Below are 1153433 nucleotides of genomic sequence, written 5' to 3'. Positions count from 1 at the left end.
TTCGGTCAAAGACTCCCAGGTGTAATTAACGCATTCTCATTTTAAGCTCTGCCGCCTCACGTGTTCCCTTAACCTAAAGTCTAATCCTCCCACTCATCGTTCCCCAATCTCATACATTTACCTCTCCTTATATAACAAACCTCGTTTATATCCCTGCTTTTTCTTCCCTTCATACATTTTTCCGCCCACTTCCTTTCTTCTTAGTTCCCTATTCTTTCCCTCCCTACCCCTCCTGCGTTACATCTCCTTTCTACAAACTTGCTCCTTTCCCCTCTATCTGCTCTCGAAATCAACCCTCTCTAATTTACACCCAAGCTGCAGAAAAACGCCACACTTCTTGTTTAAAACCCACTCATACCTGCTGTTAAATACTCGTCCTCCTCACATCATGCGCCGGAAGATTAACCAGGCGTTTTCCCCACCTCGATTTAAACTGGATCTCTACCCCTCTCCTTTCTACACAATGTTGCTTTATGTACACTGTGAAGGATTCACAATAAATTTAAATTTCTCCTACATAGGTATACATATTTTTGTCAACATTTCGACCCTGTTTTAATTCAAAGGTTTCTTCAGGACTAAGGGCGTGATTTAGATCTCCGTGGATGGGTTTTTACGCCACAACTGTGACGGATTACCCGTCCCGTGATATATAAATCCCACAGGATATACTGGGATTTATATTTCGGGGGATGAGTTACCCGTCACCGTTGTGATGGAGTAACCCGTCTGCTGAAATCTAAATTAGGCCCTAAGTCATCTGACCTTTCAACCATCTGGTAGGTTAAGTTGAGCTTCACAAGTACTTCCCAGTCATTTTCGTTGTCTCTAACAGTCTTGACCGTTCCATTCGAACCAGAAATACTCCCTAGATGAGTGGGCTGATGTCCGAACCCAAACAATCCACGAGCACTACAAACCATCTGCTGGGTTTCTTACTGAAACGTTTATTCACCATTCGGAAGGACAGCCATCACAAGAATGGTGGCCTGCTGGGGTCATTAGACCAATATGTCTGTTATTACTTTTTAATAAAGCAATATTATATTTTAAATCTCATTTTCCTTGAAGGAAAACGGGCTGCATTTTAAAAAAAGATAATGCAATACTTAAGTGTACTTTTTTAAGAGTAGACAGTGCAACTACTGCCTACAGAACAAAAATTACATTCTCAAAGGTGAGTGGGTCCCACGAGGACCCCTTCCCATGTGTTAATGGGTTACCACTACTTTTGAATTGGTAACAAAATATTTGTTTTGCGACCGGAATTCTGTTGCAAAACATTAATGCATACTACTGCGAATCAGTGATTGGAAGTAGCCAAATAATAATTTGCCTTTTGTACATTAAAATAAGCTTGTTTGCTGTCATAAATGGCCCGATTCTGTGAATCAGGCTATTTACAACCTCAAAAAAACCTTTGTACATATCACACATGGTCTTTCACTGGTAGTGCAACATTCTCCCATAGAAAATAATGGAGATAGAGTCTTACACAAAAGTGTAGGTTACTAAAATAGTGTAAGTTACTACAAAAGTGCAGTTTATGAATAGCACTTTGCAGTAGATTTTGTACAACTGTAGTACTGCAAAATGTACAGCAAAGTGCAGTTTGTGAATCCGGTCTCCTCGGTTAGAGTAAAGCACACATGATATTGTTTGTCACAAAATATTGTATATGTCCCCAAACTTAATGGCCATATGAATACTGTTTATCTAGGATCATTTTTGCAAGAGACCTGAAATGGAAAGATGTTGTGCACACTGAACAAGTCACAAAATGGTTAAAAAAGCTACATCCCTAAGCAGACCTTCAACATGTTCCAAAACACCAAAATGCTTTACTCAGGGGTCACCAAGCCATTTCCATGTGAAAGTCTGAATATAGATTGATCTATAAACATGTTATTTTATATGTTGACCTTTCAGTCATAAATCTGTTTATTCGCCCACAATTTTGCCCCACGATGTAAAATATTGCATGTGAGTGCATCCTACTTCATGGGTTAGGAGTGGGCTTTCAGTGGAGGAATTCCCTGGGATGTTTGGTATGTGAGGGTATTGGGAAAGTTCTTCCCACCCCCTTCCCACCATGAAAATGGTTGGAGATTTCCTGATACAAAGGCAGGAAATCCGTTTTCAGGATGAGAAGAGGAAGTCAGCATGTAGATGGGCCGGTTTCTCCACAGGGACAAATATTTTCAGCTTGGAGAAACAACAAAGAAAATATGCCATAACAAAAACAATGGCATTTCAGCATGCATAACTATACGACACATAGGGGCCGACATTTATTTTCTGAAAGTAATACTCCTGTAGTATTACTTCTTGTATATCTAAATGCCCCAGAAACATATAAAATGGGAATCACATTGGCATTTTCATATACCATTATTACAAATAGAAAGGATTGTAACCTCTTTGCACTTTTAGTAATAGGGAGTTGGACATTTCCAGGTTGATTCACAAAGGCATTTATGTTTGAGTGAAGTAGTATTTTGTACTACTACTACTGTAATGTTACTTTACATACTTATAATTGCCCTATAGTATCCACTTTTGTAGAATCCCCTCCACACCACCAAAAAGGGAATTCACCAGGAAACTTGCAACAGTCTCAGCATTCCAGGCTTATGGCCTGATTACGAGTTTTGCAGTCTGACCGCCCGCAGACCACGGCCGCGGCCCCAGAACACCGCAGTACCAATAGTCTTCCGACCGTAGTATTATGAGTTGACCGCATTGTCTGCAGTGCTGCTGCGACGGTCTTGCGGTGGTAGTGAGTACTTTTCCATATGTATCGATGCATGTGGGAGTATTTTGACTGCATATGTGTCGAATGCACAGATATGCATGATACATGTAGAAATATACCACCTACCCATTGCCAGAGTCTGACCCATATGTGGGCAGTCCTGGCAATGGGATTATGGTACAAACAGGAATTATCAGTAGATCACCACAGACGGGGTCCTATTCCTCGAGGTGAAGATGCTGCTGTGAAGGGAGGGATGTGGAGAAAGGGATCCATGTTGACTGCTGCTGGAAAGACAGGAAAGGGGTCAGTGTGCACCCAAAATCCTTAGTTTCCGCTGACCTTTAGACGGCATTCCCACCGCCACCATCAGCTCATGGAAAAGCTAACTGGTAATATGGACAGCGGTGTAGCTCCTCTGTACCGCTCTATGGCAGCTGCTTTCCCACAACCAAGCGCCTGGCGGTTAGCGGTGTGCTGGCAGAGTCAGCGGTTCAGCTGCGACTTTTGCACAGGCAATCAGACCATCTTGTAATATGGCTTCGGACCGCCGAGCTCATGGCGGTTGGACTACGACCACAGGTATTGCTGTCTTCAGACCACCAAACTCCTAATAAGGCCCATTTACTGCTGGAAAGTTTTGTAAATTCCAGGAAGTTGAAAGTCAATACTTATTCAAGGTATTTGTGTATGACACTTCTACAAGATAGTACATTGGTTTTCAACAGTTGCAAGTTCTGTGAACTTAATGCCTATGTTTAAGATTAAAAAATAAAAGATTTACCATCTAAGACAGGATCTAGGGTGGGCACCTACAAACCTTTGATACATGGGAATACACATGACTCGGAACATAGAAGACAGACAAAAGTTGAATATGGGATGATTATGACTGCCTTGACAGCGTTGACCGTTGTCGGTGATAGGCAGTGCATCCATAACAAAAATGATGTTCTTGCCATGGTGCCTGTATAGAATTCTGGGGTTCCTCTCCGATTCTACACAGTGTATACATAGCACGTGACCGGTTGTTAATCACGCTGACATGGGCTGAGGGGTGTGGCCTTGTCAAATTGGAAACCTTGAAACTGGCAGGTGGTAGTGGGCACTTAAAGATCCCAGATATGGAGATTTATTACATGGCAATACAGCTGCGACATACAGTGCATTGATTGGGCGATGAGAGAAACTGAGATTCAGTGCTGCTCAGGGGGACACACAATGATGTATCACTGGTAAAACTTCTCCTGATGGGTGCATCCATGCCAAGGCACTTCCCATATGTAATTACAGAAATCTGTCGGATCTGGGAGAGAGATTTCAATGCCAAAATGCCCACCCTGACACACTAGATATGTCCCTGTGGAGTATCAAACTATTTAAAGTTTGCAACAAAATGTTGATAATGAGGTAGAAACATGGACCATTTATTACATATGTGGAAGCAAAGGAACACTTTGGAATAACACAGACACTGTTCACAGTTCATACAGTGTGCACCACCATCCCAGACAGCAAGACAAACAAGGCTCACTTTTCCAGATGCTCCAGAGAGCACACAGACTATGATAACCTTTTTATCAAGAAAACCAATGCAAGAGACCAGTGCAAGAGACCAATGGCTGATGTATAGAGCTCTCAGGCAAGACAGAGAAGGAGGCTCCTCTGCAGCCTATGAGAGAGGGTCAACAGCCATGGATGAATGGATCACTCACTGAAAAGGCATGGAACAAAAACATCTCAAGAGGCTAAGAGTACATGCAGCAATGCCCACTTGTAGCTAGTGCAGTCAAACTACCTCCATATGATCTCACACAGGGCCGGCTCTAGGGCGGTGCGACCAGTGTCACCGCACCGGGTGCTGACTTCGCATGGGGGCACCTGTTTGCTAGTTTATATTTTGCTTAAAAGCACCTGGGGCCGCGTTCCTGGGCTCCAGCAATTTTCAGGCAACAAATATTATGTAAATAAAACTCCGGTGATTAATGTTCTTTCAGGCAAGATTAGAGTTTTGTCTAGTATAATTTTTGATTGAGGAAGTTTTGATTCATGGTAAGGTTGCACAGATGGTTAATATTCCTGCTGCAAAGAACATGTACCATGCAGATCACAAAGTGAATGTAATGTAAATAGGTAAGCGGATTACAGCTTTTGTCAGCTATTCCTTTTGTTAGTTGCAGTTTGCAGGGTGCTATTAACTGTCATCAAAGAACTGTGTGCAGACTTTAAGGTATTAATGAAAGCGTATGGATTTTTCCCCAGGCTTTCATTATTCTAATGTTGCAAAAAGGGTTCATTTAGGTACAAATCTGTTCTTGTTATTAAAGAGAGCCCCAATCCATAGTGTTGCATTTTAAATTCTGAGTTTGTGCTTCTCCAGACCAAGTACTCTTCAAATAAACTGCCTACCGGTCTGGATAATATGTGAATCAACTCCTTGTTGTCCTCTGTCTTATGTACCATTTCCTATACACTGATTTACACACCTATGATTGATAGCCTCTGTGTAATGTGTGTGTTGTATAAAGTTTCCTGATACCCATCACCTGTATGAGTGACGGTATAAAATTAAATGCATCTGAGAGAGAGTGGTTATGGAGACTGTTGAGGGATGGTAGGGAGATAATCTGTGGCGGTTTTGTTCATTGGGGGGGCGCCAAAAAACATTGTCGCACTTCCTTTTGTTAGTTGCAGTTTGCACGGTGCTATTAACTGTCATCAAAGAACTGCGTACAGACTTTAAGGTATAAATGAAAGCGTATGGATTTTTTCCCCAGGCTTTCATTATTCTAATGTTGCAAAAAGGGTTCATTTGGGTACAAATCTTTTCTTGTTATTAAAGAGAGCCCCAATCTATAGTGTTGCATTTTAATTTCAGAGTTTGTGCTTCTCCAGACCAAGTACTCTTCAAATATACTGCCTACCGGTCTGGATAATATGTGAATCAACTCCTTGTTGTCCTATGTCTTCTGTAACAGTTCCTATACACTGATTTACACACCTATGATTGATAGCCCCTGTGTAATGTGTGTGTTGTATAAAGTTCTCTGATACCCATCACTTGTATGAGTGACGCTATAAAATTAAATGCATCTGAGAGAGAGTGGTTATGGAGACTGTTGAGGGGTGGTAGGGAGATAATCTGTGGGGGAGGGGGTCATTGGGGGGGGCGCCAAAAAATATTGTCGCACTGGGCACCACCAGTGCTAAAGCTGATCTCACACCTCTCAAGCTCAGTCAGCGGGAATGCGGGAAGCCTCAGCGGACTTCTTGCACATGACTTGGCAATGCCCAGCTGTACAAAGCTTTTGGATACAAGTAGTTCACACACTTAAGAAGTGTGTGAAGGGTTCTATGAAAATAATGAAAAAGGAATGCCTGTTAGGCCTGTTTCCCAAAAAAAGAAGCAGCAGAAGAGAAATCTGTAGCCCAGGGCACAGCGCTAGCCAAGAGGCCTATCTCCATTCACGAGTTAAGTACATACTCACCCAGGGACAATTAAAGGGTAAGAGATGCGGTGGAATGGTCCTAGCGACATTCATGGGTTAAGTCTATGCCCACCCAGGCAAGATTAAAGGGTAAAGAACATGGAAGGGGGGAGTTGTGCCCCGGCATAAGGACTGGGCGAAGGACATGGACTGATGCATGCAGGCCCAAAGGGTGGTATACGAGATGATTTAATGTCAATGTGTGACCGAACTATTATTTGTGACGTTTCTTTTTATTTTGTTGATTACACATATAAGGTGTTTAGTTTATTTGATTTGCTCATTTTGACAACTGCTCTTCTTCTTGCGTTGGTGTTTTCTTATTGTATTATTGTTTATTGTTTCTTTAGATAAAAAGATTTTTTTTAAAACAAAAGATTAAAGGGTAAGATATGTGGTGAAATGGTCCTATCGCCATTCACGGGTCAAATCCAAGCCCACCCAGGCACGATAAAAGGGTATTGGTGGCAGCAGTGGAGAGACAAATCAGAAAAGTAAGAAGAGACAGAGAACTTGCAGAAGAGATGGTGGACTGGGCAGATATGCGCCACAGAACCACTGACCCAATAGACCACAGTGACTATAAACTGAACCCCGATGAAAATATAGGTTAACAGAAATTTAAAGCGGGATGGTGAGAGTCTACTGGAAAGAACACATCATGGAGAAGAACTTGGCTTAAAATGAGGATTCAACAAAAACAAAATACAAAAAGTACTGATAAAGACACTGAACAATGCACAATGGCCAACACTTCCAAGGGACAGGTAAATGTAAATATAACAAAACATACCATTGAACCCCGTGCACAGAACCCCTCAAAGGCACGTCATTGGCCACAAAAAGACAAAGCATTCTAGACAGCAACACCACAGAAAGTATCATTTGAACTAACTGGACCCATTTCTATAAAAAAGGAATCGTGCAAAAGACAAGGTTGTAATTGTTAACATTGGGATAAGATGTATAAAGAATGAAGCAAAAACCAAATAAAAAGATATGCTAAAAATGCAACTTTCTTCGTGAATTAGCCTATTTATTCGTCAGTTGTGTATAATTTGTGTCCCTCGTCAATTCAGTCGCACTTTATGTTATGAGCATTTAACACACGTTGAGCATGATAAACTTTATGAATTAGAAGACGTGTCTTTTTTGTACATCATGTAGTGGGAGCTCCTCCTCCCTCCTGACATCTTAGGGGGTACTTACAGTTTAGTGGATGCAGACAAACTGCTACAAGTTTGTGGATGTCCAATCTACTGCCATCATTTCCTATCTGTCTTAGTTAGAGTGCATACCCTTGGCGGCCCAGCCACTAAGGTGCATCTGCTGGGTCCACCATGCTGGGTCCGCCATACGTGAACACCTTCACCGATTGAGAGAGTGTGTGTTGGAAGATGGACAGCAACAAACATTGAAACCTGTCCATCCTGTTCAGAGATTAATGCCCACTAGCTGTTACAAGGCAGAAAAGCTAATCTGTCACAACAACAATTGAGGATAAATGCATCATTTGGAAATCTGGGCCCACACACAGCAACTATTACAGACTACAACCAAATGTGCCCCACAAATTTAAAAGCCTGTCCCCATCCAACTTGCCCATCCACAAGCATGTCTTTCCCACTATTGTGCACGTGTGGTGTGTCAATCTGATTTTGTAAAATGTGTGTACACTACCCGTGTAGGTAGGCCAGTGACCCAAAAATCTTTGAAACAATAATGGACAAATCTCAATACTGTCATGGAAATAATTCTCTCAATGATGGAAGTCGCCTAACTGACAATCACTTCACATACAATAACATCCCTTCACAGAAGTGACACAAATGTCCATAGTACTCCGCCCTCTGCATACCAGGTACTTAAGGTTACCACATGACCATCTCAGCACTGACAGATGCCAATCCCCGGCTTTCCTCTAATAAACTACTATTTCAGGTGTGTCAATACAAGTGGTTCACCATGTGGATGTACCACTGTTTTTTCAATGGTTGGTGGTTCAAACAAGCAATCCAACAATCAGGCATTGGGAAGACCACTACAGTGCCAACAGTGTAGCTGCACGCTGAGGACAACAATAATCTGTTATTCTTTCCCAATGCGTGTGTTTACAGACTCATCATGCTTGACATTGCTGCCCAGCATGGGCACATCAATGGTGTTATATAGTCATTACTTTGTCTAAGTGTATCAGCACTGTGTTGTGGTGAACCATAGGTGGGCGCTCAAACAAATCATGTGTAACGCCTATTTTGATCCTATGGAAACATGATTGATGTGAAGCCCTGTGTTTGTTTTGCAGTATTTGCACTATGCAATAGGGTAGGCTTTCCACAAAATTTCAGCATGACATCCCTTTATGATGCTCACTACGATGTTGGTTGGGACACCGCTGCGGAATGAAACTGCCTGAACATAGTTCGGAGTTTCCGACCAGGCGGAAAAGGCCCATCGCACAAGCTGCCTGCTGAAAAAATGGATGTCTGTAAACATCTCTGCACCATGTGGCCATGCAGGGCCGTTCTGGGAACCAAAATCGGCCCTGCAAAGTGCTCGGCCGCCCCCCCCCCGGAGAGTTGGGGGTGCAGCCGAGGTCTTTGCCAGGGCCGGTTTTCGGCCGATTTTGTTACAGGGCCGATTTTGCAGCTATGCTGCAAAAACGGCCTTGTAACAAAATGGCCCCCAGGGGCACAAAACCGGCCCCCACCCGTGCGGCCCACCGGGTGATTGCCTGGTGCCCACTATGGCCAGTCCGGCCCTATGGCCACGGTGCTGGGATGTTTAGGGGCCACCGTAGGTACCCCCCAGGCCCCATGCCAGAGGGCATGGGGGTAGGGGGCCCCCAAAATCACTCTCCAACAGCCTTTCAATGTCTGAAAGGCCAACATGGAAAGGCTGTGGGAAAGTGGCATCAGAATCCCGACGACAGAGCCGAGGCTAGTTCCACCGTCATTATGGGATTAGTGTAATTTTTAATCTCCGACGGGCTCCTTTCATTGTAATAAGGCGGTTGGAAGGAAACCATCAATGTCGGGAGGAAAGCCTCTATCTAGCTGTTGGATGGCTTTGCACCCAACATCATAATTGGGCCCTATATTCTGATGTTGTCACCTGAGATATAGTGAGACATCAATTGACAGTCATCAATTGCACAATCTGCATTTTTCAGATTTTTTGAATGGGTAATAGATGACAAAAGTCCATGTAGCACTTTATATCTTGACTGTTATCTATTGTGTCCTTTGCCATTGATCCTATGGTGACCAGCAAGGTGTACATCATTCAGTGAAAGGGTGTTGTGATCTCTGAGTGCTTGTTGTTCATGTGGAAAGTGGTTCTGGGTTATTTGTTTTTGGTGTATTGTGGTATTTGTCCACATTACATGGGTTGCATTTGCTTGCGTATGTCTATTGGGTCTCATTAGTGGTTTGATATGGTATGGCCAAATTATTTGCTACAATAAGGATTCTCTGTGAAGTTAGACCACTATTGACTGGCAACAATGTTATGTCTGCTCTCCTTGTTCCACACTGTTGCCACTGTGTGCTTAGTGGTGTTCACACTGCCTTGAGGGCCAACAATGGCTTCGGTGTGCACAATCAAAATCACCTTCTTCTCCCACGCCTGAAGAGAGTGGAGCCTGGGAGAGCCACTGCCAGTCCCCATCATATGTTAACACTGTGCAGAGAGAGAGAGGACATTCTCCTTTTGCAAGTTGTTCCATTTCCTGCAGATATAATCCTGTGTGTGTCACACTGTGGGCACAGCATTCACCTCATTCACAGTTCTGTTCCACATTCCACAACAGTGACTGAGGATAGCTATCTGCACCTGAACTCCAAATAACTATGGCTCTACCCTTACTTTTTCATCCACCATTACCACTAGATCATTGTGCGAGAACATGGGTAAACTTCTGGTCACCTTGGTAGTATTCTGTGAGATGTGAGGCCCTGTTCCGTTCACAGCGAGTCAAATGGTTTGATTCCGTGGTTTGGTCTCCTTTGTAGGTGTTGCACAAGATGCTACTTATTGCTCTATGTTCTGTAGGTATGCCATGGTGGATTTTCAATCATTTAACTTTTGTTGAGCAGTCAGACACAATATTTTTTCCTGTCCGCCATTGACATCCGCTCCTTAGGTGGCTCTTCCATCACTCCATGATGGCAGTTGGCTTTAGTAGAGAACAACGTGGATGAACCCACAGATAAGTATTACCACTTATGTTGACTCAGTATGATGTTGGAGAGTACAAACATCCAATGGATTTGTAAGAAGACCGCACACCCACCAACCTAGTTGGTGGCATGCTTCATCATTGAGGTCCCAGCTGGGTTGCGGAATGCAACCCAGCTGTGCTACAATGCCTGATTACAGCAGAGTGGGTTTGGTAATTCAGTGAGGTGGGTGCTCAGAGAGTGGTGAGGTTAAAAATGCCTCTAAGAAATGCCCAGAAAAACCTTAATTAAAGGGTCTTAGGACATGGTTAAAACTGAAGTTGGGATATAGTGAAGATAAAAAATGTTAATTTGATATCCCTTAGGTGTAGGTCAACATGTTTCAGCCTTTTACTGTAGTCGTAAGGCTTTCTTCAGGACCAAAGTGTTAAAAAATAGGGGAGGTGGCTACGAAAGTGGAGGTAGCCACGTGAGTGAAATCTCAGCACACATGCTAAGGTGTGCTGTGTATGTAGTGGAAGCCCCATACTTACGGACCCATTTAATGGTTGAAATCTGTAAGAGAAAACACACAACATAAAGGACATACGAACATATAAAACAAATGCATTGAACGCGTGGATGTCCTTATTTGCATGCTGGGCACTTTGTCGTGCTTTGATGCATCTGGTGAGTCAAAACTTGTTGTGGTAATAATCTTGTCAAGGGTGTTGCATGCGATGAATATGGGTATACCTTTGTAGAGAACGTCAAGCATGCAAATGGCTTTAGCATGCATGTGTAATGCACATGCGAATACCATACATGGTCACAAGTATGCGCAAGACAATGCGTGGTCACAAGTATGCACAAAACAATAGGCCATTAGTAATGATTTTACTGGTCATTTGGCTTTAAACTTGCCAGTAGCATGCCCGCTACATCAACCGTGATGGATGGCTTATGCCCATAGCATACAGTCTTTCAGCTGGTTGACACCTGCCAGAATGCTAACAGCCCCTGTGCTGGCTTTAAAGATGGAGGACCAGCATGGAGGAATCATAATGTACCCACCCAAGCAGACCATAACTAGGCTCACAAACAGCCAAAACCCTGGTCCATACGCTGACCTATCAGACCAGCCCTCCAGGCACTGCCCGATTGACCAGCAGGGTAGTCTGACCCTGGGTGTCATTTGCTTTTCTAAACAATGCCTAATTCAACCTCCGAAGGCTTTCTCCAGCCAGCACAGTGTGTTGATTGAGTCTGCTGTACACTGCAGTTGAAGTGTGCCCTTGTATAGAGAAGTTTTATAAGGACCACTGACGGAATATCGGAAAACAAAAATTTCATGTGGACAGAATATTGTGTCAAAAATATCGAGGCCCAAAACATTGAGAAGGTAAGTACAGATTGGGAACTGTAGATATACTATTCTTAACTTCACATCTACATACCTTGAAGATATATATATTGTCTAGGTACATATATGTGGAATTATATATAGTAAAACGTTCCTTACCTATAGAAACGTACCTTCTCCACATATCTTGTCCTCGATATTCTTGTCCAGGGCCGGACTGAGAACGGAAACCAGCCCTTGCAATTGAGTCGGACCGATGCCGGGGGTGGTGGGATGTTGTTTGCTGGTGGGAAACACTGTTGCTTCTTTTGTTACTGAGGGCCAATATAGCAGCACTGTGGCAAAACTGGCCCGAGTGACAAACACGGCCCCCACTGGTCCAAAATCGGCCCTCACCCTTCCGGCCCACCGGGAAAACGCCCAGTGCCCGCTACCGCCAGTCGGGCCCTGTTGTTGACACAATATTTTGCCCCACGTTATTTTTGTTTGCGATATTCTTCCTAAATACCGTTTCATGTCTCGCTTCATATCCCATTGTTGGGTGCTGAAGGACATTTCCCAATGGGTGTAGAGGCCCTTAAAGCAACATTCACATTCAAGTGGTGGCCATGAAGGAGACGCTATCCGCCCCCGACCCACTTTTAGAGCCAAATTGCTGGTATTTTTCTCATATGGACCCCTGATCCACGAGGCAACAAAACATAGTCAATATAGCCTTAGAAAGCAAATAGTGACCATTGCCACACTGCCGGTGCGCAGATCGTTTAATTAGACCCTACAGCAAGGGAAAACTTCCAGAAATCTCCGCCAAATACATAGACCATACCATTTAAAGTCAAAGTTGAAAATCTGAATATAAAAAAAACAAAGTCGAGTTATTTTAGGAGCAAAAAAACACAGAATGAGACATTATTTCCAGCCAGAAATTACTTTAATTGGGCGGCGGTGTATCACAGTTTGCGTGTTCCTGCTGTTTTTCATTGGAACATTCCTGGCCCCGGTTGCAGGCACGCGGTGCCGTTCACAGGGCGCGAGGCGATTTATGGCCTCATTGAAAGGACCAGGGCAGTGCTGCTGACATTTCACAGCGTTTCGTCACTTCTCGGCTACGGTATCCGGCCTCTGCGTCACTCCCTACTCCACTCATTGTTAAATACACACACCAATATAAAACACTTCGCAGAATTTGCCATTTGTTTCTTGTTTCCTGAAACCATAGTGAGGACTTTACTAGGTAAACTTACCGCTCCTTGGCCTGGGATACTTGTCCACCACCAGATCAAGGGCGGTTAAGAGCTGTTAATTCAAGGCCCAGGTTCATCAAGGTAAAATCCGCTCGCAAAGGGGCAGATTCTCAGAAACTGCCCATTTGCGACCAGTATTTTTGCATTTGGGATGCATCATCCCAAATGCAAAAATCGCAAATTAAGGAATCGCAAAATTGCGATTACTTGCATTTAATGAATCTCAAATTGAGATTCCTTAAATGCAATGCATTAAAGTTTAAAAAATACAGATTTCGCTAATAGGGGGAGCAAATTACCATGAAGTTGAACTTCATGGTAATTTGCAAAAACTTTGAAAAATGCACTAAAGTGCATTTTTCAAAGTTTCATGTTGCGCACACAACATATGTGCACAGATCAATTTCAGGAGTGCAACAGGGCGTCCTTTGGACACCCCTGCACCCTTGAAATCGCATTCTCAATTTGCGATTCGCTAATTGCGATTCGCAAATTGAGAATGTCTTCCCATTCATTCCTATGGGCCTCTAGGCCCATAGGAATGAATAGGGAGGTATTCCTTAATTGCGACTCGCAATTTGCGATTCGCAATTAAGGAAATTTAAGAAATCGCTATTTTTTAGTGATTTCTTTATGCATTGCATTTTGCTATTCCTTAATAGCGAATCGTTATTTTTCGCTATTAAGGAATAGCAAAATGGGTTCTTGATGCATCTGGGGGTTAGTCTCTCACTGGGCATTCCTTGTTTGTAGTCTGAATTAATTATCACAAGTCATTGCCTTTGCTCAACTTTTCACTCAATTAATCAATCAATCAATCAATCAATCAGTAGATTTGAAGAGCGCTACATGTCACCCGTGAGGGTATCCAGGCGCTGAAATGGAAGCCCTCCTTGCCAGGCAGACCTGAATCCCTTCCAATTATGATTGGTGGAACAAATGATCAATAAGTTCCTCAGCTTTCCTGTAGCTTTTTGTATGTATGTAGGAGGTACTCGTACATCTATAACATAGCCGAGACAAAGTAACAGAAAACTGATCAAGAAGTCGCGTGGCGATGAAGCAGATGGAGAAGTGTAGAAAATTATGTAAGAAGAGGTGTCCTTCTGCTTTGCACAAGGGTGGGAGTAGTTCTGATGTCAGTGGGGGTGTTACCCCGATCCTTGACACATAGACTAAAAATGCTTTCCTACTGTTTTTTTCCAGCAGCTCTTCATTCCCATTCTGGTAAAGTTGTGTCTCCTATCGTGGCTTTGTCCTAGACATGTAAGTTTCTTATCATATTCTGGGTTTTCTTTCTGATGGCCTTTTAGCTGGTGCAACTGATGCACCTGTCCTTGAAAATGCTGAAAGACTAGAGAGGGGAGACACTGAAGGTGTAATGCGGGTGCAGTTCTTCAAACCTTAATAAGACAAGCGACAACTAATAGGACAACATTTGAGAGGGCTAGTGTAGGGTTGATAAGACCACTGAGCAGAACATTGCATATATCTAGATGGGAGATGTTCGATTCCGGCACTATAAATCTGACGTTGGCTCAGGTACCAAGGGGCATATTACCAAGGGTGGCGATAGGCAATTATCACCGGTTTAGCGGCCGTTTTCCGCCGCTATGCGGCGATAATTCTATCGCTCTATTAGCAAGCTGTCGCTAACTGATGTTAGCGACAGCTTTTAGGCGATAGCGAGCGGTTTGGGGCCCGCTTTGAATGTTAGCGATATTTATCGCTAATGACATCTGCAAAGTGGGTGTACCCAACCTGTTAGCGACTAAACGTCGCTATCGCCTATTAGCAAGGCAGGCGTAGCGATGGAAATATTCCCGCTATCGCCAAAAACCAACGCCTGCTCAGACCAGTTCTTAGCCATGTTATCCAATGGGAGGTGGATAACATGGCTAAGAGCATTTCGTTGCTAATGCGTGAATATCGCTGTATTCTCAGCGATATTCACGCATTTCGCCGCTATCGCTAGATATTTTAGCACAATGGAGAAAAACTTTGCTAATAGCATGTTTTCTCCGCTAACATATACAGCGATAGGCAGCGATAAAAAAATCGGCGCTAAGCCTATTTAGCGATAATTATTGCTACTTGTTGGTAATATGCCCCCAAGTGTTTCACTTTTTTCAGGAAGGATAACTAGTACCATGATGTCTTGGTTTTCTTGGTGATGCTCTCCATGAGGGAGCAGTCTGTGTTGAGAGTGAATCCAGGAGATTTTGCATGCCCTTTCAGCCGATGGGAAGCATTGAGGTTTATGTATGGTAACAAAGCTTGACTCACAGGTTGTTTGTCGCCACTGGAGATCAGTAGCTATTTAATTAAATTTGAGTTAAGTTGTAATCAATTTCTTGACATCCAGTTCTAGATTCGCTCGGGGCACACTCTAAATCATTGGGTGTGTCCATGGAGAAGTTTCTTGGGTAAAGCTGTGTGTCTTCAGCAAATTGGTGGAGTCTGATATTAAAGTTGGATAGCAGTGTAGAGGTACTACGCTGAAGAGCTGGTGCAGTTGATGCCGTAGGCGGTGAACCGTTGCAGGACTGTGTCGGTGAATCCCATGCTGCTCAGTAAATCGTCGTTGGCAGTGTCCAAGGCAGCTGAAATGTTGAGCAAGATCAAGAGGCAGGATTCAGTTTTACCTTCTTTAATTATCATCTGTATAAATGTACACATTAAGCACCCCGTAAATATTCACTGGTACATTCTTATAAACAAATTAGAAAATGCAACATTATTGACCATTTTGAAGGACTTGCAGTAACACTCAGCTGGTTTTCAAGGACTGTTCTCCTTTGTCTGTATTTGCTCTTACTTAGAAGTGTGAGGATACACTGAGTAAGGTATGCTTTTTCTAACACCTTACTGCCATTTATTATCAACTTCAGACGAGCAGTAGCCACCACTAACTGGCTCCATTGCAGTGTTCTTGTTTCAGATCATACAATATATGTTGACCAATCAATCGACACACACTAATCATACCACAATGCATCTTCCTCTTTAATCTAACTAAGTAAATCCCTCAAGTTAAATGTGAAACATTGCTAAATAAAATACATTGAGGTACAGAGATAGCTGATAAATACAAAATCCGGAAATAAAGCCTTTTAAAACACATTTCACAAGCCTCAATAGAATAGTCACTGGAAATTGCAACATCTTTGCACAGCCCTGCATCACAGCATCACACAATCTCGAAGATACCATGGTGATTATTGCACCTTTCCTCATACCTTCCCCCCTCCATCAATCAAGTGTCCTCTCATACCACACACATCATTTCTCCAATGGGTTTTCCTGGAAGTATAAGCCAATTCTAGAGACCCATCACTCTTCTCACGACCCATCCAAACTCCACACCTCGCAAGCTCACATACCACGCATCCACTACCCACCCTGTCAATCATCCCTTTTCTCAGAATTTCTTAAAGTTACATATCTGATACCAATTTTCATATAACTTGGGCATGTAGAAATACTGTCAGCCTCTTGATTATAAGTTTAGGGGTTTTGAGACATAGCGCATACCTTACTCAGTCACAATACCTCACCATCCCATCCATGACAGATTACGTTTGAAACCTGACATCTGGCCACACTTTGCCAACATAGGCATTTGTCTACTCACTCTCTGTAGGGTGAAGTGAACTATTGGCCTTCAACCTGAGTTTCATCAATGTGCTCTATGGACAAAATATTGGAAACCCAAATATCGTGAGACAGAACATCGTGTCAAAAATATTGAGGACAAGAATCTTGTGAAAGTAATTTTCTATGGGTAAGCAAATTTTTACTATATATAACTCCACATTTATGTGCCTTGATGATATATATATATATCGGACATTGGTTTGAATACCCGCCCCGGAAATCATGCGGGAGTGTCTCTACCAATCGGAGTGAGGCGCTTCAAAAAGTGAACAGTGACTCACCATTTGATCAAAGGCATCTGAGGAAGGCTATTAGGCTGAAATGCATCATGCCGATCGTTTCTTTGCACTGCAATAAAAGGAGGAACTTTCACTTACCTGTTTGGGCTCACATCCTTTCTAGAAGGGGGAAGGATGTGTTGTCTCGATGTTTGGAGCTAGCCACAAGCTCTTTAAAGCCCAGAAGAGTTCCGGGGTCAGTGGCAAATGTGTGGGAAATCTCAAGGCACTTGGGAACCGCCGAACCGCCACAGTCCACAGTGAGTTGCTAAGCCAGGATTTGCTGGGCCATGACTGCGTGGCTACGTTCATGCTCACTAAAGCGGTGGATGTCTTGGCTCGCTGTGGTGACTTGCGGCTGGATGAAGGAATGAAAGTCCCGTTCCCTTCACTACCAGATCCAGGATTCAGTGGTGTAGCTGCAGACACCGTCCTCTTGGGCTAGTACTTACGCAGGTGTTAATGCAGCTGTGGAAGTTTGGACATTGGTTTGAATACCCACCCTGAAATCATGTGGGAGTGTCTCTACCAATCAGAGTGAGGCGCTTCAAAAGTGAACAGTGAATCACCATTCGATCAAAGGCATCTGAGGAAGGCTATTAGGCTGAAATGCATCATGCCGATCATTTCTTTGCACTGCAATAAAAGGAGGAACTTTCACTTACCTGTGTGGGCTGACATCCTTTCTAGAAGGGGAAGGACGAATTGTCTCTCTCTCTCTATATATATATATATATATATATATTTATATATTATTCCTGATTCCCAAGGGAAATAAAACGCACTCACTCGTCTTGAGTTGAAATTAGAGCGGTTTAATGCAACCGTAGCCCCAATGCGTTTCGCCTCTCACGAAGCTTGCGCAAGCTTCATGAGAGGCGAAACGTGTTGGGGCTAAGGTTGCATTAAAACCACTATAATTTCAACTCAAGACGAGTGAGTGCGTTTTATTTCCCTTGGGAACCAGGAATAATGTTAAAACGGCAGACCCGGCCGTAGAAAACGCACCATGCCACAGCAAGAGCGCCGGTACCACAAAAGGGTCAAAACTGCTATTGATATACTATTGATATATATATATACCAGCTTGGACCGGTGTAATCCTCCCGGATTGCAGATACTCCTTGCCGAGGCACGGAGAAAGGCTTCTGTTACCGGTCACCACAAAAGGTTTAGGGGTTCGTGTGATACTGATCGAAGCTTCACCAGTTATGTATCCGAATAACTGCTCAGGAAAACCGCTTCCCACATGGAACTCCAGCAAGCAGCAAACAAGCAGACACGGACCCAGACTGTGTGCAAAATCTTCTGCGTTTATTAGTCGGCCATAACGCGTTTCACCACCGGAGTGGCTTGATCACATGACAACGCTAACATTTCAACGGACCATTTAAGAAGCTGCACCTATAGCACGTGACTGTGAAGTAAGTGATAGACATAAAAGAAATCTTTGTCGTTCCCAAACTGCAGGTAAAGTGCACAATGTGTCCAAGCTAAAACAAATGCATTTGTTTCCAGTAACTGTATGAAGGTGGTCACAAAATAGAAAAAGCTTTCAGAATTACATATTATATATATTTCATCAACCCTTTCAAATAAACACATTCTCGGAGTCAAATTCTGCAAGTAGGTAGCTTTTATTGCTTGCTCGCTATGCGTTTCGACAAATATATATATATATATATAGAGAGAGAGAGAGATAGAGAGAGAGAGGGGGAGAGAGAGAGAGAGAGAGAGAGAGAGAGAGAGAGAGAGAGTGTGAGCCTTAAGGTACGTAGATCTGGAGTTAACAATAGTACATTTATACTTGCCTATTTGCACTTACCTTCTCGATGTTCTTGTCCTCAGTATTTTTGACATGATATTCTGTCCACACTATGTTTGTGTTTCCGATATTCTGCCACTGATTCCTCAACTGCAACCCACTTTTGAGCTGCACACTGGACTTTGCTAATCTCTTAACCCGATTGAACAATCAATTCTTCCTTGGCTTGTACTTTTGCCTTTGCTGAAAAATACTTAAAGATCTCCCCTGAGCACCGCTGATTCCCTTTAGGTATCGCTAACCTTTCTACAACAAGCATTGAGCCGATTAAAGCAATGATCTACTAACACTATTGCACGCCTAGAAGTATGACACAAACTACAGAAAGGACCCATTTTATATATCAGTTCCTTTTCCCAGACTTGGTCACATGTCTCAGCAGTTTGCATGGGATGCACCCTATCCCCCTATATCACAAAGTCAGAAGAACTACTTGCTTCCCGGCTCATGCCCCTAAACCATCAATCTTTTTATAATAGGAATGGCTTGCACTAACCATTAATAGGCGAATGAATAGCTTCTCTTTAGATCTAGTGGCGGCAAAACCCGCAAGTATGTAGGAAAACACATTGATGGCCAGCATCAGACCGTCTCCTCCTTGTCAAATATGGAAGTACTTTATTACTGCACCTCACGGAGCTAGGGATGCAAGTGCTTTAGGAGCTTCTTTACCTTCCTGAAAGTAACACCACACAGACCAATGCTGTGATCAGGGTTTATTTTTATGCACCTTAGACAAATTAACTTAGAAAATCTATATTGATATTGCCTCCAAAAAACCACCCAACTGACTTCTATATTAATGGTGCCCACGCCCTCTCCTTCAGGCATTCACTTGAGGTCTTTGCCCTGCTGACTACTGAATGACAGTCGTATAATAATTTCAGCCCCTAGATTCCTTGCCAGATAGGTGCATGGAAGCACTCACCCTTTAGACAATGTCTGAAGCCACAGTATTGCATTCGTCAAACTTACGCTTAATTGGTACGATGGGAGGATTGGTTTACCAGATATAAGGAAGTATTACTGGGCGTCTCAGTTGGCAGCGATCAATCACGGGGTCTATGGGCGACCAGACGATCCCGGATACGCAATGGCTAGATGTATACTCCCTGGGGGGATTACATTAGAGCGTGTATGCAAAACCACTAAGATTCCCTCTGACTGGCCCCACGGCGCATGAGGTGCATGTGTGGCACACAGTGACCAGACACCTGCAGTGGGAGCGCAAATTGACGCAGGCTACTCTGCTGTGGAATTCTGAGAGGTTAGGCAACCTTTGGAAAACTAAGGGGTTCGACAAAAGGGACATCATAGGGATTTCTAGGATCAAAGACATATGGGGTGAGCGCAGGATACATTCTTTGCTGAACTAAAACCACAGTAAACATTAGCCGACACCGAACTTTTTCGCTACCTAAAAATCCGACAGACGATGTCAACCCAGGTGCCGGAGGGCACGTCTCTCCCTGACGCCTCCCCCATCGAAGATAGGGTGCTTGACGGGCATTTACCAGAAAAAAACATCTCTCTCATTTATAAGAAGCTGGTGAACAATATGGAAGGCCCGTTACAGGGATTGAGGGGGAAATGGACTAGCAAAGGGCTGTAGGTAGATGATGAGGATTGGCAGGTGGCGATTTTCTCCCCACGGTTGGTGGCCATTCCGGCCAGACACCGGATGGTACAGCTCAAAATCCTGCACAGAGTTTATGTCACGGGTCCGGGCCTGGTGGGCATGGGACGGGTGGAGAGTGCCCAGTGCAGACGGGGCTGCGGGAAAGTCGGGACATTCATGCACATACTTTGGAGCTGTGGACAGATACAACAGTATTGGGCAGATATTCATGAAGAATTACGGTCTGTACTGGGGGTAAATCTGAGACCGGAGGCTCGCAGATGTATACTGAATGTTTGGGAACCCACAGATCTTAACACGTACACCCCGCAGTGGGCGACACTTGCTTTTATGATAGCGAAGCAGAACATTGCACAATTGTCGGGAGCCAGTCAGCCACCCCGGGTGGGGAAGTGGAAAGAAGATCCAGACTGGTGCATGTTCAGAGAGAAGTCGGTCTTCATAGCAAGGGGATGCCCAGGGAAATGGAGTAAGATCTGGGGAGCATGGAACGAGTATAGTGGCGACATCTGTCCCCCACCAAGTAGGCAGGGCAAAATGGAGGCTCCTGAAATCCCCTGATCAGTTGAATGTAATATTGGCTATTTAATTTGCTAAAGTGAGTTTGCCTCTGTATTGGAAGTGCCAGCCTATATGTGCTAATATTATTGTAATTGGTCGAATTTTTAATAAAAAGAAATATTTTAAAATAAATGTCTGAAGCCACATAGACCAAGGATATCCCACCATCCCACCACTGCTTAAACCTGATTCAGTGTTTGTCACAGTTGATCATTCTGACTTGATCACCCACAGCCTACAATTGTTGTCAAATCCTTAGATTGGTGCCAATTCTCTCTGACTTTGTGTACTTCGGAAATCTGCATACCACCATACAGATCTACCATTTTCCCTTCCATATGTTTAGTGCCACAAGGTTCCATACACCCTGTTCTGGATCTTCTTCTGATGACTTCACCTATTGATTCCTTTCAATCTTACTCTAATTTTTCTATCTACGCTGCTTTTACTGTGCTTCTCTTGCTTCTGTTCCACATCGGCTACCAATTCTAACTTGTTTAACTCATGCATGTTCACCATTAATTACTAGATGTGTGGTAACATCGCTGATTTAACCATTCCAAAATAGACATCTTATTAAAGGCTTTAACCTTTCTCTGCAAACACAAATAAGATGTGCCATTATGCACCAAGAACACTCCTTTGATGCCACAAATCCCTGTAATCAGAGAGACTGGGGGGGCATATTACCAACAACTAGCGATATTTATCGCTAAATGCGCTTAGCGACTTTTTTTATCGCTCCCTATCGCTGGATATTTTACCGGAGAAAACATGCTATTAGCAACGTTTTTCTACATAGCGCTTGTTGGAACCGGAGGTCTCTGGTTGGCACAGGTATGCACTTGTGACAAGCAGGGACCCTCACTTCCAGTCAGGGCAAGAGAACTACTCCTTCGAATAACCCCTGCTCACCCACTAGGTAGTGTGGCGCGAGCAGACAAGGCTAATCCTCAGGGCGATAGTAAGTTAAGCATTTATGATCACACACAGTAAACCCACTGACCCACCACAAATGGACACCAGTCGTATGGTTGTATCAAAAATACGTTGTGACGGGGCGGGACGCCAATGTGAGGAATACGGTGAGGAACATGATGCTTGTCGAGACTGGTGGTCAGCTGTTCCCTTATCGCCCCTTTCTGTTCCCATTCAACAGCTTACCTCCCCTTATCCGGAGGAGTGGCCACTTGCAGACACTGAGCACCGTTGGGGATACGAGGACACAAGAGGACAAGGTGCCTTTAATTCCGCCTGTGAGGAAGACGAGACTCCGCCCATCTGGAGCATCACCGAGCCAAAAGGAGGAGGACCCCGGCAGACATCGGACGGCGTTTCCCCAGAGAGAGAAGGCGTTACGGAGTGGAGAGTGAGAGCTGAATCGAAGAGTTACGGAGAAGACGAAGAAGAAGCCCCGACGAGCCCAGCTGTGGACATCAAGCCAGGAGGCCAACGTCTCGGTGAATCGCCCCACCACGTTCCCGCGGGAGGAGCGTGGCTTACAAAGGTACGGGGCAGAGTGGCGGGTTGGGTAGGTCGAAGTGGCCAGCCTATCGACTGACAGCCAGTGTATATAAGTGTACAGTCTCCTTGTTCTTTTCCTCTCACAAGCACGAAAGGCACAGTACCGTTCGTTGTAAATACACTCCACACTTGGTTTCACTCACTCCCGGCCCCCAAACGTTCTACACGGGACATCCCAGTGATTGCCTTTCTTTCTCCTTTCTTTTCGGTCCCGGCCCATACGGAGGACACCGCCTGTGGACATTGCTGAAACCTCCGGTCTGGCGGAAACTCCTCCCCGACGTGGTCGAACCACCCTGGAACTTCCAGCTTTCCCCAAAAGGGCGTAAGAACGGAGCCGGACGAGTTTGCAAGAATAAGACTCTCTAGCAGGAGAAGAAAAGCGTACATAAAAATAAAACCCTCCTTAAAATCATTACTACAAGTTTCAGACTCAGTTCCTTCTACACCTCCTGCTCCCGCCCCGGTACAACTGGTGTCAGAAGTGGGATTACCATCTCAGTCCATCTGTGATTCCGAGATGGACGCCCTCATACAACATCTCGTAAAGGGGCAGGAGAAACTAGAATGGTCGGTGGAGCGGCAGCTCTCCTCGGCGCAAGCAGACTGGGACTTATTTAAAAACACCATCACTGCCCAGCTGGAAAGCATGCAGAAAAACATAACGCCTCCAACCGGCTCTGTTCCTGTAGAGAGTAGGACACATGTTCCCAACACCTCGGGGATCGCCCTGCAGAAATACGTACAGGGAGAAGACCCTTACGCCTTCCTCATGAATTTTGAACGGGCAGCAAGAGCGCTGGGATGGCTGGAGGAGAAGTGGCCCTTTTTTCTAGTCCCCTTGTTGACTGGCGAGGCGCAGTTTGCATATCAGGTGGCCAACCCTATAGGCAATGCTCCATACCACCTGATCAAGAACGTGATACTGGATCACTTGGGGTTAGACCCCGAAGCGTATCGAGTACGGTTCAGAAAGGAAAAGGGGTCAACTGGTGAGAATCCGAAAACCCTTTTCTTTAGACTCAAAATGATGTCCGACAAGTGGCTGAAGCCCGAGTCCAGCACCAAAGAAGACGTCTTGGCCAAAATCTACCTTGAGCAGTTCGTGGAGGCCCTTCCGTACGGGTCTCAAAGATGGTTGAGACAACACTCAGGTCTCACGGTAGAACAGGCCATCGAAATGGCAGCCAACTATGCCCGAGCTCAACCTCGTGGTTCAGGATGGGAACAAGAGAGACATACCAAAAGTATGCCATCAGCCAAACCAGAGAAGAAAACGAAAACGATAATGGAACAGTTAAGACCCAGACCATCTAGGATGGAATCCCCTATGTTACGTGGGCCCCAATGTTTCGAGTGTGGTGAGTGGAGCCACATCGCCCGCTTATGTCCTAGAAAACATCCAACAGAAGAGCCAATGGAAGTGGGCTATCAACCCAAAACGGTTCTTTACTCCGCAGAGAGGGGGACCTCATTCTACGTGAGTATGAGGGTAAATGACCATGTAGTAAAAGCCCTTTTAGATTCAGGGTGCAGACAGTCAGTGGTCCAAGAACGTCTTGTCCACCCCAGTCAGTATGTTCCTGATACCCTGGTTCACATCTGCTGTGTCCATGGGGACGTCAAGCCCTATCCCCTAGCCCATGTTGCTATACGCCCAAAAGACAAAGCAGTATGTATCGTAAAAGTAGGAGTAGTGGACTCCCTTCCAGAGGACATGATTCTAGGGGTAGACAACCCTGAGTTCCTAGCCCTGTTCCAGAAGACCCTATTTGAATGCCCCCTGACTGTAGAGGGTCCAAAGTCAGCACTCATAACCCCTGAACCGTGGATATTGGATCGCAGCTTTAGATTCGCCCAAGCAGAGGACAGAACTCTATACAATACCTGGGAATCCGCTCATGCTGCACAAGACGCACCAAACCCAACCTTTCCCAGATTTGTCATACAAAAGGATCTTCTATATAGGGAGGCGGAAGCGGGACAAAGCCTGCAGCTCCTGGTGCCCTTATTCTTCCGTGAGCAAGTCCTGTTCTTTGCTCATGCTCATCTGACAATCGGAAATGCAGGCAAAGAAAAAACCACTGAAAGTATTGTGCGGCATTTTTATTGGCCAGGTATCTACAGGGATGTGCAGGAGTTCTGTAAGAAGTGCGAAATCTGCCAACAAAAGAACACACACAGACTCCCAGCTGTGCCATTACACCCAATGCCCATCATCGGTGTACCCTTCGAAAGGGTAGGGATGGACTTAATCGGACCCCTACCAAAGTCGTCTAAGGGACATCAATATGCTCTCGTTATTGTAGACTACGCAACGAGATTCATAGAGGCATTTCCATTAAGGGCTCCCACCACCGCAAACGTGGCAGAGAAGTTTGTGGAACTGTTCGCCCGTGTGGGGTTTCCAAAAGAGGTCTTAACAGACCAGGGGACTCCCTTTACGTCACGCATGATGAGGGAGGTCTGCAAGTCCCTGAACATTCGACACCTGAAGAAATCGGTCTACCATCCACAGACCGATGGTCTTGTCGAGAGGTACAACCAGACGTTAAAATCCACACTAAAGAAAATGCTGTCCTCAGAAGGGCCTGCTTGGGACCGCTTGCTTCCGCTAGCATTATACGTGCTCAGGACTCAAAAGCAGAGCAGCCTTGGCTGCTCAGCTTTTGAACTCCTGTACGGCCGTGTCCCAAGGTCGTTGTTGGAGATGACTAAAGACGCCTGGGAAACACAAGAGGCGCAAGAACAGAAGTCCCTCCTGGAATATACGCTGCAATTAAAATCAAAACTGGGAAAGCTGCGAAACCTTGCATACACCAACCTGGAACAACAAAGACAAAAACAGAAAAAGTATTATGACCAAGGAACCAAACTGAGAAGACTCAAAATCGGGGAATGGGCCCTGGTGCTCCTGCCATCTATATCCAGCAAAAACTAATGGGTGGGACCCTATGAAGTGATTGAGGCTATAGGGAACACCACGTACAGACTTCGGCTTTCCCCTTCTAAAACCCAAAGCTACCACATCAACTTATTGAAGAAGTGGATTGGTCCGGTTCAGCGCAGTACCAACCTGGTGGTCCCTACGATGCCAGAGAAGGCGTCAACGATAGAACACCTCATCATAAACCAAGACCTTACTGACCAGATGAAGAAGGAGCTACATGATGTCATGCAACCCTTTTCCGGCATCTTTTCTGACCTCCCAGGGAAGACAACCTTGGTGGAACACAGTATTGAAACGATCCCAGGAAAGATGGTGAAGCAACGGCCATATAGAATCCCGGCGTCTAGACGAGAAGCCGTGAGAAAGGAGGTATTGGACATGCTAAAACTAGGCGTGATCCGGCCGTCCAGAAGCAGTTGGGCCTCCCCGATTGTGATGGTCCCTAAACCCAATGGATCCAAGAGATTTTGTATGGATTTTAGAGCCCTTAATGCCATCTCTACCTTTGATGCGTACCCCATACCTCGGGTCGACGAGTTGGTGGAGAAACTAGGGGACGCTGTCTTCATCACTACCCTTGATGTCACAAAAGGGTATTGGCAGGTGCCCCTCCGTGAAGAAGATCGAAAGAAGACCGCCTTCGTCACCGATGACGTACTATACGAGTTCACGGTTCTTCCTTTTGGTTTACACAGGGCACCTGCCACCTTTCAGCGCCTTATGAATCATGTGTTGAAACCCTATCCCTCGTTTAGTTCGGCCTACTTGGACGACATCGTGATTTACAGCAAAACGTGGGAGGAGCACTTGAGGCACCTACGCATCATTTTGTCAGCACTACAACAAGTAGGGTTACATGTCAACTCAAAGAAATCCCGTGCAGCCTTCACCAGGGTCAACTACTTGGGGTATATCCTGGGGGAAGGTACCATTGCACCACAAGCAGAGAAGGTGAAAGCCATTAGGAACACATGTTTTCCGAGCAACAAAAGAGAGCTAAGAGCCTTCCTGGGGCTGGTTGGCTATTACAGGCGGTTCATTCCTAAATTTTGCTGAGGTCGCCGCTCCCCTCACGGACCTCCTACGGAAAGACGTCAAACCCAAGGAGATACAGAACCCCTCTAGGGAAGCCCAAGATGCCTTTGAAGGGCTGAAACACATCATAACAACCGCCCCAGTCTTGGAGTCTCCCAACTTTCCTAAAACCTTCATACTGGCCACTGACGCTTCAGACTTAGGTGGGGCTGTGCTGTCACAGGTGGGCGACGATGGTGTAGAGCATCCCATTTTATATACCAGCCGTAAGTTGTTCCCCAGGGAGTGCAGATATTCCGCTGTGGAACGTGAGTGCCTGGCCATCAAATGGGCCATTGATAAGTTACAATATTATTTGGAAGGGAAGGCATTCATACTACAAACTGATCATGCTCCATTGAAGTGGATGTACCAGAACCGAACATTGAATACAAGAGTACTCAGGTGGTTCCTAGCCCTCCAGCCCTACTCCTTTTCTGTGCAACATAAAAAGGGCACGTAAAAAGGGAATGCGGACTATCTCTCAAGGGTCTTTCCTCTCCCCGATCGGGAGATTCCAGGGGAGGAGGTGTGTGACGGGGCGGGACGCCAATGTGAGGAATGCGGTGAGGAACATGATGCTTTACGAGACTGGTGGTCAGCTGTTCCCTTATCGCCCCTTTCTGTTCCCATTCAACTGCCTACCTCCCCTTATCCGGAGGAGTGGCCACTTGCAGACACTGAGCACCGTTGGGGATACGAGGACACAAGAGGACAAGGCGCCTTTAATTCCGCTTGTGAGGAAGACGAGACTCCGCTCATCTGGAACGTCACGGAGCCAAAAGGAGGAGGACCCCGGAAGACTTCGGACGGCGTTTCCCCGGAGAGAGAAGACGTTACGGAGTGGAGAGTGAGAGCTGAATCGAAGAGTTGCGGAGAAGACGAAGAAGAAGCCCTGAAGAGCCCAGCTGTGGACATCAAGCCAGGAGGCCAACGTCTCAGTGAATCGCCCCGCCACGTTCCCGCGGCAGGAGCGTGGCTTACAAAGGTACGGGACAGAGTGGCGGGTTGGGTAGGTCGAAGTGGCCAGCCTATCGACTGACAGCCAGTGTATATAAGTGTGCAGTCTTCTTGTTCCTTTCCCCTCACAAGCACGAAAGGCACAGTACCGTCCGTTGTAAATACACTCCGCACTTGGTTTCCCTCACTCCCGGCCCCCGAACGTTCTACGCTGGACATCCCAGTAATTGCTTTTCTTTCTCCTTTCTTTTCGGTCCCGGCCCATAAGGAGGACACCGCCTGTGGACATTGCTGAAACCTCCGGTCCGGCGGAAACTCCTCCCCGACGTGGTCGAACCACCCTGGAACTTCCAGCTTTCCCCAAGGGCGTAAGAACGGTGCCGGCCAAGTTTGCAAGAATAAGACTCTCTAGCAGGAGAAGAAAAGCGTACATAAAAATAAAACCCTCCTTAAAATCATTACTACAAGTTTCAGACTCAGTTCCTTCTACACCTCCTGCTCCCGCCCCGGTACATACGTATACCTTATATAAAAGATAGATTCAAGCAGGATTATCACAAGACCATATAACGTTTAGCGATTTGAGGCCACCAGATTACAATAGGCAATTAGTCTTTAAATGTTCGTTGTTCAGCAAGGTACGATGACAGGGAAATAAGAACGTTGCGGACCCTGGATCCGATATGAACTTGAGACGGAGTTCAAGTGTACCTTGCTTGTGGAAGTCCGAGGCGTTTCAGGCGTGGCTACTGGTGAGGGCCGACCCGGGACGAGGCCGACGGTTCTCCAGAGGATCTCTCCGGCTCGGTCCCCCTCGAGGAGCGAGGCGGGGGAGCAGGACTGTGGAGGGTTGTGGCGATATGGGGTAGATGCAGCTCACGGGGCGTGGCGCCGTTCAGGCCTGCGGGACGTACTACTTCTTAGCACGCCGGGTCGTACTCGTGGATCTGTGAGGGGCGTCACGTTCTCGGGCAGACGGGTGCAGCACCAAGCTTCCGGTACCACTGTACGGGGAGGCCTTTCTTGAGGTGCGGCACGAGCCTTTGTATGCAGGAGGCAAAGCGAGACAGTCGGGTACGTTACGATGTACGGACCGTCCGAGGCTATGGAATGCGCTCCGTGCAGATTCCGGCTGGAGAAGATGAGAGGCGCACAACGCGCTCCGTTAGCGGCGAGGTGACAGGAGAGCAGGCGGCCCAGCACTGAAGCGGAGAACGACTCCGGGATGAGCGGGGCTCTCTGCGGCGGGGCGACCAGGCTCCGAGCTGTCATGACCTGGGAGGGGGCGAAGGCACCCGAGTCACAACTCTGGCGAGGGAATAAGAACTAAGGTCCAGCAGCAGACGGGCACAAGCAGAATAGAACCCAATGGTCCTGGGGTTCCGTTCAGGAGGCAAGCTCTCGATCAAGCCTTTGGAGATCGTTTCATGCACAAGTCTACAAAGTCCTCTCTGGTCCTTTCCTCTCCGTTCTCAGCAAGGCACCACTGCAGGCCAGTCTTACAGGATACAGACTGGTTTCTGTCCTTCAGCTTCTCTTGGTCCTTCTAGTCAGGCAGAGGTTCGTCGTGGTCAAAACTGGATCTGATTTGTAAGGAGCGGAGCTCCTATCTTTATACTGCGTTTCTTTTGTCTTTGCAGGCCAGGGGGCCTGAGCCTAGTTCAACCCGGTTTTGGAGTACTCTGTTGACAGGACGCTGCCGTCTTCTTTCAGGGCGCAGGGCCGAGACATCAGACGCTCCGCAGGAGGTGGAGCCAGCATTGTGGTGGTGGAGCACAACCCTATTCAGAGTCAAGGACTACTCCGCCCACCCATCCTGGAGTAAGCATCCTATTCACCACCTAGAGCCCCAGACTGTCCCGGGAATCTCCCAACCCTGTCACTCACACAAACCCAGACAGCAGATACACATCCTGGCAGAGGCGGGCTGAAACAGTTAGGCCAGCAAAGGCTAACTTTCTAAAAGTAGCATTTGCAAACACAGGATATTAAAATAAACAATACTAAAGGAAGTATTTTATTATTCTGAGTTCAGGCATACTAAACTCGACGTGCTACCGTGTTCCCTGAGCCTGCCGGGACTATAGCATGTAATAGTTCCGGCAGCTCATCTTGGCCTAAGAGAACAAGTAGCCCTTCAATAGTGAAGAACGAAAAGGGCGGTAATTCACTACTAGGACATGCCACACTCTCGGCTTGTCCTACCTTACGCTTACAATGCACCCTGCCCGTAGGCCTACCATAGGGGAGACTGATATGAAGGTTAGGGATGGTTCAGGGAATGGCGAGTGTGGGCACTTGCGCAGTCAGTGTGAGAGTACGAGACTGTACGCGGGGTCTGCAATGGCGGACCTGAGACACATCTTACGAGGCCGCTTCTGTGGGTGGCGCAACCAGCGCTGCAGGCCCACTAGCAGCATTTGTATCTACAAGCTCCGACACTCCTCGTGCACTCTACTGGGGACTGACAGTAAACCAAATAAGCCAATCGTGGAAATCAATTACATATACACTTTACATTGGGAGCACGTGCACTGCGGCTATGGATTGGCCGTGGCGCAGTACCCTGAGCATCGAATACCAGCAAAACATCTGAGGCACATCAGCAAAAAAGTGGAAGGGAGACTCACGCCAAGGTGCCAGGTCTAACAGCGCTAAAATATCCAGCGATAGCGGCGTAATGTGAGAATATCGATGATAATATAGCGATATTCTCGCATTAGCGACGAAATGCTCTTAGCCATGTTATCCACCTCCCATTGGATAACATGGCTAAGAACTGGTCAGAGCAGGCGTCAGTTTTTGGCGATAGCGGGAATATTTCCATTGCTACGCCAGCCTTGTGAATAGGCGATAGCCACGTTATCGACTGCTTTCAGTCGCTAGCGGGTTGGGTACGCCCACTTTGCATGACATTAGCGATAAATATCGCTGACATGCAAAGTGGGCCCCAAACCTCTCGCTATCGCCTTCAAGCTGTCGCTAACTGCTGTTAGCGACAGCTTGATAATAGGGCGATAGAATTTTCGCCGCTTAGCACCCGAAAACAGCCGCTAAACCGGCGAAAAGTGCCTATCGCCCCCCTTGATAATATGCCCCTGGGTTCTTCTACTTCAGATACTGAGGAAATTGTTTCCCAGCTTAGCTTAAATGCAAAGTCAATGCAGTGGAGGATGATGCAGATTAAGGGTGTAGTGAAAAGTGCGTACTTTGTAAAAAAAGAAGTGCCGAGCCCTCATCAGGACGAATCTGCAGTTTGTACCACCCATTGCCCCTGACAGCGCTGCCATGACAGTACCAACACACCTAATCATCCCACTCTTACAAGTGTGACAATTCAGACTTTTGATATGCATTAAAAATTACTAATACCTGCCGCCCAAGCTATTCCTATAGCTTTAGGTGGCAGATATTAGTTATTTTAATGTATATTTAAATATTAAGAAACTGTTGTTATGCTCATGACAAAATTAGAGAAAAAGCGCCACCATGTGTTAGGCTGTCAAAAGTGTCAGTGTTGACAGTAAAGTGCCGGTACTGAGCACTGGAAACCACCCGCTCAAATTAAGCACTGATAGTGAAACACCCACTCATATCAGCTTCAGCAGGGTTTCCACCTGGGCAGATCAAATTGATTTTATGGATGGTCGTACCTTGATCTGTGGCTGTAAGATCACAAGACAGGAGTAAAAGCTGATAAACACTGCAAGAAGGCAAGATGCTGTGTCACATCTGTTTGGTGGGGCAAAGGGGTTGCGTGCAAAGATGCCCAACATGATGGCAAAAAAGACGTGAATTTAATCGCAAAAATATCAGTGGCAAATGGAATAAGAGAATGCAAAGAAGGAAGGAAAGAAGCATGCAAATAGGAAAGACTGAAAGAAAGAAAGCCGGATAATAAGAAGGCCTGAAAGGAAATTGAAAAGAAGGAAAGAAATCAAAAAAAGCAAAGAAGAAAGGAAGGGCTTCTACTTGCTATCTAGCTAGTTGTATAGAGGGTGTTCTCAGCACAGTCAGATTTTGAGATACTTCATTATACTAAGTGGCAAATGATTTTGTGTATCTCCTCATAAAGCTTGTACCACAATGTTGCAGCATCATGTTCCTCAACAACATTGTTCGTTTGAAGTTGGCAATTCAGTCTGATTTTAAGGTAGCCTGGGACAATTCCAAACAAAGTCTTATGAGTCGGGGTGCACTGGCTCGCCTCTGTAGCCAAGCGCACAGTGCAATCCTAGCAGCTGAATGTTGCAAGATTGTTTGTGAATAAGCTGTTGTGACATAGCTGCAAGGAACTACTTACAATATTTCAACTTAGCCGCCCAAAAATGTGTAGCTGTGGTGGACATGGTGGTTTCTGACAGAAAAGGTCACGTGTTAAAAAATATTAAAAGGTGTGTGGCTAACCGCTACATGTACCTGGGCATGCTGCAGAAACTGGCTTCCTATTAGTCTCTCCAAAGTCATCAGGAGAAAGGAAATAGTGAAAATTGCATAATAGTTATTAAAAACAGCTGGGTGTAGATTGGCATACTTTAATACTTTAGTACCAGGAGCTCTCATCATAATGGAATCTGCTCCCTCTGTCAGAAATGATGAGGTTTATTATTATTATTATTATTAAATTTTTATAAAGCGCGTACTCACCCGTGAGTATCCCAGCGCTAGGATCCATACATCTGAAGGACAGAGGGGCAAGGGGAAGGGAGTCAAATTAGGGAAAAAGATGCGTTTTCAGCCGCTTCCTGAATCGGAGATAGTCTGGATCTGTTCTAAGGTCGCGGGGTAACGAGTTCCAGAGACGGGCAGTGTGGACAGAGAAGCGCCTTCCACCCGTACGTGCCTTCTTGACTCTAGGGATGGTGATAAGATGTTCCTGATCGGATCGTAAGGATCTTGGGGCTTTGTAGGGTCTGATGAATTTTCTTAAAATGGGGGGACCTTTGTCTTGTAGAAGTCTGTGAGCCAGACTGAGGGCCTTGAACTTCACTCGCTCTCTCACTGGGAGCCAGTGGAGGAGCTTCAGAGCTGGTTTGGCCGAAGCTCTGGCATGGGTATTGGTGAGGATCCGAGCCGCGGAATTCTGGATCCTTTGTAATTTGTCCAAGGTTGCCTCAGGAGCGCCTAGGTAGATGGTATTACTGTAATCCAACCTTGATAAAATAAGGCCTTGGATTAGCAGTTTTTGGGAGGTCGGCGGAAGTAAAGGCAGAATCTTCCTGATCGACTTAAGGAGTCCAAAGCACGTCCCGGCAACTTTTTTGGCTTGTGTCTTAAAAGACATCTTTTTCGAGCCAAATACCCAGGCTTTTAATCTCGGACTTCTTTGATGATCATAGGGGAAGAGAACGTTATTTTCTGTCCCTTGTGCCTCTGTAGGTTGCTGCTGCACCGGAATTTGCTAATCTCCCCAATACAGGTCGAAACTCCAAAGTCTACTATAGTTCCACAGGGCTAGACCTAATCACAATATAATAGATGCTCTAACTTATCAGACAGACCATATATTTTCCTTGGACAAAAATTCTTACAACGAGAGCTGTTTTTAAGGTGACTACAATATTTTGTAAAACTTATGGAGCAGAAATAAAAGGAAAAATAGGAAAAAAAATAGGAAAAAAGAATTGAAAAGGATGATCTCACCAAACGATAAAGAATTTTGTGAAAATTTGGCGAGTTTCCTCAAAATGAGACACATGAACCAAGCATAGCTTGAATAGACTACAAATGTACTTTCTGTTCTTCCCATTTTGTCATTTGAAATACACACTGTAGTATCCTGTATATGTATTTAGCCTTCTCTCCTGTTGCTTTCTCCCTCGCTGCTCAGCCAGTGTGAGTGTTCTGCATGGAATGTTGATGTGGTGATGATGAATGGAATGTTTGGGTGCCTGCGAGGTGAGGCAGGCGGCTCCTGGTGGGGCTGCTCTACATGAATGTATAAAGCTACAACTAAGACTACATAAACCTTCTTAAACTACACCTCGGCTAATGGAAATTCATTTTTACATTTTGACTATGATTTAAAGAAAAAAAGAAACCCTGCGTGGTAAGATTGTACAGAAGGAACTACTGACGAAACTACAGAAAAAGTAACTTTAAAGAATAATTTGAGATCAATGTACAGAGATCAAGAGTGCCCTACAGCCGCATCAGTGTCCAGTTGGATGTACGTTGTTACAACGCATGCTTTCACAACGCATGCCTTTACCACGCAGGTTTTACAACGCAAGTCGTTACAACGACTTGCGTTGGGGGGGGCTGGATAGTGGAAAAGTTTAATTTACTATTCCAACTCCAGTCTCCGTGAATAGTAGGGAAGGTTTTAGATAGTAAATTAAACTATTCCCTATCCTACAGCGCCCCCCAGCGCAAGTCGTTGTAACGACTTGCGTTGTAATACCTGCGTGGTAAAGGTACTGCGTTGAAAAAGTTGCGTGGTAAAGGATGTTCCCCGTCCAGTTCATCGGATGGCCGAAATGTAGGGTCTATTTCCACTAAGTACATGTCATATTGCATGATTAGAGTCACCTTACAGTGCTCAGAGCATGTCTACCAGCGTGAAGTACTGAAGGATCTGTCAGCGTTCACTTGGAAGTAACCGGCTTGGTCTTCTTTCTTAACCTGGTAAATCTGACTGAGTCTGACTGATCTTTGCGGTGAGCTGTGTTGGTGCAGTGACAGTGTCCTGTCCTCGACACCGGAAAGCCCAGCCAGGGCATGTTTTTGTTGTGTAACATGAACAGGAGTTCATGTGTATAATTCCAATTGCTGATCTGCTGAATATTTCCAACAACCCTCTCCCTTCAATGAACTATAGTGTTTGGTTAGTAGTAACCAGCTGATTTTCTTCACGGAGCACCAGCAGCATTGGTGGCAATGTGGGTTAAATGATTTTATGTTTTACTTTGGACACTTGGGTGGGTGCAGCACCATATGGATATCAGTATACTTTTGACTGGCACCCATAGGGAGCAAAATTCGCAAAAAGGTGAATATGTTTTCCCGTGGACTTAGCAGCAGTTGGGTAATTTTTTTTGGGTCAGCCACTGTTGAGCTATAGCGCGTGCTTACACTTACCCTTTCCTGTGGCTTTTTCACTAGCTACTCAGCCAGTGTGAATGCGCTCCTTGGAATGTTCGTGTGGTGATGATGAATGGAATGTTTGGGTGCCTGTGTGGTCACGTGTGACAGTTGGAGTATGGTCGTAGCAGCAGGCAGGCCACTCCCGGTGGGGTTGCTCTACATGAATTAACTAAGCTACAATTTAGACTAAATAAACCTTCTTAAACTACACTTCGCCCACTGGATCTTCACTACTATACATACCTATGGGCCAATATTTCTAAAAAATAGAAGTTGAAGTGTCAAAAATGTAGACAATTCGTGATGATATTATTGACACCTTAAATTCATGGTGGAGCAAAGTCATTGTTACTGGTGAGGGTTACATGGGTCTGACACACTAGTACACGACGACAGTAACATTTGGCGCAGATTTACTGACACTTTGCTCAGCATTTTCATTACTTTTGTAACACAAACCCAACTGAAAGAGTTATACTGGAATTTGTTATCCAACACAAATCAGGATTTGCGTTGGATGTCTTCACACAAGTTGTGCTATGGACTGCTTTGTTTTACTTTACGTCAAAGGGGCATTCCATGGGTGGTTCATAGGTGTTCCCATGCCACCAACCATTGCTTTTGACATAAATCCCTATCTACAAACTCTTTCCTTTTCACTTACATTTTCACTGGATTTTTGCACTGAACACAAACATTCTGCACAAAGCATGAACACTGAAACAGCAACATTCAGTTGTGTATCTGAAAAACAGTCTGATTCGATAAACAATTTTAGCTAAACATACGAACAAAATGAACAACAAACATAAAAATCAAAACATAGTAAATAAGATTAATATTTACTTCCCACACTCAATGAATACAAATCAAGGTAGTGCTCCTAAATCGCGTTGTTTGTATTGTTTTAGTAACTGAAACAATTGTGATGACACATAGAAGTTGTACAGATCAATGTGCATCTGAAATTTACTTTAGGCTTTATGAATTCATGACCCAGATCCACTAGGAACGAACTCCATTGGCAGCATTTAAGCATATTTAGCACATATGAAAGCTGTGGATCTATGCCATCTTTGTGTTACATATGACACGTGCCCAACTTAGAAATAGAACAAGAAGCAGTAGAGTAATCTGTCATCATTGAAATGGCAGAAGACCCTCCCTATGGTCTCTACAATCGTAGTAGCTCCAAAACTCAACACAGCCACACAACATCCATCTCTGCATAGACATGCATCTCCCAAGCACTGCCATTAAGCTTGTATGCCATCAGACTCCTACAATTGATGACTTGGTTGCCGAGGTGAACCGCGCTTGGTCATTCTTGGAAATGGACCACCGCCTAACTCCTGATCCCAAGTCAAGATACTTCACCAATGTCTCAACAAAGATGGGGCTTCAAATATGCAATAGGTGAACCTTAGTTATCCCCATTTTCCTTGAAGTCTTTCAGAATTGCATCCATGAGGTCCAGTCAAGGTGAAGGGGTGTGGTCAGTGACAACATTCTGGTCCAAGTGAGAGCACTCTCACTCGAAAGCTGTTCTGCAGTGGCTGCAAGACTTCTGCATCACACACAGCAAAAAAGAAGGGCAAGTTTCTCAGACCTAGCACAGATCTATTTGGTTACAGAGTCTCAGCAGTAAGGGCCACTCCTGACCTGCCCTCAGTATAATTAAGTCGGTGTAGGATGAGCAAAGCTTCCAAGGCATGGTCGCATTCTATTTTGATCCATGCAGAATCCCATGCCTCTTACAGAACCAAAGAGAGAGTTCCTGACATCAATGTCTGTCTGTGAATAAATAAGTGTAATTCAACAAGCTTTTTAAGTCGCCAAAGATGCTCTCTCAGTGGGCACCATGCTCTGGTATATAAATACCACCAAAGACACTGAATTATCTGCAGATGCTGATCCTAAACTTCTGAATGTAATGTTCTGTCCCAATCAATGAGAAGGTCAACGTGTGCCCTTGTCCTTGCCCGGGTGAAGATAGTCACTCTTCAGGCCAGTTGGAACTGATCAATTTGGTGATTTATATATGCTCCAGACTGAGCGAAGGGGAAGGCCTCCATTTCTGGGAGAATGCTACCACCACCACAGGAAAATGGAGATGGGTGAGTTTCATTGAGGAAGGGGAAACCTATTCTAAACAATGGAAGGGATGATTTTCTCAACTCTCACCCAACATGTAAAGCATTTTTTGGAGCCAATACTCAACCACAGAGAGGCCACCATCTTGTAAAGCGCTGTAGTTGGTGTTCAGTGGCACAACCACCATGTACACGAGCATAGTGAAACCCGTGCATACAATATACAAACGATAGCCACACACGTATGAGAAGAGGGTGGTCCCTGGTTATGGATACTGGGCAGACCTTTAACAGAGTGAACTAGTAGTGGGCAGGATTCACACAAAGGTGGAGGTGAAAGGCCCTTTACCTGTACTCTGTGAATTCAACTGGCACTAATGCAATTCACCCCTTAGCCTGGGAGGATTTGGAAGTAGCAACTCTCACAAGGGGTGAGGTGGGTGACTTTCGGGCATACCCAGTAATCAGTAGAGTTTGGCTGATGAATGACAAAGTTAAAATATGATGCAACTCCAGCGGATTAAACATTGTCCATTTCACTAAAGTAAAATCAATTGGCAGCTCATATAAAAATCACATCGCACAGTAGTACTGATTTTCCAAGTGTTGCAGGGGACTTTTGTTCCAAGAACTCCCTCCTCTATTTTGCTCTCATGTCAATCACTCAATTAATCAGGATTTATAAAGAGCGACAAATCACCCATGAGGGTTTCAAGGCGCTGGAGTTGCTAGCTGCTGCATGGAGAAAGCAGTGAAAAACAAGGCAAAAGCAGGAGAAAGCACTCAGAAAAATGTGGGTAACAGAATGAGGAAGCAGCATTCCTCACAGTCTTGATAGAATCTAGTACCTACTACAAGAACAGAGCAATTTATCTGTCTCATCAATAGAAATGCTGTGGTCTCCAACAGGCATCTATATCCTGTCCCCCAAAGGGTAATCACTGTATTAGACTCAACCATATGCTGGGATCAGGAGAATATACAGGTTGTGCACACACATCAGGTACTTCTCTCCACTGCACCTATATGTAAAGTTGGCCACCTCTGCCAAAGTACACCCCATTTCAAATACAAGGAAGCCCACTCTACTCAGATCAATGCAGAGCTGCACCAATTATCAGAAATATGACCTTTGTGCCACTTGAAGTTGTAACTGTTCATTTGGTGATGGAACAAAATAAATATTCATCTATAGTCGTGTAGGTTGGATAAATGAACAGCAATACTCATCAAATACAAGCAGAAGGATAATAGTATGGACTGGTGTGAGCAGCTCAAATATTTCAACCCATTTAGGAGCATATTACTCTAAGTAAAAAAAAAACTGATTTGCACAACTTCTGGATTCCCACATTAAATTGCATCCAGAGGTTCTTGTAATATTTTTTCTGATCACGTGGCTGACAAGTTCCATTCATTCCTTGGTCGTGGAGAGCTCTCAGGTTAGACTGACAGCTAAGCCCATGAGACTGAAGATACCTAGCCGCCCACAGTGAGTCAGAGGCTCTGCAGTTCAAAGTTCACTTGTTATGACCAGCAGGTATTGAAAATATGTTGACCTGGTAGCCATGAATCACTGCCGTGTGAGTAATTGCTGATTAGCACAGCTTTACCTCAAGGTCCAAATGTCAATATCGAATTGCTGTCGCACAATCGATGTTGGAAGTGGGTCAAGGTCACATGGAACATTTTCTGAAAATAGATGTAAATTTCATGCGGATAAGAAAAAGGGCAGCAGTTAATAAATTCACTTACACATATATTTATCAAGTTGTTTATGTTGTACCATTTTGATAAAACACTTAAGTAAAACTATATTTAAAATGGAAGAATTAATTTTGGAAAATGCATTTAACGGTGTTGTGCTAACTCAAACGTCACCAAAATATATTCACAATGTCCAATGGGAGATCCTCTTTCATTTTCACAATTGTGCTTCGTTAGAACAACTCATTAAAGAATTGTAGTTTGTACTATTTCATAGGTCTTCTGAAAGAAAAAGAGACAACGTGTATTAGGCTACTTTGGGGTACAAAATGTCAAAACATTCGCTACGTGAAAACTCCTCAAATAATGCGATTATGAATTGTACTTGTAGTAACTATGACTGATCCATCATAGAGGGTTTTTATAGGCACATGCGAGGAAAGGTTCATATTGTTGTTTTTTTCACTTTCTCCTGTTATTCTTGTCTTCAGGTTCTTTCTTTTCAATGCCATGACCTCAGTGAGTCTTTTCCAGTACAGATTCATGCCTGCCATAGTCAGAGGCATAGCTAGAGCTTGTGGCGCCCGGGGCTTTCCTTCAGATTGCCGCCCCCCTGGGGGGGTGCTAGGGAAAAAGGACGGCGAGCACCTGACAGACGTCCGAGAGACACGTAGTATCGCTGCTAATAGTTACTTCGATCATGCAAGTTACATGCACATACCTGACATGGTCCAGGGATAGACAGCCCCGTCCCCCAAATAGTGCCGCCTGGGGCGGACGGCTCCCACCTAGCTACACCACTGAAGGAAAAGCAGAAGGAAATCCAACACTTACATCAGTTCTACCTACCCTGTTTGTGACATCTCAGTCATAACATCACAGCTTGTGCAGGACCCTTGCCCCCTGTCCCCTATCTGCCCCGTCCATGACCTCAGCAATGTCAGCAGACCGGTCCACCACACTGGGCTTGACCACGATTCCCCTGGCAGCACCGTCAGGATACTACAGGTGAGTCCAATGAACCTGATCACTAGACTAACTTGAGTTTTGCAGTTGGGGCAGTACCAGCCCTGCAGTGGAAGCCTTCTCACTCCACCCAAGCCCCCCATGAGAGCTCAGTAGAAGCCATTCCACTACCCACCACCCCGCCTGCGGCAAAGTAGGACACTTCAAGGAAATGGGTCCTTTCCGGGGGTGTCAGGCACCATAGCTGATTCACCCACCGTCATTGGGGAGTGGTGGTAGGGGTGCCAACAATCCATGCATTTTCATCACATTCTGCAGCATGCCAACCAAGTGCATGTAGAGACAGACACATAACTACATACCTTACAGCTGGCTATCACATTACGTCATACTTGTCAACAAAAGACAACACATAAAGTACATTACAGAGAGCATCCCTCATAAAGTTACACTGTGTAGTTAGCTATGAAGGGTGACTAAACCAATATGAACCAAAGCATGTTACATAAAACATCCCAAATCATACATTAGAGTTGCTGGCATGCATCCAAGAGAACTGAGATGTGCCATATACTATCACTACTGACAATGCCATCATGCCATCTAGATAATTTTACCATGTTCAGTCCACTGCGAAATTTAGTGTCAAGGACATATTTAAGACCATGCAATCAGTCATAGGCACTCAACCACATTTTCACCAGCATACTAACACCCAGAGTTCAATTCATTCAAATCCGCACCAAATTGTCCAGCTGGCCCACTCACGATCCTTTACATATCGATCCAACGGTCAACCTTACATCAAGTAAGTCACACCATGCAGACATCAACATCAACAGTTTAAAACCTTTGAACAAGCTGAAGTAAAATGTGTGGCTGGTAGAGTATCCCTTAAATCTTTAACCCCTTGGCCGCAGCCGTAATTCCGCCACGGCGCTGGAGGAGTTGGGGGTCACGAAGCGCCGCCATGCTTGTGACGGAACCACTCCGTCATGAGCCACGGGCGCACTGTGCTTATGACGGAGTGGTTCTGTCATGGCTCTGCCCACTCACTAATTCGCCCGCAAAGGCGGGGAATCAGTGACGCGTGGGTGGAGCTGCAGCGGCATGACGGAACCACTCGGTCATGAGCACAGCGCGCCCATGGCATGTGACGGAGTGGTTCCGTCACAAGCATGGAACGGGTTAATTTATTCCTTGTACGATTTGCCTCCGCACTCCTTTAATTATCCATTCTATTACCATGTTTAATTCGAACCATCTCCAACCTGAGTTGTTTTCCCTTGACTTTGTAGGTCTCTTGTTTTTTCAATTAAATACCCCTTTCATTTCTTTTCCCAATAATTTTTAGTAAAGCTTTTTAACTTTTACTTTATCAATACAATAAGTAAACAGGGAGAGAGGGTGCACATTCAGCAAGAATGGAATTATAATCAGTAAGTAATCAATTTTCAAACAGCACACAAAAGACTCACTAAGCAAAAATAGAACTACAAAAAGCATCTGAGCGAAATTGATACAGTATTAAAAAACTGTAGGGGCCACTAGAACTCATTTATCAAAGCATGGACTTTTGAGACTACATACATGAATAAAATATGTAAAAAAACATCAGCACAATCCCCGATAGAGTCTAATATATACCTCTGCAAAGGATTCAAGCAGCCTGTCCGTATAATATAACCAATATCAAAATGAATCTGATCATTCAGTGCTGTACGTGTGTAAGCAGAAAAATTCAGACAGTGCAAAAACTGTGCCTGCATTTAGGCTCAAAAGCAGGTCACCCTACCCAATGATCTGGGGCCAGCCAGAGAGCATAAACCCAATGCGATAGGGGCCCCCTTATTCTTTTTACCTTCTGCATGGACCTTCTTCCTTTGTGCTCATACAATGCAATTCCTAAATTCAGGATAGACAAAACCAGCCCCCTGCCATTGCTGAAACTTGTGAGGCTGTGGATCGCTGAAGCGATGCACATACGAAAACAGCCAGGGCCAAATATATTAAGGAATCACTCCCTTTAGCCCTTCCTGCCTCCTGTATCCCGAGGAGCTTAGTTTGAGAGGTCAGAGCAATATTGGTGTCAAGAATTCTCTCCCCCCGCCGCCCACCCCAAAGTTTTTAGCGACCCTGGATCTCAGTACATCCAACTGAGAGCATGAGCAAAACATATGGATCAAATTCGGAGGAACTTCATCATCAACATTAATGAGGACCAGTTAAGGATACATTCATTTACCAGGAGATTACTTGCCTTGTCCAGATTCACAGGATGTTGGCCTGACCCAGAGACTCGAACCGGGTTCCCCAGCGCTCAAGTCGGCAGCTTTGGTGATTACGCATCATCCTCTCCCCTCTTTCCATGTAGTAGTTTGTTCTGTTTTCGGCGGTGCTAACAGGCTAAATGGGGTGGTGCAAGCTGCCTCTTGATGAAGTCCCCAGCACTTACTTTTGACCAAAATCCAAATTAACAACTGGTGTGGCCTGCACGCCCTCTCCCTGGCTGCACCGGTAGTAGTGGGCTGCTCAGCCGTCACGCACTGGAGCGTTTTGCAAGCAGGTCACGTGCGCAGCACTTGCACTTCAAACGGCAGCCGCGCAGCACTGGCCTGTTACGGTGGTCTTAATAATGTATTCGGGTATACTGACTGACAGTAGAGTCAGTGAGTGTCCCCAAATAGATTATAAAGTCCACCGTAACAGGCCAGTGCAGCGCGGCTGCCGCCCTCAAAGTAGTGCCACCTGGGGCAGACCGGCCCCACCGCCCCCCCCTAGCTACGCCGCTGGCCATAGTTATCAGGATGGAACAAGAAACAATTGTATTCTAACTACCACCAGTAGATGAATAATAGAGAAATTTGACCACATGAAAAGCAACCACCTCTTCCTGCATAGTATGTCAGGACTCGCTCAGGATGTCACAGTATGCAGAGCCCACCTCTTTGTCTTGCTATGGTCCTAGGATCGGGACTGCCATTCCAGTCCAATCCGCTGGACTCCATACTTTCTAACTATCTGCAGGAACTAAAAACACAGCTCTTGAACCAGCACCTCATCCATTAAAAGGTAAACATCTGGATTCCACAGCCTCCCAGAAGAGTGGTGGATCCACTTCCAACCCTTGCTACCTGCATTACAAATGTTCCCAGAAGAGTTCCCACTCCTGCACTACCAGCCCTAACCATCTGCATTCCATATGTTTTCAGAAGAGTTCCCTATCCACCACTTCCAACCCCAACCACCTGCATTCCACAGCTTCCCAGAAGAGTTCCTTATCCACTGCTTCCAATCCTAACCACCTGCATTCCACAACTTTCCAGAAGAGTTCCCTATCCACTCCTTCCAATCCTAACCACCCGCATTCCACAGCCTACCCGGAAGAGTTTCCTATCCACTCCTTCCAATCCTAACCACGTGCATTCCACAGCTTCCCAGAAGAGTTCCCTAGAGACTACTTCCCAACGTACAGTGTCTCCCATCTTCACCCTTGTCCCTCTCCTTGCTACCTGTATGCGCCTCTAGCCTTATCCCAAGTACTCTTGGCCTCTCCACTGTAAACCCCAGCCCTTGATGGTGTATCGAAGCTCCCACCATCACTGCCATGCTTATTGTTGATGCTGGGGGGGCTGCAGAACAAAGCCCTCCAGGGCATTATGAGAAGCTCCTTGAAGGAGTAGTTAATAATATATGAGGGGCGATGGCCACTCATTTATTATTCACCTTTTGTTTTTCTTCATTTTTTTGGGGGGTGTACCCGACACCCACTGCTTTCATTTTTTTTAGGAGACCGTACAGTGACTCCCAGGTCCCCCGCATCTCCCTGCAAGTAACCCTATGGGGCCGCACAGGAGCCAGTGTTTTTTTTATTTGTTTTTTGATTAAAGTAGGGTGCCCCCGTGCCCTGGGGGCTGCGGGGTGGAGGCTCAGGGCCCCCTCAGCCCAGCCGGCTCCTCTGCTTGCACTCATCGTGAGTGCAGCGGGAGCCAGCATTGCTACAACCCTGCTGGAGCACAGCCAGGGAAAGGTTTTCTTCTCTCACTGGCAGGGCCGGACTGGCCACAGCGGGCACTGGGCATTTCCCTGGTGGGCCGCCAGGGCTGGGACCAGTTTTGGCGCCCTGGAGGGCCAATTTTTGTTATAGGGCCATTTTTGCAGCACAGCTGCAAAACCAGCCGCTGTAACGAAATCACCCTGGTAAACTGCTCAGCCTCACCCCTAAACCCCCTAGGGGGCCGGCCGAGCACTTTGCCAGGTTCCCAGTCCGGCCCTGCTCTCTGGGCAGGTTAAGCTTCGAGCTCTGGCCCTGTGGGAGAACAGTAGCACTTTCCCTGCCCATACTTGCGAGCTGTGAAATAGACGGTGTTCTTGGGGCTGGGGACCCCAGGACACTGTCACTGAGCTGGCCCCAGGGGATGGGGCTCCTCTGGGCCATTGTATGGCTCAGTGAGGCATGCTGTGCGGCCCCTCCCTCCCCTTTACTTAAAACAGCCCCAGGAATGGGATATGAGATATTGTTAGAGAGATACCTACATATACACACTTACCTCAATACACTTAGTGTGCGTGGTAAAGGATTAGGTGGTAAAAGGATATGTGTGGTAAAAGTATGCGTGGTAAAGGCATTGTATGGTAAACACATTGCATGGTAAAGGATTCGTGGAAAAGGCACTGCGTGGAAATAACAGAGCTGTAAAGGCTCTTTCTTTCCCATCAGAAAATACCAATACTGTGCCACTCGTTAAGTGAGACTTCTCTCCAGAGAATGCAAACACCATGAAATCTTAGACCCTGGATGAAATATTTTATAAAATAAATGTTTTGCACGCATAATGACATTAATCTACAGCACACAAATGTATTTACAGTGCACTATTCACATATTACTTGTCAGCAGTTAACATAGGCCACATATCAGAAAGGCCAGCGTTTTCATGTTTTCTTTGTCGTGTATTTTCTTTTTCATTTCAGTTGATAAGCTGTGTCTGCAATTCCAACGATGTATCAACTGTGCTTATTTCTGAGAATGTTTACTTTGCACAGCACCAGAAGCAGCAGTAATTGAACACCTGGGAGAGAACAGATTGGGACAACTGTATCTTCTTTGTTGCAGAGAGGAAAGCTGAGGGGCGCTGAGACAAGATTCCATTGTTCTTTAGCTTGTGAAAATACTGAGTACACTTTATCTTTTTGTTCCTTAAACCTGATTGGTTCTCTTCATGGGAACAGTGTGTAGGTGTAGCAAAGTGATGAAAGTGATCTTCAAACCAATGCAATGCAGACTTGCACTCAGAAGATGCCTTTCCATCTCCCTTTAGAGATGATGTCTTTGTTTCCCTCCTGAAGGAGTTAAACTCCTGGGAAGACATCTTCCCCACTTGTTAGACCAGTCTCTATTTGCTTTACTGCTTCTGCCTTTCAGAGGCTTTTCATGCTGACACCTTCCCTGGCTTAGCTGAGTAGGGCTTTCCCTTCATGAGACTTTGAGTTTGCGTCTTGATATTAGAAACGACTTTATTATAAAATTCCATCTTTGGATTTTTTATTTTATGTTGCTTTGAAATATATTAACTAATGCCTGAATGTATTGACTAGTGATTTTCAACGATTTTGATGACTTGAACTTGTAACTTTGCTAATCTTGTAATAAACGTTCATGGTTTGCAAATCTATCACTCTGGGGGATATTTACAATGAAATGGCACAGTGCGGCACCACAATTTCCCAGCGCCAAGCTGCGTTATTTTAAGAAACAGTGATGCCCTGTATTTACAGGAATACGGCGCACTCCTATGCTCCCCCTGTGCAGGCGCTAAAACAGCAGCCAACGCAGGTGTGCCTGCGTTGCAGGGATGATTGTGTCTGTGCAGGAAAGCACTCCTTCCTGCAGAAAAACATGCATTAATTAATGGCCTATTGCTCCTCGTTGCGCCACTTTGACTCCTACCCTTGAAAGACGTTTTTGGCATTGCCTCAGACTTAACAATCCTTGTAAATTTGGGGCAGTGTCAAAAAGCCATACGTGTTGCGTGGGAACACCCACAGCAACACCTATGACACGCCCCTTTCACGCTGAATACTTTGTGAAAGTGTTCCATATTTACAAGACTGTGTAAAGCCACGCAAAGTGGCTTTGTGTGGCCTTGTAAATATGGGCCAGCATAAAGCACTACCGGAGCATAAAAAAAGTGATGCTCTGATGGCGCTAGGAGCTTTTAAATATGCCCCTCTGGGTCACCTTTGCGGGCCCATGCGCATCACAGTATTAAAATGTATTGATTGCTGTGCCGGCCTCAGTCGCAGCTAAAGGTGCAGCTTGTACTTGAGTTTGCACCAGAAATGTGAACTGTGAAAGTGCTGCATCAACACCGCCATCAAGCATTCTGCTAGTCTGCACAGTGACTTGCCTCTTCAACAACCAGGCTGTGCCAGTGTGCCACTCACCTATAGGTGAAGCCTGCAACGCACAGTGGCCTGTTTATGGGGCACTACCATCAGGCAATGGCGAGGAGGCATCAAGTATGCCAGCACATCTGTAGTTGAGTTTGTAGTTAGAAGACCAAGAAGAACAAGCATAGGGACACTGAGTCTAAGCCAACACGGCAGCCCATTGAACAACACACCAGGCAAAAAAAGAAAAACACAGGAACAAACTTGGATTACATGCAATATGTGTTTATTAATGGTTAGACAAGTTGCCTAAAAATATTTACCTTTTCCAATTCACAAGATTTGAAGATAGTCATTTTCTTGTCTTCAAGTGCTGACGTTACTTTTCACCTTTCAGCAACGTCGTGATTGGCTAGGGGAGTCTGAAAGCCTGTGTGCTTCCTGTTTCTGAGAGGAGAGGCGGCGGCTGGCGTTGGCGGTCAGCAAGTACGTTTTTTTAATGTATTTCCTAACCCCCGTGCCACTGTCCCCTACCAGCCGCCTCTGCATTGTCTCCTACTCTCTATCTGAGGCAAGGAGGTGGAGGAAACCTAAGACCTATTTATGAGTGGGTGTGACATACTTGTGCTGAGTTTGCCTGCCCAGTGTGGGCTCTTGTTTTTTTATTCAACAACCTGTAATAACCAGTCTACTTACAAAAAATTTATTTATTAGGTCTAATATTGAACATAATACAGAAGCTGCAAGTGAACAGGAAGAAAAGAAAGGCTGTCAAGCAAATACATACAAATTCAAAATTGAACTTTCAGTGATACACATAATAGATGATACATAATAATCTAAAAATTCAGCTTTGAAATTGACAGGTACATAAATACAAGTAATAGTTTTAAAATCTATCAAGCAAATACATACAATAAAATAGTAATAAATAATATTTATAAAATCAGCTTTCAAATAATACATGTAATAGGTAATACATGATCATTTAAAAAACTTTGTTTTAAAATTGAGAAGTACATAAATACAAAGAATAAATGGTTTTAAAAGCTAGTACATACAATAAATACAATTAGACATATTGCAACATCTCTTTAAACAATTCCAACTTCCAACTATCAGTCAATAAAAACTAATAACCCTACCTATAGCTATCCCCTGGCAAGCTGCCAAATATAGAATGCCCTAATGGCCAGTATTTCAAAGTTCACAGCAGTGGTCCCCCCCCACTGATAACTCATGCAGGATAAGTTATTACCACCCTCTAAATCCTCCTGAGATATCAGATAGTTATTAGGTGTGATTACTACAGGAACTTTTCTTTGTATATACCTTATCACCTCATTGCTCAAATTGCACACCCTAAAAACGAGATCCTTTCTCCTTCGTACCCCCTATTGTGCAGACAGGATCCAAATTCTCCTGACCAGAGCACATATTGCTGCCATTGCAAAAGCAGGAAATATTTTGGGGCCCCTCTTATATTTTGCACCTGGATAGCACCAGCTTCCAATTTTGCTCTTGCAATTCCCATTTTTGTTTCTATGTGCAATTTGCGACTGTTTAATACATTCAAATTGTAATTCACACAAATTAATGAATCGATATTTGCTCACAATAGTGCGCAATTGTTAGAAATACTTTTTGTGGCTTTTTTTTTAACTCCCTCTCCTCTCTGCGCAGATATTGGTCTGGTGATCGTGAATGGCAGCTTGCATAGTCATTTTAATGAAAATCTACTTTTTGTACCTTTTTTTAAATTATAAATAAATACACACTGGTACACATATTGATTTCCACTTTTATTTTTGTGTGAAAATCATTAAAACCGAAACTGTGATTCTTAATCATGATTTAGCGTGTCCTCATACCACACTGGACTAGCATCATAAGTGTATCACCTTCTCTTTCTTGTTCATTGACCTGTTGTCATTTGCTCCATCCGCGACTCCGGTCAGGTGATCTCACAAGAGCATAAAATGGCAAGGAAGGAAATAGCTCCAGCAGTTTGTGGAAAGTATGGAAGGAAATGAGCGCGCAGGGTAAAAATAGAAGATTTATCGTTAGACTACAAAATGATGACAGCGAAAATGGCAGGAAGCTTTCACATATATCCAGGCTATGCTTGCATTAGAAATATACTTTTAAAAACACGAGAATACAAATTGCAGGTATTGAAGAACCCTTTGTACATAGCCCTGAAAAAAGGCTGCTCTGATTCTTATTTTTAAAGTGCCCACCCCAACCATATAATCAGTTGAGCGGAGCACTTTTCAACAAATGAGGAAAGAAGAAAAGGGGGCCAGAGGGCCGGAGAGAATGAGAAATGTGGAAAAAATCAAGAAAAACACAGCTAACATTCACTGCCTGGAAGGATATATCCTAGTTCCTATGAGAAGTGTGGCTAACATTCATGGCTTGGAAGTATATGTTTTAGTTCCTGTTAGAAGTGTAGCTAACATTCACCATTCACTGCCTGTAAGGCTATGTTCTAGTTCCTGTTAGAAGTGTGGCTAACATTCACTGCCTGAAAATGATTTGTTCTAGTTCCTATTAGAAGTGTGGCTAACATTACTGCCTGGAAGGATATATTCTAGTTCCGGTTAGAAGTGTAGCTAACATTCACCATTCACTGCCTGGAAGGATATGTTCTAGTTTATGTTAGAAGTGGGGCTAACATTCACTGCCTGGAAGGAAATGTTCTAGTTCCTGTTGGAAGTGTGGCTAACATTCACTGCCTGGAAGGATATGTTCTAGTTCCTGTTAGAAGTGTGGCTAACATTCACTGCATGGAAGGATATATTCTGGTTCCTATGAGACGTGTGGCTAACCTTCACTGCATGGAAGGATATATTCTAGTTCCTGTTAGAAGTGTGGCTAACATTCACTGCCTGGAAGGATATTTTCTAGTTCCTGTTAGAAGTGAGGCTAACAATCACTGCCTGGAAGGATATGTTCTAGTTCCTGTTAGAAGTGTTGCTAACAATCACTGCCTGGAAGGATATGTTCTAGTTCCTGTTAGAAGTGGGGCTAACATTCACTGCCTGAAAATGATTTGTTCCTGTTCCTATTAGAAGTGTGGCTAACATTACTGCCTGGAAGGATATATTCTAGTTCCTGTTAGAAGTGTAGCTAACATTCACCATTCACTGCCTGGAAGGATATGTTCTAGTTTATGTTAGAAGTGGGGCTAACATTCACTGCCTGGAAGGAAATGTTCTAGTTCCTGTTGGAAGTGTGGCTAACATTCACTGCCTTGAAGGATATGTTCTAGTTCCTGTTAGAAGTGTGGCTAACATTCACTGCATGGAAGGATATATTCTGGTTCCTATGAGACGTGTGGCTAACCTTCACTGCATGGGAGGATATATTCTAGTTCCTGTTAGAAGTGTGGCTAACATTCACTGCCTGGAAGGATATTTTCTAGTTCCTGTTAGAAGTGAGGCTAACAATCACTGCCTGGAAGGATATGTTCTAGTTCCTGTTAGAAGTGTTGCTAACAATCACTGCCTGGAAGGATATGTTCTAGTTCCTGTTAGAAGTGGGGCTAACATTCCCTGCCTGGAAGGATATGTTCTAGTTCCTGTAGAAGTGTGGCTAACATTCACTGCATGAAAGGATATATTCTGGTTCTATGAGACGTGTGGCTAACCTTCACTGCATGGAAGGATATATTCTAGTTCCTGTGAGAAGTGTGGCTAACAATCACTGCCTGGAAGGATATGTTCTAGTTCCTGTTAGAAGCGTGGCTAACATTCACTGTATGAAAGGATATATTCTGGTTCCTATGAGACAAGTGGCTAACATTCACTGCATGAAAGGATATATTCTAGTTCCTGTGAGAAGTGTGGCTAACAATCACTGCCTGGAGGGATATGTTCTTGCTCCTGTTAGAAGTGTGGCTAACAATCACTGCCTGGATGGATATGTTCTAGTTCCTGTTAGAAGTGTAGCTAACAATCACTGCCTGGAAGGATATTTTCTAGTTCCTGTTAAAAGTGTGGCTAACATTCACTGCCTGGAACAATATGTTCTAGTTCCAGTAAGAAGTGTGGCTAACATTCACTGCCTGGAAGGATATGTTCTAGTTCCTGTTTGAAGTGTGGCTAACAATCACTGCCTCAAAGGATATGTTCTAGTTCCTGTTAGAAGTGTGGCTAACAATCACTGCCTGGAAGGATATGTTCTAGTTCCTGTTAGAAGTGTTGCTAACAATCACTGCCTGGAAGGATATGTTCTAGTTCCTGTTAGAAGTGGGGCTAACATTCACTGCCTGGAAGGAAATGTTCTAGTTCCTGTTGGAAGTGTGGCTAACATTCACTGCCTGGAAGGATATGTTCTAGTTCCTGTTAGAAGTGTGGCTAACATTCACTGCATGGAAGGATATATTCTGGTTCCTATGAGACGTGTGGCTAACATTCACTGCATGGAAGGATATATTCTAGTTCCTGTGAGAAGTGTGGCTAACAATCACTGCCTGGAAGGATATGTTATAGTTCCTGTTAGAAGTGTGGCTAACATTCACTGTATGGAAGGATATATTCTGGTCCCTATGAGACAAGTGGCTAACATTCACTGCATGGAAGGATATATTCTAGTTCCTGTGAGAAGTGAGGCTAACAATCACTGCCTGAAGGGATATGTTCTTGTTCCTGTTAGAAGTGTGGCTAACAATCACTGCCTGGAAGGATATGTTCTAGTTCCTGTTAGAAGTGTGGCTAACAATCACTGCCTCGAAGGATATGTTCTAGTTCCTGTTAGAAGTGTGGCTAACATTCACTGCCTGGAAGGATATGTTCTAGTTCCTGTTAGAAGTGTGGCTAACATTCACTGTATGGAAGGATATATTCTGGTTCCTATGAGACAAGTGGCTAACATTCACTGCATGGAAGGATATATTCTAGTTCCTGTGAGAAGTGTGGCTAACAATCACTGCCTGGAAGGATATGTTCTAGGTCCTGTTAGAAGTGTGGCTAAAAATCACTGCCTCGAAGGATATGGTCTAGTTCCTGTTAGAAGTGTGGCTAACATTCACACTGCCTGGAAATCTGGTAGTTACTGAATAGCATGGATAGACATAATGGACCCCAAAATCAGTGTGCACAAAGCAAAGCATATTGAAAGGTTTCTCATTAGTCATGGGGAGATTAAGGGCCTTATTATGAGACTGGCTGCCCTCGGACCGCCAGACTCGTGGTGGGCGGCGGCCTTCTGACTACCATATTACGACCTTGCCGGTCATGCCACCCTGGGACCGCCAAATCCGCCAGTGAACTGCCGTTCATCAATGTGGTTGGTGAGACTGCCGCGGTCCCGCCAAGCATATTGCGACTTTCCTCACAACCACTGATTTCATGTAGGTCTTTCCTCCATGAAAACATTGGCGGTGAGGAAAGAAAGGAGGTACTACAGGACCTCCTTGTGCCATACTTAATGTGGATGTGCCTGGGGGGGCACAGCATGTGGTTCCCTATGTGCATGCACCCCTAGTTCCAGCATGGCATGGACTTTACAGTCCATGCCGTCCTGGAATTTCCTTTGAAGTTCCCGTTGCAGTGCCTATTTTATAGGCACCACCATGGGAATGGCAAAGGAAACACCTGCCAATGACTAAAAAAGCCATGACAAGCAGTTCTCACCTGGGTTTGGTGGTGTGGCGGTCCCGCCAACGCACCATCAAACTCATAATTGGACCCTAAGTGATTTGCCCAGAATCATAGGACGTTGAGCGTCTCTACTGAGACTCAAACCTAGTTCCCAAGCTTCGAGGTTAGCCGCTCCAGCTGTTAGGCTGTTTTATAGGCAAGTGTAAAGTTCAAAGAGCCAGAGCTCTGCCGCTGGTCACGAGATGAGGATGAGGCGATGCAGCGGCTCCAGCAACAAGCCGGACCGGATACACAAATCACAGGGTGGGATGTAATACTGCTGGTACTGGAACTCGACTCTGACTTGCACGCACCATGAGGGCTGGATGACTGGCCATACCTTCAGAGCTTCCCTCGAGCAGACTTGGCGGGTTCCGTGAATTCTAAACGAAGGTTCTCAGACTTTAGCGCTTGCTATGGTTGGTGCCTCCTCCTGCTGCCACATTCCTCGCTATGGGCGGCGCTGTTTCTGTGCATTTCTGTTTCCTAACCTGTCACTACCAGCAACACACAATGTCCTCTGTATGGCACCTATGCCACAAATTCAACAGTATGTCTCTCTAGCTCTTTTAATAGGATTGGGCTATTCTCCTGTCCACATGGTTCTTGTAGACTGTGCTTCCTATGACCCAAATTACTGTGTTCTCGGGCTTGATCTATTGGGTCCTGTGCTTGATATTGAAATGATTCTTATTACTGTCTTTCTTGCTATGTAATTTTTTTTAATAAAGAGCAATTTAGAAAAAAGCATAATATTCAAAAGGCAGGTGTGAAATGCTCCATATTTGTCACTCCCAGTACGAGTCCAGCTGCTTGGCTTTACACCAGTTGCAGCTGATGTAGGCTCTTTTTCATGAGCCCTATATACATGCTGCCACCAAGCAGTGCCCACAACCGCTTCAGGGTACTCCATCTTCCCCTTGCTGAACACTCAATATAATCACGATTCTAGATAATCAGTTATTTCCAAAACTAATACAGGTTCTTGACCATACTCTCTCAGCCCCAAATGCCATTGGCCGTAACTTCTGAAACAAGATCCAGTTCCACCGCCCAAATGCTAAGGCAGTGTACGATGCCAAAGTATTACCCTGAATGGCAATGCGCATTTTCTGCTACTGCCACCCAAAATATCTCTATTTTTATTATTTCTGCCCCGGCCTAGGAATTTGCAACTCAATTGGAAGGTGATACGTGAACCTCAAGAGTATAACTTTCCAAAAGCACCTAACACATCTGTATGGTGGTGATGACGAACAACATGTTAAATAATGGTTTGCGCATCCACAAGTGGGAATGTATACCTGTTACAGCCACACATCATCACACCTATTAAGCACACCAGCAGTAGGACACATTGTACTGAGGAATGGCGGAGCGCTAGAAATAAACTGACATTACAATATTTCTGACTTTGGATTCCCCAAAACAAGAATACAAATGCAGGATATTAGATGTGGAAATTTGAAAGATAATGATAATATTGATAGACTTAAGCTACCCATCTCACATGTAATTAAAATAATATTAGCCCTGATATTACTGCTGAAACTCTAAGAGAGTCCTTGAAAGTAATCATTAGAAGCATATTGACAAGCATAAGATCTAACAAGAATTAATAGCAATCTAAATAACCTCAAAAAGGAAATAAAATTGCTGGAAATACATCATAGGCAGCCCAAACAAAAATAATTTGCCAGAAATATTAATTATTCAGAAACATGACTATAACAAAATTCTAAATCCAGGGTGAGCTTCTGGATTAACAAACAAATTCACTGAAATTAAATAGGGACACCCATTCAGGAAACATGTTAGACTCATTTCTAAAATTCAAACCCAATATGGTGTCATAGCAATAAGAGATAGGTCAGATAAAATACAGACCTATTCAGCCAAAATAGGGGAAGCCTTTAAAATTTTATATATGGACTTATATGCAGAAAGCAAAATCAAAACAACGGAAATTGTGTCGATTTCCTAGAATCACTTAACTCCCATCACTCAAAGACTCAGATAGAAAAATACTTAACACCCCTATCAAAAAGGATGAAGTAGGGAGAGCAATCAGCAATCTGAAACTTGAAAAAGCACTTGGCCCAGTTAGATGCCATCAATCACGGGCTCTAGGGCTAAGGAATCAATAGCAATTGTCCCCAAAGAAGGCAATTACCTAACACACAAAGAATTAAAGGCCCATATTGCTGCTATATCCTCATGCTGGGCATCACCTGAGAAGCGGTCAATCAGGTGCCCCCTTGCTATGGCGCATGCGCTATTCGAGGGAAGTGCTCTCCATGCCGTCAGCCAGTTTCTTGCGAAGCAGCTTTTGAATCCTTGTGTGGCTGCAGCATCTACGTCAGAGAAGTGTTCCTGCAGTTTATGTGAGCGCCATTCAGGCGTGATTTAGTGGAATTAACAGAGCTGTGGTAAAGGGAGTATCAGTTGTGTTTTCCTACTGTGGAAGCATCAAGGTACTGTGCAAGTTATCCTAGCTTTCATTTTTTTATGTGAGCAACGCTGACAGGCACACCTATTTTTGCGGCCTTCTACCAGCTATTTCTTTTAGACAGTATGTAAAAAATTGATGTTATTTAAGAACTTGGTCATCGGTAATTAGCACATATTTTTTCTGGATATCTGGGGCCTCATTTATGAGGCCATGCGTCACTTTTACGCCGCTGGTGCGTCACTTTTTGTGACGCACCAGCAGCGTAAAAAATGTGCCTTGTTGCACCATATTTACAAAGTGACGCATCTACCTAGATGCGTCACTTTGTAAACCCCTGCGCTACATTATACCTATGCCAGGTATAATGTATGCAGGGGGGGGCGTTCTGACGCAAGACAGGCTCATTGAAGTGACGCAGTGAAATCTATAAGATTTCACTGCGCCACTTCTAAGACACAAATGCATCAATTTCTTACGCCTGCCTCACAGCAGGCGTAAGACTGACGCAGGCCCATTTCACAGGGGGCTTGCCCCATGTGAAAGGACACATTGCTAGAGTTGCGTCACTTTTGTGACACACTCCAGCAATGCGTCACTTTTGCGCCATAGAGATACGTCAGAAATACTGACGTATCTGTAACTCCTTGCGCCATGATGCGTCATCCTGTAAATATGACGCATCATTGGTCTCGCAAGGAGGGCGCAGTGAAAAGTGACGCATCACTGTTTTCACGCAGCGATGCGTCACTTTTCATAAATGAGGCCCCTGATATTTGTATCAAAGGAACATTTATGTGCTGATTTGAGATCATTTGCACACCATTATATTAGTCTAATTTCCTGCTTATGTTGTAGCAAAATAATATAGCTTTGTATATTGAGGTGATTGTATAAATATTTTTTTCTTTCTTTTTCTCTTCTTCTCTTTGTCTTTCTTTATATTAATTTTTTGGATAGGCTTTAATAATTAGTAAGTGTACTAGATTGCTAGCATTCAGCATCCCATTTGTTTAGCAGAACCTGGAGAACTACCTATACTGTGGGATTTATTGATAGATGTGTTTGACGCATATGTGGAGGTTCTAGAAGAGGAGGAGTGTTCAGAGGATAGGCGTTTATCGTTGTTGAAACATAGATTAGGTGCAATAGAGTTGAGCGAATTTAAAACGTTACCGCTATTAGAGAATGCTGGAAATATAGGTGTTTATGAGTATACAATTAAGCAAATGCAGGAAAGGTTTGGTAGGAAAATAAATGTGGTCATGGGATGATTTACATTTTATTCTAGGGTACATAAGAAAGATGAGACCATTGATCAGTTTTTATCTTCTCTTAGGGGTTTAGCTGTGATGTGTGATTTTGAGCACATCTTATGACCAAGTATTAAGGGACCAGATTCTCATGAAGACTAAATCTAAGAAAATACAGGAGAAGTTATGGTCATCTGGAGAAATATGGCTAAAGGCAGGTGTGGACAGTGCTAGGAGTATTGAAGTGTCAGAGAAGTGCATTAAAACCGTAAGAAGTGAGGGTAGTGTGGGTAATCAGGTTAGTGTGGTAAGTTCAGGGAAGGATGCAAGACCTAAATATAAAACTGGTGATGCTAAATCCTATGAAGGTGGACAGTCGGGGGTAAAGGTTTTTTGTGTTTTCGTTGAATCTCTAGTAACCATTTGGCGAATTTTACAATGTGACCAGCATTGAACAAAATTTGTAGTACGTGCAAGCAGAAAGGTTATTGAAGTAGCATGTGTAAGAACATGGGTAAGAAAGGAAATCAAACTGTTCAAAATGTCTCTGATGAGGAAGGGAGTTTAAACGGTGTGGTATTAAGTGGGCAGGTTGAACATGTGTGTGAGGGGAAAGCTAGAAGTCTACCTACTTGTGTAGTATGCTTCACAAGGTGGCCGGCTCAACTGCCCACTTTGGAATTATCTTACAACCTACCATGGACCTCCCCCCAACATGGAACACATGCAAATGAAATGGAACATATGATAATGTACTAACATCAAAGTACATCCCCCTCCCTTCTCTTCTGTCATATGCACCAAAAAAAATTAAAAAAACGAGATGAAGCAAGAAAAAAAAACACAAAGAAGAAAAGCAAATAAGTTAACCTTGGATCCGTCATAATCTTCAAGATAAGTAGGCGGTCTCCGAACCCTTGAATCTCTCACCAATAAGCACGGAACTTCCTTCCCTTCCTCCGACAGAATCTAAACCGGAACTGGCCCTGAAACCCCTGCTGACTGCCTCATCCCTCATCAACATCACAACCGAACATCCTTCATCCTCCTTCCTCAAACAACCACCGCCTTTCTGATATAATGTTCCATTCCTGAAATTCCACTTCTCTCCATTATCCCAAAAATAATTTTCTCACTTTGTCAATGAGAAAAGGACCCCTGTACTTAGAAAGTCCCTTCACAACTCTCCCCGACTTTACTTTGACCTAATCTCCAAAGTCAATTCTGTTTTTACTTTTTCCTAGGGAACCACTAAATTCACATCCTTCTTTCTTGACCCAATCCTTCAACCAAGCAGGTACTAACTAGGTTCAAGGCATTCGCCCTTGCATCTCCTGAAAGGGAATTCTCTGGGTAACATTGTGAGCAGTGGTGCGATATACCCCCAACATATCAGTTCACATTTTTCTCACACCACAGTGGTTAGTAATGGTCAGTTGTATGGTCAATTAATCAACCAGGGCTTTGTTAAGTGCACTACTCGCCTGTGAGGGTCTCAAGGCACTGGGGGGAGGGTAGAGGGGGTTGGAGCAGTTCTGTATCATCCAAAGAGCTAGGTCTTGAGGCTCTTCCTGAATGTTTGCAGTGTGGGAGTTCGTCTGATGCTGAGTGGGAGTTCAATCCAGGTTGTGGTTGCGATGTAGGAGAAGTATCACCCCCGCTCTGGCTCAGAGATGCATGGGATTTTGGCCAGGGTAGGGATTTGTAGGCGTGACTGAGGAGCTTGAAGGTCACTCTCTTTTTCATGGGGAGCCAGTGGAGTTCTTGTAGGTGCTGGGTGATGTGGTGTTGCCATGGGATGCCGAGGACCAGTCTAGCTGCGGCCTTCTGGATTTTCTGGAGTTTGAGGAAAAGGGTTTTGTTTATTTCAGCGTGGAGGACATTCCTGTAGTCCAGTCTGCTGGTTATGAGTGCGTCGGTGACGATCTTTCTGTATCCGGGGGGGATCCATCTGAAGGTCTTGCAGAGGATATGGAGGGTGTTAAAGCACGCAGAAGATACAGCGTTGAACTGTTGGTTCATGGTGAGGGAGGAGTCGAGTATGATGATGAGGTTGAAAGCATGGTCTGTGGGTGTGGGAGCGTTGCCGAGGGCGGTGGGCCACCAGGTGTTGACCTAAGCGGAGTGGATGGATCCGAGGACAAGGAATTCCGTTTTCTCTGAGTTGAGCTTTAGGCAGCTGTTGCTCATTCAGGAGACAATGTCTTTCATGCCTTCCTGAAAGCTGTGTCTGGTGCTGTTGGGTTCGTTGGTGAGGGAGAGGATGAGCTGGGTGTCGTAGGCATAAGATACTATGCTGAGTCCATGTTTTTCTGACGAGGGGTGGCGAGAGGGGCCATGTAGATAGTGAAGAGGGTGGGGCTGAGTGAGGATCCTTGGGGTGCCCCACAGCTGATCTCTGTGGGTTCGGAGAGGAAGGGCAGGAGTCTGATTCTTTGGGTTTAACCAGTGAGGAAGGAGCAGATCCAGTCCAGGACGGTTCCACGGATGCCGGCGTCATGGAAACTGGTGGTTAGTGTGCTGTGGGAGATGCTGTTGAAACCTGCTGAGATGGATGAGGGCAGCTGTATGGCCCTCATCGAGGAGGGTGCGGATGTCGTCCGTGGTGGCTAGGAGGTCAGTCTTGGTGCTGTGGTTGATGCGGAATCCAGATTGGGAAGAGCTGAGGATCGAGTTGGCTTCTATAAAGTTAGTGAGCTGGTTGTTGACGATCTTCTCAGTGACTTTGGCTGTGAAGGGGAGAAGAGAGATGGGACAGTAGTTCTTGAGGTCCTTCCGGTCTGCGGTGGGCTTCTTGAAAAGGGGCTTGATTTCTGCGCAATTCCTTTCATCTGGGAATGTGCCTGTTTCAAGGGAGCAGTTGATGGTAGGTCATAGTTTGAGTGCTGTGGTGGAGGCGGCTCTGTGGAAGTTGTGGGGCGGGCAGGCGTCAGTGGGGGCTGCAGAGTGTATACTGCTCGTTGTTAGACCTGGCATCTTTGGCGTGGTTTCCCCCTATCTTTTTGCCTCTACCTCCTGTATTTTTGATGCTGTGCTGGATTTCGTTTTTGCTGGTTTAGATGCTTTGGACACTCTGCCACTGCTGATCAGTGCCAGAGTGTAAGTGCTCCCTAGGTAAACTGTTATTCTGATTGGATATACATGTTTGGCATATTTGTATCACCATGAAGTCCCTAGTAAAGTGCACTGAGTGTGCCAGGGCTGGTGATGACAAATGCTACTAGTGGGCCTGCAGCACTGATTGTGCCACCCACAGGAGTAGCTCTAAAATGGTGTCTCAGGCCTGCCACTGCAGTGCCTATGGGCAGTTTAGAACTGCCATGTCCTCCTGGTCAGTGTCCCCACTGACCAGGCCTAACCCTTCCCTTTTTGTACACATCAGTCACCCCTATGGAAGGCCCATGGTACCCCCCTGGGGAGGGTGCAGCTTATGTGAAAGGTAGAGCATGTACCGGTGCAGGTAACATGTTCTGGTAGTGAATTACAGCCATTTTCGTTTTTCACTATAGTAAGGCTATCTTGCTCCATAGATTAACATGGGGGATGCTGGCTACAGTGGTTAACAGCATTTCTTCCCATAGGAACAAGATAGGACATAAGTATCTAGTATCCCTGAACTCAGAATTTAATAACACATCTTTTAGGAAAGGTTGTTTTTAAATCCTGTGTTTGAGAACAGCACTTTTAGAAAGTTGCTGTTCTCTTGTCTGACCCTTCTGTGTGCCTGGGCCTGTTTGTGTATTGACTGTCTGGTTTGAGAGTGACAGGGGCTGGGGAATTCCCCAGGAGGCTGGATGAGTCAGCACTAGGCTGAATGACTGCATTTGCAACTGGAGTGGTGGGAGGAGTTAGCACCTGGGCTGAATAGGGCTGTGCCTGCCTTCCACAATGCTGGCTCCACCCCCCTGCTGGGCGGCTGAGGACCCTGCCCCTCACTCTGAAAAGAAAGAAGCAGCCAGCAAAACAAAGTACTCAGGAACCACCCAGAACTGGTTCAGACCGGGCTCAGGGCCCACATGCACCAAGAGAACAAAGACTTTAGGGGTATAAGTACAGGACCCCTGACAACAGAAAATTAGATCATCCTGGAAATCAAGAAGGAACCTCTGCCAAGGAGAAAGCTGAAACTGAAGAAGGAAGATTGTCCTGCTGTTGCTCTGCTGGACTGACCTGTTGCTTTGCTGCCAAGGAGAGGGGAAGGACTTTGCTGTGTGCTGTGTCCCCTGTCTTGAAGGAATCTCCAAGGGCCTGAGAAGAGCTGGCTCCCTGTTTTGAAGTCCCAGGAACAAAAGGACTTCACCCCCAGCTTCCCTGAACTCTGCTGAGAGAGTTCTGTCCCTCCTAGAGTGCTTGATCCAGTTGTGGGGCCTCTGGAGGTTGTACCTGTGCTGGGAAGCTTGAGACTAAAGCTTGAGAGACTTTTTGAAACTGAAAAATGTCGCATCGCTCGGTTGCGGAGCGCATCCCCGACAGTGCGAGAAGTTTCCCGCCGCTACGAAGGCCGAGATCGTCGCAGCGCCTGACGCCGCTGCCAGAGACGTCGCATCCTTCGTTTGCGGGGCGCACCAGACCGGTGCGGGAAAATCGAACATCGATGCGAGTGTCGTCGCAGAGCCTGTCGTCGCTGGGTGAGATCGCCGCACCGCTTGCTTGCGGACCGCATCACGTCGCTGCGAGTGTCGTCGCAGAAACCATCGCATCGAGGAGCTGCGAGAGAGAGGATCACCGCTGGACCGCGCATCGTCGCCCCGGAGATCGTCGCAGCCCCTTCGAGATCGTCGCATCGTGCCTTTGCGAGAACAGACTTCCCACGGAACCTACGCACCGGAATCCATACAAGTGGCCTTCCTCCCCATACAGACCGGATTTGTCGCTGCTGCAGCGGGGTTGTCGCATCGCCTCCCCAGGGTCTCAGGAGCAACGCATCGCTTGTTTTCCACCGCACCAGCTTCTGCTTTTGGAACTTTGTTGCAACTAAAAGGTACTGTGAGTAAAATTGACGCAACTGTGAACTTTTCACGTATCTGTAGAGAATTCTATCGCAACGTAGAGAATTCTGTCGCAACCTAAAGAATTTTAACGCAACCTTAAGAACTCTTTTGAAACCATATTCTTGAACTGTCTATGTTGGATTTTTGTCGTTTTGGTCTTGTGTAGTTTTAGATTAAATACCTTTATTTTTCTAAACTGTTGTGGAGTCAGTTTGTGGTGTTTTCACTGTGTTACTGTGAGTGTTGGTACAAATACTTTACGCATTGCCTCTGGTTAGCCTAGACTGCTCGTGCCAAGCTACCTAGAGGGTGAGCAGGGGTTATCTCAGAGGGTTATCTCCTTGCCCTGACTAGAAGCAAGGGTCCCTATTTGGACAGTGGTACCTACCTCTGCTAACTAGAGACCCCCAGTTCTAACACTCGTGGTCTTGGAGGTGTCTTCTATGGTGACAGGGGTCCAGGCGGTGATGGTAGGCTGGTTTGCGTTGTCGGCTGAAGGAGTACGGTCTGTGTCTAGGTTCTAGTTATCGAAGTTGCTGTAGAGAGTCCTGATCTTGAGATGGAAGTAGGAGCCGAGTTTGTTGCAGAGGTCCTCGGAGTGAGGGACTTCCCATTCACTAATATGTTGACTCTTTCTACCAAACGTTTCCCTGTGGATTGTACAATGAGGTGCATGGATGTCAGATACCAGATAGTTTAGGAAACGTCATCACCACATGTGAAGTTAACTGAGTCCCATTACCAGTTATTAAAACCGAAGGAACACCCTCTTCCTCAAAAGATCTTCTCCGGTATCAAAATAGTGTGTGGTGACAACCGTCATGAACTTCACAATTATCCATCCAGAAAACACATCCACAATAACAACTGCAAACCTTAACTCTACAGGCAAAGATACTCTCAGCGGAACACGATGCATTATCCGTGAAAAAGCTATCACATGACAACTGGGCATCAAAACTTTATGATCTAAAAACTCTACCACACTATCTGTCATCCTCCATAAACCCATTAGTGAAACACCAGTTAATGAGATTACGCTTTAGACTAATCCCGCTAGTGGCATACAAATGTGGACGGAGGTACAAGGCAGATACGTCCTCTCAGTGCCTCTTTTGTTATAACGGGGAAGAAAACTTAACACATGTCTTGTGCATCTGTAGAACTTTACTCCCCCTTCGAACTTTTTAGTTGCGCCCCATCTGGAGAATTCTTAACATGCAGACATGCAAAGAAGCCTTAGAGGAATGTATGAAGCGGGACTCAGCTCAGATGGCCGCCCGATTCGTAACATTTATGATCTTTCCTTTTCTTTTAAACTGAGAGCAGAAAATGCTTTTTATGTTCTTTTTTATGTATGAATTGCAATGATTTTAATTAATTGTGCAAATCAATATTTATCTATCTATCTATCGACAGGCAAAGCCACCATGGGTCCAATGAAGACCAAACAATTCGTATGCCAGGGCTTTCCATGATCGTTAATATGTCCACCTTAACCTCTGCATCCTACCCTTAATGTTTTCTCATTCTCCTTAGAAATACAATAAGATTCCACCCATTGTTTGACTTGATCATCAACACAAAAATTCCCCTTTGAGCGTCTTACAGGTCAATCCTTGACCTAAGTAGCCCTCATGCGGCAAATCAAATAACCTGCGTCGCAAACCTACAAGAAGAACAAAGCGATCTCCTCTCCTTATGATATTCCGGCCATACAACAATAACTCATCTATAACTGTAAACTATGCCCGCACAGACTGAGATAACGTACTGTCTCTTATGGCACCTCCCAGAATGGATTGCTAACGTCTCTGAGAACACCATCCAACACCATTTCCTCCTCCCATTCCACTAAGGTGAATGCTCCTAGAGCACACTTTACTGCTCTAGGAGCATTAACTTACCTGCCACGCCACACGCCGACAGCTACAGGGGCAGCCAGGAATTCAAGCCGCCACCGCCGAGAGTCATCTTGCCACATAGCTTCGCGCCGCCGCTCCGGGAACCACAACACCCGGCAGGCTTCGCGGCGGCGCGTAATTGACGCGGCAGGAGAGCGCCGCCGGCCCATAAAGCCCCTGACACCCCGGCAGAGCGGGGGAAACTGCATTAACTTACCTGCCACGCCACACGCCGACAGCTACAGGGGCAGCCAGGAATTCAAGCCGCCACCGCCGAGAGTCATCTTGCCACATAGCTTCGCGCCGCCGCTCCGGGAACCACAACACCCGGCAGGCTTCGCGGCGGCGCGTAATTGACGCGGCAGGAGAGCACCGCCGGCCCATAAAGCCCCTGAAATCCCCGCCTCGCGGGACGCCCGGGGCTAAGCCCGGGCAAAGGGCAGGCCCTCAGCGGCAGGAAGCGACAGGACCAGGGCCAGAAACCCTGCTTGAAGCATGAGAGACGTTTCACTATTCAAGTAAGACATTGTTGCTTCTAAATCATACTCAATCGTGAGTTCGAGGATTTAGTTTCTTGTTTGTATTGTCAGGATGTCAAAAAAAGGTACTGCGCCCATAGTAAATACGATGGAAAATTATATGGTTCAAACAGTGAAAAAAATTAACTCACAGAGGAGAGAATCTTTAGGGCTGAGCCAATCACCTGATTTACGTTGTCTGACTCCTACCTTACATCCTCCATCTGATGACATTGTATCCTTACAGACTCAACCTGAAGCTTGTTCTAATTGTTCTATTAACCAGGATATTGGTACTTTCAATGAAAACACTCTGTCTGGACCAGAGGTACTTATCGTGGATTCTGTGAATAACATAGCTAGTGACTTGGATCAGGACATACATGTTGATCCTTCAGAAGATGATCATTCTATTTCAGACCAAGCTTCTCGGTCAGATTTTTCTAAGGCGAAATTTCCACCAAAACGGGGAGGTTTAAGGTCAGGGACAAGAAGGAAGAGGGCAAATACCCCAAAGGCTAATTTGAAGGAAAACGGAGAGGGAAGAGCTAAGTCGAATGTAATTGTTGATGATGAACTGTTTGTTAGAATTGCCGAGCTAATTGAAAGTAAAATGAAAGTTTTTGTTAAACCTTTAATTACTAAAATAGACAAATTACAAACTGAGGTTAAAAAGTTAGGTGGCCAGCTGAACAAAATAATGGAGGGTGTTGATAATGTTACTACGCTGGTAGCAAACTTGGACAATAATATTGTAGAGCATGATGATCTGGAGGGTGGGGATATAGACGGTTCATTACTTAATAATCCCCCAACCCAGATACCGGTTTTGACAGCCAATGAAACAAACGGTAGAGGGGATAGTCCTCTAACAGTTGAAATTCCCCCTGCACAAGTTCAGCGAATTGACCCTCTACAATTCATAGTCGAAGCGTCACCGGTTGTCCTAGTACTAGCTAATGTACCGCCCCTAGAAGCTGGCATAGTAGAATCTCCTTCCTCTTTGACTAATAAGGCGTTACAATGGCTCACAAATAACATTAACTTAGCCCCGGGGGGGGGTCAACAGTTGGCCCATGAGATCAAGACAGCTAAAAGGGTTTCCTGGCTAGGAAATCGCCCCAAAAAATTTAAAGGGGATTGTGTGGCAGTAAGTTTTTCACATACTGGTGTTTTGCCAAACATCCTCACAAATTTATTCCCACCCCAACGTAGGCAGGGTTCTGTTGTCCCATTAACTTTTAAAAAAAATGTATGGAGAACAGCAGAATGTCACCTACCCTAAGACCCCAGCCTTTGGATGGGATAATAATTGGGATCTAAATAAAAGACGGGCTGGGATCAACATCAAAACAATGTAAACCATCTAGCTCCTCCAGTTCATCAGAATCCTTTTGCGCAACCTCTTTTGTTGTCCAACAGATATGCCCCCTTATCCTCTTTGGATCAAAATGACTGACTTTTTCCTGAACATATTTCGTCTGAACATATAAGTCGAGAAGAGAACAATGTGCCAGTACTCAGTATGCTTACTTGGAATATTGCGGGTATTAGGACTAAAGTAGGTAATGTGACATGGACAGATTTTATGATTAAGTTCGATATTATTGAATTTCAGGAAACCTGGGATACAAATAATAGTTTTTCTTTAGATGGCTATAGTTACTTTTGTATTCCCGCAGTGTCCAGGGCAGCGGGAAGAGCCAAGGGAGGATTGTTAACCCTCTTTAAACTAGACATCAAAGGTAGCCTGAAGAAATGTGGCTCAGGATTAGAGCAATGTTTAATTGTTGAACTATCTTCAGCAGAATTTCCCAATATTTTATTCATAAATTTTTATAATTCCAATGCATCAGACTGTACATCATTTAGCCTAGATAAATTGGATCACTTTTTGTCAGTCTATAGTGAAGATGTTAACTCTTTTGAAATTATATTTCTGGGTGATTTCAATATACACCCTTGTTCACTAATGTGTGTCTGCGATGACTCAGAATCCCCTCCTAATTGTGCACCTGTCCATCTTGAACATAACAAACAGGGGGGTTGTTTAGAGAACTTTCTAGCAAGATGGAATTTATATGAATCTAGTTGTGGGGAGGGGGGAAAGGGTCCCTACTTTTAAGGGAACAGACAATGGCTCTATTATTGATTACATTTTTATTTCAGCATGTTTTTTAGCTAAAGTTTTAATGTATAAAACTGTGGTCTCTGCTTTCAGTGATCATAACCCTGTCTCCCTGGACCTAGTAATTCATGATTCTATAGGGCGTAATCATGGTCCCCGTAATGACAAATTAACACTTAAAGTTAAGGACCAGGGACGCAGACTGAAATGGGAAAGCATAATCCCGGAACCCTTCGTACAAGAGGTACTCTTTGAGGCTGAGGACGAGGTCGGTGTGTGTCTATCCAGTGAGTCCAATGATAGGGAGGTGATACTTGCATTTGGTACCATATGCAGCAAGATAAACTGTAGGCTTTCTGTGACCTCTAAACCTAAGATGATGCCTACTAAAAGATGGTTTGATCGCAGATGCTCAAAAGCACATTCTGCACTGCTCAATGCCTTAAAAACTGTGCCCAAGAATCGTGAACTCATCACCACTAGTAGAGCCCTGTATAAAAAGGCCATCTCAGATAGGAAAAAACAGATTAAAGACAGACGAAGCCTGGACGCAACTTTCAGATCCAGCAATAATAAAAAATAGTGGAGAATTTTGGAAGATTGTCAACCAACCCCTATTTACAGGGGAGGAAAATTCCCCCCTTGAAACTAACATCCCCGATGAAGGTTGGATTAAACACTTTAGTGACATCTATTCGGGCTATAATAATGAAAAACCCAGGGAGCAGGAGGTTGATGTCAATACTATAGGGAACCAACTGCACATTGAAGTAAAGGAAGTATTACATGCTATAGACTGTACCCTGAAGAAAAAGGCGCCAGGACCCGATGGTGTTCCTGCTGACGCCTTCAAATGCTTCCCTAGCTTTTGGTCAAGATTACTTTGCAGGGTCTTTAACGCCTTAAACCATGATAATATTCCCGAAACATGGAAAACATCTATAATTATCCCTGTCTTCAAAAAGGGAAATAGGCAGGATCCTGCATGTTACCGACCAATTTCACTGATTGATTCTTCAGTCAAGATATTAGGGAGAGTTATATTAGCAAAACTGAATGAGTGGGTTACAGAGAATAGTATTTTGACAAATGTGCAATACGGTTTTAGACCTAAAAGAAGCACCCTGGACCAATGTCTCAATCTCCACTTGCTGATCGAAAAATATACTAGGGCTAAGGAGGGGTCCATGTACCTAGGTTTCATGGACCTCTCCTCTGCCTTTGATTTGGTTAACAGATCGAAGTTATGGTTAAAATTACTTGAAATGGGCCTGGATAGGACTATAGTTAATTTATTGGCTGACCTCCATTCTGGCCTCACTGCAAAAATTAGAGTTTCCTCGAGTGGAAGGTGTACCGACGCTTTTGTTTCGGAAAAAGGAGTCAGACAGGGGTGCATATTGGCACCCCTGTTGTTCACATTATATGTGAACGCGCTGGAGCCTGCTCTCAGGGGCGTGACCCGCGACATTCCGCGTGCGGGGGAACAGGGGGTTCCTGTTCTCCTGTAAGCGGATGACGCGGTTCTTCTGGCGCGCACCGGGGTGGGGCTTCAACGTCTCCTGGATGCTTTTAACTCTTTCATGGGTTCACTTGACCTGAAAATAAACGCTAAAAAATCTCAGGTCATGCTTATGGGCAGGGCTGCTAGGAGACCTTTTCACAAAATCTTTCTTTGCGGACAGGAAAAGCTTGTTCGCGTAACCTCCTTTCCCTATTTAGGGATTACCTTTAATGAAAAGGGTAACTGCGGTCCCCATGTTAATAATAGAGTAACCATGTTGGCTAGGACATCTGCAGCCCTTCGGGGGTTCTCTAAAAAACTTGGGGGAAGGCCAATTGCAGCTGTTATTAAAATCTATAAGGCCAAATGTATCTCAGTGGCATCATATGGTGGTTCATTATGGGGATATAGGGGAGTGGAACCTTTACAGATAATAGAAAATAAATTTTTTAGATCCGTTTTTGGCGTCCCACAGTCAACCCCGTCTTATACTGTCCATTTGGAATTGGGGGAAAGCTACATCACAGACCTGATAAAAATAGCACCTTTAGTTGCTTGGTTAAGGTTGTGGCTCAATAAAGAAATTCCCCTAAGCCATATCATATTGAGAGACTGTTTGTCTTTGGACAAAGCTAATAACATTAGGTGGTTGACTTACATTAAGGAAACTTTTTTGAGGTTGGGAAGGCCCGAGCTTTATACTGTAACTGATTCTATAACACCCAAAGATATTGTGTTTATAAAACATGCAATGAAGGAGCTCCTATCCCTGGAGAGGGAAGAATCTGAATTGAAAAAACCCAGTGTCAGGGCCAGTTTAATACTGTCCATACCTAACGGCCCAGAAAGTTACCTGAACGTTGTTACTCATCCATACCACAGGATTATTTTAACTCGCTTTCGTTTTAATTTGATACATTTTAATCTTGGTTTTTATCCCGTATGGAGTACCCCAGAAAAGGCGCCACCATGTTCTTGTGACCATTTCTCTGAACAAAATACTATGCATTTTGTAATGTTTTGCAGTCATTATACTGATGTTCGGAGAATGTTCCTTGTGCCTATACTCAAGGAAGCTGGATTTATTCTAGTTAAACCTGCTCTTATCTTTTTACAATTGTTACAGACTCCCAGGATTATGTTCCACGTGGCTAGTTTTCTGGTGAGAGCTATTAGGAGCAGGAACATTAGATTAAAGAATGTGTCTACCTCCCTCTGTAGCACGGATTGTGCACTCTGATTAGGCTATTTGTAATTATATTGGGACTGCAATTATAAAAACCACGGTATCAGGGACATTGGTGTTGGTAATGATTATTATCTGGGGTTTTTATTCGTATTTTGTTCCTTTTTAAGTCTGTTGCACATTAGCACTTTGCACTTTATACTTCATACCTGATATGAACTGTATTATGGTCTATGATGATTCTTATCTTGTTGTATTTTTAACTGTTTTTAATGTACGAATTTTTTGTATTTGTCTCAATGTAACATGTATTTTGCCATTGTCTTTGTATGATATTAAGTTATCGCAATAAAGTATTTTGACTGACTGACACACTTTACTGCGACCTGCACAAAAGCTGCGGCACCCTCCCCTTTGTCACTGCCACACCGTCAACACTTTCCCAGTCCAAAAGTAGCCCAGACACCCTTGCGCAAATTCTACCACATAAGAATATTACTGAAGTCTTCCTGCCAGTCTGGCCAACCTAGCAAATCATTTGCTTGCTCCACCAGACAACAATATCTCATTCAAGGTTTGTGATCAGTGCGTATGATAAAAATGGCACCCCACAAATACAGATGAAAATATTCAGCACCCCAACCAGCAGATAATGCCTCCCTCTCGCTGACTGAATAATTTCTTTCAGCAATGTGCGCAAAGCAAATGCAACTGGTCTTTTCTTTTTTCCATTCATTTGAGATAACACAACCCCCAAACCAGTTGCACTAGCATCCACAGTCAAAATGGACCTTTATTTGTTATCGTACAAAGATACAATTCCAGTATCACCATTTTTTTAGGTTTCGTAACCTGGCGAGGGGCGAAGCCCCTCCCAGATCGAAATCTGTTGTTTTTAATAGTGAGGTTAGGACAGCCTCTGTTTCCAATTGGCTAGCTCCATAAATGGAGGCTAGCCATTGGGAGGCAGAGGCTGTCAATCGCGTTTTCTCTCGAAAACGCGATTCGGGGGCGTTTCTGGTGCTTTTTTTAAGCCCCGCCCCTTTGTCCCGGGCCGCGCTGCCATTGGCTGCCGGCCCGGGACACCCCCGTGACGTCATTCCCGGGCCGCGCTGTGATTGGCTGCCGGCCCGGGACACCCCCGTGACGTCAGCCAATCACAGCGCGGCCCGGGACCTGACTTGTTTTTTATTTTTTATCAATGAGCTTTGAAACGACTAGTTGTCCTTTATTTTTAAATCCGCCAAAACACCTTGTAAGAGAAAGATTGTTACCCTTTCCTTGCTTACTAATTGACAAGGAGCATGAAGGTGCCCACGATTTGCCTGAAAAAACACACACTTTGTAACTTTTAGTTCAGGTGCGGTGGAACCCATCACGTTTGTGTAGTTAAGTTAGTGGCGAGAGAGCGAGGATCTCAAAGTCAGAAGCAAGGCATGGTTTCTGCCAGCAAACCTGCTACTGTACTAGTAAGGCGAGCGCAGCGAGATCTGAGTGAGCGCCCTGCGTGCGCTGCTGACGGGGAGGTTCCCCGGCCCCCGCACTGACACACGGGCTGGGCGAGGAGCCGGTGTGCGCCGCTCTCGCATCCTCTCCTCCCAGCGCTTATCAGGAAGCCTGTCTATTAAGTGACGTCACTGAATCATGTCGACTCGCAATGTGCGCCATTTTGAAAAAAAATCACGAACAGCCTGAGCGGCTCTGATTGCCCGGGAGTCCCTGCGAGCGAGCGGCCGCGCCCGGGGATCCGGCGGGAGAGGGGCTGCTGCAAGGGCCCAGGAGCCGCCGCGAAGCCTGCCGCAGCACGCCCAGCGCCATGGCAGGTGAGCAGCCGGGAAACACATGGTCGGTGAGCCGCCTGGAAGTCCCCTCTGTCGACCTGGGTAGGGAGGGTGCAGGGAAGCCGGCTAGGGCATGTGTACATTAGGCGCTCACCCTAACCTCTCCTCTGCCCCCGCACAGGCATCGGCGGAGCCAACGACTTCCAGTGGTGCTTCTCGCAGGTGAAAGGGGCGATCGATGAGGACGTGGCGGAAGGTAAGACTGTGGGGGTGACGGGTCCCCTCCTGCATGGGGCGTGCAGGCCCCCGCCTATTTCTGCAATAACATGCCAGCGGGCCCAGCCTCAGAAGCGTGTGCCGGGTGTGTGACGTCTAATGCTCTGCGTCTGCTGCTCTGCACAGGGCATGACTAAGCTGCAGTCAGAGCAGTCGTGTTGAGTGGGGTTGTGGGGAATCGCCCGGGGACTGGAGAGCGGCTGCGGGGGGGTGCTGCTTTGTTGCTGCATGCGGGAAGTGGCACGCTGTTGAATGGCTGTGGGGTGTTTCTTTAGGCATCTGTATATGTTGTGATGGATTATGGGGAATAACAACCATATTCTGGGATGGTGCTACACCAGTGGTGGCAACAGAGTCGATACACAGTCTGTGCCCATGACCTGTTGTAGTGTTGCGTTAAAGCCGGTTATTAGCACCATAATGGTAGTCGCAATTCTGCCTAAAGAAGGAAACTCTTTATTCATCGTTAGCTGTTCTTCCGGGTCAAATGTGCCCATGCACCGTAACTTTTTATATAGGCAATGAGGGTGTTTACATAGCGATTCAAGAAAGATTGGACCTGTCCACAAGCATGATGGTCTTTCACAACACTCGCTCTCCTCTTTCATTTGAACTTAACAAGTCTCCGGAATTCGTTTTTCTCGTGCCAGGTTTTACTTATTCTTTTGATGTGGCTGTTCATAATTGTCTTCTGTTTCCACGACAACTGCATAACATGCAAAGTCCTCTAATATCGATTAAAAACATGAGTGGCTGAATGATTGTATCAAATATCTTTTATCCTGTCAGTGTTGTTTTAAGGGGCTCGTAGGAAGCCGGATGTTTGTCCATCCTGAAGTTTTGTTGAGCCACTGTACTTGACTATTTTGATGGCTAAAACTGTTAAACTATGCGCAACACTGCTCATCTGCATATTTGGTATATGCCATACTTTTCTTTCATGTGCTTTAGTTACTCACTATTGTAGCCCTACTCGGAGCAGAACCTGATTATATAGGCCCATACTGTGAAGCAGTGCTAAACTACTGTATCACGTAAATGTTGGTAAAGGAAATTAATTGACCTTTGCTCTCTAGTAATGTTTGTGGGGGCCTTGGAATTTAATAAAATATCTACTTGGGACAGGTTGTTAAATAAATCTTCTCGTTCTGTATATAAAAAAATGCACTTGTTTCCTTGGTGCCATGTAATGCGGTGACAAATTATGGCAACAATCTCATTTTGTAAGATTTTTGACAGTAGCCTCTCTGATTATGCCAGGACTCATACTGTAGTAGGGATTGACTTGTAGCAATTCCCTTAAGTGATTGGAAGAAAAATGGTCTTGTTTCTTGTTTCTTCAGCTGAGGGGGGTGTATTTAGAAGCACAGGAGAGGAAGACTTGAGATGGCGGATTCTTTGTCAGATGGAAAACGCCCGCCCTGCGAGGTGTCTCGGGCGGCATGGGAAGACTCTCCCGTCGCACTCAACTCCCCTGCCTTTGGATTTCGAGCGCTCAAAAGATTAGGGCAAATTTACCCTCCTTCGTCCGATAAACAAATGCTGAGTCGACGAATAAAGCGACGCAAAAACGTTTTTTATTAATTGACCAGTTTGTGTTCCTTGGTTTATAGCTCGTTAATTGTATTGCTTGCGCCTGTTTTTGCCATTGTAAAACTGTCTTAAAAATGTGAACCATCGATTCTAGACTGTATGTTTCTTTGATGTTTAATGCTGAACGTTTGTGCGCAATCTTCGCGAAAGAAACGGAATTCTTGCATTTGTAATCCTGTTTAGCGCACTTAAAAAAATGGCACCGATACGTCTCAATGTGCATGCGCGTTTGTGGATTAAGTTGCGAATACCAGCTTGGTGGGCATCATAAAAGGCAAGCTGTGTATTACCAACCTTTCATCAGACATCCCTTAACGTATTCAACCTGGGGTTTTCGCTATGGCGTTTGACAGTAAAATCACAAACTTCAAAACGGGGTTTTTTGTATGAGAAGATAAGAATCGGAGTTGCTAATTTCCTTTACTCTGGGGCTTATTTTGTTGGGGTCGTCTACGACATTAAAAATGCATATCATTTAACTGTCAATGTTATCCTTGTTCTTAAGCCGACGATCCGCCCTAGAGCGGGTGTGCTCGGTTCCGACCAGGGGCAAGATGGCGCTGGGCTCTTAGGTCGCCGTTGAATGGCGCAGCTCCCTTCTCTTTTGCCTATCGGTCGCCATTTTAACAATTTCGCCTGCTATGTTTGGATGTCTGGCGGTATTATGTGGTTTTAACGCGGTGTTCTTAGCAGGACGTGATTTGCTGATATTTTCTTCATTGGTTACTTAATTAAAAAAAAAAAAATTGTATATCTGGTATCTTTTGGATTGTAATGGGTATTACATCATTATAGCAACATATTTTAATAATATAAGAAGTTATAAACATGCACCTCGTCCTGTCCCAGAAAGGTCAAATTGATTATTTTTCAGAGCTGAGATGGCTGAAGAGTAATTTTTCCTTTAAAACGTACTTGGCTGTTTTCGGTTTGTAGCACATAAAGGGACATAAAAACGCAAATAACATCCTGCCTGTGTATAACTGGTTCTTGTATGTATTGGATGTACAAGGGCTGGTAGCGTGATGTCTACACCCTGCATAGAATCCCTTTCCCCTTTGCGCTGGTGAGGGTTTTTTAATTCTTTAAAAGCCACGGAGCGAGGGGCTTGCTTTTTTTTATCATCGGATGAACGTAATTAATTTCGATTTTTGGAAGTGTTTAGGCGAAACCGAAATTTGGCTAAGTTTGTTTCTTATGTCCGGAATGGAACGGTGCTGGTAGCACTAAAACTCCAACGTTGGCAAAAGACCAATTGGTGACTCTGTAATGCTAATACTTTGGCACTGGGGAACCGTGGCTATTAGGTAATCCTTCCAACAGATGTCGCCTGTTCAATTTGGTACCTCAGGCAACACGTACTACAAATTGACTTAATATATAGAGACTGGAGGGCGAGCAGTAGAGATGGACAAGTTAGAGGATTCATGTGAATCAAAGAGCCAAAACGATAGCCAACTCAAAAAAATCATCATGTGAATTCTCTCCCTTCTGTCATTACTCCTCTGTTGCATTTTTGTTTCATCTGTTTCTTCCTCTCTCGTGCCGAGTCCTTTGTTGCTTTCTGACCTCATTTTTTTTTCTCCACCATCCCTGTCTTTCTCTTTCACTTATTTCTCCTTATCCCCTGCTAGATGTCTCTTAACCTCTGCCAACCCTCCGCCTATTTCTCCAACCTGCCCTTTGGTTTCTGTTTCAATGGGAATGCACCCAACCAACATCCTCCAGCTCTGCAGGTGCCAAAGTAATTCTTTACTGCCTTGCCCACATCCTTCTTACGCACTATGACCTAATTTTCCAAGCACTCCTGGGTGAAGCAGGAGATGCGGGCTGCAGGGTTTGTTAATTTTGATTGTGTAAATGCAAATACAGAGCAGTTCAGACCAGCCCCCTTGCTGCTGCTGCTCAGCGAGCTTGGGGAATGATGTGATTTTAATTGCATTTATATAGCGCTTACTACCCCATACAAGGTGTCTAAGTGCTTTTTCAGAATCTTGATCATAAGTAAAATGGTTTGACAAATTGTTGACACGTAGGTATTAAAGCTGAACAGCCGACACGTGTTTTGTGGCTTCAAGCGACTTTTTCAAGGCTGTTAACAGAAACCATACAAAAATCAAGTTTAGATACAATAGCAGGGGAGAATTGTCTCAATGATAATAATGTGACTCGAAGAGTTAATTAAAAAAAATTGTGAATAGGAAAAAAGTTGTGATTATGAGAGAAAGTCCAAAAGAAAAGTTAGTATTCAGTGAGAGAGAACATCACTTGTGACTGTCTTGTGTAGTAGTAAAATGTAGCAATAATTGGGGTTTAGTGGGGTCCCTAGAGCTTTTGGCCCTAGTGCCACTGCACCTGCTACACCATTCAAATCATACCTGATTGTCTGCAAGGAAACTGCACTTGTGACTGCATGTTTATTAGTAGAATATAGCAATTTTAGGTGTTTATTGTGGGTGCCTAGAGCTTTTGGTCCTGGTGTCACTGCACCTGCTGCACCATTGAAATCATGACCCTGTTGTCTGCAAGGTAACTGCACTTGTGGCTACCTGTTTAGTAGTAAATTATAGCATAGCTCTTGTATAATAACTTTATTTTTAATATGCAATGTTTGTTACAGCATTTAGAATTTGATCATACTGACCAAATCGATACGTTGAAAAAATCAATCCGATAAAGCCTACAAAGTGCAAACAAGCATTTATAATGCAACGGTTTCGCCTTTGGAAAAGTATGAGCTATTGGCATTGTAAATGACAACATTTGTATTTATGTGTTGGTTTTGAAAACAGATAAATAAATGGCATTGTCCTTTACATTGCCAATAGCTCTAACTTTTCCAAAGGCGAAACCGTTGCATTGTAAATGCTTGTTTTATATTGTCAAAACATATACACTGCTCCTATTCCCAAATAAATGTCTCTACTTTGTAGCCATTTGAAAGGGAGGCTGATTGCACATTATCAGTAGATGCGAGTGGGTATGGCATTGGGGATGTTTTTTTCGCAGAAATATAACAGCGCCTTATGGATTGTGGCGTATGCCTCCCTCACCGTATCACTATCTGAACAGACTTTTTCGGTCATAGAAAATGAGTTACGGCAGCTGCGTGGGCAGCCGAATGATTCTGCATGTAAGTGTGGGGAAGGAAAACTAAAATTTACACTGATCACAAACCGTTGGTGAATATTTTTAAATCAGAAGGGGGAAGAATTTGACACCAAGACTGGCGAGGTTGGCATCAAAATTGCAAATGTTTCATTATAATATTTATTTTATTTATTTATTTTAAAGGTTTTATATAGCGCTGGCTGGCCCCAAGGGTATCAGAGGCTTTACAAGGATCACAGGAGTAGATATAAAAATAGCACAAAAAAAATAGAATGAGGTAGCATACAAGTCCAATTAAAACAATAGATAACAGCTCAATTTATACGATCTGGTTAAAACAAATTGCAAAATTCAACAGCAAGTCAAGAGAAGAGAGGTTGTCGTGGAGAAAGGGGGGATAGAGAAGAGGGGGGCAGGATGTAAGAATGGTGAGAGGCTGTGAGGGGTGTAAGGGAAAATCAAGTGTATCAGGAAGGGCCTATGAAAGGGATTAGTGAGATAGAGGGAGAAGAAAAGAAGGAGGTGAAAAAGGGGGTGGAGAAATGTCACCGGGAGATCAGAAGGGGGGATCATAAACAGTAGGAAACCGGGTTGGGATATGACCCCAGAGAAGGGCTTAAGGACCCCAGAATTGGCCTCAAAGGTGTAGTTTGAGGTCATCTTTGAAGCTGAAGTAGGAGGGGTTGCAATGAAGTTCTTTAGGGAGTGCATTCCAGATGGTAGGCGCATTTCCGGAGAAGGAGCGTGATTAAGTAGATTTCTTGTTTAACATAGGAGGGACAAGTTCGAGTGTGTTTGAGCTCCTTAGTCTTCAAGAGCAGCCCTATTTGATGAGTTTATCTGTGAGGTACAGCGGGGTGTGTTGATGCAGGGCTTTGTGCGTAATGTAGGCGGTCTTATAGGTAGATCTGCCTTCGATGGGAAGCTAATTGAGGGCTTTAAGGGTAGGCGAGATGTGATCGCACCGTTTGAGGTCAGTAATGAGCCTAGCAGCGAGGTTAAGAACAGATTTGATTGGGGCTATGTGGAATTTAGGTATTCCAGATAGAATGGCATTACCATAGTCAATTTTAGACAGGACCAGTGATAGGACAGCTGATCTAAAGTCATCAGCAGGAATGAAGGGTTTTAGTTTCTTGAGGTGATAGAGAGTGAAGAGAACGCTTTTTCTCCGAGTTTTTTATGTGGCAGATAGGACAGCTGATCTAAAGTCATCAGCAGGAATGAAGGGTTTTAGTTTCTTGAGGTGATAGAGAGTGAAGAGGGCGCTTTTGGCGAGTTTTTTATGTGGGAGATAAGAGAAAGGTTTTGGTCAATGGTAATTCCGAGGGATTTAATTGAATTTGATAAGGTGAGAGAGCAGTTAAGAGCTGTAAGGTACGATATCCAGGATTGGATAGGGAGCGAGCTGTTTTTAGGGGAGAAAAGATTGATTTCAGTTTTTCTGGAGTTGAGTTTGAGGAGGTTGTAGTGGAACCAGGATTGAATCTTAGTCAAGGCGTCATTGAGGTGTAGCACGTCAGAGCGGGATTGAATCTTATGATAAAGTTGAGAGTCATCAACGTAGAGGTGATGCTTGATTCCCGCATGCTTAAGAATAAGGGTGAGGGATTCCATAAAGAGGTTGAAAAGAGAGGGAGAGAGAATAGAGCCCTGGGGGACACTCAGCGAGACAGGCACTGGTTTAGAAAGGCAGTCATGAATTTTAATTTGCTGGGTTCTGTGTTGGAAAAAGGAGGAGAACCCTTTGAGAACTGAACCGTTGAGGCCAAAATGATCTTTCAGAGTGTTAAGTAAAGTAGAGTGGTTCACGGTGTCGAAAGCAGAAGAGAGATCAAGCAGAATGAGAAGGGAGGACTCGCCCTTGTCGAGGGAGTGATGGATGTCATCAATTATATTGAGCATGGCCGTTTCCGTACTACAGCCCTTTCTGAAACCTGATTGCAAAGAGTCCAACAGATTGGATGTGTTGATGTGTGTGTCTAATTGGTGCAGGGCACATTTTTCACGGGCTTTAGAGAGAAGAGGCAGGTTAGAGATAGGCCGAAGATTATTTAGGTCATTAGGGTCAGCAGCAGGATTTGTAAGGATGGGAGTGATTTGTCCAAGTTGGAGGGAAACAGGGACCCATCCTGTGCAAAGGAGGAGTTGATGATAGAGGTCCAGAAAGGGGCAATGATGTGTTTTAAATCTTGGACAAGGTTGGCAGGGAGAGGTTCTCTGGAGTGAGAGGATGGTTTAAGTTTGGCAATAACGTTGTGGACTTCAAGCTCAGTAACTGGATGGAAGTGATGCCAGGAAGCATTGATTTTTTTTTTCAAGTTTGGTGGGGTCGGATTCAGGAAGAGAAATGACTAGAGACAGAGATGAAGGGTTGTGAGGAAGAGTTAAGAGGGCCGGAGAGTTGGAGGAAAACTCTAGTGGGGGTAGAGAGCAGTGTGGAAGGGGAGTTAAGACGAAGGAGTGATCGATTTTGGAGATTTTTTCTGAGAAGTAGTTAGAAATATCTTCACATCTCTCAATAGTGGCCATAACCTTGGGGGGCAGAGGTGGTTTGGTTTTTATTAATGCTGAATAGTTCCCTGGGTCTATTTTTAGCCCGGTCCAGTTGTGTGCGAAAGAAGGCAGCTTTAGTATTAAGGATATGCTTTTTGTACTTGAACCTGGCGGATCTGAGGAGAGCGAGATGTGGGGGAATGGGTTTTGTCTACAAATGCGTTCAGTTGACCTAAGGGCGCGCCTCTTGTTGTTGAGATCTGTATTAAACCAGGATTTGGAGGAGGTGTTTTTCTGAAGTTTAAGTTTGGCTGGAGCAATTTGGACAAAGACAACCGTGACGGATTTATTAAAGTGCTCAGTGAGGTCTTTAGCATTTAGGGAAAGAGGAGGAAGTCGAAGTTTCGCTGTGACTTTAGACTCAAGTTCGCCCGGTAGAATAAATTGGTAATTTCTAGTCAATTTCTTCTGTTTGATGATTTTAGGGAGAGGGGGTAGCATCATGTTAGAGATCGTGAAAAGGATGAGGTGATGGTCAGACCAGTCGATGGGTACGATGGAGGAAAGAGAGGCCAAATCAGTGCTTGGAATGATAGCCTCCAGAGGGGCTCCTTTTGTGTGAGTAGGCGAATGGCAGAGTTGTTTCAGGTGATTAATATCAAGTAGATCCGTAAGGAGGTTAACCATAGGATCTTCCTTTTAGTTCCAATGGAGGTTAACGTCCCCGAGGAAGAGGTTTTTTAGAATTGGAAAGAGAGTATTGAGAAAGAAGGTATGACAATTCTTCTACAAAGGGACGTGAGTCACTAGGGGGGTAGTAGGTATTGTGAAGGCGAATTGTGGGGAACCATGCACTCAAAGTTCCACTCCGAGGTATTCAAAAATAGAATGATCGGAGCTCGGCACAAGTGAGAGTTGGAGTTCATTTTTATAGAATATGGCAAGACCACCTCCAATTCTGTCAGGTCTATCTTTTCTGGGGATGGAGTAGCCAGGGGGAGAGAGCAGGTCAGGAATGGTAGTATAGTGATCATTGAGCCAAGTTTCCGTTAGAAAGGCGATGTCAATGGTTTCACTAAGGATAGTTTCCGATATTTCAATCGCATGACAAGCAGCAGAGCGACAGTTAACCAGCATGCAGTAAAGAGTTTTAAGATTGGATTTGGGAGGGGGGATAGAATGGATGAGGAACATCCTTTACAACGCAACTTTCACTCCGCACTACCATTACGACGCAGCTATTACAATGCAAGTCGTTACAACGACTTGCGCTGGAGGGCGCTGTAGGATAGGGAATAGTTTAATTTTCTATCCAACACCTTCCCTACTATCCACGGGGACTGGAGTTGGAATAGAAAATTAAACTATTCCACTATCCAGTGCCCGCCAACGCAAGTCGTTGTAACGACTTGCGTTGTAAAAACTGTGTTGTAATGGCATGCGGAGTAAAAGCATGCGGTGTGATGTCATACATCCGAATGGATAGTGGTAAGTTGCAGAGGCAGCTTGGGAGAAGCTGGGGAGGTTGGCATTCTGTTAGTTCCAAGGATCACAGGGATGGATTTGTGGGGGACAGGAGGATCTGTAATCAGAGAGTTATGGGGGAAAGAGTGCCCGAGGACACAGAGATCCGGAGAGGGGAGATGGCACGAGGCGTGGGATGTACTATTGGTATCATTACAGAGGGGGGGTAGATTTCTGTTGTTGGTGGAATGAGGTGTTAGTTTGGACAGAGCCCAAGGAAATAGAGTGGTTGGGGCCGTTAAGTGCGGAGAGGGAATTGACGTCATTCCTGAGAGATGTAAGTTCAAATGACAGGTTAGCAAGATGGAGTTCTATGTTAAAGAGTTTCTGTGTTATAAAAGAGATAGGGACGAGGTTAGGGAGGTCGGGGAACAGGAGAGTGTTCCGAGATAGTCTGGATGGGAGGTCTGGGGGGGCGGGGTGGGAGCCTAGGTGGGGGATGGAGAGGGGTGTTCCGGTAGATGGACGAAGGGAGGGGAGGGAGGAGAGAAAGGAGATTCACTGGAGCCCGTTGAGAGTCAAGGGGAGGAAAGGGTGCATGGGGAGAGTGAGTAGGGCAGACATCCTGGTTTAGTGGGGGAGGGTAGTTAGAAGAGGGAGGAATTAGAGTCAGTAGTTGGGCCGAAGTGAGATCGAATTTAGGGAGTTGGGAGGAAGGAGAAGATAAAAGAGGGTAATTAGAGTAAGGAGGTAACAAATCAAGAGAAGAAGGTAAAGTTTGAGTGGCAGGGGGCTGTAGGGGAAGGAGGGACGGTAATTGACGTGTGAGGGAAATGGTGCATGTGGTCTTCGGAGACATCTAAGTTATTTGAAGTGTCAGTGAGAGGAGGGATGGAATTAGGAGAGGGAGAGGGAGGGAGGTCCACCTGTGAAAGGGAGGCTGGAGGGTGGGAGGGAGATTTCGATAGAAGGTAAGATAAGGTGCTGTAATGGTTTTCAAAGATGTGAGGTGTTTTTCAGAGGCTTGAATGAGGATGTTGCCAGATTTGAAAATAGAGATGTCAATTTCGCCTTGAAAAGCAGGGGAAGGGGAGGTAGACAATTTCAGACCGTATGGAATTTTGCATGATTTCGAGATGGAGAGGTGGTTGAGGAAGATACTTTTCCATTTGGAGGGGCGTTTGGAGTAGAAGATGTAGTTGGTTTTTATCGTGGAGGTGAGACTGAGGTAGTTATCCACTAATAATGTTTCTTGGTGACGTATTAATAATTTGTTCTTAAAATTCTTCTTAGCTATTTTAGAGAGGTTTATGGGGTAAAGGATGGTCCAAGAATTGGGGCCATGTCTGGTTATGGGTGAATCCGGTGTCGCGAGGACGTGATTGCCGGGAGGCATGTTAATCCTCTAGAAAGGTCAAGGGGGGAGGGAACAATAGTGAGGGAGGGAAAGAGGAATGGGGCGTAGAGAGGAGGGGGAGTGAACCAAGGGAGAACAGGGGGAAAGCCAGAAGCTCGAGTAAGCCCCCGGAGAGGGCCGAGTTATGAGGGTGCACGGTGGGAGAGGCGTTCCAACAGAATATAAAGGGGGGAGATAGGGGAGGATCAAGAATGGTGATTAGTAGGCTAAGAAGAACCATACAGCATGTGTGAATGAGGGGGCGACAAGCCAGGACGAAAGAGTGAGATGAGATAAGGAGGCAAAAGAAAGGTTAGAAAAAGACATAGGAATTAACAGTTCAGTAGGGCACAGAGAGGTGAAGGTGTTCTGTGAAGTTGCATGTGTTGTCAAGCTACAGGTAGTGTATTGTACTGGATTGTCAAGTCACATATACATTCCAGGAAAAAGCAATACCATTGCTGATGGGTTAATGAGGTTGCCAAAGGATTGTATGTCCGGGCCAGGGATGATGGAGGATGAGTGTGAAGTGGCATTTACATATGAGTATGTTGTAAGGGGCGTAGATGAGAGTAATGAAGGTGAACAGACATTGACTGAAAGTTTGTGGTTACAGGAATTGAAGAAAGATGTGGTTCTGGAGGCTGTGGGAAGGTATGTGGTGAGTGGTTGGCCATGGGAGGGACAATTGCAAGGAGAGTGTAGTGCGTTTTGGAAGATGAAGGATGAGGTATCTGTGTCCAATGGGGTGATATTGAGAGGGGACAGAATTGTACCTCCAATTGGAATACGGTAATGTATTGTGGGCATTGGTCCCAAGGGGCATGCTGGCATGTCACGCACGAAAAGAAGATTCACAGAGAACTTTCGTGGCTTGGATTGGATGCCATGGTGGACCACTCGGTTAGGAATTGCAAGCCGTACAGTTCAAGTGACAAGGTGGTTAAACCAACAACATACCACTGACGAGAGTAGAGCTACTTGAGGGGTGATGCCAGAAACTGGTGGTTGATTTTATGGGTCCTTTTCTACCTTGTCATCTAAGGAAAATCATGCCTTTGTATTAGTAGATTATTATTCTAAGTGGCCTGAGGTTAAAATGGTAAGTAATGTGATGACGGATTTTGTGATTGAGTTCTTGAAGGATGTATTTGCGCAGGAAGGTGTCCTGGAAATGCTAGTGTCAGATAATGGAGTGCAACTTACGTCCATTAAAATATAGAGATTCTCAGCGGAGTCTGGAGTCAAACATGTGAAGACTGCGTTATTTCATCCAGAAAGTAATAGACAAGTTGAGCGCTTTAATAGAGTGATAAAGGAGGCCATCCAGTTGGCTCTGGTGGCTAGATTACCATATGGAAAAGGGTTTTACAGGATATATTGTTATCCTATAGAGTTACCATTAGCATTTGGTGACTGGGGTACTGCCATTTGAATTGTTGAGAGGAAGGAAACCATCTCCAAAATCAGTACTGTGGTGGTTACCAAGGAGGAATGGCAAGATAAGGAGTGGGGTTCATGACCAAAATATGGGGATGAGGGTAGAGACGTTACAAGATCATACCGTACTGAAGCAGACTTCCAAAATCAGGGGGCCTGAGGTTAAGGCGGGTCAGTTGGTACGAGTGAGAAACCCTAGATCTGTTGTGAAGGGTGCAGCAAGTTGGCCAGAACCATTGAGGGTGAGGAGAGTGTCAGGAAGTGCAGTGGAGTTGGAGGATGGTAGACAGTGGAATCTACGCCAGGTGAGTTTGTGGTCTGCTAAGGGTAGTGATGTCATGATGAGACAGTGTCTGGATGGTGATTTGGATGAGGGAAAAGGATATATGTTGGGTAAAGATGTTGTGGTGGACTCATCGTATAGGAATGAGGTAGAAGGTGGTAATTGTTATGAGAGGTCAAGTGGTGTGGAGTCTAGGAGTACGACAACGGAGGGCGAGGATGAGGAAACTTCTTGTTCGCTTTGGTAATTACCAGTTAGGATAATCCGCTCCTGTGAATTTTTGCATTCTGTTGCCGTCTGGGGAACAGTGACATTTTTATGTATTGTAGTGTTAACCAGTATTGTATTTAATAATTTTGTTATTGTTGTAAGAGGCAAGATGTGTGGTATTGTGATGGAATGTGGGGGTAGAACATAGAATGTGGGTTAGCGTGGGAGTTTCTAGGAGGGCGGTTGAGAGAGCCAGTTGGAGATTGGATATTCATGGTACATGTTGGTGTCGCTCTTATTGTGGAAGTAGTTTTCTCAACTAAACTGATCCTCATACTGGATGTGTGGATTCATACCCTTCAATAAAATGTCTCCAGCAATTTGTAGAAAAGAAGGAAGGAAATGAGCAACTGTGGTAAATATACCAGACTAGGCAGCTTATTTACAAGCCCCTTGCGCCGAAAGACACGTCCCGTTTTATATCGGAAAAAGTGATTCACCGGCGGCGCAAGGGGCTTGTAAATAGGTCCTTATGTGTTGAAAAGCAAAAAGGTGACAGCCGAAAATGGCAGAAAGCTTTCACACGCTCAGGCTATGTGACACACGCTCTCGCTAAAAATATGCTTTAAAAGAAAATGAGAATAAAAATTGCAGGTTTCGGAGACCCCAATTTCAGAGCTCTAAAAATGCTAAAAAAAATGGAAATGTGGAAATTGTATTTCTAAATTGTCCCCTTCCCTTGTGGACAGGACAGTGGAGCACTTTTATAATAAATGAATAAGTAGATATTAACACAAACAGGAGACTTATTTTGCGAGTAAAATTAAAGAGATGTAAGTGAGAAAGAAGGGGGGTTAATGTCTCATTTAAGTATGGTCAAAAACAGTAACCTCACTGATAATCCCTACCCTTCCTTTTAAAGATGATCCTTAAATTTGCAACATCTTCTTGGATCCTGTATTCCTAAAGGATGCCCACAAGGGAGAAGCCAGAAAAAAAAGCCCGCACTTTCAACCATGTCCGAAATAGCAATAATTAAGTGAGCCCATCAGTCACTTGTAAGATTGTTCTCCCTGAAGGAATTCAGAAATGTTCTTCCTTCTCTCCACTTTTCTTTTAGGGCCTGATTACGATGGTGTTGGTCGGAACGCCAAAAACCCATCGTTGGCAGTCCAACTGCCGGCAGCCTTTCAGTGTGACAGTCATATTATGATACTGGCGGTCGAACCCACAGCTGTTGGATGCAACACCGATGCCTCAGAAAGGTGCGGAGGTCAGAGGAGAATCCAGGAATAGAGGCAGGGTTGAGGCAGGCACCGCCATTGGGATTACGATATCGCTTTCCAACAGCCTTTTCATGGCGGGAGCCGTGCCATGAAAAGGTTTTCGGAAAGGGATGGGAGGGCCCCAAACAGAGTCCCTGGCCGTTGTAGCCCCTGGAAAAATGGCCTTGGGGGCACACTTAAAACACGGTGCATGGCACACAGTGCACGGATGTGCAGGAGCTGATGTATGACTGCTGCATGTGCTGTGGCCCTTGTCCATGGCCTTGGCATGCCCCTGCCGTGGTGAAACCGAAGTCCGACTGCCAGCCCGGCGGTCTGATCGAAATGCGATGGTCCGACTACCCGCATGCTTGTCGATGGTCTACTGACCGCCTCAATAGTGGCCGTCAGTCTGACCACCCAGTATCGTAATCTGTCCCTTTGTCTTTTGTCATTCATTCTCCTGTTTTTACTTTCCTGCTATCTGTGTTCCATCTTTCTTTTTTCTTCTAGTCATTTTTTATCCATTCATATTTTTTATTCAGCTCTCCTTCTCCATTTTGGTGTGTCGTGCCTGCGTATGTCTCCGTCATGCCTTCTGTTCTCAGCGTCTTAGGGTCTTGTGGCGTAATTCTGTCCATCCTGGTCCTTGGCTCCTGCATTACTATAGTTCGGAGAGGCCTCAGGTCTACCACAAAGCAATAACAGAAAACAAAGAAAGAAGAAAAGAGAAACAGCATTAATCTACTCCGCGGTACCAGCACTGTTTGTGCTGCCCATGCATATAATGTATATGCCTGCCTAATATTTCTCTGATTGGGATCCTAGGTCCATGGAGATTTGATTTTTCCTGTCTTTTTCTTTTATTTTCATAAAGTTATTCCTGAAAGCCACAAGGAATATCTTGTTAGTTCTCCCTGATTTTTAAAGTGAAATTAGCATAGATCAATCGCTCATTTACACAAACACTATGTTAGATAGTTGTTTTGGATTTAGTGATTTAAGAGGTAGTCCTGTCTTTGTGGGTCATTACTGTTAGTCCATAGGTGGGTCTCAGTGTGCTTTTCTTTCACAACTTCACTGTATTCCTTAGTTACGCCCTCCCTTCCGCTTTCTACAGACAAAAGACTACATCCCACTCGAACAACATGTCAGTACTCAGTGGAAGAAGGGAATTATTCAGGTACTTTAGAGTCACGCATAGTTTCCTGTATTAGCTTTTAGATGTGGCATTTTAGTACATACTCACACTTTCTGTCTTTGTTTGACAAAGATTTCTCCTGGCTGTCTGGTCTTGCCCAAGAGTGGGGAACATCACGGGACACTTCTTTTCCCTTCCCTGTTCTCCCTTCTTCCCCTGGTCTACTGTTGTTGCTTAGACTCAGTTTGGCATGATACTTGGCCAGGGGAGGTTGGGACTTTTCATATTTTGCATGGTGTTCCTGCGGAAACGTAAGTAAGAATTTGACAATTACTGCCTGCATGGAGAACATGCCCACCCCTCAACCCCCTGGCTGAGCGCATTGTCACGGCGCTCAGACCAAACACACGCTGCATTGCAGCATTGTGAAAGCCTATGGGGAGGGAGCCTAGCTGCCTGCTTCCTGTTCCTGTCAGAGGCAGGATAGCAGGAGAGCAAGATCAGAGAAGACACAGGACCTGGCCTCGAGGTAAGTTTTTTATTTATTTTTATTTCCGATCTCCTGATGCTGAAGTGCGGGACTGATGACAGCCCTGCATCCGCATCCCAGGTACCTCCAAAACCCCTAACAAGTTAAGTATGACAGTCAGCTTAAAATCAGACATGCACTTTAGAACCTCAAGCTTCTCAAGATCCCAATAATTATATAAGTCTTCACTGGAAAAAATGTGTTTATAGCACTTGCTCACAATGTGTATGTCCTGAGTAAGAAAATGAGTAAATTAATATTACTTTGTTTGTTTCATCCTAGGTGTTTCACTGTTCATAGTATCACTCCAAGTAGAAGCAGAGATCTTTACAGACTTCCTTTTTACTGCGCCAAGATTATCTCAAACACGAGCTCTACGTCGAACAGTATGTATAAGACATGTGAGGTCCAGAAAAGATGTGAGGAGACAGATGAAAAGCTGTAGGTGGGACAAAAGCAGACAGGACACAGTACATTTTATATTCGAATGGTTTGTTCAAAATACTAATCTCATAAAGTAGAGGACTTACCTGATGATCTCCAGCTGCAATCCTCTTCTTGCGACGTCTGTTGCCTTGGGGAAAGAAAAAAGAGAGTTAAAACAGTAGAAGGATCATAAAAGCAAAAAGAAACAAGAAGACAGTGAAGAAAGACTTCTGTTTCCCATTTCTCAATTTAAGAGCTCCTGGCTCATGCCAAGCTCCTGGAGGGTTGTGGCTCTGACAGGGGGGTACATGGTTCAGAAACAGGATGCTTGGAGCTTGAGGAAAAAAAAAACACAACTCAGAATAAAACTCAGGTGCTGGAGAGGTCAGAACTGGGGTAAGAAAATAGAAACGACAAGGATAGAACACATAAACTTTTTTTTCACAATACATTTATGTTATTTTTTACTTCTCCAGTTAACACTACTGAAAAGCCAGAATGTGGCAATGTTTTAGTTTTCATGGGGTTTTTTCCTTTGCAAAGACTTGCGCTGATATCTATGAGGGAAACCTGAGATAGAACTGAAGGAAGGGAAAAGGAAAATGTGAAGTAAAAGAGAGCTCAACTCAACTTTCCATCATGGCCAAAGAATGAAACCCAGACCTTGCGGCCTGCCGTGACCACGGTCAAAGTTGCTGCAGCCATTAAGACCATCTACCCTGGCGTCCCATCTGACACTTGCCACCACCACACCTTCACCAAAGGGCTCCTACCAATCAGTATATCACAAATACTCATCCTCAATGCCTCCACTAACTCAACCATATCCCCGAAACCTGGAAAAATGCTACAGTCATGCCTCAGCTCACAAAACCATCCGCTGATCCAGTTAAGCTTTCCAACTACAGACCCATTTCCCTCCTACCATACCTGCAAAAGCCTTAGAGAAACGAATCAACTAATGCCTCACCAACCACCTCAACAACCACCATCTCCGCAGCAGCTCCCACTCCATATTCATGCTCAACCATAATACAGGACCAGCACTCATAGCCTCCACAGACGACATCCACATGATCCTTCACAGAGGAGACACAGCAGCCCTCATTCTCCTAGATCTCTGTGCAGCATTTGACACGGTCTCACATGCCATCTTCTGCAGGTGCCTACATGAGATTAGCATCCAAGAACCAACTTTCTGCAGGATCGGCCCTTTCTTAACAGATGGAACCCAAGCAGTCATCCTGGCAACGTACTCCTCAGAAGCCCACAAACTCATCAGAGTAGTGCCTCAAGGTTAATCGTTTAGCCCTATCCTCTTCACATCATAGTGTGCCTCTGTCCAATGTCATCTCTGCATACATCAACATCCTCTTCTATGTCGACAACACACAACTCATACTCTCCGTCACGTATAAAAACCCCAACACAAGTAATAAGTTCACCACCTGCATGACCAAAGTCACTAAATGAATTTAAGCTCTTTGGCAAGAACACTTCACCATGGGAGTCCAACTGGTGACCGGCCCTACTCAGACACACACCAACATACAGCACCCAGTCAGTCAGTCAAAATCACTTTATTCGGTTAATTAAATCCATAAAAGCATACTACAGAATAAAAAGCTTTTAAAACAGTAATATGACATAGGCTTACACCAAGAATAGTACACAAACTTCCTAATCAAGGTAAACAAACAATTCGTCAAGTACATCTTTAAAATTGATTATAAAAACAAATAATTGCTATATTGGAGATCATGGGTGTCACTCTCTCTTTCTTTTTCCTTACTCTGACTACAGCTGTTAAAAAACTTGCAATGTTAAAAGTTTCCCAGACATTAGTCAGCATCTGTAAATATATTAGCGCTGGTTTCGCCAGTAAAAATCCTTTGCCCTTTGAAATTGGAAAAATAAAGCATTTCCACTGTGCAAAAAATGCTCGCAAAAAAAGACAAAGTGCAATGTGTCTGTTATATCCTGGCTTTGATGATATTCATGTATCTCTTTCTCTGCCAGTGGAATGTTCATCCAATGATGTGTTTCAGAATGTTGGGAGCCAGAGATGTCAGGTGAGAAGGGTTGAGCAGCATCCTGGCTGCTCCTGGTGGGGTTTTTGTATTGGTCTTGTATTGGATTTAATTGGATGACATGTAACAACTACAAATAAACAGTGTCCTGGATGGAGAAAGTGTCCCATGTACAGACACCCAAGTCCTCCTCCCTTCTCCATCCCTGAGGTTCTGTAAGTAAAAAATGTAACTGATTCAGTCTAAATCTTACTAAAAGGAAACAATGATTTGGGTTGGTTACACATTTAAATAGGGTTCAATTGCACAGGAGATTTTTAATATTTGATGGACACGTACCGTTGGTTTTACCAGGTCCCTGGTCTCTCTTTCCATAAGTGCCATATATTGGTAAGATTTCTTAACCCACAACATATCTCCCTTCATTAGATTATCTGGGGAGTTAAATAATTTAGGCCGTCCTATTTGCACTGCAAGCCTTTTCACATAACTCAACCAGGGGATACTACTTGTTTGGTCTAAAGCTACCCATGAAAGGCACCTCAGAATCATCATCAGCAACAAACTGGACATGACCACACAAGTCAATGCCATCATGGCATCCTGCTGCCATACCCTGAAGATGCTGAGGAAGATTTACAAATGGGTCCCAAGCAACACTAGAAAAGCTGTCACTCGTGCCCTAGTCATTAGCAAGTTGGACAACGAAAACTCCCTCTACTCCAAGATCACTAAGCAACTCACTAAAACACTACAAACTATACAGCCTTCAGCAGCCACACTCATACTCAATCTCCCAAACTGAGCTGACATCACGCCACACTTCAGCAACAGACACTGGTTCCCCATACACAACACGCTTATTTCAAACTCCTCAAAACACATTCAAGGCACTACACAAGTTAGGCCCCACCTACAGTAACAGTCGCATTTCCTTCCACCGACCACTGAGACACCTCCTCTCCGCAGGACTCATACTCACACACATCCAACGCATACACAGAACCAAATATGGTGGGCGGTTGTTCTCATACATCGCTCCTAAAGCGTGGAACGGCCTCCCACTCCAGATCACAGCCTCCTCCTTTCTTCTTGAATGTCGCAAGAAGCAGAAAACTCAGCTTTTCAATTAACCAATTTTCCATTCACAGGGCTAAAGACACACACCTGCTCAGTGCACTTTACAAAATCAGAAACATAATACGGCAAGCAGACAACAGAAAGGGTGATGGGTTTGGAAAGGAGCTGAAAAACAAACATAGTTATTCACCTGTGTTTATTTCTCTCCTGTCCTGTGATGACGACCTGAAGGGGAAGGAAAACCAGTGTGAAAGAGTCTTCTACCTCCAAGTAATCCAAATTGAGGGACAAAACTATTGAACTGTATGAATTAAATTCTCCTGTTTCTGCAGGACTACTTTCAAGGGTTCTCAAGATAAACCCCCTACAATAAATACAATCCAGTGTCTGAGTCTGAGGGATAGTTTACCCAAAACCGCAAAATTGAGAAAATAAAGGACCCAGGGGCATATTATCAAGAACGACGTTAAAGATTATCGCCGGTTCAATGCAGCTATAATGGGCTTGATAATATGCCCTTGAGAATTCCAATAGAAGTCCATGTTCTGGTGTGAGCCTGGGCTTCAATTGGAATTCTCCAAGGCATATTATTAAGCCCATTATCGCCACTTTGGCGGAGGTTTTCTGCAGCTAAACCGGCAATAATTTTAACGCCGTTCTTGATAATATGCCCCCCCAGTTGTCTAACACCCATGAACAAGCACAAACGGCGGTATTTCCAAGCATGATCTATTCAATAACAACATACAAAAAAGATGCATCCAAAGCAGCAGTTACTAGGTGCAGAGCCAGATGGCAGCCGGAATGCCCTGTCCATCTCAAGACAAGTCTAGGAAGCCTGAAAGTAGCAACACTGAACATAAAAGCATCACGTGGCCAATGGTTGCGATACAACCAAATTGTCACTGTCTCAAATAAAACAAGCAATGGCAACGCCAATAAGTTGCACCTTTGGAAGAAGTTACTCAACTTTTTGGTTTTGCCAGTGCTTGTCAGCAGTGCTAAACAGCATCGGAAACAAGAAAAAAATGCTTATTGGCCAGCCTCAGCATCATGATGTATGCACGCATGTGTCACCACGCATGGTCACATATACATCATGACACTGTGGCAGACACTTTGGTTATTTTAATTTACTGTCCCAAAATGTTAAACGCTTATCTTGGAGCAATAAATTAAAACACAAAATTGCACAAAAGAGAAAGAAACGGCCCAGCAGAACATTGCAGTTGCTGAGCTATCTGAAACAGGAACATAAAATAAGGAAGCAAGCAATGGAGGAGTGGGGAGGAAGGAAAGAGTTGATATTGCCAAGCAGCGGGGAGTGATAAATTAGCATGGAGGGCTGAAGGGAGAAAAACATAAGCTGAACCAGCCAGAGTTTTAATGGGGTAAGAAGTAAACAATGTGGTGGAGAAAAAAAAGGAGGGGGGCAAGGATGTGATGGGGAAGCAGCAACCAGGAAGAGATCAAGAAAATATATCCATTTACATCGACTGCTGGAACAAAAAGAAACAAGCATTGGTAATACATCGGTTTCGCCTATCTGATGAATAATAAGCTGTGTTTATCCATCACCGTCTTGGACCAAGGAAAGAGCTCCCTGACAAGTAAATATCATGGAAGTGGCGACGCGGCCAGAGCTGCTGACTCGAAAGTTGGGGATCCCAGTTCGAGGCTCGGCGCTACAACATCCTGGGATTCTGGGCAAATCACTTAATCTTTCCAGGTGACAAATTGCGCTATTTAAATCTGCTGCAAGAGGAACAAGCATTGGCATAGCCAATAGGTCTCGCTTTTGGGACCTTATAAGTGTTTACCCATGCAACAGTTGATGTTGTTGCACCAAAGATATTGTGCTGCATAAGTAAATACTTATAAGGTCCCAAAAGCGAGACCAATTGGCTATGCCAATGCTTGTTTAAACCTATTGCGGTGGCCATGCGACTAAGGTGTAAATTGTATGTTACAGGTGGATCACTGAAATAATATCGAGGGACAGAATATCGACCAACAAAAATATAGTTGACAAAATATCGAGAGACAAAATATCGAGTTTCTATCTACAAACAGGTAAGTACAAAAATATCGAGTTAAAAATATTGTTTACAAAAATATAGTTGTAAAAAATATGGACTTTAATAAAAACAATGTTTAATTACATTAATATAAAAAATTAATTACTAAAATATACTTAACAATACTTAAAATAACTTTTAATAATTAAATAATTAATGAAAGTAAAAAAATAATATTTTTTTAATCATATTTCTTAAAACATATATATATATATAGTAACAAAATTTAATTAAATAATAGCCAATATTATTAACGTACAAATACAAAAGAGTAAAAATTACTATTCCCACTCCAGTGGGTGCAACAGTAGGGAAAGCGTTGGATAGCGTAGGGGTTAAAATTACTATTCCCACTCCAAAGAGTGCAACAGTGGATATATGACGTTACAACGCAACTTTTACAACGCACTACCATTACAACGTAAGTATTGGTAAGTATATAATAATTTTTTTAATTTAAATTATTTAAAATTAATTTAATATAATTTAATTTAATTTCATTAAATTAATTTAATGTAAATTTAATTTTACTTTATTTTTACACTGTACCCCTGTACCCCAAAAACCCAAAACTGACCCTAAACCCTAAAAATACCCCTTTACCCAAAAACTAAAAACTGACCCTGAACCCTAAAAATACCCCTTTACCCACAAACTAAAAACTGACCCTGAACCCTAAAAATACCCCTTTACCCAAAAACTAAAAACTGACCCTGAACCCTAAAAATACCCCTTTACCCAAAAACTAAAAACTGACCCTGAACCCTAAAAATACCCCTTTACCCAAAAACTAAAAACTGACCCTGAACCCTAAAAATACCCCTTTACCCAAAAACTAAAAACTGTCCCTGAACCCTAAAAATACCCCTTTACCCAAAAACTAAAAACTGACCCTGAGCCCTAAAAATACCCCTTTACCCAAAAACTAAAAACTGACCCTGAACCCTAAAAATACCCCTTTAATTTAACATAATTAGCAATTAATCAATTAAATTAAATTAATTACCAATTACATTTTAAATAATTAACAAATATTATTTAATTACCAATTAATTAAATATTACTACCAATTAATACATTTACATATTTAATTAATTATAATTAAATTACTTCCCACCCTATTCCCCTATAAACCCGCAACCCGCTACAGGAAATAAATTATTTAAATTTACACAATTAGCAATTGATCAATTAAATTAAATTAATTACCAATTACATTTTTAATAATTAACAAATATTATTTAATTACCAATTAATTAATTATTACTACCAATTAATAAATTTACATATTTAATTAATTATAATTAAATTACTTCCCACCCTATTCCCCTATAAACCCACAACCCGCTACAGAATAAAATTACACAATAATTAAAAAAAAATCATTAATTAAAAATAATTATAACATAAAATGACACTTTTCACACATATTATAACATAAAAAACACTATAAATAATTAAATATTATTTAAAAAACGATATTTTTTACTATCTAGATTATATACTTGGATATTTTCACTTTCTATATTATTTACAGTCGATATTATTTCACTTACCTTAAAAACGATATTTTGACTATATTCTGTCCTGTCGATATTTTGTCCAAACGATATTTCAAACTCGATATTCTGTCCAAACGATATTTTGGAGTCGATATTATGTCTGTGCACCGTTACAGGTGTCAGCTTCTGCCGCATAATATAGGTATTTTTTCTTTGTAGGATTTTTGTATGCTCTTTGTCAACAATCTGTTGGTCTTTGTGCCTTGTGGTAGGATTACTGAAAGTCGTAGAGTTTACAGGGTGTCCTGAAGGGTCCCCACAATACTTTCCAACTCTTCAGGGTATGCACGGATTGATCAGCTGTGACGTCATTGACTCTGCTTTGTTTTAATCACTGTAAATGTCTGTGCTAAATTGTTATGGTTTGAAATAACTAGAAACATCAAAAGTGTACTTATTTCAGGGTCTGCTGCCCGTAGCTTGCACGGATTGGGGAGGCAGGTGTGTGTGTTGTGTGCATGTGTTGTGTTTTGTATGTGGGTGTGTTTGCGTGTGTGGTATGTGTTGTGTATGTGTGTGTGTGCATGCATGTGTGTGTGCCTGCATGTGTGTGTGCGTTTGCGTGCATGTGTGTTGTGCATGCATGTGTGTGTGTGGTGTCGGTGGTGTGTATGTGTGTGGTTAGTTGTCTGCAGTTATCTCTGGGATCGATCATCGGTCCTCCCAATCCTCAAAGAATCCCCGTAGAAGCATCACACATTTTCTAAAGTGCACTTACACAATTCTTGCACACACTTCTCAGATAGTAAAATATTGGAATTTTTCACAAGTTTGCCTGCAAAACTCCATTTGAAAGCCAAGGATTTTTAGCAATGACATTTAAAACCAGCATTTGCAAATCTAATCAGCCTTGCCTTTGGGAACTATTGGCTTTGACATTTGTTTTAGTGATACTTTGCTGCGTGACCAAAGAGAAAACAAAACAAAACTGGTTGTATTGCAGCTGCAGTGGGTGTGTTATTTTGTAGACGTGTGTATCAGACATATATTCGTCTAAAAATATGTGCAGGGTTTTGTCCATTTATTTACTAATTCAAGTTGGTAAATAAAAAGAGGTAACGCCAAAGCATTAGAAAAAGCAACTTGGATGTTTTTTTTTTGTTTGTGATCACTTTCACGGCCGCTTTGATGTTCTCAGTGGCCGCGCGGCTCACCGAGAACATCAAAGTGGCCGCGAAAGTGATCACGCAGGCTGACAAATGTTGCACGCGCCCGGCGCCCATGCACTGAACCCGATCTGCATGCAGCCTTTGGGAGCACTTTCAAAAGCCCCTCACTAAATATCTCGCAGATCATCGCTTCGCGATAGCTAGGCGAGACCTAAAAAGCAGAAAGCGCAAAAAATACCTCCACCTAAGCGAATGCTAACAGTATGTCAGCTAATGGGAAACTAATAAGAGAAGCAGAGGAGGAACAACTATTGGAAAATGCAGGAAAATATGCTACAGCTAATAGAAATGGAGGAAAAGTAAGTGGCAAGCACAGTAACCTATGAAAAGCCAGGAGTCGCTTTTAATATTTATTTCAAAAAAATAGATTTCACAAGTACAGGTCAAGGTCTGTGCAGGAGAAACCTAAAAAGTAATTGTTGAGCTATGGAATGATATAGTCACACAGTCAAAAGGATGGTAAAGAAGTTACATTCCAGGGGAGAGACAAATACAAATAGAGGAGGGAAAGCCATTGAATATGGGGCAAGCAAAAGAGATTGAAATAAAGCCAACCAATGATAAGCATTGAGCTCACTTAGATTTTAAACTATGTAAATTTCTGGCTGTGAACATCAGATCAACTAAATAGCAGTAGCCTGCTTCTTCGAGCTGAGAGTCTTAAGGTAATTTCTTCACTTTATTCCTTCAATTCATAATGTCGCACTCATTAATGCAATCCTCTGCGCAACGCTTGACGATGGTAATAATGCCTTCTGCTGCGCGAATAACAAAGGCTACAATTAATTCAGGATTCAGCAGTTATTGTGGTGTGTGGTTTGAGGAAATTCATGAAGATAACACAGGTACAGTGGAATATGAACTCATGTCAGGTCAACTGCGCATCAACATAAGAGTGTTGGGTACTGCTCAAAGAGCTTTCTACAGACTGATGTCCCTTTTCTAAGAAATAAACTAAAGCTGTACTCAATCAGACAAACGAGTAGGAAACCATTCTATCTCACTTCTAGTTCTTATCATGTGGATTTATTTTGTTTATTTGATTAAGGGCACTTTCCAATGTTCTTGCCTCCAAAAAGGTACTATTTGTTTATTTGGCCAGGAAGAAAAGATGGGCAGAGGGCAGGAAAGGGTAAAGTGGACAAAACCAAGATAAGCACAGCCAACATTCACAGTGGCCGTAAGGATGTGTTGTAGTTCCTATTCGAAGTGATAAAAACACAATTTGTTATCAGTAGTTCATGCTAGCCATCAAGAGCCCTGAGGAAAAGTTTGACAGAAAAGGATAATCTTCATATCCCTTCTGAACTTGAGATGATCTGGATGTTGTCTAAGAGCTGGGGCCAGGCTGTTGGACCACGCTCTTCCCCCTATTTGTATTTGTATTTTATTTGTAAAGCGCAATATTCATCCGGGAAGGATATCACAGCGCTGTGCTAGGGCTCCGGTAGATAGCTGAGTGGTTGATGAGTTTTTGCCGGTGTTAAATTTTAACGAACAGGTGGGTACTAAGTTTTTTCCTGAAAACAAGGTAGTCCTCGGAAAGGCGGAGGTCTTGTGGTAGTTAATTCCAATGCTTTGCTGCCAAGTATTAGAAACTACAACACCCTGCCCTTGCTTTATTAATGCGTTTTGTTCTGGCTTGAGCTAGAGACCGTGATCTTAGGCACCTGGTGGGGACATAAAATTCAACTTTGGTCTGTAGGATAGGAGACCCTCGTTTGTGCAGCGCCTTGTGCGCGTAACTGAGCAGCTTAAATTTCACTCTTTGGCACATTGGCAGCCAGCGAAGTAGTTTCAGGCACTCAGACGCTGAGCTTAGTCTGTCTTTGTTACATACCAATTTGGCGGCTGCATTTTGCACCACTTGTAGGCATGTGAAGAGGTAGTCTGCCATGCCTACGAGCAGTGCATTACCATAGTCCAACCTACTAGTAAGTAATGCTTGATGGTTCTCCTACAATCTAGCGGGATCCAAGGGACTAGCCTTTTTAGGAGCTTCAACGTTGCAAAGCTTCTTCCACATATAACCCGCACATGGTCCTGCATAGATAGGGTATTATTCATGAGGATCCCCAGATTATTTGCGCATTGCTTTGGAGCAGGCGCGTCACCCAACGTCTGGGGCCACCAGGTGGTATTCCAGATAAGTTTAGCTCCTCTGAAAAGTAACATTTCAGATTTTCTTGCATTTGGTTTAAGGTAGTGATCTGCCATCCAGGTTGCCATTTCCGAGAGGCAGTTATTCAGTTTTAATCTAGTGTTCTCGTGCCTTTCTTCAATGGTTATCAGCAGTTGGGTGTCGTCCGCGTAGGAGCAAATACCAAAGCCCCACTTCTCGCTGATTTTTGTCAAAGATGACACATATACATTAAAAAGTGTGGGGCTTAGAGATGCCCCTGTGGAACACTATATCCAATGGGTTTTGGTTTTGATGAAAATTCCCCCATTTGTACTCTCTGTGTTCTCTTGTTTAAGAAAGAGCTCCGCCATTGAAGGGCTTTGGCATAAACTCCTTTTCCATGAAGAATCTCCAGTAGGCGATTGTGTGAGACGGTGTCAAATGCTGCCGATAGGTCTAATAAAATCAGAGCGGTGGCTTTCCCATGGTCAACCAAAGATCTTATGTTGTCTGACACGACTAGGAGGGTTGCTTCCGTGCTGTTAGTGGCTCTGAAGCCAGTTTGGGAGGGATGCAGTAGGTCATTTGACTCAAGGTAATTCAACAGCCATCTGTTAACCAGTTTTTCAATAACTTTTGAAAGGTACGGGAGTTGGGAAATGGGTCTGTAGTTTGCTGGGTTGCGCACATCGGTGCCTGCTTTCTTCAAGACGGCGGTCACTATGGCCCGTTTCCATGTTACTGGGAATGCTTCAGTATCTAGCAGGCTGTTAAATAGCTGGGTAACATATGGACAGATTATGGGTATAAGCCTGGAAAAGACAAAATGAGGGCAGAGATCAAGGGGAGATCCTGACTTGACTTCCCGCATTGTTTTAGCTACCTCTTCCTCTGTGAATGGGGAGAAGCTGCCTATGCAGGCAGATGCATTGGGGGCAGTGTTGGAGTTTCACAGTTAAATGCTGGCAGAGGGGTGTTGGTGTTTAAAGTGGGGTATATTTTACTAATTTTGTCTGAGAAAAACTCACAGATTTCTTTGCAGCATTCTTCTGAAGGTGGCAAAGTTTGGGATAGGCTCACTGGGTTGCATAGCTCCCTAACTATTTTATACAACTCTTTAGTTGAACTACAATTCTCATTGATTCTTCTGGCAAAGTAGGTCTTCTTAGCTTTCTTAATGGCATTATTGTAATTCCTCAACTCTGTCGTGTATGTCTGTCTGTCTGTTTGTGATTTAGATAGTCTCCAGTGGTGCTCTGTTGTTTTGCACTTTCTTTTAAGTGCCTTGAGTTCATGTGTATACCACTTTCCTGGTTGAGATTTGTTTGACTCATTATTGACAGTTTAGGTACATATGAATCTAAGGTGTTGGTGATTTCTTTTTCAAGATTCGTTATTTCCCTATTGGCCTGAAGAATGCTTAGGACCTCTGGATTCCTGGTGCGGAAGTGGGACCGAAAAGGATCTTCGGTAACCAGCCTCCATGCTCTTCTTATCCCCTCTGACCGCCTCGAGGGCTTAGTTGCATTTACTGGGAGCTTAAGTACAACATATATAGGTGAGTGATCTGTCCAGGGAAGGGGTTTAATCTCCTGTATAGAAATTAAATCAAAGTTTGAGAATATGAAGTCCAAAGTGTGCCCTGCAATGTGTGTGGGCCCTGTAACCTACTGCTTTAATTGAACAATCTGCATGTCATTCTCCAAGTGCAAGGCTGAAGAGTTGTTGGCTTTCTCCCTATGCCCTTCTTGTTGAAAGACACAAGGGTAATCCTGTTGCCTGCTTCTGATTTCAGGTTGTGGGAAGACTTGTAGTTGCTGAGTAGTGTTTTTCAGGCTCTGAGACCAATATATGCCCCAGTATACTATGAGGGCAATGCAACGTGTTTTGGAAGTTATCCTCTGATTTGTAGGTAGCAAATGTAATGTTGAAATGCTGGCGGGTGTGTTCCAACTTTTTTCACTCATAGTGCTATTGTATCTGCATGGCTTTGCTCCAGTTGAAGTAGATATAGGCACCTCTTCAAGTGACCTGTATTCACATTGGTACAAAACAGTGTCTACAACCACACCAGGATATTCCTCATCCTCTTGCCGAACACAATGTAATGCTCAATTATTTCCAAGGCTACTCCGGGTTCTGACCTGACCCACTCACCACTTTCAGCCTCAAATGCCTCTAGCCATAACTTCTGAATCAGGGTCCACTTCCAAATGTTACGGTGGTGTGTGACGCCAATGTATCGCCCTGACTGGCAATGCACACCGTCTGCTACTGCCACCCACAACGTCTCTATTTTCAGAATTTCTGCCACAGTCTAGGATTTTGCAGCTGAATTGCAAGGTGATAAATTAACCTTAGAAGTGCAACTTTCCTATAGCACCCAAACATCTGTCGGTGGGTGGGTGATGACTAACAGCAATTTACATTTTTTTTGCACATCCACAAGTAAGAATGTGTACTTTTTACAGGCGTACATCATCACACCCACCTTGCATGCCAGTACCAGAACACAGGTGCACTGCATTTAGGAAGGAAGCAGCATTATTGATATTCTGAGACACAAAGCTCAGACTCATTGGAAAGGAGAGGTTGTGAGATTCTATTTCTCTGCCAGCTCTTATTCCATCCAAGTGCATAGGAAGAGACTTACAGATTTACTTAGACAAATAAATGCACAATTAGACTGGAAACGAATCAAAAAAGCCATCCCCAGTCCTCTAGGTGCAGGACAAACTCTCATTCTAAAGACACCAGTATTTTTGGTACTGATGTACTAAGTTGTTGTTTATAAGATACAATTAGGGGGTTGTAAGTAGAATTGCTTTGCAGTTGGGTGAGATAAAGGAATGCAAACAATATGGGCCAGAAATTGTGTTTATCTTTCTTCCATGCTAAGATAGTTTAGCTGTTTTAATTTGTGGATACTGGCACTGGTAGAAGCAAAATGCAGTTAGTTGAAATACCACATTTGTGATAGGGTGTAGATCCAGAATATAGAGGATGGAATATCGAGTGGCCCCCAATACAATGACACAAATATCGAGAACCAAAATATCGACAGGTAAGCGTGTACTGATTTTCTATGTCTAACTTCATATAGATGTACCTTGATGATATATATCTGTATATCTTCAAGGTATGTAGATGTGGAGTTAAGCTTAGTAAAACTATACTTACCTATATGCACTTACCTCCTCAATAATTTTGTTTTCGATATTTTGTTCACGATATTGTGGTCACTCAATATTCCGACCGACAATCATGTTATAGCTGTGGCAATCAAACCAATGACTGACTAATGGTAACACTGTCATTCGTAACGCAGGGTTCTGTGAGTTACACCCTTTATCACACCAGTGTAATTTACTGTGGAGAAGTGAGGCTCAGTGGTTAGAGGCAGCAGACCCGGAAGCTGAGATCAGCCGTGGACCAGGGTTCGTTTCCCCGCCTCGGCAGGTCTCGGGCTCAAAGAAATTCCACGGACTCGCCAATTCTCGCTCTGGTGCCTACTTGACTCACGGGGTCACACTCTGTGACTCTGGGCAATAGCTTGCTTAATCTCCACTATGGCCCCTCGCGGCGGGATGCCTGGCTTTCACCTTGTGGATACCCTGCTGGGGTATCTCACAGGGGAATACCAGGACGGGTTCCCTAAGCAAGCGCTTAGATACCGTGTCGGTGATTTGCGCTATATAAATACATTTACATTTACTATATTAAAGTAATTGTCATCAGTTTTAGACAGCCAAGCATTAGAAAAGAAATGGAAAGAATGTTTCTAGTGTTTACTGTTTTTTCCCATCTTGTATTAAATGGGAAAAACATTCAATTTATTTGAAAGAAGGAACACTTGCAGGATATCATAAACACCAAATGTAAGTTTTACTCCAATAAAACACCCAATTGGATGTGTGCAGCGTTTTCTTTTTTAATCCTGTGAAATGCCAAGGCTCATTTAGGGGCCGATTAGGATGGCGGACGGAAATGGGTACTGTCCGCCATGGTGGGGGAAATTTTACTCCCGGCAGCGCCGCGGAGAAACCGCGGTTGGGATTAGGATATTCATGTCACGAAACTCCGACCGCGGCGGACGGAACACAACCAACACCGTCCGCGGTGGACGGAACACAACCAAGTCCGTCCGCGGCGGACGGAGTCCAATGAACAACCACTGCCGCGGACGGAAATGACCGCGGAAAATAAAACATGTACCGCCATCCCTGAGAATACTCCGTGGCCGCAATTAGGATAAATCCGCCCGTACAACGGAACTCACAGCCATCCACGTCCGCGGCGGAAACAATGCAACGAGAACCACAGCATCAGGGCGGAAGGCCAACACGCACAACATCCCTAGCGCCTAACAAATGTATGAAAGTGCACCGCAAGTCCTAAGCAAACATACGAACATTGACAAGGCCCCCCCCCCCAGCACAAGCCACCATGACACGTCCCAATTATCCAATAATGCACACAAGTCAACACGCCCACCTACCACCTGCCAACAACCATCGAGACACGACTATAAAAAGACACCCCCACACAACCACAATCCCTTGCACCACAGCATTGCTGCCAGCAAGAGGGCCATTCGAGACACTGCGAACTCACATAAAATCACATAGAAGACACCCACCCACCACCCTACCACACAAACACCCACCACACAAATCCTACACATCACACACCACACACCTGCACCTCCCAACTCACTCAACTCACACACTGAGCACCACACACCATGGCACCCAAAAAAAACCCCAAATTCACGGAGACAGAGTTGCGGGTAATGGTAGATGAAATTATCCGTGTGGAGCCCAACATCTTCGGGGCCCAAGTCCAGCAGACGACCGTGGCGCAAAAGAACCACATGTGGGACAGGATCGTCACTCGTGTGAATGCGTCGGGGACTGTGCCGAGGACCAAGCACGACATTCAGAGGCGGTGGCATGACCTTAAGACCAGGGTCAAGGGCATCCGAGCGAAAAACCACGCCAGAGCCAATCTTACTGGCGGTGGCACACCCCCGGAGCCCATACCCTACACCGATTGGGAGGAGAAGGTGCTGGTGATACTACACCCAGAGAGCCTAGACGGCCTTGACGAAGGAGAAGAGACTGGTGAGTACAAACCAAGCACCACGATCAGCACGACATGGTCAGGCTCACACAACTGAGAAGAAACATCCCCCACGCCCCAACCCATGCACGTCGGACACCAACACACTAACATGTCCATGGCTCCCAACAGGCCCCCATGTTCACGGGGAGGGTGGCGGTGGTGGTGGAGGGTGGGGTGTGTGAGAGGCCCAAACTACAACTCCCAACAGGCCCCCATGTGCACGGGGAGGGTGGCGGTGGTGGAGGGTGGGGTGTGTGAGAGGCCCAAACTACAACTCCCAACAGGCCCCCATGTGCACGGGGAGGGTGGCGGTGGTGGAGGGTGGGGTGTGTGAGAGGCCCAAACTACAACTCCCAACAGGCCCCCATGTGCACGGGGAGGGTGGCGGTGGTGGAGGGTGGGGTGTGTGAGAGGCCCAAACTACAACTCCCAACAGGCCCCCATGTGCACGGGGAGGGTGGCGGTGGTGGTGGAGGGTGGGGTGTGTGAGAGGCCCAAACTACAACTCCCAACAGGCCCCCATGTGCACGGGGAGGGTGGCGGTGGTGGTGGAGGGTGGGGTGTGTGAGAGGCCCAAACTACAACTCCCAACAGGCCCCCATGTGCACGGGGAGGGTGGCGGTGGTGGAGGGTGGGGTGTGTGAGAGGCCCAAACTACAACTCCCAACAGGCCCCCATGTGCACGGGGAGGGTGGCGGTGGTGGAGGGTGGGGTGTGTGAGAGGCCCAAACTACAACTCCCAACAGGCCCCCATGTGCACGGGGAGGGTGGCGGTGGTGGAGGGTGGGGTGTGTGAGAGGCCCAAACTACAACTCCCAACAGGCCCCCATGTGCACGGGGAGGGTGGCGGTGGTGGTGGAGGGTGGGGTGTGTGCGACAGGAAACAGAAATGTCTACAAATCAATGTAACCATGTACTGTCCACATTACTGACCTGCTCGATCTTGTCCCTCAGGTGATCGTCAACTGACTGGGGAAAGCAGTACCCGGCCGCCAGCCTCGCCTCCCACACCTACAGGACTCTCTGCCGACGACGACACAGGCAGCTCCGGGGCGGAGGATGGAGCGGGACCAAGCACGCAGCCAGGGCCATCTGGCTCACAGGGACTCCCGGGACCGACCAACGTCGCATGTGTGACTCCCGCGGCACCCGTCTCTGTGATCTGCACAGTCCCCACCACCACCAGTACCACCAGTACCACCAGTACCACCACTACCACCACTACCACGAGCACCACGACTCCTGCCGGTGCCACCCAGCATGACCCAGCGCGCAACGCTGGTCCAACGGCCCCACACACAAGCAGGGTGAGTGGGCCACAAACACAGGCAACGGGACAACTGCCAATCAGGCGACCCACACACCGCCGGTCAGAGGAGGGACAGCTACCCGAGCCAGTGGCACAGTCCCTACAAGCTCTTGCCAGGTGCCAGGCCTCATACGACCGGTCCCAGGCAAACGCTGATCGTGTTCACGAGGACTCAGTGGACAACACCAACAGCCTGCGCGAGATCTCTGGCATCCTTGGCCAGATGTTGGTGATCATGGGCCAGCAGGCAACGATGTGGAGGGAATGGGTTGCCCGGAACAACCCCCCCCCTCCTCCACCATGTGTGTCAGCGCCACCGCCACCGTCACCTCCGCCTCCCCCGTCGCCTCCGCCTCCGCCTCCACCGCCGCCACCACCACCTGAGCCCCTGGCGACGGATGTGGCCCATCACCAACCTGCCCTCCCAGCTGCCTCTGTACCACCTCCGAGACGGAGGGGGCGTCCGAGGCAGGAAGTTGCTGAGAGCAGTGTTGGAGCGCCAGGCACACGCTCCAAGAGGGGACGACCTTGACAATGCCACTGCCTGTGCCAGACATTCACCCTGCAAACCATCCTGTCCCACATAGACAATCATTGCCACTGGTCTGCTGGACTAGCCTGACACCCCCCAATGTGGTGTCAGCACGGACATTTCATCTGCCATTACCTACAACTCCAACTCCCTCCCTCCCACTTACTTGTATATATTCACCAGCACAAAAGCACAACCTGTCAATAAATTGCATTTACTCACACAATGATGTTTTGCCTCCATGTTTATTCACATGATTGCCATCAGATACAGACGTAAACAGGTACAGGGATCATAGTCGCACATGATCATGGCGCTGCGGGAGTGACCTAGAGAAAACCAGAGACAGCAAACACACGTCAGTAAAGAGATTCACACACATCACAACACAATGCACAGCAACATTACACAAACGACAACCATCACACAAGCATGGGATGGGAGCACACACATCATGGACACTCCTATGTCCAAAGACATGAAGACACACATGTGCAACCATCACAAACCACACCCAGCTGAATAACCCCATATCCACACAACACCAGATAACATACATGAGGCATTGTCAACCGCCACTAGAGGTAGATACTCACATTCAAGGGAAGTAGCGATCAATGAGCTGGCGCCTCTGGTCCACACCTTCCTCCTCACCACTATCCTCATCAGTCGACATGGGTGGGATGGGAGGCCGAGGAACTCCTTCGTCTTCAGGGTCCAACAGCAGTTCAATGTCATTGCGTACTGCCAGGTTGTGGAGCATGCAGCAGGCAATCACGATCTTGCATACTTTTCCTGGTGAGTAAGGCAGTGCCCCTCCGGTCTTATCGAGGCACCGAAACCTAGACTTCAGCAGTCCAAAGGTACGTTCGATGACTCTCCGTGTCCTTCCATGTGCCTCATTGTACCGCATTTCACCCGCCGTCCTCGGATTACGTAGGGGACTGAGGAGCCAGGGCCGGTTTGGGTAAGCCGAGTCGCCTATGTAGGGGGATGACAGAGACAAACATCAGAACAAGATATGGTGGGTACCCCATGCAACACAGAGATCACAAGAGTCCCCACTGCACACTCACCAACAAGCCACGCTTGACCGGGTGGCAGATTTGCCATGAGTCGTGGGACATTGCTGGTTCGCATGATGTGGGCGTCATGTGCGGATCCAGGAAATCTTGCACACACATGGGAGATGATGTTGCTCGCCAGGCACACCACCTGCACGTTCAGCGAATGAAAGTGTTTCCGATTCCTGAACACTTGTTCGCGTGCCCGTGGTGGAATGAGCGCGATGTGCGTGCCATCAATTGAGCCCACAACGTGAGGTATGTGGCCCAGTGCATAGAAACCAGCTTTGACAGCTGGCAACTCTTCCGGACGTGGGAAATGTATGTACTCATCCTTGTACAGCATCATAGCTGTTAACACATCCCGAAGAACCGTGCTGAACATTGCCTGTGACATACCCCCGGCACCTCCAACTGTATACTGAAATGTGCCAGTAGCGAAGAAATGTAGTACCGCCATGACCTTTGCAGTGGGTGTAAACGAGCCAGGATACGTTCTACGTGGCTGCAGATGAGGAGCCAATTGAGCCACAAGCTCCAGCAACCGACGTCGATCCAGCCTGAATTTCCGAATCACCTCCTCGTCTACCATATCCTCCAGCTGAGTGTATGGGCGATGCACATTTGGAGCCCTCCTGTGTGGGAGAGAGATGTAACTTAGGTCAACGTACAAACGACGCATACGTGTACAACTCCATCACATGTGTACCTTACTGACATAACTCCAGTCGTCACCCTAATGTATCGTAGACACATCACAGACACTCATGCAACTGCATGCACACAAACGATAAGTTTACACACGCCATGTCATCAAGCACAAATGCCACCACCAATGATGATGTGCATACGGTAATGACATGCATGGTGACAGAACGTATAAATCACATACACGGAATGCATGTGTACCACCACCACTGTAGTCACCTCGACACAACAATAAACCGACAACAGATGCATGAATTGGCCACACAGCCGTGATGTACTGTGTAGTTGTGAAGATGTAACAACGTCTGTAGGGTCAAACCCGACGTCAACACGTACGAATGCACATCTGTTGGCCATTGTGTGCCGACCGATGTCCATTGTATGGACACACATGCTATATTGTATGACATATGACCTTTCACAATCACGCTCACATCCCTCATGACGCAACTGCACACAACACATCACGGTGCAGCGTCTGACAAGATCACATATTTGGCGCCGCCATGGCGGTGCTCAACTTCCGCTACTTCCCAAAGGCAGAATGCGGCCTGCGTCCCTCTTCCCATTGGCTGCATGTGCAGGGACCGTGACGGGCACACATCGGCAACCGCACGTGCAAGCTTCAGGCACGGATGCTTCAGTTGCAACAATGTACTATCACTGGCGCCTCCATGGCGGGGCACGTACACAGCGGGGGAGGTGCAGGCCTATACACCCTGCAGATGTACTCAATGGACATGCCAGTTCATGACCCCCCTTACAGTCACCTTGCATCATCCACCGTACACCGGCCGGAGCGGCCGGCCCATGAACAACCGCCGTGCCCGGCCATGAACACAACCGCCATGGCCGTGCCCGGCCATGAACAACCGCCGTGCCCGGCCATGAACACAACCGCCATGGCCGTGCCCGGCCATGAACAACCGCCGTGCCCGGCCATGAACACAACCGCCATGGCCGTGCCCGGCCATGAACAACCGCCGTGCCCGGCCATGAACACAACCGCCATGGCCGTGCCCGGCCATGAACAACCGCCGTGCCCGGCCATGAACACAACCGCCATGGCCGTGCCCGGCCATGAACAACCGCCGTGCCCGGCCATGAACACAACCGCCATGGCCGTGCCCGGCCATGAACAACCGCCGGTCCCGGCCATGGCGGTTGTGTTCATGGCCGGGCACGGCGGATGTTCATGGGCCGGCCGCTCCGGCCGGTGTACGGTGGATGATGCAAGGTGACTGTAAGGGGGGTCATGAACTGGCATGTCCATTGAGTACATCTGCAGGGTGTATAGGCCTGCACCTCCCCCGCTGTGTACGTGCCCCGCCATGGAGGCGCCAGTGATAGTACATTGTTGCAACTGAAGCATCCGTGCCTGAAGCTTGCACGTGCGGTTGCCGATGTGTGCCCGTCACGGTCCCTGCACATGCAGCCAATGGGAAGAGGGACGCTGGCCGCATACGGCCAATCGCAAGTAGCGGAAGCTGTGCACCGCAACAACAGGGCCAGTCATTGGCCCATTTCACGATCACGCTCCCAGGGCTGACCAATTGCTGGCGACGTATGCCACTGACACGTGCTGAGGGCCCTATATATGTGTCTTGGCCAACATGAAACTTCCTACCCTGGGGACCAGTGCTGCCTGTGACCATCACCTCGACCTGCTGCTGCTGCTGAGCTGACCACCGACTGCTGCCTGTGACCATCACCTCGACCTGCTGCTGCTGCTGAGCTGACCACCGACTGCTGCTCTAGTGCCATACTCCGTGATCTTGCCATGTCGAGAGGCAAAGAGATCCGGTCTCGACCCTTCACCGCCGCGGAGCTTGATGTCCTCGTGGACGGTGTACTCCGCAACTATGGACGCCTCTACGGCGCACCGGGACGGGTGGTAAGTGCAGTGTGGGACATGTTGGTGTGCATGAGGGGGCCAAATGATCAGGCCTATTTATATCTTAGCTGTGTAGTGTGGGCTAGACATATGTTCCTGATTGTGCATGGCTGCTGACAGTAACGTCTTGCCCCTATGTGTGTGACAGGCCACCTGTCCACTGACTTAAACCCTTTTGTCTCCCATCATGGTAGGTCAAGCTGCACCTTCGCAAGGACCTGTGGAGGACCATAGCACGGGAAGTACGGGCATTGGGGGTGTGCAACAGACGACATACACACTGCCACAAACGCTGGGACGACATTTCCAGGCTGAGCAAGAATGTAGCGGAAGTAACACTGGGCCTGATTCCAAGGACGCCCCGTCTGGCCCGACGCTCCATGACCCCTCTCATGCACCGTATCATTGCAGTGACGCATCCTGAACTGGCCGAACGTCTGAGTGCCGATCAACAGCAAACTAGCGGTGAGCATACTGTCTGTGTAGGAAACTTGTGAGTGCTATGCATGTATTGGTGCACAGACACACCATTGAGTTCCGTGTTGCGTATGTATGCCTGTGATGGCATTTTGGTCCCATTGGGTGGTACTCATTTGACATCCAGGTCCGCCATGTTGACACGCCACTTGCTTAGTAGTTGAGTGTTAAAGCACATCCCCTAGTGGTCCATGTCCCCATGGCAGAAAATGTGAGGATGACTGGTAGGGGTGGGCCATGTGCAGGCTGAGGGCTCATGAACCTTTGTCTGCTATGTGATTTGGCTATCCTGTTCCTTCTGTACGTGAGTGTGCCCATGACTCACACATCTTTTCTGTGCATTTCAGCTTTGACAGAGGACACTCAGCCACAGACGGTGGAGAGTAGCCGAGGAAATGAGTCCGGCTCAGACTTCGCACACACGCAGACTGACACGGAGGAGGCCAGCGCCGGAGAGGGGGACAGGACCGTCCCTGAGGACTCGCATGTGGAGACACCATCGTCCTCCTCGTCGGACACTCTTGGTGAGCCTGCACTGTTGTCACAGACTGGGAGTGGGCACTCATCACCTTCTGTCGGAAGACAGCACACAGGGCCCACACTTCCGCCAACTGCACCATGTATTGTTCGTGGCCGAAGGAGTAGGGGGAGCAGAGTGGCGTTCGGTGCAGGCACCGCTGCCCCTGCCACGGTGAGCCAAAATGCACTGTGTGCTGAGGCCGTTGATCTGCTGCGACAGCTGTGTGTGGGTCAGACCAATATGACAAATGCTTTCCAGGATCATGATAGGAAGTTGGGGCAGGTGGTGGCATTCATGGAAGGGATGCATGGCGATCTTGCAGGTCTACACAGGACAGTGCAGTCATTGGCAAGCAGTGTGTCGTCTGCAATAGTACAGTCGAATGAACAGGGTGCTACTTCTGTTTCCCCATCTACACCGCTGGATGTCTCAGGGGGTAGTGATTATTCAGAGCAGGACTCAAATACAGGTTATTGCACTAGAAGCAGCGTCAGACAGCACGTCAGGGCACGCAGGGCACAGACCCCATCCCCTAGATCAGCTAAATCTGTTCACGTAGACGACGTCAGATGCACTGGAGTACACACACAGGATCCACAAGTGTTGTTGGGGGACATGCCTTCCGGAGCTACACAGGCATTCAACACGAAAGGTACTCCGAAGGCAAGGGATACTCACATGTCCATGGACTGTTCCTTGGACAAGGCCAGTCAGAAGACAAAGGCACCTACTGAGAGCAGGGAGACTCCCAAGAGCAGGCCCACAGCAGTGGATAGGAACACTCCCAAGGGCAGCGACACACACAGGGAGCAGGTGTCTGCTGGAGGCAGGTGCACCACAGACGACAAGTCTGCTGGCAGGAACAGGGCGGCGAGCAGGGCACAGGCTACATCCAGAGACAACACTCCACCTAAGGATAAGGCACATCCTACGGACAAGGCATCTAGCATGGACAATGGCGCAATCAAGGACAGGCATACTTCACCCCTGGCTGCACTGAGGCTGATGTTTTCTACTAAACGCCAAACTGATGTCTCCGCGGCGGAGTCCCCCCATACCTCCACTCCCATCCAGGCCAGTCAGAAGCAGAGGAGGGTGTCCCCTGTTGTTGCATCCCCCATTACACATCATTCCGAGTCCAGGCGGCAGGCACAGAGCAAACGACAAGCAGGCTCCAGCACGTCCCCCGAAACCAGATCCCCGGCAGCAGTTGCTCCACCTATACTGGGTGGTGATTCTTTGGAGTCCCCACCACTTGGCAGTCCTGTCCTGTCCAGGGTGCACTCACACCTCCCTAAGAAACGCAGACACACACCATTGACACCTGCAAACCCCGATTTGGCTCTAGGTGAGCTATCCCCAGCTCCCAGGCCCACCCTGCCTCCTGGCCCATACAGCCCTGTGGCTCATCATTTCAGTTGTCCCAGTGGCGCCGGTGCAGTTGACTCTCATGTATCAGATGGTGGCACAGTGTCAGTTGTGCCCTCTCCTGTTGCAGGTCCTGCCAGTGTATCTGGGTCTATGGCTCACGTGTCAGTTAGAAGATCTGTGGCTGTGTTGCACACTCCTGTTTCTGGTGCTGGCAGTCTGTCTGGGTCAGTGGCTCACGTGTCAGTGACTACATCTGTGGCTGTGTCTCACACTCCTGTTGCTGGTGCTGCCAGTGTGTCTGGGTCCGTGGCCCATGTGTGTGTCACTCGGGCTGTGGCTGTGTCTCACACTCCTGTTGCTGGTGCTGCCAGTGTGTCTGGGTCCGTGGCCCATGTGTGTGTCACTCGGGCTGTGGCTGTGTCTCACACTCCTGTTGCTGGTGCTGCCAGTGTGTCTGGGTCCGTGGCCCATGTATGTGTCACTCGGGCTGTGGCTGTGTCTCACACTCCTGTTGCTGGTGCTGCCAGTGTGTCTGGGTCCGTGGCCCATGTGTGTGTCACTCGGGCTGTGGCTGTGTCTCACACTCCTGTTGCTGGTGCTGCCAGTGTGTCCGAGGCAGGTAGTTCACGCAGTCCCCCCTGATTCTGTGATGTGACGTGCTGTACACTTCACTCAAATGTTAATTCACATGGTGTGTCCATTGAGAACTGCGTGGCACTCTTGTGGTCCCTGTGACGGGTTGGTAGGGACACGTAGTTGTGCTGCCTCTGATGTACCTGCTCTGTAATGCACAATGCCCTGTTGATGCTCTGATACTGCATACTGGCCTCTCGTTACCTGCCTCTGATGTACCTGCTCTGTAATGCACAATGCCCTGTTGATGCTCTGATACTGGCCTCTCGTTACCTGCCTCTGATGTACCTGCTCTGTTGGCCACACTGCCCTGTTGCTGTTCTGATACTGCATTCTGCCCTCTCATGTGCTGCCAGTGATGTGACTGTTCTGTGCAATGGACTGTTGATGCACTTGGCCCCTCTCACGTGCTGCCTCTGATGGAGCTGTTCTGTGCAATGGACTGTTGATGCACTTGGCCCCTCTCACGTGCTGCCTCTGATGGAGCTGTTCTGTGCAATGGACTGTTGATGCACTTGGCCCCTCTCACGTGCTGCCTCTGATGGAGCTGTTCTGTGCAATGGACTGTTGATGCACTTGGCCCCTCTCACGTGCTGCCTCTGATGGAGCTGTTCTGTGCAATGGACTGTTGATGCACTTGGCCCCTCTCACGTGCTGCCTCTGATGGAGCTGTTCTGTGCAATGGACTGTTGATGCACTTGGCCCCTCTCACGTGCTGCCTCTGATGGAGCTGTTCTGTGCAATGGACTGTTGATGCACTTGGCCCCTCTCACGTGCTGCCTCTGATGGAGCTGTTCTGTGCAATGGACTGTTGATGCACTTGGCCCCTCTCACGTGCTGCCTCTGATGGAGCTGTTCTGTGCAATGGACTGTTGATGCACTTGGCCCCTCTCACGTGCTGCCTCTGATGGAGCTGTTCTGTGCAATGGACTGTTGATGCACTTAGCCCCTCTCACGTGCTGCCTCTGATGTACCTGCTCTGTTGGCCACACTGCCCTGTTGCTGTTCTGATACTGCATTCTGCCCTCTCATGTGCTGCCAGTGATGTGACTGTTCTGTGCAATGGACTGTTGATGCACTTGGCCCCTCTCACGTGCTGCCTCTGATGGAGCTGTTCTGTGCAATGGACTGTTGATGCACTTGGCCCCTCTCACGTGCTGCCTCTGATGTACCTGCTCTGTACTCTACAATGCCCTGTTGATGCTCTGATACTGCATACTGCCCTCTCGTTACCTGCCTCTGATGTACCTGCTCTGTACTCTACAATGCCCTGTTGATGCTCTGATACTGCATACTGGCCTCTCGTTACCTGCCTATGATGTACCTGCTCTGTAATGCACAATGCCCTGTTGATGCTCTGATACTGCATACTGCCCTCTCGTTACCTGCCTCTGATGTACCTGCTCTGTAATGCACAATGCCCTGTTGATGCTCTGATACTGCATACTGCCCTCTCGTTACCTGCCTATGATGTACCTGCTCTGTACTCTACAATGCCCTGTTGATGCTCTGATACTGCATACTGGCCTCTCGTTACCTGCCTATGATGTACCTGCTCTGTAATGCACAATGCCCTGTTGATGCTCTGATACTGCATACTGCCCTCTCGTTACCTGCCTCTGATGTACCTGCTCTGTAATGCACAATGCCCTGTTGATGCTCTGATACTGCATACTGCCCTCTCGTTACCTGCCTATGATGTACCTGCTCTGTACTCTACAATGCCCTGTTGATGCTCTGATACTGCATGCTGCCCTCTCGTTACCTGCTATGTTGTACCTGCTCTGGTGCCCACTTTGCCCATGTTCACGCATACACTGTGATTTGACCCCTATTATTTGACAATAAAGGTAGTCTATCAAGTCTCGTGGTCTGTCGTTGTCATTCCTGCTTGCGTCCTGCTAATGTGTATTCGTATATGCTTCTCATCAGTGGTTTCGGTAACATGACACTCCCCCTCCCTACGTCACGTCCCTTGCTGGTATTCCCCTCCAGACAGCCAATGGTTTGTACCTTACCTGCGTCGTCGTCCATAGTAGGCCATGACTAGGACGTGGTGGATCGCGAAGAGCATCGGGAAAGCGTGTAGCGCCGGGTCCATGGTGGTGGTCAGCTTGCGGTGGGTATCTCGGCTGTGTCACCTATGTTCGCTGTGGGGATTCCGCCGTGTTAAGACAGGTTGTTTTTCCGCAGCGGTTTTATGTGTGTTTTCCGCCATCTTGATTTGGGGGACGGTCTTCGACGTCAGTGCGTACGGCGGAGCGTTTGGATGTGTTCCGTCCGCCGCGTGGTCGTGTGTAGTTGGCCGGCGGAGCGTGTTTTTCCGTCGCGGACGGAAATTTGACACGTTTTCCTATCCTGATATGGCGGACGGAGTATCCGCGGCAGGCGGACACGGAAAAGGCTTTTTCCGCCTACTCCAGGGCCGCGGTGGCTCTTCCGTCCGCCATCCTGATCGACCCCTTAATCTGTTTGAAAGAAGGAGCATGAAAATAGGTAAATAAAGGGTTTTTGCATTTTTAGATTCTCTTATTCAATAAAACAGTTTGCTTGCTCTAAACCCCTTTTTCTAAAGTACTAAACCCATACATCGTAAAGGGTTTGGGAAAGCATTAGGAATTGCTATTTTGAAGGTATATGTTAAGGGCGACCGTTGCAAAATACAGATTTCTTATAGTATGCATTAATGTTTTGTAACCAAAAACTGATCACAAAACATTAATATTTAACCACCAATCCAAGGAAGATGTTAAGGCATTTGCAAACACCAAGTGATCAGTAAGGGACTCTTTCCACTTTGTGAATGTTGGAAAAATGTTCCTAGGAGTAGGTAGTGGTCCACAGCAACAGTTTTATGTCACTTTTTGTGACGCATCGGCGGCACAAAGCATGTCTCCTGTTGCGACATATTTACAAAGTGGCGCATTTAAGCAGGCGCGTCACTTTGTCAACCCCTGCGCTACATTATATCTGTGTCAGTTATAATGTATGCAGAGGGGGGCGTTCCCATGCCACTTCTAGGATGCAAATGCGTCAAAACCTTACGTCTGCCTCATGGCAGGCATAAGGGTGACGCAGTGCTATATTCATAGCCATCCCCCTGCATTGCTGGAGTTGCGTCACATTTCCAAAACAACTCCAGCCGTGCATCATTTTTGGGGTGACAGATACGTCAGTAAAACAGACGTATCTGTCATTCCTTGCGACATGATGTGTCATACAGTAAATACGAAGAATCCATCATGTTGTAAGGAGCGCGCAATGAAAAATTATGCATTGTTGTTATCACGCAGCCATGCGTCACTTTTCTTAAAATAATGCCCGGTATGTGTAACTTTACGCGTCCTGTTTTCCCTTAAGGAATAGAGATAATTTTATGTAAAATAGATTACTTTATATAAAAGCAATCCCAGACATGGTAGTCTGCTGAACCCAGCATGCCAGCTTCCCTGTCATTGTGGTCAACTATTGTGTGTCGCAATCGTGACCTACCTCGTGAATATTGTTGAGATACGTCAAATTGTGCCCAGTATGAATCTATATTTTTCAAACTTGACCTATTTGTATATTGGTTGGTTTGCAAGATACCAATGCATCTGCTAGACGTTAGTGTGCGAATTGCAACCACCTTTACCTAATCCATTTTATAATATTACACATTAAAAAATTGCAAATTGGGAATAGTTATTAGTCACATTTTAAAATTTCTTATTTGGAATCTATGTACATGACCCCTCATGTTTTTGCTCTGCGGTTTCACATAACATATTGGGCCATTCTGTAAGTAGTATCCTTCACTTGAATCTATTAATCAGTGTATTTGATATCAATGATTTTTAAATGAAATGTCCACAGGGGATACAGTGTATAAGGTGCCTATGGAGTGCTCTGGCAAGCTTCGTTATTTCATGGAAATAATAAAGAAATTAACGCCTAAAAATGCTGTGCTACTTATGAATGAAAGTAGCAAATAATGAAAGATCAAATGAGAATTCAAAGAAAGCATTGTTTAGTAACGAGAGGAGATCACTCCAAAGAGAGTATGCCATCAGCCAGCATCAGTGAATTATCCAAGGAGACGTACTAAATTGATTAGGCATTGACACTGGTGTTTACTCTAACTGAAACTTGTTTTGTTAGGCCTTGGTCAAACTCTGGTTGGACATAAACATTACATTTGTACATATGTTCATCACACTTTTTTTCCATTCCCCAGTACATCTATGTGTGCTTCATATGTGTAGTTTGACTGCATCTGTTTAGTCTGGGACAGGGCTTTATAGGGGCTGGTGTTTGCTCATCACTGACACTTAGGGGCTGATTTAATCAATCAATCAATCAATCATACCATTTGTATAGCGCGCTACTCACCCGGAAGGCGCTTTGGGGAGGGTTTCGCTACTGCTCGAACAGCCAGGTCTTGAGTTGTTTCCTGAAGGCGATATGGTCCTGTGTCAGCCGGAGGTGGATGGGGAGGGAGTTCCATGTCTTGGCTGCCAGGTAGGAGAAGGATCTTCCTCCAGCGGTGGCTCTTCGGATGCGTGGTACGGCGGCGAGAGCGAGGCTTGTAGAACGTAGCTGGCGGGTGGGCGTGTAGAAGGTCAGGCGGTCGTTGAGGTACTTGGGGCCCAGGTCGTGGAGAGACTTGTGTGCATGGGTAAGGAGCCTGAACGTGATCCTTTTGCTGACGGGGAGCCAGTGCAGGTCCCTCAGGTGGCCGGAGATGTGGCTGCGTCGGGGAATGTCCAGGATGAGTCGGGCGGAGGCGTTCTATATGCGCTGGAGTCTTTTCTGTAGCTTGGCTGTGGTTCCCGCGTAGAGGGTGTTCCCGTAGTCCAGTCAGCTGGTGACGAGTGCCTGGGTGACCGTCTTCCTGGTTTCGGTCGGGATCCATCGGAAGATTTTTCGGAGCATACGCAGGGTGTTGAAGCACGATGAGGAGACGTCGTTGACTTGTCTGGTCATCGAGAGGGAAGAGTTCAGGATGAAGCCCAGGTTGCATGCGTGGTCGGTTGGCTTGGTTGCGGTGCCCAGGGCAGGGGGCCACCAGGAGTCGTCCCAGGCGGAGGGCGATGGTCCCAGGATGAGGACTTCCGTCTTGTCTGAGTTCAGTTTCAGGCGGCTGTTCTTCATCCACTCGGTGACGTCTTTCATCCCTTCATGCAGGTTTGCTCTGGTGGTGGCGGGGTCTCTGGTGAGGGAGAGGATCAGTTGGGTGTCATCGGCGTAGGAGATGATGTTGAGGTTGTGCTGGCGTGCGATGGCAAGAGGTCTCATGTAGACTTGGACGGAGTGTACTTCATCAGGGCAACGGAGTAGATTACTCCATTGCCTTGACAGAGTACTGGAGCATACTGATATTATGTGCTTTGCGACCCTCATGGTTCTGGGCGGACTCTGGAGAGGAAACATGTGATATGCAGGGAGGTGTTAGGGTGTAGTTCATGTTGAGTTTGAGATAAGGTGCAGTGTGTGAGTGTATGCTGAGGAATAAAGAAGAATTTGACTGCAGCTCCTGTGTGACATATTTCATTTGCATGCCATGTGCTGAAGAAGACTTGCGCGGAGGGTGGGATACGTGCCCCGGAGAAAACAGGCTGCTCTCCCTGGCAAAATACGGCAAACTGCTTGTGGGTGCCACAAGTGCCTCAAATCTGTGCAATGCGGCCTGTGGGTGATACATGTGGAGTTAAAGCTCTACTCCCACCCATACAGGGCCAAAGAAGAAAGTGATGGCCCTACAGAGGAGTACTTTAAAAACGCCTGTCAAAACCGCTGGTGAAGCGGCCTACGGAATTGCTGCGCTATGCCCCAAATATAGAGAAATTACTCACATGAAGCAGAAAGATTATGCCAGTGACAACCAGGTATGAGAAACAAAGAGTATACTCACCGTCAAAGACAAGTAAAGCATTCTACAACCTCAGAAAAGGCATGGTGACCCAAGTTCAAGCACAAGTGCTCTGTTTGTGGAAGCTGCAGAGGGTGAGGTACAGAGAAAGCTGTTTGAACGGTATACAGACATAATATCGAGTAAAAAATATAGAATTGCACAAATATCGAATGGACAGAATATAGTGGTGAAAAATATTGTTTTGAAGGTAAGTAATGTAATATCGATTTTTAAAATAAAGAAAGATAAAATATCGAAGTATATAATATAGTTATTAAGAAATATAGAATTTTTTAAAGTGTTTTTTATGTTATGTTATTACATTTTTGCGTAATTTAATTCTGTAGCGCTGTGGTTCCCAAACTGTGCGCCGCGGCGCCCTGGTGCGCCGTTATCAGTAGCCAGGGGCGCCGCGCACACGATGTAGGAAAGATAGAGTCTGGTCGTGTGTAGGCAATAAATATTTTGCATCTATTTGAGGCCCTACCAGGGCCTGAATGCAGGATGAATGTATTGCAGCATGGCACGTCACCTGGTCTCTTTGGTCAGACAGAGGAAGGCTAGCGTAGAGGAATGAACACACATATTATTAGACTTTTTTTTCCCTCTGTCTTGACCGCACATACCTGTTTGTAACTTCTGAAGTGGGTCCCACGAGGCACAGCAATAACAGGGCGGGCGAGCTGCGTCTGCCAGTAATGGCGCAGAGGCTACATCTGCGAAAACACGTGCAGCGATGTCAGTTTGAAAGGCATTTGCGAAAGACTAATTCTCGATGGCCAGATATTATATTTTCACAGTAGTCTTTATATCCCGAAGTGCCCATGATATGATTGAACTGTAACTTTTGTTGCTAGAAACATAATTTAAACGATGTTTTTTTCGGAGGCAAAACATGGCACGTCACCTAATTTTTTTTCAGATGTAGAAAGTGGGTATACATTCTCTCAGAGTTAATGTGTTCTCAGGCCTGGTGTCCTGCAAACAGGGGGCGGCGGCGGGCTAGAGGTCTCTTCCAGAGCTGCAGCCCAAAGACATGTTGGGAGGGTGGACAAGTGCCGCCTGCCGAGTGGGGGGAGGAGGGAGACGGGACGAGCAGCGGGACACGGGCTTTGATTTTCATCCGTGACTATTAATATGAACTTCAGGGTGCCAGGCAGCTCTCATCCCATTCACAAAGGCTACGGCTCCAACTCCAAATTACAATTAGTTCAAAAGTAAATTAATTCCGTTTTCAGCAGGGAGGTACAGCTTTTTGCACGAATTGGATTGACCTTTGAACAGTCTTCCTGGGATGAGGTTCAAAACTTGGTCCCCACTGGGCCTTGTGTCACTACTGCTAGCTGCAGAACCCTTGTGCCGTCATCAAACCTTTCCTTCCCAGCAGTGCAATGCACAAGCAGTGCATCCAGAAATAGCACACAACGCATTGGTAGCATCCACTGCAGTATTCAAAAGAAGAACATCTTTTTCAAGTTCATCTGTTTCTTGTCATAAAAATGGAGCAAGGGGTGCTGGTAGCTTCATTTTGCGATCTACCATGAATACTGCAGTCTTTGTCTGCCTTGCTCAATACGAGATAAATGCTAGAAGTACAGGTGGAAAGCTCTCGTTCCTCCCAGAGCCTGTCACATAAAGATGGTTCTTTCCTTGTTATTTCCCAGTTGCAAGACGCATCCTTCCCGGGAGTTCAACTCCTCTTCTCTGACAGTCTTAGGACCATGATGATTGCTTACAAATGCCCGTTCATTACTTCATAGAGAGTATCTCTCATGCACACCTGCAGTATTTCTTATTTTTGAGATTTGTGCTGCAGCTCCCGCTCCTCTTCTTGCAACATCTTTTGCTAACACCCCATGTGTAGTTCTTGGCACTACACACCCAGCTGCAGCTCTGCCTCTCGCTGCATCTACTACTGCTCCTTCTTCAATGTACTGCATCTTCTGCTTCAGTTCCTGTTACACTCATTGCTGAAACCCCACTATAGTTTATTTTAGTTGAGTTCCTCCAGCTGCATGGTCTATTGCTGCATCCCTGCTGCATCTCTTGCTTCAGCTCGCCTGCTAGCAGTTCTGTAATTCTTGACTCAGCTTCTCCAGCTGCAGTCAATAACTTGCCTTCTAATGGATTTAAAGCTGTACCGTTGGCATGTTTGCTCCAGTCCTCTTCCAGCAATTCCTGGCCCTACTGTCTGTTCATCTTGCTTGTGACCACTCCTGCTGCACACCTTCTTTATTTCTTGTATTCCTCCCTTCATACCCCCACATCTGTAGCATCCACTGATGCCCCTTGGCTATTGCATTTATTTGTTACAACTAACAGCCAGACTCGCCTTTCATGTATGAAAGTTTGAAAAATGATTAGACCAGTGGGCTCTGCCGTCCCAATTAATTTAGGAAGCCAACAGGAAGTATTCCCGAGGTCGTGCATACATCCCCCCTACCCGTCCACCGGTAGAAAAATGGTGGAGAGCCACGGTCAACTGCCAATTAGGTTAAGGGAGCCACGGGTTACAAAAGTTTGGGAACCACTGCTGTAGCGGGTTGTGGGTTTATAGGGGAATAGGGTGGGAAGTAATTTAATTGTAATTAATTAAATATGTTAATTTATTTATTGGTATTTATTTTGAATTAATTGTTTATTAATTATTACATTGTAATTTAATAATTTTTCATTGGTAATTACTTTTTAATTGGTAATAAAAAAAATTTAATTGATGAATTGATAATTATGTTAATTTTATTAATTTATTTTTGGTAGTGGATTGTGTGTTTATTTGGGAATAGGGTGGGAGGTAATTTAATTGTAATTAAATAAATCATTTTATTTATTTATTGGTATTGATTTATTGTTAATTAATTGTTAATTGGTAATTAATTTGTATTAATATGAAATTAATTTTGATAACGAATATTTATTTGTATTTTTATTTGATTAATTATTACATAATGTTTAATTTGTAATTTATTTTAATACATTTTTTATTGGTATTGATATTTAATTTATTTGTATTCATATATTAAATCTTTACTTTCCCTACTGTTAAACTCACTAGAGTGGGAATAGTAATTTTTACCCCTACACTATCCAACGCTTCCCCTACTGTTGCACTCTCTGGAGTGGGAATAGTAATTTTTACCCCTACGCTATCCAACGCTTTCCCTACTGTTGCAACCTCTGGAGTGAGAATAGTAATTTTTACCCCTACGCTATCCAACGCTTTCCCTACTGTTGCACTCTCTGGAGTGGGAATAGTAATTTTTACCCCTACGCTATCGAACGCTTTCCCTACTGTTGCACTCTCTGGAGTGGGAATAGTCATTTTTACCCTCCCGTTATCCAACGTTTTCCCTACTGTTGCACTCTCTGGAGTGGGAATAGTAATTTTTACCCTTACGCTATCCAACGCTTTCCCTACTGTTGCACTCACTGGAGTGGGAATAGTAATTTTTACCCCTACGCTATCCAACAGTAAAAATATTGTATATTATTAATTAATATTAAGTTAATATATATATATATGTGTTAAAAAATTCAATTGTATGTTTTTTTAACTTAAATTATTTATTTAATAATTATAAAATTATTTAAGTATTTTTAAGTATGTTTTAGTTAATTATAGTTATTATTTCATTAATTTTAAATTACTTTTAAGACATTTACAAAAAATCGATATTTTGACTAACTATATTTTTTAAAACTATATTTTTGATTCTATATTTTTGTACTTACCTGTTTGTAGATAGGAATTTGATATTTTTGTATTCGATATTTTAAGTTCGATTTTTGTGTAAGTCTATATTAGTGTAATCAATATTATGTCAATGATCCGTTTGAACAACACGTTCTCTCAATGGCGGAATAAGAGAGCACAAAATACAATGCAGCCATGTTCCTGTAGACACCACCACTCTCTGACACTTCTAAGATCAATAAGGGATTCTTTAAGCGCGCTACTCACCCGTGAGGGTCTCAAGGCGCTGGGGGATTGTAGGGGAGCAGCTCCGGTCAGTCTAAGAGCAAGGCCATAAGGGTCTTCCTGAAGATGTGCAGGGTGAGGGCGGGTCTGATTTTGATCGGGAGAAGAACATTGGTGCCAGGTGGGCTGCGTGGATCGAAACATTTGATGTCTTCATAGATGCACTTGAAGAAGAAGATGAAAAGAGGATCATCAAATACTTAAAAAACAAAGCAGGCAATGGAGTGAAAGAAGTGCTAAAGCAGTAGCGGCCCATCCCCTGCTAAAGTGGTGATGCGGGCGGGGAGGTGGGGATTGGAGACAAAAAATTTTTAAAAATATAACTTACCTGTTCGCCGTCGCCGCCCGCCGCATCGCCCTTTTCCAGTCATCGTCTTCTTATGGGCACAGTCTCACATACTGCACTGTGGCAAATCCTGATGCTGCATGAAAGTTGTGGAAAAAAAGAATCATTTCATGACTGTGTGTCAAGCAAAATAAAATCAAGTGCATCACGAAGGAAAGAAAAGATAGACGTGAAAACATTCCAGAGGTACTCTCGCCTCGCCCACAAATCCAAAACGCAACATCAGCTATGATAAGTAGAAACTGGACAAGATCATTTGTCATTAACCTCATCGTACAAAGGCTCTACGACGCCGCTATCGAGTAACATTGAAGAAGATGGGTGTGCGCTAATGAAGTTTACCAAAGAATGACATGCACATGTGGGGTTAGTCGCCTGTATGGTAAACCACAATTAAAAGACAGCTTATCAAATAAAGAAATAAACTTAATTTGTACACTGTTCCAAAATCACATTGAAAGTGAATGATCACTCAATATTTTTTATCACAGACAGTGCTGTTTATATATAAACATGATACCAGTGAAAAAATCTAACAGCCCACCCGTGCCTCATTTCACTCCATCAGTCACAAAGGTATAAACTTGGGCCGCTTCTGAGCCACTACAAAAACAAGGATCATTCACAGTGACTATTAAACACAAGAAAACATTGATGCGAGCCACCATTTATGCTTTACAATGGACTTTGCTGAGTGCCTGCTTGCTCAGCTTTGCCACCACTTCTGACATGTGTTGAAATCACTCAACTACAACCTTTGTGCTCAGTCTCTGATCATGAGCCAGTTCCCATCATTGTTCCATGACCTGAGAAAACTCAGGACAATGAAAGTACAGCCTCACATCAATGAAGACATTCGCCTGTTGCTTAGCGACACTGTAGAGTTCCTTCCATTTATAAGAGGCTGTAGAGAAAGAGCTGGAAGCGCTGTTAAAGCATGACATCATTGAACATTCCACAGGTCCCACATCATGGGTTTTGCTCATAGTAGTAGTACCAAAAAAGCACAGTAGCAGAGGTGTGCGCATTTGCGTTGGCAAACAAAGCCATTGAGAGGGAGAGACACCTTGGTCCTCACATTGGGGAAACAATCATGCTTTTGAACAGATCCAAAGTGTTTTCCTGTCTTCACCTAAACAAAGGATACCATCAATTTGAGTCAGAGGAGAACTGCAGGCAAATTACTACCGTTTCAACTCATTTTGGTTTGTTCAGATATAAATGACTGAGTTTCGGAGTATCTTCAGCTGTGAAGATATTTCAGGATGTTATTCACAGAGTAATCAAACCTATTACTCATGCTTGCAATTACAGTGATGACATACTGTTTTTTGGGAGAACACAAGAAGAACATGACAAAGCCCTTAACCAAGTGTGGCAGTTACTTACTGATGCAGGTCTCACTCTGAATGCTGCGATGTGTGAGTTTCACAAAACCAAACCCAGGTATTTAGGGTACATATTCTCTGATGGGGATATGACTCCAGACCCAGACTAGGTGCAAGCACTGTCAGCCACTTGGCCCCCTCAAGAGGTTATCATGCTGTGATCCTTTCTAGGCATAGCCAGTTACTGCTCAATATACCTTTGCAACATTGCCATAGTGAGTGCCCAATTGAGAGACTTGACAAATCGAAATGTACCATTTCAGTGGTGTCTGGAACATGTCCAGATTTTCGAAGACATCAGGCAAATGATTGAGCATGCAACTGAAATGGTCTGCTTTGACCCCAAGTTACTTACCGAAGCAACAGTTGATGCAAGCGCAGAAGGGCTAGAGGGAATCCTTGCTCAACAACATTTCCATCTGAATGCTCAGAGACACATTGTGGCAGATTACATTTCACAAGTGCCTCTACAGCATCACAGTTCGACATCCAAGACAGCTGAAGCCTATCTCAACTTTGTTGTGAGATCCAGCTAACCAGCAGCTCTGTTTGTGGAATAAATCATTGATGCCACCAATGCAGATAAAGGCCTGACCATAATCAAAGAACTTATCACCACGCAATCATGGAGGAGAAGTACCCAGCCCCTTGCGGATGATGTTGAATTCCAAAAGTTAAAAATTTAACAGGATTTGTAAGTATTCACCCAAGAAGGTGTAATACTGCGAGGCTCAAGAATCATCGTACCTGGAAACCTAAGACACTGCGTCATCAGTTCTGGTCCATGAAGGACACCGTGGTATTGTGGCCAACAATAGAGCCTTAAGAGATCGAGTTTGGTTCCCCCGCCTAGATGAGCAAGTTGAGAAGGAACTGAAGGCATGCCACATTTGCAATTGTTTGTCTCTCAAGGTGACACAGAACCCAGTAACTTTTTCTTACCTTCCCGTCCATGCTTAGCAGAGGGTTGCAGCTGACTTTTATGTGCCTTTAGTAAATAGACATCACCTCATGGTTGTCATAGATGAATATTCAGGTTTCCCTTTGGTGGAAGACCTATCTTCGACAATACATGACAAAGTCGTAAGATGGCTTGATGACATCTTTGCAAAGTGCGGCATCCACAAAATGCTAAAATCTGATAATGGCCCACCCTTTAACAGCAAAGAGTTCAAAGAATTTCTTGTTTGACTCAACGTCAAACATCAGTAGAGTGCACCCCTCTTGCCCTGGCCAATGGTGTAGTTGAACGATTCATCGGCACCCTCAAGAGGGTCATTAAACAAGCATCCATGGAGGGAATCAATCTAAGCCAAGCCCTCTGCCAAGCCATCCGGGCCCATTGATTAACCCCTCACTCCACAAGTGGTGAGAGCCCAGCCACCTTGCTATTTGGGAGAGTCATCAGAACAAAAGTATCCCAATGGACCTCGGATCGATTAGTGAATGACGACAAGGTTCGAGACACCAACGCAACTCCGAAAAGAAATTTTTTAACGTATGCAGATCAGTGTCGCAATGCTCAAGAGACAGCCTTTGATAAAGGAGACTAGGGAATGGTTAGCAGAGATGAAAACAAAAAACAGACACTCCTTTAGCCATTGATCCTTTACAATTGTAGCGTGCAAGGGAAATATGGAGACAGCATATCGTCTTGGACATTCCAACACTCGGGACACATCACAATTTAAACAGCTACCACAACATTTGTCCAGTCCTGAAACCATGCACTAGGTGACCCACCAGCAGGTCTGGCTCAAATGCCTGAGCCTAGGCTGCTGTTCCCTGACCAGGGTGGACCTTGATCATCTCGGATCACCCCAGTCAATAGACAAGTGGGGGGCCTTGCTGACTAATCGAGGAAATGTGATTTTAGTGATGTCTGCCATTTTTTATTTAACAAAGGGGAAGATGTAGCATATTGAGGTTCTGTGCTCTAGGACCCTTGTGGTTCTGGGTGGAACCTGGAGAGAAAACACATGATGTGCAGAGAGGTGTTGGGGTGTGGTTAATGTTGAGTATGAGATAATATGCAGTGAGTGAGTGTGTGCTGAGGAATGAAGAAGAATTTGACTGCAGCTCCTGTGTGACATATTTCATTTGCATGCTCCAGGGCTGTGGAAGACGCTACAGAGTACCTGAATGCCACATTTTGAAATGGTCATAAGCCTGATGGACATTTCACCCATTGACAAGAACCGCTGTCAACGCGGATCCTCCCAGTGTATCGAAACTCTGCCATACTGCTCCATCAAACATGACGGAGACGTACCCCAAAGTGGGATTTTGTTTTGGAATATAAACAAAAACAATGCACCCCTTGCCATGAGAGGGGGGCATTTTTTGTTTTTTTTCTGCCCCTTACTGCCAGGGTTTGTCAGCCAGTGATGGGCAGTACAACAAATGGTTACATATCCAGTCACCTAAATTAGACAGGGTGACATATAGCCAAGTCTCCCACAGCCTTACAATGTCAGGCCATCGCAGAAGAATGGCCACAGCGAAGATAGAGTAGTGTCCACGGTTGCTAAATTATGGTCTGCCTGCATCTAAATTCGGCAGGCACACCATTATATTGCCGCTAAGGATACTTAATTGCCTTTGCAACGGCGTATGCTTACCACCAATGAGAGTCTACCCCATTGTGGCACTGTGTGCTTATTTTTCAAGTGAGTACATGAGCAGAGTCTTTCATAATTCAATATACATTAAAATGAATGATACCAGTCTTTTAACCTGTTTTTAAGCTTTGGTGGCCCTGAAATATCCGAATTGTCAACTGTGACAGTTAGTATTTGTGTTGGTACTAGCACTGGCAGGGCAATGAGTGGCACACGCCAAACTTTTTTTTAAATAAATGTAGCACTAGGTAGGACTATAAATGTACCTCTGTGTCTTTTACTGGTATGCCTCAGTCTATGTGTATTGATTTGTGGAGCTTTCCCAACATTTCTATAATGGTGTATGTTGGACTTGGCCCTCTGGTCAGGGTCACCTTCAGATTTGTACATTCTGACCCCATTTTTGTTGGCATTAGAACTGTGCATTTTATCATGGCTAAACAGTGCTAAGGTGCTTGTCTTTTCTCTATAAAACTTAATAAAATTGGCCTAGACTTGATTGGCACATGCAATATCCTTGTAGGTCCCTAGTAAATAGTACCACAGACACCCAACGCCTGTAGATGAAATGCTACTAGTGGACCTGCAGCACTCATTGTGAAAATCCCTAAAGTAACACCTTAAAACTTTTCTAATTACTACAGTGCACTTTTAAACTGCCATTTCTACCTGGCAAAAAAACCTGTGCCAAGCCAAAACCTTCCTTTGTAATATTTATAAGACAACCCTACGGTAGGCACTAATTGCGCCTAGGGCAGGGTGCAAGGTATTTAAAGAGTAGAACACGTGTTGATATGTTTTACATGTCCTGCCAGTGGAAACCCACTAAACTTGATTTTCATTATTGCAAGGCCTATCTCTCCCATTGACTGACACTGTGTTACCGTATTTTGTTAATAAGTGATAACTTTGGACTGGTGGCAGATAGAGATATCCTTTTTACACTCAAATGAATTGCAATTTAAACCCCTCTTTAATGGTGAAGTGTGATTTTAAGTTACAGTTTTGAAACTGCCACTTTTAGAAAGTTGGCATTATCTTGTCCTAACTAACTGTGCCTTCTGCCAGTATCCTGGTTCACCTGATTGAGAATGGTTCTGCTTTTTGGTTTTGTGGATTGCTTGCAGACAGTAACACAAGTGGAGTTTAGGTGTGGAGCAGGAGGACTTGGAGGTGCTGTACCCAACCCCACTTGCACTTCAATGGACTTTGCCTCACACCGACACAAAGGAATCTGACATCAGACATACCTGACTTAGTCATCCCTAGACAGTTTGGAGTATTGTCAGAGGAAGGGGAGAACTTTCTAGAACCAGATGTGGGGGTAGGACAGGGTGTCCCCCTACACACAAAGGCTGGCACCATGTATAAATATTGAAACTCCTGAGCATCTCATCAGAATACTCCTGAACCTGTGAACATTACAGAAGAAAGATGGTCCTGCTGTGGAGGACTGCCTAGCCGCGTGAGAAAAAAAACTAGACCTGTTGGCCTTCATCCCAGGTTAACATGGGTGACTCTAGGGGCCATTTGGCTGACCGTCTGTCTGGGTTACCTGCAACTGGACCTGCCTGAGCCCTGCGGGCCTCTTCTGGAGTGAGCTCCTGATTCCCTAGAAGCAACTCCCCAGCTCCTGGACTCTTGGCTGGCATTAGTTTGAGTTCCTACAAAGAAGAAAAGGTGCACAATCGCACCTAGACTCTGACTCCCGCACCAGCCTCCAATGTGGAGATGTGGTGAACCCGACTCTTCGCGACACAGCAACTACCAGCGTTGACTGGCAAAGCAAGATGTGCACTATGTGCTGGAGCAACAGCAGCCAGCGGTGACCGCCAATGCAAAGCTCCAGCAACTCCTGACGGAGCTCTTCATGCTATAGCAAAGACAGCCTGCACCCCCGGAACTCCTCCTCCCGCTACAGTGACAACCATCCGCTGATCTCTACTTGCTCCTCATGTTCTCCCCTAACACAAGTGGAATACTTTGCGCTGGATTTTTAGAAGGTAACTTTTTCAGCTCGACTAATCCAGTCCCTGTATATTATCCACACTCCATTATGTTTGGCCTGAACCTGTGACTTTCCACCAGTCTAGGACAACTAGATTGTCCATGAATTGTGCTTTGTGCTTCTTGGAGCTATTTTTACCTAAAAATTTTAAATTGCATATCTTCAATTCAAGTGATGGAATTTTTGTCGTTCTGGAATCGTTTTAATCATTAAAATGTACTGTGTTGTGTTTTCACTTTATCACTGTTAGCATGCTGCACAAATACTTTGGAATTTGCCTCTAAGTTAAGCCTGACTGCTTTTCGCCAAGCTACTAGTGGGTTAAGCACAGGTTAATTTAGTGACTTTTGTGTTTTCACCCTGATAAGGATTGTAGTTGTTGCCTGAGTGTGGGGTCACCACCATCAACCAATAACCCAATTTCTTACAGTGTACCTTTCCTAGCTCTCCGAACTTTAATACATCACACATGAGAAGCCCCATTCTCCCCTTCTCTCTCCTTGCCTCGCCTGCAGCTTATTTTCTTCACTTATTTTCTCCTTGTTGAGGCCTGTGGTTGGCAAAACACTATCGCTCCATTGTACGAATGGTCATTCCAGTCAAAGGCCCCGTCCTCATTCCCTCTCCATCCACGCCTTTCTGTTTCCTTCTCACATGCAACAAGTGCCAACATAACATAAAGCATGTCTCTTGGTTTTTGTGTATGGCGACTGCACGAAAGGTGGTCTATGGTTATGGGCAACAGTGAGATTTTGTGCGTGGGTGTCTGTGTATGCTCGTCTGTGCATGTAGGCTGCAGTATGTCAATTTGGTGTGGGTGTTTGCGTGTGTCTATAATGGCATGTGTGTGTGGTGTGTATCGAGTTGGGTGTATGTGTGTCTGTGTGTCTGTGTGGAGATATCTATAGGAATACAGCTGTGTCGGCATATTTACCTTATGTGTTAACCATGTCATAATGTAAATGTATAAAGTGTGTCTGTGTGGGAGCACTATACAAAGGTCATACCTAGTGGCTTTGTCAATGCTCATTTAACAGTAAATAATTTCAAAAAGGGGGTGGTGATGGACAGAGTATCTGAGTTAATCAGAACACTCCTACCCAGTCAACAGATCAGGGCTTGATCCATCACCGTTTTTTAGCTCACTGCACCATCCCAGTTCAGAACCTGGCTATATGCAAATTAGTCTCTCCCTGGCCCAGTGCATCATGGGAACAGGGCAGACCAAACTACCAAGCCAATTCTTCACTGGAAAGGAAAATAGCTTCCGGGGACCGGTTTCTGGCATTACAGCCGTCTTCGGCCCGGCTTGCTTGAATCCTGATGGTGCAGTGAGCAAGGGACTCATGTCTGAGCATACCCTTCCACACTCGTGGTGGCCAAAATAATTTCAAAAAGGGGGTGGTGATGGACAGAGTATCTGAGTTAATCAGAACACTCCTACCCAGTCAACAGATCAGGGCTTGATCCATCACCGTGTTTTAGCTCACTGCACCATCCCAGTTCAGAACCTGGCTATATGCAAATTAGTCTGTCCCTGGCCCAGTGCATCATGGGAACAGGGCAGACCAAACTACCAAGCCAATTCTTCACTGGAAAGGAAACAAGCTTCCGGGGACCGGTTTCTGGCATTACAGCCGTCTTCGGCCCGGCCATTTAACAGTAAAGGCACCCAAAGTCCACAATAAGTTACTTTCTACCCAAAGTAACCAGATTCCTATTGGAACATAGGGGCGGATTAGGATGGCGGACGGACAAAGTCTGTCCGCCATGTCCGTCTGCCATCCTGTCCTGGCAAGGGACAGTCCGCCATAGCGGCGGAGGTCCCATGCGTCGAATTAGGATGCACCCGCCACCGTGGCAGGTGCATCCCGCATTTTTTAAATTGCGGCGGGCGGTACTGAAAGCACCGCTCGCCGCAATGCTAAGAATGCATGTTGTGCGTTTCAAAGCACGGAAAAGCATTCCCCAAAGCCCATCCTAATATGGCTGGCGGTGTCTGATAGACACTGCCACCATATTAGACCTTTTCCGCCACGGTCGCAAGGTGACCGCGGCGGAAAAGTGGCCATCATAATGTGGCGGGGGGTCATTTGAGTGAGGATGGCGGACGGATTGCCCTCGCCGGGCCGGCGGTGGCTACCGCCAGCCCGGCGGGGACAATCCGTCCGCCATCTTAATCGGCCCCTAAATTTGGAAAATTAAAGTCATCCAATCACCCAACCCTTTATAGGTCTAGCTACCGATAAGCATAGCTTGTATCAGAGCTAATGTTATCAACACACACAAATACACAACTCTTAGACAAAGGATCCCCCTCCATCAGCCATTGCTAGTGAACATCTTTCACATTTGGCATTAGTTGATGGGAGTATTGTGTAGTTGTACATTTTGCAATGATGATATTGCAATGGTGATTGAACAAAAAGGAGCCCATTTAATTTGAGGTTTGCCAGTTGTGAGGGGAATGTCCTCATCTGACACTGTGTTTACTTATTAATGATGAGGCAGCTCTAGATGGCACCAGATGCTGTAGATGCTGTCTCTTCTCTTCCATTTCAGGACTGTTTATCCTTAGAACCAGATGCTCGTGGCACCTCTCATAAACTGAAGAAGAAAGTCAAGCATGTGGTTTTTGACCCAAGCCCCCCATAAACCTCTGACAGACGTGCTGTCAGTGACTGAGAGCCCATGCCATGAGGGCACACAATGTCAACATAGATAGGTGTAGGTGTTGGCAGAAGGGCACTTTAGTCAAAAAATGTACCCTTAGAACACAACACTATTTTCAAGTAAGACGACAACTGCAGAACCACAGAAAGTGAATTTGCAATGTTTTATGTGGGCTTTTACACTCACTCTAGCAGCATATACATGTTGACCTTGCAAGAAACAACTACAAACCATACTAGTGCAATAGTTCCCCATGTTCCTATCAAGCTGATCATTGCTGCCAAGTACATGTGCAAACATTCACCCTGGCCTGGTGCATTGAACTAGTGCCAGCTGAACACTCAAAGGTCAAGCTGACATTGATGACTGCTGGGTCTGGCAGCAGATCATGGTCAGGTCAGGGGGTGGCGCTTCGTGACATCACCAGTGGTGTGCCAGGATACACAAGATCTATTATTTTGGTTGTACATCTACTGATGAAGCTCTGTCGGTTGCAACATGTGCCTCCATTACACTGGCAGTTCTGTTGGGTGTCTCAAAGGTACCCCCATGTGGGGTGTGTGCTTGGTGGCCTACTGCCAAAGCAAGTGGTGTGTCCGCCTCCAGTACTCCTTGACTGTTTCCATCAAGAGATGATGCTTCCGTTGTCAACAGGAAATGGTCATGGCCCATTGACAGTCTTACCATCCCCTGCTAACTAGGTAGAGATGCTAGCCATACCACCTAGTATTGCTACACCTACTCCTTGGAGGATGGTAGAAAAAAATAGAATTCATTACAATAATACCATGCATGAGACACAATAAATGACACTGCAACTTATGCTCCTACTGACAACTCTGGAATACACTGACCTGCCACAGTGCTCCCCACTGTCAATAACGCTGACCACAAAGTGGCTCAACCGGGGCTTTAAGTGGATGAAAAAACTGTGGGGTCTCTCAAAGGGGGCGTGTGGTACGGCCATCACATCGAGGGCTGGGGGCGTGACAAACGCTGGGGGCGTGTGTCCACCCTTCATGCCATGTGAGTCGTACATAGAAGCGTCAATTACGTTGCTGCGCAGCATCAAGGGGCACGCTGGGGGCATGAGAAACGCTGGGGGCGTGTGTCCGGCCTTCATGCCATGTGAACGCAATTGCGCCACATCAAGGGGCACGCTGGGGGCGTGAGAAAGTCTGGGGGCGTCTGCTATGTTCCGCCCTTCATGCCATGTGGGTCGTACATTAATCAGAAGATCGTCTGCTGTGGCCGTGTGCAGGGGGCATGACAAACGCGTTCAGCTGGAGGCCTGGTAAGTAACATTACTGCAGCCTCTCCTGCACGCTGTTATTGAATTCTCTCACTAAACTAAATAAGACGTGCCTGCTACCATCAACCAGGGCTCTAGCCGGACTCAGACGGCGGATCAGTACACTAATTACACGCGTCTGATAACATGAACCAGGGCTGCAGCTGGGCCTCAAGCGGGGGAACACGCGTCTGCTAACATCAAACAGGCCTGCATCTGGGCCTCAAGCGGGGGAACACGCAAAAGAGCGTGTCTGCGGGGACAATTACTGCAGCCTCTCCTACTCGCTGTCACTGAACTCTCTCATTAAACGGATTTACCCGCGGCTGATAACTCTCTCATTCAACGACATTACACGCGCCTGCTAACATCAACCAGGGCTGTAGCCGGGCTCAGGCGGCGGATCACTACACCAATTACACGCGCCTGCTAACATCAACCAGGGCTGCAGCTGGCCCTTCTCCGTCCCCATTCTAATGAAACAAAAAATGTTGTATACCGCGAGATTTTAATATAAATTGCCCTTGCCAAATACACACATTACACACATTCTATTTCATACCCGGACAACGTCGGGATGGGCTTGAGAGAGCGCAAGTCAAGAAAAATATAGAAGTGCACCATATTTACAAGCACGTTGTATTAGTTTAGTAAACATTTTATAAGAGTGTCGAATTCATAGAGAGAAAATATATAAGAGTGTTTAATTGAAAATAGAATACTTATATCAAGTGTGAAGAACTAATGTAGATGTTTGTAGAGATGTTAGAAGATGTTGAAATCCCACGTTATGTGGCTGTTGTAGGGGAAAATGTAATTCTGCTAAACGTAGAAATGTGTAGGCCACATGGCAGTTCACATAGAGTACGAGATGCTGTTACACTCTTACACGATGATGGATTTTGATGTTGTTATAATTCAAAGTATTATTGATCATAGAACTGAAAAATATGTTTTATAGAAGTGTTTCATATAATCATTGTGTGTAATAAGTTAGAATACTGTTTAAACTAAGAAATTAAAGGTTTGCAGAGTGCACAGGCCCGTTCATGTAATTCTAATAGGCCTGAATAGACAAAGTCGTTTCTTTTGATCTGTATGTGCTCGTTAGAGAAAGGTCGTGCTAGGCACAATTTGTGAAGCTTGTTCGATGGTTTACGACTTGGAAGATACGGTGGAGGCCGGAATTTGGGGCCCACAGTACAAGTGTCTGTTTGCAGGTGCGAGGAGGTTCTAATCAAGAGAGTGATGAATAGACTTTTGTTCAAGAGAGCCAGGCACAGGCCTGGAGGAGGCTTCAGGAATTTCCTGGGGGGTACCGTCCTGCCGGAGAGGAGCCTGGGAAGCAAGGTCAACGCTAACGATGGGCCCAGAGGAGTATCAGCATGGAAAATGCCAGAACCAACACCACGTGAGGGGCGTCTCTAAAGGGCGTTTCTATTGTAAATGTGATTTTGTATTAGGGACAGCACCCCTGGGTGGAGTTAAGGCAGATGGTCTGAGGAACCTAAGAGAGAGGATGGGTAGGCAGATAGGGAACTGCGAGACATCGTTTTTGCAACAAAGACTAAGGGAAGTGTGTGATCTTCTTTGGAAGACGCCACTGCTGACACCTTTTTAGGTTAAGATCTTGCTAAGTAGGGATGTCACTTAGTCTAGTATAGGGACAGTTTAACCTGATTTTCTTCCTTTCTGTAAATGACTCATAAGCTACAGCTTGTGTCTATTCTTGTAACTTTGATGATTTTTGAATTGGTTTTGGTAATATTCTTCTGCCGACTAAGAGCATTTAGAAAATGTATGTTTGTATTGATACCCGTATATCTTTTGAACCTTATATTGAGATGTTTGTATCTTCAGTTAAGTTTGGCTTTGTAATAAACTTTTAAACTTTTTAAGCTTAAGTGGTTCTTTAGAGTGGTGTAAGTCATTAACTGAGAACCTAGTAGTGGATTGCCTTTTACTCTATGACAGGTACCAACGGTTCAGTCGACCTGAGTTGGGATCTAGATCTATAACAATAGACCAGAAATCCCGCAGTTGGTAGCAGAGTGAGGATGGTTACCTTCTTGAGGAAGGTGATCTAGACTAGGTTAAGTTTACCCCAAGGTCCCTAGAGATCGAGAGGTGGCCTGCCGAAGAGGGTGCTGACGGCGCGAGAGAAAAGCAGCAGAATCGGACGAGAGTGAGTATAACAAGGGTCATGCGTGGACAGATTGCGGTGTTTTGTGTTGTATCTGTATTGTAATGTCATGCGGAGTTGAATGCCTGTAGTGTGAATGAGAGAGGGTTGTGAGCGCGCGCAACCTGGCAGACTGGTAAACTGGTAACCTGGGAAACGGGGGAACCGGTGAACTTGTGAAAATCTTAAGTTCGGGGAAGAGCTTAAGTGGTTCGGGTGTATCGAACATCCAGAGTAGTTGTCGACCAGAGAAAAGGGGGTCATGAGGTACCATTGATCGCCCGCAGGACCGAGATAGGGGGAATGCAAGAGTGAGTGTGTGGGTAACGGACGCAGGTCGAAAGTTACCGTGTGCAAGTAACCTATCAGAGAAGGCGATTGTCTGGACCAACGGAAAGACATTTCGTCAGTTAAGGTCACAATTACAGTTAGACTGTGGACGTACAGTCAAGGAAAGTGATCGCTTGGTCGGAAGTAATAATTTTTCAGAGTATGAATGGGACGCATGCATGACCGGGAGACGAGCGGAGAAAGGAGGGGAACTGCTGCGAAAGGGGGACGAGTGACGTCAGCGAGAGCCGCGCTGAGATAGGCCGGTCGGTGTGAAGCCGCGCTGAGACGAGTGACGTCAGCGAGAGTCGCGCTGAGATAGGCCGGTTGGTGTGAAGCCGCGCTGTGATAGGGCGGTTGGTGTGACGTCAGCAAAGAGCCGCGCAGTGATAGGCCAGTTAGCGAAAACCGCGCTGAGATTGGTGGATTGTCATCAGGAAGTAAACGAACGCGGAGAAAATAGAAATTCGTAAAATTTGAACATGAAGTGTTTTAAATGTTTGAGAGGGATTTTTAAGAGAAAAAGAAGAGAATCTTATTACGGGGAAGAGGCACCGCCGGAGGGTACACCAGCTCATATATGGCAACGAATGTTGGGTTACATACTATACTGTGGCTGGATGCTTGGAGTAAGATTACAGAGGGGAATGAGGAACTGACTTTTCCGAAATACGGAACATTTAGACTAGAAGTGTTGCATCAACGGAAAGCAGTTATGTCCTCATTGAGACCTTTGCCTAGACCAACACAGTTTGAGGCCCTTAATGCATGGATTAGGGCGGCGCACGACAGGAGTCAGAACAGACGCCAAGAAAGGGTACGGCGATCAGTAAGGGCAGTGCTAGATGCCAAATGGGATGCGGAGGCTAAGAGATGGAGGGTACAGACGATTGAAGTGGATAAGTTGTACCCAGTGAGAGAGGTTACAGGAGAAAAGAGACCAATAGAAGAAGATGATGAGAGCGAGTCGGAGGATAACCTAATAAATAGGTTGTTGATAGATAAACCGCCTCCGGACTATAGGGAGACAGAAGGTACGGAGCACCCAAAGGAAGACAGGGTTGACATGGAAGGAAATAGGCCACTCCCTATCTCGGATTGGGTACCTACCAAAGGTGAGGAAACACCTCAACATAGCCCTGTACAGGGAGTAGTCGGAAGGTTTGTGGTGCAGAAGATGCCAGCAACAGAGAGGGTTGAGTCTTATGGATTGTCAGATGCTCTTCAAGTACCCGTTACCATAGGTCCAATAGTGTCGGTTTATCACCCGGAGAAAGGGAGAGAGGAAGAACAGGTACGGCTAGACAGAGAAAGAGTTGAGATGGAAAGGAGGAATAACACGACAAATGCCTGGAGGAAATTGCCAGGACCCATAACGTGGAGCACCCCATTGGATTCAGCAGTGGATCCCGTAACAGAGCAGGGGGGTCAGAGAGGACCGATGGACCTGAGGGGACCACGGCCGAAATCCTACAAAGAGTTGAGGGCTGACTTGAGAGAATGGGATAGGTCCACAGAAGCACCGAGCAACAGGTCAAGAGCAGAAGCAGAATGGGGAAGTCGAGGCAATGGAATATTATCTCACTGCGGGGCTAGCGAAAGCAGTCAGGAGTGGGAAGGTAAAAGTCAGGATAGTAGAGGAGTTACACGTCATACTGACAGAGGAAATGGGCAGGAGCAAAAAAGCAGAAGTACGGAGTGTGGAGAGACATCTCGTCTCATTCAAAGTGAGGGAGACCAAAGGACCCAAGAATACAGAGATAGGTTTAGGTGCACTCACCATGCACCTAATGATAACGTACAGCACTGGAATCGTGGGAACACGGGGAACAGTGAAGGATCTTGCCATGCGTCGAGTGATCAGAGGTCACAGGCGAATTGTGAAGACATGGGGAATAATGGAATGTCTTACCATGCACCTAGAGAAACCATGCAGAATGAGAAATGTGGGATTATGGGAAATAGAGGAGTGTTTCATCATACACCCAGAGAGGATGGAACTGCATGGGACCTGGAGAGATGGGATCATGGGAGGACTCCCCATAACTCGCCTGAGCCTAGACGTAGGACTCAGAGCTGTGATGGGAGAGATGTAAATATTTATTTATTTATTTATTTAAACACTTATAAAGCGCAGCGAAGGCCCGTGGGCATCTCGGCGCTAGTATCTGCTAAATTCAGCCCTTCAGGAGGGTGTGATTATTGGTCAAATAGCCACGTTTTAAGGTGCTTTCGAAAAGACCATAGAGAGGGGCTGTTCTTTATGAATAGTGGCAAAGTGTTCCAGAGCTTGGGTGCTGAGACGAGGAATCTTCTGTCGCCCCATGAAACCAGTTTGGTACGGGGTACTTCCAACTGGAAGTGATCAGAGGACCGCAGGGACCTGGTGGGCCGGTAGGGAACAAGTTGTTGAGTGAGAAAGGCTGGTCCCTGGTTGTGCAACGCCTTATAGACAATGCACAGAGCCTTAAACTTAATTCTGTTCCTGATGGAAAGCCAGTGAAATTCTCTGATGGTTCCTGAGACTGATTGAAATTTGGGGATATCACCCAGCAGTCTGGCAGCAGCATTTTGAATGGTTTGCAGCTTGTTGAGGACTTTTTCTTGGGAGTTCAAGAATAGGGCATTACAGTAGTCCAAGGTGGACAAGACCAAGGACGTGATCAGGGTTTTACCAGCTGAGGCAGGAAGGAAAGGGAGGATTTTTTTAATGATTCGTAGTTTATAGAAAGCGGAGGAGGCAATCTGATTTGCGTGAGGGAGAAAAGTGAGACGGTCGTCAAACATGACACCTAGGTTCCTCACTTTGCTGACGGGAATGGGGGGAGGACCCATGGACTGTGGCCACCAGCGGGAAGACCATTCAGGGGTTAGGTTTCCAAAGATGACCACCTCGGACTTATCCGAGTTCAATTTAAGGCAATTGGAGGCCATCCAATTCCCTATGGCCTGCATACCCAGGTTAAAATTATCGGCGATTTTTTGGCCGTCATTTCTGATGGCTAGGACCAACTGGGTGTCGTCAGCGTAGGATGTGAGGCTCATCCCATGAGCTCGAATGGTATTGGCAAGGTCCGACACGTATATATTAAAGAGTGTCGGACTCAGGGATGAGCCTTGGGGTACTCCACACGGCAGGGACAGGGTGGTGGACTGAAAAGGCCCTATGGTGACCACCTGAGTCCTTTCGGCAAGAAAGGACGCCAGGAGAGTCCTAGCCTTGTGCCTAATCCCCAGGTTTTCGACACGGTCGATCAAAATTGCATGATCGACCGTGTCGAACGCCGCTGACAGGTCCAGCAGTATCAGGACTGCTGTGCCACCCGCGTCGCGAATGATTCTGATGTCCTCTGTAGCCTTGATCAGGGCCGTCTCCGTCCCATGATGTTGGCAAAAACCAAACTGGGAATCATCCAGTAGATGGTGGGATTCTATAAAGGCTGACAGTTGGACATTTAGAGCCTTCTCGACCACTTTAGCCAAAATGGGCAGATTGGCAATAGGTCGGTAATTTTTGAGCTCGTGCCTATCTAGATTTGGTTTTTTCAGCAGTGGCTTTAATAGTGTCTTTTTTAGATCGGAGGGGTAAACTCATGTGGTGATCAAGGTGTTACAGATAGTAGTGATGGTTGGGAGCAGCACTTCCGAAACTGGAAGTAATACTTTAAAAGGGCAGGGATCAAGGGCAGAGCCTGACTTGATGGATGACAAACAATCCCTGACCTGAGGGATAGAGACCTCCTTAAACTGAGAAAGAGAAGGGCCAGCCATGGAGGAACTCGCCATCTCAGGGGCCGTGTTTGGTGGCATTTTTACGCAGTTGGCAAAGACAGCATAAATGTCATTGACTTTGTTGTAAAAATAGTTAGCCAATGCATCACAAAATGATTGGGACGAGGGGGGTTGTAGATTAGGCAAGCAGCCGGCCAACTGTTTAGTGGTCTCAAACAAAGCCTTGTTTGAATTTTTGGAGAGTTCAATTTTCTCAGAGAAGAACTTCTTCTTAGCATCTAGGATCATGTTTTTGTATATGATGACCGAGTGCTTGTATGTTATTTTGGCCTCTTCAGAATAGTGTCTGCGCCAGTTCCTTTCATTCCTCCGACACAGCTGCTTTTGTGTCCTTAGAGTTTCCGAGTACTATGGGGCAGACGGGGATGATCTGTTTCGGGAACTTTGTTTTAACTGGACCAGGCGAGTGGTCGCGGATGCAACCCATTCATTGTATTGAGTAATTGCAAAATTGGGATCATATGATAGAGGTGGACTAGTTTTGATCAAAAGTGATTGTAAGCTGTTGCTGTCAATATTTTTCCAATCCAGGAAAGTCTGACGATGATTACCATTTTCCATAGCTGTTCCTGGGGCATGGTTGATTAGAGTGGCCGTTATAACAAAGTGATCTGACCAAATGGTGGGGAAAATGGCAGAGACCTGAAGGTCATTTAGATTAGAAAAAATGCCATCCAGCGTATGGCCTCCTTCATGGGTAGGGGCTTTCACTAACTGGGAAAGTCCGAAAGTTGTTAGGCATGCCTGAAGGGCGACTGTATCATTATCTTCAATTTTGTCGAAATGAAAATTGAAGTTGCCTAATATGGTAAATGAACCATCCAGGGCAGATACTTCCAGAATATGACTAATGTCGGAAATAAATGCCGACCTTTGCCCTGGAGGACGGTAAAGAAGGATACCTTTAAAGTTTACCGAAGGAGTAAGTTTAATGGAAAATTGGAGAGCCTCACACGAGAGGAGCGGTATCTCGTTAATTCTGACCGTATAGGTGTCCCGAGCAATTATGGCTATCCCTCCCCCTCTCTTGCGTTGTCTATCCAGTCTATGGATTGAAAACCCATGGGGGACAGCAATAACCAAATCCGGATCGGAAGCATTGTCCAGCCAGGTCTCTGTTAAAAATAATAAGTCTAATTGTTTATCTTCCATGAGCTCTGCTATTTCATGTCGATGTTTACCTAATGAGCGAACATTGATAAGGGCCATAGAATGGTCACCGGGGGTTTTATTGGGCTTCCGGCGAGGGAGGTCGTGGCAGTTTGATATTATGGCGGCACAATTCGGACAACATTGGCGAGCATTTCCCACAAGATAATGCGGGTCAAATATGGAGCATAGAGGATCTCGTGGAGGACGACAGTTCCTGAGCTGGCTGGAAGTGTACGTCCCTCGTGGAGGTAGCGGGAAAAGGCCAGGGGTCATGGCCCTGGGCCCGGATCCGGCGCGGACGGGCGCAGACGGGCTTGCCTTTGGCGCGCCTTTGGCGCGCCGCCGGCGCGCCCGCCCGCTGCGCCGACGGGAGGAACCTTGGCTTAAGTACATCCTGGTGGATGGGAGGAGGGTGGGAGGGGCTGCGAGCTCCAGCGCGAGCCTTCCCCGGCCCAAGATGGCGGCTCCAGTTACTAGGTGAAGTGACCAGCGCCTAGCAACAGCGGCGCTGTGTCACCCAAGGAGAAAAGTCCTAGCGATGTTAATCTCGCTACAGGTAGGGGCTCCAGTTAAAAACTCCACCTATTAAAATATCTACAGTTTTTAAAATTAGTTATTCGTTGTCAATAACTCACAGAAATCACTCCGCGTTTAGCGTCTCACAATAGCGCGTAAGGGAGCGCAAGGTACCCCCGGCTTTCCGCCTCAAGGGTGAATTAAGCAAATCTCCCGAAAGGCAAAGTAAACGCCCTTAAGTACCTGGGAGGGCGGGAGGGGCTGCGAGCTCCAGCGCGAGCCTTCCCCGGCCCAAAATGGCGGCTCCAGTTACTAGGGGAAGTGACCAGCGCCTAGCAACAGCGGCGCTGTGTCACCCAAGGAGAAAAGTCCTAGCGATGTTAATCTCGCTACAGGTAGGGGCTCCAGTTAAAAACTCCACCTATTAAAATATCTACAGTTTTTAAAATTAGTTATTCGTTGTCAATAACTCACAGAAATCACTCCGCGTTTAGCGTCTCACAATAGCGCGCAAGGGAGCGCAAGGTACCCCCGGCTTTCCGCCTCAAGGGTGAATTAAGCAAATAGACTCTAGAGATGGCATACTGAAAGCTGTGATAAAAGCCAAAAGACTCGATGTGACCAGCTTAAGATCTGATCTGGACGATATAATAGATGGTACATTGTCTTTAGAAAGGATCGACATGTACGAACAAGATGAGCTACTGTTTATAGCAAAGGATATTACTCGGAAGGCAAGAGCAACTCATGAGAAACTGTCTGAATTGGCGGGCAAGTATATGGTAGATTTGTCCAGAACCAAGGCATTACAGGGTAACCACAGGTTGCATTATTCAGATAAGGACTTAGATGAGAGGAGGACAACTGGATTAAAAACACACATAAGGGAACTGATCACAGGAATAAGAGCATGGAGAGATCTGGACAAATGGGAAGAGAGGTGGTCCAAAAAGGGAACTGTTAGGCGGAGTACGAATGTGATGTCTCCAGAGGGAAGGCTAATGCAGATGGAGGCATTCCCTTTGCGAGAAATAGCGAATGGGAATTATGTACACGTGCCCTGGAGTAGGGGAGATTTGGCTGCATTTACAAACTCATTTCCGAAGTTAAGGGAGAATCCTGTAGAGTGGTATAAGCAGGTAGAGAGGTTTGTCAAGATTTCAAAAGTATTGTGGATTGATTTGAACACCTTGTTTGATATTGTGGTCCCAGGAGACTTGTGGATAGCATGCAAGGTTAGTGTCGAGTGGCCAACTGCAGAACCAAAAAGGGATACTCGTACTAATGGACCGTCAGAAAGTGTAATGGTAAAATATGAAAGGGTGATGACATGGCTGAAGGAGAAGGTGCCACCACAAGACATAGATTGGGTAAAAATAGACCGAACAAGACAGGAACCCAAGGAGACAGTTCATGAGTATTATGAACGATTGCTGAAAACGTTCAAACAATACAGTGGATTAGATGTAATGGATCCCAAGGATATAGGACAGTTTGTATCAAAGTTTGTTTTGGGGTTGAGACCTGATATTTGTCTGATGATTCAGCAACATTTAATTTGTTGGCAAAACAAACCATTGGATGAGATTTTGAGATACGCAAGATATTGCAGTGATGAAATAGAGTCCAAAGCAAAGAAACTAAAGGAGAAACTGATGATGGTGCAAATGCAGTCAGCTGGAAAGGGAGGACAGCAGCAGCAGGGAACAGGGACAATGGGACGGAAATCAAACAGTCAGAATAAGGACAACGAGGAAAATCCGAGACCTAGAATAGACTTTGCTACATTGAAAAAAACGACAAAGTGTCACCAGTGTCACCAGGTGGGACATTGGAGACGCGAGTGTCCCTATAACCCTGAAAACGGAGAACTGGAAGTTCTAGAGGAGGAAGTTCAGGAAGTTCCAGTCCAAAGGGTGACAGTGACAAAGGGTAAGGTGGCCAAAGGGGGGACTTCGGCTCCACGAGCTCAGTTCCCGCAGCCACCAAAGATTACGACAGGGGGAAAGGTCTATAGACAAATGCCTTTTTTCACAGGTAAAGAAGAGTGTTACTACGTTGATCCATTGACGGGACGACGTGTAAGTAGAGAGGAGGACTGTACCCTCGGGGCAGTTCTAGAGGTGGATCAAAGAGGACCGTTTGATGAGGCTGAAGTGGCAGGGTGTCCTACAACATTCTTAGTAGATACCGGAGCTACTCGATCAACTTTGAGATCGGCGGTGGTTCCAGATCTACCAATGTCGGGGGAGACAATTCAGGTGGTAGGGGTTGCAAATAGAAGGATGAATAGCCCTTTGACGGAACCAGTATCAGTGAAAATAGGAAAGTACACGGATGAACATCAGTTTGTGGTATGTGATTCTAGTCCTGTGTGTCTGTTAGGAAGGGACTTATTGTGCAAACTGAACTACACAATATACTGCACACCTCAGGGAGTGGAGGTACAGACTACAGACGATGATGCTACCTTCAAAGTCGCAAATTCGAGAACATGCATAGAACTGTATCCTACCCTGACAGTGGAGGAGCTCCCATAGGATTTACGAGATGCAGTGTCATCAGAGGTATGGGATTTTACTGGAGAAGAGATAAGACTGATCAAAGGAGTAGAACCAGTGAAGATTATGGTTAAACCAAATGCTGAATATCCAAGAACGCCCCAATACAAACTGACCCCGGAGACGATTGCAGGAATAAAACCTGTAATCGACTCTATGATAAAACAGGGAATACTGAAGGAAATCGTGGGAAGTCCATGCAACTCCCCGATTATGGGTTTGCAGAAACCTAGTGGGAAATTCAGAATAGTACAAGATCTTCGAAAGATTAATAATATAGTTGTTTCATGTTGTCCAGTGATACCGAATCCATCAGTGATATTGTTTCAGATACCATTCCAAGCTGAGTGGTTCACAGTGATAGACCTTTGTCAGGCGTTCTTTTCAATTCCATTAGATGAGGAGAGCCAGTACCTTTTTGCTTTTAAGCTGGAAAAACGCGTTTTAACATGGTGTCGTATCCCACAGGGGTATACAGAAAGCCCATCAATTTTCAACCAGCTGTTGAAGAAAAATCTTGAAAGTCTGGTACTGCCGCAGAACTCGGTTCTGGTCCAGTACATAGACGACCTACTTGTTGCATCAGAAACGGAAGAGGCTTGTAAGATAGATACCATTGCCTTGCTGAATCATTTAGCTGAAAATGGACACAAGGTATCTCCGAACAAATTGCAGTACTGTTTGACAGAAGTACAATACTTGGGTCACCGGATAGAAAAAGGAAAGCGCAAAGTGTCACCAGATAGGATAGAGGCGATAATGAAGATGAACGCGCCTACGACACAGAGAGAAGTCAGGATGTTCCTAGGAATGGTTGGTTATTGCCGACAGTGGATAGCTAACTTTTCACTGAAAGCAAAGCCTTTACAAAAACTGACGCACAAGGAGGTGAGTGATCCGGTACCATGGGACAAGGACTGTTTGATGGCGTTTCTACAGCTGAGAGAGGACTTGTGTCGCGCTCCGGCTTTGGGGATGCCTGACTATGAAAAAACATTTTCACTTTTCTGCTGTGAGAGAGAGGGTTGTGCTTTGTCAGTTTTGGTACAGATTCATGGAAATGCCCGTAGACCAGTTGCATACTTTTCGGCTACCTTAGATCCAGTAGCCGCAACAGGTGTCAGCATTGAACAGTGTGAAAATATTGTCATGGGACACCAGTTAGTGGTGTATGTACCTCATTCTGTAGAACTGTTAATGACCAGGACCAAGACACAGCACTTGACCAGTAGTAGGCTCACGCGCTACGAGCAAGTTATACTTGCTGCGGAGAACGTGACCCTTAAGAGGTGCTCTGTTTTGAATCCTGCTACATTGATGCCACTTCCTAATGATATAGAAGAAGAGGAATGTGAAGATCACGACTGCCTTGATGTGACTGAACTATGCACGAAGCCAAGACCAGATATTGTGGATGAGCCGTTGATCGACCCTGATGAAATTTTCTTTGTTGATGGCTCATGTTTAGGAGACGATACTGGTCGGTTGAGAGCAGCTTATGCTGTTTGCACCATTACTGGAGTTGTGGAAGCTGCTTGCCTGAAAGGAGTACACTCCGCTCAGGTGGCAGAAATCATTGCATTGACACGTGCTTGTTTAGCAGGAAATAAAATTAGAGTCACCATTTATACCGATAGCCAATATGGTTTCGGTGTAGTTCATGATTTTGGGCAGTTGTGGTCTCAGAGAGGTTACATGACCTCCTCTGGTTCGCCTATTCGGAATGGGGAATTTGTGCGACTGTTGTTAGAAGCATTACAAGGTCCAGCAGCAATTGCAATTGTTAAATGCGTAGCCCACACCAAAAATACAGATTTTGTGTCACAAGGTAATAGATATGCAGACGAAGTTGCCCGCTATAGTGCGGAGCAAGGATATTCTTTCACGGAGGTGGAAGTAGGTGGGGCTCAGGAAAGGACCGAGTTAAACATGATGTTAGAAACGGTTGATACTTGGGAAGATTTAAAAAACCTGAAAGAGAACGCACCTGATTCTGAGAAAAAGGCATGGGAAACAGCAGGTTGCGTGAAAAGTGAAATGGATTTTTGGCTTTCAGCAGATGGAAGGGCAGTGTTACCCGAGGAATTGGTGAGTCCAATGGCACGACAGATACATGGTCCAGTACATTTAGGAAGAGATGCTATGCTGAGGGTATTCAGGCAGACCTGGCATTGTCCTAAATTCAGGATTGCAGCAGAAGCAGTGTGTAAGAGATGTGTTACAAGACAGCAATTGAATGTAGGGAAAAGAACACCAGTTACAATGAGTCACATTGGGAGGTCTGGGGGGCCTTTCAACAGAATGCAATTAGATTTTATCGAAATGCCAAAAAGCAACCGCCTCAGGTATGTTCTGGTGGTTGTATGCATATTTTCCAGATGGGTCGAAGCCTACCCTACACGCAGGTGCGATACACTCACAGTAGCAAAGTTGTTGCTTAGAGAGTTGATCCCGCGCTTCGGGGTGCCGACCTCCCTGGAATCAGATCGAGGAACTCATTTCAACAGTGAAGTTGTGAAGATGCTTTGCTCTGCATTGAACATTGATCAGAAGTTGCACTGTAGCTATCGACCAGAGGCTTCAGGTATTGTGGAGCAAATAAATGGCACACTCAAGTCCCAAATAGCCAAAGTATGTTCATCGACGTCCTTAAGCTGGCCTGATGCTCTGCCCTTGGTACTCATGAGTATGCGTAGTACACCAGACAGGAGGACAGGTCTCTCTCCACATGAAATTTTAATGGGGAGGGCAATGAGACTTCCGTCTGTACCAACTACAGCTTTGTTGAATATTACAGATGACCTGATCCTGGATTACTGCAAGGGTCTGTCTGACGCCATTCATTCTGTGTCTCTTCAGGTGCAGGCTGCTGAAGTTCCATCTTCAAGAGATCTATGTCACGACTTGTGCCCAGGTGACTGGATTCTGCTGAAGAAGCACGTCTGGAAGAACTGCCTAGACGTGCGTTGGAAGGGCCCCTATCAAGTTATCTTGACAACGAATACCGCTGTGAAGTGTGGAGGGCTGCCAAACTGGATTCACGCTTCCCATACTCGAAGAGTTCCAGCACCCCTGGAAGAAACAGCTCCTCTCGCAGATGAAAATCCAGCTGTAGACGGTGAACCACTAGAGGGGATCAGTCAAGCTGTGGGGGTGTCGGAAGAAGTTGGGAGCGCTACAGAACAAGAAGAAGAAGGACAGGACGGCAGTGAAACTGAAGTTGCCACAGAAGGAGAAAGTTGCTGTGAATACGGCTCAGACACAGATCAAGCCCAGAGTGATCAAGAACCGAGTGTGAGGACAAGATATAGGAGAGAGAGGCGTGGAGAAGCTAGTTGGCCAAGTGAAAGAAGAAAGAGGCCGAGCTTGAAGCCAGCTCCAGAGAAAACTTTTGCCCCTATATCTGAAGACTCGGATTTGGACGAAAGTGCACAAGGACAGGAACAGGAAGGTCTGAGAAGATCGAGGAGGGTGCGAGTGCCTTGCAGAAGATACGCTACTCCTGAGTGGACCTACCTCGCTGCAGATGTCCAGTGTACAGAGATCCGGGAGGGTGAGGGAAGTGACCCTGACCAGTACTGACCCCATCATAACAGTGGAAATAGTGTTTCTGATACCGGGAGTGGAGGTCGAAGGGTTGCTGACACTCAATATCCCCTATCCTCCTTATCTGAGCGGAATAAGAGACCTGGTTTTAAACAGAATAGAATTTCCGATTTGTTGTTCAAGAAGGTCAATACTTGAGGAGGTCCTTCTTCGTTTGGAAATATTAGAAGCCGTGATTAGAGTCGCTGGAACACGTATAATTTCGGATTGCTAAAAGACTGTGTGAAAGACTTTGTAAATAAACAAATTGAGAGATAACCTAGCGCCAAGTGGAAGAAGAAGAAACTAGGGACTTCCATTTAGTGGATGGAGAAGGGCTAGGGTTGTCTGTTGCTATAGAACACAAAGACTGATGTTGCGGAAAAGATTATCAGCTTCCAGGTGTGGTTCGAAAAGAGACATTGTGCTGTGAAAGAAAACCAGAGCTATACTGACTTGAGATCATGGAGGCTGGCGACCCGAACCGCAGGACCAAATGTATAGTAGGCACACTTTTAGCGGGAGTGATTTTTCTTATAGTTTTAGTAGTTACTATATCTTATATAGTGGGACATGAAAATGAAGAAAAGGCTGCAAAGGAAGCAAAAATTGTATTGACACAGAAACCCACTATTGCTGGTAAAAAGGGGGACAATACAGAGAAAGATAAAGCTTTACTAGCAGCTGAGACTCGTAGGTTACATGTAGATGAATCACAGGGAAATTTTAAATCAAATGCATATGCTAAATTGCTTTATGAATACATTGATGCTATGGAGGCCAAGAATTGTTATGTTTGCATGAAATTGCCAGCCTCTGTAGACGAAGGTATCAGATATCATCGTCTTCCATTGACTTATGGAATCACATGTAGTTTGTTGCTTAGTATATTCTATGAACGTGATGGGTTTGAATACTATTTTTCAAACTTCGATGCTGTTTTACCAGAAGTGCCGAACTACAAGCATTTAAATAAGTAGGATTATTATAAGAGTGAAGACAGATTACAGAAATGTTTCCTTCCCTGGAAAACATTAGATACTTCACACGCCCGAAGAAATAATTTGACTTGTAAAGTGTCAGACATTGAGAAAAAGTTTGTAGGACAAGTGGATGATCGATACCGGAGACAGAAGATCTTAAAAGCTTCAGGTCAATGGAAAACAGATTGGACCGAGGAAGAAAGGGCACACCAAAGAAAGGGTAGCAATGGTCCAATAGCTTTAGACCGAGAGAAAAAGGGGAAACTGTGTATACATAGGGGTGAAACCTATTATGAGAATGTGTTTGTGGGAAAAGTAAGTTGTGAACATGCTTTCCAATTAGAATATTATTCGAAAGACTTCTTGAAGGAAATGCAGGTGATCCCAAATGTATATTTTGTCTGTGGAAGAAATGCATACGTGAAACTACCAGATAATTGGTATGGATCATGTTATTTGGCAATTGTCTTCCCCAAAATATATCATGCTAAGGATTTGGAACTTATAGAGGGAGGAACTCAAGCTAGAGGAAGAAGGGATGTAAGCGCTGAGGAGGTAGTTGGAGACGTATTTGGTGCTATGTTTCCTATTTTAGGGATAGCACTAAATGATGTCAAGATTAGAAGATTGGCAACAGTTGTAGATAGGTTGTCCGCCAGTACTGCTAGATCACTAATGCTGGTGGAGGGAGAAATGCAATCAATAAGGGCAATGGTTCTTCAGAACCGACTTGCTCTAGATGTTCTGTTAGCCAAAGAGGGAGGAGTCTGTAAGGCTTTGAAGGTCCAGGAATGTTGCACTTACATTCCAGACAATTTAAAACCTTTAGAAAAGTACATTCGGAACATTACTGAAATACATCATGAGATTGAGGATTTGACAAAGGTAACAGTGTGGGAGAAAGTAGGTCAAGGAATGGGTAAAGTTGGAGGTTGATTTGCCAACTTAGGAAAGAGTATCATTTGGTACATACTGAAACCTATCATCATAATAGTGATTTGTATAATCACCTTGTGGGGATTGGTGCGTCTGTACCAATGGTATAGATCAAACAGGTTGCAAAGATCCATGAGAGAGCAGGAAAGGAGATTGACTGCGATGCAGGATAATCAGTACAGGAGTCTGAAGGCTCTAGAGATGATGAAACGAGGGGGTACTGCAACGACTTCAGTTTGACTCAGTCCATACCTCAGGGATGGTGTTGTGATGGTGATGACTACTAAAAGTCATCAAAGGGGGGATTGAGAGAGCGCAAGTCAAAAAAATATAGAAGTGCACCATATTTACAAGCACGTTGTATTAGTTTAGTAAACATTTTATAAGAGTGTCGAATTTATAGAGAGAAAATATATAAGAGTGTTTAATTGAAAATAGAATACTTATATCAAGTGTGAAGAACTAATGTAGATGTTTGTAGAGATGTTAGAAGATGTTGAAATCCCACGTTATGTGGCTGTTGTAGGGGAAAATGTAATTCTGCTAAACGTAGAAATGTGTAGGCCACATGGCAGTTCACATAGAGTACGAGATGCTGTTACACTCTTACACGATGATGGATTTTGATGTTGTTATAATTCAAAGTATTATTGATCATAGAACTGAAAAATATGTTTTATAGAAGTGTTTCATATAATCATTGTGTGTAATAAGTTAGAATACTGTTTAAACTAAGAAATTAAAGGTTTGCAGAGTGCACAGGCCCGTTCATGTAATTCTAATAGGCCTGAATAGAAAAAGTTGTTTCTTTTGATCTGTATGTGCTCGTTAGAGAAAGGTCGTGCTAGGCACAATTTGTGAAGCTTGTTCGATGGTTTACGACTTGGAAGATACGGTGGAGGCCGGAATTTGGGGCCCACAGTACAAGTGTCTGTTTGCAGGTGCGAGGAGGTTCTAATCAAGAGAGTGATGGATAGACTTTTGTTCAAGAGAGCCAGGCACAGGCCTGGAGGAGGCTTCAGGAATTTCCTGGGGGGTACCGTCCTGCCGGAGAGGAGCCTGGGAAGCAAGGTCAACGCTAACGATGGGCCCAGAGGAGTATCAGCATGGAAAATGCCAGAACCAACACCACGTGAGGGGCGTCTCTATTGTAAATGTGATTTTGTATTAGGGACAGCACCCCTGGGTGGAGTTAAGGCAGATGGCCTGAGGAACCTAAGAGAGCGGATGGATAGGCAGATAGGGAACTGCGAGACATCGTTTTTGCAACAAAGACTAAGGGAAGTGTGTGATCTTCTTTGGAAGACGCCACTGCTGACAACATTTTAGGTTAAGATCTTGCTAAGTAGGGATGTCACTTAGTCTAGTGTAGGGACAGTTTAACCTGATTTTCTTCCTTTCTGTAAATGACTCATAAGCTACAGCTTGTGTCTATTCTTGTAACTTTGATGATTTTTGAATTGGTTTTGGTAATATTCTTCTGCCGACTAAGAGCATTTAGAAAATTTATGTTTGTATTGATACCCGTATATCTTTTGAACCTTATATTGAGATGTTTGTATCTTCAGTTAAGTTTGGCTTTGTAATAAACTTTTAAACTTTTTAGGCTTAAGTGGTTCTTTAGAGTGGTGTAAGTCATTAACTGAGAACCTAGTAGTGGATTGCCTTTTACTCTATGACAGGTACCAACGGTTCAGTCGACCTGAGTTGGGATCTAGATCTATAACAATAGACCAGAAATCCCGCGTTAACAGGCTGCTAGTATAATATAACTAGTAACATTACACCTACATCTAAAACAAGCCACGACTATTGGCTTTGCCAATGGTTGTTAGTTGCATAAGATAAACAGACCTGCCAATTTGAAGAACAATCTCATCGTGTGAGGAGGGGTCATGGCTTTGAAGAGGCAGGGCCTCATGCCGAGAAGTACCTATGAGGAACTTTTGAACCCCACCCCGCCCCCAAGTCTCCGCCTCCCAAAAAAAGCACAGGTTGGTGAGGCTGGTGCTGGTGTGCTGGGGGGTTTTCACACCCCTTAATGGATGTCGGCAGTTCAAAGCATCAGAAAACGAGCTGGAAAACCACTATTTACAATGGTTTTCAGCTCGTTTTCCCTGCCACCATGTGATATCGGCTCCTCACCGGGAGAATGTGTGATGGGAGCTGATATAATGTTTCACACAGTGACACCGTGTGAGATGGCGGGTATGGATAAATAAGGAACAACTATGGCTTCGTTGTATAGAATATTGAAAATACTTCAATTCTGAAATGGTGAGACTGTGAAAGAACTATAATGAGTCTCTTTGAAGTTACATCAAAGGCAGTGAAGGGTGGTACTGCTAGAGATAAAATAATTTTTTCATCCCAAGGGTGAGGGCAAAAATGGAGAACGCAATAGGGACCTGTCTCAGCCCCTTCTTTTTAGACCTGCCAGTGCTGAGCCCACTTAACGCTCATTGCACAAAGCTGACATTCTATCTAGCAGGGGAGTAAAACTAGGATGTCGTCACCTCTATGTCGCCCTGCGGGCAACTTGTCCAGCTGCGTTTTCGCTGCCATTTATTTATTTATTTACTTAATGCAGTTTTATATAGCGCAAATTTTAACCAAAAGAACCAGGTAAGTTACAAAAGGTACACAAGAGAGGCTAAACTCACAAACAAGTTACATATATATAGTTACCAAGGTCACAAGACACGCTGAGCACGCTAACAAGTTACATACAACGAACTGGAGGCAGATCTGACAGTAGAGGAGCTGCAGGTGGTAATTGGGGCACTGCAGTCCGGTAAAGCTGTGGGGCCCAATGGTATATCTGTAGAAATCTATAAGAAAACAGCTGGCACCATCGCCCCGCATTTGCTTAACATGTTCACGGACAGTCTAGTTGTGGGCGAACTTCCACTGGACCAGTGCGTGGCAACTATAGTGGCTATCCCAAAACCGGGGAAACCAGCTGATAAATGCACTTTCCTATCGCCCTATATCATTACTAAACGCGGAGGCTAAGATCCTCGCAAAACTATTAGCAACCAGACTAACGCCCCACTTAACGACAATTATACATCCAGACCAGTCTGGTTTCATGCCGGGCAGGAGTACGGCTCTTAATCTGAGACGACTAAACGGAGTCCTAGCTCGCGCAGTTTATTTACAAGAACCAGCAGTGGTGCTGTCTTTGGACGCACAGATGGCGTTCGACATGGTTGAATGGCCCTTCATGTTTGCAGTATTTCGCCATTTAGGCTTTGGGCCAAAGTTTTGTGCGTGAATAGGACTTTTATACTCCAAACCCATGGCTCATGTTACTGCTACTGGCCACATGTCCGAGGACTTTCTCCTGTCATGAGGCACGCAACAGGGTTGTCCCCTATCGCCGCTACTCTTCGCTCTAGTATTGGAGCCGCTAGCGGTGTGGATTTGGTGGGAGCCCATGATAAAAGGACTCAAGTGGACTCACAACTGGGAGGACCGCATCTCCTTGTATGCGGATGATGTGTTGCTCTATCTGACCAATCCAAGGCTCTCCATTCTTACCCTTCTTAACATTTGTGAACTCTTTGGGAGTGCATCGGGATACACCATTAACTGGTCCAAATCTGTACTCTACGTGTTGCAGGGACCTCCGCCGCAACTCCCGAGGGACTGCCCACTTTTGGTAACGGATGATACATTCAAATATCTAGGCATATTTATCACTCCTGACGCGGCACAATTCCTAAAACCGAACATGCAGCCACCGCTAGATTGCCTAAAAAGAGATGTGCGCCACTGGGGTACTCTGCCGCTGACCTTGCTAGGGAAAGCGGCACTTTTTAAAATGATGTCCCTACCTCGCTTTCTTTACGTGTTGGAAAATACACCGTTCCAGGTGCCCCCCTCTTTCTTCCGCACCATTACGGCGCAAGTCTCCAGCCTCCTATGGGGCAATAAGCCTGCACGTATCGCGCAGTCAAAGTTGACGAGAGGCTGGTATGATGGAGGGATAGCACTCCCCAATGTTCAGCTTTACAACTGGGCTGCGCAATTGAAAGTAATTAACCAGTGGCTTCATGCCCCGCAGTCAGACCCCGCGTTTAAGGCGGACAGGGAACAGCTAGGCACGAGAGGCATACTCTCCCCCCTCTACGATAAAAAGTTGGCAGGTGCACTTTTTGGACCGTTAAAACACACCGTGAGCATATGGCACACCGCCCAAGCCAAACTAGGTTGGCGCGGGACTCTGACCCACCTTACACCGCTCTGGGATATAAAACGTCTAGGTCGGCTCAGGAATAGTAAGGGCTTCAACAGATGGGACGACATCTGAATATCTACAGTGGGGGACATGTGGCACAAGGGGGACATAGTCACATTTGCACACCTTCAGTAGCAATACTCACTGGCTCCCACAGAGCTCTTCAGGTACACGCAGATCAGACACGCGTTGATGTCAACGCTCCCACCTGGCACAGAAGTCCTTGAGGCATCCCCCATGGAGGACAGGTTATTGACAGAATATATGCCAAAAAAAGCCACGTCACTAACATACCGCAAGCTGGTTAACAATTTACCTGACCCGACGGGACCCCTACGGGGCAAATGGTCTCATGAGCTAGGCGAATTCGAGGTTTCGAAATGGCAAGAGGCGACAGCCTCCCCAAGAGAGGTGGGTATACCCTCCAACTCCGACTGGTGCAGCTTCGTATCCTACACAGATCATATTACACTAGGCACACACTGCACAGGATAGGCAGGGCAACACACCCCTTCTGCCTGCGTGAATGCGGGGACGTGGGTACGTTTCTACACGCACTATGGGAGTGTCCCAAAATCAGGGAATATTGGAGTCGAGCGATGAGAACTATGTCCCAATCGACTAGGGTATCCAGAACCCAAACGATGTCTGCTTAATATGTGGGAACCGAATGATCTAACACGACATGCACAGGGCTGGGCCGCATTGGGGATCATGGTAGCTAAGCGGAATGTGGCTCAGAAGTGGGGGGCTATAGAGGTGACTACGCTTGCTGCGTGGGGGAGAGACATGGATGAAATGAAATGAAATGAAATGAAAAATTGCATTTGTATAGCGCATAACTGCCCTAGGGCCTCGCAGCGCTTGAAGATAAAATGGTTTAGCGCAGGCTCGGGGCAGATCAGCAGGATTTAGCAAACAAATGCGTTTTCAAGGCCTTTCTGAATGAGAGGAGGTTGCTATTTCCTCGGATGGCAAAGGGGAGGGCATTCCAAAGTCTGGTCGCCGAATGGGAAAAAGAGCGGCCACCCCAACGGGCTTTGTTAATTTTAGAGGAGGTGGCCAGCTGCAAGGTACCAGACCGAAGGGGGCGTGCTGGGACATAAGGCGTGACCAAAGGGTGCAGAATCGCTGGGCCTACACGGTGAAAGGATTTGTGCATAATGCACAAAGCTTTAAACTGCACTCTGGCAGCCATTGGGAGCCAGTGGAGGTCATTCAGAGCCTTCCTCGCCGACTGCCGACGGGAGAGATTGAACAGTAGGCGGGCCGCACTGTTTTGTGTGACCTGAAGCCTCTGCAGTACCGAAGCCGGTGCTCCTAGGTAGAGAGCATTCCCATAATCCAGGCGAGAGAGAATCAGGGCCTGGACCATGGTCCTCCTCGCCTGGAAAGGGAGCAAAGGGAGCACCCGCCGGAGCATCCTCATTAGTCCAAAGCAAGTGGCGGCAGTCTTAGTAGCCTGGACCGAGAAATCAAGGGCGGTGTCAAGCCAGATCCCGAGGCTCTTTATCTGGGACTTGGGGGCAGGAGGAGCGCCAAGACATGGTGGCCAGACGGGTGCAAGAGCAGACGGGGAGGGATTTCCGAGTAGAATGATGTCTGTCTTCTCCCCGTTAAGCTTCAAACAGGAGGCTTGCATCCATCTGGCAACAGCCTCTAGACAGGGGCCTAAGGTGTCGGATGATCCATCTGCGTGGTCTAACGAGACCACAAGCTGCGTGTCATCCGCGTAGGTGACTATACGCACACCAAAGGGATGGACTATCCTGTCCAGAGGTTCCATGTAGGCGTTAAAGAGGGTCGGGCTCAGGGAGGAGCCCTGAGGGACCCCACACCTGAGAGGGTGTTTGGGAGAGACTATCTCACCCTCGAAGACCTGGAAAAAGCGCTCACTCAGAAAGGAGGTAAGCCAGTCTAGAGCCGCGCCCGACACGCCCATGCCCGCCAGTCGGTGTAATAGCGTGGCATGGTTCACCGTGTCGAACGCGGCGCTAAGGTCTAACAGGATAATGGCCACCTTTCCTCCCCGATCCAAAGTCGTTCTTGCTTCCTCTGTAACCGCTAACATAGCGGTTTCTGTGCCATGTTGAGGGCGAAAACCTGTCTGGGAGGCACGCAACAGACAGTTGGACTCCAAATAGTCTGTTAAGATATTGTTGGCGTGCCTCTCCAGCAGTTTACTCAGCCAGGGGAGCAACGAAATGGATGCAGGTATGTTTGCTGCACGAGCGGTCTTCGTCAATAGGGGATGCCCTTAAAAATGGAGTAAAATCTGGGGGGCATGGAATACCTTCAGAGGGAATATATGCGAACCTCCACCAGTGCAAGATGATGAAAATTTGGATTTGGAAGAATAGTACTGTGTCTGTAAACTGCAGGGGCGATTTTGGTTGCAACAATGTTATGGTGAAAAGACATGGATTGACCCTCCCTGGCTGTGCTAATAAGTACTGTGATAATATATTTTCTTGAACATACAACTTATGAGTTACCATTGCATTGTTACTGAAAACAATAACAATTTAAACCAAAACAAGTTACATACATGCAGTTGGATCACTGACATAACCTCGACAGACCGAATATCGACTGGACAAAATATCGATGACAAATTATCGACTACAAAATTATCGATTGCCTATACTTAAACAACAAACCACAAAAATATCGAATCCACAATATCGACTAAAAAAAACAACGACTACAACAATATCGACTAACAACATTATCGATTTCTAAAACATCGATTATCACATACATAAATGAAAAACAGTCAAAATATCGAATACAAAAATATAGATACCAAATTGATCGATTTTTTAAAAATCGAAATTACTACATCCTTGAATAAATCACTTTATTATCTTAAAATTTAGTCATACGAATCATAATTATTCAGAAATTGTTTATATAAATAGATAAAATATACTATATATTTTCCTAACATTTATAACACAAAATAAATACAAACATACATTTTATAATACATAAACAATGTATCGAACAACTAAACATTTCTTACTGCAAATTATATATATTCCTCCACTTTACAAATATAGAGATAACATTACCTATACTAAATAAGGCCTTACACATTCAATAAACGTTAATTGGCGTCACCCATATAAGGAAAGTAATTAGCATAACAGGTAAAAAAATTCAAAGCCACAAATAAAAACAGACTATCAATTTAAACAACCAATCCTATTTCTGAAACAATTAGACTAATACTATATAAACAAGATTAGAGCAAACTAAAAATGCAGCCTAAATCTCCTAACTAAAGGAAGACGAAACTCTGCAGGATTTCTGAAAGAAAACTTATTTACTTCAACATAAAGACAGCTACACCTATCTAAAGTAAGTACTACTACATTATTAGCCATCGAAAATGTAACTCTCAAACCTCACACCTATATTTAAAAGCCAAATACCTAAAATATATGTGTTTTTTTTTTTACTATTTATCCTACAGACAAAAAGAAAATACAGAAGACCTACACAACACCTGGACATCAAAAGTTAAATATAAATAAGTAAGTATATAATTGAAATGTAAATTCGACATTTAATAGATAGGTAACTAAATAGAAACTAGCTAAAAACCTCTATCTAAATATCATAAATAGTAATAAAATATTTGTACACATTTTCTCAACTTCCACAGGCACAAAAATATATACACAGAAAATAACAGTTTGAAGAACATCAACACCTGAAAAGAACTACTTGAAATCATCAAAAGAATTACAGGTAAATCAAAAATGTATTAAACTGTATTATTAGAATACAACATTATTTTATCAAAAAATGTAATGACATTCTCTTTTAATTACCTCCTAGCACTACAATACAATCATGACTGGAGGAGCTAAATTCATTTATTCACAAAAAGGGAAAATGCTTCTTTGTTACATGGGATATGTCTACACTCAAGAGAAACAAAAAGATTTGAAAGTGTTTTGGAAGTGTACGAAATATTATGCCAACAAATGTTATGGTAGAGCTATAACTCAGGAAACTACTGTTACTTATACTAAAGAACATCATCACCCACCCAATGTAACAGAAATAGAGATTAGACAAATGCTAGATTCCCTTAAAGAAGCTAGTACTAGAACTGATCAACCAACAACTGCTATTCTGAAACATCATTTAAGTGTACTTCCCCAACATGCTTCTAGCCAATTACCATCTATTGAATCCCTTAAAAGAACTGTATCTAGACAAAAAAGAGCAACATGCACTACTCCTCCCACACCAAAAACTTTTGAAGAAGTGCAAATTCCCCCTGAACTCTCTGTAACTCACAATAAAGATAATTTTCTACTCTATGACAACAAATCTAAAGATAAAAGAATTATACTGTTTGCCACAGCAAACAACATAACTAAACCTACCCAATGCCAAACTTGGATGATGGACGGTACTTTTTCTGTATACCCAAAACCTTTTTATCAATTATACACTATCCATGGTCATTTCCAAAATGCAAATATTCCATTCCTTTATGCCCTTCTACCAAACAAACAGCAAGCTACCTATCAAGAAATACTAACTGAAGTCAATCAACATACTAACAACTATTTTCCACAAAAAATTATCATTGACTTTGAAAAAGCAATGATAAACAGCATCCTTAAAACTTACCCACACACAGCAATACAAGGTTGCTATTATCATTTTAATCAATGTATCTGGCGACATCTACAAAAATCTACCTTGAGTATCCAATACGCCACTGATAGCACATTTGCTTATCAAATAAAAAAACTCATCGCCCTAGCCTATGTTCCACTGACAGATGTAACTGAGCACTATAACTTATTAATAGACAGCCCCTACTATAAAAGAAACGAAGAAAGACTAAGCCCTATGCTTGACTACTTCGAAGACACATGGGTAGGAAGGCTACACAGATCAGGCCATAGAAGACAACCCACAAATAGCTTAGTGGAATGTCTACCTTAGCACACTAAATAAGGAAGCAAAAACAAACAATGCAGTTGAAGGATGGCAGAATGCCTTCCAAGCAACTACAGGCCGAGGAACGCCTACCCTTCACAAATTAATACAATCCTTACAAAAAGAACAGAGTTACCAGGAGCTCCGAATGGAGCAATCAGTAACTTTGATCGGACCTAAACTCACCAAAGAAACTAAAAAAATGTATAGCACACTCCAAAGTCAAGTTACCCTCTATCCAACTAGCAAAGGACTAGAATATCTATCAATGATTGCAAAAACTCTTCTTTAAAACATAACATAACTATACACATTACAGTAAGCATTTTTTTTCTAAATTCCTTGATTTTTACATGTAACAATTTGCAATTAAATTATCAAATACATAATATTAACATATATCAAATGTATTTAGATAATGTATTTACAAAATGTTACATAGAACGTAAGTAAAGCAAAAATTAAAACAGTTTCCCCACCCATAAATTTTTTTGTAAATACTTACATTTCTGTTGCAGCTTCAAACGTAATCCAATTCCAAGCAATCCATACGACACCATTGCAAAAACCCATACAATCCATGTAAGCCCAAAAAAAAATTCAAAAATACAAGAAAATCCATAGCGACTCCTCTCCAATATAATAGAGACGATATACGATAGAAATCCCGAAAATAGTAATGCTGAAAAAAAAACGCTCCTGGAAAACTTGAAAACCAAAATATTTGTGTGCAAAAATAAGAGTATATAATACTCGTCACACAACTCTGATCGACAAAAAAGGACCTCCCAAAAACAGTAAAACGCGACGATAACCTGGAAAAAATAAAATACATACCCACCCACACAAAAACACCCATACATATATAAAAACACATATTTATACAGCAAACATATTATCTTAGTAACATTTAAACATATTACCTCACGTCACACACCTACAACTAAAACGCGGTAAAAATCAAATATCGTACACTCTACCTAACACCGAACACACAATCTTCTCTTAATAACCCTATCTACATAAACCTAAACACACCACACATACACTAACAATAACTTCATTAACTTCTAAAATACAATTAAAACAAACTTACCCTCTCTAACGCGAAGCAGCATCCAACCGCGATCTGTTGAAGCACCAAATAAGCCTAAGTAACATTACGCGGTTAAAAAGTAGTCCCTGTATACAGCAAAATCCTCTTTAATTTCTATATTCCAACACTTTAAAAAAATACACTGAGTATTATATTAAGTGTAAATAATTATTTAAATTGTAGAAAATTATTTCTTAAATATTCATTACTTTCAAATAATTATTCAACTGTTATGTGATACTTAAAATAATATTTTATGATTTATATATACATTTTGAAAATAATCTATATGTTAAACAAATTTGCATATATAACTTTGTTACAAATAATTTGTTTATAAAAATAGCAAATATTAGTTTAAACATTATGTATGTATATAAAAATGTATTTCTGTGTTTACCTATGTAAAAATTAATATTATAAATATGTTCAATATTCATAATATTAATTTAAAAAAAATATATGATTACTTTGTAAGAAACCAAAATGTTACTGTTACAAAAGAAATGTACATATTTATGAATGACAATATATTCAATGTCTATGTGAATAAAATAATTGTTATTAAATGAAAAGTACATATTACCAATTTGTTTCTTTAACTATTTAAATTACAATATATGTGAATAAACATAAAATTATGTTAATATCATTTATGTGTTAAAAACATATATATGCACTTCATATATTTTTTGGGATAATAAAAACTGTTTAGTTACAATTTTCAATTGAAATAAAAAATACATCTCTACTTACAATTTTTTTTTATATGTTAATAAACTGTTTTTCATTTATTGCATTTAACCCTGTGTATGTTTCCTTCTTTATTATTCTATATAAATATTAATTACATATGAAATATTCTATATAAAAATGCATTATAAATTTTAATAATTTTAAAAATGTATTAATCTTTTAAGTAGTACAATAACAATAATTATAATTAATAAAAAATATTTCTATGTAATGTGAAAACTTTATTATAGTATCCTACCAATAATAATGATTTCTATAAAAAATGTCTTCTTATTTCCACTGCACCAATTATAAACTCACAAAACCATACTGCACATTAAAACCATACAAATTACAATTCCCATTTCACCAATTGTAAACTCATGGAAGGTGCTGGACACTGAACCCATACTAAATACTATTCCCACTCCAGTGGGTGCAACAGTAGGGAAAGTAAATACTTCATATATTAATAAATAAATCAAAAAATAATATAAATATAATTTTTTTTACAAATGATTAACTATTTAATTTAACATAATAATTAATATATTAAAATTACTAATTAACTATCATTATTTCTATTACTTACCTATTAATACTAATTTACAACTAATTACCAAATAATTTTTTGATAATTATAAATTAATTTACAATTATTTTCTATTAAATACAATTAAATAAAAGATGTATGACGTTTGAACGCATACTTTTACAACGCACACCTTTACAACGAAACGATAACAACACAAATACCATTACACCGCATTTATTTACAACAAATGTTTTTACAAAGCAAATACCTTTACAACGCATAGCATTACAACGTAAGTATTCATAATTATATAATATTTTATTTAATGTAAATTATTACAAAATAATTAAATTAAATGTATTTAAATTTAATTAATTTAATGTAAATCAAAATTTACCTTATTTTTACCCTGTACCCCTCTACCCAAAAACTCCAAACTGACCCTGAACCCTAAAAATACCCCTTTACCCACAAACTGAAAACTGACCCTGAACCCTAAAAATACCCCTTTACCCACAAACTGAAAACTGACCCTGAACCCTAAAAATACCCCTTTACCCACAAACTGAAAACTGACCCTGAACCCTAAAAATACCCCTTTACCCACAAACTGAAAACTGACCCTGAACTCTAAAAATACCCCTTTACCCACAAACTGAAAACTGACCCTGAACCTTAAAAATACCCCTTTACCCACAAACTGAAAACTGACCCTGAACACTAAAAATACCCCTTTACCCAAAAACTGAAAACTGACCCTGAACCCTAAAAATGCCCCTTTACCCAAACACTGAAAACTGACCCTGAACACTAAATATACCCCTTAATCCACAAACTGAAAACTGTCTTGAACCCTAAAACTACCCCTTTACCCAAATACTGAAAACTTACCCAGAACACTAAAAATACCCCTTTACCCAAATACTGAAAACTTACCCAGAACACTAAAATACCCCTTTACCCAAATACTGAAAACTGACCCTGAACCCTAAAAATACCCCTTTACCCACAAACTGAAAACTGACCCTGAACCCAAAAAATACCCCTTTAACCAACAATCCAAACCTATAACATTTTACATATAATTATATACTTACCAACACTTAAGTTGTAATGGTATGCGTTGTAAAAATACCTGCATAGTAAAAACATTTGATCTAAATACATGCATTGCTATGGTATTTGCGTTGTAAAAGTTTCATTGTAAAGGTAGTGCATTGTAAACGTTGTGTGCTAAACGTTGTATACCTTAAATAAATATTATTATTTCATTATTTATTATTAAATTACAGTCTATTCCCCTATAAACAGACAACCCACTACAGAAAAGTAAAAATTTAAAGTTACATAATTAGCAATTAATAAATTAAATTAAATTATTTAACAATTATATTTGAAATAATCAACATTAATTTTTTAATGAACAATTAATGAAATATTACTACCAATTAATAAATTTACATATTTAAATGATTATAATTAAATTACTTCCAACCCTATTCCCCTATAAACCCACAACCCCCTACATGACATCAATTATTTAAATTAACATAATTAGCAATTAAACAATTAAATTAAATTAATTACCAATTAAATTTTATATTATGTAAATACATTATTTAATTAACAATTATTAAAATATTACTACCAATTATTAAATTTACCTTTTTAATTAATTATAATAAAATTACTTCCCACCCTATACCCCTATAAACCCACAACCCGCTACATGACAACATTTTTATAAATTTACATAATTAGCAATTCTTCAATTAAATTAAATTAATTACCAATTAAATTTTATATAATTAAAATATATGATTTAATTAACAATTATATAAATATTACTACCAATTAATAAATGTACATATTTAATTATTTATAATTAAATTACTTCCCACCCTATTCCCCTATAAACCCACAACCCGCTACATGACATAAATTATTTAAATTTACATTATTAGCAATTATTCAATTAAATTAAAATAATTACCAATTAAATTTTATATAATTAATTTTTTTTATATAATTAACAATTAATTAAATATTAATACCAATTAATAAATTTACATATTTAATTATTTATAATTAATTTACTTCCCACCCTATTCCCCTATAAACACACAACCCGCTACATGACATAAATGATTTTAATGAGCATAATTAGCAATTAATGTATTACATTTAATTAATTACCAATTAAATATCTTATATTAAAAAATTAATTTTCAATTAACAATTAATTAAAAATTAATACCAATTAATACATTTACATATTTAATTAATTATATTTAAATTACTTCCCACCCTATTCCCCTAAAAACCCACTACCCGCTCCTAGAAATTATTATAGTATTTGAATAATTTTTTTAAATTATTATTTATTTTTAAAATTATTTCAATATAAATAAATACAAAATTAACATATATTTTAACAATAAATGTAGTAATAAAACATTAAAATAGTGTACATTTAACTATTAGATAATATTTATATAGATATTAATAGTCGATATCATGACAGTCGATATCATGACTGTCGATAACACAACTTTCGATATTTTTAAACTACTAGAAAAATCGATATTTTTTTCTAACGATATTACTTACTCGATATTTTTTCAATCGATATTTTTTAACATACATAAAAATCGATAAAAAAGACATCGATATTACTTACCTCGATATTAATGCCATCTCGATATTCTGGAGTCGATATTATGTCCATTCGAAATAAATGACTCGATATTTAGACTGCACACCCATGCAGTTACAAAGCTAACAAGTTGCATATTTATATATTTAAAAAAAAAAGGTGTAAGCGTTAGGTTAAAACACATATTTACAAAGTTGACCTCATGTGAGTGCTAGATGGCCATAAGGGACAAGAAATGGGTTGAATTATTCCAGGAAGTGCCTTTGGAGTAAGAGAGTTTTAAGATCTTTCTCGAAGTTCACAGAAAGAGGTGGTGGTTCGGAGTGATAGAGAAAGTGAGTTCCAGATTCTGGCTGCATAACCAGAGAAGGAATGAGCCATAAATATTTCCCTTTTGAAGGTAGGAGGTTCGAGTAGCAAGTTTTCCGCATTGCGTGATGGCCTAGACTAGAGCCTCCTGAGATTTTGAGTTTATTAGCCAGATAGCGTGGGGTGGAGGTATGCAAGGCTTTGTAGGTGACACGGGCAGTCTTGTAAATTGACATTGCTTCAATAGGAAGCCAGCGAAGAGACAACAGTATGGGTGTGATGTGATCATTTCTTTTAGCCCCATATACGAAGCGAGTTGCTGAGTGGAGGATGTATTTTAGTGGGGAAAGGTGGGATTTGGGGAGGCCCGCAACAAGAGAGTTGCAGTAGTGCAATCTGGAAAGAACCAATGATTGGGCCAAGGTCTTTAGGCCTTGCTCAAGAAAGAAGCACCAACCGCCCCCCCCCCCTCAGAGAAGGCGCAGTAGGTAGTGTGCATTTTTGGCGATAAGTTGAGCCTTTTGTCTAGGATGACGCCAGAGATTAAACCGTGGTTTAGCCATGGTTAAACCGTGCTGAGAGTGCTCAAGGGCAACAGTTGTGGCGACAGGCGTGTACCATACAGATTTCTCACATTCAAGGAGCTATATTCAGGGAAGAGTGAGGACTGCCTATTCAAAGGCACATTCAATCTATGTGAAACCAGAATTGAACCTCTGTGTTAACCGCCCCTATCTATAATATGACCATTGACCGACAATCCACTAATAAAGGTGCACCGAGCTTCCAGGGGGTAGTTTTTACACCCTCAGCTCCCTTCTATCAGATAACCAACCTATCATCATTTTCTCCCAGGTATCCCGCTGGGTCAAGTACCCGGCAAAGAGACAACACTTCAACAGAGGATGGACAAGCGGCTCCAGGCTGCCGCAGCCATCTTGGCCCAGTGAAGTAGGATTTATTGGTAGTATTTTTTTTATTCTTTGTAGGTTTACATAGCACGAACTCGGCCTGAAGGTATTAGAGCGCTGTACACGAGTATCAGTTACATACGCTTGAAAACAAAGGGTCACTTTCCTTTTATTTTTAGGCACGGGGAGATTTGCCTAATATCACACGACTTTGTGTCGACGCTGAGACTTAAACGTGGTTTCCCAGTTCCAAACTAAAGGTGGCAGTTCTGGCCGTAGCGCCACTCCCTCTTCTCATACAAATGTCAAATGTAAGCCCTCTCTTGACTTCCAGATTTGCGGCTGCCCGAGGCCACACAGTGGCCATTAGGAGGGCGGCCTCCTAGGCACAATGGGCTACCCCCGCACCTTCTGCTCCCTCTCCTCCCCGGGGCAGGAGGAGTCCCGAAAGGAGCGGAGGAGGAGCATGTGGTAACGTCCGGTGCGGCAGGCAGGGCGAGGGGTACTTAAGTCTCCTTCACCATTTTTCATGCCTCTTTGCCGCACCGGACGCGTCATGGTGACCTCGCCAGCGGGGACACACATTTTCCCTCCCGACCTCTCACCATGTGTGCCTAGGCATTTGTTGCAGCCCTGTGCAGGATAGGAACGTTTTCTTTTGTACAGCAATTGGGGCGCAAGTAAGGGGCTCTGATTCAAGGGAGGTAGGATGGCTGGAGATCGTGCTACGCAGGGTGCCTAATCATTTGAAGCGGTAGAGTGGTCATGGTGACGACTCGACAGTGCCTCTGGCAAGTTCACCGAGCGGAGGGCTCCGGAACTCGCAGGCTTGGGCTGATTCAGGAACAGATCTATGGCTACCACGAGGTGGCGGGGTCCACCTCTCACCAGTAGGGATGGCCCTTTTTCTCCTAGACTGGCAGGTAGCACTCTAGCTAAGAGGTCGCAGGTAGGAAGGAAGCTAAGTAGTGGGGGGCCCGGGCGGCGACGGTGGCCGCCGGCCGGGCTGTGGCGGAGTTACAGGGCGATCCGGAAGCAGAGAGGTGCAGCACTGTACCTCAGCGGGCACATAGGGGTGCCAGAGCCTAATACCTGGGGCCTCAGGGGAGGTTCCGGGAAACCGTGTCGGCGCCCCAGTAGTCCTTCGGGCGGTTGTGGGCCTGTGCAACCGGGGATTTGCCTAGCTACGCCCCGCAAGGGGCGTGAGTATAATCATTACCATAAGAGGCAGCACATAGGTGGTTTGCCACGGTGCTGCCGGGCTCAGCAGGCGGGCAGGTGGCGAGAATGCGGCCTGCCCTTGGATCGTCCGTAAGATAACCCACTATGATTACATAACGTTGTATGTAATAAACCTGCAGCAACTTTTTTCCCAAACTAACACTGGAGTCTAGTGTGTTATTTGCGGGATGCATGTTTATGTTGAGGGGTGGGGGTCCTGTTGCCATGATGTGGTGACTATGAATAATGTGCGGGGGGGGTGGGGGTTGCTACATTGCTACAACAATACCTTTCTTATGCACTAGACAGGAGTACCTAGAGGCCATCCGCCTCGTTAAGAGTGACATGCCGTTTGTGAACCAGTTCAGCACGTTCATTCTTGTGTTATTCTAATGTATTATTAATCTCTTTGCTTGCCTTGACATGAATAATCATTACTGCATTCGAAATATTTACATAAGGCAAATACAAATGGGAGGAAATGCAAAGCAGATTGCAATACAAACATCAACACTCACAGGCCCCTGGCTGTTGAAAGCATTACACATTAGCTGAATATTTAAGTTAATAGCTTAAAAGCAGGCTCTGCGCTCTCCACAGACTGCACTTTGGTTTCATTTTATTGCCAGAGCGCTGAACAGGGGCGCAGTCTACAATATTTAAGCATCATTCAATTACCGCCTGGCATCTCACAGCCTGCAGAGAAGCCCACACTGGGAAATTCACACTTTCAGCCAATGCGCTGCATGCGTTCACAGATTAAAGCATGTGACAGAAGCAACCGGGGAGTTTCATGATCGATAAACAGTTTTGGCAAGCAGAAATCAGGAAAATTATCCTTCAGGCGTTTCTTAGAAACGGACCAGAGAAGATGATAAACAAACGTGTAGCAAAAGTTCGCTCCCAAGTTTTTGGATGTAAGAGAGTGGAATATAAAAGCGAGATGTTGACAGTAAGAGACACAAAATAGAAAAAAAAGAAAGTGATGCTAAAGATCATAAAAATATCAATGGGGAGGGGTTCTTGAAAAACGGCGTCCCACTCGGCTTCCTAAAATCTACCAACAAAAATCAAAAGGAGTGAGAAAACACAATATCTCATCTGAGGCCTCAACACGTGTTTTTGTTGGACCCTCAACAGTTATGTTTGGTCAGTGATATGTTATCTCACTGACTTAGTTCTAACTCTTCGCTTCCTCATGCGGTCTGTCCTCGACCAGGAGGATTAATCCCTCACACTTGAGACACTTTGGGATCCATGGCATCAAAAAATGTGTTTAAAATTGCCTACTACCTCTTAAGAATAAGAATTTATTAAACATTAAAAATTGAGGAAGTGGTAAGGTTAAAAGAAGGAGAGATGAGTGTGGGCAAGAGTTAGATAATCCGCACATCTACAAAAAAATATGGTCACGTGGTCAACATGTTTCAGCCTACTTGCGCCAACTAGGGTCAGTGGCTTTCATCAGGACTGTGAGTTTGTTTTTTGATCCCTTTCACGGAACCAGATGGACACTTCTCCTTGACAATGTTGTGTTCTTCTAATAAAACAATGGTATTTGGATACAATAGAAGTGAATTAGCTGAAAATGGGACACTGATGTGTTGGGATGTAATCAGTACATTTTCAGACACTCACAAGCTGAAATTAGGGTGCAAGTGAGTTTATGTGCTAAAAACAAAAGAATGTTATCTGAATAAATTAATAACTGTAGGTAGTAAAAATGCATGCTGGTGTTTGGTGGCAAAAGTCGTTTGTGGCTAAAATAAAAGGATGACTTGGGGGGACACTTGGCTTATTTTCAGGAAACGAGAAACTAATGTTAGGGGCGAAAGCCTGATATTGTAAGAACTGTAAAATTGGAGTTTCCCACTTTGCCCCTCCAAAGTAGATTTTCAGTATTAGTACATTAAACATATACATTCAATACCAGTTGTAAAAATATATTTAAGGGAACTGGTAGAGCGCAAAATTCGCTAGAGAGTAACATATTGTTGAACATTGATGGGGCCCCTGTGTTACAAATCTATATGACGAGACAGGGCCCAGCCATCTTTCCGAAAGTGGCCCTGGGTTACAAATAAAATAATAGAGCAATGGTTCCCACGGAATTGTTTAGAAAATATCTAATGGCCATTCAGTATATGGGACCCTATATCCAGTATTCTTTAGTCATGAATGGAAACAAAGCGATTCTACTCATTCATATCTGTCATCTATCAGCATATGAGAACACAAAATAGGGACATATGTTAAGAAATTGTGGGGCATATTACCAACAAGTAGCGATATTTATCGCTAAATAGGCTTACAGACGTTTTTTTTTTTTATTTCAATAATTTTATTGAAAATTTCAGTACAACAAAATTATACATTGAGAAACATTATATGTGCTGTTGGAGTCGCTGCCAATCGCTGGATATGTTAGCGGAGAAAACATGCTATTAGCAACGTTTTTCTCCATTGTGCTAAAATATCCAGAGATAGCGATGAAATGCGTGAATATTGCTGCGAATACAGCGATATTCACTCATTAGCGACGAAATGCTCTTAGCCATGTTATCCACCTCCCATTGGATAACATGGCTAAGAACTGGTCTGAGCAGGCGTTGGTTTTTGGCGATAACAGGAATATTTCCATCGCTACCCCTGCCTTGCTAATAGGCGATAGCGACGTTAGCGACTGCTTTCAGTCGCTAACAGGTTGGGTACACCCACTTTGCATGTCATTAGCGGTAAATATCGCTGCCATGCAAAGCGGGCCCCAAACCGCTCGCTATCGCCTAAAAGCTGTCGCTAACATCAGTTAGCGACAGCTTGCCAATAGAGCGATAGAATTATCGCCGCTTAGTGGCCGAAAACAGCCGCTAAACCGGCGATAATTGCCTATCACCACCCTTGGTAATATGCCCCTCTATTACTAATTTTAACGATTTTCATCCCCTGCTTTTTTGCAGTGCACCCGTATCTAATTTACTATATGCAAATGTAGCAATCATATTTGTCTACATAACCATTTCAAAACATCAGTTAATTAGTAGATAAATGGGATGATGGCATAGTGCACAAAAGGTCGGTATGGAAAGTGAAAGCGGTCAAGAGATGGTGTTAGATGTGCTAAACTGCTTATAGTTGCGATAGACTAACTAACTCTATGTGGAGGAGTTTGGCTCACTTATTAGAGCGGCAGACCCAGATGCAGACGTCTGGCCTGGGACCAGGGTTCAATTCCCATCGCGGCAGGGTCTTGAGCTCAAATGTCCGCAGACCTGATAATTCTCGGCATGGTGCCTACTCTAATCATGGGGTCCCACTCTGGGCAATAGCTTGCTTAGTCTCCACACCGGCCCTAATTGCTAAGGATGCCTGGCTTCACCAGGGGGGTGCCCAGGAGTTGGGCGCCTCACAGGAACCGGCCAGGACGGGTTCCTCAGCGGTTTATTCAGTGCAGGGACACACTGGTAAGTGTAACCATGCGCTTTATAAGCTTCAGAATTACAATTATATGTCTGCTATCAAAAGTCCATTGAAGTTAAGCCCATCTGAATACTGTCAAGTGGAGTAACTAGATCAACGTTTCGACCCATGCAACCAGTGCTACATGGACCTCATCAGGAAAAGGAAGTGTAAGCTCCTCACACTATAGCCAGTGGGCAGCTGATCTGTGATGGAGTGGCAATCTCTTTTTATTTGTAGGGGTGCATTATAAATATCTGTAGGGCGCACCCGCATATAATCATCTACTGTATTAATGTGAATTGTTAAAATTAAGAAATGTATTAACATTGATGAGAATCAACATAAAGAATAAATGTAACTAGCAGAAAACATTTACATGAAGCACTTGTGTTCTGCAACTGACAATAATATCAGTATTAAATGTCATTTAATGTCATTTCATATGTAGGTAAATGTGTTAGCTGAAATTGCATTAATGTTATCTGGATTTGTAAAGCTTCATGGTGCATTCTTATGTTAGATGAAATTTGTAGGCCTGAAATGCAAGTCCCTGAAAATTCTTGCTTTAGAATTAACAGTTAAATTTCATGTGTGCTGTAGAATCTGTTCTTTCTCACGTTTTGTGTTGCAGGTGAAGAAGCGCTCTTGCTAGATTGAATACTGTCTTTGTTTTATTAGCTAGGTAAGGAGAGAAGAAGTTGCAATCTTGTGGCTTGAAACGATAAAGGAAGGTCGTTGTGTTTTACACAAGAGAAGGCCTGAGAACCAAGGACAAATTGTAGTGAGGAAGGTACACCGTCAACACCATGAAAAAATACCTTCAGGACAGTACCCAGAGCGGATGACGTTATTCGAAGTGCACCATGGGAGTGCTACCTGTGGACAACTTATTGTTGAAATTAGAAACAGTGCCCACTTCTTTCTTGCCTTCAGTGAGAGAGTATCTTAGAACAAACTCTGTCTTGGTAGCTTTCTGCTGCTTGACCCATTGATCGTGGAGAGACTTCTTAAGAAGACTCCACGTACTGACACCTTTTATTCCCTCTGAAAATGCTTAAGTAGGGATGTCATCTTAGTGTTAGAGTAAGGACAGATTAATGCTTTTTACTCACCAACCCTCGATGCAAGGAAATTTGGACTCATGCTTCTTGATTTTCTGTATTTTACTTCTTGATTTAATTGTGTTGTTTATGCTGCACTGTCTAAATAGGATGTGCAGATTTGGTTTCATGCCAATACCTCTGTATTTCTGTACCCTCGTCTTGAGGTATCTTTATGTCCAGGTATTCTTGGCCTTGTAACTATTAACTAACTTGAAGTAGTTGCCTGTGAATTATGTATCTAAAAGGATTATTGGCTAATTGATCGTTTTCATAACAACCTTTCTCCCCTTTACTCTTTCATGCTGCAAAAAAGAATCATCGGAGTGTGGCTCTAGAACAGGTCTAGCACTTATGGGCCCGGCCCTTTCAGGAGACTCATCCAGAATAAAAAAAAAGGTAAATTTAGATATCATAGTGGCAGAAGTACTCCTGGCACCTAGGTTGTATGAGCAGCAATATATATGATGTATGATTGTGTGTATTGTGGCACGACTGATTTGCAGGTTTCTTCAAGAGCAAAGTTTCTCTTTTCAAACGCAGATAGATGGCAAAAGTGATAGTGTGAAATTAATGTATTTGTGTTCTTGTTTTACCTATACTGGATAGAGGTTACAACTAGACTGAATGACCATTGGTTATTTTCTGAAATAATTCTGTGGGAAATATAGTTCTGAAACATGAAGAATCACCATTTAGAATGAGGCACAACGTTCAAGCGTTTGATTCCTACTTAGTACAGATGTAGTGTTCTCAGAAGAGATAAAGAGTGTGCTGTTCATTTCTCTTTTGCAGAAGGGTTGGGGCAGTTCTGATGCTGGTGAGCATGTTGTGTCAAATCATGGTAGCACAGATGGAAAAGGCCTTGCTCCTGGTTTTCTCTTTCTTGGATTTTTTTTTCAAGTCTGGCCTAATGGGCAGAGCAATAGGAGTGAACTTTTCTAGGCCTTTTATTACTCTTGTTTTAGCATGTTGGTGGGGTGATTATGATGTTGGGGAGACCACAGAGCAAGTCATTGTTTCCAAATGGAGGACTAAGGCTTTTCACTGTTCTAAAGTTATCATATGACAGGAATGCTACACAAAAGGCATGTAATGGCAAAAGCAAACAATATAAGTAGAAGAGGAAGCACTTGCTTAATACTATATATTTGTTGGTAAATTATCACAACGGACCTGCTTAACTACTGTCTTTTTGTTGTAAAATGCATTTTTTGTTTCCAATTTTCAACGTATTCATGGGGTGAACCTCTCCAAACCCACCGAACAAAGGGTAACATGTATGAACCTATTTTCCACTCGCAAACAGACCAATTTGCAAAATTGGCCCATTTGAGAATGCAAAAAAAAGGCTTTTCCTATGTGTCAAATCCTATTTTGCGATTTGGTAACCTGTTACTGAATCGCAAAAGTGGTTTGCGATTCGGTATTTGGAAGCGGCATGTTTAGGGCGACCCTTCCAAATACCGAATCGCAGCATAATGTATGAATGTTTTGTGACCGTGAATGCAATCACAAAACATTCGCATTTTAGCACCAACTTCGAGTTGGTGATAACCCATTTGCAAATGGGAAGGGGTCCCTGGGCGACTCCTTCCCCTTTGGGAATGGTGGCAAAACATTTTTTTGAGAGCAGGCAGTAGTCCCACGGACCAATGCCTGCTCTTTAAAAATGGAAAGTAAACTTTTCTGTTTTTACTTTTAAACGCAACCCATTTTCCTTTAAGGAAATTGGGTTGCATTTTTAAAAAAAGGATTTCTTTATTAAAAAGCAATCACAGATACAGTGGTGTGCTGACACTAGCAGGCCACCATCCCCATGATTTTAGCGTTTCCTGGGGGTCGCAAATTGCAACCTACCATAATAATATTAATGAGGTAGGCCGATTTACGAACCCCTAGGAATTGCTACATTACATTAGGAATAGCAATTGCCTAATTTGCTGGAAATCACACTTAGGTAATTGCTATTACTAATGTAGGTACATGTGGCCCAAAGGTCCAACTTACTGAACAGATCAACTTATGAAACCTTCTGAACTTCTCCATTTGCTTCCCATATATTTAAAAGAATTTCCTTGGGAGAAAACGTCAAAAGGTTTTGTTTTGAAGCTGGACTAGGGATGCTTACTTTGTTTACCCCTGCTGCATAGGCAACTCACGTCTCACCTGTTTGAAAGTCCACCAGCCACCATTGGGTCTGTCTGACATTCGCCGGCCAATGAAAAGCCTAGGTAATGTGCACAGGATGGAACGGTCTAGATGTTTCCAAATTCTGCAAGTGCAGTCAACCAGTTTTTTCATAGGGAAGTGAAAGGGTGACGATGACAGAAGCAGGAACTTGTTTTCTGAGAAAAGGTACTTTTGTAACTTCAAATTGTAAATTCTTCCTCTCAATTTTGTAAGGGAGGGCATGTCACTTTTGTATGGATCAATATCACTATATTGGTCGATGGTAATTGTATTTACACAACTGATATTTAAAGAGGTGTGACCACAAGCACTTCCTGTTTTCAGTGCATTATAAGCGAAAAATCAAAACTACTCAAAAGGATAAGTGTATGTGTATTTTTTTGAGGATTTCAGCTAAGGTGATCGAGGACTACAAAAAGACACATTCTGGGGCACATTTACGAGGAAGTGGCGGAGCGCGGCGTTAACCTCCTTGGCTCAACTCCGGGCTCTGCCACTTCTGAAACGAAGGGCTGCACTGTATTTACAAGGATACGGTGCAGCCTTGGGTTTCCCTCTGCGCTGTTGCTAAAGTAACTGCCTAGGACCAACGCAGGCACCCTTGCACTATTGTGCAAGGGTGCCTGCGTTGAGGGGAATGATTGTTTATGTGCAGGAAGGTGTCCCTTCCTGCACATAAACAATCTGAAATGACATTTTGAAACTTCTTTGTGTGCTGCTTAATGCAGCACACATCGAAGTTGCAAAACGTCATTTTTCTTTAATGATTGTTTATGTGCAGGAAGGGGCGTTGCTGTTTCTATGTGTGCTGCACAACGCAGCAAACATGGAAACAGCAAAAACGAGTAGAAATTAAACATTTCTCCTCCTTGCACCAGAGTAAGACCAGGTTTTTCCTGGTCTTAATTTTGGAGCTGCCCCATATTTACACCATCCTTGCAACAAAATCAATGGGTGTTGTTACAGAAGAACGCCCAGTGCAACACCAATTGCCCTCCCCTTTCACGCTAAGTATAGAGTGAAAGGGTGCCTTCCTTACAAGGCAACGTTAAGTGGCTTAACACTGCCTAATAAATAAGGCGAAGCCCGTATCGCCACCACAAAGTGACTAAAAGTGACATTCTGGTGGTGATAGGTGCTTGTAAATGTGACCCTCTGTTTGATTAGACTTTCAGACCACTTCTAGCAATTTTATCAAACAAAGTTAGAACAAACTATTAAATTACAGATTACAGAGTCCGTGGCAATCAGGTGAGGGAGGAGGCAGTGCCTTAAACCTCTAGACCATTCGTTACTATGGTAAACAGCTAATCCCACGTGAAATTTGAAACACAAGAACTTATATAACAAAAAATGTAAAAACAAATTCAACAGCAAGCTAACAAAATCATGCAACATTTGCAAAATATCGAAATAAATAAGGAAACGCGTTAACAATAGGGTGGCCAGATTTTGAAAAGCGAAAACCGGGACAGGCCCGACATAGAAGTAGGACTAAAGGATGACAAAAATATATATTCATATATATATATATATATAAAAATATTTTTATATATAATTCTGCTCAGCAGTGTTTGCGATAGTGCTTCTTAAAGAAGTCAATGAAAAATGCAAGGAGATTTTGCAGTTTTGCAGTTTGGGAGCCCACTTTTTTCTCGGTCCCCTTTTGACAGATCACTCCAAAACCTTCCAAGCACAAACTAGTCAAAAAGTGCACCTTTTTGAAAGTTCCACGAAGATTTGTCAAATGGGGAAAAAGTTATTAGCATATATGTGTGTGTGTGTATGTGTGTGTGCGGCCCCCACCCAAGACATTCGGTTGCCCTGGAGACCCCATTCCCTGGTGCCCAATGAAATCCCCCCTATCTGAGCCTTAAAAAGACCTGGGACCCATCATTTTAAAGAAAAGGTCGGTAGGGGGCATCATGCCCTCTCATGAGCCTACAATGGGCCTGGGGACCCCATCCCCTGAGCAGGCTCACTTACTTTCCCTGTTTCCCTGCGCCTGATGGGAACATTTTTAGATCTCCCGCCAAACGGAAGCAAACACAAAGTCTGCTCCCAGCAGACAGAAGCTTTGAAAAAGATGCTTCTGGCTAAGAGTGCACTAGAGATTTGATTCTTTGCCCACACTGATGCAGGCAGGGAAACAGATCAACAGATTGCTGCCGCCTGGAGGGAGGGAGCAGCATAAATAGCTGCACCCTGTGGGCAGGAGTTTTGTCAGCTCCTGGAGAAGGCGGGGAGACGGCTGGGGCAACGGGGCCCTGGGGCTCCCTCATCAGCACCCAACGTGTGCATGGTGAGTGCCCTGGGTGGGCACCAGGACACCCACCTATCGGGTCCCCAGGGCCTAATGAGACTCAGGGAGTGGGGCCATGCGGCTCCCCTCCTCTTTAAAATACTTAAGGCCCTGGGGGATGGGGTCCCCAAGGCCTTAGTAGCTCGGGTAGGGGGGCCACCGGGCTCTCTCCCCTTTAAAAAAAATATGACTTTACATATGGTGATACAATATTACTTTCCGATAAAATAAAACTAGAAATTCACAAAAAAAATGAAAATTTACAGTTAGGTGAATATATCACAGACAACATTAACGTTTTGTACTAAACCAACCACAGAAATTCAAGCTGAGCTAGCTATAACTTGCACCCCTGCCATGCACTGCTTGCGACCTCACATATTACATCACTCATTACATGTTCTATGACATCATCTATGACATCACTGATAACATCTCAAATTACATCACTGATGGTAATATCCAAGCTTCTTTTGTACACATTACTCTATAAACTAGTATGGCATTAGAAATTGGTTTGTATAGAAACAATAAATAAAGTTATATTAATTTGAAAGTGATGCATCAATTATAAATTTAAGGTATAACTACAAATTTAGAATTTCTACTGATTGTGCAGTTTAGGCTTGGTTTGTATAGAAAGAAAAAATAAATTTTTTCTAACCATAACTAAGCTTTAACCGTTCGTTTTTTCATTGAACTTGAATGTTTTTTTAAGTTTGTTGGCTATCGGAAAGTACATCCATGACTGTTTTTCTTTTTATACAGTTACTTGAAGTAACGTAGAGTGGCATACAGTAGAGTGGGGTAGAATAAAGTGGTGCAGAGTACAGTGGCTTAGAGTACAGTAGCGTACAGTACAGTGACGTACAGTAGTGTGGCTTAGAGTGAAGTGAGCTAGAGTGAAGTGGCATAGAGTGAAATAGTATGGAGTGGAATGGCACAGAGTAGAGTGGCATAGATTGGAATAAAGTACACTGGAATGGCATATAGTGGCGTAGAGTCAAGTGGTATACAATGGAAAAGTGTAGAATGGTGTGGCAAAAGGTAGATTGGCATAGAGCGGCATAGTGTGGCGAACTATAGAGTGGCATTGAGTTGAGTAGAGTCGAATAGCGGGGAGGAGAGTGGCATAGAGTGGAATAGAGTACAATGTCATGGGATAGAGAGGAATGGCTGAAATTGTAGTGTTGTAGAGTGGAACAGCGTAGGCTGGAGCGGTGTAGGGTGGAGTGGCATAGAGTGGAGAGGCATACAGTAGAGTGGCGTAGACTGGAGTGGTGTAGACTGGAGTAGCATACAGTGGAGTGAGGTACAGTGGAGTGGCATAAAGTGAAATGGTGTAGAGTGGAGTGGAATAGCATTGAGTAGAGTGGTGTACAGTGCACTGACATAAAGTGGACTGATGTAGACTGGAATGCTATATAGTTTAGTGCAATACACTGAAATAGCATAGAGAAGAGTGGCATAGAGTGTAATAGAATAGAGTGGAGTGGTGTAGAGTGGAGTGGCATAGAGTCCAACAGCGCAGAGTGGTGTGGAGTTGAGAGGAGTGGAGTAGCATAAAGGGGATTGGAATAGAATGGAGTGATGCAGACTGGAGTGGCATAGAGTGGAGTGCCATAGACTGAGTGCAATATGGTGGAGTGGCATAGAGTTTAATAGCGTACAGTGTTGTGGCCTACAGAGGAGTGACATAGAGTGGAGTGGCATGGAGTAGATTAGTGTATCATGGAGTGGTGTAGAAAGGAGTGGCGTACAGTAGAGTCGCATGTAGTGGAATAGCGTACAGTGGAGTGGCGTAAAATGGAGTGGCGAAGAGTGGAGCGGCATAGAATGGAGTGACATACAATGGAGTGCTGCAAAGTGTAGTGGTGTAGAGTGGAATAGTGTGCAGTGCCTGGTGGTACAGTGGGGTGGCGTATAGTAGAATAGCAGAGCATGGATTTGCATAGAATGGAATGGTGTAGAGTGGAGTGGCATAGAGTGTAGTAGAGTAGAGCGGAAAAGCATAGAGTGGAATGGCATCAATTCGAATAGCACTGAGTAGAGTGGCGTACAGTTCAGTGGCATAGGGTGGAGTGGCATGCAGTGGTGTAGAGTGGAGTGAAGTAGGCTGGAGAGCCATTGAGTAGAGTGTCGTATATTGGAATAGCATAGAGAGGAGTGCTGTACAGTGGAGTGGCATACAGTGGAATAGTGTAGAGTGGAGTGGTGGTCGAGTGGTGTAGAGTTGAATAGTGTAGAGTGGAGTGACATAGAGTAGAGTGATCTACAGTAGAGTGGTGTGGAGTAGAGTTGAATAGCGTAGAGTAGAGTGGCATAGAGGGGAGTGGTGTAGAGTGGATTTGTATGGAGTGGAGTGGTGTAGAGTGAAATAGTGTAGAGTGGAGTGGCATAATATAGATTGGAATGAAGTGGAGTGCGTAGCGTGGAGTGGCACAGGGTGGAGTGGTGCAAAGTGGAATAGCATTGACTGGAGTGGCACATAGTTGAGTGGAGTAGAGTGTAATAGCATATAGTGAGGTGGGGTAAAGTGTAGTGGTGTAAAGTGTCATGGCATGAAGTGGAGTAGCTTGCAGTGAATTGGCATATAGTAAATTGTAAATTGATACTTGTATAGCGCACTACTCACCCGCAAGGGTCTCAAGGCGCTTGTACGAATACCGCTGTGGAACCCATCCTGGCTTTCCCTGTGAGGTGTCCACTCCTGGGCACCCCCAAGGTGGAGGCCAGGCATCCTTAGCGTTGTGGGGGCCGTTGTGGAGATTAGAGTGGAACTCCATGATTGGAATAGGCACCGAGGCGAGAATTATCAGGTCCGTGGAATTTTGAGCCCAAGACCCACCGAGGCGGGGAATTGAACCCTGGTCCCGGGCTAGACCTCTGCATCAGGGTCTGCCGCTCTAACCATTGAGCCACACTTCTCCATATAGTGAAGTGGCATAGAGAGGATTGGTCTAGAGTAAAGTGGCATCGAGTGGAACATTGTGGAGTCAAGTGGCGTACAGTGGGGTAACATAGACTGGAGTGGCATTGAGTAGAGTCACAAAACACTAAGTTATATATTAGACCATGGTATACCAAGGTGACATGGTGGTATACCACAGTACATGCCAATCACTAGGCAGTATATCATTGGCTAATGGGTGCCTTTACAGAAGTAAATGGCAGCAATGCACTTTTCACAACACTTTCACTGTGTTCTGGGTCTTATCTTATCTTATCTTAAGGGGGTTTTATATAGCGCTCTGACACCATAAGTTTCCTGGTGCTGATTGGGTGCTGAGAGATGTGATGGAGGGGATCTAGCCAGATATTGTAAAAAGAGTAGTCTTCAAGAGTTTTCTAAATTCAAGAAGGGAGTTGGAAGATTTAAGCTGGAGGGACAACGGGTTCTAACATTTGGGGGCCAGGTAAGCAAATCTACGACCGCCAAATTTTTTGAGCTTGATTGAGGGAATAACTAAGAGCTGCTGGTAAGAGGACCGAAGGTTGCGTACCGGGCAATAGAGGGAGACCAGGGATTTAAGAAAGGCGGGAGAGGTCCCAGACACAGCTTTGAATGTTAGGCAACCGATCTTAAACACCGCCCTCTGTTCAACCGGTAACCAGTGGAGTTTGTGAAGTAATGGTTTCGCAGACTGCCACTTACGGATTTTAAAGGCCAGTCTAGCCGCCTGGTTCTGCACAATTTGGAGCCTATAGAGAAGGGATTTGGGTAGGCCGTGGTACAGAGAGTTTGAAAAATCCAGGCGGGAGAGCACCAGGGCAATCAGGACTTGTATCAGAGCCTCAGGTGTAAGGAGATGGGAAACTTTCCTGATTTTCCTTAGCTGGAACATGCATGATGACACCATAGCACCCACCTGAGGCTTAAGGGAGAGCTCAGTGTCGATGATAACCCCAAGACTCTTTACTGACTTAGCCGGAGCCGGCGGGACGCCAAGCTCCGCCGACCAAAACTGTGGGCCCCAGTAAGTGGGGCTGTTACCCGGGAGAATCAGCTCTGTTTTCCCCGGGTTCAATTTGAGCTGGTTACAGTTCATCCATTGCTGGATGTGTAACATAACCGCTTGACAGTCAGAGGCTGCATTGGAAGTGTTGAAGGGGAAGATAATTTGCAGATCGTCTGCATAATTAAAGATGGTAATGTCCCACCTCTTCAAGGACTGGATAAGCGGTTGGAGATAAAGAATGAAGAACAGAGGGGACAGGGATGATCCCTGGGGCATTCCGCAGATGGATAGTTCTTTGGCGGCCGTGAACGGGCCTAAACGGACCGCCTGGGTTCTGCCCGACAAGAAAGATTTGATCCAGGCAGAATCCAGGCCCCGGATGCCGGCCTGCTCTGGTTTGGACCCTTATATATATAGAATTAGTAGGTTGTATTATTGTTCCGTACCTATTTCTACTTTATAAAAGTGGTGTAAGGTAGAGAGATGTATTCATATTTTTCTGTATATTTTTCTGAAAGTTTACAGAGTACTGCGCTACAAAGTACGGCAGTAGTTATAAGAAAGAAACATAAATGAGGGGGCAGGGTTGGTGGAATGGAACAGAACAGAATGCAAACAAAAGAGGGGATAGAGAAATGGGCATGCACACCCAGTTGTGCAAAAAATAATATACATATTTATACGAATATTTACGTTTACTAAGTGGTTTTTAGAATGCAATACCATTACAACACGGTAGTTACATTGCCCACGTTGTTACCATGCAGTGCCTTTACAATGCAAGTCGTTACAACGACTTGCGCTGGATGGTGCGCTGGACTTAGGAATAGTATGATTTACTATTCCAACTCCGGTGTGTGCAGCACTAGGGAAGGTGTTGGAATAGTAAATAATACTATTCCTTAGTCTAGAGCGCCATCTAGCGCAAGTCGTTGTAACGACTTGCGTTGTAAAGGCACTGCGTGGTAACAACACGGTCGATGTAACATCCGCGCTGTGATGGTATTGCGGTGTAAAAACCGCGTAGTAAAGGTTGTTTCCCTATTTATACGCATGGTTACACTCTACATGTCAGGGGAAAGGAACAGTGCCCCTCCCTGATGTCTACAGAAAAATACATAGGCATTAAAACAGATGAAGAACAATGCTAACTGATACACACACAAGGGGTGACATATCCTTCTGGAAATGGCAGTGGATAAAGTGGGTCAACTGAATGGGAGAATGCAAACAGAAGCAAGGCCTGTGGTAGCTCCACCGCTAAGGCGGAGGAGCGTCACCCCACAGCCAGGAGCAGCAAACAAAGGAAAAAATAAAACAATAATAACAGAATGTTATTATCATTTTACTTTTTCCTCCTGCTGCTGCACTGAATGAGGAGCGGGCGGGGCTGCAGGGGAGGAGTGGTGGAAAACTCCTGTACACAGGGACTGTTTGGTCTTCCTTCGTGGGCCACCCAAAACTGTCATGCGCACTCCCCTGTTCTCCATGCAGGCTACATGACAGCCAGCATGGAGAACATTCCCACCCCTCCTGCCCCTGGGCGGTCGGACCAATCACAACGCTCCATTGGAGCATCGTGAATGGCATAGGGGTGGGAGCCTGGCTGCTAGCTTCCTGTTCAGGCCTGGAGTCAGACACCGGCGAGCAGGAGAGAAGACATGGGGCCCGGCAGTGGCAAGGTACGTTTTATATTGTATTTATATCTTTTTTTAACAAATCAGCTCGCACCCGTCCCCATCCTCTATCCCCCCATTCCCCCGTGCCCGCCTCCCCCACCCACGAGCCGTGTTGGCTGCTCCTGAGCACGGCTCTGACTTCTAGGTATCAAAATAAGAGAAGGTACTCTAATTCAACTCAATCGTAGTAATTTTATTGACCTTGGAAAGATGGAAACCTGCCAGCTTTACAAGAATCCCTATTAAAAGATTTAAAGACAGGAGAAACTTCATTGGTAATAAAGGAGCAAAAGGTTTGAACTGGGAATCTTCACTCTCAAAGGGGTGGTGACTGGTTTGTTGGCTTTAATGACTAGAGAGTGCTTATTAAATGTTAGCTTATGGACGACAACAGAAGCATCATCAGGAAATTGTTGCACATTCAGATGTTTTAACAAGGGATATCGACTCACAGTATAAAAATCATAAATAGACCAAGCAAAAAAGTTTGTTGAAAAGTTGGCTTTTGCTTAATGTTGCTTCTAATTTCTTGTTCACCTTCAGATCCCCCTATTATGCATCGCTTCAGAAATTCCCAATCACAAAACAGAAGTAGCGTATCATCTGCTGAGGCGGAGGAGCATCACCCCACTGCTTTTCGCAGTAAAAAAAGGAAAAATAAAATTATAACAACTTGCGTTATTATCATCTTATTTGTTCCTTCTGTGGCATCTCGGCGGGGCAGATCTGCTCTGCTCTCAGAGCTGTGGGAGGACTGGTGGGCACTATGTAAGTGCGCATGAATGTTTGAATGGCTCTCTCGGGCCGGCCAAACATTCATGTGCACTTTGCATGTTCTCCATGCATGCTGCATTATGGACTGCGTGGAGAAAATGCCCAGGCTCCCATTCCCTAGCTGAGCGCCAAACCACGGTGCTTAGACCAATCACAACGCTGCATTGCAGCGTTATGATTGGCTATGGGAAGCCTGTGAGCCCGGTTGCTTCCTGTTTCCACAGAAGAAGCCAGGAAGAGGACAAAGGAGAGGCGGCATAGGCCGGCAGCCAGCCGGCCGGCAGGTAAGTGATTTTTTTTAAACCCTCCTGATCCTTTCCCCCCTTCCCCGCACCACTGTAGCTTCCTGGGAGCAGCCACCACTGCAAAACATTAAACCAGTTCATTGTTACAAAGGATTAAAGAAATATACTGCTGCTTTAAATGTGGATCCCGGGCTCACTGTGCCACTGGATTCAACCTATCCTGGCTGATGAGGGGTGAAACCCCGCAGCAGGTCCTAGGATGCTTGTTTCTGGTCCAGGGAGGACCTGGCATGGCAGTTCGGGCTGGACTGTTCCCATGAGGCACAGGGTCAAGACTGATTTGCATATGGCCAGGTCTAAACTGGGGTGGCAGGTGAGCAAAAGCATGATGGATTTAACCCAGACCTCTTAACTGGGCGTGAATGTTTTGATTTGTTCTGCATTCCGTCAATCAATGTGTTGAAGTGTACTGGGTAACATCTCAAATTCATACCCCAAATTCAAAGGACACTGCAAGAACCTCTCACATTTACTCAATTACATATTAATTTTGAAGGTGAATGGTTTGAGATTAAAAAACCTGTGTTGTCAAGCGTGACCTTACAACGTTCTAAACATCGAGGAAAGCGCTATGGGCAGCAAAGAATGGACCAGATCATTTGCTTGGGAAGTTCCTTGAATGTTTTCATAATTTATGATGCTGAAGTTAGCCTCTTATTCAGGCAACATTTTATTTGCAGTATGTAATTAGCATCTTCTTTGGTTGTCAACTTATTTGCAGTATGAAGTCAGCATTTTATTCAGCCAGCATCTTATTCACAGGCTAAAGTAAGCATCTTCTTCAACCGGCATTTATTCACACGCTAAGGTTAGCATCTTATTCGACCAGCATCTTATTTGCAGGCAACATTTAATGTAAAATACATTCCATTTACTGAAAATTAAATATTTCTACCAACTCCATTTTATCAGACTTTACATTGCCCTACTATAAGTATGTTGCTTTTCGATCACTGCTCACGCCACTATTTCATCTATTACTTTTAAGTCTGAGCCAAGAAAGGTTTCCACCAAATCATGGGACAACTGTACCACCGTCAACAAATAAGCTTAATAAATGAACCACCCCTTTACACTACCTACAAATTTTCAGAGCTGATCAAAATTTGTCACAACAGGTTGCACCAAACGTGTTGCCCTCACCTCAGTGTATTCCGAGGGAGGGATCACTGGCAGAATATCAGAAACCGAAATATTGTGTGGACATAATATCATGTAAAAAATATCGAAGACCAAAATATCGAGAAGGTAAGTGCAAACAGGTAAGTATAGATTTACTATTCTTCACTCCACATCTATATACCTTGAAGATGTATGTAATGTCTTTTTTTTCAGGAAATCAAATATACAGAATAAATATATGCAAAAGAAATCAAACATACATTTTATAATTACATAATTAATCCAAAAACAGATTTAAACTGATGCATAAATAGAAAAGAAGATGGCAGACCCCAATAAGCATGTAAGAAACAAATCTCAGGAAACAGATACAGGGGGAAGAGGGAAAAAAAAGAGAGAGAGACAGAGTCCCCCTAGGAGAATTGATGTTACACTTGTGTCTGGAGCTCCAACAATGGTCCCCAGATTTGTTGGGCTTTTTTCCTTGCTCTGCTCCCTTTGCATTTATACAGAGTAATCTCCAAATTGAATATATGGAAAAAAAAGAAGATATATGTATTGTCAAGGAACATAGATGTGGAGTTATGTATAGTAAAACTCTGCTTTCCTATAGAAACTTACCTTCACAATATTTGTGTCCTTGATATTCTTGACACAATATATTGGTCCACAATATTTCTGTTTCCAATATTCTGTCTAAATACCCCAAGTCAGTTATATCCGAATAAGGAATCATACTTGTCCTATTGGAAAATCACATTGGCTCACAAATGTTTGGGTTGTTTTTTAAACACAACACATTCCTCTAGAAGGACCATGAGAATTTTACCTGAGCCAGGCAACGTTTCTATCAAAACGTGAGCCCACAGAGATACTCAACAGCCGGTGCATTCTTATGGAGTTATGGGTGATTAAGAAACCATCCAATCTCTCTTGAAGATCAACTTGGCTAACAAATACTTATATTGATCATAATATGGTATTTTTTTTCCATCTGTATTTATCCATATTTATTTTTTGGCCTTTTTATTAGTATGTATCCATATATAGTTTGTGGCTTGCAAATAAGTAGAGTTAAAATTGGAATTCGACATTTATTTAACTGATAAACATGCGCACATTCTTTGATGCCGGTCACATTTAGCAAATTCAGAAGTCAAATATAGCAAAATATTACACCCACAGGTAAATATTAGCAATTTACTACAAATATATTTTAACATATACTGACTCAGTTGAGGGTTTAGATTAAAGACAGGAAGAATGGCGCTCAAGCAAGTACGCAATGGAGTTTAAAGATGTGAAAAATAAGTACGGTGCTGCCAGGTCAGGGGAAACAAACCCAAACAAAACAAACCCAAACAAAACAAACCCAAAGAAAACAACCCCTGCGAGTGTGTGCGTCAGGACCCACACTGTAGATTTAGAACCAAGTCCTTGCGAAGATTTTTATATATCAATCCAGAACAATACAGACAGAAAAACCAGCCGACATGAGTTTGGCACAAACATTCCTTTGCTAACTGTTCTCAGGGAGGAAGGCAGGAAAGATACTTTCATGTGTGTCCTTTAAGCCTCTTGCTTTTGGAATTCTCCAGTTACAACTCAGGGAGGCTCATGGATGTTCCAGTGTGACTGGATCAGCGTCCCTCTTTCAATCACCCATAAATCCACTTCGATCTCCGCTAGAGTCCTGACACTCCTTCCTTTACCTTTTTCGCACTGTTCCTCAGCCACATCCTCTATTCTGTGGATTGCATTCACACTTCTACCTTTTCATATCTTGGACCTCACGCCCCAGTGCCTACTCAAAGTGGGATACCTTGCTCTAACCTACCCAGATGACAATTCTTTAGTTCCTTCAAAAAGACCTACAGCAAATAAACAACATAAGGTTTCACAATTCATTGAATTTTACACGCTCTAATGCTGTCAGACCTGATTGATTGGCTAAGCATTTAGGAATTCTCCACCCCCTTTCCTCAGGACAAATCTCTTTTTAGCTTTTGGCACCCGGGGTCATTGGGCCATATGTATCAAGGTACCAATTAGCGATTCTGTAATAGCGGTTTTTAAGAAATCGCTATTTCAGAATCGTTAATTGGTATGTATCAAGGAAATCGAATTTTGTTTTGCGATTTCTTGATATTCCTTAATTGCGAATTCACAAATTGCGAATTCGCAATTAAGGAATACTTTCCCATTCATTTCTATGGGCCAGGAGGCCCATACGAAGAAATGGGAATTTATTCTCAATTTGCGATTCGCAATTTGCTGATCGCAAATTGAGAATAATTTTAAGGGTGCAGGGGTGTCCAAAGCACACCCTGTTGCACCCCTGAAATAAGCATGGGTGCACATGTGGTGCACATGCATGCCCTAAGGGCATGTATGTGCGTCACATGGCACTTTGAAAAATGCAAAAATGGGCATTTTTCAAGAAATTCGCAAATTACCACCAACTTGAAGTTGGTGGTAATTTGCGATTCCTTAGGGACAATTAGCACATTTTTTTAGCTTCATACATTGCATTTAAGGAATCGCAAATTTGCGATTCCTTAAATGCAATTGCAAAATAAGGAATCGCAAATTTTGCGATTCCTTATTTTGCACCGGATTTTCATTTATACATCCCATTTAGCAAATTCGCATTCGCAAAGGCCGAAATTCTGCGAATTTCGGCCTTTGTGAATGCGAATTTGTATGATACATATGGCCCATTGTGTGCAGTGTGGTTGAGCCCTTGTTTCTGGACTTTATCTGACTTTCGGCATTCCCGGTTGAGACACTACTTGAAGTCTGAACAAGTTTATTAAAAACACAAGTCAATAGTCTGTGAATCACAGAATCTGGCGACAAGAGATCCTCCTGCACCAAATATGTATAAATGCTAAAGCACACAAGTACATGGAACAAATTGATAGGTTTTTACACACAAGCGCCAACAAAGTTTACATGGCTGAAGCAGAAACAAGGAGAACACTGCCGGTGCAGACAGAAATCACAGAGACAGAGCACATTTGTCCTTCAAGATTCAAAAATGGGAACTAGTAAGCTACTTGAGCATTATCATGTGCTATTGCTAAGCATGAGAGTGGGTCTATATATGTCAGAAGCGGCACAGCTTTGTACTATCTTAAAATGAGTACGTAAAATGGCAGCAGTGATTATAATCATATTAGGGCAAATCGGACAATCCTACAATCTGACAGGAATTTTTACTAAATTCTCTCTCCACTCTAATGGAGTTCTTTCTCCTTCCTTCGCCTACCATGAACCACCTCCTGTGATACTCTCTACAGACTACCAGTGTCGAAGTATATTCTATTAGTTCAGTTTGAATTCTATCTCAGCTTTTCAGCGTTGACATACTTATTGTGTCTGGCGGCAAGTGTGTATGCTTGGTGGTATTTCACTTTGGTGTGCCCAGGGCACTGTCCTTCTCAAATCTGGTCTGTTTGGTGCCCCTAAATCCTCTAGATTGGTGCAAGATCTTATAACTGGTGGGCCCTAATGGGCACAGATCAAAACATTGGGGTGCTAAAATGATCCAGTTAAAAGCAAACTGTAAGAAATGTGGTTATTGGTTGAGAGGGATGGAAGCCCCACTCAGGCAACAACGACAATCCATCTCAAGGTGATCCACAACAAGTAACTACAGTAACCTTCACTTAAACCTCTGGTAGCTTGGCACAAAGGAGTCAGGGTTGACTTAGAGGCAAAATGTAAAGTATTTATGCATCCGACAACCAATCATAAAGTGAAATCACAACCCAGAAAAATCCCAAAACAATTTGGAAAAATTGAGTATATTTTAATACATAAAATGATACCAGAACAACAGAAAAAGTAGAATTGGGGATACTGAATTAAGAATTTTTAGCATAAGGAAGCAGAAAGTGCCACTTGTGGTTATCTGGCCATGCTAGACCAGGGAAAAGTCAGGCTTGCCTAGACTGAGCACAGGTTGGATACAGTGACCAGGTTAGGTTTCCTAAAGAGATACCTTCTCAAGTCCGATGTGAAGTGTTCCACTCCTGGGGGGAGGGCATGAGGAGGAGGCTTTCCACCCGGAGAGCATGCCGAGTTTCACAAACTGTTTTAGCGCAAACAGCCAGTCATCGCTGATGCTTTGCATTGGTTGATCATGATGGACATGAAATGTAGGTCTCGGGTTGCCGGTCATCACGGACGGTCACTGTCGGTGAGAAGAGCAAGTCCCACCGGAACTTCGTGACAGCAGAATGTTGTCGCAAACAGGCACATTTGCAGTCGTGAGCAGTCTAAACTTCAGGATTTTCTCCTTTCACTTCAGGAGTAGCTCTCAGCGATGCCAGCCATGGGTCCATGACTTGGGGGCACTTCTTGAGGATCTGGGTTCACTACTGCAGATGGTGATGGTCAGCTGGGCAGTTGCTGGGAGGTCTCTGGAAGTGCCCCTGTACCTCACACAGGAGGTTAGCCTTCTGACTCTTGGAATCACTTTGGGTAGCATGGTATCAAGGCAAGCAGGTCCAGTCTTCCATCTTCAGACAGCAAGGAAGTCCTTCGGGCAACCGAGCAGTCCTCTGGCAGCAGGGCAGTCCTTCTTCTGAATCTTCCACAGGTTTAGGAGTGTTCTGATGGGTGTTTCTGAAGGTCCAATTGTTAGACCTGGTGGCAGCTTACGGGTGTTGGAATTCCCTGATATACCCCCAACATGGGTTCTGATCAGTTCTTTCGTCCCCTGGGTTTGGCTTCTAGTTGTATAGGGTGACAAAATGCAGGGCAGGCCTGGTGTCAAGGTCCTTTGTTTGTGCTGTGTGCAAGGTCCTTTAAATTGTAATCAAGGCAGGGTACAGCTCCTCCCCAGCCATCCTGCCAGGAAGAGCCAGCTACACCCAGGTCACATTGTTCACTCTCTGAGCCCAATACACATTCTTGAAGCGGGACCATTAACAGGCCCAGGCAGCTGGAAACTCCTAGAAAGGCCTCAGAAACTTTCTGCAGGAAAATGCCAGCTTTCTTAAAGTGTCATTTCAAAATTATAATCTAAAATAAGGCTTTACCAGTAACGAGGATTTTAAATGACAATTAATTTGAGTTTAAACAACATATCTCTTCTTGCTCCCTTTCTGACGTTAGCACTTATTGAGTATAATAAGCAGTGCTTAATTTGAGCTAGTGGTTTCCAGTGCTCAGCACCAGCAAGTAATTGGTTTCCGGTGCTAGGCACATGCACTTAATTGTCAACACTGCACTTAGGGCAGTCAGCAGCATGGTGGCACTACTCATCTCATCTAATTTACAGATGAGCAGAACAGCAATTGTTTATGAATACAATATACATAAAAAATTACTAATAGATGCCTTGCAAGCCATCCTTTTAGCTTTGGGGACTTGGAATAATCTGAACTGTCGCACTTGCAGGCAAGGGAGATGGTTAGTAGCTGTTTTAGCAGCAATGGCAAGGATGATGGGCGGTCATGGCCATGGCACTTATTATTTTACAAATTAAGCACTGATAATAAGGTGACCCAGTGTTAGCCTATGGGGGAGATAGCCTTACAACAGTGAAAAACAACTTGAGGAGTTTTTCACTACCGGGCCATGTAAAACTTAAACCCACATGCCCTACTATTTAAATACCATGCACTCTGCCCTGCGAGCCTCTAAGACATACCTTAGGGTGACTTTTAAATATTAAAAAGGATTGTTTAGGCGTGTCAAAGGGTTTATTTTGCCAGGTTGAAATGTCAGTTCAAAACTGCAGTACAGGCAGCAGTGGCAGTCCTCAGACATGTTTTAAAAGGATATGTCAGTGAGTGGCACAAGGAGTACGGCTGCCCTCTGGTAGCATTTAATTTAGAGGGCCTGGGTTTATTTAGTACCATATACTAGGAACTTAAAGATAGAATAAATGCACAAATCAGGTGTAGTTCAATTTTATCATGTTTTCAAGGGAGAGCACAAGCACTTTAGCACTGAAAGCAAGGGTAAAGGGCACACAGTCCTAAAAGAAAACAAACACGGGCTCACAAAGTACGGCAGAGGAAGGAAAAATCTGGGATGCCCCTGCAGAAGGGGCCAGGTCTAAAACAATCACACCAGAGACTGTCCTTTTTTAAGTCTACCTACGGATTGGATTTTGCTTTGCAAAACAAAAAAATCTGCACCACACGCAAATTAAAAAGAGAGGCGTATTTCACACTAGGACACAAGGAAATACTCATACTCAGGCTTAACATGCCTCCTTACAGCAAAACAGTTGACGGAAACAAAATACTGCCCAAAGCTAGTCTAATTGGCTGCTCAAAAGTGTGATTTCTTCGAAGGTGCGCAGTCAGCAATCCTGAAACAACAGATTATTTCCGCAAGTCGAATTGGTCACCTTTCAGCCATACAAAATTAGTCTCTCAGTTTAGACCATCCTGATTGACAGAAGGTCAGCAAATTTAAATGGCTCTGGTACAGCTCAAGCACAAAGTATCTGCCATGGTGTGGTTTAGCCAGTGATCTCATAGCATTTATTAAAGAAATGTGATGACTTTATAGGAATGGTGGTATTTTTCACCTGTCTATGTATTTTTTGTTGCTGCAGATGAGATACTTGGTCACTGACCTCCTTGCAGTTTCTATACTGACTGACGAACACCGTACCCTGTCATTGGCACCCACTGCTTGCTCAGCTGCACGTGACTTTATCCATGCCATGATCACAATAACCGCGGATCCTGGCCTTCCTTATTTCATCACCTGTCACACTTATGCAGGGACTAAACTCTCTGCATTATTTTCACTTGTCACACTGGTGTAAAAGTGCCTGCAGTATTGCTAGGCAGCCTCAAGTGCACCAGAGCAAGGAGGAAACTAAAGAGTGCCATATCTTAGTGGATATGGTGCTTTTCGGCTCTCTCCATTTCACGCGATGCAGCGTAACTACTTGTTTTGGGGCCCATCAGGAGAGGGGGGCGGAGACAGCACAACCCGGACACAGATATGATGTGATAAAGGCCGCTTTATTGGAAGTAGGTGCACCTTACAAAAAACACCAACCTTGGCCTGCGCTGTACAAAACTACCCCTCACTAAATATGAACTACCTAACAGCCCCCCACCCCTAAAATGGTTCCCCCCAAAAACCAGGGGTGGTGGGTGACATTTGAAAGTGGTGGGGCACAAAGTGATTTGCATACAGTACCGTAGCGAGCGAGCGCAGCGAGCGAGTCCGAACCCCAAAAGGGGGGTTTGGCGGGGTTACCCCCCCCAAAGAAAATTTTGGAAGAAAAATCGTGCATTTTCAAGAAAATTTGAGAAAGCAGGAAGGTTAATAAAGCAATTGTGAAAGTGCAGTTATTACATTAATAGATGGCATAACATAGGTAGCTGCTTATTCAGTATAACCACAGAGCTTCATACATTCCGTCCTATTATGCTCAGGTGCTGAATTCAGACTATAAGACCTTCATGGAAATCTCAGCTCTAAGAGTAGAAGAAGTTGCACAGTAGTTGGGAAACAGCCTTCACAAAGCATTGGGAACCACGCCTTACCTTTACCATTAGAACGCATTCGACTATCAGGCATGTGTTTCCACACAGATGATAGTGTTAAGGTGAAAAAAAAATTACTTAATATGCCATTTGATCAGTAAAATCTGTGTAGTCTCCAAATAGAACAAACACTACAAAACATTTAAAAACAGAGATAACAATGCATTTCTGAGTACCTCAATCAGTATTTTTTTTATTCAACAAACAAGTAGCAGCATTCACTTTTTGTAAACTAAATCAGAACGTTTGTCTTTCAGTGTAGCAAACTTGTCAATTACTTTCATGTTGAAGTCCGGTATTTTTTGGACTAGCTTGCTCTCTACAGAGAGCATCGCCAAAGCACTGAGTCTTTCCTCTAGCATGGTGTTCCTGAGGAATGTCTTTATGCGCTTTAAGGCTGAAAAACATCGTTCAGCTTCTACTGCTGTCATTGGAGTCGTATTCACAATTTTTAGTAAAGTCACTGTCTCTGTAAGTGAGTTTTCCATATGCAGTTTATGAATTAAACTCAGCAAAGTCAAGGCGCTTGTGGCCTTCCGGTACACAGGCATTCCGTTGAGTACAGTCAACTCAGTTCTCAGCTGCTCTTTTTTGAGCATAGGATATGCTTCCACAGCCTGATTCAGAGCACGCTCAGGGAAGGATTCATCATATTGTGCAAACTCTTTACTTTGCAATAATGTGGCACTCACCAAATGTTTTGTGAATGAAAAACGTTCTTGTGCCTGCACAATTACAATGTCACATATCTCCTTTCCAATTCGAAACAGAGAGGTGATGTTTTGCCTGCGGTTTGCAAAAGTAGAATGCTCCGGCAGTTTGCTCTCTAAATCGTCAAACCATCTCTCACTTTCTTTATCTTTTGTACAAATGTAGATGTAGCGGTTTTCACAGAGACAGTATCTATGTCTTTTCGTTGTAACTGATTGTATAACGCATCAACATCAAGCATCATTTCATGAAATAAAAACAGTAAGAACTGAAACTCTTTGTCTTGTAGTGTTCTAATAAAGCCATGGGCTTCATTCTGACTTGTGTGATCAAAGTCTTCTCTGGCTCCTATGACGACAAAACATTTCTCAAGGCCCTCCCTATGTTCAAAGATTAAGTTGACTGTACGAATGTGAAAGTTCCAACGAGTTGAGGATCCCCTTGGTATGCTTTTGTCCACAATCTCATGAAGGGTTTCTGTTCTTTTGGGGGAACGTGTGAAGAATGCTGCTATGCCTCCGATATCCTGAAAGAAAACTCGTGTCTCTCTGATCTTTGATACTGCCTGTTGCATAATAAGATTGAGTTGGTGGGCGTAACAGTGCACAAAATGAGCATTAGGGTACACATCTCGAATTCGCATCTGTACTCCACCAAGGCTTCCACTCATTACGGACGCACCATCATAGCTTTGTGCGATTAGTTTTTGTTTTTGAGGCAGGTCCGGGAAAATTAAGTTCAGTTGACACAGTATAGCTTCAGTGATGGTTGCTGCACTAGAGCCTCTTAAATGTGTGAAACCATAGAACCTCTCCACAACGTTTCTGTCACTGTCAAGGTACCGAAACACTAACTGTGTTTTAGTGGCCACATCAGTGGTGTCATCAGCCTGAATAGCCACAAAGTCTGTGTTTCACAACTCTTGCACAATATGGCTTCTTATAATTTCGAGCATACAGTCAAGGAGTTCATTTTGTATTGTATTAGAGGTGCCCTTAAAGACTGTAGCACGTGCAAAATGTGTTTCCAAATCCTTGTCTATGGTTGCCATTAAATCCACTAGGCCTCGGAAGATCCCAGATTTTGAGGAAGTTTCTGATTCGTCATGGCCTCGCAATGCCAGTTCGAAAGCACCACAGAAACAAATGCAATCAATGATCTTGGATAGAATTTGTCTGTTCTTATCAACGGCTTCATTGTGTTTTTGAATGGATTTGCGATATGCATCATTTATCTGCTGCTCAATTGGTGCGTCTTCCCCCAACATTCCCAGTCTTGTCAGGTTTTCCATATGATTTCTGGTGAGCGCATGCTTCTTTATTTTCTCAGCTATATGCTTCAATTCAACCATTCCTTGTCGTGTCCAAGAAAAGTCACCACCAAACAGCAAGCAGGGGAAGCAGAACAGAGAATTTTTTATAGGGCACCCTGTAAGCCAATCAGCTTTTGTGTACCAGGCATTTGAGAATGTACGTTTTGACATTTTTCCTTTGTCCTGGGTAGTTTGCTGTAGGTTTATTTCAGGCTGATGAGGTCCTAATTGCTTTATCTGTAGTTTTTGTTCAAATGGCCGTGCCTGGAATGACCTTGCAATCAGCTCTTGTACTGTATTCATGATGGTGTGTTGCTGGCCTTACCAATGTATATATTAAAGAAACCTGTTAATAATCAAAATACAACGTATAAGGTGCAGTGCTATAATATAAAATTTCAGTATAAATACATATATCTTGTGCATTATCGTAATACATCTCCAACAGCTCCCCTTTCCACAAAATGACTGCTAAAAATACAGCCTTACTGCCTCCTGCCTCACTGTGCGATAGTGGTTGCTGGAGGCACAGAAAGAGACACTGCTTGAGGGCCTGGAGAGTGACCACATACATACATAGCCCTAACTCCCATGTAAAAAAATATAGCATCAGTTTCCTTACTTTTAACACGGGTGTTTGCTGGGTCGTAGAAAGAGCAGCAAAGGAGGTTGGGGGCCTCTTGTTGTTTGCTGAAAAATTGCCCCAAAATGCGGTAATGTTTCACGTTGTCAGGTGCTGAAAATGAAAAGATAACAATTTATTTTTGAAACAGTAGACCAGTAGGGTAATCAAACAAAGACTGTAGGGAAAAAACATAACGCTCCAATTTTTTCCTTGCAGTTTGCATCCAGCTCTTAGATGACAGTTAATAGCTTGCTGTTGTATGTTAAGATTTTTACTTAGAAACTGCAAGTAACAAAAGGATCTCTCTGACAAAAGCAGTCACTCACCGACCTATTTACATCATTTGCTCCAACCGGGGGTCAAAATAAATTCTCCCAGAGGATGTTTGGCAGCCAGAAAGCTGTGCTCATTTCATTTTTGAAACCCACTAGATACATAGAGTATGTGGCGGGCTGACTAAATTATGCTGCAAGAAGAGGCAAATTATGCTGTGTGATGCACCAGTTTGTGATAGTATCTGTTTCATTTTGTTTGCTCATTGGTTTCACCTCATTAGCACTACCTTAACATCCACATGTCACAATAAACAACAACAAGCATTGCCATAGCCAATAGGTCTTGCTCTTTGGGACCTTATAAGAGTTCAGCCAAAGCTATCGCCTTTGCCAATGTTTTTAAGCTATGTTGTAGAGAATTTTACATTTAAAGGACAACAAATGGGACAACAAATGTGGGGATATACGAGATGAACGGCTGCTGCATGTCTTAGTTATAGGTGTTTATTTATTTATGCTTTACACATATTTGAAAGGGAGCGTGCCTTATGTTTCTTAGGGTTTAATGGTTTATGTAGCTTGGAAAGGGAGTGTGTCAGCATATTGTTTTGTTTTGTTAAAATTGTTTTTTGGTCGCGAAAAGAGACACGGTGCCAGCATCCAAGGTGATTTTAATGCCTCACAGCGTGTTTACTTTTTGGAAGTGAGCGGATGCGAAAAGGAGGGAGGGATAGCGGGATTGGAGTGAATAGTTTTGAGCAGACCCATTTGGCATTAGTAGTTCATTTTGTCCCCCAGAACTTGTCGTAATGCTAAAAAAAAAGGCGAACAGGTTTACAGAAGAACACATCTAAAATGAGCAAGGCCTGCAAATTTATTTAAAGGGTACAAAGTTGTCAGCAAGTTCGATGTCTTATCGTGAGAACAGAATCAACCCACTTGTGAAGTCGCCCAAAGGTCCCCTGAAAGAAAACCTCTCTTCAGCACCCTGCAACAAATGGAAGGGAGACCAGACCATCTTCCACCATGAAGCACCGCTGTGAAACATGACATGTACGCATCACTGATTCGTGAGCCAGCTGCCTGCTGCTCTGTCCTTACTGCTCAACCCAGAAAGGGTTCAAACCTGTCAACCACCCACATGGAAATACATACATGCTAATGGCACCCACAGACTGCACTGCGCAGCCCCAAACATCTCTCAAGTCCTGTGCCCTTACCCCAGATAACAGAGCAAGAATGACACTCAAGAGCGAAAAAGGTTTCCATGTGCATCGACTGTCAGCATGTCCACATGCGCGGAGAAAAGAGTCCCTCGGCCCGAGTCTCCCAAGGGAAGCCCTGTGCGCTCACGAGGTCCTCGGGCCATCTCACAGCATGTCACCACGGATACTGTGAGCTGTGCTGCCCTTCTGAGGGACAGACTCCAAGCAGGGCGGTGAGGTCTTAAAGCTGCTTGCTTCCATTCACTGATGCAGCCATTGGACTAGCCGGCAGTGACAGTCAGGAGAAAACACAATCTCACCAAAACAGCTCTCCACCCTCCTTCAGCACTGCTCCCTGAGCACCCTCTCTGCTTCAAACCTACACCCTGAGAGCAGCGTTTAACCTACCCTTGTCCCCAGGAGCACAGAAAAAGAGGTGTTTGTGCTGCGGTGCAGAGCAGGCAGCAGGAGGCACTGAGGGGACGTGAGGCCTGGGACAGAGTTCCTACAGAGGGAACATACCTGGGGTGGAAGAGTGGAGCAAAAAGGCTATCACTGGGTTGTGTCGCAATAGCATGTATATAGCGCCTATTACCATGCCTTAGAAAGCATTGGAGCGCTTTATCCGGGCAGCACACTCTAGGTAACAAAGGGTCACTGTATATTTTTTAGGGGTTATAGTTGTTTTTTGGGATTCATCTTGTGCTCTCAAGGAAGCCATTCCATGTATTTGCTCCAGCTTTTATGTGGTAGATAAATTCTTAGGATTTAGGTGAGATCTTTGGTGGGAGGGGGTGAATTCACATGAATGATTATTGGTATTCATAGATGAGCTACGAGGGATTAGATATTGTTAGGTTGCACTTTTAAAGGCTGCATTGCCACTTGGTGATGACGCGTAGGATCTGTTTCAAAACACATTAACATTAACAATAACTAAGACGAACATGACGCATCCACCCGCAATGCCTCACGCTCCTCTAGGCTCTAACTTGCACTAGTCCAGTCCCACCCGCTCACATACGACCAGCAGTGCCTGGAAGATACTCCTACCGGCGCCAGCAGCGCCCAGAAGCCCCTCGCTTCGCTTACCTTCCCAGTCCACCACTCAGTCCCACTTGTTCAGAGTCTACCCCAAAGCCTCGAGTTCACCTTACCGTTACCTGCACCAGTCCCGTCCCGTTCCTCCCCCGCTCACCCACCAACACCTGCCTGCAGTAATCACTGGAGGACGCTCCCCCGCATCCGCACCCCACCGCCCACCCACAGTCACTCGCTGATGATGAAGCCTAAGCGTGTAGCCAGCAAGCCAGGGCCTGCCAGTGCCTAGGCCTCACTCAGGCAGGCCCTGGGCCCTGGCTACACGCTACAGACAGTCAAGACAAGAATGTTCAAAGCGGCCTCCCCGCTGCTTCTTCACTCAGACTCTGCTTGCTGTCCTGTCCGGCCCTGGCCTCACATCATGTCATCATAATCATATATATATGCCTGCCCTGCCCCCAAGCGCAACCTGCACCTACTTTTATAGTATTCGAAATCGATCGATTCTTCATTCGATGAGTCGATTGACGATTCTCTCTCTCTCAATCACTCTAGACTCTAATGAATCTCTGATGACAGTGAGACTACAGTACTAATTTGAGTGACGGTCAACAACGAACTCAGTCAGAGTCAAGTTAAGTGACGGTCTGCTGCCTGGCCTGCGCGTACGAGACAGAGAGGGAGCCCCCGCCCCCTACAGAAACTTAAGTACACAGCAAGCAACTAGGAAACGTCACAGCGCGCACGTCCCCGAATCATGGCCAATCACTGAAAGGCTTCACATGCTGAAGTCACAGTGATTGGCCCATGATTGATAAAGTGCTGAGCCTGAGCCCAGTGTGCCACCCACCCACGCGCGGCATCCAATAATGGATTGCCTGTCCTTCGGCGCGGTGGACCAGCCAATCCTGGCGCTGCATAAGCGCCAGGATTGGCTAGGGGGGCACACAGACTACTCGCCCTGGCGCCTTTCAAACGACGGGGCCCGGCTAAAGCAGCACCCCCTGGCCCCTTCGGTGACTCTCAGCCTCTATAATGGGAACAACACGCTAACGCGCATGCTCGGGCTAGTTTCAGCCCGAAGTTCCTCATGCGCAGAATCGACTCGCAGTCGATGCAGACTCTGTCTCTGACTGTCACTCAAGCTTAGCCACCAGCCAGCCAGCCCCACCCCCTGCGCACTCCCTATTCCATCTGGTGTGTCCCGGGCAGGAACCCGGATTGAAGCGCTGCGCTTTATTTTATTTCTCTCTTGTTGTCAGTGTCACGCAGGTGCGTCCACCAGGCTTAGTGGGGCTACGCCCCTACGCCCCAATGGACGCACAGCGGCTGCCCAAAACACAATAAAGATCACCAAAACCAACTGCACCCTGCCTCACTAACTAAAATGACTTGTCATCTGCAAGATCCCCCCCTCCTTCAAACACAGCCCAGGCCTCCTACCATGGGCCCCCCTAAACTAGGCAAAACACGCCCTCCAGCTTCCTCGCACACCAGCACCTGTTCCAGCGACATGAACGACCCTCACAATAAACAACCCCCTGATGCACCAGCTCCCAACAAAGATCAATCCAAAACAATACCTCCCAGGGAAAAGCTCTGGCCAGCTGACCTGCCCAAAGGACCCACCGCAACCACAAGGACCCCCCTGAACAACAATGGGACGGAAAAAATGCTCGATCACCAATCCGCCCGGCTGCAGTGTCACCGCACCAAAATGGCGACTGGTGTCCTGAAATGGACGGTTTTCTACTCCCCCCAGCCCAAGCCAGCTCAAAAACTGCCCAAAGCAAGCTCCCAGCCCAAATATAGCCCAAGGAAAAAGGCGCCCAATCCAGCGCTGTTTCTGTCACCTCCCCCCCCCCCCCCTCCCGAGCCACAAAAACCCCCGGGGGCCGCAGGCCTCCCGCTGGTCGGCCGCTCCCCCACAAAGCCCCATTGGTTACTTGATCCATGTTCCTTTCTACTTTAGTCCAGAGTTATCAGTTATGAAGTGAATTCAGAGTATATCCTGGCTAATTCATGCAAAGTAACCAGGGTTTTAATAGGGGTACCTGAAACCAGATGGCCCAGTCCCACCCATGTGTCCTTGGGTCATGATTTTGAGGTCTAGCGCTAGCCAAGACCTTTTGATTTCACCAAAGTTATAGGAATAGTATACTTCTAGGGGCTTTAAACCAACCCTCTTCATCCATTGGTCCGCTATTATTGCATGAATTCTTAATTAATCTGCCTCTGTGTGTGTGCCTGCATATGTGTGAGTGTGTGTTTATGTGTGTATATTTATGTGGATGTTCGCTTAGAATGTTTAAATATGACTTTGTCTAAATGTGTATATAAATCATGATAGGTAGATAGACAGACAGACAGACAGACAGACAGACAGACAGACAGATAGACAGATAGATAGATAGATAGATAGATAGATAGATAGATAGATAGATAGATAGATAGATAGATAGATAGATAGATAGATAGATAGATAGATAGATAGATAGATAGATAGATAGATAGATAGATAGATAGATAGATAGATAGATAGATAGATAGATAGATAGATAGATAGATAGATAGATAGATAGATAGATAGATAGATAGATAGATAGTTAGTTCTGGTGGCTAAGTGGACTAATGCGTCCAATACAGGGGCTTGTTTTCGACCTCATGGTCACAGATTCACATCCTGGCAACTCAGTCTCTCACCATTTCTGAGGTCGATAAAATGAGTTGAGAAAGTGGTTATTTGGAGATCATAGCAGCAGGAAGAGGTTTGGGATGAGTAGAGGGGAGGGGAAAGAGTCAGAGGAAAGGGTTTATTTGGGAGATCTGTATAGTAAAAGAGGCTTGAGATGATGCACGGAGAGGTAGAGGAGGGAAGAGTCCAGAAAGGGTTATTTTAGCCATCATAGTAGTAGAATGGGTTTTGGGATGAGTTAGAGAGTGGATGTAGAAGATATATTGAGAGAGCTATAGGGTGAAATATAGGGTAGTGCGTTGAAGATGCTGAATGAGGAGTAAAGTAATAAATAAAAAGATACATAAGTACATGGATGAGTTTCAAGGGAAAGCAAATGGTCCAGAGATCCTGGTTTTGGATATGAATTCCTATGGTACTGGACCTAAGCTCTGGACCTTTCCAGTCTCATATTAACAATCCCTTCCAAGCAATCTGTTTTAGCAAGTAGGGTAATTCCTTTTCCATCCACTTCACCTTCCAGAAACCAACCACACACCACCGCACCCAACAGATCCCCCGCCGACGCTGGAGCAAAATCACCGAAGACCAACTACATGCAAACCTCGCTCTCAGCCCACCCACCAAACCCTCCAACACTGACGTCACTGCCCACAACCTAAGGCGCTGGATTGAGGACTGGGCCAACACCCTCGCCGAGCTGAAGAAACCCCCCCACAGAGACACCAGCAAGAGGACCAGCTGGTTCACCCCAGAACTCCTAGATTCCAAGCAAGCCTGCCGGAAACTAGAGAAGAAATGGCACAGTGAACAAACTCCGGACAGCCAAGCAGCACACAAGGACGCCGTCCGCAACCACCACCACCTCATCAGGGCTGCCAAAAAAACCTTCTTCAAGGACCGCCTCGACAACAACGCACACGACCGCAAGGAGCTCTTCAACATCGTGAAGGAACTCTCGAAACTCAGCTCCAACACCAACGACATCCCGCCATCGCAAGCCCTGTGCGACTCCCTCGCCACCATCTTCCACCGCAAGATAGCAGACATCCACGACAGCTTCAACACCCAGACAGCCCTAACAGACAGCAACACAACAGACCTTTCGCACACCATCGTCCACGTCCCCTTGCTAGCCTGGACCAGCGTGAGTGTCGATGACACCATCAAGACCATGAGCACAATTCACCCCGGCTCTCCATCAGACCCATTCCCGCACCACATCTTCAACAAAGCAAGCAGCTCCATCGCACCCCACCTATACAACATCATCAATCTCTCCCTTGAGACCGCGACCTTCCGAGAGAGCTGGAAACACGCCGAGATCAACGCCATTCTCAAAAAACCCAAGGCAGACCCAAGAGACCTCAAGAACTTCCGAGCCATCTCTCTGCTCCCCTTCCCGGCCAAGGTCATCGAGAAAATCGTTAACAGACAGCTAACCCGATATCTCGAAGAGAACAGAATCCTGGACCCTTCCCAGTCAGGGTTCCGCAGCAACCACAGCACTGAGACCGCCCTCATCGCCGCCACCAACGACATCAGGACCCTGCTAGACAACGGGGAGACTGCAGCACTCATCCTCCAAGACCTCTCCGCCGCCTTCGACACCCTCTGCCACCGCACCCTACGCGCACCCCTCCACGCCGCAGGCATCCGAGACAAGGCTCTGGAATGGACCACCTCCTTCCTCTCCGGCAGAACCCAGAACGTCCGTCTCCCCCCGTTCCATTCTGAAGCCTCCGAGATCATCTGCGGCGTACCCCAAGGATCCTCCCTCAGCCCAACACCGTTCAACATTTACATGGCCCCGCTCGCACACGTCGCCCGACAGCACGACCTCAACATAATCTCCTACGCCGACGACACTCAACTGATCCTTTCCCTCACCAAGGACCCCATCACCGCCAAAGCCAACCTCCATGAAGGAATTAAGGCCGTCGCCGACTAGATAAAGATCAGCTGTTTTAAGCTGAACTCGGACAAGACGGAGGTCTTCTTCCTCGGCACCAACCCATCAGCCTGGGACGACTCCTGGTGGCCAACGGCACTGGAGGCAGCCCCGATCCCCACCGACCACGCACGCAACCTGTGAATCATCCTCGACTCATCGCTCTCAATGACCAAGCAAGTCAACGCCTTCTCTTCCTCCTGCTTCAACACCCTCCGCAAGATCTACAGATGGATCCCGACAGATACAAGAAAGACAGTCACCAAGACCCTCCTCAGCAGCAAACTCGACTACGGAAACGCCCTCTACGCGGGTGCCCCGACCAAGCTCATTAATCGACTACAACGCATCCAAAACGCCTCGGCACGACTGATCCTCGATGTACCACAAAACGGCCCTATCACCCCCACCTGAGAAACCTTCACTGGCTTCCTGTCAACAAGAGGATATCCTTCAAGCTCCTCATCCATACACACAAGGTACTCCACAAGACCGGCCCAGCCTACCTCAACAGACGGCTCTCCTTCTATACCCCCAACCGCCAGCTACGCTCCGCCGACCTCTCACTCGCCACCGTCCCACGCATCCCAAGAACAACCACCGGCGGGAGATCCTTCTCCCACCTTGCCGCCAAGACATGGAACACACTCCCACTGAGCCTACGTCAGACCCAAGTCCTGCTGACCTTCACGAGGTTACTCAAGACCTGGCTGTTCGATCAGTAGCGGCCCCCCCTCCCCCCCCAGCGCCTTGAGTTCCTCGTGGGTATGTAGTGCGCTTAACAAATGACTGATTGATTGATCCGTGGTTGAGGCTAATGGCGTAATAGTGTTTAGACAGAACAAAGGGAGAGGACGTGGCCTTATGGCCAGAGCTGCCGGCTATGGAGCTGGGGAACCAAGTTCGAACCTTGGCGTCGGCTCAGCATCCTGTGATTTTGGGCAAATTACAGTCTCCCTGTGCCTACCAAAACAGTATTTGCCCTTGTGTAAAGTAACTGGTGCTCATGTAAAGCGCTCCAATACCTTTGGGGTTGAGTTATCGCTGTATGAATATGCAACAAAAACAAGAGAGATAGTAGCCTGGACCTTGCATGGGAATCCTTAGTGGGGCAAGATGCTGTCAAGTTTTTATAGTAATGAAGCTTGAACCCTGTATTTTACTACGCTAACGTTAATCAAATGGGCAATTTTCCTTCCTTGCACGAGGGAGGAAAGTATCCCTGATACACCACTGGTTGTCGGAAAAACACAAAGCAAAAGATGTGCTCGGCGAAAGCTGCTTAAGCACGAGCACGCGAGCCTGCTGTTGTAGGAGGCGTTGCTATGTAAGTAGTAGGCGCGGCCGATCCGAGCAGGGCTTTCCCTGAGCATGGCCAGCAGGCGAACACCGCCCGGGGACTAGGTAATTATGCTAAAGAGAATGGGCGTGGCCGGTTGTTACCACGCCTACATTGGCGCAAGGTCAGGATTATGGGTGTGGCCATGCTGATTGTTCGAGTTTAGCCATGCTGCGCAGGAGTCTCATTGGTCAGATCCAGATGAGAGGCGTGGTCTTTGAGAAGCGAGCCCTAAAGCGTCCAGCGTAGGGCGGGGCCAGGCGAGCTCTCTGTGAATGGAGCGGCGTCGGTGGGCGGGGCTTCCCGGAACCTCGCGGAGCGGGGCGCGCGCGCGCCCGCCCCCTGAGCCTCACGAGCGCCGCCCGGGGAGGAGCCGCCGCTCCAGCAGCAGAGCCACAGCTCCAGCCCGTCTGCCGCCGCCGGGAGCACCACACCCCCGGGGCCGCTGCTGCTGCGGGAGCCGCTGACACCCGAGAGCCCGCGGCCACCGCCTTCCCGCCCGCCCCTGGCTTCAGCCTGACCCGTGGATGCACCGCACCTGACCCTGGGGGCGCAGCCGGAGGTCCTGCCTGCCCGTCCGCATTAAGGGACCGTTATCTGCTGCACTTTGGCTTCGCCATCCGTGTCCCGGGCGTTAACTGGAGTTGCTGGATCAGGGGAGCTGCACTCACTGGAAGGATTATTGTTACTTGTTTGGTTGTCACTCCGGGTGGACAGACAGACAGACAGACAGGAGGCTGCTGGGGAGGGCTCTGCTGAAGGTGAGTGTCTGACGTGTCTGCCATGCATGTGCTGTCACCCACGTTACACCCGATGGTGGCGAGACCGGGGCTCCTATAGCGCCTAGAGCACAGTGCTCCTATAGCGCCTAGAGCACAGTGCTCCTATAGCGCCTAGAGCACAGTGCTCCTATAGCGCCTAGAGCACAGTGCTCCTGCTGCCCTCTTGTCTTCCTGGACTGAGTGACTACCTGTCCCATGCATGACCGAGGTCTGCAGAAGCCAAGTTCACGGACAGCTAGGGTTTCTTGGCACTAATTGGGTGCATGCTGTATCGTTCTTTGTATGGCTGCCCTGCGCAGGTTCGTGCATCAGGGCTACTTACTGTTTCACTGTGCACGAGCACTTTTCGGATTAGTGCATGAAGTGCACCTGCTGGTGACTACGTACAGAATACTCGGCAGTGGACGTGTACGGGCACCTGCTCCCGGTGCATTCTGTTCACCCACTCTACCTGGCGGTTAGTCGATGCACTGTGCCGACTGCCTGATCCTGTCTGCACGCCTGAGCACGGGAATGCATACATGGTCTCTGCCAGGGAGTGCAAATAAATCACCCTATGTTTCATCGTAGTCGCGCTGAGTTTAATGCACACATGGCACCAGCTTCTTTATACAGTCGCGCTGAGTTTAATGCACACATGGCACCAGCTTCTTTATACAGTCGCGCTGAGTTTAATGCACACATGGCACCAGCTTCTTTATACAGTCGCGCTGAGTTTAATGCACACATGGCACCAGCTTCTTTATACAGTCGCGCTGAGTTTAATGCACACATGGCACCAGCTTCTTTATACAGTCGCGCTGAGTTTAATGCACACATGGCACCGGCTTCTTTATACATTCATTGTCCTTGACCTCTGTTTATAATGATGCAATGAGCGGGTCAGTTCATGCAGAGTACCTGGGGTCGGTGCACACAGGATACCGCATAGTGCATGCATGTTACCTGATGGTTCGCTCTTAAGATGTTGTACGTGTGTGATACCTGGTGGGGAGTGTACACGGGTTACTTGATCCATGTTCCTTTCTTCTTTAGTCCAGAGTTATCAGTTATGAAGTGTATTCAGAGTATATCCTGGCTAATTCATGCAAAGTAACCAGGGTTTTATTAGGGGTACCTGAAACCAGATGGCCCAGTCCCACCCATGTGTCCTTAGGTCGTGATGTAGAGGTCTAGCGCTAGCCAAGACCTTTTGATTTCACTAAAGTTATAGGAATAGTATACTTCTAGGGGCTTTAAACCAGCCGTCTTCATCCATTGGTCCGTTATTATGTCAGTCACGTTTTCTGCTGTCCACTACAGAATAGGGCAATGAGTCTGTCCGCTCCAGCCGGTGGCTGACTTCACTGAGTGGCAGCGTTCTCCCCTTTCATAACCACCTGCAAAGTATTCCCCTTCAGTGCCAGGGACTACTATGACAATGTGTGCTTTTTTTGCTTTTAGCCAATTGTATTTTTCTTTAACATTGACGAGGGCCTGGCAGCTCCCACAACGATACAGTTTTGCAGCAAGCATTGATAGAGCCCAAAGTCTGTATCCCATGGCAGACTTATTTACTTTATTACAAAGACAGGAGAAAAGGGTCTTAGGGGAGTTTAACGACCAAGCCTAGGTTGAACCAAACAAAAGGATACAGGGGGAGGCCTCCCCCTGTCTCAGCGTTTTGCTTGGGGCAACGACGGAGAGAGCGTGGCCTCCCCTTTATTCCTGAGTCAGAGTCCAGGTGAGGTGAGGTCTACTCCCCGGCAGAATAGGATCACTGTTTGGAACCTTCTGCACGGCGGAGTTTTGAACCCAAACGCTGTATCCTTTTGTTTGGTTACTACACTGATATCTGTAATATTTGAAGATATATTATTTGTTTTTCACTACGCAGTAGCAACGTTGTGAACAGGGCCCTGACGAAAACCTTGGGTCCTTCCCTTTGAGGTTGAAACATGTTGGCCTGATATGCAGTAATTTGCTCCCATACTGCATCCTTGCACTGTTCATGCTGTTTTTATTTAGGAAGAGGATAGCGTCCTAATCTATTTTTCTGTCCTCTATTCTATTTTAAATTCACCACTTTTTAGTTTTGCACTGCACCTATACCCATCTTCAGTCTATCACTGGTCACTGAGTGTTTGTGGGCACTGACCCCGCTACACTACAGGGGATATTTGGGTCTCAATGATCTAGAGACACCAGACCCCTGAGGATGACCAAATGATAGAATTTGATCATACAAGTGTTTGATGGGAATCCTCAAAACCGAGCGGGTTTCTTTGTCACAATCACTTACACCTCTTCATTTCAGTTGCATCTGTTTTCCACCCCTACTAGAGTTTTCCAGCAAGCTGGTGCTGCGGTTTAAGTGTACGAAAGGTACCATACTTTAGACCCCTAGGTTTTCTTGTGTTTAAGACTTATTTACTTTGCCAAAGCTTGTTGTGAAAGGTAGCCATTCTATGTGAACTAGGAGGCACCCCTCCATATTTTGAAGGAGAGGAATACTTGTTTGGTGCTTCACTGCGGATACCTGCAGTTTAGTGCACATTCAGGGTGCCTGCTGGTTAGCACATAGAGCTGGGGAGTTGGATGGGACATCTGGTAAATTGCTGGGTTACTGCATACAGGTAGTGTTAAGCGCATAGAGTAGAAGATAGCTGCAGGTTAGTGTACACAGGTCACCTTTGGCAGCATTCCAGCATTGGCGAGTCGGCCAACATGGGACTACAGCGGATCCACCGAATGCAGACTTTGTAAAGTGAAATCGAAGGAATTTATTCACCTAGTGTGTGCTTGTCCTAACTTGCTTACCTTTAGATCACTTTTATTAAAAAGGGTTCTTAATGATAAGAGGTATTCTACCATGCAGAGAAGCTATAATAGAGACATAACGACCCACAATTAAACTGGAAACTGGTTACATTCTTGACAGTGGCTCCCATCTGATACATCTTTAAGTAATTGTTTGCCATAGTGGAGATGGAGGGGTTAATGGCAGTGATTTGGATGATTGATTGGGGCAGCCTCATTTAACTGGATGTGACTCTCTTTCAGCTTTCTCAACAATTATTTCTAAAAGAAGTGTAAAACCTGCATGTTATTACGCTCAGTCGCACTTTCATTTTTCTTATTTTAGATTGCATTTGTAATACAAATATTGTTATGGTTTTAATTAACTAAAACAACAAATCTTGAAATTTAGTCCATTAAGGGGAGCTGCAGGTCACTCCATCCATGACATGAAGAGGCGAGGTGCAGGCCAGTGCATGTTCCTTGCTTCTTAGTGCCTTCAGGTTAGTGCTGCAGGACAGCTGGTGCTTAGAAGGCCGCTGCAGGTGGGTGTATGGAGGGCACATGGTGGCTCACATATGCAGGGTGGCTTTGGATCAGCACATACGGGTCACCGTTGTTAGAGTACACCGGGGCCCTGCAGGTAGTGCAAGCAGGACAGCTGGTGGTTCCTGCATGCAAGGCAGCTGTAGGGTAGTGCACCTAAGTTCCCAGGTTAGTGCATACAGGGCACTTTGTTGTGTTGGTGCACACAGCTGTAGGGTAGTGTGTCTAAGATTGCAGGTTAGTCCACGGAAGGGAACTACAAGTAGTGCAAGTAGGACAGCTGGTTGTTCCTGCATGCAAGGCAGCTGTAGGGTAGTGCACCTAAGTTCCCAGGTTAGTGCATACAGGGCACTTTGTTGTGTTGGTGCACACAGCTGTAGGGTGGTGTGTCTAAGGTCGCAGGTTAGTGCATACAGGGCACCTTGTTGTTGGTGCACAGAAGTGACATGCAGGTAGTGCCTGCAGGGCAGATGGTGGTTACTGCATAAGGTCCCAGGTTAGTGCATACAAAGGCACCTTGTTGTTGGTGTACACAGGACCTTCAGGTTACTGTAATAAGGACATTTGGAGCGTAGCATAGGTGTAACGGCACATTACAGCATACATGGTCTTGCAGGTTATACAAGGCATCTGCATGTTTGTCTTATTGAACACTGAAGCATTTTGACATCACATGAGGGTCTGGGCTGTTCTTCAGTATTTAATAGTATCCTTTACACTTGCTTTAATGGAATCATTCAGAATGTAGGGATTCAGCGCGTGCCTCTGGTTCTGGGTGCTCACCCCTCTGCCCACCACGTCTCATTGGATAACACATAGACTGATGACCGCTTTATACTTTAACACTGTTCCTGCAGCACCCCCGCCCTCATTCACAGGCGTAGCCCGGCAATCCTTGAGTTGACTGGCATGTACCTTCTTCTTGAAGGTGACCCTCCTTTCAGAGAGAGAGGTTGGTGATGCCGTTATAGGTAGGCACTTGAGTGGACTCATTGGTTCCCAGTAATATTTCTCGACAGTTGTGCCACTTGTGTGAGAGTTTCTCGATTGGCAGTATCAAAAATGGTACCAGGCTGTTCCTAATAAAAGAGAGTATTGGGTCCGCTGGGGGTCGCGTAACTAGTTAGCATGGAGGAGTCTCGTTCGTTATCTGAATTAACCAGACAAATCGCTCCACCAACTAAGAACGGCCATGCACCACCACCCACAGAATCGAGAAAGAGCTATCAATCTGTCAATCCTTTCCGTGTCCGGGCCGGGTGAGGTTTCCCGTGTTTCTGGATTGCCAGTAATAGTCACGCCGCTGTTGTTCTGAAGTATCGTGGTGGTTTAGTAAAGCGGGACTTGATGTGTGAGGGATCACTGCGCTTCTGAGCACGTTCTGACACGATGAACACATGATGAATCTCATGAAAGAACTTTGATGCTGTTTCTCTGAGTTTGTTACAACTTACTTACACTAAAATGGGTGATCCATGCCATTTTTCTGGATATCATCTGAAAATAAATTCACATGGAATTAGTCTAAATAGAACTTCCTTAGACAGTCATTTATCCTAAAAAAGGTGGTGTGGATCCAGCTTTCCCTTTACTCATGTTGGACGACCCCGGACTGATAGACTGTAATCTGGTGTTCACAATGAGTGCCAAATTTTTAAGAAATGCTCACGGGAGAAATGTACATTATTTGGATTTGCATTTTGCAGTGCCATTTATTTCGCATTTTATATCACTGACAAGCCTTCAAAGAGCTTTCTGTCCAAGGCTAGCCTAATACTTCATATATGTTTTGGACCATGAACGAGCGCTCACTGTGGCAATCTAAATGGTAATTTTGTACATGTGTCATTAATAGGAACCCATTAAATTATTAGTAGACATGTGGGAACGTTCTGATTAATTTCATCAGGCCCTACAAAGGTTTTTGAATGTGGCTGCATGGAAGTTTTGATTTTGTGGTGTTAGGGGGCGGCTACTCCTCTCCGTTGCCACAATCTGTAGAAGGGGCAAATGAGATGTGGCAGAATATAAGATCAGGGTCTAACCTGGGCAAGAACTTGTTTGTAATTTTTTGAGTTTTTGTTGGTACTCAGTCCAGTTGGCAATACTTATAGCTGTTTCCCTTTTGACGTTGCACAACCAGCTGTTGTTTGTCAATAAGTTTTGCACATTTGCTTGCATGTACAGCACTTCAGCACAAACAGTGAATCTTGGGTTTCTTCCTCAACCCATGCCCGGCGCCTTCAGGAAACCACCCGCGAACCATTGGGACAGCCTAGTCCCTGGCAGCGGGGCTTTTTCTTGCAAAACTTGAGGAAGGAAGTTGCTTCATAGACACTTTTTGTTTCGTTTACACGTGCCATTGTTTCCCAAGTTTGATGTCACATTATTGTTACAAATCGCACTCTACTCTGCCTTGGGGGTGGTGGGAGACTATCCTGGTCAGGACCAAGGTTTTTCCCTTCTGTTTGCACGATTTTTCCAAGACTGGCCATTTTAAGGACTTTTCAGTGAGTGGGCGCCCTGGAGGACCCCATGCCCTATTCTACATGCCCATATGTGTTTGATTGTGTAGACCACGTGTGGAAGTTGACTCATGAGATTGCCCAGCTTGCCATGTGACTGTCTGCGGAAAGCCTTTCCAGGAGTCCGTGAGCCAGTGGTACGTCACCTGAATCCTTGGTGTCGCCTGAAAGATCGAGAGGCTAAGCCAGTTAACCACTGGTGTTGTAAGAGACGGATCAGTCGTGTTTTTGTTTTGCTCTAGTGTATGCGATTAGGCAAGATGCTTGTTCGTAGTCGAATTACACCGTGGAAGGGAATGGATGAATTGCAGTATTTGCAATGTTTTGTACATCTCCTTACTAAGTAAATTTGAACCATTGTTTGATTATTTTTTTTGTGTGCATATTTTGAAGTCTCGGAAAGCAGTGAGCCCTTCCAGGGTTTTCATTTTTATTTATTTATTTGATTTTACATAGAATAAACTAGCGTCGGAGATTTATTCGCAAATGTGAGGCCAACAACAGAATATAGATAAAATGGTTTCCGCAGCAAAAGTATCATAAAAATAGATATGATAATATAGGTCGTGAGTCACAAAGAATATTGAGCACCTAAATTTAATTAAGAAAAGCACAATCAGTATTTTACTCCGTCCTAATCAGAATTTGTGGCTTTTTATGTTAATAAGCATTTTTGTACATTTAGGCTGTGGGTGGGATTCTAGATATTCCTGGGGAGGTGGACTAAAAAAAGGAGAACAAACTCAAACTTGTACATTTGCGGATTGTCATACCTTTTGCAGACCGCTTTCCATCCTGAAAACCCACAAATTTACTTTTGTCATAAGCTGGAGAAAGGGTGCTTCCAGGGAGAAAATGGGTGGAATCATCCCCCTGGTTAATAGTGGTGAAAGCAGGGGTGTGGAATTTTATATATGTACTTGTCCAAGGGACTGAATACTGCAGAAATCTACCGTCCCTGTAAAAAAAAAATCCACTTGTTCCTTTTTGTGGTATTCAGTAAACCAAAGTATTGAGGCAGCCTTCTTATTATGCCAGGACTCCAACAGCTGCCTCTCGAATTATGTTTAGTCTCTTATCAGGGTTTTGATTTTGCTTAAGTCAGCGGTTCTCAACTTGCGAATCCCTGGGGATCTGCGAGGTCTACTCAGGGGGTCTGTGACTGTTTATAAAATTAAATAATATTAGCAATTTAGTGGATATATATACAAAAAAGCAAAATCGAAAATGTAAAGTTTTAAAATGCTCTGTAAATGCGAAGGAATTTGAAACTGGAAGCTGCAAATTAAGTTGGTTTTCTTCTCTTGATTTGTGAGACCAGCACAAGTACAGCAAATGGAATATGGTATAGACGATTGGTGGCTTCATTGAAGCAACACTGGTATGTACCAACAAAAAGAGAGCATGCATTTGGAGCAAAAAGACCGAGTGATACGCTCGAGTACAACGTATTGCTTCGTCTTTTAGAAATATTGCAACATTTTGAAAAGTTCCAACCTCCAAAGGTATTTTCTCAACTCTAACTCCAAAAGAGTATTCCACTTCCAAAGTATTGGAATATCCGGTGAGTCGGTGCCCACACCCACAAACAAACATTTTTAAGGATATTAAAAACTCCTCTCCTATCTCTTACCACACTGGAAAAGGTTGGAGATTTACTCCTGCCTGAGAAGATCAGGAGCAAACCTCTTTTTCAGATTGTGAAAAAAGGGCTTGTTGGGAATGTGGATTTGTAATCTCTCTGCAACCTTCGCAGGAACAAATATAGGCCTGTATATTTGCCCATTTCAAAATGGAATTCCGACTACGGTTTCCAGGCCTGCTTCTGTAATCTCTTGTGAATTCCGGAAATTGTAAATCTGCACCAGTGCAATTACAAGCACCTGCAAATGCACTTTTGTAACTGTTTCATAGAATGGGTTTACACTGATTCTCCATTAGTCATCGTTTTTTATTTTGGTATGCGTCACACAAGTTTTACTTAAAGGTGCCTCCGAGAAATTGCATAGGAAGTTGCCTAATAATTTAGAGAAACGTTTCTTTCAAGTTTTTACATTTTTTTTGTATATTTTTCTAATGCAATCAATTACCAATATTAATTTTATGCTTATATCAGTAAATGCGTAAAATTAGGGAGTATTCTGTGAGATTTTTGAGTACCGTCAAATTGTTACGTTTTGCAAATATGCACCGGAACCACCCTCCCTAATGCAAACTGAGCTCACAGCTGATTTCATTTTCTTTGCTAATAGACAACAGCTGTAGAATTAATTAATCCTATATACAGGTTAGAACTACTTTTACATAGGGATTCAAATCTTGCCTTTAGTGGTAGTCACTTCTGCTTCACAGATCCATACTGTGGATATGGAACTGGCAGATAAAGTGGTTGTGCTGCAGTGGGTTGGGACTATTTGCCCAGTAAACAAAGCAAACATAAACAAATGTAAACTTGTTGTCCTTGTTGTCCTTGCCCCCTAATCATTATGCCCTTGGTGTCAGGCTATAACAGTTCCACACCCCTGTGGAAGTCCTTTATTCATGGAGTGTCAGCTTGTGTAATTCTTCTGCACTGGATTCCTCTAAGAAATGTACCTGGGATTCTTTGTAAATCCCAGAAAAGTCCTCTATTTTATTCAAAATGTATGGGAGGAAATGTCAAACTTTTACATATTGCACTGTATGAATCATGTCGAGCGACAATTACAGCTATTCTAGGATCTACATTGACTTCAGGAGTAGTCGCTTCTCTGCTACTTCAACGTGTTGCATACTCAATGTTCCTGCCTGCTCTGTTGGCAGCAGTGAGTGACTATTGAAAATCCACTTTCTGCTCCCATTCCCAAGCACTCTTCTCTTGAATCCCTTCAAATTCTCTGTGAACCCCTATCACAACCCTTTTAGATGAAAAGATGTGTGAACCTAGAGAAACTCGTCCTTTGCATTTTACCGTTGAAGTCTTTCATCTTTTTCCCACTGATTTGGATTGGAAGATACCAAAAGTGTTGTTTTATTGTTTGTACTGATATATGTGTGTGTGTGTGTGTTGTATAGTGTATCCCCAATTTAACTGAAATAAAAGATGTACAAAAATAACACCTAATATACCTATGTTGATCTGTGACCACTAATACTGATGATGTAATATAACTTTATTTTGGCGAGATCTGTTAAGCATACAGAAATATTTATCATCTGCTCAGAGCAAGTATTAAGTATCAGCAGAACACTCGCCAAACTGGGAATAACCTACTTAATTTCACCAGCTATTTCTAGGTCTGTATCGTCGTAATTCACAAGGCTGATGGATTTAGGTGTGGGGATATCTCCAGAGATCGAAGAATCTGGGCCACCAATGCCCTGCAGATATATCTGGCCAACTCATATTTAAGCTTTGGGTGGAATTTTGATGACACCGTTGGAATTTGTGAATTTCATGATATGCAGCACCTCTAAACCTGTGTATTAACCGTCAACAAATGCTTCCTCTCCAATCCCTCATTTGATTTTATGCTGGTCTTCCACCCGACATAGCTCTCTGCTGCCTTTAGGGTACTATCGCCTAATACATATACCACATGCACATAGTAGGTAAAACCCAGGAATGGCAGTTTCAGTTGTATCCAATTCCATGTCTTGCATAGAGCTTTCTTACCCCCCGCCCCCTTAGATTACACCTTATGTATCTAACTGCGGCAGATATATGCCCCCTGATGTCTTGCACCCAAAGCTGATTGCGTCACATGTTCTGGGCATGTAGGGAGTTACGCACCTTCTGGGGGACAGTAATATTTGACTTCACTCAGGTCACTGAATGGATAGATGTCTCTAATACGGTTTATACAAAATATCCTCTTCGATATAGATTTCCCAACCAATATGGGCTCTCTTCAAAATAGCCCATATTGCGGAACAAGAAATCCGTCGGGACATATCCAAATAACAAACTGTAAGGCCTGTCTTAGTTACATGTTTTATAAATGGATGTTTTTCTGAATACGCAGTCATACAATGTAATTATAGGTGTTGTTGATGTGTAAAAAATACCAATAAAACTATTTTTTTTAAAAATACAGTAGGTAAAAACACCCAAGGAAAAATGGTGCTGAACCACGCAGTTTTTTCCCCCTGGGCAGTGTTATAGGTGGCAATTAGGGGTGGCCAGAAGTCATGGAGTTTTACTCTGCAGAGTTGCATTAAAACTCTGAGCGATTCCGCAGAGTTCTGTGAGCGGAGGAAGTTCAGCATGTCATGCTGCTGGCACTGATTTTTAACACTGGGAATTTGTTTCTGCCGCCTGAGTAGATTTTCTACTCGAGTGGCAGCTTTCTCAACGCAAAAGGAAGCGACCTGCCGCGACCGCATGCACTGAGTAATTGCTGGCAAAATTCTGCTGGGAGAGTGGAGTGTACCGTCCACCCTTAGTAGAAATGAAGGATAATGTTGTTTTTTCCCCCGTCGGCAGCCTGTCATTAAGTACGGAGGGGGCCTGCCCCTCCATCCTTTTGGAAAGCCTGAAGAGTGTCTGTCAGACTCAGCAAAGGTAAGGCTGACGGACACTCTTAATGGTCGGGTCAGGCAGCCAGGTGCTGTAGATGCGCAGACACCTGGTAGCCAGAGCCAAACTATGCTGGGCTGATGATTTCACTTCCCTGAAGGTGTGAACTCTTCTGGCCCCCATCTCCCCTTGAGGTCCTCCTCTTTGTGACAAGTGGACGCTCCACTGTAGACTCGGACCTGGGTGCTTCAGTTTAAAGCCCAGAAATGCCCTGTGCTGAGTGTCAATCAGTGACACCTTGTCACAGAGTAGACCTTGTGAACAACTCTCCCTGACCATCCCACTCGGTGAAGAGGTAGGGAAGGTCCTCCTCCCGTTGGCTGACCCATGACAAGATCAGCCAATGAGAGGAGGCGGTGAGATCTTCCTGCAGTCCTTTCCTTCCTCAAAGCCGCCTCCAGGCACCACAGAGGCTTCTGCTTTTCTCTCTCACCCCAACCCCCACCCCCCAAATTGTCACCACACCCGCAGATGCATCCTTTAGAATGTTGGATGCATGGATGTATGTGCGTGTGCATGCTGTGAATGTGTGTGTACGTGAATGTGAACGGTGGGTGTCTGTGTTCGTTTGTGAACGTGTATGTGCGCGCGCCTGGGCTGCCGCCACTGCACAGTATGAAGTGTTGCTGTGGTTATTTTTTTCTCCATGTACTAAAGCCCATTCTTTCCCTCATCTTGAGCTGCAGAACTCAGAATCATCACCTTCTAACTCTGAAACCTTCTCCATAAACAACTTGGTCAAATTTGCATGGGAGAAAATCATAGGCTGAGTCACAATTTGCTTGGACCTATTTGTGCTTGTTTTAGCATGGGGGCCAAGTATGGTGGGCATTTCTTAACCTTGGCTTCTCCTGTTTAGGCTGTGATGTGATGGAGATGTACCAGAATATACCGGCTGGACACCAGAAGAAATTCTTTTTAGCTGGCAGATGCCGGTGAAGTTGATGGCTTGTGTTGGTTTCATGTTTTAGCATGTGCTGCAGTTATCGATGCTGAAACCTCTGGGAACATCAGCAGGCTGACGTTCATTATTAATCAATCTGGCCGCATGAGCCCTTTTAGAATAGGAGGGCGGGATTTGTGGTTCAGGAAGATGGTACTTTTCCATGAAGCATTCGTATTATATTATATTATTGATTTTCCTTAAAAGCACATATACTTGTTTAACAACGATCTTGAGTATTATAAACTGAAATTAATCCCTGTTGTCTTCTCTTCCTGCGTCTTGTGCTCTACGCGCAGCCTTTCTTATCCTTTTGACTTCTGGGCACTCCCAATGAATGGCTACTGGACACCAGGGACCCCTGCTTGAGCAATTTCTGCGTTTTGAACCTCAAAACAACACACAAAACTACAGAAAAAAGTATTCATTAAACAAATAAAGAAATTATGAAATATGTCGTTTAATAAACATGTAAGATGTACAAATATCGAATTCTAAATTTAGTGGGAGGCTTGGAGCATTTCAAAATTTGGATTGATTTCTGAATTGCAAAGCAGTATGAAAGGCTCTAGCATAGTTCTTTGTCTTATTTTGCTCCAATTTTATGCTTTTTGTTGGTGCATATTAGTACTTCAATTGAGGTCACCAATAGTCCATACTACTGTTCACTTTACTTTAGCTGCTCCTACAAATCAAAGTAAGGATACCAACTTAATTTTTATCTTAGAATTTCAAATTACTTCATATTTACAGAACGTTTTACATTTTCCAGTTTTACCTTAATGGTTTTTATGTAGATACGTTTTATTAATCTAGTAATATTTAATTGTTAAACAGATGTGGAGCTCACAGGGGTGCTTTGAGTGATGACTGTAGACCCAGCAGGCACATGGTGCACGCACAGGACATTAGGATTAATGTGTGGCGGGCTGGGTAAAATCCATACAAATCCACCTGAGCGGTATGACGCAGGTTTCCAAAGTCTGCTTGTTTTTTCCTTTCCTACTGGCTTCTTGTGAGGTGGTAATTAGTGATGCAGACGCTTAAAATAATTGTAGGTTTCCATCATCTTTGTGTAGCTATTTCAGTGGTTTTCTCAGAAAGCGTTTACTTATCTTAAAATTACAGGGCTTTCTGGGGACCTTTTGAGGCTAGTGAGGGGCAGGATTATAGAGTCACCCACTCCAATGACGAGACACCTACTGGGGATGGTTAAAAGCATGACCAACCTGAAACTGAAGCTACGCTTCTGTGTACGAATAGAGCTTAATTTTTGGCAGTTGCTGCAGGTTGTGGTCATTTACGTCGATTCACCAACAATGTCAGGGGTAGCAGAAGTTACATCACATGTTTTGTCTCCAATTACACATCAGGAAGTGATGTCATATGTCTTTTGCCACGCTGTCACCCACCCTCGGCTGTTTGTGAATATCTAATTTTTTACAGTCACATGTCTTTCTCACCTGTTGTTGACTCTTTCTCAGGTGTCGCAGGAGGCAAATCAGGGGTTGCAGCTGCGACCCCTGGCAACCGCTAAATGACGTCAATGGTTGTGGGCTCTCAAGAGTACTTTCTGGGGGGACCAAGACTTAATTGTTTACTATCAGATCTTGACCTAGTTCAAAAGAGAGTAAGGCAGAAAAGCAAGAAAGGAGGTGAAAGGGAAAGATAGTAGAAAGTGACAAATGGAGAAACTAAAGATGAAAAAGAAACCAAGAAAGGAAGATACAGTCTGAAAGTGTAGGGTGTTGAAAGAAAGGTATGAGGCGGAAAACTTTAAACTTCAAAACTTTACAGCTTAGCAAACCCAGCATTCTGCAACCCCTAAGAAAAACTCCTGGCCCTGTACTTATTTTATTATTATTATTTTCTTAAATTACCCACTGGTGTCAGTACAAGACCCATCTACACAAATCCTGGCTGTAGGCTTAAAGCCACAAGTGTATCTTTGGGTCACTTGACAACCTATTGATCTCGGTTTCACAAGTTTGGACACACTAATCACACAGGGTTGTGCCAGAAAACTTGGTGTCGGTGAGAAACTTTCCTGAGATAATTCTGCGGAACCTAATACGACAACAATCCTAAATCATATCCCCCGGGCCGGTGTATTTCCTCCGCCTCCACTCTTGTTTTAGGTCCAGAGGAGCAGAAAGACTCCCAAGAAAAATTCAATTGGTGCAAATATGGGGAAAACGATTATTGTGCAAAGTAGTTACCTTGGAAATGTACCCTTCCTCAAAGCACTGCTGAGGTACCCGAGGAGAACTAAAAATCGTTTCTTTTCTGTCTGCCTTTCCTGTATCATTCTGAATCCATTGGATCACTCTTCCTCTTTTCTGAAGATGGACGAAACCCCTCTCGATAGGTCACCGTGCCACCTTGTTTCCATATAAGAATTGATCCCAACGTTAAAGAGCCATTTCGGTCACACGTTGTTCACAGTTTCCCAGCTGATGGCATCCTGGCCTGATCTGTATCCCGCAACTTTAACGAAGCTTTATTATGTCTGTTTGACCGTCAAGTTTTCACAGCAAAGCGAGGAATCGACAGGGTATCCTCTCCATCCCTGAAGTCTGGGACAGAAGACTTGTTCAGCTCTAAGATGCTGTTGTAGGAATAGCGTGCTGTAGTAAATGTTATCACTTACTCACTGATTTTTTTTGTGGTTCCTAAGTTGCAGAGCAGGTAAACTTATACCAGTCTCCAAAACGTCGCCAGAGGATATATTCTTGGTGCGTGGTTCCGTAGGGAGGCACCATCCACAGATCAACCCCGGCCTCCTCTCCACCTCTGAATTTTCAACATGGTGACATTTTTAGTTGCCCAGGGATTCATGCAGGCAATAATCATTTGGACTTGACATGGACAACTTACTATTGTATATTAGCATAGAGCGCATCATAGTCCGGTTTTAAAAAACATTTAAGACGGACCACAGTCCTTGATTGTGCCTTTTTGTCTGAAATAACTAAGCCGCCCGAGTTTGAAAGTGGTATTTTATTTTTAATATCAAGCACAAAAAAATCATCTCTTATGCGCTTGATAAAGGGTTCCAGCCCAATACAGAAGTTATCTGTGGGTCATTTCCGTTGGCTGGTCAAAAAACAGCATCTTCCTACATAATCTGTAGCCGGTATAAGTGAGCCTGCCACACATCTGATTACAATAGATTTCACTGGCCAGTATACAGCTTTAATTCGGTTGAACTTTACTGACATCAAAAGGTTTAATAGTATTGCCAAACTTTATAGATTCAGTTCAGCTTATGAAAAACATAGGAGGATCGGGGCATTGCTCCTTTAATGTTTATATACAAAGGTATAGGGTTGACATGCATGAGTTTACTTTTCATGCCTAATCTCAGATGGATGTGACTTCTTCGATAGCCATTTTTGCTGCCTCTGCCATCACACAGAACGATGCCTTGTTTCTTATTGATTTTTGTTTTTAATGTGAACTCGTTTTCCTTCTCGTATCACTAAAAGGAGGTATGTTCCTGTGATATCCATTTCCACTGTACAGTACCGCACAAAATTTGTCTCTACGGTCACACTATGTGCAAGCCTGGTCTCCAGGGTGTCCACTTCTGTATTTCCACCTCCAACTTTGGGTCATGCGGCGAGCATCTGTGGTTGTCCTCCATTTCTCAAGGAGATGAGGTGGTCTTTGCAGTGGGCGATGTATTGGCTTTCTGTTTGCCACAGTACAGTGTTTTTTAGGTCGAGCCTGGGCAGCGCATGCGCTGGTCTGCGAGGCATGTTATAGTCAGGTTGGGACTTGAAGCCCCGCCCATATTTTTCATTGGCTTGTGTCAATGACCACTGTCAACTCTGGCTGTTCATTGGTCAATAGGCTTAGTAGTCCCTCCTTAGTACTGATTGTTTCTTTTTGTAACCTCCCATTGCGACACCCCCTGCTACGAGTGTTGTTACTTGGTAGGCTTTAATTACAGCCTCCGAGCACTATTTTCTCAAATGTGCAGGCAGGACACGCTCTCTCCTAGCGTTTTATTATCATAGCACTGGAGCCTAATCCATTTGCGAGAGTTTAAGCTATTGGCATTGTAAATTACAATGCCTTTTATTTTTTTTAAAAACCACACAAAAATAAAAGGCATTGAAATTTACAATGCCATTAGCTCAATCTCTCGTAAATGCGAGACTTATTGCATTGTAAATGCTTGTTTAGAGTCTAACAGTTTCTTGAGCTGTGGTGCTGATGAAACCGGCTACGCTGGTGATTATTTCTATGTACAGCACATGCTATTTTTGTGTGGTGCCTTTTTTTGTCTTCCTTGGGTGCCTCGTGGTCTATCTAGTTTTGTTACTTTTTATTATTCAAATGCAGCCACAAAGCGAACTTGTCTTGATGCTCAACAAACAGAAGGAACCATCCTAGTTTAGCTCTCTATCCATTGTTCAGGTATGAAGTGGTTCCTTTTGTCAGTTTTATGTGGTCCATCATGTTGTTGCACATACATAGTCTGATTTTGGCAGTCCTGCCAATGTAGAGTTTTCAGGTGCTTTGCTCAAATATGAGTGCTTTTGTGGGAGATTTAACTCCCGCTTGACATGATTGTTATTATTTTACGCCCACCCGCTTTTTCAGTAGTTTTTATTGAATGATAATTTTCGCAGTCTGCTCTTTCTAGAGTACAAGCTGTGTTATTTCCAGTAGTGATTTCGCATCTTGTTTACAGCTGTCAAGCAGCGGTAGCTGATGTTCGCTTTGCTGCTACCGTCATTCATCCCTGAAAAATAAGAGCGTTTTTCACAGTTTTTCATCTGAAGAGACAATGCTCTGCTGCCATCAAAGGGTCCATAACTGAGAAGAAGAAACACAACCTACTTCACTTGACGATCAATTTTTGGAAGTTTGACTGGTTCTCTTTTATCGTATCACACCCGTCACTTAAGTCTAGGATGGACACAATTGTTGCCGTAGTTCTGTATTCTCCTTTTTGATTTTTTTGCACTCCCACAGATAATTGCCAGAACCTTTTTACTTTTACTGGAAGCCAGTGCAGCTTGATGCCTATAGGTGACTGCCCTAAAGCCTTGTAGGGTTACATTTTCAGTCTGGTAGCCATGTCAGAGATTACCTGCAATAGATACGCCGTAGCTGAGGGGTAACGAGTAATCAAATTATGAAGGAGGGATAAAACCATTGATAGCTCTGAAAACGCTGTTATGTAGACACAGGAAGGTACATTTGACGGATGACCAAGGCATGTCTATATGCTTATGGTCTTACTCTGAGTCCTGCAGTAATGTTGATAAGGGGGCACAAACGGTGTTTGCACCCCGCTTCACATTCTCAGTTGAACCAAAGTCATTTTCCTCCCTTTCTTTGTTTTTGTACACAGTATTCCAGCTCACTCGGAACAAGGGGGCTAAGTAGAAGAAGTGGTGTTGTAGAAGGGGAGAGCAGAGATTAGCCGAGTGGTTCTCATCAGCTTTCGGTATCCAGTATCCATATATCTAGCTTGAAATGTCAGCTGATCTGATTTTTCTTGCCTGGATCATCAGCCACTGCTTTCTTACCCTCACTCTCGGATTTTAGCTCATTCCTTTAATTTTGAGTACGAATTGATTTTTTTTTTTGTGATCATTCTGTAGAATGAAAAAAATATGTATATGTCAAATTAGTTCCATTTAGATCCAGATTCTCTACTAATTGATTCAGTTGTGCATCTGGGTCAAATGTGGCTATAAAATATAAAGACCCCTGTAAGACTGGATCCCTTTAAAAATTATGATTCATCGATCGTTGATGTGGTCATCTATATCAATGGACTAAGACCTTATCCATGCACCTTTTGATTATTTCTGAGATTTTGAATAAAAGTGTGAGCGTTAGGTGCACGTTTCAAGCTCACGTAAGCGATTTTGGTAGATATACATCTTGCACTCACTAAAATCTGACAATCATGGTGCGCACCTGTTTGCTCTAACCTACTCCTACTGATTTTCTGTAGGCTGGCAGTCTGCTCTTTTAGGCTCCCAGAAGGTGAGCAATTTGACAGAATGTTTGTTTCATTTTTATCTCTTCATGAAAGACACTTTTTGATCTGGAGAAATGCCTTCTGATCGCCTCCCTGGAAAAAATAGCATGATTTGGTCACTATTCCCCTTTAAATGCACATGAGTTAAATTTAGTTGGAACGGCATTACTACGTGCATTTAGGGTAGGAAAATCTATTGAGAATGTTTGTGAATGCCTACAAAGTTCTGACTGCCGCCCCCTTGCCTTACTGTGCACTTGAAATAGATATACAAACAAATTGAGACCCTGTTCAGCTTCTTACATTTTCCACAGACCTCTTCAATAGTCCTTTTGTTTTCTTGGAATGGCCCCTTCCATTAATAATGGATTCACAATCCATAAAGTGTTGCACACAAGATATCCCATAGCCCTCATTTAAAGCATGGCTAAGTCTACATCTCTACGACCGGGAAATTGAATGAACAGTTTTGTGGTATTGGGTGTAAGTTTCCAGAGTAATGTGAAAAAGTCATATCCACATTTTGTCTTTGGAGAGAGTGTTGTGAATGAAGATGAACACTCAAATTTAGCATTTATTTGGAGGAATAAAAAGTTTGCAAAACAACATAAACTCAGCCGTATTGCTTTACAACTTAAAATTGCCAACAAATTGTTCTAACGCATAGACCGATCTAGCTACATCACGTAAATGCTGTAGAGTATCTCTGTTGGCATCAGTGGCTGTCGCCATCATGCATTCATCTTCAAATGCCCTCAGACCTTTTCAGTCTCATTTGGCCTTTTCAAAGACCACACAGCTCTAATTTTGGCCTTTCAGCCACCTTCTATTTTGAATGACCTCATGGTCCTGTCCTTTTCAAATGCCCTCCCCTAGTGCAACCTAATAGTGGGGAGCACCTCTTCGCACTGATCCTCTCTGTCACAGTTTATAGGTCCCCCCAGCTAACTTCCTCTGTGATAATGTTTCCGGTGGCAGCAAGAACACTCGCCAAACGGTACTCTTGTTCTTGGCATCTGTACCCCCCTCGGCTATTGCAAAATTGGTCCCACGGCTGTTTGTGTATTGTCTAAGTAGACAATGCTAAAAACCTTTCGTCTAGCTGTAGACCCTTCAATTTCCCGGCATTGACCATTCCTCTGGCACCTCTGGCAGGACTACAGATGTGTGAGCACTGTGAAAGAGGAAGTACATCCTTGGTCTTAAGCCAAGATTATACTTTGATGTGATCTAGACATGCATCATTTAAAAAGCAGCAGAAGAAGCAACCACAAGCCAGCAATCCTTCATTGTCCATCTGTTGACAAAGAGCACCACTGCCTGATTGCGTCAGTGCCCCAACGTCTGGGTCTGAAACCTGCACATGGGAATTTGAGGCAAAAGTGAAGATCCCGTACACCAGGGATTTTAAAACCGTTGGGGCGGGCCCCCCTAGAGGGGCCTCAAGCGGGGCGCCAGGTTCTGACCAAAAGAAGTAGTATATGCTGATAACAGTGCTTTGTTTTCAGCGGAAAAAAATAAGTGGAAGAAGTACACTCTGCAAATGGCCATCACTAATATATTTTGTCGTTTATATCCTGGATGGGTAAGGTTTCAAAAGAATCGCTACTCCAAATCCCCCCCTTCCTCATTTCTAATACTCACACTGTGGATACTTTTACACTTTAATTAGTAAGGCCTGCCAGACCAGAATAGAATGTTTGGCAATCATGCATTTTAAAATAGTAATATAATTTAACTGTAATTTTTAAATGAGTCAGGAACTACTTAACCATTGCCAATTTAATAGAATAATTGAGAAGTCTTTTTGGGGGGGCTCAGGGTTTTCTTTTTGTCACCTGGGGTTGGGGGGCATTAAAAAGTTTGAAGACCACTGCCCTACACTGACAGATTCCCTTCCTCGGTAGAGAAGGTGGGTGGACAGTGATGACAAGGGAGAGGTGTCGGAATGAGTCTCTTTGTGCGTTAGGTAATACCGATAAATGTTTAACTAAGCTGAGCATTCGGAATGTCACTGGGCCTGTATCTTTATGATGATCCAGTGTCGAAGACCCTGGTAGTTGATCATCTGAGCATCATTCGTCATTGGTAATGCATCAGCTTACTATATACATTAATGACCGATTCCAGTGAAGGGTAATGGGTGGTATTTGTCGTACTTTGTGCTTGAAGTTTTGAATAAGTGAGACTGTTCTGGGGCAGAAACCAATCAGTAGATTAATTTTTCCCCAGAGCAACTCCTTGATGAACACAAGTGATTCTGTTGGGAGTTTTCGATTGATTCATTATCCAGTTGCGCTCCCCAGACCTACATAGCAAACGCAAGATTGGATAATCAGTAAAAAATATTATAGACATTATCCTTGTCGTCCTTGACTATCAGCAGAGCCCCCAGAGGGATAATAGAATCAGCTTTGCGATGAAGCTTATTCCTTATCCATGAAGCAGTGCTTGTTATATCACCGAGTATTTGTGTCGAACGGCTGTCGGCAAATACTTGGCATTTCTTATGCGGAAATTATCAGCATTCTGCTCCCACAGCTTGGAGAATCACAAAGAATCCTAGAAGCATTACTCGAAATTTACTGCAGTTTTAGATTTTCGAGAGTACTGCAATCTTCACATTTACTCATACAAATGTAACACCAGGTGGATACTCTACATGAGTAAATCATAAGGAAATGCGCCTTTATTTATCAATGGAGTAAGCCCTCCTCCCTTCACCGCGTTAAATTTGTTTTGATGGTGCTCCCTTCACTTTCCACCCTGAAAGACATATACTCCTGTCTTTAAGAGACTTATTTTTGTGTTGGAAGATTAAAAAAACCTAGGAATTAGTAATAGATGCTTCTAGTTTACAGGGCCATCCAGCCCACCATAATGCCGCCTTGTTCCGCTGCTAATCTTAAATTTACAACTGTGGAATATCCATCAATCTAGCAGATTTCTCGCCTCCAAAAGGACCCTTTTCAAATTCCACCAACACATTTATACTTATGTGCACAAAACCTTCGATAATCAGACCCTCTGTTAAGGACAACCTCAATTTAATGCACCAACATCCTGCTTTAGGTTGGGGTGTTTACGTGTTTTATTATCTAAGGGCAAGACTATAAAATACAGAAGGGTGAGAAAACTGCAAGAAACTGCTACTTTATTTCCAGGTAATCAATGTGTGCTGGTGGCGTGTGTGGTTAAAAATAATAATATCCCCGTCTGCAACAAAGGTGTCCTTTCCGAAGCTTTTTCCTAGACCAGCATCTTTTCTTCTTTTTTGTGTGCTGAAATTCACAATCTTGAGGGAAAATACTGCATCACTCAGCAGCTTCGTTTAAGAGTCGCTAATGAGAAGCGAGACCAGGATGTTTAATTAATTTGAATAGATTTTTTTAAGTGGTTGGTTATCAGATTTATGAGACTATGTGTGCACGGAGAGCGATCATAGAAGGGGTAAGTGTCCCGGGAGGATCAGTGGAATGAAGAGGTGACTACATTTGGATATTGTAAATGGGGTGTCCAATGTTGGGCATGATCCATTCCAGAGTTTTAGGATGACCATATTTGATGAATTATCATATAATGGTTTGGAATGAAACTAGTCCACATAGTCGGTGGTTTTGGTGAAATATGGCATGGATCCAGCACCGCTGGACCTATGGTAGATACCCCAGTTCTAAAGGCTGATTCCCAACTCTTGATCAGCATTGTGACTAAATATTATCCACCTCTGTATCGTTCCTTTTTATGATTACCTTTTATGGTGATATTCGCATTCTTGCAGTGCCTTTGGTCATTAACCATTTTTTGCAGCATGTTTGACATTTGCTTTGAACAGTTTTTACCCATTCTTTTATTAAAGCCTGTGGCGAGGTGGGCAGTGGTATGCCAAAAGTGCAGCAACTATGATTCTTTGCGCTCCTTTCTGGGTGGACGGTGTATGTATGCTGTACCAGGTTTCTGAAATGTGAGGTTTCCTCCGTCGTCTTGTTGGTTCTGCAGGGGCAGTGCTTTGGTCTCACCCCTGCTAGTGGCACAGGAGTTGGTATTCTTAAGGAATAGGCGGTGGTAGCTGGTGACTGGGTAGAATTAATGTCCGGATTCAAGATGAATGTCTCTGAAATTTAAATGAAGGGGCGGAATTCCGGATATTTGTCTTCTTGAGAGTGAGTGAGTCCGTCTGCTTTCGAGTTATGTTGGAGCAGGAACCTGAAGCTGGCAAGACATCAATGAGTGCATTTCACCTGGATGGTTCCAATAAAAAGTATGATCCTCCCTCAGTCCTCTTCCCCACAAACCCTTCTCCAAATGAGCAAATTTGCAGTAGCACCCAAAAGTGTCGCCTAAAATTTGCACCAAAAACACTTGTTTTTCCCTGAGATAATGGTTAACCGTCAGGTTAGGTAGTTTCTGCTCAGTGTAACTCCGATTTGGCTGTAGTTGACCTGGATGCCATCCTGAGAGCACAGTGTAGGAGAAAGCCAGAGCAGTGCGTGTGGATAACGTGGTGGGGTTGATTGTCACATAGGCCGAGTGATTGTGTGAGTGGGCATGGAAACCCACTGGGGCCATCACCCTATGACCTCAATGGGTCCGCATGGCCTAAAGGCAAGTAAACGCAGGGCCTACATGTCTGGTCTGATGATACTGCCAACCTGTTGGTAGGACACCCCCACTTTGGAATGAGAGGACTTTTCCAGAGTGCTCACAGGCCTGTCCAGAGTTTATGAAATCATATTAGAGTAGCCTACCTGTGTCAGACCGGGCTATATCCTGAATCTCAGTGGCTGTTTAGTGCTCAGTCCCTGCCTCTCTGTTGTGGTGTGATGTGAGAGCCTCTCCGTATGCATCACAGCGCCCAGGGAACAAATGTTTGAATGATCTCCAAAGTATGTATTTTAGAGTTGTAAATTTGAACTTTTTCTAGCGAGTCACAGAGAACAGATCTTCCTGAAGTGAATCCCTTAAAGTACCTTATCGATGTGAGTAATGTTCACTGAGCTCTTGCAGGAGAATTTCTTTGCATTTAAGGTGAAGAGTCTTGTAGTTTTTGAGTAAAAGGGTTTCTTGGATCTCTATAGATAAAGTGGAATCCTACTGCACTGGATCTGATGGGGAGGGCATGCATAAAGATCATCGCCAACTTAAGTTTCAGGTAGCTACCTGTCTCTCAACTATGGTCAGAGCTCAATCTTTACTGTATCAATTTACCCAAGACCTGCCGCTTCTACTCTGCTCTAAAAATCAACCCTCGTCATACCCATAGCTTCTGAAAATTCTCGTAACTTTCCACTTCCAGGTCCTCAAGTGCCTTACCATGGTTTTGTATTTCTCACCCATGTTACGCCTTCATTGTTATGGCCATGACATAAAAGAACTCCTGCTTCACTTGAACATCTACTTTAGAGCCAAGATTTCCATCAGCATCTTTAATCCGGCTCTGGTAAATACTGCCTCTAGACTAAAGGATCTCTCAGCCATCACTTGCCATTGTTTCAGAACTCTAGCTTTAACATGTTCTCCAAGGAACTTCTACCCTGTTACAGTCTTTTATTCTATGTACAGATGTGTGCCTAACTTAACACTCTTAATCTACACCGTTGGTTGTTTTAACCATGTTCGCCTCCCACCCTACCTATTTTGAGGTCCCCCCCACTCCATTTATTTAGAGTAAGGTTCAGTGGTGGTCTTTCTAAGGCAGGAACCTGTCTTCCACTGGGTCTTTCATGCACCGGAGGGTCTGATGGATGCTTATTTCCCTTTTCAGGCCCACAATGCGAAGCACTGTGGTCCCCAGCATGGAGAACGCCATTTGGCCCATATTTCCCAGGAGAAAACTTCCACGACGTCAGGACCATTAATTATTATTTCTGTGTTTCAGAAATAAACCCCTGGCTTTGTAAGTTTGTTTCAGAAAAGCCAAAATAAATACTAGGCGGGCCACATCAACAGAGTGGCCCATTTAAAAAAAAAATCTTTTTTTACGAAGTTTTATATAGCGCGAACTTGACCCGAAGGTATCGAGTATCAGAGCGCTTTACATAGCACCAGTTGCGTTACATGAGGACACATTCATTTTTGTTGGGCACGGGGAGATTAAGTAATTTGCTCAGAATCATAGGATTTTCAGCGTCGTTGCTGAGACTCTAACCCCGTTCTCCAGATTCGAGGTCGACCGCCCTAGCCGTTAGGCCAACTCCTCTCCCCATTAGGTTTTCAACGGTGACGGAAGTGCATCCCTCTCACTGGTGGATTAAACTTTGTCACTGATATATCCAGCCACCCGCAGGCAGGTGGTGGTCTCTAAATAGAGCATTGGACCTTCTGCTGAGTAGGGTGCCAGGTGTAGAGAAGAGCAATAGCATTCAAAGAAGTGAATTGTAAGTAGGCCACACATATGTACACATGTATACCTACACAGGTTAGCTTAAAATGTTTAAATCTGACTTTGTGTGTATATATCTGTATATGTGTAGTTTTATACACATAGACATACAAAATCAGATTTAAACATTTTAAGCAAGCACTGATTTGCAGTGAAAGGTACATAGCTGAGGTGGAGTGGTCGGAGGGGACAAGGCAAGGAATTATAAAGCTGGGGCATAGGCCTCATCCGCCCCCTTCTAGAGACTATAGCGGAGGGAGGGCTTCTGTCGACCCTGTGGGCTGACGGGCACAGGAACAAATTAATTTGTTAATATTTAAGTTAGATCCTGACATGGTGAGTGTTCAGGTTTTTGTGGAAAGAGCAGGTTGGTGTTGAGCCGTAGATCTCACAGTTATCCATTTGAACACTACATAGGAATTCTCACAATGTAGAGAAAACAGTTGTTCTGCTATGTCTGATGGCAAGAGAGGGAAGACTTAATGTGGCAGCATTGAGGCTTTTAAGGTTTCCTATGAAGTTCCTGCATGCAGAGGCCGCCTTCGCTTTAAATCAAGAAGGATAAAGTGTATTTTATAATACTGTCTGTTCTAGCAGAACTGCTCAACCAACTTTTCAACGAGGCAAAAAAGGACCTGTAACAAAATTCAGTGAAGCATTGAAAAAATGTATTATTTTTAGATTGTATGTAGGGCAGGCATCGTCTTTGATGCTAACCGGAATCTCAGTGGTGATCTTGTTAAGTTCGGGACCTCAGGCGGAAATTGAAGGGAGCCAAGGAAAAGAAGGTTCATCCCAGGTGAAGCATTTTTTGTGTCTTAGACATGGAGGTGGTCTTTTGAAGCGGTAATTTCAAAGTTATGTAATTGGACAGAATTTGAAAGAGCGGGAACATTCGGAACAGTCTGGACTGAGATTTTAAGGGTAGGAAATTTGGAGCCAGAGCATTTGTTCAGTGGAGTTTAGGTAGTAGTATGTCCCCTTTGTATGGTACCAGGTTATTGTGGATCTAATATTATTGTGCAAAAATGTTGTAGTCAGAATATCGATTACTCTCATATTGTCAAGCTAAGTGTATATATAGGTAGGTATCAGTTTACTATACTTAGCTCGACATAGAAGTACCATCACGAAATACGTAAAAGCAGAGGCGTTCCGAATAGCAAATCAATACCAATTTATTCTTAGCTTCATGATATTCTGGTAACGATATTCTTGTAAAGTATATGAATGTTCATGATATGATAAACCCCTCTGGCATTTAACAACCCTTTTATTTACCCTCTGAATTGGCTGTCCGACAGAACAATGCATGCCTTTACCACGCCTGCCTTTACAAAATGTTAAGTATATAATTTAATTTTAATTAATTAATTGCGGGTTTATATAGCGCAGGAATCGACTCCCGGAGGAGTATCTCCACGCTTCGACCGCTGGGGAACCCGTCCTGGCTCACCCTGAGAGATGGTCCCTGATGGGTATCTCTAAGGTGTGACCAAGCATCCCCGGCGGTCTGGGGGGCCGTTGTGAAGATGAGGCAAGCTGATGCCCAGAGTTGCCGAGTGTGGTTTCTGACTAGAGTAGGCACCGAGGCGAGAATTATCGAGTCCGCTGACCCTGGTCCACGACCCTGCCGCGTCGGGAATCGAACCCTGGTCCCGGGCCGTTCTCTGCTTACGGGTCTGCCGCCTCTAACCAGTGAGCCACACTTCTCCACATATATCTGGTAGGTGAAACTCCTAATTATAATATATATATTATATATATATATATATATATATATATATATATATATATATACAAACATAGAAATATATATATATAATTATTTTTACTTGGGGCCCTATTTCCTTTACTTTGCTACCCTATTCCTTTATCAACCCCTAAAACCTAAACGCACCCACCCATAAACCCTTAAGACACCCTTCCCATCACCACCCTATAACCTTTCCCAGCATAAAAATCACCCTTGACCACCCCGAAACTCTACCCACCCCTAAACCACCTTTACCACCCAAAACCCTTACCCATCTTTAAGCCATACCCACCCCTAAAAACACCCGTACAACCCACCCAATACCCTTACCCACCCTGAAAAACACCTGTACTACCCTATACCCTTACCCACCCTTAACACTAAAAACACCCTATACCCTTACCCACCCCTTCACCCTACCCACCCCTAAACCCTAAAAACTCCCTTCCCCCCCTATTCCCACCGCTAAACCGTACCCACATCTAAACTCTAAAAATGCCATACCCTAATATAAATATATATATATATATATATATATATATATATATATATATATATATATATATATATATTATTCACTCCTCCGAATCAACGAAAGTAATGGGCGCACACGCGCTGCCTTTCCACAATTGAATTTATTATTAATTATTCAGCATGAAAACAAACAAACGATCAACGCGTTTCAGTGCTCCTGGCACCTTGCTCACAATCACTTTTTTTACATTTTTTCAAGACTTTTAAAGTAACCAATAACATTGGATGTTACCTCACATCCTGTTTTACTCTAGGCATTGTGGTATTTGTGGTTTTTATTAAAAAGAGTCTGTTTTGTGAAGTTGAACCAGCTGGTTGAATGCTTGTGCAAGAGTCATAGTTTTTTATTTATTCATTGCATCATGAATAATTATTATTTTTGATTGTTTATATCCCTCCAGTGGGATTCATTGTTTGTCAACCAGTTTGCTAGAGATCCATTTTTATACCTTTATGTCTTTACCTATCCCTCCAGTGGGATTCGTCATTTTTTGATTTACTTGCTGATTGTTATTTTATTGGGTGGTATCGCTCATCTCTCTCTGTCCTTCACCAGCTCATTTCGGTCTCTTATACGAGGTGGATGTACAACTCCTCCGATTGGTTCAGGCCATGTGGTTGTAGAGTTCTGAAGTTTAGGATGTGGCGCGATTCTTTTTTGCGCATGATTTTCTCACGATCTCCTCCACGTATGTTCTTAGGTATCGTTTCTATGCCGAAGAATTTTAGTTTTTGCCAATCCGCATTGTGCTTCTGCTCCATATGTTTTGCCACCGCATTCGCTCTGTCCTTATGCGTCGTTGCTCTGGCATGTTCCATTATTCGTTTTTTCAGCTCTCCCTTGGTGCTTCCCACATACATTAGGGGGCATGGACATACAATGCCATAGATTGTAAATTCTGTCGTGCTGGAGATTAGTTGTTTTATCTGCCATTTTTTGTTGTGAGGTAGCGGTATCTCTTTGATAGGTTTGGCAATTTGACACATTTTGCAGTTATAGCATTTTACGAAGCCTGTGGTTTTTAGCCAGTCTTTCTTTTTACTTGTATTGCAATGGCTGTGGATCAGTTGATCTCTCAAATTATATATTATTATTATTATATATTATTAATAATGAGAAAAAATTGGAAAATACTCCATTTGGATGACACAGTAGGGAAGATAGTGGGCTCACATCCGGTGGTAACCTACAGAAGAGCACCAAATTTGAGAGATCAACTGATCCACAGCCATTGCAATACAAGTAAAAAGAAAGACTGGCTAAAAACCACAGGCTTCGTAAAATGCTATAACTGCAAAATGTGTCAAATTGCCAAACCTATCAAAGAGATACCGCTACCTCACAACAAAAAATGGCAGATAAAACAACTAATCTCCTGCACGACAGAATTTACAATCTATGGCATTGTATGTCCATGCCCCCTAATGTATGAGGGAAGCACCAAGGGAGAGCTGAAAAAACGAATAATGGAACATGCCAGAGCAACGACGCATAAGGACAGAGCGAATGCGGTGGCAAAACATATGGAGCAGAAGCACAATGCGGATTGGCAAAAACTAAAATTCTTCGGCATAGAAACGATACCTAAGAACATACGTGGAGGAGATCGTGAGAAAATCATGCGCAAAAAAGAATCGCGCCACATCCTAAACTTCAGAACTCTACATCCACATGGCCTGAACCAATCGGAGGAGTTGTACATCCACCTCGTATAAGAGACCGAAATGAGCTGGTGAAGGACAGAGAGAGATGAGCGATACCACCCAATAAAATAACTGAATCAGCAAGTAAATCAAAAAATGACGAATCCCACTGGAGGGATAGATAAAGACATAAAGGTATAAAAATGGATCTCTAGCAAACTGGTTGACAAACAATGAATCCCACTGGAGGGATATAAACAATCTAAAATAATAATTATTCATGATGCAATGAATAAATAAAAAACTATGACTCTTGCACAAGCATTCAACCAGCTGGTTCAACTTCACAAAACAGACTCTTTTTAATAAAAACCACAAATACCACAATGCCTAGAGTAAAACAGGATGTGAGGTAACATCCAATGTTATTGGTTACTTTAAAAGTCTTGAAAAAATGTAAAAAAAGTGATCGTGAGCAAGGTGCCAGGAGCACTGAAACGCGTTGATCGTTTGTTTGTTTTCATGCTGAATAATTAATAATAAATTCAATTGTGGAAAGGCAGCGCGTGTGCGCCCATTACTTTCGTTGATTCGGAGGAGTGAATAATATTGAACGGCGAGGTTCCGCCGTAGGGAACGCACCCACATCGAGCGCTCGCAGGGCTGGGAAACCTGGAACCGGCGTGTGAAGATATATATATATATATATATATATATATATATATATATATATATATATATATATATATATATATATATATATATATATATATATATATATATATATATATATATATATATATATATATATATATATATATATATATATATAGATTTATATACACACATGCACACTTAAACACTTACCATTTAGTTCTAGAGGCGTATTCATGGTAAAGGCATCATGTGGTAATGCCTGTAGAGGCTGTTTCGCCCCTCAATTGTTGCCTTGCTCTTTCTTTCTTTCTCCCTCTCCCTTTTTCGTCATCTTCTCTTCCATTTCAGTTGCCCTCTTTGTCTGCACTTTCCGTTTTTCCACATTTCCCCCCCCCCACTATCAGTGTTTATCCCTTACTGTTTGCCTTTTCTGTCCCCTCTTTCATATGTTTCTCCTCTATCAGACACTTCAAAGAGAACTATTGTGTTTGTTCTAGTGGTTAGACATAGGGCTGTTTTTAATGTCACGGTTTCCATCAAAGCATTTAGGGGTTACATTTCTACATTCCTTGGTGCTGCCTGACCATTTCTGAACCCCTGGGCATGTGGTCTTGGGACTGGTCTGAATGCATTTAAAAACACTACTTTTCTCTCACCCGGACTAATTTCTTTTCTGTTCATTCAGCACGCAACAGTCTGTAGCGCTAGGACGCCTCAGGGTAACTATCGCGCTTTATAAATCCTCTTTCCATTCCATTCCATTCCAATGTGTATGTGATGGTCAATGATTTATCAACTCATTCAGTCCCTGCTATTAGTCCGACTGTGTGATCTGATTATGTGTATCTTCTGCTGGTGTGGTTACTGTCTGCATCCATCAACCTTGACCAGTTTTGTGATGGCTGACCATGTCTTTTCCCATCTCCTTTTCTATTATTGTTGTAGTATAAGCTTTATTTCGACGGCTCATGTCATAAAAGCTATAAAAACACCATCTTGTTTTCTATATTACAACAGCACCTGGAGTGAAAGGCTGGGAGCTGGCCAATCAAACAGAATCCCCCTTTGCTGTGTATATCTAACGGTGCAAGCCTGCTAAGGGCGCTTTCTCTGGCTGCCCGCTCCCAGCGTGCCTCCTGTGTAGCGCGGGCCCTAGGCGCGCTGCGGGAACCGCCTCTCACCCGAATAATTGGTGGGGGGAAAAGAAGGCTATGTTCTCCCACTGGATTCCCTCACTGGCCTCAGAAGCATCCTGTTCACACATGGTTGTCTGTGTTCCTCCCCTTGCTTTTTCTGAGACATCAGTCCAATCAACGAAAAAAGTAGAAAAAAATTGTTGCTACTTTACTTTGGCGGATTGACCTTGTAACAGCAGGGGGAGCTTCCTGGACAGCCGTGTGTGTAGTGGCAGAGGCTGAGAGAGCTCTGCTGGAAAAAGGAACTAATTTTTGTACCCAGTCATTCAGGTAAGAGACGGCGCCTCCCTGTTTTGGGTGGGGATGAAGTGGGTCGCAATACCCTATTGCCCTTTCTTTTGGGTAGTAATGACTGGTGTAGCCCTTCTGCTCCAACATTCCATTGTTTGTCACTTTGTTTCTTTCTGTTTCATTAAAAACATTCTACTTTCAGGGGATGGAATGTTCTAATAGCGTTATAGCTCTTCTGCCTTGGCCTATATCACTCGTTAATAGCCCTCTTCTCACTATTGGCCTGCGGCTCGAACATATAGTTCAGCAGATGACCTTTAACGACTGGTGGAGTCCTTTGCTACGTTCTATATTGCCTCTATGTAGATTATTATAACTGACCTGGCAAATTCGTCCAAAAGTTTTTTGAGAAATGCTTATAAAGGGGGTCTTTTGTCATCACTTAGATAAGAACCCCTTGACGTAATGGTATTGGTAGCTCAGGTCTAGCATTCAAAACCTCCACCATTTGGCTTTTCCCATAAGAACAGATTCTAGGGCGCTTTCCAGTATACATTTTAGACAACACCAGTATTACGAGTTCAAGGAACCTGGGCTGGTTTTGTTGTATTAGAACTTGGAATGTTGGGAGCTCCATTAAAAACAATGGAGTGCTCCTGGATTCTAATGCCCGGTAGCAGCGCCAACATTCCATTGTTTGCTCATAGCTGTTGCTGTGAACAAACTGCTTCACGGAGCCCGAAGCGATTTCAAAGCCCTCAGGCTGCAGAAGGACTATTTTTTACAAATTAGAACATTCTGACATCTAGGGGCGGAATATTCTAATAGCCTTAGAGCCCTCCATAGCGGGCTCTACTGGCCATTAAAGGCTTGCTTCCTTGTTATAGTCCCTTGCCTTCCTCTTGGGCCTTTAACTCAGGAGTCGGCCTTTGATAGCCTAAGGCTGTAATGGAACAGCAGTGGTGTCAATGATAGAAGTGGACCCTTTTAAGCTCATCAGGTGTATTGAGGGGCCTCCCTGGTACTGTGACCTTCATGGCAGACGTCTTTATCTCATTCGGGAGGCTTGATTTTAAAACTGGCCCAAATTATAAAGTTTCTAAGCATGCTTATGTATGTTTCAATATGACCTGAGGAAAATGTGAATATATTAACCACTTGTGTGCTCAGGACGGCCCCTACGTCACGCTGGGTGTGTGCGCAGGACGCCGGGGGCTGTCCGAACGCCACCTATTCCCCATTGTACCGTTATTCCCCATGGCGGCACAAATTCCGCGCCTGCGCTGGAGAATTGGGCGGAGTTCGGACGGCCCTTGGGCATCCTGCGCACACGCCCAGCGTGACATAGGACAGCCGGGGGCCGTCCTGAGCATGCAAGTGGTTACCCCCCCTAATTAAATCCCCGCACCGCTGCGAAATTTTCGCTGCAGGGAAGGGGTTAAAGGAATGCGGACTCCGAGTTCGTGTGGCTTATTATTTTAATTAAGCTGTGGCTACATTTGAATTCGACTGGCACACAATTCCATCTGTGGCAAACGCCTGGCGCACTGGCTAAGGCCTGGTGTGTGAACCACTTTTCATGCACTTTCCAGGAAATTTGCTACATTTCTACAAAATTATTATTATTGGCACTTGAATTGCTGTTCCCTTTCCTCCTCCAACGCAGTTTTTACAACCTGATGCCCTTATATTTTCCGTCCTTGGATCTGCCTGAAAATGTGAACATTTTAGCTGTAGTGAGAGGCGTTCATCTCGGGGATTCACTGCCAGGGAACCGTGGGGGGTCGGATATCTTGCATTTCTTCAAAGGATTCGGCTGGCGGAATCTGCGGCTTTCAATAATTACACGGGTCTGATCTTATTTAATGATCTGTGGTGAAAAGCGTAAAGAAAGGCATTATCAGGAAAAGTGCTGTGCTCGAATGTTGCTTATGGAAATGATGTGCCTCGTGCAGTTAAATTTTCTTGAATATCTGATTATCCTTCTGTGAATGTTGTTTTATTTAGCTTGTGAAAAGAGCCCTTAATCCAACTGATAACCGCGCAGTATTCGGAGCGCGGCCTTTCTCTCACAGATAAAATATATGGGTCAAACTTCTTTCCTTAAGATGAAGAGCTTTTTTTTTTTAGCTAAATTAAACTACTTTACAGATTATTTTCTCTTTCAGCTACTAAATTGTCTTTTTTGTAACCAAGTTTTCTGCTTTTTGCAGCTGCCTTTGTCTTTTTAGGGCTCGGACTCCTCCCCACTGTAAGTGGGGGAGGAGTTTCGAGATCCTAATGTTAAAGGAGAAAAAGAAGAAGTATCTCCTAGGGCTTTGGCCGAGAGAAATTCCACACATTCCTTAGCGTGTTCTGTCATCTGGCCAGTGATTCGTCTTCGTTGTGTTGTCGTTTTAATAGGCTTGAAGTGATAGGGTAAATGTAGTTTTGTTCCGCCATTTTGGGCATATTTCGTTCGTGCTCGCGCAAAGAAGTACATTAATTATAATTAGGAGCTGTCAGGGTGCCTCCGTAAGTGAATCCAGATGGCCGGGCGCGTTCACCATTCAGCAGCGCTCAGCGCGCAGCTGCTCCATGCCAGGCCGTGAAAGGGCTTCATTAGTTCAAGAACAAGAAAGAGTACTGCAAGGGAGCTCGAGATGGCCAGGGAGTTAGGCGGAGGCAGCCCGGCACAGACAGGAGACACGCACAGGATCACAGGTACGGAGCGGGAGCCGGAGCGCACAAGCAGCAGCCCCACCACACCTCAAAGCCAACCCTCGCGTCCTCTATATAAAGCCCATAGAGCCGTTCCTTTCAGTCTCGGTGACTGTGTCCTCTCTCTCTCTCAGTCTGCGTGTGGGCACCCTCCTTCCTTCTCAGCCGCGGAAACCCTCGGAGCCATCTCTTGACACATCAAGGTAGAGAACAGGACTGTCTTGTTTCCCGTTTTATTGGCTGCTGCATGTAATCTGCTACTGGTAAGGGCACGGAGGCCACACACATATCTACATATAACGACCGCCTCTCTCCCGAGCTCCCCCTGCGTCTCCCCTCTGCTGCACGCTGCCCCCCTCTGTTTACCCCTGTCTCTGAGGCATTGTCTCCCGCCCACTTGGAGTGTGGCAGAACACGACACGTTGTTGTAAGCTATGATGGGATATTCCACGCCCCAAACATAGCTGTCTGGGTAGGAAGCGTACTGTGAGAGCAATGGGAAATCAGGAGTAATTTCATTATAAATGTACGACTAAGACATTCACTGCACTTACGCGGGAGTTTTTAGAATGTGGTCTTAACCGGCCATATTTTTACATCTGTATATAATATATTTAAGTATACGTTAGGTGTGATTGTTTTGGGAAAAAGGTCTGTAAATAAGAATTTAGCATTGCAGTTGCTTTTAATGTGGCGCTCCAAAGCCCGCCGAAGCGCGCTGTCATTACCCTACTCTGCGGGATGCTGAGAAACCTAACGCGGGGCACTAGAATTTCGAGAATCTTGGTGGTCATTTAACGCTTTAAGGGACAGGTATGGAAAGTCTTCAAAGTGCCGTTTTAATTGCAGCTTTGTACACATCATGGCTCGTCTGCCCAGCCCCCTCCTCCAGCACACAATGTTATCATGTTTAAAAGTGTTAAGGCCTCCAGAGGTCACTTTGGAATCAGATGTATTCAGGTTGTTTACGGTAGGGCGCGTGCGGTTACGTTTCTCTTCGAACAGCCTCAGGCGCGCGACACCTTGGCCTCACAAGAGATCTGAAAACGTGCGTCATGTGACTGTCTCTCTTGACATTTTACTGTACCTTGTGTTTCTTCGCCGGTGTTGGCTCAGGCGATATGGCTCTGAAGTTACTTGTGTTTTATTATACTGTGTCCCGTTGGCCTTCCAACGACTAGTTTGTAGTGAGCACTCCACAAGTTACAGTTCCCAACGTGTACATTTCCAAATGCGAATACCATTACATTTGGTAAGTTACAGCAGAAGTGCCATCTAAAACATGTATGTATGTATACAAGTTTAAGTGTAGGCGCAGTATTCAACAGTAAACCTAACTGAAAAAGAAAAAAATGCCCCCCCCTCCCCCCCCCCAAACCTTGCACCGCGGGGCATGGGTTAAGAGGGAGTACAGCCTCTTGTGTTGTAGATGAATAGTCTTACACTGAAAGGTTTAAAATATTTCAATAACACTTCCCTTCACTGCAGGTACTAAAGCGGCTATAATACGAATGCTCCCTTTTGTAAGTGATTTGTAGATCCTGACCCCTCCTCCAAAGTCCCTAGTGAAGAATACCGTTCAAGTCAATAGTTTAGAGTTCTGTCATGCAAATGAAGCGAAACTATACGCAGCTGCATATCGCAGATAACAAAAGGATAATCCAGTTGACTTTCATAAATCAAATTGAAGACAGACTAATGGTTAAGAATCCCCTGTTCTCACTCACTCTGCAGGCACCAGCATAACACCGTCACACAGCCAGAAGAAATGTACCTTTGCGACCTGCACCTAAAGTATTAACGCTTTCTTCATCTAAAAATATTGTAAACTAACAAAACCCAAGCTTGAAGAACTTAGTGCAAATTTATCTTCAGTAAAAGAAGTTGAGAACTTAATGAGCACTCCCTTTTTGGCCTCGCAATCTGCTTTCTGTAAGGAACGTGTCCCCGGGGCCATCATGCTAGGCTGCAGGTTTCCCAGATATTAAACATAATATAAATATATATATATATATTTTTTTTTAACTAGGTCTCGAGTAGGCGAGCTTCAGTTGCATTTTTTTCCCTACGAGTTTACAAGTTAATTTACTGTAAACGCTTGAACCGCATCTGCACTTTTACCTGTTTACTACATTGTGGCTTTTATTCAATTTTGTACAAACTTGCGGCACGTTTCGCTTTATTACTTATAGACTATGCAGGTCTAGAGCGATTAACGGACTGAATAGAGGCAGTGTTGAAAAATAAAATTCTGCAGTTGCCCTATGCTCAACTTTCGGCAAGGAACAACTGCCTTCACAAGTGCACATTCGCAAACGAAGTAGTTCCCTTCATGGCCACGGACTATCATGACAATGCACACTTCGAAGCCAAAAATATATTTCTTGCTTTTAGCTGCGCCCCATAAAAAAATTGAGAATACAAAACATTGTTTCAGTGAGTGCCTCATGTATTTCTGGTAACAGTAGTTATTTTTAACAATTCATCAGCCGCAGATCTCTAGTTCTTGCGTCTGTGCTCTAGTCTGACTGGCTTCTAGGGATAGGGTTTCTATTGGGCCTAGGGTTAGAGTTCTGATTGGCTCATAGCGCTAGGGTTCTGATTTGTTTCTAGGGATGGAGTTTCTACTGGACCTTAGGGTTAGCGTTCTGATTGACTTTTAGGGCTAGGGTTTAGATTGCTTCTTAGAGCTAAGGTGTCTATTGAAGTTAGGTTTTGATTGGCTAATAGGGCAGTGACTGGTTGAAAGGCCCAGGTCTACCATTGGTGCTAGGGTTATGATTTGTTTGGCCTAGGTTTCCCATTGTCCAAAGGTCACTTAACCTAGGGCTATTTAACCTTCGGGCTCAGGGCGTCTCAGCTAAGGGTGGAGAGGACAAGGGTAGGTGCCTGTCTGGGCCAAGTCACATCTAGGGCTAGAAATGCTGCCCTTTTTAGGTCTCGGGACCTATAAGCTGTGCAAAGCACAGCTTCCGGTCCGGAGAAATTATGTTTTGGAGTAGGTAGCTATTGGCAATGTAAATGACTATGCCATTTATTCATGATTTAAAAAAAACCAAAAAAAAGTCATGAGCAATGCCAATAGCTCTACCTTTAATAATGCCGAGACCATTGCATTGTAAATGCTTGTATTTAAAAGGATTCACAACTTGTACTTTAATACTGTATACATTGCCAACACACACAACAACACACCCCCAGCCGTCAATGAATGCTTTCACCATGCACAAACACCAACACCACACACTTGTCACCACTCAACACAACACACTCACCACCACACTCACTCCCCAGGCTCACCCCCACAGACTCACCACCACACACTCACCAGCACACAGAAAACAACACACACAACAACACACCCCCAGCCGTCAATGAATGCTTTCACCATGCACAAACACCAACAACCATCATCCATCTGTGCACGCTTTTACCAAGCACACACCCACCAGCCGTCAGTGCACCCTTCCACCAGGCACACACACCTCCAGCCGGCAGTGCACTTTTCCACCAAGCAATCGCAGTATGGTACACTTTACTTTTAAACATATTCATATAAAGCACAGCATGCCACCATTGGTAAAATTACAATTCAACCAAGATACTTCGACTACACACCACATGCACACACTCCATAACACATGGCAAAAAGACATTGGCATTTACAATGCCATTAGCTCAAACTCAAATAAATCCGAGCCCGATTGCATTTCTAATGCTTGTTTTTTTTTTAGCCGTGATTTCCCATTTTAGGTCTCGCCTATGCAGCGCGCATGCACTTATAAGGTCCCAAAGGCGAGACCTATTGGCTATGCCAATGCTTGTTAGATCTGGAGCAACCAACTTGCAGTGGCAGCTCCTCAGTTATGGCGGAGGAGCGGTGCCCCACCTGCTGTGAGCGCACAAGGCACACACATTAATAGAATGGCAAAAAGTACCATTTTATTAACGTGTCCCACGCTCGACCTGATAAAGCTCACGGGCAGTGGGCGGGGCTGATTAGTGCAGTTGCACTAACACTTCAGCCCCTGCCAGTCTGCATGTGAGATTGGCCGGCTATTTACAGCTGGCCAATCTCACATGCGTACTGCAGAGCCTGCAACTCCAAGGCTGAAAAACAGCCGGGGATTGCAGTCGCAGGCCCCCAGCTTCAAAATGAGCACTGGGTTAGCCAGCTCGTGCAGCTCCAGGATTGCCTGGTTTAATGCTGTACAAGAGAGGAAGTCCTTCCTCTTCCTCCCTAGTCACCGCTGACGAAGGAGAGCGCTAGGAGGAGAAAGTGGCAGCAGAACCCTCCAGCAAAGGCAACATGCATATGGTGAGCCAAAACCTTTTAATTTTACTTAAATTGTGTATTATACTTACAGGGGCTTTCAGCTTGCCCTCTTCATTCATTGGTCTGTTGTTGGATCATTCAAATTATTCTTCCACTCACTAAAAAATACAGCAAGGGCAGTGGGTCAACCCACTTCATCCATTGGCTAACTTCACTGCAAGTGACAGCATTCTACTCATTCACAAAGAACACATATGCTCACAAAGTAGTTACCTAGAGTGCCAGAGACTTTTTTGGAAATGTGTTTTTTTGAGACGAAAAAAATCGTTTTTAGGTCTCGCCTGCACTGTGCTTGCGAGGGGCATTTTCTACAGTGAAGGGCTTGGAGCCGGCCCATTGTTCCCCATTCGTTTACTTCATTGTCAATCTTCTGTGTGGCCTACTAATAGGCCACTGCATGCTGGGCGCCACTTCCTTTTCTTTCTATGCACCATGGATGAATTCAGGTTAATTCGTTTCTGTTCACTGATGACGCTGTGATTCAGGTACTATTTCTATCACTGCCGCCACCTGCCTCCATCTCCTTTATTCCCAACCCATACAATATAATTTTCTCCCCCTCCCGCTAGCCCCTCCTGGTCTAAAATGATTTTATTTGTAAACTGGTTGTTCTAGAATCATTGTACCGGATCAAAGGCATCAGATGTTTACATAGATGTAGGTCTAGATAATTGGTAACCTATTGTATTATAATTACATTTATATGGCACTTACTTGCCCTGACCAGGCTGTGAAGTGCTAGAAGGCAATTCAGTGGCAACTCAGACAACTTTCTATACCACAAAATAGCACTTCACTCCATACAATGCCACTCTACTCCATGCTCAACTGTGCCACTGCACCCCACACAATGCACCACTCCACACCACACAGTGCCACTCCACGCCATTCCCTTCTTTGCCTCGCCAGTATATGCCCCTCCAGTCTACCCTGTGCCACTCCACTCTGTGCCACTCTACTGTCTGCCACCCCACTTTGTGCTACTCAATACCGCTCTACCCCTAGGAAAAGATTTGCAAAATCCATAATAAAACAAGCATGAACAACAAAGCATAGAAGCCGGCCCCCAATGCCAGGCCTACTGGTTTTGGGAATGCTTGTTGCAGCTGACTTTTACCTATTTGCAGCCACCTTTGCTGTTTTGGTATCCATGTTTCCCTATTTTCACAGTAAAATAGCCCCTTTTACGAACACATGTACCATGTCCTTGAAGACCTCAAGTTATTTCTTTTATCTGGACAGTGTCCTTCCTATGCAGCGGGCGTCCAGGCCTCGGATAGTTATTTCTTCCGCACGACCCTTTTTGAAACCCACGTTCTGAATTATATTGACCTTTAAAAATCACTGTTGCCCCATATGTAACATACATCTAAACCACCCCAAGGTGCCTAGGCATGATACATGCTAAAGAAGTCTGAAAGCTGCATACTTGTATTATGGGTGTGCAAATTCCTGTGCATGCCTGGGTGGAATTATTTTACCAGAAGTGGAAAAAATTGACCAATGCTTTTGTTTTTCGATTCTGCAAATCTTCACAGGTTGGTGGTGGCGGGGAGAATGAAGACGCTCCAATGTTTTAAAAACCAAAAATACTGCAAAAAGAGGCAAGGTTTGGCTTGCGGAAGAAATTTGCAATAACGTGTTGAACGCGTTCCACAAGCCTACGGTTTCACGTGTTCTTCTTTTCGCTGGAATGTTTTGCCCTCTGCTATTCCTGTAGTCATTTGCAGTAGGCGGTCTAGTTGTCCTTGAATGTATCTTATGTGCATTTTTGTATCCCTGTGTGTGCAACAAATATCGCTTATTTAAGTCTAGAATGGATTCTTACCAGTCCTCGGTGGCTGAGTGAGCAAATGTTCGTTGTTGACATGTGCATGGAGCTGCAGCGCCCTCTGTCCCCTCTCCTTGAGTGCTAAGACGCCTCCGGGTAATTGTTTGTGCTTTATAAAATCAAATCAAAAAAAGAAATCCTGGCAAGGCACATTCAGCCTTCTATCCTTCTGATGTCGATGGGTGGATTGAGTACCAGTGACGTAGTTAGCCCTCTAGCCGCCCATAGCGTTGGCCTTACTGTTGCCTTCGGAGACGGCATGCAATAGCGTGGGGGAGGTCGCCCCCCCCCCCCCCCCCAAAAAAACCTCATGCTGCCTAGGGCGGAGCACCCCACCACCCCCTAATTACACCACTGTTGAGTACCATTAACTTGGCCAATACTAACTCTTGTGTGTTTTGGCATTATACTCGTTGCACTAAAGTTGGGCTGTTTATCACCTTTTCATGTCTCCTGTCCCACTGTTTCTATATTTAGTTATAGCCTGTTTCTTTGTTGCTGTCTTGGAGTGGGGTTGCCAGCACTCCTATAGAGTGAATTTTGGTCTGTGAATGCCTGTTTGCAGGCACGGAACCTGTACCCTGCGTGTTGTGATCCCCAGAGTAGGGCTGGCATCTTTTCCCACAGTAACTATCCTCCTCTGTTGGCATGTGTAAAGCTGGGATAACCACCATGGCAACAACAGAGGCTTACGCTAAGAGACTGGGGGGATTTCAGGAGATATGCAGGCCTCGTTGGATTTTAATGACTGTTTTCGCGGAATAAACACGTATTTATTCATTGATGTATATGTTTACAGTTTTATATAGTGCTGCTTCGACCCTATGGGTGTCAGAGCTCTGTATTTACATGAACACTGTTTTAATACATAAGCACGTTTGTTTCCTTGTATTGCGTTTTGTTTCAGACCTTTCTGAAGTTTCAAGTACAAGGGATAATCGAGGGAGTACAGTTACTCAAGCCGTTTGAGTGTGAGGGCGCCACTCCCGACAATGTTGCCGAGCACAAACAAGGGTCGAGCAGCTTTGCATTCTACAATCCCAAAGGTACCATGGTTTGCCCGTTGTACTGTAGCAAATACAAAGAAAATATACATTTAAATAAAGGAATCAAAGATTTAGTACGTTGGTTCTCTGATAGTAAAAATATACTTCCAATTTTCCAAATCTTTCTTTGCCTAACAGTGGAACTTTGTAAGGCCCACTCAACATGGCCGCCATGTGGACCTGGTTATGTGTCCGTCGGGTGCCCGCTCTAGGGTTGCTGCAACAAACCTAGTTGCCTCACGGGGAACGCTCACTGTTTGTTCCTCTCCTTTGGTGCTGGCTCCAGAGCTGTTCTTGATTTCTCTGTCTTCTAGTAGTCTTCATGGGGAGGAGGGTGCGAGGGAGTTGCAGGGGTGTCACCATCAACACCAGTGTTGTTTTGTTTTTTGGCTAATTTATCTTGACTTTTAATATTTTCATACCATTTACATTTCACTCACCCTACTCATAAAAATGCATCTAAGGAATTGAGGCAGCATGTAGAAGGTAAATGTTAATAGATTGTTATGTTTCTTAGAACAGTTGGAGCTGTACACAGTTGTGTGCAGGATTATGTGACCTAGACGCTTCACATGAACAGTGTGACTTTCAGAAGCTTGTTTTTATATTTCTTGACTTTTGGCGACATTGGTTACCTTTATCGACACATAGGCATCTTAGTTGCCAGTGGAAGGCTTTTTAAGGTGTCTCAGAGCTGTGGATACCTCGTTAGTGTGTTTGAATCCACAAACTGGGTCCATAGTCCCCATCACCTTGTCATGTATGCTACAATCAGGATTCTGGTGGTCGCCTTAACTACGTGTCCACATATTCTAGATTCTGGACTTTGGAGATGGCTTTCAGCACCTTGTCGTTTATTCTAGATTTTGGACTCTGTAGATGGTCTTTAGAATCTGATTATTTATGCTAGATTCAGGGCTCTTCGATCTGGTATACCTTCATTACATGGATAAGTGTGATAGGTTGAGGACTCCTTAACTGCGGCGGCAATTCCAGCGCGGTGCGGCGGTTTAGAGGAGTGGGCGAGGCCGCGTCGGACAACGGACGTGCGCAACACTACGGAGGTAGTGCTTGTGACCGCCGTTGGCCATCGAACGCCGCGAAGGGGCTAGATGGCATTCATATCTGGTTTGGGTTCTAAGGTTGGCATTGAGTACATGATCTTCTATGCCAAATTCAGGAATCGGGAGATGACCTTAATTACCTGGTCACGCATGATGGATTCAGGACTTGGAGATGGCCTTCAGCATCGTGTCATGTATGTTAGATTTAGGACTCTGCAGATGGTGGTAAGTAGCCGATCCCGTATGCCGGTTCAGCGTTTCTCAAAGAGTGGGTTTAAAAAGTCCAAGTTATAAATAAGAATGCCTTTAACTTCTGTATTTATCTTGTCCCATGTGATGCGCATTAAAGAGAGAGATCAAACGTCAAGCAATGTCTTTTGAAAAACTGTTGTTTATTTTTTAACATGGGGATTGGTGTTTACAAACTCCTTTCACTTTGTAGTCGGAGAAAGAAAAATAAAGTGGATTATGTGACAATCATGCTGGGCAACAGGAATTGTGAAAGGAAAGGTTGTTGAAGGTAATTTTTTTGTAATGCACAATAAAATGTAAATACCTAAAAAATAAACTGTACAAATTCAGCAGTTAGGAAAGTAAACATGACACACATTCTTTAGTAATTATGAAGTGTGACAGAAACAAGAATGTTATTAGGAGCATAACAAATCAAGACACTTTATTTGGCGCTGCACATATGATAAATATTCACTGAAACCAGATTTCCAGATTTCCACAGTTTCATATGTTTATAATATAGCTTTGCCAGTAAAACTGTGTGCCTGTGCAAATTTAGTGGCCATTTAAATGGAAATCCTGCTGTCTGTAAACGGCAGTGCGCTACCACACGTTGCTTTAGTTACATTAAAATAGCATCCACTTCATGTCCATTAGAGCTAGGCAGGTCGCAGAAGTTTGTCGTTCTAAAAATTGGGTTGTGGTTCTAAAAGGTTTGTGAAGCTCTGTGCTAGATAAAAGACTCTGAAGATGACCTCCAGTAATTGGCCATGGTATACTTTTCACGCCTTGCTTCTGACAAAGACCACACATTTAAGAAGGCGCCATTAGCTCAGCTCACAGGTATACATATTGTAAAAGGTTCAGTTGTTTGATGTGAATCTAACAACAGAAGCTCAGTAACACTTCAGCTTTACTGTTTTACCTCCATAATAGAAAATGAGTGAGCACCTACTGCAGTATTCTTCAATGCACCACTTATGTTCTGATCACAACTAACTCATTATCTCCCTTTGCGACTAATGTGATCTTCTAGAGCTAACATTTCCCAAATGCAGCACATATAGACTTGGCCAGACTGGTTTGGATCCCCCTAGGCCTCAGCAGTGTAGAAAAGCTCTTGTGCAAAGTGTGTCAGTGCATTGAATTGTGTTGCTGCATAGAGCTGTATCATAGTGGCTCTTCAGGTTTTCTATTGACCCTTCCTTTACCTGGAACGTAAACGTGATGAATCCGATGCCTCCAAAGGTGGGTAGAGCTCCTAACAATTTAGTGTTAAAGATTGTGGTGTTCAGAATTATCAAGCAGAGCATTGGCCTTCAGCCATTTCTCTCCACAGGGTAATCGGGATGCCCTAAGGTACCTGAATTACCGTAATCCAATTGTGAAGATCCCGTGCTCTGCCTGAATTCTGGGAGAAGGACTTTCAGACTACAGTTCTGCAATCTGAGGCTTGATCGAGTGATCTAAACTGAAGTGACTACGCTTATAACATGCATACTGCCACAGGAATGCAGTCTATTGGACTGAGCGTTAATAGTCATCCATTTGGCCTAGGAGAGGACCATTTCCCAGAGCCTTTGGAAACTTAAATTGAGTGGGAGTGATATAGTTTAATTGGGAGTGAGGCCCAGAAGGCAGGATCCCCTTGATAGGAGAACTCTCTGCCATCTTTGGAAGAAAGTTTGAAATGAGGAATCGTGTGGAGGTCCCGATCACTGCTAGGTCTCTACGGAAATATAGCGATTAATGTTATTTCTGCTTCGGGGTATGTTTGTTAAGATACCTGTAAGTATTGCAGAGCTCTTTGTTCCTGGGATAATTGGTGGACATTGACCCTACGTTTCAGATCTAATGAAAGCAGCTTGTGACCAATGCTCCAGTCTCTGTGTTAAGTGATCGGTCAACTTTGACTTTCTTTGCGGCAGCAAACTTTCTAAACCTATTTGGCATAGAGAGAGAACAAATGGGTTCTTTCATTGCAGTCAGAGGTTGTGAGCTCTGTTTTCAGACTGTTCAGGGCTGTTTTTGGCTAGCCACTTCACAGTTCTCTTGAGGACAATTAGAGGGTGTCCCCAGTATACTATTACACTTAGAAACTGGGATGTACACCCAAGTGTCATCAGAGCAGGATTGCACACGGGCAGATTGGTGAGCGAAGATGTCAAAAGTTGAGGCAGTTGAAAGGTATTGGAAAGAATAGGCACCACTTGTGCCCCAGATGTAACAGAAACTGCCCAATAGATGTGCTGCCCCAGTATGCATGCTTAGGATTGATGCTTCAAGAAAAAGAGCACAACCTGTTTAAGGCCGCCTAGACAACAAAGGCCACCATGGATGGTTTATCTAAAAGCATGGTACACGATGTTGCATGTTAGAGTGGTCTAGGGACAGTCTGTTGGATTAGACCTTCTACCATTCTCAGGGTATCATCGCAAAGACGACAAGGCAGTTTCAGTCGCAGGATTAGACATGAACCCCGGCTGAATAGGTGGAAGACTGGAGTTTTTGTCTGAAGAGAATTCAACCCTTGCTCGGTTTGTGTCCTACGTCAGATCTGGACTGATACTTTGCACTGTGAGCATGATTTAGAATATTTGTTTTTGCATTTGCATACGTAGAGCGCTGGTTTAGACAAATATATTCTAAAGGAAACTGAGAACACAGCCCAGACACCACATGCAATGTTTATGTTTATGGTTATATGCTTGTAAAGCGCTCGATTGCCGAGGCGTCTTGACGCTGTGACGTGTGGATGAAGAGGGGACGTTACAGTGAGGCCTAAATGGCTGTAAACAGACAGGTTTTGAGACTCCTCCTGAAGAGCTGAAGGTTAGGTTGGAGCTTCATGGGGAGCGGCAGACTGTTCCAGAGCTTCGCCGCACAGTGTGTTATTGCTTTACCCCCCATCTCGCCCTCCTGATCTTTGTAGCTTTAATATAACCAAGACTGGCTGACCTAAGATTGCGGGGAGGAACATATAAAGATTTTGTAGGTCCTCGGCTCCCCCGCCATGAATTGCCTTATGTATGAGGCTTAGGCTTTTGAATACAATGTGTTGTTTGATAGGTAACCAATGCACTGATCTAATACCGGCCGAGGTTGGCTGTCCTCTAGGGATACCCAGTAGAATTCTCGCTGCAGCATTTTGCTGAGACTGCAATTTTTGCAGGTGGCGTTTATCAATTCCCAGGAATAGAGCATTCTATTCCTGCAAGTCCTCGCCTAGCATTGGCAGCGAGGAATTCCAGCACCAATTTGTAAAACATTACTGCTTGGACTCACAACAACTACACAATGAGAGGCATTTGAAATATAGGATTGCAAGTTTAAAGTCCCTGTCTGAACGAAAGACCTCCCTTTATGGCCAGTGGGGGAATTTGACGGATGGGGAATTTGACGGATGGAGAATTTGACGGATGGACAGGGCCACGATTGAAAAGTGCAAGTGGAGAGAATGCTGCAGGACACCTGGGAGCAAGTGGAGAGCTGGAGAACTTCATCTGACTTCAGAAGCACAGTTCTCTTAGAGCAAACTGGGAGATAATGAGATAATTAATAGTGTTGACCTTGTGTGATAGTAAGTTAAATGACTCAGCCGGCACAGTTGATGGAAGCAAATGGTGGAGACCGCATGAATCTCTGTTCCTGCAGTGGAACCTTCGTCTGCCATCATGGCCAGATTGATGATGGCCTTTGTAAATATTGAGCAAAAATACTAGCTAGCCAAAGCTGACATCCCAAAGAGTGATATTTGATGGAAGAGAAGAATTTCTGATCCGGTGGAATTTCGTGCTAAAATGTTTGAGACCATAAACTAAGTGACTGTAGGACCTCAACGCACAGGGTCAACTTTTAGGCCGAGGATAAGTGCAACATCAGCGTACGTATAAACTCTCACCATATAGCCATGTAAAAGAGCTGCCATTGGTTGGAGGATTAATGGATAAGAAGGTTGGAAAGGACCATGGGCCTTGTGTACTAAAGTTTTGAGTCACAAAGTCTTTGAATTAGTGACCCATTTGTGAATTGTGGTGGCATGCATGGGGGGGAGCGTGAAGGCGTGAAGTGGAAGCATTGCAGAGGACCACTGCATGCTCCTTCCGAAGTATTCAGAAATTAAAACAAAAAAAAAGAAAAATTGCCAGCATCTATCTCTTTAATGGACACAAGCTTCCGTAAAAAAAAAAGTGTTTATAGTTTAGAAAAGTAAACACAGGGATGGTGGTCAGCAGACCACCATCCCTACATTTTTCGAAGCTCCCGCAGGGTTGCAAAATGCAACCTCCCTAATTAATATTTGTTAGACTGGTCGTTTTACAGCCCACCCCTGTGAATGGACAGTTTACAATGTGACGTATTATTTGATAGGTTGCATCGCATTTTACAGTCCTGTTTGCAAACCAATCGGTGTGCCTATTGCATATTCCTGGTTTGTGAATAGGCTATTACACCCAGCTCTACACTCAACAGCATACCACATCCTGCGGTCTATTGGGATATTCTGTCCAGTTCAAAGCAGTGTCCTGCATGTCCTCATTTGCCACATATTGGATACGTAGAGAGTAGTTATTGGGTGTCAAGTCCACTGAAAGAGCTATTCACTTCTTGCCTGAGGTCACAAATAATTAACACCTTCACTGCGGTGGCAATTGTGTTCCATTGTGTGGGTGGGGACGCGTGGGCTAACGGATGTGCGCAGCACTACGGAGGTAGTGCTCGCGACGGGCGCAAGAAAGGGTTACCAACTGTGGTTTCTTTGCTGTTTTCACCCTAACCCATGTTTGAGAAAAGACATTTTCTGAATGGGTCTGGGATGGGATCTTCCGGTCTGTCGAGCAATTTAGCAAAAAGTGCGTGCTATGAGAATGGCTTGAGGTTGGAAAGTTCTTTTAAATCTTCTTATGGCAAGGGGATACCATTTCAAATTTAGTTCAAGGGACATCTGCCCGCGGATCAAGCATCTGTTTAATTTACTGGATTTTGACCAAGATCTTTAGTTAGAAAAAGCTTAAATTCTTAAATAGGGGCAGTGAGTGTCACATAAGATCTTAGATCTGCAAGACGTGCATGACGGCCTTTACTAATTCCTGAAGTATCTATGGATACAACTTTCCCACTTGCTTCCATAGGTTTTGAGCTTGTATGATGCTGCAGGAGAGGCATTATAAGTTGCTGGCAACTTGAGTTTAAGTTTATTTTCATTTGCATACTTACTGAAAACCATTGCAATACAATAAAACATCCTCTAAAACCGTAAGTACACACAATAAAATGCAGACAGGCACCTCAAGTAAATTGATTACCTAGTAGCATCTGTAGATACATTAAGGGCAGCACAGATCTGTTCTTTATAATCTACTCCCTTAGAATGGACTGCCCTGTATTTGTAGGAGCAGAGTCGAAGGCGCACGGCTGGACTTCCATGTCCTCTGCAATTGGCGTCTATTTATTGGCTGCTGCCAGCTTGGAAGGGAAGCAGCTATTGGTGATGATACACAGGGGCGGCTCTAGGCTCATGGCGGCCCTGGGCAGGGAGCGTAGGTAGGGGGCCCCGGAAGAGGGGATCTGGGCGGGGTGGAGCACGGAGGCCAGTGAAGAGGGGGGGGGGGGGGCAGGGTGTTTGGAAGTGGAACAGAGCCGGAGACCCCAAATCCCTGCATCGGCCGCCACACAAATATGTATCCATCCTCAGAGGATTATTATATTAAGGATATAGATTGGCGTGGTGGCCCTGTGCAGGTGCACAGCTTGCACATGCCTAAGGCCGCCCCTGTGATACAGGAGGCACAAATCATAGTAGGCAAAACAGTAACTGCATCAAGAACTACTAGAAGAAAGAAGGCTGAAGATGCTAACACGCTTTGGCTCTTTTTGGCATCAACAGGATGGCTAAGTAATTTCCGTAAGGCAGAACTTAAAGATTCATGTACTGTTCTTTTTTGAGGGCGAGAGGATGCAGGGCAGTCTTTCGGCAGTTAGAATTATTACAGTACAGAAATGAACATTGCTAACAATCCTAAACTCAACATCCCTATAAGGCCTGCAAAATAAGACCCTGGAAGCTGAGGATACCAGATGGCCCCATTTCGCCAAGATGTCCCTGCCCTCAATTTTTGTTTAACACTTCTTGCATTCTGGGAGTTGAAGTCCTAGTCTACTGTAGCTAATCCAGTTGAACTGGTATACCATAATAAAATGAATTGTAAAAGAAAAACCTTGCTGTGGAGCTCTGCATTTTTGGTTACATGGATTCCTCTGGTAGCAGTACATGAAACATTTCTCCCTACCTTACATTTAAAAATGTACTTTTGTGACTTTCAGACAAGCATTTATACAGCAAAAGGTAATACACGTTGGGTTTTACACCCCACACAACATTTAATACAGCTATTACATTATAAACATCCGCAATGTTGTACATCAGTGATCTCACGCCATCTATGCCACAATTCATAAAATCTCCATCATTGTATTTCCTTGGTACTGAATTAATTTGACGGTCTACCTCCTTAAACAAGCATTGACAAAGCCAACAGTCGGTCTTAATATATTTTTTCGCAAATATATGCAGTAGGCAAAATAAACAAAAAAATGTTAATAGAAAAATAAAGTTTTGGCCCAGCAGCTCAGGCATACCAACCCAGTCACCGAAGTGGGCTCCTTTACTGGCAGCAGTGCACATGTGGCCAGGAAAAACACCTTTATTCACAGCACAAGACAGCCAAAGGATGAACTAGGCTTACACGCTGCCTCGGGCTGTATGTTGAGGTGGATGGACCCAAAATGTGAATGACACTTTAACAGACCAATGAAAGAAGAGGGCTGATGGAAAGATCCGATGTATGTATATGCATAAGCATTTTTACTAGGATTTTTTTCAAAATATATGGCTGGCGAGACGAAGAAAGCTCTCTATGTGCAGACCTAAAAATAGATACAACTTGAAACAGAGTCTCCCAGTAAGCGTCAGGCATATGGTATTTCGCATCTTCGAATTCAATTTCCTAAACAGGATTAAAAAGTCTCCTCAACATTCTTTCATGGTAGGAGAAACAAAAATCGAGGGTTTTAGGTCAGGGATGTCCAGCATTGATCCAGGTGAGTGGTATGCGTGGAAGAGTTTCAGGATAGACACCGAGTGTGTCAATGTTTCAGTTTAGATCAATTGTAATCAGATCTATTTAATTTAATTTTTTATTTTATGATGATATCACAGAAATCTGGCACATATCGTACCTTCCTGGACCCACCTTGGATTCCCCGCATGGTAGTGATTGACTCTCTTGGTAGTCCATTTTAGCATATTTTACATTTGGTGTTGAACATTGGATTAGAAACCAAAGGGCGTACAGGCGGAAGCAATGCTAGGAGCCGCAAACCACTTGTAGTCCATCTCCATTTTGAGTGCATATATTTTAAAATTAAATGCCACTTTTCTCATACATCTTTGTGAAAATTAGAAATTATTTCCGAAGCACACCACTACAACCCCCAGCTAAAGGTGTTAACAAACATTATATACCACATCAACAATAATTCTGGCTCGTCTTGTGTGTTCAAAGCAAAAGTTAAAAATAAATAAATTATATAAAAGTAACTTTATGCAGGTATGCATACCAAAGCTATAATGTCGTACACATTTTTTACCAACTTTGTTAATTGATTGTCCGAACTTCTGGTTCCTCTTGGCAGAAGACTGATGGCAGGTTTCTCTATAGCCTTATAGGTTTTTATGAATTCTTAGAAGGAGTGGAGTGAATACACCTATTTTAGAATATCTCAGCCTGCCCTCAGGACCTTCCAGGACATAAAAGAACGGTGCTAGTGTAGATGAAAGAACACCCCGCCTCTTCCTGCAATTATTGCAGCAGATTGCTCGAGGAGTGATTTTAAATATTATTTGCATTTCCTAAAATGTGCATTATTAAAAAAAAAACCACTTTATTTTTTATAAAATTATGTTTAGCTTCTTGATTATTGCGATATTTGGTTGCAAGGCATGCACGCAGCAGACATCTTTAGCAACCTACATGCAGGTTAAGAAAAGCCTCACATTGTAGCTTGTCAGAATTTCCAGCTCTTGTATTTGGTTTGGAAGAAAAAGGGAGTTTGATTTCATGCATTCCCCCTGGGGTAAGCTGATCACATCTTTCTGATGTGCTATTGATTTGGGGAATTGTAACAGTTTTTTCCAGAACTGAGTGATGGATTCGGTGCTCCGAGATGTATTGATTTCTGCTGATAAGATATCATGGGGGAGGGAAGGGGGTAAGGGGGAGGCGAAGGCAGGGTAACTGGAACCTACATGAGATGCGACCTTGTGAGGACAGCATCAGTGATGTACTAGGAGTGTACAGTAGGTGTTTATCTCTGAATGTTTAACATGGCGGCCAGTGTCAACCCAGGCGACTGGCAACAGTCAATGGACCGGCTCTCATCAAGGGAATCTTTGATTGACTCATCGGAGTCAACTGTGTACAGAACCGACAGGGCTTGTGAATTGGCAGAGGATGGCGAGTTGACCAAGTCTGTAATGGGCATTGCAAAAGCTCATAGTAATTCATGAATAATGCAGTCTGGACTGGCAGCAAGGGCAGCATTCTTAAAGAGTAGTCCTGGGATGTGACATGGTAATCCATAACCCCCATCCTTTCCTCGCCAACACTAGCGGGGGCCTCTGGCCCCGTCTTCTGCTGACCGTGTTCACCAGTGTCCATGCCTTGGCTTCACTGGGGAGGCCCCAGCCTGGGCATCGTTGAAGGATGTGGATTTTGATGACGAGTGTAACATCGCCGTAGGAGTTGCTGCCCTTGCTTGGCACCAACCCCCAGTGTCATTGCTGCAGTACATTGCCTGCCACCGTGACCTAATGTCCTTCCTACTGCCTATGTAGTTGCTCTGCCACCCTGCGTCTTCTCAACCGCTTCACTCCTACATCCCTTTCTTCAACGGCTCCACTCACCCAGAACCGTCATCTCTAAGTCATGCCTCTTTTCTGTCCAACGCACACCTCTTGGTTAAGCTTTTCTTTATCACCCTCTTCCAATATTATGTTGTATGTAATCCAAACAACATGTTTCATTGCAGTGTTTTGGTCTATTTTTCTTATATCGCGTGCACTGCAGAACTCCGTTGCTTCTAGGCACTCAAGCACAGGATCAGTAGACCTAGCCAAAAGAACAAAAGAAGTCCTACTTGGTTAGTGCCAGGCTGTTCGGGTTTGGTTACATAGACTGTGTGGGGTTGGCATTGACATGGAAAGGCGTCTTTACAGATGGGTCAAGTATGACGTCGGTGGTCGGACTCTGTTCGTTTAAAGTTATGCATTAGTAGTCATGGTTACGGTGACAACTTTTTTCTTTTTGCAGTTCAAGATGGATATAGTCCACTACACCCATCCAAAAATGTGAATGCCAGTGATGAGGCATCTGTTTTATCCCTAATGGTTCGCTGTAGGCCGACATTAAGAGAGCGACTGGTCGCCAATATCGTTGTATGTGAACTACGTCCTAATAGGTCGCATCGCAAAATCTCCAATCACAGCGAGTAACAGAATGACCTACCTAATGGATAATAATGAGGTGGGAGGGCCCCTCTTATGTCTTGTCTTACTTGCGATTCCGAACCAGTCGGTAAACCCATTTTATGATCCAGTATCGCTTTACCGAATCACAAAATAGGCATAGCAAATAGCAAAATGAACTTAGCAAAAAATCATTTTCCTGTCCCAAACCCTGTGATTTTGCGAATTGCAGGGTTTGCGGCTGCAAAATGGTTTGCACATAAGGCCCGCCTTCTTTTACGACTTCAGTTTAATTACACAGCGTGGGAAAATGGGAACCAGTCTGCAGTCTGATTTGTGTTTAATCTCATTATAAGAAAACAATATGACTATTTCCTATTTGATTTCTACTTGTCATTACCACACGTGGTGGCGAGTCGTGCATGTGCCCATCACACCTCTCTTCTGTCCTGATTGGAAGATGCAGAACTCAGCTGTGTAGCACAAGGGAAGGTGAAGGTTTTGACAAGAAAGGACACCATATAAATACCAGATCATATTTTTCCTCACAACCGCATAAGATCACACAGGTGTCAGCTCGGTCTAATCACTTTCAGTATGCACCGGTCCAGTGGTCACTCCCATCGCATGCTGTGTCCAGCGCCAAGAAGCCACCGGTTGAAGTACTTATCACTAAATAAAGATTCCCAACATAGCATAAATTGACCTGGATGCAAAAATTCCTTATACTTGTTGCAAGAATGAATTCCTTTAAGAAGAAACATCAAATCTCTGTAACACATTTCTTTTAAGTCGGACATAAAAAAAAAAAAATCAGAAATGTCCTCATAATTCAGTCATCCAAATGGCAACTGGCTCCCTGGCGTTAAAAAGAACTACTCACTGGAGCTCTGCTGTCTTCCAGAACATTTTCATCCTACGAAAATTGAATGACAGAGAAAGTAAGATGCCTTGGTTTCGAGACGGGGCCATTAGCGCAGACATTATACAGACTTTCTGCCTGTGTGTGTCGTGTCGAGCGGGCTCGAGGAGCGCTTTCCAGGAATTGTCAGGTTTGTGTGTTGAACAACGTGCTAATAAGGTAAACCATTAGCGCGCGCGGGTGAGTGGCCCGTGCGTCGAGGCGACGGTGAAGTGTGCATTCTCTCGGCTCCGAGGCGGGAAGAACGCCGGAAGTGAGAGAATGTGGGTGAAGAGCATGGGAGGATTCTTGGGAATCGGGGCCTTATCTGATTAATTTTTTTGAAATGTATTCGAGTGATTATTACATTCTAAAGTGATATGTATGTATGCATGCATCGTTGCATGTTTGCCAGTTTATTTGTCAGACGATCACGCCTATACAAGTTCAAGTTTTTATTAATATAGACCTTTTCTGAGATCCACAATATGATATTACAATATATACTAGTTAATCGAATACATAGTGCCACAGTGTAACATACAATATATACAGATCAAATTGTTATTCACAGTAACAACATCTCTAAAACAATGGAAGAAACGATTTTTTAAAAATTTAAACTTTATAGCATACAAATTCATCTGGGGCAGGTCTTATTAACTCAATCAGTTCCATTGTTCTAGAGATCTTATATTTAAAGCAAGAGCAGTACGACAAATGTAATCTATGCAAGTTACGTCTATACTTGCCACTTCCTTCCATGTTGACAAACCACCATAGGTACATGCCTAATACGGCACTTTAAAGCCTAATGCATCCTGGGAGTTGCAGTTTTGTTTTGATTCTGGTGGCCCAATTTACGTAACCTATCTGATATTAATGATTATTGCAATGAAACCCTGGGACCTCCAGCACAGCATTCAGAGACAGAGGTCAAATGTCAGGCTCTCTCTTCCGGGGAGCTTGGTGTTTTCTCCAACTTCAATGTGAGAGAATTTATGTGATGACGAAAATAGATGTTCTTTTTTTCCTAGCACACAACAAAATAGTATGAACTGGGCTCATGTTTCAGAATATATCAGAATTAGTACAAATGCAACACATTTTCTTTGTAATTCTGAAATATGGTGGAAACAAATATTTGCATACGCTCAAAATACTTCAATACACTAGGTGATGACAATTGCACACATTATTGTTTATGTGCAGTAAAAACGTATTTCAATGTAAAAGTAATGGTCATTTCAACTGAAATGTGTTTCTGTAATTGCAGTGCACTACCACAACATGCATACACAACACTACTCCACTCCACTCAATCCAACCAAATCAAACCCACCCACTCCAATCCACCCTACTCCACTGCAATTTACTGCACTCCACTCAAATCTATCCCATTTTGCTCCTATCTCCCCTTGTCTACCCCACTCCACTCCAATCCACCCCACTCCAATGCACCTTCGCCCATCCAATCCACTCCAATCTATCCCACTCCAATTTACCCCCCTCCACTCCAAGATCTACTGCAATCTATCCCACTCCTCTCCACTCTATTCTACCCCACTTCAATCTACCCCACTCCCCACAATCTACCCCACTCTACCCAAATCTACCCCATTCCACTTTACTCCAATCTACCCCACTCCAAACTACTGCACTCTTTCCAAATCTACTCCATTCCAGTCTAATCCATTCTACCCCTATCCACCCTACTCCAATATACCTCTCCCAAAAAAAACATATCTACTCCACTCCAATCTACCTCATCACCCACTCCAATCATCCCTCTTCATTCTACCATGCTTCAATCTACCCCACTCTATTTCAATTTACCCTACTCTAATCCCCAATCTACCCTTCTGTACCCCACTCACTCTACCCCACCCCACTCTTCCCCAATCTTTATCTCCCTCCACCCCACTCTCTCCAGCACCGCTCTGCCCCACTCCAATCTAACCACTCCAATCTACCCCATTACACTCTATCCCACTTGACTCTACCCCAATCTACCACACTCCATTCCACTCTGCCCGCTCCACTTCTCTCTAAACTACCACATGCCACTCAAATATATCTCACTCCAGTCCATTCTAACCCTCTCCACCCAACTCCAATGTACCCTACCCCACCCCACCCCACCCCAATCTATCCCACTCTAATCCACTCGCTTTAATGTTGTCCACTCCAATCTACCCTTCTCCAACCTATCCCACTCCTGTCTAACTCCAATCTACACCACTCCACCCCATTTCACCATAATCTACCCCACTATAATCCACCCAATCTATCCCACTTCAGTATACCCACTCCTCCCTAATCTACCCCACTCTGCCCTAATCTACCACACTCACTCTACTGCTCTCTACTCCAATCTATTCCACTCCAGTCTACTCTCCACTCAAATTTACCCCACTGCACTCTTCCACAGTCCCCTGCTCTCTTCCCCAATCTACCCCACTGTGCTCCAGTCTACCCCAGTATATCTCACTCAACTTTACCCCACACCATTGCAATCTACCTTCTCCCCATGTCTATCCCACTCCACTCTACCACACACTACTCTACCCAAATCTAACCCACGCCACTTCACTCCAATCTGCTCCACTCTTCTCCAATCTAACCCAGTCCACCCCACACCAATCGCCCCAATCTCCTCCACCCCACTTCACCCCACTCCAATCCACTGCAATCTACCCCACTCCAATCTACCCTACTCCATTCCAATCTACCCTACTCTAATCCACCCAATCTACCCTACTCCACCCTAATCTACCCCAATACACTACACTCTGTCCCAATCTGTCTCACTTCAATCACGATTCCACTCCAATCTATCCCACTCCAGTCCAATCTAACCCACTTCACCCAAATCTACCCCACTCCAGTCTACCCCATTCCACTCAAAACTGCCACACTCCAATTTACCACCTCCAGTCCACCCCACTCCAATCTACTCCAGTCTACTCCACTCCAGTCTACTTCACTCCGCTCCAGTCTACTCCAACCCATCCACCCCACCCCACCCCACACCACTAACCAACTCCATTCTAATCCATCCCACTCCACTCTACAGCAATAAATCCCAAGCCCATCTCCCTCCAATCTACCCCACTCCACTCCAATCTACTCCGCTCTAGTCTACCCCACTCCAATCTACCCCAGTTCACTGCACACCACTCTTCCCCAATCTACCCAATCCACCCTAAGCTACCTCACTCCACCCCAATCTACCATGCTAATCTACCCAACTCCTGCACTCCAATCTACCCCAATCCACTGTGCCCACTCTTCCCCAGTCTACCCCACTACACCTCAATCTACCCCACTCAACCCTATTCTACTCTACCCCAGTCTACCCCACTACAATCTACCCCACCCCACACCAGTCTACTCCACTTCACTCTACCTTATTCCACTCTACCCCAGTCTACCCCACTTCAACCTACCGCACCCCACCCAGCTAATTTTTAGCCATACTGAACAGCAGCCACACTGGTCTACAACATGGCTAAAACACAATTGCATAGGCGAGACCTATTGGCTTTGCCAGTGCTTGTTTCTTTTTGCTTACACACTTCACAAGAATGCATGTGTTTTCCAGGTGCCTACCTCGTGTGTTTCTCACCCTCCACCTGTGCTCAGGTCGTTCTCTTGTCCCCCTACGTTGCTCTCTCTTGCCCTTGTGCTTCCACCCCATCCTCACTTCTCCCCCGTCCCCCCCCACCCCACTTCATGCCACCTTTACTTCGCACCCTAATGCATTCTGGGAGTTAAAACCTCAGACCCCTGCAATGCAGCCTAATGGTCTAAACTCTCACCTTGAATGTTTTTGTGCCTGGTGACATTTTGTCCACTGGTAGGTGGTCTCATTAACATCACGGTCTTTAACTTCTGTAAGCGCCGTGAAAAACTGCTTTTACCAACTTGAGAAGGATGAAAGTCTCGCTTGTCCTCCCGGGATATCAAGTCATGACCTGTAGTTCTCAGCGTATATCCGCCCAGTACCTAACTCACTGAGCCATCCTGCTCCTCCGAGGAGAGGGCCTTGGCCACTCCTGAACTGTGGTCCCAAATGCACAGAACTGACCTTCGTTTGTCCTACAGATAAATGAATGTGAGGCCAAGATAGATGAACTACAGTTTAGCGGTCTAGTGTGCTTGTTTTCAGAATGAAACTCTTTCGAGGCTAGTGGTTCCGTTTATATGGAACTGGCAAAGCAGTGTTTCCTATGTGGTCACAATGCAAGCAGTGTCCTCACATACATAACATCCCTCGAGGCATGTTTTGCTTCATTCCCTCGTCATGAATCCTCGCTCGTGTTTGATCTCTTCTCCAGGGAGGAGCAAATATTCGGTCTTTGCATCACTGCAGGCGCACCGAGGCCCAAGGGGAGGTCCCGCCTGCATCCTCTGATTGACAGCTGACCCTTGACAATCCTGGAAGGACAGGATGGGGCGAAACCGACCAGGCTGTGATGTAGATATCTGACAAGGCTTCGGATGCTTGCAAGAGCCAGTTTGTTGTGTTTGCACACAGGAATCCCTCTGCCCACGTGCAGTAAAACCACACAACCTTTGCATTTTTTGTGCTGATTTGTGGCTTCTACGCTGTGCTGAGTTGGCCGTCTCCGGCTGTCAGGATTTCCCTAAAGAACTGTGGGCTGATCTCGGTGCTGTTGTTTGTCTTCAAAAATATAGAACTCTTGTAAAAAGGTAAATTCGCCACATACTTAATGCTTGATTTGCCAATAGGTCTGGCGCTGGCTTTTTCAATGCTTGTTTTGTGTTGAGATGATTTTTGTAAAACTTTATTGTGAGGGTAACTGCCAGACCTATCATTTATATGTCTATCTGCATCCAAAAGCAAAAATACGTTTTAGTCTTAAAAAGCGCACAGTGCCATAGGAGTCCCTGCACTGAAAAAACTACTTTGTTTGTGGATGTGCTCATTGTGAAAGGGAGAATGAATGAACGAAAATATTTATTTATTTAATCAAATCAAATGGTTTCGGGTAACGTCAGACCTTAAAAAAAAAGAAGTCAAAATGCATAAAAAATGCTAAATATCATATCATTTGAAGAAATGGGCGAGCTAGGGTGAGGTCACACTTCCAAAGAAGAGCAGCAAGATTTAGTGGCAGGGTTTGTGGCCACCAGTTGCTAGAACCAAATGCTTTCATAGCTTTTACGCGGAAAACTGCAATAGCAAAACATGAAATGGCATTTTAGGGAAAGATTTAGATAGGAAAAATCGTGCATCTCGGCTGTTCTCAGAAACTTCCAGGCCTGTCCAATTTCTCTGGCGTTTCTATAGTCATCCCATCAGTTATCATGGAGGCACGGCAGAGGGGTGCAGTGTTTCTAGTTGGCTCAGATAAAGCTGCCATGTGTTCTTTCTCAGCATATGTGTGTGTGTGTGCGTGCGCAAGGGAGGACAACTCAGCAGGTTTGACGCAAGCAGCTGATAATCTGCCAAAAAATGTCATGAAGGACACCTGTTTTATGCAAAAAGAACTATTGATGGACAGAATGCAGAACAATGTCATACATTCACCCCAGTACAGAGATCTGGGCCTAAATCCATCGTTTTTTTGCTCACCATGCCATTCCAGTTTGGACCCAGCCATATGCAAATCAGTCTTTACCCTGTGCCCAATGGGAACAGTCCAGACCGAACTGCCAGGCCAGGTCCTCCCTGGACTGGAAACGAGCATCCCAGGACCGGTTTCAGGCTTTCAGACCTCATCAGCCAGGATAGCTTGACTCCATTGGCATGGAGAGCGCGGGACCCACATCTGGGCATACCCTTCGGACTAGGGGTGACAAATGCAACAAGCATTGGAAATGCAATAGGTCTCGCAGCATTAGAGTTAGTGCATTTAGAATTGTTTATGGGTTTTTTGTTGTAAATCTTTTGCATTTTTTTTTTTTTTTGCCAATGCTAAAGAATTACAAATCAAAAAAGCAATAAACAATTGTAAAAGCTGTAACTAAAAATCCTACGAGACCTATTGCACTGTGTGAGGGTGAGGTGTTGAGGGTGAGTGAGGGTGGGGATGAGTGAGGAGTTGAGTGTGAGTGAGGTGTTGAGGGTGAGTGAGGTGTTGAGGGTGAGTGAGAGTGAGTGAGGGTGAGGGTGAGGGAGGGTTATTGCGAGTTAGGATGAGGGGTTGAGGGTGGGTGATGGTGAGGGTGAGGTGTTGAGGGTGAGTGAGGATGAGTGAGGGTGAGTGAGGAGTTGAGGGTGAGTGAGGGTGAGTGAGGGTGAGTGAGAGTGAGTGAGGGTGAGGTGTTGAGGGTGAGTTGTTGAGGTTGAGGTTTTGAAGGTGAGGTGTTGAGGGTGAGGTGTTGAGGGTGAGGTGTTGAGGGTGAGGTGTTGAGGGTGATTGAGTGTGAGTTAGTGAGGGTGAGGTGTTGAGTGTTAGTGATGGTGAGGTGTTGAGGGTGAGTGAGGGTGAGGGTGAGTGAGGGGGAGGGGGAGGCGTTGAGGATGAGTGACGTGTTTAGGGTGAAGTGTTGAGGGTGTGGGTGAGGAATTGAGGGTGAGGGAGGGTGAGTGTGGGTGAATTGTTGAGGGTGAGTGATTGAGGGTGAGGTGTTGAGGCTGATGTTTTGTGGGTGAGTGAGGGTGAGATGTTGATGGTGAGTGAAGGTGAGGTGTTGGGTGAGGCGTTGAGGGTCATTGAAGTTGAGGGTGGTTGAGTGAGGATGAGTGAGAATGAGGGTGAGTGAGGAGTTGAGGGTGAGTGAGGGTGAGGTGTTGAGGGTGAGTGAGGGTGAGTGAGTGTGTGATGTTGAGGGTGATTGAGGATGAGTGAGAGTGAGGGTGAGTGAGGATTTGAGGGTGAGGCGTTGAGGGTGAGGTGTTGCTGGTGAGTGAGGGTGAGAGTGATTGAGTGTGAGTGAGTGTCAGTGAGGGTGAGGTAGCGTCTTACTGATTGCCCGTGAAAAGCCCAATTATCTTCTTATATGTGAAAAAGAATGAAATGCGATAGGTACATTTTACAAAAAAAATTGTGAGCTTATGTGTTGTATTTATTGTTATAAAATAGCACTCGCTCGGTAGGGAGGCTACTTCAGAGCTGATAAAAACAGAATTATACATTTAATAAACTGTCATTTTTTGTCCTGTGTGTTTAAGCGTAGTTGAGACATTGACAGCACGAGTCTGAAATATAAATGAAAACAACGCAGCAGGACCCGGCGCCTTTTCATCCCTAAAAGTATTTACCATTTGAGGAAGGACAAGGCGCGAACCCGAAATGCATCGAGGGGTGTGATGTACAAGTTGCCTATCTAGAATGTGAACGATTGTCCGATAAAGTATTTCAATCAATCATGCAATAGAAGTATAGAAAATTATTTTCAGCAAAGAAAAGACAAATGCACCAGTTTACGTTGGGATGACTGAATGCCAGCCACGGATACAAGAAAATTTATCAGGGATTCCAGGCTGCAATCGCGTAGAGTGTTAGGGGGTGTGAGGGGGGGAGGATGAGTGAAGTTATTTGCGTAAGAGAGTGTGTGAGTGTGTTAGTGTGAGGGTGAGTAAGTGTGTGTGAGGCTGAAGGTGTGTGATGGTGTATGAGGGAGATGTTGTTTTAGCGTTACTGAGCGTGTGTGAAAGAGTGTGATAGTTTTGTTGTGTGAGGGTGATGTTAAGAGTGTGTGTATATGTTAATAATAATTAAGTAATGTGTTGTTTGTAACTAAAGGTGTCCCCTTTGTATTACTTCAGTCTTATGTGTATATTAGTATGTAATTTTAAATGTGTATGTATTGTACTAACTATGTGTATGTTTTGTAACATGTTTGTGTAGTCTCGTTTTTTTTTTTTTTTTTAAATGGCCGACGTATAGCGTCACGTCGACGTCTGCTATGTTTAGCGGTCTAGTTTATTTTTGAGTTGTGTGTGTTTTTTGTTTACGTATTTTTCTAGCCAATCGGAGCGCGACGTTTTTGACGTAGCGTTCCGATTTGCATACGTCAACCGTTGAATTCCCCATTGATCGAGAATGTTGGTGTGCGGAAGGCGTGTTCTTGTCCCGGTGGTGTTGCTGCGTCGTTTGACAGGTAAGAATGTATTCCTAAGTTTATTTTAATGTAATGTAATGTAGTATATATACTATGTAAAATTTAAATACTTGCTAAATTTATTTAATTCACTCGTAATATTTGTAAATGTTTGTAATGTAACATAAAGTAGTGTTTTTTATTGGCGATGTGTAATGCATATGTTTTGTTAAACTGTAATGTAATGTATTAATGTCCTTTTTTTGGTAATTTGACATACAAAAGGGGTTTGTTTCATTTCGAAGTGGTAAATGTGTTGTAATATATTGATGTAAGTTGTTTTTTTATTATTTTTTTGTGTGATGCTGAAGTAGTCGGATAATTTGTTATTGACGTACTTGAAGTATGAAATGAAACTTTGTGTCTTTGCTGACTGTAGTATTTTTAGCAATGTATGAACGACATGTACAGTGAACTAATGTATTTTTCGTTAGATTTTTGTGACTGACTCTTTCTATGTTCGTAATATGTTTTATTGTATTTGAACTAATTCCGTCTGGATAAATGCTATTGTGTTAAGCGTTTCTTTTTTTGTGTAAATCTCGACTATTGTATTCAATGCGTCCCATTTTCCGGATGAATCGTTCTTGTTTATTTCCCTCTGAAAAATGTGATTGTTTCTGAATTTTTGTTTATTTCGTCATATTTGCTTTATATTAGACGGAATTCCGTGAGAAGAAGTGCTATTGTTGTATGCGTCCGGTTTTTTGTGTAACTGTTGACTACTGTCTTTAAACCGTCCCATTCTCCGGATGAATAGTGCTTGTTTATTGCCCGGCGAAAAAGTTGCCTGTTTCACTTGTGTCTTTGTATCTCCTCGTCCTCGCTTCCTGCCACATATTTGTATTTGTTTCCTTTGTGTAATATTGTTGTAATATCGTACGAATTAAATTTACTTTTTGGCCCGAAGACTGATTAACATCCTTGCATCCTTTTAGGTCAATGATGTTAAGTTTTTTTTGTGTCTAACGTATCTGATGCTATACTCCGTCGACCCCCTTGTTTTCCGTCCTGAAATTTCTTTATGTGTAAGAAAATGGCCTAACATTCCTCAAATTGCAGAGTGGGTGAATGCTGCAGAGTGGGTGAATGCTGCAGAGTGGGTGAATGCTGCAGAGTGGGTGAATGCTGCAGAGTGGGTGAATGCTGCAGAGTGGGTGAATGCTGCAGAGTGGGTGTATGCTGCAGAGTGGGTGAATGCTGCAGAGTGGGTGAATGCTGCAGAGTGGGTGAATGCTGCAGAGTGGGTGAATGCTGCAGAGTGGGTGAATGCTGCAGAGTGGGTGAATGCTGCAGAGTGGGTGAATGCTGCAGAGTGGGTGAATGCTGCAGAGTGGGTGAATGCTGCAGAGTGGGTGAATGCTGCAGAGTGGGTGAATGCTGCAGAGTGGGTGAATGCTGCAGAGTGGGTGAATGCTGCAGAGTGGGTGAATGCTGCAGATTGGGTGAATGCTGCAGATTGGGTGAATGCTGCAGATTGGGTGAATGCTGCAGATTGGGTGAATGCTGCAGATTGGGTGAATGCTGCAGATTGGGTGAATGCTGTCTATTGGGTGAATGCTGTCTATTGGGTGAATGCTGTAGATTGGGTGAATGCTGTAGATTGGGTGAATGATGGAGATTGGGTGAATGATGGAGATTGGGTGAATGATGGAGATTGGGTGAATGATGGTGAGTGGGTGAATGATGCAGAGTTTCTGAAAGATGGATAGTGTGTGAATGATGGATAGAGTGTGAATGATGGAGAGGCAGAGTGCTGTTGCGTTTTTGAGTGTTAGTGTGTGTAACTGAGGGTGAGTCGTTGAGGGTGAGTGAGGGTGATGTTGAGTGAAGGTGAGGGTGAGGTGTTGAATGGTATTGAGGGTGAGGGTGAGGTGTTAAGGGTGAGTGAGTGTGACTTGTTGAGGATGAGTGAGGGTGAGTGAGGTGTTAAGAGTGAGGTGTTAAGGATGAGATGTTGAGGGTGAGTGATGGTGATGTTGAGTGTAGATGAGGGTGATGTGTTGAGTGTGAGTGAGGGTGAGTGATGGTGAGGGTGAGTGAGGGTGTGGAATTGTGGGTGAGGTGATAAGGGTGAAGTTAGTGAGGGTGAGGTGTTGAGGGTGAGGGTCTGAGGGTATGCTGTGCTGTACCTGCTCCGTGTGTGAGGGAAGCTTGCACTGTTGCCGCCTGTGCTGTACCTGATGTATGTGTGATGAAAGCTTGCACTGCTGCTGTCGGTGCTGTACCTGTTCCATGTGTAAGGGAAGCTTGCACTGCTGTTGGCTGTGCTGTACCTGCTCCGTGTTTGAGTGAAGCTTGCATTGCCGTTGCCTGTGCAGTACCTGCTCCGTGTGTGATGGAAGCTTGCACTGCAGCTGCCTGTGCTGTACCTGATGTATGTGTGAGGGAAGCTTGCACTGCTGCTGTCGGTGCTGTACCTGTTCCATGTGTAAGGGAAGCTTGCACTGCTGTTGCCTGTGCTGTACCTGCTCCGTGTTTGAGTGAAGCTTGCATTGCCGTTGCCTGTGCTATACCTGCTCCGTGTGTGATGGAAGCTTGCACTGCAGCTGCCTGTGCTGTACCTGATGTATGTGTGAGGGAAGCTTGCACTGCTGCTGTCGGTGCTGTACCTGTTCCATGTGTAAGGGAAGCTTGCACTGCTGTTGCCTGTGCTGTACCTGCTCCGTGTTTGAGTGAAGCTTGCATTGCCGTTGCCTGTGCTATACCTGCTCCGTGTGTGATGGAAGCTTGCACTGCTGCTGTCGGTGCTGTACCTGTTGCATGTGTAAGGGAAGCTTGCACTGCTGCCGCCTGTGCTGTACCTGATCTATGTGTGAGGGAAGCTTGCACTGCTGCTGCCTGTGCTGTACCTGCTCTGTGTGTGAGGGAAGCTTGTACTGCTGCCGCCTGTGCTGTACCTGATCTATGTGTGAGGGAAGCTTGCACTGCTGCTGTCGGTGCTGTACCTGTTCCATGTGTAAGGGAAGTTTGCACTGCTGTTGCCTGTGCTGTACCTGCTCCTTGTTTTCGAGTGAAGCTTGCACTGCTGCCGCCTGTGCTGTACCTGATCTATGTGTGAGGGAAGCTTGCACTGCTGCTGTCGGTGCTGTACCTGTTCCATGTGTAAGGGAAGCTTGCACTGCTGTTGGCTGTGCTGTACCTGCTCCGTGTTTGAGTGAAGCTTGCATTGCCGTTGCCTGTGCTATACCTGCTCCGTGTGTGATGGAAGCTTGCACTGCTGCTGTCAGTGCTGTACCTGTTGCATGTGTAAGAGAAGCTTGCACTGCTGCCGCCTGTGCTGTACCTGATCTATGTGTGAGGGAAGCTTGCACTGCTGCTGCCTGTGCTGTACCTGCTCTGTGTGTGAGGGAAGCTTGCACTGCTGCCGGCTGTGCTGTACCTGATGTATGTGTGAGGGAAGATTGCACTGCAGCTCTCGGTGCTGTACCTGTTCCATGTGTAAGGGAATGCTGTTGCCTGTGCTGTACCTGCTCCGTGTTTGAGTGAAGCTTGCATTGCCGTTGCCTGTGCTGGAGCAGCTCCGTGTGTGATGGAAGATTGTGAGATCTGGCATAACGGAAGGATTGGTAGTGCGTGCACAGTTTTTTTTTTTGTTTGTTTATTGTTGTAGTGAAAAGTTTTATGTATGCACTGTGTATGTTCTCTTTGTGTGTTTTCTTTTTTATATTTTCTTTATTTCAGGGAATGAGCTGCTACGATGGACAGGTAATGACAAATTAATTTGCATAATATTAAAGCGTGTCTTTGTGACTTTTATACTTTTGTTTATTGATTTGCTTATTGTAAAGCTAATGTAATTATTTTATTAGGTCTCTCTGCTCGCATGTACTTTCTGCCTGGCTTCTTGCATTTGATTTTTATTTTATCAATGGCTGCTATTTCGGTGTATTTGTTGCCATGGATTGTGTTCCGTTTTGCCGTACGTGTTTTTTGGTCGCACTTGGCTTGTGTATACGTTTCTAAAATTATGTAGTGTATGTAAATAAAAGTTTTTGTTTTTCTGTTCTAGTAAAGGGTATTACGCAATGTATTCCCTTTACGTTTGTTACGTAAGGGATGTTAGCGTTCTATTTTTTAATTGATGGCGTTGCGTGGGTGAGTGGCGTTGCGTGGGTGAGTGGCGTTGCGTGGGTGAGTGGCGTTGCGTGGGTGAGTGGCGTTGCGTGGGTGAGTGGCGTTGCGTGGGTGAGTGGCGTTGCATGGGTGAGTGGCGTTGCGTGGCTGAGTGGCGTTGCGTGGCTGAGTGGCGTTGCGTGGCTGAGTGGCGTTGCGTGGCTGAGTGGCGTTGCGTGGGTGAGTGGCGTTGCGTGGGGGAGTGGCGTTGCGTGGGGGAGTGGCGTTGCGTGGGTGAGTGGCGTTGCGTGGGTGAGTGGCGTTGCGTGCCAGAGTGGCGTTGCGTGCCAGAGTGGCGTTGCGTGCCAGAGTGGCGTTGCGTGCCAGAGTGGCGTTGCGTGCCAGAGTGGCGTTGCGTGGGTGAGTGGCGTTGCGTGGGTGAGTGGCGTTGCGTGGGTGAGTGGCGTTGCGTGGGTGAGTGGCGTTGCGTGGGTGAGTGGCGTTGCGTGGCTGAGTGGCGTTGCGTGGCTGAGTGGCGTTGCGTGGCTGAGTGGCGTTGCGTGGGTGAGTGGCGTTGCGTGCCAGAGTGGCGTTGCGTGCCAGAGTGGCGTTGCGTGCCAGAGTGGCGTTGCGTGCCAGAGTGGCGTTGCGTGCCAGAGTGGCGTTGCGTGGGTGAGTGGCGTTGCGTGGGTGAGTGGCGTTGCGTGGGTGAGTGGCGTTGCGTGGGTGAGTGGCGTTGCATGGGTGAGTGGCGTTGCGTGGGTGAGTGGCGTTGCGTGGGTGAGTGGCGTTGCGTGGGTGAGTGGCGTTGCGTGGGTGAGTGGCGTTGCGTGGGTGAGTGGCGTTGCGTGGGTGAGTGGCGTTGCGTGGGTGAGTGGCGTTGCGTGGGTGAGTGGCGTTGCGTGGGTGAGTGGCGTTGCGTGGCTGAGTGGCGTTGCGTGGCTGAGTGGCGTTGCGTGGCTGAGTGGCGTTGCGTGGCTGAGTGGCGTTGCGTGGCTGAGTGGCGTTGCGTGGCTGAGTGGCGTTGCGTGGCAGAGTGGCGTTGCGTGGCAGAGTGGCAGTGAGTGGCTGAGTGGCGTTGCATGTGTGCGTGGCGTTGCGTGTGTGAGTGGCGTGCATGAGTGGCGTTGCGTGGGTGAGTGGCGTTGCGTGGGTGAGTGGCGTTGCGTGGGTGAGTGGCGTTGCGTGGCTGAGTGGCGTTGCGTGGCAGAGTGGCAGTGAGTGGCTGAGTGGCGTTGCATGTGTGCGTGGCGTTGTGTGTGTGAGTGGCGTGCATGAGTGGCGTTGCGTGGGTGAGTGGCGTTGCGTGGGTGAGTGGCGTTGCGTGGCTGAGTGGCGTTGCGTGGGTGAGTGGCGTTGCGTGGCTGAGTGGCGTTGCGTGCGTGAGTGGCGTTGCGTGCCTGAGTGGCGTTGCGTGGCTGAGTGAAACAGGCAGAAACGTAAATGGAGAGGGGGGTGAGAGTTAAAAGAGAGAGTGAAACAGGCAGAAACGTGGAGAGTTAAAAAAAAAAAGCAAATGAATCTAAGCTGCGAGATGTGGCATAACAGAAGGATTGGTACTGCGTGCACCGCTGCTTGGGGTATCTGCGAGATTTGTGTAAGTAAATGGAGAGGGGGGTGAGAGTTGGAAGAGAGAGTGAAACAGGCAGAAACGTGGGGAGTTAAAAGAAAGAGGGAATGAATCTAAGCTGCGAGATGTGGCATAACAGAAGGATTGGTACTGCGTGCACCGCTGCTTGGGGTATCTGCGAGATATGTGTAAGTAAATGGAGAGGGGGGTGAGAGTTAAAAGAGAGAGTGAAACAGGAAGAAACGTGGAGAGTTAAAAGAAAGAGCGAATGAATCTAAGCTGCGAGATGTGGCATAACAGAAGGATTGGTACTGCGTGCACCGCTGCTTGGGGTATCTGCGAGATTTGTGTAAGTAAATGGAGAGGGGGGTGAGAGTTAAAAGAGAGAGTGAAACAGGCAGAAACGTGGAGAGTTAAAAGAAAGAGCGAAAGAATCTAAGCTGCGAGATGTGGCATAACAGAAGGATTGGTACTGCGTGCACCGCTGCTTGGGGTATCTGCGAGATTTGTGTAAGTAAATGGAGAGGGGGGTGAGAGTTGGAAGAGAGAGTGAAACAGGCAGAAACGTGAATCTAAGCTGCGAGACGGAGAGGGAGGGAGAGAGGAGGAAAAAGAGAGGGGGAGTGAGACAGAGGGAGGAACACAGTTAGAGTGAGACAGAGGAAGACAGGAGAGAGGGAGGGGGAGCTATAGATGTAGGGAGAGCGCGAGAGAAAGAGAGCGATAAAATTATGTGTATGCCGGGAGGGCTCAGTGCACGAAGCCTTCGGCTGCAGGGTCCTGTGATTAACTTCATGGTCAGTTTTATGTTGTTGCTGTCCCTCCAAGCGCAATGCCGCTGCCAGCAATACCAGCATCAAAGAAAACAAGACGGAGGGAAGAGAGGGGAGAGGGGAGAGGGGAGGGGGGAGGAGAAATGCGACACGGCGGGAAGGGGCAGGCAGGATGACTCAGGGGAGGGGGCGGAGCGGGGCAGAGCGGCATGTGGGTGTGAACAAGCCGGGCCTTTGAAGTGAAGCTAAGTTTCACTTCAAAGGTGTCGGAGGAATGCGGGCGGCTGTGCACGCGCTTTTAAGCTCAATGCACATGCGCATTGAGCTTAAAAGTCACGGGCACTGCAAGGAATCGCCACGATTCCTTGAAAGTTAGATAAAGTCTGGATGAGCCCCTATAGTCTCGCTTGCTCGATGCGCATGCGCATCGACAGGCGAGACCTAAAAAGAACAATTGATGGACAGAATGTAGAACAATGTCATGCATTCACACCTGTTTTAAGCACAAGAAATTACAACCATAATGATAATCAAAATTAGGAGTTCCCATTCATAAGAAAGGCATGGTTTTAGGATGATTGCGGGGACCGGTCAGAAGTCCAAGTGTCACTGTTTAGTTAATGACCCTACCAGAGAGTTGAGGGTTGGACAAGTGCCCACTGGGTAGTGAGCGCCCAGAGACCCGTTACTATTTTAACCCGTCTCCAAACTCAGAGTGCAAGCACACGCTGCAAATGGGGTACACACTCCCAGTGGAGATAGCCCTGGGGTCTGCCTCTAGATGCCTTTGTCTCAAACCCTTCCTTGCCGTGACAGGTTTTGGGTGGTATGGTCACAGATGGATTCTGGGGTAACTACTGGACACACTGGTTCCCACCTGCAACTGGGAACTGGCTATGTGTTAGTCTGATCGCACCTAATAACAGTGATAACTCTATTGTACATGGTTCATGCATTTGCAGAACCCATGCAACAAGCCTTAGCCAACGCAGTGCTGCGTCAAGCTCCAGGATGAAAAAGAGAAACCCATGAGTTTCTCTGGCAGTGGGACAGCACAGGCACGGACGTCTGTAATGTCAAACGACGAGTGCAGCGTAACCACAGGGGTAAACCTTGAAAGTCTTCTCCATGTGATTGACCCGCTGGATATTCAGATGTCCTTCCGTTGGCCATTGCCAGCCGAGCTGGAAGGTCTTGCTGCCTCCCATGTGGCTTCCTTCCTTCTAGTGTCCTCCATGTAGATCTTCAGTCTGCAGGGTCTTGATTTTTGTCTTCCTGGTCATGGTTTCTCCTCTCCACCCTGCACGGTCCAGAGACTTTTAACCAGGACACGACACACCAACAGGGCTGCTCCAATGTCCCAGCTTGGCCTTCGCCTTGGGTGTGTACTGCAACGGGGGCTGGGGTGCCTTGGTCTTGATCAGACGTCTTGTCTGAGATGAGGTTCAGAGCGCCTTCAGTGTCCAAGGTAATTACAAGAGATTGAGTCCCTAGGGCCGGTTCCTGTACAGTTCGTAGGGTGATACCGGCAGAATGCCAGGGACAAACAAAACGCGTGCCATCGCCAGAAATTATAAATTGCACCAGTCCAGTGGAGAGCTCATCGTCAGGAAATTTCTACAAAGGGGAGTGGGTCTGCACAAACTGGGTTGCCCAAGGTGGGGGGGGATTACTTTTATTTCCAGGCCCAGACCTGATGTCGAAAGGGGGAGGCGCTCCTATTTTCCGAGATAGACTGACTCCAAAAAATGTGTCTCTCTTCTGTGGCCAGAAACAGACCTGATTCCGAGAGGGGAATCACTTCTGTAGCCAGTTACAAAGTTGAGTCCTCAAAGGGTAGGCGAGGCTCTTTTCCATTTCCAGAGAGAAACCAGAGTCCCAAAAGAGGTCTCCCTCATATTTACAGACATGAATTTGACTCCCCAGGAGTTCTCGTCCATTTTCTGAGAACTCTCAGTTGAATTCAGCCAGTTTTGGTCGCTCTTTTGTGTCCAGGCCATGCACTGGCCTGGGTATAGGCTCCTTACTGAAACCAGGCAAAGTTGAAACTGCCGGGGGGTCTCTGTGGTCCTGTCTCATTGGGTGTTCAGTGACATGGCAAGTACCCAAGAAAATACGCCGAGATACCCCTTCGGGGGTCGAATCCTGCGCTATATAGGAATATAAATAAATAAAAGGGAGAGGGACCCACTGCCTGGTACACCAGCACACCAATCCCCCAGATGCATTTTGGTAAATTCAGTACATGCTAAAAAAATCAGAATAGTTGAAAATCTTTTTTTATAAGCAAATCTTATTGTTTTGGAATGGCACATATAAAAGCATTATTAACCCTTCACAATTTTCCGAGCAAGGTCCTCAATTTGGGTAAACAAGTACCAAAGATGTCCCATCAACATTGGAAGCTTCATAACGCAGTCTGGCGTAGGCCCACATCGACCCCATATCGAGGCATTTTACGCAGGCATCCTCTGGCCCGGTAGATTGGTTCCTCCAATGTGGAGCACCAGTCCATCAGCAAGTACCAGTTTGCAATCCTGGGTGAGTGCGTGGCGCTCCAATGAACTGCTATGTCTTGTTTAGCAAGTAACGCACCTGTGCCCACCGATGTGCGTTCTCCTCGAAGTCCACCGAGATCCTCAAGGATGCCAAGTAGCATCAATTTAGGAGAGGATTCCACTGGCCCCGCCAGTACCTCCATCAGTACCTTGCCACTTGCCGACCAATTCTTGAGTAAAGTGCAACACCCTAAAATTGCCAGCACCCCCAAATTTAAATGAGCAGCTTTCAGTTCAAGGCAGTGGGCCTGGTCCCCAGAGCCCCTGGTCAAGGGCCTAATATAATGTTTAAATGTATAAAGAAGGCAGCTTCATCGTAAACAATTCTGCTTCCCAGTCGTGTGCTTAGATTAAATCAAGTTAAGTTAGGTGGTACAACCCCATAGCTATGACAAGAAACAGACCACCTGGCAGGGGCACCACGAGACAGTAGTGAGCTGGTTTGGGCATCTTTTCTAGTAGAACTATTCTTACACCAGTGGGAGATATTTACTGAATATAGGTAATGGACCAGCATAACTCGGCTGAAAATATGGGGTTGCTGCATTTGATTCAACCAGAACCAAAATGTTGGACGTGGTAAGCACTTTACCACTGAGTTTACTCTGTGACATCCCCTCTGTCACCTTATAATATACATACTGGAGATATCTGTGCCTAAAACATCAGAGATACCGAATCAGAAGAGCAGGAGAAGCAAATATGGTTCTGGAGCTGAGCCCAGGACCCTGAGCAGTCAGTCACTTTCAGAGACAACACTGACAGATGTGAGTGTGTCATACAACATAACCGAAAAATACAAAGATGATACCGGTTAGCAGTCAAGCGATGCAAGTATCCAGGAATACAAAAACATCAAACACAGCAACTGAAGGGAAACCATGCAGCAAACAGTAGAGGAACTGGACCTGAGGAACTAAGGGGGGTGACTTACAGGATTCTTCTGGGAATGTTGAGTGCTTACTAAACACAGCTGTAGTTAACCTTGAGTTAAAAAAAACACACATTGGAGCTCATGTCAGCAGCTATAGAACGCTACCAGGGCTTGCTTGCATTTCCCAAGGCATCACACCATTCTGACTCAAATATACAGATATTATAACAAAAATATCGGCCGCTACGGTCTACAGGTGGAAACAAATAGCATTTTACACCCTCGTCCAGAGTTGCAAGAAATACAGAATAATAATTCATGAAAAGTTAGAGGCGACAGAAACCCAGTAGTCATGGCAAGGGAAGACTCAAGTCTTGTGATATACTAATGGGATTTTGCAAACATTACCACTTAAGTAAACTTACTTCTCTAGATGGCCTGTAAACCCAAGGAGGAAGTGAGAAAATGAAAGGAGCAAAACAGGAAACATATCTATTCAAGAAACTGGAACTAAAGAAGAAGGGTAAACTGGAGAGGATACCAATGTTAACAAGAGTGTATTGAACTCTTACAGCTACCCTATGTTTACCAGGAATAGGCAAGGAAGTAGCTAGACAGGACAGAACTGAATCCTATAGATTAGAGGTCTTTAATGGGTGCCTGGGGTACCAAGATGTCCTTCCATTAAAACACAAAATATTAGACGTTTCTGCGTTTTGATAGGTCTGTTATTTGTTTGCATTGTCCAGTCATCTGTCAACATACACACTGTACTTCCTTGTTCTAAATTGTGTTACTAGTTGGGGAGGCGTGAAATCCTACTCCAGCAGCAACCATAATTCTTGTCAGGGTGAGACACAAGCAAACCCCAAATTAACCTATGTTCAACGCTCTGGTAGCTTGGCACAAAAGCAGTCCGGCTTAGCTTAGAGGCAATGTGTAAAATATTTTATGCAGCACTTCACACATTAATGAAGTGAAAACAACACAAAAAAAGTCACACCAATTTAGGAAAATGTAGTAAAAAGTAATACATTATTTGAAACCGAACAACAAAAATCCAATCAGTAGAACCTGAGATATGGAATTTCCAAAGATTTAACGAGGCGTAGTGCTTGAAAGCATGAAGCACCACTCACTGTCATCTGGTCATGCTAGACTGTGGAAAAGTCACAAGTTCAGGCCGAATGCGATAGAGGACAGGCCTGGATTGAGGGAGTAGGTCAGTCCCTCTGATAGAGTGACCATCAAATGTCCTGCGCGAAAAGTTCCGTTCGCGATAGAGGGAACCATAAAGAATATAGCTGTGGTGTGAAGAGCAGGCCGGGCGTCATGCACAGTTGTCGCTGTAGCACAAAAATCCTGTCAGGTGCCGCGGACAGTTGTTGCTGGAGGTTCGCGTTGTTGGTCTCAGTGGGCTTTCGATGCTTTAGTACGTAGTGCAGTTCTCAGGTTGCTGGTGGTTGCTGTTGCACAAAGAGTCTGCTTGACCGGAGTTTTCAGTTAGCTGTTGGCAAGATCTTGGTGCAAACAGACCCATTCACTGTCATTTTTCTTTGTGATGAAGCTCAACTGATGCTAGGATGCTACATCAAGGGTCCAGGACCTGCGGGGCACAACTTGGTGACCAGAAACTAACTCCAGCAGAGGCCAGCAGGGCTCAAGCTGGTCCAGTTCTAGGTCCTGGCAGCAGGACAGATGCAGGTAGGCCTCTGAAGCTTATTATGTTGCCGTACTCAGAATGGGTGGTCTGTCCGCTGACACTTGGAGTCACTTCAGCCAGGTACAGTCTTCCTTCTCAGCAGGTAGACAGCAGGGCAGCAGAGCAGATGTCCTTCTGGCAGCATAGCAGCACTAAAGTCCTTCTTCTGCAGTACCCAAAGGTGTACTGAAGTGTTGGGTCTGAGTGTCCAATATTTATACGTGGCACCAGCTTTGAAGTAGGAGAAGGTCTGGAGGTTTCCACCCCTAGGGATGTTTGAAATTTCTTGCCTTGCTGCCCTGGCAACGGCTTGTGTGGGGATACAAAAGACTATTGACAAACCTCTTTGTGAGTGTTCTCAGGCAGATGCTTTGTGATGTGCAAGTGTGGTAGGTGAGAGCTCCACTACCTTGTAAAGTCAGAGATGGCCCATCATGCCAATACCTAGTCCTAATTTGTCTAATTGTCTGGGTGCAATACGCAATCGCCAACTGCCAGCTACCTCTAGTCATGTGACCCAGGAAACAGGCTTCAGGCACTAAATGGTTAGAATAAGAAAATGCCAACTTCCTGAAAGTGGCATTTTCAGAATTGTGACTAAAATCTAACTTACCATTAAAGAGGGTTTTAAATTACAATTCTTTAGACAACAAACGCAACTCGACATTCCTATCTGCTTCCAATTGAACATTATCAATTGTTAACTGTAATAAGGTAACCCAATGTTAACCCAATGCTATCCTTGCAGTAGGGAAGAGTACATGACCAACTTTTTAAGCACATTGCACCCCGCTCTGTGGACTTTTTAGGATCTACCCCAGGGGTGACTTATAAGTAATAAGAAGGTGTGAGCCTCACAAAAGGCACATTTTCCCAGGCAGAAATGGCATTTTAAAATTGCACACATTGGGGGGCGGGGGAGTTCGGTGGCATGACCAGAGTGGCAAGTTGGTGGTCGCGTACTTGTACTGCTCCTGGCCGTCGCTGACAATCGTCCCTAATCCTGCCGTATTCAGGTTCCTGGCCCTAGCCGTACTAATCCTGGTGGTGCAGCTTGTCCCGGGCATCTGCTGCTAGAGGAGAGGACCACGCAGTGCTGAGGCGGGGCGAAGTGGCTTGCTCATCCTGTGTGTCCCAGAGCGAGGAAGGCATTGGTGGCCTCGCCAGTGTTGCAGTGAAGTGTGGGTCTGCTTCTCCTCTGTCGGCCTGACGCAGAGACATGGAGGTCTGGGCCGTTCTTGCGGGCCAGCCAGGGGATTGTCGGTGGGTGACGGGGCCCTGAGATAGTGGCGCAGTGTTGCACCTCCCCATGCGGGCAGGCCCGGAGGTCGTGGGCCTAAGCGTGCCGCACCATGGAAGGGCCTTTACCTGGTTCTAGCTACAGTTGTGCCTTCAGAGTGGCCGTCTTGACCGGAGCCTGGTGACTGCGGTCCCATGACCATCTGGGTTCCTTAGGTCGACCTGACACCTTCCTCCCCGCCTCCCCAACCCCGTTGCCTCTGGTTCCACACCCAAGTGAGAATTTCTTCAGCCTGGCCCTGCAAAATTCAGTGGGCTTGTCCTGGTTCAAGATTTTGGGCCCAACTGCGCCACCACTAAATACTGCCGCGGTGGGGGGACTGAGTGGCCCACTTAGGTGAACCGGTCCCATGGGAGAGCCAGTGACTGCTATTGGGGGGGGCGGGGGCATTTGTCTCCTGCCTGCTCCCTCTGCAGTTCGGCACTGCTCCTTGTGCCTCAGTTGATGGGTCTGGTGGGCCCAGTCACATCAACAGAAGACCTAAGAACACTGTCGGGACTGATGCTGCTCTTGTTTGGGGTGGCACAGCTTGTGCTACCCCTATGACGGAGATCTGGTGGTCCCAAGCTCACAATTATGGCTAAGGACATACTGAGGTCCCGCCAAAGTAATCTCAACAAATAAGCCATGCCGCTGCGGATGCTTCACTGGCAGAGATGGTGGGCCAGAGCCCGGTGGTTGACATTGACACTCTCCTCCTTGCCACCAAAGAACCGAGATCGGCTTTCAAGTCTAAAATATGGTAGGTCGGTATGGATGTCATCCTTCTTCAACAGGACCTCAGCAACAGCACAGGGGACAGAAGTGGAGAAACGTATCTCGGCTCTAGAGGACACTGTGACAGCCATGTAATAAATGGTCCGCAAAGTACAAGTAGCAAGCTACGAGATGGTTGGGCACCTGAAGGATGCAGAGGGGCACTCCCATTGGTACAATCCGAGGTTTGTGTGCTTCCCAGAGGGAGCAGAGGGCGAGAACCCAGAGAAATTGCTTGAGTGGTAATTGTGTGTCTTCCTGCCGCAGGATAAAGTCTCCCCCTGCTTCATCATTGAACACGCCCATCAGGTGCTTGCCTGGCTTCCGCCTCCCGATGCCACAGCCAGGGCGCTAATTGCACAATTCCTGAACTACCAAGACAGAGTCTTGTTCCTCCGTGTGGCTAGAAGGAAAGGCAAGACTTTCTATGAGTTCTCAAATCTTTATTTTTTTTACACCATGACTGCCCAAACATAAAGGAAATCCTTCAATCAAGTGAAACCGAAGTTACAAGCTCTGTACTTAAAACACATGTTCCACTTTCCAGCCAAATTGAAGGTTCAGGGACAACCATTATTCATTGATTACCCAGACTGAGCCTGGGAATGGCTGGAGGATCGCCACACCCTGGGCGGGAGTGGGAGCCATGTGTACCCGGATGGGTGTGACCCCCGAGAGGGAGATGGAATGGCACCTGCTACGCATGAAGCCACTCCGGCACTGGAGACCAAGGAGTGATTTTAGGAGAGGATGGTCCAGGTCGCTTAGTAGTCGCCGCATGACACTGCTGGTGCAGCATCTGGTAGTCTCTGACGAAAGCAGGGGCCCCTCCCTGGTGGGGTGGGGCTGCAATGCAGTGGCCAAGTCTCACACTGTATGTTTGAAGGGTGAGAGATGCTTCCGGGGGAGGGGGGGGGATTGTAGGGTGCGGGGTTGTTGTGGGGTTGGGGGTTTTCTGGCGAGATTATATGTCTGGCTTCTTTGATATTGACTATGTTTTTGTAGAAGTTTATTGCAAGGCACTCCTCCGGTATATTGAACGATGTGCCCCTGCGGTTCTCCTTCTACAGGAGACCCATTTGCTAGGCTCTAACTACACTGTACTTGCCCAGCATGACTACACCAGTGTTTTTCCTGCTGAGTACACAAGAGGCATAGAGCAGTCTCAATCTTGCTGCATCACACATGCCTGTTGCGCATCATGAACACCCCTTCTGACCCCCTTGGTAGATCCATCCTCCTTGAGGGCATGTTGGAGGGTTTACCATGGACAGTGGGAAGTTACATCTCCCTGGCTCTCATTACTTCCACACTGCACAATGTTTTGAAGGTCCTTTTACACGCCCAACCGGGCATGCTTATACTGTGGGGCAGCTTCAATGTCATTATGGATAGATTCAGAGACACAACCTCACTAACCCCTTCACCCTGTACATTATCCCTCAGTAAGTGGGCACACTCCTTGGGTTTATAAATGTTTGGCGTAGGTGACACCCCTTAGATTCCAAATTTACACACTGCTCACCTCCCCATAAAACCCACTCAAGGTTCAATTACTTCTTCATTCTGATAGATTCACTGCCACTAGTGCAGAATATCTACATCCTTCCGTGAGATCTCTTGGACCATGTCCCAGTGGAATTGCTCCTGGGGACGACACCCGGCAAGGTGGAATTACGCCTGGTGACTCTGGGATGACACATTTGTAGATCTTCTTATGGAGGTCATCGAAGACTACTTTGATCAGAACTGGGGTTCTGAGACCTCCTCGCCGTCTCTGTGGGAGGATTTTAAGATGGTGGTTTGGGGGCGGGCTGATAATGGCGGTTTGCTGGTGCAAACGCCTGAATGAACAGGAGCTCACACTCCTGGGATCCCAAATTCTTGCTTTAGAACAATCGATCATCATCCCCTGTGCCCCTGAGTGCTGTCCGCAATTACAGGACCTCCGCGGGACTGTATAACAGAATGTCCTCTACTCTGCACGTGCGGTGGCCTCCCCTGCCTAGTAATGTCTCTATGAGCATGGCCACAAAAGATGGTAAATTCCTTTACTGGATTTCCCAAAATCGAGAGGGCCCTCGTATTGTCCTTAGATACTTACCTTGGTCGGCAGACTTACACTTAACTTAACTACGACATAGTGGAGGAATTTTCAGCATACCACCTCACCATATACGAATATAAAGCCCCTCCGCGGCTCAAGCAGCCCCACCCAGTAGCGTCGGCCCTTCCTATTTGTTCCTCCTCCCAGTCTCCACGTATTGCACCAGAGGAACTTTTTATCCTGACTGAAGTGCAGTCGGCGATCACAGCTGGCCCCTTGGGTAAAGCACCTGGCCCAAATGTCCTGCCAATTGAATTCGTTTAAAAGTTCTTCTCTTTTTTAGCACCTCATTTGTTACTCATTTTCAAATAGGTGAGTCAAACTTGACTTCTGCCCCCATGACCTTAGACTTGTCATCATCATCACTATCCCCAGGAAAGCCCCCTACTATGTGCTTCTCATACAGGCCGATTTCCCTCTTAAATTTGAAAGCAAAGCTTATTGGCCAAAATGAGGGCGTTGAGTCTAGTCACAGTCATTACAGCACTGGTACAAGAAGACCAGAATGGATTAATGCCCGGTAGGAGCAGCCGTCACTTCCTCACGAAGGCTCCAAACTGCTCTATCTCGCCTGGAGAAGTTACAAGGCCCAACAGCGCTGTTATCAGTTGATTACAAAAGTCCTTTGACACTATGCACATGCTCTTTTTTTTTTTTATTTCCGATACTCACACCGATGAACTTTGGCCCTAAGTTTCTTACACTGATCATGGCACTTTACGACTGTTCCAGTGCGATAGTCCGTATTAATGGGACACTTTCCTCATCATTCCCTATCCAGGGAGGTACAGCGCGGGGCTGTCCCCTGTCCCCCCTTCCGCCTTGCCCTGGTCATTGAGCCTCTTGCCTGCTGGATTAGAGTGGATACCCGGGGTCAAGGCTTCACCTGGTCTTCCACTTGTGAGGGCAGAGTTTCCCTTTACGCAGACGACATGCTTCTCTATATGCAATCCCCCACAGACGACACTTCGATGTCGCATCCGCATGTTAGACATCTACAGAGATGCAGCCGGGCTCCGGGTAAAATGTCAAGAAAGATAATATATTCACCTTACAGGTGTGTGTCCCCCCCCCACCCCCCTTAATGTTCCGTGACACTAGACTGCGCATTACATCCGGCGATTTAAATACCTTGGGATACACATTAACTGCGACCCACAAGTGGTGTGGGATGTCAATATTGCTCCAGTCCTATCACGTACCCGGTCGGAGCTCGACTCTTGGCCCTCCCTCCGAATCTCCCGGACCGGATAGCCCTCTGCAAGGTGCTAGTCCTCCATAGATTTTTAAACGTTCTACAGAATCGCCCTATCAAGCTCCCGTCCACATTTTCCCCTGGTGTCCAGTCCATGTCCACTAGATTTTATTGGGTGGCTAATCCCCCTGAGGGTCTCCAGTGCCAAGTGTACCGCACCGCCATACGAAGGGGGCTTGGTGGTGCCTGGCCTCCCTCTCTACTATTGGGTGTTGCACCTTATACCTATGAACAATTGGGTCTTTGGAGATCGCCCAGATTCCTTTAGGCGCCTGAAACTCCAAATTCTTGAATATTGGGATGTACACAATCTCCTTTATGGGTCCACCTGCCTGCCACCGTACCCCAGATTTCCTTCCTCCCATTCCTGTGTTGGCGGGCAGTGCTTTCCCATATTAAATGTCTAGGGAAGATGGGAAATCCTTTGGATAGGAATGTAAAGTCTCCTCTGAGCACCTTAGAAGTGAGTTTCACTTACACAACTCGCAGTTCTGTAAGTACCTGCAGGTGCGCCATGCCCCTAGAGCTGTATGGAGAACTACTCAATGAGGTCCACAAAATAATACCGTGGAAATAAAGCTTACTATGGGCCCAATCAGCCGGCAGCGGATCCTCCATTTGCATAATCTCTTCTCCTTAACACACTAGATCTGTTGCTTAAACTTAGAGCTGATTGTTTGGCAGATTTCAGGGCACTGGAGGATGACTATTGGTATAAGGCCAGCATGGTCCGCATGTCTGGGCTATTCCCTCCAATTTGCAATTGAATGCATTTTCCTACTCTCACCGTGTATATTACTGCCCGGAGCTGCTGTGGAGGATGGAGCATGTGAGATTGCAGTGCTGTATGTGGTGCGGTGATCCTGAGGGGTTCTTCTATCGCATAATTTAGATATATCCCCTCATTGATCCTTATTGGTCCTCTATACGTGCTCAAATTGAACAAGTTTTAAAATTCACAGTTGTGCTGTGCCCTTGCGTGACACTCCTGGGATAATGGATGACTGGGCCACTAATGGACATCAACGGATATTTGACGGCTCGGGATATTTAATAGCCAAACGGGACATAGCCCAGTGCTGGAAGTCCCAACACCCCCTCAACCTTATCCAGCTAGAACAGGGGTGCAAACTTCTTTTGCACGGCAGAACAAGAAATATATAAATGTTGGGGATGTGCCAAAAAAACTTGAAGATCTGGGATGTTTGGACCTCTGTTTTTCTGTAAACCATGATATAATATATTTTCTTATATGTTTGTACTATGCTGTTTACTTTGGAGCTTAGCAGGCACCAATGGCGTGGTGGCCCTCCGCAGGGCCTGCTGACGAGTATATGTATGTACCCTTGCTCTGTGACTATATTGGAAAGCTATTGAAAAGTCATTATTAAAAAAAAATACTGTGCACGTGAGCTGCAATGGCAGACCTGGGACATGTTCGAAGGGCTACTTAAATGGGTGGTCTAATAGGTGCTGCAGGCCCAGTAGTAGCATTTCATTCACAGACCCCTTGGTACACGTAGTTCCACTGTACTAGGGACTTGCTAGTAAATTAAATGTGCCAATTGAGTGTCAACCAATGTCACCATGTGTTAGGGAGTGATCACGTGCACTTAAGCACTGGTTAGCAGTGGTAAAGTGCTCCAAGTGGAAAGGCAACAAAAACGAGATCAGCAAAATCGGAGGAGTAAGGCAAAACTTTTGGGGTAAGACCACTCCAAGGTTGACCAGTCTAACACTCCTCATATATGGTTTTGTGCTGTTTGCAAGATACAGTTGCATAGCATACTTTTTAGTTTATTAGTATGCTGTATGATGATAGTTTGTGTAACATTCGTTTTTTTATAGAAAATAATGGGTGCAGACTAACTCCCCACCATCACTTTATAAGTGAGTCAAAAGTTGAATGTTTGGCTTTTTCCTTTACGAATATAGTTAGTAGGGACATTTAGGTGATCATATATTCCAAGAAAGTTCTGATAAACATATTTATTTATGGACAAATTTACAGTCATCGCTGAGACAGCGACTTAATCCATCAAAGAGGCTTTGGCACTTGCAAGCATCCTTCTTCCACCGTAGGAGCCCTTTGAATTTCTGCACTAATTAAGCATATCTTGCCTGCCTCTTCGAGGTAATTCATAAAGTGTAGCAATTACACTCGCTTATATTGCTGGCGCTGAATTATGTAAGCAAACACATCCAGGTAGCAAACCAGGCACTGCCTGAGCACAAAGTGGAAGAAAACCGTAATGCCTTCTGGGGGGTCTTCTGTCACCTGGCCTAAAGAAAACTTATTTTCTTTTTTTTAAATACTGTTTTTGTGTAAACCCCAAATAATTTGTTTCTAAAACATATCACTTGGTTTCGTGAAAAGGAATATTGTCTTGCTGTTTCAGTATAGATTAAGCACATCTTTGTTTGGAAGTTGTTCTGTTTAACATTTGGATGAAACTGAGCTCACCACTTCCACAGTTTTGCATGAAATTCTCGATTCTTGAATTATGGGCTCTCCATGCTTTCTGCCTAATCCGGGTGGCGGTAGCGTATCCTTGTGTTATGTGGGTGCTGGCTAGTATCTCCTGGACAGGACAGTCTGTGGCTGCCTATTACTGGGCCAATTTGGTGGTGGGTACTCTTCCTTGGTGCAAGAGTTTAATTCTCCTATTTATTGTTAGTTCCTTCTGGCCTTCTATCCTTGTGTAGGATTTTCAGGCTGTCTTGCGCTTTACAAATACCCCATATACTCACTAATTTTTATTTTTTCTATTTTCGCAGTGTACGCGGTGAATACCTAAACATGGTGGTTACTTATCCTTTGGACGTGTTCATGGTGGCGTCTTAGAGAATTATATTTAGTAATTTATGCTTTCGGCGCATGTTCCATGGCTATTTATTGTTGGGTATACATATAATTGCTGCTTGTTCATGGGAAGTACATATGGTTGCTACATGTTCCAGAGCATCAGGCATGACGGTATCTTACGTGTATGGAATGGATGCCTGGTGGATCCTTATTCTCAAGGCAGATGCATGCTGGCTGTTTATTCGTTGCCTACGCATGTGTTGACTGCTTATCTTGGGTCACGAGGATGATGGCTGCTTCGTCTTGGACATCTTACTAGTGGTTGAGTGACAGTCCCATCAGAAATGTTCTTACCGGAGCCAAAATCCTTAAAAAAATTATAGTTCTAGCTACTGATGCGAAACTGTGTTTGACGCATGTTTCATATAGGTACATATGTAACCACCCTTCCCTGGGGCAGGGCAGAGACATACTACTGCTCATAGCCAGAAAACCCTCCTGGGTGATAGTGTGCTTTACAAATACACATAACATGATATAACATAACATGCACAGGTGTGTTCTAGAGCCATCTCTTCAGTCCAATAGCTACCTCTCTTAAGTGGGTTAATTTGTATGCAGTGGTGATGGAACACCTTAAGGTTTTCCACAGTGCTGCATGTTCCAAGTGCAGATTGGGTATTCATGTTTTGTCAGATACTGTATCTCAATAAGTCCTTGCTTTACGCCCAAGCTGCAATAGCGTGTATAGTATTTTCTAGCCTAGACTTCTCGAAAAATTAGTTCTCCAGCTACCTGTAAGTACCTCTACTGTGGCAATTCCAGCATAATAAACCAGAAGTTTTTGCTTAGATCAAATCTTTAATGGATATCAAAATTGAAAAGAGTGGATTTGTTTTCAGAACTCATAAGCTGATGTTAGACGAAAAATTATTAAATTTCTATATTATAAATCTGATATTGATAGAAAAATCATGTGGTGTTGGAGAGAGGTATTACTAACATTGTAACCTTGGTGGGTGTCGGGGCACTGCACCTATGGCTGTTATGGATTTCCCTTGAAAAGACATTCCAAATGGGCCAAACCTTTTTTACATTACTGCCGGCAACCTGGATGTGTTTACTGCTGGTGAACTTGTATAGGGTGGTCACTAATGTCCTCTTGTTTGATGTGGTCACCAGACTAATAATAATAGTTGCTCGGGATGATTTTTATTGAATGTAAATAGCTCTCATTGCAGAGTAAGTTGGAGACTTCTCTTCTAGCAATTATTCAGTCTCTTGGGGTATAATATGAACTTGGGCAAAGCTTCATAGGAACCTCACCATATTGACTCCACAAAGGTGGGGGAAAGTTTCCTAACACTATCCTTTGGCCCTCCTCTTCATAGCACATTTAGACTCTGTGTTTACTCCTTCCAAGATTTATTGCAATAGCAAGACATTTAGCAAAACAGATTCAATCCTTTGCAATACAAATGCCTCATGAGAGCATTAAATACTTGCATTACACCCCAGATTTCTGTTTTTGCCCCCCTGCCCTAGAGGCAATATGGTTCTGGTGGATTTTTGGAACATGTTGTGGCTTGCATTAAAGTTGCTGGCTTTTGGGGTGATGTCGGTCTTACTTAGAGTACTTCCGAGGCTTGAGACTAAATATAAACAAGCATTAGAAATGCAATCGGGCTCGGATTTATTTGAGTTTGAGCTAATGGCATTGTAAATGCCAATGTCTTTTTGCCATGTGTTATGGAGTGTGTGCATGTGGTGTCTAGTGGAAGTATGTTGGTTGAATTGTAATTTTACCAATGGTGGCATGCTGTGCTTTATATGAATATGTTTAAAAGTAAAGTGTACCATACTGCAATTGCTTGGTGGAAAAGTGCACTGCCGGCTGGAGGTGTGTGTGCCTGGTGGAAGGGTGCACTGACGGCTGGTGGGTGTGTGCTTGGTAAAAGCGTGCACAGATGGATGATGGTTGTTGGTGTTTGTGCATGGTGAAAGCATTCATTGACGGCTGGGGGTGTGTTGTTGTGTGTGTTGTTTTCTGTGTACTGGTGAGTGTGTGGTGGTGAGTCTGTGGGGGTGAGCCTGGGGAGTGAGTGTGGTGGTGAGTGTGTTGTGTTGAGTGGTGACAAGTGTGTGGTGTTGAGAGACTGAGGTGTGTGGTTTGTGTGTGCGTTATGTGTGTGTGGTGTATGTGTGTGTCTGCACCGCCACTCTGCACCGCCACTCTGCACCGCCAATCTGCACCGCCACTCTGCACCGCCGCACTGCCACTCTGCACCTCCACTCTGCACCGCCGCACTGCCACTCTGCACCGCCACTCTGCGCCGCCGCACTGCCACTCTGCACATCCTCTGGCAAACTAAAAAGGTGAATTGGAGCCTTCGGGTACGGGGGGGGGGCAAGTAATAGGACCTCGGTGGATTTTTGCAGTCATTCGTGGAGTAAACTGGCATTACCCCTTTTCCGGATATCTTAAATACCATGGAAATTGTAGGGTGGAACTCCCCCCCAAAAACGAAGGAACGATGGTCCACGTAAACAGGGTGGGAAACAAGGAAAAAAAACAGCAAAATGTAGATGATGGTGTGTACTTCAAGTGCTTCTCTGGAAGTAAGGAAAACAAGCTCGCTCTCGCCCCTGCAGACCAAGGCAAAGGCCAGACCCCTTCACCTTAGCAACTGAGCAGCATACACTTGAACTTGTTCATGGGGAGGAGCATAGACACCCCTACGGGGACGTGGGTAAAAAGATGGGTAGCTGTGCTGTCTGGGCCCGTGTCCAATCGCCACAGGCGAAGAGCACAACCCCTCGTGGTTTAGGGGCTTACTGTCAAACCAGCTGGCTCAAATGCAATCCCGAGGTGCCTACCTTGGGCACAAGGCTGTTCAAATCACTAGGCCCATGTGCCGCCATTCCTCGGGCAGACATGTGCAATGCTTTGAAACTGGCAACATGGCAATGCGAGTCACTACAATCAGCAGCAGTATTCTCAGGCTTGGTGCTAGATCGGGCACATTCTGCTGGGCTTCCACTCAGCCGAAGAGAAATCACGCTGACGCTTGCAGGGTCGGAGAATCGTCATAATCACGATAAGACTGTTCAAAACACTTCCATCAAATTTGACAGTTTATCATATTCAAAAATAGTGGTGAGGGGCGGGGTGAACGACACTAGTCACACTACCATACATTTGATGAGTTACTTATGCAGCTGTTTTTAGGCCCTCCTTCCCAATACATTGTCTAAGTAATGAACTGCCATATTGTAACCCACGCACCCCCCATCCACCCCAAGAGTCCTTATGGCACGTTGGTGTGTGCATATACCAATAATAAAGGCAAAGGCAAAGACACTTGAGGGAATATTTGAGAGTCCGATACACAAGCCGATCGGGTTGAACGGACATGAACTTCCATTGTATAGCAGCGTGCTCGGGCAGGTTGTACCTCGCTTCACAGTGCTTTGCTAAATAAAAGGCTTACACATTTAGTTGGACAGGCACTTATTACAATATAAGGGGGCATTTCAAAAATGGTTTCTACGGGGAAGCCGCGTGGGCAAATAGCCTAATGTTAATGGGTTGTGCACCCGCTAATCTAACTTTTGAAACAGGACGGATAAAGGAGCTGCATCAGATCTCCCGAGCGGCAGGATCCCCTCTGTACCCGGGATGGTTAGCGCTTCCCACGCAGACAATGTTTTAAGAAGCCCTGGAGGAGCCTCGAAGAGGAGGAGGAGGGGGGGGGGCAGACCTCGAGGCTCATATCCCTCTATGGAGAGAGGGTCAGTGAAGTGCAAAGGTTCCTCATGAATACTTGCCGTGCATAAAAATAGACAAATCCATCTGCTAGAGGGTGGAGACCGCAACAGCCAATAAGCATAGGGGGAGGTTGCCAGGTGACCGACATTTTTTTTTTATCTCGCCGATTCAAGGTGATTTTACCAAGGATCCCAATCCCGTGGGCACAGAAGGGGGTTGTACTGGAACAATAGGGACGGGTATATTAATCCCCGAAACTCATTAGGGGGGCCGTGTCGAGAAGCGAAAGGTATCACTGGAGATTATGAAACATCGCCACTCATCATTTTACGAAGGGCAATTCACACCCCCTGCCAAAAATATTGACAAGTAAATATGCAGAGTTCGAATACAAAAATTACACAGGTTTCTCAACACTTGCAATACGGGACCGAGGGTGCAATGCGAACATGGACAAAACGTCGAGAAGCCGAGATTAGAACCCAGAGCAGACACTCGCCGGCGGTCCGAGACCCACACAGACTTATTCCGTGAATAGGTGGTACAGCTTAACTGGCAGCACCCATGCGGCGACGGGCCTTTGAAGTCCAACCCGGATACAAGCGGACATTGCAAACTTGACGGAACTGACAAGATCTGTGTATGGCCTGACAAAAATAACGCAAAAAGTAACCTGGATTGTCGGATGTGAAATAAAAAATAAAAAAAGCATTCGGGCACTTCGATTAAATGAACGCAAGTCTCCAAGCACTCAAATATCACACCTTGGCTGCCGCATCCCTAGCTACCAACTGTGCGAAACCTTCCTTTGCACGTCACGGTGTGTTTACCATATTGTCACCAGGGTCTCCTCGGAAAATAAATAGCGTTCTACTTTGAGACACGTCCTTTCTGTTGCGGTGAGTGTACACGCGTACTTTGACGATTTCATCGAATACTACATTCAACCGCAAATGCATGCGGGTTTATGCAAGCCGCTCCGAATGAATGGCAACCAAATCTGTAGGCTGGCGTACCTACGAGACACTCTTGTTCTTTAACTAATGAAGCCCTTTCCCGGCCTGGCATGGAGCAGCTGCGCGCTGAGCGCTGCTGAATGGTGAACGCGCCCGGCCATCTGGATTCACTTAAGGAGGCACCCTGACAGCTCCTAATTATAATTAATGTACTTCTTTGCGCGAGCACGAACGAAATATGCCCAAAATGGCGGAACAAAACTACATTTAACCTATCACTTCAAGCCTATTAAAACGAAAACACAAGGAAGACGAATCACTGGCCAGATGACAGAAAACGCTAAGGAATGTGTGGAATTCCTCTCGCCAAGGCCCTAAGGATACTTCTTCTTTTTTTTCTTATAACATTAGGATCTCGAAACTCCTCCCCCACTTACAGTGGGGAGGAGTCCGAGCCTTAAAAATGTGAAACTGTGCTTGCTTTTAGTGAAGAAAAGGGTTCACCAACAACTTAACTTTTGGTTCAGGGACTATTTATGGCCAAATGTTGATTGCCATGGTCTAGATGGGGCCAAGGCCACACGCAATGAAAGTATAGGTCTTGGATATGCGAAAAAGGGTTACAGTCGAAAGGATGGCCATTCAGGAGGTGGGTCCTGTCGATCAGATGGTGTACGGTTCAGATGCTAGATTGATATTTGGAGACTCGAGATCAAAGAAATGGTGAAGCTGACTGGAGACCACCTTAGGTGATTAGGGTTTGTAAAATAAAATGCAACACGTCGGGAGGCCAAAGTCTAGCTTGCGTTTAATGCAAAAATAGTACTAGATCATCCACTCAAAATCCATCTAGAGCATATAATTGTAGCTTCTATGCAAATTACACAGGTTTTCATACACTTTATTCCCTATACAAGTCTATTGGAACATAAACATATAATAGAAACTGTTCCTTTATCTTAACTAACTAATGAGCAGAGACCGCCTCTCAAGACAAGAATGTGAGGAGTCCTTGAAACAGATAGTGACAGAAAGATACTGCTGGAGGTTTTTCCAGATTCGATGTAGTTGAATAGCGAGCATTACATTCTGTTTATAATAAATGTATTGTTATTTTGTATTCTACAGTACTAATGCCTCTTTAACATTCACATATATGGTTCTTTGTTCTTGTTAAGGTCTTCCACTGTTTTGTTTATTTGTTTGTATAAAACATAACAGGAATCTTGATGTATTGGATTAATTGCTCTCCTGCTTTCTTTGCACTATTTTGCACTAGCATTAGCACTTTAAGATTGGTTTACTAAGTCGTAGTAATGTATACTCTTGGATTGTCTCTTGTATATTGTATGGAAATCTTGTCTAATGTCGAAGAATTAATGTACCAATGTCTTTCTGCTGTCTTGTTCAATAAAAAAAAAAAGGTCTTCCACTGTGTAAAACATTGTACTGTGTAAAACGGACTTGGCAGCATTTAAAACCGCTCAGCGCATGCTGTTTGATAAAGAACATGCCGAAGATGTTTTTTAAAAATACATTGTATTAATTGTATTGTATTGAATGCGATTTTATATAGCGCAAACATTACCCGAAGGTGTCAGAGCGCTTTACAAAAGAACCAGTTGCGATACATAAGGACTTTGGATTACATGAGTTACATAAGAGATACAAACAGAAAAAATTGCAAATGTACAAGGTTTAAAGTCACTCAAAGAAGAGATATAAACAGGAAAAAAATTCACATGTACAAGTTGTAAAGTCACTCAAGGAAAGATACAAACAGATAAACTCTAAAATCACACAGGAATGGTAGTAAGTACAAAGATCTACTACATATACTAGTGGTTAAATATAAGAGCTTTAAAAAAAATGTGAAACGGATAAAAAATGCAGCCACAGTTTTTAAATATAAACTGCACGCATTTCTTAACTAGATGCCACTGAAATTCAAACAGAAAAAATATAGATCGGTAGATTAAAAAATAAGTTAAAGTATTGCTTTTAAAAAGTCAAATGAACTAACCATTAAACTTGAAGTCAATATTGCCAATGTTAGCTCATGCGGATTCTAGGACTTTTCACCAAAGGGCAGTCGCCGATGCCCACTGAGCGCGCCGTTGACTGTACCGTGAGGTAATATCTGCCAAACTCATTAGTATTTACTCTCCTGGTTTGCTAATACCTGTTCTTCCCCCTCCTTCTTAAACCAGCGGTCCGTTTTTAAGTGTTTGTGTCGCTCTTTCACTAAATCTTTCCATTTTTCAAGGATGAACGCCAACCTTTGTTATTTTTAATTGGATGGTCAACGACCCAAATGTAAATCAGTGTTGACTTCTGTGGTCTTCAACTCCATTTTTTCCATTTAGAGGGAGTACCACTTTTCCCCAACCTACTTTTTCCCCACCTGCACCTGCCTCTTGGTGAAATCCTGAGTGTAGCGCTGGTGGGAAATTGTCCATTTCCATCGAGTATGAAGCTTCAAGTCCGCATACAGCCTAAGTGAAAAGGTAAAACCCCAGAAAACCTACCCTGTATCCTCAGGGACGATTAGTGGGACCAAGGACCCAGGAGGCACAGTGCCTTGGGTGAAGTCAGGTGGGCTTGGCAAAAGATGACCACTCTGGCATGGAGCAAACACTGGTCCAAAAGGGTGAGGCCGCAACGACTAAACTTACCTCAGCAGATACTCTCTGTGGGAGTCTTCAATGAGGAAGACAGTTTGAAGATGTTTAAAGCTATGGAGGGAAAATGTATCCTTCAAGCTCATCTTATGGCCTTGCATCAAGAGCTGGAGTGTTGTTGCACCTCGTTTTTCCTAGAATACTTACTTCAGTTTGGACAGACACGGTAAACACTGGCGATGGGGTGAAGCGGAAGCACATTCCATAGTCGCGTTTGTAGGAGCTCACACTACTAGGTTATGTAGGATTCCATTTTTGGGGTAGAGGGATGAACTTCATCAATTTAGGGGGTCGAATCTTTACTAGATGGAAGAAGATTACTTTTCTCCACACTTGTAATTTTGGGGCGCACGTGCTGCACAATCTGGGCTACATAAACAAAGTTTTTGAAATCTTAGTGATTGGGTGCACAAACTTAGGTCCTGTGGTAAGTACTTTGGGCAACAACCAGACACTGTTTGGGCGGGCCCAGACCTGCTTGGTACCCAGAACAGGGTCACGGTTTGGTACTAGCAGCTTTGAGCGCCAAAAACTTTTGCAGACTTGTAGGCCCTCTGCTTCGAGGACCGCACACCTCTGCCAGGCAGCTTCAAAGGATTACTGGCCCAAGCCCGGTCCATGCTGGCTGACCGGTCTGTTGCATGTATGCCACCATGGATGACTGGATAAATAAGTGGGGGGGTTTTCATACAAGACCTGTTGGCAGGCGGCATAGCCCACCACTTATGTACTCCCCACGGAAAATGAATGCAATTTTCACTTTGTGAGTTTTTGAAAGAAGCAATAAACCTACATATCAGAAAGCCATTTAAAATGTGAGCTTCTTCTCGCACTTATGCCCCCACGTGTAGTTCGACAAGACTGGCTGGCACGGGGTCACGTGCAGTGTACACCAGTGCGCGCGCTGTCCCTCACAAGCGCATCATACAGCTTTATAGGAAGTCACTTCCCTGCACTGCACTCCGAGCGAGCAGTCATCAGGCCACATTATTGCGACATTTGAAACCCAAGCTGAAGTTATCTTGGCCGCTGGGAGTCTCGAACATCTGATTCGGAAGCCACATGGCTCTGTGGGAAAGGCGGGCTTAGGACTGGAGCCGTGCCCTCCTGGAGAGGGGTGCCAGGGCTGTTTATTGGAGGCTTGTACCCCTGCCAGAGGCCGAGCGAGCAGGACGTGCAGACGAAACTCGTCGGCTTGTTTTCATATCTTCTCCTCACAGCCTCGGTTTCTGTAAATCCTTAGCTTCGGTAAAGTTGAATAACACACTCGTGGCTGTGTGAACGGCTCCGTGTTTGCTCACTCTTTTGGCGGACGATAAGGAAGTTACGTGCCAAACAAAATGCTGGGTCAGCGTCTGAGTGCCAAAGTGCGTCTGCAGTGTGTGTTTAATTAAGTGTCTCTGACTGCAGTGAACTAACGTCTGGGCCAGTGTTGGCTGATGGCTTAAGTTTGTATGACACAACCACGCTTTCCTTACGTGTTTCTTAACCACTTCCCTGCTTATGACGGAACCACGCCGTGGTTCTGTCATGCTGCGGCCGCTCCGCCCACGCGGCACTGATTCCCCGCCTGTGCGGGCGAATTAGTGAGTGGGCGGAGTTGTGACAGAACCACGCCGTCATGAGCTGCACCTCATGTAACTCATGACGGCGTGGAGCCGTCACAAGCATGGCGGCGCATGCGCTCACCCCCCACGCACCCAGCGCCGCAGTGGAATTACCGCCACGGCCAAGGGGTTAACAACACAGGTGTAACAACGAATATGTCTGAACCACGCATTCCATTTACAACGCAAGTCGTTACTACAACCTGCCTGAGGGGGGCGCTGGACTTTGGAATAGTATAATTTACTATTCCAACTACAGTCCCCGCAACAGTAGGGAAAGCGTTGGACTTTAATGTCCAACGCCACTCTAACGCATGTTGTTGTAACAATTTGCATTGTAAATGGAATGCGTGGTTCAGACGCATTCGTTCCGCCCGCACCGCAAAGGCAACGCTTTGTTCGGCGGTCGTGGTATTTGCTGTTTACCCATGGCTTAAACCTGCAGGCAGCGTAATAATCATCGTTACATTTTATATAAAGCTCCCAATACCACTTTTCTGCTTGTTGTAAGAGCTATAAATGACAGGTGGAACAGTTATGCCATTTAATGTTACTCATTTTACTGTTCTATGAGATACACATAACCATCTATATGCTGCTCCGGTCTCGGGATTAATGCGTACTGCCCAGTGGGCGGTGCATAGAGCTCCAACACCGCTTTCATTGGATCTTTAGCTCCTATAAAAAAGTCCCCCAGGTCAAAGGTGACTTTAACATATGAGCAGCCTACATTGACCACCAGGATGTCCAGTCCCTTTGGATTTCTGTGACATCTTAGGCCTGAGGCAGTAGGTTTCATGGCTCACTCAGATCGGTTGAACGCTCTAGTGGTCCTCTTGAGATTGACAGTTGCGGTCGCATTCCATGGTCAGTCCACTGCACCATTTTGTTTTCTTTCACAATTTCTAAAATCACCACGAAACCTCATGGAAAAATTAGGCTTTCCAATTAAGTTTCCCCAAGTGACTTTGATACCACCGCAGTCATTTCAGTTATGCAGTCTTTTCTGACCCACAATTTGCCTTGAAGTAGCTTTATTTGTTGATGCTGTTAAATGCTATCACCTCCCATTTGAGTATTTGCTGATGAAATATCCTTTCAGTGTGTTATACCTGATTATGTCAACTTTCTGTTTCTGACTGTCAAAGTGTTTAATTAACTTCTAAATATTTTTTGAAGTGTTGTAATAATGTATATACTATGGTATTAAATTGTAACTAGTGTGATTTTCAGTGTGTTTGTAATTTTGTAAATTTCAGCCCTGATGAATTGACGGAACAATAAAGAATTGATTATAAGAACACCAGCCTGGACATCTGGAGCTTTATTGTTCAAATTTATGGAAACAATTTGTGTAACTTAGCACCGGTTACAAGGCAGCTATGCACTTTATAAACTGTTAACATAACATAATATCTCTTATGTAATTGATTGCAGGACATTGCCTTTGACTTTTTGTAACATAATGTTTTTAAATGCTTATACCTCAACAACCACTCCGCGGATTTACACCAAACCATCAAAAATATGCCTTCTGGTTGAAGTTTTATTTAATGTCATGTTTGGTGTAAATGTGTGTCGGCATTTTAGGCTGCAGTAAAGAGCAACATTTTGTGGCACAGTTAAAATGGGAAAAACATCCATCTTCCCCCTTATCCCCAATCCCCAATCCCCAGCTGAGGGCGATGAACTTTTTTCATTTTTTATTTAATACATTTTTTGGGGAGGGAAAGGTGAGTGCAAATGGTGCCAAAATTATTCGCAAACCAAAACATGCTCTTCCTGTGCAAACTCTGACCTAACTAGAACTACACAGTGGTACCCACTACTGTGCAAGATATATATACATATATTTTTTTTTTACATACACACGTGCATGCATTATACCTGTACATGGCTTTGCCAATCCTAGAATCCTACACAATAGCACCAATTTAAGACTCACACTTGGATGGCTTGATGCCATGCACAGGTATATATTATCTTGGGTCCCTGACAAAGAGTGGGCACAATTAGGCTGTCTCACTGGTTGTGTGGAAATCCATATACAAAAACAGGACCTACCAAGACCATCCAGATACATGTCTGAGGTGAGAAGTTCCTTGAGCATGGCCATTTACTGAAGAATGTTTATCTCTAAAACCAGCTACACTCACCAAACATTTGCAAGAACCACTAGAGTAAGAGTTATCCTCTATGTTGGACTGGCCTGTCGGACCCTTTGGCACTGCCAGACGGTCAGCTTGAAAGGGCCACACTGGATATCCTGGGCATGGTGTCGAGGTCTAGAACACGCTGCCGAGTGATCACCAGCTTCAGTTCCCTCTAAGCTGGAGGTAGATGCTAACCCCAATGATCTTGGTGCAGCTCTCACCCAAAATCACGCCGTGCATTTTAGGAAGTATCCCCAGATTATCGAGACTCCGGGTCTTGTGGCTCGGACCATGCCCGGTCTTAAAACCTGAAGTATTCGGCCAATCGCTTCTGCCTGTCTTATGAATCGCTATGTTTAAACCGTCCCAGCCAGCCACACCTTTGAGGCTGTGCTGCAGTAAACTGATGTAGGAAAGTCGCAGACATTCTCATGAGCCCAAAAACTGATGTACGCTGAAGCATGGACCACGTAACCAGACCTAAAGCTGTACTATTTCAGGTGTAATCACTGGGCTAGGAAGAAGGCTTCCCTTTAAATGGGAATATTCACAGCAGTGTTTAATTTGAGCTGGTGGTTTCCGGTGCACGGCACCAGCACATAAATGTCAGCACTAGCGCTTTTGACAGCCTGTCACAAGGTGGCGCTGTCTGGCTGTTTTAGAGATGACCACAACTGCAGGTAATTATGAATGCAATATACATTAAAAATCAATATTACCTGCCGCCCAAACCATATTTGTAGCTTTGGGGGCCTGAAATAGTCCACTTTGTCACACTTTTAGGAGTGTGAGTGTTAGTAGTTGTGTTGCTACTATTGGCAGCATAGCAGAGGCAGTATGTGGTGCAAGCTGCAGTGGCCTCCCAAAGAGAGCCCTGGCACTTATGTTTTTTTACAAATTAAGCACTGGTCCAAACCTTTAAGAATGGCTTGGATGGCAGGCAATAGTCACTTTTAAATGTATATTGAATCAATAATGAACTGTTGTTGTGGTCTTCTCTAAATTAGCCAGACAGCGCCACCTTGTGGCAGACTTTCCCAAGCGCCAGTGTTGACATTAAGTGCGTGTGCCGCGTACTGAAAACCGCCGGCTCAAATTAACCACTGCCCTACATGCAGACATTCTTAGAAACGTTCCCTGGATTCTTTCTCCAATCTCCTCTGCTAAATTTGCACTATATAAGTTCCCCGCCGACCTAAAAATATACATAACGAAAACATGCATATGTGGAACTCAAAAGGTGGGGTAAAACTCATCATCTGCAAACACACAAGTTCTATGTAACCGCTATTTAAACTTTTATATGTTTAAATAGGTGGTACAGAGAGTATGGCTCCTATTCCCATAAAATCACCAAGTTTATGCACAGTCTAGAAGACGGTGTTTGTTTTATAATGTTACAAGATGTAGCCTAATGTTTTAAAAAGCCTTTAATAGGCTGGATTAATCCTCTGATATTTAGCAGACACATTTCCTCACTTTTGGGTCCTGTTATTCCTCCTTTTGTAGGTCATTGCAAAAGTCTGCTGTCCCGCTGCATTCCTGTGCATTCGTTTGGCTGCTCTCCCAACCAGATTATGGATTCCAGGTTCCATAGAAGGGATCTTTGTGCCCTTCAATCATTGAACAATGCCTTTCTTAGGCACTAATTGAAGGGCCCATCTCATCAACTCTCTTTTTTTTATTAAACTGCAATAGTTTCCAGATATCCCAGGAAATAAGTGCTGTGGACGATAGGCATCAGAATGGCTGTTTTATAGAAAATACTGCTTGAACTCCAATCTGTTGTTTGTTCCTCATGTCATCAATGTGGCAAATAAAGTCTCCTTTTACCTGTGTTGCCTTCAAGTGAGGCCTTTTGAACTACCCATATCTAGTAACCAGAGGTCGAAGTGGGCAGTATTCATTTGGGAATTATGTTCACAAGCTTTTTTTAATGTTACTAAACAAGTTCCCAAACTTTTTGATAGTAAACAACATTTCTTGAACAGCTAATGTTCTGCCCTTGCCTTGAGTTGCTGTAAGATGAAAAGGAAGGGGAGTGTCTCCTGTACTGTGAAGAGAGAGATGTGACAACCAGCTAAAGAAGAAACAAGCCTCCTCTCCAGGGTGCCTACTACCAGGAAACATATACATGTGTGCAGTTGGTTAAACAGCAAATCTAAAGGCTGTGCAGTTCCCCCTTCAGGCTTTAAATGAAAGAGCCATTTGAAGCTTCATGGTGACACAGAGTCTTTTGACCAAATGTGTTATTTTAATGGAACCCTATTGAGAAAAAAAAGGTTTGCAGAAGCTAGTCTGTTAATGTGTTACAAAAATATAACTCTATGCACTGTAAGCACTTACACACTGAATTGTTTACACTTTTTGTGTCAACACATGGCATAACAACACGGTGGCCATCTTACAAGTATAGAAATTGACTTTGTACTTTTAAGAAGGCTGTAGCGTTTCGTCATGTTACAATACGCAATGTTGCAACCATCTTGAAAGTATGAAAACATTAATTTCGATAGCTTCAGCATGGCAACCGTGTTGTCACTACGCATATATGCATATAAGAAATAAACTTTTAAGATGGCCAGTTGCCGCTCCTGGCTTCAAAAAAGCATCTGGCATTGGCAAAGCCAATTGCGACTGTCACCATGAAGCAGAAGAGAGGGGCTGGGGGTGGTGTGAAGACTGAGGAGGTAAAGTGCCTAAAGGTGCAGAAAATTGCTGGAGGATAAAATTTAGGTCATCATCAATCCTGCCATCAACTGACTGGGGTGCAGCAGAGGAGTCAAGCGAATCTCTGCCCTCTGTAAGAGACAAATGAAACCACTGTAGGACAACATTCAGAGCATCGCCAAGGCAAAACATCTGGCACTTGGCATGTCATTGAGGTGTCCAGCACATCTGCGGCCTTAAACCTTGGAGAGAGATTAGGAGGGTGGAGACCGAGCGAAGGGAGTCTGGGAAGTAAGTGAAAGAGCGCGAGTGTGTGGTAACTACACACAAAGTGAGCGAAAGAGCACGTGTTCTCTCTAAGAGCACAGAACAGATAAGATCAAGGCACTCAGTAACCTGGAGGGCTAAATAGGAAATGAAATTAAAATAAACTAAGGAAAATAGTTCCATGACATCATCAGTGGAAGGATACCGCTCGGCCAGCTAAATGTCTGGGTAAGCGAGAATGTTCATGGGGAAGGCAAAAACACTAGAAGATCAGGGAGAGAAGACACCCAGTCAAGAGCATGGAACCGAGAAAGACAGATTCACTGAGACAGGAGAAAGAGGTTGATCCAAGCCCATTCTAGGGAGCATTGAAAGCAAAAGTCTCTAATTTGTAAAATATGAAGTCCAGGTGCTCAAATGTTTTTGGGAGGCCACACCCACTTTCATCGACTCCGCCCACTTCCTCCACTGGCTCCACCCACTTCCTATATTGCCTCCAACAACATCCTCAACTGGTACTGCTGAAGACAGATGTAGTGCCCGATCTGAATTTCAGCAAGGGAGCCTTCATCCAAATAAGGTTTTGATAGGAGGTTCCCTTACCCTGTAAAAATGTTGAAAAAGTAAATCAAAAGTCCATTTAAAGCTTAATTTTGGAATAAAATAGCTGAAATGACCAATGCATTGAAAAGGGACATGTAAAATCTTCCAGTGCTCTATGTGCTAATTTGGGGAAAGGACAATACTGGGTTATGACGTTTTTAAGAGAGTCTCATTGTGTGTCATGAGTTCAAAGATACAACTTTTACGTATCACTAAAGTCTGAGGATTTTGAAAAATCTAAACTTAACACCTAAGAACAAGAACAACCTCTCTATGGCCAAAAGACCTGTCCACAATGCAAGGATCACAATGAAAGGACACCAGACACAATTTATTTACCAAGTACTTTCCATAAAACATCTTGGTCTGTGATGTTTGATGAGTTGTCTGAATAAAGCAGAGACATGCAAACAAAGACAAACAAAAGGACAACTGTACATATGCATTCACATGCGCATACACAGATATATTACATTTGGGGATAGTACAGGACGCACGCAGAGTGCAAAAACATAACAATACAAAGGTGTTGCACATACTCAGTGGCAAATACCGAGGATAGAAATGAAAATGAACCATAGCAACTGAGACTTACAGAGAATCAAAATACGTGCCCTTTACATACAAACACACAAAAACCTAAACCATTCCATACTGAGCATTACCCGTCCTCCACCCTCCCTGTCCCAAATACACACACACAGAAACACACTCTATGCTATGGGCAGAGAGAACGAATTAGACATTAATATATGTAAAATATGCCAACAACAGTTGAAGCAACCAGTACCAAGATTCCAAAAAAAGGGTTTAAATTCACAACTTCATGAATTAAAAGTATTTTTGCTATTATTACTATTATATTTCTTGGTAATTTCCACGCTGCATTTTTTTTTTTAAATGTATACGAACGGTTCATATATTCTTCACTCTGAAAACGAAATATCACCTTGTCGTAGGGGGGGGGGGAATAACTGCCCAGGTCTGATAGCTCTTGAAGGGCACATGTCATTCCCTTGCACACCGTATCATGCTGATCCTGCAGCTATGGACGTGGTCTATTTCTGAGCTCTTGGTGGGCAGGATGTCCTTTCACCTCCTCCCAACGCCCCCCTCTACCACAGTTCCCATGACACACATATGTGCACTGCACCTGCTTGGCGTGCAGATGGCACAGTGTGGATTCCAAGGGCAAGGTTGTTAATCACCAGCTTGTGAGCTCCTTGAAGAATGCACGTGAGATGCACCCGAGCCCCTTGCAGAATGCACGCGAGCCCCTTGCAGAATGCACGCGAGCCCCTTGCAGAATGCACGCGAGCTCCTTGAAGAATGCTTGTGTCTGCATCGGTGCCTGGAGGTTTGATGTGAAATGGGGGGGCCCCATTTGTACATTGTTACATCCAAGCACAGTGCCTTGTATGGGATGTAGAGCACCTAAAAGGTAATTCTGCACTGGAAAACATGTGTTAGTAGGGTAGATGAGGAGGTGTGTTTGCTACACATTGGGTTTAGCAAGCTGGAAGAGGGGCGCTTTGCTTCTACTCTCAGGGGTGAGGGGGTGACTTGACTTTTACACTGGTGTGTAAAACACTCATTGTAGTAACCGCGACCCTTTAAGAGGCAGGTTTGAATCCTTTGTTCATCATTGCAAGGGAAAGAGAAGAGTACACATAGTTCGACTGACAGTACCTGTACTTGACTTATTGTAAAGCTCCTAGATGCACTTAAAGGGAGAAACGCATGAGTAAATTATTCATGTTCCTAATACATAGCGAGGATCTTACGCATGAGTAAATTATTAGTCTTCTTAATACAAGATCTTCACTCTACTTCAGGATAATCCTGATGAATTTAGGTCGTTAAATGATCAAAGTTATTGATTTTTTTCCACCCAGTGGAAATTGGATAGCGAAAAAATACAGGTGCAGAATCTTCCCGGAAGCCCTCCTTTCTCTTTATTGCCTCAGGGCGCCTTCAGTGTATCTACACGCAAGACTTTTTTTTATTGGTGTTAACGCGGGATTTCTGGTCTATGGTTATAATTCCAGATCCCAAATCAAGTCGAATAAATCGTTGGTACCTGTCATTGAGTAAAAGGTAATCCACTACTAGGTCAATCAATTAAGAACTTTCACCACTCTAAAGAACCACTGACTACAAATAAGTTTTTAAAGATTTATTGTAAAGCCAAAAATAACTGAAGATACAAACATCTCAGAATAAGGTTCAAAAGATATACGGGTATCAAAATAAACAGAAACTCTCTAAATGCTCTTAGTCTGCAAAAGAAAATTATCAGGAGCAGTTCGAACACCATAAGAGTTGCAAGAATAGCTACAAGTTGCAACCTGAGAGTCATTTACAGAAAGGAAAAGTACAGATTAGTCTGTCCCTACACTAGACTAAGTGACATCCCTACTTAACAAGATCTTTACCTAAAAAGGTGTCAGCCGTGGTGACTTCCAAAGAAGATCACACACTTCTCTTAGTCTCCTTTGTGAATCGATCTCTTGCAGTCAATCTATCTGCCTACCCATCCGCTCTCTTAGGCTCCTCAGACCCTCTGCTCTGTCTCCTCCCCGGGGTGCTGTCCCTAATACAAAATCACATTTCCAATAGGAACGCCCCTGGAGACGCCCCTCACGTGGTATCAGTTCTGGCGGCAAATTCCATGCTGGTACTCCTCTGGACCCTTGTTAGCGTTGACCTTGCTTCCCAGGCTTCTCTCCGATGGACGATACCCCCAGGAAATTCCTGTTACCTCCTACAGGCCTGCGCCTGGCTCCACTGAACAAAAGCCCATTCATCACCATACTGATTAGGGCTCCTCGCACCTGCAAATAGACACTTCTACTATGGGCCCCAAATTCCGACCTCCACCATATCTTAAAGTCGTAAACCATGTAACAGTCTCTGCGCTCTGTGCATCCTGACCTCTCTCTAACGAGCACATGCAGATCAAAGAAATGACTTTATCTGTTCAGGCCTACTTGAATTACATGGAACGGGTCTCTGCACTCTGAAAACATTTAATTTCTTTGTTTAAACAGTATTCTAACTAATACACCTTTAAATAAGTAAAACACTTCTATAAAATATATATTTCAGTTCTAGGATCAGTAATATCAACATTAAAATCCCTGCTAAGTAAAAGTGTAACAGCATCTTTCATTTCTTGTGAAGTGCCATGTGGCCTACACATTTCCACGTTTAGCAGAATTAAATTTTCCCTTACAGCAGCCACATAACATAGGATTTCAACATCGTTCTAACATCACTACACAATTCTATATTAGTTTTTCACACAAATGTATGCATCCTTAACCTAATTAAACACTCTTATATATTTCCACTCTATATATGTGACACTCTTATATATGATTTACTAAGCTAATGCAACGTGCTTGTAAATATGATGCACTTCTACATTTTTTCTTGATTTGCGCTCTCTCAGTCCCCCCTTTGATGACTTTCAGTAGTCATCATCCTCACAACACCATCTCTAAAAATGTAGGAACTGTCAGACTGAAGTCGTTGCAGTACTCCCTCGTTTCATCATCTCTAGAGCCCTCAGACTCTTGTACTGAGTATCCTGCATCGCAGTCAATCTCCTTTCCTGCTCTCTCATGGATCTCTGCAACCTGTTTGCTCTATACCATTGGTACAGTCGCACCAATCCCCACAAAGCGATTACACAAATCACTATTATGATGATGGGTTTCAATATGTACCAAATGATACCCTTTCCTAGGTTGGCAAACCAACCTCCAACTTTACCCATTCCTTGACCTACTTTTTCCCACACATTTATCTTTGTCAAATCCTCAATTTCATGGTGAATTTCAGTAATGTTCCGTATGTACTTCTCTAGAGGTTTTGAATTGTCTGGAATGTAAGTGCAACATTCCTGGACCTTCAAAGCCTTACAGACTCCTCCCTCTTTTGCCAACAGAACGTCTAGAGCAAGTCTGTTCTGAAGAACCATTGCTCTTATCGATTGCATCTCTCCCTCCACCAACATTAAGGACCTAGCAGTACTGGCAGATAACCTATCTACAACTGTTGCCAATCTTCTAATTTTGATGTCATTCAGTACTAACCCCAAAAGAGGGAATGCAGCGCTGAATACATCTCCAACTACCTCTTCACTGCTTAGATCTCTTCTCCCTCTAGCTGGAGTTCCTCCCTTTTTAGTTTCTAAATCCTCAGCATGGTATATTTTGGGGAAGACAATTGCCAAATAGCATGATCCGTACCAATTATCTGGTAGTTTCACATATGCATTTCTTCCACAGACAAAATATACATTTGGGATTACCTGCATTTCCTTTAAGAAGTCCTTGGAGTAATACTCCAATTGGAAAGCATGTTCACAACTTACTTGTCCCACAAACACATTTTCATAATAGGTTTCACTCCTGTGTATGCACAGTTTCCCCCTTTTCTCTCTGTCTAAAGCTATTGGACCACTGCTACCCTTTCTTTGGTGTGCCCTTTCTTCCTCGGTCCAATCTGTTTTCCATTGTCCCGAAGCTTTTAGGATCTTTTGTCTTCTATATCGATCATCCACCTGCCCTATAAACTTTTTAGGGCGAGCTGATGTTGCATTCATGCGAAGCATGAATGCATCAGCTCGCCAACTTATGCTGCCCGTATTTAGGAGAGTGGACAGCTACCAGACGCGCGCTTTGACGAGGTCGGATTTCACCTCGGGAGCGAGCGTCTGATAGCTGCGCATGCGTGGTGCAAGCCCTGGCTCTCACACAGACACAGACAGCCCCCACCCCTCTGCATGCACGCACGCACACACACACACACACACACACACACACAGGCGCGCGCATGCACACGCAGGCATACGGCACACATACAGGCACACATACAGGCACACTATCCCTTACCTCGCATTCTCTCTCAATCACATACAGTCACGCATGCGCACACACTTTCCTTCGCGCACACACGCGCGCACACACTCCCACCTCCCCACCCCCCCAGGCATACACACAGGCACGCACGCACTTCACATCAGCCCTGGGCCCCACTCACCGACTACGCTCTTCCGGCGGGGCTCCGCGCGGCGCGTCTCATCCTCTAAATCGGGGCTCCCTCAGGTCAGAGGAGCCCCGCAACAGGCGCCACACTCCTCCTTTTCCCCCGGCCCCCTCTTGGGGACCCGGGCTACCCCGGACGTCAGGGCGCTCCATGCGCCGGTAGCTCGCAGCTCGCGGACCTCGGGAGGCGGGACTTCCGGTCGGCCGCGAGCGGATTGGCCGGCCGGGCAAGAGCTTCCGGGTAAGCAAGGTCGTGGAAACCCTCTCCCCCAGTGTTCTCTCCCACCCCTTCGCCCATTGCAACCTTCTTCCTTCCTTCATTTTCAGGCTTTTATGTTTTTGGTTGTTTGTGTAAAGGGGGTTGGTTTTCAATTTTTGGGGATTATACTGGTTTACCCAGTTGCTAACTGCACATTCGCCTCAAAACTATACGCCCCTCCTCCAACACTCTCCCCTCCTATAGTTGGGCTTTCTTCCTCTTCAGAACCCCTCCGCCCTCCTTCCTTACTTCCGGGATAGCCGCCGGTCACGGCAACAGCGGCTGAAGACAATACCAAGATCTCCATGTTCAGACTACAACTTTAGTTGAATCTCCGGAGTTTGGCAGGGACTCGTACTCGTCCCATTCGCATGCTAATAAGGGTGGCAGATTTCTTTCCCCTTGTAAACCCGGGGCAGTAAATGTAATCCCTTACAGAGCTGCACACCGCAGTAGTAGTAACTAAAAAACTAGTCACAACTCCGGTAGCCTCTAGCCGCCATGACAGCCCCCTGCCGGGTTCAGTACCTCGATGACCTAGACTCATTTGTCTGCACCAATTTCCCGGAGCCGCGGCGGCCGCTGGTGCACAACCTGCTGCTGAGCGCCGCACTGAGTGAGCAAATCCCAGGACTGCACCGGCTTCTACAAGCTCCACTAAAGGTATTTTGGGCTGTAGACGGATGGGGAACTGCTATTGGGAACCACACTAATCGGCCCAAAAACACTGGGGTCAGGGAGTATCCTATTGTATCCCTGGGACGTCCTGTGATATGAGCCGTAGCCTGGGGCTAAGAGGGAAGGTTTCTGGAGGGAGGTGGTAGAGAGGGTATTTTATCTATTTATTTTTTTATTTTATGCGTTTTTATATAGCGCGGAATTCACCCGAAGGTGTTAGAAGTAACGCTTCACAATAGGAACAGTAGTGCAACATGAGGAAAAATTACAAGTCCGCATGTTACAAGAGCAAACGTTATGTTAAATAAGGCAATAGTGCATGTATCAAGAGCAAACAAAATACAAGAGGTGGCAAACGATATGTTACAAGAGGAAAAAGTGACATGTGTATGTTACATAAGTGTACAAATGGAGGGATAATACTGCACTAAATGACAGATACTCAAAACACTGGCTAAAGGCAGAGGCGCAACTAGAGTCCAATTTCGCAGGGTGGGGGGCTAATATAAATTTCAGGGGGGGCTAATTCTTCCAGCAATATGCAAAGTGAAGATGCGGCTGCGGTAAGACGGCGACAGACCCCAACAGCTCAACAAACAAGCATTTGCCAAGCAATAGGTCTCGCAGTTACGCGAGTTTAAGCTATTGGCATTATAAATACCAATGCCCTTTACTTATGTCTTAAAAACAAAAATAAAAGGCATTGTTGCTTGCAATGTTAATAGTCAATAGTAAATGCCTTTTATGTTTTACAGAAGAAAAACAAAATAAATAAACAATGTAATTTACAATGTCAATAGCTCAAAATAATGTCATTGCGAGGCCTATTGCATTGTAAATGCTTGTTCTCAATTTCAGACACTTTACAAGTCAAATTATTTCTTCGGGCATGTGAAGTATCTAATGTTTTCCATGGAAGGAAAAATTTCTGTAACCTGTCCTCACTCTTGTAATAATCCCATTTATTTAGGTGTTTATAATTTGGCACCTCTGGCAATATCGAGTCAAAATTCGAGAAATAGTACTCGAACCCATCACGTTCATAAAATATGCTCAGCAACAAACTACATGTTATTCCATAAGTCAATGGAAGATGATGGTACCTTATGCCCTCATCTACAGAAGCTGGCAATTGCATGCAGACGTAGCAATTCTTCGCCTCCATGACATCAATGTATTCATAAAGCAATTTGGCATAAGCATTTGATTTAAAGTTCCCCTGGGATTCATCTACATGTAATCTCTTAATTTCAGCATCTAGCAAAGCTTTGTCTTTCTCTGTATTATCTCTCCTTTGAACAGCAGTAGTAGGTCTCAGAGTTGACACACCTTTTGCTTCTTTTATTGCCTTTGCTTCATTTTCATGTCCCACTATGTATGATATAGTGACCACCAAAACTATAAGAGAAATCACTCCCACTAAAAGTATGCCTATTATGCATTTTGTCCTGCGGTTCGGGTTGCCAGTCTCCATGATCTCTAAACAGTGTAGCTCTGGTTTTTGTTCACAGCCAAAGTCTCTTTCTGAACTCCAATGTCTCTTTTCTTTGCACAAAGTCTCTCTTTGAACCACACCTGGAAACTGATAACTCCTTCCACAAGAACAGTCTTTGAGCTTTATAGCAACACACAGTCTTGGCCCTTCTCCATCCTCTAAATGAAAAGTTCAAATTTTTTTTTTTTTTTCACTTTGGAATTGGGTTATCTTTCGACCTGTTTATTTACAAAGTCTTTTACAAAGTCTTTAGCAATCCGGAATTATACGTGTTCCAACAACTCTCATCACTTGCTCTAATATTTCCAAACGAAGAAGGAATCCCTCAAGTATTGGACACCTTGAACAGCAAACTGGAAATTCAACTGTGTTTAGAATCAAGTCTCTTATTCCACTCAGGAGAGGAGGATAGACGATGTTGAGTGTCAGCAACCCTTCAACCTCTATTCCTGGTATCAGCAACTCTCCTTCCACTGTTATAATGGGGTCAGTTCTGGACAGGGTCACTTTCCTCACCCTCCCAGTTCTGCGTGTCTCCTACATCTGCAGCGAGGTAGGTCCGCTCAGGAGTAGAGTATCTTCTGCAAGGCACTCGCACCCTCCTTGATCTCCTCGGACCTTCCTGTTCCTGCTCTTGTGCACCTTCGTCCAGATCCGAGTCTTCGGATATAGGCGCGAGAGTTCTTTCTGGAGTCGGCTTTAAGGTTGACCTTTGTTTTCTCTCAGGCCAACTAGCTTCTCCGCACTTTGTTCTCCTATTTCTTGTTCTCACACTCGGTACTTGATCACTCTGGTACTGCTCTGTGTCTGAGCCGTTTTCATAGCAGCTTTCTCCTTCTGTGGCAACTTCGGTTTCACTGCCTTCCTGCCCCTCTGCTTCTGGATCTGTAGCGCTCCCAACTTCTTCAGACACCCCCACAGCTTGACTGATCCCCTCTAGTGGCTCACTGTCCACAACTGCATTTTCATCTGCGAGAGGAGCTGTTTCTTCCAGGGGTGCTGGAACTCTTCGAGTATGGGAAGCATGAATCCAATTTGGCAGTCCTCCGCACTTCACGGCAGTGTTTGTCGTCAAGATAATCTGGTATGGCCCCTTCCAGCGCACGTCTAAGCAATTCTTCCGGACGTGCTTCTTCACCACAATCCAGTCGCCTGGACACAGGTCGTGGCATGAATCTCTTGAAGACGGAACTTCTGCAGCCTGTACCTGAAGAGACACAGAATGAATGGCGTCAGACAACCCTTTGCAATAATCCAGGATCAGGTCATCTGTAATGTTCAACAATGCAGCAGTTGGGACAGTTGGAAGTCTCATTGCCCTCCCCATCAGCACCTCGTGTGGAGAGAGACCTGTCCTCCTGTCGGGTGTGCTACGCATACTCATAAGTACCATAGGAAGAGCATCAGGCCAGCTTAAGGATGTTGATGAACATACTTTGGCTAATCGGGACTTCAACGTGCCGTTGATCTGCTCCACAATACCTGAAGCTTCTGGTCGATAGCTACAGTGCAATTTCTGATCAATGTTCAATGCAGAGCAAAGCATCTTCACAACTTCGCTGTTAAAATGTGTTCCTCTGTCCGATTCCAGAGAGGCAGGCACCCCGAAGCGCGGTATCAACTCCCTAAGCAACAATTTTGCTACTGTGAGTGTATCGCATCTGCGTGTGGGGTATGCTTCAACCCATCTGGAAAATATGCATACAATCACCAGAACATACCTAAGGCGGTTGACTTTCGGCATTTCAATAAAATCTAATTGCATTCTGTTGAAAGGCCCCCCAGACCTCCCAATGTGACTCAGTGTAACTGGTGTTCTTTTCCCTATGTTCAATTGCTGACAGGTAACACATCTCTTGCATACTGCTTCTGCTGCAATCCTAAATTTAGGACAATACCAAGTTTGCCTGAATACCCTCAGCATGGCATCCCTTCCCAAGTGTACTGGACCATGTATCTGTCGTGCCATTGGACTCGCTAACTCCTCAGGTAACACTGCCCTTCCATCTGCTGAAACCCAAAAATCCATTTCACTTATCACACAACCTGCTGTTTCCCATGCCTTTTTCTCAGATTCCGGTGCATTGTCTTGCATTACCCTTAAGTCCTCCCAAGTGTCGACAGTTTCTAGCATCATGTTTAGCTCTGTCTTTTCCTGAGCCCCACCTATTTCCACCTCCGTGAAAGAATATCCGTGCTCAGCACAGTAACGGGCAACTTCATCTGCATATCTATTTCCTTGTGACACAAAATCTGTATTCTTTGTATGGGCTACGCATTTTACGATTGCGATTTCAGCTGGGCCTTGTAATGCTTCTAACAACAGCCGCACAAATTCTCCATTTCGAATAGGCGAACCAGAGGAGGTCATGTAACCTCTCTGAGACCACAATTGCCCGAAATCATGAACCACACCGAAACCATATTGGCTATCGGTATAGATGGTGACTCTAACTTTGTTACCTGCTATACAGGCACGTGTCAATGCAATGATTTCTGCTACCTGTGCGGAGTGTACTCCTTCCAGGCAAGCGGCTCCCACCACTCCAGTAATGGTGCAAACAGCATAAGCTGCTCTCAACCGACCAGTATCGTCTCTTAAGCATGAGCCATTAACAAAGTAAATTTCATCGGGGTCAATCAATGGCTCATCCACAATATCTGGTCTTGGCTTCGTGCATAGTTCAGTCACATCAAGGCAATCGTGATCTTCACATTCTTCGCCTTCTATAACATTGGGAAGTGGCATCAATGTAGCAGGATTCAAGACCGAGCACCTCCTTAAGAGTCACGTTCTCCGCAGCAAGAATAACTTGCTCGTAGCGCGTGAGCCTACTGTTGGTCAAGTGCTGTGTCTTGGTCCTGGTCATTAACAGTTCTACAGAATGCGGTACATACACCACTAATTGGTGTCCCATCACAATATTCTCACAACGCTCAATGCTGACACCTGTTGCAGCAACGGATTTGAGACATCCGGGCAACGCTGCGGCTACCGGATCTAATGTAGCCAAAAAGTATGCAACTGGTCTACGGGCATTTCCATGGACCTGTACCAATACTGACAAGGCACAGCCTTCTCTTTCGCAGCAGTAAAGTGAAAATGGTTTTTCATAGTCTGGCATCCCTAGAGCCGGAGCACGACACAAGTCATCTCTCAGCTGCAGGAATGACATCAAACACTCATTGTCCCATGGTACTGGATCACTCACCTCCTTGTGCGTCAGTTTTTGTAATGGCTTTGCTTTCAGTGAAAAGTTAGCTATCCACTGTGGGCAATAACCAACCATTCCTAGGAACATCCTAACTTCTCTCTGTGTCGTAGGCGCATTCATTTTCATTATCGCCTCTATCCTGTCTGGTGACACCTTGCGCTTTCCTTTTTCTAACCTGTGACCCAAGTACTGTACTTCTGTCAGACAGTACTGCAATTTGCTCGGAGATACCTTATGCCCATTTTCAGCTAAATGATTCAGTAAGGCGATGGAATCTGTCTTACACGCTTCCTCTGTTTCTGACGCAACAAGTAGGTCGTCTATGTACTGGACCAGAACCGAGTTCTGTGGCAGTACTAGACTTTCAAGGTTTTTCCTCAACAGCTGGTTGAAGATTGAAGGGCTATCTGTGAACCCTTGTGGAATTCGACACCATGTTAAGACGCGATCTTCCATTTTAAAAGCGAAAAGATACTGGCTTTCTTCATCTAATGGAATTGAAAAGAAGGCCTGACAAAGGTCTATCACTGTGAACCACTCAGCTTGGAATGGTATCTGGAACAGTATTACTGATGGATTCGGTACCACTGGACAACATGAAACAACTATGTTGTTAATCTTTCGAAGATCCTGTACTATTCTGAACTTCCCACTAGGTTTCTGCAAACCCATAATCGGGGAGTTACATGGGCTACCCACGATTTCCTTCAGTATTCCCTGTTGAATCATGGAATCAATCACAGGTTTTATTCCTGCAATCGTCTCCTGGGACAATTTGTATTGAGGCGTTCTTGGATAATCGACATTTGGTTTCACCATGATCTTCACTGGTTCTACCCCTTTAATCAATCCTATTTCTTCCCCTGTAAAGTCCCATACCTCTGATGACACTGCATCTCGTAAGTCCCAAGGAAGGTCCTCCACAGTCAGGGTAGGATACAGTTCTACACATGTTTTCGAATTAGCAACTTTAAAGGTAGCATCATCGTCAGTAGTCTGTACCTCCACTCCCTGAGGTGTGCAGTATATTGTGCAGTTCAATTTGCACAATAAGTCCCTTCCTAACAGACACACAGGACTTGAATCACATACTACAAACTGATGTTCATTCATGTAGTTTCCTATTTTCACTGACACTGGTTCCGTCAAAGGGCTAGTCATTCTCCTGTTTGCGACTCCTACCACCTGAATTGTTTCCCCCGACATTGGTAGATCTGGAACCACTGCTGATCTCAGAGTTGATCGAGTAGCTCCAGTATCCACCAAGAATGTTGTGGGACACCCTGCTACTTCAGCCTCCACAAACGGTCCCCTTTGATCCACCTCTAGAACTGCCCCGAGGGTACAGTCCTCTTCTTTGCTCACACGTTGTCCTGTCAATGGATCGATGTAGTAACACTTTTCTTCATCTATAAAAAGAGGCATTTGTCTGTAGACCTTACCCCCTGTCGCAATCTTTGGTGGCTGTGGAAACTGAGCTCGTGGAGCCGAAGTCCCCCCTTTGGCCACCTTGCATTTTGAAACTGTCACCCCTTGAACAGGAACCTCTTGAACTTCCTCCTCTATTTCTAATTCTCCGTTTTCAGGGTTATAGGGGCACTCGCGTCTCCAATGTCCCACCTGGTGACACTGGTGGCATTTTGTCGATTTCTTCAACGTAGCAAAGTCTATTCTAGGTCTCGGGCTTTCCTCATTGTCCTTATTCTGACTATTTGACTTTCGTCCCATTGTCCCCATTCCCTGTTTCTGCTGTTCGCCCTTTCCAGCTGACTGCATCTGTACCACCATCAGCTTTTCCTTCAATTTCTTTGTCTTGGAGTCTATCTCATCACTACAGTATCTTGCATACCTCAAAATCTCATCTAATGGTCTGTTCTGCCAACAAATTAAATGGTGCTGAATCATCAAACAAATTTCAGGTCTCAATCCCAACACGAACTTCGACACAAACTGTCCCATATCCTTGGGATCCATTACATCGAGTCCACTGTATTGCTTGAATGTTTTCAGCAATCTCTCATAAACCTCATGAACTGTCTCCTTGGGTTCCTGTCTGGTTCGGTCTATTTTTACCCAATCTACATCTTGTGGTGGCACCTTATCTTTTAGCCAAGTTATTACCCTTTCATATTTCAACATTACACTTTCTGACGGTCCATTAGTCTGCACATTCCTTTCTGGTTCTGCAGTTGGCCACTCGACACTAGTCTTGCATGCTGTCCACAAGTCTCCTGGGACCACAATGTCAAACAAGGTGTTCAAATCAATCCACAATACCTTTGAGATCTTAACAAACCTCTCTACCTGCTTGTACCACTCTACGGGATTATCCTTTAATTTTGGAAATGAGTTGGTAAATGCGGCCAAATCTCCTCTACTCCAGGGCACATGTACATAATTCCCATTCGATATTTCTCGCAAAGGGAATGCCTCCATCTGCATTACCCTTCCCTCCGGAGACATCACACTCGTGCTCCGTCTGACAGTACCCCTTTTGGACCACCTCTCTTCCCATTTGTCCAGATCTCTCCACGCTCTTATTCCTGTTATCAGTTCCCTTATGTGTGTTTTTAATCCTGTAGTTCTCTTCTCTTCTAAGTCCTGGTCTGAATACTGCAACCTATGGTTTCCCTGTAATGTCTTTGTTCTGGACAAATCTACCATATACCTGTCTGCCAGTTCAGACAGATTCTCATGAGTTGCTCTTGCCTTTCGTGTAACATCCTTTGCTATAAACAGCAGCTCATCTTGTTCGTATAAGTCAATCCTTTCTAGAGGCAGCGTACCATCTATGATCTCATCCAAATCAGATTTTAAGCTGGTGACATCAAGTCTTTTGGCCTTTATTGCAGCTTTCAGTACACTAGCTCTAGGGGGTCCGTTCACATCTCTTCCATCCCAGCTCCTAGTCCTACGTCTAGGCTCAGGCGAGTTATGGGGAGTCCTCCCATGCTCCCACCTCTCTAGATCCCATGCAGTTCCGTCCTCTCTAGGTGGATGATGAAACACTCCATTGTATCTCATAGTCCTACATTCCCCATCCTGCCTGGTTTCTCTGGGTGCATGGTAAGACATTCCATTACTCCCCCTTTCCTCACAATTTGTCTGTGATCTCTGATCACTCGATGTGTGGCGAGATCTTTCACTGTTCCCTCTATTCCAGTGTTGTACCTCCTCACCAGGTGCGTGATAAGTGCACCTGACCCTATCTCTATACTCTAGTACCATTTGGTCTCCACCCTTTTCAAAGAGACGAGACATCTCTCCGCACTCCATACTTCCTCCATTTCGCTCCTGCCCATCCCTGCCGTCAATATGACGCATAACTCCTCTATTCTCCTGACTTTGACCCTCACGTTCCTGACTGCTTTCGCTAGCCCCGCAGTGAGATACTGTCCTGTTGCCTCGACTTCCCCATTCAGCTTCTGCTCTTGATCTGTTGCTCGGTGTTTCTGCGGACCCATCCCATTCCCTCAAGTCAGCTCTTAACTCTTTAAAGGATTTCGGCCGTGGTCCCCTTAGGTCCATCGGTCCTCTTTGACCCCCTGTTCTGTTGTGGGACCCACTGCTGAATCTAATGGGGTGTTCCACGTTACTGGTCCGGGCAATTGCCTCCAGGCATTTGTCGTGTTATTCCTCCTTTCCATCTCAACCCTTTCTCTGTCTAGCCGTACCTGCTCTTCTTCTCTCCCATTCTCTGGGTTGTAAATCGATACTATAGGTCCTATGGTAACAGGCACTTGAAGAGCATCTGGCAATCCATAAGGTTCAGCCTTCTCTATTGTTGGCATCTTCTGAACCACAAACCTTCCGACTACACTCTGTACCGTACTAGGTTGAGGTGTCTCTTCACCTTTATTAGGTACCCAATCCGCGATAGGGAGCGGTCTATACCCTTCTATGCCACCCCTATCCCCCCTTGGGAGTTCCTTACTTTCTGTCTCCCCAACGTCCGGAGGTGGTCTATCTATCAGCAATCTATTTATCAAATTGTCCTCCGACTCGCTCTCCTCATCCTCTTCCATGAGCCTCTTTTCTCCTGCAACCTCTCTCACTGTGTACAACTTATCCACCTCAATTGCCTGTACCCTCCATCTCTTGGTGTCCTCATCCAATTGGGCATCTCGCACTGCTCTTACCGATCGCTTCAGCCTTTCTTGGCGCCTATTCAGATTCCTGTTGTGCGCCGCCCTAATCCATGCGTTAAGGGCCTCAAACTGTGTTGGTCTAGGCGAAGGTTTCAATGAGGACATAATTGCTTTCAGCCGATGTAACACTTCTAACCTAAACGTTCCATACTTTGGAAACGTCAGTTCCTCATTCCCTTCCGTAATCTTACTCCAATCCCCAATCCACAGTATCGTGTGCAAGCCAACATTCGTTGCCATATAGTAAGCTGGTGTACCCTCTGGCGGGGCCTCTTCCCCGTAATAAGATTCTCTTCTCTTACTCTTAAAAATCCCTCTCAAACATTTAAAACACTTCATGTTCAAAACCTACAAATTTCTATTTTTCTCCGCGTTTGTTTACTTCCTGATGACAATCCACCAATCTCAGCGCGGTTCTCGCTAACTGTCCTATCACAGCGCGGCTCTAGCCGACGTCACACCAACCGCCCTATCACAGCGCGGCTCTAGCCGACGTCACACCAACCGCCCTATCACAGCGCGGCTCTAGCTGACGTCACTCGTCCCCCTTTGCAGCAGTTCCCCTCCTTTCTCAGCTCGTCTCCGCGGTCATGCATGCGTCCCATTCATACTTTGAAAAATGATTACTTCCGTCCAAGCGATCACTTTCCTTGGCTGTACGTCCACAGGGTAACTGTAGTTGTCACCTTTAACCGACGAAATGTCTTTCCGTTTACGTCCAGACAATCGCCTTCTCTGATAGGTTACTTACACACAGTAACTTTCGACCTGCGTCCGTTACTCACACACTCACTCTTGCACTCCCCCTATCTCGGTTCTGCGGCGGTCAATGGTACCTCCTGACCTCCTTACTCTGGTCGACAACTACTCTGGATGTTCGATACACCCGAACCACTTAAGCTCTACCCTGAACTTAAGATTTTTCACCAGTTCACCCGTTTACCAGGTTTACCAGTACCAGGTTGCGCGCGCTCACAACCTTCACTCAATCACACTACAGGCATTCAACTCCGCATGACATCACAATACAATACAACACAAAACACCGCAATCTGTTCACGCATGACCCTTGTTATACTCACTCTCTTCCAACACTGCTGCTTGTCTCGCACCGTCAGCACCTTCTTCGGCACGCGATTCTTCCGATGCTCATCTCTCGATCTCTAGGGGCCTTGGGGTAAGCTACCCTAGTATAGATCACCTTCCTCAAGAAGGTAACCATCCTACCTGCTACCAACTGTTAACGCGGGATTTCTGGTCTATGGTTATAATTCCAGATCCCAAATCAAGTCGAATAAATCGTTGGTACCTGTCATTGAGTAAAAGGTAATCCACTACTAGGGCAATCAATTAAGAACTTTCACCACTCTAAAGAACCACTGACTACAAATAAGTTTTAAGATTTATTGTAAAGCCAAAAATAACTGAAGATACAAACATCTCAGAATAAGGTTCAAAAGATATACGGGTATCAAAATAAACAGAAACTCTCTAAATGCTCATAGTCTGCAAAAGAAAATTATCAGGAGCAGTTCGAATACCATAAGAGTTGCAAGAATAGCTACAAGTTGCAACCTGAGAGTCATTTACAGAAAGGAAAAGTACAGATTAGTCTGTCCCTAAACTAGACTAAGTGACATCCCTACTTAACAAGATCTTTACCTAAAAAGGTGTCAGCCGTGGTGACTTCCAAAGAAGATCCCACACTTCTCTTAGTCTCCTTTGTGAATCGATCTCTTGCAGTCAATCTATCTGCCTACCCATCCGCTCTCTTAGGATCCTCAGACCCTCTGCTCTGTCTCCTCCCCGGGGTGCTGTCCCTAATACAAAATCACATTTCCAATAGGAACGCCCCTGGAGACGCCCCTCACGTGGTATCGGTTCTGGCGGCAAATTCCATGCTGGTACTCCTCTGGACCCTTGTTAGCGTTGACCTTGCTTCCCAGGCTTCTCTCCGATGGACGATACCCCCAGGAAATTCCTGTTACCTCCTACAGGCCTGCGCCTGGCTCCACTGAACAAAAGCCCATTCATCACCATACTGATTAGGGCTCCTCGCACCTGCAAATAGACACTTCTACTATGGGCCCCAAATTCCGACCTCCACCATATCTTAAAGTCGTAAACCATGTAACAGTCTCTGCGCTCTGTGCATCCTGACCTCTCTTTAACGAGCACATGCAGATCAAAGAAATGACTTGATCTGTTCAGGCCTACTTGAATTACATGGAACGGGTCTCTGCACTCTGAAAACATTTAATTTCTTTGTTTAAACAGTATTCTAACTAATACACCTTTAAATAAGTAAAACACTTCTATAAAATATATATATATTTCAGTTCTAGGATCAGTAATATCAACATTAAAATCCCTGCTAAGTAAAAGTGTAACAGCATCTTTCATTTCTTGTGAAGGGCCATGTGGCCTACACATTTCCACGTTTAGCAGAATTACATTTTCCCTTACAGCAGCCACATAACTTAGGATTTCAACATCGTTCTAACATCACTACACAATTCTATATTAGTTTTTCACACAAATGTATGCATCCTTAACCTAATTAAACACTCTTATATATTTCCACTCTATATATGTGACACTCTTATATATGATTTACTAAGCTAATGCAACGTGCTTGTAAATATGATGCACTTCTACATTTTTTCTTGATTTGCGCTCTCTCATTGGTAAGGGTGATCGACCTATCGGGGTCTGTACTTTGGTTTCCAATACGCAATGCTAAAGGTGTTGCTATGTTATGTGTGTCCTTTCTGTCCGTAGGCAGGTGTGTGATATGTGGATGTGCCGCGTAAGCTGTGTATGTAGAAGAAGTCCTGCTGAGTGATAGCATATATATGAGTGTCTGCAGCAGTTGCGGCTTTCACCTGGAGACCGCTGCAGGTTTCAGGAGGAGACGGATCCACCTAGGACCAGTGTTTGCACCTGGTGGGGGTTGGAGGTTGGCTGTAAAAATATTTAACATGAGACTTACTAGCCCACACATAGTTAAATAACCTGCTTACATGTATCTGGAAGCTTACACATGTTTTAAACTTATATTCCAGAATATCAAACCATTTCTTTATTGTTTGAAGTGTTGTTTTAGATATTTCAGTTCCCCGATTACTGTAGAGGAGTATACCTTTATCTCTGTTTAGTTGAATATCAGTCGGGATATTAACAAAAGCATTTTGCAGAATGTAAATTAATAGGCCTATATACTGGTTTGTGTACCCTTACATGCCTTTGTGAATTGACCCAAAACATCTAAAATGGGAATGAACTGGCAATACTTCAATAATATTTATACACAATAGGTACAAATAGGAATGTGCCCTCTCTGCACTTCTACCAATAGGTATTTAGGCATTTCGAAGTTGATTCATCAAAGCATTTAATGTAAAACAGACTTGTAGAGCGCACTGTTGCCAGAAATAATGTCTGTGCGCTAGATCGTAAGTACAACTAGAGTGGGTTCACATGACTTGGTGGAGCAAAGACCAGTTTTTAGAGCTTAATCCAAATGTCTTAATAAGACAAAGATGCAAGCACAGACCATTCCAGGTCCTTGTTGCTACAACTGAGAAAGCTCTGCCTCCCCTGCGGCTGCAATGAACTCTAGGATGGCCAATAGACGTCATTACATGATCTAAGCTTCCCAAGGATGTATGGGTACGGAAGTTTGTTCTTCTGTAGTACTGCTTCCTGTACTCATAAATGCTTTTGTGAATCAGCTTCAGGACTTTAGTCTATTGCTTTCGTTCCTATATAAATGACTTTCATGGTCAAGCCATTCATTGAACCATTGTTTTGTTTGTCCTTGATTTGGGGCCTAGCATTGAATGTACCTCACAGGACACACTCTACCAACCTTGCTCATACATGCCAAGAGGAAGAGGAAAGTAGGAGATTAAAAAAAAAACAATGGGGGAGAATGTATTTCTCCCATTGACTTCTATCACGCCCTGCATCGGGTCTATTGGCGTGTATGGGGCTTGCAACTGTGCTGCTGCAGGATCGGAAATCAGAAATTCAAATACATGTTTTTTCCATACCCGTCAGGAGCAAAGAGAAATCGCTATGGCAGGCGTGCCAAAAATGTTGTGCACCAGCTTGCAGGGGCAAATTACTGGCAGTGCATAATCTGAACTGCACAAGATCAGCCCCTGTTATTTGAAGCCTGCAGAGGAATCTGGTTTTCGAATGCAGGAATAAGGAGGCTGGAGACTAGCCTTGAAATTGGTAGTCTCCCGCCTGAATTGGGAGGGTTGGCATGTATGCATGCACAACTTATCTGACTATCCAGGCATGTGCTTCAAGGCCACAACCAGTGCTTAATTTGAGCCGGTGTTTGCCAGTGCTCAGCACTGGCACTTTATCATCAACACGGACACTTTCCATTAATTTACGGGGAGATGAAGTCATTTGCCCAGAATCACAGGATGTTGAGCCCATGCTGAAAGTAGAACCTGGTTCCCCAGCTCCGAAGTCGGCAGCTATGGCCATTATGCCACATCCTCTCCCCATTTTTCTATGGTTAGCATAGTAAGTTCTGTTCGAGGCGGCGCTAACAGAGTAAATGGGCTGGTGCAAGCTGCCTCCTGAGCAGATCCCCAGCACTTATTTTTTACAAATTAACCACTGGCCACAACAGTGACTTGAAGCACTATGCAAATGACATTTAGCACTATGTGCAAGAATCGAGAACAAACAGTCCGGGCCCCTTTTTCTTGGCAACGAGTTAAGGGAAGGTCTCTGTAGAAATTCGCAGATTAAAAAGGCTGCCAATGAACAACAGGAAGGGCACGAGCGCCTGTACTTCCGGGAGCGCACTAATCCTCTATTTAGTGTTACTGTTGGGCTAATGGCCTTGTTTCCCCCTCAGAGGTGCATAGGATAACTGCGCAATTAATTTAAGCTTGACGGCGGGCGCGCTTCCACGCATTTATCGAGTTTATGTCGAAAGGGGACTTTTTTTTCTGTGAAACCAGGCGAGCGGAGGGGATTACTTCACAGAGCTCGGATTCCCAGTCCATTTTCATCCAGTGTGCCGTGTTAACTGGAAGTTTATTTAGTTAGAAATGAGCACGCCCAGACTAATCACTGGCGTAACGAAAAGTGAGGGGGCCTCCCTGCACGGTACTTACGGGGGGGGGGGGGGCCCTCCGGGCTCAATCAGGAGCTCTCCCAGCCAGAGTTCAGTGCCAAGGGGGCCCCTTGGAGCTAGGGGCCCCCCCCCGCACCGCGTGGGCTGCAGGGGCCTGTGTTACGCCCCTTTGGAGCTGCTGCTCGTAAAGCATGTAGGCAAACTCTACAGCCACAACATACGGGTCTTTCACTTCAAGACTTCGCCTTCATCTAAGTAAATAGAACAGATTAACCGCATGCGCGCTGCGGTCATTTTTGCGCTGTGCGACTTTTTCAAAAGCCGCGTTACATGACGAGCTGAGCTCGCCATGAGCATGGAAGGGGTTAACCTTCTTTGTGGCTGCCATCTCGCATCCCCCGCTCAAAGGCATTATTTTATTATGAGGCTGTATGTCCATCTGTCTATACGTTGAAGCCAGGGAGCTCGTATGAGGTATAACACCCTCAGTACATTTTTTTTTTTTAAATAGACAAAAAACTTGTATTTTAGGACGGACGAGCCCTCACTCCCAGTGCTAAATGCAGAACTAATAGTCCAAGAATGCAGCATGCTTTTGGCTAAAAAAAACAGGACTGGCTGAAGGTGTGGCGTGTCACCCAGGACCAAGTGACGGCTATGCAGGCTGCCACTTCCTTTGTTGTAGTCTTGTCAAGAATTTGCTCTTGAATGAAGCGTGCATTGACATTGTTAATTGTACTTGCAAAAATAACTTAATTTTTTGTGTAGCGCTTCTTACTTAGTGTTGCTCTTTCAAAGCACTGTGAAGAAGAGATACATACTGCTGTTGTCATATTTAATCATACTCATTTTATTTTCCTTGAAAGGATAAAATGCTGAGTTGGTTCTGCCAGGATTTAAACGTGTGGCCTCCAGATGAGGCCATGTGTCAACTGGAAGCTCTTAACTCACTGAGTTGGCTTGCCCTCTAAAACTTATTGAATAAATGACTTGCAAAGTGCTGGCTGTAGATGTTCTCTGTGGTGTGGGGTACACTCCCTGCAGCTTCCCTCCTTGCACTTGGTGACTAGGTACTGTGTGGGAAATGTGATGGGTCTTTGGGGTCCATCAAACGTCAAGTGGATACATTCAGATCCCATAAATACTAAATTCTGGATGGATTTGTTTTTAGAACACACCCGTCTCTCAATAACATTTTGTGCATGTACCGGTGGACTTTGAGTTGTAGCCATTGCAGAGCTGGACTGTGAATCCTTCGAAGAAAGGAACAATAAATAAAGCTGGAAACCCTATGTGTCTAGGGGGCATATGTATGAAAATCCATGTTTGCGATTCTCAAATAGCGATTTTTTGAGAATCGCTATTTGAAAATTGCAAAACGGGATTATGTTAAAAATCGTAATTTTTTGTGATTTCTTACTATTCTTTAATTGCGATTAGCAAATTGCGAAATCGCAATTAAGGAATACTTTCCCATTCATTTCTACGGGCCAGGAGGCTCTAAGGGCATGTATGTGCGCCATATGGCACCTTCACGAATGCCAAAAGTGTTTTTGTGAAAGAAAACGCAAATTACCACCAACTTGAAGTTGGTGGTAATTTGCGATTTCCTAAGGATAAATCGCAAAACTTGAGTGCTTGTTGCATAGCATTTAAGGAATCGCAATTTGCGATTCCTTAATTTTGCGATGCGATTTTCCTAATACATCCCATTTTCCGAATTTTTAGTCGCAAACGCTGCTTTTTTGCGATTCGCAGCGTTTGTGACTTAAAAATTCCATTCATACATATGCCCCACGACTTTCCCCCAAACCCTTCCTGCTCCTTGATGTTCCTTCTCCTTCCCTCCTGGCTCTTCGACTCATCTGCAACAAGGACAGTCCGAAGATTCACCTTATCTTGCCACTTATACATTTATAAATATACCCTGCAGTTGATTCAAGCTTTTGCATGTGTGTTGCTTTGGTTTCAATGCTTGTAGAAGATGTTTTATTTCAAAGTAGGTGCCACCCTCACAACATGCCTCGCTCCTGGTGATGTCCATCGAGGGGGCATTAGTTTCCTTGTCCAAGTGCCTTCAGAAGGTGGCTCATGGCTCTCTTGTTAGTGCTTTGGGCAAGTGTATTCAGGAGGTGCCTTGGCAGAGTGTATTCAGGAGGTGCCTTGGCCGAGTATAGTCATGATGTGCCTTGGCCGAGTATAGTCACGATGTACTTTGAACAAGTGGGTTCAGGATGTGCCTTGGCCGTTTATAGTCAGGATATGCTTTGGCCAAGTATAGTCAGGATGTGCCTTTGCCGAGTATAGTCAGGATGTGCCTTGGCCAAGGATAGTCAGGATGTGCCATGGCCAAGTATAGTGGCGATGTACCTTGGCCGAGTATAGTCAGGATGTGCCTTGGCCGAGTATAGTCAGGATGTGCCTTGGGCGAGTATAGTCAGGATGTGCCTTGGCCGAGTATAGTCAGGATGTGCCTTGGCTGAGTATAGTCAGGATGTGCCTTGGCCGAGTATAGTCGGGATGTGCTTTGGCCGAGTATAGTCGGAATGTGCCTTGGCCGAGTATAGTCGGGATGTGCCTTGGCCGAGTATAGTCGGGATGTGCCTTGGCCGAGTATAGTCAGGATGTGCCTTGGCCGAGTATAGTCGGGATGTGCCTTGGCCGAGTATAGTCGGGATGTGCCTTGGGCGAGTATAGTCAGGATGTGCCTTGGCCGAGTATAGTCAGGATGTGCCTTGGCTGAGTATAGTCGGGATGTGCCTTGGCCGAGTATAGTCGGGATGTGCTTTGGCCGAGTATAGTCGGAATGTGCCTTGGCCGAGTATAGTCGGGATGTGCCTTGGCCGAGTATAGTCGGGATGTGCCTTGGCCGAGTATAGTCAGGATGTGCTTTGGGTGAGTAAAGTCAGGATGTGCCTTGGCCAAGTGGGTTCAGGATGTGCCTTGACCGAGTGCCTTCAGGATGTGCCTTGACCGAGTGCATTCAGGATGTGCCTTGACCGAGTGCATTCAGGATGTGCCTTGACCGAGTGCATTCAGGATGTGCCTTGGCCGAGTATAGTCAGGATGTGTCTTAGCCGAGTGTTCAGGATGTGCCTTGGCCGAGTATAGTCAGGATGTGCCTTGGCCAAGTGGGTTCAGGATGTGCCTTGACCGAGTGCCTTCAGGATGTGCCTTGACCGAGTGCATTCAGGATGTGCCTTGACCGAGTGCATTCAGGATGTGCCTTGGCAGAGTATTGTCAGGATGTGTCTGAGCCGAGTGTTCAGGATGTGCCTTGGCCGAGTATAGTCAGGATGTGCCTTGGCCAAGTGGGTTCAGGATGTGCCTTGACCGAGTGCCTTCAGGATGTGCCTTGACCGAGTGCATTCAGGATGTGCCTTGACCGAGTGCATTCAGGATGTGCCTTGGCCGAGTATAGTCAGGATGTGTCTTAGCCGAGTGTTCAGGATGTGCCTTGGCCGAGTATAGTCAGGATGTGCCTTGGCCAAGTGGGTTCAGGATGTGCCTTGACCGAGTGCCTTCAGGATGTGCCTTGACCGAGTGCATTCAGGATGTGCCTTGACCGAGTGCATTCAGGATGTGCCTTGGCAGAGTATTCTCAGGATGTGTCTGAGCCGAGTGTTCAGGATGTGCCTTGGCCGAGTATAGTCAGGATGTGCCTTGGCCAAGTGGGTTCAGGATGTGCCTTGGCCGAGTGCATTCAGGATGTGCCTTGGCTGAGTGCATTCAGGATGTGCCTTGGCCGAGTGCATTCAGGATGTGCCTTGGCCGAGTATAGTCAGGATGTGTATTAGCCGAGTGTGTTCAGGATGTGCCTTGGCCGAGTATAGTCAGGATGTGCCTTGACCAAGTGGGTTCAGGATGTGCCTTGGCCGAGTATAGTCAGGATGTGCCTTGGCCGAGTATAGTCAGGATGTGCCTTGGCCGAGTATAGTCAGGATGTGCCTTGGCCGAGCATAGTCAGGATGTGCCTTGGCCGAGTATAGTCAGGATGTGCCTTGACCATGTGGGTTCAGGATGTGCCTTGGCCGAGTTTATTCAGGATGTGCCTTGGCCGAGTTTATTCAGGATGTGCCTTGGCCAAGTGTATTCAGAGTGTGCGTTGGCAGAGTATAGTCAGGATGTGCCTTGGCCGAGTATAGTCAGGATGTGCCTTGACCATGTGGGTTCAGGATGTGCCTTGGCCGAGTTTATTCAGGATGTGCCTTGGCCAAGTGCATTCAGGATGTGCCTTGGCCGAGTATAGTCAGGATGTGCCTTGGCCGAGTATAGTCAGGATGTGCCTTGGCCGAGTTTATTCAGGATGTGCCTTGGCCAAGTGCATTCAGGATGTGCCTTGGCAGAGTATAGTCAGGATGTGCCTTGGCCGAGTATAGTCAGGATGTGCCTTGACCATGTGGGTTCAGGATGTGCCTTGGCCGAGTTTATTCAGGATGTGCCTTGGCCAAGTTTATTCAGGATGTGCATTGGCCGAGTGCATTCAGGATGTGCCTTGGCCGAGTGCTTTCAGGATGTGCCTTGGCCGAGTGCTTTCAGGATGTGCCTTGGCCGAGTGCTTTCAGGATGTGCCTTGGCCGAGTGCTTTCAGGATGTGCCTTGGTAGAGTATAGTCAGGATGTGCCTTGGCCGAGTATAGTCAGGATGTGTCTTGGCAGAGTATAGTCAGGATGTGCGTTGGCCAAGCATATTCTATAGGTACTTGTTTAAACATATTGGGGCGGTGCCTTTGCCAATCCATTTGAGGGTGTGCCTTAACTAAGCCATTCAGGAGTTGTCTTGTCCAGTTGCACCCAGAGGTGCCCTTGCCAAGCACTTTGGCAAACTGCCTTTGCCAAGCCATTCACAGCCCCCGCTAATGGGCTATAGTGGGTTATTGTACTTTTTTCAAATCATCCTGTAGCACGATAACTACTTTGCTTGTCTATAGTATTCAGCATGCAAACCATCCTCCACAGTGCTTCACACATGTTGGTAAGATAGCTCCATGTGTTCATGCACCAACTGCGGAGGTCAGTGCGTGGCCCAAATGGCACAGGTTCAAATTCTGAAGGCTTCTCTCCACTCCAAAGTCGGTCTTCCTTCTGGGTTTTAAGAGAACACCAGCACCTAGAAACAATAGTTGTGTGTTAAGAGCATTAGATAAGTGAGGTGATTACTGAAAACTGTGGGTGTGTGAACATAATTTTTCACCATTTCCCACTCCACTACTTTATCTTTTGGTGAGGAATCAGCTCAAGGTCCGCTCGCTACTTAAGGACACGTTGTATTTCCTGCTGCCAGCTCTTGATATAAACAGACTATTAACTTAACAAATGCAACTAACATAACACAACATGTGTATTTGTAAGGCACGCGTTCACCCGTAGGTATCTTGGATCTGAATTACAGATGTTTATTGCTGCCCAACTCAATGGTTCTCATTTTATCAACCTCAGATGGATGAAAGGCTGAGTGGACCCGCTGGGATTTGAACCTGTGACCATGAGGTTGAACACAGACCCCTACAGTGGACTCATTAGTCCACTGAGCCACCACAACCGGATTCAATGGTCAGCTGAAAGGGATTCAGCCAACCATCTGGCCATTCTAGTTCTGCGCATGATGTACCCACCCTCAGGCCATCCTGGAGTCTGGGCTTCCTGTGAGCATTACCTCTATGTAGGAAAGTCTTAAAATTGAAGTTCAGCCTCATCTACAGCATGGGCGGAGGTGCATACCGGTGAGCACCCCCAGAGTTTAATAATAATGTAAGTACCCCAGAGGGAACTCTTTGGGTATGAAATGTATCACTTGTCATGGACTGTCCTGCGGTTTGTGAAGGCGAAAGGGCTTCTTGGGCTGGGAAGACTACTTTGTGTAGTAATGAAGTGGATGCTCATTTCATACCCACATCCAGAAACCTACTTCCCCCTGCTCCCTTATCATGAAAATACTAATGAAAATCTTGCCGCTAATTCCTCCAGCCTTTAGGCAGCCAATCGCTCATTATAAGTAAGGCGCCCTCTTTTCTGTTTGTACTGATTTTTACAGATAAAAACAGACAAATGTATTTCCTTGTCTGGTTATTTTTTTGAAAAATGTGGACAAAATTTGAAATTAGTTTTTTTTGTGTAACTCGAAATGCCATCAGTCATGACTGACAGGCCAATAGCTATGAGGATTGACAGGTAAGGGGGGGGGTTTAAAAAATGCATTTTCGTAAAGAGCCTTATAGAGCAGTAGATATGCACAACCTTGATACTAGAAATTGAATGTTTTCTTATAAGTGCATATTTTGTCATCTGAGTGTGTTTATATCACTCAAAACGGACTGTGGGTCAGGCATATGGCAATTTTTTTCAGATAAATCAATGTAAACATTTATTGTTCCAGCTTCGTTTTCTTACAAAACCCAAAATAAATATGGATAAATACAGATAAAATTAGCAAAAAAATAAATATGGATAAAAACAGACGAAAATGTAAAAAAAAATTAAATACACCAAAACCGGTAGCCCTTATCATAAGCAGATGGATTTACTGCAACACCTTGTTTGTGGGACTTCCTCTCTGCCTGATTCGTGGTCTACAACTTATCCAGAATGCGGCAGGTAGATTAGCACGGAACATCCCTAAGCGGTCTTGCATCTCTGCACATTGCAACATACTGCGTTGGCTCCCTATCCCAAAGATATGTTAAGGCGCTCTACCATGAGGTGGTCCACGCATAAAAACTACTTGGTTTTGCTTTTTACCAGGAGTCGTACCCCAGACGTCTGCGTTGTTCTGTCTCTCACCTGGGGGTAGATGTATCAAGCCTGCAAATTTCGGCCTTTGCGAATAGCAAAAGGCTTTTTTGCATTTTTTGAATTGTATCACAAAATCGCAAATTAAGGAATCGCAAAAATTTGCAATTCCATATTTTGCTTAAGCATTTAAGGAATCGGAAATGTTGCGATTCCTTAAATGCGATGTATGTGGGTTTTAGAAATTGCAAATTTGTGTTAAGAAATCACAAATTACCACCAACTTGTAGTTGGTGGTAATTTGCGATTTCATTTAAAAATGCCCTGTTTGGCATTTGAGAAGGTGGTATGTGACGCACATACATGCCCATAGGGCATGTATGTGCGCCATATGCACACACATGTACATTTCAGGGGTGCAGCAGGGTGTCTTTGAGACACCTCTGCATCCTTGAAATTATTCTCAATTTGCGAATTCGCAAATTGCGATTCGCAAATTTAGAACATTTTCACAATCATTCCTATGGGCCTCATGACCCATAGGAATGCATGGGAAATTATTCCTTAATTGCGAATTAAGGAAGACTCAGAAATCGCTAAAAAATAGCGATTTTCTACATACATTCCATTTTGCGATTTCTAAATAGTGATTCCTTAAAAATCGCTATTTAGAAATTGCAAAATGGAATCTTGATACATCTACCCCCTGGTCTCTGTTTTGCGGTTTCGCAGAGCGAGACTTGGAGGACTAGCGCGCTCTTAGGTTCCTGCTCAGGCCTGGAATGGCCTCCCTCTTGCCATGCACAACCAACTCTTCTTGGGCTCTGCACAGCCTTGAAACTCACTTCCTTCATTAATCTCCATAGATCACCAGTTTTCAGTCTCCTGTGGCAGGTCACCCCAGAGTATTAGCGCACTCCACAAAACTAACAATCCAGTCAAATTAACATTAAACTAATAATATTCCCACAGATGTAAAGGTCTCTGTCATCCATTGGACCATGTCTGTGGTATATAAAACTGCTAATAAATAAATAAATAAGTTAATACTTAAATGTTATTTGCACCCATTCATGAGAGCTGCTAAATGGCTAGTCCCTGCATGACCGTGGTGTCCTTTGAAAATATCTGATACTTGTAATTCTTCAGTGAGAAGGTGCAGCTCACATCTGATTTATTTCAGGGCACCTTCCTAGCTGAGAGTCAAAGGGGCCTTGTAAATATTAAACAAGGACACCATGAACTAGAAGTCAGTTATTGATTCTCTGTCTGGAGAACATGTCCACCTTTTGTGGCACACTTCCCCCTTTACACCCTTGAAAAACAAGTACTGCTTGCAGGGGAAAATTGCAAGCATTCGGAGGGTGGTAAATTACCTCTAAAAGGTAAGTGACCCCTCAAATGTATTAGTTTGACGGTGTTCGGCTTTTGCAGGTTGGCACATGTGGGACCACGCACAAACCTACACCTCACTCTAGGTTAGCAAATTTGGAAATCCCACCAGGCTAGTGTTATTCCTCATTCACAAATGCCCTTTTCAAGGGTAAAATTCCACCGATCACGATTCTGTGAATTCGGATTAGGGATGACCCCTTGTAGCAAAAGGCTGCTTTTCTGGGCATCTAATTGCAATTTAGATGTTCAAAACCACCATGCTGAGACAAGTGTATGCGGGACAAATGTGTGGGTGGGGTGGTTATTGTCAGTGCTTAATTTGAACCAGTGGTTTCCGTTGCTCAGTACCGGCACTTAATTGTCAACACCGGTGCTTGTGGCAGTCTGCCTCAGGGTGGTGCTGTCTAATTTAGAGATGACCACAACAATAGTTAATTATTAATTCAGTATACATTGAAATGACTATTGCTTCTCGCCCAAGCCATCCCTATAGCAGTGGGGGCCTGAAAAAAATCAGAATTTTCTCATTTGTGGGAGTGTGATGGCTAGTATTTGTTTGTTACGATCATTGGCAACATGGCAGGAACAATGTTTGGTGGAAACTGCAGTGACCTCCTGCCGAGAGCCTTGTCACTTATTTTTTTTAACAATTTACGCACCAATTATTGTGCACACTTGCGTAAACCAAGCTACTCTTTAGCTGTAGTAGGTATTTCTGCTTCAAGTGTGGCTATATTGACATGCTGTGTGTCAATCAGTGACAATGCAAGCTGTGTGTGCATTGTTATACATGAGGATGCGAGATGTGTATGTTTAATAAATGATGCATGTATAAGGCTATAAATGATGCAAGATGTATCTATAAACAATACATGATATTTGTGTTGCCACAAATGATGTATGTGCATTGCTGTAACTTAAGATGTATGTCTGCTGCTGTGAATCATGCCTACTGAGCACGAGTGTGCGGCTACAAAAGATGCTGTATGTATGTGTGCTGCATCGGTATGTGTATTATAAATGATGAGTGATATATGTGTGCTGCAATAAATTATGCACGGTGTATGTGAGCTGCTATAAGTGACGCACGTTCAATGTATGCTGCTATAAAGAAGTAAAACTTTATTTAGGAGAATTGATTCAATACAACTTACAGACAAAATTATCATTAAAACACAATATTTTGAAATTGTTAAGACCAATGAAAATCTTTTTGGACTATCATAAAAAAAGCTTAAAAAATTATAAAACAATCCTCCTAACACAGCAAGGAGTAGAAACGCGTATGTGTGCAAAGAAGGCAACTAGTGCATACAACCAATGTCTCCTGGTCTAAAATGTAAGACCACTGGCTTTTTTCTATAAGCAAAGCCATGAATAGAAACTTGCTTACAGCAAAAACAGTGTAAAAGAATGTGTCACCCTTCTGTAATACCAGAAATCGGTCCTCAGAAGCTTGTTTCCAGTCCAGGGAAGGCATGGCTTGGCAGTTCGGGCTGGACTGTTCCCATGAGGCACAGGGTCAGACTGATTTGCATATAGCCATGTCGGAACTGGGGTGGCAGAGTGGGCTAAAGAACGGTGATGGATCAAACCCAGATCTTTTGACTGGGTGTGAGTGTTTGATTGGTTCAGATGCTCCGTCCATCACCACCCCCTTTTGTACCGCTTTGGCCGCCATAAGTGTGGCAGGGTATGCTCAGACGTGAGTCCCTTGCTCACTTTGCCACTGGATTCAAGCAAGCCAGGCTGAAGACGGCTGTAATGCCAGAAACTGGTCCTCGGAAGCTTGTTTCCGGTCCAGGGAAGGCATGGCTTGGCAGTTCGGGCTGGACTGTTCCCATGAGGCACAGGGTCAGACTGATTTGCATATGGCCATGTCTGAACTGAGGTGGCAGAGTGGGCTAAAGAACGGTGATGGATCAAACCCAGATCTTTTGACTGGGTGTGAGTGTTTGATTGGTTCAGATGCTCCGTCCATCACCACCCCCTTTTGTATCACCCTTCAAGATTCTCATTGCCTCCAGATATCTCCGAAAACCATAATACTTGCACAGTGGATGCATCCATGTCCCTCTATCAATCAATCAATCAATCAATCATGACATTTGTATAGCGCGCTACTCACCCGGAAGGGTCTCAAGGCGCTTGGGGGAAAGGGTCCACTACTGCTCGAACAGCCAGGTCTTGAGTTGTCTCCTGAAGGCGAGATGGTCCTGGGTCAGTCGAAGGTGGATGGGGAGGGAGTTCCAAGTTTTGGCCGCCAGGTAGGAGAAGGATCTGCCTCCGGCGGTGGCTCTTCGGATGCGTGGGACGGCGGCGAGGGCGTGGTTGGTCGATCGTAGCTTAGCTAGGCTTTGGATATGCCGGACAGAAAAATAGCACATGGTGTATAGTTTCGTTTGCAGATAGTGGATACAAAGTGCACGCAGATGAATGACCTGCAGGCCCATTAGTGCTCCATAGAGCCGTGAATGTTCCTAATTCCAGTGTATCATAGTGACATTTCAGATATAAAGTTTTTTATGTGTGCTGCTATAAATGATGCACGGTTTATGTGTTATTAAATAAGTGACCCTTGATGTATATGTGCTGCTATAGATGATGCCTTGTGTATTTATTACGATATAAATGATGCTGGATGTATATGTGCTACATCTGTACGTGCATTGCTGGATAGAATAAGTGATGTGTGTGCTGCACTAAAGGGCGCGGGGCGCCTGTGTGATGCAGAAAAGGACGCAGGGTGCCTGTGTACTGCAGTAAAGGACGCAGGGTGTGTGTGCTGCACTTAAGGACACAGGGTTCCTATGTGCTGCAGTAAAGGGAGCAGGGTGTCTGTGTGATGCAGAAAAGGACGCAGGCTGTGTGTGTGCTGCAGTAAAGGGCGCACGGTGTCTGTGTGCTGCACTAAAGGGCGCGGGGTGCCTGTGTGATGCAGAAAAGGACGCAGGGTGTGTGTGCTGCACTAAAGGACACAGGGTTCCTAGGGCGAATGGCGCTGGAATCTGGGGATCACGGTTCGATCCCCGACTCCGGCGGCAGATTAGCCCAGCACCATGTGACTCTGGGCAATAGCTCGCTTAATCTTCCCGACGGCCCCCCAGCGCCTAGAGACCCTTACGGGTGATATGTGGACTTTACTTTATGTGCTGGACTAAACGGCGCAGGGTGTCTGTGTGCTGCAGTAAAGGACGCAGGCTGTGTGTGTGCTGCAGTATAGGGCGCACAGTGCCTGTGTGCTGCAGTAAAGGACGCAGGGTGCCTGTGTGCTGCAGTAAAGGATGCAGGGTGCCTGTGTGCTGCAGTAAAGGATGCAGGGTGCCTGTGTGCTGCAGTAAAGGGCGCAGGGTGCCTGTGGGCTGCAGTAAAGGGCGCAGGGTGCCTGTGGGCTGCAGTAAAGGGCGCAGGGTGCCTGTGTGCTGCAGTAAAGGATGCAGGGTGCCTGTGTGCTGCAGTAAAGGGCGCAGGGTGCCTGTGGGCTGCAGTAAAGGGCGCAGGGTGCCTGTGGGCTGCAGTAAAGGGCGCAGGGTGCCTGTGTGCTGCAGTAAAGGACGCAGGGTGCCTGTGTGCTGCAGTAAAGGACGCAGGGTGCCTGTGTGCTGCAGTAAAGGGCGCAGGGTGCCTGTGTGCTGCAGTAAAGGGCGCAGGGTGCCTGTGTGCTGCAGTAAAGGATGCAGGGTGCCTGTGTGCTGCAGTAAACGGCGCAGGGTGTCTGTGTGCTGCAATAAAGGACGCAGGCTGTGTGTGTGCTGCAGTAAAGGGCGCACGGTGTCTGTGTGCTGCAGTATAGGGCGCACAGTGCCTGTATGCTGCAGTAAAGGACGCAGGGTGCCTGTGGGCTGCAGTAAAGGGCGCAGGGTGCCTGTGGGCTGCAGTAAAGGACGCTGGGTGCCTGTGTGCTGCAGTAAAGGATGCAGGGTGCCTGTGTGCTGCAGTAAAGGATGCAGGGTGCCTGTGTGCTGCAGTAAAGGGCGCAGGGTGCCTGTGGGCTGCAGTAAAGGACGCTGGGTGCCTGTGTGCTGCAGTAAAGGATGCAGGGTGCCTGTGTGCTGCAGTAAAGGATGCAGGGTGCCTGTGTGCTGCAGTAAAGGGCGCAGGGTGCCTGTGGGCTGCAGTAAAGGATGCATGGTGCCTGTGTGCTGCAGTAAAGGATGCAGGGTGCCTGTGTGCTGAAGTTAAGGACGCTAGGTGCCTGTGTGCTGCTACAAATTATGTTAGCTGTCTTGGCACAAATCTAATCAACAAGCTAGCCCAATGCTCCCAGCACATCCCCTCGGAGGCCTCCAGGAGCAGCGGGCTGGCGCAGATCTCGGTGTGAACCTGTGTGAGCCGGGCCAGCCTTGCGATAAGATTACAGCGTCGTCCAGGGCTTGGATAACAGAAAACAGGAAGTGTGTCCTCCAAAAATAGAAGGCTTTCTTGGGAGCGTGCGGCCGACGCATTCTGATCGGGAGTCTGTTAATTTGGGCCGGAGCCAGATCTAGAAATGTGCAGTGATTGTTTCTTTGAAGACAATGGAGTCATGGCGCCCTTCTTCGCTGAGCACGTGTTGAAGCTGAAAGAGGCTCGTTGCCAAGATGCTGTGACATTTTCATAAATATTGTGAGCAAACAGTTAGGCTTTTGGGAGGGGGCAGAGTGAAGGGTTGGGAAGAGAAGAACCACTCACGTTTCTCAGCATGGCAAGTTCAATGCATTTCTGATCAGCAGCTAATCTTTGACTCCTGCATAAGATCTGCTGCAGCCAAGATATTTGGCTGGATCAACTCCGTCTCGTCCTCCTGCTTCAACACCCTCCGCCTCCTACGTAAGACCTTCAAATGCATCCCCCTCGAACTCAGAAAGACGTCACTCAAGCACTGGTCACCAGCACGCCCAACTACAGCAACGCACTCTATGCCGGAAAAAACAAAAACCTCACCCGCAAGCTACAGAACATACAAAACGCCACCGCAAGACTGTTCCTCAACCCGCCAAGCCTCTGCCACATCTCCCAGCACCTGCGCACACTCCATTGGCTCCCCATCGAAGCTAGAGTCACCTTCAAGATGCTAACCCATGCTCAGAAGGCCCTCCAATCAATCAATCAATCATGCCATTTGTATAGCGCACTACTCACCCGGGAGGGTCTCAAGGCGCTTGGGGGGAGGGGTATGCTACTGCTCGAACAGCCAGGTCTTGAGTTGTTTCCTGAAGGCGAGATGGTCCTGGGTCAGCCGAAGGTGGATGGGGAGGGAGTTCCAAGTCTTGGCAGCCAGGTAAGAGAAGGATCTTCCTCCGGCGGTGGCTCTTCGGATGCGTGGTACGGCTGCGAGGGCGAGGCTGGTGGACCGTAGCTGGCGGGTGGGTGTGTAGAAGGTCAGGCGGTCGTTGAGGTACTTGGGGCCCAGGTCGTGGAGAGACTTGTGTGCGTGGGTGAGGAGCCGGAACGTGATCCTCTTGTCGACGGGGAGCCAGTGCAGGTTCCTCAGGTGGCTGGAGATGTGGCTGCGTCGGGGGACATCCAGGATGAGTCGGGCGGAGGCGTTCTGGATGCGCTGGAGTCTTTTCTGTAGCTTGGCTGTGGTTCCGGCGTAGAGGGCGTTTCAGTAGTCCAGTCGGCTGGTGACGAGTGCCTGGGTGACAGTCTTCCTGGTCTCGGTCGGGATCCAGCGGAAGATCTTGCGAAGCATACGCAGGGTGTTGAAGCACGATGAGGAGACGGCGTTGACTTGTCTGGTCATCGAGAGGGAGGGGTCCAGGATGAAGCCCAGGTTGCGTGCGTGGTCGGTTGGCTTGGGTGCGGTGCCCAGGGCTGGGGGCCACCAGGAGTCGTCCCAGGCGGAGGGCGAAGATCCCAGGATGAGGACTTCCGTCTTGTCCGAGTTCAGTTTCAGGCGGCTGTCCTTCATCCACTCGGCGACGTCTTTCATCCCTTCGTGTAGGCAGGTTCTGGCGGTGTCGGGGTCTCTGGTGAGGGAGAGGATCAGCTGGGTGTCGTCGGCGTAAGAGATGATGTTGAGGTTGTGCTGGCGTGCGATGGCTGCGAGAGGTTTCATGTAGATGTTGAAGAGGGTGGGGCTGAGTGAAGATCCTTGCGGGACGCCGCAGATGACTTCGGTGGCCTCGGAGCGAAACGGGGGGAGACGGACTCTTTGTGTTCTTCCGGCGAGGAACGAGATGATCCACTCCAGTGCCTTCTCTTGGATACCGATGTTGCTGAGGCGCTGGACTAGGGTGCGGTGGCAGACCGTGTCGAACGCAGCGGAGAGGTCCAGGAGGATGAGGGCCACTGTTTCCCCCTTGTCGAGCAGGGTCCGGATGTCGTCGGTGGCTGGGATGAGGGCGGTCTCGGTGCTGTGGTTGGCTCTGAAGCCGGACTGCGAGGGGTCGAGGGATCCGTTCGTCTCGAGGAAGGCGGTCAGCTGTCTGTTGACGATCTTCTCGATGACTTTAGCAGGAAAAGGGAGGAGCGAGATGGGGTGGAAGTTTTTGAGATCGGTGGGGTCCGCTGTAGGTTTTTTCAGGAGGGCGCTGATCTCGGCGTGCTTCCAGCTCTCCGGGAAGGTGGCGGTGTTGGAGGCGTTGATGATGTTCCGGAGTTGGGGTGCGATGGTGGAGTCGGCCTTGTTGAAGACGTGGTGTGGGCAGGGGTCGGTCGGTGATCCGGAGTGGATGGTGTTCATCGTGCAGGCTGTGTCTTCGGTGGTCACCGTGGTCCAGGTGCGAAGGGTGGCGGTGGGGGGCGTTGGTTTGACGGTTGGGTGCGTGGGTGGGGCGCCGAAGCTGTTGTGGATGTCGGCGATCTTGTGGTGGAAGAACGAGGCGAGGGAGTCGCAGAGGTCTTGTGACGGAGTGATGTCGTTGGTGTCGGTGCTGGGGTTGGAGAACTCCTTGACGATAGTGAAGAGCTCTTTGCTGTCGTGGGCGTTGTTGTCCAGTCATTCCTTCAGGGATTTCTTCTTGGTGGTGCGGATGAGCTGGTGGTGCTTGTGGGTAGCGTGTTTGAGGGCGGTCATGTTGTCGGTGGTCCGGTCGAGAAGCCAGGCTTTCTCGAGGGTGCGGCAGGTCTTCTTGGAGTCCTTGAGGTCGTCGGTGAACCAGGATGCCTTCTTGCTTCTGGGTCTGTGGGAGGGTTCTTTAGTGGCGCGAGGTCGTCGGCGCAGGCAGTCAGCCACTGTGTGAAGTTGCGGGCTGCTTCATTGGGGTCCGTTGTGTTGGCGGGTGGGCTCTGGCTGAGGGAGGTGGTGAGCTGGTCTGCGGTGATCTTGCTCGAATTCCTGTGAGGTACCTGTTGCGGGTGGTGGTGGGTCGTGGATCTTTTGAAGCTGAAGTGGACGCAGCTGTGGTCGGTCCAGTGGAGTCCGGTGGCGTGGCTGAAGGTGATGTACTTGCTGGAAGAGAAGACGGGATCAAGCGTGTGGCCGGCGTAGTGGGTAAGGGTGTTGACCAGTTGCTTGAGTCCGAGGTTGGCGAGGTTTTCCAGCAGGGCGGTGGTGTTGCGGTCCTTGTTGTTCTCCAGGTGTAAGTTGAGGTCCCCGAGGAGGATGTAGTCAGTGAAGGGGAGGGCGTGCGGGCTGATGAAGTCTGTGATGTCCTCGCTGAATTGTGTGCGTGGTCCCGGGGGTCTGTAGACGAGGGTGCCTCTGAGGGTCGTCTTAGGGTCGGTGTGAATCTGGAAGTGGAGATGTTCGGCTGTGGCGAAGGAGTCGTTGGCGTCGGTCGTGATGCGGATGGTGTTCCTGTGGACGATGGCGATGCCACCTCCGGTCTGGTTGATGCGGTCCCTCCTGATGATCTTGTACCCGTCCGGGATGGCGATGTCGGGGGCAGAGGAGGCATTCATCCAGGTTTCCGTGAGGAAGGCGACGTCCGATGATGTAGCGTCGAGGAGGTTCCAGAGTTCCACGGCGTGTCTGTGGACGGAGCGGGTGTTGATCAGGATGCACTTGAGGTGGTTGCTGCTGGTGTTTGTCTTGGCGGGTGCGGGGCAGGTTTGGAGGCAGGTGAACTTGCAGGTGCAGCAGCTGAAGGGTCCGTGGGTGCGTCTCGGGGTGGCTCGGCAGCAGGCGTGGGTCCGGCCGGCATTGAGTGCATTGAGAGTGGCGGCGTCGTAGGTCAGTCGGGTCGTCTTGCCTCGGCGGGGAGGGCCAGGGGTCCTGGCGCTGGGCGCGGTCCAGACGCGGACGGGCGCAGACCTGCTTACCTTTGGCGCACCTTCGGCGCTCAATCGGCGCTCCCGCTGCGCGCGTCCGCTGCGCGCGTCCGCTGCGCGGTCGCTCTGGGGGCGTCATAAGTAAGGAGCCGGGAGGGAGGAGCAGCTGGGTGGCGGGAGCGGGGCGGCGAATGGAATCACAGGCGGGCGGGGCCGCAGGGAGGCAGCGGCGGGAAATTCCAAGAAACAGCGGGCAGCGTGAAATTCCCAGGAGCAGCGGGAAATTCCCAGGAGCAGCGGGCAGCGAGCGAAGGAATCTGCAGGCAGGAGGCGGCAAAGGCAGGCAGGAGCGGCAGCAGTAAGTGGGGCGACCAAGCCCTGTGGAGGGCTGAGCGGTCACACGACGCCGGACCAGCATATCTGAACAGCCGACTCAAATTCCACGCACCCCAAAGGACCCTACGATCAGCCCAGCTCTCCTACTCTGTGTTCCCCCGCACCAGAAAGACCAGATCGGGAGGCCGCTCCTTCTCCTTCTGCGCGGCCAGTGCCTGGAACAACCTTCTGCTCCACCTCAGACAGATAACATCGCTCCCCATCTTCACAAGAAACCTCAAAACCTGGCTCTTTGACCGACCCCCTTCTTGATGGACTGAAACCTGCGATTTACTCCTTGTTGTAATATGTACTTGTATTACCCTATCGCTTCCTCCTTTTCCACCCTTCTCACCCCCCACTATTCTACTCCTGTTGGTACTTACCCCTCCATGGAATCTTCATGCAAAGCTCACAGTAGAATGGTGAGATCTGTACGGTCAGCTGGTGTCTGAGGAACTGGTCGAAAAAACACTGTTTTACCTTACCTGGAGTATTAATACTTACACTCCTGACTCTTCCAAGGGCGTCTGGTGGCTCATGGGAGGTGCAGAGGGAGCTCCCCCAGGCCTCGGGCCGGGATCCAAGCAGACTTCTGAAAAAAGATTGCCCCAAAGTTGTACAATTGGGGACAAACTATGATCTAGCGCTCCCCAAATCTTTAGGCTGAGCTATTAACCCCTTGCACGCGGCGCACATTTTCACGCTCTGCGGCCGTTTTAAAGAGTGGGCGGGTTCAAGACGGCCCCCAGCCGTCATCAGCACATGCCCACCGTGATGCATGACGGCCAGGGGCCGTCATCAGCATGGAAGGGGTTAAACAGCACAGAGTTCTCGGCGGATCTCGGTTCTACCTTCTCACTTTTGGTGTGTTTAATGTAATGCCATAAGTGGGACGGGTTTGGTGTCCCTTGCTATCCGTGCCACATGTACCAGGCTACACACGACTGAAGAGGCCCAGTAAGGCCAACACCAGTCTTTCCAGTTCGTGCTGGACTATTCCTATTGGCAGTGCCTAATTTGTAAGTTAAAAAAAAAAAAAAAAAAAAAAAAAAAAGAAGTGTCAGGGCCCTCGTCAGGAAGCCGCTGCAGCTTGCTCCACCCATTGCCACTCCCAGCACTGCCAATGACAATTCAGACTATTCCTGGCCCCCAAAGATATAAGAATGGCCCGGGAGGCTTCTATTTGTTATTTTTTATATATATTATACTAATAATAAACTGTTGGTCTGCTCATCTCTAATTTAGACAGACAGAGGCAGCATGTGGCAGCAATCACAAGTGCCGGTGTTGAGAATTAAGTGCTGGTACAACGCACTGGAAACCACCGGACCAAATTAAGCACTGCCTATTGGAGCAGGAGCAAGACTGATTTCCATATGCCTGGGTCTAATCTTAGGTGGCACGGTGGGCAAAAGTATGATTAAAAAAAGTATGATAAAAAAATTAAAACGTACCTGCAGCCTGATGTCCGCCGTCTCTTCAGACTATGCTCACACATGCTCCCAGAGTCCTCTGCATCCAGACTCTACTCTCATGCTGGTATTACCCAGCATGAGAGAAGTGTAGGGACTGGGAGCCTGTGCTCCTGAGCTCTGCCCATATCTCCAAGAAACTCCATGGAGATATCAAAGTGCGCATGGCGGTTTGGCTGTTCTAAGACGGCCGGCACTGGCAGTGCCCTGAGCACACCACTCCTCCTGATGGGCCCACCCGCAAGACTCTGCAGCGGCTCTGGAGTAAAATAAAATGATAATAAAGCAGTTTAAATTAACTGCTTTATTATGATTTTCTTTTTCATGCGTCTGCTGGTTCCACCAGTGGGGCTACGCTCCTCCGCCATAACAGAGGAGCCGCCCCTGCCCTTCTTACTCTTTACCACAAGCTGACAAACCTTCAGAACAAAGCCCAGCTCTGTTCTTCAGTAATACATTCTCAAAAGCAACGCTTAATTTGTGCTGGTGGTTACCGGCACCGGCTCTAGTGACGGTTCATCAACATGGTGGCGCTGTCTTTTTAATTTTGAGATGAGCACAACAACCATGTGCGCAAGTCAATTGAGATTACAAAAGAGATTACAGTATGTTCAGAACCAGGCAGCCAGGCTTATTTGTAAGCAACCTAAATGGCAATCCATTAGGCCAGGATTAGAAAATCTTCACTGGCTGCCGGTAGCCCAGAGGGTTGCATTCAAAGCCGGCTGCATTATTTTTAAAGCCTTGCAGGGCAAGGGACCCAAATTCATAAGGAATTTGGTATGGAAATATACCCCTTTACGTAACCTTCGCTCGGCCCACCAAGAACTGTTAATGGTCCACTTATTTAAGAAAAAATGTCAGGGCGGCAGCGGTGTCCATTTCCTTGCCGCCTCCTTATGGAACTCCTTGCCACTGTCTTTAAGACGGAGCGACACTCTTTTTATCTTCAGACAGTCCTTTAAAAGATGGCTTTTTAGACAGGCCTATCCTTAAATAAGTGTGAAATGTACCCTTGCTAAATGTACCTTAAGTGTTATGCTGTGCCCTCAAAAAACTTCGATAGCGCCATGAAGCCCACGGGCGTACGTGCGCTGAATAAATAAAATTTAACATATATACATTGACAATGAATAATACCAGCCTCTCGTGCCCTTATTATTGCTGGGTGTGGACTGAAATAGTCTGAATTGTCACACTTGTAGGAGTGAGATGTTTAGGTGTTATGTTTGTACTGCCACTGGCAGGGTATCGGTGGTGCAGGCTGCAGTGGCCTTCGAGGAGGGCCCTGGCACTTATTTTATTTTAGTTTTTTTACAAATTAAGCACTGCTCAATAGGCTGGCAAGGCCCCCTTTACCGCGCTGTCTCATTACACCCATCTGTTAGAAGAGAAGCAAATTTAACCTAGAAAGGCTGAGAGGGAGGGAGGTTGTCTTTTGAAGGAGAGTAACCTCGGAAATTGGTGTCGGCTTACTGATCAATGCATGTTTCCCGCCATTTTCCACCATTATGAGCAATTTGACCCATATACACACTGCCAGCTCTTCACAGGCAAAATGCATCAAAGGGATACAAAATCCTAATTTTGCTGGTAACTCCTTTTACAACTTAAATTTTGGTTCAGTCACAGCTCATAATAAGGGCAGAATATGTGCTACAGGGCTTATGGAGTGTATGTTACGTGTGTCTAACTGCCAAGAAATCGTGCATCATTCATAGTAGTGAAAATGACAAAATGCCCCTCATTTGCAGAGAGATCCTGAGCTCGAGGCTCTTTAACCCTTTCCTTGCGCCCGTCGGCCAACAGCAGTCGCGAGCACTACCTCCGTAGTGCTGCGCACGTCCGTTGGCTGACACGGCCCTGCCCACTCAATGGAACGCCCCGCACCCCAGAGGAATTGCCGCCGCGGTTAAGGAGTTAATGATGTCAGAGGAATTATTCCGTCAAGAGATGCTCGTCAAGCTCCTCTCTACACCCGCGTGGGGAGGGAGCGAGCCTCATCTGAGGACGGTTGTTGTTCCGTTCAGGGGTGGCTCCTCCATTAGGGCGTTGGAGCGCCGCCCCACTGATTTCTCGCAGTGCGAGAAGCAGAAAATAAAATGGTATTTTAAATACCATTATTTTTTCTAGTGCTCGCAATGCGAGTAAGCAGAAGGCATGGGTATGCCTGGTTGGGAGCGGGCGGGAGGATATGCCTGGTTGGGGGCGGGCGGTGCGGGGAAGAGTGGCTTGCACCACTCTGAGTACCCTGACTGTTTGGTCCTCCCGCTGGGGCTGACCAAAGCAGTCCTTCGCACTCTACATTTTTTCTATGTAGGCTGCATGCAGCCTACATGGAGAAAATAGCCTCCCTACAGGTGTCCGGGTGGGCGCTGTCCGGGACTCTGGTGCCATTGTAGCGTTTTGAGCATGCCTGCTCCTGTTCAGGAGTAGGAAAAAGCAGGACCCGGCCCAGGAGCAGAGGTGGCGTGGGACCGGTCAGGTACGTTTTATTTTTATTTTACCCCCCCACCCGCGGTAATCCCTGTGCGATTACCCGCGAGAATTGCGAGCCACAACTGGTTCCGTTGCTTTGGGGTGTAACTCGAGAAGGATTGATTATGTAATCGAATAAAGACTATATGACTGACTGACTGACTTGCGGTGTGCACTTTGCAAACCATAACGAACTGCAAGGGAAGACGAAGACGGTGTGCAAAGATCCCCACTCCATCAAGCCACTGGTTCATGACTGCAATTGCAAAGCACTGCTGAAATAACTCCCTAAAAGGGATGGTATCTGTTTGGAAAGTGGAAGGTGCACCTGTCTCAGGGACAGTGGTTGCTTTTTGTGTCCCATCCCATGAAGGGGGAGATGTTGCTAAAAAAAAAAAAGTAGTATTCAGTGAGTGTGGATGTCAGGTTGGAGGTATACTGTCCTTCGCAGGCCTTCATCCATGCAATTGCCGGTATTCTCAGGACCTCGATCTGTTACTTATCGATGTGAATGGAGTTTTTTGCACCTTCCTGCAAATTGTGGTTTTACGCTGCAGCGGATTTGTTGGTCAGTTCCCGTGCAATACTTTGGGTCGGTACACAAACCGCTGGTGAGAAAAAAACACAGGGACTGGTTTGTGACATTTTGCTGGCCTTGCGTGAAGGACTTGCGTGAAGGACTGATCAGAGGAAAACACTGATTCAGTGTTGTGGTTGGGGGATATTTTGACACCACCTCAACTACTGCTCCACACATTCATGAGGAGCCAATCATTTGGATGGCACTTCTCGTGAAACCATTGATGGAGGGGGATCTTCATCTTACATTTAGCGATAAGCCCTGATGAAGTTTAGTTTGTTGAACGAAACGTGTAGGCTGAAACCTTGGCTGTTTTTTTGAAAAGACATCAACATTTCAATAAAGGACATAATTAACATAAAAAAAGAACTGATTACTTATCGTTGTTGGGTGCACCATTCTATGTTTCTCATTAGTTTGCGACACGACCTTCAGCCATCATACTCTAAACGTATAAGTCAGATACATTTTGGGTAAAAGGGCTAGTACACGCAGCATCTAGGAGGCCCAAGAATATACCATGGATGCAGAAGTTGCCAGGGCTCAAGCTTACCTTTGGTTTCTGGGTACCATTGCTCTCCTGTGACTGTTCTGCACTTTGTTTGAGTTTGGGCGAGGCACCAGAAACAGAAGAGATAGGGAGGGATGGTAGAGCTGAGAGCCCCCACTCCTCCTAAATAATCTTTTTAATATGGCACCTGGGACGTCTTATGGTATGTACACCTGGTAGTCTGCAGCTGTGGGCACCTTAGTTCACACACCACATGTCCTCTTGATGTAGCTAAGTAGACAGGCAGTGCATGTAGTGCAGGTTGGTTGCACCATCTGTTGGTTCTGTTGTATCAATTTTTGAGGGTGGTGAGATCTTGGCACCTCGAGTGGCCCCTGCGTAGAACAGCCGCCATCTTAGTTCTGGACAGACCAGAGTTGGAGGAATGCCCTTTGTCGATTAAACGGCTCTCCAACTTGGACTTTGATTTCCTAAATACAGTGAACTGTCTGGATATTTTCACTGCAAAAAGAGTGTCCATGGCTTATTGTCAATGAAGATAAATTCGGAATTTGACCCTTAGATTTCGGTCTTTTGAGATTTATGAGTTGGGTAAGAAGACGGATGTACCCCTAAATCATGATATTTCTTGGCAGATGGTGTGGCCGGAATAATCATTGGCAGTAGCTGCCCCAGACTAGGTGAAACAGGCCATCAACAACCCCACCACTTTATTTTCCTTTTTTTCTCGAATTTGGCACCCCACTAAACCTGGCGACCTATACATGCGCCTACTTTACCTTTAGGGACGGACCGCTCTTGCCTGGTCAGTGGCATGTAAGTCACTGCCTGACCTGTGACTGATTCCCCACAGCCTCACCAGCCTTCAAGGGGTACCAGCCTGCTGCAGTTAGTTATGCCCTGGAATGTGTTTATGTGCCAGAGGTTTGAAGCGATCTATAATGTTTCCTTTCCTCCCCTTAAGCCGGCACGTAGTGTGGTACTTTTTTTTCTATTTCATTTACCATGATTGATTTTGAAATTTAAAGTGCGTCATACATGTCGCCGCGTGCGAGTATGCCCTGTAGCGGCAATCGAAAACAAATTATTTTCAAGATCAAGGGAAGTAATATTGCTGGTGATATTTCGTTCCACTAATAGCAGAAACGGAGACCGTGAATGGTTTACGGGTTTTTAAATTAATTCCTGTTCAACCCCTGGAAGACGGATAGGGTCAGTGTATGTATGGATGGGGTCCGTGCGTCGTGTGGCTAAAGCCCACACACATGTGGGCACGTATTTGTTTTACAGTGCCGAGAGAAAAGTTTCGGTTTTACTCGAGACTTATTTTCTCGGGGACCTCCTTTCACGCCATCAGTCAGCATGGCGACTGAGGGCCATATGTATCAAGAAGTCATTTTGCGATTCTAAAATAGCCATTTTTTGCGAATCGCTATTTGAGAATTGCAATATGCTATGTAAGTAGGATTTGCAATAAATTTTGCCACTCCTACATATTCCTTAATTGCGAATTGCAAATTGCGACCAACCTGAAGTTGGTGGTAATTTGCGATTCCTTAAGGCCAAATTGCACTTTTTTGGTGCTTCTTAAATTGCATTTAAGGAATCGCAAATTTTGCGATTCCTTATTTTGCCTTAATACATACCATTTGGCAAAATTGCATTTGCAAACACCGAAATTCTGCGAATTTTCAGCGTTTGCAAATGCAATTTTGCTTGTTACATATGTGCGTTAACACTCGCCACTGACATCTGCTGTGATATTAAGGTAGTAAGTTCGAATTCCCATTCAACAGTTTTATAGTAACAAATGTTATTTAAAGCTCGTAGACATTCAGGAACTGCAGTCTGAAGCGTATAAATACAAGTTATTTTCGAGTACAGAAAGAAGTCTGCACAGGAGATGCAAACGCTACAGTACACAGTGTGCGGCGTTATGCAACCGATGTCCCATGCCGGCCACGTGGAAGCCATCTTGGGCAGACCTGTGTAAGCCGACATTTAGCTAATTTAATGCGTTACTTTCATCCATACCAGATGATTTTTTGACCTTTATTCCTAGAAGTGCACTTTGATATTAAACTCTGTTTTGTGCTGGTGCGTAATTGTCAATCGAATCATTATCTCGTCGACAGGTCTAAGTTTACAATGGGAATACTCCATTGTGAATCTAAACCATCCGTACATCAGATGACAGCATTTAGTACTTCTCCCTTGGCATACTTCATATGGCCGGGATGCCGCCACCCCCTCCCAACACATATCCCCAAGGATGGGAAGTCGGACAATAGTTGAACTTTTGGAAGACGGGAGGGAGTCACCTTCCCGGCCGTATTTATTAAAATATGAAACAAAATTTAAAACATTAAATAAAAGTTTCATCATTATGCATTATGTACAATTTGTCATTTATTACATTTCGATGCAGTCATGTACTTTTGGCTAACATCCTGAAAATGCATACACTCTAATTCAAATTGTACATCCTAGCATTAAGGGCCAACGGCAAGGTCTTAACCGGTGTCAGATCCCTACTACCAAACCCCGCCCTCACTGTGTGAGCGGCGCATGCGCAGAGGGCTCTACCCTCATTGCCAACTGTAACTTCCCTTGTCATGGTGGGGGCGCCCTTTCTACTCGACGCCATCTTAAGGGTCGTCCGAGTTCCCGTATGAGGTCTCTGTAGGAAGGACAGCGTGGACTCTCCCCCCCCAATCCCACACTCTCTATCCGCCGTCGCGGATCTCCGGCCCTCGGGAAAATAGTAAGGAGGGGCATATAACCGCCTCCCCCCCTGGGAGGGGCCCATGGCCATCTCCCCCTAGGCGCACCATCCTTAGTGGGTGCCGCCTCCCCGTGGAAGGGGCCAATGGCCGTCTTCCCCCGGACGCTCCCATCCATTGTGGGTGGCGCCCCACTCTAGGGACCTTTAAATTACTGCTCACCGATCATGACCTTACCGCCCGACAAATAAATACGACAGTTGTTTACTTACTAAAAAAGAAAATTTTTTCATCATCTTACTGTTATCACTGATCTTTCCTGCAAGAAGAAATTTCTCCAATGCAAACCAAATCTTTATTCTCAAATTTCCTTCATTCATTCTACCAAGGAAAAAAGGCCTATACTTTCATCACTCAGAAAAACCTTTATTTTCCTCCAAACTTTTGCTATCAGGGGCTGGTGGGTGGGTCAAAATTGCTGCTTGTTCCGTCGAGGGCTCACGAGCAACGAGTGGGTGCCGCCTTCCAATCCGAGGAACAAGAGGACGATCTTCTGGATTCCCGCTCTTTTATCCTTCTGCGGGAGGGCGTGTACCCGTCCCCGATACGCCTACTGGGCGTGGTCTTCCATCGAGGTGTCTAGGACAACCCCTCTCGGGCGGGGGAAGGCGCGCCCCGGCTACGCCGCTTTGGGCATACCAGCCGGGCTACGCCCACCTCACCCAAAATAGTTTCCCGGGAGGTTCGGGCACCCATCCATACGTTCGGGGGGACCGAGCGGTCGCCCCTTTCCATATGGCCGGGATGCCGCCACCCCCTCCCAACACATATCCCCAAGGATGGGAAGTCGGACAATAGTTGAACTTTTGGAAGACGGGAGGGAGTCACCCTCCCGGCCGTATTTATTAAAATATGAAACAAAATTTAAAACATTAAATAAAAGTTTCATCATTATGCATTATGTACAATTTGTCATTTATTACATTTCGATGCAGTCATGTACTTTTGGCTAACATCCTGAAAATGCATACACTCTAATTCAAATTGTACATCCTAGCATTAAGGGCCAACGGCAAGGTCTTAACCGGTGTCAGATCCCTACTACCAAACCCCGCCCTCACTGTATGAGCGGCGCATGCGCAGAGGGCTCTACCCTCATTGCCAACTGTAACTTCCCTTGTCGTGGTGGAGGCCCCCTTTCTACTCAACGCCATCTTAAGGGTCGTCCGAGTTCCCGTATGAGGTCTCTGTAGGAAGGACAGCGTGGACTCTCCCCCCCAACCCCACACTCTCTATCCGCCGTCGCGGATCTCCGGCCCCCGGGAAATTAGTAAGGATAGGCATATAACCGCCTCCCCCCCTGGGAGGGGCCCATGGCCATCTCCCCCTAGGCACCCCATCGTTAGTGGGTGCCGCCTCCCCGTGGAAGGGGCCAATGGCCATCTTCCCCCGGGCGCTCCCATCCATTGTGGGTGGCGCCCCACTCTAGGGACCTTTAAATTACTGCTCACCGATCATGACCTTACCGCCACAGACCGGATGGTTGACCGACCATCCGGTCCCCCCCAACTCCTCCTATAGGTTATGCTTCCTCAAACCTCTCAGCCATGCCACCAAGTCTCCTATGAGTAAATCATTCCCCTCCCTGGACAGGTGAACCCCATCGTTCAGATACATCTGGTCACCCCGGATACACCCATGTGGAATGACATGCAACTGTGCAGAACGGAACAGTCTACCAATCTTATTATTGACCCGTTTAACTGAATGGTTCAGAGCTGACACCGAAAGGCCCCCCTGACACCTCCTTCTAGGAATCATGTGGGACCAGGCAATCGTGCACCCCGGGACTCTTTTAGCCAACCAGCTAACAGCCGACAAGATTCGTTCAAGTAACACTCGTCTACCCAGTGTCACCAAATTGTTGCCTCCCAGGTGTACTATGACTACAGATGGCGGTGACCTATGCCGCCCTAAAAGTCCCTCGAAAAATGGCTCAAATTTGTCAAAAACGAGCCCTCCTTTCCCATGGAAAGCCACTCTGAACCCGTATTCCCCAGGTGCGTGAATCGCGTCACCTTCCTTGAATACGTCACCGGCACGCCTCACATATGAGTGGCCCACGACCCATGCCATCCTCTCTCCAGTCGGTGATCTCTGACCGCTGGTCCCTTGATGCAGGGTCGACCTCCCATTCCGCCCTGCATGGCAGGCCCGCGAAACTGCAAAGTAAACAAAAGACAGAAAACGTGAGTGCATGTCAATTGATCACTTACAACATGTGCAAGCGCACATACCTCTTGAAGCAATTCGAGGACCAACGGCCCAATTGTTTCACTTCCTCGGCACTCTGACCCCTGGCTGTGGCCTCAGTAGCAGCCCCTATCCTGAAAGAGTGGGTCCCAAAATCGCACGGGTCCATGCCCGCGTCAGCGATTGCCAGTGCCAGCACCCTCTGAAACTGAAATCTCGTCAGTGGGGTGCCATCCTTGTGTCGGAGCAAGCTCCCCCCCCAAGCGGCTGCTCTTAGCGCCAAATAGTCTTCCACACACTTCAAAGGACAGACGGGGGACCCACGCTTGCGCTGTACGACCACACTATCTCCCATAGCCCCCTGGTCAGTCTTGGACATGGCTATCATGATTACCATCGAATCACCCCTTATCTGGATGTGATCCCTGCACAAACCTCCCTCCGTATCTCTCTTGTTCCTTGCGACAAGCTCGCTCACCCTCATGGCCAAATGGAATGCCAATGTGAACGCTGCCCGGAACAGAACTGCTTCGTAATGGGAGGAGCACGTCTCATCCAGCTTTGCTAAAAGCAGAGACAGTCTGTCTAAGCCAATCGGGTGCCTCGTATCTTTCTTGCAACCCTCAAGGCGCTGCCAGCCGCGAAGGGCTTTCTTCACCAAAAAAGAACCTGTAGGGTCTCTTATGCCGTGTACCTGGGCCATGAAGGAAATGGCCGCCCTATGCCTACCGGCCGCTGCCACTGATCGGCCCTCCCTGTGTAGTGCAACCAGGTACCCCAGGAAGGATTCCTCCTGACCCCAATTCTGACTCCCCGTGGGACCTAAATATGTGCAATAGGAACGAAACGCTCCTTCGTATGCTTTCCTTGTCCTGGGGGCTAGACTCGCAGCCACGAGGTCTTGTAATCCGAGGCACCGATTAGCCACATTGCTTCTGGGAATGGTGCTGCCTCTAGGTCTGCTGTGGGCAGATAACCCCTGAATGCCTGTATATGTGAACGAGAGAGTGTATCAGCCGCATGATTCAGTACACCTGGCACATGTTTTGCCCTGAACAGTACATTCAATCTCATGCAAAGCAGTACAATCTCTTTCAACAATCTCAAGATCATTTTGCAGCGTGCTGCCTGTTGGTTAATGCAATCGACAACAGTCATATTGTCGGACCAAAACACCACTGAGCGGCCCCTGAAGTCGTCAGCCCATGTCATCAGAGCAACCCAGATGGGGAATAACTCGAGGAACCCAATGTTACCTGTGAGACCGTTGGAGTGCCACCATGTTGGCCATGTTTGTGCCGACCATCGATCACCTAAGATGGCGCCAAAACCCACGCTCCCTGCCGAGTCGGTCCATAGACCTAATTCCTCCGAAGACTCTGGCGGGGAGTTCCAGACGACTCGACCGTTGAAGTCCGCCAGAAATGCCAACCAAATACGCATATCCTGGCGAACCTCTCCAGACAGTCTCGTACGGTGGTGAGCCTCTTTGAGACCACCCATAGCTTGCGCGATAGAGCGCGAAAACGGGCGGGCCATAGGAATCACCCTCAAGGCAAAATTAAGCTGACCCACTGTTTGTTGTAACTGGTGCAGGGTCACTTTCTCCCCACCCAGGCATTGCATCAAGGAAGCCTGGAACTTGATCACTTTGTCTACTGGTAGTCGGAAACACCCCTCCACAGAATCTAGCTCAATTCCCAGAAACTCCAGTGAAGTAGATGGTCCGACCGTCTTACCTGGTGCCAATGGGACACCAAATTCATTCATGAGGATGCAGAAATCATACAGCGCCTGTGCGCAGTTCGTATTACCGGCTGCCCCCAAAAACAGAAAGTCATCCAGATAATGCATAACATGTCTATGCCCTGTAGCCTCGGTAAATGCCCATTCCAAAAAACAGCTAAACATCTCAAAGTATGCACATGAAATGGAGCAACCCATGGGCATGCATTTATCCATGTAATAACTTCCCTGAAATGCAAAACCTAGCAGGCGCTGATCCTGCGGGTGCATCGGAAGCAACCGGAATGCTGATTCGATATCACATTTCGCCATCAGCGCCCCAGGGCCTAGGTGGTTCAATATGGCCACGGCATCGTCGAACGATGCGTATCGTACCGAACAAACTTCTGGGTCAATGGCATCATTCACCGAGGAACCCCTAGGAGCAGAAAGGTTATGTATGAGTCTAAACTCCCCCGGATCTTTCTTCGGGACAACCCCTAACGGGGAACAGATGAACTCGGCAACTGGCGGGCGGGAAAAGGGGCCAGCCACTCGTCCTAAACTGACCTCTTTTGCTATTCTCTTTTTTGCCACGCCTGGGTTGTGCCGTACCGATAACTGGTTTCTACAAAAGGATTTCCCCCGAACTTCCCCCGCCGGGATGTGGAAGCCATATAAGAATCCCTTCCTCAACACCCCAGCGGATACATGATCAGGGTATTTGTTTAACCACGGAATCATAACCATGAGATCAACGGGTGTAGGCAATCTGTTACAAAGATCCACCTCACTCCTGCTTAGGTCCACCTTTTCCTCCCGTCCCGCCATTTTTCGATCTACATGCACTTTCCGGGTGTGAGGAATTCCCACAGCCGGCACACACATGCTTAAACTTGCATGTCCCCTGCGGTCTGTTACAATTGCCTCGATTGAAGCCCCAACAGACCCCTCCTTTTCCGCCATTCCCGCCAACTCTAGGCTGATAGCCCCCACCTGTGCCTGTTCGAAAGGGCACCCCAGGCTTTTGGCGGACCACTCCGGACCCGCTCCCGCCTGGCGAGGACGTACCTGTCGCCCCTGGCAGGAGTTGCTTGTGCCATGACACCGAGTCCAAACAATCCCAAGACAAAGAAGCATCATATTCTTTTGCCTAACGGAACTTCATGTCATAGCCTTTCCATTCTTCCCCCTCATACATTGAATAAAAATCCATAATGCGATTCTGATAGCAAACCAACTCAGTCATAACCTCAGGTTTCCGTTCACCCATAACTGCGGTAAATATAGAGAAGGCCTTAACCCAATTTGTCACAGTCTCTTCCACCCTGAACTCGGCCATCTTGGCGCGCCAGACACTAGGGTGCCACAAATCTTTCTGCGTTTTAGTATACTCCATTTCACGATGGTCTGTTAACAATGAAAACATGTTGACATACTTGTCTCCCCATATTAACTCTTTCGTGGCCAAGAAAATGTGCTGTGCAACCTTTTCCCGCCTTGAGGGTATCGAGCCCTCCCCCACCATCGGCAATGCGAGCTTACCCGGATCGGCTGTTGTTGCCGCCGTCTTTTCTTGACCAGCTGCTGGTACTCCCGGCGCCACCTGTGGGGGAACAAGAGGAACACTCGCCTTCGCGACATCTCTCGATTGCCGCAACTGCTTCATTAACACTCTGGCTTCTTCGGCCGGATCTCCCGGGGTCACTGTGGCCCCCACCTTTGTTTTGAGCCAAGCCGTCAACTGTGCGGCCAATTCTGGGGGTATTTCATCGTCCTCGACAGAGGTGATCACCACCGGGATAGGCTGGCCTACATCTAGGTTCTGAACCGGGTTATCGACCGGTACGAGGGGGGCGATGAGAGGTACCTCTGGAACTGGGACCCCCCCCGAAACCGCCCTTTCCTTGACCCGCTTCCCTCTTCCCCCGGGGACTATCCCGGGCAAAGCCGGGCCTATAACCTTTTTAGGCTGACCTGGGTCGTTCAAAGCGGCCAATTGTTTCTTTACCTCCGCTAAACCTCTCCCGAGCGATTGGACTTGTCCAAGCTTTCGGTCCATACACGCCATCCGATTCGACAACAGGCGTAACATCCTCTCTGTCTCGGAACCCTTTCCTGCTTTCTTGCTAGGCATGGTTTCGAGTCTTCCGCCCTTGGTCGATCCACGAGGTCCTGAAATCTGTGGGCCCTCGAAACTGAAAGAGAAAAAACAAGATTACCACATTCAAAATTGCTGCTTGTTCCGTCGAGGGCTCACGAGCAACGAGTGGGTGCAGCCTTCCGATCCGAGGAACAAGAGGACGATCTTCTGGATTCCCGCTCTTTTATCCTTCTGCGGGAGGGCGTGTACCCGTCCCCGATATGCCTACTGGGCGTGGTCTTCCATCGAGGTGTCTAGGACAACCCCTCTCGGGCGGGGGAAGGCGCGCCCCGGCTACGCCGCTTTGGGCATACCAGCCGGGCTACGCCCACCCCGCCCAAAATGGTTTCCCGGGAGGTTCGGGCACCCATCCATACGTTCGGGGGGACCGAGCGGTCGCCCCTTTCCATTCTACTTACTGTAAGTCACCAAGATAACACCTTGAAATCGTGTATACAAAAAGATATTCACTTTTTTTAATTTGCATTTGTTGTAAAAGTAAATATGTGCAAAAACCATGTCATACAAATCTTAAAAGACCCAACGGTGACATAATAAATATGAAAGAGATGTGACTGTTGGGTCTTTTAAGATTTGTATGTCCTTGAGTCACAGCAATTGGATTAAACGATTTCAAGGTGTTATCTTGGTAATATTTGTTTGATATTTGAATAGATGAATAGTGCAAGTTGTGAATCAGTGTTGGAGTGTGAATGAACCCAAAGGGAAACTTCTTATTTGACTTGCAGTCACTTTGGTGCCCTGTACCTTGGTGTGACAAGGGCCCCTCTCTTCTTTTTCTGGATGCCTCAGTCTAACATTGGGACTGCCTCCTATCTTTGAAGCCGAGAGCATTGCTCAAGAATTGAATTTAAAAATTGACTTTAGTTCTGCATGATAGATCCAAGGCTGGATTTGACAACTATAATTGTATTTAGTTTAATCGTCGGGGATATAGCTTGTCCCAACATTCTGAGCACCATGCTTCTGAGCACAAGCTACCTACCACCTCTGGAAAAAAATGATTCAAGAACAGAGCCTGAAATCCCCTCAGACGGTACATGTTGTTGTGATTTCCAGTTTAAATGCTCTAGTCTTTTGTGATATGAGACAAGAAATTGACTTGCTTAGTGGTGTGTCTCATCCGCAACTTATCAAGCATCCAACGTCTGGACAGACCAAAAAAGGTGAAGCAAAGACATTAAAGGCATATTCTAGAATCCGCTCGAACATTCTAAAATGCCATGGTAGTTCAAGTTTCTTTTCAGTGTGGGTTTCTTTTTGGCAGACCTATGGTACTTAGACATCTAGACTCGTACCCAATACAAAAAGCCGAACAAAGAGACGACACAGAAGATATACTGACTGACGACAGCCTCAAGATCCACCAATACGCTGACGGCACACAGCTCCACCCGAAACTCTCTTCCGTGGACGGCATTCAGCGATCTAAGAAAGACAGAATGCCTCCTCTTCTCCAGATCTGCCAAGCATCTAATTCAAGCCTGGTGAATGCACCTGAGACTAGATGGCTTCAACTCCCAGCTGAGAACAAGTGGAAAATCACTTGTATTCCCCCTTGACACCAACATCTCCATCCAGGAAAACACCACGAAGAAAATCAAGACAACGGGGACTGTTGTCACTCCTTCAAAAAGTGAATCCCTGCCTGCCCACTGCAGGATGAGAGTGCAGTCCCTGGTCCTCTCCGACATGGACCAAGACAGTGCTCTGATCAAAAGCCTCACTCTGCTACGACTCCCCCACTCGGCATACTGCACGCTGCAGCTTGTCTCATCAAGGGTGTGAAGGAATTCAGGCAACATTGAAGGAACTTCGTTGACTTCCCCTCACGCATGCATCATCTACAAGACAAGCTGCACCGCCTACAAGGCTTGAGAAACCACACCTCTGCATACCTGGACAAGATACGATCTCAGGCGGACTACAGCATTAAGGACCAAGGACAGTTCCAGCCTTTAAACCTAATGCATGGAAGAAAAGACAAGTAGACCTCATTCTCAGTGTGGACACCTAAATCCTGGAACAATATCCCATGGACTACAGTGGTGCTCCTCACCTCTTCACAGGATACTTATGCCTCATCCGTTAGGTACCCACCTGTTATTGGCATTATGCTAAACGTATGCCTTGGACTCACCTCTGTTTAGTGCTCCTTTGCATTAAAGTTTGTTTGGGGAGAGGATGTAGCCTTACAGCTAGAGCGTCGACCTCGATGCTGGGGAACCGGGTTCAAGTCTCGGCAACGACGCTCAACATCCTGTTATTCTAGGCAAATCACTTAAGCTCCCCGTGCCTAAAAAAAAATTAATGTGTCCATCTGTAACGCAACTGGTGCTCATGTAAAGCGCTCTGATACCCGATATCTCGGGTCTAGTAAAATTCTATAACAAAAAAAAGAAAAGCTGTTTGCATTACATACGTTCCTCTTCATATAGATACCAGAAGTCGAATATGAGGACATTTGTAGTAAAACCCCTGAGCTCAAGTAAAGCCTTCTGTAGTTAGTGTCGCGGACTGCTACACTTGCTCAACACGGAGGGTTTGGAAAGAAACTCGATAAAGTCCAACATGAAGAGAAAACTGTACTCGGTGGTAAAAAAGCTCAATACTGAAAATCAGACCCCATATGGCAGATTTGGCACAGGACTTTACCATCACAAGAAATTGGTGATCTGTATCATAATTGTCTTATGTGTCTTTAGATTCAATAGTAAAACCTGAGCTGAAGAGGTATCCGTTTTTGTTACTATGAATAAGCTTTGACACATCCAACAGAGCTGAATTCTAAAACAAAATTAAATTAGGGTGTGTAAATTGTGGCAGACATCCTCCTACAGTCAAAGATCGCCAAATGTGAAGCATTTGACAAATGTGCAGTTTTTAGATGAATGTTTCCATAATTGTGAATTTTGAAGTGATGAAAGAGTGGTTCACCCACCTTTACTGTTATTTAGGGTACGCAATATGTATGCATTTTAGTGGGTGGAGTTTAAATTCTTCTTTGGTTCTATTGGCTCACATGCACATTTGTAATGTGTTCATTGATAGGAACCCATCCTCAGGGCTGGAGCCGCTCTCCACAGTGAGAAAGAAAGTTTCTCAGAATATGTGTCTATCATGGGTGACTGGGCCAGTTTTAATGTGGTTAAGATTCGGTTCCCATTGAAAAAGCTCTATTTTTATGATGGTTTCACATACTTAACCCCTTCCAGGCTGATGACGAGCTCAGCTCGTCATGAGCGTTACCTGCCGTCCGCTCATGACGAGCTGAGCTCGTCATGAACCGCGGGTTTTTTAAAACCGCCGCGCACAGCGGGAAAAGCCGCCGCAGCGATGCGGTTAACTGGAAAAATCAATCTGTTCAAGATAATACAATTACAACAATTTAAGACAATAAAAGGGCAATAAAAATACATGGAAGAGATGGTGTCCCTTTTCCTACCTATTAATCAAAGGTCCTGTATTCATAAATTAGCTTTAAGGTTACAAGCTAAAATATTTAAACTATAAAACATTTCACTTGGTGGGGAAACTGCAAAGAAATGAGACACATGGTTCAATGATTATCATATAAAGTGGACTTCCTTTCTGGATTACGGAAATATTTGTGGGGACATAAATTAAAGCAGTATTTATTTGACCTAAATACAACTTTTCACAAGTCCAAGAACACAAATGTAAATCCTAGGAAAACCTCAATTTATCACTTCACGTTGATCTTGAGAATCAAAAAACATGTATTTTTCATAAAGGTGTACGAAACTGGTGAAGTTAAGAAAGAAAATGTCCTGACTCTATCTTGCGCACTAGAAATAAATCACTCCATGTCTATCTAAGTCTGGGTTTACAACAAAAAAATACAGTTCCTTCATATTAGTCCAGAGGCCACTTGAACACACGCCCCTTTGTTGATGCCTCTATTGCATCCTGCCTTTCTTCAGCTTTTGTACTGCATGTAAATGCAAAGGCTGGGCCTAAGGCTGTGATTCACTCTGCTCTTTGAAAACAATAGGATCACCTCTTGCTAAAAGAGATTAGAACGAATGTAGAGCGCTCCATTGAAGACAATGGAGTACTCTGGGCTTCTAATGGTCGGTGGAAGCCCAGAGCATCAATATTGCAATGTTTGTTCACAGATTGTGCTGTGATCAAAGGCCTCCCTGAGCCCGAGGGGATTTCAACCCCCTCGGACTCCGTGAGGTCGTTGTTTTACAAATTAGAACAATTTTGCCCTCAAGAGGCAGAATGTTCTAATAGCCTTAGAACCCTCCGTAGCGGGCTCTAACTGCCATTAAAGGCCCGCTCCCTTGTTAAACGCTAGAGTGGGCCTATAACGAACGCTAGAGTAGGCCTTTAATGGCCGGTAGAGCCCGCTCTTGCAGGCTCTAAGGCCATAGTATCTACGTCCTAATCAACCCAGGGAATCTCAGTACACTTGGAATATTTACCTGACAAGCAGATTGCCTCTGAAGAATAGCTCTTTGGAATGTAAGTACCAGATTGGCTCTCACCTGCATCCTGACCCATGCAACGTCTCAAGCACAAGTTACATGGGAACCAGAAAAGTGGATGTTATGTGTAAAATAAATAAATACTTTTACTCTTACTCTTTGGATCATCATGTAGATTTACAATAACTCACACAGGTCCCACCTCTCTCTATTCACACCTGTTTTATGTTAACCCCTATCTGTTCTAGTCCTTATGTACTGCTTTCTTTAATCTACATATGGTTTCTCTTGGTAAGATCTCTTTGGAGCTCGATACGAATACAAGATGCAGCCATATTGAATCCAGCCTACATGGGCGATGAGTGACCAGTCTTCTTTTCTTTCTTTCTGTCTTTCTATTCTGGTACTCTCTGCTTTTCTGTTTCTCATTTTCAATTCAGGACTACATGTGCCAAAATGTAGAAAAGAAATTAGGGTTGAATGGGTTACTAAAACTCGCACCTCGCTTCGGACACTTTCAGGTAACCCCCAATATTCTGTCTAATCTGTGCAGAAGAGGTCCTTGGGGCAAGAGGAGTTGAAAAACCAATACATGCACTAACTATGCACAACAGCAGCTTTTAAAAAAATTTTTTTAAATTTTTTATGTATTATCTTTATACAATCCTGTTATCATTTATATTTTTAATTGAGGTTCCAGGTTGAAGAAAATGACATTGATGTTTGCCAAGCAGTCGATTCCTCCATTTGGAGGGGCCTTGTGTCGCGAGTGGCTGACATCACCCTGAAGTCGATGGCTCCTTGATGCCATATTGAGTGCGTGAGTAGGACTTGTTTGGTGACTACAGCAGAAGAATCCTGTTAGTCCACAGAGGCAACTGTTTCAGAGATAGTGTGTGTGCATTGTGTGGCAATGTGCCTAAAACAACTAATAGGGCACAGATCGATCCTTCCTCTTGTGCAGCCATCTCACATGAGCTGCAGCACCTTCACCTGGCGCAGCTTCCCGTATGCCCGTCCATGGGGCCATGGTGGGTTCTTCTTCGCTAGACCTTGCACATCATGCATTATCGTAATCACCTAGCACTGATGTTGAAATTGCAGATTCAGAAAAAAGTTAGCCTTCCACTGTATAGTAGGGGTGGGCGGAATTTGGGTAATCGCGTTACGCTGACACGCTGAAATTCCGCGAACACGCGGAATTGCTTGTTCGCGATGCTTTTTTACTGTTCGCAATCGCTGTTTGCGTGTTCGGGGGTAAATATCTCGCAAACACCCATTTGCGTACGCGAACAAGCAAAACATTTCGCGGAATGCAGCATTTTGGGCAATTTCGCGTTCTCTGCGGAACTCGAAATTACCCAAATTCCGCAAATTCCGCGAGCGGAATGGAATTTGTCACCCAGGCCTACTGTATAGGTGTGGTTGAACAGAGGAGGCTAATTTGTTATAGGTGGGAGTAGACCAATGTCTCGTCTTCTCTTCCCAAATGGCTGCTTTGCTCTTTCCTTGCATCCCCTTGCAGTCTCTGGGTCGGATTTCTTGGACCCTGACTGCCTGTCATCTCCATGCTATGGCCGCTATCCAGTATAACAATACCGCACTGTCGGATAGTACCTCCATCCTTCCCTGATGGTAAAAGGCTGGAGCTGATTTCATCACTTTACTTCAGGACCCTGTTATACTGTTGTGTTCTGTGGCATTTAGTTTCAATCTCAGTGAAAAAGTCTAGATGCTGGGGTGAGCTGGCTCCTTCTAGTGGTTGGACAAATGTTCTGCGCATGTGTGAATCCATGGGAGATTCCATTCGCCCTCCCTCTGAGTGAATTGCTCCACATTCAGAGTGGTGCGGGACCCAGTCACAGGTATACCTTTTTTCGAATGGTTTACAGTTCGGTCAAAGTGATTGGCCAATGTCTAAACCATCTGCGGACCTTTTACCCAATAATTGCACATGTTTTGGCAATGCTCATGAGTTTCTCCATCATTCCTCGCAATGTTCTGTCTCCAGTCTAGCAATAAATTTGTAACAAAGAAGGGGTACCCCTAATAACGTTTCCTATATCAGGGTAAACAAAATACATGTAAATAAACTTCTAGGAAACATTTCAACAGGTGGACCAAAATTATGTAAAGCAAAAAAGTACTAACCCAAATGGACACAAAAATATCAATTCAAAATTTATAAATACTAAAAAATATGTATATTTTCTATTTCATGTTTATTTTTTATATATATCTGAATATAGAAATGTGATACAGTGACACCAAATAAAAATAGATATATCTGTACATTCAGTAGACTGCAGTTAATATCCTAGTTATTACATCAGTTTCTATTTGGCATCCTAATTCATTAGGTTCATGGTTTGCCAGGTGTACAATGGTGCACTAACACATTTCAAAAGTTCATTCGGTTATAAAAAGAGACTAAAAGACATTCCTCATACAATCAATTGACACAAAACATATAACTCATCACAAAATTGTCATGGCTAAACATATACTATCTACGCGCGTTTCGGCAGAGCCTTCATCAGGTAGCCATGTATTTTTGGTGTCTTTGGATTTGAAAAACACTGAACCAGGATGGAGGGCGCCCTTCTGTATACTTTGGATAAGTGGGCGTTTGTGGCATCCCCGTGTACAGAAGCTGAAGAATATTGGGAGAGTCAACCGCTAGAAAACTTAAAAGGCACATATCCTTAAAAGTCGGTGGATGGCGAATGCGATACTGGCTGCAGTGTGCGCCGCTAAGAAAGGCGGCGTCTGCAACCTTGTTTATGACGGCGTAGGCGCCTTCGAGCCCTTACTAGGAAAACCGGCCTGGACAGCGAGGACGTCCAAAGACGCTCGCTGCCCGTGCTAGACGACCTGGTTAAGAGCAAGGCGGCTCGCGTGTTGAAAAAGGGCCTTTACAAGGTGCTGGGAAAACTGGAAACGTCCGTGAACGCCGAGTCTCTCTATGGAGGCAAAATAATCCAGTCTAGCAATATCCAGCTTCCTGGTCTGGCATTGTCCCCCAGGCATGGCTAATGAGGTATAAAGTCTGATAGGTTTAAGTTAGAGAGCTAGTCTTGTACAGGGGGTGTTTGGTGCTGTTGTCAAAGAGGAGGAATCAAGTCTTTGTGGGGTTTAGCTTCAGGAAGATAGTTAACATCATAGATTAGAAGAGTTTGAGGTAGAATTCTAGTCTCTATATGTCGCTGTGTGAAGATATTTTTTGCTACAGTTGGATACCATCTGTGTAATGATGGACCGTGATGCTGCTGTCTGCAAGAAATGATCCAATGGGTTTCTTGTAAAGTTAAAGATGTTCAGATTGAAGATGAAGCCCTGGGGGACTCCATATGAAATGCAGAGTGTCTATGACTGTGTGAAACTTATTTGAATGAGTTACCACAGGTAGAATGTGAACCATTTCAAAATCGCACCTCAAAAATCGCGTGCATGTTTTTAGAGTTGTTGATCGGAGATGGAGGGTTGACTGTATTGAAGGCTGCAGAGAGATCAAGCAGGACCAGGAGTCGAGGGTTATTCCTGTTGTTAAATAGAAGGATGTTGTCTTACTTGGAGTGCAGCAGTATAATCTTGCAGAATATTCTTGCGAATGTGCTCCTGCAACTAAGTGGCTACTGATTTCTCTTACAATTTTCCCAATTAATGGAAGTTGGGTAATAGGGCGGAACTCTATGGGGGCTGCTGGTTCCTCAGATGGTTTCTTAAGCAGGTGAAGGATCTGACCTGCTTTAATGGTATCTAGACATGTTTCTTGGCTTAGGGAGTTTTTGAAAATGTGGCAGATAGGTGCAAGGGACTCTCCTTGGAGCGATTTGAAGATGGAAGAAGAAAGGATGTCATCTTCATACGAGGGCACCTTGGGAGAGCTCAACATATTGGAGAGACCCATGTGTATAACTGAATTGAGGGAGGCCCATTTGGTGGTGAGGGAATAGGGACGGCTGCAATTGAGAGACCTTAGTAATGTTGTTGGTTCTGATTTTATCAATCTTCTCAGTGAAGAAGTGGTTAATGGTATTGCAGGGACTGTGACTTCTCAGGAACAACTGGTGCAGTGTTTGGCAGCCTTGAAGAGGGCTGTGCTTCAGTTGGTTGCTTGATTGTGGTCTTGTAGTTAAAGGCTCAAGCTGTGCTGACGAGGGAGCAGCAATTAAAGCCGAGTGCTTGAGTCAAGTGTAGTCTTCTGGGAGTTTTGATCTTCACCAGTCTTTCCCTATTTTGTGTGATATGTTTATTTTTTTTAAGCTCTGGAATGCACCAGGGTGCTAATAGCAGTAGCTTGTTGGATTAGGATTTGACTGGAGCATATTGTTCCATATGAGTTGTCATTGTAATACTGTAGTAGAATAAAGCAAGTCTGGTTCTATGTTGTTTGGTTAAGTGGATTTATTAAGTAAGATGGTAAGAAGAGAAGCCCCACCACGAACATCCTTCCTGCTGCTCAGCCCATACTCCAACTGACAATCCACATCAAGGCATCCTCTCATTCCAAAACATCACCATGCACGCCAACATTCCACAATACATTCACCCTGGATGAGCAGCAGGTAAAAGAAATACTGTAGATGTCGAGGAGAGTATTGACATCAGTGACTGGCTGGAAGTGTTGTAGCCGTTTGTTAAACTCTTCTTGTTTTTTTCCCAGAGGGATGTCTTTAATCAAGTGGAAGGTTATTTTTCTTCATTTCAGTTGAAGTCCTGATGATGAGGTGAAGTTTATGCGATGGTGAAGGGGTAGTGAAGTTGTCCCTCTAGTCCATTGCCGTCGGTGTCTGGCAGTGGGTGTTGGGGAATGCTGATAGTATGTTGTTCAGTGTATTGCCTCTGCATTAGATTAGGTTATTGAGGAGTTGTTTTGTTCCCAGTATGTTGATAAATGTTTAGAAGGGATCTTTCATTCCTGTTATCTCCTGAGGAATGTGGGGTGGGCGTGTTGGATGGGGCAGTGCTGATGAGGCCTGGGATTTCGTTCTGCACGTGTGACCTTCAGAGCAGAGGAAAAGAGGCAGTTTTCAGATTGAGACCAGCGAGGAGCTTGAAAGACTTAACCTCTTGCGTGCTCATGACGAGCTGAGCTCGTCATGAGGCACAGTGGCGCTGTGCTCATGACAACTTGAGTTCGTCATGACCTCCGCGGAACGCCCACGTGGGGATAATTCACCTGCTGTGCTGGGTGTTCCATTGAGCGGGCGTGGTGTGGTAAATAAAATATTACCCTGGCAGAATTTCTAGGCATTAACAAAGTATCATGCATCAAATGAGAGACAGGATCCGTGGTGTCCAAGTTAAAATGGGCTTTATTCCAATAACTCGAGTCAAAGGGAGAATATGTTCCATCACCTCTGAGGTTCAGGAAGAGTAATCTAACATTTCATAACAATGAACAGAATATATACATTTTGCTCCTTGTACATAGGGAGGAGCGCTCCAGGCAGAGCAAAAAAGAAAGAGATAAGAGCATGTGGGCGTGTATGAGGGTGCATGAGGGTGTACACTTGATGAGTCATAGGTAGGTGATAGGTAGGTGTCATAGGTGGGTGGGTACTTGGAGGAGGAGTTTGCATGACCAGCAGGAACTCTGCCCTAGTTGTGCAACTTGAGTATGACGTGTAAATGGGAGGAGAGCTGACTTTCGGCCTAGCAGAGCAATCTCTTGTGTCAGGGTGACTTGAGCACGTCTGGTACAACTGATGTCTAGAGTCAGGGGATGTTTTATCTGAAGCAAAGGTTCATCACTAGAAATAAAGAAAAAGCATATATTTCTCCGTTCATTGCATGGGGGCTGAGACAGAGAGCTAGGCCTTATCTGTCGCGGACGGGTTCTGTTTACATTTCCTCACCGGGCAGGGATGCCACTCTGTACAGCAAAACAGATAACTGTTATTCATAACACTGTCTTGGCAGGCTTCTTGCTGACGTGACTGCAGTTTTCAGTGTGCCAGGAGTCATGAAAACAATATTTCAGAAAGTGGTTTCAGGCTCAACCACAAAAAAAGGGCTCAGTACGATATTTATTTAAAAGTGCACAATGCAAAATGCAAAATACATGGGCCTTCATTTTAGCTTAACGTTTGGGAGACTTTGATGACTTGACTTGCAGAACATGTTTGCAGAGGCCTAGTGATTCAGGCCACTACGAGAAATATGCATGGGTGACATGCACATATATGTAACATAGGGTGTATGTAGTGGACATTTTTGGTCAGGCAAAATATCATTTTCCTCATTCCCTCCTTGTCTCCTACATAACCCTTTAGGATACATCTATATTCATGAGACCGTATAGCTGATCATACAGAATCATTTCTGCATCTTTTCCCCTTTTCACATGTGGATGGGGAACACAGGCAGTGGCACAAAGGCCGCAAATCGCCAGGCCACACTGCAGACAGAGATAGTATCATGGCAAAGTGCTCCTGGATCAAGTCGCCAGGGCAGATGCAGTCACATTCACTACTGCTTCAAGGGTTCTTGTTAATTTGCGTATCAGTTTACTATTTTGGACGGGGCCAACAAAGAAAAAGAAACCTTTGTTGAAATCTGTATATTGCTCCCACGCTGTTTCTGTCTGCTATATAACAAGTCCCACCCCAGTCTAAGGGCAGATGTACATAGGCTGTCTGACCGCAAATGAAATAGGTATGGCGTGATGTTTTGAAAGAAGAAAGACCTTCTGAGAGTGAAGTTCCTTGTAAATATGGTTTATGAAGAGCATGTCATTATTATAACTTGTTGAGTTTCTTGTAAATATGGCTTGTGAATAGCGCCATGTGGATATGGTTTGTGCAGAGTATGTTGTCATTACGTTAGGCAGGAGAGAGCTGGATCTCTTTCAAGTGCCAAAGAGTTAATATCTTGTATTGAGAAGGCAGTATTTGTTTTAACATGCTGTATAACAAGGTGTTGAGGGATTTTGGCGTTGTTTGGCGTTTGCGGGGGGCGTGTTTTTGAGCGGAAATTCGTACCCGTTCCAGTGGAGGGATTCGGTTGCTTTTTGGTGAGGATGTAGGGCATCGCTTGGACTACTGTGATGCCAAATTTGAAAAGGATCTGAGCTGTGGAAGTGGTGGAAAAAGCATGCTTTGTGCGGAGGTGCGATTTGCCATGTTATCCAATGGGCGTTTTTTCCGGAATTTTTTTTAGAATCTATTTCGGCAGAACTCCCTTTGTTTTCTGATAAGGGAGTAGTTGGCCACATACCCAGCAATCAGTTGCATTGCTGGTCTGGCTGGTCACTGAATGTATGCATACTGGATGAATGTATATGTGAGAAAACATGTAGCAATAAACTGACACAGATTATAACAATGCACAGAATAAAATGAATGATCAAGGTAACAATACATCTACTGCGTAATGTCTTGCAGTATTTTTCCTTTTATCTCTCTTCTTGCTATTCTCATATGTGATCTTATACATGTCAGAAACTAGTCTAACCGATTCACCACCGGGTGGGCTTAAACAATTAAACTACGTCTGACTTACTAGATCTTAGTTTGGACCTATACTCTGGCTGAGGGGTCTTTTCAAGCAAAGGCGGCACAAAGTCTGTATTGTCATTAAAGTCAATGTTCTTTGCAAATGTGTCACATTGTCCAAAATACTGCTTAACGTGATGGGCATGGATCCAGCCCTTGGGTCCCTCCACTTTCAGCGCGGTCCTCGTGGTAAGAAGCACCAATTTCGGGGTCATCCAGCGCGGCTCGAGGGGGCTGGAACGATCAAAATTCCGGATGCACACAAAGTCCCCTGGGACTATGGCGTGTTCCTTGACCTGGGTGTTGTCAGGGAAGGCGGCAGCAACCTGTGAACGACAAGAGAGTAGTGCAGACATCAAGGAAGCCAGGTAATCTGTCAGCATGTTACTGTCAACATCAGTTATCTTTTTAGGCATAGGCGTACCCCACATATTTGGCGGTCTACCGAAAACCACTTCATACGGAGATAGGCCTGTTCTGGAATGAGCTACCATACGCATGTAAAAGAGGGCAACCGGCAAGGCCACCATCCAATCCACGCCTTTTTCTGCACAGACCTTTGCTAATTTTGTCTTGAGGGTCTGATTATGTCTTTCTACAAGGCCTGCTGCTTCTGGGTGTCTGACACAATGGAACTTCCATGTATAACCTAACAGAAGAGACACTTGTTTCATTAATTCAGAAGAGAATGGCTGGCCGTTGTCTGAATAGATCACCCGAGGTAATCCATACCTGGGGAAGTACTCGCGCACTAACTGTCTGGCTGTTGTTACAGCAGTATAATCTGGAACTGGATAAGCTTCTGTCCATCTAGATAGTGCACATACAACTACCAAGACGTACTTGTAACCTCTACATCTGTCCATTTGGATATAATCCATCTGGAGAACCTCAAAAGGGTGGTCAGGAGGATGAAATCCGCCTTGTTCCACCGGGATGCCTTTACCTGGATTGAACTGACAACAGATCATACATGTTCGTACTTTCTGCTTCGCTGCTGCACGCATGTGCTTGTTAAACCAGATGTTCTGTAAGCTGTCTAACATTGCTTTTTCTCCTAAGTGTGCTGGACTATGGGCTGTATTTATGATTACTTGTACCATAGAATCTGGGAGAAACCATGAGCTTTTTCCCTTAGTCATCCAGCCTTGGTCAGTCTGGACCCCTCCTTGTTCAGTCCATTTCTTTATCTCATCTGCAGTGGCATGTGTCTGTATGTAGAGTACGTCTTGAGTGGGATCCCTGACTGTCATACATGTTGACAGTAATGGTACCTCTGTCTTTGTCGTGTCTGTTGGTGTCTGGGCTGTCTGGGCTGTAAGTTTGGCTGTTCGATCTGCCAGGTCATTACCCTGGGAAATGGTGTCTGTAACTTTGGTGTGAGCTTTGCACTTCAGGATAGCAATGGCTGTAGGTAAATGTATTGCTTCTAACAGGGCTTGAATAAGCGTACCATGCTGGATCTTGGTCCCATGGGAGGTCAAGAAGCCTCTCTCCCTCCATAGTACCCCGAAATCATGAACAACGCCAAAGGCATATTGTGAATCAGTATAAATGTTTACTTTCAAGTGCTTAGCTCTTATGCAGGCTTGTGTCAGAGCGATGAGCTCTGCTGCTTGTGCTGGCAATGTGTCCATTTTCTGTGTCTCGATGACCTCTGTAGCAGTGGTCACAGCATAGGCTGCTACTAACTCTCCTGCACTTGTTCTCATGCATGAACCATCTACATAAAGCGTTAGGTCTGGGTCTAGAAGTGCAATATCTGTCAGGTCTTGTCTTGGCTTTGTCACTATATTCATTACTTCCACACAGTCATGTGGTGGTGCATTTACTGTACTTGAGGGCAAAAGTGTTGCAGGATTCAGAATATTACAACGTCTGATCTCTATGTGTGGTTGAAATAATGTCAGTTCATATCCTGTCAGTCTTGCTACAGTCAAGTGTTGTGTCTGAGTTCTGTTTAAGAGAACTTCCACTGCATGTGGAACCTGTACTGTCAGAGGGTGGCCCAATACTATTGAATCACTTTGTCTTATGGCTAGGGCTGTTGCTGCAACTGACTTCAGGCAGGCAGGCAGAGCCTGGGCCACTGGATCTAGGGTACTAGAAAAATAAGCGCAAGGCTTGTGTTTTCCTGCTTGATCTTGTGTGAGAACAGATAACGCTGTTCCTTCTCTTTCAGTTACAAAAAGCATAAAAGGTTTGCTGTAACATGGAGTCGCTAAAACTGGCGCTTGACATAAAGCTCTTTTTAATTCCTCAAATGCCAAGGTGTGTTCTTGTGTCCAAGGGAGGACAGTCCCCCCTGCCTCCTGTGTAGTTAACTGTATGAGTGGTTTGGCTAGAAAGGCATACTGGGGAATCCATTGCCTACAGTATGAAGTGAGGCCAATAAAGGCACATACTTCTTTCTGTGTCTTGGGCTGTGAAAGGTTAGAAATTAACTGTATGCGTTCTCGTGTTAGTTGTCTACCCTCATTGGAAAGTAAGTGTCCAAGGTACACCACTTGCTTTTCACAGAATTGCAGCTTGGAAGGTGACACCTTGTGCCCCTTGTCTGCCAGAAAGTTCAAAACTGTCAGTGAAGCATATTCGCATTCTTTTTCTGAGCGTGCTGTAATCAGGATATCGTCCACATACTGTAGTAACGCAGTGTTGGTAGGCATGTGAATGCTGTCTAGCTGTCTTTTCAATGCCTGACTGTAAATACTAGGGCTTTCTGTAACACCTTGAGGAGCTCTTGTAAAGACAAAGCTACGACCTTTTAATGAAAATCCGAACAGGTACTGGCTGTCTGGGTGAATGGGAACACTAAAGAAAGCGTTCTTCAAGTCGATAACAGTAAAGTAAGTAGCCTCTGAATCAATAGCAGTCAACAATGAAGAAATGTCTGGCACCACTGGATATTGCGGTACTACACATTTGTTCAATTCTCGCAGGTCAATAATCAATCGGTACACTGGCAGTACACTAGGATCAGATCTTTTAAGGATAGGAATGACAGGCGAGTTACATACATTTGAGACTGTCTCTACCACTACCCCCCGTGCAATAAATTCGTCAACTATTTTCAGTAATGCTGTTTCGGCGTCAGGTGGTAACTTGTATTGTCTAATACGTGGAAGTACTACTCCTGCTTTGAGTGTGACATGGTGTGGCGTTATGTCCATGTAACCTACGTCAGTCGGTCCTTGTGCCCACAGGATCTGTGGCACGTTCTTGAGTCTGTGGTCAAAATCAGTCAGTACATAATGTCCCTTAAAATCACGTAAGAACAGTCGTACTCCTTCTGGAGAACAGCAGATAACTGCTCCTAGATCTTTTAATGTCTTCATACCAAGTAAGTTTTCTGGACATGACTTAGTAAGTAACAGGTCAGTGGTACGTGACAGTGGACCAACCCCTAGGGAAACTGGTTTTGACACTTCATTAACAATAGGCTTTCCTGAAAATCCCAGGGAAACATTTTGTGAGCCCGAGAGAGGTGCCCCTGGAACCTCGTCATGACTGATGGTAGTTCTGCTCGCCCCTGTGTCAATCAGAAACTTTCGATCCTGACCTAGAACACGACTATGTACATATGGACCCTCTTGATCTACAGGAACCTCAATAAGGGGCAAGCCTACTTCCCTCCCGAGGCTGTTTCATGAGAACTGTTGATATTCTGGATAGTCAGACTGTGTGTACTGATACATTTGTGGTGTGGCATTAACAGGCGGTGGTGGAGGATAATTTGCTACTGTCTGTTGCATGTTCTGTTGCGTGTTATTCTGTCTAGGAGTGTACTGTCGCTCTTTTGTCTTGCCTGTAGCTATATTGTGTTTCAGAACAGTGCAGTCCTTTACAAAGTGACCTGGCTGTTTGCAATAATTACAGTTCCCTTTGACAGGTGTCGTGTTATGTTTGTTTGAAGTCGCCGGTACCGTCTGGGCAACCAGCACCTTCATTTTTGTCTCTTTCATGCGTCTCTTTTCATGATCCTGCTCTTCCCTAATTCTGTTCTGGTGATACTGTAGCATCTGTAACATTTGTGAAGGACTGTTTGCTTGCCAAGTACTCTCAACCTTCAGTACTCTATTCTTGATCTGGGGTAAGGAATTCTCAACCAATTTGCTCACAAAAAGATGTGGAAATGACTCGCTACCTGGCTTAAGGCCACTATTAATAGTAAAGCATTTCTCAAATCTAGAATAGAAATCACTAGTGTCCTCGTCTTGCTTTTGTTTACAGGCTGAAATAGCATCCCAATCTTCCTTTTTAGTAATCAATAATCTTGGCAAAACTTGTATCAGGAATTCAGGTAGTTCTCTAGCTCTATCTCCAAGACCAACTCCTGGGAGCCTACCCTTCTCTTCTGTTTCCAATGCATCCCAACTTAACTTTTTCTCACCCACTTCCCAGTCTTTTTCCTTAAGCTTTTCATAAATCCCTGCAGGTAACAGTACTTTTAATAGCTTCAGAATGTCAGCGTATGTATAATCTTCTATGCGGAGGATGTCTTTTAATTCACGGTGAAATCCCCCTGGGTCTTTATCATGACAAGGCAACATCTTTTTCATTTCAAGAATCTCTAATTTCGTTAAGGGGGTGTAAACATACACCCGTTGTAACTCATTGGCCGCATTCTTAACGGGATGAACCTCTCGTAGGGGGTTCTGTCTGTCTATGTGTACGTTATGTCTGTCATGGTGTAAGACTGGAGGCATGTATGTAGTCAGAGAATCTATGTACTTATGTCGTTGATCCAGGATTACATTAATTAATTCAGTACCTAAACCTGTCCATCTATCTAGTAAAATGTCGTCAAGTATTTTATGCAAGTGACCAGGATCAGAATGCTGACTTTTATACAACGTTATCAAGTGTTGAACCATGTAAATACCAGCCAAACGCTGTTCGTTCGGTGGAAGGCTTAAGAAAGTCTGAGCCACTATATCACTGCTATATATATTGGCATTGGACACCCACTGGGTGGCTGACCGGGCCAAATCTATTTCGTGTTGTGTGGGAGGTCTCTCATTCCCTATCCATTGTTTCAGTGCTTTCTCAGTAGCTTGGAATAGAGCTTCAAGGGAATACCTTTCTTTTATAGCTGGCCCTTGTTTACGGTAATCAAGGCACTTGGGTCTGTCAAACTGTCGCGCTTTTCCTACGTAATTAATCTTGTCTTTTGGTTCATCTACTTCTTCTGTTGATAACTCACCATTCTCCTCAGACTCTTTTCTGTGCCTTTCTATTATTTCCTTTCGTATTTTCTTGTACATGGCATCTATCTGTCCCTGTTTCTCATGTCTACCGGCATCTATGTGATCACTCCATTCTATCAAACCTGGCTTTACATCTCCGTCTCCTTCGTCTTGTTCCCTGATCAGGCAGTTAATAATAAAACGTAAGATATGATTCTTAACCCCTACCTTTCTTTGTGCCATGGCTTGTGCTATACTATCTGGTCCCTCCCCCGTTCTAATAAAACGATACATGCTATCTAGGTGATCTTTCATGTCTGGCAATGTCTCTAGATATGCAACAGCTTGTCTTAGTCTACGTGAAATCACGACCATTGAACCCTTTCCTGGTTCTGGATCATATACACAAAATGGAATGGCTGCATCTACAGTAGGCACCCCTCCCACTGCCCCGGGACCTACGTCATCTTTTACTAGCTGCTGCTGGAGTTGCTGGAGCTGATCTGCTGGTGGGGGTGGAGGAAAACCTGCATTAACGTAGTCCGGGAGGGAATCGTCTAGATACGAGGAAATGAATGCTTCAGATGCTGTCGGCTTTATTCTATGTACTCTATATGGTACAGGTGGTGGCGTTCGCGACCTACTGGGTCTCTCTGAGGTGTTCACTTTAGCTAGTTCTTCTGACAGAACGGGATAAATACCATTAATGACGGCGTTTCTTTCCCTATCAGTCTGGTCTGTTTTGACACGTTCCCCCTCCTCCCGCAGTTCCTTTTCTCTGGCTTTTTCCCCAGCTTGTCTAGTTCTATCTGCTTTATTCAATTCTTTCTCTGTTCTCCTATGTGACTCTTTGCGCCACAATTCGATGGCATCTTTCTGAGAGGGTCTTGACTTCTTTTTCCATAGCGCTTCCTCTACTCTCATAATGCATTCAGAATCCCATGTACCCGAGATTGGCCATCTATACTTTTCCTCCAGGTCCTTTGTATAGTTTACCCATAAATCTAAAAACAAAATGGCGTCTAATCCATGCTTATTATACATATAATGACCAGGTGTGTCTCTAGGCGGGATGTTAACTGATTCTTCTAGTATACCTTTTCTGGTCCCTATCTGACGTAACTTTGAAAACAGTGGCATGTTTGAAACCAATATTCACAAAAATAGACTGAAACAATCAACAATCATTCACACACAAACAAATATTAAACACTAAAACAGTTACAACCTAAACTGATACAGAGAGCTAAACATGTACTTGAAAAACTTTATGCACTGAAATACAGTACAACCATACCGGTCTCAAAAATGAGACACGTCTTTACCGTTCCCACGTTTACCATGGGCCCGTCTTGAAACTTGATGCATTCCCCATAGTGGTACTCACCGGGAAGCAGAATCTTGAAACTTGAAGGCCTCGGACTTCTACGCCTGCGCCTTGGAACAGGTGGACCTCTGGAGACCTCGGACCTTGCTCTCTCACGGGCTGGGCTCTGGTTTGAGACGATCCGCGTTCCTCACCGCCTCACATGGATGCCTGGTCGCAGTCCGTCCTCCTCCTGGGCCTGAGGGAGTAGCGGGAAATCCCAATGGTGTGTACACTTTAAAGTCCGTCACGGCTGTGGAAGGGGGCAAAGACTAGACCAACAACTCTGGCGAGTGGGGAAAGGGACATGTCCCTGTTCAAGGGCGCCAATTAATGTGGTAAATAAAATATTACCCTGGCAGAATTTCTAGGCATTAACAAAGTATCATGCATCAAATGAGAGACAGGATCCGTGGTGTCCAAGTTAAAATGGGCTTTATTCCAATAACTCGAGTCAAAGGGAGAATATGTTCCATCACCTCTGAGGTTCAGGAATAGTAATCTAACATTTCATAACAATGAACAGAATATATACATTTTGCTCCTTGTACATAGGGAGGAGCGCTCCAGGCAGAGCAAAAAAGAAAGAGATAAGAGCATGTGGGCGTGTATGAGGGTGCATGAGGGTGTACACTTGATGAGTCATAGGTAGGTGATAGGTAGGTGTCATAGGTGGGTGGGTACTTGGAGGAGGAGTTTGCATGACCAGCAGGAACTCTGCCCTAGTTGTGCAACTTGAGTATGACGTGTAAATGGGAGGAGAGCTGACTTTCGGCCTAGCAGAGCAATCTCTTGTGTCAGGGCGACTTGAGCACGTCTGGTACAACTGATGTCTAGAGTCAGGGGATGTTTTATCTGAAGCAAAGGTTCATCACTAGAAATAAAGAAAAAGCATATATTTCTCCGTTCATTGCATGGGGGCTGAGACAGAGAGCTAGGCCTTATCTGTCGCGGACGGGTTCTGTTTACATTTCCTCACCGGGCAGGGATGCCACTCTGTACAGCAAAACAGATAACTGTTATTCATAACACTGTCTTGGCAGGCTTCTTGCTGACGTGACTGCAGTTTTCAGTGTGCCAGGAGTCATGAAAACAATATTTCAGAAAGTGGTTTCAGGCTCAACCACAAAAAAAGGGCTCAGTACGATATTTATTTAAAAGTGCACAATGCAAAATGCAAAATACATGGGCCTTCATTTTAGCTTAACGTTTGGGAGACTTTGATGACTTGACTTGCAGAACATGTTTGCAGAGGCCTAGTGATTCAGGCCACTACGAGAAATATGCATGGGTGACATGCACATATATGTAACATAGGGTGTATGTAGTGGACATTTTTGGTCAGGCAAAATATCATTTTCCTCAGTGGTCCTCGTCATGAGCACAGCGCCACCGTGCTGCATGACGAGCAGAGCTCGTCACGAGCACCGCGGTGCCGCGCGCGGCCCCCTTCCACCCAGCACCGCGGGGGAATTAGCCCCGCGGTGAAGGGGTGAAGGTGTGGTAAAGTTGCTAAGAATGCATGACCAGGATATTCTGTGTATAACTGCAAGGCTCCTTAACTGTTTTGAGTGTGCTGACTGTGTGTTGGATGATATAACCATTGGGGATGAGGAGGTCCAGGATGTGTATAGGAGGGTGTGTGAACAAGGTTTAATTGATCAAGAGTGCATCTAGTGTGTGTTGACTGATGATGTCAGTGTTGCTTGAAGTGTGTATGACTACAGAGTGTGGAAGTGGATTATTGAAAACCCACTGGTTCAGGGTCACCCTTAGTCCACGGGTTCTTAACAAGTAAGGATGAATCGACACTGGAGTGAAGTACAAACCAAGGGTCATTTATTAGCATTCATGAATGGAGGCTCATCCGACAAGCACCATAGAGATACTCTAGGAGGAAGCACACTGAACAATGGTTACATGGGTTTTTATAGCAAAAGATCACAAACAAGGGATGCTCAGAGGTAAATAGAGCTTTGGGAAGCACCCACAAATAAGGTAACGGTAAGAATCGACAGCCTCAGTGTCATGTGCAATTGTCGCGTCCTAAGGCTACTCAACAAGCTATGCTATCTGAGTAAACTTTACTTGAGGCTTTACCATTGTCTGAAACCACCCCAAGCAGACGCAAGCTGTTCTTTTGCACTGACTCTGCATGTATACACAGCCTACAATGCCCCAATCTAGATTCTTTACTCATGTTTATACAGATGCACTGTCAAGGAGAGAGCCGGGCTGGAAGTAGGACAGGCGAGAAAAATGGATGAGGCATAGCTTAATCAAAAAACAAGAGAATCAGATTTGACATTTTAACAAGAGTGCGTGGATGAGCATCAGTTAAATGCGTTGTAATCTGGGAGATGTTTGTGTCCTTGTGAGTAGTATGTGAATGAGAATAGAGGCATTAGATGTTTGAGTGGGATGAATGTGTTTGCGTGGTGTGGATCCAAGTGTGAGAATGATGTGAAATGTGATGTTTACGAGGCACATGATGAAGCTAGTTTATCTGGACCAGGGATCCTGGCCCTTGGTCCTTGCAGTTCCAAACAGCTGATGCCCTTGTCTGCCCTTAGCTATGGATGTCCAGGGCAATGGGAGGTTTTGAAAAGTTGAATAAAGTAGCGAAGAGGCAGGAAATAACATATTGAAAGCAGTGGCACCACTTCGTGCAGAGACGAATGCTGGTAAATCCAGAGAGGGCTTCCAGTTGAGATGGACTCTACGCAGTGTGGTCTGCTTACCTTGCTTCTTCTTTAAACAAGCATTTGCCAAGCAATAGGTCTCACATTTACGAAACTCCCATAAATGCAACACCTATTGCATTGCAAATGCTTGTTTGTAAAAGCATTCAATAATCAAGGAGAGAGAGAGGACTAGATAGCTAGTCCATAGCCCCTGGTCTATTATGTATAATCAAGAGAGGACTAGCCTAATTTTATGTGGTACAGGACTCAGGACTGTATGGGGAAGGAACCGTTTGGTTTCTTTACGAAACCCTCACCCACCAACCTAGTTGGTGGCATGCTTCATCATCTGGCCCACCCAGTGACACCGAATGTGTCCCGGGTGTGCTTCAACGCCTGTATTACAGCGGAGCAGGTATGTTACTGAGTGTGCAGTGAAGGTGATGAGACAGGTTAAAAGCTATTCAGTGGTCCCTGTACCAAGAGGGTTGTCTTTAAAATCTGGTCCTCTGACAGCAGCAAAAGCAAGGCAATGGATGTAGGTGGAGTAACAGTTAGGGACTCCTGCATCCGGTGGGTGGCAGCAGCGCAGGTTCCGTAGGAGTTCCGCTGCAGCAGGACAGGTTTCTAGAGGGTCCTGATCAACCAAGTCGGTCAGCACCGCTGCCGGATACATCTAAAGGGGCATTAGCTACAAATCGTAAACTAATGCTTCGTGAGGGAATCCCCCTCCCACACGTATGGCACCTTAGCGCGTGCAACACATTATAGATCACACACTCACTGTAAGTGTAGATCTCACATTCACATAGTTACGGTCCTGAGGAAAGCCAGTCTTACAGAAAGGCCTGGCTGAAACATGTAGACCACCCACAGTTGCAGGAGTCCCTAACAGTTTCTCCACCTAGATCCATTGCCTTGCTTTTATTGCTATCAGGGGCCCAGATATTAAAGACAACCCTCTGGGTACTGGGACCACTGAATAGCTTTTAACCTTTCACTTTCACATCACCTTCACTGCACACTCAGTAACATACCTGCTCCACTGTAATACAGGCGTTGAAGCACTTTAGTGGTGGCCGTGTCCCTTTCCTTAGATGCAGCTTGTCTGAGGAACGGGGTGCGGCTGCCATTGAAGTGAAAGTGCGGCATGGGGCAGTTTGAAAAAAAAAATGAAAAAGTTAATAAGTAAAAAATAACAAAAAACCATGTGGCTGCAATCAGTGCCACAAATAAACCAAAGGCAAGGCCGCCACTGTATGATTTAATTTAAATAAATCAATGCGGGAGAGCATGTCCTGCCTACAACAGCAGGCAGAGAAAACCATTTAAGCAAATAGTGCTCAGAGGCTGTAATTAAAGCCTACCGAGTAACAACACCTGTAACAGGGGGTGTCTTCATGGGAGGTTACAAAATAAGACAAAGCAATACCAAGAAGGGACTACTAAGCCTACTGACCAATGAAAAGCTACAGTTTCCAAAGGACAGTGACACAAGCCAATGAAAAATATGGTCGGAGAGTGGGAGGAGTTTCAAGTCCATACCTGAATACAGCATGCCTCGCAGGGCAGCGCATGCGCTGCCCAGGCTCGACCTAAAAATGGTTGACAGGAAACTACTGATGTTACTTCTTGTAGACATGGATGCTGATGAAGTAGTGTGTAGCAGCTGGGAGGCGATTGGGAGGATTTGTGACCTCTAACCTCCGCAACATAATGTTTATGGCCATAATAACAGCTGTCCAGTTTTTGTAAAAGGGCCTGTAGTGTTAAAAGTATTGGAATAATAGATTTGTGACTATCCTCAGTTTTGCTCTTCATAGGTGGCTAAATTCATTGTTAAAAGGAAGCAGCTTCCTGGTTATTGCAGCCAGGCTACCTGATGCAAGTATATATGTGGTTTCGGCTGGCGTTTATTCCAGAACAGGATGGATGAGAGACACTGCTGAGGCCTATCATATTTAGTCAGCTTCCTTTTATTTGCTCTTGTATGATCTGCAAAGGTAGTACAGAAAGTAAAAAGAAAGCAGATGTAGAGCTTTAAAGAAAATCAGCAAAAAGAATTAACATCCTCCACACTTTCTGCAAAGGGAAGTGGAGCCTTAGAGAATCTTTGAACTTCAATTCCTGCAGAGTTCTGACAGCGGTTAAAGTTTATTTTATTTCCCTTCTAGTTCCATGTCTGCCAAAATGGTGGCTGCATTGCTGTGGAGAGATTATCGAAATTCTTAACATTCTTAACATGTTACAAAAACATGTAGCTGCGAATTTATTTGCCCGAGTGATTTATTCTAAGTTAAGGTTGGAAGAATAATTTTGTTTTTAACTAAGGTTTTGAGAAATAAAAGACTCTGCAAAGTGGGGTGTCACAAAATACCTGTAGAAGGACCGTCTCCATACCAAATGTTCAGGAGAACGACTTACTATACGAATAAGTCACATGTAGGCTAACCATATTCGTATATACTGAAATTCCTAAAGCATCAGAAGCAGCAGGAACTCGTTTGTTCTGTGCAGCTTGTCGGCTACAATTAAAGCCTTATATGGTTTCATTTTTCGGTTATTTTCTGGGTGTCATACACCACTAATTGGCTGAATTAGGTCACCAGTCGCCGAACACACCAGGCACATTATTTATTTAACCTCCGACTGTAGACTGCGAAATGGAGCTGGGCAGTGGAAATGTGCTTACTTAAAATGTGTTGGATTGGAATTATAATAAATTATTGTTACGTAGCTGTTCATACAACACTTCTCCAGTTTCTTAACGCAATAAATAAGTGTTACTGTAACAATACAAACCAAAAAACCTAACATGAAGACGTGTGTATACTGGCTTGTTATTTTTTTAGAAAAGTAATTTAGTATAGCCTTGGGCTCTAACAACCATTAAAGGCCCGCTCCAGTGTTAAAAGCCTGAGCAAAGACTCGGGCCTTTAACAAGGGAGTGGGCCTTTAATGGCTGATACAGCCCACTACGGAGGGCTCTAATGCTATTAGATCATTCCGCCCCTAGGGGCAGAATATTCTAATTTGTAAAACAAAGGACCCACAGAGCTGAGGGGGTTGAAATCCGCACGGCCGGGAGGCCTTTTTTCACAGCTGTTGCTGTGAACAACCATTGGAATGTTCATGCTCCTTGCTTCCACCAGCCATTAGAAGCCCAGACCACTTCATTGTCTTCAATGGAGTGCTCAACATTCCAATGTTCTAATATAGCCTTATAGCCCGCCGTAGCCTGCTATACAAACTATTAAAAGCCCGCTCCAGTGTTATCGGCTCGGTCCTTTAACAAGGGAGCGCAACTTTAATAGCTGGAATAGCCCAGCTACGAAGGGCTATAAGGCTATTAGAATGTTCTGCTACTAGAGGGCAGAATGTTCTAACAATTTAAACAAAGGCCTCTCGGAGCCAGAGGGGATTGAAATCCCCTCTGGCTCTGAAAGGCCTTTGTTTAAACAACATTGGAATGTTGCTCTGCCGGCCTTTACCGGCCCGTGGAAGCATGGAGCACTCCATTGTCTGCAATGGAGTGCTCCACAGTCCAATGTTCTAATTTGTTTCAACATTTTTAGATTTGGTTAAGAGACTGCCTCGCTGGCTTCTTGTTTCCCCCAAAACAATATGTATGTAACATAAAGGGACTTTCAGTGAATAGTTTTTATCCACTGGTCTGTTCAAGTGTAGTATCTCACTTTTTCTTCCGCTTACCACAGTCTGCAGCATGTGGCAGTGGCTCAGCCAACTTCAGCCATTGGCTCTCTTCATTTTGCTCTTGCACATGTACACATCCACCTAATGTTAGTCCACTTTAGTGCCAGGGACCGAAGTCAACCTCTGCAGTACTAAAACCATGTAATAAAAGCAAAGTTGATTTATTTTTTGCCAAACATATGCATACTACCTGTGAATGGTGGCATTTTGACTCTCCGTGGCATAGTTAGCCCTATGGGCACCCGTGGCGGAATCTGCATTTGCCACCCTGCAGGAAACGCATTGAGGAGCGGAGGGGTTGCTGTTGCCGCCCCGAGAGGGCAGGTGATAGGGTGGGTGGCCGCCACCCCAAAACTTGTGCCGCCTAGGGCGGGCCACCCCACCGTAGCTACGGCGCTGTTGACTTTTCCTTACTTTTTATACTTTTATTGAGTATTGCATATCCTTGCAATAAAAAGAAAAAAAGATGCATGTTTGAAAAGCCAGACCTCTAGATTTGCCTAAGCTTGTTAATTATTTAATAATATTTAATCTGTTTCACATATTCTAAAGTCAATCCATCAACTAACTTGTGAGTTATTGTTAGTAGTTAGAATGAAACTCTTGCTTTAGTAGTTAGCCGTTGTATTTTCCTGAGTGAATGGGTGTTGCGGTTTCTTCCATTATCCCTCTGACTGCAGCTTTGTGATTGAAGCTTTTTAGGTCACCATTGGTTGTTCCTCCCCAACAAAATATTGCAATAATTTCTGGTAAATCTTCATCTCTGCCCTTCATTAAGTAAGTTATGATGGCCTTGCTCCAAAGCATTGTTTGGTGGGAACCAAAGGTCGGGGGTTGGATCTTTGATTTCATGGGGCGTAGAGAGTGTCACAAGACAACCTGGTAGTTTATTGAACGTAGGTGAAGTTCTTAGGAGAGCTAGCCACACCTAATCTTAAAATGACTTCTCTTGGCAAGATTGGTTGTAGATATTGAGCAGTCGAATGAGGCAGTAAGTGCGAAGAAGCCCGCCACTAAGGAGAGCCTGCTGTGATTGGTGAATGGCCACCCTCCGACTGGCTCTTCAATTTGCTAACTGGACTTTGCTTGGAAGTCCAATAATCATACATTATAGTTTACTACTTTGAATTAGTTATGTTCTCTTATTGGAATATATGTAAATCTGACCCGAGTTTATGACTGACATTAAGGGGGGGGTCTTGGTAGTTGCACCGCCTTTGTGAAACGCTAATGGAAATGTATTCATTTGGATTTTGTGCAACGGTTAAGCAGATGTATTGCTAACCATATACTCAGAGCGAGCGTTGGGGTTCACCCTTTTAAACAATTGTCATTCTCGGTCCTGCCTCTTTAAGGCTTTGGCTTGCGACTTTGTCAATCACATCTCTCAAGGAATATTACTGGCTGGTGGGTCTATCTTTCCATCTCCGCACAAGTGCCTGCATTGAACTGCATGAGTACCGCTATGGCCTTCTGTGTTCTCTCATGCTGGTTCCCTCCCATATTTTGCTCCATAATGTGCTAATGCTGCATGTGGTGTTACCACATTAAACCTTGACCTAATGATAAAGTTATAATAAAAATAAAAAAAAACCTTGACCTAATGGTTTTGCCAATGCTTGTTTACACTGCCCTAGAAAAGCAGCAGGATCTGCTTGCACGCACTCTCTCATCTGTCTGTTTGCCTAATGACTATCCCTGCTGGGCACGCTTACCCCCTAGAGCCAAAAATCAATCTCCTTCTCACAATGCGCAGTATTCTGTTGCCCAGGGGATCTTGGTGGTATGTGGTGTGGTGCTGCTCCCCTTAGGTTAACATAAAGGTTAACTGACACCCCTGCAGTGTGATGGACCAGAGTTTTACTCACAGTAATTCGAATACTTTTTAGGCCAGCAGTCATTAATATTCTGTGGCCTTTTGTGAATGCAGGCTGCATCCAGAACTTGCTGTGTTTCCTTGTGGGAGCTGCCTATAAAGAGATTGAATCAATTTATGGAAGTCCTTCTTCTTACCTGTTTTATTGACATTGATCAACACTAAGGACTTGTCACTCGCGACTCAATTATGAGTCGGTCGAAGCGGAACTCCTGTATTCGATTCCGTTCACCCAGATCACAAATGGCCTGGTGTTTTCGCACACTGTTTTCGCATTTACTGGAAAACTGGACCCAATGTTAACAGCAGAATTTCCAGGCGGTAAACTTGCAGTCGCAGCCAAGCCGTTTTTTTTTCCAGTTCAAGCTCACCCTTTTCTGTGCGATGCATGCCATGCTCCCCCTGCCTTGACTCTGTTTCCCTTCCTTCCCTACACTGTCATCCCTCTCCATCGTCAATTCAGACCCTCCAGCACTGATTAGAGCAGGTGCTAAATTAGTGTGTTAAACTCAGTGGAACAGGGTATAGTGGGCAAAATTCTGCACTGTAACTATGGGCCAGATGTAGGTGGCCAATTACCGGTCGGTAACGGCCGAATTCGGCCGTTACCGACCGGTAATTGGAATTTGAGATGTAGGAGCATGCTTTACAGAATCGGTATTTTACCGATTCTGTATTTACAGATTCGGTAAAATTACCGAATCGGTAAATACAGACTCGGTAAAAATACAGAGTCTGTAAAAGCATATGTAGGTAGCACATCTTTGAGTGCCGCAGGCCTTTCAGATTCGGTATTTTACCACCCAATCCAATTGGGTGGTAAAATACCGAATCCAGGTGTGCATGCACATGTGTGCATGCACACCTGTGCCATGTGACACACAGACATGCCCTTAGGGCATGTCTGTGTGCCACATGGCGCACATGCCTATTTTTGGGGTGCCAGAGGGTGTCAAAGTGACACCCCCTGCACCCTTGCAAAAATCGGTATTTACCGATTCTGTAATTACAGAATCGGTATTGCCCATTGATTCCTATGGGCTGCAAGGCCCATAGGAATCAATGTGCAATACCGATTCGGTATTTACAGAATCGGTAAATACCGAATCTTAACGATTCGGTATTTACCGACCCTGAAATACCTACATCTCCCCCCCTCTATTTTACCACCTCTTAAATACCGATTCGGTATGAATCGGTATTTAAGAGGTGGTACATTAAAATTACCTACATCTGGCCCTAAGTGTCTTGGTATGAGCCCCAGTGTAGCCAATATAGACCTAAGTAGATACACGACCTTTTACCTACATTTGTCCTACCTTGCTCTACATAACGGCTCTGACACTGACCTTTTACCTAGTTATGTGCCAAATAAAAGTTTTGTGGCTTTCTTCAAAAACTAGCCTAATGTATTATGCATGAGGATTCTTAGTATCACACAGCAGGATTACCATCTTCTGTATAATAACTCTGTACAAAAGTCACCGCTATGGTCATCCTTGAACGACAGACCCACAGTACCAGGACACATGTAGGTAGACCTCCTGATGGTACCTTTTGGGTATATAAGCACCACATATTCGCTGGGCAAACCAGGGAGAAGCTTTCACGTTGACACAAGACGCTAGAGTCCCTACACTAAGAACCTCCAGCTCGCAGTTGTCTGACATCCCTTGTGGGGTGTCCAACCCGAGACCAAGACGGGGTCCTTCGTTCTTTCCCATCAGGTAATGGGGTTGGCTCTTTCCTAGGGGGGGATTCTTGGCTTCACACCTACATACATGCTAGGTACACTTGGCTAGGGTTGAAATCTTAGGAGTACGCTTGAATATTGCCATGTATCTATATGCCTGCATATATTCACTGTTTAGGCACCATGGTAGAATTCTATCTTTTATTTTCTCTGTCGGTTCTTGAAATCATATATATCTGTTTCTGTCTAATGGTTGGCGCAACACACGTATTTTATACTTGACTGACGCTGGTTCAATAAATGCTTATTGACAACAGCTCTTATCGTTTATTCTGTAGATCTCGCTGAGAAAAAGTGAGCATGAGTGACTGAACAATAAGTAGTGTACTGTTTCCACGATCCCTGAAGGATCAAGGATTGTATTCTTCGACAGTTGCCAGAAACCATTCGTTCCTTGGTAAGGTTAGGAGGTTAATAGTGGCGCTGTGAGCTAGCTGGTCTAAAGGCTAACATATCCTTTTGGGGTGTCTGTAATCAGTCTGGACACCAATCCCTTAGTTTATGTTGTCCAAATGCACAGATCCTATGTATTATGAGGAACTACACGACAGTCTGCACAGTGATTCCCCATTCTAAGGAGCTTAACTTGTAATTCCATTGTGCTGACAGGGTATTACTGCATGGTAAGAGTAATTACTGTAATTACCTGTGCAGGGTTTGCACCCCACCATTACAATGCAACTCTTAATTGGGGCCTTAGCATCCTACGTATTATTAGAAAAACAGTCAGTAGCCCCAACCAAACTTGGTAGAAAAGTTATACTGTAATCTACATACCCTCTCCTCATCAATGCTTCTCCAGTGCTGTCCTCCCACCGCACACCAGAAAAAAATCACTTCATCCTAAGTCCTTATGCCACCTTTCATCCTTCTTCACTGCTTCATGTAAAAAAAAACTTTTAAAGTGAGTTCTATTTCATTTCACAGCTAAACTACTTTTTTGTGCAGTTGGTTGTATTTGGTGTCCAGATGGGCATGTTCTGATAATTGTGGCTGACATTGTCTGGTTTAATTTTGTGACTTTGGGCCTGAATTAATTTTAGGCAGACCGCCGGCCATTCACCATAGGGATGAAGTAAATTACTCAGTCCTCATGATGGACTAGTCCGCGTATTTTATAAATGACCGCCAAGAAAATGGTAATTTATAAAAAAAAAGCATTGGCAGGAACCGCCATCATGCCGGTTCCTGTCCATGCATTTTACTGTTAGCTGCCCTGAAAAGAGTATTCTTTTTATTTACAAAAATAGTCCTGAAATAGGATTTTCTTTTAGTAAAGAAAGAAATGAATGCTCCCCTCGCCATGGGAGCATTATTTAGTTTTTACTGTCCCTCACCGCCCGGGTTTGCCTGGCAGTGGTAGACCGTAAAAAATGGCTATATGTCCTCCCATCCTAATTGGGCAGGCGAACATGGAGCTGTTTCTCTGTCAGCAATTACTCCACAGGGCTGTCGAAGACGTGCGGCCACAGCAGAGATGGAGTAGTCTCCACTGTGGTCAAACTTAAGGTCTGCCCTCATATAGATTGGGTGGACGGATGACTATGTTGGCAGGGAGGCAACTGCATCACCGCGGGACGGAGTTCCCTGCCCGCCAACATAGAAATCAGGCCCTTAGTCTTACCACTGTGTTCAACACACTTGTTTGGGTTCATTCATTGGTGGAGTTGTGCTTATTCTCTTGTTGTACAATACCCTATTTCTCTGTTCCAGAGTGTTCATTCTTTGTATTACTGTGCATTATTCTCTGGCAAATTATGTCTTATTCTCTGTAATAAAATAATAATAATAATCCTGAGCTTATAAATCGCCTGGTTACACTTAGCCAGTGTGTCCCCACGCTGTGCCGCTGAGGAACCTGTCCTGGCCTGTTCCTGTGAGGTGTCCACTCCTGGGCACCCCAAGGTGAAGCCAGGCATCCTAGCGTTAGGGCCGGTGTGGAGATTAAGCAAGCTATTGCCCAGAGTTTCAGAGTGGGACCCATGATTAGAATAGGCACCGAGGCGAGAGAATTATCGGGTCCGAGGACATTGAGCCCAAGACCCTGCCGCGACGGGAATTGAACCCTGGTCCCGGGCCAGATCTCTGCATCAGAATCTGCCGCTCTAACCAGTGAGCCACACTCTGTGTGATGATACTTTGCCCTCTGTCCCAGTGCATATTCTCTGGCACTTTGTGCCTTGTTTACCAGTGATGTTGGCCTTATTCTTTCGCAAATTGTGCCCAATTTTCAGTCTGATGGTGAATAATTTTCTGTCTCAGTGTAAATTATTTTGTGAAACTGTGACTTATTCTCAGTCCCAATGTTCCGTATTTTATTATGCTTTATTCTTTAACCCGTTGTGCTTTATTCTCTGTCCTGTGTGCATTCTTATCTGACTATGTATGCCTTATTCTCTAGTATGGTTGCTCATCTTCCCTGGCATTTTGCCTTATCCTCCATCTGATATGATCAGGTTTGATATTTGTCCCCATCCTGTTATTAGCCAAGCACAATAAAGAGAGAGTGCAAACCTGGCTCAATGACATGAACCTTTGGCTTCGAACCCCAACTTTCACCAAATGCCATGTCACTTGAATTCCCCCTGGACACCAACATCACCCTCAAGAAGCATAAACACAAAAGAGGGTTAACAGATGATATAGGCCTTGCGATGCTCAACCTTGTAGGCCATTAACCCTTCTGTTATACTCTTGACAAAATCTAATGGGTTTTCGCAGGGAGCTAAGAACATTACATAAAGATAGTTAAAACTTAGATGTTCTTAATTCTTAATTTGTACTAAAATAAATCATTTTTTTATACGACACACAACGCATGATTCTCTTGAAGTCCAATCATAAAATCATCTTATTATGATGCTGTCCACATGAAGAAGGTGTCTCCTACATGTCATCAATCACACTCTCCATTTACTTCATAGAGGCTACCGATGGACAATTATTCCACAGTATAGCTGATTCTCACAGGGTACAGCCGACACGTGGCTCAGGCCTCAGGGCTTTTTTTAAAGTATATTTCTATCACTTTTCATTTTTCTTGTAACTTCTTTAGAAAACTGTGTTTGATATGTTTTTATCCTCATTCTGAAATGCCATCTTTTCAAATTCTTCAGGAAGATTCAAATGATGATCAAAATTATTTCTTAATAACTATTCTCACTTATAGTCTTTGCAGCTATCTCTTATCCTCCAAATATTTGCATACAAACTGTCCCACCGGGCACTCGATTCAAGCTCTTTTTTTTTTTTTTAAAACCTTTATTGAACAATGAAAGCTCACAAATACTGGCCTACAACCCCACGGGCTGGCCAGAACAGAATGGTCGAATAACCAGCATACAAAAAGAAGATCTGCACAGGATATAACATCAGGAGCACTGGTGAAGCAATAAAAACCATCGAGCGTTCAGCAAGAGCAGGATAATAAAGGTTAATTTTCTAGCACGGGGAGGGAACCAAAGGAATAACGGGCCGTCTATGAGAATACAAGGGAGGGACCGCGGCAAGCCGCCATTTTATAAACACAACGTAAGAAAATGACTACATATAATCAAATCTAGCAAAGGACAGAAACAGAATCAGACCATCAAATAGCGACAGTGGCAACAGTCAATCGCGCTCACTCACCTCCGCCCCTACCCGAACAAAGAAGACGCGATCAAAAAGCCCATCACAAAAACTATGCAATACGCACCCCAACGGAAAAGGGGGACCTCCATAAAGGAGGAAGGGAAAGAGGGAGAAAATGACAACAAAAGGAACACCCGCCAGACCATGCACCCCCAGGGGGAAAAACAGGACAATAAAACCGGCATGCGATGTAACAGAAACACGATACCAGAATAGGCAGCGAACCACAATCAGCCACGCACCGGAAGAAGGACAGAAAACCCCCGGGGGAGACACGAGGTGACAGAGTCCCGAAAAAGTGAATACACAAGAGCCATAGAACAAAAAAGGGGGAAAATAAGGGGGGGAAAAGACCCCCCGACACAAACAGACCCCCCCCCACCCACCCTGCACCCCTGCAGAAGGCTACGGCCTATCCCCCCCGCAGCGTGCCTGTCGCCCTAAATAGAACCCGAAATATAGTGGAGCAAGAAAAGTTGGAATTAAAAGACAAAAAAAAAAAAAAAAAAAAAGGGGGGGGGGGGGGAAGGAAGGGAAGGAAAGAAGGGAGTAAAGACATACAAACATACACACGGGGGAGGGCCAAAGACAGGAGTAAACGCACCCATCCACCCGCCCGGGTTAAAGGTCCAAGTCCTCGGGAAGCCAAAGAGTATCAGGCCAAAGTCCAGGAACACTAACCAATTACACAGAACCATATCAGGACACAGAGATCTTCCAAACCGTTCATGAGCTACCGCATATAAGAGTCAGTTTTCATCAGCCCTGACCCTTTTTATCCAAAGCAGTAAGGGTCCGATCCAACGAGGACCCTGCCAGAAAGAACAGAAGGCAGGCAGCAGGAGAGTCCAACGGGAGTCCAAAAAAGTCACAGGAAGAAAAGCACGGAAGATCCAGGAAAAGCACAGAATGTAGCAAACGATGCAGGCACAGTTCCAAGGATATATCCATAAAAACCGACCCATCCGGGCCGGCACAGGAGACGTCATCGGGCAGTGGTGATTGAGAGGGACCAGGAGAATCATGAAAGTCCGGCAAAACAAAATCCAGCTCCCGGGCCAAGGGCAGAGGAGGCAGCACAGGAGGAGAAGGCGCCATCAGGTTGCGCACCTCCGGGGCGGCAGCCGGGGCCGAGTCCGCCAGGAGAGTACCAGCCACACCCCGCGATATCAATGCCTCATCCGGTCGTGGGGGCCCGGGAGGCCCGCAGTGAGGGACCGTCTCCAGAGCCAGGAGTGGCGCGGCCACCGAGAGCCGCCAGGACAGCAGGATGTTCAAGATCCCCTTAAGTGCAGGAAAACCTTCACAGTATCCGACACCCGGGCCTTGCGGCGGGCCCCCAGTGCTCGTCCGGGCCCGGCCCAAACAAATGGGGTTGGTCGCCATCTTGAGAGCCCGAACAGGCCGCGCGGCCAACAACCTCCGCCGGGGCGGCAGTCAAGCAGATGAAGTCCCGCCGACAGGCAGAAGAACACCCCGGACAGGAAGGGGGGCCACCAGAAGAAGGGGATTCACCGGCCCCCCAATGTCGCCAGTCCCGTTTTCCGAGTCCGGCGGCAAAGAACAAAATGGCCGGACCGGAGAACAAAGGGGGAGGAAGCTGAACACACGAGGAACCCCAATAAGGAAGGGCAGCGTCACCATCCAAGGCTGCCGCCACACAGGAGTCTCTCAGCCAGGAACCTCCGGCTCACACGAACAGCGGCCCTCCAATCACCTCCAGCGCGCCCCGAAGGGCAAGCCCGCAGGCTGCATCCGGCCCAGGAGCCGGGACGAAGAACCAGGCCAGTCCGCTCTCGAGTCCCGGGAATGGTCGGGGGCACTGCACCGGACCCACAGCAGCCAGGACAACCGGAACAAGTGGTAAGTGCCTGCAGTGCGTCGTAGTAGTACCACACAGCAAGGAGGGCTTCCCGGGGCAGGATAAATGCAGGATAAATGTGAAAAACACAGGCGGGCGAACGGAGCCGAGCTAAAGCGCGGCCATCTCGGTCGCGAGCTAGGCTCCTCCCCCGATTCAAGCTCTTTAACCCCTTCCATGCGGCCGTGATTCTGCGCCTGTGCGGCAGAATCGCGAACGGGCGGGGTTATGACGGCCCCCAGCCGTCATCAGCATGCGAGCCCCGTAATGCATGACGGCTGGGGGCCATCATCAGCATGGAAGGGGTTAAGCTCCAATGTAGATCCTGTCAATGATTGCGCCCTCAAGAACACATTGCCAACAAAACAAAGATGGCTCGGTACCAGGCGTCTCTTCTAAAGACAGTGAAGCTGTTCCTTCCAGAAATCAAACTGCTGTTCAAGCCCTTATATTGTTGCATATGGATGGTGGTAGGTCCTTGTTCTTGTCCTTCCAGACTTCCCATTGGCACTCCTTAGGGCATCCTACACGCTGCAGCATGACTCATCCAGAGACTGAAGAAATAGGATCACGTCGCCCCTATTGTGATGGATCTCCATTGTCTCCTCTTGCTAGCCTGCACCAAAACCAGATGCACTATTTACAAAGCCATTGCAACCAGCACCTTTGCTTATTTTGCAGACAAGCTCACCACGTCTGGTGGTTCTCTGCACACCCACAGGTAGGACAACATAAGACTGCAAAACTAAAAAGTGTTAAAAAAAAAAAACACACCTTGCAGCATGCCTTTCCCATCTATGCACCCAGGATCTGGAACAACATTGCTGTATCCATCAGAGTTCATGATGCAAATCTTTAACACACATTAGATCACAATGCATTAACAGTCCATAACCTAGCTGTCTCTCCTATCACCGGTTGGCTTTACGTTTGTCTTTGACCTTCAACACCACTCCTTTGGCCCTTGTTAGGTTTGAGCTACTATAAAAAATACTATATGCTTACATACATATGTACATACACCCTAATCTTGGAATAGCAGACGAGGGGAGGTGGGCATTCTTTTTCCGCTGCAGGCGAACAAAGGGACTTCACTTTTTTACTTTGGTTTTTGCCACAGCTGGTTGACCATCCCAATTGGTCCTCTTTACTCTCTGTTGTAGTTAGCCATATTCTCTTTCCTAGTGTCCAATCTTCTATATATATACATACATACACACACACACTAGTTCGTCTCCGCATCAGAACACGACAGGGCACTCCAACTGAAGTTTTTCAGGTGAAAAATGTATTCAAAGCGTGAGGGAAACCAGCGTGTTTAGGTAGCCAACCGCTACCTTGGTCACGATTATACACGCCATTTTGTTTGCACAACATAAATTCAGTAAATCAATTCCACAAAGCATTATGTTGTTACAAAACATTTCCTCAACTCAATGGAAACAGTATGCGCCATATTGTAACATCAAACATATTATACCAAGATTTAAGACTCAATTGTCTTTCTCTTTCGTACAATCTTGCGCGTTACTATTAGGAGATAAAATATGCTTTTATTTGAATATATGAGTATTGGGAAGTTGATATCTTGTGGAAGCCCCATAGCTCACAACTCATTAACCTTTACTTATAAAAACCTCAGAAAATCTTGAAACAACACTGATAAGAACATGCCCAAGAATAATAAATAAGTATCCCCTTTTAACCTACATAGGGTGGAACTGACACGACACAACTTAACAAAGAACTATTCAATAATGAACAGGCGCACAGTTCGACCAGCAGGCAGCACTAGCCTTGAACATTTGCAACATTACGAAAACATTGCGAAAACATCTCCGGCAGGCTTCCTTCGAAGCACATTAACTGATACAATTAAAAAAACACCACCAAGAAAAACATCAAATTTTCGTCAATTTTATGAAAATGGAAAAAACGCAGAAGAGTGAAAATCATGTATTCAGTGCAACTTTTTAAAGCCACTTTCTTAGCAATCTGTGCAGCCAGACCAAGAGCCCAGCAATCAATATTGCGGCCTACTCATGCTAACTTAAACTCATAAAAAATAACATTGATGTTTATTAATCAATCTGCTCTAACAAATGAAAAGATAACACTACATAACACCATCCCCTGTTAGATGGACAAATGTCCATCTTGCCTGCAGCCTCTTCAATATATGAAATTAATTGAACATGGGGTGTTTTTTATTTTAGGCTTAATCCATGTGAGACATTCTGCAATCCTCTGCAAAGTAGTATGTCTGATTGGATGTCCTAGAGCCATCTTCTTTATTTAGGAGATGCAGCCCACAGGAATAGGAAATTAAATAGAGGTCGGCTCAGCTTACTCGCCCCTTTAAATGCAGCATCAATACAACCTGAACAAGGTACAATATATAACAATCTACATCAATGTCCTACATTTGACCCTAAGTTTATCCACCTGCAATCGATATAACGAGATCAGGTCCACCACCATGTGCAGTCAGTGCTTACTTTGTACACAAAAGAAGTCCATGGACCAAACGTTTTTCTTAGGAAAGCACCACCAGTGCTGTCGAATTGCGGGGTTGCAAAGTACTAAGGCTGCCTACTCTTAAATCCACCTTATGCCTCTCTCTTTCACTAGTCCACACTCCTGTCTCTATGTCACTGTTGCAGGTTCTCCTGCATCCCTGTGTCGAGTTTTTTAACCATGATCGGAAGGATTGGACTATGTATATTGGCATAAATTCAAAAGAAACCCACAGAGCCCACATAGGAAAGTCCACACAGGCAGTCCACACTTGCGAAGGTTCAAGTACAAACCAGGAAGATTTATTTAAAATTTAGAAATCGTTGCAGAGGGGAAAGGCAATGGGTTGTCATTTAAATTCAAAATACTCCTAATGCAAGTAAATGTGAATCAATATAGGCACTCTAAGCCGAGACTATTTCTAGTTATTAGCCAGAAGCAAATACAGCCTAGCACAAGGCAAATAATAAATCAAAGTGCAAATAGACATAGGGACTGCTTAGTTTAAGGCAGGAGGTAATCCTGAACCTATTCCTGTATTGGTTCAGTAAGAAGACTGACATGAGGTCTGCAGCGTAAAACAAGCTCCCTGTAGAAACCCTCCCAAACGTAATCAACAATCAGCACCTATAGCCTATATACAAGTGCATTTGACATTGCAATGCTAATCAATCCCTGCTTGAAAATTAGAATAGGGCACAGTTCTACTAGTGAAGGCCTCAACCGTGAATGTTGAAACATATCATGGGTGTTCCTCCAGCAGCAGGCAGTGAGCTTGTAAATTGTTAAAGCTAAACTAAACATCTCTACAGAACAGAGCACATTTCGTCTATTAAATGAAGAAACGGAAAAGAATTATATAAATGAAATCTTGAACGTGGTGCACAGTGCAACTTTTCAAAGTCACTTTTCAAATACAATCAGGCTAGGCCCATGATTAGTTTTGCATTTTACGTATGCTAACTGAATCACAATTCATTAACTACTGAAGAACATTGTAATTCTCAGTGCACAATCAGAGAAACGAGAAAGCACGTTTAAAATGTGTATGACACTGCGAATAAATCTGAGGCCTTGTTATGTCAGCTTTAAAATGCTTCATATGAAAATACTGCAGCAACACATGATGGACAGATTTCTGAATAAATCATTCACCACAGTCAAGAGATCTGGGTTAAATCCATTGTTCTTTTGCTCACTACGCCACCCGAGTATGGACCCAGCCGTATGCAAATCAATCTTGACCCTGCTCCTTATGGGAACAGTCCAGCCCGAACTGCCAAGTCGGGTCCTCCCTGGTCCGGAAACAAGCATCCTAGGACCGGTTTCGGGGTATCACCGCTCATCAGCCAGGCTAGCTTGAAATCAGTGGCACGGAACACTTATATTATTTGCTCCTCATCCATATTAATTTATCACATGATTTTATTAATTCTAATTTCGCACTCTCACACCTGCTTTCTCCCCTTTTCACCGTTTTCCCATCTTTCCCCTTCCTTTTGTACAATTATCTGTCTTGCTCTGAGTCAAAGTCTGATAATGAAAAATAAACCTGGGTCGCCAAAAATGTGCAGATGTGTCCAGCACATGCACAAATGAAACACTGCCTTCAGTGCTTCACCCACTGGTTTCTGGTAAACTACCTACTCTCCCTCAGCTGTGACCTATGGACTACTCCTAATTCAAGGTATCTATTCGTGGTCGCATGCTCTATCCGGGTCTGTTTCCTCAGTCATACTGCAGTGAATCTCGGACTGTTCTTTAACCATAATTCTGTGGGCACATAAGACTTCCGACTTGGTCCGAAAAAAGCATATACTACAGTCTTATATTTCCCAATCACATTAACATTCCTAATACAACCTTCTGAAAATCTTGCAAAGTGTCTGTAAACATGTACATTTTGCAGGGGCGGCACCTCTGTGTGAGCTGAGGAGCGTAGCCCCACAAACAAAAGCCCCAGGCCAGCGCTTGAAAAATTAAATGGTAATAAAGTTAATTTATTCACCATTTTTATTTTTCAGCAACTGACCGTCCTGAACTAAGCGTCAGGATGAGGTGGGGCTATTGCTGCTGAGTGGCAACAGGGAGCTTTGTGCTCGTGTGTTTAAAATGCACGTCTCTTTGGCCGCCCATCCTGCGACGGCAGGCCAGGCATGCGCATTATAAACCTCTCTAACCCAGCTGTCTTAAGGCAGCTGGGTTAGAGAACGCAAAGGTCTCCAATGCTCTTGTGAGCGCTGATAGAGGCTGCCCTCACCAATCGTTGCACTGCTCTCATGCTGCATGAGAGCAACGCCATGATTGGTTTGGGAGTTGGAAGACTGCCAGCATTGAGGTGAGAAGGATCGAAGAGTGCGTTGTACTCGTGGAAAAGGTAAATGCCTTTAATATTTTATTTTGTTACGTTCACCCCACCCGCCCTCCCCCACAGCCTCACTACCCTTGGGACAGACCAGTCGCCACTTACATTTTGCTTGATTTGTATTTCATTTATCCCAGTTTCCACATTTCTTGCAGTCTAGCACTGTTTTGTCTCATTGATATGCTTGCTGTAACTCTGGGATGATCCGCGAGCGTGATCTTGGCTGCCAGACCCAGGGGAACACTTTGATAGCAAAGGAAAGTGACAAGTTGTCTTACGCAGCAGCCAGGTCTCGGAAAACTGTCCAACGCTGTGACCCTCCTCTCAATCTAGCAGACTTTGTAGATTTTACTGCATCTAACCACTCTTGTGCTCTATGCGCCTCTCTTTTTCTAGGACATTTCTCTTAGCTTTCAACCGTGTGAATTTCACTCCTGCACTAATCCTTCCAGCGCTGATGTTCTCTATTCTGCCCTTTCATGCTCCACGACATGATCCTCAAATCTTGTCATAGCAAAAGGAACATTGCACAGCAGTGGGGAGCAAGCCAGCCACCCCACTTGAGGAGGTGGGAAGAGGACCTAGACTGGTGCATGTATAGAGAAAAGTCAGTCTACGTGGCCAGAGGGTGCCATGGGAAATGGAGAAAGGTGTGGGGAGCGTGGAATCACTACAGAGGTGTCATCTGTCTCCCACCTTGCCGACAGATCAACACTGAAACTCTTGAAACCCCTTGATTTTACCAGTATAATAACTGTGACCTATATTGAAATGTTAATGATGGTAATAAGAAACTATTAAGTCTCTTGCTTGTAATCAATTGATGTGATTTTTGTCCAACCTGTTTAATAAAAAGAAATATTTTAAAAAAAATGTTGTCATAGCAGATGCATAGCTACAGCTGCTCATCTATTCCTATGCAGGGTATCCCTTCCTTATTTTGCTCTTCAGACTATTCGCTCAAAGTCCACCTCCGCCCTTGCATCTCCTGTCCCTTTCTCGTAGTGAGCGGCCATGTTCTTAGACGTTTTGGTCTGTTGTGTGTTCTTTTCCATGGGATGCTCAAGTGTAATTTAGGATAATGGGGAGCCTTGATTACCTTTCACCTCCTCAGTGCCATACCCAGTTTTGATGCTGTCTTCCATCACTCACCACCCTCATCTAGTGAAACAGAATGAATCCTGCATGACACTAATTTCAGATGTCCAGTTGTGTGACCTGGGGCATTGCACACACAGTTATTTTCCTGTCAGAGTCTTACACTAGCCGAAATTACACTTCACCCATGAGTGGAATGCTTGAATGTATCTCAGCCACTGGCTACTGCTCTGGCTGCCTTCCAGCATATCATTTTTCGCCCGCCATACCACTCTAGACAGAGGCCCACCTTATGCAAATCAGTACTCATCCTGCTCCTCAGTGGAGCAGTCCGCCAGAACTGCCAGGCGAGGCCCCCTCCAGAAGGAAACATAAGACGCCCCAGACCGGTTTCTGCCTATTTGAGCCTCGTCAGTAGAGTGTAGCTTGAGTCCTATGGCACAGTGAGCACAGGAATCACAACTATGCATACCTGTCGCCAATTGCATGAATTGATGGATGGATGGAATGCATGACATAATCTATACCACTAGAAATTCCTCAAGCTGCATTCCAGTCCACAATGTTTCACCCACAATGCCACTCTAGACAAAGGTCCATCTTAAACCGTTCCGTACTGAACCTGCTCCTCACGGGAACAGGACATCACAAACTGGCATACGAGGAACCTGATAGAAGGGAACACAAGTAAACCCCAGAACGGTTTTGAACTATTTGTGCCTCCTTAGCCCATGTTTGAGATCCTTTGCCCAGTAAAACACTCCATAGTCCCATCGTGGCCCTTGTAGTCCGATGCTTCACGCTGTTCACGGAACACTCCTCTGGGTGACAACAACAGAGGAAGCTTTAGTGCTGGTCAGGTTGTGAGAGTGCCCAGCCAAGCGGTGAGTGCAGCCTCCCACAACATGCTGCCTGACTGCATGGTATGTGCATCCATTGGTCTAACGAAAGTGGGATGGGGAAGGAGGCCTGCCAGGTACATGGAGGGGCCCCCCCCACTCCGGATTTAATCAGCTCTCAGGCCAGGGTACTGTGCTGAGGGGGCCCCATTCAGCTCGGGCCGGGGGTCACACCACAGGGGATGCAAGAGCTTGTGTTATGCCACTGTGTGCATCAACTTATTGGTAATTACAAATTCTGTTAAGGCCTCGACATAGATGTAAGACATTAAGGGGCGCCGGTGCGCCCAGCACCTTATCTACTAAATTGGTTAAAAAAAGCTTTTAATGAATTACATTCATCTTCAATCTATCCCATAATAAGTCTTTAATGGCCCCCTAATCTACTGGTCTGTGCAGTGTCACCTGTCACCATGCCAGTGCTGCTCCTTTACCTCTGCTGCTTCCCTACTCACTTCCAGTGTGCCTCAAGCACTGTTGGGAGGGCTTAGTAGGCGAAGATCGGTGGGGACTCCGCTTCTCTTTCTACCTCCGTGAAGAAGCTGGGCACGACTTGCTGACCTAGACTAGCTAAATGACTATACCAAAGTTACACAGGATGACAGTGCTGGCTGTAAAATTGCCTCCCCTCCTGGAATCTGTATGTTGTGACTCCAAGTGCATGATCCTAAAGTATGCTTTCAGGAGATTATTTGAGGTGGACGAGGAGTAACAGGAAGTGTGCGTTGTTCCCCAGGTTAACTACAACTCTGCTTTCCCCTAACCCTCCATCAGAGGAAGGGTGTGGTCAATAATTCATACACTTTGATTGGATGACCAGCTAGTTCTAGATTGACGAAATCATGGATGTGGTCTGTTGGGATTTTAGTAGAACCTTGGATACTGTTCCACAGAGAGGACTAATAAATAAAGCCTACCCAGGCAAGTAAGGATGCTTTTGTGGTTAAGGATTTAGTTCTGATAGATGTTATAGTACTGCCACTTGGTCAGTTTTTTCATGGCAAGTCATTGGGGTTTCCCAATGTATGTGGTTCTGAAAGGGTTACTATCAAGACCAGGTTTTTTTCCAGAATGCCCTGTTCCATAAATGGCCAGGATTTGATAAGCAGAATCATTTTGTTTCGTTTTAGTAATTGTAAGTCGTTTTTTAAGCGTTTAATCAGCTTTTTATAGGATGTACTACTGAAAATATATTTCTGCATTGTGTAGCGCAGACCAACATTAAAGTAGGGGAACCAATAACAACAATAAAGAAACACAAAGTAAAAATGAAAGGGGAAGGGGTTGATAGAATCCAGGATAAAGAATGGTTATGCATTAAAATGTGAATTATGCTAGTGTTGTATTTTACCACAGATTTTATATAGCACATTGAAAGACGTTTTTGTACTTTCTAAGTATTTTCAGATAAATAAGCATGTGAAGAGGGTACCAGGATTTTTCAGATCTGTGAAATTTGTCATGAGAATGTGAATTGTTTTCCAGACTGTCTTATATAGTGGATTCCACCAGTTTTCAGGGACGGTCATATAGTCTTTTGAATTATATATTAACGCACCCAGAGCAATCATGTTTTCAAAAAGTTAGCTTTTCTTCTTGGCAAAGGCGGAATAATAACCCCTTTTATGCCACTCAGCCCGGATTTTATATTGAAAAATCAAGAAAGTACTGAAATCGACAACAAAACACAGAATCCAGATCCCCTGAGACCCTTGGACATTTATTTCTGGGATAAAGTGATAGAGTTTTGTGTAAAAGTCGCCATCACTAAGATGGTGACTAAAATCCTCATGCGTGGTCTTCATAGCCCCCTGAACAGTTGCCACGTGACAATGTCTTTCACCTACAGACATCCTGGCTAGTCCACACCCTGTAGTGAATAAAGCTTCAATGCTCTTTGACATGGTAAAAGGACTTGGAGCCATCAAGTCTTTTTCCTGTTTTTCTTCCTGTTTGATAAAGGCAGAGTTTGCAGTTTCCGGCCGCGTGGAGCTTCAGCACAAACAGAACTGTGTGTCCAGCCAGGCACTGCAGGGGGCTGGAGAGGGAAACCAAGGAATGCTGGCACGGAAATCCACTGACCCTGATGGACATAAGAGCCATTCGTGTCAGCCACAGAAACAAAGGGAATGCGAACGTGGACTCGGCAGGAGCCGCCCCGTGATGGGATCTGTGACTATGGATATAATGTAAATATTTACCGTTCTGCCCATTTTGCATTTCAACCGTTGTACTAAAATTTGCATAAAAGCACAGAACCATTTTTTATCGCTTTTCTTTAAAATCTACCCATTTTGGGTTCTAGAAAACAAGAAGTTTGAGAACGTGTTGCAGTTTTTCCGAAAATAGCATTTGAGAACAATGACTTTTCTTGCCTTCGAGAGGAAACCTTTTCCCTTTAGCCTTTAAGCGCACCCATTCCAGAAAGATGCCAGCATCCTTGCAAGAACCCATCTCCAGGGTGGAATCAACCCTTCATCTGCTTCCAAGCCTCTCGCCTGCCCGTGGTGCTTTCTCACCAGTCTCCCAGCTCCCACCTGCTGCGAGTGGCTGGTTGTGACTTTCTATCCTGACAGTCTGGGCACACGTCCCAGCCATGTTTGGGAGTGGGGCTCTTTTCTAATATTGTTAAATCAGATATTAGTGGAGTTTTCGAAAGAGGGGCACTGATTTTAAGTCGTTTTAAAGTTTTATAAAATGAAAAATTTTCTTCTTAAACTTTTAGAGATTTAGAGATTTCTGTAAAAATAGGGCGTATTGTATGTTGTGTTCTGAGGGCGTCACCCTCTTTTAATTTTCTTTTAACAAGTACTGAATTTTACCTATTTAAGATGTAGTAGAATTTTGTCTGTCCGTACTTTTTGATCCTAATTGCGTGTGTTCTGTACTGTTTAAAAGACCAAGGTCTAAATAAACAAGTTTCTCTCTAGTGGAGTTTTCGCTGTGATGTTTTAGCAGATGTTGGAGGAGAAGAGGCGCAGGTAGGAAGAGGTATTTGGGGACTTACCACTGTGACAATAAAGGAGATCATATATTAGGAGTAAGTTGCAGTCCCGAGTTGGAGCTCACGCTTACACTTTGTCAGCTGACCCTTCTTTTACTTTAGCTTTTGAGTATTGTTTGGAGGAGAAATGTGACTCGTTTTCTCGGCAAGACATTTTGCAATAGTCTTTTGCTTGTCTACTGCGTCTAAGTGAGCGCTCTCTTCTGTTTTCTTTTTGTTTTTTCTCGTGTGGTATTTGATCAGAACAGAAAGTATGCTGCACTTTTTCAGTGTCTCATAGGAGGAGTTTCCCAGATGTAGTAGCGATGACCTGTGTAGAAAGTTGGATGTGCCTTCTTGAGTGAATTGTAGTATTCTTTCTCCCACGAGAGAGTGGATAGCTATGTTGAGGGCGTTCATAGTGGGGGTGTTGTCCTGTGCGATGGTACATGATTTGTGAAATTTGCTGTGGACTTCGTACGAGGTATGTTTTTCTGTGTGGTTATAAGGACCAGATCAGCAGATGAGTTAGACCGTGTTGAGTGGCTAATTGGAACTCTGTTGTAGAAACAGCTTGAGTTGGATGTGAAGTCAACAAGGTTGATTGCTGGATGGTCATGAAGGTCATGTAAGGGAGAGTGATGTGGACAGGTATCCTCCTGAGAGTTGTGTTGCCCTGCGTGGTACCGAGGACTAGAACAAGTCAAGGTTGAGTGCAAATTAGATGTGGATGCAGTAAAGGTCTTTATGGGAGTGATGTACACTTTGCTGAATGCCTCAATGGGAGTGCATTGTTCATTGTGGTGCAGTGCACAAAAACAGGAACGGGGAGCAGCCAGCATATCATCTTCCGCTACATAGAAACAACAAAATGGGGCTAACCGTATGTCATTCTGGGTGCCCACCTATCTTAAGATTAACAAGCAAGAGCTTCTTGAGGGAGTTTTTTTCAAAAAATATTTTGGATTTTTTATGCCTCTTGATTTTAGTACAATTTTCTTTAATACAGGAAGAGGAAAATTTGACATGTGGCCCTGCTAGTTATTTTGGAAATTGATGTAATTTAGATTTTTTTTTAAGGGTACTTTATTTTATATAGAGCACAAATGGCCATAATACACCAGAATGGCCATTTGTGCTCTATATAAACGAACTAGCCGAGTCCTTGGGACATTCCTCCGTTATCCTTTCTCCCCTCCCCTAGCCTTTCTCCCCTCCCCACACCCCACTCATTTGTTTGTGGATGGTTACTCTGCTGTTTTTCCCCCACCTCCTTTAACCATCCATCCTTTTTATCACTTTGCCCTGATCTCCCTTATCTCCTGCCCTCCACTTATTTATTTTTTAGTCCTTTTACGTAGTTCAAAGCCTCCTCTTCTTCTCTTCATCATCAACTATTACGCCCTCTCTAAATGGAGTCAGATACGCGCACAAGCAAGGAGGGAGTCGTTGCAGCCTTCACGTGGACACTTGGGTATGTTGACAGCTAGATTATTCCACTAAACTAGTGAAAGTTGATGAACCATGTATAGGGGTAGATTTGCTTAAAATCTGCTAAACTCAAAAGCAATAAAACATTAAAAATTGTATTTCAAATTAAATGACCTTGGGGCCTTTTCTACGAATATCTACTCTTGTTCTGGTCCTCTCTCTCTCTCTCTCTCTCTAGAGAGAGAGAGATCGAGAGAGAGAGAGAGATCGAGAGAGAGAGAGAGAGAGAGAGGGAGAGAGAGAGAGAGAGAAGGAGAGAGAGAGAGATCGAGAGAGAGAGAGAGAGAGATCGAGTGAGAGAGAGAGAGAGATCGAGTGAGAGAGAGAGATCGAGAGAGAGAGAGATCGAGAGAGAGAGAGAGAAGGAGAGAGAGATCGAGAGAGAGCGAGAGAGAGATCGAGAGAGATCGAGAGAGAGAGAGAGAGATATATATAGATATAGATATCTCAAGTTGAGGTCAGGTAACCTGGCCAGGGTCCCTGTGCAATCGGGGTAACCCCACGTCTGGTCCAGCGGAGTGAGTAATGTGCTTGGAGGAGGTTGTTGACATATGTATGATCTATTACTGTGTGGTTCTTAACATTTTACCTTATCTTCACCCCAGGGAATCGCTGCTGGAAGCGGCGGAACCCGCCTTAGAAATTCTAAAAGACGTAGCAATATGCTGGCGCTTTGCCCTTTTTGCTCCTAATGCACGCCGCCTTTGTTTTGGTGCGTATCACTACTTCATTCGAACCTTCAGTTTCAAAGTCCTTCATATTTACAGTGTTTCACAAAAATGAGTCTTCAAGTTAGCTTTTTTATAAATGTATGCTTTACAAATCTGCTAAGATTGTTTAATTTTCTAAACAGTCGCAAACCCCCTGAGAAAGCATCACAGGTCCCATGTTAAGACCCACTGATCTATGTGGTGCTTTCTGAATTTATGTTGTTGCTCCCTTTGAATTGCTGTTTTATACGAGTTGTTTTGCAGTGTTTCTGGTCACTCTTTTTGTAGGCCCTGTTTGAGGTTATATTGTTGTTCTCTGTGCTGTGAAATTGCTGACAGGTGGTAGTTGGGGCTGTAAAGAAACTGTGTCTTGAATGATAAGAGTGAAGAAGGTTTTTATATTCTTGTCTTGGCAATATACATCATTACAACTTCCAAACTGTTATCTACAACATGCACGCAATAATAAAAAAAACGAACGGTACCACCCTAAAACAGTGAATGAGGTCTTATGGGGACAAATGGGATGCTCACATGACATGTACACTGCAGTTAATGAGAACTCTGGAGTTTATTAATAATTATACTGTGGGTGCTTGTATAGGAACAGCAGTGGCCTTTTGTGTTATTGTCATGAATTAAATATAATTTGGTTTAATGTACAGTGGTTTAGCACCCATAAAAAGTAATTTTATCTCTCATAACAGAGTAAGAGTTCAGCACAACTTCTTCAAATAAATTATACACATAATCAATGTTTGAACAACATATAATGTCCATTAGGCATGGTCAATCAAATAACATTTCTTTATTCATTATCTTCTTTTGACAATCCATTCAGGAACATAGCCAACTCGTTTCGTCCTTACGGACTTCTTCAGGGCGCTAATCAAAACTCTTGTAGACAAGTGAGTAGAATATTCTGTTACATGTATCTTCCTGTACAAGATTTATTTAAAAGCTGATGCCTTCCAGTGTGATTCTTACTCTAAATCACACTTTGGGACACCATGTGAGCTGACGTACCGAAACATGTCCTTCAGCATTAGGACATTGCTTCATAAACTGGATTGGATTTACTAATTGAAGTATTGAATGTCCTGAGACTACTTAGAATATCTTTGACCTATTGAATCAAAACAGTAATCCCTGTGCCGCACTCCAATTTTAGAGGATGGCATCAGCAGACTTTACAAATAAGTCTTGTACAGGACGATAAATGTAACAGAATATTCTAGTCACTTTTTTACAAGAGTTTTGATTAGAGCCCTGAAGTGTGTGAGGACGAAACGCGTTGGCTACATTTCTGAATGGATTGTCAAAATGAATAAAGATTTTTTTTTTGAATGAACATGCCTAATGGACATTATATATTGTTAAAACATTATGTTTATAAATTATTTGAAAAGGTTGTGCTGAATTCTTACTCTGTTATGAGAAATAAAATTAAATTTCATGGATGCCGAACCACTGTAGATTAAACTAGGATTGGGAGATTCTCCCTTTTTGGAAGTTGAGGGGGTTTGAACTTCTGGTTCTGTGCACCATAAATAATTATCTAACGATCCCTACAATTAGGGTAGGTGCAGTCTTTTGTTGCCTCAAACTCCCTTGTAGTCAGTTGGTCTCTAAATATAATTTGGTATTGTTTAGTAATACTTTTGCCGGTCTCTTTGTAGGCAGAAGCCATTTTTTTGTAGTGTCGGTTTTGCTGGACAATTCTTTCTTACAGGCTTCAAACTCTTTTTCTTGGTAATACTCTTAGTTTCCTCTGCAATTCCTCTAGTTTCTCCTTAGTTTCTTGTTCTGCACGCATGGTTTCTTTCCTTGATCATCACCAGTGTTTTAAACAAAGTGAAGTGATTGTCGTTGGGTAATCCAATAGCCAGTAGTGTAAGTTATAAGAAGAGGTTTAGGAGTCTGTTACAGTCAGGTCCAGGTAACTGTTAAGATGGTAAGTAAGCTGTTAAGTGTGCCCCACCAGGAGTAGCATCCCTGATACTTATCCCACTCACTCCAATTGTTCAATCATCCCGGCACAAACACTCTTAACCTTCTAATCACCTCGCACACTGCCTGAGCAGCTAAGAACAGAGCACTGGGGAAGAATGCATTGCAGAATACACAGGATACAACAGGCTTCAGAAGGATGGATGGCTGACCTTGACCTTGTCTTTCCTGCCAATGACCTCCATGCTGCAGGATGTACTGACAGAGGAGTGTCGCCCAACTGCTTTTTTTGTAGAGAAACAGAGAAAATAAAATTGTAACTTGTGTTGTTATCATTTTATTTTCTCCTACTTCCACCCACAGCATTGTGTGAGGGGGGAGGGGGCAGGGTAGGAGTGGTTGCACGCTCCTAAAGTGGGCAATGACTGCTTGGACTGCCCTCTCGGGCCACCCAAACCAGTCTTGCGCACTTCGCACGTTCTCCATGAAGGCTGCATTTGAGCCTACATGGAGGACATGCCCAGGCTCCCAGTCCGCGCCTGAACGCCAAAACACGGCGCTCAGACCAATCACAACGCTGCAAAGGCAGCATTGTGATTACATAAACTTTTTTGTCAGCAGTATTCGAATTTGTCTGTGGTAAATTCTGTGTAAATTGCTTGATGTTACCACTAAATTGCGACACATCGTATATTATGCCTCGTCGGTGGTATTGCATTAAATAGTTTTGCACAGTTGTAAGCTGCAGACCCTAATTCAGTGAAATATGTATTTCTCACCCACAAACATGACCTTAGCAAATAGTAAAATAAGCAAACTTGGTACATTGATCCACCCAGTAATATTTCTACAATCTCCAAAGGGCGCGGTGCATTCCACTTCCATTTAACAAACAACTGAAGTTCATCTCACAACTAAAACTTTATAAAATAAAAAATAAAATAACAGCATTACCAAACGTTCTCACATTGTCACAACACCAAGGGCAAACAGAAGACTAAAATAAACCAAAAAAAAGAGGGAGTTCACTAGTTACCTGTTTTTGAAGCTATGGTTAAGGTTCCTCTAAAATAGAGAAGTTGTTTGTTTCAGCAGAGTGCTGATTTCGGGCTTTAGGAAGGAATGTGCCAGGTTGACCTAATAAAGCAACTCAGAGTGCCAGCTCCTTACTAGGGCTTCAAGGTGCAGTCCTGCCTTCTGTGAGGTGTCCCTTACTGCCCCCTGTGAGGTGTCCCTTACTGCCCCGTGCCTCTGCCCTCAACCGCTGGGTATTTAACTGAGCAGGGTTCTTGAAAACGTGACTTTGGTGTTTTTCATGAACACTGACCATGAACAGGTCAGCCCTCTCTGCATCACCTCTCGGGTCCAGCTAGAGAGTGCTAAATACAAACAGGGCACTCTGTAAAGAGATGTTTGGATTATGCATGTGAGAGGCATAGTTCAACTACAGCCCATCTCCACATTTTATATAGGTGACACACTGCGCATGTCGCATGCAGCACAGTGTATCTGCTAAAATGCATCCCTGAGACCAACTAGGAGGGTTGTATGGCAGAACTACTCATGCAATTATGTTGTATGCCTTAACAACGCGGTCTTACCATGACCGCGTCTTTACCTTGCATGCCTTTACCACGCATTCCTTTTCAACGAATTTCGTTCTAAAGGCATGAATGGTAATGTCATACGCTTGGTAAAGATTACACCCCAGGCCCCTGTCCTGAGGCCTAAAACCTGGCACCCAGCCCTGAAAATGATCCCGCCAACCCCAAAAAACGCCCAGCCCCCGCCCTGAGCCCTAAAAACTACTCCAACCGCCCCCCACCAACCTGACCCCTAAAACCAGGCTCCCAGCCCTCAATATTACCCTGACCCCAGCCATAAAAACATCCCAGCCTCCTGGCTGAGCCCTAAAACCGGCCCGTCCTAAAAACAACCCAACCGCCTCCCTACCCTGAGCCCTAAAACCCACCCCCAGGCAAAACAACGACCCCAACTCCAGCCTTAGTCAAAAAGCAGTGTCCCTATTCTTCCTGTTCCTTCCATTCACCCCGCACATCCGCACTGAATCTAGAGTGCTGACTGCCTTTATTACACATATTTGCGTGGTAAAGGGATATGCATGGTAAAGGCATATGCATCGTAACGCTTGCATGGTAACAGAACGCATGGTTCCATCCACGTTGTGAATGCCGTTTCCCATTAGAAGCCACACAGAGCGGCAGGGGCCGGATCCCCAGTACTGTCCCGGCTCTTATAGGGCTGCACTTCCAGGCCTGTCAAGAAGCCGGGAGATGGATTGAGGTGTGTCTTCCACTTTTCAAACCTGACCCCGATGCTCTGCCCGGCACCCTGCAGGGAATCATGGCTTGCTGGTTCCAATGTACAGCACCAGATTCCTCCTCTGTTGCCACAGAGTCTCCAATTTGCCAGAAAATGAAGCAAGGTAAGTTAAAAAAAAAAGTGTGTGTTTGTCTATGTGTGTGTGTGTGTGTGTGTGTCTGTGAGTGTGTGTTTAGAGTGCCAGTGAGTATGAAAGTAAGTGAGAATCAGTTAGCCTGAGAACGTGTGAGCACGTATCGGTGAAACTGAGTGCAAGGGAGCTTATAAGAGAGTGGAAGTGAGCCAGGGTCAGAGCTATCTGTAGTGCAGCAGGCGCTGTTTGCTAGGGCCCATAGTCCAGAGGGACCCACTGATAAATACTTATTAAAGCAGAGTGTCTGTACAGCAGGAGTTGTGAATGGGAGTCAGTGAGTTTGAAAGGGTTAGCGTAAGTGTGTTTATAAAGAATGAGTCTGAGTAGGCTTGTATGTGAGTGATAGTGAGTGGGAGTGAGTTAGTGGGAGTGAAGGGGAAACAGTGAATATGAGCGAGAGAGAGAGAGGGAGGGAGTGAGTGAGAGTCAATCAATGACATTTATAGAGCGCACTACATACCCGTAGGGTCTCAAGGCGCTGGGGAAGGGGGGGTGCCGCTACTGCTCGAACAGCCAGGTCTTCAGCTTCTTCCTGAAGGAGAGATGGTCTTGGGTCAGGCGCAGGTCGGTCGGGAGGGAGTTCCAGGTCTTGGCGGCCAGGTAGGAGAAGGACCTTCCTCCTGTAGTCGCTCTTCGGATGCGGGGGACGGCGGCGAGGGCGTGGTTGGCTGATCGGAGGTGGCGTTTGGGAGCGTAGAAGTTGATTCGGCTGTTGAGGTAGCTTGGGCCTTGGTCGTGTAGGGCTTTGTGTGCGTGGGTGAGGAGGCGGAAGGTGATTCTTTTGTTGACGGGGAGCCAGTGAAGGTCTCTCAGATGTCCGGAAATGTGGCTGGTTCGTGGGATGTCGAGGATGAGTCTGGCTGAGGCGTTCTGGATCCGCTGGAGTCTCTTCTGGAGCTTGGCGGTGGTACCGGCGTAGAGGGCGTTGCCGTAGTCCAGTCGGCTAGTGACGAGGGCCTGGGTGACGGTCTTCCTGGTCTCGGTGGGGATCCACCAGAAGATCTTCAGTAGCATGCGTAGGATGTTGAAGCACGCCGAGGAGACGTTGTTGACTTGCCTGGTCATGGAGAGGGAGGAGTCCAGGATGAAGCCCAGGTGGCTGCATGGTCTGTCGGTTTGGGTGCGGTGCCCAGGGTGGGGGGCCACCAGGAGTCGTCCCAGGCGGAGGGTGAAGAGCCCAGGATGAGGACCTCCGTCTTGTCCGAGTTCAGTTTCAGGCGGCTGGTCGTCATCCACTCGGCTACCTCTTTCATCGCTTCGTGCAGGTTGGCTCTGGCGGCGGCGGGGTCGTTGGTCAGGGAGAGGATCAGCTGGGTGCAAGAGAATAAGTGTATTTGCGTGTTTTATGCTTGCAAGTCGGCATTTGGCCATGGCATAGTCAATATAATGTTGTCCTTATGGCAGAACCCAAGGTAACATTCTGCTGCTGGTGAATTCGAGGTAATTGAAATTCTTGGCAAAGTGAGGGCACCCATGGCAAAATACTGGCGCTGATATACTAGAAGTGGTTCGTGGCATGGGGTATCCATGGAAAAATGCAGGCGCTGGCGTACTGGAGGGAATTCTTGGCCTCCGAGAGAGCAGCCGTGGCATATATTGGATGAATGGCTGGGTGAAGCAAACCCTTATAAAATGTCCACTCAGAAATACTGGCGGTAATTTTTGACTTACCTATCGCCCATAGTAGATGGGCAGTGTCAATGGGAAAATTCGGGTCCTGGCATATTGTATGTAAATCTTAGCATAAAGGGTACCCATGACAATATACTTTAATTGGCACACAGGAGGTCAGTATATGGGGAACGATGGAGGCAAATTTTGGAGGGAAAAAAGTGGGTGAACTCCTGTCAAGTATTTTGCCTCAAAACTTTTGATGATCACCAGCCGCCACTGGAATCTCTAGTTTGACACTGAAAGGAGTCCACTAAATTTTGAAATAATTCAGATCAGCAGAGTGCACTTTTGAAATACACATTGTGGAAGTAAATGTCTTTTCAATGCAGACTGACATCAAGACAGACTGCCAACCTGATTATGCCATTCCACTCCATGGTAGAAACATCAACAAAGCAAGAAGCAGTAACATAACTCCAGTTAATAACAAGCATTTACAATGCAATGGTCTCGGCATTGTTAAAGTTAGAGCTATTGGCATTGCTCATGACATTATTTTTATTTGTGTTTTGTTTTTTAAAACCTATAAATAAATGGCATTGTCATTTACAATGCCAATAGCTTAATCGCTCGCAAATGCGAGACCTATTGCATTTGCACCCACACCCACACCCACACACAGAGCCACCCACACACACACACACAGAGCCACCCACACAGAGTCATTCACATAGAGCCACCCACACACACACAGAGCCACCCACACAGAGCCACCTACACACACACAGAGCCACCCTCACACAGACAGAGCCACCCACACATAGAGCCACCTACAAAAAAAGCTACCCACACAGAGCCACACACACACAGACAGAGCCACACTCACAGACAGACAGAGCCACACACACAGAGCCCAACACACACAGAGCCACACACACAGACAGACAGAGCCACACACACAGACAGACAGAGCCACACACACAGACAGACAGAGCCACACACACACACAGACAGACAGAGCCACACACACAGACAGACAGAGACACACACACAAACAGACAGAGCCACACACACACAGAGCCCAACACACACAGAGCCCAACACACACAGGGCCCAACACACACAGGGCCCAACACACACAGGGCCCAACACACACAGAGCCCAACACACACACAGCCCAACACACACACAGAGCCACACACACACAGAGCCACACACACACAGAGCCCAACACACACACACACACACACAGCCACACACACACACAGCCACACACACACACACACACACAGCCACACACACACACACACAGCCACACACACACACACACACACACACACAGAGACACACACACACAGAGCCACACACAGGGAACAGAGGCCAGAAAAAACGATCACAACGAGGGAACAGAGGCCAGAAAAAATGATCACAACGAGGTAACAGAGCATTGGTCCAGATATAGAGGATATTTATTAATAACCTGGCCAAGGAGCCCCAAGGAATTAATGCCATGCAAATCGTATTGAAAACGTCACGACTCCCTTCACGCTTCACCCCAGAAGACAACGGTACAGATGCCCTCCTTCAAAAAACGCACAGTCTTGAGGGATTCCGGGATGACGTCTTGAGGAGGGATGGTAAAATGCCATGCCTGGTGATAAATAATAACGTCCTCCAAAAAGAGAAGAATATTATCGCCTCAAATCCTTCCCCTTTTTTCTTTCCTCTCTCCATCAAGACTTCTGACCAATTGTTATGGGAAATCACTACCCGGGTCTTATAAGACACAATTTACCCACATCCCAGGCCCCTCACTCACTGTTTGCCGGGAGCTTCCATCTTTCCGCTCCAGTACCATAAACATAGAGGAAGGACAAACACAATAACTGTCGTAGAAAGCCTTTACAGAGTGCGGTGGCCATCGTAGATCGGGCATAGTTTCTTACTAATGAAGTTTGTGTATTACCAAAGGTTTTAGATGCGCGTAACGCAGAACCAATATTTTAGGACTGGAGTAACGATTGTTCCGAAAAATCGATGTTAGCGAGTAAAGCGTGATAATATTGCCTTCGTCAAAGCGACGTGTACCGCAATTAAGCGACAGGGACGCCATTTTTTAGTAGTCGTTAAGTCTAAACTACTATGTAGTAGCACGCCCGATAACAACTTGTTCAGAAAAATCGATGTTAGCGAGTGAAGCGTTATAATATTGCCTTGGTCAAAGCGACGTGTACGGCAAGTAAACGTCAGGGTGCCCATTTTTGAGTAGTCCCCCCCGATAACAACATTATTTTAACTACGTTAAAATCAACACTCTGATTTCCAATCTCCCCCAAGTCCCTGTCCCTCGCCCCCCTCACCATCACAGCAGCCTCCTGAGTGACCCCCTCCAAATCATTCACCACGAAGCCCGAAGAAGCTGCACCCCGTGCCAGAGGAGCAGGAATAAGTGTCGCCGAGTTCCGCAGGCTCAAAGTATTTGACGACTGTGATTACTGGTGCACTTTTTTGGATGATTTATCACTTCAGCGTCCTACTGAGCAAATGGTTCCAAGCGAGCCTCGGAGAAAGCTGCGTCATTTTCGGATTTGAGGGCGTGGTTTTCTTTCTGTCCTCTTCCCATTGGCTGGAATGTAAAATTCCAGCCAATGGGAAGAGGAGAGAAAGAAAAGAGAAAGAAAGTAAACCCCCCCCCCCCCGAATCCCGTATTAAACGGAGTGATGCCCCTCTCCTCCAATGGCTGGCCTCCTTTTAGGAAGCCAGCCAATGGAGAAGAGGGGCGGGTTCAAGCCCCACACTCTAATACATAAGATCTCCCCGGCGAGACTGCGCAAGCGCAGCCTACGCAGCCCGAGACCTAAAAAGAGGCCCGCAGTAACACTCTAAAACAGTGATTATTGCAAGCCATAAAATAACATAAACTGAGTGCCATTCATGTCATCGGGTGTTCTATCTCTTTAAGCTCCCTGTCCTTCAGTGCCTCTTGGTTCCTGGGACTCACCTGTGAGCTTTTCACGCATGCGCCCTGACTGTCATATATATTAATGTCCCCGTTTGCCGAAAATAGGGCAGCGCTCAAAAGCGGAGACTTTGCAGATATAACATCAACACCACGCCTCCCACTGCACGTTGCGTCGTAGTTTACCATCCTATAGTATTTGCCAGTAAGTAATGTGTGCTGGTATTGGGCACCTGCACTCATTTTTGAAACCACAACGTTTTTTCTACATCAGACGTTGTCCTAGAGCGAGAGAGAGAAGGGCAGAGAAGGGAAAAGGATGTTGGTAAAAATAGGAAAACCTTGACAAGGGGAAAAAGTAGGGGTGAAAATGAACATGCAAGAGTGAGAGAAAGACATGAAGCGTAGAGTGGTTCAAACGAGGCATTTTTGGTGAGGCCTTTAAGTGAGCCGGGCCCCAGGGTGTCAGACCTGGCAGTAATTAAAACCTGACTTTAAACGGGTCCCTATTGGGCCCTATATTGATGTCCTTTACAGGGGAAAACACTGATTGGTTTCTCAACAATATCTGAACAATGACGTAAAACCCATGAATGTAATCCATGTGAGTAAGGTGGCTCCTGTTTACCGTCATGTTTTCGTTTTTGGCTCTGGAAGTATCTCTGTTTTTCCAGGTTGCTGTTTTTCCGTATTTTTTTCATGCCACATATTAATATTGTTTTGTACATACTGTGAACTGGGTCATCTCTCAGTGTCTGTCTATGCAAGCTGAGGTTGTGGGTGGATGAAAAACAGGCCACAATTGACAGCTCTGGAGCTGAGGCTCAGGCACTGCGTGAAGCTCACTGCAATGTCAGTGGGTCGAAAAGGTGCTCCAAATAAATGCCCATCCCATCCCATCATTGGCCCCTCTGCAGAGCGGAGTGCACAGAGCACTAGTAAAATGCGCCACTTGTTATTGTGAGAATTTGCAAAAGTGTGTAAAGGAGGTGCAGAGTTGGTGAAATATTTATACGGCCACAGCAAAAGAAAGAAATTGGTTGCAGGAGAGTGTGTGTGTGTGTGTGTGTGTGTGTGTGGTTGGGGGGGGGGCGGGGGGAGGAGGGCTGAAGTGAAGGAGGTGCAATAAGGTGGGTGCAGTAGGAGACCGTGAAAGAGGAAATAGATGAGTGAGATATGCAGATGGAGGAATGTTTAATTCAGTCTTATATTTTTCCAATTGAAAAAATGTCACTCCTCATTTTTTACACCCATATCATTGCTACTCGTTTTATTTGATACTGCTAACAAGCATTGGCAAATCCGCCAGTTCTGGATTGTTTTAGGCTCTTGTGTGACATGTGGATGCAGTAACGGAAAGTTCACAGAAAGGAACTGCACTTATTTGTTATTTTCATTTTATCCTTTTATTTGCAAAGTAAACACTCCCTGGAGTATTCCCCCTGAAGATGTGCATGCTGTTGCGGTTACTGGAGAGCAGGACGGTTTTGATGGCTTCTGCGGTCTCGCGGGCGCTGCGCTGACAGGCCCCGAGGCGCTGTAATCGGCTCGCTGATCCGCCCTGCATTACCGCTCTGAAGGCCGTGCTGACGGCACAGCTAAGAATAGAAGTCTTTGGGGGCTTAGATGCCAGACTCCCGTGAACTGGATACAGCCAGGGTGAGCCCCGGGCTCTGAAGGTGTTTACGTGTGAAAGTGCGGGACAAAATGACGAGCTCTGTTTTCACGGGAGTATCTCTGCTCTATGCCTAGATTAAAGCTCCTGTGCTGGCTGATGAAGATCCCTAGATTTTAACTCTGCGCCAGAGATTATCGGTACAGCTAGCACGACCTACTATGATGCCACACACAGTGGTCTGTGAGCAATCAAAACAGCAGTGCTTAATTTGTGCTGGTGCGCGCAGATCTGGAGTGGCACCAAGCCTTATTTTACACAATCAGACTTTGACTAAGAGAAAGAATGAGGAAGCGAAAGATAGGAAAACAGTGACAAACGCAGAAAGCAAGGATGAAAATGAACCTGTGGTGTGAGATGAAGAGACAATAAGTGTTGGTTGGTGCAACAAATAAGACTGGGGTTGAATCCATACTAGGCAGCCTTGGTGTTAAGTGACCCCAGCATTAGGGAGCACCGATCGTAGACTCCTGAGGAAAAACTTTAGGGCTTTTGCTTTTTTTAGTTTTTTTTATTTCATCTTATTTTTACAAACTAAGGCCTGCAGACCAGCCTCTTTGATGCGAGTTTCCGATATTGCTTCCTCTTGAAATTGTCATATCCTGAAGAAATTAAATGTACAGATTTGTAACCCAGTCCTCTAAGCTCCAGCTCTCCAAACATTTTTGCCTCCGATTAGACTCGGAGTCAAATGATGGCTGATCCTAGTCACTGTCCCTGAATATCCTAAAACTGCTTGAGTCACCATTGTAAGTGCATTCCTAGAATACTGATGTGGGCTTTCTTCGGATCAGGGTCTTTGGCTGGGTGCAAACCTGGACACATTTCCGACCAATGTGTAAGCAAAGGGCGCCTCTCAGGACTTTTCACAGGCGACCACTTTCTGGTGAAGATGTGCGAGGGACCCTCAAGGGGCCCCCCATGGTGGGCCCTTTGCAGCGGTGGCTCGAGCTGGGCGCCTGCTCATTGGTTTCTCTGCTGAGGTTCCTAGAAGGTCAAGGTATGACCCACTGTTAACCAGAGAGCAGATTTTCTCAAGGCCTTCGTGTGGGGGTTGGGGGGCTTACCACAGGGGATGTCACACATGTAGGGGGTATGAGAGGAAGAAAGATGGTCAAGGTTTTGAACATCTATCAGTCAATCAATCAGAGGTTTGTAAAGCGCGCTACTCACCCGTGAGAGTCTCAAGGCACTATATAGCTACATTCCTGCTTGGCACAGTGCTTGGGAATCCAGTGGTAGTTGCCACCAAGTATTGTGGGGGTGGAGGAGGGGGGGGGGGAGGGGGTGGCTCTGGGATAGGAAAATAAATGTAAAAAATGACTTGCCTTGTTCTCGGACCGCGGCTTCGTATCGCGTCGTCCTCTTCTGTTCCTGCTTGAAGCAGGAAGCAAAAACTGGCTCCCCCAGTCAATCACAGCTCTGAAATGCATCGATTTGATTGGTCTGCGTGCCGTGGTTCGGCGCTCAGACAGGCAGTGGGAGCCTGTGTATGTCCCTCACCAGGTTGTGCAGTACAGCCTGTTGGGAAACATGCAAAGTGCGCATGACTGTTTGGCCGGGACAAGACAGCTGGCCAAGTAGTCATGGCCAATTAAGTGCCCACCACTCCCTCCCTTACTGGTTGTGACACAGCCAAGCCCCGCCCTGTAACCTAGATCCCCGCCAACACCAGAAAAACAGTCACCCAGGCCCTTGTCACCAGCACACTGGACTACGGGAACGCCCTCTACGCCGGAACCACAGCCAAACTACAGAAAAGACTCCAACGCATACAGAACGCTTCTGCACGACTCATCCTGGACATCCCCAGACACAGCCACATCTCTGCCCACCTGAGAGACCTGCACTGGCTCCCCGTCAGCAAAAGAATCACGTTCAGGCTCCTCACCCACGCACACAAAGCCCTCCACGACACTGGCCCCAAATACCTCAACAACCGCCTCACATTCTACACACCCACCAAACAGCTCCGCTCCGCCAGCCTCGCCCTTGCTCCCGTCCCATGGATTCGCAGAACCACCACCGGAGGAAGATTCCTCTCCTACCTGGCTGCCAAGACGTGGAACTCCCTCCCCACCCACCTACGACTGACCCAAGACCATCTCTCCTTCAAGAAGCAACTCAAGACCTGGCTCTTCGAGCAGTAGCAGCCCCCCCCCCCCTCCCAGCGCCTTGAGACCCTTGCGGGTGAGTCGCGCGCTTTATAAATGTCCTGAATGATTGATTGATAGTATTATTATCATTTTATTTTCATTTTGTCCACTGCTCGAAATGTAGTGAGGCAACGCTCCTCCGCCTTAGTGGAGGAGCCGCCACGGTGGCAATTATCACATACTGGAGGTGCAGGGAGTGGGGCACATGGCCCGAGCAACAGCCTTTTTCTGTGACACCAGTAAGAGCCTTCGGAAGGAAGAATGAGCGGCAGAGTGCAGCATATTCCTACACACGTGTCTTGGAGGCAGCCTTGTAGTTTCACGTGTGGCCTGTTCTGGAACACCTCCATCCAGGCAGTCTCTCCTCCATGCTGAGGAGAAGCTGCTCAGATGGTGGCCTTGGACAAGCTGCTTGCTTCAATGCAGAATGTGGGGGGGGGGGTGGAAGGACAGAGGGCTTTGTCATCATCTACTCATTTATTGCACATATTTCTGTTCAAGTGTTTTCCCTACACTTCTCTTGCTTGGCTTTTTTCTCAAGAGGGTTGATGCACAGAGTGCTAGGAGCAGGCACTTTTATTTCCAGCCCATGGAAAGCAGAAGCTGGTTTCTAGGCCAGTTTGCACTCACCGGGCTTAGCTTCCACTCCGGCGGTCAGAGAAAAGTTCTGGTCAGGGCCGGCCTTTGCTAAAATGGTGTCCTGGTTGTGGGCAGAAAGAAGTTTGGCACCCTTGCTGATGGTAGTGTATTAAATGAGGCAGCAGGGGGTCCCTTTTGTGTTCACTGGTCAGTACCTGGATGGGCAGGGACTGGCCCCTTAACACAAACATTCCCAGAATGGAGCTAAATGGGTGTTAAAAACATTGCCTGTATTATGATAATGAAGGACTAAAACCACTTTAAACTGGCATATCGGACAGAAACGAACAGGCAGCGACAAGGACAAGGCTGGAGGAAAATAAGAAGGGTGCTGCACTTGGCATAACACAGCTCCATGTGCCCTCAGAAAATTGGCGCACTGGGCCTAGGCCCAGCTCTCTCACGCTAAAGGCCGTCCCTGGTGGTAGGTATCTTGCATCAAGCCACAAGTCACTGCAAAATAACCTACCCACTCATCCATCTTGTCACGGACAGTCTGTGCCCGAAAATGTAGCCTAGGACCAGGCTGGCTTTTAGCAAAGCGTATTATTGGCCACCTGCCCCATGATTGGTCCAAGGACAATGCTGATGCTAGAGAAAAAATCGGACTCATCTGAACACAGGAGCCAATCAGATCAGCCAAAACCCACTGTGTTGCGAACCAGTGCCATTGGCTGCCTTGCAACCAACCCAGATAGACTTTGAGATGTGAGACTAATCCTATTGCAGCCCTCACTTTGGCTGAGGTTCTAGTTGTCTTACAGGAGAGGAGGGATAGTCCACAGAGGCTGCGAAGGAACGGGGTGACTGGGATGTCTGTAGGGCTAAAATCAAGGATTCAATCGTTTCATCTCTGTGCCAGCTGACGGAAAGGCAAAATTGGCTAAAACACTTCTTTTGCCTTTAACCTGTTAAGTGCTGCAGTCGGCCGTTGGACGTCGCTAGCACTACCTTCGAGGTGCTGCGCATGTCCAATGTCCGACGCGGCCCTGCCCGTTTTGCCGAAGTGCCGCACTTCCGCAAAATCGTGGCTGCGGCAAAAGGGTTAACCTAAAATATGTGCCCATTTATACTGGGTAATATTGATGCTCCCTTCGCCAGCCTCCCCAAGATAATGTACCCTCCCCAAGACTGAAACTAAGTGCATAATGCCTGTTTCACCTAACCTAACCTCTCTGCTACTACCTACGCTACCTACCTCCTATAAGGTAAGTCTCTGTAAGTCAGTGCCTTCGTAATAATCCGAACATGCAAATATCCCTATGTGGCGACCCGTTAGTTTTACTCTACAGTTTCTCTACTTTACTGTTTACTCTTGTAATGGTCAAAACTAGCAACTATTTGTTACTTTGTATCTCTTATATTGAAACCTGTTTTATTGTAAAGTGCTCCATCGCCTTTGGGTAATGTCTGCGCTATATAAAAATGCACAAATAAATAAACTTATTTACACATCTCTAGTGAGATGGTCTTCGAAATGCTTCATTCCCCTTTTCTTCAAGGGCTGAGGAGGGCGATCAAACACCTGGAGAGAATTACACCAAAGAATGTGGATTAGGGGGTCATTGACCTTTTCCGAGTAAGTAATACATGTGTAATTTCTCTATCACTTTCATAGTACGTTTGCATCAGTTGCTTAGATAAATATTCCTGTGGTTTAAAATGAGCACCAGCCATAGCCTGCCTGGCCTGATGAAGGAACGTTGTTCTTTGAAAGGTTGACACCAGGGATGTTTGCAACATATGGAAATATTTGGGGATGTCAACTGCAATGTACATTGTTAGTGTAATAATCTCACCTAATAGATGGACAGAATTTTTGTTTTGAAGGAGCCATCAAGAGTAGAAACAAAATGGTTCTCTTTACCCAGTCTTACATCCCTAACAATCACCCAAAAAAAAAGCATTCTAGAATATCGTTTTTGTTATACGACGTCTGCTTGGGTTTTGAGATGTATTGTAACACCGTTCAGTGTGTGGACGCCTGCTTGGGTTTTGAGATGTATTGTGACATCATTTACTGTGAGGACGCCTGCTTGGGTTTTGAGATGTATTGTGAAACCGTTCAGTGTGTGGACGCCTGCTTGGGTTTTGAGATGTATTGTGACATCGGTCACTGTGTGGACGCCTGCTTGGGTTTTGAGATGTATTGTGACATCATTTACTGTGTGGACGCCTGCTTGGGTTTTGAGATGTATTGTGACATCATTTACTGTGTGGACGCCTGCTTGGGTTTTGAGATGTATTGTGACATCATTTACTGTGAGGACGCCTGCTTGGGTTTTGAGATGTAGTGTGACATTGTTCACTGGGTGGACCCCTGATTGGGGTTTTGAGATGTATTGTGACATCGTTCACTGTGTGGACGCCTGCTTGGGTTTTGAGATGTATTGTGACATCGTTCACTCTGTGGATGCCTTCTTGGTTTTTGAGATGTATTGTGACATCCGTCAGTGTGTGGACGCCTGCTTGGGTTTTGAGATGTTTTGTGACATCGTTCACTGTCTAGAAACCTGCTTGGGTTTTGAGATGTATTGTGACGTCGTTCACTGTGTGGACACGCCTGCTTGGGTTTAAAGATGTATTGTGACACCATTCACTGTGTGGACGCCTGCTTGGGTTTTGAGATGTATTGTGACATCATAGAGGCCTGCTTGGGTTGTGAGATGTATTGTGACATCGTTCACTGTGTGGACGCCTGCTTGGGTTTTGAGATGTATTGTGACGTTGTTCACTGTGTGGACACGCCTGCTTGGGTTTTAAGATGTATTGTGACATCGTTCACTGTGTGCACGCCTGCTTGGGTTTTGAGATGTATTGTGACGTCGTTCACTGTGTGGACACGCCTGCTTGGGTTTAAAGATGTATTGTGACACCATTCACTGTGTGGACGCCTGCTTGGGTTTTGAGATGTATTGTGACATCATTTACTGTGTGGACGCCTGCTTGGGTTTTGAGATGTATTGTGACATCATTTACTGTGAGGACGCCTGCTTGGGTTTTGAGATGTATTGTGACATTGTTCACTGTGTGGACCCCTGATTGGGGTTTTGAGATGTATTGTGACATCGTTCACTGTGTGGACGCCTGCTTGGGTTTTGAGATGTATTGTGACATCGTTCACTCTGTGGATGCCTTCTTGGTTTTTGAGATGTATTGTGACATCGTCAGTGTGTGGACGCCTGCTTGGGTTTTGAGATGTTTTGTGACATTGTTCATTGTCTAGAAACCTGCTTGGGTTTTGAGATGTATTGTGACGTCGTTCACTGTGTGGACACGCCTGCTTGGGTTTAAAGATGTATTGTGACACCATTCACTGTGTGGACGCCTGCTTGGGTTTTGAGATGTATTGTGACATCATAGAGGCCTGCTTGGGTTTTGAGATGTATTGTGACATAGTTCACTGTGTGGACGCCTGCTTGGGTTTTGAGATGTATTGTGACGTAGTTCACTGTGTGGACACGCCTGCTTGGGTTTTAAGATGTATTGTGACATCGTTCACTGTGTGCACGCCTGCTTGGGTTTTGAGATGTATTGTGACGTCGTTCACTGTGTGGACACGCCTGCTTGGGTTTAAAGATGTATTGTGACACCATTCACTGTGTGGACGCCTGCTTGGGTTTTGAGATGTATTGTGACATCATAGAGGCCTGCTTGGGTTTTGAGATGTATTGTGACATCGTACACTGTGTGGACGCCTGCTTGGGTTTTGAGATGTATTGTGACATCGTTCATTGTCTAGAAACCTGCTTGGGTTTTGAGATGTATTGTGACGTCGTTCACTGTGTGGACACGCCTGCTTGGGTTTAAAGATGTATTGTGACACCATTCACTGTGTGGACGCCTGCTTGGGTTTTGAGATGTATTGTGACATCATAGAGGCCTTCTTGGGTTTTGAGATGTATTGTGACATCGTTCACTGTGTGGACGCCTGCTTGGGTTTTGAGATGTATTGTGACGTCGTTCACTGTGTGGACACGCCTGCTTGGGTTTTAAGATGTATTGTGACATCGTTCACTGTGTGCACGCCTGCTTGGGTTTTGAGATGTATTGTGATGTCGTTCACTGTGTGGACACGCCTGCTTGGGTTTAAAGATGTATTGTGACACCATTCACTGTGTGGGCGCCTGCTTGGGTTTTGAGATGTATTGTGACACCATTCACTGTGTGGACGCCTGCTTGGGTTTTGAGATGTATTGTGACATCATTTACTGTGTGGACGCCTGCTTGGGTTTTGAGATGTATTGTGACATCATAGAGGCCTTCTTGGGTTTTGAGATGTATTGTGACGTCGTTCACTGTGTGGACACGCCTGCTTGGGTTTTAAGATGTATTGTGACATCGTTCACTGTGTGCACGCCTGCTTGGGTTTTGAGATGTATTGTGATGTCGTTCACTGTGTGGACACGCCTGCTTGGGTTTAAAGATGTATTGTGACACCATTCACTGTGTGGGCGCCTGCTTGGGTTTTGAGATGTATTGTGACACCATTCACTGTGTGGACGCCTGCTTGGGTTTTGAGATGTATTGTGACATCATTTACTGTGTGGACGCCTGCTTGGGTTTTGAGATGTATTGTGACATCATAGAGGCCTTCTTGGGTTTGAGATGTATTGTGACATCCTTCACTGTGTGGACGCCAGCTTGGGTTTTGAGATATATTGTGACATCATGGATGCCTGCTTGGGTTCTGAGATGTATTGTGACATCATAGACGCCTTTTTGGGTTCTGAGATGTATTGTGACATCATAGACGCCTTTTTGGGTTTTGAGATGCATTGTGACATCATTCACTGTGTGGCCTCTTAAAACTGCTTCTGTAGTTTTTTTTTTTTTATAACCAACTTTATTGAAAGTTTTGCATCACAATGCATATCTTCACAATAGGGAAACATTGTGCGTACACAGCCCTGCCAAGTATCACGCATCAGGCGTGATACTAACGCATTTTTGTGCAGTGATCCGCATCACCGCACGAAAATGCAAAGTCACGCATTTGTATTGCCTCCTTGACACCACCGGCGGTGCAAAGGAAATCGTTATCCTGGCCAAACAGTGCACTCCCGATGAGCATGCGTATACTGCTCTGGCAGAGTGTGTGATTGTAGTAGTGTGAAAGTCTGCTCAGGTCAGGAGCATCGCGCCGAACTGGTGGCTCATTGCTGCCCTGTCTGCAGCAATGAGCATTCATAATTAGCCCAGCTGCTGCCGCCGGCCGGTTACCACGACAATCACGTGACATGGTGAGGTCACGTGATTGCAACAGACACTGTATTCGTAACTCTCGGAGAGCGCGGCAGGGTGAGTGTAGTAGTATTTGTCTTTCATTTGCCACTGCCCGCCACTCTGCATTCATTATTTTGTCAATGGTGCCCCCTCACCGGCGTTCACTGGACAGGTCACTCATGACAAGAGGCAGGAGCAGATTATTATTATAAAGATCATCCTGGGCAGCTGAGGAGAGGAGCACGCCAGCGCTCGCACCACCACCAGCCTGCCTTTGCCTCTCTGAAGCTCACCGACCCCCCTACGTTGGCTGCTGCTGACTAAGCATGGGCGTAAAATCCGTTCCGCTCGCGGATTTTGCGGATTTTCGGTAAATTCGCAATCCGCGAACTCTCGCGAACTTACCGAAAATTCGTAAATCCGTGCGAAGCGGATTTTTTTGCTTGGTCGCACTTGCCAACTAGCATACTATACAATTTCGCGGGAGTAAACACTTGCGAAAACGTAGATGCGGCGGGCAGCGACAATCTCGCAATTGCGAGATTGCAAAATTTGCAATTTCGCACAAGAAATCCACCAGCAGGCAGCATAAACCTTGAAAATTATGATTTTTATCAGAATAACTCCTCAGGTTGACATTTGCCTGCACTTTTGTTTTGCAAGGAGTCCATTTTGGGGGCGGGGGGTGGGAGGAAGGAAGTGCCCCACAGTCTCCAACTTCCTGTTCCTGTCCAGCAGGCTCCTCTCAGTGCTTTCTTCATGTGCTGGTCACTTTGATTTGGATCTTGACCTGGAAGCACTCAGCAGGTGCAAAAGTTCAATCTTATCATTAGTAACCATTCCCTGTAGTGCCTGAAAGGATTACTTTTTGTGGATGCTGCTGGATATTTGGATTTTTGCAAAACTGAAAGCACTCAGCAGGTGCAAAAGTTCAATCTTATCATTAGTAACCATTCCCTGTAGTGCTTCCTGAGGGGCCCCTTCAGAGTTCAGTTGCCTACTTGCAACTATTCTATGACCCTGCTCTGACCCTCACAGCAGGCTCAGAAAAAGCAATTACAGATAAGGAAGCAGGTTCCAGCCAGGAAGTTCAAATTCAGAATCAGCCCCTAATTAATTTATGTCAGTTGAGGCAGGGCAGGTGTGCTTTTCTACCCATAATCTACAGTGATGAACTAGAGGGTGGCATGGGTGAGCCAGAGGGTGGCAGTGGTGAAACAGAGGGTGCTGTGATGAACCAGATGTAGAAACAACATGTTCGCGACCGTTGCTACCCGAAAAGTAAGTTTGCGTTTGCGAACTGGTACAAAATCCTCGCGAACTGGCAGAAATCCTTGCGAACACAAAAAAAATTAAAAATCCGCAAATTCGCGAGAGTTCGCGGATTTTGCGGATTGCAAATCCGTAAATACGCAATTTCGCGGATTGCCAATTCGCAAAATCCGCCCATGCTTACTGCTGACCCGCTGTTGTGAGCCTGCTGCCGCCCTTAATCACTGCAGAGAATACTGTTCACCAGTGCACTTTCGGCCTGCTGCTCGGTGCACAATGCGTAGTGTGGTATATATTCATGATCCTGCCGTATTAGGGGTCAGTGACTCGGGCCGAGCTGCTGCCTGCAACTGTGAGATCATGTACCAGCCTGCCTCAAATCCAAGTAAGCAAGTGCAACATTAAACATTACTTATAACGTGAACTCGTAAAACGATCAGTTCAGTGCTCTTAATAAAATGTAACGTTTGTCAGAGCTAAAGAAATTAAGAGGAACACCTGCTCAAAATTTCGGTAGTGGAGTCTGCGCCTCGGATACATTCAGTACCCCAGCGACCGATGATGTATGATTTCAAGTGATGAGACCCAATCTGGAAAACAGTCTTCATCGCCTTCTTTTCTCCCCCCCTCCTCCTCCCCCCTTATAGCAGTAATTTTGTTATTCTGCACATGAGGTGAGCAAGTGGCACATTGCGCCGGTTTTGCAACACATAATCTGGCCCTACTACAATAACTCCTGTTGCTAAAATTTAGAGAAACCTTCTTTTGTTTGCAATGGTGCGGCGCGCCCTGCCAATGAGTGGTGCATATCTGAGTCCTCGTTTTGTTTAACAGTATGGTCAGCTTAGAAGGGCACTTGGTGCTTCAGTTTCTGATTATTTCCAACAGTTTAAACATCTTCTTAGAGAGTTTTGTTGCTCAAATGGGTGCAATTGGTGTTATTTATATGTTTTCCTAGTCTTCCTTGCTTGATTTTGTTTGCGATAAAGTGTCACACATAGTCATTGAAATGTCACTCATAATTTCACTGGAATTATGAAAATGTCACACATAGCAATCTGAAACCTTGGCAGCTATGCGTACATCAATACAAGGAGACGTTATCAACCTGGCATAGAAGCCTAGTTCACATTGACCGGCTATAGCAGTTTTTAGAGACAAGCAGACACCGGAAGCGGGCACAGGCAGACCACAGAAGGCGCCCTCGTGTTCTCTTTCTATGAATGCCGAAGAGGCCGCGAGCAGCTGTCTGTTCGGCTGCAAATTGAGCCATCTTTGTCTTCGAGATTAGTTTTGTCAGCTTGAACAAGTATTCAGATCTCATTTTTTCCTTGAGATATATTGGCTGCCAGTTCCAGCAGGCCTCTTTATCCAAGGCTTCTCGCTTTTATTAGCACAGATTTTTCTTGGATGCCTAGATTCGCCGCAGGATTTTCTCTTATTGGTTAAAGGAAAAGCTAATAATGATGTGTTTTGCGAGCTCTTTTTAAAAGGCATGCATTCTTTTTTTTTATCTCAGGGGTGTTTTGCCACTGCTTCATCTTCGGAAACCCTATTAGACCTGCCAGCATTCCTATTTGTTTACCAACCTGCTGTTTATGTGCACTAGGTTCTAGATTAAAAAAAAAAGTATTACATACCTAGAGTTTTCGTGTATTGTAGCATGATGAAAAAGACCAAAATAAGTTTAACTAGTGAATATTCCCAAATATTGTCTTTTTTTAGTTTTATTTACAGAAAAAGTCTTCGCACTGATTTTGCTGACTAACAATCCATCGATTTTTTTCCCCTACAATATTCTGGTAAAAAAAGAATAAAGTGAGGAACATTTTGCCAGTGGTCTACTGCGACACAAAAAAAAAATACGACCAATTTCCAGTTTCACTAAGTGTACGCTTCTAAATTTCAAACATTTTCGTCTCTAGAATGAAACTTTGTGCACATTTAGAATAGAATAGTTTGTGTTTTAGATTTGTGATTCAACATAAACAAATCCATTCCATTTACATCCTTTCATATTTGCATATCTTTAGTCTTGTATCTCAAAGCAGTACACTCATTATCGATACAGAATGGATTATGCTAACACTTTACATGAAGTCTCTCTCCAAACCACTCATAACATTTCTGAAGTATCTACAACCCTCTATAGAGAGCATTTGTTGAGCTTTGATTCCCAGCACAGGTTGGCAATAAGCTGTACGTGGTAGCATTGATCGAGAAGTCTTCATACATTTTGCAAAACCATTAAATCATTACTCTTCTCTTTCATCTTTTTCTTGAGAGGGTCTCTAGTGCTTCGATGCCCTGTGAATGGTTTCAGCCCAACATACCAATTCAGAATAGAACAAACTTTAGGGCCTGATTTAGAGCTTGGTGGACTGGATATTCTGCCACTACTTGATGGCTATCCGTCCGCCTCTCCACGAGTGCCATAGGATATAATGCACTTGTAATAAATCGAACGGGATAATGTACTTGTAATAAGGCAGGTGGGATATCCATCAAATCGGTGACCGAGTAATGCATCGACCAAACTTCAAATCAGACCTTCGTCTCTGTGTATTCAATCGGAGTTGTGTAGCGTGTGTAGTGAAAGCTTTGCATGGATGCCAATGAAGATCTGTGCATCTAGCACTATCTACGGTTTTAATGTAGGCTCAAAGGAAGAACGGGTTAGATGGGTCTTTTGTACCTTTGTCTGTTTCCAAAATCTTAGGAGCTACTTCTGTTAATGCTCTGCAGCTCACAGCTTTTCAAAACTCAAGAAAGCATTGATCTGATGTAACTGGGTATGTTGGGCTACCTTTGGTGTGTACCACTTGCAGGGGCGTTGTGAAATCCCCCGCCTTAGCAGCTTCAGCAGGGGTGTGGTTGTTTATGAGCCTCTTGTGTCTGCAACTGGGCGGACCAAAGCTGCTCATTGACCTGGAAAACAGTTTCAATAGAAGAGCAAGCAGGAGCTAGGACAAAGGACAGTTGGGTAAATGGAACAGCGAAAGAAAGAAGGAATATTGGAAGAAAGAATGAAAAGAGGAAAGCATGGATGAATCAATGGGTGGATGCATGAGTATGCAGATGAATGAGTGGGTGAAAGGGTGAGTGAATGATGGGTGGATGGGCAGGTGAAAGGATGGTACAGTACAGGGATGGGTGGATGAGTGAGTAAATGAATGGGTGAGTGGACAGATGAATGGATGGCAGAGTAAAGGGATGGAGAGGTGAGTGGGTGAAAATATGAGTGAACGGATAGCAGAGTGGATGGATGGATGCATGGCAGGGTGGATGGATGGGCGGATAGACGGATGACAGAGTGGATGGATGGATGAATGAATGGCAGAGTGGATGAATAGATGGATGGATGGCCGGATTGATGGCTGGATGGACAGGCGAATGATGGCAGTGTAAAGGCATGGATGGATAGGTGAAAGGATGGCAGAGTAAAAGGATGGATGGATGATTGGGTGAAAACGTGAGTGGATGGGAGGATGGCAGCGTAGATGGATGGCAGAGTGGATGAATGGAAGGACTGATGGATGGATGGCAGAGTGGATGCAATGATGGATGAATGGCAGAGTGGATGGGTGGCAGAGTGGATGGATGGATGGATTGCAGGGTGGATGGATGGCAGAGTGTAGGGATAGACGGACAGATTGATGGATGGCAGGTTGGAGGATGAATGGATTAGGGAAAGATAGAATGATGGATGAAAGAATGAACGAATGGCAGAATGTAAAGGTGAGGTATTGAACATCAGCAGGTGGATCAAAATGTGAAAGAATGAATAGATAGATACATGGTTGGAAGAGACCAGGAAGCTGTTCTAGGAAGGATTTGGCTCACTTGCTTGGTGGCATCAACGCATTTCTTCAAAGTGGGGGTGATTTTAATTTTCTGGCTACTCCCTTCTTCAGTACCTAAAACGGTATGAGAAAAGCTGAAAATTAGATGTGAAATATTCCCAAATTACTTCCTAAGTCTCTTAAGCCATCTAGACGCTTTTGTTTGCATTGGAGATGGGTTCTTAATACGCAATATCCTTGCTCATCCTACATTAGGAGGTCTTAGCTAAGTCCCTGGTGATGAGAATATTGTGAAAGTTAATCCACTCCGATTAATCAGGCTTTGTACATGTCAGAAACATCTCGAAAAATATCCCAACATTGCTCCATATACTAAATAACCCATTGTTTTGTTATAAGAGTGTGTAGAGCGCGCTCATCGACCAACGGGTTTCCAGGTGCTGGAGTAGATGAGTAGGCCGATCGGGCTCCTAGTTGAATAGCCAGGTCTTCAGTTTCTTGTGGAATTCGAGAAGGGATGGGGAGGTCCTGATGTGGAGTGGGAGGTCGCTCCAGGATTTGGAGTGATGTAGGGAGGGATTCAAATAGTTGTAGCTGATATGATCATGGAAAAGTGTTGATACTTTTATCTGGGACTACTTATTTGTAGTACTGGACAAGCGGGGCTTCAAAAGGGAAATTGAAGCCGGGTAAAATTAATCCATGCAGGCTTAGAGGCATGAGTCCAGTGCGGTATGGAAATATCTGAGCCCTAGTCTGTACGATGCAAGATGGGGGTGCCCACTCTCACCACTGTCCGCAATGCCTACAGTGCCCTTGGCTGCTATAGTTAAAACAAGAGGAACCATCGAGAATTATAGCACTATATGGACACACTCAGTTCATGTCTTTATATGCAGCTGACATGCATCTTTACCTCAAAAATGCAATGTCAACGTAAACCTACTCCACAGCCAATTGGAAATTGTGAGTCACATTTGGGCATAAAAATGAAGAGGGAAAAATCATGGCTGCTCCCTTAAAATCCCACTGGAGATCGCAGAACCTCCTATAATGTCTCTCAAATGGCCCTCAAATTCTTTAAGATACCTGGGGATCCAGGGGTTTCATGAAGCTGCAGACGCAATAGAGGGAAACCTTGGCAGAGCACTGACATCCCCAGAAGAATCAATTTAGTTCTGGAAGAAGCTCTCACAGTCCAAATTGAGTAGGCTCGCACTCTTAAAAATGATCCTGGCCTTATCTCCCGTATTTCTTGCAAGCGTACATATGGAAATTCCCACTGAACGTGATGCTTTTGTACCTGCATAGGGAGGGACAGAAACACATTTGTGGTATGTAAACTGCAATTGAACCACTTAAGGAGGCAGACTCTCCTGCTGTAAAACTGACGTGGCCTACTCCTGTGGCTCTCCATGGAGCCTTGACCCCAAATTCTATAAACTAGAATCCATAACCAACACAGCAAACTGGCTGTTATATCTAGCTGTCATATCTAGACTGGTCAACACCTTTGAGGGAAATAAACTACAAAAATGTGACTAATTATTACAAAGTAGTACGCGTCCAATGGTAAGGTAAGGTAAGGTAATATTTTATTTGTATATGATTAATTAAAATCTTTACAAAAGTATAAAACGCCATATAATAGTACAAATGATTTAAAATGCAGCAGTTACTATTGTCAATTCAAGGTTGTTATTAAGTCCCGATGAGTCTTTCAAGTTTACTTAAATCTTTCCTTCATTAAATCAAAGAACTTCACAACCTGACAATTCAGTTTAGCATTGCTGGAGGAAAAACACAGTTTAACTGCCTGCCTACAGGTCCGAACGACATGTGATATAAAAAAAGGTAGCAACAGCTTGTGCCTCAGGTCCATTAGTCTTGGGCAAATGCATATGACATGAATGATGGCATCCTTGCCAGACCAATGGGGCAGTTCTTATCCTATGGAACCCTGCCTCATCAAATTAAACTAATAAGGAAAATGGTGATTCGGAACCAATTAACCATAAAAAGCAACAAGAGACGGTACCAACAAACAGCAGTGCTCGCAAGCAATCACTGCACTCTACTGCAGACCTGAGCAACCAAAAGTTGCCCTAACAAAACTAAAGGAAAAGTGGGAAGGAGATATGAATAGACAGCTGATGGATTCAGAGTGTGCACCTCGAATAGTGTTTCCGCCTCCAGGATTGCGAAACTTAAGCAGATATAATTTAGTATACTTTAGAGAGTTTATCTGACACCACCAAGATAATACAAAATATAAACTCCCTAGACCAAGGTAAAAAATTCTCAATCAGACAAGTTGACTTGATGCAAATGTTCTTGTCCACTCCAGCATTAAACAAGCACTGTAAGGCGGTTATGGATTTAGTTTGCGAGTGCACTGGCTAGACCATCCTACATAAAGGCTAAAGCCTGCATCCTCTGAGTATATGAAACCCAAAAAAGGTGAAATAAGGAAACAGGTTTGTAGACCTAACACTCTTACTGGCCAAGCGACAGATTGCTCTGTCCTGGATTTCAGCACCACAAACAGAAATATGGTAAAAATAATTAATTGAATGGGCTGAAGCTGAGAGCGAATCACTGACAGCAACTGAGACAAACATTAGGCCCACTGACGTAACTGCCTGGAAAGAAACACTGTTTGCAATAAAGGGCAAAAGTGACGACAGACGTCCTTAGATCGAGGATTCTACTTGGTGGTTAGAAGGTCGTCAATTGTTACTCTAAGCCACTCTCCTCAAAATGTCCTACCTTCAACTTTCTGTCGCCACTGAAAATAACAGACATTTAAGAACCTAAATGGACAATCTGACACACTTCTAATGCTCACACACTGAGCAAAAACAACAAAACAAGACAATACATCCACATCAGCACTCTGGCTGATGAGATGCAACACACAGATTTATTCCCCTGGGACTTCGAAGAGTGCACATTGTGTTTATGAAAACAACCAAGTTACTCATGTTTCATCAGTGCTTGTGTTTCCACAGTGCATTGGAAAGAGAAAACACCTACAGCTGTCTGGTTAGAACAAATGTACATGTTTATGTAAAAATCAATACATTTTTTTTTTAAAGATCCCTCTGGACTTGTGGGGTTCAGGATCCACTCCAGTGCCTTAATCAGCGATCTCTTCTAATTTGGCCCATCTTCGTCCAGACCACTCACGTGAACAGGGTCTAGGCCTGGAACAAACAGCTGGGGTGTGCTACTCCTCACCTGGATCAGTGGCAAAATAGGACCGACCACCAGACACCCTCTAGTGGATCTCTGCTGCCAGAAGGTGATCAGGATAGAGGGTCTCCTTGGTGTGGATTTCTGCTGCATTCGGGGCTCTCGCTAGGTGCTTCATCAGGCGTGCTGCCGACCTCCAACCCCACAGCGGCCTTGCGGGCTCTGGCCACAACCGTAATGTGGGACCGAAAGAAGATCTGCCATGCCTCAAGCATATGTCCATCAGGGATCAGTCCACTGATCCAGAATATCAATGCAGTTCGTTGTCAGTCGGCAGGCAGTTTATTTTGATTTACAGGAATAATATGAAGGATTCTGAGGGTACTGGCTCGGGAGGGTGGCGGGGTGGGGTGGTCTATTGAAGTGCAACTGCATCTTGGTGGCAAGACTCCTCTCCGTCTATTAATATTTTTTTTAATGCATGACTGCAGAACCAGGATTTCAAAATAAGAATTTATGTTAAATTTAACCCAGATCTATTAATTTATGAAGCCCTAAATAATATTAAAATGGTCTGCCCAGACCATCCTATAATGTTAAAGGAAGTTCTCATGGTGGCTGCAGTGTTTGATCACGTATTAGACGAACGCGATAGTAATGATAACGTATGTGTGATTCATTGACGTGCATTGGAGGAGAAGCAATTTCACATCAGTTGTGTTACAGGGGATCGGCAAAACCTGAGCCGCCATGGTGATACCTGATGTCATGGAGGCACAACGTCATAGGAAGCGTGGTGACCGTGCTCATGACTGAGGAGGGAAGTACTGTGAAGGTGCATGTTATACCAGAGCTCTCATGTTCTGATGGTCTTTTTGTGAGCGGCTCATACAGTCCTATGCATTCTGGGGCTTGTAGTCCTCTTTACCCCATTATAAAATCAAGGCTGCGAGATGCAGAATGCAAATCAATACCTGGGCGGATTGAACTACTCACTCATGGACCTGGTAAACAAGAGAGTTCTAGTTGTGCACCACCAGAACTAATTATAAAGGTAAAGTATAGCCTGGGTGAAATTGTGTGAACACACATTTTATTTTTTTCCTCACTACATTGAATGGCTCTGATTACAATTGTGATCTGTTTTACATTTGATTTCACATGCATTTCGAGAAGTGTATACTCAAGGTTTTTGGCAGAGTTTTTGCTAACAAAAAACATTGCCACTGTTCTGTGACCCTTGAAATACACCCTAAAAAGTTCACTTGATGGATAGAGCTTATGTATTCAGCCTTAATCTAGAAGTAGTTAGCTTGTTAGGAAAGGTCGTTAAATTTGAGTGACCCCCAAGGCAAGTTAAAATAAAAAGAAAGTAGCCCCTGCAAAAGCAATCTTGCCTGCACCCTACCAGAGAAAGGGTTAAAAACAAAAATGAGCTGCATTTGCCCTTTAAGGGCATTGGGGAGTGGTTTCCTAACAATGCACTCAAAAGTCAAATGTTTTTCAATGAAAATTAAAGTAAGACTATGTGACAGCAGAGAAGAAGCTATTGGGAAATTGTGTTAAGATATGTAAAATGATTTCTTACCATGTGGGGTCTGGTTGCGCATACAACAGTGTCATTGTAATATCTTTCAGGAAAAGGATGTTTGAAAGTTGATGCCGCCATGCGAGCAGTGTAACCTTGTACATGGAAGAGAGCGTTTCAGATGATTAGGTGAGGTTGAGGAGAAATTCAAGCTCGCGTACCGGTATATCCCGCAGTTTCCCATGGGACATTACAGGTGTACTTTAATGATCTTAAAATAGCGGATGTTGTAATTCCCAGATCTGCCATCATGGTTGTTTTCTCTCAGTCTAAGATTAGCGCGGCCTTCGTTCCCTGAGCCGTGTCTCGACGGCCTCTGGATTAAAAATAAGGAACGCTTTGTCACTGCTTGTTTTTCTCAATGTGGAAATTACCCGGCATGTCTCACCTCCTTGCTGCTTTTGTTTTTAACTGTGGTAGTGAAATTCTAGAGGTTCCCAAACAAATTTGTTGCTGCACGAGCGGAGGGTCGCCTTGTGGTATTGTGACATACATTTTTCTCAGTTCCAGGCAGCTTAAACTGCCAGTAGGCTATTGTTTCCAATACATTACATATACTTAGATTGAACTTTGGGTCAGCCCCTTGCTCATTATTGGGTCGGTTTACTGTCTGTCTCAGTTAATTATTCTTGATTTCATGGCTTTCCTCCATATTCTTGTGTTTGTCCCGCCCTGGAGCATTTTGACCTCACATTTCTCTAATTGAATGAGTTGTATCCTTCTATTGCATACCTCAGGGGACTCTTTTAGGTCTCGCCTCGGCAGCGTGCATGTGCTGCTCTAGTAGAGGGCATTTAGGAGTCGGTCTTCACTTTTTTTTTTTGCATCCAGCCCTCGTGCTTGTGGCGGCATCGACCTTGCGGGAGCGAGCAGCGGCGCGGCCATGTTAATTACAAACATATGGCACCTGCGTGCGCTGCTCGCTCCCGCAAGGTGGATGCCGCCACAAGCACGAGTGCTTGAAAAGTGTAGATCGCTTGTTTTGTATGGACCCCTGCCCACCGCACATATTCCACAGGGCCGCCATCGCACCTGAACTAGGAAGATCCATCAACTCCTCCCTCAGGTCAGGCATCTGCCCAGATGACTGGAAACTGGCAGAGGTAAAGCCCCTCCTCAAGAAACCTACGGCTGACCCCACAGACCTGAAAAACTGCCGACCCATCTCTCTCCTCCCCTTCACGGCCAAAGTCACAGAGAGAATTGTAAACACCCAGCTGACCGCCTTCATAGAAGAGAACTCCATCCTGGACACCTTCCAATCTGGATTCCACAGCACCAAAACCGCCCTCCTCACCACCACCATCCGCATGCTACTGGATCAAGGACACACCGCAGCCCTCATCCTTCTAGACCTCTCCGCAGCTTTCGACACTGTCTCACATCGCACACTTTCAGCCAGACTACACGACGCGGGAATACAAGGAGCCGCCCTCGACTGGATCCAATCCTTCCTCTCCGACAGAACCCAGAGGATCCGACTCCCTCCCTTACTCTCCAAACCCACGGAAATCAACCGCGGAGTACCCCAGGGATCATCACTCAGACCACCGCTCTTCAACGTCTACATGGCCCCCCTATCTGCTCGCTCACGGAGAATCCTGAAGACGCCAGACTCTGCTTCCAGGAAGTAATGAAGGATGTGGCAGCCTGGATGAAGGACAGCTGCCTGAAGCTTAACTTCGAGAAAACCGAGGTCCTCATCCTCGTACGCTGCACCACCGCCTGGGACAACACCTGGTGGCCTTCCGCCCTCGAGAGCCCACCCACCCCTACAGACCAAGCTCGGAATCTTGGCATCATCCTGGACTCCTCCCTCTCCATGAACTGCGAGATCAACGCCGTCGCATCCACCAATTTCAGCTGCCTTTGCATCAACCGTAAGACCTTGAAATGGATCCCCTGACTGCAGAAAGACCGTCACCCACGCACTCATCACCAGTAGACTGGACTACGGCAACACCCTCTACGCCGGAATCAACAAAACTCTTCTACACAAACTCCAAATCATCCAGAACACCACAGCCAGACTCGTCCTCGGGACACTGTGCCACAAGCACATGACCCAACACCTACGAGGCCTCCACTGGCTCCCCGTCGAAAAGAGGTTCACCTTCAAACTTCTCTCCCACGCCTACAAATCCCTCAATAACATCGGACCCAAATATCTCAACGATAGACTATCCTTCCACGTACCCAAGAGGAACCTCCGCTCTGCCGACATTGCCCAGGCAGAGGTCCCCCGCATCCGCAGAAACAGAACCGACGGGAGGAATTTCTCCTACATCGCAACGAAAACCTGGAATGAGCTCCCTGTGAACATCAGTCACTCCCCAACTCTGCACACGTTCAGAAAGAATCTCAATAACCTGGAGCTTCCGCTCCCCCCTCCCCCAGTGCCTTGAGACCCCCACGGGTGAGTAGCGTGCTTTATAAACCCTTGATTGATTGATTGTAGGCCTCAGGCTCTCAAGCTGTCACAGAACATCCAAACAAAAGAAACTCCTGTTTTTGTTCATTAAACGTTTTAAGTAGTGGCATAAGAAAGCTTTAGTCATTCTCCTCAACCTTCCTTTCCTTTCAAATATCTATTTGTGTATTTAGCTTGTCTGCTCGTATTGCTGTGCCTGCGTACACAGCTGTCAAATACTACATGCTATGTCACGAGCAAAACATCTTAGGGGTTAATTTAAATACTAAATGCATAGTAACGAGCTAGCCTCTTCAGTAGCTGCATATTACACAATTCCAAAATAGCTGTTGCAATATACAGACTCTCAACTTTAAACCCCACACACGGCAGCCTTTCTGGTGTCTGCTGGGTAGCTATACCAAACTAGACAGTACTCTGGTCTGTCAGTATAGCGATTCGAATTTTTTTCGTACACGCTCATGGGACACCACAATTATTGGCAATAATTTAACAAAGGACGATGATTTCCCATAAAATTCCAGCTGTATGTAGTCATTGATTTAGCGTTAACGTCCAGTAGAATGTGTGAGAATACTTTTATTTTACTGTGATGAGGTGGGGGTGTAGGCTCTCTTCTCGGATGTTTCCTATCCAGTTGACTGTCTCCTCGATGTGTGGATAATGGACCCCACTGGTGCTCCTGCCTCGCACAGAAAGCCTAAAATAGCTCTGTGTTTAGGCTATTAAGACACTGAATCCGGATCTGAGTGTGAGTTTATCTACTGGTCAGTGCATTTCTGGAGTTTTGGGGTGATTGCCTTGATGGAAAGTAAGACTCTGAGGTTAGCGATTGGACTGTGACGGGCCGTACTAGAGGCATCCACAATGCACAGGTCAATAGATTGGTCAAGAACTGTTCTTGTTTTTTTGTTTTTTTTATTTCTGTTTTTTAGATTGGTTCGATCTCGCCGATATCCTGATTTTGGACTGGTGTGAATGAGATGGTGTGCTTTCCATGGCACTTTACCTTTTATGGTTGTTAGGGTTGCTTGTATGATGTGCCATAATTGTTTGTTGCAGGGTACAATGGGTACAACTCTAGCATTATAAACTTGCAGTGCCAATCCCTTGCAAATTCTGACTAATTTGCTTGTTTCTTTTGCTGCATTAAATTTGAAAATGAGCTCCCCTGGTGCATGTATGCGAGTAGCGTCGGTGCACGTCAACGGCAGGATTCACCATCCTTAAGTGACTGAGACTTGTGCCAGTGGTTTTCAAGAATCAAGCCCTGCATTTTCAGTTGATGAAGCTTTCTGGTGAGCATGTAATTATCTTTCCTTTTGCTTGTTCATAGTGACCTTTGGGACTAGAGGTTGAGGCAGAGAGTGGGAGACGCCAGATGATTAAGAGCTAGTGTGACCTTGATTTCCAGGCCTACTAGAGATTCGGCGGGAAGGTGGCAGGTGTGGTTCTCTCGGGTTGAAAGGGCATGCACAAGGGTGTTGATGGGCAGTTTTTGTGCCAATCATGGTCTAGTCAAATTGATCTGGATTGGTATCCCAACTTACCTTGAACGGTGATAGGCGTGGTTGTCAGTGGCGGCTGGTGACATTTGAAAGTGGTGAGGCAGAAACTGCTAATCATACTGCACCGTAGCGAGCGAGCGCAGCGAGCTGGCCCGAACCCCCTAAGGAGGGTTCGGGGGGAATTCCCCCCGAGAAAATTTTGAAAAAATAGTGAAAAAATTGTGCATTTTCAAGCAAATTTGAGAAAGCAGGAAGGTTAATAAGGCAATTGTGAAAGTGCAGGTATTACATTATCAAAGAGCTGTCATATAACATAGGTAGCTCAACCACAGAGCTTTATAACAGCAATCAAAAATACCCTAAGTCCTTGCAGTTAGTAGAAGTTCATAAAGAAGCCATAGCCACTGTGGCTACCTTGAACAATCAACTGCGAATTTTCAACAGCCACAGAGTCCAAATCTGAAACATTGAAGGAATAATCACTCAAAGTCCTCAACTCGATGAGGGCACCATCTCATCTGGCAGTTACCCCACAAATTACTTGATAATGATAAAACAAATGCGATAGGAGACGCTTTGGTTGCTGTAGGTCCTGGACTCAAGTCACAACTTAAATGGTTCTTGGGAGCGTTGTTTATTGGGAATATAGTGGCTAATGTACAAACATTAGACTATCTATTGCATATCGATACCTACCAAATATCATTACTGCCTCCCCCAGCCCAAATGTAATGGTATAGTAAATATGAAAAGGGCTGTTAAAGTTCACACGAGAGGAAACATCAAGCTCTAGTACCTCAAGCTTAGTACTGGTGAGATCTGGTATGAATTTTGTTATCACCTTAAACAGTTTGTTGAATGGAAGAATAGTTGCGTTTGTCCTTGGGTATGTAGTTGGGAATTTAAGTTGAAGCCAGTAGAGAGAGTGCAAGAGAGAGAGAGAGTCCCACAGCAGCAACAAAACACGAAGCAATAGGGCCGCTTACTAGGTTGTGGGGTCGGGCACTCCAACACAGGAAGGTCTCCACAGCCAATGACTAAACACTTTTCATAATCCGTTCCAATTCACAGCACATTTTAGGATAATAACATGAAATGTCAGGGGGATACGCACAGTAGGGAGGGATAAAGATACAACCACTTGGATTAAGTGAGCCGCAGAGAGGTACAGTATGCATAAGGTGAAACTGGGATATTTCTTGCATAGCAGTCTGTCAAGAGTCCGATAATGGAGGAGAGCACACGAGCAGCACAGACCAGCAGGGCTCAATACTATGGGTCCCTGCCCCAAGACAGCTTGACAAAGAGTTAATCAGAAGCAGTTGCTTCACCATACTATCCATAAGGTGGGGGTAATTCACTGCTTCAGAACTGGAATGGAACTAAGGTAAATAAATGAGCCTCTCAAACCTAATGCCTAATTGGTAAAGGATGCCTGGCTCTTCTGACAACAGCTAAAAGACAGACCTGATGTTGCAACTCACCATTTCTACGCCTATACTCCATTGATTCTCAAGGCTGATTGCCATAGCCACATTAGTATATGCCACAGAACACATCGATAGCTCAGCATAATCATGAACTGTTACACCTCCTGGCAATTATAAGTGGCCTTTAGGCCTCTACTGTATGATAATCCCACTCCCAATCAACACAGCTTTATGTCACAACAGCCCCAAAGCTAAACTCACAGTTTCAAAACAAAACACCTCTATGTTCCAGATCAAACCATCTAAACATTTGCCTTAATCAGAGCATCATCAGGTGCACTCATATCTCATGCTCTCATTCAGTGTCACAATTCTTATACAAAACAAAGTTATCAAATTCTAGGGATTAACATTGTTTACAGAAGTACCTAGTTTATGGAGCTGTCGTTCATTCCTGCTTGTCACTGAACTCCAGCACTTGTTTTATTCCTGTCTGGTGTTGCCTCAAAACCCTGTAACTCCAAAAGCTGAATTTGAAGGTACTCTTGAAGAGGCTGCCCTCTAAGGCTGCCACCCCACCATTCCCAAAGAGCTTCGCTCTGCTTCTGTCTGCCTGTGGTGCCACCTTACAGGGCCCCAAAACCACCTTATTTCTCCAAGGCCCACGGGGTCTACATGTGGGAGACAGAGACAGAGAGAGCGAGAGAAAGAAAGGGAGAGAGTAAAAGTGTGAAGTAGAGCTTCAAACAGGAACAATGGTGAAAGTGAGCAAGAGAGAGAGAGAGAAAGCAAAGGAAAGAGCGGGAGTAGGAGAAAGTGAGTGAGCAAGAGTTGGGGAAGCAGAGTTGAAGAGAGGTTCAGAGAGAGAGAGAGACTGATGGAGAAAGATTCAGATGAGAAAAAAATAGAGTTGCCAAGATACGGTGAACGAGCCCCCAAAAAAGATTGAGTTAGCCTCAGATGTAGAAGAAGAGAGTAAAATGGAAACAGACAGTGAGACGTGCACATCCATATCAGGAATAGGAATAACGCATAGTGTACCAGGCGTGGATAATGCATTCTTAAAAATAAAAGCTCAGAGGGGAAGAAAATGTATTATGTCTGGGAGAGAACACACAAACAATTAAACAGTGAAAAACAAAAATTTTGAAGAAAAGAGTGGCCAAATGTTGCATTTTCAAGCAAATTTGGTAAAGCAAGAAGGTAATAAAGCAATTGTGAAAGTGCAGTTATTACATTAAACAGGACTAAACACCTTTTTTCTGCAAAATGTCTGTAATAGACTAGTCTCCCACATGAAAAAGAAATGTCTAGAAAACGATATTCAAAAAATTCTGTTTATGGAGGTCATCGGGGCAAGACTGCAGAATAGAGCTGGCAAACTCTCTGTGCACCTCTCTTTGAAAAACATACACTCTGCGTGCCAGCAGGGCCTCGATTCAGAAACATTTCTATCTACAAATGTTCAGTCTCTGAAGCTAGGCACTGCTGGCATGCAGTGTGTACGATTTTCAGAGGTACGTGGCAGGGGCTAGCTTCAGAAACTTAACATTTCTTATACACCATGCAGGCTGCAAATGCGAGTTTGCTAAAGTCTCGTGCTCGGCCAGCATTCATCCTCCATGAGGGCTCCTTAAACAGACACACTCCACTTATCACTGCAATTAGGTCTTTCTTTTCCACTTGAACTAAAGGCACATCCACTTTTTTCCATAATCAGCTTTTGCCTCGACCTTACTATTGCCGCTTGTCAGATGGTCGTGTTTAATCCATCTTTATCTACTGCCCATTCCAGCTCATGGCATGCTCCTTCAGCCCTACCTTCCACGCGTGGTGCTCCTGTTTTTCCATGAGACAACTTTACTGCTGATAGGCAATGGCGCAGCTTTTATACTGCCTGGAAAAAGAATCTGTAGTAACACACAGGAAGCATGGTATAATCCACCCATTATGTACACTATTAAAACAAAGCCTCCCAGCAAAAAAAAAGCCTTTTAAAAAACAATTTTACTCCTTCAGGATGCACAGTGTAGCACTTGAATTTTCGTGCCTGGAGAAAGTGACAGCTCTATAACTGATACAATCATTCTGTCCGACAGAAAGCATTTGCTGCTTGGATCCCGTGCTTAGCTATGATCCATATATTTATACAGTTTCCTCCTCAACCTGCAGTCACGTCAAAAATAACTAGCCCATGCAGAACTACATTTTTATACATATTTTTCAAAGCACTGCTTTCCTCGCAGAACATTTCACTACCAGTGACATCACACAGCTGGGTCCTTACCAAGGCTGCACATCCCACCCCTTAAAGTACAATAATCTGCATAAACTAAAATCATTGAGGGAAAACAAACCATGTGACAACACCATGTTAATTTTTAAATAATTCTCTCTGTGGTATTTTAGAACAAGTCATTGCGTGCAGGTTTGTGTAACTGTGCAGTGCTATTTACATTCCACTCGCACAAGAAACGGAACTAATAAGCTCTCTGATTTGTACAATTAACTTCCTCACACCTGTGGCATCCATACCGTTCAGACAGCAGCCGCCGTCAGCGGATGTCTACTTCTCTAACTATTCCTAAGCCCGGCAGAATCACGGTTCTTTCCGTCTTCTGCGGGTTACCTCTCACCAGTTTGCCTCATATCTGGAAACCTCTGAAAAGGTCAGATTTTCAGACTCGCTTGCAATTAGAGTCGCATAACTTGAAGCAACAACTATGTACATACATATACACCTTGATATGATCAGCGTGGATTCCCGTAGCACTATGGGCTGGAAGCGCCTTGCAAACTTAGGCGACAAACTCTGTGCTGGACGTGTCTCCATTAAAACAGAGAGCGTCCCGTGTGCCATTTGAACAATTAGCCCAGGCCGGTCTGGCTCCCAACAACCACTGTGGTCTCATGGATCATCGCCTGTGCCCATCTGTTTATGTGAGGCTTGAGCGAGCCTCTGGTGTTGTCAGGCCCACTCCCATTACATTACCGGCGCACGCAGACTGGGGCCTTCATATTATTCTACTCAATCTGCAGCATATAGCACATTTTTGAGTCAGCCTAAGCACGTGACGGTCGTGAGCTGTGAAATCAATGTGTATGTGTTGTTTGTTTATTATTGTGATTTTCACACTGCGCACGCAGACTGGGGCCTTCATGTTATATTCTCCGCATAATGCATATTGCACATTTGTTTGAGTTAGCGGCAGCCAGACTCTGCATTTGCACACTGAAGGTTCACGTGACCTGTGAACTGACTGGTGTTTATTGTGATTTTCAGACTTTATCAGTTAATCTCATGAGGCCATCCATGCCACCCCCACCCCCACCCACACACGCACCGCGCACACGCACTCTACTGAAGTTCAGTACTGCTGTACACAGTCACTGTTTAAAAAAAAAACTTACGTTTTAGGAAGAGAGTCAGTGTCACACTCTCATCATCACTGTGAGTCCGTCACGACTCACTCGAGAAGACAAGATAGAAGAACTCAGAAGACCCTCACTGCAGCAGGCAAGAGTCACGAGGTCTCTACCGCGCTCAGTCACTCTCCTCGTGACTGACGTAGTTGATGTTGTGTTATATGGGCTGCACGCCAGGCGCAGTGACGTGCCCACAGCGCCCAATCACCACTACATGGCTTCACATGTGATTGGCCATCATCCTGATGTGTGCGTGGTAACTCAGCCAATCCTGGCGCAGCATCAACAGTGCCACTGCGTCAGGATTGGCTTACGAGCAGGGCTAATATTGCCCATAATGAGACCCGGGGGAGCCGGGTCCCTGCCTATCTTACTGCTAGTGGGGGAGGAGGAGGGAAGGTACTGCAGCGTGTGTGCGCATGCGTGGGCAAGTCTTAAAAATGACTAGTCCAAAATGCGCACACTGCTGCTGCCCTGGCTGCCATCCTTCTGCTCAGCGCACACGCTCGCAGCCACGCAGCCTGTCATCACTCACTGCACACTGCCGCAGGCCCGCCCCCACCCTTCTGCGATGATGAGGTCAGCCAGGTCCGATCCGATCAGATTCAGTCATGATTCTGTCGTGCTGCTACATGGACTGGACCGATAATTAAATAGATTGAATGCCTGCACAGGGACGGCCGTCCTGGCTAGTGGGGCAACGCCCCAACGCCCCCAATGGACGCACCGCCACTGGTGGTTGTGTAGGCGCAACAGGAGTGCATGATGACTTGAAGTGTTTCTGTCGTGTGGTGGTGTTCAGTGGGCTGTCTCTTGCACCCTACTGTGCTGTAGGTTACCAGTATGTCTGGATTTTCCGCTGGTGTTTTGGCTTTTTTATTGTCATGGATTTTGCAAAACCTTATTGTTTGGGAAACCGATGGGCCACATCAATATTAAACAAGCATTGGCATAGACAATATGTCTCGCTTTTGGGACCTTATAAGTATTTAGTTATGCAGCACAATATCCTTGGTGCAACAACATTAACTGTTGCATGGTTAAACACTTATATGGTGCCAAAGGCGAGACCTATTGGCTATGACAATGCTTGTTTAAGTTTAGTATTCAGCCCCCCATGGGAGTTCATCTATTTCCTTGCTCTCTCCCTCAGCCCAAACCTCCCCCTAGCACAGTCTAAAAACATTATCAAAGCCAACGGCCAGGGCTCGAGTTGGGGTACCACGCAGGTGGACGGCGTCCCCCCACTTATTTTACAGGGCGCTCGATAATGGAGCCACACATTCACTCTTTGGCCTCTCTGGGGCGAGATCGGAGCCCATTCAGAACGCTGCTCATGCGCTGGCTTCTCTGATGCAATCGCATCTAAGGGGCGAGCGACGGGAGGCAATGAGTCAGATGGTGCAAGCCACCTTTTGTGACGTCACTTCCTGTCGTGACGTCAGCGTCCCCCCCACTTATTTTTTTGGACTTGTGCCCTGCCAACAGCTCAACCTCTTAAAGTTGAGACCAATTGGCATTACCAGTGCTTGTTTTGTTTCCCAAGGAGTTTTATTAGCGTATACTGCTGAGATCAGCACTTTATAGCAATGCAGTTGCCACATGACAGGAGCATAATTTTTAGTAGTTTGAATCGTAACATCCATTGGAAGTAGGTTCCGCAAGAATCCATGCTATCGGATTAAGTTATGCAAGGAATGTCTGGGGGAAGGGAACCTGTGGCACTGAATAACTTTATATTTCACACGAATAAAATGAAAAGACACAACTTTATGCACCCCTTAGGCTTGGCCAAGATGTATGCAACCCATGGCCTGGCGTGTCCCCACAGACATCTGTTAGTGATAGATCCCTTGGCTGGAACTCTCACTGGAGACAAATTGTGATTTTCTGAGCTTTCAGTGTAATGGAAATTGAAATTTTTATAAAAGACATGTTGGCACAAATTATGTACAGTCCCCTTTTAATGTCTCTCCAAGAAGCAGCAACAGTATCATAGCAACAGAACAAAGGCTCCAGTAACATTCTTATCCTTCTGGAAAACAGCCTCTTTAATGCTGTCTTCTTAAAATTAATATGTCACTTTCAAACTCCAAATTGAAGCACTTGATGCAGCGAAACTGTATATAAACTGTTCCTCGTAAACGTCTGCCATGTCGAGCCTCCCTGAAACAAGAGATTTTCAAAGATTTACATCTTAACCTGTGAAAAAATAAACACTTTAAACTTTCCCTAAGAAAACATTTTTCTTATTAAAACGAAAATCTACAGCAAGATGCAAATTAAATCATTAAACATGTACCTCAGTTCTCCTATATCTAACTAAATTAACTTCCATCAGGATGGGGAAAAGGGTGGTATAATCTGAGCCTCTGGCTCTTTAAAAAAAATCTCGATTTTCATTACACTAAAACCGTAGGCAAATCGCAATTTTATGTGAAAACTGCAGGCTCCGGTTCTGTACAGGTTCAAAGCCCTTGCACCATACACTTTAAAACATGCATAATTTAAATTAAACGTAGCAAATATAGACACTTTCCACTCTAATGCCCATTACAAATGCTTTTGATGGAATTGCACCCCTCGATGAATGAGCAACAAACATATCCACATTGATACCTGCTTCCTTCATCACACACCTGACCAATCTCACAGTTGTCACGATATTCAAAGGTTGATCTGTTTGTCTTGGGCTCGCCTCTCTTGACTTGACTCATACTCCTTGATGTCTCTCCTCACACACAGTTAAGAATGCTCCTCAAAATATGGATGTTCAGTAACTCTAGATAAAGTTGGGGCGTGGCCACGGAGCCGCCGAGCATGGACGCCTGAGCCCTGAGCTCCGGGTCGGTCTCGGGGATTATCCTGTAGAAAGACCTCCCCCGGCGGCACCGACACCCGGGCTCGACTGCTGAGAGCCGCGGGTCGCCCTAGTGCCGAACGGGAGTGCGCTGGGTCCCAAGGTAGTGGAGGATCGCGCCCCTTGGTGGGAACTGCGGAGGCGACTGCCGGCCATCTTGCCTGGGCCTGTACATTGCGGCCGATCCCCGGCCTAGATTTCTGGAGGGCCGTCGGAGTTTGCTCCGTCGTGGGAGGCTGGAAGACGGCGCTGGCGGGCGCCCTGACCCTGAGGGCGGGTGGCCGCCCCCTGGGAGCCTGACGACCAGGACCTGCCGAGCCGTGCACCGGAGTTGAGGACTCCTAGATGCCGGTACGGTGAGGAGGTTTGGAGTGGACGCTGTGTGCGGAGGTGCCCGGCGACGGTGGGCGGCGCTGCGGCCGATTGGCGCCTTGATCCTGTGGTGGCGTTGGCGAGGCACCGCCGGCCTGGTGCCTGGGGGCGCCGACCTGGAGGCGGAACTGTTGGGCTCTGGCGGTGTTACAACGGGCCTGGTAGCCGCAATCACTGGGAGGGGCCTAGGATTGCCTGGAGGAGCCCCTCGTGGCCTGCAGCGGCCATTGGCGGCAGCGCCCTGTCACTGCGGATTTCTCGGGACGACCATCTGGCGCTGAGGAGGGCCTGGGTCCGTTCTGCCCCCTTCACGGACCTTGGCGTTGAGAACTGCCAGCGGAGACGGCCTGGGCACAGCGTGGGATTGCTGGTGGCCTTAGCTGTGGGCTGCAGGGGCCCGAGGCGGAGGGAGTCGCATTGGAGGTAGCGAGTGCCGAGATCTGGCTGTGCCGGCTGGTTGCCCTCCCTTCTTTCTTTTCTCATCACCGTGCTGGACCCTGCTACCCTGACAGGCTTATCGACGGGCTAACGAATTTGGCCCTTGCTGAAGAACAAGTTGGGGCGGCCTTGCGGTGTTTGGTGTTGACGCAATCACCGGCTGGCCTCCATGGGAAAGCCGCGGAAGGGAGTGGGCGCAACGCCGCCGGACCAGGTGGAGGATTCTCTGGACCCCCTTGACCAGCAGCAGACAGCGGGTGATCGGACGGCGGGGCTGCAGCAGCAACAGCTGGACCAGATTCTTAAGGCTATTGGGGACACGAGGGAGGCGCTGCGCCAGGACATCGCCCAGGTATCTACGAGCCTTGGCCTTTTGAAGGCGGACCATGGCAAGCTCGCGGACCGTGTCAAAGCCACGGAACTGGCGATAGTGACACTGGAACCAGCTCAGAAGGCGTCGGACGTCGCCCTGGAGGACCTAACCCGTAGGGTACAGCAGTTGGAACGGAGGGCAGCTGACGCAGAAGGGCGCAACAGACGCAACAATATCCGCGTGGTGGGCCTACCCGAAAATATCGAGGGGGACGACATGGTTACGTACCTGGAGAACTGGCTGCGGGACGTGGTGGTCCCAGAGGGCTTGACGCACTTCTACACTTTGGAGAGGGCTCACAGGGTCCCGGCTCATCCCCTGGCCCCGGGTCGTCCCCCACGGCCGGTGATAGCTCGGCTGCTCCACTTCAGGGACCGGGACCTTATACTGCGGCAGGCCAGACTGGCTGGCCCCTACAAGGTGGACAACGCCTCTGTGTCGATCTTCCCAGACTACTCCCAGGAGGTCCAACGCAGCCGCTTTTCCTTTGTCGCCGTCAAGAGAGCTCTCCGCGATGAAGGGGTTCAATATTCTCTGTTTCCCGCCCGCCTGAAGGTGCTGGTGGACGGAGTGGCGACGTTCTGTGATTCCCCGGACGACGCCTGGCAGTGGTTGGAGCGCTACAGAGCGGGCAAGGATGGCTCGGGTACCTGGACGGGGGACGCTGAGGCCCGGCCGAGACCGCGCAGGAGCAGGCGCAATCGGAGGAGAGAGCAGGGCAGGAGGTCCCCTTCGGCTTCTCAGACTGCGCAGGAGAGGAGAGATGCCCTACGAGCGGTGTCGGACATTTCTGGAGTGGTGCCTGAGACTCAGGTGGTAGAATCGGGCTCGAGATTGGGCTCGGATGAGGCGGAACCAGGAGGATCAGATGAGGCTTCGGACAAGGAAACAGGGGGGCGGCTTCGGATCACGCCGCAGACAGCGGATGGCCTACTGGATGAGTGACTACGAGACGCTGTGTAATTGACAGTAAGGGGGTCCGCTGGCCCAGTGGGGTGGACATATTAAGGGCCGATGGGGCCCTGCACTTTGGGCGGATGGAAGGGCAGCTGTGCTCTACGCCCTATGGGGGGTGCGGGGCCCTGGGCCTGGTTGCTGAGGGGTGGTGCTGCCGGGGCGGGGGGTGGGGGAGGATTGCTCATAGCCGGGATCGACCTTTCTGGTGGGACGGGTTTTGGCTGTCTGGTGGGTGGTCACCTCCTCGACCTCACGTAATTTGTGAGTCTCTGGTATTTACCAGAGTTTCCCTCGTATTCGGGGGCAGGGTTTGGATGGGTGACAACTGTTTGATGCCTGTTCTGGGGGTGGGTGGGAGGGGAGTTGGTTGGGGATGTTTTGGGACTGTTGAGTTTCTGGGTGTTGTCAGTGTGCCGGTGAGACCGTGGGGGCTTGGACTCTGCTATGTGCCCATTGATGGCGGCTAGATTAGAACTGAAGTGCATTACCTGGAATGTGCGGGGGCTCAACTCCATGAGGAAGAGGTATAAAGTACATGCATATTTAGTCCGGAGGGGGGTCCAGGTGGCTTTCTTACAGGAGACGCATTTAACTTTGGCAGAAGGTCAGGCGCTGCAGAGGCGTTGGAGAGGGCAACTCTTCTATACTACTTACTCTGCGCATGCTAGGGGGGTACTTATTTGGGTGCGGGCGGGGGTCCCCTTTCAGCCATTGATCACTAGAGTGGATCAGGACGGGAGATTTGTGGCAGTGATGGGGAGGCTAGATGGCCGGGATGTGGCGTTTTGTAGCGTGTACGCCCCCAACTTTGATCAGGCTGCGTTTTTCTCCGTCTTGTCGAGCCGACTATCGGATGTGCTCTTGAACACGGTGTACATGGGAGGGGATTTTAACTCGGTGGCGGATGTTGAGATGGACCGTTCCCATCCGCCGCTGGCTGGGTCGGTGGTGCGTAGAGTGGCCACGGCCCGGAGGGACTGGCAGGACCGCTGGAGACTCCAGGACGCGTGGCGGACGTGCCACCCCACTGATAGGGATTATTCGTTCTACTCGGTACTGCATGATTTACATGTGCGTCTCGACACTTTCCTCTGCTCCAGTGGGGCCCAGGAGCTTACGCATGATTGCGAGTACCTAGCGCGGACCATATCGGACCATAACCCTTGCCTGCTTACGGTCCTCTGGACCAGGCAGCGGCAGCCGGTTCCTACATGGCGGCTGAACCCGCTGATGCTGGAGGACCCAGTTTTTCACGCTGAAATGCAGAACTGCATTGAGCGTTACTTCCTTGAGAACTCGGGGACTGCGTCCACTCGAGCAATTGAGTGGGACGCCTTCAAGGTGGTGGTGCGGGGCGCGTGCCTCTCGTCCACGTCGGGGGTTCGCCGGACGTTGTTGGCCGATGTCACGCGGGAGGAGAATGCACTGCGGCTGGCGGAGAGGAACAGTCACGAAGCGGGCGGCAATAGAGATGAAGTGCTAGAGGCTCGGGAACGGGTGGCAGCCCAGGTGGAGAGACTCCGCTGTCATGACTACCGGGAATACATGGTCCGAGCGCATGCGGAGCGGGATCGGGTCGGCTCGCTGCTGGCATGGTTGGCGGCCCCCAATATTAGGGGCACGCCGATTTTGTCGCTAGCTACATCGACTGGGGGCGTGGTCCATTCGCAGCTGGAGATTAACACTCAGTTCCGGGAGTATTATGCGGAACTCTATCGGAGTCGGATGGCGGCGTGCCCTGCGGAACTAGATGCCTTCCTTGAAGAGGCTCAGTTGCCGCGGCTAGATCCAGAGCAGGGAGCCTCGCTTGGGGTGGCTATTACACAGGGGGAGATTAGGGCGGCGATTAAGCATATGGCCAGGAAGAAAACTCCAGGGGGGATGGCTTCCCCGTGGAGTTTTACGCGGCGTATGTGGATTTGCTGGCACCTCGCCTCCACCAGGTCTATGGGGAGGCCTGGGAGCAGGGTAGACTACCGGCGTCGGCGCGTGAGGCGATTGTAATCCCGCTGTTGAAAAAGGGCGGCATCCCCACAGCTAGAACGGCGTACCGTCCGCTGTCGATGCTCACGGTGGACTACAAGGTGTTGAGCAGGATCTTAGCGACGAGGCTATCTGCCCATATGTGCTCGTTGGTTCACCTGGACCAGTCGGGCTTTATCCCCACTAGGAACATCTCGACGTGCATACGACATCTGATAAGAGTCATGGATGTTGAAGGGGAGGGCCCCGCGGGGGCAGCCGTGCTGTCGGTGGACATTGAAAAGGCCTTCGACAGTGTGGAATGGCCTTATTTGTTCTGCGTCCTCCTTCGGTTCGGGTTGGGAGATGGCTTTGTCCGTTGGACGAGGTTGCTCTATGAGTCGGCCACTGCTAGGGTCCGAACGGGCCGCTCTATATCAGCGGCATGCGTGGTCGGTCGGGGCACCAGACAGGGTTGCTCCTTGTCTCCGCTCCTTTTCGCTCTGGCAATTGAGCCGCTGGCGGCTCGGGCCCGACAGGGTCGATCCTTTGACGGGGTACTGTCCCGAGGCGACATGCATTATATCTCCCTGTATGCCGACGACCTCTTGTTGTTCCTGGCAGATGTAGATACGTCTGTGACGGGGGCACGTGCCTTGCTTCGGGAATTCGGGAACCTTTCGGGCCTTCGGGTTAATTGGTCTAAGACCTGCCTCTTCCCCTTAACCGGTGCTGGACGGTCTGCGCTGGGAACCGGATTGTCTGCAGTACCTCAGAGTTCATATATATCACACCCATTCGCTCCTGTACGAGGGGAATGTGGGAAGGGTCATGAGGGGCATTAGAGGTAGCATGAGGTTTTGGCGCGTCCTCCGGTTATCTGTAGCAGGGCGGATAGCTTTGTTAAAGATGGTGGTCCTACCGAGATTACTTTATTTTTTCCGCACGCTACCGGTGTGGATCCCATCCTCTTTCTTCCGCACTCTGCGGTCCATGGTGATCAGCTTTATCTGGGGTACTGGCAGGCGCCGCGTAGCCCTGAATACTTTGCTTAGGTCCCGGGAGGAGGGCGGTCTGGCCGTGCCAGACTTTGAATGGTATTACTTGGCCGCTCAACTTCAGTGGCTCACGCAAGCGGTGGCGCGGGAATTCAGAGGACCGGACGGCCCGCAGGGTCGGCTTGTACAGCGCCATGTTCTGTCCTTTATTGAGCGTACCCTTCGCAAGTGTTGGTTGCGCAGCCACAGACGGGGGGGGGGGGGTGTCGTGCACCATACGCACCGGAGATACCCCTGGGTATGTGTACTGCCATCCCGCATGGCGGGGATTGGTTGGCGCTTGCCGGCTGGGAGGAACTCGGGGTTCACATGCTAGGAGACTTATATCGGGACGGTGCTTTGATGCCGTTCGGCGCCCTACAGGAGGCCTTCGGGCTGCCGAAGGGTGGCTTCCTGTTACATGCGGCTTTGGTTACCGGGATTCAGAGGCGCTGGAGGATGGGGACTCGTGGAACCACCCACGTCACTGGGCTGCCAGTATGTAGTGATGGCAGCTGGCACCTATAAGGCCATCACATGCCTGTATAGGAGGCTGGCGCTGGCTGAACCCCCTCCCCTTGATGGGCTGCGGGAGCGCTGGGAGGCTGACCTTGGTCGGCAGATACCGGAGACGACCTGGCCCCAGCTTGTACGCAGGGCCTGGAAGGGCACCCGTAATGTTCGGTTCCAACTGGTTCAGTATTATACACTCCATAGGGCGTACTGGACACCTGCCAGGATCCACCGAATCTTTGGAGGTGCGCAATCGCTCTGTCCGCGCTGTGCTGCGGAGGACGCTGACTTTAAGCATATGTTCTGGTCGTGTACAGGGCTTGGCACGTACTGGATGGATGTTTTCGCTTGCCTGAACGCGGTCACGGGTCGGCAGATTGATGCAGACGCGGGTGCATGCCTGCTACTCTGGTTTCCCCATACTCCTGCCACTAAGATCACTAGTAAATTTTATGATTTGGGGTTCATAATGGCCAAAAGGGAACTTACCCTACACTGGAAATCTAGAGGGGGACCTAACTTCCTGAGGTGGCGGAGGTGTTTCCTGCAATGGGCCTCGTCTGAAGGTTCTCTCCGATTACAATTAGCTAAGCGCGCAGTAAATGATAAAGCGCTAGAGACTGCTAGGGCATGGAGCGCACTTGTGATAGATTTGCAATCGCTTGTGGAGGCTGATGATGGTGGGGAAACTGGCGAGCCGGCGAATAGGGAGGGGGATACGGGGCGGGGAGAGGTGGAGGCTGAAGGGGTGGAGGAAGGGAGTTAAACTAAGAGCCCGGAGGCAGGGAGGGGGCGGATTGTGTGGGACACCGGACCCTGGGGTTGGAATGGAGGACTTGGGCAATGCTGGACTATACCTGGACTTTTATGTGGGCGGTGAACGAAGGGGAGTGATACCTGCTGCTGAAATGATGGATCAGACAAGCCGTAACAAGGGCGATGAGGCACACTGACAAGGGGGGGGTGGGGGTAGAGAGGGAGGTGGGATGTCATGATTAGGATTTGTTGATGGGGTATGTGCGGCAGAGACAGGGGGAAACGGAATATGAGCGAATTGAAATGAGAACTGAGAGTGTATGTTATGTGCACAAAATTAATAAAAACAGTTTAAAAAAAAAAAAACTCTAGATAAAGTTTTTGTCCTCCTAGTTATATTAAATTCTACCCTTTGACGTGCATACAATCTGTAAGACAAATCCAAAGCCTTGGAAGACTTAACCTCACAATAGCAAGGAAAGGGTGTCACCTGCCTTCTGATGGGAGTAGAGCGTGGAAACGTCTCAGAGATGATAAGACACACAAACTATCTATGACCCAAGAGAGAGTGTGATACAGAATATACAGAGAGAAAACAAGATACACAAAACGGCAACATTTATTAAAGATACAGTCAATATGCTCGAATACACAAATACATTGTATCAACAGATCAAGAGAGAATACGGATCCAAGTCATATATTGTGCTGAAAAGAAGAAATCAAAAAGGAACAAAATAATTTTTGGATAATTTTTTTGACATAAACAAATCAAGATATTTAATCCCCACTACAGAGATATCAGCAAAAAGGAAAACAAATTTCAGACGCATACAAGCAAAAACTCACATTCAAAGATACTCACTCAATCAAACCAACTTGCGTCCAGCATTTATACAGATCCAAAGCCTTAACATCAGAAATCTTCCTAAAGCAAGCTAAACATAACAAATTGCTAACTTCAAAGTTATTTGCTTTATGGTCAAATCAGAATGATCTAGCCAGTTCTTTAGCAAGCACAGCCCCGAACTAACATCCCACAAAACGGAATACTTGGGTACGGAAGGCTTTGGTGGCCTCTTAAAACTAGTACTTATCTGTGAGTGTCTGTGACAATGGGTTCTTCTGTTGTGTCAAAAATATGACCAACCAAACCAGCCATATCCAGTAACTTATCTTGACATTAAGTGATTTTTCAAGTCGTTTTTGGCCTTGTTTCCCATTTATAACATATATCTGGCCATTTTTTTTAGACAGTTTAGGAGTTTGACAAATCTTGTGACCTACAACCAGTCTTGAACGCTTAGACCACTTAATATTCCTTTCCTCTGCCTCCAGGGCTTTACTTAGTTTTTAATATAAATATCTGTCCACGTGATCGATCATCCACCAGTCTCCCAATGTAGAATGGAGTATTCACCCAAAGCTCAAACATTTCTCCTCCTTGGAGATCTCTCATCATATCCTTCTCTTTCCTCACCTGAGATATCATTTGAATAGATAACATAACGTGTATTTTTAAAGCGCACGCTATGCCAGAAGGGTATTTTGGCGCTGAATAACAGATGTTCATTGTTATCCAACTCAATGGCGCTCATTTTATTGAACTCAGATGGATGAAAGGCTGAGTGGACCTGCCGGGATTTGAACCTGTGACCATGAGGTCGCACACAGGCCCCTACAGTGGACACAGTAGTCCACTAAGCCACCAGACCTGGCATATCCAAACTATGCATATCCTGTAAAAGTAAGACATCCTGTAAATAATCATTAGTATCCACCAAAGGGACCTCTGGTAAATTATTTTTTTTCCCCCCAGAGGGTGGCTCGCTGGGTTTCAGGGTGGAGGGCGTGTTAGCGTGTGGTCCAACAGGTAGGGCGCTATGATGCAACCAGTACCAACTGCGTCATAGCACATTTTTTTGCTTATTGTACTGGAGGCAATTCAGAGGTAGGTGTGAAATGTGCTTCATTTTGCACAAATTCTGAAAGTCTTTGCATACAGAGCACACTCCAGGTTGGCCTGAGCTTTATTAAAGTACAAGGGGGAATGATTGCAATGACTGGCTGGCAGTTATCCTCCTGAAATGATGGCTAACCAACTACATACCAACTGTGCCAACCTGTTACAAATAAACCGATTCCAGAGTATTTATTCTTTCAAGGAGCCAAGCATAGAGGAAAATATTTGGCTGCATCGTAGAGCTTTATTTAATTGCTGGGGGAGGGGAGGCAAGACGAAGGGAGGGCTTAGGTGCGGCAACAGGGATGGATTGTGTGAAAAAAAGGCGCTATGAGACAGGTAGCATTGGCCGCGTCATAGAGCTTTATTTTGTTCATTTTAGCGCGCAGGAGGTGAGGCAACATGGGGGAAGGATGGGTTATGAGGAAAGAGAGCAACAGCACAAACAGTAGGTGGGGAACGCAATACCATGGATTGTGAGTCGGTGCAAGACACAATAGGATGGGGCAGGCAAAAGTCTGGGGTTCATTAGGGGGCAGGCAACAACATTGGTAGGGGCAAAACCACCAGGGGATGGGAGAGAAGCACATGAGGGAGACAGCTTGCAAGCACGTGCACTCTTACAGAGTGCTTCAACAAAGAGAACATAATTGCTCTGAAAGCAAGACCAGTGGAAGGACACAAGTACTTGGTCCATGCTCCAGGGGAGGACCATAACCAAGAAGAAGAAGTCAAGGCAGCATATGCTGGCCAAAGACAAGCAAGCAATTGGGAGGGACTATGAAGCCAACCATTGCTAAGCAGTGGGCGGGCTGTAAATCCACCGTTTTGCAAGTGGCAGTGCATTTGTTGCCTCAGTCGCGACCTAAAATGTGGACAGTGAAGCAAGAACTACGTTTAACTAGTTTGAAGCATTACGCAAGGCAGAGTAACAAAACGGAGCATAAGTACAGTGGAGGCAGACAGTTTAGGCAGAGCAAATAACTATGAATTAGGGGGGGTTTGGGAAAAGAGGTAGAGATCACAGGTAATCAAGAAGAACCACACCAGGAAAGATGACGGGAGGGGACAGACGGGAGGATGAAAAAGGTGGGATGAGCAGAAAAGAACTGGGGATATTGAGAATAGAGGCCAAGAATAAGTTTCGAGGTAATGTAGAGCAGGTGACTAGATTACTGAAGAGAGAAAGTGCAAAGAAAAGAGAGTGGAAGGCTAGTTGATTGTAGAGAGTTAAGCAGAGGTCGAAGATGAACAATCAGCTTAATACATAATTGTGCCCTCTCGTGTGGTTGCGAACAAGTTACAGAACTAATTTTCCAGAATCACTGTGTATTTGTCCTCCTTCATCCCCTTGAATGACTGCATTTCCCCCCACTCCAGCCCCTTGAGTGACTGTCTTTTACCCTTCTCCATCACCTTGAATGACTGTTTTTTGACCCTCCTCCATCCCCTTGAGTGAGTATCTTTGTTCCTCCTCCATCCCCTTGAGTGAGTGTCTTTGTCCCTCCTCCATCCCCTGCTGGACCTTTTGAGCTTCTTTCAGAGTGGACCATCGGTCAATCACCGGAGTTGATTTAGGAATAAAAGCACTATCCCTCTGGGTCAGAAGCACACATCCCAGGATGCCTCTCCTCTGTTCTATGCTTTGGCATTTTCATCCCTTTTCCTGGAAAGGATAGTGTTTGGAAGGATAGTGCGCCTCAAAAATTCCTAGAAGGCAGATCATCTTTGAGAATGCCTCTGTAGGATGAAAGAACACATAGATGTAAGCGTTAATTGCCATTTCATAATTCAGAGTGTGACCCACCACGTACAGCTTCATTTTTGGGTTTCATAGCAAGGTGGGTGAATGTTGCACTGAAGTCCACCATCATGGTAGACATTCATTTCCCAGCATCCAGTTTTTAGTCCTCTTCCTGGAAGAAGTGTTGAATATGTTGTGTCCAAGTTGGCGTTGTCTGCATGTCAAGAGGAAGAGGCTTTAAAGATACTTGGCTCTTTTTCTATCCAGTCTACTGAAACGTGTAGCCACAAACCCAGATGTGCTTACGTGTAAAAGGCCCGGTAATTTTACATTGGATCTAACCAATAGTCTTGGAGGAATTTAACTTTTGTCGCTGTCAGACAATATAAATTGTAAATGGTTCTGTGTTAGTACTATTAAAACTGTTCGATGGACGGTCACACTACTTGAGGCACTACTTGGCAACAAAGCAAATGCAACATCATGCACACAAGATCCCCATGGTTTTGTGGACGTGCTGTGTTACTGTTGTAATCTTCCAATATGTAGAGGTCGTGCTGAACAAAGTGCCTTGTTAAGAGTACAGGGGAGTCGCACATTTTCCTCCTTTCAGTTTCCCACCTCCTGTCTATTCCTTCATCGCTATCTTCTCTTTGTTGCCAAGACATCAGCATTGGTACTCAAGTCTGATTTCCTATTACGGGCAATTGATTTGGTTCCACATCAGCGTAATCGAGTTTCCAGATACCTTTAGTACTTCGCTGTACTTTAGTATGGATGGTATTTACCACAACACCTATCAGTAATTACTGGAAATGTACTAGAAGCAAAAACCTAGTAAAAAAAAAAGTAAAAAGGCAGTGGTAGCCTCCTTCGCATTGTCTGTTTCTCATCTTTCAGTGCAAACTGCTGGATCCACCGGCGTTGCCTTGTGGTGGTGGTGGTGGTGGTGGTGGTATTATGGTCACTGAGACTGTATTTATTGGGAACATCCAGATGCTCACGTTACCAGTGTGTGCGGCAGAAATACTGAATCACCGATTAATTCTGTGTGTGGGTCATTGGTTCAGCTTACTCAAAATATTTAGGAGCATTAATTTCATAATGAAAGCCCAATCCTCAATTTGAGAGTAGTGGATGAGTTTGGATTTCCTGACTGCTGAGTTGGAGAGAGCCTGCTGATCACAATTCCCACCCGCAGCACCTACTTCCACCCGCATCTATGCTGACATTCCTGTTTGCACCGAGGGGGCATTTCAGGTTTAAACCCACCATGGTTGCTGGCGAGAATGGGCTTCCAGACCTGCAATGCTGATGTCCCTATTCTACACAGCAACCCTCCAGGATCCTTTTAGTGCACACTCTGAATTTTAGAGTGTGTCATGGGGCGCACTGGTCCAACGCGGTTGAGTCAACCCAGACTTACATAGTAGTTCAAAATTAAACTACGTTTAACATGCTTCACCCAATAGGACTGAAGTTGATCATTCGTAAGTATGGATTTTTTATGAAAACATCATGAAAATGTGAGTGGTTTCATCTTCATTATTCCAAGGTGTGTGTACTGTCACATCTTCAGGGGGCAAAATTCCTTTCTTTCTCTAGGATCACCCAGCAGAAGGCATGGTTGGTGGCCAATGTTAAAGGGACACAGCCATCCATAAGGAGCAGTAAATTCACCAGGTTTGTCCTCTATGCACTGCATTATTTGTACATATCTGAGGATTACCCCTCTTAGGATGCCATAATCCCCTTAACAAAAAGATAATCCTGATGCGTCCCTCGTTGCTGTCATGTGCATGTTTGGTTCTACCGAGAACATCCATGGGATTCCTCTTTTGTCCTGGATGGTTATACAAACTGAGGAGGATACTTTGAGGCATTACTGAGGCATCCAGGGTGCAACAGTGCGGTACACACATCCACCTCCCCATGGTTCAGGTAGTCTGCAAAATACCCTCCCCCAGAATGCGGCCATTGTGCACATTGGCTTTGGAGGGATTATCCATAAGGACTTGTGTAGTAAAGAAGCTGGAGACCACGAAGGAAGTACAGCTGGTTTATTGCAGGAAAGTAACAGGAAGCAACTACGACACAAGCTGGCCAGGCATAAACTGTCGCCACCTAGAACACTAGGAGGGAACAGAGCCAACTACATTCTGGAATGGAGAACACAGGTATGGATCGTGGTACAGCATAGAAACAGAAGAAAGATAAATATACAACACATCTCCTTCCGTAGAATAGAAAAGAAAACATGTCACAAAAGGAAACTTAACGCATAAAGTAAACATGTCATGGAAAGGAAACTTAGCAAAAAACTTAGCCAAAACTAAAGAGAGTTAGCTGAACTAAAGAAAGCTAGAGATGTCAGCAATGTAAATTGAGTAATCAAACAAGAAAGGATCACCAGTGAAACTAAGCATTGAAATGGACACACGCCACCCCTCTAAAAAAAAAAACTAATCACAACAGAAATCATTCAGGTGTGCAGGTGGTCTACGGCACCTCTGAGGCCTGGAGGCAGACAACGGAGGGTTGGAATCAGGAACGGGGCTGGAAGAAGAGAGAACGGGATCAGGAGCATCCCCACCCCCATCGCCCCGCACCAAAACATCCACAGGAGTAGACGCAACAGGAGCTGGATCCTGAGAGGGAATGAACATGAACCCAGAGGATGGGGAATCCTGGGCAGGAACAGAGGAGGAAGGTGAAACAGAAACAGGACCAGTGCCAGCTTTCTGATAGAGAGCGACCCTCCTTAAATTCCATTTTTCTCCCTTAGAGAGAACTACATAATGAGGATAGACCATCTTTACAAGAAAGGGACCACGGAATTTGGACAAACCATCCGAAAGGCGACCGGACTTTATTTTGACGAGATCACCTTTGGCAAGTTTGCTTGAAGAAGGTCCAGGAGGGAGGCACCCAGAATTCTTACCAGAAGGCAGACACACAGAACCCTTACCAGAAGGCTTAGGAACACCTTGGGCCCGTATAGGACGACTACCAGAAACACCCTTAGTAGCAGGTAGGTTCACAGAACTCTCACCAGGAGAACGCTTAGTTGGCAGACCCACGGAACTCTTACCAGGAGGCCTTGGAACACCAGGCACCTTACCCAAAACTGACTGACAAACCATGTCCTTGAGCCAAGAGGGAATAAGCTTGGTGCTGGGAATTCTACCCCTCATTATTTCAAAAGGGGATTTGGACTGAGGGGCATGAAGAGTGGTACAATACGCATACACCATCTCACGAACAAGGGAAGAGACAGAAGAACTGCTGGAGAGAGCCATCTGAACAGTGCCCTTCACCAATCTGTTAAGGCGCTCACAAAGGCCATTGCCTTGGGGATTGTAGAGAGAAGTCCTATGGTGAGAAATACCGCAACCAGCCAAAAAGGCCTGCATGGCATGCGAGACTAACTGAGTACCGTTGTCAGTTATAAGAACACTTGGAAAACCCTCCATAAAGAATAAGGACTTCAGGTGTTTGATGGTAGTTTCCGTAGTAATATCCTTCATGAACTCCACGGATAACCATTTTGAATGGCAGTCCACAATGACAGCGGCAAACCTCTGTGAAAGAGGTAACGCGGCCATAGGACCTATGAAATCCAAACAGATGGTATGCCACGGGATCTCTGGAAACTGCAACGTACCCATTTGGGACCCCACAGCAACCTTCAGTCTCTTTTCACCCACCTTGCAAGTATGACAGTCCTCAACCCAAGAAGACACCATAGAGTCCATACCGGGCCACCAGAAGTTTAACTTGAGACGTTGTTGTGTCAGGGTTTGGCCAAGATGACCCTCATGGGCTAAAGAAATGAGTTTGGATCTCAAATCAACAGGAGGCACAAACTTATCACCACGCATCACAACATTGTCACTGCATACAGACAAATCATCAATGACTTTTAGGAAGGGCCGAACCGAAACGTGGACACAACTCTCCCTGCGGGAACCAAGTTTAATCAGCTGGATGACTTCCTGTAAGACACTATCCCGAGACATGGCATCCACCCACTCAGAACGAGAGAAGGAGCTCTCAGTCAGTAGAAGAACATCATCAATCCAGGCAACATTCTCATCAAAACCCTCCAGACTAAAGCCAACATCGGCACCAGACGGAACAGCCAACCTAGACAGACAGTCAGCCTGGAAATTCCTCCAACCAGAGATGTGGGAAATGTCAAAGTGGTACTCCTGGAGTTTGGAAGCCAATCTCGCCAACCTTGGAGAACCAAAAGCCCCCCCGCCAGGAGAAAGGATGCGGATAAGGGGTTCGTGATCCGTCTTAAGATTGAAACGAATGCCCCATAAGTAGGGTCGAAAATGGTGAACACCCCACGCAGCAGCCAGAGCCTCCTTCTCAATAACAGAATAATTCTGTTCACACTTGGAAAGAGTGCGTGAAGCGAAAGCAACCGGCCTGTCACCATCCCTGTGAGACTGCAGCAAAACAGCGCCAAGACCATGAGCACTGGCATCCACCAAGATAGTGGAAGTCTTGGAAGTATCAAAGGGTGCCAGCACCTTCGCACTGCAAATAGCTTCCTTGATTTCTTTGAAACACATTTCTAGTTCTGGGCCCCAAGTAAATTTGCAACCCTTCTTTAACAAAGCCCTCAGAGGCAAGGTCTTCTCCGAGAACCTCTCCACAAATTTGGAGTAGTATTCGATTAAGCCCATGAACGACCGTAACTGGTCCTTGTCAGACGGGCAAGGGGCTAGGCGTATTGCGTCAAGAAGATTCTTCTTTGGTTTGACTCCGTTGACTGAGATCTCATGTCCCAAGTACTCAATGTTCTGGACGAGAAAAGAGCACTTCTCCTTACGCAAAGTAAGGCCAGTGTCCCAAATTCTGTGCAAAACATTTCTTAGTACAAGGTTGTGGTCCGCCACAGAGTCTCCAAAAACCAAGATGTCATCTTGAAAGAACACCACGTTCTTCAGCCCCTTGAATATTTCACTGACAAGTCTTTGGAAGACACTCGCTGCCGATATCAACCCGAAGGGAAGGCGAGTAAATTGGAAAATCCCATCAGGGGTGATGAAGGCAGTAAGGTGTTTCGAAGATTCATGGAGTTTGACCTGATGGTAGGCACTCTTCAGGTCGAGCTTGGAAAAATATCTGGCCCCTTGAAGAGTGGACACCATCTCTGCAATGTTGGGTAAAGGGAAGGTGTCTGCAACGACACACTTGTTCAGGGACCTGAGGTCCACACAGAATCTCAATTTTCCGTCTGATTTTTTAGAAATCACGACGGGCGAAACCCATGCTGATGCTTCTGTAGGCTCTATCACACCGGATTGAAGCATCTCCTCAATCAGGAGTCTCACCTCATCACGGATAGAGATGGGAATCCTCCTTACACGATGCTGCACAGGCAAACCACCCTTCTTTAGTTTAATAAGATGGGCATACCCCCGAAGCTCACCCAACTCCTCCCTGAACACAGACTCAAATTCAGAGAGGATAAATTCGATAGAGTCATCATCTACAACCATAATTTGATTCTTTGCCCTTGGGTTGATAACTATATATAGGTCATATTGATGTACCCAACCCAGAATGGGGGGACCATCAATCGAAACATAAACCTTCCCAAATATAGACCTTTTCTCAAAGACAATCTCAGATTCGAAGAACCCAAGGATTTCAATCTTCTGACCATTGAAACCCTTAGGGGAAATATCACTGTCATGTAAATTCACCCCCTCCCAAAAAGCGTCAAAGGTAGACTTTGGTATGATGGTATGGCGAGAACCAGTGTCAACCATCAACAGCACCTCATGGGAATCCATTTTAAAAATGGCTTTGGGTCTGTTTTGTCTTGGATCATCACAGATAACATCGACATCGTCAATGACCAGGAGTCTATCAGGTTCAGTTACAGAGTCATCGACGTAGTCATCAACGATAGCAACTCTCTGCCTAGCTTTTGCCTTGCACATTTTGGAGAAATGTCCAACCTTGCCGCACTTCAAACATTCCTTGTTTGTGGCAAAGCAAAACCTAGCGTCAGAAGAGTGGCTACTACTGCCACACCTATTGCAGAATCTACTTGTTGGTTGTTTCTTCGCAGGAGGTTTGGGTCTGTTTTTCACTACAGCAACATTGTCTCCACAGCAATGTTCACACTCCGCCACAGTACCTTTGTCAGAAACAACAGAGACCTCTTGATGAGGAGAAGACTTATGTGAGTCTAGGACCTTCATGCATTTGCTGGACTCTTCGATAACTTTAGCCAAGTCAATTGCATCTTTCAAGGTCGGGTTCTTAGCAGCCCATAATCTCTCTTGAATCTTTCTGCTTGAGCACTGGACTACTAGTTGGTCTCTAATAAGTTCGTCGTTCATAGCACCGAACTTGCACTTTATGGATAACTCTCTAAGTCTAGCCACAAAGTCATCTATTGTCTCTGAGTCTTTTTGGCGTTGTGTGTAAAATTTATAGCGGTTCATAATCAGGTTCTCCTCCTTGGCAAATCTGATCTCGAGACGATCAACCGCTTCCTTAAACTCATCAATATCTTGTGGATTAGCTCCTAGTGTGATCGGTAAGAATCTAAAAATTCTTTGCCCTTCCTTGCCCAGAGTACTCAAAAGGATAGCCTTTTTCCTTTTGGGCGAAAATTCCTGTCCGTCTAGCGCTTCAAGATAATTGTCAAACATTATATACCAGTCTTCCCATGGTATCTCAGGAACCCCAGGCTCGGGTAAAAACTGAGGAGGTAAGGTAACCACAAACTGTTGTGCCATTTAAAAGGTATAATAAAGTCAAAATAAGGTAAAACGAATGAAATTAGCACAACCAGTTTAGAGATGTGATTATAGTATAAGCATACCTTTGTTGCATGGAGATTGACAAAAGTCCGCAAAACGATGCCTTAGCGCTGTGACAGGTGTGACAGGAATGAGGAAGGAAGGGTTTCAGCGATGAAAAATCGCGTTCAAACAAGCTAAGATGGCCGCCACCGCAACTTGATCGAAATCGAGGCTTGGCAGACAAACAAAAGGAGCTAAGATGGCCGCCGCTAGGCAACAGCGAAAACGAGGCTTGAAATCCGCCTATCGAGGCTTGAAACGCAAGCTTGAGCGTTGACGGAGCTTGCCGATGAAGGGTCTCCTAGGCAACAAGCGCCAACAACAGGGAGACGATGACGTCGGAGCCACTGCCGTTGTTGGGGCTAACGCTGCACTCGAGCTTCAAGAAGTACTCACAAGTACGCCACAGGAGCACCATCAGCCGGATTTGAGGGGCACTACGTGGAAATAGGCGGAGTCCACACGCAGCAGGTTCGTTTCTTGTCGAGGATGTTCCGCTGTGTACTGCTAACTGGAACGATGTCTTCAACACATCAAGTATCAGCTGGAGGTCTACAAAGCTTGCTGGCCAGCGTTCAAGACGTCGCCAAAAATTGTAGTAAAGAAGCTGGAGACCACGAAGGAAGTACAGCTGGTTTATTGCAGGAAAGTAACAGGAAGCAACTACGACACAAGCTGGCCAGGCATAAACTGTCGCCACCTAGAACACTAGGAGGGAACAGAGCCAACTACATTCTGGAATGGAGAACACAGGTATGGATCGTGGTACAGCATAGAAACAGAAGAAAGATAAATATACAACAACTTGCTCACCCAATAGACAGTGATACTAGGGTACACCTCAGCTACAACAAACTCCTGGCTGGCTGGCTGTGCTGCCACATCAGCTCTTGCAGTCTCACCAGCCCGCCATCTTGAATTTGGGTGGCAACTTGATGTGGTGTTGATGTTTCCATATCTACTTGGTAGACTCGTCACCTCCACTATTATCATGTAATATGTTGTCCACAGCAGAAGGAGGGACGATTGGAGAGAATTGCTTCTGCCGGCCTCCATCAATGTCTTAATCCTGTGCCTTAGTGTCTTCTTCCCTCCTACTCTGACGTCCTAAAGAGCCGTATGTCGGAGGATGGGGCTCTCAGTAGTTATAGTTTTCCTTTGTCCTTTCTACGTCCTTTTTGCATCTTACAAATTATGAAAATTCTAACAGAATTGCTATTCTCAATGGAAGGTCCATCACTAATTTATTTAATCTATATCGACTATGATAAGCACTTTTTAGACAGAATTTTTCCACTTACATTAATGGACAAGTTGTACCGATATATGATAATTTATCTTTGCACTAGATCGCCAAAAAGAACTGATCCATTATTTATGCTTTTTGTAGAACAATGGTTGAGGACTGTTCCTTTTAAATCGTATCCATTTTTGCTTTCTGTTCTGGAGTTTTCGTTTTTGCTTGTTGTGCATTTTTGACAGAATGTACATTGACCTGTATTTTGTATGTTTTTTTTCTGTACTTGCTTATGGATTTCTTAATCAATCCCAAACAGGTGGTTAGCAAGTCCATCAGCATTCAAACTTTGTTTTATTCTGGAATGTAAATTATTTTTTCATTCATACCTATGTTATTTATTCCCATTCTCTGAAGTGACTTGGATGCGGACAGCAGAAATTTAAACTGAATTACATTTTTTATAAATATGCACATTATTCAAGAGCCTCAGATCGATTATTAATTGATGAGGAGAAATCATTTTCGTTTTGAGTTGGAGACGAATATGTGTCCGAACCTAAAAGATTAATTTAAAAGGTTATGAAAATGTTTTACAAGTGCCTCGAGAGATTTCCAATTCCAGCCCTAGCTCTTTAATAGAAAATGGAATATGGATGACGTTTTGCATGTTCTCTATTAAGGAAATGCATTTATATTAAAAAGCTCTCAATTACTTTTTGACCTCATGCTGAGAGCTAGGACAGCATTGGTATTCACTACATTCTACAGTCTGAAGGGAAATGGATGATTCTCAGCACAAAGCCCTCAGAGGTTCGTTGACTTAAAATAAATGTGTACATAATCGATTAAAACTTGCTATATTTCCAAAGCCAGAGTTTGAGTGGGGACGTAAGGTGGGGGATGAGGGGCGATGATATTACATTTTTAAGCATTTAGTTATGTTATACAGCCAGCTATAACACAGCTCACTACAACACATTAACTCACTTCAGAACACATTGGACAGACACCAGATATGGTATACCACAGAGTATATGCCATATCATTGGCTGTAACTCCTCTATCTGGTCCGTCGCATAATGGCCTAACTTTCTTGGCCCTTTACTAAGGCATTTGGTTTGACGAGAAGCTCACTTTCGACTATCAAGTATTGGCTCTGGCATGGGGAATGTTTTTGTATTTTAAAGACCCTTAAAAAAATGTTATGCTTCCTGCTAGAGTCTGCAAAAAATACAGTAGTCCAGGCACTGGTGATGTCCAGGCTGGACTACTGTAACGTCCTGTACCTAGCGGTGTCTAAAACCCGGTGGAAGAGACTTCAGCGGGTGTAGAATGCGGCGGCCCACCATCTACTGGATCTTCCAGACGAGCTCCTATAAAGGCTGCACTCTCCAAGCTTGCCTCTGAATCGGAGGCTGTCCTTCAAAACCCTGTGCAATTGCTCCTAGGCTTTTGCAAACAAGGGTTCTCACTATCTGTACTCCTTCATCAAGCGTACCCCCTGCCAGGAATCTTAGGCCCATATGTACGAGGCTATTTAGCATTTCTTAACGGACCAAATCACAATTTCAGGCTATTAGGAAATGCTAAATAGCCTTTTCTAATGCGTATATGCGGTCCCAAATTGTGAATTCTACCCCGTAGCAATTGCATTTTGCGATTAACGAAATAGGAAATCGCAATAATGGACTTTCTATTTGCGATTTCCTAACCACATGTACAAAGCATTTTCTAAATACGAAATAGGCATTTAGGAAATGCTATTACCATCAAATCAAATCCATGCTGGGGCCGGTTTCCTGCATTTTATTTGTGAGTTTTCCAAAAGGTAATACCCTTTGTTTAGGGTCTTTACAGCCCATGCCGGTGTGCATGTGCGCTACAGGAAATATCTTTGATGGATGGTGGTATAACTGGCGTTGCAGCTGGGTAACGATCCACCCCCTTTTGAGGGCCGGCGAAGGAGCACTCACAACACAACACTCCCTCGATCAGGGCTTCTGGACGATGTGCCCACAGCGATCAGCAGTGTAATGATTATGGGGGAGCAACTATTGATTTAGTTGCCAGACTCAACATTTACTGGTCTTAGTCCTTGCCTGGGGGCTCTGCGTTGTTAGTCTCTGTTTTCCACACTCTAGGTAGAGATGAGGGCAGCGGATCCCTGCTGTGCCAGTGAAATCTCCACACGGTCACCAGTGTCGTCAATATGGCGGCCAGTCACTGCACTGCAAAAGGAGGTGCAGGGTGCACCACTACAGCCCGCTACAGTCCCGCTCTCATGCCGCCTATGATGCTGGTAATATTCGGCTGCTGGGAGCAAGGGGCAGATCTTCAGTTGTCTTACCCCCCATACCCACCCGAGCTCGTGCCCACAGTCTGTGACTGTCTCCCAGGCTCACCCGCGGTCCCTGTCACCGCGGAGCCTCAGGGAGTGGCACTAATCACACGCGCTCACTCCAACTCGAACGAGGAGGAGCGCACAGTAGCAGTTCTAACTGGAGGGGGGGGCTCGCTCCCAGCGCTCTCATCTCATCCGCGTCACCGACTGGGCCCAGGTGTTTCTCGCTTCTGCGGTCCTGAGGATCTTGTGCAGGCTCGGGTGTGTCCGGGCGAGTTTCCAGGCTGCGCTGCGTTGCTGCTATTGGCTCCACCTTCCCGCTGAATGGAGGCACACTTCAGACAGCTAGCAGTGATCTCGGATGTCATCGACGGCGACACCGTGCATTCTCCTCCGCTCAAGGGGTGTGTAAATCTGGTTCCAGCTGCATTAACTGAAGGTTATCTGCAGGGCTTTAAGTGGGGGGAAAAAACCTGGTGGTGCTCTAAAAGGGGCGTGGCAAATTTCTTAAAGGAGTGTGGCCTATCCAAGTAGGGGGGTGGTCTAAATCAAGATAACTAGCATTGTGTACTTAAGAAAATCATAAAGTCGCATCCAGCAAAGGATAATAAAAAAGGCAAATGGTCTAAATCAAGATAACTAGCATTGTGTACTTAAGAAAATCATAAAGTCGCATCCAGCAAAGGAAAATAAAATAGGCAAAAAGGTATATTTATTGAGTATAAGCCATAAAATACCAAACACTTTACCAGAGTGGTAGGAGGAGTAGTACTTGGGTCTCAATAGGGCTGTGCCTGCCTGCCACAATGCTGGCTCCACCTCCTGCGGTGCGTCTGATGGCCATGGCCCACACTCACAAAGGAAGAAGAGGTGCACTGGCAGAGTGCACCCATCTGCATGTAGAGTACATACAGATGGGTCTATTCAGCCTTGTGCTGACTCAGCCAGCCTCCTGGAGCCGCCCCTAGCCCCTGTCCCTCACAAACCAGACAGTCAATACACAACCAGGCAGAGGCACACAGAAAGGTTGAACAGGAAAATAGCCACTTTCTAAAAGTGCTATTTCCAAACTTAGAATTTAACAACCATCTTCACTAAAGGATGTGTTTTTAAATTCTGAGTTCAGGGATACCAGATTCCATAAGTCTATCTTGCCGTTAAGGGAAGATATGCAGGTAAACATGTTACACAGCATTCCCCATGTTATCCTATGGGCAAGATAGCCTTTCAACAGTGAAAAACGAAATTGGCAGTATTTCACTACCCACACTAGTAACACCAAACAAAAACCGGGACATCTGGTCACCCTACCTTTGACCTTTGAGCAGGGCCGGACTGGGAACCAAAACTGGCCTTGGCAAAGAGCTCGGCCAGCACCCCCCCCCCCTCCAACCCCTGGGAGCGGCCGAGCTGTTTTCCAGGGCCAGTTTCGGACGATTTTGTAACAGGTGCCGATTTTGTAACAGGTGCCGATTTTGCAGCTATGCTGCAAAAACGGCAATGTAACAAAAACGGCTCCCAGGGGCCCAAAATCGGCCCCACCCTAGCGGCCCACCGGGGAAATGCCCGGTGCCCGCTAAGGCCAATCCGGCCCTGCCTTTGATGCGCAAAAATAGAGCCCCCTTTTGAGGCCCCCCCCCAAAGAAATCTGGGGGGCTCAGAACCCCCCACTTAAAGCCCTGGTTATCTGGAGATAGAAGGTATTTACTGGGGACGCCAGGCGGAACTTCAGTGCTGCGCGGCCATCTTGGTCGGCAGCCTGGCCCCGCCCCCCTTTGAACTAAAGCTTTGATGGCACCAATCAAGCAAATCAAGTTGGCTCAAAAATCTCTAGACAAGCTTCCTTGCCTCTTCCATTCAAGCATCTATCCATTATTCCTTTTAACCCTCCACCCCACCTGTTGACAGCCAGCATTTCATATTTACGTGCTGCCGTCAGTTTGTTCTATCATCCATCATTCACATCTCCGAAGAGAAGGATTTCCAGGGGACAGGGTGGCTAGACAAGAATTACTAACAGACAAGTTTCGAAAGATGTTTAAATCAGCAGGTCAGCCCTCTGACAGACTCGCCTGCACTCAGTAAGCTTTTATTTTCTGTTCGCTGTTTACCCATATTTCTAGCACCACACAGCTGCATCGCTTGACAGCTTCTCTGGAAAATTCATCATCCACGAACGGTAACTCCTCTGCAGAAACGCAGTCAATCACTTGGCAAACACTGCATTGCTTCATTTGTAAAAGACAGGCACAGAGCTTTGCTCAGAAGCCCCAAAACCAGGGTGCCGAATACCATGGCAGTGTTTCATGATTCCACCTGCTGTCTCTTTAATCCACCACCAGACACTCCCTGCCCCTTTACCCCCTTCTCTCCGGTACTTTCATCCCTGCTTCATCACCTTTGCCAATATTTTTCTCTTTCTCCTTATTTCCCCCTTTTGTTTATTTCTCTTTCTTTCTCTGGATCAAAGTCTGCTGAGGAAAAATAAGCGCTGGTCCCCAAAAATGAGAGCTGTTGTGCCCCACCTGCACCCACCGGCTGAAATTAAGCACTGAAGCCCTATCAATCACAAACACATTGAGCTCATGCACTCTGCAGTTTCATCTTCCTGCTGCTTATATAGATGAAGAATATGTTCCTTGCATACAAGATGTGCCATACCCTGGAAACCACCCATAACAATCACACACCTCCCGCATCTGCACACAAAAATCAGATCTAATCTCCAGAGCCGCGCCCACTTCCTCCCATGAAGCATTGCTCACTAGATCTGTCTTTGGGGGTTCTTCATTTTTGTTACTTCATAAAGAATGAAGCTACTATCTAATATTCACTATCATTTTGTTTTGCTGTGTTTGTGGTTCCCAATGGGTTTCTGTGCGTGCTTCTAAACTTTTGACGTGAAGTGATGCCCTCCACGTCCTAGGATTTGCTGTCTCATTTTGTATAGTTTTAGTGCTTAGAACTGAAGAAATACAAAATTCTGAGGTATGTTGTTCACTTGTCAAGTGGCAGTAGACATCATTCTTTTGTGCTCTAGAGAGGTGCTGTTGGGCACAATCCTGTCGGTCTTCTGTACTTGCCTACAGAACAACAGTTGGACAACAGAGTCATGCTTTCTGTTGACCTAGGGTCCCACTTCATGTTATCTTCCTAGTTTCCTTGGAGTGTTCAAGCACTTGAGTTTTGTCTTTGGCACAGAAGCCACAGATGACCTTCTAAGCATTTCATCACTTAGGTCAATCTTCCTGAAGTTCTGAGTCTAATTCCCAAGTGTATTTGTTTGTGTTTTTGGTGCATTCCCTCTTGGCCGGTGTTCACTTATGAGTTTTTCTGGAATATCATGATTTTTTTTAAAACAAATTTTATTTGTCTAGTTTCACACACTTTGCAGGGCTCTGCACTCCAGAGGCGACTGCACACATCAAATACACAGTAATTTTGACATTTACTTTTATGGATAATAGACAAAAACCATCGCATAACAAACCCCCCCTCAACTCCCCCCACCCCCCAGATTGCACCCATATCACATAAGTCCATCCACTTAGCAACTGCACACCCGGGAATCACAGTCCCTCCGGGTCGTCCCGCCCCGCCACAATTACACAAAAAACTGCACATGAATCAGTCCAGCAAGCGTGCCCCCGCCTCTCTTGGCGGGTCCAGTTCCAGACCCCCGTAGTCCGCCTACCTCTTCCATATCTTGTAATGTTTGCGCAGGCACCCCCTGGCCAGTAAAATGGGTTGTTCAAGCCCCATACAGAAATCCAGCCCAGTTTCCCACACTGCTACTGACGGAGCCCTGGGCGCCTTCCAGGCCTTGGCGATATCCCTTTTTGCTAGTGTGAGACCTAATAGCAGGAGATGCCGTTTATAAAGATTGCCCCCCACTCCCTCCATAACATGCAGCAGAGCCAGACGTGGTGTGTAGGGAAGTTCCCATTCCAATACCTCCGATAGGCAAGAGTAGATCCCCCTCCAGAATCTATGTAGTGAAAGGCAGCTTCAGACTGTATGTAAGAGCGTACCCTCCTACGTTTTTTTTTTTTCTTTTCGTGTTCAGGCTCCATAGATTGCAGACATTTTGTAGTGTGCAAAGGGTCTTTTGAAGTTTTGTTGAGGATTCCATTACTATCCAAGTCTCATCCCACTGTGTCATCGCCAGTTCTTGAATACTGGGGTTCAACGGGGAGACCACACTGATGCTCAGCAGAACGTGTTTTAAGTCCCTTTGTGCTTTCTCGAATCCTGTGACCAGTAGACATGCAGTCAGGCAGAGTCACTATTGTCCTTCCTTGGTGCCTAGTGAGAAGTCCGAGATAATCAAGGCGCAGACATCAAAATAATCGTCACAATGTGAGCAGAGGCCGACAATAATGATGACCAGAGTCCAAATCTGCTGAAATGCTTTTTTGATCGCCTCAGAATGTGTTTAAAGCTCCTCAGAGTGCCAGTTTCAGAGCCTGGCATGCGCTGTGGTTCTCCTCTGCTTAGAAAATGAGGAGAGGTAATGTTTCTTGGAGTGGGGCCTTTTATATAAAAAAAAAAAATTAATGAAAGAAAAAAAAAGTCTATTCAGTCTGACTTGTGAGACACAATTCTGCATCTGGCGCGTGCGGGGAATGATTTCCAGCCGCACATTTGATTTAATGGGAAGCCTTCCCTGCGGCATTGCTAGCTCGAGCTGTAATTGACGAGAGGCAGTCATCTTTGTCCTACATCTAAGGCACTTTTGAAGTTGGACCAGGCTGAGATCAAAGAGCCGCTTCCCTGGCCCCGTAATTTGTGCTCTGGTCTCCCTGTCACCTGCATGAGAAAACATGGTTGACAAGGATCACTCGCCTTGCATTGTTGGGTAACCTGTTGTGTAGTCCACCAGGGACTCATTGGTGACCGGTTTTACAAGTCCTGGCGTGTAATGGTGCTTCCCGGGCCTCGTTGCACAGTGGACTACAGTATCCCCTCCAGAAACCTGTGCTAGAGATCATGGCCACAGGTTGCCAGGTCTGGTGGCTTAGTGGACTAATGCATCCACTGCAGGGGCCTGTGTTCCACCTCATGGTCACAGGTTCAAATCCAAGTGGGTCCACTCAGCCTTTCATCCATTTGAGGTCGATAAATTGAATACCATTGAGTTGGGTAACAATATACATCTGTTATTTCAGCGCCAAGATGCCACGTTGCTGGGGTGAACGTGCCCTTTACAAATACACATGTTATGGTATGTTCAATTATTGGTAGCCCCATAAAGCCTTTCAGCCTTCCGAGGTTGATAAAATGAGTACCGAGTTGGGTAAGAAATAAACACCTGTTATTCAGCGCCAAAAAGCCCCAAGGGATGAAGTACACTTCATAAATGCATGCATTATGTTATCTGATATTGCTCTCTATACATACTCTAAAGGGCATTGGTGCAGTCTCTTTCAGTCACTGGCTTCTTGGGCCCAGGCACCTTCAGGGTTTGCCCAATTGCATGCTGGATTAGGCCACAGGAGTATTTCGCTTCACCTTCTTACTGATGGCTGTTCCAGTGTATCCTTCCACCACATTAGAATAGATGGGGGATTATTTTAAATCCCAGACGTACACTTCGTCATCACTGGTATAAATATTTGCTCAATCGATGCATTATATGTAGAGAAAGCAAAGTTTATTTGTATTATTGTTTTGCAGTGCTGAAGACATGTTAGTTGCTTCTGTTCGAGTGCTTGGCTATGCTTGTTGGGTGAACTAGGGAGCAGCCATAACATTTTCCGGATCACATATTAAGAATTTCTCCTCAGGCAGTCTCGGTTACAGGCTGAATTCCTTTTAGGGTCAATCAAACATTGTCTCAATTGTTCAAACAAATCTTGTTCCTTTAGGTGAACAAAGCCCATGTGTTACAGCACAAATCACAGTGTGATGCTGAGCCTAGATGAACAAAACTGCATGACGTGCCAAGAGACATAAGGTAGCCGCCACACTTTCGGCTTTGTTCAAGATCATGTGAGAACCATATTGTTATGGAAGTTTAGTAGATGGGGGTTTCACAATGATCCCACATCCAGAAGAAAAGTTCTTTGTCCAGTCCTCGTTGTTTGATAGACACTAACCACCACTGACCTCTCTTTCAAAGATTTTAGATTTTTAGTTGTAACTTATGACTTAAATTTGCCAATCTGAAACAATGATGTCTGGGATATATCAACAGATATAAGTGATTCAGTTGTACACATCTTTTGACTGAGAGTTAAGTGTAGGTACCTTTAAGATGGGGCAATTGCTTGATCACTTTAATAAGCGTTTTTCGGTCACCGAGTCACTTCCTTGTTTTTTGCGTGGGAGGACAGTTTTAGCGAGGTCAATTTAGGTTTGGCGTAGGAGGAGCTCTATCCTAAACCATTGGGGCTCACATAGTGTCAAACCTGCAGTTCCCATCCCTGATTTAGAGGTGGTGGAACTGTTGGGCTTCTCACATCACTCTTGGAAATCTATGATCCGGTGGTCCATCCACCGTAATAGTACTGGGTATGTACCTCAGAAGCAAACACAAGGATATGATGGACGGAGCGCTGAAACCTTTCAATCACTCACTCCTGTTACAGATCTAGGTTGAATCCATCATCATTTTTAGCTCAATTCGCCACCTCAGTTCAGACCCAGCTATATGCAAATCATTCTTGACCCTGTGCCTCATGGGAACAGTCCAGCCTGAACTGCCAAGCCAGGTCTTCCCTGAACTGGAAACAAGCATCCTGGCACCAGTTTATGGGTAACACCCTTCATCAGGCAGGCTAGCTTGAATCCAGTGGCAAAGTGAGCAAGGGACTCACGTCTGGGCATACCAGGCCAACTTAGGGCAAACAAAGCAAACGCAAGGAGATGATGGACGGAGTGCTGAAACTTTTCAGACACTCACCCCCAGTCACAGATCTGGGTTGAATCCATCATCATTCTGTACCTCAGAAGGCCTGTTCCATTAAGAATTGTCCTTCCGAAATACATTTTCACCAGCAATTACTCCATGCAAGTCATGGTCATCTCAGGCCTGATAATTAACCCCTTCGACGCTCATGACGAGCTGGGCTCGTCATGAGGTAGCCTCCTCGCACGCTCATGACGAGCCCAGCTCGTCATGTAAAGTGCGAATCCCTAAAACCCAGCGTACGGGCGGAAATCCTACCGCACGCATGCGGTTAAACAATGGCCTTCCCCACTTGCAGGAAAAATAATCCTGTGCATCAGGATAATTTTTTTGTTGTAAATTTTTTCACAAATCAAATCAAATCAGGAGTTTGTTAAGCATGACTACTCACCCGTAAGGGTCTGAAAGCGCTGGGCGTGAGGGGGAGGGGTTCGCAGGTTCCAGTTCATCAAGGAGGGGTCTGTCGATGAGCCAGGTTTTGAGGTTTCTTGCGAAGATGGGGAGCGATGTTATCTGTCTGAGGTGGAGCGGAAGGTCATTCCAGGCTCTGGCCACGCGGAAGGAAAAAAGAGCAGCCTCCCGATCTGGTCTTTCTGGTGTGCGGGACCACGGCGTAGGAGAGCTGGGCTGATCGTAGGGTCCTTTGGGGTGCGTGGAATTTGAGTCGGCTGTTCATGTATGCTGGTTCGGTGTCGTGGAGGGCCTTGTGAGCATGGGTTAGTGGAGTGTGCGCAGGTGCTGGGAGATGTGGCAGTGGCTTGTCAGGGTGAGGACCAGTCTTGCGGCGGCGTTTTGGATGTTCTGTAGCTTGCGGGTGAAGTTTTTGTTTATTCCATAGAGTGCGTTGCTGTAGTAGAGCCTGTGAGTGACGGTCTTTCTGTGTTCGAGGGGAATCCATTTGAAGGTCTTACGTAGGAGGCGGAGGGTGTGGAAGCTGGAGGACGAGACTGAGTTGATCTGGCGGTCCATTTTGAGCTCTGAGTCTAGGATGATTCCCAGGTTGCCTGCGTGGTCCATGGGGGGAGGGGTGGGGTGGGGGTGCGGGCTTCAGAGGGCGGGGCCACCAGGTGTCGTTCCAGGTGTCTGGGTTTGGGCCCATGATGAGTACTTCCGTTTTGTTGGTGTTTAGTTGTAGGCAGCTGTTTTTCATCCATTTGGCGACGGCTTCCATGCCTTCTCGAAAGTTGTGTCTGGCGGTGTTGGGTTAGTTGGATAGGGAGAGGATGAGTTGGGTGTCGTCTGCGTATGACACAATGTTGAGTCCGTAGGTTCTGATGATGGGGGCAAACGGAGCCATGTAGACGTTGAAGAGCGTAGGGCTGAGGGAGGGCCCCTGGGGGACTCCGCAGGTAGTAGGTGTAGGGTCTGAGAGGAAAGGGGGGAGTCTGACCCACTGCGCTCTGCCAGAGAGGAAGGAGCGGATCCAGTCAAGGGCCTTGTCTTGGATCCCTGGGTTGTGAAGTCTGGGTATTAGGGTGTGGTGAGAGACTGTGTCGAACGCCGCTGAGAGTTCGAGGAGGATGGGGGCTGCTGTTTCTCCTTTGTCCAGTAAGGTACGGATGTCATCTGTTGCGGCAAGGAGGGCGGTTTACGTACTGTGTTTTTTTCTGAAGCCGGATTGGGAGGTATCGAGGATGTTGTGCTCTTTGATGAATGTGGCGAGTTGGCTGTTGATGGCTTTCTCAATGACTTTTACTGGGAACGGGAGCAGGGAGATGGGTCTGTAGTTTATGAGGTCGGTGGGATCTGCAGAGGGTTTCTTCAGGAGGGGGTTGATCTCAGCGTGTTTCCAGTCATCAGGGAACGAGGCCGTAGCCAGGGAGCGGTTGATGGTGTGGCAGAGCATGGGTGCGATGGTGTCTGTGGCTCTGTTGAAAATGTGGCAGGGGTCCGTGGGGGCCCCGGAGTGGATTGACTTCATTGTCTTCAGTGGTCTTCAGTGTCTTCAGTGGTGATGGCTGTCCAGTTATCGATCGCTGGCTTCAGGGTGTCGGGGGTGGTTGGTGAGGGTTCAGTGTGTTGGTTGTCTTTGATGAAGTTGTCATAGATGCTCTTGATTTTGTGGTGGAAAAAGGTGCTGAGTTTGTCGCAGAAGTCTTGTGAGGAAGGGATGTCGGTGGACTCGCTGGTGGGTTGGGCGAACTCCTTGATGATGTTGAAGAGTTCTTTGCTGTTGTGTGCATGACTGGAGAATCTGTCTTCAATCGCTTTTTTCCTCATTTTTCTGATGAGTTGGTGGTGGGCATGGTGGGGAAACAATGCTCCACTCTGGTGAAAGAAAAGGCGTTGCTATCAGGGCAGCCACGACACATTGACCTTCCCTGCAAGTAGTAATTTTTCATCAGAAGTGTTGCCACGGTGCTGCAGGGAGCACTTTTGGCCACACCAGAGGGCCACCGTAAACAAGGCGGGTAGTGACCTGCTGCTGCACCCTCCTCTTTCTCTCTCCATTGTGTTGAGAACCACCTGCATTTGTCTACATGACCCCACTAGTTTGTCTGACAACTCCACTGCTATCTCTGAGATAAACAAAGGTTGTCAATTCCCTGAACTCTCGCTTCTGTGAATGGAGCACTGAGCCTGATGAAGTTGAAAGACGCACAACTCACAGGCACGCAGATTCTGCAAGCCTACTTATGTCTGCCACAAACTTCATGATAAAATAGTTTCCTTGTTGCTTCAAACATCGAGAGGGAGCAACTGTGACCTTTCACTTTGTGATTATCAATGAACCGCACTTACTGGGTGTGTTTCTGTTGAGTTGTAGAAGGATTTTCCCTGTGAGCATTTGCCCATTTTGTTTCGAATATTGAAAGTTGTATAAATTGTTTTCATTTAAGCAGATGTGTGTGACATCTGTGGCTGCCATCCTCATTGTAGTAACATCCTGGAAGAAAGGATAGGTGAGTTGCGTTCTCCCTCCAAAGGCAAAAGTTTGGATTATCTGATAGGCATCAAATTCCGCTTGTATAATAAAAATGCATCCAGATTGTCTCTTACGAAAGCCCTAATAAGGCAAACAGGCGTTGAGTACTTGGCTCGCACACTCGAGGCTAACCCATAGCCAGTAACTTTTGTGTAACACATTTAAATTGACTGCACTGCATAAGGTTGGTTTGGCCACTCAACAAATTAAGTGGAGTCACTTAACTTCGTTTAGAGATATTTTTGCCAGATCTAGATCTTCGATGATGAATTTTTGCTCGATCACGATTTCTGCGTACTTTGAAATCTTCATATGCTTCTTTTTGGAAAACGGTGTTGTAAGAGTAAGTAGATGCTGTGTTTTCTCTCCTACATTCTTACCTCATGTTCAAATATTTTTTACCACATGGGATCCACAGGCATTTGCTGATCCCTTGTTTTGTGTAATAGCTGCAACAAAAATCTTCAGTTAACAACCAGATTGCAACGATCCACAATTCCTCGAGGATTCGTGCACCCACCACCCACTGGATCAAGGGAAAAATGTTAATTTTGCACATTTTATTCATTTCTTTTTCACATTTGATTGACTGATTTAGTACGTTGAATATGGCGCCTCTTTCAGTATCTTAATTATTTTATGCCTTGACCAGTTCTCCGTTGGCCTTTTTTCCTAAAACCACCAAATGGCTTTCCATCAAAGGATAAAAGGATTGCAAGTTAAAACGAAAAGCTTCTCCGTATCCAAGTTTGGTCCAATGTACCCAGAGACATTTGTTGTAAGTGAGACAGTTTTCACTGGGGGAATTAATATTGCTTTTCCATTTTTGGGTAAATCTTTAGTCAACCTTGATGGACCTACACAAATCTTTCCAGGATTCAGCGTGGCTAAATCAAAATTAGGACAGTTTTAAGCAGTTTTGTGAAAAAAGCACCAATTGTATTTATGATTGTAAAAATTAATTTCCTAAAAAGTGTGTGATGTAAGCAAAACGATTGATTCACTATTAGCAACTCCGTTTTATATTTCAGGTTATAGAGTACCGTTCCCTTCTGTAACAAACATTTAAAAAACATGCATAGTAAAAGTTACATAAAAGTTAGTATAGTACTACATATTTATTAGTACATTAAGAGTCTTGAAAGAGATCAAGAAAATATGTTTCAAAAGGAGTCACATTCAGCCCATGAAGCATTATACACTATATGTTTTCTATTTGCTGACTGAAAAGTATGTGGTCATCCTGTTTAAGGATATTAATACTGATTTTTCTCTGGCCATTTGCACTTACTCTTGGTGCAGTAGTTAGTTGCACAACGTGCTTAAGAAGAAGTTCAGAGGATATGGTTGCTGATACTTTGCATAACAACTACTGATGCACATTATTTCTTGAACTATTGAAGGTTAGAGTGTCTAATCTTTGATGTTCTCCATTTCAGGTGACAAGCAGGTCCCAAAACCTGTAGATAGCACACAAATGAGTTGGTTCTTTAACTTTAAGACCTGCACATTTGTGTCTGAAATCTCAGGTTTCATTTAAACCTCTAGACCCAAGCAGCAATTTTGTCTAATTTACATGAAGTCACTGTTGGCTCCTTGAAAGGGCTTACAACTCAGAGGCTGTAAATACAGGTATTCAAAATTTGATATCAGGAGTATTGAACCAATAGACATGAACATTGTTGAAAACGTGGATTATTATTGAAGTTAATCTGATCTGAAAAATGTTGAAACTTGAAAATTTTAATCAATAGGCTAGGGTGGAGTACGGCAAAGCTATTTTTTATGGATTCCTTTTACCCTAGTGTAAAATTCAGAACCATATTGATATTTTACTCTCTAATCGTATCCCTTGATGGTATGTCCCACTGTAGGGTGAATCTTTGCACTGATCTTAATTCCTGTAACATTTTTTATTTATTTTTAAAAATTTGGGGGTTAAGACAATGTCGTCCAGCATTCCAGGTTTTACAATCCTTAGAAAATTAGATGTTTACGCCACCAGTGGTTACTTACTTGAAATGTGTTATTAATGCAAGGAAAACCATGTGGAACTCGAGTCCTGGCTTTTAATATAGTAGTAATTATTTTTAACTGCATTTCTCCCGTATGGTCATTTGTGTGTAATCCTATGTGTTTTTAACTGACGAATTGTGCTTTTATGATTTCTATTTTAAATCGAATAAAGGTATTTTTGATTGATTGATATTTCATTTGTGCATTAATGGTCCTGTTTATTATAGTGACTGTAATAGTATGTCAATGGCCATACTCTTTGTTTTTACTTCTTAATACCATTCCATCAAATGTGACGGGAAAGCATAAATGATAGATGCAAATCTAAAAACACTATTGCTGGCTTCAATCTTCTTCGTCATCAATGTTTTATTTATTTAATTGCTAGTTCTTCTTAATCCTATATAGCCTTATTGGTATGCCTGCATGTGTATCCCATCTAAGGCAATAATCAGAACTCACTCACATTTTTTTATTTGTGTGGTACATTTATTCTAAATGTTATCTTAAATTTCAGATTTTCTTATTTGCCCTTGTTTCTGTTTCATAAAAATCAATAAATTGTGGACAATGAAACTAGATACTTAGAAACTATTTAATGTCATTGTGGGGTGCTCTCCACGATCTCCCTGCAGTCACCAAAACGAGCAAAGTCAGATGACAAAGAGAAGTGGTATGAGTCAAACTTGCACAAATAATTTGTAAGCAAAAATAATTGTGGAAAATAAAATGTTTGGCCTGCGTGGCAGAGTATATTGGCAGATAGAGTTGTTGTGCCATATGCTAGCTTCGGGTTGGCAGAACAATGGATTACTGCTTACTTAGGCTGGAGATTTGCCCGTTGGAAGAAGTATTTTGGCTTGTGAACTGAAGATGATGATTGCAATTGACAAAGTGAATTTATAATTAAAAAATAATGTATGTTTAGTTAACATGAAGTGTAATATAAATAATATAACTGAACTGTATTTTACACAACAAAGCTTTTTAAGTTGATATTTGTTATACTTTACGCATTTTAAAACAAACACGGGTTCTCGTTTCCATATCTGTACAGCACTAGTTAAAATTGGGCCTTCACCATTTTATAAAATATGCAAAATGAATAGGCAGCAAAGTCCAAAACCAAGGAAGTCCAGAATTCTTTTTAATATATATTCTTTATTTTTCTTCTGGTAAACGGCATAAAACTCAGTAACACAGCCAACACATTCCCTCATAAATCACGAGCTTCATCAGGCCTTATATGATGTAAATTAAATCCAAAGGATGGATACTGTCTCTGGATAGCCAATAGATACATTGATGTGGACACAATGTTTGACTAGCAGAACTTAGATGTTTTGGGAACATCCGAAAGACGAACACGAGGCCAATATGTAATGATCCATGCAGCTTCCAATTGAATGTTTATTTTTTAAACTCTACTTATGTTGTTGTTGCCTCTTCATTTATGCATGATTTTTAGAAGTGTGGGTTTGGGACAGCTGATCCAGGGATATGGGCAACACTCTTACCTAATAAAGGATTTAGGGGAACTAACTGGTAGATATGGTGAAAAGCCTTTAGCTGTCCTCAGTTATTGGAAGCATGTTTTAAAATACCCTTTATTCATGTAGGAGTAGTTGATGGTCTTGTTTTGTTGTATCTTTAAAATGTATTTTTGGTGTTTTTGATGTCCTGGAGGAAGGAGCAGAGCTTGGTTATCTTTACAAGGCACCACATCTGGCTAGCAGAGGCCTTGTAATGTGTGGCATAATTCAGGATTATTCATTAATATTGCATTCAAAGTAATTTTCCATTTGCATTCTGTTTTATTAATGGATATTATGAGGTATCATTTGTTTTCCACCCTGTTGACAGTATGATTTGTCTGTCTGAAGTTTTTGGGATGATTGCAGTATTTCCTTTGCTTCATAGTGAGCTGTCTGTCAGACTGTTATTTATTTTTGTACTTAAAATAATAGAGAGGCGCTGCTCCCTTTACTTAGATGAGCAGTCTGCTCTTAAATGCAATACTTTGAAATTTTGGGGGACTCTTCCTTGTCCTCTTCAGAGACCGACATTACCTCTGAAGAGAACAATGCTAATGCATTATTTTGACTTGTGCTAAACGGTATCTGGTTCTGGCTATTTAACATGACTATAGACTGAGCCCTGTGCTAATTCCCATTATTTTGCATTTTGATGTGAATTGAGTAACTATTTTTGCCTTCTGTAACGATAACTATTTTGAATTTAAAGAAACCTGCCTAGTTTGACTTTGAACCTTGTCGGGTGTAAGTTGAATTTTGACTTGGTTTATCTCTATTCCAGGGCCAAGCCCTTTGGCACTCACACAAGGCCCCTCAAACCTGAGAATGGACGTTTAAGAATAATACCTTAGTGGATTCAGTTTTTTTGGGTTCCGGAGTAGCGTGTTACTCGCCAAAAACACCCTTCAACACCCCATCTGGGGTAACAAGCGCTATATAAATGCAAACCTTTTTCCCTCATCTATCCCTCCGCTAACCTTCTGAATCCAAATAACTGGCTAACCTATCCACCACTCAAATTACTTTCATATTTCACTATACTAATTCAACACTAATCCTTGATGGGTTCCGGAGTAGCGTGCTGCTTCCCAAAAAAGCCCTTCGACACCTCCTCAGGGGTAGTAAGCGCTATATAAATGCAATTACAATACAAGTCATTCAATGGGAGCCTTGTACCTCAAATGGAAGAAATTAAAATGAAAGGCAAAGCACTGGGAGCCGGGCTGGGACTGCCCCACAGGAAAATGAAGGGCTCTTCCTTCTGTCCAATCTTGCAGGTGGCACAAGCCAGCCAGAATACTCCCAATGTTAGCTTAAGGGAGTGAGGCCCTGAAGGGTTGGGATAGTGAATCGCTCGAAGCTGCAGTCTCAAAAACATACAAAGCAACCTTCCACTTCCCGGCCTATGCATCTCCAACACAAACCAGGCTGGACTTTGGATTGGCAAAACAAACGTTGGGCAGACAGTCAGCTTTCTTCAGTTGCTGCTAAAGCCTTAACCCCTTTGCTGCGGGGTGTTTTCCCCCCGCTGTGCGGGGGGGAGAGGGGCCGCGTGCGGCGCTGCTGTGCTTGTGACAAGCTCGGCTCGTCATGAGGCACAGTGCAGCTGCACTCATGACGAGCGGAGCTCATCACAGCCACACCCCTTTTGGAACGTTCAGCACAGCGGGGAAATTATCCCCGCGTGTGAACGTTCCAACGGTCATGACGAGCCCAGCTCGTCATGAGTGCCGCTCAACCGTGCCTCATGACGAGCTGAGCTCGTCATGAGCATGGAAGAGGTTAAACTTGCGAAGGAGGGCTCCTTGGGTCACCATCTCTGGCTGGAAATACAGTGGAGGGAAAGATCACCCATGAGAGCTTTATTACAAAGGTCACTCGACACTTTGGACCGTTCATCCGCCTGGGCTCAAAATCTGAGCCACAGCGAGCTGAAAAAAATAGTAAAATCGAACACTAAAGTCAAGTCACTACTGGAGGACTAGCAGATTTTGGCAAGACCGAGCCATGGATGGCTAACTCAAGGCTACCTACCAATACCATATAGTATCCACACCAAGAACAGTTCTTAAGACTTTGGTCAGGGATAATGCTAGTATTGGTGCCCTACCTGTCCTGGAAAAGAAAGGACTATGGGAATAAATGCAGACTCTGCAACAAGGCACCAGAGGATATCATACAAGTGCAGTGCCTTTGCAACGACACCTTAGCTGAACTGCTACCACGCAGGGAGTTTATCAAGAGCGGGATCGGGTCATGCAGAGAGGCTGCGGTTGATTGTATAAACTGTGCGGATCTTACACTTAACTGTGTACCGGTAAAATTCCTCAAGATTGTGGAGAAAAAGGTGATGGTCATAGAGGTCAGGGGGTAGCGGAGAGGGGTCAGAAATTCACTGACAAGATGTTTTTAGATGCAATAAAGCACTTTGGTAAACCTCCCGTCCTTAATAGGTTCCCATAGAGATATAGTATGGCAAATCCTATTTTTTTACAGGAACAAACTTATTAAGACAGGACTCACTTTTGGGCATATGGTCAGATCATATTTTATAATTATGAGAGCTGAAATTTTTATTGGAAACAAGCTGATTTGTTTTACGCTGGTTTTATGAAGAATGAGTTTTAATGATTGCAAACCAACTCTATTGCAGTGGTGAATTAATTATATTGCAATGGTTTTTATTAACCAAGCGAATACAATTAAACTTGAAACTTAAACCAGTGCTCTATAAAAGAAAAAACTTCTGTTTTAACTACTTTATATTCTTTTATTTATTTTCGTTTGTCTCCGAGTAAGAAACTCTTGTAAACTTGGTTTTTAAAGAAGACTATATCTAATGTTATGATTTTGTATGACTTTCCTGTTATGGCAATTGTTCAGAACATTTTTAAACTATGTACTGTAAGAATAAGGAACTTGAATATTCATATTTAATGTTTAGTAAATCTTAACAACAATAACCTGTGGGCTGGTGCAAATAAAACCTGACATGAAGCTTTGTTTGGTGTCACTTTGGTTAGGCGTGTAGGGGCTGCCTTTTCAGGGATTTATTCTGTTTAGGATGTGTAATGTGTGATTTTGTGCGGGTCTGGGAGATGAACTGTCCATTCTGTTTCAGTAGAGAAAAAGTTGTAAGATTATTTGCCCACCTACACAGAGAGTCAAACAGACAAGAACCGTAGAAGTTAGAACATGAAGCCATTCTTTTTGTAGTTAAAGACAGGCATATCTGGGCAGTGTGTGATCTTGTCCTGATGGCAGTGGAATCCAAGATGGAGAAGGTAACTGATGTTTCTTCAAGACTCTATAATTTTAATAAGATTAAGTAAAACCATGTTCTAAACATCAGTTTTGAAATTAAGTTATAAAATAAGTTCAAGATTGTACCTTGTTTGTGAAAGCGCTATATCGATAGTCAAAGAAGTGTGTGCTGTCTTGTTGCGCAATTTATTCAGTGAGTTGTCGCTGTTAAGAGGGTCTTCTGGAAATGGTACCACTTGATCTTCAGAAATTGACTAACCTTTGAAATATCTTCTGTTACCACAGGGGTACCAGGAGGTTTTATAATGAAATTTGCATCATAGAGAATCTCCAGCTTTTTCTAGTAAGGATTAGAAGAACAACTTGAAGTAACATTCTTAACAAAGGATTGACCGGAGCCAAGCAGAAGAAACATTCAATTTGCCTGAATTTCTGTTGACATTGCTTGTCCATCCAGCCTCAGACCTGAAATTTGTTATGGTGTTGGCATTCGCCGACAAGACATACCCTATGTCCCCATGTAGTATAAAGCCAAGGGCACAATGTCATTTGTATGAACGTCGGGGTCACTATGTAAAGATAATATAATTACATGGGTCATGCACACATAAGTGCTTTTTGAGTGAGGACCATTTAATGTTTTTTTCTTTCAATGCATGGGAGTATTTTGTTTGTCTGTTACTATATGTAGGACAATTGTTTGTAGCTTTGAAAGTTCCTGTAGATATTAGACGGAGCCTGATTGCCAATGTGATGTTCCACTCTATTGAAAAAGATCCATCCCCAACCTCAGTCTCTGCATGTGGTAGACACACATATGTGTGTGTGTAAGCACACACAGAGATGTAGATGGATATATGTAATGGATTACTTACATTTTAATTAAAATAGACTTACGTACAAAGGAAATGGCCATGACGTAAACCTAAAAAAACCTACCAGCGATGTAATCACTCGTAATGTAAGGACTTCCAATGTTACACTAGTGAAATAAAGGTTGCACGGCCTTAAGAATGCAGCTCCAAGAGGAATCACACACACTGATTGCTATGATCACTTAGCTCTGGTGTTTGCTCGACGTCACTGGATGTGTTTAAATCAGTGTAATAAGCTTACACATTTGTGTGTTGTGTGCTTCATGTGAACCAAAATATTCTCAAATATCCAAGAACGTTCCACTTCCTCTCCCCTACCTATCCCCTGGACAGATCACCACCTTATCCTCCTCAGTATCCCTATCACCTGTCAAACCAGTCCTAGCCTTCCACCCCAAGCGCCTTCGCGCCCGTGGAATAAACTAAACACGGATGCCTGGATCCACCGGCTCACAGCCTCCACCCCTACCTTGAACCAAGATCCCTCTCTAGCAGACATCCAATTCCGCGACTGGATAGAATCGTCGCTGGACGTAGTTCTCCCAGTTAAACAGCTCCCTAGTAAGAGGAACTCATACAAATCCCCCTGGTTCACCTCGGAGCTACGAGATCTCCGTAAAAAATGCTAAAAACTAGAACGTATCTGGAGAAAAGATTGGACCTCTAATAACAAAGAAATCTATAAATCGGCTATGAAACAATACAAAACTCTTATCAAAAAGACACAAGCCTCCTACTACGAAGAGAAAATCATGGCTGCCTCCAACTCCTCCAGGGAGACCTACCGCGTAGTAAAAAGTCTCATGAAAGTCCCTGAACCGCAGCCTGCCGCCGATCCCATTGGTGCCAGGTGCACTCAACTCGCTGAGTTTTTCTCAGCCAAAATTTTAAAAATCATAATGACTTTCCCCAATACCTATCCCTCAATTGACCTCACATCTGGGCCCATCGACCCAGACGTACCAACACTGAGAGCCTTCCTTCCCGTCTCTATCGAGAGGCTGCTTGACAATCTCAACCGGGTGAAGAGTGGATCCCCAGATGACCCAGCCCCCATGAGCAAACTCAAATTAGTAGCCCCCACTATAGCTCCCCATCTCACGAGCCTGATAAATGCCTCTCTCTCCCGCGGCACAGTTCCCGCCAGCTGGAAAAGAGCGGTAGTTCGCGCACTCATAAAAAAAACCTCACCTAGATCCATTGGACCCTTCTAATTTCAGACCCATCTCCCTCCTCCCAGGCATTAGCAAAGTGGCTGAGAGAATCGTAAATGAACAACTTTCAACATTCCTAGAGTCTTACAACCTCCTTCGCCACTCAGACAGGGTTCAGACCTGGACAGGGGACTGATACCGCCCTTCTGGCAGTGACTGAGGAATCAAGGTCCATCCTAGACGCAGGAGGATCAGTGGCAGTGATCCTCCTGGACTTGAGTGCAGCCTTCGACACGGTGGAGCACACCATTCTTCTCCACCACCTCCGAAAAACGGGCATTTCGGAGACCGCTTTGGCATGGTTAAAATCCTACTTAGAACACAGGACCTTCCAAGTGGCCGATAGCTACGGCCATTCTAAATCTCTCCCCTTGAACTGTGGAGTCCCTCAGGGCTCCTCCCTGAGTCCCACTCTTTTTAATGTTTACATGGCCCCTCTGGATGAAATCGTCTGTCCATTCGGCATAAAAGTGGTCATGTACGCCGACGACACACAATTAGTCGTCTCCAACAACCAGGCCGATCAATGAATGGATAATCTAGTCTCCTGCCTGCATAACATATCTGTATGGATGGGCGACTCCAGGCTCAAACTCATCGGAGAAAAATCTGAAATCTTGCTCCTGGGCAACCCAAACAAACTCCCAAAACCCTTGCCTGGCCAGCTAGCATGGGCACCCCCCCTATACCAAAACAAGAAATCAAAAGCCTGGGCTTCTGGCTAGACCAGGACCTCAGCTTCAGAGCCCAAGCAAGAAAGACAGCCGGCACCTGCTTTGGGCTCCTGCGAGCTGCCCGGAAGATCCTTCCGCTCATTCCCCCCCCAGTCTAGGAAAATTCTGATTCAAGGCCTCATCATATCAAGACTAGACTACGGAGACGCCCTATACCTAGGGGCACCTGTAGCTATCATAAATAAACTGCAGCATACTCAGAACGCCGCAGCAAGACTTCTGAAGGGAACAAAATCTAGATGCTCAGCCAGACCCTCCCTCAAGGCTCTTCACTGGCTTCCCGTCCAAGAACGCATTTCCTTTAAAGCCTTGTGCTTTTCCCATAAAATCCTACAGGGCAAGGGCCCTCCAATATTGAGACCCCTCATCAAACCACACAAATCAGCCCGTCAGCTCAGGTCGGACACCCTGTTTCTAGCAAGCGTCCCCAGAATAAGGAAAGCTCGCGCTGGCGGTCGCCGCTTTTCTTATAACGCTTCCAAGCTCTGGAACAGCCTTCCCCTTAACATCCGCAAAGAAAACAATCTTCTCTCATTCCGCAGATTGTTGAAAACCTGGTTGTTCCCCCAATAATCCATCTCCAGAAGTATTGTCAAGCTTTCTCGATAGCGCTGGGACGCCCGAGGGTAGCTACGCGCTCTAGAAATCCTAAATCAAATCAAATCAATCAAGGAATAGGCCCGGATTTTCTGACTTACAAATTTGAGAATTGCTCACCAGCCCCAAATCTCTGCTCCACATCAGTTGCGTGCTCTGTGTTTACCTGCTCTGTGCCTTTAGTAATATTCTGACTGGTGGATATGCTTTAAGTGTCCAAACAGATAAACCATGGAAGTTGCTATCTCCTTTACCTCTATGTTCAGAATGGCCATCTCACTTTCTGAAAATTTTAGGACCTGGCTGTTCACAATCTAATTTGCTAGTTGTCCTAGAGATTTCTGTATTTTCTGGGGCCAACTAGCCTTCAGGTATGTGTGTTAAATAAATAAAATGAACATTAAATAAATGTGACTTTTTGATACAAACATTTAGGGCGGGCAGCTAAAGTGAATCACCGTTGCATGCATCATCACTGGTTAGGGAGCGATGAATGGCGGTAGTAGCTTGCTTCTCGCTCATAAAGTACTTGAACCAATGGACAAATCTTTCGAACAATTGATTGAATGAATGGTTTATCTTGTGCATTGAATATCATCCAGGTACTCACAATTTTGCCAGAGACTAGAAACCAGCAACAGCTAGAAGGTAAAAAGAATTCCCTGGAATGACACATCTTAGTTATGTGGTGGAGCTGGGACTGACCCAAGCTGTCCTGGTTTGTAGGTTTGCAACTTAGCCATTGGACGAGGCCTGCAGCCAGAAGTATATTGTAAGGGGGCGTGGCCCCCAGTAATGGCACAGCATAAAATAAGGGCCCTTGGAGTGCATTTGTTCACTGATATTTGTAGTGAAATTCTGCAGAATGCAAGGTGGTTTGAGTTTGCTTCTGAAAGACTGGTACAGGAATGTATGATGTTACTACGTGATCACGTTGATCGCTGTATGTTACAACGCAGGCTTTACAACGAAAGCCGTTTCAACGACTTGCTCTGGACTTAGGATAGTACGATTTACTATTCCAACACTAGTCTACGTACAGTAGGGAAGGGGTTGGAATAGTAAATACTATTCCTTAGCTTACAGCGCCATCCAGCGCAAGTCGTTGTAATGACTTTCGTTGTAAAGCCCGCGTTGTAAACCTACCGCTGTGCAACGCCCGCGTTGTAAAGGCCGTCTCCCCTGGTACAGTTTTGGTTGAGACTGCCATTAATGTATCAGGAATGGGATAGGTCATGATGCTTCTAGCTGAAAAACAACATGACTCAGTGTGCACAGTTGTGCAATATTTTCTCACTGCTAATCCTTGTTTTGCATAACTGATTGGGAGGTGAGAGGGAAGCTCAAAATATGTCCATTCAATTCTTGACCTCTCAGCTGCGCTGCTAACTAGTGCTGGTACTGTGTAATTAAGTAGAGCTGCCTTTTTGAGAATTAGCATACAGGTATTGCAGGCCTGCGTAGAAAAGGTGTTCCTTACTGCTAAGTACACATTCTATTCCATTAAAACTGTATCTGTCAGGGTGAGAAGTACTGGTAATGCATCTATAATTTTACCAGCCCAACTCAGAAGTACTGGTAATTTTCCCTTAAAACATAACAGCAGCACTGCTGTTAGCATTCCCCTCTGGCCATCAGCGTGATTGTACCTATTCAGTGGCATAAATTGTTGCCACGAGAAGTAGTAGCTATGTAATCTTTGGCTTCTCTTTCACTGCCTAAAAATAAGAGAAATGTTCAGTTATCCATGGAGCGTTTTATACTTGTGTTTTTTTATCGCTCCATCAGCCCAATCTGCAAAGTTGTTGGTGCATATAAGGTCAAAGTACATGTGCAATGGCTTGATTTATGTGTGCAGGCTGTTCACAAATGGTGAATCCATTTACTGATGCAGAAGATCACGCCAGGATGGTGTAATATTGTGCATGAGTAAATCCTACAACACGGGCAGGTATTGGGCGTTTCAGGGCTGGGATGTTCTGGAATGTTTTGATCTAATTTGTTTTTGAATATTTGCAAACTTTTTCGCCAACTTATTTGCATTCTGGAAAGGGTTGGAGATTTACTCCTAAAAAGAGCAGTAAAGATCCCTTTTGAATGTGTGTATGGGTCTGGAGCACGCCCAAAACTGGAGTCCCATAGGGGAAGGAGTTACTTCACACAGAAAAATATTTTCCGCGTGAAGAAAAAAACAAAATAAAAAATCACATGCATATAGAAGTTGTTAATCAGTTTTTTTTTTTAAAAAGGCAGACTGTTTTTTCTGACAATTCGCGAATCTTTTAATTGAATATTGTTTTCATAAAAATATGCCAAATACAGAATCATTTGTGAAGAGCAGGTGTTGTATTTTTGGGGGACTTACATTGCATGTATTTAAGATGAATACAGTTTTTTTAAAATAAATATATTTTGTTAAGAAATTCTACCAGCTGCCTGGGCCATTTGTTAGGGGTAAGGGAGTAGGGAAACATTATTATTGTCTGACCGGGTCCTTAAATGCTCCTGTGGCCAATGGCCCTGTAACTAGACCACAACTGGGGTGGTCACCTTTCTTAGAACAAAATACTGTCCATGTGTTTACATTTTGCTATTATAGAACAGCGATGGGCAGGTAGGTGAAAAAGAATACTTGTAAAACAGGATTCCTTTGAAACATAGCAATTATCACTCTGTTTGCTCTCACAATCATTCTGAAACGGTTTGGACAGCTCTCAAATACTTTTTAACCAATTTCTTTATGTTTGCTATTTTAGGTTTAAGTTTTAGAAGGGAACAAAATACCATATTCGTTTCAAAATAAAGGGCAGACCAGCAAAAAACCGACCAGAGCCAACATTCTATATAGGGTGGAATGGGCCCGTTTGCACCATGGCACACCTTTCAAAAGGTACTCCTGGTGCAAAACGAGATGGTACAGCATATTATCATGAATGCGCTTCTTCAAGGGCAGACGCGAGCTGGGGGCAGTCATTTATTTAAAGACGCAGCGGCTGCTTACGAGCTGTTCCATGTTTCATGGTGCAGACTGCAGCTGCCTGCACTTTAAATAGAGGACAGAGATCCAGAGCCGGACTGGCCATAGCGGGCACTGGGCATTTCCCCAGTGGGCCGCTAGGGTGGGGGCCGGATTTGGGCCCCTGGGGGGCTGTTTTTGTTACCGGGGTCGGCAATATCGGCCCTCTGTAACAAAATCGTCCAAAACCTGCCCTCACAAATTGCTTGGCTGCACTCCCCCTCATCCCACGGGGGGCCGGCCGAGCAGTTTGCCAGGGCCGGTTTCTGTACCCAGTCCGGCCCTGCAGATATCCCCCAGCAGACAGGTGCCTAAAGGTCTGTTTTCCTCTGTGCCTATGTTTGTAATAGAATGCGGGTGCAGAGGCAAAGTGATTACATTATTTGCATGGGGCCACGCCTCCAAGCAAATGAGGGAACACTGTCTCAAGATAGCACTGGCACAACATGCACACAAGCGCAATCACTATTACATATGTGGCCTCACAAGTTTCTGTGGCCCCTCCTGTAATACTACCGTAACCTGAGGGAGCAAAAAATTTGCACAAATGCCTGTTGCACCCCTGGGGCCCTGTATGTAATACACCCATAAGTTATACGCAGTGCTTAATTTGAGCCGGTGCTTTCCGGTGCTCAGCACCAGCACTTAATTGGTTTCCGGTGCTCGGCACGGCACCTTATTGTCAACACCATACTTAGAACAGTGTACCACATGGGGTGCTGCTCATCTAATTTAGAGATGAGCAGAACAAGGGTTGTTTAGGGATACAATATACATTAAATTTGCTAACACCTGCCTCCCTAATCATTCCTTTAGCTTTTGGGATCTGGTATAATCTGAACTGTCACATTTACATGCAAGAAAGATGGTTAGTAGTTGTTTTGGCAGCGATGACTAGGGCGATGGCGGTGCACGCTGCAGTGGCCTCCTTGTCAGAGCCCTGGCACCTAATATTTTACTAATTAAGTCCTTCATCCTTCAGTTGACAGAAATAGGGGCTTTTCACTTCATGCAGCAGTAAGATCCAAGTGTGGAAAGGAGCTTTGATTACATTCACTTGCAGGCTAGGATGGAAAAGGGCTGTTTTGGTACTTAAATGTGCAAAGAAAGTGACTTTAGACACAGTCCCGCCATGCTCGCAGGCCCCACCCCTTCGAATCCAGCTATGTCATCAACACAGGAAGTGGAACCCGAGATGCACAAACAGCATGAGCGCGCGCGCCGCCAGCAGCAGATGTTACAACTCCAGCCGCCGCCACGCCGAGGGCCTGCCCTTGCTTTGCTTGGCACGTGGCTGCAATGACATCACTTGTGCGGCCTTCCTGGGGCATTGCACCGCCTGCTGCTCACGTCCCCGTATTTTCCTTTTCCGTCACGTGGGGAGGGGGAGGGAAGCGGCAGGTGCCCCGGGACTCGAGCCCTGCGTGGCCTGATTCCCACAGCCGAGCCCGATGTTTGTGATTGCGGAGGAAGTGTTAGCGGAGTGCTGACAGACGGCCTCACCACCACCACACAGCCCCATTGAACTGGGCAAGGAAAGAAAAGCAGACATATTTTTCAGTTTTCTTCCACTTGATGTATGAACGCTGCTCTGGTTATATGCTTTATTATTAATGTGCAAAATGTTAAAAAAGAAGATTTAAACAAAAAAGGAAAGAAAAGCAGACATGTAACTTAAAGAAAAACACTGCCACTATAAAATACTAAAATGACAACGATGTAACACAATAAAATGGAATGTTATTGCTCCCTTCATTGTTGGCATTCCTCAATTGAATAATGAAAGAGCACCTATAAAGCGCTTTGAGGGTGAACCGTTTGAAAGTGCTACTTAAATATACTCTTAGCTGAACAGAGTTTCCCCCTGCAAACCACAGGACCGGAGGCACCCAGCCCATCCATGGACTTCCAGTAGCTGCAGGGAAATGGAGATTTAGGGTTAGGTCTAAACGTATTTACAACATAAATTCCCCAGGGCTGCAAATGGGTCTAGCGTTTGGGGTACAGCCTCATCCAAGGAGACAGAACTCTAAGACCTATGGTGAAAGGGAAAAACACTTGTGCACTCCGAATCTTTAAGGGGTGGCTTCTATCGTATTCTAGTGGATAGAAAGTTTGTAGTTCTTTGAGCCTGTGATTGCATACACAGATGTAATACTTTTAAGTAACAAGAACAGAATTTAGAAAAAAACAATGTTAGCAGTTTTACTTCACTCATTCTCAGTCACAGTCATAACTTCTCAAGTGTAAATGGTACTTTCCTCTGTGGCAAATGGGTCTGCCCTACAGAGGCTTCACACTTCCCTAGTTGTAAAGGGATCTGAAAGACCGAGTATATACCTAAAGTTATTCTAGGTGATTTTTATGTTATTATTAGACTTCAGCATCTTAAGAGCACAGATGTACAGGTGTAGTGCAGATAATTCTTAAAACAATTCGCGCTGCCTCTTTCCTGAGGAATGAAATGCAGGCTGTCTCCAGGGTTGTACCAATAGGAATACTTAAACATTACAGGCAACCCTTTAAATAAGGTTCCCTTGAAACATCTTATTTTTCCCTGACATGCTTTAAACTTTGATGCATGGAACTTTGGAACATAAATTCAGCTGTCAAAGAAATGACACTTCAAACTGGAAGTGGATGTTCCCCAGTGAGCATCTTTGCACAGTGATCTTCACTTTCACATTTTAACAATCTAGAAAAATTACAAGTGTTTGCAATATATCTGGAATGGATGCTTCTAATGCGGACCTCTGTACTGGCTGAACATTTTTGAGAGGAGTCACCGAGGGAACCCTTTTCTCAATGGTCAACTTGGGCAAATAGATTTTGGTTGCACATGATCATAGTTTAAACCCTTTTCTGAGGTGTCACTTAGAGGGCACGTAGGCATTGGCCCCATGTGGTCTTAGACTGACTCTTTTTACGTCTCGTCCACAGATATTTTCTAGCTGTCTTTTGTTGAAGATCTATTGTGGAAAGTACCAGTACTTACAGTGAGCTTTTGGCCAAGCCATTACCTACCAATGGTTGCCTTTCTTGTCAGTCTCATTTGCTTTATTCTTAATGGCTTTCCTTCCCCCTTATTCTGTTTGTTCCTCACTTGGAGTATAACTTTTTTTGGCATTTATTTGAATAGATGATTTATATCATTTGACTGCTCACATTTCGGGGAACTACTTTTTTCGTTTATCTTCCAATATTCTATAGGTGTACATCCATTTCTTTGCTTTTACCTTGGTGTGCTACTTCCTCCCCTCAACTACATGCACCCACTGCATGCTCTATGGTGTTCCTGCCCCCCCCCACTAGCTCTCCCTTTTCTTCTGCCACCCCTCACTTCCTGTCATTTGTTTGCTTAAAAAAATAAATTCTCTTGCCTCCCTGCCTCAAGCTCTTCTTTTGCGCCTGTACCATCATTCCACTACTCACTGCTGACCCGCAACCTGCATTAACCTCTCAACCCCCTACCCCCCATCAACACCTCCATTGCGCCCTGCCTGTCTTGTTAGGATCTTCATATTCTTAAAAAAAATCCTTTAAAATGTTTAGTGAAATCAGCAGTTGAAATTTGCTGCTAATCTGCTTCTTTTTCAAAACACACTTTTGTTATTCGTTTTTTTTGTTTACCTCTTTAAGGTTGATGTCTGCCATATTAGTACGTTAAAAAAACCACAATGGCATTTCCAACATTTCATATGTGCACACATGACTAGTGCCACATGCATGCATATACGTCATCACGCTGGGCCGCAGTAGTATCATGATACATACATAAATGTATGCATCCTCACACTTTCAAAAAAATATATTTTGCTGATGTTGAACATCAGCATAAAGCATTGGTAAATAAAATAGGTCTGCATTTCAACCAAAAGGCAAAACCTATAGGCTTTGCCAGTGTATGTTTTAGAAAGGTCACTTATGGCACTTGTCCAAGTAGGGACTACAATCCTAGTCAGGATAAGCAAGATAGACACACTCAAATATAACCTGTGCTCACCCTCTGGTAGCTTGGCACAGAGCAGTCAGGCTTATCTAAAGAGGCAATGTGTAAAGTATGTGTGCAACACACACACACCGTAAGACAATGAAACACCACAAAAATACTCCACACAGGTTCAGAAAAATAGAAAATATTTATATGAGAAAATCAAGCTTAAAACAAAAAAATCCAATAAGAACCGGAGTTATGAATTTCTAAATAATAAACCAAAAATAGTGCTTAGAAGTCAATAGCGCTAAATGGTTACTTGAGGTCAGGCTAGACTGGGGTAAAGCCAAAGTTCAGGCGACCATGATGGAGGGCAGGCCGGTACAGGACTCAGGCGTGTCCCTCTGACAAAGTACCTTGGATTGAGTGAGCGTCGACATCGCAAAGCAAGTTGTTGAGAATGCGCTGCGTCATTGTCAATCCCGTGGATGGAGCTAAAGCAACGTTGCCAATCAGGCATCGGCGTCGATCTCCTTTATGATACAGGTGCTGCACCTTCGTTGAGCCACGCTGTTTGTCTTCGTCGAGCTGCGCAGTCTGTTGAAGCAATGCCGATCGGCGTCAAAGGGCAATTTGGCCCACGACTGGATTGGCACCGTTTGGGTGGGTAGGACTCACAGATGGCAGAGTGCCAGTGGTGTTGAAGAAAGTTTTTGATGGTCCTGGGCCTTCAGAACACGGGGCAAGCTAGCAAGCTGTTAGTCACTCTGGGTTCAAGTGAGATAGGTCCAGTCTTTGCTTTAGCAGGGCAGAGATCAGCAGGCAGCAGGGCAGCTCAGCAAAGGAGAAAGAAGTTCCTTAAGAGCAGCAGTCAGGCAAAGAGGCAATCCTCGTAGCACAAGTCTTTACTCCGGGCACAGTTCTTCACAGGTCCAGTAGTGTACTGTGTTGGTAGGGTCAGGGTCCCAATACTTCTACCCAAATGTGTCTTTGAAGTGGGGGTGACTCCAAAGCAGGCCTTTGGAGTGCTCATGTGCCCTTTCAACCCAGCCCTGTCTGCCAGAATATCTGTGAGGGCTATTCAGCACTTTGTGTGGGACACAGGACGAGGTATCAGAATGTAGATGAATGCAGATGAGTTCTTCATCACTCCCACCCTTCCTGTGTTTGGTGTTGTCAGATGGCATGCACAAAGTGTTGCTATCACTCACCCTGGCCTGTAGTGAAGACAGGCTGCATGGCACATCGACCAGTAAGAGCAGAGAAAAGATTTTCTATTCCAACACCTTCCCTACTGTTACATGGGCTGGAGTTGGAATAGAAAATCATATTCATCCTCAATCCATCGCCCTCCAACGCTAGTCGTTGTGAAAACCGCAATGTAAAGTACCTCGATCAAAATGATCGCGTTGCCCTTAGGGCTACCTAGGGCCTACCTTAGGAGTGACTTATGAGTAACTAAAGTGGAGTTTAAGGCTTGGCAAGTAGTTTTAAAGGCCAAGACGAAGTGGCAGTAAACTGCACACACAGGCCTTGCAATGGCAGGCCTGAGACAGATTTGAAATGCTACTTCTGTGGGTTCAGAAAAAGGGAGTGGTGATGAACAGAGTGTCTGAATTAAGCAGACCACTCTTACCCAGTCCAAAGATCAGGGCTTGATCCATCACCGTTATTTAGCTCACTGCCCCATCCCAGCTCAGAACCTGGCTATATGCAAATTAGTCTGTCCCTGGCCCAGTGCATCATGGGAACAGGGCAGACCAAACTACCAAGCCAATTCTTCACCAGAAAGGAGACAAGCTTCCGGGGACCGGTTTCTGCCATTTCAGGCGTCGTCGGCCCGGCTTGCTTGAATCCTGATGGAGCAGTGAGCAAGGGACTCATGTCTGAGTATACCCTTCCACGCTTATGGTGGACAAAATGATTCAGAAAAAGGGGGTGGTGATGAACAGAGTGTCTGAATTAAGCAGACCACTCTTACCCAGTCCAAAGATCAGGGCTTGTGGGTGGCGCAAGCAGTGCTGCAGGCTCACTCACTGGTAGCATTTAGATTACATACCCTGGGTATATGCTATACCACTTTACAAGGTCTTATAAGTGAACAAAATATGCCAATCCTGTATACACTGATACCACCTTGTTTAGGGGGGAAGCACATGCATGTTAGCATTGGTAAGCACTGTTAAAGTGCTCAGTGTCCTACAGCCAACAAAAAGATACAGCAAAAAGTGGAAGTAAGCAGGCAAAATGTTGGAGGGAAGACCACACTATGGATGACAGGTCTTACAGTTTGCCATTGCTTGGATGCACTGTTCACCAAGACCACAGACTTCTTGGATGGTTACATTGTCCCATTTATGTTCCCATGAAGTTTTCTGAAGGGACTCAATCAACTGTTTTTCTCATATAGTAGAAAAAAATGACCCATAACTTGTAATTCGGACTCGGTGTGCTCTTTGATCTATTTACTTTACAAAAATGATTCCATATTAAATTGTTGATTTATGACTTTTTTCATTTGGAAAGTGAGTCGTCTTTGTCTTGATGACAGGCTAGGCACATTGTTGCATGTATAGTATTTTTTATTTCGTAAAGAAAAGAATCATAACATTCTCTGGATTTCTTACAGATGCACCAAAAATACTAGTCTATTTGTATCTACTATGTAATATGTGGCTGCTTACTCTTTTAACCCATTCGGTCCTCGGGACGGCCCCCTGCCGTCATGCGTATCGGTGGGCGTGTGCGCGCGACGGCTGGGGGCCTTCCGAATCTCGCCCACTGTTTAAAACTCCCACACAGTGCGGAAATTCGCGCAGCATGCAAGGGGTTAAACTTAAAATAGGTACTCAAACCTCATCTTCTGACTCCTTTTTAGAATAGTTTTCTTTGAGGAAGTGGTTGCTTCATAATGGCATTTTCTTTCTATGACAGCTAGACGCAACACATCCAATGTCGCCCAACTCTTACCAAACACTTTCCCTAACTGAAAGGCAGACCTATTGGCTGTTCCATTGCATATATATAAAAGAAAACAAGACTTACTGGCATTGCCAATGTTTGTTTTGAGGGATCACCGAGGGCATGTGGGACTTAATTTCAAGTAGTCCTAAGGTGAGCCCTTTTCAGATCGGTTACTGAGGCACATGGGGCCTGGTTGAATGTGGTAATTTGTACCAGGTTAGCATGTGGATATTGTGACTCCAAATACCTCTGAGAGAAATGGAAGACTTGTTCTGCAGTGTGTAGGAAGGTGGATATCTGACTATGGTTACCCCCAACGTTTTGCCTAGTGTTTTGCTGGTTTTTGACTTAGTTGACCTGGGATCTTGCTATTCAGGACCCCATGCTTCCTGCTCTCTCTGTTAAAATGGACTCCATGTACCTTAGGTACCTATTTAATTGGATACTGGGTCAGTCCCTGTACAGAGTACCTTAGGTACCCAGGGCATAGGTGTACCCAGGGCCTACCAGGGGCTGCAGCATGTATTATGCCATCCAAAACTGACACAACTGGCTGCAAGACAGCTGGGTCAAGGTGGTGTAATCACCCTTTGCTATAGATATAGTATACCTATATCTAACCCTAAAATGGACACATATATTCCTATCAGTCACTCCTATGGCAGGCCTTATCAATCCTGAAGGCAGAGTGCTTGGAATTATGTGAGATGGTGCTCTGGCATGAGCTGAGCCCGTCTGCAGCTTGCGGAACCAAGTCCTAATAACTGTTCCATGATAACGCTATACCATATACTCTTAAGTGCATTATATTCCTCGCGGTTGAATGCTAACTTTGGTATAGCATTATCAAAACATGTCGAGTAAGGTGTCATACGAATTGGAATACTACCCCCTCGCCAATTCTGGCGATGGGGGTAGCATTCCACCCTTCTAGTGGGACACGACATGTATGTAACTGTGAACCCCGATAAAAAGTTAAACGAAGCCTCAGCATCACAAAATGGATGCTGCCACCACAGACACAAGTCTGACCTCCTGCTGCTGGGAGTCCTTCCAGCAAGGGAGGCCTGGACAAAGGGTTTCCTGCCTTGGGAGGTGCTAGCACCACCCCAGACAGGATTTTGTGTATTGAGGTAGGGAGGCCTGAAAGGAATGAGACATGCCTGGGGCACACAAGGTGCCCAGTACATACACCGGTTCAAACCAGTTGCTGGGGCACTCCAGCCCCAGCTCTGGTGCGAAACCGGACAAAGGATAGGGGGTGTAACCACCTCCCTTCCTGGTCCCACCCAGGGGAGGAACCTAGTCAGTAGTGCAGCCCCCTTTAGCAGAAAAAAGGTAGGAGCTGGTCCCATTCCAATTTAGATTATCCTGAACAATTCTACAAGAAGAAACTCTGGACTTCGATGTTCTGCTCCACAGAAGACTGAAGAATCTCCCTTGTGGACAAGGAGTGTCCACCCTGCAACTGCAGGCACCATCAAGTGTCCAGCGGCTTCCCTTTGTCTTCTTCCCTCGAGGATCCAGACTTCAGAGCCCGACGAGACCCGGATTCCCAGACCTCTCCGACCTCAACTCACATCTGCAGCAAAGCTGAGATCCGTGGGTGCGACGAGACACGTGGGACCGACCATCTTGAAAGAACCTGCACTTCGCTTCCAGCACGACTCCCGAGGTAAACTCGACCAAGTGCTATGGGGATTGAGAAGCCCCAGCCCGAGCAGCTCCTGCACCGAAGATCAGCCCTCCAGCTTCCACGAGATCTGCGTGGGGCCCTTCTGCTTGTTTGCTGCTCAACGCGTTGTCTGGTCACTTGCCGGCTGGCTAGTGGCCTCCTAGACGACGAACCTTTGAATCTTCACTGCTGGTCTGGTTGCTCCAGACTGGCCCTTGCTCCCTTCCAAAAGAGGGGCACCCCGAACTCTACTAGTCCGCACCAGACATCTTTACCACTCACCGCGTGGGTTGCCTTTGCCAAGGCCTGTTGACTCCGATTCCGGATCCGACACCGCCGACAGCGAGAGCCTGCGTGGGACAGCTCGTGCCTCCATCCTGGTCGAAGAAGACACCTCCTGGTCCACGTGGCTGCAGAGTCAAGCGTCCACTCTTCACCTGATCGCGACAACAGCACCTGGTTCCTTCCTGGTTCCACACCGGTCACTGGCTAGTGACTTTGAACACTGTCCCCTCTGCTTTCAGGTCCTCTTCTTCACCGATCCACCCTTGGATCGCACCGGACATCTTCCTCCTGGTCGCCTGCAGCATCTTTTCTTCCAGGCTCCATTGACTTCAACGCGAGAACCCGACACACTTTGACACCTATGCACCCGCAGCCCGTGGGTGAGGTAACGAGAGTATTTCGGTGCTCAAGGGTAGTTTAACTGTCCTAGTGTCCAGTTCCACAGTCGTTGTAGTCCTAGCTAGTCAGGATTGTCCTTACTCACCTTTAACTTGAACTGTACTGTCCATAGACGTTGTTACGCATCTCGCGTGTGAGTTCACACTCTGCACAAGCGTCCCGTGGGCCTCCTATTACTTACCTAAGGTGAAGATAGCGTAGTCCTAGCGAACCTCCAGCCTCTGGACAGCTCCATTCCGTTTATCGACTTTCACATTCCACTTACTTAGTATATGGTTTGTCGTGCCCCTAGGGCACCATTGTAATTTTGTGCAACTTGTCGTATTTTTCTTAAGAGATTGTCATGTGCTTAGCCCTCTGACCTCATAAAGAGTTCAGAGGTGTTGTTATTAATAAATATAGTGTTTATTTTCATAACAACCTGTGTGGTGTCCTTTCATCTGGTATTCAAGGGGTTATATTGTGGTAAAGCAGCTGGCTTCACATGCCAAAAGAGTTTAGCCTAAGACTGCTTTGTCCATGCTACCATTAGGATAGCTGGTCTATAAGGTTGACTTACAACCAATCACCATAAGGGTTGTTTGGACTGATACAAGGTGATCACTAGAACTAGTGAGCATCATATATCAGGCCAACTTCTCACATAGTGCACAAGCGAACAACGCATAATGTGTAAAAGAGTATGTGCCAAAGCCCAACGTTTTGTTCAGAAGGCTGCTTTGATTTAAATGCACCTATCAAAGGTTGTGGTGCCGAATACCAAGTCTGTGCAGTCTTGATAACTCTTCATACCTCTTTAACCCCTTGCGCACTCGTGACGGAACCATTCCGTCACGAGTCACGGTGGGGCTGTGCTGGTGACGGAATGGTTCCGTCACTGCCCGGCCTCCGCGGCGCTGATTTCGCGCCTGCGCGGCGCGTTCTATTGAGCGGGCGGGGCCGTGACGGAACCATTCCGTCACAAGCACAGCGCCACCGTGGCTGGTGACGGAGTGGTTCCCTCACGAGCATGGTGGCGCTGCACGGCCCCCCGGCCCCCTAGCGCCGTGGCGGAATTACCGCCGCGGCCAAGGGCTTAATCCACAACCAGAAGCTCTCTGCCTCTTTAGCTCATTCTTAAAGGATTTTCATCCCTGCGTTTTTCCTTTGTCTGTCTTTCTCTTCCTACTTATTTCCCCTTTTGTGTTTTTCTGTAACTTGCCATGAATCAAAGTTAATTGATGGAAAATAAATGCTGGTCTCAAAAATAAATGCTGGTTCCTGTGGGACCCCCCAATCTCCAGCTCAGATTAAGCTGTGCAAGAGCATACATTCACTAATGAATGTTGATGCTGCAAGTCTGTGCAGGTCATACTTGACTGTGGCCTCAGGAAGTGTGACATAATGGGAGGGTCTGCAAATAAGACCTCTTTAGTCAGCAAAATTTCACCTGCTGATAGTGACTCTGACGCACGTTTTTGCTGGCTGTGAAGAAGGGAGATTATTAATGAGTAGTAATAAGATGTTTCGTTATGCCTGAATAGATGATGTTCAAACAAAAAAATGTGCATTGTCGAGATGGCCATAATTGGCATTTGTTATATTATGTTGGTTTTGCAGTGCAATGCAATGAATATTTTTCAGTTTATATCTCCACTTCAGAAGGTGACTCATTCAGTTTTAAAAGTATATATTTACAGACCCACTTTTACTTATCTATTAATAATAGTCTAATATTCCTAGCAGGTTTCCTGATGCCTTATTTAGTTTGCTGTTTGTTGTTTACTGTATCATGCTGTGTCTGTCCTAATCTCTTCCACCTCCTGGACTAAATCTTGACTCGATGTCTTCACTACCCCTGTAGAGTCAGGTTTCCTTACAGCATGGGTACTCACAAACATTTTCCATGGGGCTGCAAAGTTTGGTCTATGGTGTGACCGGGGGCCGCACTGATGCGGGGGGGGGGGGGGTGTAAAGTGGGAGTAAGGGAAGCCAAACATGTATATCTAGCAGCTATCTTTAAAATGAAGGTGTTTCTAAAGTTAAGGGCCTAGTTACTTCTCTTTAAATTACTCTTTGCTGTATATTTAACAGTTTTTTCCATGTTAGTGCGGAGTCGAGTCAACAGCAGTCCAATGCTGCTCCTTCCCAAGGGTGCCGCATGTAAAGGTCAGGAGGACCGCATGCGACCCCCAGGCCTTACTTTGAGTATTCCTGCCTTAGAGTGCCCTAGGGCCTGATTTGGAGGTTAGCGGACAGGTTACTCCATCACAAACAACCTGTGGCTCTTGTATGGAGGTGGATGGGAAATCTGACACATTTGTAATGTGGTAACCTTCCGCCAAAATCTAAATCAGGACCGTAGTCAATAAATTGGACTGCACTACTATTTCGATCCTTGGAGACCAGAGAAGTAATTTATATGTTGTACAAATACCTGAGAAGACAAAATTATAAAACGCAACATGGCGAAGTTGTTGAGATGCAAGTTAAATAATGGGTTAGGTGTTTTTGCACACAGTATGTTTATAGGGAGACAGTCTGTGGCTGGGGTTGAATTGCAGGTGGGTTGACGGAGAAAGCGTGTGAACAGGTTTGTCTCGGATCCCTTCTAAATTGCTGGATCGATGGAGAAAGTTAAATTTAACCTCGAAAGTTACATTCAGGGTGGTTTCTAAGTATGGGTGTGTAGATAGAGCTTGTTTGGAAATGATGCAGTGTGTAGTTAACTTGCTTCTTGATGGGCGGGGAGCCTACAAATTAAATTAGGTGAAGTGGTTGTATTTCTTTTGGCGAGTGATTGGATGAGCAACTCCATAAGGACAAGCATGATGGGGATCAAGAATAGAGAGAGACCAGTTAGTAGATCGTTTAGGTTAGTGAGAGTGCTATAGCCTGTTTCATTGTTGTAATGAATGGCTGAGGTTAGTTGTGGTTGATTTAACCCCTTCGGTGCTCGTGACGAGACCAGCTCGTCATGAGTCACGGTGGAGCTGTGCTCATGACGACCTGGTCTCGTTATAACGGCGCCGATCCGCCCATGCGCAGTTAATTCCCCGCCTGCGCGGGCGAATTAATCAGTGGGCGGGGTCGTGACGAGACCAGGCCGTCATGAGCACAGCTCCACCGTGACTCATGACGACCTGGTCTCGTCACGAGCACCGCGGTGCCGCGCTCACCCCCTCCCCCTCACCGTGGCGGGATTACCCCCGCAGGGAAGGGGTTATCAGCAGTAACCAGGCTGTGTAATAATTTTTGCTTACACTGCCCTTGAAGGAAAGGATAGAATGCTTGAGTATTGCTACAGCTTTAATGGGGTTTAGGATCACATAAATAGGGAACACAGTGAAAAACCTATCTCTTTTTTTAGTTTTGAAGCTGTTTTTTGGACTTGATCTCTGAGTAAGTCTGCTTTATGGGGCTTCACCCACAGTAAGCGTCTGTTTAAAATTGTTTTGAGCTGTAACCCTCAGAGTCCACCTTTAAAATTAGGTCAATAGCTGGGCGAAGAGGCCCTGGAATGTTTACACATAAACATGTGAAATTTCCTAATAAACTGAAATGCTGACTGCTCCACTAGACCGCAGTGTGGGCAGTACCGCCCCCTCTCTTCTTAGGTGCCACGATACCCTCACCCAGGGTGATATGCACACCATGCAAATCATCATAACATAATGTGTGCACAGGTGTACAGGCTGTAGGTAGCTTTGTGGCAGATCAGGAAGATTATTGGTGCTGTTATACTTCTTTCACTATTCGCCACATTAAAGGCGGAAGCGCTAACAAAGGATCACTCGTCTGGGGAGTCCTTGGCTTGAGAGCCTTGGTCCTGTGAAGAGAGGAGCTTCTTGGTCTACTTGAGTGCCAGTAGTTTCTGTCGCCGCTCTTGTGTGTGGTGACAGCAGGAGGCAGCCAGCGTCCTCACCCGCAGCAGCAGGTGTGCGGAGTGAGAAAGCAGATCGCCTCCCTTCCTGCAGCAAGTGTGCTGGGCAGCTAACCCAGCCGGTCACTCTGTACACAGTGCCCCTACGAGGAAGCAGTGCCCCAACTCAGGTGTATCAAACGCCTGCAGTGGCTGGATCAAAGCTTTAGCCGTGGTAAAAGCCATTGAATGGGTGTTTCAAATTAGAAGGGTAGGGGCACCACCAGGAGACATAACTGGTATTTGTTGGCTGTCAGGAGTGTGGCAGTCCCCAGAGAGGTCCCTCACATCAGTTTCAAGCGGCTCATGATCCCAGGAAATGTCTTTCTATGTTGTGCACACTCCTGAGGCTGACCATGTAGTGTGCTATCCAAGTACATTCACTCATTGAGTTTTGGGGTCTTCTGTGGTAGTTAAGCAATCTGGTTTAAAAGAAGAAATGAATATGACCTGCATTCAAATATTCACTTTTTCGTAGTTTTTGCTATTCCAACTATGTCAAAGTCTGTAGACATGGCTTCTTAATATGTAAGGACAAAATAGGTTTATAGTTGTGGTAACTTCCTGCAGTTAATAATGGTGACATGTGTTTTTCTTACTATTAAATGTATTGTGACCCTCTGTAACAAAACCAGCAGGCCTGACATTTTAATAATTGTATACCACATGTGTATTATAGACATGTTTGGGGGTGTTGTGGTTTTAGGAGTAGGGTCAACTGCCACAAACTGTCATGTGCCTCAGACTTAAGAGGTCTGGTTGACATTCACAGGGTTATTTTGGTACTATGATCTTTCCTTAATGTTCACCACCTGTATTTTGTAATGCCTTTTGAGGCTGTTCCAATACGTGTTTCTACTTGGTATCTTGAATAGATTTTTATATTTTGTGGAACCCCTAATTTTGTGGTTATTCAAGTACTCTTCTTTTTTAAAGACAAAAAAATTACTGGACATTGATATTTTTTTTTTACTATCATTTATTGCGTTTCCAGTTCTGAGTTTTTAACGAACCATGCAGTCTAACTAATCAGTGGAATACTCTGACCTGCTATCCTGAGAGTCAAGAGCTCAAATGAGTTCTCGCCCTCCGCCCAATCGACCCACTCCTTTGGAGTGGCCACAGTACGGTGCCCTAGGACACCACAAGCAAAAAAATCTCAGTTGTTAGAATTGGGCTCATGTAACCTCAGATCCAACCCAGATTTCTCACAATGCACACTCAGTGAGACATAAAGTCAAGCCACATCCTTAGCTGAAAACACTTTGAAATAAAATGTATTTTGAGTTAAGTACTGAGTACTCATTACGTGACTGTTGTGGAATGCCCCCATCATATTTTTCAATCTCAATGCTTAGTGATCATGGGCAAATCCTCTAGAATTTACTGGCTTAAAACACACCTGATTGTCTATGCTGAATGTTGAACTTCTTAATTCACTGCATAAATATTTTACCTCATTTCAGATAGGTGATTGGATTATGTTATTATTTATTTTAATGTGCGAATTTTATGTCAAAGGTGAAAAAGCTAATTGAACGAGTGTGCTTACGAACAACTGTTTTCTGTAATTGTTCAACTGGACTACCTTCACCACTTCCTGCTTGTGTGCCTGACTGTCCCCAGGTTTCTAGTAAAGCCCAGTAAATCTTTCCCAGTCTGCAGAATGTCAGCTATTTGATTAGGACTGGGTCTTCTGGTAGCTTATCATGGTGTTTTGTTTAAAAGACTCACACAAGTATTCGCTAATTCATAGATTGAGTGATATGGTGACAACCACACTCAACTTGTGCATGTATGCATTTTTTAATCCATCGATGTATAATTTTGGCTACCGGTGCACCCCCCACTAATGGACCGCCTCTTTGCTTTCAGGGTGCCGCTGGGCCTGATGGGGTTTTGATAGCCGAGCGCTGAAGGGCTGGGGAGAGTATGGTCAAGCACCAGAAGCTCCAGTACTACGAGCCGCAGTTATGTTTGTCGTGTCTAACCGGGATCTATGGCTGCCGTTGGAAGCGGTACCAGCGGTCGCAGGACGATACCACCAAGGTAGGTGCTCAGATCTTTCTTTACTCTGTAGGATTCACAGGCGCCCGAGACGGGGAATCATGCTACGGATATCTACTGTTTGATTGGACTATATTGGTGTAGATAATATTGTGCAGACTGATAGTGGTGAAGAGTGGAAATCGATAAAATATGATTTTTAAATGTTTTAGAGGTGAAAATGGACTGTATATATAGAGTTATCCTTCTTCAGACCATTAGAAGCATGGCATCCTCTCTCACCTTCCTTTTATTGTTTGATATGGGAGATGCTACAGTCTTGATGTCATTGTGGGGTTTGGGGTCTGGATGGTATTGCGTGTTCTGTTTGTTAGGGACATGTTGCCCTCAGCAATTGGATGCATTTTGGCCAATCTTTCCAAAGGCCTAGGATTCCATGTTGATCTTCAAGCGTTGTACACTTCTGGGTTATGCTGATGCTGTGTGTTCGGCCGCGAGCCTCAGATTTATATCTTCATAGACTGTATTTTCCCAAAAACAGGGTGGAGCACTCAAAGGTTTGCAAAGGCGCGAGACTTGTCTTCTACAAGAGTATGGCTTTTCTTTCTGGAACGTAAAGCTTGAGAAGTAAAACAGTGAAAACATACCAAAAAAGTACATTTGACTGGACTTGGACGCTATAAAGTTTACGTCATAGCTTGAGAATTTCCCCACAAACATGTTATTGAAACTTTTTCTAGAAAACCTCCAAAGTTAACTGTATTTTACTCAGTTTACAAAGTGCAAAGGTTGTCTGCTTGGTCAGTGGGGTTTTGGAGTTTGAATTCACACATAACTATACGCAGCAAGTCCTATATAGACTTTCTTACATGAACCTCCAGTGGGCTTACCTCTGAGCATTGCGTGTATATCTATCTCGCAGTCCTACTGTCTTTCTGCAAGGCTTTCCTTTCCCACAATTGCTTTTTTTTAAAATATCATGTAAGGTGTACTGATGACCTCTCATTAAAGGGGAGCCAAGGTGTATTATTAATCATTGCTTTGGATCTGTTGGCTTTTGGGGTGCAGGAACAGTGGCCCTCGGAGGAGTTGCTAAACTCCATGCACTTCAATGGCTGGGGGGGGCAGGCCGATGAGGACAAGGTGGGAGTGGGTGGCAACACTTTGTTGATTATCACAGAGGGGCAGGCTGTAGGAGGGGTGCAGGGACCTGCTCTCCTGGCAGTAACATGTGTATGGAACTGCATTTGGTTTCACTTTGGAAAAAAACAACCGGGCTCTAGAGAACATGTTCTCTTCACCTGGGGAATGCCTGGGGTGGGTCAACAGTCAAAGTTATGCTCAATTGAACTCTAACAGTTGCAACTTCCATAGCCTTGACTACCTTAACTAGAAGTATGTCAGCTGCTGTACACCTTGGTGGAGATAGATCTGGTAAATTGTCAATATTTTACTATACACACTCTTACAGCAAGCACAATAATTCCTATGAAGTGCTGTAAGTTGTTCCAGAGATAATGAGTTATTTGTCCTATATTAATTTCATATGTACCTCAACTATGCTGAACTATGTGTTCTACAAAGTTAGTGTATACATATGTTAAACTTTGAGCCCCTCAGACAACTTTTTCTACTCAATGCATTTTTGTGCCTTGACAAGTTCATCCAGAGTAGATGTACATACAAAGAAGTATCATTAAACCTGATGATTGTTAAAGGGAGAAATGCATTGAGTTTAAAGGGTTCTACAAAGAAGGGCTTGGATTTTAACATATGGATACATTGAAATAAATGCAATTTTGGAGGGCACAACACAGAGTTCATCAGTACCTATTGAAGTACATATTGGAATACTGTAAAAATAATAGAGCACTGTATAGTGCACGCAACAGGCAGTGTCGTAAAATTAAATGACGGGGCCCCATGCAGAATGTAGTGGCCTACCCACCGAGGCCCCAGTATCTTACAGATACTTATAGCCCTTAGAATGACTGAGTGGGGGTCTCTAATGGGTGGAACCCGTGCGTGGAGGGCTGCACGACCCTATGTTATGCCCCTCATAGCAGGGCCAGATACTGCTGACAGCGGATAGAATTGACCTGCAGCGCACTCACCAGCAGTTTGCTGTACTAATGGGATTCCTCCAGAACCCTTTTTAAAAGTTCAGTCTATGGAACCAGTCGTATAGTCCACACAATATGTTGTGACGCAGAGCCCTTTATATTGGGCCCATGAGTCTCGAACAGTCTTGCGACCAGCAATGCTGTGCCACAATGTAGGCGATCTCCGGACATCTTGACGCTACTCTCAATCTGCAGTATTCCTGTAACCCACACAGCAGTGGATGCAATGTTCTTTACTAACTGCACTTTTTAATTACTTGTCCATTCATTTAAAAAAGTTCAGGAAGAGGGACCGTCCGCTGAAGAAAATAATGCAGGCAATCTTTGTAGCACTGTATTGTTGTTGAGTTATTCCTTTGCACTGATTGCCCCGCGTGACGCTCCTCAGCAAAGTGACAGAAGTTTGCTGTAGGTTAAAGGGAATGTTTCATCATAATGATAACACCATTGATGAGGAGAAAAGGAGGAGGAGAAAGAGGAAAATTACAATTATTATACAGTGTCTTGTGCACACATTGCTACTTCTGGGGTCTGGTTCAGCAAGACGATGGAGATCAGACGGCCCAGTTGGCGGCTTGCCAAAGAGGTGTGCCTCCAGAATTGTTTCCGAAAAGGCAAGGAGTTCATTGGTTCATTGGTCTAATAGTGTGGAGGATGTTCCAGAATTTGAAGTTTTGATCTGAGAAGCATTTCACTCAGGATTTTTGTTGTTGTAAATTTGTTGTTTAAATTGTGGTGGGAAAGAGAAGGATGACTGGTTAAGAAGGATAATAGCTGATGATGTTGTCTTGTAGGTGGGATGGTGGGCCTGATGTGCAGACTGGACAATGAACCAAAGGACGAATTGCAAATTAAAGTTTGTTTCTCAAATTTTCTAACTGTCTGCAGTGTGTTGTGGAGGGAGTGAGGAATGCAAAGCTAGAGAGAGTTGCAATGACTGTGATGGAAGCTTATCAAAGAAACACTAACTGCTTTACCTACTATGCTAATAAACAGATTTAAAAAAAAAAAAAAAAAAAAAAAAAAAAAAGAAACACTAACAAAGGGGATGGGATGGACCGGTATCTCAGGTGGAGACGAGAGTATCTGGGCATGGTCTCAACCGTTTCCCATTAACTCAATTCCTGTCTGGTTGATGCAGTAACCGGTGGTCATTTACTAGTAACATCTGCTGATTGCACTGTTGGAAAAAGCATGCCACACTTGTGATCTATTTGAATATCCTGTCCCAATGGTCTTGATAATCTACCCTTGAGTGAATGGCCGAGCAAATGGGAAGAAAAAGGACACATTTACAGAAACGAAATACCAGAAAAGCATTTTGTTGAATTAAGTGTTGAGATTAATTTAAACAAATCTACACAATTTCTTTTACGAACAAACTGATGGGGATGGAATTTTGATGGTTACATTAAAAGTTGGAAATTGAGAACATGTGATTCAGCATTTCTCGTGCAGCATGTCCTTGCAGGTCCCAACCATCTCAAGGTCCAGCAAACATATCAAGGGTCTTGCTCTGCTTACCTCTATTGTGGTACTTCTTGCTCCCATGCATGCAAGGAGTGATTCTGGAGCCCTACATGAGTTGCTGTTCTGTCAGAGCAATGTCCCCGTTGCTGTGTGGATAACCAGCAGCCTGCACATCATGTTCCTTATCTGCTGTGCCATTTGAATGAAGAGTGCCTCTGCCTCGGTTACCGATTTACTCTAGTGCCTGAGGACAAAGGCAATCATTGTCTTCTGCTTGCTGATGCTCGCATGCTGCATTATTACCTTTGTATGACCTTGTATCATCGAGTACCATTGACGACTTGCATGTGCTACAAAACTATCATACGCAGAATATCAAGGGTCAGCATATTGTGAAGGATAGTACACTGGCATCTCCAAAGAAGGGCCAGATGAGCACCGTACCACAGCTCTGTTTGTCCTTGCCTCCTCGTGGGCCCACTACTACAGAAGTTGAATGTGCCAGGACTCGACACAGTAAATTAGATCGACTCTGCAGCTTGCCACACAGATTAATTTGTCCAGATGTCTTTTACTGCGAAGAAGTGTTGTTTTGCCTAAAATGTCTACATTTAACTGTGTGTGTATATGTATATATATGTATATGTGTATGTATATATATATATATATATATATATATATAACATTTTGTGTCTGTGTGTTCGTAAATGTGTATGTGAATATTTGTATACACATACATATAGATGTGTGTATAGCTAGATACTAGATAGACATCTACACACTTAAATACAAAGCCAGATTTCGACATTGAGGAAATATTTATAAAGATATATATATATATATTACCTACTGGCAATAGTCAGTAAGTAGTATAGTTGGGTCCAACTTTTCCAATAGACAAAGCATTTTTTTTTGTTTTGCTAATAACTTTGTAGCTGTTAAACAAATCTTCGCTAAATGTTCAAAACTAGTACGCAAGTAAGTTGAGCTGCTGTCTGGAACGTTTCAGGGTGATTCATGAACCGCGGAACGAGAAAAAGATCCTAAAACACCTTTCCCCCTTGCAATGTCTATGGAGATTTTGCAGTTTGTAGACGCGAATACAGCCCGAACTGCTAAATGAAATCACACCACGTTTTGCAGGAAGGTAGACCTTGGTCTGGAAAGATTCCTTTTTGTAATTTTGTGTACATCTTTTCAGTAGTTTGGGAGTTATTAAAGAAAGAAACTTATAGATATCTTGGGACGCGGATCCTCCGCGGATCCATCGGTACCCACATATCGATAGCCCAATTGGGAAAGAAAACCCTCACCCACTATTACTTTGCGTTAAAAGAAAAAACTGTAGAAATTTGCCGAATAAACCAAAGGTTACAGGGACGTTATAGTTAGGTTGAAATTTTACCCACACAAAACCATAGAGCTTCAGTGGTTATAGTTTTACTTCTAGTTATACTTATGTTAAGAAACTATGGCTCATTGCCCTAAATTACTTAATGGCACAAGTTATAGTTTCTTCAGATAAGTATAACTGCTGAATTTCTTGGTTTTGTGTGTGTAAAACGTCAACCTAACTGTAACGTCCCTATAACCTTTGCTTTTTCTGTGAATATATATATTACCTACTGGCGGTCGCCAGTAGGTATATATAGTTAGGATTTTTTCTCTATGGGATTTTTGAAAATTCTATGTCTAATAACTTTGGCGTTTGTGGACGGAATTGGCTTAAATTTTCAGGAAAATGGAACATTTTGTTTCTGAGCAGCCCCTGAAAATTTGGGGGGGGTTCGTCAAGGGGGGGCCGAGAAAAAAGGGGGGTCCCAAAACGCGTTTTTCCCATGTTAATTTCCATAGGGCGGTTGGCCTCACTTTTAGCCCGAACGGCTAAATGGATTTGCACGAAACTTGGCAAAATTGTAGGGACTGTTAGCCCGATGTGCCTTTGCTAGGTCTCAATATATGTGCTCCAGTGGATTTTGAGAAATTAACGTTCAAAAAAAGATATATATCTGTAACAGCGCTCCGGGCAGCGATCCGGTTCGCGTACTTTTCGCGTTACGGAGCTTTGCGAAACGAAGCTGATTGGCTCTCCGGTGTCTGTAAACATTCCAAACAGTCCGTAGCGGCCGCCATCTTGTCTCTCGGTAGGATCGAGAGACAAGAGGAGGCCAAAGCGAAGGGGCAAATGACCATAAGGGGGCATAGTAGATCCTCCCTGACCCCCTAGGTTTGATGTGGAGGCTTTAAAAGGGCCCCGCGGGGCAAAAAAAAAAAATTTCGTTTTTTATCGTGGGGTGCGCCCTGTACGCGTAACGGAAAGCGGACTGGGGAGCGTACTACAAGGAAACAAGAATGATTGACTTTTAACTTATTGTATGTTTATAGACTTTTTTTTTTGCTGAGTGACGTCTCGGCCTATCTCCACGGGATGCAGTCCCTACCATCTCGGCGTTTAAGCCCAGGGGGACCGGTAGTGTGGGAGAGATAACGTCTGTTAACGTTCGATTCGAAGGAAATCAGGAAGTGTTGATAAACATTGTCTGCGCCATCTTGCCTTTTTTCAAATGCCACACTTTTGTCGTGCACGGCAGCCATTTTAGATGCCTTGACCAGACCCACTCTCTGCACGCTGTCGATCCTTAGCATGGGTCCCCACCCTCGCAAGCATCTCCCCCAGGCACTGGTCACCCCCGCTCTCTGTCTTATGCATGGGCAATAAACCTCCCCCCATCTGCGCTGCTCTTCCTTGAGAATCACACCCTGTGCCCACCCGACACCTCCCTTTCGCCCTATTCACTAGCGCACCCTCTGACACTCCTCTTCCTCTGTGTCCGATTGTCCAGGCCGGTCCCAGGCTATCACCTAGCCATGCAGATGTAGTTTATGGCCCCAGCTGTAAAGAATCACCCCTCTTCAAAGGAGTTACAGTAGATCAAGGCCCCCACCCGATGAGATCCGTCACACCACACGCGTTCCTACTATCTGAAAACCATCCTGTATTGTGATTGGGGAGGGGACCGAGCCTGAAGCGGAAGATTCCAGGGATGCCTCTTTGTACATCAAAGTTTTTACAATTATGTGTCACATTAAAAATATATAGCACTCCAACAAAGTAGTAGGATTATAAAACTTTAATAACTTATACATATATACAACGCAACAAAAACAGTAAATACATTTAAACATTTTTTTAAAAAAAGAAGCAACAATGGTCAGTAGCTGTGTTTTGTGCGAATAGTCCCAAGGCAGCACAACGTGCTGAGTTCTGGACGGCACCCAGGTGATGTTACCTGGGTGCCGCACTGGTTTTTGGTATCCTCCGAAAAACGGCGTGGGGCGTCCCGGGTGGTGCGGGGGGAGGCCTCGTCAGTAGCGGTCTGTTGTGCGAATAGTCCCAAGGCAGCAGATCGCGCTGAGATGTGGATGGCACCCAGGTGATGTCCAGTAAGTTGCCGCACTGGTTTTGGTATCCTACAATGCTGCTCCGAATAACGGCGTGGGGCGCCCCGGGGGGGGGGGGGTGAGGCGGCGTGAACGGGCCTCCCAGGTGGAGGCTTGTCTGCTGTAGTGGGGCGCCCCTTTACCGTTTCAGTTGCCATTCCGTGGGGCGTCCCGGGGGGTGCGGGGGGAGGCCTCGTCAGTAGCGGTCTGTTGTGCGAATAGTCCCAAGGCAGCAGAACGCGCTGAGATGTGGATGGCACCCAGGTGATGTCCAGTAAGTTGCCGCATTGGTTTTGGTATCCTACAATGCTGCTCCGAATAACGGCGTGGGGCGCCCAGGGGGGGGGGGTGAGGCGGCGTAAACGGGCCTCCCCAGGTGGAGGCTCGTCTGCTGTAGTGGGGCGCCCCTTTACCGTTTCAGTTGCCATTCCGCCCGCTTTTGGTACACTGTGCCAAAATCCGCCATTCAGCTGAGTTGCGCCCACTCTTGCGGTGCAGCGATAGGCGACTGCCACAGGACTCTCAAAATGGCGGCAGGCTCTTTCCTTTTTGGGCCTGGTCCACTGAAATGGCCCTGGGACACTTTGGAACTCGGACACTTGTCTACTAGGTCTTGGACCCCATTCTCGAAAGCGTCCCCTCAGCCTTGAAGATTCTACAAAAGTCATGGGGGCCACCGACTCCTGCAGGCTTCCGGTGGGGAGCGGCTGCCATGATTGCTCGCGGAATGACCACGACGGAGCCACGAGATGGTGGTGCTTTCATGCTGACGCCAGCTTCAGTCTGAAACATCCAGAAACAAGGTGGGGCTTTCATCGTTTGGGAAAAAAAAATGTTTTAATCCAATGAAAAGTGTATTTTTAGGTCATATGATCAAGCCTTCCATCATTAGGAAACCAAAAGTAAAATGAACCAATGAAAAGTTTTATAAACAAGTCACATGACCTGTTATGCGGCATAGGGCTATAAAAAGCGTAGAAAATCCGTTGGCACGTGAGGCGGCGTCAGTAGCGGACCGATGTGCGAATAGGCCGAAGGCAGCACAACGCGCCAAGATCCGGATGGCACCGAGGTGGTTTCCAGCAAGTTGCCGCACTGGTGTGGCCATCCTACAATGCTGCGCCGAAAGTCGGCGTGGGGCGCCCCGTTGGCCTGTGAGTTCGCGTCAGTCAGTGGGGGCTGTTTGAGGATCTGACTGCATTGGAAAGCAATGTGATGCTGTGCGTCGCCCCCAAGATGAGGCGGCGTCAGTAGCGGACCGATGTGCGAATAGGCCGAAGGCAGCACAACGCGCCAAGATCCGGATGGCACCGAGGTGGTGTCCAGCAAGTTGCCGCACTGGTGTGGCCATCCTACAATGCTGCGCCGAAAGTCGGCGTGGGGCGCCCCGTTGGCCTGTGAGTTTGCGTCAGTCAGTGGGGGCTGTTTGAGGATCTGACTGCATTGGAAAGCAATGTGATGCTGTGCGTCGCCCCCAAGATGAGGCGGCGTCAGTAGCGGACCGATGTGCGAATAGGCCGAAGGCAGCACAATGCGCCAAGATCCGGATGGCACCGAGGTGGTGTCCAGCAAGTTGCCGCACTGGTGTGGCCATCCTACAATGCTGCGCCGAAGGTCGGCGTGGGGCGCCCCGTTGGCCTGTGAGTTCGCGTCAGTCAGTGGGGGCTGTTTGAGGATCTGACTGCATTGGAAAGCAATGTGATGCTGTGCGTCGCCCCCAAGATGAGGCGGCGTCAGTAGCGGACCGATGTGCGAATAGGCCGAAGGCAGCACAACGCGCCAAGATCCGGATGGCACCGAGGTGGTGTCCAGCAAGTTGCCGCACTGGTGTGGCCATCCTACAATGCTGCGCCGAAAGTCGGCGTGGGGCGCCCCGTTGGCCTGTGAGGTGGCGTCAGTAGCGGACCGATGTGTGAATAGGCCGGAACCAGCACAAGGCGCCAAGATCCGGATGGCACAGAGGTGGTGTCATAGTTGAGAGTTCTGAGAAGCGGGGGGGGAGGCGGCGCAAACGAGTCTCTCCCTCCACTTCATCTGCAGTGGGGCGCCGAGATCAGGATGGCACCGAGGTGGTGTCTAGCAAGTTGCCGCACTGGTGTGTGTTGAAAAGATGAAAGATCCTCAGCAAGTCTATGTTACTTCAATGGAGCGCCGTCTAGCTGAGTTTAGCCCGCTCTTGCTGCTACAGCGACAGGTGGCTGCAACAGGACTCTCAAAATGGCGGCCTGTTCTTTGGATTTGGGCCTGGTCCACTAAAATGGCCCTGGGACACCTTAGAACTCGGACGCTCGAATTTTTTTTCCTTTCCTCTACATGCAAAAAAGGTAAATGCCCGGTACGTTACCTGCCTCATCTGCCACGATGTACTCTCCAAAGGAACTGAAAAAAAATATAGTTATGGTAATTGTGGCAAATAAATTTCATGTGGACAGATGAGTGTTACTCTAATAAATACAGCATATGAACATCATCATAGTCGATGGTTGGTGGAGACATTTTGACTATATCCTGGACCTGCCCGTCCTCGCCCAAAATGGCGCCGGAATAAATGGGACTCGTAACTCCTTGTTGTGTACTGGTTGCACAACCTTGATATCACGAGATACGTATGCAGTTTTGAAGCACATGGCGGGCGGGGACGAGAATTGATTGAATATTTCGACATCCCTATTGATATTAAGTTCTGATGTGTTATTGATTACTGTACTATTGAAAGTTCGAATTAACGTCACCCATGGTACTTGCCCGCAAATGTATATCTAGATAATTTTATTGTAACTGGCCCTGTCGTTTTTTAATTATAAAATGTACGTTCACCGATTCCGCAACTGTTAGACACCTTAGTTCTTGCAACCTAATGGCCCGCCCGTTACGTTCCTCTACAGTGTAAATGTCTCCTCATCATATACGATTACAGTTTGCTCCGTGGCCGGCCCACGTGCTTATAGGCCCGTATTTGTATACTGACATTTTCACAATAAAGGTTTTTAAAAGAAAACATGGTAGTAGTATTTACATTGGTAAAGTTTTTAATAATAGTCACTGTTTTCGAATCAGTAAAAGGCAAGTGAAATAAAGCAGTCCAATTACATGAACGGTAAAAGGTATAATACGCAGGTACGCAGTAAAGATAAATGGTCAAGGGCTGTTGTGTTTTCTACTCCTGCAACATAAAGTGATCGATAAGAATCTGATATTCAGGCGTATCGGCGACTAAGACAGCAGGCCGAGCCTCTTTTGCTCAACGGCTCCGTCATGGGACGAAGAAACGCCCTATTTCTCGAAAAAGGAATATATTTTACTTGCAGGACAGTTGTAAATTTTCTGGGAAAGTACATTAGCCTGGAACATTATAACATATATGTTTAAGAAAAAATAATGTTCGAAAGTAATAAAAAGTGTAATTTTTAGGTCATATGACCAAGCCTTTCATCATTAGAATAAGAAAAGTAAAATGAACCAATGAAAAGTTTTATTAACAAGTCACATGACCTGTTATGCTTACGTTACGCGCTGCGCGCCGCGCCCCGGATCGCTTCCGGGAAGCTGCGCTTCGCGCATCGGAGCACTTCCGGATGCGCTAACGCGGCGCGTCATATGACGCATTACGCGACAACGCAGGTCCAGAATATAGTCAAAATGTCTCCACCAACCAGCGGTCGGAACACAACCCCTTTCAGCAGGCTAAATAGTTCTGTTAAATGACAACAGAAGGGACAGGCAACAAGAACCATCAGTCAAAAAGGGGAGGGCAAGTTCTTCTCTACCGGGTCACGTTGGGGCGCTACCGGAACTGATCGAATTGGTAGTCTACAGTGTTTCTGGATGTTTCAGACTGAAGCTGGCGTCAGCATGAGAGCACCACCATCTCGTAGCTCCGTCGTGGCCATTCCACGAGCAATCATGGCAGCCGCTCCCCACCAGAAGCCTGCGGGAGTCGGGGGCCCCCAAGACTTTTGTAAAATCTTCAAGGCTGAGGGGACGCTTTCGAGAATGGAGCCCAAGCCCTAGCAGACAAGCGTCCGAGTTCCAAGGTGTCGCAGGGCCATTTTAGTGGACCACGCCCAAATCTGAAGAGCCGGCCGCCATTTTGAGAGTCCTGTGGCAGCCGCCTATCGCTGCACCGCAAGAGCGGGAGCAACTCAACTACATGGTGAGCGAAACGCTGTAGTCGCAAGAGCGGGCGGTAAACAGCTGAATAGCGGAAGAGGCACAGTGTAGCAAAAGCGGGCGGAATGGCAACTGAAACGGTAAAGGGGCGCCCCACTACAGCGTGTCTTCAGGTCAAACGGATTGTGGGACAAGGTCCAGAATGGAAGAGTCACCAAAAGCCAAAAAGTTCCGCTTAACCCCGGGAGCCGGCCACCTATGTCGGGGGCGATCTCAGGCCACACCAGGGCAACACGACTTGGGGAGGGGGCCGGAGCCAAGCGCCCCCTCCGAGTCCGCGCCATCACACCGTCCCTCGGGGGCCTCCGTCAAGCGTTTCAGGGAGGCACCGCATCACATTGTTTTCAAATGCAGTCACGTCCTCAAACAGCCCCCACTTACATTGAGAATAGTGAAGCTGTAGCAGGTGCAAATAAGCTTCAGACAGTCTAACAAGCACTCCTCAAAACTTTGAACTATCAGAGTGCATGAGTTTCATGCTCGATCGATTGAGCTAGCCGGATCGGGCAACAAAAAGTATAAAATAGTTATGTAAATAGTTATTTAATAAAATGTTTTACCCTGTTACTTTGCTGGTGTGTTGTATATATTTGTAATATTTGCATAGAGTTTATCGTTATTTTGGGCGGGGTGGGTGGCGGAGCCGAGCTGTCTTGCAGCCATCATGGTGTGGAGTTCAGTTCATCTCACTAGTTTCGTATTTCTCATGAGGGGTTGTTCCTAATGTTTCTATTTTAGCGAGGTCAAAAAGAAATCCCATTAGTGGCCTACTGATTTTGCTCGATCCCTTTTGTTTTTTTACACAATTTTTCACTATCTGCAAAGACTAAACAGAATATTGCGACTCTGTGCTTGTTTGTAAATAGAGAATGAACCAAAGAGAACCAATTCTAAAACAGTAAATGCTTGGATAACAATCAATCAAATGGAGAGAGAAGCAGGCACGACGGATTACAACGGGGGCAAAGGCCTGCGTTAACTACCCTTCACTATCTGCAAAGAGAGAGTACTCCTAATAGAAATGAGGGGGGGCAGCATTCAAAGCAGATCAGTGTGCATAAACACGAAAATGTTTTTACTTACCACGTACTTGACATTCGACAGCTTATGATATTTGCTATTAAAAAACCATTGAAATTCACTGAAAAAACCATAGGTTGTAGACCATATATAGTTAGGAATTAGCATTTAAAAAAACTTATTTTACTCACACAAAACAATTGAAATTCCATATATAGTTAGTTGCACTAACTATATATCGCGCACCCGCAATCCACTGCTGATGATGTCACATATTACATCATTCATGACATGGTCAGTGACATCACTGATGACATCACTGATGACATCTCAAATGACATCACTGATGACATCTCATTTGACATTACTGATCACATCACTGATGACATCATTCATGTGATGATACGATGAACCTCTTCAGACTCTAATATAACCTTAGATACACCCAGTGTAAACAGACATTCACAGACTGTCACTCATCCATGGAGTTACTCACACACCTAGTCAGTCTTGCAAAGAATCAATCACACCTCCATTTCCTCAACTATATAGTTATACACACCCTACTTATTAAAACATATACTAACAAATATTTACTCTGTTATACAATCCCTGATACAAGGTCACAATGATCCATACAGCCACTCACACATTCACTGGCTCTTATGCACAGTTATTTATATATGTCAACTCTCACATGTACTGTGTTTTACATATGTACTTACTTTGACATGTAGCACTGAGATATCCATTCACTCACCAATACACTCATGCACACAGTCAACCGCCCATACAGCTGTTTCCATATGCACTTTTGAACCCATACATCTAGTGAATCAACTGCTCACACATCTATGCACAGAGTCATACACCTCCCAGACACACACACTCAGTCTCCCATACAAATACTTGGGCAACCAATCAATAACCCATAGAGTTAGTCATATAGCTAATGATCAACACATGCATCAGATTACAGAACAACAGACACAATGATGCACAATTTAAAACAGTTTAGTCACTAACCCATGCACTCAGTGAGACACATTTAATCACTCACTTATACAGTCAGTCATGCACCTACTAAATCCTTCATCCAGACACTTATACATCCACTCATTCTTCAATATGTAAGACATATTTTAACTTAACAGAAACATACAGTCGCTGGATGTTGTCATCAGTGATGTCATTTGAGATGTCATCAGTGATGTCATCAGTGATGTCACTGACCATGTCATGAATGATGTAATATGTGACATCATCAGCAGTGGATTGCGGGTGCGCGATATATAGTTAGTGCAACTAACTATATATGGAATTTCAATGGTTTTGTGTGAGTAAAATAAGGTTTTTTAAATGCTAATTCCTAACTATATATGGTCTATAACCTATGTTTTTTTCAGTGAATATATATATATATATATAATATATGCACATAGTCTTTTTGTGCAGTACCTGATACTTAGGGGAACCACTCCTGTTCTACATTTGTTACTATGGAAGGCGGTACTTTGGGTTATATATCTTGTATAGGTGCTGCAAACAAACACACACAACCTGCTTTGACCATTTCTATTGCGCAGTGTTCTGGAATTTGTAGTTGTTACCCAATCTACCCTTCAAAGCCTGGTTTATCCTATTTAACAAAAAAAACAATTGAGTAATCAAAGAAAGCTGAATGATTATTAGTTCATACCTCTTCACTTTTTATTTTTTAATCCTTACATTTTGCCACAATATTGCAACTCATTACATCGAGTGTATTGTTATACCAACAGATAAGTAAGATCCTATCACACTGCTGTTTATTGGGGTGAAATACATTATATATTATGTCTCATCAGTGGGATAAGAATCATTGCATTACATTTTTACCTCAATTTTTCACCTCACTATCGAATATATTACTGTATCTTCAGATACTCTGATGACTTCCTACCGTGCTGCCCTATAGTGGGCAAATTAAACCGTGGAAATCGTTGTGGTCAACTTCCTTATTTATAGGGATCTTTATTGATGACCTATATGTGATCAACATAAGGAAAAAATGGAAATCAATGAAAGAATATTGAACATAACAGAAAACTAACAGAGAAACAAAACACGTAATTACATCATGCAACATCTTTATCTCCAAGCAATATAAGCTCATCAAAACATATTAAGGATGCAATTGTATTCAATATGAACTATACAAATGAAAAACACACATATTTGCAACATTGTAGGTGGCCCCTCTAATTTGATCTGTGGCTAATGTGTGCCCCCCTAAAATTTACTTATAAAGACACCACTCAGTAAGTATGTACAGTGAAGAACAGATTTACTATTTTTAACTCCACATATATTAGCAATATAAGTATCTTCGAGGTATGTAGATGTGGAGTTCATCATCTCTATTTACCTATTTATATTTTGCTATACGCTATTTTGATAATCTATATTCTCTCGATGATATTTTTATATTACAGTATTTATGTGCTTGCTATTCTGACGAACAGCCACCAGTGCTTAATTTGAGCTGGTGGTTTCCCGTGCTCAGCACTGGTACTTGATCATCAACATCGGAGCTTGAGCACCAGTAAAGGACACATTCATTTTTGGCAGGCACCGAGAGATTAAGTGATTTGCCCAGAATCACAATGATGTTGACCCGACGCCGAGACTCCAACCTGGTTCTCCAGCTCTGAAGTCAATAAGCCACATCCTGTTCCCATTGGGCGCAGGGTCAAGACTGATTTGCATATGGCTGGGTCCAAACTGGAATGGTGAGCAAAAAAACAATGGATTTAGTCCCAGATCTCTATACTGAGGTGAATGTATGACATTGTTCTGCATTCTGTCCATCAATTATTCTTTTTGCATTTGTCACCCCGAGAGGGACGGGTATGCCCAGACGTGGGTCCCTTGCTCTCCATGCCACTGGAGTCAAGCTATCCATGCTGATGAGGGCTGAAAGCCCGAAACCGGTCCTAGGATGCTTGTTTCCAGTCCAGGGAGGACTTGGCCTAGCAGTCTCGGCTGGACTGTTCTCATTGGGCACAGGGTCAAGACTGATTTGCCAATGGCTGGGTCCAAACTGGAATGGCATGGTGAGCAAAAAAACTATGGATTTAGGCCCAGATCTCTGTACTGGGGAGAATGTATGACATTGTTCTACATTCTGTCCATCAATTGTTCTTTTTGCATCCTGACAAGAGCCTGTGCACTTATTTTTTTTTTACAACAGGAGCGTGAAGGTCTTCTTTAATCTCCCATCTGTGTTGATTATTTTTTGTTCGCATTCTTGTCTCTATCTACGCACCTTGTATGCAGAAAGGAGGCTGTTTCCAGGATCGCGTATTCAGTGTCCTCCTTAGATCTTCAACTATGGTCTCATGTTTGGTGACCCTTTGAATATTCCTGACCATGTAATGAACCCAGAATAAGCCACATTTTGTTTCAGTTGAGGTTTGGCTTCCTTGTGTAGCAGTCCTCTACCTTTTGTTAGCTTGCTGCTTCTGTGGATAGGGGATTTTACAACTGCTTAACAAGATCCTTCAGAATTCCATCCTCGTCTGCTTCCATCTTGGGGTTTGCCTGAGCTCTGGATTCTTGGGCTATAGTGACTGGTTCTATCCATTCAATTTGTTTAGGATGATACAACTTTTGAGGCTGCAATTCAAATAGCCCTTTCCGGCTGCTGGTTCTAGAGGACATTTGCAGTAGTCCTCCTGTGTACATGCACCCAGGAATCATTGGGGAAGGTGTAAGATCTTCCTCCAGCATGTGTCATTTGTGATTTTTCAGTCTCCTTGGCTCTCTGGAGCACCCCACTGTTCTATTCCATAAAGGAGAATGCTTGCAATGTTTGTCTTGAAGATCCTTTCTACTTAGGATGATGCGTCGAGGCCAGGTTTGTTCACAAATCATTGCAGACCCCTTTGCCTCTTCCTCTCGGCTTGTTCCACAGGTTACCCTATGTAAGGTTCTAGGTCATATGGGATCTGAAAGATATTCACCGAAAGTTGATACTGCTTACCTTCTTCAGTTCATTACCAGCAAAGAAGAACCCTTTTGCCTAGAATTGGGACACCGAGGTGCGATTTGCTATTTGGTATGATTGGTGTGGGTGTTGTTGAGTTTCCTGTATGCAGCCATGTTGTTCAGTCATGAACTCTTCTAACTTACCCAAAAGAAAGCAAGTTGCGCAGAACAAAAACATTACTGAACCCCGATGGCCTAACAATCATACATACTTCATCGAGTACAGAATAGGATGGAGGCAAATTGCAAAGTTTGCAAACACTGTGTTTTGTTGAATTTCTGATGAGGTTGAAAGTCTGCCAGACTTAAGACAGTGCTTGGGATCCCACCCAAGCTGGCTGGCTGCTTTTGCCTTGCTTTTAAGTTCCTCACCACTGTCCCTCTCATCCATGGTCCTGCTACATGGCCCGCAGTCTCTCCGCAGCTCTCCGGAACCAAAGCATTGATTCTTCCGCCACCTATGAGTCCATGGGACATTAACTGCCCAGTGCCATATTATGCCCTACTACACTGTTCAGTGCCAGGCTCTAGAGGTCCTACCCAGTTGTCCCCAACACTGCTCCACAGGAACCACCAATGCCACATCCTGAACCATGTCTCCTTACACGCATGGGCATATTTTGCATGCAGACCACATTATATGGGCTAGTTCCCATGTCCTGTATCGATCGCCATAGGTAGGTTTCCTTGTGTATGCCTGGGGCGGGCACGTGTCACACAATATTATCCATGAATGTTGTTGACACCGCATACTTCAGGGATCCATCACATATCCACCTTGATACTGTGCACATTGACGACAGTTCCATCATCAATTTGCTGCAGAGGCGAAAGTACATAAAGCAGGTTCCACACACTCATTTACTACACTCATGGTGAACTAAGTCACTGAATCTTGGGCATCTGAGAGCAGTGTAGCCATGCACAACTAAACAAACCGATTACTTCCTAGCCTATATTCATGAATATCAAGACCAGTATTGGTAAAGCCAGTAGGCTTGTCTGTAATGTGGCAAGGCATATAAACACAGGAATTCATGAATGCTGTTTTTCACATTAAAGACAGCCCTATTGACTTTGCTGGAAAATCGGTAGCAAAAAAGGATTGATTTCTGTATAGAATGCAAATAGAAGACAAATAATTGAATGCCACAATGTTTGTTATGATTGAGATGTAAATGAGTCCCCGATGCACTTCAATGATTGCTTTTCCAGGAAAGCGGAATTATACACCAATCCACCAATGGCGTAAGGTGAGAGATTATTAATCCTTTCAATGGAGCCCACAAGTTCCATCAGGGACAGATTATTTAAAACAAATCCTATGTATTATCATTATATGTAATATTGCTCTTGTAACCTGATCTATTGTAAAACGCTGTGTAATAAATTGGGTGTATGCTTGACTGTACATAGAGCTACCCCTTAATCAATATTGTTAAGCGTGAATTGGCATTTAAACCTATGGCCTCTGACCCCAGTCCCGTATGTTTAAGCACAAGATTCTACTTCCGCTCCTCTATTATCTATTTTCTGTGCTTATTCACAGCATACACCAATATTAATTATGCTCTGCCTTGGGCGTGACATTGCTTCCACTGACTGACTTCATGCCAAGGTGCAGAAAGAGGCGATGCGGGGAGTGAGTGCACGAGGACTCCACACCTTCCTGCACCCAGCTGGGAAGTTCTAGCCTGCAGCTGAGCGTTTGTACTCATCTATTTGTGTGTATCTGGTAGTTGTATCCGCGGCCGTCGTTGTGAAGAGAGAGATCTGCACGTGCAGCGCTCGCAGTGTAAAAGCAGTAGTGTGCATAACCCAGATCAGAGCAGCCCCCTCCCAGCAGCTGTTGGGTTACTTCTTCGGTTTCTTGATTTGTTCAGCTCCAACATGACCGCTTCGCAGCGCTGCATGTCTTTCATTGTGTCCAGTTCCAGTGCCTGGAAGCGCAGGAGTGTGCCTGTCGAAGCACATTGGCTTTAGTCCTTCATGCTTGCTTCTCAGGTCGTATAAAGCAACAATATCTCAATCGGATTCACCTGACCAAAAAACATTTGCATGTACAAGACATTACAAAGGATCTGGACATAAAGGAAGTGAGACTCAGAATTTTCGTTTTTCAAAAGTGCATATAGCATCATATATTAAAGGGTAATTTTTTCAAAACAGACAAAAACAGTTTGGAGAAACAGCACTTGAAGCATATAATGCGGTGGCAACCCAAGGGGTTTTGTGCACTACGTGATAGTGAGACAAACCTGGTCTACGGGTAATACTCCTGTTGTTTTTTCCCTATACCATGGCTTCTCAGGTTGGCATGGTGATACCGGTCCCACTTTAGAGGCGGTGCCAGCTGGGCATCAGGTCGCTTTGGATGGCTCCCTCTTCAGGCTCTCATCAGGAGTCTGGCAGGGCGGTCCCCATGGAGGGTACCGCTTCAATTAGTTGTCCAGTGTTTCTAGACCCTGGAATATCAGGCCCGAAAACACCATAGTATTTATACAAGGTGCACATCCTCACCCAGTAAAACTGGTGGTTCTCCAGGTGAGAGCTGTGGGCACAGACACATAGCCCTGCCTTCACTGCCCAAAACCCTCCAGAACTACAGGGGGAAGACAGCACTTTTTCTGGCATTGAAGGGCCTGCCCTGCCCCAAACTCACTCCTGACCCCGCCGCCCGTATTCCCCTTGCGCCTCAGATTTACCTTCTCCTTTGAGCACCAGTAGCCCCTGACACTGAAGGGGACTACTTATTTGGCGGATGTGCATATTGTGCAAGAACAGAATACAATCACAGTAAGATCAGCCAATGGCTGCACTGGGCTGACCCTGTGCTGTATGCTGTGTGGGTAGAAAGCAACACGTGTACACCAGTGCAGCAGGTCAATGGATGAGGCAAGCAGACTAAAGGTTCCTGTATTTAAGTATTTATTGTGTTTACTTTTTTATTAAAAGTTAATGATCTTTGCTCAAATTAACCATAAAAACCTGAAAACAAGTATTTTCCTTCTGTGCACCCATGCTTTGAAACAAGCTTCTCACAGATATGGAGGGTTTGAGATGCAGTCCAGTTCTCTCATGATTTACATATATTTAATTACATGTTTTTATTCATCTTGAGAAATAAACAAATATGAAACTTTCACACTTGAAATTATGAGTAAGAAAAAATGCAATCAAGTCTGAGAAACCGTTCGATTGCTTTTATGTACTCGCGCCCAGCACTCCCAGCGGGCCATTCTTCCGGAAATCAACTGCTTACATTTACTCGAACCAGTGCTTCTTAATTCATCTTCTGCAAACTTAAAGTAGCCAGCTCTCTTCCCATGTCCCTTCCTCAAACCTCTTTCGTTTTCCTCCATTGGTTTGCTTCTACTATGTTCGCTGTTGTTTCACGATGTATTTGTGAAGAGCATTATCCTCTCCATGGTAGTAACTCTGCACAGAGACCTATCTCCGGTGGCAGCTGCTAACTTCGGCGAGTGGAGGGGCGGGCAAGTGGGTGGGTGGGTGGGTAGGTGGTTTGACCAAATCAAAACAATTAAGTAAATAAAATAAAAAATGTACTTACCATGGTTGCTGCTGCTTCGTCCTCGCTCTGGTCTTCCCTCGTAACTCCAGGGCCCCAGCTAACTCTCTTAACCAATCCTGGTGCTGCTGTCTAGGGGTGGGTGGAATTTGCGTAGTCACGCTATGCAAAGCTCTGCAAAATGGTAAAAAATCTCCACGAGCACTCAGAGTTCCACGAACACGTGGAATTGCTAGTTCCGCCCGTTCGCGATGTTTTTTTCCTGTTCACGAACGCTGTTTGCATGCAAGCGCGAACAAGCAAAAAAATTCTGCCAATTTTTGGCAATTCCGCGTTCTCCGCGGAACTCAAAATTACACAAAGTCTACTTAAGTCTTAAGACAGCTGGGTTAGAGAGTTTTAAAGTGCGCTTCTGTGGCAGGCCGTCATAATACGGCCAACCCATGAGACATGGGCACTCTAAACAAAGGCAGCCCTTCCTCCTCCCAGCCCCATCCTGACACTCCGTTCCGGAATGGGTGACAAAAAAATAAAATGGTAATGGACTTCATTAACCTTTTATTTTTCATATGTGGGGGCATTTCAGCGGGTCAACGCTCCTACGCTATAACGGAGGAGCCGCCCTTGACAATCTCCCATCTTGACTCCGACAGCTCTGTATAAAACTGTTAAATAAACACATTTACTTACATTCAGTGATGCTGTTTTGTTTTGTATTTTGACTTTTGAGACATGGAATATTATGTGCATAATCCAACAACAGCGGCCTAATAAAATGATTACTTTAGCAAGGAATATGGAAGTCAAGATGACTAGAGAGCCGCGCCTGGTCGTGTACGGCTGAACATGGTAGGTCACACTTGGTCCTGTTAGAGAGAGGGGCTTGCCAGTGTTTGGAAGTAAACTAGAGGGTCCCTTATAAATCTATATACAAATGGTGAAGGAGGCAGGTAAAACCATACGATACATAAAATACCATCTCCAAGCAATTAATTAAGATACAGCAGTGTCCATACTACATACAGGATTGTCCAACAGTCCAATGATTTCAAGGAATTTATTCTTCAATAATATATAACAATTGATAAATCTTTTTTTTTTTTACATAAATAATCTCATTGTGTATACATACTGGCAAGTAAAAACATATATAGAAAAATTAATTAGCACATAATCTAGAAAAACATATGAACATAAGACAAGTTAACAAAAAAATGTGGACTTAACACAGTACACAAATGAACAATAGATGATCGTGACAAAGAGGAAAAGAAAACAAGACAATACTCAATATGATCAAATTCACTCAGTTAATCATGAATATATATTTCAGCAGAAAAGCGCTGATGGGCGTTTCAGTAGTAACTGGAGAGTGAAAGATTGCTTCATCAGGGCGCTGTATAAGTAGATTGTTCAGTGGCAGGAGGCAATCTGAGGGAAGTGGTATGCTTGATGCACAACCAGTACAACCAATGGTTTGATATACTTCAATGGTAACTACAGATAGGAATGCTGGGTGGTGCTTCTGGCTGGGATGAACCCGGGATTGGGCATCAGTACCATGTCGCGTATAGATTCGAGAAGGTAAAGCAAGGCGGTATATAGTGGCAAAATGATACACGAGGTCCCTAGTGGCAATGGTGTAAGGCCAAAAAGCACAACCGCTTGTCTCAAAGGAGACGCAGTCTACAAGGGCTACTAATAGGCAGTTTTACTCTCGGGGTCCGTACTCTAGGGGCCACACAAATGCTGCCAAACCAGAAAGATAATTATTTTAGTGGACGAATACACAAAATCTAGATCCACGGGATGAGCCCATCCACCATTAAACGGTCGGTCAGAGCTTTCTTAGTAATACATACATGAAGCATACAAATAACAAAACTAGGCCTAATTGTATGCCAACATGAAGGTCACTAACTCTTAAAAGTGCATAAGTTCAGGGATTCGTGTCTAGAAGGTTGATATTCTGAATGATGATGCTGGTCATCACGTGTGTGCGAGAGAGCCATATTATTTTAACTGAATGTTAACATTAGTCATGCTAACAAAAATAACAGAAACACCCAGCAGAAAGGATATTCCATACGACAGTACTGAGGAATGTATGAAGTGATTAGCAATGCAAGGCCATCCGGATCAGAGCGAAGTGTTGACCACAAAGAACTCTGAACCAAGTGGGCTAGGGCTGTGAACCCAGTCCAAAAAACCTGTGAGATTGGATCTGAAAAGTCTATGAAGTTACTCAGTGACCCGCTGTCCCGCAGGCATATCCGACTGATCGTGGCCAGCTAGAAAGTTCAGGGCAGACCTAACTAAGCTTGGTTTTCGCCTTTAGTTTCTCGATGTCTTTACAGCTATTTTGTGTGGTTGTGCTGTTACTCCTCAAACAGGTCTTCTAAAGGTTGTATTGTCAACTTGGACCTTGGTGCCAGATGTGACATAGAATAGAAGAATAGGCTGGTCCTCATAGCCTTAAAACTACATTTGAATATTGGCAGCTATGTGTGTATGGTTTACAGAGTAATGTTACAACCACATGCGGGCGTGCGAGATGAAGCGTCTCGTGGCCTCAATGAATCTGGAATCAGAGTTAGACACCTTCTTACTACGTAAAATAAATGTTTGCATTTCTTCCTGTCAAGCTATATTTTTAATATCTTTAAGGTCATGCATTTTAAGCCTGTGTTAACCGTGCTTTGTAAGCCAACACTTTGGTCCTTCATCGTCTTAAGCACTGGATGGGATAATTCACCGTGATCTGCTGAGGCCTTACTCTTCACGTTGAACTACAAATGCAACAGGACTCTCTGGACACATATTTTATGGGATGAATGAAAGGCCTGTGCTGCCTAAATACCTGTTGTCCATATGATGGGAAATAGAGAAAAACACACTCATCTTCTTCTGACTATATACTTTGGAAGACATCCTCGTGTATTCTAATATTCCAAAAGGGCCAAAAATAAAGCCTTAGGCAGGTCCAAATGCATTCTTTCCCAAAGTACTGAAAACTATAAGAGAGCAAATACAGAACTATGGGCCAGATGTAGGTAGCTAAATACCGGTCGGTAACTGCAGAAAATAGGTGAATTTCCCGTTACCGACTGGTATTTAGCCCTTTCCAATGTAGGAGGCTGTAAATAAGGATTCAGTCATTTGCAGATTCCTTATTTTAACCCCTTCCATGCTGATGACGAGCTGAGCTCGTCATCAGCGTTACCTACCGTGTGCTGATGACGAGCTGAGCTCGTCATGTAACGCGGTAATTAAAAAAATGCCGCACACAGCGGGGAAAAACGGCCGCACACATGCGGTTAAGGAATGGTAAAATCCCGATTCCTTATTTTAAGGAATCAGTAAAATACTGATTCCTTATTTTAAGGAATTGGTAAATTACCGAATCCTTAAAACCTATGTAGGTATCACTTAAGTGAGTGCATTTTTGCTTTAAGGATTCGTTATTTACCACCAACTACATGTTGGTGGTAAATACCAAATACCTTTAAAAAAGCAATTATTTGTTTTTTTTCAAAGTGCCATCTGGCAGACATACATGCCCTATATGTGCGCCACATGGGCACACATGCACGATTCAGGGGTGCAACAGGGTGTCAATATGACACCCTGCCACCCTTGAAAATACTCCTGCTATTACCGATTCGGTATTTACCAAATCCGTAATAGTGAATGGCTTCCCATTCATTCCTATGGGCCTTCAGGCCCATAGGAATGGATGGGAAGGTATTCCTAAGGAATATTACAGAATCTGTAAATTTTACCGATTTTTTATTTATTTATTTTTTTTATTTTTTTTTTTTTTATTTTTTTTTTTTACCTACATCTTATTTACCGATTCCTAAATACCGAATCGGTATAATTTAGTATTTAAGAATCGGTAAATTGAGATTACCTTCTTCGGGCCCTTTCTTCCAAACACCCTTAAGATGTCAGTGTCTGCCTTCCAGCCCCATGGCAACCCCAAACACATTTATACTGGAATCCTCGCATTTATACTGGATCCCTCCGGTCATACTTTACTCATGACTTTATGGTAATCCGCACAATGCATTCTGGGACTTGAAGTTACACTTTTAACACTGTTGGTGTGGGCTTAATCTCAGCATGCACCAGACTGGTTTGAAGCTGTTCTGCACGAAATTGGGACATTTGACACTTCTGGGAGCAAAAGATCACGGGTTCCCAGGACAATAATGTGTTATTGGCGTGATTTATGGGTTTACTAGAAGTTGCTAAATCTTTACCAGTTTGTACATGTTGCAGCATGGTTGCATAATAGTTTTGTGTCCTGATGGTTGCAGACACACAGGTATTTTGTTAATTTTTCAACCATCTCTTGGATTTCCCCCAGAAGCATGCAGCCCTCACGCTGCTGTTCAAACAACATGAGGTCAGTGATCCTGCAGGCAAATTCCCGGCAATGTTCTGTTTGCTCATCTGGGGTAAAGTATGAGGAAGTTTATCTTGTTTACCCAAAGGCCCTGGTCACTCTGTTGACTAATTCCAGATGCACTTTGTGAAGAGGAACAGCAACAACATTCAGTTCCATTGTCCTTCCAGCTCAGTGAAATGACACAACAAACAACACCCTTGGAAGACCCCCCCCCCCCCACACTAGCACACTACCCATGAAAACAAAATAAATTCAGAGTCACACAACTGAAACACCTAACTAATGCTGTTAAACTGACATAAACATCCTACCAAGAAATCCAACCAAACAAAAACCTGAAATGTTACATATTTGAAAGAAGAAGCAGTAAAACCAAAACCCTAACCATGGTACAGGAATCACAACAAAGGTTCATATCACCAAGTGCAAGGTTAGTGATCACAAACCAAAGATAACAAGCATTGGAAATGCAATAGGTCTCGCACCATTAGAGTTAGTGCTTTTAGAATTGTTTATGGGGTTTTTTTGTCAATGTTTAGCATTTTTGTTTCCTGTAGCCAATGCTAAAGTATTACAAATAAAAAAAGCCATAAACATTTCTAAAAGCTCTAACTGAAATGGTCTGAGAACTATTGCACTGTGTGAGGGTGAGTGAGGGTGAGTGAGGGTGGGTGAGGGGTTGAGGGTGAGTGAGAGTGAGGGTGAGTGAGGGGGAGTGAGGGTGAGTGAGGGTGAGGGGTTGAGGTTGAGGGTGAGGTGTTGAGGGTGAGTGAGGGTGAGGGTGGGTGAGGGTGAGTGAGGTGTTGAGGGTGAGTGAGGGTGAGGGGTTTTGGGTGAGTGAGGGGGAGTAGTTGAGGCTGAGTGAGGGTGAGTGAGAGTGAGGGTGAGTGAGGGGGTGAGGGGTTGAGGGTGAGTGAGTGAGGGTGAGGGGTTGAGGGTGAGTGAGGGTGAGGGGTTGAGGGTGAGTGAGGGTTTGAGGGTGAGGGGTTGAGGGTGAGTGAGGGTGAGGGGTTTTGGGTGAGTGAGGGGGAGTAGTTGAGGCTGAGTGAGGGTGAGTGAGAGTGAGGGTGAGTGAGGGGTTGAGGGTGAGGGGTTGAGGGTGAGTGAGGATGAGTGAGAGTGAGGGTGAGTGAGGGGTTGAGGGTGAGGGGTTGAGGGTGAGTGAGGGTTTGAGGGTGAGGGGTTGAGGGTGAGTGAGGGTGAGTGAGGGTGAGGGTGAGGGGTTGAGGGGGAGGGGTCGAGGGGGAGGGTGAGTGAGGGTGAGGGGTTGAGGGTGAGTGAGGGTGAGGGTGAGGCTGAGGGGTTGAGGGTGAGTGAGAGTGAGTGTTGTGAGAGAGGGGTGATGAGGCCTGGTTGTTGTGAGAGAGGGGTGATGAGTCCTGGTTGTTTTGAGGTACAGCTGATGAGGCCTGGTTGTTGTGCGCTCTGTGTATTTTCACATGGCGTTCTACATTCTTAATGGAGTGCCTGTAACTGTATATTCCACTCAGTTATCTCCAGTTGCATCTGGAGATCAACCTGGGCGGACGCCTTAGCTGTGCTGCAATAAACCTGCTTGTCTTCTTATCGTGGATTTGGCATCATTGTAATAAAGTCGTTCACTAAAAGAATTACATGAAATTACATTGGGAGATGAGGGTTGGAGGCGAGCTAGTGAGAGAAAGAAGAGGGCCGGCTTTCTGTGTGGAAATGAACACAGAACTGCAGCGGCTCCACTGTGGCGTCTGATAACAAATATTAAACATTATTTATCAGCATTGGGAGCCATTGAGAATGTAACCAGTGATTAGTGCTTATCTACTTCCATCGGATTTCCATTGTCTGCTGCGCAGCGCTCCTAGAGCAATGTTTTGTGCAGCAGGCGCTTAACAACCCCCTTCCCCATGTGTAAATGCACACGCACTATAACTCACTGCAAAGCGTTAAATGTCGCTTCGCCCAACAAATATTCATGACTTGCTGATTGTAGCGAATAAAGCAGATATAAGGCTGGAGACATTGTAGGCGGTGTGAAAAAGCTATGCTGCTTTCTGCCACGCCTATTCCTAATGCTGACATGACATTTTTCGATTACGGCCCCAGGAACGTTTTGGAACTTTGTTTCCTGTGACCGCAAAAACGCAACAGGCTGTTGAACAGCGGCCACCACTGACAGCTTCTGAATGACAGCAAAGTAAATAAAGAGATGGGCGAGCCGCGCAGAACAAAAGAAAGGCATGCTACCGCCATTATTAAAGATGAATAAAGGCACGCGCCGCCATTGTTAATGATGAAGCTACCCAACAAAAAAAAAAATGCAGTAAAACTTTCATTGAATAATTAAAATGTATCAACACATAAAAATGATCATCACTCCCCTAATTGTGCTACTAGATTGCATTAACCAGTTTCGCTGTCGGTGCCCCTCAGCTGAGATTTCAGGGAGAGTGTGTACCCACTGAAAGAACCTCCAGTAACCTCTTTCTTGTTCGTTCTCTGAGGTTCACGGCACAGGAGGACGTTAGTTACGAAGAAGCTGTGGCATGCAGTTACTGTGATTGGAACCTCTGTGCGGAGGAGCATGCGTGGGCTGCTAAAGGGGGCTGGTGGTGTGAAGGTGGCTTAATAGTCTGAAGCAGTAAGGTTAGGAACACGGATGTAAAGGGTACAGCTACAGGAACCTGAAAGCCAGCAGCATGCTTGCCTGAGCCAGAGAAACACTCACAAAGGGAGGAGAGCAAGCATCTGTATACATTAAAGTAAGGCACCCATGAATTGGGTGCCGCTCTAAGCCAGGGAAACGCTCATTCAAATAAACAAGCGAAAGGATCGGAGACACGGCGGGTAAAATAAACAAAAAAAAAAACGAAGCCGGAGGGAAGAGAGGGGCGGGGGGAGGAGAAATGCGACACGGTGGGAAGGGGAGGGGGGCGGAGCGGGTCAAATCAACAAACAAGCCGAAGGGAAGAGAGGGGAGGGGGGAGGAGAAATGCGACACGGTAAACAAAGACGGACATGCACGCGCCCGTGACTTTTAAGGTCAATGCGCATGCGCATAAGCTTAATGCGCATGCGCATTGACCTTAAAAGTCACGGGCACTGCAAGGAATCGCCACGATTCCTTGCAGTGTGGATAAAGAGTGGATAACTCGCAATACTCTCGCCTTGCTCGATGCGCATGCGCATCGACAGGCGAGACCTAAAAAGGTTGAAAGAGGGCATCACAGACTAACAAGGAAGCAGCACCAGACTGGAGTTTGCAGTCCTTTTTTCTCTGTCGCATTGGAGTGGATGTGGGCCTGGTTCTTCTGGTCAGGTGTCAATAGTGTCTTTCTAGGGGAGCTTCAGTGCCTGTTTACAGAGTATGATGTGCATAATTTCTATTTGGCCTCTGTCCCACTCTATGCAGTCTTTGGTAGGGTTCCCCAGAAATCCCAGCATTAGAGACTTAGGGCCCTATTACGATGGCGGGCTGACAAAGTCCGCCCCCCACCATAACGGTGAACGAGACCGTCCGCCAGAGGTGCGACGGTCCCGCTGTGACCATTAGGACGCCACCGCCACAGTGGCATCCTGCATATATTGCATTGTGGCAGGCGGTGCTGTAAGCAGCACGTGCCACAATGCAATATATACATGTTGTGCATTTGTATGCACAATGTGGCAGGTACTGCCCTGTGCCTGCCACATGGTGCATGCAAATGGGTGCACCCCAACCCCCCCAAACCCTGGGGAACCGCAACGGGCCCCCAAAAGTCAACTCCGCCTGCCTTTCCATGGCCGGGTCTCTGCCATGGAAAGCCCTGCACCGCTGCCCATCCTAATATGGATGGCGGTGTCTTGTAGACACCGTCACCATATTGAAGCCCTTTCCGCCCGGTCGCCTGTCCAACCGGTGGAAAACCGTTGGATGGTCTTTCCATCCGCCGGGGTCCCTACCGCCTTCGTAATATGGCAGGGGGAAACGGTAGGCGGGCGGTGGAATATGGCGACCCGCCCACCATCCTAATGGCCTCCTTAGCTTTGATAGTTTACCCAACAGTTGTAACCAAACAGGGGTTGGTATGTTGTAGTTCTGGTAAAGCACGCTTCTCATCAGCACACGGAAGAGTGCACTTCAAGGACACCTTCCATATTACCGCAGATGTTCGCCCGCGGTACGAAGATGGCTGTGAGTGAGATGGAAAATGCTGAGGCATACAGTCAGGGGAATATACTGAAAGAGCTCTCAAGGACAGTGGTGCCTGACATTTTGACTTCTGTCCCAGAATCATTACTGGAATCTGGGCACCCCCTCTGAATCAGTACTGTATTTTAGGGGTAACCCCTGATTGGAAGCTGGGACCCTGATCCAAGCAATTTCTATGATGTGAACCTCAAATTAATATACAAAACACTGAAAAAAGCATACATCAAGAACATTCACAAATTAATAATTGTTCTATTAAAATTACAAACAAAATATTTAAATAATCGACATTTAAATAGCTGATCAGAGCGGTTCTAAATTAGTTTTTAATTCTTAAAGAGATATGCTAGACTCTAGGATACCACTTTATTTTTTTTGGTACTAATATATACACTCTTTTGTAGGTGCTTCATTTGAGGCCATGCATCGTCCATACATATTCTGTTTGCTGTACTTGTGCTACTCCCACAAATCCTGCTAAGGATTCCAATTGTATTTTTAGCCTCTAATTTCAAATTCCTTCACATTTATAGCAGTGTTTTATATTTTAAAATGTGCTTTATTATTTCCATATGGTTTATAATCTGCTAATATTTAATTTTATACATTTTGGTAGTCCCCCCTGAGTTGGCAGCACCTCCCCGGCCTCCACGAACCACAAATTAAGAACCACTGCTCTCGGACGATTTTGTTGTTCACTTTCCTTGTGTGTTGGGTTTATGTCCATTCCTGATTGCATCAGCCTACTGAAAATGTTCACTGATATTCCACATGGGAAGAGGGTTGTAAGCAGTGGTGCTGGAACAGTTTCAGAGCGGGGGTGCTGCCATCAAGGTTACATCACTTTACTCTTAAGGACTGTGAAAAACTCAAGCGTCACACAAAGAACGAGTGTAGCAAATGAGCCACGCGTTCAGCAAGAGAATGGTGTGGGTGTCGTATGTAGTTTGTGGTGAATTTTGTAGCACACTGTTGCAAATACATTACTAAAGCATGATGTGGTAGCGCCCTCTCATTTCAGTCTGCACATTTTTCATTTAAATGTTCATTCATTTGGCACAGCCATAGTTTTACTTATACAACTATACAGCGCACAAATGATAATGGGTGGAAATAAAATATTGTTGTGTTGACATCTTGCAGCCTTTCCTTTCGCACCAGCAAGATTGCCACATCATTCACTTTACAAAAGCCTCTCGCGCTGCTGTCAGAGAAAGAAAAGTAAAGACCAATCTCCATGTTAAAAGAACAAGAAGCAATTTGTTGGAAGACATAGCCTGACATTTGACTTCTGTTTTTGGACGCACAGCCAATGTTAAAAGATAAAAACTAAATGTACATACATCTTTATTGCTTATTCACCTTTGGAACTCTGGCAAGGTTATTCTGGGGGTGCTGCAACACCCCAAGCACCCCTACTTCCAGCGCTTATAGTTGGAAGTCTTCAGATGACATTTGTGGCAGGGCCACAGGAGGGGACAAGCCAAGCTGTGAGGGTGACTGACGAAGCTGGTAGCTCACTAGATCCTGTTCATTGCCTTAAGGTCAATTCTATTTTCTGTTGATTTTGGGGAGGGGGTGAAGTGTTAAGGATATGCTTGTCTCCTGTTTCTGTCCTTGATATAGTGAATGTGAGCGATCTGCCTAGTCATCTTTATATCGCTGGCCACAGTTGGACAACATGTCTGTTAGACCCTGGGGAAAATGCACCACTAAATGTGTGGCAGGCATTGAGTACACATAATCAACAAAAATGAGCAAGTGTGATGAAGGCTTCCCCTTCACGCGCCCAGCTGTTCGCGCGTCCCAGCAGGAGGGATCAGGAAGTTGAATGTCGCGCATGCCTCTGCTGCGCACAGGATCCTTGGAGACGCGGGTTTGGTTTGTGACCGTGCCGCGTCATTGGCACCTGGCCAAGTGCACGTTCGCTGAGCGAAGACATCCAACATACTCAGGGCTGATTGGTCATTGTGAACACAAGGAGCATCCCCACTGGAGAACAGGAGGCTGTTTCATGCAAGCAGGACTCATTTTTCATGCAGATCCACACAGGATTTGCTGTTGCAGCAAAATAATACTCCTGGGTACTGTGGCAGAGGCTGAATCCATTGATGATTTAAGAGCCACATTTCAAAACCTCAGCCTTTTTGGCCAATTTATTTAAGAATCGGTGTTGTAAAATTAATTGATTGAACACAGAAAAAAAATCAATGGATGTGCCTGGGTGTGCTGAAACATTTTCCATATCCAAATTTGGCCTAATTTAGATCAGATCAGAGTCTGACATAGATTCACAATTTGAGGTGTGGCTGAAGCAGAGGTTGGATGGTTCTCTGGCTACCATATTGTCACTAACAGAATTGTGGCTTTATTTTTAGTCTCTGTCATCATTCTTGACAGGGCACAAGTCGTAAAATAATAAGTGGGGGGACGCTGTCACCGGAAGTGACGTCACGCGTGGTACCCTGACTCGAGCCCTGATTCTTGAGGGCATAGTGCAGCACAGTCCCATGACTGTTTAGCAGCAGCAGGGGCGTAACGCAAGCCCCTGCAAACCCTGCTGTGCATGGTAGAGTCCAACCTTTCATGGGTCCGAGCCCTTCAGGGGACCTCATTCAGCCTAATTTCAATGAATTTCTGTGAGATATAGAAGACCAAGAACCCCGCCTCACATTCTGTAGCGGGGGGCCCCATCATTTTCCATTAAGCCACTGGGCGGCAATATACAGCCCTCATGCTAAGCCCCCTTATATTTATGCATCCTTCTTTCAGGATGCTCTGCAAGGCCAGAGGGCAAAAATACATTTTTGTGGTAAAATCCCAAAAGTAATTGATAAGAAATTGATATGAAATTGAATACATCGGTTCTGTATAGAAAATAGGCTTTTCCATTTACATTCCACTCAGCTTCTACTGTTGAAGTTAAACCTGTTCATAAGCTTACATTTAATTTGAGGTGGACCAGTGAAAAAAGTTCATAACAGGCCCGGACTGGCCATTGCGGGCACCAGGAAATCCCCCGGTGCGCCGCACGGGTGGGGCTGGTTTTGGGCCCTGGGGGCCGTTTTTGTTACAGGGCCGTTTTTGCAGCTGCAAAATCGGCCCTGTAACAAAATCGGCCAAAAACCGGCCCGGGCAAAGAGCTCAGTCGCACCCCCCGGAGGGCGGCCGAGCACTTTGCCAGGGCTGGTTTTGGTTCTCAGTCCTGCCCTGGTTTCTCACACTTTAGCTGAGTAGCATGGCAGGGATTAGAAGTCAGGCCTCCACGTTCCAAATATAACAAATTAGCTATTAGCCCTTACGTCGGTCCTAGCATTAGCATTTACGTCATTACGTCAGCATTTGCTTTCAAGTAATGGAACAATGCATTTTAGGCTAAAGTGTGGGACATGATGAAGAGCAATGGAACACAGGATGTTAGTTATCTGAGAAATTTGGAACATTTTATTCCCTCCATGAGAGGATTATTAATGAATTTCCTTCATCCACCTGTGCAAAATACCTGCACTTTGGAACACACTTCCAAGGAGCCGGTGCCCTCTTCTCATCGACTTCACTCTAGAAGCTCCAGATCCAATCTCTCAGATTGTTGAAGAGGCACATTACACTTTTACACATTTAGCAACTGCTCTGAGCAGTGGAATTGAGCCCTTCTCCCAGGGGGACTTGATGTTTGAAAGCTAGCGCCTTGAGACCGTCATGGTTGCGTAGCCGCGCTTTACAAACCCCTGATTGATTGAGGGGCTGTATTATGCTGATTGATTGGTTGTATTATGCATCGGGTTCACTGCTCACGTTTGGGCCACGGTACACCTTTACATAGGTGCTCCGCATGCAAACATGAACAGTGCGCCCGCCTACAATTAATGCGCTGCCCTCAGGGCAGATGCAAACTCTGACTTGCCGTGGAGGCAGAGCATTCAGTGAAATATAGAGCTGTCGCTTCCGTCAGCAGCTTTGTGTGTCACTGTGCTGGTGGCATCCTTCTTCACTTAAGTAGGGGGACAGAAATCCCTCTGCAGATGGGGGCAGTGATTGCACCTGCTTGCAGGGGGATATCTGGGTGGGTCCATAAGACCCACTTTGTCCCCTCCAGTAGACTGCCCTCATTGAGCACACTGACAATTTTGACTGCTTCTTTATCTTTGTGCCCACGTCCATAAAATGGCTCGGGTGCAGAGGCAAAGAGGTTCCCAAATTTTAATGTGACTACGCACCCATGCAAATGAGGAAATGCCCTCTGGAGATGGCACTGTCGCTGAATGTGCACCAGCTATATAGATTACAGAAGGGCAGCGCAAGCATCTGCAGCCAATTCTGTAATACCAAAGTGCCCTGGGGGCGCAGAAAGTAGATGCACATGCCTGTCGAGCCCTAGGGCACTTTGTGTAATACGGCCCCAGGTGTCTGTGTTGTTCAGTTCCCAACCTTGCTTTTAAACTGTGAGGAGATTCTCAAATTTGTCTGCAGTCTGTTAATTTTACATGCTCTGAAAAGTTTGCAGAAATGCTCTTGTTATTTCTGCTTTCTCACCAGGAGAGGAAAATGCCAAACGATGGGCATCAAGCTGTGTTTTCTCCAGGAAAAAGTCTAGTTGAAAGAAAGTCAGAACATGTGTTGGTATTTTGGTTCCTTTTCGTGTACAGCGCTAAGTGATATGGGTAGTATGACCAGACGTCGGTCCTGTGCAGACTTTTGTCACTGGAACCCAGCAGTAGCGGGCTGATGAGCCCGTAACTAGGGCGAAACCGGTCCTGGGTTGCTTGTGTTCCAGTTCAGGGAGGACCTGGCTTGGCAGTTCAGCCTGGACAGTTCTGATTGGAGCAGGGTCAAGACTGATTTGCTTGTAGCTGGGTCCAAACTGAGGTGGCACGGTGTGCACAATAATGATGAATTGGGATGTGGCCTGAGTAATTACCAGTGGCTGAGATTAATTCAAGCATTTCATCCATCACATTTTTTATACTTTAGTGTGCATTATAGTAGGCCTCGGATGGTCATGGTGACAAGCCAATGATCAAGGCAACATTCCTGATTGGTGCATTGGGTAAGGTTATGCCAGATGCCATAGGTATAACCTGATTGTTAAAGAGAGTTACAACAAAGGCAGTAGGCCTGACTTGGTTATTGTGAAAACATTTTTTGAAAGGTAATAGACCTTCAAATGTGGATTATTACACTGTGTTAAACCTTGTAGACAGGCCCGGACTGGCCGTTGCGGGCACCGGGCAATCCCCCGGTGGGCCGCACGTGTGGGGGCCGGTTTGGGAACCCTGGGGTCCGTTTTTGTTACAGGGCTGTTTTTGCTGCATAGCTGCAAAAACGGCCCTGTAACAAAATCGGCTGAAAACCGGCCCTGGCATAGAATGGCTAAAGCTTAGGTGTACTTGTCTGGATTAAGAACACTTCATTTAGAGGCACTTGGGTGGAGTTTACAAGTGAATGTTCATGACGCCATACCGTGCCCATGGCTTTTACTATAGGTGGTAGGCGAGTAGTATGAAATTCTGCCCCTCCCTGCCCCCCCCCCTTCCATTCAGGAATCTGATGCAGACTACCATTGCAGGCATGTAGGCCATGCATTAAAGCTATCGAATACACCACAGCTGGCACTTAAAAAGTGGTGGCTACACTGCCAGCTATACCGGAGATGGCCCGAACCTGGTCTTCTTCCTCTGAGATGGTTGGACAAAGTTGTTTTAAAGTCACCGGCGACCGCTATTATTTCTATTATTTTACTATTATAGTGTTAATAATATATTATTTTATATTGTAATATTATACTATTATTCTTATTCTCATATTGTCACTATTACTTCACTACTATAATCTCTTTCTCTAAGTTTCATATATTTCTGCAGCTCACGTACTGGAGTTGGGGGCGCTAAGTGTAGGTGGCTCTACTATATGCTTTGTATCTCTAATGTAAACATTAAAAATCACCAATCGCTTTCCAGTCTTAAAGGTTAGTACCGCTGTCGGTTATCTTGGTGGTCACAGTTGGTATCAGTACCTGCAGTTCAAATCAATGTGGACTCAGGTTGATAACCCCTTGGACGTCCACCTCAAGGTCCTTTTACTGCCCGGATGCTAAAAGCTGTATGCCCTCCATCGTGACCTGAGCTTACCTCCCACGCTTTCCTGTAAATGCAGATTGAATATTTGGCAACAAAATCAGACCACCCAGAAGCGTACACATATCAGCAATGTTACAAATTACTAGTTTTAAGAAGTAGCAACACAGGCAAAAAAAAAATAAGAATGTGAGTGACACTTAAAGAGACCAATGGCTGAAGAAGGCTGACCCAAAGCGCAAGTATGTATGCATATTTAAGTATGTTTTATGGGTTTTTTTGCAAATTATTTGTTTACAAGAGCCTGACAAATACTTAGAGATGCCAGGCCAGACCCAATGCACACCCAGCTAAATAATATGCAGATAATTACAACATACGCATTTGTAACTGACAAATAATATGCAACCTCTCTTAAGTGGGTCTAGCAAGGATAATTTTTTTCTTTTTTTAAGAGTTTTGTTATAGCGCGAACTAGACAAGAGACATCGGGTACCAGAGCGCTTTACATGAACACCAGTTTTGTTACAGAAGGACACATTAATTTTTGTTAGACAAGGGGAGATCAAGTGATTTTCCCAGAATCACCGGATGTTGAGCCTCGTTGCCGAGATTCAAACCCGATTCCCCAGCTTCGAGGTCGACTGCTCTAGCCACAAGGCTACATCCTCTCATTTTGGAACTTAGCTGTGTAGAGAGTTGATACCTGAGTTGGAAACCTACTCTGCGTAAGAGTTTCTAGCTCGGATGTATGACATTACAACGCATGGTTTTACCACGCATGCCTTTACATCGCAGTTTTTACAATGCATGCTGTTACAACGCATAGCGTTAAGGGGTGTTGGATAGTGAATAGTTTAATTTACTATTCCAACTCCAGTCCCCGTGGATAGTAGGGAAGGTGTTGGATAGTAAATTAAATCTATTCCCTATACTAGAGCGCCCCCCAGCGCTATGCGTTGTAATAACATGCGTTGTAATAGTTGCGTCGTAAAGGCACTGCGTGGTAAAAGTTGCGTTGAAAAGGATGTTCCCCTTCTAGCTCACCTGCGTACCCTGTAGTTGCGTGATGAAGCATGAACATGGCGGCACCGTGTGAGTTCCTGGTTCCATTAGTGTGACTCCAGTTGAGTACGTTCGCCCAGACCTCTGTGTCACAACAGAAGCCGAGTGGGTGATGTGCTAGCGTAAAATTAGCAGCAGCTTGAAGTGAGAGGCGTGAGAGTAACAGGGCAGCTTGTTCCTAGAGTAAGGGAGGCGTCGTCACACAGCCGCGGGGACCGAAGCAGCCTTAGCACTGAAGATGTGTTACAGTAGGAATCCACTGTCTTATAATTACTGCTCCCCAGTGATTGACACATCCATTGTCCCCAGAAGTGATCATTAACTGGATCCATGCCATTGTGTAGACGTTGTGACACATGCATAGAGCTAGGAGCGCCATCAGCTCAGCAACAGCACAATGTGAACACTGGCAAAACCAGTAGTTTTTGACTTCTGTGTAATGACATGGGTTTTGTCTGCACTAGCTGTGTCTTGGTTTGAGGTCTTCAAAGCTTTACAGTTAGTGGGAGGGTTGAGGGGGCATTCACTTTTAAATTCTCAATATTGTGAATTGTTGAAAGCAAGATGAATGCACTCTTCTCTTGAAATGTGCAGTACATTGTGCTACAATGTGCATGAGAGGATGCATTATTTTGCAAAGGGATAAAGTGAAAATAGTTTGCTAAAGCGCCTCAAACTGAAACTATAAAAGATCTGCACTCAAGAGGATATCTGTTTTCACGTGTGTGGTCACATTTGGTCAGGCAAAGTTAGGAAGAAAGTAAGCCACTATTGACGATGCGTAGAAGAGATCTCACGGCTGCAGTGACGTATAACTAGTATTGTTGGGGAGCAACACCCCTCCAGAGAGGATCTGTCATTGTACCTGGGGTGAGTCCGGAACCTAACAGGAGATGCCCATTATTGGTATCTACACTCTTCGGGCAAAGAACTGGACATTTTGACTTAGTGGGATAAGAGTGAGATAAAATGAGGCAAGACATAATAGAAACACGCCAAATAACAAATAACCGGAGGCACCTAATTTTAGTAAGGACATTAGACCTCATCAAGAGATGACCTCACAATCTCATATTGTACATTAGCAAGCTGAGAGTTTTGGCAGGTCCCATTGTCATCCCTGCCTCTCCTGGCCTCTGTCATCAGCATCTTCTGGAACAGATAGCATGTGTGCCCTGATGCTGCCCAGCTGCTCCAAGTCCAAGCTGAATTATGCCTAGAAACACTGGTATCCTGTATCCAGATAATTTACACCTGATCTAGAAAGCATAACCTAGATATTCATGCACGCGGCTTACAATGGTGTCAAATCTAGTCTCCCGTGCAAAGGCTCCTTAGTCATCCATTTAACATAGCTTTCCCTGGTGGGTATCTCCGAGGTTGTGTCAGAAGTGTTCAGAGAAATCCCATGTGGACACCCACGCAGTCTGAGCTTAAGGGTGATTCACAAATATTTTCAAAAGCATTTCACTCATTTTCCAGCAATCTCAGTGCATCAGTAACTGTATTAACTCCATATGCAACATAGTGGGCTCCAGTAAGGGAAGACAAACACTCACAAGTCAAAACTGCAGTCCTTCAGGTGTTCTCACCCTAGAAACGAATACTCTGCGATGTGATCTACTCACATATAATGTATATCTTTTTTTTTTAAATACCATTCACTCGATTCCATTCCCTCCAACATGTGAAATTGTATATGAATGGGCAGATGTTGTTGTGAATTAGGTAGTCATCTGTAGAGTACGATCTTGAGTACATACCTTGCACATTCCATATGTAATATCTATTTTTTGTAAAATGTGGCCATCAATTTTAGACTTTTTGCATGGCTCTCAAAGGCTAATCTCATTTTCTGGAAGTTTGGAAGAGCAGTGGAAGCCTGCCACTTCCGCTCTGTTTGTGGGCCCTGCACGGCTGAACTTCCTACCTGACTTGCAGTTGCCCCCTTTCTCTTGCTCCCCGTACAATATAAACCTAAAAGTCTGAAATATAAACAGTGGACTCAAGGCTCCGGATTCTCAAACAATAGATGGAAATGAACTATTGCAGATTTTACTTTCTGTTTGGAGTACATTTATGACTCTCTCAAATTCACCAAGGTGCCCAGGGGTACACCTGCTAACCTACAGCAGTACTCCTGGAAATTCTGTGATGATTTGCATTTTCTTTCGAGCGCACACTTCTTTATTTTTCCTCCTTCTAGGGCGCCCTTGTTACTTCTAACATCTACTCTATGAAGTCAGTCTACTCCCTTATTTCCTGTCCCACTAAAATTATATGTATGGCCCTTACTTGAGTTTCCCCTAGTCCTCCCAAACTTTGTATTTCATCTCCAGCAGAGGCCATAGTCCCTAAAGTCTGGAATTGTACCCTTTTTGATGTCGCTTGGTGTATATCAAGGGTCAGCCTTCTCCTTGACCTACTGGGACTCCCCCATTTATTAACGGATCCTCTTTAGATGTTTGACCATGTGCCATCTCCCATCCACCGTGTAGAATTTACCTTTAATCTGCGTTGTTCTTGACCGCTGCTCTCCTACTGAAGCTTCCCAAGATTTGTAAGATTGGTTGTGGGGGTTGAGCCTTTACCTTTCACATTACAGAGTTCGCATCTTTTTTCCTTTCAATTTCAGCTGTCAATCCAACATTGTTGCTTTCAGGAATCAACTAGAAACTTGGCTGTTTCGTTCTTTTATTCAGGACTAGCTGCCCATCCCGACGTTGTCCGGGGATGAAATGGAATGTGTGCAATGGTTGTAATAGGCAAGGTAATTTTATTTTAGGATTTCACGGTATACAATGGTTGTCCGCTTGTGCATGCACTGTTAGGAAGAGCCCTTGTGATATGTGCCTCCTCAGCGCTAACGTTTGCAGGTTGTGGGTGGTGTGTAGTCCGTTGGTTATAGAATCCTGAACAGCGTTTTGTTCGACTTTGTGTGGCTGTTGTAAATCCGCTGCGAGTGCAGTGCGTGAGAGCGTGCAAAATATCAGTTTGTGTAAGTTTTGTAATGGGCAGTGGTACGATGATTCGCCTTAAGCATCGCCTGAGCCTCTGAGGAATTTGTGAAAGCGTGTGGCGTCTCTATCTGCGAGCGTCTTTGTTCGCTGTACTTGAGGGCAGTGTTAAATGCGGTGTGTGTTATCCCCGCTGGTAGGCTGAGTGGCTTGAGCCCCCGCTTGAGCAGCGGAGGAAGAAGTTAATCTGTGAGCGTGTGTTTCCGCTGTAGTTCTGGGCCGTTAAATCGGTAAGTGGTGAGGCTGCCTCGCTTCGGTAAGTGGTGAGGCTTCATCGCTTTAACCCCCTCCTTGCTTTCTTGGAAGTATTTCCGCGCAACATTTAGCAGTAATGCCGCGTGAATGCCGCGCCCCGTGAATGCCTCGCCCATTGCCACGCCCCTCTCTCAACGCCCACTGTTTTGGCTTTTATCAGTAATGCCGCATGAATGCTGCGCATCGTGAATGCCGCGCCCATTGCTGTTTGGTCACGCCCCTCTCACAACGCCCACGCCCACATGGGAGTACTGTATTGCTGCGCCCATCGCTGACAGCACAGCGCACACGCCCAGAAGGGACTACTTTACCCCTAAGGTTATTTTACTTTGTAATGTATATGGTGGGCAGCTGTATAGCCTATGTCCATCTGCTGCAACTGTCCTTTCCAATGCTATATTGGGTGTTGTGATTGGTGCTGTACTTCTTGGGCTTACCCGCCTCAAAGGTTTGGGCTCTCTCTTTATAATAGTAGTATGGACTACTAGCTTCCATTACTTAATGGTTTTCTCTACGCTGACTTTGGGTCCAATACCTTTCAAGGTTGCAGTGTGCTCTTTAAGTTACCTTTGATTCATTCATTCACATATACAGGTGTATATTAGCTCTCATGAAAATTTCTGATCAAGTTGTTTTTTTATCTTTTTGCTGGTCTTCTGTTGTTTTAGGTTTGTGGGTGTGTAAAAACTTTTCTGGGCATTCTCTGCCCGGAATACCTACTAATTGCCCCATGGACCATATTATTCCCCTCCCCCCACCCCCAATATATTATCCCATATTGATGGAGTGTTACGTGTAAGAGAATCTATGCAGGAGTGTAAATTCACCTTTGTGAATATAAAATGTGAGTTTGTACTCATAATTCAAGCTATAAGCGTGTATACGTTTATTTCATGCACAAATGGCTTTTTGAAGTACGCAAAAGGCACTCCTATGAGACTTTCACTAAAACCTTCCTTACTTGAGCCTATTTTATTCTGTCTTTGGTTATTCTCCCAGATGATGCCAGTAACTTAAAGGTAGATCCTACACTGTGGATGGGAGCAGGCACATGGCCAAACTCTAAAGAGGATCCTCTGATAAACAGGGAGTCCCTGTAGGCCAAGGAGAAGAATGTCCTTAGATTCACACCGAGCGACATCGACAACGAGTCGAGCCATAGATACCAGCGACTCCAAGTGAAGAGGAACCTAAAATAACCCCATTTAACTTCCAGACTGGATCCGCCTGCGACACAGAATCTGCAGGGGCAAGTTAACCATTATTGACTCCAATCTAATAACTCCTTTAAACAAGCATTTGCAAAGCAATAGGTCACGCATTTACACAAGTTTGAGCTATTGGCATTGTAAATGACAATGCCTCCTATTTATGTGTTGGTTTTTAAAACATAAATAAAAGGCATTGTCATTTACAATGCCAATACCTCATCTCTGGCAAATGCGAGACCTATTGCATTCCAAATCCTTGTTTGTGAAAGTGCCCCATGCTGCATTTTCACTTTAATAGTGGCCACCCCCTTTTCTTTAGACGACCCGTGTCTAAAGAAAGGTCGCGGCCTCCATTAAAATAAAAGCGCGGTATGGGTGCTTATACAAAAAAAAAATGTGTTTGTCAAGTTGACAAACACATATATATTTTTTTGTAAAAGCGCCCCATATCGCGCTTCCACTTTAATGTCGGCTGTGCCCCTTTCCTTAAGAGGCGGCTCGTGTAAAGAAAGGTAAAAGCGCGGTATGGGGCGCTTTTAAAAATAAAAATCATTTGAAAAGCAGCATAGCGGGTACAGAAGTGTCACTTCGTGCAGGAAGCATTTTTGAAAGATAAAGTGCAGCGTCCATGATTGGGCGCCACGTTGTTATGAAAACAGGGTGGGTTAGTAAGAGCCTGCTGTGGCTGCAAAAGCCGCTGCATGAAAGACATTAAAGCAAATAGTGCTCACAGACTGTAGATACAACACAAGTAAAAAAGTCCGGACCTCATGGGAAATTATAATTGCAGACATGGCGTTAGTAAGGAGGGACTAACATGCCTATTAACTAATCAGAAACAACCAAGAAAGGACATTAACAGGAGCCAATTGAAAAGGTGGGCGGAGCGCCACCTCCATACCTCAATACAGCGTGACTCACAGAGCAGTTTATGCGCTGCCCAGTCTCTACCTAATCCTTACCCGTACTGCTTCTGTAGTACAAAGTGCATGAATCTTAACCTCCGCCATCCCATTTTCCTGAATCTGAGTTGCCGCCTCACTAATAACATTTGATTATTTTCCTGCGCTCTGGTCCTTTTACCATTTCACCTCACTCTTCTAGACGTATGACCTATAAAACACTTGCATTAAGTATTTCATGCCCACAAACCTCATCCAAAAGAACATATGTACACCAGGTAATGATTCCCCTGCAAAGTTTGTCCCCTCTATTTACCGAATAAAGATGTGATGAGTGGGACAGAGCAGCAACAGGAGCAAAGGAGGCCAAGCGTCTGAACCTCAGTTATGGCTCTTCCACAGCCCCCCATGTTCCAGAATCCAAAGAAGCCCAGCTGTCTCATCTTTGATACCCACCTCCAGAATAAAAAGAGACAGAGCTAGAAAATGTCCGTACCAACTCCGCCCACCCCAGCGTCATCTCTAGGAGTGAAAGCGGCTGGGTTACCAGGCCTGGACTGGCCGTCGCGGGCATGGGGGGTTTCCCCGGTGGGCCGCCAGGTTGGGGGCTGAATTTAGGCCTCTTGGGGCCGTTTTTGTTACCGGGGGCCGGCAATATTGGCGAACTGTAACAAATTCGGCCGAAAGCATCCCCAGCAAACAACTCGGCTGCACATCCCTCCTGGGAGTCAGCCGAGCAGTTTGCCAGGGCCGGTTTTGGTTCCCAGTCCGGCCCTGTGGGTTACTGCTCGTTTGCTAAGGTCCTTCCCAAACCCACTCCAGATTTAAGAGAGTACAAGCTACAGCACCTCTTTTAGGACACTTTTCACACCCAACCCAAATTACAGGAGTGAAAGAAACCGAGCTGCTGTATCTTTCACGCCCCTCACACTGCGAGCTCCAGAAGACAAATAGGTAGAGTGACCACACCTCTTCAGTGCTCCCTTCCACACCCACTTCCAGTCCCATTACTGCTCTATGTAATGGCGCTAACTCAACCACCTCTACACCAAAAGAGGCCGAGCTCCTCCTTTGGGATGCCAGGCCAGTCAGAAGGGAGATTGAAGGACTGTGGGCTCGTTATTCCCCAGATCCTGTGCTTCTTGAGGGCCCTGCACTAGTGCTACAACATATATTTTGATAGACTTCAAAATCAAAGCTGCTCTCTACCTAGTACAGTTAATTCCACTATATGGCACTGCATGCTGATCTGCTGTGCTTTCTGTTTCCATGCGGACATATTTTAAACTTCGAAATAGGTTATCCTCCTACAAAGGGACCCACTTCCAATTAATGGCGCACGCGCTGCAAGAACTTCAGACATGCATGCATGAGCTCTACCACTGCCTCATGTAGAAAAAAAAGTTACATAAACGCACCTCTTTTATGGCTCTTTCCACACTTAACTTCCACTAACTCCAACTGGAAGCGTTACCATACATGACTTAAAGCTGTTTCCCACTTCCACCTTCTGGAGCAAAAGATGCCAAACCTTTGCATGTCTTTTAACACGCTTTCTACAACCACCTCCAGCAGAAAAAGAGGCTGATGCGTGAACCTCTTTTTGTGGCTCACCACTCTGCCCGCCACTTTTCAGCCAACTTGATACAATCTTTTCCTCTTCCTGTCCTCTGCTGACCTTCCTAATCGCCCTGCTAAGAGTAACTCAACCATCTCTAGCAGAGCAGCAGCACAGCAGGTCCATGTTATTTGCTGGTGAGCGTGTCCCTCCAAAGCCCTACGCGCGGGCTCATGCGCTACTAAATTCAGCCCTGTTGATGTGTGACAATTATCTGAGGTCTTGTATTCCTCCCTGGGTGATCTATTTCTGGCTCAAGCCTGCTGAAACTCAAGTAGATTAATTTCCTCCCAGGATATCCTCAGGGAGATCAGTTTCTGTGACTGGGAGTTGTTTGTGCTTCACTGGTTCTTACCGAAAGCCATTTTGTTGTACGGGCTAGAAATTGGGTCAGGACGGCGGTGTCTCTGATTTCTTACACAAGGCGCTGAAACTTGTACTTTTCCATTCGAGTGCTCCGTGTTCAGACTCTGTGAATTCGGACAGAGAGTTTTATCGCCCTCCAGCCAAGAGGAGAGTAAGTCGATCCGTTGGGACTAAGCAATGGATCTTTGTACAAGAAAGAACAAGGACACCGCCTTATCAAACGGTCTTCTAAGGATGCTGAGTAAAGGCCTGCGAGTGATAAATGAAGGAATCTATTGCTTCCCTATAGGGGTGGAGGAAGGTGGGAAGGCTGGTTTTAGTCACAAACCATCAGTAAACATGCTTGTAGATGCAGAGATAAGACAACAAACATTGTATGTTTACCTTGGGTGTACAGCAGTACACTATTAATGCAATTTACAGCCGTGCACGAGTGCTAAAGACAAATTAGGTCGATGGATTCTTACACAATTTGCATAAAAGTAAGTGATGTCACGCCTATAATAATTATGACTAATGAGAATTGGTGGTTTTGCAAATCTATATAAATAAGTAGAAGGGAGGTCTCCTCTCAGATCCAATCAGGGACGAGGAGAAAACAACAGAGGAAAACAAAGGAATGGTCCCTAGTAGTAGGCCTAGAGTTTAGGCCGAGAAAAGGAATATTTTTCTTTTTAGGAGGATGTAGAGGGGGAATGAAGGGGAGTGAGCCGGCAATTAGCCTATAGATGCCATAACCACATGAAAAATAAATCACAATGATCTGAAAATCAGAAACAAATAAGGGAACTCTAATATAAAATATAATAATAACAAATATTAAAAAATGTATATAGTGGGTGGGATAGAGAAAGTTGATCCCAACTCGCAGTTTCTATGATATGTTTATTACCACCTTGCTACGCCACATGGGTGTTTTGTGATAGTTGTTATACTCTTATTAATACTAAGAGGCTTTCAGAAAAAATATATGTTATCTTCAAAGGAGACTGTGGCGATAGATGTCTATGGTAACCAATTATACCAGGATTCGTTCCATGTTTAATAGAATGTTTCTTCTTTTAGAACCCTGTCCTGATTAAGGTTACATCTTAGATACCGAAACGCTGCGTCGACAACTTGTGTTCATGCTTTTTAATATACTTGTGTATCCATGTACATTTCAAGTACATTTTTAATATTGCATTTTACTGGCACTAGATATTTATTTTTTGTATTTTGTGAATTAAAAATTGTACAATTTTCTAAATCTTGTGTTATGAATTATTTTTTGTACCTTTTCCCTCAATCATTGTGATTTATTTTTCATGTGGTTATGGCATCTATAGGCTAATTGCCGGCTCACTCCCCTTCATTCCCCCTCTACATCCTCCTAAAAAGAAAAATATTCCTTTTCTCTGCCTAAACTCTAGGCCTACTACTAGGGACCATTCCTTTGTTTTCCTTTGCAAATCTATAACTCTAACATGCTGTGTTTTCACTGAGGCAGAATCCTGTCAGGTCCCCAACAGCAATGTATTTGTGTCTCATAAACTCTTATATATTATATACTCTCAACACTCTATCCTTACATATGTCTTTTTTTTAATTACCAGCCTAATGAAATTGAACTATCCTTTTTCCTTATGCCAGTTGTTTATCCTTTCCAAGCTCAGTTCCCACTTGCTTTTTCTCTTCTCTCTGCCATGTTATTCTTTTGTTTTCTTTCCCTCACAGTGCTCTGCAGTGGCCTTTAGGTGACCTGTAAGCTGCTTATAAAGCTGCTTAAATAAATATTAAGTACATCATCTATTTGAAGTGCAGGAAGTTAAACATTTACTTCTGAGCTCTGTGGGGCCTCGAGGCTATGATGTTGAGGTCATGACAAGATAATCACAGCTCTTCATTCTTCCAAGGTCTCTGTAGAGAGTGCTAGGTTAGATTGGACTATTGAATAAATGACGGCCATGTCACTTTGCAAACAGTTGATACTACCAAAGGGGGTTAAAAGGCACCGGTGAGGCCATGTTTAATAGGTTTTTGAGAGCACACAGGGATTATACTGGTTAGCAGCCATGATGGAGGGCCAAAAGCTTTGCTCACAATACATTGGACACTGCTTCTTTCTCCCTCAGCCAATAGGGGGCGATGTTCATTCCCTGAAAACAGTGCAACAATGCTGTCCATTTGCAGCCACCCTTCTTTCTGCTTAATTTTGCAATGAAACTGTGTTTTTCCAACTCTCGGGAGACATTCACTTGTTTTTGAAAAATTGAGACACACAGTCCTTAATGTTTGCAGGTGGTGAGCACTGGCACTCATTTTTGGGGACCAGGGCACATTTGTCAAGATCCACATATCTGTATTGGGTGAACTGAGACTGTGCATGAGTGCAGTGCATCCCCCAGTGCTGAAGATTTAATTTAGAGACAACTGCTAGCTAAGAACTGCTGTGAACCAGCTCTGGCGTCCCAGTGAACCAGCTCACAATGGTCTGTTGGTCTTTTGAGTTCAATGTACCTTTTTTTGAGATACCCTGGACCACACTGTTGTCCTGTTAACCTTCCCGTGCCACCCTACTGCTCTGTGTCTGTCCCCTATACATTGTTGCTGATCTGTTATGTCCCCTGTACCAAGTTATTCATTTGGTTAGGCTCTTGCATCTCACTGTTGATCCGCCCAAGCCGCTGAACCACGCTGTTCATCAGTGCAGTCCCCTTTACCATGTTGTTGATCAGTCTATTGATTCTTTAAATCACGTTCAGTGACGCATCAGTCTCTCCGGACTCCTGCATCTACTACTAGCCTGGTCATTCCCTTGTTTCACGCTGTTGATTGAACCACACTGTTGATTCTTCAAGACCCATGTACCACACAACTGAGCTATCGAATGCACAGCGAGATCTGATGGAGCTGTTTGGATTCCTGTACCGCACCAGTGAAGGACTGCCCTGCCCCTATCCTCTCACTATCAATCTGTCCTGATCCTGCCCCATATTACTGATTAGGACACTGCCCAGACCAAGCTATTGAACTGTCCCAATATTGTGTGTATTGTGGATTGTTACAAAGATCTCTCCTGATACCTGGAGGTCCTAGGGAGTTACTCTGGAATCCTACATGTCATTCCATTAAGGCCTCCAGCTAATATCCACCTTGTTCATATGTAGCACAAAAATACACCACCAACTGAAGTGATTCAAAGAGGAAAAGTTTGATGCGTGAATTAGTGACGTGCCACCACAAACAACACAATGTATGCTCGTTCCAACAGGATCATATAGCAGCTAAGTCTCTTCTTCTCAGTTCATTGGGGAGTCTGGTCTTTTCATTAAATGTTGTTTTTGTTCAGCATGGCACAGTGGTAGAGTGACTGTCGTCGCCTCGGCCCCGCAGGCAGCGGAGTATTTTGCTTGATTGGCTCCTACTGCCGTGGAAGAAAGGCATTCAAAGGCTAAAACCAGACATGGAGGGGCTCATATTCAATGTTATCCAAGTCATAGGACCAGTGGTTTGGAACTGCTTTCCCATACACACATTCAATGTGCAGTTTACACCACCAGTATGGAATAGTCATTCAAAACCCTACAACTTAGACAAAATCCTTTGCTATGGGTTGTAGATTTTGCTAATGTCGTTTGTCCCGAAGAAGGCTATGTTTTAAGGCATTACACGAGGCAGAAACGTCATAGGAATACTTTTTTTAATGGATGCCCCTTAGTGTAACGTTGAAAAAAATACATTTATTGGGACTAAGAGGATTAATGAATTACGCTAAGGAACTATTCAAGTCTCAGTTATATCCAACAAGCTGAGAGATGTTTTGTGAGACAGTTTGTTCCATATATAAAAGTTGGTGCACCATTGTTGATGCACCTGCGCAGATTTGCACTCAACACTTCTCAGATCCTAAATTTTTTGTGTAGTTTTAGAATGCCCAGTTCTACTGTGCACCTTAGCAAATTTGTGTGGATAGTTGTGGTATAAATAAACAATGTAATACTGACGGGAGAGGTTCATGACTTTCAACACAAATCTGGACCCTATTGTTAATTCCCTTGGACTCTTAATCCACAGTGAACCTCTTTTGGGCACTTGTATGTTGTAAGATATATGTAATTGTGGTCTTCCTGATTATGGGTCACTTGTACTGTTGAAAGTTTTTGCTAAAAAACTACGTGATGTATAAAAGCAAATTACACGATCTCCCCATCCATGCAGCGCTCTTGTGCCACGTTGTGTACTGCATGGTTTTTTTTACTTTTAAGTATTTGTGTTGCAATTGGTGCCTCTGTGCTCCAACTCCCACTCTGTGCCACAGTTCACTCAACCACCATTAAATGTTAATAGCAGGCTCCGCATCTTGCAGGACAGGAACCGTGCTACATACAGTGTTAATGTATATTATTTTCCAGCACGGTATGGATTTAAGGCATTATTTCTATTATAGTAATTGGGCTATAATCTGATGATTAATTCCTCTGTGTAATTTCACCAGTTTGTAAGAAGTACTTGGAGGACTTCATCCACCAAAGACAGAGAACTGAAGGCATCAGCAAGTAATGAGATTTTTACCTAGGCTGACTGACACCCGTAAAGTTCTCCAGCATCCCATTGCCGCCTTGATACACAGACCTCTCAGTGTATGAGTTTGCGATACTCTTTTTTTTTTTTAAAGAATTTTATTTTATTTTCACCTGGTATGAGACTACAAAACATACAAAAAAAAAAATAGATTCATTTCATCAGGTAAATACACAATCAAGCATAAATAGATCATTTTTCACGTTGTTAAGTAAAATTACTAGACAAAAATCAGAATACTCAGATACACAGATAGTAATCTTGCATATGTCAGTTTAGTTCTAAGTTCCCCCAAATTTTCTCAAATTTCTTTAACGATCGGACACCCCTAAGTTCTGCCAACATACACTCCATAGTTTTAATTTCATTGACCAAATACCACCATTCTAGTGCGTTAGGTGGATTAGGGTTAATCCAGGCCCTAGCTAGAGTTAGTTTGGCACAGGAAAATAAAATTGATAAAAGTATACAATGTGATTGATTTGTCAAATGTGGGCCTAGTATTACCATAGGGGCTGTTATTGGTGAGCTGAGTATGTTTTTTGCGGCTAAAATTTTTCCCACTTCATCCCAGAATTTCCCAAGTTTTGGACATGAAAACAGCATATGAGCGAGATCTGCCGCATGCTCATCACATTTCGGACATTTGGTTTTCTCTCCCATGATGTTGTTTGAGGACCATTTAGAAAAAATTTCTGGGGTATAGTATAACATGTATGTAGTTCTATATTGTTGTAGTCGTAAGCTAGATGATCTTACATAATAATGAATATTAGTGTAAGATTTACTTATTTGTTTTCCTGTTAAATTAGTTCCAAGTTTTAAATTCCATTTATTAGCTAGTACATCATTGTCATCAGATCTTAAACCTGTAAAGAATTTATATGCCGAGCTGATTATTGATTTCTCTTTTTTAGAGTTTAAGAGGTCCCAAATACCCCCACTTGACAGGGTGTTAATTCTATTCTTCTGCACGAGAAAGTCGTATATTTGCATGTATTTAAACTTGTGTATATCAGATAATCCATATAGTTGTTTTAAAGTAAGAAAATCCATTATGCCTTGGGAGTTATATAAGTCACCCAGAACCATAATTCCTTTCAGTTGCCACCTACGAGATTCCCCATCGCTGAATATACTAGGGAGCCCAGGATTGTCCCACAAAGTTAATTGAGAATGAAATATAGTAGTTTTACAGTGGGTAAGTATATCCTTCCATATTCTTACTATGTCCCGTGCGGTGAGCTTACGATACTCAATAGCTACTCTTCATTGTTTGCCTCCTGGCTATTGGGTGCCTTCTGACTGCCACGCAATCTGTTTACATACTTATTTGTAAAAGCTTTGATGCTCAAAACCCTGGCCCCACCTTCATGTGGGGTGCGGCATCCCAGTACTGAAACAGATTACCATGTCTTGTTGACCATGATTGTGCTCAAGCTAATGCATATGGGCTTCTATCCAATCACAGCACCTAAGCACCAGATCAGGCCTTGCTTCTTTACTCTCTGTAAGAAATGGCTGAGGTTGAGGTCTCTTGGAGGTTTTGATGCTTAGAACTTCTCTTGTAACGTTGCTGGAATTTTTTGTTCCTATGGATGCACGCAAAACTATTATATATGCATCTTTTACATCAAGACTGGACTCTGCAAATGCTCTCTACTCGAGCTTGCCTTCTTACCTTCTCAAGCGTCTGCAAATAGTTCAAAATGCAATGACTAGGCTGATACCTGGGTTGCCTAAATGTCAATCTGTTACTACTTCGTATTTGAAAGAACTTAATTGGCTATCAATAAAAAAGCTTATTACCTTTAAAGCTCTGGTAATCACTTTTCATGCGTTACTTAAGACCGCCCCCTTGTATCCTTGTAAGAGGCTTTGTCACTATCAGTCAGGTCGTCCTATCAGATTGGAACTCACTCCTAAAATGCCGGCAGTTGCATTTTCTAGACCAGGGGAGGCTGATCATTTACCTATCTGGCCACCAAGGCTTGCAATTTGCTACCCCGGTCTCTCTGGCTAATTGATAGTGAAAGCCATTTTAAGAACCAGCATAATACCTGGCTTTTCAGCCAGTGATTCGTTTCTGCATGGTTCCCTTTCTTCCTTTAGCGCTGGGACGCATTGTTGGCAGCTTTTGCGTTCTATAAATTTCACGATTGGTTGATTATGGTGGTTCAAATTTATTCTGAACTATGCTGCTATCACTGCGACTTGTTGAACCTGATGTTCCCAATGCTTTATTTGGTCACAGTGTCTGCTAGGTGACATATCTACGATGTTTGTGATGCGTGTAGATCCTCAGAAATGTTGTGTGTGCTGTTTTACAGGTGTTTTGTTTTCAAACCTATAAGCAACACTTTCTGTTGCATCCTCAGAATTAGAGATAGTTGTTCTGTGGAACCTTTTGTGTGTAGCTTTTAACAACATAATTTCTTACCTTTTGAGCCACATGTCTTTACCAGCCCCTGATCATTCCATTGTGAACAATTTATGTTAGAGATGTGTGTTGCAGGTGTGTTTGATGAAGGAATGGAGGGCATTACATAGATGACTGGGAGAAGCGAATGAGTATTGATACATGTCTTCCACAAGTCTCCAAGCAAGTCAGTGAGGGTTTGCCGGAGAAAAAGAATTTAAGCAAGGATGTGTGGGTGTATTGGGAAGTTTGTTATTAATTGAGTGAGGAGAGAGATACTTTGCTAAGATGTAGTAAGGTTGTGTCACTGTCTGGGGTACAGAAAAGAATTTTAAAAATTTGTTATGATGGATATTTGGGTATCTTAAAAACGAAACATAGAATGAAAAGTGTGTACTGGTGGCTGGGAGTGTATCTTGAAATTGAAAGACTGGTTAGAGTATGTGTGGAATTTAACAGTTCAGATAAGAGGCTTAGAACTTTTTGTCCATTGTTGTTTCCCATATCCTGTCCCAATATTCTTTGGTAGAAGATTGTTATATACATCATGGGTCCTGTAGAAAATGCCTGCTTTTACCCCCACTCCCTGGAATATCTCCCCTTGCCAGCTTTTTCTCCTACCTATATGTTCCTATTCAACCTTCCTTGTAACTAAAATTGCCATGCTCTAATAACTGTGTAACCTTTGTAAAGCTGTAACCTGCAATTTATTGTCTGATACCCATGTAAAGCGCTCTGATACCTCCAGGTCTAGCCAGTGCTATATGAAACCCTTCAAATAAATAAATAAATAAATTATTGTGGTCATGGACCATTTTTCAAAATGGCCGTAAATTGACATACTCTAGAAAGCAGATTCTGAACGTATATGTTTTTTTAAACAAGGTATTTGTATAAGAATGTTTACCTACAATGTAATTTCAAATATTAGCCAACAATTGGTGTCCGACGTGTTTGAAAATTTTGTGAAGAGAAATGGAATATCACATCGGACTACATCCCTGTATCATGCAGTTGGTAATGGCCTTGTGGAGTGCTTTAATATAGTTATTAAGGGCTCTATACAAATAGCAATCAGCAATAAACTTAACTGGGAGTCCGAAGTATATAAAATACTATGTGCTTACAGAATTACTCTCAACCGGAGTACAAATAAGAGTCCTTTTGTTCTTATGAGAGGGCGTGAATCTATAAGGAAGGACACAGAGTGGGTGTCAATGAGCACGTGGGCAGAGTGCTCTCCTGAAAATGTAAAGTAAAAAAAAAAGTTGATTCTTGCCAAACAAACTTACAAGGAGTAAGTACCATGACAAACCGGGAGTAAAGCTAGTCCCAGTAGGAATTAGTGATTGGGTCAAAGTACAAAAAAAAAAGAAAAGTGCAAAAGAGTGATAGTAGATTGACCAAACCCCTGAAAGTGGAGGAATTGTTTAGTAATTCTGCTTTACTTAGTGATGGGAAAGTGTGGCATCTGAGCAGATTGTAAGAATTGCAACAATTTGGAAAAGGAAATGGTGAAAGGCAAGGAGAGTATGAGCAAGAAACATAAATAAGATTGAAAGGATGAGGTCGAGGATTTGAAGGATATGGTGGAAAGGAATGGTGGTGCTTTGGATAGAAGAGTTTAAACCTGGGAGATGGAAGGTGGAAGCTGCTCTAATGTCCAACAAGATTAATGCAGAGTTTAATAATCTAAATGCAAGATGTAAAAGAAGGATTTGTAAACCCAAGAAATATGAGGATTTCATTTGTATTTGATGTTATGGTTGCAATAAGCAGTAGGACAAGTTTTATGGTAGGACATATTGCTACTTGTGTTATGTAAATGTAGATATTTTGTTTGTTTCATTTATAAATGGGTGATGTAAGTAATGCATTAGGTTCATAGATTTAGAATGTGGGGCACTTGGGGTGAGAACAGTGGTTGAGAGTGAATGCAAAGTGGTCTGCGCAATGGGCAGAAAGTGGCATTTTAACCTGCTGTACTATAAATGCTGGGGTTGGATAAGCAAGCTAAACTACAAAGGCTACGACACTATCCTTACATTGATGGCCTGAACTTTCTCCCCAAAAACGCGACATTTATTTTCAATTATCAATCGTCGGGACTCCGCGACAGTCGCCTGAAAACCGGGAAAGTCCTGGGAAATCCTGGATGTCTGGTCACTCTAACACTGGTGAATGTGGCGGGCAGCTGAAGCTCGACTTCTAGCTTTGCTTCTAGCTTTGCTGTGGGGCAGGGCATTGAGTCCAATTATCTGACTTCCACACTGCAGGTCTCTGTGTTGTGCTCCAGTGTTGAATGGCCTTTGTCTGCACTGATTTTATCTGTTGCATCGCTGACAGCCAGGTTAGACTAGAGCACCACAACACGGGCTGGTTGATGCACAATGGCCACACCATCACTGCACCCAGCAACCCCTGAGACACAATTAGGGTGCCAGTACAAGATTGCATTGAAATACAATCCATTTTGATGTCCTTCTGGCATGATAAAAAAAAGTGTTACTCTTCACAAATTAGTGTGACTGGTGCATGCGTGGAGACATCTTAGTGTTGGGATGGGAAACATACACCCAGTTATGGAGTCTTCGGCTCCACTTAACCCCATACCTACCACATTGAGGGGAGGTGTGTCCATCTATTCAAGCCTACAAGTCCCAGCATGCAAAGTGGTGATGGCTGAAGAGCATGGACAGGAAAAAATACTCCTGATGACATGGGGCTAGTTGCGGTGTGTGACCATATAGGCCTATCTCCATGGATCATAGTGTGCCAATGATGTGCTTTCATTTAACAAATCATTGTAAAAGTTAAGTGTATTCGTAAATTAACACCCAGGACAGGATACTGGGTGCTCCCCTAACATGGAGTCATATGGGCGTCCTCGTCAGCTCTGTAAATTTGATGTACATAGCGCTTACCACCCCTGACGAGGCGTTAAAGTCTACATTCTCTTAAAAGTGACCGCTTCGCTCTTTTTATAATCCCTGAACATGCATTCTGCGTTTGCCGTGTTCGCCTGATGTTCTTTTAATCTGATGCTTTATTTTTCATCTGCTCAGTTAATTGTGTTTGAACTGCATGGACGCCCTGGTCCGATTAGTACACCCTCGTCATTGAATGTCCTTGCCAGTATCCAGGGCCATGCTGACGTAACTTCCATGATACAGAATTAGAATGGAAACCCCGCTGGCGCCGCGCCCATCTGTGCTGTTTCATAATCCCGCAGGCCTCCCCGGGTTGCGTCTCCAGGCGTCCTGGGGATAGGGTTTTAGATGCAGCACCGAGCAGGAGAAGCCTTCCGGGCCCTGTGGCGGATGTCCCGCCCCCCTCCGGGTGCGCCCTTCCTTCAAGGGCCGCCTGCGGAAATATCACCCCCAGGAAAACTGAATGAAATTCTGATCTGCACGGATTTAGGTTCATAAACACTTTAATATCTAAAAATAGCGCTTTCCCTATCCACTGGGAGTGGCTGTTTTCTAGGCTAGTTTTCTCAACGCCCGAACATGTTTCTTTGCTCGGTTATGTGCTCAAAACATTCAAGATGCGCGTTTGGTTTCCATGTTTGTTTCGTATTTTATCTGTTGTGTGACACTAGACACTGACAGACCCCTGGGCACTCTCTGACGTCATCGATGTGCCACTTTCTCTGTGGCAATCCATCGCAACGAGGAGCTACCAGGTTTTTAAAATGTAGTCTCTCCAATTAGTTTGTGAACTTGTAATCAAGCAGGCAGAAGGCCTGTTCAACTTTAAATTATTAGGGGCCAGATGTAGGTAAATTCAATGTAGCGAGTCCTTAACCTCTACCGCGCTAGCGGGTTTTCCCGCTGTGCGCTGAAATTTCGAACATTGCGCGTTACGTGACAAAGCCAGCTCGTCATGCGCGTAGCGCAGGTAACGCCCATGACGAGCTGGCTTTGTCATCAGCGCTGAAGGGGTTAATAGCGATTTTTACCGAATTTTTCCCGCTAAATTGAATGTAGGTAGGAATCGCTAAAATATTAGCGATTCCTAAATATTCCTTAATAACGAATCGCTAATTGAGATTTGTTAATAAGGAATACCTAGCCAATCATTGCTATGGGCTAGGAGGCCCATAGGAATGAATAGGAAGATATTCCCTATTTGCGATTCGGTGTTAAAGAATCGCAAATAGCTGGAGCTATTTCAAGGGTGCCAGGGTGTCAAAAGGACACCATATTGCACCCCTGAAATGTGCATGTGTGCACATGTAGCGCACATCCATGCCCTAATGGCGTGGATGTGTGCCACATGGCACTTTTACAAAAGCAAAAAAGTGCTTTTTTTAAAGGAAATCGCTAATTACCACCAACTTGAAGTTGGTGGTAATTAGCGATTCCTTAAGACTGAAGTGCACTTTTTTTGTGCTACTTACATTGCATTTAAGGAATTGCAATTTCCGATTCCTTAAATGCAAGAGCAAAATAACGAATAGCAATTTTGCGATTCCTTATTTTGCAAGTCGGTTGAAACTCACCTACATTGCTCTCAGCCAAATACCAGTCGGTAACTTAGAAATTCTGTGAATTTCTGTGTTGCCGCTCGGTATTTGGCCACCTACATCTGGCCCTAAATGCGGTCTGCGCCTAGCCAGAGTCTTTAAAAAACAAGTCACACCCTGTTTAAGCGAGTGAGCGATGTATCTCGGTTTTGACACTTTATACATTACACACTCCAAACTGACTGCTGTCTTTCCCCAGCTCACTCAGACATTCACCCAAGTGAATTATTATTATTATTATTTTTTTCTAAAAAGCATGAAGGACTCGGGTAACCCTGCTCGAGTCTGAATCCGTGGCCTGTTTGTAACTCGCCTACATCAGCAGTGAGGGCATTAACCCTCTGAGATATGGTATTGTGTAAGGGATATTATCAGCAGGTGCTCTGCAGCTTTTCTCGGTCAGTCAGGGGAATGAAGGCGGGAGAGTGACAGCTGGCGCGTCCTTGCTTTAATCTCTGCTAGTTCAGGCGAGTTGACCCCTGCCAATGTTTACATCTTTCTCTGTGAGACCGCCATGTTAGTCCAAGTGCATTATTGAGCGGGGCCTTAAGGGAAGACCACATATTCTAGATATATTCCTATCTTGGGAGCACAGAACCCCATTCAGAGAGTCCCTAATAAACCTTCCTAATCCCCACTCTGTCTGAACGTCTCATAACAGCCTCTTTGGGCAGGAGCCAGAACAGTAGCCAGAGATCCGAGGGTAGCCATGATTCACCGATGGAAACGAGGCTCCAGGAAGGACGCGTGCGTGGCTTCTACGTCACCAGAACAGTGACACCTGTTTTACCACCAAGCCTCCATCTCAGCGCATTTCAGAGTTCCCAGCAGTTGGTGAAAGCTGATATTTGACACAGAAATCTAAGAAAAGGGGTCTTTACCATGCTTAATTTGGGGCGATGGTTACAGGTGAGGGCAGGGCTTTAACTGGAATGAAAAAACTGGGGGGCTTTCAAAGGGGCGTAGACAGTGTAATTATGGGCGTGGCTTTAAACACTTATGCTAAAAATCTGTGTTTAGCATAGTGTGCCGCCCATCTTGTATTTTGCTGTTTCTGTCATTGCATCCAGATATATGAAACAACAAGTCACATCATACCTACAACAAGTAAGGACTATTGGCTTTGTCAATGGTTATTAGTTGCATAAGATAAATAAGCTGCAACTATGGCTTGTTACATATAATATTGCAAAAAGCTTCCAATTAAAGCCCTGGTGACCCTACCACAATGTTGCTGCTCTTGCGTTTCAGAAAGAGAAGGGAAATCCAGAAAGAAAATGACTCTTTAAAGGATTTCCCTTCCCCCACAACGCTCACCTGACGTGACGCCATGCCGTTACTTCACCACTAGTGAGAAGTGTGGGCAGTGCACATCGATGTGCCTGCTGTCTCGAAACAGGTCTCTGTCGGGCTGTTTTTTGCCATGGTTTTTTTTTTCCGGACTACAGTGACTGCAAACTGCTGTCACTGCAGTCCGGAAAAAAACGGTTCGTCTGTGCCAGGGCTCAAAACAGAGTCGATAGAGACCCGTTTCGAGGCCCCCCTTAACCGCTTCAGCGCGGCGCGAATTTTCGCGCTGTGCTGAGCGTTCTAAGAAACGGGTGTGGTCGTGACGGAACGGTTCCGTCATGAGCACAGCTCAACCGTCGCTCATGATGGAACCGTTCCGTCATGAGCATCGAAGGGGTTAAAAAACTGCCGGTGCGCAGACCCCTTGAGACCCGGCCCACTTAAAGCCCTGGGTGAAGGTCCACTGGCACTCAATTTTGGGGAGCCGGCACTTATTTCCCCCATATGAGACTTTCACCCAGAGCACGAGAGAGAAAAACACAAAAAACGGGCCAGAGAGTTGGAGAAACTGTAACAATGGCAGAAAACAGGGATTAAAAAAAGAATAAAGGGGCCGAGAGTGCCTAGAGATATATGAAAGATGCATGAGCTGGAATCAGGGCTCAAATCCTAAAAAAAAATAGAAGCGGGGGGACTTACCAAGTTAGGCAGAATGGTTGTGACATCACCGCATGTGACATCAGAGGAAGTGGCATCACAGAAAGTAACGTCATGGCACGTGGCCGCATGTGGCATCACAGGAAGTGGCATTACAGCCCATAACTTCACAGGAAGTGACATCAGATCGTAAGACCTCGCATATGTTTAGCAGGTCTATCATGAGTACATTTGAGCGCATTACAATATTTAACAAATTAGATTTTGCATTGGGGTTGTGCCAAAATATTGAAGCAACCCAGACGCAAAATCTGGGCCTCAACGTGTACATTAAGGTTTTTTAAAACCTGCCTCAAAGAAATTGGCAACAAGAGGAAATGTGGTAATAAATCTGTTATGCTTAATTGACTGCAGTGTCAATATTTTAAAATATTTTATGGGGTTTAGGCACCTGCTGCAGGAATCTTTGTGTGCCAGCTAAATCTCAGGGAATAATAATACTGGTAAAATAACTCTGGAGGATAGCATATGTGCTGGGAAGATCTGTGTTTTGCCAAATCCTAATTCTGAATCATAGTAGGGGTAATAGGTCTCCTGAAAAGCACATTATGTAACACGTAGATGACAGATTTTTATTTTATGTAAAAGGATAAGTGGGCTACTGCTTTTTAAAGCCGAGATCCTTTTGTTACTTGCTGGTCATAAATTGTAATCCTTCTAATAGAGCACAGTGAGGTATGAAGGACCTGTAACTCCCACACCTTGTAACCCTCGCTGTCTTTAATACACCCTTTATATTGATGTACACACATTTGATTTATTGTCAATGTAAAATCTGCACTTGTGATGTAAAGCGCTCTGACATCCTTCATTTGGATAAGTAGTGTCACTACTCATCCCAATGCAGTGTGTCAGAGCACTTTACATCACACGCACATAAATAACAATTTGAAAACCACTATTTTGTTTTATTTCTTTTATAGCGCTTTAACACTACTGTAGTGCTAAAGTGCTATCAAAGAAATAAAGCAAAAGAGTGATCTTTAAATTATTTGTGTAAAGACAGGGAAGGTGAACACATCTGACATTATTACTATATATATATATATATATATTACCTACTGGCGGTCGCCAGTAGGTATATATAGTTAGGATTTTTTCTCTATGGGTTTTTTGAAAATTCTATGTCTAATAACTTTGGCGTTTGTGGACGGAATTGGCTGAAATTTTCTGGAAAATGGCACATTTTGTTTCTGAGCAGCCCCTGAAAATTGGGGGGGGGGTTCGTCCAGGGGGGGTCGAGAAAAAAGGGGGGTCCCAAAACGTGTTTTTAACATTGAGTTTTCCATAGGGCGGTTGGCCTCACTTTTAGCCCGAACGGCTGAATGGATTTGCACGAAACTTGGCAAAATTGTAGGGACTGGTAGCCCGATGTGCCTTTTGTAGGTCTCAATATATGTGCTACAGTGGATTTTGAGAAATTAACGTTTAAAAAAAGATATATATCTGTAACAGCGGACCAGGCAGCGCTCCAGGACGCGTACTTTTCGCGCAACGGAGCTTTGTGAAGCGAAGCTGATTGGTTCTCCGGCGTCTGTCAACATTCCAAACAGTCCGTAGCGGCCGCCATCTTGTCTCTCGGTAGGATCGAGAGACAAGAGGAGGCCAAAGCGAAGGGGCAAATGACCATAAGGGGGAATAGTAGATCCTCGCTGACCCCCTAGGTTTGATGTGGAGGTTTTAAAAGGGCCCCGCGGGGCAAAAAAAAATAATAATAATAATAATCGAACGGCTGAATGGATTTGCACGAAACTTGGCAAAATTGTAGGGACTGGTAGCCCGATGTGCCTTTGCTAGGTCTCAATATATGTGCTTCAGTGGATTTTGAGAAATTAACGTTCAAAAAAAGATATATATCTGTAACAGCGCACCGCTTCGCGTACTTTTCGCGTTACGGAGCTTTGCGAAGCGAAGCTGATTGGCTCTCCGGTGTCTGTAAACATTCCAAACAGTACGTAGCGGCCGCCATCTTGTCTCTCGGTAGGATCGAGAGACAAGAGGAGGCCAAAGCGAAGGGGCAAATGACCATAAGGGGGCATAGTAGATCCTCGCTGACCCCCTAGGTTTGATGTGGAGGTTTTAAAAGGGCCCCGCGGGGCAAAAAAAAAAAAAAATAATAATAATCGAACGGCTGAATGGATTTGCATGAAACTTGGTAAAATATTAGGGACTGGTAGCCCGATGTGCCTTTGCTAGGTCTCAATATATGTGCTTCAGTGCATTTTGAGAAATTAACGTTCAAAAACAAGATATATATCTGTAACAGCGCTCCGCTTCGCGGAGATAAAATTATATCTGTATTACCTAGCTGTTGCTAACACCAGTTAGCGACGGCTAGTAGGAGATAGCGACCATCTTGGGCCCCACTTTGCATGTGAGTGATATTTATCACTAATGACATGCAAAGTGGGCATGCCAAGATGTTAGCGACTGGAAACAGTCGCTAAAATCGCTATCTCCTATTATCAACTTTTGGAAATATTCGAGATAAGCGCGAATATCTCCAAAAAGTAACAGCTGCCCTGAGCAGTTCTTAGCCATGTTATCCAATGGGAGGTGGATAACATGGCTAAGAGCATTAGCTCGGTAATGCATGAATATCGCTGAGTTTTCAGCGATATTAATGCATTGCGGTCGTTTTTTATCGTATTTGCGATAAACCTTGATAATAGCAAGGTTTATCTGCGATAATTTCTGACGGTAAAAAAATCTTTGCAATGCATCGTTAGGGATAAATATCGCTTAACTTTGGTAATATGCCCCAACGTCTGTTAACGTTTGATTCGAAGGAAATCAGGAAGTGTTGAAAAACATTGTCTGCGCCATCTTGTCTTTTTTCAAATGCCACACTTTTGTCGTGCACGGCAGCCATTTTAGATGCCTTGACCAGACCCACTCTGTGCACGCTGTCGATCCTTAGCATGGCTCCCCACCCTCGCAAGCATCTCACCCAGGCAGTGGTCACCCCCGCTCTCTGTCTTATGCATGGGTAATAAACCTCCCCCCATCTGCGCTGCTCTTCCCTGAGAATCACACCCTGTGCCCGCCCGACACCTCCCTTTCGCCCTATTCACTACCGCACCCTCTGACACTTCTTTTCCTCTGTGTCCGATTGTCCAGGCCGGTCCTAGGCTATCAGCTAGCCCTGCAGATGTAGTTTATGGCCACAGCTGTAAAGAATCACCCCTCTTCAAAGGAGTTATAGTAGATCAAGGCCCACACTCGATGAGATCCGACACAGCAGAAGCGTTGCTATTATCTGAAAACCATCCTGTATTGTGATTGGGGAGGGGACCGAGCGTGAAGCGGAAGATTCCAGGGATGACTCTTTGTACATCAAAGTTTTTACAATTATGTGTCACATTAAAAATATATAGCACTCCGACAAAGTAGTAAGATTATAAAACTTTAATAATTTATAAATATATACAAGAAAACAAAAATAGTAATAACATATAAACATTTTTAGGGAAAAACAACGAAGTAGCGGTCGGCTGTGCGAATAGTCCCAACGCAGCACAACGTCCAGATTTCCGGCGTGGGGCGTCGCGGGGGGTGGGTCATCAGTAGCAAACTGTTGTGCGAATAGTTCCAAGGCAGCAGAACGCGCCGAAATCTAGATGACACGAAAGTGATGTCTAGTAAGTTGCCACCCAGCAAATAACGGCGTGGGGCGTCGCGGGGGTGGGTCATCAGTAGCAAACTGTTGTGCGAATAGTTCCACGGCAGCAGAACGATGGCACCAAGGTGATGTCCAGTAAGTTGCCGCACTGGTTTTGGTATCCTACAATGCTGCTCCGAATAACGGCGTGGGGCGCCCCGGGGGAGGCGGCGTGAACGGGCCTCTCCAGGTGGAGTGTCATCTGTTGTAGTGGGGCGCCCCTTTACCGTTTCAGTTGCCATTCCGTCCGGTTTTGGTCCACTGTGTCAAAAGCCGCAATTCAGCTGAGTTGCGCCCACTCTTGCGGTGCAGCGATAGGCGGCTGTCACAGGACTCTCAAAATGGCGGCAGGCTCTTTCCTTTTTGGGCCTGGTCCACTGAAATGGCCCTGGGACACCTTGGAAATCGGACGCTTGTCTGCTAGGTCTTGGACCCCATTCTCGAAAGCGTCCCCTCCGCCTTGAGAATTCATCAAAAGTTTTGGGGGCCCCGACTCCTGCAGGCTTCTGGTGGGGAGCGGCTGCCATGATTGCTCGCGGAATGACCACGACGGAGCTACGAGATGGTGGTGCTCTCATGCTGACGCCAGTTTAGTCTGAAACATCCAGAAACAAGGTGGGGCTTTCATCGTTTGGGAAAAAAAAAAAAGTTTTCATCCAATGAAAAGTGTTGTTTTTAGGTCATATGATCAAGCCTTCCATCATTAGGAAACCAAAAGTAAAATGAACCAATGAAAAGTTTTATAAACAAGTCACATGACCTGTTATGCGGCATAGGGTATAAAATGCGTAGAAAATACGTTGGCACGTGAGGCGGCGTCAGTAGCGGACCGATGTGCGAATAGGCCGAAGGCAATACAACGCGCCAAGATCCGGATGGCACCGAGGTGGTGTCCAGCAAGTTGCAGCACTGGTGTGGCCATCCTACAATGCTGAAAGTCGGCGTGGGGCGCCCCGTTGGCCTGTGAGTTTGCGTCAGTAGCGGACCGATGTGCGAATAGGCCGAAGGCAGCACAACGCGCCAAGATCCGGATGGCACCGAGGTGGTGTCTAGTAAGTTGCCGCACTGGTGTGGCCATCCAACAATGCTGAAAGTCGGCGTGGGGCGCCCCGTTGGCCTGTGAGATGGCGTCAGTAGCGGACCGATGTGCGAATAGGCCGAAGGCAGCACAACGCGCCAAGATCCGGATGGCACCGAGGTGGTGTCTAGTAAGTTGTCGCACTTCTGTGGCCATCCTACAATGTTGAAAGTCGGCGTGGGGCGCCCCGTTGGCCTGTGAGATGGCGTTAGTAGCGGACCGATGTGCGAATGGGGCCAAAGGCAGCGCAACAATATTTTCTGACTGACACCACAAGGCGCTGAGATGCCAAGATCCGGATGGCACCGAGGTGATGTCTAAGTTGCGGACTGATGTGCGAATGGGGCCAAAGGCAGCGTAACAATATTTTTTGTATGGAAGATACCACTAGGCGTTGAGATGCCAAGATTCGGATGGCACCGAGGTGATGTCTAGCAAGTTGCTGTACTGGTGTGGTCATCCTACAATGCTGAAACTCAGCGTGGGTCGCCCCATTAGCCTGTGAGATGGCGTCAGTAGCGGACCGATGTGCGAATAGGCCGAAGGCAGCACAACGCGCCAAGATCCGGATGTCACCGTGGTGGTTTCATAGTTGAGAGGCACTTCATCTGCAGTGGGGCGCCGAGATCCGGATGGCACCGAGGTGATGTCTAGCAAGTTGCTGTACTGGTGTGGTCATTCTACAATGCTGAAAGTCGGCGTGGGGCGCCCCATTAGCCTGTGAGATGGTGTCAGTAGCGGACTGATGTGCGAATGAGGCCAAAGGCAGCGCAACAATATTTTCTGAAGAGAAGACACCAAAAGGTGCTGACATTCCAAGATCCGGATGGCACCGAGGTGGTGTCTAGCAAGCTATGCAGTTGAGTTGTGTGCGCACTTGCGGCGAATAGGTCGAAGGCAGCATAACAATGTTTTTTGAATAGAAGACACCACAAGGCGTTGAGATTCGGTTACCACCGAGGTGATGTCTAGCAAGTTGCCGCACTGGTGTGGCCATCCTACAATACTGCTCCGAATAACGGCGTGGGGTGCCCGAAGGGGGGGGGTGCCGGCGTGAATGGGCCTTCCTAGGTGGAGGCTCGTCTGCTGTAGTGGGGCGCCCCTTTACCGTTTCAGTTGCCATTCAGCTGAGTTTCGGCTGCTCTTGATGCTACAGCGACAGGCGGCTGCAAGAGGACTCTCAAAATGGCGGCCTGTTCTTTGGATTTGGGCCTGGTCCACTAAAATGGCCCTGGGACACCTTAGAACTCGGACGCTCGATTTTTTTTTCCTTTCCTGTACATGCAAAAAAAGGTAAATGCCCGGTACGTTACACGCTTCATCTGCCACGATGAACTCTCCAGAGGAACCGAAAAAAAATATAGTTGTGGTAACTATACCATGCATCGTCATATGGAGAGGTGGCACCAATTAATTATAGTGCTGCATAAAAGAGAGATTTGGAGGAGAACCCCTGACCTGCTAGTACATTCATCAAAGAAGTGGCACTGAGAGCTTCAGAGGCAAGGGAAACGGTCCCAAATATTTAGAAGAACTTTGGAAAGATTAAAATGACATGTTTAGATTGTGGCAAATTAATTTCATGTGGACAGATGAGTGTTACTCTAATAAATACAGCATATGAACATCATCATAGTCGATGGTTGGTAGAGACATTTTGACTATATCCTGGACCTGCCCGTCCTCTCCCAAAATGGCGCCGGAATAAATGGGACTCGTAACTCCTTGTTGTGTACTGGTTGCAGAACCTTGAAATCACGAGATACGTATGCAGTTTTGAAGTACATGGCGGGCGGGGACGAGAATTGATTGACTATTTCGACATCCCTATTGATATTAAGTTCTGATGTGTTATTGATTACTGTACTGTTGAAAGTTCGAATTAACGTCACCCATGGTACTTGCCCGCAAATGTATATCTAGATAATTTTATTGTAACTGGCCCTGTCGTATTTTAATTATAAAATGTACGTCCACCGATTCCGTAACTGTTAGACACCTTAGTTCTTGCAACCTAATGGCCCGCCCGTTACGTTCCTCTACAGTGTAAATGTCTATTCATCATATACGATTACAGTTTGCTCTGTGGCAGGCCCACGTGGTTATAGGCTCGTATTTGTATAATGACATTTTCACAATAAAGGTTTTTAAAAGAAAACATGGTAGTAGTATATACATTGGTAAAGTTTTTAATAATAGTGACTGTTTTAGAATCATTAAAAGGCAAGTGAAATAAAGCAGACCAATTACATGAAGGGTAAAAGGTATAATACGAAGGAACGCAGTAAAGATAAATGGTCAAGGGCTGTTGTGTTTTCTATTCCTGCAACATAAAGTGATCGATAAGAATCTCATATTCAGGCGTATCGGCGACTAAGACAGCAGGTCGACCCTCTTTTGCTCAACGGCTCCGTCATGGGACGAAGAAACGCTCTTTTTCTCGAAAAAAGAATATATTTTACTTGCAGGACAGTTGTAAAATTTCCGGGAAAGTACATTAGCCTGGAACATTATAACATATATTTAAGAAAAAATAATGTTCGGAAGTAATGAAAAGCGTAATTTTTAGGTCATATGACCAAGCCTTTCATCATTACAATAAGAAAAGTAAAATGAACCAATGAAAAGTTTTATTAACAAGTCACATGACTTGTTATGCTTACGTTACGCGCTGCGCGCCCCGGATGACTTCCGGATGCGCTAACGCGGCGCGTCATATGACGCATTATGCGACAACGCAGGTACAGAATATAGTCAAAATGTCTCCACCAACCAGCGGTCGGAACACAACCCCTTTCAGCAGGCTAAATAGTTCTGTTAAATGGCAACAGAAGGGACAGGCAACAAGAACCATCAGTCAAAGAGGGGAGGGCTAGTTCTTCTCTACCGGGTTACATTGGGGCGCTACCGGAACTGATCGAATTGGTAGTCTACAGTGTTTCTGGATGTTTCAGACTGAAGCTGGGGTTAGCATGAGAGCAGCACCATTTCGTAGCTCCGTCGTGGTCATTCCGCAACCAATCATGGCAGCCGTTCTTTATCGTTATTTTGGGCGGGGTGGGTGGCGGAGCCGAGCTGTTTTGCAGCCATCATTGTGTGGAGTTCAGTTCATCTCACTAGTTTTGTATTTGTCATGAGGGGTTGTTCCTAATGTTTCTATTTTAGCGAGGTCAAAAAGAGATCCCATTAGTGGCCTACTGATTTTGCTCGATTCCTTTTCTTTTTTTTTACACGATTTTTCGTTATCTGCAAAGACTAAACAGAGTATTGCGACTCTGTGTTTGTTTGTAAATAGAGAATGAACCAAAGAGAACTAATTCTAAAACAGTAAATACTTGGATAACAATCAATCAAATGGAGAGAGAAGCAGGCACGACGGATTACAACGGGGGCAAACGCCTGCGTTAACTACCTTTCACTATCTGCAAAGAGAGAGTACTCCTAATAGAAATGAGGGGGGGGGGGCACCATTCAAAGCAGATCAGTGTGCATAAACACGAAAATGTTTTCACTTACCACGTACTTGACATTCGACAGCTTATGATATTTGCTATTAAAAAACCATTGAAATTCACTGAAAAAACCATAGGTTATAGACCATATATAGTTAGGAATTAGCATTTACAAAACCTTGAAAATTCACTGAAAAAACCATAGGTTATAGACCATATATAGTTAGGAATTAGCATTTAAAAAACCTTATTTTACTCACACAAAACCATTGAAATTCCATATATAGTTAGTTGCACTAACTATATATCGCGCACCCGCAATCCACTGCTGATCATGTCACATATTACATCATTCATGACATGGTCAGTGACATCACTGATGACATCACTGATGACATCTCAAATGACATCACTGATGACATCACTGATGACATCTCATTTGACATCATTCTTGTGCTAATACGATAAACCTCTTCAGACTCTAATATAACCTTAGATACACTCAGTGTATTCAGACACTCACACACTGCCACTCATCCATGGAGTTACTCACACACCCAGTCAGTCATGCAAAGAAACAATCTCACCTCCATTTCTTCAACTATACAGTTAAACACACCTTACTTATTGAAACATATACTAACACATATTTACTCTCTTATACAATCCCTGATACAAGTTCACAATGATCGATACAACCACTCACTCATTTAGTGGCTCTCATGCACAGTTATTTATATATGCCAACTCTCACATGTACTGTGTTTTACATATGTACTTACTATGACATGTAGCATTGAGATATCCATTCACTCATCAATACACTCATGCACACAGTCAACTGCCCATGTAGCTGTTTCCACATGCACTCTTGAACTCATACACCTAGTGAATAAACTGCTCACACATCTATGCATAGAGTCACACACCTTCCAGCCACCCCCACACAAACTCAATCTCCCATAGAAATACTTGGGCAACCAATTAATAACACATATAGCCTCTCGTATAGCTAATGATCAACACATGCAGCAGTTTACAGAACAACAGACATAATGATGCACAAATTAAGACAGTTTAGTCACTAACCCGTGCATTCAGTGAGACACATTTAATCACTCACTCATACAGTCAGTCATGCACCTACTAAATCCTTCATCCAGACACTTATACATCCACTCAAGACATATTTTAACTTTACAGAAAAATACAGTCACTGGATGTTGTCATCAGTGATGTCATCAGTGATGTCATTTGAGATGTCATCAGTGATGTCATCAGTGATGTCACTGACCATGTCATGAATGATGTAATATGTGACATGATCAGCAGTGGATTGCGGGTGCGCGATATATAGTTAGTGCAAATAACTATATATGGAATTTCAATGGTTTTGTGTGAGTAAAATAAGGTTTTTTAAATGCTAATTCCTAACTATATATGGTCTATAACCTATGGTTTTTTCAGTGAATTTTCAAGGTTTTGTAAATGCTAATTCCTAACTATATATGGTCTATAACCTATGGTTTTTTCAGTGAATATATATATATATATATATATATATACTCACACAGGTTGCCCTCGATGAAAACGCCACAAACTGGAGAGTTTAACTCCGTTTATTCACAGGTTACAAGCACATCAGCCTTCATATCCCCAAAACAGGTTCGTTGCCATACGCGTTTCAGAAGACTCCGCTTCCTTGTTCACTGGCTCAAAAGTGAAGTCCCGGCTGCTGTTTGGGAAGCACCTGATAATTAATTGCCACAGTCCCGCCTCCATAGGCGTATGCCTGAAAGCATCTTGGTATTTGTAGTTCCCATATTAAAACTGCAGTGAGTGCAGCCGAATTTACACAGTCTCTTACCCATGTGGGTTGCTTGGGAATTGAAAGCCTGCCATGCCTGTAATCCTTCAGTCCTGCGATAATGGACTCTCCGTCCTACACAGCTCCGGACATCCAGCGCTGCAGGGCTGCACACAAGCAGCAGGGCGCTTTCGCGGCTAGGCACGCCGCTCAAAACATACTCACACAGGTTGCCCTCGATGAAAACGCCACAAACTGGAGAGTTTAACTCCGTTTATTCACAGGTTACAAGCACATCAGCCTTCATATCCCCAAAACAGGTTCGTTGCCATACGCGTTTCAGAAGACTCCGCTTCCTTGTTCACTGGCTCAAAAGTGAAGTCCCGGCTGCTGTTTGGGAAGCACCTGATAATTAATTGCCACAGTCCCGCCTCCATAGGCGTATGCCTGAAAGCATCTTGGTATTTGTAGTTCCCATATTAAAACTGCAGTGAGTGCAGCCGAATTTACACAGTCTCTTACCCATGTGGGTTGCTTGGGAATTGAAAGCCTGCCATGCCTGTAATCCTTCAGTCCTGCGATAATGGACTCTCCGTCCTACACAGCTCCGGACATCCAGCGCTGCAGGGCTGCACACAAGCAGCAGGGCGCTTTCGCGGCTAGGCACGCCGCTCAAAACATACTCACACAGGTTGCCCTCGATGAAAACGCCACAAACTGGAGAGTTTAACTCCGTTTATTCACAGGTTACAAGCACATCAGCCTTCATATCCCCAAAACAGGTTCGTTGCCATACGCGTTTCAGAAGACTCCGCTTCCTTGTTCACTGGCTCAAAAGTGAAGTCCCGGCTGCTGTTTGGGAAGCACCTGATAATTAATTGCCACAGTCCCGCCTCCATAGGCGTATGCCTGAAAGCATCTTGGTATTTGTAGTTCCCATATTAAAACTGCAGTGAGTGCAGCCGAATTTACACAGTCTCTTACCCATGTGGGTTGCTTGGGAATTGAAAGCCTGCCATGCCTGTAATCCTTCAGTCCTGCGATAATGGACTCTCCGTCCTACACAGCTCCGGACATCCAGCGCTGCAGGGCTGCACACAAGCAGCAGGGCGCTTTCGCGGCTAGGCACGCCGCTCAAAACATACTCACACAGGTTGCCCTCGATGAAAACGCCACAAACTGGAGAGTTTAACTCCGTTTATTCACAGGTTACAAGCACATCAGCCTTCATATCCCCAAAACAGGTTCGTTGCCATACGCGTTTCAGAAGACTCCGCTTCCTTGTTCACTGGCTCAAAAGTGAAGTCCCGGCTGCTGTTTGGGAAGCACCTGATAATTAATTGCCACAGTCCCGCCTCCATAGGCGTATGCCTGAAAGCATCTTGGTATTTGTAGTTCCCATATTAAAACTGCAGTGAGTGCAGCCGAATTTACACAGTCTCTTACCCATGTGGGTTGCTTGGGAATTGAAAGCCTGCCATGCCTGTAATCCTTCAGTCCTGCGATAATGGACTCTCCGTCCTACACAGCTCCGGACATCCAGCGCTGCAGGGCTGCACACAAGCAGCAGGGCGCTTTCGCGGCTAGGCACGCCGCTCAAAACATACTCACACAGGTTGCCCTCGATGAAAACGCCACAAACTGGAGAGTTTAACTCCGTTTATTCACAGGTTACAAGCACATCAGCCTTCATATCCCCAAAACAGGTTCGTTGCCATACGCGTTTCAGAAGACTCCGCTTCCTTGTTCACTGGCTCAAAAGTGAAGTCCCGGCTGCTGTTTGGGAAGCACCTGATAATTAATTGCCACAGTCCCGCCTCCATAGGCGTATGCCTGAAAGCATCTTGGTATTTGTAGTTCCCATATTAAAACTGCAGTGAGTGCAGCCGAATTTACACAGTCTCTTACCCATGTGGGTTGCTTGGGAATTGAAAGCCTGCCATGCCTGTAATCCTTCAGTCCTGCGATAATGGACTCTCCGTCCTACACAGCTCCGGACATCCAGCGCTGCAGGGCTGCACACAAGCAGCAGGGCGCTTTCGCGGCTAGGCACGCCGCTCAAAACATACTCACACAGGTTGCCCTCGATGAAAACGCCACACGCTCAAAAGTGAAGTCCCGGCTGCTGTTTGGGAAGCACCTGATAATTAATTGCCACAGTCCCGCCTCCAGTTTGTGGCGTTTTCATCGAGGGCAACCTGTGTGAGTATGTTTTGAGCGGCGTGCCTAGCCGCGAAAGCGCCCTGCTGCTTGTGTGCAGCCCTGCAGCGCTGGATGTCCGGAGCTGTGTAGGACGGAGAGTCCATTATCGCAGGACTGAAGGATTACAGGCATGGCAGGCTTTCAATTCCCAAGCAACCCACATGGGTAAGAGACTGTGTAAATTCGGCTGCACTCACTGCAGTTTTAATATGGGAACTACAAATACCAAGATGCTTTCAGGCATACGCCTATGGAGGCGGGACTGTGGCAATTAATTATCAGGTGCTTCCCAAACAGCAGCCGGGACTTCACTTTTGAGCCAGTGAACAAGGAAGCGGAGTCTTCTGAAACGCGTATGGCAACGAACCTGTTTTGGGGATATGAAGGCTGATGTGCTTGTAACCTGTGAATAAACGGAGTTAAACTCTCCAGTTTGTGGCGTTTTCATCGAGGGCAACCTGTGTGAGTATATATATATATATATATATATATATATATATATATCGTTTTTATTCTTTTTAAAGTTTTTAGATTTCAGCAAAATGGGAATAAAGACCAACACGTTTCGGCCTGGGCCTTTATCGGGGTGATATATTTCTCTTATTTACAGGGGCTGAACAAATTCAAAAGCATTTCTCTCTTAAGTAGCTGTGAAGTGATATGCTGTGCGCCTTTGTTTCCCCTCCATTGCATCTAGGTGTGAGGCACCCGATGGCTCCCCGCCAGGATACTCCAATAAAGGGAGACCTAATGGCCCCTTAACTTCGACCTCTGTTATGGGCCCAGCTTGCATCTTAAATGCCACTTCCCTGCCTGCACCTTGCTGCTCAGAACAAAAGCAGACTACGTGCGGGTGCTGCTGAAAGTGGCCCAGTGTCCGAAAATTACACTGGGACAAGTTCAGCATATTTCTGTAAATTCGGGAGAAGCAGGAAAGGAACGCTCCTCTGAATGCAGCCAGCTTTGCAGCAGGGTAGACAGTGTCTACCCTCTGAAAATAGTGGATAGACGGTGTCTCAAACCCTGGCTGGAATCAAGGTTACTCAGGCTTAGAAGTAGTTGATCCCACATATTTCGTAGCGCCAGCATAGGCTTCAGCGCAAAGCTTTGGGCCCCAGCACTTATTGTTTTACAAATTAAGCACAGGGTCTTTATAAAGCTCTGGGGCTACTACAAGATGTTGTACTACAAACTACTGTTGATGCTTGCTTAGGAAATCCATGACTGTTTTATAAAATGAAATAATATTAGCAGATTATTAGAGTACATAAACATAAAAAGCAAAAATAAAAAAAATTAGTTTTAAAAGGCTCAGTGAAAATTAAGGATTTTGAAGCTGGGAGCCAAAAATTAAATTGGCATTCTTAACTTGATTTGTGGGTGCATCGCAAGTACAGCAAATAGAATCAATTGTGGACAATTGGTGGCTTAATTAATTAATTGAAACATCACTGTTAGGCACTGAATAAAAGAGAGCTTGAATAAGGAGCAAGAAAGACAAAGTGATATGTTAGATTCTAGCATAGCTCTTCATCTTGAAGAAAAAACTAGATTTTATAAAGTGGCAACTTTCCCATGAACATTTTAATTTATATTTCGCATATTTTTTGTTTGTGAATTAATTAAAATAATCCATAATTAGTGTATTTGTTTGAGGTATGCTTCTTTATTTGTAGGTATTGTTTAAAGGTTAAAGTCCTAGAAATTTTTTAGGGGTCTGTGCCCAGCTTCTAGTAGTGATTCTGTGGGGGCACATAAGTCCAAAGGTTAAAAGCCTCTGATCCAAAAGTTTTATGATTATGTTTTTAGGGGTGCCCTCAAAAGGCCTTCTCAATGACGGACAACACTTTAAAAAAAATAAGCTAGATATTATTCCAAATGGAAGTGATTCCAAATGTATGTAAATTGCATGCATATTTTCATTGTATTGAGGAGCTGACCTAATGTAATTTGAAAACAAGGGATAGGCATGTCTGGTGCATATAAAAAGGACAGTTTGTCAACACTTAAAGTGGATATTATGCCTTGAAGGTTATAACTTTTCGGTGCTGGCGGTTATAAGAAATGTTAGATGGCTTTAATTGCATCCATGTCTCTGGCACCCCACCGCAGTCCGCTATTGGACTGCTGACTCTTTCACACCTTGTGACTTGTCTTTCTGAAAGCAAGCGCCTGGCAGTACACGGGCCTTGCACACATTCACCCTGTAAGCAATGTGGCAGGTCCTGGCCCAACCCACTGGCACTCTACATAAATTATTGGTGGAGTACAAAACTATGGTTTATCTGGAGCTTGAATCCACCATAATATTAACCCGTTCCGTGCTCACTACCTCCCTGGTGCTGCGCACGACCGTTGGCCGGCGCAGCCCCGCCCACTGAATTAAACGCCCGCACTGCGGCAGAATTTGCGCTGCGGTTAACGGGTTAAAGGTCTTCCTAAAATAATGACTTTGCAGAGCAGTAGTTTCTTAGAATTGTTCATTACTGAAGACTTTCCTAGTCGAAGAGCTAGTGCAAAACCAGACCATTCCATCATCAAATGTTTCGCCCTCATTCTGAACCCTATTGTAGAACTTGTGCCTATCCCAAACTACACTAGAACATTTCTTGTACCTACCCTCTAGGCGCAATAATGCGTCATCGTATTCATTAATTTCTTCTTGGTTAGTGGCTCGTGGCAGTGTCCTCAAAACCACTTGTCCTTCGGACCACAAACAATGTAACATAATGTGTTTGCAACATTCAACAGAGATTTTGTCCTCTTCATTTGCTTTCATATATGTAAAAAATAACCTCTTGTTACATTGTATCCATGGAGTAGTGGGTACCCCTGTATCTTGTAGAAACCTAGGTGATGGATCTAACTGCATGGTAATTTAACTATTAGTAGGCAACCATTAAAGGTGCAAATTCTTCTTCAGTAATAGTTTGAAGAAATATATATGCACAGATTATTTATTACACTATCTTAAAATAGTCTGTGCTATGTAGAAGTGATTAATATGGGCACATATTACAGATGAGCACTTTAGGGATCTCGGTTACACTATAGTGTACAGAACATAGTACTGTTGAAGCGTAAGCTTGGTACTGAATAAGTACCAGTTCCTTAATTTTGGCAGTAGATTTTGATGATTTCTTTGACATGCAGAATTTTATTTTATTTTATTTAATTTCTGTGCGTATCATTGATATCTAGTGTGCTGAACAATAAAATGAAAGGTAGCACTTCCTCATATCCCTGCTACAAATTTCTGGAACCAGGTATATGGGCAATTTCTGGAGAAGACTCGCACAGCCAATGCAGAGTATCGCAGCATCTTGTCCTGGGCATGCGCATGTGTTTCGTCGTCTGAGTGGTGCACAGGTGTTTTTCGGTACAGAGGCAGTGCTGGGTAATGGAAACACTGCACAACACTGCGTCCTGTGCAATCACATAGATGAATACTGTAGTCAAACACAGGATAGCCCACTCGAGGATTGAAGGTCACACTTATACCTGTGCCAAGTAGGATAAAGTGCGCTGAAACTGGTTGACATTTGGTTGTTTGAAGAAAATCTCCTCATGTAAGGATGAGCTCTACATTCAACGAGGGCCCTCATTCCAAGCACGAACACCCCCCCCACCCCCTCCTCCCCCACTCACCAAGTTGGATAGTAAAATTCAGCCATGACCTATATCATGATGGACCGCTTTTGTCCTTTTCAAGGACTAATGGAACACTTTATCATTCACAAGGGTCATATCCTAGCATGAAGGTCGCAGCTATTCCCAATTACAATTCCCTTCACACCTGGGCCATGTGCTCTGTTTACTTTTCCTTAGAATTGTCTTTCTAGGCTTATGACGTTTCCACTGGTGATAGGAGCCCTACCTTTGCTTGCTCTCCAGGGTTTTGTCAATTTCACAGTTAGCAGAGTCATAACTCATGCTCCCCAGTGCATCCTTTATATGCTAGAATTGATTTCCTCTTTCTTAGTCGCGCGGTGCTGTACCCCTCACCCATTACGTACAAGATTGATGGTTAAAAGTCTGTTTTCACAGGTATGCTGCTGCTTTGAGCACAGTGTGAGTTTAGTTGACGGCTCTAAATGTTGTCATGTATTCTATATTAGAGAACGGTCTAGACGGAGGGTGCCTATAATTATTGGAAAGGTAATTTGTTGACTACGTCATCACATTCACTGTACCCTGTATTACGAACTGTTTATATTGAAAAAACAATCAAACAGGGTTTATTGGGTCCCTATAACCCCGGTGGCACCGAACCTGCTGTACTATTAATAGCTATATCCCTGAGCCCCGCCCCTTTTGCCCGTTCTTGGCATGACCTGCAGTTGTGGCAGCTGCGCGCGCCTCCACCCCGGCAGAAGGCTGCGCGCGGAGCCCTTGCACGTGCGCTCCTATTAATCAGAAGCCGTCTGCTTTGTTCTTAGATTCGCGTAAAATTAAAGCATTCCGTCCTCTTCCCGATTTAGATGATTCTCAGAATCCGGCGAGCGAATAACTGAGCAGCGTGACTAATCAGCCCGGATTGAATCATCACTTACAGCAGGAGGGGGAGGGGTGTTTGGCAACTATTGCAATGAACCTTGGTGTCTAATAGAGACTGCACGGGAAGGGATGCACCGCTTGCTTTGAAACCATAAGGACCACCTAACTCTGCCTGCAGGTTACTCACTCCCTCTGGGGTCAGGAATTCCCATTTCTCCTTAAAATTAGTATATAAATCTGCACTTCCTGCTTCGGATAGGACTCTCCCAGCAGCACCTTAGAACAGCAGTTCTTAACCTTTTGACTTCTGTGGGCCCCACTTCATCATTACTGGAACCTGGGGACCCCCGCTGAATCATTGGAATCCAGGGGACCGCCCTTGAATCATTATTGGAATCCGGGAAACCCCCACTGAGTCATTACTGGATGCTGGGGGACCCTGTCAATAGCAATTTTGATGATTTGAACTGAAAAACAATACACAAAATGCAGAAACAATCATCCATCAAACAAATACACAAAAGATGAAATATTTTATTGAATTCACTAACATGTTAATGACCTTTTTAAGGGTGGAGGTTTTCTAAATTCAACTGAGGCACCCCATTGTTCATACAGTATTCCGTTTGATGCACTTGCAGGGCTCCCACAACTCAATTTGAGAATAAAAGCTTAATTTTTAGCCACCAGTTTTAATTACTTCATCTTTTTAGAACGTTTTCAAATGTTTACGTTTTGCTTATTTATGCACTTTATTGTGTTATTTAATTTTCTAAGCAGTTGTGGACCCCCTAAGTAGGTATTGCAGACTCCACGGGGTCCCCTGACCACTGGTTAGGAACCGCTACCGTAGATGATATGCATAACTACAGGGTCCATTATGCTCTTGCTGACGACAGGAAGGAGAGCTGTAAAAGCTGTAAAAGCTACCAATACAAGCTGGGTGGCCATAATATTGGAGAGCCCTCGCATTGTGCTTAGTACACAAGATGATCGAATACTTTGCCAGGCCGTATGTGGCCACCTTACTAATGAGACACAACATTTTGGACCTCCACCTGAGAGTCTACAACTTAAAAGCATGCTTGTCATGTTAGGATTTTAGCATTTTTAGTGCACTTCTGCCATTCGCGTACCCTCGCAGCTCTCACAAAAGTCTGGGGGTTCCTTTGCTCCTGGTTCTGAGCTTTCTTACTTAACACCCCCCCCCCAGTATTCTCACATCATTTTGTTTGGGTCTCTGAAACAATGGGTCTATTCGATGTAGTCATATTATTTTAGGGGGTTTTATATAATGTACATCTGCCAATTACTTGGTCTCTTAGTGCTTTTCTTTGCAGCTGTATACATGTGCGATTGATGGTATGTCTAAACACACAATTAGAGAGGTGGAGGAATTAAGCCAGCGCACATCCTGCCTATAATCTAGAAAAACACAAACAAGTGTGGTGGCTAAAAATGGGCTTAACCCATATGATTTCTGCTTTGACAACTACCATAGTTGGGTATTAGGAAATTCCCTAGCAAGATACCAATCTTATTGGAAGAGGAAGCCTCATCCACCTATGTGGCATGCTTCATTATGGGCAACCTCAAGGGCGAACACAACCTCAGAAAGAAATGGGGAGGGAGTTCTTCAATAAAGTACCACTAGACAGTGAGGGATCCATAACGTTAAGATAAGGCACCCTGCCTCCTGGGCCCAGGAGGCCTATCTTAGGGATGACTGACATACATTAAACATAGTGCTGTGACCTTGCCACTCATGGTGACGGCAAAGCCAGTTTGCACTGCTCATGCAGTCTGCAATGGCAGGACTGCTGTCATCTGTGTACTTGGGTCACTCAGGGTGGCACAATCCGTGCTTCAGGCCCTGGTGACCACTTAAAACTCCCATGTCCTGGGTACCACTGGTATCACTTACCAGGCACTCACACGTGGGTTAAGGTCCTTGCCAATTGGGGTTACCAATTCACATACATCATGTTTAGGGAGAGAGCACTGCCACCAGGGCCTTGTTAGCAGGTTCCAGTACACTTGCAGAGTTGTATCCATCAGCGTTGGTGAAAAAAGTGTGGGGGTGACCGTACAAAAAAGGCACTTTTCTGTCTGCCATATGATGGCAGAATATCTTCTATGCGGAAAAGAAGCAGTCTCCGGGAAAACGCAGAGGGTTTACAACTTGCACCTCCTAAGCTATAGTTCCTTTCATGGTTCTTGCTGTGCCTGTTTCTATAGTTGCTATGATGCACACACAGCAAGAGCTGTGAAAGTGAGCATCAGTCCGCCCCGATTTTGGTTTTCCTTGTTTGACAGTGCTGAGTTGAGCAGAATTTTTCCCCTCCAGAGTCCCTAGTGACCCTGAGAGCAACAGCAGAAGAGACTGGGATACGGCTCGCTGTGTGCCCTTGTCAACAACCTCTTGCTCTTTCACTCCACTGTGCAATCCACATATCCTGTGGAGAGGGAGAATTATAGGGTGTGAATTAGGGCATTGGAAGATTGACAGAAGCAGGTGCATTCCAGTGTTCATAGCCTGCTGCTGCTCCATTGTCTTCAAGAGATCTGTGACCATTACAGTGCTCTAATAATGATCTCAGTGCCCTTTGTTACACCTTTAGAATACCATGCAAACGTCCTCTAGTATATAGTATAGACTAGAGGCTGTATAGATCGTGTATGCGATTTATATATCTGTTTCAAATCTATATCCTCAAAGATTTTGCAACAATTCTTTCGTTGAAAATAAATCTTTAATTCAATTCATGAATCTGTCCATTTGTATAATACTTTATTTCAATCTTCTCATCTTGACATTTCAATCCCATTTGAAAGATATTCCCAATGGATTTCGTGCACTCATGTGCACTTCTTCAGGGGAAGTTTAAATGAAAACCAAAAATGGACTAAATGAGGGTCCACTCCCTAAAAGTTCTTATGACTAATTCATTTGCTGAGCATATTTAAGAAAATAGGGGCCAGATGTAGGAGGCCATTTACCGACCTGTAACGGCCGATTTCGGCCGTTACCGACCGGTAAATGGGTATTTGGTATGTAGGGGGCCATTTTTACAGATTCGGTAAATTTACCGAATCGGTAAATTTACCGATTCTGTAAAATACCGAATCGGTATTTTTACCGATTCGGTAACGGCCAGATGTAGGTGGGACTCTTCAGAGTCCCTAAGGCCTTACAGATTCGGTATTTTACCACCCAATTCAATTGGGTGGTAAAATACCGAATCCAGGTGTGCATGCACATGTGTGCATGCACACCTAGCCATTTGACAGACAGACATGCCCTTAGGGCATGTCTGTGTGCCACATGGTACACATGCCCGTCTTTGGGGTGCTAGAGGGTGTCAAAGTGACACCCCCTGCACCCTTGCTGGAATCGGTATTTACCGATCGGTAAATACCGATTCGGTATTGCCCATTGATTCCTATGGGCTTCAAGGCCCATAGGAATCAATGGGCATTACCGAATCGGTATTTACAGAATCGGTAAATACCGAATCTTAACGATTCGGTATTTACCGATTCTGAAATACCTACATCCCCTCGCCTCTATTTTACAACTTCTTAAATACCGAATCGGTAAAAATTGGTATTTAAGAAGTGGTAAATAAGAATTACCTACATCTAGCCCTAGGTGTATTGGTTTATGAGAGATGCTTTGCTTGAAATGGCAGGTATTCGATAGGTAACTCTTATCTTGCCATGTCGTTCAGAAGATTGCCAAAAATAAAACGTGAAGACAACGTGCCGCACTAAAAACTATCGTGTGCTCTCAAAATTGCTCACGGTGCGTGCATACAATATATTATGCCATTCTGGGTGAGAAAAATACGGTGATGTTATCATGAGAAGCCTGGTCAAGTGAACATTAGCAGTTTGCCGAACGGTACGTTAAATAGTGCGATGGTTATAACATTAGAACGTGAGGGTGCAATCTGTTGTAAGTACTGCATCACATTGTGCCGGTGACTCGAAATAACATTACATTTAAGGTTGTGACTCCAAGTGACGGCATCTTACCTTTCGTTGAATGTAACCGCATTTAGGACATTGTGTTCCAAAACGCCGTACATATTGGGCGTCTACTATAAATTTAAAAAGCGGACTTGCGGTCATGTGACATAGTTCCATGCAACAGAATGGCTGCCATCTTGTAGTGTTAGTTGAATTTGTTAAACGGATCGTTAGTTACTTGTAATAAAAATAGAATGACATGTTCTCAAAAGAAGTGAACAACAGTTATTTTGCTCAGATTTAAAAAAAGGTGTGATATGTTAGTGCTATTAAGATCAAACGAAGAAATAAAGAGATAAAACAATGATGAGTGCCACGTAGGTTAGGGTTCGTGTAAAACAATAGCTGATGTCTAAGGGAGGCATTTTCAATGTGATGTGTGATCTATAAATGTGTGCGACCAAGTGAGTGAAGATCAAATGATAAAAAACATTATCCACGATCATGTATACTTAAGTGGACAAAATTATAAAATAAACTTCAGTGTTACAATAGCAAATTCAGAGTTCAAGTGATAAATCACAGGTAACAAGCGAATTCCAAGTGATCGTTGAATCCCTTCGGTTTCATGGAATCCAACATGTATATCCAATTATTCTCCCTCTGTAAAAGGACTTTGTTATTGTCTTTTTTTTCAACTTTCTCCACGATTTCTAGAATGGTAAACTTCAGTTCTGCAGTGTTGTGTAGTCTCTCATTGAAGTGGGTGGCTACAGTAGATTTGATATTCTTCGTCCTGATGTTGCTCTTATGTTCCAGTATGCAAGTCTTTATTTTTTTTTCTATTGGTTTTGCTGACGTAAACTAAGCCACAAGGGCATTTTAAGAGGTAAATTACATTCGAGGTATCGCAGGTGGCTGTAACATGTAATTTTATTGGTGTGCCTCTCATTGGGTGCATGATGGTGTTGCCTTTGATTATATTGTGGCAGTTGCTGCAGTTATGGTAGGGAATAGTCCCTTTATGTTGAACTGCTTCTGATTTAGCAGTTGGTTTAGGAAGTTCCTGGATGTTTCTACTTCTTGTGTGGGCAAACATTGGTTCTTTGCTGAAGATGCCTTTAAAGTCCGGTTCACCTGCCAGGAGTGGCCAGTGTGTACTAATAATTCGTTTGTATTGGTGGCTCAAGGTGGAGTACCTTGAAATAAAGACTTGCATACTGGAACATAAGAGCAACATCAGGACAAAGAATATCAAATCTACTTCAATGAGAGACTACACAACATCGCACAACTAAAGTTTACCATTCTGGAAATCGTGGAGAAAGTTGAAGGAAAAGACAATAACAAAGTCCTTTTACAGAGGGAGACAACTGGATATACAGGTTGGATTTCATGAAACCGAAGGGACTCAACGATCGCTTAGAATTTGCTTTTTGCCTGTGATTTATCACTTGAACTCTGAATTTGCCATTGTAACACTGAAGTTTATTCTTTTATAATTTTGTCCACTTAAGTATACATGATCGTGGATAATGTTTTTTATAATTTGATCTTCACTCACTTGGTCGCACCCATTATAGATCACACATCACATTGAAAATGCCTCCCTTAACACAATAGACATCAGCTATCATTTTACACGAACCCTAACCTACATGGCACTCATCATTGTTTTATCTCTTTATTTCTTCGTTTAATCTTAATAGCACTAATTTATCTCACACATTGTTTTAAATCTGCCCAAAATAACTGCTGTTCACTTATTTTGTGAACATGTCATTCTGTTTTTATTACAAGTAACTAACAATCCGTTTAACGAATTCAACTAACACACTACAAGATAGCACCCATTTGGTTGCACGGAACTAGGTCACATGACCGCTTTTTATATTTATAGTAGACGCCCAATATGTACGGCATTTTTCACGAACTTTCACATTAGGAGATTTGGAACTCTCTGCCTAAACGCGGTTACATTCAACAAAAGGTAAGACCCCGTCACTTGGGGTCACGACCTTAAATGAAATGTTATTTTGAGTCACCAGCAAAATGTGATGCAGCACTTACAACCGATTGCACCCTCACGTTTTTATGTTATAACCATCGCACTATTTAATGTACCGTTCGGCAAACTGCTAATGTTCACTTAACCAGGTTTCTCATGATGACACCACCGTATTTTTCTGACCCAGAATGGCATAATATATTGTATGCACGTACCGTGAGCAATTTTGAGAGCACCCGATAGTTTTTAGTGCGGCACGTTGTCTTCACGTTTTATTTTTGACAATCTTCTGAACGACATGGCAAGATAAGAGTTACTTATCGAATGCCTGCCATTTCAAGCACAGCATCTCTCATAAACCGATACACCTATTTTCTTAAATATGCTCAGCAAATGAATTAGTCAAAAGAACTTTTAGGGAGTGGACCCTCATTTAGTCAATTTTTGGTTTTCATTTAGACTTCCCCTGAAGAAGTGCACATGAGTGCACGAAATGCATTGGGAATATCTTTCAAATGGTATTGAAATTTCAAGATGAGAAGATTGAAATAATGTATTATACAAATGGACAGATTCATGAATTGAATGAAAGATTTATTTTCAACGAAAGAATTGTTGCAAAATCTTTGAGGATATAGATTTAAAACAGATATATAAATCGCATACACGATCTATACCGCTGCGCCCAGAGGGTTGTCGCCCCCTAAGACTAGAGGACGTTTGCATGGTCTTATATGGAACACTCCAGGAGTCAGAGAGTGATACCCCCGTGGCACGTGACAGAATCTCAAACTGAACACACATAAAAGTAGCTTTTTGCAGCAAACCCCAATTGAACACCTTTAGAATACCCCATAGATCATTTCAAGCATGTCTTAGCTTGAAAGTTGGAAGTAAAATGGAGAAGGTGTCCCACGTTGCCGTCCTGACGCTTGCCACTCTGACCCCAGGGTTTACCTGGAGAAGAATACACAGAAGTTCACACCAGGGCATAACCCTGGGGTGTGTACCTGGGTGGTGTCATATAAACTGGAGCCGCCTACAACACAGTTTGGAAGAGTCCCAAATGTGCAACATGCAGTAGATCAAAGGACATATCACAGTATTTAATTGGACTTCTGGCAAGGGTTATTTTTAGATTAGGTACTTGAGTTTGTTTCAACATCACTGTGGTGGAGATCTTGCATTGGCACATTCTGAGGTTTTATATATGTGATCTGCAGAGAGCTGAAATCTAAAATAACAAGGCAAATTATTGGATGGTAAATACATTTCACCTCCTATCCTTGCACCGCTGGAAATACCCGCAGTCTGTCCGTGTAAGAGACACTGTTTTGTACACCCCGTGGCTAGGATGGAAAACAACCAAGATAGGATTTCTGCACTCAGTACACGAGTCACAACTGAGTTCCGTCTCGGGATTTTGCATGGTCATTTCCTCATAAGAATCCTATTATGAAAGTGTTGCTCTACTTAAACTTGCGCGCACACACAATTTCCCCTTACACTTGATTTGATGAAACAAATAGTTTTGTAAAATTCCATTGTACAAGAATGTACAAGGAGCAAATATAAAGATGTAGGTGGACTTCGCTATTTAGCACTCTTTGGCATGGACTTTTACTTAATGGCACACATAGGTAAAGGCACTTTATGATTCTGAATCCCACCAATGACCAGATAAAGTCTACCAGTGGGGAGGGATCATGGACATTCGCAGAGGAGCGGAGCAGGGGAGTGACTATTAAGAATGTTGTCAGCTACCAACATTTTTGTTTCGTGTGTGTTAACTAACGTTCCAAATGAGAGTTTACACACAGTTAGATACCCAATTTAGTGTGTACAAATCCTTGTATTAGTCTGCAAATTGGTTGTATGATGTTACAACGCGATCTTTTAGATCGCGGTACATCACAACGCTTCTTTTACAACGCAAGTCGTTACCACGACTTGCGCTGTAGGATGCTGGACTTAGGAAAAGATTTACTATTCCAACTCCAGCCTACGTACAGTAGGGAAGGTGTTGGAATAGTAAATCTACTATTTCTTAGTCTAGAGCGCCCTCCAGCGCAAGTCGTGGTAACGACTTGCGTTGTAAAAGACGCGTGGAAAATGGCAGCGCAATGTTTTGACCGCATTGTCATAGATGTTCCCCTTCAAGGATAACAGCTGTCTCCAAATGGAAAAAATGTTCTCATGTACACAAAAAGTTAGTTTGTTTGCAATTAAAGACTAACAGCAAACTAATGACTATTCCACCGGCATAAATGACACCAGGTTAGGATTAGGTTTATGCACAGATAGCTACGGCTTTCATAGATTTTCATGCATAAGGAAAGGGATTTTTATGAATCACGATTTGGCTCAGAACAATTTTTTGCCTATTCTTGCCTAGTCTTATAACTATTGTCTTATGCCAAAATCGCTATACATGTAGAATGGCAGTCGCCACCTACTGCTAACATTATGTAATGTCACAAACTCCCCTGTTTTACGCATTTCCTAACTAAAGCCACATTTCATATCGCCATTAGTCTTATTCAACCTACAGTAAACATGGTGCCTCCTTTTTCTTGGACTAGTGACCAGCTGCGGCCGGTGCAGGTAAGCTCGGTAATGAAATAAATAAATAACTCCTATTACGTCATCTGTCGACGCGCCCCTGCAGCACCCCACCACCCTTACCTGCACCGGCCGCTGCTGCTACTGACTAGGTCAGTGACCCCTCCCTTGTGAGCTTCCTCCTATTGCTACAAAGCAAGATGATACAGGTTTACTTAAACTGGTTTATTCTACCAGGGAAAGCAACAAGACATATACTTAGTCCCTTTTACAAAATATTCTAAAAAAATGAAATATAACGATATGTTTACTTACCCTATTTGCATAGCTTTCCCTCTTTCCAACTTTTTGGGACACACATAAATCATAAAAGTATATTAAAGTAGTACATTTCCATGAAAACTTCTCTTACACTAAATGTACTCCTGTAGATTGTTTACAATGCGGGCAATCCACAGACGTCTTGAGGATATGTACTCTGGCATTCAACTTTTACCCTTTTTTCCTTATACTTTTCTGATGGAGGAATTCCTTCTCATTACACTCCCTGAAATAGTGGAGTTTTTAGTGAGGTTTCTTTAGAATGTGTGCTCTGTTTCCAACAGTGTGGAGTAAATCTACATGGCAAGTTTTGACCCTGGGATGAGCAAACTGAAGATCAAAACATTGTGGTCTTGTCTTCTGCCTTCCAAATTACTACCACCCTAATCCTTCCTTGTTCTGCTCCTTGCACAGAAAAGCTTTGGTATTGAGTGCTTTTCCATGGTGCTATATTACATCTGCCTCTGCTGGTGTAAGTGTCCACTGAAGATGATTTCTTGAATAGGGTCTTGGATTTGATTTAGCAGAAAAATATATTTCTGGACGCCTTTAAGTTAAAAAAAAAAAAGGGATGCAAAAATGGTTTTGCATCAGGCTAACAGTCTTTGTCAACCGGGTACTGATATTTGAGGTATCATCACAAACTATCTAATGTTGTACCTTTCCCTTGGAAATAGAAGCTGTGACCTGTCTGAAGCAGAATTTTAAGTTAGACTGGGTGGTATTTACAGAATATATGAATTACGATGCTTTGTATTGGATATATATGTCCGTCAGTCATATCTGATGTTACTTGGCAAAAATATTGGTACTCTAATGGGAAAACAATATCCCATATTTTACAAAAGTAGATTGTTCTGTGTCAAAAGTCTGCATTTGTTAGCTTTTCTTGCCCTTTGACTACATTGTTTGAATACATCAGACGTCTTTCTGGCATATTTGATAGAGCGGAAATCAAAGATTCAGTATCGTCACGTGGTCCAGCGCGATGCTTTGCGTATATGTTTGAAGGTCAGTGCAGTCTGTACTGCAGGCGAGCTCCTGCCATCTTCCAGCTATTATTAGGCACCTTGATGCATGAGCCAACATCTGCGAGGGACTGTAGATTTATTTCAGAAATTAACAGAAAAGTTGTCTGGTGGATCCACTCTACCTGCTCTGGTGGAGAAATGTCATCCATTAGGTGAGTTGGAAGAAGATAGTAAATACAGTGGAGCAACGGAAGGCTGAATTTTGTAAGGTTGAATGTACTTAGTTCTTTGGTTTATGTGGAAAGTCTCTGCTATGATACTTGCGACAATATTTGCCCTGCTTCTCTTTCCTTACTTGCTACTGCCCTATTCTTTCCTTCATCCTCATGTGCTCATTAGATATTAGGGTTTTAGCACAACTATGTAATATTTGATGATGTAGTCTACTTATACCACCGAACAGCCTTGAGAACCCTTTATGCTTCCCTGGTTATTTTTTCCTGTCTTCAGTCTTTTCGTGTATTGCCCATTCTTATTTTCATACTCTGCATGTCCAGTGCTCTGAAGTCATCAATTGTAGTAGTAGAATTTATTTGTCGATTAATTAAAATGATTACCAACAAGAATAAAGGACCAGCAAAAAAAACAAGCAAACAGATATATACAAAACTATTAACATCTTAAAATGATACACCAGTAATGAGATGATAAATGACATTTCATAAAAATATTAAAACATTAAAAAAATAATTAAAATGCATTATACTTCCAAAAGGCCTAATACTAGCAGCAAAAACTGTTAAAGCAGCATTTAACTAAAGTGACATGTGTTAGCAGTGGGAATTATAAATACAAATATCTAGCTGTTTTCCACTTACAAGCGATAATAAAGTGTAATGTGCAACACTAGATTAGCTTGTACTAATAGTCCCTTAAGCTGGAATAGCACCTTGCTTCAAACAATTCTTCAGTTATATTTCTTAGGTATTTTATCTCGCAATACTTTTAATTACTCCATCAACTCTTTTAAATTTCTTTTCTGCAATAATGATGAACTTAACAAAAAGATAAATAAGTTTAATGTTGCCCCCACTCAAACATGTAATAATTGCTTGCCTACATGTTCTAACTCCTAGTTCATTAAAAATCGGTTTTAGGATAGACTTCCGAGCGTCTGCCAAAGCTGGGCATAAAGTTACTATATGCATTATTGTTTCCTCCTGCTCTGAAGTCATCAATTGGTTTCGTTTACTCACTAAAGAAAACACCTAACTAAATAAATAAATGAATATATACCATGCAGTTTTAGATCCTTGTCTAAACTGAAAACTACGTGTATCGGTGCATGTCCTGGTATGGTGATATTTAAAAGGAGTCTCATGAGGATAGGGCTTTTTTTCAGAAATAACTTTTGAGTGCAAGTGACTTGTAGACCAATGGTGGGGGAAAAAATAAAAAATAAACATTCTTCTTGCCAGATTACTGGCTAGAATGGTGTTATTTATGGCCGACTTGCATGTGTGCGCATGGAGGGAGACCATTTTGTAATGGTTTTTATCATGCTTTATGAAAAAACATTGTCATCAACGCCAGATTAAAGGTAAAATCAAAATACAAATAGTTGAATACATATCATCCGGCCAAATATTATCTCCCAACAACACCTCCCTGGGTAACTTCAATATTGATTGGTGAAATGAGAAATGCAAATGATTCTATTAGGTGAACTCTCTGATATAACTGCACAATCTACACCAGCTCGCTTCCTGACCAACTCGCAACAAAGGTTGCATCCTTAACCTCGTCATTGCTTACCTATCATTAATTGTATGTAGTGCATCGATAGATGTGGGTTGATTCAATGACTGTCATAGTTCACTTTCAGCTCCCCCTCCTACAACATCACTCCAAACCTAAAACACAATCTTTAAAAATGTGGAAACACTCCTTCAATAACCTGACACCGAAAGCATTGAACACCACATTACTCAGAAATGTCGCCATTGCTTACATAATGCCAATATAAACGACATGATTAAAAGTTATGAGAATTTCATAGCACTAGTGGTAGACACTATTGCACAACTGAAATCAGAATAACAAATCACTGGCTAACCATGTTTTCAACTAACAAAATAAATTTACAATTTAGAAGCTGCTTGGAGATCACCAATTTTCCTCACAAAACTGAAATTACAAAGGACAGGCAGTCAATGGTGATGGGCACAGATAACTTTCTACAAACACAACCAGACTGATCTTCAAATCAACCTAGAACTCTTTCATTTTGTTCACACCAGCATATCACCAACTTGTAAAGTGCACCCCAACCACACAGCATTAAAAAAAGGCTGTGCATCAGTGTGCCGAGGACCCATAAATTGACTTCCTAAGATCTACTGACCAAGGCATTCTCACTCTTGAGTCTGTGCGCTTAAAAATACAGTAGTTGATGGTTGAAATTTTCCTCAGATGCAACGCACAAAAGAAAAAAGTTTTCTCCTTTCTTCCAACATAAAAATTGAACCTGATTGAATTATTCTCGTCATTTTCACCCACTGCTACATCTATTGGGGTTGGTTGCCCTGTACTCATCTCTCTCCATCTCTAAGACACTACACATGAATGACAATTCTGGAATGGCAGACTTCTACCTGAGAGCACTCCAGAAACTCATATTATTTATGACTTCTAATCTCTGATCCTGTCACAATTAGAATTTGGAAACACCAGACTAGTTGGGCTTTTGCACCCTTCACCAACCCCACTTGGAGTAATTCTGCTTTCCAGAGCTAGGTTTCCTTCATCCACAAAAAAGTCACCACATCCCCCCGATTTCCATCGACCTACTTTGGCTTTCCATTGAGGCCAGTATGAAGTTCAAGTTAGGATGCTTGACCTACAGCGCTTTGCATCTCGGCTTACCTCCCCGGTCTCCTCCAGATGTTAGGTGGCAAAAGAAGACTTGGAGGCAAAGGCAAACTACTGCTGGAAAGCCCAGGCTTCAAGATGACTGACGCTCAGCATGAATCCTTCTTCGGAGCAGCCACTCTGCTATGGAACTCATTCTTGTCGACCTAAGAGTCAGGCCCTCTCTACTGCCTTTCCAGCAGCAGTTAAAGACTCACTTCTTCAGACTCTATCCAAGCACAAATCCTAGACTCGCAAAGTTAGCTTTGCCCACATATCGATCACATGCTCTTATTTAGCACTGTTACTGTACCTGACTCAGATGCAGTGGTTCCCCCTTGGTTTTATTTTTTCTGCATGCATTTTTTTGCTTCCACCTATTGAGGCCATCTCTTAGTCTGGCCCTAGCATTTTCTCTACACCAAACCTACTCTTTCTGATCCTACTCCGCCTCCCCTTACTTTTTCTCTGCTCACGTCTTACTTGTCTCTTGAATTTTCTTTAGTAGAATTACACAATAATGTTCTCTATAAGTTCAAAGTTCTGTGCCTACAATATTAAATGTGTCTGCTGTTGTTACATGAAGACCACCCTAATGGTGCTGATCGCTATATAAAACAGTTCGATAAATGAAATAAAAAAGTCAGACCAGTTGATTTTGCCAATGTTTGTGCAACTGACCACAGGCAAGGGTCAATATCCGCAGCAATATGACTAGGCAGTGATTGCCCCAGAACTTAATTGGGGCACTCCCATCAAGGGCTGGCAGATGCAGGAATAGTGACAACCACACGGTACCTGCGTTAAGATCAGTGAGCAAAATGACAAGCACCTCAGATGGCTCAGTGGGGTAACATGCTTGCTGCTGTGATCTGTGTTTGACCTGCAGACAGCAATTAAAACCTAGGCTTTCCATGTCACCCTCCCAGGCCGCACTACCTTGTTGTTTTCATGCATTTTTAATTAATTAATTTTTATTCTTACAATTAGTATTAAGAACCGCACAGCCCCTTTATTATATTACTATATATCAAGCCATGAACTTGTGGTGTAAATTTGTGCTAAAAGTAGTGGTACTAAATTGAGGCCCTACGTTGATTTCGTAAATAGGTGTTTTCCTTGCGTCTGCAAACAAAAGTCGCTCGCGCAATGTACCTTGGAGCTATGGAATGGCAGCAATCTGAAAAATAAAAAGAAAGCTCTTATGTTAGCTTAATGCCCTAATTAAAGGATTCCCGGAGAGCCCAGGGCAGTGCACTCAGTAGAATTCGCCCTCGTTGTATAAACAGAAACCGACACAATTGACAATAAAGCAGCCTGTGTCAGGTCAAGAGAACGGGCGCCGGTGGCACCGGGGTGGGCACGGCTTCAGAGGGCGCATCCGGCGCGCAGGGAACAGGTTTAACTTGTACATGCAGCTGCGGGCACTGACGAGTTAACCCGATCCAAGCCGCAGCCTGTCTAAGACTCCCAAGAGATTAATTGCAGGTCAGAGTTCAAGGCCACGGTGCGTGACGCCGAGACCGGAAATGAACGGTGGTGAAGCGCGCTCATGCCACACACGCTTTCCGGTGGGCTCGAGGACACTTGATGCTCACAGCGTGAGCTTAGCTCGTGCTGAAAGTTTTTATTTTATTATATTTTTTTATTTAATGCGATTTTATATAGCGCAAACTTTACCCGAAGTGTTGAAAAGTCAGCCCATATCGCACCAGATGCCCAGGCTGCTGGTGCAGGGCGACTCTTAGTTCCCATCTTGAATAATTACCAAACAAAGAGACGGGCACTGGAGGCAGGAAAACAAGAACAGAGTTTATTACTCATGAGGAGAACATGTCATTTCGGACACTCGCATAGTGTCTTCGGGAGGTGCTCTAACAAGTTTCTCTGAGGCTTCGTCTTTTATACACAGGTTTATGGCACACACATCCTTCATTACAATCAAGACATTGTGAAGTGTGAAGATCTTCCAACACGTGGCTACAGTAGGGGCCCTCATCCTCCATACAATAGGAGGGGGCTGTCACGCAGCTGAGTGTTCTGCTGATTCCTTTGGAATGTGTGCGCCTGATCGAATCTCATGGGGTGGGGTGGTCATGATCAATAATGGCTCCTTTCAAGAGAGGCGAGTGCATACAGTAGTGGGCAATGAACTGTATCCTCAGGTAAGGGATGACCAGCGGTCCATGTAGACAATTAGGTTCAGAGGAAGAGGTCATCAAAGGAGGGGTATTCATGGAGGGAAAGGAGGTGTTGGTTAGGCGCGGGGTGTGATTCTCAGAGACAGAGTCATGCGGGAGGGGAGGGCTCATGACTTGTGCATGTGAGAGCGGGGGCAGTCAGGGTGCATGGGGGAAGCTTGCAGGGTCAGGGAAGGGTGCCGATGATCGATCGTGAACAAGGAGACCATGATACCTAAAATGGCTGTCGTGTACGTGCGTGCATGGGTCTATGCTAGCGGGATAACACAGTCAGTGTTTTAGCGATATCCGTTCTGCTTATAACAAGGGGTACAGTGCACACAAATGAACGTCGCTTATGTACATACACATTGCTATTTTCAACAGTCGCCGCTTTTTTTACATAAGCAAGTTCAATTTCTACATAGTCGATGCAATAGGCAGAATGCACTACATGTTAATTTACATTTGTTGGGTTCTTCATACAAGCCTAGAGATCGGCATAATATTTAGTCGGAGTCAAAAAGAGGTTCCGAAACATTACAGAATCAAGTTCAGGCTTTCTCTCCGATGACATCAACATACAGTAAAAAGTGCTATATGAGACTTTTGGACTTGAGTGACCGATGAAACATTTTAAAAGGCAATACAAAATGGTTGAGGGAGGGATTCAATTCGATACAAGCAATTAGTCAAGGGGTGAGTAGAAAGTTCTGGAAAGGGGGAGGGTCTTTGTCGCAATGTCTTTTAACAGAGTCCGTCTTCTTTTGTTGGCGCTGCTGAGCACCGGCGGTGGAGCTATAGGTCCAGCTCGGATTCATCCTTACACGTTGCAGGGTGCGATCAGTCCTCTGCTGTTAGATCACAGTCCTGTTTTCCAACTTATTTTCTTAGGGGTGCCTCAAGCTGGGCACCTGCGTGTCTTTTCTTTTTCCGTGGCAAAACCTTATTCTATAGTCAAAAGTTTATGCGAAAAGGGTGAGTTTGTTGGATAATCGAGGGAAGAGAGGGCGGAGTGGGGCCAGATCTTTGAACACACCAAGGAACCAAGGGAGCAAAGGACAACGAGCAGGCGAGCCCAACAGTCGGACTCAAAAGGGGACGGGGGACTTCAGGCACGTGTGGGTCAGCGAGTCGAGGGCTTCAAGGTAGCCCTTCATTCCTTCATCTGCTGAGTTTGAAAGTTATGCCTCGTCCCGCGTCTCGTTGCTCTGCGGCTCCACCCTTGGTCGTCACACGTGCTCCATGATCTGTGGCCAGGCTGTGCGTTACGTCCAGCTCCTCTCCTCCGGTGATTGTATCTTTGAATGGGTAGAAAACAAGTTTTAGAAAAACTGGCAGGAGAAGACATTTATACATTTCAATTCCGTCCCCAATCCTATGTAGGTGGGGAAAAAATTCATCGGTCACAGTCAGAAGTCGTCACTTATGGAGTCTGTAGAAGGGCATTGCTTATTGAATTCATAGACCTGCTTAGCGTTCATTTGCGACATATGATGAGAGAAGTTGGACTTTTATACACCGTGTATTACGTCAAATTCAAAATCGAGTCCTTATGTAGAGACTCGTCCTTCCCTTTAACCCAAGTATTGACAATCTTACATCTCCCTTCGGGGTCGGCTAACTCTTGTAAGTGGGGCGTTATCGTCATGAAGAAGGGGGAAGGGGGCAGATGTAAAACATGGCTTTCCTGGGAAATGACCGTTAATCAAGGTCATCAATTACGTTTCGTGGGTAGCTGATATGAGGCTAGGGTTGATCGGGGGCGCGTGGGTGCTTTGGACAGAGAGCTGGGGTCGATCGGGGAGAAGTGGGGTACTCTGGACATCCGCACTTAGGTGCAGGGGGGTTGGGCAATCGGGGCATTGGGGATCGCATTTCTAACGAGCTGAGAAACAGAAGACCATTGACGTTATAGTTCCCTTATGAAAGGCCAGATTAGGGGACATCCGTCGTCTTACCTGTCCTTTCCTTCATTACCAACTCGGGTTCTATCGTTTTGCAGAAAGGAGAGGTAGTAATATGGCAAGCCACAATCGTTTTGGTCAATTTTTGCTGAACACCTTTGCGTTCGAGGAAACCCAATAATGTTTTGAGCCGGAGGGGCACAACGTCACCATACACGAAAAGAGGAAACAGGGGGGGGGGGGGGGGGGAAGAGGGGGAGAGGGAGAGAGGGGGAGAGAGGGGGAGAGGGAGAGAGAGGGAGAGAGGGGGAGAGAGAGAGAGAGAGAGAGAGAGATATATACAATAATGGGCCAATCCAAGACAAAACATAGAACAGTTATTGGCCAAAAATGATCTCCTCCTGTACGCTGCGCATTCTCAGTATCTTATTTATTTATTTATTTATTTTTTACACTTATAGAGCGCGCTGATACCAGTCGGCGTCCTGGCGCTGAAGTGATAGTTCCAGAGAAGCGAAAGTCTAGGTACTTATTGAGAGAAAAGCCATGTTTTTAGATCCTTCCTGAATGCCAGGAGATTTGTATTGAGTTTGAGGGAGAGAGGGAGGGAGTTCCACGCCATCGCAGCTCCCCTGACAAAGCTCCTTCCACCCCAGCGTGCCCTCTTGATTCGGGTGGTTTTAACTAGCCCCAGACTGGCCGACCTCAGTTGTCTACCTGGTCTATACCACTGAAAAAGATCTTGAAGGAACACTGGGCCAAGGCCATGCAGTGCCTTAAAGACAATACAAAGGGCCTTGAACCTAATTCGTTTCCGTACCGGAAGCCAGTGCAGTTTATCCAACTCCTTAGAGACTGAGGAAAACTTGGGCAAACCCCCAATCAAGCGGGCAGCCGCATTTTGTAAAACTTGAAGCTTGTTGAGCACTCCCTGTTGTGCCTCGAGAAAAAGACTATTACAATAGTCAATGCGTGATAGGACGAGGGCTGTCACCACCGTCTTTCTACAGCCCTCAGGAAGGTACGGTAGAACCTTTCTGATAATTCTCAGAATGTAATGTACTGAGGAACTCAGCGCATTGACTTGGGGTTTGAAGGTGAGAAGGTTATCAATAACGACCCCCAAATTCTTCACCTTTGTAACAGGGATAGGAGGGGCCCCCATATCAGTGGGCCACCAGTTAGGGCTCCAAAGATTGGTACTTGGGCCAAAAATGATCACCTCAGTCTTTGATGAGTTCAGTTTTAAACAGCTTTTTGCCATCCAAGAGCTGACTGCCGACATGCAATCCTGAAACCTGCCTGCCACCTCCCTCTCAGTCCCCGGGAGCACCGAGACCACAATCTGGGTGTCATCGGCGTATGATGTTAACTCGAACCCGAAGGATCTGATTACAGGGGCAAGAGCGGCTACGTAGATGTTGAATAAAGTGGGGCTTAGGGAGGATCCCTGCGGGACCCCCCCCCGGGAGCTCGAAAGGTCTTGATTCATACTCCCCCATGGCCACCACTTGTACCCGCTCAGTTAAAAAGGCCTCCAGGAGCTTGAGTGCTTGGCCGCGAACCCCGCAGCCCTCCAACCGATCTAGTAGCAATGCATGGTGGACGGTATCGAAGGCTGCTGATAGGTCTAAAAGAACCTTAAGCTCTCTTTACTTTTTCTTCTCTTTTTATTGTCGGCTGCCTTTACTGGAGGTTGTGGTTGCGCACACTTACGTCTCTGCCACTTGGTCATGAACTAACCTGGTCGGGCTAATGCTCACGGTGGTATTTTCGAGTCATTTTAGCAAATGTGTTTCCAGGCTGAGACAATAGTCGGTGTCAGTTGGAGAACAATGGGGCGGCTTTGAGTTACATGTCTATGAGGATGCGAAAAAGGAGGTAGTAGGTTTTCAAATATTGGCAATATCCCTAGTCCTCTCGGCGGAGGATACTTGTGTAAACCTTACCTCGAAATATACCCTGAACTTTTCCCTATTTAGTTAAGTGTGGAGTGCTTAATCATGTGTGCACATTATTTTATTTTTTTGGGGGGTATTATTCGGAATGCGTGGGCACCATAATCGAACGCCTTTTTCCCGTCTTCTTCGTCCGTTAGATCACCATTTTCCTTTTTTGTATTCTTAATCGATGTTCCAAAAGTGACCTGCAGAAAGAGGGAAAAAGAAGGGGGGGCGGGGGCAGCATTTAAGAACACATCAGCGCGCATAAACCCGAAAAGGCTTTTACTTACTACATACTCGGTCTATCTCCACGGAACGCAGTTCTTGCCAACTCGGCATTTAAGCCCAGATGAACCCTTTAGTGTGTGAGAGATGATCATCGGAAGCCAGTGTGTGGTATTATGGACCGTATGTAGGGAGGCCAGGTGGCACTCCTTCGGGGCGACTTAGGGGCATTTCAGCACAATTTTCTTGATACAGGTGGCATATAAAGTATAGACTGAATTCCAGGGTCTTTTAGCGGTTGCTTTAGGCTGTACAAAAATGTGCAAAGTACATACAACACAAACCTGGACCGTTCATGTTTGCAGTATTTCTGCGTACTATACCCTTATCTAATCGAGCGGAGTCATTTCACCTATATTTTATTTATATCGAAAATAGTGATCATACATTCGAGACTCATCAATTTACGCGGACAACTATATTTGCTTTCTCCAAAAATCTTTAATAAGAATGTCGGTGCACAAATACGAGCCTACAACCCCGTGGGCCGGCCACGGAGCAGGCTGGAACTGTAGATGTGGGGATACTTTATTAGTGGAAAACTTAATGAAGTCGGTGGTCGTTAATTTCATAAAAAGTGCGCCAAGTGCAATAAAAATCATATTGAATCTTTAGTGTGAGCGAATATCATAAGCATCGGAATTTCGAACTTTCAATAATCATGATGCGCCAAACTTCAACAACAATTCATTGTCCGAATGTTCAATCGGTACCCATCTCATGCCAATTCATTGTCCTTCATTGTCCGAACACATAATCAGTACCCATCTCATATCAATTCATTGTCCGAGCTGACAGTATACAGCCTATATCAATCCATTGTCCGAACTCATAATCAGTACACATCCTATATCAATCTTATATGTTTAAAAAAACTTCATACATATCCTATGACACCAAGGCTGAGCAATCGGGGTACAATAAGGAGTTGAGAGTTTCATTTGCATCGGCGCCATTTTGGGTGCAGTCAGGCAGAACCAGGCATAGTCTAAATCTCTACTAACTCGTGGTTGGCCCAGAGCTTCCTTTGGCAGTCCAAAAGTTCCGTTAAAGGGCAAATGAAAGGATCGGTGGTCTGAACCATCAGTCAAAAAGGGGAGGGAGGCAACAATTTTCCTACCGGGTCATACTGTGTTTTCACCGGAACTGATCCGAACTGTAGTCTGCAGGATTCTAGTCATTCAAACTGAGGCTGGCGACAGCATGGGAGCGCCGACGTCCTGCGGCTACATTTCCATCGTTCCGAGGGCACTCATGGCAGTCATTCCCCATCGGGGGTATCTGCGGGGGTCGGGGACTCCCGCGGCTCCTCTAGAATCTTCAAGGTCGTGGAGAGCTATGATGGTGGAGTCAACAGGTGACCGGGCCATTCCTTCATGCTGGGCCCGCTCTTGCAAGGTCGACCGCCATTTTGAGATTTTGGCAGCCACCGGCGATCGCGGGGTCAAATGAGCAGACGGGCTCCCACCTGCCGGGCGAGGTGTTGCAGCATCGCCACAGTGGATGAACCCTTTTCCGGGTGCGTGGAGCGTCACTGCACCGTAAGAGTGGACGAACCCTTTGCCGGGTGCGAGGTGCGTTGAGGGCGCAGCTGGGGATCCTCCACCTGAGGAGGTGGGAGAGGCTCGTTCGCGCCGCCTCTCCCTCCCGGTGCACCCCACGGCGCCTCGCTTGACATTTGTTATGGCCGGACCAGGCGATGAGGACGGGGGGGGGTCGGAGGCATGTGCAAGACATCCCCCCCCAGGGTTGTTGCAGCCATTATGGAAGAAAAAAGAAACGTCCCGTCCGTCTTTGGGCCGGGCCTCTGGTTGATGGTGGCCGGACGCTCTTTGCCCTGGCCCCATGAACGGGTTCCTTGGCTCATCCGGTGGGGCAGGCCTTGGCGTGTGGCGCCTCTCCTGGGCCTTTCGTGCAGTGGCCTCTCCACTCCCAGGCCCTCCATGGATGCTGGTCCAGACTGGGAGAGAGAGGGGAGGGTCGAGGACATAGACATTCCCCCCCCTGCAACTCTCCAGGGTGGTCGTAGCAGTCCCCTTGGCCGGGTCCCTTCGGCCTCGGCCTCTCCTCCGGCTACACCCTATGTGATGATCTCCGACCGACGGTTCGGCAGCAGGACCCGCCCTATATGTGCTGCTTCCGGCTGGGCGTAGCCGTAAACCTGTTGCATTTTGGAAGTTTCCAGAATGGGGCGGATGTCTGCTGTTTTGTATCTTTCTCAGGTTGCCGTTATTGGGGCGTGGCAGGCGGTGGGACAGACATGTTTGGGGCAGTGAGGAGCGATGAAGCCTTGTTGCCTTGTGGCCGTTGCAATGCCACGCTTGGTTTCTCTTACTGTTTTCAGGTTTCTTATTACGGGCTTATTTCTAACGTTTCTTGTTTCTAGGACAATAATAGGTTTTATCATTACGTATTGTTATCGTTTCCTTGTTCGTTATTTAATAAAAAGTTCATCAGTGGCCTACTGATTTCATTTTCCTATTCCTTTCTTTCCAGGTTGTTTCATGCTAAAGTTTCTGTTAACAGGATACAGTGATCACTTCGTTATTATTGTATATGTCCTTTTCACTAGGGGTGCTCTCTGGTCGGGCCAGATGACCTACCTTCAGTGAATGGTCCGGGTGAGACTGGCGTATCAATCAGTGGGGAGTAGATAGGCATGACAGATTACAACGGGGGACAAAGGTCCGCATTACCTACCCTTTCACTACTTGCAAAGATTTTCCTACGTTCATTTGCAAACAGGGAATACCTCCAAAAAGAACCAATTCCCAAACAGTCAATGTTCGGGCAAACAATCAATCAATGAGGAACGAAATAGGCACGACGTGTTAAAGGTTTGCGTTACCTACCCTTCACTATCTGCAAAGGGAGAGAGAATATTCCTATTCTTCCCCGTTTGCAGGCAGAGAAGATCCTTAAGAGAACCAACTTCGAACAATTCAATGCTCGATTCAAACAATCAATCAATGGGGAGAAAAATAGGTATGACGGATTACAATCGGGACAAAAGTCTGCATTACCTATCCTTCACTATCTGCAAAGACTAAACAGAGTATGGCGACTCTGTGCTTGTTTGCAAATAGAGAATCTCTCAGAGACAATCAATAAGTAATACTAGTATTTTCAAACAATCAATCAATCAATTTCGCAATTTGTCGTGTGTCACGACCTTACCCGGACCGGACCGGACCATGTGGACAGTTCTTCGCCTTCCTTTTTCCAGCGCCCGATCGTTCTCTTTTCTCCATGTTTTTACCGCAGCAGTCCTGTGGGATTCCAGTCAGGACAATAGGTCACTTTGAGAGAGGTCCGTTCGGAATCGGTGAAGTTCATTCAATCGGCAGCCGGACGAGGGCCCTCTCAAGGCAGGTATACTCCAATCATTTAGATGTTCACCCCATCGTCTGGACCTCTCTTACCGGACCTTATGTCGCTGATGGACCCCGCGTTGGGACGCCAATTGTTGAAAAGTCAGCCCATATCGCACCCGATGCCCAGGCTGCTGGTGCAGGGCGACTCTTAGTTCCCATCTTGAATAATTACCAAACAAAGAGACGGGCACTGGAAGCAGGAAAACAAGAACAGAGTTTATTACTCATGAGGAGAACATGTCATTTCGGACACTCGCATAGTGTCTTCGGGAGGTGCTCTAACAAGTTTCTCTGAGGCTTCGTCTTTTATACACAGGTTTATGGCACACACATCCTTCATTACAATCAAGACATTGTGAAGTGTGAAGATATTCCAACACGTGGCTACAGTAGGGGCCCTCATCCTCCATACAATAGGAGGGGGCTGTCACGCAGCTGAGTGTTCTGCTGATTCCTTTGGAATGTGTGCGCCTGATCGAATCTCATGGGGTGGGGTGGTCATGATCAATAATGGCTCCTTTCAAGAGAGGCGAGTGCATACAGTAGTGGGCAATGAACTGTATCCTCAGGCTAAGGGATGACCAGCGGTCCATGTAGACAATTAGGTTCAGAGGAAGAGGTCATCAAAGGAGGGGTATTCATGGAGGGATAGGAGGTGTTGGTTAGGCGCGGGGTGTGATTCTCAGAGACAGAGTCATGCGGGAGGGGAGGGCTCATGACTTGTGCATGTGAGAGCGGGGGCAGTCAGGGTGCATGGGGGAAGCTTGCAGGGTCAGGGAAGGGTGCCGATGATCGATCGTGAACAAGGAGACCATGATACCTAAAATGGCTGTCGTGTACGTGCGTGCATGGGTCTATGCTAGCGGGATAACACAGTCAGTGTTTTAGCGATATCCGTTCTGCTTATAACAAGGGGTACAGTGCACACAAATGAACGTCGCTTATGTACATACACATTGCTATTTTCAACAGAAGGTGTCAGAGCGCTTTAAGAACCCGTTGCAAAACATAAGGATTTAGGATTATATGCGTTACATAAAAGATACGCACAGAAACAAATTGCAAATGTACAAGATGTAAAGTCACACAAAGAAGAGACTGGTAATTATAGTTATTTCTATTTACATAGGGAAGGGATATGAATGGATATACTCTAAGCGTCACATAGGAATAGTAGAGAGTACAAAGGTCTACTGCATATACTAGTGATTAGAGTTATCTCTATATACATAGGGAAGGGATACAAATGGATATACTCTGAGTCACATAGGAATGGTAGAGAGTACAAAGGTCTACTGCATATACTACTGATTAGAGTTAAAAAAGTGAAAAAAAAGTGAAAAACTATTGATGCTGGTCATGTTATAACCCAAGTACAGAATGAAAAAAATTGTTTTTCAAGTGTTCTGATTTGCTAGTCCCACATTTACCAAGCTACGGGCCCTCAATCCAGTTTTCTGCATCCTGACCACTTCTGCGACCCTCCTGGTTTCTTGTCCTTCTTTTTGACCGTGATAGTAAGAGGTCTATCCCCAATTAATGTTCGAATTGAGCGTTCTCCCCGTTATATAATTTTCTAAACTACTTGGGTCTAATTTATAAGGTGGTTGGTAAATTCTAATCCCCCCACCCCGCAGGCAGCAGTTTGTGTGTCTGCACTCCAATTAATGTGGTAATTACTGCAGAAATACCCTTTGAAATTTTCCCCATGCAAATTTCGGCAAGCCAAACTGACGAAAATTACTTAGGGGAAAAAGTAAATAAATTCCTGTTCATGCAAAATTTGGTACTGAATACGCACGTAATTCCCCATTTTCTGTAGGGAGAACTCTGAATACTGTATCCAGTAAATACATCACACTAAGGTGTATATATACCGGGCCGCACACATACTTGCCACTTAACCAACCCAATTGTAGTTAGGGGGCCTAAGTCTTTGCCCACTACCCTGTTTCCATCAGGAATTACAAATACTCGTTGATCAATAATGCTATAAAGGAATGTCATTAAGGTCAACCACATAACATTACAGAGACATTTCAAAGAAAATAAGTAACCATTAACATTGAAAAGCATTACAAAACATTCACAGGGTGAAGGGCTAGCAATCAATGCCCGATGTGCTGAGACGGAGCGCAAGGGCCGGACTATTGAAAGCCTGAGGGTCACAGAGTCAGGCACCCAGGCAGGACCCCATGTTGATTTTCAGGAGAGGCTTGGCAAGTGGAATTGCAAGACAATGAACACGTACCAGAGGAGTGCAAAGTCAGCCCAGTGACCATGTTTAAAAAAAAAAGTGTTTTACAACTAGTTGCTGAATAATTTGCTTTGTTACTTGTGGTTCTCCTTTTACAGTTTTAGGCAACAATACGGATTGGCGACCTAACTATTGAAGAGTTATTGCCCAGATCAAAAAATTAGAATTAAAGCTGCAAAATTGTAATAGCCTGTTATCCAGCTTTGCTCCTTTTCAGAACAAATAAAACACCCGTAAAAAGTATCACAGAAGAACCCTTTTCCTCTCAGAATTTATTTGAAATCCCCTATTTTTGGAAATAATTTTATGGTGCAACAATTTTCTTGACCTGACCCTTGGAAAACCAACGCCTGATCTTAATTACCTCATTAGTATTTATTTATTGGAGGAGCCCTGGGTTCATCATTTATAGCTAGGCTATCCTGGTTTAGGTTTAAACCTATAATAACTGATAAAACTCAATCACAAGGGAAATAGCCCTCACTAGTGTAAACATATAAACACCGATAAACACCTGCACAGCCACAAGCTAAATGTCATTCAAAGAAAGGAAAAGGAGAGTGAAAGTCATTTTTATGTCTTCCTGAAGGGGTCAATACAACAATATTTTGTTATGCAAGGTAGCAGCAAGAAAGATTGGGCTAACATTATTCTGGTTGAGTTTTGTTGTTTAGGGATGTCACTAAAATGTTGTTTCTTCTTCCTTCTGCTTTTTTTCAGTTTTGTGGTCTTTGTTCTAAAGATGCAGGGTTTAGAAGCATGTTTTAGGTTTCATTTAATTATGTTATAAACTGTTTGTTAATTTGGCAACGTTTTATTCTTTCACTGATGAGTAAAATGGCTGGTTTCATGAGAATCTTTCCTGATATGTACCATCACATTTACCCACAGACAGAGAATGGGTGAAACCCTCTGATACATCAGCCCCCTTTTCTATTGAGACAGTATTGATAGTAGGCCAAACACCCCTGGATTTAAACATTAAATGCAAGGTGCAGTGGCTGGTATATATGAAAAGAGTGCTGATGCCACGCATCAGGGACAGCGGTGAAAACATGACACCAGATGTTTGGGAAACATGGAATGCAGTTTCATTCGAAATGCTGCTGCAAAAAGTTATTATCAAGTTCAACAAAGATTGGAGTGATATTTTTTGTATTTGTAATGATTCAGCGAGTTATATTTAAAAAGTTGTGTGATGACCTGTCAAAATCAGTCCCTGAGCTGAAGTGCTTTCCTGTAAGACGTCTTTGCCACTTGCTAGATGAACTGCTGAAGGCATCTTTACAATCTTCAGAGTTAATGAAGAATGCTTTTGCCTTTGTAGTCCATTATGGTGCACTGTTTTGTTATGCGCAGTAACTAAAACGCAGATATTTCTCATTTTTTACTTTGTGTGGCATCAAAGAAAGAGTAATCCCAACTGTGTCTTTTGGCCGATGGTTCCCAGTCCTAAAGGCCCTGGATGCTATATTATCCATGTGGCGGCCGTGTGCAAAAGTTTTGCTTAGCGATGGTGCCAAAGGCAAGTAATGTGAGGATCTTTGGTCGCAAATTGATAGTGATATGAAAAAAAAGTATACTGTACTGCATTCTTAGATTTTTACAGGAAAACATAACTGCTGTACCGGACATAAACAACTAGAGTCTGAACACATCCTTGTCTATCAAGTGTTCAGCGTAATTGGTGTAGATGTAAAATATCTCCTTGACAGTAGGCTGGGTGACGCTTTTAGTGACTGGCACTGCAACATGTTCCATGTTAGTTAGAATGCTTGCCACTTGGTAAGCAAAGAAATGTTGAGGAGCAGTTCAGGAAATTTTATTATACAATGCGGCTTTCAATGATGCATAGAAATGTCCCTTCGCCAACCATGGCATTTGTAGACCCTCCAGTCTATCCTAGGGGGTACCTTGGACTTACCGGGGGGTGGGGGGGGGTGCCTTACATGTAAGAAAAGGGAAAGTTGGGGCCTGGCAAGTGGGTGCACTTGCCAGATCGACATGGCAGTTTGCAACTGTGTGCACAGACACTGCAGTTCAAGTTCAAGTTCAAGTTCAGGAATTTGTATAGCGCACTACTCACCCAGAGGGTCTCAAGGCGCTTGAGGGAGGGAGGGTGCTTTACTTATCGAATATCCAGGTTTTTAGCTGCTTTCTGAAGGAGAGGCAGGTCAGGTCTAAGACACATTTACAAGGCTACTCCTTGTAGGTGGCACAACCAGTGCTGCAGGCCACTATTAGCATTTGATTTACAGACCTTGGCACACTCAGTGCACTTTACTAGGGACTGGCCAGTAAATCAAATATGCCAATCAAGCATAACAAATCAGTATCATAATTTACCCAGAGAGCCTATGCACTTTAGCGCTGATTAGCAGTGGTAAAGTGCCCAGAGACCTAAAGCCGACAAAAACATGTCGGGAAAAATAAGAGGAAGAAGCAAAAATGCTGTAAAAAGAGCCAATTCCAACACAATAGGTACAGAACTTTCTCCATCTCACTCGCGAATCAGAACTGTGATGCACAACTTAAGCTCGCAGCAGTGACCTCCCTTCTTGCTACCCTGTAATGAGCCATAATCTTGCTTCCTAATGGTCACCCTGCCAAACTAAGGAGGCGGAAAAAAGTATAAGAATATTCAGTATTTGTAGACATATTTTTAAATCCTTTTTAGTGCAAAGTTGTGATTTGGTGCACTGCTTAGAGAATGGAAAAGCGCATGTTCAATAATTGTGACCACATCGATGCAGATGTAAGTGGAAGTTGTCTTGGAGGAAATTTGTGGAAAGGACTGGAGAACGCCGCCTCACTTCCGCATCAAACTAGAAAGAAAAAGGGTCTCTGGGAAAAGAAAAAGTGTTGGGCCCAAAAGGGTGGTGAATGCGGAAGGGTAATACAGGACGAGCTGCACGGGCGGCTCCTCCGCTAAGGCGGAGGAGTGTCGGGCCACAGGAAAACAAAATGATAACACGATGTTATTATCATTTCATTTTTCAGTACTTTTCTGTTGGAGCAGGGCGGGCTGGAATGCCCACAGAGCACGGTGTGGGGTGGTAGGCACTTCCTAAGTGTGCATGATGGTTTGGCCGGCTGTCATGGGTCGGACAAACCGCCATGCACACTTGGTATGTTCTCCACTGGGCTGTGTTGCACCGCCTGGGTGGAAAACATGCCCAGGCTCCCAGTCCCCATCTGAGCGCCGAACCACAGTGCTTAGACCAATCCCGACGCTGCAGCGTTTTGATTGGCTAGGGGAGTCTTAGAAGCCTGGGTGCGTCCTGTTCCTGCCCCTGGAGTCCTGGAAGTTGGTGAAGAGGACCGAGAGGCGACGGGTGGCAGACAGGTAAGTGATTTTTAAAAATGTTGTTTTTTTTCCAATCCCTCCGCGACTCACCCACCACCGTTGTTGAGTAGCAGCCGCCACTGACGAGCAGATGCAGTCTTGTGCAGAAACCTGTAAGTACTTTGTGTCTCACCCTGGCTTGTGCACTTGCCAGAGTGGCTATGGCCTGAGCCATAACCAAATAGGGCTTGCTGGACTGGTGCTCATCTACCGTTGGAAGCCATTGGAAGCCATTGGAAGCGTGCAATGATCTTGATTCACAAACCCCTGTCCACAATTATGGCCTCTTTGGCCTAGCAGGAGTGGACGGAATCTGAGTCTCCTAGAGTTTGTGAAATTTCTGATGAGAATACTGATTTACCTTTCCTCTTCTCTCTTAGTCCAGATGCTGTATTCATACAGCAGAAGACAGTGTCCAACCTTTAACAGAGGTGCACAGCTACTGCTCAAGTCACCAACTCCCATTCATTTGACTCATTAAACCGCATTACGCAGGTGAGATCATCTGAATTTAGGTAGCAGTTGCATTTGTTTGGCACATGGATTGCTGGGCCATCTCTGATTATCCCCCTTTTGGTGTATGGTACACAGCATCCCTCTGTCCCTCTGGCTGAATTGATGTGGTGTAGTGGTCTGCATGTTTTAGCCCCCCTGTCATTTTGTGCAACTGGCCCTCCTATAACAGAGACTTTCGATGTACATTTCTGCTTCTAGTGTAATAAAAAGTATGAAACATAACACAGGACCCGCAGTGTAAATTGTTACCGCCAGCGAACTATAATTTTATCTTGTGCCCTTACCTCTCACTCCTCCTCTTCTTCCTCCATCACACTTCCAGGGGCTGCTCCCTAGGACAAAATAGGAGCACTTCTTTGGCCACACAAATGTATAACACTAAAACACTTCCCCAGAATCACAACACATATAAACTCTTCCAACCAAGCATTCCTCTACTGTGTGGAGTGCTTCCCACATTAAAATGCACTTCAGCATCCTGCAATGGGGTTTGAAGCATTTTATAAATGCTACAGCACAATACATGAAGAATGCCTTTGAGATCTCCTTGGCCCAGTTCTGGCACTGCATCCAGCTGATTGCCTGTCCTGCACTATCCTTTCCTTCCATTCCCTTCTGTTCCCTTCCCATTCCCCTCCCCAACTTTCTTTGGAGCTTTCTAGATGTTTTCAGATGGTTCCCTCTTTTCTAATACTTACCAGTTTGTCTTTGTGCGTTTTGTTTGTGTTTCAAGGTGATTGCCTGCCTCTTCTCACGCTCGCCAATAGGCTATGGTGATTTATAAAAGCTTTTCTTCGGATTCTCCCATCTTTTTTTTGCTTTCAACAGCTGCTCCGAGCAAAAACTGGAATACAGATTAGAATATTTAAAAAAAACAATACTGCTGAGCACAGACAATGAGATGCACATATTTTAACCCCTTGTCTGCTAGCCACATTCCCCCGCTGTGCTGGGTAGGGCGCGCGCAGCACCCAGGTGCTCATGACGAGCTCAGCTGGTCATGAGCCACGGTGGTCGGGTGCTCATGATGAGCTGAGCTCGTCATGACCACACCCGTTTCTTTAGAACGCTCGCACAGCAGGGGAATTTTCCCAGTGTGCGAGCGTTCTAAAGGTCATGACGAGCTGAGGTCGTCATGAGCACATGGGAACCGTGACTCATGACGAGCTGAGGTCGTAATGACCACACCCGTTTCTTTCGAGCGCTCGCACAGCAGGGGAATTTGCCCAGCGTGCGAGCGTTCTAAAGGCTCGTCATGAGCACACGGGAACCGAGCTGAGCTCGTCATGAGCATGGGAGGGGTTTCAGTGATGTAGGATGCTGTTACCCACATTTACCCATATTTCCTCTCCAAGCCAAACTTTTTAACTAGCCCTCACTTAAAATGTAGAATGTTTTCTGTTCTTTCTGAACCTTCATTTGCCTGCCACTTTTCCCACCTTCATGATTGTAACTTATACTGAGAGAATTCTACTTTTTGCCGCCATGAATTACGCCTACGGTCAGAAAAAAGAGTTGAGAATCAAACTCTGTATTCCCAGAATCCCATGCTTGGACAACTCACCCCCCTGTTTGTGGCTACCGAGCAGACCACTAATGCTGAGCTCATTATGTCTGTAAAGCCAGCCAGGCAACTATATTCATAAAACATGAACCTTTTTCTTGATTTTATTGCGTACCTGTGGCCTCCACCCGCCAAGGATTTTATTTTTTATGACATCCAGTTGAAGCAGACGGCCTGTTTATGTACTGGCTGTTCTTTCCACTCCACGGTTTCACTTCTGGGGCTGGAATTACTGTAGAAAAACCTTTCTTGATACATAATTTATGATGCGCAGTGGAGGTATGTCCACTTCTCTGCACCATCTAATCCATATTTATAAATTTCCCAAATGCTGTAAAACCAGGTGATTTAAAGCACGCTGGAGCAGAGCGTAAGCCGCAGAGTTCTGATATCTACGCCTTCCCTTGCTTGATGGATTCCATTTCAGTCTCTGGAGCTAGGATGAGTGTTGTCTATTAATGATGTGGCTTAGACAATTTCCAGGAAAGAAGACAAAACTCTGAATTATCTCTTGTGAAGACTGTTTAAATGGACAGTAGATGAAGGTCAGGTAATGTGAATGCAATTATTATTACTGCCAGGATACTCAACCGCAGATATTACTGTGCGGTACTGGAGAAGGTGTGTTGGTAGATAAAGAAATTTGTATTAGTTCAGAGAGTCTGTTCGGAGAGATAAACAAGGGCAAATACTTACCGTAAACCAGACAAATGACGCTACTTGAGTGTCCGACAAAGAGTCCGCTAATGTGTGTAGCCGCTCCTTATGGGAACAAAGCACATATTTGGAAATACGTGGTGGTCACGTGGTGTAGATGGTGAGGAAGGAAGATAGAAATTGTGCAGCCATCTTATTACCATTGACCCAGATATCTCGAAGCTGCTGCGGGCTTTGTAGTGAACATCTAAAGCCTCGGGCTACCTGGAACCCCGTGCAGTGACCGTCCAGCTCTCCAGCGAGGTTTGCTTTATTTCCAAACTCTGCTCTTGAATCACCTTAGTTACTGAGGGGTTGTACCTTGAAAAAAGCTTGCTACTTAAAGAAGCAGTCAATCTCCGCCAAAGGGCTATGCATGAATTTTGACAAACCATGGGCTCCAACCGTGTCATGCTGTGCGATTGCAACTTTTGAATGACGCCATTTTCAGTAGCCAGAGACGAACATTCCAAAAGGGAGAAATTGGTTTTTCGTAACCTGAAATACTTTCTGTAAATGTCAATGAAACTCGGTATTGGATGGCTTGTTTTACAGACCGGTTCTTGTTCTATTCAAAATAGGTGCACTCCACGCATATATGGAATTCAGAATCCAAAGAACAGGCCACCAAAAAAGGTCTTATCCTCAATCGCCATCAGACAATGGAATCCCAACTTCTGCTCAAAGTAACATTGAGTTTCTTTCTTTGGTTCATAAAGCTCCGAACTGTAGTACTCAATCCGATCTGGAGTAAAACATGCTCACCCACCCATGTAACTCATATAAAAAAAGTAAGCTCTTAAAGCTGGGGTGGCTTCTCATGAACCCTAGGTTATGCCGAGCTCTTATGGTCAGATTATCCTTCTTAGCCGTCTTACAATAGAACCCCAAGTGATTGTGGTTGTGTTGTGTGGGGCTTTACTTTCTGAAGCTTGAAAAGGGTTCAGAGCCTTTTAAGCTAGACATGTAGACACTACATCAATGACTGCTCTCAGCACAGCTGTATGCTCGTAGTTGTTCACGAGAGGGACACAGTGCTTAATTTGAACCGGTGCTGAACGGCACTTAATTGGTTTCCGGGGCTCGGCACCAGCACCTAATTGTCAACGCTTCACTTAGGGCAGTCTGCCACATGGTGGCACTGCTCATGTAATTTAGAGATGAGCAGTATAACAGTTGTTTAGGAAAACAATATACATTAAAAAAAATTGCTTCCACCTGCCTCCCCAGCCATTCCTTTAGCTTAGGGACATGAAATAATCTGGACTGTCGCATTTACACGCAAGAGAGCTGGTTAGTAGTTGTTTTTGCAGCAATTACAACAGTGATGGGTGGTGCAAGCTGCAGTCGCCTCCTGGTCAGAGCCCTATCCCTTTATATTTTACAAATTAAGCACAGGGGACACATAACAGCATGTTGTTCAAACTTCAGATGTTTTGTAGATGGTGACAAGCTTGGTGTTGGGAATGTCAACTTGCGATTAACTTCCTTTGTACCAATTAAATTGAGCTGCCGCCTAATATCTCCCAAAGATAATTTTAAGGTTTCAGGTCCTAGATTATTAAATAACTATATGTGATGTATAGGATGATTTACATGCTGCTTTTATTGAATGCCCTTGATTAAACAGTAGTATCATGTCCACCATATGTTAGGTCGGTGGGGCGAAGCAAGTGGAGTAGTTAATCGCTGCACACAAAGCAGCGGAGGTATAACCCTAGATTTAGGGCAGTCTTCATGGGTTTGGCAAGTTCAGTGCCACAGGAGGGAAACAAATGGGCACCCCTCTGTGCCATACCGTTCCATAGAAACCCATCTGATAGTCACTTGGATCTATTTAGGTAGTTTCTTTTTATATGCCATACTATTCTCTGTAACACCTTTACCATGAACTGGTGGTGCTTCACTGTTCTCTAGGCTCATTAAGTCTGATGAGTGTAGCAGGAGCACAGGTACTCTGGTGCACATATTGGCTTTCACCATAATTGTGACAGTCTTTATAGCTGCTAATACTGGATGGTTGGATGAATGAATGGATTATTGCATGCATGTTATATGAGTTATGACAAGCAAACATTGTGCTGTGGCATAGTTTTTCATAGGAACTTGATTCCTCTAGTCTCAAAATCTTTTGGTTGAACTCCTATGTTGTTTATATTGCTTGTCCTGAGCAGAGAGGGCAGGGTTTGGCAGCCCACTCCAGATAAAATATCAGAAAATGATGAGGCATAATTTGTCTTTCCATGATGTTAATTAAAAAATTTATATTTGTTTTTTTCTGGTACCGGTACCAGCACACTAGTCCTGCCTGTTTTACAGTGAGCAAAAGACACATTTGCTGGTTCTCTTAAGAAGTCTCTAAACTTGTAAATCCACTTTAAACATTGGAAAGGATGCATGGACAATATGACTGAGACACATCTCAAGATTTGTCAGTTCTCTCTTCCAAAGCAAAAGTGCCCTCCAGAGCTAGAGCTTACATTCCCCTACTGTGGTGAAGCAAGAGGTGGCTTAGGACTAACCGATACATAACATGTTATAGAAAAGGTTTTCAGTGCAGGGCAGAGCCTCCCAGAGAAGCACTTGAGATGCGAACTGCAGAGCAGCGGCCCATCATTAAGGGCGGAGGGGCCCTGCCTCTCCACCTTTTTCTGGTGACTAAAGTCTGCCTGTCCAGCTGAGCAAAGGTCAGCCTGACGGACACTCTTTATGTTCAGGTCAGGCATCCAGGCACTGTATATGTGCCAAATGTGGAGGCGCTAGTTGCTGAGCTTACATTTGCCAGGGTAAAGCTTTCACAACCTGGTGGTCTTGACCTCCTAAGCCCAGCAATGTCTTCTATGAGGCTCCCGCTCCTGATGGAGGGGAGTGTCACATGTAGACTCGGACCTGGGCACTTTATTTTTAAGCTGTGAAGTGCCTCGACACTGTCTCCATGAGTGATGCTCGTCACAGAGTGTGGTGGTGATGAAACGAGGTAGCAGTCCCAAACCTCCAGGAACCACCGAGGCTTCCCTCCTGCCACCCAAGATGTGGCCTGATAAGTGTTTTTTTTGTGTAATGTTGGATAGGTGTGCATGTGCATGTATGTGTGTGTATATATGAATTTTGTGTGTGCATGCTCTGAATGGGTGTGTATGTGTTTATGCTGGGTGTGAGTATGGGTGTGAGAGTGTGCATGTGTCTGCCCCTGCTGCTCATTGCCAGCATCCACTGAAACTGCACACAAAATACAATTACAAACATTGGCAATGCCAATTTCTTTAAAATAATGTTGTATGGTAATGCGAAGTATTACAAAGAAATAGCATTGGAATCGATATATTTGCGTGGAAGCAATAAACTGTAGAATAACATTGTTGTAGGTTAAAAGGGTAAGCAGCAGTTGCACTGTCAAGCCAGACCTGAAAATCCATTTAGGTTAATGACTGCCCTCCTCCCATCTATGCTGCCACCAGAGAAAAACAACATAAATGATCTATTTGCCATACACACTTTACAAGAATTCAAGTGATGTCTGTGCTCCTGAAAGTTCAGGCTTAGGCAGCGGAATAAAAAAAAAATGATCACAGCTGCAAGGAAAGCATGCACTTTTTTTGTGAAAGCACACAACGTCTGCCAAATCAAAACATGAACTCCTGGCTCCCAATATGGGGGCGGAGCCAAAGCCCATCTCTAGTGATGCTCACATAATTGTCTGGTGACAGCTGCATTATTACCCCAGACCATAAAAAAGGACTTGGGGGACAACAGTCAAGGTGCTGAGGAAGCATGGGGAAAGCTGGAGGCCATTTTGGGTTGGAGCCTTAACCCCTTGCATGCTAATGACGGCCCCCATCCGTCATGCACTACGGCGCTCGTGAGCTGATGACGGCCCCCATCCGTCATGCACTACGGCGCTCGTGTGCTGATGACGACTGGGGGCCGTCATGAACACGCCCACTCGCGATTTTGCCGCACAGGGTCAGAATCGCGGCAGCAATCAAGGGGTTAATCATCCGCTTAAATTCTGTGTGCGCATGCGCAAGCTCAGTAGTCCTTTACTGACTCTATCCCCGAATATTCTTCCTCAAGGCATCATAATGATGTTAAACATATTTTAAAATGGGTTACAGTGGTTAAAATGTTTGCACGCGTGACGTATCATAGGTAGGCTGTTGATTGTGGAATATTTTAAGTCCCTTTTGCAGGCCGAACATTTAAAATGTACTGTACGGCAGGCTGTATTTGCACAACAAAATGTTTTCATTATTTGCAAGAATATTGCCCAACCTCCCATTTCACAATAACTTTGGCTGATTTCCCGTGACTGTTATCCGCAGCCCTGAGACTGGTGAGCAGCCAGAGACATGCTGAAAGGTTAAGCAAATAAAAAGTTACATTGGCACCGCTCTCTTTTTGCTGCTGTGCCAGTGATAAATGAGACTGCTGGTCAGGTCCAGAGTTTGATACTGCGAGGCTAACAATGTCCCCCTTCTTGTCCTAAATTTCAAATACAAAGGCCTCCATTCAAATGGCCCCTTCATCAGAAATGGAGTGTGATTACCTATGAGGTCAGCGGTGACGATGCGTATGTGGATTGGCGCCTACCTTGGTTAAAGTATCGGTATCTACTTGGATTTGATAAGCTCCCTTTCGGTTCTCACAATTTATTTTTGTAAAATGTTATAGCGCGAAGAAGACCCAAATGGGTGTCGGAGCACTTTACATAAGAACAGTTACTATTGCATACAAGCAGATTATGGGCGAACACTTGTATAGGCCACATTACAAACAAACTGAATATACAATTACAAAGCAAAATAAAACCTATCACAGGGATCCAGATTGTGCTAAGGAGATATATAATGGCAAATACAATCGAGCAGCCATTTTTGCTGGCCGGGGAATTGTGCTCGCCATTCTGTTATGTTATGTGTATTTGTAAAGCGCGCTGTCACCCGCGAGGGTATTCTTGCACGCCTTTGGGATACATTTAAAAACCAACATGGCTGCTGCCCAGGCAGGCGCCACAAGTTGGCAGTTTACTCATTGAGATTCAGTGCTCAAAACATGGCAGACTCCATGTATTACCCAACAAAGAGCAACAGTGCCTTGATTGCTTAATAGACTGCAATATTGCACTCATTTTGTCTGGTGCTGATCAACAAAGGTTGTGTTAGTAGTGGACCCCAAACTTCAAACAGTTTATAGCTTTGTGTCTGTACTGCCTGCAAGGAGGAACATGTTCTGACCCAATCTGAGGTACTTTTCACAAGTTTTCGTAGGGAGCATTGTCTCAACTTTGACACTTGTGCCCTATAATTACTTTCTTCTGGTCACTATTGTATCTTTTGGAATAATTTGAGTCAGTTCTCAAACAAATCTGAATGTTGCAGAAAGTGGTAGTCCAGAAAGAGATTGCACCCTGCAAGTGTAGACGCACATGTGCTATCAGAATATTTTTGACTGATAACTAGTAGATTTGATTATTATGAGCCACCTCTGTTAGAGTATCTCTGTGATGTAGTGTGTCTGGTGCGTGAGAGTAAGATCTCCAGCACAGACGCAAAGCAGTTGGAGGGTTCTTATGATACAGGCGACCCTGGCCACCTTCTCATTTAGAGTGCGTCTGGGAAGATCAAAGTTTCTGATCTGCTAAGAGAACTTTGTTCAGCGACCATAATTAAAGACCACATCAACATTTGGGCTCCAGACATGTTTGAATCTTTCTCTTCAAGGAAGGACCAGTCACAAAGCACACCAGTTTCACAATAATACCTTTACTACTGAAAAAGTAAATTGGAGACCTCGAAGGATTAGGAAAATACTGACCAGTGATAAACCCCTTTCATCCCACGCAGACCCATGAAAGGAAAGGCCACGTACCAGTTACAAGACCACATGAAACATACCCTCTATAACTTCCAGATGGGCTTTATCCCACTCGGAGACAGTAAATTGGCTCTAGCGAGATTTAGAGTAGACATCCTCTCGTCAAAGTCAAACAGACAATTAGAATTTTGGATCTTCATCAAACTTCCAGCAGTGGACGAAGGAAGCCTTTTAAAGTGACCCAGCCCTCCAGTTTTTTTGCTTTCTGTCAAACCACCACAAACAAATTACAATTGGTGATATTATGTCATCACATGAACAACTCACCTATAGTGTTCATGCTAACACTCCAAGTATCCACTATCTGTACGTGGCCTTTTGCCGATATAATCTTACCATACCACCAGCAGTCACTAATGTAATACATTAAATCCTTTGTTAAGTGGTAATAGCTTCAACCATTAACCTTCTAGGAAAGCACGGTCTGTAGACCATTCCACCACCACATGTACTACCTCTTCTTCATTCAATCATGCGGGCAACGATTAACACAGAATGGTGGACACAAACCACAGAAGTGGTACCAATCAAGACCAGGCTCAACAGACCTCCGAAGATATCACCTGCCACCCGTAGTCAACCATGTACTCTGCATATTCAGATTCTCTGTCCCTGTATCTTATCTGAAAAGCGACTTACTAGCGCAGTACTTAAAAATCAAATAAATAACCTTTTTTTGTTCATTAATGATAAACGCCACCCTATCCCACTGAGAACAGTGGCTAGAGGTGGGGCAGCTCTGCGGTGCTGCTGGAAGAAGCACTAATCAGATGCTCTGGGATGCGAGTAATCCAAGCACACGGCGGATGGGGACCTCCAGTAGGAGCCAGAGGTTATGACTTGGACCAACTCTAATCACAGCCAGTGAAAGTTGTTTGCTCACTTATGGGCGATCTATTTTTGCAGTCTTGTTGGATGGAAGGATACATTTCTGCTGGAGGTTTAAGTGCTGTAATGTTCAAGTAATTCAAGCAAATGTCTGCAGAGGCTCTGTCCTAATAATGCCTGAGATTAAGGTGAGTGGCAAGCTTATCCTTATTACAAAATGCATGGCGCTTAAAAGTGTTGACCCCACAAATACCTGTGACCATGGAAGACCGCATTTAAATTAATTTCCATGTTTTGTGCTTTCGTCTTGAAGAGGGAGGATCGCGTATTTGGGCAGCACCGCGGAACCACGCATCTTTGCTTCAAGCATTTTGGAGACAAAACCTGTTCTTTTTTTGTTCCAAATTTAGAACCTGATTTGACCTGTTAAGGAACTACTGGCCAACCGGTTGCCACTTTCTTCAAGGATTCGTTGTTCTTGGCGTCTTAATTAAGATGTTTGTAAAAACGTCAGTAAAAACGGATCTAATATAAGCCTTAATTTGATTTAGGACTTGTCTTAGAATCCCCATTCTGCATCCCTATCTTACTATATATACATGTGTCTACAGACTGCCACACCACAATGCTCAAACCCCCACACACCACCGTGCCCATCCCTCCACACACCACCATGCCCGTTCCTCCACACACCACTATGCCCATTCCCCCACACACTGCCACACCACCAGTCCCATTCTCCCACACGCGACCACACCACCATGCCTGTTTCCACACACACCGCCACACCACTAAGCCCATACCCCCACACACCTCCACACACATCTCCACACCACCATGCCCATGATTCTTGGCTCTGTGTTTTAAGTAACTCAGTTTGGAGCCCCCTGTTTGCTGCTTTCCACATTCACAGTGTATATTATTGAAGAAGAACAACTCTGAGTACAAGTTACTCTGTTTACTTTCAAACAGATTTGTTTTGGTTATGTTTTCAAATGCTATGTTTCAGGAACTGTTTAGTTGAGCGGCTGTAGGTAGTGATTAGGCTGCAATACATTTTGGATTTTATTTTAGTTGCCGTTTGCTATTGTAGAGTGTAGTGACCGCTTTTAGGTGTAACTCGGTTGCTGCAAGGTGTAGTTCTACTGCAAAGTATTGTAGTTCGGCTGCTGTAGGTTATGGATGGGCTCCTGTAGGCTATGGTTAGACTGCTGTGGAATATGACTAGGTGTGGGTGTGAAATTCCGTTCCCCTTGCGGTGTTTTAAGTTGGCGAGCGAGGAAAATCTTACTCCAGACAACCTCCCGGCGAGAACGGGGATGGACATGGATGACCGCTAACGCTCGCCATGAGAAACCTTCCGTCTCGTTGAGGAAGCTACCGCTCGAATAGAACATCTACCCGAGTGGCAGAAAGAAGCAGCGCCCTCTTTTACGGCGCATGGTGCCGTTCCCGCTGATTTTCCAGCGTGGGACAAACACAAGGTGCTAAAGATCTGCGTGAATGGCATGACCTAACGCACTCCGCCGCTTGTGGAACTCCTCATAGCGCGTGGAGTATTTTTATCACTTCATGGAATTTCGCAAACTCCGCCCAAGCTTAAATATGACGCATATAGGATATGTTTTTGCTGCTGCATGGTGTATTTGTTGTGTTGTAAAGTCTGCTAGGATGCTTAATATTACGGTTGGGTGTTGAAAGGTATGAGTTTCCAAGTGAAATGTTTGTTGTGATTTTGCATGTAATTGCTTTAGGTTGTGGTTGGGCTGGTAAAGTGAGTGGTTTGTTTTCTGTGTGGTGGGCTATGGCTTCTGTAGGGTGTGGGCGATGGGGGCGTGGGTTGCTCTAGGATCTGGTTCTGCTGCGAGTGGGCTTGAAGGTGTGTGTGGTGTACCAGTTTGTGTGCTTGGTGTAGTTTTTCCAGCCTGATGATGTCGGTATTGTTGGCTTCGAGGTTGTATTGCATTTGGTGAAGTTTCTCTGATCCCATTGTCTTGCTGAAGAAAGAATATCTTTCCTGCGATGAGGGGCAGTGCCCAGAGCCTCATTTGACAGTGAGTTTCTCGTCAATGCCTTCTGCTGTCTAAAGGGGTTCTTTATAGTAATTATCTTGTTCCCTGGGGATGCTGCGGTTTCATGAGAATCTAATGACATGGTACAGTACGAACAGGCGCCTGCTCCAGTGCCCCTGTCATTGCAATGCGAGATGGCAATTGCATGAGACACAAAGGGGATGAATTATATGTGGTGTAAAACATATTAACGCTATTGTATTACTCCCAGGAGTGTGATCATAGTCAAATGTAGCATCCCTGCTAATGACAGTTCTTCAGATATTCCAAGAAATGTGAAATACATTAGTGGCATTCTGAGACATTCTTTTATCAAGTTCTAAAGAAAGGTGTAATTTTTCTCTGTATAGCAAGGACATTTTGGTCTCATGAATAAATCATATGCATACTCTTATGCCCATGTTTGCTCGTTTGAAGTTTATAGCAGTGATGCCACTTCGTAGCTGGCATGAGAAATGTCAAGACTACCTGGGTGCCCTTTCATTCAACATCTGCAAACCTTGTGCCCAAGTTCCAGTCTCTTCTTTCTCGGTTTTGAGGCTCTATACTTTCACTTACAAAGTTAGTTTAGTCCAATAAAGGGTTAGACCTTGCTGGTGCCGCTAATTGTCAAGGTCTGGATGTAGTGAAGTTCTCTCTAGTTTCTTTCTTGAATGCCCAAAGAAAGACAACTGCTCCTAGTTACCACAGTGACATTATTCTATTCTATCCTATTCTATTCTATTCATGGCACTTCTAGAGCGCATTGTTACCCCAACCGATCTCCCAGCACTAAAAGTTCATACCAGTGTCAGAGTCCTTATGCCTTAAGTGAAAAGTAGGGTATCAAAAGGGGTTTACCCAAAAAAGGTAATTGGGACCTGGGTAGGATAAGTACTGAGAAAAGGGGGGTCCCAGCAACACGTATCGGTTAAGATAATAAAGTAAAAATAAAAATTCAAGAAAAATTAATTAGCCTACAATGTTGTTTATTCACAATGTAGGTCAGTTCAAGTTGTCATTGATTAGATTACAAAATCACAGATACTTGGTAGTACCCCAGGGAAGGACAGGGAGTGATATGGTGCAAGGGAGTGTAGGTAATGGATAGTGCAAATATAAAACCAGCCAAACGGCCTTACTGTGTTGCGTATCAAGGTCAAAATTAAAGACACAAGCAAAACGACTAAACGTTCAATACATCATTTCATACAAATCATGCTTCACATAATACAATAAATGTTCAGATCATGGGGTGAAGCTGAAACAGAATATAAGTTGTCGACGTTTCGACCCTCTATTGATGGCAGGTATTAGTGATAACCTTGCGTGGGGGTCTTCATCAGGACGGGGGTAGGGGCAGGCAACCAAGGGTTGCTTGTCTCCACGATGGATGAGTAGGAGGACCCTCTCAATGGGGAAGTATAGTTGAAGTCAAAAATTGTCGATGCGTGGCGTCTTTTAGATAGTTGTTAAAATGATGTTGATATCTCAATCATGCCATGAGTCCGATCATTCACGATAGTCCCGCTGAATGTGCACGAGTGATTGAAAGAATTCACCGTCGTGAGATGAATGAATCAAAGCCCGCGCGGCTTTGATTCATTCACGTCGGAAGTGCCGGAGGGACTCGGCAGCAGTGACTCACATCGAGGAGTCCCCAAGACGGATTCGTGATCTTTTGACACGCCGTCCTTCTGATGCTCGACGGTATATCCAGTATTTGCGAGCATAAGGTTCCCATATGAACAAGCATTTGCAATGCAATAGGTCTCGCAGTTGGGAGAGTTTGAGCTATTGGCATTGTAACTGGCAATGCCTTTTATTTATGTGTTGGTTTTTAAAACCTAAATAAAAGGCATTGTTGTTTACAATGCCAATAGTTTAAACTCTCGCAAATGCGAGACCTATTGCATTGCAAATGCTTGTTACATATTGCTTGGGACTGCCCACGGCTGCTTGATTTCTGGCAAGAAATCTTTAGCGCGATTAATCAGATTGTTGGCAGAATAGATGCTCCCTCCCCGGCGTTAGGTCTTTTAGGTTATGTGAAGGATACACCGGCAAAGCAGCGCAAATTGCATGCACTTATTTTACTATATGCAAGAAGGCAGGTTGCTATCAGGTGGGGGGAGGAAAAAGATACCTGGGTTCAGGGATTGGCTGTAGGATGTGACTCATGGTCACACTCAGCTTGGTGTATTCTGGGAACTAATGCCCCTGACCTCGGGACATATGGGAACCATTCTTAAATTGGGCGCAAGAGAGATCTGACTCCCCTGTTCCCAGCCCCAGTGTGACTGCATAGGGATACATAGCCTCTAGTTACTGGGTTAATTTGGATTGTACTTGTAGAATCCCCACATATGTGTATCTCTGATGTAACGTGTTAGGCTGTTTCCTGCTGTTTGATCACCACCAGCACTGTACATGCTGTTTGATCCTGTGATGGATTATACTACAGATTGTGGTTCTGTATATGGGCATATTGCTGCCTCGACTGTGCATGCCATGCCTCTATATGTGACATTCCGAAATATTGTACTATTATGCTTATTGTACCTATGTGATGATGTGCTGGCTGGAACTCTGGTTCCTCTTGTTTGTACTGGTATCTTGAATAAATTCTCCTCCAAAAAAAAACATTGATGGAACTTCTGACTGGTGTGGCTCAAAAGACTTGCCCGAATCCTTATCTGTCACAGTTGACCTGATATTGTAGAAAGGACCCAGACAACCACGAACATGGTCTTTAACCGGTGCTTTATGCTTTCTTGGCCTCAAAAATAATCCTTGGTTCCTTTAATCTAATGTGTACCATTTATTATTCGCTTTTTTTTAATTCTAGGTTGATTTGTGAATTTTATTGTGTTGCTGCTGGACTTTAATACTGTTTGAACATATCCAGCTTTTCTTGCGCCATAGTTAGAAAGAGACAAGTAGAGTTTTCTCAGTTAAGTGGGATTTGACCCAACAAGATACTTTAAGACTTTAGATTGGTGGCATAGCCTTGCTTCCAAATTAATAATTCTGTTTCGCATAGCTAAAACTCAAATGTACTTTTTTTTTTAAAGCACAACAATTAAAATTGCTGTAGTTATAATGTTGTCCGTTTCCTAAATTGGATTTCTTAAAAACAAATCTGCAGATACGTAGGCATTCTTAAGAAAAAAAAATGTATTCTCTTTAAAAGCAGCTGCAAATGTAGAATGCGCTGCTCGTGGAAAGAAGATAAAGCTCATGGCACCAGAATGATCTTTGCTGGACTTTGCCATTGAAGACCACGTCAGCACCACTGAGGGCAAGGCAAGCTTTCAAAGGCTGAAGTCAACATCTAACTACAGACCTTTGAAGCGTGATACTTGTGCAACTTAAATAAGTAAACAGTATACTGTACAAAGTGAAGCCTGACAGAGATTCCCACATCACTCAGATAGGCATAGTACAAGGATACCGAAATTCGGAGATTATATATATATATATATATATATATATATATATATATATATATATATATATATATATATAGCGTTCTTAACCTCCCTGCCCTCTTCCCAGCCCATGTTACCTGACGATGCTCACAGACATGTCGTCCTCTTTCTCTAGGAGTCGCCAGGCTCCAGACAAGTATTCCCGGCACCAGTCGAAGGCTCTGCGCCTCATGTCCTTGCTCACTTCCTCCCGGCATCCGTGCGGATACAGTTCACCCTCAGAATCCACATCCGAAAGACCCACTGAAGACACTGCGTCATGACCGCCTCCGGGGCCTGCAGCCTGGATACGGGTGACAGGTCTGTTGTCCAGCACGGGCGCCACCGGCTGCCCATCCGGGAGCTCTGTGCTATTCATCCTCAGGGCAAACGTCCTAAAGCACGCCGCACTTTCGGCCGTCTGTCAGTGAAGGTTTCTTTAATGAACGACATTTGTCCGTAATCTTACATGCGGTTGGGTGACAGCCAATCATGTGTCTTTCTATCATCAACCTAGCTCCAATCTTTGCTATGGAGTACAAACAAGTAAACAAATAAATAAGTGCAGGTGTTCAACGTTTTTCCCTGGGGTCCGCCTTCGGGGCTGCCGAATGTCATGACGCCTTGTCTGGATTTCACGTCACGCCTCTTCCTTTCACCGCACTACACACCTCTGCACACCTTACTGCCACTGCATTGTGTCGGGTGACTTCACAGTGGCGTTATTTAAGTGCCCGCACTCACTTGCATCACTGGGGAAAATGTATACTTAATATTTTAATTGATTTCTGTTTAAAAAAAGAAAAAAATGGTAGCGGACCAGAGAGGGAGCATCTCTAAAAGGAGTTCTGCCTCCTGATTGGCTGTAGAGGAGCCGGCGCGGGAATCGAAACTAGTGGTGCGCGCGCACCAGAGGAGCGGGGGCAAGGGAGCGCGAAGACGCCGAGACGAGGTAGGGGATGTGCGTGTAAGCGCCGGGGGTTCTCTGTGTATGTGTGTGCGTGCGTGTGTGTGTGTGTGTGTATGGGGGGGTTCTGTATGTATGTATGTGTGTGTGTATGCGGGGGGGGGGGCTGTATGTGTGTTGTGCATGTGTTGTGAAGAGCTTGTTGATGCGCGCGACCTGATCCCGGCAGGCTGCTGCTGCTGCTGCTGCGTGCGCGTGACAGTCTGTTGTCCTCTCCGGCTCCCTTTCAGTCCTTGAAAGCCGGAATGATAACAATAGTCTCGCTCTGCGACAGCAGGCCTTTGGCCTGCAATCGCAGGGCGAGACCTAAAAATGGAGGATTAAGAATAGAGACCCAACCATTTGCCCTGACGAAATTGCCAATGACAAGGCAATGAAACATGTCGGTCCAGTCATAACAATGAATGGTATCAATTTAACCATTTTTTAGAAGGTGAAGCTTGGCAGCACCAGAATAAAATTGATTCAGCCAGCTAAACCTCACCATTTTATATTTTATGTTTGTCGGTGTTGGGTGTAGGTACTTGTTAACCTTTTCTTGAACACTTTTCTCTGTCCTACCAGGTAGTGTATTTGTACACTCCCTCTCTGTCTCTCTATTCTGTTTTGTGCACATTCTTCTTGCACTTTTTTCATCCTCCCAGCAAGGAAAGTAACCGATGATGAGAAGTGGGTAGACCGGTCATTTGTAGACCGGGAACCCGCTCGGGTGTCACGTCCGTGAGGTACTTTCCTTGCTCTCACACATATTTTCTTTATGTGCTGTATCCTGTACACAATTCTTTTTGTATATCTTAAGGCGTGTCCGGACCTGTAACACAGCACTGGCTTAATCTAGCCGCTTGGTGAGCCAATATGAGGTATGGCCCCGTGAGTTACGTAGTCTGAGATTTATAGCATGCAGGCTGAATAGGGCTTTTTGTTTCAGATGATTGAGATATCAACATAATTTTAACAACTATCTAAAAGACGCCACGCATCGACAATTTTTGACTTCAACTATACTTCCCCATTGAGAGGGTCCTCCTACTCATCCATCGTGGAGACAAGCAACCCTTGGTTGCCTGCCCCTACCCCCGTCCTGATGAAGACCCCCACGCAAGGTTACCACTAATACCTGCCATCAATAGAGGGTCGAAACGTCGACAACTTATATTCTGTTTCAGCTTCACCCCATGATCTGAACATTTATTGTATTATGTGAAGCATGATTTGTATGAAATGATGTATTGAACGTTTAGTCGTTTTGCTTGTGTCTTTAATTTTGACCTTGATACGCGACACAGTAAGGCCGTTTGGCCGGTTTTATATTTGCACTATCCATTACCTACACTCCCTTGCACCATATCAATCCCTGTCCTTCCCTGGGGCACTACCAAGTATCTGTGATTTTGTAATCTAATCAATGACAACTTGAACTGACCTACATTGTGAATAAACAACATTGTAGGCTAATCAATTTTTCTTGAATTTTTATTTTTACTTTATTATCTTAACCGATACGTGTTGCTGGGACCCCCCCCTTATTTAAGTGAAAAGTAGTCTCTAGTTGTTTCCTGAAGCTTAATTCCTTCTTATTCTTTCTCAGTCCAGCAGGTACAGCCTTCGATAGTTTGGGCGCTAAGGAAACAAAATAGCCGCATCCACTCCTGGCTTTCTTGATCTTAGGGCTGTAAGTAACCCTAGATCAGTGGGCCGTTATGATCTTCTTGGACTAGAAGAACAAACCAGATGATATAAAAGCTGGGGGTCCTTCTAATGCAGTGGGCCTTGAACCATATCCTGTTGGATACAGGCAACCAGTGTAGAGAAGCCAGTGCACGTGAAAGAGATTGATGTGTAGGTATTTTCAACGGAATCCGTGCCGCTGCATTTTGTATCACTTGTAGTCTTTTGGTCAAATTGAGTCCTCCCCAGGTAAAGTGAATTACCGTAGTCCAATTGTGATAGCACTAATCCTTGTGTTACCTCTCTCCGCAATGAGCTGGGTAGCCAGTCCAGCAATTTTATGTGAGTCCTCATTAGACCAAAGCAGCTTGCGGCTAGTTTTCTGGCCTGAACCTTCAAGGGGCTTATTATCAATCCAAAATCCCAGACTTTTTATCTCTGATTTTGGGATTGGGATGGTCCCAAGGGTGTCCCCGTTGTTTACAACCACAAACCCTTAAGGTATTTCACGGTTTCACTTTAAGTAGCTGGCAGACATCAATTCTGCTACCTCCTTTAAACACACATTTAATTGATTGGAAACTGCTACTTCGTCAGGAGTAAGTGAAATAATAATCTGCGTGATTTCTGTGTATGGCACCATTGAGAAACTATGTGCACATATAATCTCTGCAAGCAGTTGAACATAGAGATTAAATAGCGTAGGGCTTAAAGACGATCCTTTTGTTACCCCACACTTTAAAGGATATGATTTTGAATAAAAAGGCTCCTCAGAGACTTGAAAGCTTCTGTTGTCCAAAAAAGAGCCAAGCCATCTAAGGTCTTAGCCAGTAATTCCAGCCTCTTCTAGCCTCTGAAGGAGGTTCAGGTGGGACACATTGTTGAAGTCTGCGCTCAGATCCAGTAATGTAGCTGATCCGCCTTGATATAGGATTTTTTCAGCTCTTCTGCAACAGCCAAAAGTGGTGTTTCTGTACTGCTTCCAGGACGGAATCCTGCTTGGGTAGGATGTAATATTTTATAGTTCTCCAAAAATGAGAAGAAGTTTTTCTTGGCAAATTTCTCTAGGATTTTATTGACGCCCAGGAATAAGGATATTGGCTAAAATGTTCTGCAAGAGTGAGATCTAGTGGGGGTTTCTTTAACGGAGGAGTCACAATTGCATATTTTCAAGCAGCCTGAATAAGGCTGCTCTTGAGTGACAGTCTCAAACACAAGAAAAAGCCAAGTGTCTCGCTAAATTGCCATTGTTATGTGAAAAAAGCCTCAAAGGGTAGGAAAAACAATGTTTTAATATTTGAATGACGGTAATGCATAAATACTGGAGTTGATAATCAAGGCACCAAAACTATCCTGAATCAGGCATGAGAAAGAGCCCAGTGTAGGTTTTCCAAAAAGGAGAAGATACTGAAGCGATCCTGCTTAAGAAAATTTAGAGCAAATATCAGGGGCAAAAATACTTTGGAGTGGGCGATGTGCGCAATAAAAAATTGTGAAACTAATGTGTTCTGATGCATCCATCTCAAGGCAATGCCTCTTTATGCGTTATCCGAGCAGAAAATGGCACCCCTTATGGGCATCCTATGCACTACAGCATGTCTCATCCTCGGCCTAAAGAAGTACAATCACCTTCATCCTGACAGAACTCAATTGACTTCCCTTCCCAGCATGAACCATCTACAAAACCAGCTGCATCATTTAAAAGGCCATCACAGCCAGCCCCTCCACTTATCTTACAGACAAGCTCACCATCTCTGGTGGTTCTCGGCACACCCACAGCAAGGTCACTATCAGACTGCAAACTAAGAAGTGTAAAAAAAATAAAAAAATCAAGGCAGCAGGCCCTTTCCATCAATGCACCCAGGATCTGGAACATCATCCCTGTACGCTTCAGGCGCACCCCAACGCTGCTCCAATCGAGGAAAGAGTTGGAGATGCACGTCTTTAAAGAACACTGCATCACAATGCATTTACAGTCCACAAACCATATACCCACTCCATTTGCTTATTGACTTTAGTTGTGTTTGACCTTATACTGCGCTTCACTGCTGTTTGGCTAGACTAGGTTTGTGTTTTAGGAATAGAACATACATACATACATACATGTCATACTTTAGTTTCTTCATCCCTCTACTGAACGCCATGATTTTCAGTAGTGACCAAGCCATATAACTAGCCCTCTCCTCAATGGTGAGAGGCCCCCAGAATATTAATAGAGATCCCCAATCCAAGCTGGGACAGTGTCCTTTCCTGTGATGCCAGTTCCCATTAGTTCCTTAAATAAGGACACATTTCCAAATACTGGGTGTATCTCAGTGGATTTGTTCCTATTTTTGCCACATTTACTGCTGTTTTTGCTACTATCTTTTGTTCCTGATCTTTGCTTCTAGCTGTTTTGCCCTTATTCTGGATTTCTGTGCCTGAATTTTGAGAAGCCCTTTTCTTCATCATGAGGAGTTTTGTACCTTGCGGGTTTCTCCGGTATTAATTTCCATCATCCTTCAGTCGAGAGCTGCTAGATTGTTTTGGCGACTTTTCCCCTTTATGGGATTTTCTCTCAGCTGAGACTGCTTAAGAAGATACTTTACACCTTTAACTTATACTGTTCTGTGCAATGTGGCTCCACAGCTCCAAGGAGTCCCCTTTTCTTGGGCATTCACGAAGGTGATTTAAGAGACCTTCTCTGGGCCAAATTCTTGACAAGTTATCTTCCTTTTATTTGTATTTGACTGTTTAGATTCCTAAAAGATTGGTCAGTGCTTTGAAATTAAACATTTACATTGCTTAATCTTCTCAGTTTCCTTCTGTTTTGTGTTTGAGAAGAACCTCAAACAGAGCATTTATTACTGCATATGCCACTGGTTATTTTTATTATCTATTTAGTTCTATTGTCATGACTCTGGATAAGTAAAAAATAACAGATACACTCTATATTCCTTGGAACCTGGTATGAATTCAACAAAAGTCCAAAACACAAATGTTTGATCGTACATCTAATTTGTTTTATTCATTACCATCATTTTAGACATGAATAAACGGTCGTAAAAAATAAATTTTGATAATGTTTGGAGAGACTGCAACAAAGCTTTAAAGTTGAAATTAATTAGAAAAATATATATAAAGTGTTTTAATTACTTGCAAAGAATACACACATTTTCTGTAGTGTACTATGTAGAAAGTGACAAGGGGACAGCACAGTGATCAAAATGTTTACAGCAATATAAATCACATATACAGAAACATATAAAAACTATGGTTGCATGCCAATTATGTTTAAACACTGTAATTCAACGTCAGTAGCAAATTCATTACCTGCAAGAAGTTACTATGGGTAGCACAGTCCAGTTGCATTAATAGTCAATGATGTTTCAACACCCAGTGTGAAACATCTGGGGGCACTTATCGTATGGGACCACCTAGTCAGATGAATAAAATGATTAGTCTGCATCTAAATAGTGTAATTGCCACTCAGGGATGGTGCTTTGCATGCACTCTGATCTTTGGCTTCTTTTCTGAAGTCCTTCATTTCCATTTGTGAAAATTCTAAGTGACATTAAAAAAATAACAGATGATCACACATGGACTCACCTTACATGAACGTTGTTACCAATTATATCCCTAGAAGCAACATCACAAAATAGTTGGCCTAAATGACATCAAGTGAAGGGCCATTATGAAACTGCATTAAAAAATCTAGAAGTTTGTAAAAGAAAAGAAATAATATTAAAATCTAACTAAGCATATATCAGTACTCCAGATATTAATATCTATGTCCCAAATCCCACATTCAGTGGCAAGATCAATCTTCCCACATACATAGATAGCATTAATATCCCTCCCAAGAATGATGAATGTTAAACATGGGTAAACACAGTCTATACACTAGCTTGCACTTGTTCACACCCTCATATTATTTAGTCTTCTCAGTGGCCAGTGACAGAGCTCAAATAGATACATTTGTATGTATGAAAATATAACATTTGGATCCCTTTTTAAAAAAATTTAAAACAAATAAGCCCAACTACACTTTCAGTTAGCATGCTGCCACTGTATGACAGCAATTTAGGAATATAATACTATTATTATTGGTGTTATTATTCTGTGGCCCCACTGTCAGGCGCTGACCGACAGTTGCAGTGGCCAGCACCATGTCTGCATTTTAATGGAGGGCTCCATGCACTGGCAACAAGTCGGAGCAACAGCCAGTTCTGATCCTAATGACACTGAGGCCTCAGACTCTGACTGCAGGTAAAGTTCTGCTCGCAATAAAACTGAGCTCTCGGACACGATAGATTGAATAAAGCCAGAGTCTGCTTTTAGTACGATTCACCACTCACAGCGGCCGCACCTAGAACTCTACTCACAATAACACTGATATCTCAGGCTCTAGTAGTATGCTCTTAATAAAACAAGCGTTGGCAAAGCCAGTGGGTTTCACCTATGGGAGAACTATTGGCTTTGACAATGTACTTAAGCCATTATGTACACCAGTGTTACTGCTGTTCAGCATGATTAAAAGTTAATAGTGTGGATTGGCGTGGAGTGGGGTAGAATGGATGGGGGATTGGGGTAGATTAGAGTTGGGAAGATTATTGTGGTAGGGTGGAGTGGGGCAAATTGAATTAAGGGTTGGATTGTTGTGGAGTGGGGTTGATTGGAGTGGAGTAGATTTGAATCGTTTAGATTTGGATGAGGTAAATAGGAGCAGGTTAGATCAGGGTAGAGAGAAAGGGGATATATTGAGTAGAGAGTATTGGAGTGGGGTAGTCTGGAGTGGAGTGCGGTAAATTGGAGTGGGGTAGAGTGGGTGGATTATAGTAGGGTAAAATGGAATGGAGTGGGTGTACTTTGGAGTACTTTGGTGCAGGGTAGATTGGTATAGAGTAGGGTAGATTGGAGGTAGGGTACATTATATTGATGTGGGGTAGATTGGGATAGAGTGGAGTAGATTGGAGTGGAGTAAATTGGGGTAGATTGGAGTGTGGGAGTCGGGTAGATTGATTTGGGGTAGCGTAGGGTGAAGTGGAGTAGATTGCAGTGGAGTAGGTTGGACTGTAGTGGAGTGGAGTGGAGTGGGGTGGATTGGAGTGAGCGAGGAGAATGGGGTAGTTTAGAGTGGGGTCGATTGGTGTGGGGTAGATTGGAGTGGAGTTGGATAGAGTGCCGTGGGATAGATTGGGTTAAGGTGGGGTGGGGTATTTGATTGGATGGGTTATATTGGACTAGGGTAGTTCGTGATAGAGGGGGGTGAATTGGGGGAGTGGGTGAGATTGGAGTGGGGACGATTTGTCTGGCATGGGGTAGATTGGAGTGAAGTGGAGTGGGGTAGCTTGGGTGGAATGGCAAAGAGTGTGGTGGATTAGAGTGGGTAGGCTGGAGTAGGTGTGGAGTGGAGTTAGATAGATTAGAATTGAGTGATATGGATTGGGGTGGAGTGGAACGGGGTAGATTGGGTGGATTAGAGTAGGGTAGATCAAAGAGGGATGATTGGAGTGGGGTAGATTGGAGTGGGTGGTACTGGAGTGGGGCAGGTGTAGTGGAGTAGATTGGAGTGGTGTAGATGTGTTAATTGGGGTGAGATAGATTGGGGAGGGTTAGATTGGAGTAGGGTAGATTGGAGTGGAATAGGGTTGATTTGGGTGGAGTGTGGTAGTTTGTCTGGATTGGAGTGATAGATCAGAGTGGAGTTGGGATGATTATGATAGATTGTAATGCGGTAGATTGGAGTGGGGTCGTTTGTAGTGGGGTAGGTTAGAGTGGAAATTAGTTGGATAGTTTGCAGCGGAGTTTAGAGTAGAGTGGGATAAACTGGAGTGGAGTTGGGTAGAATGGAGGGGGTTGGATTGAGGTGCATTGGAGTAGAATGGATTGGGATGGAGTGGGGTATACTGGGGTACATTAGAGCAGAGTGGGGTAGATTTGAGTGGAGTGCGGTAGTTTGGGATGGAGTGGGATGAATTGCAGTGGGGTGTGGTTGATTTGTTTAGATTGAGTGGAGTTGGGTACATTGTGTGCGGTAGATTGTAGTGGGATGGGGTAGATTGGGGTGGAGTGGGTAAATTGAGATCAGGAGATTGAATTGGAGTGGAGTAGACTGGAGTGGAGTATATGGGATAGATTGTAGATAAGTGGAGTGGTGTGGGGTAGATTGCCATATATCGGAGTGAAGTGGGATAGATGGGATTGGAGTGGGGTAGATTGGAGCCGGGTAGGGTGGAATGAGTGGTGTAGAGTGAGTAGTGTAGATTGGAGTGGAAACTAGTGGTGTGGCGCAGAGTATCTGAGTGGAGCAGCATGTCATAAAGGGGAGTGTCTTATCGTAGAATGAAGTGAAAAGGCGTGGAGTGGCATAGTGTGGAGTATGCATGGTGTGGTAGCGCACCACCATTATAGACCACACATTTTAAAATGAATTTACCATTACATTTGCACTGAAACATGGTTTTACTGCACACAAACAATAATGTCTGCAAATGTCATCACATAGCGTATTAATGTGTTTTTTGATCGTATTCAGATGTTTTCACGACACTTCAGAATTACAAAAAAATGTGCTTTATTTGTACTAATTCTGATATATTCTGAAACATCGGCACAGTTCTTTTTTTTTTTTTTGCATGCGCTAGAGAAAAAAGCATCCTACCCCCTCTCCTCTGACATCACTGTGATGTCAGAGAAAAAAAGTAAACACCAAGCTCCCTCGGGAAGATAGAGCATGGCAATTGACTTCTGTCTTTGAATGCAAAGCAAATGTGACGAGATTATAATAATGTATCCTGTTTACAGAGAGCGAGTTAGTGGGAGAATACAGTAAACAAGATTTGCGCAATGGGAGGGATAAACTCATGCTGGACAGCCTCAAGCAAATAAAGCCAACAAATAAAAAGCCAGAAAAAGTGAGTTACAAACCACAATGCCAATAGTAAGCAACGGATCAAATGCATTCTAGGTCAGCTTTCTGAATGTCCCCCAGCTGTCTTTAGCAAACCAGACAGATGTGCTATCGAGTCCCCAGGCACTGGCAGCAGGTTTCAGTCCAGCCGTCATAAAACGATGTGCCCCGAATTCTGGCAGCAGGCCACAGTCCCATAGCAATAAAACTGTGTTTTTGGGTGGTTTGGGAAGGGTCATGTCCTCATTGCCTTTTTTTTTCTTTCAAGCACATGTCCTCTGTCTGTATACAGGCAGAGGGGGTAAAACTGTTCGAATATCATTGCAGGAAGCCTTTACAAAACCTCTGCAACAGGGATTTTGAACCACTCCAGCATTCACGTGCTTAAAGAAGGAAAACAATTAAAATAAACTAGTTTGCAGTGTGTGTGCGATGTAAATGTAATAAATAACACAAATCATCATTCATGCATTCTTTATTTAACAGTTTTGTATAGCACTGAACACCGAGAGTGATTCGAATGTTATGCAATAAACATCGACCAGATGGCAAAAAATTGAAGCTGAACAATTTGATATCATTTCTTATTTTTAAATATTTTTTAACATCTTTACTTGTTAAATCACTCTGAACCGATATGTTTCACAGTTATTTGCTGGCAATGTGATGTTATGTCTTTTGAGTGGAGTCAGGTAATAATGTGAGTTTGCTTCAGGTATTATCAGAGTTAATTATTCATAAACCAGGGCTTGTTCTGTACATGACTGAGCCTGCCCAGGCCTTCCCATGCTGTCTCTGTGGAGGCAGGCATCTGTGAAGATACACATTCTTGTTCTTACTGCCTTACACACATGTATGAATTCACTCATTGCCTCTTGATGTATTACTCAATGGCTAATAAATATTTAAACCTAAGCAGAAGGGTTAAATTCGGGTAGCGATACAAATTCTTGGCGCACAAAGGCGCCCGAAGGCAAGTAAAACAGGCTCTGTTAACATGGCTGAACTTGAACAGGAAATCTATCGCAGTCGCTATATTGCCGGCAGCCCTTCTAGCTAAGACTGGCTCCAACTCAGAAATCAATAGTGACAAGCCTACATTGAACAAGACCAAAGGATCACATTGGCTCTGTACTGAAATCTCAACTGGATTCTAACCAAAGCTGAATTAACTTGCCCAGATCATCTTCACGATGCTGCAATTTTTTTTAAACGATGCTTCAATTTAAATTCAATTATGCAATTCAATATTTACCATACCTCATCCTTGATGATCATGGCAGGAAAGAGTGAGAAGTCCAAATAATCTTAGATTTAAACTCAGCAAACTCAATTTTCACCTGGCTTACATGGGTGAAGCCAATGCTGTGGGATTGTCTCCCTGAAAACCTCTGGTGGCAATCAAATCTTGAGTTTATTTGAAAACTAAAATGCTATCAGCATAACAGATCATAAGCCTACCTCTCTGTTTCATGTGCACTCAGCCTTCTCCTTTCAAAACACAGTAGACGCTGCACTCAATTCACCAGTGCAAACTCTCTCTTCTCACTCCCTCCTCCCACTGAAATAAGTTTTTCTTCCCTTCTTTCCTCCGGTTTAATTGAATTTTGCATTGGAATGTAGAGAGAAATAGTTTTCTCTATGGTGGCATTATGGGAAGTGCACGAACACCTGTTTAACAGGTAGAGCTGTGCTATAATTTTTTTTTTAAATAAGTAAGTATGGATCTCTCTTGTGCTTTCTGAATAATTAAGGATTTGCTGCCCTCCCGACGTTTTCCACCATCTGCTACATGAGCTTTTGCTTCCAACAAAAAAATGAAAGCTGCAGCGCATCAGAATTTTACTAAAATGCTGCAAGTTCTTCTACCATCGAGCACCAAGCATCTTTTGAAATGGGCCCTGAATTGTGCTTCTTTAGAAGCCGGAATCTACTGCCACACCTTATATACTGATCTTAAAGGTCAGCAAATGTGAATCTTGATCCTGGACTTTGGATCAAATATTCCACCATGATGATCAATTTAAAAAATGAAAGATAAATCCTGACAATAAATTTGAGCTTCAAATGCGACCCAATAAACCAGTCTCAACCCAAAATGTATTTAAAAAAAAAAATTCTGCAGGTGGCCCCAATGTTTTTTTAATCCAACAAAAACAGTGCCACATTATTCGGGTCTTGAGCCAACTGTTGGTTGGTGTGAGTTTCATCTGTGACACTATATTTTATGACCTATCACCCTTGCTTCCTGGTAGAGTAACATGACATTGTTTATGTCCATTGCTGCTTTAAAATATGAATGGTTTTTGTCAGTTCATGATGTTTTGTATGTCTGAATGTAAGACGTGTGAATTATTATAACTAATGCTTTTAGTGAGCAATAATTTACATATGTAAAAAGAACAATTGAAGGACGGAATGCTGAACAATGTCAAACATTCACCCCCAGTACAGAGATCTGGGCCTAAATCCATTTGTTTTGCCCACCATGCCTTTCCACTTTAAACCCCCGCCATATGCAAATCAATCTTGACCCAGCCCGAACTGCTAGGCCCTAAGATCTGTTGACTGGGGGTGAATGTTTGCATTCTTCAGCACTGCATCCATCATCTGTTCATTTTGCTTTTGTTTGCCCTAAGTTGGTAGGATATGCCCAGACGTGGGTCCTGTGCTCACTGTGCCACTGGATTCAATCTAGCCTGGCTGATGAGGGGTGACACCCCGCAACCGGTCCTTGGATGCTTGTTTCTGGCCCAGGAGTACCTGACTTGCAGTTTGGGTTGAACTGTTCCCATGAGGCACAGGGTCAAGACTGATTGGCATATGGCTGGGTATAAACTGGGATGGCCTGGTGGGCAAAAAAGTGATGAATTAAACCCAGATCTGTTGACTCGGGGTGAATGTTTGCATTGTTCAGAATTCCGTCCATCATTTGTTTTTCCCCCAATAATATACATAGGCTTGCATTGTGCCCTATAACATGTACAGTTCACACACCATGTTTCCTCATACATTTTGGTCGCACCACTTTCCTATACATAGCTTGGGAAGCAAGAAAACTCTTCACGTGTTTTTATTCACTGAACGACTGCATGAACATCTTACGTTCTCATTGCTAGTTTTAGAGGCTGTCTCTCTGCCAGAAGGCGCTCTGAAGGACAGACACGCGACATGCCAATGGACTTTGAAGACCTGACACCAGAAGGGCGGCTTTGCTTCCCCTCAAGCTAGAGGAAGGGCATGCTGGTATTTGGTCTAAATTTATCTTGATAAATTACCTACAGAAGTGGAGGTGCCAAGATGATCTCATAGACCTTATGATGGGAAGTCGTAAAGATGTCCTGAGTCATTATCTGGGGTGGGAGTCTGTGCTGTAATAAGGTTTGTTTCTTCATGTCTCTTCTTAACATCGCACAAGCTGTTCTGCGATTCCCTCTTCAACTGGTTCCTTCATGACGGACACATGACTCTTTCAGTCTCCTATTCTGTCCCCGATGCTATTCCTCAATGCGTCCTTGTGTTACACTTGTGTGACTTTATAGCCACTTAAGGCTGTATTGTTCAACCATGACTCTTATGAATCCCCTCATGTACATCTTGTAAACGTTTATCATATAACATGTAAAGCGCTCTGATAACCTTCGGGTCTAGCTTGCGCGCTCTAAAACTCAAAATAATAATAATAACATATTTTTTTAACTCCTGCCCCTATAATTAAACCACCTATAAATTCAAACAGGAATTAAACAAGGACATGGTCACTCAATGGAAAGACATCACCGCTTATGTTTTTTAGAATGGCGATTTTAGACTTTAAAATCTGGTTGAGTGTGTGGCCTTTATCATGTGCTGGAACTTTAAATCATTATGTGACTCCCAGACCACTAAGAAAAGATGCTACTTACAGATTTTGTTTTTTTTATTCAAGTTATCCAACAAATCTTTGGCTCCTTGCACTTCATCACAGAGTGCAACATCTCTCCAAGATCATCTTCAAGTGCAAGTTGTTGGCCATGGGTCTGTGAATGGAGAGGGGAACAACATATAGTTGTAGAGGATATTGACCGTTTTAGAGGCCTTCGCGTCTAGAAAGAGGACAATTTATCTTGCCGGTTGTTAGGATTTTAACCTGTTGTCCACTATCAGGGCTCCACCTTCACAAGTCCTCCCACCTGTAAATTTACAAAGTCTACATCATATTATATTACGTACATTTGTGTAGCACATTTCTACAATTTGTATGGTTGCCTAGCACAGTCTGAGTGTTGGGCACACTTTACAATTCCTATATTCTCGTTGCTCAGAATCAAAATGGTCAGCTGACATTTTATTTGGTCTTGAGTGTGAGAAAGGTTTTGCAACTGTTGGATGTTCAAACCCACTGCATGACCACCTCCCATGATATTCCCCCTTGGACATTAAATTCCCCGTTCCTCGTTGTGACTTATAGAAGAGTTTGTGCGCTTTCCACCTTGTTATGCCCATTCTATGCATTACGTATGAGGGATTTGGCGTTATGCAACGTATTGGCATTTGCCGCAGGGCATGAATAAACTTTCCACAGCAAAAAAATCTGCATTCATGTCATAGGCTATAACAAAAGGAGATGTGTCACAGAGCTAGAGCTCTGGCAACCCAGGCCCTAGAATTAGAGCTCTGGGAGCCCTGGTTCGAATCCCAGCTTTGGCACTTCTCTGAACATGGTGTGATTCTGGGCGAATCCCTTCATCTCCCTAAAAATGTATGAAATGTAATGTGTGTAAGTGTGTAATCCTCCGTGGATGTACACGATCTTGTAGGTCGTCTCCCAACACTTCATGTAATTTACAGCACTCGATTGCTTCACAGCTGGGCTCGCTCTTTTTAAATACCAATGCACACACACAATTGCACTCCAAGTTTGTTATCGAGTATCGTGTCCTCCAAACTCTAAGTAAGGCCCTAAATCTCCAACTTATCTACCACTCATGCCTACTTCTTTGCATGTGGGCATGTTTATAATTTGGGACAATCTGCCTCATGGAAGAAGTTCCTGATGTTTGTGACAATTTTCCCACATGGGATAAGTTCCTGATGTTTGGGACAATCTTCCTACGTGGGAGAAGTTCCTGATGTTTGGGACAATCTTCCTACCTGATGTTTGGAACAATCTTCCCACGTGGGAGAAGTTCCTGATGTTTCAGACAATTTTCCCACGTGGGAAAAGTTCCTGATGTTCTTCCTACGTGGGAGAAGTTCCTGAGTTGCAGAAGACATCCGAGTAGTTAGGAATCTGCAGATCTTGATTTTCTGAATTGAGATGCAGAGTTTCTGTGCAGGTCTCAGAAATTTACAGCAGTAGTTCTTGCTAGGAAAAGAAGAATTCTTTTAGCCATAACTTTTATGGGCATCTGACTTTTGGTTTGGATTTTGACACACATTGCGTGGTTCCTGGTGGTACTGCTAGCGCCTGTCAGGTTACCACACACCATCACTACTTCCCCTTATTAGGTGTACACGTTGTTTGCTACAAGTGCATAACTTGAGCCTCATTCGTGCTTTCTGCATTATTCAGCTCTACGGCTCAGAGAGCACTGTATCCTCGTGGGTGTATCCTTTCCAGAGCCCCTTAGGTTTCCTCTCAGGTTTCTGCTAAACTAGGTGTTATTCTGCCGAGGAGCGCCATCGCCATTGGACCAGCAAAGCACACCCTTTGACTCGGAAAGACAACACCTTGGCAATGGACTGAGCTTTAGAACCAAAAATTGGCTCTGAACTTCCCTGAGCTGCACAATGCCACTTAAAAATAAAGGCTGTGCATAGTGGCACTTTATAGGCACAGGACTGCTTGCTGCTCAAAGCACTCTAGGTATGATAAGAGAAAAAAATGATTCCCAGTGCAGTAAAACTAAAATCCAATTATAAATTTGCTACTAACGTTTGTGCACAGAAGCCAAACTAGGAAGTGACCTGCAGGGGTATTGGCTGAGGAAGTGTTTTCTGCGAGCTGTCAATTTGCCCTGCTTTAAAATATTTTCATGTTTGCAAACTCTTTGATTCCTTGTGCAGGGAGAAAGATTGGCCTAGATTGCACGAAATGTATACATTTACATGCATATGCCTAATCCTAAATTGATGGAATTTTCGCTGATAGAAAATCTGCTGCTTCCAGCGAAGCTTAACGTGTACATGTCACCAGGGATGTTGCACATAGGAGCAGAGTAACGATGCATGATCGTAGGAATAGAATGGACGTACTAGGGTAAATAATATTTAGCACGGTTCAGGCAAGATGCCAGCTTAAAGTAATGTTTAAAATACTAAAATGCTAGCTTAAAGTGGTGTTTAAAAAAAACCAAATGTCAGCTTAAAGTGGTGTTTAAAAAAACCCAAATGTCAGCTTAAAGTGGTGTTTAAAAAAAACCAAATGTCAGCTTAAAGTGGTGTTAAAAAAAACCCAAATGTCAGCTTAAAGTGGTGTTGAAAAAACTCAAATGTCAGCTTAAAGTGGTGTTGAAAAAACTCAAATGTCCGCTTAAAGTGGTGTTTAAAAAACCTCAAATGTCAGCTTAAAGTGGTGTTGAAAAAACTCAAATGTCAGCTTAAAGTGGTGTTGAAAAAAACTCCTTTAATGTTATTCATCCTTCCCTGAGGTTGCCTCGTCAGTCTCTGAGTCAGAGGGACTGGAGGTCAGTGTAAATTGCATTCTGCACTTTCTAAGCCTCTCTTTGTGCCTCTGACGTCAATTAGAAGGATGAGGCATTCCTACTACCACGAGGAAGGATCCTACATCCCTTGGAAGCTGCAACAGTCCAGATTTCCATGAGAAGTTGTGGAACTTTGCCTGAAGTTTTACAGGGATTTTTAGTTTTTTTATATACTCTAACCCTTAGTATTAAACGCAGCTGTGCATCGCCTTTTGCGCATGTGGAGTGACTCCGGTGCACAGGGCTTGCACTAGACCGTGGCCCACTCAAACTTAGCAGGCCCCTGTGCACAGCCCATGTATGAGAGATCCCTAAGGTCTAGCTATGCACTCAGGCCAGTCCCACCCAAGCAGGCTGTGCATGACCTTTGACCCTGCACAGCAGGTAGTAATTCAGGTCTTGCTACTCACCAGTTATGGGTAGGTAAACTAACAATAATTTGCGCCCCCATTATGCACAGTAACTTTACATAATGAAGAACAATTTATAAAGCTGTTCCCAAGGAAGCACTAAGCTACCTGAAGTAAATGACTCTCGACTACATTTCTCTGGAAAGGAAGTCTTCAGGCCAGACGGAAATACGTATTCCACTTTGATCTCCCGTTGATGCCTTGGCATGGAAGTCCACAGTCTAGCCGCCCAGACGGAGAAGGATCTTTCCCCTGCTCGAGTGGGACGGGTATGCTCAGACGTGAGTCCCATGCTCTCCACACCACTGGAGTCAAGCTATCCTGCCTGAACACGGCTGATAGCCAGAAACCGGTCCTAGGATGCTTGATTCCGGTCCAGGAAAGGCTTGGCAGTTCGGGCTGGACTGGTCCCATGAGGCACAGGGTCATGGCTGATTTGCATATGGCCATGTCTGAACTGGGGTGGTGTGGAGTGCAAAAAAACGATGGATTTAGGCCCAGATCTCTGTACTGGGGTGAATGTATGACATTGTTCTGCATTCTGTCCATCAACTGTTGTTTTTGCATCTTTCCCCTGCTCTAGCCATGAGGGCCATACGAATACATTAAAGGTCCCGGTTAGCGGTTCAAAGGGCCCTTCGAGGTTTCCTGTAGGTAGATGGGGTCTTTTTTATGCAGTGTTCTGAGTAACTGTTTGGGATTTAAATGTGGCTCTTTGTCTGATAGGCGAACAATGCAGTATCTTCAAACCCCTGCGGACTTACTGCCTTTTAGGGGTATTCAGGTTTAAGCATTCTGCTGTATTCTGGACCAGTTGGTGCTTATTTAGACGTTCCGCTGGTGCCCCCCAGATACAGGGCATTGTCATAATCTAATCTGGCTGTGATAAGTCCCCAAACAATGTCTTTCCGCGTGTGCACAGAGAGAAATTTGATGGTCTTTTCTAACGATTTGAGTATTGAAAAGCAAGTGGCCGTCAAAGCCCAAACTTGAAGCTTAAAAGAGAAGTCCTTGTCAAATTTGATCACTAAGTTTTTGGCTACTGATGCCTAATTTGGAGGCTCTCCAAGTCCAACGGGCCCTAGACTGCTAACGTCCAACAAAGGCCAAAATCTCAGATTTATCCGAGTTCAGCTTAAGACCACTAATGCGCATCTAGTTAGCAACAGCACTGAGTGAGCGCTGAAAGTTTGCTACTTCGTTGTCATACAATTTTCACCCTGGTACAATCTGGAATCCCTCCCGATCTTCTCCTTCTCGATCTTCTCCTTCTCAAAATTCTAATAGATTTTTTCCACCTTTTTTGGAAAAAATAGAGAGAGGTGGTCTCAAAGAGTTTGGGAAGCTGGAATGGTTTGTTAGTCAGCTTCAGGGTATAAAAAAAGATGTAACTATCTAAAACATTGCTCTGGGGCACTATCAGCAGCTGCAATGTTCTTATCAAAGGCATCCACTTTTGCTTTTTTAATGTTTTAGATCACTCAAGACATGTTAAATTATGTAATTGATGACATCATTCATGACAGCGTTCAGAGGTACCAATAATCTGCCTTTCGCCACGTGGAGCCGGGGATTAGCCACTGGATAAGACTCTAAGCAGGATTTGGTCGTAGGACCTGGTCTTCTATGGACGACCCGCCTCAGGTTGTTGACTTCTGGTGTTCATGGCTTGCAGTTGTTCACAGCAAGGGCTGGCTGCATGGCCGGACCAACACCCAAGACCTGAACCCAACCCGGTGTTGGTTGTCAACCTCTGCTGCACATGGCCTTTAGCTATTCAGAGCAAGGAAAGGCAGCACGGTCTGGCCTTGGACCAAGTCCGGGATCCAAGACTCCATGAGTGACAAGCCATCACCACACAAGGCCTTTGGCTTTGGCTATGCAGAGTGGCAGCTGGCTCCAGAGCCTGAACTGTGGCCAGTACACACTGCGCGCATCCTTCGTCTGGGTCCAGCAGTAGTTTGCAGCAGAGCCTGGCCTTCACTGAGGTCCGATATCAAAACTTTTGTGGACAGCCAACCACAATGGTGCACGGCTTCAGCCATGCTTAGAGGAGGTGGATAGCAGCTGGGCCTGGCCACCAGGATCTGCACCCAACCCTTTGCGTACATCTAAACCCCTACTGTCTATGGCGTTGGACAGTAGCCATACGCAGTTTGGGTTGGCTACAGGGCGCTGACCATAGAGCAGACCCTGCGCCCGTTCCTTTCCAGAGTCACTCCCTGCTGCAGTTGGATGTACACCTCTTTTTCTCGTATTTTTTTCCAGTTCCGAGTCTAAAGTCAACAGAACTGTCTTAGATGATGTCATCAATGGTGTCATTTGAGATATCATCAGTGATCTCTTTTATCTTTCCATGAGTGAAGTAAGCTTAGAAAGAGCATGTGAGGAGGGCGGGAGTAAAGTTCGTTTACTGACAAACCTGCGAATTTCAGTGTTTTTTATTTTGTAATCATAACTGTACTTTAGATGCTTATTAACCCCTTCGGTGCATCGGACGGCCAGAAGCCGTCCGACGCCCTAGTGCTCATGTGCGCGGCTGTCCGCGCACAGGGCACAGGAACTCCCTCACACCAGAACTTTCCATCACAGAAATGTGAAGGAAATGTTTTTTTTTTTTTTTTTTACAAAGTTTGAGGCTTGCAAGGGATTCTGGGTAACAGAACCTGGAGAGAGAGTCACACAAGTCATATGCCCATCTTGCGTTTCAGGTTGTTTCCTGTTGCAGGCACTAGGTTTACCCACACAAGGGAGGTACCATTTTTATCGGGAGACTTGGGGGAGCACAGAATTGTAGAACAACTGTTATTTCGTATTGACTTTTTATACATTTCTGCCTCCCAAATGTAACACAATGTGTAAAAAATAAGTCACTTTGAAAAATGCCTATAATTCACATGCTAGTATGGGTACACACAATTTTGGAGATGTGCATATAACTTTTGCTTCTAAAGTCTATATTTTGTTTCTATTTCAGAAATACATAGGTGTACTTGATACCTATTTTTCACTCTTTATATTTTACCAAATTAATTGCCATATACCGGATTCACAATGAAATACCATTGCAAGATGCAGCCAGGTTATTGGTTCTGAGTTCCCCGGGTTCTTGGGGAACCTATAAGTCCTATATATCCCCACAACCAGAAGGGTCCAGCAGATGTAACGGTATATTGCTTTAAAACATCTGTCATACTCAGAAGAAGTTACAGGTGTAAACGTTGGCACAAATGGCTGTTTTTGTCAACTAATTTTCAATATTTCTTTTTTTCAACTGTTAGTTTCTATAACAAAAACCTGTAGGGTCTACACAATTGACCCCTTGCTGAATTCAGAATTGTGTGTACTTCTCAGAATTGTATGGCTTCCATTATTGTTTTCACACCCATTTCTACCACTAACTGGAAGGATGTTCAAAGCACAAAAAGTAGCAAAAATAGGCTTTGTCCCAGTAAAATACCAAAACTGTGCACAAAATGTTGGCTTTCTGACAAAAATATGCATGTCCCTGAAAGCTGGGAAGATTGCGATTTCGGCACCACAAACCTTTTGTTGATACCATTTGCAGGGGGAAAAACAGACGCTTTCTTCTGCAGCACCTTTTCCCCATTTTTAAAAACAAAAAACAAAATGTAGCCGTATTTTGGCAAATTTCTGGGTCCCCTTGAGGGGAATCCACAAACCCTGGGTACCTTTAAAATCCCCATGATGTTGGAAGAAAAGGACGCAAATTTAGCATGGATACCTTATGTGGACAAAGAGTTACAGGCTCCTAAGCTCGCAGTACTCCTAAAAGCCAAAAAAAGTCTTAGCGGGGGAGAGGGGGGGCCTAGTAGGAAAATGGTTAAAGTGGGTTACCATTTTCTCTTTACATACCTCATTGCCTTATAGCCAAAGCTAACCATCGCTTCATTTTAACCTTAGTATGAGTTTCTGGGGTTTATGATCATATACCATATCATATTGGTTCTTGTGCTTAAACTATTTACTGCCAACCCCTCAGAGAACAGTCTTTAGCCATATACTGAACCCACCACAGACGAACTTTGGGTCTAATTCACAAAACTGTTGCAGTTGCATTTTTGAATTACACAAAAACACAGTTTATGATTTTAATAGCTTATACTAATTTGCAGATTCATCGTTTTTTTTTTTTTTTATTTACTCAAATTAATGAAACATTTTAACTTTCCCTTACAATTTGACATAAGGAGACACCACAGTTGTGATCTACCCATGGTAAAGAATAGGGGAAAGTAAAACATTATTATTAAACTTTATAATAAATTAATAAATGTATTTTTATGTCAAATATTAATGTAAATTAATTGTAACCATTTACTTCAAATGTAGAACAAAAAAAAGTTTAAGTACTAATAATTAATTTTTTTAATTAACTCTTCAATTAATTTAAAAATGTTAAATTAAATACACTTTTTTTTTTAAAGTTTACATTAAAAGAATAAATTCCTACTTAAAGGAAAAGAATTACACACAAATATTATGCCTTAATTATTAAAAGTGATTTATAGAATTAAAAAATAAGTTAATTATTTTAATAAAAGTACATTTTACATTAATTTATCAATTTCATTATAAATATTTGTAACTATTTTAAATAATGTAATTATTGCCTATTAGAGGGTCTTGCAGTAGATGGTGTGTTGTGCTGGACTTACTACTAGTTCTTTTTGTCAGTGGGAATTTGCACTTGTAAATCTGTCTCCGCCTCCTTTTTCAGAGGGTGGAGACGTGCAAGTCTACACTTTTTAGTAACTTTACATTCTGATTTTGTGAATAGCTAAAAACATTACAGTTACGCAAAAGTCTGAGAGTGAATTCCACATGTAAATTACTCACTAGTGCAAGTTACCTTTGTGAATAGCCCCAATAAATTTGGTGAGACAGGAAATGATGCAACGGCACACACAAAAATTATGCCTATTATTCATAGCACACAGACACAAAGTGTAACTATTTCTGAATGGTGCATCCTCGCATTACCGTCCAAAAAAGTTCTAAAGAAAACTTTTCAGTGGCATCAATCCGTTTTTCGAGGCCTTTAAGTAAAAGCTCTGGCGGAACTTGATCAGTGAAGTTAGAAATAATTAATTGTTTTTCCGTGTAGCGTCTGTTATGTGATATTCAGCTTGACAGGATGTGTTATCGGTTCTTCTCTAATTAGTCAGTGCCGAGGCTCACAGCACGACAGACTTGTACTGTTCAAATGTGCTCAGGCGCTCTGTTTTTTTCTTTTTTTTCATTTTTAATGTTCAGTGCCTCACCCTTTCTGGAAACGTACTTGGAGCCTGATTTATACATCCTGGATTTTAATCGGTGGTACGATGTAGGTTAGGTTTTGCCAAGTAGAGTGCACTTGTGCCAACCTTTTTCCTGTCTTTCTAGGCGTTTGGGCCATTTAAAACAAGCATTGTCAATGCCAATAGGTCTGGCTTATGAATGAAACTGTCTTTTGCATCATTGATGGTTGTAGGCATTAAGTCATCATAAATGCACGCTACCACACATATTTGCAATCATGCATCCATTCATTTATCCAGTGAGTCATTCTGGCTTTCGCACTCTGACGCATCCACAGTAAAACGCACACAAACTAAGCAGCATATGCCAAGTAAATGAAAAGAATACAAGTAGGAATAAAACCATTCTGCTTTCTAAACACAGCAGGCCTATACTTACAATACCAACTCTAAACGTAGGAATGGATGTCCATCTTGGTGTTTTTGTGCATAGTCTATTGTTGTTTTAAATTACCAGCATGGATGCCACGTTTAGAGCCAAAGCGATGGCCATCTTGAAAGGGTAAAACAATGATACACTATGAACAACAGCATTCCATAAAGGTGACCTTGATTAGAGGACGTGGCCACCTGAGATGATGTATTGCAGATCAAATGAGTGGCAAGCAAGCACCCTGCTGGCACTGTCTGGGGAGTGGTAATATCTTCTTAAGAAAAATGAAAATATAAAGGCAAAGTAATGAAGGGGGATTTTTTGTGATATGTCATTGAAAACTGAAAGGTCTGACCAACCCACTCAGATACTGCAGGGTACTCATTTTAGCTGGATGTGCACATCTGCTTCCTTGCGTGCACAGAACTGCATCTTTCGTCACCTGTGTGAATGCACAGTTCCAGCTTTCCCATTCATGGACAGTCAAGGGGCATTCTCCACCCATGAATGTACAGATCTACAGCTTCTAACTGCATGCACAGATCTTTATTTAGCCTTACACCTATACATAAACAGTCATGGAGCCTCACTGCTATAGAAACACCTGCAGCATCCGAATTAATGCCAGGTCAGCAGCCTTTCACATCCTTCCATGCAAACATCTGTATCCTTTTCCCCATGTAGGCTCAGTTATACAGCTTTCTCCACTTGCACAGATCAGTATGTTCTAAAACATGCACAGATGCACCTTACCACACATCCCTGCCCTTTCCTCACACATCCCTGCACCTTCCTCACACATCCCTGCCTCTTCCTCACACATCCCTGCACCTTCCCTAGACATGCACTGATCTTCAGCCTCACACAAACTTCTGTACTCTCTTAGTGATAAATGCACAGATCATATATGTACCAATCCCTAGTATTCGCTGCCCATAAATGCACACACCAACATCCACCACATGCAATCTGGGATCTGCAGACCTCTTGACCATCTCTGCACATACGGTCACATCTGTCCCTTTCCCCATACATGCACAGGTCTGTAGCCTCCTCTGCCATACCACACTAATCTGCACCCCTTTGCCTCTGTACTTGTAAATGTATACTTGTAAAGCGCACTGTTACTCCATCACGCAGTGTCCTGGCGCTGTATACCGCTGGGGAACCCGTCCTGGCTTTCCCTGTGAGATGGTCCCTCCTGGGCACCCCCAAGGTGAAGCCAGGCATCCCCGGCGCTGATAGGGCCATTGTGGAGATTAAGCAAGCTATAGCCCAGAGTTGCAGAGTGGGACCCATGGTTAGCTTATGGAAAGACGGGAAGGGGTCCCGAGACCAGAAAGAAATTACAAATTTAAGGCATCTGTATTCATAAATTCCAAAACAACGTTTTTTGATGCAAAAAAGATTTTACTTCAAGATTGCATACATCCTAATCAATAGGTACAGTGTTCATTATACATTTACTCTATGTTACAGTGTACACGCCCACATTCACAACGGGGAGGGGGTGACGTGAGGGAAAGTGTAGGGGGTAGGATATGTGTGAACTGATTCATTCAGTGACAGGTCTTATTCAATCCACTAAGACAGTATACATGTGGTCCCTTGGCATCAGGGCCACACTTGTAGGCTCTACAAGAGTCCAGAATTATAAATGTCCAAAAAGGCCTAACTCCGTTATAGCCGTGAGTGTCTGAATGGGGACCGGAGCTGGTCTTTGGTTACGTAGTGGTCTACGTTTCGACCCAAAATCTGTAGGAGTCTTTTCCTTACGGAAGGGTCTTCATCAGGACAAGCATTGTTGTGGGTGGGCAATATCCTTTCACAAGGGGCGATAGGGGTAGATTTCAAAAGGTAGATAATCTTAGTCCGAGTTGATGGTTGGTAACTCTGTGATAAAGAGTATGTTATCACAAGAAAAACGTGGAGTTCCAAAAGGGGAAACAATAGACACTCATGTAGTTATCACCTCTCAGCCTATATCGGTTGATGTATCGGTACGAGACTGTAGTGTTCCTCGAAGGTTGATCAAGGTTTTTCAACCACTATCAACAGATTCTTAGAAATTAAATAAGATGGATCCTGTGTGCAGCGCGCAGGCAAATTTATTCAGGCGTGCTTATTCCATTGCGGACAACTAAGGTAATCTTGGGTACCGGTAGAGGCAGCAGGAGATTATCTATAAATCACTAGACTTGTTAGTCTCACCACTTCTTAGAAAAACATATGGGGAAATTCACCATTACCGGGATTGGTATCTTCCTCACCACTTCTCACGGGAGGGTGCCATCTCACCTCAACCGCCGAATCATCAAAAGTGAGTAAGGGAAGATTTCTCCCAATCCGTTCAACTGTGTCCTCGTTGTCTTGTACAACATATGAATTCCGCGTTCCTCCTCACTCGAACGGGGTGTCTCATTAAGGCTGCCTCGCCTCGCGTTTTTGTATTTCCTGGACCAGGAAATACAAAAACGCGAGGAGTTACCGGCAAGGCACACGGAGCGTGGCAGCCTTAATGAGACACCCCGTTCGAGTGAGGAGGAACGCGGAATTCATATGTTGTACAAGACAACGAGGACACAGTTGAACGGATTCGGAGAAATCTTCCCTTACTCACTTTTGATGATTCGGCGGTTGAGGTGAGATGGCACCCTCCCGTGAGAAGTGGTGAGGAAGATACCAATCCCGGTAATGGTGAATTTCCCCATATGTTTTTCTAAGAAGTGGTGAGACTAACAAGTCTAGTGATTTATAGATAATCTCCTGCTGCCTCTACCGGTACCCAAGATTACCTTAGTTGTCCGCAATGGAATAAGCACGCCTGAATAAATTTGCCTGCGCGCTGCACACAGGATCCATCTTATTTAATTTCTAAGAATCTGTTGATAGTGGTTGAAAAACCTTGATCAACCTTCGAGGAACACTACAGTCTCGTACCGATACATCAACCGATATAGGCTGAGAGGTGATAACTACATGAGTGTCTATTGTTTCCCCTTTTGGAACTCCACGTTTTTCTTGTGATAACATACTCTTTATCACAGAGTTACCAACCATCAACTCGGACTAAGATTATCTACCTTTTGAAATCTACCCCTATCGCCCCTTGTGAAAGGATATTGCCCACCCACAACAATGCTTGTCCTGATGAAGACCCTTCCGTAAGGAAAAGACTCCTACAGATTTTGGGTCGAAACGTAGACCACTACGTAACCAAAGACCAGCTCCGGTCCCCATTCAGACACTCACGGCTATAACGGAGTTAGGCCTTTTTGGACATTTATAATTCTGGACTCTTGTAGAGCCTACAAGTGTGGCCCTGATGCCAAGGGACCACATGTATACTGTCTTAGTGGATTGAATAAGACCTGTCACTGAATGAATCAGTTCACACATATCCTACCCCCTACACTTTCCCTCACGTCACCCCCTCCCCGTTGTGAATGTGGGCGTGTACACTGTAACATAGAGTAAATGTATAATGAACACTGTACCTATTGATTAGGATGTATGCAATCTTGAAGTAAAATCTTTTTTGCATCAAAAAACGTTGTTTTGGAATTTATGAATACAGATGCCTTAAATTTGTAATTTCTTTCTGGTCTCGGGACCCCTTCCCGTCTTTCCATTAGTTACCCAGGTCCCCATTGACTGCATTGGGTATAACCCTGTTTTTTATAACATGGTTAGCTTAGGCACCTCGGTGAGAATTATCGAGTCCGCGGACATTGACCCAAGACCCTGCTGCGACGGGAATTGAGCCCTGGTCCCGGCCCGACCTCTGCTTCAGGGTCTGCCGCTTCTAACCAGTGAGCCACACTTCTCCACATTGCCTGCATTCCCCCACACAAGCTATAGCCACAGAGCCTTGAGGTACACTGATGTACCCTCAACATTCCCACCCATACATGCACAGACCTACAGCCTTCCCACTGCTGTATACACAGACATACAATCGTCCCACACGTAAAGGTGCACGTACCTGTGGAATACAAATCATACATGCAGATTCATAAATTTATGTTACACCCTTCAGCTCTGTATTCATAGTTTATCCCATAATGGGGATTCATATGTAAAATAATCTCATATTCCTCCCTGCAGAACTGCGTGGAGGATTTATCCCATAATGGTCTTTCATGTGTGTAGTAAATACCACACTACTCCCTGCTGCTGTGCATCTATGGATTATGCCATGATGGTTTTTAAGCGTGTAATGAATAGCATATTACTTACTCCCTGCAGGTGGACATGATGGTTTATGCCATGATGTTATTACATGTGTGCAATAAACTCATGTTACCCCTTCAGCTCTGCATGCACAGTTTATGCCAAAATGGGATTTCATATGTAAAGTAATCTCATATTACTCCCTGCAGATCTGCACGGACGATTTATGCCTTAATGGTTTCCCTGTGCGTAATAATTAGCATATTACTCCATGCACATCTTCACGCCTGGTTTATGCCGTGATGCGTTTTCATGTGTATAATAAACTCACATTAATCACTGCAGATCAGCACGCATGGTTTATGCATGATCGTTTTTCATGTGAGTAGCTAGTTAATATTACTTCCTGCGGATCTGCAGTGTGGCTTTATGCCACAATGGTTGTTCATGTCTATAATCAAAAGCACATTACCCATTGTAGAGTTGCAATCATGCCTTATGCCACAAATGGTTTTTCATGTTTAGAAGATATAAACAAAGGCATCCAACCAAAGCACTGGTTTAAATCCATGCAGTGAATTAAATGGCATTGTAGATGCTGTGTGCGGCTAGGTTCACTTGTTTTTCCCTGTAAAGTAATTCATTTTAACATGAAATCTGCATGTCTATAAGCAGTGATTTCGGAAGTTCTATGATGCTGTGGCAATAACATGGAATTTTATCTTTGCACTGTTGTAAATGTGGGAATGTGTGTGTATCGGTATTCGTATTGGCTCACGTTTACTTTCACTGACATACATGTAGAATTACTCACTCACACATGCATCCACCTGCTTCAAGCTCCCAGTTGTGCCTCCTCACACAAAGTGTAAACAAGGGTTCAGGATTCAACACTCCCTCTTGTATATTGGTTTTCACTTTGGTTTATGGTTTCGGAGCAGTAGGACCATTAGAAGGTTGAGTGCTATTGCATACATATTAACAATACAAAACGCTTGTGCGGTCAGTTAGCGCCAATACTGCTCTTTTTTGGAATTACTTGAAGGGTGCAGGGCTCCACGTATTTCCAGTTGAGTAGTAATATACAGTCCTAATTGGGCCTGCATGTGCCCCGGTGCCACTGCACCTGCTGCACTGTTAATAGCTGTGCCCCTGTCCCCACCCACCGCGACCACTCGCAGAATGAGGCGCACAATGAGGTTCATCTCGTTTCTCATTTCATAGAATGGCTGAACCCATGGCGCGAACACGTGTCGGGTCATCTCCTTCATGAATAGCTGTGGGTTGATGGCCTTCCTCAGGGGGTCGTCCATCACAAGGGCTCTGTTGGTTCTGTTTCTCTTCTAGTTTGTCAACATTTCCAGCTCCCAGTACCGGCTTGATGTGGGGTATATATAAATAGCTGTGCTGGGGAACATGATTAAGTTGCCCTGAAATCAGATTTGACAGCAGCCTGCTGCCGGAGTTCCATCTTTCTTTGAGATGTGTTTGTAATTACCTTTGCAGCAGCAGGGGAACGCAGTATTATTTCCCTGTGTGCCTGGTCTGGACGTACATTTGTGTAACAATTTCTAACCCTTTCACAGCTCATTTTCTTTGCTTTTGTTGAACAGGTAGCCTGCCTTTAGCCTTAAACGTTCAGAATCTTTTCTCCAACGAGGACGCTTTTTTGCAGTTATTTGCATTGCAGATTGCTTGTCCTTTTGGTCATTTTTGTGCCCATCAGTCACTGTATCCTTTATTCATCAACAGGGGTGAATGTGGTCCTGTGCCATCCAAGGGAGGGCAGATGCTATGGCAAAGCCATACCAGGCAGCAGTGATGATACAAGGGTGTCATCAGCCTTAACGCAAGGAAGTAAACTGCCCCAACCCCCCTGGTTTGGTAGTAAAGGAAAAAAATAAAGGCAACAAACTGGTGTAAAGTAGGCCACTGTCACCCTTGGCCATAAGCACTACTGGTAATGACGTCTTTGCCAGGTATTCACCTAGGGTACCACCCAGGCGGCTCCTAAAAGCATAAAATACGCCTTTTGCCGGGGATGAAGGGGGTAAGATGTCACTCCACCTAGGATGCCACAATTCTTGTGCTTGGAATGGAGTAAAAATGGGTCTTATAAAGCACGGGAGGAACCTCGCCAGGGTACCCCTACACTAGAGACCTTGGTAGAAGCACAACAGAAATCCAGGCGCTCCATTCATGTGCCGGCATGGTTGAAACACACTTACAGCGAGTGTGGAGGTGTGGTCACCTGACTTGCGCAGGAGTACGGTGTACTGCCCTAGCCAGGCTGGCCCCAGTCGCCTGTTGGAGAACGTGTCAATCACTTGATGACCGCTTTGGGACAAGGGATTGCCATAGGCTGTGAGCCTGTGTGAAAGTCATTGCTAAATTATGGTGCCTTTTATTCTACGCTTTATTCTACCCAAACTAGTTTGTGCATTAATTGCACTGCTCTCATTAATGTAGAACTTGGGCCAAGGAAGCACAGTATTTTCCCCGGCTCAGTCTTGGTACAAGTGGTGGATGGGCCCAACCCAATTGTTTCTGTCTTTGTAACCACTGTCGTGAGGTTACCCGTGTAAACTTATTTTAGTGGACTGAATGGCTCAGTGATTGCTTGCTGATGACCTCGTTTGGGAAGTGAAAATCACAAGTTTGTAGTCCAGCAGGGCAAATTCATCCTTTCATGCTTCTGGTGTTGGTGATTTGAGTAACAATTGCATATCTTATGCCTTTAGAAACTGCAGGAGTGCAATATGAAGTACAGAACAACTTACAAGATGTTGATTCTAAAGACCAATAACCCAGATGAGTGAGAGGTCAAGCTCCCATCACAAGCAAGAGAAGGGCCCTCCAGTTATTTGGCAGTGCACTCTGTCAGTCTCCCATGTGGATGGAAATGCATACCTTTTGGTTCTGTCCCCCAGTCCTGCAGTGTCGCCTCGCACCCCACAACTATTGGAGATTTCTGAGTAAGAGGCAAGGTATGTAGGCTTCAAGCAGGGCCAACGACAGAGTCCAGTGGATGTTGAGAAGTACTATCTGGTACATCCCTCTCTCCCACTGTAAAGCCCTTATCACTCTCCTCTGCTGCTAGGTTTGCACTTTGTAAGTTACATATGTACATATTGACTCTGACCATCACACTCTAGCAAGATTCAAAGTTTCATATAGCCTGGTCAGGTGAGCTTTACAACTCTACAACCAATGCCTTATGGGAACATATGCTTCTCATAAACTTTGCACTTTCCACCATGTACCAAGCCTTAGGGCCCTATTACAATGGCGGCACCCTAACGGTGAACGGGACCGTCCGCCAGAGGTGCAGCAGTCCCACTGTGGCCATTAGGATGCCACCAACACCGTGGCGGTGGCAGCCCCCATTCACAACATTTTGGTGGCACCACAATGCTGTGAAAGCACGTTGTGCATTGGCATGCACAAGGTGACGGGCACCGCGCGGTGCCTGCCACCTTGTCCATACCAATGCCCCTGAGTGCACCCCCTAACACCCTGGTGGCCCGCAACGGGTCCCCTAAGGCAGAAACAGCATTCATTCTAATATGGATGGCGGTGTCTTGCATACACCGCCACCATAATGGAGCCCTTTTCCGCCCGGTCGCCTGTCCGAACGACGGAAGACCGGCGGACGGTCTTCAGTCCGCCGGGGTCCCCCCGCCGTCGTAATATGGCAGGGGGAAATTTTGGTGGGTGGTGTGAAATGGCGGGCGGATCGCCACCGCCATACGGGCGGTGAAGATCCGCCCGCTACATTAATGACCCCCTTAATGTTTATAAACCTAAACCTGATATTTGGAAAGTACTAGTATTGTAATGTATTGTATCCCATTCAGAAATGTCATTTTGGTCTGATATCTGCTACCAATTATAGGTACCATGGCGAAGATTAGCTTTATTGTCACTAGATAATGGATTTAGCATGTGCTTAAAGATTCCATGCCAGGTTTGTAGTATATTCATTTTAGTACTATTTTAGTATAGTTTCACCTCCCAATTTGTCCTATATTTACTTCCCCCTTATAAAAGATTACTTTATTTTACATTGTATGGATGGGGTATGTTTGTTGTAATTTATTGTTTTGAAATGAACAATTATCGGAGGCGGTACAGCAGGAACAGCATATTTTGCAGTACTGTCTTGAAGGTTTCAAAAACCGAGGTTGTCATGATGGCTAGCAGAGTCCCAAACTTTGGGTGCATTCCCATTGACAGATTGCTTATTTTTTCTTTCTTCAGAGCTGGTGTTTCTAGCAGATGGGTGCTCACACTCCACGCATGGCATTGGCCGTCCAAGATGGGCAATTTGTGGGTGTGATAGCATGGATGTCTTGCTTTGAGGGCTCTGTGTTTGAGATAGATTTTTTGTGCCGACGGGAAGCCATTTCAGGGTGATCAAAACAAGGTGTGGGTGATGTGGTTGAGTTTCCTCACTCTCGTGGCCAGCCTACCTATGATTGTCCTTTCTTGCTCTTGTGGCTTGCTCTAGTCTAAATCAAGTCATATATATTTTTTTGAAAACACGTTTAATCAAAATGCTTATTGGCATTGGTACCAGTACTCTAAAACTCTTTTGGGAATGTGGGAGTATTTAGAATCTCACTAGTTTTTGTATTTCTCAAGATGTATGTCTTGAATAAATCTATCATTTGCGGTTTGCGGTTTGCGACTTGCTCATAAAGATTGAGGGGGTGAAGATATCCAGCGATATTTGACGATATTAGATGACATTAACTTCACTACGAGCTTTCCTAAGACTGGCATTCAAAGTTTGGGCATAAAGGCTCATCTATGCACCCCACCTCGCTGGACACGCAACTGATAATTGTTGTCACAAGTTCCTCCAGGAGAAACATGAAACAATTGCTTTCTTTCTTTTTAGACTGAACATGTTGACATCTCAGAGGAGAAGCTTTTGCAAAGTTTTTTTTTTTTTGATAGATGTGAAAAATGTGTAAAAAAACATGTTTTGGAAGATGAAAGTGTACAACAAATATTTTCTGCTTGAGAATTTCGCTCTCGGGCACATTTTTAGTAGAATAGAGATTTCAACTTTTTGTGAAATTGTGATGTTTGTCACTTTTGCAGAACTTTGCAGCACCTTTATAATTTCTCACACACCCCTAGTCTCAATATCATCCCCCTTATGGCATAATTTCAAGTGCCCTGTATTTTGGCATTATAAAACTGTCTGGGAATTTGCTAATACTGCAGGGTGTAGTATTTTCCTGGTCGGGATTGTCAGGCGAATCTGAACTAGGGAGAGTGGAATAAAGCATATTGGGTGTGCACACCAAATTACTACATGTTTTGTTTCTTTCCAGTGAATTTTTTTCTATACAAGTATTACCATTTTTTTCTGGTCAAATTTGCACACAGAAACTAGCCAAAGCGTTTAACATTACAGCACTATTTGCAATTCAGATTTGGGCGCAAACTCCCATTTGTACCCAAACTGGAATTGCTGGGCCACCCATAATGATACCCTCCTCCACAGCGCTGCAGTGCGTAGAGTAGACGAAATGCGCCCTATTCACGAAGACATATTAGAGTACATAAACTAGTACTCCTGTAATACTCTTTTACATACTTTTACATACCTTTGTGAATTGCCCCAATACATATAAAGTGGGAATAAAATGGGATTATTCAGGGAATGTACAAACAAGCAGTGGCAAAGCCAATAGGTCTCGCCTATGCAAAAGCTACTGGCTTTGCCAATATGTTTTAGCCATGTTGTACACAGGCGTGGCTGCTGTTCAACATGGTTAAAAGTTAGTGGGGTCAAGGAGAGTGAAGTAGAATGTTGTGAAGTGGTGTAAACTGGAGTGTTATGGAGCGGAGTAGAGAGTCCTAGAGTGGCATAGAGGGATGTAGAGTTCAGTTGAATAGCGTCGAGTATCGTGAAGTGGCATAGAGGAGAGTGGTGTAAAAGGATGTGGTGTAGAGTGTTGTAGAGTGGAGTGGCCTCGAGTGTTGTGGAGTCGTGTAGAGCAGAGTGGAGTGGTATAGAGGGTGGTGCGCAGAGTGGAGTGGTATAGAGGGTGTTGCGTGGAGTGTTGTAGAGCAGAGTAGATTATAGTAGAGTGGAGTGGCATAGATTAGAGCAGTGTAGGAGAGTGAAATGGCAGAGAGTGGAGTAGAGTGTTGCTGAGTGGAGTGGCATAGAGTACAGTGAAGTGGTATAGAGTGGATCAGTAGAGTAGTGTGTCGTAGAATAGAGTAGAGCAAATTGACGGAGTGGCTAAGAGGGAGTAGTGTCACTGAGTGTCACTGAGTGGAGTAAAGTTTAATGGAGTAGAGCATCATAGAGTGGAGTATTGTGGGATGTATTGTCAAAGAGTGGAATAGTGTGGACTAGAGTGACATGGCGTAAAGTACAGAGGTGCAGAGTAGATTGGCATACAGTGCATTGCTTTTGAGTAAAGTGGTGTAGAGTGCAGTGACACAGAGTAGGTTGGTGCAGAGTAGATTGCAGTGACACAGAGTGCAATAATGTAGAATGGAGTGACGCAGAATGGAGTGTTGCAGAGTACAGTAGAGTAGCGTAGAATGCAGTGGCTTATAGTGCAGTGGTGAAGAGTGAAGTGGCGTAGAGTGGAGTCATGCAGGGTACAGTGGAATCTTGCAGTGTAGAGTGCAGAGATGTAGAGTGGTGTAGAATAGATTAGTGTGGCGTACAGTAGAGTGATGCAGAGTAGAGTGGATTGGCATAGAGTGCAGTAGCATAGAGTGCATTGGCCTATAGTCGAGTGGTGTACTGGCATTGAGTAGAGTGGTGCAGAGTAGAGAGGCGTAGAGTGAAGTATCATAGTGCACAGTGGATTAGAGTGGCGTAGATTGGATTGGCAAGTGGAGTGTCGTGGTGTAGAGTGCAGTAGAGTGGAGTAGAGTGAAGCAGTGGCACCTGTTAAAGTGGCAGAGAGTGCAGTATTGCAGAGTACAGTGCCGTAGAGTGCATCAGTGTAGATTGCAGTGGCACAGAGTGGTGCAGAGTAAAATGGCGTAGAATGCAGTGGTGTAGTGTGCTGCAGAGTAAAGTACAGTGGCGTAGAGTGCATCAGTGTAGATTGCAGTGGCACAGAGTGGTGCAGAGTAAAATGGTGTAGAATGCAGTGGTGTAGTGTGTTGCAGAGTAAAGTACAGTGGCGTACAGTGCAGTGGTGCAGAGTAGATTGGAGTATAGTGTATTGGTTTTGAGTAAAGTGGTATAGAGTGCATTGGCGTAGAGTGCGGCAGCGTAGAGTGCAGTGGCGTAGAAAAGAGTAGCATAGAGTGTAGTGGCATAGAGTAGATTGTTTCAGAGTAGAGTTAAGTGTTGTAGAGTACAGTGGTGCAGCGTAGATTAGAGTGGCTTAGAGTTGATTGGCATAGAGTGAATTGGCAAAGTGCAGTGGCGTATAGTAGAGTTGTGTGGGGTAGAGTGCATTGGTATGAGTAGAGTGGTGTAGAATGGAGAGGCGTCGAGTGAAGTGGTGAAGAGCAGAGTGCAGTGACGCAGTGTGGAGTGCTGCAGGGTAGAGTGTAGAGTGCAGTGGCATGGAGTTGGGTAAATTGAGTATGCATGGTGTTGTAGCTCACTGCCATTTTAGACAATACATCATCAATTGAAATGACTTGTCAAATTTGTGGATCACTGAATTCCTGGCCCTGAGCACTCCACCCACTAGACCATTTCCCCCTATGATCTGAAAAATCAATAACACATTTATAAAGGTGTGGGGCGTAGTATGGTATTTAACATAACCAACAAGGTAATACCTCTTAACCTGAATTAACGTTTGTCTTCTTGTTTGGTAAAAGAGAATCTTAACACAAATTACATTAGATCATATTGCAAAAAAATCCTAATATACAATTTGTCACTAAGGTACACAAAATCTCAGGCTCCATGTTGCCTTTAAGGAGGATACATCCTTGTCATTCATAGTTCATAAGAAAGCAGCACATGTCCAGCCAACACGTTTCGCAGTAAAAAGACTGCTTCTTCAGGACTCTAAAATTTCCTTTGATAGTACAATTGTTCATTATTAATAAACAACAATTGGAAGGTCAATTGTGTCACCCCCAGTAAAATTTCTGATGATATTTGCAAATCACTGGCTACAGTTCACCTCACACAAACCTTGTAACATTTGGTCTTATCCACATCTATTCACTCAACACCATTTCGTTACGAACGTGCTCACAATTACTCCAAATTCTAAATACCCCAGTGAGGATTTTAGGTATCCCAAGTCTTCAAAAATAATCATCCCCGGTTCCTGAACTTCCAAAGCGCAGCTGAAATGAAGATGCAGAGATCAGTTAACATGACCATTTATTTATTTTAGGTTTTTATAAAGCGCTAACAATCATCCTGGGAGGGATATCACGGCGCTATGCTTGCTAATGTGAGAGTAGCATGGGTGGAAGCCAAGAAGGGGATTACTCGGGAAGAGGAAAGAGGAAGGTTTTTAGCTGCTTCCTAAATGTCAGGTGGTCTTCTGTGAGTCGGAGCGCTGTAGGTAGCTCGTTCCATTTGGCGGCCGCAATATGAGAGAACGCGCGTTCGCCCATCCTGGCTTTCTTTACCCTGCAGGGTTTTGCGCGTGCCAGGGATTGAGAGCGGAGGTTCCGAGTGGGCGCATAGAACTGTATCCTATTTCTGAGGATGAGGGGGCCCGTCTTGTGAAGTGCTCTGTGAGTGATGCACATCATTTTAAAAGAGGCTCTTTGCCTCATTGGAAGCCAGTGGAGGTGGCGCAGACAACTCTTGGCCGAGTCGTATTTCTTTTTCATGCAAATGGCTTTGGCTGCTGCGTTCTGCAACATTTGGAGCTTGGAAAAAAGGTACTCGGCCATGCCTACGAACAAGGAGTTACCGTAGTCCAGCCTACTCATCAAGAGTGACTGGACCAGGATCTTTCTGCACTCCAGTGGGATCCAGGGGAAGACTCTCTTGAGCATTTTCAGGATTCCGAAGCCTTTGCCACAGATGGCAGCTACATGAGTCTTCATGGATAGTGCAGTATCTATGGTTATTCCGAGGTTTTTCGCAGTTTGTGCCGGGATTGGAGGAGTGCCCAGCGCTTTTGGCCACCAGCTGTCGTTCCACAGCTCAGTATGGCTGCCGAACAGAAGGATCTCGGATTTGTCAGCATTGAGTTTCAAGCAATGTTGATGCATCCATTCAGCCAGCTCAGTAAGACAGTTGAGGAGCCTTTCTTTGGGGTTGTTTTGTTCGTCCAGGATGACCGTAAGTTGGGTGTCGTCGGCATAGGAACAGATTTCCACGCCCCACTTTCTACCTATTCCTGCCAGGGATGATACAAAGATATTGAATAGAGTTGGTCTTAATGAGGCCCCCTGTGGGACCCCGTATTTGATGTTCCGGCATGGGGATGAGAAGTTACCCATGTGCACTGACTGCGATCTGTCCGACAGGAAAGACCGCAGCCAGCCCAAAGCTTTGTCCCTGATACCTTTGGATGCTAAGGTTTCCAGAAGCAGTTGGTGGGGGACGGTGTCGAACGCCGCCGAGAGGTCCAACAGTATCAAGGCCACTGTCTTCCCCTGATCAACATGCATCCTGATAGTGTCCAGCACTGCTAGGAGAGTAGTCTCAGTGCTGTTATTAGCCCTGAAGCCCGTCTGTGTGATGTCCAGCAGATTGTTTGCTTCGAGAAAACTGGCCAGTTGTCTGTTGACCAGTTTCTCCAGGACTTTCGACAGATAGGGAAGTTGGGATATAGGCCTGTAGTTGGCCGGGTTGTTGATATCTAATCCAGCTTTTTTTATCAGGGGGGTGACTGTGGCGGTCTTCCAGCATGATGGGAATTTTGCAGTTTCTAGTGAGTGATTTAATATCTGGGTTACAGCGGGGCAGATCAAGGGAGTGAGCTGCCGAAAGATATGATGAGGGCAAGGGTCGAGGGGAGAGCCAGATTTGATTTCGAGCATAGCTTTGCCTACTTCCTCTTCGGAGTAAGGGCCAAAGCTAGAGCAGTAGGTTTTAGAGGGGGGGACTCATGGTCCAGCAGGCAGTCGTTGTTAAGTTTAGGGAAGGATGAATAGATCTTGTCTATTTTTTCGTAAAAGAAAGTGTTCATTTTGTCGCAGCCTGTTAGGGAGGGAGTTAGGTTGGCCGAGAGATTGGCAGGGCTGCAGAGCTCTTTAACAATTTTAAAAAGCTCTTTGGAGGAGTCCTTATTGTCTAAGATTCTACTTGAAAAGTAGTCTTTTTTCGCCTTTCTGATGGCTTTGGTGTATTTTGATAGTTCATTTTTGTAGGTGGCCCTCGTTTCTTGAGTTTTTGTTAGTCTCCACTTGCGCTCGAGCACAGTGCATTTCCTTTTTTGAGCCTTCAGGTCTGGCCCGTACCAGTTTTCGGAAACGGTGCGTCTAGGATTTACATTGCAACGGCGTTTTGAGCAATGCTCCAAGGCAGCCGCTATGTGGCTCTGAAGTCTGTTTGTTGCTTCATCAGCATCTAATTCACCGCTTAGGGGGTGGATGAAATGCTCCTGAAAGGTTTCAACTTTAAAGTTGGCATAGCTTCTCCTATGGTTTGTTATGAAGTTGGAGGACCTGGGGTTTTTTGTGGGTAGGTGAAAGTTGAACTCGACCAGAGAATGGTCTGTCCACACTAGCGGTTTAATAGCAGAGATTGAAATGGAGTTGATATTAGAGAACAGTAGGTCAAGGGTGTGTCCTGCCTTGTGCGTTGGCTGATTGATTTTTTGATACAGCTGTAGAATCTCCATGTTCTCAGTCAGTTGTCTGGTGAGGGGGTTGTTGCTGTCATCGAAGTGGATGTTGAAGTCTCCTATGAGCAATATATTTTTGTTCTGAAGGCATATAGGCATGACTTGTGACAGGAGCTGGGCGTTAAAATCGGAGGTGCAGCCTGGGGGGTTGTAGATAATGGCACCGCCGAATATGATGGTGGTGGTGATGGATACTGAGAAGGCCATCGCTTCATGGCTGGTAGTCTGAGTGATTACCTCCTGTCTGCAGGTAAGGGAGTCCTTAAATATTAGGGCAACCCCGCCTCCCTTCTTTCTTTCCCTGTTCAGGTTAAGTATTTTGTAGTTATCAGGTAGAGCCATAGCGATGTCCGGGGTATTATGGTTGCCCAGCCACGTCTCTGTAAAGAAGGCAAGGTCTGGCTGGTCACCTTTGAGGATGTCCCAGATTTCCATGGCATGTTTGGGGAGGGACCTTACATTTAGCAGAATACATTTTAGGGTCACGTTAGGGGTAGTTTGTTTACTGGGACTGTGCCCGGCATTGCTCAGCCAGTGGCAATTCCGACAGCTAACTGGTCCCATGGTGTTCGAAGGTCCCAGCTGTGCGCACCTGTCCTCGTGCGGTGTGCCAGTGGTATTCAGTAGTTTCAGTTCACTGCCTGAGTATGTCGTGGCGCCATTCCTCTGTGGGTTAGGGTGGCCAGAGGGGGGACCAGGGGTCTTGGCCCCGTGCCCCGGACTGTCACGGACGGGCACAGACGGGCTTGCCTTTGGCGCGCCTTCGGCGCGCTGACGGCGCGCCCGCTGCGCTTCCGGGGCAGTGGCTTCATTTGTACAGGATTTGGCGGGAGGGTGGGAGGGGCCGAGCAGTCGTCTGCTCGCCCTTCTTGTGCCCTCACCAAAGATGGCGGCGGCCCCAGCAGCAATCACTCGGCTGTGGGAAGGAGAGTGGGGGAGCGCAAAGACACCAGCACACCTGGGGATCTGGGCGGCGGTAGCAGTGGATCACACAGGTATTTACTACCCAATACACAATTTAGCAGACTCTTAAAATCAGTCAGCTGCAATTTTTAAAAAGCGCTCTAGGTATTGCGTTTTTAATTAACAGGTTATTTAGACACAGTAAAATTAGCTGACTCTTAAAATCAGTCAACTACAATTTTTAAAATGCGCTCCAAGTCTAGCGTATTTAGTTAAAAAACAGCAGTCCCGGCTATTTTGCCTCAGGACAGAACTCACCACACCCACACACACTAGAAGTCAGTGGGGGAGTGTGGAATGGCCTTTTGTACAGGATTTGGCGGGAGGGTGGGAGGGGCCGAGCAGTCGTCTGCTCGCCCTTCTTGTGCCCTCACCAAAGATGGCGGCGGCCCCAGCAGCAATCACTCGGCTGTGGGAAGGAAAGTGGGGGAGCCCAAAGACACCAGCACACCTGGGGATCTGGGCGGCGGTAGCAGTGGATCACACAGGTATTTACTACCCAATACACAATTTAGCAGACTCTTAAAATCAGTCAGCTGCAATTTTTAAAAAGCGCTCTAGGTATTGCGTTTTTAATTAACAGGTTATTTAGACACAGTAAAATTAGCTGACTCTTAAAATCAGTCAACTACAATTTTTAAAATGCGCTCCAAGTCTAGCGTATTTAGTTAAAAAACAGAAGTCCCGGCTATTTTGCCTCAGGACAGAACTCACCACACCCACACACACTAGAATTGACATACAGTTTTACCGATACAAGTATATATTGCACGCACAATAATATGTGGAAATGTCATGAAATGAAATGAAATGAAATGAAATGAAGGTAGGCCATTGCTGCTGAACTCCTGAGGCGGAAAGCCGGGAGCCACGGTCATTCTTTTTTAAAAAATTGTAAAATTGTTCTTGTGTTTTTACACTGTGTTATTACCTGCTGGAAAGCCCTGACTCACTCGATCACCTCTCCCCGCGCAGCCCAGTTAGACGCTGCAGCGGGTTGTAGAGGGATCCCCGCCATCCCCGAGGAACCCCTGAGCCCAGGACACGCCCACTGCCTCAGGCCACGCCCCCTTCCCCTCTCTCTCCTATTTTAAGGCGCGCCAAAGGCAAGCCCGTCTGCGCCCGTCGGCGCCCGAGCGGGACCCAGGGCCATACCCCCTGCATCTCACTTCCCACACACAATGATATATAGCTCAGACACCCTTCATAGTCTGAGAATCATGGAGACGCGTGACTGTTTACACACTTTTATGGCCACCGAACTGCCATCAACCTGTCCAGGGTGCAGACACACATTCAATGAAAGTCAGTCGCGGGTCATGAAACAGGACTACCATATGCTATTGTTGAATTGCAGGTCTCTACCTAAACACAGAACGGAAATTGCTCTCATGTTAGAAGAACACATGCCAGACGCAGTTTTCCTGACAGAAACTTGGCTGACATCAGACTCCGAGCCAGATATTGTAACAGCCCTGCCCTTAGGCTTCCAAATCACCCGCCTAGATCGGGTTGAAGGGAGAGGAGGAGGCCTAGCTATTATATGTAAAGAGCAGTATCGCTGTCGTACTACCCCCGAATCTATCCCAGACTGCGAGAGTCTTGCTTTCAGTATTGATTTTTCCCCCAACAACTGTTTCTCCGGCATCGTAGCCTATCGTCCTCCGGGCCCGCCCAAACAATTTCATAAATCGCTCCCAGCCATTCTAGCTGAACAGGTCACTACTAGCTCCAACTTTACATTGCTAGGTGACCTCAATCTACATTTTGACTCCCTTTGCGATCATACAGCTATGTAACTGATGGACGATCTAGCGGCCCTTCAATTAGATCAACGGGTTGATGTACCCACACATATCAAAGGGCACCTTTTAGACCCAATCTTCAGCAATTGCACTGAACTAGTGGTCGGTTAATCAATTTGTCTACCCTGGACAGACCACTCCCTCATTCCTTTTACATGGACAACGTGCAAATCATTACCCCCCCATTCCCCTGATCAGGAACTCTAGAAATTGGGCCAGATTACAAGTTGACCTCTGGCTCCATAACCTGATGCACACCTGTCCATCGCGCAATGAGGACCCGAGCATAGCCAATCAAGAATATGAGGATTGGATATCAACATCTCTTGAAGCTACCCTTCCTATCCGTAAAGTTACATCAAAACGTTTGCATAAAACTGCCCCCTGGTTTTCAAAATCCCTCAGAGATAAAAAACACCTCTGCAGGAGATTAGAAAGAAGGTGGCGTCTGGACTACGCACCGGATGCTAAAACCCAATACAGAGAGGCAATTAAATCCTACAAAAGTGATGTAAAATCCTCCCAGTCTGCCTATTTTTCAGGAAAGATCATGGAATCTAAATCCAAACCCAGGGAAATCTTTCATATAGTAAAAAGCCTCACAAAAATCTCTACTTCACTCAAGCCCTCTGTCAAAACTACAGCTCACTGTAATGACCTGGCAGAATTCTTTCACCAGAAGGTAAATCTAATCTATTCCTCCTTCCCGGTCGCAGTAACTAACCCTAGTGCAATGGGACAGGGGAATCTGGAGGTGGCGCCCCTTCGATCTCCAGTGTCATTGGATCACTTTCCTTTGCTAGATTCCGAATCCCTGGACCAATTAGCTCACCAAGTAAAATCAGGATCACCATGCGATCCAGCCCCGCCAGAGATAATGCTGTTGGCTAGACAAGTTGTGTTTCCCACTATAATGAATCTCTTAAATGCCTCCATCACCTCCTGCACTGTCCCGCCTGCATGGAAAAAGGCCAAGGTCCGGGCCCTGCTGAAAAAACCTAACCTCAATCCTGAGGATCCTGGCAGGTATCGTCCCATTTCCCTTCTCCCATGGGTCAGCAAAATTCTCGAGAAACATGTCAAAATCCACTTAATGGATTTTCTCGAGAATAATCAGCTGCTAGATGCCACTCAAACAGGCTTCCGACCTAAGCACGGAACAGAAACCGCCCTGATAGCAGTTACTGAGGAAAATCGAAAGATCTTGGATCAAGGGGGATCAGTGACAGTGGTCCTCCTTGACCTAAGTGCTGCTTTCGACACGGTCAGCCGCGCCACCTTGCTGAACCGTTTATCCGACGTAGGAATAGCAGGCGGGGCACTGCAGTGGCTCGAATCATTCTTGAGCTCTCGGTCTTTCCAGATCTTTGATGGAGATGCTGTCTCAACAAGCAGACCATTGAACTGCGGAGTCCCGCAGGGCTCCTCCCTAAGCCCTGCGCTTTTTAACATCTATATGAGACCACTAGCTGAGGTTGTTCGTCCGTTTGGCATTAAAATCATTTCATATGCGGATGACACTCAGCTAGTGGTTTCTCTGGCGCAGGAGGATGGCCAACCAGCCTCATCGGGACTATTGAAATGCTTGGAGGCAGTTAAGGGATGGATGACATCATCCTCCCTTAAACTCAACGGGGATAAAACGGAGCTGATGCTCCTGGGATCCACATCTCCGGAACATTTCAACTCTCTCTGGCCCCCCTGCCTAGGCAACCCTCCAGCCCCCAAGGACAACATTAAGAGCTTAGGAGTCTGGTTGAATAAGGCTCTTTCCTTCAACACTCAGGCCACTAAACTGTCTGCAACCTGTTTTGGCCTTCTCCGGATGTTGAGGAAAGTTCTCCCTCTCCTGCCTATGGAGGCCAAACAGGCAGCCGTCCAGGGCCTTATTCAATCTCGGCTGGACTGCAGCAATGCTCTGTATCTCGGCGCTCCGGAATACACATTACGAAAGCTGCAGATAGTGCAGAACTGCAGCGCCCGAACTTTGCTCCAGCTGCCTCGTAGACAATCAGCCAAACCAGGGCTGAACAAGTTACACTGGTTACCTGTACGACAGAGAATCGCCTTCAAGGCGATGTGCATCTCTCACCAGGCCTTTTGGGGCACAGGTCCAGCATTTGGCCGCCAACTTATAACCCAGTACCATCCCACCAGAAATCTTAGATCAAGCCAGTCTTTTCTGGCCTCAGTTCCGAGATTAAAAAGAGCAAGAGCTGGGGGTAGGATGTTCTCCCTTAATGCTGCCAAACAATGGAACTCCCTTCCCCTCAAACTCAGATCCAACCCCAATCTCCTCTCATTCCGGAAACAGTTGAAAACTCTTCTGTTTCATGCCCACCATTAATCCTCCTAGTCAACCCTCTTTTGTTCAGTAAACATACCTTTTATCAGCGCTTGGACGCCCTTGGGCAGCAATCGCACTTTACAAATACCCATTTCATTTCATTTCATTTCATTTCAGACCCCAGCAGGCCACCATCCCTGGGAGTGTCAGCCATTCCCAATGGGGTCGCAAATTGCAACAGCCTCATTAATATGCACGAGGCATGCAATTTGCGACCCCATTGGGAATCACAAACAGTGTCTCAGACACTCTTGTACATTGGCAATTGCGACCCGCAAATTGCGACTCGCAATTCGGCGCAATTTGCGAGTCGCAATTGCAAATGGTCGTTCATCTGGCCCAGAATACCCTACATGTGGTATATTGCACAAGCTCTGTTCTATAAGCGCAATAAAGTCATGAAATATAAATCCAATTACAAATACAAGAAAGTATTTTTTTCACTTTGCTCATTGGACAAAGAGTGATTCAAAGAAATGTATGTGCTGGAAACAAGTGGCGTACATTTGATTGCTAAGAAAGTCTTTATCCAAGCAGTGTGTTGAGCACAGTCCTCAGCTTTCAAAGAATGATGTAAATTTCCATACACACTTTGTCTGAACTTGCAGATGAAATACAATTTTTCCATTTTCCTATTATAGTCGATGCACAATTCTCCCTGAAATGAGTTTCAACACGTTCTTAGAGCGCCTGGAAACTTAATTCCGCTTCAAAGCACAGCCATCTTACCTACACTGTGGGTTGATGCCGTGTTACTGAAAACTGCATTACCTCTCTCCAGCCCCACTATGTACTTATGCAGCCTTTTCCTGCATCGGTGCTTCTGGAAATGTTGGCATTTGGTTCTACAAAATTGGATTCTGATATTTTTCTTTCAGTGCAACTCATTCATGAGTAAAAATCTACTACTGTGCCGGTCTCATCCTAGCGCCACTCAATGGGGAAGATCCACAAAAGCATTTGAGTAGAAGTCTCTTTTATGTATTCTTACTCGCCTTAAATGGATCGTCTCCAAAGTGCTCATATCTCCATTAGTAAAAGCGCAAAAAGAGCAAAGTCCTTTTTATTAGGTCGACGCCTACGTAACAATATCTTGGGGACATTCGGAAAGGTACCCTGGGAATGCATTCCGCCTATTGGTTACCATTGGCTTTGTGGTTTGTAACTCGCGTTTGCTTGCTTTCTATTTGCTGGCTTAATTTGTTTTAGGCTGTCCAACCGGAGTTCGTCCCTTCCCCAAAATCCTATTTACTGTATTCTTCCACCAGTACTGAATTTCTGTAAACATGTTTGCAGTGCATTCAAAAATGAGGGTCAAATGTCCGGCTCTGTAGACCACGGAGCTTAGTGTTTACTTTTCTTTCTCGGATTTCAAAGTGAGAGGATTTATCTGACAATCATGCTGGCTACTTGGGGTGTGCTGTATCATATTTTGTTTTCTAGCACAAACAAAATGTAAATGCCTGTAAAGGAACTGTGCATATATTTCAGAATATGGAAAGCACAAATGAAGCACATTTTTGGGTAATTCGTAAGTGTGGTGGTAAAAAATATTTGAATACGATCAAAACAAATAAATACACTAAGTGATGACATTTCTAGGTCTGGGACTGCTCTCAAATAAATCATTTTTTTTTAATGCAGCTGTTTTCCTTCTAGGAAAACGGGATGCATTTAAAATTAAAAAAAAGAAACATTTTATTAAGGGCAGGTAATGGTCCCTGGGACCACTGCCTGCTCTGAAAAGTTGTTTGCGCACCCATTCAAAAAGGGGAATGGGTCCCCTAGGGACCCCTTCCCGTTTGCAAATTGTTTACCACCCTCTTGAAGAGAAACTGCAAGTGTTTTGCGACTGCAATCGCGGTTGCAAAACACTTGAACATAGGGTTCAGACTTGCTATTAGGAAGGGACGCCCTTGAAACACCCCTTACTAATAGCGAGTCCCTTACCCTATTTTGCGAGTCGCTGTTTAATTAGCGGCTCGGAAAATAGGATTAGTGCATAGGCCATGGGTTTTTTCCATGCGCAAACGGGTCTAAAACCTATTTGCGCATGCAAAAATCCATCGTACATCTGGCCCTCTGTTGCATAAAGCTGTGAACCTTGTTTGAAGACAGATTTGAAGATGAATATGCCTGTTTTTTTTGGTTTCGTTTTTGCAATAGAAACAAACCAAATTGTATTTTGGCTTTTGAACAACAGATGTGCTGCTACCGAATTCAGTGCTAATTACTTTCTCAACTGTGAAAGGCTGAATGCTACATTTTTTTTTTTTCGGATTATTCGCAGGATTTTTTTCGTACTTGTATTTTTTTAATAAAAGTATTTGTGATTTCATCATTGAGCCCTGCGTATAAGGAGTGCACTTGGTTTAGGCCAGATGCGATCTCATGCTTGTGTGATGTCCCAGTCCCAGCAGTGGGCATGTTGAGGAGCAGCTTTTGAAAGTTGTCAGCAGAGGTTGACTCTGTTGACAGTGTGTGGTGTGCTGATGTTGATCTGTGTGGTATAAGGTGGTCGTTTTTTATGTTCCTTGATGCTCCAGTAGCCTAAATCCTGCTGATGAGGAGGTCTGCTGATGGTGTTCTGTGTGATATCAAAGTGCTCGTTTGTTGTGTTTCTTGATGCCTCAATAGCCTAAACTCTGCTGACTGGAAGCTTTGTGGAAGTTGCTGTGGATGATATTAAAGTAGTAGTGTTTTTAGGTCTCACCTACGCAGCGCACAAGCGCTGCTTGGGAGAGACCTCTGTGGTAAATAAATAAATAATACCTCTATTTTTGAATGAATAAATGAATAACAGATAGCTCAATAAATAAGAGTCAAGATTCGAGGTAGTAGGAGTTTTGCAGGTTTAATACAGCATAAGGACAGGAACAGGACAACCTGCACAGGAATAAGATGGCAGCGCTGCCGGGGGCAGGGTCGGAATCGGCGTAACATTAAATAACAAGACATGATCATATATACTAAAACAGTTGCATTACAATACATACGATAGGCGGAGCAGTGGGTGTGGTCAATAGCAGTCGCGAAAGATAAGGGTGAAAGTAGGTGTAACAGAGGCGTATACATAGACATGTGATGCAAACGTAACAGAATATGTCATGAATGGGGCGGAAACATGGAGGGGGCTACCTAAGGAGCCGGGACCTCTGACCTAATGGTGCGCGCAAACTGGTAATGACGTGTTACTAGGAGAAGCTGGGGGCTACGAACTCTGTGCTAGGAGCAGAGACTGAAGTCTGGAGAGTCAGGGCGACATGTACCTAAGCAGTATCTAGTATCTGATGTTTAGAGAACATGTTGATAGAATCCAAAAGTTATCAGGGTAAAGGCGAACAGACTCTAAGACTGGAGCATGCATTATTCTACATGTAGTGCGTGATGAAGAATATTAAATGACCATTAAATGCAGTATTTCTCCTACATGGAGACGTAAAGGCTAGACAATGACGGAAACTATTGATGCAGTTCAGTAGCTTTAGGAATGCAGAGAAGGAGGACTGAACGGATAACTGGAATCATAACATACTCTTGGCAGACTCAGAGGCAGAGCCAGGCTGAACCGGGCACTGCGAGGCAGGAAGTAAGTGAAGGGTCGAGGATACAGGTGGGGGCTGTATCGCTCCTCAGCGAGGCTTCAGGAGACAGGAGCTGAATCTGGTGTCCGGGCCCTTTTGAGGCCTAGAAACGGGGACTTTACAATGGAATAACGTGCACACTGAGAAACGTGGCAACGTAACTTTACATAGGCCTGATATTCGTAGTATTCACGAGAACTGGAAACTGACATACTAGAGGTGGACACAACTGTAATTGCGTCTTTAATCGAACATGGGGAATACATATGCATATTAATCATGCACAGATAACATATGATGGAGGACGCGTAGGGACACAGAACATGGCAAAATTTACTTTTCCACATTCCCTCCTTGTCACTACGTTTCCATCAGGAAACATCAATATTCATGATACCATCTATCATTTCATACAGTATCATTTGCTCGTCTCGAATTTTCTTGGAACGGGTTTTAGAACGGGGCTTGGGACTAGGAATACAAGAGGTAGCACAAATGCCGCAAATCGCAGGGCCACATTGTATACAGAGGCAGCAGCTGAATATGATCGCTACTGCAATACCTAGAAAGGACAAGACTTTCCATCCCCAAGCGGAAATTATATTCCAGAACCAACCGGACCATGTCCAGGTGCCTGGATCTTGGTGTAACAGATGGGCAATTTTATGGAGTCTGGTTATAGCTGAATAAACAGACGGCGCGTTATTTGGAATGAAAATGCAGCAACTAGATCCGATGACTCTACAGGCCCCGCCCCTATCGGCCAGTATGACGTCAAGGACGAGACGATTCTGTAAAACGACAAATCTCATAGCAGATTGCTCTTCAGTTAAGTTACCTAGAGCAGAGGCAGTCTCATTAACTACTGCTTCAAGGGTTCTTGTTAACCTACGGATTAGCTTACTATTCTGGATAGGTCCTATAAAGAAGAAGAAACCTCTATTGAAATCTGTATACTGTTCTAGAGCAGTTTCAGTATAATCGACAATTGGGGACTCGATCTCCCTTCTATGTCTAATGTGTACTAGATGTGTATTTCTGTGATAATCAGATGGGGCTAGGAAAACTGGTGGCAGTAGGAAGGCAATGTAACAGGTTCCCTCCCAATCGAGGGGCAGACGAACATATGCGGTCTGACCACAAATAAAATAAGAATGACGTGAAGCTTTGAAAATAGATTTCCCACTGTCACTATATTTGACAATAGTAGTACAATCACTATGGCCTACATGTACGGAACCATTACTTCGGACACATAATTCGCCTTTGACTGGTAATACTGAAATAGCAGGTAAGTCTGGAGTGGAATCAGACTGAACATTCAGGACCATGAAATTCGAAGAATAATTACCTAAGTTGTAAACTTCGTTTTCTAGATCTAACCCTGTTCTGTGGGGAAGACCTTGCTTGTCTGGGAAACATGTACTGTTAAGGAAAGACATATCTGTTGAGGATGACGTTAACGTGGACCATGCTCCACACGAACCATTATGTGAAAATGGATAAGGAAAGAGTGGCAGAACTCCCTTCGGTGTCTGGAAAGGGGGGAGTCGACCACACACCCAACAATTAGTGGCATTGCTGGTCTGGTGTGAATAATGTAACATGCGGATGAAGGAATTGTTACGCATAGCGAGGCGGTAAGAGAGTTCATGAGGAGGCAGATCACTAAACGTGTGCTCTACTGTAGCATTGGCAGACTTATTTACATGAGAAACTGGAAAATACAAGTAAAACGCATAACTGGTGCAGGAAATCATAATACTGAGAAATAATATGAAACATAGAAAAACGATACATCGGATTGAGTTTTGACTAACTCTCTCACTATGGGGGTCTATTTTATACATGTCAGAAACCGGTCTAACCGTTTCACCTAGGGGAGGACTTAGACAATCAAACTGGCTGACTTATTTTACTAGACCTTAACTTGAGTTTATACTCCTGTTGCGGAGTTTTCTCTAACAGGGAGGGTGCAGTATCATTGTCTTTTGCGGGACAGTCCTTAAGAATAGTACTTTGGCAGTCCTTTAAATCCTGGGAAATGTTCTTTGAGACTGGTTTCAATCCATAAAACCTTTTAATATGCGAAAGATGCACCCAGCCTTTGCGTCCCTCCAACTTCACGGCTGTGCGGGTGGCCAGGAGGACCTGTCGGGGCTCCTTCCAGCGAGGCTCCAGCGGACTTGAGCGATCGAAATTTCGCACTAGGACCATGGATCCGGGAACGATTTCATGCGGTGCCACCTCGGTATTGTCTGGAAATGCGGCGGCAACCTGTGAACGACAAGAGTTGAGGGCAGACATCAAGGAAGCTAGGTAATCTGTCAGCATATTACTTGAAACATCGGTAATACTTCGGGGTCTAGGAGTACCCCACATGTTAGGGGGGCGGCCGAAAACGACCTCATACGGGGACAGACCTGATCTGGAATGTGCGACCATGCGCATATAGAACAGGGCGACTGGCAGAGCTATGAGCCAGTCCACACCTTTCTCTTGACAAACCTTTGCAATTCGGATTTTCAGGGTCTGATTATGTCTCTCTACGAGACCGGCTGCTTCAGGATGGCGTACACAATGGAACTTCCACTGGTACCCTAACAAAAGGGAAACGTGCTTCATGAGTTCAGATGAGAATGGCTGGCCGTTGTCAGAATATACGACCCTAGGGAGTCCGTAACGGGGGAAGAACTCACGAACCAACTGCTTGGCAGTGGTCGTGGCTGTGTAATCTGGAACTGGATATGCCTCCGTCCACCTGGACAAAGCGCATACAACTACAAGGACATACTTGAAACCTCGACATCGCTCCATCTGAATATAATCCATCTGGAGGACTTCAAAAGGGTGGTCAGGGGGCTGGAATCCACCTTGTTCCACCGGGACACTTTTACCTGGATTAAACTGGCAACATATCATACAGGTACGGACTTTCTGCTTGGCTGCAGCTCGTAAATGCTTGTTGAACCAAATATTCTGGATACTGCCTAACATAGCTTTTTCTCCTAAATGTGCTGGACTATGTGCGGTATTAATAATGACTTGAACCATAGAGTCGGGGAGAAACCATGTGGCTCTACCCTTCGTTAACCATCCTTGATCTGTCTGGACCCCTCCTTGTTCGGACCATTTCTTGATTTCATCGGGAGTAGCATGTAACTGGATATCTATGATATCTTGAGTAGGGTCTTTAACTGTCATACATGTAGTCGGATCTGGAGTGTGTGTCGGTGTTGGATTAACTGAAATGTCTGGAGTCTGAGCTGTAAGCTTGGCTGTGCGATCTGCTAGATCATTACCCTGGGAAATAATGTCAGTAACTTTCGTATGTGCTTTGCATTTCATAATAGCGATGGATGTCGGTAAGTGTATGGCATCTAACAGAGCCTGAATGAGGAGACCATGCTGAATCTTGGTTCCATGAGAAGTCATGAAACCTCTCTCTTGCCAGAGCACTCCGAAGTCGTGTACAACTCCAAATGCGTAACGTGAATCCGTGTAAACATTAACTTTCAGGTTCTTGGCGTGTATGCAGGCTTGTGTCAGAGCAACTAGCTCTGCTGCTTGAGCAGACAGGGTGTCAATACGGTGTGTTTCAATAACTTCAGTGTCAGTAGTCACTGCATACGCGGCTACTAGTTCTCCTGTACTTGTTCTCATACATGAACCATCCACATAAAGTGTCAGGTCTGGATCTGGTAATGGAATATCTGTCAGATCTTGTCTTGGCTTTGTCATGATGTTAACTACTTCCACACAGTCGTGTGTGGCAGAATTCGAAGTAACTGATGGTAACAATGTAGCAGGATTTAAAACGTTGCAGCGTCTGATTTCTATGTGTGGCTGGAACAGTGTCAATTCATAACCTGTTAAACGTGCAATTGTCAAGTGCTGAGTTTGTGTTCGGTTTAAAAGAACTTCCACGGAGTGTGGAACTTGTACTGTCAAGGAATGTCCTAAGACTATGGAATCACTTTGTCTGATAGCTAGTGCTGTGGCTGCAACTGACTTGAGGCACGCAGGCAGAGCCTGGGCTACAGGATCTAATGTGCTCGAAAAATAAGCACAAGGCTTGTATTGTCCTGCTTGATCTTGTGTGAGAACAGATAATGCTGTACCTTCACGTTCTGTGACGAAAAGTGTAAAAGGCTTACTGTAGTTCGGTGTTGCTAGAACTGGAGCTTGACATAGGGCTTTCTTTAACTCATTGAAACTAAGTGTATGTTCAGATGTCCAAGGGAGGACAGTCGATACGGCTGCCTCCTGTGTCGTTAACTGTATCAGTGGTTTAGCTAGAAATGCATACTGAGGAATCCATTGTCTGCAATAAGAAGTAAGGCCAATAAAAGCACGTACCTCCTTCTGGGTCTTGGGCTGAGGAAGACTCGCTATTAACTGGATTCGGTCTGGTGTCAACTGCCTACCCCTCTTGGACAGTAAGTGTCCTAAGTAGACCACTTGCTGGACACAGAATTGAAGCTTCGAAGGGGACACCTTGTGTCCCATCTCGGCTAGAAAATACAAGACTATAAGGGATGCTCGCTCGCAAGCACATTCAGAACGGGCTGTGATCAGGAGATCATCGACATACTGGAGCAGGGCAGTGTCAGTTGGCATGTGAATGTTGTCTAGTTGTCTCTTGAGTGCTTGACTGTAAATACTAGGACTTTCTGTGAAACCTTGAGGAGCGCGTGTGAACATATAGCTCCTTCCATTTAAACAAAATCCGAAAAGGAACTGGCTGTCTGGATGAATGGGGACACTGAAAAACGCGTTCTTGAGGTCTATGACTGAAAAAAATGAGGCTTCGGAATCAATGGCTGTCAACAGGGAAGAGATATCTGGGACAACTGGATACTGGGGAATAATACATTTATTAAGTTCTCGGAGATCAATCACTAAACGATATACTGGAGGTGCATTTGGATCAGTACGTTGCATAACAGGAATGATCGGAGAATTGCATACATTGGAGTCAGTTTCTACAACTACTCCTTGAGCCATGAGCTCGTCAATAATTTTGGATAAGGCTGCTACAGCCTCAGGTGGCAATCTGTACTGTCTGATTCGTGGCAGGACTACACCTGGCTTGAGAGTCACACGATGGGGTGTGATTTGCATAAAGCCAACATCAGTTGGACTTTGCGCCCATAGATGCTGCGGAACATTGGACAATCTCGGATCAAAATCTCGTAATACATAGTGACCCTTGAAGTCACGTAGGAACAATCGTATTCCCTCTGGGGAACAGCATATAACTGCACCTAACTCTTTCAGTGTTTTAATGCCTAATAGATTTTCTGGACATGACTTAGTAAGTAACAGATCAGTAGTGCGGGACAATGGACCTACTTCTAGAGTAACTGGCTTTGATATTTCATTTACAATAGGTTTTCCTGAAAATCCAAGGGAAACATTTCTAGAGCCTGAGAGCGGAGCCCCTGGAACTTCGGCGTGACTGATGGTGGTCCTACTTGCCCCTGTATCAATCAGAAACTTTCTGTCTTTCCCTAATACTTGACTATGAACATAGGGACCTTCTTGATCTACAGGTATCTCGATGAGAGGCAAGCCTACCTCCCTCTCTAGGCTGTTTCATGAATATGGCTGATACTCTGGATACTCAGACTGTGCATACTGGTACATCTGCTGTGTAACATGCTGTGTTGCAGCGATAGGCTGCGGTGCTATAACTGTCTGTGGTGCATTCTGTGACTGAGGAGTCTGTGTAACTTGTTCTTGTCTAGGCGGACGTGGTCTTTCTTTAGTCTTACCGGTAGCTATGTTGTGTTTCAGAACTGCACACTCGTTTATAAAATGACCTGGCTGTTTACAATAATTGCAGTTCCCTTTAACGGGAGCTGCAGGATGACTGGCTTGATTTGGACCCCTTTTCTGACTGTCTTGAGGAACAGATTGTGCAACTAGTACTTTCATTTTCGTGTCTTTCATACGTTTTCTCTCGTGATCTTGCTCTTCTCTGATTCTATTCTGGTGATATTGAAGCATCTGTAACATCTGGGACGGGGTATTAGCTTGCCAGGTACTTTCGACTTTCAAAACTCGTTTTTTAATTTGTGGACTTGAATTCTCGACTAATTTAGTAACAAAAAGATGAGGGTATGATTCGCTACTCGTCTTGAGCCCACTGTTTATGGTAAAACATTTCTCAAATCTGGAATAATAATCACTAATATCTTCGTCTTGTTTCTGTTTACAGGCTGAGATTGCATCCCAGTCTTCTTTTCTAGTTGTCAATAACCTAGGCAAAACTTGTATTAATAATTCTGGTAATTCTTTACATTTATCTCCAAGACCGGTACCTGGTACTCGTGCCTTGTCTTCAGCTTCTAGGACTGCCCAATCGATCTTTTTCTCTCCCACCTCCCATTCTTTTTCTTTGAGTTTCTCATATACCCCTGCGGGCAACAAGACTTTTAACATTTTAATAATATCTGGATATGTGTATTCTCCCATACGGAGCATGTCTTTTAATTCTCGGTGGAACCCTGCTGGATCTTTATCATGACAGGGAATTAACTTTTTCATCTCTAAGAGTTCCATCTTTGTGATCGGGGTGTAAACAAACACTCGTTGCATTTCACCACCCTCTGTCTTAACTGGATGCACTTCTCGTAACGGATTCTGTCTGTCTATGTAAAAGGGTTTACTTTCTGGAGGTGAGGCATGAACAAAATGTGGGTTCAGAAACGTTCTGTATTTGTGGCGCTGTTCTAGAATGACACTAATCAAATCGGTACCTAAACCTTTCCATTTATACTGGAGTAACTCGTTCAGGACATCGTGTAACGGACCTGGATCAGAATGTTGACCCTCATACAATGTAATGAGGTGCTGAATCATATACATACCCGCCAGTCGCTGCTCGGCTGGGGCCAATTTCAGAAACATTTGTGCCACTATTTCGTCTGGAAAAGTGGTAGAATCAGTAATCCATCGGACTGCTGATCGGACTAGTTCTTGTTCATGCATAGTACTTAACTCGTTATAACCGATTCGTGATTTCAGAATGTGATCGGTAGCTTGAAATACTTGTTCTAGAGAACCTTGTTCTGGTGCTGGATGATGAAAAGTTGACTTGTGTTCTAGGCGCAAATGGCGATCTAGAAATCTAGATTTTCCTACATACGCTATTCTGTCGGGATTCTCGTCCTCTACCTCTTCTGTAGAAGAGTCATTTTCTTTCTCGCTTACTTGTGCTTCTTTACGTTGTTCGTGTACCCTTATTATTTCTTTACGAATCTTCTTGTACATACTCTCTATACTACTGATAGTCTTGTGTTTACCCTCGGCTATATTATCACTCCACCTTGTCAGGACTTTCATTTCGGCTCGATCTTTGGTCGGATAATCTTGTTCCCTTATTAGACAATTAATCAGAAACTTTAATATCATGAGCTGGACTTCAACTTTTCTTTGGCACATGACGTCACTAATACTTTCTGGATCATTCCCTGTACGGATAAAACGATATATTCTGTCTAGATCTTCTTTCATATCTGGTAGGGTAACTAGATACTCGGTCACCTTTCTCACGCGTAATGAATATAAAACCATACTATCCTCGCCTGGGACTGGATCATAGCCACATTCGGTAAGGGCTTTTCTTATTTCTGCAACAGACTGATACCTGGGCGTACGCTGTGACGCTTGTGCATGTAATTCGGCTAACGTTAAACGCTTGTGTGGCGGCGGGGTTTGAGGAGGACCTCCCCCTGCGGCCCCTAAACTAGAGTCGTCTACTGATGCTCTTCGTCCTGGCAGAGTGGGAAATGGAAATGTAGGCTGGACTTGTATGGCGGGCTGGACCGGGGGTACCGTAACAGGTACTCCGGTGTCTGGAGGAGTGGGAAGTGCCTGATTTACAGGGACTGGCGGAGTAGGAACAGGATTTGCATATTCTGGGACTGTGTCGTCCAAATAGGACGAAATGAAAATATCAGCTGCGGTCGGTTTGTGACGTAGCTTGGTCGGGACTAATGGTGGCGGAAAATTACTGGATGCCTCCGGGGTCGCTTTTGGCAAACCCTCGGCAAGAAGAGGATACATACCCTTAATAAGAGCATGCCTCTGTCTGTCTGACTGTTCGGTTTTAACTCGTTCACCAATCTCGATTAATTCCCTTTCTTGGGCTCGTTCCAAGGATTCTCTACTTAATTCTGACTTTCTGATTTCTTTTTCGGTTCTTTTATGAGATTCTTTGCGCCATAACTCGATGGCATCTTTCTGTGACTGTCTGGCTTTCTTTTTCCATAATGCTTCTTCTACTCTCATGATGCACTCGGCATCCCATGTACCCGATACGGGCCATCTATACTTTTCCTCTAACTGTTTGGTATACTCTACCCATAAATCTAGATACAATATGGCGCTTATGCCATGTTTCTGATACATGAAATGACCTGGACTGTCCCTAGGCGGGACAGGAACTGCTGCTTCTAGCAGACCTTTTCTGGTTTTTAACTGACGCAGTTTTGAAAAGAGTGGCATGACTGAACTATAATCTGGACACAATACAATACACAATAAACACGAGAATCACTTCGCACTCATACCACGACATTAAAATACATGAAGAACATTATGAATAACAGTTCGAACAGAATACCACCTGGAATACGGAAAACAGAATACATGAATTTTCTCGAGAACAGAACTGACTAGAACAGGAACTAGATGCACTGCTGAAACAGTACAAAACTTACCGGTCTCATACAGAGACACGTCAGGACCCGCATCCACCGAAGTGGACACTTCGTTTGTGGGTCTGTGTACCACCAACCCACGGACCAGAGTCAATTAGATCGACCCTGTCTAGATACTACCCCAGCAACGGTACTCACCGGGCAGCAAGAACGGAAGGCCTCGGACTGGACTGGACTGCTTCGACGCCGGACGGACGGACTTCGGACTTCTGTTACGGGTGGACCTCCGGATACCTCGGACCTTGGACTCTCGGCTTGGGCTCTGGTCGGGACTCGCCGCGTTCCTCCACCGTCTCGTCTGGATGCTGGACCGTCTCCTCCGTGGGCCTGAGGGATACTTAAAACAGAAATATCTGCCGGTGCGCAGAAGAGTTCCGTCACGACTGCAGAGGGTCAGGGGGTCGGCGTGGCTTCACCGACGCGTGGGGAAAGGGCAAGTCCCTATTCGGGCGCCATTATGTGGTAAATAAATAAATAATACCTCTATTTTTGAATGAATAAATGAATAACAGATAGCTCAATAAATAAGAGTCAAGATTCGAGGTAGTAGGAGTTTTGCAGGTTTAATACAGCATAAGGACAGGAACAGGACAACCTGCACAGGAATAGGATGGCAGCGCTGCCGGGGGCAGGGTCGGAATCGGCGTAACATTAAATAACAAGACATGATCATATATACTAAAACAGTTGCATTACAATACATACGATAGGCGGAGCAGTGGGTGTGGTCAATAGCAGTCGCGACAGATAAGGGTGAAAGTAGGTGTAACAGAGGCGTATACATAGACATGTGATGCAAACGTAACAGAATATGTCATGAATGGGGCGGAAACATGGAGGGGGCTACCTAAGGAGCCGGGACCTCTGACCTAATGGTGCGCGCAAACTGGTAATGACGTGTTACTAGGAGAAGCTGGGGGCTACGAACTCTGTGCTAGGAGCAGAGACTGAAGTCTGGAGAGTCAGGGCGACATGTACCTAAGCAGTATCTAGTATCTGATGTTTAGAGAACATGTTGATAGAATCCAAAAGTTATCAGGGTAAAGGCGAACAGACTCTAAGACTGGAGCATGCATTATTCTACATGTAGTGCGTGATGAAGAATATTAAATGACCATTAAATGCAGTATTTCTCCTACATGGAGACGTAAAGGCTAGACAATGACGGAAACTATTGATGCAGTTCAGTAGCTTTAGGAATGCAGAGAAGGAGGACTGAACGGATAACTGGAATCATAACATACTCTTGGCAGACTCAGAGGCAGAGCCAGGCTGAACCGGGCACTGCGAGGCAGGAAGTAAGTGAAGGGTCGAGGATGCAGGTGGGGGCTGTATCGCTCCTCAGCGAGGCTTCAGGAGACAGGAGCTGAATCTGGTGTCCGGGCCCTTTTGAGGCCTAGAAACGGGGACTTTACAATGGAATAACGTGCACACTGAGAAACGTGGCAACGTAACTTTACATAGGCCTGATATTCGTAGTATTCACGAGAACTGGAAACTGACATACTAGAGGTGGACACAACTGTAATTGCGTCTTTAATCGAACATGGGGAATACATATGCATATTAATCATGCACAGATAACATATGATGGAGGACGCGTAGGGACACAGAACATGGCAAAATTTACTTTTCCACACCTCTTAGCATCGCTCTGTACTTTGTTGGAAACTCGTGCATGTTTTGCACTGTTTCCAATGAGTACTCATGCATGCAGAGCGTTTGCCTTGCGGGAGCAAGCAGCGGGGCCATGTGTTTGTAATTATCGCGCTCGCTCCCGCAAGGCAAATACTCTAACTTTCGCGGCCGCTGGGCCGCGCTTGTGTTTCAGCGCTTGTTTACTTTGTTTGGAGGAGGATTGTACGGGTGTTAGATAGAAGATTGGTGCCGTGAGAGGAGAGGGGGTTGCAAGAAGTAAATTGTGGGATGAGCACTAGTTCTCACTAAAGCACAATTCAGCCATCTGTACAACCAGAGCAGGATGTAGTGCGTTTAATTTTGCAAAACAAATTAAATGGTTCCAGCTTTTCAGTCCCACAGTATATGTCTCAAAGTATAGCAATAGGCTGAGTACTACAATACTATCTCCATATACTCATCCCTGCTTCCACATGAAGGGTGCCACACTGCAGTGTTATCACACTCCCATGTTTGTACCGAGACGTCCTCTGAAATGAAATATATAACACGTTCTTTATTGTAAAAAGACTGCCTACTAGCTGACGCATGTATGCCCACGGCAGTGTCTTTTTGTTACAATTCGGACATAGTCTCAGAATTAAGCATGCTTACTCTCGCTGAGAGTATACACTTCCTTTACATTTCTTTTGGACGCCTGGAAGCAGCAGTCGGGGAGCAGCGTTGAAATCAATACTCTCTCACAGAGACTCCACTTCAGAAACTCCATTCCATTTCCTAGCGTGTCTCCATAGGACCCCTACGATAAAAATTCCTTCTTGGCAGACAAAATTGCATGCAGCATTCTTTTTGCAGCCTGATCTTCATGCAGCCCTGGAAAGCCTAGGTTTCTTTTTTCCTTATGAAGATAAAACATTACATGGAGCTCGTGTTGGGAAAGCTCAGTGCAGGGAGGGCTTCGTGCTCTCCTATAGATGCCCGTCCCGAAGCCCAGAAAAGAAAGGGGATCGAGGCAGAAGGGGCCGGAGTCGACTGAGAGATGTGGTCTACAGGTCATTTAAGACACAGGAAGCGGTGGGCTCACTTTAACCGACATGTCGGTGCCTCCGTCGTGTGTCCAGTGATCGCCGGACCTTCACACACAGGAAGCAGCAGGGAACCTCTGCCGTCGTAGGACCCGGACCCGGTTAATAAGTCTGTTATCCACATTTCTTATTTTTTTTGTTCGAAGTTTTGTCCTCTCACGATGTTTCTTTCTGATTTCAATTTTTTTTATTAAAATATAAATTTGCATGTCAGAAGATACAAACAGTACAGAGCAATGCAGGGGGGTGTATACATTCGGGGTTCGGGGGTAGGTTGGGCTTTTTGTGCGCTGTATAAATTGTTCCTGGCTTGTCCTTGATTGTACAACATTACCCCCCCTGGAAAGAGATATAGAGCAGAAGGGGAGGTAGTGGGTGGGGGGGAGTGGGGGTGTTTAGGTCCGGCGTGTTTGGCGTGTTTCTTAGGTCCGGCGTGTATCCAAGTGTGCGTCGAGGGCTACCCACATGTCGTTTTTGGCGTTGTGTTCCTTCGAGAGTTTGCCAGTGATGTTATCTGCACCTCTGAGGAAGGTGACCCAGTTTATCCAGTTTTTGAAAGTGGCTTTGGCCGTATCCTTCCAATTTGTTAGTATGGTTTTCACAGCCGCAGTTAGGAGGATGTCTACTAGGTCTCTTTCCTCCCTGTTTCCTAGGCAGTCCGTCATGAAACCTGTGACGAGGCCGACGAAGGTAATTGGTATCGCTTTGCCTGTGACTGCGTTGATGAAGTTGTGCACTTTTCTCCAGAAGGCCCTGACTTTGTGGCACTCAAAAATCAGGTGCTCCAGGCTACCATTCTCTTTGTTGCAGTTCCAACATGTTCCAGTGTCCCTTATGCCTGCTTTGTGTAGTCTCGCTGGTTTCCACGGTGTTTCTTTCTAATGCAAAACGGGGAGGCTCAGCATAGGAACGTCTCCCGGACTCCTACATATAGGTGCATGAGTTCCATCAGACGATAATCATCCCTCTGCCCTGGGGGGATCGAGGCAGAGGGCGCTGGAGTCGACTGAGAGGCGATCTGCAGGTCATTTAAGACACAGGGAGGCAGTGAGCTCACCTTAACAGCAGGGTCGATGCCTCCGTCTCGGGTGCAGTGGTCTCTGGCCCTCCAGGTTTAGGGAGCATTGGGGGGCACAGCAGGTGTTGTGGTCCAATCTGGACCCTCTGTCGTCATGGGGTCAGGGCCGGAATCTGGTCAGTAACGCTCAGATAGCCACATTTCTTAATTTGTTTGTTCTTTTTCTGTGTTTCTTTCTAATTCTTAAAAGGGGAGGCTCGATGCACTGAGCTGACCCTGGGAGCTTCAACAGGTTGCTCCTTCTTAGTCGGCAGCCGTCTTTGTGTGAAAAATCCAGAGAACAATCTTGCAGTTGTCATTACAGCCAGGGCACAAGTCCTAAAAAAAGAAGTGGGGGGACTCTCCAAGTTAGGAAGTATCACAGGAAGTGACATCACGGCGTGTGGCATTGCAGGAAGTGACATAACAGCACAGACAGCAAACAAGCATTGGCATTGCCAATAGGTCTCACTTTTGGGACCTTATAAGTATTTAGTTATGCAGCACAATATCCTTGGTGCAACAACATCAACTGTTGCATGGCTAAACACTTATAAGGTCCCAAAGGCGAGACCGATTGGCTATGCCAACGCTTGTTGTGTTTCTTGATGCTTCAATAGCTTAAACTCTGCTGTCTGAGAGCTTTGTGGTTGTTGCGGTTTGTGACATTAAAGTGGTAGTTGTTTGTGTTTTTTAATGCTTCAATAGCCTAAACTCTGCTGTCTGAGAGCTTTGTGGATGTTACTGTGGGTGATATTAAAGTGGTAGTGTTTTTGTGTTTTTTGGTGTTTCAATAGCCTAAACCCTGTTGTCTGGGAGCTTTGTGGATGTTGCTGTGGGTGATATTAAAGTGGTAGTTTTTTTGTATTCCTTGTTGCTTTAATAGCCTAAACCCCTTTACTTTTGTCGCCTTCATGCTCACATGGTGTAATGTGTATTGATGTAGTATAGCTCCAATCCATAGTAACAATGATAACCATTATTATGATTACTATAATTTATTGGTGTTGTTTTTGTTATCATCATTATTGCTGCCTGTGTAATTATTACTGTCAGAAGAAGTTGCAGCTTTTAGTATCATTGCTGTTCGTATTATTGCTGTCATTAGCATTATTAATACTATTATTGCTGGTGATGTTCTTTATATTGCTATTTTGTTGTTAATATTTTATGGTATTATGTACAAGTAAAGATCTGTAATCTACACTAAGTTTGTATTGCCCCTCCACACAATTTCTTAGGGTTTTATCTCTCCCACTTCTCACTTCTTTGGATGTATTTTGTTGTTGTCCTGATGCTGACCTTTTGTTGCGTTTTTTGCATGTTTGAAAGAAATACCAATAGAATCATGGTGGTTAAATCTAGCGGAAGCCGGAAATTCCAGCGTCAACCAGCAACGCTGGTGGCGGCGGCACGTGATGATTACTCGCTTCACCGCAGTATCCATGGCGCCTTTAAGCATCCCAGTCCTGGCAGGGCCCTAATTTAATTACTCAGTCGTCAGACTGCTAATTAACCTCAATCCCTGGTTTAGCTAACTTTATTGTTGAGGCAAGCGTTTGATACTTCTCAGCTGGGTGAGCGCTCTTTCTCTCAGCGCTATTGCTTAAGTCTTGTGACACAGGATTTACTGTCCAGTGCACCCCTTGGATGCATCATGATATTTCTGTTATTTGAGTTCTAATTGATGTTTGTCTGATTGTGGTATAAAAATGCAAAATATCACCCCCAGCATGCTGAGTTTTAGGGTTTCTGATGTTAAAGAATGTGAGTTATAAAACACTTAAAAGTTAAATTGATGAGTACTGAATATATTGCAGTATTGTGTCATAGATTTTATATTAAAAAACCAGCAATCAATAAAGAATATATAATGAGAGTGGGTCACGAATACAAACAGGCCACTTAAAATGTCCTGGTATTCACTGTGTGAGTAATCATCTCTTTTTGCCTCATTACGAGGTCCCTCTTATTTGCAATGCAGCAGTAACACCGGTTCCGCGCGAGAACACCTTGTATCAGTTTCGTTTCAACTGGAGATTTTAGATGCTAAGATTTTGGCAGGTGGAATTCTGGGACTAAATGAGTAATTGCTCTGGGAATTGAACCCAGAATTACCTATTTCCCCCAGTTATATTCAATTTGTAAGATCCACCTGGTAACCCCCATTAGTTCTTCTTCTAAGCTTACCGCTGTCCGTGGTATTGGTAATTCTGAGGGGTAGATTTATCATACTTCCCAAGAGACCTTGGTGTGAGATCCTTAAGGTGTGCTTAGGACATTGTTTTAGGGGAAAACAATGTAAGGAGTTCAGGTGTTAATCCTTGTTAAAAGAATCCATGTAGAGCTGTGCCGTACTGGGCCGATTTTGGAGGGGTGTTATTCATTGTTTATCTGAAGTATTAGGTTGGGACATAATTCTCTCTCCTAAGCTTGTTCTTCTGCTTATCACTGACGAAATTGGGGGTAACATCTACAAAAGACATTTACTGTTCCTGGGTTTTACCCTAGTTAAAAGGGATATTGCCAGGGCATGGAAAGGTCAGTCTTCACCTAAATTGAGCGCTTGGTGGGCGGGCATTGACTGGTGTATGGGTCAGGAGCAGCCCATCTTTAAATCAGAAGGGTGCCCTCGGAAACACTTTAAACTAGGGAAACGATGGGCGGATTTTAGGGGTCTCTTATTGGAACCGCCTCCGCCACAACCTGTAGAAGTTGAAACCATATAGAGATACATCACAGGGTAGTTAGACTGTTACATTAGCTATGATGTACAGAGATGAGGTTTGATGGGCACGACCGGGGTTTTGTTATGCGGTATACGACACAGATGTGAAGAATGTTTGGGGCTGTCGTTTACGGACCCGAATGGTTTACTTCCTTATTTTACAAATGTTATGTAATAGTATATTGGTTTCTAAGCAGTTGACTGACTACTGTATACTATCACTACTTTGTAATGCTTGAAATTACTATATCTGCTTACTCAATAAAAAGAATTTTGGAAAAAAAAATGATCAGTGAAACCAAACCTCTTTGAGATCTGTCATCAACATCTTACTAGGGTATAGTTCGGACCTTTAATCTTACGCTTATGGCCTTCCATGCCCACCTAACCTGTGGTATTATCATTACTTTAATTTTCAACCTGTTGCGTGTGATTTAATAAAAAAGACAGTTATTGTATACAGTAAGCTGTGTAATTGTTTGTTATAAGTCATCTACCATATGTTCAGATCAGAGACTAATGTTTCTCTGTTCTGGTAATTCATGTAGTAGCAGAGTGTGAGAAATGGCTGTTGGTATTGTTTCAGCTCTGGAACCTTTTTCCCTGCATGACCTAATAAATGTCGACGGTTGACCTCTGAGGACTCTTTTGTCAATTTACACTATTGGGACTGATATGGTGGGTCTCCTTTGAAAACCCTGAAATCACAATATTGAGAATCTTGTCATTTTCTTCTTTTCTAAAAATAAATGACCAGCTCAGTGAGCTCACCAACACGAGTATAAGAAATTGTGTAATTGCTTTGTGATATTTTGTAAATGTACATTAATATCTCAGGAACAAAACACTTGAAGTTATGTTTTCAGATCTTGCTTGTTTTTTTTAAGTGAGTTTGCAGTTTCTGTAACAAAAAAAAAGGTCTTACAGGATTCAGGCAGGAGACTAGTTTGAGCAGAAATTGTCTCTCGCCAGAAGTTTTCTGTGCGAACCACAGACCTCTTTATGAGTGCTGTGTCCTCCCTTATAAAAGTTATGTGAAATTGTATAATGTGAAATTTAGAGAAATTTCGCCTACGACGAAATTCAGGAGTCCCATCAATGTTGCCATTATATTACATTTTCACCCAGCACTAATATGCATCTGTTACAAAAATCTAAGATATAGATCTAACATATATGTTTTAGGCTTCAATTCCAGCTCAGCTTTACATTCTTCTGAGGTTACAAAAGTGAGCGCAGGCGCGAGGGGCTTCGAGTAGCTTCTGTTGTCACAGTGCCTGGAAACAGACGTGATTTCATATCAGGTGGCATAAAAATATTTTACAATTTGCATATGATGACACCTAGGTATGTCGAAAGACCTGATCTGCAAGCAGTGGCTGAAAAGCAGGCACTGTGTGTTAAGCTTGGTAGTTTTGTGTAAAGCAGACATTTCAACTTTAGCATGAAATGGATATTAAAAACAGTGTTGTGTGACTTATTAGTCAGTTGTTTTTCATTTTTACAATATAATGAAATAACCAAATATTGTACTGTACTATGATAACATCCAAAACTTGCTTGCATCTGATGCCCAATTTCAAAGTGTTTCATGCTGTCCACTAGCTCTTGCAGAAACTTCACAGGATCATTGAACTGCCAGCACACATCCTGCTGTGCCTTGAAAGAAAGTTGGAACACTAAATTAGAGAGTGTCTTATTATCTTATCTGTCAGGATGTCATTAAGGAGCCTTGTTAATCTGAGCCTTGAAACTGTTAATTACTTTATCACATTCTGATGATAGACGACTATCAGGGTTGTAGGAATTTGCCACCCTGTCGCCTCCTCTGCCTGTAATTAAGCCAGAGTACTTGTTGTTGATGCTTGGCATCGGTTTGGTACAGGCCTCATCTGCAGAAGAGAGGAAGATGATGGACCCTTCCTCCCAGAGTAGGAAGTCCAGTTAATGACCAATCCTAGCTGTTTGAAATGAAGCATCTTTTGCTCATTGGCTTTGGTGGTTTGCCGGATGTTGCTAAAAACAAACCTTACTTTCTGATGTTTGAGCGCTCATATCAGGTGTTCTAAAACAGGTGTGGGGGCGTGGACATTGTGGCTGTGCTAGTATATGCGTCAGAGCCACACCTATACACCTGTCACTAACAGAGCTGCTTTTCACTTCTGACTGCCAGTTTGTGCTGTGTATGCCCCAGTGCTGCTGACTGTTAGTATACATTTGGCAGATTAGGGGTTGTTGTTTTATTGGGAGCAACAGGGTGGTTAACTTTATAAGAAGATGCCTGGTTACTATAACTGGGGGTCGGTAAAGACTAATTCTAATTGTTCAAACAGAATCTCTACAGTTGCAGCTGACTATAAGGGGTGAGATGTCAGCAACCAACTGCAACCCATGCTTCAGAAACATACGCTTCACCCAATCAAAACACTACCTAATATTTTCCTCCTCCCTACATTTTGAATAAATTTCCTTCACCACAGTCAAGGCAACAGTATCTATCACCCAGACTGCAGAACAGCTGTGATGCTAAGCCTAAGTCACTTTTCTCCAGCCAATGGGAACACAACTACATTTGCCTGCCTCCCCTAATTCTCTCAAACACTTAAGACCTCATTATGAGTCATCAGGAGTGGTGTCCCTGGGGGAATAGGGGCTCTAGATGATTCTGTTTGGTACAGTGAACTGGACTCACTGAAATCGCAGACTCGAATTGTGGGCCAAATGACAACCTGGCCCCACTGGACCCCAGCAGCACCGCAGAGGGTAGTAGACGTCCGATTCCAGATTACCAAATAGGCTTTGTAGGCACCGGCCTATGGGCCCCACTCCTTTTAGGAGCCCCACAGCAACGGATCAAAGTAATATTGATTTGATCTTGAAAGAAAATTACAATCCAGCTTTCTTAAATTTCTTCCAAAAGATAGAAAACAATTAATCAACTCAAAGAAACAGAAACTTTACATTAAAGACTCTTTAAATGGTGGGTAAAATGTAAAACTTATTAGGAGATAATTTGCGAGGGGGCCCCCCGAAACGGTGCCTGCCTAGGGGCCTCCACAGGGATAATCCAGCACTGTAGACATCCCCCCCCCTCTCCGCAGCACTGCCCTACCATGCCCTTCTGGTACCTAACCTATAACATTTCCCTCCCCTCATTCACCACCTCTTGAAAGACGGTGGCGATTGGCAATAGAAAAGTGCCCGTATTTTTTGTCCTGGAATGGGCTGATTAATGTGGGGACCAAAAAATGGTATTCCTGGATCTGCGTGTTATTCACCATTCCAACAATACCATTCATTCATAATGGGGGATTACGACCCCCTGTAACTTGCACCAAATACCAGCATCTTGTAATGAGCCCCTAGGGTGTTCCTTGGCATAGAGCACATGAAGACAAGGCCACCCCACCGCCTGCTTGCACCTGGTAGAGCGTTGGGCTGAAACCCTTATTCCATTGCAGGAACAACAAGCTACTGCAAGGTAATACTACATCATTTGCTTCATCTGCACAATTGCACCAGACATAGGCCAAAGAAATACTCATGTCACACCCATAGAAAACCCATCCAACCTCGTGCACATCCCATGAACCATTATGTAGACACACCAAAGACAACTCCAACTCAAGCACTCTGCTCTACTACACGCCATCAATTTTCAATCTTCATCACAGGATCAACCATGTACCCTGCTTCACACCAACCAACATATTGCAGTGAGTCCAGTAGATAACAACATCCCTCAGATCCATGAAAAACTCCTCCATAGAAGGTTAGAGATAGAACACAAACTGCTCTCTCTCACCCAAAGAAAACCCCTCAACACCAGCCTCCAACATCATTAACAATTTTATCTTCTGTTAATTCCTGGAAAACTATGTAAAAATTCAAGCATCAAAGAGCAAATGCAAAAGAAACCATCAGCAACCTGCTGAAGATCTTACAGACGACAAACACCCCATTCTTAGACATTCAAGAAAATGTAAGAAAACTAGATCCCCTAATGACTTTGCTGCTTAATTCCCTCTGTCAACATGGCGACAACACATCACAACAGCCACAGCCAATACTACGCTAATGCCATCAATGAAGCAGGCAACTGGACCAAAGCAATTTTTGAGAAATCAAGCACTGCATCAGCTCCCCTCAAAATCAACCTATATCTTATATATTAAAAAACCATCAACCTCGTCTTCGGTGAAAAAATTCAGAAGGCCTAACAGCACATCAACAGCACCATGTGTGCTAACCCCTGCTACCCAAATCTGGTCTTCCATGCTATATTCATAGTGGTCATTCTTCAACCTAATCTTTCTCACAGATCTCACCAACACTCCTGAAGAAACCCACCCTAAACCCTGACCACCTCCCAAGCTCCTGACCCATCACCCGTCTACCCGTTATTGGCAAATTCACAGCAGTCAATGCACAACTCCAATATCACATTAACACCCGCCATCCCTTTAACAACTACCTATTGGGCTACAAATCAAGCTGCAGCACTGAAAAGCCACCTTACAAATAGTAGACAACATCCTCATCAGCAGAAAGATGACCTCTTCAAAATGATAATGTTGTACCTCTTAGCATCCGTCAACACGGTTGACCATCCTCTCCTCATCTATGCCCTGGGAACTTGAGTGGACTAGGTTGCCAGGGCCCTCCTGTGGTTTTTGTCCTATTGATTTGATGCTGGTCCATAGCGACCACCTCCCTCCGGTCGCTACGAACTTTGTTTCAATTCTAGGATTTATGTGCCATAACCCAATGAGTTCAGGGTGTTGCATTTATGGTTTGTTTTCTTTGTACTAATTAGACTAATACACCTAAAAACAATGAATTGTAGGTGAAAAGTTCAGGACTGGAAATAGTGCCTATAATGGCCTGGAGTGGGGAGGTCCGCCCACAAGGGCCCTGTCTTGTGGGGCCAGCCCAACTAAGCATTTTGAGTGTATACTTAAGCCAAGCGTGCTGGATGAACACCAACAAACTGAAATTAAACGCGGGCAAAACGGAGGTGATCTTTTTTGGCACAGGCGCCCACCCCCCGCCGAGTTTTGGTGGCCGGACGAGATGGGTCCCGCACCAACTCCCAGCATAAAGGCAAAAAATTTGGGGGTAACATGGGATGATGGCCTGTCTTTTGCCCCCCAGATACAGCAGGTCGTTGGAGGTTGCATATGTAAACTGAGGAGCCTACGCAGATTTCTTCGACTGCTCCCGGTGGGCTGCCGTAAAACGGTTATTCATGCCATGATCACCTCAAGGCTTGATTATGCCAACGGCCTTTATTTAGGCCTCCCGAAATTTCTGCTGCAAAGGATGCAAACCGTTCAGAATTCGGCGGCAAGGCTACTAAGGCATGTCCCTTTTAGACACCATATTTCTCCTCACTTGCGTATGTTACACTGGCTACCTGTGGTCAGTCGAATCAAATTTAAGGCGCTCACCCTGGCCTACAGAGCCTTGTATGGGACTTGCCCAAACTACTTAATAAAAGGTCTGCCAAGATATTCTCAGGCCAGACTCTTAAGGTCTAACTATAAGGTCCATCTTCACGTCCCTCGAGTGAAAAGGGCGCGCTTGGGTGGCAGAACTTTCTCCGCAAGTACGGCACTGCTTTGGAACACCTTGCCGCAGGAAATCCAACAAGCACCCTCTGAACCCTGTTTTAGGAGCTTACTGAAAACATGGCTTTTCACGCAATAATTCTAACTTCTTCGCACTATGACTTTCACTGCTCACCCTAGCGCCGGGACACTTCCTCCGGAGGTGGCCGTTTGCGCTTTATAAAATACAGTATTATTATTATTATTATTATGGTAAGTTATTAGTTTGGGCCTATTGCTTTTCTAGAATTGCATAGTGATGCTGAGAAACCCTTAGCAGCAAGCTGGCTATCATTTGCACTGAGGCATACCACTTCCTTCAAATGTACATTCTTTCCACTGAACTCGCTGGTGTACCTACCCGGCCTATATACTGCGCTTATTGAAGGTCCTGGTGTGACGTCATCGACCTTGCAAACACTAGACTGCACACCTCTTCTAAACCGAGTGCACATTTCCACTGGTTTACGTTTAAAGCACTGCGGCAGTTTTGGTAAAGTGTTGGGAGTTGAGTTTACTCGGATTTGCTTCATAAATTGACATAGCTGTCGTAAAGCAGGCAAAGAAAAGAGATTTTGTGCGACAGAGAGATGCAGGCTGTCTCGTAAAACGCCCGCGTGTGCTTTTCCAAGGCCTATTTGTGGTGTTTAATTCTTCAGCGCTTTGCGGATTTAATTTCTAAGTGTTTAGGCCTCTCTGGGGATTTGCCCGGGCGCTCCTTTTCGTGTCTGGTTTTAATTCAGAAACCCATCGCTGCTTGGCCTTAATCCAGTCGCCGGTGCCAGTTGTTCGAGCCTCGGCGGTGAATTTCTGATGACAAATGCAAAGGGAGGGAGTGACAGCCCTTGTGGCCAGATTCCTGCTGTTAAACCCACCTCCACCCCTGCAGTTAACAACATTTGTAGTGGGTTGATCATAAAACCATGTTTGTGATGTTATTGCAGAAGAGTTTTTTTTTAAGATATATGTGGTAATGGCGGCAGCTTCTGAACTTTGCACTTGAAATGCCTGCCGGTGCGACCAGAACCCAGCATGACACAGGCAACCCTTACATACCCTCCCTGCTGGAGAACCTGGGTTTGAGAGGGCGAGAGGGTTCAAGGATGTGACAGACCCCCTAGGGCGCCTGCTGTGCCTTTCTCAGCCCGAAGACTGCTCGTTTGGACCCCGCCCGCCTCGTGCGACCCGGCCTCCGTAGTCCGCCCCGCCGGCGGCTCTTGTGGGAGTGGGTGACACTGATTTACTCCGAATGTGGTGCTCATAAGTACAGAGATGTAGGAAAAGCCCCACACTCGAGCTAGACTGTTTTTTAAATATTTTTTTATTTTGCTGGGTGAAATTTGTATTACACAATCTAATCTCTCTTTAGCTTACTTATTTATCTTTTTTTATTTTTTTACACTTTCTTTTGTAATTTTTCTTTTGCTGGTGACTAGTTTGAGTAGAAAACGTCTTGTCAGAACTGTTTAACTAATATGTGATATGGCTACTTCACATTTTCTCTTCGACCAAGCTTTCCGCCACATCTTGTCACTTACTATCTATTATTTTTTCACAAGCTATGCCCTTGCATTCATTTTTCACGGAAGATATAGGCCAAGCGCTTTTTCTGTAATACACATTATTTTTTGCAAAACATATATAAGTATCAAACAAGGGAACTAAAAAAATACAAATTTACCTGCCCCTTCCTCACAGTGCTTTGTTCCTCTGTTATATTTAAAACACTTTTTACGAGCTACATGTGCCGACTAGTCCTGAAGTATAAAACAGAAAGAGCAAAAAGATACTCGCGCTACAACCCCACTAGAGTTCTGAGATCAGCAGGTTGTAACTTAATCAACACTCCCACTTTTCATAATAAGACCAAAGGGGGGAAACCCCTTAGTGTCCTGGCTTCCAGGGCATGGAATGCTATGCCAAAGGAGCTAAGACTATTAGATCGAGAAGCCCCTTTTCGTAAACAACTTTAAACCTGCCTATTTAACTTGTCAGATGCATATGTATTGGCTGCCATCTAGTTCTCACTTCTGTTGACTCTCTCGCTCCTTAGCGCCAGGATGCTCCTTTCGGAGCGGCAGTTCGCGCTCTATAAATTCCGAATAACATAACATAACGCAGTGACTTATCCATTCGGAAAAAGTGCTATCCCAGGGCCTGAGCAACAACGCATGTGCAGGGTGCAGTTTGGACCAAGCACTCTATGGGATGCATTATAGGCTATAGGTCCTCAAACTAAAACATTGGCGGCCACAGCAAGCTTTTGGGGCCGAAGTGATGTATGGACATGATCAGATAGTAAAGGAATATTACCTGTGAAATGTCTAGAAACCACAAAAGATCACTATCCGTAGCCATTGAACGGTAATCACTGCTAGTGATGTGGATTTAAAAAATAAAAAAAACGTGTCTGGCCAAACTTTTCCATTAAAGAATAAGTCGAAGGGATATGTTATCCAAATGTCAGAATTGATTTAGTAATTTTTCATAGCGAGCTCCGCGCTCTATATATTTAAGCTTATTGATTTGGCCGCAGGCAGCGATGCAGAGAATTTTCTCACCATGGAGAAATCACTCCCTCTAAACCACTCTCATTTTCTGCATTTTCCTTCTCAATTAATACATTGAAAAATGTTCAAAGCGGTACATTTTGTAACTTTCTAGTGTGCAGACTACCTGCACATACTTAGTTATGAGTTAATGGATGTTGTCACAGTTTTACAGGCGGACTTGAATAGAAATGATCAAAGCCTGACTATATTACTAGAGTTTCTATAACGATAGTTCAGTGCTTAATTTGTAACAAAATAAACGCCAGTGCCCTGTTCAGGAAGCCACTACAGCTTGCAACACCTATTGCCCAGGTGAGCTCGGCCAGTGACAGTACCTACACAACTACTAACTATCATAGTCCCACAAGTGTGACAGTTCAGACTATTCCAGGCCCCCAAAGCTATAAGAATGGTTTGGGAGACCGGTAGTTTTTTCATAGATTTTGAAGTAATAGGCAGCTGCTGTAATGCTCATCTCTAAACTGGAAAAACAGCGCCGCCATGTGGCAGACAATCATAAGTGCGGATATTGAAAATTAAATGTCGGTGCTGAGCACCATAAGCCACCAGCTCAAATTAAGCACTTTGATAGTTCTACCTGTTAGTTGTATTTTCCTTTGTGTGGATCCTATTTAAAATGTTAAATCCCTCTATTATTATTCAGTGAACCAGAAATGGAATTTAATATTCGCAAATGGTTTTTGTGCACCTGAGGTAACAAAGGAACTTTAAAATCAAATTAGATTTCTACTCAGTAGCTAATGTATTGACCTTTTCTTAGACCACCGTTAAAGTGTGCATTTAATTAATTCTCCTACTATGGCTTACTGATCTTGATTACAGTTCAGAAAGTAAACTTTTGAAATTTTTCAATGCGCCCAGCTTGGATCCAGCCACGAGAAAACCTGCAATTCCCAAAGTTCCTTCTTACTGTACGATTACCCTTGTGGCCAGTTAGCTTACAATGATGTTTGCAGATTTTTATCTGCATTTTTTGTATCGTGGTTAAACAGCGGTCTAAGTGCATAATGAAAAGTATGGTGACTATGATCCTGAGTACAGTGGGGGTGGGGGTCAGTGAGTGGGGGTGGGGTGGGAGACATGGCTAAAAAGAACCAAATATTAAGTATTTTGTTGGCCTTTCACCTACTGTTGTAGTGTAGTTCCTATAGTCCCAATAGGCTCTGCGCATTGGAATAATATCTTCAGTAGTGTAGACGTAGGACTGAGGTTATCTAGGTCTCTACTGACTATATTAGACTTAAGTGTTTGCCAGCTAGCTCAGAGTTCACTAGAAACTTTCTCGAATAAGCGAGGAGGAGTTTAACCTCCCTGGATAGACAAGAAGGGATTTAGTTTCTGACAACCATAAAACATGACAACTTTGCTCTCCCTGAATAAGAGTATATCTCTAGAGCCGTGTGAAAACAAAAGACCGCTATTTCACTCAGTCAAAGGTGCGTACTTAGTTTCACCAGATTGCAGAGAAAAAGAGAGACGGGCGTTTTCAATAAAATATGTTATTTATTGAGCAGTCTCTTTCCTCATACAAGAGAAATGAATTGCTACAATTGCAATACTTATAGTTAAGTAAAGTGCATACAGTAAAAGCAGGATTATGAAATAATACTGTAAAAGCATAGATATGGTTTCTTAGCCATATGATACTTAAAATGGATAAAATAGATACATACATATATACATTGACTAATCGTACTCAACTGGTGCTTCTAACTACGCCTACCCCGGTGTACCTGACCTAAGCCTAATATGTGGGAAGGAGTAAGTAAGTAGCAGTTTAAGTTAAGTTTGTTTTGCTAAGAATCTGACTCAAGAATTCTCTGTAAGGGTTTAGTCAGTTCAGTACCTGGGTAATAGAAGGCAGGAGGGCTGATATCTCTCTCTCAGGACTCGGTATCCCAGTCACCCGCAAGGGTAGGCTGGAAACGCCGGAGGCTGGATTTCTCGGCAAGAGAAAAGACAGCGTCTTTCTCAGCGCGTCAAAAGGGAGGGGCAGCGTCCGTGGGCTCTCGCATCAGCTGGGCTCTTCGGAAGTAGTAGCTTCTCTGCTCCAGGATTACCACCGTGTGTTTGCTTAAGGCAGCGTTGGTATATTTATACCTGAAAGGTGCCGGGCTTGACGCAAGGATGGACATAAGTCGTCAATAAAGATGTCACTAAGAACTGGTCGTTCTTACAGTGCTTTACATGAGTTCTTGGACGAAATCAAAACAAAAGCAGCGGGGATTTCCCAGGTTGCTGGAGGCTTGGATTTGTTTAAGAACTCGGTGTGCTTTCTAGGGGGCTGGAGGAGTAGGCTTGCTTAATGTGACAGCATGCGCTATGACCGAATTATGAAAGGGTTTCTATGCCGTTGTAGGGATATTATTGATTTATAACCAGACAAAGGCAAAGAATAGGAATATTGATTCAGGTACCTAGATAAACACACTACACTGTAATGTAATGCACACACCTTAAATGAAAAATAAATGCAGCTTAAATTTAACTGTGTGGTAGTACCTTTTTTTCTGGTAGGGAAGCTTGGTTGGTTAATGCAATTACTTCAGATTCCTGTGGGTGTAACAGGACGGTCACTAATTTGAATCCTGGTCAGTGCACTAGAAAAGTAGTGATGTGTATTTATAGTACTAAGAGATCTAAGCCTTTGGCTGAAAGCACTGTGAATGTGCCATTAGTTAAAAAAAAATATTGCCCACAATATAAGGTTGCACACAGCATAAATAGGTTGTAGTAAAATGTGTAAAAGGATTGTTTAAATGTTTACAGGGCTTTCAAATGTTATGTTTCAGTAAGACATTAATTGTACCTATTCTAACTCTTATTTATAGGTTTATCATAAAAGGACCAATTCCAGTTTCTTTCATTTAAAGCCTGTATTGCCTCCCATCTAGCCTTTAGATTTGCTGATTAGCCAATTGCACACATTTACATTTCTTTCAGGGAGCAGGCATCCTGGAGAGAAGCTGCCTTTCCCTTTCTCTCACTTCCCAACAGAGTGGACACTTCTTCTCCCATTTCGACCCGAGAAAAACTCAACCACTCAGGGACAGTTGTTTTGTAAATAAAAAGTATGGAAACTGTTATGATCACATGGATAAAGCTTGGGTACACAGTTCTGCCGTCCCCCTACCCACTTCGACCTCTGAGGTTAAAGAGCTTTTAAGGGCCTGATGTATAACTGCACGGGAGAGGTTGGTATTGATTAGTATGGTGATGCTCATTTTAAGGGCTCTTAGGTCAGGGTTGATGAATTTGGCATCTCCAATATCCCAAAGAGGTGTAGGATGGCGCGGAAAGGCCCCAGCCCCCGTGGAGTGGTGGTGGTAACGCAAGCCTTTTGGATGTCAGTTTTCTTGCTAAATCATTAGAGAAGTTTGTTGCAGAAGTCTGATGAGGGTGCCAGCATGCTAAGAGGTGAGCTAGGGTACCCCGTCTCCTTACAGAGCTAGAACAGTTCCCTGTTGGTGTTCAGAGGGTCCTCAATGTGAACCTGTAAGGGCTCTTTCTTTGCCTCTGCACATTCAGAATATGGCCTCTGGACTGGAGCATGCATGCAGGATGATTGGACAGTAGTTTGGTCTTCAACCTGCTTCTTTCTGATGTTGAACATTAACATTTCATGTTTTCATTGGCCCAGGCGGCCAGTGGCCACCTATTAGTTCTCAAGGAGCTCTGTTGCCCAGTGGAGGTTGCAGCAGAGTCCCTAGAAGTGCGGTTAGGCTGAGTTCCAGGTAAATTAGGGCGTCCGCAGCAGTCAACATTGGAGAGTCGAACACTTCAAGGGCAGGTTGGTTAAACCCATAGACTTTGTATCAGTACAGAATGGAAGCTTTCTGGACCGGGGCCTATATGTAAGATGGTTACTATTTTAAAGCTCTTTTATCTCTCCTTTCAACGTTTTGGGAACACACTCCTTGGCATGGATGCTATTTTGGCGTCACTTTCGCTCAGCATCTCTGTTGGTTCCTAGCCTAGAGCTCTCTGAAAATATCTATTTGCGTGATTTTGTGCAGAGGTCAGGATTAGTTTAGTGAAGATGCTGTCCTGGATGAATTGTAACTTGAAGAATCTGAAGAGAACAGCTTTTGTGGCAAAGGAAAAGATAAGAGGATACAAAAAGACCCAGATGGAGATAGAAGTGCAGCAGCAGAGAGAAGGCTTTTGGAGTCCATGTGTGGTGTACAGTTTTGGTTAAGTGGAGAGGTGGTTCACATTATCCCAGGACGGCTCTGTCTATACCAGGTTTTCAAGATATACACAAATGTACATGCAATTAATCTAATCAGGTTTTACTTTTAGTGGAAAATCCTTACATTCCTTTTCGATCTACGAACAATAACACAAAATACTTTCTTTCGTTCGCTATCGCGAGCCCATCCAGCATTGATGCCATCATCAATATGCAGTTTTCGTCTGTTAGATTTTTGATGCGTGATTTTACAAGGTAAATAGTTTCTTACAGTATTAAAATATGGAAAGAAGAGCAAAGTCTAAAGGTAGGGAAAGGTGTTTAATGCGACCAACGACACCAAGCTCCTAGGTGGGTTCAGATATCATCCTCGTCGCCAGATAGATAGAACACCAAAGGTAGGTAGGTAAAGGAGTTTAATGTGGCCAACGACACCAAGCTCCTAGGTGGGTTCAGATCCCATCCTCGTCGCCAGATAGATAGAACACCAAAGGAAGGTAAAGGTGTTTCATGCGACCAGCGACATCAGGCTGCAGCTGCTGTAATCGAACCTCCTAATCCCCACATTCCAATCCCTCACTAGGTTCCCCAAGAACATTCTATCATTCCACTATTACGTAATTTTATACTACTGAAACCCATCACAAAGTCACATTAATGTAATGGTTCTTAGTACGTGACAATTACCGCTTGTGTACATGGGTGGTAAATGGTCTACACAGGATGGTAATTTCTGGGCAGAGATGAACAAAATAATCCTTCACTGGGCTGGAGAGCAAACGTGCTGAGGGTCAAATTTCCATTCTCGCGATATCTGTACATTGCTTCACAAGAGCTCTGGGTCCGACAGACGCAGGAATGGCTTTGTTGTACACCCCATGGAGGGTACCGTCTTTACCCCCATTCGTGGGAGGCAGTGGTTTGGCTCAGTGTCTCTAATATGCAAGTGGATAAGAGATCCAGGTGGGGCCCTGCACCAGGTCTACTGGGCAGCTCCATTGAGGGAAGGTGTAGACCTTGGCCAACTGGGAACCATGACCCATTTGCCCAGTGCCCAGTGGTACAAAAGAAGGAACTGGGAATGAGTATGCACTCCAGACCCATGAATGAGTCACTCATACATTATTGTTATGGTTTTAATTAACTAAACAATAAATGATTCTGGTTCACTCACCTATTAGTTTTATATAGCACCAGCCAACTGGCGCGAGACTCCCAAACACACCCTGAAAAGACTTTTAGCTAATTAGCATATGCAATAATGTCACTTACTGGAAAGAGGGGCGACCACAACCTAATTCAATCATAATAACAATTCTATAAACTACAAACTAAAAAATTTGAGTGTTGCGTTAAGAAGCTATGCTGACTATTATCCTTTATATTTGGACCTCATCAATTTGTTATCAATGATGCCGCATCGTGTATGTGGAATTGTAAAAAAGAAAGTGGGCCTTGGACTAATATGTAATTAAAGAAAAAGGGGTAACCCTGTGTCCCTCAGAACCTGGGTAGTTAATGGTTAAACAAAGATTGGTTCTGTCAGGTAGGACAAAAGTGATTTGGCAATGCTCTTAAAATGCAATTCGAGAAGAAAAGAAAGCTCTCTAACAATCATAATTCTAGGACCTAGCACTGAATGAATAGGATGTGAGAACAAATGATTGTACTGTGTATTTATCAGAATTAATTCATTAAAATGATACATACATTGCGTAGACAGACTGTCGGGGTCAATTTAAAGTGCAATTGAGTGACATTAGTGCATGGTGATCAAGTGGTAAAGAATATATACAGTGAAAACATTTTCATATATACACATATATACAAGTGTTTCAATTGGCCAGATACTGATTTGTATCCAAAGATTCCTATTCTTCCTATTATGGAATCCTGGAGGTACTGGACCTATGACAAGCGTCGACGTTTCGACCCTTTGGCGCCCCAGTGGGTGGTCACGGCGGGTCTTCCTCAAGAGAGAAGTGTGGGACAGGTGTAATTGATTTGGTCGCAGGACAGTCTTGTTAGAAGAGCTGAAACCCCTAAATTAATCTCCCTCATCTCCCTTTTGTATTCCGGTCCTAGAGCTTCTATCTTTGCTAATGGGAACATTTCCGATTATTTCTCCCTTTCCAGGGGTGTCCGGCAAGGTTGTCCCTTATCCCCCTTATTGTTTATTGTAGCATTGGAACCTTTTCTCACTAAACTACGACTGGATGCCCAAATCACTGGTTTTAACCCCGGCCCTAATCAAGTTAAATTATCTGTTTATGCAGATGACATCCTTTTCTATTGCTCTAATCCTGAGTCCACTCTTCCTGCCTTTTTACTCCAAGTTGACGCCTTCTCACAGGTTTCGGGATATCGTCTCAATCGTGACAAATGTGAAGTTTTACCCCTTAATGTCTTATGTCAGCGTCATTACTTTGATCATACTGGTTTCTCTTGGCAGTCGACTAAGGTAAAATATTTAGGATTGTGGTTTTCCCCTTCTATACCAGACACTTTGAAGGCTAATTTTGAATACATTACAAAGAAATTAACTGACTCTATTACTAGATGGCATCCCCTCTTTCTTTCATGGTGGGGTCGCTTGGACTCCATCAAAATGATGTTAGCTCCTATCGTCCTATACTCACTATCCATGATTCCTGTTTGCATACCCTGTTATTATTTTAAACGGTTAGACTCACTCTTGGTGAAATTTCTTTGGAGAAATAAGCCTCCACGGATCGCCTTGTCTTCTCTTAAAAAAGATAAACAGTCTGGTGGTCTTAAATTTCCAGACTTTAAATCATACCATTATTCTTTTATCCTCAAACAAGCTTCTCGTTGGCTTTCCACAGAAACTCCCACTTATCCTCCAGTTTGGCTATCTCTGGAGAAATCTCTCCTTTTTCCGTTTGATTTTTTGGATACCCTTGCCTTTTCGGCCAACGTTTCTCTCTTGAAATCCCCTGTCATTGCTCATACCCATCACCTCTTATCTCCCCTTTTACCTTCTTCTTACCCTTCTCTTACTTCTTTGTCCCACCAACCTATTTGGCATAATAAGTTACTTCGCATCAAGAACCGTTCTTTTTATTGGAAATCTTGGAAATCCAAAGGTCTATCTTGGATCTCCCAACTCTTATTTCATAACGTTCCTCTTTCTTTTACAGATCTTCAAGCTCAATTTATTCTCCCTGCTTCCTTTAGAAAACAATACGACCTATTGCTTCCTGCTCTTCTTCAATACCTTCAATCTCTTCCTTCTTCCTCTGAGACACCCTCCTCTTATTCTATCATTAGCCCGCTTTTGAATTCCTCTCCGTCCGCTTCTCACATTTACAAATGTCTTCTAACTTCACCTGACCGACTCAAATCGAAGACTGAATTGGCCTGGGAACGGGATTTGTCAATATCCTGGCCTGTCTCTCTATGGGATAAGCTGTGGTTAAAAATACACAAAACGTCCAGAGCTGCTAATACTACCCAAACTCTTTACTTTTTATATCACCGTTTACTATTAACTCCACAGAAATTGGCCACATTCTCCCAGGACATTTCGCCTAAGTGTTGGTCCTGTCCTTGCCAATCTGCTGATTTACTTCATATGTTGTTCCACTGCCCCAACATTGCTTCCTTTTGGCAATTGATTTGGTCCCGCTTGCACAAAATTATTGGTTTCACACTCCCTTTCTCCCTTTCCATTGCCTTTTGGGTTCTTTGTCTCCTGATTTACCACTCTCCCCTTCTCACTATAAGTTGCTTGACTTATTTTTGGCCATAGCCTTTCATCTGATTACCTCCAATTGGAAAGATTCTACCAAAGTCAGTTATTCAGCTTGGTGGAATGCTATTTGTTTTCACCATAGGCTTGATACCAATTATGTTACCCCCGTTTCCTTAGCTGTTAAACGAGACCTATTATGGATTCCTCTTACTACCTACCTCTCCAAAACCTCTCCCTCTCCTCACAATACTATTGTTACCCACCAAAATCCATCTGATGATGTTCATAAGCCGCCATGATTTTGCTTATTTATCTTTTTCCTTCGATTTATAAAGTTTTATGCTTATTTATTACTCGCTGTCAATTGTATACATTTTATTTAAGTTTTAATATCTGCATACAATGTTATATTTTATGAAATGTTTATACTTCACTTCCCTTTTTGTTTTGTTTCCTTTCCCCCCCTTGTTTTCCTTTTCCATGACTTAGATATAGGTGTTTATTGATTCCGTTTTATTATGCCTTCTCAATTTTATTTTTGTATCTCATATACCTTTGATTGATTGAGTGTATTACATTCTGTATTCTATGCTATGTTTTGGTTTCAATAAACTTGAACTTAAAAAAAAAAAAAAAAAGAAGAGCTGAAAACCTCAGCCCAAGTCTGTAGGGCACGATGGCCAAATTATCCGTGAGTATGGATTTATCTGGAAATCAGCAAGTGGAGGATGGTGAGGAGTCCCATCGGTCAGCAGCAATCAGTCGGCGAGCTGACTCGGGCTGAGGCTGGCCCTAGCAATTCTAGAGCAGCTTTGTGATTTCTTAGACATAATTAATCTGTTGAACTTTTTCTTGATAATTTTTGCCCATCAAAGGTACCAGATCTCTTTGTCCCCACCATTGATGATATAAAGATAGCGAAAGGCAGGACCCATCTCAAGTCACAGACATTATTTGATTTGTTAGCAGCAATCAGCCCTTTGACTGCCAGATAGACTGAGAGGCCTCTTCCTGACATGGACCCGTTGATGTCTTTTTGCACCAACACATATTTCACATGGTCACTTTCTGCCTTTACACCACAGATTCATTCTCTAATCTTCTGCGCCCGTCATGCCCCCTGTGAGTACTTTGTAGGTTGAGCCTAGAGTCAGCGCACATGCGCTGCTCTGCGAGGCATGCTGTAATTCTCTCTATGACGTTTGAACATGCCCACACACACGTCCACTACTTTTTCAGTGGTTGCTTGATCTGCCTTTACAAATTGCTATGCTTTCTTTGGTGAATAGTGTACCTTTGTCCCACCTTGTGGCTGTTTTGCTGCCGCCCCGGCTACTGCCCCTGCTACATGGATCCTTTCACTAGTGACCGTATGTTTTGTTTCAATTCACTACATTGTCTTTTGCCTTCTCCTCGCAGATTGCTTGTATTAGTTTCCTGCTCTCATCTTCGGCACCCGTTGCTGCTCGTTTTTATTCTCCAGCTGTGTTGGTGCTGTTTCCTTGTCCACCTTGTTCTATTTACGGTCCTGTGTGCACTCGTTTCTTGCTTGCCTCTGCTGTGTAGAAGCCCGGCGCCCGCTTCAAGGCCGCCAAACTTTGTTACAGATGTGTAATTATATTGTCTTACTTGATTCAGACACACCGCATGGCCACACACCTTTCTTTTTTACGGACGCTGCTTTCAATTTCACTGTTGATCCTCTATCTAGTTCTCGCTTGAAGTGAGCTGCCGGCATCAAACCCTGCTTCCCGGGCCTTTCCTACTCGTCTCCATTGTGACACTCTCACCTATCCATTCAAACCAAGCTGCAGCTTCCTGATGAATGTAAATCAAACTTCGATTCCCTTGTGCTTTTAATTCATCTAATGTTTGTACAGATGTATGCTATGTTGAAAGTAAGCGTGCTTGAGCCATTTCTTTCTGGGTTTTGAAGATGATAGTGGGAGACATGTTTCAGGGAATGTAATTGAAAACTATATGTTTACTGGTGCTTACTGTTTTTTCACAGAAAATATGTGAACTTTAAGGCTTTGCGAGAGTACGATTGAGAGGAGCAGGTTCAACCCTTCTACAGCAAATCGGTGACATTTTGAAATTACTTATAAAAAAAAATTATGATCCGTGAATTACCTTTTCTTTAACACGTAAACATCGCAGTATTGAGGAATTCATTTCAAATGCACGTTTTGCCAAATTCCTTTCCAAAACTCTGATGGTTTTCAGAGACTCATGAGTCGTGTCTGACGTGGGCTTATACTAGCTCCCAGAGGCGGTTTATTCAGTTTGAAGTGTTACATGAATGAAGGAGAGTGCAGTTCAGATGCCCTACTCATCCAGTTATTGGCCTCTCAGCAGAGAAGCCTGTGTTTGGGACATTGCAGTTTAGCCGGATAGCTGCCAGCCACTCAGGGCAGTACCACAGACCTGTTTCACTGCTATCCAAGCTGACAGATGATGACGTTTGCTTATTTCTGATTTGATTCCAGTCAGAAATAAGACAACAATTATTGGGATGCATTTAGTTCCACCTTAGAAAAATTGAGCACTATCTTGGTGCGTAAATAATAGGTGCTTTAACTGTCCCGCTAAAAGGCACTTGTGCTATCAACCTGCAGTTTGTGCTGTATAAATCTTCAGATTTATTATTATTATCGTCATCATTATTATTATAATTCCATTAATTGGTACAGATGTTACAGGAAGCCATGTTGGACAACACAAAAGTGAATCGAAAAGAGTGAGGAGTTGACTTAGCCTGGATATCCTTTAAGGTACTTTATTAAAAGTTGCAAGGGGGGGCATGGTATGAACTGGGTCACCTACCGTGACAATGTTCAAGCTGTGTGAATACATTTTCTTCCAAGGCAAGTATGCTAGTAAAATGAAATCCTGTGTAGTGTTTATCTAGCTTGCCTAGGATGTGAGAATGTGGCTTGTGGACACAGGGCCATTCACTTAATTTACACCACATTGTTGCAGTATCCATGATTTTAATAAAAAATGCATGCCCCGGGTGTGTGCAGCATATTTAGTGCAGAGGCAGACCTGAGCTAAAGTATAATGTGATGTACTTTTTCTGGCATAGGAGGTGGAGCCCAGAACTAACAGTTTTGCCATCATACGGAGATATGAAATTTGCAGTTCAAATCCTTGACTCCTTAGAATACGAACACAGGTCTGAAGGAATTCTGCTTTTTTGGGCTCTTTTATACAACCAGGCATTCCTTTAGAACTCTTACTTCTCACTCTCATTATCTCTCTGTTGAGAAACCAGTAATACAGTTTTAGTAGAATAATATATTAATACGATTTCCCATATTACTTCTTTCTAATGTACTAAAATTTTCAATTCTCGTTGACTGGTCCTTTTATTTTATGTTTTTGAATTTATTTTGTGTTTTATATAGCAAAAACGTGACCCGTTAGGGTATCGGAGCGCTTCACTGTTATACAGTAATCCCATTGTATTGGTTCGGGAGCAATCATTCATACCTAACTCTCGAGCGTAACATTACATTCAATGAGCAAGATAAGACATGCTATTGCAACAGATCTTGAGCCAAAAGGATATGTCGTATTACAATTTTTGTTTTTACAGTCGACTGAACACCATAAAATACTATATTTTACAGTTAAAATTGAGCATCAGCCTCTTTGAGTTGCGTGTTTAGACTCTCTGATGAGGTTTGTGTAGTTCCCAATGAGCTTCATTTTTTAAGTCTTGTGGGGCTAGTGGATTATATACCCGTTTGGGACAGGTGATAACTACTAAGCAAATATTCAGTGCTTGATCTTAATAGAGTTATGGTAGGAATTAGCCATTATAAAGACCTTAGATTCCTTCTCGCATCATGACATGGTCGGGACACTTATGATGTTTGGAGGTAGCGAATTCCAGATTCTAGGTGCAGTACCTGAGAATGCTCTTTTGTATGCTTTCATCTTCTGGAAGAACAGCGATTTCTGTATAAACTTCCCAGGCCTCTGGGAATATCTGCCTCCTCCAGATATCTAAATTTTCTGAGCTAGATAAGACTGTGTTTTTAAGTGTAATACTTTGTGTGTAATACAACATAGTTTGAGTTGGATTCTGGCTTCATATGGTACCCAATTCAAAGCCTTTAAGTGCGGAGAGATGTTTTCGAATTTTTAAAACCTGTTAGGAGTCAATTTAAAGTTCAAAATTCTTTATTCGGCCAAATAAAAATAGACCATAAAAGCACATAGTAACAAATACAGTCCACGATATTACAATAATATAAATCCAAGTTTACATTATTTTAAAACAAATGAAAAATATGATAACTGCAGTGCTTTTTAGGTCTCTGAGTTCATCATATGACCGGGATAAAAACTCATGATATAGACAAGAAACACGTACACAAAAACACAGTTATCAAGCAAAGTAGGAGGACAAGTAGGAGGTTCAGTGCAAGCTAGTTGGTCATCCATAGTTTTTCTGGCCCGAATGGCTAATTTCAGAAAAGCACACACGTGATAAGAAATTTAGTGTGAGCTTAAAACTGGATATGGAGCAGGGCTACTCTACACTGTCGAAAGCCTAACTCAGGTAACAAAGGCTGAATAAAGTGCTTGCGTGCTAGTCTATAAAATTTGCAGAAAAACATGAAATGCAAAAGCGATTGTGCAGATTGAGTCTTGCGGCTCTATTGAGACAGGCTTTTAGAGGAGCTGTTGAGATCGTGGGAAGTTCTGATAGAGTTGTACATCCGTATTCGCTCCTCGAGATGACTAATGCTTGTACTGCCATTTTGAGATATGACGTTTTCAATGAATAATTCCAGTTTTCTAAGACAGCTCAGGTGAAACAAGGTGCTTTTAGCCAACAAGTTGATGTGGGTTCACATTTTCAGGTTCTTATCCACCATGATTCCTTTTTCAATACCCTCTTGGATCTCTAAGACAAAACGTACCTTCAGGGTATTACAAAGAGGTAAATGTGCATTCTCGGTCATGGCTTTGCATGTATTGACTTGCTTTGAAGTAGGTTTGACATGATTATTGTGCATCAAACCCTTCCAAACCCCTTCTTGTCTAAAACGATGAAACACATAGCTTTACACTCTCTCCATGTTCTCCTGTTCTTTAACTTCCTCTTCTGCCTACTTGATGAAATTACCAAAAGAATATATATGCTTTGTTCCCCTCATAACTGAAAAGGACTAACTACAGCAAACACAACTTTCTCCTAAAAAATGTCAAGGCATGCCAAAGGCACGAATGATGGGCATAGTTTTGTGACACTTGAGGTGGACCTACATCCTCGTACTGGGTACAGCTCTACCTCACACCTCCCCCCCACCCAAATCACCCTCCCTCAACTCTCTCTCTATCTCGTCCTCTCTCTCACACCACTGTCTCACTCTCTCACACGCTAATCCAACATTTTTGGTCACTTTATATCTTTCTACGCATTTTCAATACCATAACTTTCAAAATATTAACAACAAACACACACTCTCCTCTTCTTCTTTCACGATCTTCTACATACACAACTGCAGGCTCTTTATACATCTATAGCATTCCCTCCCCTTCTAGCTCTAATTTTTCAAACACTATACTACTTTATCTACAATTTGTTCACCACTTCAAACACAAATTACCTATCCCTCTGATTCTTACTTGCTCTCCATTTTATACAGCTCTCACTCCTATCTATTCACCATACAACATATTTACAATACACACATACACTACAGACCACACAATTCAACCCCACTCAATTCCACAACTAGCAATTCCAATTCAAACCACATAATTCCACTACAAACATACATTCGCTCCACTATAAGCAACTAAACATAAATAAAAGACAATTTCATTTACAATGCCAATAACTTAAATTTTCACAAATTCAAGACCGATTGCATTGCAAATGCTTGTTAACATTTTCATGTGTCATTTGGCGAGCTCACACCCTTATTCGATCCCACCTTTTTTGTATATAATGTTAATACTTAGAAATTTCTATAACTGGATGGGAGCCTGAATTCATCAGTATCTTCAATGCATTGTTCGCTCCTTTCAAACATAGACAATTGTGTATAAAAAAATGGTTGATGCATTAAAGTGTGATGTAGTGGCACCTAGCCAAAAGTATTAAACATATCTCCAACTTTAGTATCTTCTGTTAATGAAAATGTATTTGTTATGGCTACCTTGCTGCTTTTTCCATTCCATAGTGCTGGAAGGAATACTCTGTTTCTTGGCACTCATCCACCGTCGTGATCAGGCTTGCATTGACAGTAGCCAGTGCATTGACCTTCAAACTACCCTTCAGGGCACACTTCATGGAGCACAGAAAGATGCAGCTACTCTGCTGTTAACACCCACAGAAGAGGACACAGAACCCCAGCCCTGGCCATTTTGCATTGGGTTACTGTGACATTCATTGTGAATTTGTAGTTATGGTGCACCACCCTTAGTGCCAGCATGCTTCTCCTTTATTTTGATTTTAATCACTACGAGTTTTCTCTGTCACCTACTCCATACCTTGACCTGCTCTGAGCAGTGGTGGTCACGCCTTCTCGGTGTTGGCTTTGACAATCTGGGGCTGATCCAGGATTCTCTGCAAGACATCAAAGACCACCCAAAATCCATGTGAGCATCTACAAATCAATATCTGAAGCGCTGAGTGGTTTGTCATTTGTGTCTCAACGTTTGGCTGCTTCTTGGCACTAGATGATAAACAGTGTGCTATGTAGAAGTTAGTGAATTAGCAATAGTTCCTGCGCTGCACCAGATCTAAACATAATAACCTTAGCTTCTAGCACGAAATATCAAAAAACAAATGAATTATATCAAAATAAGTAGTATAAAATCCAATTTTAAAATCTATTCCGAGGCTGCCATATACCACACAATCGACAAACTTTAGACCGAATTGCTTTTTTCCTTCTCTTTGCTTCAGGAAGCTTCAGGGCTGATTTTCCTTTATTTAACATTTAACTTGGTAGGAGCTAATGCCCCGGGAGTACTTTATAACATCATTATCCGAGTTGTTCGTAATCTATTTGCAGAACAGCAGCGGGTTTGAGGTTTAAAGATTAATGTGCTTAGCTGGCCATTAAATTCAATCATCTCCAAAAACATTTTTATGAGCTTCAAGGAGAAGTCATTTGATGCTGAGAATAGGGGTTGGAGCTACAGGGCTTAATGGCTGCGAGAGGGATTGTACACAAACAACTCTTTCCAAAGTTACTGTATGCAGGAATGTTAAAATATAGATGCACAGTTACAAACTCTTCACAGGTGGTGTGTAGCTGTTCTAACATTGTCTCTTAACCACTTGGATGCTAAGGCTATTTTAGATCTTTAATGCAATTTCCATTGAAATAAATGGGCACTCCATGACGAGTTACCCTTGTCATTAGCATCCAAGTGGAATAAATGCATATTTTAGGGGGATTTTTGGCTCAAGTGTTTGAGGTGTGAGTAGCAGTGCCCAATAAAACGACTTCACATATCACATTTGATATTTGCCTTACATTTAAATATATATGCGTTTTATCAGGCTCCTGAACCCAATGTTCAACTTTTTTTGCGTGAAGGAAACAATTTTTTTATTAAAAAAAAGACATTTGGATGAAGCTTAAAAATTCCGAAAACTCTCTCCAGCCAACATCAGACGGCATCATATTCTTCAGCATGTACAACGCACCTCTGAAAAACCAATCAGAATTCAATATTCCCTGAAAACATGATACCCAAACCGAAACCACCAGCAATGCGAACACCCAAAAACTCCTCTAGAACAAACATGCCATATGCAGACAAGAAGAAATGGTGACACACCAATCTCTCAGACAATCTAACTGTAGGAACTGACCATCTTTTGAGAGGGGTACCCCCAGACTCTGCCTTTTATTTTTGCTGGCTTTAGAACGCTGTGCACTTTACGTCTGCTTAACTTGTAGTAAAGACTCTATGTGCCTCTCTGAGCATGGTTGAATTGGCATACTCTCAATTGGTATATTTAACTTGAATTTGAATACAAGCCCTTAGTGTATAGTGCAAAATGTATCCCGGGCCAGAAAGTTAAATGCCTCAACTGGATTGCATTACCTATTGTGCCGTACACTGCAGTCGCAGTGCAAATATGGCTGCAGTCCTACCATTTCAACCTTATAGTAGGAATGTAAAAACTGTTCCACCTGTCAAAATAATCCCCTTTGACAGTTAAAAACCTCCTTTTAATTAATAGGTCGCCGCTTTGTAGGCCTTGTATCCCACAAGGCGGGTGCATGGAATTTAAAAGTAGGACATGTAGAAATTTAATGTTAATATGTCCTATTGTAACTCTGTCAGTCCTGGCTGTTCTATGTAGAATACTATAGTACAGATTAAAACACTAATACTGCATCTTAGGGAAGGGACCAGGTAGAAAAATAAGCCACAATTCTTAACAGTTATTAAAAATCCAATGCAATAGTGAAGTTGTATTATTAATGAATATTAAGGGAAATTAACGTTTAGAAAATTAACTTCCCCTGTCTGAAGTTCTGAGCTTTATTAACATAATCCCCTGCTTGCTACCATCCAGTGAATAGCCTTGAATAGGTGTGAAATACCTACCTCCCAGGAACAAACAATAGACTGACCTGAATGGACAGATATGTCTCCTCTGAACTCCATAGACTATGCAGGGAGTGGCTGTGGGTTTCTTTTTAAAAGCACAGTGCCAAATCCTGCTTGACTAGTCTGCGAAACTGCATGTAACACTTCACAGAAAGGGAACAGGATGGCAAGACAGTTTTTGTTTATCTACTTACTGCTGCTTTTTTTCCTACCAGAAATAAGTCTCTGGGTTTTATTGTGGGCCCAGTGCCCTCCTTAAACTGGATTTTAGTGTTAGTTGTGGGAGGACACTAGGATTAACATAAAACAGTCTCCACGCCCACCCTCAGCCCACAGAGCCCACTTTTATTGTGTCTGAAGTTTTTCCCCAATCTTGAAAATGCCCATCAGTTATGGTGTGCCTAGGAGTCATTTCTATCCACTATCAAATGCCAGGCTTAAATGTTGCAACTCCCGGCACTCACTTTCGAACAAATTCTGAACCTGAAGAAGAACCAAAGAGGACTGGATCTGCTATTTGTCACCTGAGATGAGCCCTGACAGACTGGACCTGCTCCCTCTAGTACCCAGGACTGCAAGGGTCAGAAGGCTGACCTCCTGTTCAAGCTACACGGATACCGCAAGATAGAAATGGCCCATGCTGCAGGTTCCCAGCTGACTGGTGGCATCTTGGCCTGGACTTGAACCTGCTTTTGGCCTCTGTTTGACACCATGTGAGTCTCCTAGTGCCTCCCTTGAGGACCTGGGGTGCTTAAGAAGTGTACCCCTGTGGCGAGCTGGGACTTAAATCACTAGGTCAGAAGGTAGAATTTTTAACGAGGATGTACTATGTTGGTGTATCCGAACCTCACTCCATCGTGGTCAGCCTCAAATTTTTCCTAGGTCCCGGTCTACCTGGCAATTGACTATCATATGTGCTTTGTGCTTTTTCAGCATTATTTCTCCTTACAAGTTTTAAAAATTCATATCTCCAGTTTCCCATATTGGATTTCTTGTCATTGTGTTTATTAAACTTGACTCTAGTCTTCTAATTTTGTATGGGAATTTTATTGTTTTGCATTTTGACTTTATTACAATTTTGTTACTTCATAAATACTTTACACATTGTCTAAGTTAACCCTGTTTGATCTGTGGCATAGCTACCAGGTGGTTGAACTCAGGTTAATTTAGTGGCTTTGAGCGTTCACTCTGACAAGGGCTGGGACTGTTACTTAAGCTGGGTAGTCACCCATCACAATTATTAACCCAGTTTCTTACACTAACCAACAGAAAAGCACAGCACTGTGACCACACATCCCTTAATCTCTGCCACTGGCAGTTGGTAAGTGCTCCATTCCAGACCATCATATTTGCCACTCTAGACAGAGACCCACCTTGTGCAAACTATTCTAGGTCCTGCCAGGCCAGGTCCCTTCAAGATGGGGCCACAAGAAACCCCAGTTCCTGTGTGAGGGAGTATGGTGGTGAAAAGAACGATGACTGGGATGTGGCCCAGACTAATTACCAGTGGCTGAGATTAAATCAAGCATTCCATCCATCACTAGTTTGTGTACTTCAGCTGAGAGACAACCACTGTTTCGAGGCCTGTACGAATCGTACAGTTAAGCGTGCTAAACCTTCGGCAGAATGGTTTAATCAGGAGCTTTCTGCACAGAAAAGCTCTGTAAGCCCTTAGAGCATCTTTGGCAGCGAAATTATTGTGGCATGGACAAGGTAAACTATTGTAAGGCGCTGAAGGACTATCCTAGACAGATTAGAACAATGCGCAGTTACTTTTATGCTAATAAAAGCTCACTCGCTCGCAATTTTCCAGAGAGATTTTCTTTATAGTGAAATCCCTATCTTCTCCAAATCGCGTTTCCACCTCAATTGCTCCATCAGTGGAGGGTTGTTATCTGATTGCCCATTTTTTTTCTGGTAACGTTTCTAATACATATATGCAACTTTTCCGGAGGCAGTCAGAAATGCTCCATGCCTTGAAACATGGTTTAAGCCATTGTATTCTAATGAAGATTCAATATTCTGACTTCAGAAGAGATACGCGCTCTGCTGCCTAAGGTGAAATCAGTTTCACCAGGTGAACCGACCTCACCCATGATTTGGGAACGTTGGATCAAGGCCATCTTACCTATACTTTGATATTTGCTCAAACATTCTTTTGGATGTTGTAAGGTTCCCTTAAGGTGGAAACATGCTACTGTTGTGCCACTCTTACAAAAAAAACCTGCATTGGACCCTGCAAAGCCAGAAAAGTTTAGGACCATCTCCCTCCTCCCATTCTTTTCCAAAATTGCTGAGAAGCACGTTAATACTCCGTTGATCCGTTTCATTGAGGTGGAGGATTTGCTACACGAGACCCAATCAGGTTTCTGTCCACAGTACAGCACGTAATCAGCATTTCTGTTAGCCTCTGAGTCTCTCAGACAGATAGTGGACTGGGACAAAACTGCTGCATTGATAATGTTGGACTTGAGTGCAGATTTAGATACTGTGTCCCATGGCCTTCTACTTCAATGGCTATGGAAATGCGGTGCAGGTGATTTGGCCTTGCGGTGCTAGCCTCGTTCCTCCAGAACCGACCTTTCACGTGGTCCAGCAACCTTTCTCATCTGAGGTCTTTCCACTAAGGCAGGGGGTGCCACAGGGCTTTGCATTAAGCACCACACTGTTCAATCTTTATATGCCCCCCCTAGCAGATGTCATTGAGCATCATGGCTTTAGGATTGTGCCATACGCTGATTACTCGCAGCTGATCCTTACTTTATCTCGGGATGAGGGAGCCAGTGTGGCTCGGCTCAGGTCCTGCCCGGTTCAGCTGACGGATTGGATAAATAATAAAATGAGGTACTGGTCCTAGGAAAACAACCATCTATCTGATCCACTACGTGGTGACCAGATGTACTCGGACTAGTGCCAATTCCTAAGCCAAAAGGGAAAACACTTGGATTTTGGTTTGACACTAACCTATCGTTTGACAGCCAAGTCTCCAGCTTAGGAGGTAGAAGTTTCGGAATTCTAAAAACCTTAAACAAGATATTGGGCCTTCTCCCTGAAATGGCTAGGAAATCATTTTTCTAGGCACTAGTTGTTTCTGGGCTGGAGTATCGTTATATGTTATTATCTTGGAACCTCCCAGAGCAGATTGAGAAAGCTTCAGAGGGTGCAGAATGCAGCAGCCCATCTGCTGCTCAATCTTCATCGGCACTCACCCACAGGACCTGTAAACTCTATCGGCTTCCCGTGAGCAAGAGAGTGGCTTTTAAAGCTTTGTGTTTCTGTCTCAAAATCTTGAACAGGAAAGGACCTCAATATTTAGCGTCATAAGCGAAGCCGTATTATCCCAGAAGAAATCTCAGGTCCACAAGGGCCTCGCCTACTGCGAATCCCATTGTTAAAAAAGCACGGATAGGAGGGTGCTCCTTCAGCTTTTTTGACATCCAAAATATGGAATACCTTGTCACTAGCTCTGAGACAGAAGTGCTCAGAACCAGCTTTCCGCAAAAAACTCAAAACCTGTTTTGTTTTTTTGGGACAAACCTGGTGCCTGCTCAGAATGTATATTCAGGCCTCTGTAGCTAGAGAAAGAATCTTTAGCGTGGGAACACTCAGGTTGGAGTAACCATACGCTTTAAAAATCATCTATTATTATTCCTCTTCATGAAGTCTGCAAAGCCACCTTGACAAAAATGACCTGTTACTTCTGATCCTGATTGACCTTTCTGCAGGCTTCATTGCTTCCAACCATCAAGCATTGATGCGAGCATACATGGTCTTTTTGGACACAGATCTGCAATAAATGACCTTCTTAGTTGCTGACCACCGATTCTTACACATAATAAACACAAAATTCCAGAAAGGCCCCATCTCCTGCGGAGTCACAGGTTTCCATCCAATCCCCGTCATCTTCAGCCTCTAAGTACAAAATTAGGAATCAAAATGCCCGACATCTGCAAAATCCATTGTTACGCACCAGATCCAGAAGCGATTTTTCATAACAAAAGGACAAGCCTTGGTTCTCTTGCACAATATCCTCACAGACACGAACTTGGAGAAACATCCTTTACAAAGCAGTCACTACCACGAATGTGACATTACCACGCGTTCCTTTACCTTGCAAGTCATTACAAGGACTTAATTTAGGGAACGCTGTGTTGGATATTAAATCCAGCACCTTCCCTTCTGGAACGCCCAATGGAGTTGAAATAGTAATTTATACTATTCCAATGTCCAGCCCCCCTGTACTGCAAATCATTGTGTGGACTTGCATGGTAAAGGAGCGCATGGTAATGTCGCAATCGGGGTAGTGACTGTGTTGAAAAGGCATGCGTGGTAAATGCATTTGTGGTTCCATCATCAACTTGGTATGACTCAAAGGCACCCAACACACTTTGATCTATGTCATCAGAGGTCTGAAGTAGCCCAACAATCAATGCAAGACTTTCTTAAACTTCAAGATCAGCTGTATCAACAATAAGTCAGCCCATCAGAAACAATACTGGGCTAAGAAACTAACCATCTCTCGTAGACACTGTCGGGAAAGCACCAGTTAGGATATCACCAGACTGCAGCCTGAGAGGTGGAAGAAGAAAAAACAGAAGATAAGACTTCTCTGCCTATGCTGCATATAGCATCGAGAACAATATCCACAGTAAGATCACAAATGCTCAATCCCTTCTACTGTTCAGGAAAACACGCTGAAGATACATGACTTCAATGAACATTATCCCCCAACACACTAGAACTTTGAAACCATTGCCTACCATTGTTCAAGCTATGTACTGCAGGACCACCTATGATGGTATGCAAGTCTCAGCTATCAATTTATATCTGTGTTTACTATCTGTGAACAATTTACTATCTGTGATTGTTTACAAGTTTCAGTTGGCAATCTCAATCTGTCTTCATTTCTGTGACCAAAATCTACAAAATGTCCCAGATTCATTAAGAAAAGAAGGCACTGTTAGGATTAGGGAACAACCAGGTGCCTTAATAGGTCTCCCTTTCCCTTCTATATCCGAAGTTAGTGCTATCTTTTCATCCATTAATTCGGGCTCCCCCCTCGACCCAGCCCCCACCCAGAACCCTGCAGTTGGGGATTACTACGATAAGCCCCCTCCTACAAGAACTTCTGAGACTATCCATCCTGTCTGGCACTGTACCCAAATCTTGGAAACATGCTATGGAAATTCCTATTAGGAAAAATCATTCCATTGACCCTTCCATACTAGTAAACATGAGACCTATTTCCCTCCTTCCGTTTGGGCAAAAATACTAGAGAAGCACGTTAATAACTGTCTTACTAGTTTCTTAGAGTCCAAAGAGTTACTAGACCCCACACAATCTGGTTTTAGCGCAATGTACTCTACAGAGTCTGTGCTCCTCCTATCAGAGGAAACACTGAGACAGAAAGCAGACATGGGCCATACCTCGCCCTGATTTTAGTCGACCTGAGCGCAGCCTTTGACACGGTTTCGCATGACATATTTATCCAAAGGCTTCAGGATTTTGGAATCCGAGGTAAGGCCCTGGAATGGTTTAGTTCCTTCTTGTGTCGTTGACCATTCCGCGCCTAGAGACCCTTACGGGTGATTGTGCGCTTTACAAATGTGGACTTTTTACTTTACCATTCCAAGTTACACATAAATCTTGTGTTTCTGACCTGTTCCACTCCACTAAAGGAGTCCCCCAGGGCTCTATCTTGATCCCTCCTTTATTTAATGTGTATATGAAACCCCTGGCAGATATCATTAAAAGTCATAATGTTCAAGTGGTATTGTATGCTGACGACACACAATTAATAGTGAATCTGTCTGATTCCATCGCTATATCGGCCGATAGGTTTAAAGCCTGCTTATCGGACGTAGCCTCTTGGATGACTAACAGCTGTCTAAAATTAAATGGAGATTCTGTTGGTTGGTAGAACTAACTCAATATGGACATCTGCTTGGTGGCCAGTGTCTCTGGGGTAACCCTGGCCCCCTAAACAAAAGGTTAAGAATCTGGGAGTAGTTTTCGATTCAAAACTCTCCTTTGAAGACCAAATAAGGAAAACTGCCGGAAAATGTTGGGGCACACTAAAGATAGAGAGGAAAATCCTTGACCTAATTCCTACCAAACCTAAAAAAAACATAGTCCATGCACTTATTACTTCTCAACTAGACTATGGGAATGTTCTTTACCTGGGCGCTTCTAAACGGAATCTCAGATTGCTGTATCGAGTTCAAAATGTGGCAGCTAGATTGATTCTAAATCTTCCCAAAAGATCCTCCGCATTTGCTGCCCTAGGCCAGCTACACTGGCTTCCAGTCTCTAAAAGAATCAGCTTCAAAGCTCTATGTATATGCCGTTGCATACTAAATAAACAAGGCCCCAGCTATCTTCATACATTGGTCCAAACTTATATACCCAGAACCGTAGATCTTCTAATGCAAATCTGGCAACTATCCCCAAGATCAGAAAAGCGAGGATGGGAGCAAAATCATTTGCCTATATAGCGGCTAAATTATGGAAATCTCTTCCCAATGTCCTCGGAGATTCCCCCTCTGAAATAGATTTTAGGAAGAAACTGACAACATGGCTGTTTAGCAACCATATTCAATTGAATCAGGTCTGATGTCTTTTGCAATTTGTTTCTCTCTCCTTGACCTTGATCTCTGGTCCGAAAAGGTGTAACCATGCGCTATACAAAGGATATTATTATTATTATCACTTCTACCTTCCACCTTTTTCCATCCAAGTGGATTTTGTAGTGTATTGTATGATTGACAATCGGCTTGACTGGCACAGATCTCATAATTTCACTCAGAAGAGAGGGGGTTCTGCTTTATATTCAATGTCCACAGATTACAGACATCTTGCAAGTAGAGAGAGCAGATATATATGGATGGTAAACCAGGCTTACTGGCTCTACCTGAACAAACAGTGGTAATGAAAATGACAAAGTGCTTTCAATAAAGATACTTATTTTAACGCAAGACAAGGAGGCAGGTTAATATGCTAACCCATTTATTCTGGCTCCCATAGGCAGCAAACAAGAGGTGAAAAGTAAACAAGAGGTATCCACACTGAGACATCTCTTTTATTGCTGCTCCTGGCAACAGATAAGTTCAGTGCTTGACATTCTTCTGAAAACACAGTATTTACTGTTTGCTGTTTTTCTTCCTTAACATGATTTTCTTCTATTCTATTTATTCCCTTACTCAAGTATTCAAAGTGTGCTTCTTAGTGGAATCTAATCAATTATTTTGCAATCACTTCCTAATGTATAACGATTTTCACTTTAAAGGCTTTTTGCTATGACCAATCTCCAAATAAAATCGAAAACTTTGTAAGTCTTTGTGTACTGAAGAAGCCAAGTTTTTCTGAGTCATAATTGGAGGATTTTCTTTTTGTACTTTTCAGTTTTTTTAGGCCAAAGCCTACCTGACAGCACAGTTGTCTGGTTTGCTAACGACATCTTGGGGGATATTCGGAAAGTTTCCTTGGGAATGTATTCGCCCATTCCTTACCATTGGCTCTGTGGTTTGTAACTCACATTTGCTTGCTTTCTATTTGCGGGATCTATTTGTTTTAGGCTATCCAGCTTGACTTCGTCCCTGCTCAGGCCAGGGAGTCTGTGGGGGTTTCTCCAGCTCAATGCAGCTGGGCTGGAGAAAACTTAAGTGCGCATGTGTGTTTTGGTCAGCCTGAGACGGCCGGCCAAACACGCATGAGCACTTAGGGAGTGGAGTGCACTAGCACTCCTCCTCCCATGCCTAGGCCCAGTCCTTACCTACAGCGCTAGCTAAGAGCCAGCAAATGTAAAATAAAACCATGCTAGAACATCGTTTTATTTTACATTTGCTGGCTCTGAGCCAGGCAGTGGGGCGAAGCTCCTCCGCCATTGCGGAGGAGCCACCACGGTATTTACTGTTTGCTTCCACAGTACTGAATTTCTGTAAACATGCCTTTAATTCCAGTGTCGACTGCCACAAACAAACAATGGTGGGGAAGGGGTTGGGGTGGAAGCAGGGGAGGTGGGATGGAGGGGGAGGGGACGAGGGACTGTATTAATAATATTTTGTTTTTTCAAAGTTAAACTTCTCTGCTGCCGGATGCCTCCCGTGTCGCTCCTCAGTGCTGGGTCTTCCTTGCCCCAGCAGATACTGTTACTACGTCACAGACTCCCTGTCCGATCCCCGCGCTGCTCTGGCCTCAGCGAGCAGGAAAGACCCTCCGCTCAGGTCAGAGAGTCCGTAGGGTTTCTCTAACCTGACTGTTCAATACAGTCGGGTTAGAGAAACCAAAGTGCGCATGGGTGTTTTGGTCGACCTGAGACAGCTGGCCAAACTCATATAAGCACTTAGGAAGTGCACAAAGCACTCCTCCTCCACTCTCCCATGCCCCAGCCATGCCCATCCCTGCACATGCTGGCTGAGCCAGCAGCTTAAAGATAAAACAATAATGAAATATCGTTTTATTTTTTTGCAGCTGGCTTTGGGCCAGTAGGGCAATGCTCCTCCGCCATTGCGGAGGGCCGCCACTGTTTAAATCTTGTTCTTTTTTTTATCACATTTTCTGTACATTCAAAGAAGAGCAAATGTCAAGCACTTTCTTCCAGAGAGCTTGGGCCCACAAGCATTTTTGGAGTCGCAAACGGTGCGATTCCTTAAAATCGGCCGTTTGCGAATGCAAAAGTGCTGTTTGGGATGCATCATGCTATTTTAGAAATTGCAATTTTTTTGCAAATTCTAAAATTGCGATAGCACATAAGAAATCGCAATTGTGCAATTTCTAAAATGCTATGCATCATTTCATAAAAATGTGCGATTTTTCAAATTGGAAGTGCACATTACCACGAAGTTCAACCTCGTGGTAATTTGCGAAATTGTTCAAAAATGCACAAAAATGCATTTTTTAAACTGTTAAGTTACAGACACACATGTCGTTAGGACATGTGTGTATGTAACTTATACTGAAAAGTACATTTCATGGGTGCAGGGGGGGGTCATTTGCACCCCCCTCTCCACCCTTGAAATGCATTGATGAATTTCGACTTCAAATTGCGAATTCGCAATTCCCATTCATTCCTATGGGCATTTTGGCCCATAGGAATGAATGGGAATTGTGAATTTGCAATTGAAAATTTGCATTTTTTATGCAATTCGGTAAAAATAGCGATTTTTACCGAATTGCAAAAAAAAAGCTAAAATATTCATGCATAGGCTTTTGCGATTTCCAAATTGCAAATCGCTATTTTTCGCAATTTAGAAAACGCAAAAGCCGATATTGATGCATGTGGGCCTTGGTGTTTACTTTTCTTTCTTCGACTTCAAAGTGAGAGACTTTGTGTGACAATCATGCTGGCTACTAGGGGTGTGCTTGAGGAAGGCTGTAAGGTGTTCTATTTTTTATAGCACACAACAAAATGTAAATGTCTGTAAAGGAACTGTGCAGCGATATCAGAATTGGAAAAAGCACAAATGAAGTACATTTTGGGTAAATTACGAAATGTGGTGTGAACAAATATTTTAATACGATCAAAACATATCAATATACTATGTGATGACATATTCACACGTTATCGTTGGTGCGCTATATACTTTTATCAGTAAAATTATACGTCGGTGCAAATGTAATTGCCATTTCAATTGAAGATGTGTTGTCTGTAATGGCAGTATGCTACCACCCCATTCGTACTTCATTTAACCCCACAAGACTCTACTCTGCACAACTCCATGCCACTCCACATTGTGTCACTGCATCTGGGCCTCTCTACTCTACACCACTCTACTCTTTGCCTATGCACTCTACCCCACACTACTCTGCACCACTGAACCCTCCGGCACTTCACTCTACACCACCCTACTTTGCAACTTTGCGTACTCTATTCCTCTACACACCAGTACAGTTTGTGCCACACTCTACTCTATGCCAGTGCACTCTACCCCACACTACTCTATGCACCACTGCACACTTCGCCAGTGCACTCTACACCAATCACTCTGGGCCACTCCACTCTATGCCGATCTACTCTGTAACACTGCACATTATGCCATAACATGCTCTGCCAATACACTCTACTCTGTGCCCCTCCATACCAGTGCACTCTGTGCCACACTCTACTCCATGCCAGTGCACACTAACCCACATTACTCTACACCACTGCACCCTTTGCCACTGCACTCTACACCCCTCCACTCTTTGCTGCTCTACTCTGCAACACTGCACTTTATGCCATTCACCAATGCACTCTACTCTGTACCACTCCATTCTATGCCAGTGCATTCTATGCCAATCCCCTCTACACCACTGTAATCTACTCTGCACTCTTTTCAACTCTAATATTCCACTTACTGTACCTTGCACTACTCCACTCTAATCTGAAACAATCTACTCTGCGCCACTGAACTCGGCAACAGTGCACTTACCGCCATCCACTCTGCTCCTCTGCACTCTACTCTGCACCACTGCACTGTACTGTGCACCACTGCACTGTACTGTGCACCACTGCAGTCTACATTGAATCACTGCACCCTATGCCAATACACACTGTACCACTTTACAAAAAAAATTGCACTCTACGCCACTGCACTCCATGCCAATCAACTCTGCACTCTGTGCCAATATACTCCTCTCTACAACATTTTACGCCACTCCACTCTACACCACTCTACTCTATCCCACTCTACCACAATGCACTCTACACCACTCTAATGTACACTACTGCACTTTAAGACAATATTCTGTGCAACACTGTGCTCCCTCCACTCTATACATCACTGCACTCTACCCTACACCACTCCATCCTTCTCTGGACCACTCCACTCTTAAGCCACTTCACTCTACGGTATTCTGTTCTGCAAAGCTGCACTCTCCGCTAATGAACTTTCCGCCACTCTTCTCTGCACACTGGACTATATGGCATTACACTCTACTTTGCATCACTCTACTCTGCAACACTCTACTGCACTATATGCCAATGATCTTTACCCCACTATACTGGATGCCACACTACTCTGCATCTCTCCACTCTAAGCCATTGCACTCTACTCCAATACATTATATGCCACTCTAATCTACTCTGTACTACTGTACTTTACGCCACTGCACTCACTCTGTTCCATGCTGAGCCATTCCACTCTATGCCTCTACAATCTACCCTGCACCACTCAAGTCTATGCAGCTGCACTGTACATCACTGCAGTCCATGCTAATGCACGCTATACCACTTTACTCAAGACCAATACACTCCATGCCACTGCACTCTACGCTAATTTACTCTGCACCACTGCATTGTACTCCACTATGCTTTACTCTGCAACACTATAAGGCATTGCACCCTATGCCACTCTATTCTACCCCACTGCTCTCTAAGTTACTTAACTCAGCACCACTCTGTGCCACTGCACTAAACACCAATGCACTCTACGCCACTCTACTGTACACCACTGGACTCTACAACACTCTACTCTGCACTCTCTTCCACTGAACTCTACACCACTCTATTTTGCACCACTACACTCTGCTCTGCACCGCTCGACTCTACGCCATTCTACTGCTCTCTATGGCAATGCACTACACAACAATGCACTATGCACTTTACACCACTACACTCTGTCACTCTAATCTACAGTGTAGCATTACACTCTATAGCACTGCACTCTCCGTCATTTCACGCTATACCTCTCTACTCTACACTACTCTATACCAGTGCACTCTACCCAACTCTACTATGCGCCACTGCACTCTTTGCCACTGCACTCTACACTACTCAAGTCTAGGCTCCTGCTCTCTACTCTGCACCATTTGATTCTATGTCACTCCACCCTATGCCACTCTACTCTGTAACACTTTGCTCTATTCCACTGCCCTCTACGCCAATGCAGTCTACATCACTACTCTGTGCCACTGCACTCTGCCTGCACCACTCCACTCTATGCCACTTCACTCTACTCTGATACAATCTACTGTACACCACAGCACTCTATACCGCTGCGCTTTACACTGCGCAACTGTACGCCACTCTGCTCTGCACCAGTCTACTCTACACCACTGCGCTCTGTCACTCTAGTCAAAACCACTGCACTCTACGCCAATGCACTCAACACCACTTATCAAAACCAATGCATTGTAATTGTACACCATCTACTCTGACCCACAGCTCTCTACACCACTATATTCTACTATACTCTACAACACTATATGCCACTTCACTCTGTGCCACTACATTCTACACCACTGCTATGCCACTGTACACAATTGCACTCTACATCCCTGCACTGTACACCCCTCTGTTCTACTCTGCACCACTCTACTTTGCACCACTCTACTTTGCACCATTCTACTCTGCGCCACTCTACTCTGCGCCACTCCACTGCACTGGTTTAAACAATGCTCTCTACGCCACTACACTCTGCATCACTCCACAGCACTCTAATCTATTCTGCACCAATGTACTCCACACTACTCTATTCTATGACACTTACTCTACACCTCTGCACTCTACCCTGCACCACTTTACCCTATGCCACCTCATTCTACTTTGAAAAAATCTACTCTTTGCCACTGCACTCTATGCCACTGTCATCTACGCACCTACATACCTCTCTACTCTACGTCACTGCACTGTACGTCAATGGACTCTACAACACTTTACTCAAAACCAATGCACTCTATGCCAATCTACTCTGCTCCACTGTACTTTATGCATTTCACTCTAGGCCACTCTACAACATTCCACCCTACGATACTCAATTCTGACGCTTTACTCCATTAAACTCTACTCTACTCCATTCTATTCCATTCTGTGCCACTCTACAACACTACTCCACTCTAAAACGCTCTATGCAACTCCCTCTATACCACTCCATGCCACTTTATTCCACTCTATTGTATGACACACTACTCCACTACTTCACTTTAAGCCACTCCACTCTATACCACTCCACAACATTCTACTCCACTCTATGAAATTCCTCTCTGGCACACTACTCCACTCTGACAATCTACTCCGCTCTATGCCACTCTACAACACTCTACTCCATGTGATGCAACACCCTCTATGCTCTACATCCCTCCATGACACTCTATGCTGTTCCACTCTAGGGCACTCTGCTCCACTCTAGGACACTCTGCTCCATGCATAGGACACTCTGCTCCACTCAACTACACTCCAGTAGGACACTTTGCTCTACTCTTGACAGTCTACCCCACACTACGCTACTCGGCCCTACTCTACTCTATTACCTTCCACTGTACGACACTCTACTCCGTCCACGACACTCCACAACGCTCTACACCACTCCATCCCACTCCACTCAACTCTACTCTACACCATGCTATGCCACTCCATAAAACTCAACTCTACTCAACTTTATGATGCTCCACTCCCCTCTCCTTTACCCCTCTAACTTTTAGCCATGCTGGTGTACAACATGACTAAAACATATTGGCAAAGCCAGTGGCTCTTGCAAAGGCAAGACCTATTGGCAAAGCCAATATTTGTCCTTTCTTGCTTAGTAAAGGCTTGCTTTCCTAGTCCCACCCAGGCAGTAATTTTGCAGCTCCTTTCTATTTCAAATGATGTGCACTTTAAATTCTTTTTATTTAAAGAAGATTGACCAAACGTTTATTATTTTGTATTCTTCTAGAAAACTTTGTAAATGTACATTCTGTGTGTATATTTTGGATATAGTAAACTATCTTAATTACCATTTTCTTGCTGTTTACTCCGTGTTGCCTGAGGTTATTGGAACCCTATGGCCTCTCATTTTTTTTCCTTGTTTCCTCCTATTTTTTTGTTTTCTATGCCTCGGTCTAATTATTACGTTGCTTGCATGATGTCATACCCCTTCTCATATTTCCTGGCCTTTTTTCAGCCCTATTGGTTTGCCCGGTAAGTGTCCTTTTCTTTTCCTGCCCTATCGTTGCCTGTCTGAATCACTATTCTGTTGATCTTGCCCAATACTGTGCGTTGTATCGAGAACTTGAATACGCTTACCAGGATCTACCGTCTGCAAGATCCCATCCTCGTCGCCAAATCATGTTTTATCAATACAGATCGAAGCAGCGGCAAATCCAAGTTCATTTTAAGAAGTCTTTATTCCTGGATCTATGCGGACAGCACAGTGATGCCTGTTGACTGTTCCAGACCTCCGCAGCCACTACCGAGATCTGAAACACTCACCACGGATCATTCGACAATCTACAACATAGCACATCACTATGTGAGCATTCAACTAATAAATATACAGTATAAATCATAACAACATTACACTGTGTTGACATGGAATGCTTTACAGTATTGCTTCTGTTCCACCACATTAGCAGATCTAAGAAGCAAGCACTTCTAGTAATTTGGCTTGCTGGCGAAAGTAAGCTCTATCACCAATTTCTGTACCTTTGCTGTTGCCGCACTCGCACATTTCCATGGCTACCTCAATTGCTTCTTAATGGTACTATTGCATCACACTTTTGTTCATCCGGTGATCATATATTAACCCACATTTGCTGGCCCCACCTAGTTTGGTTTCATTACTTACTTACAGAAGAAGCTCTTGAACGTCAATCTGCTTAAACCAGTGAACTAACAGTATGTAAATTAGGCGGTCACTGTACTCTGGAAGTCAAGTCAAAATATATGTGTGTATTATTAGTTGTTTAACACGATTCACATGTGTATTAATATAGCGTTATTGCACTTGCAACAATATTATTATTGTGTGAATTAGTGTGTTTTTCTTGTTTAGACTAACTAGGCCTTAGATAGGCCTGAACTCCATCTTTATAAAATGGCCTCTGTATCACGATGTTCACTGTGTGTTTATATTTTCTCATTTGACACCACTTGAAGCAAGATGTGCACTGTTTATTTTGTATGATAAATTGTTCCTGAACAACTTGGTGGAGAAAGCATTTTGCTACTTTCCAAGGCTCTTCCTGCTAACATTCTGCATCACATTCATGCACAGTTGATTTCTGTTGCTTATGTAACTAGTTTCTTTTGATACCTCCCGATGACATTAGGTCGAAAAGGGCGAATCATTTCATGTACCGGCTTAGTGCTAACATGGTAGGGTTATATGATGCTTTATAACATTACAAAGTAATTTGTTGAAATTATGAAACATTCGCCCACACCATCCCAATAGTGCAGTTTCCATCATTTTCTATGCTGAAATTGGCTATATAAAACCCTGGAACTGTGGGTGAGCAAGAGATTATTGGGTCTCTACAAGGGAGGCTGTCCACTTCTCTATTGAGTTGCTTCACATTTCAGACTTACTTTATATTTCTGGTTTTGCTTATTATTTCCCCTCTTCCTGTAACTGATGGCATTCATGTCAATTGTTTTATAAGTATCTTCACTGAATTGAGAGTGCTGCTGCTTTTGTATTTTTCCTCATTTCTGTATTGCAGTTTAAAATGTAATAAACTTTCAAGATTTCCAAATTTCTGATCTAAACCCCCCTTTTTGAGTAAATCCTTGACCCATATTCCTTGAGCTCAACACTGTCCCAAATCCTGCAAATTAGGCGCCACTATTATAAGATTATCTAAGTGATAGCGCGCCCACCGTTCTACATTCAGTGAGAACAGTATGTTGAAGACCACATCCTCCTAGAGGAGGAGCAGTTCGGTTTTAGACCAGGACGCAGGACTGAATCTGCCGCAATCCTGGCCATGGGTGAAATTAGGATGCTCGTAATTTAATGCTCGCATTAAATTAAGTCGAATGGGCGGCCGCTCATTTAGATACCTAGCGGCCAAGCTCTGGAATGGACTCCCAGCCCAAATTCGTGAGATGAAGGATCTTTTATCCTTCAGAAAAGCCATTAAAACTCACCTCTTCGGCTAGCCATGTTGTGTTCACCTACAGTCTACATCTTCTGCAATCTCCTTTGGATAAAGGCAGCTAGCGCCGGGACGCCCCTTGGCTGGGGCAGCCGTGCGCTATACAAACACCTATAACATAACAAACAAACACCTATAACATAACGTAGACGGCGGCCAGTCAGCGGTCCTGATCTTATTAGACCTCTCCGCCTCATTTGATACTGTTAACCACAATACGCTCCTGGATCGACTTGCCTCATTCGGAGTATGTGGCACCGTATTTAACTGCAATGGCTCCTACTTGTCGGAGGAGTTGCTCTTCCACCTTAACGCTCTGACTTTAAGATTGTGAAACATGGAGTTCTGCAAGGATTGGCACTTAGCCTAATTCTCTTCAACATATATATGAGGCCACTGTTTACTCTCATCAAAACCCATAATATTAGATTAGTCAACTATGCTGATGATACTCAACTCATTCTGTCATTCAACAGAACCCAGCAGACTGCTGTCAACACTTTTCATAATTGCATGAATGACACAATCAGCTGGCTGAACTGTAACTCTATCAAATATAACGGGGGCAAAACTGAGTTTTATGCTGTTCAACAAATAAAGTCCCTGTTGTACTTCCATCGAACTTCTGGCCAGTGACAACAGATGAAGAGCTGACACAATCCGAATCGGTCCGCAATTTGGGGGGTCACTTTTGACTGCAAGCTGTCCATGGAATGTCATTTTAATTAAGTTGCTGGTACATGCTTTTCGCTACTCCAGAAGCTCCTCCCTTTGTTGCCTACCACTGCCAAAACTTTAATTGTTCACAGTGTTATATTAAGCTGGTTTGATTATTGCAATGCCCTCCTGCTAGAAGCGCTGGAATTCTTGTTAAATAGACTATAGCGTCCAAGTCTCCGCTGCCAAACTGGCGTTGAGCAGACCCAGGAGATCGTCAACATCTAATGCACCGAAGGATCTTCATTGGTTACCGCTGCGACAGGGAATGTTTTTTAAATCACAATGTATATTTTTTAAAGCACTCCAGGGCCATTGCCCAGTGCCCCTGCAAAACAGAATAAAAAGATACTCCCCAATTCCACAATAGCCAATTTTGTCTGTATTTCTAAATTCAGGAAAACAAGACAAGGTGGGCGAGCTTTTATGGTCAGAGCAGCCTGGCTTTGGAATCAGTTTCCTGCCTTCCTTAGATCCCTGTCTGATCTTCTGCACTTCAGTAAAGCACATAAAACCTGCCTCTTCTCTAACTAATCCCCTTTTCACATTTTCGCACTGTCTAAGCTGCAGCAGGCTTTCTTTTTAGTCCCGGTTGAGGTTTTAGCACCAGGATACCAATTCAATTCAATTCAATAGAGACTTTATTTCGGTTATATTTCACACCATAAAAGTACACATATATACAATACAATTAAAAACATTACTCATAGTATTACAATAATTCATAGTCACATAAGAAAGTCATATTACACGTGTCCCAGTGCCAGATAAGTAAACCGGGTAGATAGTAAAGTGCAAATAGTGCCGGGTATGATACCTAAAAAAATATCTTTGAACAGGTAGGCTGGACGGTCATTGGAAAATACAGTATCACTTGTCCAAGCAGTTTCTCAGTTTGACAGTTAGTTTTAAGAATTCTATTACCTGGAGAACACTGTCACTGTACAAAAGCTGTAAATATATAAATGCTGGGCTGATTTGGTTAAAATTAAGTTTTCTTAGGAGGGCAACAAGATAACGTCTGCGAGGGTATTCATAAAACCTACATAAAAACATAAAATGCAGCATGTCCTGTGGAGACTTCGCGTCGCAGCCACAGGGAGCTGCAACCTTGTTAAAAATGTCTGACTTTGGTCTAATTAAAAGATGATGGAAAATATTGATTCTAAACCTTGACAACAAGATTTTTTCATGAGAAGTAAAAGTACCCATTAAATATGGCTCCATAATGTCACAGGTTTTTAACATAACATATTTCCTGATACTTGGTTTCATGAGCTCCTCACTTTCTCTTTGGGCCAACCTATCCTTATAAAATGCGTGTTTGTTTGCTGCTACATCCCCCTTTACAATCCCGCTTGGGTTTTCAAACAAGTTCAAACGGCCCAGCCTGGAAAAGCCAGATTTCAAGTATTTTAATCAGGGGATGTACATTGAATTATCCTGAGACACAACGTCTCTTACAATCAAATGGGTAAGAGGTATATCTTGGTTTATCCACAATTTTACCCAACAGGTCAGAGGCCTTAGAGCAAAGATATCACATAGATACTGTGTCCCTAGTTCTTCGTGTACTACCAGATTGGGTGTACTGGCGGGGACACAGAGAAGACGTTTTAGGAAATTCTTTTCAGCAACCTGTAACTGTTCTCCAGTTACATAACCCCATAGTTAGCTGCCATATGCAGCTGTTGCAACCGATGTAGCATTATAGAGTTTAATCATTGCGTTAATTGGCTTCTTCCCCAATTTCGTTGCAAAGTTAAAAATAGAGGCATTGACCCTCGCCAATTCCCCTCTCTTTTTAGCCAGATGAGGGCCCCAGCTAAGCTTGGTATCAAATAAGACACCAAGATATGAGAATGTTGGCGTGACAGGGATTGGCACATCATCCAGTTTAAAAACAAAGTTCTTTTTAGGTTGACGGCCAACATGCATAATGTATGATTTAGAGTTGTTGACCAGTAGGTTTCTATCAGTCATAAAGATGTTAAAAGCATTTAAAAGCGCCTGGAGTCCCTTCTCAGTTCTAGAAATTAAAACCGCATCATCTGCGTATAAAAGGACTGGAATACCCCGCCTACCAACTCTAGGGCAGTCTGCCTGTACCTTCTGTAAAACAGCATCTAACTCATTAATATACAAGTTAAAAAGGAATGGGGCAAGAATGCAACCCTGACGCACTCCCTTCTTAATGTCAAAGTTGCCAGTGGTGTCCCCATTTGCAGAATACCTGACATTAGCACTGGTATTACTGTGCATATCCACTAAAAGATCAACAATCCCTGTGTCCACACCTTTCTCCCTCATGGACTGCCACAGCCCTCCCCTGTTGACACAGTCGAAGGCTGATAAGTCCATGAAGGCGAGGTGGACAGTTCCCTTCTGCACAACAGTGTATTTGCTCAGTACAAGAAAGAGGTTAAGGCACTGGGTTATGGTGGAGCGCCCACTGCAGAAACCATACTGGGAGATTGACATGATGTTATTCTCGGACGCCCAGCATGTTATTCTCTGCAGCAGAATTCTCCCCATAATTTTGACCATAGAATCAATTAGTGAAATTGGCCGATAACAATGGGGACTACCCTTGTCTCCTTTTTTAAACACGGGAACAATCGTTGATAGTCCCCAGGACATGGGACAGCCCACTTTGGCAGCTGCATTAAAAACTGCAGCCAAGATGGGCGCCCAAAAGCTCGGGTTAGACTTACACAAGTCTGGAGGTATCCCATCAGGTCCTGGGGCTTTTCTAGCAGTAAGTCCTTCTATGGCCTCCATGACCTCACTGCTATCAAACCTGATAGTGCCTCCCCTAACGCCAGGGAGTGACTCCGCTTTTTCGGGGGCCACTGAAAAATACAGTTGTTTAAAGTGTAATTCCCACTCCTCCTTGGTTATGCAGCAATCCAGACCGTCACCCGGCTCTTCAACCAAGAATGGTTTTTTAACTATTGCCCAGAATCTGGAGCTACATTTTAAGGTGGAGGGGTCAAGTATCTCGCTCCAAGCCTCTTCTCTTAAAAACTCCTTATGGGATTTGAGAACAGACTTATATTCTTTACGGCGCAATTTGACATTCTCCTGGACTCTCGGGGTAGCTGCCAGGGCTAACCTAAGGTTACGAGCAGCTTTGGAACAATCGTGATTAAACCACCTTGGCCCACATTTCTCCATGCTCCTCTTTACTGGGACCAACATCAGGTCTGACACCTTCTCCGACAGATTTGTATAAGCAATAAGTATCCGCCGTGGCTCTGCCCCCTCCCGAGTACAGTTCACAATATCCTCAGTGCATGTATCTACAATATTTTTATACAGTAGATCTGGGGTAACCATTGACCATTTAAGTCGCCGCCTCCCGTCTGTTGTACCCAACCTCCCTGATCTACATATCTGTTTTTCCTTGTTAGTCCAAGGTCCCTTCAGGCAAATTGTTAAAGGATTGTGGTCACTGAATTTGCTTTGGACAATATCAAACGAATCCAGAAAAGGCAGCATTGTCAGTGATAATAACATATGATCAATGAAGGTTCCCCTCCCGTGCCCCTTAAAAGTAGGAGTTTCAAAACATTTTAAAGGATCCCTGAGTGTCATGGCCAGTGAGAGGTCCAGATTGTCCAGTAAAGCATTACAGAGTTCCCCATCCAGTGTATGTTCCAGATGTAAACCATCCATGCGCTCACAACGTAAATCTGCTAGATATTTCTTCAGTGGATCTCCACACGGGTGCTCATTAAGATCATCCATGATCATGAGGTTATGACTGAAATCCTTCATAGAGGAAGTAATAAAAGCATGCAAAACAGATACAAGATTAGGTGCTGGAATAGCATTGGTAGCATTATAAAAATTCACCAGACCGACTCGACAATTTTCTCCAATTAGAGCTAAGCCCATCATACCAGAATGGTATGCATCAATTCTGCGAATTTTAAAGGTGACAAGAATAGAAACAAAAATCACCAGTCCTCCCTTTGGTCTGCCTCTAATTGATGGTATAGCAGGTACATAAAAGGCCTTGTACCCTTCTAAAAAGAGGTCACACTCAACCAGCCATGTCTCTTGTAGGCAGATAACCTTAAATTGCTTAATATAATTGACCCAGTTTACATCTGCCATTTTTGCAGCCAGCCCCGCAATGTTCCACGAGACAACATTACTACCACAAATTTTGTCCTGTGAGTTCACAATAGGTACTAGTTCATCTAGAATTATAGAGCCCTGACCCGCAGGTACCTCATGTCAATCATACATATCCAGGCCAGATAGAAGCTCTTACCTATTCTGTGTATTAACATTAAACCTGTGCTGAGGATGACTGTAACAACCTGGGGTTGCCCCAAACGTTGGTATATGGTCAAGCTACGAAGACAAAAAGGACAAACTCTACCTCTAACCCATTGCACCCTCTGCAGAATATCGACACAAACATAGACTTTCAATCAGAACACTGGCCCTTTAATGAGGATTGGGAATACCAATGGGAGGAGTCACGTCAGGACACGGAGACGTCTTATGCCACGGAGAACGAATCAGGAGTGTGTTTGTTCACCCAGGAGGAGGAGACGGAGAAACGGAGCGGAGTGGGAGAGAGCGTCGAAGCCAAGCGGAGTGCGGAGACCCGGGACGAGACGAGAGCAGGAGTCGTGGAAGTGAAGAGTGAGGACGAGAAGCCAGGAGGCCACCGATACTACGAGCCGCCCAGCCATACACCCGCGGGAGGTGTATGGCTCAGCCAGGTACGTGACAAACTCCGGGGCTGGGTCAAAGGCAAAACTACGAGTACCGACGTACCCTGAGGCACCCCCACCCGGTCTTGGTGTACCCCTTCCTGAGCACTAATTCCCCCTCACTGCGGCATTAAAATTAGGCGTGTTGCACCGTTATGGTGGTCCTCACCCCCTTTCCCCTGTGAACAAGTAGAACGTTGGGGACAGAACACTGATACCTGCTATCTTTCTCTCCCTGTGCACTCAACCGAGCGGCAAGACGGAGATTGACGAGCCTGTCCCGCGAAGAAGACTCGACAGGGAACACCGAGCCTCGGCAGCGGAATCTGGGATCAGAAAGGCCGCGAGAAGTCGTTCTCCAAGGGGGAAGACAACATCTAAGAAGAAAAGTTCAGACTCGTATTTGAAAATAAACCCTACGAAAACTAAGATCAGCGTCTTGCCTATTCCTCCCGCACCCGTAACAGTGGTGGAGAATGCGGGCATAGGCACCATCTGTGGAGTGAAGATGGAAACAGTAGTGCAACAGTTAGTGAAAGGACAAGAGCGGATCGAGTGGGTACTAGAACAGCACTTAGTATCTGCACAAGCGGATAGGGAAGTTATAAAAAAAGCCTTTGAGGAAAAACATGAACAACCATGGGTCGACACCGCAAACCGAGGAGGAACCACGGAGAGAACGATAACCCATGGAACACCATCAGTTTCCCTGCAAAAATATCGGCCAGGAGAAGATCCGGATGCCTTCTTATTAAATTTTGAAAGGGCCGCCAGAGCTTCTGGGTGGCCAGTGGCAAAATGGCCGTTTTTTTTGGCGCCGCTATTAGGAGGAGAAGCACAGGCCGCCTACCAAGTGGCCAATCCGAATGGGAATACGCCATACACCGACATAAAGAGAATAAATCTTGACCATCTGGGACTAGATCCAGAGGCATATCGGATAAGGTTTTGGAAGGAAAGGGGCTGAGTAGGGGAAAACCCCAAAACTTTGTTTGTAAGACTTAAGATGGCCGCAGATAAATGGCTTACCCCCGCTACGAGTAGCAAAGAAGAAATACTCGACCGCATTTACCTGGAACAGTTTCTAGAGGCGCTCCCATATGCCACCCAAAAGTGGCTAAGGCAGCATCATAGTTTAACCACTGCTCAAGCGGTCGAAATGGCTGCCTCCTTTTCTCGGGCTCAGCCAAAAGGTTTTCCCTTTGAGCAAGATCGGGAGCGAAAAATAATGGTAAAACCTGAAAAAATTGTTTCACGAGGCAGAGAAGTGACACGCCCTCGAACATGGAGAACAGAAAACACCATCCCTTCAGGTCCACAATGCTTTGACTGTGGACAGTGGGGACACATTGCAAGGATGTGTCCAAGAAAGCGAAACGAAGAGGAACCGATGGAGGTTGGTTACCTCCCCAAGGCCGTACTGTTTTCAGCGGAAATGGGTGGATCATTTAGAGTAAGTGTCACTGCAAATGGATACCCCCTGTTGGCATTGCTAGATTCAGGCTGTCGCCAGTCAGTAATAAGATCATCTTATGTAAATCCAAAACAATACATCTTGAACGGGGTTGTTAACATAAAGTGCATCCATGGGGATGTCAAACCTTATCCAATTGCCGACATTGTTATAGTGTCCAACGTAGGGACAACTCCTGAAGTCCGAGTGGGGGTCATGGACAGTTTGCCAGCAGATCTTATTATAGGAACTGATAACCCAGGGTTCTTGAATATGTCAAATATAAGACAAACTGGCAGCAACAAAGGGACACCCCTATAACAGAAATACGGAACAAGGGAAACGGCCCCCTGTACCTTACCTCAGTTTTGTAAAACTAACCCAAAATGCAAGTTCTCCCACAAAAGGTTCGGCTTTGGCAGCTGGTTATGACTTATATAGCGCATACGACTATATAATACCGAGTGGAGAAAAAGCTTTAATTAAAACGGACTTACAAATTGCAGTTCCCCCAGGGTCCTACGGCAGAATCGCTCCTCGGTCAGGTTTAGCCGCCAAATATTTTATTGATGTGGGAGCGGGGGTTATTGATGAGGATTACAGAGGTAATGTGGCTGTCCTCCTCTTCAATTTTGGAACTGAAACCTTTAGGGTCACCAAAGGAGACCGTGTGGCCCAACTAATTTGCGAGAGCATAGCCTCTACGGCATTGAAAGAAGTGGACAGGTTAAATGTCACTGAAAGGGGGTCTGGCTCTTTCGGATCCACCGGGGTACACAGTGAACCTATACATGCAAAACTCCCTCACGACCCCTGGGTGTTGGATAAAAGCTTTAAATTTGCTCAAATTAGTGACCCAACCCTGCTGAATGCGTGGGAACAGGCACACCAGAGAGAAGTAGGTTCAAAAAAAAATTCCCGGCTTCATCATACAAGATGACCTATTATACAGAGTTGGGAAGGAGGGGGCCTCTGCTCAGCTTCTTGTTCCGGTATCGTTCAGGGAGCAGGTTCTTTTTTTTGCACATAGCCACCTTGTGGCCGGACATTCCGGTGCTGAAAAGACGACCCAGAATGTGCTCCGACAATTTTTTTGGCCCGGGATCTATAAAGATACTGAATCTTATTGTCGTAAATGTGACATATGCCAGCGGATGAACATGGTCAGGCCCCCTGCCGTGCCATTGCAACCCTTACCAATTATTGGTAAACCTTTTGAAAGGGTCGCATGGACCTTATAGGTCCGTTGCCCAAAACTAAAAATGGGTTTCAGCACAATTTGGTCGTGGTCGACTACGCCACTAGGTTTCCGGAGGCTTTTCCCTTGTCAGCTGCGAACTCTAAACAAGTGGGTGATAAAATGGTCGAGCTGTTTAGCAGGGTGGGGTTCCCGAAGGAAATTCTGACCGACCAGGGTACTCCATTCGTGTCTAAGCTGATGGGGGAAATTTGTAGCACATTGAACATCCACCAGAGTCGTACCTCTGTTTACCATCCTCAGACGGACGGTCTGATGGAACGTTACAACCGTACCCTCAAGTCGACTCTCCGTAAGATGATGGAAGTCAGCGGGTCTGATTGGGACAAAATGCTGCCTTTGGCATTGTACGCCATTAGGGCCCAGAAACAAAGTAGTATGGGAATGTCAGCTTTTGAACTTCTCTACGGCCGTCAACCCCGCTCATTGTTAGAAATGACCAGGGATGCTTGGGTCAATGAACAGACGGAGGAGGTCACTGCTACGCTTGATTACGCCACGGCTTTAAAGTCCAAGCTAGGTAAATTGAGAGAACTGGCGTTTGACCATCTTGCGGCCAGCCAAACTGTACAGAAACGGGCTTATGATAGGGGAAAAAAGTGGAGACAACTTAAGGTGGATGACTGGGCCTTGGTTCTGCTGCCTTCCTCCTCCAATAAATTCAAGGCCGAGTGGATGGGCCCATTTAAGGTTGTCGCGGTAATAGGGCGCACTAGCTATAAACTGCAGATTGCCCCAAATAAACGACAGTCCTATCATATCAACCTTTTAAAAAAATGGCTGGGGCCGCCCCCTGCCGACGTTCACTTGGCTGACTGTGCAGGATCGGAAAGCTCGACCATTGACATGCTGGTACAGAATGAAGAATTGCAGGGTCAACAACAAATTGAACTGAAAGCTACTCTGAGTACTTTTGAGGACGTATTTTCCAACCGCCCAGGGCAAACGTCTGTGGCTGTACACTGTATCGATACCCCACCCGACAAAAAGGTTAGGATTAAACCATACAGAGTCCCCGAAGCCAGAAGAGCGGCTATTAAATCTGAAGTGGAGGAGATGCTTCGGCTAGGAGTTATCAGGCCGTCCAAAAGTGATTGGTCTAGCCCCATCATCATGGTCCCTAAACCGGACGGCAGTCGTAGATTTTGTATGGACTTTCGGGCTCTGAATGACATCTCGCTGTTCGATGAATACCCCATTCCCAGAGTGGACGAATTAATTGAGAAGTTGGGCAACGCTAAATACATTTCGACACTCGATTTAACTAAGGGGTATTGGCAAGTGCCCCTACGACAAGAGGATATGAAAAAAACGGCATTCTCGACTGAGGAGGGTCATTTTGAATTCACTGTCTTGCCGTTTGGCCTCCATGGCGCACCAGCTACGTTTCAACGTTTGATGAACAAAGTGCTGGCTGGGTTGAACGGTTTTACGTCTGCCTATTTGGATGACATTGTCATCTACAGTCCAGATTGGCAGTCGCATCTGGAACATCTGTCCACAGTTTTGGATACTCTACGGACTGCTGGCCTAACGGTGAACGCTAAAAAGTGTAAATTGGCCTTCCAGAAAGTCAAATACCTTGGCTATGTGTTAGGACATGGAATGATTGAGCCGCAAATTGAGAAGGTGAGAGCAATTGCTGACACCCCTTTTCCGTCAACTAGGAGGGAAATGAGATCTTTTTTGGGCCTCGTCGGCTATTATCGGAGGTTTATTCCACAGTTTGCTGACATAGCCGCACCCCTTACCGATGCATTGAAAGATAAGGGTAAGGCGTCCACTCCGATACATCCTACTGAACTAATGCAGGAGGCTTTTAGCACATTGAAGTCCATCATTACGTCAACCCCAGTGTTGTCTTCCCCCGATTTCTCTCGCCCTTTTTCGTTGCACACGGTTGCATCGGATTACGGGATTGGTGCAGTACTTTCACAAATAGGGCCTGATGGGCTTGACCACCCGATCTTGTACGTCAGCAGGAAACTCTTCCCCAGGGAATTAAAGTACGCTACAATTGGGAAAGAATGCCTTGCAATAAAATGGGCCATTGAGAAACTTGCATACTACCTGGAGGGGAGGCATTTTGATCTCTTTACGGATCATGCTCCACTTCTCTGGATGGCCCGCAATAAATCAAACAACGCGAGGGTCCTTCGATGGTTTTTGTCACTACAACCATATTCATTTTCTGTTCACCATCGTAAGGGTATTGAAAATGTGGGGGCAGATTTTTTGTCACGCCACCCACTCACCGATCGTGAGTGTCCGGAGGGGGAGGTATGTAACAACCTGGGGTTGCCCCAAACGTTGGTATATGGTCAAGCTACGAAGACAAAAAGGACAAACTATACCTCTAACCCATTGTACCCTCTGCAGAATATCGACACGAACATAGACTTTCAATCAGAACACTGGCCCTTTAATGAGGATTGGGAATACCAATGGGAGGAGTCACGTCAGGACACGGAGACGTCTTATGCCACGGAGAACGAATCAGGAGTGTGTTTGTTCACCCAGGAGGAGGAGACGGAGAAACGGAGCGGAGTGGGAGAGAGCGTCGAAGCCAAGCGGAGTGCGGAGACCCGGGACGAGATGAGGGCAGGAGTCGTGGAAGTGAAGAGTGAGGACGAGAAGCCAGGAGGCCACCGATACTACGAGCCGCCCAGCCATACACCCGCGGGAGGTGTATGGCTCAGCCAGGTACGTGACAAACTCCGGGGCTGGGTCAAAGGCAAAACTACGAGTACCGACGTACCCTGAGGCACCCCCACCCGGTCTTGGTGTACCCCTTCCTGAGCACTAATTCCCCCTCACTGCGGCATTAAAATTAGGCGTGTTGCACCGTTATGGTGGTCCTCACCCCCTTTCCCCTGTGAACAAGTAGAACGTTGGGGACAAAACACTGATACCTGCTATCTTTCTCTCCCTGTGCACTCAACCGAGCGGCAAGACGGAGATTGACGAGCCTGTCTCGCGAAGAAGACTCGACAGGGAACACCGAGCCTCGGCAGCGGAATCTGGGATCAGAAAGGCCGCGAGAAGTCGTTCTCCAAGGGGGAAGACAACATCTAAGAAGAAAAGTTCAGACTCGTTGTATTTGAAAATAAACCCTACGAAAACTAAGATCAGCGTCTTGCCTATTCCTCCCGCACCCGTAACAATGACCCATGAAATTAATTTTATTCTGAATGTTGAGAACATTTCCAGGTCCGCGCGTGTTAACAATATTATATAAGAAGCGGTTGTCCATAACCGGGGCCTGGGTTGCAACCACTGGGCTGATTAGCCTTTGTTGAGGAGGGTTATTGCAGAGATGTGCATAGAAGTACCCCAACGGGCGCACACATATACTGCTCTCATTATATATCAGTGAAGATGCTCTTAAGAGAACAGTGGCCACATGTTGGGGATATTTAAAGTTCACAACAATGCAATCTCCACTTCCTATTTTTTTCGACGGGCCCACCCAGTTCACCCTCCTTACTGCCATTATCTGGTCAAGATACGCAATTGGGAAGCCACAGTTTTTGTTAACACAACAATACAAAAGCCAATGCTGAGGAGTAATTTAAACCATTTTGGCTGGGAGTGTTGAATTTAAACAATCACCACCTGCTAATATTAGCATGAAGAACAAATTTATTTTTATATTTAGAACAATTTTTGTTTCAAATTTAGACAAAAGTCTTAGTGCAAGGAGAAACAGTTAAATTCTATATATACAATATATACAACAGTGTCAAGAAAAGAAAAGCATTTTCATACTTCCAACATACATGGCCGTCCAGTCATACAAAGACACATTCACACAAGCAGTTATATAACAACCAATAAACAAAAAAACAGGTAAATCCACGTTTGGGTCATGAGTTAATATGGAAACAATTATTCTCGAATGTGCAATTTTAAAGTCTTTTTTGAAAACTCAACAGTCAACATGTATTATTCTGATATTGGTGGAAAGACTTTGTTATTGTCACAAAGCATGTAGACCCAAAAACGGGGATGAGGTGGTCGACGCGTTTCAAACCCCACTCGTTACTGGGGTTCTCCTCAGGACCAATAGATTCTAAAACAAGACAATGAAAGTGTGCTATCAGCAAGGTTCCATACCAAGTAAAACAAGAGACACAGTCCCCGTGAACACACCAGCCTACCTTAACCTGCAAACCACAGCGTATTGAATATTGTTAGAGCTGCCCTCCCAAAAGCAAAAGCACCCACTCTGCAAAGCCTGTTTGGACTTCCCCCTACCAAAGGTCACCATAAGTGCGGAACTTGTACATGCTGTAACGACACAATTGAGGACTCTGTGTTCAGTAAGGATAACATCCATTGGAAGCATGACACCTTTACTAACTGTAAAAGTAGAAACGTCGTTTATGCCATCATTTGCCCGTGCCCATTGGTATACATAGGGAAAACTACGCAAGAGGTTAGAAGCAGGATCATCCAGCATAAATCTAGAATTAAAAGAGGAGTGGAAAATGCACCACTAGTCAATCACTGGACTAGAATGAAACATGAACAGAATGCGTTTAAATGGACTGTTCTTTCGAAAATTGAAAAAGACCCAAGGGGAGGAGATGTGGACGCTAAATTGTCTCAACGCGAGGCGCTACTTATCATGAAATTCAACACAGCCGGTAAAGGATTAAACGAGATCTCTGAGATCTATAAGAATTAAGCTGTAGGCACCAATCAATTCCCCAAAACTCCGGTTTTGGCAGCGGAACTACAAGTCCCAGAATTCCCTCTGGGTTCATAAACCAGGAAGTGGAATCCCAGGAATCCCAGTTTTCCAAAATTACTCTCAAACGACTTGTGGAAACCAGGAGGGATGCCATCTGTTTGACAGGTATGCTGAAATCATTCGCAACCGCTAGCAGAATCGAGGTTCAGCATGCGTATGAACCGCTCACGTGTCTCCTTCGTTTTACAGTAACGGCAACTACCCCACGGGAGAAGGAGAAGGATGGACCCGACGGCAAGTCGTTAGCCGGTTGCAGTCCAGGTAAGAGCCCCACCTAGCATTAGGTTAGGATAGAGCGTATGAGTGGGAGCGAGTTCGTGTAATTGAAACCATCACGGTTTTTCTGTCTAGATCACAGTCGCCACGCGTCCTTGCTGCGCAATCAAATCAGCCGCCGGTTTTGAAAATTGAATATTCAATACGCTGTGGTTTGCAGGTTAAGGTAGGCTGGTGTGTTCACGGGGACTGTGTCTCTTGTTTTACTTGGTATGGAACCTTGCTGATAGCACACTTTCATTGTCTTGTTTTAGAATCTATTGGTCCTGAGGAGAACCCCAGTAACGAGTGGGGTTTGAAACGCGTCGACCACCTCATCCCCGTTTTTGGGTCTACATGCTTTGTGACAATAACAAAGTCTTTCCACCAATATCAGAATAATACATGTTGACTGTTGAGTTTTCAAAAAAGACTTTAAAATTGCACATTCGAGAATAATTGTTTCCATATTAACTCATGACCCAAACGTGGATTTACCTGTTTTTTTGTTTATTGGTTGTTATATAACTGCTTGTGTGAATGTGTCTTTGTATGACTGGACGGCCATGTATGTTGGAAGTATGAAAATGCTTTTCTTTTCTTGACACTGTTGTATATATTGTATATATAGAATTTAACTGTTTCTCCTTGCACTAAGACTTTTGTCTAAATTTGAAACAAAAATTGTTCTAAATATAAAAATAAATTTGTTCTTCATGCTAATATTAGCAGGTGGTGATTGTTTAAATTCAACACTCCCAGCCAAAATGGTTTAAATTACTCCTCAGCATTGGCTTTTGTATTGTTGTGTTAGTTTACTGGCTCAGCCTAGCTGAGTAAAGAGTCAAGACCCAGTTGTGTTTTTTGACTTTGTAGCGGGCAGGTGCCCGCGAGGTCCTGATAGGCAGGGAAAATCCTGCCACAGGGTGTTTAGCTTTTTGTGTGATCTGGTGTCGTCTGCCCAGTTGTGGGGCATTTGTGCTTGGTCTTAATCACTGTTAATTACACTTGGTGTTGGTGTTTTTCCCTCTTTTTTCACTTTAATTTATTTATTTTTGGTATGGCTGAAAAAGATACGCTTGCTTTTAGCGAAGATCACATACGGAATCTAATAAGAGACCCCCCAGTGTTTGCCTCGGCATCCTTGAGCCTCACCGCCAGCACTCAGAACGAGTCGGACAAATTAACTCGTCTACGAAAAAAACAGATTCGCACAGACCTTCACGGTCATTTTTTACTCCAACATCTCCGTTCAGGTACTATACCTGCAGGATTAGTCATTCGAAACATCCCCGTCGTGTTCACAGACGACCCGGAGTACAAAAAGGGATTCAGCGGAATTGAAACGAAATGCAGCAGGGACCTCATGGTCCTAACCATCGAGACTGCACATAGAATCTCCCAGAAAGAATTGGAAGAAATTGCAACTCTACGGAGTGAAATTGAAAACAATCAGCTTATTTCTGATTCTAAAGCACTGCTGGAGAAAATCGAAAAGGATATTCTTGAGTTCAAGGATTATACAGTGACCCAAAAAAACAACAAATTTGAAGCCGATAAAAAGAACTTTTCGCTGGAATATATTTATCCATATTTGAGTAAGGATTTTTATACACGACCGGACTCACGTCGTTACTTACAGGACAATCAGGGAAGATCACGTCAAAAATATTTGACCTTCTCTGATACATCTTCATCATCTGGGAGTGAACAAGACAATACCAACCGACAATTCCAAAATAGGCCAGAGAATCGCCCAGGTCAATACCAACAACAACAGCAAAACCAACAGCCTTTTTTAGGACGAGGCCAACCGAAACCTCGAGGCCGTATTCGAACTCCCCAACCATGGGAAATGCGAACCCGTCAGAAATTCTACAAGAGCTAACCGTGTCCCCGATCTTTAACCTTTCTGACAGAACCTTGTCACCGGCTGAAACGTCTATACTTACAAAAGGCCTTAACTTTGTGCCATCACGACCTACTGATTATGTGAAAATGAAATTAGAGACGCTTGAATTTTGTCGGAAAATCCGCCTGAAAACATTTTTCCAAGACTCAGTTGAAGAACATCAAGAGGAGGTAACAGGTTTAACAAGGAAATCGACATTCTGTCCCAAAGGTCCTAAAATTCCCAAAGAAGTTGTGACTTTCGAGAATACCATTTTATCTGGAATCTCAGCGTTGGAAAAAACCAAAACCTTTGTTAAATACAATGTGTCTAAAACTGAGAGAGATGCCCTCCTGGCCATAAAAAACGATGATACCATTGTGGTCAAGCAGGCCGATAAAGGCGGAGCCATAGTTATTTGGGACGTAAACAAATATAAACATGAGGTCCACCGCCAACTAGACAATCAGGAATGCTACAGACGCATTGGTAAGGACCCCACTGTAGAAATAAAAAATCAACTATTTGACGTCATTCAAAAAGGGTTTGATCAAGGTATAATTGGACCGAAGGAATTGTCATTTTTGCAAAATAAGAACCCTAGAACCCCAGTTTTTTATGTGCTACCGAAAATGCACAAAGATGAGATGAACCCCCCGGGTCGCCCTATAATTTCTGGGTGTGACTCCCTATTTGAGCCAGTCGCTAAATACATCGACTTCTTTTTGAAGCCATTTATTGATAACATTCCAGCCCACTTGCGAGACACCACTGCTTTTCTGAATCGCTTGGCTAACGTCACTTTTGACAGTAGTACACAACTACTGGTGACCCTTGACGTCGTGTCTTTGTACACGCAAATCCCCCAAGAACAAGCTTTGGAAACACTAGCTTGGTTTTTGGACAGGCGGGAGAGACCAGTTCGAGTCCCCACCGAGTTCATCCTTGAACTATCCCGGTTTGCATTACAGAAGAATTTCTTTATTTTTGATTCTGAGTTCTTTTTTTAAATAAAAGGGGTAGCGATGGGTTGCCCCTTTGCTCCAGAGCTGGCCATAATGTTTATGGGACTATATGAAGGGAAATTCATTGCTAATGACAACCCATATAGCTCTCACATTTCACATTACATGCGTTATATCGATGACGTGTTCCTGATTTGGACAGGGAACCAGGAGGAACTAAACCAATTCGTGGCATGGCTTAATTCTAGAACCATTGATATTCAATTTTCCATCACATCATCTAACGAATCCATCACGTTCTTGGACGTGAAAATAGAATCCACCACACAGGGACTAATGACGACCTTGCACCGTAAACCATCTGATAGGAACAAGGCATTACACTTCACGAGTAACCATCCTCGCAACTTGAAGCAAAACCTTCCTTACGGCCAATTTCTAAGGATACGCCGAAATTGCTCAATAAAGGAGGAATACTTTAAACATGCTGACTACCTTAAAGAGCGTCTTATACAAAGGGGTTACCCTAAAAAGTTGTTGAAGAATTCCATCAAAAGAGCCTGGTGGACCCCGAGGGAAACTCTTTTGGAAAAGAGAGTTAAACAAGATCTGAAAAGATTGGTTTGTGTGACCACATTTTGCCCAGCAGCTAATCCATACAAGAAATTGATCTTGTCGAACTGGCATTTGTTGAAAGACCTTCATGAAGACTTTTTGTCACCTCCACTATTCGCGTACAAAAAAGAAAAAAGTGTAGCCAACCATATTGTTAGAGCTGCCCTCCCAAAAGCAAAAGCACCCACTCTGCAAAGCCTGTTTGGACTTCCCCCTACCAAAGGTCACCATAAGTGCGGAACTTGTACATGCTGTAACGACACAATTGAGGACTCTGTGTTCAGTAAGGATAACATCCATTGGAAGCATGACACCTTTACTAACTGTAAAAGTAGAAACGTCGTTTATGCCATCATTTGCCCGTGCCCATTGGTATACATAGGGAAAACTACGCAAGAGGTTAGAAGCAGGATCATCCAGCATAAATCTAGAATTAAAAGAGGAGTGGAAAATGCACCACTAGTCAATCACTGGACTAGAATGAAACATGAACAGAATGCGTTTAAATGGACTGTTCTTTCGAAAATTGAAAAAGACCCAAGGGGAGGAGATGTGGACGCTAAATTGTCTCAACGCGAGGCGCTACTTATCATGAAATTCAACACAGCCGGTAAAGGATTAAACGAGATCTCTGAGATCTATAAGAATTAAGCTGTAGGCACCAATCAATTCCCCAAAACTCCGGTTTTGGCAGCGGAACTACAAGTCCCAGAATTCCCTCTGGGTTCATAAACCAGGAAGTGGAATCCCAGGAATCCCAGTTTTCCAAAATTACTCTCAAACGACTTGTGGAAACCAGGAGGGATGCCATCTGTTTGACAGGTATGCTGAAATCATTCGCAACCGCTAGCAGAATCGAGGTTCAGCATGCGTATGAACCGCTCACGTGTCTCCTTCGTTTTACAGTAACGGCAACTACCCCACGGGAGAAGGAGAAGGATGGACCCGACGGCAAGTCGTTAGCCGGTTGCAGTCCAGGTAAGAGCCCCACCTAGCATTAGGTTAGGATAGAGCGTATGAGTGGGAGCGAGTTCGTGTAATTGAAACCATCACGGTTTTTCTGTCTAGATCACAGTCGCCACGCGTCCTTGCTGCGCAATCAAATCAGCCGCCGGTTTTGAAAATTGAATATTCAATACGCTGTGGTTTGCAGGTTAAGGTAGGCTGGTGTGTTCACGGGGACTGTGTCTCTTGTTTTACTTGGTATGGAACCTTGCTGATAGCACACTTTCATTGTCTTGTTTTAGAATCTATTGGTCCTGAGGAGAACCCCAGTAACGAGTGGGGTTTGAAACGCGTCGACCACCTCATCCCCGTTTTTGGGTCTACATGCTTTGTGACAATAACAAAGTCTTTCCACCAATATCAGAATAATACATGTTGACTGTTGAGTTTTCAAAAAAGACTTTAAAATTGCACATTCGAGAATAATTGTTTCCATATTAACTCATGACCCAAACGTGGATTTACCTGTTTTTTTGTTTATTGGTTGTTATATAACTGCTTGTGTGAATGTGTCTTTGTATGACTGGACGGCCATGTATGTTGGAAGTATGAAAATGCTTTTCTTTTCTTGACACTGTTGTATATATTGTATATATAGAATTTAACTGTTTCTCCTTGCACTAAGACTTTTGTCTAAATTTGAAACAAAAATTGTTCTAAATATAAAAATAAATTTGTTCTTCATGCTAATATTAGCAGGTGGTGATTGTTTAAATTCAACACTCCCAGCCAAAATGGTTTAAATTACTCCTCAGCATTGGCTTTTGTATTGTTGTGTTAGTTTACTGGCTCAGCCTAGCTGAGTAAAGAGTCAAGACCCAGTTGTGTTTTTTGACAGTTTTTGTTAAGCCATGACACTGTTTTATTTTTAAGTGAGGCGTGCGATTCATCATGGGGTGAGGCAGGGTGGGTACCGCAGGGTGGGACATTAGTCAAGACCACCACAAACGGTGCACAGTCAGGTGGTAGATTAAGATAGCGGTTGCTCCTATGGGGCCTAGTATCTACTCCATGCCCTGGGACTGGATAGGGCTGCGTCTGCCGGTCAGCTGTTACTGGAGTGGCCGGTGTAATTACTGTTGTTGATGCCCTACTCACAGTGATAGGTGCTACTGCAGTATTACCGGTGTTCAACTGAGTTTTACCACGCGCCACCACTACCTGCTTTCCTTCCCCAGGATTGACCCTTATACCGGTGGCTGCAGCCTGATAAGAAGATACCAGGCCACCAAGCCTAGCCACCTCCGTGGTCAGGGTGTCTATCTTAGTGGTTAATGGTCTAATCGCATCCTCTAACTTAGCTTCTAATTTAGCCTCTAGGTTTTTTATGAGAGTAGTAAATTGTTCAATGTTTAGGTTCGGACTGTCTTCCTTATTTCCAGTGAATACAAAGGGGTTGATCAGTGAGGCATTGTTGATTGGGGGTTCTAAGTCGGGTCTTTTTTTGTTCTGTTTCCCTCGCCTTTTTGTCTGCGCTTTCCTGCAGGTACGCACCGGCCTTAAGGCAAGTGGAACTTCCTCCAGTTCCTCACTTGATGTGTCATGATGATCTAGGTGGACCTCAGCCCTCACCGCAATCAGTGTTATCAGATCTTCTCTAACTGTACCATTGGTACTTGCCTCACCCTCAGCGTCCACCGCTACCGAAGGCGGCTCAACCAGAACCGGTGCTAGGCTCCCCTTCCCTAGAGATGCCCGACGTTCACTATTAATCTGACTAACTTTTTTTACCATGTAATTTTCAATAGTGCTGTGGCCAGTGGCAGGTTTGTCATTTTTAGATTTAGACATCCTATAATAAAATGTAAACAGTACGTATTTAGGTAATAACGCGACTTATACACAAATATTAAAATAAATAAATTGTCACTTGATGAAATAATAATATGGGGTCAGTTCAAAAAGAGCAGGGTCTCTGGTCCAGTTAAGTCTCTTCAGGCCTCTGAGGGCCACAGAGGGCCCGCCCTTTGCCCGGGCTTAGCCCGGCGAAGCCCCGCGCGCTCCCGCGACGCGGGCACAGCTGGTGATTTTTAAATGCGCCTCCGGGGGCTCCGCCTTCACTTCCTGGTCCTGGGGCACCTGGGAAACGTAGTCTCCCTCCGCTCGGCGGCCGCGTTGGTGGTTGCGGCGGCGGGAGGGAGACAGGACAGCAGCAGGACCTCTGGTGGCTCCGGTCGAGGTAAGGGCAAGCTCTCCCCTCGCAAAACACAACCCCCACCAGGATACCAATATGGTGACAGTGCGCTCTATAAATGTTTTAAATAAATAAGAAAATAATTGAGTTGTTTCTTTTACTGTCCTATTAAAACGATAGAGAGATCAAGGAATGTGGAAAGAAGAAGAGGTGTAATTGATTTCTTAATGTTACAAAAAACAGAGCCAAATTGGTTTAAATAGTTGAAGCAAAGCAGGTATGCCACAATTGAATCTAAGCCAGAGTTTGGCTGTATCCCCTCAAATGTAGTTATCTGATGTTCTATATTTATCATATTTGATGTAGCTGGTGTAATGTCTGCCTTTGTTTCTCCATGTGAAGCTGTAACTTAGGCACTAACCTCTGCCTCCCTCAGCATCCCTCCCTCTTGGATATTTTTCTCCTCTTCTGTCCCCTAGCAGGTCAACTGATCTAAAAAAGAGAATTGTTATAAATAAATAAAATGACAGTAGAAAAAGGGGTGCTGGGCATTGTTAAAGGCCTTCAAAAATGCCTGGAGATGCCTCTTAATGAATGTTTGAGGAGATTCCCCAACCACACTCCAAGACCTGTATGAAGAAGCATCATATAAATGAGCAACCCATTTATTGAGACTCCACTTTCGAGCAATGACAATACTGGATATGCCATTTTTCCAAGAACCATTGACATGCTGCTTTATTCTAGTTTTGCCTCTTTTGCCTGGTCCTCTTCCTACTTCCTAGCTCCCCCTAGGCCAACTGATGCTCGACCTGCCAGGCTGAGACATCCTAACTCCCATGGCTGCAAAGCTTCCCTGACATCACCGCCACGTTATTCTTGACTTGGAGTATTCTCGCCTTCTTTCTTTGGAGAAATCTGCTTTAATCAACCTTTTCTCTTCTGCCCTTTTGACAGCGTTCAGTCGTGTGTTTGCTAAGCCATTGATTGTGATTTAAGTTTGTCCTCCAAATCTAGTTTTCTGTTTTTAGTAGATTAATAAGTTTAGTCTCCAAGTACCAGTTTGCCATTTTGATCATGTACTCACATGTAATACTGCAAATCATGTGCCTCAATTGCAGTGTATTAAAATCAGATGCAAGGGATATTTCTATAAATCTAGTGGTACCCACCAAATGTATGGGTACACCATTTTTAGCAGACTGCCCATGTGAAACAATGGGTGGCCACCATAATCCCGTAGAAGCAGTGCGCCTTAGATAACCACCACTGTACCTGAAATAGTCAAAATGTTTGGGGCGTTAAATGACATGGCCCCCATTCTGGCTACAATTCCCACTATATTTTGGGGGTACCATGTACCAGTGCCAGCATAATGTCTAGAATTGTGCATCACATCCCATAAAGGGCCTCTTTATCCAAGGGACACTATAATGGCTACAATATTTAAGGGAAGGTCAATTTATGCCAGAGCGACCATGATACCTAGAACATATACAATATTCCTTATGGAGCCATCCAGCTCATGAAAAGATCTCCATCCGTGAGAGAATGAAGGCGTGCATGAGCTCAAGGATGAATACCTGAGTGCATGGACAATGGGGGGACAGGTGGATGAGTGAACACATGGGAAGTGGCATCCATTTATCCACATGTTGACCCATTCTTGTGATCAAACACTCACGCATGCACAATACCACCAACAACAGCACCAATCAGTGACGCGACCCTTTATGTTATAGGCCACATCTGTCTAATTTGTCCATAAGGCTTTGCTGTCTCCTCAATGGTACTCACTGCAATTACCCCTGCAAAAAGCTGAAAAAAGTCATCAAGCATCAGCCAACTCTCTCTGCGCAATCAAAGCCTGTATTGGCAGGATATATTTTCAGAATCAATTAAATGTGTACTGAAAACATGCACTGCCACGTGTCACTGTTGTCGACGTTTATCTTCTGTCTATACCTATGATCTTTTAGAGCACTGAAGCCAACCTCATCAATTAACTGAGAAAGGAAGAACATATCTCTGTCCTGAAATGCTCTTGCTGGGTCCTTTAATTTCTGAGCCCATGAAGAAAAGGCCATTCCGTCTAAGCATAAGCATTTAAAGAATAGCATCCAGGCCAATCCAGTGGGCCACACATAAGCGATGATCAACCACTGTTTGACGAGTCCCTTGGATCTCGACTCTGAAATTCCCCTTCTTTTAAGCTCCTCCATGAAAAAGAAGCTAGAACAAAAGAGATGGTAATTTAATGGCACAGCATTATCCCACTCAAGGGTGTAGCCAGCAAATGAAAATACCCCCCACTTTGATCTATACCTCGAATGCTATTAGGTGAGAGGAGTGAGTGAGTGAGCTCTACCAACTCTAGATAAGGACCCATTTTAATCCCTTATGTTCATCTTTAAGCCTTTCATGTATACATTCATCTTTTCATATTTGTATCCATCCTTGCACCATTTCATCCATCCTTCCTTTCATTAAATTACCACTGTCTTTTAAAAATTACCCACATACCCGCACATAAAAAGAAATGTACACCCCCCTGTTAGAGCGGGATTTACTGCTTGTCTAGGTGCTCCAGCGCCATCTTGGGTGAGGAGGTGCCACTCAAGGGCGCCATCTTGGAGAGCACACTAGTGGCTGGGGTCGACACGCTTGCTGCCTATATAATCTTGGCAATCAGGCGCGCAGTGGGCGCGCCAATGGCGCGCCAGAGGCAAGCCCGTCCGCGCCCCGGGCGTGCCTAGTGCCAGCCACGCTGCCCATTTGGGAAGCGAGGGACATCGCATTGTGTATACGAGGACCCTACTAATGGAAATAGGTAGGAGGGTCGACCCTGATACCATTAACCAGGATCCTGTCAAGATAGAGGCAAGTGAGGTTAAGAACATTAGATTGAGCTGTGGGCTGATCAACTGCAGGTCGCTGGTCAAGCATCACATGGAAATCTCTATCTGGACGCATTATTCCTAACCGAAACCTGGATTCGAGCAGAATCTGCGCTTGAAATAGGACTTGCCTGCCCAAAGGGCTTTAACATCTTACATAACCCAAGGCTTAAGGGCAGAGGAGGAGGGGGTGGAGTGATCTATAGAGAAGAACTGAATTTTGCCTCGATAAAAGTGGATGAGGTTAATCGGGTTAGAGCTCATGGGATTCTCGCCGCAGGAACCCAAAAGTAGCCAACTCACGGGCCTGGTCTGTTATAGACCTCCAGGGAGCGTCACCCACTACCAAGACGCTCTAGATACCATTACCAATCTCTCCCTCGCACACTCCAGAATGATCATCCTTGGTGATTTTAACCTGTGGGAGAATGCCTCTCTGGCTATTCACCTGGGAGAATTGATGCGCACTTGTGCTAATTTGAATCTTCAACAGCTAGTCAAACTCCCGACCCACCAAGGAGGTCATATACTTGACCAGCTTTTTGCCAATGCCCTGGAGACTGAGGTACTGGGTGTTACACCCCAAAACTGGACGGATCATCACTTAGTTTCTTTTCAAATCCTACTCTTAGAACAGATGGGACAAGCTAAGATACCGGTGCCGTATCGGATCGGAAGGGAATGGGCAAAGTTTGGTAGGTCAGGGGCCACATTAACTCCACCTCCAGATAGCCTCTTCTGTGCCTCCCCCTCGGTTGAGGCTAATTACAACACCTATCAGAACTATATCGTGGGTGCGCTGGATCAAATAAACCCAATAAAAAAAATCAGAATAAGAAATAAAATCTCAGCTCCATGGTATGATGATAAATTGAGACATCTACGCCTGCTGTGTAAAAAGGCGGAAAGGAAATGGAGGAAGGGTTACTCGGAGGGGGACAGGCTTGAGCTGAGGGCAGCACAGATTGCGTATAAACAACGGATCCTAGACTGTAAGGCCCTTTTCTACGCCAACTCTATTTTGCACACCTCTAATGGGACTAGAGAACTTTTTAGGATAGTCAGAGACTTATCAGCTCCAACATGTCTGAGCAATAAAGTGGTGGCCTCCCAGGAATTATGTAATGATATAGCCTCGCATTTCCTGGATAAAGTGGGAAAGATTGTTACTCACTCAGGATGCATAATACCGACACCCAGCCCCACATCTCACCGGAGATGGAGGGGGTCCCGAGTCAGCTACACACCCTTGACAGCTTTCAGGCTCTCTCTGACTCCGTCTTTAATGAGGTGGTGCAAAGTATATCATCTGGATCTCCCTCTGACCCTTTGCCACAGAAAATATGGAAAACCTATGGCCACGCAACTCTCCCCTGGCTTAGACAGATATGCAATCAGTCATTGGAAAAAGGCACCGTCCCGGGGGAATAGAAGCAGGCGGTGGTGACACCAATGATTAAAAACCCTCATTGGACCCCACAAACCCAGTCAATTTCCGCCCAAATTCGCTGCTCCCTTTTCCTATTAAAATCCTGGAGAGGGCCGTAGCAGGTCCTTGTCAAACTTTTTTGAGGAACATCACTTGTTGGACAAGGATCAGTTCGGGTTTCGGCCGGGGCACGGGACGGAGTCTGCCCTCTTGACTATGCTGGACAACCTACGAATGCGGGCCAACAACGGGAATGGTGCAATATTGGTACTTCTCGATATGTCGGCCGCGTTCGATACGGTAACCCACCCAATCCTCTTGGACAGATTGGAAAGGATGGGGGTTAGGGGTAAGGCCTTGCAATGGCTCTGTTCCTATCTGACAGAAAGAGAACAGACAGTCTCCATGGCACCTTTTACCTCCTGCAAGACATCGGTCACCCATGGGGTGCCCCAGGGCTCTGCTATTAGCTCTATTCTCTTTAATGCTTACTTGCAGCCACCGTTTTCTATTATCAAATCGTTCGGGGTTGACTTGGTCAACTATGCGGACGATACGCAGTTGGCATTCTCCCTGGAAGGAGAACGGGCAGTGTCCTTGGAGCACTTCCAAGAATGTATGCGCCAGACCGCGGATTGGCTGCATAGGAACTCTCTGCAGTTCAATGACGGAAAAACTGAGGTGCTCTACTGCTCTCCTGCAAGGCCGTCCACATACTCCCCGTTGGAGTTTAGACTTACTCTGGAGGAAGATCCACTGATCCCGGCCAACACGGTGCGGAATCTAGGGGTCCTAATAGACCAGAACCTCCAGATGGAGTCGCAGGCAACTAAGACAGCTAATGTCTGCTTTGGCTTGTTGTGCCTGCTACGTCGAATTCTTCCCATCTTACCAAGAGATTTGCGCGCTCTGGTAGTAAGCAGCACAGTGTTGAGCAGGCTGGACTATTGTAATTCCCTATATTTAGAAGCCCCCCAGTACATCTTTCAGGGGCTGCCAAGAGTCCAGTCTGCAGCGGCAAAACTGGTGCTGAGTCTGCGGCGTGATTCATCCTCCACCTCCGCATTGAGGAAGCTTCATTGGCTACCAATCAGGGAAAGAGTTCTTTTCAAGTCACTCTGCCAGGTGTTTGGAGCCTCACATGAGATGGGCCCAGTTCCATTACAGGAAAGATTCTCCTGGTACCTCCCCCAGAGACCGCTCCGGTCCTCGGGTACCGGTTTGCTGGCAGTTGGGAAATTTAAACGTTCTCGGATGGGGGGAGGACTTTCAGTGTGGTAGGGACACAACTATGGAACAAGCTGCCACAAATGATCAGACAGAGTGTCTCACTAACTGAATTTAGGAAAGGCCTGAAAGCTTGGCTATTGCCAAAACTCTGATTCACGTTCCATCCATTCTCTTCACCATTCAGCTGACCAAGTGTTCGATATCTGAAGCGCCAGGATACCCGTAGGGTGGCAGTAGCGCTATACAAGCACAGATACAAAACAATACAATACAATTATTAGTTTTCCATCTATCCGTCTTTCCACTCACACTTCCAAACATTCATACATCTTTTTACCCATCCATTCTTCTTCTTCCATCCACCAATTCACCCTCCTTTTATCAAGCCAGCCTTCCACAGCTCCATTAAGGGGACCATTCATCCATTTACCCATTCATCCAGACTTTTATCATTCCAGCCACTTTATTTCTTTCTCTCACTCATGCAAATATTGTTTTATTCTTACATCCATCAGTCCAATCGCCCTTGCATCCATCCTTTCATCCGTTTTACCCTTCCTTCTCGTCAGTTTCTTCCTTATTTGCCCTTCATTTTATTCTTCCTTCCAGACCACTGTCTCTCTCCTTCTCTCATTATTTCTTTCCCTCTCTTTTCCTCTTAATTCCTTTGTTGTAATTAACTTTGCTTGCTTAACCTCTCCCGTATTTTTGTACTTTTAAGTGTTTTTGTCTGCAGAGCTGCATACAGGAAAGGCTCATAAATAATTGTGAGTGTCAACGCCACCCCCATATAAGCTGCAAAAGCGGGGTGTTCACAACGCCACTCATCCCGCTGACTGCCCTTGTAGACGATAACATAAAATGTGTGTTTGTAAAGCACATGTTGTAAATGTAAATGTATTTATATAGCGCAAATCACCGACACGGTATCTAAGCGCTTGCTTAGGGAACCCGTCCTGGTATTCCCCTGTGAGATACCCCGGCAGGGTATCCACAAGGTGAAAGCCAGGCATCCCGCCGCGAGGGGCCGTAGTGGAGATTAAGCAAGCTATTGCCCAGAGTCGCAGAGTGTGACCCCGTGAGTCAAGTAGGCACCAGAGCGAGAATTGTCTAGTCCGTGGAATTTTTGAGCCCGAGACCCGCCGAGGCGGGGAATCAAACCCTGGTCCACGGCCGATCTCAGCTTCCGGGTCTGCCGCCTCTAACCACTGAGCCACGCTTCTCCAGAAGGGTATCTTGGCACTGAATAACAGATGTTAATGTTACCCAACTTGTTGGTACTCATTTTATTGACCGTAGAAGGATGAAAGGCTGAGTGGACCTGCCGGGATTTGAACCTGTGACCATGAGGTCGAACACAGGCCCCTACAGTGGACGCATTAGTCTACTAAGTCACCAGATAGATCCTGACTTGATGCCCTAGTTTTCAGGGTTGTGGATAACTGTATTATTTCACTAAAGTATATGAGAGTTGAGCATTTCATTTGGATGAGGCCAAGTCATAGTTGTATGGAATCCAGTCTTGCATCGGTGAACTTTGCTGGTCCTTCCTGTCATGTCCACTTTGGATACTCCAATATAGAGGCTACTGCTTGAAGTAGTGAGGCAGAGACTCGAAGTATGATGGATGTAGTTGGAGAAGATGGCAGTAGATGTGTGGGGAGAGAGCGGAGAAGGGGACTTAAAACATGCGTGTTTGGAAAGGGGGCACTGAATAATATGTGAAAGGATTTTGAAGTTGCCTGGAGTGTTTTCTAAAGCAGCACTAAATTAAGATCATTATAAAGACTGAGTGTAAGAAGCATCCCTTAGAAGAAAGAACACAGTGGACATAGAAGCACCTGTTAAGAAGCCAGGGTATCTGCTTACCTTCCTCAAAGTTCTGGTCACCTTTGTTTTATTGGCCATTTTCTGACCCAGAGCTAACCAGTCCTGCAGGTTGTGCAAGACCAGACATTGAAACTCGAATTCACTGCGGTGTGCGAATTTTATATCAAGCGATTTAATTTTACTGTATGTAGTAGCTTGATGCTCAAGCTGGTGCGTTGTTCTGTTTCGATTCTCTTCCCTTGTGTAGCATTGATTTTGTGATTTGATCATTCAGCATGCCATGCAGTCACTGACACTGTGAATCCAATCTGCAATGCACAGATTTAACTGAGTGATGAACATGTTAAAACATCTGTTTCTCTACCAGTTCAGCCATAGTGTAAGAATTGAAGAAACCAGTGCGCCCAGATGAACTTAAAACAGTTACAGATTCACCTCTCTTGTCCCTCTGCACTATGTAGGACCTGTAGAGAAAGGAGACTTCAAACCTTCCACCAAACCCTTCTTAAGTACCAAATAGTTAGATGGGCAATGCAACTTGCCCTGTGCAAACTTCCATGCTGGAGATTATGCCCGAGCAAAATATTCCACTTCAAAACAATCTTGCAATATTTTGCCTGAAAATTTTAAATGAGGGCTTACCTCATATTCAGGAGTCATTTGAGATAACAAAGGAACATGTCTGACTAGAGTAGGTTTCAGACAACATATTTTCTGCTTGATCCAGTTTCTCATGAAACAAAGTTGTGGGAAACTCCGCTAAATCTAAATTTCGCACAGGCCTAGTCTGAGTATGCTTTGCAATGCTCATAAGAATGCTGTCTGCCAGCCTTCAGTTCCTTCCTACATGACAACGGATCTTTGCAGGCATTTGAACACCAAGTTACAAGGTAAATCACAATATATACTGCAAGACACACAAGTGAATATGAACGATGCCGTTGATCCCTATTCGCAAATCGGCCAGGTAGATGGATGTCTTTACAACGGTGAACTTGATCAGTCTTGCCTTTGAAATAGAAGCAGGCTTATCTGCAGCATTGTGCTGTAGCTGTAAGATTGGAATGTCACTCAGATGCTCCTCATTCACCACCCCCTAGGCTTCCTACATAGTTCATTCAAAAACTATGCACTCTTGCAACCATACACTCTTCCAACTCTTCTAGCCTTATACTCTTCTAACCGCACACTCTTCCAACTCTTCAAACCATGCACTCTTCCAACTCTTCAAACCATGCACTCTTCTAACTCTTCAAACATGCACCCTTCGAACTCTTCAAACCATGCACCCTTCTAACTCTTCAACCCATGCACTCTTCTAACTGTGCGCTCTTCCAACTCTTCAAACCATGCACTCTTCTAACTGTGCGCTCTTCCAACTCTTCAAACCATGCACTCTTCTAACTCTTCAAACCATGCACTCTTCTAACCATGCACTCTTCCAACTCTTCAAACCATGCACCCTTCCAACTCTTCAAACCATGCACTCTTCCAACCATGCACTCTTCCAACTCTTCTAGCCTTATACTCTTCTAACCGCACACTCTTCCAACTCTTCAAACCATGCACTCTTCCAACTCTTCAAACCATGCACTCTTCTAACTCTTCAAACATGCACCCTTCGAACTCTTCAAACCATGCACCCTTCTAACTCTTCAACCCATGCACTCTTCTAACTGTGCGCTCTTCCAACTCTTCAAACCATGCACTCTTCTAACTCTTCAAACCATGCACTCTTCTAACTGTGCGCTCTTCCAACTCTTCAAACCATGCACTCTTCTAACTCTTCAAACCATGCACTCTTCTAACCATGCACTCTTCCAACTCTTCAAACCATGCACCCTTCCAACTCTTCAAACCATGCACTCTTCCAACCATGCACTCTTCCAACTCTTCAAACCATGCTCTCTTCCAACTCTTCAAACCAGGCACTCTTCCAACCATGCACTCTTCCAACTCTTCAAACCATGCACTCTTCCAACCATGCACTCTTCCAACTCTTCAAACCATGCACTCTTCCAACCATGCACTCTTCCAACTCTTCAAACCATGCTCTCTTCCAACTCTTCAAACCAGGCACTCTTCCAACCATGCACTCTTCCAACTCTTCAAACCATGCACTCTTCCAACCATGCACTCTTCCAACTCTTCAAACCAGGCACTCTTCCAACCATGCACTCTTCCAACTCTTCAAACCATGCACTCTTCCAACCATGCACTCTTCCAACTCTTCAAACCATGCACTCTTCCAACCATGCACTCTTCCAACTCTTCCAACCATGCACTCTTCCAACTCTTCAAACCATGCACTCTTCCAACCATGCACTCTTCCAACTCTTCAAACCATGCACTCTTCCAACCATGCACTCTTCCAACTCTTCAAACCATGCTCTCTTCCAACTCTTCAAACCATGCACTCGTCAAACCACACACTCATCAAACCACACACTCTTCCAACTCTTCTAACTATGCACTCTTCTAATCATCCCCGCTAGTCCTGGCTAACTACAAACCAGTCAAGGTCTAATCGGTTATATAAAGCTACAGAAGTGATAGCACCGCACAATACAAGTGAAAAATACAACACCTTCAACTATTGCATGTGCAGAGTGACTGAGTTCCATGCCCAATATGCATGGGCAATCACCCACTGAGTTTCCTGGATTGCCTCTGGGTTACCGACACTTTTAAAGTTACCATTAATGCACCATTTGCACATGGGCAGTAATGATTTAGATCTACTATATAACCGTATGTGCACGCTTAGAATACTAGCCTTTCACAGTGGTTTCAATACACACCAGCAGCATCTGTTTCCTTTCACTTAAAATACTTTGAGTCAGGTGAAGTTATTAAAATGTTAGCAATAAATCCCCCATTGGCTTAGCGGGCAGTCTACCACCTGCCCCCCCTCATGACTCTTTCTCTTTGAGTAGCGGCTGTGCAGAATGACGTAACTCTTCCTGTTATTTCTGCCTCTGAGGTTTGTTTTATGGCTGCTCCCTCTGACGTGTCTAGGTTGCCTGTTCTGCGTCACTGGAGCTGTTACTATGATCTCCGAGGCGAGCTTTCAGCCCCATAATTCACAAATGAAAAATACTCGAGTAAAGACGCTGAGGCAGGTGTAGACCGCGGCTGGGCGGGATGTGCGCGCGCTCTCAGTGATTTGTGAATGAGCCGGCTGCTGACTGAACCCTCATCTGTGGGGGGCAGAGCTCAGACAATAGGGACGTCACTTGTGACTTCTGAGACTAACCCCCAGATTCATCAGTCATGTTTTGCGAGTCCTTAATAGCGAATTTTAAGGATTCGCTATTAAAGACTCGCAAAACGGGATGCATGTAGGAATGGCAATATTATTTGCGATTCCTACTGATTCCTAATTTGCGATTAGCTAATTGCTAATCGCAAATAAGGAATGGCTTTCCCATTCATTCCTTATTTGCGATTAGCAATTAGCTAATCGCAAATTTGCTGCAATTTCAAGGGTGCCCCCATTGCACCCCTGAAATTGATATGTGCACATATGTTGCGCACACACATGCCCTTAGGGCATGTGTGTGCGCAACATGGAACTTTGAAAAATGCACTTTAGTGCATTCTTCAAAGTTTTTGCAAATTACCACGAAGTTGTACTTCATGGTAATTTGCGTGCCCTATTTGCGAATTCGCAATTTTAAACACTTTCATGCATTGCATTTAAGGAATCTCAAATTGAGATTCCTTAAATGCAAATAATCGCAATTTAGCGATTTCAAGTACTGGGATTTTTGCATTTGGGATGATGCATCCCAAATGCAAAAATACCGCTCGCAAAGGGCCAGATTCTCAGAATCTGGCCCTTTGCGAGCGGTTTATTGTTTGATGAATCTGGCTGTATATTCTCAAGAAATGGAACCTCTACATTCAAAATATAGGGGAACATCTTCGCAGGTTTTGTTAAACTCCTGTGGTATGCCTTCATATTTTTGTAACCCTCGTTTGAATTTTTTGTTTATAATAAATAAATTCACTGGTTTAAAGGCCTTGTGTCCAACTCCCTGCAGGCAGCCAACCCCACGCTGCGCACAAGCTTTGGCTGTCCCCAGCAGGGGGTTGGCCACAGGGCCAGGCCTGCTGCCAGGCTCTGTGGCCAGAACTCCAAAAGGGTGTCATTCCTACACCGCGTACAGCCTTTGGCGTGCGCATATAGGGTTGGCCTCTGGGTCCCATGGACACCATCCCCTGGGGCTAAAACATAAATAGTAAGGGGAGGAGGGGCGTGCACCCCCCTCCCCATCCCTTAGTTGGCCATGAGGACCCATTCTCTTGGGCTAGTTTCCATAAGATGTAGCCCCTATTCCCATAAAAAGATTTAGCCTTCCTTCCCAAGCCTTACAACAGGCTGCACAGGGCTGCCAAACCCCAGGGGCCGCCACGCCAATATATATCCTTTAATATAATAATCCTCTGAGGATGAATACATATTTGCGTGACGGCCCCAGTGGCAGGGATTTGGCGGCCTCCATCTCTGTTCCACTTCCAAACACCCTGACCCCCCCCTCTTCACTGGCCTCCGTGCCTCTTCCAGGGCCTCCTCTTCCGGGGCCCCCTACCTACGCTCCCTGCCCAGGGCCGCCATGAGCCTAGAGCCGCCCCTGCTTACAAGGCCCCAAGAACCCTATCTCCTGGGGCCGAATACAATAAACAGGAGAGGAGGGCGTGTAGCCCCTCCCCAGGCCTTCTTGGTCCCCAGGAACCACAATTCCTTGGGCCAAAATCTAAGGGGAGGGGTATGCAGCCCCACCCCCACCCCCTGAGCCTTAAAAGGCCCGGGGAACCCAGCCCTATCAATACTTAAAAGGGGAGGTGGCAGAGTGCTCCCCCCTCACCAGCCTTATTAGGCACGGGTACGCCCATCCCTGGGACAAACCCAATCAAAAAGGGGGATGGGTCCTTCATAGGCTCCAGGGACCATATTCTCTGTAGCTGGTTTTTGTTTACAAGGGGAGTGGGGCTGCACTGCCCCCCTCCCTGACCTCATCAGGCCCTAGTAATAAACCTCAGTACGCTCTCTGTAATACAAAACAAGCTTGCTGACATTAGACACCCTGGAGGGGATTTTTTTAATAAGCTTTAAGGATACTTTTCCCCAGGATAAAACAAGACACAAACTAATAATGGCTGACTATAATGGCTTTGTGAATGTGTTTGTAATATTGCATTCCTTTTACAGAGCCATGTTTTATGTGTGTTAATACACTTTGTGAAGTGACTACCAGTTGTTCTGTGAGTGATGCTGCTTATTAAAAACTAAAGCAGAATATGAGGAAACAGGCATGGCTATATCATGAAACACAAACAAGGTAATTTAATTCTGTAAAATAACTTCTCTGCTAACTAACAAACCAGCATTTTTTCCTTTGTAAACTTACGTCGTCTTTTATGCACATTTTAAAAAGCAGTGTACTTTTTAAAAGATGTTTCTTTAACTTTCTTAGAAGGGTGGCAAGGAACACTACTTATATTTGGAACGCGAAAAGTGAAAACATTCGCAGAGAACGTAAGCCACACCTCAGCATCTCAGATGATGTTTAAAGGCACCTTCTGATACAGCTGCCAAAGGAGTAGTAGCAATATACATAGAATTGGACATGGACATGTATCAGCAAGATGAATGTTTTCTACCAAGGGTTTATGAATGACATCACAGGGAAAGTGTGCATGACTGCATAAACAATTAGAGCTAACAGTGGAGCCTTCTTGCTGCCAGCACCTAACCTATTGTCGCTCCAACAGTATTATCCCTTCTGTACTTGCAAGGGTCCGCGTGCACACCGAATAGCACCCACTGTCACAGTGCTTGTTCCCTCAGGAACCCAACAGTTTAAACCAAAAGCACAGGTGCACCACATAACAAAATTTGATCAGTAAGAACAATTGAAGTCCATATCCAAAAATGCGAGAAAATCCTTAAATTTTTTCTTTTTATTCCTTTTTCATTTTACGTAGAAATAACAGAGTCCAGTTCTAGTGACTCAACACACAGTTCAGCCGACACGTTTCGTCCTAGTGCAGGACTTCTTCAGGGCACTAAATAATGGTGGAGTCAAATACCTCCATGGACTGAAAGGTCATAGAGAATTCTGATCATAGGCTGTTTCCCGTCAGGTAAAATATTATATTGAGACTTTGAAACCGTCTGTATAAAAGCCACAACACGTCAATAACTACAATTCATGACCCACAATGCAGGGATCCAGGCCTGCCTGGTTAAATTAGCGATGATGTTCAGATTGAATCCTGAAGGGGTTTATTTTCAGAATGTCACATAAAGGTCCAAGGATACGAGAAATGACACCAATTGTTAAGAAGTAAACTTGTAAAGTAGAAAAACACTGCTGAACCTATAATATATCCAAGCAAAGGGGACATCCCATCATCAAGCAACTCTTTGATGATAACCAAATAAGGCAGGAGAACAAAAGCCGCAATACAATAGTTGCGGTCAGCGGAGAACACTGGGACAAGTCGCAGCCAAGGAAAAGACCCGAGCATAATTCTCTATGATCTTTCAGTCCATCATCTATTGCCCTGAAGAAGTCCTGCACTAGGACGAAACGTGTCGGCTGTAAAGTGTGCATGACTGGTTTGGGCGGCTCGAGAGGGCCATCAAAAAGTCTTGTGAACTTAGGAGTGAGCAAACCACTCCTCCCCTGCTCCAACAGCAGAGCAGCCCCGTCCGCCCGAATCAGCACAAGCATAAAATGATAATAACTCAAAGTTATTATCACTTTATGTTTCTACATCGCACTGCTTAAAAGTAGTGGGGGAGACGCTCCTTCGCCATAGCGGAGGAGCCGCTACTGTGTTGGGGTTGTGATTACTTCCAGTGATATCTATGTGCTGGCAACCTATGAGGTTATTTCCGGATCCTGCTGCAGTCCCACCACTAGTCCTTCAGGATCTGTTTGTTTTCAGTATATGTTGAGTGTGCTTTTGCAGCCTACGCTGTAGCAATCTGTGCTTTCACATTTAACCTTCCAAACTTTGATTTTTTTCTCTCAACCCAAGCTGTTTAAAGAAGGCTTGTAGGTGACTCAACAGGCCAGGTGCTTTATTTTGCATTGGGTTATACTGTGAAGTTTGTAAGGGTGCTAGTCTATTGGATAGGTATTTTATTTATTCATGTTTAGGTTTCTTAGAGTTAAAAAGTGCTTTTATTAGATTCTGGTGCATGGTGCACATTGATTCATGGCTGTGTGATCTCACTAAATGCCCACTTAGAAGTGTTGCTAGGGAGGTGAATGCTGACTTTGTTCAGTCGAGTCTATTTTCATTCAAAGGTGTTTTTATTTCGAAGAATAAGTGTTACTTTTTTTTTTTGGCTTAGTGACCATATTTTACTGAAAAAAGCGTTTTCTTAAGTGGGTGTGAATGGCTCTGCAGCAAAAAAAAAGCTTGCTGAATGCTACAATCTAGACATCAGGACTTACAGGGTGATTTCATTTCACGTGTATTTTTTACATATTCATATTATTTTTAGCAATTAAATATATTTTATAACGTGGTATAATCCTGGATGTCAATTCACCAGATGTTGCGAAAGTGACTTCACATGCCCTTTGACTTTGTGTAAGCATGTGTAGGTGTGAGTGAAAATCCGACACACGCTGACACATACACACGTATTCATACATACACATACTCTACCTACACATGCACACACATATGCACGTTGTCTCTTACATGAACACACTCAAAACTTCAAGCACGCACAGAACATACATACATTTAAAAGCATGTTTTTTTATTACTTACCTCAGCTGCCAGGGAAAGTCATATTCCAGCTATTTGTACTTCATTTTTTACTAAACAAATAGCGAATAATGTAATATTTTCCATCAGTATAATTAAACACTTGACAAAAACAAGGATAATGAAGCCCCCACCTACGTCCATAAGGACGAGCTGCTTCTGTTCCTGGTGCTGATTGTGCCACTGCTGAGGCTAGGGGTCGCAAAGACAGTGCCAGGGGTCACAAGGGGCATAACAGGGGGCGCAGCAGCGACCCCTGGTGACTCTTAAAGGACGCCCATGGGTCTAATGTGAATAGCAGTTTTGAAATCTTTCTTGTCACTTTTGTTGAGTTGTATACTGTCACATAGATTCAAGGTGATGCAAACAGTCTGTGTAGATGTCCCTGCAGTACTGAAAATACTGATGTTATATGCATTTTACGTTTTTTTGCCCTACAGCTATGATTAAGATGATTACACATTTGTCTTTTTTTGGGGGGGGAAGGAGTGGAACAAGAGGGGCAAGCAATATGGGACGGGGTGGTTATAGGGGGCAAGTAATAATGCTGCATGGCACCACAGGTTAAGTAAGCCGAATAACAAAAGGAAGTTAAGAGAAAACAGTGAGGTGACACGAAAAGCACTGTTTTGTTATGCCGGTGGGGCGAGCCGACACAGACCGACAGTGTGAGGGGGCAAGCAACATGAGAGACAGCAGGAGTAGGCGGAAGGTGTCCTGAAGGTGGTTGGACAGTGAGGGAGGGGGCAGCAAGACGACGAACAGGGAGGGAGGTGGGCGGAAGAAGTAATCAAAACCATGGGCAGCAGGAGGGGCAGCACAGACAGCGGGAGGGACGGGAGAAGCAACACAGGGCGTAGGGGTTGGTGAAAGCAACAATGACAGGCAAGCAACAGGGCAAGCAATGACAACAGGGTAAACAGTTAAAATTAAAATTACCTCAGAAAGCGTGAGCAGTGTGTAGAGTGGTAAGGTAAGGCCTACCACGTGGGTGTACACTTAGCTATAGATGATACGGACACTCATGTATGGTTAGCCGGAAAGACCACGAGCGGTCTTCCGCTTGTTTATTTATACCCAGGGGCGAGCCCGCCCCAAGGCTGCGTGTGCGTGCGTGCTTGTAAGAGATACATTGTAGGTGAGAGCCCGGATGGCTCTCTACATCCCTCCTTTATTTTAGTTCTTTTCGGCAGGCACCTTTGGATATTCCTGCTCAGGGAGACGAACAGGCAAAGTCCATCAACCGTTGACTCGGTCTTGGATTGGGCCGCAAGTTGTATCTGCGATCCTGGGTCCGAGGTAGTTCGACAACCCCAGCCGGGGTTGTCCTCGGACCTTCTCTCACATCCTCGACCCTTGGCTGACTCCGCCCGATCTCGGGGCCTGGTGACGCTGGCCTTGGCGGAGTGACTAGTCTTGGCGGAGTAGGTGCAGGACTAGGATAGTCGTCGGAGTCCATGTTTTCCTGGTCCAAGTTTTCTTGGTCTCCCAGTTCCGTTCTCCCAGTTCTCTGCCGTCCGTCGACGTTGTCCATTATCTTCCTGAAACATGAGACATTTCTTGTCACGGTCTGGCCATTTCTTCTGGCTGTAATCATAGTCCCTTGCACTCGCTCCACTATCCATACTTCGGGCTCAAATGGAGTTCGAAACTTCCACCCAGGATGGCGATCCTTGACAACGACAGCATCTCCCTGCCGGAGGGCTGGATCTTTGGCATGCCGGTGTACACTCGCTTTGATGTTGGTGGCCTGTCGCCGGGCTTGTATGGCCGCAGCATCCCTTTCTCCCGGCACCCATGCTCTTGTAGTGGGGATGCCATCCCGTGGAGCTCGCTTGAACAGTACATGTGAGGGAGCGCACTTTGTTGTTGAGTGAGGTGTCTGCCGATAGGCTCCAAGGAAGTCGTCCAGGGCGGCCTCCGGGTCTACACCGTTATCAACCGCAATCCGGAGCGCTCTGTTTAATGTCCGCATCAGCCTCTCGACTTCCCCGTTGGCTTGGGGCCACAGGGGTGTGATTTTCCGATGTTTGATCCGGAGAGCCTCCAGGTAGGCCTGAAACTCTCTCCCTTGAAAGGGGGGCCCATTATCGGACTTGATTTCTTCAGGGAGCCCCATCGTAGCAAACACTCGGTTTAGGACTTTCTTTACTTGTGGGAATGCAGTGGATGCGATGACTTCCACAACAGGGAATTTGGAAAAAGAATCTACCAGCACCAGCATGTGCCGACCGTCCGGAAAGCTGCCAAAGTCAATGCTGAGTTGAGCCCACGGGGCCTGGGGTGCGTCTTCCGTGAGCACGGGCGCTGGGGCAGGGTCTCCGCCCGTGATCGTGCATGCGTGGCAGGCCTGTATCATGGCTTCCACCTGGCTGTCCATCGCGGGAAACCATACCTTACTCCTCAAGCGGGCCTTGGTTTTTGCAATACCTTGGTGTCCCACGTGGGCCAGGCTCAGGGCTCGTTGCTGGAGGCCTTCGGGCATGACGATGAGGTGCCCGCGCAGCACCACCCCTTCATCTCCGACGCTAAGTTCACTCCGTATTTGCCACAGCTGCCGCCTGGCATGACTCACCTCCGGCCGGAGGCACGAAGCGCCATCAAGAAAATGGGCCCAGCGATTTCCTTCGAGTGCCTCTCTGACTTTCACCAGGGTCTCGTCCGTCGCAGTGGCGTCGCTAATTTCCTGGAGCGACATGTTCTCGGGGCACGCCGCTTGGGTGATCATGTGCACTATCTCTTCCACTTCTTCCCCTTCGTCAGCGAGGGCCGGTGGGGGGGTGACATCCGGATGACGCGACAAGTAGTCGGCGGGGTTGTGTGCTCCTGGCCTGAACACCACCTTGAACCGGTAACCCTGTAGCTGGACAGCCCACCGCTCGATGCGTGGGGGAGCAAGCCGGGACGTTCCCGCAAAAAGGGGCAACAGGGGTTTGTGGTCTGTGACCACCGTGAAGTCCTGCCCACAGAGGTAGAGGTGAAAATGCTGGCATGCCCATTTGATGGCCAGCGCTTCTCTTTCAATTTGGGCATACCTGGTCTCCGTGTCGGACAGGGCCTTGCTGGCATAGGCGACAGGCTTCCACTCATCCGGCCCGTACTCCTGCAGCAAAACGGCTCCCAACCCCACTGGGCTGGCATCGACAATCAATTCGGTCCGTCTCCGGGGCTGGAAGTAGGCCATGGTGGTGTTGTCGAGTAGACTGGCCTTGATGGCCTGGAACGCCTTGTGTGCAGCAGCAGTCCAGTCCCATTTCTGATCAGCACGGGTGAGGGCACGGAGGGGCTCCGCTATGTCAGCTAGGTTCGGGATGAACCGGCCACAGTATGTGGCCATGCCCAGAAAACTGCGGACTTCGGTTTGACTCCGAGGCGTGCTGGCTGCTTTGATGGCTTCGGCCTTCTTAGGATCAACTTTAAGGCCTTCCCTCGTAAAGATATATCCAAAGAAGTCCACTGACTCCTGATAGAAGGCACATTTGGCGCGGTGGAGGGTGAGGCCGCTGTCGGCGAGTCTCTGCAGGGTCGCCCTCAAGTTGGCGTGGTGCTCCTCGAGGGTCGTTGAGTATACTAGGATGTCATCACTCAGGTTGATTACCCCCTTTAGTCCGGAGAGCACCTCGCGAATGGCGTTCTGGAAGACCTCGGCCGCCGACGAGACCCCAAAACTGAGCCGAGTGTAGCGACGCAGCCCCACGTGCGTCGAAAACGTGGTGATGTACCTGCTAGCCGGCTCTAGCTCCAGCTGGTGATATCCGGAGTTGAGGTCTAGTTTTGAAAACCATTTCGCCCCGTTGAGGTCAGCTATGATATCATCCATAGTGGGGGTGATGTGCCGTTCGCGCTTGACAGCGGTGTTGGGGAGCCTCATGTCCACACACAGACGTATGGCCCCCGGCTGCTTCGGTTTGGGGGCAACTACCAGGGGCGAGACCCAGGGTGTCGGGCCCGACACTTTCTCGATCACTCCCAACTCCTCAAGCTTGCGAAGCTCTTCCTCAACTTGGGGCCTGAGGTTGAAAGGCACTCGCCGGTGTCTGAGAGCGACAGGTTTCACAGTCGCATCAATGTGTAGCTTAAACTTTTTACCCTTGAGCTTGCCGAGGCCCTTGAACAGTTCTGGGAAGTCCTTTAACATGAAGTCCGCGTGAGCCTGGTGTACTTGGTTGGCGAAAAACACCAGTCCCAGATCCTCTGCTGTGTGGCAGCTCAGGAGGGTGCCTTTCTTGCCCTCAGTGATGTGGAATCTGGTCACAGTTGAATATTCTCCGTTGATCACGGTGGTTTGAATCACTCCACGAAGAGGCATGGGCTCCGTCCCGCCATAGGTGTAGATGCGTGCCGCGGACGGTGCCAGCGTCGGTTTTGGGGACATGCGCTCATACTGGTCCGAGTCCATGACGTTCACGGACGCCCCTGTGTCTATCAGCGCATTGACACTCGTCCCATCCACTGAGACGGAACACATTGGAGGCGGTCGTCTTTTCGTGGATGCCCGGCTCACGTAGGAGATGACATACACCTCATCGTCTTCGTCGTCCTCGTATCTGGGCCGGCGGTCTTGAGCCTCCGTGTCGGGAGGGGGTCTCTCCTGGTCGAGAGACAGTTGTCGGACCCGCTGGGTCACAGTTCTGGCGCGCGGGCCTGCTGCCCTGAACTTCCCTCCCCGGCAGACAGCAGCGAAGTGATTCATGCGCCCACACTTGAGGCACGTCTTGCCTTTGGCACCACACGTGGCCGTGGAAGGGTGGTCCACACCACAGTACCCGCATTGGCTGTCCCGTGGCGGGCCGCCTCGCGGCCTTGAGGGCGGGAATCTTCTTTGGATCGCCTCCACCCGTTCTTCTTTGATGGCCGGGGCCCTTGCCCCAGACGGGGCGATCACCGGGGTGCGCAGCGCAACCTCCATCTCTTCCGCCCGGGCATCAGACAATTCGTGTGACCTCGCCAGGATGAGGATCTCGTCTAGAGTGATCCCTGGCTGTCGGAGAATCAGCTTCCTCAATAGCTTTGATTTGCAGCCGACGATGATCTGGTCCCTGATTTCGTCACGGGGGTTGGTGAAAGGACACGTGCTCGCGAGCCGTCGGAGTCGAGCGTAGTACATGTCGACCGACTCGGAGTCCAACTGCCATGCGCGTTTGAATTTAAATTTTTCGAAATCATTGTTCAACTGAGGGTCAAAGTGCGCGTTGAGGGCCGCGACCGCGGCGTCGTAATTATCCTCAGCTCCGGTGTTAGGGAGTGATTCGAATAAGTCATAGATCTCCTGTCCCCCATAGAGAATGAGGAGCGACCTTTTCACCATACCATCGGTCTCCCTTGTGCCCTTGAAGTACAGATTGAGGCGTCCGACCCATGCCTTCCAGCGGATGGCCGCCGTTGCCGGGTCTGCGGATTCGCTGAACGGCGGAATGGGTGCTGCGCCGGCGTGCTGATGCGCGTGGGGCGCGGGTGCGGGGGGTCCTGCTGGGGCACCCGCTCCAGCTTGGGCTTGAGCCTGTGGTTGAGCGGCGGGCGCAACTGGTTGTTGCTGGAGAGCTTGCTGGGGGGGCTGGCCAGCCCCGTCTTGGGCCGCTCCTGGTGCGACTAGGCTCATGGCGAGGCGTCACTCCGGCCTTGCTGGTGCTTTCCGGGACGGCGGCGGCGTGAGGCGCAGGGCAGGGGCGCGGGCCGCGCCGCATGTTGAGGCGCTGTAGGGCGTGACGCAGGAAGAGGCAGCAGTGGCGAGGGTAAGGACCTCAGGGACCCGCAGCGGTGACAGGGTTTCTGATGCAAAGCCTTGTATGTGCCAATGCTTGTTGAGCTGCTTTCACTGTTGTGTGAGTGCTTGTTTTTCTTCTTTTGACTACTTCACCCCCTCGCAGTGGTGGCAGGGTTTATGAAGCAAGGCCTTGTAGGTGCCAATGCCCGTGGAGCCGCTTCCTTGTAGGTGCCAATGCTTGATTCCTTGATCACTTTTCCCCCGCGTTGGACGCGAGAGCAGGAGGGGCCTGGCGCTGTGCACAGCGCGCGCCGCAGCACGGGCGCCTCAAGCGCGTCCTTCTCCTGGAGCGAGGGCGGGCCCAGGGCGGGCCGTCACGTGATGTTTGCGGGGCCTCCCCGGGGCCTGCAGCCGGCAGGCGCACCTCCTCCGCGGTGGCAGGCGGAAGGCGGCAGGGCAGGGGCCGCGCAGGCGGGGCAGACGATCACTCACCCGCAGGAATCTTCAACGCACGTCGGCTCCCGCCAGACCCGAGTCCCGCCGGCTGAAGGCGCTCCCTCACGGGAGACGCGTGGGCGGGTCTCAGGCGCACTGGGAGCCGGGACACCACGGCGGGCAGGCACCGCAGCGTGAGGCAGGCGGCAGAGCGACCCGGGGCACCAGGCACACGTGGACACAAACACCGGCCTCGTCGCCAATGTAGAGTGGTAAGGTAAGGCCTACCACGTGGGTGTACACTTAGCTATAGATGATACGGACACTCATGTATGGTTAGCCGGAAAGACCACGAGCGGTCTTCCGCTTGTTTATTTATACCCAGGGGCGAGCCCGCCCCAAGGCTGCGTGTGCGTGCGTGCTTGTAAGAGATACATTGTAGGTGAGAGCCCGGATGGCTCTCTACACAGTGGAAGGACACACATTTAAACAAGAAAGCAGTACTTTGGCGAAGCTCCAAGTGAGGGACAAACGCATGAAATGGAAGTGAAGCCGACAGACGCTGACCAAGGAGAAACAAAGAAATGAGAGTGACAATGAAGCCAACCAATGGTAAGCAATGGGTGGGCTTCAAGTCCCCCCCTCTGTAAGCTAGCAAAATGTCTTGGTTCACAAGTGACAGAGCATGCACGGTCTCAAGCGAGACCTAAACAGAACCACAGAGCGTAAATTCACAAAGAAAAATAGAGGAGTCCCTCAAGCTTTAACACTGCCCCAGCCTGTCAATTACACCATACTGTTGGGCTCCAAAGAGGGCAAAGTGTGTTTATGATTCTTGGATTTCTGTGACAGATGTCGCTTGTTGACTACCCGTTGTTTTTAAAGCTGCTCTTCCTGTAAGTTTTGCTAGCCTTCTAAGATTAGAAAAAGAACTGACAGTAAAAACTAGAAAAAGAAAAAAAGGCATTACTTGGTGAACACGTTCACGTCGATAGCTGATGCTTTTGGCATGGTTCTGGGATAAAGTCTACTGCCAGGGGACATATCGCGTAACCAGTTTTGTTTTGTGGGATTTGAATTTGCTGTTTTTTGTGTATCCCATTAACCGATGTGTACCAGCAGTTTTTGACTTTGATGGGGATAAAAGCTTGTAGTTCTATTTTAACTTGTTGTCAAATGGTATTTAGTGAAATACCTCTGATAAAAAATGCAGAAGTGCCTTGCATGTTGCAGATAGTGCTAAGAGCAGTCACTACATATTTCATTGCTGATGGACGACCTCTGGCAGATTCAAATACCAGTGACACAAGTCTGTGTGCTGCGGCCCCATGGGTTCACACCACAGCAGCAGTGGCTGTGATATGATGCAATAAAGATATTCAGATGAAAGGATGTTTTGACTTTTTCAAAGAGCAGAACGTTCTGCGACACCTTGTTCTCTGTGCGAGAAAATGGGAAAATAGATGCCTTCATCAAAGTAAAATGCCGACTGTCAGTGTGAGAATGCTGTCTCCCCTTCGCCTCCGCGATCTACCCTCCCTCCCCTCTACTGTGCAGAACCTGTCATATATGAGAAAGAAAGGTTTTAGAGTGACAGTCTGGACATTTTAGAAGAGAGACATATACCTGACCCTGTTCTAAATTCCCTTCTTCATGCCCCTCTACTGGTCTATCCTACTGACCCAGAGGCCAATTGCAGATAATATCCACTGGTGATAAATACAAATATATTTACCTAGTAGCAGTGGTTCTCGCACGATACCTGTTTCCTGACGATCCAGTGCTTAATTTGAGCCGGGGGTTTCCAGTGCTTGGCACCAGCACTTAATTGTCAGCACCGACACTTATAATAGTCTGCTACAAGGTGGCGCGGTTTATCCAATTTTGAGGCAAGCACAACAACAGTTAATTATTAATTTAATATACATTAAAAATGACTAATACCTGCCTCCCAAGCCATTCGTATAGCTTTGGGGCTTGGACTAGTCTGAATTGTCACACTTGGAGGAGTGTGATGCATAGTAGTTGTGTTGATGCTTCCTCTCGCAGCTCTGAGAGATGTAATGGGTGATGCAAGGTGGATTGTCCTCCTGAGAAGGGCCGGCACTTATTTTTTCACAATTTAAGCACTGTGAGGAACATTCCTATTCCGCTCCCTCTGTGGGCAGGATACCGGACCCTATGAAAATGTCAATTCAAACAAACAGCGGTGACACACCTCTACCCACACGCCTAAGCACAGCCCCATCTTTCCCCTGCCATGTGCCACTCTTCAATTCATTTTAGGTCTGGCCTTCTAGACAGCTTTAGCTGCGTCGCTAGACTATTGTTTTTGCAAAGCATTCATACATATTATACATACACAGAGGGGCTGTTGGCCAGCCTGCTGTATTCATTGGTCTGTTAAATTCTTGTTCATTGTTTGCTTCTGCCTACCACTGCATACAGCAAAGGGCAGTGGCCCACCTAGTTTACCAGTTAGCTCCCCTTGCTGTGAGGTACTGCACAAAGCCTCTGCAAATTGTTCACATCCATCTAAAAAGATCAATTTCTCTTTGTTGACAAATCTGGTTCTAAAAATACTATATTTATTATTTTGTATACTAATTTAAAATACTTGCTATTTGTTTTGCCAGCATTTCAGGTGCCTGTTAAGATGGTGATTTATTTTCTTCTTGCTTTTTAGGGCTGGCTTGACAGTGCAGCTGTCACCAGTTGTAAATTGATCAACTTAATAAAGAGCTTGTAGGAATACGACAGAGCCATGTGGGTGGCTTTGGCTTCACCCACATGTGATAGCCAGGAATACATATTTTGATTGGGCAGAAGTTGTCAGCTTCCACTGAAAAAGTGCTTCCTAACCAAGCAACTGTGATTATTTTGTATGTTCTGTTTCCAGGTGATCGAGACAGCAGCAGTATGACTGCCTGAGCTTGATCTTTTAGGAGCACAAACAAAACTGTAATGCTGTTAAAGTGTTTTAGATAACTAGATAATTTAGTGTTTGTTTTTGTATGGGAGCAGCACAGATGGGAGGAGGGCAGGCTTGATGAATGTATTGCAGTCCTAGCACCCTCCCCTTCCATCATTCCCTTTAGCCTTCAGAGTGCAGTTTTGTGTTTGAGAGCAGTATGGGATGTATATGGCTTAACTGATCTACATGGATTTTTAGGTCTGGCTTCACGGTGCAGCTATCGTAAAACCTTATGTGATTAACAAAAAAAGAGCTTTCAGAGTCAGATGGTGAGATCTGCTTAGTCTCCACCCACATGTTGGTTCCTATGAGTAGAGAATTTGATTGACCTGAATTTGTGTATTCCACTAAAGACTGCTTGTTTTGCACTTTTTTGGCTTAAGGCAACTTTACTTGATACCTCAGGACTGAGTTTATGGCAGCAAGCCAATGATCAGGCCTATAGGTCTGAACTACTTTTTATGCAATGTTATGATAAAGACAGTAGGCCTGACATATTTATTGTGAAAAGCATATGTTAAAGTCAATAGGCATTTAAGTGGGGATTTGTATTACTCTGTTAAAGCCTACAGATAGATTCCATGTAACAAACTACTTAACAGATTACTGTATTTGGCAATGGATTTGGGGTTGGTTCCCCGTGTGACAACCCGTAGATTTAGAGGGTTTTCTATGTGAGAATCCTTGTCAGGTACTCATGGGATAGATAGTGTTTTGCATAGCCAAATGTCATTATGAATACCTTTCTAATTTTATGAATGTGTCTGTGTGTTGCCTAGTGGAAAAGGCAGTTGGTATAGCTTATTAATTGTGAAAAACATTTATTAAAGTCACTAAACCTTTAACAGTTGGTTGTTATTACATTTTGTTATAGGCTATAGACCGGTATTTTTATACATATAATCTCACAGACAAGGTTTTGTCATTAGCTATCCGCTGGGGGTCACTGTGATGACTCTTGTTAGGCTCTGTGAGAGGGGTTTCATATTGTTTTGCAAGCCGTATTTTTATACATATTTGTATTTCTATACCTGTATGCATTTTGAATGCCAGTTTATGTGCTCTTGAATAGGCTGGTGCAGGGAATGGTGTAAAGGCAATGGTAACGGGTGAAGACTTCATCGGTTTATTGGAAAAAGTTGTGCCAGTTTTTATGGGGTTGATGCTTTTGAGGATGGATTTCTTTAACGTGTGCTAAACCCTGTAGGCAGGCATTTTGTTACACTGAATATCACAATTATTGTAGTAGGCAAGGGTTTTGGTGTTGATTACCCGCTGACAAACTATGGGTACAGAAGATTTGAACTGTGAGAATCCTTGTTAAGTAAGCCATATTGGGAAGGACAGTATTGTCCTTTTCCAATTGTAATTTTGTATACATTTGCATTTTATGACTGTATGCCTAATGGTCGCCTTGTGGGAAAGCTTACTATCAGCACAGTAGGCCAAAGTTGGGAAACAACCTTTACAACGCAACTTTTACAACGCATTACCATTACAACGAAACTTTTACAACGCAAAAACTATTACAACGCATGTATTTACAATGCATGTTTTTACAACGCAAGTACCTTTACAACGCATACCATTACAACGTAAGTATTGGTAAGTATATTATTATATTTAAAATGTTATATGTTTGGGTTTTTAAGGGGTATTTTTAGGGTTCAGGGTCAGTTTCAGTTTTTGGGTAAAGGGGTATTTTTAGGGTTCAGTGTCAGTTTTTGGGTAAAGGGGTATTTTTAGGGTTCAGGGTCAGTTTTCAGTTTTTGGGTAAAGGGGTATTTTTAGGGTTCAGGGTCAGTTTTCAGTTTTTGGGTAAAGGGGTATTTTTAGGGTTCAGGGTCAGTTTTCAGTTTTTGGGTAAAGGGTTTTTTTTAGGGTTCAGGGTCAGTTTTTGGGTAAAGGGGTATTTTTAGGGTTCAGGGTCAGTTTTCAGTTTTTGGGTAAAGGGTTTTTTTTAGGGTTCAGGGACAGTTTTCAGTTTTTGGGTAAAGGGGTATTTTTAGGGTTCAGGGTCAGTTTTGGGTTTTTGGGTGAAGGGGTATTTTTAGGGTTCAGGGTCAGTTTGGGGTTTTTGGGTAAAGGGGTATTTTTAGGGTTTAGGGTCAGTTTGGGGTTTTTGGGTAAAAGGGTATTTTTAGGGTTCAGGGTCAGTTTTGGGTTTTTGGGTAAAGGGGTATTTTTAGGGTTCAGGGTCAGTTTTGGGTTTTTGGGGTACAGGGGTATTTTTAGGGTTAAGGGTCGGTTTTGGGTTTTTGGGGTACAGGGGTACAGGGTAAAAATAGAATAAAATTAAATGTAAATTAAATTATTTAAATTAAATTTATTTAAATGGGTTTTTGGGGTACAGGGGTATTTTTAGGGTTAAGGGTCAGTTTTGGGTTTTTGGGGTACAGGGGTACAGGGTAAAAATAAAATAAAATTAAATTTAAATTAAATTATTTAAATTAAATTTAAATTAAATTAATTAAATTAAATTAAATTAACTTAAATTAAATTAAATTATATTAATTTCAAATAATTTAAAATAAAAAAATTAATATATACTTACCAATACTTACGTTGTAATGGTATGTGTTGTAAAGGTACCTGCGTTGTAAAAACATGCGTTGTAAATACATGCGTTGTAATACTTTTTGCGTTGTAAAAATTTCGTTGTAATGGTATGCGTTGTAAAAGTATGTGTTGTAACGTCATACATCCGCCCAAGTTGGGTCTGGTGACAAACCAATGATCACAGCAACAGGCTGTGTGAGAAAGTGTAATTCCAGATGCCACAGGTCTGGCCTGTTTATTATGAAAAGTTAAAACAAAGGCAGTTAGCCTGGCTTATTTATTGTGAAAGGCATATGGTAAAGACAATAGGTATCTAACGGTGTATTGTTATAACATTAAGTTATAGGCCATAGAAGGGTACTTTATACATAACTGTAGTTTTGTAAATGTGTTTGATGGTTGCCGGTTTACACGCACTTCAATAGACTTCTGTTGTTTAAAGTGTCGAGCCATTGGTGTAGGCCAAAGGACTGATGTTTGACTTGCGGGAGGCTTATGAACAGGGCAACTGGAATCATAAGGCATGGGAAAACCAAATTATGTGGCAATCTTTACTAAATTATGCTGTAAGAAAAGCAAATTATGCAATTTAATGTGGTACATTTTGTGATCGTATTACTTCATCTTTTGTTATTTGTTACACATTTTTACACTGGGCAAAGGTTTAACCTCATTAGTGCTTGTTTAACATCCAAATACTGTAGTAAGCAAAAGAAAAGTCACCATCCAACCTTTGCGTAGGGCCCTTCTACTGCACTTCAAGACGTGACGCTGTGATTTTAGTCACTTTTTTTATCTGTTTGAGCTAGAAACAGCATTTTTTCTCAAACTCTGTATATTATGCAGCAGTGAAGGATTATGTGGCAAATCCATGATTATGTGGAAAATGCAGCAGTAGCAGAATTGCACAATTCCAGTGGCCCTTCTTATGACCAACTCAGTTGGTCTGAATTGTTTTTTGCGAGAAGTCCGTGATAAAAGTTATAGGTCTGATTGTATATAATGAAAAGTTGCAGTAATAATCCATATTTGTATAGCGCGAACAATCACCCGTAAGGTTCTCTAGGCGCTGGGGGCCGTCGGGGAAGATTAAGCAAGCTATTGCCCAGAGTCACATGGTGCTGGGCTAACCTGCCGCCGGAGCCGGGGATCGGACCGTGATCCCCAGATTCCAGCGTCAGTCGCCCTAGCCGCGGCGCCATACCTCTCCCTAGGCAGTAGGCCTGACATATTGATTGTGAAAAACTTATGTTAAAGTCAATAGGCATTTACGGGTGGATTGGTATTTGTATGTATTAAAGCTTATAGGGCCAGATGTAGGTAGGCATTTACCGGTCGGTAACGGCCGAATTCGTCCGTTACCGACCAGTAAATGCAATTTGAGATGTAGGGCCCTGTATTTTACAGAATCGGTAAATTTACCGATCGGTAAATTTACCGATTCTGTAAAATACCGAGTCGGTATTTATACCGAATCGGGAAAATTGATATGTAGGTGGGACTCTTCTGAGTCCCACAAGCATTAAAAAATCGGTATTTTACCATCAAATACTATTTGATGGTAAAATACCGATTCTGGTGTGCATGCACATGTGTGCATGCACACCTATGCCATATGACAGGCAGACCTGCCCTTAGGGCAGGTATGCCTGCCATATGGCACCCGAGCCTCTTTTGGGGGTCCCAGAGGGTGTCAAAGTGACACCCCCTGCACCCATGTGACATTCGGTATTTACCGATTCGGTAAATACCGACCGGTTAATGCCCAATCATTCCTATGGGCTTCAAAGCCCATAGGAATGAATGGGCATTTACCGGTCGGTATTTACCGAATCGGTAAATACCGAATATTTCCGATTCGGTAAATGCACATCTGTATTTACCTACATCTCGGTACTTATATTTTACCACTTCTTAAATACCGAATCGGTATGATTCGGTATTTAAGAGGTGGTAAAATAAAATTACCTACATCTGGCCCATAGAGAGGTATTTTGTTACATGAAATTTCACAGATTACCTCTGCACGAAAGGATTTTGGTGTTGGACTTCCGACAAACCCTAGGGGGAACATTTGCACTGTAATAATTCTTGCCAGAATCGCTTAGCTGTCTGACAGGAACATTACAAGATCCCTGCATTCATATGTATAAATATATATATTCATTATTTATCCATATAGATGCATAGAGGGCCTTTGGGTCAGCTCCATTCTGACATTGGTCTGCCGGAGTGTCATTTATTCTCTGCTTCTATCCATGACACTGTACTTCATGGGAAAATTGTTCCTTTTGACATCAGCGATTGGCTCTCTTTCTCCGATCACATGCTTACATCTTACAGAAAATTAGTGCGAGGTTGGGTTGGCAATGCCTTTAGTTTTAATTTTTCTCTTTTTATAGTTTTGCTTTCATGTTTTTGTTTCTTGTCTTTTTATTTTAATGTTTTTTAGAGGATACAACAGCTCTCCAGGCAGTGTTAATGGGTCGCTTGCTTGCCGCTCATTTCATCTTCAGAGATCCACATCTCACTTGGCCACTTCTTAGTTATTTTTTTATTTTTTTATTTATTTTTTATTTTTTATTTTTTTTGGTTATAAACTTTTATTCACTTCCAGGTCACACACACAGCTCTACGCCTACAACCCTGAGGCCGGCAGCAATGTAGAGGAACATCAATATCCATCACTTTAGGACCAAATCATCAAGCAGTTTATCATCTCCCCAATGTTGGGTAGCCTCAGTACTCCTACACTACTACTTTCTTATCATTTCACTAGTTTGTAACCACGCTGCCCCGTCCCCACCTCCACCGTTGGGGCATACTCCACGCCACTATGTGGACGCGGGTGTGTCAGTGTAGTGTGCCTGTCTGTCAACTAAACCAGTTTTGTGACCCCTTATACAAACACCCCTCCTATCCCCGCCCCTCCCCCCTTAACTACCCTTGTGCTCGCCTTTTCCTCTCAACCCATTACCATTGCTCCTCAGCTCCCCGCTCACCCCATGAATGCCCCCTCCACCGCCCGCCTCCCTCCACTATTTCCCTCCCTCTCTCAATCTCCCCGCTCTGCGTGTGGCCCTTTTGTAAGAGTTCCCGCGTGTCGCGTGTCTACCAGTCCCCTCCAGGCCCCTGAAGACTCGCCTCACATCCCTCCCAGGCCCTCACGAGTCACCCAGTCCATCTATATCGTACCCTCGATCCTCAGTGTCCTCCGCCCCTTCCTGCCTCTCCTCTGTCTCCTCCTGTTCCGGCTCCGTGGTGTCTTTATTGGCAACGTAAGTCAGATACAGATCCCAGAAATGTTTTGGTCTACTAACCGGGGTTAGGAGCTCACTATAGAGCTGTGACTGTGTGCAGCCATACAGCATATCTCTGGCCCAACCACCTTTTGTCGGGAGCGGTCCCCGCATCCAGCACCGCGCCACTGCACGTCGGGCCATGATCAGTCCCATATCTGCCAGGCGACGCATCGCCAGGGGGAGAATCTTGGAATATCCCAGCAACGCCAGCGCAGGATCAACTGGGAGCTCTGTCTCCAGTATGCGACCTATCTCCTCAAAAACATCCGCCCAGAATTTATTGATGCCCGGGCAAGACCACGCGAGATGCATGAAGTCTGCCACCGGGGCGTGACAGCGTTCACATTCTGATGATTGTCGGAGGCCGTACCTATGTAGGCGTTCTGGAGTGTAATACACTCTTTGCAAAAATTTAAAGTGAATGAGTCGGTGCCGAGCGTTAAGTGACACTTTTTTAGTGTTGCGACAGCAGTATTCCCACATCGAATCGCTTATTTCCGCCTGCAGATCTCGTTGCCATGCCGACCGGGCTTTGGAAGGAGGCTGTTCCCCGCCGAGTTGGCCTATCCTGTACAATCGCCGCTCGCACCCTGTGAAAGTGGAATCGCTGCATCAGCGAGGTTGGAGTCTGAGAAGGGACTAACTGTATCCAGGTGATCACAGTCCCGTCCTTAAACAGATCCCCCAGCTTTGATATGCCTAATTGTTGAAGCACGCGTGTGACCCCCTTCTCTCTCAGTGGCGATATCCAGACAGCCCATCCTATCGGGACGAGCGGGGAGTACAGTATTTCGTATCCACGTCTCCTGGCCAGAGAGTGCCAGGCATGACTTGTCGCGGCGATGGAGTCCAATGTGCCTATTCGTCGTGGGGCCGGTTCAAACACCGTAGCCGGCGGAGGGAGGGGGTCCGTAAACAGAGTCTCCAGAATCACATGAGGGATGTTGTGATCCCCGTGTATCCAAGTATGCAAATGCGATGCCTGGGCGATCCTATAGTATCTCTCCAGATCTGGGGCCCCTAAACCCCCTTGTTCATACGGGAGCATTAAAACTTGCCACTGCACTCTCGGTTGCCTGCCCCCCCACGCCAGTCGCATGAGAACCTGCATCAATGACTTGAAGAAGGCCCTCGAGAGGGTCACCGGGATGTTATTAAACAGGAATAAAAACCGCGGGAGGACAATCATTTTTATCAGTGCGATGCGACCCGACAGGGACAGCGGCAATTTGCACCATCTGTCCACGTCGTCGGACAATCTGGTATATGCCACCCCATAATTTTCCCTCACCAGAATATCCGGGTCCGGATGCAATTGTATACCCAAGTATCTGACCGGGTCGTCCGACCACTGGAGCGGATATTCCATCCCAAACTTGATCGTCACTGGGGTCAGCGGGAATGCCACTGATTTATTCCAGTTCACTTTTAGTCCCGTCAGTGCTCCAAACTGTACTACTTCTCTGAGTACCGGGGAAAGGTTGAGCTCCGGGTCTCTGACGTATAAGAGGGTGTCGTCCGCATACGTGGATATGCAGATCTTGTAAGTAGGGAAGCTGATACCCTCATGGCTATGGTATTCTCTCAGAGCACACGCCAGGGGTTCTGCCACTAGTGCATACAGCAATGGGGAGAGGGGACAGCCCTGTCTGGTGCCTCTACTTATTGCAAACGCCTCCGTTACTCTGTTACCCAGTCGAATTCTGGCCGAAGGTTTATAGTACAATGCCCCTATCATTTGCAAAAAGGGTTCTCCCAGGCCCAGCTTCCGTAGTACTCTCGACATGAATGGCCACTCGACAGAATCGAACGCCTTCTCCATGTCTAAAAACACCGCCAACGCCTTGTTCTCCGGCTTCACATGCTGCATTGCACCTAGCACCGTACGTATGTTATATGTGAGATTCCTAGCAGTAATGAAGCCGGCTTGTTCCGGTGCAACCAGTTCCGGGGCCAAGAGAGCGAGGCGCGTCGCCAGCACCTTCGCATATAGTTTCGCGTCGACATTTATCAGTGAGAGGGGTCTGTACGACCCCCTTTCATTCGTGGGTTTCCCTGGTTTAACCCCATGGATGCTCAGCATATTCCCCTCCTGTGCTGAGATTTGATGATTCCCATTATTCATGACGAGCTGGGCTCGTCATGAGCGTGCGAGGAGGCTACTTCATGACGAGCCCAGCTCGTCATGAGCGTGGAAGGGGTTAAGAAGAGTGACAATGAGTGCCTCCCGCATGGATGGGGGCATACTGCCTTCCAGGCATATGTCGTCAAACAGTGTCGAGAGGTAGGGTAGCAACTGGTCTTTGAAGGCCTTGTAGAAGCCTACCGTCAACCCGTCAGCCCCCGGCGCGCTTCCAGATCTCATGCTGTCTAGTGCGTCCACAATTTCTTCCTTCTGAATGGGCATCATCAGGAATTCTCTCTGTGCGTCTGACAGCTGTGGCATTTTGATAAATCCTAAATACTCGTCAATCGCCCCCTCCATCCCGGTAGATTTGGACTCGTAAAGAGTGGAGTAGTATTGTCGAAACTCCTCGATTATCAGCTCCTCGTCGGTAAGGACCTCTCCCGCGCTCGATATTAATTCGCCAACAATGAGCTGCCGTCGTTCGCTGCGAACCAAATTAGCCAGTAAGGAGCTAGGCCTCTCACCCTCACCATAAGTGCGTGCCGTGGCGTATTTACCCAAGTGTCGGACCTCACTGTCAGCCTCCGTATTATATTCTGACACCAGTTGTTTAATCCGTTCTAGTGCATCCCCCGTGGGGTCATCCTGCTGTAACTGCTCTAGCTCTGTTAGTTGTGTTTCTAGGTGCCGAAGCCTCTGTCTGATAGATTTGAGGACACCGGAGTGTTTAGCCATTGCCACACCGCGCACATATACCTTAAACGCCTCCCACAATGTTTGGAAGCTTTCCACGGAGCCCACGTTGGTGTCAAAGAAAGTTTGAATCTCATCTGCGAGTTCACCCCTGAACGCCTCGTCTAACAAGGAATACGGGGGGGGGAAGTGCCACGTGAAGGGGGGGAGCCTTGGCGTCGGCAGCTCAAGAATTAGGAGGAGAGGAGAGTGATCAGAGAGCGTGCGAGGCAGGATTCGGCAATCCCTCACCTTATGTGCTAGGAGCTGTGTCGTGAGCCAATAATCTATTCTTGTGTGTATCTCATGATAAGCGGAATAGTGCGTGTACCCCCCTCTAGTGTGGTGTCTGCTGCGCCAAACGTCTATCAAATCTAAGCGCACCATTTCAGTCTGTAGCGCCGTTGCAGCCGCCGACGGGCTTCTGTGGGGTCCCGCTGATCTATCCAGAGTCGGGTCAAGCACCAGATTGAAATCCCCACCCCAGAGCATTCCAGAACATTCATACAACCTGCACTTCTGGGCTAGTGTCTCATAAAATTCCGGGGAATCAAAGTTGGAGCCATACACATTGACTACCATGAAATCGAGCCCCCGACCCCTGCACCTGCTGAGTACGTATCTACCCTCAGGATCGGTCTCCAAGGACTTCAACGTGAGTTTGGAGCCAGGACTAACCCAGGTGAGTGTCCCCCGTGAGTGTGTGGTGAAGCCCGACGCTACACTGCAATCCAGCAAGCCTTTGTGAGTGAGCATCTTGCTAGTCAGCGGGAGGTGAGTTTCCTGCAAAAGAGCGAGGTCTATGTGATGTCTACGCAAATAACTAAGGACCTTACGTAGCTTCCTGAAGTCGTTTAAGCCTCTCACATTCCACGACAGAGCTCTCAATTGGGCCGGTTCCGACCTCTGCAATGATGCAAGTGCCTCAGTCTCATTCCTATCCGCCATGCTGAGTCGTGAGTACAGTTTGTAACATGCTCAGGCGAACCGTGAGGGCACACTCAAGCAATCGGTTCTGTGAGGCAGCAACAGCAACATGCACAATAGGATCTCTCCATAAAACTCGGCAAAGCACATTGTCAATCAACCTTAAGAACAATTCGAACACCTCAAACCCCAACATTCCCCCCCACCACCCACAGCAGACCCACCCCAATTTGGCCTTGCAGAAACCCATCCCACCCAGCCCTCCCCAGCAACACGTAAATCATTCCCATGTGCGTAACGCTCAGAGGCGAAGGTAGCCAGCCGGCTCGACCCAAGCGACCAATGTCCGACCCTGTCGCCCGGCCTCCTTCCCTCCGCCCTGCACCATCAGGAAAGTGTAAATGCACCAAACCTCAGGTCGAGGGGTGTAACCCCCTTGCAATCCTTGTTTCGGGCCCCCTGCCCTCTCATTACCAGAAGTGGCCCCCTCCCCCGCCCGCACCACACCCGGCTCAGACCTCCACTTCTTCGTTATTGCAAGTATATGCCCCTGTGTTTAGATGGCAGCATGTTTTTTTTGTACTTTTATTCTTTTAAGTAATCTTGCGTAAGTTGTTGAGTTTGTATGCATTTTATTGTGGTTGTGTCAGAGGGTGAATGCTAGAAGGATTAAGTGGATGGATGCATGAATGCAAAGATAACTGAGAGAGTGCATGTTTGATGAATTATATGTTGCTGCCTAAACCTATTAATGATGCAAAAGGCATTTGCATTCATAAACCAGACCTATTGGCATTGCCAGTGCTTGTTAACATTGTTATAAAGTCTTTAAGTGACATTGTAACGTAGCTGCCTGCAATCTGAGCACTAGGTGATATTTTATTATTTTCTTATTCACAAATAATAATAGTAAAATGAATGGCACAACTGAAATGCCATTTATGTAAAAAGAAAAAAAGTAACTAGCAAAACGACTGCCTCAATACGTTTTTAATTATTTAAATATTTATTGCAAGTATGTAGAGCCCATGTTTAAGTAGTTGCATGTTTCTTTTATTGTGTTTGCTTGCAGTTAAAAAAAAAATAACTATCGCACGAGCTTGACGAGGTCAGAACTATTGGCTTTGTCAGTGCTTATTCGATTCCTAAGTGAGCCAGAGGCTCATTGTCCTCTCTTATCTACCGTTGTCAGGCTTAAATATTGTGTTAAATGCTGGCAGTTTCGAATATTTATATTTTACCTCCAGAGAGGGATTCAAGAAGTTTAAGAAGAATTCTCCTGATAACTAGACAGACTATCAAAATAGGCCATTGTCCTTCTAAGTCACAACTGCCCAGTCAAATGTGTGGTCAAAACCACAGTTAACCTATAGCCATCTGTGATTAGTTGTGTAAGTACACCACATGTAACCACTTGAGAATATCTATCATGTTTAGTTGGTATAAAGTCTCCTATGTCATAGCAGGGCGAATTGCTAATGGTGATCAGACTTCCTCTTTCTTGTGCAATGTTCCCTTAATGTTTTCTTTGCTATTTGTCCCTTCCAAGCTTTTTTATTCCTCGCATTTTCCAGATTGTGCTTTAATAAAGCAGACATTACCCATCTAACCCACTGCTATTGGTTGAAGAACTGGCACAGGCCAGAGGCGTAACAAAGGCCCCCGCATCCCCGCGGTCCGGGCCCCCCAGGCTTACACATACTAGAGGGCACCCCTCAGCCCCTACTTGTGAGTATGAGGGGGGGGCCCTTCAGCATATCTTGCAGAGGGGCCTCCTCACGTTTTGTTATGACACTGGCATAGGCTTGAGGCCTTTGCCCGCACCCTGTCCCACTGCTGCCCTTGTTTCCCCTTGTATCTGGTGTTCACTGTTGCCTTCTTCCTCTTTCCCCCAATGCCTGTAGATGTTGACATTCTCCAGTGCCAGAAACCTACTTAAGCGCAACCAATATTGCACAGGACTATTCCAGTCCTATATTGAAAATCCCCATGTGGTTTGCCACGAGCTTTGCAATATCCCCCTTCATAAATATCCTACATTATTTGAACTTTGTCGGCCTGCTGTTAGCTATTCTTATGTTGACGGGGCTCCTACGCATCTTCCCTGATAAATATTTTATTGAATGAAAAATAGAGTGCATTTGTCTGCTATGGATTTTCATTTCCGTGCACCCTGCAGCTATTCTTTCCAACTGCGACCGGTATGCATGGTCCAAGAAGCAGGGGAGGTAGTGGTACCTCCCATAGGCATTTGTAATTCCAGAGAGAAGGCGGGAGGGGTCCATTAATGAGAGGGTATTCTTTCCATAGCGGTGGGAGGCAAGCGTCCTTGCTGTTCTGTTTCATTCTTTGTGTCTTTAGTATGAAACGCATTGCACAGTAATAATCTCCCGCGTGTTGCGTGACATCCATGCACAATACTTTGCGGTATTAGTCTGAGACCCTTGAAGTCTCCTTGCTGAGTGTCAATTATAGTTAGTTCATAATGAACGCAATATTATGCTGTTTACAAATGGCGTCCCCGTTGAGCTTTACAAGTGGACGTGCCCGGAGCCCGTGAAACTGGGGGCTGAATACACACACAGACTTTATTGAAAACCACATTCAAGACATTCCGAGAGTGATGAAGAGGAGGACGGTGGGAATGCGCAGCAGGAATTGCGAAGTAATTGGACAGCTCGGCCATGCTTTCTCTGGCAGTGGTGCTGGGGCGTGCTACCGTGAAGGCTGCCAGCAGCTCCGGGAACAGCGCGCGCGTTCCAAGAGCCGGGCCCAGGCGTCGTAGAAGGGCGCGCGCCACTGCCAAGTCATGGCGCTGAGGTGTGAGCAACGTGCTGGCTCGCATGGAAGAGAGGGGACTGAGGAAGACGGAAAAGGCTGGCCCCGTGGAGCCCTGGCTAACAGTGCCCCGAAGAGTTAAGGCGCCTTGTGGTGAAACTGGGGTGGTCTTCGGTCTGCAATGTTTGGAATAACTTTGACTAAATTGAAGAACCGAAGCTAGGACCATTTCCCACTTTTACCCCGAGTGTTTTACTTACGCTTACATTTCAACAATTTCATTTAACTTTCATTGGCCTTTCACTTTTTTTTTTTACATTTTTCTTTGTTTTATTTTAGTTCATTCGCGAAGCGTGTTTTTTTTTGTTCTACTGTACTGTTGCTCGATTCACGATCCCTCTATTTGCACAGCATCTTCGATGTCAGGAATTGCACTTTCCAGGATATAGTTCTTATGGTGCTTCTTTGGAGTGCATCATAGAGTGTGTTCCAGCGGGCAGAATTTTACGGCACCTCCCAGGGTACGCATGCATCCGGTGCCACTTTGCATAATAAACTTTGCACAACATTTTCCAGGGCAGGTATTGTATAGTGCCTCTCATCAGGAGCCCACAGAATAAGAGGCCCATGCACCCACCACCTGCACCTCCTCTCCAAGAAGGAGAGTCTCCAAAAAGGACCTACGAGATATTTGTCATTAGGAGTCTTCTAGAAGGAGTCTTTGGGCTTCTATCCAGAGAAGGGGTTAAAGGGCACCTGTAATGTAAAGGGACCACGAGGCCCCTGAAAAACAGCAGGGGCCATGGGCACCTGCAAGATGAAGAGACAGCCTGATACCTGGAAGGAGAGAAGATCCCATTGCTAATGTCAGAAGCGATTGAATGGTGTCTACAACAAGAGGATTGTGTGATTCTTTTCCAAAACCAGCATTGACAAAGCCAATAGGACTTGCCTATGTGACAGCTGTTGGCTTTGCCAATATGTTTTAGCCAGGTTGTACACCAGAGAGGCTACTGTTCAGCATCGCTAAAAGTTAGTAGGGTAAAGGGGAGTGGCATGGAGCGTAGTGTCTTAAAGTGGAGTTGAGTGGAGTGTTGAGTGTTGTGGAATGGCGCAGAGTCGAGTTGAGTGGTGTGGAGAGGAATGCAGTGGAGTGTCATGGAGTAGCATACAGTGTTGTGGAGGGAGTAGAGTCCTAGAGTGGAAGGCTGTGGAGTTGAGTGGCGTAGAGTGGAGCACAGTGTCAGAGTTGAGTAGATTGGAGTGGCACAGAGCGTTGTGGAGTGGTGTAGAGCAGCGTGGAGTAGTGTTGAGGGTGCTGCATAGAGTGGAGTAGCATGTTGTAGAGTAGCGTATAGCGGAGTAGATTGACATTGATGAGGTGGCATAAAGTGGAGTAGCGTGTCATAAAATAGAGTGGAGTAAACTGGCATAGAGAGAGATGCGTAGGGTAGAGTAGTGTCATAGAATGGCATGGAGTGGAGTAGAGTGTCAGTGGAGAAGAGCATCATAAAGTGGAGCGTCGTGGAGTGTATTGGAGTGGAGTCGATTGGCCTAGAGTGAAGTGGCGTAAAGTAAAGTGGTGCAGAGTAGATTGGCATAGAGTGGTGTCGTAGAGTGCATTTGTTTTGAGGAAACTGGTGTAAAGTGCATTGGCATAGAGTGCAGTGGCATAGAGTAGAGTGGTGCAGAGTAGATTTCAGTGGCGTGGATTGGAGTAGAGTGGCACAAAGTAGAGTGAAGTGGCATAGATTGGAGTAGTGCAGAGTAGAGTGCAGTGGTGTAGAGGGCAGTGGCATAGAGTGCAGTGTCAGGGAGTGTAGAGTGCAGTAGAGTGGCATAGAGTTGAGTGGTGCAGAGTAGAGTGCAGTGGAATAGAGTAACTAGAGTGTCAGACTGCAGGGTCGTGGAGAGATTCAGAGAGCAGTGACTTAGAGTACAGTGGTGCATAGTTGAAAAGAATGACGAAGAATGCAGTGGTGTAGAGTGACGTAGTGTGAGGTAGCATAGAGTAGAATGTTGTAGAGTATAGTGGCGCACGGTAGAGTATGGTAGTGCAGGGTAAAGTGCAGTGGCATAGAGTAAAGTTGTGTAGAGTAGAGGGGCACAGCATTGATTGCAGTGGCATAGGGTGGAGTGTGACAGAATGGAGGAGAGTGCAGTGGCATAGAGTATACTGTATCAGAGTAGAGGGAAATGTAGAGTGGAGCAGTGCAGGATAAAGTGAACTGGTGCAGGGTAGAGTAGAGTGGTGTAGAGTAGTGTCGTACAGTGCATTGGCGTAGAGTACAGTGTTGCAAAGTGGAGTGGTGCAGAGTAAAGTGACAGTGTAATGGTGTACAGCAGTGTTGTAGAGTATCGTGGCATACAGTGCAGTGGTGCAACGTAGATATAGAGCGAGTGCAGTGGCTTAGAGTGTACTGATTTTGCGTAAAAAGTGGAGTAGGGAGCATTGGTGTAGAGTGCCTTGGTTTAGAGTGCAGTGGCATAGAGTGCAGCAGTGTAACATTGAGCGGCATCAAGTGGATTGGTGCAGAGTGGAATAGAGTGGTGTAAACTGCAGTGGCATAGAGTAGATTATTTCAGAGTAGTGTCGTGCAGTGGTATAGAGTAGAGTGCCGTAGAGTGCAGTGGGGCAGAGTAGATTAGAGTGGATTGGCGTAGAGAGCAGTGGCAATAGAGTGGGGCGATGCAGAGTAGAGCGGCATAGAGTTCAGTGACAGAGAGAGCAGTGTTGCAGAGTAGAGTGATGTAGAGTGAAGTGGCATAGAGTGTAGTGGTTAAGAGTGTAGTGGTGCAGGGTAGAGTGCCGTGGAGTGATGTAGAGTGGTGTAGAGTGCACTGGCATAGAGTAGAGTGGTGCAATGGTGTAGAGTGGCCTAGAGTATAGTATACTGGTTTTGAATGCAGTGGTGTAGAGTGCAGTCATGCAGAGTAGAGTGACGGGGAGTGCAGTAGCATAGAATGCAGTGGCGTAGAGTGGTGCAGAGTTGAATAGTGACATAGAGTGTAGTGACGTATAGCGCAGTGTTGTAGAGAGACGTAGCTTGCATTGCTGTGCAGTGGCATAGAGAGCAGTGTTGCAAAGTATGGGGTTGTAGAGTGGAATGGGGTGGCGCCGAGTGGTGTAGAGTGCAGTGGTGGATCGTAAAGTAGGGTGGGGTAGACTGCATTGGTATAGAGTAGAGTGTAGTGGTGTAAAGTAGAGATGCTTAGAGTGGAGTGGTACAGAGGAGAGTACAGTGATGCTGCATGGAGCTAAGTGGGGTAGTGCAGAGTAGAGTGCAGTGGCGTGGAGTGGTGCAGAGTAGAGTGGAATGGGGTAACGTGGAGTATGCATGGTGTGGTAGAGCACTGCCATTGCAGACATCACATCTTCAATAGAAATTAACATTACAGTTACACTCACACACAGTTTTGCTGATAAAAGTATACAGGGCACAAACAATAATGTGTGGAAATGGCCGCACCCAATGTATTGATTTGATGATCAGCACACTTCATTTACAGACATTAAAATGTTGCTGTGTGCTAGAAACAAAGTAGCAAATGTACAACCATCCTCAAGCAGACCCCCACTTGCCAACATGATTGTCACAAAAATCCTCTCAGTCTGAAGCAGTGGTTAATTTGTAAAAAAAAAAGTAAGTGCCAGGGGCTCTCATCAGGAGGTAGCTTGCACCTGCCCATGTCCCCTTTTAGCATTTCCTAAAAAAAGAACTAACAACCATGAAGTGGGGAGAGGGTGTGGCATTATCGCCAGAGCTGCCGACTTTGGATCTAGAGAACCAGGTTTGAGTCTCTGCATCAGCTCAACATCCTGTGGTTCTGGGCAAATCACCTTATCTCCCTATAAATTAATGTGTCCTTACTGGTGCTCATAAAAAGTGCCGGTGTTGATCTTTAAGTGCCAGTGTTGATCATTAAGTGCCGGTGCTGAGCATCGGAAACCACAAGCTCAAATTAAGCACTGCTTTGAAGTCAGAGAAGGAAAGATTAACACCAAGCTCCCTGGAAGACACAGCCTGACATTTGACCTATGTCTTTTGAATGCATGGCAAATGTGACAAGAAAATAAGAAGATTTAAAGGCCTGTTTTCAGAAAGTGAGTTTGTGGCAGAATACGGTAAACAAGGTTTGGGCAACGGGAGGGACGAACACGAGCCGGACAGCCTAAAACAAATAAAGCCAGCAAATAGAAAGCTAGAAAATGTGAGTTACAAACAAAGTCAATGGTAAACAACGGGTGGAATGCATTCCTAGGTCAACTTTCTGAATATCCCCGAGATGTATTCATCAAACCAGACAGCTGCACTGGACCTCTGTAGATGTGATATAAATACTTGCATCTGTGTGTATCTAATACAGCAGTATAATAAATACTTTGAACCATTGTTACAGTTTATGTATGCAAATCATTTTACACCATACAAACTACGCACATAAACCGGTTATGTAAACACTCACCGACTTAATATATGACAAGGCAGTTGATAGGGGCCCTCCTTTTCATTTGCAAGACACCGACAAGGGATGGAAAAGGCAAAACACCTCTCCAGGAATCCACAAATTTAGCGCTAGTGGGCGTCGTACATGAGGTGTAGTCAGATGGAGGCAGAGTCAGTAAAAGCCATCCTATTGTAAACATGGATACTTTTTGTTGAGTTTTGAAATAAGATGTTATAGGCTTAAAATCGTGAATACAAAATGGCATTTGGACTATTTTCATATTCTATGCCCCAGTGACAGTGTTACCAACCAGAAATGCTGTGAAGCTATTTTTTATCATTATTTGCATAGGTCTGGGTGTTAAGGACCCTGTTCCAGAGATGGGTGTGTAAACATTAAGACTCAAGGAAATTTAGTGGCTGTTAAGAAACTTGCAGCGATTAATGTACCTGCTGCAGAGCTCTGCATGCTATTGTTATATTGGCCTGCATCACCACAAAATTCTTTACAGCAGTGCTTTAAATGGGCAGGTGCAGGCTGGTACTGGTGCATAAAGTTAGCTCAGTAGGTTAATGGGGTTACTGTGGCAACCCGTGTGTACTCTGCTGGTCACGAGTTTCCATACAGGTATTATAGGTGGGTGGATGTTATGTTTAATGAAAACACCTACATTTAATTTGCAGGGCCACTCTGTTTGATGTTTGAACCTTTACTGCTTTAACTCAATCGTTCTTTCCTGCAAGGTTGATAAATTGCTTACCATTAGGTAGAATAGTAATTAACACCTATTACTCTGTAGCAAAAATAATTCGGATTAAATGTTGTGCTTGGTAGGTGGTTATTAGCAGTGAAATTAACCACTTTGACCTACATTCCATGCATAGACCTAAATTCCTTGCATACATTGTGCTTACTCTGCTCATATACAGCAGCTTAGTGAGTTACATATTTTGAAGATGATGGGGGACAGTCTAGACTCTAGACCATTGGGAGACTGTAAGCCAGATCTGATATATACCAGAAAGATTTAACAATTACTTGTTGAGCATGACCAGAGAGGAAAGAGGAGCTACCCCACTCTACACCACTGCGCTCTACATCACTGCACTCTGCCACTCTTTTATACTCTGCACCACTATACTGTACGCCACTGCTCCCTGCAACACTCTACTCTATGCCACTCTATTCTACGCAACTGCACTCTACCTCACTCTGCAAGATTGCACTCTCTGCTATTGCACACTACGCCGCTGTAGGCTACTCTGCTCCACTCAAATCTACACCACTCTAACCTACACAACTCTATTGCACTCTAAGCCAGTGCATTCTTCACCACTCCACTCTATTGCCTTACACTCTGCACCACGCCACACTTTGCCACTGCACTGTTTTCTATACCACATAACTCTACAACCCTCTACTTCACTGTATGCCATTCCACTCTCCCACATTACTCCACTCTACGACAATCTACTCTGCTCAACGCCACTCTACTCTGCTACAATCTACTCCACTCAAAGCAACATCTGCTCTACACCACTCCACAACACTCTATGCTACTCCACTATACTCCACTATACTCCACTTTGGCACTTTAATCCACTCTACACCCTTCTACTCTACTACACTTTACTCCCTCCATGACACTCCACAACACCAGTCGTAGCTGGTACTGAACGAGGGTGGCGGGACAGCAAGGGGGGGGGGGGGTGTGTGTGTTAAAAAATAAACTTCATTTACCTTTAAAGGCCGTCGACTCTACTCCATTACTGTCTCTCGTCTGCTTGGTCTGACTGGAACAGGAAGCACAAACAGGCTCCCCTGATCAATAACAATGCTGCAGTGCAGCGTTGTGATTGGTCTGAGCGCCGTGGTTCGGCGCTCAGTCAGGCAGTGGGAGCCTATGCAGGTTTCCCACCATGATGTGCTTTACAGCCTGATAGGGAACATTCTAAGTGCACATGATGGTTTGACAGGCCCAAGAGAGCCCAAACTGTCATGCGCACTTTAGTGCACATATTTCCTCCTCCCCCAGCTCGCTGCAAGGACTGCCAAGCACCACCCCACCCCAAAACCTGCTTCAGCACAGAAAAATAAAATGATAGCAACATTGTGTTATTTTATTTCTTCTTCTATGCACTGCTAAAAGCAGTGGGGTGACGCTCCTCTGCCTTAGCGGAGGAGCCGTCACTCCACAACACTCTACCTCACTGCAGTTCACTCCACTCTATGGCACTCAACTCTACTTTATGCAACTCCATAACAGTCCACTCAACTCCACTTTATAAAACTCCTCGCTACTTCTTTACTCCACTAATCTTTAGCCATACTGAACAACACCCACACTGGTGTACAGCATGGCTAAAACATATTGGCAAAGAAAATAGCTCTTGTGTAGATGAGACCAATTGGCTTTGCCAATGCTTTTTTTTCTCAACAGGGAAATATTTTTCTCCATGGAAGAAGCTCTTCCTCTCCTGCCCTAGCAAATTCAGGTGTGATCCATTCCCCTTTCTGCCTGAAAAGGGGAGTAAATTTAAGACCCTTTCTAGGGTGGAAATGGGAGGGAGAGGAGTTTGCGAATGGACACAAACGAACGAAGATACTTCCAAGGCAAATGCTATCACCCCTTGAGCGGGATTTACACAGTGCTTAATTTGAGCCGGTGGTTTCTGGTGCTCCGCACCGGCACTTAATTGTCAACACCAGTGTTTGTGACAGTCTGCCACAAGGTGGCGCTCTCTGGCCAATTTGGAGATGACCACAACAACAGTTAATTAATAAATTAAAAATGGCTGTTACCTGCAACCCAAGACAATCTTTGGGTGCCTGGATTATTCTGAATTGTCACGCTTGTGTGATGGTTAGTAGTTGTGTTGTTACTATCATTGTCATCATGTCTGTGGCAATATGTGGGGCAAAGCTGCAGTGGCCTCCTGACGAGAACCCTGGCACTTATTTGTTTGCAAATTATGCACTGGATTTACAGATCTCCAAATCCTTAAATCTAGTTCGGCCTGCCAGAATCCCCTTTGTGGATTCCTTTTAAGAGTACAAAAGATAACTTGGATCATAAACAGAGCCAGACACAGTTTTAGACAGTTTGGCTTAATTAATGAACCTGTTTCCAAGAACATAGAACAAACCTGTATCTGATTTTGTTTATCCTGTACACAACTGTTTCCTGACCAAATAAAAATATGTGCCTTATATATTAGTACCCTTATTAGTGCAATCAATATTGAATTTTTTTAAACCAGATTTTATTTCTCTGTGTCACAGGGAGGGCCGAGCTCGCATTTCCGTTCACCTCTGACTTTGCTCTTATCTTCGAGACTGTGGTTTCCTGCCGCCCAGGGTTGTCCTTCATAATAATTGCTGCTCGGGGCTGTCTGTAGATTGAAACAGCAAAAAATCTATCAACAGGAAGCCCCCACCCGCGAGCTGCACAGCCATGCATGATGTTTATTAATAAGCCAGCAATGGGTCTATTCATCAACGCAGAAACTCCCATCTGCCTCCCAGCCGAGGAGCCCACCAGGAATACAGAAACAATTTGGAAGCCTTCTGTTCAATTAGAAAGGTCAACTGGAGCCCAGGAGTTTAATATCATTAGTTTCTATAGTTATGATTTTAAAGGGGAAGAGTCTCCCTGCTGAATGCTCTAAAATTGACCCAAAAACAGAATCCACTGTATTTTACCCTATCCATGCTGATGACGGAACCGCTCCGTCATCAGCTGCGGTGGCGCTGTGCTGATGACGGAGCGGTTCCGTCATTGCCCGCCTGACGCGCCTGCGCGCGCTGATTTCTCGCCTGCGCGGCGTGTTCTATTAAGCGGGCGGGGCCATGACGGAACCGCTCCGTCATGAGCACAGCTCAACCGCGGCTGGTGACTGAGCGGTTCCGTCACCAGGATGCACCCGCCGCGCGCCCCCCCCGCCCCCTTAGTGTTGCGGCAGAATAGCCGCCGCAGCGATGTGGTTAAACAGGTTCTACTTTGTTTGGTGCAGTCAGTGCTTTACATGTTTCTCCCACTTCCCTGCTTATGTGTTAGTATTTGCATTTATATAGTGCTTATTATCCCTGATGAGGCATTGAAGCGCTTCACCCCGGGCAGTATGCTGCTCCGGAACCCAAGGTTAGTGGTTAGTCCAGTGTTATTGAAATGGGATTTGTCTTCTGTGCTCAAGCAAACCATCCCATGCATTCCTTCCAAGTTTCTTTGTGCTAGATCATAGTAAAAGGAAGTAGGTGGGGTCATGGGTGGGGAATTGAGGACAGGTGAATTCATGCTGATGTTTGGCAGGGGTCAACAGAGGGGGATATTGCGTTACATTCACTCACTGTAAATGTCCAGCTGTTACCTGCAGCTTGAAGGCTGGATGTTTCCTCACAGGTTCCGCTTCCTTTCTTTCTGCTTTCCCTGGCATGCTTTGGTGGTTGCAGGTTTTGTTATAAAGCAGCAATTACTGTAGGGCCAATTAGGTTCTGGGAAAGAGGCCACCTCTGGGTTTCTGGGTCAAACATTAATATGTGCCCTGGATTGGGGTGACCAGGGTCATATGGGGTCTGCACTTGGCAAGCCGAGAGGGCTCAGCGAGAGGTCATCAAAACCACCACCTTTATTAAAAGATTGAAGGGTTACATCTAGTGGGGGTAAGTTCAGTTGTTTGGAGCAAACTCTTGAAAGCAGTAGGAAAGGTGGTACATTGTGTAGCTGAGCTAAATTTAGGGTTTGTTGACACAAATCAAGATAGGTACCCCAAGAATTTTGACCATTTCCAAAGGCGGCGATTTGTTGGTTTTAAAATGCTTGGTTTTAAGGCTGAATATGTTCAAGAGCACAAGCATGGCAGCGGAGGTGCCATGGGCCCCTTTAGACTTGGAAGAACAAGAAGCAGGGCAACACACTCAAAAAGACAGAAAGTGGACTAGGCAAGATTTTCAACCATATAGCCTTATAGCCCGCTGTAGAGGGCTATACCGGCTATTAAAGGCCCTCTCCAGCGTTAAAGGCCCGAGCCGAAGGCGAGGGCCTTTAACAAGGGAGAGGGACTTTTTAATAGCAGGTATAGCCCTCTATGGTGGGCTATAAGGCTATTGGAACATTCTGCCACTAGAGGGCAGAATGTTCTAACAAAAAAGAACAAAGCCTTATTGGAGCGTGAGGAGATTGGAATCCCCTCACGGTCCCTGAAGCCTTTGTTCACAGCCAGAGCTTCGAACAAAGAAACATTGGAATGTTGGGGCTCCAGGCTTATACCATCCATTATAAGCCCGGAGTACTCCATTGTTTTCAATGGAGATTTCAACATTCCAATGTTCTAATTCCTATTATACAGACATACATAGGGTAAAACTTCCTTAAGGTATTCATCCCATCCTCCACTGAATAAGTGTTCATGGCATTCCAGAATAGGGAACAATATCAAAGGGGGCGTAGGAACATCCCACGCTGAATCTTGAGGAGCACCAGTGGGCCAAGGCCCACTGGTGCTCCTCAAGATTCAGCGTGGGATGTTCCTACGCCCCCTTTGATATTGTTTCCAAGCCATTCTCTTACCGGCCGGGAGAGAAACATTCTTGAGGCGCCCTGAAAAGTCAAGAAAAAGCTTTTTGCATTTCACCATTGGATTACATTATAAACTCTACGGTGTGCCACACCACCATTTCGTTTATTCCAGAATAGGGACCATCTCCAGAGAGGGAAGTGGCCTCATGAATATCTTCTCTTGAATTCTGATAACAATTCTCTCTAGATAGAAACGTCAGTAGTGAGAGTGTTGTAGAGATGCTGGGTCCCTAGCCCTTGATCCAGCGCTCCTAATGAAAAACTGTCTCACCAACGCTCTCCTACACCATTAATCATAAATCATTAACACAGGCCCATAAACCAACGAGACAATTTTTGAGCGACTGAATCATGTGACCTAATTAATCAGAACTATTCACAAACTATTTACAAGTTTATATACAACTGCAGTTTATCTTTTCTTACTATGGTTTTCAAACATATATCATTTAATTAAGTCACTAAGGCGAATGGATCAACTGATGGTAACTAGACCATGAATAAACAAGACCAGCTTGTCTTTTCAAATCTAATTTAATTGACTTTTTTATTCAAAGAAAGAGCATTTTCAAAAGTGAATCTTTATTTTTTTAGCAAAAAGGAAGCAGCATTTTAATAGGAATGATCATTCAGACTGACATTTTAAAGGCATAATCAGAAAGCATGAATATTAGTTAATAGCAGTTTCCATTCCCTAAATCTATTTCCCTGACTAAAACTCGCTCCACCTAAAAAGATTAATCATCAAAGTCTGTTATCCTTAAGTGCGCCCAAGAGTCCAACAGCACGTCACGCCCTTCAGGAATCGGAAAGCGAGAAGCGCCCTCCTGCCCATGGGGCCAGGTTTTATACCTTTCTAACTAGCTAATCTTCTTGAAAATTGTACAGTTTCTTTGCCATCCTGCATTCCCATTGGCTGTTTTATGTCAGTCCACATAGTGTCATCACCGTTTCCAAACCAAAATCAGGCTTTTCTTAAGCCCTATTGTCCTTTGCTTTTGTGACATTTAGCTTCACTCGAGTAACAGTTCACAACTTCCTTGTCTTGGCAAACTTGCCGCTTCCTGTCCTTGAGCCTTCTTCTCCATGAGCACGTTTAGCACAACTTATTAAACTACATTCTTTGACAAAATTCTCAACGTGATAAAAGTTTCCACTTCTGTGCAAGGCTACTCTCCGGACAAGATTCGAAACACCATCTTTTTGCAGGCCTTAGGCCTCTCTCAGAAACTATTATTTAAACAAACGCAAGACATCAATTAATTAAAGAATTGAGACCCATTCTGTTACCCACCCCCTTTGCTAATTAAAAACCCGTTAATTTATGTTACCTAGCTTTAGCACACAAAGCAGCGTTTAGATCTACCTTCTTCTTCAGGAATTGCTGGAACTCTTTTATGCGTTTTTTTCACAGAAGACCTAACATAAGCACATAAATAAGCACATGCCATTAGTTATTCAGCCGCATTTAATACTGACAAAGACAATAGACAAGGTTAGTTTATTATTCTCTACACACTTGCAACATAGAACACATATGTTAGTCCCACGTGTATTTCAATAGGTGCATTTTAAAAACTAAGTTGATTAATAATTTCATCACATGCTTATTAATACGGTTACAGTTTTATGGAAGTTTAACTTTGCGAGTCTGAACAAAATGTCATTCAGCACCTCGCTCCATCACCCTCATTCCCTCCAAGTCAACAGAGTGGTGGGAAATGCCTTTCAACAATTAATCCTAATGAAGGATGTCCAACTTCTTAGCCTGAAATGTTATTCACTCTGATCTACCGGAAGATCTCATCAGTAAGTGATAAAGGAATCACAACTAAGCTATCGGGCTTATCAAAAATGTGCAGAGCTCTAATTCCCTTTCCCTGTGATCCATTCTCTTCTGTGGCTAGCAGAACAACATCACGCATTCCGTAATCAGACTGTATCCGCGGTTGGTCTCCAAATCACCAAACCAAGCTCTTCCAAAAGTACCAGCTGACCAGAGTCCTGAGATCGGCATCCTTCGCGCTGCTTACTCCTCAGTTCACCAAATGTAAGAGGATCTATGGGAGATGTCTACATCGGGAAGGGTCCAGATTCTAGAACTTCCATCTTCTGTAACACTAATTTAAACAGAAATTCAGAAAAGGTTTGAAAACCTACATGTCCATGAAATCTTTTTATATCAGCACACCCAACAGTTTTGGACATTGTCAGACAGCTCTGGACAGGACACCAAACTCATCCCTGTCAAAAATAATCAAAGCAGACACACTCTGAATGAGTCTGCCACTAGAATGAGGCCATGTTTGGGTCATGGCTGCCCACCCTGATCGGACAGCAGCCGCTTAACCTGCAACCCACTTGGAAATGCCAGGGTGGCAGAAACGCAACTTAGCATTCAGACCTATAGTTTAACTTTTGCTGTGGTCATGCTCATACATGTTGCTCCCTCACACTCCCACTTGCACTATTAGTGATAAAGAAGTCGTTTCCACCACTATAAAAAACAACTAAATAAATAAAAATAAGTGAATACTCATCGGGTAAAAAATGGCTTTTAAATTTCCTTCTCAAAATGTTACCCCTCTGCATTAGTATATTTGCTGGGTCCAAAAACCTGAGAATCAAAGAAGTTAGTTATTCATCTGGATTTTTGCTTTCCTGCTGGAATTTTTGTGTGTGCAGTTTTCATATAGCACAAACTTGGCCAAGAGGCATTAGAGCGCTTTACGTAAGCACCAGATTACATTTCACAAGGTCAGATTTTGATTTTTGAAGGCACAGGGAGATTAAGTGGTTTGCCCAGAATCACATAGTGTTGTGCAGACACCAGAAGTCAAACCCAGGTCCTCGGCATTGAGCGTTGGTGCCTGCTTCTGTTGGGGGTTTTGATCGGGCTCGCGCCAGGAGACCTTTCAGGTCACAGTTGTGCTTTATACATATGTTTTCTTTTCCAGTTCCAAAGTTTGCAACTTTGATCGTTAGCCATATCTCCGCCCTCCTATTCCCTTCCCCGACCAACAATTACATCTCACTTGGCTGAGTTCAACTATTTTTCTGGGTCTACTCATTGTGGAATACATTACCTTAGGAGTATTCTGAAAAAACAAACTAATAGGAAACTAATATTCAGCTCTCACTCCAAAGATTAGTTTTGTTTTCTACTCAGCTAGAGATAAAAGGACTGTTTTTCCTTCTAGCCTCAGATACTGTACTTCACAATCTCATATCTCCTCTGAGACTGTCAGTAGTCTCCCTTTCCTGCAAATATAAGCTTGAAGTTTTGTCTCTACTGCTGTTTACGTCGTTTAAGTGTCAAGTGGAGGCTCAGGCCACACATTATTTTTTAAATGCAAAGCACAAGTACAGTTTCTGGGGGTAAGAGTAGAGCCATATACAAACCATAAATACATAAACCATCAGTCTATCCAAGCTGGTCCCGGCTGAATAGAATTAACTTTGGTTACATATGGGATATTTTGCAAATACCTGTAGGTAACAAGTGGATTCTTGGTTGAAAAATGTGACCACTTAGCTCAGAATTGCTCCCTATTCAAGGTGTGGAATTGCCATCTCCATCTTGTATGTGTTGGCGAGTGTTTTTTCAAGAACCTAGTTGACGACCTGATGTTCCTGGGAGTGAAGAGTGCAGATAAGGGCCTGGAGGGGGAGGATACTGATGTTAAAGCATGTGACAAACGTTTCGGCCTCTTAGGCACATACCCTTCTTCAGGTTACCAGCACCAGTGTAAACATATCTATGAATCAAATCTCCTTCAGATCATGAAAGCATTTATAGCACGTTTGTGCCTTAGCCTGAAATGTAATGTACAGCCATGTGTGTGTTGAATTTCAGTTGTGGCATCAATGTGCCCATCATTCTGTTACGCTTCCTCTCATTTTCCTTGTTCCATTCTTGATTTATAAGACATGTTTCTTGATGCTGTTCTGTGATTGTTTTCATAGCCTATGCAGTTGCTGCAGTCACTGTAGGCCTTACAGTTTAGTACTGGATGTGCTGTGGTTTTCCATATTATGAAAGGTATGTGGCATGGTTACTAGAAATAGCTTATGCTACTATTTAGAGATACCTCCATACCTTCATTTATGTTAAATGTTTGTTTGCAAATAAGTATTTGGAGCCATTTCTAGTTAGCTGAACGCACCCAAATATAACACAATGTATTGAAAAGCGCACATTCGCCCGAAAGGGTCCTAGTGATGCTGAAGAACATTTGTTTATAGTTAGTTAACTAAGTTGTACTCCTATTATCGCCTGCAGACGGATGAAATGCTGGGTGGGCCTTCAGCTTCAAACCTATGACCAGGAATTCCAACAAAGATTCCTGCAGCGTGTGCATTAGTCTACTGAGCTGTGAAAATTATTGTTTCAATTGACAAATACTGCAGACTTGCTATAATGTTGTAATTAAGTATGTGCTAATGATCGCAATTAAAAGTGAAAGTGGGCAGCCTCTGGTTTTTTACTGAACTCTATAGTACTTGTGCCCTGCCCTCTTCAAATCATATAGTTAACTTACTAAACTGTAGATAGTACTACTCGCATAGAGGCCTCAAATTGTGCGGCATTTTAGACTAAACTGTATCTTGACCATTAATGTTTATCCCACGGTCATGAATTCGCTCCCCCCACCCCCCACGTGAAAAATACTATTTGACTGTACTTAAATTGAGCATAGACCCTATTCCATTCCTGGCTGTGTTTTTCTATATGTTGGTGTTGTGTTGAATGTGTGTGCCGCTAGTCCTACCGGCTTGTGCCAGTGCCTCGCTTGCAGAGGCAGTCCACAGTTAAACCATGGTGCCCCACTAGCCTGTAGTTCTGAATAGCTCACTGTTTGGTGACACCCACTAGATCAGAGGAGTCCAAAGTTGGTCCAGAGGGGTTGGATCTATGCCACATTTTCAGCCTAACCATTGATTACGTAAATTATGTTCCTTAGATTTATCGTATATGATTTTATGTGGATCAGTATAAAACAACATTGATTTATTGAAAAACCCAATAAAAACTATTCGAAATGATGTTATGTGGTTAGCCTGAAAATCTTGCATGGGTCGAGCCCTTTGGCACCAGCGCTGTATGTCCCTGAGACAGATGGTCATCGACAGAGGCCTGACTGAAATTCTCGTGGGTTTACCTGCACATTGCTCTTTCTTCCAGCAGAAGACAAACTGGATGTCTGGTGACTGGAGAGCTAATGCATCCACTGGAGGGGTCTTTGAATGCACCCACTGCAGGGGTCTTTGAATGTGTCCACTGCAGGGGTCTTTGAATGCATCCACTGGAGGGGTCTTTGAATGCACCCACTGCAGGGGTCTTTGAATGTGTCCACTGCAGAGGTCTTTGAATGTGTCCACTGCAGGGGTCTTTGAATGCGTCCACTGCAGGGGTCTTTGAATGCGTCCACTGCAGCTGTCTTTGAATGCGTCCACTGCAGGGGTCTTTGAATGCATCCACTGGAGGGGTCTTTGAATGCACCCACTGCAGGGGTCTTTGAATGTGTCCACTGCAGGGGTCTTTGAATGCACCCACTGCAGGGGTCTTTGAATGCACCCACTGCAGGGGTCTTTGAATGCACCCACTGCAGGGGTCTTTGAATGTGTCCACTGCAGAGGTCTTTGAATGCGTCCACTGCAGGGGTCTTTGGATGCGTCCGCTGCAAGGGTCTTTGAATGCGTCCACTGCAGGGGTCTTTGAATGTGTCCACTGCAGAGGTCTTTGAATGCGTCCACTGCAGAGGTCTTTGAATGCACCCACTGCAGAGGTCTTTGAATGCACCCACTGCAGGGGTCTTTGAATGTGTCCACTGCAGGGGTCTTTGAATGCACCCACTGCAGGGGTCTTTGAATGTGTCCACTGCAGAGGTCTTTGAATGCGTCCACTGCAGGGGTCTTTGGATGCGTCCGCTGCAAGGGTCTTTGAATGCGTCCACTGCAGGGGTCTTTGAATGTGTCCACTGCAGAGGTCTTTGAATGCGTCCACTGCAGAGGTCTTTGAATGCGTCCACTGCAGGGGTCTTTGAATGCGTCCACTGCAGAGGTCTTTGAATGAATCCACTGCGTCCACTGCAGGGGTCTTTGAATGCGTCCACTGCAGGGGCCTTTGAATGCGTCCACTGCAGGGGCCTTTGAATGCGTCCACTGCAGGGGTCTTTGAATGCGTCCACCGCAGGGGTCTTTGTATGCGTCCACTGCAGGGGTCTTTGAATGCACCCACTGCAGGGGTCTTTGAATGCGTCCACTGCAGAGGTCTTTGAATGCGTCCACTGCAGGGGTCTTTGAATGCGTCCACTGCAGGGGTCTTTGAATGCGTCCACTGCAGCGGTCTTTGAATGCGTCCACTGCAGAGGTCTTTGAATGAATCCACTGCACGGGTCTTTGAATGCGTCCACTGCAGCGGTCTTTGAATGCGTCCACTGCAGCAGTCTTTGAATGCGTCCACCGCAGGGGTCTTTGTATGCGTCCACTGCAGGGGTCTTTGTATGCGTCCACTGCAGGGGTCTTTGTATGCGTCCACTGCAGCGGTCTTTGAATGCGTCCACTGCAGCGGTCTTTGAATGCGTCCACCGCAGGGGTCTTTGTATGTGTCCACTGCAGGGGTCTTTGTATGCGTCCACTGCAGGGGTCTTTGAATGCGTCCACTGCAGGGGTCTTTGAATGCGTCCACCGCAGGGGTCTTTGTATGCGTCCACTGCAGGGGTCTTTGAATGCACCCACTGCAGGGGTCTTTGAATGCGTCCACTGCAGAGGTCTTTGAATGCGTCCACTGCAGGGGTCTTTGAATGCGTCCACTGCAGCGGTCTTTGAATGCGTCCACCGCAGGGGTCTTTGTATGCGTCCACTGCAGGGGTCTTTGTATGCGTCCACTGCAGGGGTCTTTGTATGCGTCCACTGCAGCGGTCTTTGAATGCGTCCACTGCAGCGGTCTTTGAATGCGTCCACCGCAGGGGTCTTTGTATGCGTCCACTGCAGGGGTCTTTGTATGCGTCCACTGCAGGGGTCTTTGAATGCGTCCACTGCAGGGGTCTTTGAATGCGTCCACTGCAGGGGTCTTTGAATGCATCCACTGCAGGGGTCTTAGAATGCCTCCACTGCAGGGATCTTTGAATGCGTCCACTGCAGGGGTCTTTGAATGCGTCCACTGCAGGGGTCTTTGAATGCGTCCACTGCAGGGGTCTTTGAATGCATCCACTGCAGGGGTCTTTGAATGCGTCCACTGCAGGGGTCTTTGAATGCGTCCACTGCAGGGGTCTTTGAATGCGTCCACTGCAGGGGTCTTTGAATGCGTCCACTGCAGGGGTCTTTGAATGCGTCCACTGCAGAGGTCTTTGAATGCGTCCACTGCAGGGGTCTTTGAATGCGTCCACTGCAGAGGTCTTTGAATGAATCCACTGCGTCCACTGCAGGGGTCTTTGAATGCGTCCACTGCAGGGGCCTTTGAATGCGTCCACTGCAGGGGTCTTTGAATGCGTCCACTGCAGGGGTCTTTGAATGCGTCCACCGCAGGGGTCTTTGTATGCGTCCACTGCAGGGGTCTTTGAATGCACCCACTGCAGGGGTCTTTGAATGCGTCCACTGCAGAGGTCTTTGAATGCGTCCACTGCAGGGGTCTTTGAATGCGTCCACTGCAGGGGTCTTTGAATGCGTCCACTGCAGCGGTCTTTGAATGCGTCCACTGCAGAGGTCTTTGAATGAATCCACTGCACGGGTCTTTGAATGCGTCCACTGCAGCGGTCTTTGAATGCGTCCACTGCAGCAGTCTTTGAATGCGTCCACCGCAGGGGTCTTTGTATGCGTCCACTGCAGGGGTCTTTGTATGCGTCCACTGCAGGGGTCTTTGAATGCGTCCACTGCAGGGGTCTTTGAATGCGTCCACTGCAGGGGTCTTTGAATGCGTCCACTGCAGCGGTCTTTGAATGCGTCCACTGCAGAGGTCTTTGAATGAATCCACTGCAAGGGTCTTTGAATGCATCCACTGCAGGGGTCTTTGAATGCGTCCACTGCAGGGGTCTTTGAATGCGTCCACTGCAGGGGTCTTTGAATGCGTCCACTGCAGGGGTCTTTGAATGCGTCCACTGCAGGGATCTTTGAATGCGTCCACTGCAGGGGTCTTTGAATGCGTCCACTGCAGGGATCATGGAATGCGTCCACTGCAGGGGTCTTTGAATGCACCCACTGCAGGGGTCTTTGAATGCACCCACTGCAGGGGTCTTTGAATGCACCTACTGCAGGGGTCTTTGAATGCACCCACTGCAGGGGTTTTTGAATGCACCCACTGCAGGCGTCTTTTCATGCGTCGACTGCAGGGAATCTTTGAATGCACCCACTGCAGGTGTCTTTTAATGTGTCGACTGCAAGGATCTTTGAATACGTCCACTGCAGGGATCATGGAATGCGTCCCCTGCAGGGGTCTTTGAATGCACCCATTGCAGGGATCTTTGTAGGCTTCCACGGCAGGGGTCTTTGGATGCGCCCACTGCAGGGATCTTTGAATGTGCCACCGCAGGGGTCTTTGAATGCGTCCACTGCAGGGGTCTTTGAATGCTTCCGCTGCAGGGGTCTTTGGATGCGTCCACTGCAAGGGTCTTTGAATGCTTCCGCTGCAAGGGTCTTTGAATGCTTCCGCTGCAGGGGTCTTTGAATGCGTCCACTGCAGGGGTCTTTGAATGCGTCCACTGCAGGGGCCTTTGGATGCTTCCACTGCAGGGGTCTTTGGATGCGTGCACGGCAGTGGTCTTTGGAAGCTTCCACTGCAGGGGTCTTTGGATGCATGCACGGCAGGGGTCTTTGGATGCGCCCACTGCAGGGTTCTTTGAATGCGCCACCGCAGGGGTCTTTGAATGCGTCCACTGCAGGGGTCTTTGAATGCGTCCAATGCCGGGGCCTTTGAATGCGTCCACTGCAGGGGTCTTTGAATGCGTCCACTGCAAGGACTTTGGAATGCGTCCACTGCAGGGGTATTTAAATGCGTCCACTGCAGGGTCCTTGGAATGCGTCCACTGCAGGAATCTTGGAATGCATCCACAGCAGGGGTCTTTGAATGCGTCCACTGCAGGGGTCTTTGAATGCATCCAATGTCGGGGCCTTTGAATGCGTCCACTGCAGGGGCCTTTGAATGCGTCCACTGCAGGGGCCTTTGAATGCTTCCACTCCAGGGGTCTTTGGATGCGTCCACTGCAGGGATCTTGGAACGCATCCACAGCAGGGGTATTGTAATGCGTCCACTGCAGGGTCCTTGGAATGCGTCCACTGCAAGGACTTTGGAATGCGTCCACTGCAGGGATCTTGGAACGCATCCACAGCAGGGGTCTTTGAATGCGTCCACTGCAGGGGTCTTTGAATGCGTCCACTGCAGGGGTCTTTGAATGCTTCCACTGCAGGGGTCTTTGGAGGCGTCCACTGCAGGGGTCTTTGGAAGCGTCCACTGCAGGGGTCTCTGGACATGTCCACTGCAGGGGTCTCTGGACACGTCCACTGCAGGGGTCTTTGGACATGTCCACTGCAGGGGCCTTTGAATACTTCCACTGCAGGGGTCTTTGGATGCGTCCACTGCAGGGGTCTTTGGATGCGTCCACGGCAGGGGTCTTTGGATGCGTCCACGGCAGGGGTCTTTGGATGCGTCCACTGCAGGGTCCTTGGAATGCATCCACTGCAGGAATCTTGGAATGCATCCACAGCAGGGGTCTTTGAATGCGTCCACTGCAGGGGTCTTTGGAGGCGTCCACTGCAGGGGTCTCTGGACACGTCAACTGCAGGGGTCTTTGGACACGTCCACTGCAGGGGTCTTTGGATGCGTCCACTGCAGGGGTCTTTGGATGCGTCCACGGCAGGGGTCTTTGGATGCGTCCACGGCATGGGTCTTTGGATGCGTCCACTGCAGGGACCTTGGAATGCATCCACTGCAGGGGTCTTTGAATGCGTCCACTGCAGGGGTCTTTGGATCCGTCCACGGCAGGGGTCTTTGAATGCGTCCACTGCAGAGGTCTTTGGATACGCCCACTGCAGGGGTCTTTGAAGGCGTCCACTGCCGGGGTCTTTGGAGGCGTCCACTGCAGGGGTCTTTGGAGGCGTCCACTACAGGGGTCTTTGGAGGCGTCCACTGCAGGGGTCTTTGGAGGCATCCACTGCAGGGGTCTTTGGAGGCGTCCACTGCAGGGGTCTTTGGAGGCGTCCACTGCAGGGGTCTTTGGAATCGTCCACTGTAGGGGCCTTTGAATGCTTCCACTGCAGGGGTCTTTGGATGCGTCTACTGCAGGGGTCCTTGGATGCGTCCACGGCAGGGGTCTTTGGATGCGTCCACAGTAGGGGTCTTCAAATGCGTCCACTGCAGGGGTCTTTGAATGCTTCCGCTGCAAGGGTCTTTGAATGCGTCCACTGCAGGGGCCTTTGGATGCTTCCACTGCAGGGGCCTTTGAATGCATCTACTGCAGGGGTCTTTGAATGCGTCAACTGCAGGGGTCTTTGAATGCGTCCACTGCAGGGGTCTTTGAATGTGTCCACTGCAGGGGTCTTTGAATGCATTCACTGCAGGGGTCTTTGAATGCGTCCACTGTAGGGGTCTTTGAATGCGTCCACTGCAGGGGTCTTTGAATGTGTCCACTGCAGGGGTCTTTGAATGCGTCCACTGCAGGGGTGTTTGAATGCATCCACTGCAGGGGTCTTTGAATGCGTCCACTGCAGGGGTCTTTGAATGCGTCCACTGTAGGGGTCTTTGAATGTGTCCACTGCAGGGGTCTTTGAATGCATCTACTGCAGAGATCTTCAAATGCATCCACTGCAGGGATCTTTTTTTATCTCACGGTTACAGGTTAGAATCTCGATGGGTCCTCTCAGCCTTTAAGCTTCTGACGTCAATAAAATGAGTACCATTGAGGACCATTGAGCTGGTTAAAAAGAAACCTCTATAATTTCAGCTTCAAGATACCTTTCTCGGTGAATGTGTACTTTACAAATATATGTTGTTCTGTGTTGGTTTCTCAGATGCTTTCATCTGCGAGAGACAGTGATAGTTCTAATATTAACCTAATTTTAGCTAGTTATACACATACTTACCTGAAGGGAAAAGGAAAACCGTTTCTTGCTTGTCGTTTACTGTGATTTGCTCTCTTTCACTTTTTGTGTTTTTCCTTGTGGAAAGGAAAGTCTTTCTGCACCTCACCAATTTTGAGGGTATTCTATTTTCTTTTCCTTCCTTGAAAATTGATTTACTCTGCCCTTGACACAATAATTTTTTCTTGAAGGAAATCTATAAACAATCATTTTGTAGATGCCCACAAATATTTGGGATTGTTGATGTTTACAAAGTTTCTGTTGGTGCCCCCACCCTGGAACTCTCACCACCAAGCTCCTGTGAGTAGTTTAATCCCATTGTAGGAGTAATTCAATTTAAAAGAAAAATAATTCTATCTGATACTGGATGTTTCCCTCTTTACTAGGGTATTTGCACACTGCAGTTAAGCTTAAATATGCAAATAGTTTGGTGAATCGAACTCCTGTGTTACATAGCGCTTCACACAGTTCCATAACAGGATCTGGTTAGGCACTACCTATTGTAATCCATCACTAAACAATGAACTGGTGTATTCTTACCCTGCCGTCACTATCCAATGCAATTCACGTCTAAACTATAGGAAGCGTAACAAAACACAATGTTGACAAATCGTTTTGACGCTGTTGAACCAGTTCCACAAACCCCATTGTAGCACATACATAGTAGTAAGCGCTACACAACTGAGACCATCAGGGCACGAGTCCTAAAAAGAGAAGTGGGGTGACGCTGTCACCAGAAGTGACGCCACACAGGAAGTGACGTCACAAAAGGTGCGCTTCAATCTCGTCTCAGAGAGGCCAAAGAGTAAAGTCCAGCTGTTTGGCAGGGGGGACGGCGTCCACCCGATAAAATAAGTTGGGGGACGCCATCCACCCACGTGGTACCCCGACTCGAGCCCTGGAGACCATACTAATGGTAAAGCGGCCTTAAGATAACACAACAATCTGCAACTCCTCAGCCCCTTGAAGAATGCTTAGATGCAAACTGCATTCCTCATGACGAGCGCAGTACACTGGTCGTGTGCTTATGACGAGCTGACCTTGTCATGAACAATGGTAAATATGGGGATCCAGCACAGGAGGAAAATCTCCATAGCATTGAAGGTGTTAAGCTATAAAGTGAGACATGCATATGAAAATCCTGCCCCAGTTAGAGCAAGCTATTTCTGATTTATGTGTCTCAAACATTTTGTTCTAAACCATCCATTCCTGTCAGACGTTGACAAGGGCGCGTTTTGTGTTTTTTTTTCTTTAATTCAGTGAGCAAAACAACAGGCTGCCAAGGTTCTCTGCAAATAAACAACTTAGGCTGCACACAAAAGAGGGCTCAAGTAATAGCAGCTGGGGAACAATTTGTCATATTTCCCTGCGGTGTGTTATCAGCGGTTGAAAGGGCTCAAGCGCATCCGACTCTTCTGTGGCAGGTCATGGCTACCTCTCTTGTCACATACGGTGACATCAGTCGCTGTGGGTGCCTCAAACGAGAGTCGTTGAGCCTGCTGCGATGCGCATTGCAATCATAGCTGACAAGTGGCCAACGTCGTGTGTGACACTGTCACTCAGCCCTGCAGTGTAGGCCGAAGGTGCTTTGCATGCTGGGTAATGACGTCTATAGCGGGTAATAAGAACTATCAGCTGCTGCTTCCGGATTGCCCTTTTGTATCTTTGTATCGTACATTTCTATCCCTTCTCTCAGGGGCCATGAAAGCAGTTGCAGTCAAAGAAAGTAAACTAGAAACAGTTCACCTTGCTTCTGAAATTACCAGCGACCAATTAGTGGTCGTTTTTAAGGAGGTCATTAGCTCAGGCTTCTTTCCAGATGTTTGGAAATTCGCCTTGGTACTTCCACAAAAAAAAAAAAAAATTATAATTTAGATCCCTCCGATCCCAGTAGTTATAGACCAATCTCTAGACTACCCTTGCCGGCTAAGGTATTAGAAAAGGCATTAAATATGCAACTCATTTCTTTAATCTTTTCCAATGGTCTACTAGATCCTTCTCAATACGGATTCCGGGAAGGTCAAATCACTGAGACTGCTCTGGTCCTGACCTCTGAAGAACCGGGAGCTATTTTGGATGAAAGGGGTTGCGCTGCCCTGATTCCATTGGATCTATCGGCAGCCTTCGGCACGGTGAACCCAGAAATCGTGGTTAATCGGCTATCAGACTTAGGGATAAAAGGTACAGCGCTGAAGCTGCTTAAGTCATTTCTCTCTAAATGTGTTCAATCTGTAGAGATGGGAGCCTTTTCGTCCGACCAATTCAGACTACCATGTGGGGTAATACCGGGCTCGTCCTTAAGCCCTACACTTTTGAACCTTTATGTTACCTTTCTGGCTAAAATCATTAAGGATTTCAGCTTCTCAGTTGTCTCTTACGCTGATGATACTTGGCTAGTGGTCTCAGTCTCTAGAAATCTTGAAGAAACCGCACACTGATTAAACAAATGTTTGACACAGGTAAATCAGTGGATGAGTTCCAACTGTTTAAAACTTAACAGCAGAAAAACAGAGGTTCTTCTCCTGGGTATAGACATCTCCTTCCGGTCACCCAAATGGTGGCCATCAACACTGGGCAATCTTCCAAACTGTTACAGATTTGACAGTGCACACTGGGGAGGAAGAAGTTTCATTCTAGGAACTGTCAAAATATGGAACTCGCTCCCAGCAGATATAAAGAACAGTCCAAATGTATTATCTTTCAGAAAATCCTTAAAAACCTGGCTTTTTACTAACTAAAGCACTTACCAAGTCTCATCTGTAGCCTTTTGGTCCTTGCTGGCAACAGCACCAAGACACCTTCGGGCATTCGAGCGCTATACAAATCCAATCTCGAATCAAATCAGGACTTGTTGACCCTCCCCTTGGTCCTTCTGCAGCAAATAGGAGCCAAGGATGGGAGTGGTTTAATTAAATGATGTCATCAGCTGCCAAACCCTGCATGGCATCACTTCCGGTACTCCTGGCATTTTGGTGAATTGACATCCATGATTTTGGGATTTTTAAGCTCATTCGTCTAATGTTAATATCAGCAGCTTATTCTCCAGAGTTCTTTATTTACTTCTTCCAAGATGGCACCCATCAGGGTTGCACAGGTGTAGAGGTTTTAGAGCTTCCTTTCCTATGCACCAGCCAGATCCAGAGAGTCCTTAGGCAAAGTGCATCGACCCATATGCTCACCTGCTAGATCTGCCAGATGTGCCCTTCGGCGAAGCGCATTCTGTGAGTGCCCTGCTTTTGCCTGCCTATCCTTCCATCTGTTGTAATCACAAGGCTGCCCCTTTCAAGCGTACCCAGCCTCATAGGACTCATGCTCCCTAACCTTAGAGGTGGACCTCAAAGTCCTGTGCCAGCTTAATAGGTTTTTTTTCCAAACAAAGGTTCACAGTGTACACAGAATTATCATAGAACAAACATATATAGATTACAAATGCTTATATCAAACAACCCTATACACCAAATCGTGAAAAAAAGAGAGAAAATAGAAAGCACGACCCATGAAAGGCAAAACTATTTTTTAAGAAAAACATATAAATAATTATTTATTTAATGAAAAAGTAGTAGTGTCGTGAGGCTCAGACAAGTAAGCTGGTACATATAACAATTAATAAACATTCACAACCAGATAGGTGACATACAAAAAGAGAGGTTACATAAAAGTTGGAGTTCCAAAAAGATATACTGGGACTACAATACACAAAACAATGTGTCCTCCATAAATTGGGGCCACAGTTGCGTCGACGACTTTTCGACTTTTGTCATAAGTGCACGGTCATCTTCAGGGCAAATAAATAACTGAGCGTCCCACCAGACAATTGAGTTTGCAGGGAGAAGAGCAAGCACAATGCTACCTAGTGCTTACAAAGGAGATTTTTGCATGTATGTGTAGAATAAAAGATTACATTGGCGCTTAATAGTTGGCAGTGGGCTGCTAATGAGTATGGCAAAGTGAGACAGACAGCTGGGTATGGCGAGTGTTATAAGGCAGTGTATTTATTGCATTTGTATAAAGAGGTCTTCTTTGAAGGTTCAGGCATGTGGTGATAGCTGGAGCGTGTCGGTATGGAATATGGAGTGCGGGAGTATGTGCTGTGTGAGGTAGAGAGGTTCGATAGGTGGATGGTTGAGAGCTGGGATAAGTGATCGGAGCACCAGCGTCTCCGATATTTTCAGTGCAGTTTACCTACCTTTCAAGTGATCCAACATTGTGTGCTACCTGCGAATTTACACCACAAGGTACAACATAGAGTGAGTTTATTTGCAGTTCGAGGTCACTTACTTGGTTAAACTACTTGGGTAACACTAAACCCCACCAGGAGCTATTATGTTTCCAACTCCGACTCCAGAATCCTCTGTAACCCTTGTAGCAGGCATGAGTGAAATCAGGAAAAGGGAACATTGCTACAGACAGACAACATTCCTTGCTCCAGAACACTCAGCCGTGGCAAAGGACACCGGGATACTGCTTAGTGGAGGCATTCGTGCAGCTCTTTGGTTAAACATTTTCAAGACACTTAATTCCCCCGCAATAAAGAACCATCTCCACATAAGGATATCTTTTTAGCTGCCTTCCTTCAGCCTATTTGTTACAATACTGATCATGGTTTGGAGGTCAACCTCCTCGGATGGGCTAGGACTTTGCCAAAATAATAGTTGGGACACACATCAGCAGTTCTTTGATGGAACATTTGGTGGGAACATGTATCTTTTTGGTAAGAACGGCCCCTTATTCGTCTTTTGCGCCACATTCTCTAGCAGCCCTCAGGACTGATTCACCAAGGGTTGCCAGCGGCGGCTCCTTTGCTAAGGCGGAGGAGCATCGCCCCACTGCTTCTGAGAAGTGCAACAAAGGAAAATGATAATAACACAGTGTTATTATTATTTTATTTTTCTCTATGGACCCAGGTTGGGTGGGGCGGAGCTGGGCTTCTGTCACAGTGCAGGAGGGGGAGTGCTATATGCACCTTAAGTGTGCATGCCGGTTTGGCTGGCCGTTTGGGCCGGCCCAACAGTCATGCACGCTTAGAATGTTTTCCACCAGGCTGTAATGCACAGCCTGGGTGGAGATGATGCGCTGGTTCGCAGTTCCCGTCTGAGCACCGAACCAGGACGCTAAGACCAATTGCGTCGCTGCTGTCATGGTGCAAGCAGCGACGTGATTGGCTTAGGGGAGCCTTGGTGTTTCCTGCTTCTGGGAGCGAGGAAGAGCAGAGGACAATGAGAAGCGTGTGGCGTTAACAGGTAAGTCATCTTTATTTTAATTTTCCACCCCCCACCTAGCTCGCCACCCCCGTTCAGCTGAGGGTTGCTCTAGAGACTGTCAACCCTTCCTCTGAAGTTATAAATGTTCTACCGATTTGTGACCCTTGAAAAGTGTATTGAATGAGAAAGCCTTGCTAGGGTGCTTACTTCAGTATGGTATGGAGGCACCTATCTGTTTATCTCGGAGCTGTGTGCTCTGAATAGTGAAAGCAAGACATTTCTAGTCCTGAAACCCTGTTTTTCACCCTGAGGTCCGACCTTAAATTTTTCAAAAGTAAAGTAGTTGTGATGTGCATCAAAGACGCCTGCTATTGATGAAGCATGTTTTTTTGCGAAATAATGTCCTGCTTGATTAATCACTATTGTCTATGTGAAGTAAAGGGTACCTATTCCTACCTTATCTGTGACTGACTATGTCTGTGTGTTAATGCAGATCTCCCACAGATGTCTTCTGGCCTGACAGACGGTAGGCGGCCGGGTCCGGATCAAATAATTCAGTGATCTGTTAACCTTAGTCACATAAGAATGAGTGGTGGAGAAGTAGCCATGAAGACACAGCTCCAGATACATGTGGAAATATGAAATAGGCATGTGGACAAAGTTGCCACCAAAAACACACACAACAATGTTCAGAACCTATTGCGTAAAGTCAGTGTGTTGTGTAATCAAAGGAAAGCATGCATCAGTAATCTAACAATAAAATATATATAGGACAAGGTTTAGTTACCCTCACTTTAATACTAACCGGAATTGTAGTAGACACCAAAATGAAGTATATAGGTTTTGTGGATCATGAAATATTACATCATCACTGCAACACATCTGCCATTTAAAAAAAATGGCTTCCAGAAAAATTCGGCCCAGATCAGCAATGTCTACCCAAACTAAATCATTTATCTAAGGATCCAAAAACCCAAATCAAAAATGAAAATCTTCGGACTGCAATTTTTTACAGAGGTATATAAGGGGGCCGGTATTAAAGAGGGACAGTCTGAATGACGTTTGATATTATATATTTTCATGTCTATTTTATGTTCTAAGGAGATTTTGTTTCTTCTGAAGAATAGAAGAACTTTTGGCTAATATTCATCTCACAGCAGGCAGGTGATGGTTTTGTATCCGAAAAAAATTAGCTTTTCCCCTCTGAAGAAGGCGTTTTGTTTTCTAATACCTCAACAGAGGAGCCTGTCTTCTTGTATGTTGCATGGGATGCATATTGTCTCTTATAAATAATTCCAGGTGAACTACAGTTTGTTTTTGTGTTCTGGAGGGAAGATTTTTTTTTTCTATAATAAAATTGACTTTTGTAGCACAACACATGCTGTTGTCACAACCTCTCTAGTATAAAATCACAGCCCACCGGAATGCCTAGTGTTCCATTTTCTATTTTGTTAACAAGTTGAGTGGTGTGGAGCACAGGAAAAAAATGAATATTTAATGAGTGAGCCATTTATCTCACCTGCCATCCCCTGACTCTCGGTTTAAACATCACCCCTCTGATTTGCAGCTCCCCACCTTGTTCGACCTATTTGAGATGCTGCTCCCGAGGCTTGAAATGGCAGAGGGGGTTTAATTCACCCCGCGATCGCATAAACAGCGGCTCGTGAAATGTCTTGTCAGGGGAAAAGACATGAAATGCCATTAATATTGCGCTGTGAATTGTAATGAGTCCCGGTGCGTTTCCCACACAGCTCTTCGCGGTTCTTGCTGCCAGGCCTTTCAAGCAGGGTTGTGAAAAGGGTGAAGCTGGCACTTTGCTGCTGTAGACAAAGTGGCATTTTGGGTGCCCTGTTCTCTGGCAATGGGGTGATTTTGAATTCTTCTAGATGCGACCTAGTGCCTCCCTGCTGGTTGCACCCTAGGCGGCTGCCTAGTATGGCCTTTACGTCGCACCAGCATTGGCTGCACTGTCGACGTGAATTATTTCACCCACTCTGCAAAGTTTTTTTAGTTTTACGTGGTAAAGAGGTGCCCACACTAGAGAGAGGCTAGTCCCAGTGCCAACCATGCACACATCTTGGCTACCTTTCAAACTGATGAGATCTCATTATCCTTATGCACTTTGAAGCTGGAATTTTCTCTGCCATGCATGCGCTATATAAATAAATAAACAAAACGAAACCTTGAAATTGGCATACCACCTTTTTGGCCTGTGTGCTTTCTTCGCCTTCGTTTGCTCTTCTGTAACCTCCCGTGCTTTCTTCGTCTTCGTTTGCTCTTCTGTAACCTCCTGTGCTTTCTTCTCATTCCTTTGCTCTTCTGTAACCTCCCGTGCTTTCTTCTCATTCTTTGCTCTTGCTCCCAGTTTTGTGACTCAGGTGATCTCGGACCTGGCTTTTCAGTCCTGTGGGCTGGGTCCAGTGGAGTCAGCAGTACACCACAGTGGGTGTGGCCAGGTCAGTCTCTTGTTAGCCACTGTCTGCTGTGTAATGTCAGTATCAGATTGGCCACGTGATACACTAGGGCAGGGGTCTCCAACTAGTAGCTTGGGAGCTACTGGTAGCTCACCAGCACCCTCAAAATAGCTCTCAGAGGTGAAGCCAAACCAAGCCAATCTCAGAGATTCTGTGTATATTAAAGAAGGCAGCACTGCTCATTTCACTACCCTTAAGATTTACTGACAGCCAAACCAATGGAAGGCCCTAATGATAACACTCAAACACACACTGTGGTGGCCTATCCATCAATTAATCGGAGATTTATAGAGCGCACTACGCACCTGTGAGGGTCTCCAGGCACTGGGGGAGTGTGTGTGTGTGTGAGGGGGGATTTGAGCAGCTCAGGTCATTCGAAAAGCCAGGTCTCGAGGCTCTTCCTGAATGCTTTCAGTGTGGGGCTTCATCTGATGCTGAGGGGGGTTCATTCCAGGTCTTGGCTATGATGTAGGAGAAGGGTGTGCCTCCTGTTCTGGTTCTGTGGATGCAGGGGATCTCGGCCAAGGCCTGGTCAGCGGAGTGGAGGTTTCTTTTGGGGGTGTAGAAGGAGATTCTTTCATTGAGTGATTGGGGTCCAGTGTTGTGTTGGGCTTTATAGGTGTGTGTGAGCAGCTTGAAGGTCACTCTTTTTTTGATGGGGAGCCAGTGGAGTGCTCTTATAAGCTGGTAATGTGGTCTTGTCGTGGGATGCGGAGGACGAGTCTGGCTGCGGCGTTCTGGACAGTCTGAAGTTTGTGGAGTAGAGATTTGTTGATTCCGGCATAGAGGGCGTTCCCTGAGTCCAGCCTGCTGGTGATGAGTGCATAGGTGACGGTCTTCCTTGATTCGGGTGGTGGGTCCATTTGAAGGTCTTGCAGAGTATGGGGAGGGTGTTGAAGCATGTGGAAGCTGCAGTGTGGCCTATGGGTCTGCCACATAAACCATGTTTATCCACTTTAAATCTATCTAAGAAGGAGATTGGCCATGTTATCCACTCTGCTCATTCAGTCGCACTCTGTGTAACATCAAAGAATAGTAGCAGCAGTAACCAGGGCTGACACACCAAAGGGTGTGACTGCAAGAACTAGAGTGAAAATGTGCTAGTTGGGAGCATGGTCAACCAAAGAGCTGAGGAGAAGAGAGTATGCATCCAGGGCAGAAAAATTAAAAGCATCACATTCATTTTTGTGTGGGTGTGTGACATTGTGTCCTTCCCAAACAAACAGTGTTGATTCCTGAAAGCTCTCCTAGCTTCAAGGACTGCCAAATATGTATGCTGGCCTTCATCATAAGAGTATTATCTCTGACGCAATTGTGCCCATTCACGGTATAATTCTGCCATAGCCATAATATTTTGGTCCTTGACTATTTTGGACATACAAGTCTAGTAATTACATAATTGCTGCCATCACTGACATGTTAAGAGCATGACTGGCCTGCTTTTAGCCATTCCTGACAGAGTGGCAACCACTTCTCCCATAACAATGGCCATAACTGATGTATGTTGGGCATCCTGCTGTGGCACAGTGGTAGCCCTGGTTTAATGGTTGGCATTATTGGCATAACCGATGCATTCTTGGTGTTATGGTGAAGAAGCATGGCCTATGATTCCAATACCTGGGTATTTGAAGCATAATTTGTCCATGAGAGGCTTTTTTACATGGCGGTACTCAATGAAAACAAAAAGCTGATGTTTAGGGACTGTGTATTTTCTAACAATGAAAACTGATTTGATTTTTAAAGGAAAAAATGCTTTTTCAGAAAAGGTTTTTCTACTGGAAAATTGAGTTTGATTGCTCAAAGTGGAAAGGGATTTTGATTGAAAAATATGTGTATTTTCAAAAACTAATGATGACAAAATATTGCAATTCTAAAACACATTTACAGTTGTTAGCTGAATGATAATTCAATTTGAGTTGGGGAGACTTTCTTCTGTGGTAATACCCTTTGTGGCACACAGCATGTGATGATTTGAATTTTACTTGATTACAAGCATTTAATACTGATACACGTTTTCCTAGCATTCTGCTGATAACTTCACCTGGAATTTTTGGGTGGTTACTACTGATAATTGTGCTTAGGGTGGTCATAGTGTAATGTTAATACATATCATCAGCATTTGACAGTGATAAAATATGCTAGTAGGTCAGCAGGACATTCCTTGAGCAGAATTAGCCCTCACTACAGAGAAGGTAGGAGACCCTGCACTAGGGAAACCACAGATAGAAAGAAGCCTGGTTGCCCCCTTTCGGGCCAGTGGGCTGAGCTCAGAGAGCAGCATCACTCCCTTCTTATGGCCACACCTGTCCAGCTGTTCTTTTGATGGTTTGCCAGATCAGCAGAGCCACTCAGGTGTGCCATATTCTGGCTTAACGTGGATATATATATATATATTTATAACCAGTCCACCACTGCTGCTTTCTTTACAGGCATTTCCACACCTGTGATGTGAAAGTAGCTAGCTTCGTATAAAGAGGTGGCATTGAAAGGTATGAATGGACAAACATACAGTTGCAAAGCATTATGGATATTGTGGTCCCGGAACTATTGATAACAAGGGAATATGATCAGTGAAAGTGGCTCGTTTATGTTCAACATTATTACTTTTATGTGTCAACATTAGAGTATTCAATTGCTAAAAGTGTTAATTTATACCCAGTATTTTAGAACAACATGTTATTCCAATGTGATTATTGTTTGGTCTAACTCATTTCCACTGTAAGGCCTTCTTCGCTGTATTTATATGAGATTTAAGGAGGAGAGCAATTGACCACTTTCTGATTGCATATGATTAAGACCCGAGAGGAGTTGAAACGCGTTATGCTGGTCTCTCTGCCGAAGTTAAATGACTTTTATTCGTTACCGGCTGGTCGGCTTGTTTTCACATCACGGAAAGTGAAGAGAGTGTTTTTCTTGGAATATATAGGAATATTTTAGCTGAAAAAAACAAAGGTGTAAGTGACATTATAGTTAGGTTAAAACTTCTGTGATAACATAACTTTTTAAAGTTAAATAAAAAAAGACTGAAATTCACCAGTTATAGTTATCTCTAGTAAATTTAACTTGTGCGCTAGGGTCACTATAACTCACACGCCTGCCATGCACAGTCTTGTCATCAGATGTTCCAGTGATGTTATCAATGATGTCATAAAAGATATCATGAATGATATCGTATTTTGTAACCCATTTTACGATCCAGTAACCAATTACCGAATCTCAAAATGGGTTTAGTATATGACGAACAGCCATTCTGCAGTTGTATACCCTGTGATTTTGTGAATCACACACTTTGGGACCACAAAATTGCTTTGTACATCCGACACTAGAATTAAAAATAGCTCATGCCAGGAGGATGTGGCTATATTTGTTTTTTTTGCATCTATGATGTGCTAACCTTACCACAAAAGTCAGCGGAGCTTCGGTTTATCGTACATGCTAGACTTTTCCTAGCCACAACAAGGAAAATCTAAGCCATGGTAGCACGCTTGCTGGTCTTTCTTCATCAGTTTGCGTCTTTAAAAGATTAATTAAAGTTCATTTAGAGGAGAACGGCCTTGCATGATGTGAAGCTTGCATTGCCAGGCATCTGGAGGGGGCACTTGCATAAAAGTGGGCTTCTGCAGAGGTGAAAATGTTTCACTTGTTGGAAAAATATTTGGTGAATTGGCCCAACGTTTTTTGTAGGAGCATGCCGCTAATGCTGCCATGTGCCAGGGTGCTGAACTCCAACGCCGCCTATTCCCGATTCCACTTTGTGCCGCTTTCTTTCACCACCCTACACTTCCTATCTCTATATGTCCCCTTCGTGCAAGTTCTTCTACATCCCTGCCTTCTTTCTCTCTTTGTCACTGTGTCTTTTGCCCAACCTACTCCTTTCTCCCTCTTTCTTTGGGTCAAGGTCTGGTGACGAAAAATACGTCCCTGCCCCCAAAAATAAGTTCTGGTGCACGCCACCGGCACAAATTAAGCACTGTCGGGGAAGGAGGCAGAACTTGGCAGAACAGAAAACGAGGTGGGAGCTTGTACTTTTGTTCCCATTTCTGCAAGAACTGGGTCACATAGAATCATAACATCTGCCAGGATGAAGCTTTATATAGAAACTGGACATTTAAATCCTAGTGCCCTACCACTGCTCCTCTATATATCAATATATGTGCGTGGACTGTGTACAGCTCCAGCCCTCGTGCTGTTGTGTAAAGGGATTTTCGCAATCTCAGCTGAGACCAGAGAGCTAAAATACATCTTCAATGAAAACTGCACGAGAAAAACAAGGCAGGCTCTGAAAAAGAAAGATGTCCTTCGACTGACCGCCCGGCCCGAGCCATAAAGGGCGTTTAACTAATCACCCAGTGTTGAAAGGCGGGAGATTAGAAATATTACCAATTTGCCCAGGGAGACAGCTGTTATTACACTACACCAGTCGAAACAGAAAGGCTCTGTTATTACTGTAATACTTTCTAAAATGTCCAATGACATTAAGTATGTAATGGAGCCAAACAGGTTAATGTACCTGCTCGAGGGGTCGAACGACCATAAGTTTCAAATTATGGCTTTTTGACTCAACATTTCATCTTCCTTTGGAGTAAAATGAGGCTCCTTTTTCGATAATAGTAGCATGCATTGCTTGCATATTTTTTTGACAACTCTGGTAGTAGGAAGCGTTACAAAAACGTGAAACATTACTGCTGTCCCAGCCATCTTGAAGAATGTTATTTCCTACAATAACTGTTGGAATAATCTTGCATTCGCCTTATTTCAATCACTCCACATTCTCAGTTCTTGCAAAACAGAGCATGTAAACCACCAATAAATTAGCTATTCTTCCCACTGCCAGCACGTGTGCCTCTGACGTCACCCCTCGGGGTGCTGGTCCCTCAAGTATGATTCATAAAGGGGGTGGTGATGGACAGAGTATCTGAATTAAGCAGAACACTCCTACCCAGTCAAAAGATCAGGGCTTGATCCATCACCGTTTTTTAGCTCACTGCACCATCCCAGCTCAGAACCTGGCTACATGCAAATTAGTCTAACCCTGGCCCAGTGCATCATGGGAACAGGGCAGACCAAACTACCAAGCCAATTCTTTACTGGAAAGGAAACAAGCTTCCGGGGACCGGTTTCTGGCATTACAGCCGTCTTCGGCCCGGCTTGCTTGAATCCTGATGGTGCAGTGAGCAAGGGACTCACATCTGAGTGTACCCTTCCACACTTGTGGTGGCCAAAACGATTCATAAAGGGGGTGGTGATGGACAGAGTATCTGAATTAAGCAGAACACTCCTACCCAGTCAAAAGATCAGGGCTTGATCCATCACCGTTTTTTTAGCTCACTGCACCATCCCAGCTCAGAACCTGGCTACATGCAAATTAGTCTAACCCTGGCCCAGTGCATCATGGGAACAGGGCAGACCAAAATACCAAGCCAATTCTTTACTGGAAAGGAAACAAGCTTCCGGGGACCGGTTTCTGGCATTACAGCCGTCTTCGGCCCGGCTTGCTTGAATCCTGATGGTGCAGTGAGCAAGGGACTCACATCTGAGTATACCCTTCCACACTTGTGGTGGCCAAAACGATTCATAAAGGGGGTGGTGATGGACAGAGTATCTGAATTAAGCAGAACACTCCTACCCAGTCAAAAGATCAGGGCTTGATCCATCACCGTTTTTTAGCTCACTGCACCATCCCAGCTCAGAACCTGGCTACATGCAAATTAGTCTAACCCTGGCCCAGTGCATCATGGGAACAGGGCAGACCAAACTACCAAGCCAATTCTTTACTGGAAAGGAAACAAGCTTCCGGGGACCGGTTTCTGGCATTACAGCCGTCTTCGGCCCGGCTTGCTTGAATCCTGATGGTGCAGTGAGCAAGGGACTCACATCTGAGTGTACCCTTCCACACTTGTGGTGGCCAAAACGATTCATAAAGGGGGTGGTGATGGACAGAGTATCTGAATTAAGCAGAACACTCCTACCCAGTCAAAAGATCAGGGCTTCTGAGCCTGTTTTATCATTTTGCTGCTTATGGAACTGCTATATTGATATTGTTGTGGTGATCTTCGGGTGTGGAGACGCCACATTCTTGGTGCTCATTTGCTCAATAAAATTGGTTGTGGAAAAAAAAAAAAAAAAGATCAGGGCTTGATCCATCACCGTTTTTTAGCTCACTGCACCATCCCAGCTCAGAACCTGGCAACATGCAAATTAGTCTAACCCTGGCCCAGTGCATCATGGGAACAGGGCAGACCAAACTACCAAGCCAATTCTTTACTGGAAAGGAAACAAGCTTCCGGGGACCGGTTTCTGGCATTACAGCCGTCTTCGGCCCGGCTTGCTTGAATCCTGATGGTGCAGTGAGCAAGGGACTCACATCTGAGTATACCCTTACACACTTGTGGTGGTTAAAACGATTCATAAAGGGGGTGGTGATGGACAGAGTATCTGAATTAAGCAGAACACTCCTACCCAGTCAAAAGATCAGGGCTTGATCCATCACCGTTTTTTTTAGCTCACTGCACCATCCCAGCTCAGAACCTGGCTACATGCAAATTAGTCTAACCCTGGCCCAGTGCATCATGGGAACAGGGCAGACCAAAATACCAAGCCATTCTTTACTGGAAAGGAAACAAGCTTCCGGGGACCGGTTTCTGGCATTACAGCCGTCTTCGGCCCGGCTTGCTTGAATCCTGATGGTGCAGTGAGCAAGGGACTCACATCTGAGTATACCCTTCCACACTTGTGGTGGCCAAAACGATTCATAAAGGGGGTGGTGATGGACAGAGTATCTGAATTAAGCAGAACACTCCTACCCAGTCAAAAGATCAGGGCTTGATCCATCACCGTTTTTTAGCTCACTGCACCATCCCAGCTCAGAACCTGGCTACATGCAAATTAGTCTAACCCTGTCCCAGTGCATCATGGGAACAGGGCAGACCAAACTACCAAGCCAATTCTTTACTGGAAAGGAAACAAGCTTCCGGGGACCGGTTTCTGGCATTACAGCCGTCTTCGGCCCAGCTTGCTTGAATCCTGATGGTGCAGTGAGCAAGGGACTCACATCTGAGTATACCCTTCCACACTTGTGGTGGCCAAAACGATTCATAAAGGGGGTGGTGATGGACAGAGTATCTGAATTAAGCAGAACACTCCTACCCAGTCAAAAGATCAGGGTCCCTCAAGTAGGCTGGTGTAAAGGCAGAATTATAAGGAGGGGAATGTACTAGGGTATAAGCAGAGGATGTGGGGTTCAAAGCATAGTTGAGGGACAAGGGTGGGCTGACGTAGGGCTAGGCATAGGGATGAAGAGAGACAAAGAGGGGATAGAAAGCAAAGAGGCTGTAAAGTTGCAGTCTTCACTCACCCACAGAAGACAGGATGCCAAGTGTGAGGGGTAACTATTATTTATTTGTATTCACTTGCAGGAGAGCGCCGGGACCTCCGGTGCTCTCGGGGTATTCAGCCGACTCGCGCTCGTTCAGCGCGATCCAAGATGGCCGCCTCGTGCGCTACGTTATTACTTAGCGCGCAACCACTAGAGCGCAACTTTACAGTGGCCATTCTGTCGTTTGTAATAGGTAAACAAAGGATTTAAGACAACCAGGAGAATAATTGTACACATTTTCTCAAAATTAAATGTATTTTCAAGGATGTGTGGAATAGGGACATGGTCAATGCTTAGTGGGGTAAGGTATAAGGTTATGCCTCGGGAAGCCTGCCCTCCACCTATAATACAGCTCTACCTCACCGCTCTCTTGGGTGTATGCGTGGAAAGTGGGAGCAGAAATCCTACATTCTGAGGTTACTATGTATGTGTGTTGACCGAAGACTCTGAAGTAGCTACTAGAAGGCACACTGTGCTCAAGATAAACACATGACTAAAGTAATATATTTGCATTTCTCTAGAGAACTGTCTATAATTTTTAGGCGAGGGGTTCGAATCTAGGTAGGCCTGACCAAAAGTTTAATTCTTTCAAGGTTTAAGGTGAGCACGTGCTGTAGCGTGACCTGTTTGTGGTCTCTTCTTCCAAAATACTATGACATGTTTGTGCTCTGCTAAGATACTGAGTTGAGATTCTTGGAAACTGAAGTTATAACCCTGCATTAGTTAAAACCTATGCATAGAGGAGTGTAAATCATCAAATGAACAAGTAGAGACAAGCCAAGGGGCTGGCTTGGCTGTAGCAGCCTATGCATGAGCCAAGCCATGACCATCTTTGGCATGAAAATCATGCAACAAGCACCATATAAAAATGTGATATAGTCTCCTCAAAATAAAAAAAAGTGTATTTCTGTAACATGTACTTGCTCACCTTAGTACATCAAATAATATCATCACTTTGAGAAGCATTTACTAAAAGTGATAGTTTATAAACTTGATTTAGAAACATTCCTGTCACCTACCCCAGTGCCATTCACAAACTTAGAGGCTGTCACTTTTAAAGTGTACTCTGTATGTGGCTTAAGTTCTTATTAAAGTAGGAACAAAATTGTTGTCTATTCAGCACAAGAGGATTTGTGCAGCACACCTATTGGACTCTCCTATTGTAAGGGGCTTTCATATGTAAGAAAAAGGAAGGATTCCAGGTTCCTGGTTTTGAATTTATGCAATTCAGCCACTAGATGGTTATGTCTTTCTCTCTCTTTTTTTACATGAAAGTTTCGTCATTTGTCTCCAATTCTTGGTGCATAAGGGTAGAGCGCGGGTGGCGGGCAGAAGCCACAGTAAAGCCCGTTTCGTTTGAGTCTCGAGGTTCCCAGGGGATCTCGAGCTGAGCCAGGACCAGGCCTACCCACCTCTCCTTTTCTTTTTAAATTTTTTTTATTTCAAAGTATTTTATTACATTTTTACAGACAGGTAAGGGCACTTTACCATTACAGGGTAACAGACGAAATTGGCTGTTTTTGTCATGGTTACAGATATATGGTATACATGTTTTCCAATGTCTTGCTGGGAGATAAGGGTAGCTGAAAGGAAAAAGTAAAGACAATAGAAAAGAGAAGTGAGGAGATAGTATACAAGAGGAGTACTTTAGTCGTGGGGCTTTTCTGGGCCTGTGGGGGTTTGTTTTGTGGGCAGTCGCCCCTCTCAAGTGAGCTCACGGGGGTTCATAGTGGTCCAGGTAGTCGTCCAGTGATGTCAACATTCCCCTAGTTGCTGTCTGAAGGAGGTTCTCTTGGGGTTTATCCTCTGAATTGCCCCAAACGTCTGTCCTTCCAGTGATTAACAGGGTCCAACAGGAGAATGTACCTTAAAACGTTTTTAGCCCGCGTGGCAGACCGGCAGGGTGGCGTCATCTCTGGTTGTGTATTTGTGTTTAGCTATTTCCACACAGTGACATTTGTCCGTATAGCAGTGGCATAACGCCAAATCAGGAAGCCCTGCAGCAGAATGCGGTGAGGAGCACTTGAGGTTCCCATGTCTCACAAATATTCATGGGCCTTAGACCCAATGGGGCCACCTTGGGTTTGGGGACTTACCTCGCCGTCACGCATCTGCCCTACAATCCGAAGTTTGGGATTACTTGAATTGTGTTCACAGTACCTGTCGCCTTTTCTCGACAAGCAGCGAGATAATCTTGATATTTTTCTTAAAGGAATTAGCAGCAGTGACCTAGAGTTAAGTATTAAGAAACTATCAGTTTAAGCTGTGTTGCACTGCCGCTCTCCCTGTGGTTGCCATGGTGGTAATCATTCATATGGAGTTCATTACATGTATTGTTAAAAAACATTTCCTAAGCAGGGCCACTAGTAATATTCTGTGTCATTTCCCACAAAATTATGGATTTGCTGCATTTGCCAATAAATCCACCATCTGGTGCACATTTAACCCCCAAAAATTGTTTGGAGCTTGAACAGTTTCAAAGTTACTAAAAACAAATTCCAAAGTTGATTTTGCGGAATGGAAATCTATTTGAACATTTTCCAGTTACGTATTGGTGTATTCAGGTGCTAGATAGGAACTAAAGGTGCGGTGGAACCAGGTGCATAACTTAATCACTGAGATTCGGGGATGTGAATCTTAATATTCCCAAATAAAAAGTTGTGGCCCGCATGGTAGAGGGTTGAGATAACCAAAGTTTGTGATGGAGACAATCTCCATGAGAAACAAGGTCAGTACTGATTTACATTAGGTGGGCCTCTGTCTAGAGTAGCATAGGGGGTGAAAAACGATGGATTGGAATGCTGCCCGGAGTAATTGCCAGTGGTTAGTCTATTTGCACGCATTTGTCCCATCACCTTTTGGGTCTTTGATTACCAATAGTATGTTTGAAAACCCGAGACTGGCAAAGTGTTCTAAGCCTACTAATGCCAATGTTTATACATTCCAAATACTGTACGTGTACACTATTTAAGAAGTACTTCTGTGGGTGCACATTTACTAGTTTTTAGTAAACTGGTCACTACATACATTTAAGATCACATTCCAACATTGAACAAGTTAAAACCTCTTAGTGGAATTAGAACAATGAGAAACACAGATACACACATTGCAGACCTAACTCGGGCCCCCAGACTCAATTACCAAGACAAGAACATTTATATGGGGGGGTCACATCCCAAACACCCCCTCTGAAACTACACCCCTGGGTGGAACTTTTCCCAGACTTCGTTAATATGTGTTGAATGTACAAAATGACATAATAATGCTGTCACAGATTATGATAGTGAAGGGCACAGAATTAGCTTTTCCTTGCCACATAATTTTGTCAGCCCTGCTGCATAATTTGGCCCTACACTACTGCATAATTCCCATGGCACTAATTATAAGTATTATGTTGTGTTCTATTTGACTGTGTTACCTATTGGGACGCTGTGTCAAATCAAGGATTATTCAAATTGTAAGTGTTTAGTAGGCTGAATATTGTCATCGTGAACATCCCCATCCGTCTCAGCTCATTGGTCTTGTTGACGTCACGTGGAGGTATTTACTAAGGAATTGTATATTAGGTCAAGTGAAGCATAATTCTCCAACTCACCGCCGTTTTAACTTACAACCTCACTCGCCTGGGTCTTGGAAGGCCTGGCGCTTGAGGGACGCCATTGCACCTTTTTCATTTATAGCATATGCCCCGCCAATAAAAAAGTGGTATTCCACATGGGAACTCTTTAAGGCCTCATTCATCAATTCAATAAAATAGTTCATGGACAATTATTTCCATGAGGAATCTGCAAGTGATCTTGGCAGTATTGTCCAGGCTGTATGAATACCTCCGGCCTTAACAGGAAATCCCTTAACTGAAAAAAAATCAGTATTCATGCTAATGTAAAACATGTTTAAAGAATAAAAAGCATTGGTGATTAAAAAAAACAATGTGATGTTCAGTGTATGGGTGGTTGTTGTTGTGGGGGGGGATGTTGGGTGCTCTGCCTGTCAAGAGTGGTTGCTTCAGACCCCAATGGATGAGACCCACATGGATTGGTGGGTCGGCACTCCAGACTAAGAAGGGAGCACAGAGTTGGACTAGCAGAACCAGTAAGGAGGTATATTGAGGCGATAAATTTAGAAAAGGCGCGTCTTTAGTTAATTCATGAGGCTGAGGTGATAATTGATGCATTTGATGCTGGCAGGAAGAAGGTTCCAAAGCTTTGAGCCAAACACCACACTTATTCTGTTTGTCCCTATGTTCTGAACCTGGGATGGTTGAGTAAGATTAGCTTGTCTGGCCAGTGGACCCTAAAGGGCCGGTACCACTGACAGTGGGAGCTGAACTAGGCTGCTGCATTGTTCCATGTTATATTGTGTATGATGCAAAGCAGCTTGATTTTGATGATCTGTGCAATGTTGGCCAATGAAGGTGTTTCAAGAGAAGCTGCTTGAATGGCACAAAAAAGTGAAAGAATCGTGACAGTAGATGGAGTACGGTGCATAAACTGGCCTAGGACTAAGAGGAACTGCCTCAAGAGGCTGCGAGTGATAGAGTTTGTGAAAGCGCAGGTCTGGAGATTTAGGGTTGTTTAGCATGATTGAAAGGCATTGTGCACAAAATAATGTAGAATACAGCTTAGGTGAAATAGGGGAAATGAGTTCCTGCAGCTATTTCTTTCAGTCATAGCTATTGTAGATAACTATACAAAACTCATTGTCTCAACTAAAGTCATTTTAAAAGTTTGGAAGATAAAAAAATATTTTTTAACAAATTAAAGGCAGAGTATGGCACAAGCAAATAAAAAACCCTGATAGTAAGTGTATATTGTGTAGGAACTGAGCTGAGGGTTGCGGTGGTCTGGGTGGGTGAAGATTGAGATCGTCCACATAAACTAAACTGATATGTTTAAGAAACCGTGGAGATTAGTGGGATATTTCCAAACTCAGTGTTTAGAAACTGTCCGGTGGAATATCAGGACACTGAAACCGTCCAGTTGTTTAGAGCAAAAACCTAGCTTGTCTTTTCATTAGCAAGGTGGGTATTGGAAGAACCTGCCCCCCCCTACCCACATACAAACAAGAATATGAGAATAATGAATAAATTCCATATTTGTACATGGGCCCAAGATACATGGGTGTCCTGTGGATCTCTTTAATGGGTTTTAAGATAGATTGATGCTTTTTTTTTTTTAAATGGTCACCAAGGAACCACCCACTATGTGAAATTCCATGAGGACGAAAAAGAGACTGCGTTTCCTAAACCTGAAATAAATAAATGAGGTCCTAATGACTTTTCCAACTTCTAAATTTATACTAATCTAAGTGCTCCAGTCGGTAGAGTTTTGCATTTTGTTTACTGGGACTACCGGGCCAAAGGAGGCGGGAGCTAGACAAAACTAGAATTGTTTATGCAGTAAACGCTTACAGCCATAACTAAGGCTTCGGACCAATGTAGTCATATACTTGTGAATCATGGCTGCTTGGCTTGCTTTGCCCAAATATTGTCAAGTTGAAAATAATTTTAGTGGCTATGGATCCATTTGAGATTCATTGTCAATTTCCTAGAAGCAATGTCCCTTTGTTGCCTCCTGAGATTGACAGTTTATTGTTTCGAGAGCCGTATACTATTTGCATTTTCTTGTCTTCATGCTCCTTTTTGTCACATTATTAAGATCTTGACATTTAAATATTATGGAAGATCTTGAATAAGCTGTGTTCTGTTTATGTTGATAAAATATTTACTCAGTAAGACAAAGAGCAGCTTGTCAAGAGCAACTTAGAAGGGCTCTGAAATGTACATTAAAACAGGCTAAGTTATTGCCAGAGCTGCCAAGCATCCATCCATCAGATATACTAGAGAGAGGCATGGAGTTAGTGTTTGCAAACTCTGACATGCGGTTAATGGGTTTCATCATAACAGTATTAAAGAAAACCCAGAGGGAAACAAAGTCTCAACCCAATATCAAGTCGATTTACATTTTATTAGATTTTAATATCACACTGTGATGAATTGATCTGAATTTTCAAGAGAGTGGCCTTTTCTCCAGGGCAACCATTCTTTATAAATATATCCCTCCCCCAAGACAAGAACGAACAATAATGAAATGCATTTCCTCTTTTTTCATTGCTTCTGCATTAGCCTGGCACCTACGCCCTCACATTCATATTACTTGAGGAGCCATGCTTGCTGCACCCTCAAATAAATGTATGTGGCCTTACCGCGCACATTTCTGTTGGGACTACGCTTCATTCGCCATGAGCATTACCCTCAAAGCAAGCGGAAAGCTCCCTTCCAACCCTTTGTGGAACGCGTGTGGTGAAATTTTAGCCGTTGCATAGTTTACGTCCTGTTCTCTTTCAGCTGTGTGAGCCAGATTCCCCTACCACAGCCCCTGAGTATAGAACCCTCATCACCAACTCTTAATGCACATGGCATTTGGCATCTCCAGCCCATGATGGTAGGGTGACACCTCTGAGACTTCACATCACATTAGGAGTTTGGTTTCACCATCACGTATTTGTAATGAGCCAAACTGCCCACATTTCTATTGGCAATGTCCTGCCTCTATTTGTCTCCTCATGATAAGAGAAAAATGTGACGTGTTCCCTTCCAACAGGATCTATGCACCAGGTCCAATCCCCCTTGCCTCCTTACTCTATGTAGACTTCGGTTGCATTTCTTTATTGGAAGGAGGGATCCATGGCTTAGCTCCCATCTTCTTCCCACTCATAGAGTAGACTGTTTAACTGAAACTAATGCAAGATGGCCTAATCGCCCACATTCGCGTTGTTCCCACCCTGTCCGTGCTTACCACCACCACCGCCACCATCATTCTCTTGACAGCAGTGGTCGACCACAACCATTTTATGGTCAATTTCAGCAACTCCATTAGATGATGAAACTTCGAATCAAGAGACAATGAATAAACACTGAACATAATGAAGGGCAATAAAACCAACAAAGAAACAATATGTGAGATTACCAATGTTAGACTAATGTTCTGATTTGTTACCTTTGCCTCAAATTGTAAAGCGCTCTGATATCCTTCGGGATCAAGTTCCCGCTATATAAAACTTTATAAATAAATAAAATCAATAAATGTGTAACTATCAATTCCTGACTGAGTGAAATATACCTTCACTGTTCTGTTGAGTACAAATAGAGGAAATGGACTCTTGATGCATTGAACAGACACGCACCCTGTTTGTACACCCTTTTATATATGGTCTGATAAAAGACATCAACTTTAATTAATTAAGTAATACTTTGTGTTTCAAAACCCACGTTTATGTGGCTCCCTGGTGTATTGCCTAGCTTTCCTAGAAACCTTAGGATCACGCCCACATATCTTTCAGATATCTGGTTGTGAAGTTACAACTCTGTCCGAGTCCCTCAAAGAGCCATCTTCCGGAAACAACGCAAAAAAATGCTAAACGTTATACTCCAGGGCTGTAGCAGTTGCTCTGAGGATGATTTCTGTTTCTTCCACAGTGGTGGAAAACTCTACTTGGGTAGCCATGCACTTTACAAATCATATAAAGAGAAACAAATAGTGTCTGATGAATCTGTAAGCACGAGTAGTACTAACTAATTATTCAGTGTGGTTCTCAGTCGGGAACGGTGTTGGGTGAGTTGTTAGACACTACATCTTTGTACTGTAACGTGTGTCCTTGATCAATCTTTCTCCTTCTCGGGAAGAGATCTACTAGAATATTCCTGCTGTACGGAAGCATAAACAGTGTCTGTTCATGGGTTGGTTTGGGATTCTGGAAGTGAGTGTCATCATCTCCTTGTGGTTGCTTTGTTCGCCCTAAGTTGGTAGGGTATGCCCAGATGTGGGCCCCTTTCTCACTTTGCCACTGGATTCAAGCGAGCCTGGCTGATGAGGGGCGTTACCCCAAAACCGGTCCCAGGATGTTTGTTTCAGGTCCTTTGAAGACCTGACTTGTCTGAACTGCGGTGGTGAAGTGAACTAAAGAACGATGATGGATTCAAACTAGATGTTTGATTGGGGGTAAATGTCTGAAAAGTTGCAGCGCTCCACGCATCATCTCTTTGTGTTGGGATCCTTTATGTGCATGCTTTGCTCACATGCAATAGTGAATACCACTTAATGTTGTACTTTGTGTAATAGACTGCACATTAGCATAGTGTTAATGTACAGGCATGTGGTTTAAGCTGGTTGCCCTTGTGCTCTCCTGGTGGTGGGTAATGTGCGTGAGGACCAGAGCAGGGCAGGGCATTCTTAGTGCTCCCATTACCTACCAATCCAAGCTTAGAGCAAAGAGAGAATGGGGTAGCGTCAAAATACAGACTTAGCAGCCAAAGCTGCCTGCCCTGGAGAAGACCATGAGGAAGTGACTGAATTGAACATCTTGACTGACAAGCAGACCAAGCTTGCAAGTGCCACCATGATGCCATAGCTACACACTAAGCTTCAAGGCAAAGCCTGGGGACTGGATCTGCTCTCCTGGGCCCCAGGAAGCAAGACCTAAAATGCAGAATATAATGCTCTAACCGCGGCACCTGCAATACTGCCACCTACGCCCAACCTTGCAGCAGCATAGTCCTAGAATCCCCTCCACTTGCAAAAGCGAACTCACCCTGCCACAAACACACACACGGCTCTCAACACCTACCCTATCCCACCCGTCTCCCTGCATGTCTGCCTCTAACCTGTTCGGTCGGAGTAGACGGTCCCCAGTGCCCGGCTTTTATTCACCTGCAATAGGAACAGTGTGTCACTACATTCGTTTTTGGGTTCTTGAACATATTTTTCCTAATCAGTCTTTGACCCAGAGACAAAGAGAAAAACATGTGGAAACAAGCACTTACAGTGCAATAGGTCTCGCATTTCCGAGAGTGATCTATTGGCATTGTAAATGATACTGCCTTTTATTTATGCGTTTATAAAACCTGCACGCATATATTAAAGGCATCGTCATTTACAATTCTAATAGATCAAACTCTAGCAAATGCGAGACCTATTGCACTGCAAGTGCTTGTTTTAGGTGGCATTGGTTTTCGCGCTCAGGTTTGAAGTTGCAATGCTCGCTACCAGCACAGGTCTAAAAAGCCAGCCGTGTTTTGTTGGGTCCATACCCAAGACAGACTGTCCATGAATAAATGGACTGCCTAAAAAAGTAATCATGAGGCCATTAACATCTTGTAAATCTATAATTTGTTCACGGGCATGCATAACGTCTGGTTATTATAAGGAAAAATCAACGTGCCTTTGAGCTCCAAAAACAAAGAGGAAGAACGACACTCTCTGCAGTGACCACCGTGGCTGCCTCCGTAAGTCTCCAAACCAAACAAACTCGGTACGAAAAACCACATAAAAAACTCTATTGAAGCATTCTCCTCCTACACGCAGATAAGCTATATCCACTGCTCAAACACTGAGAAAACAAGTCCCCGCCGGGCCGCCGCGCTGCCTGCGACGACCCAGAAGCGGTTGGGAAGCCGGCCAATCACAGCGCGGCCCCAACCGGAAGTCCCGCCCCATCGCGGCGAGAGACAGAGAGAGCTGCCCGAGGAGCCACGAAGGCTCCGCATTGAGTCCCGGTCCCTAGATGGGGGACCGGGTGAAGAGCGTCTGGGCGCATGGGGAAGGCGGGGCTCTCATGTGGTGAGAGAGCCTCGCAAAGCGCTACCGCCGCCCGAGATGCAGATCCGCTGCCGAGCACCGCCAGAACAGGTGAGTGTGTTGAGTGAGAGGAGGGGTGAGTGGGCGTGGGGTGTATGCGCGTGTGTCTGTTTGAGTGTGTTTGTGCGTGCGTCTGTCTGTCTGTGTGCGCTGTGTGTCTGATTAAGGGGGGGTGCGTGTGTGTATATGCAGTGTGTATGGCTTTCTTTGTGCGCATGCGTGAGTGACGACGTGCGCGCTCACGAGGTACAATCTCGGAAAGAGAAAGCGCGTGCAACATTGCTGTCCTCATTCCCCTAGAAGTAACAACATAAGTCGTCTCGCCCTAGACAGCAAAGCTTCGCTTTGCTTTCATCTAGGCGAGACCTAAAAATTGGAAAATAGTGACGTAGGGAGGAAGCAGAGATGAAAATAACCTGCAAAAGTGAGATAGAGACAGACAGTGTAGGGTCAGGAGCGGTGGAGAAAGGGGCGTAAGGTTGACAGTAGGGTAGTCCGTGTGTCCTGGGTCCTAGTGCAAGGAAGGAATTGTGCCTCCTAGATGCTGTCCGAGTTATAAATGACTACACCTAACGAGTTTCAGGGGAAGGATCACCTAAAATTATGCAATTCAGCGCATTCATTTTGAGTATTCAAACAGTGGAAAATAAGCAACCATAAATCATTAAAGAGAAGAAAGAAAAGGTAAAGAAGCCCTTCAGTTGAGAATCAATATGTTCCTTCACTGTAACGTGTAATGTTTTATGTTTGCCACTTGTTTGGTTTTGATATGTTTTTTTGTACACCAGCATTGTTTCTTGAGCGTAATTGTTTTTAGAAAATTCCTTTTGTACTATGTATAATAAATAATAATTTTTTGACATGAAAATATTGATTCTCAACTGAAGGGCTTCTTTACCTTTTCTTTCTTCTCTTTAATGATTTATGGTTGCTTATTTTTCACTGTTTGAATACTCAAAATTAATGCTCCTGATTGCATAATTTTAGGTGATCCTTCCCCTGAACCTCTTGTTAGGTGTATTAACTGATTGTCCCTGGTTCAGGGCTGTTGGACAGCCCCTGTGGTTGTTAACGAGTTATAAATTACAGCAATGGAAGCCACGCCCCTGAAGGTGGAGTCAAAGCTACGCAGCCTTGTTATTGGTACCCATGGCATTCGACAGCCCCAGCTGCGGCTCTGAAGAATTTCTTTCAGCTCCTGCTCAAATTAATCAGTCCTTTGTTGGATTATACACTTCCACACTCACCTTTTGAACAGGCCTTTTTTTACACAGTGATAAACGCCGAGAACAAGTAATGTCTCCTCATTAAAAACATTCAAAAACATAGTGTACTGTAAGTCTCTTCATTGACCTCCACGCCTTTGAAAAGGGGCTGAGCTGCAGAACAGTTTAAATAGGTATTATATTTTATACAGGCATATAATGGAATGCCACAGAGCACGCTCTTGCAAAGGAATGTAATGTCCAATTATTTTAGCGCTAATTGCAAATTCCTTTCTTGATGAAAATGCTCTGTAACTGGAATTATAAAAATGATGGCCACCTAAAATTATGTAAAGGTGTTTGCTCCTTCTGGTAATCAAACCTCAGTGTTCTGCAGAGTGCTGTTTTTCAACAAGGGTCAAGTGAGGTGAGATTTTTATTTGTGATTTAAAAAAATGAGCATAGCGTTGTGTTTCTTCAAATGCCTAGCTGTGGTATTGCATCACGTTACATACTTGTACTACTCAAACTTGTAGACAGCTATTGTTTCCCATTCTGGCAGCTGGGCCTGTTATCCATGACAGCCTCCACCGCATGGTGGCGCTAGATGGCGACTGTCCCAGGTAAAAACACTTTCTGCAAAAAATAGAAAGAGTTTCTCCCTGTTGAATCAAAGCTAGGGTGGGGTCCCACATAAAGTTTTATACTTGATTGTATACTCACTGACGTGATTTAAATAAAAATTATTTTCTCGTTTGTCTCTCTGCCTGGTATTGGACCTCTGCTCTCAGTTCTCTAGCGCCAGGACACTGTTTTGATATTAGAGCGCTTTATAAAACCTCTAAACATAACATAACACCTGGTGCCCTCAGAAACGTTTGACGCCGGTTCTCCCTATGAATTATCAATCGCCATGACCCTTAACACTTTCTGCCCAGATTTTGACCGGCAACAGGTTGTGCTTATCCTGGCCAGTTTATGTCTTGATAGCTCTGCCTCTGTAGTTCCACAAGGTATCACACCACTGGAGGAGTCTGACATCCCCTCCACCACCCCCGCGTAAGTGTAGGCGAGGGACCTCAACAGCGCGGTCCGCTGGTTGAAAAATGATATTGTTTACTACATGTGGACCGATAAGCCCACTTTTTAATGTGAGGTTTCCTCCAGGGGGTCCTTGTGGGGGGGTCTAAGCCGCATGTCATTTTAGAATGTACTGGATTTCAGAGACATAGTTAGAGGACACACTATGGAAGATAATGTTCCTCTAAGACATACAATTGATGGTTAACAATGAAATGTATTATTATGGTACTAGTTAGCTATTGTGTGTGTTCCAAAGTCTTAAACTAAAATGCATGCCTATCTATACACCAGTCATAACTTGTCTTTCATTCTATTGAGGTGGAGGCAAGGGATAATTTTAGGTCAAATAAAGGACAAAGGCTGATTTAACATCAACATTTTCCATCAAAGCACCCCAGCCACAGGTATTCACCAACACAATGGCCGTGTCAACGGATGCATAGTGTACCTTGCTCCACACCTCAGGAATTAAATCATTGACCGACAAGACCATGAAAGGTGATGGCTCAAACAGAACTCCTTCTTGGGGACCACCCCAATCAGGGAAATCGTCAAATTCTCTATGGGGTCAATCAGAAAATTGCCCTTCCATCCTCCCTTCTCTCACCTCCTTCATCATTGCTATAAACCTACTACTCTTGACCCTTTACCGACTTCAAATTGTCCACTTATTGATGCACTCTGGGACCCTCGTGACAAAAACGGGAGCCAAACTGAAAACCCAACTAACAACAAGTCCCGCTCTGCTGCTGACCCTAACAACTCGAGCAAGTGTCACAACCTCTCCACCCTAACAGGCGTACGTTCCCTTGCCCAAGGGATTCTGTCCACCTCTGCCTATCCCATGATCACTGACCACTTACTGACTGAGCCCACACTGGGTGAGTATGTGCTTGCCTCCAAACTTGTGTCTGTATTTGCAGAACTCCAGAAGACACTGTCCCCTGTTGTATGACCAACATGCCCCCTGCTCCTCACATGTCCCCTGCCTGCTACACCCAACGCAGTTTGGGTGGGATGACCGTAAATGGGCTTATAATTAACCAGCCAGCCACTCATCTTAAAAGTCAATGCGGCTGGCTGTTCTAGCGTCATCATTTGGAGGAACAGCTCGTCTGTCTACTCCCATATACCATCTGCATCCTCCACGAGTCGCGCCCGAAGCTCTTCATCGTAACATACCCAAGCCCAGCCCTCAAAAGTAACTTTGGCTTTACACACTACATCGAGGTATTTGAACAAAGCCATGCACCTCTCAGGATACTTCTCAGAATACGCTTGTGTAAATGAGAAATGCAGCTGTCCAATTCTCAATATTAACAGGCAACGTAGGCCTGCGAGACCAATCATACTCCTCTTCTTTGGAGCCCTCCTTTGCCCTTACCTCCTGATGCAGTAGCTTAAATATCTCCATATACTCCCCTTTTCAAATACTCTCTTTTGTAGATAACATCAAATGAACTCCCAAAGGCTCTGTAATCCCCATGCAAGGCAGCTTGTTTTCCTCCCATCCTTGCTCTCCTTCTTCTCCCCATCGCTTTTATCCTCTCCTCCATCCTCAATTTGTACTGCCTTCAATTTGACACTCGCCCCCTCCCTCACACCCCCCAACTCCCTGGCTGTGCCCTGTCCTACGCATACCTACCCTTTGACAGATGCAAGCTCACTTACCCTGACAGGGGAGCATCAACCCCAACTACCTGCACCCCCACTTCAACCCCCTTCTTCAGTAGTGTCCCCCACACATTACACTTTACCTGGCCTCAAAGTCGTGGCCCACACCAAAGCCATCCATCCCGAGACTGGCCGTGCCGCCATTTGGCTGGACACTGCCCTCGTTGCTTCCATTGCCGTAACAGGCTGCAAAACACCGACACTCCTCCTATGGTTAGTGTCTCCCTGCTCCTGTTGTACCTCCTAAGGTGACGACCACCATGCACTCTCATGCATCTCTTTCACAATCTCTCGATCCTTCAAATCATCCTCACCCTAATCCAACTCCCCTTCTTCCTCACCACAAACCCCTCCGCAGTCTGCACTTCTACCCGACTCTTAACCGTCACCCACACCTCCATCACCAACTGCCTATCATAGACATGCTGTGAAAAGTCGAAATGGACACAGATCCCAAACCGTGCCTCGCCGCTGACTGGTCCACTGCCATCCTGGAGCTGGCCGTACAGAAGTAAACTCTGACTTTGGACCGGTGTTGCCAGGCCGCACTTACACTACCTACTGAGCGGGTGCCATCTCTGCCATCGTCCCTGCCTGAACCACCCGACTGACCACAACATATCCCTGACCTGTCTGTCCAGTGCCACTAAAGGAGGGGTCATAGCAAAAAAGCCACCATCCCAGGCCACCATCCTGAAAAGCTGCTAAGGACCCATCACTACCGCTCCCTTCTCCCACTCCATCTCCCTTACCAGAAACCCCTATACATAGAAAGGATCGCTCAACCTCAGCTAATTGTGCAGCCACCCTTCCTGACAAATCACTGGCCACAAACCTACCAGCACTGATGGGTGACCCCACCTGCTGGCTGCCCATTACAAGAGGCCCAGCTTGGCTCCTGCCAGCAACATAGGCCTGAAAACCAGCCTGACAAACAATCAAAATGGCTCCCCCTGTTCCTGCCTCCCTCCCTGCAGTGCCATAATCTAAAGTGGTTCCCTGCAACAGATCCTGCCTCCATGGGCTACAGAGATCAAGCGACAGGTCCTAATCAGCGCCAGCCCCACCCCTTACCTCCTGCCTATCACCCTCCCTTGTGCGGCGTAGAGGCGTCCCTGCACTCTCCGGCCACACGAGGACTGGCCTGCTACACTCACTCCCTGGCGCGCGCGCGTGGGCTTGCAAGGACACAGAAAACACCTGCTGCACTAATACTGACCCGCTGCGCTCATCACATGGTGCTTGGGTTGAGCGGGCTCCTGAACCGCCTGTAGACTGGCAAGATTGTGCGCAGGTAAGCTGACTGGCAGAGGGTGCACCCTCAGGAGAGCGTACTCTGTCAGATCTAATGAAAGCCCCTGGAGAGAGACCCAGCGCGTCGCGCAGGGGGCTGCCCTCGACCGCCGCAGACCCGCACCAGCCCGAGGAGCAGACTGCAGTCTCCCTTGACCCTAAAACTACAACCCTGACCAAGCCCACGTGCCCCGCAACCAGTCAGGGCTGCCCCTCGTTCTTGAACCCTACCATCTGCCCGAAGACTCCAGGGGCAGGGCATTTTGCCCGCCTCCCAAAAACCACCAATCTGGTAACGGCCCACCTGGACCAAAGATGGTGCGGGACAGTGGATCGGCCGGAAAACAAGGGCTCTTTAAAGATGCCATATCTACATGGCTGCTGGACTCTTCTCGTCTATTCTGTTTGTTTATTTGTTCAGACAGCGGCCTCACCCACCGGATGATCCAGCAGCTATATGAGTGTAGAGACTGAGCGGCAGTGGCGGCTCCTTCGCTAAGGCGGAGGAGCGCCACCCTACTGCTGCTGTACAGCAGTAAAATAAAGAAAAAAAATGATAACGCAATGTTATCATTTTATTCTTCCCTGCTGCAGCAGCATGAGGGTCTGGCTGGTCTGCTGACAGAGCTGGGGAGGAGTGATGGGCACACTAAAGTGCGCATGTTGCTTTGACCGGCCCTTTTGGGCTGGCCAAACAGTCATGCGCACTTTAGCTTGTGCTCCATGCAGGCTGCATTACAGCCAGCTTGGAGAACATGCCTAGGCCCCCAGTCCCCGTCTGAGCGCCGAACCACGGTGCTCAGACCAATCCTAGCAGTGCATTGCAGCGTTGTGATTGGTTTAGGGGAGCCAATTATTGTGATTGGCTCAGGGGAACCTGCCTGCTTCCTGTTCAGTGGAGGAGAGACGACGTGGGACAGAGCGGCGAGGAGGTAAGTGAATTATTAATTTCTTTTACAATTATACCTCCTTGCTCGCTCGCCTCACCACCCCAGATCCGTGCTGCCCGCCACTGTCTAGCGGGACTGCTAGAGAAAGTGCAATTAATCCCCATTCTGGCCGACAGGCAGCTGTTCAGACTAAGGCAGGATGGCAGTGCACAGATTAAGCACTGCACTCTGACTGCTTTTGGAAAATCTAATGATCATCCTCACACTTTCGGGGAACTCTGTATGCATAACTAATGCATTATAGGGATGTGATGCAGACTACAGCACTAAAATACATCAGTCTAACCCTTGATTGCATGGTACTTGGCAGGACTGTTTGTGATCGCATTTTAAATAAAGTACATTTTAATTTTAATTTTAAAAAGCAGATCTTTTTTCTTAAAGGAATCCTGGAGACATTTAAAAATTCTTGTTTAATTTGTGTGTTTCTGAGTAGGCAGTGTTTCTGTGCACCACTGCCTACCCCTCAAGAAACCTTTTTTAGTATTCACATGGAGGAAGGGGATCACCTGCCGGGTTGTGAATGGGTTAGTTTACCAGGAGGTACTTTACCAGTACCTCCTTTGAGGTACTGGTAAGGTTTTAATGTTTTGTGATCAGATTTTGGAAGCAAAATATTGATATATTCATTAATGAATCACTATTTGGAAGTCACACTCTTTATGCCTCTTCCAAATAGCATTTTGTTATGGGTTTCTAACCCCATTTTGCAATTTGATAGTGTGTTACTGAATCAGAAAATGCATTTAATACATTACAAAAAGCCTTTTTGCGATTGGAAACCCTGTGATTTTGCAAATTGCAGTCATGCGACCTCCAAATAACTTGGTATGTTAGGCCGAGTATTCTTTACTTGTTGTATAGTGAAGTGATAGCACTGAATTGGCATGGTGACTATCTAGCTCAGGGATACTCAAAGTACGGCCCGGGGGCCGCATGCGGCCCTCCTGGCCTTTAATTGCGCCCCCCCCTGGTGAACAGCAGCACCGGGCTACTGTTCACTTAACAGAGCAGAAATATTCAGAAAGCTGTGAAACAAACTGGCATACTTTATTTATACATTAACTAAAGAAACGGTAAGGAAGAAAAGAAGGTGTCCTAGACCAGTTGCTTTTAGGATCCCCTTTAGTTTTAAAAACACCTTGCACTAAACATGTAAAAAAACATGATACACTCTCTGCAAACTTCCAAAAAGTATATTTTATTAACAAGGAAATGCGTTTTACCTTAGTAGACCAGATTATACCACTGCATTGAGAGGCATATATTAGTAGTGATAGTTTTCAAATATTATCATGGAAACATTCATTCCACCCCCATTCTGAAAACAATGCCATTAGCAAACCAAAAGGCAAGTCATTTGTCAAGTGCACCTTGTGTGTAGCCCTGGTTGTTATATAATTGGAACAATAATTATAGTGTATTAAGGTTTTGTACAGCACACATCCTGAACTCGTATATCTTAAGGAGCTCTCATATGTGGTAATGAGGAAGTAGGAGGCAAAGTGAAATTAGTCAATTGCCTAGGATCACACAGTTTCATCAAGAGGGGAAGCTAGGACTGATACCAGATGTTCTGGTTTCACATTTGGAACCCAGCCATCAGATGATCTCTTCCCCTCTCATGATTTACTTTAAAAGTCAATACTTTGACTTTAATTCTTTGTGCGAGAGAATAGAGCGTTGGTGGCGGACAATAGTCACATGAAGGCTCGGTTTGTTGTCCACACCATGCATCTGCTTCGCTTCCCCCTACACCCATCTTTCATCACCCGACTCTCGCATTGCTGACATCGGTGTGGCTCTCGGGCTTGCCTCAGACAGTCCTTTGTGTCCTCCGTAGGAATGTTTGCCACTACCCGTGACCTTGCAAAACCCACCATTCTCTGTTTTGTGCCTCAAAATGTAGTACCTGGTTGCATTTTGCCATGTCCCTGTGTGTGCAAAGTCAGGCTGTTGTTCAAAGGTTATCCTGCTTTTAATTGGCAAACTTTTTTGAGGCAGAAAAGCACAGGTTGCAAAGTCCCAAATTGTAATTTGCATGGGCCTAGAAATGAGAACCTGAGTGATCAGGGGTAGCAGCACACTGCAGACTTCACATTCACTAAATGGTGGGAGATGGGACAACAAAAAAGTTCCTTGTTTGTAGTACAAAAAATCTTGAAACAGCCCTGTCTATATGTGCTTTGAAGTAGTTGTTTATTCTGCTTGAGTAGATATGAATGAATGAAAATAATCAATAAATAAAATGAATAGATAAAATAGGTTGTGCTGACCAATTAAGATTGTTCTGAACAATAATGCTGCTTTCTAAATTTCTAATTTTTTTAAATTGTTTAAGGACTCCATTTTATGCACTAACCATGTTTCTACGATTAGTCTTGGTACCTTGCCTTTTTGATTAAGGGTTTAATGCGCAGGGTATCAATTTGGAAATTGAGTTGTATAAATATTAACAACACTTTTGCATTTTTGCCATATAGTTATGTTAGTTTGACCCAAGTCATGACCGCTCTGCATATTGTTTTATTTATATGATGCTGCATCCTTTTAATGTCAACTTGAGCGCTTTTATTTCTTATTTGCACATTGTTTACAGATACGCTCTTTTAATTGTAAATGAAATTTATGATTCCTATGGTCGCTTCTTTTATGGTTTGCTAAACAGAAATAAAGAAATTTGACTGACAATAAATAAAATAGTAAAAGTTACCAGTGACTACAGCCTATTCACTGAACATTCTTTTGCTTGCTAAATATACAGCTGCATTGGTCTTGGTGTGAGTAGCGAGCTGCATGATGCTGACTTGTTGTCTCTTAAGAAGGCCTAGAGGCAAAACTTTTGAAGTAATGTGTTCTACTTAATACTTTTTAACATGATTATTTTGTTACTTTTTTAAGAAGGATTTCACACTTTAATTTTCACTGTCTTGAACTGATGTTGTAGCTGACTGGCACACCAAAAATGGTCTTGGTGTTTCCTTATCAAGTGAAATCTGTTGCCTTATCAAGTAAAATCCACAACATGATGAAAAAAATCTTTTGCAGGAAGTGACTGTGCTCTGTTTATGTTAGCTGGTTATGATATATGCTCACTACATCAATTGGATTTCATCATTGACCAGTAAATCTACTAAGATAAATAATGCAATTCAACAAAGCATAATGATTAATTCAACTGTAATTAAAATATTAAAACAACTAGGCTTTTTTTACATTACAAATAAATAAACAATAGGTGGTTTGGCCCCCCCTTAGATCTAATAGTCTTTTTGAAGGATTATTTATGTTAAATGACATTCGTACAAGGTTCAACGTTAAGGTGATACTAAGAAATAAAATAATAATTGTAATAATATTGAATTAACTGTGGCATTTAAATGAAATGAAAGTTAGTGGTGTTATTAGGCTAAGAATTACAAACGTAATATAGTTAATTAATGTACACTATTTAAGGGATGGAGTTTTAATTAGTTGTCTGGTTAGGTGAAGAACGTAAAATAAAATATTGAGCACAATATGAATTTTCTAACTATTTGGTCTAGTATTAGGATTAAGATAAAGACTACATGATAATATATTGACAATTAATATTAATTCTAGGGTTCGTATAAGGTCAACTAATAAAATAAAGTGAGAGGTATGGAGGGTCAAGTTGATACAGACTCGGGTATAATATGGGGGACACTATCTCCCCGGTTATTATTGGACTAGTTGAATTTGATTTGTGGGATATGGCAGGAGGATTTGTAGATCATCCAATCAAAGTTTGTGTTTGATTTGACAAATGCATTTCGAAGGTTGATTTCACTAATCTCTGGTCCATGAACATGAAAGATATTGAGATATTTGAGCCCTGACGAAGTTCAAATGTTTGTTTGAGTGAAACGCTTTGGCTGGATGTAGTTGAAAATATTTTGGAATTTTATGAATATGACATAAAGGAAGATTACAAAATATTTTTTTAATACATCAGACAGTTTATGAACTGCTATATCCCCAGGTGCACCATTCCACTTCTTTAAAAATACAACTAATAAAATAAATGTAATGAAAAAGATTAGGTATAAGGTCTGTGATGATGGCAGTAACTGGGTAAATCTACTGAAAATGTATTACAATTACAGCTAAGGAAAAAAGTTAATAATACAAAGAACTGAAAATAAAAATGGCAGATAGATGTAAGATTCATGTTGTGGGGCCATGGTAGATGTAAAATACATTCTAAACTTGTCTTTCAGATGTAGTGGTCATTGATGTAGTGCCATTGATCTAGATGTCTGCTAATATATTTGAAGTAGATGTTGAAACAGACAGCCACATGTTGCAAAACGTCTTCTGACCCTGTGTCTGTTTTTTTCCACAGTGGGAACGGTTCTGGTTCTTGATACTCTTGCTCACCTTTCTAATGACCTTGGTCTGGTTCTATTTCTGGTGGGAAGTCCAGAACGACTACAATGAATTCAACTGGTGAGTGGCTGTCCACTATATGTACTACAGTGTATTTCCTTTGTAGGCGTCTGGCAAGATTTCTAAGAAGGGCGAACAAACAAATAAGACCACCAAAATGCTGCATCAACAATTTGGGTTATAACTTGGATACGTTTTATTATTGAATATTAGTTTTTGTATTATTGGTTTTAATTGTTTGTGAACCCCTTGGACTGGTGTTTAGAATTACCTGAAAGAGTGACCCAAATTGATATAAAATGGCTGTATTTTGATACTACAGATCATATAACTTGAGAAAGGACCAAAAGTTGTTCTTTTTAATCCAGTGTAATCTACTACTGTATATACGCTGTTAAAATTTGGAATACGGACACGTGTAATAAATTTGACTTTTTTGTATAATACAGGGATTGATGTTAAGTGAATATATGGGTGGGAAAGGATTACTTTCCTAATAGAAGTTTCAATGAATGATACAAGTCAGTGAATGTGGTTCAAGGAAAGGGAGTTTTGACATTAGTGAGTTCTTAGGGGAATATCCTGTTGTTGTTCTTTAAAGTATGTATTCTGTTTGGTCACCCCCATAGTGTTATTTCCATGTGGTACCATATATTTGCCAAGGTGATAGCATACACCCGCGATCTTGACCTACAGATTCCTGTACAGAAGGATAGTTGAGACATAGACACCACTGAGTAGGGAAGCGTATACTGCGTTGAAGCTCACTGAGCTCATACATTTTAGTTTGGTTGAAATTCGCTATATTAACACCAATTACTGTACGGCGCCAGACTGTATTCAAAAAGGCCCAAGGAGATCAAGTTGCTAATAATTTACTTGAGTAGTATGCACATGAAATATCTTTCTCTCATTCTCAGTTACTAATCTCTTTTTAGAATAAGGTGTGGATTGGTAATTTCTGGTATAAAGGAAATTAACAGCCAATCCAGGAAATTAATCCTAGATACACTAAACCAGATGTATGTTTTGCTTCTCCATCTAGAAACATCCAAGATATATCTGATCTGTGAAATAGAAACCACAAAAATAGTTGATTCAGTAACACTGTAACATAGCTTTGTCTGGAATTGCTAAACTAAACAACATGGTATGCTCAAAATGGGAGAATCTGAGTATACAGTTAAAATTAAACAAAAACACGCACTCTTTCTTTAGGAATTAGGATGAGCACCAAAGAGACAATTTGACCAAAATATATTGTTTTCTTTTAATGCGTTATGCTTTACGAATTTAATGTGCAAAGGAGATACTGCAGACAATGCAGTGCTCAGTTGCAAGTGAAACATCACCAAACAAAACAGTGAGTGAAGCCAACCTTTTGCCAGTTGTTTTGGCCTATATATATATGCCTTGCTATTATCACGGCTACTTTCCTTTTCGTCTTTACACAAAGAAAACAGCACTCACGGGAGTAGGATCAACGTTTTTATTTTCGATCCTCTGAGCACCAGACGCGTTTCGGCTCCTGCCTTTGTCAGTGGTACACCGACGCGCCATTTTTTTGAGTTTTTTATACCCCTCACGTGATACAATTTAAACGAGATAGAAACAGGGCTATCTCCCAAACATAAGCTCCATATTGGAGTGATTCAATATTTGCATCACCATCTATAACATTAATCACGCCCTGGATGGGCTTGCGCATGTTAACAAATAGTTGTACTCGCAATTTATATTTAGCATCATTCTATGCAATTATTTACCCTAGATAGGCTTACACTGCATTGCATCTCGTCAACGTTTGTAACATAAATTACGCCCTAAATGGGCTTGCGCTTATACTGTTATTTTGCCCTGGATGGGCTTATGCTATGTAACCCTGTATGTTTCATATCTCATAAACACACTATGCAACTTATCCCCTTAACCAAAATTACAATAAATGAAATAAAATAAATAAAATTCAATCACAATTCATCTAATCTTAAAACTTTTCAACATTTTCAGAAATTCTCTTAGTCAGCTCATACTTTATACAGTTCAAATGGCAATCATTTATCCTAAGTGTACAGTCATCTCTTCATGGCTATTGAGACCCCCAGGGTTCTTAGTTCCAATGTCTATAATAAGCCTAGATTCCAATCTCCTTAGTTTTTGTAATCTATCTCCCCCTCTAGGGTTATTAGGTACTTGGTCTAGTGCAAAATATTCCAATTGTTCACTATTGCTCTTGTGGTATAGCTTATAGTGTCTTGCCACAGGATATAATGGGTCACAATTTGTAATTGCCCTAAGATGTTCTAGGATACGCATTTTTGTTGGGTTTACTGTACTCCCTATATAGCGTAGTCCGCATGGACACACTAAGCAATAGACTGTGTATGGCGTTGTACAGGTCAAAAATGATTTAATCTTTCGTTGTTGTCCTCGTACCTGGTAAGATGTTACTTTCTTGCTATGTCTGCACGCTTTGCAGCGCCCACAAGGGTAGAAGCCCGGTATAGATTTCCCGAATGGTTCTACTACTGGGCGAGCGAGGTAGCTGTTTGTTAGAGCATTCCTTAACGCCCTTGCTCTTCTATAAGTTATCATAGGTTGCTTTGGAATATCTGTACCTATTATTGGATCTGTTGTTAACAGATTCCAACTCCTTCTCATAGCTGTTCTTAACATCCCCGCTCCCTCTGAATAGGTGGTAATTAGTCTAAATCTCCCCTCCCTTCCATTCCGGTTTTCTTGTTCTTAATCTGAAGTGTATCTTTTCGTGGAATGTTATTCACTTTCGTTTGTGCATCTTTTAGACATTTCTCCCCATAGCCTCGCAATCTAAATCTATCTACACTCTTCCTTGCATTCTCTTGGTAATCCTCTTCTGATGTACAATTGCGTTTTACACGCAAAAGTTCTCCATACGGAATGCTGTAGATTAGCCCAGGTTGATGGCTGCTCATGGAGTGCAGTATCGAATTCCCAGCTGTGGGTTTTCTGTACAATTGTGTATGTATCTTGCCTTGTTCTATTCTTATTTCCAGATCTAGGAAGCTCACTTTGCTACTACTTATTTCTTGTGTGAAACGTAAATTATAGTTATTATTGTTCAGTTTCTCAATGTACTCTTCCGCTTTGCCCTTGGACCCTCGCCAAATTATCATCAGATCGTCTATATATCTGTACCACACCAATATATGTTGTGTCCACTCTTCGTATTTGGGATCCCATGCTTCGTTTTCTTCCCACCATCCCACAAAAATATTTGCAAAACTGGGGGAATAACTCGTACCCATGGCTACTCCCACCAATTGTTTATAATATTGGTCTTGGTACATAAAGATGTTATTATTTAGGCTAAACTTTAAGAAATCCAAAAGCATTGCATTATGTTCTGCAAAGTTAGCCTCTCGCGTTGACAAAATTTTCTCCACTGCTTCTATACCATGTTTATGGCCTATGCTAGTATACAAACTAGCAATATCCATTGTTATAAGTAAATCTCCTTCTCGACACGCGAGCTGTTCTAACTTGCTCAATAGGTCTTTTGTATCTCTTAAGTAACTTCGTAACGTCTTAACATAATCAATCAGAAAATAGTCAACATAAATGGATATGTGTTCCAAAAGGCTCCCTTGGGCACTTACAATTGGGCGTCCCGGTGGCTTTGCTCTGTCCTTGTGTACCTTTGGTAGGTGATAGAAACAAGGTGTAGTTGGATTTAGGCATCGTAAATACAGAAACTCCTCCGTTTCGATTATCCCTTTGCCATACCTTTTTTTAGCATGTCATGGCACTCTGTAATACTCTCTTGATAGTCTTTCCTCCCCACTTTTCGGTAACATGTTGTATCCTGTAATTGTCTTAGTGCCTCTTCATTGTAGGATTCATATGTTTGTAGGACGACGTTCCCCCCTTTATCTGAGGGCTTTATAATTAACTTTTTGTCACTTTGTAAGTTTTTTATTGCCTCTTGATGTTTCGGTGTTAAATTCCACTGTTTATTCATTGGTCCTTTTTTCTCTATTTTCCTTAGTTCTTTCGAGACTGATTCTATGAACAGATCTATATTGTCACTTGGCATTTGCGGTACAAATGTGGATGCTGGTTTAAAATTGGTATCTCCTCCTTTTTGTACTATCTTCACTTGCGATGAGTTATCAGGTTGACTTGCCCCCTCCGCTCTTAGTTCCTGCATGGCTTCTAATGCCGGAATGTCTTTTACACGAATTTCCTGTGTCTCATCTCTCCTTTTAATTTGAGTCATTATTTTCTTTGGTCGCATTTTGTAAAATTTGTGCAATTTCAACTTTCTTGAAAACTTATACAGATCTATTTTCGTTTGTGTATACTCCAGCGGCTTGGAGGGACAAAAGGAGAGACCTAATTTTAGCACATGTTCTTCTTCTTTCGTTATGATGCGATGGCTCAAGTTCACAATAGTCAGGCTGTTAGCTTGTTCTTGATCATTATTTCCTATAAGCGCCTTTTGTTGTATCTTGCACTGCGAGTTGTCGGTGGCGAGTAATTGCTTTTTCCTCCATTCGCCGCTCCTCCGCGTGGGGCGTTTCTTTGTTGTTGATGTTCTGGGGGTTTCCCCCTGCCTCCTCTCTGTCGCGACTGTCTGATGATTTGAAACTCGTCGCGAAAAGGGAGTTTGTTTGTTTCTGAGCCTCCCACCGCATCTTTATCTTTCCGTGCCTCTTCATTTTCGGAGACTTCCGATTCTGTGGTGTCTCCTGATTCTTCTATTCTTGTGGTCCCTCCCTTATTGTTTTTTGATCTCATTGCTTTTACCTGCAAGAAAAAACTGGAGGAGTTGAAAGGTACCATGACGAAACGACTAAAAGCATATGAGGATAAAATCAGGAAAAGGAAACAGGAGAAATTTGAGAGAGACGAAGGAGACTATGAAATGGGCAGGGTATTAACCTTTGCCAAACGATATGATGCGCAGGTAAAAGCAATGAGATAAAAAAACAATAAGGGAGGGACCACAAGAATAGAAGAATCAGGAGACACCACAGAATCGGAAGTTTCCGAAAATGAAGAGGCACGGAAAGATAAAGATGCGGCGGGAGGCTCAGAAACAAACAAACTCCCTTTTCGCGACGAGTTTCAAATCATCAGACAGTCGCGACAGAGAGGACGCAGGGGGAAACCCCCAGAACATCAACAACAAAGAAACGCCCCACGCGGAGGAGCGGCGAATGGAGGAAAAAGCAATTACTTGCCACCGACAACTCGCAGTGCAAGATACAACAAAAGGCGCTTATAGGAAATAATGATCAAGAACAAGCTAACAGCCTGACTATTGTGAACTTGAGCCATCGCATCTTAACGAAAGAAGAAGAACATGTGCTAAAATTAGGTCTCTCCTTTTGTCCCTCCAAGCCGCTGGAGTATACACAAACGAAAATAGATCTGTATAAGTTTTCAAGAAAGTTGAAATTGCACAAATTTTACAAAATGCGACCAAAGAAAATAATGACTCAAATTAAAAGGAGAGATGAGACACAGGAAATTCGTGTAAAAGACATTCCGGCATTAGAAGCCATGCAGGAACTAAGAGCGGAGGGGGCAAGTCAACCTGATAACTTATCGCAAGTGAATATAGTACAAAAAGGAGGAGATACCAATTTTAAACCAGCATCGACATTTGTACCGCAAATGCCAAGTGACAATATAGATCTGTTCATAGAATCAGTCTCGAAAGAACTAAGGAAAATAGAGAAAAAAGGACCAACGAATAAACAGTGGAATTTAACACCAAAACATCAAGAGGCAATAAAAAAACTTACAAAGTGACAAAAAGTTAATTATAAAGCCCTCAGATAAAGGGGGGAACGTCGTCCTACAAACATATGAATCCTACAATGAAGAGGCACTAAGACAATTACAGGATACAACATGTTACCGAAAAGTGGGGAGGAAAGACTATCAAGAGAGTATTACAGAGTGCCATGACATGCTAAAAAAAATGGTATGGCAAAGGGATAATCGAAACGGAGGAGTTTCTGTATTTATGATGCCTAAATCCAACCACACCTTGTTTCTATCACCTACCAAAGGTACACAAGGACAGAGCAAAGCCACCGGGACGCCCAATTGTAAGTGCCCAAGGGAGCCTTTTGGAACACATATCCATTTATGTTGACTATTTTCTGATTGATTATGTTAAGACGTTACGAAGTTACTTAAGAGATACAAAAGACCTATTGAGCAAGTTAGAACAGCTCGCGTGTCGAGAAGGAGATTTACTTATAACAATGGATATTGCTAGTTTGTATACTAGCATAGGCCATAAACATGGTATAGAAGCAGTGGAGAAAATTATGTCAACGCGAGAGGCTAACTTTGTAGAACATAATGCAATGCTTTTGGATTTCTTAAAGTTTAGCCTAAATAATAACATCTTTATGTACCAAGACCAATATTATAAACAATTGGTGGGAGTAGCCATGGGTACGAGTTATTCCCCCAGTTTTGCAAATATTTTTGTGGGATGGTGGGAAGAAAACGAAGCATGGGATCCCAAATACGAAGAGTGGACACAACATATATTGGTGTGGTACAGATATATAGACGATCTGATGATAATTTGGCGAGGGTCCAAGGGCAAAGCGGAAGAGTACATTGAGAAACTGAACAATAATAACTATAATTTACGTTTCACACAAGAAATAAGTAGTAGCAAAGTGAGCTTCCTAGATCTGGAAATAAGAATAGAACAAGGCAAGATACATACACAATTGTACAGAAAACCCACAGCTGGGGATTCGATACTGCACTCCATGAGCAGCCATCCACCTGGGCTAATCTACAGCATTCCGTATGGAGAACTTTTGCGTGTAAAACGCAACTGTACATCAGAAGAGGATTACCAAGAGAATGCAAGGAAGAGTGTAGATAGATTTAGGTTGCGAGGCTATGGGGAGAAATGTCTGGAAGATGCACAAACGAAAGTGAATAACATTCCTCGAAAAGATACACTTCAGATTAAGAACAAGAAAACCGGAATGGAAGGGAGTTTTAGACTAATTACCACCTATTCAGAGGGAGCGGGGATGTTAAGAACAGCTATGAGAAGGAGTTGGAATCTGTTAACAACAGATCCAATAATAGGTACAGATATTCCAAAGCAACCTATGATAACTTATAGAAGAGCAAGGGCGTTAAGGAATGCTCTAACAAACAGCTACCTCGCTCGCCCAGTAGTAGAACCATTCGGGAAATCTATACCGGGCTTCTACCCTTGTGGGCGCTGCAAAGCGTGCAGACATAGCAAGAAAGTAACATCTTACCAGGTACGAGGACAACAACGAAAGATTAAATCATTTTTGACCTGTACAACGCCATACACAGTCTATTGCTTAGTGTGTCCATGCGGACTACGCTATATAGGGAGTACAGTAAACCCAACAAAAATGCGTATCCTAGAACATCTTAGGGCAATTACAAATTGTGACCCATCATATCCAGTGGCAAGACACTATAAGCTATACCACAAGAGCAATAGTGAACAATTGGAATATTTTGCACTAGACCAAGTACCTAATAACCCTAGAGGGGGAGATAGATTACAAAAACTAAGGAGATTGGAATCTAGGCATATTATAGACATTGGAACTAAGAACCCTGGGGGTCTCAGTAGCCATGAAGAGATGACTGTACACTTAGGATAAATGATTGCCATTTGAACTGTATAAAGTATGAGCTGACTAAGAGAATTTCTGAAAATGTTGAAAAGTTTTAAGATTAGATGAATTGTGATTGAATTTTATTTATTTTATTTCATTTATTGTAATTTTGGTTAATGGGATAAGTTGCATAGTGTGTTTATGAGATATGAAACATACAGGGTTACATAGCATAAGCCCATCCAGGGCAAAATAACAGAATAAGCGCAAGCCCATTTAGGGCGTAATTTATGTTACAAACGTTGACGAGATGCAATGCAGTGTAAGCCTATCTAGGGTAAATAATTGCATAGAATGATGCTAAATATAAATTGCGAGTACAACTGTTTGTTAACATGCGCAAGCCCATCCAGGGCGTGATTAATGTTATAGATGGTGATGCAAATATTGAATCATTCCAATATGGCGCTTATGTTTGGGAGATAGCCCTGTTTCTATCTTGTTTAAATTGTATCACGTGAGGGGTATAAAGAACTCAAAAAAATGGCGCGTCAGTGTACCACTGACAAAGGCAGGAGCCAAAACGCGTCTGGTGCTCAGAGGATCGAAAATAAAAACGCTGATCCTACTCCCGTGAGTGCTGTTTTCTTTGTGTAAAGACGAAAAGGAAAGTAGCCGTGATATATATATATATATATATATATATATATATATATATATATATACAGCTAGCACAATATTTATATGGCCGCAGAGCCATGCTCGTCTATGAAAATAAGTTCAAAAATATATTAGGAAGTCAACTGTTTCATGTTGACATTTTGTCTTGGTAAAAGTCCGTCAAGAAATTATCATAACTTCAAGACCATTTCCGGGATTTGTAAAAATGATGCAAAGGAATGAAATGAAATGAAAAGCAACTTATAATGCGCAACTAAAACCCGAAGGCATCAAGGCGCCTAACAGACCAGAGTCCTCAAAAAAGGCAGAGACAACAACTACAGGTAGGCTTTGGCAAAAATACGAGTCTTCAAAGCCTTTCTAAAGGCGTGAAGAGTAGGCAGAGACTTAATTTCATCCGGTAGGGTGTTCCACCATTTTGGTGCTAAAGTAGAGAAAGCTCTACCCCCCCACTTAGCTCTCCTAATGCGGGGTGTACGTAATAGAGACTTCTTGGCAGAGCGTAAGTTTCTGGATGGGCTATAAGGGACCAAGAGGTAGGCAATTCCTCCTGACCTATTTGTCGTCAAGGCTCCATATGTCAGGCAAAGAATTTTGAAAAGAATCCTGTCCTCCATCGGAAGCCAATGAAGAAGTTTCCTGGCGGCCTTGGCTGAGGACCGTCTGGGCAGGTCTAAAACAAACCTCGCTGCTGCGTTCTGAACCATTTGTAAGCGCTGCAGCAGGCCCTTATTGATCCCTGCATACAGCGCATTACAATAGTCCAGTCTCGACCCTATGAGAGCTACCACTACTAGTTTTCTCGCTTGCGGAGACAGGTGGTGTTTGATCTTCCTTAGAATATGGATCACCCCCCAGCAGGTAGCAATTGTTCTATTTACCTGCTGCTGCATACTAAGCAGAGGGTCAATCAGGACACCCAGATTCTTAGCTAGACCCGTGGGTGCTGGACAGGCTCCCAACAGGGTGGGCCACCATTCTGCAGACCATATCTCCTCCTTACCTCCGAACACCAGAATCTCCGTCTTCTCGCTGTTAAGCCTCAATGAGTTGTTAATCATCCATTGGGCGACTGCCTCCATACAAGATCTAAAATTGGAGGCAGTTAAGGTGACAGACTGTGCGAGAGACACCAGGATCTGGGTGTCGTCGGCATAGGAGACTACCTCCATCCCAAAAGATCTAATAAGCCTGGCTAGTGGGGTTACATAGATGTTGAAAAGGGTCGGACTTAATGCCGACCCCTGAGGAACCCCACAGTGCACAGGAAGGGATGGAAATAGAAACTCTCCCAGCTTGACTCTCTGTTCTCTCCGATCAAGGAATGAAGTCAGCAAACCAAGTGCAGACCCCTCCACCCCTATCTCCCTCAGTCGAGATGTTAATACCGAGGGAGAAAGGGTATCAAACGCAGCTGTAAGATCCAGGAGGACAAGCAGGGTAGTCTGGCCCCTATCCACCCTGGTGCGGATGTTGTCGAGCACAGTGGTGAGGGCCGACTCCGTACTGTACCCCCTCCTGAAACCATGCTGCGAGTGATCTAAAAGGTCGGAGTTATCCAGAAAAGCTGAAAGATGCTGGTTCAGATGTATTTCCAGCATCTTCGCAGGGGCTGGGAGCAGGGAGATGGAGCGGAAGTTTTTTAACACCCCAGGATCCAGCGTAGGTTTTTTCAGCAGTGGTTTCACTACTGCCCTCTTCCACTGCGATGGAAAAACACCTTCCCTCATGGCCTTGTTCATAATCTCCAAGAGTGGCGGCAGCAGAGTCTCCTTACACTGCTTTAGGAGCTTAAGAGGGCAGGGGTCTAACGGGGAGCCCGACTTGATCCTGCCAAGCAGCCTCTCCATATCAGATAGAAAAAGGGGAGGGAAGCTACACAGGCTAGCCTGTGAAGAAACCTCAGCCACCAATACGGGGGGGGAGGTAGGGAGAAGGGTGGATAATGAGATCTTCTGAAGCTCTAACGCTGAGTGGATATTTCCAATTTTAGATTGAAAGAATTGGGCAATATCATTGCAGAGCTGTTGAGACCCAACAACGGGGTCAGGCATCTGCAGAGAGGTAAGAGAGTCCACGATTTTAAAAAGCTCTTTCGGGGAGGACAGGAAGGTGGTACGAATTGTGAAATATTCCTGCTTGATTTTAATAACCTCAGCCTTATACCTCCTAAGTAATGATTTGTGAGCTACTTTATCCCTAAGGTCCCAGGAGGTCCGCCAGAGGCGTTCCTGTCTCCTAACTCCCTGCCTAAGGAGCCTTAACGACTCAGAAAACCAGGGGGCCGATGGTCTTTTCCTGGCGCAATAGCGCATGGAGTCCGGGGCCAACTCTTCTATTGATGCTAAGACAGCGGTTTCTAGTTGATGTACGGCCCTGCCTATATCTTCCTCCCGTGAAATGGCCTCACTAGGGATCCTCAGGGCAAGTGAATCATTAGAAATATTTTTAAAAATTTTCCGAGATACCATTTTACTCCCATCCTTTACTTTACTATTAGAGGGGGTAAAGATCAACTCTATGGGGACAGCAAAATGATCAGACCACGAGAGGGGAAACGGGTCTTTAACGGTCAGCCTCCCGTCATTCGAAAAGATCCCGTCAAGCGTATGACCTGCCTGATGAGTAGCCCCCTTTACTCGCTGTTGTAACCCACAGGCAGATAAGGCATCAAGGAGGGAGAGGGTTTCCATGGACTCCAAATGGAAGTTCATATCCCCCAAAATCGTTAGATGCTCACGGCCGAAGTAGGGTTCTAAAATGCCGAGGAGATTTTGTGCAAAATCTTTTCTGGACCCCGGTGGTCTATAGATGAGGATACCCGTAAATGGAATCACATAAGGACCATTTAAAGAAAAATAAAGGGCCTGAAAGGCATCATGAGGGTCAGTTAAAGAGATGGTATGACATACAAGACCCTCCTTGAACAGAATGACTAACCCTCCCCCTATCCGTCCTACTCTATCCTGCCGGACCAATGTGTAGCCTTCTGGGATAGCTTCCACCAGATCAGGGCCCGAGGAGTCTTTGGCCCAGGTTTCTGTAACAAAAACCCAGGAGGGTTTTCTGTCTAGGACAAAGTCCTTAAAGGCAACATTATGTTTTATAATAGATCGTGCATTCAAACGAAATCCATGTTCCCTTAAAGCACAACTGGCCGTGATATGATCATTTGCGGCCGGAATGGGGCCAGTAAGAGAAACAGACCTAGCGGAGTCTGACAGAAGGCAAGCGCAAGGGGGAGAAGTAAGAAAGTCCTCTGGACATAATTTATGATGACAGGACTTCCAGGTCGGATGGAGATTCAGCAGAGCATGCCAGGAGTACCTGATAGGAGGGGGAACCCCCACAACCGCCCCAGACAACCGCCCGACCAGCCCGTCCTCAGCGCGGACGGGCGCAGACGGGCTGGACTCTGGCGTGACTCCGGCGATGCTACGGCGCACACGCTGCGCGCACACGCTGCGCGCTACCATACTAGGATTATATAAGGCTCTAGCCAGTCAGCCTGACTGCTAGAGCGCTCGTCCAATATCTCAAGCGTCCCCTCTCAACCCCCAAGATGGCGCTCAAAGTTTCCCTCAACGCGATGGCCAGCCCGCTGAAACCGCGGTGGGGGGCACAGATTAAGGTGTAGGCAATGCGGCAGGTGAGCTAAAAAACAAGGCAGAATCCTAAATTAGCTTTTAAACTAAATGACAGAAACGGGGATATTTAAAAATGAAGCAGCGCCTGAATTGCAAAGCGCAGCGCGCAGTGATGTGTGCCTTAACAGGCAGGTGAGCTAAAAACAAGGCAGAATCCTAAATTAACTTTTAAACTAAATGACAGAAACGGGGATATTTAAAAATGAAGCAGCGCCTGAATTGCAAAGAGCAGCGCGCAGTGATGAGTGCCTTAACAGGCAGACCCACCTTTACTGGAGATCTAAATAGTCCACAGCAGTCTGCACCTGATTGCCTCTAGCCAGTCAGCCTGACTGCTAGAGCGCTCGTCCAATATCTCAAGTGTCCCCTCTCAACCCCCAAGATGGCGCTCCAAGTTTCCCTCAACGCGATGGCCAGCCCGCTGAAACCGCGGTGGGGGGGCACAGATTAAGGTGTAGGCAATGCGGCAGGTGAGCTAAAAAACAAGGCAGAATCCTAAATTAACTTTTAAACTAAATGACAGAAACGGGGATATTTAAAAATGAAGCAGCGCCTGAATTGCAAAGCGCAGCGCGCAGTGATGTGTGCCTTAAGGAATGCATGAACATGTTATATTCAGATCAACCATTGGAACATTGATTCTGCACAGGGTTTTAGGGTAGCAGGTAAGTGGCGCTCAGGCAGGTAACCTAACAGGATACTGACAGAATGGGGAACAAAAGCGTGTGGTGCTGCCAGGTCAGTGGAAGACCCAAAACACCTGAATAAGTGAAGAGCTAATAGCCCTTCACCAAACAAACATGAACAAATCCTGGGCACACGTGTAGATTCAATAGTTAAATACAATTTTTTAAATATGATACAGTCGGCACCGGTGGTTTCAACATCCGCATAAAACAACCTCTAAGAAAACCACCGTTGTCGACTGTATCATATTTCACAAATTGTATTTAACTATTGAATCTATACGTGTGCCCAGGATTTGTTCATCAACCATTGGAACATTGTTGTCCAGTTATGAAGACCTAAATCCGTAACTTACAAAACATGGCCACAAATGACACTAATCTAAAACATCAAGAAATTACATCTGTAGTTCATCATATCCTGCAGCATATGTCGAATTACGTGTTGCTAGCCAGTGATTTATCAATGACGACAAGTGCTTAATTGTTGAAGATCCAGTGCCCAAAGCTCAGATCAGAAGCCCACTGCCAGTTTATGTAAATGTCAGCACGCCAAGTACCAAGGCTGGTACTCTTAAATCCACTACCAGACACACCCTGTCCCTTTATCTGACTAGCAGGCTCCTGCTTTCTCACTTGTGAAGGTTTTGCTGTCTTCCTCTTCTTCCGTATGGGTGTTTTTCCCTCTTTTGTGCATTGAAAATATCCAATGAATAAAAATATAACTGCTGGTCCCCCAAAATAAGTGCTGGTGTCCTCCACCTGCAAACACTGGCTCAAGCACTGAGGACAACAGGTCTGCATAAACAGAGAATTTAAAAAAATGAGGAAGATATTGTGCTTATACTAAAGATGCAAAAAAGAAAAATATATGGTTTCTTTTCCAGAGGTACTTGAATTTTGCTTCTGTTATTACCAATATTTTTTTGCAAGGGTGAATGTTAAATCTGTACCCCAAATGGTGCTCTTGCAGTGGTCACTAGAAGGGGTCCCCCAAGTCGGGCCAAACGAGAAGAAGCAACCATTACTCTCCTACTCTCTTTCTCAAACGTAAGCATGAACCAAGGGCAGCATGAGGAATAGATGGCAGACATGCCGCGTCAGAACAAGGCCAAATAAAGCGTCAGCGTACACTGTATGTCATAGGTTGGATTTAACACTCAAGGTAAAAATATGTAACAATGTCAAAAAATGACTCATTAATACTCAAATAATCATTTTTGTTATTTGTAATTAAAACTCTTAAAAACCATCAAAGAAAATGTAATGATGTTCATAGACCAACCAAATATACCATTGAAATTGTTAATTTTGAAAACAAAAATATGATCAGCATTACTATGGTGTTAAACCCGGTAAAAGAATTAAGGGAGATGAAAAACAATGTGGAAAGCATTACACAGAAGAGTACAGGAAAATGAACCAAAGCTTTCAAGAGAAAATTATACTGTGCAATTCCTCCATTCCACCAAGTCCATTAGATATTAAGTCCAGTCTTTCCATCCTGATGCATTCTCTCTTATTTAAGAGTGGCGCCGCATATCCTCCTCTTGGCAGCTTCTGTATCACTTGAATCACTTGCCAGATTAGATCATCGTCCTTCTGTTGTGCTTCACTGTAGTTGGCAACCACTTGGGCATTTTATGTCCTGAAGCGAATCCTGGCGCAGTGTTGGTAAATCTTCACTTGCACCCTTTGGGTGGTTTGGTCTATATCGACTAGTTGACAAGGACGCCAAACATTTTATAGGACATTATCACTGTTGTAGTTTGAATGAAAACATTAGACTAAGGGACTGATTTATATGTTGGCGGGCGGGTTACTCTATCACAACGGTGACTGATATCCAGTCCGCCGAAACATAAATCCCCTATATTCTAAGAGATTTATATTTCGGTGGATCGGATTTCTATCACCGTTGTGATTGAATTACCCACCTGCTAACATCTAAATCAGGCCCGTAGATCCTTGATTAGGTGATTTGGTTTAAAATGAAAAAGCACAGGTAACAGTTGCCACACTTGAAAAGTCCTAACACCTGGGTGAGTCCTTAATGTGCACTGATCGAATTAATGGTTGTTGGAGAGCGATTGACTCATTAAAAATAATCACGTATGTTTCAGCTTTGTTCAAATTCAAAAATTTACCAGGGGAATGTTGGCATCTCTAGCTAGCAAAACATGCCAATATTGGTTCATACTTTTTGTAACTTTATTAGGGACTAGACTGACAGTGGCCACACAGTTTATCTGTGTATGATTCAGGTTTGGTAATAAGTAATGTAATTTCCTTTTATTACATGCCCTTTGAGTAATTTTGGATCCCGCTTATCAGTAAGATCAGTAATTTTGAGGCTAGAGTTCCAGCTTCTCTTGTAAAAAAAGAAAAACCTGCAGAAATATCCAGTTTCTACGGATTGTGGAGAACTGACCATACAGAATAGCACCCAAGGAGAAGATTACACTTACGTGGTTGTCTGTATAATCTCCCCTCTTAGTGTATTCTCATGCATTTGTTTCAAGTCTCCAGTTTAGTATGTTGTTCACATAGACCCTGCCATGCAGGGAAGGTAATCAACCTGTTATCCCTGGCCGTAGGGAGATGTGTTGCAATCTTCCTCTTTCCCCTCCTCGCTCCTCCCTCTTGGTACCTTCCTTTTCAGCCTCCCTCCTTTGGAACGTTCCGCTGGAGCCTGCCTTAGAATGTTGGCAAGCCTCTGGCAGATACGGAGAGCGGATGACTGAATAAAGACGTTCTTACTTACTTCTGCTTCAGCCTTTAATTACATCACTGGCGACATGATGGGATAACAGGTTGATTACCTTCCCTGCATGGCAGGATCTATGTGAACAACATACTAAAGGCAGAAGCAGAAGTAAGTAACAACGTCTTTATTCAGTCATCCGCTCTCCGTATCTGCCAGAGGCTTGCCAACATTCTGAGGCAGGCTCCAGCGGAATGTTCCAAAGGAGGGAGGGGCGGGGAGGGGAAAGAGGATGATTACAACAAAAGGATTAGTCTGTGGGAATATGAATTGTTTTTCAGAATGATCTACATAGGTTTCCGGTTACTTTGGGACAAAAGAAGCTCCCGTGGCAGTCCCTTTTATTTGTAAATAGAAGTCTTTTTGGAAAATGTCCATGGGTAAAGTATAGGAGGAATCATTTGTCCTCACAGGATGCAGGCCTGTGTGGCCCTCTGCCCTGTCTTTCTATGGGGGATCTCGTGTAGGTTGCCTTGGAACTGAGGGATAGGAAAGAAACAACCTACCCAAATGTTGATGTATCTGCCATCTTGGAAATATGGCTAAGCGCTTGTGAGATGTTTGTGACCCAAGCTCAACTTTCTCTAGATTTTCGTGATCTCATTTTGCTGAAATTGTGGAAGTACAATAGTTAGAAAATGCACTTATATAGTACATAGTTTTACATCTGTAAATAGCAGATGCAATCTAGGTTCTGTAAGAGTAATATTGGCTCACCTTTGGTAATTTGGATTTGAAAGCAACTCAATGCTCGGAGAGAACATTTGTTGTGCTGTGCTTGGCAAATTGAATAGCCAGCAATCCAGGTAAACATAGAAGGAACATGACAGAGGCAGTTCCTGAATTGGGGCGGGAGGGTGTTGACCCACTGCTTTATTGTGCAACCCACCTAGGCATATATAAAACACGTATGGGGGACTTCATATCGAGGTGAGCTGGGCTGCAGTTGTATTTTTAAATGCCATCACGGAGAGGGGGCGTGGCTGTTGTCATGGAAAGCTACAGCGCTCTGAAGTTAAAGTGCACATGACAGACTGACCAGTCTCTGGGCTCGGTCAGCCTGACGTGTACTTCAGGCTTCTCAATCAAAATCCACTCTGCATTGAGGTCTTCAGATTGGGTTCAGTAAAATCAGTTCTCCATGTCTTCACTGGGGCACTGTGCTGACTTGCCTATCCAATCCCGACACAGCTTTTATGCTGTATCATATAATAAACCTCATAAGAGCTGCTTCGGGATTGGCTCTTGAGTTTCTCACAAATCAACCCAAGCTCTCACTCAGTGGAGTCAGACAGGGCGGGTAGAGCATGGAACATGGTCAGTTATGGTGCCGCTTTATTTTAAAGCGCATAACGATTGACTGTGTTTTTTTCTATCTTCTGTCAGGCTTCCTTCCTGGTAGTGTGTGAGAGGATATGGACTGGCGAGGTCTTTGCTGGAAGCTTACAATGTCCCTCACACTCAAAGTGCAAACATTCAGTTGGACATTATAATGATATAAGGTGCCTTTCATGAAGCCTCATGTTCTTCTGGAGACAAGCCTGTAAAACAATGAGAGAATGTAGTGGCCTGGTGAGAACTACTGACTGGAGCTGAAAAACTCGGTTTGAGTCTCAGTATTGGTTAAACATTCTGTGATTCTGGGCAAGTCATTTAATCTCCCCTTACCTAAAAAATAATAATGAACGTGGCCTTGTCTAATGTAACCGGTGCTCGTGTAAAGCAGTCCAATTCCTTTGGGTTGAGTCACGCTAATTTGTTTGTTTTTTTTAACTGTAAATTGACAAATTTGTCCAGGTTGACAGGTGTTCCTTTTATCCTATACAATTGTCTTCAAAATGAGGCGTTATATTTCAGACTAAAAACACTGTTACCCCTCCATAGCACAATAAAACAAAGGGAGAGAGCTAGAGTGGCTTTTTCTGATTACTTCATGTATCACTGATGTCTCCTAATTGTTTCCTTATACTGGCATATATTAATCATCTGAGTTAGGAATAATCAAATTTCGAAGTAGACCATCGAATAGGTCATATCAAAGAGGCGTGCCGGGGAAAGTGTTCATTGAAAAATGTGGATGGACATGGGTTGCTGCTAGAAATGTGCATGGCAAGGAAAGCTAATATAATGTGCTGTGTTTTCTCACAATTAGATGGACCACAGATGGTTGAATGACAAAGAACTTTAGACAATTCCAAATATATATGTTTCTTTAACTTTGAAGCAGTGTATGTGTGTGTGTGTACTGTGTTTGTACACGTGTGTGTGTACACTTTGCTACCTTCCTTCCTTCTACGGTTTCTTTGAGGTGACACTGCAGACAAGTAAGGCCCCTGCGGCCGCATTATCAAACAAGCGCACAGTACCAAGCTGTTATGCAATGAATGTGCAAGTAAAAGGACACTATTGTGCACATGTTGTAACTGAGTAAATTATGACAAAAAAATTCTAATTATTATTCAGCTTTTACTTAAGTTCTTTTATACAATAATTACAATTTGCCTTCCCACCCATTCAAAGTCCTGTTTTGGGATTACGCTTATGTAATGCCCATCTGCATACATTTGCTAGTGTAGTGAATGTAAAGACAATGCCCTTAAGCCTGGTACCCCTTTGGGTCAGTTTGTGTCACTCGCTTTGCTTACTTGATGACAGTCGAACATGACTTTTACGCCCACCACTTTCAAAAGCCACCAGCCACCACTGGAACCTCAAGCTCCACATCAAATTTAAATAAGGAGAAAAAACATTTGATACGAATAATGAGATGAACTTTAGAGAAAAGGACTAGATGTTAAAAAGTTAGGTAAAAAGTTCCCAATTGAAAACAGTTGCAAATAGACACTGTCTTGAAAGTCGGTGTAAAATGTAATTATGGAAAAAAATGTCCAATAGTCCTCCAGAGGTCTGACTGAACCAAGGCAGACCAAGTGATTGGCCTATCATTTCACAGAGCCAGTTTGAAGTGGGTGGTTGGGCACAATCAAGAGTTGTACCTGTGAACATAAAACATGTTTTAGAGTTAGAAAAACTCAGACTTGACCAACTTTAAGATTGTATTTAAGTTGGACATCGAGGGTTATTGGGTGTGTAGATCCATGATATAGGAATTCTCTGCAACCTCCAGGCAGGACAAGGAAGGAGACAGTCCGTTGAACCAGAGAATACTCGCATCTAGTGTTAGTGCCTGGTGAAGATTGCTAGAGAAAGAGGTGCAGAAAGATGAAGCTTGCGGCTGTGTACCACTCTCGAGATTTGGAACTTGTGTACCACAAAACAACACTTTTGAGACAAAATATCTTTTCAGATTTTTGGTACTGTCTTCTTCATTACTGCCCTCAGTAATAGTTGTATGACCCTTTCTTCTATTAGTGTATGTTTTCCAGTCTCCTCGTGCAGTGCACAAGTTATGTGGGATTCTGTGAACTGTCTGGGAACAGTCTCTGGAATTGAATATTCTCAAACTTTGAATCCTGCAGGATTTCCCAAAATATTTTCCTCCCGCAGACAGGCAGGTGTTCTAGGTTCAGGTCTAAATCTTCCATTGAACCAGTTCCTGGAGGTAGGTAAATGCTCTTTAGAAGAGTCCTCTGGTGGTCGCAGAGGCACTTCACGGCAGGCAAACCCGGCTTGTGGTTTATCATCACAAGGTATCTCCCTTACTGTCACAAACATCCCATACTCTCTACTGCCAATACTTTTATTTTAGAATGATGCGCTTTCTACAAACCCTTTGCAAAAAAATCAGACAGAAAGGAATTACCTAAACGCATGGGTGAGCCATCCTCTATGTCCTAGCTCCAATCTTTGTCAATTCATCCCAGTCCACTTAAAATACATTCCTTCACCTTCTCACATTTATTGTAGAGAATCTCCCTGAGGATTCATAGAGGATCCATAGAGTCTGTAGTGCGCTCATTCCTGAAATTGCTTTAGTGATAACATGTATTCAGATGCACAGGGTAGGTTAGCAGGCCAAGGCCATGTCCTCAGACCTAGTTCCTGTCATTGTGTGAGATCCCTTGTCTCAATACCTTTTTAAATCACTTAAGCTAGTCAAGATTCAAATTTTTTGTCTCAAAGCTACTAACATAAAATAGATAGTTAAAATCTGACCTCAACATGTTGTGGACATGTCCGTCCCTACAATAATCCTGGCAAGGTGTCACACTCCTATCCGCCTGCACTGTCCATCCATCGTGCCATACATGGGGGACATTTCTCCTAGGCCTTTACCGTAGAAGCAAGAAGCCAAGGGTCTCGTCCCGCTTTCTTGACTTATGATTCCTAACGACCTAGTGATTCATCACCTTCTCTGGAAATCACATGAACCCCCAACTCTTGAGGCCTGGATGGAATCCCTTACAACGTGGGCCCAGGCAGAAAGTGCTACCCTACACCGCGAGGACTGCTTAGGGCCCCACAAATAACCGATAGCGACCAATTGGGATGCTATCCTGGCTGATCTGCAGGCGACTGCTCGAGATACTCCTGTTGTGCCTGCTGCATCACTCATAGATGGGGTGGCGGCATCAGACACATAATACAGGGCTCCCCTGCACGCCATGCGCGAGATGCACAACACTCTTCCCGCACTCTCCATTTCAGGCTTTCACTTCGTTACCATGTTTAAACAGACGGTGTATTCATATGTCCCACCGCTCAGGGGTGACTGCATGTCGGAGGAGTGGGGAGGTTTTGGGCTTCTTTGTTGCTTGTTATCATTTATGTTTGAAAGACTGTTTATGTCCGGATACGCTTGTGGCCGCCTTTTTAAGAACTACTGTGTCAAAGCCACATCGTTTCTCCTAAGCAAAGACTATATCCAGAAAAGCACTCCAAAACCCATCAGGGCTAACAGGTGCTATATGAATGCAAACCTTTCTTCCCCTTCTATCCCTCCGCTATCCTTCTCACTCCAAATAACTGACTAATATCCACCACTCAAATGACTTTCATATTTCACCATGCTAATTCACCACTAGCGTGCTACTCGCCCAAAAAAGCGCTTCAACATCCCATCAGGGGTAACGAGTGCTACATCAATACAAACCTTTTTTTCCTCTTCTATCCTTCCGAATCCAAATAACTGACTAACCTATCTACCACTTACATTACTTTCATATTTCACTATACTAATTCAACACAAATTCCTTTATGGGTCCCGGAGTAGCGTGCTACTCGCCGAAAAAGCGCTTCGACGCCTTGTCAGAGGTAGTAAGCACTATATAAATGCAATTACAATACAATATCCAGTAAATATTATATGATCTCATGTAAGATACTTCCCTGCACAGTTATGGTTACCTAAGGTGTATTACTTGATGTTACCCGTTCTCCTACGTTTCTGGATTGTTATGATATCATTTTTTTAGTATTGTCTCCTATACCAGGAACACCTTGCTAATCTATAATTCAAGCATGAAGTACCAATAAACAGATTCAAACAAAAAATAGATAGCTAAAATCTGACTCCAAATGTTGTTTTTCAATGCATGCTATATTCAGAGGTTCGATTTGATAATAGCTGTTTGAGAATGAATTCATTATTGTTCTCATGAGGAATTACATCTACAGTAGAAGTATGAGTGCAGCTTTCTAGGTCATGTGATATTTATTTAAAGCTATATGGAGAAATTTCCTGCTTTACAACCTAGAAAGATGTAACTGCAGGGGGTCTAAAGGCATGCAAGCCAGCTGTTGCCTTATAGTAGGCTAACTAAGGACACGTTATCATTCAACTGTTTCAGTCTGGGATCTGCCACAACAACACACCAGAGCTATGGTAGTAAAGGATACTACCCTGTGACTGAAGCATAGTTAGTGGTTGATGTTGTATCTTGTATCTTCTGGCACTTCTCTTTATTCTTTTTATTTCAGGAGTATTTTATTGAGCATTATTCATAAAAAAATAAAAAGGAGGAGAGAACAATCAAATAAAAGAAGAGTCTAATAACACAAGGATCCATTCTGAGGTATGCATTTCTGCAGCGCAGAGACCTGTATGGTTGGTAGTGATATGAACCAAGCAACAGTTGACAAGCGAGAGAAAGCAACATATGGGGGGTGATTAGGATGGCAGGCGGACTCGTGGAGACTTCGTGGGCCCAGATCGTGTCCTATGCGGATGACACACAGCTTCTCTTCACCTGCAGGAAAGACCAGTCATTTGATGGGGAGAGCATCCAGGGATGTCTGAAGAGAGTCTTTGACTGGTTTCAGCAGAATGGCCTCAAGGCCAACTCTAGTAAATCTGAGGTTCTGCTATTTGGTTGTGCTTCGGAACCGGAATGGCGTGACTGGTGGCCAGTTGATATGTGCCCCCCCGCCCAGCCATCTGTGGCTGCCAAAAATCTGGGAGTCAAGGTCGATAATGACCTCACGTTCAGATAGCACATTCTTGGTCTGACGGGCACCTGTTTTGGCATCCTGAAGATGCTCCGGAAGTTCCTACCCCTACTTACAGAGGAGCATAGGAAGATCATTGTCCAAGCTCTTATAGGATCTAGACTGGACTATGCTAATGCTCTATATTTAGGGCTTCCGGAGTATCTGATCCAAAGGCTGCAAGTGGCGCAGAACTCTGCGGCTCGCGCCATATTCGGCCTTCATAGGCGGGCAAGAACATCTGGGGTGCTACAGTCACTTCACTGGCTCCCCATCCAAAAGCGGATAATGTTTAAAACGCTGACACTGGTGCATAAGGCACTTTCTGGCTCCGGAGCTAAGTATCTGCAGCGCAGGCTGGCCTTTTATTGTCCGGCCCGCTCCTTGCGGTCGGAATCCTTGTTCATGGCCGTGGTGCCCCGCGTGAGGAAGGCTCGCATCGGGGGTCGTTCCTTCAGCCTTAAGGCCCCCCAGCTGTGGAACTCCTTGCCCCTTGCTTTACGCAGCATCCCTAGTTTGCTCCTGTTCAGGAAAAACCTGAAGACCTGTCTTTTTAATCTTTAGGCTGTTTCTTCTACTCCATTTTTCTTTCTTTTTCTGTTTACTGTTATGTTTTTTAATTGCTGAGTCCCCCTCTGAAAGCGCCGGGACACTCTTGTTGAGTAGCCGTGCGCTATATAAATAAAAGTTTAACATAACATAACATAACATAACAAGTCCGCCCGCCACCCTAGCAGAAATGGGCCCATCCGCGACCCAAATCATGATGCAACCACCACCGCAGCGGTCACATCAGGCATTTTCAACATTGCAGCAGGTGCTGCTGGCTGCAGCACCCGCCGCAATGGTGAAATGCCATGTTGTGCATTGCCATGCACAATGTGGCAGGTATCGCGCGGTGCCTGCCACTTTGTGCAGGGTAATGTAAGGGGGGTGCCATAAGTACCCCCCAAGTGCAGCCCTCTACTCCCCCACCGGGGGCCTGCAACGGGCCCCCAAAGTGACTCCCCGCCAGCCAATGCCGCCATGGAAAGGCCTTGATTTCCACACATCGTAATATGGATGGCGGTGCCTGCTAGGCACCGCCACCATATTGTGGCCCAAGTCTGCCCGGCCGGCAATTGGAACAATTGCCGACCGGCGGAAAAGCAGCAGACGCACTTTGCGTCCGCCGTGATACCCCCTCCATTATAATATGGTGGGGGTAAATCGGGTTGCGATCCTCCCGCAATCCTAATCAACCCCATGATATCTCTACAGACCCTTAAGAGATGTTATGACATATAATACATGATAGAGGTAAATAAAGAAAGCAGGAGGGGCGCTAGTAGGTATAGAATAGAAACCACTGTCTGTGGGTAACTCCAGCACTTCTTTTAAGTGAATGCTCACCTCAGACTTCCATCAATCGTTTAAGTGTCTGCGATCCGGCTCATTAGTGCTACATGGCTACACATATCTTCAGCCCCCTCTTCATAAGTGGCTGCCAAATAGAAGACAGTATTGTAATGCACACTATATTAATTTAAAGTTGGTTACTTCGAAATCTAGTGGATTTTCCCTGACTGCCCACCATCCTTCACCACAGTTATGAGACTCCGCCCTCCTCCGAGGATGCAGGATTTACATTTAGAAAGAGATGCCACTAGGGAAGCAAAGGATAAAAAAACTCCTATCTTGGTTGATCGACTTGGGATTCAGTTACTTTCTGCATCCGAATTTTATTTGTTTCACTGACTTTCTATGACAACTGCAGAGTATTTATTCTCTGTGCAGCTGTCAACTGCTGACAGCATACAGGCCCTCCCTGAAGACATCACATGCAGCCCAAACCAGCTCCATATTCACTGTGCAGCAAAAAATAAAAGCTCCAGAGCTTGTTCCCCATCAGCATGCGTCAGATCAGTCCTGGCAGATCACCCACGTCATGAAGGTTTTGAAATATTTGCCTGTAGACCATGCTAGAATCTTAAATAGGCAATTTCTTCTCGCGCGGAGCTCAGCATACATACCGCCTACCAGAAACCGCTTGTTGCAAAGTTGTATGCACCATTTATCAGACTGGGCCTCTGTCATTGCAGACCATTATCCTGTGCAGCGATGAAAAGAAGTCTCTGATAATTTCTATAGTACATTGTAAATTCAGGCTATGCTTTCTGGGAAGCTAGTCAAGAGCAAATGCGTTCTATTCAGGCAGAGGCAGACTGAATACATACATTTTCAGCCTTCCAAGTGAAATAGAATCTATTCATAGTAGCAATAATTTGTTTTTTAGAAAGCATTGAAAACAACTATTTTGCTATTTTAAAACACTGTAAACGGGAGCTATTACTATCCCTAAATTGATAGTCCTCAAATTGCATCCCACTGAAAATGGTGGGCCTAGTCGGCCTTGCTATGATTTGAGCTTGTATCTCACCACGGGTCCAACATGCTTTTTGAGAGCACTTTTGACTGGTATTAAGTGAAAATCACTTTGAGAGCGCTTTTTGAGTGTTTTCAGTAGTGAAAAGTATGTTCTGTTTAAAAGCAACACTGTGCTCGATTTTTATTATGTGATCTGAAAGATATGTTTAAGTGAATATGAAATATTCATAACATAAGATGAAATAACTGTGAATAAACACGCAGGCAAGAACATTTGTATACTTGTTCCTGGATACAAAATGTTGATTGAATAACCCCTGCTTGGGTTAATTGTTTATATATAATTTAAGGAAGCCTAACCCAGCTGGCTGTTTCAGGGCAACCCCTTTCTACGTTACCGTTTTAAACTGGCATTTTCAGTACTGTGACTTAAAATCAGGCTCTACCATTAAAGAGAATTTTAAATTGATTGCAAGTCTTTAGACACCAAACCAGGCATTTGTACTTGCTTCCAATTGAAAGTTATCCTTTATTAAATGAAATGAAGTAACTCAATGTTATCTAATGGAAGAGGTAGGACTTACAGTAGGGAAAAACGAATTCGGGTGTTTTTCACTTCCAGGATATGTAAAACTTGAAAAGTACGTGTCCAGCTTTTCAAATACACTGCACCCTGCTCTCAGGACTGTGTAGGGCCTACCCTAGTGGTGACATATATGTATTAAAAAGGGAGGTTTGGGCCTAGGAAGAGGTTTATCTGTCAGGTCGATATGGTAGTTTAAAACGGCACACACTCAGGCTGCAATGGCAGGTCTGAGGCATGTTTAATGGGTTACTTAAGTGAATGGCACAAGGATTGCTGCAGCCCCCCTAGTAGCATTTAATTTACAGGCTGTGGGTACATGTAGTACCACTTTACTAGGGACTTCAACATCGTCAGCTCCTCCGCTGAGGCAGAGGAGAGTAGCCCCACTGCTTTAAAGCAGTGTAAAGGAAAGATTCAATGATAATAACGGAACTGTATTACCATTTTATTTTTAGCATTACAGTTGCAGACAGGTTAGGGTGTGGCGGGCTGGGCTCCCGTGACTGAGAGGGAGGAGGAGTGGTAGCTGCAGCACCTTAATTGCGCATGATGATTTGGCTGTCTGTCTCGGTCTGGCCAAACAGTTGTGCGTACTTTGCATGTTCTCCACCAGCTGTAGTGTACCGTCTGGGTGGAGAACATGCTCAGCCACTTAGTCCCTCTCTGAGCGCCGAAGCACTGCACTCAGACCAATCACAACGCTGCTCAGCAGCATCGTGATTGGCTAGGCAGTCTAGGAGCCTGTGCACTTCCTAGGGTCCTGTTGGAGGAGAGACAGCGACTGGCGACAGCATTGGCGACCTGCAGGTAAGTTTCTTTTTTTCCTACCCTCTATGTTCCCCCACCCTCCCACCAGCCACCACTGTACTTACAAGAAAATTAAATGTGCCAATCAGGTGTAAGTCAATTTCACCATGTTTAAAGGAGAGAGCACAAACACTGGTTAGCAATGGTAACGTGAGCAGAGTCCTAAATACCAGAAAAAACTGGTTCAGAAAGTTGGAGGATGCAGGCAAGAAGTTTTTTGATGACCCTGCAGAAATGGGGCCACGTCTGACAGTTCTAGTATGTTATCAACACGTGTATATGGCATTTCGGCCATTTTATGGAATCCAGGCCACCTTTCAGCATGGTTCTGCAATTTGTCATGGATCTAAGTTATGGTAGGTTGGTGCTTAGCAATGCAGTAGGGATTGCTTGGTAGTTACAAAGCTCCAGAGCTGCTGAGTGGGTGGTAGTGGCTTGCTTTAGGCTCAGCTTTTCTGCTGGCTGTGTGAGGTAAGCTTGTGCGAGGAGGGCTGTTGGTTTCAGACTGAGGCATCTGATGCTTCCAGTGCCACGTCACTGACAAGCCGTGCCGCATACATAGTTAAGTGGCATGGTGATGCATCACTATTGGTTAACGTATAAATGATAGCATAACATGAGGTCAAACACAAAGCCCTGCAGTGGACGCACTAGTCTACAGAACCAACAAACAGCATTAAATGACAGAAGAGCTGTGCATTTCGTGTAATCTTCATAATCCATTCTGTGAAACCATTGACTTTAATGTCGCCCTCTAGATTTTGTGCAGTATGCCCCCGCCTACAAAGCCCCCATGTAATCTTGTGCCCGAGTTATGTGCCCGATTGACTTTGTACTTTGTTTGTATCTAGTTCTCCCAGGTATTGCTGCAGAACTTCACGTTAAGTGCTGTCAAACATCACAGGAAAATTACTACTGCATTTCTGAGCAATCACCAACAGGTGACTTTATGTTCATTGAAATGGAAGCATAGTCTGCAAGCCATAATTATATGATTTGATGAGTTGGAAAATAAGGCTGGTTTGATATTTTTAGAAATGTTAATTGTAAGAACTGCATTAACCTGCTAAGAACAAAGGAGATGCATCTCTCAAGCTAGTACCAATCTGTTAAATGCCTAAATAAAAGCTAAGATGAGAATTATTCATATGCTGCGTGGAACAAATTCTCAGAAGTTGTGGGAGAGACATAAATAGCACATACCTTGTGGAAAGGCCTGAACCAGGCACAGGAAAGTGTTATAGGGGGTACCGTGGTGCACGTGTGTCTATCTGGGGACAGTGTGTCAAAGATGGGCAGTAGGAGGGCACAGACTGCTCCAGGCTGAGTCTGATTATCCGCCACCACATTCCTTGTTTCTGCTCTTCTGTATGACCTGAATGGACAGACAGAGGTTTTAGTTCTAATATGAGGTCTCCAAACATAGTGCCATTCAAGTCTCTTCCAGATTAGGTTTATATCTTTCTATTGCATCAATGTTTCAAGGTAAAGCGACATTAATAATCAGAAGGTGCTAACTAGATATCAAATTGCTTGCCTTACAATATCACATTTCTGTATCATTCTATCAAACTGCTGATTATTCTAACCCGTTATCGACAACTCTTGACTAAAGAATAACCCCAACACGAGCCACCCAGGGCTTCGTATCCTATATTGTCCAAACCCACTGATGTCTTTTCAAGTCCAGTGACAGATGTTTCCCTCCCTATGAAGCTTTTTGCTGCCTGCGGGTGTGTGAAAGCATAGATTTTCATTCAGATTGAACTTGGAGTTTCGCTGGACACAAGAGGGAAAGCCCGCAGCCTATCGCCAACAACTTCTTTTTTAAGGACTTGATGGTCTGCCCTCTGTCTGTGTGGTCCTACTCAGGTCTGGGAAAATCAATGCTCTTTTTCTCTGATAGGAAAATCCTTGGTTCTTGAAGGATTTATTGATCACTTCCTCCCTCTGTTTCAGAATACCCAGGTTGAAAAGAACTGACCCAGATTCAATATTTCTCCCCTCTGGACATCAAGTCAGGAGGTGAATAAATTGATGATACTATGACTGGGCTGCATCATAAGATCCCAAGACCTACAATCTCTAGAAGGGCATCTCAATCTTTTAAGCTCCAGTTTATCATCAAGGTGAGGACCACTTTGATGAAGAAAAGATCTTAAAGCACTGTCTTCCTTCAGGCCTATCAGGAACAATTGGTACTAAATTGAAACACAACTTACATCTGAGACCCGTAATCTGCTTCAATTTCAGGAAGCACTCCAGCAGACCACGCTACCCAACAGGGCGTCACTCCAGTGTAAATGTCCTTGATATTTAATACGTCCACTTTTTTGCTCCTTTCCCAATATAGTGCTACAAAAAGGCTTGCAAGAGGCATTCATTGCCTACCAATTACTTTTAAATAAGAGGGGGCAAATTCTATTCCCAGTCTGTGCTAGCAGCTTCTAAATGGAACTCCTTCCCAACCAGTGCATGACACATTGAAGCCCTTCAGCATTTTTCCCCCAAGCTACTAATCTCTTGCTATATATCACTGAATGTATCCGTGGCAAGAGACCACCTGCGGCGGCGAACACTAAAATAAGGAATCCCCCAATTAGGCCAAGTGCCTGACTTGCCTAGGACGTTCTTCTGACACACATACTTTTAAAGCATTTCAAATGTTAAAAATAAATGGGGAATGACCCAAGCATGCATGTTTGGTATGTATGTTTGGGTATTTCTAAAGCGCCAACCTATCTGTCTTGCAATGTAGCACTGTACCGGGGCAAGTCCCAGGAAAGTTCCATTGGGGGCGGGGGCACATTGGGAGGTGGTAGAGCTAAAGAAAGGGGGGAGAAGTCAGCCTGTTTGAGGGAGTGTTCCTCGAACAGGTGAATCTTGTATGATCTATATATGTTGTGTGACATCTTACGGAAACTCTCTAAGTAGGCAGAACGCAGAGGGGCCCAGCCGTGGTGGTCCGTGCTTGTAACAGCGGTGGGGCGGCGTGGAGGGGGATTTCGAGGGACGATGTCGAAGGAAAATTAAATAAATAATTAATTTTCCCTCTGCATGGTCCCTCGAAATCCCCCCCACGATGCCCCACCACTGTTACCTGCACGGACCGTGGCCGGTGGGGTCACAGCCTATCCAAAGTCTGCAGGGTTGTATGTTCTTACAATGCATTCCGTTGCAACGCATGCCTTTAACATGCATGGGTTACAACGGAATGGTATTTCAATGCATAACCTTTTCCTCGAATTCTTCCGTGGTGACGTTGTACGTCGTTAAGAGGAAGCTGAAGTTTCTTTCCGTTTCCTCTTAAACGGCGCCGATTGCCTGCACATCCTGACGTGACTTCAGGTGAGGTTTTTTTTTGGGGGGGGGGGAGACACCCCCAAGCCCCCCTTTTTTAATTTGAACCTTTACCACATATGCCTTTACTACATACCTTGTAGTAAAGGTATGCGTGGTAAAGGCTTTCGTGGTAACCACGCATGCGTTGTAATGCATGCGTGGTTAATGTATTCGTGGAAACGGCCGCGTTGTAGTGGCCGTTTCCCAGTCTGCAGCACTCGTTACTCATGCTGATTCCTTTTAGTGGTAATGGGCTATAACCTTCACGAAAAAGTAAAACTTATTTTGGCCATACCCTTTTTTTTACACTTCTTTTTAATTAGCTAATAATCAAATGCCTTGGCTTATACAAATATTCATCCATTTCAGTGCATTTAATTTTTAAGATGAGCGAGAAGTCAAAAATCATTATTATTGCTATTTCTTTTAGTTGTTCAAAGTTTCTTTTGTCCGACAAAGGATTGCTTTTTAGAACAACAGCCTTTCAAAGCTCGTTTCATCCTATTGTGTGTTGCTGGCTGTCTGGCTCATTTTACTTAAGAGCTAATTACAGCAGCGGGCATTGGGTCCAAGGTGCCTGACATACATTATGTCTCTCAGTTGCAATTAACAGACGGAGGCCCCATTAAAACTGGGGCATGCAGAATCTCTAATGTGTTGGCACCTTAATTATACGGCGGCCTCCCCCATGCGCGCTGTGTTAGACTGCCATCTATTCACAGGGGGTTCAGATGCACAGGTAGGCAGAGATGTGGTCTCGCGGGTTAGGTGTAGTTAGTATTAACCACATACAGTGTTCATTCTCTATAGTGTAGTAGTTGCTGCTGATGGGCAGGTTAAAGAAAGGCGCCTTCCTTTTGTTTATCATCACTGCACAGAAGCGACCAGGAAGCTTTTATTCTCAAATTATAGCCTGCCATGATATGTAAATTCTTCGTAATTGTTTGCTGAGGGAACTGATGGCTTACTCCCGTGGGGAGGAGGAGGAAAGGGAAATTGAGTGGCCAGGTGGCGCTCTCCATTTAAGGTTAAGATGGATGAGACCCAGTCCAGATGAGGAACATTATCTGAGATTTCCAGAGAGTTGTGTCTACAAACCTGTGTGTGAATTAGAATCCCCCTTAGATTTCTGCACAGATGGCAAGTCCACAAGAAGTAACATAAAAATACAATGAATAGATAATACAATTGCAACGCATAATCAGTGCTTAATTTGAGCAGGTGGTTGCAGGTGGGGCCGACCAGTACTGAATTTTCCGGACTGACACTTCATTTTCCTCAACAGACTCTGATCCAGAGCAAGAGAGAGCGAAACATTGAGGAAGGAAGAGAAAGACAGAAAAACTGTGAAAATGGGAGGAAGTAGGGATGAAACAGAACCTACATGAGTGAGATAAAGGGGCAGAGAGTGTCTGGTGGTGGATGAAAGAGGCATGAGATGGGATCAAGACTTCCACCCTTGGTATTTAGCACCCAGCCTTCTATAGCACTGGCCGCAGACATCTGAGCAAAACACGAATTCTTTCACAAATTGAGCACTGCACACATAGCAATCCAATCCGAGTATGTGGCTCTGGAAGAGACGACCTTTGACCAGAGGACTCCACAGCCCCTGAAGTTCTGGGATCTCACCAATCCCTAGCTGGGACCTACTCTTTTAGGCTTGTTGAAAGCAGAACACGTCCCATTATGCTGTTGTTGCAGGTTCTCAAATTGTGAAACTTTAGAGATTGCAGAACACTGGCGCCTGATTTTTATTTGAACTGAAGTGAACTGATCACATCTTCTACCCTTCACACACTACACTGGCTTGCAGTTTCCCCAAAAGTTGAATTCAAGGTGCTGTGAATTGCCTATGGAACTTTCAAGGGCGGAAGGCCTGTGCTTGTTGCAGACAGGATAAATCGTTGCATTTCACTCAGGTCTTTGAGGCCAGCTTATGCTTGCTTATTGACTATTCCAGAAATGATTAAAGCATGTGTGAACTGGCGGAACATCCTTGTCAGTCCAAGCAACATTGAGGACCCTATTCTGTGGTTTGAGAGCCATTGAGGAGGAAACCTGACTCTCTGTTTACGTAAGTGTTTATGTAGCATGTAAATACATAGTGTACTAGTTAGCATCTTATTGCTAACAGGCAGACACATGCTTAACATAGCACACCATTAGCATAATGTAGCACGTAAGAAGAGATCCCTGCAGTTGAACATCCCATTGCTAAAATGCGCCCGACTATGAGAGGCCAGCAAGACCTGGTGGTGGACCGAAACCGGTAAATAGCAATGCTGGATCACAGGGCGGAAGATGAAGAAAGATGAAGCCGCCCAAAAAATATCAGAGTGGTAGGTCTGCTTGAACAAGCGGAAGATGTGGACATGGTTACCTACCTGGAGGGGTGGCTGACGAAGGGGGTGGCCTCACAAAAACGGACAATCTTTTTAGCACTGGAGAGGGCTCATAGGGTACCGGACCAACCCCGACCCCCTCACTCCCGCCCAGTGGTGGCATGCTTGCTGCACTACTGTGAAAGGGATCTAATGCTACAGCAAGCCCAGCGGCTGATTTCAAGTGGGAAATGTCTCAGTTGCCATATTTCCTGACTAAGCAAGAGGGCCTCCTTCCTCACAGTCAAGAAAGAACTGCAGGAGATTGGTATCCAATATATATGCTCCTCTTTCCTTCACGATTGAATGTCTTGGTGGATGATCAGGCTGTAGTTTTTTAATACCACGGCAGACGCATGGGATTGGCTTGAGCAATACACGCCCAGGACTAATGTGGGATGTGGGCTTGGCACCCTGCTCTGGAAATGCTGACGCTGAAGGAAACGGGATGTGTCTGGGGCAGGGCAGCCCTCAAGGGCACAAAAAGAGCTGAAGAAAGCAGCTGCAATAGGCACGGTAACAGTCTTTCACACACAGCAGAGACAAGACTCTGATGAACCTCAAGTTAACTCTGCCTCTGAGGGCTCGGGCACAGGCACCTCTTGAAAGGCATTGACACTTGGCCCTCAAGTAATGCCTTGGACCGCGGATGACCTATGACCGCATGTACTCCAACCCAGAAGCCACAGGCCATGGGAAGAACAGGGCTGAAGTGGCAGGTGTGCACTCCATACTAAAGAGGCAAGAACGAAGCACGCTCCTGGTTGAGGGATTCTGTGACTGCGCTCCTAAAAGGGTTCTGGAGGTGGGGCTGATGTGGCGGCTGCCCCTGGACATCCCCTTCCAATAATATGGTCCTGGGGGGTTGGATTTTGTATGATTTCCCTGTTTTATGTTTTGGACGGACTGCCATTGGAAATCTGACCTGAAGAGCGAATGTTGGGATTAACGTTTTTGTTCATGCTCTGTATCGAAGAATGTTTAGTGGATTGTGTTATTGAAACTGTGCGATAGATAACAGGGTCATGGAGACTTCACAGGAGGGAGACGGTGGAAGCATTTGATTGGCATTGACAGGAGTGGGGGGATGGAAACACTACACCCTCCATGACAACAAGGGTGTTTAAGTATTCCTTCCTCACCTAGACTGTCTGAGGGATGGGCTTACAAAATTCTGGCGTTCCTGAAGTGGAAGGGCGTGGATGTGGCTCTCCTACACGAGGCACATATAGTGAGAGAGAAGGCAGTGCAGTTGCTGCGGAAATGAAGGGGGCTGCTCTATGCCAGGGGGTGCGCTTCATTCTCCGGGGGGCATTGATCTTGGTGCAGTCTTGGATACCCTTTAAAGTCACAATGGCATACATTGACAGGGAGGGCCGCTATGTTATCCTCAACAGGATGCACATCATGATTGTAACATTTATGCCACAAATGTGAGAGAATATATTCTCTTGCATACAAGAGCAACTAAAATGTCCATGTGAACCTGGTCAATTAAATCAAACATACAATACAATGGTCCTCACTGAACTCAATCATATCAACAATCTTGGATAGAAAACAGCACAAATTACTGTAATTGATACAATTTGTACATAGGGGCATATCAGTAATATCCTGCTAGTTCCTGTTCTTAAAGGGCTGGTTTATTCATAGCTTACCCCAATTCTTGTCGTAGGTGTTTTTTGAAAAACCCTTAGTGCAAAGAGATCCCCATGTGCCAAAAAACACAACCAAAAATTGTGAACTGATAATAGACAACAGTCAAACGTATGATGGATCACAAACAACTTCCTAGTCAATTTGAACAGACCCACAGTTGCCATTGCTCATGAAAGTCATAAAATGGCAGACGTTTGTTCGCGACAAGTGTCGATGACTATTTGACCCTAATTTGAATTTAAGGGTCTCAACAGGACTAGAGTATACCCGGGGAACCTATAAAATCTAAAGCAGAAAGTGAGATTGGGAATTTGCTGGGAGGGAACCATCATGAGTATGGAATGTACATTATATGGTGCAATGAGAAACGAAAGGGGAGTTATAATCACAGAATAATGTTACCTTCTCATCAAAAAGTATCAGTTCTATGGATTCACAAGCTTCTTGGGGAGGCAGAAGCTTCACTCATGGTACATCTCGCCTCTGCAATCAAATGCCTTGGCATCTGAGAAACCAATCCAACTATATAGCTTTCAGAAAATCACTTAAAACGTGGCTGGTTACGCATCCCCTGTAAACAATCTTAAGTAGTTTTTCTTTTCTTTCAGACGGCAGCGCCACACGCCCATGGGCGTTTGTTGCGCTTTATAAATTTTCAAATCAAATCAAAATCATTAGCTCATAGTGAATTATTTGTCTAAATTCTTACCCAGTAAGTAAGAGGAAGGACCTGGTAGATTCAATAAACAGCTGTTGGCCTTTGCGGAGCAAGAATCGAGCCCAGCATGGGTAGTTCCCAACTGGAGCAAACAGGGCAATTCCAATGCACTGTCACTGTCCAGAATGTGGGACAGGCACAGCTTGTAACAACACTCACATGTGTGCTTTCACTGGACCCGGACGGTCCTCTACTACTGGGGGTGACTTTAATTGTATTGCGGACATCACCCTTTACCGGTCAGTCCCGCCCTGTGCTGACTCCCCAACAGTGCAGCTGGCACAGGACTTCAAGGATTGGATGAGACACTGAGGCCTGCAAGATGTGTGGAGAGTGGGTAAGGTGGGATGGAGGGAATACTACTACTCTCTTGTTTACGACTTGCACATGGGACTTGACAAGTTTGCTTTGCTCGGTTGAAATTACAGCACTGGCAGGAGACTTAGAATACTTAGGTCACACACACTCAGACCACAGCCCACTGACTACGGGCTTGGTATGGGTTACCCATCCCGACCTGGCGACTCCTGCCAAATTATTTTAATGAACCCACTTTCAGAGACCACCTGGGGACTATTATTGGGGACTACTTTAGCATTAATCAGTGCACAGCAATGTCCAATAATGGTGAATGGGACACCTTCAAAGTGGTGATTAGGGGTAATTTCCTCAGCTAAATGATAGGAGTGCAGGAAGCTCTCGGAGCTAATTTGACCGCACTGGAAGGCAATATGCGCAAGTCAGACACGGATGTCCTTGTTGATTGCCAGGTGCTCCTGGCTCTGTGAGATGAGTGGGGAAAACATGCGACATCCATGAAACAGCTCTGTGTACTGAATAGACATGAGCACCTGATTTCCACCCACACTGAAGGAGGCCAGGCAGGTAGACTCCTGGCTGGTCTGACCTGAAGACAGGAGACACCTAATCACACCAAACAGTGGAGCCGGAGGGGCTGTAGTGAGCACCCAGCGGGCCATACATGAAGCCTTTATACAGCACTATAAGGAGTTGTGCAGGGAACAAGAAACCGAGCAATGGACATCTTCCTCAACACAGCGAGGCTGCGGCGGTTGATGACAGAAAAGAGAGAGGTACTGGGTGCTCCCATCACTGAAATCGGGGGGACCATAAAGGAATTAGCACAGAGTAAAACAACCGGTACTGGTGGCCGACTGGTGGAATTTTACATTACCCCTACATCGCTCCTGGTACCAAAGTTAGCAGAAATGTACTCAGAGGCAATGGACTGTGGTTTTTTTCAGCTACAACCTAGGAGACCCTCATAATCTCCTTCCCCAAGGCAGTGGGAGATGTCACTGATGATAAAACTATATATTGTATTAATTTTAACAAGACGACTCGATACAAACCTACCAAAACATATCAATCCGATGATATCCAGAAGTCATCAACAAAGCAACACCAGCCCGGTCTCTATCCAACCCTCTCACCCCCTATGGCTAGCGGGGACTGAACTGGGGGACGTAGCAAAGTAGCTCTACTGGCGTTAATCCTGTGGATGAAACTGAATCTTGCCCGAAGGCCGGAAATTCTCACCATCGCTCTTCGATGCTGGAGGGAGGTGACACAGCGATTGGGCCTACCCACAACAAAGAGAGGGACTTCACAGCCCATTGGCTGAAGGAGTGGACAACTGCACTAATAGTCTCTTTGGGGGACAGCTATTCTGGGGGCTCCTTTCGGAGCCTGAAAAACCTGATGGTGAAGAGGACCTTCCGGGTACGCAGTTCTTGGTCTATGGGGAATTGGTGCAGCCAGTGCATCAGTTGCAGGGACTGTTAGAACTAGAACTTCTCATGCATGACTTGTTGCAGAAGTTATTGGCATTTGTCCAAGGCTGCCTTTGATGATTTGGCTCCAATGGATGATGATTGCTATGGCTTCTGATGGCCCCCCAACTTTGAGCCCCGGATGGGAGACGATTATTGGCAGACAATTTCATGGGAAGGAATGGGATCAGACCTTGGAGCGCATATACTTGTGGAAAAGTGTGGCTCAATGGTTAGAGCGGCAGACCCTGATGCAGAGGTCTGGCCCGGGACCAGGGTTCAATTCCCGCCTCGGCGGGTCTTGGGCTCAATTTCCTCGGACCTGATAATTCTCGCCTCAGTGCCTATTCTAATCATAGGTCCCACTCTGCAACTCTGGGCAATAGCTTGCTTAATCTCCACAACCGCCCCAACAGCGCTGGGATGCCTGGCTTCACCTTGGGGGTGCCCAGGAGTGGACATTTCACAGGGAAAAGCCAGGAAGGGTTCCACAGCGGTATGCGTACAGCGCCAGGACACCCCAGTTGGGGTATAAGTGCGCTTTACAAGTACAAATTTCATTTCATACACCATATTGTAAAATAAAACATTTCAATGTACTCAATTTAACTACTTACCTACCACCCAACAGACTGAATAACATGCTTCACACAGCTGATTTACGATACCACCTCCTCCCCCGGACCCCTGCTATCATTTTAATCCCTATCGGACAGACACACAGGCAGGCCTTTTATTTTTCATTTTATGCACCATTAAGTTTGAGATGTTTTCTGGTTTTTTTTCTATTTTATGCTGCTGAGTACTTTGAAAAAAACGCTTGTGTGCCCTTGACTTGCATTTGTATATTATGTGAACACATCTGAGATTATAACCGGCAATGCTCTCTTTTGACATAGAAATACTGATTTTAAGGAAAGTATTGACAACTAATTTATATTGAATAAAATATTAATAACATATTTCAGTCCATTGTGCTAAAAATATGTGATCCATAAATGCAATTATTACCACTGAACATGTACTATACATTCTGTAGGTTAGAAATATTTGCTAAGACACCAGTGGGTCGGTGGTCAAAATCTGAAACCTTAGTTATTTTCTTGTAGATGCCAGTAGACAGTCTTGAATTTCGGAGCCATAAAGTTGAGAGATAGTTTTTAGTTGTTGCATGCCCCCCCCCCACTCCCCTCCACCTTTGCCCCTCACGAACAATGTCTGTCAGGCTGAACAAAGCCTGACAGACACTTCATTTTCAGTTCACGCTGCCAGGGGCCAGACATGTTCTAAATGTGCAGGCTCCAGGCTCCTGACTGCCTGAGCTGAACTTTGCTGGGCTGAGGAAGTCACAGTTCCTGTGGGCGTGACCTCCTCAGGTCAGCAAAGGTCCCTGAGGCCCTCCTCTCAGTGACGAGGGGTAGCATCACTGATTGCCTCACACCTGGGCACTTCAGTTTTAAGCCCTGAAGTGCCCAGGGTCGACTATCAATCCGTGACACTTCATGACAAAGTGGGGTGGGGTCAGCAGTCTCACTGACCCCACCCTCCTCTGTGATGACGATGGGACTGTTAGCCAATGAGGGAAGGCAGCAGTCCCACGCCTCCTGGGACCTCTGAGGCTGAGCTGCGGGTAAGTATGTGTGTTTTTTTTTAATTAATGTTTGGTGCATGCTTGCATGTATGTTTGAATGTTTGTTAATGAGTGCTGTGAATGAATGAGTTTGTGTGTGTGTGAATGCATGGCTGTGAGTTTGTATGTGTGCATGTGTGTCCCGGCTGCCCCCTCCCTCCTAAACTTACCAGCTGCCATTGAGCTGTTGGTTAAGCAGTTGGTCACGAATGTGAGATATGCAGTCTTGACTGCAACCTTGACAACAACAAAAGAAAGCAAAACTTTGCTCGATCGGTCCTCAGGTGACATGGTGAGCCTGTAGTCCCAGTTGCTTCAATGCGTCCCATCGGCTGAATCATCTATAGGAAATGCAGCATGGCCTGCATATGCAAAGTTTTGCTTTGTTTTTTGTTGTCAAGCAGTAATACCAAGTATGTGCTAACTTTTAATTAGCATGCAGGGTGTGTGCAGTCCCTTTGTGTCACATTTACTGATGTAGAAGTGGAATCAGGGAGTTAGATCCTTAGTCCTGAAGAAAAACCATGGGGATTGGCTTGAAACATATTGACCACTAGAAGGGCAGGTACATTATCACCTGCACTTTCTACTCTCTCCCCATTTTTGAACCATATCGTCTGGAGGACAAGATGGAAGCATTGCTCTCCTACCAGGCAGGTATTTTTAACCTTTCCCTATAATGAGAAAACCCCTCCTCCTCCTATTCCATTTCATCACTAAAAGCATACTAGTCAGTGCTCCCACGTAACTCGCATGTCGCAGCACGGTACATTCCGCAGCAGAACGGGAGGAACCCTGTGATGAAGCATGCCACCAAGGGGCAACCCTGGTGGATCAGTGTTATACAAAAAAAGCTGAAGGCTTTTTCTCCATCCTGCAGGGGTTTAGCACATATTAAACGGACGGGCTCTCTTTTTCTTGACCGATTCATTATATAACCTCCTCTTTTTTTTATTCCTTTTTCTGTCAGATTTAACAAGACTGCAAGACATTTTCTGATCATTATCTTCTTATTCTTTCCCCAGGTTTTTATATAACAGAACAGGCCGTTGGAGTGACTGGTCCATTCCAATTCTTGCAACAACTGCTGTTGGTTTCATATATATTACTATACTGTTGGTAAGTATAAACGCAACAGAACATAGGGGCCTACTGTGAACGCTTGGCAGGGGCAGACCTGTGTCCAAAAACACAATGGCTAATTTCTTACAGGATCCTAGTTTATAGGAAACCCTGACTTTGGCATTTCCTTGACATAGCTGTCATACAGTACTACTGTTCCAATGCTATCCTTGTAGATTATTGTCTCGTAGTTGTCTTAACCAGCTTCACTTCTATTCCTTGGGGTATCTGTTCACACATGCATAATGTTCGGGTCATTTTGGTATCTTGGGGGCATATGTATGAAAATCCCCGTTTGCGATTCTCAAATAGCGATTTTTTGAGAATCGCTATTTGAGAATTGCAAAATGGGGTGTATGGAAAAAAATCGCAATTTTTTAGCGATTTCTTAGCATTCCTTAATTGCGATTAGCAAATTGCGAAATCTTAGGAGACCCATAGGAATGAATGTGAAGTCATTCTCAATTTGCGATTCGCAATTTGAGAATCGCAAATTGAGAATAATTTCAAGGGTGCAAAGGTGTCTTAAGGACACCCTGATGCACCCCTGAAATGAACATGTGTGCGCATATGGCACACATACATGCCCTAAGGGCATGTATGTGAGCCATATGGCACCTTCACAAATGCCAAAAAGTGCATTTGTGAAAGAAATCGCAAATTACCACCAACTTGAAGTTGGTGGTAATTTGCGATTTCTTAAGGATAAATCGCAAACATTGAATGCTTGTTACATAGCATTTAAGGAATCGCAATTTGCGATTCCTTAAATGCTTATGCAAAATTAAGGAATCGCAAATTTTGCAATTCCTTAAGTTTGCAATGCGATTTCATTAGTACATGCCCTTTTGCAAATTTTTACTCGCAAATGCTGCTTTTTTGCGAATCGCAGCGTTTGCGACTAAAAATTGCGTTGATACATCTGCCCCTTAGTCCTTGCTGTATGTAATCATGTAAGTAAATAACAATTATTACCTATAAGCAACTTTTACAAGAATCACATTTCTTGCCAACTCTGAGCTTCATATAACGGATATGGTTCTACCACCCAAATCTGGAATTATCTTTGTGTTTAAATACCAGAAACATTTTCCTCTCCAAAGAAAATATTAAATATTATTGGATAGTGCTCGTTTCATTTAGCAAATGGTTACATGATTTGACCAGGTATTGATATGTACTAAATTTGATCTCTATCTAATATAGTGCTTTTAAAAAGCCACACCAGGATACTCTTGTCACTATAATTATGGAGTATACAAAAGACCCTCAATGGCCTAATACCCATAATGACGTTAAATCAAGCCCTGTAGAGCCAGTAGAAGATAATATTCCCAAAAGAACTTGTTCAGTTTAGCAAAATACATCAGGGTTGGGTTAGAACCTGGCACTCTGAAATTCCATCCATCATTGTGGCAATTTTCCCACCTTCATCAATGAGAGGAAAGTAAATGCACCGAATTTAGAGTTTTTAAAGAGGGCAGTGAAGGTTTCACCAGTAAAGTGGTTCCATCTGCCACTTTTTGTTTTTTAATACATTTCTAGAACAAAATGGAGAAATTTCTGATAGCAAATGAGGAACAGCAAATGGGTCCTGAAACTAAGGTGCATTTTGGTACCCATATATCTAGTGTTTCTGATATGCCGAGGTGCTTTCCCATATGTTAAAGACACCACTCAACCTTTGTGCAAGTCTGTCAGCCTATCAATGGCAGGTTTTCACAGTAGAGGTAGATTAGCTCCTCTAAGTCAATATATATTCTGTTATTACTGCAAAGGGTAATTCCACTGGTTTCACAGCAGCCTGGTTGATACCACCCACCTGTGACCTGGGCTATTTTCTTATTAAAAACTCTTGTAGGAGATTAAAGTACAATTAAATTAATTTAATTAGTAATATTGATTTGGCTCTTAAGCAGTGATGTTAGGGTACAGTTTATGTGAACTGGCCAAGAAAAAATTAATTTTGTGTGCCTTTCCTAGTTTTCTGGACTACTTGAGTTGTAAAACAGCTTAAAAATGGCCTCTTTGCACACACATTGTTCCTTTCTCCTTTCACCTCCATGGTTGATATGCAGAAGTTCAGATGCTCAGTGAGTGAACTCGAAATTCAGCACTTTAGCATCAATGTGTAGTCCTTTATTATTCTCCTCTGAGTCCAACAAGTTTATTGTGGACCATGGCTCACAGAGGTGTCTCTGGCCCCAGAGGCGGATGGAAGTTGCCACAGCCTCTTTAGTTTCTTATGCCTGGGCTAATAACAGCGCCAAATGCCGCGTGTGTTGTCTCCAATAAACCTACTCCTAGTTACTCCGCCTGGGCTTTAGCAATACCTTAACTGCATTACCTTACCCCCACTTGAATATAGACATGGATGCTATATGCTGAACTCCTTAGCTGAGATCAAGTGCTAGTTTTTCACTATCAGGACATGCAAACTTAAATGTATGTGGGGTGACACATATCGATTGAAAATTGAGTTTTAGGCTTGGTAATGGGTTTATTTTGCCATGTCCATTTGGCAGTTTAAAACAGCATGAATGATGCAATGGCAGGCCTGAGACACGTTTTAAGGGGCTACTTAAGTGTGTGACACATTAAGTGCTATAGGTGCACTAGTAGCATTTAATTTACCTATCTGGGTATATAGTATACCACTTTACTACGGACTTATGGGTGAATTAAATATGCCAATTAGCTGTAAGCCAATTTGATCATGTTTTAGGGAGTTAGCACAAGCACTTTAGCATTGGTTAACAGTTGTAAAGTGCACAGAGTCCTAAAGCCAACAAAAATGGATTCAGCAAAAAAAGGAGGGGAGAAGGCAAAATGTTTTGGGGACTACTGCCCAAGAGTGTTGGGACTAACAAACCATGAGAAGATGAACCACTTTTACTTGCTGTTATCCCAAAGGGCTACCCTCAGAGGCACATGGCACAGCTTTCTTAATTCTTGACAACTAGATCTAGCAGAAAGGACAATTTATTTGCGACCGGGTACTCTCACGTATGGTTATTTATTTATGTATGTGCATAATTCTGTTCAGAAGGACCTCTACATGGGAGCAGTAGCATCCTGCGCAAGCTATTTTGCTACCTCACCTAAATGAGTGGTGCTCATAGTTGCCTGGGTGAAAAGCCTCTCTACTCTTCTTTTCACTGTTTGTTTGATAATGACATGTTTACTGTGGGATATGGACAACAAGTTGATAATACATTGAGTGTAGGAGTTCTGCAAATAACTGTTCTACAAAAAGGGTATGCAGATTGTATAGGATCAACTACAGCCAAATGCCATTGGCTTAAATCTGGAGTGTTCCAGCATAGGCTACCTGAGCTAAAAAGTGTTCAGAGAAGAACAGGGCTGCCCGCTTAGTAAGATGCTGAGCATTGACAAACACTGAGTATGAGAGAAGCAGGGTCAGATCCACATCAATGGCCGCACAAAATGGAACTTGTGAAGAGACCCACTGGGGAACCTGCTTCACTGCATGCTTAGTATCTGATACATACATTGTCTGGTCCCAATTATTGGCACCATTTTATTCACACATTCACAACCGGCCACAACCTTGACGTAGAGGGACCAATTGTACTGGTTATTAATTCTTTGACATCATCAGAGGGAGACTTAAGTTCTATTTTGTCACATTCATTTGCAGCATTCAGTCTTTATCCCTTGCCCCAATCTTGCCAAAAAGAATTTTAACAATGCTTAAAAACAATATTCCACTATCATGGCATGGAAAATGTGATACAACAATATGTATTGCTTGTTTGCATGTGAGTCATAACCAGGGTTTGTATGCTATGTATTGTGTCTGCCAAGGTGTGTGACCCTCATTTCTAACTATGTTCTGCATTTGCTTTCAGATATTAGCACTATGTCACATAGGTGTGACACAGCAGCTGAACCTGCACTGGCTCCACAAGGTAAGATATAATCAAGCACTGTTTCCAGGTTTTAAGAATAGAGGTTATAATGCCATGTCTCTTAGTGAAGCCAAAGCCCTGAGAATTGAAGAAAATACTAGAGTATATAAAATTATATTTTGCTTGTGCTCTAAGGTACATTTAAAATCTCTAAATTTGAATTTAGTGTTGTAATTCTAAATCATTAACCAGAAGAAATTTTGGACTCATAATTTGGTTTTTGAACATGTAAATTCTTCAGTCATATGTGTCAGTTAAGGTGTGGGCACATGGATGTCTGCCATTGAGGGATGGAAATGGACTATTAAGAGTGTGGTGAACACCCAAAAAGGTTAAACTTTTACTGTTGACCAATGGCTTTTCATAGCTTATTTGCACAGTGAACTTTAAGGGTATACAATCCACCTGTTAAGAGTTGGAGGTAAGCCTTGAAATCAATGAGATTTATAGATACCCATGAGCAGCGGGAGCCTGCGCAAGCACATTCCTGGCGAGGAATGCGCATGCACAGGCTCCCGCGCATGCGCAGTTCCAAGAAGACGGCTAGCTGGACAAGGAAGATGACCCCGCGATAAGTTAAGTTCTTATTTAAGTCTTATTTTAGGCTTAAAGTCATTTAATATTGCGGGCAGGAGGCGGGCGGCCAACTTCCGTTCCGCCCCCGAGTGTGTGGAGATTTGCCCCGTTTCTCCATCTTCATTGCAAAAGGAGGAAGAGGCAAATCTCCGCACATTCCGTGGGCGGAACGGAGATGTCTGCCCACCCCTACCCTCCATGCAGCGTGTCAGGATGGTGCCGGGCTATCTTGCGGCATGGAGCCCCTTCACTCTACATCCGGTCTGGTCATCATCTTGGCCACATCACCTTTATAATCCCTTCCTATACTTAATAAAAACCTGTTTGCAGAACACAAAAGAAAGGCTGTTAAAACTTTTAAGTCAACTGTGCAAGTATTGGGTGACAGGACACACCATTCTCAACGTTTGTGTTAAGATGTGATTGTGAGAGTCCAGAAATAGTTGTGGATCTTGATAACGATGAATATCCTTCCCTAATGGAGTCCTCTCCTGTGAGTCTTCCAGATCGCCGATCAGTAGAGGCAGTTTTAGTTTCATTCATGTAGCACTGGTTAGGCCCTCTGATGGCCCAGAGGTCTTGCTTCATCGTTATTGGTCATTTGTGTATGACTTTGGATCACTGTGCTGTCTACAGTGCCTGTACCCTTTCTTTCTGTCTTTATTGTTACAGTACCTTTATTGTCCTTCTTTTAGTGTTCTGTCCTAATGTTATATCTAGTATTCATGTCATATTCACAACCAACATAGGACAAAACCTTTACAGTCTTTGAGTTCATTTATACCAAATGGGAGTCACAGTTCCTTATTAGAGAGAGAAAAAGTAGGGAAGTAAGAGGTACTCTCGTTGTGTGCTACTCTAATTGTGGGGGGAAGTATGTCCTCATCTTGATGCCCTCACACACCCCAAAGTATGTCATGCTTCATCATTGGGCTTTTGCTCCTTGTTGGGCCGGTGCTGCAAAGCCCTACGGGTCCCCCGAAGGGTCTCTTTTTCTGAGATCTTTTGATGAAGCTGTATGAGTGCGTGGGTGTAAGTGGCAGTGAAGTCCTAGAAGGTGTATTAAAAAATGGCTGAAGCGAGAGTGATTAATTTTTATTAAGGTGATCCCTCTGTCATTATTAAAACAAAGTGTATGGTGCGGCTTTAAGGGGTATTATGCCCCTTGGTCGCTGGGTAACTATATGTCCCTAGTGGGCATATGTCTGGTCAACATGTTTCGCGCTTTAATGGTCTCAGGGGGAGATCCAGGGTGCTTCGTCAGGACCGAGTGAGAAAGTTGTATTTACAGTGGCCCAAAAATTGTCAGTGCCCCCGGATAAATGAGGGGGGTAGAACTTCCCTTAGTAGGTAGGGTAAGATCCCATGAGATCAGTGAGCGTCACTTGAGAGGGTTCTCTTGGTGCCTCTGGGCTGTGTCACCTGTGTGCCTCTCGCTGTCTGCGCCGGTGGAGAAGTGAAAGCCCTGTCTCCTTTTTCAGTTTCTTGCGAAATTAAAGAACTAAGGAGGCGGCTCTGGTGCAGGGGCAGGTCGTTCCGGACTTTAGAAGTGAGTTAGGAGAAGGCACGACCACTGGATCTGGTACTGCATATTTTAGTGGAGGTTTATGCAGGGGTTGAGGTATTCAGGTTCAAAGTTGTGTAAGACTTTGTATGTATGTGTGAGGAGCTATCACATCATTAGGAGTTAACATAAGAAAACATATCCAGTTAAAATGATTACCAGATTTTGATATTGGTAAATATAAACCTGGATATGCAGACCAAATAAGAATAATTAACAGTGATAGTTTCTTTCTATGTTGACAACTTTCACGATCTGCTTTTCTAATTTGGATCAATTGCTCCCTCATCCGCAAAAGTGCCATAGAAAGCAGATTACAAAGTCACACTCTGTAAGATACTGCAGACAAAAGGGAAACAGCCGTGAAGACCTGAAGCATGAATCATAATTCACATTGACAACAATATTAAGAAATGGGGCGAATCTTAGGCTCAAAGCTATAATTTGTGTAGGTAGCAATTAGACCCGCAATATTAACATCAGAGCAATTAAACAAATCACTGATGCAAAGAAATTAAACCTTGTAGCAAGGGAATCACTATGCAAAGCAGATAACTTATTGCGGATCATTGAAAAAGTACCTCCTGTCAATAGGCTCCGCAACCCGCTTTACTAATGCAGAGTATCAAAACTCATTTAACCCCTTTGCTGCGCGAAGGGGGAGGCGGGGCCGCGCGGCGATCCCGTACTCGTGACGGAACCGCTCCGTCACGGCCCTAGGGTGAGCTGTGCTTGTGACGGAACGGTTCCGTCACAGCCCCGCCCGCTCTTTAGAACGTCAGCGCAGGCACGGAATTCGCGCCGCGCAGGCACGGGGAGCGGGCTGTGACGGAACCGTTCCATCACCAGCACAGCCCATCCGAGGCTCGTGACGGAACGGTTCCGTCACCAGCATAGGAGAGATTAATAGTGAGTTAATCATAGCCCCGGACAAGAAACACTTGAAGCTGGAAGTCGAAAAATGTGTACTTTAACTTCTTGAACTAGTGAGTTATTGTATGTTCCTCATTACTGATTCTGTGGTATATGGTCATGTAAGTTTCTTGTATTCACTGAATTGTGTGTGCTAGTCGTCTCCTGTTAGGTATATTTGGTTTAAATTCTGCAAGTTTTATCCTTTCTTTTACCCAACGTCCAGTGTTGAGTTAGTAGGGACCGTAAATGTCTCTGTACTATTTTTGAACTTTGTCACCATTTCTTCGTCCCTCGCACTGTCTTTTGTTCAAGTTTTTACTCTGTTCTAAAAGGGGACAGCGCCTTTCTCAATGTATACTCCCCAATATAGTCTCTCTGTCGCTTCAGTCAAAATGGCGATTGCTCATTCAGCATGTTAACAAGCTGTAACCGTTTGCTGTATTCAGAAAGAGGATTGTTCCAAGCCTTCCCAGGTTCATGCTTGTGTTGGGGAGAGCTCAGCAGAGAAGGATAGAATACCAGTTTCAAACCTGAGACGCTTGTGCCACCTCCCAAAAGGTGCTCTGCCAGGCAATGCCAGCTTGTCATAGTTCAGGTGGCAAATTTGCACCCATGCACTGCTTGTTTTAGTGTCTGTAGCCTCTTCTGCACTTTGGAAGTGCCCAAGGATTTATTTGTGAAAGAATAAGTGCTGGTGCCCAAACGTGTGCTTAGAAGCCCACGGCCAGTGCTATTAAATGGTTTGCCGGAAGCACAGTCTTGAATCCACCTCTTGCCTCTTTAATTCCATACTATACACATCCTCTCCTTTATCACTCCCTTGCAGGCTCCTGCTCTTTCCCTTTGTGATGGTTGTTCTGTCTTTCTCTTCCTCCTTTTTTCCCCTTTCTTTTTTCACTCTGTCAATGTCTGATTCGGAAAAATAAGTGCTGGTCCCCAAAAATGATTGCTGGTGCGCCACACCAGTAACAACCAACTCACATTAAGCACTGGAAGTACACAAAAAAACAGAAACATGTATTGCACCCCCAGGGCATTTCCTAATCCAGCTCCTGATCTCTGCCAAAATCAAGAAAGTTGAGTCCTCTTCTTTCAATAGCTGTTTTCAGTATCGCCTGTGAGACTAGTCTTTTTTTAAAGAGATCCTTTAAAATGCAAATATCCTCATTTGATCTTTTTTATAATCCATATTGGTAAACCATTAAATAGATATTTAAACATATTTATATATGCAGATATGCTAAGTGTAATTTGGTGTTTATGACTAGGCTTCGACTCCTAATAGGTGACGCTTCGAGTGTGTCATGAGGCCTCTCCTTGTTTGTCGTACAAGAGGATACATTCTCATTTAATAAGGAAATTGAATAATCATATTGCAACGATACGTTTATGATCGATTACATTATTAATGATCTGTTAGCTGTGCTATTTCCTTCTTTTTTTAAAGATTGTTTTATCTATATTTCCCCATGTGCAATAATTCTGTATGTATGATGATTTTTGCTATTGATCTTATTTACATAAACATTTTATGGCTTGGTTGCCGAAATAAAAGATATCTATCTATCTCTGTATCGCTCTCTCTCTCTCTCTCTATCTGTATATCTATATATATATATATATAGAGAGAGAGATATTACCTACTGGCGGTCGCCAGTAGGTATATATAGTTAGGATTTTTTCTCTATGGGTTTTTTGAAAATTCTATGTCTAATAACTTTGGCGTTTGTGGACGGAATTGGCTGAAATTTTCAGGAAAATGGCACATTTTGTTTCTGAGCAGCCCCTGAAAATTGGGGGGGGGGGTTCGTCCAGGGGGGGTCGAGAAAAAAGGGGGGTCCCAAAACGTGTTTTTAACATTGAGTTTTCCATAGGGCGGTTGGCCTCACTTTTAGCCCGAACGGCTGAATGGATTTGCACGAAACTTGGCAAAATTGTAGGGACTGGTAGCCCGATGTGCCTTTTGTAGGTCTCAATATATGTGCTACAGTGGATTTTGAGAAATTAACGTTTAAAAAAAGATATATATCTGTAACAGCGGACCGGGCAGAGCTCCAGGACGCGTACTTTTCGCGCAACGGAGCTTTGTGAAGCGAAGCTGATTGGTTCTCCGGCGTCTGTCAACCTTCCAAACAGTCCGTAGCGGCCGCCATCTTGTCTCTCGGTAGGATCGAGAGACAAGAGGAGGCCAAAGCGAAGGGGCAAATGACCATAAGGGGGAATAGTAGATCCTCGCTGACCCCGTAGGTTTGATGTGGAGGTTTTAAAAGGGCCCCGCGGGGCAAAAAAAAATAATAATAATAATAATCGAACGGCTGAATGGATTTGCACGAAACTTGGCAAAATTGTAGGGACTGGTAGCCCGATGTGCCTTTGCTAGGTCTCAATATATGTGCTTCAGTGGATTTTGAGAAATTAACGTTCAAAAAAAGATATATATCTGTAACAGCGCACCGCTTCGCGTACTTTTCGCGTTACGGAGCTTTGCGAAGCGAAGCTGATTGGCTCTCCGGTGTCTGTAAACATTCCAAACAGTACGTAGCGGCCGCCATCTTGTCTCTCGGTAGGATCGAGAGACAAGAGGAGGCCAAAGCGAAGGGGCAAATGACCATAAGGGGGCATAGTAGATCCTCGCTGACCCCCTAGGTTTGATGTGGAGGTTTTAAAAGGGCCCCGCGGGGCAAAAAAAAAAAATAATAATAATAATCGAACGGCTGAATGGATTTGCACGAAACTTGGTAAAATATTAGGGACTGGTAGCCCGATGTGCCTTTGCTAGGTCTCAATATATGTGCTTCAGTGCATTTTGAGAAATTAACGTTCAAAAACAAGATATATATCTGTAACAGCGCTCCGCTTCGCGGAGATAAAATTATATCTGTATTACCTAGCTGTTGCTAACACCAGTTAGCGACGGCTAGTAGGAGATAGCGACCATCTTGGGCCCCACTTTGCATGTGAGTGATATTTATCACTAATGACATGCAAAGTGGGCATGCCAAGATGTTAGCGACTGGAAACAGTCGCTAACATCGCTATCTCCTATTATCAACTTTTGGAAATATTCGAGATAAGCGCGAATATCTCCAAAAAGTAACAGCTGCCCTGAGCAGTTCTTAGCCATGTTATCCAATGGGAGGTGGATAACATGGCTAAGAGCATTAGCTCGGTAATGCATGAATATCGCTGAGTTTTCAGCGATATTAATGCATTGCGGTCGTTTTTTATCGTATTTGCGATAAACCTTGATAATAGCAAGGTTTATCTGCGATAATTTCTGACGGTAAAAAAATCTTTGCAATGCATCGTTAGGGATAAATATCGCTTAACTTTGGTAATATGCCCCAACGTCTGTTAACGTTCGATTCGAAGGAAATCAGGAAGTGTTGAAAAACATTGTCTGCGCCATCTTGTCTTTTTTCAAATGCCACACTTTTGTCGTGCACGGCAGCCATTTTAGATGCCTTGACCAGACCCACTCTGTGCACGCTGTCGATCCTTAGCATGGCTCACCACCCTCGCAAGCATCTCACCCAGGCAGTGGTCACCCCCGCTCTCTGTCTTATGCATGGGTAATAAACCTCCCCCCATCTGCGCTGCTCTTCCCTGAGAATCACACCCTGTGCCCGCCCGACACCTCCCTTTCGCCCTATTCACTACCGCACCCTCTGACACTCCTTTTCCTCTGTGTCCGATTGTCCAGGCCGGTCCTAGGCTATCAGCTAGCCCTGCAGATGTAGTTTATGGCCACAGCTGTAAAGAATCACCCCTCTTCAAAGGAGTTATAGTAGATCAAGGCCCACACTCGATGAGATCCGTCACAGCAGAAGCGTTGCTATTATCTGAAAACCATCCTGTATTGTGATTGGGGAGGGGACCGAGCGTGAAGCGGAAGATTCCAGGGATGACTCTTTGTACATCAAAGTTTTTACAATTATGTGTCACATTAAAAATATATAGCACTCCGACAAAGTAGTAAGATTATAAAACTTTAATAATTTATAAATATATACAAGAAAACAAAAATAGTAATAACATATAAACATTTTTAGGGAAAAACAACGAAGTAGCGGTCGGCTGTGCGAATAGTCCCAACGCAGCACAACGTCCAGATTTCCGGCGTGGGGCGTCGCGGGGGGTGGGTCATCAGTAGCAAACTGTTGTGCGAATAGTTCCAAGGCAGCAGAACGCGCCGAAATCTAGATGACACGAAAGTGATGTCTAGTAAGTTGCCACCCAGCAAATAACGGCGTGGGGCGTCGCGGGGGTGGGTCATCAGTAGCAAACTGTTGTGCGAATAGTTCCAAGGCAGCAGAACGATGGCACCAAGGTGATGTCCAGTAAGTTGCCGCACTGGTTTTGGTATCCTATAATGCTGCTCCGAATAACGGCGTGGGGCGCCCCGGGGGAGGCGGCGTGAACGGGCCTCTCCAGGTGGAGTGTCATCTGTTGTAGTGGGGCGCCCCTTTACCGTTTCAGTTGCCATTCCGTCCGTTTTTGGTCCACTGTGTCAAAAGCCGCAATTCAGCTGAGTTGCGCCCACTCTTGCGGTGCAGCGATAGGCGGCTGTCACAGGACTCTCAAAATGCCGGCAGGCTCTTTCCTTTTTGGGCCTGGTCCACTGAAATGGCCCTGGGACACCTTGGAAATCGGACGCTTGTCTGCTAGGTCTTGGACCCCATTCTCGAAAGCGTCCCCTCCGCCTTGAGAATTCATCAAAAGTTTTGGGGGCCCCGACTCCTGCAGGCTTCTGGTGGGGAGCGGCTGCCATGATTGCTCGCGGAATGACCACGACGGAGCTACGAGATGGTGGTGCTCTCATGCTGACGCCAGTTTAGTCTGAAACATCCAGAAACAAGGTGGGGCTTTCATCGTTTGGGAAAAAAAAAAAAGTTTTCATCCAATGAAAAGTGTTGTTTTTAGGTCATATGATCAAGCCTTCCATCATTAGGAAACCAAAAGTAAAATGAACCAATGAAAAGTTTTATAAACAAGTCACATGACCTGTTATGCGGCATAGGGTATAAAATGCGGAGAAAATACGTTGGCACGTGAGGCGGCGTCAGTAGCGGACCGATGTGCGAATAGGCCGAAGGCAATACAACGCGCCAAGATCCGGATGGCACCGAGGTGGTGTCCAGCAAGTTGCAGCACTGGTGTGGCCATCCTACAATGCTGAAAGTCGGCGTGGGGCGCCCCGTTGGCCTGTGAGTTTGCGTCAGTAGCGGACCGATGTGCGAATAGGCCGAAGGCAGCACAACGCGCCAAGATCCGGATGGCACCGAGGTGGTGTCTAGTAAGTTGTCGCACTTCTGTGGCCATCCTACAATGTTGAAAGTCGGCGTGGGGCGCCCCGTTGGCCTGTGAGATGGCGTCAGTAGCGGACCGATGTGCGAATGGGGCCAAAGGCAGCGCAACAATATTTTCTGACTGACACCACAAGGCGCTGAGATGCCAAGATCCGGATGGCACCGAGGTGATGTCTAAGTTGCGGACTGATGTGCGAATGGGGCCAAAGGCAGCGTAACAATATTTTTTGTATGGAAGATACCACTAGGCGTTGAGATGCCAAGATTCGGATGGCACCGAGGTGATGTCTAGCAAGTTGCTGTACTGGTGTGGTCATCCTACAATGCTGAAACTCGGCGTGGGTCGCCCCATTAGCCTGTGAGATGGCGTCAGTAGCGGACCGATGTGCGAATAGGCCGAAGGCAGCACAACGCGCCAAGATCCGGATGTCACCGTGGTGGTTTCATAGTTGAGAGGCACTTCATCTGCAGTGGGGCGCTGAGATCCGGATGGCACCGAGGTGATGTCTAGCAAGTTGCTGTACTGGTGTGGTCATTCTACAATGCTGAAAGTCGGCGTGGGGCGCCCCATTAGCCTGTGAGATGGCGTCAGTAGCGGACTGATGTGCGAATGGGGCCAAAGGCAGCGCAACAATATTTTCTGAAGAGAAGACACCAAAAGGTGCTGACATTCCAAGATCCGGATGGCACCGAGGTGGTGTCTAGCAAGCTATGCAGTTGAGTTGTGTGCGCACTTGCGGCGAATAGGTCGAAGGCAGCATAACAATGTTTTTTGAATAGAAGACACCACAAGGCGTTGAGATTCGGTTACCACCGAGGTGATGTCTAGCAAGTTGCCGCACTGGTGTGGCCATCCTACAATACTGCTCCGAATAACGGCGTGGGGTGCCCGAAGGGGGGGGGAGCCGGCGTGAATGGGCCTTCCTAGGTGGAGGCTCGTCTGCTGTAGTGGGGCGCCCCTTTACCGTTTCAGTTGCCATTCAGCTGAGTTTCGGCTGCTCTTGATGCTACAGCGACAGGCGGCTGCAAGAGGACTCTCAAAATGGCGGCCTGTTCTTTGGATTTGGGCCTGGTCCACTAAAATGGCCCTGGGACACCTTAGAACTCGGACGCTCGATTTTTTTTTCCTTTTCTGTACATGCAAAAAAAGGTAAATGCCCGGTACGTTACACGCTTCATCTGCCACGATGAACTCTCCAGAGGAACCGAAAAAAAATATAGTTGTGGTAACTATACCATGCATCGTCATATGGAGAGGTGGCACCAATTAATTATAGTGCTGCATAAAAGAGAGATTTGGAGGAGAACCCCTGACCTGCTAGTACATTCATCAAAGAAGTGGCACTGAGAGCTTCAGAGGCAAGGGAAACGGTCCCAAATATTTAGAAGAACTTTGGAAAGATTAAAATGACATGTTTAGATTGTGGCAAATTAATTTCATGTGGACAGATGAGTGTTACTCTAATAAATACAGCATATGAACATCATCATAGTCGATGGTTGGTAGAGACATTTTGACTATATCCTGGACCTGCCCGTCCTCGCCCAAAATGGCGCCGGAATAAATGGGACTCGTAACTCCTTGTTGTGTACTGGTTGCAGAACCTTGAAATCACGAGATACGTATGCAGTTTTGAAGCACATGGCGGGCGGGGACGAGAATTGATTGACTATTTCGACATCCCTATTGATATTAAGTTCTGATGTGTTATTGATTACTGTACTGTTGAAAGTTCGAATTAACGTCACCCATGGTACTTGCCCGCAAATGTATATCTAGATAATTTTATTGTAACTGGCCCTGTCGTATTTTTTTTTTTTTTTCAAAACCGTATTTATTAAAAGTTCAAGCAGACCAAGTGTACAGCACCCCAAGAGCAGGGGAACACAACAATATGCAAAGTACAGTAGAAAATACGTATGGCTCAAACTTTCGATTAACCCCCACCCGCCCCCGTATCCCCCCCACAATCCCAACAGTACCAACTACCCACCCCTTATCCCACCCTAACCCGATGCACGTGATCACAATTAGCTGCAGAAGACAAGAGAAAACACACTAAGTGTCTTGGAGCTATCCGGGCCCCGAGGCTTCAATCATCAGACAGACCATCATCCGGTACAATGGGAGGATCTAATATCAGGTCTCTGTAGTCCGCCCACCGCTTCCAGATCTTGTAATGTTTCCTAGGGCAGCCCCTGGCCTCAAACACCGGCTGTTCCAGCCCCATGAGGAAGTCCAAGCCCGCCTTCCAGGCGCCAAGTGGGGGGGCACGGTCACTCTTCCAGGCCCTCGCCAGGTCTCTCTTGGCCACAACAAGGCCCAACAGCAGGAGATGGCGCTTATAGACGTTACCACCCACTTGATCCAGGATATGAAGAAGACCCAACCTAGGTGTACGAGGTAGCTCCCACCCCAGCACTTCCGACAGGCAGTCCCACACCCCACCCCAGAACCGGACCAGGCCCACACATGACCACACAGTATGCACTAATGTGCCCCTCTCTGCCCCACAGCGCAGGCAATCTGGGGAAGCAATAAGGCCCGCCCTCCACAGTCTCTCCCTGGTGTAATAGGCCCGATGTAGGTATTTAAATTGTATGAATCTCAACCGTACTGCAATAGCCGCACCCCGGGGGGATTCCAGCGCCTCTCTCCAGTCATCCTCATCCAGCGGTCCAACATCCATCTCCCAAGCGGCCTTCAACGACACCAGGGATGAGGAGCAGTGAGTGACCAACGATTGGTAGATTTTCGAGACTTTTTTATCCCCTAGGTCTCCCATGAACAGCTTAGCTTCAACGGGGCTGAAGTCCGGAAGCTGGTCCAGCTCCACTAGGCTCGGCGCCAGCGCATGACGAAGCTGTAGGTACTTAAAAAACTGGGTCTTGGGCATCGCAAACTCACCGCTGAGCACTTCAAAGGACTTAAAGGTAGTCCCGGTAAGTACGTGACCAAGCGACGAGATCCCTATGGAGTCCCAGCCACCAAACCCTTGCAAAGAAGCCAGCGCCGGGAGTCGCCCGTTGTGCCACAGCGGAGTTTCGGCCGTCAGCCGTCCCCACCAACCCATTCGACGTAGTGCCTGCCTCCAAATCAGGAAGACCACTTGTGTCGCATGCGGCAGCAACTTCCGCCGCCCCGCAGAATACAAGAGGGTATGGAGCGTGGCACCTCCCATCAGAGAATGTTCCAGGGCATACGCCGGGTCGTCGCGGCCCCCGTACCACCACTCATTCAAGACCAGCAAATGAGAGGCTTGATAGTAGGACAATACGTCTGACGTCGCGAGGCCTCCACAGTACGTGGACAAAAAGCAGGTCCGCAGTGCCACCCTAGAGGCACCCCCAGCCCACAAAAACCGGCCTAATAGGGAGTTCACACGCCGGAACCACTGCGGGTCCACTCTGTACGGATGGTTCTGTAGTTGGTAGAGTAGTCTAGGGAGGGCCACCATCTTAAAAATGGCAGATCTGCCATAGATGTTCAGAGGCATGCGTGACCATGTCTTAACGTCGGATTGAACCCTGTCCCACACCGGTTGTACATTACGCTCCCAGGCAACAGCGGCAGACTCCGACAGGAAGACTCCGAGATACTTCAGGCCACCAACCGCCACCTGCAGATCCACTGCCCAAGGAGACACCTCGCGCCGGCCCCCCAACAACCAGAGGGTCGATTTGCGTGGGTTAAGGTATAGTCCCGAGACTTCCCCGAACACACGCATTATCTCCAATATACGCGGTCCTGAACGATCCAGGTCTGTCAAAAAGAAAAGAACATCATCCGCATACAGTGCGATTCTGTCCGTGAGGCTCGCACCCCACACAAAGCCACGAAGCTGTGCATCAATGCGCACCCAGGCCGCCAGCGGCTCCATGGCTAGCGCAAAGAGATACGGGGACAGGGGGCACCCCTGCCGGGTCCCCCTAGCAATCGGGAATTTCTCCGAAATGGCGCCCGAGACACGCACCGAGGCTGTGATGTCGGTGTACAGCAGTCGGACGTACGAGATAAAAACTGGGCCTAAGTTGAGGCGCGGCAACAGAGCAAAGAGGTATGTCCAACTGACAGAATCAAACGCCCTGTCGATGTCCGCCAGTAAGAGCGCCGCCCGCTCCCCAGTCGCCCCCATCGCACTAACCGCCACCTGCGCCCGTCTGATGTTGTGTCTTGTCGCCCTGCCCGGCATAAATCCCGCCTGATCCGGGTGGACCAGATCCGTCACATATGGGAGAAGGCGATTTGCCAACGCCTTAGCCAATAATTTGGCCTCAAAATTAATAAGAGAAATCGGGCGATACGACTCGTGCCTGTCAGGGGGCCTACCCGGTTTCAGGAACACCACTATTTCAGCCTGACGCCAGTCGACCGGCAAGCAACCACCCTCTCGCGCCGCCTCCAAAGCCTTCCGATAGTGCGGTCCCAGCTGCAAATGAAATGTCTTGTAAAATTCGCTAGGGAAGCCACTCGGTCCCGGCGCCTTGCCTGTGTTAAGCTGTCCCAGCGCATCGCCCAGTTCCTCCGCCGACAGGGGAAGGTCAAGGGCTGTCCTGGCCTCATCCGATAATGCCCGGGGGGGTAGGTCAGCTATGAATTTGTCGATCGCCTCCGGTGGGAGACACTCACGCGAAGCGTATTGTACCCTATAATAGTCGGCAAAACTCGCCGCAAGCGCAGCAGGGTCCGTCATAGCAATCCCCTCCCTATCCGTAAGGCCCGGCAGAGAGATCGGCTGTAGAGTTCGCTGACACAGGCGGTGAAGCATAGAGCACGATTTGTCACCCCACTGATACACCCTACTGCGCGTGGCCAGCCAGGCCTGACGAGCCTCGTCCAGCAGGATCGAAGCATAGGAACGCTGCGCCTGGAGAAGTAGCCGAAGCGCCACGTCCCCTGCATTGTCACCACACTGCCCCTCCAAAGTTCTCACCGCAGCCGCAGCCGCCACAGTGGCCTCTTGACGCCCCCGACGGGCGGCAGCACACCAGGCGATGTCTACGCCCCGTAGCGTGGGTTTCATGGCCTCCCAGACCGTCACACTGTCCATGCCGTCGGTCAAATTCTCCCGCCAATATCGGGCTATCGCACCGCGCAAGTGGGTCGTATATTCCGCCCGTTGGAGATGCCACGAAGACATCCGCCAACGGAACGGCTGACGGGGTTTACATAGTGCAATCCGCACTGCGACCGGGGAATGATCCGACAATCCACGGGGCTGGATCACGGCCTGCTGCACCCTATCGAGGAAGGCCCCGGATACAAACACACAGTCTAAACGGGAAAAGGAGCCATGCACCGCCGACACAAACGTGTACTCACGCGCCCTGGCATGCAGATGTCGCCATGCATCCACCCAACCGAGCCCATCACTCATAGCTCTCAGACGAGTAGGGGCAGGCGCCCCCGCGGCCACTTGCAGTCTCTGCCTGTCTAGATTCACATCCATCACATCATTCCAGTCACCCCCTATGACAGCCAGGCAGTCCGGAATATCGGCCCACAATTCAAACAGGCGCTCCGCTAGAGACCACTGCAGGGGAGGGGGAGCATACACACTGCCGAACACCACAGGTTCCACACCAATCATGCCCTTGACAAACACAAACCGGCCCTGGGGATCAAGCCAATGGCGCTCGTGAACATAAGATAAGCGTCGATGAATGAGGACAGCCGCCCCTCTCGACCCCCTGGTAAAACCTGCATGGAACACCTGGGTATAACCAAAACGTTGTAGACTCAGCACCTTCGTTCCTAACATATGTGTTTCTTGCAGTAACATGACATCTGCCGAGTCCCTCTTACCCCAGCGCAGCACCGCCCCCCTTTTAATCTTGTCCAGCATGCCCCTGACATTCCAGCTAAGAATCCTCATGGAGCCACTAACAGGCACCGCCCCTGGAGAATCACCCATGGTCTCGGTGGGAGAGCATCTGGAAATCCCCGGACCCAGCCCAAGCACCCAGTAATACAAAAACCACAGCAGCAAAAATCACGTGCACCCCCATCCAACCACCCTGCACCCCCCCCCACCCGAACACCCACCCAACATCCTCAACTATCAAACCCCCGCCTATCCCCCCTCCCCCACCCCTATACCTCATGAAACAGTGAAGTACCTGTCGCGGCATAAAGAGCCCCGGGCCCAAAACAGAGCGCCCAAGGTCCCCCAGGCCAATGGATCCCCCCACACTCCCCAACTAACAGTACCTCCCCTTTGGGCCCCCCTCGAACATGGGAGGAATGGGCCGCCCATAGGTCAGCACCCCGAACCCCATTACTCACATGTGGCCCACCGCTTAAGCGCAGCGGGACAGAGCTACTATAAACATCACGCCCATCCCCTGTGGGACCAGTCACGACCCAGACCACCCCACACCTCAGACCAGCCCATCAATCAATAGTGTCACCCCTATGGCCACCAGCCCAGGCCAGAAACGAAGGACATGCAGGAGATAGGAGAGGGCCCTACGCCCCTCAGGTCCCAGTCCCAGACTGAGCAGTATCTGACTGTGCACCATCCAGTAGGTCACCCCCGGATCGGGAGCGTCGTCGCGATCTGGACTTCCGGCGTCTTTTGCTCCCGTTGGAAGAGTCGCCCCTCTCCGGCGATGACCCACGCGACGCTCCGGAGTTCAGGCCCGGCTGGGCATTCGGACGGATCCTGACAGTCTCATCTGTCCATTGAAAAACCGCCTCCGGGGTGTCAAAGAAGTGAGTCTTGGAATGAAACACAACACGCAGACGTGCAGGGTACAACAGCGAATACTGAATTTTCAGGCCTCGTAACTTGGCTTTCGCATCCTGGAAGGATCGGCGCTGCTGCTGCACCAGCCTGGTATAGTCCGGAAAGATCATTATCCTGTGACCCTCAAACGACAAGTCCTCCTTCGCCCTTGCTTCCCTAAGGATCACATCCCGGTCATGAAAATTGAGGATCTTAGCGATGACCGGACGCGGTCGCTCCCCCGCCGGTGGTTTCTGCGCCAAGGCTCTATGGGCACGCTCCACCACAAAGCAGCGCGATAAAGCGTCCGGGGGAAGCCAGCTCTCCAACCAGTGCGCCAAGAATGAATCCATGGACCCCTTCTCACAATCCTCCGGAAAGCCCACAAAGCGCAGATTGTTCCTTCGCGCCCTCCCCTCCGCATCCTCGACACGGAGCGCCAGCCCTTTTTGGATCCGGGCCATGTCCTCCACCTTCTTTTTCAGGGCCACCACATCGTCCTCCACTCCAGTAATCCGAGTCTCGGTTTCGGTGATGCGGGCCACAGCATTGCGGAGATCTTGACGCAGCAGCATGACATCGGCGCCAACGGCCCCAATCTTGGCATCAAGCATGTCTCTGGACTGCGTAATGGCGGCCATCAGGGCCGCATTATCAGGGCCCGTGTGCTGGCCACCACCGGAGGCCCCGGATCCTCCACTGGGCCCCGTGAATTTATCAATTGTCCCTTGCTTGGCGGACCCAGTGCCGCCCCCTCCTCTCGTCATGGTTAGCGGCAAGGAAAATGGCCACACTGCCCCAGTGGGGGGCCCCTCGTCGACAGCAATGCACCAGGTACGGCCACTCAGGGGGGCCAGGGAGACTCCGTCGGGGTTCAGATGCCGTCTCCAATGAGCACCCCCAGCACACCAACACCGCAGCCCAGCTCCAGGCAGCAAGCCCCAGCGGGAACGCCTGGCAGGATAGTCACGGCACTAGGGAAGGGCTTCCAGGATCGCAGACTGGACCCCACCCCGGACCTATGAGCCGGGACGCGCAGAGGAAAGTTCCAGGAATCGGGGACGTCCAGCCCCGTCGACCGCCCGGCCACTCCACACCCCACCCGAGTCACAAAGCAGCGGCCAATGCAGAGGAGGGGGGGGGGGGGGGGGGGGCACTCACAGTTCGTCTCGGGCTATCCGCAGGAGACCTCCACGCACCATCCGGGCAGCAGGCTTGTCCCTCCAGGTACCACCAGCTCTGGCCAGCCAAGACCGACGTGGCGTGCAAATCGCTAGGACTCTATCTGTTCTGAGCCCAACTCACGGTCCAGGAGCCAGAGAAAGCACTATCCGGCTAGGGTCCACCAAACTCGAGGCCCCGGCGTCTCCAGAGCCAGGCAGGCAGCAAGGACACTCCAGCGCCCCAGTATCCGAGGCAGGATCCAGCGGGGACTCCCTCCGTCGTCCCACCGGCCCCAACCAATCCTGGGAACAGGCCCGGGGAGTAGCGCCTCAGAGCGCACGTCACGAGGAGATTGCAAGGCCACCGGTCAGTAGGGGGCGATCCGCGACCCAGTCCCTCAGGGTCCCCCCGGACGATGACAGCGGTCACCGCGCACTACAGGTGCCGCACTGACCACAGGAGCCAGCTTCCGCGACCCCCGGTCGCACAGACACGGACCGGCCCGGGGTCGCAAAACTCGAGGCCCCGGTCTCCCGGGGTCCACACAGGCCGCGGCGTCCCCACACCGTCCCGGGGACACCCCAGGGGCAGCCTCCGATGATGCAGGCACTCTCAGCGGTCCCCGCGGGTTCCGGTGCCGATGCTGCTGGGTGAGGGTTCTCCCGACCGGCTCAACCGCCGGCCGACGGTCTCGGGTCGCGAAAATCGAGGCCCCGGCTCTACTCGTGGGCAGTAGGCCGCACCTCGTCGCCAGCAAGTGTGGGTCGCCGGAGCAGCTGAAGAAGCAGGGCGGCACACCGGACAGCTCTCGGTGCCACCCGGAACGCTGCCAGCACAGGTAGGGTAGTTTGCGGGGCTCGGGGGCCAGGATAATATCCGGATAATGTGTGGGCCGGCGGGAGCTCCTCTAAGCTGCGACCGCCATCGACGCCCTCCAAGCCACGCCCCCCTGTCGTATTTTAATTATAAAATGTACGTCCACCGATTCCGTAACTGTTAGACACCTTAGTTCTTGCAACCTAATGGCCCGCCCGTTACGTTCCTCTACAGTGTAAATGTCTATTCATCATATACGATTACAGTTTGCTCTGTGGCAGGCCCACGTGGTTATAGGCTCGTATTTGTATAATGACATTTTCACAATAAAGGTTTTTAAAAGAAAACATGGTAGTAGTATATACATTGGTAAAGTTTTTAATAATAGTGACTGTTTTAGAATCATTAAAAGGCAAGTGAAATAAAGCAGACCAATTACATGAAGGGTAAAAGGTATAATACGAAGGAACGCAGTAAAGATAAATGGTCAAGGGCTGTTGTGTTTTCTATTCCTGCAACATAAAGTGATCGATAAGAATCTCATATTCAGGCGTATCGGCGACTAAGACAGCAGGTCGACCCTCTTTTGCTCAACGGCTCCGTCATGGGACGAAGAAACGCTCTTTTTCTCGAAAAAAGAATATATTTTACTTGCAGGACAGTTGTAAAATTTCCGGGAAAGTACATTAGCCTGGAACATTATAACATATATTTAAGAAAAAATAATGTTCGGAAGTAATGAAAAGCGTAATTTTTAGGTCATATGACCAAGCCTTTCATCATTACAATAAGAAAAGTAAAATGAACCAATAAAGTTTTATTAACAAGTCACATGACTTGTTATGCTTACGTTACGCGCTGCGCGCCCCGGATGACTTCCGGATGCGCTAACGCGGCGCGTCATATGACGCATTACGCGACAACGCAGGTACAGAATATAGTCAAAATGTCTCCACCAACCAGCGGTCGGAACACAACCCCTTTCAGCAGGCTAAATAGTTCTGTTAAATGACAACAGAAGGGACAGGCAACAAGAACCATCAGTCAAAGAGGGGAGGGCTAGTTCTTCTCTACCGGGTTACATTGGGGCGCTACCGGAACTGATCGAATTGGTAGTCTACAGTGTTTCTGGATGTTTCAGACTGAAGCTGGGGTTAGCATGAGAGCAGCACCATTTCGTAGCTCCGTCGTGGTCATTCCGCAACCAATCATGGCAGCCGTTCTTTATCGTTATTTTGGGCGGGGTGGGTGGCGGAGCCGAGCTGTTTTGCAGCCATCATTGTGTGGAGTTCAGTTCATCTCACTAGTTTTGTATTTGTCATGAGGGGTTGTTCCTAATGTTTCTATTTTAGCGAGGTCAAAAAGAGATCCCATTAGTGGCCTACTGATTTTGCTCGATTCCTTTTCTTTTTTTTTTACACGATTTTTCGTTATCTGCAAAGACTAAACAGAGTATTGCGACTCTGTGTTTGTTTGTAAATAGAGAATGAACCAAAGAGAACTAATTCTAAAACAGTAAATACTTGGATAACAATCAATCAAATGGAGAGAGAAGCAGGCACGACGGATTACAACGGGGGCAAACGCCTGCGTTAACTACCTTTCACTATCTGCAAAGAGAGAGTACTCCTAATAGAAATGAGGGGGGGGGCACCATTCAAAGCAGATCAGTGTGCATAAACACGAAAATGTTTTCACTTACCACGTACTTGACATTCAACAGCTTATGATATTTGCTATTAAAAAACCATTGAAATTCACTGAAAAAACCATAGGTTATAGACCATATATAGTTAGGAATTAGCATTTACAAAACCTTGAAAATTCACTGAAAAAACCATAGGTTATAGACCATATATAGTTAGGAATTAGCATTTAAAAAACCTTATTTTACTCACACAAAACCATTGAAATTCCATATATAGTTAGTTGCACTAACTATATATCGCGCACCCGCAATCCACTGCTGATCATGTCACATATTACATCATTCATGACATGGTCAGTGACATCACTGATGACATCACTGATGACATCTCAAATGACATCACTGATGACATCACTGATGACATCTCATTTGACATCATTCTTGTGCTAATACGATAAACCTCTTCAGACTCTAATATAACCTTAGATACACTCAGTGTATACAGACACTCACACACTGCCACTCATCCATGGAGTTACTCACACACCCAGTCAGTCATGCAAAGAAACAATCTCACCTCCATTTCTTCAACTATACAGTTAAACACACCTTACTTATTGAAACATATACTAACACATATTTACTCTCTTATACAATCCCTGATACAAGTTCACAATGATCGATACAACCACTCACTCATTCAGTGGCTCTCATGCACAGTTATTTATATATGCCAACTCTCACATGTACTGTGTTTTACATATGTACTTACTATGACATGTAGCATTGAGATATCCCTTCACTCATCAATACACTCATGCACACAGTCAACTGCCCATGTAGCTGTTTCCACATGCACTCTTGAACTCATACACCTAGTGAATAAACTGCTCACACATCTATGCATAGTCACACACCTTCCAGCCACCCCCACACAAACTCAATCTCCCATAGAAATACTTGGGCAACCAATTAATAACACATATAGCCTCTCGTATAGCTAATGATCAACACATGCAGCAGTTTACAGAACAACAGACATAATGATGCACAAATTAAGACAGTTTAGTCACTAACCCATGCATTCAGTGAGACACATTTAATCACTCACTCATACAGTCAGTCATGCACCTACTAAATCCTTCATCCAGACACTTATACATCCACTCATTCTTCAATATGTAAGACATATTTTAACTTTACAGAAACATACAGTCACTGGATGTTGTCATCAGTGATGTCATCAGTGATGTCATTTGAGATGTCATCAGTGATGTCATCAGTGATGTCACTGACCATGTCATGAATGATGTAATATGTGACATGATCAGCAGTGGATTGCGGGTGCGCGATATATAGTTAGTGCAACTAACTATATATGGAATTTCAATGGTTTTGTGAGAGTAAAATAAGGTTTTTTAAATGCTAATTCCTAACTATATATGGTCTATAACCTATGGTTTTTTCAGTGAATATATATATAGATATATATATTATAATTTATGTCACTGCATTTTTCATATGTATTTGCTTTCACAAAAGATATTTAAACAAAACCATAAGGTAAGGGGTTACATTTAAGAGGCCTTGTGGACTATATAAGGAGAGTTGTTACTGTGTGTAATGTAATTCTAAACAGCATATTGCAATTTGCACATCTACATATATGACTTATGATTCCAGTTTATTACCACACTAGTGTGAGATTCAAATGAAAAAATTATTTTCTCGTAAATTTCACACTACTGTGGTAATAAATTGGAATCATGTTATATATGCAAATGTGCAAATTGCAATATGCTGTTTAGAGCCATAACATGAGTTAATGGGGCACATTTATTTTCACTGTCATGGCAAAACTATGGCATAAGTAGTACTTATTCAGCTGCATAGAGGGTATTATCATGCTATTTACTACCATTGTTAAGTGTGCGGAGGGGCCATGACTCATGACAGGCAAAAATCCTCCCCTCCATCAACAGTGGAAACTAATAACATATTATATTCAACGCTTTTTCACGTGTGCTTATTTTAACACAAGATATTTAACCAAAACTAGTATGCAAGAGGTTACATTTGTGAAGTGTGGTAAACCGCATTAAAGAGTCCAGATAGCAGTAAGTCCGATAGGATAGAGATGTTGTATGCTATGTGTCAAACTGCAACAGCACCAAGAAGAGGCTGTACTCTGTGAGGTTGTAACAGGAGCAGTCATGTAATTTAATGCACTGAAACTGTTGTGATGCATGGCATTATGTATAAAATACAAAAAGCCAATAAAGAGATTTTTTTTTTAAAAAAGAGTACCTGTGACTATTAGAAAGAGGAGTGTTGTGTTCTTTTCTAAAGTAATGGATACATAAAATCTGTGAGGCTGTGAAAAGAGTTTCTCATATCAATTTTGCTTTTCTGTGGTAATTAACTTGAATGTGACCTTTCCACTGTGTTTGAATGTACATTTATTAGTAAAATTCCACTAAATAAGGTGTTTCGAGCCATGTTTATTTTCACTGCCATGGCGTATGTATGTATATGTGTATGTATGTATATATATATATATATATATAAATAAATATATATATATATATATATATATTCACTTCAAAAACTATAGGTTTCTGGCCTTATATAGTTAGTAATTAGCATTTAAAAAACCATTGAAATTGCTCCTATACAGTTGTACTAACTATATTTCACTCACCCGCAATCCACTGCTGATGATGTCACATATTACATCATTCATGACATTGTCAGTGACATCACTGATGACATCTCAAATGACATCACTGATGACATCATCCAGTAACTGTGTGTTTCTGTAAAGTTTAAATATCTTTTACACATTGAAGAATGAGTGGATGTATAAGTGTCTGGATGAAGGATTTAGTAGGTGCGTGACTGACTGTATGAGTGAGTGATTAAATGTGTCTTACTAAATGCATGGATTAGTGACTAAACTGTCTGAATGTGTGCATCAGTATGTCTGTTGTTGTGTAAGCTGCTGCATGTGTTGATCAGTAGCTATATGAGTGGCTATATGGGTTATTGATTGGTTGCCCAAGTATTTGAATGGGAGACTGAGTGTGTGTGTGTGGGTGGCTGGGAGGTGTGTGACTCTGTGCATAGATGTGTGAGCAGTTGATTCACTAGGTGTATGAGTTCAAGAGTGCATGTGGAAACAGCTATATGGGCGGTTGTCTGTGTGCATGGGTGTGTTGGTGAGTGAATGGATATCTCAGTGCTACATGTGCAAGTAAGTACATATGTAAAACACAGTGCATGTGAGAGTTGGCATATATAAATGACTATACATGAGAGCCAGTGAATGTGCGAGTGGCTGTATGGATCATTGTGTACTTGTATCAGTGATTGTATAAGAGAGTAAGTATGTGTTAGTATATGTTTGAATAAGTAAGGTGTTGTGTGTATAACTGTATAGTTGAGGAAATGGAAGTGTGGTTGATTCTTTGCATGACTGACTAGGTGTGTGAGTAACTCCATGGATGAGTGGCAGTGTGTGAGTGTCTGTATAGGTGTATGAGTGCATATGATAGTGTTGTATTGATGAGTGACTGTATGTATGAGTGAATCTATGGGTGAATGAGTGAATGTGTGTGTAGACCTAGGAATCAGTGAGTGCGTATGTAGTAACTGGTATTGGTGTGTCAATGGTTTCAAGAATGGTAGTCTGTATTTAACACTGGGTGTATCAAAGGTTATATTAGAGTGTGAGGCGATGCATCGTATTATCACATGAATTATATCATCAGTGATGTGATCAGTGATGTCAAATGAGATGTCATCAGTGATGTCACTGACCATGTCATGAATGATGTAATATGTGACATCAGCAGTGGATTGCGGGTGCGCGAAATATAGTTAGTACAACTAACTATATAGGAGCAATTTCAATGGTTTTTTAAATGCTAATTCCTAACTATATAAGGCATGAAACCTATGGTTTTTTTAAGTGAATTTGCAAGGTTTTTTAAATGCTAATTCCTAACTATATAAGTCCTGAAACCTATGGTTTTTTTAAGTGAATTTGCAAGGTTTTTTAAATGCTAATTCCTAACTATATCAGGCGTGAAACCTATATTTTTTTTCAATAAATTTCAAAGGTTTTGTAAATGCTAATTCTATTAGCGGATAATGTTTATATATGTTATTATCCTTCTGGGACCACCTGAGCAGCCATCTTGTTTCTCAGGAGAAGTGAGGCACAAGAGAGCACAAAACAAGAGCGGATAACGCAAAAAGGGGTCAGAGTTGAGACCCTCTAGCCCTTCTCAGGGGGTCCCAGAAGGACCACCAAGTGCAAAAAAAAAGTATTTATTTTTAAAATCGCGGGGTACGCGCACGGTACGTGTACCCCGCGATTTGTGTGTGGTTTTTTTTGTTTTTGCCCTTGGGGGTCCTTTTGGGACCCCCTGAGAAGGGCTAGAGGGTTGGGGGGTCTCTACCCTGCCCCCTTTTCGTGTTTTCCACTCTTGTTTTGGGCTCTCTTGTGCCTCAGTTCTCCTGAAAAACAAGATGGTGGCCAACACTTCCTGGTTTGGACAGTTTGGAATGTTGACAGTCGACTGCCAGCCAATCAGAAACTCGAGTGTTTGATTGATTCAGATGCTCCGTCCATCACCACCCCCTTTTGTACCGCTTTTGGCCGCCATAAGTGTGGCAGGGTATGCTCAGACGTGAGTCCCATGCTCCCCACACCACTGGTGTCAAGCTATCCAGGCTGATGAAGGCTGATAGCCAGAAACCGGTCCTTGGATGCTTGATTCCGGTCCAGGAAAGACATGGCTTGGCAGTTCGGGCTGGACTGTTCCCATGAGGCACAGGGTCAAGGCTGATTTGCATATGGCCATGTCTGACCTGGGGTGGTGTGGAGTGCAAAAAAACGATGGATTTAGGCCCAGATCTCTGTACCCGGGTGAATGTATGACATTGTTCTGCATTCTGTCCATCAATTGTTGTTTTTGCATTTATATATATATCCCAACGAAGAGTTGAGCCCTCGATAGGAAGCAGCCACTTGAACGGAAATTTGCATCCATTTCTTTTAAGGAACAGCTGCAGAAGAAACAGTCATCCTCTTTCCTTAGCCAGACCGGTGGAATGTAATCCCTTTCTCAATGGCTTCTGCATACCGTGAAGATTCATCATGCACTGAAATTTAAAGGGCCTGCCCTTGTGGGCGTGTCCGCAACCTGCGGCATTCTGGATCCTGTAGTGCATGAGCATTAGTCTCTAGTGAGTTCTTCAATGTAGCAGTCAATTAAAACAAAATAAAACCCCTGTGGGCTGATGCGCTGTAATGCTGGGTGTCCTGTTGTCCTTATTCACCTGCTCCTGGACACCGATCTCCCGTGTCAGGATAGCGTCGTTTGGCGCCATCACGGGTCCGCACTGAAGCAGCTGGCTTGCTTCCCACGGATAGGCTCGCCGCATACTGCACCATCATTGCCGAGCAGAAGCCGTTGAAGAAGGGATAGACTTCCGAAACCGGTTTGGCTGAACACGAACAGATGGTGACTGTTTTCCCTGCGTCTCCTGTTTGCAGTTGCTCCTAAAAGAAATGGATCCAAATTTTACCAATCTTGTGGCTTCTTCCACCGAGGGCTAAAACTCTGTTGGTATTTTGGCGGCTGGAGCCCAGCCGCGGAGCTGCGGACCCGTGATTGCGCTCAAAGGTGCGATCAGTTTACGGGGGATTGGTGTCCAGGAGCAGCTGACCACTAACAAGAGGACACCCAGAGCAGCATTCTCACCAGCCCACTTGGGTTTTAATCATTCATACAATAAGTGACACAATGATGAACTCACACGAGGCAAAAGTGTATGCACTACAAGACCCAGAAGGCTACTTAATTTGACCACGCCCTTGGAAGCAGGCGTTATAAATCACGAGTGCATACTGCACCATCATTGCCAAGCAGATGCCATTGAAGAAGGGATAGACTCCCAAAACCGGTTTGGCTGAACACAAACAGATGGTGACTGTTTTCCCTGCGTCTCCTGTTTGCAGTTGCTCCTAAAAGAAATGGATCCAAATTTTACCAATCTTGTGGCTTCTTCCACCGAGGGCTAGAACTCTATGTTGAGATATATATATATATATATATATTCATAAAAAGCATTGTAGCACATCCGGAGTGCTGTTGTTTGAGAGCTGGATTTGTACCTGTTGACTGGCACCGTGAATTATTTATTGCGGTGAAACACACAACACGTTCCGTCTTACCAGAAGCCTTTATCCAGTGAAAGTGCCCATCCACCCATCGAAACAAATAGTCAACGGTCTTAAACATGGAAAATATACTCTGTATGTTAATCATTATTCGGTATGTTAAAACTATAAGTATAAATAATCTTTCTACATTTACATGACACACAATTAATTTTATATTCATCTCTCACTTGGTAAATTAATGAATGCTCTCATGTATGTAATTACAACACAAAATAATCCTCATTCCTAATTAATTCATTAGTATGTGTGATAGTAGGCGAGAGGTTATATAGAGTTGCGGCTAAGAGAAGAACGTGAGCTAAAGGTCAAGAGGTTCATTTATGCAGTAAAGAGAATGAGAACAAATCTATTCTGGGCATGGCACCCTTAAACAAACTATACAGAATGCAATGCGAATACCAGGACATGAGAGTTCCTACCATGTAAGTACCTGTAATCTAAGGTCCCTATTACTGGGTTTAATTATGAGCTAGTGATATTACTATATTGTTGCTCCCTACTTGACAAATAACCTAATGCCTCAGTGGGCAACCATAGGACTTCCACTTCCCTCCTAATAACTCAAATAACATTTGGGCACATCGCGCGCATTCAAGGTGAATTATGATTAATAATTGGCCCAGATGTGTATGCATCTACAATCAACCAATATTAGATTTCCGCAGGAAAGTGTTTCCATCTCAATAACTGCGCCACTATGCGAAATGTTAGATTGTTAGCCAATCAGATAATGGGTACACAAATGGAGTAATCATGAGGAAATCAAAAATTGTGTGAAAAGTGAGACAAGGTCTGCAAAAGTTAGTATACAATCATAGTTTAAGGATTGTACAATACAACAGAGTATTGATATAATATATATAGACCCATGATTAAACATTACGCAAGTGTGTACTTCTAATTCCTCAGCCTTATGTTGTCCATTCAGATATTTCATGTCTAAGTTTAAAAGTAGACAGGATTCCAAAAACTGGAGTTTCTTTTCTCTGTCACCACCTCAAGTCTTTCCTTCAACTCTGTTGATGCCAAAAAACATGAGTAAATCTGTCTTTCAAAGAAATGTCTCAATACTGGATTTAATTCTAAACGTAGAAACTTTGTCTGGCCTAAGCCACCTTAAATAACTCTTTTACAAGAGCTCTTGACTCTGCCACTCCTGGCCCCCAAAACCTACTGAAACGTCCAATGAGAACTTGAAATGTTATCAGCTTTTCTCATTTTCCTGTGACATAAAAGATTTTTCCCATTGTTCTTCCTGTGAATGGCTTATGAACCTTATATCAGTTTGTATTTCTTTTTTTTATATTTGAAAAGTAATATATTTAGTTAACTGTATTCTTGTTTATTTTGTTTGTTGAATGCAACACCTTACTTATATTTCACCAAGGACATCCTTGGTGTTCAGAACAAGCTGTCTAAGGTGAACCGTGTTCCCCTCTGGCGTACCATGTTTACCCCTCTGGAAAATTAGTTAACATGTAGTGTCTTACTATTCGAACAGCTTGGTCCAAATTCATGTCTACCCTTTATCTAGATTCTCTACCTTTATATTTCAGCAGGTGATTCATTGTCACTTCCTTAATACAAGCTTTTCCAGTGCAGATTATTTGTAATGTGTTAATCCTCCTACATTTGTCAATTTTGGATCCTCAATACCTGCAAAGATATTATTAAATATGATCATCCGGAACAATGGACATAATAAATAATATTAGCCAATTATATTTCAAAAGACTGTATTCTGTGTGTACTCAGGGAGGATTTTCTCGCTTTCTGGTCAGTTTCTTCAGTCAGTGTTTTCCTCTAATTATTAAGGGGTATTGTGAATTGAGAAGCTTAGCCTGTATTTGGATGGAGCTGGGCAATTTTAGTCTCGAAGAACCTTTAATTGGCTTTATGTAGTATGCGGATAACCCTATGCTGCTTAAAATGGTTACCTTTCCAGCCAGATGACCTTAGATGGAAATGTGGAAGAATCCTATTTTGATCATGATTTTCATAATTTTGAGAAAATGAAGAAGTCCTATGTGTTTTTCCTGGTCTCTGACAAAACAAGGCAGACTCCTTAGTTTGTAACATTTTCTTGACTTAATTAATTAGGATGGAAAGAATGGGATAGAACCACCCCTGTAAACGTCGGCTGGTGGTCCCTAGGTTCCGCCGTTCGCGGATTGGGGGGCTGTCCTTTGTGGTAAAAGCAACCACACTGTGGAATGCTCTTCCAGCTGACCTCCGGCATACTAAGGAGCTTCCTATTTTAAAAAAACTTCTTAAAACTTTCCTGTTCAAACAGTCGATTTAGTTCTTATGCTCACGCCTGTTACTGTTCACCTACACGCCAGGACACTTGAGTGTCAGTGCGCGGTATAAATCTTTTATAACATATCATAAATTGGTCAGGACAAGAGCACCCGCGGAGGATCCTAAAGAGCCTGCCTACACGTGCAGTAACATGCCTACATGCCTACAACATACTTACAACTAAACAGTAGCTTTCAGAGTATTTGAAATAAACATACAAGCACTTTTCTGTACCTGCGTCAATTTCTGCACAAAGCTACCATTTGACTTGTCCATGCAAGTTTTTTTTTTATTTATGCATGTATTCTATGGTCATGATACGTGGAATTTTGAAATTCAAAACTAACTCTGATTATATCAGCAGTATTTTAAAATTGGTATGTTGGTCAATTTTGTGGGACCACTTATAAGTTAGGTAGATTTATGTTTGCAAATACCTCATGGCGTTAATAACTTTTCTGGCTTATTATTCCCTGTACTTAAATCCAGTTTTACAAGTTGAGGTATATGGAGTGGGGAATAACTGCAGATCCAGTAATACCAGATGAAATTCCAAACTGTTCCCAATTCTTGCATGGCTAGCAGTTTGCTTTAACACATGGAGTCTGGGTTAAATGGGTGTGGGGATAATGAGGGTATCAGGGGAAAGGGGAGTATGTGGGTTGGTCAGGCGTAAGCATTGCATGCTCGCCTGTCCTGAACCCTAGATTCAGATGTGGACCAGAGCTAAGACCAGATTGCTCTTGCAGCCCAAACCTAAAGGGATTTTAACAGTCAAATTTATCAGGTGTTAAATTTGGGTCCCGTATTTCCGCACCAGGAACACTGGGCCAGTTATATTTGGACAGAGCTGCATCCCACCAGGAGATACTGCTGTGCCTAGTTTATAATTGAAGCAAATACAAGGAGACGATGGACGGAGGGCTGAAACTTTTCCGACACTCACCCCCAGTTACAAACCTGGGTTAAATCCATCATCATTCTTTAGCTCACTTTGCCACCCCACTTCAAACACAGCTATATGCAAATCAGTCTTGACCCTGTGCCTCATGGGAACAGTCCATACCGAACTGCCAAGCCATGTCTTCCTGGGACTGGAAACTAGCATCCTGGGACCGGTTTCGGGGTATCACCCCTCATCACTCAGGCTAGCTTGAATCCAGTGGCAAAGTGAGCAAGAGACCCACGTCTGGGCACACCCTGCAAACTTAGGGCAAACAAAGCAAACACAAGGAGACGATGGACGTAGCACTGAAACTTTTCAGACACTCACTCCAGTCACAGATGTGGGTTGAATCCATCATCATTCTTTAGCTTACTTCGCCACCCCAGTTCAGACCAGGCAGTTCGGGTTGGACTGCTCCCATTGGGCGCAGGGACAAGACTGATTTGCATTTGGCTGGTTCAAACTGGAATGGCGTGGGGAGCAAAAAAACTTTGAATTTAGACCAAGATCGCTGTACTGGGGTGAATGTATGACATTGTTCTGTATTCTGTCCATCAATTGTTATTTGTACATTTGTCACCCCAAGTAGGATGGGTATGTGTCCCATGCTCTCCATGACACTAAAGCCAGGTTATCCTGACTGATGAGGGGTGAAACCACAAAACCGGTACTAGGATGCTTGTTTCCAGTACAGGGAGGACCGGGCTATGCAGTTCGGACTGGACTGCTCCCTTTGGGCGCAGGTTCAAGACTGATTTGCATATGGCTGGGTCCAAACTAGAATAGCGTGAGGAGCAAAAAAACTATGTATTTAGGCCCAGATCTCTGTACTGGGGTAATGTATGACATTGTTCTGCATTCTGTCCATCAATTGTTCTTTTTCTTTTAGTTTATAATTGAGGCCTTAACCTGGACAAATGAGAGTAAATCCAGTTTACCGAAGCAACTAAAGCAAGACTGCCGAATGGACCGTGTTTTTTCACCAATATTCCATAGGACCAAAATACTCTCTGTATTTCCAAAGAAATTTTGAGAGGATCTCTTTGATAGAACTAGGAGTAGAAATGGATCACTCAAGTTTTTATTGGGTGGTACTGAAATCCTGGCAGAAAACGCTTGCAAAAATTCCATCACATCCATTTCTCATGGAAAATAATAAATCAGTATTGTTAATCAGGGTAATTGCAGAATTATAATTGATTGGACAGTAATAACGATTTGGGATCTAAGTATTAAATATAGAATACATTGGACAAAATGTACAGAGATTTTGATAACCCAACCAAATCTAGGGTGCGCAAAAGCAGATCTGGGGCAGACATTTCCTGATCCTAATTCCGAGAATCTGGAGCATTTGTCATTCATGTACACAAATAGAACGTACAAAATTTAATTAGCAAAGATACATAAATCTATCCAATTTAGACTTTTTTTTAAATCGGGTTGTTTTGTAGCAACTGCAGATGTACAAAAACCTTACATAATATAATTACAACATTCATAATTATTCTGAATTAATTTAGTTCCATGTTCACTTCAGGGTAATGAACAATACTTTTTCCGGTGTTTTCACAGCAGTCTTTATTTGTATCTGGGCAGAAGTTTGCTGTTCGCTGAATCTGCCAGGATGCTATTTTTCCAGGGCATGCTTTTGTGCTGCCTCTGATCCGCTTATGCAGGCAACCTTGACCCCTGCGTGCTTTCTGTGCACAAATTGAAAGAAGCATTTTCATACCTGTGTTGTGGAGTGAATGTATGGCAGAGCACATCATTGTCAATACAAGAGAAATAATGTTTTGTCCAATGATTACGTATTCGGTTGGGTTTAGTATGTTGATTGTGCATGTCTGAGTTTGCTTACTGTCAAGGATGCTCTTAGCTAAACCCAAGGGTCTAGAGAATGACCCCTTTTGTAAATTACATGGTCTCAGTAGGAGTCGAAAATATCTGTCAAAGTGAAGATGAATGTTTCTGAATTTACATTGTGCAGGTAACATACCATAATCCTTTCTCTGATCAGAGGAAACATGGTGGGCTCAATGCTGGCCTGGAGTCCTTTTAAAAAAAAAGTTTTTATTATTGAGAGTTCATTTCGTAATAATCCATATATAAAAGTGCCTGATATATCCAATGTTCTTTGTCCAGTTATGTGCTTAACATAAAACATCAAGATTACATATTCAAACAATGCAATATACTTCTTATAAATAGAGGCGAAAACCTTAAAAACACATATTAACAATTCCCCATATAACCTACAGATCTTAAGAATGACCCCTTTATGTTTGACCTCTGTTATCTCCCGACTTAATTCACATACATTTCCAACAGGCCTTAAACTTGGCATAAGTGCCTGACCTTAGGGCATATCGTTTCTCCAATTCTCGGACTATAAGAAGTTTGGCCTTCCATTGCCAAAATATAGGTATGTTCTCACTACGCCAGTTCTGAAGTATTTGTGATCTTGCGACTAAGGTGAAATATGCAAGCCTGTAAGCATTTGGGGAGCATCCAAAGATTGCAATATAGTTATCAATGGCTATCCCTGGTCCTAAGTTATATCTACAGTATTTCTTGATCTCCTTTCAAAGTTTTTTTTTTTTTTTTTTGCAGTTTTATATTGCGCGAACTAGACCCGAACCGAATCAGGTATCAGAGCGCTTTACATAATTTTCCAGTTACGTTACATTTGACGTTTTCTTTCATTTTAGGCACGGGGAGATTAAGTGATTTGCCCAGAATCACAGGACGTTTAGGCGTCGTTACCGGGACTCGAACCCAGATCCCCAGTTCCGAGGTCGAGCGCCCTAGCCGTTAAACCAACTCCTCTCCCCAGAGTTGTTTAATCTTTGGGCATTCCCAAATAATGTGGGTCTAACTACCTCCCCCACCCCCTTTCTGCTGATCAACGAAAGCATTTATCGTCTTCCTGGGGGTATATACTGTGCAGAAAAGCTGCGGTCCTATACAATAACCATTTGGTATAAAATTGTATCCTCCTGAAATTGGCACCTCTTAGTAAAATTGTATTGAATTTGTTAATTCTGTTCCAGACAAACCTTGAGATCTGAAGGCCCTCCTGGCCTGGAATCCTGGTGTGAAATATACATCGTTCACCCTCCTGAGGCCAATAAGATGAATACCATTGAGTTGGGTAATAATAATACCACCTAATATTTTGAGCGCCTTTGCATAATTCATACACTATAGATAATCCTTACTAGGGTAGCTTTCTAGGTACCACGTTAACATAACATAAAGTTGTTGATATGAGTTCAAGTAATTGTAAGGGGTAGGTGGTGCACTTCCATACCGTGACAAATTGTAGGAGCCTCTCGTGGGCAGTTATTTTGGGGGTGACATGTTCAGAGATGCCGAAGTGTCCCGAGTTTGGGTGTTGAGCAGTTGATGCATAAATAAAGTTTTCTTGTTGAAAGCTTGGAAATATGGATCGCAATATGGTGTTCCTCAGGGGTGGCTGAGACTTGTGCTAGTGCCTCTATATTACCCTGAAAATAGGGGGATAGCATTTAGGGAGAAATTTGAGCATTTGCAAGAAAGACGACAACATGAGGTCCCCGTTTTCTGCACTGGGCAGATTAATCAATAATGCATGGCAACACCAACAATATACCTAAAATGGGGGAAGAACAGTTTGATTAGGGATATATTCATTGGAAATCACCTGTTTGCTACTGAGTAGAAGGGCAAGATGCGAAAACTTCTGAAGGGAAGCATAGCTTTGCCTCTGGCCGCGTGATTCTTGACACCTGTGCCAGGGACAATGTCAGGGAGGCCAAAGGGCAAGTTAGAGGTAGGAGTTGCTACCCCTACAAAGAGAATATTGCATGCACCAACAACCAAGTGCATTGAGTGCTGTATTAGCTGCCAAGAAATTCAAGCTTGGCAGTTCGGGCTGGACTTTTCCCATGAGGAACCGGGTCAAGGCTGATTTGCATATAGCTGGGTCCAAATTGGGGTGGCATGGTGAGCAAAAGAGCAATGGATTTAACCCAGATCTCTTGACTTAGGGAGAATGTTTGATTTATTGAGCAATCCGTGCATCAGTTGTTTTTGCAGCACATATTTATGGGCCCTAGCACGGCAATCATTCCAGTGGCACTTCTTTGCCACCTTAATCCAAAGTTTATTGCATGTAGCTTAAATTGTATGTTTGGGATTTGAATTTTTGAATTTGTGATTACGGGGTCTAGCACAGACCCCTATAGCGATTACTTTTTTTAACAGAGCCACTAGACCCAACACCAGCCAATCACTCTGAGTAAAAACAACTCCCACATGGCTCGCGTCACTTGCGTATCTCCGTGGGATGCAACAAGAGCACAGGAGTGTCTGTGTCTTTTGATGGAATATCAGGTGCTTGGCCACCACTAGTTTTATCCATGTAGTAATATAAACATTCATCTTGTCATACAATTAGCAGATTTTCCCACTGATATTCGTTCACTATCCATGCAGGTTTCTACACTAAGAGGACCCTGGTATGGTGCAGCTCTCAAGCATAAACCACTGACGGGGGGCTAGAATTGTGTAAAAACCTGGGCCCATATGTATGAAGCCAATTTGCGATCGCAAACGCTGAAATTTGCAGAATTTCAGTGTTTTTTGCGATTGCATTTAAGGAATTGCAAACTGCGATTCCTTAAATGCAATGTAAGAAGCACAAATGAAAGTGCGATTTGGCCTTAAGGAATCGCAAATTACCACCAACTTCAAGTTGGTGGTAAATTGCGATTTCACTTAAAAATGCACTATTTTGCGTTTTCTAAAGTGCCATTTTTGGCGCACATACATGCCCTTAGGGCATGTATGTGTGCCACATGTGCACACATGCACATTTCAGAGGTGCAACATGGTGTCCCTTTGACACCCTGGCACCCTTGAAATTGCATTCTCAATTTGCGATTCTGTAATTGCTAATCGCAAATTGAGAATTCCTTCCCATTCATTCCTATGGGCCTCCTAGCCCATAGGAATGAATGGGAAGGTATTCCTTATTTGCGAATCTCAATTTGCGATTCGCAAATAAGGAATAATTAGGATTCGCAAATTTTTAGCACATCCTGCTTACATAGCATCTTGCGATTCTCTAATTGCAATTCTGTAAAAATCGCAATTTGAGAATTGCAAAATGGTTTCTTCATACATATGCCCCCTGGTTAGGCCATTTAATTTCACAATACTTTGAAAAACGATCGCTAACTCAGTGGCTGGGGTTTCTCAGAAATGAAAATAAAGCTGAGCAAGGTACTCATCTGTAGTTTCCCTAAATCACAAAGATACATTTGTTTTAAACACTGCAAATGTTCCTGGTAATAAATAAAAATAGGTAACAGAAATCCTTCATAGTCGCCGCACACGGGGAAATGATCTTGGCACAGTACCCCTCACCAGGATGATGTTGAGTTAAAGTGATATAAAAAATAGAGCTACATGAAAACAGATGGTAACTAGAATAAATAGAGTTATCGTATCTCAAAGTAATTTGTTGTAAATAAATGCTTAACTAATCTTTTAACGTTTTTGGAATACTGTTCGGCCAGCCATGGGTATCCTTCTTATACAGGGAATAAATCAAAACTCAAAGCACAAATTTAACCTTTGCTAATATTTACTTAAACTACACAGGTTAAAAGAAGACAATCAACATGACAAGGGGGTCCATTAGGATGGCGGACGGACTTTGTCCGTCCGCCATCCTGTCGGGGGCAGGTACCCTCCGCCACAACGGCGGAGGAACCGTGCCCCCAATTAGGATGCACCCGCCACAGTGGCGGGTGCATCCCGCATTTTTAACATTGCGGCGGAAGGTGCTTAAAGCACCGGCCGCCGCAATGTGAAAAATGATTGTTGTGCGTTTCACAGCACAACATGACAGGCACCGCGCGGTGCCTGCCATGTTGTGCTGTGAAACGCAGGGGGGTACCTTAGGTACTCCCCATGTGCACCCCTTCACCCTCGGGGCCTGCCACGGGCCCCCAAGGCAGGAACCGTATGCCTTTTCGTGGCGGCATTGCCGCCACAGAAAGGCATTCCTCCCAGGCCATCCTGATATGGCTGGCGGTGTCTGATAGACACCGCCACCATATCAGGCCTTTTCCGCCGCGGTCGCAAGACGACCACGGCGGAAAAGCGGCGGATGGTCTTCCCCTCTGCCACGGTCCCCCCCACCATTGTAATATGGCGGGGGGAAGAAAGGTGGAGGACGGGCAAGGATGGCGGACGGAATGCCACCGCCTGCATGATGGTGGCGATCCGTCCGCCATCCTAATGGACCCCAAGGTTCGGTGTAAAAATAAAAAGCAAATAAAATACAGATTTTAACTCTTGGTTTTGTAACGCATAAACGTATAGACTATAGCGGGGAAAGTGTTGTGGAAACATTTTAGTACCCATAGCAAAGACGTTTGTTATGTAGAGATTTGAGTTGAAGAAAATAAAAATAAATATATTTATTACATAGTAGTCACAGACTCCTAATGGTGAGGATGACTTACTCTCGAAGAGTCTTGGGCAGACAATATTAGGTTTCTGCGGTTGATAAGGTTTCCTAGTCTGTCTTTTATGGCATTTTGCTCTTTTCTCTTTGTTCATGTATACAGCTTCAGTATCTCATTGCCCAAGGAGTTATTTACAGATGCAGACAGTAAAGTCAGACAAAAACCAACAATTCACAGGGGTTTCAAAAATGTTCTCCATGCTTCAAAAATAGAATAGGATATGAAGAAACCGGTGAAAAGCGCAATTAGAATTGATGCTCAGTGAAAAAAAGTCGAAAGGCACTGACATTTTCAGAGCATTAACCCCAGGCTTTAAAATAGGATTCAGCCAGGCTGTCAGTGTCGCCCTGCAGGCGCTTTTGTCAATCTTTGGGACTCATCGGGTTTGTAAACAGACTTCAGTCAGTGGAGCAGAAGTGTATGATGTAATGATGCATCCTAACAGTTTTAACTTCTGAATACCTACCCATGTGGTCTTAATAGCTTAATCCCCCAGCTAGACAACTCAGTGGGTGCATGCCCTGGCTGCTGCTGTTCTGGTGTAATATTGTCCAAAAGCCAGTGTTGCTGGAACATTTTCCTGTCTGGTGTCTGTCCAAGGCCGACAGCACACTAAAAGCATAGGGCTCCTAAAACCCTGTGTTAATGAAGGAGAAAGTGCAGCAAAAAATTCTCTTTGGGGAGCAATGTCTAGGTCGTAGCCTACCAGACAGTGCGGTTGTCTGGTTTGCTAACAGCATCTTGGGGACACTCGGAAAGCTTTCCTGGGAATGATTTCTTCCCGTTTCTTAGCATTGGCCTTTTCGTTTGGAATTCACATTTTCTGGCTTTCTGTTTGCTGGCTTTATTTGTTTTAAGCTGTCCAGATCGATTTAATATCTTCACTTGCCCAAACCTTATTTACAGTCTTCTTCATCGTGCTCCTTTCTGTAAACAGGCCTTTAAATCTTGTTCTTATCTTGTCACATTTTCTGTGCATTCAAAGACAGAGGTCAAATATCAGGCTGTCTCTTCTGAGGGAGCTTGGTGTTTACTTATCCTTCTCTGACTTCAAAGTGAGAGAATTTATGTATGTGTCAATTATGCTGGCTAGTGGTGATAGTTCTAAAGTGTGTGGAAACAAATATTCAGAACCATCAAAACAAATCAATACACTAGGTGATGATATTTCCACACATTATCGTTGCTGCGCTATATACTTTTATCAGTAAAACTGTATGTCTGTGACACTACCACACCATGCATACTCCACTTTACCCCACTCCTCTCTACTCTGCACCCCTCCATTCTACTGCGTCACTGCACTCTACTCCGCACCATTCCACGCTTCGCCACTCCATTCCTGTCTACTCTGCCTCTACACCAATGCCATCTGCCCCACTCTACTTTGCTATGCACCACTGCACTCGTCACAACTGCACTCAACGCCATTCCACTCTACGTCACTCCACGCCACTCTGCAACCCTGCACTCTGTCACTGCACTCTACTCCAATCTTCTCTACTCTGTACCACTCCACTCTATGCCAGTGCACTCTGCCCCACACTAATATACTAAGCACCACTGCACTCTATCCTATACCACTCCACTCAACCATGCACCCTTACTCTATGCCACTTCACTCTACTCTGAAACAATCTACTCTACGGTACTCCACTCTACACCACTGCAATGTACCCTGTTCCACTCCACTCTACTCTGTACCACTCTAATCTACAGTACTGCACCTTACGCTAACCACTGCACTCTGTCAATATACTCAACACCACTTTACTAAAAAACATTGCACTCTATGGCACTGCACTTTATTCACCACTGCACTTTACGCCATTATACTCTAATCTGCAACAATATACGCTGCTCTACTCTGCACTACTCTACTCCATTACACTCTATGACAGTGCACTCTACGCGACTCTACTATATTCCACTGCACTCCATGACAGTCTACTGTGCAACACTGAACTCTCTGCCACTGAACTCTACACTTCCCTATGCCCCTGCACTATGCCAATGCATTTTACTCTGTACCAATCTACTCTTTGCCACTCTATGCCAATGCGCTCTACGCCACTCCGCTCTGCATCACTCCATTCCACTGCACTCTACCCTGCACAGCTCCACTCTGCACCACTGAACTCTACGCCAATCCACTCTAATCTACTTTGCACCACTGCACTCTACGCCACTGCACTCTATGCTGCTTGATTCTACTCTTAAACGATCTACTCTACACTACTGCACGCTATGCCACTTTACTCAACACAATACACTCTATGCTAAAGCGCTCCATGCCATTGCACTTTATGCCTTTGCACTTTATGCCATTGAACTCTATGCCGTTGCACTCTACATTACTGAACACTACACCACTTTAGTCTACTCTGCACCACTGTATACTACGCCGCTGCTCTCTACTTCATTTTACTCTGCACCACTCTATGCCACTCTACTCTCTGCCACTGCACTCTCTGCCACTGCACTCTCTGCCACTGCACTCTCTGCCACTGCACTCTCTGCCACTGCACTCTCTGCCACTGCACTCTCTGCCACTGCACTCTCTGCCACTGCACTCTCTGCCACTGCACTCTCTGCCACTGCACTCTCTGCCACTGCACTCTCTGCCACTGCACTCTCTGCCACTGCACTCTCTGCCACTCTGCTCCAGGCCACTCTGCTCCAGGCCTCTTTACTCTGCACCGCTCAACTCTGCGCCACTGCACTCTGCTACTTCACTCTGTGCAACAGCACCAATGCACTCTTCACTGCACTCTACACCACTCTAGTCTAGGCCACTCTACTCTATTCTGCACCACTCCATGTTACACCATTGCACTCTATGCTACTACTCTATGCCACTCCACTCTACCCTGCACCACTTCACTCTACTCTGAAACAATCTACTCTACACCTCTGCTTTATGCTGCACCACTCTAAACCATTGTACTCTATGCCAACTACTCTGCTGCATTGCACTTTATGCCACTATACTCTACACTGCACCACTGCCCTCTCTACCACTGCATGCTATGCCACTCTATACCCCTATACTCTATGCCATCCTATTCTACTCTGCACCACTGTACTGTATGCTACTGCTCACTACAGTACTCTACTCTGCAACACTCTCCGCCACTGCAGTCTCACCATTGCAGTCTACGCCACTGCACTCTACACCACTGCTCTCTAGACACTCTACTCTGCAAGACTGCACTCTCCACCACTTAACTCTCCGCACCACTGCACGCTACGCCATTCTACCCCATTGCCATCTATGTCACTACACTCTACGCATCTCTATTCTACTCTGCACCATTGTACTGTACACCGCTGCACTCTACAGCACTCGACTCTGCAGCACTCTACTCTGCAGCACTCTACTCTATGCAACTGCACTTTATGCCAATGCACTCTACACTACTGTATTCTAAGACACTCTAGTCTACAATACTGCATTCTCCACCACTGACTAAGAGAAAGAGAGATAAAGTTGGGTATTCTTTCTTGAACAACCTGTTTTTTTTTTAAAGATTTGCGGAACAAGAGAAGATCAGATTTTTTCTGAAGGGTAATTGGCAGGGAGTTCCAAAGCCTGGCTATACCAACTAAAAAACTTCTCCCCCTCCCGCTACTTTGAGGAGGCTGTTTTGACTTTGGGAATTTCAAGATTGAAGGCAGATGCAGATCGAAGATGTCTTGTGGGTACATACGGAAGGGATTTATGTTTGAAATACTGAGGACCGTGACAGTGCAATGCCTTAAAGTCAATGCACAGAGATTTGAATCCGTTCCTTTATAGGGAGCCAGTGAAGTTGTGGCAAAATATGGGATACTGGCTGGCGTTTTGGTACAGCAAGCAGCAGACTGGCAGCTGCATTTTGTAGAACTTGAAGTTTGTTTAGAAATTTAGTCTTGATGTTAAAAAACAACGCACTACAATGATTCATTCTTGACACTATTAGGACGAAAATCACTGCTTTCCGCAGATTCAAGGGAAAAAAAGGTAGGACTTTCCTGAGAATTTTTAATGTTAAAGAAAACAAAAGGATGTTGTAGAATTAACTTGGCCCCCAAAGGAGAGTCTGTTGTCAAAATAAACTCCCAGGTTTTTTACCTTCATGGCCAGGGTGGGCAGCGTACCCATCTCTAGAGGCCACCAAATAGGTGACCAAAGGAAGGTATCTTCCCAAACAAGAGGACCTCTGTCTTTCCAGAGTTCAACTTGAGAAAGTTATTGGACATCCATCTCCCGATATCTCGCATACAGTGGTGGAATCTGGAAGCCTTACCCTCAGAGTCACTGGCCAGCAACACCACAACTTGGGTGTCGTCAGCAGAAAAAAAACACTATCAAACCAAATGCCTTTCTAAGATTGGCTAATGAAGTTACATCAAGATTGAAGAGCGTAGGGCTCAAAGATGATCCTTGTGGAACCCCACAGGGAAGCAAGAAGGACTTTGACCTAAATCTGTTGAGCTCCACAAACTGCTCCCTGCCTGAAAAGAAGGATGAAAGAAGTTCGAGTGCCTTACCCCTACTTTCGAGGGCTGAAAGACGGTCAATAAGAAGACTATGCTTGAGATGAGAGAGAGAAGATGATCTGAGTCTCATCTGCATAAAAGAACAGAGAGCACCCACAGCCTGCAACGCTGCCTGATAGAGGATGCACAAAAACATTAAATAGCATTGGGCTCAAAGCAGAGCCCTGGGAAAATCCAGATGAAAGAGAGTAACACCTAGAGGCGAATTGGTAGAGAAGACCTGAAAAGACTGATACTGCAAAAACGAAGTCAACCAGATCAATGTTGTATCCTGAGACCCATGTCCTCTAGTCATTTTAGGAGTATTTTGTGGGACACAGTGGCGAATGCCATGCTAAGATGAAGCAGAATTAGTGCCGCAGAACCCCCACCATTTAGCAGGAGTCTAAGATGCCCTTTGACTTCCAGCAGAGTGGATTTGGTGCCGTAACCAGCCCTGAATCCCGACTGCGACGGACGGGTGGAAAAGATCATCTGTTTCCACTTGATAGTGTACGTTGTTCTAGAATTTTACAAAGCAGAGAAAGCAGCGAAATTGATCTGGTAGTTTATCCAACTGGCAAGATTAAGACTGGGTTTCTTCAGAAGAGGTAGAACCATAGCATGATTCTACGTTTGGGGACCCAACTCTCTTGCGGTGAGGAGTTAAGAAGGGTGGTCATCATTTGTAAAGATTCAGGTCAGAGCTTGCTGACAAAGGCTTTGAGGGGAACCAGACTTTATGGATTGCATCAAAGTGCAGAAGGGGTAGATTGAGCGAAAAAGAGAGAATAATCAACTGGGTTCTTGAGGACAAAAAACAATAGAGCCACTTTAGTGCATATTTTCAAACACTGGGTTTGAAAAGGCTGGATAATAATTCGGTATGAAACACTATATCGAATGCTGTGATAGGGGAAGCAGGATCAGATATTTTCTGCCCGAACCAGGAATATCTAAGATTGCCTATGACTGACAGGAGTGCTGCTTTAGTGCTATCAGCTAGGTGGAACCATGATTGGTCTTCAGCCATTAAGTAGTTGCATTGAAGATAGGTGGAAAGTTGTTTGTTCAATACTTTCTTGAGAATTTTTTATGGCAAGGATATGCAAGAGATAAGCTGGTAATTACTATGTATACTGGGATTAGCTGAAGGTTTTTTTAAAGTGGGAAATAGGTGCTTGTTTCCTCAATTAGAATACAATGTAAAATTGAAAAGATAGTTTGCAAATATCTCTAAAGATACAACATACAGTGTCGAATATAAGGGAAAAGATATGAGGTGGACAGGGATATAGAGGAGAGGCCAATTTTATGGTTTGGAGAAGATCATAAACATCCTGTTTGGTGAACTCTGAAACATTTGCAAGAGCAGGACTATGGGTGGATTTGGAAACAAGATCTATGAAATGTTAGGGTGTCGAGTGGAGCGATTGCAGGCTGAAAGACATGATCATAGTTGAAATTTTCTTGAATAAAAGGAGGACAAATTTGAATAGAGTTCCAACGTATGTGGAATCGAGACTGTACATGCTTTGGTTGGTGAAAACTTTTAATAATGGAAAGTACGGTCCATTGAGAACTTGAGAAGGTTTCAATTATGTGAGCAAAAAAGACGTCGAACAAACATGAATAGAGTTGTAAAACATTTTTAGAGCTGCTTTGTAGGCTTCTTTGGACTTGGAATCACGACATTTATGCCAAAAATGTTCCAGACATCTGCAGTGACAGCATCGTGCACTACATCTGAGTACTCTGGCGCCGTCTGGGTTTTTGAAGTGAGAACAGCAAGTTTGGGCAAGAACTAAGCTATCTAAAGCCTCAGATAACCATCTGTTAAAGTGTTCTACAATGTATGAAAGATCTTTGTTTTTTTTAATGGGCACAGTGGCCAGAATGTTGGTCAGTTCAGGGCCAGTTGTTTTGGACTAGACTCTGATGGAGGAGGCTTGCTATGAGGATTAGCTTTATTTTGAGAAGTTTGAGGAGAAAGCATAAAAGATACTGAAAATAGTACGTCCTCTCGGGTGGAAAGGGGTTGAAAGCTTTGAAGTCTGTGAAGTTAGAAAAGATGGGATTAAGTAAATGGCCAGCTTGATGGAAGGGAGCTGGGAATGTTTTTGCTAGCCCTAAAGTGTTTGTAGGATCGGTTAAGAATGATGGGACTTCTTTAGAAAGAGCCTCAAGGTGAAAGCTGAGGTCCCCAGGGTGGTAAAATTAGCAAATGTTAGGTGCAAGGTAGTCAGTGCTACAATAAAGTGAGGGCTGGAAGATGATAAAGCAAGGCTCTAAAAGAAGAGCAGGTGGGACTATATGTTAATGTAAATATCGTAGTCTCACTTGGAGGTGATGATGGGTACTGGAAGGGAGCACGACACATAGAGAAATAAGTGATCGCCGACCCCTTCCCAGTTTCCCCAGGCCCTCTTGTCGCAACTTGGAGTAACCAGGTGGAGTTGCAGAAACAATATCTGGGTTAGATGTGCCTTGAAGCCATGCCTTTGTGAAGAACAAGGTGTCAGGTTGATAAGAAGTAAGTTGATGTTTATGCAAAGATTTATAAGGAAGCAGTTTGCTACACTGAAAAGAGGGTCATTAGAATAAGGGAATGCCGACCCATCTTCTAACCGGAAGATCATTTACAAAGCCATCACGACCCGCAGCCCTGTTTATCTTGCTGACAAGCTCGACATCTCTGGTGGTTCCTGACACCCACAACCAGGAGTTTAGCGGTATAAAAGAAAACACACAAGACAGCCGGCCTTTTCCATCTTTGCACCCAGCATTTGGAACAACATCCCCATATCCACCAGGACCGACCCAACTGGTGCTTTAACCTGTTGGCTGCTGCCGTCGGCCAACGGTCGTCGCAAGCACTACCTTGGCAGTGCTGCGCACGTCCGTTGGCCGATGCGGCCCCACCCGTTTTTCGAACGTTCAGCACTGGAGCAGAACATTCGAAGCAGCCAACGGGTTAAATTAGAAAAGAGTTGAAGTCTCACCTCTTCAAAGAATACTACATCACAATGCATTAACCATGCACAACCCAGTGTGCTCTCCTATTATTCATTGACTTTATGCTTGCCTTGGACCATATACAACGCTCCGCTGACTTTTAGCTAAGCTTGCACCATATAAATAATCATATTTACAAACCTGCATGCCAGTGTAGAGGTCACCTGGGTCACGCTGGAAATGCATAGTGTAGAAAATAACTGGGAAAAATGAGAAGAAATATATCCCAAAATGGAACCCAAGGAGACAAGACTGTGTATATCTCCCTTACCTCTGGTTCTGAGCGTGTGCCGTTCAGCAGAACTAAAGCTAAGTTTGGTGGGCAGAATCTTACAAGGAAGGCGGGGCAGTATCCCTAGCGCTAGTGAGGGCTCATCAGCTAAATACACTCCTCCCCCATTCAGAGGAGGGGATGTGGCCTGTATCGCACTGGAGTGCGTAAAAAGCTGGGAAAAGTAGAATCACAATTGGAGTCCCTCTACTGATGATGGGCTTCTAAGCGCTTTTAGAAGCTGAAACCTACTGGGAACACAAGAATAATTCAAACACAAGCAAAAAAGGTCAAACCAAAAAAACATTACAAATAAGGCTATAAGGCTGAACAGGACCACAACCTCATAGATCTGTAGAGAGTCGCTTTCGTAGACGGGAGCTGTCTAGCAGACTTGGGTCCATATGTAGAAGTGGAAGAGGTGTGGCATAGCGGCCAGGGTGCCTGACTCCGGACCACGGGGTTCAAGGTTCGATCGCCGGCGGCAGGTCAGCCCAGCACCATGTGACTCTGGGCAATAGCTCGCTTAATCTTCCCGACAGCCCCCAGCGCCGGGACACCTCTCCGGAGGTAGCTGTGCGCTTGTTACAAATGCTGGTATTTCATTTATTTCATGTACTAAAGCGTTTTCCCATAGGAACATAATGGGGAAGAAATTATTTGAAACAGAGGCCTATTTTATTTCACAGTTCACCTGCTTTCACTCCATGTTTAGTTTGTGCTGTAGCAATTGTTGTCAGTGTTGTGCGTGTCAATTTGGGAATAGGAAACCTAGAAATTATAGATAATTAGAAAGTATAGGATGAGATTGTATCTAATTAAGCACAGAAGCATGGATTTGTTTTCAATACTAAATATTTCTTAAATGTGTATCAAATATGTATGGACTTCTTCTCGTAGTGCAGTATATAAGTGTCACCATGGTCGTCAATGTTACTTCACAGCAACTGATTGAGTTTCCTTTAGGTTTGGCAGGAGTAGGTTAGAGCTGAGATATCAAAGAGCTGCATTTTATTTTGAATCCTGCCAGGCTCAGGGGGCGAGCACACAGCGGGAGGGCAGCACCATTTTGAAGTTATTGATTTATTTCCCACGCATCCCTCCTGACGATCTAGACATGTGGAAATGGACTTTGTACAGAGCATTTGACTGACTGGACGAGAACCTGTGCAGACTGCTGGGTGCCAGGTCAGAATACTGATATAAAAGGCGCGTCTGGAGAATTTCTAAAATTACGAAGGCTTTCGTTGCACCTGACCTGTTCTTAATTTTTCCATGATGGGAGCGTAAAGCGGTGTAATTTACAGTGCTGAGAAACTGCAGAAGTGTCATAGCAGGCACTACATAAAATCATGTCTGGATTATGAATATTATTGCATATCTTGTGCCTTCTTGCATAGACTCTGAACTGGTTTCTTCTGATGGTCTACATAGAATGTCCTAACACAAGAAACTTGAAAGGAGGGTCCAAGGGATTTAGTTTAAAGACCTGCGAGAAGTAATTCCCCTAAAAATTATAATCATAACACAAAAAACTTCTCGGGTCTAAGGTAGCCGAAACCAGCATGGGGAAAAAAGAGAGAAGAAAGAAGTGAATCTGCGTTTCTCTAACAAACCCCAATAGGGGAGCAATCCCTTTCAGGACGAATGCCCTCACCCACCATAGGTGGCATGCTTCATCATATGGGCTTCTCCTCCCAGTGGAAAAACCTGGGATGTTTTTATTACATGTCAACCGTTGTTATGGATGCTAAAATCCCATATGTGAGTAATAAGGTGTAATAAGGTGAGTGAGAGTGAATTCGAGCTAATAAAGAGTCTTTTCATCCGCACTAGGTAGTTTTAAATTCCCTTTCACTCACTTATTGCGCTGCACCCTCACAACACCTCATTACTCACATATGGGATTTTAGCATCCATAACAACTGTTGACATCTAATAAAAACATCCCCGAGCTCCTACCTCACAGTGAGGAAGTTGTAGCCCTCAGTGGGACCAGGTTTTCCCACTGGGAGGAGAAGCCAATATGATGAAGCTTGCCACCTATGGTGGATGAGGGCAATCGTCCTGAGAGGGATTGCTCCCCTCTTGGGGTTTGTTAGAGAGACACGGATTCACTTCTTTCTTCTCTCTTTTTTTTCCTAAATAGAATGTCATCATTTGGAATAACTATGTTGAAGAGTTCGTAAGATTTATAGACTGTAAATATATTTCAACAAAGTGTTTCCACAGTCTCTTACTGCTTTCTTAGGAATCTTACATGATACTTCGTGGATTCATATGGGTTTCTCAAAGAGAAAAAGTTCACCTGATGACCAGCAGTAAAAGTCTATAGGACAACCTTATTGGCCTCATGGAAGAGGTTATGTTGGGAAGGATGACACTGATGAGAGAGTAGGACTTAATAGCAACTACTATGAAGCCCACCTAGACTAATGTCCTTTTGGAAACCAGCATGAAAATATCTTACAGGCCTGTAAAATGTTTGCATTCCTATAGGATGTATGTTGGACAATTCTGTTGGCCCCCTCCATGTATATACTAGACACAAGTTATAGCCTTACATGCAGTTAGTTTCTTATATGGCAGTGCAAGTAATGTACAACTGCATAACAAACTGAATTACCTTTAGAACTTATATAATAGGTGTATTACCACCCAACTGAGTGGTACTTGCTCATTGACCCCCATAGTAGGAAAGAGTGAACCTGCTTGCTGGGTTTGAAGCCTGTGCATTTTTCTTCATGTAGCACACCCAAGAAATGTAACTGTATCTCAGTTCTCAAGAGCACCGAAGATACACAACTTCAGGTCATACAGAAATCAAAGTGCAGCCATCATTGAGTCATGCATGTGTTAATAGAGTAATTGGCCTCTGGACAATAGCGGTGTCAGTACAGAAACCCATCACAGGTGTACGGAAAGAACAGGTTGGGCTTCTTGGGACAGATGCATTTTAGACCGCAGTCATGGAGCCACTCAAGTCAGGCTCGATATTCTAATGGTAACTCTTGAGTGGACAAGAGGCCAATTGAGGTGACTCAAGTACATAGTCAACGGACACGTGGTTTCAAACACCACAAATCAGATGCCTTGCAGACTTCTGCACCCTTTGCAAGGGCGTAATCTGATGGATGGGTAGGCATTCATAGAGCAGTAACTTGTGCCACTTGACCAAAGTATGATTCTCTTTAGCATTAAACCCATTCGTCCAGGATTCAGACAAAGTCTGTGATTGGAAATAGTCCTCTACTGTCCCTTGAAGGTGGATTTAGATTTAGCTTCATCAGATTACCCAAAGATCCTTGGAGTGGGCACCTCTCAGCTTCCTAGCTTAACTTCTGTCCAGTTACAGTGCATGGTATCTTGTACAAAATCATACTGGGAGGAAAAGTTCTTACCTTTCTAGAGATGGGTGAAATGATTTCCGTTGTCTCTTGCCACAAACAACGTGTTCATTTTTGTTTAATTTATTTTTGAGCAAAATCAAATCTGAAATGGCTAAACTGCTAGAAACTGCTGTTATCAGCAATGCTGGATTACTTCTGCTAACCCCTTCCGTCTTTCTGCCCTTAGATTGGAGTGGTCGTTATCTTCATCGCTACCATTGTAGCCATGGCCGCCATAGAACAAGTCTGGGGAGAAGAATGGGATATTTTTTTCCTGTCGTTCCAGGTGAGTATCAGTGTGTAAGTGGGAATCTTTAAACGCGAGTTGTTGCTGGCGTGATAACGAAAAACTCCCAGTAAGCAGTCTCTAACTTTAAATATATATGTGCTTAAAGTTTATAAAGTTAATGATTTATGCCCGCTACATCAGCTAGACTTAAGCACTCAGAACAGTGGCCTGTTTTGAAGTTCATGGATAACCCATGATTGTTCATGGTTTATGTATATTAATCTATGGAGAATCATGATTTTAGCTGTGTTTTGACTACGAGTTTGATAAGAGTAGTAAACCACTGTGCACATATTTATTTATTTATTTTGTGAGTTTTTTTTAAAAAACAGATTTTATTGGGGTTTTTGCATATGTACTTCATGATCATGATAGATTTACTGCATATCATCAAAGAAAGGCATTTTAATTTCATTGTCTTCCCCATTTCTTTCAACATAGTTAACATTCCCAAAGGCCCCCTCCCCCTTCGAGTTGATTCTCGGCTTCTGCTTGTCGCGCTTGTGGGGTATGCGTGTACACTTTAGAGATCGCTCTGCAGTGGTGTGTGTAGCGTATGCATATGAGCAGCGGGGTCGTGTGATCAAAGAGGGGGCACTAGATGTGAGGCCCGGTCCATTCTGTCTCCTCTCTGCTCTGGCAATGAAGGTTTTGAGGGCAATGCCATTGTAGCTTCTGAGTCCATTGGTAATAATTCAGCGACTAGCCCTCCCCAGGCCCTGGCTATGTCTAGTGTGCCCAGGCCAAGCCGGGTTTCCTTCAGGAGTATTCTTCCTTCACAATTCACCCATTTTTCCAGTTCTCTCCTCCATGTCACTACCCTCAGCCCCCCATCAACTTCAAGTTCCTGGCAAATTGTTTGGCCAGGACATAAGCAAGATCTTGGCATTTCCCTGTCCCTTTGGTTTTAGCTGTGTGCCGGACCATCCGAGTAGGCGGTGACTCTGAGTGTGAGGAATCTCTCTGTCTGTAACAGTTTCGAGTATCTTCATGACCTCTTTCCAAAAGACGTTGAGTGGGGCACTTCCAGAGCATATGTAGGATATGTGCTTCCCGTTCCCCACATTGGGGGCAAGCTGTTTCCTCCGACTGGAAATATCTTCTAATTCTCACCAGGCTAAGGTAAGCCTTGTTCAGGATATAGTCGTTAATTAACTTAAAACATGCATTTCGCGAAACCTTTGGTGTCTTCTCCACTATGGTGTCCCAGTCCGCCTCAGGAATCGGGATCCCCAGGTCCTCTTCCCATTGTAGTCACATTCGCTCCATTGGTTGTTGGAGAGCATAACGTATCGCTTAGTAAAGACATGAAACTGTTTTGATTGTGCCTGCAGACAAAGCCACATATTGACAGCAGCTCAGAGCCCGTGGTTCTTTTCACCCGGTGCCCCCGTGCTTGTTAACGCAGAGGTAAGTGCCCTCCGTAGGAGAAAGAGACCTTCGGGCAGATCAAATTCTGCACGAAATCCGTCAAATGGGTGTAGCTCAGAGTATCAAAAGAAATCTCCCACTGTAGTCGCCCCCACTGCCACCCAGGCCTCCAGGACCACCCAGCTTTAGCAATGTGGCAAGTGTTGGAGCATGATGATGGGTAGATCAGGAGAGTAGGTGATACTACTACAAGCCTTTTGTAGAAATCTAGTCCAGCACCGGGCGATGACTGTGGTCTCTCCAGTGTCCCCTGTGGGTCGCCGTCTTATGCGTAATAATACTTTCGCATGGTCAGAGGACGTTGGTGTGAATGGATTCAGGGTCCTGTCTGGGTTTCCTCTGGATGCCAGCCACTGGATTAACCAGTTTAGCTGTGAAGCGTTATAGTACGCTTCAAAGTACGGAACCGCTAGCCCTCCAGTCACCGTGGAGCGCGGTAATGCAGCCCAGTTCACAGATAAACGATAGATCTGGGAGTCTAGATATTGGAACAGCATTCGGAGGATGCACACCGGAAGTGTACCAAAGTAATGTAACAGCAGCGCCATCATTTTCCGGAAGGCCCCCTGCCCGCCACTGATTACAGCAACGGTTTCCAAAACTCCATGAAGGAGCGAAGGGAGCAAACCGCTCTACCCACATTGCCCTCCAAGAGGTTCGGAGGTGTCATGATATATTTTTGCCCCTAGGTACACCAGGCATCTGGATTCCCATTGAAGGCAGTGTAGCTCATCTGGGAGAGGCCTTAGGCATCTGGAGGAAGAGTCAGGATTTCTGTTAATTCAATCTCAGGCCCGAGAGTAAGCCTAAGCATTCCAGCATACTCCTCTCAAATCCTCTCCCGTGTCTCAGAGGACTTTCATGAGGAGATCATATGCATACAATTAATTTTGGGAGTTTTATATAGCGCGAACTTGACCCGAAGGTATGAGAGTGCTTTGCAGAGTACACACAACAATAACATGCAATACATAGAGATATATAGAAATGGTGTTAAAAAACAAACAAAATGGTATACAATGGGATAAGTAAACAAAATAACAGCCAGAACCCTAGTTACAAAAAGTGACAAGAACATACTTGTAAAGAGTAAATACCAATTGAAGGTCACTATGATAACTAGTGAGTGGCATAGTCTTCAATATCAAAGGCTGACATGGCAATGGGTATCTAGGGGTTGAAATGCTACCCCTCGGTAGCTGCTTGGAGTGGCTTAGGGTTGCTCTACAACTCTTGCAATTTGAGATTCACAGCCTGCGTTGGCTTCCTGTAGCACAACGGATAAAATTCAAGGCTCTGTGTCTGGCGTACAAAACACTGAACCACACAGGTCCTGTCTTTTTGCAAAACCTTCTCGCCTGGTATGTACCGACCAGACATCTTCGCTCTACAGGTGCCAAACTCCTGACAGTGCCCAGAATTCGAACTTCGCTCTGGGGTGGCGGCAGATTTTGCTTTGGCACCTCTAAACTCTGGAACACTCTTCCGAGTGAGCTCAGAAGTGCCAGCTCCCTGTCCTCCTTCAGGAAAGGACTGAAAACATGGTTGTTCCAGAACTAGACGTCCGTAGGTCTACTAAATGTCCTCAGCAGCAAGACACCTCCGGGTATTTGTGCGCTTTATAAATCCCAGTAACATTAACCACTCTTGCTGATAATCTCCTGGAAGTAAAGAAAGCCTGTATCTTCACACAGATTCAGTAGCTGGTGATGATGTCAGTGGAGGAGACCAGGATATAGAGATGAAGGTCGCTGAAGGTCAAGGGTGAGGAGTAATCCGCATTCATAGTACCAACGCTACAGGGCAGTACCCGCTTACATTATTTGGTTTCTGGGTCTGCCAAGTGATGCCACACAGTAAAGTTCGATTGTTTGAACTTCCTGTGACAATGAACTACACATTTGTCCTTACATGGCTTTTCCAACTTTCCCATGCCTTTATTCTTTCAGATAAGTATTCCCCATCTCTTTAACTGTATTAGAGCTGGAATGTCTATTTATGTGAGCACAGTATTTGGGGACACTGAACACCATACCTAATGTGGGAAACCTCTCAATTGGATCGATGAGTAAAGTATTCAATGAAATGTAGATTTTTTTTACCATCTATATTTTTGAAGAAAATAGTTATTTACTTCTATGATGTCACTTCCTCTGTTGTAATCCTGGGCAACGGCCATGTGATGTCATTTCAGGATAGTCCGTGCGCCTAATCCTACTCGTTTGATGAGTCTAAAATATTGCTGAGTCTTGGATTTCTTATGCTTTGCCAATTTTTTAAAAACATTTTTACTTTACATAAGGCTGGCTGTTGTTACCCAGTCATGTGTGAAGCATTTACCTGTTCATCAGCAAACCCTAAAAATTTATTTAGTTAATGTGAATGAAAGAGGATGAGGCTGGAATTCTCTTTAAAGTGCACAGGCATTTATTTGGAAACTAAGTGATTTCCAAGCGTGTGCTTTAAAGCAGCAGAGAGCATCCCACCCCGGTACCCATCCTATGACATTAGCATGAATTGATAAGAGCCTTAAATTGGAGATAGGGAAAATTTTCAGGATGAATAAAAAGCATTTTCTTTTTCTGTGGTTCAATGTATTACTCTAGGCCTGGATGCCCTTTAACATTGCTTCTTTACTTGCCTTTCAATATCTAAAATATTTTATTGATTACGTAGACGTTATTTGTGAAAAATAAATTGCATTCGTGGTTTTCCCATTGATATTAAACCTAATCAAATCTTGTGGCATAAGCTGTGCTTTCGCATTTGTCCACTGCAGTTGCCTTGTTGATATGAGGTATTGAAAAAATACCCAAAGAATGAAATAGAAAAGTTTACAGGAAATAAAAGTGTTGTTTGCTTTTTTCCAGGCCACCGCTCCCTTCCTGCACATAGGAGCGATAGTTATAGTCAGTATTCTGGCTTGGCTGATTGCAGGCCAGTTTGCAAGATCAGAAAAAGCACGTAAGTATAAGCTTGAGTACTCTGATCATGCACATTGTGAGTCAAGATGTCCATTATCTGTTTCTTGCTGACGCAAATGTCTTCTTTTCAGATTTTAGAGCAGTGCCTAATTTGTGCCAGTGTTTGCTGATGCTTTGCAACAAGCAATACCAAAGGGGATGAAGCGATACCTAAGGGGATGATGGACGGAGGGTTTGAGCAAACAAAACACTCACCCCCAGTCAACTGATTTGGGTTTAATCCATCATCATTCTTTAGCTCACTCTGCCACCCTAGTTCAGACATGGCCATATGCAAATCAGTCTGACCCTGTGCCTCATGGGAACAGTCCAGCCCAAACTGCTGAGCCACGTCTTCCATGGACCGGAAACAAGCATCCTGGGGCCGGTTTCGGGTTCATAACCCTCATCAGCCAGGCTATCTTGAATCCAGTGGCAGAGTGAGCAAGGGACCCACGTCTGGGCATACCCTGCCAACTCAGGGCAAACGCCAGCTCCAGCACTTAAATTCTAAACACTGTCACTTATTCATGGAAGTCTGCCTCGTGATGGCACCACACCACAATTTAGTTTAAGGTTTCAATATACAATAACAAAATAAAAATGCCAGCATGTCAAGGTCATTCTTGCAGATGTGGGTAGTCCTGAATCGTCCAAAGTGTCACATTTGTAAGAGTGTGATGGTTAGTTGGTAGCGATGGTTCTGGCATTTGGTATGGACAGTGAGTGTTGCAAGCTGCAGCAGCCTCCTAAGCAATACCTAGGGCCCTGGTACCTAAAAAAAAATGTTTTTTTACACAATTTAAGCACTGTGGTGATAACATAATAATTTGTTCGGAGCATGGCGATGTCTTCTTTTCTGCCGTTATTATGTTAGTAGTAAGTCTAGAGGCAGGTATTCTCATCAGGGCCGACTTTAGGGCAGTGCGACTGGTGCGGCTGCACTGGGTGCTGACCTGGGGAGGGGGCGTTACCCTTAGAGGGGGGGGGGCGCTATGCTTAGCAATAACTTTTGCAGAGTTCCTTGTGCATCCAGCTTTCAGGCAGCACTAAAAATGTCAAGATAACTCTTGTGATTAATGTTCCTGTTAGAGAGAGAGGTGTGTTTTGTCTAGTGTCTTGAAGTAGCACAGAGGGTTAATATGCCTGCTGCAAAGAACTCGTACTGTGCAGATCACAGATCTGTATTTTGTATGGATAGTTGGGTGGATTACTGGTTTTGTCACAGAGGTCCTTGTGTAACCACAGTACATAAGATAAATCCTTAATGTAGACTGTGCGAATTGTCATCAAAGAGCTGCATGCGAACTGCATAAAATAGTTAGGACGTTATGGTTTTTTCCCCAGTCTATCATTATCTAGTCCCAATGTTGCTAAAAAGGGTTCGTTTGGGTAGATATACATTCTTATTAGTAAACCCAGCCTTTACCAGTGCTTTAAAACAAACGAAATGCATGTGAGAGAGGGGCTAGGGGTAGATGAGAGACACTTTTAACCAGTGGTAGTCAGGGAATCTGAGGAGGAGGAGGAGGGGGGGGGCAAAAGTGATGGTCGCAATCACTTGGTCACGTATACATCGGCCAGTAAAACAGCGTTGGTTGTGCGCCTGCAGCAGTGATGCGCATGTACTCTGACGTTCCTATGCAAGCAGTCCATAATATATCTTTCATACTTCTGAGGTCGATTGAGTTGGTTAAAATCCAGTTATCGCAGGGCATAGAAGTAATTAAGTTTAACGTGTACCCTCTACAAATGTCTGCCATTATTACTATTGTGATTAACAGTTCAAAACACTTGAAAGTGCCTTATAACTGTATTTTATTGTAAGAACCCAGAAGCCTAAAAAAGATAAAAACCACAAGCATCTTGTGTTTTTGCTTTAGAAAACTCATCTTGCTTTGGGAAGCAAAGAATTTGATTGGCCTTGATTTTATTACACCTCTAGTTATTACACGCCCATGCACCACAAATCGATACATCCTTTTCCATGGTGATCCCAGGAGAGTGGTCTGTGCTCTCTGCTTCCCACGGTGTTTCCCATTCCGCCTTCATCACCATCCTTTCACTCTACACCAGTGGCTCTTAACTTGCCAGTCTTCACTTTTTCCCAGTTTCTGTTTGGTTGAGTAATAAATATTTTTTTCTGCAGAAAATTATTCCCGAGACTCATGCCCTCACTTCTTCCTCGTTTACTTATAATACCTGTTCCTCGAACTTTACTTTTGTTTTCTTCATGTTGTGACTTGCAGGACTTGCAGGATCCTTCAAGATCCAGCTTGTGAGCTGGTAGAAGCTTGTTTCTATGGCAACACTTGCAAGGGCCATTCATTCACAACTGTAGAAGAGTGCACTTTAAAAGTGGTACTTCTCATAATTCGCACTTCACGTCCGTCCGGGGATTTACATGCGCTCTAGCATCTTGATACGCCTTCTGATTACATATTTACCTTTGGAACCCAAATGTTATCGCTGTAGTCCAACTGGAGTGCTGTGGAAAGAAGTCCATTTTGCAAATTAGGAATTTCCCACACTGCTATTCTGCTACTCACCCTATCGTGTTGCTGGGGCTTAAGTTAAATTTCAAACTTGAGAGTGGATCCATTGAGGAAGCTTCCAATGCCTCACAATAGGCCTGATTTGGATCTTGATGGTACCGTCAGCCCGCTGCGGCTTAAGTTCCAAGTACTCCTTCGAGCTGACGGTGGTCCACCAGCCGTATTTAGATGTTGCAGCAATAGACAAACCTCCACCTCAGCGGTGGTCTTCTATGCTGGCTAACAGTACTTCATCGCCGCCAGGCGGGCGTGCTTGTGCCGAGCTGATTTAGTTGTTCCCATTGTACTGGCAGTGTCCTGGTTACGGACTCCTGATGGAATAAGTCCATGGTGGTGTGGAGATAGATAAATACTACTTATCCTTATTTCACTACACATATATATGATGTGAATGTGTCATAAGTATATGTAGGCAATGTGTAAGGCCTATTTCTTACATATTGCCTAACACGCAAACAACGTACACACACTACTGTACCTACACCCACAGTCACCATAAGCACAACACTCACCACCACCAAAAATTAACTTTTTTATGTGTCAATACAAGTGTGCACATTAAACCACGATAAGTGGTTAGATGTACACTCATGCATGACACATAAACAAACTTGCATGAAAGGGCAACATAAAATAACACGAGGCGAAAGCTAATGTTAACACACGATTCATAGTGAGACAAATGACAGAAGCCTACCTTAGATTCCGGCGACAACGGGGTGGCTGAGCATGGTGGTTAAGTTGTAGCAGCACATGAAGGACCTGAATGAAGGGGTTTAAGATGGAAACGGAAGTGGGAACCCGAAAAAAGGTAATTTTTCAATTCCTTTTCATCGTTTCCGCCAACCCAAGCTTGAAGGTTTTCATGCCACAGTTGCCTCGACGGAAAGGCACATCGTAATCGGGACGGCAGGAATCTTGGTAGGGCTCCCTCCAACAGACGCTTATGCCTCTGACGATGTTGACCCGGGAGCAAAATCCTGGCGGAGATGGCGGGACTCCAACTGTCTTCTCTCCATAGACCAGCCAACATCTAAATACAGTGGGTGGACTGCCAAGTCGGCGGGCGGGAAGACTGTTGAAAATGCGACGGCAGGGCTAGATCTGCCAACATCTAAATCATACCCATTGTCTTGTACTGAGTTGCTTGATTTTCTGTCTACCAGCCCTACAATACACCAGTGTTATTTCACCACACTTGTAGGTTTGGACCAACTGACAAATTCAAATGTATTATGTGTTAATTAAAACCATTACAGTATTTGAATACAGGGAAAAGGAAAGGAAAAAAGTAAAGACATAAAAGAATAGGATACATTTAAAAAATACGGTGTTTTCCTAATATTTTATCACTGGTCCCAGAAATATCAGTCACCTGCACAATCTGGGTGAGGGCAACTCTAAAAACCTTGTAATTCTCCAAGAGAAGCCTTTCAGTACAAATAACCTACCTTCTTTACATGTATATATTCACAATTCTGTAAATATCAGAGCCAACCAATGTTATTTCGACAATTACTAGTAGACAAATGTATAGCATGTGATCCAGGGATTGTAATTTGTAGCCGAACGTAAGCTTCAGTAGTCAGCGCACTGTTCTGACAGGGAAAACAAAAATCAGCCAAAGGCAGCAATACATATCTTAACCAAATATATTTGTCAGGTATTCCTAGCACAGAGTTCACTTAAATACTGAGGGCCTCATTCTGATGTTGGTGGTAACGCCACCGTCAAGCGATCGGTGGCGGTCCCACCGACATCTATGCCATCAGTTTGATTGCCGAATTACGATTCCGGCGGTTGGAGCGAGTTAGGCGTGGGGAAAAGATTGCTGCCTCCAACAGGCTCAAGGAGCCCTTTGGGACAGTGGTAGGGTTCCCAATCCCTAATGGATGGGCGGTGCCTGCGCAAGCACCGCTGTAGGGATTAGGATATCCCTTTCTGACTGCCTGTTCATGGTGGTCTCACCGCCATGAACAGGCAGCTGGAAAGGGACTTTGGGGGACCCCTGCAGGCCCCCCGTCCTTTGTGTGCCAGGCACAACATGGTACCTGGCACATGGGGCATGGATGTTTGCAAACATGCTCTTTTCTATTGCACCTTGTGCTGTGGCCCTTTTCCAGGCCGCAGCACAACCTGCAAGAGAAAAGGGTAAGTTTCCATAAGTCTACAGGCTGGTTGCATCAGCATATTTTGGGTGGAACCGCCAATTACCAGTCGGGCGGTTACCAACCCAGAATGATGGCGGTCGGATGCTCATCCAACTACCATCGTAAGAAGGCCCTGAGGGTTTAAGATTATTTCATGATTGGGAACAGCGTAACTACTTAATTTCCTAAGAGTGAAATCTTTGACATCAATCCCGAATTATTTTGCTTTCTCTGAAAGATCAATACTTATTTACAGAATACCAGACAGCACTCGCCTTCAAATCTGAACTGGACTTTAACAAAAGTAATACCAGGAATAATCCACAGAGTACGAAATTTCCTTCCAAATCAGAGATTTCATTGTATCAGATGGTGCAGTTTTGGGCTTTTAACTTAAGAAACTTCGCTGTCCCAAGCAAAGATTACTTCTAGAGGTTAATCTTCAAGTGCACCTGTCAACACAGGCAAATCAAAATCGGTTCTAAACAATTAGCCTTTTCTGTGGCTCAAGGGATTCAATCATTAAGCAGGATGATTCCACATAGTTTCTTAGTGCATTAATTAAAGGCACTAACCTGCTCCTTAATGCTGCCAATAGTGTTCTGTGGGCCCCTTTATTCTCAAACCAGCTACCTGTTTAATTCTAGGACCTGATCCAATTGGTGGTATATACCATGAACAAAACTTCTTCATTAGTGGCTAAATATCATACCTTTCATCGTAGTCAAATTAGAAACGAACTTTCTATAATGATTATACCTCTCTAAACCCTGAGCCGTTCTTTACATCCCTCTTCAGTTTGGTCCAGGAGAACATTGGTGTCTGCATAGTGTAGAATCAATACTCATGTTCCACCAAACTTGAGATGTAAATCTCGGCTTTGCTAGCTTCCCCATACCAATGTGTACTGGTCATGAACTAGGGGTGCAAGAATGCACTTGTTCTAAAGGCTCATTTGGTATATATCTTTCTTGACCCAATTTAACCTTAAACAATTTGAGCATACAGAGCCTCTTATGATGTAGTAAACCTTCAGGAATGTCCCCTTTGGTAAGTTTACTCCAGAGCAAATGTTGATCCACACCATTGAATGCAGCTTTAAAATCAGTAAAAAAATGCATTTAATGGAACCTTTAAGATGTGGGCAGCTTCCTTATCATAATATGTTCTGGTTTAGACAATTGGGCCATTTGAAAAAGGGGCAGCAAATTGGTTGATTGTATCCAAGCAATCAGCTTATAATTTCTAGTCTTGTGCGTAATGTATTTTTTGAACATGTCATGCAGCCTATAACCACACCAGGAGCATCAACATCTCAGCTGTTTGCAAGCATAAATTGGAAAATGGTGTCAACCAAGTTGTTAAATATCCCAATTTGTATTTAAAAATATTGACAGAATGGCCATGAGTGACTAAGGATTAGTTTTTCATCCAGGAAACTGTTAGCTTTTCAAGGTTCACTAGTTTATAAAGGTAGGGCTTATGTTATAAGCAATGGATATATACACCTCTGAAAATATGGTTGATTAATTTCTCCTGGTTCCCAGTTTTGGCTTTGAGTTCAACAAATTCCTTAACAAATTTGCTAATCAATGGGCAAAACTATTTTCAATCAGCAACAAAACAGATGTCATGGATTAATATCCTCTTCAGCTCATTAACAGCCGTACCAACTTGGCCAGATCACTTTTCTCACCGTCTGTTTTACTGTTTGGTCTTTTGGACTTGGGTTGCTTATATGTTTATCTAAGAATGATATTGGTTGATTTCCTAATACGCGTTGAAGTGAACCAGCTTTTATCGTGCTTTAAGCTCAAATCAAGATGCCAAGCGAATTGATTAGGTCCTCCATTACCTGTAAATTGGATGTGGATTAGCTGTCAATACCTCAGCATCCTTTGCTGCACTGTACCATTACAGATTCAGACCCCGAAATGCAGTTTGATTTCTTCTTTCCGCATAGATCTTTCTAAACCTTAAATCTGACATTTACACAGTACATACATTTAAAAATGATAATGGTCCTAAAAGTTGGTCATCTACATTATATCTTCATTACACTGTAAAAGATGCATGAATGATCATCCACATTCATCCAAACGAGCCATACATACTAACACTAATGAGTGTATGTAAGGTTAATCCATCTGAGTCTTTTTTATCTACATTGTATGGATTCCTGCATCCACTACATAACTGATACTGCTCCTCCTCCACTATTTAGCCACCTTAGATTCTTCTTCTCACCCTGTGATAATATACTCTCAGAAGAGACTTGCCTTTGACTAACTATATTGGCTTTATCATCCATCCCCCCACTTGCGAGTAGTTGCTAACTTCCAAGAAGTAAATGAGTTAGTTATATATGATTGCTTGAATATGTACCGAAGGGAGGTCTACCATGTCTTTTGTCTGATGTGATAGCAAGGGCTTCTAAACTTTTATGATAAGTGTTCACTTGATATATATATATATATATGCATACATATCTTTACCATGCCACAGAACATGATAAAAGGTTGTAATAGGATTTCAGATGGAGAGTTTAGTGTTTGGCATTGCAAAACAAGGTTTCACTTATTGCCACACTGAACAGTTAGGTTTTCACATAATACTTGCCCATGAGTTCCATGGTCACTTCCTTTGTGGTTCTTGCAAGGCAGTACCCCCAAAACCCTTCTTTCTCTACTCATTTGTAGTCTCTAAGCCTAGATGGTTATTCTTTTGTAAAATGAGTAGTCCGGGAGCTGCATGGCTATTTATACAGAAGACTGAAACACTTTTAATCAGTCCAGCACTTAAAAATCATATATTCTATAGAAATCTGCCACAGGACGAACGTGAAAGCGCATCCTCCGCTCATACCTATGAAATGCATCAAAACGTCAGTTTGGGTGGCGATTATTGTAACAGTCATTTAAGCATTTTTTAATGAACTTCTTGATAATGGTGTAGAAAATCACACCACTGGCTTTTATTAGGGAAATACATCTCATGGGCCTACATTTAGCCCATGAGAATGGGTATTTCTCTCAGCTGAACTAGTGTATCAGTTTCAAAGTATTAAACATCAGTTCTGTTTAGGAAAAGTACTCATTCATCTCGTGCAGAGTACTAACTGGCTTACCATCGGATATAGACCTCAAAATATATACATTATAAGAATTCAACGTAAACACTAAAGCATGTATAACTAGTCACCTTACCGATTTATTAACCTAAATAAAAATGTGAAATGGTATAAATTCGCAGATCCCAACTGGGATCACCTATTGCCTTACTAGTAAAATTACTGTTCTAACTCTAGCGCTAGTGCATTTGGGGTAGATTATTGCTGGGGATTTGTTTACATGTAAGTATTCTGTAGTCTTTTTATGTTTTCTTTAGAGTCACCTTTTCACTGGTTGCTTTACTTAGTAATGCTATACAGGTTCGAGAATAGTAGTTCACTACCCATTGAATTGTATAGGCATAGTTCAATGAATATTATGTTTGCGGTAAATAATTTATTCTGTAAGAATATCATTATTTTCTTAATTAATGTAGCTATCTGCACCCTTATTTTGTTGCCTGACACTATTACTTGTTTCTTTACAGTGTTTCAGGTTTTTATATTCATTACATATGTAGCAGTAGTAGTTGCACTTTTCCTGGTTCCTCTGACCATCTCCTCCCCATGCATCATGGAGAAGAACGATCTAGGTCCAAGACCAAAGATCATTGGCCATCGAGGAGCTCCAATGGTAAGAATCTTTTCTTTGTTCTGATTTGATCATAATTTACTAATTCACACTACTAGATAAATAATGTACATATAAAATAAAAAATCATATTTATGCTATCACATTTGTTAAAAAAAAAGTAAGAATGGCAATCGGCCAAAGCCAAATGTAATAATGTACATACCAATGTAAAATAAAATGTTGTCTTATGTTTCTTCACTGGGCATTTTCTCCACTGTGATATGATATAAAGCAAAAAACACCCTGTTCTTTTAATCATTCTTTGAGGATAATGTTAGTAGTTTTCAAGAAATGTAGATAATAAAGTGTGAAGTTGCAAAGGGTTTATTTTGGAAATATATTTGTAAACCTTAGTCTTCGTGAACTTCACACAATTGGCAAAGTTTTAAAAAGTTAAGCAAATAGTGGTAAAACATTGATAAATATTGGTTTGTAGCAGAATTTGTTTTGGTGTGAAAATGTCTCTTAGTTATTGAAGTTGGGTGATGATGAGCAACTCTGTAAACTATGAAAAATGGCAACTTTGACACCTGCATCCAACTTAAAGTCTGAAGTATGAAACTTTGGTGACTTCTAAATCAAGTTCAATTTTCATTGCAATGTGTTTTATTACATTAAACAGTATAGATAAATGTGCTAAAGATGTCTCTATTTCACAATTTAATACATTGAAAGCTAGTAGCTGCATAGACATACATTCAAATGTAATACAATTTAGGCCTCACTGGTGTAGCCAAACTAACTGAGAAATAAACTGCAAGAGAAAATGAAAACAAATCATCATAGGCTGTTAGGAAGTAACTTAAACACAAGAAATGTATAAAGATATATATTTCTGGAATGTTATTCAAGGTGAGTATTGGTGGTGCAGTAACAGTGCATTGCATTAAGTGAACTGTGGGCTTCATTACATCTACAGTGATTGTCAAGCTCAAACTCTACACAGAAGGTGGCATATTTGATTTCAAGGCTGCAGTAGATGGATGCAAATGACTCATTGTAGGTACATTGTGTGACTAAAGGAATAATTGAAAATGTTAGAATATAACCTCAGCTGTTAATGTGTTCTCTTTATAAAGCTTGCTCATGTGTGATCTGATCCAGTTTACAGGGAAGTCACTGTGCCAATTAAGGCGCTCATCTGATGCCATGTGTTGTGTTGTACCGTCTAATTATCTGTGGAAAGCCAATTATATGTGACTGAAATTCAGATCATCACCACCGTCTGCTTTGTTTTCACATGCCATATGTTAGAACTCTTTCATTTCTAAATTGTTATTATGTGAACATTTGAATATTCTCAGCTTTAATATTAAGATGAATTCCTGCTTCAAGTTGCAAAAAGAAACCAGAAAGCGTCACAAGTAAACTATTGTTTGAAGACAATTTTCGGAAAGAACAGAGTGAGTCACAGGTTTAGAAAGAGATTGGACCAAATTAGTTTTACTGTATCTTGGTTATACTTTTGTGGGGTTAGGGTGATGCTAGAACAAGTAGGTTATATAGTAAGGTGTTTTGTAAAGCAGCAACATGTCCACTAAGATCACCTTGCAGTGCTTGGTTTTTCAGTCAAAACAATATATTTGGCAAATGTCCACAGGTTGGGAGTACTATACTGAGGTACATACCTGATTTTAAGCCTGGTGAAGATGAGGCAGAGTCCTCGGATTGTGGTCTCTTGGGTCCCTGTCCTTAATTACAGGGGGTGGCAGTGTTCCCAAAGATAACCTGATGATGGACTAGTTTTCATACGTGGGGGCTGAGATTGTTGAAGAGTCGTGATCCTTCAACTCTGTTGGTTTTCCTCTGTATTTCTGGGCATTGCATCTGGGTTAGGAGATAGAGTACCTTGTCAGATCTGATTTTGTTACTTGGGTATTAACCCTTTCGCTGCGGCGGCAATTCCGCCGCAGTGCTAAGGGGGTGGGGCGGCCGCGCGGCGCTCCGACGCTTATGATGGAACCGCTCCCTCATGGCCCTCGGGTGGGCTGTGCTTGTGACGGAGCGGTTCCGTCATGGCCCCGCTCGTTCTTTAGAACGTCAGCGCAGGCGCGAAATCAGCGCCGCGCTGGCGCGGCGAGCGGGCCATGACGGAACCGCTACGTCACCAGCACAGCCCACCCGAGGGCCATGACGGAGAGGTTCCGTCATAAGCGTGGGAGGGGTTAAATTAGTGCACAACATTGTGAAGTTAATCCTCTGGTGTAAGAAAGCTCTTTGAAGACGAGGGCTTGTGGTCTGATTTCTTATGGTTTTTTTTCTTTGCCATCTAGTTTTAGGTTAGCCCTAGAACAATTGGTGTTAGATCTTTAGCTTTTATGTCTCTCTCATCACTGTTAGAAAATAGCAGCTCAAGTGGGCTCCTCATATGTGTGCAGTTTTTTCTTTTGGTGCTGTGTCCAAGCGATTCGATCTACATTCTTTAACCTTCAATCCACATAAGTCTCTATAATTTTAGAAAGCACAATATAGATTTTACTGCCTCCATGAAATATATATTTTACCTTTTCCTTATCATATTGCATACAAAACCACTTTGTTCTATTCTAATGCCGTTTGTTAGCTCGAGTAAGGATGTTTGTGTGCGTCTGTATGTGTGTGCGCGCAAGTCAGTGTCATCATATATTTGATTTCTGTATGGTTGTTTTTCTGTTACCCATGGCATATGTAGAACATTCCATGAACATCCCTCTTTGTTGCACCATAGCTTCACTATTATGTATCATAAAATCTAGTAACAGTAAAAATGCAGATAAACAGGTGTACCTGAATGAAATGGCTTTTATAACGCGCAACTATGCCCAATGGGCGTCAAGGCGCCTAACTCAAACAACTAGCTTGGGGAAGTCAGATACAAGAGCTTACTGATATGCTTTAATGAAACACCAAGTTTTCAACGCTTTTACCTGTGGTAATTAATGAAGGTATCACTAAGTTTTAAATTTAACAAAGAGAAAGGGTGTAAAATGGTGTTACTTAAACAGCTGCGGATTAAACAAAATTATGATGCGAAATAGAATGGTACATGGTATACAGGTAGGTAACCTGGTAAGATTTGTGTCACCTGCGTTTCCTATTAAGGTATATCAAAGTTTAGTTGGTCTAGCAATGATTTAAGATTAGACTATATTAGTTGAGTGAAGTAGGATGGTACATTTTGGAAACATGAAGATGGTGAGCAAGTGGGAAAAGTTTGATTCTCAATCCAAAAGTATGCTCTTCCATTTGTAGCATGGACGGAAAAAAAGAAAACACTCTGAGTGAGTTTTATTAGTTGTGCCAAGTGAATCACCTGCCAGTGATGTTGGTAGAGATCTCCCACAAGAATCAGAAGTGGGACTTCTTGTGTATTTTCCATTTACAGAAGGATCCTTGTAGTTCTGAGTCCCTTAGCACCAGGAGTGAGGCAGGGGCTGACCGGGTCAAGAAAGGTGCAATGGTAAGAAAGCCCTTGTGAAAAGTGTTGTAGTAGTTGCCCTCTTTTTTGCTAATGTATGACAGTTTTAGAAGGACTGTTGTTAATGTGTGTGCATGCGTGCTGGTGAGTGTCTTTTTATGTGGTGTTCACTTTCATTTCTAGTCTTCCTCTTACCTTCAACTTCTATGACCTAACCTCTTTGGAACACTGTGGCCTCATTATTCTATGGTAATAAGTTTAGGAATGGTAGTTGCTCCAAAGATAAAAAGTCTTGCTGAATGAGCCTTTTTGCACTCTCCAATAAACGTTCTCCCTTCGTGTGCTGCATGCCGTTTTAGCACTGGAAGTCATGTGAGAGCCATATTGGTATTTTTCATCAGGCCTGTTGGCGCGAGCTTGCCCTTGAAAACTTTTATGATGATTCGAAGTCCTGTCGGAATCTTCCTCTGTTCCACACTTAGGACCGAATTACGATGGCAGCCGGACGGACCGCTGACCAACATCGCATAAGGCAGGAAACTGTCCGACAATGAGTCGGCGGTCCCACCCACTCTATTATGATGAAACCGCTAGCTCGGCATTCATAAAGTGCTTCTTTCTACTGTACCTTGTGCAGTGGCCCAGGAAATGGGCTGCAGCACAAGCCACAGTTGAAAAAGTACTTTGTGCATGTCCATGTACCTTGTACCACACAGTGCATGGATGTGTGAAGGGGCTCTACATGTGCCACCAGGGCCACTTAGCAGTGGCCCACCGGGGCCCTGCTTGGGGCCTCCAAAGTCCATTTCCGTCTGCCTTTTCATGGCAGTGGGACCATCATGAAAAGGCAGGCAAAAAGGAACATCCTAATTCCTATGGCGGTGCCTGCGCAGGCACCGATTGTAGGGATAGGATTCCGACCACTGCTCCGACAGGATCTTGAACCCTGTCGAGTCGGCAGTCTTTCCTCCCGACCTCTGCGCTCCGACCGCCTGCAGCCTGAAATGCAACAGTCAAACAAATGGCATGGCCAGCGGGCAGACCAATTCTGATGGCCTGTAGGTGGCGGTCCGTTCGACATTGTAATGAGGCCCTTAATGGCTTATTTTAGACTTTGGTAGAGACTGTACTAAAAAAGATGGCAGATAGGACATCTGACACATTTTTGATGGAGTACCTTGTCTGCCAAGCTCTAGAAAAGGCCCTTACTTTTCTAGCAATTTGAAATATTGGAACCACATCTAAAAACACATTTACTTTATAGACTCTTTCCGATGTTTGCAGGAAATTTCTTATATTTTTGAAAAATTGTAAAGAATTCCAGAAGTACTTTTAGGAACCTCTGACTGTTGCACATTCTCTGAAGCGCACTCAATGTGCAAAATGTTTACCCATATAGAATTGTAGCAAGTGTGTTAATGTAACCAATAACCTTTTTTGTTTCTCTATGTGGAGAGTATTTTGTCTTGAGGAGAAAACACTTCCCCTAATGTCCCAATAGTTTTGGGGGTGTTACCTTCACTGTTCCACTCTGGGAAAAGATTTACCCTTGCCCTTCACAGTAAAGAATCCGCCACCATGTTGAGGGTAGGAAACTATGTAAATGTATTTTCAAATGTGTACAACATAGAACATGTCCCTATGATTTACTTGTTTATAAAATCACACCATACTGGTGCTATTTTATATGTGAGTAAAGTGTAATTTATGTTCATGCTGTGTGAAACATAATATGTTTGTACTGGTAAATGTCACTGTTTTCACACTAAACCTAGGATTTACTTTGGTGTGCATATGTATCAAGTGTAATGCCTAGATTTGCACCCATCCTAATCTCAAATCCAAAATTACCCAAACTCTAAGTAAAGCATACATATTCTTAAACTGTATTTTTAATCAGTGTGCAAATTCAACCAATGTTTCCAAAGTAAACATATTTTTTTAATAATATATGTGCCAATGCAGAATCATATTTTAATACTTACTAACTTATGTTAAATAAACCCGCACTTATCATGACGCTTTAACCCCTTATACGTGCTTACAGTGTAGTATTGCAAACTCAGTATGCCTTTTTTGAACTTATGGCAAGCTTTCAAAGGCCTTGTTACTTTACCATGCATAAAACATTCCTTAGGTCTTGTAATAAAATATTTCTCAGGTCATGTCTTTAACTTTCCACTACCCGCCCCAACTATATATGTTAATACTTTCTTTTATCCACCTGAAGAAATATTGTTTTTAGTTTTCTTTTAGTTATCAAGTTACTAAGAGTCCTGCACTCTGAAATGCTAACATCCATAAATTAGTGCATATCAAGAAATAAAAAGGCATATGTTATTCCCAGACTGCAGTAAATGAATGTGTTCTGTTTATAACCCCGGTCGTTTGTTCATGGCCAGAGAAGTACTACTCTCTTACTAAATGGTATTGTCTGTTTGTTATCTTGTGGGCTCCAATCGAGTGCATGTACTGCACTGCATAAAGGACCATTTTATATGTAAATAGTCGCCGCACATACAGTTGTTTGTCATCATGCATTATAAAGGGATGCCTTTTGTTTTTTTCTACTGCAACAGCATTTCAAAGTTTTTCCAGACTCTAGTGTGAGCATCACTTTAATATGACCATGTTCCAGGGTAGGGACAAACACATGAAGAGGAGTACAAGCTGGTGTACGCTAACCAAAGAGTCAGAGATTAACAGAAAAGAAAGTGACGATGGGGCCAACCAATCGTAAGCAATGGGTGGGATGTAAACCCCCTGTTAGTAGACAAAATGTCTTGCAAGAGACAGCGCATGCTGTGTCTCAGCAATTATTTTCTGGAGCAATTCTAGACACACAGTTTTACTCTGGTGTCTTGTTTTTGTTTCTGGAGATATTCGACCATTTCTATGCAGCGAGAAAACTCTACTTCTTTTGCCTAGAAGACATGCTCTTGACAGAAAACCTCTTCAGTAACTGGTCAGCCTCAGAGTCTATCTCTTCCATATCACCCCAAGATTCTTGGAAGACCCAAAGGCTAGCCGATTGGACTCATAGAATGGGATACGATAGACCCAGGAAAAATCCTTCTAGGAGAAACTGCAGAATCAGTTGGGGAGCAATGACGAGATCTGAACCTCTTAAATTTACAACAAGTACTGAATGAACACCAATGATGACTATATGTTTCCAGAGCCGCAGGACTCCAGGAGGCTGGAACTGCTATTGACAAACATCCGAACAGACCTAATCGCTGGATCCAGTCTTTCAACTTCCGTACTGACATCCTTTAGGAGGAGGACCAGAATATTGAGAGGACAGTGAGCAAGGGGAGGAACCCATTTCTTCTCAACTGCTGAACTTCACAATGAAGGGAACAAAACTCCCCTTTTTCAAAAGGGAACTATTACAATGACTTCCCTGTTCTTCATCCAAATCCTGGCCAACGCTCTGGAGATGTAGAGAATAGGGGGAAGGAGATGAAAAGCAAAGTGAGGAGCAAGGCACAGGAGAGCATCCAGTCCCCAAGCTCCTTGATCCTGAAACCTTGTGTAAAACCGAGGCAGCAAGACATTTGCAAAGATGTTCAGTAAATGAGTTTGAAACTATTTGCAAAGGGCTGCAAATGCCTCTTTGGTGAGAGAAAAACTCTGAAAGGAAGGAAAAAGTGACACAGAGAATCTGCTGTCCGGTTGTCCACCCCAGTGATGTGAACCACTTTCAATTACAACACAAGTTCCTCTGTCCAGACCCTAAGCCGGACTGCAGTTTCTGCTAGGTATCTTGATCTGGTACATCGCTGGTGATTGACATATGCTTTGGAAACTGTGTTGTCTGCCCAGACTATCACAAACTGTCACTGGAGAGACAAAACAGAAACTCAGAGGGTGAAATGAATGGAAGTCACTTCGTCCCAATTCGATGATACGTGCTCTGACCTGAGAGAATTTCTAAAGTTGACCTCCAACCAAGTCCAGAAGCATCTGTTGTGGGAATGGCAGGATCTGAAAGAACCAAGTAAAAATTCCTTGTCAGTTTTCTGAGAATCATCCACCACTGCTGTTCTTTACACATCTTCGCTGTGAGCAGAATTGGAAATTCTAGTAGGAGAGACCTTCCTCTCTAGGTACCCTGTCTTGAGAAGGTGGGTAACTGGATGGAATGCTCCTGTCTCAAATTGAATGGAGATAAACCTGAGCTTATGCTCCTAGGCAACAATCTGAACCGGGTCTGAACTTGGATTGGCCGAGCAACCAAGGTCCTCCTCCACCCCCTAAAACAGCCATTAAGAGCCTTGGCATGTGGCTGGATAAATCTTTCAAGTTTGACTATCGGACAGTGCAGTCACTTCCTACGGCATGCTTAGTATGCTCCGAAAAAGACTTCCTCTTTTCCCTTTTACTGCAAAGAGCCAGGTAGTCCAGGGTTCTAATCTCTCCTGCCCAGATTACAGTAACTCCATGTGGTCCAGAATTGTGCCACCCGGTTGCTGTTCACGATACCCAGGCACCAATCCGCCTAACAAGCTCTAAACTCCCTTCATAGGCTCTCTGTAGCTGAGAAGATCCAATGGATATCCCTCTGCATTGCTCACAGGGCGCTTCCAGATAAAGGACCATTGATCTCCCATTCCCTGCTCTCCTCCTACCCCCCTCTAAGAATCTTGTGATCCTTTGATTCACATCTGGCCAAAGTGCCCAAAGTCACAAGGGAAAGATTCGGAGGGCGCATATCATGCGGCTAGGCTGTGGAACAGTCTCCCCCATCTCTTTACGCTCTGTAAATCAGCTACTTCCCTTCCGGAAAATGCACATTGGACAAAACATGTCTATTTCAGAACATCTCCCTTCAATGGAGGAATAAAAAATGTAATACAAAATTAAAACTCTTCTGATGTTTCTGTGCCGCACTATCAGCGCTGAGATGCCCACGGGTAGCTATGCACTCTACCTGCTTTGTAGGTAGTTAGAGCCTCAAACTTCAGTTGCTTCAGAATGTGTCTTGATAAACTGCTCAGATGCAGTTTTCAGCCAGGCGTTGAAGTAAATCAAGCACAATAATAAACGGCCAACCACTGCTACTGCAACACACTCCCACAGAAATCAATGGAGACAGGGAATAACCACCAAATACAGGAACCTATGTTACATAAAATAAATTATATTTTAATCTACATAAGTATTTTCACTTCTAGTGTATTCCTAAATAAAAAAGTTTTATAAAATTTTAAAATATTTGTACACATTAAACTACATTTTAATTTAATTAAAATGGGAACTTAAATAAAAAAAGTAACATAAAAACATAACATGCAACCAGGCTTGTAATGCACTCAATACACCGATGTGGTGCAGTTAATGTTGTTATTGATATAAATTTATAAAATAAATTAAATATGAAAAACTTATTTAAAATACAATTAATTGAGATTTAAAATATTTAAGCTGTTGAGTCTTTATAATGTGACAGCCCTAGATGAATTAAAAAAAATTTTTTTTTAAAGTTTAAAAATGTTAGCAATTACTTTCCACATGGAGGTCTTTCTTCAGTGGCAGAGATCTGCACAAATAGCTAGAAATTTACTTTTAGTAACTGTATGTTCATAAATTTGGTCATAGGAGTCTCCATCTCCTCGTTTCAGGGAGTGGAGACTTGTAAATTGAGTAGCTCTATTCACAAAGGTAAGTGTTCATGTGGAGATCTCCATAGATGGAGATTTATATCAACATGTATGTGCAGGTCTCATCTTGGATAAAATTCACTATTTCTGTGCGTAGATCTCCACCCAGATTTAGATGAGTGTGTGTCCACCCCTTAAAATGAGGGAGTTAAGATTCCTATGACTGATTTTATGACAGTTAAGTTAGACACATTACAGCTGTTTGTTGAGAACCCAGATCCCCAGGTCCGAGGTCGAGCGCCCTAGCCGTTAGGCCAACTCCTATCTTACATTCAAATTAATTTACATTTTCCCTCCACCACGTCTTTCAGTATCATTTCTGTTGAATGTGTCACGATCTTGGATGCAAGTTATTTATTCTTTTAGTTGCAACTTAAAGTTTTTTTTAAATGTAGGTATCATTTAAAATATATTTTGTTTAAAGTGTTATTATATATATTAAAACTAACATTTGTTTTTTTTATTTCAATATATCAGTAGCATTATTTAAATTACACTTTGATTTTAACAACATTTATTTTATTTGATATATTTCCCTATTTATTAGTGTCATTTTCTGCCTCCAGTGATTTTAAGAGAGTGTGTTTCACTGCCGCTGGTTGGCCACCTATGGTGCTTGACTTGCCCCACGGTGGAGATGGAGTTTCTTTAAGCCTGTTTTGCTAGGGTTACTGCAGAAGTAAATGTAGGTGTGTACTTTGTGAATGGAGATTGTCTTACTCATTTCTTTTTTTCTTTTTTTTTGTACATGTGACTTCCTAAACACCTCATTCAATTTCAATAAATGCCACTCCTGTTGTAGGTATTCTTCCACATTTTGCCACCACTCCCTCTTGGCCCTTCAACATTCACTACAAACACCAACAGTTCTGTTTGTGGAGATCTTCTTATGGAAAAAGTTAGAAGAGGGAGTATTAGAGATCGCTAGCACAGAGGTTTGTAAGTTGCAAAATGGCTTTTGTGAATAGGGCCGTAAATGTTGGTGGAGGTCTCATGCCTTTTGTGAATTCTGTCCATGAGGAAATCTCCTCCTAGTTTTAAAAGGAGACTCAACGTGTGGAGATCTTTGAATGATATACCTGTGTGAAAGTGGTCCTTTTCGCCCACGCCATATTACCAACGGGTGCGCTGAGGCAAACATGCCTTTAAGGGACGCACTAAAAGTGTGCCACAAAAAGTTGGTGCATTTTCATGGGGGGAATGAAAGGGAGTACCATGGACTCCCCAGACATCAATCAATCGATTGATTGCTGTCTGGGGAGTCCATGGGATTTGATTTTGCACTTGTAATGCACTCGGCTGCTTATACAGAAGCGTCCCGGCACTAAAAGCAGTGATTACAAATTAACCAGTAGGAGATGACTTAATCTTGGTCAAAGAGCCAGGTATTTAGCTCTTATTTGAAGCATTGCAAGCGAAGTTTAAATGGTAGAGAATTCCACAGCCTCGCCAACAGTACCGTGAATTAACTGCCTGCTCGGTGAGCTTTGGCAAATCTGGGAGTACGCGTAAGCCGGGGGCTATTGGATCTCAAGAAGCCGATCGAAGAGATCTGTTTTATTTGTGTCATGAAAGTGAGATCTGAGTCAAACAGTTCTTTGCCGATGAAGTAGTCATTGGGGGCAGGCCAATTTGTTTAGGCCACCAAAGGTTTGAGGGGGGTGTCTGCAGGCTGAAGTAGAGGACCTCTGTTTTATTCATGTTAAGTTTTAAAAAGTTTGACTTCATCCGAATGTCTACGCCTTTCAAGCACTCTTGAAATTTAAGGAGAGCTGCTTCAGAGTGCTCAGTGAACGAGAACAACAATTGCGTCTCTTCCGTTTCGGAGATCACCTTCACCCCCCCAGGATTTGATCAGGGTGGCTAGTGGGGCCATGTAGAGGTTAAATGCAGTGGGCTCAGCGCAGAGCCCTTTGGTATCCCTCAAACCAGGTGTTAGGGGGAGGAAGATAAAGGACAGATAAAAACTCAATGAGACCGTTCTTCTGGAAAGAATTTTATCCAGGACAAGACTGTACCCTGAAAACCAAGTTGGCTGTATCTGTTCAGCAGGGTAGGGTGACGCACTGTGTTGAATGCTGCTGATAAATCCAGTAAAATAAAAAGCGGACGCACCTCCATCTAATGTTTGTCAAACAGACGCTGACACTTCCAATAATGCAGTTTGGTGCTTTGACCTGCATGAAAGCCTGATTGAGTGTCATGGAGCAGGCCATTTGTCTCTATGAAAGATAAAAGTTGCTGATTTAACTTCTCCAAGATCTTTGCTGGGGCTGGCAAAGTGAGATGAGCCTGATATTACTCGGCCCACTAGGGTCTGCATTGTGTTTTTTTTTTAGACACCGCATTTCAAAATAGTAGGGAACAATCCTGAGTTTAAAGATGCACTCCAAATCTTATTGAGAAAGGGATTCACGTACCATGCTATCCCCCTTAAAATTTGAGAAGGAGAGGGGGCCTTGGGTGAGCCTGGTTTGCCGTTCAACAGTTCCTTAAGAGAGACGTCTTCGGAAATTAGGCCAAACTCGGAGACAACAGGTTTTTTGACTTGGCATGGGAGTCACCAATTCTGCCGTACAGCAAACAACAGAGAACGTATCATACAGTTTTTGAATTTTCTCATCAAAGAAATTTGAAAGCTTAGTGCGAAGATAAGGCTTCGGGCGCCATCAGCGGAAGTGAAAGACTTGACAATCTTAAATACTCCCTGAACGGTTTAGCAGCGGCCTTGATGCACATCGCAAAGTGGCCTTTCATTGGTTTCCGATAAAGTTTACAGAATTTATTGAGAGCCGCTTTGTAAATCCGCTTCGCCTCGGGTTCATAAGACCTCCTCCAGCTACGCTCAAGTTTTTACATAAGCTTGTCTGAGCTCTTAGAGCAGGAGAATGCCAGGGGTGAGAAGGTTTAGATCTTTTAACTGTATACTTTTTCTGGGGGCTAGAGGGTCCAAGGCCTTGATGATCCATTGATTGAACAGGACCACATTGAAGTTAGGGTTGCCGGAGAAAGAAGAATGGGAGGATTGAAGAGAGAGTACCAAAAGCATCGCTGCGGCATTCCACCAGCTTCTCTTGAGTTCAGGGTTTGTCCTAGTCTTTAGCAACTGTTCAGGACTGTAAAAGAAAAATGGAACCAGGAAATTATCTGTTCCGACAAGGCAGACGGGCGCTAGCTTAGAGACACGAAATGTTGGGAAAAATTAAATGCAACAAACGGCCGGCTTTTTGGGTGGGTGCAGTGACATGAATGCAGCTGGGAATGTCTGCGTGTATGTGTGCATGGATGTGTTCAAATCCCCCAGAACAGTACAATTCGAATATTGAAGTGACAACAATAGTGTTACATAATTGTGGGAGGCAGCTATTGGGGCATTTCGGGGTGTATAGCTCAGTAAGCCTGAAAAGGGGAATGAGGGGGTTATTTTAATGCAAAAAATAAGACCCCCTAAGTTCTCAATATGGCCCAGCGCAGATGAGGAAGTTTTAAAAATATCCCTAAGGATGTTGGCAACCCCGCCTCCCATCTTATCTCCACACAAATTCCTGTAACTTGGTGTAATGGTCATGGCAAGGTTAGGAATAGAATTTTCCTTTAGCCAGGTTTCCGTAAGAAATATAAAGTCCCTTAAGTTATCGGACAGCATGCTTGGAGAGGGGCCTGCAGTTAATAAGGCAGGCCTTGAAGCCGACAGAGCCAGATAGCACACATCAGGGTGCCAGGGCACGCTATCCCTGGCAATAGCTTGAGTTGGCCCTGCCTTCAGCTTTGGCTTGAGAGTTACACATAAAGCCTAAAGAATCCTAACTGTAGGGGTCATGGGGCTTAGGTGAGTGACAAGGGCTACAGTTTAAGGACATGATTGCTTCCCTTGAAAAGGAACTAACCTGTGTAGCCACTGCACCCGTCTGCAAGGGTATCGCTATACCCCCTTAACCGCATGCGTGCTAGCGGTTTTCACGCTGCGCGCTGAGATTTTAAAAATCCTGCGTTACGTGACAAGGTCAGCTAGTCATCCGCGTAGCGCAGGTTACGCTCATGACGAGCTGACCTTGTCATGAGCGCAGAAGGGGTTAAAAGTGCAAGCAGGGTTGGCACCTGCACAGTGACACATGGAGCAGCTTCCAAACAGCTACTTCTTATTTCACTTAAATGCGCTGCCTCCAGGGCCGTACATTCATTATAATTCGGCACACTTTTTATGTTTGCGCATAGCGCACCATTTGATTAGGGATTTGGGGGGCGGCCGGACAGTGGGAGGCCTGCCCCTCCCGGGGGGTTTTGGGCCAGGGGCAGCCAGAGCCCAGTGGGCTAGTTGGGCTGAATTGGGCAGTGGTTGGGCTCTTTGGGCTAGGGTTGGGCTGATTTTGGGCTGGCTAGATATATAGCCGGCCATCTTAGGTCACTGGCCACTATTTTGGTGGCTTGTAACACGACAGCCGGCTGGCGAGGGTTTTGGTAGCGGAGGAAACATGTTTAGGGGAGAGGGTGGGAGGTAAAGTAGGAGGACAATATTTAGTGAGGTATAGTTTTGTACGGCACAGGCCAAGAAATGTTATATGCAAGGTGCACCTGCTTCTAATAAAGCAGCCTTTTTCACACCAACAAGCTAGTCTGTGGTCTGTGCTGCCCCCCTTTTGGCCCAAAGGTGCCCCATGTCGCAAACAAGAAAAGTGCTCCGTATTCGTAATACGGCCCCTGGAGGAATTAATAGCACTTTGGCCCAATTTTCCCCAAGTACTTTTTGGATAGTCATACTTACCGAAATATACTTAGGAGAAATTGTGCATAGAATACTGGACCGTGAGAGTTTTGGTTCAGAAAACATAAAAATCTGCATGTTATGAACCATTATTAGGCTAAATTAGGTAGCTATAGTAAAAAATAGTTGTTTATCGCTCCAAATAAGTTCTGGAACATTGGTTGGTGGCCTGATTTTTCCCGGGTGTGATAAATATTGCAAACCACTCCAGGGCCCTCATATTCTAGTAGATAAAGTGTATATGCTATATTTGAAGCTATAGTGTAAGCCGATTGCAAGCATTTAGAGGGAATAAATAAATAAGTGCTTTATAGAGCATAGAATAATGCTTCTGGCAGTACATTATAAGAAGGCAACTATTCATTTTGCAGACTCCTGCAGAGCTTACTTTTGTACCTTCCCATCCTTATTGGGGTTGACTCAGGGGGCGGCCATGTTACAATGGGCATTTACAGTATGTGGCTATACCAGTCAAAGCGAATCAGAATCACTGATGTGCTTGTAAAGGGCACCTCTCTGACTGCATACAAAAGAGCACGCCTTTGTCAATTGTATATAAATCTCAGCTCATTCAGAGCCAAATCACAGGCTTCTCACTCTGTTTATTTATTTATCGTGGCACGCATAGCTCTGTTCTCTGTGGGGCACCTCTGGGGGGCAAAAGTCTTTGTTCTTTTCATGCTGTTCCAACTCTCTGCCGCCATGACTTATTTATCAGTGTTTGCTGAATAAATAATGCGGGTAATGTCGTGTTATCTTCGGGCGATCTCACTTCACTTTTCCGCATAAGATGCACGAGGCGTGTAGTGGCTTGCACGCGGTAAGCGATCACAGGTTAAATATGAGGTTTAGACGGGTATGAGCAGTAACCTTGTCAAAACTAGTTTTACGATAACAGGTTTTACATTTCATTGGATATAGCTTATTAGCCTAAGATCCAGAAATCGCCTGCTTTTTGTAAACTTGGCTCATGCAGGTTTGTTATTTGAGCAGGTGCTTAGATGGTTCCAAACTTATTAATATAAAAGTGGAATTTGTGCAAAAAGTAAAAAGTGGATGGAGCTGCCCGGGTGGTCTGGCATAACAGCAGTGCATCCACTAACTACAAAGAGAGACCCTGCAGGAGCACACCTAAAATCCAACTATGCACTACCCTTGTGTCAGAGCTAGTATGTTTCACACACATAGGGGGTTGATGCAGATTTTTGAGTGCTTGCCAGCCCCAATGTGAAGCTCTGTCTATGTATGCTGCTCCACTGTATTAATATCCCCCCTTTGTGGGGGGTGTCAAGGAGTGAAATCAATATTTGTGAATGCCGGAAAATTAGGAAGAACGTTTCCCCTTTAAGTCCTGATACACCAAATAGTCAATAGTATGAAGTATGAGGTAATTATCCTCTGAGTGGAACCAAGGCCCTCTGTATATTAAGAAATTGTTAATAATAGGTCTCACAGACAACACTTAAGTTAAGCCATACCTAGAAATGGGAGGGAAATGGAGTAAACAATGATGTTGATATTAAGGCAAACTCCAGGGCTGTATTAGGTTGCACATTCCTTCATTTCATTGCACATTAACTCGAATCAGGACAAATTGAGATGGTTGTTTTTACATGTGTGCGGTGCACGTTGTAATGGCTGGCATGATCCCTCACGGTATGCCCTTGCGTGGACTGCAATCCACACGCTCTAGTCACCATATAGTAAAAGAGTTTGCCTCGCGCTATCAGTGTTTCTTCTCTTTTCATTGAGAAGACCGGGCAGCCCATTTCGCATGAGCCCCCTCCCTCTCTAGTGCAAAGTGCATGTTTGCAAGGAAGTAACATCTTGAAGCCTTGTTACATCATTCATTCAACTAATGCTCATTTTCCTGCCTCTGCCTTCTTCGTCTGCTGTGCACCTCTTAAGATAAACAACTAAGGACACATGTGTCATACTGTGCCTCACGATTTCTAGATCAGTCAGAGGCCTGTGATGCAACCTAGACAATTGTTTGCCTTGTTCACACTCAATTTCCGTCCACACATTGGAATTTGGGCTGACAAGGTGTGTGCCTACTTATCTGCACACATTCATTTTTGGCCATTTAAGACTGTCCAATGCTGTCAAATGCCAATTATTTTCAGGCTAGGCTGTCCCATTTTCCATTACCCCGCCTCAGTTAAAGACAGTAAAGCTGCACATGTTTGTCCATCTATGATCCCTTACGTAGATCTCCGCACAAACTGAGAGGACAGTTACCATAGCTGTTACTATGCCCTATCAATGGTGATAAATTCATTTCTAGGAACTACATCTTAATGAGGCTGAGAGCCATCGGACACAGTAACCAAGAAAAATATAATACTAATCCTGCCTGACACAAACATGAATCAAGAGATTTGAAATTAAGCAAATCTCTGATCTGCAAGTTATGTTGATTAAATTTAATATAGCTCACGACTCACCCCAAAGGATATCTCGGCGCTGCTTGATTTGTTGGTTTGCATTAATGAGGCGATGAAATGAAACAGGCTGGCAATTTGGGGTTAATTCTTAGAACAAATCTGAGATTTGCAAATGTAATGAAAGGTCTACTGAATGACAGAGTATTAAAACTTTTGAGTGATGTTATTGTTAAGAATGAAGAAATGGCTTAACCTCTTCCATGCTCATGACGAGCTGAGCTCGTCATGAGCCACGGCGCTCCGGTGCTCATGACGAGCTCAGCTCGTCATGAGCCGTGGAACGCTCACACGCGGGGATAATTCCCCTGCTGTGCGTTCCACGGCAGGTAATGCACCTGTGACAAGCTGAGCTCGTCATGAGCACCGGAGCGCCGAAGCTCATGACGAGCTCAGCTCGTCATGAGCATTGGGGCGCTGTGCGCGCCCCCCTCTCCCCCCAGCACAGCGGGGGATTAACCCCCGCAGCGAAGGGGTTACGGTTTGGGAAAAAAGTTGTACATTATCTTGTATTCTGAATCAGTGTGGTGAAAAGCAAATCATTACACAACTAGATACCCCTGCTGAGAAGCACTGATCTAATTCATTATGCCCTGGACCCCCTGGACACTGCATAACCTTTGAGGGGGTACTCAAAAAATGATCTCTCCAAACATCTTAGAGCCTCAAACCACGTGACCCAATATTGCACTTGGTCCAAAAGCTGTTGGCGCTCTGTTGCACCCCTAACTATCTTTCCAAAATATTCCTGCAATATCAACCTTCATAATGATAGAGTTACTTTCCCAGAGCACACTTGCAATCTAATAAGCCAGAAACACCTGGTTTATGAGCAGACTGTTCCATGCACCAGGATTTATTTAGCATGTGGAACAACCTGCCTTGACACTAAAATGGGAGAGACTAACTCATGTTCTGAAGAGGTCTGAACTTGCCCTTCTTCTGATCTATCTGATCTATGTATCACTAATAAATGATCTTTAGTCCTGGACTTTTCAGACACTTCCTGGAAAAATCATAGACTGTCACCTCCACCCTGCCCCCTTCAGCACCATCATCATTAAAGATTGACCACCTTTGTTTCAGCTCGGGCTATTCCGTCATTGCTATTGTGTTCAAAATAGTTTATTAAATGTTATAATAAACTGAGATAATACAAAAAGTACCCAAGGAGGCTACATAGTTATGAAGAACAATACTTATATATAAAACAGGTACAATGTAATATAGAATTAGTGGTAATAAAAACAAAAGCGAAAGGAGAGGAACAAGCATAAATATATTACAAATAATTATTTGAGTAGAGCTGCTATCAAATGGAGGTATGAGTCAGTTAAAATATAAGTAAATAAGTAGATGAAGGATATATCTAAGAAGATAAATAATGATCAATAGGTTTCCAAAATAAATGATAAGAGTTACAGTTGTGAGTAATACCATTCAAAGATAAATGGGCACCTCTTATAGTAAAAATAATCAAGACCACCAAACATGAACAGATAATAATGAAACATCTTCCGACATGCTGTAATGGATTTTAAAGCAGCTGATATCAGAAAGTTTAAAAGCTTACATTCTACGTCAGACAATTCATTGGTAAGAGCAACAGATTTACAATTCAAGAATTTAAATGAGAGATCATCTTGGATATTACATTTTTTTCTTATAACATCCCAAACTTCATTCCAAAATTTAAAAACAGATGTACAATCAAAAAGCATATGTTTTAACGAACCAGCATCTAAGTTACAATACAACAATTTGAACTCGGAAGAAGTTTAGTTTGGAATAATCTTAAGGGAGACCATAAGCAGTAAAAAAGAATTTAAGAATGTGTTTGATAAAATGATACAGGTAACCAACCTGAGATATTAATCAACCAAATTGTTTTCCATGTATCATATGAGAAAGAGGTTGAAAGTACATTATTCCAAAATTTTGAAATTGTATCAATAGTGTTACCTTGAAATGCATTAATTTTCTTATACATTGAGACAGCATGAGACAAAGAGGATACAGTTTGAATATAAATTAATAATTATGACTTAGTATTTGAGGGAATATTATGAGGAACGGAATCTAACATAGAGTTATACAAAAGTTCATTTTTGAGAAAATCAGAAGATGGTAAATGAAATCTTTTCTGTAAAACATCAAATGATATAAAAGTATTGTTATTGTAGACATCTTTGAGGTAAAAAGTACCAAAAAAGTACCAGCCTTAATCCATGAATTCGAGAAAGTTTTAGGCGTGGGTTATACCATAATGACATATCTACAGTGTTGGACATGGGTGATTGAAAAAAAGAGTCGAAATTGTTTAATATTACGTTTTGTCGATTTTTAAAATAATGGATTTATGAAAAAATATTGATTTAGAAGACATGGATAACATTCTAAAAAAAGCCAGGTAGGAGGATTAATCAGGTGAGAATGATTAAACCAAAGGAAGCTTTGTGTTATAATAAATGCTTTATGCTAATTAAAAAAGTCTGGTAAACCAAATCCTCCATTACATTTAGAGTTTTTTATTACCAATAAGTGGTACTTTATTGTTCCAAAGAAACGTAAAAAGGAGTTGATCAACAATTTTATAAACCTTCATAAGAAATCGACTAGGAATCATGGCTAGGGAATGAACAAAAATTGGTGCTATAAATATTTTTATTGTGTCCATTTTTCTCCACCATGAAAGATGAAGCGAAGACCATTTAGATATTTTATCCTTAATGTAACTTAAAATAGAATCACAATTTAATGATATTGTCGTTTTTATGGATGAGGAGAACAAAATGCCAAGGTATTTGAATTTATCTCTTTGCCAAATTATCTCCTTAATAGGTAACATATCTGGGGTACAGTGAATATTTAAAGGAAACAATTCAATTTTATTGGTGTTAAACATGTAACCAGAAATTTCGGAATATGATGAAATAATCTCTAATAAAGGAGGGAGTGAGGATTCAGGGTTGCTAATAAATAAAAGTATATCATTTGCATATGCTAATGTTTTAATAATACCCTAATTAATATTGATACCAGCGATATCAATACATTATTAATAGAAACAAGCAGAGGTTCAATAACAAGAATAAATAATAACGGGGAACGTGAACAACCTTGTCTGGTACCTCTAAAAAGAAAAAAATGATTCGAGAGTTGACCAATAATAAATAAACGAGCAGTAGGAGTAGTGCAAAGAGTAGATATCATACGGAATAATAAATCACCAAAATTAAATGCAGTTAAAGTACGAAGTAATAATTGCCAATGAACTTTGTCAAAAGCTTTTTCACCATCCAATGCAAGTACTCCAGATGGTAGGGATTACGTGGATCCCTGTTCAATAGCTTGTAATACCGTTCATGAATCCAGACTGATCAGGATGGATAAGAGAATCTAAAATAGGGGTTAGTCTAGTGCAAGTATTTTGGCATAAAATGTACAATCCTGATTCATTAAGGAAATAGGGCGATAATTTGATACAAGTGTAAGGTCTTTATTAGGTTTAGGTAACACAACAATCAGAGCCTCAGTAAAAAGAACCTGAAGTTGATCCCGTATAACTAAAAAAGGTAAAGAGTTTCAATAAATGAGGAATAAGTTGTAAATGAAATTCCTTAAAAAAATTCCGCTGGAATGACGTCCGGGCCTGGGATTTATTTTGTTTAAAAGATTTAATAGCTAATAGAATTTCTTTTTCAGTAATGGGTAAATCTAGTTTGTTTTTGGTTAATTGAGGAACTTTAGGCAAACCGCATTTAGATAAAAAAGAATCAATTAAAGAAGGGTCATCAAATTTAGGTTTATTATATAGGGCAGCATAATAATTTAGGAATTCATTAACAATATCTTTTTGTGATAATGAAATGTTCCCATTATGGCTGTGAATTGAATTTATATGTGTTTTATCTTTTTTAATACGTAAATAGTTGGCCAAAAGCCGGCCAGATCTGTTCGCATTAAAACGGAACTTTGCTTAGAGTTCTACACCCGCTCTTTTGCTTAAGATTGAATTGAACTCTTATCGGAGTTTTTGTAATTTCAGTCTATATTCGGGATCATTGGAGGTGATAAAAAGTCTCTCAAATTTAGCAATTCGTTTATCTAATTCCTTAATTTTTTCATAGAAAATTTTGTTTTCATGTGCTATAAGAGAAATGGAGGTTCCCCTGATATAGGCCTTGAAAGCATCCCATCGATTTACCACAGATGTAGAGCCTTCTGGGTTGAGTTGGAAGTAACCTTCAATTGCATTTAAAATGTTCGGTTTATTTTGTTTATTGAGGACAATGCTAGTATTCCTGAGCCATCTGGATTGAGTTTTAAAATTTGAGTTAAGTTGTAGAACCATGGAAATCAAAGCATGATCCAAAATATCAATATTGCAAATAGTAGGAGTAACAACTGAATTAGTGAATTGTCAAGAAATTAAAAAATAGTCTTGTCTTGAGTATGAGTTATGTGGGTTAGAGAAAAAGGTAAACATTTTTTCCATAGGAAAATGTAACCTCAGATATCCACCAATTGTGTAGCTTTAAAAAAAGATTTGAGAGTAAAAAATGCTTTAGGTGGCTGAAATTTTGTGATAGAAGCTCTATCTAACAAAGGATCAATTATGAGGTTGAAATCCCTCCAACTATAAGAGGGACGTTGCCCAATTTGAGAACTTCAGTAGTTAAATTGGACCAGAAATTAGGATCATCAACTGTTGGACCATGCACATTAAGTAAATACATAACTGCATCATGAATATTAACTTTTGCTGTGACATATCTACCTTCTGAATCAGAAGATTTACTTAAAAATTGACAATTTAACCTTTTCGCAAAAAGAATAGCCAATTTTTTTTTACCCTCGGCAGGAGAAGATATAATAGAATGAACCTATTTTTTTTCATAAAATTCAAAACTTTATCTTCAATATGTGTTTCTTGTATAAAACAAATATCCGCCTTACAACTACCTAAATAATCTAGACTTTTTGTACGTTTTACATGGTGTCGTAAACCTTTAACATTCAAGGAGACTATTTTAACGTTGTGAACATTAGCCATAGTAAAGTAGAAAAAAGATACAACTAAGAAGAAGAGGAAACATTGAAGAAAAAGAAGAAAAATAGAAGCTCTAGAAAAGAGTGGTAGGGAAAAAAGGGACGAAGAAGAAACAAACAAACATAGAGAAAACAACAACAATTAAACATTAATAATAAATTTGAAACGCACACACGTTTTGTGAGTTTGACTGCACCATTGGAGCCCTGTGAGGAAATAAACAGTTAAATCAGCCAGAAACACATATTATAGTAATGTTCAAGTAGCAGAATCATGTGTATCCATAGAGTGCTGTGAAATGCTGATCCAGAAATATTTGTAAATCTTCAGGTCGCTGGAAGGACTTTGAAAAATGATCTTTCCAAATTTGCATTGTTGAAGGATCAAAAAGACCATACTTAAATCCAAAACTTCTTAACCGTGGACGAATGTCAATGAATTCCTTGCGAGTCTTAACAGTATCTTTAGAAAAGTCTTGGTGGGTAAAAATGTTATTACCATTGACCATTAAAGAAGGAATTCACGTGCTGCTTTCCTTATCAAGACTAAATGATGGTGAGGTGAAACCTTGAAAATCATTTGTCTCAGTTTTGTGTGGTGAGGATTACGATGAGAAGGAATCCTATGAGCTTTATCTATTTCAAATTTCTCAGGAAATCTGATGCGCAAAAGACCAGGTATCAAATTCTCCAAATATAATCTACAATCAGAACCTTCTACGTCTTCTGGTAAATTAAAAATGTGTAGGTTGTAATGTCTGTTACGATTTTCCAAATCCAGAAGATGAGCAGACATAGGAGATATCTTTGCCACAAGCGGTGAAAAGGCATCAATTTTAACTATATTGTCTTGGATTTTGATGGCATGTCAGAAATCTTCATTGACATACTAGCCATATCTTTGAGCAAGTTTTTAATCTCTGACGCTATAGTATGAGTGCTAGAACGAATTGCCTGAATCTCACCAAGTATTAAAGTTAAGGAAGGTTTACTACATTCCACCACTTTAGATTTAACAGGAGGAGGAGAAATATGTTGTTTCCTCTTATTATGTGGAGTTTGTGCATTTTTATTCTCCATCTCTCCAAAAATAAAAGTTAAGCAGGCAAATATAATCAATATGTAAAAAAAAAGAAATTACTGAAGAAAGAATGCTTCAATAGAGGCTGGAGCAGCAGCTAAAACTGACTGTGGGAGTGGTTAGGCCAGAGCCTGGCCCTTTCCTGAATGAAACTCTGCCCCCTGACGGGATTTGTGGGCAGTATCTTGGTGGAGAGGTCGATGTAGAACCAGGAGGGAAGAGGAACAGCCTCCGATGCTACGCAGAGCAAGAAAATCACCACAGCGGTTGGTAAATTATTTAAAACACTGCTGCCATCAATTAAAAAAGGGTTCTGGCTATTTTTCAACTCAAAATCGGCAAATACGGGCTAGCGCGATGAGGAGCTCACCAGGGGGGGGCGGCCATCTTGTTTTGCGTGCTCGCGCGTCTCCCCATCATTGCTATTGTGATTGCTTGCAGTACCAACAGTTTCCAGGAGTATTATGGCTACAATTTTCCTAAACACCCACCTTCCCTTTTATGTCTCCTTAAAAGCTTGAAGAGCTGCCTCAAGGGCTTGGAATACAATAAAGTAAATAAATAACGTATGTCATTGTTTACAGTTAATTGTTGTCCTTATATTCGCATGCAGACACTTAGCAGGGTCTTGGGCAATATGTCTCATTTCAAACATCCTTATTGTGTTTGAATCAATATATGTCAGGTAACATTATCAGTAGGGTTAAATCAATTGATGACTGTCAAATGAGTACACAGTGGTCAAAGAAAGTTGTGCAAAGAATTTCATTCATATATAAAAATGTATGTGCCGTATAGTGCAGAAAACAGAAAATATGTGCCGGAAAGATCAGTCAAACAAAATTGCTTCACACTTGTTTATTGATTCTCAAAATATAAATACACATTTGGAGCTCTCGGCTGCAGTAAAGTTAGTTGAAAGAATTCTGCAACATAAACTGGCTTTGGTTTCAAATTGAGTTTGTCTTCGCAGAGAGTAGGACTTAATGCTTGAGGACCATGAGTCAGTTCAAAAGTGAAACCAACTTTTAATGCAAGAATTTGGTATACACCAGAGTCGTGATATATTGTTACACATGATTAGGAAGTATGTGCCTCAATTGGCTTTACAATAGTAATGTACAGAAAGGCTACCATGGAAGTCACACTTGCAACAGTGTGTGAAAAGAAAGCCGAATGTATAACTTTAAGATTTGAGTATCGACACCAACCATATTGTGGCATGTTAACATCAAGGGCAGAATACCGAGGGCCAAAATATTGAAAGGTAAGTGCATATAGGGAACTATGGACCTACTATTCCTAACTCTGCATCTACGTACCTTGAAGGTATATGCACCGCATTTATGTGGAGTTCCTTATTGAAAATCTAGCTTTACTTACCTGTCGATGTTTTATTTTTTTATATATTCTCCTCAATATTCTGTACTGTTGATGTTGTTGATATGATATTCCCCAGGCACACCCACTTTGTGGAATAGAAATCTGTGGAACTTAGTTGAAGAAAGTGTAATATGCAATTAACAATCATATTGTATGGCTCCCCGACCAATAGAGAGGAGGGGTGTGCAGACAGAAAGTGAGAAAGTACAAGATGGAAAACATGAGATAAAAAAAGATAGAGTAGGTAATTTGCCAGAGGCAGTACTTGACTGTGATGGCTTTTCAGAGGGAGACACAGACCGAACACTCCTCAGTGTTATTTGACAATATATTTTGGGAGCAAAGTTAGCCATTATAGTATAACTGCAAAGATGTACATTTTGTCAGTCTGAGGTGCAATCATTGATATTGGGTTTCTTCTGCAGGGTTTCCTTGACTGTGTTCCAGTGAAATAACCAGTCACCAGTGCATGCTGGTGAAAAATCCACATGTGAGTGTAGCCAATAGGGAGGGGTAAAACGTTAGAGCTTACCCTGCGGTTAGAGGGATTCATGTAAACCCTTGGACTTCGGGTCTCGGTAAATCATATAGCGTCTGATTTAGATCTTGGCAGACTGGTTACTCTGCCATAATGGTGACGGATATCCCGTCCGCCGAAATATAAATCCCATTATATCCTATGGAATTTATATTTTGGCAGGCGGGATATCCATCACTGTTGCGTCAGAGTAACCCATCCGCCATAATCTAAATTGGGCCCATGGTCTATCCGTTAGTGGCAAAGAACACATGACTGAGGGTGCATGGAGAGTTGATTCTCCTAAATGAATTATTGGATCCCTCCAGATAAAATGCAAATGCAAATTCCAGTCGAAATTCTAATATCCCCTCTTGTTTGAATAGGGCATATTTACCCTTCTTTAGTACATATTTATTTTTTCAAAGTTCACTGACATAGAAAAATTAACTAAGTAGGGCTTATTGTTTTTGATTTCTTATGATATTTATGTATGTGTTTGTATTTTAATAAATGTGTGCAACAATCTCAGACCTTTTGGTGTTTAACTTTCTGTAAATCAAAGGTAGGAAATATAATAGCCGGAAGAAGTGTGGCAAATATTGTATATTTTGTTATTTTGTTTTCTGGGCGAGGCAGCAATATGCAATATGCCTCCTCACTCAAGTGTTGGGACTTATGGGACATTACACTGCCCACTAGTGGTCAAACAATTTGTAAACATTGTAATATATTTGTGACAATTATGCTATTGCTCATAAACATTCAATTTGAGAGAATGTTCTAACTAGTCCTAATGAAGCCTTCTGTAGATGGTTACCGTAATGCACGAGACTGCAGAGTCCGCCTTCTTTTAGCACTCGGACTACATTTGTGTTAGCACTTGCTTCTGCATTTCTCATAATTAAAATGAATGTATCACAAGACCTAATTTTGTCTCTCTTTGCTCAGCATGTGTCTTATGCAATGCTCTGATGCAACCTACTCACATTTCATGTATTTAGAAATGTATTGTGTAATGTGTCATTACCGAGGAGTAGTTGAAATTAATGTAATTGAGGGTGGCAATGATCCTTAATTGAATGGCTCAGCTACAGCTCAGAAGCCTGTCTTCTTTGTAATGGTAGATTTTATAATACTTAGTTAGTCATGTTCCCTGCTTAGTTCAATACACATGGGCTTCAGATTCTTCTGCTGGCTCCTAAAGTGATTTCGGTAAATCCCCGGCACGCGGAGCCTCAGTGCCAGACTCTGCGTAGCCCCTGGAATTCTGCATCTGCCCATTCTGAACTCCATTACAAGAAAAGGATGAATTGTTCTTGTATGTCCTGTGCCTTGTCACATGAATGACATTGTCATAATCAGGAGGGTGGTTGCACATGGACATACACATGCTGCTGTTAATTAGGAGTGCTTCAAAGGCTGCTCCAGTTTAGGAAAGAGTTGAAGACACACCTCTTTAAAATTACTACATTACAGTGCACTAACTATCCACAACTCGGCTTCCTCTCCTATAACGCGCCATCTTTAAGCCTTGCTTTGACCATGTACAGTGCTCCACTGCCTTTTGGCTAGGTTTGCACAATAGAAATGCCATATACATACGTACTTACTTAGCGGGTATGAATAATTGTAATTCTCCTCTAGCAGCAGGATGGTGGCTTGATGGATGTGTGGATAGAACATACCTTAATAGTATGCACAGGGCAAGAGCATAATTGTCTACTTAATTTGGGATTTTTAAAGTGCAGTAAGTCATCCGCGAGTGTCTCGAGGTGCTGGAGTTGCTAGCTGCTTCGTGGAGGAAGCATTAAAAAAACTAGACAAAAGCAAAAGAAAGCCCTCAGAAAGACAGGAGAAAAGGAAGGAGAAAGCAGTAAAGACGAGGCAAGAGCAGGAGAAATGGATGGGTGTGCTGATGTTTGCCTGAGGCAAAATCTTCTGAGAGGGGAGAGAGTCTGTGATGGAGTGTCTGTGAATGAAGAAGCCTCCTGGGGAACCCTAGGCTCCTGGGATGTTAGGAAGAGACCAAAGCCTTGTTCTAGCAGCTTCATATTGGCCTTATCTGACTACAAAAAGATCCTTTTGAGGCCCATGTGAGTGCAACCAACAACACAACCACTATAGACCACACTGTAATGGAATATGACATGCAGCACCAGTGTTTCTCTGCTAATTTTGAGGGTGGTAAGGCATTGCAATTCCTGGGGTGCTATAAACCAGATGGAAACACTAATAGAATGGTCAGAAAGGGACCCAGTATTCTGTACATTGCCATAAGCCTCACTCAAACATGAGGCAGTCACTTTTGGAAGGCATCTCACGTTTGACTACCTTAGGCCCAGCATATGGAGACAGAATGGCCCTGGGCCTTGGGACCTCATTCCATTTACAAGAAAGACACTAAATACCTACACATTGTAATACTGTCCCCCCAGGCCCTCTTCTGTGTTTGCTGAATCTTCTGACTTTGCTATTGTTCACATATCTAAGATCAGGTCCTGGTTTGTAAGGAGCACTAAATACGCATTTGATATACCATTCATTTTAAAATGTTATTTTGTTTTACAGCTGACATGATAGATAGAACATGGATGTCCCAACTGCCATATTTAGTGCATGGAGACCCTAGGTGCTCTAGCTAGAGTGGACCAAACACCTGCCACTCATTGGCAGATGCCCTGTATTTGCCAAACTCTACATAAGGCCCCTAGTCTGTGAGGAGAAGAATAGTCTTCATTTTAAATGATGATTGTGAATAAGTAGGTTCTGACCTGCTGTATCCCATCAAAATTGGTATCCACTTTGATTTAGAATCTCTGCTGTGAGTCTCCCTCACTGTAATTTAGAATAAAATGGACTGAGGCGCTAACATCCTGCTCCTGCTTTTTAAAATAATGTCTAGTGCTATGTAGCTGAGGTGAGAGGCTAAGTGCTTGTTACATAAGATCACATTTGTACACTCATGTACACCAATGTGCAGGCTGAGCAAATGGGACTACTTTTGAACTGAGCCAGCGATCTGTACCGGGTGGACTCAGGTGTGTTTTGTAATAAAATATTGGTTCATATATCTACTAGTCCTATAACAAAATCCACTTGCAAATTATGGCAGCAATCACATGATATAAGAGCTCTAATATAGCCTCTCTGATTATGCTAAGGCTCATACCATAGTAGTGTTGAATACTTGCAATCCCCTTGTGTTGCCACGTTTCCGCAGATCTACATAGTGGGGCTGAAGGTAGTGCTAAGCAATAGTTCCATGGTTAGAATGCCCTTTTGAGTCTGTGCAGACCTACTAACTTGCACATTTTAAGGATTTTCAACAATTCTTCTATACTCTTTTCCCATACTGAGAAATGTTGGAAATTTACTCTTGACAATGGCAGATGTAAACCTTCTTCCAGAGTTGGGAAAAAAGTGGTTGGAGGGAAAGTAAACTTGCAAACGCTCAGATTTTCGCATGAGCAAATCTACACATGCATATTTGCTCATGCTAAAATGCAGTTCACAAATATTTTCTAGAAGTACTTTTTCGTGTCCTACTTCTGTAAATTCTTGTGAATGGACGAAAGCCATAGGGCTGCACTTAATGCAAGGACATATACCACAGGTACACTTTTGAGACTTTCTTTAATAATTGGGCCCCTAATTTGGTCTGGTGTTGACCGTGACCATTTTTGTTTATTAAAATTCTGTCTCTCTCTCTCACTCTCTCTCTCTCTCTCTCTGTCGGCTTGCTTCACTGTGAGTGACAGCATTCTGCTCTTTCACAAGGAGCATATTGGCACACAAAGTATTTTTGTTCAGGGCCAGTAACTACTGTGGCAGTGTGTGCTTTATGAGACCAAAAAACATTTTTTACTTTTGCCAATGTTTGTTATAATGGTGAGGGCCTGGCAGCTCCCACACCAATAAGGTTTTACAAAAACCATGCCAAAGCAAGTCACACATTGACAAAACTAAAAAGCTGACCACCAATTTAAGACCTACTGGCTTTGCCAATGCTTTTTTTTTGTTTCTCATAATCTTATTGAAACTGGTTACACTGATTTTCCATTATGAATATTTTGGAGAAATACTAGCATGCATGTTACTAAATGATGCTACAAAGAAAAGGTACCTGAAATTTTATGGTAGTTTAGCAAAATGTTTTTTTCCTGTTCTAATTTTTTCAATGAACATTTTATTTTGAAAGCAAAGAATCGTCAATCTTGCTTTCAAGCTTTTGTAAATATTTGCATCAAATCAGAGAGAATTCTGGGAGCATTATACATCTATATAAATAAAAATGTAACTGTTCGTTTGTTCAAAATCTCAAATCTCTGAAAGTTCTTCACTGATTGCTTTGAAATTTTGATACAACGTTGCATTCGAATACACCCTTGTTTTTATATACACAATGTTGGATTCAAATAAGTGCGTGTCGAATACCCGCGTTTTTAATCGAAAGCACAAACAGACATAAAAATGTCAATGCGCGTTTGATAAAAATCTTAAATGTACGAAAGTTCTTCACCGATTGATTTGAAATTTTGACACAACGTTGAATTCGAATAAGCGCGTGTTTATATATACACAACGTTGGATTTGAATACGCGTGTGTCAAATACAAGGACAAACAGACCCTATTGATTGGGTTGCTGCGCAACAACTACAATAGACGCATAGAGACAATAGTCAACATATATTAGGATGGACAGTTGGTGTCAGGATGGCAGCCCGGGAAGTGGGTGGAGGGAGGGACGGACCACTTTGCAGCAACACATGTCACATCTGTTTCTATCTTTTGATGCATGTGAGCGGCATTTTATCAGATAAAATGGTCAGATTATGTAGCAGATGTTATAATAAGTGGCAAATATGGCAGAGCCATAGTTATATAGAAAACATTTGCAAACTAGGATATTTTGCCATTCATGTTTGAACTGCTCTTGTGGAAAAAGGTAGGCTGAGGACAGCAACTCCATGGCTCTGAGACAAATGGCTTGAGCTTCCACTTTCTGGCATATTTGGGACATTCTGTGATTGGAAACGTCCCACTTTGTGAATTTATTTTAATGTTAATAACTCATATTAAACCTATCCATGTATCCATTGGTTGAATTAAATATCATTTTTTAATTTTTTTATTTGTTTATTTGCATAGTAAGTAGAGCAGTAGCATGTAACAACTTACAAAGAATCGCACAGTAATGCGCTCTCATAAGTACAATGGTATCAAGTATTGTATACATTTTCCATTTTTTGTATGCATTCTAGTTTAACTAAACAGAACCCTCGGAAAAAAAAAACACCCCCACCCCAGTTAGGCCCACCCTTGGCACTCATACATCTTATTTGCATATATCCATTGGTATTCGGCTACGTCCAAAAACAGCTCATTTTCCACCTGGTATTCTGTACAGTCAGTCGGTGATATAAACAATAATTGCATTGGTTCCCCCAATGTCGTGCTCAGGTGCACCAAGAATGTCTGCGGTACGTTGTGGTCTATTGAGATCAATTCCTATTTCAATCTGTAGGTGACGAAATATCAGACTCGTCATCTCCCCCCGTTTCGAAAATTCCTAGTATAGTAAACCAGTCTAGTGAGATCTGCGTTTTTCTGAGGCCCCTGCGTTCCTCGCGCTGCAGTGCTTCTCCCTCTGCCTTACCCCACCATATAACTTCCGCCTTCCACAAGTCAGGGTCCGGTGGTGTGGGCGATTTCCACCTCATGGTTATTGCGCGTTTCGCAAGCAACATGGCCATATCAGTGAAACGTGTTGATACACTTCTTTTACGCATCGCTGGTCCCAGCCCCAGTAGTGCATATTCTAAGGTGTGTGCCTGTAGAGGAGCACCCGCCCCGGTGAGTAATTCGTGGATAGTGTTCCAGTAATAGCCTAGTTTTGGGCAGTCCCATAGCATGTGTATCAGTGACGCATCATCTGCTCTGCATTGGGGGCAGGTTCCATCAGTGCCAGGGAACATAGCGTGTATACGGTGTGGTGTTAGATACGCCCGGTGTAAGACCATCAGCTGAATAAATTTGAACTTCGGGAGTCTAGCCACATTTTTGGGAAATTGAAGGATACGCTCCCATTCCTTATCCCTGAGCGGTCGTCCTATGTCGCCCTCCCATTTGGCCTTGAGGGGCAATAATGAAATCGCCCTCAATGTTCTTACACCTGCAGTAAGCCATCTGGTTAGGTGACTTCCCGTTCCCATGAGGTACTGCATTGTCAGCAAGGGGTTTGTGGGCGGTTCGACTCCATTATGTGCCCACAATCTCGTCACGTAGTGACGTAAACCAGCATGTAGGAGGAACGATCCTCCTGGGACGCTATGTGTGGTTCTGAAGTCTTCAAAGGACAACATGCGTCCATCTACAAAGAGGTCTCCGATTTGCGTAACCCCTGCGTCATGCCATGTCATGAGTTTGTGGGTCGAGAGCATTCCCGACTCCAGTGGAATACCTAGCAGTGGAATTGTAGGAGCGTAGGAGGTCGTCGGGGTTGTGTACCTTACCGCTTTCCGCCAATATTATACAGCAAGCCGGAGAAGAGGAGGGGTGTCCCTCGGTATCTCCAACCGGGGTAAAAGTAAGATATGGATTTTCCCTTTGGATCGAATCTTCTGTCATGTCGATCTCATGCAGGTTCCTGCCTGCCAGCCAATAGGCCAGCCACTGCAGCTGACAGGCAAAATTATAGGCTCGAAAGTCTGGTGCTCCCATACCACCAGTCCCAGAGGTGAGCTGTAATTTAGCAAGTCCTATGCGCCTCCGCCCGATCCCCATATGAGCTCCGTTAGGAGCGTATCCAGTGCCCTGAACGTTGTAGCTGGAATCAGGAATGGTAAGTTAGTGAAATAATAAATGAGGCGGGGAAGCACCACCATCTTGGAGACTGCCACTCTACCGGCTACCGATAAAGGTAACGACAACCAAAACTGTATCTGTGATTTGAGTGCCCTCATTGCCCTGCCCAAATTGCCGTCTATCATTTCCTGAGCACCTCTGTATATCTGGATCCCAAGGTAGCGGAAAGTTGTGTCCGCCATTTGAAAGGTGTGTGGCATAAAAGGCAGTGGTGCAGACCAGCCAGTGGCAGCAAAGCAGTACCCATATGACTTAGGTTCACTTATAGTGAGGCCCGATAATGCACGGTAATCCTCAAATAGTTTGGGTATAGGGTCCAGGTCACCCCTCAAGTCACGGAGGTATAGGATGATATCGTCAGCATAGGCGGATACTACGTGTGTCGTTTCGCCTCTCTGAATGCCACGGTGGGAAGCCTCCGTTCGGAGTTTACAGAGCAGTGGTTCGAGCGCCAGGATGAATAAGAGCGGGGAGAGTGGGCATACTTGCCTGGTACCTTTCGCAATGGCCAAGGGCTCCAAGATGCATCTAGACGTACGCACCCGCGCTGTAGGGCAGGTATACAGCAGTCTGACCCATGCAATATATTCAGGCAGTATCCCGAATTTTGCAAATGTTGCAAACATAAAATCCCATCTGAGGGAGTCGAAGGCCTGTTTCAGGTCCAATGAAATACAGCCCTCAGTGCTTATATCTGTCTGGTCCCGTAGCATAAGCTGGGCCAGCCTTCGGAGGTTCATGGCTGTACTTCTACCAGGCACAAACCCGCATTGATCAGGGTGGATCAGTTGGGGGATGTACTGTGCCAGTCTTGTTGCCAGTACCTTGCTCAGTACTTATAGTCGATGTTAAGGAGAGATAAGGGTCGGTAGTTAGCCAAGTGCATCCCATCCCTACCCGGTTTTAAAAGGGAAGTTATCAAAGCCTGGAGGAATGACTGTGGTAGAGAGTTGGCCCGCAGTGCCTCTTGATAGACGAGTTGTAGGCGTGGGGCTAGCAGGTCAATGAATGTCTCATAGAATTCGGCCGGGAGGCCGTCCGTCCCAGGGGTTTTATTCCTCGGGAGAGCGTGTATCGCCTGTCTAATCTCCGCGATGGTGATATTACGTTTCAGATTGTCCCGTTGTCTGTCAGTGAGTTGGGGCAGATCTAAGTCCCCCATAAAGTTCTCCATTGCCGTTTGTGAAAGGCGCCGGTGTGGACCATATAGTGTGGTGTAGTAGTCCCTGAATGCAGTATTGACTCCTATTTGAGTCGAGGCTGTTGAACCCTCTTGGTCTATAATTTCCAAGATGGGGAGGTGAGTCGGGGAGTCTCGTATAATACGGGCTAACAGCGGGCCTGATCTATCAGCCTGTGTGTGCTGCCTGCTAGTGTATTCCCTATAGTCCAACAATCTCAGGTCTTCCAACAGCTCAGCATGCCGTTTGTGTGCTTCTTGTAGTGGTGTAAAGGGTAGGTTCGTGCCCACAGCTTCGCTCTCCAGCATTGCTAGTCTGCCTTCCACTTCCTTAAGGTTATCAATCACCTCCCTTTTCCTACCCACTCGGGTGGCCATCGCTTCTCCTCTAATGAAGACTTTGAATGTGTCCCACTCTATTCGTCTGGAGCTAGCAGTGTCAGCATTCGTAGCGAAGTAATTCTCAACGGCGTCTGCCATGGACGATTTGAAGACAGTGTCTTCCAGCAGTTCCGTGGGCAACCGCCAAGTCGGTATCGGCGCCATGAGCCTGCCCCACTGCAATGTCAGTTCGACTGGGTTGTGGTCTGAGAGCGTCTTACCCATATGTTGTGCTGTGAGAACCGCCCCCAGTAAAGAGTGGGAGCAGAACACATGGTCGATTCTGGTGTGCAGCTGGTGTGGTGGGGAGAAAAAGGTGTATTCCTTGTCTAGCAGGTGTTTGCTACGCCATGCATCCGCCAGGCCCCAACCCACTGCCCACTGTGCTAATGCAACTGCCTGTCATCTGCTTTCCATGGCGTGCAAGGGCGGGTGCGATCTGTCCAATGCGACATCCAACACAGCATTAAAATCCCCACCAACAATCCATTGATATTCTGCCCAATCCGCTAAAACTCCATTAAGTCTAATTAAAAAATCTGTTTGCCCCGAGTTTGGTGCATACACACATCCAAGCACAACAGTAATACCATCCAACAGACCCCTTACAAACACATATCTGCCCTCTTTGTCTATTCTCTGCTCTATCGGCCTGAAGGGGACAGAATTACGAAGCCAAATAGCGGCCCCCCTCGAGAATGCAGAGTATGACGTAGCAAAAAGTTGTCCCTTCCATTTCTTCAGCAGCTTCGAGTTTTCAGCATTGTTCAAATGTATCTCTTGGAGGCAAGCTATCATGACCCCCCTGCGGTTCACCTGAGCCAGTATTCTGTGTCTCTTGTGAATCGATCCCATACCCCGCACATTCCAGGTGCAGAAGTTGTAGACATTAAGTGGCCCCATGACTGATCGTGAAATGTTGAAATGTCGAGCTTGTGGGCGAGCATACCAGGTGTATCCTGTGGTAGTAGAGGAGTGCCATGTTAACAGTTAACCCCTGAACATCGAGGTCCCCAGGTAAACGGACCCGGGGTCCAAACCGAGATACCCAACATGGGTACTTGTCAAACAGAACCCTGTTCATATGATGGGGGGAGCAGTCTACTCGTCCCTGATTTGTACTGCTTAATCCTGTCAGCCATTTAATCAGTTTCTTGATCTAAGCTTAGAATGAGCGGAGTTTAGTCCTTAAGAGGGAGAGTTGTCTGGGCAGAGTGAGATGGCTGCCTTCTGATAGCAATCACATACATTTGCAAAGCTTTAATTTTTCAAATTTAATATCCTCTTTGTGTGTTGGGTGCTGAACCCCACCTGACTCAAAAAATGAAGACTGTCATGTTACTTAGCATCTACTAAGGTACCGCCCTCAGTGCTTCGTTATTCTACCGTGCCTCGGAATGCTAAAGTCTGGTCCGGATGGTGTGACTCTGTTGCACACTGCCAACAAAACTTTGGAACTCTCTCCCATTGTCCATCCACAGCCTAAATAAATAATTACTTGACATTCCCTAAGGCAACCAAGACTCATCTTTTCCCTCCACTGTAGGTCCCTGTGCCTTTTCTGGTGGTTTTCTCCATTCGACTGTTATTAGTGCTGGGACACCCCTTTGCTGGGGCAGCTGTGCGCTCTATAAGCTATATAACATAACATACCATAACATAACCTAGGTAGTCTTGGATAGCTTATTCATAACTGTCAGTCTTTTTCGTGCTCTACCACTTTATGAGACCTAGAGGGTTTGGTTTGTGCATTGCTTAATTTGTGCAGGTGTTGAATGTAGTATTTTTATAGCACACACCTAGCCGAAAGGCACCAGCGCTGATTTTTAGGGTCGAGGACTTACATTTTTCGCCATCAGATCCAGAGCAAGAGAATTGCAGAAAAGGCGGAAGAGAAGTATAGGGAAACAGTGACAACGTGAGAAAGCAGGAAGAAAAGCAACCTGCAAGAGTGAGATAGAGAGACAGGAAGGGAAGGGTAGGGAAGAAAGATGCTTCAGGTGGGCTCCAGGCTATGTAACCTTAGTACTGGGCAATGCCCGTGCATTTGACAGGGGGGGTCCTAAGAACAACTTTGGACCTGTCACTTATTTCATTTTTACTGTTACTTGGTTGGTTTTGTAGTACTCGAATATGCATTAATGAACCATAACATGCACTGCATAAGGTAAGGTCACCAGAAACACTCTTGTGGTTTTGTAGCACAGAGAAAGCCCTGTGGGGTCCTGGTAGGAGGACCACCCCTCCCCAGGAGGGAAGCTTCAAAGCGGCGACAGAAACCTCTAGAAAACAGAATTTTTGTAAAAATAAAAAAAAACTAAATAGAAAATGTGCTAATAGTGTTGGGACGTGGGTGGCTACTAACGTGCCCATCTGGTACTGCTGCGACTCTGAATTAATATTTCACGCTGCTAACAATTTCAGCTGCAAATCCGTGTCTTGTGCTGCTTGCCATCCATCAAGAAGTCATCTTCCCACACACCGGGCACTTCTCCCTCCGCGTGCCAGGGTAATTGACAGCCCTGCACCACGAGGCAATCTGCCGTCTCCTGCCTGCCTCCCGACAGGAGCGCTGGAGTCCTGATGAACTGCGAGGCTGCTTCAGAAACCGAGAGAGGAAGATAGACGCGCCCCGCCCTTGATTTCAGACGGAGCAGTTGCTAATCCTTAACCATCCGGAAGTGGGTTTGTTATGGACACGTTTGCAATCTGTTGCTTTAGAAATGTTCCTCGTGGATTTTCTGATTATCTGACCTGGATTGGGGTCTCTGTGCCCATGTTGCAGATCACTGCGCCACACCTTTGCATATCTGTGGGGTCTAACCTCCTCCTGCAAAAGTCCTACTGACCTGAGCTCTTTTCAGGCGAGCGCCTTCTGCTACATTTCAACTTCAGTGAGCTGTTTGTCATATACATATCACAAAAAGTATTGGCCATGGGGCAGTTTTCTGGAGCTATACTTCTTTGGATTTCAACTCGATGGGAATCATGCCACACAGTATACCCTTTTCTTCGGCTAGTAAGCTTCTATGCGCTCTAGAAATGCTCATACACACACTGTGTACTTTTATTCAACTACTAAATCTTGCATAATCTTTCAGCAAAGTAGAAAAGCCGAACAAACCACTGATCCTCGTGCAATATGGGGTCACTGATTTAGTGAGTAAAAGCTTTTTAAATGGGAGGAAGAGGCTGTCCTCTGAGTTTATCTTGCATTCAAAATGGTATCTGAACGATTTGTCCAGCTGCACGGGTAATAGCATAACGTGTGTATTTGTAAAGCGCACGTTCACCCAGACAGGTATCTTGGCGCTGAATAACAGATGTTTACAGTATTGATGATGATGAAACCCAAACAGGTCAGCTTGTCTAGCCTCATTGCAAGCACTGAAGTAGCAGTGTTAGTCTTACAGAGAGTTGTTGAAACCAAGTATGAAAACTTCTCATACAACCAGAAGTCAGGAGACGCAGATAAATGTTATACCGACGTAAGTAGCACGGGGAAAGATGCTGTTTACCAGGAGACTTGCTCCTTAACGGTAGATTGATATCTTTAACCCAACTAACGATAAGTAAAATGGAAACATTCTGAGCCCTCAGCCCTGTACATAGAATTCAAAAACAAAACCCATCCATTGCACTTTGTTTACAACTGAATGGTGGGTTATTCAAGCACAGACCGAAGGGTGTGTAATGTGCAAGTGATGGAGGCAGCTGGAATCACAGCTTCAGCATCACTATCTGTGTCCAGTATCACACACCGCAGAAAGAACAATTGATGGACAAGAATGTCAAACATTCACACCAGTACAAAGAGCTGGGCCTAAATCCAATGTTTTTTTTTGCTCCCCATTCCATTCCAGTTTAAACCCAGCCATATGCAAATCAGTCTTGACCCTGCTCCCCATGGTAGCAGTCCAGCCCCAACTGCCAGGCCAGGTCCTCCCTGGACCAGAAACAAGCATCCTGGGACCAGTTTCGGGGTTTCACCCCTCATCAGCCAGGATAGCTTGACTCCAGTGGCATGGAGAGCTCGGGACCTACGTCTGGGCATACCCCTTCCACTCGGGGTGACAAATGCCAAAAAATTGATGGGCAGAATGTTGAACAATGTGAAGATGCTGCATTGTTCAGCATTCCGTCCATCATTTGTTCCTTTTGCCAGTGTCACACACCAGCTTCCACCATCAAACACCCACATCCTCTACAGCACTAGTACTTTACGGAGCCAAGAATCACCATTGGTCTCTCCTCCTTTTCTCACTGATGCAAGCATCAGTTCATACAATGATAGCACAATGCACATTGATTTAAAATGATTTCATAGTTACAGGCAATACTTTGTTATTCAAATGATAATTTACAAGCAATTTAAAAAAAAACTCTCGCTCGCCGCCGTGCTTTAAAGGTGAAGAGCATCACACACTGTAGTATCTACTTATATAAATAGAAGCCAGGTGAAGAGGAAGGGTGAGGTTGTCAGGGCAGGTGGGAAAGAAAGGAGGGAGTATTCTGGAAGGTTGGAGGCATTCAGTGCCTTGGGGACTTGCTTGAAGAGATGAGTCTTCAGCTCTGGATAAGAAGGGCAGATCAGCCGCAGGACAGGCTTCACTCCTGGTGCAGGACTCAGGTGAGGCATTTATTATCTTGGCACACTGGTTGTCTTGAAAATGCCATCGCTAAGGATCAGGGGTAGGGATGTGCAAAATTATTCGAAAGGCACTTGCGGGGATCTTTAGTGAGGACTGAATGCTGGGACTTAGCTTAAATTCAAAAGTCTTGCAAAGCAACAGCAGGAGACTAATTCTAGAATAAAATGTCTCCAGAAATAATTTTCTACCCAAATCAGTCGTCAAGGCAAAGATTAAGTGATATTTCGCACCTGCAAAAACCCTCTTGCTTAAAATAAACTGGTATTTTAAAATTGTAAATATACGAATTGATGTTGTGGATAATGAACCCATAAAAATAGCAATAACTTTAAACCCAGATATGAAAATGGACCACTGTCGGTTTCAAAACGATGCCACCTGACTCATGTTTGTATTGTCAGGGGAGAGGATGTAGCCTTACTGCTAGAGCGATCGACCTCTAAGCTGTGGAACTGGTTTCGAATCTCGGCAATGACGCTCAACGTCCTGTGATTCTGGGCAAATCACTTAATCTCCCTGTGCCTGCAGCCTAACAAAAAATGAACGCGTCCATCTGTAATGAAACTGGTGCTCATGTAAAGCGCTACTTCGCCCTATATAAAACTCACTAAATAATTTTTTTTAATTAAATGTTTGCAAATATGTGTGCCACAAGATAAAAACATTTAATTCTCCAAAACTACCTCAATGGCTGAATCCTTAGTATTTGGGCTACTCATGTGAGAAAGAACGAAAAAAGGGAGGAGAAAACACACAAAAGGGCATGGTATTAGTACTCCATTCTCCAACGATTGAGTACCCCCCTATAGGGAGCGAAAAGCCAAATAAAAAAGGGTTCTTACCCCACGTCCGGTGATAATTCCAACCCGGCAGGGTAACCTTGTATTGGGAAGAAACGGTGTATGGAACTCTGCAAAGTAATTAGTGCCAAATTTCAGAGATAAGGTAATAATGCGTGCGTAAGTCAAGTAGAACTATTTAAAGTATGCGAGTGATGTCCTAGCACTAGTATTCTGCAACAAAACAACAACATTTATGGGGCACTTCTGTGAACTCTTGGACTGTATAAATTCAAATTAAAAACACCCTGGCAACTATTGGCCAGTAGTTTGTAAATCACTCAAAACATTGCACAATCTGATGCCAACTATATTACGTCAGAAAAGGCACACCAACCCGGAGGTTGCGTTAGCTCTACAGTCTACAAACTCTTAAAAACCTTAGAATTTCAATTCTAAAATCCTAGAAAACGATAGTCCCGTCTCCTATGCGTGTATTTGTGCCTTTGTCTGATGCCTGCACTTGAGTTCCTGCTGCAGGTGTCTATTGTTAGTGTAAAGCACACCAAAGGTGACTGGATGAATGATTGCAAGAAGTCTAACCACTGGCAGTCGCTTGGGTAGCTTATGAACCCATCACTCTTTTACCTACCAGGTCACCTTAGATTAGACCCAGCCATGTGCAACTCATTCTTGGTCCTGCATATCCAGCCTAAACTATCAGGCCAAGTCCTCTCTGAACCGGCACATGTGCTGGTCAATACCAGTTTAGGCCTGAAAAGCCTTCTTCAGTCGGGTGTTGTTTGGTTCCAGTGGTACAGTGAGCATGGAAGCCATGGCTGGGCATATTCTTGGCCACTTAGGATATTATATCGTACACACGGAAGGTGATGGGAGAAATGTTTGCAGTAAGTCTATCCACTGGCAATTGGGCGGGGTAGCATACCAATCCATCGTTCTTTGCCCTCCATGCCACCTTATATTAGAAAAGGACCAAGGCTGATTTGCACGTGGCTGGGTCTAATCTGAGGCGGCATAGTGGGCAAAAGTACGATGGGTTGGAATACTATCCCCAGGTGATTGAAAGTGAGTAGACTATTTGCAAGCATTCTCCCATCACATTTTGTGTTGTTGACCACAGTTACTAGAAAAGAAGCACTACTCATATGGCATAAATCTTCTCTGTAAAGTAGTCCACTTGGGCTGCAAAGAAAGGCAACAAATAACAATTCAGCTAAGGTGTTAAGAGCATCACTCAAACTGTGTCTGGCATTCAGATTAAAGATTTTACAATTTGAGGCGGAGGCTTGCATTTCAGAACAACCTCAGTGGAACGTCTATTGAGCCTGGAAGCTGCAACCTGCAGTGGGGGCACTCAGCAATTTGATGAAGTCAACCAACAAGGCTAGGATCTCATGGTCCACGTGCATTTCAAACTTTTTCCAGGAGATTAGCAGGTGTATGCCTTACTTGTGCATAATTCATGAGGATGTGGCTGGGCTGCTGCAAGCGAGTCTGACTAATAGGTTTAGATTTCTGCAAAACTCTTCAATAGGTTGAAAACTAGAGAGTTATCACATAATGGAGAAGTGTGGCTCAATGGTTAGAGCGGCAGACCCTGATGCTGAGGTCTGACCCGGGACCAGGGTTCAATTCCCGCCTTGGCGGCTCTTGGACTCAATTTCCCTGGAACTGAAAATTCTCGCCTCGGTGCCTACTCTAATCATGGGTCCCACTCTGCAACTCTGGGCAATAGCTTGCTTAATCTCCACAACGGCCCCAGCAGCGCTAGGATGCCTGGCTTCACCTTGGGGGTGCCCAGGAGTGGACATCTCACAGGAAAGCCAGGATGGGTTCCACAGCGGTATGAATACAGCGCAACGAGACCTCTGGGTAGAAGTGCGCTATATAAATACAAACACATTTACATTTACATTTACATAATTCCGAATTCTAGTTTACTGTCTTTTAAAGGGGTTTGCTCCATAGATGTCCAAAGCGAATCCTCTAATAAATATTGCTTAATTGAGGAAAAATGCTTTCTTTTTACCAGTGCAAGTCTGAAAAAAATGTTAACGCAGGAGACCTAACCATTACTGGAGTCTGTGTCTTGGTGTGAAACAGAAAGCGACAAATGCAAGTGAGAAAAAAAAAGGCGAGAAAGATTAGGGAGCGTGGAAGAAGTGTAGCAAGATTGTACCTGGCAAGGTCATGTAAGGGGAGGAAATTGAAAGGCAAAAATATGCGAGAGATGGAAAAGCAGGTGAGGGAATCGTTTTAGTGATGGTGTGTGGGTGAAAATAGGTGTGTGAGAACAGGTGCATAACAGGATTGTGTGGGAGAGGAGGAGTTTAATGGAACGCTATAAATGCAGCTACAAGATGTGCGAAATTAAGTGGTGAGGTTGTCAGATATGCAAGAAGATGGGGTAAGAGGAGAGCGAGGAAGAGTGTTGGGTGGTTGAGGGGTGAGCAAGCAACAATGGAAGAGAGAGAAAGGAAGAGGATATCAGGAAGGAGAGATTGGGAGTGTGAGACAATGAGATAAGAGTATGTGTGTGAGATAGAAGAAGGCACCACGGAGTGAGACCGTTGAGGGTGTGGTGAACATACGCGCAAGAAGAAGAGTGAGAATGAGTGACAGTAGGGGGTTACAGAGAGGAAATGAGAGGAAGGTGTGAAGTATAAGAGAGGGCAAGGCCATGTGTGTGGGGGAAAGGCATACTTGGAGGGTCAGCAAACAGTGGAGGCAAGTGCAGCCATGTTTATACCAGGCGAAAGGACCTCCCAACCAGTAGTCCGAGTGCGGGCTGCTCCTACATCTTGCATCTAGTCAAGACTGGCAAACTCCTTGATTGAGGTACTCTGTCATTCAAAGTCCTTCCATATTACTAGAAAGAAAAGATAATTAGGGTTTCATTGGGAATTTGTAATTTTGACAGCATTGCTATCGGGACCGTCAGGATCCCATTAGCTACTAGTCCCATCAGCTCTTTATGCGTTTCCCCACCCTTCCCGCCTTCACGACCGTTTTCGAGCGCATGGGAAAGAGAGTTACCAATGAAAGCAATGCTTACCTCGTATTGAGGGTCTCAGATGTTGTGGACTAAATATTTTCTCCTCAGCCCCACATAGCACATTAGACATGTTCTCTGAAATGCCCTCAAATATAACCAGCCCTCTCCTAGGGCTATTCCATTCTCTTTTTCCCGCAAATTTTCAAAGAGGTTGAGCCATCTAATGATTTCAAACCGAGGGGGTACATGAACCGGGGAGGCGTAATAAACTTACCTGGGAGTGGACGGATCAAGGTGTAGTTTGACTTGTGAGTTTGTGAACAATTACAAATTTGTGAGTTTGTAACCATTCACAACCACCTCTCAGACACTCTCCCACCCTTATAAAACACCTCCATTGTGACCTGCACAATGCAGTGTTCAGAATACTACACTTTATCAAAAGTCCATGGGAAAGGTTGTGTTTACCTTAATGGCTCATCCATGTCCAAGCTCTTCACCCATCAGTTACAGACGACCAGCTTAAAACCTGTAAGAACTCATCATAGAACCTAACACGCTAAGGCAGTGCTTTCGAAACTTTTTATAACCACGGCCCAATTCTTAGAACGACAAACTTTTGCGACCCTCCTAGATTTAATGAACATGAGGCGGGCAATATTTTAATGTAACTAAAGCATCCTTTGGTAGCTTGCTGTCGTTTACAGACACACATTTTCCATTGAAATTGACACTAAGGGGCCGATTAGGATGGCGGTTAATCCACATCCCCCCGGCCGGCGGAAGCCACCGCCGGCCTGGAGGATGCGGATTAACCGCCGCAGCCACATACAACACCCACCGCCAGATTAGGATGGCGGTGTGATTGCGGTTGGACCAGCGGCGGGCGGCAGGTCCGTCCGCCGCTGATCCGCGGGGTGGGGAGGGCTATTTGGTGACGGTGTCTGCAAGACACCGTCAGCCAAATTAGGATGTTCACGGAGACATGCTATTCCGTGGCGGCTTTTCCGCCGTGTAAAAGCATGTGGACTTTGGCTTTTGGGGGCCCGTTGTGGGCCCCCAGGGTGTCGGGGCGTGGGGGGTGCACATGGGGGGGTACCCCTCAACATTTACATGCACAAAGCGGCAGGCACCGCGCGGTGCCTGCCGCTTTGTGCATGTAAATGTAATACATGCATTTTTAACATTGCTTGAAGCAGCACCCGCCGCAATGTTAAAAATACAGGATGTGACCGCCAGGGTGGCGGTCACATCCTAAATTGCACAGAGGGACCACCGCTGCCCCTGCGGACGGTCCCTCCACCTCTGGGGTGGCGGACGGACGCAGGTCCGTCCGCCATCCTAATCTGCCCCTAAGTTTGCACAAACATACAGTTTTAATACTAAGTCCATATTGCACACAGATGAGTATGTGTGGAGATCGGGTTTCAGTGAATATTTATTATTTGTGCATCACCAAGTAAAGTCTCTTAATTTGTTTTGATCCTATTAAAATCTTTGTTTCAATCGCCCTTCAGGATTACAAAAAAAGTGCTTCGTCTAACTGCTGAATGCGTACAGTATCTTTAGTGCTACAAAAAAAGACATTTTACAGCCTTTCCTTTCACACTTACTGTACCAGGCAAGATTGTCACATAATTCACTTTACTTTTCTCTAACTGCTAAGTGAAAGGAGTTTGTAAATACCATTCACCATGCTAAAAGAGGCAGCAATTTGTCAGAAGACATCACCTGATATTTGACCTCTCTTTGAAGCACAGCAAATGTGACAAGATAAATACAGAATTTAAAGGCATTTTTTTATTTATTGCTTGGACTTCCACAGCCCGCCTAAAATCGGCTTGGGACCGGCACACAGTTTGAGATACCCTGCACGGTGGCTTTCTATCCTACACAGAATATTTCTACACATCTCTCTTTTCAATAATAAACATTGAAAACAGACATTACATTCTAACCTAGACTGATAAAAGAGATAAAAATGCAAGGGCAGAATACTTCTTAACTATAATATCAGATATTAACCAAAATTAAAAAATAAGGAAATACAAAGTATACAATGAAATACCTAGTTTATGTAATAGGAATGCATTAAAATATGCAGGTTTTTGATTCCTAGTCAACATATTGCAAAATAATTGAGACATGTAGGTTTATGTCGTTGACACAATAGAAACTCATTAAAATATGCAGGTTTACTAGTAGGCCTCTTTTTGCTATCAACTTTATGGAAAAGTGTATTTCTGGTAATTCATATTCACCTCTTGATGCAACTTGGAAAAAGAGAGATCCTTTCTTACGCATTGCATTCGAATGTCAGTGAATAAAAAAGTTGGAAATCTTCCAAACTATCCCCATAAATGTATCTACCCTTTTGGTAGTGATGTCTCCATCACGAGCAGTTTCCGGGGACCTAGAGAACATGGAATATGTCACTATTACCTAAAATCTTTTTTTCTTCTTTTATTTACACTTTCACTACTAAGTGGGCCAACAATATCAAATTTTAAATCTTTTCCGGTGACAGAGGCAACTTCTTACAAATCATGAGAAAAAATCTATTTTGGCAGACCTTGTTGCTTTATCAGCAGTCTGAGCAATCCTGTTACTCCCCAAAGCCAAATAAAACTTGGCCACTTAAAATCGGGCCTAATACATTACTTTTTTACCTGTATTCCTTTGTCCCTTTTGAGCTAGTTCTAACAACATCTTTCTAATAGACAGTGGTAGTACCAAACTAGTTCCTCTAAAACATTTCCAACGTATCCAAAACGGTGTACTTGTCTCACTCACCTGCTGTTTACACTTATGTTCTGATCAAACATTTATCCTAACCCCTTCAGTGCTTTGCCTGTTTAACTTTCTCACTTCACTCCTCCCTTGGCACAACCTGGAGTTACAGCGCAAACTATCTGTTGTTCCCCCTGTTCTGATTTCTCAACACTGTCATTTTTTTAGGCCTGGTGTTAATACCAGCATTATATGTATAATATACTTACATAAAGAGGCTTTCAGTCACCTCTGTTCTTCCACTGGCCTGTTTTTATGTCATACACATTTTGCTTCCACCCACTGCAGCACACAGCATGAGGCAGCAAGACAGCCTATTTCAGCCACTGGCAGAGTTCATTTTTAGTGCATTCATTTAGTCATTTCACAAGGAGCACATCCGCACACAAAGTAGTTCCAGGTAGTGCCAGGGAGTACTATTGCAATGTGTCATTTTGAGACCGAAGCAACATTTTTGCCTTTAGCCGATGTTTGTGTTAAGGTGGATGAGGGCCCACCAGACCTATTGGCTTTGCCAATGCTTCGTAATGCTTTCCTCATCACCTAACCTTGACACCATGTCCAACTTGACCATTAGTTACCACCCTAGTGCCTCTACCCGTTGGTCAACAAACCACAGCTGTCCCTTGGTCAACCTACACTATATGCCAGCTGGTCTTCCTTTCCCAGGACATCTAGGACTTGTTATGTACCCGTAAACACCCAGTCTTATGAGCACCATTTGGCAAATTCTCCTTGTGCACCTTGGATTCATGCCCATTCCCGGCTCTTTACATGCGCGTGTTGTAATGTAATGTAATGATGTCTTGTAAAGCGCATGGATCACCCCACATGGGGTATCTCCGCGCTGTAGACCACTGGGGAACCCATCCTCGCTTTCCCTGTGAGATGGTCCCTACTGGGTATCTCCAAGGTGAAACCAGGCATCCCCGGCGTATGTGGGGGGCCGTTGAGGAGATGAGGCAAGCTAATGCCCAGAGTTGCCGAGTGTGATCCCTGGTTGGAGTGGGCACTGAGGCGAGAATTATCGAGTCCGCTGACCATGGTCCATGACCCTGCCGCGTCAGGAATTGAAGCCTGGTCCCGGGCCGTCCTATGCTTCCGGGTCTGCCGCCTCTAACCAGTGAGCCACACCTCTCCACTTGTTGTGTGATCTTATGCTGGAGTGTATCTGCTCACCCCCTTGAATCTTCCCCTTTGCAGCGTCACTTCAGGTGTTTGCTGGTGATGTAATGTTTGCGAAGACACATGATGATAAGATATGTAAAGATTTATAAGAACAATTAAAGATCATCTAACCTTGGACCCAGTAATTTCATCTATATTGCTCATGTCATGCAGCCATGCTAAAAATGTTATACCTAATGGTCTTCGGCTGTCTTTAAAACTCATCCCACAGTCCTCTACTCATTTCCCAGAAGCTAATCCTGCATTTATATGTAGGATAGAAGTGTTGACACTGCCAATGCTTGCTTTGAAATTATTTTCTTAGTTCCCCGCTAGACTGTAAAAAAAAACGTTTTCGTGCTTTGCATTTTTAGATTTTGGACGAGAAACAGTTCCATTAAAGGAGATTAACATTTTCTTTTAAAATACACTATTTTTGTGTATAAGTCTGCAAAGCAATTATCGCTTAATTTGCACAATAATATAATACTCGTCTGCCTCTACACTGCGTTCAGTTTCTAAAATGCAGTAGAAAACGTTGGTTTCAATAGTGTTTTTTGTTACTGTAAAGACAATAATGACCTGGATAGGAGTTTAGATCGACTTATTTATGCAGAGTTCGTTGCAGTTATATTTATCTGCAGAGTAAGTTTCTCAGAATTATTTGCTGAATATCTTATCTCGTAGCAATTTCGTGTCTTGTTCAGAGCACACCGCTGTTTACCACCAATGGCATTGCATCCAGTGGGGCATTTCACTTGTCGTATTCAAGATCAAGCATTGGCTAAGCCAAAAAGTCTGAGTTTCCTATCCTTCCAGATGCAGCACTATCTCATTAGAGTGAGACACTCTCGAGAGGAGGCCAGCAGGCGCGGACACCGAGGGTTATAGTTGTAAAGTATTAAAATAAGGAAATAAAAAATATAATATGAAATTCCTAGTTAACGTAATAGGCGGAAGCTATTAACTTTAGGTGAAAGATCAATTCACAAATCTGGCTGAGCCAAGACTTGTAGCCAGGTTTACCCGTCACAAGCGTGTGGCCAGGTAAGGTGGGGTACACAAGTTGCACATTGGCAAATAACCCACATGCAATTATCCCATTCGTGAATATCTTTATTTTTTTGGGGGGGATTTTTATGTCGTGCAAGATCGACCCAAAGGTATCAGAGCGTGTTACATGAGCACCAGTTGCGTTACACAAGGACACATTCATTTTTGTTAGGCACAGGGCGATTAAGTGATTTGCCCAGAATCACAGGGTGTTGAGCGTCACTGCTGAGACTTGAACCCGGTTTCCCAGCTTCGAGGTCAACCACTCTAGTCGTTAGGCCACATCCTTCCCATTACCATCCTGGACTCCCATTTTGGGCAGTGCGCCGAAAAGGCAGCTCCATAGTTTTGTATATGTGTCTTCTGGGTTTTATTGGATGACGTTTGTGGCAAACACGTCTTTTCAACATTACTTAAGTATAGCTTGCTAAGCTTCACACTGCCTAATGGACTCTAACACCCTACCCACTCCTCTCCTCACTCTACAGGTACCTGTACATGTATGTGTTGCTTCTCGTTGAGCAGTGCAGCTCTTGAGTCGGCACCACCCGCACCTCGGGGTGGCACCCTTATTTGCATCTCGAGCGGGAGCTATGTTTTTGTTCTTGGTACCCCGGAAGCAGTTCCTGGAAGAGGGGTGGTCGGTGACATTATTGGGGCACACAAGGCTTCCCAGACGCGGATAAAACCACAGCAGGACCTTCCTCTTTGTCCCCTCCAGAGACTGCCGCGGCGGATCGGCAGCCAGCTACCCACCCACCCACCCCTTAATCAGACAGGGTACTTGGCAGGAAAAGTAGCAGGAGATATCGAGATGATCAATTTTTGGTATGGAATGACTAACCCTTGAACAGGTAGAGCATTCAGTGGGGGCTCCGGGCTGGTCGGAGGGGAGACTGACCTTTTGGTGGTCCTGGACTCTCCTGCCCTATCCGAGATGCCTGTGTTAAAAGGACTCTAGGGGAGCACCTGTGATCAGGAACCCCGGTGGGGCCAATGCGTTATGCAGCGCCCCGGTGTGGTAGTGGCCTCTGGGATAGAGGTTGGTAAAGTTGAAACGAATGTCTCCTGGTCAGTGTGATACTATTATGCTGTCAGATGCCCTTGGCGGGGGGTACTGAGGGCCTGTGCAAGGTGAGGCCTCCTGGCACAGCGTTCTACACAATGAGCGTGTTTGGATGGGTAATGCAATGTTTATGTGAATGTAAAGCCAGTTTTCGCCTTTCTAACCTTCTGCATATCTTGCATCCTTGCTATATCATGTAATTGTTTGAAGTTCTAATCAAGTGATTGTCATTATGCAGTATAAATGATCAAGAGAATAATGACCACGTTTATGTGAAATAAAGTCTACGCCATGGACCAACAACAGTGGCCGTTGTTCAGTCAGTTATGTGACGGGTGTGGGGACTGGTTGTTTGGGAAAGGGGGAATCGCACATGGTATGCATACTATTGCCTTTTAATGGGAACCATTTAAAGGACATCAACGAGGTCAGGAAGTGGTTATTTTCATTTGTCGTATACAGCTAGATTTCCATTTGGTTTTATCAGTGATGGACTAGGTGTTCCTTTAACCCCTTCCATGCTGATGACGGCTGGGAGCCGTCATGGCACACAGTGCTCGTGTCCTGATGACGGCTCCCGGCCGCCATGACCGCACCCGCGATCGGAATGTGCCGCGCAGAATCGCGGCCGCGCCCAAGGAGTTAATAGAGGTCTTTTCACTTTGCTTTTGAAGGAGAGAACCAAAGTGGCGAGTTGAGTCTGATGTGGGGCTTTGTTTAAGAAATGTTACTTTTTATTCTCTTTTTAACTCCTCATTTCCAACATGGTAAAGTCAAAGTTTTGATTGTTAGGGTGTTCGGCCTGGTTGTTGACTTTTTGTTTCTGCCTGACCGAGTGGTGTGCTGGGTTTTGCAGCCTTGTAGATGATGCTGCAGGAGCCTTTTCATGAATATGTGAGCTGCCGGAGCAGAGCAGTACTTTTAAAGCCTTACTCTGTCCAAACCAGGTTTCTCCAACGAGTAGTTCATGAGCCAATAGTAGCTCCAGGTACCTGTAAGTAGCTCCCCTCTGTTCAGACCACTAAATTAGAAGCGTTTGCTTGGTTGAATTAAAATACCTATGCCAAAATTGAAAATGTATACTTGAGACGAAAATATCTTTATTTTCATAACTCAGGAGGTATTTGTAGAAAAATGGCTGATTCCCAAAATATATTTAAATCTGATAAATCGTGTGGCACGGGGAGACTTTTTACAAATGTTCTTACCTTGGTACCAGAGCCATTGGTGCTGTGGCTGTTATGCATTACCCATGTCGAGGTATTCCATATTGGCAAATATTTTTTTTACTTCTGGCAACCATGCCTGATACACTTAGGTGATCACTGGTAGTAATCTTCCATATGGCGGCCTCTAATGTAATCTTGTCTGATGTGGTCACTATTACAACACTAAGAATCCCAGTAGCCCCTGATGAGGTGCATTGCATGCAAGTAGCTCGTATTGCAGAAAAGGTTGGAGAGTCCTGGTTTAAAGTCAGAAAGCTTGTGTATGAGCTGCAGACTGAACAGCTAGGAAGCATTTCTGTCCTATGCTGTCTGCAGCTCATGCACCAACTCAGAGAATTTCTTAGTTAAGGGTGTGCTTTTTAAAACAGTGCAGTGTCTTCTAAAGAGCTATAGCTCTGCTCTGCACCAGTGCATGACATGTCCCAGGTCTTTAATTAGATACAGGCTAGCAGTCTGTCACTTATTGCCCACTTTATTTCACTTCCACGTTTTCACGTCCACGCTCCCACCTGGCTTACTCGCGCATCGTGCACCTCCTTTCATGTCTTTTACCCCCCTCCTCCCTATCATTCACCCTCTCTCTCTCTTCCTACTTCACTCATTGCACGGCTACTGCTATTTAAAGCACTGTTAAAGATATCTTGTTATGACCTAGGTTTAGGATTGCAAGTTATTGAATGCAAAGGGGGCACTGAAGCACTGGAGAAGGTTGCACCCCAGAATGTAAATGTGGGTGTACTTGTAAAGCGCACTACGACTCCAAGGAGTATCTAGGCGCTGAAGAACACTGGGGAACCCGTCCTGGTTTTCCCTGTGAGATGGTCCCTTTCTGGGTGTCTCCAAGGTGAAACCAGACATCCCCGGCGACTTGTGGGGGCCGTTCTAGAGATAAGGCAAGCTTAATGCCCAGAGTTGCCGAGTGTGTTCCCTGGTTAGAGTAGGCACCGAGGCGAGAATTATCGAGTCCGTTTTTACCCTGGTCCACGACCCTGCCGCGTCGGGAATTGAACCCTGGTCCCGGGCCATTCTCTGCTTACGGGTCTGCCGCCTCTAACCAGTGAGCCACACCACTCCACTGAGATGCAATTAGAGCACATCTTTTTCACATGGACAGCACTGCGCCTTATTCACAAATATTTTTCTACAACTTCTTGTGCACAAATGGATGTGCATACAATCAGGGCCGGTCCTAGCCATGGGCGGTATGGGCAGCTGCCCAGGGCCTCGCGCTCAGGGGGGCCCCGCCGCCGGCCCCGCAGTTGCGGGAATAAATAAATGATGATGGGGAAAAGCGCTGCGCAGTGAGCACAGCACAGTGCATTCTTCCGTCCAATAATATCGAGTGTGTGTGTTTATTTGCAGTTACCGGCCTTGAGACTACCCCTCACGATCGGGAGACATAGCAGACTTTTTTTTAATGTGACCTAAAATGAATCAAAAAAGCGTATAAACAAGTGCTGTTGTAGCTGCAGCTGTTAGTGCTATGAGGCTGAGTGCTAAGACCGTAGGTGTGTGAGACGGGTGTGTCCTTGTTTCTATTTAAAAGACTGGGTGAGATGGCCCCTGGGCAGCTGTGCTGTAGAGCTCTCATGATGTTCTCAGGCACGCTATAGAAACATACATGCACATTTAGACGTTGTGCACTATTATATAAATCTGTGAATAAATGGGGCTGTGCCTGTAATTGTTTAAATGGTGAAAAATAGAATCCATGCCTTTAAAGTAAATAAGGCAGATTGTATTGAAGCGCTTTCTCAAAGCAGTAGTTATCTTCCGAAAAAAAATTTTTTTGTTTTACTGTTAGGCACTTGAAAAGTAGGCAAATAGACCATATTTACACCATAATAATCCTCCGCTTCAAAGTTCGCAGCTGTATCTGTTATAGCGCATTTTTTTATATGTAGGCAAAATTTTGCGAAGGTATTGGAGTGCTCTACAGGACCACTAGTGTCATAACGGAAGAATGTATATTTTTTGCACAGACAGGAAAATGTAGTGCTTTGCCCAGAATTATAGGGCTTTAAGTTAACATCAAGACTCAAACCTTGTTCCCAAGCACCAAAGTAGATAGATGCGGCCGTAATGCCACATCCTCTATCCTCTTGAGTTTGTGCTACTGGACATCTCGTGAACATGGCATGGACGGAAACTAAACATTACTGCAAAGCGAACCTTTAAACACATTTCCCAGGTTCATTATTTATTGCTTTGGTGATGCTGTGATTCACGATATGGAAACGTGCATTTACATTTTCCCGCTGTGCACTAGTATCTAAATGTGTGTGTCTGTGTGAACACGAGGCCGTGCCTGTGCTTATACATTTTTACATGGTTACAAATAAAAACAATGCCCTAAAGGGGATATACATCAGATAGTATTGGAGCGCTTTTTAGTAGCAGCTGTTCAATTTGTAAAGGAAATATTTTTTGACTGTTAGAACTACTGGATGTTACGACCATAACGTCAAGACTCGAACTATGCTCCCCAGCACCAAAGTACAGAGATGATGCTGTTATGCCACATCCTCTTCAGTGCAAGGTATTAGGCATCTCCTCTACATGGCATCTACAAAAACACGCATTGGAATAGCCAATAGGTCTCGCCTTTGGGACCTTATAAGTTTTTAGCCAGGCAGCACATTATCTATTATGTTATCCATTTAAGATATTAAAGTTTGGGGTAAATCAATGGCGGGAGACAATTCATATGCTGTCAAAAAAGCCATCAAATAAATGAATATCCAAGCAAATTAGTAATAATGATTTTTTTGTCAGAAATTGATTGATACCTTGATTAACATCTAGAAGTCATCGGACCAGGTGTTTGCTATGTGCAGATTCGCTTCTGTGTTCTGTCAACCCCACACTTCAGGGAAGGCACAGACATACCCAGTTGAAACAATGCAGTATGGACTTGAAGCTCCGCCCACTCTCCACCCATAATTTTTCATTGGCTTGCTTCATTGTCATTTGTAAAGGCTGGCTTCGGATTCGTTAATAGGCTGGTTAGTCCCTCCTTAGTATCTCCTTGTCTTCATTTGTAACCACCCATGAGGGATGGCCCTTTTACTTCATATTTAATCTGTAAGCACTATTTTCTTTAATGAGTTTCTCCTACTGGAGTCACGATATGCTTTTCTGCAGCATTCTGCACCATGCGTGCTTTTACTTTACAAGCAGCACGTGACATTTGCGGACACTTCTTTGAAATGAAATTGGTCCCGCATTTACAGGAGATTGAGCTATTGGCATTGTAAATGACAATGACTTATTTATGAGTTAATTATCAAAACAGATAAATAACAGGCATTGTCATTCACAATGCCAATAGCTTAAACTCTCGCAAATGCGAGACCTATTGCATTGCAAATGCTTGTTGTCCATGTTACTGATATCCACATTAGGTCTCTTCAGTGATGCCAAATAAGATCAATAGTCCTGCCATGTCACTTTCTGTGATGTTACTTCTTGTGATGTTACATGCAAATTAGAGGGGCCTCACATCTTGACTTTCGCCCAGGGCCCCAGAAGTTCTAGGACCGGCCCTGCATACAATCGTTTTCCTTTGCACAAAATGTGTGCTTGGGGCAGGACAATGTTTGAGGGAGTGGTAGGGGTATGTGCGCTCCTCACTTCCACAGAGTGCGCAAATTCTGTGCCTCCTTGGGTCTTCCTGCCGCTTGCACAGATCATGACCTGGTGAAGGACTCCACCGTGGATAGAAACATGTATGTCCCCCACCTGCATTTTACAACGTAGTACAACAGAAATGTTTCAGAGCATGAACTGTATTATATCATCATCTCCAAAGTAAGGTTAGGAGTGTATTCCTAAACTTTAACCTGACCTATCCAGAGACATAAACTTTTTTGTATAAACAAGTTTTATTTACTTTTTTTCCACATCAAACATGAAACCGTATTTGATCACACAACTGTACATCATGAATCCACATCTAATAACCATAACATAGTGCAAAGAATAATGTATCTTGTGAAAGATCTCCAATTCACGGCAAGAGGCCTGTAAATATTCTTGACAGGGAAATTTGAAAATGCTCCTTCCAAGGCCCCAGATTTTCTTGCTTGTGTGTGCACCCCCCGCCTGTGAAATCCTCTAAACCACTCTTCCGCTGGGGCGCCATGGCAAGTCTCCAGGGTTGGACAACATCTCTCCAGGCTACCAAAAATCTCATTCCTTTCAATGACTCACTCTTCTCTCTTCCCATTGTATCCAGGGTTATTCACAAAACGGCCTGCATCTCTCACAACGCCCTTGACATCTCCACATTACCTGGCTGCCAAGGTCAAGTTATCTAGTGGGTCATTATCATCACAAAATGCGGAATCTCTGGTTATGGATCCCCTGCCTTTAAAAAAGGATTCTCTCTGCTTCTAGACATCTGCCTGTGCACTGCTAATAAGTTTAAGACAAAATCATTAGAGAAACTGCTCTCTTAATAGACATATTACAGGGCATAAAACGCCTGTATTGTTTTAACAGGTGATTTTACTCTTAAATGTAGCTCTCTACCTAACGGACAACCGATTTTTGTCTCCTCAGATTGTATCCGAGGTACCCCATTAGTTCTTCCGAACCAGCGGGCTATATTCCTTTAAAGGTATTACACCCTTTCAACCTAGGGTCCCTAAATAGAAGGCTTAGTAGCGAAAACACTTCTATGAATTGTATACGTTTGTCAAGTCAATACAATATTAGATTACACCTGTGTTTCAGCAGTGCATTTCCACCCTTTTGTCTCCTTTGATATAATCACAAGGCTTGAGAGCGGTCATGCTATCCAACAGGTCCGCGCTGTTTATCAGCATCCGAGACATCAACCTTATTTGGCTTAGGAGAAGCCACCGGGAGTCCCCAACTAAAGTGCCTTACCTGGTCCAGCTCAATAACTGGTACATTTAATAACTGTGCTAGCAAAATGGCAGGTGGGCATTACTCTTGAAGCAGACTTCTTAACTTGAGAACAAAATCGGTCATGTGAGGTGGGGGATGGCCTTGGAGGGGCGGGACTTTATGCCCGAGCTTCCGGAGAGGGTCTTCAGGCCCCGTTTCCATCCCCTATCGACCTCCTCCTTCTGCCAAACACAAGATCAAAAGGTTGTTGAAGCTGATTGTAATGTCATGGGGTGTTTCACATCCCTTAGTGCAGAGGTCTTCAAACTTTTGTAGGTTGAGCCCCCCCAGTTGAATTTATTTAGATGTTGGGCCCCCCCACCACCTGACAGAAATTTCTGGACTCGACCACCACACGCACATTCCGGGTATATTCAGCGAATAACATTCAATACAATAAGTTTTTTATGGTTGTTGCATGAAGCAAACATTTCTATACAAATAGTAATAGACTCCCTCACATCAATTACATTAAAAAGAAATTAAACAAAACGGTATTTACAAGAATTTGTTTAGGAATTATTCCAGTCCATCAGGGAAAAAACAGAACTGTCTCTATCAAGGGGTCCCTGGACGGCTGGATTGCAGTGCATTTAGATGTCTCCTTTTGTAATTTAGGACGAAAACCTTAATGTGGCACGACATGCCCATACTTGTGTACAGGGGTGAGTGAGGCGACCATATGAATTTGGGTGCGCATGTTAGTGCAGAGTGGGACGAATAAATGTATGGTTAGTGGTGGGCTTATTGGAGTGAGATTGCAGATTTAACAGAGAGGGGGACAGGTGAGTGAAGTGTCACGAGTGCAGGTTGAGTAGTGTGCTCGTGTGACTGCAGGGTGAGGTACAGGGTGAACAGCGCAAGTTCATTGTGAGTGCAGAGTGATCACTGTGAGTGGAGGGTAAGGGGGTGAACGGTGTGAAAACATGGTGATCAGTGTGAGTGCAAGGTGAGAAGGTGAGTGGGTGAATAGTGTGAGTGCATGGTTATTATTATTATTATTATATGAAACTTGTAGCGCGCTCAGCTTACCCGGGGGCATCCCGGCGCGATAGTGTGAGCGCATTGTGATCACTGTGAGTGCAGAGTGATCACTGTGAGTGGAGGGTAAGTGGGTGAATAGTGTGAGTGCATCGGGGTCAGTGTGAGTGCTGGGTGAGAGTGAAAGTGAAGGGTGAGAATGAGGAGTGAGTGGTCTGAATGCAGGGTGCATTCCTAGACACTTAAAGTAACTCAGCATGTTATTGACAGCAGTGTTGGGTTTCAAATGTGTTAAACTATTGCTATTATGGCAGTAACCAGGGATCAGGGTGTCGGAAAGAAATAATGTGCTCATGCCTCAACAAACTTCCAGTCTTATGATTAGGGTTGCCAGCTCATTATTTTGATGTCACCGATGGTATAAAAATAATCAGTCACCTAAAGATGTACATACACTAAGTGGGGTTGTTAGTGCCGGTTTTATTCTCCCTGCAGATTACATCTAGCAATGTCTACTCCCACAACATTAAGCACATTTGATCTGCAAATGAGATAAAAGAACCATCTGTAGTTGTAACAGTAGGTTGCTTTGTACTGACCCCATTTGTGCTGCAGAGAAGACAGCACAGCAGTTAGAAAGGAATAGATTTTGACTTTTTTCTCCAGCTTATTTGCGGAGTTTTTTTGAAGGAGCTGCTTATTTTACCTGAAAACTTGACGTTACCTCACACTCATCAGGATTTCTTTTTTACAGTTTTTAACTTTTATTTAGTAGGAGCTTGACCCAAAGGGGTCTTATGGCTTTTTACATGAGCGCCAGTTATGTTACACAAGCACATTTGTGTTGTTTTTTCTAGGCAGCGTTGACTAAGTGATTAGCCCAGAATCACAGAATGTTAATTAACCTGACCCCATGACCCTAACTAGGCTCTCCAGTTCCACAGTCTTTTCATCACACCTTTATTCATATTTCCAAAATGTACAGCTTTTTGTGTGGCGCGATATAAAGATGAAAAACGGTTTCAAGCCTGATAAACTTCACTAAACCAAGGCGTCCAGAATGCAGGTTTGGACATTTCTCACCTCAGACAATCCTGTTCTACTTAGTGAGGCGCATTCCTACCTGTATAATAATGTTTCCAGTGCCTTTGCTGCTTCATAAGTGAAACTGAACTCCCCTCAATGTGCTGTGATTCTTGCACTGTCTGTCCCGCTGTATGGTCCGTTTCTTTATGTGACGCAGCTCCCACATTTATTTGCCTCCGTTATTTATGGTGTTCAGGCAGCTCGCAGTGCAGTATCGGATGAATTCTCAAATATGCAAGCTGCCACTAAGTATGAAAGAGCCCGTCCTGGGATGGCCGTAAACACAATAACTCAAGCCTAAATTGACGCCACAGACTGACGTAATAGCTTGGTTTGTGGCGCCTTTTGCATGCTTCCTAAACCCACCCTTTCACAGATCGTCACAGGGTGAGGTGTGGTCTGTGAGAAAGTGTCACTCGTATTTATTGATATGTCACTTCAAATAACACTGAAATTATGAAAATGTCACTCATAGCATTCTAACGCCTTGGCAGCTATGGATAGATAAGGAGCTACAGTATAACAATTACTTACCCAGCATTATCACGCACATTCCCTGTACCCCAGGTTGTAATTATTCCCAGTAAAAGAACTGTGTTCCCAGAAGCACCTCACACGTACCTTGTTCTCCTGGGCACAGTCAGTCAAGCAGTACAGTTTGTAGTGAAAGCTGCGATCCCAGCAGTGCCTCACACATACCTTGTACTCTTGGGCAGCCTCCTCTACAGTTTCGTTTCTGCTGCTTATAAAGTGAAAGTCTTCTGCATCTGGCCCAGCCGCCTCTAAAATTGTGCCGCCCGGAGCGGACTGCCCCCCCCCCCCACCCCCTAGCTACGCTTGCCTCCCACTGCAGCTCGAGCATGTCACCTACAAATTAACCCCCTCCTGGGAGACTTAGCAACACAAAAGATGCAATCGAACTCCCCTCCCTCCCCCTTTCAAATATCGGAGTCCTCCAAGTAGACAGGGAACAAAGGTCAGCGTGGAGTTCTCGCCCCCCCTGGGAAGGTGTCGCGCCCCCCCAGTGGGGCGCGCCCCACAGATTGAAGAACACTGCCTTAGTGGGCATTGCCTGCTTGCACCCTCAAAAGAAGAGCTGGAAATCCACTCTCTGCTGTGGTTTCCAGCTAGCCTTGCCTGCCACCTTGTGGTTTTGCCTCCTCACCAGGTGACCGCGTGAAGGGAGCCGAAATCGTGTGACACACACGGTGGCACCGTGTGAGTTAGCAGGTCTGAAAAGAAAGTTTTTCATATGACAAAGTCAGTAGTGGCTTTCACAGCAAATGAGACACTAGTAGCCAAATTACAGGTAGTCCAAAACACGGCAGCCAGGCTCGTTTTCAGCCTCCCTCCCGGCACCTCTTATGCCCCAATGTTAAAGGAGCTGCACTGGATGACAGTGGAAAAAAAGGTGCATTTTCAAGCTTATCTCTCTTACTTACAACATGCTAAGAGTCAAAGGACCCAGATATCTTCAACTAAAAATGGAACTGTACATACCCAGCAGAAACTTACGATCACGTGATAAATAGGCCTGGCCGGTAAATTCAGTCCCGTTCGCGGAATTTGGGTAATTTTGTGTTCCGCGGAGAGCGCAGAATTGCCAAAAAAGCCGCAATCCGGTGCTTCGCGGAATGGTTTGCTTGTTCGCGCTTTCAAAATGCATGTTTGCGAGATATTTCTCCCTGAGCACGCAAACAGCGTTCGCAAACAGGAAAAAAACATCACAAACGGGCGGAACAAGCAATTTCGCTTGTTCGCTGAACTTTTGCGTGCTCATAGACATTTTTTACAGTTTCGCAGAGCTTTGCGTAGCGCGACTACACAACTTCCGCCCACCCCTAGTGATAAAGCCTTATTGTGTGTCACCCCGCTCTCGTTTAAAGAGATGTGGGGAAAGAGCTTTTTCTTACCCTGCCCCCTTTTATTGGAATGAGCTTCTGCTACTCGCCCTCACCTTTGCGAACTAATGCAAATGTAGGAAATTGTTGAAAGCCCACCTATTCTAATTCCTATATTTCTCTTTCTGCTGATACAGGTTAAACTGGCTACAGCACCGAGATTTCCATGTGTGAGTCGTGCGCTATATTAAGTTTAAATAACCTAACCTAAGGAGTTCTGACATCCCCAAAACTTTAAAAGAGGTGAGAGATGCAGAGAGGGGGCAAAAAAGGTCCCTGCTAATTTTTGGGAAGCTGCCCATTACCTCCCATTCCTCAATGAGGCTGTTAGTCTTACTGCTCATTATAATACCATATTACCCCTTTGCTAGGAGAGGCGTACCATGAATAACTTGGTAACAGGGATACCCTTTCGAACAACATTTAAAAAATATGACTAACCATATATGGTAAATTTAAGAGCCTCGCTAACTCGCAGCGACACAAATTAGGAAAACATTTTTGCCAATAAAATTGTATTCGGTAGATTTTTCCCCAAAAGCCTGACCATTGTCACTTATCTAACGTCAGAGAAACAAACTTTTCGGTTGAAAGGGATAGCAAGACACGTGGCTCATATTCTCTTGATTTTAATAAAAGTAGAGGATCCAGACATTTGCACAACCCAAGTGAGATGTTTGGTGTTGTATCAGAATGCTAACCGATTCCTAGCACTAGTTTTATACAACAACAGTTCTGGTAAATTAATCTTCCAACGTTTCCATCTTCTGTGGTGCTAGTTCAATTTCTGAATGCACACTGGATTTTTACGTGCTTTAATGAATATTGGACATTGATGTAATTAAGTGACAAAAGAAATGACATTTTTTGAAGGCCCAACCAATACAAGGATTGGTGGTAATGATAGACTATTATTTTTCGTTATACCTACAAAATACCTCACTATTTTCAAAAGCTGTCACACTGCTGCCTTTTGTGATGCCATCAGCCTACTGACAATTTGGCTTTGTGAAGCATATTTGAGTGACAAGCTGGCCTATAGGTTATAATCATCAATTGTCAACGGAGGAGGGCCCTGCAGGGAGAAATTGTCAAATGCGCAGTCATGGACAAAACAATCTGTCAGTCTTGTGCGAATTCATGATTATTTAGAAGAATACTTTTCAACTGGTAGGGTCACAGTCAAGCCCTTTAAAAAAAGGATGCATCCATCTCATTTAGAGGTGTTCTGCGTTGACCTGCTATCCGTGGAGCTTTGGCAGTGTTTGTTTGTGGACTGTTGCAACCAAAGACTAGGGCGAGGCGGAGAGAGTATTAATGCAACACTTAAATTAAAGAACATCAAACTGGAGTTAGGAAGGCCTGCGCATTATGTGATGTATACTTGTATCCCAGGCTGTGAGTTATGGGCCACGTTTACTAAATGACTGCTGGTGTGCAAACAGTAAATTGCATGTTTAAAGGAACACTGGTCCCTTACTTGCAAAGTGGCACAAACATTACTACATAGAAATACAATGAGGTCTATGTTATGTGTCCAAATAGAACATCAAATACATTTATTGAATTAAAATAACATATCAGTAGAGTGGGAAAACAAAGAAGAGAGAAATTTAAAAATGCTTAAGTTCAGAAATGTTTCAATGTGACTACAATGAAAACATAATGGTCATGTCACATATACGGTTAAGAACCTTTGCTCACAAGACCAATTAAATAACAACAATTTGAGGCATGGTACTATGGTCGATGACGTTTCGATCCCTTAAGTATATGTAGGGATCATCATCAGGACAAAAGCAATTATGCCCGAGACAAAATGCCTGTGAAAAACCATCACAGAGGTTTTTGTAGGATAGAAGTAAAAGCTGGAGCCATTGGATACAATTGTAATACACGTCGGATTAACTCTGAATCAGATGGCATGTCAGGACAAATAACTGAAACAGGGCTGCAGCTAGGTGATGGAAGTAAGCTGACATATGCGATCAAGGCAAGCCAATATAAGACAGGATGTGAAGTGAATTGTGACCACAGGGAAACAGTAAATTGCAAACAGTTATGATGGTTGTGGTAATTTATGCTGCATACAGTGCCACATCCCCAAAAGGTGCCCATCTCCCCAGATGAACCCTCACTACACCCAATTCACAAATGTTATGTTACAAGCATGGGAGAGGCCCTCTCTATTACAGTTATGTCCCATTAACATTTATTTAATTAATGGTGTACATTGCTTTAATTTTCCAATCTGTGCATTATGTTCACCAATGCCATTGAAATATTTATAAAATAATTTTTTATTCAGTTCTCTAAACAAGTATAGCCAAAAGAAAATTACAGCCCATGCTGTTCATTGCGAAAACCGGATCTTCGTCAGGGTTCTCTTAATGCGGTTATTCTATTTTTGGCTTTTAAGTTTCTTGATGTGTTACAGTCCTAAACCTTCAGTCATCTGCCTGCATCTATAAAGCATCTTGCACAATGTGTTGTGCCGGGTATGTCGAAAGAGTCAAGAAGGCTTGTAACATAACAGGTGTGCCTTTCAGTCCATAGTTGTACAGTGTGAATGTGCACATATGTTCATATTAGTTAATCAGTCTACTTAAATGCATAAGAATGAATTTCAGCATATCTACACATATTTGCATAGAGGAAGCTGGTGGGGGCATCATGCCATCGCTAGCTGTCTCGACTATGGCAACACACTCTACGCCGGTCCCAGCAAACATCTCCTGGACCGACTGCTGACCATCCAGAACTCGACAGCAAGACTCTTCCTCTACCACCCCAGAAGAACCAGCAACACTCCTCACCTCAGAGCCCTCCACTGCATTCCCGTCCAGGAAAGCTACCTCTTCGAGCATGCCTACAAAACCCTCCACAAGTCTGGACCCACCTACATCAACGACCACCTGACATTCCACCGACCAACCAGAGAGCTCCGATCCTGCATCCTCGCCTTGGCCCCCATCCCCCAAATCTGCCGCAGCTGCTGTGGAGGCCGCACCTTCTCCTACCTCACCGCCAGGTCCGGGAACGCTCTCCCCCTGCGCTCCTCCCCATTGCTGAAGACTTCAGGAAGCAGCTCAAGACCTGCCTCTTCGATTGTCAGCTCCCTTCGATCGAGGCTCGCACCACCCACCAGTCTGGAGACCCCCCGGGTCGACAAGACATGCACCACAACACCTCCTGATTGTTTTATGCCCTCACCCACTCCTGCCATGTATACCATATTCATTAACTCAATTGCAGCACAATTGTAAGCCTTATCAGCTCCAATCTACTTGCTGGTACTCAGGAAGAAGACAGGGTACTGCTTTTCAGTCTGCATCTATGTCTGGAGTCAGGTGATCACTTCAGCCAGATTCCACTCTCTGCCTCTTGGGAAACTATGTCACCTTACCATGGGGAAGCTAACCCTGTGCTGAAGTTTAGGATAATCATTTTCCTGGGTGTGGATGCCATATTCCCCAGGCTCTTGGCATGTTTTATTTTTTTAATCTGACATGCCCTTATTTAACTGCCATTATTAAAACAATAAAATGCTTTTCATCAGAACACACTTTTGAATATTGTCGAATAAGTTACAATAACTCTGTTACAGTCCTCTGTTCTGGGAGCCCAGAGAGTGTTGAAGCAGGAAAAAAAATCAATCTTAGAACAGCCACCTAAAAAACACTTTTGAAGAGCAAAAAAGTCCAGGTGGACCGGATCAGGCCTGGGTCTCAGGCAACGGCGTAAGACTCTATCAAGTTCTAATCCTGAAGTCAGGTCAAGTCAGAGAAGAAACCGAGGAGAGGATTGGGGAGTTGTCACCCAGAAGTGGTATATGGTCTGAGGTCTCATTGTAAGTCTCAGTATATAGTCAGTCCTTGGAGGAGGTCCCCAGGAGTGGCAGAGAAGCAGTCGATAGTGAACAAACACCACACCTACAAGGGACTGTGGTGACCACCCAGGAGCAATGACTGCACAACTCATCAATGTGGGTGATATTCAGGAACTGAATAGAAAGGACGTAACGCTCAATGATTCTGTGAAACAAATATTTTAACCTCTTGCGTGCTCATGACGAGCTGAGCTCGTCATGACCTCCTCGGAATCCCCACGCGGGGATAATTCCCCCTGCTATGCTGGGCGTTCCATTGAAACGGGCGTGGTCATGACGAGCTCAGCTAGTCATGAGCACAGCGTCACCGTGCTGCGTGACGAGCCGAGCTCGTCACGAGCACTGCGGCGCAGCGCATGGCCCCCCTCCGCGGGGGAATTAGCCCCGCGGCAAAGGGATTAAGGTTCACAACAAGATGGGGAAGGCTGAGGGTGTGATTCATGGAGGTATGTGAGTGGGAGACCAGACAGTGGGTCTGGTCCCAGCCCCCATCCAAATGGTGAAGAAAGCCTTAACCTAGACTATATGAAGGGTTGGACCCACAGGGATGGACAGACAAGTAACTACCCGTTTCACCCAATGCTTACCTGGAAGCATCAGAGGCACAGACCTAGGGGAAAGGGACTGCCATTATACAAAGGGAATGAGGAAAGGATCAAGGTTAGGGGTAGTCGGGTGCCCACAATCCCAAGTAACACTTGCAGTACATTTGTGAGTAGGTGAAATTGTAGTGGCGGCTGGTAACTTGCAGAAGGAGTGAGAAGGGCACTCACGCACAGTCACTTTCACCCATGCAAAGCATACACACTCATACCTCCTTTCACAGCAGCACACACACTCACACCATCCACTCCCAAAGAGACACATGTGCACACATATTCTTACCCATCCATTCACAAATAGACACATGTGCACACATATTCTCAACCATCCATTCACAAGCACACACTCGCTCACATACTCATACCCAACCATTCATAGACCCACAGTCACTTCCATCCATTCACAAGCACACATGGGCACATACATACACCCACACGTTCCCAAGCACACACACACACACAGTTGACTTGCCTATTCACAGAACACACGTGCAAACACACATGCATTCATACATATATACAGGCTCTCAAACATTCAATAAGGCACTTATCAGGCCACATCAGTGATGGCAGGACCAGTGTGTGCTGGGATAGAGAAGTATGAGAGCTCATTGGAGGATACAGGAGGGAAAGCAAGAAACTGAATATCATCTTGCCTCCTCATTGGCTAACCTTGTCAAGAGTTACCCAATGAGAGGAGGACCTTCCCTAACTTGTTATTGAGTGGGGTGGGTCAGTGAGATTTGCAGATCCCAACCCACTCAGACGAGCTAGGGAAGGGTTATTTGATGCTCTTCCTTGTCATGATTAACCGCCACATGGGGCAGCCCTAACCATCTGAACCAGGAGCAATCAATATCTAATGCAAACAATGGTTCAAAGTGTTCACAAAATTATGATAGCACAAACATATATCAACAAAAAACGATTGAAGCAAAAATAATATATTAAACACTGCACACACAGAAATACAAAGGAGAAGAAGGGCCCAAATATGAAAAATCTAGAAAAACATATAAAATGTATTCAATACAATGTGTCAAGAGGCTCAGAAATATAAGCTGGTACATATAACATTTGATAATTATACACAACCAGACAAGTGGCAGACAAGGAGAAATTACATAAAAGAAGGAGTTTCAGAACAACACTGAAACTACAACAAACAAAACAATGTGTCCTCCATTAATTGCGGCCACAATTGCCTCAATGGCGTTTCGACCTTTGTCATTAGTACATGGTCATCTTCAGGGCATAAAATTAACTGAACAACCCAATAGACTGTTTCCAATTGCATAAGGGAGAGCAAGCAGAGTAGATATCAATGCTTTATCTTTGAAAAATATATTTTTGATAAAGAAGTAGTTTTCCATTCAGCTCCGCTTATTTAATGGCATTCGTGGCTGCTTAGAATTAATCAGACGACACTGGCCACGGAAGGATAAGTCCTTTTCTTTATGTTCCCGTCATGCGCTTGATCAAAAATGAATCCCCATCGCGCGGCAACTTGATTATGAAGCAGCAATAGCTTCTACATTACTTGTCATGAGGCAGAGGTTCCTTGCAGGGCCGGACTGGGAACAGCAACTAGCCCTGCTGCTTTACTGGCCCTGGGAGCGGGGGTGGGGCGGTAAGTGGAGGTGCTAGTAAAAAGCACTGCTCCCGCTTTTGTTACAGGGGGACAATATCGCAGCACTGACCCCCCCCCACTGACAAATCCGGCTGGCAACAAAACCAGCCCCCACCTCTCTGGCTCACCGGAGAAATGCCCAGTGACCGCTACCTGGCCGATGATGTCATTCCTCTCAGGGGTGTGAGATCTTCAGCCTGGCAAATGTTGGCTCAGGCTTCCAGGTGTCTGCACACTACTGCATGTAAACCTCCTGTCTCCCTGACTTTGAAAAGGTTAGTGCCTTTCAGGCTAACCTTTTCCTCAGCCTGACAAACATCCATGCTTTGATAAAGCGGGTCGAGGGCGTAGACCCCGCACCCATAATGGCAGGCAGCCTCTGTGAAATAGATGGTAAAGAAACATCAAGGCACAAGCAAAGCACTGCATCTGTGCACGGGTACTACAGTAAGGCATCATTAAAAAATTAAATGAGAAATGTAATGGCCGAGTTCATTTGCATGCCTGGTGGAAGTCTCCGCCTCCAGAGAAAAGACACCAGAACAACTCTGCTGGGTGAAGGACCACTCACCATACCAGATGGGCAATTAGGATCCTGTGTTAGAATGGTGTCCAGAATCCATCTCTTTCAGGGTACTTGACAACAGGTGAATCACCTCTACCTGGTAACATTTGGTCAAAATTAAGCATGCTTGCGAGCTATTGTGGTGGAGTGAAAGAGCAAAGGTCTTTGGAATTGAAGAAAAAATGTTGGATTTACGGAGAGGAGTGAGGGCAGTAGGGCAGCAATCTGCCAAGCACTTTTTCTCTCACCCATGCTTGGGTTGGGTGCCAGACTGGCAAGGTTGTACCCATGACCTGACCTACGCTTGCCCAACTGGTGCTCGTCTGAATTTGGGAAACTTTGGGAGTATGAAATAGGCTTATTGTGTGAAACTCTGCTCTAAATTTGACTTCCTTTGCCCTAGTTGAACTAGGTGGAATCTGGAATTCTTAAAGATTGTGTAGGTTCTGCTCAGGTTGCCAACCGTACCCGCTCTTTACTTATTTTTTCGTTCTGTGGTGTGTTTGTACTGAAGTATCTTTACCTTTAAAAATCATACACAGCGGTTGCTCATGCCTCAACTCCTATTCCTTTCCGTTTAGCTTAATTTTACTTATTTGTCAACATCTCTACTCATGTTACCATGTAGTTTACAAGGACTTCTCTAATTTCCCCCCTTTTTTTGTTTTTGTGTTCATTGATGCAGCACCCAGCTGCCCCTCTGGCTAGGCTGGTGATGTGTAGCTGACCATATGTTTTTACTTTGAACTAAAATTGTAATTTCTGCGCCAAGCTCTCACGCCTCCTCCCCCATCACACAGTTAGGCACTGCACCCCAAGATAAGGTAAGAGCATGTCTCTGGTCAGTCACCCATGACTCCAAAATGGTTCCCAGAGAAAATCACAACAAATACAACTCTGCCAACCACGTGCTTCCATACAGTGTAGCGTGCTACCCATCCAAAAATGGGGTTTGGCCCCACGTAGGAGTATGAAGAGCTATATTAGTGATACATAGCATTCGCCGCCCCTCCCCCAAAAAGCATAAAGAGGGAGGGAGAATGACTCGGGTGACATATACAACTGGACAATGGCCACCTCCCACCTGTCCTACCAGCCTATACAGATGTTGCCCACCCAATGTAGCCCTCCTTCAACATTTGCCCCATACCTAGATCCCATTGCCCTCCAGCCTTTCCCCTCTTCCCTGTTTCAAGCAGCTATTCATCCTGCCGAGATTAAAGTAGTTGTTCAATCATAACTCATTCATTCACTTCTGCTTGTGCAGTATTTTGTTTGAAATCCCACGTCCTCTCTGGCTATTTTGCTTGGGACATAATTTTATTTTCACAGGACTTTGAGCTCCAAGATTAAAAGTTCTTATCACAAAAGCTTCCATTCCTGCGGTTCAGTAAACGCTGGAAACCGTAAGGAAGTGCTTGTCCAAGATTAAAAAGCTGATTGCGTTGCCAAAGGCTTTTTGTGAACATAAACTAGCGACAAAAAGGACTGGCTCATTTTTTATCTTCCATAATTAAGTGAAACTGCCTTTCCATGCTAAGACGCGAGATTGTGGATTTCGTAAAAGAGATAAAGAAATGGATGGGCAAAAATGTAATTGAGTTTTGCTTTATGTATATTCTAATTATCCGAAACTTGAATAAAAGAAAGTATCCGTCGGAGGACTCTGCAGTCTGATGTATTGTGAAAGGGCAATCATGACAATTTGCTACACATTGTTCTCAAACTCTGGCCAATCATTCAGCATTACTGTTTTATTAAGACTCAATTAGTTTGAAAATTATCAAGGGGCCTGGAAGTCAAACTTGTTCTATTCATTCAGAATTAAGACTGTGAGAAACGTCCCCGAGTTGGATACACAAATGCTGGCTTTGGAAAATAAAACTGCTGTATGATAGACATTAATGGAATAATTTTATATTCTAGAATTTATAGAAACCATTCAAGCATTTACTGTTTACAGAGCCCGCTAAATGCCTGAAATGTACATGTCATTGAAAATAATAACTTGAAAATTTCAACCAAGATTTGCACTTAAACTAGGGAGATGAATTGGAGAACAGAATCACTCACCGGCGCGCTGATGTTTGTAATCTTTGTGATTGCAATTTAGGGGGGTCTCTTTTACCAGAAGTCTGTGGGCTAACTCTATACGACCCTTAACCCTAAGCCCTAAAAGCCCTAACCCTAAAGCCTAAAACACTACCATATACTACCACGTCAACAAGTAAGGAGAGGAGACTGGGTTGGACAGTTAATGAATTGTAATGTAGTGTCCTTTAAAGAGGTGCGTATTCAACTCTTTACTAACTTGGAGCAGCGTTGATGGATATGGGGATGGGTTTATGTGATTTCCTAGAAAAAACGATTTCATGGAATATCACTACTGAGAAACAATTTCATCGAAACAGTTTAATGGAAATTTTCAGAAGGAATGGCATTTACTTTTTTGTAGAAGCCAATTCAAAGAATGCTTTTTTTTCAAAATTGGCTTTTGAATGCTTTTAAGTGTAAATGCAATGGCTACAGGTCTTAATTTCAGAAATAGTTTTGTCAGAGATATTTATGTCAGTGCTTTACTTCAAGGGACGTTATTTTCTATTTATATCTTCTACATTGTCAAATGATTACTTGGGATGCTTTTAATTCGCTGAGCAATCACCTCCTGTAAATAACATCCATTTCTGACCCCTCACACCCCTAAACACCATCAGTCCCTGCCCCCTAAAACTTCTCATCCCGCCTAAATTATACTCATCCCTGAAGCCTAAAATCCCGTTCTACCCCAAAACTCCACCATCCCTGAACCACAAAATCACTTACTACTTCTAGCTCCACCCATTCTTGAACTCTAAAAACCGCTTTCTATGCCTAAACCCCATTCATCCCATACCCCTTAAAATATCTCAGCACACCCAAACTCCATCCATCACGGAACCATTAAAAAAACACCGCCCTTAAACACAAGCAATCCATTACCCATAAGAAATCCTCATCACACTAAAATACACATCCCTAAATCCTAAAATCCCTTTCTACATCTAAAAGTCTAGCCTTTACTTCTTTCGCCACCACAGACATTACTGTGATTGCGAGGAGACTTAATTGTTATGAGGGGTCAACTTATTAGGGTTGTACCTTACAGTGTCCAGGTGATACGTATCCACCGAGGACCGGTCATATCGCCGACTGTTTGCTCAGCACCAATACAGTGATCTTTAGAATTTTATTTGTTTTGATTCCTGTATTTAGGATTGGGACATCAATGTTGGGCCAGACCAGGGTGCAGCCTTGTGGTCTGAGGATTTCACTATATGGCTGAAAACGAGTGCTGTCGTTGGTAGATATATCTTTGTTTGGATTTCGTGTAACACTGTATTCCTAAATGGAGCTTGGTTTCATTCTTCTTTGATGCGCTTCAGTGACATTGTGCCTACTTACTAGAGTTCACCAACATTCCGAAATTTTGCCTTGAAAAAGTCTGTGTATCAGACTAAACACGTGTTGGCTAATTGTGTGCTGGGAGCTTTAAATGTTTGGACTTTAATAAAGGAAACAATGAAACTTATTATGATGATCTGATTGGATTATTTTGAACTGATTGGTGTTCCTTCATCGTCTTCATTGTGCAGAGACCCGAAACTACATTATGGGATTATTCTAATATATGACCAATACTGTTCTTGGTTGTTTAACCCCCTGGCTGCGGCCGGAATTCTGCGCCTGTGCGGCACATTCCGATCGTGGGCGTGGTCATGACGGCTCCCGGCCGTCATCAGCACACGCCCACCGTAACTGATGACGACCGGGAGCCGTCATCAGCACCGAAGGGGTTAAACAAATTAGGTTAAATGGTTGTGCTGTAATAGCTTCTCTTTTTTTGTGTCACATCTAAACGTCACCCATCTATGAATCCTTAAAACCCCTTACCACCCTAAACTCCACCCTGTCCTGAACCATAAAACCTCACCACTTCAGCCGCTACCCATAATTGAACCTTAAAAAGCCTCTCCAGTCATAAACTCCACCTATCCATGAACCCTGAAACCCAAACCCCCTCAACACCCTCACCCATCACTAAAACCTTAAAGCACCTCACACACCTAAACACCACTCATCCGTGGACCTCAAAAACCCTCATCATCCCTACACTCCACACATCGCTAAATCCTAAAAACCCCTTTCTAGGTCTGAACTCCAATTATTCATTACCCCTAAAAAAAACCTCATCTCCCTTAACATTACCCATCCCTGAAGCCAAAAACCCCACTTAAGTCCTAAACGCTACTCAAGTTTAATACAAATTTGGGTTTTGCCTTAAAATTACCATTCCTTTCAAATGTTTCCTCTAATTTACGATTTTTTTGTATTTCCTTAAAATTGTCTTTTCATAAAATTGTTTTCCTATGTTTTGTTTTCCTCCAATGTGTATTCTCTGTTTTCGTTTTCCATTAATTCACACATAGCAAAGGGATGTCCTTCCAGATCCTGGGTGCACAGATGGAAAATGCCTGCTTTTCTTGTTTTTCACCTTTATACACTTCTTAGCCTCCACTGTGATGGTGCCCTGGCTCTGGGTCTACTGAGACTCACAAGTAATGGTGAGCTTGTGTGGAAGATAAGCAGGGGTGGTGGTCCTGGTGACTTTTTTCAGCTCTGGAATTTGTCGTGGAGATTTACTCAAGGCAAGGGCAGGAACAAATCCCTTACTATGGTGGAAATGGGGACACGTCACCCCCAAAAAGGAGTCTTCTCCATGTGTAAAAATATGTGACAATGCACTCCTGAGAAGATATTCCACATGTGTGATTGTGCACTACCTAGAATTATAGATTCGGAAATGCCTCCATGTGGTTGTAAATAGGAAATCCCGTTTTTAGGTCTCGCCTGTCGATGCGCATGCGCATCGAGCTTGCGAGTCTATGGTGGCTTATCCACTCTTTATCCCCAACTTGCAAGGAATCGTGGCGATTCCTTGCAGTGCACGAGAAATTTAAGCTCAATGCGCATGCGCATTGAGCTTAAATGCGCGTGCACATGCCCCCAGCCGCCTGCCTTGCCTACTCTCTCACACAGCCTCCCCCAGCTCCACCCCCTCACTTCTTGATTGCACGGCCGCTAGGCCGTGCCTCCTCTACTCTCCTCCTCCTACTCTCCTGCCTCCCCCAGCTCCACCCCCTCACTTCTTGATTGCACGGCCGCTAGGCCGTGCCTCCTCTACTCTCCTCCTCCTACTCTCCTCCCCGTCTGTTCCCGCACTCCTCCCACACCCCCGCTCCGCCCCCTCCCCTGCCTGCCATGTCGCGTTCAAAACTTTTACTCCATGCATAATCACGTAATAGTGTAAGAATTACAGAAACAGCTGGCCTGTCACAAGCAGAAAATCTATTTGCGTTTCAGGACTTTGAGCACACGTTTTGCTGGGCGATTTCTTTGAATTTGCATTTTTGTATAGTCTCTTATTGCCGTCCTTCGGGGTACATTATCAGATCTTACTACCTGCTACAAAAGTAAAGAAGCAAACAAAACATGCACTGGAGAGGCTAGAAAAACAAGTACCGACTCAATGACCTCTCCACTTAATAACGTAACCCGAAATGCAATAAAGTGTTTTATATCTTCACCAGACTTGCTTAGAAAGGACCTCAAGCTCACTCACAAGCAGGCTTTCTAATTGGAAGGGAGACTCCCTCCATTTAGACCAATAAAGTGTTCTGTCTCAATTTGTGTTTACTTTCTCCATCAAACGGCAAATCTTCAGGGTATGGTGGCCATCCGAGAAGCTGCCATTCCTCTCGACCGGAAACGCTATCTTCTGAAATGGCCGCCCCGTTACCCTACCCTGGGGAAGCGTTAGTCCTCTGTCTACTTCTTACGCATCTGCAAAAACTACGAGGCAAGGTACGTCAGAACGCTCTTCGACTCTTGCGTTACAGTGGGTGTTTTGTACAATTAGCGAGGATTAAGGGGTTAAAGGCTGTATTTAAGATCCTTCAGCGCGCCATATTTTAAACTATTGTTTGCATTGTTTTATTTAGCAATGGCAGCGGCTTCTGTTGCCCCGAGGGTGCCGCTCAGGACAACAACGATACTGGATATAAATGAAGCGAAATCTGCCTGCCTTCGATTTGGTTGCTACTCATCTCAAGCGCATTTTTTCTAAAACTTCCTTTAGGAGTTCGGCATCAGTTTTGTCAGCCTTGAGCTCCTGACACATAGAACGGAACAGCCAATCCGCGTTCGTCCAAGGGCATGAAGTGTAGACCGAGCTGTCACGCTATAGACCCCACGCCTCAGGATGGAGATGTCAGTAATGTTTAGATCATACTTTCGCCTGTCAATTTGAGGCGGCGCTCTGGATCGTTTCATACGAAAAAATGAAGCAGGGTTTTCCGCCAAGGCTATTCAACTAACCCTTGTATGGTCCTGACTACACTTATAGAAACATATACATTGGTCTGGCCCAGTCCTACCAAACTGTGACTTTGGACATATATTAGGGTGTTATCAGGGTCAATAGTACTTACTATCGACAGTGGTTGTAATTTAAACAGTCTATAAGCAGTCCTCTGAAGTCATTAGATGTAGCTCACTCACCCTCACCCTCACTCACCCTCACCCTCACTCACCCTCAACCCCTCACCCTCACTCACCCTCACCCTCACTCACCCTCACCCTCACTCACGCTCAACCCCTCACCCTCACTCACCCTCAACCCCTCACCCTCAATCCCTCACCCTCACTCACCCACACTCACCCACACTCACCCACACTCACCCACACTCACCCTCACTCACCCTCACTCACCCTCACTCACCCTCACTCACCTTCACCCACCCTCACTCACCTTCACCCACCCTCACTCACCTTCACCCACCCTCACTCACCCTCACCCTCACTCACCCTCAACCCCTCACCCACCCTCAACCCCTCACCCTCACTCACCCTCAACCCCTCACCCTCACTCACCCTCAACCCCTCACCCTCACTCACCCCCACTCACCCTCAACCCCTCACCCTCAACCCCTCACCCTCACTCACCCTCACTCACCCTCAACCCCTCACCCTCACTCACCCTCAACCCCTCACCCTCACTCACCCTCAACCCCTCACCCTCACTCACCCTCAACCCCTCACCCTCAATCCCTCACCCTCACTCACCCTCACCCTCACTCACCCACACTCACCCACACTCACCCACACTCACCCTCACTCACCCTCACTCACCCTCACCCACCCTCACCCACCTTCACCCTCACTCACCCTCACCCTCACTCACCCTCACTCACCCTCACCCTCAACCCCTCACCCTCACTCACCCTCAACCCCTCACCCACCCTCAACCCCTCACCCTCACTCACCCTCAACCCCTCACTCTCACTCACCCTCAACCCCTCACTCACCCTCACTCTCACTCAACCCCTCACCCCCTCACCCTCACCCTCACCCTCACTCACCCTCAACCCCTCACCCCCTCACCCTCTCACCCCCTCACCCTCCCTCACTCACTCACCCTCACTCACTCACCCTCACTCCCCCTCACTCACTCACCCTCACTCACTCACCCTCACTCACCCTCACTCACTCACCCTCACTCACCCTCACTCACTCACCCTCACTCACCCTCACTCACCCTCACTCACCCTCACCCTCACTCACCCTCACCCTCACTCACCCTCACTCAGCGCAACCACAGCATCTTCACTAAATATATTTAATAAACTTTAAGCTATTGGCAATATAAAATAAAATCCATTTTATTTACGTATTAATTATTTATTTATTTTTTTTTTTAATTTTTTTTTTTAAGACCTTTATTACACGTAGTCAGATATACACAGCCATGTGCCTACAACCCTGGGGCCGGCTGCTGAAACATCTTATACACGTTTCCAAGAGATGAAACAATCATAATCAGCCCCGTGCATAGAAACTCATCAGTTAGTTTGCAGGTCATAAGGTCATAAATTTTCAGTTTCAATAGTAACCCGACAGTTGTGGACTTAGAACTATCCACAATAGGAACAAAAGAACATTGAGACGTCTACATTTCTGTCAATTTAGTACCAACATGTCATGGAGTGATGCTGGACCATGCCCCGGGGGTCCCACTTCTGAACTGAGACCCACCGTCAAAACCACCTCCCAATCAACCCTCTTCGTCTGTGTTCCGCGACAGTAAATATGCTGTAAGATAGCACCAGAAGTCTTTGGGCCTAGATCTTGCCGGTAACTCTTCCTCATAAGTCTGTAGCTTGTCTCTACAGCTGGTCATATCCAGTATCCACCTGCTCGTTGTGGGTTTGTGTTTGCTATGCCAGCATTGTGCTATCTGCCTCTTGGCCAATAACAGCGCTATTGCACAAAATTTACGCTTTGTGGCCCTTAAATGTGGGATAATTCCCAGTAAACAAACACGAACAGTGCATTCCATCTCCACTCCCAACATGGCAGCCAGCGTAGTAGTGACTTCCCCCCAATAGTTTTGTATCGCTGCACAGTCCCATGCCAGGTGTGTGAACCCTGCCTCCCCTACATTACACCGTTTGCATCTGTCATTATCCTGAAGGCCAAATCTATACATACGCGCCGGCGTGTAGTATGCCTGATGAATAAATTTATAATGAATAATACGTAAATTACCGTTTGGTGTTAGGATTTGTGTTAGCGCGCATGTTTGTTGCCATTCCTCCTCCGTTAGTGATGTCTCCAGTACCTTGTCCCATCTTTCCTTTGCTCTGTCCCCCGCCCCTGGTATTTCAGCCTGCGCTGTTGTGTATAATCTAGACACCAGGTGTGAGGTGTCTTGAGAAGTGAGGATCATTTGGAGGGAGTCCAGGCTCTCCGGTTCCTCCGGGAATGTGGGGAAGAATGTTTGCATGGCCCGTTTTAACCGGTAATGTGTGAATAGGAACAGTGGTGTTTTATTCCGAATATACTCCATGTCGTCTGTTTCTACAAAGTGCCCCTCATGGAACATGTCTCCCATCGTCCCAATTCCGACCTGTTGCAATAACGACAGTCCTACCTTCTCCCCTGTGACTGATAGTTCCTGGTGGTAAGGCAGTGGCATCGTTGGTGCGTATAATGGCTCTTTGTGCGCTAATCTTGCCAGTTTCCTCCAAGCCTTAACAGTGGTGTCAATTGTGTTAATATCGCGATTGTGCAGAGGTGGGCGCGTGTGTGAGAGCATCGATGACAGCGGGATGGGCGCCGCATCTCCTTGTTCAATGGCCGTGTGTGTTAAATATGGTACTTCGTGGAACCAGTATGCCGCGTATTGTGCTTGAGCACATAAATAATACAACAGAAAATCAGGTACTCCGAAACCTCCCTTGTTGTATGGCAATGTGAGTGTCTGTAAGGGCACGCGTGCTTGTTTTCCCGCCCAGATCAGTTTTAAAACCAGGGACTTGATGTTGTTAAAAACTGCCGTAGGTGGTTCAATAGGGATATTATTGAAGAGGTACAGTAACTTCGGCAGGATATTCATTTTTACGATTGCTATTCGATCCGCTAATGACAGAGGCAGTTGTATCCAGCGCGACACTTTGTCGTCCAAGTTGGACACAGCCGTGCCGTAGTTCGATCTAATCACCACCTCAGGATCTCTGTGGTACATTACGCCCAGATACCTCACCGGCTCTGACTGCCACTCCAATGGGTAGTCCGTATCGTGCGAGGTCGTCGTGTCTGTTAAAGGAATAATAGAGGATTTGGTCCAGTTTATCGTCAATCCGGAGTGTCCTCCGAATTTTATATATTCTCGCATAATTGGATTTAGGTGGGTGTTAGGGTCGCGTATGTACAAAAGCATGTCATCCGCATACAAGGAGATATGCAGAGGTCTGGATGGGAATTGCAATGCCGAGGTCTTGTAGTTTTGCCTTATTATGCAAGCTAGAGGTTCTAGTGCTAGTGCAAAAAGTAGTGGTGAGAGCGGGCACCCTTGTCTAGTGCCCCGTTGAATCTTAAAGACCTCCGAGACATACCCATTAACTCGCACCCTTGCACATGGATTAGTGTATATCATTGTGACCCATTGTACAAATCGCTTGGGGAACCCCATTCTGAGCAGAATAGTGAGTAAATAATCCCATTCGATGGAATCGAAAGCCTTGGCGGCATCTAACATGACCGCCACAGCTTTGGTTGATGGCTGGAGATAATGAGATAATGCAAATAACGACCTAGTGTTGTGGGTAGTGGATCGTGTAGGTATAAAACCCGCCTGATCTGGCAAGACCAAGCTCGTCATAAGCGGCTTCAGACGTGTCGCTAATAACTTCGCCAGTATTTTAGAGTCAGTATTTATAAGTGAGAGTGGCCTGTAAGACTCACATATCTCCGAGTCCTTACCGGGTTTAAGGAGCGCTATGATAGCTGCCTCACGCAATGTTGGTGGGAGTTCCGAGTTCTCGAACGCTGCACCATACATGCTCACCATGTGTGGAGCAAGGAGGTCAGCATACTTTTTGTAGAACTCATTAGTAAACCCGTCTGGGCCCGGTGCTTTACCGTTAGGAAGAGAAGTGATTATGTCCGTTACTTCCTCAACTGTTATTGGTGATGCCAACATTTCCCTCTGCCCATCTGAGAGCCATCCTATCGCCACATCGTCTAAATAGGTAAACGTGTCTTCTCTGGATGCGATCGGCCTTGATTTGTACAGTTCCTCGTACTCTCCAGCGAAGCACTCCACAATGGCAGTAGCCTGTGTGTGTGTCGACCCATCCTTTGCCTTAACACGTAAAACAGGTTTATGGCCCTTACCCTCACAGATTTTGGCTGCCAACCTATTGCCTGGTCTGCCACCTTCCCCATACGATCTGGCTGAAATCTTCCTATCAAGGTATTTGATTTCGTCCTCTACAAACGACTGATGTTCGGAATGTAGAGTTCTTAATTCGCCCAGGTGTGCGACATTGTGCGTGGTTTCATAAGCCTGTTCTAGCTCCCTCATGCGTGTTTCACATCGTGCAATTTGTCGTCGGATATCTTTTAGGATGCCAATCGTCGTGCTCATGCACACCCCACGTAATGTGGCCTTGAATGCTTCCCACAAAAGACCCGGGTCTTCCACTGTAGGCTTGTTGATTAGGAAATACTCTTTGATCGCTTTGTGGATAGTGTCTGTATAGACCGTGTCTGTGAGTGCGCGTGAGTTAAATCTCCAATGAAAGGGAGGAGCGATATAGTTCGGCAGTGCCAGTGTCAGCCTCACAGGATTGTGATCCGACAGAGTTCTTGGCAGGACTTTAATCTCCGTCGTCCACAATGCAATGGCATCCGACCCCAGCCAGTAGTCCAAACGCGACCAGCTGTTATGAGCCGCAGAAACGTGTGTCGCGCCCGGCTCAGCTGTGTATTTGAGCCTCCATATGTCTGTCAGTGACAGGTCTGAAATCATGTGAAGCAGCTTAGCCCTGGCATGTTTATGTGGTTCTAGGGAGTTCGAGGAGCGGTCTACCCCTTCCATCAATGTTACGTTCCAGTCCCCACCACAGATTATGTGAGTATCTGGCAATGTTTGAATGTGTGACCATAGTTCCTGATAAAAGCCCGGGGTGTCAGTGTTGGGGCCATATACATTTAGAAGTGTTATCTTTTGACCCCTAAGTGTGCCTGTCAGAATGACATATCTACCACATGCGTCGCAGATCACCTTATCTACTGTGAAGTTCACTCCTTTCCGTATCAGTGTGATCACCCCCCTCGCATAGGTGGAGTAGTTAGCCATGTAGGAGGATTCCGCCCACCTACCTCCAATCTGAGCACGTGTGTGTGGCGCAATATGTGTCTCTTGTAGTATCGCTATATCTATTTCCCACCTCTTCAAGTAAGCGAAGACTTGTCGAATTTTTTTCGGTTGAGTCAACCCCCGTACATTCCATGTTAAGAGGTTAATGTGATTCTTGTTGCGGCCTCCTGTTACCTGCGCCATGAGTGAGAGTGAATTGTCAATCCTGACATTGGAAGAACATCTCGCACCACATGGCATCGCAATACCCATCCGCAAACTAGGGGTACCACCCCGGTTCCCAGCCCATCATCACACCATAAATACACTCGTGTTATCCGTCTCAGTCTCAAAACTTCAACAACCCCCCTCATCCCCCCTCCCCCACCCACTCCAGCAACCCAATTCTGCCGAAGCCATTGACCCATTTATAAACCTTAACAACTAACCGTACTCTGTGAACAACTTTGGTGGGGTTTACCCTTTTGGAGGACCGCCAGGGGCACAACTCTACACCCACATTAGTGGATGCAGACGACTCACATTGTGATTATATTACCTTGTGTAATATTCGTGTCCTTCTCATCCCTCCCCCGCTGACCCCGGACAACAACAGACAATATTTGGCAGTATTCGACTTCATACTCGTTACCCTCCTCCGGTGCCAGTCCTCGCCCACTTGGCCGGGTCGGCAATGTCTATTCAGCCAGCTCCGTTGTGCTTGGTCTTATGCCGTCGTTGCACCTCCACAGCGCGACTCAACATAAGGAGGGTCAATGTCTCACCTCCAACTTTTCAGGTGTCCTGCATGCTCATATCAGTAAATATCATTATCCGGGCCTGAGAGGAGAAGAGCCTTCAGGCGCATGCGATGTTTATCCCGTCCTCCTCAAGGCCTGTCCCGTTCACCTGCCCTTGCACCAACAGAGCACAAGGCTGCAAATATCATATGCTGTGGAGATGAAATCAACGGACTAGGAAGAGAAAAAAAAAATTGCATGGCTGTTCACATGGCAGGGCCATTGTCCGTGCAGAGTCACTCCGCCACGTCCGAGTCCTCGTGTTGCTCCTCGCGTACACGTTGTTTGTTGTGTTGTATGATTTTTTTGACGAAGTCTTGCGCTGTTTTCGGTGTCTGTAGTATCACTATCTTGTCCTTCCATGTCACTCGGAGCCTCGCTGGGTACAGCATGGAGTACTTCACGTTCAGATCCCTGAGTTTAGTTTTTACAGATGCAAATTCCTTCCTCGCCTGTTGGACCGCCATGGTGTGATCCGGGTAGAACTCTAGATTGTTGCCTTGGTGCGTGATTTTGCCCTTTTCGCGCGCAAGACGCAGTATCGTGTCTCTATCGCGGTAGTTGAGTATTCTCGCCACAATTGGCCTTGGTGTCGCTCCAACTTTAGGTTTGGGTGCCAACGATCTGTGGGCTCTTTCCACTATGAAGATATGGGATAGGGCTTCTGTCCCGAAAATGTCCCTGCATAGCTGCTCAATGTAGGTCTCCATTTTGCCCGTGTTGGTGGTCTCCGGCAGGCCAGCTATGCGTACATTATTACGTCTGGAGCGGGCTTCCAAATCCTCCTCCCGTGCCTTGATCACCTCCAGAATACGCTCCATACCCGTGCATTTGCTAGTCGTGGCGTGTGATTCGTCCTCCACCGCTGATATTCTCGATTCGGCCTCATCCAGTCTCTCATCATGTTTTCCCAGTTTGCTCGACATCCCGTCCATCCTACAAGTAAGATTGTCTAATTTACCGTTAATGTCCTGCACATTAGCTTGTATGGACAGCAATATTTTTTCCATGGTGGACGTAGTTTCCGCCATCATTGCTCCCTCTCCTTCTGGCGCTTGTTCCGTGCCTTTCGGCGTTTTCCTGTTTTCAAAGGAGATTTTCGGCTGTTGCCTATCTGGTTTCCCCATTACTGGTGGAGTCGGGGGATTCTTATACTGCAGTGTCGTCGTTTGCGCTGTGGGTTTGATGAACGCTGCTGCGGCTGTACTCCTTGTATTTATTCTTGTGGAAGACCTTGTTGTTCCTTGGGCTTCCAGCTTCCCTGTACCTCTCACACTCGTTCTCAGATGTGTGACTTCCCGCTTGAGGGCTGCTTCTCATGCCCGTGTGTGAGATGGGAATACCTCCATCATGTACCCCGGCAGGGCTATTGTACTCTTGTGGCCACTGATGCGTGTGGTAGGACCTCTCCTCCGTGTAGTGCTGGGGGTGAATATTTCCAAATGTTAGAGGGCATCTTACTTGCCAGAGATCTAGGGCCACGTTAGGTAACGCCTCCACATGGCACGATGACTTGCTTCACCACGTGAGATTGAGAGGGCTGCGCTGAAATCTCCTATGGTGTACTGGGCGACGACCGCCCGTCTATCTCTCTGGACCTCGGGTACTGGCTGTTGATCGCCCTGTTCTCACTGTCCCTTCCGACCTCTCCCCTCGTTATGGCCGCAGAGACACCTCACTACACGTCCAGACCAGGACCGCCGGAATCCTCAACACGCCAGCAGGGGGGGGGAGGGGCCGCCGAGGTCATTTACCCGCGTCTTCCATGCGTGTTTCAGCCTGCCAGGTGTATCACGCTCTCCTCCCACTGCATACCGCAATTGCAGGCAGTCTCTATGGGCGCGCGGTAGTCCTCCTCCCTGGCAGATATGTGCGATCGCACTCCGCTGCTTATTACCGCTTCGCGCACCCCGTCTGGCAAATGGGCGCCGCCATCTTGAGCGCGACCGGTCCGTCTCAATTAAAGGGGCCGTGTCGAAATGTGAGTCAGCGGAGCACAGGTATTTTACCCTATTGTCCCCAAATGACCATCCGGGTCGCACCTTCACGGATACTTCTCACCTGGCGTTGATGTTAAATGCCGTCGCCAGGGCTGTGGGGGTCCTAACGTTGCATAGGTTGTTCAGCGCACTTGGCGCCCGCCGCCATCTTGCGGGATCCTGTCCGGGGCTCCCGCGATTTTCACCGTTTTATAAGCGAGGAAGCACCGCTCCGCAGCCGGTGTCCGCGCTAGTCGGTGCCCGGGATCTTCATACCACCGATTTTGCGTCTGCTATCATTAGGGGTGGCCAACTCGGACACTTAACATGTGTGTCCTTGAGTCGTCTGGCGGAGCTGTGTAGCTACCCAGCCATTCCGCCGTGCGCCCCCTAGCGCCTCCATTTACGTATTAATTATTAATTGTTTTTTAAAGCCATTGATTTTTTTAATATCAATACATATAAGTCACATATAAGTCCCGTTAATACAAAACATGTTGCTTTACAAATGCTAGAGGTGTCACATTTACAAAAATTATAACTATTGGCTTTGTAAAGAAGAAAGCTATTAATTTAGCTATTTAGAAAAAACAACACATAAATAAAAAACAAAAAAATAAATAACACCTATAGCTCAAACTTTCCTACTGCGAGACCTATTGCATTTCCAATGCAATAGGTCTCGGAGAATTTGAGTTAGAGCTTTTAGAAATGTTTATGGCTTTTTTTTTAAAATTCTTTAGCATTGGCTACAGGAAACAAAAATGCTAAAGATTTACAAAAAAACCCATAAACAATTCTAAAAGCACTAACTCTAATGCTGCGAGACCTATTGCATTTCTAATGCTTGTTTTCTAGAGTAAGTTTCCAGGCGCACCTTAGGAAATGTTTGTGAATACCTGATAAATAACATTTGGAATGACCTACATGTCACAAGTTAAAAGCTGAGAAGGGCCAACTCATCTTTTCATCCTTCTGAGGTTGGTAACTCGAGTACCATTAAGTTAACAAATGTAGTTATGAACACCCCTTGCAAACGTCAGAAGTGTGGTATGAAGCGCTATTTAAAAATAAGTTATTTATTTGAAATTACTTCACAATAAAACCACATGGCTAAATTAAAATTTAGAATATGTTACTCACTACAGCAACAACATTTAAAATGCTAGAGTGCACGCCTGCTACGAAGTATTCAAAGTTACTAAACTCTAGCGCCCAGATCTTAATAAAGGGTGCAACATAAAATGTAGCACACAGACACTTGTGCGAACAGAAAAAGCCATGCAAAGGCATATCAGGCAGAAACCTCCAGAAGTTGCACAGGAACAAATAGCAAGAAATCATTTTTGCGGATGTATGACGTTACAACGCATACTTTTACAACGCCTACCGTTACAACGCGGTTTTTACAACGCATGCCATTACAACGCATAGCGCTTTGGGGTGCTGGATAGTGAATAGTTTAATTTACTATTCCAACTCCAGTCCCCGTGGATAGTAGGGAAGGTTATTGGATAGTAAATTAACCTATTCCCTATCCTAGAGCGCCCCCAGAGCAATGCGTTGTAATAGTTTGCGTTGTAAAAATTGAGTTGTAATGGTAGTTCGTTGTAAAAGTTTCGTTGTAAAGGTTGTATACCCATTTTTGCCAGAGCTAAAAAATAAAAACACAAAAAAATGGGAAGAAGGAGGCTTGTACACCACACCAGACAGAAAATCTACAATTCACATTTGTAGGCAGCCACAGAGTTTGTGATACGTCTACATAAGCAAGCACATGGCCACATGGCTATAAGTGAAATCAGGAGACAGCTGCATAGGGAGAAGTTACCCAGGGAAGGGTCACAATATGGAGCATACCAGTGGATGTGAAATTATTGCACCGCCCTTGAGACAGTGATAGTCGCGCACCGCGCAGCACACGTGAATGTACTTGCCGTGCTGTCTCTGCGGTCACGTGACTCCTTCCCAAGCGCGTGCCGCAGCACCTGGAGTCTGATTCGTCATCGACTGTAGTGTCTGCCGTCCCATCATCCCTCACACAAACACACTTTTTTTGAATTCCAAAAAAGTAGGCTTAGCCTCTGCTGACACCACACAGTCAGGCACGATTGAGTACACACATACATGTTCACACAAGAACAGAGGCCATTTCAAATCCTCGAATGAAGCCTTTGAGCTGTGCGCCAGAACACTCCTTGGTGTACCTGCACACTATATAAATCTCATTTAATTCATGCATTCATACATGTGCCGCCAACTTTGGCGCCATTGTGCTGTCAACCTACAGGTCATGCGCGTGCACAATACCGCTTCACAAACGTGGTACCAGGGTTCGAGTCGGGGTACCACGCGGGTGGACGGCGTCCCCCCACTTATTTTACCAGGAGCTCGATTACTGGAGCAAATGGAGCCACACATTCACTCTTTGGCCTCTCTGGCGCGCTCACATGCTGGCTTCTCTGATGCATTCGCATCTAAGGGGTGAGCAAGGGGAGGCAATGAGTCTGATGGTGCAAGTCACCTTTTGTGACGTCACTTCCTGTCGTGACGTCACTTCTATTTTTAGGACTTGTGCCCTGTATTTAGCCATGTATACCCACAGCCGCTGTCAATGTACAGGTTGTGCGCCATGCACAGCACTGCTTTACAAATGTTGTAGGTGGAGAAGTGTGGCTCAATGGTTAGAGCGGCAGACCCAGATGCAGAGGTCTAGCCCGGGACCAGGGTTCAATTCCCCGCCTCGGCGGGTCTTGGGCTCAAAAATTCCCCTGACCTGATAATTCTCGCTTCGGTGCCTATTCTAATCATGGAGTCCCACTCTGCAACTCTGGGCAATAGCTTGCTTAATCTCCACAACGGCCCCCACAGCGCTAAGGATGCCTGGCCTCCCTCCACCTTGGGGGTGCCCAGGAGTGGACACTTCACAGGGAAAGCCAGGATGGGTTCCACAGCGGTATTCGTACAAGTGCCTTGAGACCCTTGCGGGTGAGTAGTGCGCTATACAAGTACCAATTTACAATTTACATTTAGCCATGTTTCCCCACAAGTTCTGTCAGTGCATAGGTCAGATGTACTTGACTGTACTGTGGGGACAGAACAATGTATGTAATTGCATACTGGGAAATACTTGTGTGCAGGTACCCTTAAAGCATCAATCATAAGCCTTTCTAAGGATGCAACCTCACATCGTCCGATACGACATACTCAATATGTGGCCTGATATTGAGAGAATATTTTACAACACAGGTTAACAAGAAATGGTACCCAGTAAAATGCAGCATGTGCAATAAGATAACGTGGTTTTTAAAGGGTACGTTCACCACAAGGAACATCTTGGCGCATGTTCACCCTAAGGGGCTTCTTGGTGCTGAATAACAGATTTTTATTGTTACTCAACTTGAGTTACTTATTTTGTGGACCTCTGAAGTGGAAGGATCAGTGTCAGAAGTGGGCGGTAACGGAAGGGCACGGCGTGCCCCTACTTTTAAAAATTAAGCTAGTCCGTTCCCCTACTTCTTGTTTTAAAAAAAAAAAAAGCATACCGGGAACTTTCTTTTTTTCTGCCTGTGTGGTGCAATGTGCACATTGAGGAAGGCCTCTGCAGTGCGCCTGACCTCCTCCCCTTTCCCTCTGTGTCTAACCTAGGGGCCTGCAAAGTGACACTGAAAGGGCCATCAGTGTAGCATAGTGCGAAAACGGCCATCTCTGATGGCCCTGCTGCTGCCGTGAGCCCGTGATTCACACCTCATTGAGGATGCTGCCTGCCTGCCTGCCCCACTGCGTGACCAATACAATGGTCACATCAGCAATCGTTGGCCCGATTTCGAGGGGTGCAGGACTGAAGCCTCATTGTCCTGGCAGACTGGAAGGTGCCGCTTATCCATCGCTGCTGACTTGAAAGGACCCAGGAGGATACTTTGGTGTCACGCAGACTGAGGGACGCCAGCTGGGAAAGAAGACAAGCATTTGCAATGCAATAGGTCTCGCATTTACATGAGTTTGAGCTATTGACATTGCTAATGACAATGCCTTTTATTTGTGTTTTCATTTTTAACACATAAATAAAAGGCATTGTCATTTACAATGCCAATAGCTTAAACTCGCGTAAATGCGAGACCTATTGCATTGCAAATGCTTGTTTTAAATGTCTTGGGCTGCTCACGTCCTAGATCTCCTCTGAACATGAACTCGTGATCAGTGTTCTCCTGCATGTGTTTCTTCTTCAGCACCCTCCTGGCATTATATTGTCAATGAATGAGGTATGAATGTAGGTGAACAGGAGAAAGACACTGATCCCAGCGAACATGCAGTAATTGGTGGCTGCCAATGTAGGATTCCACCTTTAAGTGATCTAGTATAATACACACTAAGCACAGGGGTTTGAGGCTATGTGGAATTGCACCTATCCACTAGTGTCACTTGAATATCTGAGAATTTTAGGTGCTATGGACAGGAGATCCAGACCCCTAAGTCTCCCTGAGACTAAAAAAGTCTCAAACAACACAATCTAACACAATGTCCAGCACTCTACAAATGTATGGAAATGATCTATTTCTTTATCGTATAGTAGCTAGTGAAACAATAATCACGAAAAAAACCCATATAATTACAACATTTCAACCAATCCATCCAAGTAAGTTAGGAGTCTTCAATAGTTGAGTAGTTAGGTCTTTTATTCTGTTCAAAATGTTATCTTCATAAAAACAATGCTGTAGCCAGTGCCTACGCGTTTCGTCCAAACGGACTTCTTCAGGGCAGGATAGTCACTGTTTTTTTGTCATATCTGATGCTTCGTCTAAGGAGTTTGTCTGTAAATTTCTTTCTCAACGTGGTTTGTACACACATTGAGGCAAATATCTTATAGATAGTAAGTAAGTTTTCTTAGCTGACGGTCCCGTGACTCAAAGAGAGGTGTTCATGCTTTATTTGATGAAGTGATTTTGCTGAACTGGAGCGTTGTGAGTCCAACTTATTGTTATTGGCTCTAGAGTCGAAGCATCCTGGCATCATAACCGCATCCGTTTACCTTTAAGTGATCTGAATGGTACTTATTAATTCCTGTAGTAAATTGCGTGCACTCAGTTGCTATTTTGGCTTGGGTAGAGCTGCTTTGGTTGCATATTTTTGTAACATAGGCCAGTGTTTAATACCTCTCTTCTGAGCACATAGTGATAAGCGGTGTGTACTGCATATGCACTATTGTTCTATTTACTTCCGCCTCTCGCAGGACAGTGTAAAGGAAACTAGCACTAGGAATGCAGCATCAATGAACATGCAGTGATTATATGCCTTAAACGTATGAGTTCACTTATACTGGTGCTTTAATTGCCATTAATTTATGTGGGGAGTGAACACGCATAAACATGTGATACTGATCACAAAAGGATAACGTGAAAGAAATACGTAGGTAATAATGTCTGTTGTTGATTGATTTATATCTATTTCTGTATTTTTGTGCATGTCATGGTGGTTCACAGCGTGGATATTGCTTAGGCCTGGGTCGATTCGGTGGGTTCCAGAGAAGTCAAAAGGTTACGAAACGCTGCCTTAGACCATTCTTTCCTATTAATCCAAATGTGTTTCTCTTGAGTCCCTGGCTTTCCTTCATTCATTATTTATTCTCTTTCGTGGGTTTGGTAATGTTCTGAACAGACTCGGGCTGTAAGCTGCAATGCAATCTGGGCCTGGTGTATGCAATGACCAGATAATAATTAATGCAGAAAATAAGAGTATCTTTTACAAAGCTCTATTTTTCCACACACCCTAATTATCTTACAGTCAACCTATATTTGTTGTCCAGCAGTGACCATCCAGAAATGGTCTTCTACTCCAGTTTTTCCTAGTTCTGTGGCTGCGACTTTAATGGGGTCACGTCGAGGGTGCCTGCAATCACTTGCACGGACCAGGCCAGTCATTTGTACCTCTCTAACGTCTACACTGGGGTGAGGGACTCGTAGGCACCCAATAGCATCGACACTGATCATCCCATTTTTGCAAGATCACCAAGTGAAAATGTATCATCAAAGGCTACCAAAGGCTTCATAGCTCAAAATAATATTTGCAACGTACTGTATAGCACGTATCATTAGATTGAGGTGTCATAAATGCGTGTGTATTACAGACTCCCCAATACAACTAATGTGGTATATTCAAGATCAGCCTCGCATGGGAGTGTTGGGGGGTTTGTTGGCGGATGGGGTGGTGGGGATAGTGTGTGTGTGTGTGCACGCGTGTGTGTACGCGTGCCTTTATACTCTGCCGACCTGCCCAGCACCCCTTCAGAATTGTGACCTCATTTGAAAAGTTTAATGTCATTTGAGGCTCTCCTAGTGGGTGTGCTCTCGGCAACGGCCTTATGTTGTCTTGTCACAGACAGAACAGCTACATGTGACTCAGTGGTACGTGAAGATATGAGATTACCTGTGTTACATCCACAGTTATGTTATGTTATGTTATGTTAAGCTACACTTGTAGAGCGCACTGACACCGTAGGTTTCCTGGCGCTGAGATTGGGATTGAAGGAGATGGCAGAGGACTAGTGGGAATTCGAGAAGAGCCAGGTTTTTAAGCTCTTCCTGGAGCTCAGCAGGGTGTTAGAGGTCTTGATTCGTAGGGGGAGGGAGTTCCACAATTTGCGTGCCAGATAACTGAATCTGCGGCCACCCAGTTTCTTTAGTTTAACCACCGGGGTGGTTAGGAGGTGAAGATGGGCAGATCGGAGATTACGGGCCGGACAGTGCGAGATGATGAGAGATTTCAAGAAGGCCGGGCACTTGGACTGTCGGGCCTTGTAAGTTAGGCAGCCAATCTTGAAAGCAGCCCTTTGTTCGATAGGCAGCCAGTGCAGCTTGGACAGAAGGGGTCTTGCTGATTGCCATTTAGGGGCTTTATAAATGAGCCTTGCTGCCTGGTTCTGCACCATCTGGAGGCGATGGAGCAGGGACTTGGGTAGGCCACAGTGAAGAGAGTTGGAGAAGTCAAGACGGGAGAGGACAAGGGAAATGACAATTTGCACCAATGCATCATGTGAGAGTAGGTGGGAGATTTTGCGAATTTTTCGTAATTGGAACATGCTGGACGAGATGATGGTTCCGACATGGGTTTTAAGAGAAAGGTCGGTATCAATGGTGATGCCCAGGCTTTTTACCGAGCTCGACGGGCTGGGAGGCGTGCCTAGCTCTTTTGGCCAGAAGTGTGGGCCCCAATGTGCCGCGCTGGTACCAGGCAAGATGAGTTCCGTTTTCTCCGGATTTAATTTGAGCTGGTTAGGAATCATCCATTGTTGGCTGTGGAGCATCACTGCCTGAAAATCAGATGCGGCATCAGGGGTGTCTAAGGGAAAAATGATCTGCATGTCATCTGCGTAGTTTAGGACAGTGCATTTCCAGTTTCTCAGTGAATGGATTAACGGCCGGAGGTATAGGTTAAACAATAATGGTGAAAGGGAGGATCCTGCGGAACTCCACAGGTAGTGGGTACCTGGGTTGCTGTGAAGGGGCCTAGATGGACTGTTTGCACTCTGCCTGAGAGGAAGGACTTAATCCATTCCCGAGCGGGGCCCTGGATGCCTGCCTGTCCGACATGGTGGAGAAGGATGTCATGGTCCACCGTGTCGAATGCGGCCGATAAATCCAGGAGTACCAGTGCCTGTGGGAACCCCTGTCAGCATTCTCCCGGAGAGTATCGAGGACTTTCAGGATGACTGCTTCTGTGCAATGTGCTGGCCTGAAGCCAGCTTGGTTAGGTTCCAAGAAACCAGAACTCTCTATGAATGCCGACAGGCAAGTGGTCACATGAGCCTCCAGGAGTTTAGAGGTGTAGGGCAAAAGGAGATGGGCCTGTAGTTGGCAGGGTTAGCGGGGTCAGCTCCCACTTTTTTCAAAAGAGGGACTAGTATGGCTTCCTTGAATGGGCTGGGAACCATACCAGTGCTCAGGCAGGCGCTAAGAAGGGGAAGAATACTGTCAGGTAAAGCTGAGAAGACCGCTCTGAGGACTAGAGGAGGACAACAGTCCTTAGGAGATCCAGATTTGATGCGGGTAGTAAGCTCTGAAAGAATGCTGGAGGTGATAGCTGGGAACTTGGTAAGGGAACAAGGATTGAGAGAGAAGGAGTCTAATGGGCTGGCGAGAGTGGAGAGAGAGATAGCATTCTTAATATCTACAATTTTCTGGATAAAAAAAGGTGTTGAGTGCAGTACAGGTTTCTTGGGTTGGGGCCTGGGTGGGGAGAACTCTATGATCTGATGAGAAGTTGTTCATAATTTTGAAGATTTCTTTGGATTTGTTGCGGGCTGAGTCAATTCTTTCCGAGATATGTGAGGCCTTTGCTTTGGTGATTGCGTTTTTGTATTCATTGCGGGCCCTCACAAACTCTACGCGGTTGGCGTTAGAGTAGCCACGTCACCAGTTGCGTTCAAATTGGCATAGCTTTAATTTTAATGCTTTGAGTTCCTCAGAGAACCATCGATGGGAATTACTGTGTCTGGTATGTGCAAATTTGATGAGAGGGGCAAACCTGTCACTAGCTGATTGCAGCCAGGTGGCTATCCCGCCCTCCATAGAGTCAATGCCTGATTCAGGTTTAAAAGTGGGGCAGGTGTTGGCCACAAAGTCAAGGAACCCCTGGGAGTCATGGGAGTTCCATTTGCGGCACAGTCCACCAGGAAGGGTAGGGGCCTTGATCCTCCCTTTAATTGTGATAGTGACCTCTATCAAGTAATGGTCCGACCAAATACAAGGGGAAATAATTGGATGGGACAGGACGAGGTTATGAGTCCAAATGTGGTCAAGGATATGACCCTTAGTATGGGTGGGTGAAGTAATGTGTTGTGTCAAGTTCAGACTAGTCAAAATTTTGAAAAGTTCAGTAGCATGGGGCCCAGCTTGGTCGCCGTCAAACCAGTAGTTAAAATCACCAAATACGGCGATTCTAGTGTGAAGATTGAGCAGGTCAGCTACCTGTTCGCTCAGGGACAAGGGGAACGAGGGCATCGACTGAGGGGGGCGATAAAGTAGTACAAAAGCGAGGGCACCACTGTCAGTTTCCAAACTGATGACAATATTGTCTACCCCGGGTAAGGCTAGCGAGGCAGTGGTAAGGAATTTAAAGTTTTTGTGTATGATGGCCGCTACTCCTCCTCCGGGGCGGCTCAAAGTTCGATTTACATTAAGGATATAATAATCTGGAGGGAGGGCCGCCAATACATCCGGGTGAGAGTCCGGGGTAAGCCATGTCTCAGTTAATAGCAAGACATCAGGTTCATCCGTGGTGAGTAGGATAAATAGGTCTAGCTGGTGTTTCACCATGGAGCGAGTATTTAGATAGAGCACCCGAGGCTGTGTGTCATTGCTTAATACCAGTGGGGATGTATTCGGGCGGGCGTGGGTGGCACCATGATCAGTGCGGATACATGGGCTCGGTATGTTTCTAGAAATCTCCAGATGTACAATACGCTCAAATGCACCTGGCGATAATGGAGGGTTTGAGGACTGCAACTCTCTAAGTACCTTTGCTGAATAGGTGATGAGTTGACCAGGGTTCCTGGCCCCTGTGCCCGGAGAGGCGCGGACGGGCGCAGATGGGCTTGCCTTTGGCTGCGCCTCCGGGGTAAAGGTTCCATTTTATAGTGAACGAGGGCGGGAGGGTCCAAGCACTAGACTGCTCTCCCTGCTCCGGCTCCTCACCTAAGATGGCGCTCCCCCAGGCAGCCTTAGATCTGCTGCAATGGGTGAAGGTTACCGGCTGAATGAGCCCGATAATTAGTGGCGCCATTTTTGCAGAGGAGGATACACCGCTAAGGTCCGGCGGTAATTTAGGCGGGTGAGTGACCAAAGTGAAGTTTAAAACACAAATGCGAATTCAGGGTGAGTTAAAATCCGACGATTGAAACAACAGCAGTTACACTCTAACTGGTCCCGGCTTTCCGCCTCAGGATGAATTATTAATCATACCACACACACAATCGCAACTGTTTCAGCATTACGGCACACGCTTCATGTGAGGGCACAATGCTTATACGTTGCCCACCTCCCACTGTGCATGCCTCCTTCCGGGCACAGCCCCCCAGAGTCGAGGGGTGCAGCTACTCTGCAGGAAGCCCCACCCTTTCCCTCTTTAGTAAGGTCCGCTGGGACAGTGCGAGTTTCACTCAGTGGGGCAGAAGGGTGTTTGGTGGGGGTAGGATGTGGGACTATGGCCAGAGCTACAGAATTTGGAACTGGGGATCCTGGTTCAGCCTTCATGCCTAGTCCATCAGACCTCTCTTGAGGGAGCACGTTCCCATGATAGACCTTAGAAGGCCCCATTAGACCTTAGAAGCCCTGGTCACTTAGCACCAGGTGGCCAGAGTGGGTTAACCTTGAAGCCCTGTCCACCACAATCCATACTGAAGTTCACCTCCAGTCTTGTGGGCAGGCCTACAAAGCAGCACACCGTAGAGCAGCAGTGACTTTGTCACTGAGGTCACAGGACCCTTGAGGCCAGTCCACCTCACCCTTTGGTGCCTCCATTGGTCTTATTCCAGTAGTACTCACCAGGGATTTGCAATGCAGAATATGCATGCACACCAGACAAAGGAGCATCTATTGAAGGGCCTTGCGTCATGCTTGCACCTTGCTATGTGGTACATGCACAATGCAGAGCTCCAAGTCCTGTTTTAAAAGCCACGTAAAGCCACTTAGCATGTCTTTAAACAGATATTGAGTAGTGCAACGCAGCACAAACTGCTGCATTGCCTTACTGTGTGCAAGGGAGGTGTTGCGGTAGGTTTTGCATGGGAGACTGGTTTTGTAACTGGGGACTGGTTTTGCAGCAATGCTGCAACATCGGCCCCCAGTAACAAAACCAGCAGAACTGTGCAGCATTATGACTCACTTTTAAACATGCATAAATCACTGCAGAGTTCCTTGTAAAACCAGTAATTTTCCTGCAACAATAAAAGTCTCCCACGTAACTCCCACGGTTTTTGATGCATTCACAGATTTACAAGGGCTTGTAAGCCTGGGAATGCGTCAAAATCTTGCGCTGCCCCAGGGGAGGCATAACTAGGAGAAATATCTTTATTTCTCCTTGTTGTTTCCTCTTTCAAAGTGTGCTTTATTCTTCAGCACACATAGAAAGAGGAAAAAGCCTCTCAAGATTGTTTTTGTGCAGGATGGTGCCCCTTCCTGCACCAAAGCAATCCTGCATGCAACGGAGGCACCCTTGCTCCATGGGGCAAATGTGCCTGCCTTGGTGCTAGGCTTTCGCAATGGCGCCAGCGCAGGGGAAAATACAGAAATTCACAATATTGGGCAAATACCGTGCATTCTTGCCCATTGCCTGTGATACAGGGTAGTACAGCAAAGTAACTAGCTGTGCTGCCCAGCGCCACCATTCCCATGAATATGTCCCTGAGCTCACAAACTTCATGGTCTCTCTGCTTCATACGCAAGCACTTTTAGCATGTGCTGCCTGCTTTGGGGCACTGGAATTATGCAGCAATGGAGGACAACATTATGTTGCAGTGTTGACTAATTTATGCAGCAAAAAAGACTGCAGTGATACTTTATTATTTTTACATTTTTACACATACTAACGGTCTCTAGAAAGCTTTCGCCTCATTAATCCCAGTGTAACATGCAAATGCAGCGGTGAGAAAGGTGACCAGTCAACCTTTGCACACGGCCTTCCACTTCACAGCAACACAATTCACGTTGTTTAGTAACTTTTGCTCCATTAAACAACTTATATATTAAACCTCAAATAAACATGTTTATCGATTGTTTGAATTAAATAGCGTTATAAGCTGTAACTAGTCAGTGATATGCCAAACGTACTAAAAATTGGTATGTTTTGCTATTTCCAGCCACACCTCCGACTCCGCCCACTAATCTAATCCTCTGCTTATTCCCGCCCCCTGAATCTCCGCCCACAGTTCCCCTACTTTTTTTCCCCCACTTTGACCACTGGGAAGGATGAATAGCTGAGGAGAACCCTGAGGATAAACACACATTCCTCAAGTGGATGCTTTGGTCTACTAAGCTCGATGCTACATATTTACCCTTGGTGATCCGGGGTAAGCCTCGAGATCATTACTCATGATACCGTCTAGTAAGCTCAACCGTGGTCCTGAGGACGCAAGCACCAACACACGCCCCTAAAGACGCAGTGTTATAGTTAGGTGTTTTAGAGCAGTGTAATCTGCATATCCAGACCTTTTTGCCAGAATGCTATGGGAAAATACGTAATATGGTCTGTGCAAGAAATTGGGCTTTTGTTTGAGGGAGTGAAATTCTTATCTTGCAACAACCATAATCCTTCTCAGCGTGAACCACAAAAATCACTAAATTAACCTGTGCTTAACTCTCGGGTAGGTTGGCACAAAAGCAGACATTCCTAACTTGGATGCACTGTAATAAAATATTTATGCAGCACACAAACAGTAATAAAGTAAAAACACAAAACAGAAAAAATTCTTCCCCAATTTAGAAAAATAGATAAAAAGTTGAATAAGTAAAATGAGACCACACCAACAAAAATCGATTCAGTAGAACCCGAAGATATGCAATTTAAAAGATTTTGGTGAAAATAGCGGCTAAAAGCATTAAGGGCCACTTGCATTAATCTGCTCGTGCTCGACCAGGGGAAAGTCACAAGATCAGGCCAACCGAAGTGGAGTGCAGGTGCAGTGGAGTGCAGGCCGGATACAGGGACCAAGTTGGTCCTGTTGAAAAACTTACCTTCTAAAGTCCAGCGAGAAGAGTTCCATTCTCAGTGGAGGAGACCACGAGGAGCAAGCAGAGCATCAGAGATGGTCTGTGCTGTAGCACAACTAGCATGCATTACATCATGGACGGTCATCGCTGCAGCTCGAAAACCCTTTTGGGTGTCGCGGACAGCCATTGCGGGAGCTTTGTGTTTGGGTCACCACTGGCTGTTGTTGCTGTAGTGAGAAGTGCAGATCTTGTGTTGCCAGTTGTCGCTGGCTGTAGCTTGAAAAGTCGGGTTCACCAGGGTTATGTGGTGGTAGTTGCCATGGAAAGCATGATCTCAGTGCGAGTGGGCTCGTTCGCTGTAACAAAGAGCCCAAAACGTCAGGAGTTCTCCTTTTTCCCAGAGGTGAAGCCAGCCAATGGCCCAGAACCTGGAAAGGCACCTTTTCAGATTCATGAACTCACTTCAGCAGAGGCCAGTAAGGCTTGGGCAAGTCCAGTTGCAGGTCCAAGTGTAGCAGGTCAGCTGGGCAGTTGCAGGGATGCCTCTGGAGCTGGTTGTGCCCCTGTATCTCAGAAAAGGAGGACAGCCAACGACCCCTTGGGACACTCTGGTAGTACTTGGTTCAAAGAGATGGTGCTCTCTCCATCAAGCAGCAAGCAGGGCAGTGCTCTGAAGAACAAGACAGGCCTCAAGCAGCATTGCATCCTCTGGTAGCAGCAGGGCAGTCATCAGAGAAACAAGGCAGGCCTCGAGCAGCGTGGGCAGTCTGAATACACAGTAGTCTTTTTTAAGTCTTCTACAGATCCAGGAGTTTACTGAAGAGTTAATCTGAGGGCCCAATTTGTATACCTGTGTCAGCCTTTGAAGTGGGAGAAACATCTATACTCTCCCAACCCCACACATCTAGTTCTGGAAATTTCCTTCCTTCACCTGCCCAGGCTCCAACGCGTCTGGGGTGACAAAAGACTGCTGTCAGACTCTTTGTGTGTATTTGAAGCAGTCCCTTTGAAATGTATGTGGGGCAGGGAGCCACTCCACCCCTCCCATCCTGGCAGGATGTCCCATCTCAACATTTAGTCCTCATTTTCTCGCTGTCTGGGAGGAATGCACAAAGGCCAATTGACAACTGCTCCCAGTCATGTGACCTAAAATATAGGCTGCTAGCACCAAATGGTAGGACATGAAAATGCCAACTTTTTAGAAGTGCCATTTTCAGACTTGTGACTTAAAATCTGACTTTATCACTAAAGAGGATTTTAAATTACAATTGGTGTGAAACCAAACATGACTTTATACCTGTTCCCAATCAAATGTTAGCAATTATTAAATGTAATAAGGTAATCCTATGTTATCCGATGGGAGAGGGAGGCCTTCCAGTTGTGAAAAACGAATGCAGGAATGTTTCACTACTAGAACATCTAAAACTTAAAAGTACATGTCTAACTTCTTAAATACCCTTCACCCTGCCCCATGGGCTGTGTAGGGCATATCCTAGGATTACTTATATGTTTTAAAAAGAAAGGTTAAGGCAATGCAAAAGATGTATTTTGCAAAGTCAAAATGGCAATTTAAAAGTGCCCTACAGGCTTCAATAGCAGGCCTGAGACATGTTTTAAAAGGCTACTTTAGTGAGTGGCACAATGAGTGTTGGGGGCCCACTAGTAGTACTTAATTTTCAGCCCTTGGTGTAGGTAGTATCACTTTACTAGGGACGTATAAGTACATTAAATATGCCAATTGACCGTAAGCCAATTTTATCATGTTTAAAAGAGGGAACACAAGCAGTGTAGCACTGGTTAGTAGTGGTAAAGTGTGCAGAGTCCTAAAAGCCAACAAATACGGGTTCAGACAATAGGAGGGTTGAAGGGAAAAGGTTTGGGGTGACCCTGCACAGAGGGCCAAGTTCAGCAGTCTGTGAAATAGTCATGGATATCAATGCAGCACGTGGTGGAATGCATCATGAGGAGTATGGATTTTCGGAGCCTATGTGGATGACAAGGTCCATTCACAACCAACATATGACGGTGAGACACAGGGTGCAAGATTACATGGTGAGAAATTATTTCAAATGCTCTAACATTTCCGAATATTAACCCGTTCGCTGCGCGCGACGGCCGACAGCCTTCACAAGCACTACCTGGCTAGTGCTGCGTACGTCCGTTGGCCGGCGCGGCCCCACCCACTCTTCAGAACTCCCGCACCACGACGGAATTTGCGCCGTGGTTAAGGAGTTAACTTCTTCCAAACATTTATTTACATTGTTTCAATTGTGCAACTGCACCATACATTGAAGTAGCAAGTAGAGCAGTAGATTGATAGCATGAAGTGCACACAGCAGAATATGAGAGGCAGCTTGCTGGCAAATACAGGCCCCCGTGTTGACCCCAGTTTAACAGAGACTAGTGGAGTTAACGTAGATGGATGCGGAAAAGTTGTGTTATAGTGATTTCCTGAAGCCAAGGAAGGTGGGTTTCATTCTTGTATGTGTAGGGAGAGATTTCCAAAGGTTGCTGGCTATCCTATGGAAGCATTCCTTCAAGGCTTGATTTGTTTTTTAATTTTGTTGGTTCATGGAGAAAGTCCTTGTTCCTCAGACCCTTTTGTCCTTCTAAGACGGCCCGTAGATAGGTGGGCTTTTCTGTGGATGCGCATATATGCCAGAGAGCAGATTCGATATTTGATTCTCTCTGTGGAGGGAAATTCAAGTATGTTTTTCAGGGTTAGTGAAAAGTGACTGAATTTTGCCTTAAGTAAGATCAGTTTGGCTATTGCATAAAAGGTGTCTTATAATGGGTGATTGTGCATGCCGGTTGGTATAGCGATGCCGCCGGAGTCCAGTTGGAAAATGGTGAAAGCATGAGCTGCACTTTCACTTGGCTTGGGGAGAGGAGCTGCACTTTCACCTGGCAGGGGGAAAGGAGCTGCACTTTCATCTGGCATCGGGGAAAGATCTGCACTTTCACTTGGCTTGGGGAGAGGAGCTGCACTTTCACCTGGCTGGGGGAAAGGCGCTGCACTTTCACCTGGCATGGGGAAAGGAGCTGCACTTTCACTTGGGTGGGGGAAAGGAGCTGCACTTTCACTTGGGTGGGGGAAAGGAGCTGCACTTTCACTTGGGTGGGGGAAAGGAGCTGCACTTTCACCTGGCTGGAGGAAAGGCGCTGCACTTTCACATGGCAGGGGGAAATGAGCTGCACTTTCACTTGGCTTGGGGAGAGGAGCTGTACTTTCACTTGGCTGGGGGAAGGAGCTGCACTTTCACCTGGCTGGGGGAAAGGAGCTGCACTTTCACCTGGCAGGGGGAAAGGAGCTGCACTTTCACCTGGCTGGGGGAAAGGAGCTGCACTTTCACCTGGCAGGGGGAAAGGAGCTGCACTTTCATCTGGCATCGGGGAAAGAGCTGCACTTTCACTTGGCTTCGGGAGAGGAGCTGCACTTTCACCTGGCTGGGGGAAAGGAGCTGCACTTTCACCTGGCAGGGGGAAAGGGGCTGCACTTTCATCTGGCATCGGGGAAAGAGCTGCACTTTCACTTGGCTGGGGGAACGGAGCTGCACTTTCACCTGTCATCGGGGAACGGAGCTGCACTTTCACCTGTCATCGGGGAAAGGAGCTGCACTTTCACTTGGCTGGGGGAAAGGAGCTGCACTTTCACTTGGCTGGGGGAAAGGAGATGCACTTTCATCTGTCATCGGGGAAAGGAGCTGCACTTTCACCTGGCTGGGGGAAAGGAGCTGCACTTTCACCTGGCTGGGGGAAAGGAGCTGCACTTTCACTTGGCTGGGGGGAAGGAGCTGCACTGTCCTTGGCTGTTGGAAAGGAGCTGCACTTTCATATGTCATCGGGTAAAGGAGCTGCACTTTCACTTGGCTGGGGGAAGGAGCTCCACTTTCATGTGTCATCGGGTAAAGGAGCTGCACTTTCACTTGGCTGGGGGAAGGAGCTGCACTTTCATGTGTCATCGGGTAAAGGAGCTGCACGTTCACTTGGCTGAGGAATGGAGATGCACTTTCCCCTGGCTGTTGGAAAGGAGAGGCACTTCACCCTGGCTTGGGGAAGGAGATATCTGATCTTCTTTAGGGGTGGAAGGTAGAAGATAGACGTTTTGTCGACAGATGTGCGGGATACAAAGATAAGGGGGTTCTGAGATGAAGAGAGTTTACTTCAGAAGGTAGAGTTGGTCAAAACCTTCAGGGTTCAGGTCCGCAGGAATGTCGCCTTGAACCTGCCTTGACATGTTGGGGTGAGGAGAAGAAGCTCCTTTTTCTGAGGATTCAGAACTAAGAGATGATCAGCCAATCACCGTTGTTTGTGGCGAGACAGGAAGGTAAAGACCGCCGAGATGCGCAGCACACAAAGGTTTGAGGGCACCGACACTGGACCAACAACACCCAGGCCTGTGCAGCGCTGCACGCAGAGCCCGCCCCGTCACACGGGGCCTGCCAGGGGGTGGGGGCTCGGAGTGGCGGCTGTGGACGGGGGCGTGAGAACACCGCGGGGAGGGGCGGAGCCGGGAGCCGAGCGGACGCTGCTCGTCTCGGCTCCCGGTCCACGAGATGCTCTGACCCGGCCCTGGGCAGATGCAGCCCTTCATTTTGACCGCTCTTTTTTCCAGCACGAAGCGGAGCGAGTGGGGCAGGTGCGGAGCAGAGGCGATCGCTCCGAGGTTGGCAGACAGGCTCGATCTCCCGAGGTGAGGGAGGAGAGGGCGGAGGCGCTCAAGATGGCGGGCGGCACTGCGCCGTGGACTCCGCTGACTGCGGCCGCCGCTGCGAGGTAGGATTGCGTCCTGCGCTACCGCGGCTGGTCGAGACTCTCGCCGCAGCAGCTGGCATAATTTCCTCTACCTTCACTTCGGTGGAGACCCCCACCGAGGGAATCCTTCCAGCGCCTGCCTGACTCTAAGATGGCGGCCGGAGGCGACTTTTGCATGGCGATCGCCGCTTCCACTGGCTCGCCCCAACTTCTCCCCGGCCTCCTGCTAATCCGGCCCTCTCTTGGATTTTTGGCCTGCCTCCCACCTGCTGCCAGTTTGGGGCCACTGCCAGTGCCGGAATGCCCTGGGGCCCTGCAACACGGGCCGGATCTCCAGACCACTCACCCTCCCCCTCACCCCCACAGGGCACCAGTGTTCTGAATGGACTCCACACTGCTTGCTAGTGAATCCACACACAACCCACCGGCAGCCGTGCAGCGCCCCATGGCCAACGCGTGACCGTACCAACAGCGTCAACATGGCCTTCACCACCTGGCGCACTCTCTCCCCCACGGAGACGGCTGACTGCAAGCTCTCCAAGATGGTGTCGCGCCCTGCGGCTGGCCTCCAGCTTCATCTCCCACCTTCACTCCTGGACTTCTTGACTTTTTGCTTTGTCCTGACCATCACTTTGCTGCTGTTTTCGGACAGTTTCGATGGACTCTAGCCTCCTCCCATTCCCTCGTCCATCAACCCTTATCCCCGTGGATGATCCTCAAATGTTCCCTCCCTTTTCCGCTTCCCCTTCTCTCCATACCCTTGCATCCCTCCCACCCTCCCTTTGTTCTGTGACTGCATCCACACTTATGGAACTCTGCTCTTTGACTTATTGTAATAACTCTAATCAATGGTATTTGCTTTAGACCTTGCACCATATACCTTGCCTATGTGACTCTTTAGTATATCCAGTCTTATCCCCTCCCTATGTATATAGAGATAACTCTAATCACTAGTGTATGCAGTAGACCTTTGTACTCTCTACCATTCCTATGTGTCCATTAGAGTATATCTGGTCTTATCCCTTCCTATGTATATAGAGATAACTCTGACTAGTCTCCTATGTGACTTTTAGAGTATTTCCATGTGTATCCCTTCCCTATGTATATAGAGATAACTCTAATCACTAGGACATGCAGTAGTCCGCTTTGCTCTCTTCCATTCCTATGTGACTTTTAGAGTATATCCAGTCTTACCCCTTCCCTATGTATATAGAGATAACTCTAATCACTAGTTTATGTAGGAGTCCGCTCTGCTCTCTACCATTCCTCTGTGACTCTTAGAGTATATCCATGTGTATCCCCTCCCTAAGTAGATAGAGATATCTCTAGTATATGCCTAGAGTTTATCCATTTGTATCTCCTCGTTGTGTGACTCTATCTCTTGTACATTTGCAATTTTTTCTGTTTGTACCTTTTGTTGTAACGCATGTAATCCTAAGTCCGTATGTTTTCAACTGGTTCTTATGCAAGTCAAAAATTTGCAAATCTGTTTTTCCGAATGTAACCATCAGTCCTTATGGTTGAAACTGGGTCCTATGTAAAGCGCTCTGACACCTTCGGGTAAAGTTCGCGCTATATAAAATCGCATAAATAAAATAAATAAATAAATAAAGACACGGATCGCGTCCGCGCTTGACGACAGTATATGTGACATCAGGCTTCACTACACTTTGTTTATCTGTGTGCCACAACAACGAGAAGATGCAGCCTCCACATGTATACAGCAGGGCTTATGCTTCGTGCACGACCCGCAGGTGAGACTGTAAACATGTGCACAAGATCACAGTCGAAAGCAGACACCTGAGCGGCGCTGCTTTGCTGAATGTTGTAAGCGCTGGGCCAACACGTTTCTGCTTCCTCTGCCTCTCGGAGCCGTGTTGTATCAGATACCACTTTTTGCGACACCAGCATCTTTTTATGGTGACTTTGTTTATTTGTCGCCGCCTTGTGGTTGTTGATGGAACTCTTGTGCTACTCCGGCCCTGAAACCAAATGGGTTGTGAGTGGGTGCAAGAGGTCAGTCCCAGAAGCTGTCTTCTTGAAGGGCATGGCAAGGTCACCGTGAGATCTGGAGCTCGGATTGTGCATCCTTACGTTTTGTCCCTGCAGGTGCGGTTGATTCTGCAGACTTCAAGCGTCGTCTGAAGCACCTCCTTTCAGTTCACCAGACAGCCCTTGTCATTTTCTTTCATATGTTTGTCTCTTTCGCATTCATTACAACATGGATATCACCTCCTCAAACCAGTTATGAAAGCCAAGAATTATAATGGGGGCCCCGGGGGGAGCAGAGCGCGAGCGGTCTCCCCCCGGGGTCTTTCGCCCAGGGGCGTAGCTAGAGCTTCTGGCGCCCGGGGCTATCCCTCAGATTGGCGCCCCTGACAGGTACTTGGGGGGGGGGGGAGATTGCGGGGGAAAAAGGACGACAAGTAGCGGAGGTGGATTGGCAGGATGTCAGACACTCCAGGCTGCTATCTAGGCTTTTCTTTCTGTCCAGTCCAGGAATTCCAGCTAACTGGGAGATTCCTTACAGTTTTCCTGCGAACAATCTGATCTTGGAAGGGTCCTCCTATTTGATGGAGTTGCCCAATCCATGGGATCGAGGGTGGTGTCCGGTTCAGACAAGAAAGTGCCACAGGCCCTTTTAAAGAGGTAGGTTTTCAAAGTGTTTAATATGACTATGATAGAATGCTTAATATTGGTCACGGTTACAGTGAAGGTTAATGACCCGTGGATGTAAATATTATAATGAGGTCATGTTTTATTTATGTTATAGTTTTATATAGCGCAAACTTGAACCTAATCGGGTATCAGAACGCTTTACATAGCACAAGTTGCATTACATAAGGACACATTTATTTTTGTTGGGCACGGGGAGATTAAGTGATTTGCCCAGAATCACAGGATGTTCAGCGTCATTACCGAGACTCGAACCCAGTTCCCCAGATTCGAGGTTGACCGCCCTAGCGTTAGGCCAACTCCTCTCCTGACTTATGCACACCTTTGAGTAGAGTAAGCATATACACTCCTGTGGAAGAAGGCTTCAAAACGTTCAACTTCTACCATGACTGAAATCACAAGTAATATGTACAAAAGCATTAAAAGTCAATTTAGTTAGTTGTGTGCCTTGTGCAAGAAAGCTTAACCGTGCACTCACCCAGTATGCTTTCAAACGCTCATCAACATCAAGGTTGTCACTGTATGTGACCTTTTTTCAACAAAATACCAAGCCTCGAAAAGGTTAAATACCCATTTATCCCACATCAACTACGTGCAAAGAAAAAGTAACGGGCCTTATTTATGAAGGGCTTGCGCCGCCGGTGCGTCACTTTTAAAATGGGAAATAGTGACGCATCGGTAGCGCAAGGCCTTCATAAATAAGGCCCAACGTATGTTGTGTCCGACTCCAACACTTAACAGCAGCTAAGTGGCCCCATTTCAAGTATGACGCCTTAAGCAAGTACAGGCGGTTGTTAAGTCAATAATAAGTAGCATTCTGGGATTTGTCTTAACTTTGGACGTTTGAAAAACTCCTGAAAAGTGCTGGTGCTTAAACGACTAGGAGTGAAACACTGCCTGTGATAAATAAGTAGGCAGGATTTTCATAGCTGCCAAGGTTTCAGATTGGTTATGTGTGACATTTTCACAATTTCAGTGTAATTATGAGTGACATTCAACGACTATGAGTGACACTTCCTCACAAGCAAAATCTGACAATGAAGGTGAGGGAAACATATAAATATCAGAAATTACAACCATTTGAGGAACGAGAAACTCTAAGTAGATGTTAAAACTCCTGTAAAGCACCAGAAATGGAAGGGCACTAACCTAGTAAAAAGCTGCAACTCACAGACAATCCTCATAAAATACATTTTGCGAATATGTCTGGTTCATGTTGGAAGAGATGTGTGCCAGAGAGACCTCTATAAAAACCTCCCACCCTGCCACTGCAGGGGGGCTGGAAGATCAGGTAGATTGTGTCCTAATCTTGGAATTAGTCCAAAACTGGTTTAACACCGGCCTGACAACAATGGCACAGCAAGTGAGTGCACCCCAGATCACCAAATGAAGCTTTGTCATCTTGAGACCAGGACGATAGAAAGGTCCCCAAAATCTTGATGTTCCCATCAACGTGAGAGACATGGGTTTGGGGCTGAGAAGAAAACTGAATGCTTCAGTCAGAGCACATAATGCAGAGATCTGAGTCATGGTGAAGGAAATGAGGATTTCAAGCAAGCGCCCTTTAAACAAGCAGAGGCACAGAATCAGAAGAAAATTAGACAACAAGACATAAAACTATGAGGTTTGGTTTAATCCATAAACATCCAAACTACGTGGTTCGAAACAATACGTTTACCAGTGTTCCAGAAATCTCCTTCCTGTGTGTTTTCCCAATCTCGTGTCACAAACAAATCTTTATTCGATATGCCAGTTCAACTCATTGCATTGCATTCCATTCCTGAGAAAGTGCCTCCTGTAGTGACAGACCTTCCGCCGGCCCCACCCACTCCCTTGGACCCGGTTTCCAGCGTGCTTCCAAGACACATAAATCCCTGATATGTGCACCTGAACAATATAGAATATTTTGCCCAGTAAACCATGATTCACTCGAATCTGACCCACTCACAGACATCCATCCCATTGCTCTTCTTCAGTGCCCTCTCACCTGTGCCACCATGACGTGTCCTCCTGCAGTGCCAGGGTGAGCTAGAGAGCGTCTTTCACCAGGTTGTTGGGATTGGAAGAGGGTAACTGGGGCTGCAAGCAGTAGTGCTGTATACTGGCTGAAGGTGGCATGTCTGGTTGGTGCAGTGACACTCACTGCCATGGCGCTATGCTGCTCTCTCTGTCTCTGGTTATGATACTTTTGATGGCCTTGATGTGGTCGGGCCCTCTTTCAGGACCTATGGTGCACTGCTGTGGGCAGGAGGCCGGAGAGGACATCTGCGGATCTCTTGGGCCACATTGGCAGAGGCCTGCTTCACCGGGCGTGGCTCAGCAGGACTGGGGGTCCCGCCCGGGCTGGAATTGTTTAATACTTGCAGCGCCGAGATACACTTCGGTGTAATTCACAAGCTATTATATTAATAGCAGGGCCTGCAGGTGGCCGGCCCGGGCCGATAGTACCGATGTCTGATGGCACAAGTACCTGGGCTGTTGGGGCGGCCTGCATGAGTCATGACACTGCATCCTACGAATCGGCGGTCCTCCTCACTGTGAGCATGGCTTGTGAGGGAGGAGGAGGGGTCTGCGCAGAATGGAAATGCGCCAGGCTTCAGTTCCTTCATGGTGGTGGGCGTTCTCGAGGGGAAAGGAAAGCTACAGACCCCCCACCTGAATGTTAATTGACCTCCTTGTGACCTGCGCTGCCGGAAAACAACAAAGCAAGGTCGGCGCTGCCTGGAATGGATTAATGTGCTGTTTTCAGCAGGCCATTGCTGTTCTTTATATTTCACTGCAGAGAATCAACTAAAGAGGGGCGTGGTGGTGGTGCTCGTAACTGGTATATTTTACTGTACAGCGTGGGGGCTGACCTGCACGTGTACAGTGCTAGCTGCTCAGTTATAGCCGCACGTGGGGGGTGACAGGTGACCGGTGTGTACATCACTGTCAGTGTCCCGACTGACTCCCTAACAAAATCCTGCACTGCTGCCGCCCGCAAATTAGTGCCGCCTGGGGCGGACCGCCCCCTCGCCCCCCCCTAGCTACGCGGCTGCTTTCGCCCGGATAGGACAGGCCGCAGCAAGGGAGCGCGCACAGGTGTTAATTAAGCGGAAGCTTAATGGCATTTTGAGGGAGGTAGCCGGGTGGCGGGAGGTGCGCTTCGTTTGAAAGTCCCACCCTCCCATCCCCAAAAATAAATAAATAAATAAAAAATAAATAAAATAAAAACTAAAAATAAATAATAATATATATATATATATAAAAAAATCTGTTGTTTACTGATGTATCCATTTTGCCGCTGTTAGACAGGTTGCTTCCAGGCGTGTTTTATAGCGCTGGTGCGGTGTTTTTGGGGTGGGTAATTCTGGAGCGGACTTACCCATCCTCCAGTTGGGAAAAAGAAAGGGGAAAATGGTAACGGTATCAAATGAAGGGATATGAAACGCATGGTTTGAAGGAATGGTTACAACATATGGTTGATGGTTTCGGTCAGAAATGCTAATATTTTAAACGTATGAGAATTTTGAAGGTTTTGGCCCAATTTTACTAAATTGTTGATGAATTGCCTGAATTTGAGTTTACCTGATCTAAAATAAAAGTGCCATTTTTTGCTATTGGAAACAAGTGTCTGGGCCTGTTTATTTCGGGCGATGGGTCCTTGTGTACTGATGCCTTCAAGTCCAAGCGTGTGGCTGCCGGTACCATGTAGATAAACTCTGTCTGGCTGTTCTTCGCAGTGGACGGTTTTATTGTCAAACCCCAGTTGAGGATGTTGGGCCTCTGATTGCTTGCTGTGCTCGTGTTGGGGTAGGTTATCTTTCTCTGCCAGACGTGGGTGGTCTCAGGGGAGTTGCCCTGTGGTTCTGGCTGCAGCTTCACATGGCCATGGGATACTGGTATTCACTAGTTATAGAAATAAGGGTTTCTAGCTGTTGGTACTACGTCTGGTAGTTTGAGATGTGCCTGAAATCAGTGGGAACTGGGAGAGGTGTGGCGCCGCGGCCAGGGCGACTGACGCTGGAATCTGGGGATCAAGGTTCGATCCCCGGCTGAGGTTCCGTGAAAATCGTTACGACGTTTTGGGCATCGCCGAATATGGACGAGTGTGGTATCTATGAACCGTAAATGACGAGTTTAGTAAGTGTACGCGGTTTCGCCATGCTACTCAGAAGAGTTCGTCTCATTTACAGGTTTCTCCAATGAACCCTCGGGTTCCATTTTAGATACGGCATCCATTTTGTTCCTTGCCCTCACGTAGTCAGCGAACAGGCAACTGCCCGCATCGTGACCCTCTAGTTCCCAAGCTTTACGGTAGAAGCATATTCCTTTCATGCGTCTTTTATGACTAGGGCGAGGACACTGCTAAGGCAGTTGCCTCCGCTCGAAGGTGATTCTGCCGTGCCGGTCCATTGTTTCAGCCTCGCACGTGCTGGGACCAAGCCCTTTTAAGCTACGATTACGCATCCAATATTATCCTCACACTCTCTCTTCCCTGTTGTCTGACTTCCTTGCAGCTGTTCTCGTCTCTTTCTCTTGCCTATTTACAACTCAAGTGGAATGTACCTAATGGTGGGAAGATGTGCTTTTACAGTTGGAACTGGTGATGTTAATGTAATTATGTTCCGGGGTTCTGAATACATGAAAGCGACCCTTTTGAATTTTACTGTGGGAATTGAGCTGTAACCTTTTGCTTACATATTGTGCAATGACAAAATCTTGTATAAAAGAGAGCGACCCACAAATGCAATTGGAAGCGGACTCTCAGAACCTACACTCCGTTGTACTTCGTGTGGCTTTTGCTTCCCTGCAGTAATAAACTCTGATCTTTGACGCCGAAGGAAGTCTCCCGTGTCTCTGTCTTTAGTGCGCCAGAACAGGTATCCCACGAAGGTTTTTAGGTGTTGTCCCCTGGCACCGCTGGGCCTTAAATAGTCCAGTCCTTCAGTTTGGCGCCCAACGCGGGGCGACATCGGCGGTACCGGTCCAAAGCCTGACGATTGTGAGGAACTTCGTGTGAAATCTCCGAGGAAAAGGTGCACCCTGCTTCATCGATCCTGTTGTCGAAATAAGTGGTCCGAAGATTTTTCCCGCGAAGATTCCCGCCTCCTGACGGCTGCGACGGACCGATGCCCTGACTGTCGACCTGTTTTCGACGCCTGGCGTAGACCTTTCGTACAGCGAGACGATAGACGGGCCTTCCTGGTGACGCCATTGAAGCTCTCAGTTAAGTATTTGTGGGTCGCTCCCAGTCCTTAGTTGTTGTTTCAGCTTGTTGAAGCTTTGTTGTTTGCATGGTTCCATTGCATTTGTGGTTCTTAGTTGTTGGTTCTTAGTTGTTATTTGACAGTTGCAATTGCCAAAAACCGAGGGTTTTGTCTTTCATGAAGATTCAGTACTTCGGTAACCCTTGAAGTTTGATACTAGGTTAGTGTGCACGATGCCTAGCCATAGTGGTTTTCTTGGTTTCTTTAAATGTTGCAACAAGGATTCCCGGTTGGAGGACTCGTGTCCGATACCTCCAGTTGGAACTCCGATATATGAGCTCTATAGTCGACATGGTGTGGGCCCTATTATATATAATGACTGTTGGGTCCGTTATACGAGAAAGGATGGTGTCCTTAGTTGGCCACCACACGGAAGTTTCGGAATGGAGATTTTAGATAATCTAGAAACTAAATTATTTAAGAAGAAAGCTAGGCCAGCTATGTTTGATTCCCTTCGGTTATGGCGTAAAGAGGCCAAACAGAAAGAAATCAAACAGCTTAAAAAGAGTCGAAGAGAAGGTATCGTTCCGATAATGCAAGTTGTACAACAATGTCAGCGAGATAAAGAAGAAAAAGAAATAGAAGTTTCCACTAGACTGCATCACATGAGGATAGACAAATGTTATCCGGTTTTACCAGCCAGTCATGATAAGAAAAAAGAGGATTCAAAGGAGGATCCCCTGTTAGCATATTTGATGAAATCGCCACCTCCTTATGCACAGGGTGCTACAGCCCCTGTAGTTCCTCCTGTAGTTCCTCCTGTTGTCCCTCCTGTTGTTCCGGCGGCTGCTGGTCAGGCCGTTGTTAATCCTACGTTTGTCCCACCACCTGTCTCTATTCCTACTGCTCCTTTGCCTGTACCTTCTCAGCCTCTTGTCCCTGCCACCCCGACTATCGTGCCTGCTTCTGCTGTGTCTGCCTTCACTTCTAACGTTGTGGCTCCTGCTCTTCTTTCTCCTTCTGTTCGTAATCGTATCCCTAACACTGTTGCTACCCTTTATTCACCGCTTTCTGGTCAGTTATTTCCATCCGATACTTCTGAAACTCCCCAAAGACGGAGTCAGATCCCTAGTGGAAGGGAGAAAGAGACGTTAGTGACAATGGCACATAGGTGGATAAGACATCCTGCCAACTACCCTCCACACATGGTTTTCGAGACGTTTTCTCAGTTTAATGAGCCGACACAGAGATTCGTGTTCGAAGAAATGTGTAACTTTTTGAGGGAACAATGGTATAATGACAATTTAGATAACGTACCGCCCGATATGATTGAACTTCAGAGTCAATTTTCGAGCGGTATGATTGTAGGTGGCGATGTACGACGTGCCTTAGAGCGATTGTTATCCTTTAGATCCACAGTGCCTTCTCGCGTGTCATTTAATGATGACGACTTAGAAACTTGGAAAGCGGCTCCTGGTCAGTATCCTATGAGAGAAGTTCCGCCAGTATGGATGCCAGGTGCTCCTGCTGTTAATCCTCCGATTCTTCCACATTTCCAAAGAGTTTGGATACACCTCCCATGGAAGCGATCAGAAGTCTTGCAGGTGAAACAATCTTTGCCTGATCCGCGTAAGAATCCAGCAGGTTATTATAAGGAGTTGTCCCAATTGGTAGATGCTACTATTATGAACCTTGCCGACATTGACATGCTGTTCGGTAATGTTGTACCGCAACCGGTTTGGGCAAAAATTCGCCAGGAAAATCATGCGAATGAGTTAGGTGGTGACGGCTGCACTAATAGCAGCTGATGGCCGACAAGTTGGTGGGGCTAAGCCTGAGCAGTTAATTACGGATCTACCTCAGAGAATAATTACACTTATGAAAACTCTCATGCCAGCGATGAGGGTGAACTGGGATAAATTATCAGCTTGTAAGCAAAAGAAAGACGAGAGTGTCTCGGACTTCTTTACTAGGTTCGAGGAAGCATTTGTCGATCATAGTGGTCAGGATATGAGCACTGAGGGAGGTCAGCGGTTATTTGTTGATAAGTTCGTGTTAAATTTGTTACCTGAACTATGCAACAAATTGAAGAATTCAGAAAGTGCATGGGCTGTTTCAACCACTGCACAGATATTAGCGACGGCTCAATATTATGAGAATAGGGAAAAAGAAGAAAGTGATCGTGTAGATAAGAAAACGAAGGAGCTGAAAACGAAGGTTTTGTTGCAGCAAGCGTATCCTCCGCGTTCAAATCACACTGATTTGCAACAGCAATATAGACCACAATCACAATCCTCCAGAATACAGTCACGTCCTGACTCCTCTGACTTTAGATCTATGCGTGGGTATAACCAGTGTGCATATTGTAGAAGAGAGGGACATATAAAATATGATTGTCCCGCTTTGCGTGACTGCCTTAATGGTGTGTCGGCACGAGGGGGTCGTGGTGGTCCTCAACAAGCATCTCGAGGTAGAGGTCGCGGTGCCTTTCAAAATCAGACTGAGCGCCCTAATACGTCCTCGGACGCGAATAATTGTTTTGACCAGCGAAATGTAAGGTCCGATAAATCAGCGCAGTATTACGCGGACGACTATTACGTTGAACATGAGACTGTTGTAAACGATCGTTACTAGGACAGCCACCGACAGAGAGAGGGAGTAGTATCAGTTCCGGTTGATCAGAGTGGGCCTTACGTCGCAGTTGCTACATCTGGCGTAGTTGAGCCTTTTCTGTTAGACACCGGTGCGACGAAAAGTTCCATCATGCATTCGAAACTCCCTGGCGCACCTTTGTCCGGCTTAACAAATGTTTCCGTTGGATTCTCTGGCGCCCCTGTTAGCAATCCTGTCTCTAGCCCTTTGCCCCTTACAATTGGCCCTCGTGAGCTGGAGGCTCCATTGATTCTATCTACTGGTTGTGGTGAGAATCTTCTGGGCTTGGATTTGTTAAAACGGTTATATGCGACATTGTATTGCTCTCCTGAAGGAGTGGAGCTTACATTAGGTCGGAGAGTAATCTCTCCTATGTACTTGTCGATCGATAAACTCCCGCCGGAATTGAGCTCCCTTCCTGCGTCTCTATGGGCCACAGGTCCCAATGATGTGGGTCTCTTGGACATCCCACCCTATATGATCAAGCTGAAACCAAATGTGCGATTGCCACGTATACCACAGTATCGTATCTCCATTGAGGGAGAACGGGCGCTATTAACGATTGTACACGATCTGATCGAAAAGGATGTCGTTGAAGAAACTCGGGGAAATGTGTGTAATAGTCCTGTGTTACCCATTTTAAAACGAACTGATCCATCTAAACCTCCTGTGTACCGTTTCATAATCGATTTGAGAGAAGTGAATAAAATCGTGATCCCACAGTTCCCCGTGGTCCCTGATATCACGACTTTGTTGACCCTGATTCCAGCGTCTGCCTCCTGGTTCACAGTGATTGACCTAAAGAATGCTTTCTTTAGTATCCCGATTGCTGAGGAAAGCAGAGACCTATTCGGATTCTCATTAGGTGGTCGCAGTTTTAGACTGAAACGCGCACCACAGGGCTACTGTGAGAGCCCGTCGATCTACAGTCAAGCCCTTAAAAGTCAACTTGATTCATTTGTATTACCGGCAGGGGCAGCCTTGATTCAGTACGTTGACGACCTGTTGGTAGCTGCTGATACCGAAGATATTTGTAGAACTGCTACAGTATCGTTGTTGCGGCATTTATGTGACTTACATCACAAGGTGTCACCTTCCAAGCTGCAATATTGTTTCCAAGAAGTAACCTACTTAGGTCACTTATTGTCAAAAGAAGGGAGAAGGTTGACCCCAGAGAGAATTGCAGCGATTACCCGAATGACTGTGCCAAAAACTCAGAGAGATGTACGTGCCTTTCTAGGTATTACGTCATACTGCAGACAATGGATCCCAAATTTTTCACTATTGGCGAAACCATTGTTAGCTCTCACGTGCAAGAATGTTCCGACTCCTTTGCCATGGACTGAAGAGTGTCAAAAAGGTTTTTCTGAATTACGTGATGCGTTGTGTTCGGCTCCTGTGTTAGGTACTCCTGATTACAGTAAGCCGTTTACACTGTACATTCACGAGAGGGATGGTTGTGCGTTGAGTGTTCTGGCGCAACAATTTGGTGACAAACAGCGTCCCTGCGCATATTTTTCTTCGACCTTAGACCCAGTAGCTAGAGCTTTGCCGTGTTGTTTAAGAGCAACAGCGGCAGCTGCGGCGTCCATTCGACAGTCCGTTGGTCTGGTCATGGATAATATGCTCACGGTGATGGTTCCGCATGCAGTTGACACTCTCTTGAACCGAACGAAAACTCAACATTTGACGAGCGCAAGGTTGTCTGGGTATGAGCTGACGTTACTGGCTAGTCACATACGGATAAAAAGGTGTAATGTGTTGAATCCAGCAACATTATTGCCGATCAACACGGAGTCAAGTGATGTAGCACCACATGACTGTTATCTGAGAACTGAAGAAGAAACGAATTTGAAGTATGTTTTGGTCGTAGTATGCGCATTCTCCAGATGGATTGAGGCTTACCCTCTTAAGGATAATACAGCCCTATCCACAGCTAAAATTCTGCTCAAGGAGTATTTCCCCAGGTACGGCATGCCTCGGATTGTATGGTCGGACAACGGAAGTGAGTTTGTGGGAAGTGTGATGAAGAGTGTGTGTCGTGGTTTAGGAATATCCCAGAAATTTCATAGTGCTAATCATCCTCAGTCAGCAGGTTTGGTGGAAGGATATAATGGCACCCTGAAATTGAAGCTTGCTAAAATCCAGGCAACGACTGGTTTATAATGGCCCGACGCTTTGCCTCTAGCTCTCTTATCGACCAGGGCTACTGTACACTCTCGAGTAGGGCTTAGCCCCTATGAGATTGTGTTCGGCCGCCCTGCGAACATTTGGGGGGTTCCGAGGCCTAAAGAGTTTAACAGACTTGAATATCCAATGTTGATTGATTATCTATATGATCTGACTGCTAAATTGAGTTTGATTCATCAACAGGTCTTTGAGGCTCTGCCGTCACAAACAGAGGGTCCTGGTCATCGGCTCCAACCAGGGGACTGGGTCCTCACCCGTAATTTCAGACGAAAACGTCACCTTGAGCCGAGATTTGTGGGACCCTTCCAGGTGCTACTAGCCACGAGGACGGCGGTTCGGCTGGAGGGACGAAAACACTGGGTGCATGCCACCCACACCAAGAAGGTTCCGCTTCCTCTGCCGGCAGACACATGGATACGTAAAGGTTTTTCCTCGTCTGAAACTGACGTTCCCCAGCGCTTTGTCCCATTTAGCGAAGCTCAGCCCATAGGGAACACTTCAGTTTTATCTGACACCCCTGTTGATTCCTCTCAAACAACTTCCTTTCCTTCAACATTGGAGAATTCAAGTGCTGAATAATTGCCTGAACGATCGAACACTCTTTCGCCATCCAATCCACTGTTTGAAGATCAGACTCGACCCAGAAGAAGCCGATACTTTCTTCGTACACACAATAAAGATGAATACATTTTTATTATTTTTGATTTCAAAATACCCCCTCACAGTTTGCCTTGACCATTGTGGACATTTTATTATGTATGTATTTCTTTTCCAGAACAGCTAGGAGACGTATATAAAATTGATTATTTAACTGATTAAAACCCGCCATCTGGGTTTGGCCGTAGGGCCGCGCGGGTACTTCTTTCTGTTTAGCAGTTATTGACATTAGGTCAATTTCTTTTGTCGATTTCTGGGAACTCCTGGGAATTGATAATCGCTACTCAGAACGAAGTGCGTCAAGAACGTTGCGGACGGTTGTTAGAGGATGGAGTTCTCCAAGCTGTCGAAGCTAGAGGAAAAGACGGCGCAAAGATCTAAATTGTACAGCACATTTCGAACAAAATGTTTTTTATTACAGGTTTTCATGTTGTTCCTAACTGTTTCTATGCTGCTGGTGGGTGGAGTATATTTTGGTTTTCAATCATTACTGCCTTCTGCCTTACCTACCTCTCCTTCTCATGATCTAAATTTCGTCTCCACTGTTTCTCCACATTCTTTTCACCTACTGCCTCAACATGAACAAGTCAGACGTGCGGAATTTAGAAACAATTCCTTTGTGCAACTTTTGCATCAGCATCAGTTGGTGGTAAATACTACAAACTGTTGGGTGTGTGGGCTAATGCCGCATACCATGGACAGGGGTATCCCATATTTGGTTCTTCCGTACAGCCCCCAAGGGTCAGCTCGGGCATTCCAAATCATGTTCCGTAGTGCACTAGATTCCTACCCCCATTGAGAGCCACGCTCAGCAAGTTTTGGTCCTGGCCCGTACCATAAGTCTCTGGCGACAGCGATTGCTGATCTAGATAGAGACATTTTTGATGCTTCGCTTATCCCAGAGGAGGAAGTGCAGGCCTATAAGTACCTTAGTGAGGCTGAGTATAGTATATCAGTGGGTGATAGGCAGCTTAAAAGCTCATCTCCAATCTGGATTGTACCTCACCTAGGCCACTTTTGTCTGCAAGGTCGTGGCCGAAATCCAAGAGCCCAGCTTGGGAAGAGTGCTTGTGTGGATACTTACGTTCTACCGATGCTCTCTTCCCCTGTCTTTCTGACTGCCAAGGGTACCTATTTTGTATGTTATGACCGAGCATATACGTGGTTACCTCATGACTTCTCAGGTACCTGCTATATTGCAAATCTCTTGCCCCCGACTTTCACTGTTGCTGCCGACTATCACAAAACCAGAGTTGTGAGAGGTGTCATTAGTAAAGAGGATACTTCCGGTCAAGAAGCAGGAGACTTCTTCAAGGGTTTTCTACCGTTTTGGGGCCCTATGGTGAATAGCAGAAATCTGAGACAGTTAACTCGTGTAGTAGAGTCAACTGCTAACATAACTGCAAGCGCCCTTGGTAATCTGACAGCAGAGCTTCAAGCGGATAGGCTTATGACGTTCCAGAACCGTATGGTTCTAGACATTGTTCTAGCAGATAGAGGTGGTGTGTGCAAGGTCATCCATTCGAGCTGCTGCATATTCATACCTGATAACGCTCCAACGGTTAATCAAGCCATCTCCAAGTTGCACAAAATCTCGGAGTCCATACACGTGGACGAGGGAGATTGGACGCTTCTAGGATGGTTTTGGGGTCTAATGTCGACTTGGGGTTGGAAGATTCTGATGGTTATAGGGGTTGTTATGACGTTTCTGTTCACATGTTGTCTTTGTGTACAGTGTGGTCCTGCCTTATGTGGCCTTTGTGCTACAACGTGTATAAGAAGGCCATCTGTTACCAAAGAGGCATTGATGGATAGAATTATGTTCCAACAACATCTGAATGATCTGATGAGAATCGAGATTGACTCCAACTTCGACTAGTTCTTGCCTACATGAGGGCAAAAGGAGCGTCTGAGGTTCCGTGAAAATCGTTACGACGTTTTGGGCATCGCCAAATATGGACGAGTGTGGTATCTATGAACCGTAAATGACGAGTTTAGTAAGTGTACGCAGTTTCGCCATGCTACTCAGAAGAGTTCGTCTCATTTACAGGTTTCTCCAATGAACCCTCGGGTTCCATTTTAGATACGGCATCCATTTTGTTCCTTGCCCTCACGTAGTCAGCGAACAGGCAACTGCCCGCATCGTGACCCTCTAGTTCCCAAGCTTTACGGTAGAAGCATATTCCTTTCATGCGTCTTTTATGACTAGGGGGAGGACACTGCTAAGGCAGTTGCCTCCGCTCGAAGGTGATTCTGCCGTGCCGGCCTATTGTTTCAGCCTCGCACGTGCTGGGACCAAGCCCTTTTAAGCTACGATTACGCATCCAATATTATCCTCACACTCTCTCTTCCCTGTTGTCTCACTTCCTTGCAGCTGTTCTCGTCTCTTTCTCTTGCCTATTTACAACTCAAGTGGAATGTACCTAATGGTGGGAAGATGTGCTTTTACAGTTGGAACTGGTGATGTTAATGTAATTATGTTCCGGGGTTCTGAATACATGAAAGCGACCCTTTTGAATTTTACTGTGGGAACTGAGCTGTAACCTTTTGCTTACATATTGTGCAATGACAAAATCTTGTATAAAAGAGAGCGACCCACAAATGCAATTGGAAGCAGACTCTCAGAACCTACACTCCGTTGTACTTCGTGTGACTTTTGCTTCCCTGCAGTAATAAACTCTGATCTTTGACGCCGAAGGAAGTCTCCCGTGTCTCTGTCTTTAGTGCGCCAGAACAGGTATCCCACGAAGGTTTTTAGGTGTTGTCCCCTGGCACCGCTGGGCCTTAAATAGTCCAGTCCTTCACGGCTCCGGCGGCAGATTAGCCCAGCACCATGTGACTCTGGGCAATAGCTCGCTTAATCTTCCCGACGGCCCCCAGCGCCTAGAGACCCTTACGGGTGATTGTGCGCTTTACAAATGTGGACTTTACTTTACTTTATTTCCGGTCCCAAAATGTGCAATGCATTCCCATTACCTTCAGCCTCCGACACTAGGTGGCGCAGGAACACTTTTCACCAAAATAGACGCGTGCTTTAGTTGAAGTTTCAGCTAGAAGTGAGCGCCTACAGGCCGTCCTCTGGCCATAGTGGGCATGGGCATGGAGGGCACTGTGCTTAAATGGTTTGCCTCCTTCCTCTCTGATAGATCACAAATGATCAAAATAGCGAACAGTCTTTCATCTCCTGTGGCGGTAGGTCAAGGTGTTCCTCAAGGCTCTATACTTGCACCCACATTGTTCAACCTCTATTTAGAACCACTAGGAAATCTCCTAAGTAAATCCGGGATCCACTATCATCTCTCTATGTTGACGACACTCAAATCTACCTCAAGGTTGCCTCCACTCACGATCTCTCTATCCTAAGCTCTACTCTCGACTCCATTCATAACTGGATGTTTACTCATCAACTGATTCTGAATCCCTCCAAAACCGAATTCCTCCTCTTCTCCTCTTCAATCTCTCCTCCCCCGGTGCAATCATGGATGGATCAGTTGAATCTACTGAACACTAAACCCATCATTGCCGACAGCGCAAAATCCCTGGGTGTCATTCTCGACAAAAAACTTAATCTAACCCCCCACATCAATTCCATTGCAAAGTCTGCTCGATACCATTTGCGCCTTCTTTGGGGGATCTGTCGCTTCTTCCCGGAGCAGGACCTTATAACCCCGGTGCAATCGCTGGTCCTCTCCAGACTTGACTACTGCAATTCTCTTCTTACTGGCCTCCCCAAATACCACCTGTCCCCCCTTAAATCTGTTTTCCATTCAGCAGCTCGTTTCATTTATGGGGCCAAAAGAAGCGACCACATCACACCGATTTTATCCACCCTCCGCTGGCTTCCCTTCGAGGCTAGAGCTATCTACAAGACCGCTTGTATCACCCACAAAGCCTTGCACTCCTCCTCTCCTCGCTACCTGGCGAATAAACTGAAACTCTCTGGAGGCTCTAGACCATCACGTAATGCGGAAAATCTTTCGCTTGAACCTCCCACTTTCAAGAAGGAAAGAACGATAGCACAATCCTTTTCAGGCAACACGGTGAGAATCTGGAACTCCCTTCCGCCGTAGCTCCGGACCACCACCTCCTCCCAGGCCTTCAAAACTAACCTCAAAGTTCTCCTCCTTCAAAGACACTTCCAAATGTAATCCATGCCCTCTCTATTATCTGAAGGAAGCCCTTCCATTATAGAACAAGCATTGGAAATGCAATAGGTCTCGCAGCATTAGAGTTAGTGCTTTTAGAATTGTTTATGGGTTTTTTTTGTAAATCTTTAGCATTTTTGTTTCCTGTAGGCAATGCTAAAGAATTACAAAGAAAAAAAGCCATAAACAAATCTAAAAGCTCTAACTCAAATGCTCCGAGACCTATTGCACTGTGTGAGGGTGAGGGGTTGAGGGTGAGTGAGGGTGAGGGTGAGTGAGGGTGAGTGAGAGTGAGGGTGAGTGAGGGTGAGGGTGAGTGAGGGTGAGGGTGGGTGAGGGTGAGTGAGGGTGAGTGAGTGAGGGTGAGTGAGGGGTTGAGGGTGAGTGAGAGTGAGGGTGAGTGAGGGTGAGTGAGAGTGAGGGTGAGTGAGGGTGAGTGAGGGTGAGGGTGAGTGAGGGTGAGTGTGAGTTAGGGTGAGGGGTTGAGGGTGGGTGAGGGTGAGGGGTTGAGGGTGAGTGAGGGTGAGTGAGGGTGAGGGGTTGAGGGTGAGTGAGAGTGAGGGTGAGTGAGGGTGGGTGAGGGTGAGTGAGGGTGAGGGGTTGAGGTTGAGGTGTTGAGGGTGAGTGAGGGTGAGGGCGAGTGAGGTGTTGAGGGTGAGTGAGGGTGAGGGTAGGTGAGGGGTTGAGGGTGAGTGAGGGTGAGGGTGAGTGAGTGTGATGCTGAGGGGTTGAGGGTGAGTGAGGGTGAGAGAGTGAGGGTGAGGGTGAGTGAGGGTTTGAGGGTGAAGGGTTGAGGGTAAGTGAGGGTGAGGGTGAGTGAGGGTGAGTGAGGGTGAGGGGTTGAGGGTGAGTGAGGGTGAGGCGTTGAGGGTGAGTGAGGGTGAGTGTGAGTGAGGGTGAGGGGTTGAGGGTGAGTGAGGGTGAGTGAGGGTGAGGGGTTGAGGGTGAGTGAGGGTGAGTGAGGGTGAGTGTGGGTGAGGGTGAGTGAGGGTGAGGGTGAGTGAGGGTGAGGGGTTGAGGGTGAGTGAGGGTGAGGGTGAGTGAGGGTGTGTGAGGATGAGGGGGTGAGGATGTGAAGGCGCGTTTGGCAGTGTATGTTTTAACGCTCGGAATATCATAATGAACCCAGACATGACAGTCTCCAGCCAACAGCTGTAAATAGTTAGTCAAGTAAGCTCCAGTGGCCCTGCCAAAAGGGCGTGTTTTTTTCGTGTAAAGTTTCTTATGTTCTTGTGAGATAATCAGCCACCCTAAGTTCTAGGGCTCTGTGCAATGACAGAAGTTACAATTCTTGACCAGAGGCCCCAGTTGGCACACATGCAAATCAGAACCAAACTTTCCTCTAAAAGGAAACTCAATCCGCAACACAAGACCTGTAGTGCCGATAATGGTATGATACGGATATAGTGCTTTATACTTCCGATGGCGCTGAAGCTACATTAGAAATGTCACCGTGCGTAAGGAATTAGACTTAGCCATGCTGATTAACACCCAGCTATCATGCGGTAATGAAGGTCATGCTTTTGATACAAACTACTATTCTTGTACTCGTCTGTCCTGCTGGATCTGTTCCACGAGGAATAGAGTATTGCACTTGATGCCTTCCAGGAGACACGGAAACTGGCGTTGCGACAGCCACGCTGAGCCGGTTTTGTAAGGCAGCAAAGCCTTCAATGCTGCTGCCCAATTTGTAAGTGTCCAGTGATCGGGAAAGCCCGTGCTGCTAAAATGGCGACACCCCGCAGATTGCTCTCCAGATTGCTCTCCTGAAGCTGGCTGCCTGATGGAGTGGAGAGCGGGCGGGCAGAGAGAGTGAGGGGGCGGAGCGGGGGTGTGGGAGGAGTGCGGCTGGCTGCCTGATAGAGTGGAGAGCGGGCGGGCAGACACCACAGACAGTATGCGGTCAATAGGCTTGTGTGGTACCATCATTTTTCAGGGCTATAGGGTCAGGATGTGGTCCAAAGCACCAGAGGGCGGACAATAACTTGCGGACGATATCAACTCGCTGGACAATCGCACTGAACTGCCCACGTCATCTGTTTGTTTACCCAGCCTGTTTTGCAAACCTGCAAGTGACTGTGGTTGCAATGATCCGGGAAGGCGTCAGTCAGGGGAAGCAATTAGAAAACACAAATGCATTCTCTCCAAAGAGCGTGGGGAGAAAAGATGGCATTAAAAAACAAGCTCTCGGCATTGCGTGGCGGGAGGGGGCGGGGGGAACGTCGAGTCGGAACAAAAAACAAGTGAAAGCGGGATGTAAGTAGGGGGGAGGAGAAGTCTGGGCAGGCAGGATGACTCAGGGGAGGGGGCGGAGCGGGGCAGAGCGGCATGTGGGTGTGAAGAAGCCGGGCCTTTGAAGTGAAGCTAAGCTTCACTTCAAAGGTGTCGGAGGAATGCGGGCGGCTGTGCACGCGCTTTTAAGCTCAATGCACATGCGCATTGAGCTTAAAAGTCACGGGCACTGCAAGGAATCGCCACGATTCCTTGCTTGTTAGTTAAAGCGTTGTTAGGCCGCAATAGGCTCGCAAGCTCGATGCGCATGCGCATCGACAGGCGAGACCTAAAAATCTACTGTACATGACTATGGAAGTGTCTTCCCAGTGTGTTCTTGTGGTTTGAGAGTCTACCATTTATTGCGGTATTATCTTTCTACCTGTGTTTGGTACTTGTGTGTAACATGCACCCGTCACTTTCTCTTGTAACACACTGTTTCCTACCTCTTACATTTGTTTATTTTTGATACCTGCACAAGTGCCACCATGGCCTACATAACGTTTGTTCGTGTGCTTGAGGGTCCTCCATATATTGCAGTATTATACCTCTGTTTACTTTGTACGCTTTTGTAACCTGCCCACGTCACTTTTTCCTCCTGTAATGCACCGTTTGCTACCTCTTGTATTTTGTTGACTCACGATTGTCTCTTTTGCTTCATTTAATGTAACGTTTGCTTTTGTATTTTGTTCACTTGTAATGTTCTCCTCATGTATCAGTTCTGTTCCTATTGTGAAGCGCTCTGACACCTTCGGGTAAAGTCCGCGCTATATAAAAACACACAAATAAATAGTCTGCCTGTCTCTATCTCCCTTCCATATTTCTTTGCGAGTTTGCTCAGACCCCAGGCAGACCCCCTGCGTCCCCCCTCGTCTCCCCCCTCTAGTTGGCTGTTTACATAAGTGGGAGTCAAGTGGCCGAAGAGCATGAAACGTGATCTGAAGAGGGTGCGATAAACAGCTCGTGTTCAGCTTTGTTCATGTTGTTGTGGTGAATCTGCTCCGAGGACCGAGGTCCGTGCCAGCAGTTGGCTTTCTGCCCTCGAAGAGTTCCGTCGTCGTCTGGCATCCGTGTGTTTGCTGCCCCCTTGTGGCACCCTGTGCGGTGGGAGGTGAATGCAGCTGCATGTTACTTAATCTGATTATCTCGCACCTGAGCCTTGCACCAGAATCTAAGCGGACTGTGGCGGCGAGGGGGTGTGTATTTCCAAGAAGGGACAACAGCTGAAAGGAAAGGCTAAGTATAATGCCAGCCTCTAGAGGCAGCGTTACTTTAAACGAGGCGGTGTCCGCTTAAGCCACATATTATATAAAGTGAGCATTTAAATATACATGAATATGCGTGCTCTTCGCAGCTACCCTACAAAGCGTTTCAGAGTCCCAGGTAAAATGATGTTTTGCTGTTTTGATTCTCCTTCTCCATAATAACAAGGCCATGCCATCTACAGCTATCTGGCACCCTCTTGTGGCCATGTATGGCAGGGCTTTTAGGAGTCTACCCAAAGATGGTTTCAGTGCATCACTGCTTGTAGGGTCTTTTTTGTGTGCACAATGATCCTCTTTGCCTGTTTTTATGTTGCCTGCCTAAAATGCTGCTGCAGAACATGCTCTAGCGTTAAAACGACGATTTTGAACTCAAAATCACCTACCACCTTGCAGTCAAAGACTAGTAGAAGCTACCCTGCTCTCGCGGTGCGTCCATAGGGGTGTGGGGGCGAACCCCCCCCCCCCGCCCGCAGCCGCCCGCAGAAGACACCGAGGGAGAACTGACAATGCATGCCAGTCAGCATGACGTCGGGAGGCGTCATGTTGATTGACATGATTGTCACCAGGCAGGCAGCAACACGAGTGCGCATGCGTGGGGACGGAGGGTGAATTTTTTGCCCACGCATGCGCACTTTTGTTCGTGCTTTTTTGCGCATGCCCATTAGGAGCCCTTCGGTCTCCTAATGGGCGTGCTCTGGGCGTAGAGTAACCTGTGCCCCTGCAGCGCCAGGATTGTCTGCAACGCCCTCTACGCCGGAACCACAGCCAAGCTACAGAAAAGACTCCAGCGCATCCAGAACGCCTTCGCCCGACTCATCCTGGATGTCCCCCGACGCAGCCACATCTCCAGCCACCTGAGGAACCTGCACTGGCTCCCCGTCGACAAGAGGATCACATTCCGGCTCCTCACCCACGCACACAAGTCTCTCCACGACCTGGGCCCCAAGTACCTCAACGACCGCCTGACCTTCTACACGCCCACCCTCCAGCTACGGTCCACCAGCCTCGCCCTCGCAGCCGTACCACGCATCCGAAGAGCCACCGCCGGAGGAAGATCCTTCTCTTACCTGGCTGCCAAGACTTGGAACTCCCTCCCCATCCACCTTCGGCTGACCCAGGACCATCTCGCCTTCAGGAAACAACTCAAGACCTGGCTGTTCGAGCAGTAGCATACCCCTCCCCCAAAGCGCCTTGAGACCCTCCCGGGTGAGTAGTGCGCTATACAAATGGCATGATTGATTGATTGATTGATTGAAATATGGAAACAATTAGTGCGGACATGGCAGCCTGTTGACACGAGCTGTGCAAAAGAGTGACCACACGCAAGTAAGGAGGAAAAAAGTGTTTTGACGTGTTTTATTTGTTTAAGATGCCCGACAGCACTGCAGTGCTGAAAGAAGAAAAGCGTGTAGTCTTAAGTAAAGAGTGCACCCTGTACGGATGTGTGCAATGTGGCTATTAATCAACCGTAGACAGTGTGAAAAAAGTTCAGTGGGGATGTAAATCACAAACTTATAGCCAGTTTCTCACAGACTCCTGTCAGGTCAGTTTTCCTCCAAAGAGACCACGGATGTTTACAGTAAGGGTAAAATGAATGTGAATATATTAGATGGTGGAGTTGGGGTACCCAGCTTAAACGTGATTGGCCAGTTTCTAAGAGCCGCAGCAAAGGAAATTGAACAGGGAGAGTGGGTGCATGGATGGATGCATGCATGATGGGTGGATGGATGCATGAATGATGGATGCAGGTTGGATGGGTGGGTGGATGGATGGATGGGTGGATGCATGAATGATGTATGGATGGATCCACGGATGCATGCATGATGGGTGGATGCATGATGGATGGATGGATGGGTGGATGCATGAATGAATGATGTATGGATGCAGGATGGATGGGTGGATGCATGAATGAATGATGTATGGATGCAGGATGGGTGGGTGGGTGGATGCATGAATGATGTATGGATGGATGCAAGGTGGTTCGGGCTCGCTCGCTGCGGTACAATATGCAAATTGGTTTACGCCCCACCACCTTCAAATGTCACCAGCCGTCCTTACGCCACAGTGAGCGTTGTAAGGTTGGTAAAGCGCTGTCAAATTCTGCGTTGCTTTAGGCCAGCGCTCTGGCCTCTCTCCAGCGCTGTATTGAATGAGTTACCATTTGTACAGTAAGGTTTACAGCTTTAGATACTCTACTGGGTTTAGAGCCCTGAGTCCATGCTCTGCCTTCCCCCCTCTCCCCTGCTCCCTTGTGTTGCCTCTCCTGGCCGGTGTCTCATCGTCTTCTAGGCGCTGTCCACTGCGGAAGAGCATCCGTACCTGCTCGTCTCTCAACTGGCTCTGTTTCGCCCCCTCCCTCACCCACTTATAGTTCTAAAGAAAGCTTCAGATACTGTTGCTGAAATCCTTCTTATTATCCAGACATTTCCACAGCCTCCCTCTGTCCCTAAAGCAAGATTTTGTCTCTTCCCAGGTATCAGAGAGACATCTACTGATCCCACAGTTCTGGTCACCCTACACCAGCCAAGGTCAATGAGATGAAATTAATTTGTACTTGTAAAGCGCACTGCTGCCCCAGCAAAGAGGCGTCCTGGCGCTGTACTCATACCGCTGTGGAACCCTTCCTGGCTTTTCCCTGTGAAATGTCCACTCCTGGGCACCCCCAAGGTGAAGCCAGGCATCCCAGCACTGTTGGGGACGTTGTGGCGATTAAGCAAGCTATTGCCCAGAGTTGCAGAGTGGGACCCATGATTAGAATAGGCACCGAGGCGAGAATGATCAGGTCCGAGGAAATTGAGCCCAAGACCCGTTGAGGCGGGAATTGAACCCTGGTCCCGGGCCAGACATCTGCATCAGGGTCTGCCGCTCTAACCATTGAGCCACACTTCTCCAAGGTCGATCATCAAGTTTACCCGTGGCCAACTGTCCTGTTCCCTCCAAGATTCATATGTGTTTGGCCCTTCTCTGGCCTGTAGTGTGGAACCAGTTTTAGTGGTGGTCCCTAATGACCTCAGGGAGCACTTGATCAGGGGGGGGGGAATGTAGGAGGGTGAAAGGGGGGGCGTCCTTCACCCATCTGAGCCGTACAGCCTCATTTAGCGCCGCTGATCATTCCATCGTTTTGTCCAGACCCCATGAATCGGGCGTCCTGCATCTGGTGGTGTTTTGAATGACAGCCTTCCTTGTTCCTTGATATCAGGCAATATCAACCCTGGTTTTCTTCCTCAGCCTTTCTCTGCTGTTCCTCAGGATTTAGCCAAGAGCCCGCCTCTTATTACTAACATAGCATAATGCGTACATATAAAACACACGTTAACCCAGTAGGGTAACTTGGCGCTGAATACCAGCTGTTTATTGTTACCCAAATCAATCAAGTTCAAGTTCCAAAATTTGTATAGCGCACTACTCACCCAGAGGGTCTCAAGGCGCTTGAGGGAGTGGAGTGCTTTACTTATCGAATATCCAGGTTTTTAGTTGTTTTCTGAATGAGAGGTGGTTCTGTGTAAGGCGGAGGTGGGTGGGGAGAGAATTCCAGGTTTTGGCTGCTAAGTAGGAGAAGGATCTTCCCCCCATGGTGGATCTGTGGATGCGTGGAATTGCGGCGAGGGCTTGGTTGGACAATCGTAGTTGGCGTGAGGGGGTGTAGAAGGAAAGTCGCGTGTTGAGGCATTCGGGTCCTAGGTCGTAGAGGGCTTTGTGTGCGTGGGTGAGGAGACGGAACGTTATTCTCTTGTTGACAGGGAGCCAGTGGAGGTCTCTCAGGTGGCCGGAAATGTGAGCTTGCCGAGGGATGTCCAAAATGAGTCTGGCTGAGGCGTTTTGGATGCGTTGGAGTTTTTTCTGTAGTTTGGTTGTGGTTCCGGCGTAAAGGGTGTTTCCGTAATCCAGTCGGCTTGTGACCAGTGCGTGGGTGACCGTCTTTCTTGTTTCGGTGGGGATCCAACGGAAGATTTTTTTGAGCATGCGTAGCATGTTGAAGCATGATGATGAGACGGCGTTGACTTGTCTGATCATCGAGAGGGAGGAGTCCAGGATGAAGCCCAGGTTACGTGCGTGGTCCGTAGGTATGGGTGCGGTTCCAAGGGCCGGTGGCCACCATGAGTCGTCCCAGGCAGAGGGGGATGACCCTAAGATGAGTACTTCCGTTTTGTCCGAGTTAAGTTTAAGACGGCTGTTCTTCATCCACTCGGCTACTTCTTTCATTCCTTCGTGTAAATTGGTTTTGGCGGTGTTTGGGTCTTTGGTGACGGAGAGGATCAGCTGGGTGTCGTCTGCGTAAGAGATGATGTTGAGGTTGTGTTGGTGTGCGATGGATGCGAGGGGACTCATGTATACGTTGAAGAGGGTGGGACTGAGTGATGATCCTTGTGGTACGCCGCAGATGACTTCGGTGGCCTCTGATTTAAAAGGGGGGAGGCGGACTCTCTGGGTTCTTCCGGCGAGGAATGAGATTAACCAGTCCAATGCTTTTCCTTGTATTCCGACGTTGCTGAGGCGTTGTATGAGGGTGTTATGACAGACTGTGTCAAAGGCTGCGGATAGGTCAAGTAGGATGAGGGCAACTGTTTCTCCGTTGTCCAGTAGTGTTCGGATGTCGTCTGTTGCTGCGATGAGGGCGGTTTCGGTGCTGTGTTTGGTTCGGAAGCCGGACTGTGAAGGGTCGAAGGATTTGTTGGATTCGAGGAAGGCGGCGAGCTGACTATTGATGGCTTTCTCAATGACTTTGGCGGGTAATGGGAGGAGCGAGATGGGGCGGTAGTTCTTGAGCTCGGTGGGGTCTGCTGTGGGTTTCTTCAGAAGGGCGCTGAGTTGGGCATGTTTCCAGTTTCCAGTTTTCCGGGAAGGAAGCGGAGTTGAAGGAGCAGTTGATGACATCGCGGAGGTGGGGTGCGATGATGGAGTCTGCTTTGTTGAAAATGTGGTGGGGACATGGGTCGGTAGGCGATCCTGAATGGATGGAGTTCATCAGGCGGATGGTGTCTTCGGTGGTGATTGGGTTCCAGGCGCAGAGGTTGCTAGAGTGCGGTTTTGGTTCGGGGGTAGGTGGAGTGGACTGGTCTTCGGACTGGTTTTCAAAGCTGTTATGTATGTATTTCGGCTATTTTGTTGTGGAAGAATGAGGATAGAGAGTCGCAGAGGTCTTGGGAGGGAGTGATGTCGTTGGTGCCGGCGGTGGGGTTAGTAAATTCTTTGGCGATGTTGAATAGTTCCTTGCTGTTTTGGGCATTGTTGTCAACTCGATCCTTGAATGCTGATTTCTTGGTGAATCTGATCAGTTGGTGGTGTTTGCGGGTGGCGTTCTTGAAGGTGGCTAGGTTGTCAGTGGTTGGGTTTTTTCTCCAGGTTTTCTCGAGAGTACGACAGAGCTTCTTGGATTTCTTAAGGTCATCGTTGAACCAGGGGGCTTTTTTGCTACCTTGCTTGATTAGATGTGCTAGTTCGTCTGCGCTGCGGGTGATCCATTGTGTGAGGTTAGTGGCTGCTTGGTTTGGGTCCGATGATTTGGCAGGGGGGTTTTGGTGAAGCGATGTGAAGAGCTGGTCGGTGGTGATTTTGTTCCAATTTCTTCGAGGAATAGGTTGTGGGGGGTTGTGGGTCGTGGTCTTTATGTAGTTGAAGTGAACGCAGCTGTGGTCCATCCAATGGAGAGCTGTGGTGTGATCGAAGGAGATGTGCTTGCTGGAGGTCAAGATAGGGTCAAGCGTTCTTGAAGGTGGCTAGGTTGTCAGTGGTTGGTTTTTTTCTCCAGGTTTTCTCGAGAGTACGACAGAGCTTCTTGGATTTCTTAAGGTCATCGTTGAACCAGGGGGCTTTTTTGCTACCTTGCTTGATTAGATGGTTTTTCAGGGGTGCTAGTTTGTCTGCGCTGCGGGTGATCCATTGTGTGAGGTTAGTGGCTGCTTGGTTTGGGTCCGATGATTTGGCAGGGGGGTTTTGGTGAAGCGATGTGAAGAGCTGGTCGGTGGTGATTTTGTTCCAATTTCTTCGAGGAATAGGTTGTGGGGGGTTGTGGGTCGTGGTCTTTATGTAGTTGAAGTGAACGCAGCTGTGGTCCGTCCAATGGAGAGCTGTGGTGTGATCGAAGGAGATGTGCTTGCTGGAGGTGAAGATAGGGTCAAGTGTGTGTCCGGCAAGGTGGGTGGGGGTGTCAACAAGTTGTTTGAGTCCGAGATTGGCCATGTTGTCTAGGAGGGTGGTGGTGTTGCTGTCGTTTTTCTTTTCCAGGTGGAAGTTGAGGTCTCCCAGTAGAATGTAGTTCTCGGAGGGGAGGGCATGTGGGCTGATGAAGTCAGTGATGTCTTCGCTGAATTGTGTGCGGGGTCCTGGTGGTCTGTAGATGAGGGTGCCTCTGAGTGTGGTCTTGGGGTCGGTGTGAATCTGGAAGTGAAGGTGTTCGGCGGAAGTGAGATTATCGTCGGAACTGGTCGTGATGCGGATGGTGTTCTTATGGGCGATAGCGATGCCTCCTCCTGTTTGGTTGATACGGTCCTTTCGGATGATCTTGTAGGCGTCCGTACCTATTTATCGACTTCAGAAGGAAGAAAGACTGAGTGGACTCACCAGGATTTGAAACTGTGACCATAAGGTCAAAAACAAGCACCTACAGTAGTCCACTAAGCCACTAGAGTCAGCATCCATCTTTGTCTCCTTCAGCTTCTCTCATTCACTGTTTATATTGAATTATTTCCCAATGCTGGTGTCACAATTCATGCTGACCTAGAAGAAGACTGCTTCTCCTTTCCATGTCATGTAATGTTGGATGGTCTTCAGAGTCATATAACCTAACATAGATGAAATGGAGGTACTGATTATGTGGGTTCCCTCATAAGCAGTGCTTAATTTGAGCCAGTGGTTTCCGGTACTCAGCACCAGCTCTTAATTATCAACACCGGTACTTTTCATGAGCACAAGTTAAGTACACATTCATTTATGGTAGGCACGGGCAGATTACGTGATTTGCCCAGAATCTCAGGATGTTGAGCCTATGCCGAAACTCAAACCTGATTCTCCAGCGCCAAAGTCGACAGCTCTGGCCATTATGCCACACCATTTCCCCACTTTCATGGATAGTAATTGGTTGTGTTTTAGGTGGCGCTAACAGGAGAAATGGGCTTGTGCAAGCTGCCTCCTGACACAAATTAAGCACTGCCCATAAGTATGTACCTTGTCCTGGTGATCATCTGCATTTTGAGAGCCTTTTATTCTGATAGGGATGTGCACAATTTTAGCTCGCTGTTTGACATACTGATGTCAAAGCCTATAAACAGTAAGGCAAAAATATGCAGTAAGGTTCAAAAGGTACACATTGCTCTTAACTCCCCGAAAACTTTCTACATGGGGTTTTATACAGTTCATTACATCTTGCTCAAGATGCATAGCCAATCAGGGCATAACCAGTATTCCACATTTCTTATCCTTTCAACCAATCCTTTATCAGCTCTAAACATTTGACTGCATATTGATATAGCCTTATAAAATAATGTCAAGTAAAGACGCGTTTGTCACGCCTTGTGTCCATTGTGAGTTGGCACAGGCCAGCAGACCGTTGAAGATTCTGCAAGCTCATGTTGAGTGACACAACATGGAACCTGAAATCGAAGGGTTTCTACACTTTCTTTCTTCACCTCCACAGATTGCAACTGGGCTTCTTGTTGCTAAATACTCTCAGCAAGATCCTTCCTCCTTCGAGTCACAGAATTGCAATCCAAGTCATAATCCTGTCACGCCTGCGCTATGGTGATGGGGCCGCCAGCGCCACCTGCAGCGCGACCACCTTGGCGGGCAGGGGCCTAGCGCTGCAACCCCATGTCCCACGCCCCACTCACCCCTCCACCCAAGACCATCCGGTTTTGGGGGGTTCAAACAGGTTGGAAGACCTGCTCCCCGGGGTCGAGGTGAGCACTTCCGGGGCAAGGCACACCTTTGGGGGGAGGGGCTGCACAGTCCACCACTGTGCATGAGTTCAATTCTAGTGGGTCACAAGGTGAACAACCCCAAAAGGTATAGCGCCCATTTGTATGTAGTCCAGGTGATCTTTGGTAATTCGCATAGGTTGCACATCTGGCCGTCCTGGATCGCCCGTAAGTTAACCGAATTTTGTCTTGCCGACATTTACAATAATAAACCCGCAACAAGCTTTCTCTTATAAGATTCTGGTGTCCTTGTCTTTATCCAGGTTGCTCATCCAGGAGTTGCATGCAAGGGAGGGTTTGAGGGGGGCTATGAGGTATCGGCGCTATGAGTAATACCTTTGCGTCCTAAGTATTTTGCTGTCCGGCCCCAGACATTCAGAACTGGACTTTTACTGCCTTCTTGGCCGGCACATCTGGGCTCAGGTTTCTGACCCATCTCATCCAGCCTCTTTTGCTTTCATCACCAAACAGTTCATCTTTGAATTGTTATGGCTCAGATTTCGTGCTATCCCTGGCACAGGACGAAATCTTCAATCCCATTTCCAAATTCAATCCCATTCCTGCTCTCTTTGTCCACCTTCTTTGACATTCAGTTTTCCTTCCAAAATTATCTGAGCACATCTCGGTGTAAGGCCATATGAATACCTTGCTGTGGAACAGTAGAAAACCATCCCTTTGTTCTTGGGCTAAAGGAGAACTCCCAGGCCTCAAAACCTGGCTGTTTGCCTCAGTATTTTGATGGTTTCCTCCCTCTCTTTTGATGTGTTGATATACAGAGCGGTGCCAGAGCTCCTTGTTGGGTAACAATTGTGGATTAAAAGTATATTAAAGGAAAATCAAAATGAAAGTGTAACATTGCCGCTTATTCTTTTCCAACATGTCCTAATTTGCACCGACAGGCATCTGAGGCACGTGCAGAACATTTACAAGAGAGTTTGGCACAGAGTTCACACGCATCACCGGTGAACAAATAGGTTTCAATGCTAAATCTACAATAGATGTGCTCAAGCAGCCTTCGTGAAGCAATGTGGTCCTGTGTGGCCCTGCAGAAGGCAATGATTCTCATTCTGTGCTTTCAGGAGCGAAGTATTTGTTATGAGGCGAGGATGCTACTCTGTGTGGACTGGGATTTGAGGAACAGACTGGGAGACCTGCTGATAAAGGACTAAAATGCATGTAATGGCCAGAATGCAGTGCAATGCAAGACTCAAATAAGAAGAGGCTGCAGATGAGGTTCGGTACTCTGAAATATAGGCCAGGGGGCGTTAATATAGCCTTATAGCCCGCCGTAGCGGGATTTACCGGCTATTAAAGCCCCGCTGAATCGTTAAAGGCCCGAGCCGAAGGCGAGGGACTTTAACAAGACAGCGGGACTTTAATAGCCGGTATAGCCCTGTTACGAAGGGCTATAGGGCTATTAGAACATTCTGCCACTAGAGGGCAGAATGTTCTAACAAATTAAACAAAGGGTTCTCGAAGCTCGAGGGGATATAAATCCCCTCGAGCTTCGAGAAGCCTTTGTAGAACATTGGGAATGTTGCTTTGCGGGCCTTTACCGGCCCTTAGAAGCATGGAGCACTCCATTGTCTGCAATGGAGCTCCCAACATTCCAATGTTCTAATTAACGTTATTGACTGGCTTCAAGGCTGTTATCATCCCCTTCTCCTGTCTTCCTGAAAAGGTATTTGTGTGTTGTAAGAGCTGCAGACGAGGGCCTATCCTAGCAACTATGGTTCTATTTCCAGGAATTTCATTGGCTGGCTCCCCACTCATGAGGAATAGTCTCTTTCTAATTCTAGGCTGTGAAAAGGTTTGGGCATATGCACTGATGTATTTTCCTGTAGACACAGAATGGGAAACCCCTTTGCTAAATCACATACTTAGTAGATACTACTCTCTGTGGGTTCCCCTTTGAGAGGATTGGAACAGTCCACAGCTCTTGAGCAGTGAACTTAGCAACTATGGGGAGCATTTGTTGGCGTACGTCTGGCTCTAGGCCATTGTGGGGCTGAATACGTAATTAAACATTTTATTTTTATTTTACAGAGGTTCATATAGTGCAAACTAGACCTGAATCGGGTATCAGAGCGCTTTACATAGCCCCAGTTGCATTACATGAGGACACGTTCATTATTTTTGTTGGGCACGGGGAGATTAAGTGATTTTCCCAGAATCACAGGAGCTTCAGCGTCCTTGCCGAGACTGGAACCCAGTTCCCCAGATTCGAGGTCGACCACCCTAGTTGTAGGACAACTCCTCTCCCCATGTTTACATTTTCCCCTGCACAGTATCTCCATTGACTACTTTCAAGCTTTGCTGATGGTAAGATAGCACTACTATTCTCAGCTAGGTCTACATGAATTTCCTACCCCAATTAACATTCACTGTATGTAACGAGGGACTCCATGAACTGCATGTTCCTTTACTTACTTGGCTTCTAAATTGTGGAAAAATCGTCCACTCAGTCTCCCTTAAACCCCCTCGGAATCCATTTTTGGAAGCAATCTCAAAACTTTCTTGTTTGATACGGATCTGATGGCCAAGTAATTTGTTCACTTCTCATCTTCCCATTTTGGACTAGTCGCTAGCGCCAGGACACCCCTACAGAGGTAGCTGCGCGCTTTACAAATGCCTAGAATAGAATAGAATGTCTGTTCTCACGATTACACCATTTCTCCATCACAAGGCTAGTAATTTATCTTTTTTCATTTGTTTGTGTTTTTTATGCCATGAAATAGCTGTGTCGGAGCACTGTACGAATGTGAAAGCATAAAATAATCTATTAACTAAGCAGCTTGGTACAGGTGCCAAAGACATTGCACCATTGGAAACCAGAGACTATAGATAACTGGGATTAGAATATCCAAGCTGGCACAAACATAGGTATTCTAGATTGCAGGGTGTTCAGATGAGATTTTGGTCAGGGTACAAGAGAACATAAATGTCAGAATCCCTAGAGGTCTTGTCTGTTGTGGAGGCAGCATTGCAGGATAGCCAAGATCAGGTAACTCAAAAAAGTGTAGCAAAACCTTTTATCATGCATGAACCTTAATCATGCATGATGGAAGAGGGCAATAGCTAGGCAAAGCATTACTTAATGAGTAAAAGTATTAAAAAATGATAAAGAATGGAAAGAAAAAATCTTTGGTAAAGTATTAGCATACCTGGCACTAAAGTGCACTTCCTTTTAGGTGGATGTACACATGTGATCAGACAAGTGTTGTCACTCAGTGCAAGCGAGCCAGTGGCTAAAGTGGGCTGATCTACTACCCATGCTGTGGTGGACTGTAATTTGTGAATCACAGTTGAACCCACCAATAGATAAAGAGGTCTGATCCAAAACCCCTCTGTATGTTTTTGTGGTTGTATTTCTGTGTGTTTTTTTAAATTCCTTGACACTAGCGAGAGCGGCTGTTTGTAGCCCAGACTCAACTATGGATTTTATTCATATAGAAAATTGAAATTTATGTTAGTACACAATGTAGGACGCTGAAATAGAAAATCTGTTTATATGCATATGCATACCTCAGAGAATTAATCGGGCCATTAATTATATGCATCTCTGCGCAGAATGGATATATGCCTATCATCAATTTGCAGGATACAAAGTGTTCATAGCCGAAGGTAGATGGCTCACAACTCATTGCACCCCATGAAAATGCAGTGCAATGGTAGGTGTTCGTACCCTTCTCCAAAATTATATGTGGCAGAAAATGAAGAGATATACATGTCGAAGGGGCTATTGACATAAAGTTCACTCAAGCATGGAGATTTGGGATTATTGCTTTAAATGCAAGTCCAGATTGAAAATGCAGGCCAGAATTAGATGGTCAGTGTTTTGATCTTTGTTGTCACACTGTTTCGATCTTTATAGTCGTATCATGGAACTGTTTCTTGGGTGGCAGACCTACTTTGCATTGAGAATGATGACACAAAGTTCAAGGAAAGGATGTTTTGTGGTCCAACCCAATATTGCCTGCTGCATTACATATAAACAAAGACCTCCTAGACCATGTGTTCAGGTTTTCTGAAACTTCTTCTACTATCACTGATCAAAAAGAAGAAATGACTAAAGATCTCACTTTCACAAATGTTTCTACCAGAGTGATAAACTTCAAGAGGAACACTTGCACATGTCTATTTGAGATGATCATATTTTAAATCGTCTGTTTCTTTGTTTTAGCTTGCACCAGAACACACCTTGATGTCCTTCCAAAGAGCCGTGGAGCAGAAGGTCTACGCCATACAGGCAGACGTGATGATAAGGCAAGTCTTGTGTACCTAGAAACTCATTTAAAGGGCTCAGGGTTCGTCAGTTGTCCACTCTGCTTCTGCTTTCCTCACTCTTGTGAAATGCCTAGTCTTCTGGAAATTGGTGTCCTATGGCATGGGCAATGTGCAGAATATTTCAATTATATTTATTGGAGAGGAGGGAGGATTTGGAGCAGTTTGCTATCATTGATGAAGGCCATTGACTGTCTTTTGGCATCAATTCTTATGCTGTATCATGAGAAAGCTCTATATTAATAAATGCAGACATTAATGTGTTCTTTAACAAACAGATATGTAGGTTTTTTTTAACCTAGAGCAGCTTTCATCTGAGTGAAAGTCACCTCTCATGGCGCCAAAATATGCTGATGTCATCGCAATAGAAAGAAAATCATTGCGGCTTATAGATCCTCGCTAAGAGTCACGTGTATCCAAGCTACACTGGTTTCACGCCCACCGCTCAGTGTGGTCCAGTATAGAACAGCCACTATGTCCCAGTATGGCCGACTCAGGAACTAGCATAACAGAATCCTGAAATAAGGAGAAAGTGTCAGTTGAAGCCTTTAGGAAATCATTACATTGAAAACAACGCTTGTAAGACCAATACATTTAACTACTCAAACATTTTATGAGGTGGGGGCATTTAACCACTTAAGACGGTAGTTTTGAAACAAGCTTACAATAATCTTTCTAACCCTACTCCGGTCTCACTAGGTGTCCCACAGGGATCTATACTCTCCCCCTCTCTCTTTAACCTCTTTATGGAACCCATCAATCGCATTCCTAAACAAGCTAGAATTAACTACCACCTCTATGCCGACGACACCCTACTCTACTACAAGATCAAAACCCATGCGGACATCATACACCTTAACAACACCCTCACTGAGATTCAATCCTGGTTCCAATTAAATCATCTCAAACTCAACCCCCAAAAAACTGAAATCATTCTCTTCTCCCCCCAAAATAACCCCTCCCCATTCTATCCTGGATCGCTGACCTCAACGCACTCAACTGCTCACTTTCCCTGTCCAACTCAGTTAAATATCTTGGTATTTCCATCGACAATAGCCTGAATCTCACTGTCCACATCAAAAACTCAGCGAAAGGAGTCCTCTTCACTCTCCGTCATCTCAAGAAAATAAAACCCTTTGTTCCAATTGATGACTTTGAATTAGTAGCCCAGTCACTTGTCCTTTCCCAAATTGATTACGGGAACGCCATCCTCACCGGAATCCCCAAGGTCCACCTAGCTCCACTCAAATCTGTACTCAATCTTGCAGAAAGACTCATCACTGTCTGCAAAAGTTCCGACCACATCTCCCCTGCCCTCCGAACCCTCAAATGGCTCCCCATCAAAGGCAGATCCGCATACAAAACAGTGTGCAAAGCACACAAAGACCTCTATCAAAACACAACACCATACCTCGCCAATAAACTCTGCACAGCGGCTGATCACGACCTCTGAGAAGCACCAACGCTCTCCTCCTAGTCCCACCCCTGCTAAATAAGAAATGCACACAATCCAGCTCCTTCTCCGGAAATGCCCCCAACACCTGGAATGCCTTCCCCAAAGACCTACGATGTAACCCTTCTTACGTCAGCTTCAAAAGAGACCTCAAAATGCACCTCCTGAATAAATACTGGGGGGTCTTACTCCTACGCCCTGCACCTGATCTCCAATTTCCAGTCATATATGTATGTAGCTATTGTAATGCTTATCTGTTTATTATTTGTGTAATTTCATGCCGTTTCTCCTCTATTTTATGTTGATATATTGTTTTTGCCTTGTTGCTGTAATATTGCATTTTAACCGTTACTGTCTTCTCACCAATGTAAAGCGCTCTGATACCTCTGGGTCTAGCCAGCGCTATATAAAACCTATAAAACAAATAAAATAAATAAATAATCAAAGTCTTCCACACTGCATCTGTTCGAAGTAGAGGTACCCAGGTTATCTGAAAATGATTTGAATTGGTGGAAGCATCACATAGTAACTTTTTTATACTAACATTGAGTAACAATCGATTATCTGCACTGCAGTGGTGGCGCATAGAGTAGTGTACTATTGCTACTTTATTTTTCTGAAGATGGCCCATCAGTATTCTTTTTGCCTGAAATATATGTTGTCTTGATAGAGACTGCAAAGAAGAATCCAAAAAAACAATAGCGTACCTAATGTATATCACATCTCGGTGCTGGAAATGCACTTGTTAAATCCTTGAAGCTTAATCCTCAAGAAAATGATGTCGGCTAATTTTTGTTACGCTTCTCTAGTACAATCTTATGATTTTAACACATTTTACAGACAGTACTTGATTTTCTGGAACTGGGTAAATTGATTTCAAATTGTACATTTGAATTACATTTTTAAATTATATTTAAACTAAGATCTAATTTTTCTGCCTTTCTTTTACGTGGTGCTAGTTCATTTAGTCTGGTGTCTCTATTATTTTGTATGGACGTGACATTGATTATTGACTCATTGAGTTTCACGAGCTTGCATTTCATCTAAGCATCATGCTTTCTTTCACGTTGTCTTTGGCATACAAGGTTGCGTTGTACTGTAGACCCAAACCGGTATTTTATATGATTCTGAATAGTTGCTAGATTTAACCACAAAATATTTGTTTTGTAGTTTTATAGGACTCTGTGAAACTCTAAATTTCACTCTAACTTACTTCAGTTGTCTTTATGTGGTTTGCTCAAAATCATTCTGCCCAAAGTTTGTCTGCTTGTTTGAAAGCAGAATGAAAATATTAGGAATCCATACATACCTAAAACCTACATAGGCTGTTTATATTATATGATTGTGCCTTTGGATAGTGCTTGATATTCGCCCTTAAGTTAGAATCATTGCTTAATTTGAGCTGGTGGTGTCTGGTGCTCGGCAGCAGCACTTAATTGTCAATACCAGCACTTATGACAGTCTGCCACATGGTGGCGATGCCCAGCTAATTGAGAAAAGAGCACAGCAACAGCCATTTATTAATTCCATACACATTAAAAAGGACTAATACCTGCTGCCAACGCCATCCTTATAGTGTTGGGGCACCCGGAATTGTCTGAATTGTCACACTTGTAGGAGTGTAATGGTTTGTAGTTGTGTTGGTACTTTCATTGGCGGCGCTGGCAAGGGCAATGGGTGGTGCCAGCTGAAGTGGCCTCCTGACGAGGGCACTGGCAATTATTTCTTTTATAAACTAAGCACTGGTTTGAATAGAAACCTTTGTGTTACTTTTGACTGATTGGTTTATAATAGTATATTCTCCTGTCGGTGAAGCTTTTTTGAATGCCTGGTTGGGATATCACGTCTTCAGTGTTATTGTTACTTTCTCCCGTAATCAGTGCCGAATTTGAAAAAAAAATGAATGCAGATGCCCAATATTTTTCTTTAGCTGCAGAATGCTGTGGTTGCCAAATACCAAGTCTGCCTCTTCCATTCCTGTCTCTTTTTGTCAATCTTGTAGGTTCTTTTCACCCATGCTTTCTCCCTTGTTTCTCTCTCGTGTCTCTCTCTTCCTCTTAGTTAAAACAATTGAAAATAAGTTGAGAGTCTCAGAAACTGAGTGTGGGGAACCCACTTCCTGCAAACACCGGCAAAAATTAAGCAGTCTTTCTTGGTAGTAATAGCTGTGTCATATCTGGTGTGCACCATTATACTAATGATTGGATTACATGGTTGGCTGAAAGGTAAGCGCTGCAGTCCTGAAGGTTACTTGTCGTTTTTTAAAGTTGTTGGCACGCGTGATTGGCGCTACTGGGTCGCGCTTATTAATTTTTATTTTACCCATTTTAAATGCTCGTGGCTCTTAGCCGCTTTACTTTAGATTTAAATCGCCGCGCTGTCTGAGAGGGTAACGGGGTTTGTTAGGACATTGCTAGCACATAAAATCTGGAAACACTCACCGCTGCTTTAGCGGGCCTTTAGCTGCTTCTTCCTGCGAGGGGGACATCTTGGGTGAGGTAGTGCCGGTTGCGGCAGACATCTTGGGTAGCAGTCTAGCTGCTGGGTGACGTGATAGGCACACAGGCGCCCATTTAAGACAGACAGGCTTGGGCGCTCACCCTGAAAGGTAAGCGCTGCAGTCCTGAAGGTTACTTGTCGTTTTTTAAAGTTGTTGGCACGCGTGATTGGCGCTACTGGGTCGCGCTTATTAACTTTTATTTTACCCATTTTAAATGCTCGTGGCTCTTAGCCGCTTTACTTTAGATTTAAATCGCCGCGCTGTCTGAGAGGGTAACGGGGTTTGTTAGGACATTGCTAGCACATAAAATCTGGAAACACTCACCGCTGCTTTAGCGGGCCTTTAGCTGCTTCTTCCTGCGAGGGGGACATCTTGGGTGAGGTAGTGCCTGTTGCGGCAGACATCTTGGGTAGCAGTCTAGCTGCTGGGTGACGTGATAGGCACACAGGAGCCCATTTAAACCTGCCATTATGCAAGCGCGCAGCGTAAGCGCGCAGCGGGCGCGCCATGGGCACGCCGGAGGCTCGCCAGAGGCAAGCCCATCTATGCCCATCAAGGACCAGACGGGACCCGGGGCCAGAACCCCTGGTTCGCGCATTATATATGGCAGAGGTGAGCTTCTGGAAATAAACTTGCGACGCTCACCACTTGAGGGGAGCGAGGCGGCGCTCCGACAGTTAGGACTATGGAAGGCTCAAGATAATAATCTTGGCCGGGTTCTCACTCATAAAGCGGGGGTTGTGCACTATGGGCTGTTAAACACCCGCTCTCTCCAGAAACATAGTGGAGAGGTGTACTCACTGCTGGAGGATGGGGAATTCGACGTGTTGGGGATCACGGAGACATGGTTGGAGGATTCCTCGCTACCGGATCTGGTGGCTGCCCTACCGGCAAGCTTCTCGGTCCTACATCGCAATAGAGCGGGAGAGAAAAGAGGTGGAGGGGTGGCACTTTTCTTTGCTGACCGTATGCGTGGAGAAACAATCTTGGCCGAGGATATAGGCGGGGCGGAGGTCCTAGGTGTTAAACTTAGACTGGGGACAGATTGCTTAACTGTCCTGGTAGTTTACCGTCCTCCCTGGGCCATGCCGGAGTTCCCGGACTTGTTTTTGAAACTGGTGCAGGACATGCGCTCGAGGTTTGATAATTTGGTCATCCTGGGAGACTTCAATTATCATTGGGAACTTACCCCAAGAGAAGGGCAGGCTGGCCACATTGACGAGGCATTATCCTCGCTAGGTTTAATCCAACAAGTAAGGGGACCGACACATGTGAAAGGTCACACGCTTGACTTAATATGGACGCCAATGCCGGTCCAGGGACCGACGACCTCACAACCGTGTGTCTGGTCGGACCATCGCTTACTGAAGGGAGATCTCCTGATGAACTTACATAAAACGAAACCGGCAGAAGGCCAGAGGCTGGTGAGGAAATGGAAGAACATCAATGGAGAAAAGATGGTGGCACATCTTCTAGCGAATTCTTCTCAGACCCGTTTAGCTAACAATCCTGATGCCCTCTGTAGTAACCTAGAGGAGAGGCTTCTAAGTGCGGTCGACCATGTGGCGCCAGCACGCAGGGTCAATCTAGTAAACAGAGGTCGGAGGTCCCCTTGGTACAACGACTCTCTAAGGGAGAAAAAGAGAGCCTTGCGCATGACGGAGAGAGCTTGGCGCAAAGCCTATGATACTAAGGCGAGAAGTATCTATATGCTTGAATTAGCGAATTATAAGCGGGCAATAATAGCTAGGAAGGCGGATTTTTATGAGGAAAGGATCACCACAGCTATAAATCCTCAAAAGGAAATCTTCCGAGTCCTAAATGAACTCAAGAAAGTAAAAGAACAAAGGCCGGAGTTCACTTTAGAGGACTGCCAGAGATTTCAGAACTTCTTTACCAGCAAAATTAAAGATCTTACTTCGGAAATTGCCTGCACTCCCATACATGCTTGCCCCCCACTGACTATGTCGGCTAAAAAGCTGGTGGATAGACCGCTGGATTTCCTTCCTCCCATTACGAAAGAGGACTTGTCCCTGCTCATTGGGAGAGTTAAGTCTGGCTCCCAGGCAGACCCTTGTCCCCCTGACGTCTTCAAACTGGCTATGCCAGGAATAGAAGAGGAGGTGCTGAATCTTTTGAACTCATCTTTAGCATCAGGAAAGGTTCCCACTGCCTTTAAGGAAGCAAGGTTGATCCCTTTGCTAAAAAAGCCTGGGGCAGACGTGAAATGCTTAAAAAATTTTAGGCCTATTTCCCAGATCCCTTTCCTGGCCAAAGTGCTGGAACAGCATGTTTTGGCCGACCTTTCTGACCATCTAGAAAGGAACGGTCTGTTGGAACCAAACCAATCGGGGTTCCGTGCAAATCACAGCACGGAACTGGTCATGCTGTCCATCATAGATGAGCTCCGGAATAGGGCAGACAAGAAGACACCCGGCGCCCTGGTGCTGTTAGACCTCTCCGCGGCGTTTGACACCGTTTGCCACAAACAACTCCTGTCGCGGATGAGGGACTTCGGCATCCAGGGCACAGCCCACGCCTGGTTTACTTCTTTTCTACAAGGGAGGACACAAAGAGTTCAGCTGGGAGAACTGCTCTCTACTGCAACACCAATCTCTTGTGGAGTGCCACAGGGGTCGGCTTTGTCGCCCCTGTTATTCAATATATATCTTCAACCTTTGATTGCACTCCTGAATCAGATGGATTGTCAGGTTTACAACTATGCGGACGACACCCAAATTATTATCCAAATGGATGATACGCTTGGGGCGCCAGTAAACCTACAAACCATCTTGAAGCATACAGCTAATTGGATGTCGCTGAACTCCCTAAAAATTAATCCGGACAAGACGGAAGTTCTACCTATTACAATCGCTGGCAATCCATGGCATGATGGATTCTGGCCGAGGGAGCTTGGACCGCCCCCGGAGCCGGCAGGGGCTGTAAAAAGCCTAGGCATCTATGTGGATGACAAGCTTTCCATGCGGAAACAAGTTACCACGGTGGTAGGAACTTGTGTTGGCTTGCTTCGTCAACTCAGAAAAATTGCACCATTACTGTCCCATTCCACACTGAGACGGGCGGTTTCCGCTATGATCCTTGCAAGACTGGACTACGGCAACTCGCTCTATTTGGGTTTACCCCAAAAACTCCTAGACAAACTTCAGATGGTGATGAATGATGCCGCTAGGCTCATTCATAAGAAACCCAGGAACACGCATGTGTCCCCACTTATGCGTGAGCTACATTGGCTCCCAGTAAGGCAGAGGGTGCTCTTCAAAGGGTTATGCATTGCACATAAATCTCTTTATGGTAAGGCACCAAGATACATTAAGACCCGCCTGATTCCATATAAACCTGCCAGGGTGCTAAGATCTGCTGAGGCAACTCTTCTCATGCAACCTCGTTTCAGATTGGCGACAGTGGGCGGTCGTGCCATCTCGAACACCCTCCCAGGGGCTTGGAATAGTCTACCGGCGGACTTGCGCAAAGAATCTAATCTGCTGTCCTTTCGGAAGAGGTTGAAGACTGTTCTTTTCCAGAAGGCCTGGGGAGGGCTATACATTTCTGGGAAGTATCTTTCTTTTGGCTTCCTGTGGTGCTTACTGGACAAGCGCTTAGAGACCCCTGGGTTATAGCGCTATACAAATCGAAAGAAATAAAATAATAAATAAAATAAATAAAATGGTAATTCTGAGATGGCAATACTACTACAGAAATACTCTTTAATTATTGGTGTGGTCTTTTGACCCTTTACTGTAGACCATTATTAGGCTGACCTTTCGGCATACGACAATTGTCCAAAACCTCTAAGGCATCGCATAGCAGAATAGTTACATTAAATAGGGACATCTAGGTAATGCTCGTCTCAGCCATTATGACTTATTTTTTATAAAACATTTGCAATTTTTCTGATAGTGGCAGAGTTTAATAAGTTATATCCAGTTTGCAATTTTCAAACAAATTAGGCTGCAAAACGAGAGCACATTGTATGCCACATAAAAGCGGATGTTGCAGTGTGAAACCCTGGCAGATAGGCACCATCCTTAACCCCTTGGATGTGACCTTCACAAGGGCGCTCAGTGGAACCCTTGCAGTCATTCTTTGCACACTTCATATGAGCTCAAGGCGAGCAGGAGAGGACACACAGGAATCTGAAATAAATTGGCAATTTGTCCCATTTTCCTTGATGCGGAACAGAAGGTCGCATGTATGAAAATGCGCCTCTTGTGTTTGAATGTGACATTCAGCACAACGCAAGAGGAGCACAAAGCACTTGATTTCCTGCATTTGTTAGAAAGATGACTGACTGCCACATCAATTGTTGTAATTTCAGATATGCTAAATTTGACAGCTCCTTCTTGCATTCAAACTATCACAAATTATATATATACACAAGACTGTAGCAATGTAGGAGAATTCCATATGCAGTTATGTGAAGGTAAGTGCTTAAAGTATATATATTCAGAATGAGTTCACAACTTAAATTGGTATGTTCTGGTGCTGTTGGCCAATGGTAGCACAGTTTGAAATACTATTAAAAGGCTCCTGTTCACTGCACAAACATTATGTTTATGGTGTGATGAGACATATTGTTTCTATCGTTAACGTTACAAAGAAATTGTGAATAAGGCTGGTGATGTGCTGGCGGCATGCTGGACATTGGGCGAGCTGACTGGCGACCCAGTCTCCCTTTGGTGTTTTTGAATTTTGTGGCTTCCAAGAAATAGCGTCCTTGATGATGTATTTTTAAGTGCTTTTACCCAGGGTTTGAATCAACAGCTTGTGTTACAAAGTTCAAAGCTTCATTAGAGGAACTGTGGTAAACTTTCCAGTTAAGAAACAGTAACTTCCCATGCCAGGTCCTTGTTAAAATTTGTCCTGCAGAGGCCCAGAAATGACATATGAGCCGAAACGTATCCACAATTCTTGGAGTGGTCAAACATGACTCACTATAAACAGACTCTGGTCGGCCAATTAGGGAGTCAAACATGTTTATTCTCCAAATTAGAAAGAATCCCTCCCTAGCAAATCGTACAAATCACATTAACAAATACAGAGGTGTATTGCTTTTCTTTACATGTATGCAGGGGCGCTAAGAGTGTTAAATAGATGCAAATGTATGATTGCATATTTGTGAAAAACGGTGCTATGAAATATTAAAGAAACCAATGAACTGCATCTTACGGTTTCACATTTAATGTATTGGACCAGTGCTATGAGGTATTCAAATGAATCGTGTAATGTGTTTATATATATATATATATATATATATATAGTGCTTACATCTATACATGCACACATACACACACACATATATATATATATAACTATGCACACACATACACACATATGTATGATTGATGTAAAGTAGATGATAAATTTGATCAGCTTGTTTATAAATAACTAGTCTATTGCGCCCGAGTTCAGAACTCCCTTGCTTCAAGAATAACACCACCCCTGTTTTCATGGGCGTATGGGACCCGCCCATTATATAATAAACGTTTGCATGTTGGGGACATACTTGTAGCGTGCTAGTGGTGTGTTGGTGATATGCTTGCGGGGTGGTGGTTGGTTACTGGTAGTGGGCTGGTGAGGTCTCTGTATCGCGCCTTGTAGACTAATCCCCCTTGTTGAATGCTTTGCAGTTATGACGGCGTGCCGTTTTTGATGCACGACAGAACGCTGAAGCGGACGACCAATGTCGAGGAGGTGTTTCCACAGCTGGCTCAGGAGCATCCCTCCATGTTCAACTGGACGGAGCTGGAAAGGCTGAACTCCGGGACATGGTTCCTCAAAGTAAGCTGTCTCACCTGCATGCCACCTCCTGGAAAGAGGGTTCCAAGCCCATGGTTGTGACAGATTTCAGGCTGAAAAGTAGCATGTGTCCTTACTTGGCCCTTCTACACCAACTTAACAGGGCAAATCATAAAAATAGTAATGCCACAAGTTTGTCAGCATTTGAAACATATGATATGTATTCATTTTACATCAAGTGGGCGTGGCGTGAACAAGTAAAGGTTTGTTATTATAAAGCGAATGTACCTTTTGGAAGGTCCAGGTAGGCAGGCACACTCAAATGTCAGTGCCAAATAGGGGATGTATACGTTTTAGTATGATATCATTAGCATTTGTCTTAGACATACATAATATTATTCTCTTCGAATTATGTTTTAACCGCCCAACATCACGGTGGGCATGTGCGTCGGACGGCCTGGAGCCGTCCGATCTGCGTACGCGTGGAATTTTCCTGCACCGCAGGGAAATTCCGGCCACGGTCAAAGGGTTAAGTCTCATAATATTATGCTACTATCATAATGGATACACTCTTTGAAGTATAGATTGTACTGTGAATTGGGTTGTACAAGCTCATGTTTGCCCTTTGATATATAACAGTTTGTTCAAACACAACTACTTGCAAGAACTATGTCATTCTGTAGCAAGATATCAGCAGGAAAGCAGATTATTTTATACTCTGATATAAGAACAATAAAAAGCGGTTTTCCTAAGAGTTGTGGAAAAGTCCTTAAAGTCTGGTTCTGAAGACTGCTTTGGCAGAAACCAACCCACCACCTGCACCCAGCCTCCAAACACCCAAATGAGGTGGTGGTATGGGGGACAATATTCTTCCACCTCTCCTGCCTTCCTCCAGCCTTTTCCAGCTACCCTTGATGGGAGGGAGAAGGTGTGTGAGGGCTCTGGTGCCATCAAATAACCCCTCACCTGCAGGTCCACAAATGTCGGTGGATTTCCTTCTGGGTTGGTCGTGGTCGTCACAGAGAGAACGGAGAGCACCGCTGTCGGGCTGAGTGGCCACTAGAGAAGACTCAGCCCAGTGAGAGAGTGTGACATGATGGAAGGTGTCATTGTTTTGGGAGGTGGGGGTAGCTACAGATTTTAGTGGAAGAGAGTGAGAAGAGATCAGGTAGAAAAAGAATAGGGAATAAGAGGTGTAAGAGGGAAGGGCAAGGCATTTGGAGGGTGACAGGGCACAAGGCATCTGTCTGTTTTCGGTGTAGTTTGTTGTGGGTGATGGAATGGGTGTTTCAGTGCAGGCTGTTCGTTAATACCTTAGATGGCTAGCTGTCAGTAGCTAGGATTTTTCCACCTTAGGATTCAAAGTGACATCATAGACAACTCCAGCTTCTCTCTTTGTCTATAAAGTAAGTAGACAAGTATTGTAAAACAAGACTGTTATTGACAGCTGCCGTCTAGAATTCCCTCAATCGTTGTAAATTGATTTTGAGTTGTGATGTTTTTCAAAAATCGAAGTCCAGTTCTTGACGAAGTAACTTTTATTATCATTGTCTTGAGGCCATCATGTGATGCTAGTACTTACCTGCCATGTGCTGAGGTATGTTGCCACACAGTAACCTCAGCCTTCCTTGTTTCAGAATAACCCCTACTGGACCACCAGTTCCTTCTCCGATGCTGCTCGTTTCGAAGCGGGGAACCAGTCTCTCTGCAAACTGACCGACCTGCTGCAGATAGCAAAGGACAACAACACAGCGCTGCTCTTGAACGTCCCAGTGCCACCAACAGAACATCCCTACCGTGGCACCTACATCAATGCTACCTTGCAGACCATTCTGAGGTCCCGGATTCCGCAACGACTCGTGAGTTACTTGCGTAAAGAGGCATGCACCACTCTGATAGGGATAAATAATCGATCCAAGGTTTGTAAGCAACACAATGGAGCAAATTGAGGAGTCTATTAACCGCATCGCTGCGGCGGCTATTCCGCCGCAGCGCTAAGGGGGCGGGGCGGCTGCATGCTGGTGACGGAACCGCTCCGTCATCAGGAGCGGTTCCGTCATGGCCCCGCCCGCTCAATAGTACGCGCCGCGCAGGCGCGGCGAGCGGGCCATGACAGAACCGCTCCGTCATCAGCACAGCCCAACCGCAGCTGATGACGGAGCGGTTCCGTCATCAGCATCGAACGGGTTAAGTAATCATTCTAGAGTTCACTTTAGGCGCTTACGTTGTTGTTGCTTCTATGCTTGATCTATTGATTATCAAAATTAGTTGCCTCTTTCAAATATTCTATTGCCATTATTCTGTCAAGAGCAGTTTATCTACTTTGTGGGTAGTTTTTGATTTTTCTGATAGTTTTTTCTTTGGGAACTAAACCACTCCTGTGATCTGATGCATGAAGAAGCAGAATGGGCTTAGAACACAAGTATCAAAAGCTTCTCTTTACTTTCCTGTTGCCGGGGAGCACTTGGAGCCTGGCCCCGCCCGCCTACTTGTCGTGGGCGGTGGGCGAGTGCAGGGGACCTCTGTAGGTGGCCATCTTTACACTGACCTGGGCATACAAGAAAGGCAGACTCTGAAGGCACCAGTGATGCAGGAACTGTCCTACTGAAGCCACAGGATGAGCAGTAGGACGAGAAGTGACCTAGACATTTCTCTTGGGCAAAACCAGATAAAGACGATGACTCGCCACATGGGGATGCTATTAACCATAGTCCTGATAAAGTCAATTTCTATGAGGCAGTCAATGACCTCAGAGTTGGCAAGCATTATATAAAGAGACGTTAGGAGTAGGCAAAACAGACCAGTCTTTTTGGTGGTATAACAGGACACACAATAGACCACCACATTTTGTTTTAAATGTTTGTTGTGTTCTCTTGTTTATTCTTGATTATTTCTGCTGCTGCCGGCATTCCTCATTGCCCGACACTCATTTGGTTTGTGAGACTGTTAAGCAGTGTACATTGTTTTCCAATTCCGCGTGGAACATTCTAATTTTGTTATACTGATCGGCTTTGTTTTTTAAATCCCTGCTTTTGGGGTATGAATTAAAGAAAACAGTATTTAGTGTGACATATTTTTTTTTAGTGTATTAGAATATTTAGGCTATAATGAAAATCTCTGCACTTGATTTGCTGAGAGCCAATTCCTTTGTTACAACAAGAGGTGGGAGTAAATTTATTATGCAAGTAGAGCATCCTTGCTACGTGCATTTTTGAGCAGCGCTTGGCTATAAGCCACTCTTTTGTCTTTGGTTTGCTGCAAGGACATTCGCTGATTTTGTATGCTGTTGACAGACTCAATGGTCGATAAGTAGACAGGAAAAACGCGTAAGTGCTTTAAATTAGTGTTTTACCTTTCGACCCAGAATGGGGGGGACGTGCGCAGAATCAAGCGATGTAGGAATAATAATCAAGCAAACAAGCAAAGACAAATTCAGAATGTGTTAGTAGGTCGGTGCATGATGTGGTACCCTGCAGCCCAAGGAGACTTTATAGCATAGGATGTACGTGGAAGCCATTACATCAACCATGGCCAATACTTTTGTCTGGTTAGATTTGATATTCAAACCTCAGTCCTTGCAATTTGGATGTACAATCTAAGTCAAAAGTCTGACAAATCAAGGTAAAGATAATGGTAGAGGAAGTTGTCTTTGATGTAACTGGGATCAACGGTTGTGGTAGCTGGTTGACTGAAGTTGAGGCTGTTGTACTTGGCGCTCTCAGCAGGGTCACCCCAAACACTTTGCTTTCACCCCTCCTATTTTTGCTGAATTTCTTTTTGTTAGCCTTAGAACTCTGTGCACGTTACCTCTTCTAAAAAGGGCTGAAGAACTTGTGCTCGCTAACTAAAACATGGTAAAATTTGCTTACACTGAATTGGCATCTTTAATTTACTTATAATTCCTTAGTAAACTTGTATACCATATACCCAGGGCCTGTAAATTAAATGCTTTTTACTTTAACTTTATTTCGGCTGTGTGCCATAAAAGTGATCAAATAAAAAAGCATGGCATGAATTGACCCCCATGAAATATTAAAAAACAGATAAATACAGAATACGTAAAACAGGATAAAACTGGATACAAATATTAAATACATTAGTTTAAAATGAGCAGACATTTAGAGGCACATCTTTTGCCTGATCCTCCATACTGCAAATACGGAGCAAGAGGCAGCAAAAAACAAACTTTGCCTAGCCTCTGTTTTTAAAATTCAAAAAGCAATTAGATGATCCCTGACACCTAAAAGCTGACAGAGATGATCTACTTTTTCCTGATTTTGACGTAAGCTGGGCAGCAAACATTAAATGCTGGGCCTTCAGTACTTATTGTTCACTTAAGTAGCCCTTAAAAGATAACCCAGGCCTGCCATTGCAGCCTGAATGCAGTTTACAACTAACAATTCGTCTTGACAAAATAACCCCATTGCCAAACCTTAACCAAGCCTTTTCTTGCAAATAAGTCACCCCTAAGGTAGGCCCTAAGTAGACCATTGGGCAGAGTACACTGTAATTAAAAGATTGGACAAGTACTTTTGAGTTTTACATATCTTTGTAGTGAAAAGCTCTTACTTTTGTTTTTCATTACTGTGAGGGCTAACGCTCCCATAGGATAACATTGAATTTTCTTATTACATTTAATAAGTGCTAGCTTTTGATTGAGAACAGGTAAACGTTTGATGTTTGGTGTCTGAGAAATTGTAATTTACATTCCTCGTTAACGGTCCAGTCAGATTTAAAATTACATTTAGACAGCTAGCATTTTCCTCCGTCAGCTCTTTGGTGCCTGCAGCTTGTCCATGGGTCCCATGACTGGGTGTAGTTGACAGTTGGACTTTCTTTATTCTTCCCAAACAGCAACACAATAGAGGGATTAGGTGTTCCTGGATGGGGCATCACTTGCAGGATGGGGAGGGGGCAGAGCTGGGTACAAACCCACTTACAACTGAATGGGCTGTGCCCTGCCTCCACACAAAAAACTTGTTGCCAGTTTATTGTTCAAGCAGCCAGCTTGGAGATGGGTCAGGGAAGGAAGGAAACTTCACAGGAAGACGTCTAGAAACTTCTCCTACTTCAAAGAAGGCACCAGACCCACTCTTCAGTTCACTTTCTGAACCGGCAGAAAGTCTCTCAGGAGACTGCCTGCTGGTGTGGGCTGATGTGTACTTTAGTGGGCCGCTTTACTACACCTGGAATGACTACACTGCTGCCTAAAGCCTGCCTTGAACCCTCAGAGGCCTGCTATGCTGTTTGAGCCCTGTTCCTCTTCTTGAACCCAGAACTACGAGAGTGACTCCAAGGGCTAGTTGGCTGGCCTCTTGATCAAAACTCCAGGGACAGAAAAGGCTCCAACCATCTTGAACATGCACCTGGACTCTGCCTGAGTAGGCTGTATCTCCACCTCAAATCGTGCCCCTCCAGTCCGAGACCCTTGAAGGTGGTGTTAAAGGTGCCCAGATAGCCACAATCCAACACTTGGGACTTAGAAAATATTTGGCTTAAAACTACTACGAGAATCGAGAGGAGACCAGGACCAACCTGCTTGTCTATCCACCCAAGGTGGATTTGCTGGTCAGCATGACTACACAGCAGGTCCAGCTATGTTCTTCTCCGCAGCAGCAAATCCTGTTCAGCAGTCCATCTGCAAAGGGGTATCTGACATTGTGGAACTCTTGTTGGTTGCAGCCTTGTTCCACTGGAGATTTTCGACCACTCAAAAAAAGTCAGAACTTAGAAATTTTCACTGTTACTTTGTCTACTACACGGTAACCATAGGTTCATTTAGTGACTTTAGTCGTTCACCCTGTCAGAGATTGTGGCTGTTGCCTGAGCAGGGTTAACACCCCACACCACCAACAACCCACTTTCTCACAGAACCCTTTATAGGACATCTGCACAAATAAATCTGCCCTAACACAATCCTTCTTTATTTAGAGACACTAAAAAGGTAAGGAAGTAGATGATTTTATTTGAATCTCATTTGAGGAAAATACATTTGAAAACAAGGAAATTGAAGAAACTGAGTGAAGGCAAATGTATGTCTTGTTATGATATGCTATTGATGTGAACACCACACCGTTTTTAAACGTTTGACTGGTCTCTTCTTACAACATCTAGGCTTGAATACGGCAATGCACTGTATTTGTGCCTGCCTGCCTGATTACCTGATCAGTAAGTTGCAGGTTGTCCAAAATGCAGCAGCTCTCATGCTTCTCGGCTTGCCACTGAGAAATCATGTATCCCCCTATCTTAGAGAGCTGTATTGGCTTCTCATCAGGAACAGGATCCTTTTCAAGACATTGCTAGTGGTTCACAGGGCTCTTCATCTGTCTGGCACAGGGTACCTTAGAGCAAGAATTTGCTTTTATGCCCCTTCCAGGCTTTTGTGTTCAGCCAACCTCTTTCTGGCCAAAATCCCTAGGATTCGATGTTCCAGAACGGGGACAGGTCCTTTTCATTTTTGGGACCTTCACATTGGAACAAACTACCTTTGGAGTTACGGTGCATTTCATCTTCCCCCCCAGTTTTAGAATAAACTGAAAACATGGCTTTTTAAGCAGGTTTTGCTTCCCTCAGCTACATTTCACTGGAGGTGCAGAGTGCCTGGACACACCTTAGAGTAACAGAGCACTTTAGAAATGTCCTTTACAACACAGCACCTCAGGACCTAATGTTCAGAATAACATATTTCACATGAGTGCAGGATTTTTTTTTACCTGATTCAAGAAACCCTGGGTCAGATGTACGACCATTTTTGCATGCGCAAACGGGTTTGCGCACCTGTTTGCGCATGCAAAAATAACATGGGGAAATTATAAACCCTATTTTGCGAGTTGAAATTTTTTGCGACTCGCAAATTAGGCCTTTGCGACTCGCTATTAGGAAGGGGCATTTCCTTCCTAATAGTGAGCGCAACCCTATGCAAGAATGTTTTGTGTCCGCAATTGCGGGCGTAAAAAATGTGCAAATTACCACCCTGTTCAAGAGGGTGGTAATGGGGTTGCAAAAGGGAAAGGTTCCCTAGGGGACCCCTTCCCCTTTGCAAAAGCAGGAGAAAATATTTTTTAAGGGCAGGCAGTGACCACTGCCTGCCCTTAAAAAATGAAACAAACGTTTAATTTTTTTTTTATTTAAATACATCCCATTTTCCTTTATGGAAAATGGGCTGCATTTTTTTTAAAAAACTGCTTTATTTAAAAGCAGTCCAAGACATGGTGGTCTGCTGAGCCCAGCAGGCCACCACACCTGGAGGGCCTGTCATTCCTGAAAGGGGCGAGATTTTGATCGATACCTTATATCTATTGATCCAAACCTCGATCTGGTCGACTGAACCTTTGTTGCCTGTCTGTGAGGAAAGAAAGTGCACCTATTTCCAAGTTAGTTCACCCAATAAAGGACTCTACTCCCAAAGATCACAAACAACTTCTAGCTTTCAAAGGTTTATTGTAAAGATATGATAAGCTGCAAATACAGGCATCTCAGAATGAGATTCACGAGATACACAGGTCCAATTACATACATGTGCTCTCGAAAAGCCCTCAGACGAGCAACAGAAATCACTAACACAAGTTCTAAGAATAATAAAGCTATCAGCATAGACGCATATCTCTCCTTCATTTAGGTTGGAGTAAAACGCAAAGGTTAGGCTGTCCCTACCCTGCTCTAGATGGTATCCCTACTTAACCAAATTCCAACCTAACAAAGGTGTCAGCAGTGAATGACCCCCAAGGGAAGTCACCCACTCTAAGTCTCTTGGTGAAAACCTATAGTTCTCCAGTCATGACCCCTCTCTGCCTACCCATCCGCTCTCTAAAGGGTCCTCAGGTCTCTGCTCTAACTCCACCCAGGGGTGCTGTCCCTAATACAAAACAGTCAACAACATTTGAGACGCCCCTTGCGAGACGCCCCTCACGTGGTGTAGCTTCTGGCTTTTTCCATGATGCTTTGTATTGGGCCTCATACGTTAGAGTTGACCTTGCTTCTCAGACTCTTCTCCGGCCCGCTGATACCCCTCAAACATTCCGGAACCCTCCTCCATGTCTGGGCCGTCTACTGAACAGACCTCTATTCATTCATTTATAATTGGATCCCCCCTCTTCCTTTGCAGACAGATATCTGTAGCCACAAACCCAACTCTCATAGACTTCCAAAGAAAAGGCCTGCAACATTTCTCAGCCCAGACATGTACGTGCAAATCAACGTTAAAACATTTCAGGCCTACAATATTTCTCATTATGATTATAGCATTCAACTTCTTCATTAATTAAAACATGTTAATACTCTTATTCTATTATTTAGTAAACATCTCTATAAATCATGGCCCATTTAATGCGATGACCAAAACATTAATACAATCTGTGTCGTGAAAAGAAACATCTTCCCTTTTAGCTCTGGCCCTGAGGCCTACCACATTCTGCTTTTAACCACATACCATCTTATGTTTTAGCAGCTACACGACATGGATTCAGAAATAATCACATCTAATAAAGTCATATAATGTCACACATTTCTGTATTAGTTCCACTTCTACTTAAATCCCTACATTAGCTATACATTTAGAATATAATTGCAGATACTATTAGCACTCATGGCATTTCTCCTCATGATTTGTGCTTACTACAGGTAAGTGTGATGTACTCATACATTTAAGTCAGTTTGCGCTCTCTCAGTTCCCCCCTTTGATGACCTCTCGGGGTCATCACTAACATTTAAACTGCAGTTATTGCTGGCATTCTCTGCGCTTCCAGAGCCCTCAGGCTCCTGTACTGATTGTCTTGTATGGCAGCCAATCTCTGCAGCTGTTCTCTTTGGGCCCTTTCTGACCTTCTTGCTCTGTACCATTTGAATACCCTCACCAATCCCCACAATATAATCCCACAGATCAATATTATGATGATAGGCTTTAGGATATACCAAACAAAGCTTTTGCCTAAGGTGGAAAACCACCCTCCAACTGTACTCATTCCGTGGCCCACCTTTTCCCAGACATTTTCTCTACTCAAGTCTTCGATCTCCTTGTGAATATTAGTTATGTTCCTAATAACTTTCTCAAGGGGCTTCGAATTGTCTGGAATGTAGGTGCAACATTCCTGGACCTTCAAAGCCTTACAGACTCCGCCCTCTTTTGCTAGTAGGACATCTAATGCAAGACGGTTTTGAAGAACCATAGCCCTTATCGATTGCATCTCTCCTTCTACCAGCATTAAGGACTGAGCTGTGCTGGCAGACAACCTGTCGACAACTGTTGCCAGTCGTCTAATTTTAACATCATTAAGGATTACTCCCAAAAGAGGGAACATAGCTCCAAAGACATCTCCAACCATTTCTGCATCGCCTACATCCCTCCTTCCCCTCGATGATGTCTTGCCCTCAATGATCACTAAGTCTTGTGCATGATATATTTTGGGGAAGACAATTGCCAAATAACATGATCCATACCAGTTATCAGGTAGTCTCACGTAAGCATTTCTTCCACATACAAAATACACATTTGGAATCACTTGCATTCCCTTCAGGAAATCCTTAGTATAGTACTCTAGATTGAAAGCATGCTCACAGTCAACTTCACCCACGTATACATTTTCATAATACGTTTTGGCTCGGTGAAGACATAGCTTTCCTCTCTGCGTTTTATCTAAAGCTATTGGACCACTACTACCCTTTCTCTTGTGTGCCTTCTCTTCCTCGGTCCAATCTGTTTTCCATTGTCCTGATTTTTTCAAAATCTTTTGTCTCCTGTATCGATCATCCACCTGCCCTATGAACTTCTTCTCGACTTCTGACACCTTGCATGTCAGGTTATTTCTACGGGCATGTGAAGTATCTAAAGTAATCCAAGGAATGAAGAACTTGGCCAATCTGTCTTCACTCTTCCAGTAGTCCCATTTGTTCATCTGCTTATAATTTGGGACTTCTGGCAACACTGAATCATAATTGGAGAAATAGTATTCAAAACTATCTCTCTCATAAAATATACTAAGCAATAAGCTACATGTAATGCCATATGTCAGAGGGAGGTGATGGTATCTGATTCCTTCATCTACAGACGCCGGCAACTGCATGCAGACGTAACAATCCTTAACCTCCATGGCATCCACGTATTCATATAAAAGTTTAGCATAAGCATTTGACCTAAAGTCTCCTTGGGACTCATCTACGTGTAATCTGCGGGCTTCTGCAGCTAATAACGCTTTCTCTTGAGTGTTTTCCCTTTTCTCACCAGCAACAGTAGGCGTAAGCGTTTCTACAGATTTCACATCAGTTACCTTTACCTCTTCCTCATGTCCCTTTACATAAGAAATTGTTACCACTAAAGCTATTAATATTATCACTCCTACTATTAGTGTACCTATTATACATTTAGCTCTGCGGTTCTGGGTGCCGGCCTCCATTTCGTCAGACAATATGGCTCTCTCTTATCTTTAGCAAAAAGTTCTTTTCCTCTCGTTCCTTTACAGTCTCTTTTTAATCCTTTTGTCTTTTGAATCCACACAACTGGAGGCTGACAACCTTCTTCGCAAAAGTCCTTTAACAGTTCAATAAAGACAACCCTAGCCCTTCTCCATCAACTCAAGGGAAGTTCCCTAAAATTCTCTGCTTCCTGGGCGCTAGGTAATCTTCTTTTTCTGCTTGCTCTATTTACAAAGTCCTTTAACAGTCTACTATCAGGTTTGTGGTTGCGGCTTCAATAGCATAGTTCAGTATTTCCAAACGAAGATTGTGCTCTTCATGTGCTGTTATCGTTGTACCAAAGTCGGGGAATTGCAATTCTGAAAGGAACATGTGTTTTAACTTGCTGAGGCGGGGAGGTCTGGGGAGCATGAATGTTAGTGACCCTTCTTGTTCGACACCGGGTACCAACAGTCGTATTTCCACGGTGATAATGGGCTCAGAACTGGACACCACCACCGCTCGGATCCTCCCTGTCTCCGGTTTCACAGACATTTGTCGCCAGATATGTCCACTCAGGTGTGGAGTATCTTCTGTTAGGCACACGCACTCTTCTTGACCTTCTTCGGTCCGGTGCTTCAGCGCCCTGAGCACCTTCTTCTGGGTCTGAGTCTTCGGATATCGGAGGAAGGGTTACCTCTGGAGTTGACCTCAGGCTAGAGCTCCTTCTTTGCGGCCAATTAGCTTCTCCACGTGCCCTTCTACTCCTTCTCCTTCTTGTCTGTTCTCGCTCTCTCTCAGACCTGTCAGGGTCTGACTCGTACTCCCAGCTACTTCCTCCTTCTGTAGCGTCGTCTGTTTCGCTGTTGTACTGACCGTCCTCAGCTTGGTCAGACTCGTTCCCTGCTTCCGCTGGCACCTCTACAGCTTGGCTAGCCCCCTCTATGGCTTCTCGGTCCTCTGCTGGACGTCTATCCGAGAGAGGAGCTGTTTCTTCCAGAGGTGCTGGAACCCTTCGCGTATGTGACGCGTGGATCCAATTGGGCAGGCCTCCCACCTTTACAGCTGTGTTCGTGATCAGGATGACCTGGAAGGGCCCACGCCAACGAATATCCAAGCAGCTTCTTCTCACATGTTTTTTCACCAGGACCCAGTCCCCAGGGTACAGGTCATGGCACGGGCCCTGGCACGCTGGAACCTCGGCAGCCTGCACCTGAAGGGACACAGAACGCATGGCGTCAGACAGCCCCTTACAATAGTCCAGGATCATATCATCTGTGATATTTAACAGTGCAGTAGCTGGGACAGATGGCAGCCTCATTGCTCTCCCCATTAACACCTCATGTGGTGACAACCCTGTCCTTCTGTCTGGGGTACTACGAAGGCTCATGAGAACCAATGGCAGGGCATCAGGCCAACTCAGGGTCGTTGAGGAACAAACTTTGGCTATCCTGGCCTTGATAGTGCCATTGATCTGCTCCACAATTCCTGAGGCTTCTGGTCGGTAACTGCAATGCAACTTTTGGTCGATATTTAACGCTACACAGACCATCTTCACAAGCTCGCTGTTAAAATGTGTTCCCCTATCTGATTCCAAAAAGGCCGGCACCCCGAAGCGCGGAATGATTTCCCTAAGCAGTAACTTGGCCACTGTGAGGGTGTCGCACCTACGTGTAGGGTATGCCTCAACCCATCTGGAGAACACACAAACAACCACCAGGACATAGCGGAGGCGGTTGCACCTTGGCATTTCAATGAAATCTATCTGCATTCGATTGAATGGACCTCCAGACCTTCCTATGTGACTTAGTGCAACTGGTGTTCTTTTCCCTACGTTCAGCTGCTGGCAGGTCACACAACGCTGGCACACTGCTTCTGCTGCTATTCTAAACTTAGGATTGTACCAAGTCTGTCTAAACACTCTCAGCATAGCATCTCTCCCTAAGTGTACGGGACCATGTATGAGTCTAGCCATTGGACTCACCATCTCATTGGGCAACACTGCTCTGCCGTCTGCTGAGACCCAAAAATGGGTCTCACCCATTACACATCCTGCCTTTTCCCATGTTTCTTTTTCAGAATCAGGAGCATTTTCTTGCATGGTTGACAGTTCATCCCAAGTATCAACAGTTTCCAGTATCATGGCTAATTCAGTTCTTACATTTATTCCACCCACTTCCACCTCTGTGAAAGAGTACCCTTGTTCCGCGCAATACCGCGCAACCTCATCAGCATATCTATTGCCTTTTGAAACAAAGTCCTCATTTCTGGTATGTGCGGTGCATTTTACAACTGCGATACTTGCTGGGCATTGCAACGCCTCTAACAACAGGCGCACAAACTCTCCATTGCGAATGGGAGAGCCTGAAGAGGTCATGAACCCTCTTTGAGACCATAACTGCCCGTAATCATGAACTACCCCATAACCATATTGGCTGTCGGTGTATATGGTGACTCGAATTTGATTGCTTGCCAAGCAAGCACGTGTCAGGGCAATAATCTCGGCTACCTGAGCGGAGTGTACTCCTTCCAGGCACCCAGCTTCCACAACTCCAGTAATTGTACATACAGCATAAGCTGCTCTCAACTGCCCAACTTCGTCTCTTACACATGAGCCATCGACAAAGAAAATTTCATCTGGGTCAGTCAGTGGCTCATCTACGATGTCAGGTCTGGGTTTGGTGCATAGTTCAGTCACATCAAGGCAGTCATGGTCTGTATATTCATCATCATCTTCGATATCATTTGGAAGTGGCATCAAGGTAGCAGGGTTCAAAACAGAGCATCTCTTGAGGGTCACATTCTCTGCAGCAAGAATGACTTGCTCATAGCGCGTGAGCCTGCTGTTGGTCAGATGCTGTGTTTTGGTCCTGGTCATCAACAGTTCAACAGAATGTGGCACGCACACCTCTAACGGGTGCCCCATGACGATATTTTCACATCTCTCAATGCTGACACCCGTTGCAGCAACGGATTTGAGACATCCGGGCAACGCTGCGGCTACTGGGTCTAAAGTAGCCGAGAAATAAGCAACTGGTCTACGGGCATTCCCATGGATTTGGACTAACACAGACAACGCGCAACCTTCTCTCTCACAACAGTAAAGAAAAAATTGTTTATTGTAATCAGGCATTCCCAATGCCGGAGCACGACACAGGTCCTCTCGCAGCTGTAGGAACGCCATCAAACAGTCTTTGTCCCATGGTACCGGATCACTCACCTCTTTGTGCGTCAGTTTTTGCAAGGGCTTTGCTTTCAGTGAAAAGTTCACGATCCACTGTCGGCAATAACCCACCATCCCTAGGAACATCCTGACCTCTCTCTGTGTCTTAGGCGCATTCATTTTCATGATCGCCTCTATCCTGTCTGGTGACACCTTTCGTTTGCCTTTCTCTATTCTGTGTCCCAAGTACTGCACTTCTGTCAGGCAGTACTGCAATTTTCCCGGGGACACCTTGTGCCCATTGGCAGCTAGGTGATTTAACAAAGCAATGGAGTCTTCCCTGCAAGCTTCTTCTGTTTCTGACGCCACAAGGAGGTCGTCTATGTACTGGACCAGAACTGACTTCTGGGGCAGCACTAGACTTTCAAGATTTTTCTTCAAAAGCTGGTTAAAGATCGATGGGCTCTCTGTATACCCCTGAGGGATACGACACCATGTTAGGACGCGATTTTCCAGCTTAAATGCGAAAAGAAAATGGCTTTCTTCGTCCAGAGGGATCGAAAAGAAAGCCTGACAAAGATCGATCACCGTGAACCACTCAGCTTGGAATGGAATCTGAAACAGTATCACTGATGGATTCGGTACCACTGGACAACACGAAACGACTATGTTATTAATCTTTCGAAGGTCCTGCACTATCCGAAATTTCCCATTTGGTTTCTGCAGACCCATAATCGGGGAGTTGCATGGACTACCCACGATTTCTTTCAGTATTCCCTGTTTAATCATGGACTCGATCACGGGTTTTATGCCTGCAATCGTTTCTGGAGTCAATTTATATTGGGGTGTTCTTGGGAACTCAGCATGCGGTTTCACTACAATTTTCACTGGGTCCACCCCTTTGACCAATCCAATCTCTTCCCCAGTGAAATCCCATACTTCTGGTGCCACTGTCTCTCTCAAGTCCCAGGGGAGCTCATCTACTGTTAAAGTAGGATACAGCTCCACACATATTCTTGAGTTTGCAACTTTGAAGTCTGCATCATCATCATTGGTCAATACCTCCACTCCCTGAGGTGTACAATATATAGTACAATTCAATTTACACAACAGATCTCTCCCTAGTAGACACACAGGACTTGAATCGCAAACCACAAACTGGTGCTCATCGCTGTATTTCCCTATTTTCACCTGTACCGGTTCTGTCAATTGGCTGGTTATTCTCCTGTTTGCGACCCCTACCACCTGTATGGTCTCTCCAGACATGGGCAGGTCTGGAACTGCAGCTGATCTGATCGTGGATCTAGTGGCTCCTGTGTCCACCAGAAATGTCGTAGGGCACCCTGCTACTTCTGCTTCCACATAGGGTCCCCTCTGGTCTACCTCCAATGCTGCCCCGAGGGTGCAGTCTTCTCTTTCCACTCTCTGTCCGGTTAATGGGTCCACATAATAGCACTCTTCCCCTTCCACAAACAGGGGCATTTGTCTATAGGTCTTACCCATACTCCCTACTCGAGGAGGTTGCGGGAACTGGGCTCGGGGAGGAGCCCCCCCCCCTTTGAGCACCTTTCCTTGGTATGGCGTCACCCCTCTTGTAGGCGCGCTCTGTACCTCTTCCTCCTCTATCTCTTGCTCTCCTATCTCTACATTGTAGGGGCACTCGCGTTTCCAATGCCCCACCTCGTTGCACTGGTGGCACCTAGTCGTTTTCTTCAAGGCAGCTATATCTATTCTGGGTCTAAAGGTGGAACTCTCCTCATTGCCCTTGTTCTGACTGTACTGCTTCCTTCCTCCTGTACCTGTTCCTTGCTGCTGTTGCTGTTGTCCCCCCTTCCCTGCTGCCTGCATCTGTACCACCATCAACTTTTCTTTTAGTTTCTTAGCCTTGGAGTCTATCTCATCACAGCAGTACCTGGCATATCTCAGTATTTCGTCTAGGGGTTTACTTTGCCAACAAATCGAGTGTTGCTGAATCATTAAACTAATATCCGGTCTCAGTCCCAGGACGAACTTGGACACAAATTGCCCTATGTCTTTTGGATCCATTACATCCAAGCCGCTATACTGTTTAAACGCCTTCAGCAATCTCTCGTAATATTCGTGGACTGTCTCTTTGGGTTCCTGTCTTGTTCGGTCTATTCTGACCCAATCTATGTCTTGCATTGGCACTTTCTCTTTCAGCCAAGTCATCACTCTCTCGAATTTTGCCATCACAATCTCGGACGGCCCATTAGTCTTAGCATCTCTCTCTGGCTCCGTTATGGGCCACTCAGCGCTAACCTTACATGCTGTCCACAGATCTCCTGGTACTACAATGTCAAACAGCGTGTTCAGATCTATCCATAGGACTTTTGAGATTTTTACAAATCTCTCCACTTGCTTGTACCACTCCACTGGGTTTTCCCGTAATTTGGGGAAGGAGGTGGTAAAAGCAGCTAAATCTCCCCTACTCCAAGGGACATGTACATAGTTCCCATTTGCGACTTCACGCAAAGGGTAAGCTTCTATTCCCTGCTGTCCTGGTGTCATACCAATCATGCTTCTCCTGCCGGTCCCTTTCTTGGACCACCTCTCTTCCCACTTATCTAGTGCTCTCCATGTCCTTATTCCAGCGATCAGTTCCCTTATGTGTGTTTTCAGCCCAATCGTTCTCCTCTCATCTAGGTCTCGATCTGTATAGTGTAGCCTGTGGTTACCCTGTAATGCTTTGGTTCTTGACAAGTCCACCATATATTTGCCTGCTAGTTCAACTAACTTCTCATGGACTGCTCTCGCTTTTCGAGTAATGTCCTTTGCCATATACAGTATTTCATCCTGTTCATACATTTCCATTCTTTCTAAAGGCAGGGTACCATCTACCATATCATCCAGGTCTGACCTTAAACTGGTGACATCGAGTCTCTTGGCTTTTATCTCAGCTCGCAATATGTCTTTCGAAGGGGGCTCACTGGTCTCCCTACCATCCCAACTTCGAGCTCTACGTTTGGGCTCGGGAGAGTTAATGGGTGGTCTCCCTTGCTCCCATCTCTCCAGGTCCCATGCTCGGCCATCCGATCTTGGAAGGTGATGGAACACGGGCCTGTTACCCCCACTCTCTCCTGCTTCTCTCCTCTCACCGCACACCTCTCTGTTGTTTTCCCTCTGGTCCCTACTCTCTCTTTGCCTAGTATCGCTCAGTATCTGATACGATCCCTCCTGGTTCCCCATATTCCCTGGGCTGCGCTCATTTCCGTCATCACAGGGACTATGGTGCGACCTCTCACAACTCCCATTCAATTCTCTGGTGCCAGGTACACAGTGTGGACACTTAAAGCTGTTTCTGTACTCTTGCGCTCTCCTCTCCCCTTCACTGAGTATTGGGCGCGCCACCCCTTCACTCCCGGGGCCCCTGTTTTCCAGGTCTGTTCCATCTCCTCTCCGGGCCCAATGGGTGACTCCCCTACTCCCTCTACAGTCCCACTCCGGGCTGCTCTCCCCAGCCCCGCAGTGAGTCCGAGCTCTGCTGTCCTGACTTTCCCTTTCAGCTTCCGCAGCATTGATGCTCTTTTGAGCCTTCACTGCCTCATCCCACTGCTTCATGTACTCATTTAGCTCTTGAAAGGATTTTCGTCCAGATCCCCTCAGATCCATTGGCCATCTAGGGCCCCCAGGATCCCCTCCTGGGTCCCCTGCTGTGTGCATCGGTGTACTCCACTCTCTGGGTATCGGCATCTGACTTGGGGAATTAATCGTATCGTTCCTCCTTGCCTTCTCTGCTCTTTCTCTGTCCTTCCGTACCCGTTCTTCCCCTCTTGCTCTCTCCTGGTCATATATCGATATTATAGGACCTATGGTAACAGGTACCTGTAGTGCATCTGGTAATGGGTAGGATGTGGCGCTTTCCGTTTCCGGCGCTCTTTGTACCACAAACCTCCCAACTACCTGTTGCACCTGACTAGGCTGGGACAGCTCTTTCTTTGGCTCAGGATCCCACTCTGAACTGGGAAGCGGTCTATGCTCTCCTGCATTGCCCCCCTTTTCTCCTTCTGTAGGCTCGACCTCTCCCCCTGCTCTATTATACGGGGGTGGCCTGTCTGTCAATAATCTGTTTATCAGGCTATCCTCTGTTTCGCTCTCATCATCTTCTTCCAGGGGGCTTTTATTTACGGGCGCCTCTAACACTGGGTACAGTTTATTTACTTCCATGTTATGCACTCTCCATCTTTTAGCATCCGCATCCCACCTGGCATCCTGTACTGCCCTTACCGATCGTTTCACCCTTTCTTGTCGTCTGTTCATATTCTTTTCATGCGCTGCCCTAAGCCATGCATCAAGAGCTTCAAACTGGGTTGGTCTAGGCAAGGGTCTCATTGAGGTCATGACTGATTTTAATCGATGTAACACCTCTAATCTGAACGTCCCGTACTTCGGGAACGTCAGTTCCTCATTTCCTTCAGTAATCTTACTCCACTCTGATATCCAAAGGATCGTATGCAGCCCAACATTCACTGCCATATAACGGGCTGGCGTACCCTCCGGCGGGGCTTCTTCCCCTTCATACGATCCCCGCTTCTCTTTTTTAAACACTGCTTTCAGCCATTTAAAACACTTCATAATTATGCGCACAATATCCAGCCTCGCTACTCTGTTTACTTCCTGATGACAATCCACCAATCCTGTCGCGGCTTTGCTAGCTTGGCCTATCGCAGCGCGGTCTTTCTCCGGTCGGCCAATCACTGCGCGACACCACCTGACGTCACTTTTCTCCGCTTCGCAGCAGCACCCCTCCTTTCTCAACTCGTCTCCCGGTTATGCATGCGTCCCATTCATACACCGAAAAATGACTACTTCCGACCAAGCGGTCACTTCTCTCGACTGTACGTCCACAGTCTATCTGTAATTGTCAACACAACTGACGAGATGTCTATCGTCTCTCTGATAGGTTGCTTACACACACAGTAACTTCCGACCAGCGTCCGTTACTCACGCACTCACTCTTACGTTCCCCCTATCTCGGTCTCTCGGGTGATCAATGGTACCTCATGACCCCCTTCACACTAGTTGACAATTACTCTGGGTGTCCGATACACCCGAACCACTTAAGCTCTCCTTGAACTTAAGATTTCCACCGGTTGCGCGCGCTCACAACCTGTTCCACAGTCACTCTACAGACATTCAACTCCGCCAAACATTACAACATAGATACAATACAAAACACCGCAATCTAACACGCATAACCCTTTATACTCACTCTCGACCGATACTGCTGCCTTTTCTGTCTCACGTCATCCGGATCTTCTTCAGCGGGCTGTTCTTCCGATCATCGATCTCTAGGGGCCTTGGGGTAAGCTAACCTGGCCTAGGTCACCGTCCTCAAGAAGGCAACCATCCTCTATAGCTACCAACTGAAAGGGGCGAGATTTTGATCGATACCTTATATCTATTGATCCAAACCTCGATCTGGTCGACTGAACCTTTGTTGCCCGTCTGTGAGGAAAGAAAGTGCACCTATTTCCAAGTTAGTTCACCCAATAAAGGACTCTACTCCCAAAGATCACAAACAACTTCTAGCTTTCAAAGGTTTATTGTAAAGATATGATAAGCTGCAAATACAGGCATCTCAGAATGAGATTCACGAGATACACAGGTCCAATTACATACATGTGCTCTCGAAAAGCCCTCAGACGAGCAACAGAAATCACTAACACAAGTTCTAAGAATAATAAAGCTATCAGCATAGACGCATATCTCTCCTTCATTTAGGTTGGAGTAAAACGCAAAGGTTAGGCTGTCCCTACCCTGCTCTAGATGGTATCCCTACTTAACCAAATTCCAACCTAACAAAGGTGTCAGCAGTGAATGACCCCCAAGGGAAGTCACCCACTCTAAGTCTCTTGGTGAAAACCTATAGTTCTCCAGTCATGACCCCTCTCTGCCTACCCATCCGCTCTCTAAAGGGTCCTCAGGTCTCTGCTCTAACTCCACCCAGGGGTGCTGTCCCTAATACAAAACAGTCAACAACATTTGAGACGCCCCTTGCGAGACGCCCCTCACGTGGTGTAGCTTCTGGCTTTTTCCATGATGCTTTGTATTGGGCCTCATACGTTAGAGTTGACCTTGCTTCTCAGACTCTTCTCCGGCCCGCTGATACCCCTCAAACATTCCGGAACCCTCCTCCATGTCTGGGCCGTCTACTGAACAGACCTCTATTCATTCATTTATAATTGGATCCCCCCTCTTCCTTTGCAGACAGATATCTGTAGCCACAAACCCAACTCTCATAGACTTCCAAAGAAAAGGCCTGCAACATTTCTCAGCCCAGACATGTACGTGCAAATCAACGTTAAAACATTTCAGGCCTACAATATTTCTCATTATGATTATAGCATTCAACTTCTTCATTAATTAAAACATGTTAATACTCTTATTCTATTATTTAGTAAACATCTCTATAAATCATGGCCCATTTAATGCGATGACCAAAACATTAATACAATCTGTGTCGTGAAAAGAAACATCTTCCCTTTTAGCTCTGGCCCTGAGGCCTACCACATTCTGCTTTTAACCACATACCATCTTATGTTTTAGCAGCTACACGACATGGATTCAGAAATAATCACATCTAATAAAGTCATATAATGTCACACATTTCTGTATTAGTTCCACTTCTACTTAAATCCCTACATTAGCTATACATTTAGAATATAATTGCAGATACTATTAGCACTCATGGCATTTCTCCTCATGATTTGTGCTTACTACAGGTAAGTGTGATGTACTCATACATTTAAGTCAGTTTGCGCTCTCTCATTCCCAATGGAATCGCAAATTGCGAGAGGCTCATTAATATTTATGAGTGAAATACATTGTTGCACATTGGTAATAGTGCCTTGCAAATTACAAGTTACAAAAGACTTGCAATTTGCAAGGCGCCATTTCCACGGTCGTACATCTGGCACGTTAATGGGTGCAAGCCTTTGTACTGACCTACTCCAAGGGCTTGACCATAAAAAAGACATCATAGACCTTTACATAGAAGAGTGAATAACAAAACTAAAGAGAGAAAGGAACTGTAGTTTAGTTAGGAATGAGAAAAGAAGCAAAGTACTTGAAAGTATAGAGAAAAGGAGGTGCAGAAATATCTCTGAGAGGTGGAATGTTTAAGTCAATTTTTTAGCAATGGAGAGGAGGGTAATATAAGGGGAATAAGCTGGAATATAAGGGGAGCTGGAATTTAACAGATGTTGGGGTGGAGGGAGTTCCACAGTTTCAGAGCAGTGCACACCTGGTGCAGGTTTCTGATTTCTTGATGACGGCTGTGTCAAGAGGAAGAGCTTTGGTCTGCAGATTGCTTCTTGAGATGAAGACTAAAAGTTTGTGATTCTGGCCAGGTGTGCCTAAGAGTAGCTTAGAACCAATGCAATTCTTTTATAGGTCCAAAACCCATGTCAAACTTCCAGAGTCATATGAAACCCTTTATGTTGTCCTGTTTCCTAACTACGCTGACCCATGCGAAGTCTCCTAGCTGCAGCAAATGCATAATGAAAATGAATGAATAAGACCATTCATGATGCATAGAATGTACAAGAAACCTACCCATGTGGATGTTGAGTCTCCCAAAGGTGATATTGTAGTGATATCTCATGGGAATCATTTTAGACGCCCCCCCCCCCCCCAATCTGCCCCCCATGCCTCATTTCTCAGCATCTTTAAACAAATGTGTTAAAACTCTGCAACTGTATGACTTGCATTAATACTGGGATCATATGCACTGGCTCACCCAAAAATACATTTGGAAATTGATTCTCTAGATTTCCCATAAATTGATTCATCCTTGCCAGGTGCTACTAGAAATAATTTATAAAATCCAAATGATCTTCTGCCTCTCTCTCTCAAAAAATCAAATCTGACCTTCTTTGGCTACCTTTTTCTACATATCTTTCTACACATCCTCCTATACGTTAATTCTCTCTCTTTTCTCTTTTCTTCTCTCCTCTTTCCCACTTTTCTCTTCTTTCCTCTTCTCTTTTTTCTCTTTCTCTCTCTTCCTTAATCTAATGTCATACTTACTTATTTGATATCTGCCTAATTGTTTTTATCTTACTTATGTCATATATGATATTTGAGGGCTTTTCTCCTATGTTCTATTTTACTGCTTCTCTTGTTCTTTTTTTCATGTATTGAAAACTCAATAAAAATTTCTTAAACAGAAAAAATAAAATCCAAATTAATGTGGGGGGGCGATATCAGTGGTACAAACATTTATAATTATGAAGAATTTTCTTTAGCTGTAAATATTTGTCCTGTGCAGCAGTAAACAATATATGTGGCATCACCACCATCAAAGGGACTTGTTAACCTTTTCCTATTTTAAACCATGTTATTGTGCACGTGTTTTAGAATATGTTGGACTTCAAGGTGAAGTTGTAGGTAGCAGAAAGGAAAGACCTAGCTTGGCCATTTCATAGTTGACCACTGTTGTAAGCGACGCGTTTTGAGCTGTTTTTTGACTGGGCTGTATTCTTGGGAGCATGGTTAGCAGGAATCCCATCTGTTCCCCCTTTGCTCAGACAGAAGCCCAGCTCATTCCCTCTTCCTGCAATGTAGTTGTGTAACTCGGCAGCAAATCTTGGTGCTTGTTCTGATGTGTTTTTTGGGAAACTTCCTTTAAGACGAAGGCCCAATAACGCTGTGCCTTCACAGCACCAGCAACAGAGCGAACACGTCTTAAGCATGCATTCGTTCTGCACTAAAGTCGTTACAATGATTTGCTTTAGGGGGTCGCGCAGGGTGGGATAGTGTTGGAATTAAAGTCCAATACCTTCCTGGGTGTATCGCAGTCCAGATTTGCAATAGTAAATTAAACTATTCCGAAATCCAGCGCCTCCCTAAGGCAAGTTGTTATACCGACCTACGTGCAGAACGAATGCGTTCCAAAGACTCGTTCATTCTAATGATGGCGTTCCCAAGGCATGTGTGATAAACGTATGCAGAATACGGTCATACATTAGTGTTTTTTCCACTACAGGTTGCTGGTACCAAACACCTATTTCTTTGAATGCTTTTTTGTGTAGGCAGAGTGTGTTAAATCCTGGGCTTTTGTCATTAGTTTGCAATCCGCCAGAATAGGGTGTTGAATGATGGCAGGGTGGGATTTGTTCGCCGAAGATGACCCATATCTCTGCTTTATCCTGAATGTTTTTGTCCAGAAAGAGAAGCTTCAAGGAATCACTGGCTAAGGCCAATGTTGCTTCCTTCTGAGTCATTGGTAGCACTTTGACCACATTGTAGGTGAAGGAGAAGTTCAGCTAGCATTGATTTGTTTGTGCCTGCAGGTCATATGGCTCTTAGACTCCGAAAGACAGTGGGTGAGGGAGATGGCTCCAGGCTTCCAGCAAGCCACGGGTATCAAGATGGACATCAAGCATCTGAGAGAGTGGGGGATCACCGAACTGAACCTAAGATACACGCAAGCCAACAGCGACGACATCAGGTACGACTGCCATCCGAACACTGGATCTGACGTGGCTTTGATTGTAATAAGTGCTTGAATGATAACTCTGAGCTTTCCATATTCTGTCCTTAGGATTCTGCCTGTGCTCTTTCTTTCCTACAAAGGGCACATTTTGCTTCCTAGTCAAACCATAAACCTGCTTCCCTCGTGACTGTGTATGAAATAAATCCATGCTTTCTTGAGTTATGAGCAGAGACAATGGAATGATGTGGTTCTCTGGTTGAGGCATTTTCCGCATAATTAAGTATTTGCCACATAATGCATCCTCTTCTGCCTAATTTTCAGACTATTACTAAATTCCCAAGCTGGCTCTTCTTTTTAGAGGGGAAGAATCTCCTGCTCCCTTGTACACAGTTTAATATCAGCATTGTAAATGTAAATGTAGTGCTTATATAGCGCACGTATCACCCCCGAAGGGGTCTCAAGGCGCTGTACACATACCGCTGTGGAACCCTTCCTGGCCTTTCCCTGTGAAGTGCCCACTCCTGGGCACCCCCAAGGTGAAGCCAGGCATCCCAGCGCTGTTGGGGCCGTTGTGGAGATTAAGCAAGCTATTGCCCAGAGTTGCAGAGTGGGACCCATGCTTAGAATAGGCACCGAGGCGAGAATTATCAGGTCTGGGGAAATTGAGCCCAAGACCCGCCGAGGCGGGAATTGAACCCTGGTCCGGCCCAGACCTCTGCATCAGGGTCTGACGCTCTAACCATTGAGCCACACTTCTCCACTTCTCCAGCATTCTTTTGTTTTACCATGTCTTTTCCACTGGTTACTCTATATCAGAGAGGTCTATAAAAGTCCTTAGAGAGAGGGAGAAAAAGAGAGCATGGCTGCATTCATATGCTTTCATGAGATGCTCACTCCCAGCTTAGTTTTGTTCTTCTTAACTTTTCTTTTTTATTGAGAACCACATTTCTCAACATCTTGAAGTATTCAGATTGTAGCACGGTATACTGTCCTATTAAATTTCCTTTTCTAATTATATTTACACTTCATTGTATTTTGTTAAAAAAAATATTTATTTATTTTGCCAGGAAGTACACATCAGGGAATCTAAGCACTAATCTGTACAATGTGAATGAGCCGTGGCTTTACTCAGTACTGTGGTGCACAGGGGTGCAGTCTGTGACGTCGGATGCGCCGCACATTCTCAACAAGATGTCATATCCGGTCTGGTTAATGGTAAGTAACACATAAGTGAACACTGAGTAAAGTAGTGCCACTGGGGTCAGCCTGACCCTGCTGTCTTCTTGTGGGTTGTGTGGCGAAGTGTGTGTCGCTCATCTTGCTGTCTCTACCTGTTCTTTACCTGTACTTTATGTTGTACTGAAGCATGGGATAAACCTTCACACGATGAAAAAGCCATATCTGTGCGTTGTCAGTATCTGCGTGAATGATTAAATGCATGATGTAAATGAAAGTGTGCACCCTCACAAAACATGTAAGCAGAATGTACATTTGGTTTTCTATGTGAAAACGAGCAGTGCTCGAAATGGAAACCAATTTGTAAAATTTCACAACATAATTGGCATGTGGCTCAATGGCATGCTGGGCACCTTCACACAGATGTGGCTTTAAAAAAAAGAATTATTTTCCACTTAAATGCACAAACCAAAGAAGGCATCACAGTCACATGCACCATTGTCCACAAAGATCTGAGGAATGTGTACAGTGTCACATTGAGGTTAGGAGAGGAAATCTTAAGATACACATTTTTGCAATGAATACAAAACAGCTCACAGTATACATTGCTATACATTTCTGATATTACGTTAGTCTGACTGGCGATCAGTCCGGACATTGCATCTGGGCGTCCTTTCTTCGGACCCAGCCCATAATAAGCTCGCCACCACCCCCAGATCTTATAAAACCTATGGGGACAGCGTCAGCTCCTTCTCTGCTGCCATATAGAGGTTCATCGCCCGCTTCCATCCCTGTATGGAAGGTACCTTTGACTCTCCTCGGTATGTAGCCACATCTCTTTGGTCCACCACTAAGCCAAGGGCACTAAAGACACGTTTAAAGCATCATCTGGGAACTCCAACAAAACAAACTGTGGGTCGAGCTGGAGTGTCAGCTCACTAATAGGATAGGATACAAGTTTATAAAGCGCTCGATTGCCGTGGCGTCTTGGCGCTGATGTATGTAAAGGATCCAGCAGTTACATCGTCAAACAGACTAGATGACGGAAAACAGAAAAGTTTTTAAGTCTTTCCTAAACAGCTTTCTATTAGCTTGGAATCTCATAGCCGTAGGCAGTCTATTCCATAATTTCGCTGCCCCATTTGATAAAGTCCTACCTCCCCACCTTACCCGCCTAATCTTGGCAATCTTAAGTAGACCCAAGTTGGCGGATCTTAGGGCGCGTGAGGGGGTATAAGGCGTAAATAATGTGGAAACCTCATCAGCACCACCCCCATAGAGCGCTTTGTGAACCAGGCACAATGCCTTAAAATCCACACGCTGCTGAACCGGAAGCCAATGTAGCGATTTAATACCTGCTGAAGTTGAACAACCCCTGGGGATATTCAGAAGCAGCCTTGCTGCTGCATTCTGTAAAGACTGGAGCTTTCCCATCTGTGTTTTGTCTATGCCCATAAAAAGGGCATGGACTAATGTTTGAGAGTTCCTGGATGATTGTCTTCCAGTAAGTTTGCATAAGGGGCACTTCCAGAGTGTGTGCTTAAAGGACCTGATGCTATTGGCACATTGCAAGCAGTCTGGGGTAGGTGCTCTCAACATGGTATGCAGCCTGCAGCGGTTATAGTAAACCCTATGAGGAATTTTGAATCGTATCAAATGTAGGCGCGATTTAATGGAGACGTCACTAGGATGCAGCAACGCCGCCTCCCAATCTATATCTTCTAATTCACCCACATCTCTCTTCCACCTTTCTCGCAGCTGGCGCAAGGTTTCTGGCATATTGTTACTGATTGTTCTATTAGTTCATCAATCAAGATTTGTCCCTAAAGGGGGGGCATATTCAGTTATCTCAGTCTCCTCCATCCCCTCAGGCCGCCAAGCATGTCTCAGCTGAGCGTACTTTAGGATGTGAGTTGGGTGTGGTTGGTATTCCTCCTGTTCCGAGGAGAAGGGCATAAGATCCCCTTTGTTGAGGGTATTTGTTTATTTATTTTTTATTTATTTTGAAAGTTTTATATAGCGCGAACAAGATCTTTGCAGATATCAGAGCGCTTTACATAGAAAGGGGGAACATGAGGGAGCATAGTCAAACAGATACGTCAGTAATGCTAATAGTACAAATACGTGGGAACATAGAAAATCACGTAAGTCGATAATACAAGTAAAACAAATAAGCAAAGGGGTCGAACAAGTAGTAAAGATCGGTGCAGAGTCTTAAAAGAGTCCAAAATAATAGTTCAAGTGTATTTAGCCATGAGGATAGCTTTTACTTCTTTCTTAAACAGTGTAGTGGAGGAGAAGAGCCTCGTTTCAGTAGGGAGTGAGTTCCAGATCCTGGGTGCCATTCCTGAGAAGGAGCGTTTATAAGTTTTTTCCTTCCGGAATCTTCGAGGCTTCAGCAGAAGATTGTTTGTGCCTCTGGTGTTTCTAGAGCCGCCAGAAATTGTCAGCTTCTGAGTGAGATAGCCGGGTGAGCTCAGGTGGACAGCCTTGTGCGTCATGCAGGCGATTTTCAGATGTATTCTGGCTTCAAAAGGTAGCCAGTTCAGGTATTTCAAGTCAGGGGAGATATGTGAGTGTTTTTTTGACCCAGTGATGAGTCTCGCTGCAGCGTTTAGAGAAGCTCTTAGGGGTGCGGTAGTAGTTAGGGGGAGTCCGCAGAGGGCGATGCTGCCATATTCTATTCGAGGGATGACTAGTGCTTGTACTGCAGTTTGGAAGTCTTTGGCAGGGAGGAAGGGTTTAAGTTTCCTCATGGTATTGATTTGGTAGTTCGCTCCCTTAGTTGCCTTGCTGATATGTTGCTGCATGTTGAGATTGGTGTCAAGTGTTATGCCTAAAGATTTTGCTGAGTCCACGATGGTGGGTTGGACATTGAGTGCAGTTAGGTGTTTAAGCCAAATTTGAGTGGTAGAGATCTTCGCGGGAGGAGAGATAAGAAGGAACTCTGTTTTCAGCGCATTGAGTTTGAGATGATTATCGGCAAGCCAGGATTGGGTGCTTCTGATCGTTGAGTTCAGGAGCAAAATGTCATTGGGGGATTGTAATTTGAGATATAGTTGGGTATCATCGGCGTACATGTGAAAGTGTACATTGGATGCTTGTAACAAGGTGGTGAGAGGTTCCATAACTAGGTTGAACAAAGTTGGGGAAAGGGAGGAACCTTGGGGGACGCCTAATGAAACAGGTATTGGCGAGGACATCAGGTTGTTGCTCTTGAATTTCTGCGACCTGTTGTGTAGAAAGGAAGTGAACCACTTGAGAACAGTCCCAGATAGACCCATTCTTGTGTTTAATAGTTCGAGTAAATTCTCATGTTTGACGGTGTCGAATGCTGAAGAGAGATCAAGAAGGATGAGGAGGCAGGTATCGTTTTGATCTAGGATTTGAAGGGCGTCGTCAATTATGTGGGTCATAGCAGTTTCTGTACTGTGTCCTGCTCGGAAGCCTGATTGATGAGGGTTGAGGAGATCAAACTGATCAATGTGTTTAGTCAATTGTAGTTGTGCGCATTTTTCCAACAATTTGGCGAGAGTGGGGATATTGGTAATGGGACAGTAGTTGTTTAAATCAGAGGGGTCGGCTGTAGGTTTCTTTAGTAAAGGTGTGACTTGTCCAACTTTGAGGGAGTCAGGGATGGTTCCTTGTTGAAGTGAGCTGTTGATAATTTTAGTCCAAAGTGGGAGGAGCAAAGGGGTAAAGTCTTTTACAGCGTTAGCAGGAAGGGGGTCCGTGAGGTGATTGGATGGTTTCAAGGTGCTGAGCAGTTTGCCAATTTCTTCTTCAGAGTAGGTGACAAAGGATGACCATGTAGCATTGTTTTTTGGTTCAGTGGGTGCTATGCAGTGAGCTTTGGAGTAGAGGCTTGCGTCAATGAGGAGATCGCTCTTTATGTTGTCAGTTTTTTGGATAAAGAAAGCGGAGAAGTCTTCACAGGAGGGAGCCTCGCGCAGAGTGCTGAGTGGCTGGGGTTGTTCCTTGGATTGTGTTCTGATTAGCTCAAACAGTTTTCTCGGACGGTTTTTAGCTTGGTCGAGCTGGAGGCTGAAGAAATCTGTTTTTGAGCGTTTAATTTTCCTGAAGTAGGCGTTTCTCTTTTTCTTCAGTGTTTTTAGGTGCAGTGCAGATGGAGCTGATCTCCAGGTGCGCTCTGCCATTTGCATGGCTCGTCTATCCTCATTGAGACTCCCGTCGTACCATGGATTGGAGATTTTAGTGGAGACTCTTTTTAGTTGCATAGGTGCAGCCTCATTAATTATTGAGGTCATCGCGTTGAGATAGTGGTCAGTCAAGGATTGATCGTCCGTAGTGCCGGTAGGGGGAAGTAGGAGATTGCAGCTGTTAGGGGGTAAAGAGTTTGGGTTGAGTTTTTTAAGGTCTCTTTTCCAGATTTTGGGCCTGGAGGATTGAGCCGTGTTAAATTTGACTTTTTCATTGATGAAGAATGTGACAATATGATGATCTGACCAGTCACAGGGTTGGATAGATTCGAGTTGGATAGAGTCTTCTTTGGAGATGATAAGGTCGAGGATAGAGCCTTTCTCATGGGTCGGGCTGTTGCATATTTGGGTGAGGTCAAGGGCATTGAGGAAATTTTTAAAACTATTTACCACCGCGTCATTGTGATCGTTCCAGTGGAGGTTGAAGTCACCGAGGTATATTTGGGTGAGCTGCCGTCCGGAATTGGTTGAGATCATATCCATGATTTGTTGGGAGAAGGTGGGGTTGTCCCCGGGTGGGTGGTAAATGCCGTGAAGAGAGCATATCGGTTTGCCCTCACTGATAATATCGAGGCAGATGTATTCACAGGAAGTTGGGGAGGGTAGGGAGGGGGAAGTGACTTTCAGAACAGAGAGGTTGTTCCTGTAAATGCATGCGATTCCACCACCTATTTTGCCGGACCTGTCAAGTCTAATGATGTGGTAGTTTGGAGGAACCAGAATGTCCATTATAGGTGTAGAAGATTCGGTTAGCCAGGTTTCAGTCATGATGATTAGGTCAAGGTCCAGTGTTAAGATGAGATCAGCGATGTCGGAGGAGTGTCTAGAGGCCGATCTGCAGTTGAGGAGAGTGCATTTGAGACGGGGTGTGTCGAGGGAGGTAGAGGGTTCCAGAGAGAGGGGGACTTTTCTAAGGTTATTAGGGATGGAGATTCTGTTGTTTAGTGTGGGGGGTCTAAGGGGATTTGAGTGTATCGTGGGAATGGCGAGATGTGTGGTGGATGTGTGGTATAGGGGAGCTGGGTCATAGGAGCGGAGGAGGGTGAGAGTGTCGAGGTTCGAAAGAGTGTTGCGTGGGCGACAGGGGCGGTTGTTGCGATTGCTGACAGGGATTGAAGTCCAGAGAGGGGAGTGTTGAGTGAGAGAGTCATCCGGAAGGGTGGGGGACATGTTGGGGCGGTTGTTGCGATTGCGAACAGGGATTGAAGTCCGGTTTGTGGAGAGTTGAATGTGGGAATCATCCGGAAGGGTGTGGGACCTGTTGGGAGGGGAGGTGGTGGTGGGCGAGGGGTGTTTGTTGTGATTGCGAACAGGGATTGAAGTCCAGTGTGGGGAGTGTTGAATGTGGGAATCATCCGGAAGGGTGGGGGACCTGTTGGGAGGGGAGGTGGTGGTGGGTGAGGGGTGTTTGGGGTGTGTGAAGAGTAGTTCTTTGATGATGTGAATGTCTTCTTTGACCTGGAGGAGGGTGGCCATAATCATGTCCAGCGTGGGATAGGTGTTGGTGGTGGGGAGTGGGTGAGTCAGGGGTGAGTGACTGGCCAGTGAATTGGCGTGCGGGTGGGGGGTGGGCTGGTGTTCGTGCAGGGCTCCGTGGAGGGGGCCCCGAGGAGAGAGGGTTTGGGAGGGAGGGGTGTGTTAGAAGTAGGGAGGAGGTTGGTGGTATAGGTGAGGACCTTGGTGGTAGGCGGAGAGAGCAGGGTGGAGGATGAGTGTATGTTAGTGGTGGTGGGGGTGCAGGTAGGGTAATGGGGGCTGAGAATGGGGGGGGGAAATGGGGTTGGAGATGGTCCTGTTGTGGGGAGGAGGTGTTAAATTTAGAAAGGTGGCGTGTTCTGCGTGATTAGTTAGAGGGTGGTAGTGGGGACTGAGAATGGGGGGATAAAGGGTGGAATTTGTCGTTGTGTGCGTCGGACTGTTGCTGAACTAGGTTAGACGGGTTGTGGGTGGGAGCTGTGATGTCAGGGGTGAAAGGAGTGGACGTGGTATGAGTGAAGGTCCGAGGGTAGGTAGGGGGGGTGGGGGTCCGGATGGTGTATGAGGGGGAGAGATCTGTGTCTGTGATTGCGGGGTGTGTGGTACCTTCAGCTGGTGGGTGATTGACTAGGGTGCTGGGGGTAGAGGTGAGGTGCGTGTCGTTCTGGTGCTGAACTAGCTTGGAAGGGTTGTGAGTGGGAGCTGTGAGGTCAGGGGTGGTAGGACTGGAGGTGATAAGAGTGGAGGTCCGAGGATTGGAGAGGTGCTCTTTGAAGGTGGGAAACAGGTTGTCTAGTAGTTCCAGGTTCCTGTCTCTGGATTGCAATAGAACAATCCTGTTGTTGTAGATAGTAATGGTGGCTCTGCCTGGGAAGAGTTGGGATGGTGTGATGGATAGTGTTAGGCCATGCGCTGATTTCCTGGAGGTGGAGACGGTGAGTAAGGTGAGGAACGCTTTTCTCCATTGAGCTCTGCGTATGGTGTGGAAGATGATATCGGTGTTCAGGGATCCATTGACCGGTGAGAAGTAGGAGTCGGCAAAGGGGGTTTCGGGGTGGGACCTCAGGCAGTTGTGTTTGAAGCGTTTAGCTGCTTTTTTGGTGAGTACTGGTGGGTAGTTGATTTAATATGTGTGCTTGCCGACGGGATCCATGGCGGTATAGGTAGGTGCGGGAGGGTGAACAATAATGATATATAGGAATAAAATACAAATGTAAACAAGTTACATGGATCAATAAAATACAAATGTAAACAAGTTACATGGATCAATAGTGACACTAGTGAGCACAGCATATGAGGTAGCAATCGGTGCATTACAGGAGAATAAAAGTGAAATGAGTGCAGGTTATAAAAAATGTACAAAAAAACAAGTAAAATATATGAGGTAGCAATCCGTGCATTACAGGAGCATAAAAAGTGAAATAAGTGCAGGTTATAAAAAATGTACAAAAAACAAGTAGAAGTAAAATACTGCAATAAAAGGCAGACACTCTATCACAAGAAGGTGTAGATACAAGGCTATGTAAAGTGCGCGGTAGTTGATATTAGTCTAAAAAGGCCAGTTCTTAGGGTATGAACAAATAGTGAAAAATGACTAGTCCATGATGGCCGCCAATGAGAAAGACCAGTCTAAAATGGCCGCCAAATAGGAGAGATAGAGACAGTAGTCCTCTGTTTGTTGTTGTTGCTTTGAGAGCAGGGAAGGGCAGTTTCACATTCTATTTGAGTAAGCCCAGTTCCTAGCTTGCTGGGAGGGAGTCTTATCTCTATTTTGGTGGACCTATGTGGAGGAGTTATGTCGAGGAGCCTTCTGGGCCTCTGGAGGTACAGGAGGAGATTTATAGTTTCAGTTAATGACCTCTGCCATTTTGAACAAAGGAGGTCTAAAAATGTGAGCAGGCGAGTGATGTGAATTAAATACCTTTTAGATATTTTCTGCTCAGTCGGTCCCTTAATGTTGACAGTGAAGTTTTGCAGACATCGCGTTTTGCAAACATCGAGGGTCTAAGCAAAATGTGAACTGTGAAAGATGCGGTGAGCATCAACTTCTGTCAGGTTGCATGCTAGTCCCCATGCACGTCCGGGGAGCCTCGATCCCCTCCAGCGTCTATAAGTCCGCAGGTCTGCTCCCAGGGTCCCGGAAGCAGCAGGGGGGACCGCAGTGAGTCTCCTTGCACGTCCGGAGAACCTCGATGATCCCCGCCAGCGTCTGTATGTCCGCAGGTCTGCTCCCAGGGTCCCGGCAGCAGCAGGGGGGGGACCGCAGGGAGTCACATCCGCCGAGGGATCCTCGCTGTTGCCCGCAAGGCGGCCAGAGCTCCTGAGCTGCAGCCCCTCCCGCCTCGATAGGCGATCTTGTGTGTCTCCTGCTTGCCTCGCCGTTTGCCTCGGGGCTCCACTCCAGCAGTTCCCTGGGCAGCGGCGCAACACTCCCGCTTGCAACCAGCTCCCGCAGTCCGATGCAGATGGGGGCAAGCTCCAGTCGACCCCTCAGAGCCTGACGACACCTCTGCGATGGGCGCTGCAGGAGTCCGGGCCAGAATCCGACCCCCACAGCCGGCGCCGGTACCGGACGCCTCCGATGCCAAAGCAGCTCCCTCACAGTCCCTCACAGCGGGCACCTGTCGTTCATAGGCGCCGCCAGTTCCCAGCGGGCTCCCGGCAAACAGGGAATCCGTCCCGGGCTCCGCCGATGTCCAGGGGCTGCCCGGAGTCCGGACAAGGAGGGGGGTGTCTCTGTCCTCTCCTGCGACGGTCCCAGCCTGCGATCAGGGACCCCCTGAAGGCTCCAGTCAGCGCCACAGCAGGCTCCAGGCAGCCAAACGTCCGTCCCAGGCTCCTCCGGTGGCCAGGGGCAGCCCGGTGTCCGGCAAAGGCGGGGGCGATTCGGTCCTCTCCCGCGCCGATCACAGCCTCCGTGGAGATGGTGGACCCTCAGATGCTCCAGCCACCGCCAGCCAGGTATGGGTGATGAAAATAATATTCCAGTTACTTGAGGTAGTTACGTTACAGTTGCGTAGCTCAAGATGCCCGGTATGCTGGGTGCTAACAGGGATTAAATCCAGAATTGGAATCCCAAGCACTCGGAGCTCTGACCAAGAGCTCCTACCCGGCGGCCATCTTGAACGTTTGGTATCTCCCACCTTGGAGATACTTATAGGATCCCAGGCCCCAAATCCCTGCCGTTTTGCAATCTCTCTCAGCCACGTCCATTTCCAAAAGGGTGTTTTGTTTCCCTTGTGATCTTGTGGTACCAACCAAGTGTCTTCATGGCCCTGTCCCAAACTGTCAGTGCGACCAGTGTTGCCGGCGGTAGCATCTGGGACAATCTCCCTCCATACAGATAGTGTAGGTGCATTCTACGTTCTAACAGAGTACGTTCATGCCTGAATGGCTGGTGGCTCTGCGGGGCATAAATCCACTTATGAATTTTTATCAGGTGTGCTGCTCAGTAGTATCCTTCTATGTCCGGATGTATGAGCCGATCTATTATATTGGGTATGCTGTAATGTTTTGAGAATATTCTCGGGTATCCCGCCCCCCCGGCCCAGGGCAGGGTCCTCAAGCCCCATAGACCTTGGTAAATTCTGTCCGGGGAACCAGATAATATGTGTTCTGAAGCACATACAGTAGTTTGGGGTGCATGATCACTTTAAATGGGCTTCCCGTCCCATCAGAGAGAGGTAGGCCTCTCCACCTGGCAACGTTGTCCTCAAAGTCTGACAACCCCCTCCATACATTATGACTAAAACAGAGCTCTTTTTGTGATGTAAAAAAAATCCCACGGTATTTAAAACTATCTTCAGCCTACAGAAGCCCTTGCGGTGGTGGCAGTGTCTCATGTCCTGCGAAGTGTAAAGAACGAGTGGGCCCCCTACTCCCCCCATAGCTGGAAGAGCATTTGAATAGTGTGTACGGAGTCTGTTATGTATAGAAGTATATATCATCAGCGTATAACAACAGTTTTTCTTCCATCCCATCATCCTCTACGATTCGGAACCCCACCAACTCCAGGATGCTGCCTCACCGTGCATGCCAGAGGAGCACTGGGAGGGCTTTAAGCCCACTGTAATCTAACAATAGGTCTCACAACAGACCACCCATGTGCTGTCTAGTAGGCAAGACCTAAAAAATGTTATACTGATGCACCTCTATTGGGGCTCATCCTTAAAGACTAACATGCTTTTTGTTCCAAATGACTGATATTGCAGCAAACACAATATTCTGCACTAGACCACTGAATTGCCTTCAGTGTCTTGCTTATGATGTACGGGATCTCCTGACTATGGTAACAGCAGCACGTAGAACTCATATGGATCAGGTTATTATTTGGCCTACAAAAAATACTCAACAATAAAAAAAAAGTTGGGAGTAACAGCAACAAAAACACACAAAATGTTGGGAGTAACAGCAACAAAAACACACAAATTCTAGCAACACTATTTCTGCAGGGAAGGATTTGGGATGTTAATCTGATGGACTCAAAAATGAATACTCACACTGCAGGTAATGTTATTATCAGAACAATGATTAAAGACCGCAGACACACCCATAGAACCACTCTTAGACTCTTTGAATACTATTTTTCTGTCACCAGAATTAAATTCACAATCCTTATTCTGACCCACATGTCCATCTGTGTCATCTCACTAGGCCAGATGAATTTGTACATACACTCATCAATTTAATGTATCAATCCTCTTACCTATTTTTGTAGAAGTGCACTGTCAGCATAACTTCCCTAAATAGTTGACCCAAAGGCTTGTAAAAAATTACCGCATGAGCTTTAGGGAGAAGAGCATGAGACAAAAAAGCATACATCTTTAATGTCCCAGTCTAGTCTTTACCTGTAAGGCTACTGACCACCTGCCCACCTCTTCAACTGTCTTGGTACAGTTCCTTCTTTGGATTCCATGGCTTCTCACTGCCCTCACTCTAAAGGTACTGCCCTACCCACTGGTGGAAATTAGAGGTTTAACCAGTGTTTACCCCAGTAGCTTTGATTTGATAGAGATGGGCCGTGTTGATTGCTGCTGCAAGATCCACCTGGAACTAATTAAGAGATCTGTCAAAATGTTGTATATTTATTTAGTTATTATTTGTTGCACATCATCACTTGCTGATTTAATGGCTCTAAAAACAGCTATAGCTGAAGACACTCTTAGGAGATCACAAATGCTTTAAGAGCTTGTGTAAAAGCTAGATTCAGGGCTCTGATGATCAGAGAAAGTGAATTCCAAAGCTTAGGAGTCAAATACCTGAAGGAGCGTCCTCCGTTGTGTCCCTTTGTTCACAGTAGGTAAGCTTAGGAGTCAAATACCTGAAGGAGCGTCCTCCGTTGTGCCCTTTGTTCACATTGGGTAAGCTTAGGAGTCAAATACCTGAAGGAGCGTCCTCCGTTGTGCCCCTTGTTCATATGGGGTAAGCTTAGGAGTCAAATACCTGAAGGAGCGTCCTCCGTTGTGCCCTTTGTTCACATTGGGTAAGCTTAGGAGTCAAATACCTGAAGGAGCGTCCTCCGTTGTGCCCCTTGTTCACATGGGGTAAGAATAGGAGTCAAATACCCGAAGGAGCGTCCTCCGTTGTGCCCCTTGTTCACACGGGGTAAGCTTAGGAGTCAAATACCTGCAGGAGCGTCCTCCATTGTGCCCCTTGTTCACATGGGGTAAGCTTGGGAGTCAAATACCTGAAGGAGCGTCCTCCGTTGTGCCCCTTGTTCACATGGGGTAAGCTTAGGAGTCAAATACCTGAAGGAGCGTCCTCCGTTGTGCCCCTTGTTCACATGGGGTAGGCTTAGGAGTCAAATACCTGCAAGAGACGTCCTCCATTGTGCTCCTTGTACACGTGGGGTAGGCTTAGGAATCAAATACCTGAAAGAGACGTCCTCCATTGTGCTCCTTGTACACGTGGGGTAAGCGTAGGAGTCAAATACCTGAAAGAGACGTCCTCCAATGTGCCCCTTGTTCACATAGGGTACCGCAAGCAGGTCCTAGAAGTACAGTATGTGTTAGGTACGCTGCCAGCAATGAACGAGGGTCTGCCAATGTTAAAGTAAGTAGGAAAGAAACACACTTAATGGACTGGGATATTTTCTGTAGATCCTTTGTCAAGCCATACCTACTTTTCTCTGTTGGACATTGAAAGTAAGTGAAGTTATCATGAATTATGCTGTGTATTTAAATAGATAGCATAGACCTGTAACTTACGCATACACACCTTTTCTTTCTCTTGCAGTCGCCTGACGAGTACTATCTCATCTGGATAACGGCAGATCTCATTTCATTCACTGTCATCTTGGGAATTTTCATCCTGCAGAAGTAAGTATTGTAACTGCATTCGCTTTCCTGAGGAATGGCCTTTTATTCAGCTTGGTGACTTCGTGAAAAGGCGGTGGTACCTGCCGACTCTTTTTGAATTTCTGTTAAATATAGATGGGTAGCTGTGACTATAGCATAATAAATCGTGGAGTATTCAGCTACTCAGGATAGAAAGTCAACAGAAAAATTCCTATTGAAAGACTGGTTCTAACACAGTATACACCCCTGCTACCTGTAAGGGCAATTATGGTGTTACTCCAAACAATAGCTCACCACTAACTCCAAAAACAATATACTAGGGCACTCCAACAATTTGTTTAAATAACACTGTCTGCGGATAAATAACCAAAAATGTCAGTCTATAAGTCAAGTTCATGCGATATATTTTCATTGTCTTTGTTTTATGTACACACTTCCAACCAAGTACATGATCGTCAGCTGACGCTTGTGACTACACACTGTATTTCTTATTCCTCCAACCACAGCACATGAAGTAAAACGATATAGGTGCCAGAATATGAGTTTCTCGAATAGATCTCTCCTGTGGTCAATTCAACTGTTGAATTCTTTCTAATAGCAAATGTAGTCATTCTCATCTGTTTATTATCAATATTTACAAGCTCACAATGAAGTGGCATAGCTATTCAGGCATGGGTGACACTGGCATAGAGGGCCCAGATAATCCCTGTCCTGTCCATCGCAAAATGAAATGTGGGCCAAAACATCTAATGTCGCCCATGACGGAATAGACCACAGTAGAGATCACCTAAAAGAAACTCGTACTCTGGCACCTATATTGTCCTACTTCATATATTGTATTTAAAGGAATACGAATACAGTTTGTAGTCACACACCTTGAAAAAGTCCTATTGTGGACGAAACACGTGACGGCTGAGGATCATGTACTTGGTTGGAAGCGAGTAAACACAATCAAGATGACCAAAATATATCATATGACCTTAAACCTATGGATTTACTTTTTTGGTTATTTATCCACAAGCAGTGTTATATAAACAAATTTAGGATTTTTTGAATTTCTTCTTAAGTAATACAAATGAGAAATTACACCAAACATGCAGGCTATTGGGGCATTGTTTATGAAATTAGCTGAGAAAATGCAAGTTCTGTAAATGGAGATATTTAGCCCACTCTTCACATGTGTTTCAAACTTTGTCCATAGAACCCAGATTTTTTACATCAAGAATGCATTGGCAGATGGAAGTGGATGATTGCGCGCACCACACTTCAGTTGTGTTTGGAGACACCATGGTCCACAGGCAAGGATAGCTTTGTGCGCAAAATATAAGGATTTAATCTCAGCATGCGGTTACACATAGAGCCAGTAAAAGGAGATCAGAGTGGTGGCAGTGATGAGACATTCATTACCAAAGGATAATCTTGAAAGCCAACATAGAAGATATGAACAACTCCACCTAGGTTCCCATCATAAGTAGCAGCCTGAGGAACATTTTCATGTCGGAGAAATTCACCATGTTCCTGAACTAGCTAGACAAATATAGGTGACCTGGTCACCTTCCCAACCCCCAAATATATTGCCCCCTGGGTCAGACCCCGCACCCCTCCTAGCTACGCCACAAACTAATACGTATGTGACTTACCCTGCTGATCTCTCACTGCAAAAGATGAAGAAAAAGAGAGAGAATTGTTGTAATAGTCTTCGTTAGACAAGAAATTAGAATTTCATGAGCAAGTACATAGGAAGATACTTCGCAATTGTAATTTTTTTTTGCATCATGTTGATCGGTCAATTTACCCCATACTTTTTATTCAGTACAGTATAACTTTACTGGAAGCTTTTTTCCAAGTTTTGTTCGAGGTATAAGATAGGTTTTCTCAATTTTAAAAGATAAAATTGATTTAGTGATCTTTTCCGAATGTCTGATACCACATCACTCTAATGGGCTACCCGATCAATCCTCTGTTCCCCAGTGTTTCGGCTTCCCCTCTACGCCAACCATCTTAAAGAACTGTTCTTGGCTTCAGTAGGTCCACGCATGTGGGGCAACAGTACTCTGGCACCTATATTGTCCTACTTCATATATTGCATTTAAAGGAATAAGAATACAGTTTGTAGTCACACACCTTGAAAAAGTCCTATTGTGGACGAAAAATGTGTCGGCTGATGATCATGTACTTGGTTGGAAGCGAGTAAACACAATCAAGATGACCAAAATATATCACATGCGTTGAAATTATGGATTTACTTTTTTGGTTATTTATCCACAAGCAGTGTTATATAAACAAATTGTTAGAGTGCTCCAGTTTATTGTTTTAGGATTTTTTGAATTTCTTCTTAAGTAATACAAATGGGCCATATATGGGCCATAGTATGACTCTATTAAAAAAACATGTTTCGAAATCAGGACCAGATCTCCGAATCCACCAGATAAAATCTGGTAGTAAGGCATTAAGGAGTGGAATACTCTCCCTTTCTGGTTGAGTACAGACTTGAATCATCTGTAATTCGGCAAGTTGATGATAACTTGTCTTTTCAGTAAGTGAGATTTAGCTAACTTTGTGTTCTGTTTGTGACTGCTCTTTATTTCTTTAGTGCCAAGAAACCTTTGTGGACATGCTTTCTAAAATAACATTTTATGTAACATAGAAATCAGTGCTTTAAATGGGGAAAAAATAGTGCAGGTACTCATTTAAAAGTGGCAAGTGGGTGGGTCTAGGGGTGTGGCCAGAGGCAAGACATGACATTCTTATTGACTTCTATACTAGTTGTAGCACATAGCAAAACACATGAGAAATGGGTTCTGTGAACAAAATAGGCTAAATCGTTACACAAGACAAAAGACAGACACAGTGATGCTTAAATATTTCCTTGTTTTGTAATATTTACAGCTTGAAAACTGTTATTTGCTGTTACTTGGCACAATACTATATATTTTCGAGCATGCATACACCCTCAGAAAGAAACAAGCAGATGTGCACACACAAAGCATTCCACACATTTCCTTTAATATTACCCCAATAATGTCTTGATTTCCTCCCTCTTTTCTATCACACAAACACGCACAGGTAAACAGACAAACAAACGCAGACTGGCACACAAAAGAATCGGGTGGGATTAAAGCCATTATATACTTCTTACCTCCCATGGCCTTCTTAATTGCGCTGTCTCTGGGCTGCATCGATTCCTTGCAGCACAGCATGATGGTGAACACCCGGATATCATGCAAATAAGCCCCCGCTCAATAATTCAGCGGGGGCTTGGCTCTGGGCTACAGAAGTGTTTTGACTGTCATAGACAGGTTACCAGCCCTAGCAGCCAATGCGCCTATTCTTTCATGAGTACAAGTACTCTCCTCGGCAGTAGAGAAGTGTCGGTACTCAGAGTGATAAAAATAAGAAGTGTCGGTACTCAGAGTGATAAAATAATAAGGGCCGGTACTCAGAGTGATAAAAATAAGAAGTGCCGTCACTCAATAACCTGTGAGTACCGGCCCATTTAAAGCACCGATAAAAATGGATGCTTTGTACAATTCAGCACAAGCCTTGTTAGACTATCGGAGCCAGCCAACTTCCTCCCGCCCTAAAGCCACACGTGCAGACTCTCCGAGCTTCCATTACATTTTGTGCTATGGGATTTTTTCATGATTCTCATCAGAAGGACTCTTATTGCTAGAGCCGTCAAGTAAGCCCTAGCTACTCCCCTAAGGCCCGCCTTCCTCTGGCGCGTCTACTTGAACAGGCACGCGCCTGCCACTATTGAGAAAACCTTCCTTGGGGAGGAGCCTGTAATTACACGAGTCTCAAGACATGGCAGACACGCGTCTACAGCTGTTGGGAACAATGCCACTTTGATTTGATTAAAGCCTCGAATGAAAGAAAATTATGTAGGCAGAGCTTGGAAAATTATTCCTGGCGCAGTTAACGAGTCATTTAAGAATAGCAAATGTGCTGTAAAATTAGCACGTTTCCAGTGTGCTATAAGGCCCTTCTGTAAGGCAGCTGTTAACCAAAAATAACATCTCAGTAGAGGTTCATCTAGCAGAGTGTGGAGATACATGCTGGAAAAAGAGAAACATGAACAAAATATTTTAGTAACATAGATGTTTGAGTTGACTGAAAATAGGAAGCAAAATCAGAATTTTGGGGTGCCACACCACCCACCCACCCACCCTTAATTTGGATTCTGGGAGACCCTGTTGATCTGAAAGGGTAGTGTCTATCCTCACAGTGGTGAAAGCTTAAGATGTCAACTTCACCTCGTTATGACACTAAAAAAAAAAGCAAACATAAGGTTATGCTTGGGTTTGCTTGTTTTGTGCATGCTCACATGTACCCAGTAGCACAGAGACAGCTCTGCAGGAGGGAAGGTGCTGTAGATTAGAGCGCACCAATAGCCCCTGCAGTCAGTGGAAGAGAAGAAACATATGATGGTCTATGGTCAGCATATTATGCCACATAATTAGTTTAATAAGTTAATAGACATACCAGGGTGTTATGCAAAGCAATGCCTGCTTTGCAGCAGAGAACACAAGAAGCTGCAGGAGCTGGTGCGGAACTGACCACTACTCGTCATTAAAGAGACAAAAAACCTACATTCATAAAGTGAGCTTTGATCTTGCATTATTATTAGCGCAGCCTGGAATGCTACAATATAGACCCTGAAATCCATTTAAAATGTGGACATCCTGACCCTCACCCCGACAAAAGTTATGGAGGCACAAAACTGGACAATGGAGCAACTATCACGTTGTAGAGAGCTATTTTTTATTCTATGATCAAGAATTTTTTTTACATTACTACAATATTTTGTTTGGCATACACATGCAGAAGATGACGCTGTAAACATGTGCTTGTCACTACATCACATATATATATATATATATATATATATATATATATATATATATATATATGTATATATATATACACACACACAAGCACCAGTTTCGTTACAGATGCACACATTCATTTCTGTTAGGCACGGGGAGATTAAGTGATTTGCCCAGAATCACAGGATGTTGAGCGTCGTTGCCGAGACTTGAACCCGGTTCCCCAGCTTCGAGGTCGACCGCTCTAGCCGTAAGGCAACATCCTCTCCCCAATATATGGCACAGAAACAGCGTCTTGATCTGTGCTATATGCTTAATGCTTTTTCAGGGGGCACGGTAGATGTCATGATGATACAGGAGCATGTGTGTGCCATCATCTCTTGTTTTGTTGGTACTCTGCAGTGCTTGTTGGGAAATCTCAGATTCAGCCCCACTGACTAAGCTGCCCCTGGTGGACTCATCAGCATTGCATGAGACCAGACTTTAGTAGGCCTATAGTAAGGTGACTATATTTAATATTCCAAAAGCAGCAGGAGTGCTATAATGCCTGCCACACATCAGCAACATTGTACAGAAAATGGCACAGAAATAGCATCTCCCAGGTGTGTAGAGAACATTGGACCATCTTCAAGGACAGGATTTGTGTTACAGAAGTTGAAAGACTGCAGGGGTATGTCTCTGGACCATCCCTTAGATGGCAGAAGATTGCTTGTTGAAGAACCATATTCACACTATCAACACTTCACAGCAGAGGTTATCTGTTAAACCTTGAAAGGTTGTGCTATGGCTTGACATCAATTCTGCTAGATCCTCGGTTGACGTTATGTCTTTTCTTTAGACAGACTTAATTTCGTCTCTCCTTGTTGGCTCTTCCCCTATCCTCTCTTTCTCACCTTCCCTGTCCCCTCCACGCTCCATTTTTGCCCTCCATGTTCTCTAAATGTTTCCCCTTGAGACCTAGCTATTTGGCCAAAGCCCGATGGAGCTACCTGATAGCTATAGAGGAGATGGGTTTTGGGTCTTCCCCTTCGACCGTCACCTACCCAGCCAGACTTTGGGCAGACTTTCCTTAGTCTTTCTGCTGTATCTCCCTCCCACCCCTTTACCCTGACCCCCTTCCCCTCTACTCTTCCCTTATCTCGTTTTCTATGTTCTTGTAATTGTTTGTCTAGCAACTTATGTAAATTGGAACTGATGTCATCGTGTAATTTTGTGGAACCTCTTGTAAAGCGCTCTGATACCTCCGGGTCTAGCCAGCGCTATATAACACTCTTAAAATAAAATAAATAAATAAATTAAGGCCCACTCTAACACAGTGAAGTTTATTTACTTGCTCCACGAGAGTCTAACAAAGGAGCTTACAGGACACTGCTTTGATGGCTTACTGCATATATTTCATCATTTTCGGCAGCCGCCTTCGTATTGGGACCTCAATGCTGTTTTGCTGATTCTTTGCTAAAGTTGCCTTTGAAATTAAACTTCTAATCTGAAATCAGAGCTGGTTGGGACTCCTAGGCAACTTGAGGCGCTTTTGTGTTTCGAAGCATGTTGGTGTATAAAATATTTTTTTTGTAGGCTCATCCAGAGGTGCTGTTAAGAACCAGCAGATAATTAAACTCCTCTTGTTGCTCGTGACACTCCTTTTATTGATTGTTCCACTCCTCTGTTGTTCGCCACACACCTCCGTTGAGTCCCCCCACACATGTCTTGAGTGTCATGCATCACTATTTAGTGCCTCCCTCCTCTGTTGCCTGTCCTACTACTCGGTTGGGTGCTATACTCCTCTGTGAAGTGCCAGCCAATCTGTTGCGTGTCATACTCCTCTGTTGATTACCCCCCACCTCTTAGGTGCCATACTCCTCAGTTGAGTATCCATGCTCCTCTGTTGAGTGGAGTACTCTTCTTTTGATCGCCAAACTCCTCTATTCAGTGTCCTCCTCCTCCCACTCTGTTGATTGCTACATACTTCTGTTGAGTGTCATGCTCCTCTGTTGATTGCCACCAACCGCTGTTGATTTCCCTCCACCTCTTAGGTGCCAGACTCCTCAGTTGAGCTTCCATGCTCCTCTGTTAAGTGGAGTACTCCTCTGTTGAGCACCAAGCTCCTCTATTGTGGGTCCTCCCACTCTGTTGATTGCTACCTACTTCGGTTGAGTGTCATACTCATCTGGTTGTTGCCCTAGTTCCCTGTTAAGTGGCCACGGCTCTGTTTAGGTTCATATTGATCTGTTGATTGTCACAGCCCTTTGTTGAGTGCCATTCTTCTATGTTGCATGCCAGGCTCCGCTGTTGATTGCATACCTTGATTGTGCCGCTGCTCCCTTTCCTGCTTGATTGCCACAGTCTTGTGTTGTCTCACTTCCCTTGCAGGTGCATTTATCTGTTGATTGCTGCACTTCTCTGTTGAATGCCACACCCATTTGTGGACTGCAACATTCCTTTGTTGATTGCCACAATCCTTAGTTGACTGAAACTTTCCTTTGCTGAAACTTGGTCCTTTCTGTCAATGATTGAGGCAGTAATCAATCTAGCATTACCATTGTTCAAATATTCTTTCTGCTCGGCTACGCACAAATCCATATGCATGTGACGTCACTTGCAGAAACACTTTAAAAATGTCTTTGAATATTTTTTTTTGTGAGCCTGAAATTTCTGCTATGTTGTTGTTAATATGTTACAAAATTGATCTCTTGCTGTAACCATGTGTTTTGCTTGGACTGTTAAATGGTTTAGCTCTGTATCTGATGTTAATGCACACCCCACAATCTGCTAGCACTTTCTTTCCTAGATGAGAGCATTTTTCAAGAAAGCTGAATTCCCAGTAGCACCAGCAAAAATTGTTGTATGCTTGTCTTAATGTCTGACTTTAGGTTGAAACCTAAAAGTCAATATCACTTGTCTAAACAGTATATGTGGATCATGAAAGAAATTATACAGATCATTCATAGTGAAGAAGAAGATAGGAGGCAGCTAGTTTAGTATCCAAAAGAAAAGCCACCTGAAGCCTCCAAGGAGGTGAAGAAAAGCAGAACAAGTGGTGAGATGTTTTGCTGGTTGAAGAAGAAGATACACGAGGCAGCACCCATCATATCCTGCCTCATAATATCTCCAGGGGAGATTTATGTTTAGAGAGTGATCACTGACCATGATCTACAAAGATGGGGTGCAAAAGATCCCTGTACAGTACTCCCAAAATGTCATTCCATCCTTGTCAAAGGAAACTAACTTGTGTGATAGTTAGAGCCTTTGTTTGTTATATTTATTCACTGATGGAACGCTATGATGTCATCGCACTTATTTCTCATGTCTTTTGCTGGTCGGAGGGAGGTACTGAATGTGATGATCTTTTTGCCTTCTTGATGTGTGTCTTTACCTGATTGCTCTGACTGGTGCACATGTTCCTCCTCTTTGTCTCTCTGCTGCATTCTGGCATCTCACAGCTATCACTTGATCAGGTAAATCTGTTAACCCTCTCCACCTCCTCTTCTTCTCTCCGTTCCACCCTTCTCCCTTTCTCGCTCACTCTCTTCCATCCTCACAGACGGGATCTTGCTATTGAGGGCTCCGAAACCATATTTGCGACTGCCTAAAGGAAAGAATTGTGTATCTACCAACATGATCCAGTAGGAGCTGGGTGCCTAGCTGGATAGCTGAAGATGCCAATTGTGATAACCATTCAGTAGTCCACTCATAGTCTGTGTGTTCCCATTAAGGGGAACTGCCTAGGAATCCATCCATTGATGTCAACTGAACTTGAGGGGTTTCAGGTTTGGAGCTCTGCGACACCAGCCGCAAACGAGTGTTTACTCCTGGCAGGAGTAAACACTTTATTCAAAGAAGGGTTATCTTAAGGCTTGCATTCTACTACTAATACTCTTTAAACATGAAACCGAGAAAAAGCAAAATGTATAAAAAAAAACTCTTATAAATTAACCCCACTGTTATGTAGTTAGTAGTCTGAATTGTGGGAACCTTGTTACTTAAACTACGTAACATGAGCTAAGTTTCAAGTACATATGAGTTTGCTTGGAGTCCACTTTGTGGTCAGTAATTCAGCTGATGCCAAGATTATCTCGTGGCATTTTGAAGTACTAGCAGTGGAGCCCCCAATATTCAAAAACTATTTCCAAAACAATTCCCAAAGTTCCAGTGAAGTTCCCAGACCACTTTGATGATCAAATCCAAAGGTATCACCTCTTTATAGTATTGGTTTAGAATGTATTTTCTCACAATCCAGTGCCTTCACTGATGGCATTAAGGTCCCCACCTGTGGAAAACAGAGAAATTGTGTTTGCAGTTGTACATATATGCAACTCTACAGAAGATACCAATGTAGATGAGCTAATGTTACAGATAAGTAACTTTTCTTCCACCGCAAGGAATTTTCCAAGCAGTGGTAGCTGGTGACCTTTAAAAGTGGTTGGGCGTAATCCTTGTTTCATATTCCAGTGAGCTTCTTCTTGAAGGGTTCCCTCACACTTTCAGGGCCGGCCTGGAATAGTGGGCACTGGGCATTTGCCCATTAGTCCGCTTGGGTGGGGGCTGGTTTTGGACCCCTGGGGGGCCGGTTTTGGACCCCTGGGGGGCCGTCTTTGTTACCGGGGGTCAGCAATATCGCCCCCGGTAATAAATTCAGCCGATAACAGCCCTCGCAAACTGCTCGGCTGCATTCCCCCTCACCCCGGGGGGGGGGGGGGGGGAGGGGCAGCTGAGCAGTTTGCCAGGGCCGGTTTCTCTTCCCAGCCCTGCACAATTTCTTGCACTAAGGGCCTCATTTACAAAAAAAGGGAAGCCATCCTGTACACAAACAATCCATGGAGGCCTTGTCCTCATTCAAAGTGTGCTGCAGAACACAGAACACATTGAAAGAGGAAACAACTAGAAGAAATGAAAACACTTCTCCTTGTTATGCCAGCTCTGGGTAGGCGTAAGGTTTTGGTGCTGCTCCAGGTTTCTGTGACTTTGTAAATATGGGGCAGTGTCAAAATCCATGTTACCACAACGCCCATCGAACGCCTCCTTAACACAGAGTACGGCATTCAGCGCTTTGGTTGCCTTGTCTTACTCGATATCGATGATATCATGCAAAGCCACAGAGGGTGACTTTGCGTCACCTCAGAGATATGATTGAGAGGTCTGCGCCACAAGCGCATCTAAAAAATTAACTCTCCAGCGGGGCAGGCCTCTTGTAAACAACCCCCTAAGTTTACTGTCTCACTATGACTCCCTTAGTCTCCTTGTCTCACTGATGTACACACACTTTCTTCTGTGACTCATTCAGTCTCACTCATTCTGAATTACTCCATCTTACTAAGCCACACACACACAGTAACACTCAGTTACACTCACTGTCGTTCTCCCTCACTCACATTCATTCTCACATATACTCGTCCTCACGGTCACTCATTCTGACTCACTTTGACTTATTCCTTTACTGACTCTCCCTCACAGTAACTCACACACATAGTCACACAAACATGTTCACAGTGCTGAAATGGTGCATGCACCTTCATGCATCTGTGTCAGAAATCAAACAATGCCACTAGCTGCATCAGTTTGTTCCTGGACTCGCAGCGGTTCTCCATTTTTTGTTTATTGTACCAAGAGTGATTAATTATTCAGTCTTAATACAATAAAAATGGACCGTAAATAAGGAGGGTGTAGTGTAGCTGTGGAGCCCATAACGGAGAGCCACCACTGGTCCAGGGACACCTATTCATCAAACCAATCCATCCACACAATTATCCATGATTTCACTTATCTGCCCCCATTTGTCTATCCTTTCAATCATCAATCCATCCTTTTGCTTATCCATCTATCCTTTCCTTCCATCTGTCCATCCTTTCACTCCATCCATCCATCCATCCATCATCCTCCTTTGCCTTTTTCATCCATCCACCCTTTCACTCAGCCATCCGTACACCCATCCATCCACTTTTGTCCCATCCATCCATAATCCATCCATCCTTTCATCCATCAACTCATTCGGACATCCCTCGATTTACCCATTCACTCAGACATTTGTCCTTTCACTCACTCATTCATCTATTCATCCATCAATTCATCCTTTCACTTATCCATCCTTTTATCCAGACATCCATCTACCCTGAATTTCACTCATCCATCCATTGTTTTACGCATCCATCTTTACATACATCCTTTCACTCATCCATCCTTTCACTCGTCCATCCTTTCCTCCATCCATATTTTTACTCCATTCATTCATCCACTCTTCCACCCTTTCACACTTCCACTCATCCACCCATCCATTAATTCTTCCATCCATCCATCTGGGTATTTACGGCCGTTATAAGGAGCACTCTGTGTGCTCCACTCCATAATGTTTTTTCAAAGTGAAACCAAATGCAGTACTAAACATGTGTTACTGCCAGGAGAGCAGCCCCCTACATCCCTCCTACAGCCTATTCTTCTCCTACAGTCTGCCTCTCTGTGATAATCAACAAATTGTTGCCACCCACTCCCTCCGTGTCGTCATGTACCTGCCCCACAACCAGCCATTGAGGTGCATGGAGTTTTGTAAGTCCTCCCAGGGCCACTGTGCATACCCTCCAAAAGCAACCTGATCCATGCCATTCTAATTCAGCACTCCCTCTCATGTGATGTCACTGCTGTAGCTTGTGCCTGCAGGTCAAAGTAAACCTCACCGGGCTGGCGCTTGCGCGGTAGGACTTCTGCTAAATTCACCCAACAGATCCATCACAACTCCTGTTCTCGCCTGTTCCCCAAGGGTGGGAGGGCAATGCTCCTTTTGCCCATGAACAGCAGTTGCCCCTGCTTCCAACAGCATCCAGAGGTTGGGCCTCAGGGTAGCATTTGTAGAGATGGGAACTGACACGGGAAGAGCTTTTGAAGAATGTCTTGACCAACTTCAATGTCAACTTTGAGTTGAAGAAAAGGCAATAGCCCTCTTAGAACATATGCCAGCCATTGTGTTTGCATCACTATTCTTGTGACACAACTATGAGGAGGCTGGTGAGCCTTCTGATAGTGGAACTTGCTGCACTTAATCAGAATACTTTGCAACACCTTGTTGAAGATATGTCTGAAAACAATTCAACTGTTTGTTGATTTTTAGAATATGTCAATGTTTCCTGGGGTACAGGGTAAGTTGATATGTTGGGGTGTTTACTGAACCTTAAAGCCTAAAATGGGTGGTTCCTCTAACCACAGTCAGTAGTTGATGACTTGTCTGAAAAAACATAATTTCACCTGTTTGGTGATTTTTAGAATTTGTGGATGGCTCTGGGAGTCTAGGATAAGTCGTGCCAGAGTTATGTGACTTGTGTCTTCAGTGTCTTTCTGTTGTGTGGGGAGGACGTATACGACTCGTCGTCCTCTCCAATACCAAGAAGAGCTCATTATTTCTTAATGGGGTGTGCTCTAAGTAAACTCCCATACATATGTGCTTCTTCTGCATCGCTTTCTGCTGGTGACTTATGGTGAAATGTCTAGATCTGGCACTTCTGGATTTTTGGTAATAGGTGGCACTTTTTAAAGAAATGTTGTCCTTCTCAACGCCTGGTGGGTGATGATAATACAGGGCTCTATATCTGATTTGTTTCGCTTCACCTTGAACGAGTGCAGCTCATTCAGGCTGAGAGGTTTCATTGCCCTGCATCTCATGGGTGAAGCAAAACTTAGTTCTTGTATGCATTTGCTTACTTATTTAATAGGCGGTTTTGTGTAACACTGTGCTTTCTTTTTCAGTCACTACCGCAAGCGGTAAGTGTAACAGAAACTGTAGGTGGGGATACTGGGATGAGTTGGGGTCAATTCGCTGATGGTGAGAATAGTTCAGTATTCTTCATGAGAATCCATGGGTACAAGAATTTCAGTCAAAAGCGAGCCAGAAGAGTCCTGTTCTCAGGGTACTCCTGTAATTGAGCTCTGCCCTCAGGCTTTGGGCTTCTTGATTCACAGTCTGGGACCTTGAAGTTGCAAGTTCATGTCTTTTTGTTTGACCAAAATAAACACTCTTTGGGAAAGTAGGTGTGTGAATGCATGAAGCAAAGTCAAGTTAGGCATGAAATATGGTGTGCATCCTTGAAGGTTTGTTAGGCCTTTACCCCAAAAGGCCTTAGGGAAGACGCAGACTATTTTAAAATATATCCTAATGTTTACTTGGAGCCATTTTAGCACTTTAAAGGTTGCCTTTATGTGGTTGTCCTCAAATCCATACAAAAGGGGATGATGGATGCTTGATTCCGGTCTGGGAAAGACACGGCTTGGTAGTTCGGACTGGACTGTTCCCATGAGGCACAGGGTCAGAGCTGATTTGCATATAGCCAGTGTCTAACCCAGGGTGGTGTGGAGTGCAAAAAACGATAGATTTAGGCCCAGATCCTTGTACTGGGGTGAATGTATGACATTGTTCTACATTCTGTCCATCAACTGTGTTTTTTGCAATTTTCACCCCGAGTGGGCTGGGGATGCTCAGACGTGAGTCCCAGGCTCTCCACACCACTGGAGTCAAGCTATCCAGGCTGATGAAGGCTGATAGCCAGAAACCGGTCCTTGGATGCTTGATTCCGGTCTGGGAAAGACATGGCTTGGTAGTTCGGACTGGACTGTTCCCATGAGGCACAGGGTCAGAGCTGATTTGCATATAGCCAGTGTCTAACCCAGGGTGGTGTGGAGTGCAAAAAAACGATGGATTTAGGCCCAGATCCTTGTACTGGGGTGAATGTATGACATTGTTCTACATTCTGTCCATCAACTGTGTTTTTTGCAATTGTCCTCAAATCCAGCAAAAGTTTTGATAGGAGATTTGGAGAATTTTTTGAAGAAGAGTTCCAGAATGATGCCCTTGACCATTGTGTTGACTTGAGACAAGGAGTGTTCCACGTCGAAAGGGACTCTGTGGTTCCTCCCTTTCACGTGCAAAGGCGGTGTTGTACCTAAGCTGGAAGAGTACTCATAGAGTTTATCCTTGATTTTGGTTCCAGTCTGGGTCATAGTTTTATTCAGTTCAAACATAGTGAAATGCTCCTTCATCCAGTAGGATGTATGCCTGGCCAGAAAGTTGCATTGGCCTGGACCAGTTTATTGAGAACCCTAGAATATGCTGTATTGCATTAGTCCGGCCATTGAGGGAGCAGATCTCTCAGTATCTCTGTGCTGTTTTTTCACTGCATTAACAAGGTCTTCCTGAGCAGTTTTTATGCCATCACTGTGTTGACGTTGGGGTGAAGGATTGATTACAATTAGAGACCATTCCAATGCTTGGTGTGTCTCACAGAGGGTGAGTTCACTTGGATGGCAATGAGCTTCTTCTTGAACTGGGAGTAGTAGGCCCTGGGCGGTATCCTGTATCTGACAGTAGATGTATATAAAGCCCCATCGAGATTATGATGCCCCAGCAGTATTAAGATTAGTTTGTAGCCATAGCCAGTTTCCAAATGTTAATCATCATGTGTTTCAATCAGTGAAAACGCATGAGGTCACAGGCATGTATGATCCTGCAGTCCCCTATTTGTCTACATAGGTGACCCCGGTGGGATTTGATGGTTTACACTAATGAGGACTTGCATGGTTAGGTAACTGTGGGAAGGGATTAAGGCCTCTGGATCTTTGCATGTTTCCTGGTTGATGCTGAATACAGATGATTTTATACTTACTCTTTGCTTGAGGGACCGAGGGGAAGGCGCTGATCCGTTCAACCACTCTTCCAGAATCAGCATCTATCTGTGTACCTGAGTAGGTACTACTTCGAGATCCGCTGCATTGTTCGCAGCAAAGTTCCCAAAGGAAATGAGCAGCTAGTTGGTTTTGGTTCAAGAAAATAAGGCGGTCTAAAGGTACAAGCTGTTACCAGTGGTGGCTGGCATCTATGGGGAGGGGGCGCAAAAAATAATATTTAAAAAACGTACTTGAAGACGAACATGACATCCTCCGCACCGGACATCTTCTTCCTTCAGCAGCCCGGCCACCAGGAAACTCCCTTGACCAATCCTGGTGCTGCTGTCATGTAGCATGAGAGGAGCACCCTAATTGGAGGGAGCAGCCTCACTCTGTGCTCCACAGTGCTCTAGAGGCCTGCACTTGCTCTTACCCAGCTGTCTTTAGACTGCTGGGTTAGAGATGTTTAAAGTGTGCATGTGTGGCTGGCCAAAAAGACATGCGCACTTTAATAAGTCACTCAGCAGGCCCCCGCCTGGCGCTCTGTTAGGGACGGGGGATGACAAATAAAAGGATAATTAATTACCATTTTTTTCATCTCTGGGACTTTGGGGCTAATCTAAGTGGGGCAACGCTCTTCAGCTCCGACGGAGGAGCCGCCAGTGGCTGCTACCCATAGAAATGTGTGTTAAGTATTAAAGCACCACAAAACAACATTAAAGGCAGAAAAACAAACTGAAAAAAAGAATACGCAAAATTACCCTCACTGAACTACAGTTAGTCTGTATGTAGTACTAAAAATTGCCACTAAATGCCTCTCTTGCACCAAAAAATAAAACAAGAAAAAATGACTAGCAAACTATTCTGCTTCACAGAGGCCGAGATGTCAGGGGAAGAGTCATTTACGTCCCAGGCTGGTACATGCTAATGCTTTTCATATTGCTCAGGTGGCTGGATAAAGTCTAACACTACCTTACAGTTGGAGAATATTTAACAGTCCATGCCACAGTTCAGGAGTATAAGCATGCGCACTGGGAAACAGCCATATCAGCCACTTAAACGCTTAGACCAAAAATTGCCTGCAAGACCAGTCCCATTAAAACAAAAAAAACAAACCTACACTAGCTCTAGACAGCTGTTGTGCAGTGTTGGTAGGGTCCTTGTTTGCATCAAGCGTTTGAGGTAGGAGGGACTAGCATACACTCTGCCAGGTAGGGGCTGCTCTAGTAGCCGCAAACAGTGCACAAGTGACAGGCCATCGATACCTGCAGGATCACCCTGAATCCTGCCCCCTGAAAGGCCTTAGAGTCCCCCACATGGTAGGGAGGCTGACTGTAAATGCCCAAACTCTGAGAAGCCTTGAAGGTGCACCCTAAAAGTCTGCTGAGACTCCTGCAGAGTGCCACGTAGCCTTGGCGTGAAGGGCCGTTCTTGTTACTCTAGTGACCCTATTCCAGCGCGTGCCCTAATGCAGAGTTACAACTTGTAACTTTAAGAGAGCTTTTTTGGCTACTTGGGCGCGTGGCTCAGGCTGTGCCAGGTACTGGCAGTCAGGGTGGACATAAGATTCCCATTTGGCTGTTTTTTTACTGGCATGGACTGTATTTTGCTGTCCTGGCCGGGGCAGTACAAAAAAACCCTGTTTCAATACCTACCTTAAACAGTAAACTTAATAAGAGAACACTTTAAAATGTGTTCCAGGGCTGCCTTAATGACCCTTGACGGATATTATAAGTAAATAAATAGAGAAAGTAATTTAGAAAAATGAATAAAGACAATTTATATTAAGCAATACTTCACAATCATGCCCGGGCCTTTGCGGAATGTTACAACGTGAAAATTGCTCTGGGGTGGGGCTTTGAGGCAGTTAGAATGAGCAGGGGTCTTAGATTTACAGGATAGTCAGTTTTTCACCATCCATCTGGGGAGATTCCAGTAAACGTAACCTGTTTCCCTCATTTCATCGAGCATCGACTGAACACAGTTCCACTGCACAATTAGTTAGCTGTCCGTAGCAAGAAAGCAATTTAGTTGAAACAAATGATATTGATTGTAAAAGTTGAGTTTAATTTCCTTTAATGCCTCTGTGCCTGAGCTGTTAAGTTAGTAAATATGTGCCCCATGGGCTATGAAAAATTGTGGTACTGCTTCTATGTTTGTGGAATTACACGGTTTTTGTTTTTTAAATAACTGGTTGAGTTGCCCTACCTTTAACTACAACAGTGCCATAGACAATGTGGGGCCCCTGAGAGGGGGCGTGGCTTCAGCAGCCTTTCTTACCCCCCACAAAATAGGCTGATGAATACTTTTGGAGAAGCTTCCCCGTCCTGGCGTGGATGCTAAAGATTTAAAGGAGTCTACAGTGCCAAAGGCCTCCGGAAATAAGCTGGAATCCCACGGCATGTATAGGTTCTTAGCGCACCTTCTTTTCAACGTGTGATCTTGGTTCTTCACCATTGACTAGAAAAGGGAGCCGATAAAATTGCGTGGCACCGGGTAGTGCCATGCAGGTTGGTAGACCTGTGCAACTCCAGGCCCTAATAGCCCCAAAATCAGTTCCTAGTCATCAATGTAGGTCCATTCAACTCCAGGTCATATACCCCAAAAGGGCAGAGCCTGGACATCGGTTTTATAGTTTTCTTTCCCTCTTCAGCGTGATCTCGTCCTTTTCCACTCTCTAAAACATTTTGGAAATAATTTGTAAAATACTCTGATCTTGTTTAATAGTCATTCATATAGATGTTTGATAGCATACGCTTTGTTCTCTTTTTACGTGTGTCGGCGCATTCTACCACATGGTGGCGCCAAAGGCTTTGAAATCGGCTGGTTACTTTTTTTAATGTTCAGCCTTTTCGATTTACCCAATGACAAGGACAGGCAGGAAAGTTGCCATATTTCATTGGTTCTTCCCTGTGAACGAATCTGTTCCTGGTGTCAGATAATAAGCTAACTTTCTTGGAGCAGAAGCCTTAATATTCCTTACTACCAGTTTAAAAAAGTTATTCCACTTTCTTGGAAGTCTAAATGTTTCTAGATATATACATTAGGGAGTAAATTACTTCAATGACAAACCTATGCATGACAGTAGTTGAGTGAGATAACAGGAGAAATCTTTCTGATTTAGTATGTTTCGTCGTGAGCAAAGCGAAAAACAGGTAAGTTAAAAGAATTCATAGATATCACAGTATGGGCACATGGAGTGAAAGAGATGGCGGTGTGAGACATTGTGGGGAAACAAACTGGACTCAACGCATTGCACAGGAGTGAATTTCATCCTGACTTGATTTTACTGGACTTAAATGTCCCCAAATGGGGCATAGCCAAAAACTGGCTGATGCACCGGGTAGGACGAATATAGTTAAATACTTAGGTTTATTGTTTCGATAGTGCTCACGTCAGAAGTACTCTGCTTCGAGGCACTTGACAGATTGCCAGGAGCTTCGGCCATGCTGTACAGTGCTTGTCCAATCACAGGATTTACATTGACAAGCATTTTTTAGCCTATAGAATGGTGTCCGGAGATTATGGTTACATTGATTTGCCCGCTGCATTGTCTATGACCTTGTCTTGTTGATTTATCCTTCACACGGTGCTGTTTTTCTCTATTGCTTCTTTGAGGCCTGGGGGTTGTGGTTAGATACATCTCTCTTGGTGTAAGCGTGGACTTGCTGTGTTGATGGTTGTTACTCCGCATACTCTTTGGTGAGGGTTATATATGATGGTTGAAATTGTGCGGTGTACCATTAGAGTGTGCTTTGGACCTTTGGTATCATTCGTTTGAGTTGTTGTGCATTCTTTCTTTGGATTTTGTCCTGTGTGTGGACTTCAAAGAGGTGGGTTTGTAGTTTCCTCTTGAGGAACACAAGGGCGAGTTCTTTGCAAATGTTTAAGGGTAAAATATTGTACACCCGGGGGGTATTGTTGAAGATAACCGGTTACCCTTTCGTTTGAGTCTTTTTGGGGGTGACTAGTGGTTCGTTTTCCCTTGATCAAAACGCTGAGTTGGTAGAAGAGATTGGTACCTTTCATCTCGTCCTGGACACCCACTGAAATCCTTCGAGGCATTTGTCTGTGTGACAAAGAGTCTTGAATGTGATTTATTCCCCCCAGTTCAGTTTATAGTTCTAATATGAAGTGGGTTGGCACGTATAGTTTTTGTATGTTTGATTTTGGGGTTACACAAGCAGGGTGTTAACGCACACAAGGCGCGAGTTGACTGGCTCACCGCCTGCTATTCAGGAGCCGTGAATGTCAGTGAACTTTTTTGGAGTTTCATCTGGAATGGGGCTGATATTTACTACCACCCCAAATTAGGTGTTGAGGCGGAGGCCCACTGCCCATTGATTCCTAGGTTTCTTCGTTTAGGGCTGACGAGGGCTGTTTGTGCGAGGAAGGCGTTGGGTGGGCGAAGCAGGGTCAGTTTTTGAACCCCCAGGATGTTCCTAAGATCAAAGCTTCAGGAGGGCGATTTATATACATCTCTGATTCGGTCTCTCCCCAGAGACACATAGCATATTTCTGTGTGATAAGGGTAGGGGTGTTTTTGGAGGTGGTGTATTAGAACACACATAAAGCATTTGATATTTTAAAAAAATGAAGATCTGGAGGGAAGGAGAAAGTTGTGTGTTACTTCAGAAGTGACTTGACTGTTTTATTGTAACCCAGACTTTTTATTCTGTATTTACTCTATAGGTGTTATATAAGCATGTTATCATATAATATATGCTGTGCTGTTTTATGGTTGCTGTGGTCAACCGAATAAAGATTTTGATGATGATGACTTGGTTGGGTGAGGATACAAGGGTGGGTTGTCTTTCTGGCTGCGTTCGCTCTGAAATTATTTGAATCCTATGGATGCTGCTCTGAGATGCCAGGCACCGGTTGGAGGTCATTGCAAAAGAGTTTCTGATAGAACATGTCGAATATGGCTGACACGTCTAGGAGGACTGTTAGCCTGTTGATTATTTCGCCCGTAGTGGTGATAAGGTCTCTGTGCCTTTTGAGGCAGAAGCCTTACTCATGATTAGCCTTAATTTCACCTTTAAATGTATTATTTTTCATATTCCTTTACTTGTAGCTATTATCCTTTGTTTTTCCAAGGGCCGATCATCATTGGTGTTAAGGCCCTGCCTGTGTGCGTGTTCTATTGGCTAAGAACCATTGCCATTTATTAAAGCTAGGTTGTCCATCCGTTAGTAGGGTTTCAGCCTCCTCCAGAGCGGTCTGTTATCCTTCCTAACCTCTTCGGTACTCATGACGGCTCCCGGCCATCATGAGTCACGGTAGGCGTGTCCTCATGACGGCCGGGAGTCGTCCGAACGTTGCCGCTCCTCAAACGTACTGTTAATTCCTTGCCTGTGCGGGAGAATGAATCAGTGGGCGGAGTTCGAACGGGTCCCGGCTGTCATGAGCACACGCCCACCGTGATTTTTGATGGCAGGGAGCCGTCATGAGCACAGCAGTGCCACGCCCACCCCCTGACCCTCCCCGCACCGCGGAGGAATTCGCGCCGCGGTGAGGGGGCTAGAAGCTTAGAACACTGTGTCGTTCCGTAACCTGCTAGTACTGTCTTTAGCCCCCCCGGTAAATATTGTGTCACGATGCAGCAGGTGACAATGGCTGGGAGGAGCACATGGCGTCGAGGTAGTATACAGTTACTGCTGCTTATGGGTTTCTTCTTAAAGGAAGGAGCCCAAAGATCAGAAAAGACCCCAACCTCTTTCCCCCACATTCCCAGACCCCCAGGGACCTGTCTCACGCCCCTTGGTGGTGGCACTAGTGTTGTGTTGAAGAGTTATCCTTGCCATGCACTGTGTGCCCCAAACATCATCAGTGGAAATCTAATAATAGGTTGATTGCAGGCGGGATGGGTCGGATTTCCCGCACCAGAGAACCTATCAGCCGTGAAGCCGTATTTAAAAGGGACTTGAAGCTTATTTTTCCCCTCTGCTAAACCTCAAGTTTTGCAACAATTTGCTCTAGGAAGCTTGATGGGTGGAGGGAAGGAGCGTTTCTTATTTAGGAGCTGAATTTCCATGATAGGTGTTCTATAAATCTCTTTTAAGGGTTCTGACAATTGTATGTGACCTCTTAGAGGGGTCATTAAGAATCCTGGTGGAAGTTCTAGTTGATCAGACAGGAAATAATGGATCCAGTCACAGCATTTGTGTTCATTGGAACTTGGACAGTGTATGACCAGCTAAAAAGTGAAATTCTACTGGTTGAATACAAATATTATCTGAAGCCAGTTAACGCTGCAAATGACAAGTCACAACATATTGCTCCAGTCACCTCCTATCTTCTCTACAGTATTTCATCAGATGTCCAGTTACTCATACAGATGCAATTAGGTTCAGTAGAAACTATCTGCAGATGGTGAATTAGAGTTTCTACATATTGGAGATAGGGAATGCACACCTATTCAAATCGTAATCCATTAATAGTCCTAATAATGCGTTGTTGCGTGCTCCTTGGAAAAGCGCCTCGCCCAATTGACACTTGAGATTAGAATACCAACATTATGGGGCTTTGGATTGGGGCGTATGTCGCCCCATATTGTTGAATTAGAGTTTCTACCAGGTACTAACCCTTGCTGTGTTTGATATCTGTGGATCACCAGACCCTGGGTTTTGTTTCTCACCAAGCTCAGAGTGTGCGGCCCACGCAGGGAGGATCTCGGACCACGCATTTAACAACAGCGACCATAAATGGGCATCACGACCGTGCTGAGCAGCTCCGCGGCTGCTTTTGGTTTTTTGACTCCTATTGACTCATTGTCCTATTAAATCCATGCATTTTCTCAGTGACTGAATTTGTTTTCTTTCTCCTGCATAGACATGGAAATTATATTTTCGACACATCTAACCCTGTGTTATAGAAAATATAATCTTCCATTGCTGCCTGATTGTCATGTGAGCACAGTGGGCCTGATTCCCTTCCTTAAAATTTGCTTTTCCCTTGTGACTGAAGACTCAAGCGGCTGCACCCCTGGCCTGACTTCTCCTGTAATCCTGTCTCCTATTGTGTTTGCTTCGGGAGCATTGATGTCCAAGTACAACATTGTGTTACAGGTTTTGTCCACCCTTGAATTGTGGTTTTTCCCACCACCCTGAGCAAGTTATTCCTTCAAAGTGTAGCTGTTTTTTATTTTTCCCTGTTTTAGTGTGAATTTCACCACTATGTTGCCATTTTTTGTCAAAATGGACTCGATAAAGCTGTTTGGTACTGTTCACGAGTGTTTTGCGTTCGTTGCCAGTCTCTCAAAAAACAGTTCATAACGCTGATGTTTCTTGTACCATGTCATTCTCTTTAGGTGGCGTCTTGGAAACATCAGAACTTACAACCCTGAGCAGATCATGCTGAACGCTGCCGTCCGCCGGACAAGTCGAGAAGTCAACATCATGAAGGAAAAACTGATCTTTTCAGGTACAGCGAGTCAATGGAAAGTGGGGCGGGTATTTGTCCAGTTAAAGGGACAACCAAACATATTTTTGACCAAAACCTTGTGTTCATAGTTCTGTATCTGATGTTATTGAAATGTTATGATGACAGAATTCTACAGTTGGTTTGCCTGGAAAAGCAGCCACTTAAGACATGGCTGTTCTCCCTAAAATATTTTCTTCTGACCGCAATCTATAGCGCAGCAACAAGATCCCGCTTGTAGTAGAGTGCTTCTCAAATCTAAAAAATCTTTGGGGCAGATGTATCAAGATACCATTTTGCGATTCTCAAATAGCGATTCATAAGGAATCGCTATTTGAGAAGTGCAAAATGGTATGTATGTAGAAATTCGCTATTTCTTAAGATTCCTTAATTGCGATTAGAAAATTGCTAATCGCAATTAAGGAATAATTTCCCACTCATTTCTATGGGCCAGGAGGCCCATAGGAATGAATGTGAAATTATTCCCAATTTGCGATTAGCAATTTGCTAATCGCAATTTGAGAATAATTTCAAGGGTGTCTTAAGGACACCCTACTGCACCCCTGAATTTGACATGTGTGCGCATATGGCGCACATACATGCCCTAAGGGCATGTATGAGCGTCATATGGCACCTTTAGAATTTTAAAAAAGTGCATATTTAAAAGAATTCGCCAATTACCACCAACTACAAGTTGGTGGTAATTTGCGAATTCTTAGTCAAAAAACACTGAAATGCTTAATACATTTCAAATAAGAAATCGCAATTTGCCATTTCTTAAAAGCCTCGCAATATTAAGGAATCGCAAAATTTGCGATTCCCTAATATTGCAGGCTTTTTGCATGATACATTCCAAATCCCGTTTTTTTTGTCACAAACGCTGCTATTTTGCAAATCGCAGCGTTTGCGACAAAAAAAACGGATGATACATCTGCCCCTTTGAGTGTACGTAGGTGGATTTCATGGTTTTCTGGTTCAGAGGACACGTCAACATCGAATAGAATGGAAAGGTAGTTTTCATTATTTTTTTATTTTTTTTTAAAAACCTTTATTGGAGTAAGCACAAAAATACAAGGATGGGCCTACAACCACACGGGCTGGCCGCTAAAGAGGAGTCGAAATACAAGATACCTGCCCGCATAGGTAACAATCGACCAACATTGCAATACTCCCCACGAAATACAGGACAAAACAGATTTTATTTTATATGAAAGAACAAACACACAAAAAGGCGAAAATATAGTACTGTCAGTCAGCCCAAAGGACGTAAAGGGGGGGGGGGTTATAGCAGCAGGAGAACATAAACGGAGCTCCAAGCTCCAAGGAGATCGGGGGGGGGGGGGAGGGGCGAGGAGATCAGAGGGGAGGACCGGAAACACCAGTACAACCCCTATATAAAAGGTTCCAGGAACGCTCGCCTAGGGAGACAGGGTAATCTCAGCAGTGCCTACAAGGGGAGGAGTACAAATGTCGCCACGGTAGTCATTCCATTGACCCCAAACCTTCGTCCACGCCCCGGGTCTACCCCTGGCCACATAGGCAGTCTTCTCACGGAACATGGACCAGTCCATATTATCCTCCCATTTCGAGGCGTCAGGGGGCCTAGAGGCCCCCCAGAGTTGCGCGATATCCCGCTTCGCAACCATATAACCCAGGGTGGCCCATCTGGTCTGGGCCACCGAGTAGTCGGTGGGTTCCCAAACATTCAAAAGACAGCGACGAGGTTCCGGACGCAAGGAAGGACACATCTGTCACCACAGCCATCACTTCAAGCACAGTCGTCCAATAGGCAGCCACCATCGGGCACTCCCAAAGAATATGCAAAAAAGTTGCACTCAAACCACAGCCACGCTTGCATAACCCGTCGGAGGAAAAGCCCATCACCACCAGTCGCGGTCCCGTAACGTACACCCGATGAAGGATCTTAAGTTGAACCAGACGGAGACGAGCCGGAATAGCCACCTCCTTCGGGGAGGAGAGGGCCGATTGCCAGTCCTCATCATCAAGTTCCAACCCATCGCCCACCCACGCTTCCCGAAGTCGGACCAGTAGGTCGGCCCGATTATTAATCAACTTTTTATAGATCAGGGAGATAGTACTATCAGGAAGATGCCCGTCAAGGATACGATCTTCAAGGGGGGAAGAATCAGGCGGAATCTCACCAGGAGCAAATACCGAAGCAAGGGCGTGTCTGACCTGTAGATAACGAAAGAACTCCCGACCATTCAGGCCATAGTCAGCCTGGAGGGCCTGAAACGACCGCACAGAACCCTTAGAGTACACATCCCCCACCTTACAAATCCCAATCACATCCCAACGGTCGAAACCCTTGGTAGACCAGAGACCGCCCAGACGTTCCGAAGCATAAAGCGGTGTCGCCAACGTCAAGCGATCTTCCCATCCCAAGCTCACATTCGCAGCGCGCCACACAGTCAAAGCAGTCAATGTAGGTCCCACAAGATGGTGCCCGGCGGAGCGAGAGTAAAGCACTCTGTTAAAATCACCTCCCGGAAGCTGAAGTTTATCCATCTCGAACGCCGGATTACGACCCGGCGAAAACATAACGTGATTGATGGCAGACAGGTGGGAGGCCCAATAATATCTCTTAATGTCGGGGAGCGCCATGCCCCCGTCATACCACGGGATGGAAAGTTTCGCGAGAGCAATGCGCGGACGCCCATCCCAAATAAGCTGTCTCTGAAGACTCTCAATCTCCCGAAAATAGGTCTTAGGGATAGGATCATAAAAGTTCTGGAGAGCGTAGAGAAATCGCGGCAATGACATCATTTTAAACAGGGCCGCCCGACCCAGAGGAGATAAGGGAAGTTTACGCCAGCGGGCAACGTCCAAACGTAGTCTAAGTAACGGGGGAAGGAGATTACGATCAAAGCGAAGGGACGAGTCCAAAGTAACAAAGATCCCCAAGTATTTAAAGCCATCCTGGGCCACCTGAATGGGAAGCCTACTCGGCAACGGAGGCAAGACACCAGATAAAACGTATACACAGGACTTGGCCCAGTTAATTACAAGGCCCGAGTTAGCACCAAAGGACGCGAGAACGTCAAATAAAACGGATAAAGGTAAGATACAAGAGGATATCGTCCGCATAAAGCGAGACACGGTCTTCAAAGTCCGGGGCCCAACGAATCCCTTTAAGGGACGGTTCCCACCGAAGCCAGGCCGCCAATGGTTCAAGAGCAAGTGCAAACAGCAGCGGAGACAAGGGGCAACCCTGGCGGGTGCCCCTACCCAAGGAGAAGGGAGCCGACACCCTACCATTCACCACAACTTGCGCCAGAGGTTCCGCGTACAACAATTTAATCCAGCTAATAAACTCGCACCCGAATCCGAATTTCTCAAGAGTTGCCCATAAATAGGGCCACTCCACAGTATCGAAGGCCATAGAGGCATCCAAAGACGCCAAAATGGCCGGTTCCGTCAACAGCCCCGCCCTCGATATCACGCCGTGAAGGCGACGTAAATTCAAAGCAGTGTTGCGATGCGGGATAAAACAAGATTGATCTGGATGGACCAGGTCACCAAGAACCGACAGAAGACGGGACGCCAAAAGTTTCGCCAAAACCTTGGGTTCAACATTTAACAGGGATATAGGCCTATATGAGGAACAAAGGTCCCGCGGTTTACCATCTTTGGGGATGACGACTATCGTCGCCAGACGCTGATCGTAGGGAAGGATGTTGCGCTCTCGGGACTCTAAAAACATATCGCGGAGATACGGCGCCATCTTATCGGGACGTAACTTATACAACTCAATAGGCAACCCGTTCGGGCCCAATGCTTTGCCCGAGCGGAGCGAACGGATAGCTGTAGCTATCTCATCAGCCGTAAAAGGGGAGTCCAAAGCAATACGGTCCAAGTCGGAGACACAGGGCAGAGTTATATCACGCAACAGAAGGCGAGAATCAGCCACATCCCTCACAGACACGGGAGCATACACAACACGGAAGTATTCGGCAAAACGGTCAACAATAGCAATCGGGTCAGTCACATTCTCACCACTCGCAGACTGAATCACGGGCACCACACGATTAACTCTTTCTTTCTTGTCCAACCACGCTAGGAGTTTACCCGCTTTATCACCCACATCATATAACCTGCCTTGGTGCTCTCGAAACATCACCTTTGCAGCGTCCGTGACCAGGGATTTATAGGCAAATTGCTTCAAACCCAGGGCGTGAAGTTTCTCAGGTGTGACACCAGAGTCCAGTCCGACCTCCAAAGCCGAAATCTCCCCCTCAAGGTCTACCACCTCCCTCTTCCCGGCTTTCTTAGCTGCAACAATCAAGGAAAGGGCCTGTCCACGAATCACCGTTTTAAAGGCTTCCCACAGGGACACAGCCGAAGAGACCGACCCCTCGTTGTCCAGGAAATACGCATCCATGGACTTGAGCAAGAGGCTACGGGTCTCAGGGGAGGAAAGGTACCATGGGTTAATGGGACCAACTCGGCCCGCCGTCTCCACCCCAACCTCAAAACGAAGCCAGAGCGGCGAGTGGTCAGAGATACCCCTTGGCAAATGCAAAATCTCACTGACCGCCGACGACTGGGCCGCGGGCATCAGGAAATAATCCAGCCGAGACAAACTGCCATGTGCCCCAGAGTGGAATGTGTATTGAAGCTGAGTGGGATGCAACAGTCGCCAGCAGTCCACAAGGCCAAAGGTATCTAGAAACCCACCCAGCCACTGCTGAGCAGCCGGAGTATCCCTAGGGGGATGGCGATCGTGAAGGCCGGAAAGCACCGAATTAAAATCACCGGCCAGGAAGAGAGTACTATTAGGGAGATCTAACAAGACGCGGCCCAAATCAGTGAAAGTGGAAGTCTGCAAACCCGGGGGGACATAAACATTGAAGAGAGATAGGGTGCGGCCCTCATATCTACCCACCAAGACCGCATACCTCCCTCGGTCATCTTGAATCACCTCATCAATTGCCAGGGGGAGGGAGGTTCGAACAAGGATACCCACACCCCTGGAACCAGAGGTAAACCCCGAGTGCGCCACAAGGCGGTAGCCCCACCTATTCATTGCATAACAAACATTTCCAATCAAATGAGTTTCTTGCAGGAAAACAATGTCCGGTGATAAACGTCGTATACATTTCAAAACCACACTGCGCTTAATACGATCTCCCAGACCGTTAACGTTCCAGGAAACGAATTTTAACCCTCTACCCCCCATCCCATCCACCCGATCCAAGACCCCACGTCCATGAGCACGACATCAGAAACAGCAGCAAACACAGGAGCAATCCGCCTTGAAAACAACACACAGAAAAGAAAGAACTTCCCAACCCCACTCCCCCAAACTGAAAAGGAACACCCCCCACCCTGCACCCCTGCAAAAAGCTAAAGAGCCACCCCAACCTGCAGTGTGCCTGTCGCCCTAGGACCCCTATTCTACACAAAGACCCCGGAGGAGGAAAGGCCCCCGTTCCACCCGCCCCCCGACCACACCAAGAACTAAAGGGAACAAACTAAAGACAAATTAATTATGTTGTAGAGGAACGCCGGCCAACACTCCTGAAAACGTATTCAAAGCAAGACATGAGAGCCGAACAGTCAGATCTCCGCACCACCTTCGGCACCACCAGGGTGAGCGGCGGGCTCAGTCTCAGGAGGACGGTCAGGCAAGGAGTCCAGCCAGTCATTAACAACATCTGGTCTATCAAAGAAAAGGGTACGCTCGTTATACTCGACCCGAAGCCTGGTGGGAAAGAGCATAGCATAGCGTAGGCCCCGGTCCCGAAGACGTTTCTTTGCACCACGAAATTCCATCCGTTGTCTCTGAACTTGTTGGGAAAAGTCCGGGTAAAAGTTCACCGTGGCATTTTCAAAGGCCACCGGGCCTTTCACCCGCGAAGCCTGCAGGATAGCGTCCCGGTCTCTATAGTGGAAAAGCTTCGCCACAATAGGTCTCGGCGGGGCTCCCGGCTTACCTTTGCCCCCCGGAACACGATGTGCACGTTCCACTGTGAAAAACTTAGTAAGACCAGAAGGGGCAAGATGGTTCAAGACCAGATCTTCAACCAGGAGATCCACCGAGTGGGGTTCTGGGTTCTCCGGTACACCAACCAGACGAACATTGCAGCGACGTGCCCTGTTTTCAAAATCCTCCAGGCGTCGGGTCATGAAGTCGTTCACCCGACGGAGATTCCCAACCTCCGTCTGGAGCTCCGACACGTCCTTCGTGAGGCTGGACGATTTAATATCCAATGATTGTACCCTTTCATTCGTCTTGCCGAGATCAGCACGAATCAGATTCACTTCAATAGCCACAGTGTCAAGTTTATGGGCCAGGGCCTCGTACTGTAGGCCGATGGATTCCCTCACGCCCGAAATGGCGCCCATAATGTCCTGCAGGGAGGGCTCCGCCGACTCCTCCAAAACTCGATCGGACGCTGTAACAGGAGCAGGCAGGGCAGTTCCGGGGGACCCCTTAGAATGGGTATAGCGGTCCACAACATTTGATTGAACCGGAGCTCCGCGCAAAGGTGTTTTCGTCTTGCGCGTCTCCCTGTCCCCTCTGCCCGCCATTTTGAAGATGCGTCACAAGGCGAGCCACCAGGGTCAACGGGCCCGACACCCAAATCGCAGGACCAAAAGTTCCAAAAAGGGCACCACACGGGTAGAGGTCGCCAAACCAGCAAATAGTCCACAGGAAGGCCCAACAGCCGAGCTGCCTCCAAGTATCAGTCCCTGTACGACACGCACACTGTCGGCCCAAGTCGAAACAGAATCGAAACCGAAACTTAGGAGGGGGACCCACAAGGCTAGTTCTCCTGCCGCTGTTGTTCAATTCCAGGACGGCCACAGAACCGCACCCCGTCCCGGGCGCACCTCAAGGGCGGAGCCCAAAAGCTCAGATCACCGTATCTCAGGAATCCAATGTCCAAATCGATTTCTGAAAAGTGCCAGGGTCATCAGCCAAACGTCCTCCACATGAATTCTTGCAGGAAATCAGGATTCAGTCAGGATAAAATGCCGGGAGCGGCGAGGGTCCGGAGAGCTCTGTGCTCAAGCGGCCATCTCGGATGCCCGCCAAGCTCCTCCTCCTAGTTTTCATTATTGATGAACAATCTTAGAGTCTTGCCTGCTTGATTCACCCGATTTCGGTGATTTGGCCCAAGAGGAATCCATATAAAAAATCCAAGGAGGATGTTTACTTGAAAAGTTCTTTGAGTTGAAGAAACTCTGCCTTTTGCAAAGATTTAGATTTTCTTGTCGTGTTGCACTAAGGTTAATATTTTCAAGTCGGTTTTGGTCCTCTGACAGTTTATTTGAGTAGAAGATTGACATGTTTAATGTTTGAGGTGTCAGGAACAATTCCATGATCAAGAGATTATGTTGTGGGTTCTTTCCGTTTGATATGAGTATATTTCTTTTTCCAAGCTAGGCCAAGAGGAATTGTGTCAGCCTCAAAGCTGCAGGGATTTGAGATGTTAACATTTTTTCGGAGTGAATCCTCTGATAATTGAATGAAATGGATCCTTTAGGTTTTAGATGTGCTGAAGATTTATTTTCCTATCTGATGCGTCTAATTTCTGTCTTATAGAATTAATTTTATTATGCAACAAGTGTACAAATACTTTGACTTTCTGTCCTGATCCCCCAGATAAGGCTCAGCTGAGTACATTACTCTTTCAAAATTTGAAATAACTTTCTAGTTTTTTTTTGGTTGCCATATTGAGCTGTTACTGAAATACTTTGCTTTGGCTGTTAGGATCTTTTTCCTATTTGCTGCTCTTTTTGATTGTAATATATCCCTGCTTAAAGCAAAAGGAAGTTTTGTCCGCCTTCTTTCAGTACCATGGAGAACACTTTTACAGCCTTCTTTTCATTGTCAAAGGGGCTTCCTTGTCAAGTACATTTCAGAAACGGGGTGTAAGATAGGATCACCAAGTACATCTGTCGCCCTGTTTCTGGAAGATACCAGCCACTTTAGAATTCGGTCATCTACAGTAAAGCACGGTTATTTATGTTTTGCAGGTATTGTGCCCAAGTCGTGTTTCCATTTGTTGGTTAGTATCTGTGACATGCCTATATATAGAATGGTAAAAAGCGACACAAGGTCATCAACTAGAAGTGAGTCTGGTCTGGCTACAAGGCTACAAGAATGTCGAAAATACCCTTTTAATTGAGAGTGGGGTTGCCTCTCTTGAGGACGTGGGAGGCCATGCCTTTTTGGTTATCCCAGGAGAGAGTAAAGTCACCGGAGACCCCATCCTTGTAAGTCTATAAGGTAGCGTCTTGGCGGCTTGTTCTCGAACGTCAGAGGAAACTGCTATAGCACTGCAATGAGTTGTTTGCCGGGCCTAAAAGGCTGAGTATACCTACTATGGTACTAACAGAAGAGTCTCTTTCCTTTAGGTTACTGAATCTCATCGCTTATAATTAAATGCAGTTTAAGGACGGGCTTTGGTTTTAGTATAGGAAGTACCTATTGAAACGTCATTACGGTTCACTTTTGGGCTCCTTTATTCTCGAGTTAGAGTGAGCATATACGTGGTATTTCTATAGCACAAACCTAGCCAAAAGGCAGTGGAGGACTGTATAGAGCCAAAGACAAGCATAAAGGCAATGAGCGATAGGAGTATAGTATAGTTTGATGGTGTCCTGACTGTGGATGTGTCGAGGACCATTTGAGATGGTGAGCTTGTCTGGAAGATAAGTGCTAGGTGCTGGTCTTGTTGGCGTTGTAAATGATACAGCTGGATAGTGCAGGCTGGACAGGACTAGAACAACAGGTCCCATTTATACACGCCAGTTTTGTGGTGCATTCATAAAGTGTGTTGGTGCAGTAGATTTTGTGAGAATGGTAGGGGCTGACTGCTTACCATACAGTTCTCTGTTGGCTCAAAAGATTTGTCCAAAAAGATTACATAAAAGGGATGTTAATAGACATTGTTTTTCCATAATCAGTACAGGTTTTTCAATATTCCTAATCGGAAAATCTGTTTTGGTACTACTTTATGATTCAATGCATACTCTACTTTGACACCACTACACACTCTTACTAGGGAACATAGTGTTTGCATTCAAACTAATCATAGTACCCCTGCATTTAAAAAAGGAGCGGCAGGTTGGGCTGTTAGTGAGTCTAAAACACGCAAGCCAGAAAAATGGATATAGGAGGTAATAAAAACCCATAGTTTTCAACTCGTTTTTTTATTTAATTAGAATATTATAGTAGTATTTCTCATGTGTGTACAATACCGGCATATTTCAAATCGAAAAAGAAAAAAAAGGAAATTAGGGAGAGAATACATAATTAAAGTTGTAAGCTACTCATCAAAACAGTTGGCTACTACATCTGTCTCCCTCCCCGGCTTACCCTTAACATCCACCCTCCCACCCCTTGCCCATCATAGCAGCCCACTTCCCTCCCTTTGCTCCTCACCTCCCTCTATGACAAGACAGTACACATTAAAATTAGATCTGGCAGTCGCCATCCTAAGTCACTTTGTGGAGGTCTTCATGTTTCCACCATCACCTGAGTCACTCGTTTCCACTCTATCTTACCTAGGAGAACAGACCGAGCGCCCTCCACCACAGGGGCAGCATCCTTGCAGGATTGCCCAGTCAAAGATGCCCCATCAACTGGTTTTTAAAATTATCATTGGCAGACTGCAATAAAATACACTAGCCTAACGGTAGGTAAATATGAACCACGTATAGAGGTCCATGCAGTCCCTTGATATATATACTTCAAGGGTAATATGCAAAAGAAAGGTATAATCATTAGCAAATGCGTCAACGCAGTGACTGGCGTTTCACCAAGTCTCCTGCAAAGAGATCCTATTTAGGAACCCGTCCTGAATTTAGAATTCCACCTAGGGTGGGGGAAGGTCCTTAAAAAGAAGAGTCTTGAACTTATTGCAGGTATAGTTGTACACCTGAAGAAAACATAGATGCCTTTCTTTCTGTGCCCTTTGTGTTCACTTATTTCTTCCCAATACACCAGAAGAATCCCGAACACCGCTAACATGCTCCACCAGCAGCAGAAAGTCCCAAGAGCGTTCTTAATGCTGTGTGTGGAGTCACAAATTCAAAGACTTTTTAAAAACTTGTGTATTTGCCATCTCATGCAATCTTGTTGTGTTGGAGTTTTAGCACTTGTTTGCTTTCTTTGAACTGATTGTACTAATGCATTTGACTGCAGCTATTTGAGATAGTAAAGTCCAAGGCTTCAAACGTTGTGGCCCAGTGAGAGGGAGTGAGGAGGCAGCCCTAGTGTGAAAATTATCAATAAATGTATCTTCTGTTGATGCAATATGCCTTACACATGGTTGTCCTCTTTTGCAGAAATAAGCAATGGTATGGATAACACGGAGGAGCTGTCCATGTATTCTGAACATGGGTATGATGGCTACTCCAACGAAGCCGTCACTCCAATAGACCACCCGAACACCAACGTATGCAGGACTTAGGACAACACCTACTGAAGCAATAGCGAAAGAACAATCTTCCTTTTTATACTAAAACTGGAAAAAAGACTCCTGCTGTTGTTGAGACGAGAGTATGCTACAGTACTACTGAAATGTACAAGCACTTGCTTATTGCGATTTTTGTTTTGTTTTCCTTAAGCTGGGACAAGTGGAGCTCTTTTCCGGACTATGCTGGTGTAAATATTTACTAGTCAGCCTCTCCGTTTACTCTGTATGTGCAGTTGTCTGTGTTTGCGTGAGTAGGTCATGACTTACGCAAGCACTTTAGTGCGTTGAATCGGCCGAGCTGAAGACGTATTAAGACCGGACTATGAACATCCCCGCATTTCCCTGCAGGTGGCGACAAACCGTGAACTCCTCCAGCTTTTTTCGAAAGCCCACCTGGAGCGTCTGGACATTAATTTACTTTGTCATCAATATGTACATACATATGGCCTCATTCAGATACTCTTATGTTAAATGTGGAACTGAAAGAAAACAAGGTTTATGGATAAAAAAAAAAATAATTCACCTGGTTCAAAATAAAATGAATATGTGAAATATATATTGCTCAACTTAAAATGGGAAAAGGTGACTTGTGTGCATATCACTTTGTACTGAGGTATGACAAGTGAGATATATCCAAAATTGCAAGGATATGTCATTCCTGTGAATTTTTGATTTGAGCTAATCCTAAAATAAATTCATGATGTTTTGAAAAGGCATGCCTGTTGGGGCATTATGGTCCACAAATGTCATTTCTTGGTACTTTTGAGATACAAAAGGCCTTATGTGTTGTTGATTCGTATAACGTAAGCAGAACTCCTCAACGACATTATAGGACTGTAATCCACTGTTACTCTTGATGTCTCATCTGCATGTAACATAATTATGCTGTTTTATTTGATGTTTAGCAATGTCCTGAACCCAAACATCACAAGGATTGTGTTATTCTACTGAACTATTATGATTGTTTAGGCATTTAAAAGTATGAAAAACACAAAAAGTCACACCATAAAGCGAAAAAATACATGACTGGTAATTTCTATTTTGTATTAATGCCATCTCAAAGTTTGGTGACATTTACAAGCCACTCAGGCTTTGATCTTATGTTTCATGATGTCGCTGGAAACCTTAGAGAGAAATATAATCATGCAAGCACTGTTTTAATTTGCATTGGATCTGGTGGGTGGGGGGTCAAGAGCTAGTTATTAGGGAGGGGGCAAGAGGGAAGAGGTCTGCATTCATCTGTGCATGTATCACACTGCAAGGCAATCTTAATTCATCTCCAGGTAACGTGCAGCACAATTTAAAGCCTGCAAGATCCAGGCTGGGAGCAGGCTACTTTGCCTTGTTTGTGGATATGTGCCTTTTAGTCCACCCTTTGACTAGTCTGCCTTGCTGAAAAATTGTGACTGATGACTTGGAAGGCAACTAGCTCTATTGGATCAAAATAATCCCTAAATTAGCCTACACCTTCAGATGATACTAAATATGTACACAGGAAAAAGCCACATAGCTTTTTATGTAAGTGCCTCAATGTATCTTAAAGAGATTAATTTCCTTGTGCCACACCAAATGTTGAAATTTAGTTTTTTGTTTGTTCTAAATCAAAGTGTTGCTGTGAAAGGGAATATAAAGTTTGACTGGAGATTGATCCTTGTTAGTATGTCTAAAAGCATACATTTGTGCCCCATTCTGTGCACTGCTTTGGAATTCATCTATAATTTGAGACTTCCCAAAGAATAAATCCCCAAGCATTATTCTTAATTTCCATCTCCCTCCATCTTGGTTTCCCCAGCCTCCAGAGTAAACAAACCTACCACACAGATCCTCATTGCAAGTTTCTGCTAAATCTTGGTTTGCCGGTAACCGGTGTGTCCGTCCTAATCGTCATTTTGAGTTTTACAGGCAAAATTGCACCTTCTGGTTTTTATCCGGATATTTGTTGCTAGTGAAGAGCAGTCACAATATGTCTGAGGAAGAGTCCTTGCAATGAGTGACAAATGTGTGACAATTGGTGGGCAAACACTAAGTTCCATGGTTATTCCTCCTGATAAGTGTCAGAACTTGTAGTGGTGCACGCACTTTAAATGTACATTTTCAAGATATTTGTATGCTTGTATTTTTTCGCAGGTCAGCTAGACTACAATTTTGAGAATCAGTGCAACTTGTCTCCTTCATGACCAGAAGACTTACTTTTGCAGTCCGTTTTGCGACTCAGTATCCGGTATATTGTGTCAGGCAGGTCCTTGACAGTATGTTGTACGTTCGAGTTAGCGCCAAAGGTCTTGATGTGGGGAGAGAGACTTTCGAAAGGAAAACGATAAACCTGCTCAAAGCGCGTCTTTAATGGACAGATTATCATATTTGGATCATGTCAAAGTTTTTTTAGTATTAGAAAGGTGTTTTGGCCCTGGAAAGGTTGTGTGTGCTTTGGACTGCTGCTGACAAAGAACAACAATGTTTTGCTGTTTTTTTAAGACTTCTCTTGTTATTTTATACTCGGTTGGTGCAACATAACTTGCAAATAAAAACAAATAAAAACCTGTTAAAAGCCTCTTGTGAAAATGATGAAGTATTTGTAAATACTATACTGTGCTCCGTATTAATCTATTCATTAATTTATCCGCTGTCCACATACGGAACAACTCCCTTTTTTCTCCCAACAAGAGCAATACAAAAATAAGGTGCTGTTGCCCAGTATATGAAGTGCTTTGCTGCTGTCGTGTCTCTTTTAGGTTTCTACTTAGAAGTTTTTGTTTCGCTATGCAGAGCTTTACCAAATTGTAATATAACTAGATATTATCTCCAACCATTACCCATTGCAGTGCTGTCACCATAGCAGATAGCATCTCCCCCCAAACCCCCCGCACCCCCAAGTGTCACGGTTGTCTATGTTTGACTACACACTAGGCACATTTTGAAATAAAATTGGCATATTTTGTCATGTCTCTTGGCATAAAGAAGTGTGGCTCAAATGGTTAGAGCGGCAGACCCTGATGCAGAGGTCTGGCCCGGGACCAGGGTTCAATACCCGCCTTGGCGGGTCTTGGGCTCAATTTCCTCAGACCTGATAATTCTCGCCTCGGTGCCTATTCTAATCATGGGTCCCACTCTGCAACTCTGGGCAATAGCTTGCTTAATCTCCACAACGGCCCCAACAGCGCCGGGATGCCTGGCTTCACCTTGGGGGTGCCCAGGAGTGGACATTTCACAGGGAAAAGCCAGGAAGGGTTCCTAAGCGGTATACGGACAGCGCCGGGACACTTCCGTTGGAGGTAGCTGTGCGCTCTACAAATGCTGGCATAACTCTGGTGCGCAAACCTGGAGGTTTAGTGGACTATTCATTTGGATCTTAGTTTTATTTTTCAATAATCAGTTCATTGCATGCTTCTCTTTATGATACAGAATTCTCAGTGGAAAAAAATACAAGCAAACCTTATTTTCTAAGGGTTGGGCTTGAAAATACTAAAAATAAATTGCATTTAGAGAATAATGAAATAAGAAAAAGAAAATTACGGTACTGGGAACCCTTGTTTATTAAAATAATTAAATTATTTCAAATTAAGCGAGAAGGGAATAATCAATGCTAGAAAGGAAAACTGGGTAAAGAGTGAAGGGATAAAGTAAGTGTTGGGACAGGAAAGTCTCGCCATTGTAAATGGACGTTTTTCCCCGGCCCAAGTGCCTCACTGCATGTATCTGGTATCATGACTTTTTATTTTGGTCCTGATGTCACGCGGTCGTAAGCGTGTGTGCAGAGGCCTGAGTCTGCCCTGACTATGAGAGGTCCTGGACTTGTCTTGTGACCTGAATGGGTGTATCAAGCATGCCCTCTTTTTGTGACAGTGGACTACTGTCACATTGTATGTACTGTTCAGTACATACAAAGTTGATGGCAGCATGCAGTGTTTAAGAAATCAATAGCGTGACTAGTCCATTTGATCTAAATCACTGGAATGGAGGTCAGCTGCTGCGTCCCTCGTGCCAACATCCTGAGTTTGCGTTAAGCGTGTTTGTGTGTGTAACATGTATAGTAACAGTATGGTGTGTGATTGAGTCTGAGTAATGAAGGCCAGTGGAATCCATTTTGGATTTCTCTAGCCTGCTTTGTGCAAAATGGAAATTGAGGACTGTGCTCCCAGACAGAAGGAGCGCTCACCTTACATTCTTGCTGTTGGAGGGAGGATACCTAGGCTCTGAAGTCAAGGCAGTGTAGACAGGTGCCTTCAGATATTCTTGGAAGCCTTGTGGTTAGCAGGGAGCTGCTGATTAGTCCTCCTGAACTTGGAGACCATTTTCAAGACTGTAGGAAAGCAGGGTGGCACTGCAGACTCTGTTGTGATGGATTACAGATTCTCTAGGTGAGGGTTGTCGTTTTGATTTTTGCTGATTGCTTCTTAAGCTGGACTGATGACAGCCAAGTGTAAACATCTCACACCTCTTTGTGCCTCTGTGGTGGGTGTGCCAGTATGGAGATAGCCTTGCTGCGAAAAGCATCACTCTACACAAAGGCTGTGTCTGGAGAGTAGCCTAGAAAGTACACTTGAAAGAAGAGGTATCCCAAAATGGTTCTATAGTTTAAGACAGTAGATCCACGTCTCCTGTCTAGGAGCAGTGTATAAATGTGGGATCCAAACCCCCTCACTTTGTTCCAAGTCCTCCATGTCCAAGTAAAGGAGGGTACCGCAGAGTAATCTACGAGTTACTGTGTATCGTGTCCAAGGGTTGGTGTTTGCGTGGCATCAGTCTCCCAGCAGTTAGGGGACATCACCTAAAGTTTAGACTTCCTGCTGGAAGAGCTGTGTACCTACCCCGCAGTGCTAGGAGCCTACCCGCCTGCTGAGAGAGGGAAAGAATCTGCTTGGCCCTGCAGGAGGAGCGACTGTCCAGTGTGCCCCGGTGGCTGTGGGGTGCCAAGAAGAAACCGAGTACACAAGAGTCATCCAGGAGGATCCTGGTGCCTGTGGGTTCACCAGACTGTCACCTCCAACCGCGACACTGTCAGCGAGTTTGTTGAAGGAGCGGTTGGAGCTGCAGTTGCATGACGGGGGCTGGAGTTGCGTGACCTAAGTAGGCGTGAGCAGTTCTGCATCTGCTGATGGGCTGAATGCCCGAGCCGGGCTGCAACTGCTTATGTGATGAAGGACTGAGTGGGGCTATATTTACCCAACTACTGGAGGCCCAAAGTTATAGGGGGTATCCCCCACAATTAATTTAAAGCTTATAATTTGAGCAAAATTTAATTCCAAGATTAAACTATAAAAAAACCTGAAAGTAATGCTGGAGGGTAATGGAAAATAATAAAACTTATATTAATCACTCTGATATTAATCATCTGAGATTAACCTCAGAGTGAATGATCATGAAATAAACTCATGGTACTCTGCAAATCGGTCGTCTGGATAGTTTCAGAGAAAAATATTAGGTTCTGAAATTAATAGGATGCTGTAATAGTGTGAAATATTGTTTTCTAATGGAAAAGCAATTTATAAACAGGTAATTTCCTCATATTTAAAAACATCATGTAAAGTGTTTTTTGGTTTTATATATTGGTCTATATGTGCAACATGGCCTTCTTGGAAATGCTGTAAATTATCAGGACTGAAACACAGGTTGTCACGCCATTTAATCTTAAGAAGCGTACATTGGGGAATCATAACTGATTAAAATAGTGTTCCTCTCTATGTTTCCTCCAAGGCATATGCCCATTAGCAACTCACAACAATAAAGTTCTGAACAGCCTGGGGCATCAATTGAAGGGTCCCAGGGCTCAGAGTTTAGATGGACTAGAAATGGCCGGCGAGATTTACAAAAAAACGGCTCGCAACGCAGTGCAGCCCTCCTTCGAGGTTGTGCTGCGTTGCGTGACAGGCAGGGAGCAGGAGAGTGACCTATTTTCAGACATGTGGCTCTCTCCTTCCCTATCCCTTGGCGCTGATTTCAGCGGCTGTGCGTCATGCACACACCATAGCGCTAGGAAGTGTGCATGAATCTAGCATCGGTTTTATACAGGATGGGTACCCTTCTTGTCCAAAATACTATGCTAGGCCCGATGGACAGCTTTACTGACTTTGTAGGCATGCTGCACAGTGCAACACGCATGCAAAGTCAGAAAAGCACAGAGAAAGGAAAGCATTTCTCCTGTTAGTGCCTCCTTTGAAGGTGCGTTAACATTTGGTTCAAAACCATGTGTACAAATCTTTGTAAATATGGTTTTGCGTCAAAAGGCATGGGTGGTTGATTGGAAACGCCCATGTTCCACCCATGTAATGGCCCCTCAGCACGAAGTAACTAAAGCAGTGCCTTGAGCTGCTTTGCACTACTTTGAGAGTGCTTTCCAGCACAAAACAAGTTTTGCACTGGGGAGTAAATAGGGGAGGAAATAGCAAAAGAAAATTCCACGCTTGTTATCGTCACATTTGTGACACTAACCCAGTGCAAAAGGATAATAAATCTCCCCCTTAATGTTTTCCCTGTCCAAACATCAAGTGCTTGCAGTCCAAATGTCACAAATATATCTTTATGGCTACACAGGCAACACAACAATCTTTCCTTGACCATCACTTCCCACAAATGAAGGAGCCATGAATCTATTGTTGGAGCCTCCACCTTTTAGAATTGTGTGTTATATCCACAAGTTGAGCCTTCCTACAGTGCCTCCAGCAATGACTATAGTATTGGGATACAGCATCTTAGGGTGTCTTCTTCAGTTTCAGACCATAGGTTCATTAAAAGATTTGTGTATTGCCAGGGGGTCCACCGGGATAAAGCAAGAAGCGTGGTCTGGGTTAGACGAAGGAGGTTGCTGTGGTTACCCTAGCGGGCCCCAGACTTAACTGAGGACCAGCACCAGAAAAGTCTCACTCAGTCACAAACCCTATCCATGAGAAGAAAACCCCCCTTAGGATGCTTAGCAATGTATTTGTTAGACGTGTTAGCCTTAGCGTGGTCATCCCCCCCAAACGTTTTGTCTTTCTCTTTCATTTTTACTGGCCTTAGGATGTTGCACACTTCACCACTGCTGACCCGTGTTAAAGTGCATGTGCTCACTCCTTAAAACATGGTAACATTGGCTTAGCTCCAATTGGCATATTTAATTTACTTATAAGTCCCTAGTAGTGTGGTACTACATGTACCCAGGGCCTGTAAATTAATTGCTACTAGTAGGGCTGCAGCACTTGTTGTGTCATCCACTTAAGTAGCCCTTCAAACATGCCTCAGGTCTGCCTTTGCATCCTGGGTGTTGAGTTTTAAACTGCCATTTCGATCTGGCCAAATAAACCTTTTGGCAGGCCCAAACATTCCTTTTTTAATACATATCAGTCATCCCTATGGCAGTCCCTATCCAGCCCATTGTGCAGTGTGCAGTGTATTTAAAAATTTGGATAATGTAATTTTAACATTTACATTTAGATTCATTTTTCGCTACTGCAAGACTTACCTCTCCCATAAGATAACATTGGGTTACCCTATTACATGTACTTAAGTCTAACTTTTAATTGGGAACAGGTAAATATTTCATGTGTGGTGTCTGAGAATTTGTAATAAAAATCCTAGCTAATGATAAAGTCAGATTCTAAGCTACAATTTTGAAAATGGCACTTTTAGAAAGTTCATATATTCTTGCCCTATTTGGTGGCTGCAGCCTCTTCCTGGGTCACATGACTTGTTGTTGGCAGTTGGTCTTTGTGTATTCCTCCCAGAAAGCCACGCAATAGAGGGATTAGGTGTGCCTGGATGGTATTAACTGGCAGGATGGGAGGGTGGAGCTGGGCATAGCCCCACTTGCAACTTAGTAGGCTGTGCCCTGCCTTCAACCAAAGGGCTTGTCACCACTGCTTTGTTCATGCAGACAACTTGAAGCTAGGGCAGGGGAGGCAGGAAACTTCTCCTACTTCAAAGGGAATTCTCTAGAAACTTCTACTTGAAAGAAGGCATGAGGTATAAATAGTGAACCCTCACACCAACTCTTCAGTACAACTCTGGAACTGTGGGAGACTAAAAAAGGCTGCTTTGCTGCTCTACTGCAAGAAGGAATGCTACTCCACTGCCCCGCTGCCAGGGTGAAAAGGACGAGGCCTGCAACTTCCCTAATCCCTCTGTCTACCATGCAGAAAATTCCTCTACAGCTTCTGAGCACCAACAAAGCTTTTTCTCCCCAGCTGGGAGGGGGTGTGGGGAGAATGAACTTCAGTTGATTTCCCATACCTCTACAAATGCCAGCCACACGACTGAAGCTTACTACTGTGCCTCCTGCAGATGATGTTGTTTATAATGGTCCACCTCTTGTGGAATCTACCAGTTCTTATACTACATCTGGGTATCCTGTTTTTCAACAGAAGGGTTCTGGTTATTAAGTGGGATCAGATGATTTATCTTCCGACTCCACCAATACTCTGTCTACACAGGCCTGTGTTTTCTTTTCATGGCTGAAACACACATATCTGGTCTTTGCTGGCATTTATGTTTGGATAACACTGTCCTTGGTTTTTCTATTTCTTTAGATTGGATTTGTGACTGTTTTCTTTTTGCTAATAAATGGCCATTACCTTCTAGAACACTCTGCTACAAAACTGGTCGATGAGGTGTTAACGCCCCACTTATCTTCACATAAACTGAAAAGAGACTTGTGAATATTTCAGCTGTGCCAGTAACTGATGGACTTGTTTGGGATAAGGTCCCCTATGAGATCTTCGACCAAACAGAAATGCAGATTCCTTAAGTCTTCAAGAGGTGTCTATGCTTTAGGTTATTGTACCTGGGTTGCATCCTGACGATTGGGATGCAGTCACTGTAAACTCCAAGCTCTAGGAGCTGGAATATTTTACTGTTTTTGAACATGAGGACCTGTATCTAAATTCTACTAATTATGGTGAAATGTTCTGTTACCTTCATTATGAACACCAACATTAAGGACATCAATATTTACATTGACCTAGTGTTCAACACACACTTTTAAATTACACAAAATGGGGACATTGTCCAATTTCGCCACAAGGGAGCTCAAAGTCATACAAGAATACATTCACATATTGTTCTGGATATTATTCATTAGGCCCAAAATCATTTTACTTTAAATTTGTTCCACACAGCGAAGAAATATATGCTGACGGATACCAAGCCAATATAAACAGAATTGTTTGTCAATTAGCCTTGAAACGCTATGAGTAGTGGAAAGATACCATTGACATGAAATCAGTTTGGATTACCAAACCTTAGCAAGTGCAGGATACAGAAACCTTATTTCGAGTCTGTTTAATTCCACTGCAAAACTAAGGGTGAACCAAAGTGGACCCAGAAGGCACAACACTACAATATAGGAGTTATTATTGAGCAGTTAATAAAAGTTAAAAATGAATTAGTAAAAAATTAATTTTGGGACCTTTTTTAGGGCTTGAGTTGCATAGGTAGTTCAGTTTTTAAGATGCAGTTCAATTTTTGGGTTCACAGATGCTTTCTTCAAATACGGGTTACAGAATATATGGGTTGGTAGTGTATTAATATTGGGATACTTTTTTAGGGCGGTTTAGGGTATCTGAAGATATGCATACATTTGTTTTTTGTTTTGAGGGAAGAGTTTATTCTCATATTCTTTCCTACAATATTTGACTAGGCAATTATCTCTAAGATTGTTGAGGTATTATTCTCTTATATCTAATAGACTTGTTGAGTGTTTGAAGATCCATATCTTTGGTTTTTGCACAGTACATTATTGGAACTAAGTAAGTTTGAAGGGCTGAGATTGCTAGCATGCCCTTTCAATCCTATATGCTAGTGAGAAAACAAAGACCCCTGGTTTGCAAATCCTCAGCCTTTGCTTGTAATTTGGCTAGTGTGCGTTTATGAAAAAACAGTGTTTCATTTGAGCTAGTGGTGTCCGGTGGTCGGCACCAGCATTATTGACAGTCCCCCACATGGCAGTGTTGTTTCTCTAATTTTGATATAAGCACAAAAGCAGTGTTTAATACTTCAGTTTACATTACCTTAAAACTGCTAGGCCCCCCCCCCCGACCCCTCCCCCCCAACCCCCTGTGCTGAGTCCTTTTTTGGCTATTTGGGGTAGTTCGCACTTGGGACCCTGTAACTTTTTGTCCACACAAGGTGTCCATGTCAGATTTGCGTCCTTGTCTTCCAACATCCTGATGATTCTAAAGGTATCCAGGGTTTGTGTATTCTCCTGGAGGGGACCCAGAAATTAGCCAAAACACAGCTAAAATGTGGGGGTTTTGGTGAAAAATTGGAAAAAAGTTCTGAAGAAGAACGTGTCTGCTTTTTTTCCCTGCAAATGGTATCAATAAATCGTTTGTGTGATAAAATCACTACAATAGGGAATTATTTTTTTGGGTGCGGTTTAGGGTGTCTGAAGATATGCATACATTTGTTTTTTGTTTTGAGGAAAGTGTTTTTTCTCATATTCTTTCCTACAATATTTAACTAGCCAATCATCTCTAAGATTGTAGAGGTATGATTCTCATATATCTAATAGACTTGTTGAGTGTTTGAAGATCCATATCTTACAGCTAAAATGTTGGGGTTTTGGTGAAAAATTGGAAAAAAGTGCAGAAGAAGAAAGCATCTGGTTTTGTCCCTGCAAATTGTATCAATAAAGTGTGGTGATAAAATCACTGTTTTCCCAGCTTTCAGGAACAAGCAGACTTTTTGTTTTTCACAGTTTTGGCATTTTAATGGTACATAGCCTATTTTTTCTATTTTTTGTGCTTTCAATTTCCTTTCAGTTAGTGGTAGAAATTGATGTAAAACCAATAATGGATCTCAGAAAGCCTTACATTTCTGAAAAGTAGATATCATTCGAAATTCAACAAGGGGTCATTTGTGTAGATCCTTCAAGTTTTTCCTATCTAAAGTAACAGTTCAATTCAAACATATTGAAAATGAGTTTAAAAAAAACAGACATTTGTGTCTAAATTTTCACCTGTAACTTCTTAAAAGTATGGCACATTTTTACAAGCTATATACCGTTACATCCACTAGAGCCTTATGGTTGCAGGCGTATAAAGGACTTGTAGGTTCACCAAGAACCCGAAGTGCGTAGAGCCAATAACTCAGCTGCACCTTACTATGGTTTTTCATTGTGAATCGGTTATAAAGCAATTCACTTGGTAAAATATAAAGAGAGAAAAATAGGTATCATGAAAACTATGCATTTCCGAAATGGGAACAACATATGGAGTTTAGAAGCAGTGGTTCTTTGCACAACTCCATATATATGGATACCTATGCCAGCATGTGATTTAAAGAGCATTTTAGAAAATGAATTATATTTTACACAATGTCTTACATTTGGAAGGAATAAATGTATAGAAAGTCAATTGGCAATAACACTTTACTGTGTTACCCTAAGTATTGCGATCACAATGGTACCTCACTTGTGTGGGTAGACCTAGTGCCTTTGACAGGAAACAGCCCACAATGCAACATGGACACATCACATTTTTCCAATGAAAACCTACCTTTTTTTTGTGCAAATTGTCTAGTTCTGGATTTTGAACCATAGCTCAGCCGGCACCTAAGGAAACCTATAATTTATTTTTAGACTAGACTAGGGGAATTCAGGATGGGGTGACTTGTGTGGCTCTCACGAGGTTCTGTCACCCCGAATCCCTTGCAAACCTCAAAAAAAAAATTTTTAAACACATTTTCCTCATGTCTGTAATTGAAAGTTCTGGAATCTGCGTGCTTCCACAAACTTCCACCCACCCCACATCCCCCAAAGTCTCTCTATAAAAATGGTACCTCACTTGTGTGAGTAGGCCTAGTGCCCGTGACAGGAAACTGCCCACAATACATCGTGGACACATCACATTTTTCCAGTGAAAACTGACCTTTTTTTGCAAATTGTCTAGCTGTGGATTTTGAACCATAGCTCAGCCGGCACCTAAGAAAACCTAGCAAACCTATACAGTTTTAAAAACTAGACATCCAGGGTAATCCAGGATGGGGTGACTTGTGTGGCTCTCACAGGGTTCTGTTACCCAGAATCCCTTGCAAACCACAAACTGTGTAAACAAAAAACACATTATCCTCACATTTTTGTGACGGAAAGTTTTGGAATCTGTGTGGATTCACAAAATTCCCCACACCCCTCATTCTCCAAAGTCACCCGATAAAAATGACACCTCACTTGTGTGGGTGGACCAAGTGCCCGCGACAGGGAAGGGTCCAAAACGTATTGAGGAGACATCACAATTACCTATCACAAAACAACCTGGTTTTGCAAGGGGGGGCACCTGGGTTTTTGGCCCCGGGCTCGGTGGTCATCTAGGGAAGCCTACCAAACCCAAACATTTCTGAAAACTAGACACCCGCGGAGTCCAGGGAGGTATGTTCTGCATGGACCCCCCCAATGTTTTCCTACCCAGAATCCCCTGCAAACCTCAAATTTAGCTTAAAAAAATCAAACTTTTGCCACATTTTTATGTGGAAAAGATGTGGGATCACTGGGCAAACACAAATTTCCTACCACCCAGTGTTCCTCCAGGTCTCCTGATAGAAATGGTACCTCGCTTGTCTGGTTGGGCCAAGTCCCCGTGACAGGCAAGGGCCCAAAACGTACTGCAGAGACATCACAATTACCTATCAGTAAACATCCTGGTTTTGCCAAGGGGCGGGGGGGCTCCTCGGTTTTTGGCCACGGGCTCGGCGGCCATCTAGGGAAACCTACCTAACCCACACATTTCTGAAAACTAGACACCCTGAGGGAGTCCAGTGAGGTATGGCTTGCGTGGCCCCCCCAAACTTTTGTGCCTGGAGTATTAAAAGTCTTTGGTCATTTTACAGCTCAGCATGGATAACACTATGCTAATCCTATGCTTAAATACTTTGCTTTAGAAATGGCAAAAGACTATGGGCCCGATGTAGGTAAAACAGATTTACCGATTTTTAATTACCGAATTTTACCGATTCGGTAATTAAAAATCAGTAAATCTAAGGGGTGGATATGTAGGAACATCCAGATGTTCCTTTTACCGAATCGGTAAATACCGATTTTGACAAGGGTGCAGGGGGTGTCACTTTGACACCCTCTAGCACCCCCAAAAAAGATTCGGGGGCCATGTGGCAGGCATACCTGCCCTAAGGGCAGGTATGCCTGTCATATGGCACAGGTGTGCATGCACACATGTGCCTGCACACCGGAATCGGTATTTTACCATCAAATATATTTGATGGTAAAATACAGATTCGGTAAGGGTTGTGGGACTCAGAAGAGTCCCACCTACATATCAAAATTAACGAATAGGTAAAAGTACCGATTCGGTATTTTACAGATTAGGTAAATTTACCGATCGGTAAATTTACCGAATCTGTAAAATATGTGGCCCTACATACCGATTTGTAAATACCGGTCGGTAACGGCCGAAAATACCGATTTTCGGCCGTTACCGACCGACCTACATCCGGCCCTATGTCCCTTTTTATCTTGGTGTGAATGGCACTGTGTTAATCCTATGCAAGAGGAAAAAACATGGTGGCCTCCGGTTCTCCATTCTTGCCCCCACCTTCTGGAACAGCCTCCCCCGTTCCATCCGGTCCATAACCAACTATATGGACTTTCGGAAAGCTCTTAAAACCCATATCTTCGCCTTAGCTTTCCCCTTGTAACAACTTTTTCTGCTCAGCTTCTTTCTGTCTGAAATCTGGGTATAGCGCCATGAAACCGCTTGGTGTTAGTGCGCTCAACAAATGCCTTTCAACTTGAACTTCAACTTCAACTATGCTTAAAGACTTTGATAGAAAACAGACATTAGAGGTGAGCAAATTTAGAGTGCTCTATACAGGAGTTGCTTTACACCTAAACTTGAAAACGGCCCAGAGTTCTCTGCTTTGTTTGCATAATGTATGCGTCCCTCTATGCCTAAAAGGGTATTGTTTTGATATATATATAATCTACACAGAGAAATAGGGACTCTCTCTCTCTCTCTATATATATATATATATATATATATATATATATATATATATATATATATATATATATACATACATACAAATATATATGTGTATGTATATATATATGTGTATCTATATGTATGTGTGTGAGTGTGTATATATATATATATGTGTGTATATATATATATATATATATATATATATATATATATATATATATAGAGAGAGAGAGAGAGAGAGAGCAAGAGATCTCTTTCTCTTTATTTTTTTATATGTATGGCTTCCCTGGGGGCTAATCGCATCCCCAGGGAAAGCACACGTCTATAAAAAAAAAATTAGCCTCCACAGGGGCTCGGCCAGTGAGAAGGAAACCCGACCCCCTGCCAATTTCTCCATTTTTTAAAACTTTTTATTTTTTACATTCCAGGGGGCTCTCCCCTTTCAAACAAGGCCTCCCTGAAAGCTGAGGAGGCCGTTTAAAGCCCGTTTTCCCCACCGGAGTCAAGAGCGGCCTTACCTGCTGCTGTCCTGGCTTTGGTGGGGAAAACTGTGACGTCAGAGCGCCTCGTGGTGCGCTGACATCACAGATGGTGGGAAGGTGGTGCGGGGAGGGACACGGAAAGCCTTAAGTGTCTACCCCAGGAAAAAAAAAGGATTAAAGGGGGCCCCTCCTTGGTGTCGGCCAATGGACGTGCGCCACACCAGGGAGGTAGTGCGTGCCGACGTGAGCAGCAAAAGGGTTAAAAATGAATAATGCTTACTGCCCACGCCATTCTTATAGCTTTGGTTATCCTCAAATATTCTGAATTGTCACATTTGTAGGAGCGGGAGGGTTAGTAGTCGTGTTGGTACTGTCAATTGCAGTGCTGGCAGGGACAATGAGTGGTGCAAGCTGCCATGGCCTCCTGAGAAGGGCTCTGTCACTTCTTCTTTTTTTTTATTTATACAAATTAAGCACCAACAGTGAGATACATTTGAGGGATCTCCCATCATAGAAGGCTAGGAGAAATCCATGGTCTCAGTCCAGCAGCAGCTATCTATCTTTGTTTTTTTGCTATGTCTAAGTATTTTCTTTCACAATTTTAAGTTTCATTTACCATTTGTTGACCCGCCTGAGCTATCAATTACAAAAAAGTCATGTTCAACATTGTGTGATGCGATCTGGGTCCATAATTTGTCGATATGATTCCTCTTTATGCATTTTTGAAGAATGCTTTTGTCTTGGAGGAACGTTTTCATTTGCCCCCAAAACTATCACAAAACGTGATTTAATCGTTTTTAATCACTGGTGACTTTAAACTTTTGACATGATTTAGAATCTCAATAAATGGGTCAAGTTTAGGTTTAAAAGCAGCAAATGACTCTCTGGCGAAAACATGCTTATTGTGTCCTTAATCCTCCTTCAGTTTTACTTACCTGCTACCAAATTGGTTATTGGTTCACCTTGTGTAAAAAAACAAAAATAAAAAAAACTTCCCTGGAGCAGCTTTAGTCCTATTAATCTCTCTCTCAAAAGTGATCCGAACTGGAGCCACCCTCCGAATGTCCAGGAAAGGACTAGAATCTCATCTTTTGTCTTTACCTAAACACCCCTGACCTGAACCTCTGCCAGGCACAAGAAATCCAAAACCCTCGCTCTAGTACTGCATATTACTTGTCTTTTGCTTTGTGATTGCTCTCGCCTTGCTCTGTTGCTAGTTTGTCTCTCTTGAAAGGTTCTACAGTGCCTAATACCGCACGGTAAAAACATAAATAATAATATGCCCCTTAGAAGTTTCCCTGGTACCCCAAAAACTTTAGATATGAGTCGACAATAAGAGTCAGTTCAAACCCAGCTGCTGGTTCAGCTCGAGGGTCTAGGAAACTGCGGGCCCGATTCACAGAACTAACTTAAGACAAAATCCTAAACTTACTACCATTTTGGTATTCACAGAAGGCACTTACTCATTTCGGTATTCACAGAAGTTAGGAGTCCTAACTTTAAAATGCCTTCTGTGAATACCCAAAGTCTTAAAATTAGAATTTTTCTCAGTTTAGTAGTAGTAAAGTTGAGAAAAATCCTAATTTTGAGACTTTCGGTATTCACAGAAGGCATTAAGGATTCCTAAAGTTAGGACTCCTAACTTCTGTCAATACCGAAATGAGCAAGTGCCTTCTGTGAATACCAAAATGGTAGTAAGTTTAGGATTTTGTCTTACGTTAGTTAGGTGATCAATCGGGCCCTGCAAATATATCTGCTCAGAGCTGCTGAAACAATCGTCAACGAATTCTATTTAATGTATTCTTCCATCTCTTCATAAGACTTCATGTTTAGCAAAAAACATAACATTTCTCCTTACAAAGTATTCCATCCACGCCCAAAAACAGACAAGTCGTCTTTATTCAAGCAGCGAACTTGCCCCTCGTGAAGATAACACCTGAGAGTCCTGTCGTAGCAAACAGATCCGTGAGCCTTTGTAAAGTTTTGTCCTAAATAATATTTATGTACTTTCACTGATTTTATTAATTCGTTAAAACACAATAGCCAGTTAATAAACGCAATCTAAAATGTACGTCTCGGTTTTTTTGCCAGTAAAATATTGATATTTCCTGCTAAATCAAACCGATAGTGCAGAGCACACGTGAAACTCACAATACAAAACAGCAAATCAATTCATGACAAGACTCTTCTAATCTTAAAAGCTTATTTTTTTCGCTTTCAAATTTACATCCCTCAATTTTGATTGATATAGCAAACATTACTGGGACACTAGCACCATCTCCTGGGCATTGAAGGGATGTCTGAAATAGCCTCTTTGCACTGCAAGGAACTTGGGAATCCCTTCACCACAAGGGGGACGGTGGCTGGCCACAGCTTAATCAAAATGTGACGCTGATGTACAAGTGATTTAGGATAGCAGAGCTTGCAAATGCTAAATCACCTTTTCTGATGTACTAATCCCATTATGCGATTCTGGAAACTTTTTTGTGACTAAATCCCAAATTGTGGTGGTAACAGATTTTCAAAGGAGAATGGGTCTTCCTTGGACTCCTTTCCCATCTGGAAACTGACGTGGTAGGCTTCAGGGGGAGTAGGCAGTTGCCTAGGGTACCAGAGCCCGCTCTCACTAAAGTTTTCCAAAATTGAGAATTTTTTTCTGGTAGTAATAAGCCCAGGTTTATGTAAGAAACTCAGATTGGTTAAAAAAAGTTCTTTGGTGGCCTGCTGTCCCTTGCAGGTTACCATCCCTGTAATTGTAGCCAATCAGAGGGGATGCACACATTGCAACCTGTCTCATTAGTATTAATTAAGCAGGTCATTCTGCGACCCCCTGCAATTCGGTATTTTGTGTACCGAGGTTGCTTCGCAAAATCAAATTGCTTTTTCAAAAAGTCAGTTTGCAGCTAGCGACCACTATTGGCGAATGTAATCTTTGTACAGCATGCCCATAGTTTTATTCCCGACCTCTTTGTGCGCAAGGCACTTGGCATGCATCGCTCCATTTAAAATTTTACTTTTTTGCACCTGGGTTGGGCTGATGGAGAATTTGACCCCTTCCCTCTGTTTGCACTTTTAGCCCGCCCATTCCTTTTTTTCCCATTTGAGTTGTTAATAGAAATGTGTGCATTGGTTTTGTAGTAGCTTTTGCATTTGTGTAGGAACTTTTCAGGCAACCCAGGAAAAATTGAAAAAATAAGACAAACAAAGACTATTACCACTTGTTTCCGGGGGCTTTTCCTTACTTTTTAACACAGAACTGTGCACAAAGTACCCCTCTAATACTTCTCAGGGTGGGAAAGTCCAGTAGTCCAAGGGTTACCCAGGGATGAGGTGTGGTGTAAAGACTATGAGCCAAACTGGAGATATAATATCAGCCTACAATTCTTTGTCCATCCAGTGCTTTTACTTAGAAGAATCACCACTTTTACTCTAAATGCATAAAACAATATTGTACATAAATATGAGAGAACATCATAGGATATAATTATAGTAAAATAACTTCTTAAAGTAAGTGGGGCAGCGTGCACAGGTTTAGGCTGCTTCTGTGGGACAGGTATCACTATATTCAGTGTAAGTCCAAACATGTTACTCAAATGTGGGCAACAAATGGTGGGCTTTACTCTGGTTCCCTATTCACCTCTCCCAAAGGACAATGATTGAGTGGAGTGTAATGTGACCCAAAAGATAGTTGTTGCGGTTCTACCTTGTTTAGTGTCCTTAAGGCTCACTGCTGCTGGCTGGGGCCACACCTGCTCGAAGTGGTGTGTTGCCCCACAAGGCCCACCCCTGGATTTTTCACTTGCCCATTAATGACTATGCCCCTGCCCTTTGGCATTGTCAAAAAGGGTCAAAGGATGGATGATGTTAAAATTATGCCAACCCTAGAAAAAGTTTCTGCTGATGCCTATGTGAGTGGTATCATGCTGACTCTGCTTTAGCCTGGCGGACACTGCAGTGGCCTCCTGTGTGCAAGCAGACTTCTCACTAGAAGAAGGCAGGGCGGGGGCGTGGCTTCGGAGCCTTCGGAGATGGCCGCAGTTCTTGGGAGCTCCGCCGCGACGTGAGGGTTTGGACCGGCCCCAGGACTTATTTCTTTCGTCCGGACCTGAATTTGTTCCTTTTTGTACACCGGAACCAAGGCTGCCTCTAATGCGGCGAAAAACTGCACTCATGGTGAGCCTTTTGACTGATTTTTATCTGCTTTGTTGCTGCTCCTCAGCGTAAAACCGCGGCCGCCATTTTGTTTTTCGGCGTTCCAGCTGATTCTCGCTCTGTCTCTGCGACATGAATCTTCCTCTCAAGACCACCTCCCTTTTTGGAAATGTTTACTTCTTTCTCCGTTGCTGATTATTTGTGACCATCCTCAACTTGCTGGTCTCTCAACTTCATTTATTTATATTGCTCTCTGCTGACTGACTTTCCATCTCTCCTTTACCACTTCATTTTTTCGAGACACCTCACGATTTCCCTGAAGGACTTTTTACGTCTCTTCATGGCGTCGTCTCGAAATCATCGTGGCAACTCCGCTCAGCCTAAACAAGCTGGTTTGGATGACTACAATCCATTCAGCGTTTTACAAGATCCTATGGATGGAGAAGTTGCTGACTCTAATACATCTAAACCCTGTCCATTGGCTTCAAGTTCCCGCTCCAGCTCCAAACAAACTACTAAAGCGCCCTCAACATCGGCGGCTCCTTCTGGCAAGCGAGTGAAAGCAAACCCGCCATCTCCTACTAACTCGTCTTCCACAATTTCTATGGAGCTTATTCTTGAGGAGATTCGGGCTCTTAAGCATCACATGGAAGAAACTAATACCTGCCTGCAGAATCTGGAATCTTCTTGGTCGCTCACTGAACAGAGAATTGGAGAGTTGGAAGGTCGTGTGGACTTAGTTCAAGGTCTCACCAATCAAGTCCCCCTCATGTCTAAAGAGATATCTTATCTTAAACAGCAAATTGAGCAATTGGAGAATCGCAAAAGACGCAATAATTTGCGAATTTATGGACTGGCAGAAAATCTTGAAGGCTCAAATCCGATCTCGTTTTTTTCAATCTTTCCTGCCACCTCTTTTGGGTCTCCCTGACACTCCACCACTGAACATTCAACGTGCTCACCGTCTTGGTCCACCCCCTCACTCTGCTTTAGTTTCCTCAAAGCCAAGAGGTGTTATTCTTTATTTTTTGGAGTACACTGAACTGCTCAAAGTCCTTCATGCAGCTAAACAACGTGGTAAACTTACCTGGAATTGCTCTAACCTCTTTTTTGACCAGGACTATGCCGAGGCAACAGCGGATCGTCGGAAAAGATTCTTAGAGATGAGGCCTGCTCTGCGTAGTTTGAATGCCCATTATGGTCTCTTCCACCCCTGCCTCTTCCGAGTGACCTACAATAACAAGACGACCACGTATGAAGACCCTGCTTTACTCCAGCGATTCTTGGACAATTGCAGTGGCAGTTCCATGGAAATTCCTCCACCCTAATGGACCATTGTTTCTTCCTTGATGAGTCTGTTGTGCTTTGTTCTTGTTTTTGTTTCTTGCTCATATTCTGTGATTTCTTGTCCCGCCATTTTTGTGGTGTTCATGTTATTTGATGTTTTAGTCCTGTCTAATTGCATTTTTATTGCGTTGTAGTTTCTGATTTCTTATTTCTCCCATTTCCTCCGTAGGTAGCGGTTTTGTGGTCCCTCACCATTTCTTACCTTCTTTGTTCCCTCCTGAGGGTTGTTCCTCTCCTCACGGTCCCGTCTTGGAGTTTCCTGTTCGGCGGTCCATTTCCCACATGTGGCTCCACCACCCCTGTTCTTTTCGTTTTCTTATGGTATGTTTTTGGTTACCTTACTTTTTATTGAGTACTTTTCTCTTTTTGTCCTCCTCAGCTGTGTTCTCCTCTTCTTTCCCTTCTTTTCTTTCTCGCTTTCTCTTTTCCCTATCTTTCTTCTCTTTTTTCCCCGCCTTTTTTCCTTTTCGCTCTGCATTTCCTCATTTCGCAATTTCTTCTACCTTTTCTTCTCCTTCTGCCTCCACTCCTTTCCCTATTTTTCTCCCTTCATTTATTCCTATTTGGTTGCATTGTATTTACTGTTTTTCTTATGTTCTTGCTACTATTGTTGCATTGTTCTTATGCTCTTTGCTTTTTTCTAAAAATGTTAGATGTCGATTAATGTAGTTTCATGGAATGTTAGAGGTTTGGGGTCTCCTATTAAGAGACAACGTGTTCTTTCTCATTTGGCTCATTTGAAAGCAGATATAGTTTTACTTCAAGAAATTCATATTAAGGACATTGAGGTTCCTAAGTTATGTCGAAATTGGGAGGGCCATGTTTTTGCTTCTCCTGGTTCGGGTAAGCGTAATGGGGTTGCAATTCTGTGTCATAAACGTCTTCCTATTCAACTTATTACTCAAGATGTGGATACCGAAGGAAGATGGGTAATTGTTTCATTATTGGTTAACAAAATTCCTATTACTATTTTCAATGTTTATGCTCCCACTGTGCACGACAAGTTATTTTGGCCTCAAATTCTTTCCTCCTCCATGAAACACTCTGATGATTATTTTATTCTTGGTGGGGATTGTAACATGATTATGGATCCTTTTCTAGATAGAAAGTCATCATCCCATTTCTCCCCATCCCACGCCCTTTCCCAGTTTAAAACTACCATATCACAACGTTCCCTTGTCGACTCCTGGAGACTTTGCCACCCTACTTCACAAGAGTATACCTTTTTCTCCCCCGTACACTCCTCCCAATCCCGAATTGATTATCCTTTCATTTCCAAAGCCTTGACACAGCACATCACTCATTTAGACATCGGCTCCATCCATATTTCTGACCTTGCCCCTGTTTCCTTAGGTCTTGATTTACTCTCCCCTGTTAAAGGTGCTCGTCGCTGGAGATTTAATAATTCCCTTCTCTTAGACACACAATTTACATCTGCTTTTCTTGACTTTGCCCCACGCTTTTTTATAGAAAATGAATCTCCTCACGCTTCTCCCCAATTAATCTGGGACACTTTCAAAGCAGCCTCTAGGGATTTCATTATTTCCTATGTTGCCAAAAAACGTCGTCTTGCACGGCAATCCTTATCTACTTTGACGTCCCAAATCAAACATCTTGAACATTCTTATTTTTCTACCAAATCTCCTTCTGTCCTTACTCAGCTTATTAACGCCAAACTTTCCTTTAATAAACTATCTACTGACTCTGCCAATTTGATCTTACTTAAATCTAGTGCTAAATTCTACTCTTCACAAAATAAAGCTGGAAATGTTCTTGCTAATTACCTTAAAATCAAAAAGGAGCGGACCAAAATTGATTCGATTGTCTCTTCTTCCAACGTTAGTCTCCACAAAGATGAAGATATTTTGGAAGAATTCACTCATTTTTACCAGACCCTCTATACCCCAGAATCTCCTCCCTCCTCCTCGGACATTGATGAGTATCTCTCCTCCATTCCTCCCCCCCCGGTATCGGACGTTGACTTTTCATCTCTAGATAGACATTCTCCCCGCAGACATTTTGGAGGCCATTCGTGTTCTTAAGAAAGGCAAGGCCCCAGGTCCTGATGGATTCTCGATTAAATTTTATTCCCATTTTTCCTCTTTTCTTGTCCCTAAACTTCACCAATTATTTTCCTTTTTTATTACTTCTCAGAAATCGGAAGGTTCTTTTCAGGAAGCCCTCATTTATCTTCTCCCCAAGGATCACACCTTATGTAAAATTTATAGGCCCATCTCTTTAATTAATTTGGATTATTAGATCTTTGCAAAAATCTTAGCATTACGTCTCGATAAAATTGTTCCCCAACTCATTGGCAAAGAACAATGTGGTTTCATCAAAGGCCGGCATCTTTCGGATAATAATCGTCTTTTCTTTAATGTTCTCAGTAAGTCCCCTACTTTTTCACACTCTCTGGCTGCTATCGCTTTAGATGCTGAGAAAGCTTTCGATAGTGTCAACTGGTCTTTTATGCTTTCTACTTTATCCTGGTTTGGTTTTGGTTCTAAGTTCATTTCTTATATTTCTTTGTTATACTCTTTTCCTAGGTCCTTTACTTTTGCTAATGGTCTTGTTTCTTCTTCTTTCCCTCTTTTTAGAGGTGTCCGCCAAGGTTGCCCCCTTTCTCCTCTTCTTTTTATTTTGGCTTTGGAACCATTTTTGTCTCGGATTCGATTAAATTCTGATATTTCCGGTTTTCCGTATGGAGATACTCAGCTAAAGCTTTCGGCTTATGCAGACGACATTCTTTTATTCCTTTCTCACCCTCTTACTTCTATTCTGGCTTTCTTGTCTGATGTCTCTTCTTATGCCAATGTTTCTGGTTATCAACTCAACGTTGATAAGTGTGAGATCCTTCCCCTTAATACATTTTGTTTTCATGCGGATTTTTTACTCACTTCATTTCATTGGAGTCCTTCTAAAATAAAATACTTGGGCCTATGGTTCACTCCTTCCATTAAAGACACGGTTGCCTTAAACATTAAAACTTTGCTCACCACTTTAACTGCCTCCACTACTAGATGGCATCCTTTGTTTCTATCTGGTGGGGGAGATTAGACTCCATTAAAATGATGTTGGTTCCAATCATTTTATTTTTCCTCTCTAATATACCTGTTAATATTCCAAAGTCTTGTTTTAAATCCATTTATTCTATTCTTTCCAAATTCCTGTGGCAACACAAAAAGGCGAGGATGTCTTTTGCCAAACTTAAACGCCCTAAATCCTTAGGTGGTGTTAATTTTCCAGATTTCTCCTCGTACCACTCTTCTTTTTTCCTCTCCCATTCATCCCCCTTATTTCGGGATCCCATCGAGGATGTCTTTTCTATTCCATTGTGGTGTGCACTTGAATCCTCCTTTTTTCATCCTTTTTCCTTTCAAGAATTTATTTCTTTATCACATGTTCCTCCCAAGTTGTCCCTCCCTATTCTTAAAAATTCCAGGAAAGTTTTTCTTCCCCTCTTTCTTCGTGGTCTTGATGACAGTGCCCGTTTTTTACAATCTTCCATTTGGTACAACCCTCTTATCAAAATCAAAAATAAAACTTTTTTCTGGAAGGATTGGTATTCCTACGGTCTTTTTTGGGTTCATCAACTGTTTAAGGATGGTCTTTGTCTTCTCTTTTCGTATATCCAATCTCGCTTTTCTCTCCCTTCTTCTTTTCTCCTCAAATATAATTTATTACGTGCAGCCGTTCAGTCTTGTTATGACTCAATTGCCACTTCTCCCGCTCCTCCTGCACCTTCCTCACTTACTATTCCTTTTCTTTTATCCTCTCCTTCCGCTACCCAAATTTATAAGCACTTACAGGATGTTCCTCTTCTCCGTGATAAATCCAAGACAGAACAAGGCTGGGAATCTGATCTTGGCACCTCTTTTACTATCCCAGTATGGCATAACATTTGGAACAAATTAAGGAAATCATCTAGAGCAGCTAATAACACCCAGACTTTATTTTGTATCTATAACCGACTTTTAATCACTCCCTCTAAACTGCATGCTATTAACCCTTCTATTCCCTCTACATTCTGGTCCTGTCCCAATACCTCTGCTGACCTTAAACATATGCTTTTCACTTGTCCCCTCATTCAAGTTTTTTGGACCAAGGTTTGGCAACAAATTAATTCTATTTTCTCCACACAATTTCCCTTCTCTTTCACCCATATCTTTCTAGGTAGCCTCTCTCACATCTGGTCCTCCCACTTTTCCTTTTCCAATACCTCCATTATCGACCTTCTCCTAGCGGTGGCTTTTCAGCAAATTACTAAGTCCTGGAAAAATACTTCGGATATCTCCTTTCAGGCTTGGTGGTATGGTGGTTGCTATAATCATAGACTAGACAGAGCGTATGTATACCCCATTCAACTTGCTATCAAACGTGATTTACTGTGGTTACCAGTTACTACTTTTCTAGATATATCTGCACAATCTCGTCCTCTACATACCCCTTCCCATGAAGAAGTTCCTAAACCCCCTTGATTTGCTTATGATGCCTTTTTTCTTTTCATGAACAACTTGCCTTCCTCCGCAATGATTTAGGTAAAAGTCTCCCATGCTTTCTGCTTGTAATATTTTATGCCTTTGATACTTTCCTCATTCGACTTGTTTCTTTACTTTTTCCTTTCTCGTCTTTTCCCTTCCCTCTCTTTCTTTTTCTCTCTCCCCTTTCTTTTTCTCTTTCTCCTCTCCTCTTTCCCTTTTCTATATTATATTACTCTGCTCCCTTTTGTATTGATTGCTTGATTTCCATATTGCTGATTTTGTATCCTTATTTGAGGCAATCTTTCTTTCAATAAAGTTTCTTTCAAACTTAAAAGAAGAAGGCAGGGCGGTGCAGACACTGGATACAGTCGTGGTTGGGTGAATACTCACTTGAGGATCTTGGGACCAACCAAAAGTAGTCCCAAAACAAAATGAAGAGCACCGCTTGAGTTACAGTAGTGATTCAAACAAATGCCAAAGTCACCAACAATTACAGTAACTGAGTAGGGTCTAGCGTCAAACCTCTTGAGGTTTGACGCTAGACCCTACTGTAAATTTATATTTTTAAATTTAGCCCACTGTAAATTTAAATTGGTCTCATTCCCAGATTCATTTGAATATTTTCAGTTAAATGCACAGGGCCCATAAGGACAATACTGGGCAACCTCATTCCAGCAGTAGCATCATCATTTCCATTTCTGTGTGGTGTGCATTTAAGAATCAGCAATCTCCAATGGCAGTGCTTCCAGTAATTTACTGACGTAATCCCCATTCTGGATTGGTGACCCGGGTGATGCCATAAGCCCTCTTTGTGATCACAACTGTCTGAAGTAGAGAACCACACCAAAGCAATGTAGAGAATCAAAGAAAATGATAAGTTTCAATTAGTAAGAGACACAGCAAGCTTTGGTATGAGTGACCAATTCAGCCACTTGGCTAAGGGTTATATGACAGAGCCAGAAGGCTTACACTACACCTTCTAAGGTGCAGTCGGAATATGGAGCCCTCAGATTTCCCCTTGCATGAGCCATCTACAAACAGTACATAATCAGGCTCTGTAAGTGGGTCATCTTTAATATCGGTTCTTGGCATAGTGCACAGTTCAGTCACATCGAGACAGTCGTGCTCAACTTCCCCTCCATCAGCTTCACTTTCTGACAATGGTAACAACGTGGTGGGATTTAGGCTGCAGCACCTCTTTACGGTAATGTTGATAGCCGCCAATATTGTTTGTACATACTTTGTGAGCCAGCTGTTAGTCTAGTGTTGAGCCTGATGTTTATATTGATGCATTCAGGGATATTCAGTGTTTGGTTTGACAGTAATTCAGAAGGGTTATACACCTTTTATGAGTCCATTATTTTTTTCCCAAGAAAGTACAGACTTCGATTTCACAGTATCCTTCAGATCAGGAGGCAAATCTTCAACAGTCATCATAGTAAACAACGAACAGCAGTTCCCTCTATAGCTATCCTCTAATCCACATCTTCATCATGAGCCAGGAACGCAACACCGTCTGGTGTACAGTCAATTATGCAGTTTAACCTGCATAATAATTCTCAGCCTAACCGATTGACCGGACTGGAATCACATATCACAAATTGATAGTCTTCCACAAATTAATCTATCTTTACGGGGACCTTTCTGACACAAGATTTGCTATTTGTTTAATTGCAACACATGCGACTTTGATGTCTTTTTCCCAAAAGGGGTAGGTTTGGGACTTCCACTGTTCTCACAGTGGAATGGGTAGCACCAGTCTCAATCAAAAAGGACACTTGGTGACCATTCACTTTGCCTTAAATGAATGGACCACTCTGGTCTACCTCCAAGACTATGCCAAGTATGCAATCTTCGTACCCCATGAGTCACCATCGTTGTGATTAATCAGACCCAGAGTCTCTGGAGGTGTAGAAGACTGGGAACTATTAAAACTGGCTTTATTCTCAAAGGGGTTTGAATTAGCTCTTTGAACTTTGTTCGAATTGAACCTCGGAGTCCGCATATTCTGCTTACCCAATCGGGGATTGGGGAACCTATGTCATCGGGGCTTAAGACATCTTGGGAATCGGCGGTCTCTGTATCTGTACATTTTGCATATGTATTAAGTTAACACCTTGCATTTAACCATCACAAGACATCCTGTTTGGGTTCGGTTCAGCCTACACTCCCTGTCCAGGTGGTCCAACTTATTGTAATAATTGCATGGAGTACACAGCTTCAAAGTCGCCATATCCATCCCTGTGTTCAGATCTATCGGGACACTGCAGTCTATACCTTGTGGGGCACCATAACCACAGTTCACCATTTGACCTCCACCTTGAAATTCAAATCCCTCCATTCCACCATCAATACTGTTTCCCATGTACAGGCTATTCTGAAATCATTTCTGTACAAGCTGGGCCAACATAAACTTTTGTGTTAGCCTTTCTGTGGCCAATCTCCCTACTCCCAT

The 1153433-nt window shown here is 44.8% G+C and overlaps 1 protein-coding gene across 1 annotated transcript; it reads left to right on the top strand.

Annotated features, from left to right (window-relative positions):
* The first annotated feature begins 197282 nt into the window (after positions 1–197282).
* Positions 197283–1129163, top strand: GDPD5 (glycerophosphodiester phosphodiesterase domain containing 5). The gene is made up of 16 exons (XM_078658536.1): positions 197283–197632; positions 487037–487210; positions 817866–817969; positions 856020–856113; positions 859989–860048; positions 906173–906271; positions 910576–910669; positions 918971–919116; positions 1048284–1048366; positions 1057986–1058136; positions 1059732–1059953; positions 1080958–1081115; positions 1082168–1082315; positions 1094207–1094289; positions 1116049–1116161; positions 1126482–1129163. Exons 2-16 carry the CDS (start codon positions 487094–487096, stop codon positions 1126604–1126606), a joined length of 1797 nt encoding a protein of 598 aa, XP_078514662.1. The 5' UTR covers positions 197283–197632; positions 487037–487093; the 3' UTR covers positions 1126607–1129163.
* The last annotated feature ends 24270 nt before the right edge of the window (positions 1129164–1153433 follow it).

This window comes from Lissotriton helveticus, chromosome 8 (assembly GCF_964261635.1).
Source record: "Lissotriton helveticus chromosome 8, aLisHel1.1, whole genome shotgun sequence".
Taxonomy (NCBI): Eukaryota; Metazoa; Chordata; class Amphibia; order Caudata; family Salamandridae; genus Lissotriton; species Lissotriton helveticus.
The sequence above is the reverse complement of the archived record's forward strand: the minus strand, read 5'-3'. Positions and strand labels throughout refer to the sequence as shown.

Bases quoted from the DNA above. Each gene is read 5' to 3' on its own strand.
- GDPD5 (XM_078658536.1), top strand. From the start codon at position 487,094: ATGGTCAAGCACCAGAAGCTCCAGTACTACGAGCCGCAGTTATGTTTG. The intron at 1,048,367-1,057,985 runs GCAAGTCTTGTG...AATGCTTTGCAG, and splicing joins CAGGCAGACGTGATGATAAG to TTATGACGGCGTGCCGTTTT. The intron at 1,082,316-1,094,206 runs GTAAGTAACACA...TTTCTCTTGCAG, and splicing joins CATATCCGGTCTGGTTAATG to TCGCCTGACGAGTACTATCT.